Genomic DNA, 1,133,222 nt, shown 5'->3' on the forward strand with positions numbered 1-1,133,222 from the left:
ATGGCCTGGTCAGGAACCTGAGTGTGAAATTATTTACTTTTTTACTGACTTCTTTTGTTTCAGGTAGCTTGGTTAAAAATAACAGAATCTCAGATATTTAAATAAAATACTTGGAGCCTGAAAGAAGCTTCTAGCTTCCAGCTTGCCTGGTTTACTTCAGTGCTGCAAGCGATGTATAATTCCAAGGGTATTTCTACCACAAACTGAGGCAAGACTGAACATCTCAGGCCTTTTGAAGATCTGTACCTGAAACTTCAAAACAGGGTCCAATCTCCGCTTCCAGTAAGGACGGCAGAATTTGTATTTGTTTATGCTCTCTGATTTTCAGTTCTCTGTATATAAATTTAGCTGTGGGTGGAGTATCCTGAGCCAGATTCCTCCCTATATGCTATACATACAGGATTAGAGACAGGCAGACATGATTCTGTGTTAGATTGACAAGGAATTGCATTTCCCAGCAAATGCTGGATCAGAGCCATCTGTTTCAGAAATTAGCATAGCAGCAATTTGTTTGTTTGGCTTCATCTGTCTATTAGTTTGGTCCAAATTCTCTTGTTTTAGAGACATGCTATCACATAGGGAAAAGATCTGTGATACGCTTTGTGCAGGCAACCCCTAAAATACATGAATTATTCTAAACAGAGGAGATACGAAATGTCATTGTCAGAAATCCAGACAAAGCTAAAGTAAGATTATTTGTTTTCCTGTAAACACGTTTGACTTTCTCACAGCACTCTTATATTAAATCATCTGCCCCTTCCCAGTATCCTGGTTTCAGAGTGCTTCTCTCCTACCCAAAGCAGTGTTGCTGTACTTTTAGGTGCGCTGGATATTTTCCTTGTGTTTATTTTGACAGCATGATGTAAAATCCTTCCTGACTTACAGCCTCTACAACTTTTGAAGAGGTATTGATATTCTTAAAAACTGAGAAGTCTAGCTGCAAACAACAGTCAGGAGAAGGGCATCAATCCATTAAATGATAAGGTATCACCACATTAGACAACAGCTTTTCTAAAAAGCATTTCACTTTGAGCTCTGTATACCCAAGAAAATGACATCTCTTACACAGCTTTTTTTATTTGTAGTATACCCAGGCTGCACTATTCAGGATTTCAGTTATTTGCCTAGAATTTTTAGGTTTCAGGAACAAAAAAGTGTTACTCAATACTCCAGAAACATGCATCTACCATTTTATAGTTCCTACTGGATCTGGTTACAGTGCAAATATTTCTCCACAGGTGTAGAGGAAGATCTGTTGTACAACTAATGATCATTACGTGGCATTGGCTTGATGCAAGTTTGGATCCAGAGAATATTCCTACCAACTCTTTAAAAATGTAACCAAAAATAGTCATAGGTAAACCTTCTGTACCTTTGAGAAGTGTAAAGACCAATGTAGTTATTATAAAAAGAGAATTCTAGGTGGATCTCCTCAAGTAGGAAGTAATTGTGAATGTTTCTTATAACTGAATACTGCTAATGCATGATTTAGAGACTACATGAAATAAAAGATTCAGTTCATTTTCCTGTTACTTCATTTCTTAGTTACATGGTAAAACCACCAACAAAAATGCCTTCTAAAATAAGAACTTACTTTTGTCCTTCAGAAAAATGAGTCGTGTGTTGTAGGCAGTGAAAGTGAGGTGAAGTCAGCTCAGAGGACGTGAGTGCTCATTCTACACCTGCGCTAGAGATCACCTGCGTTGCTCTGTGTCTCTGTCTCTACCTGAGCGCCCTGCTCACCATTCTCCTCCCACCGCCCGCCCCGTTCCTTTGTCTCCTCGGAGCCACCAACAGCGAGATCCGCTGGAGTTTGGGAACCTGGGCTGAACGGAGGGCGGGAGCTGCCAGTGAGAAGCGCTTACCCAGGTCACTGCTAAAATCACAACAGCCAGGGCAGAGCTGTGCTCGCGTCACCCGATGATGAAACGGCAGCAGCAGCCGAAGTCAGACAGTGACAACATCTGGTGGCTTCTCTGTGCTGTCAGAGCAGGGCGAGGAAATTGCCGGTTCAGAGGATGCTTTGTGAATCGATACACGAGTAATGCACACCGCGGTATTTGGAACAAATAGCAAGTGTCAGAAGTAAATAGTTCTGTATTTTAAGCAATGGAAAAAGAGTGTAAGTGCTTTTCCAGGGTAAGTGTAGAAAGCCATTACAAAGCTTATCTTTGCAACTGACCTATAAAAGTTATAAACACATCAAAGACTTTGAGGACATCAGATACAAACTTTAATTCTTCCCACAGTCAAAACTCCCATGAAGTCAATGTTCCAGGATCACGACTCTGAGTATGTTCAGTAATGCTAATGGAACTCAGACTTCCATGGGTACCTTCATTCACAACTGTGATTTAATTCAAGGTGCAATTTATTAAATTTCTTATAATTATTTTCTCTCTAAATCCTTGGATGTAAGGCAACAATTTTTTAGAACAGAATTTCTCTGAGGTTTTATTATTCTAGAATAAAAAACTTAAAAGATGTAGCTGAAGTACTTTTTAGTCAAGACAACTGCTTTTTGTTTACATTTAGCAGGTTAAGAGGTTATATTTGTGTCACAAGTAAAGGCAGGCAAAATTTCTTCCAGGTAAAGAGTCTAGATTTTCGTAACAATCTCAGATCTTAGCACCAAACAGCTTTTCTTATATTTTTGTCCATCTCCAATCATAATGCATTTACTCAATCATAGCACCATGAATTTTAGCAACTGTGGCTTTTTGATTTTCTAAAATGGTGTGCAAAGATGTCCTTTACTGTAAATACTTAACGAGTTAACCTGATATCATAAGCTATGAAATACAGAGGGGATGAAAATGCCAGTGGATGCCTCTGAATGTTTTAGCCTTAAGGCTCCTGCAGGTTTTATTCGGATTCACAATAGCAGGAGTGGGAAGGAGGAGATAAATAAAACATTTGTTTCAGAAAGTAGGTGACTTTGACAGAACACTGATGTAAACCATGAAGCCTTGCAGATCAGAGGAATACTGTTAAGAAGGGAGGCTGGTGAAGAACACTCAACACCAGCCCCCGAGTGGTGCTGATCAGAACAGTTCTGCTTTGCTTTTAAGTATTATTGCACCTTCTCTGCTATTCTGTAAAGAATTCAGTCGGTGACTCCCACTGATGTATCACAGTCACTCAAACGTGTTTTTACACCACTCATTGGGTATTTTGGTAAAGGTCTAATCTCATTTGGATTTATTACGATTTATCTCGGATTAAGCGTTTATCTGCTAAGGATTATGACCCATACTATGAGGTACTGATGAACCATCAGAGTTCAGGAATGTCTAAGCACCTTAGAATGAATCAGCAATATTATTTTTTGACAGTCTTCACACATTATCTTTTTTCAATCAACTTTGCAACACTCATACAGATAAGCATCTAATTTTCCTTTAATACAGGCAGTAACCTGGAAAGCTCTTAACATCCAGTAAGAGCAAAGCTGCATTTAATTAGGAACAGCTTAAAAGATCAGGCCTTAGAGCCACATGACTTCGTATTCACTCTGCCTTCAACTGTCACTATAACTATTGATTTTTTTTAATGCCAATTTAAATATTTTTTCTTAGTTTTGAAATGTATTTTGGTGAGTCTTCCACTGCTATCACAACCTTCTACTTTTTTCTAATTTGCATAGCCAGGAGTGGAAAAAGGAACAAGCATAAAGAAGACGACTGTGTTGTTTATATCTTTCTGGACTTGTAAGATTTTTTTCTTTCTGAAAATGTTTAATCTGCTTCCACTATTGATATACATGGTACTGCATCTCAGGAAAAATGTTGGATTTCTTATAGGTTTAAAAGAAGTTGTTTTGGCTTCAGTTTGTGGCAAAGCTACCGATGTATGCTATAGTTGCCCCAAAAAGGCTTCTGGCTATTTTCATGCTTAATCATTTTGTACATACATCATATCTTAGAAATTCCATTTTATGTTGTTTTAATTACACAAATTTGGAGAATTCCAGTTGTCACTTTAAATGTGTATGTTTGGAAGTTTTCCTTACAATTCAGATTTTTTCTTTATGATGATACACACAAAGAAGGTTTAAATACTTTCTGGCAGTATTATACTGCTGGAAATAAGACCTTGGATATGAAACTGCACAACTTAATGTGTTTAACCACTCTTAATAAAGGAATTGGGGAGAAAATATATGGTTCATTTCCAGTATACATTTCTACTGTATGCTAAATAGTGTCACATTTAGAATGTGCATTTCTGTGACAAATGACTACACTGCAGTGTTATTGTTCATTTTGAAGATTGCCTGCAATGCCTGGTTTGCTAAGCAGGGAGTTTGCAGTACGAATGTAGCTGTGAAGAGATGAAAGGTTGTAAGGGACACCAGATTCAGTGTGTTTGACTTCAATACATGGAGTAATGGAATTAAATTTTGGGTTTCACAAGAACAGTGCAAAACTCACATTTCTTTACAGTGTTGGGATATAGCATGTCCTCTTACCAATTTGTATCACAGTTTCTTATCCAATTAATGTTTAGAGCTATGGACACAGTGATGCATGTGAAACCTTAGCTCTCATTTCAATTAAACAAGGAAAAGACTCAGCTGATGAAAAATTAGATGAAACAAAAGAGAAATGGATGAGCACAGAAAAGAATTGATCTGCCATAACTAAAAACATTGATGAATAAGCTGTAAAGAGACAAAATCAAAGACAAAATTATTTTTCAGTACTCTTTCTGAAAAACATTGAATAGAAAATCATCTGGATTCAGAAAAGAAAGGTTCTTTAGCTGCTTTCACATGAATACATGTGCAAGGAGAGAAAAATAGTGAGTGAGAAGGGTATTTTCTGCTAATGGGATACATTAACGTTGCCATGGAATTTGGGATCAGCATGCACAGGGTATTGATCTTAAACCTGCTTCTGAGCTACAAGGATGAGGAGGACATGTTAATTTACTTACTTTTGACATCAGCCTAGAACTACACTTGTATAGGGAAAACCTAAGGGTAGGAAGGATGGCAAAGGCAGACTTTGAAAAGCCTCTTTCTCAGACTCAGAATCATTCAGTTGGGACAAACTTTAGGAGGTTTTCTAGAGCAAACTGCTCAAATTAGGGTCAACGCTGAAATCACATCAGTTTGTTGAGGATGTGATGCAACAAAGTTTTGAAAACCTGCAAGGATCGAGATGCTCTCTGGGCAACCTGTTTTGGTGCTGAAATATCCTAAAAAAAATAAAGAGGGATAAATAATCTTTGCTCTGTGTTCTCCTCCAGGACACTGACAGCTATTCTGTGGCTTAGGTGTAAGGGTGGATGCCCAAGGAATGCCAAGGTTAGCAGCTGCCAGGTGGAGTAGGCCTCGTTAGCCCTTGGGCCTGGCAGGAGACCTTCACCCCTGCTGCAGTGTGCCTGTCCACACTGTAACATTCCAGCCTTGATAGGAGTCTGCTGTGGAGACCATGCTGAAAGCCTTGCTGAAGGCAAGGTAGGCAACATCTATGGCTCTGCCTTTGCACATCTTCTGGGGCATCACAGAGTTCAGGTTGGGCAAACCTTGGAAAAGCCATGCTGGATACTACTAATCGCCTTTCTTTCTTCAGGAATGGCTCCTGCAGACTTGCAGCATTATTGTCCCAATGGACAAGCAGTAGCTCCCTGGATCATTGTTCTTGCCTTTGTTTAGCATTATGGGCTTTTGGATATATTTAAGTGAAACCAGGCTTTAACTTCACAGTTAAAAGATTTGACATAGTCCACACTGATACCCTCCTTATAAACTGGGACTAAAAAGTCTGTAAACAATTATTGATCTCCACATGCTACTGAGGAAATTTTCCAAGATCAGTGACAGCTGGGAAATCACTGGCATTTTAAAATTATATATCAGTGATTCACTTTTTTGGCATTTACAGTATTGCATTATGGCAATGAACATACTAGATGTGAATTTAAAAAACCAAAGTGTCTTTACCATTTCAGTATTTTTTTTTATTGAGCCGTATTACAGATGAAAATTTCTTGATACAATTCAAAATAATGTGTTTGCTTTGTGTGAAAACAATTCTGCTTCCTTAACAACCGCATCTTCTGAGTTTCTTTGATTCATACCTGATTAATGACTAAACTAGATTTTAACTCCTGTAAACACTGTAGAATGCAGAGAGCTATAGAAAAGTAAAACGTATTTTGTCCTCCTAAGTCTTTGTTTACACAGCTCTCAGTTAAATTTTATTCTGAAATTATTTGCAAGAGGGAGGTTTGGTTTCAAGTCATTGTCCCATATGGGATTGCCAAAGCCTCTGGTCAGTCACTGAGCTGTCATAATTTGAGAGGAGGAGCTGGGTGCTTGCCCACAAAAGGGCACAGGTACATGAAAGGAAAATGTTTATTAGGTAACACAATGCTAAAATCACCTCTTTGCTGGAGAATAAAAAAATGTGTGGTGATCTCAAGCTTGTTCAGTGCTGCTGGGCAGGAAGGACTTCATATTAACACAGTGATTCCTCTGGCTGATAAAGGATCTGCTCTGACGCATTCTGAAGGATGCTGCATATGCCTTGGCTGGGAAAATGATGTTTTCTTTGTACTGGTCGAGGATAGAAAAGAAGGGGAAATGGTGGGAGTGGTGACTCGGGTGATCTTTAGAGAAAAAAAATAATGCAAGTAATTGAAGATGAGCTCTGCATACTTCCACGTTTGAAAATAATTAGTCACAGAGTTCATAGTCCACTGTCTCAGGTTTCTGCATTGCAAAAATACATTTTAATATAGATTCAAAAATTGGCTAATGAGATTAGCTGGCTAATGTTTTAATGTAAAAGGTATGTCATAGAAAATGACAAACTGAATTGGGAGAAAAAAAACAAACAAACAATAAGCTGATTTGAGCTAAGAACTTTGAACACAGACTAAATTGTTCAAGATATAATTGATTTTATTTTAATTCCATGACAGCATCTTACAGAGTCTTGTAAATGTTTGTATTTTGCCTTCTTAGTGTCTTTTAGGGAATTATTTGTGATTAGGAGCACAGAGACTATTACAAATGTCTCTTAAAATATGTGGTACTGCAAACAAGGGATATAAAATGAGATTCACACACATAGCTTTGCTGGTGGCCAAGAACTGCGTTGCAATATGCCGGAAATCCAAACATCCTCCTACTCCCAGAGCCTTGCTGACAGATCTACAACAACTTCTTTCTCTTGAAAAAGCTACTTACAGAATCAGAATAAGAAAAAGAGAAGCCTGCTTATTCTGAGAAACTAATGTAATGCATAAAATGGGAGGTTAGAGATTCCTCATCAATATGAAAATCACATTTCTTCTTGAAAATTTTACAGTTTCAAGTAACATCTAGACTATCTAAAATCCTCACAAAAAGCAGAGAGAGGAATATCATGTCATCTCTGAAAAAGCAACAACAGCAAACCTTTAGGACTGGTATAATTGTTGTCTAGCCTTTTAGAGCTACAAATCATTGGGCTTCTACCTTAGTACAGGGCTGTGTATCAATGGAACTTGGTACAGAAACAGAGCCTCAGCTCAGCAGATCCTCCTTTCTTGAAAAGCCATTTAAAAAGGTAAACACAAGGGAATAGAAAAACAAGTAACTTTTCCAGGGATATGTATTTTAAACAGCATATTTTGCAAGAATAGCTGTTGTTAGATGCTACATATTTTAATTAGCTGTTTAGAAAATCAGGTTGACAATGTCCTTTAATTAGTAGACATTGACTTATTCCACATGTATTATGGCACAGTGAATCTTATTAAGATAAATGTTTCTCTCTGAAGAGATGAAAAAAAGATCCACTATCATTTGTTTGCTTACCAGATTGCTCACCATCAATACGGCTGCTATTTAAAATGATGAATTTTAGTCACATATTTAATTAGCTAATAGCTGATCTCACTGTTGGGTCTTGATCCTCCTTACATGTGTTCTTTCATCCTTAAAAAGTCTTTGGTTATATCTTGTTTTTGAAGTTTTCGTTTGAAATTGTCCTTGCTACTTTCAAACCTAAAATGCAATAAATTAAATTATTAAAAGTAAAAATTATTGTGAAACCATTTAAGGTTTTGAGTATAGTTTTATACCTTCTGCTCATTTTAATATATTGCTAGAAGCTATGAACTTAAAAAAAATTACAAATTTTTAACTTTAGATTTTCCACTTGCTGCAAGTGTTTAAGTTGTAAGAAAATTATGTGAACTTTAAAAGGCTATAAACTAACTTAAGATGTCAGTGCATTTGTCTGTCACTGCTCAGCCTGCAGCCTTCTCAGAGAAGTCACACTGTTTGAGGGCCACAGTTTGAAAGTGCAGCAAATGCACTGTAGCCTATACTGTGTCATGATAACTATTAAAAAGAAAGCCTTAATGGTGTTTGCATAGAAGACATAAAGCTCCTGTGGGTGTCACTGGTTTGGACGAGGGCTCTTCACGGCAGATTCTCTACTTCAGTTGTTCATGTATGTGACAAATGGTTCTTCTTAACCCCATGGATTATGTTAGTGCCTAGAATGCCATTCAAGGGCAAACACCCCTCCCTCTTCACAGAAGATTCTGGGTCACATGGATTGGGAGTCATGCAAGGAGCAGGGAGTTGACCTTGATGATCCTTATGGTACCTTCCAGCTTGAGATGTTCTATGGCTCTGGATGATTGCCCTCTAAACCTCTCATTTCCCATTCGCAGCAGCAGGTCATTCCAACAGTACAAGGAAGATAAGCAAGAAGAACATTAATAAATCAGAATTTTCTCTGTTATAGAGACTGTCTTTGAAGGGGTTGCTATGGCAGGTATTGTGCTGTCAAGGAGAAGGGAAGCTGGAGATGCTGTAGAAGGTCCAGGCTTGGCTGTGAACAACCTGGAGGCAGCCTGGCTGGGGTGAGGAAAAGCCAGGCTGCACCCATTGCAGAAGGTCTGAAGAAGTTCTGCAATATGGGTTTCCAGTATGAATTTGTAGCTACATGGACGTGTACCTGCCATGGAAATTCCTTTAGTTCAAACTTTATATATTAAACTATCACCAAAACTTGTGAGTGAACTTTCTTTGAAAGGACTTTTTGAAATAATATGAGGTCAATTATATGAGTTCCTAGAGGAACAGTTATGGGCCACATGGGTAAAAATCAAGAGAATTTGTTTGCTAAAACCAAAGGGAATGAGGGTGCCTAGAGCTTGGTGGTGGTGGGTCACGTAAGACACCACCAGACAGGGTGGATATCTGGATATCCTTCAGGCTTGTTTTGCCACTGCCACTTTCCTCACAAACACTGAACAGCAATTAAGTGTCACTATCTATCAAAAACCGGCTATGTTACTTGAAGTAGTCTCTGACCTCTGGAGCCTGTCACTGCAAAAAGAAGAGCATAATTATTGACTTTTTGGATACACATTTGCTTGCTCTCGCAGTTGTCCCATAACAGCATGGATTATAAACCTTACATCTTAGGCAGGCAAAACTTAGTTACCTTAGCCCTGCTGTTTAATTGGTGTTTGCATCTGGACATTGTTTATATCCCAATAAATGTTGCCTGAATGAAGACTTTCCCTTAACCAATTATACCACATGCTTTTCTGTGAAGATCCTAATTAAATAGCATCTATTCTTACATTTCCTTTAGTCATACCTCTTTGTGTGGATCTCTGTCAGAGTGCCATGCCACACTGGGACATTGTACCCAAATTTCTGTCACTTTCAGGTTCACTGGCTGGCTGCAGATGCTCCGCTTAAAAGCTCTTGCTTTTCTGTATGGGAGGAAGGTACTGATGGGCAAGGCTGGTACTTAGGAATCCAAATCAGTTTCTTATGCTAGAGCAGAATCCTTAAGTGATTGCCAAGTCACACATGACCCCATCAGGAGGGTGTAACTTCAGGTGGCTGATGGGGTCACTGCTGTAGTGTCCAATCCTGCAGACTCGAGCACAGAATTTTAAGCAAAGCTGGAATTTACATGGAAGCCCTTCTCTACAGAAATTGTCAAGGTGCAGATACTGTACCTGTCTTGTGAGCAGCTCTGCCCCTCATTACAATTGTAGCAGTTTCAGGAATGGTCAAGATTAGCTGTCCTGGACAGTGCTGTGTCCTCTCCTTAATCAGACCCTTAGTATTGAGCTTCCCTTCTCCTGTATAATGGAACATTTTTCCTGGCAGGTAAGATTTTAAGAGCTTTTCTATTTTAGGTCCTTTTTCTAAGAGCTGATTCCTAAGTTGCTACCACTTGTATGTGTGCTCAAAATATGAAAAGGAAATCAGCTTCCTTTCTCTGGTACAGCAGCCGCCCTCCTAAGTGAGTCAATGAGCTCCCAAATGTAGTATTTCAATGCCACGTGAAAAAGTATGGAGTGAGAGATGTATTAATGGGAACACTGTCTCAGTGCCAATCCTTATGGGTCAGAGGATTACAAAATAATGTAGCCCATCTGTGCTTCACCAAATATCTTCATTTAGAAGATAAACATGGTAATATAACCACATTTTTTACTGTGCACTTCCTTCATCCAAACTTCAAGTGATTCTAATTTCATACTAATGCCTTAATTTTTAAATTGTCCTTGATTTCAAGATGGATTAGTTAGTAATTACATTAAATTATTTCTGCAGATTCTGATCAGATACATATATACCCATTCATTTCCTTAAGGTCTTAATTTGAATAGTTTTTTATCATCTATAGGGGCAGGTTGCAGTGAGGAGCAGAAAGTTTGCAGACTGGAAGGGTCACTGAAGCTTGAGAATGCAGAAAATATTATGGATACAAACCTTAAAAAGTTCATGTGATTTTTTTCTACAGACTCTAGGTTCAAGGCTGGGGACAGATAATTGGGTGTGATTATGTCTTACTGGATATTCACTTCTCAGCACTGCTGTTATAACAAGGGAAACAATTTTGGTAATCATGATGTTCAGGAATATCTAGAATTTTGTATTGCTGGAATGAAATAGATTAAAGAAAAAATGCTGTGTGTTTCATGTCTCCAAACATAAAGTAGGGATTTTAAAATGTTACTGTGAATGTGGCCTTGGCATACTGATTCTCTAGCACCACTAAAGCCAGGTCTCTGCCTATCTCAACACAGTCAGGCTGGAGTTCGTGTGGGAAGCGCTAGTCCCTGATCATCTCGTGGACCAGCATCAGAAGTTACATTTTCCTTAGGGGCATAATGATCTTTTTCTCTTGAGTTCTCGTTGTTTTGCCATAGCAGGTAGTATTTAGGACTAGATTCACTGAACAACTCTTTGTTTTTGTATTCTTGAGGGAATGTTGTTGCCTCGGTCGGTCCAATACTTTGCTTTCCTCTGTACCCTGGATTCCACAGAGAATGAGTCTAACATGTTCTTATCCCTTCCCTAAGCTGATGGAGTGCTGCTATGGGCTGGAGTTTTCCTTACTGTACTATTGTTAAAGGCAAGTGCTGATAATATTTTGCACTTCAAGGACTTGTTTTGGTGGCACTAAAGGGCTTATGGAGTAACTAGGAGTGCAGCAATGTTCCAGTGAAGGTGAAAGGTGAACCAGGACCTCAAAGGCTGGAAGTCTCAAGCCCTCACAACAACTTAGCAACCAAAGGCAATCAGCCTGCAGTCCCTGAGGTCACTTCTTGGATTCCTAAAAGGAATAAACCCATCATTGTTCATTTGTGTGGCTGGCATTGGCATAGATCTCCTCCACTCCTATCTCAGTACTTGTAGGACTTGTATATGATAGGAGCAAAAGAGAGTTCCTTGCCACTTAGTGTGAGAAAAAATTGCTAGGGAAGACAAGTGCATACTAGGGTGAGCCAACTGTTTACCATGATCTGCTAACAAATGTGAAAACTAAAAATGGCCTTTCTGCACTGGGATTTTATCGTGTATTAGTTGCCATGTGTTAGTGAACATAAGCTTATTGCAGTCTCAAGTAAATTCCTGCCATTTCAGTTTACCTCCTCTCTCCCAGCTGCTACATGTAGTGATTGTCTCTCAGAGATTTGCTGCTCCTTTTTCTATGCCACTGGAACCTTGAGAAACCATTAATTTATTTTATAAGTATGGAATTTAACATGGTCCCTAAATTCATTATGAATTCTTCTTTTCTCAAAGAATTAAATTTCAGTTGAGGGACAAATAATCAGTTTCAAGACAGCAAACAATTGTTAATCCGAAATTAAGTTCTCATTGTACCTCTCTCATTTTTTCCAGATGTTCATTGGCTACATGAAAAGAATTTTATCAGAGTAGATACTGAAAAGGATTAAAAGACAGAGAACTGTAAAGTTTATAGATTATTAAAATGCAATGCATAAAATGTGTCTGTAAATATAGACACAGGACTGAGTCTGGACAATGTCCATAATAATATTGAAATATTAATGAAAAACTAATACTTAGATATTAAATATTTTCAGTAAGTATATTAAAACATCACACAAGCATGTATTTTAATTTCTAAGTATAGGTGTAGTAATCTTTGCCACTGGGACTGGACCAGGATCCATAGGCCCTTTGGGAACACCTGTCAAGTTACAGACCATGTTTAGCAGCTCCACAGTTAGAACCCTTGGAAAGCACTTTCCCCACTGAGGGCTTCCAGGGAGTTCCAGGGTTCCAGTGTAGAAGAGTTCTTTGGGCTCCTCCTCTGAGTGGCACAGAATTCTAGCTTAGTACTATTCTTTGGATTTGAAATTCTAAACTATCTTGATCCACATGCTCAAATCCCAGGAGAACTGACTTAGCCCTCCACCTTTCCCAGATAAAGTGTTCTTTTATCACGTATGTGTGTATACCTTTCTGATGGGAACTTAAAAATGAAGGTTATTTCCTGAAAAGAATTTCAAAGTCTCAATTTTGTAATAGCAAGGGTTTACTCATGGCCTTGGGTAACATCTCTTTTTCCATTCTGCACCCAGGTGGCTGGCACTGACTTTCCTTCCCTTTCCCAGTCCAACGCAGGGCAGAAGTGCATGCTGGCAGCCAAACAAACCCTTGTCAGCCTGCCTGGCTGAGAGGGACAATGAAAGAGCAAGGATGTGCACCTGAGAGAGCTCTAACCTTGGTGATCCCCGGCTTTTACAAGCCCAGGAGTGCTTGTGGAACAGTGGAAAAGCAAGGTAGCATTCCATATCCTGGAGGCACAAGTTGTTCACCTTCCCTACAGCACAGCTGTCGTTTGCAGCCCGGGTTCCTTTGGGCCGACAGTGTCTGTGTGTAATTACACAATATTGATACACCTCTGTGAGAACAAACTGTGAGGAACAAACAGTTCAAAATATCTATAAAACATAGAATTAAAAAAAATATTTTCAGGTGTGAAATTAGATGATGCTTTGCCTGCATAGGCACAAATTGATCCAAGTTTTGTGATGATAGTGTCACTGGTTTCATATCAGTTATCTCAGCATAACTTTCTGATTATTTCTGAAATCATGCACAGAATGAGGGGAGATTCAGTTTGACCTTTCCAGACTTGCTCTATTTTAATTTTTCCTTTGCTTAGAAATAATACAGAAAAAAACCCAGCAGGTAATATTATTTTTGTATAAAGCTCTCTAATTATACTAGCCATGTGCAGAATACATTAAAGATACTGTCCTGACACAAAAAAATGTACAGTGTGCTTTTAGATATTACATAACTAATGAGAGCAATAAATGCTGGGAGAACGAATGGATCAAGGTTACAATAATAAGATTATAGGATTCCTCCACTATGTGTGCATAGTTTAAAATTCACTTCAATTTTGCTATCTCAGTCTGGCCTTTGATTTTCATTTTGGCTTTTTCTTTCTTTGTCAGATTTAATTCTATCTCTGAATCCACCAGACCTGGCTAAAAACTTTGACCAGACTTTTGATTTTCTTTTTTTCCTTCTTTTTAAAATTGTGTTGTGCCTGCTCTGCTTGCACAGCCACCGTTGATGGCTGTGTGTTTGCATCAGAACCATTTTTACGGCCTTTTCTCTGACAGTAGTCACAGTTGAAATATACTTGAATGCTTGCGCTACTTTATTCTACGTGGGGAAGGGGATACAAAAAAAGAGTAATTCTGTGATTTCTACACAATTACACCTAGATTCTTAAATAGCCACCTTGAAGACCCACATCATGCACCATGCATGTGGCATGTGAAACGGATGCAAAACTCGTGCTAATACTCCCATCTTCTCCTCATCCAGCCTTAACAGTCACAAATGATTTGTGAAAAATCAATAATGCTCCTTACTGGCTTTTTTGTAATGCATAAGAAAGGGCATTTTTTTGCCAATTTTTTAAACACTGAAAATATCAGGATTGTAAAATTGGATTTTTACTGATTTTCTTTGGGGTTTCGACAGACATGTATTGACAGCAACCACTTCTAGCTGAATCAGAAGTATTGAATGTATAACACAAATCATTCGATCTTCAACATATTTGAATTATCCTTATGTTAAAAAAGATGTGATCAGGAATCTTTTTTCCTTTCAACTCTTTGCTCTTGCGTTATAATTCTTTCTTATGTTCTTTAATCACCACAGCTTTGCAGGCTGCAAACGAAAGATAAACAAACAATGGAATATCTAATGTTTCAAATTCAAGCACAGATAGAAAAAAGCATACTCCTCAAGTCCTTATAGATTATAAATAAGTAGAGAAATGGCACGAATCTGTATTTAGAAAAATAATTTATTTCTCAATATTTGTAATGAAGGGAGTTGTCAGTCACATTAATTTTTATGTAAATTTACCTAAGCTGATGAATCATAACTGAAATATTGTCTAATCTTCCTGGTTTTGGCCAGCATTTCCATTTCTATTTCGATTGCCTCAATTTATTTTTGTTTGCTTATATAATGAGTTTTAAGGGCCCATCCCTGGACCCATAATGAGCAGAGTGAAAAGAGGGGCTGCTTCCAGGCACTGCCAGTCCCACACAAGCAGTGGCTGCCCAACACATCAGACCAGTCCCCATGACAGACACTCAGCTTGGCACACAGCTGACTATTCATTATCATTCCTTCGGTAGACATCACAGCAGAGGAGATTTTTAGGGAGGGATTTGAAGGAGGAAAATTAAGTGAGTGGGAGTGCAAAGCAGCAGCGAGGGAAAGCATGAAGGTGCTGGTTTGAAAATGTAACAAGTAGAGAGTTATTACTGAATGAAATGTGTGGGGGGAAGCCGTTGGTTTCTCCATAGGCTATTAAAAGATGGTGGGGTGGGAATAAGCTGCAAAGAGCCACAGAAATGAGGCAGCTTTTGCTGCCAAAACACAGAAGGGGGAGGGGAGATGTGCTGGAACAAGGAATAGGGCTGAAGCAGCAAATGTGAGGATAACCAGGGCACCAGTGTCTTGCAAAAGTGTTCTGTTATTCTTTATTATTTTGTAATGTCCAAACTGTTAGGGCCAAAGCCCTCTTTGTACTAATGACAACCCCAACATGTTCTCAGGTGCTCTAAAAATGCACAAATAAAAATATGCAACTGCTTCTCCTGAAAACCATTTCCCTCATTCTTTAGCCCTGATTCGAATGACACCATTCAGTTGTCTATTTCCAAAAGAACTTTCTATATGAACTTTCCAGTTCTCGTTTGTCAAATTATCTTACTGTTTTTGGAAAGACTGCATATCATCTATATTTAACACCACTTCAGCTTGGTGAGGTGACTATAACATAGCATTAAACTCAGACTAAAAAAATGAGTGTGGCATTTCTAGGTTTTTCAAGTGTGTTAACTCAGAAGAGATAATTTGAATGGAAAAAGTGCTTTCCCCAAATGTCTCTGATTTCAATAGAACTTCTTGCAGGTATTTCAGTTGAGTTAATCGGCTGGCAATTAGATGCAAAAGGCCTTTGGATTAGTATTTGTGGTCACCATAGAAGCGAGTCTCAGAGAAATATGAATAAAGAGGTCACCCGAAGAAGAGATATGGAAAGTCTCTCCACAGGCACTTAATTCTTAGAAATTTACAGATGAAAAATGCTATATGGATAATAATAGATAGAAATGAAATATGGATGAGAGGACACTAAAGCTGGAATAGCAAGTAGAACAAAGGGAATAAGGGGATGTGGGGACATGGTAAGAAACCAGACTAGAGCTGCAAACTTGGACAGAGCTGTTTAAGACCTAAAAAAGAAAAAAAAGAGAAATATCAAATAAAGGAATGAAGAGATCAGTACTGTGAGAAATTATTTGAAGGAGAGTTGGGATGGGACATGGCTATCAGGAAACATAAAAGAAAGAAGAGAAAGATCAGAGAGTATATGTGGCATATTCTGAAGAGGGAAGTCCCAGGATCATTTACGCAGCAATAGAGGAGGAAGAGCAGAAGGCCTGGGTGATTTGCTGGCCTGGAGCAAGGCTGTAAGGGAAAGAATGTGTCTGTGAGGGTGTGTGTGCTTAGTGTAGCTCACTGTCAGCAGCGAGACAAATCCACCTTTTTAGTATGCAAGTGACCATCTATAGTTTATAAAGACTGCAGAGGGGGAAGTCTAGAAAATATTTTTGCAGAGCTTGGATCTGTATGGCCTTCAACATTCTTCTGTGAAAGGGTGTATCTTCCAAGCCCATCACAAAGCCTCCTTGGTACACCACTTCAGACAGGTATGTCATCATGGAACAGGAATGTGGCTGAAGTAACATTCAATTAGCTTATATAATACTAAAGTAAGATACTGAGAGGGAAAAGGAATAGATAAAGGAAAGAGGCCTAAGTGCCACTGAAAAAGAAAGGAAACAGTAAAGGAAGTGAAACCACAAAAATAGATGCTGCAAAAATAACCAGAGAACTATGAACTGAAAGAAGAATTAACAAGGCTGAAAAAAGGAGCAGGCTTTCTCTTTCCCAGGGAGAAAGAAAGCAAGTGACCCACAGAAAAATCTAAGTATGTAGAACCTATAGGTATAATCCACCTGAGTGTCATTAAGAGGAGCTGAACTGGAGCAGAAAAGGCACATACTAGATAGGAAGACGAAGAGGTAAAGTGATGTTTAAATAACAGAACTTAGATGGAGAAAGATACAACTTTACATGCCTTATCTTTCAATCTTGGTTTTTTTTTCTCTGTCTAGTCACTGGTCACTAGGAAGTGGTTACATTAATTTAATAAAATCTAAGGAAGCAAGCACCTGAGCGTGTGCATAACCACAAACAGTCCTGCCTCTTTCCATTACTTAGCATTACTGGTGTACTCCCTGTTTCACAGTTTTAGCAACCACCTGGTTCGGGGTGCATTCAGCCCCACGTCTGCCGGTGTAAGCACATAAACATCAGTCTTGGTGCTTGTGCTTGTAACCCTGCGCTCGTCCTGTGGTCCGAGAGGCTGGAGCTGTCTGCACAGAGGATGCACAATGGAGCTTGCGCCTCAGCACTAGTGAGACACGCATGATCACACCCAGCCTGCCGGGTCCCCCGGGACTCACACACATAATTAGCCCCTGTACACCAGAGCCTTCATCGCCGTGTTTGCCACATGGTGAGTGTCACCCAGCGGGCCCGCGAACACGCGCACACAGAAGCCCTCCCGTCCCCAGCACCGCATTTGCCATATGGTCAGGCTCACCTGCTGGGGCTGGGGCAAGGAGACAGACGGGCAACACTCACACACATAATGAAGCTCCCCACTGGGCTGCCTTAAGAAATTAAAAAAAGAAATGAAATAAAAGTTGACATAACTGCCACATGACCAGACTCACCTGCTGAGCCTTGGGGCAGGGTGGGGCTGTCACGCACACATGCACTGGCCACCTCTGCCGTGCTGCAGCTCAGTGCATGAGGCCGGAATCGGGAGGGATGCGCTCACTTCCCCTGGGGCCACAGAGACCCTCAACCCACACCGGCCCCTCTGCCCCACGCTGCCCTGAGCTGTGTGGAAGGGGACACGTAACATCATGACATCGGGCAGTAGGAAGATTTCTTCACAAAAAGGGTGATTAGACGTGGGAATGCACAGCATAGGCAGGCGATGGAGTCGCCGTCTCTGAAGATGTTACAGGACTGGACGTGGCACTTGGTGCCATGGTCTAGTTGGCATAGTGGTGCTTGGTCTTAGATTGGACTCGATGATCTCAGAGGTCTTTTCCAACCTAACCGATAATCTGTGATAACAAGCCTCGCCTCCTCAGCGCCCTGTGCGCACCTCAAGCCCCCACCGACTCCCACGGGCAGGCAGGAGTCCCGGGAGGAGCTCCGGTACCGGCACAGCTCCGTCCTCCGGGGCGCAGTGACGGCAGCTGCCGAGGTGGCGGACAGCCACCAGGGAGCGGAAAACGAACCCCCTTTCCCCGACCGAGCACCGCCGGTAAACAGCGCCCGCGGGGGGCGGGCCGGGGCGGGCCGGGGCGGGGCGGAGGGAGCCGTGCTGCGTGAGGGGCGGGCGGCCGGCGCTGCTCCCTCACGCCCCGCCCGCCATCACCGCGGCGGCCGCCGGGCTGGGCGAGGATGGAAGCGGACGCTGCTTCCTGCTCAGGCTGTTCCCGGGCAGGCGGTCCCGGGAAGGGCTCTCCCCGGGCAGGCTGTCCCCGGGCAGGCTGTCCCCGGGGAGGGCCGTCAGCCCCGCCGCCATGTCGGGGAGCGCGGGGCTCCCCCATGGCGGTGACGCGCGTTGCCATGGCGACGGCCGGGCGGCGTTGGGGGGGTGGCGGGATGACAACAAATATGGCGGAGAGGAGCAGGACGGCAGAGACGGGTCAGTGCCAGCCGCAGTCGCCTGGGCGGGGGGAGAGGGGGAGCCCCCCTTCTCCAGGGGCTTCTGGCGGTAGAGGGGGCCTGGCTCGCAGCGGAGTGCGGAGACGGAGCCCTTCTCCTGGGGGAGACGGGGGGGAGCATCTCTGGCCGGGGGCAGTGAGGTGATGAAGGAGCCGCGGAAGGGGCTCCTGTCCGAGGAGCTGTGACGAAGGGCAAAGCCCCTTCCCTTGGGGAATGAGGAGAGTCTTCCCAGGGACAAGGTGGTCGTGGGGAAAGCTCTTTCAGGCAGGTAGAGAGGGAAGAATCCCCCTCATTCCAGGCCTGCCTGAGCGGGACTGACCCGCTGTGGCGTGGAAGGTGTGAGGGCCAGAGGCCGGCTCACCCGGCCGGCGCTGCGGGGCCGAGCCCCGGTGGGGCAGAGGAGAAGGCTGATGGTGGGGCAGCCCGCAGCCTGCTCCATCCTCCCGCAGCCTGCTCCATCCTCCCGCAGCCTGCTCCATCCTCCCGCAGCCTGCTCCGTCCTCCCGCAGCCTGCTCCGTCCTCCCGCAGCCTGCTCCGTCCTCCCGCGCAGGGGCAAAGGTGGCGGTAGCGAAGAGCAGAGCAAACCGGCGGTGCAGAGGAGCTCCCCTTAACACAAGAAACGACCTCCTGCGTGAATTAGCGTGAAAAAATAATACATGAAGACACAGGTCTGGGATTGAAACTGCAGCAAAAGGCTGGTAGCTTGCGGGTTGACCTGCAGGTGCTGCTTGACCTGTCTGGGAGGTGTAAAGTACCCGGAGGCTGCAGAGAGAGCGAGCGAGCAGCACCCCTGACAGCTCCCATCCCTTACACTGAGGATTACTTTAAGGAAGGTCCCAGATGTTATTCTTCCTATTCAGGACGTATTAACAATGGCTTTAACTGTGTATGTGAGATAAGTTTGTCTGTGGAAGTGAAGTTTTGTGTCTCATAAATGGTAAGGACCCTCTAGGTACAGGGGTCTTTCCTGTTGTGACAAAATCCAATTAAGGTCTTTTCCAATCCACGTGAAAGCTCTCAAAATATTACAAATATTACAAAAATTAGAGATACTAACATTTGGAAGATGGAACAAAGGTGACAGTATCCCGGAATATTTAATCTCCCGCAGTACCATACATAAATTATCTGGGTTCCTAAACCAGGAGTTCATTTTCCCAGCCTGCTGTGTTAGCTGCTGCACCTCTGCTTTTCAGCCTCAGAAGTAGCTCCAAATAAATATGCAATACCCATAGAACCTATCTTGGATTTTTAGTCCATTTAAGGTGAAAAAAAGGGATAAGTATGTAAAATTCTGTTGTGTTCTAGGAGATGATACCACATACATCTAAATGGATTGTCCATATGGTTCTTGAGCTCCCTGTGTTCAGCCATACTGTTGATGAACCCATGGAAAAACACTGTGAAGTTTATTGTGTGTTGAACTTGTCCATGAGGCAGGTGATTATTTTAATCCTTTGCACTCTGCACCACTGCTCACACAGGTGGTCAGCTCTGCCTGAGCTCTGAATTGGGGAACAGATCCCTGGTGGCCATTGGACTTTGTCAGCTTTCCTGCCTATCCCCTGTACCTGTGCCCTTGTCAGTAACTTCAACATGGAATGTAACTTTCATACCATTTCCATATTAACTTACATTGTGTTCTCTGCTGGATTGCTTAAACCTGCAGTGTCACAGTACTTTTTTTTTGATTTTAGTCTTGCCCAGTACTTTTCCCACTTCTGACCTTTGCAGCTGATTAATCAATGATTTTCTCATTAGTGTTATGTTCCAGCTTGTGCCGAATTCATGTTTAAGTTGCATGTCCTGGTCCATGTCTGCTTGAGTTACACAATGCTTGTCTGGCCACTTTGCAAGTTTAATTTGCAGGTCCTTCTGTTTTGGAGGAACCAGATAAGGAATTAAAAATGCAAAGAATCACAAAGATAGGGAAAAGACCCAAAACCCTCAGAGAAAAAGAAGCAAGTTTGCGATCTTGGCTCACTTTTAAGAAAGGTCATGGAAACTAGGCTGTGAGAAAAAAAGGTGGGGTGTTTTGGATTTTTTCTGACTGTCAGCTGACACTAAGTTGACAGGCAGGTTCTTTCCATGGCAAACCCCTCAAAGAATCTCTTTTTTCCTTCCATTTACTGCTGGGTGACACTGACACTGTTGTTTAACACATAACTGGGGAATGTTCCTGCTGCATCCTCGCTGCTTAGTGTGTCTTCATCATGTGTGAGATCTTGAGTAGTCTTTAGGAGATACAGGAAGGTAGCTCTGGAACCTGCATTTTACACAAATGCAAGGAGAATAAAGCCATTACAGAAGGACTGAACATTGTTCAAACAATATAAATCAATTTAGCCAGTATAAGAGTATGAGGATGTTATACTTGCTGGATTTTTTTTTTAACAGCAACATCTTGTTTTTAGTCAAGGATCAGAAAACACAAGTAATAATTCATCTCTCATCTTCTTATCTTGAAATACTGGTAGTTATTTGCAATTTTTGCATAAGGAAACTGTATTACAGAGAAATTGAAGGTAACTTATTCATGGTTGATAGCAGACAGATTTCTGTGATGGACCATTTTTTTACTGATTTAATTCAGAATCCAGGTTTGACAAGAGTCAATGTCAGAAAAAATACAGTGTGCACTTAGAGATAAGGGATTATAAAAGTTAGGTTTCTTCCAAAAGGTTATCTGACAGTGAATTATGCACATCTAGGATGCTTATGACCCCTCAAAACTCTTAGATTTGAAAATACACTGTGTCAAGACATTTTGTAAATTAACTATACTTTATGGAAAATACATCTTTTTCTAAATCAAGAATTTTTTTTCAGTTTTATTAGTATCTCTTTCTATTATAGGGAGGTAAATATCTTAATCTGTTTTATTCTTACTCTTCCCCGATATGCAAACATTTTCATATTCTATTCCTTTTCCCAATAGAAGATTTTTGTTTCTGGTTTTTTGCAAATTTTTAACCTTTTAAATTTTTTTAATTGAGGAGGGGGATTAGGACACACAGAATTGCACAAAGCATTTCAGAAGAGGGCTTTCCATCAGCTTTTTGTCTACAGTTAGGCTCAGCATTGTTCTCTACATCATAGTTTCAGTGCTATTTCAAGTAAAATTGAGACTTAATATGGAAGGTAGATTATCTCACACCTCTCTAGTACAGAGTTCATATTCTGCTGCTATCCTCACTGGACTAGGCAAACATCTGCTCTAATCCATTAAAATAGTTTCTGTGTTCTGATGTTTGGTTAGAGTGCTGCAAATCAGCTCACTTTACTCTGAATTAATCATTTTACCATTGTAGTTGGCTCCTCAGTCCTACCTGCTTTCTTGAAATTGTTTAGATCAGCTTTTTGCAGTAAACTCTGAATTTGTATGCCTCCTGTTTAGTTTTCCAGACTGAAACCTTCATGTCTCAAACTAGGAATCCAACTTAAAAGCAACGTAAATCTTCACAAATTAAGCATGCAGGAGGATGAAAATGATTGAGTCTAATTAGTTACTCTCAGGAGCTTCTTGCTTTGACTTCCAGTTGTTCTGCTCAGCTGACCTTGCTGTCATAAACCTATGGAAGATACAGGATACAGGAAAACCACCAGTTAAGTTTCATCAAAACCAGATGAATGTTATTGTCCCAGTTCTGCAGCAAAGAGGACATTCTAGCTTCTCTAAGGGAGGTTTAGGAGTAGGTCATTGTGAGTACAGAATGCCTGTATTTGTTGAAGTGTTTGACCCATGAACCAGATGAAAGTGTTTTCCAGTTTAGAATTTCACTAGTTATCTCATTCTCCCCAGGTTTCTGTTCAAGGCATCTGTATTACCTTCAGAGGACTTGTATCTGGAACCTGAATGATCAAAGGGTGCAGGTTATCTCTGAGTTCTGTAATAGTTTTCTATCTGAGGCAACTGCATATTAGCCTGGATTGACAGTTCTAATATGTGTTATTCCACAATTGCTAGTCATTTGGTGGATATTAGTATTTCTGGTATTTCATTGTGTCATCATCACTGAAATCATACTGAAAGCAAGAAAAGGCATTTACTCACAGTACTGGACAGGATATAAATAAATGTCTTTAGACCAGAAATCCTGGATGTGGAGTTTTAAATGTTTATTTACATGTCACAGTCGGTACCTTTCAGAGTGGTGTTGAGTCACATTTCATGTTAAGAATGGTTGGAATTTACAAAGTGTTCACAGCGGTGCTGTGACCTGGCTTCAGGGAAGAAATCTGCAAACCTCTGTTGAATGTTCAAGCCCCACCCAAAGTTTGTGTAGTAATTAGTGTTCCTAAAACACTTGGTGTTCAGCTTATTATTTCAGAGATCTGCACATGAAGGGGCCAGTAGAACAGCTGTGTAAATTCTGCAGTGTTTTCTAATTGATTTCAATAGGATTATGCTGAGCTGGAGTATTTTGAAGATATCTTTTCATTATTCTTTCCAAAAAAATATTCTTAAAAAAATATTTAATCACATATGGTATGACAACATTCTAGTATCAGAACATATCTACTTTCTTTTCAGTGGCCTTAATTATTAAATAAAAAGCCAAACTAAATAAGAAAATAATTTATTTGTCTTTAAAGACAGGCTTTTTTGATAACTAATTCACCAGCTTTATCATGAGAGATCAGGAGAGATCAGCTAATTACTTTAATAATATTTCTTAATCTTAGTCATTAAAATAACACTGTACATCAGTGGTACTTCTGATTCTCCAGGTAAACTGAATTTCTTCAATTGAGCTAACTTTTCTTAAATGATTTCTGAATTTTAAAGTATACAAACAACAGAGTTTATTTTGTAATATACATGACTAACCTGTGAGCATAGCAGAATTCCAGTGTTTGGGTAAAGACATTGCAGCCTTGGTGCTGAAAGGGATCTGCCCACCGTATCCTCCTATCAGCACAAGGAGGCTTCAAACGTCATTGGAAAACTGTGTGGGGACTGGGCCCAGCCTTGCAGATGTTCACACAGCAGAAAGAGCTGTTTGCAGTTGTTTATAAAATGATGCAGCATAGATTTGTAAACAAATCTGAAATGGGAATCTTTATTTTGTTCAATAAAGACATTTGCCAGAACTTACTGAATGCGTTGGTACATTTCAGCCAGAGCAGTTGGAAGTCCAGGGGAAATTAGAGTAAGGTTTCTTAGTAAATCTGAGACTCTTTGTAAGACTATTAACTATTTCAGTTTTGACTGCATAAGTTGAATTGTGTGTTGAAGTTCTGTACAGCAACTAGTTGCTGCAGAAAGGTACTATAGTGATCATTAGACTCTGTTGTCAGTAGGCTGCTATTCAAGTAATTTCCAACATTTTTCAGTTATCCAGTGGAAAAAAAGATCCCCATTAGAAAATTCATTGAAGAAGACCTGCTAATATGTATTTGGTACTTAAAGCTTTGATAATATTTTTGTTACGTAATTTGCCATATAAGGAGACTTGAGAAATACTAATGAAGGCTTTATACAACCAGAATATATAATTTCAGAAAAAGAAAGAAACAGGAATGTGTTGGGTGTTCCAGTTGCCATTTTTGAATGGTTTACCATTTCCTAGCCATATTTCATACATTTTTTTTCTTTGACGAATAATCAAAGCTTTGAAAAGTTACTTACCTCAAGCCTCTCAACGTTTTTTCTTTCAGTGAAGTTCAAAGCACCCTATTAATTACTAGCACTTGTGAGAGGAGGCTTTTGAATTTGTAAAAAGTAAAATGAGACATATTGAGAATTTTAATAGGTTTTATACTGAAATTTGTAAAACAGAAGTTTCTGCAAGTTTCTTTAGCGTGGCTGTTACTGCTTTTAGTAGGCAAAAGTCTCATGCAAAAGATCAGATCAACCTCAGAATGCATTTATGTGGCCTACATAACTTTTCTGGTTTTGGAAGTGGAGCTATATAGATTTAATGCTGAATAAAATAGGTTTTTATGGTCATGTCCCTGTGTTACAATGGAACCAGCTTGATCTCCACATGGGGCCACTACCAGGACTGGGACGCTGAGATCTGCAGCACCAGCCCACCCTCCAGGTGGGACACCTGACACGACAGCTGTCAGCTGCCACAGGAGAGATGAACAACTTCTCTACGCTGGGAAATTTTCCTTCCTTCTCTTCCTCTTCCTCCACAACACCTGCTTAGGGACAGAAGGAAGTGACTGAATGGTCGTCGTTACCTTCTTTTAAGCTTTTTAATGAGGATGTCTGACAACCTGGTAACAGAAAGCAGCAGCCCTGGATACAGGAGGTGCTGGAGGACACGGAGGGGAGTTTGTGCAGCTGTTTCCTGCTGATGGCACCGAGATGCAGCCATGCTGCTTTGCTTGCAGCATTGCTGCTGATGCAGAGCAGCTCCAGCACAGCCACCTGGGTGTGTGCATTGGGCTACATAACTTTTGTTTCTGGAGGATTGTCGTGCTGCCCTTTTCCAGAATGATGGGAATCTATAGAAGCCAGCTTAGATTTCTCAAGTGATCCCCCATGGTAGTTGGCATGCAGACCCTTGATGCAGAATTGCCATGTTTAGATTGCGCTGTACCTGAGATAATGAGTTTTTCTGGGCTCAAGCTGTGTCTGCCATTAATCTATAATAGAGGTAAACCAATTTACAATTAATTGAACTTGGTTATGGGTACACATCGATGTATCCCATATCCCAGCTTCCTTGTCACATTGTCCCCACATTTAATTTTCTTGACTTTGCCAGAGAAGCCAAGCCTGCCATTTAAGAAGTGCTGTATTTGTTAACTTTGGATTTTTACATAAGTTTCTTGAAGTAACTTTAAAATTTGTATGTTGAAATGATTTGGAAAACTGCTCTACCAAAATAATAATGATTTCCATTTCATTTTGTCACCGACTCTCAAATTCGGGATGTGGACTTCAGTATTAAATCTGGGACTCTCGTCTTGCAAATGTTTGGCAATGAATTTGATGTATTTCTGTATAGTAAATGCTTTTTGTGATTGGTTCTATTTTAGGATAAGTAATGTATAAAGGTTAGAGACTAAAATTTACATATTCTGATACATATATTTTCTAATATACATATGTATCCCTATTCTCTCAGTATGGTAAACTAGCTGATTTCATAGTTTCATTATGTCAAAAATTGAGCATAGAAAAGGGGATGGAGGAAAAAGTAGTTGTCTTAAATTATTATTATTAGATGAATAAGCTCTCTAATGATTCAATTTACCTAATTCACAGAGCTATTTATTTAGCAGTGAATCTCACAATCATGAGTGAAAACTGGCAAGATTTTCCTTTTACATTTTATTTCATAAGCACCTTGAAAAATGTGTTGAATTTCAATCTCCACTAAAGCAAGTGGAACATCAGTTCCCGTGAATCACCAGAGCAGAGCAGCAGGAATCCATTGCAAGGGGAGCCCGTTTGGATTCATTGCAGCTCTGCTGATGTGTTTTCATTTGCAATAAGCAACAGAGGCACTTTGCCATTACAGACAACTTCAGTGCTGGGAAGCCTGGCAAGTGACTATCAGGTTTTCATGCATATAAAATACAGATGAGGTAGTATGGTGTGTTTGATTAATGAAAAATTCCTCAAATAACCTATACAAATCCAAAAGCAGCAGCATTATTTCATGGGACCTGTCCATGTGAAATAGGATTGTGAGATAAACTTGGCTCTGTACTACTTACCTACACCCAAAGCCTGTGGTGCTCCAGAACAGCAGATGTTTTGTAACTAGGCACAATACCACTATATCTGTTGGTTATTTTATTTCTGAGTGGTACAAATAAACAGTAATTTGATCTCAGAGCTTTCTCTGTGTAAGCCTTCTTGCAGGTGGAATTTTCGGCTTGTGTTCTGAATATCTGAAATATTTTGTATGCATTTCATATTCCTATAAATATTGTATCAACTTAGTATTTGCTTAGTTAAAAAAACTGCTGAATATGCTGTATTAGTTAGTATTTTTCCCTGTAGTTTTATTCCTGTTATGTTGCTGATGCAAGACAGTTAATAGATGGTTTGTTTTTGCTGACATTTTTCTATGTTAGAAAATGGGAATTCTGAAAGAGTATTTAATATTTTTTTGCTATACAGTGCTTTGTGGATAAAATAAAACTGCAATGATCTAATTGTTTGAAATGAAATACTAGATTATGTTATTAAATAAAGGGAATGTGAGTGGGCAATGTTTCAATCAAAAAAATTCTCAATAGTTTAAAGTACTACTTTTTGGAATGGACTTTTGGAAAGTAGGGAGAAATGCTGTTCTAAACGAAGAAGTTAAAGGAGTTTGTTTAAATGAGTAATTATAACTATGGAAGTAATTAATAGTGTAATTGATTTCAGCAACCTGGGGGAACAATTATTTCAGAAGTAGTACTAAAATCCCCAAATTATTTTAAATATGCAATAGTGAAGAAGAGTGTAACTCAAAAGTGAAGAAACTGTGGCTGAAACTACTGCTGGCTTAAGTTAACTGCTAGAAGCATCCTTACATCCCTAAACAACAGGTGAATAGGAAGCAAGAGCCAAGGAAAATAGCAGTTTAACCCAAAGAAGAGTACAAGGATTGTGTCTAATAACCAGGATGGAAATTGTCTGTGAGCTGAGGTTGCCCAGGTTTCAGTTACTGCACTCAGGATGGAAGCCCAAGCAGCTTCAGTGTCCACCTTTCTTCCAGTCACTTGGGAAAGAGAGATGGTGCTGTGCAAAGCTGCTGATGTGTTTCCCCACAGGATTTTGTGCCTGCCCTGGAGCCCTCATGGAAGGCCCAGTTTCCCATGGATAAAGATTCATTACCACCGTAATGATGTTAGTGGTTGAGTCAGAAATTGAATTGAAGTCTCCTGGACACTTGAATTAATGATAATCAAATAATTTTTTTGAAAATTTGGGCAGGTGCATCTGCAAGAAATGTACAGTAGTATTTTTTAGGTATGAAAAAAAATTTAAATAGCTGTTAATAGTGGTTTTGGTGTAGTGCCACATCTGACCTATGCTGAGGATCACCAGGCTGATTGCTTGTGAAGAATAGCTGAGAATGAGATAAAAGCCCTATCCAAATTACAAAGCACAGCTGTATTCCCTCAGTGCTAACCCTGGAATAATGTCCATGATCCAGCTTGCTAGCTCAGCACCACAGCCATGCTATCTCCCTTTGGCCTTCCTGGGATTCAGCAGGTAACCTCATGCTTCCACACTAGGGCATAGACATCTCTTTAAATATAAATTTGGAAAGTTCCTGTTCAATCAGCAGACATAGTAAGGCATGAAAGGTGTTTGGAATATGGCATGAGCAGACTAATTTTAATAAACAGAAAAAGTGCTGTTTATATGTTTCATACTTGACTTTGCTGATATTCTTGAAAGACTTCCATAGTACTTTATACTTGGTATTTTTATGAGATGTCATTTGTGGACAAACATTTTAAATGTGATAGTCAGGGCTGAGGAGTCTGAAAACTAGGACAAGAAATAAAGCCTTGGCCTTTTGCAAAAGCTGAAATCAACTTACTTCTCTGTTATATCAAGAATATTTATTACCTATTGAGTCTTTTTCAGTTTCCCAGCTGCGAATCAGTTAATCCCCAAGAAAGGAGACACACAAAGTTGTTAACTTGGAGAGATTAAATTTTGTTAAGCATTAAAGGCTATATAATATTGGGTCAGGGTCACTGCATTGGTTGCTACATCTAAGATGGTTTATTTACATTTAATTTGGCTCAATGTGAGTTATCTCTAGTTTAGAAATTTATTTTGTCATAACTTCTTCCAGTTATGGTGTCAAGTTTAAGCAAGATAACATGCTTTTGTTAAATCAGTGCCTAACACCCAGGGCAGCTGAAACATGGGTATATACATATTATCCAGGAGTATATATGGATTTTATCCAGGAGTATATATGGATTTATACACAATGTATATCCATGAATCTCTCCTTCCACTTCTTCTATGCTCCCTCACATATAACACAAACCCAGATATATAAAAGCTGATTTGTTTCAGTATTAAATAGCATGGGAAATATTTACAGCATTTTAGGATGGCACCAGCAAATACTAGTGAGTTACTTCAACCACTACCATATTTTTCCAGTTTTGTGAGTAATATCAGGTTTTGCCCTTACCTGAAATTTCCTCCACTACAATTCCAAACCCTGCAATTGCCTGCCTGCTTGACTCAGTATTTTTTTTGCAGGTCACACACCCTCCTTGTCTTTGGGAAATGAGTTGCATACAAATTTCAGAAAGATATTGGATGCTATGGAAGTTTCACTTTTAGAAGTTCTGTGGTACCACACAAGGGATTGGTTTTAGCTCTTCAGTTCTTTTCCTGCCTCAGAACTCCTAGACACAGATTTTCCCCTGGAATGGTAGGAACATCCCCCAGTTTTTTTTTTCTTGACCCAGAACTTGAATTCCTGTGTACTTTTTGACTGGTTTCAGCATCTCCTCTCATGCAGACCTATTTCACATGCAGACCTATTTCTCTGAGACCTAATCCCTTATTTCCCAGAAAAGGTGGCCTTGCTGGTACTTTTTTGCGGATGCAACTCTGAGGACTAGTTTAAGTCAATAGCTGTTATCTTTTTTCTCTGCTAGCTGGGGTTGCATATTATTTACTATAATTTTGTTTACTGTTTATATGTTTTATGCTTTTATTTGATGTGGTTTTTTTTACTTAAGTATTGCTACTATAGCAACTGTTGGATCATGTGATACCTTTGATGTTATCAAGATACCAAATATTTGTTAAAAATACATCTATGTATCATGAAATTCACTGATCCTTACAATGTTTTAAAATAAACATCTTTTTAGTTAACGTATTTAATAAAACTGTATTTTCCATTCTTTTTTATTATTCATTTGTGGTAGAATTTTAGTTTAGAGCTTCTAAGTGCAGTAGAAAGAGTAATGGATTTTTTTTCCTGCTTGCTGAGTTCAAAGCATTAATTACGTTTTAAAATTTTCATTAGAAAAATCTGCTCATACCTTCTTGCACACTTTGGATTTCACTAAAGTGATACAAAAAATTTCATTGCCATTTGTCTTTAACTGCAAGGTATATCCTTGGGGATAGCCCACACTGAGATAATAAATGAGTAGTCTTGAAGTAAAGTTTTTAGGCTGAAGATTGGAAACAAATATCACATATGAAATAAGTGCACTCCACACAAGCTGACTTTTCTTCTTTTTCTGTAAACTCATAAGACAATGCCAGCCCCTGGGAGTGAGGAGTCATTGTGCAGAGCAGTATTTGTCTGCCAAATATCTCCAGCTGAATATTTCTCACTAGATTTTGGACAGGAGCTATAATTGACCTTGGATGGATAGTTGAATCTCTGCATGGATCTGGTCCTTTTGAAAGGACCATGTAGTGGAGATTTCTCATCACCTTTTCACACTTGACCAGCCTGGTGGTCAATGCTTTGTTTTGGGCTAAGCACCTCATCTGCCTTTTTGTCCCTACTTGCCCTGGGCTTTTTGCACAGTATGTTGCAGGCAAAGTCCTCTTTGTGGTACCACTGAGCCTTTCATAGGCACCCCACATGTCACCAGCTTTACTGATCATTTTGCTTTGTATCTTTGCATATAAGAACAAGATTTTCCACCCTGAGCTTTGACTCAGACACCTATTCCACACCTTTTGCTAGAGTAAAGGAGTCTGGCTATGTGCATCTAGAGAGGCATGAGGTATTTAGATCTACTTATGCTTCTAACCCAAAATAAAAATTAATGGTGGATTAGCTAAGGAGTCATGTTAGGAAATATGAAAGGTAATATTGTCTGGTAGTCTTTGAAGAAAGAGTAACTTGTGCAATAAATGAAAGACCCAAATCATAAATTTTGTTTTCTTCCTATTATGCAACCAACCACAAGCTTTTTCAAGTCCCTGGCAGTAAGATGGCAGTTTATTTCTCCTGACTACTTACAGAACCTGTGAATCTGTACAAATCTCAGAATTTGCATGATAATCTCCACTAAACTACAGTTCATCTTTCCTTGTTTTCTTGAATATGAATATCATCTCACAGTTTGGAGACAGGCTTGACAAGCAGTCTGTTGGTCAAACCATAGGAGAAAAGTAATTGAAGAGACAATTGCTGCGAAGCTGCTCTATCTCAAATTTGGTTTTTGAATGACAACACAATGTTACTATTTTTTAGAACTAGTCCAAGCCATATGACAATGCCTTCTTGTGGTAACCAATGTTTTCCCTGCTGGACTTTTGAAATAGGTAATGGTGACAGAATGGGCACAGTACTCCAATGTGAGGCAGCAGGTGTGGTTGCTACCATGCCGAGTATTGTCTCAAACCCTGGGATTTGTAGTCTGAATACATTTTTTCCTCTTTCTTTTCAGATCACAGTGCCTGTGATTTAAGTACATTTCATATTGACAGCACTCTGCAGTATGTTTAGATTCTCCAGGTCATGCCCAAGCCTTGCTTCGGGATACATGGCTGTGAAGATCAAAATGACAGTTGTGTTTTCTTCTTTTTCTTAGCATTTTTAAGTCCATGGAGCTGGAATTCCAAGTTCCTGACTGCTGCTGCCTGTAGGATTTTTAGAATGGCTACAGAGCATTCAGAAGTCATAGCAGAAATAGCTTGTCTTCCTGAATGTCAGTGTTTCTGAAGCCCAGGGACAATGGTATAAAAGCTTTTCTTAAAAAAAAAAAAGTCAAAGAATAAGAGAACATAATCAGCTATTGAGACTATAGACCTGTACTAAATGCTATCATTTAAAAGAATTTTGCTAAAATGACATTGTTTTTAGGTTTGTGGAGCAGACTGTTATTGGCATAACTTCCATAAGTGCTTCTTAGCCAAAGTGTGAGTTGAGCAGTGTTCATCTGGAGACTTGGAATGTTTTGGAATTAATAGGAATTGGTGTTGGTCATCTGAATTAATATTTTTTTGTTGCAAACTGTACTGAGAGTTCAGATTCATTTCTTTGTGTGGGTTTCTATTAACAGTATGGCTCAAGACTGGTGGAGCTTTTCTGGGATACCTGGAAATTTTTCCTGGCCCCTGGATGATAGGGATCTGGCTATTAGATCTTTATACCATAGGTTTACAGCAGCAAAATGTATTCTAATTTTATTATAAAATAAGGATCTCATAAGAGAATGCAGGGTATCTTGATTATATTTGTAATTACAGAAAGACTTCTACAAAGTTTCCTTGCAGTTGTAAGTTTTTGTGTTACCTCACCTTTCTAATTGGTTGTCATTGTTAGGCAGTGTGATAAGAAGAAAGATGCTGGTTTTCCAGGCAAATTCCTGCTATATTTTTCCATGTCTGTTTTAATGTAGCTGTGCTCTCCTGACTAATGTAGCATGAGGGTAGCTGCTGGCTGGTTACTCCATGGGTTTTCTTGTTTGGCACTTCTGGAAGCTGGGCTCATTGTTTACCCAATTCAAGAAGTTACTTTCTAAAGAGGTACCTTCCTCTTGAAACCACAGTGTTTAAAGAAAACATAGTTAAATTTGCATGATGTTTATTGTAGCAAATGCTGATTGAATATTTTCCTAAAAACAAAACAAAACAAAAAAAACCCAAAACAACCAACCAAACAAAAAAAACCAAAAAAAAAAAAAAAAAAAAAGGAAAAGTTGTCTTTACCCTTTGAATTTAAGAAGGGCAAAGAAACTCTGGAAATTTCCAAACTCTCCCTCCCACAAATCCCCATCTCCTGGAACTGATTCTATTCATTTTCACTAGTTTGATGTGAAATATATCCACAATGACAATAGTGATGAATGCAGATACCAGAAGACTCTGCCCAGGTTTTATTTTAAAGCCTTATATACTTACAGAGATTTCAGGCACCCACAGATTTTATACCTGATAGAAAATTACTATTAAAGTTTAATACTGCAGTAAAAGTAAATCCTAGGGATTTGCTGAAGCCTCCTGGAGTTTAAGCTGTGAAGAATTAGAATAAAATAGCTATGTGTCTTACAACCCATAAGAAAAATAATTGACAAAATAAGAACTACATTCTGAGACAATTTCTTTTCTAGGTTTTGCCTTTGCTTGTCTTATCTAACCTTTTTTTCAAAGGAGAATCTGGTCTTCTTAAGTGGACTGTACAGGATATACTTCAGTTAATTCTCTTCTTTCCCTTTCAGTTTGTTTCTGACTGAAGAGCTATTTCCCTTCCCCACAAGTTTCTGTCATACATCTTTGCCTCCAGCCAGGAAAAGCTGCTTAGGGCTCCCCAGTTGTGGGGCCAGGATCTCTGTATTGGCCAGAGAACTGGAGCCCAGGGTAGCTGTTCTCTCCATCTGAGGGTGGTGATGTGTGAACACACAGGCGTGAGGCCATGGTTTATAATGGACTCATACAGGCTCTTTTTTGGGCAGTGCTCTGGCCTTTTCTTTATCACCCAAGGAGAACATGCCAGAAGGGACATGGTGCTGTTGTGCTGTTTAATAATGTAAAGTTCAAAGACAGCAGTTTTGCATGTTTAGAGATTAAAGATAATATAACTCAAAATATAGCAACAGTGTATTCTGAATATTCTAATTACTGTGGAATAAAGAACATCCTAGGAGAGTAATATTGTTAAATGACTATGAATTGCAGGCTATTTGATGATTTTATTCTCATTCCTGGAGGGCTACATTAGGTCAGGAGGAGCAGATGGAAACTTTTTGCTGGGACACAGTTACTTGACAGCTTCCTTCTGCATTGTGTAAAGACTCCATTGGCAGATTTTCTAAATTGCCAGGGAGATGTAAATCTCTTTTCTGCCTGCTTTTCTTCCACTGTCTTATGGTGCCAGTGCTATGAATGTAATCCTTTCTAGTTTCTTCATCTTTAAGTGGTGTTTCCCAGTTATCTTTCACAATTTCTAAGAGGTCTATTACTTTAAGCTGAGACTTAAAAGGGAACATTTACCAAGAGGAGTTCAAACAGCTCTACTCAGGTGGCTCCTTCACTTTGGTCCCTGGCAGCTCAAGCACTCATGGTGATTTGCAGGTTTTCCACTAATTTTTCTTTGCTTCCTTAATTCCACAATGTTTGATTGCAAATGACCAACTTGACTAATCTTAACTGCAACAGATTATATTAATATATTAATATTAATATTATATTAATATATTTAACTAATATATTGTATTAGTCCAACTCAGGTGAAACTGAGGAAGTGGTTTTCCTCTGGCTGCTGCTCTGCACTGCAGCTTGCACAATGCAGAGGGGTGAATTTTATCAAGGGACAGGATCACAGCCATGTAGATGCCCTATCCAGGCCTCAGTTTGCCTCTGGTGTTCCCAGGCTTTAAGCAAATTGTACTAGCACGCTGGTAAAAATCATCCAGTTAAAATATCCTAAGTATCAATTATACACATAAAGAAAATAATTTAAATGCCACAGATTGCTGTCTGTGGGTAATTATTCAGTCTAAAACAAATAACCTGGAGGTTATAAATAAAATAATTTTGCTAAAAAATACTATCATGCATTATTAAATATCTACATTTTTAGATATGATAAAGTAAAAAAAGGTCTAAATTCTGTTTGTTCTGTTGTAGTACTTCCCAAAGAGAGTAAGTTTCTTTCAAATTTCTTCCTAGGGAAGACTGGGGATTCGTTTGCCAAATATAGACCTGGATTTGCATATTTTTTTAATGTGGGATTTATGTACTTGTAAAAATACGGGCATATGATAGAAAGCCTGACAGACCCTTTAACTATGGTGTCACTAATACATTGATATAATTTGTTACCTTAGCTAAGGTGTTTTGCCTCAAGAGGTAGAATACTTTTATGTATGGAAAGGTCACTTTTAATTAATAAGCTGTTTTCCTCATTCAGGGACAATATGAATTGCTTGTAACATTTGTGTGAAATAGTTTTCAATATAAAAATAAAACAAATTGAGCTTTATGTCACATTTATCATCCCCCATAACCCATTTAAATGTCAAAAAAATCAGTACAGACCAAAAGTCTATTTCTAGAAGCCTTTGTAGCCCTATTTATCAGAGTGAAATAAGATATTATCATCCCATTATCCCATCACATGCCTTCTGCACTTGAAGCCATACCATTTCTTCATTTTCTATAATACAGAAGATAGTTTTTCTATTGTTAAATATTACTTGTCCAAGCTGTAAGTAGCAAAGAAAGTGCTGAATGTTTCTCACACTATAATATAAATGTATGATACAATATACAATTATTTGATTGCTTTCTTGTACATATCTCAAATGGAGAAAAAAATAGTGCTCTTCTATCCCTATTTGACAAAACAAATATTTTGCAGACTGCAATTTGTTATTGTAATTTTACAGTAAGGATAAAGCTTTCAGTGTATTCACTAGTGATGTATTTTGACAAAAATCATGCCATTGTGTGGAAACTTTATATCCTTATATATTTTACCATTAAATAATGTCCCATTAAAAAAATAATTATTCAAGTTCTTTTTCTGAGTTTTGTTTTTTAACAAGGAGGGCTTGGGTAGCCACATGACTCTATGAGTGTATGTCTCTTCCTTCTAATAATTCTGAAATTTCAAATATGAGTGGCACTGAAGTCTCAAAGGTTCTGAGTTCATTTAAGATGCATGAAAATAGGCAGCAGGATAGAGGAAGAAGGTCCCATTAATGCTGATAGAGAAGAAGATGCTTCTGAGAGTTGTGATAAAGAACCTGATGAGGAGTTCAATTCCAGGGAATCCAGCAGGATCTAGAGCTAGAGAGTTCCTGTTGAAAGAAGTTGATCCAGCTGAATATCAGGCTAATGCATATTGAAGGGCAGAGCCACAGGTCATAAACATGCAAGAAACCAGGTGGGGTGGTTTGTTCCTTAGAGAGGCTTTAACAGATGATGCCATTATTGTATCAAAATTCTTATATACACTTCGAAAAGAGAGAATTAATTTACTGGTGCAGATGTTAAATGCTGCACATTTTATTTTATGTAGAAATGTGTGGGGAAGTAGCCTTCTACTGTTTTTTATATATTAAATTTATTTTGTTTTTGCCTTTTTTTTTTTTTTTCACTTTTGCTGCAACAGGCAGTTCCACTGGAAGCGATGATATCATAGCAGGGAACGTGAGCAAGTACATTGTTCTCCCAGCTGGTTACTGTGGGCAGCCTAAAAGAGGACATCTTATATTTGATGCCTGTTTTGAAAGTGGTGAGTATTTTCAGCATTATTTTACCTTGTTGTCAATATATTAACACTTTTAACTCTATCAGTCATCTTTTTATGAAGTATCTTAATTCTAAAGAAGACTTATGTTAAATACTACTTAACAAATTCAGCTGATTCCCTTCAGTCACAGTATGACTTCAAATCAAACTTCAAATGTCAAAAAGGTTGTGAAGTTTGCTCTTGCCTACAATAAAAATTTCATCAGGTCCATCTTTAACCACATGTGGGTACATAACTGGATTTTATGCTGTTGTTATTTATGTGATAGTATTTATGTATTTATGATGTAGTATTTAAAATATGCCATTTAAACATTTAATTTAGAAGTTTACTGGCAGTTAATCCAGTAAAGAGTCAAGGCCATCCTTGCATAATTAAAGAATTTTAAAAATGTGTGTGTGCTGTCTTTAAATATATTACTTGGGGTTTCCTATGGCCTGATCCTATATTGCTGAGGTTAATGGAAATTTTGCCTCTGATGTCAATAGGACAACTTTAGGAAGCTACTGGAAACTGAAAGAGAAAGCATTTTTACAGGAGTTATAGTTAGCACATTAATTTAAAGAGTCGTTTTAATTGCTTATATGCATGTGGGCCATGTAGGTAAATATATCCATGAAAATGTAGCATTGTTTAATTTTTTGTGTTGCATACTTGTGTGCTACCAGATTTTTAGCTTAATTCTCTTATTACTGGCTTTCAGACCTACAGAACACTGTTAAACACCATATGTAGAAAAGTCATTTGGCAGGATAAACTATAGTTTTCAGCATGGTTTATGTGAGAGGTGCTGGTAATGCCAAAAATGCTCCAGTGTCTTGTAAAATGAGCTTTTTATAAAGACTCATGTCCCTTAGGATAGAATACTGTCTGCCACTTCCTGGATAAATATTAAATTGAGTTATTTAATTCCAGTGATTACATTTTGTAAAAAGTGCAAATAATGCAGTGAATAATAAAGGGTATCTTTTTTTAAAGGTGTATCTCTGAATGCTCAGACAATAGTCCTGTATTTTAAAAATAGTTTGGGTGATATTTCACAATAGTTATGTGGGTTTTTGCATTTTTCTATGAAAAAATGGCTTAAGAAATGAATCATGGCCAAGCTGGGAAATTTATTGTGCTAAACTTCTCTGCAATGAAAAAGATCAGTAACAGTCATCAAATTATTTGTGAAGTATTGTGAGTCATTGCATGATGGTTTAATTCCAGTTTTTGAACAATGGAATTAATTATATTTTTAAATTAAAACATTCAGTTGAAAGGTAATGTTCATATTTTACATACTTTGGTAATAACAGAATGTGATAAAAGCAGGTGCTATTTGAAATACTGTATTTATTTACATTGTAGCACGATGAGGCTGTGATGTTGCTTTGCATATTCAGACACTTCCAAAACACAAATATGAATGAAATTAATACCTTCATTTACTTTCTCATGATGACAATATATTAGCAAGAGTGAGAGTAATATTGTGTACACTTCATATGTAAATTCAGTTCATCTTTTGTTCTATGTCAGCCAAGTAATTGCTTAGAGTACCTTGACTGGTCAAAGAAAATTAACTGATATTGGATAACTTATGAAATTGCTGTTAATAATGAAATCTATCCCACCCTATTGTCCAAACAGTAGGATTCAACATTTATAAGATTGTTTTGATGCTCTTTGAGTACCACCTTAAATATCATATCCTATTGAAATTGACTTTTCATAGAACAGATGGTAAAACTGAGCCCACCTGCAGTGCTGCCCCAGCTCTGGGGCTCCCACAACAAGAAATTCAGAAGCATGCTGGAGCAGCCCAGAGGAGACCACGAAGGTGCTCCAAGGACTGGGGCACCTTTCTTATGGAAACAGGCTGGGGATGCTGGGCTTGTCTGGCCTGGAGAAGAGAATGCTCTGAGGAGACTTTTGTGGCCTCTCAGTATGTAAAGAGTGCTATAAAAAGGTAGAGAAAGCCTTTTTCCCAAGGCCTATGGGGTCAGGGCAGGGAGAAAGGGGTTTAAACTTAGATATCATAGATTTAGGTTGGCTATGAGGAAGAAATTGTTTGCAATGAGGCTGGTGAGGCACAGGTTGCCCAGAAAAGCTGTGGCTGCTCCATCCCTGGAAGCGTTCAAGGCCAGGTTGGATGGGGCTCTGAGCACCCTGGTCTAGTGGAAGGTGGCTCTGCCCCAGGCAGGAAGGGGTTGGAACAAAATGGTATTTTTGATCCCTTCCAACCCAAAGCATTCTATGATTCTAAAATAGAAGTTGTGTTAAATGTAATTTTGTAAGTGGCTTTTCTTTCTTTGGCTGCATTCTCTGTTTTCTTGAAAGGTCCGGTAGATAGAAAGAAAATACCTATTTTTCAATGACTGTTTTATATTGTAGAAATGTAAGTAAACAGATTTCAGAATAGAGAAGGGGTATTAAACTTGTAGGAGTCAGGAAAAATATAAATACATGCAGAAGAAATGCTATTTAATGTGGTTTCATTTTTGTAATTGCTATCATTATTGTATTAAATAGCACTGAAAAGTATGAATTTCTTTAAGACAAAGGTGTGTTTTTATGTAGTCTGAAAACCAATGTCCAGCTTGCTGTTTTGAAGTGCTGTGCTTTCAAAAAATCAAAAAATAGAATTGGGCATTGGGATCTCTTTTTAGTCCATTCTGTTGTTGAGAGGCAAAATAAACTATTTTTGCCATTCCTGACAGATGTTTATCTTTTTCAGACACTTTCAGTGAGTTTCAATGAGAAAGCAGAAATCTATTCTAACACTGCAATTTGCTCAATATAAGAAACACTTTCTTTCTATGTAGAAATGTTCTTGCCAAAAAAGTATTAATTCTTGTCCAGTCCTATAGGCACAAAAAGCAGATTATTCCTTTCTTTTTTAACTTAATGGAAAGCTGCTATCATATCTTCCTTGGCCTTTCCCTCCTCAGGTTAAATAACTGCTATTTTTTCAATGGTACCTTAGTGCTCACATTTTCCAAATTTTCTCTCATTCTTTATTTCCTCTGGCCTATCTCCAGCTGTTTTTATTTCCTCTGGCCTATCTCCAGCTGTTTTCTGCCTTTCTTCATTGGCAGTGGTCCAAGGTGAGCATGATACTCAGATAAGCTGTGGTGCCAATCCTATGTAGAGTTTATTCCATGACATGCCTTGCAATCTATTTACTTTTGCAATGTGACAGTCCAATCTTTTTCACAATAGCATGGTACTGTTGACTTCTATAAAACTTGTGAAGTCTTATACTGTCCAGATCCTTTTCTGAAGGAGCTAAACCAGCTGGTGCCTTGCACTTTACTTACTCTTAATGAATCTATTACTAGGGAAAAAAAATCATTGCTGTAAAATAAATGCAATTACTGGAAATGAAGAAAGGTGTCTCAGCCCTTTATCTTATTAATAACTGACAGAGGAGTAAAGAAGATGGAGAATTATCAACTTGCAAGTATGTGAGGAATTTGTGTTTCCCATAGTTCAAGCTAGTGTTGTGCCTGGAATGTTCGTTCTTATCTTTATTAATATTTAAGAATATATACAGCCAAAAGAAACTTTTTACATTGATTTATCATTGGCATGAAAGAAATTGATAAAAATTCAGATTCCTTGCATACCACACCATACTTTTTGGATAATTTTAGTTTTCACAAGAAACATGAGTTAGCTTCAGGGGTAAATGGATGCACAGCTACCTATGCACAGTACAAATTTAAAGGCAATGCCACATCTGAAATGTATACATTTGGTCAGTTGTAATTCTGTTTCCTAATATTCATTAATGCATTAAATTATTAACACAGTTTCAGTTTAGCAGCAATGCGCATCTGTACACTTGTTTACCTCTCATCACACCTACTGTTCTGTCAAAATGGGAATTTTGCACAATATAGTGGGTAAAAGGATGTATTCATTTCTGCTATCCAAAGAAGTCCTTCCTAATTGAAGAAGTCTCAGATTTTGATATGAACATGTTCTTCAGGGAATTTGGCATTTCATATTCAAGGTGAGTTGGTATTTCAGACATTTTATCTAAAGGACTTCAAAGTTTAGTTTAGCCAGCTGCCCCTACTGTCTTGTGTTGCCTTAGTGCTTGTGATTTGTGATGGCATCCATTAAGTCAGCGGCCTATTCTGTATTGTAGCTAAGAGCTGTTTTATCTGCTTAGTAATTTTAACTATAAGAGATGTTTTTGGAGATGATACCTCCAGTGCTGGAAGCCAGTTGTTTTCCTGGGAGCTTACATATCTGCATAGCTTTGCTTCTGCATGAGGTCACAGATTTTTAGTGAATATTACATGATGCATGACAAGCTTTTTAGATGTAATTTTCAAAGTGAACAAATAAAACATAAACCAAATGACTCAGCCCTTAAAAAACCCACTCTTTTTCTCTCCTTGTGCAAAGGCTATCTGCTGGGTGTAGCCATCAGTTGCTTTCCTGGCTCCATCACAGAATGATTCTGAGGTGGGCTCTGGTTGTTCCCCAGCTTTTGCTTCCCTGGGCTCTCCATGGAGAGAACTGGCAAATGGAAAACTTGGGCTGACACTGCCAGGTGTGGCTTTGCTGCAGAAAAATGCTGAGGAGGTTCAAATGTTCCTTTTGCCTGGTGTCACTGGGTCTCCAGTCCCCAGGGTGGGTTGGTTGGTGGCTCTGGGCTGTGCATGCTCTGGGATGCACCCCAGTCCTGCCTGGCCTGTCACAGGGAATATGGGAGGGAGCTGCACTCAGGTTGCGACTGTGCTGTTTTTAACCATGTTGTGAGCATGGTTAAAAACCCCAAGCTCGACAGTTTCTGCTGCTTGTGGCTCAAATTGCTTGTTTTATAATTACTTTTGAGAATTGAAGGAGTAGTGTTGGCTCACAGAGGTTCGTAAATCTCAGCATTCACACTGTTAAATACAGGGGCTTTTAATAAGGCTTTGAAAATATATATTTGGCTTGTTAATCAAATATAATGCTGTTTAACTGTTAAAAAATACTGTTTCTTGAAATTAAAAATGAAGCTGCTGTCTGCTTTTATTCTCATTTCAACCAAAAAGTGGAACTCCGCCAAGAGTCATTAAATCTTCTATCCTTTGGATGAATTCTTATTTTTTTATGAAAAAATGTTATGATTGGGTAATTTCTGTATTGTGGTTTATGCTCAAAAGATTGTAATTAAAATTTTGTAAAATTTTAGATTCAATCTCAATTACTGTAAGCCTCAAATTATGTTAACTGCTGTACCACCACCTTGCAATGCAAATGATTCACAAACATTAGTTTGTCTTTTCCTACAGCAGGTTTGTAAAATATTTTGCATTAGAAACCTGATAAAAAATTCAGTGCTGACGGATTGCAAGTGATATTAATCAGCTGGAAAAAGTTAAAACTTACAATGTATTAAGAGATCTCATATGACTGAGAAGTACCCTCATATCATTTTTGTTCAGGTTTTAAATATCCTTCTATATTTCAAAAATAGGATAATGTACTTATAAAACACTTTGCACAACACTCAAAATTGCAATAAGTGATTGTAATTCCGCTGATCTCATTGTAACCACTTAGAGGCGTGAAATAGGCCATTGAGCTTTACCATGAAAGATATCTTCTGAACAAAAGCACAGATAATATAGGATGGATTGCCCTTTGGGGCTGCTTCTGTCCCAGTTGTTAAGACTTGACATGTAACCTTAGACAGCTAAAATTAACGGTGATTAATCTTCGTTGTGATTAGTAAAATATTGTAAAGTTTGATTTGCAAAGCATTTTCTGGAATGGACATTTTTGTTCATAAAAATTTGAAAATGAAAAGACAACACAGATGATGATACTGTTAAGTATCATGCTCAAAGGGAAACCGAAATCCAACCTAGGAAGTAGTTGTATTTTTGCCATCTAGCAGAATTGTAATGTGCTTCCAAAAGTATTAAACAATCTGACTCTCTGTGTGTTTATGTTTAAATGAACAGAAAAACCCTTCTTCCTCCTGATTTCAGTAGTCCTGCAATGATATCCTAGAACAGGAAAAAAGCAATATAGGCAAGTGTCATAATGGCAATCAGCAGAAATAGAAAGTGCAAAAGCTGTGTAAGGATACTTTCTTCTAGTGCAAACACTTTTAGTAGAAGGCTAAACTGTGTTTTGGAGCAAAAACTAGTTGATATTCCAAATTTCTTGTATTGCAACCTCTCATGTATGTCTAGAATCACTAAGTCAGGTGAAACTGTTTTGGCTTTCATTTCTCTAAGGATACTCATCTGTAGAAACAAAGGAATGAAAGTCTCTGTGTTATTTCAGTAATGATGTCTGTTTTCAGCTCATTTTGGGGCTTCAAGGTGTATCTGATTAATGAAACATTTTAGTTATTTCCTTATTTTTTGGCAGTAATTTATGCCACATTTCACAGGGAGGCGTGAAGTGGTTATTACTGCCAGTAGGGATAATTTAGCAAATGTTTCCCATTTCTTAACATGTCTATTCCCAGTTCAGAGCAGTGTTACTCTATCAGAGTATCACTACCTTTGGACTACTTCAAGTTAAAAGTCAGAAAAAAAGTAAGAGCAAAAGATTGATTTTAATTTTTTGTATGTTTTAATGATGACACTAGGCATAGATTAATGGATGTAGCATGCACAGAGTGCTATCAGTTAACATATATGACATTACTCAGATGTCTCAAACTCCGGAAAAAGCACGTGAATGATTTATGGAATTGATATTAATCTCTTTCCAGTAAATGCATTACTAAAGTTACATGGGAAATTGATGTTACTGCTGTAATGCCAAATTAATTTCTTTCTTGCTAGGTCAGCATTGCAAATGGAACTAAATATTAACCTTTTAAATATCTAAACAGATATAGTATGGAAGGCAGTTTTACAAATGGGGAATGCTTGATGTCAATGTGATACCAGCCAACACATACGGTATTAGTCAGATAGTGTAAGTTGTGGGAAATAGATATTAATGACCTATGGAACTAATGAAAATGCAGGAAGCATTACTGTAACAACAAGAGTAAAGAATTAGGATGTTAATTGCAGTTGTTGTGACAATTATGATTTTCACAGTCAGTTTACCATCTGATTCTCACACTACCTTCTTCAGGACCAATCCTTTCCTCCCTCTGCCCACGTGTTTGCATCTCCTCAGCTGATATTAAAGCACCAGTGTGGATTGGCTCTTTGACTGGCCAAAAAGGGACCAGAATAAGCAGCTAGAAACAAAAGCAGAAATGTCTGTGATCACATATTGTAAGCTCACAGCAGATTTTCAACAGTCTCAGTATAAGAAACAACTAAATACAGTATGGATCCCTAGTCTGCAAAAAAAGGTAACTGAGCAATAAAAGTCTGTAAAATCATGATTTCTAGTTAAAATATCAGTGTTTCCCTGTCTGTTCTCTTTGTAAAAAAACTAAGGGCCATCAAATGAAACTAGCAGTTAATATGTTGAAAGCAAACAAAGGAGAATGATTCCTTACATGTTGTTTAATTAAGCTGTGGAACTTCTTCCTACAGAACATTGTGGATGCTAAAACTTGACATGTGTCATGCTTTCAATAAAAAAATCCAACTGACAAGCCCAGAAAAGAAAAATCAGTTGAGAGCTACTAAACACTGACACCATTTCTGGCTCAGAAGGTTCATAAACTGTGCCTTGTAAATTAGGGAATTATACTGGGAGGTGCCTTCCAATGATTGTTTATTTTCTTATGTTCTTCTATAGGGATCCATTTCTGGCAGTTACTAAGCTGGACCTTGATCTCACCTGATAGATACATCTGATTAAATGCTTAATCACTGTTAGTATATTTAATAATGTTGTGTTATTTTCTAAAAACATTACAGGTTATAGTTGCAAGCCAAAATTAACATAATGCAAAGCTATACTTTGATCAAATAATAGGAAGGAAAAATCTTACAGATCTTGTTTCCATTCAAACTATTTTCTTAGGAGGACAGTGGCTGAAGGTGGTGTTGTCCAGGAACAGACCTGATGCAGATCCATTCTTCAGATTTTACACATTCCTGATACTTACATTTCCATCAGATTTAAAAGTTTTCATGGGATTTTTGTAAGCTTCTTCTCTGGCAGAGAAGGAATTAAAAAAGACCCTCAACAACAAAGATGCTTTATATAAAGATGGCTAAGTAATTTTTCAGAATAAGCAAAAGGATTTTCTTACGTATTCTGAGGTAAAGGTTCTGAGATAAATTTTACAGTTTCCATTTTTCCGGCTCTGTTCAAAATTTTCCATCTGGAAAAATGATAGAGGGAAATAGAAGAAAGAATAGCAATGTCCCTGCCAGTGTGAAGGAACATTACATTACACTGAACAAATATCCTTATCTGAATGTACAATCACTGAAATAAATGCAGCTGTGTTTATTTCAGCATAATCAGATATATTTGAATATAAAATCATTGACATAAATGCAGCTGTGTTTATTTCAAACTCCACATGTTAATATGAACATGAATATGATATCAGGAATCAGGAATGTATAGAGGTATGTATATATATAGTGACACAATCGAAGGCTGGAACAGTGAAAAGTATGAAGGAAAAATGTCTAGATGAGTTTGTGCTGTACCTAAAGATTTTTTAACACCATTGGAAGTCACTAATGAGGAGATGCAAAATTCTTCTCATATACAATCCCTGGATTTGAATAAATCTGTGGTTACTCTATAGAATAACAGGTGACCTCTGCCTCAGTTACTGACTAAGGAAATAATTACTTTGAATAATTGCTTCTTAAAATAGAGAATCGTGTTAGTTTTGAATGATTGGTAGGTCTAGGTCAATCTCTTCTGATGGGTGCAGTGGAGACCTTAAATGTACCTCAGGTTTTTATATGATTTTGAGCCTTTAAAAGAGCTGCCAACCACCTTTCCGAAATTTCATCTTGCTGGGTTCTCAAACCCAGGGAAAATACAGTGTAGAGCAGTGCCAATGAAAAAAATTTGGAGTTGTTTATTTTGCCAGGAATGCTGCTCCTTGCTATTTCCTGAAAGTACTACTCTGCCTTCACTGTCCTGTTTATATGCTTAACCTCTGTTTTTTTAATCAGAGCCCTTCAGAACTAGAAGAAATTGAAGTATTCTTTACTATGCTTATGCAGATGATGCTATATAGACTATCACAAGGAGTGGCTTTACTCAGAATAAAAGAGTAAGTGGCATCAGAACAGTAAATATTTAGGAGCCAATAGATATTGTAAAGGCTTTATTTTCATCTTGGGAGAACATTGAAATATTCTGCTTGACTAAATAGTGGTGTTTTGTTCAGTTAGTTCAGTAACCTGTAATATTATCCCTGTTTTGCAGAAGACAGGAACACAAAAGCCCTGGTTCTTGACTGCCTAGTGCCTTTTGTAGTGAATTTCAACTGTGTGAAATGAGTGCAAAATGGCTGAGAAATGTTGAGAGTGCTTTACATCAGATCTATGTGAGTGAAATTCAGAATGAAATGTAGGAAATTTCATATCTTGTGCTATGTCTACTAGATTTGATCAAACAGGGATGCTATAAAGAACAGGGAAACAGAAAGAAAGGGACTAAAGCAAAGAACCATTTGAAATGTTCATGTGAGCCCCTGCATTGGAAGGGCCATTGGCCGTGGGCACAGCAATGCTGAGCTGCTGCTTCTCTGTCACTCTGTGACCACAACATGTGATGCTGCTCTCGGCTCAGGACAGGCCTCAGGCAGCACCAGCTGGGGGAACAATGTTCCTCGTACTTCCTTCCCAGCCCCAGATACAGGAATACCTTTCAGAATCACAGGATGGTGAAAAGGGACCACAGTGGGTCACCTTGTCCCACCTTCCTGTTCAAGCACGTGGCACAGGGTTGAGTGCACACAGTTCTGGAATATTTCCAGTGAAGGAGATTCCACACCTCAGTCACTGCGCAGGAAAATTCTTCCTCATGTCCAGGTGGAATTTCCTGTGCATTGGTTTCTGCCTGTTCCTCTTGTGCCATTGCTGGGCACCACTGAGCAGAGCCTGGTCCTTGCTCTGATCCCTCCCTGCAGACACTGACAGACAGGGATGAGGGCCCCTCTCACTCATGTCTTCTCTGGGGTGAACAGGCCCAGCTCCCTCACCCTTTCCTTGTAAATCCTATCCTGTGTGTGGTTATGTTTGATATTCTTTCCCAGTGGGCTGAAGACACTGGCACAGGCTGCCCAGAGAGGCTGTGGAGTCTCCATCTACAGAGGCGTTCAAAACCTGGCCAGATGCAGTTCAGAGGTCTCTTCATGCTGACCCTCTTCTAGGACTAGGCAATCTCCAGAAATCCCCAAGAGATCACTTACAAGATTAACACTTTCTCTTTTTTTTGCCCTGAAATTAGAATACACTTCAGATAGATTCTGTTCTTGTTGTTCTTTAAATCACTTAAAAATTCTCAACTGCCTGCTGTTCCAAAGTTAACAAGCCAAATTAAGATCTTTGCTTGTTTGAGCTGCCACTCTAATGCATGAAGAGACAAAATGCTGTGAAATAAACAGTGGTCTGTACTTTTGAAAGAATACTGGCTGGAAAACATGCTTCAGAAGAGGTGTTTCATAAACAAAAAGCTTTTTTATTCTTGGATGGATACTATCTGATTTCAGGAGAAAATATTTTGGAATTTTTTGCTCAGCCTAACAGGAATTTGGATACAAGTTATTAGGTGTGAAACACATTATTTTGGATACATGCAGAGCTTCATTTTGCATTTATCGATGTTATTTAGTAACCTAATTGCCTTCTAGGTTCAGCCTTTAGCATGCTAATTTTGATTTAGTGTTTGTATTTCTGAAAACAAACTGGGAACAAACCATAAATTATCACTGTGTGTTCTTTAGACAGCTACTGGAATTCCAGTATGTACTACAATAACATAATACGAAGGTAAATTACCATAATATATTAAAGGTTATTATTATGTTCTAACAGTTTCTGGTGGAATCACATCTCTTTTTTCTCATCTGAAACTGTGGCTTTTTCATAAGAAAGATAATTTATTCTGTTTTAAAAAAAATGGTTTGAATGTTTATTGTTGGTACTGTGCTACGTTATGAATAATGCATTTTTAGTAGCCTTTTTTAAGATTGTAAGTGAATGTCATATTTCTGATGTGAAAAACTTTTAAGCCTTTATCATGAATGCAATATAAAATATGGAGAGCTAAGGAATAATACATCCAGGGTTTTTTCCTTTTCCTTTTAGCATTTTGGTGGTCAGCTTAAGAAATTATGTTCACAGTGAGTTTTTTGAATGATTGACTAAGAATTCTTTTTGACACTTGAGTTCCTTTTTGGTCTTTTTTCTTACTTGCAGTTTTTATTATATTAGGATCCAATTATATAAGGCTTTACATATATATTTCGTATTACTGTTAAGTTGTATAATGAAACCCCTTCAATGAAACATAAAACTGCCCATGTACCTGCACTGGGCTGATGGCCTCTTGTGTAGGCACAGTTAAATTAGATTGTTTAGCAGTGTTAGCACAGCCCAAAATGTGTTGAGATTGGATGAATACTGAGAAGGTGAGTTCACTCTGGAGTTTTGTGCTGTTACAGATCCACTGCTGTCAGAATAGCAGAGCTTTGTGCCTGAGCTTGCTGAGGTGATGGATGGTAGCTGTGCTCCTTACTAAAGTAAAGTTAAGACAAGGAATGGGGCAGCAATGTTATAATTAATTTATGCTTTTGTCTGAGAAATAAAAGCTGATAGCAAGTTGGAACTTGACTTCTGGTTATAACTGTGTGTATTTTCAGTGGCCCTTCTGTTTCAGTAGCTTCAGGGCGATTCTCACTCATCCCAGACACTTCTCATCCTCTTACTTGATTATGTTGTCCTGCCTGTTATTTCTCTTTAACTCTCTGCATTTGTGTAAATGTTATTGCTAAAGTATCTTATTTTGTATGTTGAGAGAATGTTGAGCCTTACTCCTTGAACCTGTACATTAACTGCAGTATCAAATTAAATCTTGCTGTTATCACCTCTAGGACTCTGTTATTGGTCTGCCATTAGCATTTGTTTTGTTTTTCATTATTCCCATCTGTGTGCTCTTCTTTATCCTTTTGGATTTAGTGATCAATTTATTTACTTCCCTCATATTTGCATTTCATTTTCATCAGTAAACATTTTGTCCATTTTATTTTAGTCAAGGTTTCCCATTTTCACAATCTCCTCTACCAGTATCCCTCCTTGAAAGATTTTTGTAAATCTGACTTTCCAAAATGCTTCCTGTATTTTTTATTCTTAAATGTCCTTATTTATATTTATATACATTTAGCATTCAAAGGAACTGGGATACAGAGCTATTGTCCTGATGTTTGTCCTTATTCAGTCTGCATGCTCTTTTGGACATGAAATGTTTCTTGCCCAAAACTTCAACTTCAGCTGTGCACTCTAAATGTTTTCTCTAGCATGGGGGATCTATGTTTACAGATGCCAAATCTTCCGTACCTGGTCTAGAGCAGGAATCAGAGGAAAAATTTCTGCATAACTACAGTTTCTGTTGGTTTTGGGTCAGACCATAAGCTTGTGAAAGTTTCTGTGAATGAGTAGTCGTGGGGCAAGTGGGCAAATGCTTTGGCACTCAGTTGGCTGGAGGTCAGTGACAGTGGATACCAGAGGAGTCAGAACTGATTAGATGGCAGGAAAAAGAGAACATTCTCAGTGATTACGAGGAGTTCAATTAAAAGTGCTTGTCCCATGTATCTGCGGTGTCACAATGACATCTTAGGATGAATATGTGACTTCCAAGATCTCTGATTTTATTTTCTATTTAGAATGTTAGCCTAGATAATAATAACTTATGGCTTATAGTCCATTACAGAAGGAGATCACTGTGTGCTTTATAAGGTACTTTTGTTTTCATTTTATAGTTCCAGAAATCTGAGGCTCCCAGAAGTTCAGAGCGTCAGTGTTACATGGTAGAATCACCATTTGAAGCATTTTGACATTATCTTCTTTGAAGCACACTAATTGGATTTAAGCTCACACCTTTGATTACTCTTTAAAACTGAACAAAGTATGTGTCATCTTGAATCACGGTGGATAAGACGGACTTTCCTTTGTAGGGATGCTATTTTATAGTCTGCCATGCTTCAACAGATATTAGGAATAATAGATACTATTTCAGATAGAATATAACAATAACTGAGATTATTTCAGCAGCATGGGGAAGCTTAAATACTGTTGGAAAAATTGTGTTAGGTTATCTTCTCTGAGTCAGACTAATGAAGAATGAACCAGCTGAGTAAAGAAAGAGGAGGGAGAACAAGCATTATCTTCTGCAACCTATTCATTTTTGGCTGATTTAACCTAGATGAGGAGAAAAGCAATATTGTGTTCTTTGACAGTACTGTAACAAGCTTTGCTAACTGATAATAATAACTGGAAGACATATGTTAAATTGTTGGTTCTTCTGAGAAAGGAAGAATGCTGAAATCTGAAAGTTGTATTATTGTATTTTGATAATTGTAATTTGGTCTTTTTTATCTACACGATTTCATAGTGAGAGCAAATATAGGGTACTGTATTTTAACAACATAAAATTCCACAGGGTATGAACTAGAAAATGTGGAGAAAATTCAGTTTTGGCTAATTAATATGCAATCCAATGTCATTTTACTCTGGATGTTACATTGGAAAGATAATGTTTGTGAATTATTTCCAATCTTGCAGAAAGATTTCAACACCAAGAAAATCTAACCAAATAAAATAAATTTTCTATTAGTAGTATTTTTAATTAACCCGTCTAGTCCTATAAAATTATCTTGCCCCCTAAAAATTGTTAGCCAATCATTCCTCCATGATTGTTGTTTGCTGGATGAATACTGGAAGAACGTGCTGGTGTGGTTTGGTGTCAGATGCCTTGCAGAGGAAGGTGGAGGCTCAGTTCAGTGTGGAGCAGTGGGCAGTGTCACTGCCCCCGGTGTGACGCTCACTCACGGGTGGGGCCGCCTTGGACCATGGCCTTGCCATGCAGCGTGCTCAGGGTGAGGTCTGGGGGTGAGGGCTCCGTTCCAGGCTGTTCTAGGCCTTGATGAGCAGCAAAATGCAGCAGCAAATGCAAAAACAATGAGAGAAAGGGGAAAAAAGATACAAATATCCATGTGGCTCTGGAAGACCTTGTTCTGTACACTGAGGCCAAATCCCTCAACATTTCTAGAACTGATTTTTGCAGGTGACGTTTTATATGAGCTTAAAAAAATCACTTTGCTGACAACAAAATCTTAGGGGTTTTTTTTTTGTTTTTTTTTTTTTTTAAATGAAAATATAGCTGTTAGCCCTTTAGGTTTCCTGATAACCCCTATTTTTATACTCATTTGTAAAAGAATTTTAAATTGATATTTACAACACCTCTGCCATCCTAGTAATTGTAAGAAGCTGCATCCCTGTTCAGAATTGGAAGTCTTTTAAATTCTAATTATAATTCCCAAAGTAGAAATTATTTTCATCTTTAGAGGGGACAGTGGGACTGATGTGTTTCCTGTGAGTCTGGGATGTTCTAAGGCCAAAGGTCCCTCTGTTGCTGACTGCCTTCACATCAGTAGTGTGACAGAAAGTCATCTTTCAGTCACAGAGATAATGTTTTCCTGTCACTGTGGTAGAAATATGAATAGACAGACTTTTAAAAGGTTCCTGGTTTTGAAGACTATAGCAGGTCTATTTGGTTAAAGCTCGTGTCATTTGTTAACTTCTTTATTTGGAAGTTTTTCACTATGGATAGAAATGTGTAAAAATTTTTTACTAATGTATTAAATACCTGATTTTTTTACTTCCAAGTAAATAAACTAAAGAAATACAGGTTATTGAGGTTAAACTACTAGAATATTATTAAAATTAGGAACAAAAAATAATTACTTGCTTCTTATGGTGGTAATTGTTTTGTTATATAAGTCCTTGTCCAGTGTTTCATAATGTATTAAAACTTTCCAATGCATTTAATAAGACATGTCATAATGAATGAATGTGTTGTAAAGCACATGCATATAGATTCAAATGGAAAATTGGAATTAACCATGGATGCATTTAAATAAGTAATTTTATTTAACCCTTTTATCTCATAGTTAATGTGCATTATGTTCTAAAGAGCTCATATTATATCAACTTCCTATATTCTCAAGGTATACTATTAGAAGTGTAACATAATATGCAACAAAAGTAGCATGTTTTATTATTTTTAACAGAAAAGTTTTGATATTTCTTTTAATTCATATGTGGAGGTAAATTGGCACCTTTCTTAAGAATTCAGCATAATTTTGAATAGAAATAGTGCTGCAAAACATGTGTAAGTCCCTCTCTTTGAAGAGTCAAAAGCAACATTGGATCTGTAAAATTGATCAAGGTCACTTCATGCCCATGAGACACAATAACACAGCTCAACAGTCACTGTAAGGTTATTGAAGTACTAATTGCTTTAGAAATACTTATTTACTTTCTGAGTTCATAAAATAGTTTATGAGAAAAATTTGTATATTTTGAAAATCTACTTTTTTTTTTTTTTAGATTTTTTTTTCTTTTTGGAAAAATATGTTCCTACCAAAATCAAACCCAGCAAGAAAAAACTTGGAGATACAGTCAAATTAAAAAAAAAAAAAAAATTCTCCACTTAATTGGAATCCTAAATCAGGCTTAAGTGGGCGTCTTGGTAGGCTAGAAACTTCTGGATATCAAAGAATTATCAGAAGAGCAGAAAAAGTGAGTATGTGATGTGATTTGCTTTAAAACAGGTTCCTCCACATTTTGTGAGATTCAGATAAAGGTGAAAAGTAACAGCATAGTGGGCAAGGGAGTTCTGTGTTGATTTTTGTTCCTTCATATTTTGTCATTTTGAGTTTTCTGTATTATAAAGGCCAATTAATCTAGTTTATTATATGGCAAAAAAAGGCCTGTTTTTTGTTTAAAAGCTTTATTGGCTTTTTGGAATACTCACATATAAGAAAAAGATCTAGGCAGTTCAATTTCAATAACGTGTCTGACTCAGATTCTCATCCCATCCATCTTAAATCCATTTTCTTTCTCTAATCACCTGCATGCCCTTGTCACAGTTCCCAGGCTTGCTTACTTTGTATGGAAGTTTGTAAATTGCACTTTTTAGAGGCAAGGGAAATGACATTTCTTTTGTGCCTCAAGCATGGGGAGACTGTGTCCAGGAGGAAACTTGGGTGCTCCCTACTGAGCCAATGTGAGAGGCTCCATGTTAGTGAACTGAAGTGTGATTGTAGGAGGATGGAGAAAGGCAGTGCTCTCTTTTTGTCACACTCATCTCTTCAGTCTGTTGCTTAGCAGGCCAATGCCATGACTCCAAATATGTGAATTGAATTACTTGTGATCATTATATAATTATTGTAACATGGAATTTTGGGAACATCCAAACATGCCATTCCTTTGAAAGTAGTTTGGTGTTTGCATGGTTAGAGACAAGACATTAATAGCTTGGTTCTGCAGAGAAAATATTGTTAAAACCCAAAATCTCATAAAGGAAAGTTGCACAATTTTAATGGACTTCGCAATGAATTTGAAGGTAGAGCTATACAAGTACAAATGCCTTCACATATATGTATACTTTATAGATGTGAATGTGAATTCTCATGAAAGTTTCTGTTTGTGTGGATGTAACTACTTTAAAAGTAGTCTCATCTGATTAAAATTTAATATTAGCATTTAATGTTAGCATATTGCATGGAATTTCAAAAGGTGTATCTATTGTAGAGTACAAGTTTTCATTGCTGGCTGCCACTTTATAGCAGTCTTCCCTTCAACTTCCTACCTTGCCCTCTCCTTGGCCTTCTCTCTCCCCATGTTTTAGGCATCATTTTCTGATGAAATCCTCATTTTGTGTTAACATGAGGAATAAAATAATATGTTGATGGCTTGGATATCTGTTGGTGTTCTTATGATCCCTGAGTAGAGAGAGGGATGTGCTGTCATTCTCTCCATAACTCTCCAAGGTTGAGAATTCCATTACATCTTTCAAAATGTCGTTTTACTTTCATCTGAAAATGAAAAAAAGTTGAATAAAATCCAGTTTACATTTGAGTTGGGCTGCATAGTCACTGCTGTGCATAAAATCATACTTGATTCCCTAAGGAGTTTTTTCTGTTAATATAACTTTTTTCCTACTTTATGACAATTATCAAATATGGCTTTTTTTTTTTTTTGGGTTTTTTTTTTGTGTTTTGTTTTACTGCCACAGCTCTCACAGAAGTGAGAGCATTAAGTTAAATTAATTTGACTTTGCTTGGCAAATGGCAATAGTAGCACTTTAACAGCTGTTTGCTTTCCTGGATTGTCCTTGGTGCTGAAATTGCTTTTGTATCTAAACAGCAAAATGTGTTTATAGGGCTACAGAATATGGAGATAAATTTAGCCTGTCAAACAGATATTATTGGGGCTTTTTTTGTGCTGTGTTTCTGGGAGTGGATCCTGACTGCAGCGCTTTAATTCCAAGCTGTGTGTGCCTTTGGACATCTTACAGGACTGTTGTGGAGCTTTTCTCTTTGATTTATGACCTTGCCTGTATGGACTTCTGATCAGATTTTATTCTCATTTAGTGCAAGAGGGGCTAATTATGAAAGTGACAAAGATTCTTTCATTGTGCTAAAGCTTTTTGAATGACAAAAGGGGGCTTTAAATTAAAATGAACTTTAACAAGGCATTTTCACATTGAAGTGATACACACTCTACCACTGATAGAGTAATTCATTTTCAACCCTTTCTGATTCTATAAACACATTGTCTCACAAGATCAGTAATTTTTTACCTCTCAGGCTAATGAAGAGTGGATGGTAGACCAATGAATTCTCTTTTTGCAGAACTATTTTGACATTCTTAATTTTTTCTTAAATATCAAAGAAAGGACAAAGAGCTGTGATTTTATTGCATTAATATTAATAATCATTTATCTGCCAGAAAAACATTTAAATATCACTTGACATTTGCAGAGAAAGATTAATGTTTAATTTACTACAAACATAGAAATACTTTGAAATAAAAGGAAACGCTTCTGGATTCAGCAAAATATAAAAAAAACTTAACAAAACACCAAAACCCCAACGAAATTAAGACAGATATTCTGCTATAAAAAAACATTGTAACCATAGCAGAAATCAAAAACATGTTGGTGCCATCTAAAATGTCAATATTTAAATTATCACTTTTGATTGAAAAAATAACATCAAATAGATAGTTCTTTAAGGTCTAATTTAAGCTTTAGGTAAACAAAGATAAATGAGAGGAAGCAGTTTTCTGTTATATCCATGTGAGTACAGTTACAAAAGCTTGTATAAATTCTAGCAGCATTATAAAAACAAACCAACATAATGTAGTTATGTTCTGAACAGTACTGGCATTTCATAAATATTGGTAAATCTGAAAGTCAAGGGGGGCTTCCAGAATAGACTGGTGTCTGGAGGAAAGGAAAATAGCAAGACACATGGGTCAGAAAATTGTATAAGTGAAAATATAGGAGCAAGTTCCATTACCTATAGAAGGATCAAAGTGCTGTATAATAAAGACAAAAGTAGAGAAATCACCTTGTTCTACAAAAGAATGTCAGAGTAGGAGCTACAGAGGAGGAGGAGGAGATGAGCAGAAAAGTTGTGTATCAGTCTAATCTGATGAAATGGCTAAAAATGTACCCAGACTGCAGGAAAGTCTATCTGTAAATTTTATCATGGAGATTATATGGTAAAATACCACTTTTAGGCAATGAAATTATGGGATTAATGTATTGAATACGAATAACATGTCTAGCCCCCAAACTGCTTTTGTGACTAGATTGATAATAGCATAGAGAATCAAATTCAGTTTTATAATAAACTAAAATAAGACTGTTTCTTCTGCAAAAGCTGTATGTAGGACAGATGCTATTCACATTCAGTATATGTGTGGAAACTCTATCCTTGCAGTACCTTTTTCCAAGGATTTTTTAAAATAAGGTAAAGAAAGTTTCACCTATAAACCCAGTAATTTATTAGTTAAAGAAGGTTCTTATCCAGGATCCATCTCAAAAAGCAGGATTCTTTTATAACGCAATACCTGGAACCTTTCCATTAATACTCTTTAATAAAAAACTTCTGATTTTATTTACAGCTGTGGTGACTTTGAGAAGTCCTTGAGAATTTAATATAACTGTAGGTCTCTGATTAATGTCTCCATCTATTAATTTTTATTCAAGTGTCAGTGTGTAGTTATACTTTGGAAGGATTCCCCTGGAAAAATGGTGGTTTTGTGTATAAGGTACCAAACTAGGCCAAATGCAGAATTACAGCATTACTGTGCAGTAATAAATCAACAGGAATATCCTCTCTTGTAGGATGAAAGAACTTCCTTGTCTTTTGCATTACAAGAATTCTCAGGGTCTTTGCAAAATGATGAATATATTGAGTAGGAAGCATTACATAAGTAGCACTGCTGTGATGTACTAAAGGACAATGAATATGAAGCTTTAAACTTTTTAAAACCATTTTTAGTACTTTTTTTTTGCACACTTGTGCTGTTAGGCAGCAGGTACATATGAGAATGTTTTACATCAGAGGCTGCAGAGAGCGACAGATTTCAGTGGTGTGCACTGAGCATCAGGCCCTAACGAGGCAGTATTTGGAACATGTTTCTGTCTGTGGCACACCAGTGATGGTACATCCCACTGAGGTACTGCAGCTCCTGCTCCCTCATCTGCCTTGCCTGGTGGTTGCTTCCGTGGTTAAGGCTGCAGACGTTGTTATAATTTATTTATTAACTCATTAATTATTTATTTAGGATAGCACCCATTATATGCTAAGTGACTTCCAAACAGAAATTTCCCCAAATGCTTTTCCTTTAAGAGCTGTGCTCTGAAAGATGTGGTACAAGCACAGCCGTGAGAGACTCATTTTGGGAGCGCACGCTTTGTTAAAGAAAGCTGAGTTTCGTGACACTAATGCAAAACCTCTTTGTATTCTGATTTTCCTTTAACAAAGGTTCACTGCTGTGGATAAATAACTGCCCATCTGTCATTGGAGGCCTTTGGGGAATTGATAAAGAGGGAGCCGAGAAATCTGTTTTTCTGGGGATTTGGTGGATTTGGTGTAGTGGGTGTGTGATGGCCATCTTAGGGCACAGGCCTCTGATTTTTAAGCACTCTTGACATTCCTACTAAGTTGCTGCTTTATCACTGCCAGTTGGTGTGTTTACATGATTTTGTGACTTTTTGGAGCATTTTTCCTGCAGTCTTGGGCTCTGCTGATATTTCTGTAATTTGTAAGACTCGCACAGATGTAGGAGAAGGAGTCAAGAGCCTGACTCCATTTTATTCATCCTTTACAATTTCCCTACTTGGTGAACATTGACATTTTATTCTCTGCAGCACCAGGATTTTTAGGTCCTTTAACTGAAAGCATTAGTTTTTATTGAAAAGGGCAATTTTGAAATAAGACTCCTTGGCTGCAAATGATTAAATATCAATCTCATTTGATCAAAATGATTGAGTTCTTTCAGCAAGATTGTATTGTATAATTTCTTAATACATATGTGAGCCTGCTGTTTACACAATGGTCTTTGCAGTATTTTGGGATATCTATTACTTGTATATTATGCTATTTTGCTCATAGTGGTTGTTGAGCAATTGTGATCACTAATATTCAGGAATACTTGTTGCTGTTTTTTACTGTGCTCTAAACTGGCATCACCAATAAGACTGCTCTACTTAATGAAAATAAAAATACAGAAAATATTCCAGTTCTAGCTGCTTGTGTTGTCTTTCTAAATTTCATTGTTTATTCTTCTGGACTATAAAATAAAGTTGCAAGTGATGTCAGTAGGTGGCCTTTGGGATTAACACATGCTAGAACTTTACACTTATTTATAATGTGAAATCTCTGTAACTGTATCCTTATTGCAGGATCCTCAAGCCTACTTAATACATTTTAATCCCTCTATTCCCCTTCCCCTTTGCCCAGACATCATTCAAACACCTGTGACCAAGAAAAGTATTTTTTTCTGAAAGGAAGAACTCATCCTAAATCTATCCGTTGCAGCACTGCCTGGACTCCTAGACTATAAGAATCTTTTTGTAACTGTTTTTAGTAAAATAAATCATGGCACTGGCCACCTCACCCTTCCTTCTTTTATATTCAATGAATACATTTAAGATTGATTATGATTCTCTCCTTTTTAAACGAGTCCTTCCTTCTTAAACGTTTTAAATTCCCTTAATTTTCTGTGTGGAAGACAATTCTGCCTCCTACTCTAATTCAGATAAAAATTTTAATTTATAAAACTCCTGTGGGTGTTTTAGTCTAGGCCACACATCATTAATATTTCTGCAATTTAATTCAATACAAAGGAATTAAAGATTTATTCATTACTCTTGTTTGGGACCACTGAGAAGCAGTAACTGCATTCCCAGGGCCTATGGACCAAATGCCCCCAGGAAATGGATCCAGTGTTGGGAGGAAAAGTATTGGAGAGAGTGGAACTCTGACTGTGATCCTGAAAAGGTGTGGAAAATCAGATCAGGCTCTCGCTGTTATGAATTAAGATCAACACCAAAAGAAACAAATAAACCAGTAGAGATCCATAACTTATATACTTCCCCCAAACCAAATCAATACATTTTATTTTAATGTGGTCTGCATAGATAAACAAGAAAAGTGTAGAGCTAGAATTTTCATGTGCTCTCAGTCAGAATTAGATTTTATGACATGGTCTGCTTACAATAAAAGCTCAATCAAAGTTTCTCAGCCTCTGTGAGCTCTACATCCTGATCTACTCTTTGCAGAGATGGAACTTGACCTGTTACTTTAGTTGCTACTAACACCTAAGTCATTGTTTCCATTCAATCTTTTTCACAAAAACTACTTATCTACTGCTATTTGGATGTCACTATTGATAAAAACTTAAAACATTATGGAAACAACAGTTTCAACTTACTTAATTGATAAGGGAAGATAGAAGAGGCTTCAAGTCTGAAGCATCCAGCTTTTCAAGCTACATACTTTTGAAATGCTTTGCCTATCTGATATTCTTGACCATTTTTCAAAGGAAATCTGACCAAAAGTGGAGTCACGAGCATTGCTTTGATTTCAACTGAAACCTCAGGGTTTTAAGAGAATGATGTACTGATGAAGAGTACTGATAGATTTTCTGCAGAACATTGATTTAACTGTGGTAGTGAAGATACTATTTTGTTTTGCAAAGCTTGATATGTGCAATTTTAATAATTTAAACTATAATTTACAGGTGTTGTATATGTGTTTTTTATGATATTGTCTTATTTTTTCAAATTGTGCTTTGTGGTTTCAGGTATCTTGAGCTGACATATGCTCTGGGCACGAATCTAGGAGATGATGCAAAAACTGTCATGGGGTTTTCAGAGATCATCCCTATTTCATTAGATTTGTTTTCCTATTTAGAAATCAAATACTATTTAGAAGTTCTTTAGGACTTATTGCCAAACTATTTTTTATGAACTCTTTACACAGGCAAAGACCATAAAGCAAGTGGGAATTTACATCTGATATTCCTAGATGCACTCCTTTCAGAAGATATCTAATCTTTCACCAGAGAGTTTTTACAGATCTCAGTCCCTGCAGTTCCTGTTCCATTTAGAACCTATCAATAAAATCTCTTTGCATTATCATCTCAATGTGTTTTATGATCTGTAAGGATGAATTTCATAGAGCTTATTCCGTATTCAACATTTTACCTTATTTTGGGAAATACGGAGTTGCATGAAATATAGATTAATACTGTTTGGCTATCTTGGACTTGATCCCAGGTTCAACTGGTGAAAATGATGTATATTCCAATCTGTTCCTTGGTTGTTTTTGTTTAAAGAATTTGTACAGATTGAAATGCAGCTGCAAGTGTATTAGTGATTTTCTATTGCTTACTTGTCAAGATTTTTATTGTGTGGATGAAAAATAGCATTTCAAAACCTGGCAGCATATTGACAAAAACAGAAGAGCACTTTGTGTAATTCTCTTTTGAAAAACTACCTCTTTTAGAGACAGAAATTGCCTCAGCTACTTCCATTCATATGTATCTTGATCAATAGATTTATTGATAGCTTTTAGCCAAGATTTAATTCTTTTTTTCTCCTCAGTTCACCATGGTGCTCACTCTTCTGAATTAAGAAACTAGAATTAGGCTCCTATAAGCAAGACATACAATATGCAAGTGCTCTAGGTGTAAAAGGAGGCATTTGACCTTTTGTTGCTAATCTGTGACAGGTGCAGGCTATTTTCTTCCAAATGGTGTTAATTTTCATGTGCAAATCCACCCCCTGAAACCTGCATTCTATATATCCACCACAGGGGAATTGGTGGTCATCATGAGTACTGTAATGGACAGCTGAGAGGGATAATCACTGATATTTCAGCACATTTATGCTCGCGACTCGGTCGGGTTTAGTGCACTTCTGTTTTCACTGCTTATTAGGGAGGCTGAAGTTAGTTATTCATGGCCGGACAAAAAAAAAAAAAAAAAAAAAAGTGTCTGAGAAAGTTCATGTGCCGGGAACAGCACATTGTTACAAATTAGTTTCCTTTACCATTTCTGGCAAACTCATTACAAAGTAATCGCGCCCCGCGCTGAAGTGCACTTCCTCTGGGACCAATAACTGTAAATAAGCAGGGCTGCAAGCTGGCTGATAAGTTGTTGTTCTGAAGATAACGGTCCTTTTTAGCAGAGTGTTTGACCTTTTTCTTTATATTGCCTCAGGCTTGTCTAAGACCCTCAAGGTCTATTTTTCATCTTAAAAATTCTCTGTAGGCAAGCACAATGTGCGGTTTAAGGAGATTTTAGGATTGCTTAACATATCTATATTTTCTTTTCTAGCATTTTTATGATAATTGTTAGAATGTTTAGTAACTTTAGCTAGCATTTTCTTCAGCAGGTTTTCTTTCTTTGTGTAAAGTACACTTTTTATTGATGTAGGAAGCAATAACATTAATATTTTATGAGGACTAAGTGTGTGTTGCATGATTAATAAAATAGCATCATTCGGCTTTTTTCTGACTTTTAAAGAAACTTGAAACATGCTATTGACCCCTTTCACTATTCACATTTTAAGACTACTGCACTAAACATTACTCTATGAAGTAATTTAAGTAAATTTAAGTAAATATAATTAAGAATTTCAGCTTGAATGATTAAAGGAAAGTATGTCTCCTCTTTTCTCATTATGCTAAGAGTATTGAACAGAACTGTGACTGAAAATTGAGCGTGTCCTAAAGACAAACCCCAAGGCTAAGTGAAAGTCAGTTTATAGACACTTGGGAATTTGATTTGTTCACATCTTCCCATCAGTTTAAAAAGATCTATGCTAATATTTCTGTAAAGTAAAATAATAATAGAAAAAAATCCCCACAACTAATTTCAGAATTCATATGAGAGAAAATTCAAAATGCTTTCCAAAATTCTGGCTACCCTTATAAATTACTTGTTTTTCTTTTAAGATATAGTAAGAAAGTAATTTGACATACAGATGTGCACCCAAATTATTAAAAAAAAGTTAAACAAGAATTGTCTTAGAATGCCAACCAGTTCAGATTTTATTGCTCATAATGTTATTGGGTTTTTTTTCCCCTTTCAGGTCACATTACTCAATCAGTTCATTAATCATACATGTACCTTAAATAGTATTAGTATCTTGTGTTTTATAATGTTGACCCTCAAAAATAGTGGTAATCACAAGATATGGAGTGATGAGGCTTTGGAGAATGCTGTCATACAGTTGTAGCATGACTGAAAACTGTTGGTAGGTACATTACACAAAATTGGTACTATGTGGCTTTATCTTACATTTGTCACAATTTCAGCACAGCAACTGTTGGCTGCAGGTACTGCAAAGTACATTGTATGCATTGTGGAATTACACAGAAATTCCTGGGGCACAGGAGGAACTTGCTGTCTATTCACTTATTAAATTGTTTTCTCTCTTGCTATATATTTAGCGAAAAGGCAAGAAAAAAATTATGGAATTAAAATTTATTTTTAAAAAATCGGTTTAGAGGTGGTTTGCACTTAAGAAAAAAAATTGTTTATTTTCAGTGTTAAAATGGCTTAATGTCTAAATGGAATGCTGTAAACAATGTTTTAATTCCTGTTCCATAGTTTCTAATGCATGCCACTGTGGGACCTGTGGTATTGGAATATAATTCTCATCCATTAGAATAAATGCATTTCCCATGATTACAGCACTCTGAAGGCAGGGCAAAAAGCTGTGCAGTTATTTTATGAGATTAACATTGGGAAGTTTAAATCCTTGCTTGGACACCAAGAAATGTTTTTCAGTGGCATTATCAGTTTTCTACAAAACGTCTCTTAAAGTGAGGAGATGTTTTGTTCCTACAGTTCTTGGCTTCTTTGTACCAAAACTGCTGTCTTGTTTAATGACATTGCTATGTGGGCTGAAATTAGGCTGACAGATTGTGAGCAAAGGCTGTGATATTACAAACAATAGTCTATTGAGCACGAGGAACTTGTTGAATTAGTTACCGGAGGCATTAGTGCTCAGTCCAGCCTCTTTAGCATCTGGAAGACAGAGAAGAAATAGAGGGCTAATGAAATGTCCAAATGACACCAAACTGCAGAGGGCTGCAGGTGACAATGGCAGCTGATGGGTGCCTGGTAAGAGGCAAAAACTAATAATAAACCAATAAACTCACAAAAGGAAAAAATAGTGCATTAGGAGGGAAGGGAGTAGTCAAATCAAGAGAGAAAACCATGTTGGGGTTCCTGAGACTCAAGCACACAGATGATTACCTTTTAAGGGCTCTGCTGGATTTGAGATGGGTTTTCCAGAGCAGACTGGATGGCAGTAGCTTCAGCACACCAGCTCTTCACCATCCATGATTTCCCTGACATCAGTACAATACTCCAGTGCTAGTTTAGGGATCCTGAGCACCCTGTAAAACAGTTCTGAGTGGGTCATCTGTTCCGCATCCAGTTGAGGTTAGCTTGAAGTTGAAAAAGAAACTGAAATGTGCAAAAGGTCAAAATCAAGGTCTCATTTTGCTCTGTTTTAATTATTCACTTAATAATCTTTTAGTTTCTTATGCCTTGCAGTACAAGTTTTTAATGGTGTTTGAGCTTTAAGCATGAATTTAATTGCTTCTGTGTCCTTCTTTGGGAGTAATTCCATCAAAATTTGCACCTCTGCTCTGTGCTGCAGATAACTTAATCCATATCTGGAGTTGCTGGGATTGCTGGGAGGCATGTGTTTTAGTTTATTAGTTGACAAGATGGACCTAGCCCACCATCTGTGTTCATGCAGTCTGCTGCCTTAAACCTAGAGAATCTGCCAGGATCACATGCACAGCTCAGGCTGAAGTGAATTCCCACACCAAACTTTGTACAGAGAGATCTAAATCTGTGACCTGTAATGCAACTGGAATCTAAACTTCTGGGATCAATACCTTGGACTACCTAAATCCTGAAATATCCAAGAACTAATATTATCCCAGCTATGTAATTTATGCATGACATTTAATGAAAAATAAAGCAAAATAAAGTCACTTAATTAAAAATATTACAAGAGAATAGCTTGGCTTTGCCATTCTTATTTACTTTGGATAATAATCTGTAGGAAATGGTAGTTGAGATTTGAGTTCAGTTGTCAATAAGGGATGGGTCTGACCCCTGTGGCAGAATATGCACTTAGATGTGTCAGGGACTTCAGCTGAAGCCAGGAGCTGTGGTGTGTTGGCTTTGCTCACCCAGTGCTCTCTCACCCCCACTCCTCACCAAGACAGAGGTGAAAATGGGGTGAAAAAGCTCCTGGGTGGAGGTGTGGACAGGGAGGGCACTCACCAATGGCCTGCACAGGCAAAACGCTCTGCTCTGGGGAGACTCATTTATTGCCAGTTTAAATAGGTTTTCATAGTTAAAATCAAAGAGAAATTAAACCAGTGCCTTCTCCCTGTTTCCCAGCATCATCTTCCCCACACAAGGAGCTGTGCAAGGGCTGAGGGCTAATCCTTCCTTGTTCCCTGCTTCACCCTGGGCCTTTTCCCTTCCCAGGGCTGCAGTCCTGTCAGGAGCACCTGCTCCAGCCTGGGTAATTTGTGGGTCAGTGCTCCTCCAGGAGACACCAACCTGCTCCAGCCTGGGTCCTTTGTGGCCACTGCTCCTCCAGGAGACACCAACCTGCTCCAGCATGGGTCCCCTGTGGGTCAGTGCTTCTCCAGGGACATCAACCTGCTCCATCCTGGGTCCTTTGTGGCCACTGCTCCTCCAGGAGACACCAACCTGCTCCAGCATGGGTCCCCTGTGGGTCAGTGCTTCTCCAGGGACATCAACCTGCTCCAGCCTGGGTCCCCTGTGGGTCAGTGCTCCTCCAGGAGACACCAGCCTGCTCCAGCCTGGGTCCCCTGTGGGTCAGTGCTTCTCCAGGGACATCAACCTGCTCCAGCCTGGGTCCTTTGTGGCCACTGCTCCTCCAGGAGACACCAGCCTGCTCCAGCCTGGGTCCTTTGTGGCCACTGCTCCTCCAGGAGACACCAGCCTGCTCCAGCCTCTCCCCACAGGACACAGGGCTCTCTGTCCTGGCTTACGGAGCACCCGTGTCCCTGCTCCTCCTCGCTCCCTGGTTCTCCTCAGGCTCCCTGGTCCCTCTGCCTGTGCAGGATTTTGCCCATCGCTGGGCACATTTTCACACCTGGGCTGAGGAGCTGGGCTGTGCCATGGTGGGGCCGTTCTGGAGCCACCTGGGAGCGTCAGGAGCAGGCTGGAAGGGGCAGGGGCAGTGCAGCCAGGCCTGCAGCCCCACTGCCAGCACCACCATGACACCCACCATGGCAAGTGACATTATTTGGGTTCGGCAGAGGTATTCTGGCTTTGCAATAGAGCTGTTTTTTCAAATATTTCCAGAGCCGAGTGTCTCCTTGAGGCGGGCCCTCAGGAACAGATTGGGAGTGTGGAGCAGGTCTCTGCAGAGGGAAACAGTGGAGAGAATTTTCTTCTGAAAAGAAGGATGTGGGTAGGAAAGTAGAGGATAACATTAAAAATAGAGAAGATTATACATGTTCCATTAGTAAAGCCAGAAACAATTTAGGATAAGGTAGAAATCCTGGAACTGTATTGATAAACAGAATTAAAAATGTCTTTTTCCTTCTTCTTTTCCAGCCCAGAGCAGCAGATCATCTGAATTTTGCTGCTCATGCTGGTATTGAGCAATGTGTTGCCAGAGAACCGTCCTATTGACTGCAGTGGGACTTGCTGAAGAGGGAATAATTTAGCTCAAATAACCTTATAAATGCACATTAGAACCCAACAGTATATTTCCAACCCAGAAAGATATATCTAACTGCCAAAATGTATTTGAAACCATAAACCTGGGTTTCCAGTGCTACTTTTTAAAAAGGAATATAATTTAGCATGTGAGCTAAAACATGGGCCTGTCTTACAAGATGAGATAGGTTTTGGATTGGATCAGGAAAATGTAAAGTCTTATTTTTGTAGTATATAAATGAAATGGACAGTCTAAACCCTGTCTCTAAAAATCTTGGCACACTTCAAAGGAAAAATGCCATTTTAGCAATTTAAAAGCACTTAGTGGGTTTTTCCAGTGCTGAACTTCATTTCTATCACTGGTTTGGTTGCATGGTGAATAATGCCATAGGGGACAATGTAGCTCTGACTATATTTAAAAATACTATTCCATGAAATTCACTGGGAACAAGCTGAAGCAAAATCTCATTTGTGTCTTTGGAAGGAGGTGATAGTGGCTGTAAATGGTGAAGGAAAAGGATTGAGATTATTTTTGAATCACAGAAGAGATGAAGGCTGGATCATCTGTGGGGATAGAGGGATGCTTAGAGCAACAGCCAGAGGGGCCAGGCAGAAATGTGGGTACTCTTTAATGTCACAGGGACTTGAACATGAGCAACAATTGGAAAGAAAGAAATCCTAACAGGTGGGAACAAAAAAAGATGTGCAGAGACACCATTAGAAAAGTGAAAAAATACAAAAGAAGAAACAATTAAAAGGATGTTAGGACACATAATTGGAATATTCAGATAAGAGGAGACAAAAGGTCAACATGATTGAATAATAAAAATCTCTCTTCTTTTTGGTGTATTCATATGCATGTAGCCCACTGCTGTGTTTTTTTGTTTTATGACCACAATGAAGCCTTTAAAAATAATTCTGAACTGTTGTAAGGCCTATTTTACTTGTCTATTTTAACCAATGGAGGTAGAAGTTTTAAAAACTTTTCTCAGTGTTGCTCCTGGAGAGTTGATCAGGCATTCATTAAAACACATCCTGTTTCACCTGTTCTTGTAGGGAACCTTGGCCGGGTGGACCATGTCACAGAGTTTGAGTATGACCTCTTCATTAGGCCAGACACCTGCAACCCACGCTTCCGAGTCTGGTTCAACTTCACTGTGGAAAACGTGAAGGAATCCCAGGTAAGTGATAATAAATTACATGGTTTGATAGCTTCAAAAATTGCTTACTCCAGTATATGTTTTCTTTAACAAAAAAAGATGACACTCCGGCTTTGCAATTAAAAATTTCTTTAAAATGTCTCTTTGTTCTTTGACTTTTTTATAAACAAAAGCAGGTATCAGCAGGAGAGGGTATGACCATGTCTTTCAGCTATTCAAGACAGGAGGTAATTGCAAAGACAATATAATTTTTGCCAACTAACAGAACTGGTATTAATAGTGGCTGCCATGTATTTGTGCTTTTGCATTCTAACCAAATATGTGTGTTAATATAGGAAAAAGAAGTCCATCATAGCTGTTCAAATATTATCACTTAAGCTTTCATTTAATACCTGTAGAACAATGGGGTAGCTTTGCAAACAGGCATTTCCCTAGTGACTTGTAGCAGAGGAGTTGCTTGCCAACGTGTCCCTTGTGAAAGAGGAGGTTTAAATGTGAAGCAAATTGATAGGCAACTGTTTCACTTACTTTTAAATAATGTTTTTTGCAGTAAAGATGCCCCTTGAGAAAGAAAGTTCCTTGCTATATTTTTTCACTTACTAAAGTTATATACTAATTTTCATATTGAAAAATAATAATAAAAAAATTTCATTTCACTTTTAACATGCACTTTGAATTTTGTTCTGGTGGTCTGACTTAGTTTATAGGAATCAGTCTGTCATTTTTACTTAATGGAAATAAAGACTATTTAGTAAGAGAAAAAAACTGCAGAAACTTGATTGTTGTATTCCTATGAGACTAATATCTTAATATCCAGCACTGTATCATTCCTGTTACAACTGGAAATCATGAAATTGTTTATCTATCGTCCTGGAGCCTGATACTTTATCAGACAGACCCTTTCCCCTGCTGTGCCTTACTCAACTATGATCAAATTATATAGTCATGAGATGAATGGGAATCTGTCTCAAGGAGGCAAAGAGATCGGGTAGAAAGATACAATATATATCTAGTGCTTACAGGATATTTGTTTTCATGGTTGTCTACCTGAAAGAGAATGGTTCCACTATTAAGTTTGACTTGTGAGGTCTGTTTTTATAATGTGTGCTCCTATAATCTTTTTCTCATCTCTCCAATTTCCGTTAAAATGGGACCTGCTTGGACGTAATCTAGTCTGGAACCTTTTTTAGGTCTTTGTACTACAGGCCATGGGCAGCATTAGTCATTGCAGCTCAGCTATATTAAATGAAAGTTAGAAGTTGCTGCATCAAACATACTGTGTAATGTAATTTATTTTCTGCATTTTGATTATTTTATGTTTTACTAAAAAAAAGTAACAAGGAAGCCCAGACTATTCAGAATTGCTTCAAAATGTTGCAGTAATACAGATACAGAGGAACTTTGATCACATTGTGTGTAAAAGTAGATATTTGAATAGCTCTCTATAAATCGTTACCTGGATAATATTGTATTTATTTTTGATATATCATATAAGTAATGCGTGAAGAAGGCACATCTATACATTTATATATATAAGGTCTGGTTTCAGCCTTTTGGATAAAGACTCACAAAGAGTAGCTGCTTTTGTTTTTTATATTACCTATTGGTGCAGTATTTTGTGTTATTAATCTACTGATAAATGAAAAGAAAGACCAATTAGACATTCCAGCTAATCTTACCATCCATTACAGGTTCTTTCCATTCTTCTGGTTTTAATTTTCTTAAGTCATGGAACTTCCATTTCATATGTCTCAAAACTGTTTTATAGACTCTTCTCACTTACAGTGTTGCTTGATTTTTAGCCTAAAGCTTTCCTTTATTTAATCCCACAATTCCCAGTAGCAATTCTGCTTAGTAATAACTCCTCTTGGTACAAATCAATCCTCATCATCCCTGACTAACATTTATATTTCTGTGAATTATAACATTCCTCATCATTTGTGTGTCAACCTAGCTATCATGTTTGGTTCTTTCAGCCCTATATCCAATAGACCACTTTACCTTTTAAGTAATTTTCTGCCTTGTGGCCTTTGGACTTCCATCATAAGTGAATCAGTCCTTTGATAATTAGCCCAGTTTCCCAAGGAAGTAAAGCTTATATGATCACACTGTCTACTTGCTAGCCTAGGTATTTGTATGGCTGCTGATCCCTGTCGTCTCTTTTCTCCTTCAATAGCTTCTTAACTCTTGTCCAGTTTCAGCACCACTGGACAGGAATTCCTGTAAGTTTTGGGAAAACAGGCTGCCAGATGGGCAAGAGACCCATTAGTGTTCCCACTGGCAGACAGGCTATAGTATGAGATCATTTCTTATTAAACATCAGAGAATCCACAGAGGAGATGAATAGGAGAAAGTACTCATTGGAATTTGCATTTTTAAGATACCAGAGAATCCAACCATGAAATCCAAACCCATAGCATTTAGTAATTTTGCTTCTTGCAGATCTTCTTGTTTTTATTATTATTATTCTTCCTCTTCCAGTTCCTTCAGTGTTTTCTTTATAGTGTGGAACTAAAATTTAATGGATAATTCTGAGTATGCTAATCCCAATTTACAGAGAAGGGGCTCGAGTCCCTTTGCTCTGTTACTGCCTCACTGTAGACAGCTGGAAATTGCAGCAGCCTTTTGTTACTGTATCACTATGGAAACTCAGGCCTAATTTGTTTTTCCCTATCATACAGAAGTCTTTTTTAGAGTGATTGCTTCCTTGCTCCTGTTACGTATGTCTGAGGTTACTGTTGTGCTTCGTAGGTAATAGAGCTAAGCTCTGTGCCATTCCTGTGACAGCCCTAATATTTCCAGAATTATTTTTAGAATTTTATTATAAACTTGGTTTATTTGATGTTCACTTCCTGATGTTGAAGTAGAACCAACAGACTTTTTTTTAAATTTGGAAGTTGGTAAATTAATTTCTTCCTCCTTTTGATTTGGACTTCTGCATCAGACATTTTTTTGTTATCAGTTTTATTTATGCTTTTTTTAACAATGAAAAAATATTTTTTAAAAAAAGCTAATGCCTTATATTTATGGGGGGAAATGAGCCATCATGGAAGATATTTGCAAGATGTAAAATTTGGTCTTTTGGTCTCCTTACATGGTTTTTGACTTGAGCTAAGTTGGTCTGAAAATATGTGAGTTATGATTATTTTTTGTTACTTGTTTGGTGAATTCAATTAACACCAATATTGGAAAAGAAAAAAAGAAACTGATATGCTATAGTAAGGATAACACATAGACTTCTATGATTTACACATATCCATGAAAGGGAGAGTGAAGGAAATAGGATTTGCTGTGGAACACATGGTCTCATGGGCAAAGCCTTCAATTTCTCTAATTATATACGTGTCACAGGCTGCTCTCTGTTCCTGATAATGCTCTTTACAGGGCAGGGTTTGCTTCCTATTCACTTCAGCCATGGCCCTTCAAACATCATCTACGATTTTGCTAAATTTCTTCTCTGCGCAGTCGGAAATTGGATGAACAAATTTCATCTCCCAATTGCATTTCAAGTATTTTAAATACACAGTGCTTCAGGTGCAAGATTACCTCTGAGCTAGAATGGCTTTAATGCTATTACTAGCAACAGTGATTCATTTGAGCTTTTTGGGAAAAAAAGAAATGTGTGTACGTGTGATAAATTATAAAAAATATGAGGGTATACTGATATTGGAGGATTTTACAGGTGAAAAGAATGATTATTGTTTTTGAGGGCCATAGCCAGAAATTCTTCTTTAGTGCTTAACACTCACTGTTCCAGATACTGTAACCACACTGGAATAAGATGATCTTTGTCCTAGAAAATTTACTTTTGAGCAATTTGAGAAGAGATAAGAGTTAAATACAAGAAAGGGATGAAAGGATTAAAATTATTTGAGGATTTTTGATTTAACACACAGCAGCCATATTATACCACTGAGTAATGCACATCTAGGCCTCATGACAAATTCTGTGTGTGTGTGTACCCTGAGGAGCTCTGCTGTCTGATGAATCATGTTGAGAAATGGTATTTTCACTGAGATTAAAAAAAGAATTTCCAACAGAAGGGGTTTCCTAATAGTGCCAAATTTTGTTCTGTAAGTGTTGATAAACACATTTGGAGTTCTTTATCAGAAAGGTACTGACAAAATATACTAAGAAGGATAGAGGAGAAGAATGGATATTTGGCAGCTAGGACATGATCATTACTTACAGTTAATAAATCAATCCAGATTGAGGTTAAAATCAAAGAACCAAATGTTATTTACTTCAAAGGCATTTCTTCTGTTACTTCAGTTGCTGTTGGACTGAAACTAGAATTTTGACTCATGAAGTTTTTTTGGGTTTTGTATATGTGAGTATGGACAAGAACAAGGATAGCCTGTTCTTCAGAAATTTAAACCGGATGCCCAGGTAAGACATAGATTATCATAACTGGACATTATTATGAATGCATTGAACTGTCATTGTAGAATTATGTTTTTTTCGTCCTACAGTGTTTTGTAAAATATAAAAGGTTATAAGATCTCTGTTGTCTTTAATTGATTAGATATTCAGGAAATATTTATTATTGACAGTGTATTTTCTAATATGTTCAGGCCTCTTTTTACTGTCCTAAAACAACTCAATGATCCTTAGCAGACAACTGCTTCTTTATGATGTTACAGCTGTGATTGTTTAAAGATATGAGTGATACGTGTATAGGGGGAGATTATGTCTCTCTTTATACCAACTGACACATTTTGGAGAAGCAGGGAGGAAAAGAAGAAAAGCAGGCATAATTTAAGGTACTCAACCTTTTTTCCTGACCTAAGAACTCATTATGTGCAGTTAATTCCTGCAGAAGCTGCATCCAAAGTAAGATGGAGTGAATATGACATCAAAAGCAGGCTAAAGTTGGAAACAGTCTACCTTTTTACTTTCTTCTTCTTAAGCAGACATGCTCTACTGTCATTTGGGGATTTAAGTTACTGGTATCAAGATGCTTTATAACATCTTATATTCTTTCCAGCTTCTCATTTGAGAAGACAGATATTTTCTTTACTGTGCATTAAAGGCTATAATGCATTTACCTAGCTTTGGAAAATGCATATGTAAAAGGACATGTTTTTATGAAAGAGTACAGATCTGAAATTTTGAAGTGAATACATTTGAAGTGAATGAATAAAGCATTTTTTTTGCAACAATTCCTAACCAACCTTAAACGCATAATTTCTTTAGTGTGTTTCATTGCCTATACCTTCTAAATAAATTAGGTACACATCACTCATTTATTAATAATTTACATTAATAATTTAATAATCCTCTTCCAGTCAACTCCTGTAATCTCTCTAAATAGCTGTTTATAATAATTTGCAAGGAGAATCACTAGATTATTTGAATATTTCCTGTTTAGGAAGCCCCTAGCTGTTACCCATCTTTATGTACTCTTATGTGAATTTTTAGCACTGTAGAAAGAGATGTCCAGCTCTTCCTGTAATTTTAGTATTTTAGTCACCATTTACAGGTAGGCAAAACCTGATCTTTTCCACATCCCAGTTTTGTTTTGTCATATGAATTTATTTTGTTTCTTTGGTTCTGATACTTTTCTTGAAAACCATTTATATTTAAGTGGTTAAATGGGTATCAGTAACCCAGCTGACACTACCAGCTCACATTCCCATTTTGACTTCAAGATGTAACTCTGAGTAACTGCTATAACTTTTCATTTCCTGCTTATCGTAGTGTTAGTATTGATTTAGTTAGAGCAGTATCAAATTTTTATTTGTTTCATATGTGAGTGAAGTTTTTCTCTTAGCTATCAAATACTGGATTTCAGTTCTTGTGGCTGAACTTGGTCAAGATTTAAACTTTGACGTGCATCTAAGGCTGCTGGGTTTGTCAGTCATTATCATTCATCATTATCATGTCATATCATATCATGATTTATTTTCCCTTGGAGAAGAGCAAATACTGCATAAAGGTTGAAGTTATAATAATTTTTCTAAGATTAAAAAGGAGGCAAGGATGTCTTCAAACATTTTCATCAGGAAAAATTAAGTAAAAAGATTGATCTGAATTAGAGAATGGTTTCAGTGAAAATTCTTTGGTGTTCACTAGCAAATATGACAACAGGTGAGCAAAATCAGTTATGTGTTTGTATCCTTTGGGATTCCTTTTGGAATTAAGAAGCAGCAAAAGTCTGTATTTTAAATTGGTTTTTGCTTAATCTGGTGGCATCCATGTGTATGACAATGTCGCACTGCATATCCTGCACTAGCCAAGCTCTTTACAGCTATATTTGTGTGCATATGTATATTTTAAATGTAAATATGTCCATAAATCTGTGTATATCTGCCAAGAAAACATGAGAGACTGAGGTGACTGCATTTGGATAATATCCTTTTAGTAACAGCTTTACTACAGGGTAAGCAGGTTATTTCTTTGAGTAGCAAATGCCCTTCAACTTGAAAAAAAAGGGAAAAAAAGATGGAGGCAGAATCATAATGCAAATTTTGTAAGACTTTGTGGTGTGTTAGCACCTGGTAATATGAGTCTGTTACTTTTTGTTAGGAGAGGGCTTGAATTATCTGAAATTTGTATTAAAAATTTAAATGGATTATTTAAAAGGAGCCTTTGTATTTTTAAAAGTACTTTTACTGATCCCTGTGTTAGAAAGTGGTACAATTTTATCATAAGTCAAAAGTGCATGAGGTTAGATGATACCTATAGCAGCTGAGGTAATAATTTACTTACTGAGGAAGCCATATGAAATGATAGTTAAATAAGAAACAAAGTGATGACATTTAAAATAGATTGCATGTGTGTCTCAACATTTAAAAAAATAAAAATCTATTTAACATACTGCAGTTTTGAAGAAAAATAATGTTACCATTTTGGAAACTTGTGCCTATATTGGTCATGTATAAAATTAGATTTATAAATGATGATTCTTCCAAGTTGGAATCCTTTCAAGTACGTATAATTTTATTTTGGATCAATAATTCAGTTGTGCTTGGACTAGATTGAGGGTGCATGTGAAACTTTGGTAAGTGCAATATAGTGTGCATGTCCATGAAATTATCCAAAGCTGTCATGACAGGTATCATTCTTTAAAAGTAATGAATGCAGGTAGGTTGGTAAGCAGGGGAAATAATCAGCATTACCAGAACAACATCTGTCCTGGTGAAATATTCACTCTTGGCAAGGCAGTGTTAAATTCATAAACTTTTTCTGTTCCAGGTGTCTGTAAGAACATTTCAGATTCCAGTGTTCAATAATTATTGCACAGGTACTGTACTCTTCAGATTTAACACTGCATTTTGCCTACAGGAAACTAATGGCCAGGTGTGTTTAATTTCCTATGATTGTGGCATCTGTCACTCAAAATGTCAAAAATACATTATAGATGTCATCAACAAAATCAGCACTGTTGTGATCTTGATGTTAGTGATGTGGCATGATTACTTTTATTCCAATTTAAAACCTGTTTGATTTCTGATTAAATACTCCCTTTTTTAGTTCCAGACTGAATTGTTTTCCATGCAAATTTGGTTTCATTTTCCTTTTATTACTGAAAAGTCTTTATATTAGAATGGAGAAGCATTCATTGAAGATGTGAAGATGAAATGTTTTCAACTTTCGTGCTTTTAGATTTTTTTTATCTCTTAAATTCAGAATAATTTTTAATTTTTTAAAATTCAGAATAATCTATCTCCCATTGACTTCCTAGGGAGCAAAGTTCCTACAATGTTAAATGCTGCAGAAAAATTCCATCCTAATCTCAATTAAATATTTTGTTCCTTTGCTATACTGCATATATATATATATAAGTATATGCTTAGTTTATGAAACTCTGGAGCTATCACACATTAAGATATGCACTTCCAATCTTTTTAGGGAGCAAGTGAAATTAAAATGTCATGAATTGTAGCTATTCTTCTTTTGGTTTGTTTGTTTTTCATGTTAATTGAGACTGGAAAATTGTATAGGTTACCTGAGATATTACATTATATATAGTTAAATTATTATGTTTCTTCTAGCACAATGTATTTCAATTTATCTATTGAAGAAGCTGTAAAAAACTCTGTAAAATGACTGTGCAATTTTTTTTTGCTTTTGAGAAATTAAGGAAAACATTGTATTTTTATAGTGACTCAACATAGAGCTGCTGTATTTTATATAAAGAATGCAGAATAATCAGCTGACTGGTTCTGATGATTGACTACAGTTCCCCCAGTTTAGGATCTGACCTGTACACCCTGGATAGGAACATCTGCTGATAAACCACAGCTCAGGGTGGCTGTGGTAATTTTTGTGTGATTTGAGAAGCTCCATGGAAGCTTCTAATTTTCATAGTAGCACTACCATGATGAACTGTGGCTCATTACTGTAAACTGATGGCAGCTGTTAATGCTATTACAGGCAGAGACTTTTTATTTAAGGGAAACATTAGCCAGTAACTGGTAGGTTTCTGACACAGTATGGCTTCCTGTTAGGAAGGAGAGCAATGAGAAATGGATTTGAACCCATTAGTATCAGAATTACGTGTCAAAAAGCTAGAGCAGAGTTCAATTTATTTCTGCAATAAAGTGTAAGCTAGAGATTGACTTGACAATTATTTTACCTTACATTGCTCTGGTTGTTCTGAGATGCCTATTCCAACATCAAATCATCTTGTTTGGACATCTTTTACAGAATAACATGATAGTCTAAATATGCATTATGTTATGTAGAACTAAGACTCGGCAGGTTTTTTTCAAGTAGAAATGAGTTTTTTATGACTCCTTTTACTAGAGCATGTATATACAGTGGCACACATTCAGCATAGATTTAAAACAACTGCATGTATTTTCTGCTAAATTTCGTGCGTGTTGTTGAATGGCGTTTACATTGTAATAGAAAGGATAATCTTTCTGAAGCTTTTAGTGGCTTGGTATAAGGAATACAAATAATCTGCCCTAAAATATTTTTTTTCTCTAAGCCAGTCACTGAGTAGAGTTGTGGCTCCTGTTTACCAGTCTTTTTTTCCCCTAATAATTTTCCAAGATAAGAGACAAAAAATTGGACAACCACTTCCTTATTATAATTTTCAACTTTGAGAAGAGCAGTGTTACCAAAATTTTTGCCCACTTAATATATGTATTGTCCTACTGAACACCAAAGTCCATGAATTCAGAGCCTTAACCTTGAACATTGTAACTGGAATGGCAGTTTTTCCTGTCTTGAACTGGTGGTCCTCTACAGAACACCTATTTAATTTTCTAGTTGTGTAGCATTATTTTTGGAGGGTGTTGTGTTCATTGGCCCTCTGAAAATTCTCATGAAGCTTCACAGAAGATGTTTGTTAAAACTGTAATAGAAGTAACATATTCCATCAATGTGCACATTCTCCTAGCAGGTTTTCCTTTCCCTTTGCATGGTTTTATGCAGGGCCATGCCATACTCAGGGAAGCAGAATTGCAGCTTTGCAGCTTGTTGTGTGTTCTGATCTTCTCTGAACTCTGTGGGCAAAACTAATCCCACAAGCAGAACACTACAGAGTCTTGTGGGGTCCAAGGCAGGCCATTTCCTGGCCCTGCAAATTTGACAGTGATGCTGAGTACCTTCAGTGTTAGGTTTAGAATCACCTCAATAGCCAGATTAAACTGAATATCCTTCCTGGAAGGCATGTGGAATGGCAATTCCATGGCTTTGGAATATCCAGGATGAAACTACAATAGCTGTACCTTGTGGGTTGTCTCTTCCCTATGGCTGCAAAAGGATTTCTTTGAACCAGAGGTTAATATAGCTACCTACCTAGGTCAGTTATTATTTTACATGGAGTTACATATATTTATTTTACTGATTTAAAGCCTGTTTGTTATAAAAATCAGCCTATGAAAAGAGATGGCATGTAGGCAGGGAAATATTTTTTTTCCCAGGAATTTCTCATGCATAGATACAAATGAATTTTCTAAATGTAAATGTTTGGCTAGATTATTCTTCAGAGACACATATTGATTTCTGTTGTCACCCTTCAGTGAGATTTAGTGTAGGTTACTGGGAAATCCTTTCCAAGCACATACTGAAAAAAAAGTAAAATATGATTTCCTTGACAGTTAGTGAAAAGAGACAAAGTAGATGTTAACAAATTAACTGTGTTTATTCCATCCTCACCAGCTTAAGAGTCTTTCAGCTTCTAAAAAATCAGCTCGTTTGGTGCTTGGAGAATATGGCTCCATATTGCACTGGGCGAGCTCGGAAGCACATTTTGAAATTCATAGCTTAGCAAAAGGGAAGCTTTGCATTTCCTGATTTTCCTTTGCAGATCTAAATGTGGAGTTGTGGCTCTCTCGCCAGAGTGGGAAGTACTGTATAATTTTGCAGTTTAGGCTAGTCTATAATGCAAGTAGTATGAGTCTCATGGAAAACTATGTGTGATGGCCAAGCTTAATCCTAAAATGTTTCATTCAGTTTTCTAATAAACCTGAAATTCATAAATTTCTGTGTCTTACAGTGGGTTTGATAATTATGGATTATAATAATTTTATACTTTGTGCTTACAAACCTGAATATTGTTCTACAAATACCTTTTCTTTTTTCTTTTCATTTCTTCTTTGTTAGAGAGTCAAAAATGCCTTCACAAATACCAGAGTGCAACCTATGAAGAATCTGTTTTTCTAACAATACAATTTTATGCCTATCTAAACAAGTTATTTTAAAACTTAGATAATATTTTAATGTCTTACAAGGACTGTTAGATATAAGTGTTGAACAGCTTGTTATATTTCAGTCATAATAAACATCAAGTTTGCCTAAAAATTAACCAAAAATTTATTATTTCAACAGCTACAAAATCTGATCAATTTTTGCTTTCTTGGCATTGTGGTATTGTTAACCTCCATTAATTTGCTTTGTAAATGGTTTAAAAACTATTAGTGTCATGTCAGGTATAAAGTATGGTCAATAAATATTTGGTTTAAAAAATACATTTTAATATATAGGAGATGAGACTACAATGTTGCAGTAAATTGCTGTATTTTAATAAGATATAAATCATAATTTCTATGCTTGTTTTGTAGATAATAATAAATGTACAGAGTTGGATGGAAAACAGCTTCTGTTGTTTCAAGGGAACAGTGATGCTTGGGTTTTTATGTGATTAGTAGTGAAGCTACAAATATTAAAATTATACAATGATGTAGTTGTATTTTCTCAAAACATTTGGGAGAATTTTGAATTCAGAGGGCTTTTTTATGATCTCTCTCTGATGTACTTCAAAAAATAAAAGCAGAAAGAATTTTGGAAAAAAATTAATCTTTGTGGTAAAACTGGCTTTATAAAAAGCCAAACAAGCAGAGACATTTTAACATAATTTTCTCCTGACTTAAACAATCCTAATTTTATCACTTTGCCAAACTGTGTTCCTTTGCATGAAGTATGTGCAGGAGATACTTCTGAATTTGCATTTTCATTAGATTTAGCATTCAGCACCTAATGCCATAAATTTGTTTTTGAAACTCTTTAATTCCCCTGAGTGTTCCAACATATTGAATGCTATTTGCTTTGTATTATGTTGGCAGCAAATCTGCAGTGAAAATGCTGTCAATATATATTCATAGCTAACATTGTTAACTAAAAGCAATATTGTTTTTCTATTGTAAGCTGTCACAAATGTTTGGCACCCTGTTGTGTAAGCCAAAAAAATGTCAAAGAAAGAAAAGAATATTTATGAAGAAAAGTGCAGTGATAGTGTCAAGTTTTCTGTATTAAAATACATTCCTTGTTTGTACAGACCTTTACAATTTATGAAATTGTGTTTTGTAGTAATGTAAAGTTAGAATATTGTGAGAAGATACAGGCTGTAACAGATATTAAATGAGAGGAGCACAGTAAATGATACAGCCATTTTACTTTGTGTGTAATGCAATGCTTATCAAGCTGCAAAATGTATTCTACTATACCCAAAGATTATTTTATTAATAGATGTGCTATATATGTGTGGAAACTGAATGAAAAATATTTTGCATTTTTCCTGGTTTTGAAGATGAAGTGTATAATTAACAAAAACAAATGCAAAGATTTCAGAGTTCTCCTAGGGAGTATCCTTATCTTTGTGCAAGAAACACGGATTTTGTTTATTTAAATAGTGTATTCCTTTTCCCAATTATTCATTCTTTTCTAATGAAACTTATATTTTTTTGTATCTGCATGCTATTATAAGAATGTCTTAGAGTATTTTAGAGGACTTCTGGGGAAGAAATGAAAAAAGAAAAATTCTGCCTGGCATGCAAATACTCATGTTAATGCTAATACATAATAAAGCTAAAATAAGACAAGTGGCATGTTATGTGTTACTCTTGCAAGTGTTTTAACCCAGAGAACCTGAAACCTAAGCCATGTAAATGGTAACTTCTGCATAAGGCACTTGAGGCACAACCAAGTTCCCTGGCCACAGGCTGGGTTGCTCTGGAATCAGCAGAGTTCAGCTGGTGGCAGTGGAGAGTGTGAGAAAAATCAGTGTTTCAGCCCCACATGTGGCTCTCACTGAAGCACCAATGCTTCTGAAAGATAACACATTTCCAGTACCCTCCTCTTGCCAAGGTAACATTTTGCTATATTCACCTAGGTGAAAATATTAACCCATATATAGGGAAGTACTGGCAGCCCCAGGAATGTTGGCATTCATGACACTTTTTGTTATTCTTTAGAAAATTAGTTTTCTTACTGAATCATAATGTCTTGAATTTGAGAAACTTTTTTGATAAAACTTTCATAGATTTGGACATTGGTCAATTTAGTTTTAAAACCCCCAAACCTTAAATATTCTGATCTACTATTCAAGAGCAATAATTGGTGAATTTCTCTGAGCACTCTTTTTCATACATCAGTGTATTGGTGACACATAATTACATGTATCATCTTCTGTGGTGCTGGCCCATGGTGTGAATACATACTGCCTGATCATGCTACATGATGCCAATAATAAGTCCTTTTTTTCCTTGCAGCTGATTTCACCCCTCTACTTCAAAATAACCTCTGCTTTCTGTGCTGATATTTGCTCTGCTAGGGGAATACAGGTGCCACAAGTGATTTCAAATGGTCCCTGTTATGGACTCGCTATTTTCAAACATTTTCTAAGAAGTGCAAAATAACCTGATTTTCCATTGACGTTAGTGACATTTCAGTACTATTAGCACCTTGGAAAATTGGCCTTTATATTCCTTGGCACCAATCTCTATAAATTCTCTCATGTGCTTCCAAGTAAACCCAAGCTAAGTCTCCCACAACTGTCCAAATTAATTTTTTTCCTGCTTTTTAGCTTCCGACATTCTTTCCTAATTTTCATAAAGATAAAGAAACCAAACAAAAAATGTGAAATGCATTTGATGTATGGAATTACTTTCTGGGTGTGTGACTGGCATTATATAAAAAGGTCAGAGATGTTTATTAATGTTCTAGGTGAATGTTCAGCACATTCAAGTCTAAGAGAGAATGTGTCTTGCCCTCTATTCATTCTTTTCTAGATTATTCCAAGAACTTGCACATGATTGAGTCTAATGTGCATCTGAAGAGGCAATATACTTGGACAATTACATTCACAGATGAATAATATTTTTTAAACACAATAAAAAACTTGAACAGATTCTTAAATGGCTCACTAGATAGGGATTGCTGTTACAGAACAGGAGACAGTACTGCATCCTGCAGACAATTGACAAAATGGACTAGCAGTTTTCATCCTTAATTTGATTCTTTTTCCTCAGTGGCAGAGAGATGCACAGTCCTTCTTACATTGTTTATCTTATTTTGGCATAACAGATTTAATCATGACTATATCCATTTTCCACAAACTGTCTTGTGTCTTGAATCATAGAATGTTTAAATCTTTTACAGGTGTGGGATAACTGTGCAGCTCATCCTACTGGAAAGCTTTGAATTTCTGTGCATTGTGGAAGAATGTACCTTTCTCCAGTTTTCAGAAATGTTTATGAAGCTTTAGAAAGTGCTGTGTCTTCTATCTGGTAGTCAGATTTCTATCACTTCTTGTTATTGTTAGGGTTTCTTTTTATTACTTACTTTATTATGTATTGTACAGGGGGACCTGCTTCGCCATTTTACATTTTTTACTGTTGTTTTGTTAGGCATAAATTTGATGCTGCAGGAGGAATGAAGATGTGAAAACCCAGTTATTAATCATGTTCAAATCTTTTCTATATGTGTGTCTTGAAACACTTCTCTTCCTTCTATTACCCTTATATGAAATAAAATTGTATTTTTCTTTTTTATGCTTGAGAGTACTGACTTGATAAAAATGAAGGCTGTTGCTTGCTCCCCTTTGCAGAAGTGATGTCATAAAAAGGAGCAAGACATTCCTAACATTCCTAACTTTTTCTCTTAGCCCAAATTAAGCTCATCCCTGCTGAGGAATTTAGGTGGAGGACTCCTCCAAGATGTGTTACCTGCTTTTTCTACTAGCAGGAGTGACTCAGAATTCTCTTGAGGGTAGCTATTGCAACAACAGTGGAGCACAAAGACAAAGAAATTAATAAAGTAAATAGGAAAGACAGTAAATATAGACCAGACCATCCTCATTTACTGTTAGAAATAAGAAAGGAACAGTATTAAGGTACATAGATGAGACAAACCAGCACTTATCCATGGTGAAATCTATAAAATGTCTTCGATTGCTCAAGGGATCTTTAGATATAGCATTATTTTCTCTATCTTATGGATGACTTGACCACCTTCACTATGAATTTTTCATGATTTCCTGACCCAGCAGCTCTTGCCTGTGGAGAGAGTAATACAGTATTGATTTGGGTGTTAGGTTTCTGCCTTTTTTGCCATAACAGGATTTTTGTAGCCTAGAAACCTCAATCCCTGATTACTCATTAGAGACTTGAACAACTTTTCTTAGATCTGGAATGTAAAAGAATAATCACTTGGTTACTTTTGTCATAGGTAGCCTTTGTAGTGGAATTTCAGCTCATCTTGGTAATGAGTGCTGTTATTAAGCTTATCCTGATTGAATGGGCTCTACTAGGCCTTCAGATTGCAAAAATAGTGTTGCCTGATAACAATTAGTGTGTTTGCAGCAGAATTACACTGGTGAATGTGTTTATTTAGCAGCATACTGCAAGCCAGTGGAATAAGTAGGGGTCTGTCCTCCTGCATTCATCCTGGCATTGATGTCTTGGTGACTTATTTTCTCTGCCTCTTGGGCATATTAGAAAATTGAAAAGAGGCCATGATGTTTCTATTTCTCATTTAAACTGTTGTGTTTTTTTTAAATAAAAAATCCATATCTTACATCCTCAGCATTGCCATGGAAACAAGATTTTTAAAAGGGACTTAACTGAAATTTAGCAGCAGTTTTTATTTCTTTGTGATTCATACTTCATAAAAATGCAAATGTCACACTAATACATGTTTTACCTTAATATTTTATACTACCATTTTGTCTTAATTGGTCTAATGTTTTTCCTAATTAAATTTTGAGCTTCTTTGAATGATTTTAAAACTGTACTCTGGACCTATCAAGCTTTAAATTTTGACTATGTGACATACAATTTAAGACACTGTCATAGAGAAAAATCAATCATTTCAACCTGTAGTCACAACAAAAGATTTAAAAGATTTAAAAAGCCTTTTGTCCTGACTGGAAATTTCTTGGCCTCTATAATCTTAATTTCTAGTGAAGTATCACAGCAAATAGCTTTTAATCATTTATATTCCTTTGTTTTTAACTTTATTCCCTCTAACTGTGTGAAGTTGTTTAGAGGATAAATTACTGCTGTGCTAAATAAAGCTTTTATTCATAGCTCCCTTAAGAGGAGTATTTTGTTTATGCAAAGCTACAGTGTGCCCATTGGTTTACACACATACTTGCATCAACATGTGTAAATAAACTACATTAATTTAACATTTTATTTGTATGTAAATATGCAGCAATTGATAATGTTAGTTCAAAAATGAAAGAATATCTGGCATTCTCTTCTGAGTGCCTGTTTGGTTAGGCCTTACAGAACATACAACATTTTGCCTTTTAAAATTGAAAGTTAATATGATTAGAGTAGGGATCCTGGTGATCAAGACTGAAATTATAGAGCTATGGAATTGTTTGATTTGGAAAAGACCTTTAAGATCATCAATTCCAGCCATTAACTCATCACTGCCAAGCCCACCACTAAACCATGTCCCTGAGTACCACATCTACACCACTTTCAATTAACTCCAGGGATGGCAGCTAGTTCCAGGGCTTGACAACTCTTTCAGCAGGGAATTTTTTAATATCTAATCTGAATCTCCCCTGGTGCAATCGGAGTGTTCTGTCACTTGTAGGGAGAAGAGCCCGACCCCCACCCGGCTACAGCCTCTGTCCATGGAGTTGTGGGCAGTGGTAAGTGATCAGTGACAATGAGAAGTGACAGTGATTCCCCTGATCCCCATGTTCTCCAGGCTGAGCCCCCCCAGCTCCCCCAGATTTGTGCTCCAGACCCTGCCCCAGCTCTGCTGCCCTTCCCTGGACTTGCTCCAGCCCCTCAATGTCACTCTTGTCATGAGGGGCCCAGAACTGGACACAGCACTCGGGGTGTGGCCTCACAGTGCCCAGAACAGATGGACAGTCACTGCCCTGCTCCTGCTGCCTGGCCATGTTCAGCCCCTGTTGACCAGCACCCAAGGGCACTTTCCCAGCTGTTCTGCCCTCAGCCTGTGGTGCTGCCAGGTGTTGTTGTGATCCAAGTGCAGGATCCGGCACTTTGTGGCATTGATGCTCGTACACTTCCCTCATCCCAATGATCCAACCAGTCCAGGTCCCTCTGCAGAGCCTCCCTGCCCTCCAGCAGATGAACACTCCTGCCTGACCTGGTGTCACCTGTGAGCTGACTGCAGGTGCACCCAGTCCCCTCGTCCATATCATCAATGAAGAGATGAAACAGAACGGACCCAACACAGACTTTTGGGGGAAACCACTTGTAAACTGGATGTAACCCCATTCACCAACACCCTCTGGGCTTTAAACTGGGACATCCAGTTAAAGCCAGAGTGTTTTTCACGGTTCTCTCTTCTGTGAAGCCGCTGTACCTTGTGACGTTAGAAAGAAAAGAAAAGGGTGTGCACCATATGCACTACTGGCCTCATTTAGAAATTGTTATTACTCACAGCTCAAGGAGTATGGATCCCTCAGTGCTGAGCTGTAAATGAACTGTATTGCTTCCTTTTATTGCATTTTTATGAATGTTTTCAACAGGTAAACCAAGCAGGAGATTCACATGAAGTTACACTTTACTGTAGGAAAAAAAAGTGTAGTCATAGAGAAAATACAGAAACATAGGGAGGCTTCTGCCTTGATGAACTTGTTTTTTTTTTTTTTTGTTAAAAAACTATTGTCAAATAATTTTATACCCTTTACCCTAAGATTTGCTTTGAACATGCTGATGATTTATTTGTGTATATATTGTCCACACTTTACAAATATCTTATTCTGATTAAGGCATCACGAGTGCACACTGAATGTTGAAGAGTGTGAAAATGTATTTGAAGCTCAATTGTATGCAAATTTTCATTGAGATTAAACAGTCTTAAGTATTTCTAATTAAGTTTGGGGTAAGAAGTAAGTTGCCTCATTAGGCAGTGGTTGCATGTATTTGACCACACAGTGCAATCAGTAGAAAATTATTTTAGATATATTTGTAGTGCTTAGAGTGAAAAATAAGTATTTTTTTCATTGAACTTGCCAATTATTTAAATACATTAACCTATTAAATGGGTGTATCATCATTGCCTATGCTACAAATGCATCTAAAAGCCTAGAAACATGTTGGTCAGGTTCCCAAGGCTGCCCACTCAGATTTATCTGAGTGTGTATAAAAGCTTTCTTTTGTAAACATACCAAGTCCTGCAGTTTGAGCAGTATGTTTGCCCATTTTTGCATGCTCAACTTCCATGCATCCTTCTGAAGAATAATGCTTGACATTCTGGGTAGGTGGTACTTAACAGGAGAGAAGACAAAATTCTTCAGAATATCATATATTGAGGGGCATGCAGAAACACAAACGTATTTACAGAAACAGTAGTGGAGTGTCAAATGAATGCATTTGAAAAGTAATTACATCTGACTTTTATACTGAAACAAACAAACACAATTGTTCAACAATGTCTTTTTCCACAGACACGGTTGCCAGTGTATTAATAATCCCACCTAATTGACACCATCTCTATTTATATTATGTGTACTGTACTATTTCCAATCTTCAGTTTTTCCTTTTTTAAGTAACTGTTGTATCTGCCTCTCTCTGAAGATGAGCAATATCTTTTTCAAATTAATGAGATTCCTATTTTACTTAAACAAGATGCATATTCACTATCTTTCTGTTGTTTTAAATATAATTGCTATGAATGTGTTCAACAGTTTGACTTGGTTTTTTCAAATTGAGTGAATTAATTAAAAATTGGTGTTTGCCCATAAAAGAGTGAATGAGCACTTGATGTCAGAAATCAGACTGTAAATGAACATAATTATGTTTCACCTTCCTATTTAGTCATTTGTGTGGGCATAAGCATTTAGTTGTTTGCAATGTTATTTCTTAAACAGTTTCATTTACACTTTGGTTTTTTAAGAAGAGAGGGAGGGTAAAAGAAAAGTTAATGACTAGATAATGATTTCTTTCTGAAAGGCTGAGCATCACTTCTAATCCTCAATTTGCAGAACATCAGGGTAGAAAATATTTCTCTGATGGTTTTATGCTAACTGTATGTTATTTAGAAAGAAATTCTCACCACAGAACGTGAGAGATCATTTTGGCTCCAGGTGCCAGGGTGTTACTCCTACACACATTTATGGTATGGTGTAAGCAACATGATATGCAAAGGTGTTCTCTATCTGCATTGTACAATACAATGCTTGAAAGCAACAAACACTGATGATGGCTGCCATTTTGTTCAAAATAATGCATATTATAGAGTCAAAACAGCATGGCTTTTTTCCTTAAATTTACATACCCAACACAATAGTCTTTTTTCTATTTTGACTGTTTACTGAATGAGAAATGAAATGCAGTTCAACCAGCACATTGCTTGTTATAATTTTGCTTTTTGTGGGATTGTTTTTCTTGTCCCTGGAGAAACCCAGCATTATATTGATAATTTGGATAGGCTTATTTAACAGTAAACAGTTGCTTTGTCTCCATGAAGGATTCCATGACCCAACAGCACAATCAGATAGGAGAATGATTTGGCAGTTCTATACGGGAATAATGTCTTGCTACTGAATCAAAAAACCCTGTGATTATTGTCTGTTTTTTGATATAGATTAAATAAAAAAGTCATAAGTATGGAATAGGATATCAGTTCCTTCTAAACTGGAAAAAAAAATAGGATGATGAACAAAAAAATCTGCAACTGAAGATTTCAATTTTAAAAGGTTAAAATTGGAGAAAGGAGGGAATGTAGGACGTAATGAGAACTTAGTGGTTAGTGGTTGAATATCCCAATGCCATCCTGTTTGCTGTGTGAAATATACAGAAATAATACAATGCTGGACAGGAAGAGAGTTTCTATTGTAGACAGTTGAATTCCCTCCTATTAGAAATTCCTAAATTTGGCCAGCTATCCTTTAAAATGAAGTATTCCTTTAAAAAACCTGTTTGAGATGTTAGTCCCCTGAAAGTATGAGGCCCTCTAATTTCTTAACTAAATGCACTAATAACCATGTAAGACTCTTTTTTTTTTTTTTTTTTGATGGTATTATTCTTAAGACTAACAATCATTTCTGCCTCCCAATTGTTCATTCCTGTTAGAACTTATGGAGAACTGTCTTTTCCATTTCCATCTGAAAGTGAGGGATGTTTTTATGAGAATACCCAAATAGTCACAAGAGTTTTCCAGTTCAAGTTCATGTGCCTGCATTTACTGGCTCATGTAAAACACCAGGTGCAAATTTTCAGTTTCTTTTAGAGCACTGGAATTCTACCTCGAGGTTGAAATAACAGTGTCAGGACTGCACAAAGAATTCTCTGTGCCAAACATGCTCGTTGATCAATACATTAATTCTCATTAATTCCATTAATATCAGCTGTAATCTCAAAATGATAAGATATAAATTAGAAAGTAATGAGCATAAACTATTACCTCTTATTTTTTGGATAGCCCCTGAGCAATAAAGCACTAGAAGAAATATATCTGTAAGGCTGGTTACCACAGAAGTGTTTCTTCAGGTTTCAGGTTATTCCTCAGCAGGAATTTTATCAAATATGGGAAATCAGTGGATTTTCTTTCTCATAATACTGTTTCAACTGACAACACAGATGCATTTTAAGCATTAAGAATTATTCTTGATTGTCTGCTAAAATTCCTGAAAGTCTCTCTTTTACACTGTAGTGCAATGCAACTAGAACCATTTTGTTCCTGCAGAAGGGTGACTTCATGAACTCATAAAAGGTTGAGTGTGATAATTTTATAACAACCCAGAATTTTCCATTTACTGGATAACAGCTTGTCAGGGATTAATATGTAGAATATTGATAGTTAAAGGTAAATATAAGAAAAGATGCATGAATAGTAAATATAAATAGTTCAGTGCTCATGTAGCTGCCATGTTAGACAATGAAAAGTTATTTTTTTAATGACGTGAGACACAAATCACAAAATGTAAGATACCACAGCCTGAAAACTGGTATTTCTGTCCACCTTGTAATCATGAAAGCTGTATGGCTTCAAGATCTTTAGTTCAAAAGATAAAATGTTTTGAAAGATAGCTACCTTGTGAATATCTATTCTGCTGCCCAAGGATATAATTTAATGTTCAATTGGTATATATGGTGTGCTTGGGAAAGAATGAATCAAAAGGAAAACACTTGACTGCCCAAAATTGTTGGCTAAATTTTACCTGTGTTCTAGTAATAAAGAAAATTTAAAATTTTTGTAGAAATGTAGCTGTCTTTTACATGACTTTCAAGGTTTTATAGAAATATAATAACCAAAGATGCAAAAGTCAGAGCCAAACACACATATAACAAAATAGATTCAAAATTGGAGAAAAAACTGCAGTTTGTGCAGCAGCAGATCTATAAGAATAGAGCTCGATAATAGCATTTGATAATGTTAATCACAACTTGATAATAATGAGCAGTATCTTACACCACACTGAAATGTTACATATTTGTGGTATCATTCATCCTTTTCCCTCCAAGACTGAAATTCAATTTCTTAATGATAGTGTTCAATGATAAAGTGATGATTATTTTGCCATATTTTGCCAGTTTTTTTTTTTTTTAGTGGTAGAGGTGAAAATCCCACAATTTGCAGTGCAAAGGAAAATACTATTTTAGCTAGAGCTTCAGTGGTGAAAAATAGGTGTTCTGCAATAAAGAATTATACTGAGATGACTTGAAATCTACATTGTTGCTTATTTTAAATAATTCCGTTGATGTAATAATTATTGAATTATTTAAATTTGAAATAAATTTCTTTTGCAACATTGATGGTGGGAACTCCCTCAAATTCAGAGGATCTTTAGAATTTTAGCCCTTAGAGATCAATCAGGTCTCATTTTGTCATCTGAAAAGTATAAGAGGTACCCTTTAATGGTTACAGACTTTCCATGTAAAAAAAAGGAATATTTCAGGATCATGACTTAAATCCAAAAATTTATGCTCGTTGGATACGGCACTATTAATAGCAATTAATGAATATATATTTTTTTAATTTTAACTCTCACGAAAGTACTGGAAAATATGAAAAAGAAAACTCTCAAGTAATTAAGTAAGGCTAAGGGAATTACCTTGGAAAGCCTTATGGAATAATGGGGCAAAGTCTAAGGAGACAGTGAGGAAACAGGGACCAGCAGGTTTATGCACTACCTCATGAACATGTGTTAACTACCTTTGAGTTCCTGTTAGAATTATTAGCAGCAAAAGCAGCAACACCAACAATAACTAAAGAGAAAGAAAATGCAATAAGATACTCTACTAAGCGGTTTCCTAATATTAATTATTTCTTCAGATTTTTATATAGGTGTAAAGTAATGTATGTAGCATGGTACATAGAAATTCCAAAGTAAAAAGGGCAAAAAAATTATGATTTCCATTTGGTAAAATGTAAAAGTTGATATATTTTGTAGGAAGTAGAATGAAAAATCACTGAATATACACAAAAAAAAATAATTACAACTAAGATGAAACTGCTCATTAAAAGACTGCCAGGTTTGGTGATAAGTCTAATTTTATTTGACAATTTTGTAAATGACGTGGGGGAGGAATAGACCTTGAATTACATTCTTAGATTGTACTAAATGGAAAGTGCTGTATGTTAATGAGGACAATAATACTTCAAAGGTACTGGAAGGTTTTAGAAATGTGAATATAAGGTAATAGCATTATTTCAGTCTGGGTAGAAAATGAGAGCATAAAAAGGAGAAGCCCTGAAAAGAAAATTAAACCATAAAGAAAATGTTGACCATATTTTTAAAAATGGAAAAAACAGAGGCTTTAGAAACAAACAGAAAGTGATGCTTTTACTGAACTAAAGCTATTGGTGATTTAAAGAGAGGATTCTATTACTTTTTAAGATTGCATTCCTTTTGAAAGTCTTCTTGCAATGTAAAAATACTGACTTAGATAACTCTCAATGTCTTTCATGGTGCAAATTACAAATATATATATGTGTGACATTACGGAGTGATTTTTTCTCCAGATTTGAGGGGTTGTTTATATCTGCAGAAATATATTCCCAGACATGATACTATCCTGACTTACATTCTGTAGAGATTTGTACCTTGATTAATTTTACAATGAATAAGTCTACTCCAGGTAAACAATACATAATTATGTAGTATGTATGCCTTTGTAGGATTGGCTGTAAACTGCTGTCTGCAAAAATAGACTGATAATTTTTCTGCAAATATATTAATGCAGAATTTTAAGTATTAATGCCTTCATGCATGAACTTTTCCAATCTTTCTTTTAGAAAGTTAAAAAAGTGTGGGCAGACTGTGGGATGACATTGTAGAATCCTATAACACCCCTGTAATAAGAAATAAAGCAATTTTTATTATGGTATGAGCTGATTTATGAAGCTTGCATTTCAGTCCTATGTTACATAAGTAATAACTTAAGAAATCATTATAAATTAAAAAAAAATTAAAGAAACTTAGCTAAAGGATTAAATAATACTAAATTGCATACTACATTTCAATTTACTCAATTAAAATAGAATATCACATTCTGCTTTTATTAAAGGAATACATATATTATTGGTTTATTTCTTTTATTGTCCTGAACATTTACTTCTGTAAAGACATTATCTTACTAAAAATTATTGTCTTACATCTGTTTCTCATTTTCCTGTTATATTTTGCTGCTGCTGAGTTCCTATTTGCCACCTCCCAACAGTGTTACATATTTTAATCCAGCTCGCATATTGCAATGATGTTCTGAAGTCACATGAATTTTGCTGAGTGATCCTGGTCCTGCAAAAAATTAGGGATGTGTTTGGCTCAAGGATGAGAGATTCCTAGTCAGTGTAATAACTAGTGCATTAGGTAACCTCAGTCAAGCTCTAAAGACACCAACTTTAACTCCCAGTCTTTACTGGCTATATCCTGGTAGATTCCCTGCTTTATTTTCCCACCTCATGCCCGTGGAGACTTTTCAGTCTGTTCTCCATCTGTCCATCCCTCTGCCTTATGTAAACACAGATGTGGGTCCCTTGTTTTATGAAGGGACACAGTGGAAAAGGGTCTTGTCAGTCTACAATAATTATATTCAGCAAACCATTTCATTGAGTCATAGAATCATATAGAGTTTTAAGGATTACAATGGACCTTAAAGATCATCCAGCCCCAACCCCCTTGCCATGGGCAGGGACACCTCCCACTAAAGCAGGGTGCTCCATCCAACCTGGCCTTGAGCACTGCCAGTGATGGGGCATCCACAGCTTGTCTGGGCAGCCTGTGCCAGGACCTCACCACCCTCACAATAAAGAATTTCTTCCTAGTATGTAATGTAAATTCCCCTCTTTCAATCTGTACTCATTACTCCTTGTTCTATCACTACATTTCCTGACCAAGAGCCCCTCTCTGGCTTCTCTTTAGTTCCCCTTCAATCACAGCAACCTCTGGAGCAACATGTGTCATTCAGGTCCCAGCTCTGCCTATCTGTGGGTATAAATATGATGTCAGTCCTGTTTTGTCATGTTCATTCGGGAGTATTCTATGTTTCCTTTTATTTGCATTAGAAAGAATTTTAGACCAACGATTCAGCAGTTTCCTCAGTGGAACATGGCTTTCATCTACTTCTTGGTATCATCAGAAGGAATTTTCTCATAATTGGATCACACCCATGGAACACTATGACAATGGGAAATGTGGCCATTAAAGGCAAGGATCAGGCTAGATTATATTTATCCCATAGGGAACTTCAGCAGCACAATTGAAGTAAGGTAGGACAGTGTGAACTGTAAGATTTAGTGGTTAATCACATGAAACTGTCACAAAGAGGAATCCATTAATTGCAACACACAAAGGATGAGAAATGGTTCAGTGTGTGTGCTGATCAGCTGTGGCTGTGAGACATCAATAGAATGTATCTGTGAAAATAATCATGAATATACATTAAGTGAATGCAATATTAGTATCACCAAAGTATCAGTCTCCAGTTCATGGAGTGTTTAAAGGAATTTAGAAAGGAACCAGTACAGATAAAGCTTGTTACAATTACTGATAAGTGCAAAGCCTATTGTACAAGAAATGACTGATGCTTTCTGTACCTAACATCCATAAATTATGAAAAAATCGTCCCAGTTGTTGTTTTAGTTGCTAATTGTCTTCATTAGCAGGATATTCCTTATTTCTTGTGTGTATTTGTTGAGTTTCAGCTTCAAAACAGTGGGTATCATTGTGCCTTTTTCTCTTAGAGAAAATGGCTGCTTGTAACTGTCTGGCATTTTCTACTAAACTTCAGCCACATCATCCATTTGGTTTAATAAAAATGAAATTGCTTAAGTATCTTTTTAATTCACTTTTTCCTTGTTTGATTAGTGAAGGAAGATGGATAACTTGCTGCTCATATTGTGCTGTCAAAATGGCAAAAAAATTCTAATCTCTATGCAAGAATTTTGGCTGTATAGCTACACTTCTGACTTTTGAAAATAGAAATGCATGTTTGCTTTCATGCATTTGGGCATGTTTACTGAGTCCTTAAATTCTGGGCAGAGAGCATACAATGCCTTTAGAACTTTATAACAAAATATTATGGTCTTGAAGTTTTGGATCATATTTATATTACATGACCTAAACTTTAAAGGAAGATGTTAAAATATAATTATATTCTCATTTGCATATTAAGCATGTTTACAGATATCTATATTGTTTCTCCCACCAAATGGCACTAAAGTTAGCATGGCTTAGTGTATTGGGATTTTAGAATTGCAGGACTATTCATTCCAAAGCAGTTTTGTGTGAATTGTCTTATATTCCAACTCGTGTCAGTAAATCAGTAGATTGTTCTTTAATTAGTGATGCTGGAAGGGCTGCTGATGGAGATGTTATTCTCTGAAGGTGCAGATAAACTCGAGATCCTGATCTCTGGTGAACATTAAAGCTTCTGGGACCCTTTTCAAAGATAAAACTATTGACTAGATTTCGTTTTGGTTTTTGTTTCTCATCTCATGTTTTCCTAATGTTAGATAATATAGGTTGTGTTTCATGTGCTATGCACATATAGTGGTAATGGTGCACTATTACAGTTGGAAAGTTAGGCTCAAAATACATGTCAGTCAAACAGACTTTTAAATAGAATAGCTTAATTTTGTGAGGCTTAATTAGATTTCTGTGTTTCACATTACAGAGTTATATCCTGCAGCATTTTATCCAGGACAGTGGAAGATGAAATCCCCTTCCAACCATTTATTGAATACCTCCATAGTTGTCTGTCTTGCTGTATGAGTATTTTTCTACAATTCTACCATCCACATTAATTTCACAGGGAAAATACTTTCCCTTTAAATACTTTCCCTCTGGTTCTGCTCCAACATGTTATGGAAAGCTTACACATATGAAATGCAAAATGACAGAAGCTTTAGTTCTAAAAAAGATGGGGAAAAAAGAAAAGAAATTCTAATAATGCAGTTCTCCAGAAAAACAAGGTTTACTTTTTGTATTAAGTAGTTTAATTCCAGGTATATATGTGCCTGTAAATATGTATGAGCAGAGAGCTGTAACTTCACCTATAATCAGAGTATGGAATAAATAAGGAAAGTGTAGAAAATCTACTCTTCACAAAAAGTTTTATGTCTTTAACTTTTACAGCAACAATTTCTTTTAAAATGCTGGTACACTGTGGTGATTTCACAGAATATTCTCAGGTGGTAGAAAAACTGGTGGCAAATTTCCCATGGAAAAGAAGCCCACCCAAGTGGCGGGTCTTTGCCACCACCAGAGACTGATTTCCAAGGTTGCTATACTTAGATTAGTGAGGAAGTGCACATAAAAAAAATTGTGAATAAAAATACTCAATATAAAAATTACTGGCAGAGCAAGAGTTGTTTCTATTTGTTTGAAATATGAACTGTACAAAGGTAGCTGGGGTTATGGGAGCAGTCTATGTTTAGGCAGCTGCTGTGGTTTCTCTTCAGTATAAACAGGCACACATAGGGAAGTCAAGGAAGTCCTTTATCACTCCACTAAGTGTGTCCAACACTGAAGCTGAAAACTTTTCCTTTATGTAGCAGAAATAGCAACTCACATGGTCTTTTTAGGCCAGCATCTGTTAGAAGAAACCAAATGATGCTGTCATGGTCACAAAGCCAGTCCTAGGGTATCTAGCATTCACAGGACAGGAAATTCCATAATTCAGGACTTCAGGAGGGTTTCACCCACCCCAACCCTAATTTTATCCTATTTCCACGGTCATCTGGTTCCAAAGATAACTTTAAACAAACACCAAAGAAGAAGGTGAGCAATATTTATATTTCATATCTATGTCTTTCCTGTGCTGGCCAGAAGTCTTACAGATACGTGGATTAACCTCCTCTCTAAATGTGTAGGTGACTGGGTTTATGCAGCTTTGGATGATAGAAAACTTTAAATTGTTGAAACTTCCTTCTGCATAGGTCAAAATCGAGAGTGGTAGAAACATTTAAAAACCTCAGTATGTCCAGAAAGAAAATGGATCCTTTAGCTGAATATTAGAATTTATTTGGCTGCCTCTTTGAGGAGGATGGTTCCAAGGGGCCATTCCAGCACGACAAGGGACAGCTGAGGGTCACAGCTCAGGGAAGTTACCTCCCACACTGGACACAGAAAACTGAAGAAACATTAAGTGGTTACACCTTACTTGCTCTTGTATGACATATAAAATTCATTTTTTTATAATCATTGCAAGAAAAACTTTTTCAACTTTATGTCATGATTGGGAAGTGTGTACAGTTCAATAAGATGGGACAACATAATAGGTTACTTCTAAGGATTGTGGCTTGCTTGTAACTTGAATAACTTCTTTTTTTTCCCCCCCAGTGTCGCTGTTCTAATTTGATCAGACAGAATAATGCAGAAGTTACTGAGCAGGAATTCTGAACTGAGGACAAGCAGACCCACCCTCAAGTCTCACAGAAAAACATAAGATCAAAATAAGTGACCCTAACAGATAATTTTCTCACTTAGCTTGAAACATCAAAAAAGACTTCTTAAATTTCTTTAAGTAGAATTTGGCTGACGGTATGATCAGAAGAATGAAGATTGTATATACTTGCTATGGTTACTTTGTTAAAGGAACAGGGTAGGAAAAACATATTTCTCCCAATTAACTATTTATAAGATTCCCTGGAAATGACAAACTTTTAGCTTTGAATATGGAGGATGTCCATAAGACTTGCCAGGCAGAACTAACATGCCAGTGGGGTTTCTTTTGAGGTCAGACTCTGGAAAGCTGTGCTCCTGGAGAGATTTGTGCATGTAACATCACATACTTTGAGTATTCCCACTGAAGTCAATATAGAGATATCCTGGTGCTAGAGGACAACTGGATAATAATAAGAGTTTGCATAGTCTGTAGAGATAATTAAATATCTAAACCTCTGATTGACTTCTTATTTAAGAACTTAATAAATGTAAGAAAAGAAATGAGGGGCTGGACCATAGCATAGTTGTATAGTTCATAGTTGCTTACTCATACTTCTTTTACCTTTCTAAAAACATTTTGTTCTTCTTTAGCATTTCCTGTTTAAATAATCCTTTTTGTTTGCTCTTTTCTGTTTGCAGTGTAATCCATTTCATTTTCACTTTTCTTCCCTCAAGCATTTGTGAGCTCTCTTCTACCTTTTCCCTCTTTGACCTGGTCTAACAACTGTGTCCTAGCCTATTTCTCAGCTAAGTGAGGCTCAAGGGTATTTGAATTCAATTTGGGGCCATCTCTACTCTGACAACAATGTTGTTCAAGTAATACAGTTAGGTCGCTAAGATACTGTACGAGGCAACAGAACATTGCTAATAAATTTTATTTTTTTTTCTAGACAAAGTAACTGTGCATTGGTGTAACTGATGTTCAAGGAAAGTACTTTGTTATTTATACATTCCAAGCACTGTGTGATGTTCTGCAAAATGCTCATTTGACTGTTCTTTTTCAAAAATTGATCCCCCATATGAGAAGAAGCATTTTTTTTCTCCCTGATTCATTTAAACTTGACACATCTCATGAATGCTGAAGCACTAGGGAGGGTATTTTTTTCCCCATCTCTGTTCTTACCAGACATCTTATGTTTGTCTCTGAAGACGAAAGATTCCCCACAGTAAACTGTAAAAGCAGTGTGATTCTTTTTGCTTAACAGAGGAGAGTTAGTGTTAGAATGCTTTTACAGTTTTGCTTATGGTTAGGAGGTAAATAGGTGGGTTAACTTTGTCCTTTTTAAAAAACAATTCTGAAGTGAAACACTTCTGTGAAATCAAATAGATACTGAACTATACATTCAACAACGAAGTCTGTACAGTTTTAAACCAGGAAGATTTTGTAAGTTTTGGGGTTAGAGAAGAAATGGCAGGTGCAGAATAATCTTTTGTCCTTGTTACTAATAATATTATCATTAACAAATGATATCATTAGCAAAATGTGTGTATAGATGAGATTATGTTATAGCTGATACAATATTTCTTTGAAAGTTTATCCAGAGAATGGTTTAGTGGCTCCAGTCAAAGCTGTGAAAAAACCCATTGGGTGGGACTCTGTGGAATTCTATTCCTCATTAAACTTAGATGATGGAATTAAATTTCTATGTGTTGACAACATTCTAGGACAGATAATTTTAAGGCAAAAAATCAGAATTCAAAAAGATCTTTTACTTGGAGAGAGGAAAAAGCATTTTGGACTGTATAAGCAGAAACATAGCCTAGAACATGTGTGGAGTAATTTTTTAGCTTTTCCCAGCATGAGCAAGGACAAACTGCATCCTATTTTGCATAATTCACTTCCAGGAAACTGTGGGCTGGATGAAGGCAACTGAAAGAAGAGAAGAAATGATGATCTGAAGTGTTTTAGGTGATCTGTAATGAAAAATGGAAGAACTTCAGCTTATTAGGAAGGAATGTTGAGATATAGCATAACAATTGTGAATATGTGTGGTCTGTCATGATTTGGGCAGTAAGTAACAAACTTGAACTGTTGTAGCACATTGGAAGTGCTGAATGGGAATTCAGAGTAGATATTAGGGAGAGGCATTTTGCTATAAATGCAGAGAATCCCTGAAATGATATTTGTTGGGAAGTTATGTGTCTGTCCTTTAATATCTACAACATGGATTAGACAGGAATCTCCCAGAGTGCCAAATTATTTTTTGTCATAGTGAGATGAAGGAAATGACATCTGAGGCCATTTGCCTAAGAACTATGCCTGTTTTGTTGGTAAATCAAACTTTAATTCATGTTACATTTGTACTAGCTGGAAAAGAGCAGAATCTAGATTAATATCTTGATAACCTCCTTTACCTTCTCATTACCTGGGGGAAATTAAATAGTTTGCATTAGAACTGGCTTGCATATAGAACAATGTAAAATATTGACAATTAAATATGTACAAACAAGAAAGTGCAACCATACTTGCATTCAAATTAGCGTCCTCTCACACACACCTTTTGAGAAATGATAATAATAGGGATTAGTTTATAAACCTTAATTCACAGGTGGAAACCTGATTTACTGAAGCAGTTGAATTAAACAACTTGCTTTTGGGATAAGTAATAAGTTCCAGGATTGGGATAGCTTGGAAGGAGTGCTGCTCAACTCTGTAAATGATACTTAGCAATGAGTATGAGCTGATATTTAACTAGGTGTGCCCATCATCAGTGTAAGTCTTGTTGGAAGGGATGAGTGTACTTTACTGGATAGAGGCCAGGATAGGCTTCATCCTGCTTGGACTCCATCCTATCTGGTCAAAAGCTTCATTTGTTACTTTCTAGGTCTGAAAATTATGATGTATGATCAGCTTTGAGACTATCAAAGCATAATTATATTTTGAAATTAATGGTGCTAGCCATCTGAGCCCAAAAGTTGGGAATAAGGAAATTGTATGCTCAGATTCCTTCTTTACCCTCTTTCCAGTGCTACCTAAAACTTTACTCCAGTTTCACTAATTAGTAAAAGACAGTAGTACATACTGTATTCTGTAAGTACTGTAGACATGCATGTAAAATACTACATAAATCATAGATACTGCTATTAATATTTATTAAATTACTTTTTCTTAGTTATTATTTACTTTGCACAAGCACCTCCAGTTTGGAACTGTTTGTGCTGCTTGTCTCTGATTAGATTTAAGATAATAACTGTAAAATGCCTAAATACTGGTAGGGTTTTTAGTAAAATTAACAACTTCATGGAAGTTGGCCGCATATAACATAAAATAAACAGAATAGCCTATAAAATCCTTATGACTGTGAGCATCTAAATTAAGGCTGTTGGCAGAAAGATGAAGTTTGAGTACATACATGTATATCTATTGATTTAAATGGGTCTTACTGCCAAGGCATTACAAATGAGACTGTCAGTGTTGCAGCAGAGTAAATCAGCAGTATCAGGCAGAGCAAGGAGACTGGGACAAAATTATTAATGGATAAATCTCTAAGAGCTAATTTAACTCAGTTTTCTTTCAGTATTAAATAAAGTGTAACCTATAATTGTGAGTAAACATGATACATTACTTTTAAACTGTCACTAAAAATGATTCAAATTTGGGGAACACTTTTCTTGGGCAAATATGTTGCTATTACACAGATTTTTTTTTTTTAATGTGTCTTCTGGGAGGTCTCTGCTAAAAGTGTAAATCATATGTAAAGTATTCTATAAGAAATGTGTCTGTCAAATTCAGAGTAAGATCTGTGTCTTTACCTTCAGTTTCTCATACCTATTTCCTTTTCTTCCTTGCTGTTTTCAGGACTTGTCTTCTATCAGTCCTTCTAGACTCAAACCCCTCTTTTCCTTTCTCTCTTTCTCTTTGACTTTAGATCACTTTAATTCTCTGCCTCCTTTTCTTTTTCCCCACTGCTCCAGGTTTTATATATATATTTTAAGTAGCAGTGGCATAAAATCTAATTGCTTTCTATTTAAGGGAAAAGGGAAAAAAAAGAGAAAAAAGATAAATTCTGAAACAAATATACTAGCCTTGAAATAGTTTTCAGAAAAATGCAGCTGTTATGTTTTTAACCACACAATGATACACACACTTTCATTATGGTAAATTCTCAGGGCTGTACTTGAACTATTTTTGTGAACTGGGTTTTTATCTTTAGACTTTTTTTTTTCCCTTTAAAAATGGGATTTTGCTCTCAGTTGATGAGATTGGAAATATTAAACTGCAGTTGTCCTTGATTCCTTTTGCTGCTTCTTCATAGTCCAAATTGCCCTTCATGCAGAGCTGAGCTTGTAATATGTACTCTAGATGCTGAGTAAATGCTTTCCCTGACTGTCCCTGGCTTACTCACTCAGCCACTCTGAGTCACCTTCAAAACATCAAGATTATGTGTGTATACACTGTAATAAATAACCACCTGCACTGAGGTAATGCAAATTGAATTTGTTGAAATATGGTCTATTATATTAAAATTTATGTTTCTATTATAATTTTTATTGTATGAAAAAAAAATTGTCCTGTGTAAAATTACTGAGAAATAAAAACTGTATTCATATATAGGAATGCTTATCTATTCTTGGGAACTATTTAATAATAGATTCCTACCCTACACATATCTACTACATCCTCTTAAAAACACAGAGCTGGATTTTGTCATTCCTAAAGCAGGTCAAGTAACTTAATCATGATGCACTCTTTGTATATATCTAAAAGTGATAATAAAAGAACTGGTTTCTTTTTTATACTTTAACCATATAATATTTCTTATATTTAACCATATAATATTCTTAATATTGAACCATAATAATATCTCTTCAATATTGTCAACGGGTAGAAAATACACCTAAAACATACTAATTCAAGGGATTTAAAGATAAAATACAGCTGTAAGTTCATTTTAGAACAGAAGGACTTTTTATTAAACAGTTCTGAAGCTGACACAACTCTGGTGCTTTTATTGGGCTGAAACAAGTTAATGACCTGTATAACAAATAGTTATTTTCCCAAATGAAAAAATACCTAAAAACATTAAAGAAGAAAATTTGAAATCAATTGATAAGTATGCAGGCACTAAATTAGCCTTATTTCATGCTAATTCAGCTTTATTGAATTCATATCACCATCCATAAAAGCTGCCTCTGCTGTTCAAAGTAATACCCAGTATATCTCAATTAGCAATGTGTTAACCTTTCATCCAAGCTGGCTAGCAGAGTGCAACTAAATAGATTAACTATAAAAAAAAAAAAAAAAAAAAAAAAAAAAAAAGAGGAAATAAAATCTAAGATCAGAAAGAGAAGTTAAAAATATTTTTATTTTTGATTGTAACTTAAAAAATGCCAGTAGAGTGGACAAAATGACATTAAATCATTAGTATTCATAAGTCTGATAGAATATAAATTTCTCTTTTAAAGTTTGGAACTAATAATGAATATTTGAAGAATTTTAAATATCTTTGGAACAACAATAGGCCGTACCTGTTGCTAACCAATGAAAGGAATTAGAACATATGATCTCAGCCTTCATTCCTATAGCTGTGGAAACAATTCTTAGCATAGTTAAAATTTAAATTCCAATCACATTTGATTAGTTTATAAAAGTCATCATTCAAATAACATAGTTTATAAAAGAGAAGGCTAAAGGTGATGGTCACTTGTATTTTTGCCTTTTAATTGCAAATTGCAATCTTTTGGAATGGGACACTAACTCTGCATTTTAACTCTCTTCCGTATTTTTGTGATTTAATCAGTTCAATGCAGAGACATTCTTCTTAATTAATTAATCTTGGCTCAATTTAAATATCAGCAACTCTGTGGCATTATTTTTTAAATCACATATAAAAGCACAATAAAAAAGACAGTCCTTGAGGTTTGAACAACATATGCACCAGATGCTTATTGTAGTGTATTTAAACCTGAATTTCTTTTTAAAACATAGCCTAATATCTACATTGAGTATTGTAGAAGTTTATGGACTAAAAATGCACTATAAATCCTCCAGGGTGGGTGATGTTTCAGAGTTATTGTCTTCATTGATAACCTTCATTCTTGAATCCCAAATTTTGTTTCAGGCTTTTTCTGCTGCAGTCTAATTATGACATTAACATTTTTTTTTCTCCTTTACTCACTAATAGAAATTGTGACTATCATGAATGGAGGGACCATATGCTGCTTTGAAAAGGCAGCAGGGACCATGGAGGCAGCTTATAAATGATCTGAGTAAGAAATGAACAGAGACCAATTAAGCTGGTTAGGAGGCTGGAGGTTTTGGAAAGAGAGGATACTAAATTTGGTTCCCTTCAAAAATGATAGAAGATAGAATTAAAAATTAGTGCAATTATTTTCTGTCTTTTTTGTTTAATAATTCCTTTGTCGCTTGCCACAACATGGCATGGTTTCTTTTCTCTTTTTAATGTGGGACACAGATTTTAACACTGGAAGTTGTGTGTGAGTGAAATTACCAGGATGGGAGTGGCAGCCACTCACAATGTGGCTTTTTTTGTCACTGAGGAAAGTCTGTGCACTAAATAATGCATGCACAATTACCACATTAATCAGGCTGGTCAAAACAGGTGATCCAGTGAATATCTTTGTGCCCACTGCCATTTAATGCTATTCACCCATGTATCTATTATAACTTTTCATTTAACACCACAGGTGTGCTCAGTGCTTTGCAGATAACGTGGAGGGGTAGGATCCTTTCTTACAGAATTTAAATTCAAGGTATCCAGTATTGGATGGTAATAAAATGCAGGAAAATCTGAGTGGTTTTTTTTTTTTTTTAACCACACTTTAGTTAAGTTTTTGATCTTTATTTAGCTTTGGAGGGATATATTTGGAATATATTTTAAGCTTTTTTTGAGTCTCCGGAAAGATCCAATTAGTGAGAAGAGAGGATGTAGCCAAGGAAGGGTTTCCAGATGTAAAGGGTGGAATGAAAAAGTGCCACAGAAGAGAGCAAAGGGACAATTTGAATACCAAAAGCCTGCAGGTAAAGTCACAAATGGCTTATTCTAATTACATTCCTTTTGTAAATGACAAAAAAGAAATAGTAAATTCAGTGTTAATTATATATAGGGAAAAGAATGGGAAACATATATGCTGACTTAAATGCAAAGGGGAAAATCATATTTACATTTGGAAAGATATGTATTTTGAAATAAGAAAAATTCCAGAAAAGTAAAAAAAAAAAAAAGAAAAAAAAAAGAAAAACAACAAAAAAAAGGAAGATTCTCCCAGGGAATATCTAAATTCTGATATTTTTAAAAAGAAAGAAAAATTTTGATACCACCAACTGCCCCAAACTTCACACTGCTATGCATGAAGGGATGTAAATTGGGGTCATTATTTAGTTTACTGCTTTGTGGTTACAGTCATGAAAATAATCCTTTATTCTCTTTTCCTCTCTTGTAAAACTGATTTTTCCCCCTTGGCACAGATGATGAGACAATGTGACCAGACTTCTGTGCGTGGCCACAGTGGCTGGGGCTGACCAACACTTCTTTTGTTTCCTTGTGCTTTTCCACGTGTTTGCCTTGATCTTAATGTTTAAAACTCCTTCAACCAACACCATTTCTTCCTTCTGATTTTGGGCACAATCCAGAAAAAAAATCAAAACTGGACAAGGCCTGAGACTCTCAAACATGGGGATAATACCAGCAATACCAACAGTATCAAAATTATGTGAAGAATGGAGATTTCTGCTCTGCCTGGGTAAATGAGACAACATAACATGGTGTATCTGAAGTGTACTGCATATCTGAGTATCTCAAAACACTCCACGGATTATAGTGATTCATTGTAATTGCATCATGATATTGCCATTATGTTGCAGTCATGTTATCATTTCCGTAATAAACATTTATCTTAGGAATGCTTGTGTGCACCACATAATTAGTTCTGGAATAAAGAGTGCTAAACATGAGGTGTGATTCATTAGGAGAATGATAGAATTTGATTTTTAAATTCTAACAATTTATTTTAACTGTTACTTGTTGAAAGTGAAAACAAACTGAAGTTCTGTTAATTGCAAAACTGATACAAAACAAGCTTAATTAATGATTGAAAGCTAATACGTATTCAAATATTAGCACAATTAGTTATTGTTGAGTTTTTCATTTCATGTCACTGTAAAATTTAATTGTCAGCTCTATTTATGATTTCAAGTAGAACAATTTGATCTAGAATTTTAAATAAGAAAACAGTTTATTTATCAAAATATAGCCAGGGATAACAATTTCACCCAATACATTATTGCCTCAATCTGAGCCTATCACTCCAAAGGAAGTCTTGCTATAAAGTATTAATAAAAATAATTTTAGAAAATCTATTCTGCTATTGAGATGCCAGCCATACATGAGGAAGCAGAAAACCTTCATTTAAAAAAAAAAAATCACTTTAGCTTAAAAGCAAAATATACTCTGTTGCAAGCTAATCACTTAATTATTCTATTCTGCACAACTTTTGCCTTCTGAGGTTTGTCTGCATAAGGCAGTGATCTAACTATAACTTAATTAGCTTGGTTAGTAGAAGAACTATGGTCATATTAACTCCAAATATGTTTATAGAGCACTGAGTTATGTGTGAGAACAATACCCAGAGCTTCTGAGACTTGGGGTGTTGTTCACTTGTAAGGATGATATATAAACCCAAACCAAACAAGCCAACAAAATCCACAAATCCCTATGAGAAGTAAATACAAACTATTTGGATTTCTTTGCTCCCAGCCTCTGAGAACTTCAGAAAATATCCTCTAATGTGATCCTTGTGATGGAGTACAAGCATGTAGCATAAAAACTTTTGTTTCCAGACTAGAGAATTAATAATTCTCAAACATTAATTCTATAGAAATGAGATCAGTAGGATGAAGATCCACTTTCAGAGCTAAATTTCCAGGTTTATCATGTCAGCCTTCAAGGACCCTGTGGCTTCAGTGGTATCCTAATGGTGGATTTGGAGATTTGCATCTCTAAGAACAGGAATTCAGTGGGAAATAGGCTATAGGTGACCTGTGTCTGCAGAACCATGGCCAGACTTCAAACATGACAAAGAACAAGCCTGCATCCCTGAGAAAAAAGTAATAATTCTGGGAGGAGCTATTGGAATTCACAGCCTGAGTAACCCACCACCAGGATAGTGGTTCCTACTTTGTGTATTGTGGCTGTTTCAACTGTGACATTTAGGTCTCATTTCTTTTTGGGAAAAGCAGTCCTGGGATTTTATACCTTGGGAATATTCAGGTGCCTACACAACTTCTCAGCAAAGAGAGTTTACCAAGTTTCAGCAGCTGGTATTTCCTCTGACTTGGATTTTGGATTTAAATGTGGGCTTAGTCACCAAAGTCTGCCTAAGTACTTTGTTATTTCTGGGAATATGAACCAAAGTCACTTTTGTTTTAAACTAGCTTAAAAGACCAGTTATTTTTACAGAAGTGTGTTGGTGATTCCACAAAAGGTCAAAAACTTTTCAAAATAATACACTGTATCTAGTTTCTTTTTGAAGCTCAGGTCTATTTATTTAGACCCAAGTTCTTTTCAGACATATACCTGGGACAAGGAGTGCCCCCAAGATTACCTCAATACTATTGATAGACTACTCTGCCTAAAACAAAAAAGGGAGCAAAATCTGTAGAATTTCTAGTCTTTCAAACCAGCTACATAATTTCATATTAATCTAGAAGAACAACTTGGTCTTAACTCACACACCAATTTCTTCTTTGGGATCTGAAACTGCTAGATGTGTCATATTTGTGATCTCAGGTGTTTGAGATCAGTGCAGCTAAGCGTAGTTTGAACAAACTAATTGAAATGCCTTTTCCCCCTGCAGTCTTTGGCAGTCTATTTTTAAATAGTGTGAAAATTGAAGTATATTTACTCTTTGGTTACCAGTATAATATCCTATTTGGTATGTTTTTACTGAGCTGCCTGAATTTAATATCAGCTTCTAATTGCTCACTAAATGTAATTGCATATTTTTTTCCATCCATAAGAATATTTCAGAGCAAGGGGTGCAGCAAATATTAATATATATATCTTGTATCATATTCTGCTAGTTTTTGTGGAATTATCTAAGTTTTTAATTTAGTGATTTTTTTTCCCTAGACAATTATTTTTTCAAGTTCTAATGGTATGCAGAACAAAAATTTTTTTAAAGGTAATTTGATAAGGAAAGAAATTTTAAGGTTAAACCCTAAGTTCAAGGTAAGGTTATTTTGAAGAAGATATACACTTGTTATTACTGGGTTTGTGTACAAATGATGAAATCCCAGGAGAGTTAATTAGACAGGAGATAGGCATAGTATAAGCACAGTATCTAGCCTCATGTAGTCTAAGAAATGTTTCAATAATGGTGTAACATTTCTACATTACTGAATTACTGTGTATGCACTAGTATACATACACTAATATATAGTGTATCTGTCCATATAAATGCTAATTGCTGATATATATAGTAAAGAAATATGTAACATTTAGATTAGTTTGCACTCCCTAGAAGATTTCTGTAGATGGTGAATCACAACTGAGCTTCATTCCCTTCTGCCTGATCAAAATATAACTCCTGTAACGAGCACATTTCTCAGTATGCACAGGAAAAATGATAGCTTGTGTTTATGAAGACTTTTAAGGACAGAAAGGATCTATGGGGAATGCAAGGAAATGACCTAATTACTTTCAATACCTACAAAAGGCATCAAATAATGGCCAGGTTTTTGCAAAAAATGTTCTTTTCAAAATTAACACCTATCAGCAATAATATTTTTCTACAGTGCTTGTACTTATTGTAGTTTTCATCTGTAGGTTTTAAAAGTAGTCAAAATTGAATACTCTGTGCCTTTATAGGAAAAATAACTATCAGCTGCTTACCAGTGATTATAGGTTAGTCACATTAGAACTGAATAAACATTAGAAATCTGATCAGGAAGTGACCTATCCAAGTATTTTTTGTCTGAGTGTAAGTCTACCCTGTATTCAAGTTAAAACTGTGCCCACTTTTCTGAAAAGATTGGATCATACATTCTTCTAAGTGATAAATGGCTGTTTACTACAGGTAAAAACAGGATTTATTTCTTTGAGTATTTTTTAACATAGAATGACACATAGTCATAATGCCAACTGTCTACTTTTTTCAAAGCTTTTCAATGTTATTTTCTCTAAATAAATCACTAAAGCATTTAAATGAAATTATTAAACTCTACCAGTTTATTTTCATGGTTTTCAAAGCAGTCCTACACTTAAGGCTAAACTTTAATTACTATATAGGTGCTTAAGTACCATAGGAAACTTGGGTTTAGTTAAAAATTATTTTATACTTGTTCTAGGCATAGCCATTTGCAATTAATCTTCTGATTTGAAGTCTTGGGCCTTAATATGATAATTCAGATTGTTTCAGCATATTTTACTATAGAATGTAACTACTACCATTCCTAACTCTATGCAATTAATTAAAAAAAATTCTTTTGTTGTTAATGCAAATGAAACCTTGGTTCCAATCCAATCTTTGACAGAGAAGAACATTCCCAAAAGCATCTGCACTTACTTCAGCTGTGCCTCATGCACTTTGAAAACATCAGGACAGACTGTGTGTCTTGTCCAAATGAGTATTTACATTTCCTACAGTCCATGTAAATGACATTTTCTCTATCCTTATATTAAATACTTATTTCATATCTGCTTTTATGGAGACAGGAGAAAATAAGGGGCAAAGAGATGAGAACTCTCTGTTGTGTCAGTGAAAATAACTAGATTTGATACAAAGGAATGAAAATGCCAGAATTCCTATGGGACAATTTCCGATTTGGATTTGTTTACATTTGTGGAAACTGTGATAAAAGGTGTCTGAATCATCTAGTTGGCAGGGAATAAAATATAATCATCAATGGCCAATATATGTTTATCAAAACAGGGTCAGAATTATATCTTAGACCCATGAAATTGCATTATAAAAGAGAATAAAACAATGAAATTAATAGAAAGTGGTTTTGGATATTATGTCAGACTAGCAAATCCTTTGGCATCTTTGAAAGCCAATATTAATATAATTTTTGTAAAGCAGCAGTTATTATTACTTATTGTACTGCAGTAGCCACACAGGTGATGATCAAATAAAGCTTGGTAGGTTTGAAATTTGAAATCAAGTCTTACTTCTCCTGTGCATTTTCCTCCTTTTAAATTTTTTTTAATGGTAAGAAGAAAATACCCTCATCTTTGGAATTGGTGTCTGAATCGGAATGTTTTTTTTGCCAAGGAAATTTTTACTGAGGTGTGAGTGACTCACTGGAAGTAGTACTCAAATCTTTGAATATAAGACTTACATAATATTTTTTTCTATTTGTGTATGTCTGCATGACTTCAGCAAAGAACAGCTTTCTTCAGTGTCTGGTAGTTTTTGAGCTTTCAGATTTACAGTGCTTGACATCATTACCATGATTTGAATGAAAACATAAAACACAGGAACATCACACTGATGAAGAGCTGAGCAAGTAATAAATAATAGAAGGGATAGGTGTTCATGTCCATCTAGATGAAAGAACTTTGGCATAGGAAAAAGGACCTTGAAAAAAACAGAAATTGAATCAAGTTGCTTTATGAATTGAATGTGCAAGGTAAAGAAAATATAAGGTCTGGCTAAATTAGAAATGCTCTAGAGAAGAGCCACAAGATTGAGAAAAGTATTAGGAAACAAAACTTTGATAATAGGATTTTCAATGCAGTAAGTAAAAGTATAAAAGGAATGCCTGGAAACTGAAGCTGAGATTATTTATAACTGTTAGGTTAATTAATGTTGGAATGATTTACCACAGGCTGGTTCATTCTCCATCAATGGCAACTGATGGATCTTTTCACCCTAAAATATATACTTTAATTCAAAAGAGAATTAGTACATGCCTTTATTACAAAAAGTTAGTTTAGATCATCACCATGATCCCCTCAGGCCTTTAATCTATAAATTTGTGAAATTCTCAAGCTACTTTGGTTGCTCTGTTGCACTGAGACCCTAAAGAAATGTATTTCAGTATGGCCACACTAATGTGAGTCTATTGAGACATATATCTAGAGCTTATCTCTATTATAAACTCTGGAGTGAATTGTTTTTCTTCCAGTGAAATACACAAAAATGCTTATTTCAGGATCACACCTCCCACCACTCTCTCCCCACAGATACAAATACTCTCACCCACTGAAGATGAAGTGAACATCCTGGGCAGTCTGAGAATTCATTCACCCAACCCAGCCTGTGTGCCTGCCTGGGATGAAGTACCTCTATGGATAAAAAGTCTGTCCTAGGCAAATGCCAAAAATAAAAATGTGTCATTGTATGAATAGAATTGAAATGAAACTTCAGGACTATAAGCTCTCAAATTTAGATAGTTTGAAACTTACATAGTTTTTACTATAGAGAATAAAGTAATATTTAATCAGGTGTAACAAGGCTGTTAGGTTCCTTCTCTTCAGTGTTCCTCTCTAGCTACTTCCACAGGAATGTTTAATATATTTTGCCTAAAATTTTCCAGACATGTTAATTTTGTTGGAGTTATAGGCAACCCTGAAGCTGGTTGAAGGCCATTAGAACACAGTGATTAACATCATTACTACCTATCCCACCCATGTATCAATGTATTAGAAAAACTTCATTCTTGTTCTTGACAAAATGCTGAAGCCATTAAAAAAAAATCATTACTATTTATTAGTAGTATTTAATAGCATAATATTTATTCATTACTATTATTAGTTCATTACTATTAATAGTAATAATTTCTTTAGCTAAGAGCTGCTCCAGTGAGGTGCTGGGTATCTGATAATGGTGGTTTGTTGTTGTTGACACTTGCATTCAGCAATGCCATATTATACTCTCTTAGATTTGCAGTTCTTCCAAGAGTAATGCTGCTGCAGGAGATTCCTCAGTCTTTATGTGTTGCCAGTCAGCCAGGGAATAAATCAGCCTCATTTCCCAGAATGGGAACTCTCCTTCCTGAAGTCTGTTCAGCTCTTTTACCTGAGTTGTGCTTTGTTTTATTCAGCAGAGACTGAAGTGTTGGAGAGAAGTTTTCCATGAAAGCAAACAAAAGATCTTACATGAATCTTTATTTAGATGTTCACTTATATACCTTCTTACACACAAGCGATTTTATGATGCAAAGCACTTAGAGGAATTCCTATTACAATAAAGGTTAGGGGTTATGCATATCACTATGCAGATGAAGACATTTAAACAGCTGATTTTAGATTCTTTTGTGCCCTGATTTGTGACTTAATTTGAGCCTGGGTGGGAAAGTTGACATGAGAATGCAGCAACCCAGACATAAATTCACTCATCAGCATTTGACCGTAATGATTGACAATAATAGACAAGACTAATGATAATTTACTTGGCCGTCAAAAGAATTTCTCACCCCAGCCAGTGGGCAATTAAGACTTTGCAAGGCTGATTTAAGGTTAGTTATTGTGAATTCTTTCACATCTTAATGTTCTGTTATATACTTTGTCTTATTTTGAAACAACTAATGATTGCAACAATTGCTGCATTTGAAAATTCCTTTTCTCTGTAGTTGTTTTTATCTTTTGAATGAACGCTACTGACTTCTGCATTAATGTCCTACTAAACATATTAAGAATATTTTTCAAGACTGTTCAAGTTCCTAGGAAAATATCCATGGAAAATGGATAATTTCTTGTTTTTTAACACTCCCCTGAACATAAAATTTTTTAAAACCTCTATTTTTATTTTGATAGTAATTTGATACAACAGGGTCTGGTGAAGAGAAAACTTGTTGGCTGATATAGCTGATGGTTTGGTAATGTCTACAATATCAAAGTATTACTAGTGTATTAGCACATATTCTGAAAATTTGGACCTGAGTTTATTGCCATGTGATGAAATTGTGATTCATCACAGGCTCACTGACATGAAAATGATCAAAATGTTTTCATGCCTTCTTTCTGCAAAGATTTAATTTTCAAACGGTTTTATTTCATAACTAGTGTGAAATATCCATAGTAGTGGTTGGTGGTGGCTGGACTAAAAATACCAGTTCTGACTGGGGAAATGCACCAGATAAATTTGCTTGGATTTTTTGATGAAGCGTCCTTGTTAATCCTAAAACTCATTTCACTTAAATGTCACAGTGCAAAGTTTAGATCTCCAGTCTAGATTAGGTGTCTGAACTCCCTGTGTGCTTCTCACCCCCCTCAAGTCATTCTGCAAGGCTTTTCATCCCATTTTAAAACAGTTTGTGAGAGGGAGTGGGGTGATGGATGGCTCTGTAGGAGTACCTGCCTCTTTCCATTCCTCCAATCCCTGGCTTTTGTTTAGCCCATGTCCAAGCTGTGCCAGTTCCTCCCATGCATCTGTCACAGACATTCCCTCCTCTCTAGACATGCTCCTAGAACTCTCATTCCACACTCCTTCCAACATTTGGGTATATGGGAGATGAAGGCTGAATTTAAGAACCCACACTGTTCTCTGCACAAACCCTACACGAGTCCATTTGGCCAAGAGCCTCATTAAACCCTAGTGATGCACTGCTCTGTGGAGATTCCCATATCCTCTGCCCTAGGAGAGACCATGCCAGTGCTCTGCTTTTCTGTCACTGGTTTGGGTTTAATCCCAGTGAGGAGTTAGTTAAACTCCTCTTCCCTGAGCCCCTTTTGTGATAGGCTGCCCACATCTTAGCCAATAAGAAAAAGCTTTTATTTATAAGCCTGGTGCCAGCATCTGAACAACTTGGAAGGACTAAAATATCTCCTCAAACCCTCAGATACAAGTCGTGCAACAATAAAAAATTCCCCAAAGTATAAAGTTGGTAATTTTGCTATTAAGTGCTACATATGTAAAGGACAGTAGACTGACTTTCTGGAAGGACTAACATCTTCTTGACATATACAATTGGCTGAGTTTGTCTGTTCCCTACCTTAATGGATGACACCTGTAAAAAAAAGTAAATCTATTTTTAATGGGATAGTCCCTAAATGACCCAATTTCAGGAAGAGTGCACTTTCATGAATATTTATTTAATACGAAAACACTAAAGTAAACAAGAAACTACATGCTATAAATAAAAAGAGCCCAGAGGGTCAAACAGTGATAGACTGTATGATATGAAAGCTAATTTTGTATTGCTTTGTGCACTGTGTTAGCAAAACAGATCCCAGTGTGTGGCTGCTGCTCATGATGTCAGTCAGGAGGTCTTTGTTACCTTTGCACAGGCAGCTTCTGTGCACTGAGAAGGGCTTGAAGCAGATACCATGTTTTAAACATATATTCTTGTTGTTTTCTGTAAAAAAACCCTTCCAATTCTGTTCTGTCCTTTAAAATCCCTAACATTCATTGTCAGTATGGGTTGCCATTCCAATTTAGATTGTGTTTATATGGAGGGTGCTTTGGAGAGGGCATGCAGAGACAGGTCCCTGGTTATCCTCCAGATTCTTGTTAGATAATTTAATTCCATATAGGTCTTCCTACTTAGTGCAGATTTTTTTTCCTGTGGCACAACAGTAGCTGTTGTTCTATAGGGTGTCCTTAGGAGGTGAAACTAATAGCACTGGACAGCATTTGGGGATATGCAATTATTATGTTCCAAACACTTATAAATGTATTGACAAAATAATTGGCAAAGTGTATCTAATCTTATTCAACTCTTGCCTCCATCAGATGAGTTATGTAGGCCCATAGTGTCATGTTTATATTTTTTTAGGCTGGACATTTTTGTGTGCAGTTTATTTCTAAATATATTGTATCACTAGGGTCTGAAGGTGAAAAGGACCTCAAAGTAGGTCACTAAGTGCTGTCTTCATATGCATTGGAACTGGATATTTACTCTGTGTGTACTGTGCTTACCTGGACAGGAAGTGATGTAGGCAATGAGAAGAGGAGCACTGGAGCAGAATGAAAAGTCCCACTTGGATATTCCTGCCTTTTTCAAAGGCAAGTTCAGAATAACTTAAAATAACAATTACTTCATTGAGCTTTATCATAAAACTGTATTGTAGCCAGAAAGCCAACATATATATAACCTCTTTATCTTTTCTTGAATTATAAGCAATTATATTTGAGAGATTACTATAAAATTCCACTGTATGTTTTAATGTAAATTTAGTTCCTTTTTATGTAGCTATGTGCCAATATACCTCATACATGACCAATGTTTAATATAAAGCTTTATTCATTCAATCAATCACATGTTAATATTTCTGGGTTTTCTTAATAAGAACAATATACCTTCATTTGTGGAACACTCAGCATCTGAGACTGGGAAACATGTGATCTCACTTTTTTTTTTTTTTTTAAACAACATGAAATCATCACTTGTGGATTTAAAAAATACCAGTTTGAATGACAACATTTATAGGAAGTGTGTGAGAACTGCTTTCCTACACAGAGACAAGCTATAGCCAAACCATCTGGTTCCAGTGAGACAGTAACTTGTGAACCCACTAAATTCTTGTAAGTTCTCTCTTGTAGCTGCCTGTCCTGTGAGACTTCCCTTGCAGTAAACAAGATATTTCCAATTAGGGTGTCATTGGTAATCTACTGCATGCCAGCTAAAGATCTCCACAGTGTTTGTGGGAAGCCACTCTCCACAGAGTCTGGCTGGAGCCACTCATGGGAGATGCTTTTCTCTTTGTTGAGGACCAATTCCTAGTCCAGGTTATTTCAGTAACCACAGAAAGCAGCAAATCTTGTAATTTTTTTCCTTACCTTGAGGATAGAGAGTGTTTTACACACTGTTCTCCACATTTTTAAAATTGCAGGAGATGCAGGAAGAAGACATTTTAAGAGCTGGAGAAAATGCTTTATAGTGGGAGATTTAAATAGCTCAATCTGTTTATCTTATCAAAAGAAGATTGATAGGTAAAATGATTACAGTGTGCAAGTAAATTCACAGGAAGAAAATATGGGGTATTAAAAAGCTTTTTTTTATTCAAGCACAGAACCTTGGTAGAAACTAATGCTGGAATCTCAAACCAGATAAAACAAGTTGGAGTGAGGTGAAAATTCTTACTTTTTAGAATCATCATCTGCTGGAGCAAACTCTGAAATTGAGGCTCCATGTCCTGTGGTACCTTTGAAAAGGGACTCTATGCCCTGGCTAAAACCATGGCATTGTACTAAATAAGAGAGTGAGTGGCACATTTAATGACCTATGAGCTGCAGAAAGCTATCCTAAACATTTTATCAATACTTCTGTCCTTCCCCTTTATTAAAACTATAAAATGCCAAAATTATCTTCTGTTGGAGACATATTGAGCCCAAATGCTGAGTTTGTAAAAAACACTTATGCACATGCCCAGCCTTAATGGATTCCAAGATGCTCAAAAAAAAAAAAAAAAAAAGGAATTAGGGAATTTATTATTTGCCAGGACTTTTAATCTAATTTCCACATGACATTTTACAGCTAGGATTCTCATGCTGAGGTTCACTGCTAGTCTGCTCATTTCTTGCAGCTGGGCATTTGCAGAGAGCCTTGTTTCTTTGTTTTCCCCTAGCAACATGCTTTAAAAGAAAAGACAAAATAACTCTTTGACTTCACTGAAGTCAAAGGCAAAACTCCAACAAGCTGTGACAAGGCTAAGATTTCACCTTAATATTTAGCTAATGCTTCTGTCTTGATATGCACAGTGCTTGTACTTCTCACAAAGATTTAAGATTTTCTAGCTTTGCAGATGGAAGTCCTTGGACTGCACAGTTTTGAATGAAAGGAAGGGTAGATTATGAGATTATCTCCATGAATACAAGATGGATTGCTATGAAAAATATTATGGGATTTTGTTTTGCAGTATCAGAGATTATACTTATTGTCATTTTATTATTGTAAGGTCAAGGTAGCACATTAAAAGGTAGGACCACAGAGGAATAAACTTTATGTTGGAGCATTTGCTATGTCTCCATGCACATTATGAATATTTTCAATTTTTAAAAAATCAACAAAATAAGAAAATTACTTTCTTATTTTACCAGTGTACAACTTTTTCCTAGATGCTGCTAGTTTTTCATTTTCAAGTCCCTTTTCCCCATCCTTTCTGTCATACATGCTAATCCCCCTTTTTATAACACCGTCTCCGAGTGATTCATTTGTGACAGTCACAGAAGCATGCACTCCAACACCCACACGCAGGTAAATCTGCTGCGGTGATATATTTTAATTACAGATTTAGTCAGAAGTAATTAAGGTTTTATGTCACAGTGATAGCGGAGAGTTTTAAAAATTCATGTGGTTTCAGTCTTTGTGAGCGCGCAGTTTGTGACACAATGGCTTGCAAAACAGGAACGATCCCTTAGTGCTGTTAGATTAATTAATAGAAAGAGAATAAACTTAATGGGGCTAGAAAAGTGCAAAAAATTGTGGTTTTTCCACTGTATATCACACAGATGGAATGGTCGTCCTGGGATTGCGGCGGGGGACAGTAATTGCATTTTAATTACAGTGCTGATGGCTTCTGCTTCCTACCAGATGGAAGGCCCTTTTAAAATAGAGGCACAATAGCAAGCCTCTGCTTATTTTCTCTTCTGATGCTGGCTAACATATAGTGACACAAGACAAAAGCTATTATGGTATGGTTTGATCAGAAAGACTTTATTCAGTGCTATAATACTTCATAGTAGGAAGAAAATCCATTCTCTGCCAATATTAAAAAGGCTTTTCTTCTGTCTAGAAACTAAAATGGAAATATGCAGGGAACTACCAACTACTTTTATTAGTAACAATCATAGTTAATCACGTTGTTGCTAGGTTGATAATATTTATAGAAGGAAAGAGAGATAACTGAGTCTTCCTTTGTTTAGAATGCTTAGCTAAGATGGTTCTCAGGATGGCACTATGCAGAACAACGCACAGGTTAGATTGAAGTTAAAAGATACAAAGATTACTTTGTGATGTCCTTTTTTTTACAGATATTATTGGGAGTTAGCAAATATAAAAGTGCTGATTATTGAGAAACTGATGTTGCAGAGAAGGGTCAGATCTGTAAATAGTGTGAAAATTACATTCAAAGCGATTAAATTACATTAAGAAGCATACCTTTGTAGATGCACATACAGTATTCATAAGTGAATAAATGAATTATATTTAATAATATTTCACCTTTTTGTCATAGTTTAACTGCTTCATGTATTAGTTTACTTCAGCAAGATGCCCTTCCACTGTCATTGCATCTTTGAGAGAATAGCCTGTTTTTTTTTTTTTATTGTAAAGATATATATCAGAATCGTTTATCTGTGCTTTGAATCTTAAATAAGTGCAGGTACCAATAAATAAATTTGCTTCACAGTTAAATGTATAACTGATTTATTAAGCAACTTCTTTGTGCCAAGGGCCACTCTCTATAATTTTTATGAAGGAAATGAAGTGGTTTCCATGCTTTAATGGTACTATCCTTTAATACTTGTAACAATGAATAAAAACTAGTGCATTGTAGCTCAGAAAGATGTGTCTTCTGGTGCTATGCTGCCAGAACTCAGCTGCCTCTCGGGCAGTTTCCAATTAACCCACTGGAGCTGTCTCTGTTGTCAAGGATGTGCTCAAAAAAACCTCTGAGCTGGCAGCCCAAGGTTCATCCTTGGAGAATGGGAAGATGGAGAGGACAGTGGAAGGACCTTGGAAGGGCCCAGACAAAAGATTTGTATTGTCCATTCTCTGACTCTGGAATCTAAATATTGTTAATAGCATTAACTGTGTCTCCAGTTGGATTATTCTTCATTAAAATATATTTGCATAAGCATTTTTGCAAACAGTATTTTTGCAGGCACATACATTTCTTTCATAACAAATTTAAGTCTAATTTTTTACTGCTACAGTCCAAAAGGTCACTTTGATTATTATATTAAAGGTTAAAAAAATTAATTAAAAAACCAAAGAAGTGAAAACCCAAGTGAAATATTTAGTGCTTTCTTTGCTTGGGTTTTCATGAAATTGTAATCAGTTAATATTTTGTAATCAGTTAAAGTGGGAGTACCTGCAAACTCATTGAAAGAAGGTCTAAGTATTCCGAGTGATCTTCACAGAACTGCAGGAATGATCCAGTAACAAGGAGACCAAAGTGTTACTTTTAAAAAGGAGAAATAAATATTAAGTACAAAATATAAAGTCAGTGATTAGGGAGTTGCATTATCTGACAGTAAGAGGGTGATAGAGAAATAAAAACTGAATTTGAATTATTGCAATTGAATGACAAAACAGGACATATTTTTCTGTGATATGTAATTAGGAGTGTTGTATTTAAGACGTGAGATAACTATTACAATTTCCCTCAGGGTGGTGATGTTGAAATGGATAACATCTCTTGCTTTAGGATTTACTCCAAGAAAGGTACAGGTAACTTGATGAAATTTTGGAGGGGGAAAATCTAAAGATACAGTAAACAGTGATTCTTCATATCTTCATGTCATAGAATTTTACCCACAGCAAAAGATTGAAATTAGATTGTAAAGAGCTTTTCTAACAACAGAGTTACTGAATAGAACAGAGTGCCTGGGTTGTGAAGCATTTTTATTAGAGATTTAGATGAAAATATTCTCATAGTAAGGGATGTGTGATCAAGATGGGATCACAAGGACATTAATTGTAAACATCTGAGTAGTTTTGGTCTTTGTCATTGTTTATGATAATTTTCTCTTATGGTCCTGCAATTACTCTTCATGGTTCCTTTCAGCTCTTCTTTCCTATGGCTCTTGGATGTTTGGTCTTGTGGACTTCCTCTGATTACCTCAGTATTTATGAATTTCTGTAAAAATGTATATCAACAAGAGCAAAAGCAAGTTTTATATGGCACAAAACCCATTCTTAAAATCAGATAAGAAGTTTTCAAGTACTGAAAATTAGGTTTTCATTGAGAGTTTGTGAAAGTGTTATAAAGAGTGAATTTCATATTGGAGCAGCTTAAAATGTGTATGCAAATTTTTTGTGCTTCACATTCAATTCAGAAAAGCACTTATTTAATGAAGTCAAGAGAAAAACTGCAAAAGTAATAAAGGGATGGCAAATAATTACATAGGGTCATGGTGCAGCAAAAGAAAATGCCTGCTAAAGGTATAAATAGGTGTACTGACATCAAATTTAGGGAATTGTTTGGTTAAATGCTCCCCTGGGTAAGAATTGGTTAAAAAATACCTAAGATTAGGAAAGGTACATGGTGATGCCCTGTAAATATTTAAAAGTAAGGGAGAGTATTTTGAGATACTATGTGAAACTATTCAAAACTAATGGAGGGAAATAAAATCCCAAAATGTGCAATTTCAGGAAGTTAAAATATCCAAAAACACTTGAGGATGAAGATTTGATCACGAGATCAATACACTTTACAATAGTTTTCCAAGAGTAGTTGTGCATAAAAACATAAAGGTCATAGTATGAGGTCAAAAAAAATGTCTATTAAGATCTCCTGTGGGCACTAGCAGATGCTTAAATTAGAAAATAAAAGTAGGTGAGACTAAATAGCAGCTACACTAATTAACATTTTAAAAACAGAAATAAACATTAGTAGAATGTACCATTGTAAAAACAATGCAGCACTAATTATTGGAATAGGGAACATGAGCTGTTTTTTCCTTCTCCAATTTCAAAACATCTGTCTTAGGAAATGTGATTTCATCATGATGAAAAATCATCAAAATTATCTGGTGTGGCTAAGAGCTTACCAGCATCAAGTATTCCCTCCTTATTTAAAGAGGTTTTTACGGGTATATTAGTTCAGGCATTAGAATTATAAAATTTCTTTCACTCTTATTCACAGTCCAGAGAGATGAAGACAGCTTTAGATCTGCAAGAATTAATACACAATTCTTTGTGTGAAATTTGCTATTGGCCATCACAGCACTTGTAAATACTTCATACAATAAATGTCTGATGTTTTAAGTACTTCTGGGCTGAAAAAGATCACCATAATCTGGCCTCTAATTTTCAAAATATAGAATGATATTTCCTGTTACTCTAAGGTAGGGTGCTCTAGCACAATAAATATTTCGATCCCAAAGGACCATGGCAACATTAGCAGAAGTACTGGACATTTGTATAAAAATATCTCTCTTAATTGTTCTATTGTGTTTCAAATAATAAATAACAGAAGATTCATCTATCTAGCATAGTAATAGGTGCTATAGAAATTAGTAAAAAACCAAATATTTGACATGTGTATATCCATATTTAGGCAAATTGATGATTTCTGGCACTGTTATAAAATTCTACACTGTAGGGAAAGTTTGCCAGCAAGGAACAGAAGGAGTATTGACTTTTTACTATAATGACATTTCTGTCAAATTAATTATAAACTTGGGAAATATTAATCTAATTGAAATAATACTGCTAAAGGAAAAATCAGTTAGGTTTTTTTTTTCCTGACAGTTTAGTGGTTCACAAAACTTGAAGGACATGAATACAAGAGTATTAGAGAAAATAATTGCTCGTATTATAATCATTTGCATTAACACTATTGAAAAATATTAAAATGTCTATTCATGTATTTTAAATATCTATTCATGTCTATTAAAACTCCAACTGACAGCAATAGAAGAAATTTATCTCTTAATAAAGAATAATAAATAAAAATTAATTAAAATAATAAAGAAAATGAGCAAAGCAGCAATAAAGAAATATTTATATGATCCTTATTAATTTATTATCGAATATATATTGATCAGCAGTCTAGCATATTGTAAAGTTTTCATGACACAAAAAATGGCCATAACCAAATTAAAATGAGATTCACATGCCTATCATGTGTGTTTTTGCCAAAACAAAGAAGGTGTTCTAAAGTAGATGACATCATTTAAATTGAAGAAAATATGAAATACTGAAGGATCCTATAAGGTATTACCCTAGAGGAAGGATGGACACTCCTTGGCAGGTTGCTGAAGGCTGGAGGGGGATGCATAAACCCATCTCATGCTCTGCTGGACTGGGCTAAATCCAGGCTGGAAGCCAAAACCTGAGGGAAAGCTGGGAGTGTGCTCAGCATTTATTGAGCACAGGATTTAAGTGTAGAATGGCATAAATGAGCACCTCTATTAAAGCACAATAGACACACAGAATTTGGAGGGCTTTGACAAAAAGTCAGTGCCAGCACCTTGTTTGTACCTTTGTGCCTTTAATGAAGGCAATGAGCTAAAAACTCTGAACTGGGTTCTTGATGCTGTTCTCCTTGCAGGTGCAGAAATTAAATTTGGTGCATCTGAGAAGTGTAACAATGACAGATGTTGAACCAAAAAGGTTCCCTTGAGTATTCATGGCTTCTTCTGGTTTACATGTGAGCACTGATGTAGCAGGCTCCTGGAAGTGGCTAAAGCAGTCTTTGTCACCTTATTTTGTGTTGGTGGTCTAAAAACTGGCCTCATAGGCACTGGGAAGGGATGTTTAGACTGACTTTAGTAAATGGTTGATTCTTAAATCAGATGTTTTACTTATTCACTACACTTGGATCTTTCAAAGAGCTGTTAACTGGATTATATGGCATGACACAAACATATATAACTGAATTGTTATCTGAGGGACACGATCTCCTTCTTTTGCCCAATGCCATGCACAATTTACTGGTTTCTTGGGGGATAGACTGAAATCTTTCTGAGCACCATGAGAAAACCACAGAGCTCCTCAGTGACTGTCACTGCATATTCATTTCCATCCAAGCCATGCATATGTCAGGTTACAGTGCTGCAAGAGGACTGCCTTGTGTGCTGCAGTGCTCACAGTCAGCCCCAGCACTGCTCCTCTTGTTTATTTTCCTCACTGGACACTCCCAAGGAAAACACAGGGTCAGAACAACAGAGCTTCAACCTGGATCCTTCTGCATCAGAGCACCTTTGGATCCGTGGAAAGGGACATGGATTTCACTTTAAACAGATGCTGGATGTGGTAAGCATTAACAATTCATACCTTTCTCGACAGTGGTCTGAAAATGGTTTCAAGTGTCTAAATGTGTAAACAATCCTGACAGGTCCTGTTGTTGGCTCAAGGCTGCTTTGGGCCTAATAAACTGGTTGGCTGACTCTGAAATATTAGAATAGGCTTTCTATGCTACAACTCTATTAGATTCAGAGAGGGTTGAGGTATCTAGAACCTGACTCATTTCTCTTCAGGTTCTGTATCTCACCATGTGAAAACAATTATACCACTACTGAAACAAGCACGAAGCTTGTTTTTTGTTAGATTTACAAGATGGAAAATAATAGATGCTGCCTTAGTATTAACAACATTCTCATGAGAGACAGTATTCACAGGAAAAAGTTGCTTTTTCTGCCTTTGAGTAGGTGGGTAATACTAAAGCAATTTAGGTCTGGTTGTTAACTAGAGAATAAAATTAACTCTACTTTAAATTCATTGCCATATTCCAGAGTTGGATATTGGAAGCAGAGCTCTTTTGCAGCACTCACCCTTTACCTGTGACACCCCAAGTCTTGTTAATCTAGGCTGTCTAAAAATAGAAATGTGCTTGATTATCTGTCACTGTTCAGATTTATCTTTCTGCAGTGTTTCCTAAATTGCAGCTCTTACTCTGGAAGGGCTTAGTCTGTGTAAAGACACAAAGTGGTTTGGAATGGAATGGTTTTAAACGTTAGTGATATCTCTGGATGACGCATTATAGAGAGCTGTATTCCAATTGTGTGGCAGTCTTAGCTCCACACTTAGATCAAACACTTGTTTGGCATAAAATTTGGTTACCAACTTGGTTTTGTCATTATCTACATAAAATGTGAAGCTGTACATGTTGTTGCTTTTATTGTCTTCATCACATAGTTAAGATAGTGTTAAGAGTTACTCAGAAATGTCTGTCTTTTCTAGAAATCTATTTATTTAGATGCTTATTTGCAAGTTCTCTGTATGTTGATCCATCACTGAAGCAGGCAACCCTTGTGTAAATGCAGCTTACATAAATAATCCTGTAAATATATAAACCACATTTATCAGAGAGTAGCTAAATGAGCCCTGCATAATAAGAAAATGATAAACTACTTTGTATTAATTGCTAAAAGTGGTGATTCTATTTGACAGAGCACTGAACTGAAACTTAGGAGATCATATTCACTGGCCAGAGCAAATTTGCCTATCAACTTGCTTCATTTTCCACATGTTTAGAATGGGAAAAATGTTACTGACTTCTTTTTAAGCAGTTTCTTGATTTAATACTAAATAATGCCATATATGACATATGTATTGTTTATAATATACCGAACAGAGAAATACAAAACCAAAGTGACACTTTGTCTCTAGAAAATATTTGGAGTAAGAATTTGCAAGCCTTCAGGAGAGAGAATTCCAGATTTATGGCCTCTAAAAAGCACTGATAAAATGTGATATGTCTAACTGGGGAAACCAACAACAACAAGGAATACACAGGAATGATGCCCATGATAGACAAAGAGAGAGGACTGGAGCTCTATACCTGAGTTTCTTTTATTTTTCAGTCCACACAAGAAGTATTCCATTACATAAATCAGATTTAAACAGATTCTGGAAATTTTAATTGTTGACTATATTCTGATTTACTTGTGGTAGATAATTCCAGTGTGCATGTTTGTATTGCAAACACAGGGCTTATATTGCTCTTTTTGGAAACAGAGTAGTCTGTTCTGCAGAGATTAAGTTCCAAACCCAGGTATTTCCTGGACTGTACATTAGCTCCCTACCACTCAAGGATGCCTGTTTAGCCATCTTCCACAGCACATCTCAATGGGCTTGATGAACACAGACAAAATACAAATTGTGGTTATGGAAGGCCATGTAAGTTTTCTTTCCTGCCCAAAACAACTTCTTTATACTTTGACACTTCCTGTTTGAATTCTGCTCTTCTTTAGTTTCCCAAGGCCCTTTATCCACCAATCCATCATATCAACAGTTTTCTGGTGTGATTGAATGAAAATATATTTATATTGGTCAGCTTCTTGAAATACAAAATATGAGAAATAGAAATAAAATGAAGCCTGATTACAGTTCCTCTTAAACCCAAGTAACGTTCTCTCTAGAGTTTCTCTAGACTACATGCTTCTTTCCATTTTTGTTATGGCTGATTAATCAGTATTTTCTTAGCAAATTCTTAAAGCAATTTGTTTTATTAAAAACAATTCTTAAGGAAAATAGTTTAATGATTCTTTATAGAGAAGCCTCTTTGCAGTCACACTTTTTTTTTTGGGCATAGAAATGTTTTTATCTCAAAGACTGCAGATGCATTTACACTTCATGGCCAAAGTGTTTCTTTATAGACTGTTTCTGTTCTTGAATATCTCATCTTCCCATTAAATATTTGTTACGATGAATGCTTATAGAGGAGCTTTTTAACTGTGAGGAGTATCTAAGGAAAGAGAAGCAAGAAAAAAAAAAGCTATTATTATTACAATACAAATGACAATTATTCAATGCACATCCATTATAAAATGTGTAAAGAAAGGTGACTTTTTTGTGTTTGAGGAGCAGTCTACAAACTTAGCCTTCATTACACCACCAGGTCTACAACAATGTTGCAGTAAGATGTTCATTTAGTGTTTATGCAGAAAAAGAAATAAATTACCAATTAAGTTGTAGCCAGGGTCAGTGAGATGAAAGAAAAATGTGAGAGAAATACTTAGGATTAAATAGAAGTTTTCAGCACAAGTCTACAGTTTTGTCATGGTTCAGCTTGTATTTAATTTCTTCCACTCTGAGTTTTGGAATATTAAATTATTTGATTCCAGATACCTTGGTTCATGTCCTATATCCAAATATAGCAAGACTTCTTTCCTGGCATTTGACATAGTTCTGGAATCAAAGAGTGAACCTCAGTATTTCAGCATTTATTAGGGATTACTGCGTATGTGTGATGAATTTTGTCTTGCTGGATAGAGTGATGAATATTTGAGTCGATATGCATATGAGACAAGTTATTCATATGCACTGGTTCATATGCAGAACTATAATTTCAAGCTCATTTCTTGACTTCACTGCATTAAAATTCTCAACCACAGTTTTTCATTAATGGGTTTATTGCCCTAATAAGTTTCAGTGAACCCTAGGAAAAGAATAGAAACTGTCATAAGTAGATTTTAAAAGTTTTGGTATAAAAATATGTAGTTAAAATATCTAATTACTGTAGTATTGTGTGCCTTGAAGACACTTTAAGGAGTGTAGAGAAGTGAATTCAAGGTAGTGCTGAAGAAAAGACTGATATTCCCTTCATAGAGGTTCCAAGTGATACATCCATTATTATTAGAAATAGGCTGGGTTCAAATTTCCAGAGCAATCTAGCTCATCAAGGGCTGAGAAAAAAAAAATCTATATATTATTTCTGAGTACAATTAACACATCCTTACTCATTATTGGCAAAGTGAAGTTTGGAAGAGAGAGGACAATATGATGTAGCCTCCTGAGAGGAAGCAGAAATCTAAAATGACCTCTTAGAATTCATAAGGGCAGACTTTTGTCTGTTTAGGGACCTGCCTAGGAAAATCCCATGGGTTACAGCCCTGTAGGAAAGAGGGGACCTGGAGAGATTCTGGTTTTAAAGGAATCATTTCTCCTGATAAAAAAGAAATCAGATAAAGACAACAGGAGCCCTGCATGGGTGGACAAGTTGGTCCTGAAAAAGCTCAAATGTGAAAAGAAAATGTACAAGAGATGGAAGAAGGGTAGGTGACCTGGAAAAAGCAGAGAAACTCTGTTTGAACATTCAGGGATAAGGTCAAGAAGGCCAAAGCCCATCTGGATTTGGATTTGTCCAGGGACTTGGAGGGAAACAAGAAACTTATCTATAAGTACTTCATCTGTAAAAGGAGGACAAGACAAATAGTGGACTCACTGCCAAAATAAGAGGGGCAGTGTGGGGATACAAGACACAGGGAAGGAATTTTGACCAATTTCTCACTGTTTGTTGGTCAGACTGCTTTTCAAGACCCTCAGTTCCCTGAGGCCAATGTAAAGTCTAGAGCATGGAAGGCTTAACCTTGATGGAGGAGGATAAAGAGAAGGAAAACGTAAACAAAGTAGATTGTCAGGGAAGTGGATCTAATCAGTGTGCATAAATATCTTTTGGGAGCTGCACAGAAGACAGAGCTGGTGTTGAGGAGCACACCTGGTGCAGCTCAGTTTGCAGACTGAGGTTCAGACTGAGCTCTGGGTGGGAGCCCCAGACCAGAGGCCATGAGCTGCCAACCTTGGATAGCAAAGGGCACAAGGTGACACCACCCAGGTGAGCGGACCCTGAGAGCCATGGCAGGAGCAGGAGACTCAGGGGGAGTGTGGGACTGTGAGGTTATAATTTTTAAAATAATTCTTTTATGATGGAACACTGAAATGACTTGCCCTCAGAGGGTATGGAGTGTCTGTCTCTGAAGATATTAAAAACTTGTCAGGACATGGTCCTTAACAGCCTGCTTTAGTTCACACTGCTCAAGCAAGAACGCTGGACAAAGCAACCTGCAGAGATCTCTTCCAAATTTGACTTTTCTGTGATTTTGTGAATATAAAAGAAAGAATTTTTTTTTTTTTTGCATCAGAAAGAGCAGTAGTTAATCATTTTCCAACTAATAAATCCCTTAATCAAAGAAAATGGACTATTATTCTTTTGTAAATGCTCACCCAGAATAAGAAAAAGGGCTGTTCTTAAGAACATTAACTGATGACCTCTTCTTTCTTTATTGTAATTTGTGATAATATAGGATGGTGTTAATGCCTTGAAAATGACAGTGCATTGTAAGAATGCTTTGCAAGAATGCTTTGCATAATTCTATACTTTAAGCAGTAGTGGAGGTTTTGTTTCAGTTCACTCACATACAGAATTTGCATGAATGTTATGAAATAAATACTAGTAAATACTAAATATATTCTTCCCCTGCTCTTTAAAGCATGGCTTCCCTTAAGCACATGCTCTGCCTAGCATGTTATCTCTTCCTAGAAATACTATTAACATGAACAAAAATTTGATATGATCAATAATCGCAATCAATTATTTGATTAGTCTTTAATATAGACTACATTAAGAGTCATGTATGGTTGCATTTCCAATAATAAACATTTATAGCAATTATTTATATGAAACATCCATACTGTGTTCCCATACTGCATTTTTCATTAGGTTACCTGCAGAGATGAGACAGTAAACATAAAATTCAAAAATTCATAACATTTTTTATTAGAAAGCATTCAAGGACCTTCAGCATTCTGACTATGTTAAAACACTCTGTCAGTTCTCTGTGAGGTTACTAAGATTAATTGCCTTTTCTGTGATTCAAAGAGCTTCAAATGTACTCAGTCTGAATGTGAATTTTCTGTATGCTCATGCTCGTTGCACAGCAGTAAAATACAAGCTATTTGGTCCACTGTGCATAAATTTCAAAGTTTATAGTAAATCTTAATGTTTTCATATCTCTTTAAATAAAAGCTGGGGACAGGGAGTAAAAGGAAGCCAGTGGATGGTGGAGGAGTGGACTTCATCTTCCTCTTCCCTTTTTCCTGAGGTGGATATGGTAGTTTTTTTCTGTAACTGTGGATCAGAGAAATTGGATGTGAATAATTCTGCTAAGAGGAGCGATCTCAGATTCTTATTTTTTTTTAGGGTCTCTATGTTGGTCCTTATGCCAATTTCACCAATTTCAGAAACTGAAAACAGGATATTTGCTTTGCTTGTATTGGTTGCAGACATCTATCTTGCTTGTTTTACAAGTTGAAGAAATATATGCATGAATAATAGAATTCTAGAATATATTAATAGTTTTTAATTAGTTTCTATTAAAGTTCAATATTTTACATTTTTACAAATATTTACACATTTCAAATATTTTGGCACACTGTTTCAGGGACATTTTTGGTTCTTGACTCATTGGAATAAGTGGGAATTAGGAAGTCAGCAAGTCTTTGCAAAGCTCACTTTAAATCCTCAATAACTCTTGTATGGTAGGATAAAAAAAAAAAACAACTACAGAAAGTAAAACAGCCAGGTCCAAATACTGCTTTTATTTATCTCCTGTGCAGTAAAACTGAAGAAATTGGATAGTGGTCAAGCCTTTAATTATTTTAAGTCATAAAAAGTACATGAGCTGATGAAGACCTTGCAGAAAAATTCCACTGTGTAGTTGTATTAGAACTGACTGGATTGTGCTTGAACCATTGGTCATATTGCCTCCTTCAAATTATGGAAGTACTGTGATTAATTAAATCAATTACTTGGCATCTCAGTCTGGAGGCTGGGAACAAAGAAGCCTCAGCTGAGTCTCTAGGTGCCATTGCTGAACTGCCAAAAATGTTTTTGCCATTTCCTTTTTTTTGAGGCCTGACAAGTTAATGCTTCTACTCTCTTGAAAACTTGTACTCAGTGATAGCCCAATGTTTTAGAGTACAAACAGCATGAATTGGGCTGTGTGTGTTCGTGCCCATATATTGTTGTACACAGCACCAGGCCATGCAGAGTCCTGCAGCATTTGCTGCTAAGAGTCACCAATTACTCCTGGTTGTTCCACAGTGTAATATTTTCCCTCTGTACTTAGTTTAGGCACTGAGAGCAAGATTACATTTCTGCCAGAAGCTGGTGGGTGATTCACTAGAGGCAAGGCAGAAACTTTCTTTTTCAGAGGCCATACCTGTGATTATGTTAGCATCTGAGCCTGGTTTAATCTCAGACCTAGTTATGCCAAGCAGTGCAGTCTCCACAAATATGCAGAAGTGAGTCTGGCTGTATTTCTGGCAGTGCATCTTGGAGGAAAGTGTTAGAAAGTTCATCTAAAAACTGTTTTTTGCCCTTCCAGATGCAGGCAGGAAGAGCCCAGCTTGTCATTCAAACACAAGGCCATGTTTACCTGGCTAGCAGTAAGACTAATTATCACTTTAATAATAATTTAAACAACTAGATATGGACATGGAAGAAGGAAAATAAACATGGAAATTTAGAGTGATATAATGATATTTGCCACCGTTTTCTACTGTGTGAGCATACTCTTAAAACCAGAAGAGGATGGCTTATGGTAGTCAAGGGTTACTCTTCACATTGTAAAACACTGGAGAAAAATTTTAAAGCAAAGTTATTTCTTTGAAACATAGTGGGAGTGCAAAGGAGGAAACTTCCTGTTGTGCTGAGATGTTGTGAAATGCATCACATTTCAAAACACTACCATCTTTTCTATACTTTAAACCCACTATACTTACTAAAAAAAGAATGCAAAAGTTTCAGTATCTCACATGTATAAGTTAGACTTCCTGCAGTTTTAATTTAACTGTATGATGGGATTCTGCTTTTTCTCACCAGGGAAGAAAAGGTTAAACAGTTGGTTTTGAGAGATGATTATTTGAAAGTCATAACAGGACTGGGAGAGTAGGGGTTTACAACCAGATGATTCAAATAAAGGGTGGGGAAGGCATATGATTGGAAATGTGGGGTGTTGTGCTTTTACAGTTTTTAGAGTTAAGGTTTAGTGACTTTTTTGGAACTGTGAGAGCTTGGGGATGGTGGGAACTCTTGCAGAGATAAGACAATATTCTGTCTTGTTAATGGTGACTCACTTGAGGATGCTGATTAAAAGCCCATAATTGATAAAAGGAAAAGGTATGCGAAGCAGAGGTAGGATGAGCACTGGATACAGACTGCACCTCTGCAAAATGTGAGCATTGGTTCTGGGCTGCTGTGGAGCTGGAGGGCTGCCCAAGCAGCCTGCCTTGTGAGCATGCACTGCTCTACAATCTTTAAATATGTAATCTCACATTGCTTTCACATAAGAGATAAGAATTTAATGAGCAGTGATCCAGTATTTTGTTTTATCGTGTTCAGTGTGTGGTCCCAGGCTGCAGTATAGGCTGTTTACTATACACTATTTAAATGCTGTGCTGAAGGCAGAATAATTAACTTCCTCATGGGCTTTTCTATAGCACTCATTGTGGTGAGATTGGAGTGTCTTACAATGTGAAATAAATTGCCACCTTAATGCATGTTTGTTGAGGAGAGACTGTTTCTGCTCTCAAGCACAGACAAATGTCAGGCATATTGTGTGTGCCCAGTTTGAAACATGTGAGACTTGATTTCTGTGCCTACTCACCAGTATACAATACTTTATTTGATGTACAGTTCCTATTTTCTCCAGTTGCAGCTGAGACTATTCAACCATTCCACAACTCTCCAACCGAAAAGCTGGAATAAATAGGGAATACCTGTGAGAATCTCCCCTTTGAGTTGCTTTCAGTGTGTTTGAAATTTCTGGTAGAGAAAAGCATTATGTGTAGCTGTGCTTTTATATAAGTGGGATCTTGTGTGGTCCTGCTGTCAAGTTTAGACTTAGATGCAGTGGTTTAAAATGCTCCGAGGAACCAAATGTTTGGAATTATTTATCATCTTCACTAAGCTGGGACAGGTGAGTAAAATGATAGAAAAACTTTCAAAATTGCTCAAAAGTGTAGATTCCCATTTTCAAAAGCACATAACTTGTTTATGAGCTTAGGTGCTTTCAGAAAATTGCTTTCTCTTTTATTCTATAATAAAGATGATGAAATAATAACTATATTACTGTTGTAGGAAAAAAATTCTAATTTGAAAGTGCTCTGCATGTAACTTTTAACAATACTTCAAAATTTAGTTGAAAGCTGTTAAAGAAGTGAATCTGAATTAAATAAATGCAATATATCTGCCTTATGAACAATGTATGATGATAATTTATCTATTATGTAAATAATCTGAATCTTTAGAGAAAAGGAATGCTTCTTGAGAAAACATCATTAACTTTATTGCTGCTAGCAGCACCAGAAATTTTCAGTCTTATATTCTCACCTAGAACATTCAAGAAAATCAGCTTTTCTAAGAGAGGAGAATACTTGACTGAGAAAAATAAGTTTATGACTTGGAAGTGAATGTTTCACACCATTTTAAGCTCTGAATTGAATATATACTACAGAGTGAAGACCTAATAATACAGGCCACCAGGAGTATAGCAACACTGTAGTGTTTAAAACTGATTATTTCTTAAATTGCTGTGTGTAATCGAGTGTATTAACATTGATTACTGCTGACAGCCTAATAGAAAGAAGATATAAAAAAGTGCTTCAAAAAGATGCATAGCAAAGGATAAAATAGTACAGGCAATACCACTTGTGAAACTGAAGAACATTTTCATAATTAGTGACTAATTTGTATGATGCATAATGTAAAAATGTGCTTGATTTTAATTCTCTTTATATAGTTTCTTTTTTTTTTATTCCTAATTTCATGTGCTTGTCATTGCCCTTAAATACTTCTATTTGCTGTAATACTTCTCTGAGGTATTTGAGGAATATGCTAATATAAATGGTAATGTTTTATCATGAAATAAATAAATTACATTAGCATAATGCTCAGTTTGAACCAGCTTTTGACTGTGAACTGACCTGAGATCTCCAAATTCACTTTTACAGCATCCTTCAGAGGCTGTGATATGGATCTGACTATCCTTTGTACTTTTAGTCTCCTATACATTTGAAATGCAATCAGTAACTTGGCTGTACAGAGTAGTTACAATTAAAGCTGTACAGAAAAATATAATTAATCTGCTTTATTGCATTATCAGTCTTGCATTTTATCTGTTAATGATAAACTGTGTTCAATCAAAATACATCTCCTGAAATATCTGATCATCATTCAAAGATCTCAATCAATGGAGAAAAGAATTGCTAAATTCAGTAATATCTTCCAACTTTTGCTTTTTAAATCAAAAAAAATTAACAGTACGAGTTCTTAAGAACTGTTTGGCTGGTTATATGTTTAAAAAGCACTTGGAGCAAAGTATTTCTCGACCTTTGGAAAGGTTTAACCTACTGTATTTCAGTCACTCCTCTGCCCTTGCCTGCACTGGCAAAGCTGTGTGCGAAATTTCATCATGAAGCAGCACCAGCTCCTTGAGACTGTGTGAGACAGGTCCTTGTCCTTGTGCTGGTTCTGGGCTGGAAGAAGCTCCCTTGGCTAAAGGCCAGAGTATAATTTCAAACTGTTTGTACACAGAGCTAATGCCCTGTAATTCATACTCTGTGAAATGACTTTAGCAGTGTGGTAACTTCTTGGACTATGCTTGTGTTTAGCTGTTTTTGCTTTTAATTAAAAGCACTGAGCTCCAGCAGTTTTGCTGTAAGGTACTTTTAAATCACTTTGGGAATTCACTTTTCAACAACTTTAAAACAGAAGGACTGAAACTATGTACAGCCCAAATGCCAGTGGGCTGTATAGCTTTCCAGTGTCTTTAGTAAAACTGATGTTGTAGGTCTTATTTTATTCTTTATTTTCTTGTTGAGGTTTTCAAGATTCAAATTTATCTGTTTGCAGCTCGGGGACAGCTCTAGCTCTTTGGGACTCTCGGGGGTCCCAATGTTTAATTACTCATCCAGTATGATCTTGGCATTTCCTACATCTCCCATTTCTGATATTATACTTAGCAAAAAGTTTGTTCCTTTTCAATTTTTTTTACAGCTTAAAAAAAGAAATTGTAATTTAATATATTGCACACAAGACAAAATAGGTGTTTCAATTTACATCTCTAGCTGCCTGTCCTCTGCATCATTTGCTTGCAGGTTTTATGAGCAGCCTGAATTCTTCCATTCAGATGAATATGTTCCCTGTCCAGCTGCACATCAATCCCTCCAATGCCTTTCTAAACCAGCTGATGAGTTTCACAGAGTAGTTTCCAGTGGGGAATCACTACCAAATTAGCTGCCTCCTGGTACATCTAATATATGCTTTCCTGATACTCTGTAAAGCTAATCTGTAAATTACTTGCTTGCAGTATGGATTGAAATAGCTTTAAAAACTATATTACATGTGAGATTAACACGATCAGCCTCAATGTAAAATAATAAAATAACATTTTTCAAGTACCATTTTCCATAAAATCATTTTGATTGACTTTTTAAAATGTTTTCTCCTTTAATTCTTTATCAGTTGAATCCCCTATCAGCTTTTTCCTCTAACCTCCTCGGGACTGATGGGATGAACTGGGGTAGTCTGCCTTGCCCTTTATTAATGACTTCTCCTTGCCCATTATTTCATGACTTCTAAGACTGTAAAAACTTCTATTTCCCCCCCGCCCCTCCCACCCAGTACTTTGTTAAAAGCAGCAACCAATGGCAGATCACTCCAGCATCTCTTTAGTTTACTGGCCATAAGTTTTTTAAGAAAAACTGTTAAAAAAAAATATATCCAAAGTTGCTCTAGTTGAACACTAAAGCACAAAAGGTCTGAATCATTCAGATAGATTTTAGCAAAATGATAAAAAAATCCCAAACTGATCTCAGATTGCCTGGCCATCATGGGTTGTAGTGTGTTTTTTCAGCAGTGTCCTCTGTGACATTCAGGACTGATTCCAGCCCTGAATTTCCTTACAGTTTTCTCTGCTCCCAGAAAATCGAGTGTTTTCCAGAAACGCCATCCAAGATAACAAATGCCTGTCGTGTGTTCTGCTATCTCTAAATCTGCATTTACAAGATTTATAAGAGGCAATTGTTAATTTTGTTTGCTGCAACCAGCTTGCTGAAGAGAAATGGACAAGAAAGGAAATAAATTCAGTATTTGTTGCAGAGTAGAGAAAGTGAGGAAAGTATGTTTTCACCAGTCTTTTATCATTGGGTTTGCTGTGCTCTGGCCTCAGCATCATTTATTCCTGTCCTGGCAGTGATCAGTCTTCTTTTTGGACACCATTAAATTCATTGTGTCTTTTGCTCCTTGCAGACCATTAGGAAATTGCTATAGAATTGCAGTTGATAATATTACTTACCCATGCAATCCCTGCTAAAAAGTTATCTTCATACACAGAGTGAACATCTTGACTCTGCGTTAATGGCAAAATCATAATTCCATTTAGGTAGTGAAAGGATTTTTCTATAAATCTTAATTCATTGTCAGGCTCTTGAGTTTTAAGGAAGAGGAGAAGATGGTCCCCTAATGAAATTGCATTGCCTTTTTCTTCCTTTTTTTTTTTTTTCTGGTTCAGATGGAAATTGTAATTGCCACTGGCCACTCTTGAACGTATTTGTTTTTCTGAAATATTCACAATTACAGTGGGAAAAGGATTGCTGCAGCAGCACCGTGTTTCCCAAAGGCTGGTTTAGGGAGTCAGCCTGCAGAGGCAGCTGAACAGGAATTTTAGCCCTAACTCTTGACTTTTCCCCCTTGTGACTCCTCCTTTCTTTTGTGTTTGTACCTGTGTAGAGAGAGTATTGATCCAGTCTGTTAGCCCAGGGCAGGGGGCAAGATGTGGAATTCATTGAGAGAGAGAGGGAGGGATGTGTGGGGAAAAATCACAGCAGCAGAGTTGCATTCCTAGTTTTTGCCATAGAAAATTTAAATATCAGTAGGTGGCAATTTATGGTCTCACTGGGAAAAAATCGAATTTATTAAATTATCTCAGGTATAATCACTGATTTCTCATTAGTGCTGGCATATTACACTCTCAGGGCTTGAAACACTAGTCATTTATCGCTGTTGCCTGAATTTTTTTTTTTTTAAGGAAAAAAAGATGTGCATCTCATATTAAGTTCTGGACATGTGTTATAGTACACTTATAATAAAACAGAATTTTATTTTAAATGTGCCTTTCTTAAAAGCGATTCTGGAGCTCCTGGATGAGTCAAGTGCTGTCGTTCAGTGCTGCCCAAAATCTCTGAGTCACTTTGGTACTGCTGAGAAGAGCCCAGGCAGAATGCTGCTTGCCAGGGCTGCACTGGGAGGGGATGATTTCAGTGCCCATTTCCTCCCCTGCTCCCAGATCGAAGGTGCTGAGCTCTCTTTGGGCCCCCCTGGGGCATCACCTGCTGAAGTGAGCTCAGCCTGGTTTTTATGCACAAGGTGTGGGTGCTTTTCCTGGCAGCTCTTTCCCCTTCACTTTCCCCTCTGCACGTTTGTGTTTTGCCCTGGCTCCCTGCTCAGACACGCTCCTAGGAGCCCACACAGTGTCAGGTAGGTGCAGCAAATTGTGCAATCAAGTCCATTAAATAGAATTGCACTTCCATAACAAAATATGACAGCTGTCATTTAAAGCTGAGAATTCCCTTCCCCAGCAAGCATATTTTATTCTGAGGCAACAGCAAAGAAGATAGTCTCCCATCAAAGAAGACAGAAAGATAGAAACTATAATAGGGGTTATTCAAATCTAGCTTAATCATCTGAGCAAATAAATGGCTCAGATGAACTGGTTTGTGTGGTGGGTGCCACAGAGGAAGGGCAGAAAATTCCTAACAACTGATCCACACTTCTGTGGCATTGAATTTGTAAAGTAAAAGGGGCTTTAGAATTTTATTTTAATTATTCCATCTGGTTCATCCAGAAACTCTTCTAGGAAACTCTTCTAGAAACTCTTCTAGGAAACTCTTCTAGAAACTCTTCTAGAAAACTCTGTGCAGCATAGGCTTAAATTTCTATGTGACCATTTGTGCTGTGTTTTGGATTATTGGGACATGTTCCAGCACTGACCCGTGCCTGATTATCTGCCAGAAAATCTAAGATAATCATAGGTAGAACATAGAAAGTGAACTTTCCTCTGGGTTTTGGACTTACCATAAACTCTGTAAATAAAGAAATTCTGGTGCTCCAAAACTCATAAGGAGACTTCTAAGAATTATTTCATTCCCTCATGTGTCTGAATAATCATTATGAAATGCAGATTATACAGATAATTCTGCACCTATGTATATGATTTTGATGGAAGGCAGCAAGCCAAAATTTGGCTAGCAAGAAAAAGTCTTAGTAGTTAGAGAATGCAAAAGAAATTAAAATGTGGCAAGTTTGATAAGCTTGGTAATACAGTAGGCCAAAAGGATATAAGGCTGAAAATTGCTTAAAGTATAAAAACCTCAAGTACAACTTGTTCAAATGGAAGCAGAGAACTTGTCAGGTGCTCTGTAGACTGAAAAGTATTTGCCTCAGATTTCTTAGGTCTTCAGAGCTCTTACTGGATTAAGTCTTGGGTTGTGTTCTATTAAAAATGAGGGTTTTTTCCCTATTCAAAATTTACCTCAAAATCATCAAGTAAAAGTGTTCTAATTTAATGTATGACTTCATGGGACCTTTGCCTGAGTGAGAGCTGTGCTGCACAAAGACAGCTTCTGCTGATAGAAGGAAATTACTTATTCCTATGGAAACTTACAGCATTATAATGGGCTTCAATGTGTATTTGAATCTCTCTGAACAAAAGAAAAGGTGCCTGTGTTACTGGTGCACCATAATTCATCTATTTAAGAGCTGTGTTTTACTCTGGTCCTCTGTGCTGGGGTAATTTTTGCTTGAGTGGAGAAAAAGAAGTTTTTGATAGGTGATACAAAGAACTTACTCAAAATAGGAGCTTTCATATGCTTGGAGGCCAGACTCTGAAATGGAAATTGGAATATGAATTGATGAGTGTTAGGAGAGAAATACCCAAGTTACAGAACTTAAGGAACCCGAGCTTTGTTAAAAAAGAATTTATTTAATAATATAACATTGACTGACTGAGATTAGGAAGAACCATTTTGATGTAGTTTATTTTTTAAGATATTCACTTAATACAGCTGCATATTTGTTCCTGTCACTCTCTCCAATATTAAATTTCATGGCTCTAAATGGTATGAGTTCGTTTTATTTTCCTCAGTCAGAGACTTTAATGCTTATTTTATTGATTCACGCTAAAAAAAGGAAACAATGAGGTGCTTCTTCAGGATACTTGAAATCTGATCAATTTTTTTTCTTTTAAATTGTAAATATAATATACCTCTTACTCCAGGATATGTGTCTCTAAGTGCAAGTGGTTGCAGCATACATATTAATTTCCTGTTGTATTTGAATCTACAGGCTCAGCATCCATATTTTATAGATGCTGACACCCTAAAGTTAAGTAGGCTAACATGGCAGTTTTGAAGTAGTAATTTATGTTGCAAGTAAGGCATTATTGAAGTCAAATAAGTGTTTCACAATTTGTGTTATCATGCACATATTTCAGCTACTTGGTGCAATATTTGTAAGTACAGCTCCAGGACATGACAGGAGTTTTTAGAGAAGGGGCTGAATTCCTGTCACTTTCTGTCCAATACTGATTTTAACCTTGTACATAAGATTAATATGCCCATAATTAATAGATGAGTGACAAAGCAAGGTTGAGAGGCAAACAGAAAGGGATTTCCTTAGACACTGTCTTAGGACTGTTGAAACATATTTCTACCTTTGTTCTGATCTAATTTTAGTCACTAGGAGAAAGAACATTTAAGAAAGAAGAGATATTATGTGTCATGAGAAATAAACTAGGGAGGAATATTTAATCAATACAGAAGAAGTCAATTCTAAATTTTTGCTTCTTGCACTCATTTCTGCAAGGTGAAATGAGATATGCTTGTTTTCTGTTGCAAAGTAGTTTATATTTTATACTGAAACCATTAAAATAAATCCATAAAGGTTTTGTGAGGGTAGAAGAAGACATTTAGATTTCAGTTGATTTTTGAATAACAGACTGAATGCACATGCAGAAGTAGGAGCTACAAATGAGTAAGGGGAGAATTGAGAAGTACATAAGTGCTAAAATTCACAGTTGTTTCTGCCTGCCTGGATGTAGAAAGTAGATGGGTTTTTCCTAAAATTACCTGCTATAAGCAACTAAGGACTGAGAGCTGTTGGTGACTTTTGAAGGCTCCTGGTTCCCCTCATTTGGTTGCAATTTCTGCTCAAGGATGGGTGGGGTGTGTGCTGTTGGGAGCCACACCAGGGAGGGTGGTCAGGCTGAGCAGGGGAAAACACGGGGGTCTTGCTAAATTTAGGTGTTCCAGAAGTAGTGGAGAGGGTGTCGAGGCTGTGTCATACAAAGGAGACATTCCAGAGAAAGATTGCCTGGAAATTTAATGTAACTTCATAAATTTCATATGGACTCCTAAGTATCTACCACTGGGACTTTTCTACTAGGGAAATGGGATTACATAATAGGATATAGATCTATAATCTTGATTTTTAAGAACTGTTATGCAAAAGCTGTTGTTTGATGCATTGTTTTTTTCTTCTTGTAGGCTGCATCTTAGTTCTGAGTCCCACGTTTTACAGATTTCTACTAAGGCTGCATTCTAAAAGGGTCATAGTTTGAGGATGTTCAAAGTATCATGTAAATGAGAAAAATAATGTGTATCTTTCATTGTATCACGAGGCCAGGGTGCTTTTTATTGCATATTCCTACTCATTCTATAAATTCCTGCAGAACTTTTTTTAACAGCTTCCTTTATGTGTTTCCACACAGCTGCCCACCTTCTCTCATGCTGTTCCTTGTGCTTGTTTCATACTCCTCCTCTTCTCCACTAACTCCCTTCAGACAGGTGCTCTGGGTCCTCTAAAGATGACACAGTCCCTGCTGGTGAAATCTGTACTTGTTCTGAGAGCTGGACAGCCACAGTGCTTCCTTTGTTAATAGGGTTTTATAACCACTTTAGTAATAAAGAGTACTTTTAATTTTCTTTTAAAATACAACAGCCATAAATAATTAAAGGCTAAGTAAAGAAATTATTTTTAGGCAGGTTCTTCATCATGCAGGACCTTGAGTTCTTTATTCAGATCAATTAATGACAGTATTAGTACGTAAAAAGGAGTGTAAAGACTACAGTGTCCTATTCTGTTTTTGGTTCTAAAATACCATCCAACTATTGCAAAATGAGCACAGAGATGAATGACTAAGAGTCACACTCTTTCTCTTATTAAACTTCTAATAAGAACATCAGTAATTTGCACTAATGACTTCCATTTGTATTAAAGAAGACCAAACTATAAATTAGGAAGTAAATGAATATATGGAATAAATATCTCATAGATACTGCATAATGTTGTGTACTTTATTCTTTAATTGAAAATGGTATTTTAATTTAATTAATAATGGTGATCATGCAACAGAATGTGTTTTGGAGTATGCCTTAGAAAAGAAAAGAAATTCAAACAATAGGATAGTAACTGTCCTTCAGCACAAAGGGACAGGGCAAGGACCATTTTCTGACCTTTGTGCCTTTCAGCACTTGATGTCATAAATTTGTTTCTGCAAGTGAGGAGAATTATTTCTTAGAAACACAGTAGATTTTTTTTTCCCCTCAGAATAAGTGTAATTCTGTCAAACTGTTGTAAAAAATCTGTTTGCAATATGCAGAACTACCCAAGGAAGACTTTTTTAAAGCAAATAATTTGTTCTCTTGTATTTTCTATTTTCACACTCTTTTGCATGATGTTTTTTATTCTACAAATTTTTGTTAAAAGACAAAATATAGTAATAGAATTGCATTTGTCAGGAATACATTTATTGGTGGCAATAATAAGCAGTTAAATTTTTTTCCAACTTTTCCTTCTGAGAAATAACATTTCTATGTCCCACAACATTTTTTCAGCTTCTTGCCATGTGGCTGATACAATGAGCCTTCCTAAGATTAAGAAAAGCTCCAAAAAACACTGGAGAGTTTTCTTTGTTTTGTGTTTGTATTTTGAATAATAGGTGGCAAGACATGTTTGACATAAGACTGCAGAATGATTAAACTGAGGATTTGGAGTGCAGCTGCGCTGATGATATTTGGCAGCTTTATTGACACATTGTATTGCCTCAGGCTCGTGATTTTTGCAGTTTTTCAGTCATTTCTTGCAGTCTGTTTAGGGAGAAAGCACTTAGCCCTGCTTATGGGCTGGGTTTGTCTCCAGCCTGTGTCTCTCCCAGCCTGCAGTGATGAACCAAAGCAAATGGTTCTGCTGGAGAGGAGGAACACGAGTCCAAACTGGGCCTCTTTTCAATGCTTTACATTTATATAAGTTCTTATTAGCTCTAATGTTTCTCTATGAAATGGCCAGATTTTAATTTCAGTTAATCTAATTATTTCTTTCACAATTCTTCTCCAAGTTTCATTGAAACTCAATTTAAATGCGCATTTGAGCAGTAAAAAAGGTGTTGTTCTGCCAAGATATGCTTATTGGGATCATTGCCCTAAAATTCTTGTAACATTTGCAGTCATCAGAGGTGTGACCATGGCTTTCCTCAGGTGTGACCTCACACAGCCTGTGCTGCTGCTCCCTACTGTGCCCATGGTCAGGCCCCTCTTCCTGGTCACAGCAGAAATAATATTGATGTAATAAGGGTGTTTGCTATGAAAAAAAGTGGTTTGATGTGCTGTTAATTGTTTTTCTGGCTGCCTTGTCCACATGAAAAGGTTTTTCATTGAAAGAGTGATAAAGTTCTGGAATGGCCTGCCCAGGTGGTGGAGCCACCATCCCTGGATGTGTTTTAAAAAAGCCTGGATGTGGCACTGGGTGCCAGGGTTTAGTTGAGGTCTTGTTGGACTCGATGATCTTGAATGTCTCTTCCAACCCTGTGATTCTGTGATCCAGGCTGTCCTTGCTACTTGATATCCTTATGGGGTGGGAAAAAGCCTTATATTTGCATTTCTGACACCTGTGGCTCTGCTGATCACGATTACTGAACCATGGAGGCCACTTCTGAAAATGGTTGTTTTATGCCACGAGGCACAGGCATGTGATGTGTCCAATAAAAATCACAACAACTTGGAAAACTGCTGTTGCTGCAAGATACAAAACTGATTCTGAGGTGAGGTTGTGTCATTAGATATATAATCCATATTAAACATCTCATCAGTGCTGCTCTAGAAAATGGTTTTTACTCAGTGCTTACAAATAAAAATGTCAGCCAGGCAGGAGTTTGAAGCTTTTTTCATTCCCTTAACTTTGCACCGCTTAAACTAAATGTTCATTCTGGTGTCCTGGCTTTATGAGTAATTTTGAGGCCATTTGCTCTAATCTGAATTTTAGAAAGGCAGCTGTTCACTGCTGAGTGACAGTTCTCACTGAGCTTCCCTGTCTCCCTGAAATGTTCAGATCTTTAATGTCTATAGCTGTGCAGTCACCTGCCACTGAGCTTTACCTTTTTCTCCTTGTTGGCATGTGGGTTATCCTTCTGATGGGGAATAATTACACTGGAGGTAACTCTGCTCCTGCATCTAAGTCGTGCTGTTTGCAGACTCTAGGGAGTTTTTACAGGCTCAGGCCATGGTGATAATTTCTTCAGGTGAATCTGAGCATACTTTGCTTAATCTCAAGACTTCTTTTTGTGGTACTATCAAAATATCAAACTAACTTTCAGAAACATTTCCAATCTGAATTTCAAAATTTGGATTTTTTTATTTTAGTGAAAGTTTTCACTGTTATGAGTATCTTCCAGAGAGGAATGAAAAGAATAAAAATGAGATTTTTGCATCTACTTTTAGCATATTAAAAAATTCACAAAACATATTGAAGCTAATCACAAATGAAAGTGTGTTGTCAATACCAATCAAGGTTTAAAATGTTTTAAGTTCCCCAAAACACAGATGGCATTAGGTAGTTTAAACTTGCCTGACAACTTTTTGAAGAGACATCCTAAAATGTTTATACTTCAATCAGAAGGTTTCCAATTTTCTAGATTTATTTAAGATTTTTCTTTGTTTTATATCATTGCCCACAGTTAAATATTAAAGATTTGGAAGTATTTGCTGCAGAGCATTTTGTCACTTTTGTACTTATGTAGCTGATTTTAACATGCAAAGAAAAGTTAGGTGACTTTTTGATGTCATTTATCCCTCAAACTGCAAAGAAAGAGTTAATGTTCTTAACTGCCTTATAAAAACAAACAAATAATAAAAAAATACCCCAGCTCAACAAAACCAAATAACCCCCCTCTCTCCTAGCTCAGAAAAAAATGCTAAAATGGAGTATAATGGAAGTAAGCTTAAAATGCATTTCCAAATCAGAAATCAACTTTTTTGGTCAAATGACATTTCTTATGTTCCATTATATTAAAGCATGAAAGTTCTGTCTCACTTTCTTCCTCATGAACTTTCTCTGCAGTCAGTCAGCTTGGAAGATCTAAATGTAAGATTAATTAGATTTAAGGTTAAGAAACCACCTAGTGCAGAAGTGCAGAAGCCTGCAATGTTGTAGAACAGATTAACTTAAACAATTTTACTTTATTTGATAGAACTGCTCCCCCCACAAAAAAAACCAAAACAAAAAACACCTCACAACCATTATTTGGAATAAATTTATTTCAACATTTAAAGAAATGGGAATTATCATTTGAAGAAATAATTATTAGTACATCTCAAATCTTGAGAAGATATAACTCAAATTTCTTATGTAACAGGATTACCTAGGTACTGCAATGTAATCCCTGCTATTATTTTCCTTTTAATTTATAATATCCCTTGTATTATTTAGCATGTGAAGTGGCATGTATATTTGGGCTTTTTTTTTCAGAACTAAAACAAAACCCTCAAAACCTTGATTCACTCTAGCTATAGAATGTCTTTTAATGAGTTTGGGATATTTGAACATTTAGAAATAATTAAAATGATAATTTCAAATAAGTAGCTAAATATTAAATCCCACTGAACAGAATAAAATTAAATCTTTTTAATGCAACACAAAATATTGGTTAACTTGAAAATAGTGATCTGGTCCAATCACAAGCTGTTGACCAAACTGAAAAGAGAGATTTTTTTCTCTACCATTGCAAAGATGGATGTGTTACAGCCACTGTAATTGTAGACTGTAACTAAAACTGCTCTGAGATTTGAATTTGTTTTTTGTTAAGATGAAGTGTGAAGAACTGTGGAAATAGTTTATACAGACTCTAACATTGACAGCAGTGGAAGCTTTAGGAACCGTGTACTTTGCTGACAGGAGTGAAAACCTCACACGTGTATACAACATCCTAAATTGCTGATATTTTGACCAGTTAATTGTATTTTTAAAATTATTTCATGTGTTTAGTTAAGATAAATACCCTTAATTTAAAATCTTCAGTCAGTTCTGTGCTGTGATCCTTCGGAGCACTGTGAGTGGTGTACCTCACAAATACTTTCCTGTGCTTCCACAGTGAAATTATTGGTAATTTCTGGTTTCATATTTCTTTCATGGGACAAAATGAGCATTACAAACATGCTTTTTCAGAGATTAATGCTTTTGCTCAATAATGTCCGTATCATCATGAGTCCTCAGCAACTGAGACAGAAGAAAGGGAAAGGCTGAGATTTGTTTGCTGTGTGGTTGCATAATTATTGTGTGACTAATGGGAAGAATTGTGCTCAGTAGGACTCATTTCACAAAAATTGGACTTTTATACAATTTGTTTACTCAGACTGAGTTAACTTGCCCTGACTTTAATGTTTGCCTGAAAAGCTATTATTTCTTCTCTTAGTACTGCCAATTACTATATTACAGTTATTACAATATGTGCCTTATGTATTTTTGTGGTGTCAGTCAACGTTTTTGGGAGGTTATCTGGAAAGATTTTTTACCTAGAGCATTCTGCCTTGAGGGACTGCAGGAAGACTGATGGCCATGTCTTTGGAAGGTCATTAAGAGGATTTCGAGGATTAAACCCCTTCTTTTTGTCTGGCTGGAGATTACTGGAGGAACCTGCACCAGTGGGCATTTGGTGTAATCAAACCTGACTGTGGAGCTCCCTTTGTGCTGTGGAGGCAGCTGGACAAAAGGGAGCTTAGTGCTGAGCCTGACCCAGCCAGAACAGGCTGTGTGCAGGCAGCACTGACAAATTCTGAAAAAATCAGAGGGCAGGTCTCAGGGAGGAACGTCTGTGGTCAAGCAAGAGACAAAAGAAGACATTTGTATGTGCAGATATAGAATCGGTGAGGATGGGCAGAGAACATACAGAGAGAGTAAAAACAGCAGTGGTTTAGTTCAATTTCAAATGAGATGCTCATCTGTAGCCTTCCCACTTTACAAATCTAGATATAATGTAAACAGGACAATGTGTGCTGCAATTACATGAACAGCACAGGAGAAATCACAGGAGCATATGAGGCACTCTGGTTCTTCTGGTTATTGCCTCAGTAAAGACTGAAGTGCAAAGGGCATCTGTGCTGGATGGGGAGAGGGAGAAGGTTTGCCAGATTAGGAGTTTCACACAGGAAACTATGGAAAGAAATGCTAGAAGGTCATGGGAAGGTCTTTAAAATCAGAAGAATCTGGAAATAAAGAGGTCAGCTGTGGTGCTGAACACAAATGGCTGAACAAGGCTGTAGAATCACCAAGTGGTTGAGCTTGGAAAGGACCTTTAAAGATGATCTAATTCCTTTAAAGATGGTCTAATTCCAAGCCCCTGCCATGAGCAGGGACACCTTCCAGCAGATGATATTGCTCCTCTGCAGTGGTGATCTCCAGTGATGGGGATCAAGCAGAGAGAGGTCAGCCTGTTTAGGATGCTCTGCAGCCCTGAGCTCCCAGAGGTGTTTGTTGGAGTGCTCTTTCCTGATCTCTGCCCGTTGGTGAGCATATGTACAAGAGAAAAAAGGAGAAGCACCTTTCCTTTCTGAGGTAGCTTCCCCAAACTGCAGCTGTGTACAGTTCCTGCAAAAAAAGTCCATTTCAGAAAAAAGGTTGAGTATCTCAAGTTTTCCTCTGGTACAAGCTAGCTTGAAATATCTTCCTCTTTAGTCACTCAACCCTCTACAAATTGACTTGAAACAGTTTGAAAAGTTTTTATTTAACATCCTAGTAATGTGTTTCTATTTGGAGTGACTGGGTGAAACCTCTGTTACCTTGTTTTGAGATTTTTAAAGTTTATGCTGTTCATTGTGCATTTAATGCTGAAGTTCCCTCAGGCTTCTGTATCTGGGGAATTCTGGAATATCTGGATTGCTAGGACAGTGATGTAACCCCCAACATAGGCTGACTCCTTTGTCAGCATATTTTGCATGTCAGCTGCTGCTGCACCTTTACCTAAAGCTTAGACACAGCCTGCAAATGACAATATTTTAACTGGAGTGTGGCTTCATTTCTTGCTGAAGCTGGACCAGGGGATTTGTGGTGCTGGGCATTTGGCTGAAGGTCACAGTGGAGTCTGAGGAATGTAGTTTGTAGGTTTTTCTTTCTGGGCTGTCCAGAGCAGATTAGCCTGGGCTTTGTGTTCTGACATGGAATGAAAGCTTTAGAAAATTTGGTGTGGAATTCTACAAAATTAATGTATGTGAAGGAATTCTTAATTATCTCCTACCTAGAAATGGTTTAAAAAAATATATATTGTATAAAAACTCCAAAACCCCTCACTTTGTGAGAGCTATTTTATGATAATACTGGTAACCTGATACTGGTAATAGTGCTGCTAATACTTAAGACCATTAAAAATAAATTCATCTGTCTTTAGAATAAATGTGTTTTTTTTCACTTGAGTATTGTCTCTAATAATATGTGCAGTTTCAGCTCATAATGCAACAATCAAAGTTCCAGTGAAAGGTTATCAAGGGTGACAGATCTATTCACATGATTTTCTAATTGAAATCAATAAAATCTGTTTGTATGCTCTCAGTAATGTTCAATGAAAAATATCCCCAGCCTTAGGTGGGACAAGTAGATAACTAAGATTCTCAAACATTTCTCATTTTAGAGGATGCATTTTTCCTTATTTGCTTAAGACCAAAATCTATCAGCTAAAGAATCATTCCAAACAGATGTTGTTTATTTATTATTTATTTTTCTATTGTTTTCTTATATTTATATATAAGGAGCTTTGCAACTGTCTAAAAACTCATAATCTATGAAGCCGATGAGAATGGAAAAATTCTCAAGGAATAGAAAAAGCTTCTGTAACAGAAATAACATTTGTCTCATTTTGGAATTCAGCATCAAAATTCACTGCCATCATATTTCAATAAAAGTGAATTTATATAGGATGTGAAATAATTTATATTTTCACAATCAGAAAATAGTGAACTATTAGCCATAGCTCTAAATTAAAGTGGATGAAGATATGAGAGTGAATATTTCTTCCTCACAGATCAGAATTTTTTATATTATATATAAAAAAATATGTAGTGATTGTTTACTGAAAAGGCTTTTAATAGAACATAGGAGCATTGAAGAGGGAACAATTGTTTCATCTATGCCAGCCCTGCATTGCTGATGAAGCAGTAAGTTTTTAAACTTCATCTTAAAACTGGTTATTTGGCTTTGCCATCAATGCTTCTGCTGGAACCCTCTCCCAGAGCTTGACTTGTTTGAAAACTGGAACTTTTGAAAAGTTTATTATGAATGATTTAAATTAATATAATAAATATTATTGATAACAAGCCCTGTGGATTACAGATGAACAGAATTATGGAAAAGGTGGGGTTCCTCTGAGAATCAGCTTCCCAAAACAGGGTCAATTTAAAAGTTGATTCAAATTGCTCATGGCCTTGTCACAGATGTTAGATGAGGCTTTAGTTTGATAGATCCTCTGTCACTGTAAGTTACACTTATTTCACCTGGACTAGTTCTTGTAGGATGTGATATAAAACTCCCTGATTGTGACACACAGACTGACTGGGTTTTTGAGAAATGTTTTTTCCTCATTATACCTCTCTTAATCTGACTTTCTTGAATAGCAATTGGTTTGTATGGCTGTTGTGCTATTAAAAAGCTTGAAATATGGTGGTTTTTTTTCTAATTATTAAAGATGTGGGTTTTCCTTATGCATTTGAAAGAGCAGTTTGACTTTGTACTAGGTCACTAAACAAAATTATATGTATATTGCACAACCTACACTGAAGTTTTTGACACTAAATAATTGTCTGAAACATCCATAAACTTGGTGAGAGTTTCAGGCAGAATTGGTGCAGGACTATTTTTTTAAAATAGCAATGATGCTTTGACAAACAGCACAGAAAACATAATGGATTTTTTAACAAACATTTTCTGTTCTATTGTCTGATATATTGATTTTATTTATTATTATTTTCTGAGTTTTTTTAATATAGATATCGAGTGGAAATAAGGTAGTGTCAATGAAATTAGTATCACTTTAGCCAGAGTATTTTACTTTAAATACCAGAGAAACAAAGGTCCTTCATACATTTGGATTACACCAAAGTACTTGGTGGAAGAATGATAGAATTTGAGATGTAATTGAAAAATAAAATGAAAGATAGTTTCCATAGAATAGATCGGAAATAATGTTCATGACTTTGGAGTATACAAAGCAATAAAAGACTTTCACGGGTGATTAAATGCTGAAACGAAGCTAAGATGTTTGATCACTGTGCAAGTAATTTATTTCAGCACTATGAAACATGATTCCTATTATAAGACAAGATAAAAGAAGATACAACAATATTTTTCTTCTCTTGTGAAGGTCGGGTAGAACAATTAATAATGGAGGGACCAGATGGCTCAAGGGACAGGCAGTGGGCTTAAGATTGTTCTTTTAAACACGGAACATATCAATAGTAAATAACCTTTGGTATCTTCTGTTTTCCTACCATATGCAAAGTGAAGCAGTTTTTATCAGTCCCTTTCTCTTGGAAAGTGTTTGCAGCCTCGAAAGTCACTCTCATGGTTGGCACACTTGATCCTCTTTCAGCAAAAAGACTAAAAAATACATTGACAGTGTCAACTGGGAGTGAAGGAAATGAATTTGTGAACTCAGATTTGTGGAATTAGGTGTGCACAGTTGCCCACATATATTTGCAGACTAACAGACCATGTGTAAACACAGATGTATTCCAGGCTTCGGTTCATCTCACTTAAAATTTTTTGGCTCATATCCTGTTTTCTTTTGGGGATTTAACTGTTTGAAAGTAGTATTTTATACAATTGGGTATCCAAATACCTGAGTTGGGAAATACAATAACAACATGAAACCACCACCACAAACCATGTGGGTTGGTTGACAGAAAGATAAATAGCTTTACAAGTAAACATATTTTGGGGGGATTTGTAACCAAAACCATAGAAAACTTACAATTTCATAGCCTCTTGTCATTAGAGATGCTGGCAATAGTTTAAGAAATATTTTAATACTGTCTATTTTATACAATTTCTACTACTAAAGAACTCTCTTGTTGAACTTTCCAAGTTATAAGAATCTCTCCCATGTCAGTAATCAGGACTGTGTGTGGAATCTTAATGGGCAGTTTTGTACACACTCATATTACTACTGTACTGTTAATTATTCTGCTATATTTGCATACATAAATATCTCAGTAAAAAGGTTCATTTACAAGAAAATTAATCAGAAGATCTAACAGATTTCCTTCACCTAATACTTTAATGGGGCAAAGTAACACTATTGCTTGGTTTTGTGCATTTATCATATTTTAGTTTGTTTTCACTTTCATTGCAGACATCCTCAGGTTATAGTGTGTTTCTGTGACTTTTCTTATCAGTTGAAGAGCAAATTTTACATGTCAAAACCAACCTCTTTTATTATAAAAAGGATGATTTTCTCCAAAGCAACACGCCTTGACACTGACAGTAAGAAGCATTTAACCAAAAAAATGATTGCTTAGTCCAGAAGACTTTTAATGTGCAGATTATAATGTCTTGTTATTATGGGGAAGACAAGTTTTGCTTAACCCAGGGTTCTGTGTCTGGAGCAGCTTCTACTTTGTTCATCTGCCTTATCCTGGTAATTATCAGAGCCCAAACTGTGATAAATAATTCCATGTTTCTTGTTTATTCCAAACCTTGGAGTTGCTTAAAACTGATGCTGCTTCAGCATTGGCTGTTCTAGGTGAGTCATGAAGTAAAAAACTTTGAGGTGGAATAAACCCAGCTTCTGTGCATGAGATCTCAAGAGCTATTCCATCTACAAAATTCCAAATGCAAGAAAGTTCATGGTTCAGTCTTAGCCTTGCAGGACAAAGTGATTTATTTTGTGCCTTTTCAGGTCTACCTGGTGCTTTTAGTTGTGTTTGTCTATTTCTCAATTTTCTGTCACCTCTGACTTTGGCAAATGATCTGTACATTGTGCAGCAGTGACAGGTTCTCTTCTTAGATGACTGATGTATTTTGCCTTATTGTAGCTCAGTGATTTGAATTTTTTTTTCCATGTTAGATTGCTTTGAGTGAAGGATGGCCGAGTGAAATGTTGGAGTAGTGAATGTAGGCTTCCCTCTGGTATGCAGCAATATTGCTAAATTGTACTGCCATTTTCTAAGTGTGCAGCTCTGGCATTCAGTACAAAGCACTACCTCCGTAATTCCTATGAAATATTGAACAAACTTAGCCATATGAAAATATTCAAAATGCCTGCAATGACTTTACTGAAAGGTTAAACCCCATCTTTAATGCAGTTCTCACTTTTCCTGAAGGCTGAGATAAAAGTAGAAAGGGCAGTTTTCTTGATTCAGTTCACATGGCAACATGTTTATAAACACTTGCTTCTGAACAGAAACAATTATATTTGAAAAAAACAAAACAAAACATTTTATTGTTGTCTACCCTTTGGCAAAAAAAAAAAAAAAAAAGAAAAAAAAAAATCTGCTGCTTAATAACCAGTACCATAATTTTCTTAGGAAAATGTAGGAAGAATGCAGAATGTCTAACAATAGATGGAGGTGAATAATCATACATCAGATATAATAATACCTCAAAGGGAATCTGGATGATGGGATCCATGCGTCCTTACTGCAAGTTTTGCATGAAGGTGTTATTTGGTTATACCTGAAGTATCTTTCAGTGCAGCAAATTGTGGTAGGGCGATTGCCATGTAGGCAGCTGGTCCTTGAGTGGGAGGGTGGATTTGCATCCCCTGCACAGAGGCTTTTGCACAAAACCCTTGGAAAGAGCAGCCACTCACTCTTAGCCTGCATGAAATCCCTCAGGTCCAAACTTTCCTGTGGTCCTGAAGTGTCAGAGCAGAGACTGTGGGAGAAGGAAATCCTCACTGGTAAAATGTTAGTGGGAAGGGGGAAATCTGAAGGCATTTGATGGTCTGATTGTGTTGGATTTGCAGTTGCCAGGTTCTGATTTCACCTGGGAATCTCAGCTCTGCAAAGGGTCACCACACACAGCCCGTGGCTTTCAGGGAAACAGCAAGTCCTGGAATGTTCTTTTGCAACAATTCCCATTCAGCCAGTTTGAGGTCTAATGCCACATTCAGGTTCCTGTGGTAGATGAGGATTTCAGCTAATTTTAGTGCTCAAGGACATCTCTGCTTTCAGTTCTTCCTTCCAGCCTCTAAACAAAGATGACATTCATACTTGGGGAGTTCTGACATTCAGATTTATTATGAAATTCTAATTGGAAATGACTGTTTCTCAAGGAAAAGTAAAATCCACAAAAGAAATAAGTAAAGAGGATAATAGAGCAGCACTGTGATGGTTTAATTAATGTTAGGCTAACCTTAGGATGTCGCAAATGTCATTTTCTGTTGGCTGCATTGGGACTGAGCTGGGTTTTAGCCCAGAGCAATATGTGGGCTGTGGGTGGGCAGAGCACTCAGAGTGTTCTGCCTGAGGATCACGCTACAGTTCTCCAGTGCCTCCTTCTTCTTTTCCCAACACCCTGTGGCTCAACAGACATTTTATTTTCTTCCTTTTCTATTCTTGCTGTTTCCCAGTAGTTGCCCATGGCTAATCCAGAGTCTGACACTGGCATGGAAACAAGTTTGAGCACCTGATAGAAGTAGGTGTGTTAATTAGAATATCTTGATTAGCTGGTGGTTTCTGATTTTTGTTTGTTTTTTTTTTATTATTTTATTTTACAGAGTCCTTTGCACATATCTTATACCTAATGATAATTCTTAGCACTTTTACAACACTTGCAATTTCCACAACACTGTACAATGCACATATTGAAGTGGCAGCTCACATGAAAGCCTGGATCCTCTGGGCCTTCCTTTATGTTTTGCCTCTTGCCCTCAGAGATCTATATTTACCATACTCCCCCAAAAATCTATTAATTCCTCTCTTTAAAAAAATTGCCAAGAAAGAAAAAGGAAATCATGCACAAATATTTTCATTTTCCCACCTTTATCCTGTTGTTTTACATGTTTACAATGTGCTTTTCCTCCCATCTCTATTTCTGATGTATTTTCTTCCCACATGAAGCCCAAACCTAATCTCTGATACTGCAAGTTGGTATTGCACGTCTTCAAACTTCAACTCTAAATTCTGACTTAATGCAGAAACCTGCTCAATATTTCTTCTGGTGCAGTGCTGCCTCTAAGACATGGGGAGGATGACAAGGCATTCTTTTTTTTTTTCTGGGGGAAGGCAAGCTGCCACAAGAATCTCTGTGGATCAATAAAGCACAATTTATGTAAATCGCAGCAGCTGTCTCCCTTAAATTAAACAAATGGAGCTGGTCCAGCACACAGTACTTTAGTGGCCCTTTCCATTTTGGGCTTGCTGAAAGTTTCCCTGAGCAACTGAGAACTCTACTCTTGCTTCACCTTGGGGCTCTGGCGAGTTAAGAAGTGCAATTGCCTGTTTTTTTCTCATTATCTGCAGCTTAGGTCGAAGAGTACCTTCTGCACTATCATTTAGATTAATTAATTCACATTTTCCTGTGCTGTTTTGCCATTCTATCCATAAAACCAGGTCTCCAAACTACTGTAAAGATAATACAATATACATGTAATTTCACTTCCATTACTCTTAGGGTCCCTACTATTTGCAGCTCTTATTCATATGTTCAGTTGGAAATCTCATATTTGATTTTAAGATAATAATATTTTCATGAAAGTGCACACAACTTCAGTTCCATCTTAGCTCAGTAAAACTATTTATCATACTGTTATTGGAGTAGAAATTATTGGAACAGCACTGGAAACTTGCCAGCTAACACATACTGAAGCTTTGAGGTATTCACCCATTTTGCATAATATGCTGAGGTAAATTTATGTAGACTTTTCTTGCAAATTGTAGTAGTTTTCCAATTATTTTCTCCCCAACTGAAGATGTTTGAGGAAAAGATTTAAATATTTTTATGAAATGCTGAAAAAGAATTTAATGTGGAAAGAGAATAAATTTAAAGGCTCACTTTGCTGTTCCTTAGATAAATGAGTGGAATACAAAGGAGAATATCCATGATATGGCTGGAGAAAATAATTTTTCTGAGCATTTCCAGTCTCCAAGTGACTGTTTTGGCTTTTCTGGATCCCAATCTTCGCCTCTTTTTTTTTTTTTTTTTTTTTTTTTTTTTTTTTTTTCCCCTGCTGATGCCTTTCTGTGTCAGATTGCTCCTAAGGATGCTCTTTATGGATAAACTGAACACTGTTTTCAATATCTTATACATGATAATATATATACATGGGGTTTTTCTTGGAGTCTCTTTGAAGAATTAATTCTTGTGTTTGAGACACTAAAGAAAGTTGGAATTTGTTAGCCTGACCTTACAATCTTGAGCTGGTGATCCTCAACTCAACTTGCAAATCTCTGCAGTCTCCTGGAAACAGCTTGTTCAGAGCCCAGACCTGCAGCATGCAGGATCCGAGAGAAACCTTTGCACAAGCCCATCCCTTCCTGCCCTGAGTGGGCAAGATCCCAGGTTACAAATGCCTTGGGGAGCAGGAACAGGTTTGCTGCTCCTGCCTGAGGCAGATCATTCCTAGTAAGCAGCAGGGATGGTTTTTTTTCTCTAGACATCAATAAAGGCATAGACAAGGAGGGATGGATGGCTCATGTCTAAGGGTGACCTTCAAAGTCAGCCTTGACTGACACTGTAGGCATTGATTGAAATAACTAAGGGAAATGTTACAAAACATGTGAGACTTAATATGTCTTGAAAACAACATTCATAAATGCAAGAATGTAGGAAAAACCAGGAAGATAGGATACACAAGTCTTAGAATCTAGTGCCCTACTATGGCAGAAAACATCATAAAGGTGATTTTGATTTAAATTCCATCTTAAAATAAACTTGTATTTTTCCAATAATTGCTTAGAGTAATTATATATATATTTTTTTCTTTCAGAACAGAATCATGAATAATGAAATACAAATGTGTGGAAATATTATTAAAACTAACAGTAAAATTGCATTTCTGTTTAATATAAATGTATGTAGCCAACAAAAGGAAAAACATTGATTATTCTTATACAATCTTAAATAGTTATTTAGGTGCTGAACCTTTTAATAAAGAACTAGATTATTTTTAGAGTGAACGCAAAGTAACAAAACCCCTTTAACAAATTATCCTTAGGAGATTGTTAGAGTTTTAATCGGTTTCTTGTACTTAAACTCATTTTCCCAGCATGATGTACACTATCTGTGGGAGCTTTTCATAAGAAATTCACACTATGATTAAGGCACCAGCTATTTCAAGTGAAAACATTGTGAAATGTTACTATTGTTTGGGCAGTTGGAACTGAAATGATTGAGTGAAGGATGATAGTTATGCTGCAGGCTAATTACACGGCTAATGTCTTTGCTTTACATATGAATAGATGCTTCTAGAGATGAGCAATAACTGAGACTCCATTATCAGTCCAATACAATGCACTTAAATTAGCCACCATTTATGAATACTATTAAAATAAGAGCTGGCTAGTGCTTAGTGATGTTGCACTTGACATGTTTTTTGTTATCAGTCTCTAGATGCTGGATATGGTATACAGGGGAGTTTTGACATCGTCAGAGATGATGTTTTTACAACATTTTGCTGTTAACTAGATATTGATTAAAATCACAGGATTTTTCAATGAGATAAGAGATCATAAAAGGCCATCAGAACAAAGGAAAAATGGCATTAGAGGTAATTGTTGCCTTTGCAAATGCAGTATAAATTAAGCATCATTGGTGAGAGGTTTCATAGCCAAACAGTGAAGTTCAGCAGAGCAGTGCTAATGGATGCTCTGTCTCAACTTTTGATACAGAATATTTTGAGCTGACCGAATTTTCAGCTTTAAAGTCAAAATGAAAGACATCATCCCATGTCTTGAAAGTGCTTGCTGTGGGTTTTCATGGATGCTTAAGGAGTTATTGTACTTTGTGAAAGACTTAACACAGATTTTGTGTTAAGCAAGATATTGTCTCCTTGGCATTGCCTCCGAGTTCAGTGTGTGTGGGAAAAACCACAGGAATGTTGTGCAGGCAGCACATGGATTAAAAAGAATTAGGTTTTGCTGACAATATGCCTCTTCTAAGTGGCAGCTTAACTGTTTAAAAGTAAAGATTAAAAAGGTGGGATTAATTATTAATTCCTACTAATCACAGAGTTCTTATTAGGCTGTTGTCCCTTCTCTGCATTTGGGCAGCACGGTGCTCCTCATATGGGATGCTTCCCATCTTTTGACAGCAATGCTGGAGCCTGGTGATATCCAGAACTGATTGATGCCTGGTGACAGTAGGCTTTTGTCACCTACTTACACAGCATCTATTCTCCAATAATGTACAATTTATAGGCCAAACTATCCATCTTCAATACAAATAGAATTCATGTGGTGCTGTATAGCTGTGTAAGCTGGAAAGGACATGAAGTGTACAGTCACATTTCAAAATTCTTTTTAGAGCAAATGCTCAGAAAAATGTTATCTAATTAAATGGAATCAATTTATAGCAAATGCTGAAATTCAGTAGACTTCAACTCCTTGCCTTAAAAGTTAAAAAACTGAAAAAATGGAAGCATCTCAGATTGAGGCATGAGGCCTGAGTGTTTTCCTTGCTGTCCCTGAGACTGGGCAGGAAAAAGTGCACATAAGAAAAAACAATCAAAATAATTGCTCTGTGAAATGGCACAAATAAAGGAAAAGTACATTGGTGGCATATGCAAATGATAGACAAGTACTGTGAACCTTTCCTTGAGCAAAGAGCTGCTGCACATGTAGTTTATACATTATTATTAAACTGAAATCCTCATTTAAGACTGCTGGAACAGAATGATGGTTAAATTATCTTTTTAATGTTTATTTGATTAATTGTAGCATTGTGTTTTTGCTTTTTACGGCAAGGCTTAGGAATGTTAAGTGCTCGCTGTTACAATCATCTTGTTTCACTTATGGGAGTTGATATTAATATCAACTGATTTAATTCTGTTTTTTCCCATGAGTTGTTTTGTTTTTAATCAGTTTTGTGTCATGCTTATAGATAAATATGGCTTGTGAATGTAAGCTTGCTTGGTGTCTAGGATGCCTAGACCACAGCAACTCCTCTTGAATACAGAATTGCAAGCACAGGATGCATCCCTTACATCATGCCTGAGTCTCAGGTAGCAGGTAAATGTGAATAACCTGTGATATAGATGCTCATGTAGGAGTAAACACAGAAATATTCTTTAACCACCTGCATTTTGTAAGCACACAACTACATGCATGAGCTACTTTTCTGTTTTGCCTAGAAATCTGTGCAAAGGGAAAGCTTACTATTTTTATTTGATTTGTCAAGAAGGACAGAGCAAATTTGAACCCCTATGACTGCATTCCTAGGAAAGATTATACATACATTTTTCCAGTAGTTCATGTAGAAGACAAACATTCCAGTTTGTCTTTGAAGTCCTGCCTTAAGTGCAGATAAGTATTTTCTCCATTTCCATGTAGCATAGTTTAAACCAAATACTAAGATCTTATTCTAGTTTGCAGATAAGTCTCACCTCACATGAGACAATACTGAAAATATTCCTTCTTTAATGCATGCCAAACTTGCTTTTATTTTATTTTTTTTTTCTCAAATGGCAATACAGCCTTTACTGATCATCTCCAAAACCTGTACAGATTTTCTTTGCTCACAAAATTAGAATATATAAGAGTAAATGACCTCTACTATCTTCTGGATGAGGAGATGCCTCCTGCTAGTTAAATGTGATTATTGCTTCTCTTTGTTTATCCAGTAAAGTCACCAACATCTGTTAAATCAGCCTCAAAAATGTTTGTGGCCACTGTTTTTTTCTGTGCTTTACAACCTTTATTATCTACATTCACTTTCTTCTCTCAGTTTTCCTAGTAAAATTAATAACTGGATGGCCTCCAGGATCCTCTCTTGAAAGGTTTAATGGTTCACTTTGTCATGTATGCAGCAGTGAATGTGACAGTGAAACACATAATAAAGTTTCAAATAATTTTAAAGCTGGTAGCATTGTGCACATAGTCAGGATAATTGAGCAGAAATATATCTATTTGGCTATCTAATGCAACTCCACATATATAGGTTTTCTTTTCCTGTGCCCATTACATTTACAATTGCATTCCTTTGTATCTTTTCCTGCACTTAAGGAAATTGTCCTCACCAACATGTTATGCAGCTGTGAGTAAATTCCTGGCATGGATAAGCATTTTGGATTATCTGAAATATTTTTGAAAAATAATGAATTCAATATGAGGCTTAAATTTGTCTGAATTGATTTTCTGACAGCATTACCAATGATGTGCATTATATAAGTTTTTGGTTATCATTTTGTTATTGTCATTTCCACGTGACCCATGTGTGGAGAGCATTATTGTTGGTTCTCTGGTAAGCAATTGTTGGTGCTCATTTTCCTTCAGTTCTCATCTCTTTTATAGGGGATACTTTAAATTCAAGAACACATTAAATTTTGCACAGATAAAAAATTCATGTGCTGCATTATAGTCTTCAAATATTCCCATCCAATCTATGAAGAACAAACATGGATTATGATGTCTATCCTCATTTTGTGTGTGTAGGTAAAAATTCTTCATATTTGTGGAAGAAGCAGTCATGGTGTTCCAGCTCAGATGTGGCTGTACTTAGGTCAGTTTACCTCTGCCCTTTTGTTAATCAGATAATTTGCTGATTTTGTTAATAACTGCCCAGATATCAGAATTCTACTTAGTCTACCTTAGCTCTGAGGATCACTTGTATTTTTTACAATTTTTTTTTGTATTGCCACTGGACAGCAGAAGATTCCCTTAGCCAGCAGCACAATATCCATCCCAACATACCAAGCCAAGGATGTTCCCTGGATGGTTTCCTGTGAGAAGAGGTTCAGCCTTTGCTGTGTGACAGAGCAATGGAGAAAGGTCCTGCTGGTGAGAGCATCCATTTAATGACAGACACCAGCCCAGCAGTGCTTTGCATGAGCAAGCAAGGAAGTGTCACATCAGCTCCTTAATGCAAAGGGGTGATTTGTCTGGGGAACTGGGGTGTTTTCCCACAGAATCACAATATCTGTGATTCATCTCCTCTGCTTTAGAAATACATTCACAAGTCCTATTGGCAAACATTTCTCACAAAGTCTGGAGTGGACAGGCAAGGGTTTGATCTTTGTGCCTGCACTGGATCAATGGAATTGGCTATTCAAATGCCACAAGGTCTTCCTTGCATTTCTTACATTTTAATGCTCCTCAGCAAGACAAACTATGTAGGCTTTTATGGGAATAATTTTCAGCAGAATTAAGATCTGTCAAGGCATGGCTCTTGCCAGGGTTACCTGCAATTTTTGACTGCCAGTGTTTGTACTTGCTGCTCTCAGCCCTCTAAGCTGAACAAATCCAAGACCATCATTTCTTTATATTTTAACTTCTCCAGCACCTTAATCATTGTGGTGGCCTCCTATTGTATCACTGGCATGACCTGGGGAGAACCAAAACTAGACATCTTATTGCTGGTGTGTCTGAACAAATTAATTACACATTTTTAAGAATCTTGTTTATTGCCTAAAGCTGTGTACTGTTGTTGTTGCCTAAGTATTAACTGACATATTCTAATGTGAACACTTGTTGTGAGTAGATCTTGAAGGTGCTTATGCGTGTCATAAGAAATATTATTGCCACTTTACAGATAGGGAGCTGAGCCATTCCATGGCAAAGAGATGTTTGAAAGGTCATCTCACACCCTGAGTCTGGGAAACATGCAGGTATTGGCTCTCCCTTTACTGTCACAGAGAAAAAGGGCTAAATCACAAGAGAAATCAATCAGTCTTCTGATTCTTTATAAAAAAAAAATAAATGTTTAAAACTATCTGACAGATATACATGGTAGAATAGCCTGAGATCACAAGTTGATCCTTTTGCTTCTGGTGCAGGTTACTGCATGGGTTCTATCACACCAGATTGACTTTATCTTGTTCCTGTTCTTATAAACCAAATATTTAAATAATCATACTATCCAAGTGTCATCCTTCTCAAAATTCCTTGTTCTAATATCTAAGAAATCAGCTGTGACAATTGAACAGTTGCTGCTAGCCTTGCCAGGGTCTTAAGGGTGTATACAGTGTATTCCAAAAACTGCATTGGTTCAAGATTAACTCCTACTTTTATAATATACAGAGATACACAAAAAATACCAAAGATGAAGAAAGAAAGAAAAGAAAGAAAGAAAGAAAGAAAGAAAGAAAGAAAGAAAGAAAGAAAGAAAGAAAGAAAGAAAGAAATCTCCCCACACAGTACTTCCTGTGACTGTCTGTAGAACTTTAGTTGGAATTATCAGTGTCAGTTTGGTGAATTACTCCACTTAAAATAGAAACAGGTCACATGGATTATAATAAGATTCTAAATGCTTTGGAGACAAGTGCTGAATGGAGCTTCATCCTACAGAAATACACTTGTCTACCAAGAAATAATTAGTTTCAGATTGACCAGAGCTCCTGGACTGCAGCACTGTGCAAGTGAGGGTGGAACATCCAAACACTTTGGTGCAACTCTACAGCACATTTAACCTTTGTAGCCTGGTTCTGTGGGTTGTAGCCACATTCTGTTGCTCCCTGAACTGATAAAATACAAGCACCAAGCCCAGAGTTAGATCTGCTTTGCCCTTTTCTCCCCACTGTACAATTCCTAGTGCAGCATAAATGATTTGCATTGGTAATTTGGGGGAGTGGCTGTAGTTCACAATACTTTTTCAGAAGTCTTTCCCTAGGTTTTCTCTCTGTATTTTTGTCTCCCCTCCAAGCTCTGATGGGCAAAAGGCATAAAATGTCCACCCAGTTCCATTTTTAGTCTGAGCCACATTTTCTGGTGCACACATAATTTAGTCATCATCAAGAGGAGCTCTTCTTCTCACAAAATAAATTGTCATTATAGTGAAAAAAGTCCTGTAAGTGTAATGAGAGACCACAACTATCATGCACAGAAGGACAAATTACTACTTACTTAAGCAAGTTGAACAGAATTTAGATTAAGAAGAGGAGAATAACAGCATGAAATTACTATTGAGAGTGATTATATGAGGAAAAATACTTGGTGAAAATTATTTTTATTAAGTTTAAATGTGTTAGGCTCAGCTAGATGTATATAACACTTCCTAAATAAAGTCAGCTTGCAATGATTGAACCAAATAAATATATATTAGTATGCCTTTGTGATTAGTCTAATTTAAATGCAAACTAAATAGCCATAAAAGTGAATACTTCTTAAAAGTTTTCCACTCTAAAAAAAAGTTTTATCTGACCAGACTACAGACTTAGGAAGTATGGTTTGAAAATATTTTTTACATTTCAAGTTTATTGAAACTGCTTGCTGGAGGAAAAAATATTTTTTGGCCATTTTTTGTAACTTCACTCCAAACCAAGCAGTGTTTTCAGTGCATGAAGTCAGAGGAAACACTGAGGGAAGAATTTGAGATGTCCCTTATTCAGCTGTGTTAGGGTCCTGTTAAAGTCTTATTTCTCATGGAGAATCCATCTTCTAAGCAGGTTAGGGATTGTGAGCAGTAGTTTTTATTTTATTTTTTTTAACAGATGTACTAATAAAATTAGTGTAGGAGGGAACAAACAAGATATTAAGCATGGAAGTGTTTGGGGGTCAAAAACTTGCCAGTGTCCCACCCAGTACCTCACTTGGCCTAATAAGAGGTGCCAACTCTTTCTTCAGAATCATTCTTACACCACCACCACCACCACCAGAGCAGCCCTAGGGATGTGCTTTTTGTGCCTTCTCCCCTAGCTGGAAACATAGCACTGTTTCAAATAATTAAGTGGGTTAATTTAGTCATGTGAAATACACAATTCCTGTGGTAAGCCCTGACTCCCCCACTGCTGGCCCAGGGCAAAGGCTGAAGCAGCCATCTCTCATTCAAATGTAACAATATCACTTCTGTTTTGACAACATTACCTCAAATCTCCACATTCTCTATAGATAATATCTAAAAATATTCTCAGCACAAGTACCACGTGCATGTCCAGTGGCAGCTATTATTAGGAATCTGTTATAATAACAATCAGATCAATAAATATTGGCTTTCTTTAGTCACAGTCATAAGATCTGAGCATGACAGTTCTGCTTACTAGATCCTGGGAAGTGAGCTGCCCTCTCAGTATTTAAGGGGAACCCAAACCTCTGATTTATTATATTTTGGTTGCCAGAGGCAGCCCTGAGGGCAACATCACCTCCCCAGACAGATCATATTTACCTCTAATCTCAGGCTTTAGCCCAAGATTAGGGGTGCTGGTACAGCTACAAGTACAGTTGCTTCTTCTGAAGAAGTGATGCTAAATAGATGAAAGAAGGACTATGGAGACAGGTTTTCTGTGGGCAGGTTGCAAAATGACAGAATCATTGACAGAATGTGCCAAAGGTATTATTTTCTTCATTTAGAAAAAAAAAAAAGAAGGCAAAAAATCAGCCCAATGCTATCTTCAAAAAGAAGTACAGAGATTAAAGGAGAAAGAACCAGTGTTTCCATTTTGCCATTACAGAGATATATGCAACAAATTGTCTTGTCAGGAAGCAGGTATTATATTTTGTGTGTTGTTACAGGTGTCAGTGTAGCTCTTTCATACTCAAAGCAGGAAGATAATCATGGTCTAACGGTCATATTTCTACACTCTGAAAACTTACTAAAAACCTCTACTTTATGAATATTTTTAGACTGGGTGAAATTGTAATATAATTATTGGATTGTCTCTTTGCAGCTATTTGTAATATTCTGTCTTTCAGCCTGAAAAATCCATGTGTTTGAAGGGATTTAGGTCTTCAGGGATGTCAGCTGTGACTGGAGCTTAGAGAGATACCCATCTGTGTTTAATTGCTCTGCTCCTAGACTTGCATGCATGAGTACTGTGGGACAGGATTCTGAGTTATTTCTTTCCATAAGTAAGAAGTGCAAGGCATTTAGATATTTTTGGTTTTGTTTTCCCCAAGAATAGGAAAAAAGATAAACATTTCCACAAAACATCACAGAAGAGAGGCAGGAGGAAGGATGTAGCTCTAAACATAGTGCTGGGTAGCAGTATTTGTCATTAGCTCTTAATGAGTGTGCTTTAGCATCACTTTAATATCAAATATATTGTTTTTGTTGTAGGGCTGATGAATTTTGTATTAAGAAATTGCTTTTTTATCCAGTATTTCATAGTAGTTTACAAAGCTGGGAAATATACTTTCTTTCCACAGATGCTGTATTTAAAGCTGGGGGTTCTGTTCACTCAAAGTTGCACAGATAATGGATAGTAAATTAGGAAGAGTGACACTTGATTGCTGCTTATCTACTCTTTTTAAAAGAGATACTTTTAAAAAAAAATATTTTTGTGTACAGTAACATGCAATAACCTACTTTTAAGGCATACTGTAACTTCAAAGTCTGCACAAGCTGATGAGAGTGCTTAAAAAGCATTTATATCTTACTTTTATTTGGGGTGGCTTTTCTAAATCTTTCCAGGAAAGTCTTGTCCTTTTGTGCTCAGAGAGGGCTTTAGGGCATAATGTTCTTCCTGAAATGAAAGTTTTTCCTCATTAAAGTAGTCCTGCCTACTGTTATAGTAAACTATGAAATAAAATGTGTTCCAATTGAATATCTTCAACTATGGAGTGCATTCCTTAGTTGCATTTTTCAGTTTTCATCTATATGTTCAGTGGTGTTTAAAAAAAAAAGTGGTTACATTTATGGCACTCTGTAAGGCATGAAAAGCTTTCCTAAGAGGGAAGACAGTTCTGTAATGAACAGCATAACTCCCAAACACTTAAACTATTCCTGTGTTTAATGTCTGATCTGACGCAAGTGTATAAAATTAATAATTGCTTGAATTTTGAACAATGAAAATACAAGGGAAATTACAACATAACAAAGGCAAACTATGCAAGTGAAAGTATCAGCTGGAAGAATAATAGTTTTATTTGACAGTGTTTTGACATCATTGATGTACTGTTGTCACTGGAGACTTTCCTTTCTATGGTTGTGATATACTATTTCAATCCATATTATCCCAATAGAATCGCAAACATTGAAAAGATCTGATGTGTGATAGTCTCTTACTGGTATGTGAGTTGACATGTTGATTGTTCTTTCATATCTGGGACTTGAGAATTCTGTTTAAAAACAATTCACCAATACTAATAAAAGATGCACAGTTGACAAAGGGGATACAGGTGTTTTGAAAGTGATTAGCATGTTAAAAAAAGCAAAGTGGCTTCTCTACTCCATTTTGTGGAAAATAAAAGTAAAAAGTAAAAGTAAACCAAGCGCATGATTAATGGTATCAACAGCATTTCCTGCGTTAAGTTAATGACAAGTTTATTATCCTCATTGAATAGACCAATAATGCAAATCTGGATGCAAGAGACCTCTTGAATTCTAAAACTTTAACTATTTTTGGGAAAGGCACATAATGGTTATAATTATTCCTAATTTTTATACAGCTCTATGAGTGGGTGTTTTTTCCCTGATGGGCAGACACTCATCTGAACAAGCAGGTCTGAGGGAAAAGGGAAACACAAAAGCAGTGGGAAAAATATTCCTTAGAAAAATGTAAAAAATTCACACTTTCTGCAGCTCTCAGCCAAATGGACTGACCTGTCAGGAAATGCCTGTGCAAGCCCACAGGTTCAGCCTGGCAGTGTTGGGTGTCTGCAGCTCAGGTGTGCTCACAAGTGAGGAAGGAATCCTCCTCTGCTGCTCTGCTGGGCCACTTCCCTTTTGCTCTCCCTTGTTGCTTGTGTGAAGCAGAATTTCCCCAGCACAGCAGGCAGACTGGGGCACGGTGTAAAGCTCTGTCAGGCTTGTTAAGGTTTCTCTAATCACAGTCAGTAAATTTGTGTGTTCAGACCTAGGTACAGTGATGTGGAGGAGGTCCCGTGGAGAAATATGGGATGAACAGAACTTTCAAGACCAGGTCTGCTTCCACTCAGGTGCCACTTATGAAAGCAGTGAGAAGAAGGAGATATTGGTGGAAGAATTTGGTGTAGAAGAGCCAGCTGAAGGCAGCCTCTTTTTCTTTTGCTAATCTGTCCTGTTGTCACCTGTAATCTCATCTCAGGGGCAAAAGAGTGCTGTGATGTGATAAAGCAGGAAGGAAAGATGAAGTGTTCTTTCTTTCCCACAAAGCCTGGTGAGTAAGGAATCTTCAGGCTTTTTATACAACATTGGTTGAATGTGAGAAAACATGGGTTTGAGTTTGAGAAGAACACACTGATAGGAATTTCCATATGCAGTGATAAAATTTTCAGGATTTTCTTTCTTGCAATGAACGTGTATCTCTAAGTCATAAAGAAATAGTCTTCTTAAAGCTGATGTGTCTTGGGCTCCACTTTTTGATACTTTTCTTCATCCCTGCCAAAAGCTGCTTCTTTGTCTTCCCAGTATGGATTAGAGGTCTCAGTGCATCTATCTGAAGATGAACAAGATGATCTGGTTTGTTCTCTACATATTGTCTCTGGAAAATGGGCTCCATTTCTTCATTTAGTTCACTAGTTACTATGTTTCTGGTAAATATTTCAATCCTAGGCATAAAGCAGCAGATGGGAATGAAAATTGTGGGTGCCAGGATGTGTGGGAGAGAAAAGGACTGTTAAATTGTGAAAGGAAATGCAGTATTCAAAGAGAATAGTCTTTGTGGGAAAAGAGGTGGACAGGACAAAGCCAAGGGCAGGGCTCAGAACGCACAGTGAGAGTGAAGAAAGAGATAAGTGTGAAGAATGAGGGAACAGATTCCAAAAGTCATTTATATAAAGTTCTCTGTGATGCTGTGGAGGAAAGAGGAAGCACAGCGCAGACGAGAAAGCAAACAGTGGGTGGAGAACTGTGCTGATGCTCCTGATCTGCTTCTCTTGTCCTTGGCTGTTCTCAGAGAGTTTGGATCTCTGACACTCTTCCATGGAGCTGTGCAGACCACGTTTTTTTCATAGGCTGAGCCCCACAGATTGGGATGGGCTAGATTATTAACCCAGCACTCATAGTAAGACAGGTTTCTACAACTCCACTTCTCAGACGGTCAGAAATAGTGAGCAAATTCTCAGTCTAAATTTAATCATGACAGTTTTCTTATTCTTGCTTGGGGTTTTCTTTAGTAGAAATGCTTTTTTCCCTTCTTTAAATGACAGTTTCCCTGATAGATTTTACATGTACAGGTTTTAGGTGTGCATTTTTCTCATCTAAGCAACCCCAGTGCACCCTGAGTGGAGGAGGTTGTGCTGGGGGCTGTGGTGCCCCACAGGAGCTCCCTGGTGTCCAGCAGTGTGTGATCACTGCAGCATCCACCCAGACAATCCACTGCCTTTCCATGGCTTGTCCCTTGGTAAAACTCTTCCTCTTGACAGTTCCTGACATCCTCTATATAATGGGAGTAAAACAGGAGCTGACAGTTTGCAGCATTATAAATAAATACCTCATACTGTGAGTGATACACAAATGTTGTATTCCTTTCAATTGCAGAAGATGATGCTTTTAGAGTATGTTACCACTGGCATTTTTGCCTGTAACAAGGGGCTTAAACTGCAGGCTAGGGAATGTTAAATAAATTTCTCAGGCTCTAATGCCATCTATTTTTTTAAACAATGTTGAATTGGAACTGGTGACCTTGTCATTGCAGAAATAGAAAATTTTATTTTACAGTTTCCTATAGCTGTATTAGCAAAAAGTATGTTGTGAAAATGGGCAAAAAAATGCACCTATGTTAAATACATGGTTTTATGCCCAGTCTAATGAAGATACCTCCAGCAGTCAGGAGCCACTTAAGTGACAATAAACAATAAACAAAACAATATCTGATGCCTTTCTGTTCATTCACATCAGCAAAGTTATATCATATTAAAGAAGTAACAAGTAGAACTATCTATGCAGAATAATTCTAGTTTGCAATCCCAAAATTTTCCTCTGCCTTTTTTTTAATGACAACCTCTTATTCTTCTGAGTATTATTGCAAGCTGCTTTAAGCACCCTATCATTAATCCTGATATATGTATATATCTTCCTGCATTGTTAGTCAGATGAATGTGCTGTAGCTCTTATGATCACCTGAAGAAAATTACAACCCTGTGAGAAATATTTATATTGTAAATTTTCAAAATATTACATGATCTCAAGTCCAAATGTATAATTGCCTTCTATTACAGATAGAAAGGATGTGATTTAAAAAGAAATGTACTTCCAGGAACTGGCAAGCAAATGGTGTCTAAATTTCACCTGATTTGTGGGATCTTTTAAATCCTTCAAGCCATCAGATGTCAGAAGTCTGGTAGGTACCTGAGATTTTGCCACTGGAGTTCTTTCCATGTGTTCAGCCTGCCAGAGCTGCCAAAGTCATTCCTGGCCACCCTAAGCACAACCCATGCTCTGGAGATCAGTGCTCAGGCCATGATTCTTGAATTTCATTGACCATGGAGCGTGTCTCTCCTCTGGCCAGAGGAAGGAGTGTCCTTCCCACACTGCTGCAGCCTGAGGTCTGCCCTTCTTCCTGAGCTCCCCTGGTTTCAGTGCCCCCAAGGGTTATCTCCCTGCTGGGAGCTGCTAAAGGCCTTTCCAAGGCTATTTTAGGGATTTTTTTCTTGCACCTGAGGTTCATGTCCCTGCTTCTTATCTGAGACAGGGCCAAAACCTCTTGGTGGCCCCACACATGGATTGCCTTTTAAATTCCAGGGGAGAATGTGTTCCCAGCTTTTCTAGGTGTTTTCCAGCATTCAGACATCACAACAGGCACTCCTGGACAGTGGTTGCATCTAGCAGTGCTTTGTTTGTAGCTGCTAAACTGAACTAGAAAAGATCATTGCAGTTGTACTCTGTACTCTCCAAAAACCCATTTTATACATGGACAGATGGTAAAATTGTTCTGTTGCTCTCTTGTAAATGGCCCTTAATCTTTTCTGTAAATGATAAATAAAATTTCTATCTGAAAATTTTCCTTGGTACATGAAAAAGTTCCCACCACAAATTAAATAAGTAAATGCTCTGATATTTGTCTACAGTGTATTAGAAGATGTAGTGATGATTTTTTGCTAATTTGATAAAAAGAACTTACTGGGAAAAAAAGAAACTTTACAACTTTAGCTTTTCTCTGATGTAATAGATTTGTTCAACTCTAGCAGGTTTTTTATACCTTTTATTGAGACAAATCCTGAAATCCATGTTCTTTCCTTCCTTAGGACAATCTCCTTTTAACTTCAGTGAGATAATAAGGCTTATGGTGCTTTGTAAAGTACTTTGAGATCTGTGATGAACAAGATTTAAATATTATTGAAAGGGAAATTTGATTGAGTTAAAATTAAATAAGGAACTTCAGGATTCAGTTTATGGAGATTGCTCTTTTTTTTGTTTTACCCCATGGTTTTTTATGAATTCATAACTTCAGACTTTGGTTGCAGTAGTGAAGTGCTCTGCCTTGTAGGAGGGTGTAGGAGGGACCCTTGTGGATGGCCTTGGAGCAGGGCTATCTTCCTGCTCTTGTATATGATCTGGTACTTCATGGTTACATTTGCCAGAAGAATTACTTGTTTAAATAACTTACTTTGACATGTGGCTGCAGCAATTACAAGGAAAATACAGATCCTTTATTTCAGCTTAAGTAAAACCTGCCTCAAACCAGAGTTTGTTCTATTAGCTGGGGCCAGCAGGGTCAGAACTGTAATGTAGGAGACCAATAAGGTAGATTACAAGTAATTTTAGTTTCTGAACTTGGTAAAATTCATGAAACATGAATAATGTTCCTTATATAAATGAAATTCCATGAAGATATAGGCATGTGTTTTGAGAGAAAATGATAAATGAAGCGGAAGTAAAAATGGAAAAAGTGTAATCATATCAGTTTCCTATTGACTTTTATTGAATTAGTCATATCCGCTACTTAAGTGTTTTGTAATCCACTAAAAATGCTTTTATAGTGTAGAAATTTCATTTTATGAGTTTCACATAATGCAATCAAAACATTTAGACTAACATCTTCTTGGTAAGAAATTCCATCCACATATCATTTTGCAATATTTTTTTAGTGAAAGGTAATACCGCTAATGTTATACGGAAGTATTTTGACACAAAATGCAAGAGTTATGGAGTAGCATAGAATTATTGTTTGCCAGTGTTCTGGGATGAGAAAATAAACTTGTGAAAGAAATGCTAAGTTTAATCTAGCATTGGAATGTACCTTGACACCAAGAGGATCTATTGCCATGTCCTTTGAAGCTCATGGAAATCCTGTCATTGGCTTAAAGTAAAATCTGCTTGGCACTGAAACAGAGTTTTTCATGCTTCTCAATGCAAAAACGAAGAGGGAGTTGGAGGAGTGAGGCCACCCGGATCTGGATCATACACTATAGAAATGTTGATTCTTCCAGTTATTTGGGAGAGGATGAGGAAGAGGAGGAGGAGGAGTGTGGGTGTGAGGGTGTGTTGCAGTTCAAGTGCAGCAGCCAAAGAGCTCTGTTGTAACTTGGGAGGCAAAGGGTGCACAGGTAACTCAGTGATGTGGGACTTCTGCCCAAACCCCATTTTCTCTCTCACTGCTGAGGGATTTCCTCCTGTAGGCTAAGTCAATACAATTTCTTTTATGTCTCCTGCATACTGGTACTGCACTGTCAGCTGATTATTGTATTGCCATGTCAGACTGAATGAGTGGGATTCACTCAAAAAGAAAAAAATTGAATTCACTTGAAAATGGTTGTCTTCAGTTTTGCCCTAATGTAAAAATAGTTAAATTTAATAAGCAATGAGACTAGATTTCATTGGTTACACAGACCCAAGCTGGAGGGCACTTGAAAATCAATTTGCATCTGCCCACCCGTTGGTAGAAGCCTTCCATTTCTGCTCTCTAGCACAGCCCTTTTGGCGAGTGGTGGTCTCAAGACTTGAGCTTTGAGGTACAATAATTCTTGCAAATGAATATTTGAAAATTCCCAGGCACTTAATATGTCTGAACACTTCAAGCTGTTCCTTTGCAATGTTTGTGGAGGCTGCAGTTTAAACTATGCTGGATTCCTGTATGCTCCTGTGCCAGAATTTGGTCAAGGATTGCTGCAAAGCATGAATTGCAGGCAGGCAAATTATATAAGGCACTTTATTTCTGACTGTCACTGTATCCATCACAAACACGGTTGACTGGGTCAGAATTCCTCCTCTAGGCACTGACAGAGTTTGGCTGCTACAGCAGATCTCTGTGGACTGACTTCCTAAGCCACCACATCCCAGTTGTGGATTCCATGTAGGGAAAAACATCTGGTTTCTTAAAATGCTCTGGGCCCAGTAGCTGTGTAATGACTCTTTGGAGGTCAGGTACAAGTATCAGAGAGATCTTTCCTCTTGTTTTTGTGGTGTTGTGGTTTGTTTTGTTTTGCTTTTTTTTTTTTTTAATATATCTTCTTTGAATGAAGCAAAAGGTGCAAGGTGTCAATATTTAATGAAAAAATAAAGGAACTTGTTAGTATTGTCAAAACCCCCCACCGTTTTGTAAAAGGGAAAAATATGGTTTCATGGGATAAATGTCACCTCTTTTAGGTTTGCAGGATGTGGTGACAGTGGGAGTTTTTCATGGTGGTACTTAATATTTGCATGAGGGAAAGCTTGGTTTGTGAAGTCTCTGTGCATGGCTTGAGCCACTTGAGAGCAAAATAAGAAACAGATCATCTGAAACAGACAGAAGTAGAATGATCCTCCATCTTTTTGTGAGGAGGATCAGATGCAAAGATATTGTTCCAGAACTAAGGCTAATATAACTTCTTAAGGCTGTTCTACATTTTATTCCAAAGTAATGCTTCCACCTATCTTTAATTAATATCTATTTAAACACTATATTTAAATATTTAAATACTGTATTTAAATGTAATAATTAATATATTTGAATAAATTGAAATCCAAGTATTTAATGTACTTAAATGCTACCTGTATTTGCTGAAAGCAGGTTTTATCTCAAATTTTAGGGAATCTATTTAGCCCACAAGAAGCTAATTTTTTACTTCTCAAAGTCTTCCTTCTGGAATGAATGCAAATAGGAAGACATCTTGAAATAAGAAAAGGTTTACTTTTGTGTACCCAAAGCAATGGGTATTTTATACTCAAATGGAATTTTTTAATCAACAAAGCAGGGAGCTGAGTGTACCCATGAGCTCTTAAACTTTTGAAGAGAGTTTAGGAAATGAGCTGCTGTGTTGAATTCCTGGAGTGCAGAGTTTTAACGCGTCAACACACACCAACTAAGCACATCTTTAAAAGTTTGGTTTAATTTTTCAACTGATGTGTTTTGGTACAGTTGTAGTGCTAATATACAGAAAGATTCCATATGTAAAACTACATAAACTTTATTCCAGGACTTGTTCAAACTAGTAAGAGTCTTTACATTGACTTGGGTGGACATTGGATTGAACACAGAATGGATATTTTTGTTTAAATAAACAAGAAACATATGGCAGACAGCTGATTCTCTTTCTGTTGTTTGTTCAGTTAACAGCTTCTTAAGAATCACTACATTTGTTATTATTATATAGATTAGGGATGAGATTAAGTAGTCTTCAAATTGCCCAACCAAGTTTGTTGAATTCTTGGAGGCAAACTGAGTAAATGAAACCCTGAGATTGGTGACCAATTCAGAATATTTGTCCTTCTGCATCTAAGCTGCTTTCCAGAGACCAGGTCTTCCCCTCCCCCCTGCCACCCCATTAGTTAATTCAGCTACTGAATCATTAGAGGCTTTTGAAAAGACTGGCTGAAAATGCAAAAATAAAAATGCATATTATGTATTATTTATTTAACAAATATTTATTTAGCTCCTGCTAATACAATTCCTTTTATTCATGTTTGCTGCAGGTGCAATACATCTCTTTTTCTTGTATCTGCAGAACATTAAAGACTTCTCCCTGTGAAGAATACTTTTTTTAAAATTCTTTTCTTGCCTTTGGCTGCTATTACAATATGGCATTGGTGGCTGATTGTCTTCTGCAGGAATACATTGTGGTTTGCTGCCATATTTTGGTGTCTCCTGGAATCTGAGCAGTGGTGGTGGCTGTAGGCACTGCGCGGTGACCGAGTGCTGCTCTAGGTGGGTGTTTCAGCAGAGCAGCAGCAGCTGTTATCTCCCTCCAACCTGGTGCAGCATATTAACTATGCCAGCAGTAAACTGAGACCTGCCTTTAACTATTTTTATTCACAGTTTGTCCCCATTTTGCATTTGTGCTGTCGGGAGATTTTTGTTTTTATTTCTAGAACCACATCATATCTCAGTCAGCTTTGCTTTCCTTTCTCTTGCGCTCTCCTCCGTTGATGTTTTTCATGTTGTTTATTTTCCCCCCCTCAATCATTTCATTTTACTCTCCATTTCATTCCTTCAGCTCAGTGCTCTTGAGGAAGAGGCAGTACCTTTTTTGTCTGGCTGAATGTGTCATGCCAGCTTAACCTACTGCCATTTAACTTCTGCATCTTCAGTTCCTGTCACGCTCCGCTCTCCCTCGGAACTTCTGTCCTCCTCCTCGTCCCGAGCAGCCTCTGGGAGCTGCTGTATTTCCAGCTGAGTATTCCATGTGCAGAGAGCAGGCTCTGCCTGCCACAGCTCCCAGCACCACCTGCCTCATCTTTTGTGGTGCTTCAGAGAACCAACCCTCTTTGATGTACCAGAGGGGAGGGGGGAGGTTTTACGCAAGTTTTACACACAGGCCTCCTCTCTGCCTTCCATCATTACTATTTATCGTGTTGCTGACAAATGGATGGAAGCATTTCCTTTTTATGTTAAGCCTGGTCTATGCAGAGGCACTGGAAAGCAATTTATACACTTCTGCAGCTTGTGGAATCAGCAAGGTATTTTACAAGGTTGAGATATTACCACAGTTAAATAAACTGGGGTAGTGATGAGGAGGAATAAAGTGAACGTGGCTGTAGCTGCTGCACATTTCTGGTAGGGAAAGAGATAACATGGGAATTTTGTTTTACAGCTTACTGGGATAAAATGTGTATAGCTGCAATACCTGAGGCTACAGCTGGGCTTGGACATCGTGGTGCATTTCTTTGAAATATTTGCATTTACTGACCTGAGGAGGGTCTGTGCTTTGTCCTTGCCTTGTCCAAGTCACCTCTGACGCCTGACTGCATAAAGAAGTTTTAGATAGGAATAATGCACAGGAAATTGGGGAAAACTGTTCCACACAGTCAAGTTAAACCTGCTTCAAGTTTGGTTCTACCCTTCAGTATGGCTTCAGTGATGATATTTGTGTCAGCAAGATGATTTGTGCTGATATCACTTCAGTCTGAGGCAAGATGAGGAGCCTGGTCTGATAGGAGAAATGTGAATGTATGTAATTTGGTTTGTGGTTTTTAGTTGGTTTGTAAATATATTAATCATTCAGCAAATCCATTGTGACTAAAAATGAAGATTTGTACACATAGATTCCTCCTGGCAGCCACAGTTTATGCTTGCATCTGTGAAGTGCATACCCCTGGCTCGGACTTGTGATAATTGTTTTTTTTTGTTTTTAATGCTTCTCACAGTGGAATGTAAGTGCTAATTGAAATACTTATTCTACTTTGTTTTCATCCTAAAATTGCATCCACTTAGAGAGGAGTTAGGCTTTAATTGTTTAAAATCTGCTATATCAGGCAGTGTAAATTTTTAAAGGATGTATTGTTTTGCTTTTCACTATGCAAGGCAAGTTATTAAATTTACCAGAATGTAGATAATCTGAAGAGATGGGGGGGAGTGTATTTCTCTCCCTCCTATCCGTATCAATTTGTTGGAGCTATAATCACTCTTAATTTCTTTTGTAAAAATTATAAAATGCAATTTGTCTGTGTGTAGTCCCTGTTACTGCTATGCTCAGAGTCTCCAGCAGGAGTTCTGCGCAGACTGAGGTGAAATTTAGCCTGATGTGTGGGCGTATATTACAGTATTTTAAACCTTACTGCTTGTATCATCGTCATCATCAATTTTATTTGGTCATTTCACCAATTTTTTCCTCTGACAGATTGGTTTAGGTTTGAATTTCAAGTGTGTCTTTGTTAATAACAGTAAAATAGGTACAAATCTTGCATTCAAGTAAGTACATACTCTTGTATACATTATAAAATACGCTAATGCATTTATAAAGCTCCAAGAGTGTGTTTAAATGACAATATGTGAATTTATCAGCAAGTGGAGGTTCTCCAAGTGAAAGTAATAGTTGTACTGGTTTTGATTTTTACTACACGTTTTTATTCAGAGAGAACCTGAGAGCCTAGAGAGAGGAAAAGGATAGTTCAAATTAGAAAGTAAAAATAAATGGCAAATTGCTGATCTAGTCCAGTGGCTTTTGTATCTCCCTAAACCCCTTCTTTTCCGTGATGCCTGTTTAAAACTGGACAACAGTGTTCTTCTGCTCTGACTCCTGCCTACAGCAGTGATCACAAGCATCTTGTCACCTTCCATCTCTCCCCATCTGTCCATGTTCCCCTGGTCTTGCAGGTGGTGAGCTGAGCTGCCTGGGCAGGGGCTGGGCTTTTGTTCTCTGCTAACGCAGCACTTGGCACAACGGAGTCCTGGTCAATGACAAAAACTCTGAAGTTTTATGATGATGAAGCAATAAAATTGTCAACTTCATATCTGTTAGAAACTTTACTTATGTAAATAGTTTCCCCCAGAGTTTTTTTTCAAATATTTTACGTTGTTAAATTATTTACGATAAACACAGTGTCTCACTACTCAGCATAAATTTAAAAGATAATTTTAGCACGGAAAGAAAATATTCATAAAGAGATACCAGAGGAAGAAAAAAAAGTAATAAATTAATGAAAATACACTGATGATGGCAATGGTCCAGATGAGAAATATCTCTCATCTGAGAGGTCATTTGGTATTGTAAGGATGATTTTGCACCTGTATATATTGTGTGCTGCATTTGCCCACCTTTGTGGTCCATGTACAGCTTGGGAATAATGGAGGACAAGAGTGTTCTGAAAAGATTTTGGGGAAAGAACTGCCTTGAAGTGCAGTAGGCAGTGAGGAGAAGGAATAGAGTAGTGCTCCTGGGAGGTGTTAATACCATTGAAGTTTCACTTGGAGCTGTAAGAGCAAGGGGGAGGAAATCAGGAGCATTTGGGGTGTAATAACAATGAATAACCTTTGAAGAATTGCTACCAGATAGGGGTAGCAGGAGCAGACAGGATAACCCACAGCCCTGAAGCAATGAGCTGTTCATTGCAAGGTGTGCCATTTTTGACTGCAGAAAACTCTAGGCTTGCCTCAGGGAGAGGTCCCTCATGGAACAGGCAAAGGTTGTAAAAAGATCTTTCCATACTGTAAATATCACATGTCACCTCCACACTGGGTCGTTTCTCTGCTAGTTTGTGTAGACTGAAATGTCAACAACATGCTTCCACTCAGTTCCATGTCACTTGTACAAAATCAACTATTGCTAAGAAAAACTGGATTATGAGTGTTTGCCTGAAGATAATCCAGGAGATGGTGGCTCTGGCCATGGCCATGGAATCTATTATTTAATGCAGACATACTTTTATTTCAACATTTTAGAAAGACAAGAACCTTTAGCATTTTGCAAAAAAAAAAATTATGACAGAGATTGTATAGTCATTATAAATTCATTATATACTCATATACATGTATAGTACATAATGAGTGTATATATTCATATATAGTCATTATATATACTTATTTATAATGTAATAGTTTGGGAAATAATATTTATTCCTACAGGAATGGAGACAAAGACATATTGGCCAAGTAGAAGACATGGGTAATGTGTTTGTACAAATCATGAGGAGTTTTCAATAAGCAGAGTTACCTGAAATATGCTGTCAGTGTGGATACAAAACAGCTTTGCTGTTTTGTTCTATACAACACAAACCCCAATATCCTCCTGGAATCTGACAAGTGTTCTTGCATTTATATCATTATCCTGGATCCATGCATGAGTATTCTGTTTACTCTGACAGTAAATATAACAAAGATGTGGCAGCACTGATTGTGGTCATGAAGGCTTTCTGTTCCAAAGGAGGCAGGATTATCCTTGGTCTCTGTAGGGATACAGCAGCTGTTTCAGTCTTGCTCCTGGGGCATGGAATCCTTCAGGGAATTCCCACCCTCATGGCACCATTCTCCCATGCTCTGCAAATCTGGCTGGAGCTGAGCATGTTTATATTTGTTTGTGTTTGTGATTCTGTCCTCTACCTCATTTCTAAAAGTTCAAATACCCAGAGAAAACATCTGCCTCTGGAAACAAATGAAAAAGATCATCTGTGCTGTGTTAGTCATAGAAATTTCTTTTTCTTTAGTTGCCGGACAATATTCTTTACTGAGCCATGCCAAGCATTGAAGTTATTGAATTTATTGAATTTCCAGTGAAATTTGCTTTTGATCTTGGTGAGGTACAGCCCAGAATACCTTTATGCAATCAAATATTCCTTAAAATGAGTGCAATGGATGCATTTTAGTTTCACAATATTAGTTTCAGGAGGTTTCTGCAATTGCCCTATCAAAGCAGATACATGAATGCAAGTTGTTTGTTTGTTTGTTTGTTTTTCTCCATATTTTCTAGTGGGGTGGTAGCAGAATTTGGGCCAAGATGGAATGTCAGGAATTTTGACTGTGCAAATGTCAAACCCCACATCTTTTTATCACTCTCATGTAACATCCTCTGTGCTGTAAGTGCTGCAAGATGCCTTTAGAGACTGCAGAGAGCAATTTCACCTCTGCACACTTGAAGGCCAGGAATTTTGCTGTCCTGCAGCCCTTTCATCACTGGTGACTGCAAGTCCTGGGTGTGCATGGATTGTCAGTGGCACCCACGCTTGGGAAAATGGAATATGTTACTGGTTGAGTTGTGGTGCCAAATTTCTTGGTCTGCCACCAGCACAGTGGGGCAGTAGTTCTGTTCCAGCCTTGCTCTCCAGAAAAGCATGTGGAGTTAAAACAGGGAGCTGACAATGCAACTCTGAAACCTCCCAGCAAATTCTGCTGCTCTGGCAGTGTGTTTTACATTGTACCTTCCCAGTCTTCTTGCACATCCAGGATATTTTTGGTATGATTTGGTGAAACCAGAAAAAAGCCTTCGCATGTACAGAGAAAGGGCAGTGAACCTTGATGAAAGTGTGTAGAAGGGAAAGTTTTGATTTGTGAACATTCCCCTGATTTCTCAGGGAGCCTTTTATGCTGTCCCTTCATGTGCAGAAACAAAGGAATCTCCATGAGGAGACTTAAACTACAAGGAATGACTGGATCTCAACAATTTACGCTAATAGGAGAGCAGAGGGGATTTTTAATATTAGTCTATGGAGGTATTTAGATTTTAGGCATCACTGCAGACTTCTGTGTATTTTGTTGTTGGTTCATGGGAATTCAGTTGTTACAAAGGGCTGCTTAAGAATTCATAGACTATTCTTTTTTCTTGTAGGGCTTATATATTTGCCTTTAAAATTAAAAAATGAGAGAAGGCATTACACTCATGCTTTTCTTTTTCCTTCAGTGACCTGTGGAAGTTCCAAAATGGAAGCATAACTATATTGTGTGTGGGAAGATTTGTATAAAAACTGTATTATAATTAATAGAAACGATCTATACCATTTCTCTCTTGGATACAAACTGTTCACAAAGTTTCAGAATTAAAAAAAAACTGGAAATAATGGATCAGTAAGAGTATTACCTTTGTTTTTGGGCTATACTTACCTATCAGTATTTTCAGAACCTTTCCCAAAATATCTCTATGGCTGGAGACAGAGATTTGGAGAAGACAAAGTTCTTTGGAACTAAAAGAGTAGGTTCTGTCCAAGATGGCCCTTGATCTGGAGTTCTTTGGGTCCTCCTTCTTTTATCTATTGTCAAAATAAGGAGGTTAAATTTTGTTAGATTTATGGGAAGATCTCAGCTACATATGGAGCTATCTCTTTTCCTCTAATATTCTGCCAAGCAATGCCAAAGGGATGCATCCATCATTAGGCACTAAGAAATGTTTTTGGATCATCATCAGGTAATAGACTTGGAGAAACCTGGGAATACACCGAAGGTCAGAGCTCAAATATTTGTGTAACTTTGCAGTTGACTTGAAGATAGATTAATCCAATGGTAACAAGCAGCACGATATGCCAAATTTATAAAGGAAAGAAAGAATATGCAGAGTCACTCTCCCCGTTGTGAAGAAGCAGCTCAGCTATGAAAGCAGCAGATTTAGCAATATATATCTCATATTTCAACTCTCTGGAAGATGCATTGCTATTTTGGGATTATATGAGGAAAGAGTATTTTCATCAGTTCCCAAACTGATGGTGAAAGGAATTAAGTTCAAGTGAATATTCAAGTAGTTATATGAAGCACCCAAATGGACATTAGAGGAATGGGGTCATCCATTATTAAACCATTTGCATTAGAGAAATAGAAAAATTGTCATTGTTTGGGGCCTCTTTTGCACACTCATATATCCAGAATTCTGGGTCTTTTTCTACATAGGCTGATTAATTCACCAGCTCAATTCACAGCCAGTTGCTGGCTGTGAGCCACTAATAATGGATTGCCTATGCAGTAGCCTTCAAAGAGAAAAAGAAAATAAATTTTTATTACCACAGCAATTTTGGCTCTGCTATGAAAATGCATTTTACTATCTTTTGTTCTGTGCTCGAGCAGAAAGCTTTGTCATCAGGAGGTTGTAGTTATAAAGATGTGGTGGGCAAGTGGGACTGCTGGGGGGTTTTAACTGCTCTGGGGCTTTACCCCCCTGGATATGGCATCATCTATCTGGATGCTGAGGGCCAAAAAACTCTGAAGTAAAAATCTGAAGTGCTCATTTTGCTTTATGGGAGGAAGGTAATTAACCTCTGACAAAAAATGAGTGAAATTGTCCCCAAAGAGGATGACACATGGATACCTTGAATAAATCTGTTCACACCCTTCCTCCTTCTTCTCTGCCACTGATGAATATTCAATATAAAATCTACCACGAACAGCTTGTTCACATGACATCAAACCAACAAATCAGGAGATCAGAAAATATCCATGTTATTTCTAAGTTACTAATCCTCAGTGGTTTCTTTTTTGTTCAAACTTTGCATACAAATCAAAATAATTTGAAGTTTTTAATGTGTAATTACCTATGAGTTATCCTGAATGTGATGGTGTGATTAAATTTCCAAAATATTTTCTTTTTCTGTTCCTGACAACTGTTAATAAGAAACAACTATTAATGGGAAATCTGAGTCCAGACTGGGACCACAGGTGACTATTCTCCCTCACTTGTAACACTCTGCTCACTAAGGCAAAGCTATTTAATTGGTTCCTAAGCACCTAATTTTTATGAGTGGGGCTTAAGTGCTGAAATATAGCAAAGCACATTTCCTTGTGCTTGCTATCAGCACACAGGAATATAAATGTAGTTCAAAGAAAATCCTAGAGAGCTTCCTAAATTATTCTTTCTTTGGAAAATGGAAAGCATTATCCTGTAATCTTTATTTTTATCAGAGAACAAAGGGGTTTTTTTGGGGGAAAGCACAGTACTCATTTCTGGTTACTTTTAGCGAGAGTTTCACAGAGGTGTAAAGGAAGGTTATGTGACTTCTTCTTTTTATTATTTTTTGTTGTGGGGGGAGTTTTGACGTTGATGCTAAAAATCTCAGAGATATGAGTGCTATGGTGTAAAACACAGTGCTGCTTCTACTGGTGTGACAAACTGAACTTCATATTGTGTCCCTGTCATCTTCATCTCGCTGATTGGAATCCTTGTAATCAGAGATTCTGATTGAGTTTATGCAAAGCTGTGAAATATTTCTGTAAAGTAAAGCAAAGCAGTGTTTTCTAAACACCTGGCAACAAACAAGGATATTAAGCAATAACACTGTACTTTTGTCCCCCAGGCAAGATTTATCATCTTTACAGGTTTATTTTGATGAGTCTTTCTTTCCTCTCTTTGAATTAGCATTAAAATAAAAGGAATGTTTTTCTAGTTAGCTCATTGTCTTTAGGAAGCAACATAATATAAACTAAAGTTATGTCTCTGATTATTTTCTCTTGAAATGCCAGAATTCTATGAAGTCTTTATTCTGGTCTCTCTTGTTTGTATCATATTTTCATAAAAACAATTATTTGCAGTATTCTGATGGTAGGTGTTTATAAAATCAAATTTAATCAGACTGATATGAATAAAGTCTAAAAAATACCATAAAAGATGGAAGATATCAGTTTAATGAACAGTCATTACAGTTTTTATTTCTGAAAAGGAGAAAAAGGTAAATTGGAATGCCTAGATAAAAAGGTATTTTAGCTCTTGTATTTATTTATTATCATTATTATACTAAAAAAATCTATCTATTAAGATTTTATTTATTGATTATAATGGTTTAGCATAATATCCTGGCCCATGCTTCAGGGTTGGTGGCATGACTGCAGCACAGATACTTGTAGTAAAAAATAAAGCAAGTTGTAAAAGGCATAATTAAAAAAAAAATCACACTTCATAAATGAGGTGGAAAAAGTGATACAAATGAAGTATTTCACTTACATTTCTCTTTTGTTTCTGTGCATTGATATTTTAGGGTTCTTTTTTTTAATTTTTTGAATATATTTGACATGCCAGTTTGTCAATGGTAGTCTTTAAAAGATGAGGATGATTGCATTAAAGGTTCAAATATGTGCTTTGTATATTGAAATCAAATGGGAGATGTTTCCATCAACCAGTGATGGGAGATGGTGCCTCGATTTCCTCACCCCTGGCAGCTGAGATAAAAAGGAGTTTATGGCTTATAATAAAAGCTTATGCTAATGAATGAACTTCAGTACTTGAAGGTGCTAAATCCACTTGCCAAAAAAGGTGTCATAAAACTCTTCTTTTTCTAGCCAAGGAGAAATGATAGAACAACTGAGAAATTAACTGTAGTTTTTAAAAAGCACTTTATCCACACACACTACACATAAAAATTCCAGCACAAATCATTTAAATGTTTTATCTATTAAATTGTTATGTATCTATGGGACAGTTTCTTTCTAAAATGCTTGAAAAGCCCAAAACCTTTGGCAAGGTGTTTTAGCTCTTGGTTCTCTCTCTTATGTGTAGTTTAATCTGCCTCAAAGGTTTTGTTCACTTCAGTGTGTGCTAGGAATTATTCTCTTCCTGTGTGCTGTGTACATGCCATGTCTGACCCTCCCAGTGGAAGGGAAAAAGCATCCAGCAGCACTATTGTCTTAAAAATGGTAATTTTCATGTTTTATGCACCAAAAAAATGCTATAATACCTTATGAATTATGTGGGTTTTTTCCCCCTGGTAATTTTAAAAGAGAGAGCAAAGTAAACTCTGGGTGCCATCTGGTAGGATATAGGAGCTGCAGGTAAGCACACTAATAATACTTAATGCTGCTGCAACATGCTGTGTTTTCAGCACTGTAGGCATCAAGTGATGAATTCTCAGAACATTTCCTATGCTCAAGGTAAATGTTACTAATCTCTTTAAGGAATCTTCTTGGTCTTGCTGAGAATAAAACCTGTGTGCTTGCCAGCTCTGGAACCCCTAAAATCAGCTTAATATTGTGTTTGCTGAAGTTTGTTCTTTCTCTGCCCAGCCCTTCTTTTCCCTGCCCTTTTCACCAGTTTAGATTCTGCTTCTTTAGATAACCCTCAGTGAAAAAAAAAAAAACCCAGACAAAATTAATTTGGTTTCTTTTTTTCTGAGAGATCTGAGAACACAGGGAAATATAAAGAATGTCCAGACATTGCCCCACAGAAACAATAAATAATGTTTTGTGCAGATTTTTATTACAGTAAATATGCAGACATATTTGCCAAGCTGGAATCCCTGCATGTTGCTAAGTTCATATTAGCTAAAAGAGACAGGCAGCAGTAAGTGTAATATATTGTCACAATTAATGTTTTAGCCTGTGACCATGTTTAATTAATTATTTTTATCACACTAGCAGTATGTTTAGTGTATAATTAATTAGCCCAGAAGCAGAAGAGTAAGGAAGAATGACTTGAAAACTGATGGTGAAAAGGTTCCTGGCATATCATAGTTAGGCTTGTTTTGTTCTGTCTTTCTTCACTGTGGAAGTCCTTGCAGTATTTTTGCTTTAACTAAACAAAATGGATTCCTATGCATTTGCTAAAGAAATTAATGTATCATTTGCTCTGTGTAGGGCATGGCATTAGTCTCAAGTTAGTGTAAGATGTGTAAGACAAGCGCATGAGTTTTTTTGGTCTCTGTGTTACCTCTCAGGCAGGAAAAGCATCAGCTCCTATTCAGTATCTGTCAATGCTCCAAGTGGATGTGTTACAGTTTTCTCACTTCCCAACATGACAGACATTGGGACTGTGGCTGTGTCTTGGTCTTTCTAGTTCTGGCAGCTGAATTCTAATACTTGCTCGGGGCTCTCAGTGACAAGTGCACTCTTTGGGGAGGATGTGAGGAGCTTCCTCTGCCTTGGCACCTCAAAGCGCTGCAGAGGCAGCTCTGCTGCTGCTCCCTGGGGCAGCTGGGCACTGGGGCAGGCCATGGCCTCGCCTCTGTCTCTACCCCCTGACCTTTGGGTCAGCTTGCTGGAGCTGCAGGAACCAGGGGAGCAGGCTGCACCTTCCCAGAGCATCAGCCAGGGCACATTTTAATGGCCTAAAGGGGGATCAGCCCAGCACGGCGCTGATGCTGAACACAGTGCTGAACACAGACCTGGCACCTGACACAGGTGAGCTTTAGGGCTGTAATGTGGGGAAACAGACCCTTGTGGAGAGATGTGGAATGCAAAAATACAAGCTGAAAACATAAATACAAAGACTTGAGCGTCCGTGCACAGTCTAGCACAACAGGAATACTGGAATTGAGGAAAATCACCGCTATACAATGTGTTGTGAAAGTTTTTGCTCTGTTAACAATTGGACCCAATAACATGAAATGCTGATTTCACTCTTTCCATTGTGTTTCACTGGGTTTAAATGGCTTTCAAGTCAGAGTCACCACTGGATGAGCGAGTCTGTGGTGGTGCCAAATAGCTGCACAGGCATGAAATGTGACATCAGAACAATGCAATGCCTAAGATTCCCACTGTAAATGCCACCTGGATTTCTAACTTCCTCCATGCTCCTGAAAATCACAACAATAGCATTAACAATTCAAGTCAGGGAGAAGTTTTTCTGTCTCTGAATAGAGATCACTACAGTGCTTACACTCTCTAAATACAGATAATTAGAAGCTGTGGCATAATTCTCTTCATCCTCGACCTAAAAGCAGTCACAAGGAAAGTCACTGCAGCAATTGGTTACTGTCTCAGAGAGCTAACAGAATGCATTGTGCCTACAGTGAGATCCTTGACTTGCATTAATTTGGGTGGCATGATCTTTACATTACTTTTTTTTTTTTTTACTTAAATTGCACAGTCTCATGGCAACTGTTATTTGGAGGTGAACATCAGTAGATGTAGGGAACAGTTGTGATAATGTCTAAACAGTAGGCAGGAGTGGAACAGGAATGCCAAATTTAAAAAATTTTCTTTTTTTTTAGTGTTTGGGGAATAAAGAAATCTTTGCTATCTACTTTGCTTATAATTCACTAAAATGGGTCAATGCTTGAGCTAGCAGTTGCTCTGAAATTACAATGACTGACTGTAATTAAGAACTAATTTGTAGTCATAAAAAAGCCAGATAAGGGGCTATCCACTTCATGAGAAATGAATATAATCAGGATAACTGGCACAGCTGGTGGCCATAGTCTGTCCTCAGTGAGCACACACAATTCCCATAATTCATAATAGGACTTATGTATTTGCCTCAGAAAGTGGATACTTAAGAAAATTTCTTTTAGATCTGAAACATAAAAACTTATGGAGTGTGGGGACAGGGCTTGGGGAACACGGTGCAGCCATTTGTTAACTATACAACATTAGCATTTTGATAGGTGTCGTGTGAATGAATTGGGTAGATTTCTTTTGGTTTGCTAGAAAATGTCAGGTTTGTTTCAGGTTTGTATTGAAGCTGAATCTGCCATTTTATAAATGTGAGCAGGAATTTACTTCAACTGAAGCCATTCCTTAGTTGTATTTGAATTTGTGGATTTCTTTTCCTTGATATCACAGGCAGAGCTAGCAGCACTACCCTGTAACCTTTTCATTTGTGATATTCAACTAACTTCTGTATGAAAACAATCAGCTTTAGCTTTACTGCAGAAAATATATCTATAAAACCCTGTTAACTGTTTTCTATATGCAAAACAGCAATTATGACCTCTTTGACTTAGCACTTATTCTACAGAACTAAGCAATTGCCATTTGGCTCTATTCATTTTGTACTTTGTTTCACACTTTCTTAAGATGTATCAGCAGACTTTTAATTATCCTGCAAATGATTCTATTAAGCATTCTCCTTGCATATTAAATGCAGAAGACATTGTTTTGAGCTTCCTTTTCCTCCTGTGAATAGAATGTGGGCAGACATAGAAAAATCAAATTATTTTACTAAATGAAAACAACCTGAGCAGAAGAAATCATTTTGAATAATGACAGCTTGGGTGAGAGTGTCACCATTTTCTATCAGTTTGCTCTGCATCAAATAGAAGCTCACTTGATGGAATGTTAAAAAAATGTGTCTAGTAAAAATAAGCTGTGACAGTCTCTAAGTAAATGTAATAAATCAGGAGGATTTTCAAAGGGAATAAAAAGTGTCATTTATGATGGTTACAGCTTATACGCCCACTATGATTCCTGTACTGGTACAGTTTATACTCTCCCATGGTAGATAAAATTATTACTTGATCTGTCAAAATGGAGTGACAAAATTTTTGTGGGTAGACAGCTTATTTAAGAATAGTAAAGTTCTATTGTGTGTTTGCTATCCTAACTCAAAGTACTGTAGAAAACAAGAAGTGAGGAAAAGCAATCATTGTTCAGAAAGTTGAAATAAAATTGGGGGAAAAGAAAGGTTAATGGCAAAAGTCTTAATGTTTTACCCATAGGAATCTGAAGAAATAGTAAACATACTGTCATCTGAGAAGTGATTATTTCAGTACCCTGTGAGACCTAAACTCGAGCAGATTTCCTGTGCTAGAGTGAATTGATAATTCTCAGAAAAAGTCTTTGCTCTGCTGGAAGTGGACTGGATTAATCACTCAGTTCCAGGTGTTCCCTGGAACAGGATTAATTCTGAGAACTGACTGTGGTTCCATAGTCCTGGCTCAGATTTGCCAGACACCCATATGTGACCAGGAAATTCAGAGACATGGAATATTTATGCAGCCTCAAGCACTGAATCATTGTCATTTACAGAAGTTCTGTTTCTCTACTTCTTGAGCACATAATCAAGAAGCTGCCAAGCCATGGTGTGTAACTGCTCATGTAGGTAAAGGCATTTAATACTGGAAAGCTTTTAAAACTAGCTGAAAATGTCTTATGGCCAGAATTAAAGTCAGCAAAGTATCAGAAATAAATAAAGTGCATATGTTTTGACAGTAGGAAGGAATATATAGCCTTTGGGATGGATTGTGAAGGAATGTATTGAATCTGTCATTACTTAAAGCCTTTAAATTTTGATTCAGAATACTTCCAACTCCCTAAACTCACCATGAGCTGCTGCTGAAACCTGAATAAAGGCCAGGCATACTCTTCTGTACCCTTTTTTCTCTGCTTGCACATTTTGAAAGAAATGTTGTGGAGTTACACTTGCAGTGCTAAATGTGGAGTTGGAGTTCTGTGCTCTGTTAGAAATGGCATTTAGAAAATGAATTCATTTGCATATTTTCTGAAGAAGTGATCACAGTTGAAGGCAAAGGATGATTCCAACATGAAGAGTAAATCCCATGTTTCAAAATTGCTTCTAATTCCCAGTAACCAGATCATACCAGTTCCCACTAGGCAGCTGAAACCCCAAGTGCTCTGGAAGGAGCAGGGCTCTAAAAATTTTAGACTGATCCATAGTGACTTGAACTCCCTTCACTGACAGAATAACTCCTTTCTCTCTGCTATGGCTATTCTTGAAGGTATTTTCTATTCACACAGCTTCCTAGAGCATCCATTATCTTTGGTAAAGGAAAAGGGGAGTTGTGGAAGAGGAAGCAATTAAAATTGGGAAACTATTCCCTCCTCTTCAGATGAAGAACAAGCTGTAAAGTGACTGGATTTTCCAAAATGCTCAGTGTGATGCTGCTTTGGGTCTAGCCTTAGTGAAGATAAGCTGGTTTTCATGGACATCAGCTTGCTCCTACTGCTCATATAGCTGAAAGAATGTTTGTGGCAAGTAGAGTCAAACTGGGCTTCTCCCCCCTAAAAATGGGCATTTTAGGAAAAATAAAACATTCCCTTGCACCAATGGAAAAGTCAGCATAGTGTAGTCTCACTGTGTGGACAGCAAAATTCATGACAAAAATAAGCAGGGGACATCAAACACACCACAGATTTTTTTTTATCCAGGAGCAGAGTCTTCTAAATATAGATTATAGTAATTTACTTTCAAACAACTCATTTTCAGCATCTGACATGTTCATTAACCCCAGGTAGAAAAATTATTGTGGTGCATTAATTTTTCACCAATGAAGACATTAGTCATATTTGCAAGTATCATTAGTGTCTGCCACCGAGGTGGAAAAGTCTTACTGTCTCTCTCCAAATGGAGGATGCATTAGAATGTTAACTAGGGTCTGCTGAGTTCTGTGGGTTATCAGCCCTTGCACACTTTTATGCATTGAATTTTAATTAGACTTTTCTAAAAGTACATCATTAAAAGACATGTTTTATATGTGAATGGGAGAGGTATGTAATCCTTTGGTAAAATAAGGCAAAATGTACAAGGATTTAGTGTAAGTATTCTGATAGTTCTTCTGACAATATGAAAGGTACAAGTTCGTATATTAAACTGTGTGTGTGCTCAGCAATTATAAGAAGGAAATGAGATCAGAGGTATTAAAGTCCACTGAGGGGGAAGGGAAGGTTTCAAAGGTGCCAAAAACAGCAGGTAGGTGAGGTCAGAGAGACTTGGGTGTTTTTCTTCCCAGTGTGTCACGATAAATCCCGTACAAAGTACATTCCTAAAATAAAGGCTATGGGAAGTAAATAAAATGTGGGAAAATATCTCTGAATGATTGGCTCCTATCTTAGATGCTTTTCTGTACATTATTTCTGCCAGATGCTCAAAAAGTCTTTTATTTTATCAAATCTTTATTTAAATGGTTTTGCTTTGCATTTATCTCTGACCTATTTTTTTAATCCTTCGGGGAATAGTCCTTCTAGCTTTTGTTAAAGACATGATGAAAAGGAGACCAAGTTGAAACAATGTTGCTCTAGTTAAATTTTTTCACATTTAAACAATGTTCAAATTTTATTCCCTGAAGTATAAGTCTGTATATTTGTACAGTGGATAAAATTTTAGAACATTGTTTTTGTAGGTAGAAGGATGAACGTGCGTCTTACTGATGAATGTGACTAAATTTTGGTCAGGAGCCAAGGGGAACTGACATTCCCTTTAGTTGTTCTGGTAAAACTTGTAATCAACTATTCCTTATTTCCCCAGTTCCATTCCCTTTTACTTTCAATGTCCAATTTCCACTTAAACAAAAGAAGGTATGAACGAGCTCTATGCAGAACCTGCTGAGAACAGTCAGCAAGTTCACTAATGGGATTAATATAATGTGGTGGAAAACATACCTGATTCTTTTCTTCCCCCAGACCACTCCAGTTTGTGCATTTTTCTTGATACCTTTTGGTATAATAAAAGCAACAGTCTAGCAAAAAACAAGAGAAAGAATTTATAATTCAAATTTATTTTCTGACTAATCTGTCAATTATTAGTACAGTTGGGATAGGTGTTGTCTTGCATTGCTTTAAAATTAGGTGTACTGTCTGAGTGTGTCTTTCCTCCATCAGTGGAGTCAGTGGAAAGGATCAGTCACTTCCAAAGACAATGCTCATTTTTCAGAGTCACAGAAGCAACCAGATTCCTGGGTGTAGGATTCCATCAGAAGCAGGGCCAGGGTAGGGTGTGGTGCATCTCTGGAGCTGCCCATCTTCATGGTGACAGGGACAGGAGGGAGAGCCTGCTCAGCCTGGAGCAGTGATGAGTTTTAAATGTTTGGTTTACAGTTCTTTTTAGACCAGCCTATCCAATGGTGTCTGGAGAGCCCTTTCACTGGATCCTTTTACACATCAAAACCACGGGCATCACCAAGTGATGTATCAACACAGCTCTTTAAGGAGGAAATAATTCATTTTTCCATAATTGGAGGATTGCCCAGTTAGAGTGTGAGAGTGAGATAGTCCATAGTTGCCTCCACTGCAGGAAAAGAGTGGAATATTACTGTCCTGGTTTAGGGCACTCCTAATTGAATTCTTAGCTGGTGAATGTTTGGATTAGCGTGAGGAATGCCTAAATGTTAAATGGTTTAGCATTTAAGAATCTGACGGTGAATGAATCTGATGGCAAAGTGTGACACCAGCTATAAACCTGTCTTCAAGAAGAGAATAAATTGTGGATTCATCCTCTCTTAGTGAAGACCTCCATTATTAGATTGTAACTTATTAATTTTTTACCACTCCTGTAAAGTATGTTAGATATTTCTGATTACAAAGAAGATTCTTTTTTTTTTCTTTTCTTGGTAGTGTAGGTGGTAGCATACAATGTGAAATTCCATGAGATTCTCCAGGGAGATAAACTATTAGAATTGGTAATGCAGTTTGAAAATGAAGGCAGGAATGCCCTTTGAGCTTCATGTATCAAAATAAAATTAAACTTAGAATTTTGTTGCATTACTTATGGACTTGCCTTGAGTGAAAAAACTTGGTTTAACCGGTATTTAATTTAGTCTTTCTGCCTATTTTTTTTAAATAAAGGTAGTAAATCTCATTACTGATTATATTAGTAATGGAAACTTTGGTTCATTCATCTATAAATTATTGAACATTTGAGTGATTATTTGATCACATCACAATATGAGTTCTTGAATAGTAAAGATGTTGCTTGCTTAATTTCAGTGTTATAATTCATATTTTTTGAATATAATATTAAGTCCATAAGCTTTCATGTAACCATTCTTTTCACTAGTTTTCCTATGGAAAAAGTTTCTAGGAACTAGACAGCTCACCAAATATTTAACCATTGTACAATTTAATGTTACGTTTCTGGCATTTACACAATACAGAAGCTATTTGTTGCATTTTCATTTGTTTGCCTTTGAGTTCAGCCATAGAATGTTATTTTCATCTCAGTTGTATTATTTAAGTACTTTTTGTTTTGATGGAAATTACTTTTGTAGGCAGAAATTTACCGCTTTGACTGCGATCAGGGCCACAGCTCAGTCCGTAACATTCACTGCTGACATGCCTATTTCCTACCTGTCAGAATGAAATACTAATGGTATGTCCTATGAATTCTGACATTGCTTTCTTATTTTTTATAACCAAGGTCACTTTGCTTCAGGTTTACATTTGGCATGCAAATAGCAATGAAACTGTAAAAAGGTTTATTTTCTTTTTTTCTTGCAGCAAATTTGTGCTGATTGTGTCCTACTTTAATATTTTCTTCATTTCAAAGAGTAAAACATTGGAAAAATTTAGGTTGATAGATAAAGCATTTACTTGTTGGAAAGCAGAAAAAGGTAGTTTTTCATCTTTATTAAATAGACATGCTAAATCAGACTGGCTAATCAGCTGGTTCTTTTCTCAATGTCTATATTACTGCATTCATGTTTAAATGAAGCATTTGAAAGGTGTTTAAGGACTATTGTCTAACCCTTACAACATTTCTGTTCACAAAGAGTCTAAAGGAATCTTTAGTCTCTGTAGGAAAGGGAAGCGATGGTCTTTTAGGGTAAAAGACATTGCATTTCCCTTGAAGACACCAAGGCAGCCTTGCATTCCAACTCCCAGGGCCTATTTTCCACCGAATCTTTGTTCTTTAATCATAATTTTCACTATTGTCTGACTAGAATATTTTATTTTTTTTTTAATACTCACGAGCAAGACTTGTTTATGGCTTTGAAGTGTGGAAGAATTGCACCCCGGGAAAGCAGAGCCCTTGTTTTATCTGCCTGCTGGGGTGCAGGGCAGGCAAAGCTTCTCCCATGGTTGCCCTGCACCATGACCTGTTGGACCATCTCTGGATAGCCCAAGAGAAGTGACTCAGCTCAAAGCTGGCATTTTTGGGGAGGACTTTCTGGCTGTGACATGTTTTCAATAGCAATTCTCATGATCTTACAATGAGATCAATCTGTTACACTGAGATAATTTTGTGTCTGTTTGGTTTTGTTTTGCTCTGGGTTTTTTTTTTTTTTTTTTTTTTTTTTTTTTTTTTTTTTTGTTTATTTCTTTAGCCAACTGGAATAAGGTTTTTTTAGCACTGTGCTGACAAAAACATACTCGTAGGTTGGGACAATAGGCAGGTTTTGTGTAAGAATCTTTTTTATTTATTCCAAAAATATGAAACACTGTATTTCCATTGTTCAGAAATGCCAATAAAAGGTATAAAATGAGCTTCTCTTGTGATGGAAACTCAGCAGCACAGTCTTGGAATTAGAGTCTCTGGAGCATCAAAATATACCTTAATAAACATTCTCCTAGGTAGTTTTTGAATAAGAAGGATGTGATCTCTAGACTTCCTTGCAGTGCACTCAATTTTAGATCTATTCCATTTTGCAGCACTAAATTGATGGAATGATGCAGAACACCACTCTCTTTGGGATACCCAGAAAGAAACAGGAGGCTCTGTATGCTGATGTGTGACATAATTGTTGTAGTTTTTCCTTATTGGAGAAATTCCCTTATTATATTTTGAATTATTAGATTTTATTTTGGTTAGTATCAAAGGATATTTCATGTACTGGGGGAGGCAGAGTAAGAAGATCCTGTCACTGTCATCCTTTTCCTTTTGGCAGTCACTGGGACTTCGTGCTGCTTTACAGAATCAGTTTTGCAATACTGTGCAAGTTTGGTTATTGAGCCAGGCAGGGTTTTTCAGCAGACATTTTTGTTGAGGAAATAACTTGATTGCTTCAAAATCAAAATTTGCTTTGTTAGATTGAGATTTCCCTACTGTCAGCAATGAGGGTAAGTGTTTGTGGTGAAAGAGCACAAAGTTGAAGGACAAAGACTCTGAGATTTGCCCTCAAGTTTGCAGCTGGTGTTTGAACAGGCTCCAGCAAGGTCCTGAGTGTTCCCCTTCACAAAGTGTATTTTTTAGTTATTTTTTATAATTTTGGAAGACTCTGAAGTCCTGCATAGGATGGTATTTTGTTTCAGATGAAAAATTGAGAATTGGATATGTGATAAACACTCGTCAATAAGCTACTGTGGCTTTTCATTTACCATTATTCAAATAATAATTATTATATTTAGATGCTAAGTACATATCTGACGGAGAAAATCAAATGGAAAGGGCTGGGGCTTTTAAATGTATATATATAAATAGAATATAATGCAGATCTTCACTTGTGTGGATTGACACACAGTGTAGAGTTATGTGTATTTTGCCTTTGTTTTGTAGATCTGTACTTTACAGGAAGTACTGCAGGCTTTTTATAGTAAATGAAACTGCTAAATATGGATTATGTAGGAGCAAAATTGCTAAAAGACCTGCAGAATGGCTCTGTACTTAAATGCAAAAAGAGAAAGGCACAGTATAAATTCTCTTAGTGTGGACAGTCTAAGTAATTTCTTCAACCTGGTTTTGATCATGGACAATAGTCAGAACTTTTTGAAAGGAACAACATGAAAATGGGGGAGACTATAACACTAAAAAAATGGTAAATAGGGAGTAGAATGAAACATATACTAGGAATACCTGGAGAAATCATTATTAAGGGTATGCCAGAATCCATGTGAAAGCACTCCCAGCTTGCTTGTTTCAGGACTGGGAAGGCTGGCTGGAAGCTATACAGTTATCTCTGGTTGTAAAATGTCTAACATTGCAAGGATGACTCCAATTCCTTTGCCATTTCTTCACAAGTATTGGAAGCAGCAGAGATGGTTCTTCTACACTGGTAGCAAGACCAACAATTTGCTATGTTTTAAATGCCTATCTTACAAAACATTTTGCTTTTGTAGCTGAAGCCTTGCTCTCCCGTGACTATTGACTCTCCATGAAGCTCATTCTGCAGTAAATATTTTTTCCTTTACCAATGTAAACGTTCCTGATTTCTTATGCATCTCACCCCCCTCTCTCTATGCCTGGTGATCTTCCCTATAGATCCCTTCTGTTTGGATAACTGTGTGCATCAGATGGCAAATAGTTGACTGCTGGTTTACATGCTGCAGGGATCAATCCTTCACTGATAGGGCAATGGACTGGATGGCCTAAGATATGTCTTTCATCTCTATTTTATCACTGCAAAATGCAAGTGGGCGTGCAAATCCCAGCTCTTTGCCAAAGCCATCTGCTCAAAAATATTATACAAACAGACAAGGAGGGTTTAAACTAATTACAACTTTTGTCTGGTTATGAAAATTATTCTTTGCTACTGCAATCATATAGATGGGCATCCTCTAGTTGTTCATCTTTTAAAATCAGAAAATCTCCTCTGAGCACAAGCTGAAGTAGTATTTGGGTATTTTTCAGAGCTTTTTGGATGTTCCCAGTCCACTTTCTCTGGAAATTAGCAGTTTGTCTGATTGCCAGTCAGTTCAATGCACTAATTGTACAAAGACTGCACATATTTTCTTCCTACAATATCAGAGAGAGCAATAGGAAAGGCCTAATCTAGGATTTTTATTAAATTGTTGCCTTTTTCTGGCTTTTTCTCCTTGAAAGGTCTGTCTCTTAGGAAGAACTAGGATTCACACCAATATAAATTTTGCCTTTGGCACAGGAAACTCTTTACTTGCACGAGACGGTGAATTTTGCCTGTATTGAGAAGAACTTCATTTCACGTGGGGTGGAGAAATTGGACTGAACAAAACCTACTTCTAGGTCCTCCCACCAAACCAGAATGGTCCTTCTGAACTTCCATGGCCTCCTCTTCCTCTCAGAGTTCACTGCGCCCATTTCCCGTTTCCTGATTTTATCCAGAAATGCTTCCAGGGTGATGTGGGCAGTTCCCCCAACTGGGATAAGTTTTGTGTTTTGCGTGCCCAGCTGTCCTGGGCAGCCCTGCTCCATGCTGAGCCCTGCAGCAGCCAGATGAGGAGTGAATCCTCCCTGTGCCGCGGGTCACCGAGCTCGGCTCCGAGGCTGTGCCGCGCTGCCGCCGGCGTTTTGGGTGACAGATGGAAAGCCATAAGCTTTGTCACTAAGTGTTGCCCGAGCCAGTAACAGTTGTATGTGCAGTTCAGGGTGCTGGTGTATTCAAAGTTTTATTTGTGTGTTTTGGTTGTGTTTGTGTGATATTGTAAAAAAGCAAAAAAAAAAAAAAAAAAAAAAGGGGATTAATCTCTTGGCTGGTTAAAGAGAGCTCCCCTTAAAAATATTATGGAGGAAAAGGAAAGCTGTTTATGTTTATTTCTAAATAGGATTTTTCAGCTTGTTTGGTTCCCCCCAACCTTCTTTTTCTTTTGGCCAACCTTTTATGGCTTTTACTTTTCCAACTTGTATCTGTAAGAATTTTTTCGCCCTGTATTGTTTCAGAAGCATCAGTTCCAGAGAAACTCTGTATCTAAACAAAAGGCTCACTTTTGGCTCAATCTATGTAAGCTGAATTTGATCACACTTGTAACACTCTCTGAAGTAATTACATTATTTCTCTGTCCCATAAGTCTGTATTTCAGCATGAAGAGATCTTTTGCTATCAAAAGTTCTTTTGGAGTAGTTGAATTACCTGTGGTGGTTATGTATATCCATGCTGCCATTGACTCAGTTCTTAGGGAGGCTGAACAGTGCTAAAATCTGACCTTGGGGCAGGATATGTGGATATTTGCTTAGAATGCGTGAGGCTGGTTCATCACAGAAAACAACCAATGTATTTAGCTAATTATTTGACAATTTTTAGCATTGTATTAGTACATAATTAACAGTTTTGCAACTAGCTTAATAAACAAACAATTAAACTTCCACATATGGCTTACTTTGCAAAGTTACACCGTCATGAACTAATGGGTTTGCCACCACATGTTAGGAACAATTCTATTATAGTTTAATGAAACCGGTGGTTTGTCTGTTGCAGGAATAGCTTTATATTCTTATCAATATCAAATAAAGTATTGGCTGCGGGTTGCATTTTATTGCCTTTTACCAGACACCTTGAATTGAGATTTGCAGAGAATTTTAGGATCAGTGAGAACTTTTGTCTTATGTTTTAATTTACTGAAAATTAACTGCATTTGAAGAGGAGTCACTGCACTGCTTGGCATTGTAGTGATAATAATGAGATATGATCCTTACCTTCTGCAGACTCCATGTCAGTCAAATATTATTCATCTTGGACATCCAAAAGGTTAAGGAAGCAATCTAGGTTTCCATGGCTGGAAACTTTGAAGAGCAGCAGGGCAGTGTGGCTGGAATGGCACGAGGGGCAGGGCTGTTGGTACCCAAATGATTATGAGGAATGAGGCCAGCCTTGCTCCCAGGCACGGGGAGTATTTTCTGCTTGCCCTGCTCCTAATAAAAGTTAGAATGGCCAGGTAGATGGGCTGAGGGAGGGGCAGTAAAAACTAAATATTGCACAGGTTTCTTATGAGCTGCTGCTACCCCAGGAGTCCTGTCCCCATGTGGGACACATTGTAAGGCTGGACACACCGCTCTGGGATCCAGCACAGGCAGTTTTTTGCATTTAATGCATTTCCAAAATTGCAGCTTTGGTTGGAGTTTGCAGCTGCTGAGATTGCAGGCAGGGTCATGCCTTGCAATGCTGCAGTGGCAGCCTTCAGAAACTGTATTTGTGTGCAATTCATACCAGTGGCATTAAGGGCCGCTGCATCAAAAACCCTGAAATTCAGGAAAGTCTGTGCCTTTATTCTCTTTTTTGTCATAAATAAATAAAATCAGGAATTTGTGTAGATACACAGACTTCAATGCATTTGAAATGCATTTTGATGGATTTTTCCTTAATAAACCAATGACAATCACTTTCTTCTCCCTTTTGTTCTTGAAAAAGTTGAATTATTTGGAAAAGGGAAACCTGTCATGAAGGGAGATTTGGTTTGTATTGTTTCATGTGCAAACTTCAGCTTTACCTTTACAACTTCCCTTACTGTTTTATGCCTTATGACATTTGTGTCAGAGCTATTTTTGTTTCACAGTGCTGCTATATTCTTGTACACTTCTGACTGTATGTCATCCCTCTGCATGAAAGAGAGCTGGACAGAGGTTAGGATGTTATCTTTTTTAAGGCTAATTAAGTTCCAGCATAATCATTACACATAGCCTATATTTTCTTGTTGAATATAAAACTTGCTTTGAGCAGAAGCTTGGCTGAGATAACCTCCTAAGGTTGCTTCTGACCTGAATTATTCTGATTCTATAAAAACAACAGTAGAAGGTGTGTGTTTATTGTAGAAAGAGACGTTTCATTGCCTAAAATTCTGTTTTTGAGAAGTCAGAGTTCATTGTAGAACATTTTGACTTGTGGTAATAGAAAATAAGATTTCCCAGAAGAAAACTGTAACTCTAACATGGACACAACTAAATACATGCTTAAAATTCCCATCCTCCAGCTTCTGGGACCTGCATCCTGCAGAAAATACCTGTTCTTCTCAAGGCCATGCAGCTCACAGAAGGCAAACATGTTTTTCTAAAACAGAGGCCTTGCCTTTTAAGAAAAAGGATTGAAATGAAGTGGAAGACTATAATTTAAAAACAAAAGTCTCCACAGTTGCAGGTTGTGGAGAACTCATGCTGTATAAATTTTTTAGAACACCAATATTTCAGTTGCTGAGTTGATGGATGAACTTGGCAGCCTGTCCTCAAACGATCTGGGATTTTTAGAAAAACAAAAAACAACACCCTTAATGCCAGGCTTTAAACTGTATTTAATAAAAAATAGAGCTATGTGCAATGTGCTTATTTTGCTGTTTTAGCTACAAGGCCTGTTCCTGCATTCAGCCATTAACTTGTACCTCATTCTGTCAATATCCAGGATTGGAGATACAATAAGCCACCCTGGCTGCCTTCAGGAGGCTGCAGAGTGAGGAGAGAAAAACAGGCACAACTTAGCCATGGCTCTCTTAACTGTTTCTTCTCTGAGTTTGGCTGATCATGTTTATTCTCTCATTTGATCCTGAGAAACTAAAAACTAATTTAGACATGATCCAGGCTCCCTTATGGGACAAGAGCACAGAGAATAGTGAGCACAGCTTTCGAATTCACTAAGGAAGACATACGAGCTTACATCTGGGGTGGGTAAAAGGTCCCTGGGTTTTGTATGCTTAAACTTCTCTGTGTGAAGTCAAAATAGATAATCCCAGAGAAGCAGGCAAGAAGGGCAAGGGAATATGAGTAGGATATGAAGAGATCATGGCCTCTGTTCTCCACAGAATAATTTCCATTTCATTTTCTAAAGCCTCCAAAGAAGCAGGTCATCTGGCCTCTGCATCTGACAGAATACACAGAGAAGGGTTCTGCCTCCAAATCCAAGCCCAATATTTGTTGCTTTCTGTTCATGAGATTCCACAGACTTGCTTATAGGCAAATAATTAAAGGTCTGTCTAAAAATGTATAATGCTAATTAGGATAAGATCATAATTATTGAAATTCATGGTATCTTTTGCAGTTTCTGTTGCCTTTACAACTGGGACATGCAAGAGGAAAGTGCAACAAGCAATGCTTTAGTGAATATGCAGGAAATTTAAAATCAGTAAACTGGTCTTTGATTGTGAATCCAGCTGTGCAATAGTTTCTTTCTTTCTTAAGTTGTTCTATGTCACAGGCGGTTTCAGTTTAAAAATATACACATCAGGCTAAAAATCCACATGCTTTCTTCTCTGCACCAAGTTCTAATATGTCAAATTTTGTGCAGTCAGTCAAGCTACATAACTTTATTTACTGGAGAATACCGAAAGCTAGCTCTCCATGTCAGTACTCAGAAATAATTAAACAAAAAATAGTTTCACAGAGGGTTGGGGTAAGAAGAAAGCAATTTCATTTCTTTCCAGCTTGGGTTTCATGCTCAGTTAATTACAGAATCGTGGAATCACAGAATAATTGAGGTTGGAAAGAACCTCAGGAGATCTCTAGTCCAGCCTCCTTAAAGCAGAGCCAGCTGTGAAATCAGACCAAGCTGCTCAGGGCTTTATTCAGTCAGATCTTGAAAACCTCCAAGGACAGCAATGGCACAACCTCTCTGTGCTGTCCTCATTGGAAACAAGTTTTTCCTTCTGTGCCATCAGATCTGTTCTAATTTCAATTTGTCTCAGCTGTTGCTCGTCCTGCTGGGATGCAGCACTGTGGAGAGCCTGGTCTTTCTTCTCTGGAACCCTTTGTAGGCTCTGGGCTCTGGTTTCTTCTCCAGGCTGAGCAAGCCCTGCCCCTCCAGCCCCCCAGCAAGTGCTTCACCCCACAGCCATCCCAGTGCTGAACTTGCTCCAATGATCAATTCCTCTCTTGTGTCTGAAGGGGCAAGACCAGGCAAGGCTGAGCAGAGAGGAATGATTGCTTCTCTGCACCCCCTGGCCATGCTCCTCTTCAGATAGCCAGGGGTGCTGCTGTCCTTTGCTGCTAGGGCATGTGGCTGGCTCGTGTGAAACGTGTTCTCTCCCCAGCCAGGCAGTTCCCAGCCCTCTGCCCTGGAAAGGGGTTGCAGAACTTTGCATTTCTCCTTGCTGAGTTTTCTAAGGTTCCTGCCTGCCCTTTCCTCCAGCCTGGGTGGCAGCCCTGCCCTTGGACGTGCTGACTGATCTCCGGGTCTGGTCCTCTCCATTTACAAAATAGTGCTGTGCATTTCTAGTAGAGCCATATCTGCTGTACTTATTATAGTAGAAATAAAACAACGCAATTTAGACTCAGTGTTTTGACAGTATGAATTTTTGTTTATATCATAGTTGTAAAGATGTGGAACAGAAAGCTTTATAAAACTTAACTAAATCATACTGACTGTTAAAATACATAAAAAATACCTTTGTGTGCCAAATACCTATTTAACTTGGGTTTGATTTTGATTCATATATCATGCTGTGCACATTCAATTACATTTGGACCCTCTTGGTAGGACTTGTTCTTGGAAAAAGGTAGATGCACTCCTGTCTGTTTCCTGAGTGTGTTAATACGTCAGTACATTGGCTGTAAAATACATGGTGATATCCATTTGTAACATAGATACGGAAACTCTAAAAAACAGTGGCTTGGTGCAGTGTCCTGTGGGGCTGGAAAAAGAAGCCAAATCACAAGTCCCATTCCACTGCCCAGGCGTTAGATTAATACTCTTTCTGGCAGCTATTTAATTCAGAATAGATTTAGATCAGAACTTTTGTTTGAACACAGTGGCCATTTAATCATGCCAAAATGTTTCCACTGTTCCCATTTTTTCTTTCATTACATTGTGTGCTAAAGAAATTATAATCAGCAAAGCACTAGAATTATCACCTGGCTATCCTGAATCATAATGAAGTACTGTGTGGCATTTTACTGTTCCAATTCCTGACTTGTGGTTAAATTTGATATGCAGCATACTGAATTCACATTATTGTGTAAATATTCTCATTATAAGCTATAATTTGCTTTTGATCTGAAAAGGTCATAAACATGCCATCAGTTATTTCATAGTAGTATATAACGATTCGTTGGGATTTTTCTCCACGCAGAATGGGAGGTGTCTGCAGGAACTGTATGGTAATGCCTGACAAATGTTGACTTTTATCAATGGCTTGTGTTTGCTTCACGCCTTCAACTCCTACATATTAGAGCAGTGATTGCTGTTTCTGTTTTATTCTATGGTGGTTTAGTATTATGCTGGATATACTATTTTGCATAATATTATCAAATTCCTACTATTAGGCCTTGGAAAATATTCAGTTCATATTTTAAACTGTTCTGAAATAATGGTAAGTTTAAATCTAATTTGTAGTCAATCATTCAAGGTCCATAAATTATTGCCAACCATCAATTTAATATATCTTTAATTCTGTTTTGAAAAACAAACATTTGAATTTTATCTTTTTCTGGTCCTATCTGAAGTCTTTTTTTTTTTACTTTTTCTTGCCTTACTATTCCTTCTGGTCCTGTCACAATCTCTCCATGAAATCATAGTAATGACTGTGGTGCAGAAGCTTTTCTGAGAAAGCACCTTAGCATCTTATGGGACTTAGGGAAGGAATTTGTACCCATACTGAGCCAGAAAGGAAAAGATGTAACAGGTGACTTCTTTCTCACATAAAGTCTTGGTGTTAGGGGAGGTGGCAAGTCTGCAAGAACAGGAAACAGAATTTTTATTATTTCAGTTCAGGCTATTGCAAATTAGAGGTGGCTGCTGCTTGGAATTTTCCCAAATCTGAATGGGTGCTTTATAACAAAGTAGAAATGCAGTACAGGAAGAGTTATTAAATGTAGAAGATTTCTGGGGCATGGCAGAGGTGTGGATTCTTTGTTTGGATTGCACAGTTCAGTTTAATTAGCCACCAACACTGCATTTCTATGCATGGAGATTGACCTGTAAGATTAAACAAAAATTAGCCACTGCCAAGGGCTGCCAAAAGCTACCAACATTTCAAGATTTGGCAAAACTGACAAGCAATCTGTATTCTACCCTCTGGGCTCATGGAAGGGAAGGACAGGGACTGTGGGTTCTTCCCTGTCCTGTTATGGGAACAGAAATGCCAGAATTTTTGGTGGCTTAGGAAAGCTACTTTTATGCAAGCCTCAGAATTTTGATGGAATCCTGGGGGATTTTCTGTGTATTTAATCACCACTGAATTTACTCCATCCAATGGTGTTTTAAAATCAAAAGCAAATACATACCTAAGAAAAGTGCCTCACTAACAGTTTCTTCTTCAATTAAAAAGAACATATTCAAGATTTCCTTTACTGGAATTCTCAGTTTTTGATGGTAGGGGAGTGGATGTACTTGCTACAGAAGTCATAGCTGAAATTCCAAGACTATTTGCTGTGTGTTGTCCAGGATTTTAGTAATAATGGAGATCAATCAGAGAAAGCCCAATTTTTTCTGGCAGACTTCCTTGGCATAATTTTGTCTGGAAAATCTTCATATGGCTCATAAAAATTCATTTATTTCCAGTACTGCCTCACGTGATAGAAAAAAATCACATAAAATCCTTATCCTCAGATGTTTGCTATATAGATGGGTAAGAAAGTCTTACAGTTCCCCTGGCTGTTGTTCATTATTTTAACCTCAACACAGAAATCAGTTAACAAAGAACAATAACTTTATTTTCATACTTTTATTCAGAAAATGAAGCAAATTATCTCCTTCATTTACATTTACATTTAATCCATGAGACATCTTGTCTTTTTTTTTTCTGAAGAGCAAGGAACAGATTTGTGTCCAGATAGATAGTTTACCAGGATCTGCCTTTGAAGGCCTATTAATTAAAATGTGGATATCTGCCTTCCTGAGTCTGTTTAAATATGCCTTAAGTATGTCTTAGCCTGAAGATTTACACTTTTGCTTTTACAAAAATAACATTAAAAATAATAAAATTAATCATTTGTAAGACCATTTTTGTGATAAAGGAAATTATTTTTGTATGACTAACAATGTAGGAACCATCAATTTTTGTAACTTTTTCCTGTGAGTGCTTTTTAGCAATTTCATAACACCGAAGAGAAGCATGTTAGTAAAATGCATTGTAGTTGGTTTTTCTCTGTTTATTTTCAGTTATGGATCTGGATGTAGAAGTCCTAAGTATGTCAAACTCTTTCTAAACCAGGTGCATGCTTTTGCTGAAAAGACTCATGATGTCAACAATTGAGGAGCAGGATTGTGTCAAAACCTCCCAAAGTCAGCAGGAAATTCTTTTTAGAGGGTCTACACAAAGTTCAACATTTCAATAGTGCCTCATTTAATTCAGGATGCAAATGAGGATTAAATACTGCCTTGGACTACACATGGAGCTTTGCCTTGCAAAGTCCAAGACGGGGGAGAAACTAAAAAAAGAGGTTTTATATAGGCACAAAATTGAAGCTGGAAGTAAGTTCCCTAAAATTTAGGATAAAAAAAGGCGATAAAATTTGATACAAGCAGCCCCCTTTCTTTCTGTTTAAACATGCTTGTTAATATTCCAGCCTGACTGAAGTCAGGAACAAGATCCCACTGACATCAGTGGAGCCAGGATTTCCTTCTCTGGCTGAGGGAAGCTGTAGATCTTCTTTATTTCTCCCTTTCTTCAGAACTCAGGCTCCAAGGAGCTATTTGCTTTGCATTTGCCTTTGCCCATGGGACATCTGCTTTTGCCTTCAGCAGGTGGAGATCAGTCCCTTCCTGGCAAGAAGCTTGGAGCTTCCCCTTAGTGTGTGTGTGTGTGTGTGTGGAGGTGCACACAAGAAATTATGATTTTTCCTTCTCTCCTTTGTGATAATGTCAAGGGAAGATGTTTATAAATGTGCTATTTTTATGTGGGGTTTTGTTAAGGATGTGGTGTTCTGAATCAGTATATCCCTTTTAACATCAGGCTTCAAACTGCAGGTGGCAGAGCCCAGCAGAAACCACCCATGCAGGAGCCTGTGGTGGTCACTGTGCACAAGTCACAGAGGAAAGTGGTATGGGAACAAAACTTGTTAGGTTTTTGTTAATTCATTATATTAACAATTATTTAAAAAAAATAATTCATGAGGGTGAACTCCCTCAAAGTGTAAAAGAACTCTCAGTTCCTTTAAAGGCAATACTTACCCTATTATCAAAAGAAAAAACCTATGCGCTTTTCAGACTTACCTTTTGCTAATTTTTTGGTCTTCTTCCTCTTTCCATTTCCACCCATTCTTGATCTTCTTTACTATGGCAATTTTTATCTTTTATTTTTATTTTTATTTATTTTTTTTTAATTCCTCATTTAGCATTTGGGTTGTGCATGATGTTGCCTTTCTGTTTGGGAAATATGAAGCAGTCAGTATTCCACAGCTGCAAAGTTACTGCTGTCTTGAGGCTGACACAGAAACAGACACAGAGATTTAGTCTGTTTAAATGGAGATTAAAATTTTATGTAGCAATTAATGGTTAACTGGGGGTAAATGATCCAAAATTACCCAGCAGGGTCTTAGTTGAACAGAAACACTGCTTAATGTGCATTGTTTACTAACAATCTGATGATGAGTGAGAAGACATTTCTACTTGTATTCTGTCAGGTCTGTATAGAAGCCAGGATGTACTCCTGTGGAACAGCTCAATAGAGACCTGACAAAGCTGTGCCAGTTGCAATAAGATGCAGCATTCAAAAAGGTCAGCTCCCTGACTTCTGGACATCACAGGGGATGTGGGGAGAACCAGATATTTCCTTGCCAGTTTGATCACTCATGACTTTTTTGTTCACAAAAGCAGTTTTCATTCACGTTCTGGGCACCAAAACAATGTGGGTGCTGGTTTAAAGCTGGAAGGTTGGGAATGAAACTCCCAGTTTGGGGAAAAATTTCTTTTGACACTCCCTCCTTGGCTTTGGGTTTCAGGCTGAGTAGGGTAAGTCCAGAGGCTTCATCCTGGTGCTGCAGCTGTGGGAATGAAAGAAAAGATGGGAAAAGGATGGGAAGGTGTGTCAGCAGGCTGCAACCTCCTGAAGGCAGAGAGAAGGGGGATTTTGAGAAATGTTCTTCCAAGCAAACTGTTTTATTTGGGAAAGTTTGTATTAGTGGACATTCATGATGAGTTTATTGTAGTTATCTGACTGTATTTCAGTTCAGGCACCTTTCTAAGGACATAATTTCCTATAAATTCTATGGATATAAATAATGATACTGTAAATATTGGAAGAGGTGAGTTTTGCCAGAAAATGGTCCAGATCCTCTAAGTCAAATGCTTACATTTAGAGATGGTGATGAGCTGGTTTTAAATTACTAATTCCTCTAAATAGGAGGTATTTTCTTCCCCTCTTAAGCTGAAATACAGTTCTGTGACTTTAGTACAGCATATGAAATTGTAGAATTTCCCCCCACAACACACACTTTCCAAAGCAATCCTCTGAAGTTATCAACAAAGAAAGACTCTAAGCAAATAAGAGTAGGAGTTAAGTCATCTGCTATGCATTAAATGTACAAATACTGAAAATTAAAATCCTATTTGCAGCATGCATCCCAAAAGGTTTAAAGATTGTTCTGTAAGGAAGAGTGGGAAGACAAATGTCTCTCAATGCATTTTATATATGCTACCTGTGACAAATGTTTCACAGACTTGAGGTATGGAAGGGAAAAGAATCCTGAGGAGGGAAGCAAATTGCTGCTTAGTTTCCAGTACTTGTAGATCTACTTAAAAATTAAAACGGGGAACATATGATAAGCACTTTAGCTTATGTGATAATAACTACCAGAATTTTTCTGTAAAAATTAAGTGCATAATGTGCACAAGTATTCTGAAAACCCTGGTATGAAGTTGCAAATAGCCACTGGTACAGAATCCGAGCGTGGGCAGATTAAACTGCAAGGCGACGAGCCATTTTGCATTTGCTGGCAGGAGCTGGCATCTGTTTTTAGATGTAACATCCTCAGTGTAGCTGAAGAGCCTCTCAGAAAGAATGTTGCTGGGAAGAGCTCCAAGGAAGACAAAGCCAGGTTTGCAAGATGTGGAAGTGAGCTGGTGTTAGACTTCCACCAGTCAGCAAGACCTGCTCTGTGAGTTGTGAGCTCAGCGAGGTACAGAACTGGTTCAGACTTGGCAGAAACAAGAGTCACTTGAGTTTCAGGTTGTCATGAGCTTTTCCAAATAGATCATTACGTTTGCAGCTTCCAGGTGGGCTGGATGATAATCTTTGGTCTTTATTATTGCTTCTTGCATGACTGGGATTTTCCCCTGATGTTCCTCAGCTTGACTGTGCGCGACAGTTCTGGCATTGTCTTGGGGAAATGGAGAACTGGCAGAGAAGTGCCTGAGCTAAGGAATCAGAACTTATTCTACATGGTGCCTTCACTGACACCACACTGTTAAATGGCTCAGAAAGACAAGATAACACTTCCTTTTTTTGGCCTCGTTGCCTTGATCCAGTACTCACATGCTGAGGTGGGACTGTCAGAGCCCTGACAGCTGGCATGATGACACACATACACGCATCTCTAGAGCTTATTTTTCAAACTAACTCCTCAAAGGGCTTGAGGATGTGAATGACAGTGTCTGCCAGGCTCCACTGTACCTGAGTCAGCACCAGCTGTCTCCAGCTAGATAGCTATCCATGATAGTTTATTCTTCTACAGGCTTTTCTATGTGCACCGTGTGGTTCACCTTGTGCCTGTGCCCTGGCAGAGCCAGCTCATGAAAAGGCAATTTGGAATAAAATGGGTACTATATTTATAGTTGCTGGTAATAAACCTGTCTTAATCCTTGAGAGATATTTCAGTAAGATGGTTCTTTGGAACTAAATTGTTTAAACAATGCATCACTCATACAGATGCAAAAGATGTGTAGAAGCCACCTTTCTAATCCCACTGGAGTCAGCAGCCACTTAAAGCAAGAGCAGAACACTGATAAGGTCTTCCCTGACAGCCACAAACAATTCTCTCATTTGGCAAATGGCCATTATTATTTTAACATGACCAGGAAGTCATGGCCAGCTGTGTGCCAGCTGCTGAAGGCCTGGCCATGCACAAGCCAGGCCTTGAAAAGTAGGTGAGTGAAAAGAGACCACTTGTGGTGTTAAAAGACTACACACACGCTAGGAGCTATTTTCTGCTTTTAGCATAACTACTGTTCATGGGAAACTCTTTCTGGCACCATGGCATTTAAAATCAGAAGAAGATGTGGGAACATTTTCTGTGGGAAGGGTGATACTGAAATGCTAGTAAGCACATCACTGACCTGGGGTTCAGACATTCCACTGGAGATATTTGTGACTTCTCAGCTGGTGCAGTTTTTCTTTGGGAGAGAAGGTTTCTGATGGTGCTTGTTGTATCTAACATCCAGGGTCTCCCAGATTTTGCAGAGCTCTCAATATGGTTGATTTGAAAGCCTGGCTATGCTGTGACCTTAATCTTTGATACTCCTATAAGCTTCCACAGATGCAGTTTCAGCTTATTTATTTTTCTGGCTGACACATACTAACAAAATACAACATTGCTTTCAGAAATGTTAACTTTCTGGGGGGTTTTGCAGCCATTTCTTGTAATGTAAGTAAAGTAAGGGGTTTATCTTCTCTTCTTTTTTTTTTTTCCCTCTTGGATTTTATCTGGCAAGGTCCAAAGGGAAGCATATCTCATGCAAATAAGAGTTCTGCCATTATAGTAATTAAGAAATTAAGAAGAGACTGTAACTAAAAAACATTGATCAGTTGGTTGATCTCAGTGATAGGGGACTGAGACTCCTACACACTCAGACTTCAGTGTCCAAATAGTAAAAAACCCATTTGGAATGAAAGGCTTTACAGAAAGAAACCTGGTTTGTTTTGTTGTTTGTTTGTTTTGTTTGTTTGGGGTCAATTGTTTTTCATATCCTTGCAAAGCATTGGTATCTTTTCTTGTAAAAATGCCATCGTGAATGTAATATCTCCTTTTATCCTATAGCATGTGATGTAGGCAGTTTGTAATTGCTGTGTGGTGGGACTTCATTGAAGTAAATCCACTATATCTTGTATCCCACTTACTTTTATTCTCAATGCATTTCCAAAGAGTACTTTTTTAAAAAGTCACTTAAAAGCATATGATCAATATTTCTTTGATTCTAACTGTCAGATACTGATTTAGGTAGTTATTTTTATCTAAGACTCTTCAATCTGCCCATACAACCTAGAAAAATGGTGTTTGTGATCAGGGAGTTTCACCTTGGAAAATAAAAAGAAGTCTACAACAATACTGGAAATGCATTTGCTGAGCTGCAAGAATTCTTTCCTGGCTATAGACTGTCCATAAAGAAAGTATCTAATTGTACTAGACACACTTTGGAAACTTTCCCAGAGGAGTAATAGATAAGTTAACGGAGCACTTTTTAATTTTGCAAAGTGCACTCTTCCTTATAATTTACTTAATATAGAAATTTAATGTACTGCAGTTTACTGAACAAATTACATTTAAAGTATTTCAGAGTTAAGTTGAAAGCTCTGCTTTGGTAGCCAGTTGGACTTTATTATTTGATTATCCAGATAAGGACAAGCAGTAACAAAGTTCTCTGTCTTAAGTGGTTCCAGGGATTATCTCTCAACCATTACCACTGTTAAATGCAGATTTTAAATTCCCAGGGAAAAAACCCACAAAACAACAAAAAAGATACAGCAGTCCTTTCCTGCCTCTGCACTAGCTAATGCTTAGTTTTTGTTTGACCAAAGTCTGAGAGGATTTTGTATCTGTTCCATAACAGCTTTCATAAATGGACTATAACTTCATTAAATAAAACCCTAAAGTTATAGGAAAATACAAGGATTCTAGGAATTAGTATGGGCAGAACCAAATACCCTCTTTGTGTGTTACTGCAGCCCAACTAACTGAGGCTCTTTTCCATTTATTTGCCTGAAACATGACAAAAAGCACAATCCTGGATTAGAAGTAGCAGCATATATTTTCATTAAGCGATTGCCACAGACCCATGATTCATCTTGAGTGATACTTCTGTCCTGCCCTCCTGTAGGGCAATCATGTAATGTAACCCCCTCCTCCTCCATTTGTTCTTCAAATTATGTTAGGGTTTTGTTATCAGACAACAGGTCAAATGAGTGTTTGTACTTGGAATGACATAGACTGTGGCATAAATTATCCCAGGCTCCAAAGCAGCTCATTAAAAAATTTCATCTGGTACATGGTGGATCTGTACCCATCTTCTGTGTCAGAAGTAGAATTGTGATCATAAAATCCTTTTCATGGAGGCTTTTTCCCAGGGATGGGCTCACAGATCGCTTGGAGGAGAGAATTATTTAACCTTTAGGAGAAGCTGATGCAGAGAGTAGAATTCAGAACTGTTCTTGAAAATCTTAGTGACTGGGGAGATTCACTGTACTTCACTGTTTAAATTTTCCTATGAATAGTTTCCTATGAATGTCAGGAGGAGTTGTAAGAAAACAGGGCACCAAAGAAAAGGAAGTATCCCTGAACCTTATGGTGTGTGCTGCTGGTGTGTTCTGCAGATGGGAGTTTGAAGAACTTGGTAGCCCGTGGGAGAGGGTGGGATGAGGGAAATACATGGCAGCAGACTACAGCAGCAGACACCAATGAAACCAGGCCATCACATCAAGCATGGAACAATTTCTAGTCAAATTGCCAGGCAGTTCACAGATTCTGCAATGAGGTGGAGTCTGAGAATCATCAGACTGAAGAATGCCTCAGACATTCCCAGCTGGGAGCTTCCAAAAAAGCCTGCACTGCAATGGCAATGTCTCAAAATATCACCTGCTCTCAGAGGGGCTCAGCAGTACTGATCCTCAGTGTAGTTTCAGCAGTTCACTGATGGTTTAACCTGATGATCTTGGCTCAACACAGAGCCAATCTGGATGACAAGAATGTTTCTGCAACTGAAGTGTAGAAAGGTTATGTAGTGCTTCATATCTGCCCTGTGCACGTGTCCCTCCATGCAAGATTTGGGATCTCTGAAGGAATTTTAGTAGACATCCTTTCTTGTGGTGTACCAGAAAATTCTAGAGATGAAATATATTGTACACTGCTGTGGTCTGGGAGAAAAAGGGTAAATAAGTGCCCTCCATCAACAAAAAACTGAATGATGTTTTTAGGGCAACATCTATTCCTAATCCTTACTGCAATCCACATTGTGAATAAGGGAAGATGCTCAACTCAGTTGAGTTTTTAGGCAGCCTTTGATATATTTCTTTGTGACAACAAAGCTTGGAGTTGGATGGTAATTGACTTTGTTTTATCAAGGTAGGTAGGGAAGGTGAAAGAGAATTCACTATTAGACAATCTATTGCATTCTTGAGGAAGAAAGAAAATGTCAAATTGGGCCAAGGGAGGATTTGTCAGTCCTACATCTAGTTTACCAGCTGGGGAAAGAGAGATGAAATGCCTAAGAATTGGACAATCATTAATATTTTTTTGATGAAAACCTGTCGAATTCTTGAAGTGAAATCACCTAGTTTCCAGCCTGGTAGAGGGACATGGCTTGTGTGTTAATGAGGACTCCAAATGATCATAGAAGCAGGATTTTCTTGGCACTTGGATCTGGACACTGCTGCTGTCTGTGGATAGACTGATGATGCATCTCAGAGTTTGAATAGCTCTTTGGTGTGAGACTTGATGGCTGGAGGTGAGGAATGTAGTTTGCTTCATCTAGCATATAGCCTCAGGGTAATATCAGAAAAATACTTTATGCTTCTGCTTCTTTGAAAAACATGTATGTGCCACTGGCTTTTAGTGAAAACACATAAATGGATAAATGGCTTCATGAGATTAACGTTCAATTAATGGATGATTTCTGCTATACAAAGGTTTTTATTAGCATTGTGATTACTGAGAGTAATTAGTCATAGAAGTCTATACTATCATCAAGTTGAAGAATATGACTGGATCTAATTAAAGCTAATGTGAAGAATTGGGTATTGCATTTTGACTAGGATGGCAATGCAAAATCCCATGCTCCTGTGAAGTATGAGCTTCAGTGACATCCTGTGGTCAGGACTCACTTTGTTGCGTTGAAGGAAGGCATTTTCAAAACCTAGGTATGAAGACATCCTGCTTTCTGAAAATCACATGTGAGGTGTGAGCATGTGTGGTGGTGGCACCTTGTCCACAGTGACCTCCTGGGAACCTCAGGGTGACAAACTCAGTCTCCTCCTGGGCCACGAGGTGGTTCTTCAAGGAGAAACTAAAGCTCCTCTGCAAGAGCAGAGAGTAGCCAGCCGGAGAAAAACAGCAGCCAGTGTTCTTCTGATAGTTCCCCTGAAATGTGATTTTATTATTGGAACACAGGAAGTAATTTCTGGAAGTAATTTCTGCCTACAGTTGTGGATTGAGATAGAAACTTAGATACAGCAAGTTGTTATTATTCACAGACGTGAAGAAGATATTTAAGGTAAAGATCATCATTAATTTCCCTGTAATGACTAATGCTTTATATTCCCAGAGGCCTACACCTTCTTTGATGAAATACCTGCCAAGCTTTGGCTCACACAGGGTTTTCTGCCTTCTCAATGAAACTCTGTTTGTACATCTTTCAGGGAAAAAAGATCTGGTTATGTTGATACAATACACATGAAGTTGTTATAACAGAAGTGAGATGACCAGGTACACAATCATTCAGACAAAATCACTATCCACAACTGAAATGAAATTATTTTTTTAGGTTAGGAACACTTAAGTCAGAGTTTTATTGTAATTTTTCCTCTATTTTTTACCTCTAGCAAGATGTTGTAAAAAGACAGTATCCTGCCTGTTGGGAAGAAATAAGTAAGATTCATAGGGAATTATCTCACAAATAAACCAATATGTAGATTAAGTGGGCAGATTGATGTTTTGTTTAACAACTCATATTCCAAGCCATTATCCCCAATGAATTTGACTGCAAGGGAAAGGAAATTCCTATATTTTAGTTACAGTGATAGAAAAATAATAATTTTTTAGAAAGTAGCTTAGTGTTTGTTGCTTCTTTCAATTTTTTTTCCTTTGATGTGCACATAGTTGATACAAAGAAACTATCAATTGTTTTGTAGGTGAATAGTGGAAGTAATTAAACCAGCTTTAATAATCTTCCAAAGATAATCAGATGTGCATGCAAAGACGGTTGCCTTCTACCTTTAACATTTACATGAACATTTTTCTTTACATTTTGAGAATACAATGTTGGGACTGGCAATTTGAAAGAATTTTCTATCATTTTGTGTAGGTTGCTACTGCTGCTGGGTGTTAGCAAGTGCATCTCTAATATGCATTTAGAAGTTTTGAGAAACAGAATTTTTAAACATTTTGTCTCTTTTCTAAACAACAATTGTTGCCATCAGCTATTTTTTCTCCCATGCTTTTCTCACAGATCTTCAAGAAAAAAAAATTAATATTTTCAACTTCTGTGTATGAAGACAGGAAGGTCTGAAAGACAGACTTGGATATCTAGAAATACCACTCATCTCATGACTATTTGGTATTAAAATCTACGTGAAAGTGGTGGAATGCTGGGTGAACAGATTTGAAGGCTCACAACCCAGCAAATTCTAAAAATCTGCTTGCTCTTTGTTTAGATGGAAATTTCAGAGACTTGGTAACACATCAACTATGAGATAAACTGGAAGTGTGAAACAGCTCAGTCTCTCTACCTCCTTTTCTTTTTCTGTTATAACTCTTCCTTGTTTTATTCAGGTGCATTTGCAGTCAGAAGACTCTTGTCATATGTGTGCTTATAGTTGAAAATGACACACCTGCCCAGTATCTATGGTAACAAAGGCTCTCTTCAATCTCAGACTTCTTGGTTCTCTTTTCTGCCTTTTTATTCCCTGCAAGAATAGATAATAAAAAATATTTGTGACAGTTTGTTTTAATTTCTATTACTGTTTATAAATTTTCTGTAATAATCCCAGCATCTTGTCACTATGAGCTTTTGTCCACGATTACAGAGGATTGGTCTTTTGTGGTAATGCATAGAGTTTGTTTTTCTCCTTGGGAATATGATTAAAAATGCAAGAAATGGTAAAATGAACATTGTCTTTTTAGAAATGACAATGACAGAGTTATGTATAACAAGTAGAATACCTATAACTGCATCAAAGAATTCTGTTTCTAACACAAGAAACTGCAGATCTACAGGGAAATTACTTTAATCAAAATGATAAATAAACTCTAGTCCATTTTTTATTATGAACTGATCCAATGTACCAAGCTCTTTTCTGCTGTTGATGAAAAGGCAACTCACAGTATCAGTTAACTTGGATCACTCTGTTGTGAATCAATACTGCACAGAAAATAATTGGATTAATAACTTTGTCTTTATTTAAAAGCCCTGACAATTAAAAAAGAAAACATAAGGTCTGTTTTCCTTCTTAAACCTCTCGCTCTTCCCAGACTTATAAGTACAGCCAGTATTAGCTAAAGGAAAGGGCTTCAGTACCATCTGTTTTGCCTTGTTCTGAGATTCTTTCAGTGAAATCAGAAGACAGCCTGAGCATATTTTAAGTGGTATTGTTTGTACGTTCTTTTAAATCAAGGTGAAGAGACAAGTCCCCCTGTGGAGTTCAAGAATCACTTAGCAAACCAGATCCTTGTCAGAAAACATAACAATATTCTTTCTTTATAGTGCACTCTATTCAAGGCTGCCTTTCATAGACTACCCATGACATAAGGCTGCTATTCTTCAGTTCCTCCTGCTCTCCTATTTCTCATTTGACAAGCACCCTCCAACAAGTGCAAAACCCTTCATTTCTAAGAACAGGCTTTCTATTAAAATGTGATGTAATCCTCGCTGTGCCCTGCTTACAAAACCTCACAGGCCTAATATACTTTCCAAAGGTCTGTGGGTCAGATTTTGTCCCCAGGAACATCCATGTACATTCAGTGAGTTCACTGGAGTTACTATAGATTTACCCTCGTGTAGCAGAGCAGTGCTCTGCTCTATTCAGTATGTAATTCCTTAACCACTGCATCATTTTAATATGATGGTTAGGAGCATGATAATTTACTATTTTGTTCTCATTACAGCTCATCAAATTTGGATATACAGTATGCTGGGATTTGTGTGAGGGCTTAAGGAGAGAAACAAAATTAGTGAAATGCATGTTTTGATCTGAGCCTGTAAAGAGTTTTGGAAATGAAGGTGAATAACTTGGACACAGATGTGAAACAAATGTGTACATGGATTTAAAGACTAATATGGTCAAAGCAACTGACTTGGGAGAATAAACTTTTTGCAGCAGTTTCTTGGACAGGTCTGATAAAAGCAAGGGCACAAACATCCAGAAATGACCTGATAAGGGATGTTGGGACATTAGAAATGCAAAATCAGGTTGAGGAGAATCAAATCTGCAGAAACCCTTTAACCTAGAAGCTGAAACACTCAGCTCAGTAGTGGAAGAAAAATTTGGAGTCCCTTCCCTGTTTGACAACGAGGCAGTGGCCATATCCAGTGGACATTTTCCTGAGATTTCCCAGGTTCAAGGACCAAGTTCTAATGGATTTCAGTTAGTTAGTTAGTTTCTTAAGGCTAAAGAAAACTACTTTGAAAACATGAGACCTGCTAACTTGAGTTTAAGCTGATAACATTTTTGTTCAGCTGTCTGGCTGGGAAATCAGTTATTTTCACGTCTCTGTTCCACAGATTATGTATTTTATTTTTCTCCCACCAGCTAAATCATCTTTCCCCACTGAAGTTTGTTTTCCAGGTGTGCAGTGACTCTGGGGGAAAGGGAAAGGGCTGCACTGTGCCTGTGTGGGGCTGGGTGTGCTTGGACATCTCTCAGCTGGACCTGCTGGAGGAACCCATTATCCATTGCTGACAGAGAAGTGAGAGTTGACAATGCCAGGGCTGGAGCACTGTCTCAGGTGATGCTGCTCCTCTCTCCCTGGTGAGAAATCTACCTCACTCAGAGGCTGCTGAAGGCAGAATGGGTGAAGCAGGGAAGCATGAAATTTTGTTTGCCATCTAGGAGGAAAACTCCCTTTTCTTGTGTTCAGCCTGTTCCTTGGATGTGACCAACATTCATCACCACCTGATGCTCAGTGCCTGGAATCTGCTGACCTTTAAATGGTCAGCCTTCATGTGGAGGTTGACCTTCAGGGCTGAAGAGCAGAGGTTTGTGCATTTAGTTGTGGGTGAACATGATATCCACATATATAAAAATATAGAGAAAATAGAGAGTGCATATTATCACTTTCCTTTAATTTTTACTTTTGTACTACAGAGTCCATAGAGGGTAGTGATAGCAGGGAGCAGAGGTTGAAAATATTAATAGGATCATTTAATGTTCTAAAAGAATTCTGTTTTTCAAGGTTATTCTAATATCCTAGTCAATAGTAATATCATCACAGTGTCTTCACATAATCAAGTTATGCTTAATAAAATATAGTGCTGAATTCTCAAATTTAAAATGAAGATGGAATAGGAGGGGAAGATGGTGATAAAGAAAGTTGTCATCATCATTTTATCAAATAACTTCTACTGAACAATAGTAAGGCTCCACACAGGTTCAGTGGCCTTGTTTCACAGAGGTCACCCAGAGATAACATGTCCTTCCCTGTCCCTATTTCAATTATTCCAATTGTTTCCATTTTCTTACAGAGCTGGCAAGCATTTTAAAATGCATGGGACTTGCTGCTTGGAGGGAGAAAAATTCTCTTTATTCAAAATAAAATATATAAAATTATAGAATAGCTCAGTTTGGAAGGGAGCTTGGTGGAAACCATTTTGTGGCAATGAGCTTAGATGAGATTATTTAGCACCCTGAACAACTGTATCTCAAAAACTTCCAGAGAGGGGAACTCTGCCGTGTCCTGGGGAGGAAATGAAACATAAAGAGCTATCCAGTTTTCCCCAGCTCTGAAATGTGGAGTAAATTCTCTTAGAAAAGATGTTTGAGAAAAACTCTTCCTTTCTTACAAGGAAATTTCTATAGAAGAGGAAAAGGAGTGGGGAAGAAGCCAAAGGCTGGGAGAACAAAGGAAATGATTATTTCTAAGGGGAAGAGAATGTGATTGCTCAGGAAATAATTACACTTGTTACTTAATAAATAGTGTTTCTTCTCTTTATTATGAAGCTAAAACTTGTTTGGTGTCTATGAGGAAATAATTGATTTGACTTTTAACACACACTTAATGAGTTATAGAATAGCTCAGAAATCTTCACACTGTGAATGGAATTGTTTTCACAGCTGATTCATGAAGTGAACTCCTCCCACATTGAAGGTTTATTTGGATCATTCCTCATGTTCAGCACACTTGTAGCAATCAAATTAAACCTTCAAAGTGAAATTTTTCTTCCTAAGCATGGGGATGTTTGAGACTGAGGTGTTGTTGTGAGGTTCCCTTTGAAATTTTGTTTTACAGGTGATTTCATGGTGATTGGCAATGTCACCTCCTATCACAAAGAAGGAAATGAGGGCACTCCAGCTGCAGTTTGGGTCACACTAAATTTCTGATGGTTGCACTCAGAACCATGAATTTAGGCATCACTTGATGATTTTATCTTGGTTTATTAACATGCAAAAGCACATAGAGTGGTTTTTGGTTTGCCGTTTTTGTGTTTTTTTCTTCTTTTATCCTTTTTTTTTTTTTTTTTTTGATTGTTTGGAAAATACAACATGCACTGACTGCTTTTGCTACATTTCTACTCCACTTTCAGCCTTGACACTTTAAAAAGAAGGGGTAAAAGAAGTCTCTTTTGCAGTCTCAAGGGCTTTAAACTTACTGGAGAGAAATGTGACTGTGGTCAGTTACCAGATTGTGAGTAAATGCTGATTCATTTAAAAGCAAAAGAAAATAATCTTTGCTCGTTAACTTCAAATAGGAGGGAAAAATTGGATAGGGAGACTTTAAAGTAACAGGTACTTTTTTTATTCTTCCCCCACCCCCTAGCTGATCAAGGCTGATTTGTAACTGATAGTCTGTAAATTTTGGGAATTATCTATAAAGACTGAGGTTGCTTTCACAGCATTTGATAAGAGCCTCTGTGAGAAACAGATAAACAAGAAAATTATTTTTTCTATCTTGATTGAGTATTAATATGTTGCACAATTTCAGAGATGTAACACATCTCTATAAGCAAATTCTTTCAACCACAAAATCAGATTGTGCCAATAAAAGGAAACCTCATTTTAATGGAATTAATAGATTGAAATGCTGGGGGTTTTTGTTCCCTTCATTTTAAATGAAGCCAAATATAATCCAAGTGGGGGATACAGAGAGTTTAGAGGACTGACTGAAGGAACCAGTGTTTTCAGCACATGGCTACTATAAATACCATAAATGCCATTTTTACCTGCTTCCTGTGATTTTCCTTTATTGTTGTAGCACTGGAGGACCTGCAGACCATTGTGCCCACACTGCTCAGACACAGGGTAGGGACAGCTCATATTTCCTGCCTCCAAAGGTGTGGGATTATTCAGTTAGTGGCAACAAATCCAGGCCAAAGAAAAACACCACACATTTGCAGCAGTGGGGGACATTCAACATTTTCAACCAGCTTAGGAAATAATGGACTTGTCCATCATTTGAAATCTTTAATCAGCCTGATATCTTCTGTAAAAACACATTATTTTATTAAAAAAATTAGGTTTTATGAGAGTTATGAGGGTGGTGATATATGCACTGTGGAGGCTAGGCAATAATTTAAAATGCAAAAGCAAAGTTACTACTTGTGTTCACAATCACATTATATTACCCTTCTGTAACTGTTTTTTCTTCAGAACAACCAAAATATTCTTTTGGGTAGGATGAGGGCCAGAAAGGAATGCAGTAGTCCAGCTGGTGGGTAACAGATAACAAGATCATAAAAATTAAAGTTATACTTTGGGTAATTAGGAAGTTTGCTTATTCTATCATTAATTGTGCAGCTGTTTAATTTAAATATAATCTGATTCAAAGTGTTAAAGTTTACTCCAAGCTGAATGTTACTGTTTTCCCTGCAGTCTTCAGCATTTTGCCAGGGAAATATAAAATCTGGGAATAAAAGGAAAACAGTATTTTTTGTTTGCAAAATTACATGTTATGCCTATCTATAATTTTTTTTTTTAATAAAAGGAACTTGAAGTAATGCAGTTATTTCTACTGGGAAAACCTCTCAGGAGCAAGTTGTACACAGTAATTATGATTTTAGACTGAGCTGACATCTTTACTAAGTTCTGTGTTATCTTACCCTATATTAAGTATGTTCGTTTTTTGAAGTGGGTGTTTCAAATGTCTACTCTTAATTATCACTGTAACTGAAGAGAAGTACAAACTCACAGCCCCATAAATGTGAAGACTGTTTTGATTTGGTTTGTTTTGATATTGTTTTTCACATATAAATCATATGGGCACATCTGCGACTGAAATGGAGATAAGCCTCCTGGTGTTATCTTATTTCTTAATTGTAGGCTCTCATTTTCCAGGGAGTGTGTTGACTTAGTCCTTCCCTTATCATGCCCTTCTCTACTGTTTACTTGCTTATTTGCTGGCAAAGCTGCTTATATTTTAAACTAATCTAGGAAGAGCAAGGTTTAAAAATACATGTCAGATTCGTTTTAATTCAGAGACCATTTTGTTTAGCAGCACATGTAGGCTTGCTCCAGTTTTCTATTTCCTTTTTTCCTATTTCACACTAGAGTCATAGAAATGCCTCCTCCAGATAACAGAAGGAGGCAGGTGTTATTGAGAATAGGTTTTTTTTGTGGAAAATTGGAACCATTATTAAAAATACTTTCAGATAAATGTCAGTCTTTATACTTCCTGATATTTAACACACATTTCAACTTTTCCTACTTGCATATCTCTGGTGTGAGATAGTCTTTGAAATGAGACAATCAGATACAAACCAGAGCTGGTTCTCCTGGGATGCTGCTAGTGAAGTCCCAGGCTGAGGAGGCCTCACAGAATTTTGGATCTAAGCTCATATTTTTTATCTGGCTGCAATATTATTATTAGGGATAAAATCCTGTTGCACTGCCTGTGGTCGGATGGTCTTTCACCTTGGCACTTGGTCATTATTCGAAGCTTCCCACTTGATCATTGCACAGTGGCCTGAGCCACTTCATTTGCAAATATACTTCCAGCCTTATGAAGTAGGTACAGCTTTTTTTCCACTGGTGGAAAAGCTGAAAATTGGAGTTTTTGAAGCAGGAAGGACTGATGAGATAGGATAGCAATAGGAGAAAACTGATTAGCAAGGTTCTCTTTCCTCTTTTTCTATCTTTGTCCATTATCAGGGCTATGCAAGTAACTGTCTTTATAAATTTGTAGCTTTCAAATATTAATTAGTTAAGGCTAATTAACTAAGTGAAGACAGGTTAGTGCTGCCATTTTAGTCCTGCTGATGGAAAAGTGGGGTCCACAGATGTCTTTTGATTACAAAATGTGCCAGTGTCAGACCCAGGGCTCCAAGATGGAATCGAGCAGCACTCCTGTGAAAGTGCCCAGTGCCCAACCAGCCACAAATTGTCTCAAAGTTGAGTAAACTTTGTCTCAAATTTGAGAGAATATTTTCCCTGCCATAGTATCCTAATTCATTGAGTCCTGCTTGGCATTACACGTGGGATCAGCATCCCAGAGTCTGCACCCCCATTTCTGAATATTTTGAAGGTTGCCTTCTCCATTTTCCACAGCTGTTATATTCTGTCACAATTATTTTGTGTGAGTAGAAAGTATATTTTATATTTTGCATCTCGTTTAAATGTGCCAGATAAAATCGGGAAATGAGAAATATAGGTGGATTAAAAAGTAAGGGTTTAACCTTGCAGACAGTGCTGAAGAGAATCTTCCAGATGTGATAAATCCATGTCTTTAGATGATTTATGTTGCAGTTAGCTGTTCATCCAGGCAGAGAAAAATTAATAGAACAGAACCTGAAAGTTTTGAAAAACAAACAGGAGATAAAAGTATTTGGAAACTTAGAAACTGTTTTTTACCACAACAGTAATTTTAAACAATTCAGTCCTGGTAATCAAAAGCATTCTGAGAAGATAAAGCAAATTCAGAAGACTCCAGACCTACAGAAGCAGCAGGAATTTTCAGAGGTTTAAAAGGAACACTTTCCTCAAATATTGTTGAATACATTTCTAGATAAATTTATAGTAAATGATGCATTTTGCTGAAATTTCTCTCAACTTATATATAGGACAAGTGGAAGAGTCAAATAAGAATAATTTCATCTGTGAGTTTCTGAAAAACCTAAAAATATGCGCTTAGAGGATAAATAGAAATTTCAGAAATAGAAGTCAGAGTACAGTGCTTTCCATTTTTAAGGCAGATGTCTGTGACACAGACACTAAATTCAGAGATGCATTCTGTCTGATTTCAGAAACACTTAGGAGCATCTTGTGGCTGTGTATCTGCTAGACCAACTGCAGCAAAAAAGTAACAAAAAATTCTGTGTTGGATACTGTGATTTTTTTCCATTTCTCCTTGCAACTGCAAAGTTATTTAGTATTTATTTTTCTCTAATTTTCTGTTCCATTTAGACATCCCAAATTATTTAGATTTACTCTGATCTGATTCTTTACAAGTTTTGATTTGTCAAAGGTTTAGGGAATTAAAAAAAAAAGACTGGACAATGTGCAAAGAATTTTCTAGTTTACTGAGATCTTTTTCTCCTTAGTAACATCCTCTTCCTTAATTTATTTATATTTTATACTTGTCTTTCTAATTAAAGTAGATAAAAAAATTAAAGCAAACATTTCACTAATGGATGGAAATAATAGACTGGCATAATTAATTTTAAGCATTTAGATATATACTTTGCATATAGCAAAGAATATATGTAGTCAGTAGCTGTGGTCACTCTCATATGGTTTGCATTGTGAAGACTACAGTTTAAAACTGTTCTAATAAAACCCCGTTTCAATTGCAATTTATTTTCATAATCTGATATTTTTATTGTGCTCTCCAGTAGGGCAGTTTGCCTGAAATTTTAGTCCTGTTTTAAAGTTTGTATGAAACAAAGACACTGTCCCAGGGAAAACAGGATGTCTAAAGTAAGATTTAATAAAAATTAATAAAGAATTACCTGTCAGTTTTCTTGTGCAAGGCAGAAACCTGCAGGCAGAACACTCCATGCAGAGTGGAGTTACTCTTCCCCTCCTCTTGAACCCCAAATTCTGTGACTCAAACTGCCTCATTTCTCTTGTCTAGACAGAGTTTTACCTGGGTTTATTCAAGGAACTTTTCCTCAAGCCTCCTGGTGCTTACAGCAATGATGCTCTGGAGCCTGCAGCCATACAGAATCTGAAAAAAAGGAATGAGACAGTAGGTATGGCCCTGGGAATTTCCCACACTCTAAAGCACACAGGCAGGTCGGTGTAAACCCTGGAGAAAACACTTGTGGAGGCTTCTGCAAATGAATCCTGCAGGCTTTGTGCCACTGCACTTAAAATGCCTTTCCAGTGGGAATAACACTGCAACTGGTATTTTCACCCAGACTGGAAGCCACTGTTTTAAGTGTTATTGTGCATCCTTTTTCTTAGTAGCACCTCAAGCTATTTATATTTCATTGAATTTAATTGTTTTCATGCTGCAGCATATTTGCCAAATAGTTCATTAAAAAAATATTAAAAAAAGTTGCTGGGGTTGAGGAAGCATTGTGGAAGATGGATTCTTCAAAGTTTGAAGAAATGTAATGTTGTTTTTTGACTATAAGCTAGAATTGCTGTATGTTTGTGCTAAAATTATCCACAGTGAAACAGTTAATAATAGTAACATCAGAGAGATAAAATGTGCAGTTCACACAGTTTAGAGTTATCACCTCTACCTGTTTGTAGGAGGATATAACACTGTGTTGGATTATATTCTCTTGTTGTTAAATTGTTATAAGTCACAAAGGAGGAATACTTTAATGCGATCATTCTGTTTTTTTAGTGAAGTGAAAGAATCACAAAGTGCTTAAATGCCAAGATTAGGGAAAAAACAACAGACTGATTAAACCCCAGACTGTAGCACAGGGACAGCTCTAATTGCAACCTCTTCCTTTAACATTCCCCTTCTCCCTCCTTCTTTCTGGATGGCTTTAGAAGAGTAATTTTAAAGTAACTTAAAAATGTGCCCAAGTCCTGCCTTTCTGAACTAAAAGTTTTGCAGTACCTCATGCAGTACTGGACCACCCACCATGGGACACCCATTTATATCTCTGCATTGTTCTGCAGATAGGACTAAACCTGTTTTTTCATTAATTAGCTTGTAAGCTTTTGTGGCAGGGACCAACTCATTGTTGTGTCTCTGTGCAGTGCTGAGTCCAATGGGATCATTGCTTATTATTCATATCAGAGGCAGCTTAAGGCTTGTCAGCAGTGTAGGCAAAATTGAATTTTGCTGCCCCTGGGAGGGCTGGCATGGGCAGTAAGGTTTTTCCAGGGGATATGGCAGAGGGGACATGGAGGATTTTCAGTATTGGGAGTATCAATATATTTGAAATGACTATGAGAAGTCTGGGGGTACTGCAGAATAAATTAAGTTAGCTCCTTTCTCCAGCTGGGGGAAGAATAATTAAAAGCTTAGTTGAAAAGATATATTCTTCTCCATGGCTCCTGAGATTTCAAAACTACAATATAAAACTTTAAAAATAGTTTTTCAGCCCCATATGTCTATTTGATTACTTTGAAGAAGGAAGTGAAAATGTTTCAGAAGTATCAGGCCATATGAAAGGTTGGGTGTGACCAAACATTTTGAACTTTGAGAGTGTGTTATTTTTGCAGCTGATACTGTTCACTTATAGAGGCTTTTATAGACTGGCTGCAGACTAAATATGAATAACTATGAAAAAAGATGAATTAATATTTGATTTTAGTTATTTCCCCTATTAGCCATAATATAAAAATATAATTTTTACTTGCAGGCATATAACAGGTGTCCTGTTAATTCTGTCTTGAAATAGTACTGATATCTCAGTTGATCAGCCTTTAAAACATGAAAAGGGTGAGATGTGGCCATGAGATAAGTATCTTTATATCCTGTAGGAGTAAAGATCTTAAAAATGTTGTATCTAAAAAATTTTTGAATTGAATATCCAGTGAAGGTTGCTCAATTTTAATCTTATAATTCTGTGAGAATGAAAAAGATGGTCATGACTCAGAGTTGGTTGAATGTTGCTTATGTTTCTCTCATGGTGCTTCAAAGCTTTTTCTGTTTCTGATATTGTCTGAAATATGATCATTCCTCAGCTTTGAAATAATTCCTTGATTAATGGATAGGTTACACCATTTTCAACAGGTTCTGTCAAAAATGCAACTCACCTAAAAAAAGTCATGACAGAACTGAAAGGAAGGAAAAGAATTCATTCAGTAAAATGTATTTAATTTCTGGGTACCTATAGATCTCCATGCATACTTCAGGAGTCTTCAGCTAGGAAATGGCCAATGATGAAATCCTTTTCTTCTCCATTACCCAAATTTTGCAGAATTTTTATCTGTTTTCATTTTCAAATGCATCAAGGGAAAAGACAGCTCACTAAGGAATGTACAAAAAGGGCTTTATGTGTTTATTAAAGAGAAGATGGATGGGATAGTTTAAAAAATCCTCATAAATCTAATCTAAGTAACATATTCAAGCTTTGAGAAGCTAAATTTGACACCTGATAACAGTAGAGTTGCACGTCTTAGAGAAAAATATGATGTGCCAAGTAAAATGCTGTGTATCTGAATTATGTATTACAAAGTTTTCTCCTTGTGTCTGCCCCAAGGTGCCACCCAAGAGGGTGGGGTGACCTCTCCTTACAGAGAAACCTCAGCAGTTCTGTGCAGCCAAACTGGGTCCTCCTTTGAGGTGTTGCTCTCCACAAACTGGGATTCCAGCTGGTCTCATTATTTTAGTTGTCACTCCGTGTTTGTTTTTATGAGCATGAGTCAACATGTCCCAAGCCATTGTGCAAAATGGTGCCAGAGAGCGTCACTGGAGTCTTGTAGGAAAGCAACTCAGCTTCCATGGTGCTATAGTTCATTTTGGGGTGCTAAGAGTTATTTAACACAGAAAATGTTCTCTTTCTGATGAAAAGAAAAAAAAAAAATTTGGAGAGGGGTGGAGAATTATGGAGAAAATATGACCTGTTACAAAGGCACCCACTCTCATCTTGCAAATTTGAGAATACAATAAGTGTATTCAAATGATTTCTGGTTCATAGACTTGGGAGGGAGAAGCATTTTAATTTCTATTTAATACATGGGGTATGTATGTTATACAGAATATAATCAAGGAAAATTGGTAAATGTGAGCCTTTTGTCTGGCTGGAGCATAATAATGGGTTAGAGGGAAAATATGCTGTACTTGAAATTTTGGGGAAATTATATTAATTTGGCTTTAGTTTCATATGGTTTCCTTGAAAGACTGTTCATACAGTACTTAGTGCATAAATTTCTTGTGGAGTGGTAAGGGGTTTGTTTTTCTTTTTGGAAATTCCTTTTAAACTCATTCTTGCTGCAGATATTAATTTTCAATATTTAATAGATTACAAACATGAAGAAGAATATAATTTTTTAAGTCTCCTATTCTCTCTTAGTTTTTTATATAATATGGGCAGATATCCATACATAAATTTTTTTTCATACAGCTACCAATAAAAGTTCTGCATTCTTACAAGCTGACGATAGCACTATTAGAATCATGTTATAAAATCATATAAAAGGGTCCATGCCACATTTATTTATACACATATCTGGATACTCTTGGTGTAAGAAAAATAAATTAATGCACTGAAGGTAAAGTAATATTTAATTTAATATGGTTCCAACTTTTCTGTTGAGAAGGTGATTCTCTTGATAGTGAGATTTAAACTCTTATCTCTGCTCTATGGCTTTGGACATTGCCTTCAATTTAGCAGCAAATGAGAAATTTCAGAATAAACAGCTACAAGCAAGCAAATATTGTAGACAAACTCAGATGCTACTGCAGTTCTTCTGTGTAAAAGCTTCTGAGATATGATTAAAGTTGAAATCTAAATGGAGATAAAACAAATAGGCCTAAGCTAAGTCCAAAAGGTAAAGCAGAAGAGGTTTATTTATTTTTAGGTAATGAGATTACAGTTTAAATTGCATTTCATCTCATTAAGGGACTGTTAACGTCTGTTACCTCTTTTTCTGACATTAAGTTACCATATACCACTGATTCCAGGTAATGACTTTTTGAGGGAGACATTTAGGACATTTCCTAGGAGAGGTTATATCAATTTTTCTACTCCAGGAAAAGATTGAAATTTTTTTTAAACCTACCAGCGAGTTAATTTATCTGATTAAGGATTAATTGTGATAATACAGTCCCACTGATTAGGTACCTTCAATGTAAAATTTGACTTCATATATTACAGATTTCTAGATTAAAGATCCTGATAGTCTTTGACCTGGTAGCGACCCCATGTTTGAAAGTAATTTTTTTGAGTCAGGTGGGGACAATTCTATTAATGATCAAGTTCTGAAACTTCAGTTTGGGCTAATTTGATTTTTGTTTCAGTCAATTTTTTTTTCTGTAAAATGAATATAACTTCTGGTTCACCATAATAGTGATCCCTGTATTCAAGTATTGTGCTGAAAAGCACGTTCTGCTCACAGGTCAAAGCTGCTTGTTTTTTTAAAACCTAGGAGAAGTCAACTTTTATATATTGAAGTTCAGAAAAATTAAACTGACCTTCTGATATTTTTTGTGGGAGTGAAGCATGAAGTTTAAACACTTATTAATGCCTTTGAAAGGGCTATGACAGAATTCTGTCACAACAGGCCAAAGCATGAAGGTAATTTACTGTTAATACCAGCTGCAACCATACCTGGTTTCCTGGTGAGTATTTTTATACACTGAACACAAAATAAAAATACATAACAAATGATAGGACCTTCAAGATAGCCTGGTGAATCCAGGGGTGGTAGCAAGATGTCATGCAAAGGCTCTGAGCTGAATTTTGCCATTGTTCCTCAGATTTTGTCTTTCTAGGTAGCAGAGTTTCTACTTTTCTGTAGTCTGTATATTTTCATTTGGATTTGCTCGTTGAGAATTATCCCATAATAAATTGGTTATCCATTAGTGAAGCTGAGGGAAAGAAGAGAATGCTGAGACAATAATAGGAAATTAGTTCATAACCCCACCAAACCTGTATTAAATATCTGTAAGTGCAACACTTGCTACTTAAAAGAAACAGAACACAACTACTCAACATAAAAAGTGAATTTGAAATAAAAAAAGGTAAAGGAGGAAATATCTATGTGAATATTACCCCATTTGTATGCATCCACTTTCGTATTTTGTAAATTCCAAACCACAAAAGAGTTTCCTGCCTCATAATAGGAACTTATGAGGGACAAACTTTTATTTCTACTTCCCATGTATTTCATGTAATGAAAAAGATCAACAGCAGCCTTTGGCCTGGCTGGGGCATATTTAGGGAAAATCTTTCTGCATTATTCAGGATTTTTGGGAAGTGTTCTGGTTTTGTTTGACTCTGCTGTTAAAGGCAATGATGATGATATATGATAATGGTTTCCTTGGGGGTGCTGAATCTGTTTTTGGGGATTGCCCATGCTGAGATGGAACAGGCTCTGTTTCACTGTGTGTGTGCAGCCCTGTGTGGTGAGCTGAGCAGATCTGATGTGTAATTGAAAGGAACAACTTTGTGACTGAGAGTAATGGAGATTAATTAATGTATTGTTATTGCCAGAGAGCTGCTTGTGAGAAATTCTGCAGTTATTTTGAATACAATAGAAATATTGGAGGCTGGATTATAATTGGCATGGATATTAAGGATGTTTCATTTTATTTTCTTCCACTTGCATTTTTCCTCCCAAAACTGTTCATTTTCTAAGCTGGATGTTTCTTTCTGTATTTAGTTTTAGTACACGGTTTAAATTCTTGACATCAAATTCTGTCAGTAATTTTTCAGTAATTTTCCCCCTGTATATGCCAGGACTGCAATGGCTGGCCAAACAGGATTTGTTCAAGCGAGGATTTCAACCTGGACAAATAATGCAGCTTTAGCATATTGCCCAACAAAATCCCATTATCCTTAAATTATTCTCTTTAGTCAGCTTTGATTGTGTTACAAACACTACACAGTTTGAAATACTAGTATAGTAATAATAATGCCCTAGATTAATATTAGTATTCGATTTTTTCAGTGATTAGTTAAATTTTAAATTTAAAATATTAAGAGAAAAAAACAGAGGGGGTTTTTATTTTGAACAAATTGCATGTAAAGGATGACTGCAGCAATAGTAGTAAAAGGCAGGAAGCTATATCATTGCTAATCAATCTAGAGAGCTCTGTCTCTTACAGATGTCAATACAAAGTTAAGTGCTAAAATAATTGTAGTGTAGGCTTTCTCATAATTACTGTTGTTCATTTGGTGTGTTGTGCAAAAAAAAGAGAAAAGAGGAATTTGCTTTGCAGTCAGCAGCCTCAAATCTCTAAGGAGAAAGAAAAAGATAGCAGAAGGCTGATAGTCATCCATCATTCCTGACAATTTCACAGCCTAGAATAACTTGACAGAGACCCAGAACAAAATGTTGTTGAGAATTGAATGCTGCTAAGCTGAGTGAATTGACTTTCTGATGTCAAAGCAGGACCTGCTTGAAGTGGCTGATGATTTTCCTTTTCTGACTTCAGAAACACTGACACTAAAAATGCCTGCTGGTACAAATGGGCAGATTTGGAACCTCAGGAATTGTTTGAAAACTTTCTAGGTCCTCTTAAAGAATTTATGAGGTGATTCTGGTCAGTAAGTGTGTGGGTGAGCAGCACACCTACTGTTAAAGAGTGCTTGATCATGACATTCCTCAGAAAGCAGGAATAAGGAGTCAGAATATATCCCAATTGTCTTGAAACACAAAATTTTTAAGACCTGGCTCATTTAATCTAAATTGTCTTTGGTGCAGTGCCAACATCTCTTTTACAGGCTTTGGGAAGGTAGACTTAGTTTGTCTAGGTGCAGAACATGGGGTTAAATTTACAATATTTGAATCCACATATTTATTTCTTATTTTTAAGTTTAAAAAATCTTGCATTTTGTTTAGAATAGGTGTAAAAATTCTTCATGATAACATTAAAATTATGTAAGTTTTTATACAGTCTTTTTTAAAATATTATTGTTATATGAAGAAGATAATTTTTGCAGCTATTTATTTAGAAAAAAACGTGATATTGGAAATGTTCCTAAATTATTATAATTAGGCATTTATTTACCAACAAATATTGCCAGTTTTATCTACTATTCAAAGGCTAACCTTCTAAATTGCTTACAGGCATTAAATTGTATGAAGAACACAAACTGCAGGGTTTAAATGGAAAGAGCTCTTGTGTTGTAAAAGACACATTATATCTTAGAAGTGTAAAAGAAATAGAATGTAAATAGGACATGTGGGCTAAGCATGCCATCCCTGATCAATAATGCAAAAGATTTAGCAGGTTTATTTGTAAACCTTACAGCACAGATTTAGTCAGAATGGGGCCTTGTACAGTACACACAGGTATTTAAAGGTTAGGAACAAGGAATTTCATTAGTCTGGCAAATCCTCTGCTGTCATTCTCCAATCTCTTTGAATTATTTTCAAATGTATTCTCACTTTTTTAAACATTTATTTTATTTTATTTTATTTACTAATGGGTGTGTTACAACTACAGAGCTTTATTGCTAATTTAACTCCCCATTGGCAAAAGGAGCAAAGATTTTCAGAGTGCCTTGATTCCCAGTAATGATATTATAGCAACTATCTTTATGTTAATGTAGTTAGAGCTGGTATAAAAAGGTTACAGTATCAAGCCTGCTAGTCTACAACATTTTATCTGTGCTTCCAGTTTGCTTAAAAAAAGGTAAAGCATAATGTCTGATAGACTGAGGCATAGATCTGGTATTTTACAGCACCCACTGTAACCTGAAAGCAACACTGAGGGACATAAACCTGAAAATTGGTTGAAAAAACCACTTTTACTGCATCTTTGTGCTGAAATAAAAAACCAAACAAATATCCCCCACAGCTTTTGCAGCAGAGCATGGTGCCTTCCACCTCCTTCCTCTCTGCCTTCCCTTTCCATCATCACAATGAAAAAAGAAAACCTTAAGCTTTGCTAAGATTTAAAGAATAACATATTAATAGAGCAAAAAGTGAGTTATTCTCCCATTTGAAATGTACAGTTGTCTTCTGCATTTATCTAGAGGTCTTACCTAAAATATAGACTATCCAAGAAGAGGTTTTTAGGGATAAAATAGCTCTCATTGTCACAAAGTCCTCAAAAGTTCTTTCTTCAAATGATATAAAATATTTTTCCTCTCATTAATTCTGCTCCTTTTCAAAAATTCGGGTATGAAAGCTTTGTTGTAGACATTATTCAGTGGAGCTCTTGTATCCTTTTTCTGACAGCTATGTTGTGACTGGGTAGTTATGTACATTTCTGTGGTGTAGAAACATGCAGGGATCTTTTTTTTTTACAGGGACTAAATGTTTAAAAGAATAGAGATATTTGAATTTTTATATGAATGTCAAAAGAAGAATATTTGCGGTTTTAAAAATTCATTGTTTTCATGTACTTTTTAGTTTTAGGTTGTAAAACAGAAGTTTGTCTGCAGATTGCAGAGTTTCTACAAATGCTTTTCAAGTGATCTGAGGTTGTCATCTGTCTGACAAAGACATTTTGTTTGAGATATTCATCATTTTGTGACGTTTGTGTTTTGTTTACATTGCTTCAGTAATTCACTTCTGGGACTAAAACTTGCTTTTGAGGTTTAGGCACACTGCAGGATGCCAAAAAAGCATCAGATTCTTCTGTATTTGAAAGCTTTTGGGCCATCAAGAGATCAAAAGCTGCCAGAATCAAACCTGAGATCTGCCATTATAAATAAGGCACTGACAATTCTTATTGTGAGAGGTCCTCCCAGGGGTGAAAGAAGCAAAGAGAAATGAATTGCCCTGACTTTTTCCTAAGAAAAATCTGGTTATGCAATGGTATCTTTCTTTGGGAAACTTAGGTGTATATTAGAAAATGGGGTCTGCCATAACATGTTCTGGTGCTGAAATAACTATTTTAGCTCGATTAAAAATCTATTAAGATTAAAATAAACCTTAAAGTCGTTTTGTGGCCAGCAATACCAAATTCTGGGGACCAGAGCTGTCCTGGTTTCAAACTGTAATTTACTCTGCTATCCTTTTATTAATATACAGAAATTTATGAGATGCAAAAAAACCATTTTTATAAACATCAAAACAGATCTTTTCAATTTACCAGACAATATCTCTGGTTTACATTTCATGCATATATAAAGGATCATAATTCTTTACTAATTCTATTATATAACACAGGTCTTAGCAGAAATAACTGACTAGAGTAATTCAACATATTTACCAGGGGTTGTGTTTGTAATGAAACTTCCTTTTCCCAGCTGTGTTTTAGCATTTTTAAAAAAATAATAAACATGCTGTTAATGTGATTAAACCCTTTAAGCTATTTACAAGAGATTTCATATGTGTTTATATCTGAATGTCTTTCCATTCTTCTGCTTGTTTGCTGTTGGTAAGGACATAATGCAGAAGTGCTATAGTTATCACATTGAAACTCAGCAATAAGATCATCCAAGCAAACCTCTAGAACAATGCTATTTCAAAGCGATCTATAAGAATTGTTCAATAAAGAAAATGTTCCTTATATGTATAATTCAGCTTTATCTTTATTGATTTGTTCATATTTTTAATAGGTTTTAGAATTGTCAGTGTTCTAGTAAAATATCCTATAATCTGGTTTATTGTTAGGGTAATAGAGTTACAAACTTGGACAAAATTTTAATCTATCCTGCAAAGCAGTTTTTGGTTTTTTTCCCTATTGGCACGCTTTTAAACGTCAATTCCTTGAGGAAGAAAAGGCTCAAAGCATGTGCTGGGAGGAACAATATTAGAAGAGGAATTGTTCTTCACAAAAGAGGGAACCTGACTCAATTTTTGACCAAACTCATTTTTGGAAGACGGGCATTTTTTAACATGGACAAACCTTCATGGTCATATTTTTATGTCAGCATTCCATAGGAGCTGGCATGGTACAGAAAAATAATCAGCACTGTTAGAACTGCCTTCAGACACAGGGAAAGCACATGGGCTTGAAGGGAGTGAAGTAAAAAGCACAAGGGACAGAAGTAAAAATTTCCCCTTTTTTATGCCTTATGTTCTTCTTTCTTAGCAGGGTTCTGGTTCATGATGAGCTGTAACCTTTCCTTTAGCAAGCAGTACAAAACACTTGTATATTTACACAAATGAGCTCCGGGAGGGGATTTAGCAGCTTTTTCCTTCCCAAACCACAGACTCTTAGAACAACAACTTCTGTTTGCTTTTCTCTGCTTTTCTTATTTTTTTTTACCCCTCTTAGACTTGATAAGTGAGTCTTTCCACAGTCTGAGTTGCAGTGATTAATTCTGAAGCATTTTTTCTCTTGTATAATTTGTTACTTGTATGACTTTCTCATGTACACTTTATTAGTTTTTTGTATTTTTTTTTTTTTTTTTTAGTGGCGAGTTTTTTATGTGGTGATGTGGGACTGCATTCTGCAAGTTTATTTGTACAGGAGTCACAGATATAAGGAGAGGATATTTGAAATGTTGGTGTGAGAAGGCTGTTTATTTCCAGATTCTGATGTGAGGAATGGAAGGGAAAGGAAAGGAAAGGAAAGGAAAGGAAAGGAAAGGAAAGGAAAGGAAAGGAAAGGAAAGGAAAGGAAAGGAAAGGAAAGGAAAGGAAAGGAAAGGAAAGGAAAGGAAAGGAAAGGAAAGGAAAGGAAAGGAAAGGAAAGGAAAGGAAAGGAAAGGAAAGGAAAGGAAAGGAAAGGAAAGGAAAGGAAAGGAAAGGAAAGGAAAGGAAAGGAAAGGAAAGGAAAGGAAAGGAAAGGAAAGGAAAGGAAAGGAAAGAAGGAAAGGAAAGGAAAGGAAAGGAAAGGAAAGGAAAGGAAAGGAAAGGAAAGGAAAGGAAAGGAAAGGAAAGGAAAGGAAAGGAAAGGAAAGGAAAGGAAAGGAAAGGAAAGGAAAGGAAAGGAAAAAGGAAAGGAAGGTCCCACCTGGGGGAGCCTCGGGTGGCAAAGTTTGCAGTCAGTTCTGGTTAGATTTCTTTGATTTATGCCAAGGAAATCCCTAATGATCTAGAACTAGGGCAGTGCTAAGCCATGGATTTCAACCTCTTGAGACACCCAGTGTGATGCTCTTGCAGCTGACATCCCAAATCTGAATCACCATTTTATTTCTCACAATCACATTTGCAGCATCAATCTTTATTCCTGGCATAACTAAAATTCCTGTTGAATCCAGTGTCAAGCACAAAAGGACCACAGAAAAGCATTCTCCCATGCAATGGGAATTTGTGCTTTGGTGACAAGAGCACTGCTTCAATTTTGTGGGAAACGCCTCATTATTTTTAAGGTCATATTAGCATTTTTTGTTTATTGCATCTTGCATCTTCTATATGCACTTTTTTTGTTTGTATTTTCCTGCCTCCCTAGTGATAAGTGGGTTCCTTCCCCTCCCCAGGCATGGTCACCAAAATAGTGTGTGCAGTTTTGCCTCTGTGTACACAGTTATAGGCTGGCTGTCAGAGCAGTGTTCATGAGGTGATGTAACTACAGACATAAGTAAAATCAAGGGAAAACTTATCAAATGCACTGCAGTAAAAATAAATGTAAACTGCATTAGTGTTCTGGAAAGCTCAGGGCTTAAATGATACTCTGGGAAATGAGAGATGATCATCTGTGATTACTTTGTAAGGGAACTGAGGAATGTCGTGGATGTTTGATTACATTTTTTTTTGCTAATAATTTGTATCTTCTGCTGTTACAATTTTAAAATTCTAGGAAATCTGAAAGGAATTATATTTACATATGGTTTCCAAAAAAACTTGAGTCTTTTCCAAAATGAAAAAATTGAACAACATAAAGTGTGAAAGATCTTTTTGCAGCATTACAGTTAATATTGAGATGTTGTATTAAAATACTGAGTTATGAGAAGCAATGTTATCAATTTTCACTTTTCCCCAGAAGGGTTTTCAGCAACTTTGAATATTCCATCAACCTGGCATATTAAAGAGTGCAGAATTTACCTGTTAAAATGCACAGAGCATTCATAGTAGCCTCATAGCAGCCTGCTGTTACTGTTGCTTTGCAGAAGAATAAGCAACCATTTAAAGATGATGTTTTCTCTACCAGGAGGGCACTTCACAGCAGGTTTCTACTCTACCTTTTGGAAGGCATCTGAAGGAAAATCAAATCTGTATCATATTGAAAGGGGCTTTGGCTGTACATGATACAATTTTTTTAGAAAGATACCATATTTATATCTTTTTGGAGCCTTGTTTTTGATGGAAAATTACCAGAATTTGTGCTGAGACTTGGTTAGTATCTGAGCAATATTTCTTATGACTTAATATAATATGATAGTTTCAGCAAAGTACCAAATACTCAGTACTTCAAAGCCAATAAAGATGAGCGATCCATTTCTAAATTCCTTTTATTCATACAGCAGATTGATTTACATAAACTAAGAAAACAATATTACACTTAAAGTTGATCTGTAACAGTAATAAAAATGTTGCTGCATCCCAAAGCTGCAGAAACATCACTTCCAATCTACAGTGATCACTTACTAAGGATAAATGGTGCCTATGGGATTTTTGCCAAACCCAGCATCTTTCCCATAATTCTAAGCTGTCTTAGAAATCCACCCCTGTTCAGCAAGAAAGTTTGAATGTTTGCTTAACTTTAAGCCTCTAGGAACACTTAAAGTGGAGCTAAATATTTATGTGTTTTCTGAACACAGATTTTTTTAATCCACATTTTAAGCTCTGGCAGTGAAAAATGAAGTTTTACCTCTGGCATTTGAAAGCAAAAGGACCTGACTGACTGGACTGCAGTTATACTGCTCACCCCAGTGAGGAGGATTTGCCATTGCTGGGCTTTTGTTTCTCCTTTCCAGTGCCAGGGAGGAATGCCAGAGTGGAATGACACCTGTGTTGCACAAATACAGCACAGGGCACTTTGCTTTAAGACACTTAACTTTCCTATTGAAATCCTCCTTTTGTTTAGCTGTTCTGTTCATGACGCTGCCAAAACATGTTTATTCCACATGCTGTGAATCACCTTTGCAAACAAAAGAGATCAACATTTGGATCTAACATTCAGCATTTCAGCTTCAGAATGGGATTTTTACAGCTTTGAGTACAAGTCATACATCCCTTTACCATTAGGGTTGGTTAAGGCAGTTCTGAGGTCTTATTCGAAATGTCAAATAGGTACACAAAAAATAGAAGTAATTACGTCAGATTTCCTTCTACTTACCCTTGGGTTTTCCTTTGAAGCACAAAACTTTGAATAGTCTGTTAGTACATGAGTTAGACTCTTGGAGTAGAATTCTAAGCAGTGAAAATGGAAAATACAAGAAATAGTGCTGAAGAACTATAGAAATCATGAGCATTTTTTTCAAATCAATACTGCAAGCTGCTGGTTGTCAATGCTAAGATTCCAATGTACACTAACACATTGATTACTTTTTCTTACAGAAATTGGTGAATTATGTGAATGTTGCAGTATTGCAAAAAGATTCACCTAGAAAGAGCAAAAAAAACCCCCAGTATTTTAACCTTGTTATATAGAAATAGAACAGATTATTAATTTTGCAAAGGAAAACTAGAGGGTACATGCTATAACAATATCCGTTATTTTCATGAAATTGATAGCATATACTTTATATTTTCCCTCAAAAATATATATATATATTATCAACACTGCAGCTACTCCAGTAAGGATCCATTCAAATTCTGTCTATATATAAAGGAGCTGTACAATATGGGAAACCTTTATTCTATTGCTATTCAGAGCCATGCATGGAAGAACATAGAAGGTTCAAAGGTTTCATTGTAATAGCTACTAAAATGCTTGAATTAAAGAAAATAAAGGGAAAACCAAGGACCTCCATGAATAACCTGGACACAAAGCCCATCTGTGCTTAGTTACTGGAGAAGTAAATAGAGAGGGTTTATGCTTGCAAGGCTATGATCATAGAAACATGACCAAGACCATTGGTAGTAATAACCTGGGGTTGTGCACCTCAAAATGGCATTGTTTTCTAACCCATCAGAGAACACTGAGGCAAATACATTGGTGCTGGTTTTTGAGCTCTCCCTTATATCCTGTCTTGCCTTCTATGTGTTATCATCTCCTTTTCCCCCACAGAATTTTCCCACAAGCTCCAGACAAACATTAGCTTTTAACAGTGAAAAATGCCAGCTGCAAAAATACAAAGTAAACAATTGCTGGAAAAGCTTCATCCAAATCTCTCCCTTAACAGGGCTTTCTTTATCTTCCTCACAAGGACCTACACTTGAAAAGGTTTTTTCATTCTCATCTTCCAGCCTGGGTATCAGATGGATTTCTGCCTTTCTGTTTGCATGCTATTTAAATTGTGGTTGTTACCTTCTGTAACAACCTCTTACAGAATCTGTACTCAACCTGTACTCAACCTCTACTCAGTCTGTTTAGGGATTTAGCAAAACCATGATCCATATAAATATCAGTACCATTGTCATTGCTAGTGCTACTGTCACCTGCTGCCTTGCAGTATTTTGGGTGGGAGTGTTGAGCACTCCACCTGCATGCTTTAAGCTCTACATCACTTTGGTGTCCATCACCAGGATCTAATTTGTTGGGAAGTGCATCCCTTGTTGGTAAGGGAGGCTTTGATTCTGGATCACGGGCTGATCTGGGGCCCAGAGAAGCAGTCTGTGTAGAGTGTGCAGAATGCTCCCATATGAACTTAGTGCCATTTCATGCCCTGCTTTTCAGGACACACTTTATAGCAGTGCTCACAAACATGGGCTTTTGGTTCTTACCATAGCTCCTATATGTGGTGGCTTTTTCTGGCCCTTTCCCTTTTCCAGACTGATCTCATTGTTTTGAAGCCTCCTGTTGACCCTGCATCATGAAGGGGATTTGGACTAGAAAACATTCCATTGGTAGCCTTATCTTTTTATACCACCAAGATGTTACTATTATAACTATTTCAAATCCTACAAAACCTTGTAGCATTTCTTCTCACTAGCTAAATAATTTCTATTAGGAAAAGGAAAATGTAAGTCTTTTCAGCTGCTTCCTCTTGAGGGATGTAAGATATCCGCAAATTTTGCTAACACGTTCCAGAACAGCCAGCTGTTACTATCCACCTGCAGCCATAATATTGATTGAAAAGAATATAGAACCTAAACATGGATAGCTTCTGTAATTATGCAGAATGAGTTTAATACATGATGCTACTTCAAATGTCATCTGGCATGGAATGTGGCATGGAATCTATTAGGAAATAATTTAGCTGGTTGAGAAAGTCTCAGAGAAAGATTATGTACTGTTTTCTTGTATTACTGATTCCTGAAAATATTCATGGATGTGGAAAGAGGCAATGACAAGACCAACGGGGCTCAGGCACCTGTCAGTTAGCAAATAAAAAGTTGTTCTCACATCCCTGTATCACTGCAATTTCCCAGCAATGGAACTGGAAGTGTCTCTTTTGCCAAAATCTGGATATATATTAAGAGATGGGAAATAATAAAAGTATGTGCTTCCCGCCACCAAGCTGATTAAATAAAGATGCCTTTGTTGTTTTTGCAAAAAAATTTTGACCTTTTGCTACAAAGAATGGAAAAAAAAAAATGGCAAGAAGGTTTTAGCTTCAAACCTGTTTTAAATAACTCTGTAGCCTGGTTATATGCCTTGTCAGGACTTGTGCTATTTTCTTTCTGATGAATCAACACAATTCAATATATGTCTTGTGACACATTTGCAATTCTATTGGAGATTTTGGCCCAAGGGAGCAAGGAACAGGAGTCAGTCTAATTACACAACTGCTGGCTTTCCAAATGGACATTTCTGAGTTTTCAATTGAAAGTGTCAGATTATTGATGTTCAGATGAAAAGTTAGAACAGAAAGCTTACTTATGATTGCAAGAGAACAATACTGCTATTCTGTTCAGTGAAAAAGTTTCTGTTTTTCCAAAAAAAAAATGAGTTGGGAAAACTTAGAGTGACTCTTGCTCTCATAATTTTCAAGTCCAACAGGTCACACAGAGAAGCCAGGTTAGTAGTCAGCCCACAGCATGGGATTACACAGGGAATAGCAATTCCTCTGTAAATCCTTCCGAAAGCTTTCTGCTGGAAGAGGGTCTTCTCCACAGTTTTCTCCTGCCATAGAACCTAGTGAGGTAAAAGTGAAATTCCAATGGGGAAAGACCTACTGTCTTGCACAGGTCTTACACCTCCTGTGGGTCTATGCCTCAGCATATTAATTTGAGGGCAAAGAAAGGACTGCCAGAAAGGACAGATAACTGGGCAAATGCCTAAACTAGTAATTTGTAAAAGTATTTTTTGCCATTGACACACCTGAAATACATTCATACAGCTTAAGTGTACTGGGCTGGCATCAAACCCAAGAACGTCTCCCACACACAGACAAATACCACAATAAAGCCTAAACTAATTTAATAGTTAGCAAAGCATTATATCAGAGGTGTTGGTGTATTAAGATCATTTGGGTCTCTTTTTAATGTTGCTCTTTGCAACATCCCAGGCTTCAACATTCCTCTCTTTCAAGTAACTAAATGAAGATCTCTACCAAGGGAAAAACACTAATAATTCACAAAATACATTTGCTGTGTCACTTTCCTAAAATTTTCTTGTGTTGTAAAGACTCGACAGTTTCCAGTTAACAAGACACAGGTGCAGCTCTCAGTGGTCCCCAGCATCCTCCTCCCTCTGAAAGTGAGAATTTATGTTCCCCTCCTGAGCATCAGCAGGTTTTGAAAGCTCCTTAGCTGAAGAGAAAAAGGCTAAATGCTGTCATTATTAAAAACTTTTCCATTTGAAAGGACAAGTGTTCCTACAAAGGGAAAAGAAAAGCATGGCTTATTTTAAAATGTTAGCAGTAATGAATGATTTAAATTTGAAAAGGTCAGAAAAACACTATTTGTAAGTTCTCATTGGGGATTTTGCACCAACCTGACTGTTATATTATTTGTTTTCTTCAACATTGATAACAGTTGCAGGTGACACTTTTTTCTTGCCATTTGGAAGTCCCTCCAGTGTAATTTATTTTTGTACAGCTTTGTATAAGGTGCTTTGTCAGAAAAGATCCTAAAGACCATCTGACTCAAATACCGAAATGCTACAGTATTTTTGGTGAGCAGGCAGCAATCCCGTGTTGCCACTTTCTCATAGTCATAAATGGTGTCTCAAAACCTCACAAGTCATGAGTTTGGTTCATTTTTCTTTCTTTTTGGTATTTTTTTCTCTTTCTCTTCTTCTGAAGTAGATCTGCCCTTTAAATGGATGAAAACTTACATCTTTACTGTTAAAAAAAAAAAAAAGGAAAGAATAATCAAGAATCTTGCCAAGGCAAGAACCCAACTCAAAAAAAGGTGCAGGTTTCAGGAATTCACAAAACACTGTAGTATCTACAGGAGAGGAAAGCAAGATCAATCAGCATAAGCGAGGCAGAACCCCATGGTATCCACCACCTTTGGATCTTTAATGTTCATTCAAAGCACAAAAGCTCCAACTTAATTTCAGCTGAAAGGTCTTAATAGTAATACTTAGTGCCCAGCTGTCTTATTTTGGCTGGTTAAATGAAGAAATTGTTTATGACTGACTTCAAACAATTGGTCCCCAGGTGTTTTGATAGCTCATACTGGCAGCATTCAGCATTGTCCACTGAATTGAAATTGTTATGCTATTAATATTAAGTATATTATATAATTTAAAATGTTGAATGTATGTGTGTTACATCAATATTAAGAAGGCCTGACACTTCCTACTGCAAACCCTATTTTCAGTTAGTTAAAACTTCTTATACTTGTAATGATTTGACACAAAATTTTCCATGCCAGGTGTCTGCCTCAGGCAGAATTTTGTGGTGTTCTATAGTGTGTTTGTTTCTTTTTCCCTTTTAATGTCAGCCAGAGCTGCACATTTATTTCTGTGAGCAGCCAGCCAGGGAAAACCATGCAAAATAAACCTGGGAGCCTTTTTGAAGGGACCTAATGTATCCTTATCCTGGAGGAAGGCACTGAACCTTTGCCAAAGATGTGACTTTCTTTTGGAAACCTGCTTCAGCTGGAAAACCTACTGGGAGCTGGGTGAGCCCTGTGCTCCCACCAGCCAGTTGGAATATGATGCTCAATATAACCAACCACTCTCAGTGCTTTCAGCTCAAACCAAAACCACCCTGCTGTGTGCTTGCCCCCCAAATAACCAGCAGCTCCTTCCAGCTCCAGGAAGGAAAACTGCTGGCAATAAGAAAAAACATGACATATTTCAGCCACCTTTCCTCTTTTTGTTCATGGTTCATCTTTGTCTTTTTTGTGTTAAATACAATAAGCATCCCTTAATACCTGTTTGTGCTTTTAATTCTTGAAATACGTCTGCAAAGGACTATAAGGAAAACTAGACATAAATTCAATTTCTGTGTAAATTTTAAGGCTAAAGGAGGTACCAAGCTTTTCCTTTGTTTTCTGCCCCAATGGTTTTGTTAGCAAGATACCTTCAAATTCAAACTTACTGCCCATGTTATGGAAAGAGGTCGTCTTCCTTCTTCTCTCAGTGGGCAGAACTTGCCTGCCTTGTCTCATGTTCTCCAAAATCTGTCTCAGATTTGGCTGCCCAAGCACAGAGCCTGAGACTGCAGCAGTTTTCTTCCCTCATGCTGTGAAGCCACAACACATCCTGGTGCATCCCCAGGAGCATGGTTTGACTCGGTGCTGTCCTGAGAGGCTTTTCTGCACCATGCCTCTTCCACCTACCCAGAAATTGGAGATCAGTTTGTCAAAATAATGCAATAGATTTAAGATTTTTTCCAGAATTTGAAGTGAGAGCACAGAATTATAATTTCTGGTACAGCATCAGTTTGAATATTGTTTCTTTTAGTGGTATTCATACACTCCCAAATACCCAAGTATTTTTATTGTAAAAATTTTTCTTAGTATTGATTCTGTGGAGACCAGAACAATTTCTAGGGAATTTTAAGTACATTTAATCTAGTTTTATTTCCTTAACTTGACATTTCTTAAATTCTTGAATATGCATTTTGGAGTATCTCAGTTATATTGCTTATAAGATGACAATCTTGTACATCTCTATAACTCGTATAATAATTCAGAATAGTGATAATTTTCTTTCAAAAAGGTGTTTTAACATGTTCAGTTTGTTTCTAGTCCTTTTGCTCTTTACACTGCATAACTGGCGTGTTAAAGGATATAAGTATAGACAGAAATTAGACTAAAAATTAGATTTGTTCAGCAAAACTTTGATTGCTGTATCACAGCCTTTTATGACAACATTCAGTTCAAAGCTGTTTGCATATCTTATTGAGCAAGCTGCATATTTTTCCAGCGTGTGTATCCAGTGTGTATCCTGTAGTCATTACATTTTTGCACACTCCACTGGCTGAGCTGCATGGACTATTTTAACCATCACCAGGAATACTTGACGGAGTTCAGCTGCTCATTTGAGTGCTTTGGTTTGTGTGCTTTATTACTTCAGTGGTGTGTTGATAAAGTTCTGCTCTGTGCTGTTAAATTTTTGGTTCTGCCAATCTCTCTCGGTGCCATGCTGGGGGAATTGCACGCATTGCTGAGCGCTCGAAACGCTATAATCGGCAGTGTTTTGTTAAATGAGCTGCATATTTTTGTTTTTATATACATTGCTTACCCAGTTGTGTACATTTGCCCAACTCATTATACAAAATAAGCTTGATTGGAATAAGAACATTCTCTACCAGCTGTCTGCTCTGAGTCAGTATGTAACAAAATTAGCAACTTTCCCTTTCCAACAGTGACATGATTGCATCCAAAGTTTAAGGCAATTGGTTTGGAGATCTTGTTTGTTTCATTCACTCCATGCAAACATCAAGATTAACAAACCAATTTGTTGCAACTTAATTTGTTTTCAAAAATGTGAACAGAGTTAAGTAACAGAGGAAAATCTGAGCATTCTAATAGAGGGAAATGTTTCCATGTAAAGCATAAAGCATGTATAGACCTGAATACCATTTTCTAACTTAAAGCCATCCATTATAAATGTAAGATGGAAAATAACTAGAGACCTCCCAAAGTGGATATTTCATCTGATAAGCAATATCCTAAATACTTAAAATTACAAACATAAAATTTTGTAAATTTAAGTGCATTCTTTTATACAGAGTTATAAAAATAAGTTCATCTTATGACCATTAGAAAATCTCAAAATATAGGAAAACTCTTGTGCAGGGATATGTAGTTTCCCTACTGGCTTTGGTGCAAAATTGAATTACCACCTTCAAAAAAGTGATTTTCTCAACTTGCTAGCTTTTCATGTCAGTTCTAGTCAAACCTACAGGTTATTTTTAGATTTTGCTTTTACTGATTGGCAGAATTTGCAGCATAGAAGTATGTACTCCCATTCACAAAATCTTCAGCAATACCTTATCTCAAAAAAACTAGTTTAATTTTTCTTGAGTACAGAGCCACTTAGGGCTATGCAGTTACCTGGCTTCCTACCTGCCCCATATGAAAGCATAAATGTGCCTGATTCCTTTTTGTGTCCCACTGCTCATTCCTTTCACTTTAATCTTCTCACTCCCTATTGCCTGAGCAGACTGCCTGGAAGGTCCAGATTTGTTTTTGCAAAGTTTTACATATGAAAGCTTATTGTTTTAGTCAAAAATTGTTAGATTTTTAAACAGTGATCAATCAGTATTTAGGCTTCTCATGGATCACTATGAAGGATGCCAACATTACAATAGTTCTTAAAGAAAAGAATGAATATAATTTTTAGTGCTTTGTCTTCACTTCCACCTTTAAAAAACAAATGTAAAGAGATTCATATAAAATGAATTTATCACTATATTGTGGACTGTTTATAGAAACTAATTTAGACTTCATATTTTGTTTTCTTGGAGTACATCAACACTGGGTATCAAAAGAGTACAACAAATGAGGGATACTGCATTTGCCATCTGAAAACTCAGGGTACTCCATGAGATGAGCTAGATCCAATTTAGACTTTCTTAACAGAGACAGAATAAGTAATTTTTTATGAAATGACTTGAAGCAGACAGATGGTAAGGAAAAAGGTTTTGTCTCTTTTCTCTTGTCTTTCCCCTGCATTAATTTGCTTTCAGTATCAGTCCATTACCCTTAAAAATCTACATTCTACTCTTCCCTTGACCTATTAAATATCATCTTCAGTTTCCCCAAACTTTTAGTTTAAACTAAGATCAGATTTAGAATATTTTCTTCTTATCTATCATATTCAAACAACTCATGGCCATGTGCAATTTCTGTGTAGGTATCCTGTACACTTTTTGCAAAGGAAAATTCTTCCTTTTTCCAGGGAAAAGGAAGAGAATCCAGAGGGATGTGGATGTGGTGCTCAGGGACAGCACTTGACAGTGCTGAATTAATGGTTGGACTTGATCTTGGAAGTCTTTTCCAGCTTCAGCAATTCTATATTTCTATCCTATGGTTCTGTGAAGCAATTAGAAGGTTTTCACAAGGAATATTACCCCATCTCCCAGCTTTCCATCCACCTCTGTGATGTTAACTGCAGCACACTGGACTAGTTTTTTTTTCCTCTGGCTAGGATTCCTACTGAAAAATCAGTGTGCTAAATTAAAGCATATATTTCATATGTATCAATGCAGTGTGAAACAACTTGGACATTTTAAATACCTGGAACAGACAGGATATACATTATCTGAGTCTATGGAGAATAACAATAATTCATGAGGTACACATCTATTGCATATGTTATCTGTGTATATTTTTATGCATCTGGTATAGACAACACATGTCGAAAGTCTTTCAGAATTTATACCTGATGTCTTTTCTTTTCCTTTTTTTCCCCTCCAGAGAGTAATTTTCAATGTTGTCAACTTCAGTAAAACAAAAAGCCTCTACAGAGATGGGATGGCTCCAATGGTGAAATCCACAAGCCGACCAAAATGGTGAGTTATCCTCTCAAAGAATTAATGAGGTTTTGTACCAAAGACTCCATGGCTGAGGAGCACTCTTACCTGAGGGTATGAGAGCCTTGTACAGCAGTGTTGTGAGGACAGGTTCTCTTTGGAGCAGATGTGAATGTGGATTCTGGAGGCCCCTCGTAGTGCCTTGTTTCAGGTGCCGTGACTGAAGGGATGTCCATTTGAGCAAACTGAGCAGTCAGGGCTTGGGGAAAATTGTTTTTCAGTGACTGTCCAGTTCTTAGGACAGCAATTGTACCATTTTTGGCCTGCATTAATCTCCAAAAGAACCCCTGCAAATATTATGGGACATGGACTGGGGTTGGTCTGGTTTTTAAAAGCTTCTTGGAATCGTTCTGCCTATTTTGGGGTGTCTGGAGTTTGGTGGAGGAATGTGAGCTCTCCCAAGTGAGTTGACCTCATCTGAATGAGCAGTGCCTGGTCTAAGGCAGAGGGAGGCCAACCAACCTCATCATCTACATGAAACGTACAAGATGGGAGCTCGTGTGCATATTAAACATGTGGATACCCATATAGATTGTTCATTTTCTCAAAGCAAATGTAATGAAACATCTACTGTGAATAATAATATGTAAATCTAGTGAGTCTGAATGCATGCAAGACTCCCAAGAATTATTTGATTTGCCTTTGCCAGGAGACTTGTTTGAATATGGATAGTGAGGTTAGGCCAGAGGTGTACAGTAAGTTATTCTTGTCAGCCTTCCCAGCTGCTACTTTTTATTGGTTAATTAGTAATACATTTGATCAAGCTGGACATTATCTGGGCTTTATGAATATATCTTTCTTAAATGCTTCAACTGTCACAAATTTTCCACTCACAAGATGGAAATGGTGGTCATAAGAGTGTTCTCATTGTGTGGCTTCCTCTTCATAAGACCAACAGAATGGATATTTGGCTTTTTGTCTAGATAAGGTCATATGAACAAGAAGACTATCTCATAGTACAGTTAGTGGATTGAGTCAATTCCAGCTCAATAGGAACATGTAATGACATTGAAAATTAATTTAAAAAATCCATTGCATTTAGTGTTTTTGTAGCAAAAGCCATGTTAATTGTGTTTACTATTTAACTTCAGAAAAATCTTTTGGGGCATTTCAGGGCCACATTTATCAAACATATTTTAATCATCTTTCAAAATCTTTTGCTTCTCTCACTGGGGTCTGGTAGTTGCAGCTAAGTGAATTGTGTTTTAAGTTTATCTATAAATCAGATATTGCTTTCATACAAATTTTATGCCTTACTTTGGTTTCAAATTAAAGTGTAAATCTTACAAAACAATGCAAAATGGACTTATTTTTTTTAGACTACAGGCTCCTTCACTATTTTTAAAACAGATTTCTCTTCAATTTCCCCAGAGATCTATTTATTTTTGTGTTTTATATTTTTAGAGGATGCATTTTGCTCCCATGAAAGTGAGGAATGAATAACATTGCCTGAAGCCAGGCACAGTGTAGGCAGCAGGTGCTGAGCAGCTTCCTTTTACAGGGCTACTACCACATTTTAATCCTGTTTCAAAAATTCAAGATGTAATTTTTTTTCCTTTAAAAAGATGATTATTCTATTAAGATATTTTTATTTTTTCCTAATAGTCTGCATATAAAAACATCTTGCTCTGCTTTGAAGGTGCACATTAATTCATACTGTTATCAGGGACCTTAGTGATATTGGGGTCTACTCAGTATAATTTTCTGTCTTGATTTTAATAGTATTTATGCATGTGTTTGCCAAGTGGGAAAACATATATATTATTTTTGGATATATGAGCTCTATCAGGGCTGTCTTCCATTTGGATTACGCCTTTCACAGTTACCTCTGTATCTGTTTCCATGGCATTCTAGTGCAACCTGTAAACAAAATTTTCTCTTTCTCTGTTTGCTGAAATAGGATTTGCCAGTACTTGCAGCTGCTATTGCAGCACACAGGTGGCTGTGGTCCTTGAACACGAGCAGGGCAATATCCAGCTGCATTGATTGGCTCCTGTTTGATGTTTTGTATGTATTAGTCTTGTAAGCAATAATGGATCATTCAATGCTGCAAAAGTGCTGAGCTCTACACGAGGGGAAGGAATGTGTGGAAGGAAACTATTGGAACTCTCCACCTCATATTAGGGTTTATGTCAGCCTAGCAGTTTAGTGGACACAATGCAATTAAATTAGAAAATTATATATTAACTACGAAAAGCTGAAGAAACTCTAAAGGTTTTAAAATCCAGTTAAAAGGAAGATTACCAGTAGCCATGGGCTACAAATACTCTGTAGCTCAGACTTCATCTCTGAATTCCTCTGTATGAAAGATTTGGGGAATTAATTATTATTGTGCCTGCCTGTGGAGGCATTTGTTCTGTACCAAAATTCAACCAGCTTCCTCTGGCCACACTGATAGGCACAGCTCTGTGTCACACATAGCTATTCCACTCCCTTTTTAGATAGTCAGTTTTGATTTTAGATGATAAAGTGCCTGTTTTCCTTTTTGCATTTGAGAGGCATAGGTACATTATCCCTCTTAATAACAGATGTTCAAGCCCAAGTTATGGCTTTTTGATTTAAATGAAAACTCCTCCTATATTCAGGCTAGAATTTTACTGTATTGCTCACCAACCCCTGCATATCAAAAGTAGATTGGCCTCCAGAGACTGTGAATTTTAATATTTGTTTTGAATGTGGTTATGCAAACATGGCTCCGAGCTTTGCAACACTTTGTGAGTTTGATTCTTGACTCTGGAACAAATTGCTGCCAAGTGCTCTTGAAGTAGAGAGTGTGTCAAACAGAGATCAACGTTTTTGACCTGTATTCTCTTGCCCTGTGGGGTAAGATCTTTAAATGCAGACAGCATCAAGGTTCAGCTCAGTGTTACTGATGTAAATGGAGTCTATCACTGTCATCAAAGCACTCCATGTGGACACAGATGTTCTGGTGTTGACATATTCTTCTCTTTTGAAGCAAGGCCAAACATTTCCAGTAATGAGCTACTGGAAAAGAGGAAGCAGTAGGGATATCCTTGAGGGATAAGGAAAATATAGGTTTCACTGTAAAGAAAAAAGATTTCTTAAAAAAAAAAATTAAAGCCTGGAAAAAAATCCTGATTGAAATGATCTATATGTTTTTCCCACACATAGCCATGGACACTAAATAGTAAGGGATTGTATCAGTTGAATCAAATTGCACTGCATTGAAGCACAGGTCACATATAGAAATACAGCATTGTGTCACACCTTGTGACATCAGTTGCATTCCATAGCAGAATGAACAAGATAAAACTCAAGATTTCTTTACAAACCAAGGAAATGAGCCATGTCACTTTAACATTTTGCTTAAAATTAACTTTTTCAGCTATACCGCACCAAGATTTTAGAGAATTGGAGGGTATTTTAAAATGAAAAATTACTATATATAAATTTTTAATATAAAATCTCAGTATCATAGAGACCTGTCCTGATTTGCCTGTGTCTATTTTTCCTGTTTAGTGAATGTGAAGAATTTGAAGTGAGATGGATTTGAGGAAATTGAATTTTTGCTGTGTTTATGGACTTTATTCTGTAATCTTATTTTTTTTGCCACTTGATTTAAGTACATTATTTGGTTGCAGTTTCTTAATCATGATTTCACACTAAGAGCTCTTTCTTTAAAAGTAAAGGTAGTTTCTAGAAAAGCCTGCCATGTGGGCAGAGCAGTGGAAGACCATCTAAGTACATATACTGTACCAATTTATTGATTGCACAAAGTTTTACAAGTTTCTCAAAGTTAAATAGAAGAGTGAATTGTTCGAGAGGCAGCAGATTTTCCAAATGATGAAGTGAGCAAATATTCCCTTTGGGCAGAGAACAGCTATAACTCTTGATTATTCAGTGTGAGCATTGCCTCATTGGGGACATTAGTTTTTCAAATTGTGCTAATCTTTTAAAAGTAACAACTGGCCACTCATCACCTTAGGTATTTCAGCAAGATCATGTGCAAAACTCTAATTAGTATTTATAGAACAGCAACTCCTCCCAGTAGAATAGTAGCAGTAGCTGGCAAATATCTGGTTGACACCTGTTAAGTCTTTAGACATCCATTGTATTTTATTCTGCATTTCAAATGAGCAGAGAGCAGTAGGTGAAGTCCCTATAATTAAGGGATAAAGGATAATAAATAACATGGCTCTTGAGTGGATGAACACAAGGTTAAAGGCTGTTCTGCAGTTTTGATGCTGTATTTCAGGAACTGTTTGTAAGTAACCATGCTAGCTAAAATATTATTGAGCCTTCAGCATAAGGAGGATTTATGTCTAGATCTAAATGTGTTTTGTTTACAATGTCAGATTCCAAACTGCTTCTTGGCAAAGCAGTTGCTTTCTTCTCTGTCTTTTATCTCACTCAGCAGTGATGGCTTTTAACTGGGTAGCTCCCTTCCCCAGCAAGCACTCTGCTACCTCTGCTGCTAAAACATCTACTGCTAAATGCTCACAACACATTGCTTCTGAAGCGTTTTTCTTTCCCAGCAAACCTGGAAGCACAGAAAAACTTCTGGGTAATTAATTCAAATTTGAATCTGTATGTATCTTGGTAAATATTTTCATGATGAGGAATTTTGGTAGACATCAAGAAAAGCAATGTAAGTTTTATGAACAATACTCCCATATGTTCCATTCATCAGAAGGGGACAAGTCTGAGAAAATCTGAATTTTGAGTAGCTAAAATGTGTTGCTTCTTGCCAAGTTTCTTTAACATTTGTGTCTACAATGCAGTGTTACGATCACTACCATGTCTACCAGGCTGCATTATACATTCTGAGACTTTCAGCAGCATTTTTAGTATGTATTTATATATCTTTAGCCATAAGATAAGCTGTTTGTGAAATGAGCTGTCATTTGTGGTGAAACAGTTTGAGAATAAAGCACTAAATATATATATAGCTTGCTAATCTGAAAGACTAAATTTGCTTACTATAAAATATGTAGCAGGCTGGAGCTAGTGATAACATCACCTGAATTTAGGTGAAGAAGATGAACAAGCTGTTAGCATTACCTGATTCCTTCCTTGGCCTATTTTACAACTTTGGCTACCCTTGGAGGTTTGTTCTTTTGCCAGCTCTGTAATGCTATGTGTGCTTGCTCCTGCTTTCCTGAGGGATGTGGTGAGAGTGCTTTTGCAGGCTCAGGAACGTGTCCCGTGGCACAGGGGGGTGTTGATGCAGCCCCTGCCAGGTGCAGCTCCAGCTCCTCAGAGCTGCTCCCTCCCTCATCCTGGTGCAGTTCTGCACAGGAGCACCAGGATGGGAGTGGGCCCAGGGTAAAACCAAACTTTAAATGAAGAGAAAGAAGACTTAATCTTGGTCAGGGTCATCGCAGAGATCCAAAATCAGCTGTACAGCTCCAACCACAGGAGCAGCAAGGGAGTTGGGAATAAGTGCCTGAATCAGGGACAAGGGAATGGGGGTAGCAGCTCCCACAAAAATGCCTTGAGAATTGTCTGTGGAACCAAAGTCTTCATTTCAATAACTTGTAGCATTTTATTTGGAGAAAATAGGGAGAAAGGCATTTCAGTATCGACCGTTTGAAATCCCGTGTTGAGTGAAAAGCAGTTTTGTGTGGTCTTAGTGCAGCTCTTTGGAAGAAAATAGGATCGTTTTAGACAGGTTTCAGGTTGGCATGTAAAGTGAAATAACTGCCAATCCCTGGGTAAATTAATGTTCATGTGCATCTTGCAAAATAACAAAAGAAACAGCTCTAAGTACTCTACAAACCTATAAAAGAAACACACTCCCTCTTTCCCAGCCCAGCAAAGGTGGTTATTCCTGGAAGTAGAAAGGAGATTCCATATCACAGTTATTAACAACAGCTTTGGTGGAAATAGAGGAGAGATTATATTCTGCTGAAACACTGTATGAGTCAGATCCCAAAATTAATGTGTTTATTGTGTAGATTAAATGGGATTTGTGTCAAGAAAGTAAGTTACATTTTATTGGAGGGATACTTCACTGCAAATTTAAGATGGAATTATATTGGAAAAATCTAATAACAAAGAAATTAATATAAAGAAAGGCAAATGAGTTTTAGGATTCAAAGAGAAAATGATGAAGAAGTTCCACAGCTGCTATGCCATCATGAAAAACCCTAGCTGTTTTATATGTATGTGAGTGTTTCCTCATCATTTATCTAACTGATCTCCTATAAATCAATTTATTTAGATTACAGCAGAGTCAAAAGGCCCCAGCCAGGATCAAGACTTATTGTGCTTAGTGCTGTGGAAACATATAAACAGACAAAGTCCTTTTCTAAAGTTGTGAAAATTTTATGATTGATTTCAGTAAGAGCAAAGTTAGGCCAATACTGAGCACTTCTGAAAATTCCATCCTTAAAGATTTATTCCAAGCAGTAACTGTTTAAAAAATGACATACTGCTTACATAAGAGTCTAAATATTTGATGGTTATAGTATTTACATCTAAAACACCAGAGGCTATGTGCTTTAATACCTCAATCTGTTTCCCATATACTCTGTCAACATGAGTTCCCTGCATTGATTGAGGGCACTCTGTGATCCCTAAGGTTGTATTCATGAAAGGTTACCCTTGGTACTATTTTATTCATGAAAGGTTTGAAGCACATAGGAAACAAATGGGCTTGTTCCTGTTAGGTGCATTTTTGTCATCTATAAATACTTAATTACTGGGGTTCTGATGAGAAATTCAAAAAATCTTAAAAGTATACTGTTGTGTGAAAAGAGCTCCCCATCACTAGTGCAAACCACAATGAAATTTGCAGTTGGGAGATTTTGTGGCAATTTAAAACAACTGAATTGTAGGTTTTTCCCACTACAGTCCATGGTATTGAGTTTAATAGCTGCAAAATATGACCAGAGTTGTACATTATATCCCATCCTGGAACAGGTCATTCTCTCTCCTCAGGTGATGGGCATTTGGTGGAACTGATTGCATGAAAAGTGTTCACAGAACTGGGTCCCTAACCTTGGCAGGTTTAACAAAAAGTACATAAAATTGAAGCTTTTTTTTTCCCCTGAAATGAGTCTGTAAGTTAGATAAATATGGGCAGCACTGAGCTCAAAGTAGAGTCAAACTACCAAGAGGACATTGCAGCTTTTCATTGCAATTTTATACTTTGGACTAATGGAGTGAAGCAGAATGAAAATCACCTCTGTTAAGAATGGCATTTATCAGCTGTAAGTACTTAGTAGTAAGAGCTCTACACAGACAAAGCTGAGTGTCACCAAGAAATGTACTTGAAAATCAGACTGTTAACACAAGACTACACAAATAAGAGCCAAAAACTGTAATCAGAAAATGTAACATCTCTTTAAGAATCTTTTAATGGTCTGAAGAGTGCTAGACAAGTTGAATTTAACAAGATGTAATAACCTACGACATAATATAATTGAGAATGCACCAGGACGCAGCACAGTCAGGTTAAATTTTGGCTTTCCTTCACTTAGCCTTGCAACTTTAAAGATCTTTCAACACAGGCTTTTAAAAATACATAGTCCTGTTTAAATTTACATATGACATAAAAGCGTAGAATGTGCAATACATCAGAAATACAATTCTAAGCAAAGTTAGGAATGAAACATCCAGCCTAATATTTTTAAATATTTGTTCAAATCATTAACAAGAAAGTTTTTTATTAATTTCCTGTGAAGAAACAATGTTGAGTGCAGAGGAAAAGGTGTGAACTTCTGATAAAAGTGAGACTGTTACCAGGCGCTTGCCTTATATTCGAGGTGCCATGGTAAAAGTCAAAGCAATGAGTTCAATTTCTCTTTTAATAGAAAATAAAATAGAAGAAAAAACCATTTTGCTGTACTGTGGAAATTGAGAACTGTAGAGAAAATAAGCAGTAAATAAGTATGGCAAGTGATAATGCAGGATCAGAACATTAAAATAATAGGTGCTGTATATTGAACTTGGACTCATGGGATTCAAGAGTTGTATACAAACCCAAAAGATAAAAACCTGGGTTTTATGCTGTGATTACTAGGGATAGGTTATGAATTAACTTCTGTATGATACGGCACAGGTTTGAGAGAATTAAAAATTAATGATAATACAATAGGGATAAGATCTTTCCTGTATCTCTAGATGCTGAGGCAGTGGTTAAAGTTTGTTTTTAAAACTGCTTCAAGTAGGATTATTGAATTCCAGCTTGAAAGTGAAACTTCGTCTTCCTGCTTCACTATATTAGGCATCTGTGAGATTGAAAACCTAGCAAGAGCTCTCCTGGTGTGATTAGAAAGTATCCAATATTTTTTGGCAGCAAATACTAATTCCAATCATTCTGTCTAGTACTGCTCAGGCAGCACGAGGATAACTGGCTGTCAGATGTTTTGGGTAATGGAAAGGTGAGGCTCCAGGCTCTCAGTGGAAAGCTGGCAGCTTTGCTGACAGTTCCCTGTCTCTGGAAAATCAGAGTGCTGCTGGGGAGGGCAAGGGCTGTGCTGAGAGAGTGATCTGGGCAGTGCTTGGCTGGAACAGCATCCCTTTGGAAACCACGGAATTTTGGTAGAGGTCTGAACAGCACAGTGCCTTCATTACCACCCTCGGGTTTCCTTGCAGGTTCCCTGCCTTTTGCAGGGATGCAGGGCTGCTTTACCTTTATGGGCTCCCAGGGTATTGGGCTGCTGGTCTGGGGCATTTCCCGGTACCTGTGGTGGCATTCCCAGGCTGGACATGCCCACAGCAAGGCCATGGAGGTGGGTGAGGGGTGAGAAGTGCAGGTGGGACATCCAGGTGGGTCAGGGATGGGCAGTGCAGGTGGGACATGAAGGTGGATGAGGGATGGGCAGTGCAGGTGCGAGGGGAGAGCAGAGCAGGTGGGTGGCAGGAGAGCAGTGCAGGTGCCCACCCTCAGGGTGAGCCCATCCCCACCCTCAGGTGGTTCCAAGCAGCCCCTCAGGGCAGCCGGGGGCACTGAGGCAGGAGGGAGCCTCACACATCCCAGCCAGGGAGGGATTCTTCATCTCCTACACTGCAGCAGCATGTGAGTCCCTGCCTGATTTTGTCTTTCAGCCATGATGGGTGTGTGGGAACAGTTACAAATGTTGACAAAGAAGCCATAAAGTGTTTATTTTTTTCTGGACTACTCTGTTGGAAAGAAAGTGCCCTGCGTGTGTCCGGCTGTGCCCTGGGGGCACCTCCCTTAGGGGCTGCATTGTGCCCTTTTCTAGGCTTATTCTCTGCTTTTTCCCCATTCTGTGCTCTTGCACAGATGCTGCCAAGCCCCGTGAGAGGTTGGCATCCCTGGTGAGAGGATGTGGGACCTGCTGGCACGCCCTGTCCCACCAGAGGTACTGTTGGTGTTGGGCAAGGTGTGCGTGCTCACCCCGCTGCCGCCTGGCCCAAAACAACGGTGCCACGAGAGGCACAGTAACGAGCAGAAAGCTCAAGGATTAGACTTCTGTTAAGGTTTGGTTGTTAATTTATTAGGGTCTTGTACCAGCTAACTGGACTAGTAGTTAAATGTCATGATATGGTAAAATTAGTAACTTCCCTAACAGGGAATGTTAAGGCTAATGAGATTGAGAAAGAAAATGGTGTTTCTCTTTGCTTTTTGTTTGAAAGCATCACTGTTTTTAAGCCTTTCTGAGGTGCTGCTGTAAAAAAATGCTGACTTCATTCTGTGGAGAATTCTTTTGGAATTGTTTATTGGAAATATGTGATACCATTTACAAAATTTATAGGCAGGGACATTTCAGCTCAAGATAAAGAGATTCAACTTAAAAAGATAGATTTACCATAGAAAGAAATTGAGGAATATCCAAGTTAAAATAACCTACTGTGCCTTTTAAGATGTGATAAAATCCTCTCCTATTATTTTCCTAGTGGAATTAAGAAACACCAGTACCTCATGGCTTCACAATCAGAAGTGATATAATAATTTAGCTTTGATAAGAAAAATAATTTTTTTCCCCATCTGCTATGGTACTGGTACTTTAATGTTCTTATGGTTGTTTTTTTCAAATGTCATTCAGTCAATGAAAGGGAGTCATGTAGCATGTGTATTTTTTCTGTGTAGGTTTTATTAAATGTAATTCCCTGGGCTCTCCTGAGGGACTGTCTCTATCCTGGGGGTACTGGTGGAAAGGAATGTGATGCCAATCCTGCCCAGGAAGTGTTTGGCTTGTTTCAGCTCTGTGAACTTGAGGAATGACTCAGCCAGGGGAAAAGTGCTGCTGCATGTGCAGTCAGAAGGGCTTTGCCTTCAAGAGCAGCTTCTGTAGCTAAAAGCAAAGTAAGTCAAGATAAGTAGGGAAGGAAACACATTCAGATTCACTGAGTGTTAACCCCCGCAGGGAAAAAGCTGATTCTTACTTTGAAAGGAGGAAAAAAAAGGGAGAAATACTGTGTGTGTACCTGGTGAAATGAAGGGGAATTGATTTAGGTGGGGAATTATGGATATAAATAGAGGTTTCTGTATAAGTTAAAAAACAAACAAACAAACAACAAACCCTGTGCTGTGTGTCACACTCTTAAAGATGACATGTTCATGTTAACTGTTACATTCCTGCCTGAAATTTGGGGTTTTTTAAAACCAGAAAATTATTTGCAATCAGGGAATGTTCACCTGGAGGAAATTTCCACAAAAGTGGAAATTTCCCGGCTGATGTGAGGTTCCTTTAAATCAGAAGTTAACATCTCTGTGGCTGCAGTCTTTGACAAGATTCTCAGAGCACAGAAAAGTGAACAGAGCATTCTGGAATTGTCATTTCTAATACTCATCAACTTGTTTCTGTCTGCTGTGAAAGTACATAAGCCAATAACCTAGATGAATCATAAATGTCTGGGGTGGGTGTTTTGGTATTTTCGTATGGGGATGCTCCTTCAGTTTGTTTCCCTTTCCTTTTCTTTTGGCAAAGAATTCTAAGTTTGCATTAAGGAATTGGGCTTTGCAAACATACCTGGGTAGAAGAAGTGAAGGAGTGGATACAAATGGCAGGAAAATAGTACCCTGGAGTAAAATGTGTGACTGTGCCTGGGGCCTCTGGATAGTGAGATGAAAAAAGGAAATAAATTACATGTTGACTGCAGGTTCTTCTATATAGAAAAGAAACAGCCAACTTAAACATAAGCAAGGATGGTAAACTGTATTTTAGTTCTTAGCAGCTGCTGCACAACAGAACAGAGTGTTTGCATTCACAGTACTGCCACTGTGTGGTTTCCCCTGAAATTCTGCAGGTAAGGAAAACTCTTCTCCAGCAAATTATCAAGACACTCAAAGCAGCACGTAGGTGTGGGAAGGAGAGTGATGGCAGTGGAAATGGCATGGTGCATTTCCAAAGGTTTGCTTTTTTAGTTTTGGTTTTGATTTCAGTTTGCCTTCCTTGAAGGAGGGATTTCATGCTTGAAAAGTTTCTGCCCTCCAAATATAGGTTTTAAGCACAAGCTGACATTTCAATGCCCTAATATTTACAGATGAAACTGAAGGTTTCCTTTTGTTCTTTCTTTCAAAGGTTGGTATACAATTTTAGGTCCAAACCAAACTTGTTATTAGCATTTATTTTGAAGCTTTTAGTTACTGGAAAGTACACTGCAGTGAAGTAAAGATATCCACTGACAGAATCTTGTGCTAACATAAATAAAGGCTGTTTGTAGCTTTAATTTAACATGTAATTAATAAAAGCTATCTCTCTTGAAGACACCAAAAAATGTGAATTAATGTTTAGAAAACCTTCTGGTAATTGAGGCTGAGATACTTTTTAGCAGATGCACAGCATTTACAAGTATCACTAATATGATCTGCCTGACAGCATGAGCCACATGCATGAGAGCTTAATGATCACTAATGCCTCAATAAAATCTATTTATTGGATTATATTTTTTAAGACATACCTTTAAGTACAGATACTTGATATTTTGAGTTCCAGTTTCAAAATATGCTTCTGTACTCATTTCTCATGTTGGTATCCTAACACTTTGCATTGGGAGGGGATTATAATATCAAAATATAAAAACCACTCTGAACCTAAGTGACATAATACAGGTTTTGTAGTCAAGCAAAAATATAATTTAGGTCAATTTTATTAAAATATAGATACATAAAAATATATCTTGTTACTATTCTAGTGATAAATGAGACTTTAATCTGGACAGTTTTTGAGCAGTACTAATTGTTTACCTTCACTTTGTGCAAGATTCTGCGGAATATCTTTCATCTTTCTTTCAAATGGAACAGTTGTAGTTTTAAAATACTGGTCAACTACTCTTTTATCCTATCTATAGAACTGCAACATTGTAAAATGTCTCTTAATTTTTCCTGTTATATCTAAATATGACTACACATGCCAGAAACAGAAAATCTGGAAGCTAATCATGAACTGCAGTGTCTCTGAGGTTGTTTGACTTCTCTTCCCCTCCTCCTATTTAATACAGGATTTCCTTGAATGTGAGATGTGAACTTCAGAAAGCTGTGCCCTGGAAACAAGTGTGTTAGAGCTGTGAAAATCCAGTAGTATTCAGAAGCTGGTCATGGATTCAGTTACACCATAGTAACCATAAAATAATTATGAAGGTTGTTTTTTTGGTTTCGCAAAGGAGCAAAGTTTTTATTCAGTAAGGATGACATCTGTAAGAAATAGGGAATGGAAAAAAACCCATGGTTTTTTCCATTCCCTATTTCCATTCCCTATTTTCATTCCCTATTTCCATATAATGGCACCAGACATGGACTGCCCAAGAGAGCTGAACTTGCTCCCCAGGCCAGTAGCTGAGCTGCCTTGGATGTGGGTAGAGATGAAAGCAATTGACTTGGATGGATAACATGAAAGTCAACTGAGGTGGAAGGAGAACTTTAAATGCAACTTGTAGTGACTTGATAGGTTTGGAAGAGTTAGGGCAATTCTAGTAAAGTTTTCAGGGTTATATAGTGTGAGGTTGACTTTGGGAACTCGGCCAGCAATAGCAAAGTGGTTGTAATGTTTTGCTGTTTTCTGCTCAGAGTCCCATCCCAAGATAGAAGATCTAACTAGTATTTATTATCACATTTTACAGGAGGAGAGATAAAGGCAAAAGATAATAGATTTTTTTTTTTCAAGGTCATTGTAAGAAACAGCTTAGGCACAACCTCAGAATTTTTTCATTTTATTTGTTTCTCAGTTCAGTGATCTGCAAGCAGTAAAAATCTAGTGCCAAATTTACTACATTATACTGTTACATTATTACCTTAAAATTTCATGGCATACATAGATGGCTGTAAGCAGGTCCAACTTGGGTTCTGAGGCTTACTTATTTTGGTTTTTTTCAGTGATTTTTTTTTTGTTTAAAATCCCAGGGAAAGCTTGAAAGTTTCCAGGATTTCAGATTTCAGAAAGTGGTTTGTTCTTTTTTCATAAGCATATTACTGATCCTAGCAGATTTATCACACCTTATTAGTTATAAAGGAATATTTATACTCTTTTCTTATCATCTGAGAGCTAGAATTTCCCTCACAATATTTACTTATCTCTTGCTAGATTACTGGAAAAGAAATCACCCTTCATCACCTCAGAATACTTGCAATTTTTTTTAATTTTTCAAAGCTGTCTAAAAATACATCCAGACACTCCAAGCTAAGCAACAGAAAGGCTTCCCATAAGTTCCAGAACAATTAAACTCAGTGCTCCCTTCTAAATAAACCATGTGCTGGGTCAGGAGGGGCAGCCTCTTTAGCCCCACTGTTTGCAAAATGTTCTGCTGGAGCCCTGCACAGGTTTGAAGTTTTTCTCAGGTCTAACTGCCAGAAAAAAACCCACTGCACATGGTATTAAATTTAGCTTTTAGAAGTTTTTCCAACTAAGTTTGAACTGCTGAAATGAAGGTTCATAACACAAAGGTTGTCATACCCTTTGTGCAAATGGTGCCCTTATAATGTGGCGTATTAAATATTTAACATAGTTTGCAGCAGATAAAAAGCAATTTTGTTTAATTTTTCCTAAATATTAATGCTATCAGGCATCTTAATCCTTTCATTATAACAAAAATTTGTTCAAGCTCATTCTTATTAAACATTTTCTAATTTATAATGATATGGATGTTTTTCTTCTGATCCTAATAATTAAGGCCAAAATGCCATTGTAAAGAAAAAAATGTGAGGGGGAATCTTCACTGGTATATTGGGAAGAATTGTAGGCTAGAAAAATAGCTTTATTTTACACAAGGATACAAAAGACAATGCCTATCTCTCAAGTAATCCAGCTCCAAGTTTTGGGTCAGTTGCCAAGGAATGAAATGGAATACCTGCAAAACACTCAGTGAAATGACCTAGAAAATAATGTATAAAGAGGTTGCCAGTCACTTCTGAGTGAGGACCATTCTTCCATCTCTATCTCTGAACTGCAGGAAAATAAATAAAATTTTGTGAATTGGAATTAGTTTCAAATCAACTTTTCTCTGCATCCCAGAACAAAAATGTAGTCAGCAATTATTTATAATGCTAATTAAAGACCTGTTCTAACAGGGTTACTGGAGGCTGAAAGCCCTTGATACGACAGCACATGATTTCCATAACCACCCATTGGCATTCAAAGACAGTATAAATGTAGGGAAAGAGTAGGAACAATGAGAAAGAAACAACTGTAAGGAAATATTTTTTAGAAATTGAATATATTTAGGTGATGTTATACTCTAAGCAGTCTGATATTGCTTCACTAATTGCAGTAAAACTACAGCTGAAAAAAGGGGGACTGTGGCCCATTTTTCTAGTGGGTCCAAAATCTCTAGGTTGTTTTAAAAAGATGTTATGTTTATACTTATTTTCCTTCTTCCATCTAATTCTCAATTATGTACTCTCACAAAAGGACATTCACACATTTGTTTTATAACTATTTGTTTTTGTTATGCAGCTTTTCTCTTCTCGTGGAATGACTGTTTTTAGTTTTCAATGTCCCAAGCTTTTCAGCTGAACTGAAGAAATATTACTAATTTGCTTGTATGCAAGGAACTTTATTGCTTTTTTTGGTAGATGCACTTTTTTAAAAAAACATTCTTTTAAATAGTAAGCTGCTTAAAACAGTCTTTGCATAATTCTTGGGTCTGCTGAATCCCATGTTAGTTGATTTTCTGAGCCAATATTACTCATGCATAGAGTAATTATATAGATATTTCTGTTGAGAAAGTAAGGAATGAACTTACAAGATAAAGAACTGAGGTGGTGGCTGTGGTGTTTGTGAATACAATAGGTCAGTACTTATTTTCATATCAGGGAAAATCTGGACAAACCTCTGGATTTAGCTAGAGTAATTTTTAGATTTAAATCAGTGTAAGGTAGGCTCCTTTCCTCCATCATGTTGTAGGATTTTGTGGTCTCAGGTGAAGCATTCACTTTATTTTGAGAGTTTGATTGAAGTCAATCAGTCAAAAAGTAGAGCACATTTTTAAATTCCTTGATGGATGTCGACTTCTTCCAAATTCCAGAAATGCACAGGTGACCATCCACCATAAATCCCACTTGCTTCTGTTCCTAAGGACTCTGTCCCAAACATCCTTTGCCTGGGTGGGATCTACACCCAGGGGTGAGTGGCAGCTGGCTGAGATCAACCTAAAGGCAGATAGAGATGGGGTTGTAGCTAAAGTCAAACTCTCCAAGGATGGCAAAGCTCTTTCATTTTAGAAAATAGTTCTGGATCATCAATTTCCCTGTGGAAAATTGTGGCACCATATAAAAATCCCCCTCAATTCACTTCCCTCAGTAGACAGCTGGAGCACTCTATTCTCTTCTACGCTTGCATTCCTGCCAAGATATGTTGTAAATACACCTGCAGCTTCTCTTCAGCTGTACCAGCTACTGGATATTCTGTTGTGCTGCCTTCCTGGTGTCCTCAGAAAACATTGGGAAGTTCCAGGTTTATTCTCCCAGGCTGATATTTGTCTTAGAAGCTGCCATGTGTCTTGGTCTAGGATAACAAACAGAGACAGGCTTGGTCATGAGTACTGAAGGTCAAGGTGAAAGAAAACAGCTCCTCAGCAGGGTTGGCATTTCATCTCTCTTACCAGAACACATTGGAGGAGTTTTACTGTCCTCCATAAAGCAATGGAAAACTTCTCTCAACAACTGTAATAAACAAGAGGAGAGAGAACAGAAAGTAAAAGGAAGAGATTTGTAATAGTAAAAGTTCTAGGAGAAAGAAGGAAATATGCTAACAAATCACCAGTCCTAACAGGAACATGATGCAAACCAGAATAATTTCCTCTGCAAAACTGCATCTGTATTGTACAGGATCCAGATCATATTCTGTGTAGTCACAGTACAGACACACGAGTGAACAGACATTCATATTTTCTTCAAGTGAGGATTTAAGTCTATAGGTGAAATAAGGATTTTTTAAAATGGCCTAACTAAATAATTATGGTACATTCTTTTTTTTTTTGGCACTAATAGATGGACCTCTATACAAGAGGTTGAATCTGGTAAATCTCAGTGGCTTCCAACTGTCAGAATGTACCTGGCAAGTTTAGAGGAGAAAAATGATAGTAAAGGGGAAGGAATAAGTCGACATTAATGTTACATGCCCACATACTAACTTGGCTTAAAGTAGATATGGAAATTGAGGTCTAAAATATCTCTCAATATTGTTAGAGGAGACAGATTTTTAATGTTTTTCCAATAAAAAAAGGTTCTTTCAGTTCATGAAGAGCTATAAAAGTGTAACTGTACTCTTCATGTAATTGAAACGTTAATTTCACCAACCTTTCCATGAAGTGCTTGAATGTCTCTTATATGCGTGTCTCTCTTCACAAATATCAAGTTTAAAGAAATTTTTCTTCAACCTGTGAAGATTTCTTGAGTTGCAGAAAAACAGGTTGTTATGAAACCCACAGCTCTGTACATGAAAAATATTGAAGTTCTATTTTAAGTATTGCTTGGCATATCAAAAACTTTACACTAGTAATTGCATTGTCAATCATGTAGTGTCCCATTACTGAAGAAATAGGTACAAATCCGGCCATTCTTTATTTTCCAGTGGGCTAAAAAAATGAGCTTTATAGTGAGAAAATAATACAAATTATTCCCTTCAAGAACTACGCAGTGTATATTGCACAACAAAATTATCATAAGCAACAGTTAGATCATGAATTATGCTTGAAATATCTGCATTTTCCAGCTTCCTACAGCCTTTTTTAAAAACCCTTTGAGCTACGCTAATGCCCACTGCGTATCGCTCGAAACCTGCAGAAGGTTTGTAGTCAGTACGAGCTGATGTGCTGTTGATCGCTGTTTGCAAGCTGTTTAATGTTAAAAGTTCTGCTGAAACTGTCAGTAAAAAGACTATGAATAATTTCAAAGACCCTCCCAGGCTTATCTGTTCACTTGCTTCCAGCACACTGCTTTTAGTAATGAAACTATAGGTGCTGCCTGGCTGCTGGAAAAGTGACTTTGAAGGAGTTTCACCACAGCTGTGCAAGACTGAGATGGTGCCTGCACTTCTGGATCAATTACCACTCATTTCTTGTAGCAGTAATATTTGTTTTTCACCAGACAGTGGTGGAAAAAATATTTGTATGAATGAAAAAATATGAATATTGTTGTATGTATGATCATTGATGTCATCCAACTTTTCTTCCTGGAGCCTACAGGACTTGTAGGGTTGGTAGCTCCTGCAGGGTGTGTTTGTGTTATGTAAGATGCCTATAGGTTCTGTTTCAAAAATCTGATTCTCTTTGGAGAATGGAAATTTTGAAATACCAGTTGATCTCATAAGATAATTGCCAGTATCTTGCAAAAATCCTTCTGCTTTTAATAATCTGGTCTCTTCTAAGTTAAAATAGAAGATAGATTTGTTCTGTTGTTGATGAGAGTCTAGCAAGAAGCAGGAGTGTGGCGATTAGGATTATCAAATATGTGAGTTTTCTTGTCATTTTGGTTGGTGGTTTCTCTTTGTGGTTAACTTTTTTTGTTTGTTTCTTTTGTGGGTGGGTTTTTTGTATTTTTTGGAGGTTTTTGTGGGGTTTTTTTTTCTTTCTGAAATAACTTTGTTGGGAATTGTCTTACTCAATGGAAGACTTCAAATAAGAAAAAAAGTTTGAACTGTGAAGAGCAAATATTCTAGAAAGCTCTTGGGAATTTTAGGTAATAGTTCAGTCAAAAAAAAAGCAGTACTGAGGTGGATTGCTTCCTTGTCAGTGAAAGGGTAGTGTAGTATGAGGTGATCTACTGTTGGAGAGTCTCTGCTTCTCGTAATTATTATGGTACCATGGTAACATCAGAATAAGCCATGGAAAATGGGATAAGCAGCCTGGTAGAACATAATCAAGAGCACACAAACAATGTGTTACAGGGAATCTATATGAGAAATTATTAACAAATATTGTAGGGTTCTGGGAAGGAACATTGTGGAGCTCTTCGGGGAACAGTTTGAGTAGGGGGTCTGTCTGTAGGAAATGTGGACTCTGTTGAAAGAACAAATTGTCTGGGCTGGTGAGAGGAGTGGGGAACATGACACTGCTACTACAGAGGGGTGGTGGCATTCTAGGTTGGGAAGAAGAAGAGACCAGTTAGTTTTTGGAATCTGTGAAAGGAGTGATTTCTTCTAGACATAAAGAAACAATAATTCACTACTGCTATGTCTGTGTCCTCAACCAGCAGGGTCATAATTAAGTTTTTTTAATGATTTTTGTGTCTGTCTGAAAGCAGAGTGTAGGACTGTGTGTTGTAAGGATTTTTTAGGGTAATCTGTCCAGACTGAGTCTACAGTCCCTGCAGAAGACAGAGGCAGCCACAAACATTGTTGGCACTGCAGGAAGGCACAGGTAGTGTGGCTTTGAGTCTTTAATTGTGAAGGATGGAACTACAGTACAGGGAATATATAATCCCAAATCAAAATCATCTGACAGGTCAATATTCCTGACTGAGAATTCAGCAGTCCCAGATTATAAACCTGTGATCATGAGAAACGAAATTAATGCAAAATCATGGGCATGACTTCATGTGAGACATTAAATAGTGTGGATCACAGCAGACTGTTGTATTTTCATTTTTGACTGCTTTTGTTTCTCACAGGAGGTGTTTATGCACATTGTTTCAAAGGGTTTTGTGTACACATTGTGAATTTACTACAACAATGTTGTTGATTTTTGTTCCCCAGCTGCTATGGATAGCATGGGTATCTTTGTACCACCTGTGCAGCAGGAGGCCCTTCCTTCCTTCAGCTGATTGCAGATTACAGGTTTGGATGTTATCAAATTAACCTTATGAACTGCTTTGGTTATTCTCAAATCAACCTTTTGACCCACATGTCAAAATTGTTGCAGCTGAACGTGTATGAGCATGTGAGGATTAAGGTGTTGTCAATGCTATCCTACCATTTAGTATCAAAGCCAGCCTGGAAGACATTGCTTATGAAATTGATTGATCTTTCTGTTGTGAGGAAATGATAAGGTTGTGAGACACAGGGAGCATAAAAAATGTTTTGTGCAGGGCGAATACGTTAAGTGCAGTGCCCACTCTTACACTGGTTATTGCATTGCTGGTGTGACAGATTGAGGGACAAGACTGCAGGAGACTGGATCCCTCCAGGGCCATGGAGGAAGATGAGCAGCATCCAAGGTGCTCAGGGGCTGGCTGACATCCTCTGCCACTGCTCACTGCCTTGGAATGGAAATGGAAACAGGGAGAGTTTCTTGTTCACTGGAGAAAGACAAATGTCTTTCTCACCTTCAAAATGGCCAAGAGGTCACTGGGGAGGCAGAGGGCAGGTGAACTCACTTTGGGCCCTGTATGGAGCAGGTTCTCTTGGAAGATATCTCTGGGCCTGTGAAGAGGAAGGCATTCGGATGCTTAATCAACCTGATCACCTTCTATTGCCTTTGTGGATGACACACGGGAAAGTGGTTATTTACCTCAACTTTAACAAGGATTTTGATATGGCCCTTAAGGATATTTTTGTAAGTTGTGTTGGGTCTGAGTGCACAGACAATTAAACAGTCCTCAGGTATCAACTCAGGTATCTAAATGTAAAAAGAGACTCCCAAAATATCTAAGGGAATTTGTTTCATAGTCTTCAGAGAATGATTCAAAATTATTCAGAATGTTTTCAAGTGATAAAGTCAACTACTGTTTGCAAGACTGGAAAGCATAAACAGTACTTGAATCTAATTTATTAGGAAGGCCATACAATTTTTTTTTTACACATAGAACTCAGGCCAACAGAAGATAATGAAGAGTATACATTAAAACTACAGCAATTGTGTTTGTTTAATAGTAATATTGTAACATTAAAACTCTTACTTGTTATCCCTCTTTATTAATAAATAACTACTGCTTTTGTTGTTCACTGTTGGTAGTACCAGGCTGTGAGCTGGGAGGTCTGGAGAGGAAGGAGCCTGTGGCCTCTGGGAAGGTGACAGGCACAGATGATCTGGACAGGTTTCCTCCCTCCCTGTACAGTAGCTTGTCAAACACGCCAAGAATTCACTTTCTGCACAAGATTTCTTCCACATCAGTCTGCTGCAAGCAGATGCTTCAGATAAACTGTGTAGCATGCGGATGAGGATCAAGTCTAACACCAAAATGGCTTCTTTGTCACCTTTTCCTGGAGCTGTGGGTGCAGCTCATCATTAAATGGAGTTAACAGCACTCTAAAGCTGACATTCCAGCAGGTTTACAGCAAGCATCTACAGCACACATAGGTTTGGCAAAGGCTTAGAAGCAGTTATGGGTTTGGAATGTGGGAATTTGTAATATTGTGTTTATTTTCCCTTTCATTTTTCCTCATACTTATGAGACCACTGGTGGTGAGAGAAACTTGGGATGGGTTTACTGTGTGAAACAGTGATGTACTTGTGCTTTTCAAGTCGTTGCACATAGAGGATGTAATAGTAAGCAGAATGTGGCCTTTCTTAAGACAATACTTCCTGGAGAGCTGCACTGAAATCAGTTTCATTTAAATGAAGACACAGGTGGAGCCAGTTAAGAAGTAACTGGTTACTGATTTAGTCTTATTAGATGAATAAAATAACACCTGGTTCTCTGGACTTGCGGGGAAAAAAAAGATTGGTGAATATTGGAATATCTTTCCTTAAAAAGCAAAAGCAGGGGGACGCAATGGTTAAAAGTGCAGGCAGTGATTGAAAGGATTTAAAGTCTACAGATTACAGGGAACCGTTCTGGAATGTGTGTGTATGTGCTGAGTCACTGGCAGAGGAGCTGATGAAGGTCCTGCCCACCCTAGGGGCTGCTCCAGCCACTGCCAGAGCTGTCCCCAGCCCTGGGGCTGTCAGCCACCCCAGCCACCAAACCCTGCCCTGCTCACTCTGCTGGCGGCTCACAGCTGACAAGTGCAAACATCCATGCTCGGATGGCAGGGCCTAGGGATGTGGTGGGAGATTGTAGCCTCATTATGTAAACTGTGTTTTCTCTTAGCTTCCTGTCAGTTTTTTTTTTTTTTTTAATTTTTTTTTTTTCTTAGAAATTTGGATGTATTTTGAGATGTTTTGGCATGAAAGGCCCAGCATAAACACAGAACTTAAAATGAAGATCTGCATGAATATAAGCTATTACAATATTATAAATGATTTATCTTCAATTAGACCCAGAAAAAAAATGTGATAGAGCCAAAGCATACAATATCAATGAAAAGGCAATCCTTACCTCTGCATCTCTCTGAGCTGTTACAATTTGATTTTTCTCTTTTTCCTTTAAATTGCATTAGCAACTCCAGATAGACACTCAGTCTCCAAAAGGCCCTTGACATTAAGTGTACTGAAAGGTCGTTGAACAGTCATAGCTTTCTTTTAATTTTAAATGCATTTATCCAAGAAAATACAGCACTCATACAACATCTGCTTTTCAAAGGGACTCTGTCTTTTAGCTGAGCTGACTGAGGCTTACAGAGGTCAATTGAAATGCTTAAGGTCACTCAGAGTGTCAGAGTAAGGGATGAGTATCTGGAAAATACACTGAAATCTACTTTTTTTTCCCCCTCAGAAATTAAAGGATTCTCCTTTAAACTTCTGGGTAAACAGCAGTATGGTTCTGGAAAAAAAAAAAAAAAAAGGAATGTTAAAGATGGTGACTCCTGCTGTGTTGATAACTATTGATACTGTGAGTTATTTGTAGAGGATTCTAAAAATTCCTGTCTAGAAAAATGATCAAGTTACATATTGCAAAAGCAACAAATACTCTGAAGGCAGAAGGCTGTGAGAGGGTTTACTGCATTGTTGCCACATACACGCTGCTTTTTCAAACTTGTTTTTTAATAATTTTTCTGTGATTGACTTCAATTAGATGGCACTGTCTAAACTGGCTGATGAGCACACTTATAAGATCAGAGCTATTTTGGGAGTGAAAGATCCTTTCCCCCCCGTCATTGAGCAGTGAAGTAGGATGCAGTGATGACTGTGATTAGCAGAATACATGCACTTGCACGAGGGAAAAACGCTACACTGAGGATGAAGTACAATTTTAGCTTTGGAAATCTGCACAAAACTGTCTGCAATGTTGTGGTGATATCTTTCACTTTCGTGGCTTTTAACCCTCTGACCGTAGAAATTTTGTAAAGTTTTACCCAATCTAGTAAATGCTGCCATAACTAAAGGGAAGAAAATACAAAGATTTGTATTAGATGGGTGTTTTGCAGAAGTAAATTCTGTTGAGGAAATGCACAGCCTGTCAACACATTTATGTAAAAATGCTGAAGAATTGCTATGAATTAAAAGTAATTTATGGACAGTGATTGTGATTGTAATTCTGCCTTCTATGCATGCCTCAATCTTCCATTGACTTACATCAGCAAGGATGTTCGAGATGTACAAGGAATGCAAGTTGTAAAACTCGGTGTCAAAAAGAAAGGCACCAGTGGGATAAGTTATAGGAAGCAATCTTAATGATTAACAAATTTATTTAAAGATTGCTAGGGGCAAAAGCAAGGAACTCTCTTCCAAGTAATACAGTTCAAAGATAGCATGACTATCTTTCACCTTCATTGCTGACAAAAAGAGCATTACTATACTGTGATGGCAAAATAGGGATTCATGGAGGCTGTCTTTGTAAGGTCAGCTGGGAAGGGAGAACATGAAGAGGAATACATGGGAAATACAGCTATGCTTCTATTATTACAGCATACTGAAGGATGATCAAAAGAAATGTGACCTTTTCTGAAGGTGACTGATGGATTCATTGCTGGCTTTAACTTTTTCTGCCAATATTCTGATGTTTCATTTGCCATTTGATCCCTAGAAGGCTTATTTTTCACAGGAAATAGAGCAGATGTTAAAAATCTTGTTTGGGGTTTATCATCCACCCCACCCTCCCAACCACTCAGGAAACAACCTGGGTACTGCAGAAGAAAAACTCAAATCATTATTTCTCAGAGGGATTCTAATGTTATTTGGTGGGACACTTTGTAATCTTGTTGAACATTGCATTTCTCTGTGTTGATTTGATGTTGTCCAGCAAAAGCTCTGGCTGGAATATTTTTCTTCTGCTTCCAAACTTCATGTACCGTGTGTGAAAAATGATTTTGCTGAAGTAAAATACAAACTGATCAATCACACAAACAAGACAAAACTCCCACAGAGCACATGGGAAAAAGAACAAAGATTATTTTTGTCTGTCTAGTTAGAATTTTGCATATGCTTGAATATATCTGACAGGTTGTTTATGCCTTTTAGAAGATTAAAAAAATATAAATAAATATATGGAGAGAGTTCTGATAAGTACAATAGCAGTGTTGCTTTTCAGACGTTTGGGGTGCTGATGCAAACCACAAGGGGTAAAGCAGAAAAAGTTGTCTTATGTTGTTCCCTGCAAATTAAGATAAATGCCTTGTTCTTTAGCACTCTGGGTTAGATTCCTGAGAGAAGGATTTTTAAAATGGATTTTTAGCTCTATATTCCTTTTTTCCTTAGTTATATATGTATTTAAATTATAAAAGAAGTATTTGAGGGTTACTGTTAAAGCTGGGCTCCAAGTATGCTAGGCCTGAAATATTGTGGCTACCCTGACAAAGACAAAAAACTAGAAAAAATTATGCTAATCCTCCTAGAATATGTAGACCTATTGGGACTGTAAAATTTCAGAATGTGATTGTAACATGTTTATTGGAGCAAAAACCATAAGAAGATTTATCCCTTTTTTGCTGTAGTTAAGATTTGTAAGAAAATAGAAAAAAAGGTTTCAATACCTTATTCACCTTATGGATCTGCACTGCTGTTTTTCTCTTTTCTCCACTGAAACAATGCCTCCTTAACACAGCTTAAGTAGTGAACTTCCTTTTGTTTGATTCCTGCGTTTTCTTATAAACATTTCAAGACATCTATGCCTTTGCTTGAAGGGGCATCCATTAAAAGCAGTGGCAAGTCCAAATTTTAAGCAAGTCCAAAAAAATATTGAGTAGGGCTCTAGGGGCAGCTAAAATACATGAATCTGCCTGAGGAGCTATGAAAATCCATCCTGAATGATTATGCAAAGTTCAAACCATCTCTATAAAAAAAACCCCAACCAAACAACCAACCTCAACCACTGTCTAGACATGGTTCTGCTTCTCTGCCCTTCCACCTCTGCCTGGACCTGTGAAACACTTCACTTCACACTGGATTTGAACCCTTGAAGTAAATACAGTTTAAACAACAGAAGAACCCTAAAGATGGAAAGTAGGGATGAAGTGAGAGGTGTGTGTCCTCTCCATTGAGATGTGTCCATGGTGTGGACTCTGAGTGAGGCTTCATGATGGGAATTGATTCAGACAGCTCCCAGCCAGATGCCTGGCTGGGTGGTCTTTGGGGAAGGGAGAGCAGATCCACTCAGCTTACAGAGAGTGGGATGGAAGAGATTTCAGGCCTGGTCTCAGATATGGAAGTGTGGAAGCACAAAAGTGTTTTGTAGTGGAGGGCATTTAAGAGACAACTTGCATGTGTGTTTGAACTCTTGTGGATGTTAACTCCAAACCTCAAATGTGTTCAGGAATGCCTAACGAAATGAGTTTCAAATTCAAAAAATTGCTCAGACTTGTTAATATTTGATGGTAGAAATTCATCTGTGTCTCCATTCATGTGTGACCCACTTTGTATTCTTTTGGGAAATACATATGGGAAGGCCAAGAAATTGCACATGGTTCTCATTAGTGTATGTACTGAAAATCTGCAGCTTGGGAAAATATTTTTTTTCTTCCCTGTAGACCCCAGGGACATAGCCTTTAAAACTTTCTGCTTCTCTGAGATTTGTGTAGGTCCAAACACCCAACAAATAAGTGTCACTAAATGTCCCCGTGCCCTCGCTGTAGCTGCACAAGTTCTGCCTCTCCCCACCCCAGGGGAGACTTGCAGCACCAGGTGCTTCCAGCCAGTTTGTGTTTCCAGGGTGCTCTTCAGAGAATTTGCCAGTGAATATAAAAAAATCAAATACTACTTGTGGAGGTGTTCATCCTCCTCTGGCTGGAGGAGGGAATGTTTGGCAGCCTACCTGTCCTGTGCCTGTGGCCAAACCCCTCCCAGCTGCAAATCTCCAGCCCTGCTGAGAACTTCTGCAGAACCCAGCTGGCTGAGCCACAGGGCAGCTCCCTTCTGTTCCCAAGCAGGGATGGAGAGGGCTGGTGCAGAGGCTTCTGCAGATCAGTGTGATTTACAACCAGCACAGCAAAGAATGACTCTCTATACAATAACCTTTGGTTTTGTAGAGCTGGCTAAAACACAGTCAATTGAATGTGAAAGAAGCTAATTAAGAAACAGTAGACCAACGTAGTCATCATTGTAATTTCTCTGGCTTCGGTGAGCTTATTGCATGGATGAGTTTTATTGGAGACGTTATTGCTAATACAGAAAGTATTAGCAAAGTTAGGAGTTATGAAGTCAAAGCTGTAGTTCACTTGGGAATGCTGTTCTTGATTTTCAAAAGAGGCTGAAAAGAGTTAAATGTAAAACTTCTACTTTTTTTCTCTTGCATTTTGGCACTTAATCTTCTTGAACTTTTAAAAATATCCTACCTAGTGAGCCAGTTGCTTAGCTTCTGTGAAGAGGAGTTCCCAGAGTGCTAGGTGACATGCCAAGGCAGCTCTTGCATTAGTATTTCTCTGAATGTAAGTAGTCTGAATTTTTAGCATACTTGCTCAGTCAGAAATGGATGGCAGAAGCTGTTTTGTGCAACTGTTTCTATTCCTGCACTTTCCATTTAAGTGGCACAGGAGATTTTGTACCCTTTTCACACTGAGAAGGCAGAGTTCTTCATTCCAGGCTAACTGGTTTGCTTTTCTTTTGGTTTTCTGTCTAACTAGATTCACTTATGTTATTCCCATAAAATGTATTTTATGGGTACCTCAAACAGAACATTGAACTCTGCCCATGAGCTGCTGTTCTGTGCTGTGAGCCTGAAGGGCATGTTGGCTTCTCAGTGTTTTTTGCTTAATTGAGAGAAGCCTCAAGTGCACTGAGGTGATGCATCCCTGCCACAATCTTCACCAAAAGTAGTCTCTTATAATGATATATACCAGGATAGAAAGAATAGTCTTGGTTTTCACAGCTTTGGCTGTGATCAGACCTGGAAATTTTAATTAGGGTTTAGATCTGTTTAGGTTTGGAAACTGAAACAACTTTTAAATCTTTGGAAATTTGGTGTCTAATTACCTCTTGGGGTTCTGGGACTGAGTGATTTGCTTAAGGTCACAAATGGAATAGAAACAGAAACTGAGCAGAGAATTCCCATATCCCAGTGCTTTGCCATTTATCCTTGACTAATCTGGTATCTTGTGATCTAGGTTTCACTTCAGCCAGCTGCCTTCATCAAGTAGTTGGTGTCATCCTACCCTGGGACAGCTGGCTGGAGTTTAATGCAGGAGGAAATGTCATCTGCAGCTTCTTGTTGATAGCCATGGCATTATGGGATGCCCACTGGCAACTCAGCACAGACATGGACTGTAAAATGGGGAAGAACAATGTCTGTGGATCTCAAAGGAAAACAGAAAGTTTCTGATGAGAGATGTCAGAGTCTGAAATATAGAATCAAAACTGCCAGAATTAAGTGCTGTTTATTTAGATAATAAATGTAGGAGCCAGGAAATTTAATCTCACAAAACACATCTGCATTTCAATGGTATATATGCAATGGAGATATCTAGGAGAATGAATTAGGAGTATGTCCACAGATTTCTGTGCCATTCCTCACCTTTTTTTTTTTTTTCTGCATGGCTAGGGAAGACTTTGAATGATTTACAAGGAAATACTTTTCAAGAAATATTATAAGTAATGAAATGTAAAAAAAATATCCAAAGTATTGAAAGAATGACTTTTAAGTATTTAAAATCCAAGCCTGATATTTGAAAAGAAAATGCTAAGCAATAAAGGGGATGAATTTCCCCACAGCATACTGCACAGGAAATTTGCACATGCAACCTTTTATTTGTTTAATGGATTTTCTATGAACGTCTCCCATTTAATGTTTGTATAACTTCAGCCCAAGAAATTTAGTTATGGAAGTGAAAGCATTTATATTCATTAAATGAGCGCAGACTTTTTACTCATGATTTGGGTGGAATTTAAAATGATTAATGCAGCTTAAAGTAGTTAGGTGATGGGAATTTTCTAAAACATTTTATCTGTATCTAATAAGCCCTCTTGGGGATACAAGAGCTTATGGTGCATATAAGGAAATTTAGAATCAGTTTATTAAAAACACATTTCCAGTTACTTTATTGGTGTTCTTCCATTGCACCTAAAGACTTCCAGGTGTTTTACTATCTAGCAAAGCCAGTCCATAGAGAATAGAATCATATAAACACCTATATCTGAGAGGCCCAGCCTTTTATTGTAGACATGGGAGTTGCAGCTGACAAAGGGTGAAAAGAATCCAGGAATATGTTATAGCTGAAGTTCAGAAGATCCTTCAGAGAAACTGAACATATCTTTAAGTGAATTTGTCTAGTGAGGAGCTCTAAAGCAGTATTGTGTAAAATCTTAAATGTAAACAAAAGCATTCCAGTCAGATTGTATTCTAAAATTAATCCTTTTAAGTGGCTTTGTGATAAGGTAATACTAAAAATACCAAATGTAGCTGTTTATTCAAATATTCTAGAGGAGGGTAATTCAGATTTGCCTAAAATTCAATTAAGGACTTTTCCAAGTTTTTGACTGACTTTGTAGCAATAGAGGAATCAGTGTGGATGACAGTAATAAATTATTTACTGTTTTAAAATTAAAAGTGGTACACTTGGTACTTTAGATGCTTGGTATAAATCGGCCTCTGCACAGTCTCCACTGGCAGCATTCAAAGCCAAGCCCCTCTTGGGTGGAAAATGAGTGCAGTGATGTCTCAGTTATCCCAGGGCAGACTCTGCAGGTGATGGATGGGAACCAGGCTGCAGGTGCTGAGACGCTCAGTCCTGCCTGGGATGAGTCAGTCTGGCGCTGCTGTGAGCAGTGATGAGACCAGCTCTGCTGATGGCTGGGGAGCTCTGACTCAGCATTGTCACTGACCTCTCCGTGCACCATTTTTTCCTGCTGTGTCCTCCTGCAGCCTGATTTACAGGAAAGAAGTACTATAGGCAGTAAAGTGGCAAGTTAAGCATTTGCTAATCCAGTTTGTTGAACATCTCTCATGTTCGTTGTGCATTCCTGACCTGCCAGGTATCATTTCTCTGAATTTGTTTGAAGAATTGTTTTTACTGAGTTAGAGAAAACAAAATTTTAGAGTTGGAGGGTAAAAAACATGAATTAAATGAATAGCTATTCCACAGAATTTGAAACATGTATTAGTATCTGGTTTCATGTATGAGGTCTATGCCTATAGTAGAAACTCTTTCCTGGGATAACATTATTGATGGAGCTGCTGCACTTTATGCTGGTCACACTTTGAGTATTCGAATGAACTCTTCCAATAGCAGGGATTTTACTGGTACTTATCTACAACCATTGCAGTGATGCTGGCAGAAATCTGTAGCCTTGACACAGCCTGAAACTCTGTTTACCTCGGTTCTTCCTGCCAGTCTCCTTCTCCTCACAAGGACTCACTTTAATGCGGTTATAAATTTTTTAAAGGAACATTCTGAACTGAATGCCACAGCAAATAAACCATTTTGATAGCACACAGTGACGCTTCATTTCTCAAAGAATGATGAAAAAATAGAATAATTTATTATTTGTTAATATGTACCCTATGCTCAAAACAACTGATATGTTTAGCTCTCCAGTTTTACTGCTGGGTACATTAGGAAAGAACGGGACAGAACTGGCAAGGTGGCAGGATTCTTGTTGTTGATCCTCCTTGTCTCAGGCCTCACTGACTCAGGGAAGCAGCAAAGTGCTGCCCACCTGGCTGTTTGAGGTGGTGTTCAGCCTCTGCTCTGTTGGCTGCCCAGGTGGCAGAACAGGGTGTTTGCAGAGTCAGTTGTGCAGGCTGATTTTGAGATGTGCAGTGAAGTCTCAAATTCTTCTGGACCTGTCATGACATGGATGGATGTTTAGAGATAGGATAAACAGAAAAATTTAAACTGCTGAAGACAGGGCAGGAGAGACAGGCTCTGAATACTTACTTGAGGAAGTACTCTTTTGATTATTCAGTCAAAACACAGAAATAACAAATTTCAGATCATTCCTTCTTAGCTGTTATTTGTTTGGTGTTCAGTGGCCTACTTTAGGCATAGCATATGTTTAACAGATAATCCTAGGCAGAACAGAATTTTTCTACACTTAAATTCAAGGTCATGGAGGTGTTTGTTTCTGAAGATTTATTGAAAGGCCATCCACTCTTTGGGCAGAGAAATGTCTACCCCATTTTCTGCTGTCAAACTGTGTGATTCTAAATGTCTCCTTGAAATACACACTGCCTATTTCTTTGTAGGTACAGATACTTTTAAAAGATGTCTTAAAATAGGTGCAGGGTGAAGAAATTGTCTGCCATCAGATGAGTAAGACTTGGCGGGGCTTCTCTCTTCCTTTCATCTACATATGCACACCTCTACAGTGGTAAAAATATCCTCTTTAAAACCTGCAAGGATCTACTGCTACTCTCAAAAATGCCTGGCTGTTATGGGGCAGTTGTGACTCTTCACAGCAGTGTGGGGTATAATGTGTGTAGTTCTGCTTCTGGTGGGAATGTCTCTGCAGACAGACTAAAGAGGGAAGGCTGAACCAAAATTAACCCATGTTAATCTCCCAACATATTGAACACAAGGACATTGTTGAGGTTTGATTGATGAATTCTGATCCTTGCTTATGAAGTTACAGGAAGTAGAATATGCTGGCTTGAAGAAGAGTGATGAATCCATAGGAGTAGAAACAATATGCCCCATACTAGACTCATATTCCCAACTCCAAATGCTCCTTTTCCTTGCATTCCAACATCCCAGATGGCAGATCTCCTTAGCACAGTTGAAAATTTACAGCTTACTGAAACGGGTTTATTTTTTTTTGTCTTCTTTTCACCATCTTGTCACTTAAGACCCCTTCATTTAATGAGGATCTCCAGGGTCACATTGGGGAATGAGCTGACAGGATGAATGACAGTGTACAAGGACAGGGTGAGAAATTCTACTTCAGTTTGCAACCTTGTTGGCACACAGTCCCTAGCCTCTCTAATAAAAAGGAGTCATAGCTCTCCAGATTTTTTCAATTATTGTTTTAATTTCTTTGCTCTCTTTGGTACTTCATCACAGCATGGGATGTAACTCTGATTATCTTTGCTGTAACATTTTAATGATAAAAAACAATGCCCTAAATTCTATTCTGTGGAACAGTTAAAACAGCCAAAGGGAGAAAGTTTACCCATCATGACTTTGACTTTTTCCTGGTCATCTGGATTCAAATAGAACAAGCAGACAGTCATTTCAGGTGTTCTAATACTCACCAATCTATGACTATTTTCCTCAGATAAATGGATTGTAATTTTTTAGTCTAGAGATGTTATTAGTGATTTCATCAAATCTAATGAAAAGCAGGCATTTATTTTAACTGAGTAGTGATTTAGCTGAACCCTACAAACACAGGCATAGCTACTGCAATTTACTTTCAGGAACACTTGAGGCTGAGGTCAATGGTATCCTGCATTATTTCTTGGAAAGTCAGCAATGTGTGCAACCTCTTTTACAAAAAAGCCTCCAAGGTTCTTTTCGCACAAGTAAGAATTATATAGTGTTAGTATTCCACTTACATCCTTCCAAAAATTTCCTTCAAAGTTCCAATTATCATCTTCCCTTCCTCGTCTGAAGAGCTGTCACGTCCTGTTGTTTCTGTGAAATGCCTGATAGCCACTTCAGATGTAGGACTCTGTGTTTTGCTTAGGAAGGAAGCCTTGCTGTGGGTAAAGGGTCAGATCCACCACCAGCATGTGTCAGCGTGATGTGCTGATTATAGGGAAGGTACTTTAAATATAGCAATGATGAAACTGAGTCTAAATATTCATGCTTAGGGTACGAAATGAGGTGTGAGTTTTCCTTCCTTTCACCATGTTATCTGTGGTATTCTGCACTCTGAAAGCTCTGCTCTTATACCTTAATCATTGTGCCCAGTGTCTTTCCTCACTAGCAGAAGGGAAAATTAGGGAAAAAAACTTCTATGGTAAGGTAATGATACCAGCACATATATACTGCTCACAGAATTAAAAAAGGGGGTTGGATACACCACTAAAATGCATGTCTGCAATTGAGCTATACTGATGTTGCCAAGATTCCTGTTGTTGGCTGCTGCTGAAATGGAAACTTTAAAAAAAGTCAATAAAAAGAGTGCTTTCACTTTTCTTTAGAGAAATGGGTAAAACACTTCTGTTTAAAAAAAATAAATCAGAACTTTGGTATTCTAGCTATTTAAAAATCCTTCAAAATGGGGCTTTGTAAGAGATATTAGATAGATCTTAAGAAATATTGCAAATATTTTCTTTGCCATTTGGTTTCTAACCATATCTTCTTCCAAAGGATTACAGAATATGAGTGATGGAGATGATCAAAATACCTGGATGCTGGAAATTCTGTGTAGCTTTAGGAAATTACTTCACAGAATCAATATTGTATTGTGTTGATAATGTGCTGGAAAGTGAGTCACTATCTTGAATTTCAAAAGTAGGAAGAGTAACTTGTAAAATCAGGGTATATTACAGATGTATCATTTTTTCTACAAACCACAACTTGTGGTGCAGATCCTTTCAAGATATTGATATATTAAATAGGTATCATTTCTTTTCATATTAGTGCTTTCCTGAGCAATACTTTGTGACATGAGAATACATTTAGTTGAAGGAAAGAGTGGAGAAGTGAGGTTTTAGTGGGAGGTACTCTCTTCTCTGTCTTTCACCTGCATATTGATAAGCTGGCTTTGAGGTATGTTTCCTGTTTGTTTGCAATTGCAAATTCTTACTAAATTGCAGCAGAACATCTTGTCTGCATTTTATAAATTCACAGCCACTCTACTTAAATACAGTTCTCACCCACACAGAGTTTCATTTGCACAAAAGTCATAGCAGCAGAATATCAGCAATTCCCACAGAAATGACAGCCTAAGCCTTTAGCTCATAATATTGAAAAATTTCCCTAACTTGCAACGTTTCCTGAGGGAATGTCAGAGTTGGCATACATTTCTACTGCTTTTCTCTAATTTTTAGCCTCTTATTACAAATGAAAGCTTGTAGGGCTTTTTAACAGGTGGTTTTTGCCTGGGAGTACGTGACAGAAGTAGAAAACCATAGACCTGTGATAAAAATTAAACTCAGCAAATCTAACTAGTTCTAGTGAGAATGCAGCAGGGAGTTACAAATCCTCAGTGAAAAGAGCTAAAGATTTCTTAATTAAACAGGGTTGCAGAATTAGATTTAACTTTAAACTTGAAATTTAAATGAATTTCTTTGGTGAGGAAACAGTGACTTCTTGAATGTCTTCCTAGAACTTAAATAAGAGCAGTTGCTTATTTCACACAGAAGATTTTAAAATCCCATAGAACAGGCTTTTATCACTATATTTATAAATTGTCTATAAAGAAATATTAAGTGATGATTTGAGACTATAACCCAGGATAAAAACCCAAAAGAAAAGGAATTAACCTCATTTTGGGCTGTGAGTACTCAGCCACTGCACTGACTTGAATGGGACATATTTAACAGGAAATATTGAACATCAGGTTTTCAAAACCTCATGTAAGAGGAGATTTCACAGAAGATCTTGAAGGCCCTTGGAATTTGTGCACAAGGATTTGTAAGCACCAGTTAAAAGCAGTGGAAATACTATTTGGAAAGCAGGTAGAGATAAACTACTCTTGATGAAAGGTTTTGGGTAAGCATCTGCAAATATATTTGGTGTTGCCTGTCCAATAGGTTGCATTTATGATTTGTTGTTTCGTTTGTAATTCAGAAGCTGTAGATTCCCTTACAAATGATATTTCTACCTGTCCTGCTTTTTAGCTTATCTGGTAGACTTCTGAAATGGATCAAATGGCATTAATTGAATTTTGAGGAATAACCACTGACTTTACGGTTAACCCTCAGAAGTTGTGTTGTGGGTACATGGCAAGCAGGACTGATTCAGCTTTGAGTATCTTGCTACTGTCACCTGAGCATCTTTGACAATTTTCACCTGTCCAGATTTTTATTAATGTAAATCTCTGCCTCGTTTTCATCAAAGACTGTGACAAAAGGTTTTAAGGCATTGGGCTTCATGATTTTAGAGGTCCTTGGCATAGATCTTCCAGCAAAGGGCCCTGAGGCACTGTATCTGAAAACGCAAAAGTGATGCTGACTGGGGATGTGGCAAGGCCAAGGTGCCTTAGGGAAATGATGGTTCAGTGCTTCAGCAGGACAGCTTCCTTTGGATGATGCCAATTAAGCTGTTGCTGTCATTTAAAGCTGCTGTCTTCTGGATCGCACCTCCTGTGCACAAGCAGGAGTCAATCAGTCTCTGGTGCTGTGTTATAAATAAAAATGAAGGTTCATGGTTTTGTAAATGTAAAAAAAGTCCTCAAAAACGACATGTACCCAAATGTTGCTCATTTCCAATAGTGGCAATTATTTCTTGGGCTCTTTCAGGAGTCTGTCATCTCAGAAGTTTCATGTACCAGATGAATTAGCCACCACTTAAACACCTTTATAAGGCTGTGAATTATTTTTAAATTCATGCAGTGTTATATCAATAAACAAGCATATAAAAAGCTATAGTGTAATCAGGTTTATTGTTTCATAATAGGTTTATACAAATTATGAATACCAGAGTTTTATTAATTGGACTTTTAATTATCTGCTATAGTGAAGAGTGATGTAAAATTACTAATAGCTCTGCTAATTAATATGGGGATTCAATGGCTATTAATTAAGGGCAAATGGGACAGGGCTAACACAATCCCCTTTTGACTATGATGAATAAAAAGTCAAACCAATAGCTTATTTCCAAATTAACATGATTGATAAAAAGTCAACTCTGAGCACAAGTCATTCATCCTAAGGGAGCTGCAATTTTGATGTTTAGATGGTACAAAAAAGAGAACATGTCTATAAGCCTTGAAATAAAGGGAAGAACTGCAAAAAGCTTCAAAGGGCTAAACCACAGATTTTTTCACTTGCTTTTAAATATGTAACTTTGTGCACAGTGAGGCTTTTCAGATCACTTTCATTCCTCATAGATTTAAATAAAGCTGACACATGAATGATTAGCCATCTGTAATATATTCCAGGAAAATTATCATTATTTGACTTCCTTTTCTGTTTATCAGATATTCTGAACAGCATTTTATACACTCAAAAAAAGAAGCTGGTGGTAGAAGAGAAGCACCTTGCCAGCAGCTGGTTTGTCATCCTGTCTCTGTGATCATTGCAGTCTGTCCCCTTCTGATTGCTGCCTGCTCATTACTTGCTTTCCTGCGTGTGGTTAAACATTTGAAACTTGTGTGTAAAATATTCATGAAGTCAAATCTGGGTGTGTATGTCTAGAAAAACCTCCAAGACAGAATCCAGAGCGTTTTTGGTGATGTGCTTATGTGGCACAGATACTGTGGGATGTATTGAGAGTTCTCATCTAGTATGTGATTTCTTGAGTTTGGTTTCCCCTTTGCTGAAGGAGGTTAAAACTTGCGTTTCCCATGATGAATGAGTACCAAGGTAAAGGCTGCTTTGTTTTGGGATTGTTTCTGCTTGTTCTGCTGCAGAAATGTTGTGTAACAGGAGCAGTGAGTACCTAGGACATGAAGTCATATGTGTAAATATGGTTTCATGAGCAAATATTTAAGGCAAGTTTGAACCTATTAGGAAAAACAAAAAATCAAAACATTGAAAGCTATAATTGAGACATGCTGAAACTAGAGAAAAAACAGGAAAACATTTTGATCTTTATGAGAGAGAGATGTATGTATGCTGTTTGACACAGAGTGAGCATAATTTGCATAGTTGAATATGAATTTAAGAACTTGGGATTGGAAGGAATCTCCTGAAACCATATTGCTTGGTCTTCTTCTATCACAGGCAATTATTTCACATAAAATTTTCACAATCTATCACATTCCAAGTTAAAAGAAGCATCTTTTTCTACCTTTGGATGCTGAGTCTGTGCTTTGGTTCTCTGATGGGTAGAAGCCTCCTAAACCCTTGGCTAAATTTATTAATGACTGGTTTATTCTAATTTTGTTCATGACCATTTGTTTCTATTCCAGCTCTGGTTTTTAGCTTGATTTTCCCCCTTGAACAAATATCTCTATCTACAGGCTTTTTTGACTTCCCAAATGAGACAATTGATATTGGACTCCTCTTATTTGATAGTTTGACCCTTCCTAATTCCTGTATTACACTTCCCTGCATCTTTTGCAACCACTCCTGTATACAGGAACCCAGGCAGGGTGTTGTCAGTGCTTTAAGCAGTTCTGGGAGGATTTTTTTAAGCTCTTTGGGAAATGAACTGATTGATGTATTCCATCTGAGATCATATTTGCCATTTTTTAAAAGTCTATACATATCATCCTATATACCTTTTTCTTCCTCCCCTTTTCTGTGTCCTGCAGCTCAGGTTCATAATTTTTAGTCTCCCCTTACATACCCTTCACTGCACTGAATTTCATTCTACCTCTATTACTATACTCCTCAAGGTTTTTCTTTATATGTGATATCCCAATCTTTTATGTTGACATTGTCTCCTTTTTTTTTAATTAGGAAATTTCATTTTATTCTTACTTTTTTTTTGATTAATATTATTATGAAAATATTGATCTACTAACTTTCATTTTGAAAAGGAGAGAGCTTCTTTTTTAATTTAAGAATTTGGTAAAAAATATCTGTGGGGAGTGGCCTTCCCCCTGCTTTCTATTTTAGCAATATCATAATAAGTTACATTTCTAGAGTCAATATATGCCATGTTATTGTGAAGAGTTATTTTTCATGAAACAGGGCAGGAAATATGTCATGTGCAGTTTGGATTTTGAATGTTTAGTTTTTATTACTGCCAATACATAACAGTATATATATGAAAAGCTATATTAGCAATAACATTTTCTTTAATTAATTTTTCCATGAATGAATTACTATTAGAAATTCATTCTTACTACACTGTATTATGTTGTGATGCACTTTGGTGAAATTAACTCAAAGAGCTGCTCTTTGCAATTTTAATATTCCGCTGGGTTTTCCATTCTAGAAAACTCATTATTATACATGTACAAAGCTGAAAAGAAACAAGAGAGAGGCATATTGTGTGAATAACAGTCAGGGAAAAGAGACAGCTGGCATGATAATTTTCTAATAAAGCTTAGAAAAGGCTGCTGTGTCTTGAAAAAAATGAGAGTTTTAATTTGAGTATTCCTTTTGTTTGGATTTGCTTTGTACTAAAAAGTTCTGAATCCTATTCACACCTTTTATGAATATTAACTGAAAAACAAATATATCTTGTCAAGCCCTTCTACTTGGTAGGTGCAAAAGAATCAGTGGTGTGTATCCAGCGGGGGATGGTATTTCTTGTTCTTCTTATCCACTTATTCTCCCCCAACCAGACTGTGCAGTTTGGATCTTGGTAAATAGAGATTTTTCTGAATCATGGACAACTTATTAACACATGGAGCCTTTAACTATCTGTGTGCCAAACTGCAGCCTCTAAGAAATGTTTGTGCCTTTCTTAATTCCTATCACATTTATGATCCTGACCTTTGTAGGCTGTGCCTAAAAGCCCACTAGTGGGAGGCTAGGAAGATTCTAGACAACAGTCATAGAAATTAAACATTTCACTTCTGACCTTTGAAGTCTTGTTATTTGTAAGTAAAGCTTTAGGTTTTTTTCAGATATGACATTTTTAAAGACTACGTGCTACTTTCTTGCAGAATTTAAACCACATTATATTTTAAAAATGTACTAAGTATTTACATTTAATTAGAAAACTCAAACACACAGCTTAGAGAGGCAAATTAAGGTGAAATTTAAATTAGTATGAGGGAGAAAAGTTAATCCCTTAAAAGTGAAAATTGAAACATTCTGTGCTTGCTGCTACCTTTCAGCAGAAGATGGCCAAGACATCAGGTAGACTTCCCTAATCTGCATTTCTGACTGCTTCCTTGCATTTTGTAAGGCTTTTAGAAATGTAACAAATGCAGTTTTGAATACATTAACATAGCAGTGTTTCAAAAAGGTATTAGTCTTTTAAAATATTTTCTGTTATTACTTGGCTTGATGTATTGTTCTAATGTGTTGCCCTGATATTGGATTATCCTAACTCGTCTCTATTTTCATCCATTCATCCTTTTTATACAATATAATGTTATTTGCATTAATGAAGTTACTGCTAATTTATGTCACAGTGAGAAAGGAATCAGGCTTGTTATATCTGGTATCGCAGTTCATGAGAGAATCAGTTAATTGCATTCCATTAGTAATTAACATAGAGGAATATGAAATACTAATGTTTTGTAAACTGCACATGTAATAGCCCTTATTTTCAGTAACCACAGGGCTGCAGGTGGCAGAGCAACAAAGGCCTCCACCTATAGGTGGGACCTCTGCTGCTCTTAAATGATAACCACTGACAATGGTTTTCTGAAACCACAGTATATAGTCATGGACCATGTGCCACTGCTACCAAACTGAAGGCATTTATGTGACATTTGGTTTAATTATTAAACAAATTATTAATTGGTCCCTTTTTTCTATGTAGGTTGGTGTTAGTTAATTTAATATTTTTAAATTTTTGTCAGCTTTTTCAGTACTTGAAACATTTTAACTAATTTACTTGTTCAACCTTGTCTTGTGAACTGTGTGTATCACAGTGGGCTGCTGTCACTGGGTTCAGGTTCTCAGAACCCTGCCAATACCCAGGGTTGTTACATCAGGTGCAGTGCTGCAGGTGGGAGGTTATAGCAAAAGGGTCAATTTTAACCATGCTCCTGCTCCACTGATGGCAGTGATTGAGTGACCCAGCAGGAAGAAATCCTCATGATAAAGTCAAGGGAGTTCAGGTTAAGAAATCTTTCAATTTAAATTAAACACTGTGGGCTCTGTTCTGTTAGGAGTGTTTGAAAGTTCCCTGCTAAGAGCCAAAACCACAGGTACATGAGGTAAACAAACACTGGGGCCTCCTTCCCACTTCTTGGTCTGTAGAATTGATGCATATGGTTTCCACATGTAGACAAATATCTTTTCTTTAAATTTCTAAATGCCATCCACACGTATTTTGAATTTTTTTAGCCACATCTATTCCTTCATTTCAGTCTACTAGAACAAAGATTTTGATTTGGCTGTGATGATGCCAGGTTTTATGGCATTGTGAAAGACTTGAGTTTCATGTGGAAGAACTCTGGGAGTCTGAACATGAGTCTGCTAATGGAGTGGCTTTGCTGTTTAGAAAGCCATGCCTAGATTTCTTTAAGAGACTTTTTTTGCATCCTCATTGTTTCAGTAGTGTTTATCTGTGAACCTACTTTGTGGCTGGTCTTAGATAGGTATTTCTTCTGTTCACTGGGTGTTGAGATGTCTCTCTCAGCCTTAGGTCCATCCCCATTATCCATCCTTTTTTCTTGGTCTTTCATTCTCAGTCATTTCCTCATTGCTGCACAAAACAAATCCCCAGACATTTTGTGTGCATTGCAAACTGATTCACTTAATAGATGATACTGTTTTAAAATACAGTGTATACAGTTTAACTGGGAAATGGGAAGTGTTTTGCAAAAACAGCGAGCAATTAAATTTCAGTTCGTTCCTGGTGGGGACTATGTAGAAGTCCTTTGAATGTCAGAACACATTAAAAAAATATCAGCAGCCTCTAGAAGGACCACGTCCACTCAATTAAGATGTAACAAATGAAATCAGTCTCAGTTTCATTTCCTCCTGTTGTAAGTGGCATTGTGTCATCTCCCATTGATAGGTCTGATGACCTCCATACACAGGAAGACTGAGACCACAGCAGGTATCAAAGTTTGCTGCCAGAGCTGGTTCTGGAATGAGTTGAGTTTTTACTGCCATTTTCATGACCAGAACAGTGGTCATGTATGTTGGCTATTGTATGCTTGAAATATGGGGGACTCAGAGCCTTCCTCTTCAGGATTTCTCATCTGAGAAGCATCTTTATGTAAAATAAGTATAAGCTCTTCTCCCATGTCCTCCTTTAGTGACAGTGGGTGAAACTGGGCCAAAAATGAAAAGTCCTGGCTGAATATTGAATTGTGCTTAGCACTTCAGAGAAAGCACTTGTAGCTGCAGTAATGGTGCACCCAGTGTATTTCCTCACCATTTCATGGCTTCACTGTTTGCTGCTACTGTAAAATCTGGGTGTGAAGTGTGTATTTAAACAGTGTTTCTTTATTTTCCCCAACTAATTTTAGTCTTTGACTTTGAATGACAGTTTATTTGTAAATTAGGAATAAGTGTGAGCAGGAAGGAATGGATAGCCCAGGTGATAGGTAACAGATAGAAAGCCTTTCATTTGTAGCTTGCCAGTTCAAATTTGGCTCGGGTCTGTATTGACAGAAATTCATTATCATCTGATGGTTGTTTGAGAGTCTGTGTGAAAGGAACTGATGGTATTCACATTCAAAAAAACAACAACAAAAAACAAAACCTGTCACAATTACATTCTTTTTGGCAGCTTCTGTGAGCATGAGGATGAACTTCCCTCTGACATCTTAAAGCAGTCTTTCTTTCCAGATAAGGCTTCAGGCGAATTGGCAGGACGATGTGGAATTTGCAGGCACTGTCCAAGTTTTATCTATCCTTTGTCTAATCAAGGGATCCTGAGCCTGTAAATGATGAGAAACAAAAGTGGCTTCTATGTGGCCTCTATCTTTTGCTCTTTCAGGTGCCCAATAAGAAATTGCTGCCCTCTGATTAGTGGAGAATATCAAGCATCCCCAGCAGCTGAAAAGAGATAATTTGGATGAGCCACTCTAGCTTTAAAAATATTCATCTGAGAGATTTGCCCTTGGTCAAATGTAAATCTGCCAGACAGTCAGTAATATAATGGAGGCATTTTTGTCCTTTAGTCTCGTCTAACAGTTTGGCAAAATTAACTGCTAAATGCCAAAAAACTGCCAAAATCTTGTAGCAAAGGTAGAGACCAAATCTCTCAGCAGAGCATTTTCTGAGTGTGGTGATATTTAACTTAATTGGGAAAGTGCAGTATGTCAATATGAACTTTTCCCACCCCCCTATCTGTCTCGCTCTCAGGCAGTCATACAATTTCATTTTAGCAATACAGAAACCTTCAACCACCAAAGGATGTGCCAGCCAAAAAACATCACTGCCAACAATTATATGCTAGATGTGTGTGGGCAATAACATATGCACTTAAAAGGACTGAAAAAGAAGGTATGCATGGTTCTTAGCATTTTATCTTATCTTGAGTTTCAGTGTCTCCCTAAAATTAGAATTAATTTCAAACAGCAAAAAGTCTCTGGAAACAGAACATGTAGGAGCCCTATGATGAGACAGGAGATTTTCAGACCACAGTTTTTTACTTTCACAAGGGAAAGCATAAGCAGAACTGTCTTCATTACTCTTTTAAAGAATTAATGCTTTCAGTATATTTCAGCATTGATTATCTGACCAGTTAGAGTACCTTATGGTATGTTTAAATTTTTTTAAAATTTCTACTTGAAATCTCTAATAACCCAAGCATATGTTGTTACCCACGTAGGTACAAGAAGTAGGATTTTAGTGGTGACTGGAGTGTGACATGACTCATCTCCAACATATAAAAAAATAGGCAAGATGTATTATAAAAGCAGACTTAATGCAAAAAACAAAAAATAGCAAATGTGCAGGATACTTCTATGCACGTATAGGAAAGAAAACAAGCAGATTCAAAAGGTCTTTGATCGACTGTGGCATTTTCTATTGCATTTCTAAATATATTTCACTGTTGATCCAACATTAACTGGATTCCCTTCTGTCTGTTGAAAGTCAAACTTGGGCTGATTTATATTTTTTGTCATTCAAGATCTAGTTAAAATGTATTTTTAATACCTCACACTTCAGCCTTCAATAATTAGATAGTCACCCTATACATTTATACTGGGGCCAGGATAAGAGGAATGAAATGACATAGGCCTAGTTTTTACTTTATGCAAATACATAGACTTACTATCTACACCTGTGCACTTCTTAGTGTGCCTTTTGTGGATCAGATGGCTGTCTCATTTTATGGAACTATTAATACTGTACTCAATGAAGAAGGTGGACTGATGGCTTGGATTACTCACACAGAGAATGTAAATTTGTCCATGTATGCCTTGTCTTTCTCTTCTGAGTACTCACAAAGTCATTGTATGGGCTGAGCTGGGGTGTAATACATATTTGTTAAAGCCAAAGTATGCTCTGTAGAGTACTGTGTATGTTTTTTACCATCTATTTTCATAAAAGGCGACTACCCTTGGCACAGGTAAGAGAAGATCAGGGAAGGAAAGAGCAATCAAACAGAAGAACTTTTTTTGTTTGTTCCAGTAAAGTGAAGTCAGAGAAAGGGTAAAATTTGCCCTAGTAATATAATTTAGGATTGATATCCAAGAGGAAAATTTGCCATTAAACTAAAACCACATGGGTAAGACTGTCAATGAATAAATTTAGACTGGAAATTATAAGATTTCTAAATACTGATGAAGAGACATTTTGAAATAGCTGTCCAATAACAGGAGAAATAATTCTACCTCATATTTTGAGACAGTCACCAAATGACATAAATAATGTCACTTTTAGTCATTAGCAAATTAATGAGTCAAAAGGTATTTCTAGTCTAGGCCCAAGACAGGAGAAACAGAAGTTCTTATTCCTGAATCCTTACTCGTATCTTCTGGATGAACAGCTTAATCAACAGGTGGAATTCTTTCTTTTTTTTTTTTTTTTTTTTTTTTTTTTTTTTTTTTTTTGGTATGGGTCTTTCACAGTAGAATAAGAATTATCCAGGAAAAATGTTTGAGATCTTGTCACAAGAAAGGTTCCTGACAGCCTCAGTTGTTCTGTGGGCAAAGACAGCATTTGCTGTCTTGTTCTGGCTGTGCCTGTGCTTGAGTCCCCCAGCTGCAGAGCTTGGGAGCAGGTTTCCTTCAGGAGCATCAGGGATTCTGCACCTGAGCATCAGGAGCACTGGAGGAACTATTGGCCACTTGTTTGTTGTTGTGTGAGAGGTGTAGGCATGGCCATTCTGCCTGTATTTCCTTCTCCCTCTGATATTGTAATCAAACATAGATATTCTGTAAAAATAACACACTATTTGCCTGGGTTTATCTCTGGTTTTAATGCCAGAGTAATTTTTAGCTATAAGCATAATATAGAATCCAAATTAATAATCAGTGCTCAAATGCTATGCAATTATCTATCATGTTTAAAGGTTTAGCTTGTACTGTCAATGGTTTTACATTTTTAAATGTGATGGTTTTTGTGCTCAGTTATTTCTGCTTCCCCAGTTATTTTTTTGGATGCTGCTACTATATACAAAATGGAGATTTTGCATTTTAAATTTGCTTTTATTCCACAGCTGATTCATGATTTCAAAAGTACAGTTTATCTTTCTAACTTATAGAACTATGGCAGAGATTAATAAACTTCATATAGTGCTTACTATCACAGTTATAATTAAAGCTAAATTATATTCAGGTTGTGTCTGTGTATTGTGGTTCGAGAGAATCGCTATGCCAAAGACTTTACAAATTATGCAATTTGTTCTGTTACTAGTAAAAACTGCAGCTACAAATATATTCCTTCAGCATTTGACTTTTAATCCTAGTCTATTAAGAGGTTTGTTAGCCTCATGCCTGAGTAACACTGAGCACCAGTCACATAACTGAGAGTTATTGATAAATGTCTAAAGCTGTAAATAAAATGTGCCTGCTGTTCTACTCTGCTGGCTTTGATTGCAGATGCAGCATTTCCCCAGATGTTTCACACACTCACAAGCTCACCAGTATTCTTTTGTGGTGAACAAACCATAAATGTTTGAAAATAGCTGTAGAAAAATGTCAGTGCTATCACAGTCATGGTATTCATCAGAAAACTAATGTTTACCTGTATGCTACTGTATGCAAAACTCATTTTAAATGATGGATCTAAGTGACGGATTTAAATGATGGATGATCAGGGATCTTTTTATTACCTCTATCTTCATCATCAGGGTTGCATATGGTGCTTGACTGGAAAACAGTGAGTTCTGGTTTGCTTCACTGGTTCCTGATCAACACAAGCCCTACTGCAGGTGCTGATGGCATGGACACCTCTCAGCCCTCTTGTCCCTGGAAAACCAGCTGAGTTTGCCCAGTGCCCAGCCCTGTGAGAGGAGAGGGGCAGTGATGTCAGGTTTTTGTCCCTCCTGGGGCCTTGCCCAGGTGACACATCCCAGCTGCAAGGGGAGAGCCCTGGGCTTCCCTCTGGCTTTCCCTCTGTGGCTTCCCTGCTGCAAAGGTGAGCAGTTGTCTCCGTGCCAGTGCAGATGGCTGAAGAATCAGCTTATCTGTCTGGGTTTGTGCATTTGATTGTACTTTCTGGCTTGATGAAGTTCAGTAATTCTTGTATTGGAATGTAGTTAGCCAAAAGTGTTGAACTCAATTTGTTTAGTTTTGTACTGACCACAAGGTCACAAACAGCAAGGCAGCCAAGTTAGCTGATTCCTCCCAGTCATGGCCAAATGTGTTAGAAATTTGTAGCTAAACAAATCTGAGCAGAGTGAAAGGGAAGATCATTCCTACACTTCCACTCCATGGGGACCCTTTAGTCCTTTGTCCTCCTGGTTTCTATTTTGAAAATAAATTGGAAAAATCTTTTAGAGGAAAGGCTTTAGAATGCAAAGCCTTTGGGACTTGCCAGTTTGAGAAAGAAGCGTAGCTTTATTTGCCATTAAATAATAAAGTTTATTTTTTTGTGTTTAAGTATTTATAACAAGTGAGACTGGGGTTTACAGTATGCAGTGAGGAATTCCATTTTCCATATTGCCCTATTACTTTTTGATTGCTTTATGTTTTTAAAAAGTGATAATATAAAGTGCTTAATCATTCAGATTAATGGAACTGCCTATGTAGAACAGGCCACCACTTTCTATGAAGTTTGGTTTATATACTATATATCTGAGTAGCAGCTGTACATCCCATGGCCAATCTTTTATTCTGAAAATTGAAGAGGAAAATAAAATCTATTTAATCTAAAAAAATGCACTATACTTGCCCTAAATTTTTACAATGGTGCTTTCCTCCTTGTCTGGTAATGTTTCTGAATTCTTCAGTATTGAAAACACTCTTTCACTGACTGTTTTTGTTTTTTTTTTTTTGTTTTTTTTTTTTTTTTTTTTTTTTTGTTTTTTTTTATTAATCTGGCAGTCCGAAAGCAATTCATTAACTTTAATTAAATTTTTATATTACCTAAAAAGTGACTTTTGGAAAATAGTATTGGGGGAATACAGGAACCAAGAGGTCATTTCACAAGATTATTACTGCCCTGAAGTGCTGCTGGGATTTAGTTTTTGGTTCCTCTACCTTTGGTTTGAATTTAACAGATGAAAAAAACAGTTTGAAATGTCAGAAATCAAAATATGTCACTAGAGCTAGCAGAGTTCAGAAATACAATAATATATTTGTAACCTCAAAGAGCATTGTAGTGATTTGACATTTAAAGAAGTATTATACCAAAATGCCCAAAACAATTAAGATTTTCCAGAATCAGTACCTGAAGTTGCTTTGCTTATAAGTGGATATGTAAATCTGTTTGACCAGTGGGCAATTGTTGATAAAAATAAACCCCAAAATATTGGAAATAACATGGGTGAATAGTGGGTTAAAGTGATTTCCTCACATAATAGTGGTGTATAATCACTGGATAGGAAAAAAAAATGGAGAGAGGTTGCATAGAATGAACAGTATTCTGGATACAGAGTACTTAATCTTTTTTTGTTAGTCTGGCTCAGAATCCTTTCCTCTGTTGTTTCTCTAGTAGTGAAGCTGGAATTACAGCTCCAGTTTCTCTCCAAAGTCAGTGTCTGTGCAGTCTGGATAATCACAGAGTATTGCTCGTGACTCATCAGTGTTTTAATGCAAAGGTGATTATTGATGAGATCTTGGTTCTCTTGGCTAGTAATTTCCTTAAAGCTTATGTGTTATGCACATTCCCATCTTCGTGACTAGACCCCAAAAATATTTTTGCTGGCAGCTTAAACCAGGCTGTGATTTAATATTGCACTGGTGCTATGTGTGTGGGGTTAAATTTAAAACCATCTGATGGATGATACACAGGAAAACCAAATCAATGTCAGTATGAATGTTGATTTAACTCAGCAAGTCACCTGATCTCTGCCCTGGACTCTAGAGCAGATTGATGGGCATTGCCTTTCTGAGCTGATAAATAATTTTGTGACCATTTTAATGCAGATTTCCCATTTTTAAAGGGGGATGATTCCCACCTGTATTGCTTTCTTTTTTTCTGCCATTAGGAAGTGAAGTGTGTCAGGAGGCACTAGGTGTGGCGTTGTCCCACTCCAATGATCGGCATCTGTTTAGCCCCTTGCCCTTGCTGAACTCGGGTTTTGGTGGCAGTCATGAGGTGGGCACTGTTAACCCCCAGATCTGCTCCATGTCCCTGCTGCTGTCCAGTGTCTGACACGGCTGTGTGGGCCTGGGGCTGCTCACCCCTCATCTAAACCCACTGCACTCCTCATCGGCGCTTTCCACGCAGAGCATCCTGAGCCTTTCCAAACCTCAACCTGCAGGTCGCGAATGAAAGGGGCTCGCTCCAACTCCTCGTTTTGTTAGTGTTTGTCCTTTATAAAAAAAAATAAAAATAAAACCCACCTCCTTGATTAGCATTCAGTTCCAGAGGGGCCCAGGCCCCGAGCAGAACGGGAACAGAGTGATTCAGGCGGCGCAGAGCGAGCGCGGCGTGGGGAGGCTTTCGCAGCGCCTGCCTGCAGCCGGGAGAGGAGCCTCGCTGCAGAGAGAACAGATGCATTTCACAGTCGCCCGCCAAAGGGAGTATATTATGCTCCCTTTTTAAACTTTCCCAAACACACACCATCTGTTTCACACTAGATACTTACAGGGTTTGATCAAATTAGAAGTCATACTGAAAGGAAAAACTAAGGTTAGCATGGACAGCTTTCTTAAAGCTACAGAAGTGGCAGTTCTGTTCTATTAAAGCCTGAGTATTAACCTCTGTAAGCTGGATCAAACATTGCTGCTTAGAGGCACTGCCGATTGCATTTGTTCACTTGTCTAGTCTCAGAGTAATATTTGCAAAAGCAAAATCGAGAACATATCCTATAAAATGACAGCAGGAGAAAACAAGAATGGTGGACACAGAGTGGCTGATAAAATTGAGTTAAAAGTACTGAAACAGATGTTGACTGTTTCAGAATAGCTACCATTAGCTATGCCTGACTGCATAAGCAACCTCTGCAAACACTGGAGTTCAAAAATCTTCTGGCACAGGGAAGGATCTTGTCCCCAAATCTGGGCTGGGAAAGTCACTCAGTACATACAGTAATTGTATGACAGTGATACAAATGAAACTGAGACAAGCAGAGGAACCAACACATTGTGATAGGATGAGAATAGTTTTAGTGTCAGAAAGGAAGGTTTAAAAAAAAAAGGATGGAGGCTTTTCTCCTTTTCTCACAGGTTTTGTCCCTGTTTCTGTTCTGAGGTTGTGATTTGCAAAGGTATTTATTTCTTGTTTCAGCATGGCAAAATGTGGCTTGTATAGCTAAGGCACTGAGGCTCCAGGAAAATCCATCACATCTGAACACAAAGTTTAGGCTATTTGGGGTGTGTCTCTTTTTAATAGCTGTGCTGAGGTTTGGTTTAAGGTCTCGGAGCTAAGTGGCTTTAGCCAAATCCAAAGGAATTTTCCTGCCTGTCCTTAACCCCTGCTCAGCACTCCCTGGAAGGGCTGGGTGCCAGTTTTACCTCTACTGCAATTTTTATGCAAAAACTGCTATGATGCCATAGACAGAGGATAAACCAGGTGGGCACTGCTAAGCTGGGGGAGCCCTGCCCAGATCCTGGGCCTCAACTGCTGGTAGTGAAATGTTGTACAGGTCATCTCCTTGTCCTGAGACAAAACAGCAGGAAATCTGAGACATGAATATGAAGAAATCCTTATCAAAAAACTTTGGTTTAGCTGTGTCAAAATTGTTGCAGTCAAATCTGAGACATAGTCACAAAGAACATATGTCACAAATTATCTTGTTTTGTTAAGTGTTGTTTGGCTTATTTGAGACAATTCTAAAATAGAACTATAAAACACTTCTAAAATAATGCCAGAATGCCATGGAAAAGGCTGTGTTGAAGACATTTCTAAGACATTTTGCAGTCTGAAGTAGAGGAGGATTTTTTTTTATACATCCAAGATCCAGTTATTTCAAAGATGTTAATCTTCAAAGTAAAATCTTTTTATGATGGTGCTGTATTAAGTGCCAGATGTGGATAATTATTTAAGCCAAACATCCAAACTGTAAAGTTCATTCATAACTTTTCATTGCAACCTTTCATTTGGTGTCTATTTTAGTAAAAGGAGCCCTAGTTTAAGGCATGCTTTTAAGTCATAAATGTTTGTAAAGGCCCCTTGAGCATGAGTGGGACAGATTCGGTGGGAAAATTTGAAAAAATCTGGATTTGTTTTTCTGTAAGAATATTACCTATTTCTTTCTCTTTCCTCCAAAAATAGACAGGCACAAGACATCTTACTAGTTTGGGGTTTTCTTTTAATTATAAATGCAGAACTTGACATAAAACTGACAGATACAAAGGAGATTGTTCTTCTCTTCACTACCCTTCTGAAACCAGGAGGCATTGCAATTTCCCATGTGACATCTTGATTACATTCCTTTGGAAGATAGCATTTTTCTAAAAATTAATTTGCTTTTTAAAGATCATTTCACAAGCCTACACTGACATTCCACATGAGCGGAATGTGATCCTGCCAAACCAGATAATCTATACCACAAAGTCTTGACAATATCTGCTCAGAGGACTTTGAAAGCACAGAGCTGCGGGGGTTACTTGTGGCCTGTGGGCTAAGGGAATTTAGACCATCAATGTTGCCAGGATACTCTTTGCTGATTAGGAATTAATTTCAGATCCTCGCTCCCATGATAAATTTTGTACACTTCCACATAGGTATGATCTAGAATATATAAATACTACAGTGACACCGTGGAAAAAGGGATTGGCAAAAGAACTGCGCACATCTGTCAAATTTTTATCTTTACCTTGAATTATTTTTGAATTAACCTTTCTTTTAATCTACAAGCTTCTTGCTTGAGGCAAAACAGTCTTTACTTCACAAAACCATCTGCCTGGCTTCAAGACTTTCATGTCAATGGACAGACCTAGAATAAGGCACCATGTAGTGGTAGGCAATTTGACAGGAGCTTTGACAAATTGGAAATAAATCACATGAACATAAAGAACATACCATTGAGTGCTGAGTGATATACTAATTATATTTTTGTGCTTTATGAGTGAGAGACAGCTAAAACTGAAAGCAAAGTCACCAGTCCCACTAGTTGGGAGGTGCATTGAGAGCATTGCATACTTCATCATCAGACAATCTGGAAGTTTGAAGTTTGAGTTTAAGGCTTTCCGGAAAAGGAACTGACATTTATCAAGGTAAAACTTTGTCTTCAATTTTTGCATATCACAAACCAAGGAAATGAATTGAGAGCAAAGTAGGTTCTCTATCAGGCAGTGGTATCTGCATAACAAATAATCTACTCCCATTGTTGATAGTGTTACCATTTTTAAATACCATTAAAACTAAAATCAGTTACCTTGTGCAGCAGTGAAACCGTATCTTAAATCTAGTGCAAAAGAAGTCAATTATTCTAACATTTTCCATAGAATCATGGAATATCCTGAGTTGGAAAGAACCCACAAGGATCACTGAAATACATCTCCTGGCCCTGGACATGTCAGCCCCAAGAACACCATGTGTTTGAATGTCTTGGGAGGGTGTGCTCTAGAATTTCTGGAGGTTAGGGAAGAAAACACAATGTTTGCAATGTTTATGGATTTTTATCAGAGCTAAGTAGGAGACAACCCCTCCTACTCTTTTTCCAGAACAAGAGTGGCATTAGTGAGATCAAACCCAGTGTGAGATGTTATGGTCGTGCTTGGGAATTCAGTGGGACATCAGAAACAACTGGTAATGGACAGGAGGTGTCTGAACTGAAAAATAAAAGTTGCAGTACAACTGTAAACAGAACATATTTATAATATTCACATCATGCATCCTTTCCAGCTGGGCAAGTTTCTGTTATATTTGTACTGCGTCTTGCACAGTGAGGCCTTAGTCTGTAATAGGAGCTTCTAAGCACACATAAATAACAGTGTTTCTGTTGCTCACTGAGCAAATTTAACTAAGAATGCTTTCTTCAGAAATGCAATATGGGGTGAACAGACCATGAAAACTGTCACTGGGCTTTTTTTCTATAATCTATCAGGTTTTATGTGCTGTTCCTGTAGTACTGGGTTTAGCTGTAACGTCTCACAGGGGCACTTTTCAAAGATACACCCTGTTTTTATTTGCAATTAGAGCTGTTATCACTCTCCTTAAATAATGTATTTCATAATTTAAAGCAGACAGGGAAAGCTACACAAACATGAACTTAAGTGTATCTCTACAACACTCCTGCAAGGAAGTTCAAAATTATGATATTGTTGTTACTTTCATTGCTAAATCAATGTACCAAATACAGTAATCAAATTTTAGACAGGGGTTGCTAAAGGAGTTTTCACTGAAAATTGCTTGCAGTGTTTGACATTATGAGTTTGTTTATTATCTAGTAAGCAGTTGGCAAACATTAAAGATACACCTATTTTTACTATGTCTTCCAAGTAGAATATTTCTACCAGATCTTTAAATTTCATAAGCCACTGCTATTAATTTATGATAAAAGATAAAGATGGAATAAAATGAAAAGCAAATGAAGACTCACTCCTAAGTATACCTGCAGTCAACATGGTACACAGGTCCTTTTCCAAAGGTTGCTAGGGACAAGGAGGATTCTTTCACTGTTTTCACAGAGATTTGGATTTTACCTACTGAGAAAAGTTAGAAACTCTGTGGTTAGAAATGTTGCAAGGTCCTGCAAAGGATCAAAGGAGAAGAGAATTACTTGGGATCCTATCTTGTCTTCTGGACACAATGAGGACCTTTAAAAAAATCATTACATTCAAGTGCTGAAAACTTCTGAGAAAGTGCAAATCTGGATGAAAATACTTTGAAGTGCTTCTTACCTATCTTGATGATAATTCCAGGTATCACCTTCACTTAGAGAGGAGAGAATACAAACAGCAGAATTATTAAAACATGAATAAAATATCAAAGACTAGACTCTTCATCTGTTCACAAGTGTCTCATCTTTGTTTTAAAGAATTTACATTTCTTTAAATATATATTTTATACTATATTGATTCAGGGTCAAATTTTGTGATTCTTACCTGAATCTCATTTCAACACTCAATGTTTAGCAATGTTAAGCAGGTTTTTTTTTAAATTATTTAATTATTTACTTAAAAATATTTGGTGTTTGGCTTGGAACTTTCTTCTTAGGGTTATATGAAATACATTGCACTGGTCAGTGTTCCCTTAAGGCAATATTTCATATACTATTTTAGAAAGTATCCATAGCAGCAGACAGACCACACACATTTCTGTTCACATAATTTATTGGTTTCCTTCCTTAGTAATTGCCCCTTGGATCTTACAGCTTCAGTGTAAAATCCTAAGGCCCTCTAATAGAGGTCACTGTGATTTCCATAGACTTCAGCTGAGATAGCTTAAGCTATGTGTACCTATTTTGCAAACAAATTATATACTGCTCTGTGCATATTTATCTGCACTCACAGAAATGGATCAATTAATAGAATAAGACTTCCCAGAATTCCTGTTCCTCAGGAAAATGCATCCTGACTTGTTGAGATATTCCTGGATTCTCAGCAACCAAAGCAAGTTTAATCAGGCAAATGAGCAAAACTCCCTCCAAGAGCAGGACAAAAGGAGTTGAAACAGAATTTGGGCAAAATTCATACTGAAGTCAGTGAACTTTATTTTAGTAACTTCTAAGTAACAAGGGTGTGGGAAAAGGAGCCTAGGAGTCAATTCCATATGTGACTGAAAAATTTGTGTTTAATTATCCTATTCAAATAGTGCATTGCTATCAAATCTAGATTGTAGTGTATGGGAGTGGTAAACACCCGTCTTTTTAAAATTAATTCCCTTTCACTCTTTTAGTGATGATAGTGTTCTTATTTGCTGTGGCAGCAGCACTGCCATGCAGATCTGCCTTTTGCTGCTGTGGCTGTAGTGGGGAGTGAGTCTCTTTCCACTGCCCTTCATCCTGTCACAGAGCTGGGAGCTGCTGTGGCCCCTCATTAGGCAAATCTGGCATCTGCTGGCCCCAGATGCCGATCACTGGGGGGAATTTTTTTTCTCAAGGTAACATATGGACTTTAGCATCCCTGTGAGCTTTACTTGCTCCTTTCTGTGTCTCTCTTCTTCTCCACAAGCAGCTGAGACAGTACTAATGTTATTTTCTCAGTGACTTCCTGTCCTGTTTTTGTCTTGTTTTATGTGTACCCATCCACGCTTTGTTTACATTTCTATTTATGAATATATGGAGAGTTCTTTAGTAGTTGGAAATGTTCTAGCAAAAATGTACAGGATCTTCATAGCAAACCATGCCTGGTAAAGCATGTTACTCCTCTTTTACAGCATCCTGGAATATTGAATATGGCAAAATAGAGCACCCTCTTCTCTTTGGCATAGCGCTGCATCAGTTTATGCTGGGTATGAATGTGCCCTGGAGAAAGCAGATACAACAGCTGAGAATAGCTAGGTGGGCATACAGGCAAGGCAAGTCACAGAGAACTGATGTAAAGGCTGCCCTACTGATCTAAGAATAGTCCGCCTAATATGCTGCTACATTTGTGGAGTCATAATAGAAGAGTATGTGACATATGTGAAAAGGTATCATTGATTTACACTGAAATACATTAGAGGGAAACTTTTCCGGAATTATTTGTTTGTTGGAAAGTTTTGCTGAGTGCAGACTAGTTCCTTTGGAACTGCCATCACTGCCACTAAAGTGCTGTGTTTTAACAATTCTCACTTTTGTTACAACTGTGAACCTTTCATAGTTTCTTTGTCCTTAGGATGTCAGACATGAAAGGGAGGCAGTGTCATGCTGTTCCTGAATTCTAGGTGCCTTGATCCTTGATCACTTTGTTAAATCATTAGAGGGAGGTCCCTCGGGGAATTATCAAAAGTCTCTGAAGAGTCACTTATGAAAATGAATGTACCTCTCACATAACATATATCACTTCCAATCCTGTCTTGAGTCTGGCTTCTCTCTGAAATGTTTCTGAATGTTAATCAGTAATCAGGGCACAGATTGGTACATGCTGCTGGGCTTTGAAGTTATTCCTATCGTATGATTTGTCACATCCTTAGTAGTACTTTGCATGATTTACATACATATCCTATTAGACTTTCTTGCTTTTAAGGACTGTAGATTTCAGCAGAAATACTTGACAGCACCCAACTGTTGGACATCCTTGAGAGTTTCACATTAGCCAAGTACAAGGTGCCACTTGACAGCTCCAATTGACTAGAGGATTGAGAAGTGGGTTATATTGCTCATCTCTGTTGTAGCATCACTGCTGGATAGCTTTTCCAAATGTCAGGGCATGTCTGTGCTTCCCAGACTGGATGCTGTGAGATTGCACCCCAGCTATCCTTCCCATTTGCTTGACAGGAGACATCCCAATATTATTTGCTGTGGAGAGTTCAGCACAGCTGCTCCCCCAGGGTGGGCAACTAGTTTTATTATAATGTAAATTTTCTTCTCTCAGAGAAAGGGTGTAAATCACAGGAATGGTTTATTGTTAATTGATGTTTCTGTGTAAGCCCTGCTTGGCAATAGCTAAAACATACCTGTGCTATCAAAACTGTTTTCAGCAAAACCCAAAATATAGCTAAAAACTACACTGTCACAGTCAAAACCAGCACAGTATATTTAAAACTTCTTAAGGAAATGTTTAAATACCTTTAAAATTAGAAAACCCCTTTTTTAGGCTAGTTATCACCATTTATCCAGGGCTGAATCTCTGCAAGTGATTTTCTTTTTTTTGGTTTTCTGGGGGGGGGATGGGGGACTGGGGAGGGGGGGGAGTGTTGCTTTTTTTGTTGTTGTTGGGATTTGTTGGTTGTTTGGGGTTTTTGTGTGTATGTGTGGTTTTTTGGTTGGTTGGTTTTGGGTTTTTTTTGGGGATTGGGTTTTTTTGTGATTTTTTTTGCTGTTGTCTTGGTTTTTGAGTGTTTTTGTTTGAGTTTGTTGGTGGTTTTCTGGGATTTTTTTTTTTTTTTGTGGCTTTAAACTGACAGCTGGTAGATTCAGACTGGATAGTAGGAAGAAATTCTTCAGAGGGCAGGCTCTGAGCAACCTGGTTTAATGTAAGGAGTCACTGCCCATGGCAGGGTGTTTGGTGATGATCTTTAAGGTCTTTTCCAACATTAACTGTTCTGTGATGCAAGAAATAAGCTTAAATTGAGACATATTTAAGGAAGGAAAAAAAATACTGTCCTATTTACAGCAGTATATTTTTGAAATTTCAATTTTAATTTTCACATTTGTTTTAGACTTTTATACCCATCTTTAATCACTACAAGTGAAAGAACAGTTGAGACTACCAGCTGTAGATTAGTGTTTGTGATGATTCTAACATAACTGAGAAATCAAATTAGTTTTTAGCAAAGTCTGAATTTTAGCAGTTTTTCATTATGTTTATAGCAACTATTTACTCTCACTTCCTGTGTGTATGTATGCATAGGGTTTCAAAATATTTCTAGAACAGAAACTGAACTTTTTGTTATTAATATGACTGCCTGAAGGGAATAAAAATATCTTTATGAAGCAATGGGCAAAATATTAAGTGTTGATTAGATAGTGTTTGATTCTTTATAAGATTGGGATGGTGGGGGGAAGAGTCAAAGTGTGAAAATTATTTTGAATTAATTACTATATCTGTTCTAATATCAATCATGTCACTTGTTTATGCCTACTGTTAAAACATCTGGAGGATTTCTTAACATTTTAGATCAGTTTTTATTGTGGACTACATTTACTGTCCACTAAACAGACCAGACTTACCATATCCTACATAATTCTGCTCCTTTTGCTGGGAAAATCCTTTGGTAGGTGCCCCTCAGTCATCCCCTGCAGGAATGTGAACAAATAATACAGAAAGAGGAAATACAGAAATTCTTGCAGTGGGGTTAGCTGAGCTCCTGCTGAGGAGCACAGTTACTTTATTTTGTGCTGGGCTAGCCAGAAACTGAAAAGGGAATGTGTGGTACCATTTCCTATCACAGCTGGATAGGGATAATGCCTTCCATAGTTGGGTAAGAGACATTTACTGAAGAAGTTATTCTGTAAGGAAATAACTAATGGGAAACAGACCTGCAGTGGACATAAGAAATATCTAAAGAGGCTCTTGGGAAGAACTTTCAGCTATGCAATGTTAGCAGATACAATTATAGAGGATTGTGAAACCACATCTGCCAACTGAAATAACTGGCAGTGAACAAAAGATGATGAGTGAAAGAAAATAACCATTGGCATGGTTGTGAAATGCATTATCTAGTCATTTCCAGCATCTGTAACAGAAAGCACATTCCTGTTTTATTTGTGGAAGCACAAGGAAGGTTCAAATCTGATGGTACAGCAGTGAATGAATTTGTAAAATTTGATATTATAACTTTACAATATTCTAAGAGATTTGAAAATCAAGTATATTTGTGTAGTGTCAAGAGTTGCAAAGAAAGAAGATCTGTACTCTGGAACAGGTCATTCTCTGAAGTATATATTGAAGAATGATGACTGGTGCATAATTTTATGTCACTAGCTAAGTCTGACATGACCCTGTCAAACCATCAGGGTCACTTTCTCCACTTGAAGAACAAGTTCCCTCACAAATAAATAAAACAACACACAAACCTTCCAATAAGGTCTTACCTTTGAGCACAGTAGTTTTCTTTCTATCATAAATGACATACAGTAGTCTCAGTTGAATAGGAGCTCTGGTAATACAGGTCTTTGAGGAGTATTTATGGAGAGAGAGAGACCATCCAGAGGTGTGAATGATGGCAATGCCAACTTAATTTGCTTGCAAATGCCGTGACCTCCATGGGCAGCTGTACTGGAGCAGCACATGTAGAACAATAATAACTGAGGAAGGTCAAATTAGTTCATGAACCAGGCAGTATCTCCAAGAATGGGACAACTTCCCTGATTATGCTACCTGCAAATGAGCCACCTTCTGTGAACTACTTGCCACCAACAGGCTGGATAAGTCAGGATTTTAACATAATTTATGACATCAGAAGCAAATATGTGCTAGGAAAAACAGGTTCTCTGCCAGGCTAGAGCTTAATCTCAGGAGCGTGTCTCTTTCACAGGGAAGTGAAACACATGAGCAAGCTTTCCTAAATTACACACTAATCTACTTTTCAGTGACTTTAAAATTTATTACTGAAAGTACAAATAGCTGTCAGCTTGGAACTAATTAAAATGTTAGGATTAACCTAAGGTGTACTGTTGCCCAGGATTTCAGCAAATGAGAAAGGCACAGAAAAAAAATAAATGGATGTTTAACTGTAACTGTCATAGAATAGAGTTCTCAATGTAAGTGAAATATCTGATGACTCCAGTGAAGGAATGGATTTCTTAGCAACATCTAAAAGTTTGCAGAAGTTAGGTGAGTCATGTAACGTGCCACATTACAAAAGTAATGATGTTTGCAAGAAGACTGGGCTGGGGATATGATTATTCTGATTTATAAAAACAAATGTAATTTATAATGTACCATTTCTTACCAGCTGTAGTAGCTGAAGATCCCTTCACCCCTACCTGATAGACATGGAATAATTATTTAATGTAATGGACTATATGTAAAAATATAACTACAATCTCTAAAACCAATCTATAAAACCACAGGAATGATTAGGCCAGCCCAGTTAACTCCATGTAGACACTCAGAGGTGTGGACGTTGCACAAAGGAAAAACTCCAGAGTTTGTACTTGTGCATGGCTCGTGGGTAGATCAGAGGCACTTTGAGCTGGCTGCAGCACAGTGCTCCTGGGGCAGGGTTTGTGGGGTCTGGGAATTCCCTCCTTGAGACAAGGGTGTGCAGGGGCTGAAATTGCAGAGCCATTCTGGTATCTGGCTGCAAACCCAGCTCTGGTATTTCCAGTGCAGTGGATAAGCTGCTAGGAACAAATCCCATCTTCAAAAAGTTTCTTGGCTTCTTGGTCTGTTTTTCTTTTTTTCTCTTTAATTCCTGTCATCTAGATCTTCTGCTTTCAAAAGATTTCCTCCACAGAGCTTCATCATGGGGAAGTCAGAAATCAGGAGTATGGGAGGAAATCCTTCTGGCTTATTTTCTAGATCAGCAACTGAACCTAAGAGGAAAACATGGTGACTGCTACAAATCAGAAGACAAATCTTGGGAGAATGTAGTCAAGATTTTACAAACTTGTACAGAGAGGAGCAAATTGTGGTGATATGAGAGTTTTTAATCTGGACAGAGTTCATACAACAGTCAAAGGAAAATCTATGTCCAAACATTCAGTGTGGGAAACTTTAGCTTAAATCATGGGCTTCATCTTAATTTCAACAACTGAAAACCATTCTTAGTGAGTTATTATTCAGAAAGCTTGAAAAGAAGAAGCTGTCAATCATATTTTTAATTCAGCTGGTTTTTCATTTGAAAATTAGCTCAGTACCTTTTAATCAATTATTGCTTTAATTTTATGATTTGGCCCCATTTGCAGGTCATTGGTTTTACCTCTGCAACATGTAGCTATCACATTTTGCTTATGTTAAACAAATATTTTTAGATTTTAATTTTGAAAACATTAAATGTTTATTTTCTGTTTCTGCCTTGAAGTTATCATGCTTCATTGGTGACATAATTTCTATGGAGAAAAATGAGTAAAACATAATGGTTTCAGATGAAGACAAAAACAGAGGAACAAATGAAATTCCTAAAATCAAAGGACTTGCAGAAAATCTACCCGAGAAAATAGAAAAATCTGGGGTTTATATAGAGAAGCATTTTAACCAAAATTCTTCTCAAAGTTTTCCATTAAGTGTGAGTCTTAAATTTCATGTACTAACTGCCTGAATGCATGTGGCAAAAAAGTAATTGGGTAATAACTTATGAGCATCTGCAATGCATTTGGGAAAACGAGTCAGTCCTTGTTGGTCTGAGGGCACTGTGAACAAAGTGAAAGTTCTACATTTTGTCTAGAAAGATGGGCAGTTGAACTTCACTTTCTCCTATTGTATTATTACCACAATGGAACTATCAATCAGCCAGCCAGACACATTAACCAAGCAAGCCATAAATTCCACAAGGTCTTGCAATTGTACTTTTCAGCTTTTTTACTTCTTTTAGCATTCCTAAAAGTTATTGCTCTTTCCCTGGCATCTTCCCACATATATAAAGGTTCTGGCAGATTTGACCTTCACCATGGACTTCTACCTTTCTATTTAAAGTGCTTTCTATCACTTTCTGAAGTTGCTTTGCATATGCACTGTGCAGCCACCATCAATCAAATTGTGTCACCCTGCACCGTTCCCATCTACTGCCTGGTGTCATCCTGGCACGGAAGATTTCAAAAAAATACATATTTAACTTCTACTGACCTGAGTTTTAAACCGACACTTAGAAAAGTGACCTCTTGGTATAAATTAGCCATTGTGATATTTGGCATCTCTGTGACAGGATGGACTTTGTCACCCCTAGCCACTCCCCTTCTCTGTTTTTGGGAAGTGATGAGCCTCTTGACCAAATGGACCCTACAGCCATGCTTAGTGCTTCATCACGTTCCCACATCTGCTGCCTTGTCACTTCTGTGATCCCTGTCACATGGCTGGGGAAGGAGGGTTTTGGGGCCTTCAGTAAATGTGAAACTATTGATTCCCTTTACTGTGTTACATGACTATGTCTTCTAAGCAGCTTCCTAAAAGGGCACAAGAGATATTAATATTAAAGCAGGCAAATGTGCTCTGCCCTTATTGCCAGTCCTGGTGTGCATGGGTCAGGAGTCAGTCCATCCAAAAAAAATCACAATATCAACTGAAAAGTCATGATATTGAAACACTAATAATTCTATGAAGAAAAAGGCTTGCTCTTAGGAGAAAGTGGGAATATGGAGAGCCTCAAAGGGAGACACAACTTCCAGAAAGACAGGGTGCCATCACCACTGTGCCTTCCCACTGGATCCCAAACACTCAAGTTCTTCTGTGGGTCTCTTCTGAAAATCCCATTAGCTCCCTGTTTTCTTCCTTACTCTTTGCAAAGTGAGGGGAATGAGTAATTTAAATTCAGCTTAAAGGGCTTAGTACCTGCCTCAGTGCCCTGGGAATGTGTCCTTTCATTGTAACCTTGCAATGAGAAGCTGTGCTGAATTGGGTTCTGAATACCTGTTTCCACCCCTAAAACTACTGTTGTCCTTCCTTCTGCACAATTCTTACACAGTCATGTGTTAGAGCCTTTCTCAAGTGTGGGAGACACGGCTTCAGTTCCTGTTTTTATGTGATCAAAATCAGGATCTCATTCCTTAACTGGGTGACCAATCTAGAGGTTTCGTGGGAAGGGAAGAGAGAATAATCTCAGCTATCAGAGCTTCTCACACAGTGAGACTGAATGCCTGATGGTAACCTTGTTGCTCTGTGCTGTCACAGAGCAGCAGAATAGCCTGGTTTCTGATGATTTTGCGCTAATTTAATCATACTGCAGTGTGAAAAGTAAATAAACAACTTTTTGGGAGCATATAGGGAGATGAAGACTCCTGCCACAGGTGGATGTTTTCTGAGGATTTGGGCTGACAAGTTTTGGTTCTCTTTCCTCGCTCTTGTAGCCAAATCATTAGAGAGAGCTGAAAGTCTCTTCTCTCTTCTCCCAGTTCTGTTACCCTTTAGCATAAGTGGCTGAAGTGCTTTGAGGCCTTTGCAGCTGAAGTGAACAACTCGTGCAGCTGTGTTCTGCTACCCAGACACTCACCGGAGCCCTTCTGGAGCAGAGGGTGAGTTTGGAACACATGCATAAGCAATAATGCATTAACTGTTGCTTAATAACTTATTAGAGCCTGGCTTCTGTTGAGGCACCAGGGAAAAGCTACAGCCAATTAGTTGTAAGAGGGCGGTGGAACAAAGTTAAACTTTAAATTACTACTGGAAAGGTGAGCTGATAAACTTGAGACTAAACTAGTGTATCAGCACTACAATGGAACTATCAGCTTGGTATAAAACATTAGTATGACAAATTAGTGCTTTGATTGTGCTAGATATAACCATATTAATTTGTTTAATTAAACAATCTAGGCTTCTCTAGGTGTGGGTCATTTAAAAAATGTTAAAAATAAAATTAAACACATAATTAAGCTGACAACAGATAAAGACCCTTGTGCAGCAAGCTGAAGGCAGTTAATTTATAAGGAGCCTGGTCCCTAAAGTCTGTGTAGTTTATTAAAGTTACTGAGGCAGAGATGTGATAAAATATTTTATGTAGTGCTTTAAAGGCTAAATTGCTCTGACAATTTTAAAGTCCATGGGATATAGTCAATTAGGATGTCTTGTTATCATGTTTTTACTCATAAAGTAATCTAAACAAAATCCATGGTTATACTAATAATTTATTAAAGTTCCTGGGTTGACCTTTCCTCAAATACTTCACAGTGGGGTGTGTAACAGCCCTCACTGGTCACTGTGGTCATAATGAAACTCATCTGAAACATCGTGTCCCTCTCAAAATGCCAAGAGATTGCCAGGGATTTATGTTGGAAACTTGGTCAAAATGTAAAACGAACCACCTTGTCCTGCAGGTTTCCAGGTAGAAGGTCTGTAAAGTTCCTGTATGAGGGGAAAATACTGGTATTGCCTTCAGTGTCTGGAGCTGGAGGAATTCTGGTTAGGTATTTTCCAACACCTTCATCTGGATTTGAAAATAAAGCACACCAAAATGCCTGTGACAAAGCTGCATTAGAAAATTAACTAAGCACTTGCATTTACAACCTGCTCACTTGAAAGGTTAGAAATATGTTTGAAAAGGTAGTTGCAGCGCTCAAGTTGTTTTCTATGTTTGGGAGTATGCAAATATGTCAGCTTTATCTCTGATATTTCTGGGGACTTGCAGGGCTTATTTCTCCTGCAATTTCTAATGGGATATTTCCAATTTTTTTTTGGTACTGCCTTTTAGCAGTGTTAAGTCAAGTCTATCCTTGATCTTTATCAAGGTCACAAGGGCAGTTGCTAAATTTCTGTTGGACTTCAAAGAGTTTTTTATGTAACCCTCAGGCTTCTAAAACAAACAGGAAGAGGGGTAAAAAAACAAAGGCTAACAAGCCCTGTTCGGGAGAAAGCTAAGGAAAGGCACAATAGGATGAAGAAAAAGGGACTTAACCCAAAACTTATAAAATCTCCTTGTTTTAAATGGACAAAGATTTTAAAAAGAATATGTTGCTTTGTAAAATACACTGGGTGAGGTCAGTCCTTGGCTTTCATACTCCGGGTCATCTCTTTTCCTCAAAATATTTCTTTTTCATTTGGCAAAGTTTCTCTGAGCCTTGTATTTGTCATGCAGTGCTGTGTGATGGAGTTGGAATGTGGTCCCCACTTAAAATGTACTGAAGCATGGGACATGCTTACTTTTACCCATCTTCACAAATAGCCAAAAAATACCCCCACAAGTATACTTTTAATCACCTTCATAGAAAATATCTGATCAAACAAATGTTTTTATCTGGATTTTGCACTGTCGTGTGTTTCAGAAGGGCAATTTAAATTGAAGTTGTATATTTCTGGGGGTTTAAAGAGTTTTCTGTAGCACTGAGGTTTGCAGCTGCCAAAGCCATGTTGAAGAGCTGCAGCCAAATGCTCCCTTACAAAATATCCTTATCCAGAGAGCAGGAATGACAGGGGTTGGCTGCTCAGAGATGGGTGACTGTTCTGCAAGCAATCTATAGCTTTACATATTTTTTTTTTTTCCTGAAACTTTTCATCCTTCATATTTTAAAATTAATGCCAAATCAACTGTGCCTAAAACTTCACTACTACACAATATTTGCTTCTTACACATGTTTTAGGGCAGGCCTATCCAACACTGAAAAGGGAATGGGAGACACAAATTCTGTGCTAATCTTTTAAGGGAAACAAGATGACATATGAATGCATTGACAATATTAATGTAGATCTCCTGCCAGGCCTTATAGTCTGTCTCCTTCCAGATTTTGGAGATCTGCATTGCAGATCTGAGGGCCAGCCTCAGATCATAGAAAAATAGCTAGCAATAAGTGATTCCCAAATGAATTTTTGCTGTGTCTGCACATTATTCAACTTCCTAAACTTCTATTACTTTTGACTGTAGGTCAGTTTTGATTTATCATTTCAACTATAGTTACTATGTGAATATAAAAAGAATAAGAAATTTTCCTCTTTGTTATTTCAGTGTGATCAAGAAAAGCTCCTTTTAACTGAAACTTTTTCACAAGTTAATTATATTCAAATATTCTGTGAGGTTGTACCTACTAACCCATAAACACAATATTTGAGAAAAAAGTATAATATACCATGATTTAAAATTTTGTATGCAGGATGAACAAATTATTATAAGTAAATTTCCTTTTGTTTAGCACAGAGATTTAGGAAGCATTGGAAGTTCATGCTTGAGCGCTTTCGTATTTTTTCATAAAAATTACTTTTGCTGATGAAAGTAAATATTCAGTGTCTGAAAGTAAAGGGAGAAATTTGGTTTACTGTGGGATAATGAAAACTGAAAAACAATTATGTTGCTGCAATCAAGATCTCAGCTACAAATAACTAATTTCAGTTCTCTTCCACTGCTCCAAAATATACTGCTTATTGTTCTTAAAATATTTATGTGTCTTTGAATTATTTACTGAGCAAAGGACGCTTGCACTCTTTTAACATAGAAGGAGATGGAAGATTATTTCGTGTCAACATAACAGAAGACAATAATAAATCCATAATGTGAATAATATGCCTGGGAAAAGAGCTGTGTGTTAGTGTGTGTGTGACTAGATTGCACCTGGGCTTTACTTGTGGAAATACTTTTTCTAGCAGTGTGGAAACACTTGGTTTGAGTGAACAAAGTAATCAGGAAAAACTCTTCTGCGGTTGGCTTCTTTTAGAAAGGTACTTGAGTAGTCACCTTGTACTAGTTTGAGATTTGATTGCTCAGAAGACTCGAGGATATGGAAACCAGCAAACAATGAATTAATTTCAATTTGTTTCCCATTTCTGTAGAGGTGGATTTGCAATATTAATGTGAGCAGTGTGAATGCTGACCTTTTCTGTCGTTGTGTTTAGGAATGAGATATTAGGGAGAAATTCTTTACTGTGAGGGTGGAGAGAAATGACACACATTTCCCAGGGAATTGTGGTTGCCCCATCCCTGGAAGTGTTCCAGGCCAGGTTGGATGGGGCTCTGAGCAATTTGGGATAGTGGGTGGTGTCCCTGCCCATGGCAGGGGGTTGGGAAGAGATGGTGTTTAAGGTATCTTCCAACCCAGCCCATTCCAGGAATAATGTCTTACTTTTTTCCATTCCTGTCTGGCTTTGGGCCCTTGTCTGCTTTATTTCAAGTATACTGAAAAAAAAACTCCACCCAACCAACAATGAAAAACATCCCTATAGGAAAAAATTAGATGCAAGCAAGATATTTTTATGTTCTTCACTTGTACCTAAAACATTTTTGCCTTTTCCATGTTTTTCCTACCCTTGTTTCCTTAATGAAAATATGACCCAGTTAATCTAACATTTTGCATCTTCAGGCTCATGAATAAAAAAATTAGCTATATTTTTAATGCAAAGCACAAGTATAATTCTGTACATCTTTCCAAAATATGGACAATATCCAACATAGAATTTGACACTGTGGAACAGAGCAGGAATCTTGCCAGCTAGCAGTCACTGAGAGGTGACAGTTTAAAATAATTCAAAGGTGCCCAAGAAATACATTTCCCACATGACAGTTTCTTTCTAGCCCCAGCAATTATGTCTGACTATTAAAATTTTGAAGTGTGTGGCAAAGGAAAAGAAAGGATAAATGATAAAAGAGGGAGGGGATAATGGCCAGAAATGTTCTTGTGTTTTCTTCAGAAAGGCACATGAATGGAGCCTCAGAACGTTTCCTGCTGCCATTGAAACCAATTAGATTTTTTTGCATTAACTTCAGTGAGAGCAAATGCAGGCCCCTGGAGATAAATATTTCTGTCAATATTGCAAAAAACCTGTTTCATTTCAGGTCATAATGTAGACAGAGATATGATGTTGTCTTCTAATCTGGTGTAGGATTTATATAATTGAAGGAGAAAGGCACTTTAATCCTTGGGTTAAAATGATTATATTTTGTCTTCTTAAAAAAAAAAAAAAATCACACGGGAATAGTTCTGTTATAATACTACTGAGATTCTTTCCTGTACTAAAAGAACAATCATCTGATCTTTGCAATTACTGATTTGTGTAGTCAAAGAGTCGCTGAAGCGTATTCTGTTGTTTCTATTTTAGGAGGAACAGATACTTTCATGATGCTGCCAAAAATTTTTCGCTTTTTTTGGGGATCTAAAATTTGAAATGCAATAGACCTCTACTGCAATGCTTCATCATTCAAGCTGCCCTTTTAGATTAGTTAAAGATCATCTCCAAGAACTAGAGTACAAGGTATAGACCTGTGAGAAAAGGTCTCTATAAGAATTGGGATGTTTAGCATTTTGGTGTTTTCTGCTTTGAAAACAGATGTTCTGAATTTCCTATATAGCTGAAGCTTTTACATCAATAAATGCTACTTGGTTTTAAATGAAAATATGTTCTAGAAATCTTTACATTTGTGATATTTTTTCGTTTGTTTCATTTTTCTGACATCCCCCTGCATGGGAATTTAAACCATGCTGGAATTGTTGATTTATTTATTTTTAATTGTAAGCCATGAAAAAGCTGATTATTCAAGTGTAAAAGTTTTCACATGGCAATGAAAGAATTCATTAGGGAATTGGAAGGTGTAGATGGATAGTAATTCTATTCCTCTGGAGAAACAGTTACCAGTATGAACATATAAATAAATTATTTCCCTGCTGAAATAAATCTGAAGTCTTAATTCTCTCTATTGACAATTTAATAGATTTCATTTTAGATATCCTTCTAATGATTTGATTTATTAAATAAAGATATACATCTTTAACATATGTAAAATTAAGCAAAAAGTCATCTGAAGATGGCAGAAATCTAAACAAATGTATTCTTTTTTCACTTTCAATGAACAAACTCTTCTTGGTTGATATTTTGAAAAAATTATCTGTGAAAAAGTTCTTCTCAAATGGGTGCAAAATCAGAAAATATGAAAACAAGACCCAACCCACAGTATAATTATGCAAATATTTGTTTTGTAAAAATCCTACATTGTTTTCCTTATCAAAGACAATCCAGATTTTTTCCAAGGGGAAATAGGTAATATGCAGCAAAGTCTTGGAAATTCCTTGTAACTGTGGGCAGAAGGTAGCACAATTCCCATTGGTTGTGTTTACCCACTAATAAATAACACCAGGGCAACTGATCAGCCTGTTAAAACAATTTCTTAAATTATAAAAATAGCTGGAAACATTTGGCAGCTTTTTTGTTCAGCTGCCAGAGTTTCCAAGACCCAAAGAAGCTGCCACAAGACCTTTTTCTAGAAACTGGCTCCAGAGAGCCGGGGAGCTGGGAAGTCTGGGGAATACCACAGTCTTGCTGCCCTGGGAGTCACCAGGAGCTTAAAACCAGGCTGGTATTTGATCTGGGAGGCACAGACAAGAGTCCTCCAGGATTATACCTGAGTTTTGCTGAATGTTTAGAAATATAGCTATTTCTGCAAAGTGTCTTTATTTCAATATTCAGCTAAAAACATGTCTGAGATTGTATTCAGAGGTCTAAGAAGTGGGGATGTAGCACAGTGAACCCTCCATGAAGATATTATTTTTTGTGAAGTGAACTGGAATAAATCCATGCTGTGACCCCTTTGGACAGATGGGGCAAATACCTTAACAAATGCAGAAGCAATTTCTATCATTCAAAGTTGATGGGACAAATAGCACACTCTAAAAATGTGTCTAGAGGATGGTGATGTACACACAGATAATCTGCCTTGTTTTGCTTGACAAATGAAAAACAGTGTGAATGTCTGCAGAATAAAATAGCAGATAAATTCAGTGTAGGTAAATGTCGGGTGATGCACATGAGAAAAAATATTCCTTGCTGTCTAGATCTATGATGATGTCTTGTGATGTTATCCTCTGTATTCTGGGGTAAAATACTCCACTGACAGTAGGTAAACCTCTGAAGATGTCAGTTCAATGCTCAGTAACGGTTAGATAACAAATCAAATATTATAAATCATTAGAAAATTAAAAAAAATAAAGAAATTGAGAATATCATTATAGTGTTGTATGAAAATCCATGATCTGCCTCCAACTAGACACTGAGAAGTTTTTGCCACCCCTCCAGACCTCCCTCCTCCCCAATCTCCAGAAGGTTGCAGTAGAACTGAGGAGGAGTCCATGAAAGGTCTAAAAGATAAGCAAAGAATGAGAGAGCTTCTGTATTAGGAATGATTAAATAAATGAGGATCCTTCAGTCTGGAAAATAAAGGGCTGATGGAGACTGTGATAGCAGTCTATAAAATCATAAAGTGCTGATAAGGCTCAGTTGTTCACATTCTCTTCACAGTACCTTGTCCAAGAGCCAGGGGAAATCAAATGAAGGTAGCAGGAGCCAGATTTAAAAGAAATAAAAAGACAGAGATCTCATGTGCTGGGTAGGTGATCTTACCAAAAGATTGATGGGTGCTAAAATTCTCTATTGGTCTAAGGGAAGAATAGTCAAGTTCACAGAGGAGAAATTCACTGAGGTTTAGCTGAACACATGGTTATCGTGTCTGGTTCAGGGAGTCCCTAAGCTGAGAATAAGTGGAACCTGGGTGAGTATTAGGGGAAATAATGATTTATACTTTTTCTGTTTTTATACTTTTCCCTCCTTATCCACTTATGGTTGTTGTTGGAGACAGAATATAGTGCAAGAGGGGTTTCTGGGCTCAGTATGGCTGTTTTTATGTTCTCAACTGCTTCTCAAATTTACCTGAATTTGAGGAATTGTGTACTCTGCGTGTGTTGAAAAACACAGGTCAGACTTGGAATCTGAAGTTTGAGTCTAAAATGAAATTTCTGACCTGCATTTGAACTTTAAAATCTGGATGGGAACAGAAATTCCCCAGTGGTACATATATCATTATAATTAAATAAACACTGTGCCTGAAGGTGCAAAATACAAGGATATAACCCCAAACAACTCAACCCTGATTTCCCTTTGCAGTTGTTTGCAATGATTTTTAAAGAACTCTATATAGAATGAAGTAAAGGGGCAAGCATTTAGTTCAAAATTATAATGAAAAGAAGTAAGAAAAATTCACTGTAGATTAATGAGCATATATCCAGCAATTTATGTCAATAATCTGTTAAGGTATATAATCAATAGGTACATGTAAGCAAACAAATTTCACCATATCAGATGGGCCAGGTGCCTATAGGAGAATTTGATTGAAACTTTTCCATGGGGCACTGCTCCCTTTAACTTAACTGCTTCCTGCTCTCGTATGTTTATTTTCATTTGTCTATTAAAAAGCTTTAGGAGAAATGCATTCAGAAATGCTTACAAAAGTAAATCCAGAACTTGACCTTATTCTTATGATTTGACACAGACAAAAAGTCTGAGGGAGCAAAAATGTTGGTAATAATATTTTTGGCATGTTTTATAAACTCATTATGTTTGTTTTGTAATTGCATTGTATGAAGTTCAGAAGTGGTTCTTATAACTATTTGAGAACTTGAAAATTACAGTGAGGACTGTGTGAATGTTAAGCAATATCTGTGAACAGGAAAGTGAAAATTCCAAAGAAATATTTCCTGAAAGCTGCTTTATTACTGAAATAAAGGATGTGGAGGCCACAGCATTCCTCTTTCATTGTCACCATGTGCAGATCATGAGTGGTAATGCGAATGTAAACCAGTGTGTGAGAGCAGAGCTGGTCATGCAGCCCTAAACTCCTGCTGAGCTCTTCCAGGAGTGTGCCCAGCTGGAGATTCTGGTGTGATTCTCAGCAGTAGCTGCAAGAGGTGTTTAGAGAGCTGCTCATGGCCCTTCTCTATCTGCCCATCTCTTCTGGCCACTAAATGCTCTTAAGCACAATTTTAAAAATGCGTGCAGGGAGAGTACTGTTTTTCTGTGAAAGTGACTGCAACATATTCTGCAAGAATGATATGGGCTACAAAGAGGAGAAAGGGAAAATGTGTTCATGAATGGAACTGGCTGTGAAACAACCTCTCCTAGCAACATAATTTCCCTTTCTTAAGGCACCAGGTTCCAATTCATGGAATAACCACTGGCACTTGGCAGGACATCGGGGGACATACCACATAGGCTGTCTGCTCCTGCTTGGCCACTCAGGTGAGACAAGGTTCTCTGATAAGACAGACCTATGTGGGAGCCTTCATATTAAATCTGGAAGTGTTTTGTGGAGGAAAAGGTGGCACAGTCTACAGTTCATGTTGCAGATTTCTGTAGAAACTGCTATGCCAGGAAATACAACTATAAATATTTCCAGCACCTTTAATCCATGGCCTGCTACTTATTTCTCTATTATCCTATGATGCTGGATGATCATAAGGTAAAGAATCACTATATAATCCCATTATATATATCCACACTCTCTTTCAACATTCACTGCTTTAGACAATTGTGTAATTACTTTTCATTCATTTCCACCACTTATTATGGAAACCTTTTCTTTCTACATCCTTGAAGCATTGCATCCCATAGGTATGATGGGATATCTTGTGCTAAGAATAATTTTCCCCTGTAAAGCTTTTGAAGCATTATAGAATCTCATTTTTTCTAATCAGCACTCTAGTTTCTTGTGGGCTAAAATTAGGCTTCCTGTCTCTGGCATGCGAGGCGTCAGCGTGTGTGACCTTCAAGCTGCCATCCGGCCTTGAAGTGCAATTTTTGCATCGGGAAATCTAGAGGCAGCAGCTTTACCCTTTTTTGCAGCAGCAGCAAGATCATCAGAAGCAGTCAACTGAGCAGCAAGTGCAGGGATATCACTCCCAGGAAGCCATGTTATGGTGATGCACAGAGCTCTCTCCAGAGCTGAGGCACCGCCGGAAAACGGGGCTGATCCTTCACTTCCCTGTGCCTTCCCACAAGGTGACCAGCCCGGAGGGTTTGCATGAATATTAATGGCTAAGCCGTGGAATGATGAAGAATCAATACTTTAATCTGCATAAGGATAATGTGCGTTCCTTATGCATTGTAAAGCTGCCGCACTACAGTGTCTGAATTTCACTCGAACGCTGAACTCATCTGCAAGCTCTCTCTCCTCCTGAATTATGCATACATTCCATAGTCTGTTGCCTACAACAGATTTATGACAATCTCGTTGCACCTATGCAAATCTTTTTTGGTTTTAAGCATCAAGCACTTAATGTCTTTACTGAGGGAGAAAAAATCATTGCGCAGGAGTGGATGCAAAAAGGTTTTATTGCTCATACTGTGTGCTGCTCTTCCTAACTTTTGTATTAGTTCCACATTGTGTCTGGTCAGTTGAATGACCATTTTTGCCGTGCTCTAAGCACTTTGTTCACTGCAGCTACAGCACAATATTCTTTGTCCTCTTTTTCTCTTGCATACTGAGCACAGCAGCTGATAATAACAGAACCAAAGTTACAGCTTGGAAATCACCATTTTAGGTGATTTTAATTATGATGGATGAAGGAGAAAAATGGCAAAAACATGCTTTCAGTAGTACTGAGCAAATATGACACGGAACTGATACACAGAGCTTATATTACAGATCTGTCAAATTACCCAAGGATAATTTGGGTGGCTGGCGGATTCCCAGCTCATCAGTTCAGTAGCGCAGGAAACACATGCTGCTTAGTTTTGCTTGGGCTTGACATATAAATTTCTGACCATCACCAGAGCAGCTTTAATTGATAATGGACATCTAATTCAAAAATAGGTGTGTTCCCCTTTAAATGGTAGCTGTCACATCACATCACGTCACATCACATATGTCACGTCATGTCCCATTAAATCACATTATCTGCTGGCATGATGCAAGATAGCATGATGAGGGGCTAATGGAACGTGACAGCTAATACCTGCTAACAATTTGAGTGGTGGGCATCAGGTCTGAATGGGTGCCAGACTTCAGCTGGGTGTTTGTGAGACAGCACAGTCTTTGCCCAAAGATCGAGCTTTTCCTCCAAGGTAACTTTAGCAGCTGCCCAGCTCCAAATTTAAAACCAGTAGTGGTGTATTTTATTTTTTTTATAGTGACTTATAACACCTTAAGGGACATGCTAAGGGAGAGCTTAAGGTCTGTCAGAAAGCATGCAGAAATTTGACATACATGGCTTTAATTTCTCTGCTCCTGGCTGATTTTAGGTGCCAAAGTACTGTGGGGATTTGCTAATATGAAAAATTAATTTATGAGTTGGACGAAGCCATGCTTAACTCAAGAAAGTTCAGCTGAGTGATCTACTGGAAAACGCTCAATAATCTGCAAAATCTGTGATACTGTTTTAATGATGGGGTTAAGTTTCCACACGGTGTTTGTACAGCCCCCTCTGGGATCTCCACAGGTTAAATTACAGTATATGCAAGAGTGAGTTATGACTTGAGTAAAGGCAACAGGGAAAGCACAGTATGTGCAGCTTCCATTTTTCATTGCTTGCACTACATTTGCAGCAATGTCAGTAACACAGACCTTGGGGAATCGGAGTCATTGCCAAATCACAGGGGAAATTTCTCATGTAGCTCTTCCCAAATATTGATTGTTAGGCAATCTTTGAAACCTGCTATGTAAAGAATTTCTTTGCTTGTAGACTGCAGGGATGCAAAGGTTTCTAAGCTAAACATAAAGCAAGATAAAAAGTCTCCTAATTGGTGAGGTTTTGCCTCAGGATTTTTGTTGTTGCTTTCTGCACTAAGTCTCATTAAAACCCTGAATAATTCCTGTGTTATCTATTTAAAGAACTGATTGAGCTGTGAGATGGGTTTCTCCCCAGTATGTTCTCTTTGAATCTTATTTTAATGGGAAGAGAAGACCAGTCCTTTTCGGGAATTTCTATGGCATAATTATTTACACTGTAAATTTAAAATCTGGAAAAGTCTGCATCAATCACGCATGTGTAGTAGCAGCTGGGATAACTGTTTCAGGGTGCTTAATTATTATGAAGCATTAGGACTATGTGTCTGTTTGTAATCCTTCTGATAGCCTTTCATCCCCTGCACCATATCTGTCATATCCTCCACTTCATGAAGTGCATCAGTCTCTCAACAGGTAAGTCCTTCTGAATGCTCTTAAATCCCGGTGTCCTCGGGACTTCAGGAACAGTTAAAGTGGTCATTATACTGAGAATAACCATTTTTCAACTAATTAAATTGATTATGATAACTCTAAAATGTCAAGACTTCAGCTTTCTGGAATCGCTCATGGGAGATGCTAAATTGACAGTGATCATTAATTATAGATTTTCACCTCTCGCTAGGGTTTATGTAATGGGTTCTGTTTAAGATTACCTTTGGAGAGCTACTTGGATCTGCAGCATCTGCAGGGAGCAGCAGGACCAGCTTCCTGCTGTAGGGTAGATGTGTTTCAATCTTGAGTAAACTCTCTGTGAAATTTCAGAGACACTATTGGTGTTTTCTTTTCCTTGTAGGCTGTGTAGGATTGGGCTCACAATTTGCTGATTTTAGATTTACTGAACTCTAGTCTTCCTTAAAGTCAATGGGACTTGAAGGGACAGTAGGAGGAGGAGTAATTCAGGTGCTGCCTGGGCACAGGACAGGAATGGCATTGATGTTTTAGGACATTGGTGTGCCAGAAACCAGGGCTTCCTTCCTATAACTTTGAAAAGATGGGCATCAGTGCAGGGGCTGCCTTGCTGCCCTATTCAGATGGGTAAATTCCACTTCAGCCTCTGAATCTTGTGTTTCCATTTGACTTACCCTCCCTGGCAGCTGTAGCCAGCCAAATAAAAAATTTCCAGGTGCAGTGGCTGGGATGGAGTTTGGGCTGCCTGCAGAGAGCACCAGATGTAGGTGCCCAAGAAAGCTGAGTACTTTTGGTAAAACCTGTACACCTCTCACCTTTTGGTGACCTGCCAAGGTCTGTGCACTGTACAAGGTTCCTGGTTTGGATTGGATACTTCATCAGTGGTTCATCACTTCAGAGGTTTTCCTTCTATTGAGAGTGGCTTCTCTAATTTGTTAATTTAATCCAGTTATTTATTTATTTTCATTTTTAATTTGTTGTGTTCCTAGAGACTGTGGTTTGTGGATGCATCAGATAACTGAAAATATGTTATCACAGCTGTTGTGTTACAGCATAAACAAAGAATGAGAGAATAGTGACTTGTTATTTTTAATATATAATAATTTTTAATATATTTGATTTAAAATATTTGATTAACATAAATACTGATAAATTCTTTCCAGACTGTAATGCAGATGTGGAGGTTGTATAATATTTGAGTTTACCAGTAGAAATACTGACATACTGTTCTGGTTTATATCACCAGCTATATTTTATCTGTCCAGTCCCTCGTACATATTTTTTCTTAGTCACCACAACTCTACGAAAGCTTGCCATCCCTCATCTCCACTCTTATCTGCTACTGTACAACTAAATCCTGCTCCTTGCTGTGAATCAGATTTGTCTGCCCCATCACCCTTTGCTGCAGACACTGAAACAACTGGTTTAGGATTGTCACTTCAGTTCTGGCTTGTATGCTTTTCTATTTGAATGGACTTCTTCTCCCTGATCTGCACATTCTAATTCTGCTATTAAAATAGGGGGAGCCATCTGAATTTGTTGTTTTCTTTCAATCCTTTCCTGGCCTTCCACAATTCATTGCTAGTTTTTCTTATTCTACAAATGAGTTTACATTGAATATAGATAAAGGGACAAGATATACTTTAATATATGGAACTTAACAACTGAATGAGTAATTTTTAGGGAGCTATTTCTATTGTATGGTGATTTAAAGACTTGTAAGTGATTTACCAAGCAAATCCTCCTGCCCCTGGCACTCATGCAAAATAATAAGGCAAAATAATTATCTTAATTTCAGTGGCATTACAGCACTCTGTTGGTAAGGAGAGCTGAAGTTGGCCTGCTGAATCATTTTAATTGAATTGTTTTATAGATGGTTTTGTCTGCTGAAAGTCAGCAGTCTGTGAGAGGCCCCATTTCCCCTCTTACCTGGCTTCGCTGTGGCATCTGGTTTGTTATTTTGTCTTGCTTGTTCTGTGTCCCTACAGCAGCTTGGGATCCAGTTCAAAAAGGAGGGTTGGTTTTTTTTTTTTTTTTTTTTTTTTTTTTGTCAGTTTCTATGCTGAGATAAGTACTTGGAAAGTGAGGATTTGGGGCCAAATGGCTTTTTTCTGTTCTGATGCAAATTCATGTTCTTCATCTAAATGACGGCGGGTCCTATGGCGATAACTGCGTGCAAGGATCGCTGTAGCAGTGGGATGGTGATGAATGCCAAGGCTGCCAGTAGTAAAAGCCCCGGGTGATGGGGATTTGTGCAGCATGCAAGGGTTTTGTTTCTACATTCATGCCAGTGATCTCCAGGAGCTCATGTGCTTTTGCTATGACTGGCTATAATGGCAAAATTATTAGCAAAAAAAGTGGGATATGTAAGCTGTGTTATCATTTTAACTACTTTTGTACTTCAGTTTTAAACCACAAAATATTAGTGTTTTCTTTAATAGCTTGCTACGCTGTAGTTTGTGATGGCTTTTTCCCCCTACTTCAGATATATAAGGTCATAAATGAGTTACAAAACTGTTGTTCCAAAATTGAAAGGATTGATGTCTCTGTTCAGCAACTAAGGGGGTTCTGTTCCAGCAGCATCAGTGTGATTTCAGGTTTTATCATGAGGTGTATCATTTCATCACAAAGGACCTAATTCGTAAGTGTGAAACAGCTTCCAGTATTGGTTTCAATTTACTCTACAAAAGCATTTTCAGAGTTGGCTGAAGGCTCAGTAAGAGGGTGAAAATAGCCCCAGAATGATGCATCAAATTACAATATAATTAACTGAAAAAGGAGTTATGCAATGTGCTTTATATTTTATATATCTTCTAGCAGTGCCACTGGTTTTAACTATGGAAAACCTCAACATAAGTGCTATTATTTTCCCTTAAAACAAGGCTTTTATTTGAACAGCATTAAAGAATGTAAGTCATCTATGAGTGTCCTAGAACTTCATGCTTTTTTGTGTAAATTTCCCACAGAATGCATAAGGATTTTGTGTTTTGGCATCTTGACCGAAAGGATCAATTTACTTATTTATTTTACTTTGAAAAGCTGGTGGTTCTGCATTTTCTACATGTCCCAGACAGTGCCACTGTCTTGTTTGTATCCTACCCCTGGAGGAATATTTGCCATCACTGCACTGAGATCAAGGATCGTCCTCCACCACTCTTGGTGGATGTGACAAAGGACCAACTGGGAATAGTGGTTCTTTTAAAGGACTAACTGGGAGCTGTGGTTCCACCTGCTCTGGAGCTATGGATTCAGGGAACACCCAGCTTTGCCCTCCTAGCCCAAGGTAGGGAAGTTGCACTTCTCCAAGCAGGGGGAACAACTCTGTTCTACCCCTGCTTCTCCTCACAGAATGCAGGGAGGCTGCTCTGAATGTAATGCTGGAAAAGTGTGGGAACCCGGGAATACAACCCAAATGATGCCTTTAATGAGCCCATGCACTGATTTGCTGGTTGCCCCTTCTGCAGAGTGTTCAGTAAGTCAGGAGGCCACGTATTGAGCACTAAAGAAAGAACAAAGTACAGAGCAACTGCACATCAATATGCTTTTTGTTTCCTCAATATTGCTTGAATTCCATGGGAAATACAAGCAATGAAGATTTCACTATGCAATGAAAAATTCATTATTTTGCATATGCAGAAACGGTATAGGTCAAGATTTAAAAATTAATCTATTTAATTTTGCAGACTTGTTGCTATTTTGACATGGCCTTTATCTTTCTACCCATTTTGCTTGTCCATGCTTTCCCATGTGCTATGTAAGGTACAAGTGCTGACCAGAATGTTACTGGGCATCTGTGCAAAACTGCAGACACTTAAACACAGCCACTGGAGTTTTTCCAACTTCTATTATTGGTCACTTGCAGAGAATGACAGTACATAGAGGCAAAGCACCTCATGCAATCTTGTGTTGATTCATAGATTTGTGCATTAAAAATTTGTCTTTAAATGCTGAGGTTTTGTTGACTGGAACAGAATTGTCCTCCTAGAATTATGTATCTGTAGTCACAAACAAGAACATCCTGAAAATTAGTGATTTATTCCTGTGCTCCTTTTTATGTTTCAGCTGTAACACTCCAGCTATGATGCTAATGCTTGTACACGTGTCACGGTGCAACATGAAATTGCTGTAAGATGTTCTGTCAGTTTAAGTTGTTTAAATTAGCTGGTAGTAGTGACTGCACAGTCAGCTGATCCCAGGAAAACTGAAAGTATAAACACAGTCAAGTTTAAGAACATTTCTTACGTTGCCTACTTGGCAATATAGTGCAGTATATATATGAACATGTGTTCTTACATGCACAAAACTTGTAAGAAGAAGTAATTAAAAATCCAAGTTTATAATGAGAGTTGAGAACTGTTCCTCTATGGGGGATGTCAAGGAAATGGTCTGCTTCTAGAATGAAGTACACAAAAATTATATCTAGAGAGGAATACTTGACAATTCTGCTGCCACCTCTTGATCATATCCTGTAGTTACAAGTAGTGGTTGAAAATTTCATCCAAAATATCAAAGCTGAAAAAGGTGTAGATATATATACATCTTCAGAGGAATAATTATTTAATGTATTGATGCTATAATTTTAGTTAAGCAGGTGGCCATCTTAGGCTCTGCAGTTGATGTACAGTTTTATTAAGCAGTTTTGTTCAAACTGTATAATAACTTATTCATTTAAAATGAGACGAATGATAAAAATGATAAATAACTAATGAATTGCAGCTATGTTCTATTCATTTGCTCAGCTTATCAGGTCTTTGCTGCAATGCATTTTTATTAAATGTAGCTTAAATCAGGGCTGCTGACCTTCTCTGTCATTAAACTGACCTGGCTGTCTTGCTCTCTGCTACTCCTTTCCAAGGGGTTGCTTGGAGATTCCTCAAGTGTCTGCAGGTCATCTCTTGGGACTGAAATGTCAGCATCTCCTCTGGATGTGAATGCCTTGTGAATGTCTCCTGTATCAAGGTATATGTCAGGTTGTGTGGTAGGGCTCCTTTTTGGCTGAACACACCTCCTGGTAGGGGAGTAAAGTCTCATTTTTAAGCAGATGTTGTGCACTTCCAAGCATATGATAGTGTGTGGTACTCATTTGCTGTGCTAAAGCTTTAGATAGCTCACCCACACCAGAAATTTGAGCAGTGGCCTGCTTGGTTTGTGAGAGCATCCTGTGAGGGTGGACATAGTGCCCACTGGAGTGTGGGTTGGTTTTTGGTTTTTTTTGGCATCTAAATAGCAGATTCTGGACTTGAACTGGGTGGAAAGTATGACTGCCAGGTCTTGTGCTCATTCCTTGGTTAATCTTTAGTATCTTCCTAAATTTCCAATCCATAAAGCATAGCCTGCTGTGCCAAAAAACATATTTTAGAATTAGTTCTTCAGGGACCAAATAGTCTAATACTATGCTGTGGCAGCCACATAAATAGCTATAATAAAAAAACATTACTTAAAAAATGTTGGTTCTAAGAATAACCTGAATATTTGGATCTGTTGCCAGTAGGGAGATATTAAATTATTATATTATGAAGATAATTTTGTAACAAATGAACAATCTTCTTCACAGTGAAATTTCTTATTATGAGAATATGAATCTATGCTTTACTGAATCACAGGACAAACTTGCTGCTGTCATGGGAGAGTGTTATCCTGGCAATAGATGTTTAAAGTTGCTAGAGTGCTACTGTGTATTTTTCAAGTTTACATTGATGTAGGATTGAATCAGTGAAGGGGTTAACTTTAAGATTAATCTTTTCCTTGGGTTTAATTAGTGTTTGGAGGGGAGGGTGGCTGGTTCAAAGAGGTGCGGTTATAGGAAAAGGGGACAATGTTTGAGTCAATGACCCACACTTGGGATGTTTGTTGGCATGTCAACAGGCAGAAATGTATATTTTCCAATTTCTGCTAAGAATGGGAAGTAAAAAGCTTGGAGTGCTGGAAGTTATTGGTCAGGAGTGATCAGCAAGAGCCACTACTTTATAGGAAAATAATTTGAGAGGGAAAGCACGGTCCCTATGGAGGCAGGCCAATTTTGGAACACCGCAGCAGCAGGGACACTGGAGTGGTTGTGCAGAGCCCAGAACTCCTCACTGTGCTCAGCATTATGGACAAAGAGCATTATTATTAACATTAAACTCTTGTCAAAGCCAAGGGCTGAAAGCAGGGGTGAAATGCAGGGAGGGAGTTCTAGAACAAGCTGGAGCAATCTGAGAACAAGAGCTGGAATCTGGTTAAAATGGCCTTTTGTTTTCAGGGCAAATTTCACAGTACATGAGAAATCAGGTTTGTAATTCGCAATAATGGCTGATGCACCTGGCTGGTAATAGTCCAAGCAAAAACATAATGCACAGAAGTGCTCAATTATTTCATAAGACTGCCTTGTGAACAGATTTTGCTCATTTGCAGCTGAGTTGTTTGTGCTTCTGTTTATCTCAGATACCCATTACACTTCCATTTATAGTGTGACAGTGTTTGGCTGTATCTGATTCTCACCAACTCAAGGCAATTAAAACTGCTGGCCCAGTGTCACTTGTCTCAAAACATGCCCAAGCATAGTATGATAACTAGAGCTTTCCTCTAAGACTGAAATGTGCATTTAATAGCTTCAGCATCAGTATTGAATAGACTGATTAATAAAAGTGTTGGGTAAGTTGGATTGTTGGAAAGAAGATGAAAAATTAACCATGGTGTTATCACCTTTGTGTGATGATACCTGCATGGGGTGAAACAATAGAGCTCATTATGGCAGAGAGCTGACCCAAGTGATGTATGTGCACCAATTTCACCACAAATATTCTCCCCTGGCAGCTGTCCCCTATAACAGACCAAGCACTTTAAAAGAAAGGTAAACTGCTGAAATTCACAGCTACCAGCTACTACTCTGTAAATGCACAGAGATTTGTTTTTTATCATAGAGGGAAGGCAAGTTGGAATGTGAGTAATGAAGCTGAGACACAAATGTATAATGCTTGGATTTTTTTTTTTTATTGAAGAATAGTGTGTTTCTGCATAAGAAATGAATTACATAGCCCAGAAATGTTGGCTGCTTCAAGGTGAAGTAGGTCACCAGGGAGAAACCCTGATCATGAGCAAATCTGTCAACTCTGGGGAGGCACCTATTACCACATCCTTCTGTACTTTTTTTTTATGTCTTATATCCTTATGACCATTTCCTGATATTGAACCTTTTCTCACACACTAATTTAGTAGTGGCAGTTCTGAAGAGCTCAAACCAGTTGTGAGGGGGAGATGGAGCAAGCTCTCCAAGGAAGTGATGCAGTCACTGAAGTGTTCAAAAGATGAGCAGATGTGGCACATTGCGATATGGTTTAGTGGGGACAGTGGTATTTTATTGAAGGATGGACTTGATGATCTTGGAAGTCTTTTGCATCCTTAGTGCCTCCATGATCCTGTCACTGTGTGCCTGGGCCCTGTGATAGAGCATAACTGTGAGACCTACCAGCAGGGTAATGGTATCCCCAAAAGTTTGGCTGCAGCAGCTGAGTTGAGTAGTGATCTGTAATCTCCAGAAGAACATGAAAAGCAAGGTTTGACTTATCTGCTTCAAAATGACAGCTGCCTGCATGCAAGAAACAAATAGTGTTATTCATTAAGTGTGGTAGTGGTGAACCTTGTTGGCATCTGGTGCCAAATATATTTTGCTTTTTAACTGATTATAGTTGGTGCTGGCCCAACTTGGCACCTACTCCAAATGCTTTCCTATTTCTTGGAAAGGTAAAAGTAAATAACTTAATATAGCAAGAGTTAGAAGTGTGACATAAGTGTTAACATCCCCTAATTTTATAGCCAAAACTACGAATAAATTGTACTTTTCAGAATATTTCCTTGAAGTACCTGTTGAGCAAAATCTGTAGGAATATGGTTAACTTTATAAATTTCAATGTGATTTAGGGGCTTGTGTGTTCTGTTGTTCAGAGCTGGATTGAATGGGGGTGTGTCTTTGGTTATGGAGGCTCAATGTAGCCAAACACTCACATGTGGTAAAGAGCAAGTCCCTGGCCTGTGCTTACACTTCTTTAACAGCTGCCCAAAATTAATGATTTGGGACATTCCAGCCTCTAGCATTTGATAGAAAATTCAGATATCAGTGAAAGCAGACTGGACTGATGACAACGACAAAACAGCCTGGCCTAAAATTGCCTACATTTAATGGAACAATCAGAACTCTTATTTATGACAAAGGTTCTGGTTTTGTCTAATGGGTAAATGCATCCAGTAAAATATCTCATTTTGGTAGTTCTCAGTTGCAACCTTTCATTCTTTCAATATATGAAGATGAACTAGACAGGGGGGTAAATGCACTGCCTGAACAAACATTTTACTCTCTGGAACTTTTTTCCCTCCAGATCTGTATTTAATATAAAAATCTTCCTTCTTGTTATTTAATATTATTACATATAATTTGAGTTTTTTCTGCAGCCAATTTTTTGCCTCACCTTTCTTTATGGATTAACATTAGGCATGTTTTTCCCACATGTTCATTAATGAAAGGTCTCAGAGCCTTCATATTCAAATAATTTAGTTCAGTAGATGATGACTCAGATGTATAAACAACTTGTTTCTTTTCTCGCAGTTACCCAGCTGCCAGGCCATAATAGGATTATTCTCTTGGATGTTTCATCTGAGTTTACACGCCAATCTGGCAAAGCAGTCATATCATTTACACTATACTTAATTTCTGAGAATGCAGTTGCTACATGAGTCATTATAAACTGAAACTCCTGCTTTAGGACATCTATTACTGTTGCCATATCTTTTTTGGGGATGTGAGTGTGTGTGTGTGATCCAGTGAGGCAATATGTCAGCTGCTTCAGATGATGAAATCACCTCAAGGTTAAGGCTGAGCTTTTGATTCCTTTTTCCAGCATGGAATTTCTTTTTATTATGAAGTATTAGCAAAGGCTCAGAGTAAAATTCTCCTCTGACTGCATTGTTGTTGAGAGGAGAGCAGCACAGCCTGGGTCACATCTGATGTTCCCAATCACATCTGTCACACTTGTCATTAGTCACCTCCCCCAGCTCCTTCTTAGAAGCAATAACAGAGACATCTTTCTCAGGTCAGAGAAGAGTGGAAAGGAGCCTCTCTCTCCACTGTGTCACCCTCTAAGAAACTTCTCCCAAATTCAGCCCTGCTCTCTGCCTGCTCCATTACCAAGCAAGCAGGAGGTCTCAGCTGTCTTCTGCAAATTGCATGCTTATTCCCAAGGGCCCAGTGTTCTCTTACAAAGCTTCATTTCCAAGTGCCAAAGACAAAAGTGGGTATTCTGAGGCAACTGTGCCCCAAAGCCCGCTGGCTAATTAGGCAGTGGCAGACACTTCTAACGGAAGCTGCCTCTCCAATATCCCTGAGCAGAGTAATATGATTCTGCTGAAGCTTTGAGCTTTTTCGAGAGGAGATCAGATTTTCTTGCTGGATGAGACGTGATCAAAATATTTTGTTTCTCTTACTCGAGTAATCTAATTCTTGAAATGTAATGTGATCCCTTTTTGTGGAGTATCACATCCAAATTGGCATAATCTGTCTGAATAGAAACTACCAGTTATTTCACAAAAAGCACAAAGAACTTATGACTGCACTTTTATTGATTAGAGAGATAAATACCTACTTTAACATGTTCTTGAAAATTTTGTTTGAATGATATGCTTGGCAAGCTAGCATTGTGTTTTTATGATGTTAAACTACTCCTTAACCCATAGAGAAATGCAGAGGTATTTGGATATTATTCTCAAATGTCCCTGCAAATTTTCACATATAATAAAGGCCGGAGATCTGTGATTTCTATATGGTTTATCTGATAAATTAAGATAAACTAAGATAAATTACGAAGTCTTGGATTCTTAATTTTCTGTTGTCAATTACATGAAGAATGTATTTAAATAAAGAACTAAAAGGGGAAAATATGAAATATTTTAATATTCTGTTATCCCCCTCCCGGACTCAGAGAGCAGCAGTGAAGTGTCCCCTGGTTTAGGCAAAGCAGAATGCCAGTGCAGGGAACAACCCCCCAGTAGGCTGGGCCTTAGAAAGCCTGACTCAATGCAGTGAGTTGGGTTTTACTGGGAATGGCTTGAGGTGATCTATCGTGGTTCCAGAGTGCTGAACTGGAAAAGGAGCATACCTTCTGCTTAACACAAAGAATTAGGGAGAACATATCAGTCTCTAAAAGGAGGTAACTGGAACCTGATGTATCCCAGATTTTTTGCCCGTGATTTTGGTATTGTGGTATTAACAAGTGAATTGTAATTGCTGTGCTGATAGAAGTGTGTGAGCAGTCAACATCACTGATGAGCTGCATTTTCAGGACACAAATTCATGCCTGAAATAAAAATTGGCACCCATAGAGTTGGATACTTGAAATTATATTGGGCTCCAGCATCATCCTTGCATTTGTAGTTTGCTCACAGCAAGCAGTGGAGAAAACCAGGACTACCTATATCTTGGCAAAAGATGAAATCCTGACCAGCTGTATCTCCATTTGCAGGGGTGACTTCTGAATAAGGCATGATTGGGAAAATCAGCAGCAACTAGGGCTGGACACGTGGCTGAGATGGCTGTGGGAATGCACTGGAGAAGTCAGCGTGGATGGGTTGCACAGGTGTGAGAACACATTCTCGAGTTGTTACCACACACTCAAGGTGCACCATATGCTTTCTGTAGGTGCTCAGCCAAGAGTGCTGGCAGAGCTCTGAGAAGAACACGGGTGCATGGGGAGGGGTTCACATGTAGGTTGTAGAGGGAAGCACAGCCAGCAGCTCCTGTGGCATCCTGCAGCTTGTGTGTATGTCAGGCATGTGAGGAGTCACTGAAGTGGAGATGAACCCCAGGAAGATGATGTGGTTGCCTCTGTAAAACAAATTAGTTTGACCTCAACCTTGCTGTTTGCTGACCAGCTCCAATGTAGGGGGTTGAGCACTGGTTAAGCATCCTGTGTGGACTTCCTTTCCTATTTTCGGGTCATTTTATGTTTTGTTAAAACAAAACCTTAAAGCACCAGCTCCCTGCCCCTTCTGGAGCAGTAAAATTATGCCCTGCAAAAATCTTTGTTGTAAAAGAAACTCAGTATTTCTTCCTCTTTAGTGTCATGATTTAGCCCCAGAAACTAAGAACCTTCCAGCTGCTTGTTCATATTCCCCAGTGGGATGGGGAAAGATGAAATAAGAAAACTTGTGGGTTGAGGCAAGAACAGTTTAATAATTTAAATAATAATGATATCACTGATGTACCAAAAATAAAATACAGAAAACAGACAAGCTTAAAAGTCCTTGACAAATGTAAATACTGTTCAGCAACAACTGAAACATCAGTTTTAGCAATATTGTTCTCATCCTAAATCCAAACCACAGCACTATAGCAACTACTAGGAATAAAATTAACTCCATCCCACCCAAACCCAGCACAAACACTAATGATTGTTGCTGTAATTAAGAAAGTGGTATAGACTGTTGTTGTACAATAGCAATCTCCTGCTGCTGCATAAGTGTTGAAGAATTTATTTTCCAAGCAGGAGACATTGATCCTGTGGCAGTGTTATTTTGCCTTAACATTGTTTACATAAAAAAGGAAAAATGATTGATGTAATCATTTAATTTATGGTGCTAAGAAGTGTCAGTTGCTCACTCCACCAGTATTGATTTAAGGCGTTCTGACTGGCTTATGCATCAGTTTTGGATAATTGGAGACCAAAGTAAAAGTACAGTTTGATAAGCACGATGTTTCCCAATTACTGTTGTTCCATTGATTGCACTTTCCCATAAAATGGCATGACCAGTGAGTGACTACTTGTTATGAAATTACAGTTTTTAAGAGGCATCACAAGGTGTAAGAAAGCGGTTTTTAAAAAGAAAATAAAGAAAATATATAAAATATAATACCAGGGTGTTTGAGTATGGTTCTTCCTGACAAGTCTTTTAAATTGGTTGTGCTTGCTTTCAATTTATTTGGAAATATCCACCTGGGAAGATTAATATTCAGAAATGGGATCATAGGGCAGCAGAGCTGGGGACGGGTCTGGGGCACAAGTCCTGTGAGGAGCAGCTGAGGGAGCTGGGGATGTTTATCCTGGAGCAAAGGAGGCTCAGGGGGGACCTGATCACCCTCCACAACTCCCCCAAAGGAGGCTGTGCTGAGGCGAGGGTTGGTCCCTTCTCCCAGCTAAGAAGTGACAGGAGGAGAGGAAATGGCCTCAAGTTGCACCAGGGGAGGTGTGGATTAGATATTAGGAAAAAATAAAATATCAGAAAGGGCTGCCAAGCATTAGAACAGTTACCCAGAAAAATGGTAGAATTGCAATCCCTGTAAGTGTTAAAAAAATGTGTGGATATGGAACTTCAGGACATGGTTTATTGGACTTGATGATCTTAAAGGCCTTTTCCAAACTTAACAATTCTATTACTCTATGAATGAGTTAATTTCCCCTTTTTTTAATCTTTTAGTTCATATATATGTTTTTGTAAATATAATCAAGGTCTTTTCTTGAGTCTATATGGATATCCATAAAATATCAAGAAGAAAAAATAATTAATATGAAAAGAATATGCAGTATTATAATAAGGGAGAGCTTTAAAACATGAAAAAGAACGTGCAAACCTTTTTAAGGGTTTCAAAGTAGTCTTTAGTATTTGTAAATTTAAATTAATGGGATCTAAAATTATTGAAAACACCATTCAGATAAAGTTTGTGCTTGAATGCAGATGTGTGGGAGCATTAACCTTCACAAAGTTTTAAATATATTTGAAAAGAAAACCCACCAAAACTAATTATACACCATTTTACTTCCCACCAGTTTCCCTGAAGAATGAAGAAATTGCCCTCTTTAGGTCCTTTTCTACAGTTTATGCCATTAAAAATAGATCTTTCTTCTGTACAACAGGAAACACTGGAAGCCTAGTTTAAGTTTTCAGGAAACTCCTTTTATTTTTGATCCTTTGAAATTGTAATGTTAATACATTTTCAATTAAATAGGAGCAACTCTCTGTGCATCTCAGCATGAAACACAAAGGGATTTTGGGACCCTTCCAATTACTAGGGCTTGAAGATTTCCCTTAATTATTTAACTTTTAGAGTATTTCTTTTTATTTAAAATTGAAGTTGTGCTGTGGGGCTCCTTCTAACATGGAAAGGAATATGACAGCATTCTGTTTGCCCTTTCAAGTAATTTGTTATATAAAGTCTGAATTTTAAGACAGCTCTTTTTCTGTAATGTTCTTTTGCTTTTACCATCTGCATTGCTGTCCAAGATGAAAGCTTTTGTTTGTTCCTGCAGGAAAGATGAGGACTGAATCAAAACTACAATAAATCTATGTTCAGTTATTTCATCTGTGAATAAATATGTTCATTTGATTGCCACAAAATGGCTTTGACATCTCACCAACCAATTTGGGTAGTCAGGGTCCTTTGTGCAATATCCTCTCTCTGACACTGGAATACAAAGTGTTGATGAGTGAGAAAAAGGTGGTTTGTGTGTTGCCATGTCTAAATATGCCTTCAGGTGACAAAAGTTCAGAGATAAGCTCGGGCTGACAGCCACGGGCTGAGTGTTCCCTGGCTGTGAATAGCAGAGCACGGGGAGAGCAGTGAGCGCTCAAATGCAGGTGACAGCATCAGTAACAAATCGTTATATTTGACTGATACCATTTAGCAGCTCCTGCTTTCCATCACTCTCATGGAGGACACAATGCACTAATAACACCCAGTGTGGAGTTTTCACTTGCTGCTCTTAAAATGCTGTTTCATTAAATAGCTGCCACCTACTCAGCTGAGTAAAGCTGGAGGTTCAGGGCGCTGGACTCACTTGGCTCCTCAGGTTGTGGCAGGTGTTGCAAAGTGGTGGATTGTGCATATTCCTTCCTCCCATTTTTTGAATTATTTTCCTACAAATAGGAAAACAAAATATTTTAACTCTCCTTGTTTTGTTCCCTCATCTTGAGCATATTCTGTTGTGTTACCGAGATAACGAGAATTCAGTTGTAGTCATCGTGGTGACAAGTGTGTCCCTGTCTCTGAAAATGGTATCTGTTGCTGCAACCTCAAAGCAAGACAGCATGCAAATTAGTTTTATGTCTCATAAAAAAATGTCTGAGAGGTTTTATTTATCATCTCATATGTTAATTTTACAAAAATCCCCCAAATTGAAGAAAACCAGAGGCATAAAGCAGTGATATCTACTGTTGCTCACAATAACATTTGTCCCCACTTTGTTTTACATAGCAATGCGTCCAAGGGGCTCCTGGGTCTGTGTCATCTTCTTAACCACACTTTAATTAAGAATACAGATAACTTGTCTCCAAACTTGGGTTTCTAAACTGTTACTTTTAATCCACATGTACAGCCAGTAGCAAGGAGTTTGATTTTCAATCACAGAGCTGCACTACCTGCAGCAAAATCAGTATTCAAAAATATGTAGGTGCTCTATAATGGATTTATCCTCCTGGCCTTAGACAACTTAGAGTGAAAATCACGATAGTAGTTTGGAGCTTTGACATTTTTCAGGCTGTGTAATTGGTATTGGTGGTTTTAGGGATTCTCAATATGGAAGTTAATGTTTATCACGTTTAGTAGTGAAGTTTATCATGGTGTATATCCCATTCTCCACTTAGAGCAAGGAAAATACCATAGATACACTTCATAAAGACAAATGTTCCTGATATTTTAAAACAGCCCTACCTTCTTTCATGGAATGAAAAATGCTGGCAAAATCTGGAATTCAGGGCTTTCTTTTTTCTATGTTTAGCAGCATGTTTCACATATTCTTTTAAATAAATGAAAGTGGCAGTATCTGAATTATGGGGTGGCAGATTGTGGAGCGTGTGGATTTTGTGGTCAGATATTCTGTCTTGACCAGATCTGTGTCCTGCTCCCATCATTGAGCATTTCAGGTTCCAGCCAAGTATAAAAGCTTGTTAAGTCTGATAGGCATCTCAAGTAAAACTTCTTTCACACCTGTTTTCTTCCTCTGTTTCAATTTGTGGGAATAAAAATCAGTTTCTTCCCTTACTTCATGATGGTTTTATGTTAAGGATTGGATTTTTTTATTCCTTACTCAAATGTAGCATTTTATCGTCATTTGTGCAGTGTGTTTTTCTTACCCTCATAGAAATATATGAAAACATATAAGTGTCTGGGCATTACACTATATGTAAATACAATCTATGTTATTTTATATTTGTTTTTATATTCAACTCAACAATAATGATTTGTTTTTCTAGAAGTTTATATTATTTTGTCATTTGGGTTTGTTTTTTTTTCGGCCAATGAAGTTGTAATTTTTGGAGCTAAACTTCAAATAAGAAACATTGAGGCTATTTGGAAGATGAGAATAGACAAAAATAAATGTTAAATACAAGTGTCCTGTGAAGACTTTGGTCTTTAATAAAAATTTTTACCCTAAACAGTTTTAAAGATGGGTTACTGTACCCTTATACATCATATATACTGAATATCCTTGAACTACTCAAGAGAGCTTTCACTGATGACAGTTTGGTTTAATTTAGCTACTACTACAAAGAGATTAGGTTGTCAAGAAGATTCCATTGGAGGTTTAGGGATTGCTGAAATCCTTCTGAAATGAAAAGTAATATACACTGTAAGTTTTTTTGATAGTTCTTTCATGAAGAAACTGGATGAAAATCAACCACAAGGGAACTTTTTTATTTTCTGGACAAAAGAGTGAAAAAAATTTTCTTATGTTTAGCAGTTAACAAAAATTTAAAAATAAAAGGAGTCCCAGACCTCCCAACTTAAAAAAAAGGGGACTCTTATTTATTTCTTTCACTATAATAGGCCATCTAAACTTCTGACACTGACAGTTGAAGATATTCTCCTATCTAAATATAATTTTGCTTTTTGTTCTGTCTACACATATGGGGTCCCTCAGGCCTTTGCTCAGTTTATTTCAATGCAGTCATAAATTCAAGCCTGAACCACAGAAGCATATTTTTTTAAGAGAAAGGTGTTTGTCAAATGTTAATGGAAAATCCTGTTGGATTTAAAACTTTCTCTAATTTTATCAGTGTTATAGAGTTCTGTTTAATGCTTTCACAGAATCACTGGTTTGGAAGAGACCTTAAAGTTCATCAAGTCCAACCCAACCCCAAGACCTCAACTAAACCATGGCACCAAGAGTCAGATCCAGGCTTTTTTTAAACACATCCAGGGATGGTGACTCCACCACCTCTCTGGGCAGACCATTCCAGTACTTTATCACTCTTTCAGTGAAAAACTTTTTCCTAATATCCAGCCTATATTTCCCTTGATGCAGCTTGAGATTGTGTCCTCTGTTCTGTTAGTGCTGCCTGGAGAAAGAGTCCAACCCCCACCTGGCTACAACCACCTTTCAGGAGCTGTGGAGAGTGACAAGGTCACCCCTGAGTCTCCTTTTCTCCAGGCTGAGCACCCCCAGCTCCCTCAGTGCTTCCTCACAGGGTTTGTGTTCCAAGCCCCTCACCAGCCTCATTGCCCTCCTCTGGATGCACTCAAGCACTACTATAAAATCATTTTAAAAACATTAATGTCCTATTTCTGAGGCAAAATGATTTAATTTTTGCTATTTCTAGGCACAATAATAGTAAATAATGAGTATGGATGAATTTTACCTTTCGGTTTTATTTTGGCTGCTTAAATTTGTGTGAAGAAATCTGAGTCATTGTCCCAGTGCTAAAATAAGCATAATCCTTGATCTCCCATAAGGAGACTTTGATTCAGAGTAATCTATTATACTTTGTTTGCAATTAACTAATCCTCCACGAAATAGTTTATTCTGTTCTTTTACTTCAAATGACATTTTATTGTGCTGGATATGAATTCAGATTAGCTGCAATTTTCCAATATGCAAACCTTTACAAGAGACAGTTGTAATTAATTTGACCTCCCAGGCTGGCCTTGCACTCGAACTGTCTTTGGAAGTTGCAAATATGGAAACCAAGCTCATTGCCCATGTAAATAGAATTTATTTTCTTTTAACGCAATTGTAGAAAGACACTGCCAAGTTGGAGGGTTATTGAAAGCATGAACTTGCAATTTCTGGCAATTTTTTATAGCCTCTAGTGTTTTATCTAGTTTGGGCAGTGTTTTGAAAGCTATTTCATATAAAATTGTTTACAGCACTTTGTCTCTTTTCCCCTGAATAGCTGTGAATCTTTAGCTGTATGTGCTGTTAGCCATCTTGTGCACCGAGTCGCATTACCTTGTAAACATTTTGCTTTATCCTGTGAATTTTGGCAGATTGGTCTCAAATAGCTATAATTCAGTTGGCATATTTTCAAGAAAACTGAATTGTAAATGGCTACAGAGAGTTTTCATTTTATGTAAGAATGTGTGGAATGTGTCCACATAATCCCCAATAACCTAATCTCCTCATGCCATGGTTCTCCTGCTCCCTTGTCTCAAAAGGAGCTCATATGCTGATGTAAGGCAACAAAAAGGCCAGCAACTCTAGGCAATCATGGTAGAGGGGAAGTTCTCTGTGTCTTTTGGTGCATAGTCCTACCTCCTGTTTTTTAAAATTATTTTCCTACAAATGGGAAAACAAAATATTTTAACTCTCCTTGTTTTGTTCCCTCATCTTGAGCATATTCTGTTCTGTTACCGAGATAACGAGAATTCAGTTGTAGTCATCGTGGTGACAAGTGTGTCCCTGTCTCTGAAAATGGTATCTGTTGCTGCAACCTCAAAGCAAGACAGCATGCAAATTAGTTTTATGTCTCATGTGCCATGGTTCTCCTGCTCCCTTGTCTCAAATGGAGCCCATGTGCTGATATAAGGCAACAAAAAAGGACAACAGCTCTAGGCAATCATGGTAAAGGGGAACTTCTCTGTGTCTTTCTGTTTGGCAATTATTTTCCTGTGATTAGTTCTGAGATTATTGCATTTTGGTCATATTCAGAAGCTAGTTTAGATTGGGGATTTATTTATGCTTTCCAGAGTAAAAACAGCCAAATGCTGGACTTCCAGTCTGTACCTAACATTCCTCCAGGTAAGAAACTGCACTTCATGTGAGTTTTCAGAGAAAGCAGCAAAGACAAGCATCAGAATTTTGGTTAATTTTAAAGCAGCAGCAGCATCATCAAGCCTGAAAGAGTAAACCCATCGAGCTACATTTCTGCTTTTCTCACTGGCTATTTACTGTAAAGTGGAACAGTCTGTAACTTTCCTAACCTGTAAAATGGCATGGGGTACTTAAGCCTATGTTTTCTAGCACAATATTTGACCTTGATCTGTTCAGTCAGAGCAGCAGCATTTGAAGCCTTTGTAGGTTGCAGCTTGGAGGACTGGAGGAAGCATTGTAGTATTCAGTAGCTGATGTGAGAGCTGCCCCTGATTTAAACCCCTAAATGACACAAGAGATGCTTGAGAAATTCTTTATTGTAACCGGAACATAAAATGGGCTTTCTTTCTACACAGGGCAAATCCCAAATCTCTCTGGAACTGTAATTGACTCAGAATGTGATTAATGTAACTTAATTGTCTTGACTGTACATACATCAAGCACATCACCACCATCTGAGTCCAGGGTGCATTGAATCGCTGTCTAATTTCCAAAGGCACTTTAAAGGATGTCATCCTCTTTGTCTAGACACTGACACCTTTTAAGATGAGGAATACCATGTTCTGAAGTCCGTGTTGCACCTTGTTTATACCAAGATCTGATTGCTGCCTACAATACATTAGGCACATCAGAATGGCATTTTCATTCATCAGCTCCTATCTGAACTGTCACTTGCAGAAAAATTGAGGAGACTGACAAAACCTTCTTCCTTTTCAACCTGAAATGAAAAAATATATTAAAAATATTGTCTGTTAATGGACAGCAGCACATGACAATAAATTGCAAAACTGCTCTCTGATACAATCTCAAAGAATAAGGCAGAAGTACAGTCGATTCACTTAGTATTTCTGTGTGTAAGCTCAGCCAGAAAGTTTGAAACTAAAAAGCCATTTTTATATAACTGGTGATTTAGCTGCCTGTCCCTCCCTCTTCCAGGTCATTAAGTAGGTGGTGCTGTGTTTTTGTTTGGTTTTAATATGTCTATGCAATAAAAATATAATAGATTTCAATTTTTTTATCCATTTGTTTCCGAAATGGAGTATAAATGGATTTCACCATGAGGTGCAGAACAGTATAGGGATTCAAAGAGGTGACAATACCAGCATATGAATTCAAATGTATACACATGTATACATTTAACAGGACATCTCAATTTTGACAGAAAGCATTAAAGACATGAAATTCATGGCTACAACTGAAATGTACCATATGTCCTCCAGCACTTAGACACAAAGAGCACATTAGCAGAGTAATTAAAGGGCACCCTGTTGTGGCTAGGTGGTGGAAGACATATGGTGTAGCATGAGTAACCATGAATTTTTAAGTTCTTATTGTTTTCAATCATAACCTTGTTCTTTGTATGTAATATACTGTATTTTATATGCATTACTATATGCTCCACTTGTGTTGGAGGTCTCAATTTCAGCACAGAGGTCTAAATCTGCCAGCCTAACATTTTTTTTTTTGTGATTTTTTTGGTGAATTTCATATTTTAACATAAAATGACTTAAAATGTTGAAGTCATAGAACACTGACTTCAAGATAAAGGGGGGAGCACATGTGTTCATAGCTTTTATCTCTTTCACACTTTTATTTCCTTCTCATGAGTGCAAAGAACCCCACGAGACATGGAAAACACTTGAAAAATGTAGATTGTTGCAGCCAGATTCTGCAGATTCCACCTCCTCTTGAAAACAGAGCAATTCTTTTTCCTCTTCCTCTTTGTCACTCATAGCAAATATGATGCTGCCAAAATTCAAGCTGAGAGGTTTTTTTGCTGGTGATGTACAAACTAAGATAAGATCCACTTTGCATGGCTTCAGGTGAAATATTTCCAGCTAGAACAGAGCAAACTCATTGATTTATCTGCAAATGCACTATTCAGGGACACAGAGCTGTGTAAGTCACTTTATTTACATAGATGAATTTCTAAACATAGCCATCCTCTGGAAATGCAAGTATCTGGTAGGGATATAAAATCAGAGTATAAATAAGCCTTTTGTCTTTAGGCAAACAGAACATCTCTGAAAGTTTTGTTCTAAGACAGCGAAATTAAATAGCTGCCTCAGCACGAGCTGTTAGTTGAAACCAGGCTTTGGCTGTCTTTTTTCACTGGGATGTAGCTGATCAATGTGAAACTTGAGGCTGACCTTGGGGAAGCAGCAATGAGGTGATGAGTACCTGTCTGCATTTGGGTCTACCAAGATGCAAATCTAAGGATGGTCTTTGCAGCTGAGATCCTTGAAACTCCAAGGTCTGGTGGGGCACTAATCCAGTTCAACAGCGACATTCCCTGGCAGCCCAAGCTGCTGAAGTATGTGCCTGAGCACTGAGCCAGATCTGTGCCACTTGCACATCAAATTTGGCAGATATCCTCAAACCACTTCTATTTTCCACCACTATTTTTCTCCCTCTTATTCTCAGGAATTAAAGCTTTCACTTGGTATGCAGGGTCCTTCACAGATCTTTGAAGTCCAAGAAAGTAATATATAAAAACTTTTCAACTTTTAATCAAATATTTAAAGATTCATAGTATCATTTACATCAGGTGACCCACAGTATTTCTTCTTATCCAGTGAAGATCTCTTGCAAAAATATATGTACACTGTAGGGAGTAGAGTGTGGAAACTCACTTAGAGTCATCAAGCTGGAGGCAGGGATTTAGTCATTCTCCCAGGAGATGGAAAATACAAATTTGGTTCCATCAGACTGTTCAGAGATTTAAATCCACTGCCTCCTACTCCCGGTGTGAGTAATCCAACCATCACGCTGCTACAAAAAAGTGAGGCATCAGCACCAGAGTCCCGACCAAATTTGACTGTTCAAGTGCCTCTGGGAGGCTTTAGGGAGGTTGTTGTATGCTAAAATCAGATTGTGGGGGCTCAGCTCAGGAAATTATGGCCTAACTCCAGAGCTTTTGAGTTCTTACACAGTTTTTTGTATCTTCAAGGTTAGGTTGCCCAAGAAAATCAGTGGGTTGGTGGGCTTCAGATGCATCAAGGGACCAGGTTCAAGTTTCATGGGCCAATTTCTTCCTGCTCCATTTGGGCAGAGCTCTTGGCATTCATTCCAGCAGGGAATGAGAGCAGCTCACCCAAAAAAAGGATAATCTGCATCTTGAGAGGTGGGCAATTTTAACTGAGATGCACTTGGGTAAAGGAGCTAATTGAACAAGTGTTTGGCACTTCACAGTAGTGCTCAGTCCTTTGCTCCAGCGAAGGTGGAACTTGGTTCTTTAATTTAATTTCAGTCTTGACTATTATTGTGTTAGGTGCCCAATTCCAGACTGTGCCTAACCAGCGCTGCATTAATTGTTCAGAAACAAAAGAAGAGAGAGAGAGATTTCCTGTATTTCTCAGACAATAAACTAATTTTCTCTATGCAACATCTGTCTGCATGTGGTAGTGCTGTGAGCTTCATGCTGAGTATTATAATGGAAGTGGAACTAGCAAAAGTTTTCTGTTATGTTGCTATTCATTGTTACCTTTTCTGACTTGTTTTTTTTCTTTTGAGTGGGTGTTTAGCTCACTATCTCAAATAGATAAATGTTTAATTTAACTGTGAGGTATTTTTTTGTAGAAATTAAACACTCACATGGTCCTAGAACAATTACAGTCTGTAATGTCTGGGTAATGCAATGTAGCCAACTGTAACCTTTAATTAGGTTTGCCTTCAGAACATTGCCAAGTGAGAATGTGAATTCAAACAAATGTCCAGATCTCCTTCTTGGCATCTACTTTTAATATCTGTGAGAGATTATTTTTAGCTTGTTATGCTGTTAGTCCTACACGCTCCATTACTGTTAGAAGAAGTTGTACAGGAAGGGTTTCATTTCTAAAGGGCTGTTTTACAAACTGACTTTTCTGGAATCAGAATTCCATCTTTTGTCAATTTCTGTTCATTTAATCTTCAATGCTAATAAAAAGAAATGTGCACATTAACAAAAGAAATGTTATAATCATTTAGCCTTCTAAATGAGAAGAGACTTCTTGGGATTTTTGTCTCATTTTTCTTGGATGCTCAGATACAAAGATGGCAATGTAAGCTCTCCTGGGCTTGGAGTCTTCTTATTTTCACTGTGTTTGTCTCTGGTCAGAATGTGGCTTGAAGAGAAAATAACTATCATGAAGGGTTTTAACTAAAGTGTTTGAAAAATGGAAAAGAATTGACTTTTTTTTCTTTTTCTTTTTTTTTTTTTTTTTAATTTCTTTTTTTTTATTTTACAAATATTTATTCAGGTTTCACTGGATGACAATTTTCTAGGATCAGGGTGGAGTTTTGGTAAGATCCATGAAATTATTGAAGATGTGTAAGAGCCTGGCTCAAGTAGTTTTTTGGCTTTGCCACAGCTAAAACCTTGATCCAGAGCCTGTTTTACCACATGCAGGAGCACCCATTGCCAGGTTCTTGGTTCCTATGAGAATGCCCTGTGCTCATTTCCTGGACTGGATTTAATTACATAAGTATTAATTTGGTGGAAGTGTCATTAGTTTTCTAGCCATTGATCAATGATCTTTTGTGGGTTTGTTGATTACACCTTTATTTTCTGTAAAAAGTAGTTTTGAAATATTTTGACCCTTGCATAGATGTAATGGAAAGTGCAGCATTTCAAGTCAAAGAAACAGTTTTTGTAATTCATCATAGGAAACAACCTCTTAAGATGTTTGTCTTTATGTCAAACTACCTGCCTTTTACTCCTTAGTGATTCATAGCTCTCCTCTGCAGTGAATTTTTTTCCCTACTATTTTTATATTATATTGAGCTTGATTTGTGGACAGGAATATATTCTTAATAATCAATATTCTTCTGATCCAGGAATTGCCTGGGATATATCTTTGTTTTGTACCTTCCATCATAAGCTGCTCTTGAACAGAACCCCTCTGCCTTCAGCTGTTGTCCTGTTCTCTTGCTCCTTCTGGTTGTTTGTTCCCCATCTCCTGCTTACTCAAGACTCTATTGAGTTTTTGAAAATATTTTTTCTGATTTTTTAAAATGAAAATTAGTCACTGCAAACCAGCAGTTTGTAAATAATTTGTGTCTAAACATATAAAAATAGAAAAACTAAAATAGATAACTCCAGGGATAATGCTATGTAAAACCCAGGTCCCTGTTGAATGTAAGGCAATGGTCAAGGTTATATTAGTTGCATATTTTGCTGATCCCATGGTATAGCCAGGCAGAAATAAAGCACAAGGATATCTTCAGGATGTCCCTTTGGTTTAATGAAGAAATATGCTGATGCTCTGCAATGTTTCATCTTTAATATTTAATCAAGGACATGAAATCTGAAAAACAAGAAATGTTTTGTTCAGGGGAGTTTATTTTAGAAGCTATGTTTTTGCTTTAAAAGCCCATTTTTTCTCCTACTTTTTTTTTTTTGTTGTTGTTGGAAATTATTATGGGAATGAGTCAGAATCGTATGGGAAAAATAATCATGCTGAAATGACAACAAAGCCTACTTTGTCTTGTAATGGTGGCAAATTTCAGCACTGCTGAATTCCGATGCTGACTTTACTGTTTTCCTGATCTCCAGTTAAAGGAGTATAAAAGCTTACTTTCATTTAGTAATGAAATGTGATTGAAAAATGTATTCTTGTTAGACTATCATCACTGGGAGATACAAAAAAAAAAAAAAATTAGTGCAAGTATTCATATCTTTCATTTCTTTTGATGCAGTTATTCAATTGCAGTATAAAACCTACTTGCAAATGTGAGGAAATGTATGTCAGAAGATTCAAACCTTTCACACACAAGTTCATTTTCTTCCACTGCTGTTTGATTTAAATCAATGCCTGAAAGGTACTTTTAAGTCCTTTGTATCCTTTGGAGTAATGATGTAAGCAGTCAGGGACCAACCAACATTAAAGAAGCAAAGTAACTCTTGCTTTAAACAGAATCCTAGAAATCCAACAGAAACTTTACAATTGGCATTAAGGATTCAAATGCAATTTTTTAATGAAGATGTTAGCAGGTGATGTTTTTTTAAAGCAACATGTCACTTTAACATTCTTCTTAGGGCAGCTGTTTACCAAAAAAGCAGGGGGGAGGGAAGAGCGTTGTAAATGAAAGTCTATTTGGTAATTTGTGGGTCACTGGGAATTGAAGATGCACAGGTCAAAAGTTTGCAGCTCAGGTGCCTAAACTCTTTCTTAGGGCTGTATTCTTTAAAAAGGATGGATCTATTCCCAAAGATACAGAAGTTGCCTCAGGAGTGCTCTGGAAGGTGTCCAGTCTCATCTGCTGTCCAGTGCCCACCATATTTGCCTTTGTTTTTTTTTGCAGTTCAGGCAGTTCCCAGAGAGGAAGAATAGCTGAACACAGCTATAATTTTACTTTAGGCTTCTGATTTTTTTCTGCCTTTTTGAAAGTGCAAGGGGGGGAAGTGGCGATGAACAAATAGTTTTAATTATCCTATAGAACAGAGCTGTTGTATTTAATTTTTTAGACATCAAAATATGAAAATTTGTTGAGGAGATACATGTGGGAATATATTTAACACTGGAGGGGATATAGAATCCTCTGCTAGGCTTACACTAATGCAGTGTGATTTACCCAAGTCTGTATTTGTGTTTGCTCTTTGAAGGTGCAAATGGTGTATCCAGCTCCTCCCATCTCAGGGTTTTCCATGTAGGCACCAAACCAAACCTTTGTGAAGGTGGGGCTGTGTGGCCAGACCCCTGCACATCACACGGGCATTGCCAGAGTGGGGCACGAGGAGTGACAGAGATGTCCTCTCATTTCTTTCTCTCCCATCCTGACACCCCGGGCTCAGCTTAAACCTTCATTTGTGTGCCCCCATCATCTATCTCAGATATTTATCTCAGCAAATGAAGCTCAAATCAGGTTATGTTAGCAATAGGATTCTCATAAGATTTGCAGAGAAAGGACTTGGAAATGGTTTTCATTGAGTATTGAAGACCTGGGCAGCATTTAAGAAAGCTCTGACTGAGTCCAGGCAGTGTTTGACTTTAATTTTAATCTAAGATTGAAATTTTGCCATCCAAGTCATCTCTAAATATTAATTTCCTTACATGTATTTAGGAAGCAAGTCAGATACTGTAAGTGAGCAGTAACGGTAAAATATTGGAACAACAGCAATATACTATTTTTTTTTAACATCTATTTATAGAATGCTTTCTGCTCTAAGGATTAGGGGAATAGAAGCTGGGAGTTTTCTGCTCCTTGATGAGTGTTAGTGAAGCATATTTGCTAACATGGTTTGACATACAATATATTTCAGTGCTTATGGTACCTTATGGTATGGTACTCCTGGTACAGTACCTTATGGCATTTTATTTAATGTTTGTGAGGTTTTCTGATTGCTTCCCAGATAATTTATTTTTATTGGCAGCTAGCTTTGTTCCCTTGTATGGAAATAAAGCTGAAACAGGGTGGTTTTTAACATCTACAGGATTTCTGAAGCGTTTAAAAATAATAATACCTTGTTTAGCAGTTTTGGTTAACAGATTTGCCTCTAATCACTTGAAAAGTAGAGAAATTCTTATCTTGAATACTTATGTGCTATGAAATTAAGATACAACCAGTCAGACACCACAGAAATTTTCTTAGCTCGGAATTTAAAGAATCTAATGCTCCCACTGTCATTTTCAGTCTGTCTGCATGGATCCAAGAAACCATTTTTTTCTGTTTAAGCCATGAAGGATGGACTCATCTCTCAGCTCAAGACATAAACGTTCTTTCTTGCTGAGCATTGATAAAATGTTTCATAGTTATCTTCCTGCCTTTTGTTTATATGCTGTAGCATACACTTCTCCCCTGTAGTTCCCATTTATTTGCTGCCAAGTATAATTGCAAATCCCAGAGACTTCAGCAGCTCTGGCTTTATAGAACCCTATTTTAATCATGGTTAAAATCTAATATGAAAGAACATCTATACTGTATTTTATTTATGTAGCATTATGTCTTGATGATAAAAGAGAGATGACTTCTCAGATAAAAACAATATGGAAGGTCATTTCTCACATAAAAATACACCACACTTATCCCTATTTTAGTTTAGAAAATACTTGCAGCATCACAAATAGGACTATTAAGATTTTCCTTTAACTGAAAACATACTATAAATTTGTAAAGCCAAATAAAGATCTTTTCTTCAGCAGATGTTTTGCTATTTAATCACTGATTTTAATTAAAAAGCACGTGCCTACTATTGTGTTTTGTATGGTCCAGTCACGTACCCAGGTCACTTTTTAAACTCCTTCACGCCTGAGGAGCAGATGGTTTGAAAAGCAAGCAACAAAATCTAACATCTCCCTCTTTCATTGTTCAGAGTCCTGCTCTTGTTTCTTGTGCTGTGCTCCCTAGTGCTCCTCCCAGCCAACTTTTAATTTGCTCAAATGGACTCTTTTATTTTCCTTTTCTTGGAGAAACTGTATTGGAAACCGTGTCAGAAACCATATCAAACAATTTTAGCTCTGCTCTATAATATTGCTTAATTTTTATTATTATTTTTTCCTGATTTTCTTTTGCTACGCACAAAGCAAAAAATTCTCTAGTAATTCTCAGTTTTACTCACTGCATCCCAGATTATTGGCCAGATTCATAATGAGTCTGAAGAGAGATGAAAGTGTGTAAATACAGGTGAACAGGCAGGAAAAACAAAAATGTGAAACTTAAATTATTAATCTCCAAATTAATAATGGGTTAAATGTTGGAACAAAAAGAGGTATGTTTCCCTCATTCTAAATATACTTTAAATGCCAAAATAATCTTCTCTTGTGTCCTAACAAATTGATTCCAATTTGTTAGTCAAAGACTGTAATGAAATGACTCAAACCATAGTCTTGTTCCACTAAGCAGTTTGCTACAGCTTTTTTTTATTAATTATATTCAGACTTCAAAAACCGTCAGAATGTTAAAATTCCTAAGGATAGTTTGCCAACATCTATCACTAGATTAGAAACAGCTCTGCAAAACCTTCAACAAAGCAAATAATATTCCATCATAAAATCAATACAACTAAGCATTGTCAGCATAGTGCTGACAGTTCCAGCTAAAACAATTTATAATTTTTGAAGAAGATATGTTGTAAATAGAAGCTAAGAGGTCTGTGAAAGATGCGGCCAGTAAACAGAACCCAGATGTAAATATTTTACTGCTGGTATGAGTGTGTCAGCTCTACTTGGCCTCTCTCTTTACCCAGATTATCCCTGCCACAAACTCTGAGTTGCATGGCTCGAGTTTGTGTTTCGTGAAAGTACAGCACCCTGCACTCATCACCTCGCTGATTCCATTGGCTGTGCACTAGGAAGAGTCCAAGGACCTCTTTCCTCTCCCTTGCTGGAATACCTGCTTCTAGAACACTGAAACAGCCCAGGGGAATAAACCAATATCTGCACTCATAAGAATGCAGAGAGCACTACTCTCCTGAATGCTAAGAATATCAGGTACCACCATGGTGATCTGGTGCTGCTTCTCACAGAGAACAGATTTGAGAATAATACTCATAAATTCTGCAGTGAGCTCAAAATGTTGGTCTGAGTTACAGTGTATCTCCCAGAAAATCTTCTACTTTTGATTTATGGATGTCAGGTAATAGCGATTAACAGAATCTTTTAAGATTTATTTTTAATTTTCTTTTCTTTTTGGTGATCGATAATCCTCACGTTTGAAAATGTGCACGCTGTTCTTAGTTTGAATTACTTTAGTTTCAGTTTTCAGTCTCAGGCCTTCACTGGCCCTTACTCAGCTGAGGTTACAAATTTTCTGCCTCCTAAATGTCACCCACTAACCTGGGCAGCTTTTTGGGCTGTTCCAGCTGCCCGAGCATGACTGTGCCATCTCCCATCCCCACTGCCCGTCTGAGTGTGGCTGCACTCTGCAGCATCAGCACAGACTGCTGCAGACATGCCCTTTCAGTGAGCCACAGATGAAATATGGTTCTCTTCCAAACCTTTCCATTATTAAAACTTTTTTTTTTCTTGAAGTGTTGCTGTCAAAACTTTATTCTTCCTGATGGTGCAGACCAGAAATGCTTGAATGTGTGTGGTCTGTATTTGTTTTTGCTGTTCGTCCATTGAATGTCTAATTACCATGGTGTTTCATTCTACCCAGTGTCTCCTTATTCTAAAATAAAATCATTGCTGAGTGATTTGCTGTCTCTTTTTAGGTTGTGTCCTGCAGAAGTTGTATTTGCCAAATGAAGAGACAGTTTTGAGTTAGATGGACACTGACCTAACCCAAAATGACATTCCTTATATTAAAATACAACACCCCAGTGATTTCTCCATGTTATTATTCTCAAAGTGTATTCTGCATATATCACCCACCATATCACCATGGTTTTTTTTTTTGTTTTTTTTTTTTTTTTGTATTCATAAAGCTTCCAGAAAAGGGTGAATTTACAAGGGGCCCACACTAGAGATATTTCATGGAGTGATTCCTCATGTTCAGAAGCCTTTCTGGCTCCATAAATGTAGTCAATTTAATTAAAGAAAATGGTGGTTCATGACATTTGGATAGTGCTGTTTTCATTCCAAATATTATGAGAGAGGAAGCCAAATACTTTGTGAAGCCTGAAGCAGGGAATGTTGATAGAGTGCCTGTCATTGCCCTGCAAAGGAGAGATCCTCACCCCAGGGTGTACCCAGCTTGCCACAGAAGTGAGAACACTACAGTTGCTTCCCTGTGATCCTCTCCCTCACCTTGAGCCTTCCTGAGAAGTGGGAAATATTCTGTTGGAGGTGTCAGTACTGTGATAAGGCACATTTCCGGGACCCAAGTTAGGATCTCTGTAGCCTTATTGTTTCCTCAGTAATCTCTTAGATGGGATAACTTTGTATTGTGTAGATGCCCTGTTATCTTTATGAAACTGTAATCTTATTTCTTTGAAATTACCTATGCTCTGCAAATCCTATTGTTTGCTAGTAATTATCATCTGTTTTTCTTCTTTCCTGATCTCTGCATATTTTTACATTTGTCTGTGTATTGTGCATGAGATGAAAAGGTCATATTTTGAATCTTTTTTCACTTTCATTATTTTCATAATACCTGCACTGGTGTTGTTATATTTATCCTCAGAATCATTGGACATCAGTTTGGATGAATCTTTGATCTGTCCTAATGCAGCAGTTTTTACACAAACACACCTACTCTGTGTGGTTTTTTTTCCCCCTGATAATTCATGCCATTGGGCATGAATCCTCTTCTGGAAGACTAAATATCTGCAAAGATGTTACACCTTGAAGGTTCATCCAGATTCTAGAAAGAAGTGTGATGAGTTCCTCAGTGAGAAATCCATGCTCCTGTTTGGATTTTGAGTGTAACTGTGTGCAGTTGTAATAATTTTCTTCTTAAACTTAAAGGCTTGTTTTTCAAAGTGTCTTTGAACAAACAGTTGGGAGCAATGATTTGCCAAACTGTAATTAAAAGGAAATAGACTAATTCTGAGAAGTGTAAACAATGTGCTGAAGATAACAGAAATAGGATACTTAAACTGATCCATCGTGAGCCCGGAACAGGACTTGAGTTTGTGAAGGATTTAATTGCTGGGGTGAGACCCAGCATCCTGCAGGACTATGCATTTCATGTCCTGCAGTAACATGTGCAGTTTCTATGGGTTTGCCAACAAATTCATGGAATTTTTTTGTCCTCAGCTGCATCAGCTCCCTGTTGCTCGTTAACATACTTTGCCAGGAAATTCATGGCATTTTTAGGTCTTCAGCTGTGCATTAATCAACTCCCTGTTGCTAGCTATCATACCTTCTTTTTCCTCTCTGTGATAACAGTTTTTTGCTTTACAAATAAAATCTGAAAGTAAAAGCTTGACCTACCTAAAACTAATGTCAAAACATCCTTTTTCTTAGAAGCAAAGCATGTGGATTTCTTACAACACTGTTCTCAGAACTACTCTGCTTTATATAGAAGTTGTTATATAGAATCTGAAAACTGTGGGGCCATATTTCTGTACTGAGGCCTCAACTCATTTTTTAAGATGTTGCCTTTGGTCTTAATTTCTTTTTTGTTAACAGCTTCCAGTAGTTTAGTGTGTTTTCATTAATCTGAGAAGGCCGATGAGATGCCAGAAGTGGAAGCAGGGAAGCTTTAGAGGAAGGATGAGGGCCAGGATCCTCCTTTTCCCTTCAGTGCTGGCGGGACACATCTGGAATGCTGTGCCCAATCTGGGGCTCTCCAGCAGCACACAGACACGGAGAGCTCATTCTCACAGAGGTGGTTCAAGGGCTGCAGCATCTCTCACCTGGGAAGATGCTGACACAGCTGGCTCTTTAGCATGGAGGAGAGAAGGCTCAGGGGGAATGTTATCAATGTCTGTAAATACCTGATGTCCCAGAGCAGGCAAGGCAGGGCCAGTTCTATTCCCACTGGTGCCCAGTGATGGGATGAGGCAAAGGACACAAATGGAAATGCAGGAAATTCCATTTAAGTGTGGAAAAATATTTTTTAATTATAAAAGTGGTCAAACACTGAAACAGGTTGCTCAGGGAGGTTGTAGAGTATCCATTAATGGAGTTATTTAAGCCCCACTGAGAACTCTCCTGAAGAACCTGCAGGAGCTGACCCTGCTCCAAGGCAGGGCTTGGACTAAACAGTCTCCAGAGGTCCCTTCCAACCTCAAGCATTCTATGTTTCTTTGAAATCTGTGAAGAAAAATGAATGAGAAGCATAAGATTTTCTTGGTTAGACTAACAGCTTGCTATTTAACTTAAAATATGTAGAGTCACTTTTGTCTGAATCACTTTTATAATTATTTTGATATATTTTGTCATGTATTATCATTTTGAAATATTGGCTCATTCAGAGACAATTTTATTTTGTTTCAAAAATGTGTCTTTTTGTTATATTTCTAGAATGTGTAATGAAAACATGAAAGAGAAAATTTGCCTGTGTAGTTTCTAAATATCTGTTATATTTCTTTACACTATGAAAGAAATCTAATTATCTTATAAAGAAACACCTATCAATAAATTATTTTTTTTTCTGAGTAAAACAGTCAATTACCTATAAAATGTTTCTCTCATAATTTATCTCAGTATTTAATTTTCTTTTTATACATTTATTAAACGTGAATGCTGGGCTTTACAGGACTTTTAAAAATTCAAATGTATTAATGTAGTAATATAAAAAATTGAGGCTTTGTTTAGGCACACTTTTGGCATAAAGGTGGTAGGGATCTATAATATGAATTTCTTCAGGTTATTCCAAAACCTGGATACTTTTGCCTGGAAATGTAATTTTTGTGGTCAGTTGCTGGATAGGCACACGTATAATTTGACACTGGATTTCTGTTTGTAAGCAGGTTCTTTTAGCCATTTCCCATCTTCCTGTTTCCTTCTTGCATCTGCCTCTATTTCTGCATCTGTTTTACTGACAAGTGAGGTGGTTTAAGGGCTGTGGGGTATTTTTAAGTCTTTTTTTTTTAAGCCTTTAGATCACTTGACTGGTCAGTTTAGGGTCCAATCCTACAAACCCATGGAGTAAAGGTGTCCTTGGAACACCTCATTTGATCATGTAGGCTGATAATTTAAGTCATGGATCACAATTTTGTGTAAAATTTTTCTATTTTCCTCTAAACTGCGTGTCTCTGTGTACATGTGAGCCCGTATAGATCTCTCAGTAATCTGATCTGAAGAAGAAAAAATGTATTCTAATTACTCATTTTCTATTAATGTGCAGAAATCCATCACTCATGTTCAAGTCTGCAATTTGTTAGCCATGTTGAGTCCAAGTGACCATGGAAAGTGCTAGGATATGGTCAAGCCTCATTTAAGAGAAGTTTAGCACCCTGTGTAATGGCACCCTTTATTCAGTGAATGGCTTTTCCCATTTATTTCTATATTCTTGTTTCTGTCTGTCAGTAGTGGTAAAACTACTTGAAATTCCTTCTGCAGCACAGTTCTTTTTTGCTTCAGTAAAAATTGGATATTTTTTCTGTGGTCAAAATGAAAAATTTTCACACTTGCTGACTGGGAAACATGTAAGGCAAGGTGTGGCTCATACTTTGGTATCCACTCAAGATTTAATTTTCTTTTCCTACATCATCATATTTTGAGAGAACATACTACTTGTTTTACTTTTGACATTTCTGATTTAGAATTTGTGTGGGCCTTTTTTTTTTTTGTATATATCTTAATCTGAAATTTTGTTTCAACTTCTTTCTAAAAAAGAAGAAGAATCCAAGTCAAGATATTAACCTTTTTAGTTAATAATGATGTTCTCACAGAGTTATTACTGACTGTATAATCGAAACAGTGTCAAAACCTGACAAGAAAAATTATCTGACCAACAAAGGGTTCCCCTTGTGCTCCCCTTGTAAAGCCTTTTGTCTTGTGAAAAAGAAAGGCCAGGGCATTATTTTTCCTCTTTTTGTATCCATCCATTCAGAAATTCTAAATGGCACTGCTTGCAGGCCAGCTTTAGGATTTGGTGGATTTGGTTTATAAGCCTTGCAGTATCAAGGTTTGCAATTTTGGTGGGGGGGGGCAGGGGGGAAATGCATGTTTGGCAAGAGTGGTGGTACCAATTTACCAATCACAGTGTTATAGAAATCACAGATTTTACGTTTCTTTTGCCTATAATGCAGTAATTGCTTATCTTGCTCTGAAGCACTGTGTGCCATATGTGTCTGCAGCACACAAAACTGTACTGGGGAAGAAATCCTTGGAGAGGGAGAGATCCAGCTAGAGGGAGGACTTGCTTTCTGCCTTAGACTGCATAGCATTTTGTTCTGTAACAGAATAGTGTTGGTGTGAAGGTGGCATTTCTGAAAGTATTGGCTAGACTAAGTTTTATAATCTTATTTCAGGCCTTTGGAAATGAATAGAGTAACAAATATTACATCTTTGATATAAGTGCATCCTAACTCCTTGGAGTGACATTCTCCTCCAGCACAACCATGAGGTCCATAATTCCCATTTCCAGGGAAATACTGACAAAAGAAAGAGAAATTATAATGTCTACCATTATTTCTGATTATTGTTATTCACACCTGCAAGTCTTCTGGGGTTGTGAAGGTGACCTAAGGGGGAGTGCAGTAATTTTTGGAGCACTATAATGGGGAGTATTGCTACCTCTATTCTTTTTCCAGGTCACTGTCTAAGCTATTCCAAATACCTTTAGAATGTCTGGATTTGCGTACTAATTAGTCTGAATCAAATATTCATCACATCCATGTTGATGGGATTGGTTGGAGATCTGATTAACCTTCAAGTGGCTCAGTGACTAAACACAGGTTCTTGTCTAGCTGCTGGGATAATTTCCCTGCTACATATATTTCCTGTTCCCCCGACATGAAATTATTGCAAAGAGATGCCCAACCTGAGCCTTCTTTGACCTTAGTTAGGCACAATACAAAAATCTAAAAGAGAGCAAAGCTATCATTTTATTAATAGAAGAAAGAATAAGCCCTATTATTAAATGAAAGGAAGACTTCTTTTGAGGGAAAAGATGAGGCTGTGAAAATGCTGGAGGTGTTTTCACATCTTATTCTTATAAACCCATTACTATGGTTCACCAAGATTCATCTTTGAAGGTTATGATGAGGTTATAATAGAAAGAAAGCTGTGTGGAAATAAAAGTGAGTTTGCATGTGGTGTGTGGGGGGAGCAGGTTGTTCCCATTAACCCTTCTGAGACCATCCTGAGACAGCCACTGCAATGCAGTTGGGCCTTTCCCTAAAATCCGTGACCAAGGTTGCTGCAGAGCTCTCTCCAAATACCCAAAATTGGACAAACACTCAGTGTAAAGTTGTGCATAAAATCTCTTGTATGTTCCTGAGCAAATCCGAATTCTATCAAGCTTAGCAAAACCCAAGCAGCAATGCACAGTCTGTTCAATAAAATCATTGCAAATATTGTAGCAGTGTAGCAGCAACATGCACTTATCAAGAAGATGTTCCTAAAACAATAAGTTGCTTTCAATAAACGACTCTTTAATATCTCTAAGCATTAGAATATATAATTTCAATTTTGGTGTTGTTATGGGGAAGGTAAATTAACTTGTAAAATTAATCATTTTATTTTTAATGAAAAAATATAAATACAGAAGCAATTTTCTATCTATAATATGACTTGAGGGGATGAGGATTTATATTTAAAATACTATTCTCCTGGAATTTCTGCTACTATTTGAGATAATTTAATTTGTGTCATTTGCATATAAAAATATGCATTGAACTAGAAGCAAAATAACCTTTACACAATTCTATAATAGCATAAAATACAGTACATTACACTTTCAGTTATTAAGAATAAAAATACTCCATCCAATTTTGCAAAGAAAATACTTCACATAGTTAAAAACCCACACAGAACTTGTATCAGATCTTTGCAATTTGTCTTGCTTTGTTATCAGCCAAAGATCTGAATTAGCTAAAGGTATTTCCACGTATTTTATCTTGCTTTTTCTTTTTAATTAGCTTCCTGAGGCAGAGATGCATCCTGTATTTTGCATGCTTCCCAGTAAGGTCATCTTCACAATAGCTCACAGAGCCTGCCAGGGATGGGCAGGACAGAAGGGTTGAACCTGTGTGAAATGCTCCTATTATCTGTTATTCTCCCACTGAATGTGCATTTTCTCCAACAACAGTCCTTCCCTGTTGTAGGAATATCTTGCTAATAAATCAACAATAAGCATTCCTCATTAATGCTTGGTCTATTACCGACATTGAAGACTCATCAATAGCTGATTAGTGCCATTAGCTGCAGGAGGGCTGGGCTCTGTTTCTTTCCCATCTTTATTTTGTCTCTACTAGAGGTACATCCATTGTGGTAAATGCACTCAGAGCAGTAAGATTTCCCCTGGAATGGGCCAAGATGGGGAGATTAGCCAAAATACATTGCTGAAAATACTGAGGAATATCCTTTCCTGCCTGACCCTTGTATGATTAGGGAATGTTGTGTAGATTTCTAAATACCATTAAGAATTGTTCCATAACTTCTTCCAAATCGATCCTTACTTTAATGTATTACATAAAGTGTGAGGGCTTTTAAATGTATTCCAGTCTGCCCTTTCATCTCTGGTGGGTTAAGCCAGCCATCCCAGGTCACCTGAAGTGCACTTAGGCATTCTGTCCAAAGTGCCATTTTTTCTCTTACTCTTTCCATCTATTACTATTTTAAATTATTTCTGCATTCTGATAGCCAGTTTCTCTAATCATTCCTTATCATACTCCTCCTTTTCTATAGTTGCTACCCTGATAACAAAAGCCAGGCCTACCCGGTTGACTACCATGGCTGGATCTTCCTCCTCCATCCCCAGAAAGCAGCTGCAGGTTTCTGACTCCCCTCAGCAGTCTGCCATGCAGCCTTCTCCATCATTTTTATTAAAAACACCCACTTTCCAAAGAGCTGGCACACTCCACCTGTGTTTACAGAAATTTTCCCTGAGCATTTGGCCTACATCTTAATTGGCTTCTGGAAGGTTATTTTTTTAATACATCTTTCTGAGGTACTCTAGCAGCATCTCTTCCTTAGTGACAGCAGGGATATTTTGGTGAAGGCCAAGAAGCAGCAGTGTGAGATGAGGAATTACTTCCTGCTCCCCTGGCTCTGAGTGAGCCAGGCTCCAGACACGCAGCCCAGAGCAGCAGAGGAGAATTCCTCCTTATTGAGCCCCTCTGCCTGTGGGGCTGGCACAGGGTGAGCTTTGGCTGCTCTTGATTTCCTGAGATGGCTCCGAGTTCCCCTTGATCACTGCCTGTGCTCCTTACAGGAACTTCTTTATTCTATTTAAATACACCAAAAAGAATGTTTTTCCTTTAAAGTTTGCTCTTTCCAGACTACACACTTTATAATCCTGATCTGGCTCCATTCTTCCTTTTGAACCTTCCTCTGGAGGTGCTGAGGGTTCACATGCAATATTTGTGATCTCTGACAGTGCCAAGCTGGGTCTTCTCAGAAGGCCACTGGTGTTTAGTGTCCTCTAAGGCTGCCCAGTGCTATGTTTGGAAATAGAGCTTTGTGCTTAATTTCATTCATCTTGTTTATTTCTAAAATTCTTATGTTTTCTTTTTAAGTACCTGTATCTCTTGCAAATTAAATCTCGATACATTCCAAAACGAGTTTGGGATTTTTTTTAGGATATTTTATGCTCAGTAAGTCACAACAAGGTGTTTCTTCTCTGGTAATTGGTCTTTTTTTTTTTTTTCCTTCTGGATCAAATACGCTTTGAATAGTTTCAGTCATTCTGAAGTTGCACTTTTACATATGCACTCTTGCAGTCCAACTGTAAATAAAAATTGTAAGATTCTAGTTGAGTGCCTCCTAACTGTTAATAAACACACCTGTTCTCTCTGTTCTGTAAGTTCTCCTACACAGTAGAATGAAAAATAACATTCAAGAAGGAAGCAGCATAGACTCAAGAGTTTATTTAAAAGAGTAATCTTGAAAGACGGAGCAGACATATGCAGATCAGTATAATTACAATAAAAAGTACTACTTATTTTCCCCACTATCAATATAAAATGCAAAAGGATATGCTAACTCTATTCCGATGTTGATTTTATCTTACCGAAGTGTTTAATTTTATGGCAAGGACAGTTGAGCTCTGCAATGAGAAATGAATCAAGCAACCATCTTCTTTCCCAGTTTTGGACAAAAAGCCCACAAAAACAAAAAGGATCTATTAAAAGACTAATTAGCTTGATTTTCCTCTCTTTTATGCAAATAAAAATACACATCTCAAGAAATGCATTATCTCTTTTAAAATTAGTTTTCAAAGGGATGTTAGTCTTTCAAAAATAAGAATTCAAGTACCATCTTCTATACTTTATAGAAAGAGCTAGAATTTCCCTACACAAGTAGTGCAGGACTGTGTGGGATCTATGCTGTCGCTGTAGATAGTAAAGGACATCTTATATTATAGAATAAAGATTTTCTACAGCAAAAAATGTTTTTAATGGATCGGGAATCCCATAGTAACTGAGATTCCACCTCTGAGTGACTTGTATCAATTTTACAGGTTAATTGGGGGTGAGGTCAGAAAATTCCCATTGAAAGGCCTAGCTAAGACAAAAACCACTTTCCGTTTTTATGTGGTGTGCCTTTAGTGAAACCTGAACTATCTTGAATAGTTTAGAAATCAGAAAATCCTGCCAAGAAAGAGTAGTTTTGCAACCAGCCACAAATGTGCTACCACTTGAGAAAACTCTCAGAGCCACCTGCCCCCTGTATCCCAGTCATATCCTGGTTTTAGATAGGCTTGGGGTCGAAGACTTTTTTTCCATCTTGGGCAGGTGCCTTTGCAGGGCCCATGATGTCCACAAGCCTTGTCTCTAAAGAGATTAGAAATCAAAATGATTTGTTTTTCTCTGAGTTGTCCCACTTTGATGTTCATTGCCTCATAGGCCAGGACTGCAGTTTCATAGATTTATTCGTCAGAGTGTAGGAAAATATACGTGATTGCCAAATCCAGCATCTGAGAATTCTCTGTTTTTATCAAAAAGACTTACCTGTGCTTTCTTCTTCATGCCTCAGGTATAAAATTTCCTTCTCATCTAAGTCTTATGGATTGCTGTAAGATATGTGTTTTGTTTTAATACCTATTGTGAATCTCTTTTGTGCATTGATCTTTATATCTTTATGTGTATGGTTTGGAATTATTGTGACTAGCAGATTTCCTGAGGACAAAAACTGAAATCCAGGTTTATGTAGCAGCATCATAGTCTTGGCCTCCAGAGTGTAAGCACACTTTTATGTGAACTGCATCAGGGCCCAGGGATCTCACTGTAATGCAACTTTTTGAAAGATCCTACACACTCAGATGAAGGAGAGTGGGCACTTTTAGATAAAATACAAAAAAAACGTGTAGCTTCTTAAGTGAGAATGTCAGCAAAGCAAGGCATTTTATTTTCACCCTTGCTTCCTTCAGGAATGGCATCAGGCAAAATGATTCAACAAGGTTGCCAATAGTTCTGGAATAATTTCCATCTGTGGCCCTTCTTTAGTGGCCAGATGTTGATGGCCAGGGTAGCGTGGTGGGGAATATGGAATGTTCTCTGTTTTTAGTGACAGTGGAGCTGTTTGAGAAGAGATGACAAAACATAACTGGTGCATACTGAAAGACCTGCATCAGACAGATACTTTCAGTGCCACATATCTGGCATTTCCTGGAATACCTATTCTAATGGATGTCACTCACCAGCCAGTGCATGTGTCACCGAGCAACTCCTGATGCCAGTTCTGTTCCAAAAGCTGCTGCCTGCTGCTCTATTCTGGATAATGGTAGGAGAGAGAACATTTTAATGCTACTGAAAAGTACAATTATATTTTCCATGGGATGGTATTTATTGCTATAGAAATTCCAGGTAGATCAAATCCTTCAAAATCCCAATGGCAGGCCAAATCTGTTGCTTGTTTACTGTTCAAATACAGGTTATGTAGGAACTTTATGTTCCCTGAGGAATGGGCCACCAGGTTATCCTTTGTTTTCTCATGAAGTCTGGTGGGATGAACAAGCCAGGTGGTCTCATGGTGAGTCAGTTTACCAAACAGCTGGGACTCAAAGAGCAAAACTGAGAGTGTGAGTATCCTTCCTCTCAGACATAATATGCTATTGCTTGAATTTTCTGCATAAAAATGTTACACGTGCTACTCATCAGTGCAGTCAAGCACAGATCAGAAGATAAAAAGGAGTTTTTCCAGTGGAAAAACTGCATTTATTGTCTGAGGCTCTTGAGGAGAGTCACCAAAGCAGAAGTTCCAGCCCTGCCCATGTCCCCGCTGGCAATGCCACCTTTGTGCAGCCTCAGTCCTTCCAGCCAAATAAATGAATCTGGCCATCTGTATTTACACTCATTGTCTCACCAGCTCCCAGAAAGCCCCTTTATTGCTTATGTATACAGTACTTTAATGATATGGAAATTCACTAGTCACAACTTTAATGAATAACTTTTCTTGTATTCAAATGAATAAGATGCTGATGGCTGTTTCTTTGTACACAGCAAATGGTACTTCTATAAAAGCCACAGTAAATCAACAGCATAAGCTGATTTAATTACTAATTTGTTGCAATGGCTATTCCCATACCTAGCATAACACTGTATATTCAATTATCTTTCACCCTAATGCAGGTATGCTTTTGGGTTGGGTTACATCTCTAAATAGCAAAACAGGTTTTGAATTTTTCAGATTGTTTTTTTTTTTTTTTTTTTTTTTTTTGGTGTTTCTGTTGTATGTGGGGGGCTGTAGTTCTTTTACTTTCCTTTTTTTCTTTGCAGCTGGTAAAACTAGCAGCAACTAGCATGTGTCTAGTGATTAAGACTTTTTCTCTTTGTAATTGTCAGATTGATTGGGACAATTGAATGATAATGAAAAACAGCTTGTTCCCTCATTTCCAGAGGTGACACTTTCTGCATAATACTGCAAAATATAACAAAAGGGTTTTCTTGGACGCTGCTTAAAGTTAATTGACAGCATCTGTTGTTTGGAACAACGGAGAGAAATAGCATTCCCTCGGCTCTTGGTCACGTTACTCAGGATTAGGCACTGTCACGCCAGCTGATATCTGAATACATGTATCTATCCACGGGGTCTTAGCTGGGCTTTCTGGTGCATCAAGGTTCCCCTTTGTACATAGCTGAGTTAAAAAAAATAAATAGTTATAGCTCATTAAATTAATGAGAAATTTCCTGAACATTTAGTGGTCGTTATTTAAAAATAAAAAAAGAGTCAAATTACAGTAAACAGTAGGATATGGAAATAATGGAATAGTTATGAACTTATAATATTTTTTAAAGGATTTTTTACTTGAAAAATTTTACAACAGCTTTCACTGCTATTTTATATCTTCTAGGGGTCTATATATCTATAACAGCAGTAAACATTGAAGGCAGAGGGATTGTTTATTTTGCCAGATAAAATTCTGAATAGTTTTGAGAGCATGTCAAAGAAATTTTTATTCTACAACTCTCACAAAAAAAAAAAAAAAAACAAAAAAGAGTATATAGCTTAATTTTATTCTTAGAATGGCTGTGTTCTGAGAACCTGACTCCCATTAAATATTCACATCCTTTTATCTTTTGGCAAACTTTTGCTTTTGTTGCTGCTCTTTAGTCAGATGTGCATTTTTCTTTATGGGATTTAATATTTCTCTTTTAGAACATTGATCAGTGTCCAAAGTCACTTAAGACCAACAGAAAAATCAATAGTGAGTGTGGATTGGCTGAGCTGGAGCTGCTGCTGCAGCTGATCACCAAGAAAGCAGGGATTTGATTTGATTTTGCATTTTCTAGTCATTCCCTTGCTCTGTACTGTCTGTCAGTAAACTTCGAAATTGCTGATTTGAAAATAATAAATGAACACATGTTACTGTTTGAATCCATTCCTTTTACTTTTCTTCTTTTGGTCCTTAACACAAAATGGTAAACACAAATATTAGCATTATTGTTGCTTACACGGCTGCAGGTGTGTGGCGAGCTCCAAGCTGAACTCAAGGTCAGATACTTTATGATGTAAATTCTTGAAGTTAAGATTTGTATTTACATGGAGGGTTCATCAAGCAGCATATGTTAATAAGCCAGTTTTGTCATGTTATTCTGGCAAGTAATTTGACATTTTGCTCTAATACTCTTATATTGAGCTCAGTATCATTGAAAGTCAGATATTGAACTGATAGTAATCAGGACCAAGAAAATATTTCATATTCTGTGCTGTAATGTACAATATGTTATAATGTAAGATTTTCTCTATAGTGTAAAATGTAAAAAATTGCCTTATTTCTTATACTGAACTCTTTAGATATTGGTACAATTACTGAATTGAAACAGAACTAGATTTTTGTTGGAGTTTATTCTTTTATTTAAGTCTGATAATGCACTGTATTATATTGTTTATGTTTATAAATAATTCTTTGGAGAGGAAAGGCACTAAAAATTCTCCATGTTATAATAAAATACAGAATAGTCATGGTGTGTTAAATTAGCTGGTTTTAAATTATGCTTATGCCTTTAAAATATTTCTGGGTTTATATATCAATATATGTATATATGTGGCTATTGCTGCGTGGTATTTATAATTATTCTTAATGCTTCTTTCATATTTATTACTAAGAGTAGATATACCTAACCTCTGTTTCAGAGCTGAGCAAAGGAACACATGTAAGGATCATGTTCTTTTTAATATCAGCTGAGTTTTAACACTTGTCATAATATAGCTGATGCAATATCCACTTTTCTATGCTCACACCTCAGCAACAGATTTAAATTATGTTTTAAAGAGAAACTGTAAAGATTTTAAGTAGTCATACTACATTGGTGATGCTACTTATTAAGAAATATTATATTAAAATATTAAGAAACCTAGATTCAGAATGTTATAATTTGAAAGTCCTTAATGTAATTGAAAAATATCAATGCCATAAATACCGGTATGAAAGTTCAGGAAGTGTGTTTCTCTCCTACTTTCTCTTCTCTTTTGGACTGGTTAGGGCTGATCTCAGCAGTGTCAGTAATTATTATTCTGATGACTTGCCCCTGAAAGGCACTCGCTTGTACCTGTGGGGACAGAGAATCCATTTGCCTGGCGCCGGGGAGTCGGAGGCACAGGCTGGCGCCAGCCAAGAGAAGGGAAAGATGATTAATATGTCTTATAGATTCACTGTCTCTTCACTTGTCCTAGACCTGCCAGTAATTCCACTCCCCTGTGGTTCCACCTTGATCACAGATAATGGAGGCAGATTGAAAGTTTGAAGACACAAGCCTTTCTCTCCTCCTGATCTGACATTACTCACCCAGGCTAAATGAGCTGTACAGCCACCGGCACCTGCCTATGGGAAGGCATCTCAGTGCACTTAGCAGTAATGCTGCAATAAAGCAGCAACTGTACTCTAATTAACCAGGTTCCCTTTCTTCCCTTTTTTCCTTTCTTCCTTTTTTTACCCTTTTCTTTTTACCTGCGCAGCAGGCTGCCATTAGCAAAGCTATGATATTGCAATGGAAACAGTAACATAAGTATTTCTTCACCTCTGAAATATATAACTTACCTTTCCCTTTTTATTTCTTTGCAGAAATAGTATAATGCAAGGTTATTTTGTACCAGCAAGGTAGCTGTTGCATTCTAAGAAGTGGAATTATGAATGGAAAAATAACCCTGTGAAGAACATCAGTTAAAAATTTTCTTACATAGGTGTATCTTTTTAAAGTTAAACCTCTGTTATTTACCCCTTTTTTTTTTTTTCCAAGCTAAACTGGACTTTGTAGTACAAATGTCAAAGGATAATCTCACAAGACCATTTTTGCAAAACTCCTAGCAGAAGTATGTACATGTGTGTTGGTATGAAGATTTATTTCACAGACAGTACAGCAAAAGCAGAAAACAGAGTAGTCACTTTCAAGGGGTGTTATAGATGATGTCACAGCAAACAGTAAATTAAGACATGCATCTGCATATGCCCAGATTTGATCTTCCTTTTAGATAAATGCCTTATTCTGAATAGAGACAAAATGTCCTTTTTTCTTTCCAAAATCAGACCGAGCAGAACCTATAAAAAGGTTTTACAGTGGGAAAAGACAATGTCTTATACATCTCCAGAGAGATAAGTCATAACAAGACCCTCTGAACATGAGCTTTTTTTTTGTGTGCCCATGAAGTATTTTGCCCTGTAGTTCTCTGTGAGGAATTGAGCATTTAAAAAGAAGATATCTGGTATTTTTAAGTGTCTTTGATTTCTTGGGAGAAAGCCTGACAATCCTTGGTGAACACAGTAAGTTTTATATACCTTTGGCTTGTTTTGATTTTGAAGGTTTCTAAAAGCAGATCTATATTTTTTGGGCAGTGCATAACTAACTTTTTAAATAAAGTTAAGCCCTGTGTTGTATATAACTGCACTTCTAATGGAGATACTCCAAGAATCTGTACATAGTAAAATGTATTCTGGTTAAATAACAGATCTGTATCTTCTGAATATTAAAGAAGACTAGGTCTAGCTAGAGAGCTAAATTCCAGAAATTGGCAGACAGCCCATTTTCATATAAGAAAAGTGATACCATTTTTAGGTATCTAGGGTATTATTATGAGTAAGGAAGAGAAGAGGAATAAATAAACAGAGTAGCCCAAAATATTTTCAAATGCAATATGACCAGGAGTATAAATCTTAAGAGTCATGTTCCTTTAGCAGAAAAACTCTAGGTACCGTATAAAATAGGAAATGTTTACATGCTATGAGGTCATAGGGAGTAATTTTTTCAGCAGCAAAGGGTGCTAGATCTATTAAAAAAAAAAGAATTCTCTGTGTTGTTGCTCACCTCATGCTGCCACTGGGGAGATATTGGGGGTGACCTTTGAACTTCCAATTCCTGGTCCTGCTAGCTGGCTTCTTGAAGGGATTAGCTAATGCAACACCAGGGGCAACCATATTAATAAGGACAGAGAATTGGGGTTATTGTGAGAAAAAAACATGACTCATTCAAATGGAAATTCTGGGCTCAGAAGTTGTAAAGGTCTCCAAGCTGGTTGTGGGTAAAGGCTGATTTATCATAACAAATAATGGGGGAAAGTTTTAATGATCTTTCAAGGGAAAAATCCTAATTTTAGGGTAAAGGAAAAAAAGCCATAGCATATTAGAACTTTATAATTCAGTCCATGATCCATTAAAACCTTCATAGTCATGATATGTAAGGAACTGTCAGACAGGTTTAAGACAACTTTTACTGGTCTCCTAGGATCAAGTATTTTTTGTTCTAAGGATTCACACTAGAATTTACAATAAATTACAGAACCTGTGAAAAAGGCTGATATCTTAAAAAAAAGAGAAAAAGAAATTAAAAGCTACCTGAATGTTTCAAATTTTTTTTGGTGGGGTATTTGGTTTTGCTTTTTGAGTTTTTGTTTGTTTGTTTGTTTGTTTGCTTGTTTTTGTTTTTTTAAAAATGAAGTTACTTCTAAAATGTCATAAAGCAGTAGATGAGCAGACCTCAAGGCAGAAAGCAGGTATTCTACAGCCCATTCCATGACTTCAGCTGTGGAAGTGCCCTGTGTTTTCAGCAGCATCAGCTTGTGGCAGGTGTGTTCACGAGGGCAGACACTGATCTGCAAGAGCCCCCGTGCAAACCCTTGTGGGCTATTACGAAACAACTTGTACTTTGCTTGTCCTGTTGGGTGTAGAGCCATGTGTGAAGATGTCTTCTTTTTGACAAAGCATTCTAAGCCCTAAAAAGTATGTAGAAGCGTAGGCTACATGTCTGCATACTGCTTAAAAATAATTTACTAGTGGTCAAAAAAATCTGCGGGCTGGAACAATAAACTGTAGTGCAGATAATTTATTTCTTACAGCATTGGAGTAACAGACTTCCATTTCCTCATTGAATCTGTATAGAACATGTGTAAAAAAAAAGAAAAGCCAAATATGTTTTCAGCATCTACGTAATTTTTCACAGTATAGTTTGGCATGTTATTACTGCTACAGCTAGAAAAATCATAGCATGACATTTGTTGGGCTGGCAACTATAAACTCTTACTTGTGGGCATAATACTTGCTGCCATGAGTAGTCTCTCTGATTTGCTATTTACCGCTCTGATTTAGGGCAGTGCTGCTAATGATAGCAAGCATTACACCTGCTGGTAAATGATTTGAGATTTGGCATTTTTAATACTGGGTGTTGGAAGACTAGATGTTGAGTTTAGATGTATAATTTTGTACACAGTGCCACCTGGAGAATTTGGGAATAAGGTTTTGAATATTGATTTTTTTTTCTCTCTTTGGTTTTCCGTCATATTTATTTTAGCTCTGTGGGACTATTAATGAGCTTTCATGAGGTCTGCTGTGTTTTGGTACTGTTACTATTTGGTATTGTAACATTCTGCCAGTTGTCTAATCTAGAAGATGGATCTTCACAAGAACTTGGCTAGAATGGAGCCTGATTCCAGTTATTGAAACCCAAGTAAAGATGTGAAGTTGTTAAAGCCCCTTTAGAGCTGCTGTCTAGCTTTGTAAGTTCACAAATATTTTTGGTCTCTAAGTTCCTATGTTTTACTTCTGAATTTCTTGGATGCTTAAAGGCCTATTTCTGGATCCATCCATATATATTTGTCTGTTGCAATAATATCAGGAGCCAAGTCCTAATCTTTGGCTTCTGCCAAGACTTGTAAACTGGGACTTCTTCAGCCTGTTTTGGGCTTGATCTGATGAGTGGGATCAAGACAGAGAACTTTTAGGTTTTGCAGAAAACACACATATATAAGGTAGGTGGAGAAAGTATCTTTGCTGGGGTGCTGAAAGTTTTCTTTCCAACAAATCTTCAAATTCCCTGCATCTAAAATGGACCACGTGTGTAAGAACAGAGGCATTTCCTGTCCAAACCAAGCCAGCACAAACTGGTTAGTCCCTTCTCCGAGGGGACAACTCTTAGGCAGAGGTGAGAGTCATGGCAGGTCTCCTTCAAGCTGGGCAGGGGTCCCGAGCACTGTTAATTGCTGATAGAGTGTCTAACAAATGACATTGCCCCTGTCACCAGGGTCTGCATGACCTGACTGGATAAACCTCTTGAAAAACCTGGTCTGATCTCAGAGCTGACCCTGGCTTGAGAAGGAAGTTGGATTTGGTGACCTCTTGAGGTCCCTTCCAACCTGAATCATCCTGTGATCACACAGCAGATGAAATTGTCCTGGTCCTGGGCATTTCCTGCTGCCTCACACTCAGAGATGTCTGACTCTGCTTGTGTTGGACAGGCAGCAGATACACTTTATTTAGACTTGAGAACCTGTTGAAATTTAGCTCTAAACTACCAGCCAACGTTCTAAGGCAGAGTCTCCCCTCCAAAAATCCTTTGGTCTTTCAGCTGTACAAAGTACAGTGGAAGATGAAGCAATGGTAAGATTTCCTGCCTTGTTTCAGCTCTTATGGAAGCCTCCAAGTAAATCTGTCCCTGCACTGAGCCAGCATAGGCCTGCATTTTAGAGAAGTCTTGTTCAGTTTATGATTTACATCAAGGTCAGAAGAAATTTTTAGGCTATGCATATTTTCATAGTGAATCATCATGGTTTTGAGCAAGTGTTGTTTTAAGAGCTTGACTTTATAGTTTTACAAATGCTTTGTAGTGGTGAGAGTCTCAGGATAAAATCTCTAATTTCGGAAGAATATTATGGTAAACATAAAGCCGCAATAAACAAATACAAAGCAGTATGAAAAATTAATGGGTTTTGTATTTTCGATCATTTTCCCCCCTAATTTAAAATACAATTTTCAAAGGTTCTGCAGGAGATTGACTCTCACTCTGTAAACAAGGTACTCAAATAGAGAATTTTCATATTCTTAGCATGTATCATCTTGATATTCAACTTTGTCCAAAGATCTTATCATTCCTCAAGAGCACTCTACAATTGAGCTAAGTTGGTGAAGCTTTTATAACACAGTACTATCATCAGATGATCCTATTTTTAAACACAATTGAAATCAAAGAGCTGGTAGATGACCTGGTGTTTAAAAAACATGAATCTTAGTCAGTATAATGCGTACTTTCAAAGATGATCAAATGCACCAAAAGCTATTTTCATTCATCACTGCAGCAAGTTTGGGCATTTTTTTTTTGGTCTCTAGAATCCCAGCACAATAGGATTCCATAACCATGGATCAGTAGGTTTCAAAATAATTATATGGGAATGAAATTACCTTTTGTGAATTTTCATGTCTAGCAGAAATGTCGAGCTGGTATGAGGGTTTTAAAATTGCCTTTTTTTTAAATGTTTCGTCTCCAAAGAAATAAAAGATTTAATTCACTTACAAGTTTTTCAAGGCATAGTAAGAGACAGAGATTTTTGTCCAGAGTTTCTCCAGCCCTACTATCCCTTCCTATCTGTCTCCTCACAGAGGAACTGGACAGATAAACACTGCTCAGGTACCTCAGAAATGATCTTTCATCTTCCAGTGTTGCCAACTTCTATTATGCTGACATAATTTCCCTTGGAAGATCATTCTGCTTGTATGATCCTCTCACAAAGAGGTTTGTTCTCATAATTTCTGTGATGTGTGGCAAGAAGAGGAAGAGTGGTCAGAAATAAGCATTCCCTCTTTCACACCCTGCAGTTGGATTATGGCACAAGATAGAATTTACCTGAATTTATAGTCACTGTGTGGTTCTAGGACTCATTCATTTCTGTCCATGATTTTTTTATGCATAAGGGGAACATATGGTCTTAACTCCCTCACTTGTTCTGAGGAGAATAGCAAAGCTGAAAATCTAAACTGCTTCAAGTCAAAGCCTTTCATAAATTAAGGCTTTTATATTCTACCTCTTCTATGAATGGCCCAGAATTTGTCTTCCTGTGTTATGTTTTGGTGTGTTCAGTGGCTACATGTGAGCACGATGGCATTTATGTGAAGTGAATCTATTACATTCTTTATAATGAATAGCATGTAACTGTAAAACATGTACAGTTTTCTCATTTTGCCCTCCTCTGGGAGACTACGACAACATTTTGGCAAGTAGGAGTAAACAGCTTTGTGTTGGCATGCAGTAAATTAAACTGAGTAATTAAAATCAATAGCAAAACACTAGCTAGGCAGAAAGGTCATATAACACAACAGAAAACTGTTGGGTAGCATATTGCAGGAAATCAAAATAAATTTCTGAACTTTTCATTATTCTTTACATGTCTAAAATTGGTCTTAAAAGGCTGGTGAGATACAGTGAGATATTGACAGAGATGGGATCATTCTCTGAGATGAAATAAAATGTTTTTATACTAATTTATGAGATTTTGCAGGGTAAAAGGCTGCAAGACAGTGGAAAATAGAAGACAAGACTTAAATTTAACTACTGTAATATAAACTTTTGTTTATTTAGATTAATGTATTACATAGTAATGCCTGCAAGTGCTGAAGCCAGATATCCCAGTCACTCATCTCTGTCAGTGCAGGTGTAATTTGTAAGTTTAATGTTAATGTTTCCCTGGTCAGCTTGAATGTGGCCAAGCTATTTAGGGGATAGTCCAGGTTTTAAGCTACACATAAATCTTTACTCTGATTATCAGGTTCGACTGACAGATAACAATTCTGATTTTTGAATGCTGTTTTAAATCATTGTACTTCTCTTATGACCATGGCTTCCCAAAGGAAGTCTGTAGTGGGTTTTTGCATTTTTTGCTGATGAAATGTGTTACAGTGGTGGAAGGAGGTGGGAGGAAATCATGAGACACGATTCCATAAAAAGTGGAGATGTAGGATGAGTCACTTAGCGTGTTTGCTTGGGAGAGACCAAAAAGGAATCAAAGGCACAACTAACCTGTACCAAGTGTGCACAGTCATGAAGTGGGTATGAGCTAAAGGTAGAATATTTTATGAAATGGACTGGCTGAGTTGAGAAAAGCAGAAAGCTTTAAGGCCCGTGAGCTCTTCTGGCTGGATGTGTTTGCTTTTCCCAGTTCAATCTGTTGTTCTAATAGGCAATGCTACTGTGCCTTTCTTATCTCTCTTGAATTTGCCAGCTCCATTATCTTTCTCTCAGACAACTGTCAGAGAGATCTTGTGTCATCATTCAGGAGGTACAAAATGTTGCATTTACAATCCTTTCTTTAGATCTTCATTTTTGGATTTGCAGCATTTCTCCTGCACAGTTTTGAAGAGCATTTCCTGACTATGCAAATCCTGGGAGACTTGTGTGGCTGTAACAGCTATCAGCTGATCGGGGGGTTTTGGGGGTAAATGATGAGTTGCAGCATGTTTATCTGGCAGATTAGAGGTTTCAGCCAGTCAGGAATTGGAGAGATAGTTGTGAAACAAAAGCACTGGGTTGTGGTTTTTATCTGCTGTTTCTATTTATTCCTGAGGCCATTTAATTTCCCTTCTGATATTCGTTATTTCAACTTAAGACAATACTATTTTTTTAAATGTTTCCATTTATATTGTCTGTTTTGAATTTAATAGTAGCAATTTTAAAATAATAGCAGTGATAGGCAGTTTTTGTGCTGGCTGTCTGCAATAGCTGTGTCTTGTCACTTAAAGCCACCCTGCATTCTAACCATCGAGTGCTGGGAGCTGGCTGAGAGCAGCAACAGTGCAAACTGATCTATCGTGGAAAGTTGGACTCAGATTTGGTTTGCTTGAGTTATGAAAATGCCTGGGCCTTTTAGCCTGTTCCCCTGGGAGTTTGATGTGTCCACACGCTGCAGCAGGGTGGGACAAACACGAGCCAGGTGTCTCCTGATGGACGCCCCAGTGATCTGTGCAGCAGGAGCACTGCAGGCTCGCATTATCTGCACCAGCACTGCTGTGTGGGACATGGATTATGTCTGGGGTAAGTGGTTTAACCAGCCAGGCCCTCGTGGCTAATGGACATCAAGTTTAATGATTCTGAGACAGAGATTCATAAACGAATATGAGCATGATCACATCCAGTCAAAAATGCCATAAGCCACGGTATCTTTTTACTCCCAGTTCCAATTCAGGTAAATAAAGCTAAAGAACTTTTAGAGGTTTTATATTTTCATTTTTAGTGCTGTGGGACTTAATACATACCTATGTTTTTATATATACAAATAGTATACTAAGCTACACTGAAATAGTTTTTATTCTTCTGCTTTCACGTTTTAATGTAGTATATGGGCTTCCTTTTTAAAAGTCAGCTGTTAACTTTTAAGACTTTTCAGCATATATTTTTACTGTGCTTGAATTTTTATAGTCATTAATGGAATAGGAAATGGCATCTACCTTCCTGCCTCTTAATGCTAAACCCTAATTTATGAATACTACTTAAAACTGTGCTTCATATTCAGCAGGACTGGGCATCTGCTCAAAGCTAAGCTAATGTACAACTGTGAGAAAACGAGACTGATGCAAAATCTCCTACAAAGATTTCAAACTAGTAGGCTACATAATAGCTTGATGTATTTAAAAAAAAATAATTGTATGTGTATGTGTATTGAATTTTCCCCACTATTTCAGTGAAAATACCATCCATTTTATCTTCAGTATTACATGGCTAAATTTCCTAAGATGCTGGCCATAATAGTTAATACACACCTGTATTTGGATAAACAACACCTCTGTGTCTTCTGGTCCCATTTAAAGACCAGAGGGACAATGTTTAATACATGGTATTGCCTGGAAAAGCAACAGATAAGAAAATTGTGACTCCTGCTTGAAAGCCTTTAAGTATTTAAGGTTATTACAAGCTAAATTTTCACCATTTGTGTGTTTAAACTGAGAGCTGTGTATTATTTTTCAAGTACTCTTACAAAAATTTCCTACAAGTATTGTGACAAATGTCCTGTCATTCTCATGGAAATACATAATACACGGAGCATTTTGAACATGATTTACTTATAAAAGTTTTTGTATCCCATATGTTGCTTTTTCTTATTTTCACATAAATATTACAGCTTCTTGACACTGTTTGGAAGATTTTTAGATGCTTTGTTTCAACACCTCATCCTTATTTGCAGTACAGACTGCTGTTTTTAACAAAAGTGCCAGTCCTATAAAGCCTTACTTGTCCAAATGGAAGTTAATAGTTGGACCAAACCTTTAGAAATATGAAACAGATGCATTCCTGGGAGAAATGTAAAATAATCCCCAGAAAACCTTACACCAAATATAGATAAAATGCAATGATAGTCCTACTGGCTTTTCTGTAGGTGCTAATGTTTTTATGCAGGGTGGTCTAATGTAGTGAAGGCAAGGGTAACTCATAATGGTGATGCAATGTAAAAACCTTAAAGAAACTGAGGAGCATTACTGCCACTTGCTAATATTGCATTAGGAAAACAGAAAGACAAAAAGGATGGAATTGGTCATATTTCACTTTACATAAAGTTTTCACATCCTTCCATGCATGACTTCATGTTTAAATTGTACTTTACAGTTGTTGCTGCTGATCAGTTCAGGAAATACTGAGAAACATAGAAGGCAACCCCATCATCTTGGGTTCTTTTCTGTTTTCCTTTTTATAATTTTACCATTGGAGTCTGTGACCTAAGATCTTCTTTTAGGGTTTTCTCTGCCCACTTTTTCCTCATCTGGAATCTATGGGCACCACATATATTTCAGTAGGAATATGTGGTGATTGGTCTGGACTAGCAACTAGTGCAGCATCTGCTTAGATTATCTCACTGATTAGGCCCTGGAAGTGCAAACATTTGAACAATGACTTTAAGAGTAACCTCTCTGGGGCCTCACAGTGTGTGTCTAGAAATTATCAGAGGCATAATTTTTACAGGTACATATCTGTCACTTGGAACTCAAACAGTCTCTTATAAACCTCCATTCCTCTTCCCAGAGCTTTCTAAAGATTTAGCTCAGAGAATCTTTGAGGGGTGAAGACCGAGTAGGGTCTCCTGTATTTTGATTGCATTTCCTGAGAGCACAGGTACCTGTTGACCAGGTACCAAGTTCTGCACTGCCTTGGTGATCACTGGCTTGTAGACCTGATATACAGCTCATCCCATTTTCTCACAGGGGATCAGCCTCCCTGCTGACCTGGGAGCTGAGTGTGTGTTCCCTCACTGTGTTTTATAACAGTCTAAAGAGGAAGGAAAAGTGCCTAGAACTTTGTCATCTGCAGGAGAATGTGAAGAGTCTTTCAAGGCTAAATAAAACTTGGTGTAATTTAACAAAATGTATCTTACATTTCCCTTCCCTTCGCCATCATGTCTAGTTATATTGCAGAAGAGGGTAAAGGAGGTAATGCTCCTGTAGTCTAAACAAACTTAGCATGGTGAAATGGGGCAGTACTTTTAAATATGCATAAGGATTGCAGTTGCTCCATTTTGTGACACTGACTGTTCAGGTAGAGGCAAAAAAAAGCAAAGCAACGAACTACAGAGTTTTCCCAAAATGAATATTTTTTTAAAGGGCTATCAAGAAAAATGATGCTGTAACTATTATTGTGAAAAATTGGAGTGGCCTGGGTGATATCACGCATACAGTTTAGAAAAACAAGATTAGGGTAACACACCATTTTTCAATTTCTCCTGTCTTCAACAGCTCCAACCATTGCAGCATCTCATTTTTTAACTTTGTGTCTGGGATGAGAAACCCCATGTGTGTACAATGGTTTCTGACGCCCGGGCCCCCCACTTCCAGCCTTTTCCCTCTGCTCCCATGTATCCATGTGTACTGTAAATAAGGAGAGACCAAGAGAACAGGATACTTACATCAATACTGCTCTGGGGGTCAGCAGCTAGGAATGTTGGAAAAGAGGGAAGGAGGGAATCGTCTTTTATTTCCCTTGCAGACTGAGGCTAGCACCCTTGCATCAGGTTAATCTCTGTTACCTGGGGAAGAAAGCATGCTTATGTTATTTCTAAACCAGCATCAGCGAGCAAAAAGACCAATGTGAGTAAGATGGCAAAGGATTTGAGAAGCCAGAAACTATTAGAACTTTTTTTCCCTCACTAAAATAAGGATTTTTTTCTCTAGGTGGCCATCTATGTGGTGGTTTTTCTTAGAGCTGGGCTCAGTGGGGAGGGGGATCGAGGTCAGCATGTGTTGGAGTTGGGAGGCTCAGGGTGTTTGCAAAGCAGTCGCCCCTGGTCTGTGAGCCAGAGTATTGAAGTCCTGTTTCATTCACTTTCATCTTTTGAGAAAAGGGCTTGCCATGTTTGTTGCTCCCTTCTAACTGGGAAAACCGAGGATTTTCTTCCAGGCTTCTTTTTTTTTTCTCTGCTGTGTGTTTAATGTGATAGCTCTGAGTGCTGTCTCCAGATGGAATAACTAAAGGACACAAAAGGCAGGGCTTCCCAGCACAGTGCACATTTAGCCCTGAAAATGCAGTATTGCCATTGCTAACAGGCCACATGCTGGCACAGGGGATAAATGGGAGACCTACAGCCTCTCCTTGTAGTAGGGAAATGCAAGCACCCTTGGAGATGGGTACTCTGCAACACTCAAGAGTAGGAGGATGGTATAAAGTGGTTTTTCAATGGAGGCAGGTGAAAGGAGGGAATTTGAAGGAGCTTACAGAGGAGCACGGAGAATCAAATTTGTGTATGTGCAAGATATGTAGCCTAGGGAAGAAATAATTTTTTTTTTGATACTGAATTTAAATTATTTTGCTCTCACATTGTCATGTCTTGTACATGTTTTAGAATTATGTGTTTTCAGCAAAGAAATCAGGAGGTTCTACAGCATAAGTCAGTCTTTATAGCAAACTAGGAGGTACCTATCTTAGACCTGCTCTTTTCTGGGAATAAAGATGAGGCACTATCAGAGATTGAGAAGATGGAGCAAATTGATTAATTAAAAAGTAGTAAATCATCAGTCCCACATGATTTATGTATAAAAGAATTCTGAGGAAGATTAGGAATGAATTAGCTGAACTGCTAACAAAGATATGCACTCTCATTAAAACCAAGCTCTTTTCCAGAGGGTTGGCAAGTATCTGGGGTTTATCCTATATTTAGACCAGTAAGCATTGCATCTACACATTGCAAATGGTCGAAACAGGAATTTAAAAGGGAATAATAAAACACCTGGAAGATCATGATATGAGAGACTTTAATGAGAACATCTTCAGCAAAGGAAAACCATGTCTCACTATATTGCTTAGAACTTTGTGAATGTGCCCATAAAACAGAATTAGAATGATCATCCTGGATCAGACTAAAATTCCCTGTAGCCCAGCATCCTGCCTCTGTCTGTGCCCTGTCACAGCCCCACAGAAAAGAGAGAGGAATAAAAAGAGTTAGATAACCCTTTTTCCCCTGGACTTGATTGACAGCAGCAAAGGCCATGTCTGAATTTAAGGGGGTCATCTGCTGGCATGTTGACATCATCCCTTCCCCAGAAACCAGTCCTGAACTCACGGGTGCTCAGAGACAGAATTTCCCCCACTCACAAAAAGGAATTGAGTGGCAAATAAACAGTGTTAGACCACTTTCAGTTTTCCTGAAAAGGGTCAAAGAGGACTCTGACAGGTTGGATGCTCAGAGTAGCAATTTTTGGCTCCTGAGGTAACTGTACCAGTAGTGTTTTCATCTAGTGAGGCTACTGTGTGGTTTTGTTGGCTCTGCACTCCCCCAGTCAAATATTTCCTGGCAGGCCACACCTAGAGCTTCTGCTGGCCACAACTCTGGATGCTCTGCTCTCCATGGTGCTCTCACCCACTCTTCCCATCAGCTCCCACTCCTCTGCTGATTTGTTCTGTTGTTTCAACCCTTGGAAAAGTAAGCACAGTGCTGAGAACCAGGGACAGGCTCCCAGTTCTTAAGAGAGGCTTAAACAGCTTCTCAGACTAGCATGGCTTGCAGAAGGCTCCTTTTTACCACCCTCACCTTTTTTAACTTTTTTTTTGAAGTGTAACCTTTGTATTTTGCTGCTTTATACTCTTCCTGGATTGACTCACTTGGACAATTGGTTGACGTGGTCTTTTTCACATTTTCCCCTTGTGATGAAGTAACTCCTTTTGTAACAGAAAAAAATATAATTATACTTAGATGTATAGTTGCAATATGTGCCAAAGAAAGGTGCTTTTGGTTTCCTCACCAACCTTTCCAGTTTATTGCCCTTTGATTGCATTGGATGCCAAGGTATGCTTTCCCCCTGGGAATTCCTGGGAATGTTTCCTCACCTTTGGGTTTCAGCTCCCAGGCGTAGTGAGACGAGCTGCCTGACATAATGTATTTTGACTTTTTAAAAGCATGTGACAAAGTCTGTCACAAGACACTGCAGCAAAGGCTAAGTAGTCACATATGGTGACAGGGCAAGTATCCCCATAGATCAAAACCCGACAAGGAAACAAAAAGGCAGAGGGCTAAGTGGACAGTTTTCATCCCACTAAAAGGCCAGCAGCTGTGTTTCTTAAAGTTAACTATCAGGTCACATGCTAAATATCTTTATTAATGATCCTGGGAGAGAGAGGTGAAGGATTAGGTGGTAACATTTACAAATGACGTGTAATTACTTAAGTAATTTAAGCCTGTAGCACACTGTTGCAAACTTCTGGGTGATCTAGCAAGAAGGTTCATTCCTGATAAATGAGAAGTTAGTCTGCGGAAGAAACCACACAAAAATGTTATCCTCTGACTAAAGGGAAAAGCCCTGAACATTGCTGTTGGCAGTTCCACAGCAGAAGTCATTTGAGATGCTGTTATGGTAGAAAAAGTGAACAAGGTGCTAGAAGGCGTAAGAAATGGGGCATTAAAAATGAATTACTGAACTTGGTCTTCATTGTGTGTAGACAGATAAGAGGATAAAGCAAAATATTGTGGGGAAGTTTCCCCAGCTAACAAAGTCCGATCCATGATGACAATTTCCTGTTTTCTTTTGTCTTTATCCTGCTCATACATCATCTGCTATCAGAGATGCACTGATCTTTATCAGGAATAATATACTTTGGGAAGGCAAAGGCTTCCAGAGGGTTTTAGATCTTGCTAAGAACAGTTCAGGATCAACCAAGCTACTACTGGCAAAAACCTCTTTCCTATCTGTTCTTCCTTCCTTTGTTAGTTTCTTAAAATTCACATCTAAATGACATAAATTAAAAATCTCAACTTTGTATTTTGACTGTTGAGATCATCAACAATTTAAACATGGATTTCAGAATTCATATGTTACTGAAAAGCTTCTTCAAGTTGGGGCTCTTATGAGACTTATAAATTATTCTTGCATAGAGAAGTCACCTGAGACTAACCTAAATGAAGTTAACATAGATTTTAAAAATTATTCTTGCAGAAGAACAGGGAGTGGTGGGAATATATGAACAGATGGGAAAGGGAGAAGAGGAGACTGAAGAAAAGGCTAATTAGGTAATTGAGGCTAAGAGGCTATTAGAGCTGACCCAGTGGTCTACTGGTAATGCAGTTCAGGGACTTGAATTTGGGATTGAGGTTGGTCCCTCATTCCCAGGCCAACACATGCTCCAAACATCATAAGGACTCAGTTTCACAGCCTGTATCATCCTGTAAGTATATGTTTTCCAGTCAACATAATCTGGAGGGATTGTATGTCAGATTATAGTGGAGACAGGAAAGAATTACAGACTAAAATGGTCATGAAGATGTAAAGTTATTATGCTAATGGATAAATTGTTTGGTGAAATTCTTTGGAGCTCATCTGAATTTTCTGTTGAAAAAAAAATTGAAATAAATGTGCTTTGAAGAGATTCTTAGTAATAATTAACTATTTGTCACCAAGCAGTCATTCCTAAAATTTGTCCAGATCATGATTCTCTCAAGCATGACTTTTCTTTCCAGAGATTGTAGACAAAGCAAAGACCTAAAAGGGCATTTAATTTAAGTCATTCCATTACCTTGTTCCTGGCTGGTTTGTAGCTGGTGTGGTTATGGTGTGCCAATCTTGTCCCTTTCTTTGTCCCCTACCTTCTTTTCCAATGCAGTCAGTGATACACATTCTTCTGGATTTTGTTTATTTGCTCCCTGATGTCAGTAAGTGCAAACTGCCTTCTGAAGTTGTCAGGAGATTTGCTCTTTTATGGCCAGAGAGTTGGGTACAGGTCAAAGTCAGGACAGGAATTGTGCTGAGGTGGAACATTTTTTGTCGTCACCTTTTTCTGGTACAACATTATTTATGCTGACTTTATTATTTTAAATTTTTCCGCTTATTTACAGCATTTGTGGCTGCTCTTTCTCAGTTTCTTCAAAACCCTTTTGTTTTTCTTTTCTACAGTGCAAACTTTGGAACTACAGCTGCGTGTCACTCCTTTACTTCTCTTGTTCCTTACCTTACTCAGTGATTCTTATCACAAATTCTCATGTGCCAATTAAAGCATTTAAATTTTATTTTTTATCTGTTTTGTTGGGGTTTTTATTCCTTCTGCATTTCAGGACATAAATGCTGGCCCCTGCATCCTCCTCTTGCACTCATGATATCTTCAGAAAATCACAACACATGCATGGCATTAGTGGAAAGTTGGCTTTTCTCCTCTTCCATTTTTGTCATTTAAAAACACTGCATAGAGATATTTCTATTGAAACAATCCATGGCTGTAATACCTGTGGTCAGTAGGCAAATAATATTTTGACTGAAGAAAAAATCAGCACCATTCATTATCCCTGCAGTTTAAAAGAGAGTTTCTGTAGAATAATTGCAGTGTTGGAACTGCTGCTTCAGAGAAAAGTCACTGCAGTTTGAGATTTAGCAACTGGACAGAATAAACAAAAGATGGAGGGGGGAGCATGTCTTGGGCTCTGGAGGTAGGCAGGAGGGAGGAAAAAGGGGAATTGGCTGCTTGTCCACTGGAAATCCCACTTGTACCTGCTGCTGGCAGGAGATTTTGGATTTTGCTATCAGCTGACAGCTGCTCTCAGACATACTGAAGTGTTTTGTAGAAAGAGTGATAAATTTTGACCTTTGTGGACAAATTTCACATTTAGGGGAGATAGACAAGTGAGAAATAATAGAAGGCATTGAATGAAACCTCCTTCCACAAAACCAAATTGAGATTTGGAGAAGCTGAAACACCACTTTTATCCATTTGAGGGATTGAGTGTTGCCCTATCTCATATGAAGAGATAGAGCAACACTCAGTCTTTCAAAGATCCCTCAAAGATCCCTCAGAGATTTTAATTACTTAAAATTAATTCAATAATTAAAAAAAAAATGTTTCTTGCCAGTTTACACTTTATCAGCCCTCCCTTTCATTCTCCTAGTTCTGGCAAACTGAAGGATGGTGGCTTCATTTCTGCTGAACCTGGGGACAGGTTTTCAGCATTGCTTCATATCTCATAATCATGACCCTTCCCTGCTTCTTCCCATGCTTCCCACATGGTACACTCTTTCCTCCCCATTTCTGGTCACTCTTAAGAGTAATGACTTCCACTGATTCCCTCTTGTTTTAGGCAGAAAAGGTTTCTTTATGTTTAATGGTTAAAAATGCAGTGTTTTCTCCTTGAAGAGACTTTACAAGCAATCTTTTTGCAGTTCATTATTATTTGAATTCCCTAGCAGTTTTGATAGAAGTTGCTTCATTATTTCATTTAAAATGAAAGCTGCATGCTTAATGTGCAGAGTTACTGATTTTTATTAAATTGAATAACACAATATTTTGATTTTTATACTTAAGAAGAAGAAACCAGGTACTGTTAATGGTGGAAGACCTTGAGGTCTTAAATTATGAAAATATTTGGGGAACACTGTAATACACAGCAGGAAGAAAAAAAAGCAGGACTTGTTTTGCAGTGTCTGAAACTGAGTTAGCTGTGCCAAACCCCTTTCAGTTGTCTGCAAAAAATATTTAACACCATCTGACATATTCACTGTCACTCCATGCTCTGTGAATCAAATATAAAATTATGTGCAAGAAAAAGCCCTACAAACTTATTTTGTCACAAGTAAGCTAAGAATTTTGAAGATGGTCAGCTCCACTTGTCAACAAGAATAAGCAAGAAGAAAAATCATGGCTTATACTAACAGAGAAAGAAGTCAGGAAGAAACGGGCTGCCTTCCAAAAGAGGGGTTTGCAGCACAAGATTTACATCCTTAGATTTTGTACACAGTTTGTTGGATTTCTTGCAGTTAATAACTGGGGACATCCAGCTCTAGGACTAAAATTTAAGCACTCAGAAAGGGTAGCCAAATCTAGTATTTAGGACAATGTCAGTAAATACCTGGAGATCATTTTTCAAAGTTGAATCAGGATCAAGTTTTGGGTCAGTAGGCTTAATTTTGTCTAAGGTTGTGACTCAGGCCCACCACTTGGAGTTCTATAGGCAGGCTTGGAAATTTGTGAATTTGTTCAGTAGTGTCCCTCCCCATGCAAAGCAATTGAAAATGCTCACCACAGTGTGTCACCACAGCTAATGCTGCACCACAACTTGAGCATTTCTCTACAAGTCAGATCCAGTAATTTTTCTTTTGGCCATTGATTTTTTACAGCACCTGCAGTGTTTTGGTTTTGCTCCAAAGATCATCATCTTACTTTGAAGTCTCCTGACTGGGTTATGTCTAACCCGATCCTGTGGAGGCAAGGGACTGAATAATTACTTTATCAGTGCCATATTAAAAGCAGTCCAAAGACTATTTATGCTGCTCATTAAAGTCATTGGGAATTTGGCTGGGCCAGAGCTCCCTGCTTTGGTCATGCAATAGGGAGAGGAAAGCATTCCAAAAATTGTTATTTTGCAATTACTTGTGCTGTGGTGTCACAAGAGGATTTGATTATCACCCTTCTATGTTTAAAACTTAGATACCACAAAGCAGGACAATCAGTACCCCCAATGTTTGTCCTCCAAAGCATTGATTAACTGCCAATTTTCAAAAGAAAATAACCAGAAAGTAGCAGGGAAAATAAAAGGAAAAAAAATTTAAAAAGCAGGACAGATAATAAAAATTTTGATTTAAAAGTCAAAATTCTTAGAGTTGAAGTTAAAACTGTGTTCAAATTAGAGGTATTGCTAGGATAAAGTATTCAAAGTTCTGAATTATACTCCTTACTGCCTCTTGTAGTACCAAGGAATAAAATTTTGGGGCCTCTAAAGTCATCAGGTTTTTGATACTGGATAAGGACAACAATTTTATTTTTTATTTTTTGTACACTGACAAATTTGATCCTACTGCACACTACCAAAACAGAGCAAATGTCCTGACTGGAGACTGCACTGCTGCAAACACAGGAACAGGAAAGCTCATGCACACTCACATTTGGAGTAAGAAATCCACTGGGCTGGGTGTGCTGCCTTGTCAGACAGGAGGAGAAGACACTCAAAGGCTCAGCCTTTTGGCATGGGATTGTTAACATCAAAATAGAGATAAATTCTCCATCTCTGTGTCTCTTCCTTGGAAAGAAAGAGTTTTATGTTTATCTTTAAGACAAGGCATTCTGAATTTGTGCCAAACTGATGTATGATATCAAGCTTCATTTTAAACGCATCTAGAAAACAGACTGGAAATGAGTTGTTTGCACGTTGCTCTCTGTGACTGTGCTTGGAATGGAGGTGGCTCTCCTTTAAATAACCTCTCAGGATCTCAGAGATCCGGGCAGTTGTGCATCAATTAGCAGGATGCATTGCTGAGTGTGAGCTGCCAGGAAATGCAAGGGGACAAATCAGAGCGTTGAGGTTTCCACCATCATTTTGCCTTCCTGCCTCTAACTACAAATCAGCTTCCTTGTGACTCACGGCATGAGAAGTTGGTGCATTTCTGCAGATCCATGATAAGATATTTTTCTTTAGTAAGAAATGCAGTTAGACTCTGCATTCTGAATCTGTTCCTGCCAGGCCCTAGATGCATTAGTATTCCACTGGCAGCTGCCTGTAGGTAGGAATATTGTTTTTGTCCATAACCAGAGGGAACAATCAGACTAAGCCGTTCCCCAGCTATAAACCAGCCAAAGTAATTGGGTTTAATTTTAATTTTTGTAATAGCTTTAAATTAATAGGAGCAGCTGCTGCCACAGTGTGTGGGTGTCCTTTTCCAGAAGGCATAGAACAAAAAAGGGAAAGAGTAAACAATAGTGTGTCTAGGACACAAAGGTTAATTCAAGAACTGAGCAATGTCTTTTCCTTATCAAAAACTCAGTTGGTGATATCTAGCACTTTGTCTCTTCTCTTTCCTTTTCTTTCCCTTTTTTCTTTTCTTCTTTAATTCCCTGATAAGATCTCAATCTGATTAAGCTCCTGTGTGTAAAGATGTGTTGTTGGTATCTAAATGCTAACTCTCTTTCTCTGTATGACTCACAAATAGATTAGCAGTGACAAAGTGCTAGGAGAGATAAAAATAGATTAGCAGTGACAGGAGTACTATTATAATTATTTTTGGAAGATATGGCTTGAATTAAGAGTTTGGGCACTTTTTGCCCTGAGAGGGTGAATTTAAACCTAGGAACTGAGGGTGGTTTCTGCTGTTGTGTCAGACACCAGATAGTGAAATGTCAATACCAGATGTCCTAGACATCAAGATTAGCCATAATAGCCAAATGCAGCCATAAAGTGATGTGTCAAAGTGGATAATAAAACAGATGCTTAGCTTTTATAATGAAGGGGAAAGGGAATGAAATATCAAAAGTGCCTTTAATACATTAACAAAGTTGTCTTCAACTTGCTTAAAAGTAGAAAGTTATTGAACCAAGGAGAACTATGTGTCATTTAAACATTAACTATCAGCAGATGAATTTCAATTAGCATTAGCCTTTCTAAAATCCTGAATTTCCTCCTATTGGTCTCATTTTACATGAAATTTTTATAGCACAAAGTGAGGCTTGTCCTTTATTATTTTCCCCATGCTAATTTGGAAACAAATAAAGTTCAACAACTCAGCGACACACTGTTTAAACTTGCATTATGGTTTGAGGACTGGGAGCTGGAATACATTTACCCACTGCCATATCATCTGCTTGATTTGAGATCAAATGAGGGATATCCTATAGCACTCCAGAGTAAGGGAAAATGATAGAAATATGTTAAGATACTGAAGAAAACCATTAGGTAAGAGGGTTGCATGCAGATGGCTGGTGGCATTTTTTCCCTACTGATACTTTTTTAAAAGAATAAAAGGTTTGTTTTCCTGTCTTTTATATTTGTGCGTTAAATAGAATTTCCAGATCTTAATGGTAAGCAAATGTCTTATTTAACAAAAAAAATCTTTAAACCACAGATTTCACTAGGTTGGAAAATTCCTTTAATATCATTGAGTCCACCTTTTATCCTGGCAATGCCAAAACACATCCCCAGGTGCCACATCTACACATCCTTTAAATACCTCCAGGAATGGTGACTCTACCACATGCCCCAAAAGCCTCTTCCAATGCTTGACAACCCTTCCATTGAAGAAATATTTCCTAATATCCAATCTAAATTCGAGGTGTGGCCTCACAGTGCCCAGTACAGATGGACAGTCACTGCCCTGCTCCTGCTGCCACACCATTGCTGGTACAGGCCAGGTGCACTGGGCACAGCTGGCTCATGTTCAGTCATGATGGTGAAGTGAGTTATTGGGGTCCTGAATGTTCAAGAAGGAGGGCATTCAAAAGGGCAGATAAATTCTTTTTCTGAGTGTAATTAACTGCATCACTGGTTATTTTGCCTTCTCAAGAAGATCTCAATTCCTTTCTGTTTCTCTTTGTATATCCTTGCTGGTCAGACTCATTAACTGCTGCTAATTGACAAACACGTACCTGTGTATAATGAGAGGGTTTTGTCCTCTAATTTATATTAGCAATGAGAGGCCAAAACTGAGGCTCTGCAGTAGACCAGCTTCTCGGAATGATTACAAAGACACACATTACTGCTGCTATGTCTGTAAATCTTGTTATGCTTTTCCCTCACCATGATCCCAGTTTAGCTGAGATCTGCTTCAATCATTAGATGAGACCTGTTTATAAGGTTATGTAATTGAATCAGGTAAAGTCTGCAGGACCACAGCATTTTGTTGCCAAACATGACTGGTAAGTTACTTACATCAAATTACAAGTGCATGGCATGATTGGAGACTATTCCTGTCTGAATAAAGCTGGAAATTCCACCTCAGAAATTAAAAAAGCATATGAACAGAAATAGTGAACATCTCTCATCCATAGCATGAGTTTTTGCCTCACCTCTGAAACATTACTTATTTCTCTTGAAAGGTAGAAAAAAATAATTGGAATTGTGTGAGAGATTGCAGGCAGATATTTGTTACTCCTCAAAGAGATACCACCTTGATAACAATGACATAAATGTCTTTATTATAATTATTTACCATAATGTATATTCATTTCTATCCTGTCAGATAAACCAGAAATGTTGAGGAGAGCAGCAATCCAATTTAGAATGGGAACAAACACTCTTTTCTCCTTTATTTTCTATTTTAAGGCCTGGTTATTTTCTGTACCTGAAGTTTTATCTGTCTGATTTTTAGATTGTTTGTTTGTTTTTTAACCTCGAGAACTTATCTTTTGTTCCATTCTTTGTCTAGATGTTGATATGTATCCTGACTATTAGGGAGATAAATACATATATATATATATATATATATATATATATATATATGTAAAAATGTTCTGAATTCCAGTAATAGTTTTGTCAGTGTTGCCTTTTGCTGACATTCCTTCATTAGCTGTGCCTCCTCTCTGTGCTGGTGAATTGTCCCTGTAAGAAAGGGTATTGGTTTGGCTGGAGTCTCTGTGAGTTGAGTGGTGTGAGGCAGCAGCAGCCTGACAGTGAAGAGGAGGATGCTTGGACAGCCTGTGCATCCTTCTCACTTGGTGGGAGTGGGTTTCCTGGTTTTATGATGCTCTCCCTGCTGTGGTGACTCTGCCACCCTGGGCACCCGGGCAGAGCTGCAGTCCCTGTGGTGACAGTGGCACTGGAGCTGTCACAGCCCTGCTCTGCACAGGAGCTCCCAAACTCAGGCTCTGGGATCTCCTCACCAGCTCCTGAGCTCTTCAATCTGCTCCACTTCCTTTACTTTGGAGAGAATCTGAATCTCACATAGATCAGATATCTTATATCCGTGTTGATATCCATCAATTAATGCATATTGAGATTCCTATGGTGGCATAAAACTTGGAGGAAAAAATTAACTTACGGACGTGGTTTTGTTTGTTTTTGTTTTTCAGGCAAAGAATCCCCTCCAAAAATGTGTATTACTACCGCTGCCCAGACCACAGGAAGAACTATGTCATGTCCTTTGCTTTTTGCTTCGACCGAGAGGACGACACTTACCAGTTTGCCTACTGCTACCCCTACACCTACACTCGCCTTCAGCACTACCTGGACAACCTCCAGAGGAGGAACATGGACTACTTCTGCAGGGAACTGCTGGGGCTCAGCGTGGTAAGTACCAGCAGGTTCATTATGGATGTCTATCCACCCTTCAGTGCTTCCAGACTATCATTCATCATCCTTGCTAAAGCACCCACATACATATATTTGTTTTCTTGCTATCAATGACACGGGAGGAAATGTACCTGCATGGTGAAATATAGGCAAATGCTAATTTAATTTCACATAAAATATTTCTTTTGCGATAGTCAAGGCAATGCTAGATTCCTGTGTAGGATCAGTTCACCTCTAAAGACATTAAAAGATGAAACTGAAACAGCTTTATTGAGGAAATGTGATTTTTAGAGTACTCTGACCATTTGTCTTTCTGGAAGTGCTTTTTTGTTCAGAAAGAAATATGGCTTTTTTGACCCAGAAGAAAACTTTTCTTGGTAAAATAATGCAAAACATGCACAAAACAGCTCTTTTCTCTTAAAAAATTGTGCTTTGGTCATTTGCAATTAGAAGGGATTTAGTGGTCTCTGTGTAGATCCTAATGGCCATATAAAATGAAGTGTCATAGTTCATCTGGAGCAGGAAAGAGAGTTAATGGTAAGGCTGAAGTTCTGTTCACTTTGTTATAATGTTCCTCTGAAATGTTCCTTGTCCAGGGAATTTGGAAAGCATGACTCAGCCACTCCCATGTCAACTCAGAAATCATCAGATTAAAAAATAATAGCTCAAGTCTCTTTTCTTTTTTTTTTTTTTTTTTTTTTTTTTTTTTTTTACTTTTTCTTTCTCAGACTTTATAATGCACTTGTACCACTCTTAATCTTTTCTCTGAGATTTGATTTGGTCTAAACTTGTAGTGTGTGTTTCAGAATCAGAAAGCTGTGAAGGCTGCTGATCCCAGCAGCAGGGGCTTTGAAAAGAAACCCAGAATATACTGTGAACATCAAAATGAAATGCCCTGCACTGAAACAAATGAAAGGCTTCCACCATTAAAGCAGGCCATTGAGATTCCTATGGTGGCATAAAGCTTGGAGGAAAAAATTAACTTACAGACAAAAGTAAAAACAAAATTAACAAAAGAAGTAGTTTTGTAACGCTTTTTGTAGGTTAAGTACAGTTCTTGTTCTAAAGATGACTATTGCATATCCATGAACTGGCATTAATTATTAATCATTCCAATTAGGGGGACAAACAATTATAAGAGAAAGGGGTATTAAAAAATAGAAAAGTAAAATCTGCAGAGGCTGGGCAGAAAGAGCACTATCATCTTAATGTGTGTAGGGCTTTAATTATTAATCTTAGAGGACAGAGCTGTCATTAATTCTATAATGAAACTGAATTTGTTTCCTTTCACTCTGAAACTAGTGTATAAACAGTCTCATTTGCATATTCATCAAACCTCTGATCTGACTGATTAAAACACAGAGATTGAAGGATTTGTCTTTTATCTGCATTTTGACAGACAGAGCTATACTCTTAAATCTTGTTAACATTGTGTTACCAGTAGTTGCTAAATATTATTTTTCATATTTCAGCACACTAAACAAACAGATGCCACTCAAAATGTGGCAGGAAATGTGCTGTGTATAAGTCCTGCTTTTATATCTATATGTACACACACAGTATGTTTTGCAGAAATTGATATGGTAACATTTTGCAGCTCACCAAGCTGTATAAAAAAGCTTCTGAATCAGGCTCATGCTGTAATCTTTGTGAGCAACATTACAATCTCAGAGCATTTCTGGCTTTTCTCCACACACAACTGTCCTAGAACAGCTTGGTAATTTAATGTCTTTGCTGAGCTTGAATAGACAATTTCCATAAGTTCTCTGCGAGTTAAATATTTTAACATAGAGCTTTGTTGCTATCATACATCTTTAAATGGTGAAAAACAGGATCCTTCATTCTTCACTGCACAGTGCTCCATAAAAGCAGAAGCTGGCTGTACTTTGGAGAATTGCGTGCCATATAGGATAGATTTAGAGCTGAGAAAGAGAGCTCTGTCCCTGCCCTGGCCCCTTATGTAAGATAAGAGGAATCAGATTGGCATAAAGAGGCCCTCAGAAGCTCTATTCCTGGCCGAGGGACCATACCCCTGGCAGCACATGGTGAAAGGTATTTTAAAGATGCCGTCTGAGGACAAACTCTGGAGTCCTCATGCTGGGCTGAGGAGGGAGAACATGGAAGGGAAAGGCTGCAGCACATCTGTCCAGCTGCCATGCAGCTGCTGGTCCCCTCGGGGTCATTCCAGGGGAATTTCACAGCCCCCTCCTGCAGTCTGTGACTGGGAGGATGGGGAAGTGTTTGAAACTATTTCACTTCTGCTGGATTATGTCGTTTTGAGCTGCGTCTCTTGGAGATGGCAGAATCTCACCACAGATCTTTGGAGCTGTTTTGTTTTTTTTTTTTATTTTGTTGTGGAAAAATAAAACTCCAGTCACAAGAAGCCATGCCTAGAGGATTACTCCTGGAGGCTTTCTGAGTGCACATTTTGCTGCATATAATGTTTTCAAGGCAATCTAATTTCTAATCTAATTTCATATCTTCTCTAAAGAAAGTGCTCTGCCTCCGTTAACTCCTGAAATACTATCAGTAATTCTATGAAAATTGAAAGTGAAATATCGGTATGGGACATGTAATTGTCATTAGGATGGAGAATGACAAAATGGTTCAGAGCCAAATGGCAAAGTTTCCCATTCTCATTTAAATGGATAACTTAGCTGTACTATTTCTGACCTTTTAATGCTTATATTCTTTACTTCAGAGAGCTATCCCACATTCTAGATGTGCCAAATGTTCTTAAAAAAAGTCTCTCCTGCGAGTGAGCTGAGATGGCCACTCAGGTGCCATTTTAACTACTGTATTCATTCTGCTGTTATTGGCCTTGGATAACTTCAGATTTTCTTTGGTTTGCCCCAACAGATTAGAAGTTCAAAATCTGTGAGCACTTTTTCAAATTGTGGAATTAATTTTTTGCATATTAATGATGTGAATCTCCTCTCAGCAAATACTATGCATTATTTCACAGCACAAATATTATAATAATAATAATTTAATTATAATTAGTTAATAAATTATAAATTAGTTAATTTATAACTCTTATAATAATAATAATTTAAAACTATTTTTATATTTCTGTGAAAATATAAGCACAGGCACATTTTACATTACAGGACTTATTTTATGATATTTATTCAGTCTCACGTACAAAGCTATGTGTGTAGCATTATAGCCAGTTCTTAAGAGTTGGCAAAATTTTGGAGTGTATTGTCATTCGAAGCTGCTAGTTCAAATTGTGTGTGATTGAAGTGTGTGGACAATTGATGAGACCTGCACCTCCACCAGTATTCCATGGACAGGCATAATAAATTAAATGAGCTTTGGAAAGCCTGGCTCAACTCCTACAGCCCACTTTACAAATTGACACTGGCTGGGCATTATTTTCATTACTCACTCCAAAGAGAACCAGGATTAATCAGAGCCAGATACTTCCTTTCACTCCATTAGGCAATGGTGCTTCCAAATTACACTTGAGGAGAATTGTGACTGCACATACAAACCACGAGCCTCAAAGGGACTTGCAGAGTACACAGAGACTGGAATATGGAATTCTGTTAAATTAAATATTAAACACACATATTTTAAAACAAGAAGGCAATATGTCTAATGTAGGGCTCTGTAAATGAGCCGATCTCTTAAGTCAGGTATGGAACACTGAAAGACACAGGCTGCAGCACAGAGTGCTTCCTCCTGCCTCCACACCACTTTGGGCTGTGCTTTTAATTTACATGAGTTACTCCTGATTCATGCTGGTACAGAGAGAAGCAGAATGATGCCCTAAGCCTGTGAAACTGCACACCAGATGTCACATCACCGCTTCGCTGACCAAATTTCCTTTATTTACAGACTAAATGACTTCGTACCCCAGTAAAAATACTTGATCGGTTCTACCACTTTCTACTGGTCCATTTTTAACTGCTCAGTTATGAACGTTTTAAAGCATGAAGCAAAGAAAATAGGCAGTTTTTCTAAGGTTAAAATTCCCATTTCTGCATTCAACTCTGGGTTATGTAATAACAGCTCTGTAAAAGAAAAGTATACTCTTGGTCTTTGGAAAAAAATTGAAGTTACAGGCTTCTGTGTAATGTAATGTACCTCTGAAATCCTGTTGGTGTCAGATACTGTATTTTCCAATGGATTTGACTATAACTAGGTTGAAATGTCATGTAAATGTAATTTGTGGCAATTTACTTGGCCTGAAAAAGGCCACAGAAATAGTGCTTAGGAAAAGTAAATCCCCTTTCTCATTTCTCAGTAGTTTAAAAGTGCAGCTATGTATATGTTCAGGACACATTATCTTTATGCAGTGGTGTATTTTTTACTCCTATAGTGATGCTGTTCCCAAAACATTCGTAATATGGATGTCATCCCAACACTGTATGTGAGATTTTAAATGTTCTTACAGCTATTTTCTTAGCTGGATTGGATACCAGCAGAAGTAGAGTTAGACCTAAAAATAACACCACCAGCAGTTCTTTCCAAAATAAAATATGATTTATAGCATATAATAGCACAGTGTGCTACTGGGGAAATTATATAAATAACATGAAAAATTACAGGGGACTATTTTATATCATCAGTTTTAAGGAAAATTTCTTTGTTACAATTTAAAGGGAGTTCTGGGAGATAACCTGGCCTGTGGAACCAGAGTAGGAAGGATAGGTGAAATGATACTACTGAATTTTGCCATCTGTCTGTAGGATATATACAGGAGTTCATGGTAAAACCAAGAAATACTTTGGTGTAAGTTCACAACAATATATAGTTTTTGAAAAAAACAAACAATAAAATCATCATTTGCAGTTAATATCATGCAAGGTTACTAAATGCATAAGCTGGACATTTCTTAAATTACAGAAAGAACACTGTTAGATGAAGTAAAATAATTTCTAGAAAGATTTGCATTAACCACTCTTTATCTAATTATGAGTAAAAGTATTAAATTGTGAAGAAGGATTCAAATCTTAAATCGTCTTTACAGCTCATATTTTATAACTACCATTCTCCATTAAAAAAAAAAAAAAAAACACACACAAAAAAACCTGCCAGAAACCTCTTGGAAAAAGCACTTCACCAAAAAAAGAAGCTTTGAGCACAAAAATCCCACTGATGTAAGAAATCATCTGAAGAAAAAAAAAAAGTTATGATCTATTTTATTAAGAAAAAACTTCCTGAAAGAAATGACAGTAAATGAATTATGTGTGACAAAGTTAGTCTAAGCAAACTGTTTTCATGCACAGGTCCTACCCTTTCATCTTGTAGACACTCAGGGAAACCTTTGGAAAGTCAGTGACTTTTCAGAAGTTTTCACTGGACTTTTTGTAGCTGTTCAGGTTGGCCTTTTACTTCATGGCTCTTCCCATTTCCAAGTCAGACTCTTCATCTCACCTTTACTCCACACTTGTCCTTCATCTGGCTTGCCCTTTCTCTGCCTCAAATCTAACCTTCCCTTTTCTTTCCATTTAGTTTATACTCTCCTAAGCTAGCTAGAAGAAAGAAGCTGTGGTATTTGTTTTCTGCTCTTATGTTACTTCTCCTGCTTTGTTCTTTCCTATTCATTCCCCTTATCTCTTTGAGTTGTGAAGGGCAAATCCAAAATAGCTGTGAGGTCTTTTAAATACCAGAATTGCACAAGGTAGTTGTGTTCTCCGCTATGCGCTCGATATCCCCACCTCAGTGACATTTCACATGACTTAATATCCTGTTCTAGGACTCGTCTTCCTTGTCCTTCTGTCTTTTGTGTTCCCTATTTGCTCCATCCTTGAATATGTACTCCTGCATTTCCAGAAATGCTGGAATAATATGTTGCTTGTCCAGGCTTCAACACGGAAAGGGAACACTAATGATCCAGTCAGATGTCCTGAAATGGCTGAACTCACAGCTAGGAGCAGGAAGGCATTTCAGGGTCTGGCTCTTTTTCTCATGGCAATGGCAAATTTCAAGTAAAGGCAGGTTTTACTCATTCCTGTCCTCAGCACTTTCTCCTACTTGGTTGAGTGCCACAAAGCTCTATTGAGTAACTTTAATTCCACTGTGAAACCTACTGGTTTGTCTACGTAGAGAGTTCAACCTCAGATCTAGGCAGTTGCCTTTAGTAAGTGAACCCTAAGCTTCTGGGGACATGAAGAACCTATTTTTACTTTCCGTGTTCAGTGCTGACTAGAATCCCTGTTTTTTATTTGGTGCTTGGGAAATAACATGGTACAAGCAATTAATATAATCCCATAAAAACCCCTCAGTCTGAGGTCCTGTGTGTACACCAACATAAAGCTTTTTCATGGTTTTAAAGTCTATTTAGCTGCCCTGCAGGCCACAAGTGTTTTTTGAGGGTATGTAGAGCCCTGAAAAAATCCTAGAATGCCTTCAGTCTTCTTGCACTTCCATTTCCAGAAATTTGTTTTCCCTGCTTTGTAGCAGAGCACTAAGCAATAATTACCATGTTGATAGTGATGCTGGATGTACTCGCACGGAGGGGAAATCGTGCTTTGTGGAGCCATTAACTACATTTGCCCCGTAGCACTTCACTGCATTGACTCTGCTGGGATTTTGGCTGTGTTTGAGCTGGTTTCTGTTTAGATCTCCTGAGTGGTGACTGTGTAATGCATCTGTGGGGCTGGAGTAGTATTTTAATCTTTATTCTTTGACTGTAGACCCAGAAGATGGTTAGCCTGGCTTGCATTACCTGTAGGGCTGAAACCTTGGGATTGCAGGCTTATTTAACAATTTCATAGTCTTCTCAGTCCAAATGATTTGGATTTATGTCTTTTAATTTAACCAAATAAAGAACTATTTATTGATTAAACTTTATACCAGCTCTAGAATGTAAGTATAATATATTAAAATCTCTGAATACTTCAGGCAAAATCTTGTTCATGTAATTTATGTAAACTGTAATTTATATGGCTCCAATCCAGCAAAACACTTAAGTGTAGATTTAAATTTAAGCATGTTAAATAGACATGTTGAAGTCACTGGCACAGTTCATGACATCAAGTTTAATGTGTGTAAAATGTCCTTAAGCTCCAAGATCAGAAAAATCAGAATTTAGACCATGTGCCCTAATTCTTTGTTGTGAACTCATACTACCACCATAGCAACATACCTACAGGCAGAAAATAATAATAAAAGTCCCCTTTTTGGACTTCTCTATAAATATGCAAAATGTCTGTGTTTAAAGTGAATCCCACCATTGCTCAGCAATCTGTATTTTTTCTAGGAGGAAGGTGTGCATTTGAGGCCTTCTGCATAAGTGATTTATGCTGATCTTGGAGTTCTTTGTCTTTGCCATGCACATGTTCAGTAAAGACTTTATCCCTTTTGTCCTTAAGCCTTGAAAGCTAAAAGCTGCCTCTAAGAAGACTTCTGCCTGTATGTCAGAAGGGATTTGGGGAGATAACATATAGAAATGAGAAAATAAAGACATAAGAGCGTATTTTGATGCAGATTATAAAATAGTAGAGACCAAGGCAGTGTAGCTTGTGTGGCCCCAGCTGGCTGAGTGCATCCTTACTGTTGACCCAAGTATTTGAAGGTACATACTTGAAGAGAGGAAGTAAGGCTCATGAAAATATAATAAATACAAGGAAGCACAGCTGAGAGATATTATGTGTATCCTGTGATCTGTGGTTGATTTCAGTGTGATTTTAATGATCCTCACTTTTCTGCACTGTTAGCAAAGTATTTTTGAATCAAAAAATAGTACAATGATGAAGCGCATAAAACTTACATGTCAGGGAGGCTAGTACCATCCTTATTTTAAGACATAATGTTGCATATTTAATTTTTGAAGACTATGATATTCCTGGAAAAGACACAAAGAGTATTTTCGTAGAAAATGCTGCTGCTGTTGAAGTGCTGCTATTATCCACAAATATTGAAAGCAATATTTATCTTTGTTTTGAAGACAAAATGACATACAAATAGCATGAGGAGACAGAAACTTTTTAATGTAAAGCAGTAGGTACTTAATTGAAAACTGTTTTTCTCACTTCTTAGGAAATATAAGATACGGCTTAAAGCCTTTTTAATACTCTTTAAAGGCGATCTTACATGGCAACTAGTCATATGGGTACATGAAAAGAACTGCAGTCTCTGATAAAGATATTCTTTTTCATGTTTTCAAACAGCAGCTGAGCACCATACTGTGGCAGCAGAGAACAATTTGAGAAAATGAACACAGATTGAAAAGACCCCAGTAACATGACATTTCCAGTGGGGAAAAAAAAAAACAAACTAGCCAGTTTAGGCCCACAGTCAAATATTTTCACTCAGAATTCCCTAGAATTGTGGACATACCTTTCCACAGAAAGCGTGTTTTTCTTAACCACCTTTTCTGATGTTCTAATAAATATGTGACATGGAGGAAGACAAAGGAGAGGTACTGTCCATTTCAGGAGTTTTCATGAGTATACATGAAAGAAAAATCTGTTTTAGAAGTAATTTTACTCCCACTTAATTTTAATTTCTCATTAATTGCATCCAATTTTGCACTTAGTCCTAATTAGTTAAAATTTAAGATGACTATTACTTTCTCAAAATCTGACAACTTCAGAAGTTTATGAAACATACTTTTTTCCTCCTGAATTATGGTGGCTTATAATAATGCATTAATATACATAATTCTATTTTTAATCAGCTTCTTAATTCATTAGTAACAGCTGCATATTGTTAAATGTTGTTTGTTTTTCCTTCCCCCCTTTTTAAAAAAAACATCTTTGTTGCTTAGAATTAAAATATTAACTAGTCTTTCCATATTTATGAATTTGCACTATTGTCAGCATGGAATAAGGGAAAATCTCATGCCTGTCTTTAAAGAAAACCCCTTTTTTTTTTTAACTTTGCTCTGACAACCTCCAAAATTTTGCATAAATATCACTGAGTTAAGGTCCATGACATTCTTCTGACTGCAGTGTCATTTTATGGGAAAGAAGGCTATTGCAGAGACCTGGACTGCTTGGAAGCAGCCTGTGGGAAAGCCTTTGGTGTTCATTTTGAGAGGTCAGCCACAGCAGCCTGATAATTTAGATGGAATTCAGGATCGAGTCCTCCCATCCCTGCCAGGACCCTGGACAGCGCAGCCCATCCCAGGCGCTCCCAGCAGCTTTCCACGTTCGCTTCCATAGAGGCTGAACACACAAACTTCTCTTTTCAGAGCTCCCGATGCACAAAACTGATCCCCAACTACTGACATGTACACCCCAAAAATAAGTTTAGTGGTTTGGAAACCAGGCCCTGTTTTTGTAGCTCCTCAGATGATGGTTGTAGTTTTCAGGAAAAGAGTTAGAAGTGCAGTCTGCTATTTTGCACAGTTTATGTGATTCAAAAGCTCAAGTCTGTTTTTCTTATTTGCTTCTGAAAATGAAAAATAGCCTGTAATGTGTTATGTCTGATGGGAAATTCATAGGAATGTCAGAGATGACTGATTAAGGGGCACTTTGTAGATTAACAGATGATGACTAAAACAGAGGTTGATGGTACTGTGGTGAAAAAAATAGGAGATATTTTGGCAATACAGTGACATCCATCAAGACTTGTCGAGACCTAGACATAGATATTAATCCAAACAATGAATATTTCAAACTCTGAAAGGTACTATGTAGAACAAGAATAGTGTTGCTGCACACAACAGGGTGCTCAGCAGCATTGCATTTTCTTTGTCTCCTGAGTGGATATAATATAGTCTCCTTCTTACCTTAGTCTGTCTTCCTCTCTAAAGCTTAAGGAAATAGTCCAAATCTTTGGCAAGGTGTAGGTAATCAAGTTATCACCATAAATTACTTTGCTGTCTTCTGTGTGGGTACCATCTATCTCTTATGGGAATTAATGATATAGAGGTTCCTGGAGAATTTATAAACGGTTTTGGGGTGGCTTGTTTCTTGTTTTGGTTTTTTCTTTAAATTTTAGTGGCCTCTTAGTGGAGAGTCCAGACAATTTATGTCCTTGCTCTCAAGGGAACAAACTGCTCAGAATGTGAACTCAGGAAAACAGAATATGTGTTCCAAAGGTGTACGTTGCTGCTGTTGTAATCATCCTTACAAGATACTGTGGCAGCACCAGATTTGCCTTCAGCTTCAGCTGATTTTGAAATCCATCAGAGCTTTAGGAATAAAACTACACATATCCTCTAGATTTCTTTTATAGAAATAGATAAGGTTTTGTAACAGCAAATAACACTGTAGAGCTGACCAAAATTGTCCTCCTATAAGTGAGACTTGGATGCACTCGGACCAAATAAGATTGTAGACTCATACTACACAAACTCATAGGAAAACAGAGGAAAAGGTGTTGTATTCCCCGTGGTCAAACACAGTTCTTGTCCATTGTGGCTGAAACTCCCATTAGCCATGGCAATCAAGGAGGGAAATACACAGCAACAGATAACATCTAATTTAATGCTGACAAAGAGGTGGGATGCATTGATCTGTTTGGAAGAAAACTTAATTCTTTTTCATTCCTATAATTCAGATTTTCTCATTACTGGACACAGATGGCAAAATATAATTTTATTAACTATGACCATTTGTCTTGTGGTTCATCAATTAAATTGCAGAGATTACAGAGCCTGGTTCATGCCAGCCATTAACAGAAACAAGTTAGTAGCTAGAGCTATACTGCAAATGGCTATAGATGTTGCATACAGTGCTTCAAGATCATTTGTTGCTATGACAATAATGGAGCAAAATGACTGTGGTCTCTGAAATCTCAGATTTTTTTTTTATCTTCCCAGAGAAATATAGGCAAATACAAACTCTTATTTTAGAAATCTGGATTTCCTCTAGAACTGCAATGAATTTATGTATGTTACAATACAATGAATTTATGTGTACTGCTCTCTCTCTGCTCATTAGAAAGTCAAATCAGAAAAAAAAAAAAAGAAAATCAATTTATTGCAAAGCTCCTGGACAACAACCATTTCCCCTTCTATGTACTGCAAAGTCAGTATGAACCACCAGGTAGTACCAAGGAAAGTAAACTGATGGTTCCTGTAGCAGCCATCTACAGAATCTCCAGTACCACCCAAGCAAATTTTTGGTAGAAGTGAATGAGAACTGCATGCCAAAATCTGTCCTGTTCTCATCTGTCTTTCCTTGTTTGATAAGAACTGCACCTTTGTTAATATTTTTACAAACTGGATTCAAGAAATTAGTTCCACAACAGTTTCAAGTGTTTACATGTAATACCACAAATTTCCTGACATGCTCAATCTGAAAACTTGGAAAGAAAGAAGTTCTCTCCTGCAAATGGGGATCACAGAGTAATTGCTCCTTAATCCCTTTTTAAAGATAACCTAGGGGAGTGACCCTTTTTTATATTTATGTATTTTTTGAAATGCAGATAAGCTCTCTTTTCTTTCATACAGTCACAAATTATTATCTTTACATGCAATAGTGCTGAATCACAAGTTTTAGAAAGACCTTGGACTGATCATGATTAACATCCCTAAAATGCTAATTCACAAAAGACACCTTCTTTGATTAGCTTCAGAAGTTGCTCCATGTGGTAGAAAGTAGGATAGCCTGTACTCTGGCAGCAGCACACACGATGTGATTTATTTAAAAAGTCAACTGGAGATGTGTCTTTAACTCAATAGGGAGCCCATGTGCACAGACAGTTCAGAATATTGGGCTTTTCTGGGAATTGTGTTGCACAGAAATTTACTAGAAATCACAAAGGTGTTTCAACATATTCTTTATTTGATTCAAATACCCCATAATGATGATAAGGCAAGGATCGCAGCTGACTGCATTGCAGTAATGTGTCATGATAGTAAACCTCTGGAGCTGATCACACATGATCAGATCTCCCTGGCTGCACTTAGCCTGGCTGCACTGGTAGCAGTTGTATTTCAGCAATGATCATGGACAGAATTCCTTACAGCAGCTTCATACCACATTCTGTGTGCTGGGAATACCCATCTGCACTCCTGGCTGCAGCCAACATGAGCACAAAATTTTACAGTTTTTGTTCCAGGGACAGTCCACGTTTAATCTCTCTGGGAGACACCTTCACCCTACTGGAGTTGTGTAAACTAGTTGTTGCTCAAATGATCCCAAATTCTAAAAGCCTGTTCAACAATTCTGTTGACAGCTAACATACAACCAAGACTGTTTTTTTTTCAGAAGCCCATTGCATCTCAAAGCATTATGTGTGGATATATCCTGATTTCAAAAGGTCATATTCATTACAAGTAGAAACATCATAACTAACAATAAACTGGAATCTATCTGAATGTCATTAATTTCTATAAGGAAATGTGATAATCCTCACATTTCCTGTCTCCTAATCAATACCATTTGAAATATTTGATGTTTTAATATTGCTAATTTTTAACAGCCTCTCCTTTCCATTTTTCTTTTTTTTTTCTTCCTTTTACATTTTTAATCAACTGAGTATCTGAAAGTGCCGCAGTCAAGCTGAGTTTTTCATAATACTCCATTCAGTTTCTATAGAATTGGGTAAAGGCCTTTTTTTTTTTTGTTATTATCAAAACTACTTCCATTATTCCTCTCATTTTTCATGACACCTGCACTGGAGCATTGGTCACAACCTCCTTACCCTCCCCCTGTCCAAGCTGCTGTCCTTTGGAGAACAATGTCAGTGACAGAGGCAGCAGGACATGATCTGAAATCTGACTTCTCCTGAGCTGTGCCTCATTACAATAAAGGTTCTCCTAGATTACATCTAGATGGTCTGTTTGTTGTTTCAGAATTAACCAAATTATCTCTACGTTTTCCTAAGTTTCCTGCTTTGAAGATATAATTAACTTCTAAAATTCCAGGAGCTCTTTAGACATCTACTTTTGCATAGCTAAATTATTCAGGAATCATCTTGATTTAATGGCTGTTTAGGTGGTTTTAACACAGATATCCACTCTCACACCATCAAAGCCACAAAAGAAACAGAGACATGAAGTTATTCACTAGTACCTTGTAGATACATTCTGACTATTGAGTAAATCAGTGAGGGACCTATTGGAGTATTTAACATCCTTTATGTGATGAGGATTGTCTTGTGGTTTGGATTTCTTTGCATAAAACAGTTCTGGCATAGTTTCTTCTTCAGCAGAGCAAGGATTAATTTGTTTAATTTACTGTTTGGGAGTTTCTCACAGTGGCATGCACACAAAGGCAACCATGCATAATAAATATTCAAGTTGTGTACAAAGAAATGTCTTTTTCCTGTAAAATCACCTTGCACCTTCTGCACAATGTGTTTTTATAATTTAAGATGGCAGAGAAGACAGGAGCTTCAGAGCCATGGCCAGCAGTGAAAGCAGGGAAAAACGAGACAATTCTTAGAGAAATAAAGATGAGATCATGCAGTTACCATGAGATCCATGTGGATGCTTTCAGTGGCTGTTTGTCTTTGTGTCACGGCTGAGCCCATGGTGACACACAGCCTTTGTGCTTGTTTAACATTCAGAAGACACTTGTGACAAATAGGGTCATGTAATGATGATGTCTTACCAGATTTGGGAATATGTATTGCTGTCATTACTTCAGAGGTCAGTTTTAGCTTTTTTGAAATTAGGATGCAGTCATCTTCAATCACACTGTAAATTTTGGGAAAATGGTTGTGATGAAATTTGGGAAATGTCTGTGAAAAACGTGCAGAACCGTTTGCTGGGTTTTTTTCCATATATTGGTAGCATTTGAGGTAAGGTTGTTTCTTTTCTTTGTCTATTACAAATTAATGTGAAATACAAGAGCCTTGGAGTAACTGTGCAAATCAAAGAACTTGGATGTGTCTATGTTTGTATTAAACAAGAGAGAAATGCACAATACTTTCCTTGATTCTGAGAATAGATTCTAATGTGGGTCATGGCAATAGTTTCAAAGGCAATTTTTAATATTTTAGTGTCTATAATCCTCTGCAAGTGAGCCAAGAAATGCACTCAGGAGTGTGATCATTCTGCTTGAAGTCATCCTCAAGTTCTTACTACACTCAGTGAGCTTTCACAAGAAAGGTGGTGCTTCAGAAATTGTAAAATATATGTATAGTGTTGAATTTTCAGATTGGATATCCACCCCCTATTTATCTGCCGTATATTAATTTAAGACATCTATTTTAATAAGTCCCCAAATAGGATTATTTCCCTCATCTGTTTTGGAGACCTCTGAGCATTTCTTGGAAGAAATGAAATGGTAAAGAGCAGCTGTTGGAATTTGGTGATGCTAGAAAGGGGATAAATCTTATAGTCAAATAATCCAAATTACTAAAAAGAACTTGCTTAAATCTATCTACCATTGTTAAAATTCTGTGTTCCTTCTAAGTGCCTACTTGTTCAGGAAAGAGAAATGTGTGCATTTGGTTTTGTCCATCAGAGAGCTCAGAGACAGAATAATGTTCAATCATGATGTTAATCCCAGCACAACAGTTTCTACTGAAATGACTCTATAGAGGATTTATTCTCCCACCTATGCAGGTGAACAAAGAATTCTTTTAATGGGTGGTGCATATACTGCTGTAGAAGAATAGACCCCTTTGTATTAAAATTACATGCCTGGGATTTTAACATGAAAACTGAAAAATCCCACTGTGTAAAACTGACTTAAACTCAATTTCCCTCTCCTCCTTTTACAATGTCAAGATGCCTGAGTGCTCAAGTGACTGAATAAGTACTAAATATTTAATGCATGGAGGTTACATTAACTGAGTCTTTGATCTGAAACTTCTTAAAAACATCTTAAAAGCCCTTCAAAAACCGGTTAGTATTTCATTACAGTCACTTAAAATAGATTTATTTTATCAAAACATCCTGTCAGAAACCCCAGAGCTGTGATTAATAACCTGCAGCATTTTGACTAAAGCATCTCCTAATACTGGTTTCATAGTGTATCAACAGATTGCCATTGTGGGTAAGAAATCACCAGCTCGATTGCCTCTGTCAGGCTCTTGCAGGTGTTCAGTGTGTCTGCTGAGAGTTTGAGCAGGTATGCACAATGGAATCCATGCTGGGATTCTGCATGCTTGCTGCTACTCAAACAGAATGTCTCTCATGTAATTCTGAGATTAAATTAACTTTTTTTTCTTCGTGGAATAAATGTATTAGGGTAATTTTGTACATATGTTTTTGTAGAGTAACATTTACAAGCATTTGGGCAACATGAGGAATGGGATAGATCAATAATTTATATCATCCTGGGAAACTCCTGCATGTTTTTAATCTGTGCAGCATAATTTGAGAGCATCTCTGGCTGTGTGAAGACTCTGCCCTTTACATTGTTTTTATTGTTCAAGGGTACCAGACTGCAGAGTGAGACTGTGTGAGTATCTGCTGGGTCTGTAGAAAATGGAAGCATGCACAGCAGCAGGTTTTTATATAATTCATTTCTACTGCATCCAGCAGACCTTCTGAGCGAGAGCTTGTCCCACCCAAATCTATCCTTACCCTTTGTTGTAGATTTCCTTCTCATTGGCTTTGTGCACCTCCAGATCCCACTCTGAAATTCCCACTGTTGTTTTTGTAACACATGATGTTGTGTCCTAACACAACATGAGCACGAAACTTGGGATCTTAAATGATTAATCACAGACCACCTGGTCACTCTGGTGCTGAATCTCGAAATGTGCTTCTGGTTCAGGAGGTTTTGCCTCCTGCCCATCATTTCTGCTTTTTAACTTATACCTGCTTAACCATTGGAAAGAAACTGAAACAGTTTGGTAATTGTTCTGCTTCCTTCTCCTCAGTAATCAGTAGATTAAAGCAAACCACTGAATGTATCCTAGGATAATAAAGAAAATTAACCACTAGGTTCTGAGCTCACTGTATTTGCACATGGAGTCACTTGCCATTATTTTCTCAAAACAAAAGTTAAGGATTTCTTCTCCAGCCTCCCATAATATTAGCAAAAGGCACGTGGCTGAAGGCTCATGAACCACTTTGAAAACACATTCCTTGTTTCTTCAGGGAAATGTGCTTTTGTCAGTGTATACCTTGTGTAGAAAATGTTTTGCATATAAAAACCACGTGGAGATTGAATCCTGTTATATAAAGCAAAGCTGGCTTTCTGTGGAGTTCTTTGTAGTACCAACATTAAAAGGGTTGTTATAAATAAGAGTGGAATATAATTATAAATGCCCTTCTGAGGAAAAAAAAAAACCTTGATTACCTTTGAATTCTTTTGCCCTTTAAAAAGGTTATATTTAACTGGTTCAGTTTCTTACTTGATGTTTCAGTTTCCCAAGGGAAATCAACCTCCAGAACGAACAGTTTCAATTGGGTTACATGACTTTACTTTGTGTCTTGCATTTGTTAACAGACAGGTTATATAACACTGCAGGCTAAATATACATTGCTCTGTTTTCAGCTACCTCTGGTACTCCTGTGTTCAGAGGGATGACCAGACAAGTGGGAAGTGGCTTTCGAAAGTTCTGCTGGAATTAACCCCTCCTGCTAATAGCATGAACTGCTTGGGAGTAGAGGCTTCATGAGCAATGTGAGGCTGTAAATCTTAAACTATAGAACCATATTAAATCTAACATCCTTGATGGATTTTTATGGCCAAACAGAAGTGGGTCAAATTCTGCCCTTTTTCCCAATGGCATATAATCTCTGGAAGCACTATTGACTGGAACAGAATTTCCTTGAGTTAACTGAGAATGTTGTAACTGAGAAAGTAATTGGAGTGCATGTGTGCTGCTTCACTGGAAAGCAGGAGGCTCAATTCTAGGGGGATGTTTTCCATTTCTAGGTAGTTTGGTGTTGAACAGCTTTAGATTCATTATTCTTGTATTTCCATCAAGTAATGCTTTCCTGGTAGAGGAGGAGATGAAAGGACCTTTTAAAAAAATATCAATAACAAAAAAAGAAAGGAAAGAAAAAGGAGTTTCATCTTGCCTTTTCTTCTTCAGTCACTGATCAATAGCAGCACGAGAGAGCCGTATTTAGAGAAGAAAGGCAAGCAAGCAAGAATCTTAACTAACTAGCAGGAAGTTGATTGTAGCATGCTGGTGTTCAGGCAACTGATAAGAGGGGAGGAAACATTTATGCTGAGAATCAGCAAAAAACAGGAACATGTTTTACCACATGCCTATTTCATTTCACAAGTCCAACATGCTGCACATAAGCTTTGGAGATAAATTTGGAGTAGTTTGTTAATTGCATGGCATTACATTTGGAATGAGATGAACAATGAGCTATCGCAAATGATATTTTGACTCACAGTACAAAGGTGTTTGTATTTGAGATTTATGACAGAAGTAAGGATCAATTACTGTATAGATTGGCCCCAATCCCTCTGTTTCTTGTGGTGTAGGATGGCACACTGGGGGTGTCCCCTAGTCTTTGTCCTGGCAGCCAATTCCTTGCAGTAGGAATGATGTATACACTGTCATCATTTTTACCTACAGAAATTTAGAGAGCTCAGTTCAAACTTGCTGGATTCCATTGTTGTGCTGTCCATATATGACTGAAAAAGGAGCTGGGCTAAGACAATGCTTGCATTTTAGAGCTGGAAAAAAACTTTATGGCTTTTTATTCTGTGCTGAATTGATTTTCTTTTCCCCCTTTTTGTTAGTATTTATTAAAAATGCATATTCTACCCAGAATGATTCCTGGAGTTTTTTTGAGCACTGCTGAGTAAGCCAAACTAAATATATATTTCTTTAGAGGCATCAGTGCTCCTGGCAGACAACGTTATTTTTGTAATCACTCACTGATTGGATTTTTAAATAAAGCTTTTGTGTTCCTTTTAGTGTTAGGGTAAAAAACAATTACTTTGAATTTCAATATGTAATAGAAGAACATAATTTAAAAAGAATTTTTATGGAAGACTTTTTTTCTGTCCTCCCCTCTCCAACTTTATTCCTTTTATTCACTCTGAGCATGTCTTGCCTTGCCTTAAGTTTATTTAAAGTTGTTTAAGAGGCAGAAATAAATCCACCTCTACCTTCTCCATTCTGGTTTCCTCTGTGCCTGAATTTATTCTATGTTCAGTGAAGTCAGACTTCTAAGAGAGTTGGGAATTTTGAATTATATTTGCAGCTCTGGAGTGGTTGTATGTATTTTTAGCAAAATGCTGGCATGCTTTATAGGATTTTTCTTTTCCTGTGGTTCTGTTAATATTTGCACAGGAAGTTTGAATTAGAATGATGAAATATTCACTCTGATGCATAATGATTTGATCCCCTTCACTGCCACATTCTTCACAGCTGGGTTTTTTTGCTCATGCTATTTTGCATATGAACATTTATCATGCAATAAATTGATTTTCCTGTCTACTATTCTCATCTCCTTAAACCTGCACATTCCTGCAGTGTTGATTCTGCTGTTCCTTACTTGTCCTATGCATAATTTCTTAGTCACAACTAACTTCAGTTATGACACATTTATTAATTTTTACAAAATTATTGTGACATTTTAAAATGTGCTTGCTCAATACCCCTTCTTCATATAAGCTGTTGATTACTTTTTATCATTGTGGAGTTATTTTAGCTCTTTAGGTTCTGAGAAATTTTTTTATTTTATTCAAAGAACTGTTGCAACAACTGTGGTTTTGCCCAAGAAATCTTTCAGTACTTAAGAGACTGACCTGTAATCTTTTATACAGGGAAAAGACTTACTGAAGTGTGGTAAGACTGTGACCACAAAACCTTACCTGGCAATGAATTCCTTGCATGTGCCATCTCTGTGTGGCTGATGCTCTGGATTGCACTGGAAATTTGATCCTTTTTCCTTCTCAGCTGGGGAGGAGTGAGTGGGAACCTGCCTTGACAAAAATGTTCCCCTGCCTTGCTTTTTGCAGAGCTGTTGTTTGAATTGATATCAGAGTAGTGATTCAGTGTGATTAAGGGTTTCTCTCTTTGCATCAGCCTCTAAAGACAATTGCCTGTCCAAGTTGAGCAGGTGCCCTGCAGCAGCACTGTGTCTTCATTGCCTGCAGCTTCTCCCCCAGCCCTTCCTGCTGTGTCAGCCCAAGCATTGACAACTTTCCCTCTCTACTGTTCAGCATCACCCAAAATCAATCTTGGCCTCCCATTCCCCACTTTGATTTGCTGTTTTAGCACACCCTGTACCCTGGTATACAAAATGCTCCTTCAGTTTTCACCAGGCTTTTTGGTGTTTGGAAGCAGAATTCTGTAATTTATTTCAGAAGTAACTAGTATGATTTGCTTTTGTGTTTGACTTTGTCTAAAATTATTGGATGTCACAAATAATTCAGGGCAATAACTTGGGAGCAGGAGCTCTTAACCATTTTTATTCTTCATCATCATTAATATTGCTCTAACATTCAGCCTGCAGCCAGAGCAGTAGCATGTATACTCTGTGGTTTTAGTGCACTTCGCACCAATGTTATCTCTGTGTGTGTGCAGAAAAGATCCCCTAAACCTCCTAATGCAAAATAATTCTATTTGTGGGCATATGGGAGTTAAACTTTCTTTCCCTTACAATTTTCATTAGACAGAGGCTTACTGGTACCATGGCAGAATGCTCAAATAAGCATTTTAATGTTGAATAAAGGTCAACACACTGGAATTTGAAACCATTAATCCTTTTGCTCTTAAAGCAGGCAGAACTTTTACAGACTAAATAAGGCATTAAATAGTAGATTCTTAAAGTTCTGAAAAGGAGAAACATATCTCAAATTACCCATTTAGATTTCTAGAACTTTTCATTTTCTCATGTTTGAGCAAGATAATGGTTTGAGGGTTTGGGGGAGAGTGGGGGATGTGTTTTTTAAATATAATTTTTTCATTTCCCAACTTTGTGTTGGGGAAGAATATTTCTGAGTTCATAGGGCTATGGAAAAGAAGCCCAATGTATGAAATACCACATGGCAGTGGACACAATGCCATTTCAAGTTGCAATACCAGTCTCTGGGTGTAGGGACTCACTTGATCAGATGAAAATAAGTTCAGGCTCACTTTAAATTAATTCCTGGACTTTCAACAGTTGTGGCATCCCTCTAGGACATCACAGACTGTTAAATTAAACCTATATTGCCTTGGGTTGAACTTTTAACCTTCCTATGACTGAAGTCTGTCTTTTGGGAAAGCATCCAGTCTTTGATTTCAAGGCATCAGGAAGCAGAGTATCTACTGCTTCCTTTGGTAATTTGTTCCAGTGTCTGATTACTTTCACTGTTAAAAACATAAATCTAATTTCTAAGTCGAATTAATCTTGGATTATATATTTTTTTTCCTCTGGTAGCTAATTTTTTGCTACAATATTAAGAAATCATTTGCTTTGATGGGGGGATAAGGATGGGAAGTTAATGGTAATGTAAATGTAACACATTGTAGTGCTTGAGTCTCATGTCAAGATATATTCAGACCTTAAGTATTTTCTGTGGCTTCTTGCTGTGTCTGTTTCAGTTTTGCAACATCTCTTTTTTTTTTTAATATAGATTCTAAATTTCCATCATTTCGTTCAGCTTTATAAAATATTTTATTTGGAAAAATATATACATTTAATTCTGCTCACTGCTCCCAAACACCATGTGCAAGGATCTGATTTCTGGGACATTTCAGTAGGGCTCGTGAAATCACACGAGTGGGAAAGACCTTTGGGTAATCTGAATCACCTTTTACTGTGGCAAGATCCACATTTATTTTGGAAGGATTTCTGTGTTTTATTTCTGACAGCTTTTTCCAGGAGTATTCCAGAATTTCCACAGGCAATCTGTCTTCTCTACTGTTTATTGCTTCTTACTGCCTGACAGTTTTTTTTCTTTCCTAAAATCTAGCTTCAGTCTCCCTGGCTGCTCTTTAAGTCATTTATGCCTTGCCCTATCTAACATCAGCACAAAAACCATTCACCAGTTTTGTGGTTTGGGGCTTTTTTCCTTTCTTTTTTTTCCCCTTTATTGTTTTTGTTTGTTTGTTTTTCTTTTTTTTTTTTTTTGAGTTTTAGCAGCATTTTACTTATATTTGTACTTGTTTTTATTTTTTTTAACAACCTCAGTTCTTGTGTTTTCTAAATCATAAATTTCTTCTGGGTTATCACAAGTTGGCCCTCACTTTTTGGAGGTGCAGAATCAAATAAAATGCAGCTGCAGCTTTCCTGGTGCTGAGTAAAAAGATTCTTCTGTGTCAAGCAAAGTAGAACTAATTTATCCATTGCAGTAGGACATTCATCTTTACTGGAGCAGCATGATATTGTTGATGGATTATCCAGCTTGTGATCCACAGTAAGTTTTAATTTTCTACAGAATGGCTACCAATGTCAGTGTTTCTCCATCCCAAGTAGTTAATTTTTCTTGGCTCAGTGAAGTACTTTGCATTTGTCCCTACTAAACAAGCACCGTGGCTTCCAAATCAGACCTTTAAATTCATCAGGTTTTCTCTGAATTCTGGTCATTACAAATTCAGTATATTTATAATGCCTCTGAGAAGGATATTGCCACAGCAAGTGTGCATGTGATGCTATTTTCCAGGTCATTAATCAAAATCCAAAATGTTATCAGACTTAGGAGGGCCTCATCCAGATTGTCACTTAAGGTAACTTTTCATGTCAATAGCTAATCACATTGCTAATCACACCCCAAGAATGTTTTTTCTGAATGAGTGTTGCAGCCACTTTGTACTATTTTCATCTGAATCATGCTCCCATGGTTTGCTTAGAAGATTGATACGTGTGTGGAAGGGGATCAAAAAGAGTCCAAAGTACAAATGACATCTGATGCTTTTCCTCTGTCCACAAGGCCTGTTACCTTATCAGGGAAGAAAATTAGATTGCTCTGACATGATTGTTCCTGACAAATCCATGTTGGATGTTATACATGTTCTCATTACCTTCCAGGCACTTACAAAGAGTTGGGCTGTTTGTTTCAGTATTTTTCCATGAATTGAAGATAAGCTGATTGGCTTACAATTGTCAGGCTTGCCTTTTTCTTTAAAATACTTTTTAAAGGTAGACATTACACTGGCTCTTTTCTAGGACTTCCAGTTTATCCACTGTCCTTTTTAAGTTCTCAAAAATGAGACCTGATGACTTTGAGATTCCCATTTAGCTCTGTAAGTACTGGTGGCTGAAGTTCATTAGACTCAGCCTGTTTAAAAGCATCCACCTTATCTAAGTACTCTGAATATTGTACCTTCCCTGTTTGAGGCTCAAGTCTGGCCCTTTGTCAGTGAAATTAATTGTGATAGATACATGATTGTGATTGACCTTATAGTAAAGACTGAGGTGAAAAAAATAGATATTCATTAGTCTTTTGGCATCATCCATCATGTTCCACTTCTTCCTTAAGGAGTAGAGTAGCCTTTTCCTCGATATCCCTCTTACTGGACTATCTATAAGGTAGTTTTTGTTACCCTTGATGTCTCTTCATGTATGCGTCTCATCTACACACTTACTTGGGTTTTTTGCTTTTATCCCTACCAGAAGAGTAGTTCCTTTGTTCTGTAGGTATTTTTATTCATAAATGTATACTTCCATATTTTCTTGCATCTAGACCACAGAGTTTGAAGTGGTCCAAATAACACAGGGACCATTTTTCTACGATTAACCTGCTCCCCATCATCTGTCACCTCTCCAGCTGTCTGTTGGCCACAGATGACAGCTGCAGTACATCCCCCTTTTCTTTTAGATACTTAATTCAGAGATTGGACAATGTTAGGTAATACCTATTTTTTTGGGATTTCCATCAGAAACATCTGTATCATACGTTAATTCTTTAATTACTGCTTCTAGGGAATTTTCTTCAATTAGCACTTCATGCACAGACAATATACTTTATTGAATTAATGGAATTCTCCATTTTTCAATTCTAGTGACAACTGGAAGTAAGTCAAAAACTTAATGAAATTATTGCTGCAGCCATCAGTTACATTTCCTGTCTTTACTGAGATTTTTAATTTTATAGAAATGGAAGTCACCTTTCCAGAAGCAGACGTAGGGAAAAGGAAAAGTAGGTTGGAAAGGGTGGATTAGGATGAATAAATGGGTAATATTGAGATGCACAAAACCATTGAGATACACAAAACCAGGTTACAGAACTTTACCTGTGACATGGGGGAAACCCAAAGCAGGACAAGAAAATACCCATCTCTGTGCAGCTTCCTTCCAGCAGTAGAAGTCCTTAATGTCTGCTCTGCTGGTTTTGCTGTTCCTCTAAGCTGCTCTGATGCAGGGGTGCAAAGCTCCACCAAATCAATATTGCTGCACTTATACCACAGTTTGCCACAGGGAGACCCCTAGGCTTGTTCCTAGCCTTGGATGTGCTCAGTGCTTTGGAAGGAAGCTCCATTGTTTTGGTGATCACACTTTATAATACAGTGCTATTGCTTCTGACGTTTATATTGACTGAGGGGCAGCTTCACCCAGGTCTGGGATTGCTCATAGATCAAAGACAGATTTGCCAGATGTCACCAGCCCTGCCCAGTGTAATGAGATGCATTGACAATTATGATACTAAATGTGCTGTGATTGTTTATAGATCATTTTTTGATTTAACCAATTGAAGAAGCTATAGTATCACTGTGATACAGCAAATATAAAGAGGGAATAAAAGACTTCATTAGTATTGTGAACTAATGAGATAGGCTATTTGCTCACAAGGAAACCTGAAGGTTAGTCATTCATACTCCAACAAAAATCAGACTTTGTGAGATCATATTATAGTTAATTGAAGAAGGCAAATTCTAAGGATGATGCCATGTGTAGCCCTGTTTATTATATGAGTAGGGCTAATTTGACAGTTTGGATTTCCTTGTGCAGAAATGTATTTCTCCCCGTATTTGGAGGATGGCAGTGAATGTGGCTCTGTCACATTTCATTACTTTAGACTTTACTCTGTTTCATTTCAGTCTGCAGCAGAACTGCTTCTGAAATGGGATTATTGACCCCTGCCATTGATCACGCTGCCCCGGTGTGTGCGTGTGTGTGTGCACAGTTAGCACTACTATCAAAATATGTACATCTGAAGGTAAAAATAATACATGATCTGCAGGGTAAACAGTATCTGTGGATCTTCCCATTCTCCTTCTTTTTTACCCCCCTCTTTTTTTTCTGAGGCTAGCTTAGTCCATCAGTAGGATGAAAGGAAAAATTGCTACACTTGTGTTAAATTTCCCCTGGGAAAGTAAATTATGGACAAGCCTCCAAGGACAACCCAGAAAGAAAGGGATAAGATATTGATGTGCACTGTACCTCTCACTCTTTCTTCCTTGTCCCACAATTGAGCACTCCTTCAATGAAAAGTTACGAGTTCCTTGTTAAATTGAATTTCTCTTCTCCTTGTCTCACAATTTATTGTGACGCTGAAAATTTTATAACTTGGTGAAAACTGGCAGCAGCCCCATTTGTCCCCACAAAAGGCTATCCAGGTTTGAATGGGTTTTGAAACAGAGCTATGAATGCTCACACTTAAAAACAGATAGTCATGCCAGTTCCCAGCTTATTATAGGAACCATTTTTAGTTACTTCATTTTTTCATCCAGTTTAAGTGTTATATTTTTGGGGGTGTTCAGGGAAAGGAGGGAGGGGGATGGGTGGAATATCAGCATGGAAGAGGAAAATTTTGAATGGTGAGTGAGTAGCCTTGTGCCAGCATCACTGCAAGCATCACCTGCTGGTTTCTTTAAAGCAGTACTGATAAACCCTGTCTCCTAAATTTCATGCTGCAACATTTTGATGGTCACTAAAACCTCAGGGGTCAGTTTTAAGTGAGACTTCAAAGACTCATTTCTAAGCCTGTTCATGGAGGCTTTGGGTTTGATTCCCAGGCTGATAAGAATTCTGCTTGGTTTTACTCCACCAAGTAAAATATGTGTCTTTTTCTCAATATGTGTTTTAATAGAGGACAGGATAGAGAATACTTTAGATTTAAACTTTGTTGAATTTGATCGTGATGTCTCTTTTCCTGGATACACAATGTATGGCACCTCTTGTATCAAACCTAAATGTTGAAAAGAAATTGCCTTTTCTCCCAGCAGCTTTTTCTGCAGTCATGCAGGGTGCTTAATTCTGGTGAAAGGGAAAGCAGGAAGACTGACATGCTACATGACATTCCAGTTATGGAAGAAAAAAAAAAGTTAGGAGATTGACAGGCCAATAAAAATACACAGAAGGTTTTTCTCCTTTCCAAGAATGAATGTGTGGGAATATGAGAGAGGAAAAGGCTGGGGAGGGTGAATTGTAATTACATATAGGCACACACGTAGAAGCCTATATGTACAGGCAAACATTAATTCAACAGGTAATGATGTCTGTTCAAAATACCTTTTGTCTTAATGTTGGCCAAAATGGTGCAATTTTCAGTGCTTACCATCATACCTTAAACTGAGCCTGCCATTAGTGTGACAAATTGGGAAGAGCTTCTTTTGTGTGAGCTGATGCAAAGCAGTTAAATGATAGAATATTTACATTGTATTTCAGGTTTGATGTGTTCTTTTGAGCTTATCACATCACAAGGGCTGGGGTGGTTTGGATGAGCTGGCCTTCCTGAGGATGACTGCAGGTGCAGAGATTTAAGAAAATTATTCCAGTGTCAAGTTAAGCTGTGGTTTCCTTTCATATGGAGAAGATAAAGGATTGGGTCATTTTTTTCCCATAAAGGTATTTCCTCCATTTGCATAATTCCAAAGGCCCATTTGATATTTTCTAAGAACACCATGCAGCCTGGCCTATAACAAACTATGTCTTCAGATACAAATCAGGCAGTTTAGGTATTTCTGAGAGCACTTTTTTAGTGACTTTTCTTAAGCAGCTGGTTTTCTAAGCAGAACAAAATAACAAGGAGGAATCCCATAAACTCTGACACTCTTTGGCATAAATAGCACAAGAAGGCAGCTCTGCCTATGGTATGTAGCATGATTTACAGCTTTACCAGAAATCAGACATTTGCGCGGGGTCCCTTGTGAGATGTGAGATATGGAATGGAGGCACCAAGGGAAATGTCACCCCATTGCTGTGTTCCTCTCCCTACCTGGCATTCCTTTACATCCTCTTCTCCTGAGGAAGATATTTCATTGCCTGTTTTCATGGTTTAACCCCAACCAGTAGGTAAGCACCACATGTTTACTCTCTCTCTCTCCCACAGTGGGATGAGGAAAGAGAACAGAGTGAGAAAATAAAGAGATAAAGACAGTTTAACAGGTAAAGCAAAAACCACACGCACAAGCAAAACAAAACAAGGAGTTACTCCCCACTTCCCTCGGGCAGATGGAAGTTCAACCATGCACAGGGAAGCAGGGCTCCATCACATCTCGTGGTTACTGGGCAAAAGAAACCCTATCACTCTGAAAATTTCCCTTTCCTCCTTCTTTGCCCAATTTTATATGCTGAGCATGATGCCTTATAATCTGGAATATCCTGGTGTCCCATCCTAACTCCTTGTACAGCCCCAGCCCACTCACTGGTGGTGGGGTTGAGCAGCAGAAAAGGCCTTGGCTCTGTGTAAGCTCTGTCCAGCAACATCCCTGGTATTATCCCTGGTAAAACATCCCTGTATTATCAACAGTGTTTCCAGCACAAATCCTAATCATAGCCCCAAAACAGCTACTATCGAGAAAAATTAACTCTGCCTCAGCCCGAGCCAGCACACCAGCAATCCTGGGAGTAATGTGATATTTACCTGTAGACAACGTTCAGAAGAGGAGGAGGGGTGAATAGCAGAGGGCTGCTGTTGGCATTTGGGGTGCCAGAGGCATTTTTGAAACTAGTAAACGTGGAGTGGGTGGTGGGATAAGGATTGGAATAACCAGGTTTAAGAGAGGTAAAATTTGGTACATGTGTTCTTTGTGAGCGAGACAAGGCACAACTATTAGATAGGAGAATTTTGATAACAGTGCCCTAAATTATTATAAATAGCACTTCTGCTTGGAGTCTGTAAATAATACCAGGACAATCTTTGAAATTGCTGAATACACTGTCCAAATATTCCTTCCAAACATGCTTGGAAATGTTGGACTGCCAATAACAAATAGTAAATAGCCCTAGTGATGCATTCCTTATGATTGCTTCTTCCAGTTAAAGAGTACATTCATCTCTACATGAAGAAGATGAAAGTTTTAGCTATTACAGTATAACACTATATATTGTATATTAGATACATTAGACAGTGACATTTCTAGCTTGTATGTCTATATAAGTATTTTGCTGTGAATAAAGAGAAAAGAAGTATTTGAATTCTACTGCCATATGTTTAGAGGTTGTCTCTGGGTTTTTTGTTTTTTTGTTTTGTGGGTTTTTGTTTGTGGTTTTGTTCTGTTTTGTTTTATTGTTCGGTTTGCAATACTGTAGTTCATTCTTTTACTACAACTTTTTCATTGAAACATTTATCAAGAACTCTTGATGATGGTGTATTTTATATTCATGTGTACTTGTATGTAAGCAACGAAAAACTTGGGAATGAACAATTCCCAGCTTAGAACAAGAAAAGTCCCCATGACCAGGTAGAGCAAGGATCACCTGAGTCTGCTGCCACCTCAGTTTCTTACCTGGGTTTGGAAGAACTTATTCCCTCCTCTTAGCAACTTTTGGAAGAGCAACTCCTCCTGGCTTTATTCAACTTGTGTGGTTAGTCAAGGAATGACCTTTAGTCTATAGCAGTGTTTAAAATTCCCTGCTCTGTGAGGGATCTACGTGCAAAATCTTAAAGGAGAAAAAAATCTAACAGCTCCTGCACAAATTGTGTTGTTCCTTCCTGCCTTGTCATCCCCTTTTCCTCGTGCTTCTCCCTCTGAATGCTTGGTGGATTTCCAGGGAGGTGGAGGTTGAGAGGAGGTGATGTTGTACCATGTGCAATTTTCCTTTCTGGTGATAGGACTTTCTTATTTCGAGGTATTTCTGTGCCTTGTCAAAGATCTTCGTGGCTGCTTTTCAGGTTTTGACTGTGTGCACAGAATCGTGTCTATCTGAATGCTAAAACTCAGAGAGAAACAGTTAAAGAACCTTTTTGCATGTGCTCTCCTGCACTGTTAAAGTGAATAAATTTTGTCATTGATTTCAAAAGCATATCCAGGTATCAGCTTCCAGACTTCCCATGAGATTTATTTTTCTTTGCAGATACTGCTCTGTGACAAAGTTCTAAGGAAATGCCAAATGTTATTTTTTTAATGTATTATTCTGTTGGCACAAAATATAAAATTGCTGTGAGTGTGTGTCAAATTATCAGGCATTCTCAGTTCTACTGAACTTTCCCAGGAACTGCAGGTATTTAGCACCACCAAACCTGAAGACAATTGTCACCAGTAAGATCCTGAAATATAAGGAAATAGTGACAAAGTTTGAGTACTTTGTGATTACAGTTTTGGTCTTAGTTTCTAAGTTCCTATATCTGAAAAAATCTATGTAGGCACAAAGTTAGATTTTGTGCACTGCACCAGTGTGTTCCAGGAAGTGACTGGAGATCCATCATGGTACAGATGGAATGTCATCCAGGGCTACTTTAGCAGAAGAGTCAATGTGCTGTACCATTGTGTGCATAGAAAAACCAAGGTCTTAAATGCAATGGTCAGGCCATTCTGTACTTCTGCTAATGATTAGATTTACTCTATTTCAGCAAATTGAAAAAATGTATTTAATTCTCCAAAAAACTATTTTCTTTGTCATCAGCAATGCCAAGTCTCCTTTTGCCTGACTGGGTTAAGAGCCAAACTGCTCAGCTCTGTCAAAACTCAGGCAATTCTGAGTGGGTGCCAAAGCAGAACTTGCTAGTCTCTAGTCAGCTTTACAGCCACAAAATGCTGAATGAATGGGATACAAGTGGCAGCTGAGGTTCACAACTCAGGATCGCAGCTCTGGGTTTCTCTACCAAAATTCCTCCTGATTTCAATTTTATGCCTTCAAGTCCTTTTTTTAGACAGAGTCCCAAGTGATATAGCTGACATTCCTGTCAGAATATAAGCTCTACAGAGGCAAGATTGTTTCTTTCCTCACTTAGAATGGCATACACATATCTGACTGAAAAGTCTGAACAGATTATTTCTGTGAGGGCATTCTTGAGGGCCAATATGATCATCCATCTTTTAAACAATAACAGTGTGAATATTTATTCTCAAAGGATTTCTTCACTGTACAGCAATCACACAGTTCTGTTTTCTGATCAGATCTGAAGTAGATGTGCAATGGACTTCCATAAAGTAATTTACATTCAATATCCAACTGTGATCTTAGAGCCAATTTCTGAGCATCTCTGTGCTTCACTGTCCCATGGCACATACTCTCTGTGACAAATACTTTGCTGGCTTGCAGTCTCTTAGGCTGCACAATTTGGCAGCCTGGGTATACACGGTAGGAGAGGAATGTCTGGGTGAATTACCTGGCTTGTGTCTGCATTCCCTGCTGCAGAGTGTCGCTATACACTAAATATTCTCAGTGCAGTGGCTTGAGAGTCTGCCAGGAGCTGAGCCAGACCCATGGTGAGTCCCAGGATTGTTGTTCTAAGAGTAACAGAGAACCCAGAAGGTGCTGTCCTCTTCTCTCATTGCCAGGTGAATTGTACATTGCCACCATCAGCATCTCGAAAATATCCATTTACATCTTAGTTGCCAAATCAAGTGGATGTGGCTGTAATCAGCTCTGTGTTTACCCTAAACAATGTGTGTCTTTATTAGTGCCTTTCCAGTCCCCTCAGACATGCTGATATTGATTGAATAAACACGGACAATAATCTGCATTAGCAATAAGCCATGATATGCACACATCCTGTATCCTTGCTGCTACTGTCAAAAATGCTGCAAGATTCCATTTCCATTCATTGCTTGGGTAGAAACCTCATGGGGTGGTTCCCTCAGTCTGTCTCTAAATCTCCCTGAGTGCCATGCATATTCTGATCTGGTTCCTCCAGGCTGGGGTCAGGGACCTGTCCTTTCTGTTTCTGTTGTGCTTTTCACAGAAGTATCTCAAAGTGGCATTATCATAAACATTAACCAAGACAGCAGCCATTTAGTCACACACAGCCTCAGCTCCCTGGTCAGGGCAGAACAGACAGTTCTGTATCCAAATGAAATTGCAGGAGCAAGTTGAGACAGGGAGAAAGTACCAGACTGGGAATTTGGTGGGGATACATTTCATTACAAGAGCCCTGGATTCATTCATTACAGGAATGGTCAGGACAGTGATTCTTGCACTGCAGATGAAGGATCAAGTCTTGTACTTTCTAACACCATTTCACAGGCTTAGTTCTGACTCACCTACTGATTGGAAAATCATGACCTGCTGAGTCATAAATGTCTTAAAAGAAAGGTTTGTTTACTTGTATTTTCAGATCCATGATGTTCATATTACTCTATCAATAGGCAGTGTGTGAACAAATAAGATTTCAGGTTTGATCAGAGATGTTGGAAATAACTCAAATAAAGTGCCTCCATACAATTTTTCTTCCCTATTTTTTTTTTTCCTGGAATAGAACAAAAAATACCTACCTATCAAATTCTGAACTGAGCATGTGAGCTCTGTTAACTCCTTCCTCATGCAGGAAGCACTCCCATCCATAAATGACCACTTAGATAGTTAAGGAAGAATGACAGGGCAAACATGATCTGTTTTCTTTCACTTCACTGTTTTCTATCTTCCTGCCTTTCATGTTCTTCATGCAAGTAAAATATTTTGTGAAGCATAAAGCCCTGTGGCAAATCCTAATCTAAACAACAATCAAGAGAATAATTGTATTGCAGGGAATATTCTCATTCTGTATTAGAGAACAAAAGCCTTGCAATTAAGACAACAGAGTATTAATAACACACATTTATCATTCTATATGAGCTTATTATTTCCATTCCTTTGCAAATAGTTCTAATTTATATACATTCCTTACAAAGCTGTATGTTAATGTGATCTGCATTGCTGTGTTAGTATCTGGAAATATTTTTACTATGTTGCACTATAAACTTCTCTGGATTCTTTGAAGGAGGGTGAACAACCTTGAAATTATCTTAGCCTTCCTGGCCTGATACTTTCTACTACCCTCTTCCTTCAAGTCCAAGAGCTGGATTAGAGTTTCCTTCTAAACCAAACCAGATCCCTTAATTTTCAACTGGATGTCTCTCCTTGCTCCTACCCAGCTCATTTTGCCCTTCATTCTCATTTTGCCCTTCATTCTTCATTCCTTGCTCTCAGCTGTCTGTTTATGCTTAGCTGTTCTGGCAGTCCCATGCTGCTACAGGAGAATCTGTGCCTTTTCCTACACCACCCCATATGTCTGGACTATTTTTCCTTTCTTGGTCAATCCAGATAAGGTTCTATGGTTGGTTCTCATGCATAATTCCAGTGTTATGTTCTCCTTTGCTCCCTGAGACAGATGAATTTACTGGGAATGAAGCCATGGCTTCATACTGGTGTCTGTCAGTTGAAGAACCACTGGCTGAATTCAGAGGGGAGAATAAGTTGCATATATTAAAGGGCCATCACTGTTAGTCTGCAGATGTGAGCATTTTACACAGAATTCTTACCAGAAAGGTGGCTTTGGTCCATTTTAGCTACAGTCCATATGTTTTCCATATGGACCATTCCCCAATATGTATTTTGTATGTAGAAAGCTGAGTGGGGGGTTGAATGGTTCAAATATTAGTGGAATTTACTCTTAATAATCTCTTTAGAAATGTACATTTTTTTTTTTTGTTTTGTAAATACTGAGGACTTGAGAGTCAAAAGTGTATTTAAAAATATTGTAAAATCATATATATGAATGGGGCTTGTTTATAACTAATTTTTTGTCTTTCTGTGGTTATTGCAGTCTAATGCAATTCTCTGGCTAAGATTAAGGGAGTGAGCATGTGAATAAATTAGTGATATTTAAACAGAGGTGTTAATTTGCAATGCATAAGCTGCTCCATAGTAACTGCTTATATGTGTGCTCTGACCTGGTGACAAATGGAAGATGCTGTCAGCTTGCACCAGTTAAAGTTAGCCCAAAGAGAACAACTCTTCTTCAGAATTACTTGTCTTTTCTCCTCAGAGGGTATTTTCAGAGAGCTGATCATGAGGGAGTGCTGCTACTGACAATGTGGAAGATAATCAAAGATAGAAAATGGAGTCAGAAGCATGAGAAAAATATTTCCTTATTAGATGTAGAATAACATTCACCATGAATTAAATGAATTTTCCCAGCATGATTATCAGTTTTGGAGAGTAGAAAGTGTGTAACATCTTTGAGATCAAGCCCTTTTATTTGATCTTCCTTCCACTTGTTTAACTCCAGTTTGCTGGCATTCTTTGAGATAAGATTCAGATGTTCAGAAATCTTTCTAGGACCGCTTTAGATACCCTTGAGTAGCTGGGGCATAGCAAATAGGACAGAGATCCCCAGGACACAACACCATTCCAAAATGGCACAGGGAGGCTCTTGAAGTTCACTAAGTAATAGATGAAATATATGGACTTGTGTCAGAAAGTTCTATTGGAAAACTTTCATTGCTAAGTTGCTTGTTTTGTTCAGTTACTGGTGTATCAGAAGAATTCATTACTTTTCTTCAGCAACATTTATCAGCCACTGTAGACTGAGGATACAGGCAACCTTCTATTAGAAACAGTTACTAAAGCAAAAAGGGCATTTTGGCGATCACTAATAACTATGTTTTAAATATTTATTGTTCTAACTTGGATTCCCAGAGCAGCTTTATCCAACTTCAGCCCCTGTGTAAACCCCTTTGTCTTTACCAGGGTGCACGGTGAATTACAGGTGGGTCATTAGACTTATCTTCACAATTAGAATTATTTATGCAGCTGTCCTGTCCTGGTTTTCATCACTTATCACTAACTATGCAAATATTCATTATTTCCTACATTCCTACAGTAAAAGAATGTGGAGGTTAGATATGGGGCCACAACAGAAATGGCAAAGAATGAAGATATGCAAGGCAAAGTCAAAGACTTCAGAACATGATATTAAATTTTTATCAATAAAACCACTTGGAGGAAAAAAATTAACTCAAAGAATAAAGGGTTATGCCTCTGGAGACATAAGTTCTGTATCAATATAGACAATGAAGAAGGACAGAAGTAAGGGGTATATATGTTTTTGTTTCATTTCTTGGGAGTTTTTTGTACCTTGGAAGACTGAGTTCAAATTTGGGTTTGACTGAGATAAATATATCAAATATATTTTTGACTTTTCCTTTCCCAAACCAAAACAAATGTTTTGCTCCAGGATATCTTTGGAATGTACAATAAATCATCAGAAAAAGGAAAAAAATTTAAACAGTATCAAAGTGTTCTTAAACATCAATTTCCAAAGAATAATGATATTCTAATGCTGCCACATAATGTAAAAGGAAAATAGGATACTTAGGGAAAGTAGCTTTTGATATAAATTTGACATATTTATTTTGGAGGGAAGAGAGAAGATCATATGAGATTGTTTTATTTTATTAATTTGAATTTATGAGAGCTAATAATTTCTGCATCATTATAGGAATGTGACAGGGACAGTTATTTTTTTTTCTGCCCCTCTGAATTAGATGGTGAAACTTGGGTGGAGTCAGATCCTTCCTGCATTGAACCAAGGGCAGGGGTTGCAAATGAAGCAATGAGATATTGGCCCCTTTTTTCAGTTGGTTGGTTTTTGTTTAGAGCAGCTCCAAGAGCTTATTAGACAACTGAGTGTCCTTTCACTCAGCTCCATGCTAGTCTAAACCAAAATGTGTGATAAATGTGTATTTTTCCATTAATCTTTCATCTGAGGAGGTGATACGCTTTTTTACGTTGCAGGAACATTGCTGATTCGGTCTGTTGCTATAACCATCACATTTCTGGTTATAGGAAACAGAACAGGCTTCAATAGGAGCTCTCACACTGTTGGGATCTGGAATCATTGCAAATTAAATGGCATGATGTAAGTTTGCCCTTCAGAAATTTGCTTTGGGAATTTCTAAATCCAAATAAAAAAGTCCTTTGTTGCCAGTTAATGGAAAAGTTGCCACCAAATGATATAAAGTACATGCTGTTAGGTATTAGTGCACAGGCTCCACAATGTTACTAGGGGGCTAGAAAAGCTGGATTAGCTATCTTTTGGGAATTAATTTGTTTATATCACTAAGTACGTGGTCAGCCATACAGCAGTGTGATTAGCTGCCATGGATTTCTGTTGGCATAGGATCACTTTTACTCCATCATGTAATTATTGTATTTTAGACAGGTTAGCAAAGGAGAATTCTTAGCCTGTAGTTACTTACATTCCACTATCTTTTAGGGGGAAAAAAATACCTCTTTCCACTTTTATAATCTCCCATTACAGCAAGTGTTCTCTATCACAGAAAATATATAAAGACCAGATTTTGCCCTCTGGACACCTGCAACTTAGTGGTCAATCTGTAAAGCTCTACTTAAGTAACAGAGTTCTCAGTATTTTTTGTCCTTCATCTCTGTTCCATTTTAAGGATAAGGATCTAAGTATCTGAGTGGAAGCAAAATGAACTACAAAATGAGCCATAGCTGATGCCTTTGTTCTCTGAAGTCTGGATTAGTATAACTTTGTTTGGTTTCCTCATGTATTATGGGCAATTTGTCAAGTAGATAACATTAGTAGAATTGTAGTTTTAAAACACTTGTGATCACAATCTATTTGTCTGCAATAGGAATGTGAAAAAAAAGTTGTAAATTGGTTATTACCCTAGGTGCAATTTCAATATAAAAAAAATCCTTTTAAAGGGAGACAGAAAAATGAGAACTTAAATCAATGAGAAGGTGTGTGCTGACTGTTACAAACATAAGGTCTTGTTGGTTTCTATGTTATTTTCTGTGGAGGATAAGAAGGATCACAGCCCATTCTCTTGCTAAATAATAGGTCCTGAATTACTGAGCCTGCTCTGTCCCAGTGTATGAACTGCCTGCAGTAGCCTGGGGCTTGTTTCCTGCAGCAGGAGAGGAGAAAGCAAGGACAAAATTGTTATTGATGATTGGCCAAACTCTCATCCCTAACAACATAGTGTCAGGGACACCATGTTGGAGACTAAAGCTTTATATATGTCTAATTTGACCTTGCCATGTGTTGTGCACAGAACCAGGTCCTCTTGGGTGTGAATTGTAATCCTCTTTAAAAGGACAAGGTGATGTCTGAAGAACAATGATATGGATGGTAATGTAGGACCTACACATGGAATCATTTGTTTATTACTGAACACAGTGGAGTATCCTGAATATATGGTGTCCAGGCCTGCCTGATTTCTATAGCATATTGTGTGTACAGTATTCTGCACAGCCTGGCAAATGTTAGTGAATTCAGTAGCACTTCTGTGGCAGTAATGACATGTAACCATCTGTGATTTCGCACCTGCAGAAGCCAGTGTCAGCTGTTGAAGTTCAGCAGCCCTGGCTTTGCATGAATTTATTGCCAAAAAACTCACTCATTTACTAGCCATGGAATTCAGATAACCCTTTCAGTGATCTTAAAGCTCTTGCACATTATGTGGCAAAACAGTTCAGAGAGAAAGTCCCTACCAGGGAGCCTTTCTCAGTGCACACTCTTTGTACACTGCTTTTATAGAATAAATAAGAAGTTTACATAAAACTGGTAGCACTGCTGGTCCTGGGACGCTGCTTTGCTCTCACTGGTACTGTGGCCTTTTCATGCAGGCCCTGGATGAACTCACCCAGGGAGAAAAGCTCCCCTTGGAAATGTAGAAAGGGAAAAGGTAAACAGAGGCACAGAATGGTGAGCTGGCTTTACAGGCTGTACTGCAGTGCCACGGGGAATTCAAGATTAAAATCTCTTTCTCCATTTTCCCACCAGTGCCTTAAACACTACTTTATACCATCTGTCATGCAAATGAACAGGATTGGCTGCTTTCTTCAGATTCTGCTAGCAGGCACTCATATGAAATGATTTTATATAACTAACTACAGAATAAATAAAAACTTTGTTTATTCTACTAGCAAGAGTAGTTCTATTGAATGGGAACAGATATCAGCTGCTTCTTACCAGAATGTGTGCTGAGCTTGGTATTTCTCACATGACTACCCAGATTCATCACAGATGTCATTGTATTGCTTTCTATATCCTTTTACAAAAGATTTTTGTGGAGATATGCAGACTTTATGGCTGGCAAAAACACCATCATCCTTTTTACTTGAGTCCTAATGCATAAGCAAAATATGCAATGAGGGGATGAAAAGGACTGTGGGATGATGGAACATGACACATGGCAGATCATTCAGTCTCTATGCCATGCTTATGGGGCAAGTGCTTTAGATTTTAAGGTGAATAAAAAATAAAAATATTTTAATGTCTTGATAACATTTCCCATCTTCAAAACCTGTTTGTTTTGTCTAGAAAAGTTTTTTGCTATAAGGAACATGAAGAGGTTATTTTAAACCGAAATTTTATTTTTAAGTGACATCTGATACAGTCCAAAGTATTCTTCTTTCCAGTGGGACAATTAAAAAGCTTCAAAGACAATTATAATTTTTGAGTAGTGAATGAATCAAAAAATATTAGTTGCAAAAATTGGCCTAATATAATGGCAGTTTCCTACATGATGACAAATGAAATAGCTTTGCCCAACTTACTGACATCAGATAAATGATCATTTTTCCTAATTCCTGCTATTATGTGATTTAAAGAAGAAACATAGATTTCCAAGAACACACAAAATGAATGAATGATTTTCTTTATCGTGGAGACTGGGGGGGGAAATCAATTTGTTTAATAATAGTTGGGTAAAAAATGATAATGGTTTAAATGATGTTAGTCACAGCCTTTGAAGCTGTGCTATTTCAGCTGCAGAACAGGAAATGATCTATGGCCTTTGGAGGAGCAGACAATGGAGAAGGGAAGAGCCAAGAGAATGCCACATCATGCTGGGAAAACGCCAGGAGAACTCATGGAAAGTTAATTATAAAGAATCCACACTAACTTATTTAAATCTATATCTGTTCCTTTAGCCCTAATTAGGTTGTTTGCAGTGCAAGATCTTACATGTAGAACTATTAAAAATATGAAGAGTTTTGTAAACCTGTCAAAAAGGGGAACAGCCCCTTAGCTTTTAGAATTAGGAAAATAAATTTGTGCTAGAGTATCTTTTGTGCTAGAGTATCAATGCATTTAGAGAGAGTATGCTAATAGAGCACGAGCTTGGAGGCTTAATTAGTAGCTAACTCTGTTGATGAAGACTCATTACTAAAACCTAAGAATTGGATCCTATTGACAATTTGTTTCTAGTACTGTAAGTTATAACTAAAACTTTGTTCTGTAGTTATTACAGAGCTTCGAGGTAAAGATCCTAACGGATGTAATGAGTATTTACAGCTTAAACAATAACAGTGCATAACCTCTAGAATCAATGTAATTAAGGGAAATCAATAAAATAGCAAAATCTCAATGTGTCAGCATTTAACCAGGAGGTGGTAGGGCCAGTACCAATGCAACATGTCTTCAAATTGAATTTTTTCTGTGCTTGTGCTGTGGTGACCATTGTTTTGCAAGTGGCTATAGGGTAAAATGAAAACCATGCTATGGTACTGTGAATGTATTTATTTGGTAGAAATAACATTATGACTTTCCATACTGCATTTATTATATTAAAACTCTGCAAGAGCCAAAGATCTCTGCTGAGGGAAGTCAAAGGTCTATGTGGCTTACATTCTGAACACAACTTTCTTATAATAATTGATCTTTTTAAGGAAGGCTGGAACAATATGGTTTTAAATACTTAGGCAATCTTAATGCTTGCTGCTAGTTTTTTTTTTGTATGTAATAGTGAGCAATTTGTTCTTGATATAGTTCTACTGTTATTGAATTTAGAAAATGTTCCTATAGGGAATTTTCTGGACCTGCTTGCTGCATCTCACTTTGTGTCCTGGCCTTTTTGTTTCTTTCCATTTTCCAGTCTACTTCTTAACTTTTGTAATCTGTATTTTTCATGTTCTGTGCCATTTCTCACTGTGTTTTAGGTCACTGAAGAGCTTGGGATTTCCCCAGATTTATCTTTCACTAACATGGGCACACTTCTTGCCCCCTTCTATAAATTGTACTTGTGTCATTACCAGTTTTACACTTGTTACCTGTGCTATCTAACCCTGCAGCTCACTGAGGTTATTGGTCATGAAAGCAAGCCTTTATTTGTTTTTAATTTACTCTTCTCTGCCTATTCCTTCTCAAAAGATGTCATCTGATCAATGACTCCTTTCACTGCCCTCTTCCTTTCTGTATGGTTTAATCATACTCCAGACAACTTTCTACACATAATTTCTCCAAGTCTTGCTGTTTAAAAAAATCTGTGCTGAGGTTTTTATTAGTTGTTTAACACTTCTTATTCCTCCTGCTTATTTCCTACAAGCCTTGCATTAGCATATACATTCATCTCACACCTACTGTTGGTTTTTGGCTTGGACATAATGAGAGTCCTGCAAAGAAAATCACCATCTGAGTGCTCAGCTCCTTTCTGGTAGTTCCTAGAATTTCATGTCAATCTACATGATTGCACAATTGGACAAGGCCAGGCAAAAAGGATAGACTTGGAAGTTATTGTTTTTCATTACTAATATACACAATAATTGAAGTAATCTAATTGAGATGGATAAAAAAGAAATTACATGGTGCTATTTTTTATGGAGGCAGAAAAAAAAATCTTAGTTGCCGGTGCTTGTGTAGGCATTGACTTTTAGAAGTAACTAAGTAGTAATGTCATCCCTTCTTCCTCTTGTGTCTTGAACAATGGCTTTTGTGTAACAAGATCAAGGGTTAAGTTGAATCAATTATCACCCACTTTTTGTCCTTTCCTTGAATACTTCTTAGTCACTTGCTCTGAAAAGGAAGTCAAGAGGCAAACAGCTGAATTTATTCCTAGGTGCCATGAAACAATTGGAGGGTAAATCCTTTCCTCATATTTTAAGCTTTACCAGAAGAGAGCATTGTGGTTGTTCTCTAAGTCATAGTTATTTGAGATGAATAGTGCTCAAACAGGATATAAAAATAACACTGTGAGATAATGAGGTAATCAGAAAAAGTTAATGCAATGCAGTTGAAACAAGTGATCCAAGAAAATTGGACAAAATTGTTTATTGATATGACTTGTGTAACTCATCAGACTGCTAAATATCCAGGTTTTCTTTTAAGCAACTTCAGTATTTACAGAAATAAAATTAATATACTTTTAACTAACACATAAGCATCATTAGTATCAAACAGATCTAGCACAATAAATTCAGTGGGCCAACTGCAGGGCAGAATCACAATCACCTTGTATTTATTACCTACACAAGTATTTAGCATATCTTCTAAAGTAAGATTATCTCAAGTTTTTAACAAGAAGGTACAATGAGAGATACAACCCGAAAAAAGACCTTCTTCATAACACTGTCAACATGCACTCCAAATGAACACCAAAATAAATAGTTTCACGAAACCTTTCAATATTTTAATAAGTCAAAATGCATTTTTCTGACAGTATAATTGCTTTTCATACTGGGCCTTAAATCTCCACTACTATAAAAGAATAATGCTACAGTAGATCATTTGTGAAAACTTAATGAAAACTGAGTTACTGAACCTCGAAGCCAGTAGACCTTGAAATTCACTTTCAAAAACTAATTTGCAGTAAATGTATGAGAAACATATTTAGACATGATAAACTTTCAGTCCTCTGTTAGCTAGGTGTAGAAGTTTATCTTGATTAACTATTTTTTCTTTTAATTAATCATTCGTGGAGGTAGCCAAAATGTTGTGGGTTACATGTCCACTAATGACACTCATCCAAAACGAGCAAATTTACTTATTTTTTCTTAGCTTGCATAAATAATGTAATATACCAAATTGTGGTGTTTCAGTAGCCTCTGATTTATGTATCTCATTGATTACTGAAGATCCATAGGTTATCTTGATGATAACTTCTACTATCATCAAAAAATATAAACTGTGTTGGAAAACAATAAGATGTTAGAAGTGCTAAGCACTAATTTTATGTGGACATTAATGCTTCACACTGCCATTAGTCTGCATATGAAATTGTAACAAACACAGTAACAAGATCTTTAATATTATTGCTTCAACGTTCTGTTTCCTCTGGAGCCATTGTGTTGGAGGGAAATGAGAAGGGAGTTTCTGTGGGATCCATGGATAAAGTATAAAGGATCCATATCCATGGATCCATGGATAAAGGATAACACGATTGTATTACACCAATCCATTTTCCATTAAACAAGAACAGGTGAGCTCAGAAATGTGTGTGCTCATGAGTTCTGCAGTAATGCACCCTCTTAAATGAGCTATCTACCTCTGAAAGTGAACTGCACTTTATTAAAAAAAAAATTATGAAATGTGCTATTTCAACTCTTATCTCAATTTTCTAGTGCTCAGGGTGAAATAACTCTAGCCTGGAGATGTCTGATTCTCATACTGGCAACTGGGTACCAGTTTTCTGTGTTTCTTTCTAACTTCTAATTCCTCAGGTCCTTCCAGGACTTGCCTCAGCTGCCCCTGCAAATTGCAAAGCACGGTGTGAAGGCTTTGCTGGTGTCAGAGGGATTAATCTCTGATTCACGGGGAATGGGTTGCAGATGGGTTATATGGAGTTTAACACAGTAAAGTTCCTGTTCTTGGAATAAAAAATGATGCTTAGAAGATGCCACTGTGATTAACTACTTACGTCAGCTTTCAAAATCTCTTTTGTAGTATATGAGAAAAAATGAAAGTCAAAAGACCCTGGAAGTCCAGGTTTACAGTCCAATAGGTTTCCATGGCAAACTTTCTGCACATTTGCTTTCTCAATAGCTTTTCTAAATGTAGGAGGATGCAATCATTGGATTACCAGAGGAAGAGAAGGAAAGCACAGATAATGTTAGTTTTGTTACAAGAAAATCAAGTTCTGTTTAGCTTGGCTCACTGATAAACAGAAATTATTAGATTTTATTGTCTGATCCACTGCAAAGCTTTCAGTTCTGATAATAATAAATAATGGTGAACAGTTACACAGCCATTGCCATCAATAACTCAGCCCTGCCTAAAGATGAATAATATATATTTAGCCCGATTTTAAAGATGGGGTAAACAAGATGAATGCTTTTCCCATGGTCACAAAGGAAGATAATATAAAGAGTAAGTTGTTTCTCAGAGCCATTCCTCATCCACAAAGTCTTCATTAGTTTCTTGGTTAAAGCTGAAATATGCTCTAAGGTACTTTGGCATATCCAGGTGCAATAGCTGATTTCTTGTTCTGCTGTAACTCATTGCATCTGTATCAGTTCACTTGAAATCCACTGATAACACATAAACTCTTATAGCCATCTACTTAGGATTGTGGCTTAAATTTTTGCTGAGAAATTTCTTTTTGAATGACACTGGCAGCTCTTCCACTAGTCAGTGCAGGAACACACTGATCCATGAGAGTCTTGAGTCCCTGTTTCATTACAGTGCTGGGGTGGGGTGGTTTGTAGCCCAGTGGTCCATTCCTGTTCCCACTGAAGTTAGTGAAAAAATTTCATTGTACTGAGAAGCAGCAAGACCTGACCCCTGGGCCCAGGCCAAAAGTATATGAATTTGTTTACCTTTATCATAAAGTTCCTCCTCCCTGTCCCTGCATGCCTTTAAGGAGGTGAATAGAAGCTGGTTTAGTGAAATGAAGCAGAACCATCTCTGAGTAAAGTGCTTAATATTTACAACAATAAAGCATTGTGGGTCCAAGTCATTGCTTTGTAATAATAAAGAGGAAAAAAGTGCACACAAATGCATTACTTGCCAAATCATCCAAGGCTGGAGTGTTCCTTTCTCTTTCTTAATTGGATAGATAATGCCCTAATCTGTTTGGTATTGTTTCATTCTATCTATCAGTTGCTTAAAAATACTGAAACAAGGTTATCACAAAACTCCAGATTTGCCCAGCTTTGTAGTCCAAATGGAAATAATTTACTGAGAATACTTTTCCAATCACTGTTTTTTTAATTGGCTCAAGTGGAAATAAATGACACAGATCAGTTGCAGTTTTTGTAAAACTTTCCAATGTGAGTTATGCCACAGTGATAAAGTGGGTATGATTGAGTAGGATGTGTTTTAAATAAGGCATCAGCAGGATGCTCTGGTGGCCTCTCTTCTCAGGCTGCCATGGAACTCTCCTGTCAGCCTTTGCCCACTGCTGCTTACAATTACCAGTGTGAACCAAAATTATTTGTCCTATGAACTTCTTTGGGTGAAGATTAGAGTTTTCTTATTTTTCTACTGGTTTATAAAAATATATGTAAAATAGCTTAGATAGAAAGCTTTCTTTATTTTGAAAAGTCTAATAACAGAAGAACTTCTTATCACAAACCAGAGTTAAGTACATGGAAAAATAAAAAATGTAGCTAAGTTCCTTATAGAAGACTGATTTATCTAAAAATACTTCTTAAGAAAATGCTTCCATATCATAGGCATTTTTCAAGTAAAAAAAATTGTCATTAATATACTTTTATCTACTGATATTGAGATAACACATAATAAATTTATGTATCAATCAGTCAAGCATCTAGAACCATGTAAGTTTTACAAAGTTGAAGACATCTAGTGGTTTTTTATTTCCCATCACTTGCACTGGGGTTATTGCAGCTGCACTCAGCAGGAATCCTGGGTCTCAATCCAAGCAAAGAACCAGGCTTTGACCTCATTGTTCTTGGTTTCTGGAAGCATGTGAAAGAAAGACCTTCGCAGCATGCACAAAGTAAAGCAAATTAAAACCACAATGGGATTAAAGTAATGCCTCTTATTGATTTCACTTATTTGAGTACAGATACAAAATAAAAAATAGAAATAGTTTAATTATTTGGTCAGCAATCCATCACAACAAAGAAATGAGATTAGATGCTTAATCATGGAGATATTTGCTGTCAAGAGTAGGTGTAAACTGCAAAAGGTGAGGTGAAGAATGAGGGCTTTTCTATGACGAATATTGGCTGGCACATTCCTTGGTGGCACAGGAGAGGGATAATGCAATATATATTGCTTTTTAATCTTTTCATTTCTAAAAGAGCAACAGTCCTGGCATTTGTACAGAGCCATTAAATTGCATTTTCAGAGCTTATCAAACAGTTGAATATGCAAAGCATCATTTTATGGTTATCTGCTTCTCCTGCTCTCAGGTTTAGAGTTATTGACAAGCCTCCTGACATGCAGGGCATTTCTCCTCCGTTCTTTGACACGGATAATACTGACACATCCTGGAAATCCTTCCGGGCAGCATCAGCCATGACATGCAAAGCTGGCCTTTAGCTGGTTTCTCTTGCTATTTGACCTGGGATTTAAAGCCTTGAGATGTGGCACATCTCAGATTTAGAATAAGAGACCAGGGTAGGACTTAGTGTGACTGGCAACAGGGAGGAAAGCAGTGCCTGCACTTGGATCCAAACTGTGTCAGTGTGGTTCTGGATACAAAAAAACCTTTCAGTCCTTACTTAAGCTGTCTGAATCATCCTGCCAGAGCCAGGAGCATAGCTTGCAGGTGTGGAAATTAGGCAGCTTGGTTCTTAAAATAAGATGTGTGAATGTGGCCTAAGTGCCTTTAAGGCAACTCATTTTTGTTCATCACTGCTAATTGCTAAGTGAATTTCAAGGTTCTTCATTGTGCTAATTACAGGATTGCAAGAAATCCCGGAATGAATCTCTGTGAATTCAGAGAGCAGTGCTGTCACTGTACGCCTCAGTCTTTAATTATGATAAAATTACAATGGGATTGCCTAATTTTGAAAGTTCAGATTTTAAGGGGGAAGAAATTAGACCCAGTTCCTGTCCCTTCTGCAGCAGTAAGGAAAACTACTGTTGTGTGCCAGTCTTGTACCAGGCTGATTCATCCTTCAGATGATCAGCTTCATTACAGACGAGGACAGATGAATCCAGTCTGGAGGTGGTGTTTGGCTCACATAAGAGTTCCACACCTCTGCAAAATCCTCTCTCTGTGGCCTACATCCACCGATGTACATAAATAGATGGGTAACTCTTATTCCAGGATTAATTCTACTGAAGTTGGAAAACACAAAGCATTTAGTTTTCTCTGCTGTAAGAAGCACACGCTGAGGAACAGTTTTGGAAAACATCCTGCTTTGCATTAGAATGGAGGAATAATAAATTTTGATTGCTGGAGAGGAGACATTTCCAAGAATTCCAAGAAATGGTCTGTGGCCATCGGTTCCTTTGGGCACATGTACAAACACAATTGAGTAAGGTATATAAAATACTGTCCACAGATATTACTGACATTACAAATTATTTTTTTCCAATTTGTTCCGGGACCTTTTATTTATAGGAAGTCTCAGCTATGTTTCTCACAAAGTCAGTAGCCTGTGGGTCAATTAAAATTATGCCATTAGGTTAATGTGGCAAAGAGAAAGAATCACTGCAAAAATAAAGTAGATTCTAACATATTCTGTGATAATAATGAGGCCTGATCTATATTCCCTGTTTTGAGCAGCTGAGTAATAAACCTTGTTGAGACTTTGCTTGATTGATAGATGGCTTCTATCCAGTGACACCAGATAAGACAGTAGGGAAAAAGCAGCACAAAAACAAAAGGGAAAAAAATAAAACTGATCTCAGACTGTTATGGTCTGATGGCTCAACGTGCTACTGGTGTCTGCCAGCATATTGATTCTTCACATTTGATAGCACTATAAGCTGGCACTTTTACCAGCTGAAAGGATGGGATCAGGAACGACAGAGAAGAGGGAGTCAGTGCCTAGTTTCTGTAGCTTCAGGGCAAACAAATTGCATGGCAACTATTTACTTTTGATAGGGATAAAGGAACCCAGTGAAGTTGAGCGCTGGTTACTAACCTCGTGTTTTACAGGAAAACCTTTGAATGATTTTCTGCTTGCTGTTGTTACTCAGATTTACAGAGATATTATAATTCAGAATGAACTCACACGGTTCTCTGTGTGAGTGTTATCAGCAAGTTTACCAGATGTGTGTGTTCATGTGCTGTTGCTTGGGCAGAAGAAAGTGTTGTAAATCAGAATTTTTGTATATACACAGAACACAATCAGCAGTATGTTCTACACAACATACTGGCTGTGTTTGAAAGAACTGTATGACAAAAATGGTTAATGGTTTACCAAGCAGACCTCACAAATAATTTCCAGGATGAATTTTGTTCAAATTTCTATTAGATTAATTTGTATTCTATCTCCCTATACATATAAACTTCTCTTCATAGCATTGGGTGTTCTATGAATGGAGAGACAACAGAATATTGCTAAGAGTATTTGCTGTGTAAATGGCACATTGGTTTATGTTTGGGAGCTGTAGTAGATATGAATGAAACTCTTAAATCACATTAATTTCTGTTGGTTTGGTTTTTTGTGTGTGTGTGTGTGATATTAATTGGGTTGCTTGGAAAATGTACTTAAATATCTTTTACTAGAAACTCTACTGTGCTATTGACAAGGGGTCATCCTGTTCCTGGATTTTAAAAAGAAACACCTTTGTCCTCCAATTATACATCATAATTAGCATTCACACTGAAGATCTTTGAATTCTTCCCAGCTTTACCAAAGAATAGTTTAGTTTGCTGCTTAGGAATGTATTATACTCTTGGGTGTGTAGTTGAGGAAGACGTAATCAGGTCAGAGATATACACACATATGTGAAAAAAAGCCATTTGGATAACATTCCTCAGATGTTGCAAATAGTCAGATTTTACTATAAATGAGCAGTATCTAGCAGTGTGCAGGGAGTAATATGGGAATGTTACAGAAGGCTGTATTTCCTGTGTGTGGGTTAAAGATTTAATCCTTTATGTAAGATGAAAGGCACGGTAGGTTTCTGAAAGAGTATATGCATTCACTGAGCCAGAGAATAATTATAGCACAGTGAGTTATAAAATTGATGTTTCTATGTTCAGTTTCATTGTCTTGTTGTAGCCTGTGTCTTAATGGAATAATTATCCCTCCATTAGTGTGTTTACTCTGGGAGGTGGAGTAGTACCTGCTTTCATTTATCTGACTTGTTTTTTAACTCTTTTCTGAAACTTACTTCTTATGAAATCATTTGATTGTGAAATTTGCATTTCCTAGATGAATAAAAGGTGAGGGGAAAAAGGAACTGGTACTTCAGATTATATTTGTATCCAGTTTTTATTTGATCTGTTCAGGATTCAGATTTTTGTAGCATTGCCAGTGTGGGTACTTAAGGGTAAAATTTTAATTTATGATAGGGAAACTATATATTTAAATTAGTCTACATTTTTTAATCAACACTAGTTTGTTTGTCTTGCCACAAACATTCTCTCACTGATTCAGCCACCCAGTGTTCCTTGGGCAGGTGCTGGGTTGCATGGTGTCAATCTCAGCAATTGATATCTGATGTTTCAGTCTCTTTGTGCCTTGGAAACCTTTGAGGGCTGGGACCTTGTTGGGATGATTGCCCTCTCCCCTTTGTCCATCCTTCCAGGAGAAAAACCATAAGAGTGAGATTGTCAAAACAGCTGCCTGAGCATTGATTCAAGGAATAGAGGCAAGGCTTTAAATGAGCTGTAAGAACAGCAGATCTAAAAGGCTTATCCAGCAGCACCAGATCCACTCCTTTTTCCCTGTAAGTATGCTTGATGAAAAGATACAAAGAATTCTAACCTCATTCCAGCTTCTTACAGATTTCTTCCATTTCTTTGTACCTGCTCTTTCTGTTCCTTATTTCTGCCTGCTGGTTATATTTAGTGTTGGTGTCACAGCCAGTCTGTGAGTCCTACAGGAATGAAAATTTCCTTTCCTACATGGAATTAAATAAAGACTCACAATAAGCTCGTGCTGTACCAGTTGCTCTAAACCAATTCTAGGTTTTTTGTACACAGTTCTAACACACTGCACTGACAACTTTATTAATATTGACATTAATTTTGCAGATTTCAGTTGCGTGCTAAGATGAGGGGTTTGATGTGAGACTAGATCATGTAAGGGAAGGTTACACAAGGGGAAACATTGATTGCTTTTACAAGCATTCATTTCTGCCAGAGAGTGACTCTTTGGTACCTGCTATACATCAGAAGTAGCATTCCTTGCCCTGTTGATAGAAAATGTCCACAGCATGGTTTATGGTGGGACTTGCAAGAGCATGGATGAGTGATGCCTCTCACTCTTTTCAAGGCACACTTTGGAGGGAGCTGGGCTCCCTCCTGGGGCTTTTCCCTTCTTTTCACATCCACCATTTTGCAGATACAACAGCACACAGTCTGAAGGAGGCTTAAATACAGTATTTTATTTAATTATATATCATTATACCTCTTTTAAAATAGGCAGGGTGTTGATAAAGAAAGAAGCATACATTCCATTATTTCTTTAAATAACAAGAATGAACTCTTTAGCACAAGTGAAAGCAGACCATATGCCTTCCCTTTGGGTATCCCTTGGCACTGAGGTTCTGGCATCACAGTACTTCGTGTAGAAGCCAGCAAAAGATGTTTAATGGCTTTCAGACTCCGAAATGAGTTCTGCGGCCATGTGTGTCCCTCTCCAGTTGTCTGAGGAGATGAGCTTGAATTACAGCTCAGCCACTGCTGCCAAGTACTTTCCATTATTCCAGCAGACCAGGTTGCCAAGCAGGATTTATGGTCCTTTTAACTCAATATCAGGCGATGGAGCAGCATTGTGTGATACAGGCTGTATACCAGATATTCTTATCAATGGAACAGGACTCTCTAGAATCAGGGAGATAATCAAGTCTGTAACTCTCACATTGGTAATTGGCACCACTCAGAACACAGTTAAATATCAAAATACAAACTAGGAGCACAGAAAAAATGACTTTGTTTTTGCTGTTGATTAAGTTACTATGCAGATCATACAAATTGCTTTCACATTAAGATTTTCTAACCTCCTTCTTTGCCCTCTGTCCATGAAGTTCTGAATATGCCTGCAATACAGCAGCTCATTTGATTGGGTATAATTTTGATAATTACAATTGAATATTATTTTTAATCAGTTGTGATCTGAGACAAAGCTAGATTTTGTGTTGCTGATAGAGATGAAAATCTGAATATATTAAGCTTTATTTTTCATTCCTATGAACAAAGAGATAGTTATGATATAGAAGTAAACATTTACATTCAGATGTAAAAGAACATTTTTTTTCTGTGATATTCATTGTTTAAGACATGGTTTTAGCACAAACTAGAAACCTATCTTTCCAGTTATTTATAGCCAGGGAAAAAAAGAGGCAAATCATTTTAGAGTGGTATACATATATTTGAAGAAAAGATAAGCTATATAACTGCCTGTGCTCTTGTATCTCTACTAATTTGAATATAATGAGCAAACTCTCACCTCACAAAAATTGGGTCCTGGGGGTTAACATATTAGCTTTTTATCTCCAGTGCTATAAAAAATGTCATTGCCTTGCAGCTAATTATATTAAATAGTTACAGATATAAAATACATTGGAATAGTAGTTTAATAAGTAGACAAAAATAAATGGCATTGCAGCTGTAATTTCCTTGATTCTGTTTTTCCCAAATATTACTGATTTATAAGATGTTTTGAACGTCCTTGACAGGGATACAAGCAGCCCTGCTTTAGAGTGAGCTCAAAAACAACAGCTGTAAACCACAGGTAAATTAGAACATGGCTTATGTCAGTGTGATTTCAGTACCTTTGATTAGCCAAATAAAAATAAGAAACAATAAAACAAAGAGCAACATTTGCTCTTTACTGTTCACCATGAAGTATGCAAGTATCGCAGCAAATTATTCTTGTGTGATAAATAACTGCTGGTGGATTTTACTGGGTGTTGGACTTGGCTTCCAAAAACAGTTTACACAGCGAATCCCTTAAATATCTATTTCTTTTCCTGTCTGTGCTAGACAAAAGCTTCAATATCCTTTATGCTATATATAAACCTTCTCAGATTCCAAAAAATCCCTTTAATGGCATATCTGGTGCTCACTATCATGAATTCATGTATGTGTTTCCTCTTCTATTTCATCTTATTGCTTGAGAAGAAAGGCATTACATTTATGTTACAAGGCAATCTAACTAATGGCTAAATTAGTGGTATTCACAGGATACCAACTAAAGCTAAATTTGTATTGATGTTTACAGTTTCCATTAGATTTCTGCATGACTATAGAAACCAATTATTAAGCTGATATAATGAGACCTGATATCCTTATGTTATTCTACCATCTCAGATTGTGCTGAGAAAAGCCATCTCAAGTTCTGAAAGAAAAATTCACAGAAAATACACTCCCAACTGTACCAAAGTCTTAGATAAATAAAACATAACTTGATCAAACCTATACTGGAAGCTCAACTGCTTTCTCACAGCGGTGTCAGTCTTCATAGTGTGTTCATGGTTTTCTAGTGACTCCATTTTCAAATCTGTTCCTTTGGTTAGCTTTAGCTGTGTTTGAACTTAAAGAAATTCTAAAATAACCCACAAAGAAAGAATATTTCTTCTTCACTTTATTAGGAAGGGCCCCAGATCTGCTCCTTTCTCTCTGCCCCTTTCTTTGCACCAGTGGTGAGCTGCAACTGTAAGGTTCCATTAGATCTTTGCCACCATGGCTGTGGGGAGTGAATGCCTCAGACATTTTCTGTGGACTGCCTTCTGCATCCATTTGACTTATTTGCTGGTATTTTTATTTGACGTAGTAGAAAAAACAAGGTTCTGGTAATGGACACTGAAAAGGGCAGAGAAGGACACTTTTCAGTGAGGGATTTTCCCATTTGGAGGAACTAGGATTTGTGCCTCTGTGGCAGCTCTCCTCAGAAAGGTAGGACTTCATTTCTCAGTTCCATGGAGCCATTTCAGTCTTTTATGTCAGCTTCAATTTCCCTTCTAGAGTAGTTTTAGTGGTTAAAAAAAGTCCTATTAAAGGTGATCAGGTGGAGGTTATATGACCTGCTTGTAGATTTTGGAAAGTGTTATGAATTTCTCCCTGGTGGTTTTCTTCTTTTGACTCCTCAGCTTTCCAGCAAATGGGTTGCAACTTCCTGGAGCACCTGTGAGTGCCTGGAGGACAGGCATTCCATGTTGGGCACTGCAAGGGTGGGATCATTTCCATCCTGATACCCACTCACAGGCAGAGATTATGTGAATGGATTCCCATCCCCACCATGGGCAGGTCTGTGGGAAGACTGAGCCTGTGGAGATCTCTGGCTTTTTGCACCCTATTCATTGTGCTCCTTTGACACAAGGGCTGCTTTGGTTTGTGTAATTTTACAAGCTACTGAAGCAGGACCTATTGATATTTAAAAAATAATTAAAGCAGTCAGAGTATTGAGTATTAAAATGCTGCCTTTATGCAGTATCTACTTTTTATATTACAGCATAAGATTTTTACTCTACTTTTGCTATTATGAATCCATTACATGTAAATGAATGAATACTATTGTTAATAACCATTTACAGCACACAGTGTTAAAGCTCCAAAGGAGCTATTAGAGTTTACTGTATGCTGTGAATATATATGAAGAACAATACACAGACCTCAGCTAAACCATAATGAGAGCATTGACATATCAGCTCTGAAAAGAATCTCAGACTCCATAGCATGCGAATGGCAAAACAAAGAAATTTAAGGTCCAGAGTCTTCTTCTTTAATCACCCAGCTCCAGTGTGGTGTGATGGGCAGCATTACTGGCAGCAGCTGTGCAGTGCTGATGGTGATGGAGTTTGCCATGATTGCCTTCTGAAGGGTTCAGGTCACTGTGTCACCTCCTGCGGTGCTGGGATGGCCCCCACATTTGGGATATCCTGCATTTCAGCATGCAGTGTACAGGGACATTCATAGCTTGTCTGGTTTGGAATATTTTAGGTAGAACACAGCCTAGGTTCTGTGTACATGGGTGCATTTTTGCTGCAAGAGTGTGATGTGGCTCTGCAGCAAAGTTAGAGGTTTGGTAACACTTTCAGTACAAATACGGATCTAAGTGAGTCCAAACACACAAAAGGCTTACTTCAAAGCACTGCAACATGAATTCCTTCTGCTTCTAAGACAAATCTGGAGACAATTTCTTGAGAGGTGAGATACATTTTGACTCTTCGTTGGTTTATTATAACAAACTTTGTGGTACTGTCTCATTACCAGAGTGGTAGGGAACAGCTCAGAGGGAGGAACAAGATCTCACAAATTGCTTCACTTCTTACATCCATTAGCAGGACCAAGGACTTCCAGTTCCATTTTTTCAATTATATTTTGTGTTTTAGTTTATTGCTTTTGATTGCAGCATTAATCTGTTCTGGAGGAAATGGACTGAAATTCTTCATGTTCTGTGACCACAATTAGGAATTACTGGAAATGGAAACTTAAATGGCTGTCCAAATTTGGTGCTAATTTCAATACCCTTGGCTTTTTACATTCATTTTTAAAACTCTTCTCCTTGGTGATGTTTTACTGACTTCCCAAAATATGAACCAGATTATTGCTAGTTAGCGCAGACTTTCATGATGAAGGTCACTAAGGTCATTCTTTAATTTTAGATTCCTCTGAGCCAGTTGAAGCTTCTGAAAGTTTCCCAAAAGCCAGGAGCACCATCTAACAAGCAATTCTTGTGAAGTTAGAATTCTTGTTTTTCAGAAATGCAGGTGGAAGGCAAGCAGAAAGCAAAGTTTTGATCTTTGGAATCCAGACACAATTCTGAAAACATAAACAGCTCCAGAGGGTAATGTTGCCTAGAATTTTCTGACTGTCCATGGCTGTGTCCTGCAGAACTCAGTCCTGAGCTCCAGTAAAGGCAATGGTGACACTGCATTTGATGTTTTAAGAACTGATATTCTGTCACATGGAAAAAGTGAAATTCTTCCTCCCGTGATGTCAGAACATTAATTAAACTGCTTAAGCCAAAGAAAGGATAATAAAATACCCATATGAATTATAAAATAAAAAGGAATATCCCTCTAATGTCAGATATAAACTTCTTCAGGCCAGAACATAAATTAAATGGAGGGACCCTACAGCAAAGCTACTTTTCTGTTTGAGCATTAGTTGAAATCAAAAGGTAACAAATGTGCAGACAGAGACTTGCCATATTGGCCATTTATTTTTAATCAATAAAACATCTAAATAGTAAATTCATGGTAAGTCTGTTCTGTGCAGTTTTCCTCAGCTGTGTTGAAGGATATCAGTTTAAACCTCTCCTCTCTGTAGTGTGTATTTCTGGTGGAGCAGGGTGTGCTCAGTCCTCCATGAAGAGTTTGTAAAGAGAATCTCTCTGAAACCCACAGAGCCATTGAGGGCACTGTCAGAGACCAGCAGCCTCACCAGCCCTGTACCCACAGAGCTCCAACAAGTAGCCTGCCTGATGACCTCAAAAAATAAACCCCCTGAAATTCATACTCTGTCTTCAAGGTTTATCTCTAGTCCAAAAGTAGTTGTCTGTCATTTTGGTATCTGTTTTCTAAGCACGTCTCCTTTAATTAGGTCCTGTGCTCTTCTCAGATTTGTTTCTTTGCCAATATTAAACAGTTTTCTGTATAGTGAGCAGATTCCAAGGCAGATGTCCAATCTTTTTGGATTTTGCTCACTGATTGTAATAAATTTATTGCTTCTTCCATGCAAACATAGAGCAAAATTATTTTGTTGAACAACAGACCTACACTGAGTATCTGTAAAACCACATCAATGCAGCAGGAGCTGGGAAGCACTAGTTGTAATAACTTCTGCTGTCCCATTTCCATGTATTTTACTCCAGCTTTCTGGGTTTTTTCTCTCTTCCAATTCTTTGGCCAAGAATTTGGGTCAAGCTTGAACTGTGTGTTATATGCACTCCATTCAAAAATGTTCAAGGAAACTTGTTCAGGAGACTCCTCCAAAAACTCCATACCCAAGCTGCTCACAGTTTAGAGTGCAAATAAAGTATATATCAATAAACAGTTAGAACTAGCAAAGGGCAGACTTACTTGGATTAAGTCTGGTTTATTGAAGAGTAGTTTTTCAACAGATTTATTATTAGATAACAGACATAAGACACAAAACCAGATTTTGTTTCTTTCAGATACCAAAAACCTCAAACATGCTCAGGGAAAGACTATAATGAGGTTAGGCAGGAAGGATCAGGCTCTTGACTGTTATTCTGCTCTCTTTAAGAACTTCAAAAAGGAATAAGCAGAGAATAAGTGCCTGATTCTATTTGAAGTTGGTGTCATCTGAAGGCGTGTGTTCCCAGAGGTGCAGGCTGCACATCTGTACCTTGAAGGAGTTTATTCAGACCCATCAGCCAATGCTGTACCTGTCAAATCTCTGTATTATACCTGATTTTTACATATTCTAAGGTCACATTGTATGTTCTTTATAAAAGATATGTGAGAAAAACATCCTGAACTGTTATTGGAGGTATCTGGTTTTCTAAATAGATAGAACCATTTGTGAAAATCAGCTTCAATTCATGCCTCATTTATGTATCATAAGTCCTTTCTCATGCATCATGAATCTATACTGAGTCTGTCAGACCTGCTGGCCATACATGGGGTCATTCCCAATGTATGTGCCGTGGTTTGACTGGCTTTGTTTCCAGGCTGAAGAGCCTTTGGAGCACCACCATTCCCAGGGCCACCACTCTCCTTAACACTGACCAGGCTCAAAGGGTCCATTGTGCAAACCCACAGATTCAATCAGCCTGCCTGAATGGACAAAGTTACACACGGAGCGAGCATTTGGGACCCCACTGAGCCCAACCAGGCTGTGTTGCTGTCAGGCAATTAACTGCCCAAAGGAAAGTAAATGGAAATGTGTCATTTAGGCCATTCTGTGCATTGTTTGTCCATACTGGAAAGGAGAACAAAGTACATGCTCTTTACACCTAACAGGAAGAGAATTTGTTTGTATTCTCTTTGTCCCTGTTAAGGCACTCTCAACATGCCAGAGCTGAGAACCTTTAATTTATCACCTTCCTGTGCTCAGGCTTTATTGCACTCATTTCTTAAGCTAATGCAGGTGGCCGTGCCCTGCTTTGCAGCTGCTTTTGCTCTTCCTGATAGTTGCAGTTCAGGTTTTTTTGCTCTGCTGCTGTTTCTTAGACATAGAAATTGATGCTTCAGTTTATTCCATTTACATTAATCAGTCTTTTATCATTTTATTGCCACTTCTCTGCTGTGACTCTAAAGGAAGAACAATGTTTATCCCCTCTGCCCAGCAAGGTTTAACACTGATTCTCTGTGCTACAATTGTTTGTTTCTTTATAATGAGGCTTCATCTATTGTTTACAGTGTATTTATGAGCAGCAGAGACTCGATGCCTTTTAGAACAAAATGCCTTCATTCTTTCTAAAAGTCTCCTTGTGTTTTTGTAAAGCACTAAGTATCCTGGTGGTGTTCAAAAAGGGTCATGATTATGAGCACAACAGAGAGGAAGAAAATGGTTAGTCTAAAAATGGTTCCTCTTACTCAGCAAATCCCCTCTCTCTGGATTCTGAGCTGTTGGATGGTAGCAACACAGAAAGCTTCTGGTAATCTGTATTGTCCCTGTTCACACTGCAAAGTCAATATAACTCTGAGGGCTTAGGCTGGATTGCACTTTGATCACACATGAGTATCTATAGCTCTGATCTGGAAAGGAAGTGCTGCACGTACAGTACCATATTAATTATCATTTAAGTAATCTAGGGGCTCAGTTCTATTTTCAGACATTATTTAGGCACCTCAGGAATCAAAATCTCTTGGCAATTCCACAGCAGTGGGATTTCACAGAGATTTTTTTGATTGCAGTCATGTGGTGAAAGCATTTTGTTTACAAATAACTCACAGGGTTGGGGCTGTATACCCTCATAACTGAAATTGTGTAGTGGTCATTAACAGGAAGGACTATGATTGTATTTTTGTTAAATTACACTGAGGAAAGTAATACCAAATTCCAGCCATTCCCATACAAACAGATGAAGGGTGAAATTAAAATTTTGCTGAAAATAATATGCTAATATGGAAATTAAGGTCATTAAATGAAAGGGAGTATGAAGAAACAAAACAATCAACTTGATAATAATTTTTTTAATACTAAAAGTTACAGCTTGAACACTCAAAGCACTTTTCAGACATGGAATATGAACTGCTTGCATTTTCATGAGGCCAGCTTTAAAATAACGTCCTTCCTGATTAGCACAGTGAGCATCATTGCATTTAATTGGGTAATGACCTCTGTTTAGTGAATGTTATAAACTAGAGTGAAATTTGAAAAGAGGTACAATAGCAAGCTGCAGTAATCATGTTTCTATTGGTATTGCCAATTGAAGATCATGAATGATAAACATTAAACCACAACATGTAAACAGTTTTTTCCCTGCAGAATTTAGGCTCAGACTGATCACTTGTCTCTCTTAATATGATTTGTCCTGGCTATTGAAAACAAGGACTCCTCCCTCCCCCGATATCTCTTCTAATGTAATTAGCATCTAGTCAATAATGTTCAGCATTTCATTTTACCGCTTTAATTAACAAATTCAATTTGTTCAAACCGCTGTGAAAACAAATTAAAAGCCCAGTGAATAAAAACCTTAGTGCCAGAGATGTGTCTAAGGTGTTCACCAACCTTTCCTCTGCTAAAAGATCATCTTCTGTGGTTTCTTTCACCCTGTGAAGATGGTGGGGATTTTCAAAACTTGGTCTGATTTTTCCACTGGAGCAAGTTCAGATTCGTTGTGTCAGAGTTTATCTGGATTTTTAATTCTGACAGAAATGGTTTCACACCAAAATGCCAAGTCCAAGGAACACAGCAAGGCTGTCTGGTCATGGTGTAAATGTCAAACATTTAAGCATTTCCAAAGGTTCATCACCCTGGCTCTTGCTGTGCCTCTCCCAGTCTGCACCAACATGTACAAGACAGATTTTTGGTGCAAATGCAGCAGTCTGTACAGCCTCAGCTGCCTCTGTAACAGCTGTGTGTGGCCAGGACAGAGCTGCTGCTTTCTGCTTCAGCTTTGAGGAAGTGGAGTCTCCTGAGGCTGCAGCAGTGGCTGCCCATGTTGGTCTCAGCCTCTCCTGTCACCGCCTGGGAAGCCACCAAAGCTGTGACAGCCTCTCTGTCCCGTATTATCACACTTTTCCTTTTAGTTTTTTCCCCCAGTTTCTTTTGTAGATGACAGCATTTATTGTATAAACATTGTCAGAGCTCTGAAAAGGTTGAAACAATACAGATTGAGTTTAATAACTACTGTAAATGTCCCACAAACTTGGTCAACAGACCAGCGTGTATTTATATGCACAATAAACACAAACACAGGCAACCCCCATACGGCTGTTTGGAGGTCGGTCTTCCCTTCCCAAAGAAGGTCACTGGCAACTGTGGGCTTTCTGCCAACATGCAGCATTTAGCTTTGCAATATTCATGCAATGGCTTTTTAATATTTACAGCTTTAGATTTGACACAGCGCTCCGTACGTATTTTGATTGCTTTGGCTTTTTCCAAGACCTTCCTGAGGTGGCTGTTTGAGAAAAACATTTAAGAGAGTAAATGTTAGCTACTGAGCAGTGCTGGGGCTGGGAACTGAGGCTGCTGAGGTATCACACCTCCACCAGCCAGAGGGGCTCAGGAAAATTCATTGGTTTGGATTTATTTTGCAGATCAACATGGAAGCAGTGGACAGTGCACACAGGGTCTGCTTTGTATGGCAGCTGTGCTCTGTAACACACCATGAAGTTTAGGCTGTGAGTTTTTCCTCAGTTGTGGATCTAGTTTGAGTGTCTCTCCTTTATTTACCCCTGTATAACTTGCCTAAATGTAATACCATAGAATCAAAGTCACAGAGTGTTTTGGGTTGGAAGCGATCTTAGAGATCACCTCGTCCCATACCCTTTCATGGGCAGGGGCACCTTCTACTAGAGCAGTTTCCTCAAAGCCCCATCCAACCTGGTCTTGGACATTTCCAGGGATGCAGCATCCCCAGTTTCACTGGACAACCCATTCCTGTGCCTAAACCACCCAATATCCATATATCAATCTGATGTCTTTGACAGATTTAGTGAAAATTGCCTAGTGAGTGCAGTGATGGTAGAGATGACTGAAAAATTAATAGGGATTTTTACATAAACTTAATTCTTCAGGAAGCCAGGCTGAAAAAGACCTTCAATTTGCTGAGCTTCCCTTTGCAGTGTCCTGTAGCTGATTTGTTATTTCTCAGTTTGGGAATATGTAACATTTACTACTCCATTGAGCTCATCTCCTCTTTTATGTGCTCTGAAGTTCATTACACTGCAATTGACCATCATATTTGAATTTTTTTAATATGATGACTTCTAAAATTGATCTAGTTTTAGCTAGAACTTTAACTGTTTGTTGCTGTACAAGAAAAATGGTGGTATTTGCTGCAAGATGAAGTCTGGAAGAAGTGAACCACTGAACCCAGACACCTTGTGATGAGTAAGAATATGAAGTGAAAACATGATCATGTATTAATGTAAACAAACAAATGCAAGAACTTTCTGAAATCTTCAGATGGGGATGTTTAGAAAATGAATGTTCATATTTTCCACTCTAATTTCTCCTTGGTGGAGTCACCAACCCCTATCTTTCATTTTAAATTGCCATTATAATATTTAGAGACACATACTGGTGGTGTTGCCTGAGCAAATCTATGTCTAGTGATTGCCTCTCTGCTCAGTTATGTATAGCTCATGCCTCTCTGTCTCTCTCGGTTTCCTTTATTTTCTCTTCCCTTTTTTTTCAAATGTAACCTCATGCCAAATGGTATAAATTATCCAACCATCTGTCCTCCTTCTTCAAAACCCTGAGGGAAAATAGATCTGAAGTGTAGCTCATTTTCGCCAAAAATGCCAGTTGTAATAGATCCTGACTTTTGTGTCCACTCATCTTATAACTGGTGGGAAATCCCATAGCCTTGAATTTTTTGGTAGCCATGTCAGATCCTTTAATTAGCAGGTGGCCAGTATTGTCCCAGCTCAGCGATGGCAGCAGCTCCTGGACCTTCTGGTTTTAATCTCACCTGTGGCCAGTAGAGGAGCTCCCCCTGCCTGTTACTTCTACTGAATTTTTAAGTGGATGAGCCATTCACATTTTCCAGATATTTTCTTCGAGGTTTAAATAATTTCAGGTAGTTATATATCTCCTCCCGCCCTTAATTTTCTGTCTTGTAAAATAATAATAAGGAAACTGATTTTGCTGCATGAGTCAATTTGCAAATCAAGCAGCCTTTACGTTATTTCCCTGTCTGCTGAGTTTCTGTGCCGTGTTTCGCTGTCTTGCGTTCAGCTTTCCCCTACTCTGTCTTTCTGACTTGTCAGCTGAAGCTGAAATGCTAATTGAAATCGGATGGGCATGTCAACTGCACTGCTCTCTCCCGGTGTGCTGAGCTGGTCTGCTCACTCACTGGGAGGACCCAGAGCTCAGGGAAAATGCTCTTCCTCCCCATGGCATCACATCCTGCAATGAGCCAAACCTGTGGTCCTGTGTAAACTTTCTGTACTTCGGCATCCTCCAAAGCCATGCCTATAAAACAATCTTCCCCTTCCAAAATGAGCATGAGTGAAGGCAGCTGACCTTGGGACAGTTCTGAAGTCCTGGAAATTTCTTCTTTTAGCCTAGTCATTGTTAAATGGGGAACTCATCAGCTATGCTTCCATCTTGCTCTCTAATATATTGCCTCGTCTTCTGATTGAAGAGATAAAGAGAATCAGATCTGAGATTAGGAGAGCTTCAAAAGTAGAGATCCTTCAAAGGTACCTAGCCCTGGTGGCCCGATGATTTATATATTATCACTAGAGCTCTGCAGCTGAGGTGAACTGAACTACGTGGTCTTCCATACCTCATACATAAAATCCTTTTATCTTGCAAAGAGATCCATATGAGTCTTACAACAGTCTTCAAAATCTATACAAGGTGTAAAAGAGCCTATGTTACATTGGGGAACTTGAAGGAAGAGCTGAAGAACATAATTTATTTCTCCTCATTAATAATGGCCCACATATTAGGTGAGAGCTTTATTGCCGGGATTGTAGCCAATATTTTTCTCACCATTGTGTGAATTTTATGTAGCGTTACATGAGTACTACACCATCAACAGTACACTCCCAAAATTTGCTGTGGTCAGTAAGATCTGTCCTGGATGAACCCCAGGGTCTTAAAAATAAACCACGTAATTCTGGCCCATCCCCAGGATATGCATCCCAAAACCAGTTTTTATCAGTTGGAACCTCACCAATTCGCATTGCTGTGCCAATGCATTTATGCCTTCAGTCATCCAGTGAAGTATTATTGCAGTTGTGCATACTTAGATGTTTTTTGACTTTCACTTCTGTTAAGCTGACACTGTGATATGTGCCCAGTCATGATAAACACAAGTATATAAGCAAGCACAGAGAAATTCCTATGCGTTTTGGCATGTGAACCTCTGGTATTCTTTGAAAATATTTCCTTTGACTCTATATAAAGTAGGTTAGGATGGAACTGTTTACCTTGGTACAGAAAGAATTTCCAGATAGCAATTTTTAGTAAAACAAATTTTTAGTACTTGAGCTTATCTCAGCGTGACAGCTCTTCCATTTCAGACAGATTAAGATCTTTTCCAAAGTATTCTGGATTGGTGGCTATCCAGCCATATGTCATTAGGCAAAAATGAAGGATAGCTATTGAAAGATGTGTTTTAGCACTCAGGTGTTTGATTTTTTTTTTCCCCTAAAGGGACTGGTTTGTGAAATAAATTTTATTTTTAACTAAGCACACATAGATATTCTTTTAGCAGAACAGTTTAACCCCGGTGTCCCACAGATCTTTTTACCCTAGTCCCAACATAACCCCACCTCTTCCCCTTTTCACAAGATGTGCTCCAGGAGATCTCTGGGTGGAAGGAAACAAACCATGGCTTGTCTTGAGTTTTATGTTCATGCTGTCTATCAGGTATTGTTGCCAAATAAAAGGTCTGGAAAATGTAGACCTTGTTGCCAGAGGGACACTATGTTGGATCATTGCCTTTGCTCGCCTCCAGACTTCAGGAGGAAATTACCAATTATTGAGAATTCAGTTCTTTCAAATGTCACTGACCATCAGGTTCAAAAGCAATTTCATGTGATCTGGATTATACCAAGAGATGAACTGATAATTCTGCCTTGCTTCCACAGAAGGCCAGCATTTCCTGCAAAGACTGTATTTAATGCTTGCTCCAAGTGTTAATCTAGCAAGATGCATAGAATCTGTCTGCCTTTAGTTTAATATTTGTAAAACAAAGATAATGGTTCACCTCAAAGCTGAAGTGTCAAGATTAATCCATTAATTTTATAAAGTTACTTTCAACTTCTGAGATAGACAGCTCTAAAACAATGCAAAGTATTATTCATACTATTATTATTTTATGAGTCATAACAAGACGTTTTTTCCTCTTCATAAGAATTCCAAGATCTCCTTTATTAAACTGAGACGATGCTTTAAGTTCTCCAACTTCCTCAGAAACAAACTACAGTTGCTGGAGTTGTCAGTACATTTTTAAGAAAATGGCTCAGTGTCCAATTCCTTCTTTGTTCTTAACTGTGTTGATTTATAACCCTAATCTGACAGACACCCAAAGATTGATACTTTCCAATTACCTGTGGTTTGTAATGTCAACTTAATCATCTTGCAATTTCTACAAGCTCAGGTTGATAACCACCATGCTGAAGCTGGATAATTTGTTGATTGTTTTTTTAGTCTTCCAGCTTTGGAGTGATCCATAATAATGCAAAAAAAAAAAAAAAAAAAAAAAAAAAAGGGAGAGAGAATTTATTACATCTAATTGATGTTTTATGAAGGTATCTGTTCTAATAACTTTGCTTTGACCTGTGTAGGAAACAACACGAGTGTGTTAAATGCATTTAAAGTACAGGTGCGGAGCTCCACACGCACGATGATCATTCCAAATCAGATGCATTAGCATAAATGCAGAAATCTTAGCTTGCTGCTTGCCTAACCAGTGCCAGATTGGAGTGACTTATAGCTATCACTCAGAGGCAGAGGAAGGTGTTAAGAACATGTTTAAATGAGAAGATGATGGCAGCTCTACAAATTTTGACAGTCAGTTTATCTGAGGCACAAGTTCTTTGCTCTTTGTTCTTCATCAGTTCCCGAGGGGCTTGATTTTGAGTAGTGCTGAGCACTTGCAGCTTCTATTGACTTCAAGTGGAGTTTTAAGTGTTCTGCACTTGTGAAAATCATGCCCAACTGGATTAACACAAAGAGGTTTTTCTTTCAACATCGGCCAGAAATCTCTTTTCTTCCTAACTGACGTTCAGCAAAACAGAGTTACCATTTCCTAGCAGGCAAAATTGTGTTATTTTGTTATGTATTTCAGTTCCTCGGTGTCTTAGTGAATATGTGTTAGACTTTATTATGCATTTGTACCATTTCTCACAGAGTCAAAGACGTAAGAGATAGAAAAGACCTGCTAGGTCAGCTGCTCCATGTCTGCAGTAGTACAGCATTGTTCCTTTCAATAAGTTTTCTTGTGTTTTGTCCTTTCTAAATACAGGACACATCTTTGGGGGTTTTTTAAAGTAACAAAAGCTGCACAAGAGTTTATTTTTCCTTCAAAAATAATACCTGTATTTGTAAAGAAAAGAAAGAAGAGTATTTTTAATCTTCCCTACAAACTGAGAAAGGTATTTCTTTTGATTTGACAGGCAGAGGCAGTTGCTGTCATTATAAATAGTGGTGTAAATGCAGGATGCCTTGCAGATTATATTTTGATTAAAAAAAAAAAAAACCCTAACTCATGACAGCATAACAAGCGAGATCTTCGTTTTTCTTAATTTCTGCTCTTTTGCTGTTTCATGGCCTCTGTCTGTCATGATTTCTGGATGTTTTTCCACTTTGGCTTGTGACCAGGGAGGCAAAATACCCCAAAGAATACATTCAACAGTGTGTTTTAGTTCCACATTCAAATATATATCTTTGGTCACCCTCTTCCGGAGAAGTCATTACAATAGACCTAATGGGCCATAATTCTGCCATTAAATGCAGCTTGATGATAGGAAGAAGTGTAGTCATTCCAGTAATAAAACTGACTGCCCAGTACAATATGGGCTTTCTCCTGCCACATCAGCATTAAATATAATTATTGGAAGAACAATCTCTGGATGCATTTCAATAAAATACTTTCTCATAGTACTGTTTTCTAGGGCAAAATAATTTGTTGTCTGTGCTAAATGCCCTTATGAGAAAAACTGTCCTTTGAATTTTTTATTTAGATGATGAATGTCTCTAGAATTTTCTGATATGAAGATGATATTCGTGTTCTTAAAATTTTCATTGTTAAATCTATTAAGATATAGTACCCAAAGATTTCTGCTTTTATTATTATTATGATTATTAAAATGACTGACTGAAAACTGAAGGAGGAAGATAACCTTTAATTTATACTCCTTCTCAAGAAGAGATCTTTTTAGAGTTACATTCGGGTCATTTTTTTTTCCTGTGGATCATCTATACTATTAAATGGGGTTTTATTCCAATTCAGGCGACACTTCAGCTTTAAACCTGTACTTACATTAACTTTTGTACATGGTTGCCCAGGCAACAATGTAATTGCATGAAACAATGGCATTCTCCTATGTACCATTTATGGCAAGTTTTCATTTGAAAAAACTTCTTACCATCCAAGCAGAATTTGTAGCCTTCTGACAGTTGAAGGAATGTTCAGGGGCCTTGATTCATATTCATTTTCCCTTGTAATTTTAATGGGCACCATCACCTTTCATTTTCAGGGTGTTTCTTTTCTAGAGCAAGCAAAAGAGACTGGTTAAAAAATAGCTCCCAGAAAAGGCTGCAGGTACCATTCTTCCAGCTTGTAGCTTACAGAATTGCCACTGTTCAATTGATCTTCTATAAGATTATCTTTCCAGTGAGATGTACCATTATTGTGCATTAATCAGTGCCTCCAGACATTATCACTGAGGTAACCAAGAGCTAATCAAGCAAGAATGGAGCTGGCAGACACCAGGATGTCACGGGTGCCTTGCTGTGTACGAAGTCTGTCAGAGTTGCAGCTTCCAGAGGAACCTGTTTTCACAGAGCTGCAGACTTTGTGTAACCTTGTCATAGGAATGGAAAAGGGGCAAAGCATCCTGAATATCAAATAGTTGGGCCATGCACAGAGCCAGAGCTCCTGGAATCCTCTGGATGGCAAAGAACAAAGTTACTCTCCACTAATAACAACAAACAACAACAAGGATGCTATTTAAGAATTAACAAAATGTTGACAAGTTGATTCACTTTTAAATAGTTTCCTAGGGAAGAGAATCAAGCTGAGCAGATTTATGGTGGAAAAATATTCAAAAGATATTAATCAGTCATTGCAAAGTGCCACTAGAAATTGCATTCCTGCTTTTTAATTGATTTTATTTTATACTTGCTCATCTAGAAAAAAAGACCCAAAACAAACACAAGCTACTGAATTTTCCTGATCATAATTCCTGGCAGCTAAATACCATATTATGAAAATAACAGAACAGAAAAACAGTGTAAAAGTATACCAGATTCATTTAATCAATTAACTAAAACTATGCTCATTCTTGCTGAAATATCTGTGAGATGCTTTTTTGTCAGTTGACAAAATGTGCAATTTGGGATAGGATGGAGCCTAAATTGTGTAGGGAAGCAGCTGAATCTTTGTGGCATAGGTTCTGTCATGTGAGACAAGTTCCAACTGATGGCATGTCAGTGCTGCTTCTTTCTTGCTGGCACATCAATGCCTCCATGGCATCCTTTAAATATTTCCTCCTTCCTTCTTGCTGGGGGTAGTAGAGAAGCTACTCCAGAGCTGCACTGGCACCGGGGCAGGGCTGACATTCATTTCTGGGATTAACCCCAAAGATATCCAAGGGCTTGGGACCAACAAGTGCACCCTGATTGTATCCCTTCCCAGATTCACTAGAAACCAGAAAACAGAGTGAGAACATTGCTTTTCCCTTGAACAGAGGGTAAAAACCAAAGCCTGTCGTTGGTTTCCTGGAACTTCCAAGGTTGGTGTTTCTGATGTCCTTTTCTGCAGCCTGCAGCAGCAGCCAGGTTTTCTCCCCACTTTTCTAACTCACTGATTTTCGTGCAACTTCCAGTTGCATTGGAGGAAGAAAACTATTTTTGGCAGACATAGCAAACAAAGTCGCTGCCATACAGTTTGACTTCTGCAGATTTTTCCTTCAGATTTTGATAAGTCACTGTATTTTGCATGCTCTATTTTCTTCCCAGTTCCCAAGAAATTGTAAATTAAAGAAATACAGTGTGAAAGCATTAATAAGCAGATTTTGCATCGTTTTCACTTTGTAATTCCACTGACTTTTGTTGATGTGTTCCAAATATAAACAGGTAACAGATCAAAACTTGCCCACTGAATACATATACAGTAAATGTAAAACACTGAACCAAACTGCCTGCTGGCATACATCCATTGACAAAAAGGAGTTTTGCCAGAAGGTAGTTTGGCTCATTATAGCTAGTAATTTGAGTATTAATAAGTGGAAAAATATTACTAATCGTTGCTAAGCTGTATTGATGACATTCTCAAAACATTATTACCTCCCTAAGGTGAACCTGTCAGTGCTGCCTTCCACCTCTCTTGGATTTCAGTGAGGATTGTACACTGCTGATGGTTTGCAAGGCCAAGGTCATTAATGAAGATGTTTTCTGTTGTGTAGGAGGGAAGGATTGGTTTTGTTTAATTAAAAAACCCCATGAAATAGAAATACTGCAGAGGGATAAATGTTTCCCTTCCTGGATATAAACATCTTGGCATCACCTCACTGTTTATTTTCAAAAACTGCCTAAGTTTTGCTTCCATATTTATCTAACAGCAGGGGATCATTATCCTGTGACAAAGTTCTATTCCACTGACATTATCTCTTAATTAGAATTCATCCTTTTCTACTTCTACGTAGTCAGCCTGTAGTTCCCACAAGTCCCATAAAGCAACGTACATTTTTGGAGGCAGAGGGAAGAGGGAAGGTCTCACAGACCATTAAGAGCTGTTTAATAAGCAGCCTGGTGTGGAGAAGGCTGCTTTTATTCTACATGGGTGTAACTATGCAGAATTGCTGATGAGGGCCAGTCTCTGCCAGCCCTTACATCACACCAAGTGACTTGGAGTGATGTGCCAGGCCAGGAAGGAGGGCACTGCTACAGAGGAGAAAAATTGCTTGTCTTCCTTAGGAGACAAGGAGAGGAATGGGCTCAGGGCTGTAATCTCACTGCTCTTGGAAGGTTGTGGTGCTGATGGAGGTAGAGAGCAGTGCTGTAAGGTGCTCTGCAGAGCATTGGGAATGTGCTCCAGGATTGTAGGCATGAATGGCATCATTCCTATTGCCAGGGAAGGACACTCTGCTGTCCCACGACTCCTTTTAGAGAGATGAAGGCACTTGCAGCTCCTAAGGCATCTGTCCCTCTCTCAGGAAGTGTGAGCAGCATTATTCTGGGAGTCCCTTCACAACAGCAGATAAGCAACCTGACACCAGAACTATGTGTTTGAGTGTGTAAAAGGAAAACAAAAAACACAAAAAAAAACCCCATGAAAAATATTAAGGTAGAGATGTTAAGGCCCTTGTTCCTTCATCGTGACTTGTGGTAATCTATTGTAGTTACTCACAGCATCACTGAAAACGTTTTCATATTTGAGCAGAAAGCAGAGTGAGAATACTAAAGCAGAAATTGCAAATAGAAATTCACAGCTCTGTTTCCATGTCCTCTGTTTTGGTGGCTAGAGATGTGAGTAGTCCTTCCTACTGCATCTCCTGAACTAATTAGCATTTCATATCCTGGGTGTGCCAGTATGAGTGAGAGCTGCAAAGCTTGGCAAAGGTGATGGAACACTCACCAGCTGCTATATTGTGTCTTTACATAGTGTATTGCAACAAAAATCACAGCAAACAGACAAAAATCTACGGAAAACAATGGTTATCCACAGGGTGGCAAGAATAGTGCCTGCTACTGGAGTAGCACCATGAAAAAATTCACTGTGAAACTGTTAGACACCAGGTGGAAAAGAGACCAAAAATACAGAAACATTCCCCTAAGATCAGCTCCTTGAATGCTTATAAAGGAAATCTGGGGCTCTAATTGCGTAACAAATTTCCCATAATATTAAAGCATATGCTTCAGCATTAAATTATTTCATTTTAGCAATTGTGAGGAGACCAAAGGGAGTAACCTTACAGCTGCGTGCAGCAAGGCTGTGGGGCTTTTTCACATTTTCTTCCAAAATTCAAGCTATTAGACATTGTTAAGGAAAGAACAATGGGGAAGATTGGTCCATGAGATTCATTAATTGTGGCAATTCCTAAGCTGGCATGATTTTTTGAAATGGTTTCCTGATAATGTTTTGCTATGAAGTAGCTCAGGAGGATAAAAAAAATTTCCCTTAAGAGTCCCTAGTCTGTAAATTAGCCCATGTACAATTTCACTTAATGTTTTAAAGTGATTTTCCCAGTTCTGCTTTTCACATTATTGTCATCTTAACTTAGACCCTGTAAACTTGCTCAGATGTTCAAATTCCCTCTCTGTCCAGAGATGCAAAAAAGAAAAACCACAAAAGATACAAAAGCAAACTCTCCACAAGTTTATTACATACAGGACGTGGCATCTAATTGAAAAGTTTGCTAAATTTATTTAATGATGGGGTGCTACTCAGAGCTGTTATAACTTCATTGCATTGAATTTTGCAGTATGATACTCCATTGTCAAATATTTCCTTTATCCTCATTAAGGCTATGATTCATGGTAACATTACATCATTTAGACAAGTTTCTGAAGCAGTGTTTTATTATTATTTGTTAATTTATGAAGCACAGTTTCACTGCATCATCATACTTTATAACAATGAGGAAGGATAGAATATTAAACAACAAAATGCATCAGATACTTAGGGATAAGTCAGTTTATAGGAGACAGCATGTGTAAGGAGACAAAGGAGATGGATTACATGCTGTTCAGGAACATCTGACAGTTCCTAAATGGAGCCTCTCCTTTTACATGGGCTCACATTCCTTTCAGCTCTTTGTCAGTGTGTTGCTAGGTATTCTATGTGAGGGTTTGCATTTCTTGCAGAATCCTTTGATTCTGAAAACTTCAATAAATCTTCAGCCATCCTGGGTCTTTTCTGTGGCTTATAGAATCATAGAATAATGGAATGGTTTGGGTAGAAAAGCCCTTAAAGCTCAGCTGCCCCCAAGCCCCCTGCCACAGGCAGGGTGGCACTTACTGGATCAGGTTTTTAGGGTCTGGTCCAGCCTGGCCCTGAAGCCTGAACTCAACATCTGCTCCCTAGAGAATCTCTGCTGGGCCATCCAAATTAACCCAGTGTGGATGTGGCATTTCTCTGTTTGCAGAATGGGGACACAGCAGTGCAGAGGGGCCTGGACCCAGTTTGGCAGGGTGAAAATGCTGGGTGGGGAGAGACAGAACAGGGAGATTTGTGGCAGAGGAATGTGCTGCTCCTCCTCTGGTGGGACTGACCTGACTGGGAAAGGCAAGGCCCTCCAAGCTCCTCCTGGAGAAACTCTTGGGCAGCCTAAAGCTCCCCTGCCCGTTCTTTATTTTGTGGATGAGGAAGCAATTTGGAGTGCAAAACTATTTAGTTAAAGTTTGGTGCCTTTCCTGTGATTCCTGAAGAAAGGTATGAATTTTCTACCTGCAAATAGAGAGGAAGTCACTTGCCCTCCTCTGCATGTGTCTTTCTCTATTTTCTCACTTAATTTAAATCAAGATATATGTTTGAATAAACACAATTACAGAACAATGTGCAACTTGGTCTTTTTTTTTTTAATAAAAATAAAAGTCTTACATATGGAAGGAATCTGCTGATTTGAACCTGAACACCTCAGTGTCATAGAAATCTTCATACAAAATCCACAAATTGAAAATATTTATTAAAATAATATATAAAGTAGAACAGAAATAATTTTCACATATGGAAACTTAATGGATCTTCCAAAAAAAGAGCTGTACTAGCTTTGATCTTGTATAATGCATTTTGCTTTTAGTTAAGGGAGGGAAATCTAAGTTTCTCAGCAAGTATTGAGGTCTGTGACTGTATATTCATCACACAATGCCAAACAGCAAAGTGCTTACAAAAAGTAAGCTGCACTGAACATAGCAATATTTGTCTCCTAAATTTTTCCAATTCCATTTATTATGAAAGAGGAGTATTAAAAGTCCAGCTTTTGGTGTTTTTTTATTTTTTTTTTTTATGTTTTCAAGTTCCCCATTAATGGTCATTATTTTCCTGCTTTTGTCCTTTTTTTCCCCCTTGCAATTTTGCTGTGAGTGATTCTCTCTGTCATCTTGCCGTAAATTGATTAATACTGCCCACTGATGCAGTGCACCACATGGCTAATATATCAGTTAAATGGAAACAGCAAACACCACCTGCTCCTTCAGGCAAATGGCACTTTGGAAAATGGAATGTGTAATCAATAGAATTAAACCTTAAGCAAAGCACTGCAAACAAATCCAGGGGCAAGGTCTTTGTAACTCTGTGGTATGAAAGGTTTCTCCTTTTTTTTTTCTTTTTTTTTTTCTTTTTTTTTTTTTAATTATCTCTTTGGCTTCCTTTCAGTTCATCAATTATTCTCCATGTGATATACAGTATTATCACTATAACTGTTGTCATACAGTTTGATACTGCTTAGATCAAAGGTGATTTTTCTTATATGAGAAGTTTTAGATGGATCTGCTTCCCATTGTATGTTGGAGATACACAGGACCTATTCTTGTCAATGGCAGTAATAGGTAATAGGATAAATCCTTCCCATTGATGGTGAGATAAATGCTGCTTGAATTTAACTTTCAAATCTGCTAGAGACTGCTTAGCATTAAGGCATTTTCGTCGTTGTGAGCACTTTAAAGATTAAGGATTTGAAGAGCAGATACAAAAGGCACACAGAAGCTTTCAGCTGATGTTAGAATGATCTTTCCCCTAATAAATATATTTTAGAAACAGAAACACAGCTCAGCTTTACTTCCCCAATGGAAGAGTGAAATTTTAAGATTTTTTACAGGGAAGGGCAATAAATACAGAAGACAAAATAAGAACTTGTGCAATTTGATAATAAAAGGATAATCTGTGCCTGAGATAATTTGAAAGTAACATTCAGCTCCTTTGGGAGGACAATCATCACTTGGGAGACTTTAGGCTGCCTAACAGTGTCTAATAACTGTTTTACTTCAGCGAAGAAATAAGGAAAATGAACTCTGCCCTTGTGGGTAGCCTCCCACAGATCAGAGAAGGCTTCCAGCACACCTTCCACACCCAAGCAGCGCCCATGGCTGCAGACACCTCATAAATCCGTAGATGAAAGCTCAGGCAGAGCTCCTCTCACACCACATTCCACACCTGGATATTGCTGCCCTTGACGTTTAGGGACGCGTTTTGTCTCGGATAAAGCCCATCAAAAACGCGACTCAGGCCGACCATTAGCGCACGCACCGCCGGGCAAACAAGGAGGCAGCTCCAACCGCATGGAAATAGCCCAGGTCCATCTCCCTCCTGCCTCTGACAGCTCCCAGAGCCTCCACGCTCTGTTTGGGGTGCAGCAGCAATTACGTTGGGCTGCCAGGGCCCAAGCGCGGCCTAGCAAGTGTTTTGGTAATGAATAAAGACGGCAATCAGCAGCGACCTGAGAGCTCGCTGAATGAGACAATCTGGCGGGCACCGAGGGGGTTCTGCTGGCTTGCTCAGATGGGCAGCAGGCAGGGATGAGATAATTGATAGGAAAGGGTAATGAAAGGAAAGGAAGTGGGAGGCGGGGGGAGAGGAGAGAACAGATTTAGAAAATAGACAAAGACTTTGACCTTAAAGCTAATAGGCTACTTAGGATATTATTTTATAAAGACCAGGATAAAATGAGCCGGCAGCTGAATGGCAGTATAAAATAATCCTTTGTGTGCGTGTGCACATGTGGGGAGGGGAGGCAGGAATCCCCGTGTGCAGATCTCAGATGATTTCTAGGAAATAAGAGAAGCGACAGGAATGGGGATCCATAGGATCCATAGGATTGCAATGTCCTCTTACCTACACAGCCCTGCCAGGACATTTTGAAGCCAGGGAAAAATTCAAGGCAAAGGAGAGATATGATCTGGACAAATGCATGAATATGGAAGGGTTTAATATTTCAGAAAATCGAGTCCTCATTTGAGACATATCGCATTCAATAAAAGAGTTTCACAGATTTTTAAAGACTTTGATCTATCCTTACTTTGAAAAACCATGTGAATATTTGTCTTGCCATCATCAAAATTATGAAAACCATATTAAATAAAAAAAACCCCGGTGCATTTTCAATTGTATGACCTGGAAAAGGAGATATTTTAAGATTAACAAATGAAGCTGTATATACCTTCCTTTCTAAATAAATACTTTTCTTAGGCTGAATTCTTGCAATATAATTATTCATTTAGCCTTTAGAGGCAAGGGGAAAAAATAATAATATCCGGGAAAAAAATAATAATATCCAGAAAAAAATCCATAGACACAGAAATCAAACTCCTCCCAAGACACAAGAGACAGATTTGTTTTTTGAGCACTCTTTCCTTATAATTTTGTGTCCTTATGACATCAGGCATGTTTCCTCCTAGCCTTGTGGGCCTAGGAAAAAAAAATCACATTTTTGCATTGTTTTAGATAGATAGATAGATAGATAGATAGATAGATAGATATTTTAAGAATGGGCATATAGTTGAAGGAAGACAAGGTAAGAAGATGGCAGTCTGAACCAAAAGGAAACATATTTGGTAATAGGCCTTTATTTTCTTCCTCTCCTTGCTTTAGGCTCATATTTTTGCTTAATATTGACAAACTTGTCAATATTAAGCAAAGATTTCCTCTTCAGCAATCTATCTGTTTATTTTTTACTGTTATTATTATTGTTTAAACACATTATGGGTTTTAACACAGTCTATCTTTCCTAGATACTCAGGTAAGATTCAATGAAGGTTTTGGATATTTTACTGGCTATTAAATAGCATAGGAGTGTGGGATTTGCTGTGTCACATGGACTGCAATCTCTTCAGTTCTGATAATGCAGATTATCTTGATCTGAGGTAGTGCTTTGATAGGAAACCTTGGTATTGGGCATGGATTTCAAAGGGCATATTCCTGGTGATTCAGTAACTAATGCTCCTCTTCTGAACTTACTCTAAAAATGTTGTTACAAAGTGCACAGCTGTGATGGATGTTGTTGGCTTTGGACAGAAGGAAGCAGCACTTCAGGATGTTTCCTATTGAAAATGTACTGTGCTAGTGAGAACTTACCCCTAAATGCAGATTTCCCTGCCCAAATTTCAAACAGAAATGGTATTCTTCACTTTCTGGGATTATGAAAAATTTCATGCTGTGCTGCTGTGTAGAGTTCATCAGTGCACCGCTTTCTCAGAAATATGGGAATGTGTTAGTGATAAAAGAAATTAGTTCATGTAGAATTTTACAAAGTGCTCTGGGATCCTTTTGATAAAAGATATTATATCAGGCACTATGATAGGTAGTACTTATTAATACCTGTCATATTGTGACTTTCTCAATCACTTTTATTCTGCTTGCAGCAGTCTCAGGAAACTGTCTTTTACCCAATTTACCATAATTGTGATGTGACCCATATTGTACCCTTCTCCTTCCCAAGACCTTTGGAAATATGTAATAGATGCTCTTCATGACCTTTCCTAAAAGCTTTTTAATTGAAATGTTGTCATGCAGCTTCCATAGTTAAGGTAATTTCATATTTTGATGGCCTTCAAGCACAAGCTGAAGAAATATTGCAGAGAGGGAGGAGGAGTAATGGAATTTGTTTTTATATGGGCCCCATTTAGGGCTTTGCTGATCCTGCCAGAATGCTGCACAGTCTAAGACACAAGCCAGATTCATCTCCATCTTTCAGCTTTACCAAATAAATGCCAAGGTACAAAGACTTCCTGCAAACCTAAATTGTACACAGAGAGAAGATGACTTGTTGCAGTACAGTATCATAAAGTGTATTTGCTTTTACTGCTCCATCTTTTGCTCCCTGGAGTGTAGGAGAGGTTGTGACAGGATTTCTGTATTATTATTTTTGTAAGTCTTACCTTGGCTGGCATTTGTGCAGTGCTAAGCTTAAAATAGTCCTGTTTTCTTGTTAGGACATTTATGGTACTATAAATTATTATTGATAAAAAGGGTACTATTTTGGCTTGGTGAAATGAGTTCTATGACTTGATTAAAATTATTGTCCAAATATTTATATCTGGTTGACTGAATGCTTGTGTGGAGGCTTTTGATCTCTACAAACACTTATTTTACAGACTTGTAACCTGTAAGGTAGTTCAAATATATTTTCTTAGGAATGTGGATCCAAAAATATTGGCCAGGGATCTAGACTGGGTAAGTCATATTCAAACAAGATGAGAGAAAGCTACATATTTAGCAGTCGCTTCATTTTACAATAAACATTCAAGCCTATTTCCTTTTTTACATAACCCAGAGGACTATAAAAATCAGCACAATAAGTAGGCAAAAGAGAACTTCCCCCCTTTCCTGTAGGCAGGGATTTGTTAGACAGTAAATTATGCTATTGTTCTGTCTCAAGAAAAGTCAGACCATCAAAAAATTCAGAAAAGAATGTTATTTATTATAGTGGGGCAAAATGCTGTTTTACAGTCCAGAACTGAATTTATTCATGGTACAGCCTTTGTTGTATTGGGCTTTCCAGCAGTTTCATCTAATGACCTTCCACTGGTGAAGGACCACAGAATATGCAGAAAAGATCAGTCACTGCAGATAAAAAAATCTGCAGTGTTGCTTGGACTAAAGAATTATTCATCGGGCCAGATTCTCTGTTGTGTAATCTTCCTTAGCTGTATTGAGTTCATTGACTGATTTTTATTGACCTTATTTCTTTGACTTCATCGTGGATATTCTGATTTACATCAGCTCAGGATCTGGTTCTTGGTACTTAATGTGAACAGAAAATTTCAGAAAGTCTTTTGAAATGTAATCTGCAGTGTAGTTAATGAGAGCTGATGCTTAAGGCTGGATTCTTTCCCAATAGCCTTTTACGTGGCACTAAACATTATGGGCCAAGTACTGATTTCACATTTTTATGCCAAATTCCTATTGACCCCAACAGGAGTTTCATGTGAGAAATGATAGCAGGATATATCCTATTATTTCCTGAGAAGGTCAGTGTTCTGATAAAAGTGGATGAAGCTATCTTTTTCATAGCTGTCAAGCAACTTGGCTTAATGCAGTGATGGAATCTCACCATGCTAATAGAAAGCTGGCATGCCTGCCTTGGTGCACCACGTTGTAGCTGACCATGAGTCCTTGTCCTTGCTTTATGGGATGGCTGAAATTCAGCTCTTCTGAATGAGATATTAGTTACTGGAAGTGTGAGCAGTTCCAGTCAGAGGAAAATGTATGCCTCCACACCAATGTTTATTAACCATTTATATTTATAGTAGTATTAATTCTTTGCTGAGTTTTTATTCCCATGTTTCTTGTTCCGTGCATGATGAAGGAAACCCTTGAGTAGATTTTTGGATCTCAGGTAATAATAGTATAATAATTAAAATTCAGACTCTGAACAGCATTAGCTGACAGAAAAAAATCAATCCATTGCTGGCCACTCAACATTTGTTCTACCTCTGGCAAAGTATAAACAAAATATCCTCTGAATTTGTTACAGCTGTTATTTATCATATTACAGTTCTCTGGCACCTCCAGTTTCAGTCTGTGAGTTTTGTCTGCCTCTTGATCTCCCAATTTGTTTGAAGTGTGCTTGGACAATACTGCTTTGACTGTTCTGTGTTACCATGCAAGGAGACTGCTTGTCCACATAAACCACCAGAGGAGGATAGAAGAGTATAAAATCAGAGCCATTGAAGTTTTTCCTGCCACTTTCTGCCCTGCAGGGTGGCTCAGTGTGCTGCTCCACCTGGGGGAGCATTATCCCTGTGAACTCTTTGGATGTCTCTCTCCTTTCTTTCCCCCTGGACTTCCCATTTTCCCTTCCAGCTGCCAGGCTCTCGTTGCTGTTTCCCTGCTGCTGTGCATCTGCAGCTGGGCCCCTTGCCTCACTGGGTAAAGGCTCAGGCACATTTGTCCCCATTTGGTGTCTTTTTGGCCCAGTCTTTATCATGTATAATAGCCTGGTTGTTTTTCCAAACCACTTTTTCAAGTCACTTTTTCAAGGACTTTGATGCACTTCTTATTTTCCTTCTAAAGGCGTTGAAGATTCAGATGGTTTTGTCCTGATGGTTCTTCCACTCCTTTAGTTTGTATTTCAGCTTCTAAAATTCTGTGTCAAGAGAAGCCTTCACATGGGCTCTTAGAAAAATGACACACGTGGGGGAAAAGGGTGTGGAGTGCCTTCTGTGGCATTTAAAATTCTTTCCTTAGCAAATCTCAAAAGGAGCTGTTACCCAGAAAGACGGGAAAGTTCAGTAACTATTATTTTTTTTTTTAAATTATGTTTTTTGGGATGCCACATATCCCTTCTGGGTGAAAATATCATTAATCTTGGTATCTCAGTTTGAGAACTGGAGAAGTGATGGTCACTTTTGTATTATTTTCTCCTGAACAGAATTGACACTATTTGCTCTTATATGTGTGAACAACTAGCAAGTGCTAGGAGCACAATTTCCCTAATATAAGTGGTGGATGAGGAGCACCATCCTCATCATCATGGTCTTGGATCAGGCTCATCTCGTCCACTTCATCAACACTACAGTGAGGCCAGAACACTGTATAATAAATTTCCCTATTTACATATACGAATAGAAATATATATGTGAAATATGTATACATGTATATATATATATGAATAGAATATATATGAATAGAAATGGCTAAAGGGGACCCTTCCCCTTGTGCCACTGGGGAAATTGAAGAATGCAGGTGAATTTAGTTCAGTTTTGTCCCTCATTTTCACTGATGATCCAAAGTTCTTTGCATGCTTTGGTTTCTTTACAGAACAAGGAGTTTTCTTTAGAGAACGCTGGTGTAAAATGGAGTAGATATTGTTAGTGAGCTGGGATAGCTACTGGCTGTCTGGTTTGGATTAAGGTATTTTCCTGCCTCTGCAGATGTCTACATCCCTAACTGATCCTTTTTTTAGCATTTTGCTGAGATTTGCTCTAAGCTAGGAGCTTGATCTAGGGCTTTCTTGGTAATCAGTGAAGAAAAAGGCACTTCCATAGTGAATTTGATCTTAGGTTGGCTCAAGTGCTTTCTGGAGGTGTCTGTCTCTCTCCCTTAGATGTTTAGGTTGCTTAGGGTGACTTCTAAATAAGGTGTATCAATTTGGTTACAAGGAGTGTGACCTCCTTAACCTAATCCAAGGATGAATGGATCTAAAGCAGTGTAAAAGAAAGGGTGCCAGGTTTTCTTTCCTGGAAAGGAACCCTGATTTTGGGAAGTACTTCTGAAGTGCTCTGGATTTTCTTTTCCCCATTTGAGATGTGTGCTCTAAGGCTGTAGTGTGTCCCCAGGCTTTCTTAGGAAGAGGGGAATGGCAGGGGTGTTTGAGGAGTGGTCCTGTCTGGGTAAGACCTGATTTCTGACAAGCCTTGTCTTGCTTTATTATTTTAAAAGAAGGTTGGTGAAGTGAATAGCACAGAGGCTTCTGTATAAGCTTCCTTTTTGGGAAACAATGATCCCATCAGATTGCCAGTATGACTCATGCTGGGTGTTTGAATCATTTTTATTGCACTGCTGATGATGGCTTGGAAAAGTCAAGTTTTGGTCATCAATTCATTCTACATCTTTTATATTGACTGACTCTTGTGTATCAGAAACATGGTCAGTTAGACACTTTTATGAGTCCAAGGAAAGATGTTCTGTGTACATAACATATAGTCAAGAATAAAAAGCCAAATGTGCACATAGGACCTGATAATGGGAAAGTATGAAGGCTTTAAAGCTGTATTTTGTTTGTAGTATAGTAAATCAGAGAACTGGATAAAGAGGTTGCTCAGCTGACAGAAATAAACATTATGTTAAAGGATTGAAAAGTTTGGATATCACACAGAACCACCTAGGTTCTGAAACAGCTGAGAGCAGATAATTTCAGGGGAAAAAAAGCATTAAAAATCTCACCAAAAAACTCCCAAACACAAGTACTAAGCCTCTCTTTTTCCCTTTGTTTCTTTTCTGTCCTGAATTGTTTTCCAAGTATTTCTATCCTAGTTGTACAGAAGGTTGGGTTGGAAAGGTAGGGAATCAATTATATTATTTTAAAGTAGGTTTTTAATAGCCTAGCAATGGTAATACTGCTTAGGCAGCAGCATAGGTTTACTGTAGTTTTTCCCAGGATTTATTTTTCACTTTATAGCTCTTTCTTTGCCCATAATGCAACTATTTAACACCTCTCTCTACAGCTCTCCCACCTGATTTCTTTTATAAGTCTCAGCTACCCTTTACAACTTACATTTTCTTTACCTTGAAGCCTCTTCTGAGAAGGTTTGAGAATATCAGGCACAAATGGCTTTGGGAGCTGAGAGAAAACAGAAGTGTGAGTGATTTCCCCCCACAGTTCTGCAGATGCTGTGTGACCTGTCAGGGATGCAGGGCAAAGGGATCTCCATGTGGGATGAGCACCAGAAGAACTAATGGGGGAGCTGAGGAAGTGTGAAGTGTCCTTTTCCCCATCACCACTCTGCAGTTAAATTTGTGGGTTTAGACCTGAAAGATCACATGGCTTCTTTTGCAAAAGGATGCTAAAATATATTCTATTTAAACACCTCAAATACCTATATATAAATACTATAGTTGAGGCTTTTTACCTCAACATAAGTTAAATATCAGAATGCTTCCACTTTCCAGTGAAGAAGTTTTTCCACTTTGGTGATACTTTAACCACTACATTAGACTGTGTTTTAAAATCTCAGTAACAAGCCTTGAGAAATGCTCCAAGAAAACCCTGCAGTGGAGTCTGAGTGTGTTTATCTCATTTCACATTTGTTAAGGGTAAGGCTTGATGTAGTCCCATTATAATCAGTGGGACTACTCCCATTAGTATGGCAAGCAGGATTTGGCCCTTTGTTTGTGATTACACATTCTCTGCCTGGTCTGTTAGACTGAAGGGTATAATAAAATTAAACTATTGGATTAGAATGGTAATTTCAAAACACAAATCAGCAAGGGAACATGATTACATTTGCTTTTGGAGGATAAAGGGAAATATTCCTATTTCTCTCTTGGTGTATCTAGGCTGCCTAATGGAAGTAATTGTGTGTATCCAGAACAAGAATGTGAAAAACTGCAGAAATATGGAGAAAGAAATGTGCTCTTAAAAAGAAGCAGAAAAAAACCCCACAAATTCTTCTGGTTCTTCTTGATCAGCAAATGTTTCTAAAAGCTACCAAAATCATTAAGGGCTGCTCCTGAACATATTTTATTTGTACAGGACTAAGAATAGTTTTTCAGTTTAAATAGCTCTCTTTATCCTAAAAAAAGAAGTCACCTCTTTGTTTCCTTGATGGTCTAAGATGGTAACTACAACATGGTGTACTCTGGAAGGGGAAATTACTTCCATTTTTGGTGTCATTTGGTGTTAGAACTTAAATGTTCATCCATCCCTGTTTTCCTCCAGAAGATGATGAGAGCATGGTTTGCAAAACAAATGCCCTCATTGAGCAGTTTGCTGCTAAACCTGGTGTGCAGTGCTAAGAGCTGGCTTCCACAGGGCATCTTGGAAATTATTGAAAATTGCCTTATTGAATTATGCACATTTTGGATCCATCTCCAAGCAATTTGCATTTCAGCTTCTACAAAATTCTTTGAAACATAACAAATTAAGCTTCTGTGTTTTCTGTCAGGATAAATAGCATAAACCTCATTTAACAGACAAGCAGAACTAAGGTCACAAATGATTCATGCTCTCCCATCTGCACTTGGATATCCACCACCCTTTCAGCCCTAAGAAAGCAATTTTCCCATTGTATTTCTGGTTTCCATTCCTCTCGTCACTGGGCCCTAACACTTCAGAATCTTTTGCACTAAAATAGACTCCAGTATCCTTCCTATGTAACCCCCTAAAAACATGTAATTTTACATTTTTTGCTCAACTTATCTCTTTTTATTTTTAAACCTACCATGTAAAGGTGCAATCTGCACATCTTTCAGAGAACATTCACTTTTGCAGAGCAATATAGGAACATCAGAAAGGCCCTGCTGGGGCAGGCAGGGTCTGTCTAACTCAGGGCACTGTTTCTTTCCCACAGTGGCAGCAAGAGATGCTCAATAAAGAGGGTGGATCAGGCTGGCCACTGCTTGCAGTGCCTTCTCTTCTCAACCTCTCAGCAGCCACCAGCATTGGATTAGGGATATTAAAAAATACATCCTCACCTATTCACTTTAGGATCTGTTTGTGGACCTGATGTCCCCACAGTTCTTTTTAAACTTGCCAGTGCTATCTGTCTCCATGGCCTCCTACAGCTACAAATTCCAGAAGTTCAGTCCCTGCTATTTAAATGCTATAATTCTGTCTGGTTTAACCCTGTGTTTCACTAGTTTCAGTAAGAATTAAGGCACCTTGTTGTAATTGGGAGATTTGATGAGTAAGAACTCTGTTTTTTGATTTCATATTATCCACAAGCTACAGGATTTTGTATCCCTCTATCCATCCTACAGACTTCTCTACAAGCTGAAAAAACCCAGCATTTTCAAAATCTCCTCATTAGGCAGCTTCTTCATCATCTCACTCATTTGTAACCCTTCTCTGTACCCTCTCTCCTTGTGCTACACCATAGATTCAATAGAAATGTAGAAACACAGAATGATTTGGGTTGGAAAGGAACATTTAAAGGCCATCTAGTCCAAACCCCTGCAATGAACAGGGAGATCTTCAACTAGATCAGGCTGTTTAGAGCCCTGTCCAGCCTCACCCTGACTGTTTCCAGGGATGGGGCATCCATGACCTCTGTGGGTAACTTGTGCTGGTGTTTTACCACTCCCTCTGTAAAAAAAAGCCATCCTTATATCTAGTTTGAATTGATTCTTTTTTAGTTATAATCTTTTCCCTTTTGCTTTCGCCCTGGTCCTGCTGTTACAGGCCCTTCCAAAAAGTCTCTCCCCATCTTCCTTACAGGCCCCCAGCAAATAATGAAAGCACAAGAGCTTTCAGTTCCCCAGGCTGACCAACATCAACTCTCTCAGCCTTTCCTCTCAGGAGAGGTGATCCACTTTCCTGATCATCCTTGTCATCTTCTCAGACCAGTTCCAGACTGCTCTCAGCCTCCTCATGTCCCAGAGCTGGATGCAGTACTCCACTTGTCCTTCCTAGAATGCAGGAACCAGACACAAGGCTCAAAACATTCATGTTCACAAGGGTGTGCATAGCAGTAAAATCACTCTGGCTTGTATGCAACAGCTTTCCTGGTGGTTCTCAACATCCTGTCAGGGATTTTTTTTGGCTGCCATTGTAGCAAATACAAGTGGGCAGAGAATATTTGACATGTTTTTTCTTAACACAGAGGGAGAGGAATGCAAAGAAGTAGTTTACTTAAGCTTTAAATTTTTCAGGATGGAGTATTTAAATAATCATTTGAACACAAGCTACAAACTGAGCCATTTGACAATTTTCTAGTTTTTTTACAGGTCAGGGATTTTCTCTGTTTGCAATTTAGGAAGGCAACAGAAATGTAGTTCCAATGGTGATTGGGATGGTTTATGGTTAATGCCCGAGGTTTACGGGTAGGAATGTCCAATACAGTAGGTTATCTTTAGTTCTGCCTAAAGCAGCTTCTGTGTGGTTTATTCTTGTTGTTTTTCAAATTAACTGATACTGAAACGGGACCAAGATATAAGAAAGCTAACAGACAACAGGTAGAAAATGTCTACTCCATTAAAATGATACTCAAATATTTTAAAGGCTCTGTCATTCTAGTGGCCTATGGAAGGCATATCAAACTCTTTGCAGGCCAAATAAAAAGATAAATATCTTCCCTTTGCTGATCTGCTTGCAGCTGTTGCAGCCTTTTGGTGTGATTTACTTACAACACAAGGCATTTTGTTAAGGCAGACAGACAGAGTAAGGATTTCAGGATTAACCAGAGATGTGGGTGGAGCAAAGGGGACCCTGCACCAGCCCCTCCCCAGACCCAGTGTCCAGGATGAGCCCCTGAGACTTATCTGGAGAGGCAAGAAGAGATCTGAGCTCCTTGGCAGGGAGCTGCCCTTCCCACAGCAAATGAAAATCATGTTTTGCTTCACCCTGCTGGGAGCCCTGAATAATTTGCTCATGGTTCTTGCCTGACCTAAGCAAGCAGGACTAAGTGCAAAGCAAACACAGACCAAAAAGACTAAATGTTGTCTGTCAGTAGTTTACTGGGCATGTTAAATGGGATGAACATATTTTTCTGCCTCTCAGATGACTAAAATCAGAATTGCCCAGAGAGCCGCATTCTACCCTGATGGAGCTGTACATATACTAAGGAGGACAGGGAGTTGGGTTGAAAAGAATATTCCAATCTCTGTTCAAAAATGAGTAAAATACATTTTATGACATTTTTTTCATATAAAGAATGCTGAAAATATGTTTTAATAATTTAATATGTTGCTGAGAAAATAAAAGGGGAGTATTCAAAAATATATTTATTCTCATGGCAACCCCTTTGAGATTGTCAGGTGTCCTCAGGTGAAGCTGTATAACAAAGACATACAATTGTTTCCCCTGCTTGCTAATGACTCCCAGTGATATCCATCCTTCAATTTCTTTGTCACCAAGCAAATTAGGTAGTTGGTAATTAAACACATTGAAAAAAGAAAATGAACAGAAAATATTAATTAAGGATTAGGTACAACTTGCTCAACTGAACAGTGCAAGTGCTGTAGGAAGGAAACATGGAGCTGCTATACAGAAAACTTCCTACAGAGTTTGCTCTGCTAAAGAGTCACAAGGAATCATCATGAAGGGAATGAGCACAGCCTTTAGAAGCTGGTGGGGCTTGTTCCCATTAGGTCTCTGGAATTTGTAGTAATATCTTTTTCAACACAGAATGGTGAAATTTACGTTTTCGTGCCCTGTGTCAGGTTGGAAAGATGTGTCATTATTTTCAGAAAATGGAAGAGAGAGCTTGAAAGTCTTTTAAAACCATATTGGGACAACATTTTGGTGTTGTATAAAACAGCAATTCAAGCAAAGGCAACTGATTCAAGCAAGATAAACCGATCTAACCTTGCTATAACCCACAGCATTCCTTAAGTCAATCTGGAAAGAGAGCCAATAGTAAAGGAAATAATTTTCTTTTTATGATACATGATATAGACAAATTTAGAAAGCTCACAGTAAAAAGCCTATCTGCAAAATCCTCAAATTTCATGAAATTTCAAGGAAGGCAATGCCCTCTGAGCCAGGAGTGGGTGGTTAGTGGCAGGATGAAGCACTACCTTATGCTCAGCTACAAAAAACAAGAATTGCTCAGCTCTATCTGACAAACAGACCTGAATATGAAAACTGCCACGGCACTTCAGTCCAGTGAGGCATCAGTGGAGTTAATGCATTTCAGCTGCATAAACTGCAAATATATATAACATGGCATGTATAGAAAGGCCACTGAATCTTTAAAGGGAAACAGGCAGAGCTAATAGGTTTCTTTGAATATAAACATCAGTATATATTTTCGTGACTCAACTCAGCATATTCTATATGGGTTGTAATTTTAAAATTAGTGGTTGAAGGGAGAGATAAGCACCATCAATAAATTAAACTGTAACCCAGCGGTTTAGTCATGAAAGGTTAAAATAAACTTGCTTGATTGATTATGAATTTTAAACAGTTTTTCTTCAATGTAATCAGTGCTCTACCAATGTCATTGCTCATTAAAGAAAAGATTTTCATTCCAACATTTGATTGAGGATGTTTTTTCTCATTTGCATTTTGCTTTCTACCGAGTAAGCATCTTGCCTTCAGAATTATTAGATTTTTTCCCCCCCTTGTCTGTCCATAAAAGCCGTAAAGTGGGATGGAGCAGTGATTTAGAGGGATACTACATAAAGATTGAATGAAGATATTGACTACAGGCCCTAATGCAAACAGGACTGTCTGATGGACTGCCTTTGACAGGATGATGGAAGGGAGCCTTGTGGCCTACTTAGCTGCCCTTCTAATTGGCCTTTATGAATATTTAATGAAATCAAGATGAAATTCAATCAGAGCTTTTACCTGCTGAATCTTAGGGAAAAAAGCAGGATATTATTAGATTTTCCTAGCCCTTATATACAATAAAACTGTACTGAAATGTCTGTGTGTTAGTCAGGTGGCTGAGATATGCTTTTTATCCAGAGACTTGGTTTCTTCCAAAGGAATTAACCTTTTTACCACAAAAAGCAGCACGATTTTCCATTTGCATGCATCACTGGTATTTTATTACTGGCATAGTATAATGTTTAAGCCATGAACAAGCAACAGCTATTCCCTTTGAAAACATACCCTTAGCAAATTCTTAGTCTATGCCAATTTGAAGCTTTTTAGGGAACTTTGAGGTCATATAATAGTTTCAGAACTATATAATGCTGTAGCCTAATATTTTGTGCCACATTGGTTGATTTATGAGAGAGAATTTGCACAATCTCATTTCTCAAACATAATCTAGGTTGCATCAATAACATTAAATTATAGCAATGAGGTATAAAACAGTCTGACAGGCTCCTGCTGTAGTACACTCTTACACTCATTTAAATGTAGATTTTGTTTTTCTGAGTAGAATGCCAGAAAAGCTTTTCATAGAAACACAATGAACAGATTAATCTATAAATGGTAAATTCGACAGTGAAGGAGGTTCCCCCCATTTTTAGTTTTGTGAATTTTATCTTTCTCCCCCAAGATAAGCTGTTTATTCACAGTATGTTGCTTTTATGCATTTTCAGTATCATTTTTTTGGACAGAAAGGAGTTTGGTACTTAGAGATAAACACACCATATTAATACCAAGCAATGCGTGAGTAAAACCTTACAGATGCAACTAAACAAGAACATTTCAGTATGGTTATTTAAGGCTTGCTTTCTCTAAATAAAAGTAGTTTTGTGGGCATCAGGGATGCTCCCTTGGGTCACTAATGCTGATGTCACCACATATGGAACATAGACTTGAAAACCAGACAGGTGCAGGTGCATGAATGAGTGGACACCTCAGTTTGTAAGTGTTTTTAACTCTCCCTGAACACATATACAAATGGTGAAGTTTTTAGGGTTATTTTTACAGGGCTGTGCATGAGGACAGTGAGGTCAGCTCACAGGTTCCGTGAGAAGCTTCTAGCATGTTTTTTTACATCCATGTGACTGGGAAAATATCAGGAATAATAGTAAATAATGAAATAACATTAATTCTGGGGGACACACCACAGGCCTGCCTGTGCATTCCAGTTTCTTGCTCCAGCAGTGCCCAGTGGGCAATGCTGAGGGGGAAGGTACCAGAGTGGATCCCTGATCCTCCTGATCTTCCACCACTGAGCACTGTTCCAGTGTGCTCCCTGAGGCTCCTCACAGGGACTCTGTGGGCTGCTGGAGGAGCTATAAAGAGTCAGAATGTTAAAAAAAAAAATTAAAAACCTAGGAAAAAAGAGAGTGATAAATGTTCCAAGGAAACTGAAGAGAGGGGCAGCACTGGTGCTTGTGTTGGTATCTCCCTGAGCTGCCCTGATGTGCTCACACCTGAGTCTGGCTTTGCTCTGTGACCTGGGCTGGCACCAGACACGCCTGGCCACGAGAAGCAGCTACAGAAGCATGAGGTTAACAGAGATGTGCCAGCACTTTCCTGCTCAGCTCTCACACTGATACATACTTTATCTTCTAATTGCATTTTTTTCTTCTCTCCTTCAGTGGTGTATGAGCTGTGAATCTTGGGAGTTGGGAATTCATAAGCAGGATGTGAATTCACAGAGAAAAAGCAGAGTTCTCCCCAAAGCCCCATTCCTTCAGGTAGCTGTGTTCCCGGGGGAGAATCATCTAGTGTAAACAGCAGCCTACACCCTGATGACTAAAACCATCTTAGAAGCAAACTAAATGAAGTTATATCAGCATATTTTGCTTTCTGAATCTTCTCAGTGTATATAAAATTGGAAAGATGGATAAGAGGGTGAATGCTTATGCATGTATCTGTGTGCATGAATGCTGAGCTAAGGAAAATAAACTTGACAGTCTTTCAGAGGCTAAAGGCTTTGTATAAAGGCAAGTATGGAACCGGCAATCAGAGCATAAGGCTCTCCACATCAGACTTAATTTGGATTTATGTCAACTGTACACATGGATGAGATATTTCAGCCCACTGATAAGAGTGGTGTGTTCTTTGCATTTTATTGTCCAAAGCCTTTTAAAATCTCTCCATATAGAAGGTGTGGGCAGCAATTATCTTTTCAAACATCTGAGAAGAGAGAATTCATCAGCCACAGTACCTTCTGCAGTGTTTCTCAGTAACCACTCAAATTATTTTGTGAAGCTTTGTTTAAATGGACTGTGAATATTCATGTCACAGATTTACTTTCAGTAGATTGAACACATCAGCTTGTCTTCAGATCAAACAGATATGCAGTGGATTTCCACACAGAGATTGGATTGCTTATTTAAACACAAGTTTTAGTGGAGATAATTAAAGAGAAAATAAGGTTTTGCATAAAGATAGTCAAAACAAAGTAAATTTTGATGCATACACAGAGCAGTGCTTAGAAGGAGAGCTCTACTTGCTTTCTCAGAAACCTTTGGACCATGAAAGCCATGACAATGAAAGATAATTTTCTGAATGTTTTAGGACTGCCTCTGTTAAATTTCAAATGCACATCCCTTTGTAACATCTCTCTAGTCTGCACTTGATGTATTGGACTTCCATCCAGCTTTCACTCTTTTTTGATCCCCTGGCAGTGACCTCAGCAGGAATAAGGCAGGATATCATTTACCAAGTGAATTATATGGTCTGAGGCTGATAATTAATTTTATGTTCAAGTCAAACTCAGCACTTCACAGGGGATGCATTCCTTCCTGATGTTGATCAGAAATAAAACCAGATGCTTAAATATGGGAAGGATTGCTGGCAGTAGTGGAAGCGACATGAAGGTACCAAAGTACATCAGTACATCCAAAAAATCTGAGATGAGTGAAGTGTGTCCTGCTTTAGGCTTAACAGAGTTCACATAGAAAAATAATTTGTGACGTATCTCTATGTATTTCTTTTCTCATTACTTCCTGGCAGAAACTTCAGTTACTTGAGAAACCACTGGTATCTCAAAATGATGGATTTGTTCTGAATCTTTTCACCCAGGACAGAATTTGAGGTTGCTGATTATTCTGTGGCCAGTGTATGAACAGGCAATACAAATCATTATTTCTATAAGGGCATTTACTGATGTTATAGAAAAATTATTTTTTGCTAACACTTCTGAATTCCTACAGATTTATAAAGAAATTGGTATTACTTGCATCTTCAGCTATAGATTTAGAGACTGAGTGGTATTGGGAAGTTACTTTAGAGGCCTTGGCAAGCTGCTTGCAACTACAGCATCGTTTATGGTCCCTTCCAACCCAAACCAGCCTGTGATTCTGTGGTTCCTCTTCCTCTCTGCCCATCATGGACTTGGGCAAGATGTTTTAGGGGTCAGGTGAGGTGCAGGTGGAGTCACCAGACAGCCAAGGGTGATGCATTTCCCAGGACAGGAGCAGCAGCAGCAGTGCAGAGGTTGCAGAAGGCAAATTTCAGTGTGCCTCAACCCATTTCAGTACCCACTGCAGGAACCAGATGTGCTTTAGCACCTTTTTTCACTGAATGAGCCTAAACCAATTCCAGCACTGCTTCATTGGCAAAATGAATAGAATATTACTTTGTGTCAGGGTTTAAAATATGATAAACTTAGGTACTATATGTGCATGCTGATAATAAATGCCTCATCCTTCCAAAGTTAATGTGCCTTTTTTCTCTGTTGAAGAGATCTTTGTTCCTTTATTTGCAAAACTGAGAAGTGACTAGTGTCAACTTCATAGCTGTTGGAGCTGAGGTACAGCCTCCTGGGATCTGCTCCCAGTTGTGTCTCTGACTCTCTCTGTCACCTCAGGTAAATCACTCTTACCTCACCCCAAGCATTTGTAAAAGAGTAACCACACCAAATCAGATCAAAGAGCAACTTCATCCTGAAACCAGTAATGAGCTGTACCAAACACATCATTGAGAGTTCCTGAAGTGGGCAGCCATGGAATTACATATTATGGCCTGATTTCTTCTTAAAATACCAGAAAATTGTTAAAGTCTTACTATAAACAAAGAACTAATTCCTTTACTTCTTTCTACCCAAAAGAACCCCTGAATATTCTCATTAGATGTACAGAAATCAAATAATTCTTATATCATAGTGAATCTTTCTTTACTGGTTTGTGCTGGAGTGTTTCAGAGATTAGCTATGCATATTTTAAGAATTATTCATATAATGTTTCAGATGTTCAGCCTTCTGTTTCATTAAACTGTCCTTGTCTTCTGCCACTTAATAGTGGTAAATGTCAGTCAGATTAATTCCTTTGCACCATTACTTTTTTTCTCCTAAATGAGAAGGCCCCAGCCTTTGCTGTGTGCTCTGAGCTGTATGCCCACAGCATTTATTTCATCTGTTTCCAAGAGTTAACACTCTTTCAGATACAGTGACCAGGATTTAATGCAGCAGGTAAAGAAATATTTTTAAGGTCTGTAGTACTAATGCTGTCTGATAATCAACTCCAATCTTTAGGCTTTACTGAACTGCTGTGCAGTTCACTCCATGTAATACATTTTCAGATCATTTGAGGATAAATACTACCCAGAAGCAAAGGACTGTGAGAGTATTATCTGGTGCTTTGTATGTCCAAGAAGCAAATTCCATTTCCTGGGTCAGACAGAAATGAAACCAATATCCAAGCCACTGTATTATCTATATACAAATTCAGAATGCTCTGATCTCTCACCCTAAGAACATGACACAAGATCTTTCCTTAACTGTTGTGGTATTAAATTGATTAAAGATATTTTATCTAAGACTATCTCTGGACTCCAAAGCTCAGCAGTTAGAGCTTTTTCCCAATTTCATTTACTTTAATCCTGCTGTTCAAACAGAACTTCAGCAGAGGGTCTTCTCTTTCTCCCATTTTGTAGAAAATAGAGCTAAGCTGTAAAACAGCATTTTGTCCCAGGAATTAAGCCTAGTCCAATTAGTTTTATTCCAGTCAGAATTGCATTGAAGAATGATCAGCAAACATTTCTAAAAACTGAGCAGTAAGCAGCAAACACAGCATGGAGCCAATAAAGAAGATGTTTTCCTTATGCATTGGGCCAGAGATTTTTACAGAATTTAACTTTATGGGTAGGTTCTTCACCTATGCCTTTATTTACATACCCCTTTCTTCAGCAAACAAGGAGTGAAAGAAAGGGGATGACAACTGCACAAACAGAGCTGATCAAGTTGAAGAATTATCACAAGATTCTGAGAACTGAAGTGAAACACAGTTTGAAATGAGATATGAGACCTTCAGCTGGTATAAATCAGCTGGTGCTGTAACACCTGAAGAGTTGGCCAAACATCCTTGGACTAGGATAGGAGAAAAAATTTTGTGCAGAATTTCCAGCAAACTGGATTTCCTCACAGAAGCTATTGTTATGGAAAGAAAAGGGCAATTAAAGGGGAGGAGTGGCATGTTAATATTAATAATGTAATATAATACGATAAATATAAATTAATCCCAGAATATAGGCTATAAATGTTTCATTGCCATGAATCTAAGAAGTAGGATGCATTTCAACTAGAATGCATAGGAAAAACAATTACACAGATGCATGTACATTATTGCATTGCAAGGCAGTAAATGAAAACCTTAAATTGTTACTAAATAGCTACAATTCTTTCCCCCCCTTTTTTTTTGTTTCGTCAGGAATAATGACTATGTTTATGTCCCAAAGGAAGGCAAATATGTATTAGCCAGACTGCTGGTTCAGGACTGAAGCCTATGACAGTATTTTTAATAAAATACAGAGTATTTAATATCCGCTTTTTTGTGCCTGCACAACTTATAATTATTGCCAGTAGGCAAAAAAAAAAAAAAAACAGTAGGGGAAAAGAAAACTGAAAAAAATCTTTCCTCATCATTTAAAAATGGTATGAAAAAATAGGCAGGACATATTAGAGACAGTGCTTGCATGCAAGTGACCTGAGTGAATTGCACATGTACTGTGAGACAATTAAATCTTAAAAAAGTCTTACAAAACCAGCATTACCTCACAGGAGAAGGAGCATTTGTAAGATCTAAAACCAAAACCAATTTCAGCCTGCAGGCCCCTTTGGAGCCTGGACTGTGCAATTACAGGTGCTGCAGATGGTGGAAAGCTGAAGGCACTATTTATTTTTTGGTGGCAGACCAAAAGTACTCACATGGATTTTTTTAGGAAAAAAGCCTCTTCTTTGCTTTGGTCTCTGTGTGCCCTCCACAGTACATTCTGTGGTTGCTTGGAAATGGACAGGTTTTCAGAAAACTGACTCCAAGCTCAAGGGCCAAATTCTCTGTTGGCACAACTCCACCAACACTAATGGTGTTAAGCCAGCAGAAAATCTGGCTGCAAATGCTGTCTGATCAACTGCTCTGTCCATAGACTCCAAGAAGCCCAGAAATTTTCAGGATGCTTTAACTCGGGGTAGCTAGAATAGAGTGTGGGCTGTGGTTTTCATTGTATAATCAAGATTAGAGATGCTGCAGGGTATGGAGTAGAAACACATTTGTCTGTGTTAGTAACCATTCCCTGTTGGAGAACTTGGCTCAAATTTGTAGGAGCTATGGAGTCAGGAGTCTAGTAGCCAAATGCTATTTCTATTCCCTTAAAATAGAACCCAGAAAATTCCAGTCCCAGGAGATCCTTAGTGCACTGTGGAAATCTCCTCTCAGGACATTCCCAGTTATCCAAAACCAAGGCACACTGAGACCTGTGGCAGGGTGAGCAATATGTAGGAGAGCCTTTTCCATTTCAGGCTATATTGCCAGACTTGTTTATTTTAGAAATACTGCTTCACTTTTTTTCAGGGTATTTAAGGAAAATGCTTGTTGGCTCTCAATCCTGATAGATGATTCAACAATTGGTATTTGTCACTTTAGTGTGCATTTTGTTTCCTTTCAGATAGGTTTAATGAGATGGGTTAGCTTCTGTTTTAATTTGATGATCATAAAATGTACTTCTTACATAATTAAAATAAGAATTGACAAATATATTAAAAATGGCTATTTACAGATTTATAGACAGTAACTGAAACCAGTTTAATTGGCTGGCAGTGCCTGCTTTATTTTGCTGGATACAAATGGATGTGAACCTCCTTAATGTAGAATAAACAAGTCCTCCAATATTACTGACATTAGGTATTTACTTGGAGAGACATTCTGATTTCAAAATTATTCTCAACAAATACAATTGTTTCCAGATAATTGAGACTGCAACTTGCCACCCATACTGTTTATTTTATTTTATCTACAAGTTCCTCATTAAAGAATGTTGCTTATCTAGATTGATAACCTTTTTCCAGACCTTTCAGAGAAATCCTGTTTCCTTTTCTGGCTTCAGTGGTGTCCAGTTTTTTGGTTGCATCTACCATTTCTATGAAGTCTCTGAGCTCAGTTGTTGTAGAAGCAAAATATTTTTTTGGTGATTTTTTTTTTGTTTTGTTTTGGTTTTTTTTAATTTATTTGTTTTTTAGTTTTTGGAGTAGCCACAGGCTTAGAATGTAATTTATGGAAGCATTGGTAACCCTCTCTCCAACTAAAAGCAGGCACTGCTTCCCTCACGGTGCTCATACCGATGTGGGCATAAACTCCAAAGGCCTCTTTACTAGGACTGATGTGAGAAAAGAAAACTCAGTGGTTTTCACGAGCAAGCCAGAGCTGGCACACTCCCAACAAATGCTTTCACTGGCACTGGTGCCCCATAAACACGGAATTCGTTTTCTCATACCAGGCTATTTATGATTCTCATGTGAGGCATGACAGCCATTCATCTTTCTCACAGGACAAGCAAACAGGGCAAGACCAGTCCTAACACCGAGCATGTTGTTACCATCACTCAGAAGTAGATTTATTGGCATTGTATCTTTCAAAGTAACAGGAGGTAGCTCAAAGCCTTCCTCTACAGCAGCTGTTTAATAAAACTACTCTGCTCTAGTTGCTTTCATATTTTAATCCCAAATCAACTATAGTAAGGTGAAAGAGGAGATGCAGCACTACAGGGAACCCAGAGCTGCATGGACAGCACTGAGATGGAGAGCTGATTTCATCCCTTTCAGCTACAGCCAATTTTGTTGACACTCTTGTCTAGCGCTGTGGGGATCCAATTCTGCATTCCCTCCCTCAGCCAAGGCTGCTCTTTATTTCTGAAACATATCTGTGACTCCAGGAGAACATGCTAATGTCTTGTCTTACTGGGGAGAATTATTCTTGTCTGACCTTATCAATTAGAGATGGATTTCTTCAGGAATAGATGAAGACAAAAAAATCCCCACATCTACAGGGCACTGCACTCCATCCTGAGCTTGTTGTTTGCAATAGATGAGACTAGCAGGTTTTTGGAGGGGCCCGTTTCTCTTATTTTAAGGAAATCCCAGTTGACCCGTTCAGCTTTGATGCATATCCTGTAAAGGTAAGTGAGATGGATCCCACACCGTGTGACTTGGCAGACTGTCATTTTCAAAACATGTCTATGCAGACAAAGTTCTTCTGCAAACTTATTGTTTGACAGAATATAGATGGTCGAGAAATGCAGAAATCCTACTGGCTTTAGGAGACCAAAATCCTCAATTTTTATGTTTTCCCTTCTCCAGCTACACAAAATACAATTACTTTTGTGCTAGCATTTGTGTTTTACTGATATCTAGTATCTCCAAGCTTATTTTCTTAAAATTTCTTCTTCTTTAGCAGAAGTTAGTATCAGTTTCTGCACTAGAATTTCATTATGGATGTACAGAACTTTTGGGTGAAAATGAGAGAATGCTTTTGCTCAAAATTAGCTGAAACTCCAACTCCTGTTCAGTACAACAAGGTCACCTGGATTTCTTGCAGGGGCTTCATTTGCAAAGAAGCTTCCCCACCCCAGCCATTATATGGGAAAAAGATAACATTAATTTTTATTTTATTTATTAATTAATTATTTTATTTTTTTAATTTAATATTAAGTAACATTGCTCACGAGCTGCTTCCAAACAGGTAGTTTCCTTCCTATGCAAGTGCAAGCATGACTGACATCAGGCACACCTAGTTCTGCTAGCTGAGTCATGGTCTGGGTTTATCAGTTGCTGGAAGCTGAATATATACCTGTGTATATGCATTTGTTTGGTTTTATGGTGTACCTCTCTCCTGGGTTAATCCTGATTGTTCAGGGTGCTGGAGTTCTCTTTTACCTTCTTTGTTCTTATGAAAGCAGAGCGACACGTGAGGCTCGTGCTGAGCATGCATGGACCTGATGACTGGAAGGTTACAGCTCATCCTGTCAGAGTTTTCTCCTCTCTCTTGTTCACTGTGTGAGTGTTCTTCCTTCAAAGCTGCAGAAGCACCATGACAGATCCACCTTCATACATCTTTGTCAAAAGTTTTGCTAGTTACTGAGCACACAAACTTATGCTGTGTTTGTAGCACGCCTATATTCCAGAACAGTAGCTTGGGTTTTTCCTTTCTTTTGTGGGGAGAGTTTTCCCTTTTTTTTTTTTTTTTTTTTTTTTAAATCACTAACAAATTGTTTGTGCAAGATCTGCTTATGCATCTCAACTCTTCTCCTTGCCTGAGAATCCAAGGAGCACAATGAGCCCCTAACCCCAGTGCTGAGCAGGTGCCACACAGCAAATGTTAGATGCTGGTGCTAATGAATACAGGTATCTGGCACAGGCAGCAGTGCTGGATTTCAAGCTGCTGGAGGTGATGACATTAGAGGTACAGACAGAAGATCAGAAATTACAAAAATACCTCCATTCCAGACTGTTGGGAAGAGCTCTTGTTTCTTTCATGCCTAATTCAAAGAATTTACCCTGTTGGATGTGTGGCAATGTTTGTATCAAGAGTTCCTGTTCCTTCAGGAGTCTCAATCCCTTATTTTCTTCAGATGTGCTCTTCAAGCTTTGTCTTCTCAAATACCTGAAGTTAATTGGATTTCAGAGAATAAACAGAACGAAATGTTCAACCCTTAACCTCCTTTCGTTTTGTTATCTTGCACAGAAGTTATATCCATTAATGCTAACTGGCTTTCTGATTCAGAAATCAGCCTTCTAGAATGGTATTATTTACAAGGTTATATTTAGTACCATTTGAAATTCATCTGACTTGTTTGGCTTGTTAGTTCTGCTTATGTAATGTGGTTTAAGTATTTCAAAACTCCTTTCCCTATTTTTAGATTTTTCTTGTTCTATAGCATCTCTTGCTAAAGGGAGTTAAACTAGAAATGGAAGTTTCTGCCTCCTTTCTTTACAACTATGTTGAGAATCTTCCTACAAAGATTAAGTTTAAAAAACCTAATCCAGAAGGAAGCATCAGCAGCTGGATGGTTCAGGGAAGTATCTGTCCTCATGTGCCTTCCAGGCTTTACAAACTTTAGGCTGAAATTTATTTCATCTGATGACAAACCTTATTTAAGACCTTGTTTGAGCTGCCTGTATGGGGTCTTTCTAAATTGCTGGTGTGTGCAAGGAAACTCTAAAAGATGATTCACTCTCCCCTAAGACATTTATCCAAGAGAAGTAAAAAGATTCATCCTATAGAAGGGATTTTATCTATCCATTGATATTAAAGAGAGACAAGGTAACTAACTTACATTAGATGATTAGCTTCTAAATATGTGAACTTCAGTCAGTTTATGACACATGGAACATCTACATACAATATTACAAAAGTTGCTCACAATGCAAATGTGTGCACCATTATGCAAATCAGTGCACCAAATTGTTTCTGGGCAAGAAATACAGCTCAGCTTCACTTGGGCTGCCTCAATCACAGCGAGTTTCAGTGGCTTTGGCATGGCAGCAACTTTTGAGGGAGAAGTTTGAGATGTACCCTTGTCCCAGTCTCAGGAGCTTTGTCTCCAGTGGACATTTATCACTTGCTGAGTGTTTTTCCACTTGTGTCGAAATCACTGTAAAGATGAACAGAAAAAAAAAAAGATTCCTGAACAATGCTGAAAAATCTTGGCACTTAACCTTGCTTGTAGCTTACAATGTAGGGGTACAAATTTTGAGACTTTGTGGGTCGTGCTCCAAGACACTTTCTGAAGATGCAGGTCTAGAACCATTTACATCAAGTGAGTATTTCTCCTGCAGTCTTTAAAGTATAAGGAAAATTTATAAAATGTTTATTAAAAGTAGGTCTTTTTTTTTCCTTTTCATTCTTATTGTTCAATCTCTTTGAGTAAGTTTTTTAAAAATAGCCTGGTTGTAATATATTCTAGGTGTACTTGGGATCAAATGCAATTTCTTCTTGGAGATTTATATGTAATTATTTTATCCAGTCTCCTTCCCCCTTTAGCAATCTTAACGGTGCCCAAGGTTACTTTAGACCAACATTGATAAAATTCATTCTCTGATTAAAAAATAGTCTGATATCAAAACTCTATGTGCACTGTAGACTTCCATTGTTATAGAGTCCTTATTGTCTTGGGTTCATAGGCTGCAGTCTTTGGAATATTGTATTACTATACAGCTTTCTGTATTCTCTTTCCCTCTCTGCATTTTAAAGAGCGTTCATAAACCATCATTTTATTCATGCCATTTGAATACCAAAAAATTTGCAAATTCTTCTAACAGCAGCAAATACCAGGAATACAGCTATTGCTCAAAGACTTTCTTTAAGGTTCCCTGGTTGTTAGCAAAGAAAAAAGCATACAAACAAATGAAAAAGCATGAAGCAAACAAACAAAAAAACCCACAGTATTTTAGATTTTTTTCTCCTTTAAAACACTTAAAAATATCCTTCTATATTTCTTGCTATTATGTTTATTAAGGAAACCATATAATGTCTAGAACAGGTAGAGCACAGTATGAAGTCAATTCCTTTAGATTATAAACTAGTAACTTGCTGAAGATTACACAAGAAGTTTATGGCAAATCCAATAACAGATAACTGATTTTTTAGAAATGTTATCATCTATTGCTGATGTAATGAGCCCAAAGTGTCCTGTGAGAGAAGAAGGGTATTATTCTACAGTGAGAAGAAAGAAAAAGCAAGAACTGTTTCTGTTATTTTCTGTCACTAAATCAGGATTCTATTCAAGCTGCATTGTTATTAAATTTGAATGGAACTAATTATTAAAAATGGCAAGATTTTTTTCCTTGGAATTTAATGAATCGTCACTTAACCAACCCAGCCCACAAAAGAACAACCACAATCTTCATTGGGAAGGAAGCAGTCAAATGATATTACAGATTTAAAGTTGAAGGATTGAAATTGCAGGTCTGGAATTGTAGCAGACTTTGGCATCACTAATACATTTATTGGGATTTAATGTGTGGGTATGCTAGAGAGAGAATGTGCAAAAGAATAATTCTGTCCCAGGGAAAAGGACCAATCAAAAATTATCAAAAAGTTGTTGAATTTCTTAAAGGGCCAGTGTGTGCTGAGCTCCCGGTTGAATGGATGAAGAAGGTCATAAAAAATTCCCTTGCCACAACAGTGCTCATACCCAGGGATCTGAAAACTTGTGTCAAAGTGTTTTGCTGCCACTGGACAGATCCATGGAGGGGGAATCAAATGTTGAACGCTTTGAGAAAGGGATTGGATGCTCCCACAGCAGTGCAATGCTGCCAGCTGGGCCAGTCACAGCATCTCTGCTTGTGCAGTAGAGTCTTCCCAAGCCCTCGGGACCAAAGCTCTTTCTAGGAATTGAGGAGGGTGGCAGGGAGAAGGGGGTGCTGGAAAATCACTGACAGCAATTTCTAGCAGGCAGAAGGGCCGAGGAAAGCAAGCAGCTATTGTTAGAGAAAGGAGCAGCGACAGCCAGCAGGAGACTGAGCAGCACTAATCACTGCTAAATCACTGGAAGATGTCCCCACTAAGCAGAATTGCCACCCCTGCTAACCAGCAGCCATTGACATTAAATATTGTGGAGCTGAGCTCGGCTCTCTCAGAGGCATGCTGATTAAAAATGCCCTGATGAAATGGTGTGTACAGTAAGAAGTGCTACTTAGTGTTTTGTCTTCATAATGCTTTCAATTGCTCTGTATCCCCACAAGGTATTTTGCCATTCTCCATTAAAAATGGGCAACTGAGTATCAGAAGCACAGAGCTACTGCAGGACTGCACCAACTTCATTTTAGATTTGAGGATGCTCAGATGATTTTTGAAAGGGCCTGAGTTTACACTGTTTGATAGGCAATAGTGAATTTTTTTCTTTATCATACCTGTTTTCAGACTCTGACAGTGTCTCTAAGTCAGTCTTAATACTTCTTGCTTAACATAGATTAGAAGTTATATAAAACACCAGAAACTCCCACATTCATGCAAAATATTATGGCTCATTGTTTTGCCCATGCTGATTTATGATTTCACAGAAGTAGCTCCATAAAGCTCTAGAGTGGATTTTCACATCATAAAAGCACACTGTTTTGAAATTCTTTGTATTTTAGGACAATTTAATGAAGTAGTTAAAAATTATTCCAGACTGAAAATGTTTTCTGCAATCAAGAAAAAAAACAAATCTGGTACAATATAGGAAAGCAATTAAAAAAAAAAAAAAAAAAAGAAAGAAAGAAATCAAAACAGCTCATTCCTGATCATAGAATGATGCTTCTGAAAAAGAAGAGCTCAGCGGGAGAGTTTTTCTTTTTCTTTCCTACTCTCCCAAATGCTTGTGATATGCCCTGCAGTAATTGCACGTTCTTTTTACATTGAGGAACTTTTAGGGGAAATTGAAAAATAAATAAATAATGCTCTTTTTATTACTGAAGAAGGTCACATTTTGATTTTGCCTGGCAAATATTTTGAAATCATGTGGGCCAGGGACAGTCCTTTATCCCAGATATTTGAGGGCTTTTATCTAACATTTCAGTATCCAGAAATCTTTCATGTGAAGTGAATATCTGCAGCAATAGCCATAACTTCTTTGATAGAAATGGAAATTTTCCCTTTAAAGCAACAAGAAGTCTGCCTGGGCTAAGATTCTGGGGAATGGTCATGTTTGTTTGTTCCTTTTATTTTTATTAATATCTCAGATTTGGAGAGGCTTGTGGAGTCCACATGGTGAAGGGGACATCCAGAGCCTGGTCCAAATCTCTGAATGGGCCAAGAAAAACCCCTCAGTCCCAAAGCAGTATTGACACTCCTAAGAAGGAGCTGTCTTTCTTCAAAGCCACGTGTTTTGTTTCTGTTGAACCTGTAGAGAACTCCCTGAGGCTTCAAAAGAGAGGCAGGGCAAGGTAAAACATCCCTCATCCTCCCCATCACTTGACTCCTCACAATGTTACAGAGAAGCTGCCTCGGGAAGAGCAGTGCTGGAAATCAATATTTGATCAGATCTGCTCGTGTTTATTGACGTAAAAGAATATTTCATAGAATCATTGAGGTTGGAAAGGACCTTGGGAGATCTTCTAATGGATGCTTAATGTCAATAAGTGTTTTCTAATGTGATGGGTCCTTCTCCATATACAGGGAGGGTGACTGTGGCTGCAGGCGGTGGCAGGGCTGCTGAGCAGCCTGGGACAGCTGCTCCCAGCACTGCCGGGGGACAGGCACTGCTTGGCAAGCCCAGCACCCACACTGCCACTGGAACAACTGGTTCTGCAGCTCAGTTTCCTGGATTTTACATGATATTCATGTGAGGTGCATGACAAAATTCTTCTGCTCCAATACCGGGGTTTGTCCTAATGGTTGGCGATGCAGAGAACAATTCCATAATCGGGGTGAAACATGACATTGCAGCCACAATGAGTGAAATCCTGGTAAAATGGGCACTCATCTTCAAGGTGGTTATTATCACATTACCCTAGTCAAGCCTCTCTCTGTGGGAATCCAGGGCTTCCCTCTGTCTGCCCTGGTAGGTCTGGGACCCTGGCAGGGGTCAGGAACCCCCCTGGACAGAGCCCCCAGAGACACTGTCTGGGATCTCTGTCCATGGAAAAGAGTTTTCAATCTTACAGGATTAATTACAAGCTCTGAATGTTTGATATCAGTAACAATTAAGTGTGGCATGGGTGCAAAAGTAAAATTTTAGGATTCTAGATAAGGGGTCCAAAGAGAACAAGATGGAGGAAATTGGGTGTGCCTTGTCCTTTTTCTCCTTCTTCATGCCCTCCATGTTTCACTGTGGTGTTGGCATTTTTCTGTTGGTTTAGGCTGGGGACACACTGTCCAACGTAGGTGACAGATATTGGCACGTTATTGTAAATCCAGCCCAGGGAGTTTCTGGTATTTAATGTTTGTCACATCCCACTGAGGGCAGAGCCCCACACGCTGCCCTGCAGGAAGAGCTGGGGCAGGGCAGCAGAACATGTTAGAGATAAACAGAATAAACAACCTTGAAACCAGCACAGACCAATTATGGCTTCTGCTTTGGCAGTGGGGCAGAAAGACAGAGACTTTCTACAATCTCAGAATCATCTCAGTACCACAGATTCCAACATCTCTCCAGCTCTGGAATACTTGTACAGTTGTTGTCAAATTTCACAGCTTACAAGCACCCAGTTCAGTGCCTAGGCATTTGAAAAAAACATATTTTACTCTTGCATAAAACCCTCTTTTCATTAATTATTTATTGTTACTAACTGGAGATCCTGCTCCAAGAAAGAGATGCATATGCCCACCCCCCACCACGGTTTTGCTATTTTGAGAGCTTGCTGATAGGCAGTTTGCAGGTGGCTCAGAAGGTGACTCATGTAGAGTGTTTCTTCTATCTCTAGAAAAGGCCAGTGGCTTCTAACCAGGTATTGGCTGCATCCCTCACACAGCTGCTCAACCCCATTGCTGCTGCAGTATGACCCAAATTCCAGAGTAACCATTTTATTTAGTTATTTTTGACTTGCAAACCCAGTCATTTTTACTGTGCTTCTACTTGGAGTAATGTTCTGTGTTTTGAGACAATGCTTAAGACTATTTGTAAACAATGAAGATACATAGTTAGATTTCTTTTGTTGCTTTTAGGGATTCATAGTGTTTCTTTTTACTCTGCTAATATTTGCTTACAAGTAATTATTATAGTAGATTGCAATAGTGCTCCTGTAGTACTTAGTCTTATTCTAGGTATATTTCTATAAGTACAATTACACATTATTGTCTGAATATATCTTCTGTGCAGCCAAAGCTGCATTGCCAACTTGGGTAGAAATATCCAGTCTGGCTTCAAACTTTCTTAAGCACATCGAGGGAGTAGCTGGAGCAGAATGGATCTCAGAATGGGCTGGAAAACTTGCTAATATCAGGATAGCATTTCCTCCAACAGGTTACAAATTGTACTGTTCTGATGCTGTTGAGAATGGGGAATAATTCATCTCTCAGAGCTATCACTGCATATTTGTTATCATGTATTGCTATAGATAGGTGATTTCCATAACCCTATTCATACCCCATGGAGTGGAAACGAGCTTATCAAGGCATCTGTAATGAATATGTGAATGCTGTGGGGAGGAGCAAGACAGGACAGTGCTGAAAACAAAGGAAAAAAGACAAATACTCTAAGCTTTGGATGGTAAAATGCCAAATGATAACAGAATATTACATGTTTTGTTACCAGAGGTTTTCTATGAGTTGCTTAATATTGGGGAAGGGAATAGATAAGCACATGTGAGGGAGCTAGGATGACAAGCAATAAAGCATAAAATAAAAAAGAAAAGGTTTGAAAAAGCAGAAAGTTGGTTGAAAACTGATTTTATAAAACATGTATAGACACCTTAAGAGATCAAAATGGCTGTTGGAAGTGAAGCTGCAAGCAGGAACCTTTCAGGGAGGTTTTGCTACATGCCCAGATCCTCGTGGCTGTTTTCTCACTGCTGTGCCAGTGCTCAGGAAAAGGCTGCTGGGTGTCGGGACACTCAGGCAGGGCTGCAGTGCCTGCACAGTAAATCCAAAATGTCTGACGTGCACTGCTCGGGCTGCAGGGAAATAACTGTACATTACAGCCTGCTTTGGAGGATGGCATTGCTTCTTTTCCAATTCATTGAACAAATGTGTTAAAAGAACTAAAATGTGATGCTTTTGTGCTTTACCAAAACTGCAGGGAAATCACTTTTTTTTTTTTCCCCTTTCTTGCCATCAACATATTTTCTTTATTCATGTAACAGTAGGTGTCATTTTTTCTTTAATTATGCCCAGCTATCATATGTTGCTTTTATTTGTTGAGGATGTTAGTTTCAGGGAAAATAATTTAGACAGTTCCATTTTTCAGGCAACAATACACTAAATCCTGTGCTTACAAATTGCAATTAGATAAGAATTCTTCTTTCCACAATCAAATGTGGCAGTTTCTTACTGGAAAGTAATGATGAATCAAACTTATAGTGTAAAATGGGAAGATCAAAGCATTCAACGAAAATGTAATGAAGAAAATACACTTTTATGGCTTGGCATTTTAAATGTCCTCTGTTATATATCACCGTGGCAGCACACAATGGTATAAGTCTTTCTTTAGGAATGAATACAGATTAACACAGCCCCATTTTCTCTGCCAGAATTTCCTTCCTCTGATGATGATATTTCTCTTCCCCCCACATACATACCCCTTTCTTCCCATGCTCAGACCTAAAAGTATTTTAAACATGTATTTTAGCCTGTCAACAAGCCTTTGCTAAAGGTTTTTGTAGCCTTTGGTAATGACTTCTAATTTATGTGACTAATTATCCCGGAATAAATAGAGATGAGGTGCTTTAGGATAAGGCTAATCTGCATGTCTGCTGGAAGCTTGAATGGTGCATCTTATAAAGATACAAAACTCAGCAACTCAGTGAAATTAAGGTTGTGAAAAATGGCAGGCAAATTCAAAATGAAGGCAAACACTTCTCTTCCTGAGCTGCTGCATTGGGTGCAAGAAAGGCACTGATGGCTTGAAATGAGAAGCAGCATCACTGCAGATTCTGGAGGTTATTCAGGTAGCCTGGGCAGGTTGCCTACACTGTTTGCACAGATATATTTTCATACAGAATTGCATCATCATTTGCCTGTCTTCACCATCCACCTTTTTGCATTTGTGTTGCCTTTATTCTTTAAATCCTCGTGGTTACCCATCTATGGCCACCTCGCTCTGGTTCACACCACATGATAACCAGGCAGTGATGTATGTAATTGTGTGTATACATACAGCAAAGGACCATCTGCACAGAAAGCTGAGTCTGACACCTCAACAATGCATGATGTTCTCCCAGATAGAGCAAACTGATGCTGGTAAAAGAGGACAAGAACAAAAAAAGGAAATGCAGCATCCTTTTTGCTTAGCTGAGCAGTTCGGTTTCCCAAAGAGTTCTTGAATTTAGAGCTTGACCTCCACAACACCATGTAGAATAATGCACAAATACTTTAGGTGGTTTAGTCTCATTTTCAGAAGTGATTTGAGGTGTCAAACTTCTTAGGATGCTTTTCAAAGCCAGCTGCAGGCAGGTCCAGTGCTGGGTTCTGCAGATCTCAGAGCTCTCAGCAGCTCCTGCCCAACCTCACATTTTACAGCCACGGTCTGTTCTCAGCTCCAGGCTAGAGATGGACAATGCTTGATTGTCTTGGACCATGTGGCCATGCCTGCCATCCTTGCTGGCCACCTTGTTGAGCTCCTTGAGCCTCTTAGTCCAGCATGTTAGAAAAGGCCACAATTCCAGGAGGTGCAATATGTAAAATACGACTTTTATTTAGGAATGTACCCAAAATGCTGCCTCGCTTGCTGAAATTGCTTTTGGAAACATGATGTCTAACTCTTTTAAGAGCCTACAATGCAGTGCTTAAGACATCCAGAGCTAAGTTGCCCAGAGCAGGGAGAATGACAGATTACTCAATTCCCTTTTCAATTACTTAACCACAGGATCATCATTCTACTTCACTCAAATTGTGGTATATTGATTTCTGTTGTGACTCAAAAGATTTTAATTTTTAATAAAAAGTTAGCATGATATTCTCTTTATGTGTATAAATCCAGAATAATCTTCCTTTTACAGACAGGGTATTTAAATTGAAATACCCCATAATATCTGCCGTGTTTATAAGGAGCTCTCCCTGAGTTCACATAATCAACACTCTGTTGCTCAATTCCCCACAGGACAGCAGTAACACAAAAGCCTTTGAGGCCTAGATGAGACAGTTATAACATAATGAACTTTTAAATTTCAATAACACTTACTAAAAGTTGCTAAAAAGCTCCCATTGTAAAAAATCGGAATTTCAGAATATCAGGTGATGTAAATTACAGTGAAGTAAAAGGAAAAAGTTATCCAAAGCCTCTCCTATATTTTTATATATATACACATATATCTGTGCCTATAAGGCCAAATAAATATGAATGGGTCTGGGGGTTTAGTGCAGTACTAAAGAACTTGCCTTAAATTGCCTGTAGGTTGTGAATACTGACCCATTTTATGGAATGTGGTAACAACTCAGGTGAACGGATTTTTGTTCCTGGGACATCCCAGCCCCCAGGTAACTACAAATTCAGGTGTGGCACCTTGCCAATGCAGCCCACACTCAGGGCTGGCCCCTTCCCAAGCCATCAGCAGCTCTCAGAAACCCTGTGTCCAGGTAAAACTCTTCCACACCAGCAATCCCAATAGTGATAAAAAATTTCTAGATGTTTTTTCCATTTGACAGCTTCTGTGGAAAAGCTGCACAATGAAACTTAGCCTGAGGAAATTTCTTGGGGACCTTCTGTACTTTCTGGCACACTTCCCAGGAAAGGACTAATCAGAAAAAGCCATTTTTCACACTTGTTCTTTGGCCTGTCCTCTGTGACCTATTTTCTTGACTAATCCTGTGGTTTTTATCCCAGCCAATGCCAAATTGCTTTTGTTTCTGCCTGGTCTTGGCCAGTCCTATAACTCTTAGCTCCCAGCAAGATTTTGCTCCCAGCAATGTGTGGAATTTTTGCTCCCAGCAATGTGGAATTTTGAGCGGTTCCTCTTGCTCCAAGTAATCTTGAGAATCAAGGGACAGTGTAAAGAACTCCAAAATTCAAGAGCAGCGGCATTTTTAGTATGGCTAAATGAAGACTTTTGGGCAGCTGAGGTCTTCCCTGGAAGATAAAATCCAGTCAGGCCAGGCCATGTGTGGTGTGAGGTTTGTTCTCCTGGCAGCAAAGACCCCCTTGTGAAAAGCTTTTCATGAGAATCTGCAAAGCTTTTTTTTTGTTGCCAAAAGAGGGAGCCCTGACAGAATTCTCTCTGCTCCAGCAATAGTCTTGCTTTTGGGATCTGCTCTTTTAAAAAGCTCTGAATTTTGTTTTTATTACAAAATTTGAGGCCGTTTTAAGTTTAGAAAGAGTTTATGACACAGATAATGCGAGCTGTGAGTTTTGCCCTCTTAGGTTTCAATGACTTCAGGGTACAAAGAGAGAAAATAAGCTTTTAATTTTCAGAATTATTCAGCTGGCTATCATTAAGCACACGATGTAGCTTCATGAAACACCATATTTTAGCATTGCAGTGTTAAAAACAGTAATTCTGCTAAACTGGACAATGCTTGTTAGGCACAGAACTTGTTTTAAATGGTACATGATTTTGTGTGTTGCAGTTTGGGTTCCACGTTGCCTTCTGTTTATGTGAGCTAGAATTGCCAAAACTGGTACCTGATTCACCTCTTGCTCCCCCCAGAATGATATTTTTATTCTGAGATACTGAATTAATTCTGAAATTCTGAAAATTTGAGGCGGGTGAATAGGATATCCCCATTGTCTGAAGATATAAAGGGTAAATTAGTGCTGGTTTTTTTTGTAATCACTTGTAGAACACAGTCCAATGAATTTTGGAGGGGTTTTAAGAATTATGCAACTTGCTACCAATTTTTCCCATGGATTAGGTTTGAAGCAGAAAGAGAAAATACAGGCACTTTTATTAGTGTTTATCTGCAGAGGGAAAGCCTTTGTCTTGAGTTCTGCAAGAGACTGCAACAACAAATAATAAGTTTACCAGAGAGACTTGGTGAGTGTTGATTCATGGTTCACCCTTACCTCTTTCTGAACTTGAACTGGTTGAAGGAAACTCTGCCATGAGAAATTGCAAGTATTTTAGATGATCTCTGCCATCTTTTCTGAACCTGCACTGTTCCCTAGACTAGTTCCCATTTGAAGAATTTATTTTCAATGCAATGGTTCCTCTGGCTCTGTGGCTCCAGTGCCCCATTTGGTATTTTCTCTGTTTTTAACAGCAGCTCTCTCTTCCTTTGGGATGTGGTCTGAGTGGCTGTGACAGTCCAGCCTTTCTTATCTCCCCCAAATCAAAGCCTAACTTGCAAAGCAAAGCAAATAATGAGCCAGTAGAATTTAAAAAAAATACTTTTATTTGATGATTTGAGATGTTTTGCCTTGCTATTTTTTTTTTTTTTGATGCAAAATCAGAGGCTCCAATCTGACCCGTTTTAGTGAGATTTTGATGCTTAGAATCATTCTCAAAAATACATTATTGACTAAAAATTATTTGGGTGTCTAATTCACTCTGAGGTTAGTTGTAGAATAATGTCACATCTTTTCTCTTGGCAAGACCTGAGTGTGATATAGCAGAATTGCTAAATCAGAGCAAAATCCCCATTTTAAATGCATCTTTCTGATTTGTTGTTAATCAATACCGTGTTAGGGTTGCTGTGAGATTATTGTACCCTAATGGTGGTGAGATTCAGAATAAGTGCAAGGAGTAGATTGGTCGAGATCAGAAGGATAACATTTAGATGATCACTTCTTTTTCTCTTTTCCATTATGTTCTTGCTGTTGTTTTGAACACTATTAACATTCCCAGTGTACTGAAACACAGGGGAGACTTAGGGCAGGAGATAGTTGATTGCAATCAAATTACATGATAAAACAGAAAAATAAACCCAGAAATAATTTTAGGTGGTTTATTTTAAAAAAAGAACATTCAGAGTTAAGATTGAAATAGCCAAAATGGGCGTTTCTGACATTTTATGGATGTTCTGCATAGGTAGTGTGCCTCCAAATATTGGATGCTCTGAAATACCATATGTGCTGCAATTCCTAAGCAATACAGCAGATGTTTTAGGTGATCAATTCAGAACTCACTGGCTTTGTTTAGCTCTCCTCATTCCCAATTTTATATGATGTGAATGTGCCTGTCATCATAAGTAGAGGAACAGATCCATATTTAAAAATCTGTGCATAATTCAAAGTTGACACAGTAGCAATACTAAAACACTCTCCATCCTAGAAAATCTCATGTTCCTCAGAGTCCAAAACACCTAGTTAGGGAAAGCCATGGCCGGCAAAAATTAGCTTTGTGTGGCTTGAATCAAAACTTAACTATTCTTTTGAGTTTAGGTTTATTGTACGAAGCAGATGAAAGCTGACAGTTCTGATTTCTTTGCTGATCAGATGGCTGGGGGAGCTAGTTTGTTTGCTTATTTGGTTTTAAGAAAAATTTCATCTTATTTCTATGTAATTTGCTCCAAAGCCATCTTCCTAATGGCACCTTTTCATCTTCAGTTCTCTTAACACTTTCTTCTCTGCTGCCCCTTGCTTTGCCAGTTCCTTGTATGCTAAGTGCCTTTTCTGCCCTAAGATCAATTTATCTTTCTTTTTCTTTTTTCCTTTTTGCTTTTTTTTTCAAGGAGCTTTTTAACAGTAATCCCCAATGATTTTACTTAGTTTTCTGCTCATGTGGGCTGGAAATCTATTCAGGCTTCATTAAAAAGCTCATTTGAAAATACTGATTCTATTGAATTGTCTGAACAGTTTAGTTTATTTATTTGGGGATATAAAAGACGTGAACTCTCATATTTTTTTCCAGCTGTAAATTAGCACAGATATATTTCTGTTGGCTGGAATAGCAGAGAGACTTTCTTCTGGAGTGGTCTGTGGGGAATAAACTTTTCTCTGGGGAGGCTGGGAGTGGAGGGCAAAGCTGAGCTGGGCTCCTGCATCTCTTCCATAACCCAAACCACAGGACCATGGAGAGGGGAGCCACATTTCAGAAGGAAAAATGTTTTCTGTCTTCAGTGCCCAAAAGAAAAATTTAAGCTCACTGAAAACAAGAATGAATCTGACACCTAATTTTGCCACTATAAATTAGAACATTTACATTTGTGTTGGTCTTTCAAAAATTTTTTTTTTTAAAAACCCTGAAATATTGCTATCTGACACAATGGAGTTCAGGCTAAGAACAAGGATAAATTTTCCTGGCATTTTCACCTGTGTAAACTCTGTTCACCCTTCCTGCAACTGTGAAATTGATTTGAAATGATGGACTGATGCTTCCTCCTGAGTTATTCTTGACATACCACAGCTTTTTTGCTAACTGAAATATAGGTACTCTTTGGGGAAGCAAATTGCTTTTCCTAACACAGTGTGTAAATGTTGTCGCAAACATCTAGATAATTAATTTTTAAGGTTAATGCTCAATGGATGTTTGTAAACCTCTTGGATTTCTTCTAAAATATAAAGAATGTAAATAAGGGCAATGGTAGCAATTAAAATACAGAACTGTGTTTTTCTAAAAAAAAATGGAAACTTCAGAGTGACTCACAAATCATAGCTAAACATCCACATTTCAAATTACCCAGAGAAACATATTTTCTGTGCAGCCCAAAGGACAACTTCTTTGTCTCATGACAGAATTACCATGTCCTTGGTAATGTTTGTTACATGGGAGCAAATCTCAGCTCCTGTCTTGTGGGGGTCCGGTTCTGAGGGGCACAATCTCTCCCCAGTGCCTGTCTCACCAGGGGGAGCTGGGGAAATTCAGCCTTTGCCTGGGCTGGACCCTGAAGCATCTCTGTTGAGGCGCGGCATGCGCTCCTCGCCGCGGCACTCCGAGCCGTGCTGGGCGGTGAGGGAAGAGAACGGGCGGCCGCTTTCCCCCGCAAGCTCTGCAGTTTCAGTTCGTGGCGCGCAGGGACAGACGAAGGCGATACGGGACTTGGGGGGGGAACGAGATGGTTTTATTCCATGAGCCCCAAGACCCCGGCGGGCGGGGGGGCAAAGGTTTTATACAGAACTCAGGAGGACGGGTGTAGGAACAGTAACCAATGAGGGAATAGCAGGGGAGGAGTTTAGGGCAGAACTAACATCTGGAAGCTGAGGAGGGGGCTAGAATGAATGACAGGGAAGGTTCTAGGGAAAGGGGCAGGGAAAGGGAGGTTGGGGGGGGGAAACAGATATTAAACAAATATCAAATGAAAGAAAAACACACCACCGCATCTCCCTCTTTTACTTTATAAAAAGAAGGAGAATTTTGTGGTTTAAGCAAATTAATAAAACATGCAAATAATATAAAATCATATGATAACATTGTAAATTACTTAAAGGACATGAAAGACACATTATTGCATTTATAGGGCAGGAAGAGTAGTAACAGCTTAAATTAGACACAAGACTGCACAAAACTTGCTGTTTTGCTGTTCTGAGTAACAATTTAAAATAATGTAAATAATGTAAATAATTGAAATAGAATGAAATAATTGACAGAAATTAAACTAAAAAATTTAATTAGAATGATTAAAATTATAACTATCTAATTTGAATAAAATAATTAAATGGAATTATTGGAATTAAATATAATAAAAGATCAACTAAATATAACTAATAAATTTTTAAATTTCGCAGCAATGCAGCAAGCCTGAAGCGATATAGTAGCTGAGTGATTCCTGTAGCAATAATGGTTAAACACAGCCTTTAAGTTAAAAAATATCAGAAAAGACTGAATTAATTATAATTATAACAAAACAACTTAATATAAAATCAAATTGTAACATTACATATTATTAAAAAAACATAAATTGAAAGACATTAAAAAATGATAAACTAATTGTGATTATAACATATGAAACATATAAAAACTTCATCTGGAGTATATAAAATTGTCTTAAATGAGAGTCCAAATTAAGGGTACAAAGCACAGCAGGATTTGTGACTTCATCTGATTTAGAATTTGCTGCGTCGCGGCGTTTGTGATGTTCAGCTTCTTAAATTCTTAAAGCAGAGTCAGCGGATAACGGCGCTTGTTTTAAAGCAGAGTCAGCGGATAGCGATGTGGTTTGTTCAATTTGAATGTCCGTTTGAGAGGTGGGCATAATATCTTGAGTAATAATTAACTGGGATGATTTTTTTTTTTTCTATAAAATATAACTCAACAAACAGATTATTCAAAAATAATCAAAAGCAAAAAGAGGAATTCGTAGTTAAATAAAAAGGAGTATTGGGTAGGGTACATTAAGGAATAGGATAGGGGAATCAGACAATCACTTAATTAGTGATTGCCATGATTAACAGGGGGTATCGGTAAGGGGTGGACCGGGGCGCCGCCATTTCAGGGGGAAGATAAAATGACGGATCCTCAGTCCCGGGTTTCGGCTCCATTTCCTCGGGAGAAGATCCCTCCCGACCCTCCCCCCGGAGGACGAGCCCGAAGAAGGATTGGGGAATATCCAACCCCGCCTCCCCACAATAGGGACTAGCCTCGTGCAGGGACGGTGCAGGGCTATTGGGAGAGAGATGGGACTGGCGGGAAACCAGGGGCGGAAAAGAAGGGTCAAGGCGGGAAATGGGTCCCGAGCGGCGTGGCCAGCGCCATCTTGAGAGGGGTGCCGGGCACACTGCACTTGGCCTGAGCAGTGTCCGGCAGGGCACTTGGGGCGGCTCGGCCACAGCAATCCCCAAGGGAGGATAGGAAAGGGTTTTAGGAAAGTCCGAGGGGATGGGGGCATAGGGAGCTTCACAGAAGCAAAAAGGGGAAATTTATAGGAGGGGGGGGGGGCCGCCCGACGCAGCTGGATGTCGGCGCAATGCGTGGGTGTAAAGGGCCCCTTTTAACAACTCTCCTATAGCTAACGTGTCGTCTTCTTAGCTGATCCCTACTGGTGTCTTTTCTACCCCCTCCGTCCAGCCCAGAATGGGGAGGGGAGGATAGAGAAGACAACTTTTTCGAGGAGAAGAAAAAGCGATCTAATCTAGGTCCCCACAGAAGACTAGGCGAAGGATAGCACTCAGTGCTAGCTTCTCCCAGAAAAAGAAAACCCACCCGCTTGCCAGGGACATGCACGGCTACAGCCCCAGTCTGGGCGCAGACGGGGGTTAAAACGCGAGAAAAAAAAAGTGACAGACCCAGCCGCCCGTCGGGGCGACCCCCACCCCGTGTAGCCTACCTTACCTTGCAGGCTCGGACGGAGATGGCTTGAATCTTCTCCTCGACTCGATGGAAAAGTCGCGCTAAAAACTGGGGATGTTCCTTCTCTTTCGGTTTGGCCCTTCCGGAAGCCTGGGTGTTCCCGTTAAACCAAGACTCGTCCCCGAAGCCTTGGTTTCGGCCACTATCAGCCTCCGGTGGTCTCGCTGCAGATGCTGACCGAGGAATGAACCTCTTCTCGGTCAGCCCCTCTTCAGGCTCCCCCGAGCCGCTGCCAAAACCGCCCTCTGTGTTCTCGGGTAAGTCTGCCCGCCAAAAAGCTCTGCAGCCCGGCTGCCCGTGCAGCGCGGCTGCTCCCGGGCGGGAAGATGGCGAGAACAAAGAGGTCCCGGAGCCTCAATCTTTTTCGCTCGGCGCTCAGCTCCTCATAGCATCAGGCAGAGCTTTTACGGCCGTAGATGTTCCTCTTCCTTCCTTCTTCTTCTGTGAGGCGGGCGCCCCCACAAATTTGCCCGTTTTTTTTACAAGACGAAGGAGGGAACCATCCTCTCGCTACCATATGTTGAGGCGCGGCATGCGCTCCTCGCCGCGGCACTCCGAGCCGTGCTGGGCGGTGAGGGAAGAGAACGGGCGGCCGCTTTCCCCCGCAAGCTCTGCAGTTTCAGTTCGTGGCGCGCAGGGACAGACGAAGGCGACACGGGACTTGGGGGGGGAACGAGATGGTTTTATTCCATGAGCCCCAAGACCCCGGCGGGCGGGGGGGCAAAGGTTTTATACAGAACTCAGGAGGACGGGTGTAGGAACAGTAACCAATGAGGGAATAGCAGGGGAGGAGTTTAGGGCAGAACTAACATCTGGAAGCTGAGGAGGGGGCTAGAATGAATGACAGGGAAGGTTCTAGGGAAAGGGGCAGGGAAAGGGAGGTTGGGGGGGGGAAACAGATATTAAACAAATATCAAATGAAAGAAAAACACACCACCGCACATCTCCACATTTGTGATGCAAAAAATGAGCTGTTTCATGTTAAGATTGGTTAATAGGACATTTGGTCCCCTTCTCTCTCCCAGTAGGTCCTCATGCTCAAAGTAGTGCCCAATTTGCCAGTCACCAGATTTTTCACAAGTGTGCTCTGGGTTTTTAAGCACCATTAGATTACATCAGGTACAGGTCCCCAGTGAATTGCTTATAGAACAACTGTAAAAAAGAGATAATTTGAACCAGTTAGCAATGAGGCTAATGAAATGAGGGTTTCAGACCTCTTATCTCTCTTCAGCTGACAGGACAAATGTTGTCCCCTATTTTATTAGTCAGAATAACCTGACATGGACTGAGGAGGGGAGCAAACTTGTAATATCTGGATGGCCTCATTTTCCATTCGAGGCTGCTCTCAGGCAAACTAACTCAGCTCAGTGATTTTGATGAACCAAACTTTTATTTTCTCCTTTAATATAACATAACATATTATTTACTACGCATATAACTCTCTTCAACTGCTGTGAATAAAAATTCCCCTGGAATGGTTTTCACAGTTTAAAGCACCTGGTTGAAGGATTTGGGTTTAAAATGCCAAATTTAAAAACTAAGATAAAACTCTCCCAATTGGGATGTATAGAGTGAAATGCTGCTTTGGCTCCAGTAGCCTCCATTTGGCTTTTTTATTAACAGTTCTGGAGACACCACCCATTGATTAAGCATGAATTACAGTAGATAGTGAATAAAGGCAGAGTGACCCTGGGAGTGGCTGTAGGTAGTCCCAGAGCTGCCCTGGTAGTCCTTACGAATTTTTATAGCAGTTGCAGCCTGACTGTACCTTGGTCCACAAGTTTGGTGTCTCAAGATACTCAGCTGCAGGAATTAATGATGATTTTAGCACATTTCATAGGAAAGCACAACGATGTTACTTCAGAAACAAATGAGAAAGTGATGTGTCTGTTTGGAAAGTCAGATTATTCCTTTTACCTTCAGAAAAGCCCACGCTCATTTGTGCCATTTGACTTCTCTAGACAGTGCTGTCATGGGCTGTAATTAAATAGGCAGGTTTTGGGAGAATAAAGATTGGGATGCTCTGAATCATTTGTTGAAGTGAATATGACAAGCAGTGGTCTGGTTTGGAGAAAAAAAAATAATTTGGAGCAATAGGAAAAACAAACTCACTGCCATGGATTGTGAAAAGAAACAGACTCAATCTGAAATTAGATGAAAAGCTTGAAATTAGATGAGACCAAAATAGTCAGGCATGTAAATTTATATATTTGTCCATATATAATAGATTTTAATTTAACTTTTTGATGCAATTTTTATCATGTTTCCTTGACTTATATACAGAAATTAAGAGACATTACACAATATGTGGGGGTCAGCATGGGATTTTCAACAATCCTCCTAGTTTAAATGTGAAAACACAGAGTTATTCCCCATTCCTTTCTGCCTGTTCCTATTGCAGAAAAGTCTGTGGCTGTAGTGGTGCAGTGACAGCCTGAGCAGAGCTTGGAGGGCTGGAGTCAATCACTCTTTCAGTGAAAAATTCTCATGTTTCAGAAATTTTCCCAACATCTTCAGAATACTAGGTATTTGGGGTTTTTTTAATTCTTCCTCTAGAATTCCCTTTTTTTTTTTTCAAACCAGTAATGCCTTTGAACCCAAGCCAGCTTTCACCCCACCAGTATCCTGGCTATTGTGGCATGATGAGAGTTTATTAAACTTAGTATTAATTGACATGGAGAGAGTAGAAAACTGCTACTAGCTGGTATCTAAGGTGCTTAGGTCAGACATGAATTTTGGAAGTTAAAGTCCCAATTTGAATAAATATTTATTTAGGTATAGCAAAAGAATGTTTGGGAAAAACGATCTGTGGGTTCAGAGCTCAGTTTCCAGGTCCAGATGGGGACAAGAGCAGGGACAAGAACCCCTGAATTTGTGTCTCCCTTATGATGTAATCACAGGCTCCTACAATTGCATGTTTAGTTTAAAGATTGCCTATGTTGGGGATTAATCTGTCCTGTTATCTAAACCACCCCATAAACAATGGCTGGTCAGTCAATATCCCATTACTGGTATAGGTAGATATGCTTTGTTTCTAATTAAACATTCATTGAACACTGTTGCTTCTCTCCCCCTGCCCCCCAACAAATGGTGAACTTTCAAAGTTCATAATTGCTTTCAGAGATGCTGCTCCTTTTCGTGGTAAAACTTTAAGACAGGAATCACAGCTAAAGAATGGCAAGGCAGTGCCTAGAGGGATGTGTGCCATGGATAGATTTTGGTTGTTAATGGCACTGTGTGGGGTCTGTGCAGTTTTTCCTGCCCCTGTTTACTCTATTTTTAAAAATAAATACATCTTAAATAGAAGAGTTTATTAGCTCCTGCTGCTTACCATGTACTTTAAAACATAATCCGTTGTTTGTGGCATTACAATAATCTCTATAGGCATTAAGTAATTGATGTCACAAGCACAGGATTATAACCACAGCTCTGCAATTTACATAGTAATACAAGAGACTATGAAAAACCTGCGTGGCAGTGTTTCACCAAAACAAACCCCTTAGAGTGCTGAGTTAAATTGTGGAATGAGTAGATCCTGAACCCTTGCTATGTAAGTACATTTAAAACATGCACAAGCCATCTTTTTTTTAGTGCAGCTAAAAAAATCTTGATCCCAATCTGGATGTGGGGCCAGACCATGGACAATGGGCCTCTTCTCTTCCTTTATTTCTTGCAGGCCCAGAGCTTTTGGAAAAGAGCAGAACAAAGGTATTGGCAATATCATTCTTTCTTTTCACTCAGTCAAGAGGCTTTCTGCTCACATAGCTTTTATTGGCAAAGTTAAGGACCAGTTCATTCCAAAGCCATTCCTTCCTCTTGCCTTACGTTCCAGAGATGAGATGGCCTGAACTACTTTTTGTTGTGATTGTTAATATTACAGTGAAAAAAGCTGCCTTTTTTTGGATTCCTAGTAGCTCACTATGAATCTGGTTACTATTTTATGAGAGCTGCATATTTAAATAAGGCAACCTATAGATGAAGCACGAGTATATGTCACTCAAGAGTAAGTGGAAAGAGACCATGAATTTGTGGGGCCCATAAATCTGAGAGTGGCTCCCATGGCTTGGGCAATGATCTACAGCTTTTGGTAGGAACCTGCTCACCAAGGGGCTGCAACCTTCTCCTACTGCCATAGGTTTTACTGACTGTGTGCTAAAAAATGGGCTTTTCCACTTTTATTAACCTTTGTTGTACTAATGCTCATTCTGTCCAGCTTTGGAGCACAACAGGGCTGTAAGAACATTACGTGTGGATCTTCTGTTCCTGAGCTAAATAATTCAAGGGGGAAGGAGAAGTCTCAGCTACTTGTTTGACAGTGCTTTGGGAAAGTAGGAAGGTACCAGCATCGCTGGGTTTGGGAAAGGAATAGGCAAATGTCAAATATTAAGTAGGAGAGTATGTGCACTGGAAGGATGACTAAAGTAACTTAAAGGTTTGGCACTGTCTTTCATTATTTGGGCTTGGTTTTGATTCTAAACCAGAATCGAGTTACCACATATTGCAGCGATCAAATACCTGCAGAGGTCACTGTCAAAATGGTTTAAAATGCTCATTATAGCTCTTAGCATGAGCAATAACATATCCCAAACCACTTTATAAATGTTCTTCCACACCTATATTATCAATAATTGATTCCACAGGGTAGGCTACAGCAGATGTAATTTGCTAAAATCCCAGTCAAGTGTCAACAAGCTGACTGGTTCATTTTATCATTACACCAGGAAACTTTAGCAACTAGTCATGAAGGAAGTACAAAATGTGAGATCTTGTTTCATTATGTGAAAAAAATTCAGTGATTTTTGGATGGAAAGAAAAGATTATAGCTCAGAATCACGTGGGGAAAAAAAGACAGCTTTAAATCATTGAATTATCCATTTTTATAGGATTTGAATTGATACTTTTTTAGTATCATTACTAAGAGTCTCTCTTTGGAGGTAACTCTTGCACTTTGAAGGGAAGGAGGTACAAGTAGTGAAACTTGCATTTGAGGAAGTAGGAACCAGGCAGATATGAATGCTCACTTTTTTCCCAACACTTTTCTTCATCTAAGCCTTCCCTAAAATATCTATCCAGATGTTGCTCAACCCTGCATATTTCTTAACCTGTCCAACAGCAGGTGGCAACAAGGAAGGATGGGATACATCCTCCTTAATCTCCCGCTCCTGCACATTTTCCCTCCAGTGCAAACCATGGTGGGGCCTGTGGGCAATATTTTTGTGCCACCCAACTGTGCCAAGCTGCACATTTGGGATCTCTTTGATCCTTTTCTGAACTCCTGGGTTCCTTCATGCCATAATGTGAAAGGACAGATTTCCAAAGCGTTGATGTTACAGAGTGTGGCAATCATAAAGACCACAGAAATGTGAAATGTACCCTTCAGTACATCCTCAGCTTTATTTGTGATAATGTACACTGGTTTCAATTACTCTTGTGTCAACACAGTTTACAGAAAAGAAACACTAGTTTTGAAGTCAAAAAGAAAAGGTGCTATTAGTGACAACTTCTGGCAAAGTTTCCAGGAAAAAAAATAGCATTGTTCAATTCATTTCAATCTTAAACCCTCTGCACAGTAAATTGAAGGTGGTGAGGGACAGACACATGTTCAAAACACACTCAAATTATGGGGAAGAAATCAATAGCATAGACCAGGCTGGGTAAAATACATTTTGGAAGACAAAGTCCTTTGTCCTTCAGAAGACAAAGTGAGGTCCCAGAGAGCCAATTCCAGCTTCCTGTCAGGAGCTGATAGTGAGTGGGCAGCCTGGTTTTGGGTTCACAGCTGCAGCAAAACCTGCCCACAGACTGAAGGCAGAGAAAGGCACAAAGCCAACAGCAGCTTTCTAGAGATGAAGTTTCTGGACTGAAGCTCCAGCTCTGGGCTTAGGAATTTTATCAGGAGACTCAGAGCAAGGCAGGAATAGATGGCCTTTCTGTTTAGAAAAACCTCTGCTGGTTTCTGGGATGTGGGTGGCTGGGAAGCTGAAGGAACTTCCAGCATCATGTGTGGAGTAGATCCCTGAGTAGCTGCTGCCAGCTCCATCCCCACTTACCTGCACTGCTGGGTGTAGGGGCCCTGGAGATGATGTGCTGGGACAGAAGGCAGGGATAAGGATATTTTTTGGATCATGGCTGGAGGAGAAGTAGGAAGATGACTTTATAATTGCTTTTTTATCACTCTTTCTGACTATATTGACTTAATACTTGACACAGCTTTGGCTGGCAAGTAAGGCCCAGATACATTCAGAATTAGATATGACGAGGCTCACTCTTACATGAGAAGAAAATCATCGGTTGCTACAGAAACAGCTCCATATCAGTCTCGTGGGGCATCTTTGCATCTGGCTTTTTTTCCCTTCTCTTTTGCTAATCTGTAGATAAGAGTCAAAGCAAGTGCAGCACATCCCACATCTATATAAAAGGTTGGAGGAACTCTGCAGAGAGCAAAGTGTGAAAGAACATCTCATAGATAAGCTAAACTTAAATGAATGAGTTAATTTACACTCCCCCTGCAATCTTTTCCTAATTTTGCAACTCTTGCTAAGTTAATTGAGGTGAAAATTAAATGACACCAGTCAGCAAATATTTTAAAGACCTCCAAAACCAAGGAAGAAAAAAGGAGGTTCTTAGAAAAGGAGTTACTATGAAACAGGAAAAAATCTGAGGGGTGAGTTAGAATCTGTGTCGAGAAAATTGCATCTTGCAATGGAATAATAATCCAGACTCGCTTTCAGGCAAGTTGTTTGCCTTGATCAATTCAGGAATTAGTTAAAAGTAAGTGCATATTATGAGTGAACAGGGACCATTCTGCACACTGCAGACCAGCTCACCAACAACGTTCTTCAACTGGTTTCCTAAAACGTAATGAATTCTTGATGCTTAGTAGATTAATATTTATTGAGTGAATCAATGCTTAATTTATTAAATAATTGCCTTCCTTGTATTTTAATATGATTTATTACTCATCAGTGCTTATTGCATTAATTAAGGATTGTGTTAATTTTGTGGAAGTGAACACGATCTGCTGCAGGTTTGCTCTGGGCCCTGGTGCACTGTGCCTCTGGGTAGTGCCAGGGATGGAAACTGCTCCAGGTGGGAAGAGAATGAATCACCAGTGGCCTCCTCCTGCCCTTGGGATCTCAAACAGCCAGCAGGGTGGAAAAGAGGATGCTGCCCCTTAAGGGCAGGACAGGATTACAGCAGCAGTGATACAGTGATGATGCAGGGAATATTTATGTTTGCCTCATCAATTATGACTGATGCTGTGGGGATCATTTTTGTGTCTCTCGTGGAATGCCCTTTTGTCAACCGGGGTGAAATCCAGCCTTAGAGACATGGGGAGCTGTCACCACTTTCTGACCAGGGACGACACTCATCACATTTCAGTGTTCACATTGTAAGAAATTCTTGGGACAGTGGGTTGCCTGAAGATTGGGATGGTCCCAAACATCTCAGCAGGGGCAGGTGTTTGAGAAGTGAAATTCCTAAAGGCAGAACAAAAAAAGCCAGACATCTTGTGAGCAGAGTCTTTCAAGAAATCTGTCAAAACAGGGAGAGGGTGATCATGCTGGAGGGGGGCCACAGCTGCAATTTGCATCTTTCAACACTAAAGAAAGAAAAAAATACATAAAGCCCCACAGCCACAATTCTTCTGATGAAATTATTTTATTAATGGGTGTGACATTTGTAATGTCTCTCTTTAAATTCAAATACTGCTGTTTTTATAGCAGCTCATAAGTGAGTCTGTCTGGTTTTTTTTTTTTAAATCCATCTAGTTACTAGGCTGCTTGCATCCAGCTGAGCCCTGGAAACGGCAGAGATCCTGAGATCTGAGAGCAGGCAGGAATTTCCGGAAAGTGATTGTGTCCATAATTAGGGCATTTTTGCATGTTTAAATGCACGATTCTGGAATGCACTTTGTTGTTTGCTTCTCTCCAGGGCTGGGGTGAGTGTACACAAACTTCCCTTGATGAGCTAAATAAGAGAAACCTCTTCAAGGTCCAGTGAAGGTCAGAGCTGGGAATTTTTCCCTCCCTCTGTCACCAGGCAGGCAGGAACCACAGAGCTCCAGCCTGGAGCACTTGGGTGGAGCCAGTGCCAAGAACCTGGTGGCATTTCAAATCCCTTCCAGCAGTTAGGTGTTAGATGCAAAAGATCAGTGCTGCTCCACTTGAAGTCAGAGAAATAACTTCAGCTTAAAGTTCAACATATACACAAAGATTTCCTGGATCTGGAGTTAATTTGTTTTTTCCAAGGTCAGCTTGAAGGCAGTATTCAAACTGGAAAAAAAAATACAAACTGAACATTTGACTTGTAATAATTTCATTTTATTTCCCATTTGTTTGACCTGTCCTATATGCTTTTGTTTTCCTGACGCATCAAGCTAAGCTATTTTGGTTTTTCATTTAATGTTTATTTTTACCCCATCTAGCAGACTCAAGTCAGGACTGGGGGCCAGTTGGGCTGCATGCCTTTCTGTTCCATATTCTTACGTTTTCCAACTTTCTTTGATGCAGGATTTTTATATTCCACCTTTTTTTCCTGGTAGAGAGGCCTTCATGGAGTATAGGCTTCAGATATATATTTTCTGCTCTAGCTGTTCATTATATATACAGCATTTAGAGTTCCAGTTGTGCTGAGAAATGTAAGCAAAGCTTTTGGCCCAGTGGGGGCTAAGCTCTGGCATTTCACAGCTTTGTACATATGAGTCAGGATTAAGGTGCAGGATCTATATAAAATTTAGCTCATTAGGAGATATTTTGTCTCACATTTCCCATTGGGAAATGGGTCCTGTGCCCACACACAGGATTTCTTACTCTGCTTTGCTGCTCCCAGAAAAGGAAGGGGTGAGCAGGTGACACAAGATGGCAGCAGCAGGGTTTTCTGCTCCCTTTTACCCTGGCACACCTGGAAAAAGATTTGGCATATGCTGGCCCCGGTATTTTAAATGAAAACAAATATGCTGGAGCACACTGCTAAGGTCATGCTTGGAACGACTTAGCAGAGTTAAGAGAACAAGGAGTGCCTCTGGAAAAAGACAGATAGGAATTTTCTCTCAAATACATTTTGTGTTGTGCCAGAGGTAAGGAACTGAAGGCCAAGAAGGTTTCAGAAAATGTGTTATTTTCCAGCCTGACACCGCACTTGGTTTTCCAGCAGGCCAAAGTTGCTGTTGTGCCCAACACAGCTCAAGTGTATTCAGGAGATGACCAACTGTGTCCATGCACGTCAGCCAGTGAAGCTTTACCACAGAGAAATGATGGGCTTGGAAAGGAGTTTCATCAGTCTTGATTTCCAAGGAAGAGCATTCAGGGCAGGGAATACCAAGTCAATGTTTCCTCCTCAAGGACTTTTCAGCTGTCACATAGGGAATATAGTGAGTGCAGTGATGAGAATTAGATTGGAAGATCAATAGGGCTGACAATAAATGAAAGTAACACAGACATTATTGAGCAAATTAGGAGAGAGAAATTAAAGTGGACAGTATAATCTTCAATACCTGCTAGACACACTGATGTTGGGCAAAGTTAGGAAGAAGACAGTAAGTTGGAAAGTGCTATGATGAAGGGGCAGTAACAGTCTGTCTGTGAGGTGGGGAAAGCCCTACTTGTGACAAAAAGCTCTCAGCCCACAGAAAAGTGGAAAACTATTATAAGGGTCTAGGAGCACCTGGATTTAAGTGGCAAGCTACAGAGACACAGTAGTGGAAAGATCACCTAAGACTGGGAGCATGGAATAAGCAACAGCACTGACTACATGTTATGGGAAAAGGGAACTTCAGATGCACCCCACCATCACAAAGGCTTTGGTGGGTTTTTTGGCTTGTTCCAGGCCAATGTTTTCCTGACTTTCTCATAGTACAGGTTTGTTCACCCTGTGGAGGTTTGCAGACATTCCAGAAACCAGTCTCCTGTGTAAACTTGATTATTTGCCATAATAACTGCCTGCATTTTGCTGTCTGAACACACATCCAGTGATGATCAAATCTGGCAAGCTTTTGGGATGAGGGATATCCGATGGCAACAAGATCCATGGGCTGACTGTGCTCAGCATGTAAAGAAGATCTCCTTTTATCAGTCCTGAGTTTGTTTAGAATCCTCTTGCATGTCTTTGAAAGGTTCACCCCAAGGCGATATAATTGTGTTGGATCACATACAGGCATTGAGTCAATGATTGATATGAATAAAGAATTTAGAGTTGCTTGTCCTGGTTCCATGTCTTCTTCCCTGTGGAAACAGAAATCACTTTTATAAATATATCAGTCCATCTGTGCTTCCAGCTATCCATTTCAAGTATATGTTCCAAAAAAGAAATAATGAAACTTTATAAGCACAAATAAAAACACATTAAAAGGACTGAGGAAGGGGTTTTTCTCCCTCATAAAGTACATGTGGATCCCTTCCAAAAGAGTTACTGTGAGCTATGTAACTTGTAATTAATCCTGCTGTAAATGTCAGAACACTTACTTTGTAGGTCTAAGCTGACCCACTAAAATTAGTCCCCTTTTAACAATTCCTTTATAATTTGTTTTTCAGCAGAAACGGCGGCTTGACCTCCTGACAATAACCAGCCCCGGTAAGTGAGCTCTGCTGCGCCGCTCTCTTCTCTTTTCTTAAAGAGATGGTTGTCTAAATGTGTTTTTTCCCCCGTCTCTGACATGCAAAATGAAAAACACTGTTCCCCAGAAAATCTTTCACCTAATAACAAGTGACAGCTATATTGTGCTCAGCAAAGCCCCGGGCAGTTAACCGTTCACAGAGCTGCCTCCTCAGACCTTTACTCTATGAATTGGAGTGCTGATATTTCTTTTAGCCTCCTGGGGTTACAGTTAGTGGTATATCTGCAGGGCAGATGCCCTCAAATTCACAAAGTGTGTTCAAGTATCACAGAAATGCAAGCTTGACTTTCCTTGGTGGCAAATGGGAGCAGCTTGGGGAGTCAGGAGATGGTGGCACTCTACGTGTGTGGAAGGAGACACAAGGTCCAGGCTCAGGGCTGAGAACCCCAAAGTGGGTCAGGAAATATTTAGGTGGGATTAAAATGCCTTAACCTATCTGCTTTTGTCATTTACCTGTCAAGGAGAGAAACCAAAATTTGTTCTTATTGGGAAAGTGTGGGGCTCTGGCAAGAGTGAGCTTTGAAGGTCTCAGTACCGTGGTGGAAATGCAGGTTGGCTCAGTTGTGCTCCTCTGTGATCTCAGCCCTTAAGGCTGGGTGGCTTTTAATTTATTCCTATTTGCCAGGTTCACTTTCTTTCCATTAGCTGCTACAGAAGTTTGCTGCCCACCAGCTTCAGATGATAGTACCACATTTTGGTTAACTTTGTTCATTTTTCAGATGTGTGTATGAATTATGCTTTCAGGTGGGCTTTAACTGGGACTAATGAATTCTGGCCTTAACTGGTAATAATGTGCTAGCAGAGTGAACAGGTGTTATGGGAAGTGAACAAAATGTGACACACATTTGCTTGGATAACAATTTTGCATCAATAATTGTTCTGACACTCTAAATGTAGATATAATCTGTGACATGGTTTCTCCTTCACTAACCTTGTTAAAATAATAAGAATTAAAATAAGGAGGAGGAACACTTTGTTGGGACAGATGTTTGAGGCTATTGGCAATTGCATCACATTTCTGCATGTTCACTTTTCACGCAGTTTGCAATTATGTTAATGTATGCTCAGGGCACTTGCTGATAAAAGCAACAATACAGCGTGATACAGCTTTGTCACTATTCTAACTGTAACTTCAAGGACAAACATGGCACATTTTTCATTTTCCATATCTTCAGTATTCCCTGTTTCTAGAGGAAAAAGAAAAAAATAAAAAAGATATCTGAAGGTCTTAATCATAGCACACACTCAGATCTTGGATAAAGACACTGAAGTCCATGGGTGCTTTTTCAGTAAGAGAAAAGAGGGTTGGGAACCAGAATGACTTAATATGAGACTTTTCTGTAAAACTAACTTATGATACCTTTCCCATAATTTCTGATGCAGTATTTACTGTAAAAGGGTTGATGGGGTTGAGTTTGTGAATAGATGTGATCAGTAAGTAGCTGATCAGATCTCTGTTTAATAAAATAATCTACTGAATGAACACAGCAATTATTTAGAAAGATCTTCAATAATTGTGTAGCTAGGCATACTGCACTAAAAGTGAGGAGGAAGCTTCCTATAACACATACCTTTTCTGAAATGCAGGTTTTACCCTTTGATATTTAACCAGAAATCTGCCATAACTGGATACATAGGGGAAAAAAATACTTGTTCATGATTACATAATAAAGTGCCTGTAGTTTTACCTTCAGTAGAGGCATTTTCAAAAGAAGCTTGGTGCTGGATCAGGCCAAATTTACCAAAGAACCTAAAGCTGAGATTTTTCAAAGGGGTTGAAAAAGTTAGGCACTCAATTCCTAGTAGGATTGGAAAATGTCAGCCTGTGGATTAAAGGGTCTAGTTTCAGCCCTACAAATACAAAAATAAAATAAAATAAATCATAGCCTTGGGGCTTTTATCTGTCTTTGGAGACTGCTACTTTAAAATATTTAATTCTTTGAGTCCTAGTTCTAAGATCTGACATTGACAGTCTGCTTTTACAAAGTCGTTATATCAGTTATGATGGCTGAGATCAGCCATAATCACTGTCAACCCTTAATTTACTGATTCAAATGAGAAGCTGAGCTGTTTAGTTGCACCTGCCAATCCTCTGGGACTTGTTTCTGTTCTCCACCTTGCCGCAGGCAGGCAGCCTTTGCTTTTGGCAGAGGTCACACAGCTTTAGTTTGAGTTGTGAAAGTCCTCTGTGTCCCACAAGGGGTGTTGGCCACCACAACCCTATTGCTTAATTGTAAGAATAGACAAAGGGCTTCAAAAGAAAAGGTGACTTCTGAGATTTGCACTTCTGTCACAATGAATATCATCTCTCTTTCCCGTGTGTGTGTGTGTGTGTGTGTGTGTGTGTGTGTGTGTGTGTGTGTGTGTGTTTGTGTGTGTGTGTGTGTGAAGCTCTTGAACCAGCTTTTCTACCTTTAGTCAAGAATCAATGGTGATCACTTGCAGATAGTACAAAAGCTCTTCTCCATGTGCTGCTAAAACAATTTCAAAAAACTGATCATCCAATTAATGAGATTAATTGCAAGGTAAAATAATGCCATTAATGGAAATTAAGTGTTGTTGAGACTCAGGCACCAAAACATTTAATGAGAGTTTGTGGGATCACAGCAACCTTAATGTTATCTCATGGCAGTCACACTGCTCCCTATGGCCATGGCTGTTGCATGATGCTCCAGAAGCACCCCCAAAAGGGTCAGAATCTGTGCCTGCTCCTTGTTCCCTGAGCCTCACCCCTGCCTGTGCTGGGCTGAACCCACACCGAGAGTGACCCAGCGCTGCCTCTTGCCCTGCTCTACATGGCTTCCACCCCCAAGCAATGTGTGCTTGGCTTCCTGAAACCTGCCTGAACAGGTTCTGTCGGTGCTTAAAAGCACATCTGTATGTTAAAGTGAACAGGTATAGACCATTAATCTATACCCTGGACTGAGAGAAGTCTGGGCAAAAGTGAAAAAAAAAGAAACAGGAAGAAATACAGATGGCTGGAGCTGCAGCTCCAACTACACGGTTTGAATGCAACATGCAGGGCTCACCTCTTCCAGCACCCTAATAAAGCAGGTATGGAAAGCTTCACACTGTGCCCCAAACTGGAGGAAGTCTTTGCTTTGCTGTGGATCTCCAGAAACAGCCAGACACAAATGATGCATAAGCTGGAAGCAAGCCAGACTCCCTCGTGCTCAAATATATTCCTTTGAAGTAACTGACACCCCTGCAAAATGTGGAGGGGAGTTTGCTGCTCTGCCTTGCTGCTGAGTAGCTGGAGGAATGTTAAGTTAAATTTATCAATGCTCTCACCACACTCCTTTCTTCTTGCCCCTTGACATGTGAGGTACAATTAGAGTGCTGCTGTACAGTTCAGGGTGCCCGAGCCAGAGCTGGTGTGCGCAGTGGGGTGGGGGAAGGATGTTAAAAATTCATTAGGAGCTGGCAGGGACATGCTGGCAGGGAGTGGGACATAATGAGATTTGAGTTTTGATAATTTAAATTTTCTTTAAACCCAGCTTTACCTCTGAATTGGATCCAAGATATTTCCTTAACACTGTTCTAGTTGTCTTTGAGGTTTAGGACCAAAGCTTGAGGTAGTTTAATTTGGCCTTGTTATACAAAGTAGATGAAGATCTGCCCTTCATTTCTCTGTGATCATGTTCTAGTAGCACTTTGAACACGCACATGCAATCACATCACATTTTGTGGTAACCACTCAATAGCTGCAAATAAGATACCCCTGTTTCCATAGCTTTTCCATGGAGACACAGCTTTTTGCATCTCCTGTGTTTATGATAATAGCACAGCTTTCCAATTTCTCTTCTCAGTAAGGTAAGTTCCTCTCACACTGAAGTATTTTTTAATTATTGATACCATAAATGGAAGTGTGTTGGAAACTATTGGCTTTGAAAATAGCTAACATGTGATATTATCCAAGAACCATCAGGAAAATTCTTTTGAAATTCTCTTTGATTCAGCCATCCTCAGGGCTTTATCCTTCTCTACCAGTCTCTCTACTGCCAATTTAAAATAACATTCTCTTGAAATCAGTGCAATGTCAGGAGAAATTCATCAGCACCGTAGGTGCATGTTTCCCAGATGTATATAAACCTACTACATTTGGCAGCAGTAAATTGATTGCATTTAAAAAACCTGCGGTAGTTGAATATTCCGTAGTGTCCAGCTTGGCTACAGCACGGAATATAAAGTAATTTTTTTAAGTTTCTTTCAGCTCTGTTTTAGATGAAAAAATGTAAGTGCTGACTCTGTAATTCCTGGCTTTTGATTTACTCAGATTTTCCTAATGTGTAAACATCAGAGCTTTACAGGCAGGGACAGAGTAAAATAATCCTAATCTCTATTAAGATTTGTTCAGAAATGTTAATGGTTTGTACATACTTCCTCTTAACATTCAAGATCTTACACTTTTAAACAGGGGAAAAGCTTGATTTTAAAAGTATTTATCAGTCTGATCTATGTGGTGAAATATTCTCTCCCCTTTAATATCATCAGTGCTGCATGCTCTAAAAATGTCTCTATTTCATTAATTTGTGATATACTGCTACTCTGAATTCTTTTAAGGTGGCTTTAGCTTCTGCCATACATATTTTACTGCTTTAAATTATAGATATAGGACTGTTGCCTAGTTAATTTCCTCTGGTTAGGAAAATATATTTCTGCTCTCCTGGCATTGCATAAAGTGATATGTGGGATTTGCTATATTTTTTAGCTGATTAAGTTTTGCATTTCTACATATTACTGTTTATGAGACCTCAAGTAAAAGTGCGTAAAGGAAGGAGAAGTTTTATAGTATATTTCAAAGTTTCATTTAACTATAAATTCCACCACTAAGCCCTGCTACAAGACTTTTCCATTACCTTCCTGGATAGTCTGGCTATCAACTTCTTTCTAATTGAAGCATGAAAATAATATGAACTCAAAGTCATGAAGCTATAAGACAGGTATTAGTAAAAATGATACCGACTAATAAAATGTGACAGAAAGTTGTTTGCTGCTAAAACTTGGGGACATTTTTTTTTTTTTTTGCAAGTCCTTATTAATTAATAGCACATTGATTTTGGTCTAAGTATGTGTCAAAGGATGCCACTGAAGATTCTAAACAGCCTAACATAACCACTGCTCATGTTTGTTAGTGAAGCTTCACACGCTCTTTTACTTGCAAAGCTAGTGGAGAAAATAAATTGCATAGAATTCCAGTAATAATTAAGTCTTTTAATGCTTAGTGAATTATTTCCCATATCACTAGGTATTAATCCACCCATTTTCCCACAGTAATATGAGATAACTGGGGGAGTCAGAATCTCACTGCTCAGCAAGGCAATAGACCCCAAATGGTTTCTCTGAACCCACAGTACAAGAATTTCCCTACCATAAAAATAAAATACAACTGCTAAAATCTCTGCACAAAGTGAAATTCTCATGTTGTCTGTCTTAACTGAACCATAAAGCTACAGGAAGAAGTTTGTTCCAGACTTGATGAAACTTTAGCAAGATAATGGTACTAACAGAGAGCAGAAGGAAAACGTGGACTCTTTTTCCTTTTTTTTTTTTTGTGCCATTAGGTTGGCTTCAGCTGTCCTGAGGCTAATTAGGAAATTTTACTATATCCAATTTCTCATCTTTACAGTATCTGAAGAGCTGTAAGAATTTCTATTTGCTGTGATAAGGAGAAATAATATTGTTGCTTGTAATTACTCATCCATGGAGATCAGTACCTTCCCGATTCTCAGTTACACCTCTGCATTTGCCAGAATAATAATTGCAGAGATGCCTCCTACTCCCCTGTCTCTTCCCTTCCCTCACACCATGTCCCAAGAGAACAAGTCCTCCCTGATCTTTCTGCCTGTCCCCTGACCTACTTCCATCTGTGTCCCCAAACATCGTGCACATCCATCTCAAATACCCAATTCTGACTTCTACCAAAATGACACTTTTTTGATTCAATAATGAAACCAGAATTTTATCCCCATTTGGTTGTAGAATGTTTACTTTTAGTAAGGCTGTTTCATCCCCACCTTTGCATTTAAAAAAGTGACCTTTTTTTTGGATACATGTAGAAGAAGTGATATTTGCAAAGTCAAAATAAGACTGCAGAGAAGATATTCTAAAGGCTAATCCATTACTTTTGAAGAAAAATATCAAGCTTTACCACAATTCCTTATTATTATTCCGGGTCACCATGGTGTTTCCATGCTCCTTGGCATGTCCCTTTAATTGGTTCCTTACATGGGAAGGTCCAGCACAGTTGCATTGAAAGCTGACATTTCTAACTAACTGACCTTTTCAGGCCCAGTGACACTCCTATAATGATTATCCTCTAGCATTGTTTGGACACAATACCACATACTTCACAGCACATAAAGAATATGTTCTTTGAGAACTATTCAAAATGCCCAATCTCAAGTTAGCAAAATGAGAAAATTGGGTGCAAACATTCATCAGAGTGTTATTGTGCAGGTATCGATTTGAATGCCCTTTCATTTCTCTGGGAAAAAGTGTTGTATTATAGAGCTCCAAATTAACTTCTGTTCTGTTTTTTTCCCCCAGTAAGTATAAAAAGGTCAAATTCATTCATAAGGCTGAATAGATTTGCAGGATATAAGCAATAAGATAGCAATCAACCTTCAAATAACCTTTAAAGAGACAGTACCTTTTCTTATGAACAGTAATTGATCTGCTCATTAAGTCACTGGGTACTCTTTGGGGCTCACCTGGGCAAAAATGTGTAAGACCTGTGACGAAAGGATGTCAGCTACAGCAAAACAGGAACAAATCCTCACGTGAAAATCTAAGTATTTTACAGGTTTTGAGGGGTGTAAAGCTGATGAGAGGATTGATGTTGCAACATGAGTTCCTTGATTTTACTGTTGTAAGGGTGATGTAGAAAAGACCTCAACGTGTGAATTTGGTATTTGTGAAGACAACAATCAGAGCATGTTCATACCTGCCTGCAATCTGGATACATGTTCAACTTGCCTTTTGGATTTAGTGGCCAGTGTGGGAGGGTGACCACAGTCCATGTATAGGGGGTGCACATATGGGGCCCTGTGCTACACGTGGGATGTGGCCAGACATTGTTCCTCTGTTAAATTCAGCCAAATTGTCAAATGAAGGCTTTCCATGCACCATGAGGGCTTTGGGGATGTGTGTGGGGGTCCATCATCTCTGTCTGCACAGACATAAAACCCACGTCCAGGTTGTTGCAGCCCTGACACCCTGGGTGCTGCCTCCGTCTCCTCCAGTCCTGGGCTGTGGCTCTGCAGCTCCTCTCGTGTAAGCAGGAGCTGCTGAAGGACTGCTGGAAATCTCTTCAAGGGAACAGTACCTAGCCAAAGACTAGCTCAAAGTGCCAGGATTGCCAATTTGAGATAGCAATCAGAAGATTAGTGTTCTGACCATGTCCATATTTCATTTCTGCATGTAAATCCACATTATGTTTTTAGCATTATTTTTATGAATTGCACACAGGCTGTGGACTATCTTTGCATAATTGATTACAGTAAGTTGTCTTGGTTCTTATCTTTGATCAGAATTTTCAGAAGCAGCAAATATCCCAGGTGATGAGGCTTTTTATGCTGTAAATGTGTGCACATAATGCTTTCTGTTTTACTTCACAATGTGCAGAATGAGCATCTCACTCATTTAAAGGGACTGAAAATCAGCAATTCTGTGCACAGGTGTATTGTGATCCTCTTCTTGTGCAAGCTTGGGAAAACTTAAAATAGAAACTTTTTCTCTCATAAACCGTTATTTCTTCAGTATCAGATGAAAAACATTCTGCTTTTTTAATGAAATTTTAATTCTCAAGGTCACCTGTCACTCTTCACTTAGGCACATTTCTCCTTGTTGAGCAACCTGAACAAGACTAAGTAGAAATAATTGTATTAAATATCTAGAAGGCAACAGAGGATTATATTGACACTACAAAATAGAACACAGTGCAGAAATGCATGAGCCAGCAGAGCCCTGAGGAGCAGAGCTGTGCTGCAGCCTCACCACTGTGGGGACAGTTGCCTCCAAGCCCTGTTACTTGGATGCTGTGCCAGAGACAGGCAAGCCCCAAGTCCTTTTTTCAGTGGCTTTAGGGTGCTCTTATTACAGTGCTGCTGAATTGCACCAGGGCTTGTGTCTTTTTTTATTTATTTATTGTTTTAACCTAGCCAGGCACATACAGCAACTGTGTTTAATTTCTATTTTAGCAGCATCCATGTACCCCGGTGCACAGGGGTGTCATCCTGCTGGATGCAGTGACACCAAGCTGCTCCTGAATAATTGACAACTTAAGTAGACAAAGCTCAGGGCAGTGGATGGGAAACATGGAAAGAGAAGGTCAAAAATAAAACGTTCTTTTCACAGAATTGTGTCCCTTTGCTCCCCCTTTCTTCCAATCTCTGATGTAACAGCAAATGGCAAAAACAGTGGTGATTATACAGCAACAACGAGTGGGATTGAGGAAGAGGGGAGCAGGAACTGCATAAAGCACTTTTCCTAAGCTCATTTGTTTCTAAGGATTGCCAGTGGGCTCATTTCTTTTGTATGCAGAACAGTTCTGTTAAAGCAGTGAGCCAAGGTCACAGGGAAACCCACAAGAAAGGATAACCCAGAGCCCTTATTATTATTTTGAGCTTGTAACAAAGGAAGTTTTAGTAGAGATTTGAATGGGGAAGGTGTGCTGGTTCTGTGAATTCAGGCTGTAGGTGCAGCATAAGCCATGGTGGAAAAGAGACTTGTTCATCACACAGCTCAGTGCAGTTTTGGAGGGAGTCATTTGAGCTGCTGCTAAGTGAGACAACGTGAGGACTGCTCGGCAGTAGCAGCACTGCAGTGTCCTTAGGAAGCAGCTAAAGAAGGTGAAATACTGTCTGAGCACCACACTCTGCTCCTGACCCTGCACAAGACCCTACTGTGAGTGCCAGGACACAGAGTGCTGCCAGAGGAGCAGAAGGGGCACAAGGCAGAGGGAATAAGTGGGGAGGCAACATAAACCAGAGGCATATTTCTGGGCCATATGAATCAAAATGAAAATCACTGTTCTCAAAATACCTAGGAGATAGCAGGAGATTGTGTTATTCATGATGCTTTATTTTATTACCTGCCCTGTTGCACAGCTGCATCCCTTGTCCTTATCCTCTGGGGACTACTGGAGGGAGGGAGGAAAGGAAGGAGGGAAGGAAGGAAGGAAGAAAGGAGGGAAGGAAGGGAGGAAGGAAGGAAAGGAAGGAAAGGAAGGAAAGGAAGGAAAGGAAGGAAAGGAAGGAAGAAGGCAGGAAGGAAGGAAGGAAGGAAAGGAAGGAAAGGAAAGGAAAGAGCAGCTGCCTATCCCCTGTGCAGAACCCACCTTCCTTGTAGGGCTTGTGAGGGTGTAGGGCTGGATGCAAAAGGAACCCTCACTTAGACATGCTGCAGGTTTGCTTTGGGATCTGATCCAGAGCACTTAAATTGCAGCTGACTTGGAGCAAACCCTTAATTCTTGTCAAAGGCTGGACAAACATCAGCAAGAGCGACTTCACGCTGATCCTGAGCTGAGCCCCCTCTCTCCAGGAGATGGGCTCGAGTTTTGTTATCCAAGCACTCAAATCTCTTTCCATGTACTGGGAAACTTTCCTAAATGGTCTGGTTTGGGCTCTGGGCTGGATCACCAGCAGCAGCTCAGCCAAACAAGGTGCTCCCACCCCTGGAGGACGCCTCTGCCAGGGCGCTGCTTTCCACACTGGCTGCCTGGCCAGGTGTGGCACCCCAAAAACGCCTCTGGAAGCACCCAGCATGAGCAGAGCTGGCCAGCAGCAGTGCTGCTGCTCATAAATAGAAACCCTGGGGTGTCAGGCTGGCCTGGGAGTGAGCTCTCCACGAGCCCGGGCTGTGGAGCTCAGGAATGAACTGCAGAGTATTGCTCTCTTAAGGCTCTGTGTTATAGTTCTGTTTTCTTCACCTTCAACCCCGCAATGGATTATGGCCATACTTTCTCCTATAACTAAATGCTCCTCTGTCCTTTGACAAAACAGATTTGTGTCTTTTCATAGCTTTCGGTAGAGGGCTAATAATACATGGGAAAGCTTTACTGCTCACAGGAGACTTTGCCTGGCCGTAATAATAAGAAATGCTGTTGAAAAGTCATGATCAATGTTAATTCAGTTATTTTTCATTTTCTCTTTTTTTCTAATGAAATCTTCTACTTTATGCATTTTATCCAGCGCTACCCTATGAATTGCTTGTTGGAGAGAGGGGTCATTGGTTATAAAAATGAGTTCTTGCTGTTCGTCCTCATATGAAAATAACAGCAATATTTTGAAATGATGAATTTAAGGGAGGGAAAAAACACGGTGGAATCTTGGACGTACAAAAGATGTAAATATTGTTTTCCAGGCTTTATGGTTCCCCGATGCCTTCTCTAATTGCACAGCTAACCCTGAGTTTATTAAGTTATTTTCCAGAGTCAAACTCATTTGTAAACATGTCAGAATAAAAACTAAATTTAAAAAACAAAACCTTTGGATTGGAATTCTGGAGTGATAAACAAACTAATTTAGAATGTATTTGCATGTAATTTACATGTGCCAAAATAAGATTGCATGTGGTTTGTAAATACAGTACTTGAATTTATTTAACATTACAGAATAGCACAGAAGAAATTAATAGTAGCTCCAAAAAATAAGGTTAAAATAATAAAAAGATGGCTTAAAATGGCCCATGTTTGAATGTGATTCAATGTGCAGAAACTGGTGAGGAGAGATAAGCACGCAGGGAAAACTGTAAATTTTAGCAGCAACATCTGTAGTAGTTAGAATACCATGTTTTATAGCAATTCCTTGCCTCCCCCCACGGACATTACTATGGCACACATCATATTTATTATTCACTTTCTGCAAGAGATGTTTGCCTAGCACAGCCTTAAAGATAAAACCTTTTTCCTTTCTTTTAATGTTCACAGACTCAAAAATGATGCGAGTTTCCATTTGAAGCCTCTGGGCCAGTCTGACCTGTAGGCTTTGGCTCAAGATAACAATTTGTAATTATCTGGGTTATTGCAGTGGTGCCAAAGGATCCATCAGCAGGTGAATCCTTTGCTGGGCGCAGTCCCCATCTGGAAAAGACCTGAATCCTTCATGTTTTTCCCACCTGAAATACATCATAGAATCACAGAATGGCTTGCACTGGAAGGGACAATAAATCATCATGTTCCACTCCCTGCCATGTGCAGGGAGGATTCTCCTCCCCTAAACCAGGTTCCTCAGGGTCCCATATATGTCAAAAATCAGGGTGGAGCACATGGTACCACCCCACCTCTGCCTGCTGTTTCCAAAATCTGCAGGCTGGAGGGAAATATCACCTGTGGAGAGCTGGGGCAGAGGGAGTGACAGCAGCCTTGAGACTAAGCAGGTCTGGCTTTGGCTCCTTGGCCTCTGCTCCTGCTGCCAGTGCTGAAATGTGTCTGCACTCTGGGCCCTGGGATTAAAGCAGCTGTTTGGAGGGAAGAGGAAATGCTCTCTGGATAGAAAGGGATTGAGTGAATGCAAATGTAAGCACTGAGTTTAATAGCACTGGATTGCATTGCTGGAGTTATGGGGGAAAGAATGCTTTATTTACCACAACAAATATATGTAATGCATGTTTTCAGGCTTGTCTTCAAATGCCATGGGATATCCCTTCCTATATTCACAGCACAGCACTCTGGAGCTTAAAAGTGGCAGCAAAGTGGTCCTGCAATATTTGCTGTAAGAGGGTCTGTAAAGCTGGTCAGTGTTCAATCTCACTTTTTCCAGACTTTGCTGAGAATATGTAGAAATATAAGGATTTCTCTTCTGAAAGCTGGGATATTTTTTCTTCACTGGATTAATTTCATATATTTTATTTAATTTTTAGACAAAGGGGAGAAAAAAGAAAGAGTAAGGAAAAGCAGACTTTATGGGATAGGAGGCAGAGCTTTGTGGTGTATTTGTTATTCAGCATTTTGTTTGAGCACCATGGAAAAATATTATCAAAGAAGACCAGATGTCAGGAACCTTTACACACATTTTTCAGGTCATAATACTTCTATTTCAATGTGCAGATAAATGTTACTAAATATTTTCTTATAATTTCATCTCTGGAAGAAATTAATTGTAGCTTGAAAAAAAGGGTATATTTCCGACTTGGCTGTGAGCCATTTTGTATATCTGCTTTAAATGTTAATTATTAATTAGGCTGTAATCTATTTAAATCTATTTAGCTGTCCATTTCTTCCAAAGAAGGCAGCTGGATGAAACAAGAAACATGCATCATTATGGAGATGATAAATTAGGCTCTTATCCCAGGAGAAGACAGTTCCTCAACACCGAGGCTGAGATGTACCAGGGAGGGGAGGAGCCTCCCAGCCTTGTCCACATAGTGCTGGATACAGAAAGTGAGGATACCAAGATGGATTTTATAATTCAATTACTGGTAGTGAGGGACCATCATTCCTATAAGATTCATTCTAACAGAGTTATTGTTGCTGGGGAATGAACTTAGGGGGAGGTTGAGGGCTTTTAAGTTGTATTGGAAAGTGAGGAGCTGAAAGAACAATAGCAGGTGATAAAAAAAAAAAGAAAAAAAATACAACAAGTAATAAATCTCCTTTGCACATATCCCAAGTGAGGCAGATTCCTTCCGTGAGCATCAGGGAAGCTGCAGCATTTGTATGTCTTACAAAATGTGAATGAATTTGCTATTCTGGGAGAGTGAAGTTGGAACATATATCTTTATAGACATGAATGGCTTCTTGACAGAAAATATGTCATGGCTACCTTAATCAACTGAGTCCTGAAGATGAAATGTGAGGCTGGCAATTGGCACCAATGACCAGCTGTGAAAACAGGAGTTTCTCTCATTTCTTTTAATTATATTCTTGTTCAAATATTTACATATTTTATCTCTTATTTATTGCAAACTTTATATCAACAGAAAAGGAGACGCTTTGGATTAAATTTTGTATATTTGTGTGTTTATTTGCCAAGTTAAATGCAAAACAGAGCCCTTGTTTATATGAACAGTATCTATATGGACTTATCTGTAGGAACAGTTGAAAAGCTGAGCACGGGATTGCACAGCTCATCAGTGTAGCTTCAAAGCTCTCCCAGCAAACAGCTGAGGGACTTTGGAAATGTGCAATGTGTTCCTGAAACTTTAAACGACACCTGAGGCAGCTCTGTGGGTCACAGATCAGTGCCTGGGAAAGCCAGAACATTTTCTCCTGTGTTTTATCTGTATCCATTGTTCATAGATGATCAGTTCCAGAAAGAAACACCCTGTCCATGCTGGTATTGCTTTCAAAAAATTGCCCCACTGGAGCACAGACACACAGCCCAGCTCAGATGCACGTGCAGTTACAAATATGTTTGTGGTACTGGCAATAATATGGTTTTACCTTGTTTTTATTTGGTTGTAACTGAAGCTGTGGTGTGCTTTTGTGACACAGAGAGACATTGTGAACTTTTGTTCTGCCCAGGACTTGGGCAGGCAGCTCAGGCAGATGGTCCATTTAGGATCCAGAGCCAGAATACTGGCATATTCCTGATTTCCTTCAAATGTGGCTGGCAAGAGTAACATTCAGCTGTGATGGATTTACCTTGGACAAGGAAATCCAGAAAGGCACTCCCTGCTGACGGGATTGCATTTCATGACACACAAGCTGAAAGCTCCTTAAGATAAAATGGATGCTGTGCCCCAAATTTCTGTGCAGTTGTCTTCACCTGCGGAGTCCTTACCCCAGAACCTCTGCAAACATCTGCTCAGAGCACAAAAACAGTCAAAAATGCAGTGTTTGATATCAGCAAAACTAAAGAAAAAAATAGGTGTAACAATGCACAGCTCACAAAATAGGTGGCAGAGGCAGCAGAGGTACTCTGAAAGACAACGAGGATGATCAGCAAAATGACTTCATCTGAAAAGAAACCAAGTAGAACTGTGATTCTTTTTTTCCCCTATAGGATCTGCCACTATGGAATGAAGCTTGAACTGAGCTTCTAAAGTTTATGGGTTTTTTTTTTAATAGTTAAAGATGCTGCATCCTGTATTTTGAGCCACATGATTGTGGATAAATACAACAATAAATACAAGTTACTACTGTCCCAAAGATCATAGCAAGTTTATATTCATTAATGGAGAAGGCTGTACCATGGTGTGTTTGAGATGGACTAAATTCCCACAGCTGTAGAAATTTCTTAGCAAATATTTTAACAAAAAATAGTTTTCTGTTCTTTTTTTGTGGGTTTTTTTTTGGCTTTTTTTTTGGTAGGAAAATGCATTAATTGTATATCTCCAAAGCCACATTCCTTGACATGAAAGAAAACAAATTTAGCTAAAAAATCTGTTATGGTTCAGTGATACAATGAAGAACGCATTTAAAATTAACAGCAAATGTTTAGCCTTAATGGGAATAGGGGACATAAATATCTTTCAAGTATAAATAGGAGAAGGGGAAGAAAAGAAGGGGGGAAAAAAACCAAAAGACATGAAGGAAAACTCCATGTAGACAAAACAAAACATTCTAATTTAGTTTATTTTCTGGGATCTCTTTAATTCTAAATAAACTAAAACTCAGGTTTTAGTTCAAAATTATGACTTTCAAAAGGCCAATGTGCCTGGTAAGAGTTTCTTTTCGTTTCTGTCACCTTGGGGTAAAATGCTTTCAAGTCCAGCAATAACAGAGAGGGATTTTGTTGGGGGTAAACATTTTTAAATCAGGAGTACAGGAGTCCTAGAGGAGCTGGGATCACCTCAGACCCATTGCTCTGCTAAATGAGCAAGTCTTGGAGATGGGGGATTGCCATTTTATTGTGCAAATACTCAGAAAGGCAGCTTGTGTGACTCAGGTTAGCACAGACTGATATTTTGACAACAACCCCCAGGAAACTGATTAAAAGACTGATGAAGGTTTAGTTAGCAAAAGTTAAATACTAATGAAAGGCAGTCAGTGTTTTGAGAGAAAAAGGATTTGTCAAACAATTCTTTTTGGCCTTTGAGTATATCGAATATATGGTTGATGAAGCTGCATAAACTTTTTAAGGTGTTTGATTTAGAGCCTTACAACCTTTTTAAAATATAGAATGCATCAAACAGGTTAAAGTTCAGTCAACTGACACATCTCACACATCACTCATCATGGGGGAGCCTCACTTGAATGGGGCTGTCTTTAATGGGTTCCTTTCACGGTAGTGGGCCCAATGAGACCTATAATGATGATTTGTCAATGATTAAAACATCACTGTTGAGTGGTAAAAAAGATGTAGAAAGGTTTGTCACACAGTGCAACCTTGATCTCCTAACTGGCTGGATCCTTCACACAATATAATGCATTTCAGCATGGAAAAAAATCCCCCAGATTTCTGCTTCTTAAAGCCAGGAATGCAGCCAAAGCCTCTTTGATGGAGCAGTATTGACCAAAAGAATTTGGGATTGTGTTTGTCTAGTAATTAAGTTGGATGAAGCCTGCAAAGGTATATATTCAAACCAATTTTTTCTTTTTTTTCGTTATATACACAGAGACACAGAATGGATCAGAATATCAAAACTGTATCTTTAAATATTTTATACTTCAACACATGTTGATCTGGTTTCCACTTAAAAAGAAAAGGCATTGAGGTATCAGGATTTGAGAAAACAGTTTAAATTACAAGACTTTAAACTCAGTTTAGGTCATAAAAGTGAGATGGGGAGATGCTGTAATGCACATTTGAAGGTAGGCTCTGAGCCTACTTGCTTTTTAAAAAAGACAATTTCCAAATCACATGTGTAATTTGCCTTTTGTAGAGCAGTCTTGTGCACGTGCCTGTTTGTGCTACACAAATGGGAGAGCTATAATCCAAAGTTTTAATGGGAATTGCATCCCTGGGCACATACAAAATAAGAGGTCAATTTACAACAAGAACATATTTACAGAAAAGAGCTGTCAAAAGGTATTTTGTCTATCTCTTACAATCAGGACCAGAATCCCATGGCAACAGGCAAAGGTCTTTTGTACAGCCTGGTATGAAATTTAAAGCAGAATATTTACAGTAATATTAACTGAACTGGCTGGGGCATGAGCTGGACTGGTGTTCTCCAAGGCTGCCTGAAATTACATGGACTTGCTGTGGAGGGATGAAATCATTGCTTGCCTGTGTTTAGAATCAAGTAGGTAAATAATTTACAGCTTTGTTTTGCTCAGAATCTCTCTGTGGTGCTCAGACAGTGTCGAAATGGGCAGAGCATCAGAGATGGATTTCTGGGAAGATCTGCCCTTTAGTCAGAGGAAATAAACATCTCCAAGTGCTACCAGGGTGTGATCACAGCCAAGAGTTATGCCAGTGGAGAGCACTAGAGTTAGAAAAGCTACCAAGGAGAAGTGGTAACAGTCAGAGCTTAATAGAATATGTGAAGTTTTAGAATAGAGTCTGTGTAGTTCCAACACAAGAGCAGAGCTCACAGATCAGCTCTCAAACACTCAGTGCATTTTTTCCTGACTTCAAGGTGACCAATTACAACATGTAAGCCAGTTAAAGTACTTCATGCTGTGCTAAGCAAAAAAAACAGACAACAGAAAAAGGCAGTACAGTACAATAATTCATCTGCTGAAGTACTCTGAAGTTAATAGATCTACATGGACAAATGAGATGATGCTTAAAAACCCCCCAAAATGGCTGGATCAGGCATAGCATTGAACAGTCTACCAAAAAATGACATTTCTGCCGTAATTCCCTCCTCTTCCACTTTGAGTGTCCAGTGTGATGAACTACCCCTGGAAATCTTTGGGCTAATTTGCCATGTCCCAGAAAAGCAAAAGCTGTTGGAAGCATGGAGAATAAGGAGTGAACAAAGGAGTTCTGCTTCTGAAAAAAAACCCATATTACTCTTATTTCATATGTGAAGCTCTAACAGTCTCACAAAAGTTAAAGATGAAACTGGCAGTGGGGAGCTCACATTGCTAAAATAATAACATGGAAGAGAATCACTTGCATGGGGTTGCACATTACTTTTCCACTTACCTTTCTATTTGGGTGGTTGAAAGTTTGTGTTTCCCCTTAACAAGGCAAAAGAATTTAATGGCTTTATATTGTTTGGAGTGGAGTGAGTGCCTGCAGGCTTGCTTGATGAGCAAAGTGACATCCTGAGGAAACGTACAGCAAATTGCAAACAAAATCCTTATTAGTAGTGGCAGTTACCTCCCGGAGTAGGATTGATTTGAAATCCCTGTAAGGATAGTGCTCTCCTCGCTCAGCCAACTTGATAAATAAGAGCATTTCTTCAGAGTTCATATTCAAGTTGTGGTAGAGATAATAGAATTTAACTTTCATATTCCCAACAATTAAAGCAATGTACTGAACATCACTGTGCCTGAGAGATTTATTTTAAAAGTTACACACACAGTCCTTTTCAATTCCAAATGCAATAAAAAAGCTGGTTTTTTTTCCTGCATGTCTTTAACGTTGTTATGAAGAGCAACTTGAATTCAAAAATTGGGGATGCTCCCAAAGAACAAGATCATTCATTGTGGGAATCCATATTTTTTCTCAGCTCAGAAACCCAGAAAATCATTTTGATCATTCTTCTGCCATATTCTGGAACATGACAGGAAGAATGTTGAGATAGTCTGGACTATTTGACAACAGCAATGTGAAGCAACAGACATGTTATTTTGCAAAGTGTTTTTTTTTTAAAAAAAGTCATATGTGAATGGTGTAATAACAGCCTTGACAGGAATCAAAACAATCTGCAGTATTTGTTTTATTTTCTATCAGCCACTGCTTATGTCACCACAAAAAAAAAGTGAAAAGTACCAAAATGTTCATTCCTCTTTGCCCCATGCAACTGAAATATCTGGAGACATTTACATTGAACATGCAAAGAAACTCTGGACTGGAGACAACTGAGATAAATACTCAGAGTTAATCTCAACTCCTGTTGCTCAAGATGTGTTTAGATTAACAAATTGCATGGACTGACAGATTTGGATTTTTGGAGAAGAACATTTGGCACTGAACACATGACCATACCTAGTGTGCATTCCTGAGGTTTTCCCATTGGATCAGCTCTAGTCTGTTCCTGTGGCTGGAATGCCTGTTGGTGATTGGAGCACATCTTCTAATTAAATTTCATCCAAGGGGAATCCATGCTGTGTGCTCCAGGATTGTGATGTGAACCAAAGCATGAGGCACACAGATATGCAGGCTTCAAAACTTAAAATGCTTAGGATGTCATATGGAGGAAATAAATGTTTCATTAACTTACTAGTTGTCAAACATGTTTATGCCAAAGTATTTTTAACTCAGGGTACCACCAAAACACACTCGAATTGGTTTGGGTATTGTTTAATTTAGTGAGAGAAAAATCACTGTTAACAAAGTAAAATAGCAGCTGTTATTGTAATACATCATGTGGAAAGGCAAGGCAAGCATCTAAGTATTTGCTGGTTTATGTTTTGAACAATATTTAGTAGTTGTTATCTTTACTGCTGGAAGGTTGGACTTCTGCATTCCATAAGCAAAATTATGTTCTCATTGAATGTGAAACCATTCAGAAATGCTAATTAATACTTCTCTTAATGAAATATTTTCTCATTTCCTGAGTTCTTTTGCCTGGAAGTATATTTTACTGTTTTACCATTTTAAAAAGACCAATAATAATCAGAATGGACAAATGAGAATAACAGGCTCACTAGCCTTCTAAGAATTTACATGTTGCTACCCTGCAATTTGGCTGTAAGCCTTTAAAGTTGCATGCAATATTTAAGGCTTCAGACTGCTGTAAGAAAGAAAAAGCTGTGGTGGGTGGATCCTTGAGCAGGTAAATCCTGTTGTGGGTGCATCCTTGAACATCCAGAGGCAGTCTCTCTTAAAACTGGCAAAACAAGATTCTAAGTTGTTTGGGTGTTTTTCAGTTTTCTGTTTTGAATTAGTATCACATTTTATATGCTGTATTTGATATAGCCTAGCATGAAAACCTTGAAGAATTGTCATATTTCATGCACGAGGGCTTGATACACAGTGTCTCAGGATACTACAACTCTCCTAAATGCATTTTTCCTCTTGGGAAAGGATTGACATGGGTTGGTGCTGGGAAGGAGGTGGGAGGTGGAGTCTGTTCCCAAATGTTAATGCTTTGTTTTTGTGGAATTCACAGTAATCAATTGATCTCACTTCAAGAATGATTTGATAAGTATCCTTGATACTCTCTTGGTTTCTTCTCTGTGAATTGCTTTTCCAGATTTCCCTTTTATAAAGCACTTTCTTCTCTTCTCCCCTTAAACTTGTAGGAATTTTTACTGAACAGTGGGAAGGTAATTTTTATTTTGCCTGCAATGTGGGAAATAGTCAAAAATTTGACCAGGCAGTGGATTGCATACAATGAAAAGTGGGGGGGTTTACTCTGTGTTATTCATTCGTCTGTTTAGTTTTGATTCCCTAAATGGTCTGTAAGGAGAGCATCTAGTTGACAGAAGCCTGAAGTGAAGCCAAATTTGAGATGGATTTACCCCATAAATACTGCTCTGTTTAGCAGATTTGTTTGTATGACTTTTCACTTGGTAGCAGTCTTTTGCTAGTTGGTATAAACAAGGTCCAACTTCCAGGGTTACTCTGTGTTTGTATAAGGGCTCTAGACTTTTACACATTGGATATCAGCTTTTAGAGTGTGAAGAATTCATTCAATGACACACCAAAGTCACTGTCTTCTGGAAAAGCTGGTACATGAAAAATCTCTGAGAACATTTCTTCAGTTTCATCACAGCATTGGTCTCTTCTTCTCAGTGGCAGACTTGAAAAATTTGACAGGGTAACCTAACACTTCCAGCACGGTGCTAGAAGAAAGATGCTCCTGTGCATAAGAAACAGAAATAACGTTACATAAACCATACTTCTTATCCTAATTCTTGTGGGGTCTGGGTTATTCTTTGAATTTTAATGGAGAGTATACTGAATGCTGACAAACAATTAAATTATGGCTACGTTTGTAATGTCTCTTCTAGGCTCTGTTTGTAAAATACGCCCTTATTATTGAATGGATCCTTGGCAGTCAGGCAGTCCAGAAATTTCCAGCAGTGGAATTTGGTGTGTCCGTGCCCAGAGCAGACACTGCGAGGTCCTGGCAGGCTGAGCATGTCCCAGTGTGCCTCCATCCTCCCCTCAAGGAGACAAGCTGGAGGAAGAAGAGGCCAATCCAGCCTTTGTGCCCATTCAGCCCCTGGCCCTTTCCCCCAAGGCTGTCAGCAAGGGTGTTAATTAGTGTCAATTGTGACAGCCAGGAATAGGACCTGTGCCACAAAAACATTTGCTAAACTACTCTGCCAGCAAACAGCCCACAGATGGATATGACTTTCATTCACCACCAGCCTGGGTTCTGAAGTCATGGCAGACATGAAAAACTTGTCTAATTTATGGTTGTTCCCCATGGACTCTGCACCCTTCCTATATTCCTTTGTTTTGGAAGAAATACGGGAAGGCTGAAGTTCAAATGTTTAATTTTCCGGTCTCAGTCCTTTCTCTTCCTGTGGCAGGTTGCTCTGTAAGTGCTTCAGTATTGATGAGGATATTTTCTCAAAGGCATCTGAGGATTCTCTTTTCAGGGATCAAAGGAAGCAATAATCTGGATTTTTGCAAACGGATAAATGACAACAATGATGTCATATCATCAGTGAATTGCAGAGTTAATGTGCTTCATCTGCTTCAGAGGCTATTCTAATACTAATGTGCTTTTACGCCTTAAACAAGTCCATGACCTAAATACAAATAGAAAATATAGTATGATTTTGCCATTTTGTTGTTGAGGGATGCAAGGTTTTCTGGCCTACCCTGGATTTTAATGTCCTACTTTAGCTTCACGCTTGTCCAGTTTTTTCTCTTTACAGTTCTCTGCAATCTTGGGCACTATCATTTCAATTCATTGATTCTTTGGGATCACCAGATACTAAGGTCTCATTTGTACTCCTCTCCACCTGTTTGAATGGCAATCAGAGATCCCAGCTGCCAAGCTCTGTAATATTCTGCTCAGTTGAGGATTGTGGTTGGCATCAGTGCAGATTTCATTTAGTTGTGCTGGCAGCTTTCACACTACCACTGGGCTTGCTATAGGTGCAGACACAAGTGTTTTGGTCATTTATTCCTTTTACATAGTCTAAAAACATGTAAAAAATGTGCCCAGGCAAGTTGTTCCTCCATCCAAATTTCCTTTATTAAAAAGGCATGCCATTTCAAGGTGGAGGCATGCAATCCTGCTCCTCGCTTGGCATCACGTCCCCGTGCTGGCGGAGAGGTTTGTGCTGCCCTTGGCATTCCTCAGCTCTGTTTTTCTCTATCACTCTTGGGGTGGCTTTGGCAGCTGCACAGGCCAGATGCAAAGCTCTCGCCTCTTTTCCAGCAGAGGCATGTGAGGTCTGTGTAAAAAGCTTTCTGGCAGAGGCCCTGCATTTTGCCTGGCTCTGCTTTGCTTCCCCAAGATTTGCTCCTCACCCTCTCTCTGTCTACCATCTTCTGATCCACAAACAAGTGTGAGGAATTCAGCTGCAGCTTGGAGAGAAAGCAGCTCACCTAAGGCACACAAAGAGCCCTGTTAGTGTTCCATTTCTGATGTATAAACAGTTACTTTGACATTTAATGAACTTGTCATCTTATACCTTGGAAGCACAGCAGCACCATGCACTTCTTTAGAATAAGCAGTTCTCTTAGCAGAAAGATTAATAATGCCTGCTTGCAAGTATGGGTTTCTTGGTCTTTAATAAGTAGTGAGTTCATACTACAAATTTTCCCCTGATGAAGACACTTTAATAGTCTCTTTCTCCTTGAATGGTCTGCCTGTTTTCATTAAATGTGAAGGAGCCTCTGATTTTGCAGGTTACCACCCTTTGTCTAAGAGCTTGAAATTGTTCAACAGGTTCAAGAGTTACTGTAAGCATGCATACTCTGGGCAAAAAAAAAAACCCAAAACAACAACCTATTAAGAAATACAGATTTCTTTAATCTGTCAAAATAGTCAGGAAAAATTCAAACAGGAATGCTATTTCTGACCTCTGCCAAGCTGACACTGTCCTGGAGCATTTGTGCTAGCAAAGAGCAATACCCTTCATGATTTCTCTCCAATGCTAGTTATTGCTAAATGTTTCTCTTGTTAACAAATAATAACGATCCACCTTCAGGAGATTTTGACAAAGTTATTGAATTTGGCAGCCTAACATTTTATTTTAGGATATTTTACTTAAATAACCATGAAAAGTGCTGTCTTCACTTACTGTACCTGTGAAACTTTATGTTCCCACTAGAATTCAGGACTTAAAAGTTCACTTATAAAGCCATACTGTAGTGGCAAAGGAGATGTAGCTGGCCAGCAGGTCCCCTATCCTTGCATGGGGAGAGCATTAGGAAAAGTGGGGAACTTTCTGCAGCCTGATGGTTGTTTCTCAAGCATAAGAAATGCTTGATGGTTGTTCTTTCTGTCTGTAAAATGACTTCTTGTTTTGACACTTGGGATTTGGGTTGTTGGAAATCTTTTCGTGTTTAAGGTGGTTATTCACAAATGCTAATGGTGGTGATATTAACAGTATAGTTTGTAGCTTGTCACTTAATTATCTCAGTCTTTATGTAAGAATTGGGGATTTTTCATCTCTTATGATTACCTGGCAGAGATGCACACATCCCATGATGTCACTCAGTATCACATTCAGGAACAGGCAGTGGGAGTCCCAGACCTCTACCCAGCAAACTCTGTCACAGGAGTACATTTCTGCTCTTTCCACTTCCATTTTTGTAAAGATTTTTGCTTCACCTTACCTGCTTTGTTTTTGGAGTTGGAGACATAAGCTCATCACAGAAGCATTCAAGTGTCACAGCATTAAATGAAAGGCAAAACCTTAACTCTAAATAAATAGTGCATTCTCATCATCATCTGCTTTACAGTTAGAATTGCTGCTCATGCTGAAGTTTTGATGAAAAACTGTTGGGTTTTTAACAAGAATATTCCTGATGGGATCCAAACTGCTGTCACACAAAGGTCATATCCAGGATTCCTCACCTGAGGATGCTGGCCATGAAGGTGATCTGGGGGACCATTAGGTACAACAGTGCATCCAGAGTGTCCAGACACCTTGTCCAGTTGCATCAGAAGGTTGCCACAGGGGATGCTGGGCAGCTGGATTCGAGGATCAAGAGCCATTTCATTTAGGACAGTACTTTTACTACTCACAAAGATCACAGGAAAATTGATCTGTGGTGTTTGATGTTCTGAGGTCACTGAGGACTTCATAGTTAATAACCAGCACTTCAGCTTGCACCTGGAATGAGACTGGCAGCCAGCAGGAGCCCAAGAGCAGGTGCAACATGCTCTTGTCCATTTACTCATCCTCTGTGGCAGGCAGCCACCTCCTGCACCAGCTGAAGCTGCCAGATGTCCTTGGGGTCAGTCCCACATCACACACATTGCAGCAGTCAAGAGTTTTACTTGCTGCTTGCTTTTGTTGACTGTTCCTGCCAGGGTCACTACCTGAGCCTGTCAGTAAAAATCTCCCTGTATAATTCCTTGTGCCTCCTAGGGAATGGCCTCAGGATAAATGGGACTTGTTTTGAGGTTGAAGTCTCCTATTGCATGTTAAATTTTTCTTTTTCTCCATCTGATGAGATACTATATTAACTATCATCAATGTCTTTTTAGATTATTATCTTTAGTGAATCATTTGCTCATTCTGCATAGGAACAGTAAACTTCCCTTTATCAAGAAGGGAATTTCCCTTGAGTCCCTTCAAAATGATATGTTACATTCTATAATTATTAACTTCTCTTTGTCTTAACCACCAAGCCCAGCAGTGCTCCCTTCCCAGCTGAACTGGCAGAGCTCACATTGTGACACTCTATTGTCATTCAGCTCAGGTGTTTTCCCTAATGGCAGCAGTAAACTCAGGTAACATTCCAGCCCCAGCTGCCTGTACTCACAGGTTATAATTTCCTGAAATGACCTCAGATTGTGGTGTTTGCCTCCTTCAGGAGATGGTGAAGAACATCAAACATGTCTTCATAAACATCATAAATGTTTATTTACCATTCTAAATGAGGTACATGTTTAAATGTTTTGTGGGCAGGAAGCAGTATTGATCACTGGTTGACCTTTTAAGAAAAACTATTACTGCAAGTTGAAATTGGCCACTCTTCTTACACCAAGCAGATTGGAATAATGTCTGTTTATAAGAAACAAAAGAAAACATGGAGACTATTGAGTGACCAATTTTGTATTAATATTTTATGGTGTTTGCAGTATTTTTCACAGTAATCCCAAATATCCTGATTTCTAACAATTTTCCTCTTTTATTTTGACTCCATTTCAAATTGCTGCTGAAAGGGTAGAGTTAAGGTTGCCTTGTATGCTGTGTAATTCTCTTCTAGCTACCAGCCTTAATTTGTGTTTTTCTGACATTTTAATGCTTGATTTTTGCAGTGAAGTTTGGTTTTGTTTGGTTTTTGTTTGTTTCCTTTAATTGTTTGGAGGTTTGTTTTGTTTTTTTCTTTTAATAGCTTTGCAAATTGTCGCAGGGTTTGTTTGCCCTCAAACTCTCAAACTTTTTTTTCTCTGTGATAATATGAAGTGTTTTCTCTGATGGCAACAATGCCCCTTTCCATGTAGTCTCAGGTTTAAAGTGTATCAGGCTTGAGTGTATTTGTTTGTACTTTAATAATATGCACATCCCCTCTGTGCCAATGCTGCTGTTTCCCTGATGGCAACCAAGAGTGCCGTGAATCCTCAGTCACCAATCCTTCTCTCCTCTTAAATGTCACAGCTGTCAGCAAAGGAGTGATGTAAAAAAATATTAGAACAACATTTTCTAGATTCTTCTGTGATCTGCTGCTACTTTCTCTCAAGCAGCAAGTGATGGGAATCATTCAGCAGGGACAGCTTAGAAAATGAAAGCAGCTGAGTAAATCTGACTCGTGGAACTAAATATCATGGATCAAATGGGCTTGTGCCAAACTTTCCCACTGGATTTACTGTAAGACTCTGACCCTTGTAGTATTACAAAAGTGGGTCAAATTTTCTGTGCTTGTACAGTAGGTCTTTTGATATTTTACCAATGCCAGTATGCACTATCAAAGGTTTTATCATCAGTTGCCAGAGTTAACTAAAAGTTTTGAATTTCAAAAAAGAGTGTAATTGGATGTCCTGCACCTCAAGAAAATAACAGGGGAATGGATCACAGTGCATGTTACACGTCTGTGCTGCCATAAGGAAGTTTGGCACTGAAACTCAGCTGGAATCCAGATGGAAAAGGTGAAAACATCCAAGACAAGGGAATTTTATTCTTGTGGATTAGGCGACATTTCAGTGCCCTCTCAGACCTCTGTGCCACCAGTCTGAGACTGTGCTGTGTCCAGGAGGTGCAGGTGGGCTGCACTGGAAACACGGGATGTGACTCAAAGTGGAGCTTTTCTTCTCTCTTTTCTCCCTTCAAGTATTAGTAGCCTAGTCCTGATCTTGGCCATTCACCTCTCACCCTTACTCCCCTAATTTTAATTACAGAGATTTTGTGATCCTTCTGTTTCTTTCCTTTTTGTTGGTTGGTTGCAATCCCCAGCCCTAAAGATCCAGTGCCCATTTTTCTCAAAGGAGTAATGGTTCTCTTCTCCTCAGCCCCTCTAGTGAGGCACAGCTGATGAAATTTGTATTGCTGCAGTCTGGCTTTCACCTGACTATGAGCCTGCATCTTTCCATCTTTTCCATCTTGTCCATTCTGCTTTGTCTCAGAGGTTCCACAAGTTTGAGAACCTGGAGTTCTCAGCACAGCCACTTTTCCTCCTTCCCACATTAGTGGCATGACAGCTTGTCATCAGAGAAGTATTTATAGTGTTGTGAACTGCTTCACAGCCTCAGGTAGGGGACAGGAAAACCGAGAGCTGAGGACAGAGCAGTGCTGGGCGTCCATCACCCACTGAGGTCTCAGTTCATCCAAGGCAATGGTCAAGCCATGCCAGGGCTACCGGGCAGCTCAACGCTGTGACAGCCAATGTTGCAATTGTGGAAGGTTGACTTTTTTCCAAAATGAAACAAAATCGAGTCTTCTAAAATGGCGATAATCCTCCTTACATTACCAGGCTGATACTGGAGGTATCATTTGCCTGCAGGTCTGTGGTGTAACCTCAGACTGGTTGCACTCCAGACCCAGCTTCTCTTCCAGTTCTTATAACTCTAAATTCTGGCAGCACAGAAGTTAATAGTTTAGGAAAATTTTGCTTTTCTAATAATTAAGTCTGTAGAAGGTAGAAATCAACAGTACAGTGCATTTTCCCAGCAGAGACCGTAAATTAATTAGGAGCAATTTGCTGTCAGAAACAATTTCCATAATTTTAAGTAAAAAAGCAGAAAACCCGTTTTTATCCTGAAGTGATTTAACTCCTGTGATGATGAATTATGTGAAATTGCAATTTACCTGCTCCTGGCTCCTGGTACCCAGAATGAAGTGGGTGAGAATCAGGTGGTGGTTTCTACTGCTGGGGCAGAATTTCTGAGAGTGATGCTCTCTCTACCCACCATTCAGATCTTGACCTTTTCATAACAGAATTGTCTTTGACACTTGCAAATTCCTGTCAGGAGATAATGAACAAATTGCAGTGCTAATCGAACACAGGCCTTTTGTAGGCTTTTGCCTGATAGTCACGCACCAAAGGTCACAGTCTAACTAATGAGGGCTTTGGGTGATACCTACACAATATGTGGGCCTTTCTGAAAGGCCAAAATTTATGGGTGCCACTTGGGGACAATTCAGCTATCACAAGCATCTTAGAAGTACAGGAAAGGATGATCCATCCATCACTAAAACCCCATTATTGGACTTAAACACTCAGCCTAATATGCATAATTGCCAGACCTTGGGCTCCTCAAAAAGGCCCCAGTGTCATTATGATAGATCCTCCTCTGTGTTTACCAGGAAGAATGAACATGAGATGGTCCATTGTGGCATTTAGAATTTCAGGCCATCAGGATTTTAGGGTGATTTGCAGATATAAAGTCACTGGGATGCTGATTTAAATGAAGGGAACATTTGCAGAATCATAAATTTGTCCTGTGAAGTCTATTATGTGAATACATTTCTGCAGCTGATAAGCATTAAAAAATTTACTGCTTCACACTTGCATTTTCTCATCCCCCCTCCCTTTTTTTTTTTTTTGGTGGCCTTTTCAGGTGTGAATACATTTACTAGTCCTTCCATTTTTTGCTGTTGTACAATTAAAGCAGTCTGACCTCTAGCTGCCAAAGATTTCACCAAAATACATCATGGAAACTCTGCCTTCCAGAGTAATGGAATCTGCTTTATCATTAGTCCTTGCTTTAAAGTGACACGTGCACTTGATTACAACTGCTCCAAAATATACAGGAATTGAAAAGGCCCTGGAAGATAAATTAGGCTACTATGCTCAAAATCTTCAAGTTACCTGCAGAATTTTAAGCCAGCCTAGAGCACGTTAACGCAGCAATGCTGTGTTAAAATCAGCCTTTTCCCCGGGGTGCTGGCAGCAGATCTCAGCCTCGGCAATGGCATTTGGGCTGGTGTCCCTGCGTTCCCATGGCACACACTTGCCTGGTGCCATTCCCTGTCACACTGGGGTCTGGGGCATTGCCCTGGCAGCTCCGCGGCTGCTGCGCTTCGGCGCCGCCTGAAGCCCTCCCCGCACGCAGCTGATCTCTGCTTGGCTCGCACGCCGGGATGCTGTGGGATGGAAGGTGCTACAGAAATGGATGCTATATAAATATTTTTGAGTTCTAGAAATACAGGCTACAGAAAAAGCTCAGCTCAGAGCTGACAGCGTAATCAGAATCTGCATTTCACACCCCGGCGACGGCGCCTTGTGTGACACAGTCTGCTTAGCACTCCCCGGCACCACTGTACCCTTCCAGATCTTCCAAGGAACCATGAGATGTGAGGTTTGTTAGTCTGCATATTCCTGTTCTTTCATATGTACTAAAAAATAGCTTTTCTTTTTTTTTTTACCCATTGAATGATGACCTTGAAATTTTTTACCTACTGATTCAGACTCCCACCAGATGAGAATTTCTGTTTCCACAACTGCAATTCTTGCTAAATGTCTGAGTAGCTCATAGAACTGCAGAAAGGCATTGAAGACACCCTCTCCTGGTCATCCACTGAATGCACTAATTTATTTTTAAATGAGCTTGCAAGTCCTATTTGTGTTATGTGTGTGCTTACTTAAGGATACGTTGGGAAATTAGTGCTCATTTGAAGTTAAGAGTCCAAGCCAGTAACGTGAGACATCTCTTTCAAATTATCTCAGCATGTGCATCAGATGCCAGGTCCAGGTAAGTTGTGCTGGATATGATAAGTTTGGACACATTGGTCCATGCAGTGAGAAACATCATGTGTAACAGGCTTTGCACATTGCCACCAAGACCAAAAGCTGAATGACTCCAGGGTCTGTCTGTACTTGAAGCTTTGTTTTGGGTTGGGATTTTTGTCATCCAGTCTGTCAGTGAGTTTTTGTTCTGAATTGCTTTGCAATCTCCCCTCCAAGTAAATCCTGCAGCCACTGCTCATCCTACTCACAGTGACAGCACCTGAAAGACCAGATGTGAATGTGTTGAATGCGGGCATGACTCAGTTCCAGCAGGAGGCATGAGAAAAAAATCAGAGACATTTTTGCACTTTGCCTCACATCTTCTACTTTGTGGAACATTGCACTTTTGAGGGAAATTATCTGCTATGAACTATACAGCCCATTTCAAAACATACAGACAACTCCTTTACATATAATATCCAGCATAAACCCTCAGAATTCCCCTTGTGTGTATAACTTAAGTCAAAGAGAATCAAATGCTATTTTGGCAAGGTATGCACTGGCCAGGGTGTGGTCTTGTTTAAAAATAAATATATAAAATTAGCATGAAATCAGGACGAATCTGTGCATCTGTCACACAGCATAGGTTCATTAGGTATTACAAAACCTCTCAGAGAATATATACACTATTTAAAAATAAATGTGCAAAGTGCTGGGCACTGATGATTATAGTTTGGACAACTTGGGCATTGTTTAGATATAATCTCTTTATATCCTGAAAGCATTCAGCTGGTCTGACTCTTTATGGCATTCTTTGCTATTGAAAGTCATGAAAAAAAAGTTTAACAGGAAAATCTGTGTCTTATGCATCCACCCTCCCCTTCCAGGTCTTCCTTTCAGTCTTCCAGTGTAAGTGCTACAACAGAGACATGGTTAGATTAACAGTTTCTGGGTTTAATCTGAATTTCCAGTTAGAGGTTTCTTTAGGGAGAATGGATGGAGCTTCTAGATCAGCAGGTGACTTGGGATAAAAGGTTTGATTGCTTTTTGCCAGAATTAGGCCAGGATTTGGAGAGTTCCGTGTGGCTCAGACCTGCCCTCTGCAATCTGCTGTTTCCTCCTCCTTGTCATGCTCCTGGTCCTGGACACAAGGATGGCTGCACCAGCTTCTCTGGGTTGCTCTTCCTGGCTGCAACACATCAGAGCTACAGCTCATCTGCTGTCCCCAAATGATTCTCTTACCTGTAAGCATGGATTCCTATATTTACTCCCTGTGAGCAATGACTTCTGTCGCTCTGATTCTTAAGATTTTCTAAAGCCTTCTGAGTTTACATTCTGTTAGAAAACTTTCCCACACATTTTCTATAAACAACATATTGTTTTGCATTCCTTTATGGGGGTGGAGGAAGTTGATGTACTGGTGGTTTGTCCAATGTCTTTGGAGAGGTGGCCCATTCACTCTCCAATCCACTGTCACCTTTGGAAAAGTATAAAAGTTGGAGTCAGGAAATAAACCTTCTTCTTTTTTACCTTGCCATCGCAGTGGCTCGTGTTGTGCTTTTCGTGTCCTATAGTGACAGACTTCTTTGTGGGGGATGTTTTGATTTGATGCATCCTAATCTGGATATGATCTTGACTTAATTCCTGTAGCCTTTTAGTAAAACCTGTAGAAGAATTTCAGAAGAAACCTTTAGGAAGTTTGTCAGCACATAGTCCTGAGACTGCTGATGAACAGCTTGGGTAAATCACTCCTAAAATCCTCATTGACAAGTCAAGATAATAATAAACACATTGTCTTCACAGTTGTTAATTCTCTTTCTGGAAGGTGGGGGTTTTGTTGGGATTTTTGTTTTGTTTGTTGCCTTATTCTACATAAGTCTTACTAGCTATTAAGCATCTGAAAATATTGTTGCCATGGGATAGGAGACAGCTTCACACCTGAGGCCACCAGGAACACACTGACCTCTGATGCAGAGGTACAGGAGGAAATGTGTGAACTCCTGTTACATGAAGTGTTAAACTTCATCAAATGGACGCTCCTGTAACCTCTTGGGGACAGAAATAATCATTACGGAAAATATTTTCCATCTGAATTTTCAAGTGGTTGCTCCAGTGGGATTTAAGCAGTAGGGCCCAGTGATAGTTCCAACTGAATTTGCCAGGAAACATCAGGTGGGTATTGGTTTCTTATGTGGACTGTACATTTATGCATAATAATGTTAAATATAATGTGTTCTTAGCCTTGTCATATAACCAAGAATGGAATTTAGTTAAAATAATTCCCAGACTGGGATGATCATTTGAGCTAGCACTTGGCCAGGAGAGAGACTCATAGAAGGCAAATCATGGACTTAGCAGTGTCCTATATATTAAATGTTTTGTAAAAGATTGGAGCTAGGGGAACAAATAATCCAAGTAAATGAGTAAAATTCCTTGTGTTGCTTGTGGGGGGAGGAAGGGGAAGAGGAGAGGAGATATTGCTTGGCTTGGATCCAAGGAAGTGTTTAAAAGCATGTTAAACTTTAATGAGGTAAATAGTCTCATCTCTGTGGTGTAGAACATTTAGGCTTAATTCTAGGCACATGCTTAAATTCTTTGCCAAATTGGGGTCTAAAAAAGAGTTATGCTTTTGCATCTGAGAAGCAGGGATGATATCACATGACTTCTATATTTAATCACAACTACTGAAGGCAGCTGGGATTTTGAATACAGAATACTTAAAGCAAACTGTTCTTGATCAATCCATAGAGAAATACTCAGAGGGAGAAAAAATATATACAGTAAATTTGAATAATGAACAGTTTTGAGGAAATTGCAATCTGCTTGCAGACATTTGGAGAGCAGAAAAGAAGCTAAATTTGTTGAGTAAGTTACTTGCTGTGATCTATTCTCTTGGCTCTAATTAGAGAGAAGTGAGCAGTAAGGGAACTCAGAAAATGAGACTGCTGTGGACTGAAGTGCCCAAAGAGAAGAGTTTAAGTTGGAAGGATTTTTTTTAAAGTGGATTATTTTCCCCCAAGTATTCTTTAAATAGGAGGGAAAAATGTATAAACAATCAGCTCTGATGCTTGACAAATATGACAGAAAACATTTTTGTTTTCTTTGGAATTCAAATATTTAAGTTTACTAAAGGAGTTAATGATGTCAGTGAACAGCTGACAACTTTGTAATTTTTTAACCTTACTGTCCATTATAATATCACCAAAGTCTCTTCACTGACTACTTCAGATCAGACTTGCTCATTAACAGCATTTAAGTCACAATGCAGCAAATCATTCTATCTTTGAAGACCTTCCATGACTGATGGCTGCCCTGTGAAAGACCAAAATATAACAACTGTCACTATTGTTTCTCCAAACAAAGCTTCCAGACATCAGATGGAAGATCATATCCGGAAACTTTAAATTTAAACACTTCCCTGATCAGGCTGCCCCTTACTTTGTAGCAGGTCCACAGTGACAGTCACTCCACACAACGAAACTCACTCTTTGTAGTAATAGGAAAACTCATTTGTGGAGGGCAGAACTTTCTCAGGCTGGTGGCGAAACAAATCCACAGGAATGCAAGACAATCACTTCTTAGGTCACATTTCTTTTGCCCTAATTTCTGTAGTACATAATATAGAGTGGCAGAGATTTTTATTAAAAACAAAAACAAAACAAATAACAAAAATCTAAAACCCCCAAACCAATCACTCTGCAAAGTAATAAAGGGAGTAAATGGAACCTCTTCTTTCTTATCACCAGTATTGTGGGAGTTGGAACTAGATGTTAATTTAGGTCCCTTCCACTCTAAGATTCTCTGATTAGCAACCTACTGAACCCATGGAAAATAAGCTTTTGGATCATTTTGTCATGTCTCTTGTACTAGGTAGGAGAGATAGGAGCTCCTACTTTGAAAATGGGATGTGCTTGTTCCATTTCACTTCTTAAAAAGCAAAAAAAATATTTAATTTATAAAATATTTATTTTAATCTTTCCTGCGCACTTGAAGCATGCGTGGTGGGCTGAGGGCTGTTTAACTGTTTCCATATCTGCTTTTAAACATAGCTTCCATGTCAAATTTCCACAGTTTGTAGTCTTTCTTTTCATGATTACTGCACCACCATTTGGAATTCTCACACAGAAATTCTTATACACAATTATTTTGGACATGATTGCAGTACATGTGTCTTAGTACTGCAGCTGGGTAAAAATACAGCTAAACAGTTTCTCCCCCATGCATTTATAACACAAAAATCTTTGCCTGGAATTCCTAGAGTTCCTTCAGATTTGTCACAAGCAGAACTGATGGATTTTAGTTCAACAGTTTGCTGTTAGCTTCTAGCAGAGGAAGTGGGACCACTCTAGACTGAACAGTCTTAGGCAATGAATGGCAGCACCTCATTCCTTCCTATTTTCTCTCTCTACCAATGACATCCTTGTTCGTGCCACTCAGATCCATGTTTTTTCTCCTTGATTTCATTCATTCTATTGTAGCCTTGCAGGATTGTTCTCAGGGTACAGCAGCTTGTTGAAATGTGTTTATAATAACAATTACACCTACTCCAATCACTAAAGTGTAATCTTTATCTTAATCAAAAAAAAAAAAAAAGGAAAAAGAAAAGGACAAGCGAGGGCAGAAGAAAAAAATATACATCACAAACTACTCCAAAGTTCTGCTTGACTTATTTTTCAATTACAGCAGGTGAAGCAGAATGAAATTGTTACAGCCATTTATTGATTGTGTTACTATCCATTAAAGTACAACAGAAGAAGTCCATCATATTGTGTAACAACTTAACTATTTAAAATAACAAAGGCTTCCTATTGTTTCCCATTTTGGCCATTTTCCTGACAAATACATTCCACTTCCATGCTGGAAATCAAATTCAGGAATCATAATGAAGAAATTCTGTATTCAAGGTGACATTATTTCTTCTCCTAGCTATTGAAATTCTTCAGCTTTTCCACTGAAAAATAACTGAAGCAGAACAAAGGTAATGAAATATATTAATTATATTAATGATGTTTTACTGAAACTGGCTGCTTCCTAAAGAGAGGGCATATATAACTGTAAGGAGAGATTCTATCAGTGGGTAGACGATTAACAGGTAATGCTGTTACAGGAGCAATTTTAGATTCTATGAACTATTCAGACACCTGAATGACAAACCATTTTGAAGTTTTGTGGTGAAGAGCAAAGGTTATCATCTCTTCTAAGGTGGAGTGGTGCAATGAAGGGCTGATTCAGTGAGTGATGTTGTAGATGTTGGTGAGAGCAGGCTGGACGTGGGCTCTCTGTTGGTGTCACTGCAGCTAAAATGCAGCAGCTGATGTCCAGTGTCTGATGAAGAACCATACGGTCTTGAGCTGCTAAAATTTCCCTTGAAAGAGTCTCTGTGTGTGTTTAATAATCTCTGCCTCTTATTGGCAGCCCAGTGGGAAAGGTTTTCTGGACTTCTTTGGGATTTGGTAAAAATGGAGCTGCACAGAGAAGGGAAGTTATTCCTGTGCCAAGGAGACATCCTGCCCCTAGCAATGCTGAGTGGCACTGCTCAGGGAGGGATGGGAGAGCAGGGCTGGGCAGTGTCACTTCTCCTTGCAGGCTCCAGCAGCGTGTGCTGCACAGGATCAAACCACAGACATGTGGGGCGTTCAGTTTGTTTCATGTTTATTTTCATGAGTTTTGCTTTCACCCACGTACCAGCTTAAATTCCATCCTCATGAGAGAAACAAAATCTTAGGGAAATGAAGATGACAGAAAATATCCCTATTCTACTTCCACCAACGCTAGCAAAGAAATTACTGGGACAGGAGCCAGAGCCCTTTCGCCCATAGTATTGTTCATGCTTTAACCTTGCTGCCACTTCTCTTCCTATTTCCAGTTGTCAGATCACTCTTCCCCACCACTGATAATAGTGTGGTGTTGCAGCAATTGCTAACATGAAATATCCACAGCCTGTTGCTGTAACCACAACTTCTCTCTTTGAACCCATTCACTGCACATAAGTTTCAAGTTTCTTGTAGCTTCCTTCAAGTAAATTAGACTTTGTATTTTGAATGCCCATTTAAAGGCAACGCAAGGCTGGCATTCATGGCTTCCTTGCATAGTTATTTCTATCCTAAAATCCCTAATGACCATTTTTGGGTTTTCAAATAATTCAATAATTCAAAAAATTTTCTTGCCAATTCCTGTGTCCTGCCCCACTGTCACTGTGGGTTTGGGCTCTTGCATCTCTCAGATGTCTTTTATTTGACTTGTACAGTAAATACCTGTCAGACTCCTGAAGTTGTTTCATGAAACAAACTCCTTTATCTCCATAATTGATGCTGAAATGCTCAATATGAATACCAGTTGTGTGTGTCAGTGTGTTTTAGGATCAGCTGGAGCCGTGTTTTTGTAGGGTAGTGCTCCTGCCCTTGTGCAGTCTGGTCAAGGGTGCACTGGCCAAAAAAGGAGCTGCACATCAGGACTTGGTTAACATTCACTGCCCTTTGTGCTTTCAGATGTCTGGGGTATTTCCTTTACGAGCATATAAAGAGGTTGAAAATAAATATGCAACACCTTAAAACATTACTGTGCACATAAGTTATTTCTTAATATACCTCTAGAGCTGAGGCAGAAAGGGCACCTGTCCAGCCATCTTTGGGTCTCCCAAAAGTGCAGTGCAGGTGTTCCTGAGTCACCTGGTAGTGAAGCAGTGTGCTTGGATTTCCTTGTTTCACTGGACAAGCAGCTACCACAGACTGTGCTGTGTGGCTGCACGTCAGGGGTTAATTTTGTTCTCCAAGCACATTTGGGAGTGTGTTCAGGCAGCACACAAAGTGAAGGCTGGGAATCAAAGCAAGCAGGCTATCTCCTCCCACAGATCTCGCAGCAGAATTTAGGAGCTGAACGATGCAACATGTGCATAAAAGCTTGATAATGTTTTTAAAACATATCACTTGAAATATGTTAACGCATATGTTCCGTCATGTAGAACTCTTTCATAATACATCATTTGGCCCTTTAGTTTTACACCCAGCTCATTATGGCTCATGTGCAAAGAGAAACATTCTCAAAAATTTCTCCTGGTCTTTCCCCAACACTAGCATGACCTTTCTTTCCCACCTTGTGCAGTCCCTTTTTTCTCTTGGCATCTCACTTTCCAGCTCTTTCTGAGCCATTTCCAGTCTGGTAGCATTTATCCCATCAGTGTTTCAAGGGAGGCTGAAAGCTGCAGGCTGCCTAAAGGAGGATTCAGCCTGCTCTTGTTTCAAAAGTTTAAAGGTTTCCCACAGTTCAAATTTGCCTGATTGTCTGTCTGTGAATAATTGGTTCTTTTGAAGCATCAGGGTTTTTTTGTTTGGTTTGGATTTTTTTTTAATTTATTTGTATCAAGATTAGATAAACAGGATAACAGAACTCCATTGTTACAGGAATTGTTGTGAAACAGGCAAATTTCATGTTAATTTTACAAAAAGGTTTAAATTCAGATAAGAGTTTACAGCACATGCACAAGAACTATGTGTCATTTTAATTTCTCAGTCCTGGTAAGATAATAAGCCAATAGGCAGAATGGCATTTTCATTTAAAAACTGCAGAAGAATCAGACAAATCATTGCACAGAAATTCCTTGGATAAGGCAAGGTAATGCTTTTCCTGCCATATTTTCAGTTAAATAAAATATGTCCCTTATACAGGGCTGTACAGAGGCCTCAAGCACAGCTCCAGGTGGAATTTCCCCCTCTTCCCAAGGATCACACAGTGCAGGCTGCCACCCAGCCCTTCGTGTGGGCACACATATTACAATGCTGATTTTGTAAATTTGCCAGTTACTCAGATGAATGGATTCCTCAAATAGGCTCTTTCCTGACTTCTGAATTTCATACAATTTTGCTCTCAGTAGTTCCCTTTCAAGGTCAAAAGCAATTTCTGCACTTCTAGGAATGTTCTACTTGCAGGGATTTTTGATGTTCCTACAGTTCATGATTTTTACTAGAAATTCATTTGTCTCAGCAGATAGGGGGTGATCAGATGATGCTGAGCAATGCCCACAGGGAGCTGCCTCCCTGATCTGTCTCGTTTTGTGTAAAGCAGGGTAGAAACTTCTGCTTTAATTATGACCAACTTCCCTCTGCACAAGGGTCCTGAAGTCTGAGTCAGGGGATTTTAAAATACCAGCTGCTGATCACAGGCAGAAGAGCTGAGGTGCTCAGTTAATCTCTTGAACATCTGAGAGTTGCCTGTTGTTGTTACCTGGTACAGAAATATGAGAATCCAGATAAGAGAGAACAATGGTACCCCCCATGGAATGAACTGGTAGCATTGGAAAGTTGAAAACTGGATTGAAATAGGAAAGAAGCTTCCACATGAAACCTTTCTTTTCTTGTGGTTAGCAGACTGTTTTCAGAGTTTGGGCTTTTCTGGGTTTTCCTTTCATTTTGTTTCCAGATCAACAATATCGATGTGTTCAATTTTTAAATATTTATTTACATTTCCCTTTCCCCACTTTCCTTTCTTGCTCCCCACCTTTAGTTGCTGCATATTCTAAGGTATGTGAACAGCCAGAAAATGCAAATGGAACTCAGAATGGTAAACCTATAATTTTTTAGAAGTTAAAATCTGTCTCACAGTACATTTTCTGTCCTGTTTAAAGTAAAATAAAGAAAACATCTCAATTCTTGGAGTAAATTAAGTCTGTTTTTTGGTAAGGCAGTAAGCACATCAGCTTATTCTTTTTTTTTTCCCCACAACATATGGGGCTTTCTGTTTATTGTCTTTCCCTAATTTTCAATATTTTTCTTTGAGCTTTTGTCAGCAAAGGCACACGCTCCCCTCTGAGGTTTGTTCTCCTTCAGAAAACAGTCGGTGAATCTGAGTAATTTCCCCTTGCGAGAACGCGTTTGGTTTGAGAGTTTTGGTGAATTATATTCTGCTGATTAGCGAGGCAAGCGCTGTGCTCCATCTGCTAGAGAATGGAATGGGATATTTATAACGTGATGGATGCTCCTGTTGGGTGGGTGTGCAGGGCTCCGGTGTGACTGAGCCATTGGCCCGGGCTCTGGGCTGCTCCCTCTGGTTTCTGTCACACAGGGACAGGGAGTGCTGCTGCAAGGACCACAGTTCATGTAAAACAGCAGCAAAGTCAAGGGACACTACCCTTTTCCATCAGAAATTCAGGAAAAGAAATGATTTCTCAGTTATAACTATTCAGCGTTAGGTTAATATTCTTCTCCTCTCTCAGAGCAATTAGAGAATGTGCATATGAAATTTCTTCTGCATTCATTGTGCACTGCCTAACAGGATGTTTCTATTGTCCTAGTTTGCTCTGAACTGTACATCTATATTTGTATAAATCCTCTAGATTTCACACTTTTCCTCATCCCAGGAATGAGTGGGTGTTTCAGTGCTGCAGAAATGCTGTGTGCTGCTGTTATGCATGCCTTTATTTCAGTATGTGGAATGAACACTTGCAAACACTGCTGTTCACTACTTAACACACCTTCCCTCCAAATATGACCAGAGCAACTACTTCTTAGCTCCCAGAGATGACATAGTTAAAACAAACTAAGAAGCCTCAAAAAGCCCTCCAAACTGAAAATTAATTACAGTGGAATTGTACAAGGATGTCTTAGTACTGAACCATGTTGAAATCTGCTGCTCTTTACAAGTCAAAGGGATGTATCCTGCTCTGAAGTAAAGGCACTTGTTTTTCTTAAGGTCATACAAAACAAAGCATATTATTTGAACAAATGTCAGAATAATGTGTGTAATGAAATATACTATTTACTCGCTTTCAGCATTTGAACTGTGACAAATCTGGAAAGGAAATCAACACTTACTGCTCTTGTTAAATAGTCCTTTTAATATTACAAGTGAGTTTACATTGCTGGGCTCATGTGTACTTTAATGATTCCTGGAAGTACAATGACTTGGCCCAGAGGAAAGCACAAACCTAATACTTTATTTTGTGTGAATTAAATGCAGCTAATTAAAGAGAAGGAAAATTAAAAAGAATTAGGCAAAAGAAAAGCACTACTGTAAAGCTTTTATTAAACACTTATACAGTGCATGAAGAATGTGCAGAGAAAAATGAGCCACTGATTCATTTCTGAGAGCTGCTGACTGCAGCCTCCTGGCTGGGGAGTGAGGCACCATCTTTCATGTCTTACCTATCCCTGAGTCAGAACTCACACAGGTTTGGCCCCTGGGCATTCAGAAAAGTGTTGTGTATGAAATGATCCGATCTGAAAGTGGGATTCCACTTGCCATAAAACAGAATGACCCCCTGCACAGGTGGAACAAGTTACCTACTGACAGTCTTATGGATGGCACACGTGCTCTGCCACTTTGGCTGATGTAAATGAACATTTGCTTTCTTCTCAGTGGAAGTTAAGATCTCATAACCCACCCAGATGCCACTGAAGTGAGTGGAAACAGGAATAGATCATAAATGGGAATAATAAATAAAGATACACAATGCCAGGGAATTTCATGGTGATTGAATTTCCAAGCAGAGAAGGTTACATTTCACTCACTTTGAATTTTCAAAACATGTTTGCCTCTGTCATTTATTTCTTTGGACTTACACTGATGTGCTTTCTTGGAAAAGTATTTCTAAGAAGTTATTTGCATGACGGATGTGTGGGTAGAGTTATGCTCAGATTAAAGGCTGGCAAAGATCTGAGGGACAGATGTGCCTGGGAAGACCAAGAAGACAGTGACCTCCTGGATTAGAGCAGCACACTGGGTGGTGCTGCTGCTGGGAGTCAAACATCCCTGTTTGATTTGGATGTCAAGAACTTCATTCAGAAGCCAGGTATCACCTAAAATCCAGGAAAATTTTTTTTATTTTCATGGAGGTGTGAGACTACAAACTTGGAGAAGGCAATAGCTGGGTAAACTCGAGGCAAAGAACATTGATGTTGAAGGCTTTCAGGCATTTCAGATGGACAGTTGACTTCAGAGTATTTACTGGGGAAAATAGAGAGAAAAAGGTATGGAAACTTTCTACTATCTGTTCCTCTGAGAAACAGGAAAAGTGAGAGAGGACACAGCAGGTTCTCGGGAAACTGTATAAAAAACAAAGCAAATAAATAGGGGAAGAGGAGTTAAAGTACATGAAGCCAAAGTTTACTTGATGAAGTTAAGAGAAAATGTGGAATGATGCTAAGTTTGAAATTTTTTTTATGATATGAGACTTAAATATTTCCATTTTTAAAACAAAATCTGGTATTGTCTTCAGGATACCTCACTTTTAACTTCTTTAATTTTTTTTTCCTCATTTGTTTTTTGCAACTCAGAAAAAAAATTCCTGCAATGCCAATGTTTCAAATGCTATGGGAATCCTGGATGGCATCCAGCTTTTGCTGCTTTTGTTATACCATGGGTCCCACAGAAGGGCTATATTGCTCTTCCAACACAGTATGGGTTTTATGAACAAAAATTCCATCTCCTGGCTTTGTTAGTGAGTCAGGAGTTTCCCTAAGTGTTTGGCTGTTGTGTACACACCCAGCAGAGCTCTGGGTTCCTTGTGATGAGGATGACCACTCCAAAGAGGGCTAATACCAGGGATAACAATGTCCAAGAGTGGGCTTGGTATTCGCAGTGAAATACACACCAAGAAATATCACACAATGCACTAGTTTCATATATTTAGGTTCATTTTCTGTTCTTGCTTATGCCTTCATATCTCTTATTTTCAGGTCATTTAAATAAGAGACATGTGGTGGGACTCTATCATTTAAGAAAAATTGGTATTCTGCCATCCATGAAATTGCATGGACACCTTCAACTTATCCCAAAGTGCAAATTATGTGTATTTCTCTCCCTTAAAAAGTCAATGTGAATAAATGCTTAAAAATATGGGTCACAAAAAACACATTAAAAAGGTTATTTTTTTTTCTCCCCTTGAGAGTTCATTTTGATTTTGCCAGCTTTTCTCTCCCTCCTTCACAGCAAATATACTGAGTTGGATAGTTGTTGACTAAATAAAAGGAATAGTTGACACATACGACAGCAATTTATTGTTTCAGTCCACATGGTTAAATTCCTCCTGCTTGTTCCTGCTGAAGTAGCCTCTGTTTCATGAGGTACACCTGCACTTCCCACGGGAGCAAGCCTGGGATGCATTTCCAGGCTGTGACTGGTGTGACCACATTGCTGAGCAGTCTTTAGCTGCAGTGGAGCCTGTTTAACCCCTCTGCCCAATGCTTCTGGGACAATTCCCTGCCCTGCTGCAGGACGTGCAGGGCCATGTGGCACTGCCATGTATTTGGATTTGCTGCAGGCAAAAGTCAGGAGCAAACATCTCTCTGTCGTGCTTTTCATTCCCCTGAAATGCCAGGGGTCTGGGCTCAGGAACACACAGTGTAATTCTGGAATTTTGCAACAGTGGAGCTGGAGGTTGTTTCCTTTGGGTTAGCACCTAACCAGAGATCATGCCACAAAGTCTTGGATAGTTGTCCCAGGAGATTCCTGTGGTGTCATCTGGCCCAACCCAAGCCAAGGAAACACAGACCATGCCTGGGGGATGTTTCTGTCATCTCGAGGGACAGAGACTCCCCATCCCCATCCCACAGTCTCAGGTCAGCACTCTGCTGATGTCTGAACTAAACTGACCCCGCTGAACTAAAAAGTCCATTGTTTCTACCCCTTCCACAATACAGACTGAATCATTCCTTTCCTTTTCCACAACAGATTTTCAAATACCCCAAATTTGTTTTTTTTAAGACAAAACAACCTCACTCCTTCCAGCCAGTTCCCGTGTGTCATCTCTGTACAAGTCCTTGCTCTGCCCAGGCAGGCTCTGCACAAAAATTGCTCCACTGCTCCAGCTTATGCTGTACAAATGCTGAACAGAGCAGGCAGATCAAGTCCTATATTTCATATTTGCCTCATTTGTAAAGTCTGATGCTGTTGACTTGGGTTGAGTTTCTGATTTAAGATATGTCACAGTTTCTTGTAAAATCTCTCAGGTCGTCTTCTAGCTCGTATTTGTTCAGTTAGGTATTCCTTATGTATAACCTTGTCCTTATTGATCTGTCACCATTTTTTCATCAGGTTCTTTCTTCAATTTGTCATGCTCATTCTGAATTTTAATCCTGTCCTGTAATATCTTTTTGTGGTATTTTCAAGTCAATACCAGTGAAAGAATACCTGAAAATGATGAAGGGGGAGGAACAGGGCACTCAGTCTGGATAACTTATTTCCTAATTCTGTAATTTATTATGAATTGTTTGATCTCTATGAAAGGCTGTTAGCAAGCTGATGCCTATACTATCAGTAAGATGTATGTATACCTATTATTTCCTAAGGAACATTGTTTATGAAGTATTGAACTTTTATGAAAAATTACAAAACATTGAGGCTGAAGATGGCAAAAGTTGGCAAAATACCAGTATGGATAGACATTTAGACTTTAGCAGTGTGAGCAATCAGAATAACACTGTTTGCAAGCCTGGAGAGCAGAGAGAGCAGTTAAACTTACAGAAAGGCCAGTCCCCAACTTCAAATTCACATTACTATTTGAAAGATGGTGAACATTTGCATTTTAATCTGGAGTAACAGCAGCTTGGCTCCCCAAGATAAGAAGATAGTGATTCAATTAGTTAATGTGTGTGCCTCTACTTAGAAATACTAGCCTGGTTTTTAATGATGTAACACCTTCCTTCATTTCTTCATGTAAGGTGACTTGCAGACTTGTTTCTGCCTGCAGGGTTAAGATGTAAAATGGGATCTTTTAATAATCCCAAAAGGCAGGACCTGCCTGCTCTATGTCATCGAGGAAAGCTTGATTTGCTCTTCTGGGCCTGCTCCAGGTCTTGAAGATGGTGCAAGTTGGATTAGATTTTAACAAGGAAGAATAAGATGAATACATAACAAGATCTGATCCCGTCCTTATGTCGATTGAATGTGCTGTAGTTGTTCCAAGCCTCCTTGCTTCACCAGCTTTTCAAACTGCTGTTCACATACTGTTGGCTAAAAATGAATGAGGAAAAATACATTTCCTTACTGCTTGTACCTGAATTTATGACTATTGAGCCTCCAACTTCCAGTTATGATCTGTCTCATATATGTAATAACACATTTTCTGCAGGTGATGAGGTTGCTGTAACTTGTGATGAAGTGCAGGCAGCAGTTTGGTTTATTTTGTAATGCTTCTTTGTGTGTACCTGAAAATGGGTCATTTTTCTCCTGCAAGAATCACAACAGGTATCTCTGCAGGGGGACAGGCAGCAGCTGAACCACACAGGGAAGGAGGGATGCTGCTGTTAGCTTCACTCCGATTAAACTATTGCTGCAGCTGGAACAAAACTACCCAGATGCAGGCTCCAGGCTCACCAGGTAGAAATTGTTCCCAGGAATAAATAAAAATGGTGATGATGAAGATTTCCTCTTTAACACACACATAGGGTGAATGGAAATTTGTCACTTATGGGTTCTGCTTTGGGGAGGCAGAGATTGTTTCCTTGCGTGACCTTTATAACAAGAAGTGTCAGACTTCATCCTGTATGTATCAGACTAGTGTGACATTGGATATTAATCCTGATGGAAAAGGATTATGTGATTTTTCACAGGCACTCAGAGAGATTATCGTTTCTGTCCTGGCTGGAAGGTAGCAAGAGTCCCTCTCTGCAGATGCTGGCTGGGAGCAGAGTGATCCCCAGAGAGCAGTACGAGAATAACCAAGCATGGGCAGCAGCTCTAGCTATTGAACTTTCTTTTCACTTTCCATTTATTTCTGTTTTCAAGTGTGTTGCTTTGAGGACTTGCCCCTTTGAGCAGGGGCAGTGGCATGGATGGAAATGGTGCAGACTTTGAGGAGTCTTTCTGTTAACAAGCTCTTTGAAACACTGACTAAAAATACCTGAAGGAACTTTTGGAGTAACATCACATTTTTAAAAATGTCCTTTTGTTTCTGAATGCCCATTCTTACATTGAAGTTTTGCCCAATATTTTGGCAAATAATATTTTGTCCTTAGGTCTGGGCACAACTGATAATTTTGATGTTTCACAATATCATGCTAAGCCCTGAAATCTCTGCTGGGTTTCACACTGGATAATAAGAGAACCAGTCATGTTTTGTCTGGTTTGATACTCACTGCCCATTGCATCTCTCCCAGGGACCATGTACCTGCCTTTCACCCCTCCAATCACCTCGCTGAACTTCCCTGTGTTGTCCCACAGAAAATGTTCCTTCCAGGCAGGTGGTGGAATGTCTGCTCTTGCTTGCAAGAAAAAGAATCAGGTTGCTGCTGCTATGAGGTTTTATGGCATTATTGCTTCTGGGGCTTTGGTGTGAAAGGTGTGTGCTGAAGCAGAGCTGTTCCCCAGCTTCTCCAGGGAAAAAGCAGAGGTTTGGGTAAGGGATTCAAGGGTTGGGCTCTACTCACCAGCTGCACCAGGCTGTACTGGAAGAGTGATATGGGACAGAACTGCATGGGTGTCCTCCAGGTCCTTCCTAGGTTATCAATTTACAGCAGCTGAATAATCTGAAATACAAATATATTGGGGCTTGGTTTTTTGTTTTTTTCTTTTTTTTTTTTAAATTACAATGAAAATTGCAGTTGTACAAAAGGCCTTTTGGGGAAGTGGCTAAAGCCATAGGCGTACACTGGAACACTGCAGCCTACAACCACTTGCTGAAGCCTTTATAATTTACATCACTTTATTTTTCTTCTTTGGTGTTTATAGTCTCAAGCATTAAAAAAATACATGAGCAAATCTATATTTTAAGCTCTTCTATATTTGCCTCCTTACTGCTGAGAAATTTCATAGAGAGAGTATTTTCCCAGACCTTCCAGAATCATACTCTTAGTCTTTCCTGAAGTAGGTAAGGTCAGCTTCTGCTCAGAAATATACATTTTTCCCTGGTGCCTTGGCAGGAACCTCACAGACTGGACACCTGGCTTTCAGACAAGCCAAGGAAAGAAAAATGAGAAAAAAATCCCTCTCCTGTGATGTGAAAGCAGAACCATTTGCACACTGTGTCAGTAGCTTCTGCTTGTTAGACCTGCAAACTTTCCAGTGAAAAATGATCTGAAAATAAATGTGCAGTGAGTCATTTTTTTCCTTCCCTGAGTTATACCTTTAATTAATCTCAATCAGTTTACAAAATCCATTTTTACTCAGATTTAAAAAGCATGCACTCTGACAAATAAATCTTGTACCAAGCGCACAGTGTTTGTGATTGTTCCTGCTCAAGACCTGTCAGCAAATGTATCATTACTAATTGCCCAAGTTCCAACATATCAAAACACTCTAGTTTTATGTTAAAAAAGGAGTTGAGCCCTTAAATTTCTGTATCAGCTTTAAACTGCTTTAGTGCATCACATGGAGGCATGTCAACTTCAATTCAGAAGTAATAATCCAAAGAGTTGTCAATAATTGAGGACAGTATATATAGGCTTATTTATTTTAATCCATTTAGGCTTTTTCTTTTGATTTAGTTTGGTTTTTATTTTCCTTTATCCTCAAATCCCTTTTGGACCTAAGAGACCAGTATATAAGCAGCAGGTGAAGGTCATTAAAAAAATTAGTCTATTTACGTCAATGAAATCCAGGCTCAACTCAGGATATTTAATGCAAGTTACAAAGGAAACCAAAAAACAACCTGACGATAGAAATGCGAATCAGATGATGTGTTTTATTACAAATGTGTAGCTATTCCATCTGCCTTGTCTCTGCAGGAGAGCTTTATATTTCATGATCCAAACTTGCTGTGAGCACTCCCCATTGTAGCCTTGTTGTGTTCTGACCTAGTGCCAGTCCTGGGTTTGTACCTGTCATCCCAAGTTTATGGAAGTCCATGTTGCTGCAAAGTGAAGAGTAATAACCCTTTAGCTGCAGTGTTACAATTATTCTGAACTACCTTGAGATCTCAATCCCCTACTCATATGGTTTATTCTTTAAAAAGCAAAATATAAGACAAGTGTTCATTCCTTCTCTTAAAAAGGACATGTTTGTGGCTTCAAGTTGTATTTTTTAAGTAGTTTTAAAATCTTATCTTTTTTTTCCATCTTTTCCAGACATACTTCTCTTTGGCATGTCATTCCAAAGTTGCTGTACACAGATAGTGTAATCCTAAAGACGCTCAACTTTCAAGTAATAATAGCCTTTAAAAAATCACTTTGGGAAGTATAAGATTTTCAGAATAATGTCACCACTATTTGCACAGTCTGTGATTGAAGGTGTACCTTTAAAATTCAACAGGCAGGAATTTATTATGGAAAACTAAGGAAAAGCCAGCCCTGTGGGGTGTCACACTGTTGGGAAAGCTCTCATCTCCGCTGGGCATACCAAGAGCCTTAACACAAACCTGAAAATAGTCAGCAGCCCCTTTCTCAGTTACACTGTGTTGTAAAAATAGTCACCCAGACCAGCAATCAGAAATTTGATCTTATAATGCTCTAAAGCTAATAATTGTTACACTAATCTTGCTTTTTGCTATATTCTGTCCCTGGATTGTTGCATGCTAATGGTGATTTTTAGGGGCATTTGTGGAAGAATATGAGTTGCCCAAGACCAGGCACTGTAGCAAGAATTCTCCCTAAACTCCCTATGGCCCTAATACAGGGGAATAGGAGGAGAGAGAATTGCTTTGTTTTGGGTGGGGATGAAAAGAGATTGATTTTAACATTGTGGATGTTTATCAGCAGAAACGATTTTTAACATGTCTTAGAATTCTTACGTATCCATGATACACATAAAGTAAATAAAAGGCAATAAATATTCAGGCCATGCTATTGCTGAGTGACAGTTGATGCCTTCAGTGGATTTTATGTATCCATCAGTGATAACCTGCAAATAATTCATTACAGTGTGTCTTCTGAAATGATGAGGCTTTGTTAAGCAACATTCAGCTAATGAAATAGCACACCTTAGGCAAAACACCTCCAACATGTGCCACTCATTGCTGCCAAAGACTAAAATCACTCTCTACAAATGAGACAAGTGAAAGGCAGTTACATGTTGTGCCAAGGAACCAACATATTCCTTTCAATTCAAGGGCATTCCATCTCAGGGTGCTCTCTACATGAGCTGCTTTCACATGGTATTTGTAAGGTTGCTGCATTGCATGACTCACCCCACAGACTCACCTGCCCAACCTGCAGAGGATCAGGAACCCAACTCTGTGCTGTAATCAGGGGTTTTGTGAGAGTTTTTGGTGGACGTCACCTTCTGTATGCTGCCTTTGAGCAACAGCTATTACCAAAGTGCAATGCACTGGCTAAGGATCCCTTCTCCTGCTGCTCACAACTAAGCCTCTTGCTCTTTGAATCCTTTTATTGCTTCCCATCTTCTTGATATTAGTGCTGAGCCTTCTGTCTCTGCTGGCTAAATCCCACCTAATCCAAATCTTGTCTTTAGTACATCTCTGCTATTTTCTCCTATATCCCTTCCATGCTGTGTGCCTCTCCCATCTCAACTTCATCATCATTACAACATAAATACCTGATGCCTTCCTGACACAGCTTCCCAAATTTTGTCTTCTTTTTCTAAGTTTATTTCTGAGGGCACCCACTACGTCTTCTTGCACCTCTTACCTGCGTCATCACACAGCCAGCCTGCTGTCCCAGACTGATTCTCAAGTCTGAAAGCACCAGCCCCCTAAATCTCAGTTTGCAAAAGCATAGTCAGATAGGAAATGTTGTGGTCTGAATGCCTCTGTTAGTCATATATGTGAATCAGAGCTTTTTGTCTGGCCATGTGAGTTTCTGGTAGTTTCAGTGGGCTTACTCATGATAGAAAATACTACATTCAATAGTAGGCATTTGCAGGATCATCCTCTGTGATTGTAATCCCTTTTAGATGGGGAATGTGTCAGCATTTTATAAAGGGATGTAAAGACGCATGTGGCCTGTACAAAGTCTCCATAATTAATGTTGCTCCATCAGTTGATTACAGGAATTTACAGGCTGCACTATTATAACACAATAGCCTGTTGGAGTTTGATGTTTATGAAGAAAAGTTAGAAGGAAAAAAGGGGGAAATTTGTCCAAATGTTCCTTGATGTGGTAGCTGGTTCTGTGGATATAATATCTATCTGTTCAGGGATGCTGTTAGCAATAGACAGATATCTCTGTGGAGTTTTTTTTCCTTAAATTCTAGCTTGTGAAGCCTGAGACAGGCATGCATTTTCCTCATTCTGTGTGTATGATATTTGGGATTTATAAGCTGTTTCTCTATGAACTTTGTGTGAACATCACATTGTTGAACTGTTTGACAGATTGAAAGAAACTGAGAATGAAGCTCAAAGGACAACAATTCTCCCTTACGCAATCTAGAAAACAATTCTCTAAAATATTACATCAGCTGCTGGCATCTGTAGGTTTGCCTGCCTGCTAATTTACTATCACAAGTGTTCCAGAATCCTTTGTAATCCAGCCATTGCTATTTATATTCGTAATGATTTATTTAAGGTCTCCGTATATGTCAGCATAAAGTCATCAAAAAAAGCAAAATGAAGATTAGTTGGCTGGAAGCACACAGAATGGAGAAGAATAACCCAACAATGGAATTGAGATAAAGCTTAGACACAGTAAATAACTAAAAAAAAAAAAATAATAAAGGGCAATCGCTTTATTTTCAACTCATCATACAGGAGCCAGAGCCTGTGATTTTGGCACCAGGCAGTTCCCATCAGAGGCTATTAAGAGCAGGGAAACAGGTGTCTGGTGGCCAGGGAAGGAAATGAGAAGCCATGACACCTGAATTGAGATCATAGACCTGCTCCTGCCTTTGTGTCTAGGGAAAAGGCATTAACTGCTTGATGGCTCAGCTCCTCAGCAGGCTGCAGTGGCACCCAATTCTCAGCCGTTAAAACTTTTTTCTTATTTATGAGATGTTTTTTTTCTGTAGAGAACTGTAATGATGCAAGGCAACTTTATTATGTTCAGTGGAAAATGTGAAGTTAAGAAAAAATGCTGAAGGATTGTGTAGTGGAGCGCAACACTTTTTAGAGCTGAGTCTCTAGGTCATTCTGAGGCAGGGATTTGAGTGGTGTCCCTTAGGATTTGCTGTTATATATGCTGAAATGATCAATCAAGGATAAAAAATGGACTGTTCTCATCTCATAGATCATTTCACAGTGAAACAGTTAAACTCCTGGCTGCTTTCTGAAAAACAGAGATCTGCATTAATAAGGTGACCTTATCAGAGCCACCCCTGGGGGGAAGGGGGGGAGAAAAAAGGTTGTCGAAAGAAAGAGAATCCTATTGTTAATCTTTTTTTCAGGGAGACTTGGATACCTGAATGCAAATTACTTTATATTTAAATTGTGTGAAAGCACAAAAGGTTTGTGTCTACAATTGACAGTTATTTCATTAGCTGACTTGTGCAGCCTTGCAAATGGTTTCTAATGTTAACTTTCCTTGGATTTGTTTTCTTTGTTCTTTGCAGATCTTGCAACAGAGATCATTTTGATTAATGTGTTCAGCCCTCTGTTTTACTCCTGATTCATGTTTTTTGCACCAGTCAGTGTTCTGGCCTGGGTAAGGTGAGACTGTGAGGTGGCTTTAGTTTTCCTCCAGCAGTGCTGATCTGATGGGCTGTTCTCCAGCTGGAGAGGAGCATGGAGGCTGCTGTAATGCATTTTGCCTGGTAGTGACCCCAAACACAAGTTAAAGCAGGTTTTAATCATCAGATATAGGATTGTTGCAGCCACATCCTGCTGTGACAGCAGATGGGTGCTGAGCATGGGCTCTGTAGGGCTGGAATATCATCTTTGTATCTCTGTGAGCCTCTCAGGATCAGATATACTGAGGCTTTGGGCCTCTGTTCACACATCAACAGAGGTTTGTGGTTCAGAGTGTGGTTCATCCCAAAATCAGGTGTTTCTGTTCTTGTCTGTTTAAAAAAGTTACCACACAAAGTGAGGTATTAATCTGTGGGGAAAGGAGAAGGTGTAGTTTAAAACTTACCCTATATTGCTTCAGCCACACCAACACCATGTGTCCAGTCTGTGCTCCATATCTGAGGAACCAATAATCACTTCAGGAGAGAATGGTCCTTCCTACCCTAAACTGATGGGCGATCTCTCATCTGGGGGTGCTGGCCTTCCACTGATCCAAAAAACGAGCTTCATCAAGCCACTCAAATTTTAGTAAAGTTGATTTTTAGGGTAGATCCTGTCAATCCAACCTGCTGATCTGGACTGAACAGCATCATCAAGGTTTACACACCAGTGTAAAAAACCAGTCATAGGAATTGCTCGATTCATTCTCCCCAATGCACATCGATGTGCAGGCAAGTTGCCGGAGGCATGCAAGCTCTTACTATCCTTTCCTTCCTTTCTTCTTTATTTCTTTTCATCAGACTACATTTTTCTTCTTTCTAGAACTTTTTGGCATTAGTTGTTGCAATCAATCTGCCATTCCCTGCTGACGCCTCTTATTGCATTGGTGTTTCAAACTCTTTCAGGGTGCCTGAAGCATTACATCACTCTTCAATCTGCACCAGGCTCCGAGTCCAAAAATACAAACACCTCGGGGACCTGGGCCTGAGCTTCCTCACAAACCACTTGTCTCCATTACCCTCCCTGAGAGTCACAGCTTCAGGAACCACGGTGAGATCCCAGGACAAAACACTTGAGATACAAAGGCAAGGCTTGAACAGTAAAATCAGAAAACATTCAGGCCCAGCCACCTCTATAAAACATCACTGTGAAACTGCTCTTCATATGCAGGGGAAGTGAATTAATCAGAACAATTTTTACTTCCTCATGAATATTTTCAAGCTATTTCCCGTTTTTACGAGAAATCCAACATACAAAGGGTTTCTGAGAACTCTGTGAAAATAGGAAACTTGGGGTTTATTGGGTTCAGAGTCTTGAAATTTTTTATCTTGATTTTACATGGTCTCCTGCAGAAAAAAGAAAGAAAAGGATTTTATGGGTCTATAAGGGAAGCTCTGAGAGAAACCAGGGGAAAGGTAGATTATTTTTTGCTTCACAAGTCTAAGTATTTTCCCTGCCTCTTTTCTGCTTCACAGCAATAAATATAATAGGATTTTTTCAGGCTTTATTCTTGGACTTACTTCTTAGTAGATGTTTAATTTTAAAAAGTGAAAGACAAAAGCAGGGATAGATGGGAATGAGTATCAGGGAAGAACAGGGACACTTGAAACTCGAGGGAAAGTGAAAAACAGAATAACTCAAGTTAGGTCAAGACTTGTTCATTTTCTTTTAAACTGTACTTGGAAGAAAAATCTTTAGACAAATATTTGTAGATAAAATTCCATCTAACTGCTTTTTCACACAAGATTCTCACAAATAATTTGTCTGGTCCATAACTTGACAGCTCTTCCAGCTGATCACGCAAAAAATATTCTGATCTCTTTGTCCATGATAACACTGAAATCAAAAAGGTGCTCAACATGCAAAATATTAGAGAAACAAATATCTTCTTCTGCCTAATTTGCTTTACATAGTTTTTATGCTAAATAGTAGACTTTCTGAACACTGTGACAGAGGGCTGTTACTTGTGAACACCAATTTTAATGTTTTGGGTTGAAACTTAGCTTAATGTATGAAACCCATGTCCTTGCTGTCACGAAATCTCCATTTTCCCACTTTTACAATATTGTTGGCATATGTCTCCAGCTGTCTGTTGCTGACACGGAATTGCTTGTGATTATCTGATGCTGAGCTGTTCTGCTCTGTTTTTGTGGTTTTAATCTCTCCAACAATACCTGAACATGCTGTGCAGATCATGATTATTGGGGCAGAATACAGTCGTCTTTGAAATTTATTGTCCCACACAGAAAATTGGAAATCCTTAGGATCTTTATATCTGGATTGAATGCAAACTGCACTTCTTTCTGATTTCATAATTTAACATTGCAGACTGTTGACTTATTGACTACAGCGTTAGCATTTTCCAGATTGGCAGACAAATTGCCTTGTAGGAGTGTCTATGCATATTTATATATCATCCAAAGGTTAAATGATAGAATATATTTTAATTGCCTAGAGATAACTTTGCAAATTATATCACTGGTACCAAAACTTCTAAACTTAAAAGATAAAAGTTAAGCACTACAACCCATATTTTTTTTCCAAGTAAATAAACCACTCAGCAGAACTGATTACTGACAGTTTTCCTCTGATGTTAATTAAATAGGATCTCAAAGATATAGCTGCCAATTCAGGCAAAATTTTAAGACAGAGGGAATTCTAGTTTTCTTCTTAGTCTTCCTAAGCATGGCATTTATATTGGTCTTGCTATTTAAGAAAGGACCACGATCAAATGTAAAACAATTAAAGCAAGGCATTCATATGTAAACTTTTTTTTCCACTTCCATTTGCCTTAAAATCTGAAGGTATAAAAAACTAAATCCTAAATCCCCAAAGAAGCTGAAACATGCCATGTGCTGCAAGAGCACCAAATCCACTCACTGAGAATATTTTTCAGAGAAAACAAAACCTTGGAGCTATTTGAGTATTTAAGAGAAAATCTAATTGCTACTTACATTTTTTACTTCCCACTTCAGTAATACTTTTCTCTCTAGAATACAGACCCCTAAAGAAATTACTGAGGAATAACAAGTGTTCTGTAAATTTGCTGATTTACAGTGACTGCTCTTATATATGAGCTCTTAAAATAAGGTTCTGCACATGGATTGGGGCAGTCCAAATACAGGTTGGGCCGGGAATGAATTAAGAGTAGCCTTGAGGAGAAGGACGTGAGGATGCTGGTTAATAAGAAGCTCAGCATGACCTGGCCATGTGTGCCTGCAGCCCAGAAAGCCAAACCTATCAAGAGCAGTGCAGTTAGCAGGTCAAGGGAGGTGATTTTAGATAATTTTTAAGGTCCCTTCAAACCCAAACCATTTTATGATTCTATGAATGTGAGTAAATTCAAAGTAGTTTGCTCTCTGTGGAAGAAACACATGACCCTGCAGTAGTTTAGTCACTTGCTGTGCTTTTACCTTTACAAGTGATCAGTAAGAACTCATCTGGGGTGTAATGCATTGAGCAGGAGACAGGGAGACAGATGCATCCCTCTCCTGGGGGTTTTGAATAGAGGAAATTATTTTTGCCTAGGTGAAGAAAAGGATTTTACAATTGGAGGTGCAGAGTGGGAGGGCTGAACCCCTTCAGGCAAATGGGGGCACCAAAGCCAGGCACCCCACTTGCCAGGCAACGGTCCCAGCAAGGAGTTTATAAATTAAAAATGGGAGACATCTCCTGGTCTTGCTGGTGGATTTCAAAAGAAATCTCCCTTAGCCTAGTTTTGAAAAGAACTTTGTATCTGTACCTGCCAGGGGTGAGTATTTCAGGCTGAGTAAGTAAGAGGATAGAGGTGTCTTTTTTCAATCTTTGCTCCAGACCAAGATGAGAGTTACAACACTGTGTGCTCCATGGTTTCTGTGGATGGGGTTTTGGCAGCTTCCACACTAAGCACAGATGGTATTTGAGATCTTGTACTGAGACAGCCCTGCAGGGTAAGCAATAACTCTGTCGGTTTTTTTGGATTGTAAAGCTGCACATAGATAGCTGAGGTCCACTGGAGTCCTTGCTACATCCAACCTCTGAGTTTATTTTGCTACATGGTGTGAGGGCAAGAACAGCTACTATCCTTGTTCTTATGGTTAACAGAGTCAAAAAAAACCCAAAACAAATGAAAACTGTGAGAGCTGTCAGAAATTACTTTAGTGAGTTTTGGAGACACTGTGAAAATGCCCTTGAGGTGCTGGTCAACAGGGGCTGAACATGAGCCAGCTGTGCCCAGTGCACCTGGCCTGTACCAGCAATGGTGTGGCAGCAGGAGCAGGGCAGTGACTGTCCATCTGTACTGGGCACTGTGAGGCCACACCTCGAGTGCTGTGTCCAGTTCTGGGCCCCTCATGACAAGAGTGACATTGAGGGGCTGGAGCGAGTCCAGGGAAGGGCAGCAGAGCTGGGGCAGGGTCTGGAGCACAAATCTGGGGGAGCTGGGGGGGCTCAGCCTCGAGAAAAAGAGGCTCAGTGGTCACTTTAACAATCTCTAAAACTACCATAAAGGAGCTTGTAGCCAGGTTGGTCACTCCTCCCGAGTAACAAGTAATAGGACAAGACAAAACAGCCTCAAGCTGCACCAGGGAAGGCTTAGATGAGATATTAGGAAAATTTCTGCCCTAAAAGGGTTGTCAAGCCCTGGAACTGGCTGCCAAGAGAAGTGGTAGAGTCGCCATCCCTAGACATATTTAAAAGGGTGTAGATGTGGAGCTCAGGGACGTGGTTTAGTGGTGGACTTGGCAGTGATGAGTTAATGGCTGGAATTGATGATCTTAAAGGCCTTTTCCAACCTAAATGATTCCAGATTCTGTGATTCTGGATAGTGCCTCCATGTCAGAGGCAGGACAGATAAGGGTGTCTACTGAACTGTCGTTACTTCTTAAGGAATGTGTCAGTTCATCACTTCTCATCAGTGAAAATTTATCTAAAGCATTATTAGCTTACTTCCCAATCAGTTAACTATTGAAGCAGAAGCACTGGGCTGATTCCTTTTAGCCCTTAAACAAGATTCAGACTTCATTTGCTTTGTGCTCTTTTCTCTTGCATTTTTGGAAAAAAACTGAAGGTATGCCTTATATTTATGCTCTCTAAATACTTTGATATATTCTCAGTAGTGCCTCCTTTTGCTTCTAATTAAATCCCCACATATCTTATCTTTTCTATTTACCTCTTACATGCACTGGTAAATAATAAGAGAGGGAATTTTGAAAATATAGGCCATTTAGAAGAAATTCTGTGTGTATTGTATCAGAGAATTCGAAAGATTATATTTGAAAGAGAAATATTTACAGCTCCCAAAGTCAATCTTTAGTCCAAGATTTAATAAAGGGATGGACTTGAGCCCTGTTTGCTCTCACTGTTCTGGAAGGACGGGGTTTGCAATATTTTCTGTCTTCAGAACAGTAAAACTACTTCCAATGAATTTAGCAAGTTTGTATGCAGGAGTGCCCCAGACACTTTCTTATTTTCCTTGACATTATTTTTTCATCAGTTTGGATGGTGTAGTATCTGCAGACAGTGCATGTTCCAAATATTGGATTGCTGTGCTTTTGCACATAAACCTTGTAAAGGAAAAGAAATACCACACTATGTGTACAAGCATCAAAATCTGATTATATGCAGGATTCTAATTTTAATATCACACCATCCTCACTGAAAAGCATTGCAAGAATATTCCAATTCATATTCTGAATGGTGTGTTTCTCTGCAGTCATCTTGCAGAATTCTTATTCCTACCAGGAGAAAATCAGTATACTGAACTGAATAAAAATGTATACATTAAATTGCTTATTCAAATGTCCATCTTTGATGTTTGCAGAGAATTCAAGCAGAAGCAGTATAACCTGAGCTTTGTTCTATTGATACAAGAGGCTAATGTTAGTTACAAAACAGGAAAGAATACGAAGTTGCCTAATACACTGGAAATGTGGAAAAAATGCAGATTTCAGTTATTAGCTTTCACAGCTGTATTTGCATAGAAATATACTAACGGTTGGGTGACATTTCATGCATGAACTTGATAGAGAATCCTTAAAAATATTCATGTTAGAAGAGTACTTAAAGGGAACCTCGAATCCGAACATTTCCGTCTTTGTTTAAAAAAGCCCCAAACCCTGGTTTCCCTAGGGTATTCCAGTGCAAGGTATTTCTTTATGAAACAAAGCTTTCTTTGTTATGAGGAATTCTGGGACAGCCTAGGAAGGGCCCTTTTTTCTGATCACACTTTAAAAAATATCCAGATTCCCCTGAATGTTAAATATTATTGAACAATAGAAGTTGCTCAGGCTTTTGTGGAAAATACCAGCAAAGCAAGAAGACCCTTGAGGTTTCAAACACCTCTTGGATTATCAGTTTCCTATGCCATTTTCTATTTTGAGGGAACACCTTCCTTGTAAGTGGGACAAAGATGAATGCCAATCATCTACACAATGTGAGATAAAAGGAGTTATTCTGCTTTGAAAAACAACAACAGTTCTTGGAGGGGTCTATCACAGTTACCCCTTTGTATGAATTTTTGGGAGCTGGGTCACAGCAATTCCTTCCAATTCACATTGGCTTGTTGTGTGTTGTTGTTTTTTATTTTTTAATTCACCTACTAGAACAGACCAGGTGCTGCTTCACTTGTAACTCGTAAATGATAAAGATGTCTGGTTTTATTTAGAGTGAAGAGGTTCAGAGAGCATAGTGAAGGATTTTAGATCAGGGAGTACTTTCATTTTCCATAAGTTTCAGCTTTCATTTTCTGCTCTTTTAATTTAAGCATGATTATTAACAATGCACAGCTGAGGAAGGTGTTTTTTTTAAATATTCCAAGGATTATTCTTGCTCTGTTATCTCCCTTTCACCTTCCACAACAGGATTTTACGTGCTCGCATTAGTTGATGTTCTTCAGAAGAGCAGCTGGCCCATCTCTGATTGTGACTTTCATTAGAAAACTCTATCTTCTGCAGCAGTGAGATGTGAGCACTAAGTCCTGGGAACATTTTCTAAAAACTCACTTTATAATGAAATATAAACCAGTCTTGAAAGGGATTAGAAGGAATATGACAGGAGTATAAATTAAAAAGCACTGCTTTGTGAAAACATCTATTTAAGCAGTTTTGACTCTGCCTTCACACAATCCAATTCCTGCAGCTGCTGATTGTCCAGAACCTTCCAAAACAGCAAGAACCATCTCTGGAGCCTGTCCACACTTTTGCTTTTGCAAAAATCAGATTTCTAAAGGGAAGTGGGAGTATGTAGAGGTACCTTTTTGGGAAAAATGAGATCCTGCACTTTTAGTAGCTGACCTCCTTTCCTTCTGTGTCTATCCTACACTACTTGCATGAACCTCTGAAGCAGAATAGGTCTCTGCAGAAAAGGGCTGCAGGATCATTTTCCCTGTCAGAATGAGACATAAATGCTCATTCAAGACAGAACAGTGCTGTAGAGATGTGAAATTAGAAAACCAAATTAAAAATATTATGTAAAAGGTTCATTAATATCATCTTACTTAGAGGATCTGTCTAAACCATAACATAATCACAGGCAGTGTCTAGTAATGATATTTTACACTGAAGCCCAAAGGTTAAAAAAGACTTTATTCTTTGCCAAAAGAAAGTAACTTTTTCATTAGAAGTACAGAAGGAATCAAATTCTTGCAGTGGTGCAAAATCTATGTATGTAAAGCTACTTTTAGAGTCATATTTGTAAAACGCCTGTCAAAAGTCAGGGAAAAGTCTGGTTGATAATAGGAAAGGGCAAATCTCAAATAAAATTCCCAGTTAGAGTGAAAATATATAGGCTGAAGCCATCAGTGGATGGCAGTAGCAATAAAGATCATTTGGGCTGCAAGAGCAATATCATCCCCAGAACAGTTTTTGCAGATGGTGGCAATGGCACCTGAAGGATGCATTCTACAGGTGAGTCCATGCACGAGTCAGCTCACACAGAGCCCTCCCTGCCTTCCTCAGAGGAAAGGAGTTTATCACATGGAAAACAGCACTTTACCTGAGTGCAAAAGGTGGCATTTAGCAAGATTTGGAATGGTGTACATGAGGGTAGGAGCTGAAAGCCATGATGTTGGAGAGTCATTTGCAGCTCTGAGGCAGGGCTGGGTGAGGGTGGGGAATTGCTGCTCTCACCGAGGAGAGATGGTGCCACTGGCAGCGTCTCCTGGTTCCTGTTGACTTTCTGTGGGCACATTTAACCTGTAATTTGGAAGAGGAAAATACAGTCTGGCACACATTCCTGAAGGGTTGCCAGTCCCAGATCTATCCATTACATAGCCTGCCAGAATGGGAAAGATAAGTACCGTACAGACCAGTATCCACAGCAACAGACACCGGAATTTTATTTTTTTAATACACATAAAAGCCCAAAGAAAATAATTACTTTTTCATTTTCCAATTTTATAATAGTAATAATGACCTTTAGGTCAGGAATTTTCAGCAGTTAAAGACTGTCTGGCTTTTTCTTTAGTCCTTGGTTTCTCCAGCCAGTCATTAACAGTGAGAAAAGTGCCTTCTCCTGTGGACACTTTGGCTTAATTGTTACCTTTTCATGCTACAGAATACACCAGCTGGGAAATAAGTGTCTCCTATGTGAATGGATCCATGAAATGTGCCTTGGGTTTAATTTCTTTGAAAGAATATTCTGTGATGGTGTGAGAATTTACTGTAAAAGATGATTGACTACTATCCATAGCCCTGAGAAAAGTTAGATCACTCTGAGGAATTGGGACTGAGGATGGTTTAAGGCCATAGATCTCAAAAGATTAAATCTTCAGAATTTATCTGTGTAATCTAGGTTCCCTTACTTTTGGTAATGGAGTGCTTCAGAATTATATATGGACACAAATGTTTTCTTGCCCATCTTCTAGGATCACAGAGGAACAGGAACTTTTTTTTTATTTGTTTATATTTTTATATATAATCACTGTGATGCTGAAAGCACAATATGGCAACAGTGTTTCACGAGTTAAAATTTATTTTAAAATATAAAGGGGAACAACCCTCTGGAATGCTTACCCTGCTCCATCTGGATTGTAGCTTCCTTCCTTCCAACCACTCTCTCTCAAAACACCTAGAAACTGTATGTGAGACTTTGTTCAGAAGAAAATTCATTTATATATGGAAATTACTTTGTCTTGCACTCCATTGTATGATAAAAAATGCAAGCCATGGAATGGAGGTATCTTCTGACCACTCTACCGTTCATATTCTTAATAAAAATTAGCTAGATTGTGAGTATATTGTGTGCCTGAACATATATAAATCCTTGAACAGTCTTCAGTTCTTGTGCCTGTTAGCTGAGTTCTTCGTTAACATGTATGACTTTTAATGCCATTGTTCCAATACAGTTGCCCAAAAAAATGTGAATATATCTTTCCTTCAAGGTGTATTTGAACTTGAAAACAATTGTGTAAGAAATGCACTACTTGTAGGACAAATAAATCCACAAGAAAACAGTAGTTTTCTAAACCACATATTCAATGTGTAGGGATTCCTAGTAATAGTCCAATGTATGGTTACTGCTGAAGAGTCAGGTAGTACTGAAGCACCTCCACTGGAATATTTAAAGGGAATTTCTTCTTTAGCAGATTTAAAGCCAATATGGTGTCCTTTGAAAATTTGGTACTAAATATGGAATAATGTGAATGATGAGCCTAATTTAAATGTTTTGCTGTGAAAAGAGATTTGGCACCTGCATAACTTTTACTGGAACTATTAGCTTTTGTATCTTTAAGTGAAAACACAGAGTGCACATGAAAGCTGCAGACATCTGCTTTTGCTTGAATGCTTTTTTTTTTTTACTTTTCAAGAAAAATAACACCAGCAAAGTATAAGTAGTGTTCCAAGAAAGAGCCACTCAGGAGTCCCACAAGGGCTGGGACTGTGCTTTGTGGTTCCTCCACTCTTGGAGTGACAGTATTACTTTCTAAGCTGAGTCTTCATTTGCATTTTGAAAGTACAACAATTCACTTCTCAGCAGGGCTGTGCTGTTTCTAAAAGGCTGGACTGGCTCAAGGATTTAAATCCAGAAAGGTTCCAGTAATTCCCTTTACAATGAGTTTTAAAATCTACACCTTTAAAATAGCTCTGCACCTTTAAACTTCAAGCTCAAGTCTGTGTTAAAGCAGCTGGCTAACCATTAGTAAAAATAGGAAAGGTCCAAAAGACAGGAGTGACAAGCAACTTGTGTTTCATTCACTGCTTTAATGGATTTTTCCTCAGCTTCACAGCTTCACAGTGCAGATTATTTATAGATTTTAAAGCCAGAAATTAACACTGTTCCTTGTAGGCAGAAGAAAAAATGTATGTGATCATTATTAATTCTTTAGCATTATAATGCCTTCTGGCTCAACGTGTGTGCAAGGGACCAAGAGTAAACATGCATTTATCATCCGACCCTTATCTGTTCCCAAAAATGTCCTTCAGTGAAGAACTGTGAAGCAGCCTGCCTAAAGGATTTAAGACCTTTTATTCTTTTGTTGCTGATGTAAAGATCTTTACAGTCTTTACTGTAAAGATTTGAATTGAACATTCAAATGTAAAATATTGCAAACACCAGTTTAGAGTGTTCCTTTTCCCCAAAAGCCCCAACCAACCAACCAACAAACCCACTATGGTGCTAGCTGCCTTCACATGAAGCCTTTTGGGTTCCTTTCATTGGGACAATTGGTACCCAAAGAGATCTCTCCCCTTCAACTCAAACTAATTTTTGAGTCCTGACCTTCTCTTTGTTTCCTTTTATTTCCAGTTTTCCCATTGCTCTGAGTTCCTTTGCCTCCACAGCAGCCTCACACACCTCTAATAGAATTCAGCTGTGGAGGGAATACAATCCTGGCAGGAGGCACTCTACCCGATCCCTCACCAGCTACTGAACTTAGTAGAACAAAATTTTCCTTCATTTAGTTTTAACAGTGTCCATGGAATAATTCCAGCAATCAGCCTGTCCTGTCCTGTCTCTGCAGCTCCCTGTACCCCACTGTAACACGAGGCAGAGGAGACAGCAGTGATACAGCAGCTGGTATTGTTTGATCAGCAACACAACCCTTGCTAGGATTTCATTTCCCTTGCAGACTTGCTACAAGAATACATTTGCCATCCATACTTTGTAGCAGAGTTATATTTCCCTGTAATTACACACGAGTCTGGCAAAACTTTATTGTTAACATAAAGTACTGCCATTTAAATCCCCAATCTTAAACTGGAGTATTTGCAAAACTCTGTAATTGCTAAAATAATAAAGCTGCCATTACTGTATGGGAAGTTTACAGCTTGCTGGTGAAATACTTACGCTGGCTTAACTACACCTGTATAGATTCCTTATGTTTTCATGTGCTGTTTAAGACAGGCAGATTTCTGCTGGGCACAACCAAAAGTTTCTGGCACTGTCACAGAATGGCTGAGGTTGGAAGAAGCCTCAGCAGCTCACCTAATCCAGCCCCTGCTCTAAGGGCTGCCCAGATGCTTTTGAGTTACCTCCAATGCTGGAAACTCCAGCAGCTCTCTGGGAACCTGTGCCAGTGCTCAGTCAAAGCTGAACTCTGCATTTCCAGCTTGTGGTCTGACCCCATGTAGGAGGAAGTCTACAAAAGATAACCAGGAAAAACAAGTTCAGTGTGGTTTTACTCAGTGCAATGGGCACAGATAGTATTGCAAATGCCCAGGGATATGAAAACCCACAAAGACAATATATTTTGGTTTAATTTGGTCTTGTTTTGCAAACAAAAAACTAGTGATGGCCCTCTCTCGTACTCGTAATCACATTCTGTGATTTCTTTCTTTTTTTTATATATTTTTCATTACATAGTTCTCCCCATGTGACTGTTCTGTTCCTAAGTCTGGTTGGTTAAAACAGACCTCAGGACTAGAAACAGCAGTATGAGTTTGCTCTGAACCATAAGCAATTTTGCCACGTTACACTTTTCATACATGAACCTCAAAACATCCTTAGATATTTTGTATCTAAGAATCTCCAAAAGTTTGGGAATTCATGATGAAACTTGTGCCGTCTCTAACCCTTGTTCTGACACACCTGCACAGCATTTCTCAGCTCTCTGTGCTCTTCTGGGAGAGGACAGGGGAGCTTTGTGCTCCTCCAGCAACCCCCAGGGCACGGAATGCTGGAGTGCAGGTGGCTCTGTGTCACCATGAGGAACTTCCTGTAAAAGCTGATGCTCCAGTGCTGTTGCCAAGTTGCAGATGAGTGTGGGGTTCTTTGTTGTGCTGTCTGGCCCAGAAGGATCCACTCTCCTCGCACAGGTCCCTCCTGCCCCTTTTCCCTTCACTGGCTGGTGCCCTGGCCCTCAAAACAAATCCCACTGTGTCACTCCTCTGTTTCCCCTCCAAAGGTGATCAGAGCCATGGAGCACGCCTCCAAGGAGGAAAGACTGGGAGAATTGGGATTGTTCAGCCTGGAGAATGCTTCACAGTGACCTTAGTATGGCCTTGCAGCATCTGAAAGGGAATTAAGAGGAAAGATGAAGAGAGACTTATTACAACAGCATGTAGCGACAGGACACGGGGGAACAGCTTCAAATTGAGAGTGCTGGTTTACATTGGCTATCAGGAAAAAATTCTTTAGTATGGTCAGGGTGGCAAGGCCCTGGTACAGGCTGTCCAGGCAAGTCAGGGATGCCCAATCCCTGGAAGTGTTAAGGCCAGGCTGGATGGGGCTTGGCACAACAGTGGAAGCTGTCCCTGCCGGGGGCAGCAGGGCTGGAAGGAGCTGATCTTTAAGGTCTGTTCCAGCACAAACCACCCCATGATTCTCCGAACAAAGCCAATTTGTAAGGCACGCGTGTGCGGAGCTCTCAGCGTGGGGGCACACAGCGCTTCCCCAGGCCCGAGGGTCGGGACGTGAGGGGCGCGATCCGTGCGCAGGGCCCGGGCAGTGCGGCCGTGCGCCCTGCAGGGCAGGGGGCAGGCAGGGGCCGCGCGGGGCACTGTTGAAGGCGCTGTTTGAGGCTTTAAGGCGCTGTTTGAGGCTCTGAGCCGCTCTTCGCGGCGCTGTTCGCGGCGGGCACCGAGCGGGGCCGGCGCCGCTCCCGCTGCCCCCGCCCGGGCCCGCCCCGCTCGCGTCGCTCCGCGCTGGATTGCTCGCGCCTGGCCGGCGCCGTCTGCGGGCCCGGCGGGCGGCGCGGCCAGGCCCGCTCAGCCGAGCGCAGAGGCGGGCGCAGAACAATACGGCGGCGGGCGCGGAGCCGCGCGGCCGCCCCGCACCATGTACGCCTTCGTGCGCTTCCTGGAGGACAACGTGTGCTACGCGCTGCCCGTGTCCCGCGTGCGGGACTTCAGCCCCACCTCCCAGCAGGACTTCGACAACCAGAAGGTCTACACCGTGTACCGCAACCCCGAGGAGGCGGCGGACGAGGAGGACGAGAGCCCCGGCGAGTGGGGCGACCGGCTGCTGCTGCACAAGGCCCAGATCCTGGCGCTGGCAGGTGAGGGCGGGCCGGGCCGCGGGCGGGGGGCGAGGCCGCCCCCTCCCCGCTGAGGGAGGTGGGCAGGGTGGGGAGGGGCAGCTCCGAGCGGCCCCGGGCCCGGGGAGGGGTCCCGAGGCTCGGTGCCCACGAGAGCCGCGACCCCCGCGCTGCTCCCCCGCGGTAGGCGGGGAGGGGGGAGGTGGAAACTTAACCAAAAAAAAAAAAAAAAGTTTAGGTTTTTGGCTTATTTATAGTGCATGGAGTCATTTGTGTACCTTTGCGGTTGTTGGCAGTTTTGAGGGGTGCTGGTTTATGTCCGCTTTGTTAGTTTAAGTGACTTCACCCATCGGAAGGCGATAGTGGAGCCAGACCTCCAGGTACTGCTCTGGTTAAGCGTGGGCTCGCTGCCTTTGGTTTTGTTTCGTGTTTAAAGATAACAATGTCTCCAAGCTAAGAGGACCAATTAAAGCGTATACCAGGAACTAGCCCCGTGTTTTGGCCATTTGAAGGTGTTCAGCCCTGGTGAGATAGTGCTGTTAGTACATTGATAGTGACCCCAGATAGTCACTCTAGCAGTATTTCCTTGAAGACTTTGTGCAAGTTTCCTCGCTGCCATAGTCATAGTTGACATGAAAAGGAACTTTGGTGCTTGTAGCAAATTGCTGGTTAGTGTGGACTTGCCCAATAGGCTTTTGAAAGACTTAAATGACCATTTGAAATGCCAGTCTGGGCAGCAGAGGACACTGGGTTCTAATCCTGACTTTTTCAGTTTAGGCAAAGTACTGGTTATGTCTATTTTCCCAAATATGGAATGGGCTTAAAAAACTCTTTTGTTTAGTCTTGAGCTCTTAGAAGGCAGTGCTGAGTTCTGATGTCTAAACAGAGTGACTTGGTGTTAAAGCCACCTAAAATTGGTAATTTTCTAATTTTATTTTTGAAAGTTAACAGTTCCTGAGCCAGTTTAGACTGGTGGTGGCCCAGTTTGTCCCTGGTTCAACCAGTGACTTTTGCCATTAATCTGGCAAAATTTGTTTATGGCCAATGCTATTCTAGTATTGGCCATAAACAAATACCTCAAAAGAACCAGGAACAGCCAAACATAAGTTCCTTGCAAAGCTTTTCTAGTTTATGAGTATTTGCAACTCCAGAAGTTCAGGAGAACTAGTTAGGCCATCTAGCAGAGGAGTGGATTCTCCTGCTGAGTTTTTGTTGTCCTGTGCCAGCCCATGTTTTGGCTGCCCTGTCTGTGGCATAGGAGTGTATGTGAAGTATTCCCTGCAGGCTTCCATCTTGCAGACCCATGGAAGACAGAAACCTCAGTGTCCAGGGTTTGCATGGCCTCTTCCCACAGGCAGTATTCCATTGCACTTCATCTTCCTCTGTCCCACTGGGGACCTGCAGCAGCAGTGCCCTTTCAGTTCCTCCTCTCTGTCTCAGCACAACTGAAGTGATCCAGAGAAATACTTGGACATGATATTTAGACATGTTAGACCTTTGCTCACATGTTGAGCCCACCAGGTTGCCTCAGTTTTCCAGCAGCAAGTGATTATTTTTTGCCAGTACCCTTGTTCCAGGCAGAGCCTGGTGTCTGCCCAAGATGTGCTCTCCTGAATTTTTCTGTACAGTTTCTCTTTGTTTCATGTATCTTGAACCAGGACAAACCAATATATGCTGTTTCCTCCAGAGAATAGGACTTCTTACCTGTATTAGTGATTTGCTCTCATTGCTTTCCACAGATCCTTATTTCTATAGGAAATTCTCCTGTTGAGCCAGGTACACAAGGAAACACACAGGTATCTTTATGGCAGCTCTCACATATCAATATATTCTGAGTAGATCTGTGTTTTGCATTCTTGGAAAACTTTCACCTGAACACCAAATCAGCCTTTACTTTACTTTACTCTACTTATTTCCACCCTGTACCATGTAAAAATACCTTAGGTGAATTCAAGAGAAGTCCTATACCAAGGGTCACTTCTAAAGTTGCCATTTTCCCAAAATGTTAATATTGGTGTTTGTTTTTATTGTGGTTAAAAACCTTGGAGAGAAAACATGGTCTTCCATGAAGACATCATAGCACAGTTCTTGCTTTATAGTGACCAGCGCAGATTAGGACAAATTTTTATGGAAAACATTGCAAGTGTAATGTTATACAAACTGCTTATTTAGTTAAAAATAATTTTGCAAGTCTGCAGTAATATTCCACATAGCAGTACAGAACTTCTAATTCCAAAGGTTTCCAGTCTATCTTAGTAATAAGCTAAATAATGTGTATAAAATTGCTTTTATATTTTGAATTTTTTGGAAGGAACCCATAACTGCTCAAACAATACATCAATGACTTTAAGGTTTTACTTCTTTGGCCCAAGAATTCCCCATTAGGAAGAAGCTTCAGGATCAAAGTTATGCTACAGATATTAAATTAAACAGACAACAGAAAAGAATAAGAGGGGAAAATGTTTGGTTTTTTTTTTTTTGTCTGCAATGTGTTCTTTTACAGTTTGAATGGTGACCAATTTTCTTTCATGTAAAGCTGCTCAAATAAGCAAAGTTCTATCTTTGTATATATGTTTTCCTGATCAAACACTGTCCATGCAGTGGAAATTAGTCATAGTTCGATAAACAGATCCATTTGTTTTTCCTTTCTAGCAACTAGAAGAAAAGAAGGAAAGAAAGAACACAGATACAAATACATATTAATGTTTGTTTTCTTTTGAAAAGAATTTTCCTTTCCTATTATGTCTAAAGAAATTTAGATACCTTTCAAACTCTACCCTTGTAATGTAGGAATTCACACAGGCCTAAGTACAGGTTTATGCCTTTAATGCAAAACTTTTTTGAAACACTGGTTGCATGAAGAATTTATAAAAGAATTGTCCTCTTTTGAGAGAGTCTAGAAGCAATTCTTTGATCCTTTGTGCTGAGATTGGATGGTAGGGAGCCAATGCAGTTGTGAGGGATATTGTTTCTGCAGAGCAGAGAGCGCTGCTGCAAAGGCATCATAAGTTTAAAAATGAAAAATAAAAGAGGGAACTGTGTAGGGACATGCTCAGATCATCAGGTAATGGTGAGAGACTTGATATGTTGTGGAGATAAATGCTGTTGTCTTTTATTCTGTGGTGAGTAGTGTGATGGAGAAGAGCCGTAGATGAACTCTGAGCATCTGTGCTTCCCTTGTGTTCCTGTCTGCATGGTTGGGAACTGCTGGGATGTGTTGGCCTGGGAACTTTCCACTTTATCAAAAAGCAGCCAAAGACTCAAACCACAAAGGTTGACCTGACTCAGATAGTTCTAGGCCTTCCAGCCACAGAAGGGGTATTGAAGTCAATGTCCCTTGCCTTAACAAGTTCACCATTTGGCTCCCAGCAGCTGAGGCTATGTACTAATAAAGGAATAAATTTCCTTGCCTCTTGAATGGAAAATGGAGCTCAGCAGAATGGAGTTTGACTACAGAGCTGTCTTGAGGTGACGTTAGCTGGTCTGTCTTGTTGAGAATACAAAAATAACAGACAGCTTTTCAGAAAGAGCTTGAGTCCGTCTTCCTGATCATCCACACCCTTCCTTTTTCTTCTTTTCTGTCCTCTCCTCAAAATGCTCCAAAGCTGTTTTTTCTGGTCCCTCTCCTTGACAGACATACACCACTTGCAGCTTTTCCACACTTGTCTAATAGTCACTAGCAGAATGTTATTTATGACCATGTGCATCTTATAGCAGCATGTTCTTTAGATGACTCCATTGGAGCTTTTTCTTTTCTATGAAATGAATATTAGGTGAAATGAATTTCAGGGACTTCTAGAAGTTCTCTACTTCAGGCTGTGTTTGTTAACAAGTTAATAATGACTGTCTTCTTCTAGGAGGTGTTCTTTCCTGACTACAGTAAATAATTGTGCTCTCTAGCTGCTGCCCTCAACATTTCCCACCCACACTTTCATAGCAAATGTATCTCCATTAGATTCTCACAGCAATTCCTTAGCTGCCCCAGCAAATGTGTTAATACCTGGTGCATGCCTATACTTTCTTGCCCTTTTATAAAATGTTATGCTCCACGTTTTATTCAAGCAGGTTGTGATTTTTTTTTTTTTTTTGAGCCTGTGCAGCTCATGGTGAGATGTTACTATGTATTTCAAAAGGATATAAAATCTCTGTTCATAGAAAGATTTTAAGTTAAATGATTCTAGGACTGAGTTTTGAGTAAGCTTGAGAGTGTTTCAATTTCTTAGTGTGTATCCAAGCTTCTTTGCTAAGGAAAGTTAATGGAGGAAAGACCGTTTGTCAAATTCTGGAATATGTGAAAAATTTGCAGTAAGAGATTTTAGATTATATTAAGAATATACAAAATTTAGGTCAGGAAGTTGTCTTGATGTGTAATATTTACATCCAAGCTTTTATTGGTATCTCTGTAGTCTTGGGCTTCTCCGTGGTTTTCCCCCTTTGCATCATTCCAACAGCTTGAGGAGTATCTAAAGCATGTCCTGGCTTTGGCCCAGTCCCTGTGCTCCATGCCATGTTCCTGGGTGAATGAACCACTGTGGTAGGGACAGCTGACTATTCCCAGGAGTCTCTGGGCCTGTCCCCTGCTGGGATGCATTGCTTGGATGGTGTGTGACAGAGACCTGGGGAGAAACAGCACCAGGAAAAACATCAAAGCACCTGCAGGTGCTTCTTGGGTGATCCCAAGGGTTGTCCTGAGTAAAGAAGTGCTAGGAAGAGGTTGTGAGAAACCTCCCAGTACTGGTAGTGGTTCCTCACAGGCTCTTTTTTAATTTGTTTGATTTTTCCTGGGCTGGTTTGTGAGTACTTGGGATGAACTTTTGTGTCACTGCCCTTGAGCAGCAAGTCCAGCTGTCCATAATGGTGGTGTCACCTCCTGTGCCTGTGCAGGTCTTGCTATGCCAAGGGCCCACTCCAGTCATTGAGAGAAACTAAGCCCAGCAGTTCAGGCAGTGCTGAAGCAACCTTGCTCAGAACAGCATTTTTATTTTTCATTTTTTTTAATTTTTACTGTGATATTTGACGTGCATAGCCTACATTGTCAGCCTTGGCTGACATGCTACTGCTGTTTTTACCTTTTCAGCAGGTAAAAGCTGGCTGTACACACAGGTTCTGCAAATCATTTTCTGTAACAGAGTAACCAACTACTTCACACTCCTAAATATAGTCCTGAACACAAGTGTGGCAGTATTCATGAAAAATATTTAAAGCTAAATTTCACACTCATTTTGTATTTGATCCATTTCTGGCTTATTTTTAACTCATGTAAGATGAAGAGTGGAGGATTTTTTTTCCCTTCTTCTAAATTCTAGTGTAGGACCATATCTGAGATATGAAGGACTTCCACAAAGGCACAATTTTGTGGGGTGCTTTTGGGGTCATTATGTTTGTTCAGTGTTGAAGCCTTATTATGGCACACTGACAAAAAGCTACATGGCAGCAGCAAAAACATTTTGGAACTTTTAAAACTGTAACTGCTAAGTAGTGGTTTGGAGTAACACTAATGAGAGTGGTGATGTCATCAGTAGGCTTAAATGCCAGTAAAAATTAATTTAAAAACTGGGATTTATTTATGCAAGAAGATTTTGCACTTATATTTGATTTCCTCGCTTCTTGTATCACCCTGCTTATTCTGAATATACATTTTTTGTTTGTTTGTCTATAACCCTTCACAACTGACCTGCTTGTTCCTCAGTCACATTTCCTTTTTGCTTTACCTTAACAGTCAGAAATAATCTAATTTATTTTTGAAACATAAAGACATACAGGTGACCTACACTATTGTTGTTTTTCATGGTCTTAGTACTTATGTTGCACCACTTAACATCAGTTATGCTTGTAAATGTTGTATAAGCTCAGCTAGCATACAGTAAAAACATGAAATTCGGGATTTTAATAAAATTGACTTCAAAGATAGTATGGCTATGGTAGCTATGGTAACGAAAACTAATTAAAATATGCTAAAATTTGCAGGGGAGTGAAAAGGGAGAAAATGTAACCTAATGTTTTTGTTTTCATAATTTAACAGTAAAACATTTTTTCCAGTGTATTGCCTAAGTGCCAGTCAGTCATTTATTTGTGTTTTTTAAAGAATTTCTTTAAAAATAGTAGAGGCTTAACCACATAGTCATTTTTGTATGGAAACTGAACAAATGCATGAATCTACCCTCTATTTCCATAGTGAGCTTATTCCTTGGGCAGGGATGTTGTGGAGGCTTCCTGGAGTGTTCTCTGTAGGCTGCTGCTTTACCTGCTGGACAGCTCGTGGGCAGCATCTCCATGGCTTTGTGTGATCATCAAATCATCCCAGGGTTTGGTCCCAGTGTAGTTGTACAGTCTAATACAGATGGACTGGTGAGGGAAGCCAGATTTCCAAATTACAGCTGTCATTGGGATTGATGATCTCTTTAAATGAGCTTTTGAACTTCTAAAGAAATACATAGCTTTTGTTATAAATATTTTTGTAAAATATTTATCATGTTCTAATTTTTGAAAAGTAATACCCATAGTTGAGTTTCATGTGTGGATGCAGAGGAAAGGTTTAAAGGATGGAATTTTCACATCCTGCTTGTTTTCAGGGTTTCTTTTAAATGTAGTGGTAATGCTGTATTAGTGTAGTTTCAGAAAGGATTAAGAGAGTTGTTCCATAATAGCTGTAATCCTTTGTGTTTGACATGTGCAGAGTATTGTACAAATATTAACAAATCTGTACAACACTTCAGTGGGCTAGATGGGAACAGTAAGATGAAAAGTTTGAATTATTCAAGTCAGTATTTAAGTAAATATTGGATCCAGGATTAAAACCTTCCTTAGTGTTGTAGAGAGCATGATTTCCTGTTTCTGAACGTAGTCTTTTCATAACTTGATTGTGTAGCTCCGTGTGTGTGCTGCAGCCAAGTTCTAGTATCACTGAAAGTTAAATGAAAGGGAGAGTTCTGATGACAAAGAATAATGACTATTTTTAGTTGTATTAGTTTGAGCCACGTTGCCTTTGGTTAATTATTTTTGATGAAACTTTGTATTCACTTCTGAATTGAAAAATAGATTTTATATTTATAATGCAAATTAAGAAAGAAAATACATGTAGGTTTTTCTTGCAGTGAGATATCTGGGCTGATACTCAAGGCTGTAGATCTGAACAATCTGCTAAGTGAGCACATGCAAAAGGAGAACGTTGCAAAGTACTTGAGTGTCCTCATGTGCATTAGAAATTTGACTACAGATAGGTGGCCATATCAATAACTGTCACTCCTACCAGAATTAGACTGGGTATCTCAGTTGTTCCACTGGAAGAAAAATTACATTAAGACCTCAACATTATTTGCTTCAGTAGCTGGCATGGTAGGTTGTTGTTTTAGTTTTAGTTTGTTTTGGGTTTTGTGAGAGCAGTAGCAGGTCCATGCTCTGTGCATTTTCTTGTTACTGTATTAAATATTAATGAGCAAGAGCCAGTCTTGATGTAGGACTTCAGAGAGGACTTAAGAGGTTTATATAATCTGTGCTCTGCTTCTGTAGGATTTTGGCTCCTTAATCTTTTCCTCCCTTCTTTAGTGCCTTTGTACAAAGCAGGTGTGGCTTTCTCTCCATCATCTGTAAGCAGTCCTGGTTCAGGCTCCTGGCACATCATCCTTCTTACCCATCATCTCTAAACCTGTCAAGCGGTAGTTTAAGACCTTTCTATCTTGCCTTCCCCCAGTTTGATTAAGAATTATTTTCACCCTGTTTCCTATTCTTCAGACTTTATTGAAATTCACTTCACAAGATTTAGCAGCCTTTTGGGCCAGTTCCTCAAGTGCATGTCTTCACCTTCCTGTGCTTATCAGCCCTGCCTGTCACAGTGCTACTTGATGTGTTGTTCTTCCCTGACTTCTTTGCTCACTCTTCTTTGTGCTCTGAAGACAACCTTCCAGTCACTCATTTGTGTGTTGCTGTCATTTTCTTTCTCTGGTGATGTGCTGCAGAATTACTCAGTTCTTAAAATTTTGGGAGTGATACAAGCCCAGATGATGGAATCTCTCAGCTCTGCCTTTTTATTGCTAACTTTTCTCACATTTTCTGTCAGCTTCCCTTTCTGACACCCTTAGCAGAAATCTTTTTCAGCTTATACCTAGGATGTCCCAATATATTTTCCTACAAGTTTTGTCCATTTGTCTTGAATTTGGCATCAAGAGGTGGAATAATCTTGTTTGTCATTCCCTACCCAAAATCTTGTTGTCTCTTACATACTCCTCATCTGCTTTATTGCTTACACTCAGCTCTACCTTTATGTCCGACTAAATATACTCCTGAAGTGCTTTCACTATGCCCAGTATTTATGTCTGAAATCTTTCTCTGTCCATCCAACAATGCTCTCCTCTAGTCTGCAAAAAAAAAGGAGCAAAACGATATAGTAAATTTTACTATCCAAATCCTGAATTGACTGTGCCAGCACCTGGTTGACCCCGCTTTTGCACACTCCTCCCTTTTTTAGCTGCATTCATTTTGATGGCACCTGTCCTCTTCAAATAACTTCTGCATTTCTGCTGCTGTCTGTTGGCCTGTGTTTGTTACTGTCATTCTCAGTTTCTTCTTTGGTAGTGGTTGTAATCTCTGCGCACTCCTAGCTCAGAGATGTTTTATATGAGGCACATTTCTTTTTGCTTTGTATCCTGAATATCTTTCTGAGCCTGCAGGATCATTAGATTTCCTGAAATCTCATCTCGTCTTCCTCTTCAAGTCCTCCTTTAATGTTTGCATTAAATTAGCTAAGAAAGTAATTTATAGTTCTTTTTTTTTTCAAGCTTTAAATAAGCTAGGTGTCTTTTAAAAAATATTATTATTATCATGCTGTTTTCCTTCCCAGTCACAGCAGTACTGAATATTGTTTATTTGTGTGTAAGTGGCACTTAGGAATCCATGCCCTGTTTGTGCTTAGTGTGTTTGCTTTGGTTCTTCTGCATCTTTTGCTTTTCCTTATCTGTAACCAGTGCACAGGCTGCCCAGGCAGGTGATCTTACCTTCTCTGTAGAAGGAACCTGGCTGAGTCAGTACTAAACCAGTTCAGTGCAGCAGTGTGTAGGGAATCTTATGCAGGTGTTGTCCATATGTGCTGGAAATGGGAAGGCTGATGGTAAGTTTTTTCATCTGTCAGCATATCATTTTTCAAAAGGAGTGGAATTTTTTTGAAGGCTTAGGGGAAGGACGAATTCTGTTCAAGGTTCTTTCATTTTATTACTGTAAGATTTATGGCATTGCCAAGCCCCTTCTTTGGACTGATACCAGACCTGCTGTCCCTCATCCATTTGGAGTGCAGAGCTTTCTTCCTTTATTTTTCCAGCTTTCATTCCAAAGATGGAAAAAAATCAGCATTTGAACTCTTTTTTGAAGGGATTTGTTTTTTCAGTCCTTATTTCTAAATTAGAAAGTAAGGAACCCTTTAAGGGGGCTTTGAGATTTTCAGAGTTTCATTTTACATCCCACAATAGGATTTTCTGTTTTAGAGCACTAACATATTTCTCCTTGGATCTAACCAACTCCCTGCCCTGTTAAAGTTGCTTTCTCTGCCTCAGTTCCCTTCCCCTCTAGACTTTAAGCTGTTACCTTTAGACCTGGATCCACCAATCTGACACTGAAATGAGGGCCTCATTGAAGAAAGCATTCCAGGAACAATTTATCCTTTGCTAGTTGATAGAGATTTTTCTAGTGCAGTGTTGCTTTTTTGGCTTTGCTTTCTTTAAGCACTGCTGAGGCCAAACGTGTTCCCAGGCACTCTGGAATTCCTCAGCAGTTGACTTTTTCCTGACTGCTGGTTCAGCTTCGGGAGAAGCCTGGATGGGGAGGGACACTGTCATGTGCCCTGGCTCTTGAGCCCTGTGCCTCAGTACCAAGAGGAGTTGACTGCCAAGATCTCTCCAAGTCTGACCTTTTCTTGGAGTATGGTTATTTCAGCATGCTTTACTCTTTATCTTGAATCACAGAATACCAGGTTCTCTGTGAACAAAAGCAATTTTTCCTAATTTACATGTGCCTTTCAGATTGTCCCTTCCTAAAGAACAGAGGGAATCCATTCTCGTATTGTGCATTCCACCCTGCATATTTTGTTACGAGTGCCTAATTAAGTATGTTAAGTGCTAGTTCTTAGTAATTGATATCACTGAACCACTCAATGCATATCTAGGGAAAACAATAGACACAACTTTATAACAAGCTGATCATAGCCACCTAGGGGCAGGTGTAATTTTTAACTTCTAGCAAGGTTTAAATGACTGGGAACAAAGTCCAGACAAATGATTTAGGTTATTACAAAATGAGGCTCTGAGCTACAATGCTTTTAGGCTGCCCCTCTCTCTCTTCTGTAGCCTCAGGCACCGAATTGCAGCTTGTACATATATTTGGTTCCTATCCTGGTTTTCTTCTGGCTCAAAATCACAGGTGTCTTGGTTTTTGCTGGATTTTGCTTTTGTACCTGTCTTTTGTTTGCTGCCACAACAACAGACAGAGAATCCTAAGGAGAACTGCTATAAATGCATGCTCATGTCTCTCTCTTACCCTTCCCCCAGTCTCCACTCTCTCCCTCCCACCCCTTCCCAAATTCCATTAATATTTACAGAACAAGAGCCAGAACTCCAACATTAATCTCAAATTCAGAATGAGATTTTTCTGGCTGTATCTGCAGCTAATGCAGAAGACAACAGAGGTTAGAAATGCACTTTAAAAAAAAAGAAAAAGAACAAAAGGCCTTTTCATATTCAACACACTGGATGGATTGTGTTAGGTATAAATAAGCTTTCAAAGACCAGAGCATATGTAAAAAAATATTATATGTATTGTTGTTGGAAGGCAGAAGAACATTTATTTGCTTACTGAGTGCATTGAAAGTTCCTGAGCTTTAACTTATTTAAACTCATTGTTTCTTCAAATTTTGTGTGTGAAGAAAACAGTTCCTCTTTTCATCTTACTGGTTCATGTACTTATAAGCAGTAAAACTAAAAAGTCAAATGAACAGAAAGAGAACTGTGTTGATAGTTACATGCCAGCAATGTACAAATGAAACATTTGTAAGGAGATGTATGAACAACCAGTAAAGTTTTGCAAACATAAATTTCATAGGCAAACTGATATTGAGTGGAGAGTGAAGAGAATGAAGAATTCTGATAATTTACATTTGTTCTCTTTGACCCCAAACTAAGTATTTTCTTTCATTTTCACTGTTAAATGCATAGAATGTGTTATTAACCATTATGAATTGACTTAAAAAGCAAAAATCAAAGATAAATATTACTGTTCTTCCGAATTGTTTCTGGTTTAGTGTTGGTTTATTCACTGGAAAGTATTTGCTGACTTCTCCAGCCTGCACAGGCACTTACTCCTCTGTGACCCCTGTCCTTGATTGTTTCAAGAGTCACTTTTCTCTGCCATGGGGAGGATGGCTTGTGTCCCTGTCCAGTTGGTGTGTGGTTCTGGCTTCTGGTGACCTCAATGAGTTGTCAGCAGACAAATTTGTTAACTGTGTCAAGTAAGGGATTGTGTCCATTTGGTTGTGAGGCCAAGGGTTCTTTCAGAGGACAGAAACTGGCCTGAATTCTTTCAGTGAAGAAGGAGGTCGTCTGCATGTCCTATGGAAGATGGTTTGGCAGAGCAGTCTGGAGAAGCTGGCTCTGCAGTATCCGTGTGCTGTTCTTCCTCCAAGGAACTGAGAGAACATATTTTAGTAAAGGATTCCTCAATCTATTCAATACCCCAAAATACATAAACACAGAAAATGTTGGTGGTTTTCTTTTTTTGCCCTTTTCAATATGGATTCATTTATTCTTAAATTCCAAGAAAATACCAATACCCATCAGTCCACCCTTTAGTCTGGAAGTTTGTATTATTTGTTTTTTTGGGAAAGGCTCCCATATTTTCTTCTCATCTCTCTGGCATTAGAATTGGCTTATCTCACTTTACTGATGAACCTACATTTTCCAGATAAATGAAAACATAGGGGTTTATTTTTCAAAACTGAAACAGTTGGATTGCCTTTTTGTTTTACTGGGATAAGCATCCACGATGCTCTGGGGAATGGAGAATGATCTAAAATAAGCCTAGCTGGTTTTTGTTGTTTATCTGTTTCTTTTTGCATCTGTCTTAGTATTTATTGCTACCATCTGCGTTTCATTTCAGGTTATCTAATGTCTCATTCTGCATGTTCTTTGCCTAGTCTTTTTACATAGCCTTGGGCTGTAATATCACCATTTGCCTACAAGAGATCCATTTCTATCTGTAACAAAATGAATTGCATTCATCTGTGTAATTCATTTCTAATGAATGCCTTGCTCCTCATTAAACAGTGATTTACCTTTGTTTCCCTTTCCTACACTGTCAACATGAACCATTTTGAGGTCCTGTGGAGAGATGCTAATTTGAGAAAGCAAAAGTCAATGCAACTAAGCACTCATGGGGGCCATCCTCCTTGGCACTTTCAAAAATATTCATGGGACATGTTGCAGAATAAAATTTGCAGGTGGATAAGAAGACTCAAAATATTTTCTTGTTTATAAACTTTCCGTGTATGAAGGCAATGCTTGACAGTTTGAATGCAATTCTCCTTGACACTGCCAGGAGGAAATGAATCTTTTCAGACCTTGTCTGTTCTGCAAGAATTTGACCTATCACAGGCACATTTTGGGAGTCTGTACTCTTGGTTCACTGTCCCCTCCCTACCTTTTCAGGAATATTAAAATATTTTGAATGTATTTTCAGATTAATATTTTTAAATACCTAATTTTGAGATATGTAAAAAAATTATGTCAAATTTTTAATGAGATTCAAAGATTCATATAAATATTTCCTGCCATTGCCAATAGTATCTAAAGGAAAAGGATGAATGCCATTAATTAGTGAAATAGGGTTGTGGAGTAATTTTGTTACAGATTTGGTTCTTATGCAACGTTTGTGTAATGCACTTCAAAGCTCTCCAGCAACATTCCCTTTTCCAGTCCTGCACTTTGCAGAATAGCAGAATCTGCCATGTGTGCAAATAGATCTGTGCTGCTGACAGATGATGGTTAGAGTATGGGATGAATTACCAAGTTTATTTTCACTTTAACCCTAAGCATAGTTTGAACTGCAGCAATGGATTATGAATATGAAAATACCATTGGTAAACATAATTTAGAGAAATACAGGAAGTTTTATTTACAGCCTCTTTAACTCTTACTTTGGAGATAGCACAAGCCACTCATCAGCACTTTTGATTGCTTGAATTTAGCTTGGCATTTTTTTGTATTTATTTGTGTGTTGGGCCAGACTGATCCCCATTTGAAACTCTAGAATTGCCAGTGGGCATCAGTGGATTTACACCATGGACTAATTTGATCATGGTATTATGAGGTGATTGGAGGATGGGAGGTTGGGTTTTTGTAACTGGTCTTGCTTAAGTCATGTAGTATTTTGAAGTAAGAACATTGATTAATGTAACAAAACCTTATTTTTAATATACATTTTAGAGGACAAAACTGACCTTGAGAACAGTGTGATGCAGAAGAAAATTAAAATCCCCAAACTCTCTCTCAATCACGTAGAAGAAGCTGGGGAAGTTGCAGATTATGGGGAAGAAGATGTGGAGCTTAGACACAGTAAGGTACTGAAGCCTTTCTGGTTTATTTTCCCTCCTCACCTTTTTTTATCTTTTTTGTCAGTGCTTGGGGCATGTATGAATGTTCTACCTTAAGAATTCCATTCTTGCTTTTGATCCCCTTAAAACAGTGTGTTTGGTGAAATTGGGTCACATTGTGTGTGGAGGGGTGGGGTATGTGTTTTCAAAACCTGATTTAAGTGCAATCAGTTTTCCTGTGCATAGTGTCTGCACAGTGTAACTGCCACCTGAGACTTTGGCTCAGAATGCCTTAAAAGTCACCGTACCCCACTGTACCAGTTCTTGGTGGCACTTGTGACATACTGCTCACTGCTTGTTTGGAATTGGGAGGGGTGCTCTGAGACTGCCCAACTGCAGCTGTGACTAAGAAGAATTGACAGGACTGTACCCTCCATTATTACTCCCAGTTGCCTTTTTAGGTTCAAATGCCAGAAACCCACTATGGAAATATATTTATTTTTTTATATTAAACTATTTCTTTAAAAGTCTGCCAACCTTCAGAATAATATACTGCTCTATGGCTTCATGTGTTTTGCAGCTGCAGGAGTGATAATAGTTCATTTCCTTGTAGTGGGCCAGCTTTTTTTTTTTTAATTGTTAATTATTTTTTTTTAGAGTACAAATGCAGCAGGTGCAACATCAAATAATTTTGTTTTCTGTCACATTACTCATGGATATTGTGGTATGGGAATTAGATAGTGTCAGCTTCTCACCACTACTCTTATGAGCTGCATTTGCTTTCCTTGCAGTTGCTTGGAAATTCAAGTGCCTTTTCTTGTTTGGCCAGTAAAACTTAGTGACTTTACCTGTACATATTAATCCCACTATCCAGACCCCAGGAAAGTAGTGTGATTTAATTTGTAGGGTTTGTGCAGATGACTGAAGGTAAAATTCCACTGAGAGTTCCCAGGTCCTGAAGCCTCTGCAATGCAGTACTAATATAGAAGGAATCAGTTGATAAGGAAGATGAGGCTGGATGATATATTCTATCTCCAGCTTCGGTGTTCTCAAATCCCTTTCAGTGTTTGCTGATAGTGTTAACTCAGTCACTTGCATCAGGCAGCTGGGTGAACGTGCTGTAGGGATAGTCAGTGAAGGTTTTGTCTCTCAAAGTGTGGGAAGGACAAGCCCTCAGTTCACAGAACAGCTTTGTGCCTGTGCTGCTTTCACCTCTGATGTCGTCACAGGTGACAAATGGAGCACACAGTTCGTTCTTTCTCTTGCTTATCAGAAAATCAATTGCTGTCAGAAATCTGAATGTTAAGGGTAAACTTTAAAGAAAAAGACATCTAGATCAACTTTTTCAAAAAGAAATTAATGATACAGAATCAAGTGACCTATATACACTGCCTTTGTCAGTGTTGCACAAATGCAGGAAGGCCTTTAACTGCCTCAGAAGTTTGTGCATGCATTTAGCTGAGTTACAACTTCATGTTAGTTATGCTTCATATTATATCCATAAGAACTTGTTAAGCAAAATATTTTTGCAGTCTGGCTTTGTCTTAGTCTTTTGGAAGACAAGCATATTAACAGTTCTGAGACTCTCCTAATTTATTTGTTTTTTATTGTAATGTGCAGAGACAAGATGGGAGGAAACAAAGTGAAGGTACACACAAAAGCATTGAAGCAGTTGTTGCTCGCCTTGAAAAACAGAACGGGATGAGTCTCAGTAATACTTCCAGCCCTGAGGAGGCTTTTATGGAGGCTACAGAAGGCATGAACAGTATGGACGATGCTGTAGTTCCTCGGATTCTCTATGAGGAATTGCTGAGGAGTTACCAGCAGCAGCAGGAAGAAATGAGACACATTCAACAGGAGCTTGAGAGAACGCGGAGACAGCTTGTGCAACAGGCAAAGAAGCTAAAGGAGTATGGGGCACTCGTGTCAGAAATGAAAGAGCTCAGAGACTTGAACAGGAGGCTCCAGGATGTACTGCTCCTAAGACTAGGTAGTGGTAAGTGCCGGACTTAAGTGGGACTAGTTTGAATGAATTTTGCAGGTGTTATCAATAGTAATGGAAATGTATTTGAAGAATAGCAGTGGTTGTTAAACCGGACATTGAATGTTAAAAGGGTTTTCTGCTGTGGCTGTACAATATGTGTCGAATTTGTATGCTATGTACGTCTGGGGTTTTCTTTAAAAACTAGAGGTCTTTGTGCTGGTATGGCTGAATCAGAGTTCCATTTTAAGCAGCTGTATTATAAAAACTCTCTGACCTTCCAATATATGCTGAAAAAGTTAATAAAGCATCATCTGCAAAATATACCAATATGTTCCAGTTTAAAAAAAACAAGATAAGAAAAGGTGCTGGAATGAATAGTTGGGCTTAAACTAATTTATCCTTTGCAGTTAGGGGTTTTGTTTGTTGTTATGTGACTATGTTACCTTCCATTTTCTGACCCCTTTTCCCATTAGTAGCTTATTAGAATGTGATATATTCCTGAAGTTTTAGCAGTGGCTTTAAAAAGCCATGCTATTTGAAAAACAATGGATTGTTAATAGCATAATTAAAAAGACTTTATATTAGTGTCCCGTTTATCAACACTTGTTGCAAAATGCAGTTTTTTTGTAACTTGAATTTCAGTTTTAAATATCTTGGGTCAATTGCTCCTTTGTTTGGGTTTATAACAATTATTTAAGCATTATGTTGGAATAAATGGGAAAAAAGACAAAATAAAAAGTTCATCCTTTTCACTGAAGATGGTACCCTTGGAATACCTTCAAAAATTTGATGAATTGATTTATTTGCGATTTGAATGTGGTACTGTGCTGAAGATTTGCTCGGTGACTGAAACTTGGTTGAAATTTATGCATCCAAACTTAGCATGCCATTCTTACGTCTGCCTTTGTGTATCTGGAAACTTAATTTTTGCATGTCAGTTGGATATTGGCTCTTCTCCTGGACTGGAACGAGTGCATGCAATTTGCATGTGGGTCTGAGTTACCCTCACGTACAGAACTGGACCTGGGAGAGCATGTGCCTGTGCTGTAGCATGTGTTCAGGTGTGCCCACACCCTTGGAGCCAGGTTCTTGGAGTGTCCCACAACCTAAACTGGGTGTCTGATTGTGAATGCTCATCACTGTTACACTGTGCACAATTAAAACATCGTTACTTACCATAAACATTCTAGTTAACTTTCTAAATAAAACTAAATAGGCGATGTTGCCGCAGCCTGAAAAAGACGATGTGGCTGGCAGGAGATTCCACTGAGCTTTCTAAAATTTTCCTTGGATGGAAAGATGTTTCTTCATCTGCAAGTAGTTAGGTGGAATTTATGGGACTGGAGCACGAGCCAGATGTTGGTAGGCAATGGGGCTGAACAACGTAAAGTACCAATTTAGTTGGTAGACTTGACAGCAGTTGGAGTGGTGAGACCAGCAGTGCAATGAAGACAGCTACTGAATTCTGTCTCTTTTCTTTCACTTTAAGAAAAAGAAGATGTGCTTTTTTTGCTTCAGCCACATAAAGAAACCTTAAGAGAAAAAGGGAAAAAAGGGAAATAGGAAAAGAAATCCTGGGAGAAAAATACTGAATCTTCTCTAAATATTGGGCATGAATTTCTATTTGTGTGTATCAGTGTGACAACTGAAAACAAATCCCAATTACATTCAAGACAAGTTCTTTAAATTTAATCACATATATGGAAAAATATCAGCTATCCAACACTTCCAAAAAAATTCCTTGTTGGTATTCCTTGTAAGGAACATTGGATGGTAAAGGTGGAATTTGGCCGTGCTGGCTTTGTCCTTCACAGGGTTTGTATTTCCTAAGACTCGGTGTATTAACTGTTGCTCACCCTGTTGTTTTTCCTTTTAGCCTCATTCACAGCAGAGAAACAACCATGTTCTAGAAAGAGCAATACAAAACTTATGAATAATTAGCAAGGGAGACATCTTCAGCATGTTCTAAATTAGCGAGTCTGATGACAGTATGAAAAAGTACTACTTTTAATCAAGAATAGATACGTAAAGACTCTTTTAGTCTTCCTTACTTTTCCAGCTTATAAATGAGGTATGTTTGGGTATATGAATAATCTCTGAAAATTGTTCTGAAAATAAATTACATCCTAAATTCATCTGCAGTTGCAGTGATCTCTTAAACCTGGAGTTTCAAATTACATGTAATTTATGTTACACTGCACTTCTAGCAGGCTGGACTTAATGCAAACTAATTGCATTTCTGTTTCACCTTAGAGACTTGTGATTTCTTTGCATGAGATGACAGCTGGTTTGTGCTGATGAATTGCAGCTGTGGGAAATGCTTGCCTGTTGCCATTTTAAACTTGCAGATCAAATATAGAACAGTCTCTTGAGCTAACGTGCAGTCAAGTAGTCAGTCTCCTAATTTCCCATCAACTTGTTGAATTCAGTGAGGAGCTCGAAGTCAATGTATTGTACTTGAGACTTAGGCCTTCAGCTCTGCTACTAAACTGGATCCACTTTTGTGGCAGGAGTGAGGAGGTTTCATCTTCCTCATGGTGACACGAATTGCTCTTTGTCACAAAAGAGCCTTGGAGGCAGCCATGGAGAAATGCTTAATATTATCTTTATGATTTTAAGTCTATTATTTCTTGACACATCCCTTCACGGAGAGGCAGGCATTTCACCAGGGCTCTAGGGAGCCAGAGCAGTGGAAAAATGGGGTGACTGTTGTGGAAAAGGTTATGGTGTCCCTCTTGAGCTCCTGGAATAATGTGTGCAGCCTCTTGCCTTGCCCACGTGGGCAACTGGAAGCCCTGCAGCTGTAGGCCTTTGCAGTTTGTTTTGTTGCACCTGAAAACACACCTAATTTGCCATCTTTTTCTCAATAGAGGGTAAGATAATTTAAAGAATTAAATAACCGACTCTCCCCTGTAGGGACTTTAAATAGCCCTTGGATTGCAAAAGAAGACTTTCAATTACTTCTTTAAAAAAATAACTGTCTCCTGGGCAAGATCTGTGTCATTCCCTGTGGCTGGAAATATGGTCACTACTGAAGTTCTATAGGGATAATGCTTGGGCGTTTTTAGCTCCCTGATAATTTCTTCATTTTCATATTATATTGCTGAGAATTAGTGTTGCTCCAAAGTCAGGGAGTGTATTCACATTCGTTCAGAAACTGATTCATCAGCATGTGCACGCAGACCCCCAAGGTTTTATTTTTAATCCCAGTTGAATTTCAGTGATCCAGTTTACAGTGTTTTGGGACTGACACCAGTGTAGGGAGAATGAAATGGGATTTGTGTCTTACTACATGTCAGGAATTACTGTTTTTCAGCTTTTCTACATTTGTTTGGCTTTTTGATGTTAAAAAAAAAAAAAGGGCCCAAGGTTTCTATCAAGTACAGGAAGTACCAGTATTACCACTTCTCTGTCTTGTGTTGTTTTGTTTCAAATTCTGGTAGACCATGGACAAAAACTATCTTACAAATGTATGCTGACACTTTATCAGTCAATTTGTTTTTACTTTCTTACTAATTTTAGGAGTAGCATGTAGCCCAAGATGAATTTTTGAGGAAAAGGGATGGTAAAGGGAAGCCTTCTAGCTCTTCATCCTGATCTGAATTTGCTGGCCTCTTGGATATTATAAAAAAACTGCAGCCAGGAGAAAGATTTTGCAATAAAACATTTGTTTCCTTCTTACATTCTGAAAATCGTCTTTTTTTTTTTTTCCCCTGATCCTTGTTACATAAGTGCTGTCATTGTTAAGCCTTTAGATGGAGGTATATATTTTTATATGTCCCATTAAAATAAGATGCAGAGAGGGGGAATTTGGACTGTGGTGAATGGGGCACACTGCTCTGTTGGCAGACAGGCAGGCAGGAGCGCAGGTTGCATGTGCAATTCACAGCATGCAGGGTTGAAAATGGAGAGTTTAGTGGTTGTGGAAGTGGCTGTGGTGACTGCCTGGTTAGAGGCAGGCTTCTGTTTGGGAATCAAAAATCAGGATATAGAGAAGAGATTTTAAAGGCTTTCTTTTGGTGATGTCTAAGCAAGTAGTTAAAGCATGAATTGGAGCAGAGGTATTCTGACCTGTGAGAGCTGTGGTTGTTGTGGACTTTAATCAGCTTTTTCCTTGGGGAAGCTCTGGAAACCAAATTCCAGCTGTGTCAATATATGACTAAAAACAGTAAAAGACTTCTAAATAGGGAGTAGTAAAAGTTTTTAAAGGGAAATAAACGTTTCCTGCTAGGAAGAAGGTGGTTAAACTTAGGTGTCTCCCTTGAAGTGAATTTCAAAGTATAAGAAAATAGCCCTTTGTTGAAGAATGTAAACTAACAGCTCCAGAGATGACTTCTTAAGGTCACACTGGCAATTACATCCCTGCATCTGCTTGTTCAGCTGTGCCCATGCTGTGGGCAAGCTTTGAGTGCTTTAACCAGTCCAGGTCTTCCTCCAGTCTGAATGAGCTTTACAGTCTCAAGTTTAGGAAGTTCAGTTTGTCTTGGCTGTACTGTTGTATATTCTTGGTACTAGAGGTGCTTACTAAGATCACTGTGAAATTATAATGCAAATGGGATGTTTTGTGATTTCTCTGTTTGTGCCATGCTTGTGCTGGGGTGGCTCTTAAGACCCTCTTGTTGGTGGCACTGCAGTGGAGGATTGTCTGAGTTGCCAAGACAACTTTTAGTCATTGGTGAGCGTGGAGTGGCAGCCAGCTGAGAACATTTAACTGGCTATGTAGGTGTAGGATAAGCTATAGGATAAATGTCAAATGCTGACAACGGATGAAGCACTGCTGTTGCTGTATAATAATCTCTAAATGAAACTGCACAAAGTAGGAGGGATGAATGCTGTGCTTGTTCCAGGCACAGAACTATTTAAGATGCATGACTAAGACCTGAGTTGTGGTGCCAGCGTGACTTGCAGAGTTGGATCAGTTCAGGTCTGTGTCTGTGTGCACAAACACTGAGCAGGGAGCTGAGGGGTGACCTGACTGATGAATGGGTTGTCACTGGCTGAAGATGTCAGGGTTGGACAGCAGGGTAGTGCAGTGCTCTCAGCACCAGCCTGGGACAATCTGGCACTGACAAGTTGTTTAGACAAGAGTTTATCCTTAGAGTTCTGGACATGGGGTATTTCCATGGTGTCCAGAGTTGTCCAAGCTGGCAGCCTTGCTGTGCTGTGGAGCCACCGGCCCTACATGGAACTTCAATGCCTGCTGGAGCTTCTTGGGATCCTAGAGCCACACATCAAGGGACACTGATAGGCTTTGGGCCATAGCCCTGACTTCTGGTGGAAGCCCTGCAATGAATGGAGTCATGAAATCCAGTTCACAAATTATTTTTAGTTTGTTCTTCTGTCCTTTTAGGAACATTTTATAACTTCGATCTGGAAAAGAAAACTTGATAACTAACAAAATAACTATCCCCCTTTAAAGTCTCAAACATATGCTTAGTTGTATTCCATTGTTTAATTTGTGCATAATTTTTGTTGATTAAAAACAAAAATCAGTGTTGAATTAATTGGACAATCAAAATCCTAATTTATGTGGGGGTTTTTTAACATTTGATATTCTTTCTCTGCAAGGTACTTCAGCATAAAGAACCTAAGTCTGTTTCCTTCATAGCATTTCTGCAGATCCTCCCTATTTTTATACACTTCTGTTACATCTAAAGAGATTTTGGATTTCTATAATATTTGTAATTCTTTGTGGATAATTTATGTAATTATCACAGTAAATTATGCAGGTTCCTATGCAACTATATAGCAATTCTTATTTGAAGAATTACTATTGTTGCTTTTGGTTTATAATTTCAGTGTCGTTTTAACATAATTTTCTTAGTGTGAATTGAAGAAATCTTACCCATATCTGTAATTGTCCTTATGCTTTAGGAATAAAATTAAACACTTAAATTAAAATTAAACATTTTAATGTTTATAAAGCAGGGATACTTATCCTGTGTTTAGTTTCTGATGTTCAGAAGTAGGGTTTTGGTTTCAATTACTTCTAACACTAAAATGAACATGACTAATATGTTATTTTATGCTAATCATGGGTGATGAAGGGATTGATTTCATGTTCTCTGGGATAGCAGACAGCTCTCTTTTCTTAACTGTCTAGGACCTGCCATTGAGGTTGAAAAAGTAAAACCTGAGTCAATTGAGCCCGAACCTGAGGTACAGAAGACCTTCAGTGAGGAAGCAAATACATCAACGTACTTCCCTGCCCCTGTTCCAGTAATGGACAAGTATATTCTCGAGAATGGAAAGGTATTTTATATTATATATAGCATGAATCATTTTTAAATGTCCATCTGGTGATGTTCTTGTGGAGTTTTCATTGATTGTGGGGGTTTTGCATGGTAGCAGCTTGTAGAAGCTTCCTCAGTTTTCATGCAGGTGTGCTGTTGTGCTGAGAATTGTGAAGTTACACAGATATGAAGAGCATAGAAAAGTATCTTCAGTGGTGAGAGCATTGAGTGCTGTGCAACATGAGGAATATAGTTACTAAATAAATATTCATGCACAGGCAAATTGACATAGTCTTCAGTTGGTGGCACCCTAAATAGACCAAATATTGACCAAAGTCAGTAACCCACGTTATAGAGTTACATGAGTCTACTTAACCAAAATACTTCTTCCTAAAAGGTTTTTAATGTTTATAATGCGCTGTGGCCATATTGCAGAGAAGCCCTCATGTTTGGGTTGGAGTGCAGGAGGTATTTATGAACCCTGGAAGGAAAATGAGCTCCCTTGGGGAAGGGCATTGCCACTGAATTGAACTGATGTAGTGCTACTTTCCAGAGACTTTGTGAAGTTGCTGAAATACCATCTAGCTCTAGTTTGCCAGAACCTGACTGAGAGCTTTTTCAGATTTCAGTGTGTTTAACACATTAACTGCTCATCTACCTAGGCCTGCTTTTACAACTGTTTTCATTATCATTAAATAAATGTGATGTTTCTTATACAAAACTGTAATTCCTTCAGAATTGCCTGTGCAGATCCTGTTTCTTGGTGTATATAGATGCATTTGGTACCCTAATCTGAGAATCTTTAGGGAGGAAACATCCATTCCAGCTTTGCTGTGCAGTGGAATTACTGATGGAATATAGCATGAAACTGCATTTTCTGATTTGTGTTAGAAGATTGACTGCACCATGTCTGTCCCTCTTGAAGAAAAATTCAACATAATCATTGAGGACAGAATATACTTGAAAAATAGTAGAATCTTGACAGTTTGACAGGTATTTGGTTCAGATAGCTTTTCTTGCCTAATATATTTAAATACGTCATTTGCTTGATTATTTTGTGTAAATTTGTGCAACGAGTACTTAGGGTGTATTACTGTGTGAGTTTCCTTTACCTCCTTCTCTTCCACTTAAGATCTATGGGATAGGATGCATCCTTTAGTATTTCTATGCAGCTTTTCCTGCACCTTTTTTCATCTGTCAGCTTCTTGGCACTTCTTTTGCTGAAATTTTCTGTCTTAACAGATACTGATATCTCTTTAATTTTCTTTCTGTAATTTTGGTTCTTGGTTTGCCTATTTACTGGGTCTACAGACAGCTCAGATGACAAAAATGTAAACTAATAATGTATTTGCAGTATTGGAGGGTAGTTTTCTTCAGTTTTCCTTATTTACGGCTTTATTTCAGTATTCCTTTATTGATATGCACCACTAGAGTAGTCGAAATACTTTTTTTACAAATCTTACCCTTTGTGGCACCAGATTTGATCTTAGTAGGGTTCTTTCAGAGCAGATAAATCTCTTCCCTCCAGAGGGAAAACCAAGTCACTGAAAAAGAGCCTATGGCATTCATTTAAAGAAAAGAAAGAAGAAGAAAGAGGGGAAAAAAAGAGTTCATCTTCTGAGACACGTTTTAGATCTGTTGCAGATGTTAGCTCAGCCACGCTGGTGAGCGTTGCTTTGAATTCGCTGCCGCTTGAAGGTTGATCCCACAGTTGCTGAAATTGGGAGTAAATTTCCCATTGATTTCATCAAGACAAGAGTCTGGCTCATGGGGCAGCTCTTCCGGCAAGAAGGGAATGTCTTCGGAGTGTGAAGTACAGTAAACTTCCCGGAGCTTTGGGACTGACAGGAAACAGTACCAGGCATGTTGCAAAGAGGTAAACTGAGACAGGCAGATTGAATTCCTCACCATAACAGTGCTAGAAATAGAAAAAGGGAGATGTAAGGTTGCTGTGGCTGTGGCTGTCTGTCACATAGTTGCTGTTGCCATAGGTGTTTCATACCAGCAATTGCTTTTTTAATAAATGAAGCATGTTAAAAGAAGAGATGATCTGTCTGAAGCATAAATATTAAAAATACTTCCTGTGACTTTTTCTTTTATTTTGAGTCACTTCAAGCTAATGAATAATGTAGTAGCTTTAGAGACTAAATAATCTGTGGCAAAGGCAAACCCTTTTTTTGGCAGAGAGGAGTTGGATTTTTGATGAAATACAACAATCTGTACAACTAATGTAATACTGACACCCAAAATTTGCTGTGTCACAACATTTCTAATCATACTTATTTTCTAGGTAATTTTCAGACATTTTCCCAGAGAATTTTTCAAGACCTAACCATAAATAACTGAATTTAAAAATGTATTGAGATTATTTTCTCAGTACAGACTACTTACTCCTCATTGAAGTTGCCTTACAAAACATGTAAAGAGCACCAAAAAGAGTGTACCTTTTAAAAAAATCATTTATGAAGAGGCTCAACAACAGAGAAAAAGGAAAAAAAAAAAGAGTATTTGTGTTGTGGTTATTACTAGTTTAATTTTTGTCCATGCAGACTTGTGAAAAGCTTCTTAGAATCCCTTTAGTGTAAAAGATTCTGCAGGAGAGTCAGCTTGCTGCATGGTTTTATGCTTTAAGGAAGGTAGAGTTTTCTTTTTTTAATATAACATAGCTTGCAGTCAAACCAGTCATATTACTCTATTTAAGTTTTTAAACATCTAGTTGCTTTTGAAGGATGCTGTTGTAATAAAAAATTTCTTGAGGTTATAGTCCTCATTAATAATTAAAGCAGGTTTCCATTTAAAGGAAAAATGGTATTCAGTTGAATACAAGCAGTAAAATGTTGGGTATATAAAATTTTACAGTAGCTTTGTCCAATTTTCATTGCATTTAATGAGACTTCCATGATACTGCTCAGATTTGTATGGGTAGCAGGCACAGTTTATTTAAAGCCATATGAATTGAGTAAAACCACAGAAAACTAACAGCAGAGCAGTTAAGGCAAACACTCTTCTGATGCAGTTTTGCTGTGGGATTTTGTTGATGGTATTTATTTAATCATAAGGTCGAAAGTTAGTTTTAAGTGTTAATGTTATAGAAAGAACCCCCATTGGACCACATCTAATCAAAGCTAGATTTTGGATATGTAGCTATCCAATTGTTTGGTATGTTGCACTTGTCCAGATTGTCTGAAGGTAAGAGCAGTGAGCTGTGATCAGCAGCTGGGAGGTGTAGGTCACACTTTAGCTTGTTAGGGTGAGAGCAAGTGTGTGTCCCAGTGAGTGAAGTCCATCACCATGTGAGCAAAGCTTGCTGTGTGCAGAGGTAGTTCAGGAGTCTGCACCGTACTCCAGGAACTGGAGCATGGACATACAGGGTGCAAAGTATTTGTGGTTCCATGCAGGGCCAGCGTGTGTGTCCTCATTGCACTTGTGTCAGACTTGTGCTGGTTACTCGTGGAGTTACCTCTGCTGGTGCTAGAAGGTGTCCTGAGTGTCAGGGCTGGCAGCTCAAACACGTAGTGGCAGCCAAGGATGGTGCTCAGATTCTTGTCTGGCATTTGTCTTAAAACTGGAGCACTGGGAATCTTGGAGTACAGACATAGGGTTGCCCTGTGGGAGACAATCAAGCACAGTCAGTGCTGAGCAAGAGTAATAAGCAGCACCAAACTTGAGCATCTTCCTTTTGGACTCTCTCCAGTGGCTTCACACTGCGTTTCCCAGTACCCATGTTATCCTGCTTTAGTACTTCAGTGAAATACCTTGACTTCCCATTGTTTGGATAATGGAAAGTTTATGATGTTGCTGCAATGGGTCATTGCCTAACCACAAAACAGTATTCATGTGGTGCATTCACATTGATCTAACACTTTGTGTTAGAGCTGGAAGTTTTACAAAGCTTCCAAACTCTTGTGGCTTATATTGAAATTGGAGCTCTCAAAATCCTTTCTCCTCTTCCAGTTACTTCATACAATCAGGTTGGGTCTTGCCAACAGGTATGGAATACAATTTAGGAAGTAATTCCATCTCTACTGCCTCTGAAATGTGCTTTGGGTAAAGTCTGTTTTAGCCAAAAGGAAGTGTTTAATCTTGCTCCTGAATTAGGCTGGTGCAACTGCTTGGTTTATATGCTGTGCATAATTATATAATACTGGATGTATTCACTGTTTCCTTCTTCGATCTCTGTTCCTGACCACAGTCTTTCAGGAGAGAGGTTATGTGGGGGGGAAAAGTAGGGATTACTAAAAGGAACTATATTATATATTGAGGTTGACTTGAACTCCCTGACCCACAAAGTCGTAAAAGTTTCAGAGTTAGGCAAAATGGATTTGTTCAGCCCTAATTACTGTTATTTTAGTTCCTAATATTAATGTTCCTAGCACTTGGATACTGTTGTGTGCTACATACCATAGATAAGTTGTTATTATTACTACCTTCTAGGTCCATCTTGGCAGTGGAATTTGGGTAGATGAGGAGAAATGGCACCAGCTGCAAGTAACACAAGGAGATTCAAAGTATACAAAAAATCTAGCGGTTATGATTTGGGGAACAGATGTTCTCAAGAACAGAAGTGTCACAGGAGTTGCAACCAAAAAAAAGAAAGATGCCGTTCCCAAGCCACCTCTCTCACCTCACAAATTAAGCATTGTCAGAGGTAGGTTATTTGAAAACTTTTGCTTCCTGCTTTGGAGTTTAACCATTAATCACCGAGTTGAAAGATGCTTCTTTTCAGCTCATTTAAAATTAACTGATTAAAAACTGTAATTCAGATTGCTATTGCATTGTGAAGTGCATACATACCCAGGAGCAGTAAAACACATTGCAATAGCTGTGCACAGTGCAGGCTTCCACAGCTGAAGAGTTGTACATTGACTTCAGTAAGGTTTGAAAAGATCTTCACTTTAGACCACTTGCAGGGCAGGACTCTAAGCCTGGAGAACAACATGTTGTTCTAGAATTCATTTGTAACATGCTGATTTTTTAAAGTGCATATATTCTTTAAACAAGGCTGAGAGTAGCTTGATGACATTCTTTTATCCAGAACATAACCAGCTCTGGCATGAGGCACAGAAACCATTATAGCTGTGACTATAAAAATACCTTCAAAGGCAAGAAAGAATAGTTCTACCCTTTTAAGTGAAGAAAATGGAAATAGTAAAAATTAATTGTTGCACTTGAATTGGAATTTGGACAGGAAGTGTAAATTGCTGACCTCATCTGGTAGGGAAAATTGCAATGGCACTTTCAGTAACTGCAAGCCTGAGTCCATGTGTGTAGTACTTTGAGAGGGAGGAGGCCTTCTTCTTTATTTAAACTGAATGGTGAATTTCAGTCCCTTTGTATCATCATGCCTGTGTTGCATCATTTCTGTCTCTCTTGGTATTTCAGGCTTCTTTTTAAGTCAGAACTGAGTTTGTTTCTTCATGGAATACATACTGAAATTGGATTTTTAGGTTTTGTGTCCATACTAAATTGCAGTAGGGCTGAAAGAAACCTCCCCATTTGGTAGAGCTTCATTATTCTGCATTTCCTGTTATTAGTTGCTATGTGCTCTTAACTGTGAACTCATTAAGAGGTGGTGTAATTGACCATGAAAGTACCATGTTTTGGAGTAAGAAATACGGTTCCTCTCTGAGTGTGTGCGTGTGTCTGCGTCTGTGTTGTGTGGGGAGAAGTTGGAAACTTATCTCTGTGCTGTCATCTTCCTTAGTTTATAAGAAAAAAGGACGTGGGTTTTTTTATTCACTAGTCTGCTTCAAGATTATATGTGGAAGTAGAAGCTGTTCCATGCTGATTTTCTAGCTCTGTCTGGGGTCTTTAGGTACAATCCTTACACATGTAGCTGAGCACTGACGTACTGGCCACATAAGGAATCCACTCTGTGGCAGTGGCTCCCCTTGGCAGCTCCAGATGCAGAAGCAGAATTGATTGCCCTGGTGTGCGTTTACAAGCACGTGGCACAAGGGGGTTATTTTCCACTGGCCCGTTGCAATGTGGTCTCCAGTTTCCCTGCTGGAGGCTTTTGCTCCTCAGTGCTGCTGGCAAGGTTGTTTCTGTGAGAATTTCTTCTTCTGCTTTTGTCAGGGCTACTCTATATTACTTGAGCCATTTAAATGACAGCTTTCTTCTAACTCCCCTTGTTTTGACTACAGTGAATTTGGGAGTCTGCTCCGACAGGTACATGATGAGAGGCAGATGGGGCCCTTCCCTTTCTTCTCTTCCATACCTTCACACTCACCAGCAATTCAGCTCTTCCCTATTTCCTCGTTTTTCTGTGTTTTCTTTCATACTTCTGCTTCAAGCCTCAACCCTCATTTGAATTCTACTGTTACATGCCCTGGTTTTCCATGTTCCTCTTTTTAGTGTTTCTTTCACCTTGTCTCTGATTTCCCTTTTGTTGGACTCCAGCCTGTACAGTCTCCTCTTGAACCAGTTAAACTGCATGGCCAGTGTTGCAGGTGTCAGACTGCCTGTATCAGTGGGACTGGGTAGCTCATAACCATGATTTTCCATGTTGTGTCCTTTGCGTCAGTGTCAGCAGGTCTTGCCCCCATGGAGAAGAAAGCTAAACAAAACAAAGAAATGACCAGCAAGGGGACAAATAGTTGAGATTTGAGGGAGCTTTCCATAGCCAGTGATTTGGATCAGGCATCATGAAAAGTAGTGAAGGTCCTGGCTAGCCTTTGAGGTCTGCTTGAATTTTTGGTATTCAGCAGTACAAAGGGGTATCTCTGTGCTCCTGTAAAGCCAAAACACAAGGGAGCAAAACCTCCAAATTACTCTTTGAAGCCCTAAGCCAGTATCCATATGTAAGTACTAAACTACTATTTCTGCACCCCCTCACAAAAGTGGAAGAGATGGAGAGGAAAAACTGTGATCGAGGATCTGTCTGGTTCGCACCAACTTTTAAAATTACACCTTTTGAATGAGTTCTGTCAAGTGATTCTGTGCTTGGCTTTGTGGCTAAATGAACAACACAGCCTGTCTTTCATGGGAGTTCACCTTACTGGGTGTATCTGCCTGGGAGTGTTCCTGACACTCTTGCAGGGCCAGCTTATGCCCTGCAAACAGACTGCCTTTCTTCAGGCTCCCAGTGATGTGCCTCTTCTTAGGTGTCATATTTCCAATCATAGTTTACAGATGATCAGCATTTCAGCTATCAGGCTGCATGCTGGTTAATTTCATTTATTTTATATTCAGTACGTCTTACAACGTAAAATTCACATTGCTTTAGATGCTCTCATCATTCTGTGGACACAGACTAACTTATTTAAAATAGATTTTTGAATGACAACATTAGCTCTTAATGTGTCTGATATCTCTATAGCTTCTTAAATATCCCCACTGTGTAGTATGTAATAAAGAAATGATAAAAAGTATGATGGATGTGCACTGTTATAAACCTTGTTAATGCAAAATAACCTTTTATAAAACTTCTCAGAGGTTTCCAAATGAACTACAAAGCATGCATAGTACTTAATTTTCATAACTTTTTAATATGGTGCATTAGAAATGTTGTAAAGCACATTAATTAAGCAATAATCTCTATGGCTTTCTGTATATGAAGCAATAAACAGCTAATGGAATAGATCACTAGGCAAAGCAGAACAGTTTGTTTAACCAGTCTGGGAAGCCTACACAACAAAATACATTGGTCTGTTTATGAAAACAAAAAAACCCCAAACCTGCCTGTTCACTAAGGAGTTGTGTGTGTTGCACTACTGCAGATTTCAGTAAATTCTGCAGGATTCTGGCACCAAACTTCCAAATCTGGGAAGAAAAATAGTTTCACTGCCCACATTGCTTTTGCAGTTATTGCTATCACTGGCTTTTTGTATTCCAGATAATGTGTATTTCAGAAAGTGTATTGATCAAACATGCAAGGAGATGGCACTTGTCCTGAATAATCCACCAGTAAAAGTGAAATAAGCCCAGGGACAGGGCAGATGATAAAGACATGGACATTAATGTATGTGGAAGAGATATGAAAAAAGAAATAAATGAGTTAGTGTTCTGCTGGTTATTGCTTCTCTTCCTCAGCATTGTCATTTCCATACTCTCTGAAGGGGTGAAGGTGGGAGTGACTCTGGATACAGCTCTGGTGGGACACTTCACCTGGGAAGAGACTAAATCTGCTGTGGAGCTTGAGACAAATGCAGGAGTGAGGCAGGCAAGGCTGGCACTGTAAAAGGCTGGGTTTAGCCTTGTTTCTGTATGGAAAGCCTATTAATGTAGTCACAGCATAACTGGAAGTTGTCATGCCATTGATTTAAGCCTGGTGACAAATCTTGACTTTAACAAGATAGACAGTGAATCAAGGAAAGCTTCTCTTGTCTTGCAACAAATATACACAATGTTTGCTCACTGCTGTCTCTTGGGTAGTCAGCCCAACTCGAGGCTATTGTGTTTTCTAAAAATATTCTAATGACTCTTCCTTTTTTTTTCTCCCCAGAATGTTTGTATGATAGAATAGCACAAGAAACTGTGGATGAAACTGAAATTGCACAGAGACTCTCCAAAGTCAACAAGTACATCTGTGAAAAAATCATGGATATCAATAAATCATGTAAAAATGAAGAAAGGAGGGAAATTGCAAAGTACAATTTGCAATAAATTTTGGATTTTTAATAAAGTCTTAGTGTTTTACTTAAGTGTTGGTTTTTGATTTGTGTGGAATTTTTGCTGATGGGAGAAGCTGAATTGAAGCGTTGCTCTCTTCCTATAACTGATCATTTTTTGAGCGGTTCTGTCATGGTGTAAACTGCTTTTAACTATTGTAAGATATATTGTAAGTTCACTCACAATGAAAACTGAAGTTTCCAAGGTTTCTCCTGCGAGTTGCAGTTTGTTACCTGCGGTTGTACATTGGTTGTGGTTCTGCGGACACCGACCCATTTGCCCAGCATTGAGTTTTACTGAAGTTAGTGGATCTCAGCTGCAGTAAAACATCTGCTTAGAAGGAAGAACTGTACAAAATTCACTTTGCTATTGAAAAGGATTTTACTGTATTTTACAAAGTGTTTTTTTCTGAAATGAAGTTTCAATCGTTTGTTTTTATAAATCTTTGTTTTGATCTCTAACAATATATTTGATCAAAAATACACAAAGAACGTTTCTTCTTCAATTATCTTGTAGGTAGATCACTATTACCATCACAGTTAAAAAAACTGAAAACTAAACAATAAGCAACAAAGAACCCAAAGCTGTAAGTTGTAAAATCATAATAATTCATTTTAATAAATAAATCTGAAATCAGTTCTTTTTCAGGGACCAAGACACTTCAGATTTCTGGTTGTGGTATAAAGTTCCTCAGTGTGTCCATACTATTGTTCTTGAAATATTACCTTTTTAGTGTATTTGTACTTTCAAACAATTTAAAAATTGCCACACTATGGCAAGAGTATGTACAGTAGAAAATTTAGTACAACTTTGTTTGGGTCCATAATTTAACAATGGACACTTTTAGCACAAATTTTAATTACAAATAAAAATAATTTTCTACATTGAAGTTAGACTTGCGATGCAAAGTTTTTAGAAATAATTTGTCATCTGAACTATATGTTATTGTCTGTAAGTGAACCAAAATATTCTCCTTTCATGAAGGATTTAGAAAGAACTTGAGGTCTGGATTGATGAATTTTGAGGGTTTGTGATCTTGATTAACCTTCCATTTATTCTGTGCTCACAGATGTGATTATCTGTCTTTCAGCCTGCCTGTTCCCAAGTGTCAGGATTTGTTTCTTTTCTACTACCACTGCAGTTCTCTTTCCTGTAGTTTTAAAAAACTTCCCATTTCTTAGCACCTTCCTGTAGCACTGGTTCACCCTGAGGTGAAGGCTTTTTCAGTATCCTGTAAATGTAGATAATGTGGAAAGGAGCAGGCTGCTGGGGTGGACTCTCCTTGTAGGGAAGTATTTAAATGATAAAAGGTATAGATGTGGCACTTGGAGACATGGTTCAGTGGTGGGATTGGCAGTGCTGGGTGAATGCCAGGGCTTGATGATCGTAAAGGTATTTTCCAACCTAAATGATTCTGTAATTCTTTAAAGGGCTCGGTGGATGGAAAAAAAGGAGGGGAGAGGAAGAGGAGGAGGTGTACTAGAATTGCCCTGCCTCTCTTGGAAGGGATGAGACAAACAGCAGGCTGTTTCTCCCTGTACTTCACCTGTATGTAATCAATGTCTTAACTTGTGACTGTTTGCTCTATACTTTCTAAAGTCCACTTTCAGGGCTGCCTTGCACCAACCTCAAGCTGTGCTGCCAAACAGGAGCACCAAATTTTCAGAGTGGTGCACCTGCATTCCTGCCCCTTCCCTTAGCCCCACAGGTGTGGTTGAACAGGTATGTCAGATCCCACTGATTTCCAGGGTTCATTTCTCAGCAGCTGCTTCCTGTAGGATGGAGCCAGAGCTTTTGTGGTGAGGGGTGGAAAGAGCAGGAGAGTGTTTTTCCAGTGTGCCCTGAAGTTTCTTTGAACAGCCTCCCTTGTTTCCTGCTAATATCAAGCATGTTCTTAGGTAGTGTTTAATGAAGTGCATAAATGTTTATGCGTCCTAATTTGGGATGCTAAATAGTAAATTAGTGCTTAAAATGTCAGTACATGTATCCTTTTATTAATTAAAAAGAACAAATAGAGGTAACACTGAAAAAACATTTAAACAGCAAGTTTCCCCTTTTCAGGCAGCCTTGTGAACGTACAGGGTTGGGGTTTTTTTAAATGATACTAAGGCAACCCACTATTTTGGGGAAAATGTCCATAATTTCTTCAGTCTTTTATGGCTTTAGTACTAATGTGTTTCTATTGTAACACATTCTTTAATGAGAAGATCAAGCTGTACTTCTTAGAAGATAAGCCTATTTGAGACAGCATTTTATGAAAGCTGGAAAAAGCAGCTTAGAATTTAATTAGAGTTAGGACTTCAGCCTGGCCCCAAAAATCAGAGGTGCTAATTCCTTTTGCAAAAGCAGTATCACCTTTCTAAGGTTCTCCTTGACATGCTCATCCCATCAGATGTTAATACTACATTTTTCTGAAGAATTTAAATGTTCTCCTTCAGCACAATATCTTGGAAGGCTTCATTAAGATTTTCCTGGAGATTTCATCAGCCCAGGTTAGTTTTCATTTGAGTTCAACAGGGGTATTTGGGTGGCACAAAAAAGTTCAGTTCCCTTTGAAACTTAGTGTCAATGGGGGCTATGAAATCCATTGGACTGGGCAAATGGTGGCCAATGTGTCACTCAAAACTTTCCTGAGCCTTGTTAAAGGAGTAGGACATATTGAAGGTAGAACACCTGTTCATCATATTAAAACTTGAGCTAAGTCTTTGGGTACTGGAAATAAGTTTTTTTGCTAATAATAAGCAATTTTTGCACACTGTGGTTGTATGGCAGTATGCTGGGGGCTCTGCAGGAGGTAATGAGTGTGTGAATAACATTTTATATTTGCATTTGGTCATTACTCTTGTCTTTCTCTCCCCACGAGCCAGCATCAAGGTTGTACAATTGTTTCCCAGTGTGTCTGTTTGAAGTAGGGAAATAAGCTGCAGTTCCATGTTCCAGAAATACCCAAGAAAAATAGGAACTTTAATGGGGTGTGCTTTTCTGCATTGCAAAACTGATATATAAATTAACTGTGAGTTTCATTTCATTTTCCTACACTGCGTTTATGGCCAGGGCTGTTCTTGTTGGTACATTAATTTTTCCATAATTGTGCTTGTCTGTACATAGTTTGCTTTGTTCATATTTTGTCTGCTGTGAATCTACCATAGAAAACTTTATAGAAAATAGTCCCTACTAACTTCTTCTGCTCTAGGCTAACTTCATACCTGTACATCACAAGAAACAGGAGAGAGTTTTGACAGAAAATGAAGTAGGTTTTATTACACCCTGTAATACCCCTCATTCATCATTCTAAGGTTTGTGCTGTACCATTACCTCATACTGTAAACCTGGATTTGTAAGGATCGGAAAGACATGGATTCAAGAGGAAGTGACAGTTTATTCTCTTTTTAATCAAAGCAGGAAGGAGGTATTGTTGTTATATGAATAATCTGATCTTCTGTTGCCACACATTGCTGCAGTAATTTGTGATATTCATGATCTGATCCATATTAAAGTGCCTCTGGCACACTTGCAAGGAAGCAAGATTAGAGTTAACAAAAAGGGCTTTATTTTCTATTAGTGATTTTATAAGGGATATGAGCTATTGTGTTAAAGGAGAGAATCCTACCAGGGACTTTAATACTTGAGTCAGGAAATCTAGCCACTCAATTAAAAAAAGAAAGCTAGTATTTATTAGAGAGGGGGAAAAAATTGTTAATTTCTGCTGTTCCAGAACAGGCTTGGATTTACTGGTGCTTTACAGAGATGAGAGGGTTTTTTTAAAAACAGTAAAATACTTACATCAAAGTTGAACTCTAAGTAGGAATTCAAGGTTGCATTGGGTAGCTGTTGTTGGCTGTCAAAAGCAGGTGCATTCTCCCTGTGTGAGGTCACTTCTTTGCACCTTACCTTTGATGTTGTATCTGAGAGATTACTGTGATGGCTGCTTTGTTGTCTTAAGCAGAGATTATTATCCTCTTGGAAGGTTTAAGTAGCAATAAATTGAACTTTTTGGGATTTAGTGAAATTGTAAAGATAATTCTACTTCATACTTCCAGAATCTATAGACTTTTAAAAATTAAAGCTAAGTGAAGTTCATTGTTAAAATGATACAATCTTGAAGCAGAACCTGAGAGAATTGTGTGAATTGGGAACACTGTGTATTAGCTGTAGCTTCACTGTGTATTAGCTGTGTTCATAGCTCTTGAAAACACCAAATCTGGCTGGTTTCAGAACGGGAAAGCAAGGTTGTGTCACAGGGAGCTGTACTGAGGATTATTTCAATATTCCATCTTTCTGACATGAGAATTCTCTTCTGAAGGAGACAAAGACACAACTTGTGCCTGCTCAGAATGAGGTGGTAGCTTTCTCCATACTCTTGAAAATATTTGTCATTCTGTGCGTGCATTTAGTCTCGGATTGATGAAGTCATAACATCAATTGCTCAGACTTTATTGGTGTCATTTTTTTCATCATAACAGTGTGGAACTCTGAAGTGATTCATACAACACCGAGGCAATAAAAGCGTTATGAAGTGCAGTCATTGCATGTTTCATGCTCAATAGCTAATTTTTAATTTCACCATCTTGGATATTTTTTCATCCCCTCAGGGTTCCTAAATAGGAAAAGAGAATCATTTGGACTTGGACAACAGGAGCAGTGATTCAAGAAGGAATTAATTTATGTGGTTGTTCATCTGTTTTACTTTTGTAATTATTTCTTCTGTTTATGTTTGAAGGATAACTTTCATTCTGTGCATCAGATACCCTCTTGTTGTGCAGTGAAATCATGGTCCTGTGGTTGTGAGATCATTTGTTTATCATAAAGAGGAAAATACCTCACTTCCAACATCAGATGAAGTTGCATTATGGCTGGATCAGAACAAAGGTGAAAGTGAGTCTGGGAGGGGAGGAAGAAGCTGAGCCTAAAGGATTTTTTTTCTGAGCTGCCTTCTGGCTACAGAACTTTCTACAAAGGAAATTGTTTCCTCCACATTTACCAGAATATAAACTTTATATTCCTTGTTTATTGATAGTAAAGCCTTAATGGAACTGAAGTCTTTATGAATATATATGTTTATTGCATCAGGCTACCTACTGTCATGCTGAATTTTGGTCTTTGGTGATTTGAAATTAAAGAGTCATTAAAGAAAATTTCCTTAACAACCCAAGAGAGGCATAGGCTGGGGGTGATTTAGCTTTTATTGTAATATAACAATTGCTAAAAATTCTGCGAAATAGAAGAGATTATGTGTGTTGATGCTTTTGCATCCTTTATAGCTGGCCTGAGCTTTCATGCTTTTGGAGTGGAGAGGGGTGTAGGTTTCATGGGATAGGCTGATCATCAGAGGAACTGGCTGTGAACACCCTTTGGTGTTCACCCTGCTGAATGTGAATGATGTCCTGGGACACCAGCAGAGGGAATGTGCCTTGATAGTGCCATATCACACTGGTACCAGCCCCTTCCAAAGGAGACTCAGATGGAAATGGGAGCTTCATATCCTTTATACTGAAATATATCTGTAATATCAGCCCATATCTTTATTTAAATCTTTCTGAATTGTAGTTTAGTTTTTTTAAAAATGTACTTTTATGTGTTTCTCATTTTTCTTGTAATTAACTGAGTATTGGTGTGCTGGGAGATGTCTTTCTCCATGTTTAATTTGGGGTGTTAAGTCACTGATACTTGAAAATAGTCCATTTGGGCATTCTGGTTTTGTGAGCCAGATTAACTATGATTTTACTTTTCCTTATGGAGTCCTCTGCAGGATTTCTGGAAATACCTTTAGAGAATAATTCTCAAAATGTGTAGGATGGAAGGTGGATGGGTCAAAGCATTGCCTCCAAGTTAATGTTCTGTGCTTTCATTTCTTTAACAGTCTTAGCTTATGAAAAACTAAAACTCTGTAAAGTAGGATTTTGCTTTATTTTCTTGCACTATGTATTAAAATTCTTTGACACTCATTGGTTTCTTTGCGTTTGCAAGGACACTTTCATCTTTCAGCACCAAGTCCTTTTTGGTGTAGATCCTTACAGGAATAAGCAATCAAGGGTGTGGCTTTTGGGGTTAAACAAGGCTGATGGTGCTGTTGTAGGATCTTCTGTCCTTTGGAGGACCATGCACAGAGCCACCCTCCTTGCTAGGATTGGGAAGAACACCCTTGAGGGTTGGCTTCTCTTTAGGTATTGTCCCCTAATGCTGCTCATCCAGGAAAGGTTGTTGTATTGACACATTGTTGGATCTGAGCAACTTCCACTCTGTGGCTTTCCTGAACTTAGAGCAACTGAGATTCACTCATCCAGCCTGATGTGGAGGAGTATCTTTAGTCTGGTGGTGCAGGAAGGCAAAGAAGAGCTGGCAGAAGGGTCCCATAGGCCTTTCCCCCTTTCCCACAGTTAGTATGTGCAATTGAGGTGAAGTCAGTAGCCAAACAGCAAAATCCCAAGCAGCTTAACTGGCATTTAAGGTTTCAATCAGTGAAAAGTTTTGTTAATTAAAAAAAATCTAATCACTCTTAAAGCTCTCAGAATTTAACCTTTAAGAAGTGGCAAAATCAGCATTTTCTTCTGCAACCAGGGGCCTCTATCTATTGCACATACACAGCTGTATGTGTGCAGGTGTGATGTGCCATTATTCTGCATAAATCTGTCTGTGCCATGTAAATTCACAACTTCATAAGGTTCCTGATGGTGCCCAGCCCTGCCTGTTTTCCTGGTGTTCCTTTTTCCGTGCTGTTCCTTCTGCAGATGGGAGTCTGTCCTCTGTGCTTGCCTCAGAGGGACAAGACAGGAGCGTTTCATGATTCCTGCCTTGTGAATTGTCAGCAGGGCTCTGAAGTGAAATACCTGCTTGTTATTCCTGGGGGTGACTGACACACAACTAGAGCATTTCCCTGGGAGATCTGGTAGTGCTGCTGTCACCGTAAGGCACACTTTGCCGTTCAGGGACTTCACACAGCAGCATTTTCTTGTTTGGCTTTTTTTTGTTCCCTGCCCTGCCAATGCCTAGATTGTAGCAAAGAAAATTTCATTCTCACATTAAGGTCTTTAAGTGATAACATGGAATAAGTAAATCTTTCAGCAGCATCTCTTAAAAACATTCATTTCTCAGAGGTTCTCCTGCTTTTGCAGAGGGTCAGTGGCCTGGAAGTTTCACACCAAATGGCAGTGCCCAGGTGAGTGCTGGAAGACATTGGGCACCTTGGCAGATTTATTCTGATCTATGGCTTTAATCTGCCCCCTGTTACTTCCTTTTTCTAGCTGCTGTGTGAAAGCAGCCACCTGGTGAACTGGGGAAGAAAGAGCCATTTCCAATTCTATGATCTAAGTGTGTTTCTTGATAAAGATGTTTCTAGCTGTGCCTGAAGGTGTGCAGGCTGTGGTGGCTGCTGGGCCACTCCATGAGCTGGTGTGGCTCCCTGCAGAACACATCACAAAACTTCACTCAGCTGCTCCCTTGAAAAGAAATTGGCTGGACCACAGCAATGCTGTTCAGAAAATTAAGGATTCTTGAGAATCCATCAAAGTCTGAAATTCATATTTTCCTTGAGTGGTTTATTCCAGTGCTTAGTGCTACCCTCACTGCTCAACCTGTGCCTTATTTCTCTGTGAGTCTTTCTGTCTTAACATCTTATTCCTAGTTCTTGATTTGCCTGTCTTAATATCTTCCCCCAGTATTTCTGCAGGTCATGAACACCTCAGTGGACTGAGTGCCTTCACTCTCCTTCCACCACAGATTTTCTAGGTCATGACTGACTCATTTTTGAAATGCTTTTCCTTTATGCCTACCCAAACTCGAGTTTTATGGACATACTTTCTATAGGAGTGTTTGGTTTAGTTAGTGTGATATAATCTGGTGGTTTAGGACATGTCACTTTGTATTAGAATGTGATATACAATACTAATTTCATTTTGTGGGCCAACCTTAATTTAATTTTGTAGGGAAAAACCCTGATATAATTTGATACTTAACCAATTGATGTCCCAGTGTATTTTCCTTTTTACTCTATTACTAAGTATAGCTCTGTCCTGGCAATGTTGTTCTTCAAATGAGTTTTTATCTCTGCTCCACTTTCCTCTTTGATTCTATACCACTCACATGCTGGTGAGGAGACAGAGCACGTTCTTCCTGCTTTCCAGCTGCTTGTTCCTGTACTCACAGCTGGGCCAGGCAGGTGGGTGACAGGGCCCAACAGGGCAGCAGGTGAACAGAGTTTCACAGAAAATAGGACACTGAAGAAGTAAAATTTAGAAGAAAGGGAAGCCAGAGCCATTTTACTCCTGTGGAGTGTGTCTTCAGGATAGGTGCAGGGTTTCCTTGGTTGAAGGTGCCTTTGAATTGCCAAAGGGTGGGGAAGAGTTATCACCATTATGTTGTGATACGTTCTCAGAACTGGGTAGAGTATCCTTAGGAAGAAACTTCAACTTTTGTGCAATAACTTCACTCTGGAGCCTCCAGCCAAGTCCCAGGAAGGAATCAGACCTGACAGAAGAGTTTGCTGTGCATCAGCCCTTGCTGTGTCTGCTGTGATAAATTAATGACTGCTTTGGGTAGGACTTACACACATTTTGTTTAACCATTCCTGCTAAATGCTCAGAATCCCCTCTTAACCTCAGATATGAGATGAGGAACTGCCAAGTTCCTCCACTGGGATGGTTTAATGAAAATTGTTCTTTGCCAGAATTTTGAAGGTCAAAGCCATCTTAAATATGTAAACAGATATTTTATCAAGGTAAAGTAAAAAAAAACTACAATTAATCTCTTCTAAGAAGTCACTTCCTTCCTTTGAGAATTTTGAACAGTGGTAGACAAGGTTCTTCTAAATTTCCTTCATCATCTCTCTGAAGATTCCCTATTAATTAACGTAGTCATTTATAAAAGTTATGAAATCATGTTATTGACTTATTTCTATTTGTAAAGACACCAGGAAATTTGTGTACTGCACCCTTTGAAAAGTAATTAATGGTTCACTCCTAAATGTCTATTGATATTTTTGTGCTTCCTATTGATTTAAAATTAATATCTCTGCTAATTTAAAGCTCACATGCTAGTTTGTCCAGCTTCCAAAGAATGGACAGGACATCATTGCTGAGCTGATCTAGTTAAAATGATGACCCTCATCTGATGACCTCAAGAAGAAAAGTACTGGCAAAGTTCTGCCTAGTCTGGGCTTCCTCCTTGTCTGGGGCTGGTGGAAGGTGGCCCTTTCCCATGTGATTTGGGAGGGGTTGGGTAGGTTTCACCTAACTAATGGTTTAATGATGGGAGGAGTTAGATCAGAGCAGTTTATGTGCATGTTGTAATACCAAGGGCAGAAACCAGTTGATGCCTTTACCCCAGTGCTGCAGGATTATTAAACACTCTGGGCAAGGCCTTGGTGATGTTTTGCAGGGTGATGGGTGGTGCAGAAGTTGCTCTCGAGGTCTCCTTGCTTACCTGACTGACCCAATTTCCTGTTCGGGAGGTCAGAACCTGTACCTGAGAGCTTTCACCTTTGTGGTGCAAGATGTTGCTGGGTTTTCATCCTCTGTGTGTGAGAGATTTGCTTCTCATCAATACCTGACCCGTGGTGAGATCCAGAGAGTCCCACGGGCTGCACTCCCGAGGGCAGCTCAGCTGCAGCAGCTGCTCAGGCTGCAGAGTTTGCTGAGTGCATTTAGGGTGGGTGGCACGTTGTGTGCAGCCCCTCTGGCCCACTGCTCAGGGAACCTGCATGGCATTCTCTTCCTTGAGCAAGGCCTATACAGGCAGTTCTGCAGTAGTTTGTATCCTTTTATTTTATTGCTGATCTTTTCTGGTCTGGGAAACCAACTTTAGTGGAGGTTTTTTAGCAGAGGGATGGTTTGTTGGCCAGCATTGCCTCTATGTATGAGAATGTCCCATTTGTACTGTCAGGTACCCTAAATGTAATTACTGGAAGAATCAGACATGGTATGATTAAAGGGATTGATATTTGTTATTCAAGGGTTTTCTCTTTATTAAATATTTCAGCAAAATTTCAGTAACCAGTGACCTCTTTTGAGAAGCGACTCATGGCAAAATTTCAGTGACCTCTTTTGAGAAGTGACTCATTGCATTTTAAAGGCTTTGTAACCAAGTCATCCCTTCTTGTCAGGGACATGGAAGATGAATAGGTCGTTCCTGCCTGCGATTTCCAGTCTCAGGGGAAGTCTCTTTTCACTGCCTCTGGTGATGCTCAGCTGCATCATGGCTTTTAATTGCCCACAGGCTCCTGCAGGACTGCCTGTGTCCCCTCTGGCATGACCTACATCCTTGCAGAGCCACGAATCCCTTGGCACTGGTTAGTGGAGCCTGAGCACAGGACAGAAAGTCCTGTTGTTGCTAATCCCTCACTGACTCCCAGGGCTGGAAGCTGTGTGACAGTCTCTTGTTTGCCTAAATTCATTGGGCATTATCTTGCCTGTAGAAGGATGCAAATTAATTTTCTTTATTAAAGATGATGGTAGAAAATGTGGGCGGTGTCTTGAGCATTATGGATATTGGGTGTATCCACAATGAAACCCAGGGAAGGATGTATTAAAAAGAGCACAACACCTTATCAAGCCATGAATTCATACATTGTGCTATATATGTGCTTTTTCTTGAAAGAGGGAATTAATAGTAAAATAATCATTCCAGCTGAATGATTAGCCTGAATTGCCTTGCTGCAGGTCACTCTCTATGCCTGTGCCAGATAGTTCAGTTTAATTGGAAGGCTTGGGCTAGTGGAGGAATAAGATGATATTTTGGGTGAGTTAAAGGAAACATTACAGTCTATGAAAAGGAATAATTTAGATCTTCTTTCTCATTTTGGAAAGTTCTCCAAGCATGTCTGTTCCACTATTCTGTAGCCCTGGAAGTGTCTGGACCTGCTGGTGGACTTGTAACATGGGACTGAAATTATTGGTCCTGTGCTGTTGAAGTCCCAGTGTCCCACAGGTTCATCTGTTCCAGTTTTGCTTTTTCTTTGCTAATGGCAGATAAACTGAGAACATTTTCTCCAGGACTTGATTATTTTGTTTCCGCCCACCCAGCTTCCAGTTTGGATTTACTCATGAGCAGCAGTCTATTTATTTGTTCTTGAGTTGCTACCAAGTTTGAGCAGCTTTTTTTCCCTGTCTCTGAAGAGTTTATGAGAGATCATATCCACTTTACCTTTGCTAGGCTGACCTGTCTCTCAGATTTTTCTTGGGAGATACACTCACCAATTCATCTGCTGTAATCCTGCTCAGTGTCTCCTGCACTTGCCTGATCTTTCTCCATCAGTGATGCTTTTGTGCTGGGTTTTATCTTGGGTGGTAACAGTACATTTTACAGAGACATTATCTTTCCAGAAATGCCTTTCTCTAGAAATATCTTCATGGCTTTGTCATGCTGAGGGCTCATAATTCAGCTGCAATCAATGCCTCTGCTGAGGTTGTTATCCTTCCTTTGAGTTAATGTATAGCAGACTTCCTATCACTGTAGGAACTTGCTGTCAAACTTAATCTCACCTCCATTATTCCACTTCTGAAAGTCATCTGGAGGGATCTCTACTTCCCATCTGATATTTCTCTGTTGCTGCATCATATTGATATTACCTCTCAGTATGGTGCCGTTAGTTTGTCTCTCTAGAGTTAAACCAGTGCAAAAATGAAAACTGGCTTTGCTTTTCTGTAGATTTTTACCCATTGTAAAACTGTTTGTAAACATTTAATGAAGCCTGAAATTGTCCCAGTAGAGCAGTAGTTTCTCTTCCACTAAATGACTGCTAGTTCTCAGAAATAGGGAAGTAGTGACTTGTTCAGCATCACACCTTGAGTCAGAAATGAGCGCTGATGACACAATCCCAGATCCTCAGTTCTAAAAGTCATAAAATAATACTTTATGGTCTTTATCAGAAAACCATCCAAAGGCTTTTATAAAATGGGGAATGTCAGTGCAAACTTGAGGCTGGAATCTGGAAAGCCATCAGGAAGATAAATTTAATGGGAACTGTATTTTCAAGGTTCTTGGGTAGCTTCAAATAGTGACACTTGGATATTTTAGCCATTTTTTGATATTTTGATGGATCTGATTTCTGGGGCACTGTACATGCACTTCCCCATGGTGCTGTTGCAATATCAGGCTGAGCTTCACCATTGTTATTCTTTATGTATTTATTAAACATGAATAGCTCAAGCGAGCTGATTGTATGGAATGCCACACTCACCTGTGTTTGCTCCCCTTGAGGGCTTGTGGCAAGATTCATTTTGAACTTTCTAACTCTTGAGCTGCATGCGTAATATCCCTGAAAAAAAAAAAAAACACCCCAAATGTTCATGTTGCTCCCTGATGCCCCCAATTCTAGTTGCTGTTGTGGTGTTTATTGTGCAGATTAATCTCGAAGCACGGATTGAAGGAATCGTGTGGAGTGAAATCCCTGCAGTAACTGAGTTAGGAGGGAGCGCGTTCCTGAGAAAGCGAACGCTAAGCTCCGCATCCGGCTGTGCAACCTGGCACCTCCCTTGGAGCTGGGATTAGTCTCATTCCCTCTGCTGCCTCAGCACTGCCTGGCCTTGCTTCACTTCCCCAGCATCCCAAACACCCTACGAGTTCCCACAGAAGTTGCCACTTTGGGATTTGCACGGTTTTACCTGCCCATCCTCTGCAACCGCCCTCCTGCCTCCAAGCCAGGGAGGAAACTCCAGCTGAAAGCTTCTTAACTTAATAAAACCCCAAACAAACAACAACAACAAGCAAAAAAAAAACCCACCAAACAAAAAAAAATCCCTCAAAACCAATTAAAAAAACCCAAAAAATCCCAGCAAAAAAATCCCCCACCAAATAACCTGGGCAAATTACGTTTTGTTGTTTGCTTTGGGTACAGGGTAAGACTGTAGCAGCTGTGTACAAAGGTTGAGAAGAGCATTTAGCCCCAGACAGGATAATCTTTTGATGACAAAGGTTCAAATTCGCAATTAAATTGCTGCAGTTTAGCAAACCATAGGTTTGTGTTTGTGTGTGAGAGCAATTACTTTACAGTGGCTGCAAATCTAAACCCTCTCTCTGTGAGCCAAAAGAAGTCAAACTGCTTCACAGTTTTGCTGTGGAAGTGCACAAAAGGGGAGTCACTTTGGTTCTCACAGGGCCAGAACAGGAGTCTGACTGTTGCTGTGGCTGAGCTGGATGCCAAGGTTTAGAGTGAATCGTTTTGCAGGTTTTCCACTGTCAAAAAGTGGAGCTTTTCCCCTCATTCCCCATTGTTCCACTTGCAACCAGAAAACCCCCAAATTCGCTTTGTTTGTGGGAATACACAGAATGACATACCTGTGCTGCTTCACAGGTTGGAGGGCAACAAAAATCTACACAAGAGAGTGCATCTTTTGTTTTTTAACTCTGTGGATCTCATTCCAAAGGCATAATTGAATGCTGAAGCCCCAGTCTGAGGATCTTGTTGCATGCACTGATCTGTGCGTGCTCTCTGTGGCTCTGACCAGCCCTGGCCAGCCCTGACCAACCCTCGGCGTGGGACGTGCTGCAGAGCAGCTCTGAATTCCTATTAGAGGCAACGGGAACCTTTCCAATGGGTCACAAACCAAGCCTACAGGGAAGGAATCTGCCCTCTGCACAGTAGCAGCCCTATTGCTCAAGCTCAGGGCGGATACAGCCAGTGCCAGGTGGCCTTGAGAGGAAGTTTCTTTGGGGAGATGTCCTAGTATGGGCTGTTTGCATAGCTGGGCATTGTAAAGAGGATTTCTTAGGAGCAGCCCAAGTGGAGTTGTGCAAACACCATTCTGACATCAGTCATGCTGATGGCACGTGTACACAGAGTAGCAGTCACTCCTTAAATATGGGAGTCACAAATACGCGTTGACAGGAAAATATATTTAAGCAGTTTCCAGTGCGTGCTGTAAATAAGGAAACCAGCCATTGTGTTCCACAGAGCTGCATGCTTTAGATGCCTAACAGTAGAGAACAACCCAAAGTGAATCACAGTAATAGAAAAGAAAGTGTTTGCATCTCTCAAAACGTTCTGTACAATAATCATTCCTTTTTTATAAACTCGATTTCGGCAAATTCGAATCCGAATTAGATGAAGTTTGAAACACAGGCTTTCATGGCAAGGTACATCTCGGTGTGTAATCTTTTGGAGGTGGCTGTTATTCCTTTATTGTTTGTATTTCCATATTGCTTAGCAACCCCTGTCCTGGACCAGGACCTCGCTGCTGAAAGTGCTCTGCTAACACTGATGGAATGGATGGCTGCTGCTGGGGAGAATGCACTGTTTTGTAGGGAAGCCAAAAGCAAACTAATGGTTTTTCATTCTGTCTTCTGCGAATGAGAAGTGATGAGGGCCAGCTGATAGTTAACCATGGGATTACAACTCTTGAATTACTGAGTCAACACAAATACTGGGGGCCCCGTCAAGCATGTGGGCTCAAGTGGGTGTAGTTTTCCCAGGTTTTGTGTCCTGATGGCCAAAGCAGGCTCCGAGTGTGGGGCAGGCTGGATCCCTGGATCACCATTTGCTGACCGAGCAAATAACCACTCACGCTTTGTGCGTCCCTGCAATTAAAGAGGAGCAGCCTACCCCGCATTGCTGAGCACTTACTAATCCCTCCCCTGCCAGTGGCACAGCACCTGGATCCCTCAGACAGCCACTGACACCACCTCCGTGCTCTCGCTCGGGAAGTTATGTAAGTCAACATTCGCAGAGCTGTGCCCGAGTCCTCGTCTCACCTCTGAAGCAGAGATGTCCTGATGTTTCAAGGGTTTGTAGAAAGCAGTAATATCTCTGTTTGAGAGCTGGAAAGTTGGAAAAAGTAGACTAACTTTTAGTGTCAAAGTCCTTTCATCAGCAAATTCCACACGGCTCCGGCACAGCTGTGCCTGAGCACTTTGGAGTAGGGATTTGCTGCTGCAGAGCAGAACAGCCACTGATCACTGGCAGCTTGTGTTTGATAATCATGGCCAAGCTCTTAAACAGTGAAGTTCATGCCTGTGCTCCAAACCCTCCCCTGCTCTGCAGCAGCCCTGCCTGCCTTGGACAGGATGCAGTGCAGTCCCCCTTTAGACAGGAAACCTGATTGTCTGGCAGTGGAAGGGAATTTGGGTGCTAAACACTAACACTTGAATGGTATTTAAATACTCCCAGATCCTTTTGGAGCTGTTTCTGGTGCTGCACTAGGGTGCGTTTGGCTCAGAAGTGGTGAGAATAATGATTCTGCTCTGTGACAGTGCCCAGATGCCCCCAGGACCAGGCCATGGCCAAGGCTCTGCACAGCTGTCTCAGGGCATTGGTGGTTTGCACGTCGTGGTGTGTTTTAATAGCAGATCCTTGTGCCCAGGGGTCACACAGGGGAGCCATGTGAAAGGCCTTTGCATCGAGAGGTTAAAAACAACTTATGCTAATTCTGGACTCCAGCCAAAGCTACCCAGCTGTTTAGCTGAGACTGGGAGCTGACAGACCAAAAAAAGGGAACACGCAGTTAAAATATCACTCTCTGGAGAGACAGAGAGAAAGAAGGGGGTAACTGTCAGTGAAACCAAAGTGATGCAGGCCTGACTGCAGGAAATGGTTTGTGAGGAGTGGCTCAAGTGTGAACACTGTGGGCATGTGCTCAGTTTCCCCCCAGGTGCCCTGGGAGATGAGACAAACCTTCCTGTGATGTACATGGGATGGGATGCTCGTGCTAGCAAAGGACACCCTAAGCTTTAGTTGTTGGAGTTGTGTGGCTGCAGTGCCACAAACTGAACTTTACATTGGTGACTAAGGATGACAAATACCTCATGTAGAATTCACCTTTGTTGCAGGGAAGCAGTGGCAAGCAAAACATTTATTTTTTTAAATGTTCCCTTTATGTTGGTTCCCAAAGCCATGAGCTTCTGTATTTAGTTTCTCATGCTATGGTACTGGCTGACTCCTCTGTGACTATATTTTGTACACTGCACTTCTGAATTTCTAAATAGAGTCCTGTTCACAGGTCAGTTATTGCTCTATACATGCCAAATATTTGGACTATGAATGCAATGGCCCATGCTTCTAGTTTGACTCTTTTCCAACATTATCCTCCATTCCTCCTTTCTGCCCACAAAACTCCCACTGCTGCATGTTTTGGGAGCACGTTTGGTTGTGCATTCCCCTCTCAGTGCTTTAACAAGTTGAGCAAACTTACTGAGCAAACTCTCTAGCCAAATACAGAGAAATTCATCTTTAAACTTTCCCAGCAGAAAGATGGAAACTGGTGAAATATCCTTTTGGATCAGCCTCCTGTGTCAGTAGATGGTTCTGCTGAGAGGATCCCAAATGCCCAGCTCCTTCAGCAGTTTTTTTCACAGCAGCTGTGACACAAGTGCTGTCCTAAAAAAATTATATCTTCTTAACCTTGACGTCATTGCCAGTGGTTGAAAATCCTAACTATCTATTTTTTAGAGTTTGTCTGACTTTGTTCTACCTGACATGACACTGATAGTGTTGTTTGGCTGGAATGCAAATGAAATGGTGTCATGTGCAAGCCACTCCAAAAGGTCAAAGGAAGGAAAGTTTAACATCAGTTTAGGGGGAAAAAACCCAACAAACATAACTTCATTTTCTATGTTTACAGACTTCCAAATCATCTGTGATAGTGATGTAAACCAGCAGACATCAGTTTTTCCCTACTAAAAAGAAGCATAGGTTGTCAAAAGTAATTTACCTTTTAAGGGATTCTGAAGTGTGAAAACATAAGTACTTACACAGGAATAGAGATGAACAAAAGGTAGGAAATACTTTTCATAGATGCCTGGTGAGGTCTGATTATTTGTGGCCTCATCAGATTTTTTTAATGAGAAAAGAAGGGTAATTTCAAGCTCTAAATCCAGCTCAGCTGTGAAATGAAGAAAAAAATAAAAAAAGTTGTATCTATCTTTATGAGTGAAGGGGGAAAATTATCTTCCTGTAAAATAATCTAAAAGTCATGCTTATTGTGTGCTTGTGTGCTTAAAGCTCACAAAATCCTTTCCCAAAAGAACTTGCCTTCCTTTCACCAGCAACCTGGAAACAGAGAAGCTGTGTGGCAAAGGTTTCTTAAACTTGTTGCCTTGGTTGCCTCCAGAGCTATGAATCCTATTCCTCCTTCCTCTCAATGTAGTTTCTTGTCTATTGGAAAAATCTGTTTTGTTATATACATCACTCTTCTATCCTACATGAAATGCTAAGTTAAAGCAAATATCTGTAAATATCTGTTGCCAGTTTGATTTTTGGGGGTTTTTTGGTTTGTTTTTTTTTTTTTTTTTGGTTTTTTTTTTTTTTTTTGAGGAGTATTATTTTTATTATTAGAAATTAAAGCATTAGCCCCAGGTTTAAAGTTTTTTTCTCCAGAAAACTTCCATTCTGCCCAAAGCTTTCCCTTGTTGTAAGACTAAAAAAAATTCCAATGAACCTTCAGTTACTGCAATTTGTGGAGATCTCTGTTTTTCTGCACATTTGGAATTGTCAGGGACAGACATTTGTGCCTTTGTATGTACAAGAGCAAATGGCAGGAGTCAGAAGCTGATCTGTCTAATGCCGTCTGACAATGGGTGTGTGGATTTTACAGCACCCAAATCAGTGAACTATTCAAAGTTGCTGCACCAGATTAGAGCTTACAAAGCCAAAAGAGATTGTTGTGTCCCAAAGAGGGGAGGTCTGCCCTGCTCTGCCTCCCTGGTTTGGCCCCTCTGAGCTGCAGCCAGGTCTGGAGTGGGGCAGGAAAGGAGCTGTGGCTCTGGCTGCTCTGTGATGCTGCTCTCAGCTTTGCCCCACTGCTGCTCACACCTTCCAGGCTTTCCACTCTGTGCTGTGAGCTGGGGTAGATTTGCCTGATGTGGGGAGCTGTTTCTCAGCTGGGATTGAACAAGACCTTCCTCAGCACTGTGCTGGCTCTGGTGTCACTGTTCCCAGAGGTAGCACCTCTGTCCTGCACAGCTCTGTAGGAATGGCTGTTTGGAAATGTGCTGCTTGGAAAACACAGAAACCTGATTTGCTCATGTACACAAAAACTTTTTTGCCTTTCATTCTCTGTGTGGCCTTTTGATATTAATAGCTGTCAGATTTCCACTTCTTCACATTTTTTATCTGCTTTGTATATGCCATTCGTTATCTCTTTTGTATATGACAACAGCGTAAGGCTTTTGTTGTACAAATTTTTAATAAAAAAATCCAAAATATTTGAAAGCTAAAGCGGATATTACTTTTCCCATGGAGTATGCCACCTTTGATAGCCCAGACCTTTGATAAAGTGCATTGTAAGCCAGGCACTGTATTCAGAAAGTATTTAAATTTTTGGTGGTGGGTCTGGTTTTTTATAACAGATGAGCATTTTACTCTCAGAGGAGTAAACAGTTAGTAGGCATAGTGAGGAACAGTTATAATTACAGACAGTGCTGGCACATGACTTTCAGCCTTTTATTCAGCCCTGAGCTCTTTCAGGACTGCTTGGGTCTGGTGTCTGGCTTCCTGCTGTCAGAAGGGTGGAGGGGCAGATGAGGCATGGGAGGTGTGAAGGTGTGGCTGTGGGGTGAGTACTGTGACAGAGGGGAACTTTATCCTTTATCCCAGATCCTGATGGGCTAGGGGCTGAGAAAACTCCTCCTGCCAGAGGTTCTGCACCTGCTCGTGAGCTAGGGCTGAGGCAGAAGAAGGAGGATCCTACACCAGGAAGGGACAGGGTTATCTGGGATCAGTGGCGGTTCCAGCAGTGCCAGCCAAAGCCCTGGCACTGTTCTCAGAGGTCTCCTGACAGGTTGGAGAGGTTTTGGAGGTGAAGGCATGACCCCCATGGATGCTGTGGGGAAGGACAAGCCTCGCCTGAGCCCTGAACTCTGGTGAACTCCTTCTCACTTTAATGTTTGTCTTAGAGGCCCTGGGCTAGAACATTGCTGTGGCATTTCACCTCCTGGCCTGCAGCCCATCGTGATGCTGCTGCCTGCCCTTGCATCACTGAGCCTTGTTATGAATGGCTGGAGAAAGTGCCATTACAGAGCTGCTGCTGCTGGGGACACTCCCCAAAACAGCTCACAACAACACCCCATGTCTAAAAAAAACCCAGGCATTGCATGAATTTGCAGAGCCCTCGGTGTGCTGATGTTACAGCAAGATTTGGTGCTGCACATGACCCACTTACAGCCTGGGAATGTTTCCAGCTTTGCTTTTTTTCACCTAGAGATCCTCGCTTTCCCCTGTGCTGTCCATTTTTAAAAAGGAAAGAAAATAAAAAGACACAAAAAGAAGGCTTCTCTATAGCTGTGGCTCACATCCTTGCATAAATCCCTCTGTCATTATGATTTTCACATTGGCCTGCTTTTGCGTGTCTTTGTTACTTTGCCTTTCTGTGGGGTATTCCCAGTTCTCACACTCCCTGCCCTCAGCAGCTGAGGTGAATCTAATGCATCTTTGTGCACCTCTTTCCCTCTGTCCTTACTGACGATCTCCAGGAAAGTGCCTTTATTTTATAGACAGAAAATAATGAACAGGAGGGCAGAAATCATGAGCTTGAAAGGAGAAGCGTTGAAACTTTGAAAGTTTTTCCGGCGGTGTGGCTCAGGTTGAGCCACGGGGACAGGAAGGACGCGCCAGTGGGAGGCTAGAAAGTGATCTTGCTTTGTAAACAAACTGCTGAAACTCCTCACTGCAATGTGCTTGTGCCCTCTGTGACAGATAGGCAGCTGCCCACGCAGCCCTTGGCACTGATCAGGAGATCTGGGTCTGCTGATCAGCCGTGCTCTGGGAAGGCTGGGAGGGAGCAGAGCTGGGGCACTGAGAGGCACTCACTGAGGGCATCCTGAGCTTCACCTGGGTGAGCTGAGCATGTCCAGAGCTTCACCTGGGTGTGCTGAGCTTCACCTGGGTGAGCTGAGGACATCCTGAGCTTCACTGGCTGTGCTGAGGGCATCCAGAGCTTCACCTGGGTGAGCTGAGCATGTCCAGAGCTTCACCTGGGTGTGCTGAGCTCCACCTGGGTGAGCTGAGGGCATCCAGAACTTCACCTGGGTGAGCTGAGCACATCCAGAGCTCCACCTGGGTGTGCTGAGGGTATCCAGAACTCCACCTGGGTGAGCTGAGCTTCACCTGGGTGTGCTGCCCGAGCCCATGCTCAGGGCAGTGCAGGGTGCCCCGTGGCAGCCGGGTGTGGACAGCTCCAAGGAGCTGAGTGCAGCCCAGTGGGAGATGCTGGATCCGGTGTAAGAGCTGCATTTAACCCCTACTTAGTGGCAGTCTCTCTTATCTCGTGGCACTGCTCCTGAACAAAATGATGCACTGCTGAAACATTCTCCCTAATGCACTTTTTTCCTACAGGATGCCCATTTTTTGCATTTTTTAAGCCTCAAGTAGTGCAGCCATACCAAGATTTAGCACACACACCACCTGTGCTGAATGACTTAGAGCACAGGCTGTAATCTGATGCTGCACCTCGAGTTATGAATTTGCTAATCAGCACCTCTCCTTGGCATGGGCTTCTGGTTAGTGAGGAAATCCCATAACCTTTCTGTCTGGAGTTGCTCTTTAAAGAGAGATGCTAATCTTAATGGACCCTGATGGTTGTGCTGTGCTGATTCGCTAGTTAATATTTTCAAAGCACTTTGAAGATGAAAAATGCTGAGTATTATTGGCCTTTTATCTTAAAAAGACATTTTAAAACATGGAGCTAGGGAAAGATCTGCATAAATTAGCACGTGTTGATTATGCTCTATCTTTCCTTTTCATCTGAATGTATTAACTAGCAAGAGAACTGTGAGAATTTGTATCTTTCCTTTTCATCTGAATTTATTAAACAGTAAAAGGACTCTGTGAATTAGTAATCTAATTTGAGCATCAAACCAAAAGCAAAATTCTTCCTGATCCATCTTGCAGATCTCTCACCAGCAGTAGAGTTTTCTTCCATATCTCAGGTTAAGAATGAAGTTTCAGGCTCAGGTCTTGATACTTTCTGGGCTGACAAGACTGCAATACAGAATTATTTTTCCAGTTCAGCCTGGAGGGTCAGTAACAATTCCACTTTGCAGCAAAAAAAAAAAAAAAACCATGATGAGCATCAGTCTAGCCCAAGTTGCTCACCCAAATCAGTAATGTTGAACCTGGCAGTTTTCACTGATTTTGGAAGCAGGCTTTGCTTTAGAAACTGCAGTGATTTCCTTGGCATTTAACTGAGTAACATTAGTTCAGTCATTTGAATGTTTTTCTTTTGTAAATGTACACGATAATTATAACTTCTTGTACTTCATGAAATTTTATTCACTCTTGCAAGATCTTTTCAACTGTGAAGTGTAAGATAGTATTACATTGTGATCTGTTGTTTTTTTTGCTTCCAAAATCAGGTGTTGCTAATTATAATAGAGGGTATATAGCACAAAAGCTAGTGAAGAATCCTGTCTTGGCTTCATTATTTGAGACAAGTTGCAGGTGAAAATTTTTTTCCTCTCCAATTTCCAATCCCAGGGTGAAGGGAGTTACAGATATTTGGTGAAAATCTTTGAGGAATTTTAAACCTTCTCAGCGACAGACTACAGCAAGATGTGGGGAAAGGAGACAGGCCCCTGATGAGCTGAGAGAGGAAAGGCAAAATCTCAGTTACTTAGAATGAAGTTCCAGAAGTCAGGATCTCTCCAGTTTGATGCTGGTTTCAGCTGCAGATAGATATTTAATTTTATGCAGCCACAAGATGAAATGAGAAAAAAATCAAAATGTTGTAGTTTGCTGCTTTTGTTTTAAAGTGTTGCAGCTCTTTAAAAAAGAAACAAAAACAGGGGGAAAACCCAACCCACCAACAGAGAATAAAAATTTAACCTTTGAAATGGTAGAACCTTCATTTAACAAAAACATTTTACCCGGACATCATTGCCACTGGTATCCCCAGAGCCAGGAGCAGTGGCTGCAGATATGGTGCTCATGATGCACCCTTAGGATGCGTGGCTGGAACAAGCAGCCAGAACATCATTCCAGAGTGCCCATCCCAGTTTCCTCCATCTGAGACCTTGAGGTGGCAACACAACCCCTAATCCCCTGTTAGCAATGAGACATTTCCCTGGCAGTGACACTCAGAAGGGAATATTGTGTATATGTGTACATTTGCTCTGCTGTGAAGTCCTCTTTTTCTTTTTTTAGTTTTAGAGTAATTTCCTCTATGTGCTGTGGTGAATTGTTCTGGATGGAGGTACCCCCGTACTGTGAAATAGAAATTAAGCCTCATCTTTTTAACAGAAATGAAAGTCCTTGGTAGTCACTGGAGTAGCTCTGAAGCTCATCTGCCAGTCAGCTTGGTGTTGAAGTAATTAAAGAGGTCAGGCACAAAAATATCGTGTACCTGGAGCTTTGCCAGCCTCTTTCTCCCATCTCTTATCATGCCCGTCCATTTGGGATTCTTCCACAAGCTTTGTTATATTCATCGTGTAGATTAGTGGTCTGCAACTATTAACAACAAACTTTGATGCTACAGAGTGGGAATTGCTTGAATAAACAATTTCACAAGTAAATGGAGTCACAGCTCTGAACCAAGAGAGCTCCAAACTTGTTTTAATTTACAGAGGTCAAAAAGTAAATGGGATTGTTGCTTGGGGAGGTAACTTGAGGAGAACACGTAGTGTTCCCTCACAACAAAGGGATGAAGGGCAAAAAATTTGATTGACTTCTGGAGTTTGGTTTTAATTGGCTTTATTTCTAGCATCGCCAGCACAGCAAGCAACCTGTGTGAGCAAAGGGATGCTGGTTGGTAAAGATGCATATTTTTCTTTTTTTTTTTCTTTTTTTTTTTGCATTTTTTTACCTTTTCAGAGCGGTTCACTACAAATTTTCCACAAGGGATAAGCAGGAGAGTTTGCTCCAGAAAACAGGAGACAGTGGGGCAGGAACTGCCAAAGGAGCAAGTCTGGGTCACTGTTTCTCCTTGGGTTTCCTGAACATCTTTTTTCCAGATGCCCTGCAGCTGCTTCTGAGAAAGCAATTTTATTTTGTTTATTTGCTTGTAGTCTGGATTATTTGTGCAGAGGAGTGGAGAGCCATTCCCAGGCACTTTTAATTGCAGAAGACTGTCACTTCCAGTGTGCAGGCAGTAGGGTTTACTGAACATTTCCTGAGAGATTTAGCAGGATATTGGGAGATCAGTTAAGTGTCTGTAAAACATCTGACTCTTCACTCTGGATTTACCCACAGCCATCCTTGGTTGCCAGTGGTGACTGCCAGGATATTTCTGCCTGTTTGCCAGCCCCTTCCCTGCTGCCCCAGGGTGGTGGGATGGGGTGGTCAGACACTGCTGCTCCTCTGCCAGGCAGAGGGACTGGGCAATAATGTGGAAGTTTGGTGGAAGTGTCACAGAGCTGTTGGGATTGCTGGAGGTACACAGGGAGGTACAGCAAACACAGACCAAGCTTCCTTAAAGCTCAGCTGCTGGTGGAATCATTGAATCCCAGGATTAGCTTTGCTCAGAGCTGTTGGGAATGATGGGCGAGTCAATCACTGACTTTCCGCCTAACCCCACCAGCTTCCCACCAATTCATCCAACCTCAATGCGAGTCAGCGCTCAGAAACTTTCCTCCAGCAGAATTCCTGACAGTATTGCAGAAAGCTGCTCCTGATCTGCATCCTCCCTCTTTATCCTCTCACATCTCTGCCTCCAGCAGCTGAGCAGGAGCCAACACCTGAGCCAGGGTGTTGATGGAGCCGCCCCCAGCAGCTCCTGGGGCAGGAGCAGAGGTCAGCACGGAGGCCGTGCCTGTCCCTGCTGCCATCCCAACCCCTCCTGCTGCTCCTGGGGACCACGCGTGGCCTGACCCCGGGCACATGGCCTGGCCTGGCGGCACCTCCTGGAGGAGCTGTGGGATGTGGCGTGGGCACCTTCCATGGACAGTGAAAGGCGGCACAGATGGCGGCACCCGCGATGCTCCCGCGAGTCACAGCACGGGACAGAAAATGAAGTGATTGTTTGAGGTGGTGGCACGCATAGCTTCAGGTGTTGGTTTAATATTCAGCGTTCATGCTCGGTGAGAGCTGGGATGTGAGCTTTCAAATGTTACTCCATGGCTGTGCATCACTGCACTTTTTTTTTTTCTTTGTTTTTCCTTTTCAGGGCCTGACAGATGGTGATGTTTAGATTAAAAGTAATTTCTTTATTAAGCCAACACCCGTGTTGTCAGTGATTTTTAACAGGAGCTTCGTTTGTTGAAACAAGGCTGTTGTGCAGCTAAAGTGTCTAAAAAGGATAAAGGGCTTTAGAAAGACACCGAAGAGAAATCCGGTGTCTGAAGACCAAGCAGTGATAGCCACATGTGGGGCTGGCAGATCCAGATTCTGTGTCTTTGCTGTGGTGAGGGAGACCTCAAGGGCACCATGAAGCCTTCCCTTCCAAAGTACTCTGATTTTTGCACTCCTAAATGAGGCAAATGATCCAGAAATTAGCAATGGGAATTGTGGACAGGCTAAAAGTGGGTTGCTTTGCCCATACTGCTTTCCAGACAGGTGTTCCACTGGATTGACCATGGATGTGAGCTGGGTGCTAGGGGCAGCCTGTGTGAGGGGAAAAGGCCAGACCACTCAAGTACCCAAATTCCACCGAGGGGTTGGACCAGCTTCTGACCTGTGGGTCTCCCGAGGAAGGACTTTACCTTAAATCATGTCCCCCAGCAAACAGGGGATCCTGGGGGGGTTGTGGTGGGCAGGAGGTTGAGAATCAGAGGCAGGAATGGGGGTCTGCTCTTGGTTAGAGTGCAATCCAAAGCCTGTGGAGGAAGTGCCAGCCTGTATGGAGCTGTGGATACCGTCCCGTGGGTCACTTCTGCCACTGGTTGGTTCCCTGCATTCCCATTTTCCTATCTAGTAGTTTTCAGGTAGTTTCTGGAGGAAATCAAAATTCCCTGCAGGTCCTATGGGCAGTGGCTAGTGTGGTTCCCTGTCTGATGGCACAGGCTGTGGCTCAGGGCTGCCTTTGGGTTTCTGTACAAGGGAGATGGATACTGGGGCCATTTGTAACATCAGACCCATTTTGTGGGCTAAAAACATAGCAACTAGTTAGTTAGCTTGGAGCTTTCCACCCAGCACTGTGCTGTGACATGGTCTTCTTGGGAATAAAAATGTCAGTCAAAGGAAACCAAATTTTAATTCTGCCATTGAAAGCCATTTTTTTTTTTTTTTAATTCTAAGTTCCTATGGGAAGGCAGATAAACCTTCAAAAAATGAAAATGCACTCTCACTAAAATTATTCTGCTTTTGGGGTCACATTTTAATCAAAACCATACCTGCCTTCAGGAAAAAAAAAAAAAAGTAAAACTGATTGAATTTAATAACTAAAGGAACATAAACTGTCTGCTTTGAAATGTATAATCTCACATGACATTTATTTCATAATGTGATCAAATCATATATGTTGTTATGGGGACAGTCTTTATTAAAAATGCCATTTATTTTAACAAGTGCAATAAAAAGAAACCCATATTTTTTATTGTGGTAGAGAAAAAAATTGCTATTAGTCTGCTTTCAGCTAAATGAAAACATCTTTCAAGATTTGTTCAAAAATATTTAAATAAAGTGCTGTGGAATTCATTCATTTGCTGCCTTCCAGCATGAATTAAATTATCTTAAATACAATAAATGATATAGAAGAATTTGTTTTGGTTAGGGATATCCTTTGCTGATGAAGAATGAGATCATTTAAATATAACATTTTAATATAGGGCTGTAATTATGTCATTGAAAGCCCAGTTTGCTCTTAGTGAAGCACAGAGTGAGCTCTGCAGCTGCAGCCAGATCTTCCAAAAGGCACCAGAACCAGGGGAATGTACACTACTGTTTATTACAGCTGTCAGATTTGCAGATAAAAGGTGAAGATGGTATTCTATTAATTAAAATTCCATAAACCAGACTAAAAGATAATAAATGCAGCTTGGTTCAGTGTGGGAGCAATGCTCATCTGAAAACACTGAAGATTCTCCTGTTCCCAGCCTTGCTGGACTTTATTAGGAAGTAGGGCAGGACCATAAAGGAGTTAGACTTCATTCACCACCTCACAAGTAAAACTCGGGGCCCTAACGAGTCGATAATTAGCCTAATGCCATGAGAAGCACTGAGAAACTAAAATGTGTGTAGCCACTTAATGGGAGGAAGGGCCTTTGTTACCAGCTGGACAATGCAATCTAATGGTTCTTTCTGCTTTTCAGATTCTGTGGGGAAAAAAGCCCACCTCTATTAGTCATTATTTCTGCAGCTTTTTTGTGCTTTTTCCCCTCAAAAAGCCATGGAAAAGACCTGGAAAAAGACAGTTTAGCTTCAAACATAATTCCATTTATGGAATATGGAAAGTGGAAGATAATCTGTGGATGTGCTTAGTCTGTGATATTTCCTTGCAGTAGTATTTGACATTTCTAGCCATGTAACTTGTAGCTATACAGCTTGTAGCCATATAGCTGTTAAAGAAAGGATCTCTCTATCCTTCCTGCTGATCCCTTCTAGGTCATGTTATTTGACCAATATTAACCTAAAGCACCCACAACAGCAGGCTGTTTCCCTCCTCCCAAGGCTTTCCTGGAAGTATTGTTCATGTTTTGTTTGCTTTTGGTTTTTTTGCTTGTTTGGTTGATGTTTTTTTAAAGTTGTTTTGTGTCTGTTTTATCCACTGTGGTAGTTGTACTGTCCCAAAAGCAATAGAGCTCAGCTTGGCTTTCCACTGACTTCCTGGGGTTTCTCTAGCAGTGTCCTGTGAGCTTTGCTCTGACAGTCCCTGCAATCTCCTGGAGCACAGAGGGACATGGACTGACTTGATTCTTGGCAAAGAAATTAATGGTGGGTAGCATTAGAGACTTCAGGATTAAATGCTACAACCAAGCTTCTTTCTGAAGTGCCTAAGAAATGCTGAACTGTAGTTTGGGTCTGAAAGTCAATGAACACTTAATGAAGTTCCACGACAGCAAATGATGTTTAGGTCAACAGCGTCCAACCAAACAAAAATGTGACTGTCATCTGAAAATGCAGAGGTTTAAGGATCAGCCCTAGGTCCCACTGTTGTTTACTCCATACCTACCTAGCATAGGTCTGTTATAGGTGGAGAACTAGATCTAGATATGGTAAACAAATTGGTGATTTCATCCATACGTTTCCTGTTTCCCATAAGGAAATAAGTTTATTAGTCATCAAAGGGGCTGCATTTTCCACATTTTATCTATATAAGTCTGTTTCAAGAAATAAGAAGCATGGTAGCAATACTCTTTGAAAGTATAGAAGTACCAGCAACGCAGAGTGGTGCCCTGGAGTGGAAGTGTTTAAAGTGAATCATGCTTGTGGAGCTGGTTTACCTAAACTCATTTGAAATCAGCAGAGTGACAGGCCCAGCACATTAAGTGATGAAGGATTGCTCCGTTCGAGGCACCGGGTTGGACTCTGCAATCATTTCCTTCTAAATTGGTTGTAGTCCCCTTTCAAATTGTCAGAGTTGTTTTCTTCTGCTTGGTTGCACTTGAGAAGCAGGTGGACAGCAAGGTGCTCGGGCTTGTTTGATCCACACGCTGCTGTTCAATGGGGAGAGGAAATCAAGCTGGAAGAGATTTCTGGTGTGGCTGCTCCGTGGCTGGATTAACAACGAGGAGCTGCTGCAACCCGGGCAGGAGGACATCTCTAATTCTGTCTTTCCTAGGGCATATTAAAGAAGACAGTGATGCATTTAGCTCCTCAGTGCCAAGAATGGCAAGTGCCAGTGTGACACTTAAATGTGTAAAGTCAGCCACCTCTGCATGAAACATCAGTTTGTTGGTTTTGGAGCACAGAATGGTCTAGTTCTTGAAGTACAGGAGATTTCATTTATCTAGCTCCCAAATCACTTTGGGAGTTTCCACAGGTCTGCTTTCCCATCAGCCATCCCTCAGGTTCCCCCATCTGAGAAAGGGGAGGAAAGAACAACTTGGCAAGGCTGTGTGGCACAATTCGCAGCAATCTGCAAAGAAGTTTTGGTTTCTTGCATGCAGAATGAGGGGCACACATCACTTTTGTCAAGCTGTTCCTGTGTTCTTTTGCTGCACTGGGCAAAAACACAAAAGATGCCAATATGCTCTCTGTGTTTGTTTCCTTCAGAGCTTCTTTTGCAAGGACAAACTCTGTCTTATTTGAAAATTCACCTGAGGTTTAGGCCATAGGTTGTGAAACAAAATGAGAGTGGAAAGAGAACATTTCTCGTCAAATGGATTTGTGTTCTCTCATAATGAGAAATCAGCATCCTGCAAAATGAATTTGCAGAGAAATTCCTTGGAGCTGTTCATTACAGCTGTTTTCCTAGTGAAAGCTTAGCCTGATTTAAGGAAAGGGCACCCAGGCAGTAATTTGAGTAGCACCTCTGCAAAGCTTCTTTCATCACTGAGTCTTACAGGGCACTTCAAAGTTATGGCACGAGCTGTACAAAGCATCCAGGTGCACCAAGAGTGAGTGCTGATATCCTTGAGGCTTTTCACTTGTCTCAGTGACAGCCTTGGTGGAGAGTAAACTCTCTTGCCTTTGAAGGAACCTTACAGAAGCCATGGCTCCTGATGCAGGCAGATTCTAGAAAAGATGTGCACATCACTGATGGACCACTTCATCTCCCAATTTGTGTAGCAACTTGTCACAAAATGTTTCTTCAGCATCTTTGTCCTTCCTGAGACCAGCAGACTGGGTTAACTTAAATGCATACACAGAATATTTGGATTTCTTTTGGGCAGATTGCATGGCAGTGCCAGGTTAGGAAGCCTTCCACTGCTCTGCAGCACCAGGAATTTTTTATGGTGTTCCCTGCTAGTGGCTTCCTTTCTCTCACACTTTATACGAATATAAAATGTGGGAAAAAAACAACATGACTCATAATTCTTGACAAAGAATAATATAGGGCTGGATTTTCCTTTAAAATCCCTCTACCCACAGATCTTATGAATTGCAATGGCAAAAAATTGTTAAATTGCTTTACATTTGGGAAAACTCAGTTCATAAAAAATTGCTAACAATTTATTTTTGTACTACATGGTTGACATCCTTTCTCTCTTTCTGTCTCTTTTCTCTTCTCCTCTCACTCTCTCTGCTGGTAATATGTTTTTTTTCTCTGCATGTCTGCTGAGATTCCAAGAAAAACCCAAGTGTGTCATACAACATTGCTTTCTGATTTGCAAGTTAAATAGTTTACATAGGCAAAAATGTGGAGCAATTGGAATATTCCCTACCCAAACACTTAGGGACTCAAACTGCACATTTTAGCCTGGCAGGCCTCCACTGATATTTTTAGCTAGGAAAAAAAAAACCCAAAACATTCTGAAGTAACAAGGAAAGACAGATCAGATCTAGGGAAAAAAAAATAGTAAAAGCACTATTGGACATGTTTTGTGAATGTTGCAGTTTTGGTGTTAGTTTACACCATGCCCTGTGTGTTCAGGAGTGCAGCACATGTAGCTTCTGAAAGTTGAGGCCCTTCTGAAATGCCTGTTCCCAAGATGGGGTTAGCCTTCTTGCTGATTGATTTAGTCTTTTGGAAACAGGCAAACCATCAGGAGCTTTCTGCTCAGAGAGATTAGCATTCATAGCCTGCTGTTTTTTAATTAAAAAAGCCATTTAAATACAAGGGTTGGGGCTTCTGCCAGCAACCATTAAAAACACTTGTTTTGTAATTATCCCCCAACCCCTTTTTCTATTTAATTCTTTTTTTTTTCCTTTTTTTTCCTCTGAAGTCCTTGACAGATTCCTCCTGTTCCATCTACCTGCTCCTGTGGCTCTGCACCTCCCACCGAGGTCAGCAGCTGGCTGCAGGTCTGGGGCTGGCCTGCTGCAAGCAGCTGGCAGGAGCTGTGGGAGGGATGTGCTCCACATCCCTTTCCCAGTGACAGAGTTCATCCCCTGCCTCCTGCTTGGAGAATTAGGGGCACAAAGCCCAGCTTTGTCACCAGGGCAGGACCTTGGGGGCATTGTCCCACCTGGACTTCCCCTGGTGTGAACCTGGCTCTGCCTGCACACACAGGGACCTGCTGGGGCTGGCTGGGAACTTAAATAGGTCTCAGCTGGTTCTGCCAAGTGGCAAACATGGTGTGGCTGTGCTGTGGGTACCTCTGCCTGTCTCTGCTGTGGAGATTGGCATGTGGGAGCTGCCCAGACATCCCTACCAAGGGGCTCTCTTCATGGGGGTTTTCAGTCAAAGGTTGGAGTTGATGATCCTGGAGGTCTTTTCCAAATTTAATGATTTTCTGTAGGGCTTGCTGAATGCTCTGTATCACTGGGTTCTACAGCCACTCTGATTTCTCCAGGTGTTATGCCTGTGCTAGATTTGTAGCTGTAGATGTATAATATATATGTATTCAGGCACGTGGATGCTCATTAAAAACATGGTGACCAACCTGAGCCATGGCTGCCTTTTTATTGCTCCTGAGGAGTTTACAGCTAATTGTTTTTGTTTTCCTAAGTCTTCTTGGACTATGGCCTTGGGCTAGTGCAGAAAACCTGACCCACAATATGAGCATCATAATTCAACTGTTTGCATACAAAACCTCTAATATTTTTACTGCTCTGGGGCCATATAATTTTATGGGGGGAAGAGATAATTCCTGTTTTGGCATCTGACAGGTGATGCCAAGTCTTCAGTTCATTTTCATTTAATGTAAGAGTCTCACTTGTGAAGTTTCAGCCTGTCTTGATCCTGTTTTGTCCCTTCTGCTCCCTCAGCCCATCTTCAGCTCCATCTCCTCCCCCTGCACCTTCAACCTCCTTATAGGATGTTTCATTACTGACACCCCCATGCACATCCTTCCAACTGCTCAAACCATGGAGGCAAGACTGTGTGTGCCTGGCTTGCCTTGGTGCTGGCAAAATGGAGAGGGAAAGTTGAGGTCTGGGGTTTGGTCACCCCTGATGTAAACAAAAGGTGCTCTCTTGGCTGCTGCCTCCCTTTTCCTTCTGTTTTTTGCTGCCTTTTCACTGCCTTTTCCTTCTCCCTAGCTGCAGTCCTCTGGTTTAGTGTTACTGATTTGAAAATACCATGTGATGATAGTGCTTTTGACAAAATATTCTGCAGTTAGGAACAATTCCTTGGGGCAGCCTGCTGGTATGAGGTTGAAGGCCTAACCTCCTCCAGCAAATATTTTACACCAGAATGATCTCGATTTCATCTGGCTGAAAACATCCCACTGTGGTCCTTGAATCTCAAGAAATTTTTCCCCCAACAAATCCAAACAGTTGTATTTTACACAAATTGATAGCAAAATAAAGGACCAGCCCCTCATCTGCTTCTAAATGCACACTTCTAGATTTTCCCTTAAATTCTGATAGCAGTTTTCAGTTATATTCTCCAGATAAAAATGATCCATGTGCTATTTTACAAATATGCAAATACCACTCTCATCTGACTTACAGGCTGCACAAAAGCTTAGTGAAAAGTGTTGGAGAAATATTGAGGCTCGTAAATGTCTCTATTCAAATTAGTGCTTAAAATAATCTTCAATTTGGGGTGGAAATGCAATAAGACTAGAGCAGAATACTTTTGAAATCCCACTTGAGGTGATTATGTAAGTTATGACATATCTACTATCCAGTTTAAAGCCCATGGAGATTTTTTCATCCCAGGGGGACTTTTTTTGAACCAGTATTTCCCCTGCTGTGGTAGGCCAGTGCTAATAAACACCACCTTACACTTGCAGCATAAATGTCAGCAAAATAACTTGTTAAAAAAAAACTCAAACATTGATTTTCTTGTTTGCATTTTCATTTTCTTTGACAGACACCAAGTGAATGAGTGCAAACTCTTAGCCTGAGGGCTACAGAGGCAATGGAGCAGTGGCAGGGAGGACCAAGCAAGGCAGGTGGCATTTACTTGGTCCCTGTGTGGTGCCAGGCTGGCAGGGAGCACAGGAGGGGAGCAGTGTGAGCACCAGCTCTGCCTCCAGTGACTTCTTACAGGAGAAGTTGCAGGGGAAGGGGTTCAGCTCATCCTGGGAGTGACTGGACACATACTGGGAGTATCTGAGAGCGACTGGGAAGACATTCTGTACATCATCCCCCATACTGGGGGTGACTGGGAGCAGCTGGGAGCACGCTGGGAGCAAGTGGCATCCTGCTGGGACTGACTGGGTTGATCTAGGAAACAACTGGAACCATGCTGGAGGCAGCTGGGATCATAGTGGGAGAGATTGAGATTATACTGGGACCATACTGGGAGTGCTGGCATGTGACTGGGATCAAACTGGGATCATATTCGGGTTGAAAGGGAGTGACTGGGTTCATACTTTGGGGTACTTGGAGCACCTGAGAGAAACTGGGATCATGCTGCAAGCCAATTGCAGGATCTGGGAATGACTGGATGCATGCTGGAGGTAACTGGGATATTCTGGCCATGACTGGGGGATCATACTGGGATGACTAACACCTTACTGGGGCCACTGGCAGGGCCTGGAAATGATTACAGACATGCTGTGGGTAACTGGGATATACTGGGATTGTCTGTAACCATACTGGGCTGACTGGAACCACATTGGGAATGACAGAAGTGACAGTCTGGGCTTGGCTGGTGGGATCCAAGCCACCAAACTATGACACATGGGGGACTCCAGCAGTGTCCTGGGCCCTGCTCCCCTCCACAGGGAGCAGCCAGCCCCACATTCACCCAAGAGGCCACGTGCTGGTTGTGCACCTGCAAAATGCCATATCAACATGTGCAGCACTTGCTTCTTCAACACCCAGTGAGCAGATTTTCCAAGTGACTCGTTCCCTGTGCCAGGCCAAGATTTCTGATGCCAAAGAGAGAACAAAACTTTGCTGCTGTCCTAGTAGAGGTTAATGCTGCTCTTGGTGTTCTTAAAACAAGGAAAGCAAGAACAGCAAAGGCCAGAAGTAACCAGACCATGAAGGGGAGATTTTTGACTCATGATTCAGAGTTTACAGAAGTAGCTGTGCCTGCCAGATCACACCTGTTTAAAGCAGCTGGATGGGCCTTAAGGTTCTTTATTCTTAGTACTATTTTGCTGTCAGGAAACAGCCGTGAAAGCCAATAGCAAAGCGTGTGTCTGATCTCATCTCCTTTCAGAGCTGATTCTCAGATAGGATGAAGGCTTTTTGCTGCTTTTGGTTACTAGATAAGCTCACATGCTGAGAGCTCTAGGTGGATCTGAAGGATCAAACCCTGTTTATAATTCATCTGTGCTCAAGGTGAGGCTATGTGATAGAATTTCCATTTTTATAAGTTTGCTTTCTTAAAAAGAAGAAAAAAAAAAAAAGAAAAGAAGAAATGGAAATACACCAAAGAGATTTGTTCAAAGAGCCCCACCTTAGGAAATGGCAGAATGAAGTTGGTTTTGGTCTCTTTTCTGAACTCTGGCAGGATGGTGTTAATAACCTTCTTTTAATGTAGATTTTCAGCATGCAATACATGCAGAGAGGGGAGTGTGCTGTGTTTAACATGTCTGTAAATGCCAGATCTTACAAAGCACAAAAGTCAGACTTATGTGGGCTGACAATGGCTAAAATCCTCTTCTTTCTTTGTGTCAGTTATATTGTGAGTTCAGGGGGTTTGTACAGAATTTCAGATATTGGTTGAAGATGTTCATTGGAGAGGGCTGGACCAGGTGACCTTCAAAGGTCCCTTCCAACCCAAACTAGTCTGTGATCTTGTGAATCCATGTTTACAGAAGTGCGTTATTAATTTTGTCTTGCAAAAGGCAAAGTTGATCATTATATGAAAAGAGCCATTTGAAGGGGACTTCTAGTTGGACCAAGAGAAGGAGCAGTTTGTGAGGGGTTGCCACAGGGGTTACCATCTTATTCTGGGATACCCCAGACCCCAAAACATTGTGGGATTTCCATTCAGGCCTGGAGAAACGCCCCATGGCCTGTAAGGAGTGAGAGGTGGTGCAGCCTCATATTTTACTATGAAGAACAGAAGATGCTCATGAAAAATAATGTACTGGTGCCAGATCTTAGCACCTTGTGGAAGATGCTGTCACCACCCAAGTGATTTTCCTGTACAACAAAAGTCTGGGGAAAGTTGCCAGTGCCTGTTACATTGAGCAATGTAAAATATGCGCTTTTCCTTCTCGCTGCAAACATTTTTGTGTAACGTGAGATGCCGATCTGTCTGAAAGCCATTGATGGGTTCTGTGCCATCTCATGGGAAGAGTGAAGCAGTATTTTAAGTGATATAGTCATATAATATCTTTGTTTAAAAACATAAAACTCTAACTGCCTTAACACTCCGCCACAAAATTCCGCAGGACATGTGAAACACGGCACGCTGCAGCACTTAGTCTGTGAAGGATTCCCTTGTCACTGTCAAAATTGTTTTAGAAGTCTAAATTAATGCATAGCACTGCATTTATTAAAATGTGAAATAATCATAAATTTTTCATTCTTTGTACACTTAAGCTAATTTTCACATAAATGAAGCACTTGGCAGTTGAAATTCCACATATGGTTGACAGTGATGTTTGATGTCAGAACAATGCCCTGAGCTCCATGCAAATTAAACATATTTTAATTATTCGGGATATCCATTCTTCTTTTACAGTGTGTCTAAGCAGAATATTAAAAGGAATTTTAAGTGTAATGTATTGTCAGCAGCTGACTCCATCTGCCAGGGTGAATCCTCCTGCCTCTTCTCCTGCTGAAAGGGAAGTGACCCAAAGTGAAAATCAGAAAAAGCACAAGAGAAAGTAAAACTTTTCTTAAGCTTCAGATACTGTCTGGCTTAAGGGGAACAGACTGGGACTCCCCCTCCAGCAGTGACCTCTGTGGCCACAGGGCAGAGCAGAGGAGGCTCTCCAGGGCAGGGAGCTGAGCCAGAGGCACATGTTGCTTTTTGAATGGGGACTCTGGAATGGGAACTCGAGCTCTCACTATTGCTTCCCAGGCACCAGGTTTCAGTTCTCTGAGACAAAACCACTGGGTTTCCATCACAGTGATGATGTCATTGCTAAGGCAGTGCCATGGTTGGCAGTAATTGCAATCCCAACCACGCTCCTGGCATGCTGGGGTGATCTGGAGCTGTGCATTTGTCTCACTGTTTTACAAAGATATTTAAGAGATAAAGATCTGGGCATCCCTGAGTTTCAGTTTCTCCTTCTCTGTGATCAGCATCTTTATGCCAAATGTTTTTACAGCTATCTAAAGGCAGCTAACTGGACCCCAAATTTCATGGGTGTGGTTAGGCGTTTTCAGTTTCCCTCAAGAAAATGAAAGTAATTAAATCATCCTAAAAATGCCTATTTCCACATCAGTTTAAAAATGTTTAAGCAAGAAAGAGAAAAAAGAAAAGAAAAGAAAAGAAAAAAAGAAAAGAAAAGAAAAGAAAAGAAAAGAAAAGAAAAGAAAAGAAAAGAAAAGAAAAGAAAAGAAAAGAAAAGAAAAGAAAAGAAAAGAAAAGAAAAGAAAAGAAAAGAAAAGAAAAGAAAAGAAAAGAAAAGAAAAGAAAAGAAAAGGAAAAGAAAAGAAAAGAAAAGAAATCCAGCCTGGTATCTCTAGGGCACATTTTGAAGGGTATCCCAGCCCTTCTGTTCCCTTGGAACTCAAGGGTGTTGGCTTGAGCTCCCAGTTAAATATCAGATTTCTAAGTAACAGAGGCAGTTTTAGCAGACAAAAATAAACAAAGGCTACTAGGCTTCAGTTTAGACAAATTAAAAGTTTTTCTTAACTTTGGCTAAGTGCTGCCACACAACCTGGAGTGGAGAGACTTTCTGAAAAGTGGGATCATGCATACCCCAGGGTCTTGTGCAGAGCATTTGGGTCAACTCTCTGTAGTGATCTGAAGGCCTAAGTCAGTACAAGCAATAGTTAATTCTTTATCACATCTGTTGTTGTGGGACTGTATATAAACACTGATTATTGTTTAGGAGCACTGGTTTGCTAGGCCGCTTAGAATTTATTTGCAATTTTAGTAGTACTTGTGATTATTTTTAGACATAAGTACATTGGTCTTAAGAAGCTGAAAGCAAGTAAACATGTAGTTAAGTGAGGAATTATGGTCTTTGATTATCAATTCTTCAAAAGAAGAAAAAAATTAGTTTGAAAGAGAAAAAAAACACCCCCAATGGAAATGAAAAGGGAAGTTCCAAAATGCCAAGGATGTTTTGCTGTATTTCAGCAGCAGCCATTGATTCTGTCCTGTATTTCTTTAATAAAGTGGATGGCTTGAAAAATTAATCAAGCTTCTACTTTCCTTAGGATTACTTTCCCTTTTGCTTAAAAGAAAGACACTTTTGCTAACTATAACCTGTGTAAAACGTTACCATTGTGTTCAGATGCTTTGTTTTTCTGGAGGTGGGAGGATCCCCTGGTCACGATCACAGGCATTTGACTCAGTTCTTCTTGAAATAAAGACAAATCCTTGAATCTCACTTGTAGATTCTGTGGTGGTTGTTTTGGTTTTTTGATTTTTTTGGTTTTTTTTTTTTTTTAATCATGTCCTCTGGGTAAGTTTAAATCTCTGACCCCCTCTAGCTGCTGTATCAAAGAGCTTCTTGACTCCTTGCCTTCTTCCCCTCCACTGCAGAGATGAAGAGTGAAGTTCTGAGAAGGTTGGGGCAGAAAAACTGAGGAAGATTTTTTGGCCCAGAGGAAGAGGAGATGAGAGCAAAGGCATAGAGCCAGTAAGCTTTAATGGCTCAAGAGTAAAAAAGTAGCTAATAAGCTTCTAGATTTTATGAGACAGACACCTCATGCCATTTTTCAATCATCTTCTTTACCGTGGAAAGGCTTTGGGTTTTGAAATGGGGATGTAAGCACTCCTGTAAGTTCTGGCTCCCTCACCTTGCTCCCAAGGGTTTCATGTGGAGGATCAGCTATTAAAAATGTACGGAAGCACCATTAAAGATGAAAAGTAAAAAATTCTGACACTTTAAAAGTATTTTTTCCCCCTTCTTAACTTTTCCTGTTTCAGCTTGAGGAATGAAAGCTTCAGTGCACTTATTAGCTTCCCTGTTAATGATGTCTTGAAACAGGAGTGTTTTGTTTTGCCTTCCCCTGGCTCATCACACCCCCTTCTCTTTGGAGAGTGGCCACAGAGTGAAGATGAGGAAAGAAGAGTGCAAGACTCATTTCTGTGCTTGTTGGTTGTTGTGAGCAGATAGACATTGAACTGGCTTTTTTCAACTCAGTCCTTCCCCTGTGTGCTGTTCCAAGTTTTGCTTTTTTGGCATCTTCAGACGTGGTGGGTAGTGTGCTGTTCACAGGCAAAATGTGCTTGCAAACTTTTGTCAGGCACCTCAAAATGCAGATATAAACCTCTCAGAGATTGTCACTGTTCCCTTTCTTGTTCTAAAAACCTCTACCACCTTCTCTATTTGTGTTCCTTCAATAAAGCAGATGTAGGAAATAATGTGGACCATCAGGTCAGGTTCCAGCAAGAAGTTTGCAGTTAAATAATGTTGACAAGTACCAAATATAGGACATGAAAACTACAGCTAAATGAGAATACTTATTTCTTGTTTCTCCCTGTGGTGTTTGTAATAGGTGATGAGACTGGACTAGAAGGCTTGGGAAAAACAGGCCTCTGTTTTGGGACAAGGTGAGAGTTAAAGGTATTCAGAGAAACTGGTCTTGCTTAAACTGTCAAAAGGTAGAAATACTTCAGAATACCTGAACATTGCACAAAGCTGCAGAAATACTGAGTAGCCCTCTCTTCTCAGTAAGGTATTTCATATATTCTCATTTATAAAGAGCCATTCCTCAAGTAGCCATCAGCTCCTCAGAATTAGATGTGGATTAGGTTGGTTTGTGTGTGTGTGCATGTGTATTCTTCTTCTTAAGCTGCTGAGTATGAATCTGGTTTCGGAGACAGGTTGATCCAAGGTAGTGTGGGGAAACAGGGACAGCTTCATAAAAGAGGTGGCAGATAGGCAACCAAAGAATTGTGAATTTGTCTAAGTTTTAGAAGTTAAAGACAGGGGTTTGACTACAGTGTTAACCCTGGGTGCACATAAATGCAGAACTCTGAAGGAGAGGGAGGTGAGTTGATTTATTTGTAGATAAAAGGGCAAAGTGAAGTCAAACAGAGCAGCAGGACCCATGTAAACAGAACTCCTCCAACCATCTCCTCTGAATAAAAGCCCAGCCAGACCTGGCACTTGCTCAGGTGATGAGACAGAGCCCCTGGGGCTGCTCTCCCAGGGCTGGTGGAGCTGCCAGCAGCCTGGCACAGCCAGACCAGCAGTGCTGAGGGGCTCCCTCCCTTTTCCACACGTTCCCACCACCGCTCCAACCCAAAGCAGATGCTCCAGCAAATGAGCAGCCCTTTGCTGTGCCTGGAGGTTAATAAGGTTAGTGCTGGGAAACAATGAGCAAAGCAAATTGGTTCTGCACTGACTTGTGGGGGTTTAACAAGCACTGGGGACAGGTCGGGGCTGTTACTGAAGAGATTGCTCCAGTCTAATGAATTGGTGCTCACAGCAGATATTGCTGGGGATGTGGCATCTAAAGATGGATGGGATTGCATCCCTAGGCTTCCCTGGCTTGAGTTGTGTTCCTCCTCTTGCTGCTGCTGCTGCTGCACGTCAACAATCATTCCATTAAAGTTGAAGAACAGTGTCCTGAAATTAAGGAAAGACCTGTAAATGTGGCAGGACAACTCATAGTCCCCCTTAGCTCCTCACGTACAGTAACAGCTTTGGAGAAGGCTAGGGGATAGGTTTCAAGTGTTGAGGGGGAAATTCCTCTTTTTCAGCTGCTTTTCTGACATCTAGGAGGGGTGAGAAGGAATAAGAGGGAGGTCAGGATATGTAGAAATAGCACACACAAATTTTCATAGCATACTCTCAGCTGAAATATGACCTCCTGTACTGACTGGTTGAAAAGCTGTGCAAAAAAACCCCTTTAACTGTTCCCTTGTGAACATTTGCACAGGAAAGGAGGGATTCTTTTCTTACCTAGGAGAAAAAAGAAAAGGGAATAGAAAAAAAGAGGAAGCATCAGGAGCCAAAAGAACCATTTATCATCTTTAAAAATAAATTTTCATTTTTACACAAAACTTAGCAAAGCACATTTGTTACCTTAATAGGAAAGCAAGCAAGATCCTGGATGTTGCATTCCTGGGAGAAGGCCATGGCATCAACAGGGACTGCTGCAGTGAGAGTTACCCTCCAAAAACAGGCAAAAGGCCTTCAAAAAAGGCAAAAGGCATGTCTTTTGGTTTTGTCAAACCCACCACTGTTTGGCCACTTTGCTAAAATGAGTGGAATTCCTCCTTTGGTGGGCTTCTGACTGCTGCTCAATAGGATTAAATTAGAACTGGGATTCTTCTAAGAAAAGGTCTGGAATCAATTGCAGTATTGATGCTATTCCAGAAAAGAGAGAGAGCCAGCATGAATTCAATAGGCCTCAAATAATGCCCAGTGCCTTTCACTGCTAAATGGTTTCTGAAAAAAAGAGTTTTTTCCTTGTCTAGGTCTTTAATTAATCTTTCTTCTTGTAGTCTTCTGTCATCTCCAGAACAGTTAAATGTATTGCATAACTGACTCATCCTACCCTGTATATCTGGATTAAGAGTCTGGCATATGCAGAAAATGTTTGAAAATATGGGGGCTGGAGGACTGAGCCAGGTAAAGAAATTCACCTGTCTAAAAATGCTTGTGAGTGCTTTGTCAGACTTTCAAAAGCTCTAACATGGCTGAGTTAATTAGTAGGAATCAGATGACTTGAAAAATATCCCTTGGTCCCTTGTCTGTACCATTAGGTCTGTGAGAAGTAATGAATGTTTCAAGATCTGGACCAAAAGGTCTGTGGAAATCTAAAGAAAATACCCATTGACTTCTGTGTCCTGGACCAGACTTGGGTAACTGGAGGAGGATCTGGGGAGCACATGTGTGCTGGAAAGAATGTGCTGCAGGCCCTGTGCATCCATCATCTGGGTTAATGAAAATTGAACCAGAACACAGGTCAAAACCAGAACTTGAACCCAGCATATGGAAGTGAAAAATTTAATGTTTGGCGTACAAGGTTAGGATGAGTTGGCTGAGAGAGGGGATTCCAAGACCTTGTTGTTTCCCCCCGTATTACTGAAATTCCTTGCACCACTCTGGTTTTCTTACCATCACTAATGTTGATGCAGGATAATTTACAGTGCCTTTCAGGTTGGCAATTAAAGAAGCCAACAACCACACAGTCAATTAGTGGGGAAACAACAATCAATAGAACATACAATGAGCCCTAACTAGCAGGAAGACAATTAAGACACTGGTGATAAAACAGTGACCAGTGACAAGTGCTAAATCTCTTGCCAGGCGTGTAGGTGAGAGGAATAAACTTGGGCCCCTGGGATAGCTGGGTTCTTCCCATCGCCTTTGCCATATCTATTAAGTCCTCAATTATTTGTGCCATAGTACAAGTCTTCATTTCCATCAGGAACTGAAGTAGCAGTGGGAATTTGAGCCTTTACATTTCTGCGAGCTCCGTTTTGATCTTTGCAGGTGCTGCCTGGTCAGCCAAAGCCTCCTGGTGCCAGTGGTTGTTCTCACCTGCCCTCAGGGCCATTCAGAACAGTGGGGGTGAACTTCAAAAATAGTGGAACTGATTTTTCAGGGCGTGAAGCTCTTTGGACTCTTTGCTTTGGCCCAGTTTATCAGCATCAGTTTACTGTGGGTTGTAGTGTGGAACTTTTAAGGAAGGCCATTGCTCCGAATTCCATTGGGTTTGCAAAGAGCAAGAGAAATGCCTTTGGGCTGGCACATGGCCATGGAGAGAGGTGCTGCCTGTTGAATCTGACAAGGCTCATAAGGGTTTGCTGAGACAGGAATCATACGGCAAATTACGCAAGTGTTGCCAAGACAAAAAGATTTAATGTGCTGTGGATCTGCCAAAGGCATCCCAGACCCAGCGGGGGTGGGGATGCTCTGAGGGCTGATCTTTTAACAGCAGTATCCATGTCTGCTTGACTGATCTGCTGTGGTCTTGAAGAGCAATAGAAGGGTTTAATGTGCAACAGCAGCAGAACTGTGTTTCCTTTCTCTTTGGTGCATTAGTGGTGTCATTCATAAGTGTTCCTGAGTTACCCTGCCATACTGTACGAGTGAAAAGTGCACAAGTTCATGAATAAGTTATAACCTGAACCCTATTAATAGTCCCACTGATTATATGTTATGGCAACCCTCTGGCTTCTCCCCCACCCTCCAGCTTAACTCTTACGCTGACTGTCAGGAGCAGGGCTGTGAAAATCCTTCCCAGCAGTGCTGTGAGAGCTGATCGCCCTTCTGTGGGTGCTGCTGAGCTGCAGACCCCACGTGAGACTTTGTTCTCCTTCAAAGGAGAGTACCCCTAGATGTTGTCAGAGCCACTGGTCTTCGTTCAGAGTCACTGAAGGTGTGTTTTTCCAGGGCAGAACCTCCATGTTTCATTCCTGTTGCTGCTGAAAGGCAGCTGGTGCCAGGTTTGGTTCCCCTCAGCCAGGGTGGCAGTGGTGTTTGCTAAGGTTGGTGTTTGAAGCCATTAGGAGGTGTCAGGGGGTGTTGGTGGAGCATGGCTGAGACAACTTCATTCAAGAGACAGCAGAATATGTCACTTCCACAAAACCATTAATCTTCTAGCTTCAAAATACTTGTTATTAAGGACAAGATAAGTTGGAAAAATGCTACCTGGGCTCATAGAAGTGCTTTCCTTAAGATTACAGGGGGGCTTTCAATCTATGATGCCAGTGACATGTACAAGGTATTTTTTGCTGCTGACTTGAGCTCCTGAGCTGAGCAAGTCTCTACCTTTCTCCAGACCATAACAAATACCTCCCCACTCCAGCAAAGTCCTTTTTCATTCCCTCTGCAGGCACAGGCTTTACTCCTCCATACCTTTTCCATCTGCACCATTTATTTCTTCCATTCCATCTCCAAGAGCAAACTCTTGACACACACCAAGAATAAGGCTTTTTAAATTGTTACAAACTCAATTTTCATATTTAACCACATCAGGGTAATTCCATGGAGCTGGAATGTAAATTTGTCAGGTGCTATTTCATCTTTGCCAGCCTCAGCCTAAATGCATGGCCAGGCCAGCAGGACAATGCTTGAGATGGTTACAACCATGATGTAATTCAGCAAAATAAACATATTGGTATTACTGATTTTGAGCTTGAACAGCTTCGCAAACTTTTAGAAAAGATATTTTTGACGACCACTCTCAGAGGTGGGGACTGAAAATTTCCATGTGCCACGTGCACCTGTGCAATCAGAAATCTTCAGCAGCTGAAAAATGATCCTTAATCCCATTACTGAAGAGAACACCTGCACTGAGCCATGCTGGAACTTGCTGAGAAGAACAGATAGATTTGCAAATAGGCAACAAGTGAATTGATATATAATAAGAAATTGTTCATGGAAGAGTTTATGAAAGTGTGGTGATCCCAAACTAGAAAAACCCTCTTAAAAAACAGGTTAGAATAACTTTCTACATACTTTCTATATGTAAGCTCAGACTTCCGAACTGTATGTGTTGTGTGAACAAGATTGAACTTTGTTCCTTCCTTATTAACCTAAAAAAGGATTAATTCTAATTTTGTGGGAGAACAAGAGATTGTTCATTACTGATAAAAGGTGCATTAAAGCTGTATCTAGACTTACAGAAGGGAAAGTGGGGAATTTATCCAATATTTTAAAACACATGCCCCACAGATTTTCCAGCACCATGGAGAAAAGCTTTATAAACCAGCTCAGATAGATGGAAGGCTATGATAGGTCTTCAGCTGAAGGCATTGCTGAGATATTACAGTGATAGTCATGTTAGAAAAGATGATAGATTAGATGCAGCCCCACTGGAGGGGGCATGTGTGCACTGACTGCTGAATGCTCTGTGCACATAGAGATACAGCTCTGGAGCCATCACTTAGCAGCTCTGAAATGTCTGTACAATTTTTTATGCTGTAATTTTGTATTGTTCATAAATATTCATAGGAACTGCTGCTTTTCTTGATCTCATTGTAGTGAAGCAGCACAGTCTGTTGGTTAGGGAAGGAAGCTTGGAGGCAGTCAGAGCTCCAGACTTCTGCCCAAATGCCACTGGATTCCTGGGTGGCTGTAAAGCAGGCACTTAACCTCATCATGCTCCAGTCTTCCTATCTGTAGATTAGCTATCACACAAATAAGTGTCCTCCTTGCAGGGGAGTGGGAGGTATTAATTAATGCCTGCAGAATGACTGGAGCCCCTCCATCGAAAGGTGCTCCAGAAGTGCAAATGGATTATTGTTATTACAATGTTTATCCATACTGAGCCATACTGAAGGGAAATGCTCCACTTTTATTCCCTATCCAGGGGCTGGATCAGCATCAGTGGGGACACATCTCTGCATTTGGGAAGTGTTGCTCCCATTCACTGCATTTTGGGCAGGTCCCACCTTGTTGAGCCCAGCAAAGGTGGGGATCAGAGCATCAACTGGTTAAAGTGATGGGGGGAAGGGCAGGAAGAGTGAAAGTCCCATGCTTTTGAGGAAAATCGGCATTGAAGTCCTGGGGACATTATGTTAATGGCATTACTCAATTTCTGGAAGCAATGCTGATTAAATATTCATTGACTTTGATTATACTGAAATTAGGACTAAAGCGTGAACTCAAATTGAGTGGAATAATGGCAGTGTAAATAATGCATACTTTCTAAATTGAAAACACCAGCTTGTGCTCTGCTCCCCCTCTCCCCGCCCCCTCGGTTTGTCATTGTGCCATTTGTTTAGGAGATGATTATACTGATGTGTGCATATCCAGCTATCATTTTTACCAGCTGGGAAAAAATGTGAAATTAAAGGTTTTCTACATTGTTTGCTTTTCCCTACTCTTGGAAAACAGAAGTAAATACAGTGCAACAAAGACTAAGCTTGTTTCAGGAGAAGGGGTTAGAGGCTGCTGCTCAGCCTTAGTCCTCTGCATCTCTCCTAAAGGATGAGAAATGCTGATGGCAATTGGGCCTTGGAGAAAGAGGCCAGGAAGAAATCACTGTGGGAGATGTAGGGCACAAGGGGAAAAGGGTTGGTCTGGCTGCAGAGGTGACGGATGGTGACTTGGATCAGTGCTCTGGTCCACTGGAGACTCCATGTGTGACCTGGGGGACAACATCTGTCCTTTCCTAGGTGTGTGCTGGAGCCCAAATCATGACTGCTCATGGAGAGCAGGCTCTGAGGGGGCTTTGGGCAGTCAGAAGTCTCCTCCCTGCACATCCCACCCTTTTCTCTGGCTGAAGCTGGGTCTTGCAGAGCCCCCCAGTTCCTGGTGCAGTGTGTGCATTGCACTGGAGAACATTCAGCACTGCCCTGCAAGCAGCTGTGCAAGGTCACCCTCAGGAACTCCCATTCCCCCTGTCCTCTCTCTAGAGAGGGGTAAGAACAGAGCCAGGCCTGATCCTCCACTCTCACTGGTTCTGAAGGATCCTTTGCTCCCACCCTGAACCCCTCTGGTTCCTGAGGATCCCATCTGACTCTGGGTCTGCACTGCTCATCTGGGCCAAACTGCTCCGTTCCAGACTTTGTTCTTTTCCCACATTTCCGCTACTAAAAATGCATCTTTTTTCAGCTTTTAGCAAGGTGATGTTCCAACGGCATATTTTTTAAAACTCTTTTTAAAATCAGAAGCATATTATTTTTAATACAATACACGATGCAGGAATTGCAGGGAGGCTCTTTTGGCAGGGCTGCCAATCAGGCGGCTGGAGCGCAGGGGAGCCGCGAGCTGCGTGGGTTCCGTGGGCTCAGGACTGCACACTCTGGAAACCAAACCGGTAGTTTTTCAAAGTTCACATGCTGATTGCGAAGAAAAAGCCCATTAAAGAGCAAATCGTTTAAGGCACAGCCTTCCTTCAAGCCCCAGGGAACTTGCTTTCTGTGACAGCGTGATGGAAGGGTTTCTCAGTCACACTCGGCTTTTCCCTGAGTAGCGGGGCTCATTGCTACCTGAGATTTACTCTATTGTGAAGTCCTCACCAGAAAATAGCGGGGGCAGGAGTTCTGTCGAGATCTGCCTTTGCTCCTTGCAGGCAGAGAGGTGCCTGCTCCCAGCCCGTCCTGCTCCAGGAGAGCAGGCTGAGGGAGCAGGGCTGCCTGGCACAAGGACGATGCTGCTGCGGTGCTCAGGGGCTGCAGCGTGGCTGCAAACAACACTTGGGCACTTGGGCCCGTTCAGGAAAGGTTCCGCTTCCCACCCATGAGTATTTCTGCTTTCTCTCTGGTGTGCCACCTTCCCCAGCACCCAAGGCTGTGGAGGTACCGAGACTGTTGCAGTTCCCAGATACACAAATCTGCCCCATTCTTGCTCCTTTCTCAGAGTGTCTGGTTTCCTTTCAGGTCTTGGAGAAGATGAGGTTTATCCTTGGTCCACGTTTCTGCCACCTTTGATTTGGATCTAGGCTCTTTCTGTGGCTGTAGGGTAACTCCACTGCTAAGCCATGATCATTATGAGCTGTGTGACACATGCACGTTTCTGTTCCCAAATCTCCCCCTCTTCTGGAGCTGTCACCCCTGGTTCCTGTCTGGGAGCTGCAAGGATGGCACATCTGTATTCCAGCAGCAGGGATTAGGAGGGGTCTCTTGTATCTCTCTGTCCTCCAGCCACTTGGGCACAGGGCAGGGACCCTTCCCTGCACTGCCACTGCCCAGCCCATGGCCCAGCAGGCTGGATTGGCTTCAGGTGCCTGGTCCTGCTGGGGGAAGGAGGAATGCCCTCCATCTTTTATGGTAAATTTATGCCTGAAGTGATTTACTTAATCCACCTGTGATGCCATGAAACCCGATGTGAGAGGGAACTGCATGTCCTGCTAAGGCTCATGGACTCCAGCTTTTGTTCCCTCCTATAAAGGGTGATGGGATTTTAGTCACTCTAATTAGATTTTATCTTTTCCAGCCCTTTTTTCCAAGGACTCACTTTTTTTCTGTTCTCCTCTGACTTCTCACTCACATTTTCATAGCTGCAGATGAGGTAAGTAGTGATAGTTCTGCTTTGGCTTTGGCTTTTTTTAATGACCAGAAATTCCCAGTCAGAGGAGGAGACTGTGGGGCATTTTGCACTAGAGATTCTTCTGTTCTGTGAAATGAAATATCTTTTATTAAAACTGTTATTCACAAATCAAAGGAAAGTCACCACCTGATTAAAACTTGATAGGATTAATTTCTTTCCAGGCTGAATTAATTTAATGACATAAGCATAAAGATTTGTCTTTTTCCTCCTTAGGAGATTCCTCTCATTAATTTTACCACTGCACCACAACACCATTTCATAGAAATATCTGGATTTGCAGAAAGTTAGCAAAGTGCTTTTTGGTAGGCAGAATGATAAACAAATGGGGAGGAATTTGCACAGGTGTTGAACAGAGATTTGTGTTTCAAGCTGAATGGTTGTGCAGTGGCTGTGGTTTTCAGTTTTCTGTAAAGGGCAGAATTTTATCTGTAGCCTTAAGAGTGTCTTAAGCTATTTTGAATTTTTTTCTCCATGAAATATTGAAAATGAGATCATCTGACCTGAATAGCTGGCCAGGCTCAATGTTGCCATTTAGCAATAATTATCTGACATGTCTGTTAAAGTATATTGGGGCAAATCTCCAATAATTACTTGATCTTAGGAAAATATGACATTTTAGACAGGAGGATTTTTAACTAAAAAGAGGGGAAATGGTGTGCTTCCACCAGAGTACAGTCTACTTGGGGAACTCATGGCCATGCTTTGAAATGGGTTGGGTAGATGGTAGATGTCTGTCTCTGAAGCCTTGGCAGTTCCTAAATTTTCTCCTGATTCCAGTTAGCACCTTTGGGAAATGTTACATGGGGAACACGTGAATAGTCACTGCAAAACAACCTAAATTTCATGGTGTTTCCCAGTGCCATGCACTCCTCTGAGGTATTTGGTAAGGCTTATGGATGAACACAGCTTTCCTGGATGGATGTGTTGACATCAGTGTTTTCTCTCCCCACTGCAGCTTGCTACAAAACTGGGGAGTCACAACATTACCTGTAGTGTCCTGGATCAAAGCTGTGCTCTGAATCAATGTCCCAGGAGCCTAAATGCAACTTGCTGGATCACAGGATATCAAAGCACTTGGATGATTGTTCCCAAAAAAAGTTTAGTGTCTCTTTCTTCCCGTTCCTTTTTAAAAAATCTTTTTACAGCCTGGCACAGCACACACGTACTTAATAATCTATGCTTGTCTCTATGTAAATAATTAATCAGAAAAGGAAAATAATATAAATCCTAGCTATCATATTGCTATTAAAATTGCAGAAGCATTAGTGCATCCAATAAGTATTGTTTCTGTAATTAGATAACCTTTCTGGGCTGTACAAGCTCTCAGAATAGGGAACATGAACATCTGCTTGGAGACACCATGGAAGGAAGGAGGAAGCTTTGTTTTATTTGGAAATGTGGATTTCCTTGCAGAGGGAAGGAATCAGCCAAGCACAGGAGATAATTTGTGCCTCTTCCATTTCCCTGAGAGCTGCCTGAGCACAGTGGTTGAAGTCTGCTTTAGCTAATCCAAGGTGGGGATCAGCAGGATCCATGTGAGCCCTGGTCACACACTCTGGGTGTGACATGCCTCAGGCTTGTGCTTGCTCTGGGACAGCCATTTCCACAGCCTGATGGGCTGGGACAGAGGGGATGAGCAGCTGAGCTGAAAACTGGGGACTGCCAAATCACTTCCCTGTATTTCTGGAGGTTTTTGCCTTGCTGGCTGAGATTTCAGTCTGCGAGGAGATGGGCAGGAGGACTGGACTCCTGCCTGTGACTTAAACCCACGTTCTGTTGGGCAAAGATGGGCAAATATTCACTTTGTCCCCACTGTGCCACCTGCATCACTCCTGTCAGACCAAAGCTGCCTATTAGCAGCATCTTATCATTGGAAGGACACAAATTCAAAACTGTGAAGTGTTTTTTCACCTAAATAATACATTCCTTTTTTCATAAAACCCCATCAAGACACTGCTGAATTTCTGTAAGAGTGGCATTCTCAGTAATACCAAATAATCAGGGTTTTGCTTGCAGTTTGAAGTCTTAGTGCTCATGGCAGGCAACCAAGCTTTTGCATTTGGGTACAACTATATAATAATTATGCAGATAATTCATCCTTTTGAAGACTCTGTGAGAGTTTTTCGGTGTGTTTGCTAGGCAACTTGGGCTCTCCCTGCAGGACATACATGGGCTGTACCTGTTTTTTCTCCTCTGGAGAGACTGTCATACTCTAGATTACATATGGGAAAAAGTCTGGCTCTGTCACCACTCTCATCACTGCGTATTCTTTCCCATATGGCAAAGCTGACATATGGTTAGTGGAAATTAGGAGATTTCTATTGCCCAAGTCCAGAACTGGATTAGAATGGATGTTGTTGTCCGGGGCAGAGACATATGGACAGATGCTTTAAGAGCATCTTATTTAGCACTCATCAGATTTATGCAGTGCAAGAGTAAATTCTACTAGCTCAAAACTATAAAGCTTCTCCACCGATTAATTTAAACTGGATTTTTCCAAGGAGCCTGAACAGATTAGGTATCAATCCCATTACATTTTAATGGGAACTGGACACTTTTCGTTAATATGTCCTTTTGAAAATCTATCACTTAGAGATCAATCAGTGGAATAATTGAAATTGGACCATACCTTAGTTAACAATTAGTTGAGGTTTGGGGTTTTTTTCCCAGTATCTGAATCACTATTAAATGATTTGGGAAACCCCTCTGTGTGTGCTGGCACAGTGGGCAAGTTACACAGCCTCTGTTCTCATTACTCTGTTCTCTTTACTGCTGGACACAATTAAAATCCCAAATAAACTAAACCCCAGCAGGACAATGATTGCAAAATTCTGCAATGCTCTGAAGGATATTTCTAAACCAGCCAAACCCTCAGTGCTGGTGGAGAGGATGGTCCATATCTCCCCTCTTCCTTCACTGCTGTGTCAGTCTGGGACCTGTAGTTCTGTAGGGCTGCTGGGCAGATGTCTTGTGTCCATGCCCAACCCTTTGCAAGGTTTCATCCATGTGCATTCGTTGTGGCAAATGAAGAGTGAAAAATATTTTTCCTTTCCTGTAGGCAAAAAAAAAAAAAAAAAAAAAAAAAAAAAAAAAAAAAAGGGAAAGGGAAAGAAAATCTGCCTATAGTAATGTTTCCAGAGTGGCTTAATTTTCCTTTGAAACATCTGATGGATGAAGCTGGTCAATCATCAAGAAGCTAGTTAATGTTATTATACAGGATGAGGACTCCAAATCAAAAATAAATTATCCTGCAGCTGCTCCAGCATGTCCTATCACAAGGATGCTCTTTGTACAAATGTTTCTATGGGTACATGTGCTGTTCTCATAGCACTCATTAGCTCTCTGCACTGCAAGCTCAGAGCTTCTGCTGTCAGGTTAATGCTGAGTTATGAAGAATTTCCTTTCTTGCAGTGCTATCCAGGCACTGCTCTAGGTAGCTTGGCCCATGGAGATGCAGATTTCCCACTTGTACATCCCTCCATCTCTGCCACATTAGGAGCAGTTACATGTGCATTTTGTAGGAATATGTGCTGGATACGAACCACTGGAATTATTTACTCATCCGTTCATATTAGCTGATGAGCTGATTTTCAGCACAAAAATCCATGTATGTGTGGGATTTTATTTGCTGTTGGTAAATGTTTCCTCTATATTGATGTTTGAAATAAAATTAATACTAATATTGGATGGAGGTGATAATGATTTAATTCCTCCTTGATTGAATTGTTACAAGAGGAAATGAACTGTGGTGTGTAATGTGTTGAAGTTAAAACAGAGTAGTACAAGTTAATTTTATAGTGCTATCAATTTTGTAACTGTAATGCACCTTTCCAAATTCCTCTTTTCAATAACTCTTAATCCCTAACCTGAAAAATTTCATTTGTTCATTTCTTGATCTTGTGTCTATTGTCTTATTGCCTTCTGAGTGCCACACTTTTTTTCCTTTTTTTCCCCAGTCCTAATCCAGAAGTGGATGTTTTTCAGCTGATTAGAAGGCACTAATTATAAAATACACATTTAAAAATATTTATAATTCATATATCTCAGGAGCAAAGGGAGCTGCAAGCAAAAACTATTCTGCAAAGAAGGTGCTGCTTTGCCACACCTGTGACTCAGCAGCACGCGCTGCCAGTTTCCATTCTGCTGCTTTGCCAATGCACACAATGACTTAAACCTGTAGCTGGAGGCTAAAGAGGGGTAGGAAGAGGCTGAAGGACTCTCTTAGGATGCGTGGGGTGTGTTTGCAGTAGGGATGCAATGTTATCTACGTGGTCCTTCCCAGTGTGGAGCTGTAGTTTGTGAAGAGGAGCACTTGAGGCTTGGCTGCTGAGGAGCTGGGAGCGTGCCCTGTAACCAGAGACATTCTTAGAGCCCGGCTGCCAGCGAGGAGCTCTGGCTCTGATCCTGGCCCTGGAATGTTTTCTGGTGGCAGAAAAGCTCCCCTGTTCAGGGCTGGTGTATTTGTGCCATCCTGGTTTCAGCAGAGAGCAGCACATCCTCCAGGTGGGTGCAGGCTCCAGCACTGCCCAGAGCTGTCTCACCGTGAGCCGGGGTCTTGCTGATGAACAAATCTGCATTTTCCTAACTCCAGTTCCCTGATAAGTCTATTAGCCTTGACCCTCTCTCTCCCTCATCTCTCCCTTTTCCTGCTGTACGATGCAGGCAGTCCTTCCTCGTGGCACTGAGAATTATTTTCTTGTTTTAAATCTCAGTTTGAAAATGTCAAAGTTCAGGTTTTGGAGAGAGGAGTCTGGGTGCTAAAAGCAAGAATGTTCTTTTTAATTAGAGTTATGCCCTCGAGCAGTGAGAAACCATTATGTTTTTATTCTTCCTCTGTACTGGTTCCAAAACCTCTTACATGATCAGACTAAAAGGTAAGTGCAAATGAGTAAGCAGCTAAAGGAGTAAAGCAGATTCACAAAAAAAAAAACCCAAAAAACAAAAAACCCAGCCAGAACTGCAGGTCTTGATGGTTTGTATTTATGAAATAACTCACATTTTAGATTATGCTGTTTCTGGAGATGAAATATTGGAAAATACCATTTCCCTACCAGAACACTGTACTTTGGAGGTGTGTGTGGAGCTCAGCTCTGTTTGTAGGACATTTTAAACACCGTCAGGTACTTGGTAAGAGAGGTGACGTGATGCTTCAGCCAGGGAGGCTGAGGAAGATGCAGCTGTGCTTTTCCAGGGCTGGTACAGCTGTGTGTGCATCTGGGGGTGTCCAGGGCTACTCCCTCCCCCTTATAGCATGACCAGAGAGAGGAATCATTTACTCCTTGTCTCGGTTTACTGCTGAGTGGGCTTAAAACCTTAATGATCATAATGCATTTTGAGAATGAGGACATTATATTATTGGTTAAGTTACTGGAATTCAAGAGAAAAATGAGGTATTTGGGAGGGGGAAGTAATGGCTATTGAAAACAAGAAACAAACCAACCCCAAACTTTGAGGCTCTTTTTTTTTTTATTTTTTCTTTTTTCCTTCTTTTTTTTCCTTTTTCCTTCTAGTGAGTGGATAAAAAATGTATTTGTGTTTATGTCTTTTGCCACAGGTCTGTGTCCCCTCTGGCACATGCCTGACCTGGAGGTGCCAGGATTATCTCACGCTTGGAGCTCCTGAGCTGCAGCTGAGGGTGGCAGTCGCCACTTGTGAGCTGCTGTCCCAAAGCCCAGCTCATGTCACAGAGTCCTGTGGTTCCTTCCCAAACTGTGCCCTGCCTGAGCACCAAGAGCCTGGCTCTGGAGAAGTGTCAGTCTGGAAAACTAACTGAGCTTTTCCCCATAATCACCTAACCCAGCTATTCACACGGGCTCTGTGTGAGCAGTTCACTCACAGAGGTGCCCCTGTGCACACACAAGACAGATCCCACTAACACGTGCACTTGCAGCTACATTCCTGCATAAATTACATCCATGTATTACATGAAAGACACATCAGCCAACGTGTGAAACCCTGACAGGCAGGAAACTTTGAGATAAGAGAGGGAAAAAAAAAATCTCACCTTTTCTGTCTTATGTTTTTCCTGATAAATTTTATTGCTGTGAGTGTTATAAAGGAGGATGTTATTTAATACAAGATACAAAAATAGGAATGTGTTATCATGGAGAGGAAGGCACTTTGTTTACCCTGTTCTGCCTTTGCCACAAGGTTGCTCTCTGTCTCAAAGAGTGTGAGGGAAAAGGCCTGATTTTCAGAGGTGTCTGGGGCTTTATTTTCTTTGTAAGGTATGTGTTTTAACATGGAACAGTGCAAGGCTCTGGAGCTGCCTTGTGGGGCTGTAACCCTGAGGCTGGGAGTGGTGCCCACTGTTCAATTATTCTGCAAATCCCAAAATAGAGGAGGAGGTGGAAGCTGCAGCTGTGTGTTTATCTCTCAGTGCACTGGGTGGTGAGAGTCCAAGTCCAGGGCTGATATCCTTGAGCGTGGTTTAAATGCATGGCAGAGCCTGCTGACCCAAGAGCCAAGCAGGCAGCACAAATGCTGGGACACCCGAGGGCACCAGGAGTGTGTGCCTGGCCCTGGCACCTGGAGGCAGCTGGGACAGGAGCCTCTGGACAGCACTGTGGCTGCAGTGTGATGGGAACAGGGGGAATTCTTGCTGGAACACCTTTGCAGAGCCAAACCCACTGGAGGCTGCCAGCATAGTCCAGCCATAAAGCAAAACACTGCTTTAGGGGATTCCCCCTGGCATTAAGGGGACCTGCAGGCTGGAGAGAGGATGCATTTCCAGGCTCCTCTGTGCCCCTGGGAGCGTGGTGGTGGTGCTGGAGGGGATGGACCCAGCCCTGGCAGTACCTCTGGCTCCCTGGCTTGGCAGCCAGCAGCTGAGATGAGGCTTCTGGGTCAGAGTAGCTGCTTTTCCAGCATCCACTCAACTAAATCATCTCATTAGAGGGATGCCTGGAAAAGAAGCATCGTGGCTGTAGTTCTGATTTGGGCCTGAGCTCTGAACAACAGATGTGCCTTGTATCCAGGAGCCTGCATGTGTCCGAGAGCAGATTTTCTCTTGTGGGTGAGAACTCAGGAGGATGAAAGGGACCTGGAGAAGAGTGATTTAATGGAGCACTGACAAAGTCTGACTAAAGAAAACAGACTTCTGTTTAGTTTTGTTTTTCCTCTTGCTTTTGCTGGTTCATTAAAAAGTGTTTTATTTACTTTAAAGGTTTTATATTTATTCCCACCACAGAGGATGGAGCGAGGGAGGGCAGAGAAATCAAAAAAAAACATTTTGATAGCAGTTGCTGTCTGTCTAGATGCCAGCTTTCTTCAGGGGAAAATCTTAACTGGCATGCTAGCTTGTTGAGTATTGAATAATAAATAATGAGGTGCAAGGTGGACAGATGGGTGATGGATGAGTTGTGCAAGGCTTAAAGAGAGGAGAGTTTCCTTTTACTTTTTTTTTTTTTTTTAAGCCTGACTAAAACAAAACAGAAATAGATTATCAGCTGAAAAAAAAAAAAAATCTACACTCTCCTGTTTTAATGCAGTTTCATTTCAAACATGTTGAGGAAAACAAAGTTTGTCTTATTTAATGGGATTATGGCTCTTCATGCACAGGATGCCAGGGATCCTTGAGTTACTCTAGTGGGCCAGGTTTGTGTTATTCTCCCAGGTGTTAAAACATGAAGCAGAGGTTGTTCACTCAAGGTGCTCTCCCTTAGTGACTCTGTCTTTATTTCCTTTTTTATTCTCCTCAATAATGAACCATTTGAGTCTGGAAATAAGTCTTGGGCTGGGTATGGCAGTGCAATAGTAAGTGGGAATGTGCATCTGTTTATTTTAACAGGGACCATTTCTGGTGAAGGTGTTTATTGTAGGTTCCTGTTTGCCAGGGTGCTGCCAGATGCCTCTGATATCTGTGATGCATGTAGACACCAGGATTTTATGGCCTGGATTTTTGCATATCCCATCTTGGAAGTGATTGAAAATTGACTCCAAATCAGTCTGTGAAGGGTTGTGGGTGGTTTGTGACACAGAAAACTGGGAAGATGTGTTGTACCTGTGTTGGGCTGGGTGGGTGCCACCTGCATCCCAGTCCCAGGTGTTTCCCTGCTGTTCCCTGCCAGGATGTGGGGCAGCTGTGATGTGCCAGGAGCAGCTGGACTGACATGGGGGAATGCAGCAGCTCCTCTGCCTCTCTTGTTCTGCTGGGAGGTGTCTCCTGGCTCTTTTCCACTGGGCAGCAGTGCTGGAGTGTTTGCTGTTTCCCTGGGGGGGTTGCAGGAGTCAGAGATAAGTTAAATGAATGAAATGTGATGGCCTAAGTAGGAGCTCAAGGTGCATGATCAGAATGCCCCTGAATGATGCTGCCGAGCTGTCCTCTCCACTGTCTCCCTGGGCAGGAGCTGCAGCTCTTGGCAGGGGATGCAGCTGCTGCCTCCCTGGAAAGCCTCCCTGGAGGCACCAGGTCTGGGCTCAGTCCCAGGCTGGGCTGCTTTATTCTGTGCTCTCTGCACACATTTGTGAGCTGGTCCCACTGCGCTGACCCTGGAGAGCCCGAGGCACTGGGGGAGGAAAGGGAAGAACTCTGTTTTGGGGGGTTTTGTGCAGCCCAACCACCCCTGAGCCTTAGGGGCACGGAGTTGAGATGGAAATACTTGATCAAACTCCTTACTGGGGGAGCCAGCCTGCTGGGGACAGCCCTGAGCTTGTCCTCTGTCCTTGCTGCTGGCACCTGCCAATTCCACCCCTGGAGTTATCAGAACACGGACCTCGGGTGACCTCTCTGAAATGCTGTGTTTCGTGCAAACTGCATAAGAGAACTTCTAATCTTTCAATTAAAAAGCCAACTATAGAAGAGGCTGTCTCAGCTGCTCTGCCTTGATAAGAAGGGAAAGCTTTACAACTTGCTGTCAAGTCATAACTCCTTCGTGCACACACAGGTCTGCTCTGCCAAAAGCAGGCAGAAATGCAGAAAGAAAGCCTCCCATCAGTTTCATCTCTTTATTGAAAACTATCATGTCTGACAGTGACTCTTTTGAAGATAGATGTTTTCCACCTGTAGAACTCACCTAGGACTGTCAGCATCCCATCCCTGTTGCCTGAGGACTTTCCTGCATTCCCTCATTGAGTCTTGCAGTCTGAGATCCCCTCTCTGCTTCTGCCTATTGAAATATGAAAAATAAAATAAAAACCAGCCCTTAAGAGCACAGGTCTGGCTGTTAATCATAAACTTATTGGTGCTTAGGAATCAACAGCTTAATCAGCAACTATTTGTCCATTGCTGGGAGAATACAGTGTTTAAGTTGGTGGCAACAGAAGAATTCCTACAAGTGTTTCTCCACCTGTGAACATTTAGTGTGAGGAGAAGTAACTGCATTAGGCTACAATAAACAACTTGCCTTGGACTTGTGGGTTACTGATCAGGAATTTCTATTATTTGAACAATGCTTCTAATCAGCTGAAATAGCAAGTGCTGTGTCAGAGGATTATTCGAGGAAATGAGTATTACGTTTGATTATAACATTGATTTCACACTTATTAAATCCTAGCCAAAGAAGGCGTTAAAGAATATTATTTCTGCCCAAAAGTGTTTTGTTACAGGCAGCATTTGTGCTCACTAAGCTTTCTCTTAAACTGGTGGTCATCCATTAAGAACAGCGCTCACTGTCTGAAGGGAGGACACTGGTATGTTTTGCTGAAAAAAGGGAAGCCCAGACATTTAAAACAGCTTTTCTGTGCTTCCTCGAGGTGCCTGTGCAGAGCTACACAGGTACATAGCAGTTAGGTTGGGAAGGATCTTTAAGTCCAGCTGCTAACTCAGCACTGCCATGTCTACCACTAAACCATTGACTAAACCATAAACCACAAACCTAGCACCACATTTCCATGTCTCTGAAATTTCTCCAGTGATGGTGGCTGCACCACTTTCCTGAGCCTATTCCAATGCTTGACAACCCTTTCACTGACGGTATTTTCCTGCTATCCAACCTAAACCTTCCCTGAGGCCATCTCCTGTTACTTGTCCCTTGAGAGAGGACACTGAGCCCCACCTTTCAGGGAGGTGTAAGGAGTGAAAAGGTCCTCCCTGAGCCTCTCCTTTTCCAGGCTAAACACCCCCAGCTCCCTCAGCTGCTCCTCACGGGCTGTGTGCTCCACACCTCACTGGCTTTGTTGCTCTTCGTGTGCACATCTGCCTGTGATGGGGATGGTGCTCCTGCCTGCCCAGTGGTGAGGGACACTTTAATTTTTTTTTTTTCCAGTGGTTTGGAGCTTTGGAAAACTTCTGTAATTATTCACTGGGGGATTTTGGCCTTTTGATGTGTTTGGGCCTGGGGGCCTGAGCCAGGCTCAGGGGATGGAGGGGAAGCATGCTCCCAAAGGAACAGGGAAAAGAAATTAGTAATCCTAGGTCAGATAAGCAGCTAGATAGTTTCTTTGATATTATTCGTAATGTAGTATAGTTAATATTGAGGTTATTTAAGTTTGTGAGTCTCCTTTTATCACTCCTGTGAATGTCACTTGGTACCTTCTAATACCCTGTACCACCAAAGCTGTGAAATCCCAGACACTAAGAGGTTAACTAGCTCCTTCCTATCCACCAGCTAAAGGCTATGTACTGCAAAAAAGGGACACCAGGAACCTGGAATGTGGTGGTCTCTTTCTGAGTCAGCTAATCAATAAGCATTAATCTATTATGCCAATTAAATGCTTAGAGAAGGTGAAGCACTATGTAAGTGCCAGGTGTTGTGGGAAGCCTGGGGTCACTGCAGTGCCAAAGGTGCTGTCTGATGGATGGGAGATTAAACAGAAGTCTCCACTACAACTGCTCATTAATGATTCTGTAGCATTTTTCATGACAGGAATCTTCCCAGGGAATTAAAGGTGAACTGATCAAAATCTGAACTTTTTTTTTTTTCTTTTTTTTTAACTTCTGGTCAGTTAAAATTGGATGCAATGCTGAAAATCAGTATGAGCTATGAGAAACACTAACCTGAAGGTAACAGATGGTAAAAGAATAATGATGGATCCAGTCAACAATAATTTCCTGTCCTATAATTTTTTCTGGCTGGGGCACCACAGTGCATGCTGAAAGGCTGAGCTAATTTCCGGGCTGCACCAAGGGCTTTCTGTAGGATGAGATCAGATCATGAAGGCCCACACTCCTCATTTGGGATGCCTGGATTGACTCCCCTGGGAGGATTTTGAGCTGCTTGTTCTTCCAGCATGTGCACTGGCTGGAGCTGGTCCCCAGGCCTCGCAGAGAGCTTGCAGCCCCGTGTGCCAGCAGCCCCCAGGTGCTTGGGAGGTTGGAGCCTGTGTGGTTTGGCCATCACAGAGAGGGGAGCCTAAGCCAAATCCTCCTCTAGGACTAACCTAGTCCTTAGCCAGAGAGGGATGCTTCCAACCAAAGCAGTGCTGAGCCCCTGAAAGCAAAGTCATCCAGAGTTAATGCTCTTTGTAGGGTGGAGAAGAAATGAAAACCCCACCTCCTCTGCAGCTGCAGAATATGGCCAAGTTCATTAGCATTTATTAGGTAATGATGAGCTGTGCTGTTGAAAGGCTTGTAAATAAGCAAACCATCTACAGATGGCCACTTAATAGGCTCTGCTTCCAGGTTGTAGGACCTGACCCCATGCACAGATGTTGCTCTCCTTGAGCAGCTGTGCCCTGCAGTTCTGCTTCCAGCGAAAGAAACCTTCCCTGCCTGCTCCAGCTCCATCTCAGGTTCTCCAAACCTGCGTGCTCCCTCCTCCCCAGCTCAGCCCTGCTCCCTAGGTATTCTCACTTGCCCGGTTTGTTGTTTGGAGGAGCAGGCTGTGGTGCCTGTCATCCTTTGTGTGTGCTTTGTCTTCGTGCCAGCTCGCATCCCGAGGAGCTGCAAAGTGGCACCCGTGCTCCCTGTCTCACAGCAGGCATGTTTTGCATTTCCTGACACATGGGGAGTGACTGACTAATACTAACATGAAAACAATTCTGACAGAACAAGGGCTTGATGCAGGGGTAGTGGGGGGAGAAAAAAGTATACCCAGAAAAACAGAGCATGTTCAGCATATGCTATTGCCTTCACCAGTTCAATAAATATTTATTGTATTTTTTATAATTGAGTTTCTCCAGTGAAAACCTAAATGGGAGAGAGTGTAAGAAGTTTAGGCAGATGGCCTTTGTAAAAAAAAAAAAAAAAAAAAAAAAAGAACCCAAGATTCCCTACCCAAGCACAGCAGCAGAGGTTTCTTACAATATAAATGAGAAAATATTCCAAAAGAAATTTCTCCCAGGAGTGAAGAGAAGGTGAGGGAGAAAAACAACAATAGAAAAAGCAGAGGAAATGCAACCCTCCAGCCTTCTCTCTGCCTTGGCTTGGGACTTGGGGTGTGTGTGTACATGGGAGCCTTCATCCAGCAAATCCTGATATCTGATGAAGCCTTTCATCACCAGAGCTTTTAAACACTTATAAAAAAATAAATCTGTGTTAGGTAAAGGCAGCAACCAGGGTCATAGTAATAGACGGTCTGAATCCATTAAAGATGAGATGGTAGAAAAACTACTTGATCTGGTGGGAATAAATCTGAAAATCCATAGGTCTCATGTTGGCTCGTTGTTCTGCTGGATAGCTTTTCCCTGGTCACCTCTTCTTCATTTCCACAGCTGACTGTTGGATGTGATTTTTTTTTTTCTTTTTGTCTACCCACTCTGCTTGCCTTGGTTGAGCTGTTAAAGCCTTGGATTTAACGAGAATGTTCAGGCTGTTTGGAATTTGTCATTTTTAATGCTACTTTTTGGCAGAAGCATCCATGTTCTGTGACATTTCCCTTTAATTTAGAGCCACTTTGGAGCATCTGTAAATGGTCATGAGATAGGAATTTTAATTGTTTTAATTATATTTCTATCTTCCCCAGCCCCCTCTCTCCAGTGGACCTTTTTTACATTGCATCAGGGAGAATTTTCTTCCCCCCAATACATTTTTTAGATACTGACATCTGGAGACATTCATCAAAGAATAACTTCTACTGGAAACCAAAAATCCATTAATGAAGCTGGAACTATTTGCATAGTAGAAATTATACTTAATAACCTTTAAGGGGAGAACTCCTGTGATTGATGTAGAATACAATTATAGTTAATGGTCAGGGTGCAGGGGTGTTCAAGGCTGTTGTTTTTCATTTCTGCTCTCCATCTGTGGCACTCTGGGGCCAGTGCCCCTTTGCAGGGCAGGGGGACTGGAGGAGGGGGCTGTTCCCAGTGACCCCACTGAAGGGCATCCTCTGGGGTGCACATTCCACCTCGAAGCTCTCCTGACGAGGAGGAGAGGCACTGAATGTGCAGCAGAGGGGGAAAAGCCATCAGTAAGGACTGCTGTGCTAGGAAAGGACAAAAGTGTAAGGTTTGCCTCAGGTGTGAGGGTCTAAAACAGCTGGTTTTGCTTCCTTCTGTGTGTAGGATGCAGGGAAACTCCAGGAGGAAAATGTTGCCTTAGTGGCCATGGATATGAGAGGCTTCTTGGAAAGGTCAGGTACTTTGTGTGTTCTGCAAAGATGGGTTAATAGAGCTGGCAGACAAAGAGCCCAGGAGGTCCCTGGAGGGAACAGGGTTGCACAGAGGTGACACAGATGCTGAGGAGGCCCAGAGTGAGTCACAGCAGCTCTCTGGAAAGATTCCACACCAGTGTGGAGGAGGGAGGTGGGAATGGGACCTGTGTGCCCTCCTCCTACCCTGTGCCTCAGCAAGGAGCTTGGCTGCTGCTGCTGCTGCCCCAGCCCACCGGAGAGGTGAGCTCGGCTCGCTGGGGAAGGGCAGCTCCAGCACGGAGCCGAGTGACAGCGGAGGGCTTGGAAAGCCTCCAGTGGCACTGGCATGCCTGAGGGATCAAGTGAGCCCATTGCACTCTGGATTTGTGGCAGATTTTGATCCTTTGTGATGAAGTCGGTGACATTTTTGCAATTTGGAGTTCCGTGCATCCAGTGCAAAGCGTTAGTGCTGGGGCTTTTGCTCCCATATCTAAGCAGGGTTAGTGCTGAGGTCTTTCAGCCCTTTAAAGAACTATCTCAGGACATCTCATTATGCTGCTACTGAGCTGCCCCTTTGAATCTCTACTCTTTCTGCTCTTCAGTACTGCTCATTGTGTTTTCATTCTTCAGCACTTGGGTCTTGGCCTTTGGCCAGAGAAACAAAAAAAATATTAATTCTAATTCAACATAAAGGTAAAGGTGTAGTGTTATCTCCTGTGTTCGAGGTGAAGGCAAAGGGCTGAGCTCTGGGGAAGCAGGTGGATATTTCAGAGTCTGGGTCTATTAGGAGCAAAAACAGAGCAGAAAAACAAGTCTGTATAGAGGAATCGGAGCTATTGAGGGGACCTCCTGTTTGGTACAGCTGGCCACTCAACCATCTCCATGTCTGCCTGAGAAATGTCAGTCCTAAATTCTGCTTTTGTTAAAATGCGCAAAATGGCGAGCAAGGCACAAGGGTGGGTGTGCTCTGTGAGCAGCACTGGAGAACAAATTCTGAAGTGTCCCAGGCCCAGAAGGGAGCAGAGACACCTGGGCCAAGGCACAGTCCTGCCCAGGCAGGTGTGGAGGCCAGAGCCCTTCTCCCCACACTTGCAGCAAATGTGCTGCGTAGGGGGATGCCACAGTTCCATATTCCTCTAAGGATTTCCGGATTACAGAGTTTGTTTTTCTGTTTTTGAAGGGATCAAAGTTTCTAAGCTGATTTTTCATTCAGATGTCTAACTGATAGCAGTGACAGTAGAGGAAATCAAAGGAGGGAATTATTGTCTGTGCACCTCAGTTAGTCATTCTCGTGGCTGCCTTTATCTGCCAGAACATTTCTGTTCCTTAAAGCCACACTTAACATAAACATAAAACCTTTTTGGCAGGTGGGCTCTGTGCTGGTTCTTGGATTTTTGGATTTCTCTGTGACAGATGGAGTCTTTGTCCCTTTCAGATCTGGGGCTTTGCACTTACATTCTGTTTTCAACTGCTTCTTTATTTATTACTCATCAAAGGGAAACAGCATAATGGAAGTGGGAAAAAGAAAGGATATTTAGTATTTTTTGAGGGGAAAAAATACTTTAAGACCTTCCATCAATACTTAATGAGCATGGGGCAGTATTAGTATGTTTTTTTAAGCTGATTTCCTTGAACCAAAGCATGATTCACTACCACAGGTAGGCTTGCAGTTTAGAGCTGCAGGATTCTGAAGAATTTGCCCTGAGAAACTACTGGTAATGATAGAGGAAAATGGCTTTGCATCCTCGTAGGTGTTGACCACCACATTTAAAATTGTAGCTCTGCCAATCCTTATCTTTCCATGGTATAACCTTGTAAGATGTCCTGGTACAGACTTGCCAAGCTGCAGAGTGTTTCAAAGAGAAAGGGCTTCTTGCTGTACGTTGTGTTTGCCAGTGCCTGCTCTTTAGTCATGCCCATAATTGAACTGTGAGCACTTTCTGTGCTGGTCTTGCCAACCTTAGATGAATGTGAGGCCTGGAGGGGCCACTTGACATCCAGACTTCATAACTATGGAAATTCAGGCTTGACATTTAGGGCATGGCCGGGGCTTCTGTGGGAGGCAGCTGCGAAGAGCCAGGCGATGCCTGCAGCTCTGACTGAATAAAAAGGTGTGAAAAAGGCAGGGCACAGACCTTCCTTCTGCTCTCTCTCCCTTCCTCCCTCTCTGCTTCAGAGCTGATTCCATATTCCAGACCCCCTTGCACCTGGTGCCTCCACAGTGTGGGTGGGAGTTCAGTGGGGAAGTTTTGCAGGAGGCAGAGTGAGCCCTTCCTTCCCAGGGCTCCTGCTGTGCTGTTTGCATCAGCCACCCCACAGAAAACAAACACAGCTTAGGGTGCTGGCCCATGCAGCCAGATCTCCCCATCAGCTCACCTGCTGAAAGCTGATGGGAGATAGGAAACAAGATGCCAAAATCAAGATTCTATTCAAAGCAGATTCTGTGCATGATTATTCTTTGTCTTACTGCTCCTGGAGGATGTTTAGAGGACGTTAATGACTTGTCTTTCACTCGGAGAGATCCCAGAGCAAATTGTACATTGCACACAGTGTGATAAACCTATTCTGCAGTCAAAGGCATGCCTGGGCCAGTCTGAGGCGTGTTTCATTTGTACTACAGTGACATTAGGTGGCATGAAAAATAATAATTTGTCAAGCTCCCACTTTAGCACTGTGCTTGAGCTAACCCATGAGCCTGGGACAGCTGCTGGCCTCCCCCTGTTCAGCTGAGGCTGGGGGTTTGTGTAGAGCTCAGGAACCCCCACATCCAGGGGTGGGTCTGTGCCAGTGAGAATTAAGTCTGTATTTGTGATGCTGGGGTGCAGTTGCTCCACCCAATGCTGAAAGGCAATTATCTCCAGGGAAAATGTGTTTGCTTTTAACCAAACCGCTCAGGATTAATATTTACTTAGGCAAATAAGTTGAGATTTGGTAGACATTAGCAAAGATAAATTAGAATTGCTAAGCAGTTATTCTCTGGGGTTAGATTCTTCCTGGAAATAACTGCTTAAGGCTGTGGTCTTGAGTTTTCTCTAAAATCCTATTATTTCTTCTCTCCCTTTTCACTTCCAATCTGATCAGAGGAGTGGGCTGTGAAGTGGTGCTGGCAAAGAGAACCAGCAGCACTGTTTTTCTGAGTCCAATTTCATTGACTGACCCAGTCAGAGGGCCCAGCCTGGGAGCTCTGGTGGGATCACAGGCAGAGACCGTGAGAGGAGCAAGTGGGTTGAGTATTAAGGATTTCCTCAGAGCCAATCTCACTACCACAGATAATTGAATAGGTCTTCTCTGTCCATATTCCAGTTTTGTGAACTCAAGAGATACACTTTAATGTGCTTTATTTTGCCACCAATTAGCTTTAATGCATCTTTTCTGGAGCTCCTGAGAATGGAACCCATACCAGATTGGTTGTCTTAGATTCTTAAAAAAAAAAAAAAAAAGAGAGGGAGAAAATGTGAGGTTCACACTGATTGCACCATATTTTTTAAAATAAGAACATTCAAGTGAACTGTTAAATGTTCACCTCTATGGAAATAAGGCTCTATGTGTGAAGTGGACAGCCTGACAAGTGATTATTATTTTCTGTGCAATGTAATTGCCTTGAAGTAACTTAGGAAAAAGAATACGAAACCCTCCTAGTTTAAGTCATTCATTTGGAAGGGTGTAATGAGTAATATTAAATGATCCTACCAGAAAAACACATTTTGAGGGTAAACCACTGCTATTCTATTTTGCACTGAGACTAGGATGCATTAGATATGATGCAGTTGTTTTTTGTCCACAGAAGGATATACTGTCTTTGGAGTGAGAAGAATGGAAGGAAATAGTGATTTCTGTGGGTCTGAAGTTGGCCTGAGTGATGCCATTTTGCACAGACACTCCATTTCACAGAAGGGAGTAGTTTGCATACAGCATTTTTTTTTCCTTGCTCCCCCCACTTTTCAAGAGGCTTTTCAAGGGATGCTCATTTGCTCTGAGCTTTGACTGCTGCACTGAGCTTCTGTGGGCAGGGGAGGCTGAGACATAAGATAATGGAATAATGCTGAATAAAAACAAGAAACAAGGTGCTGCAGGTAGAGAGCTTCTCAGGGATGCAGTTAAAATAAACAGAAAAACCTGCTGGGCTTGGATTCTTCCAACATGAGAACACTGAGGTCTAATCAGCTGAGCAGTTTCGCAGTCTGGGAGTACAAGTGTGGCAAAACTGAGCAAAAGCAAGGTGGAAACTGAGAACCAGTAGAAGAAGTGTCCCTTGTCTTTGGCTGAAGTTGTTTTGCCAGCAAAAAGTTATTCTTATTGCTTTGTAGCTCTTTAAACTGGCAATAAAATCTCCTATCTAACAAGAACACTTATTATTACTGCCTGATCACCTAAAATTGCTGTGCAACAGGAGAACACCTAATAGCCAGTGTTATCCCCATGGAAGGAAATGATCCATTAGCAAAATGCTATAAACTGGCAGGCAGGAGGGCAGCTAAGCATTTTGACCCTATTAGCCTGGAGATAGCAAACCTAGTAATCCTAAATGTGATTGCCTCTGAGATAAGTTTAATTACTGAAAATGCTAGAACTGCAGAAAGCCTGCAAAAATCTGTCTTTCTTTGGGAGCAAAAGGAAGCAATGATTTAGTCTAGCAGGTAGAAAAGGGGACAAAGAGCCCAATAGTTGGTCCATTTCATCCTCATGTAATGCTAACACATAAAATATGCCAGCTCTCTCCAAGGGGTTATGGGGTGCCCTCTTGAATAAGTTATTTCTGCTGCATTATTTTCCCCCTCTAGCATCTGGGTGAGGCCCTCAGCTCTGAATCTGTGAGATATGTTGTGTCCCATCCTACCAGTTAGAGGGTGCAGAGAAAGTGTGGTCACAGAGCCATGGGCTGGGAAGGTGAATTCCATGAGCAAAACTCCACAGTGCTATTAATTGTGGCTGTGCCAGGAGATCATGGAAGGTTCCTTGTGTGAGGTAGGAAACTTCTCAGAAACCAAAGTGGCGTTGTTGCACTATGACACAAAATAACTCATGCATTCACTCAATATGTAAAAGAAGGAAAAGAGAAAGTTTTATTTCTGACCTTTCAATATATAGAATTCCAAAAGTGACAGTGTATTGGAGGATGAAATTGCCACCTCTCCAACCACACTGGTCAAACTAAGAATCCATCAATTCTCTCTTCCCACAAAGAAGAATGTAAAGCAATCATTATTTACACTAAAAGTGCTTGAGAAACTCCAGTAGAAATATGTAAGCATCAGAACGTATAGAAAACTTAAAAGAATTTTAAAAGTTTTAAATGAACAGGGTGACATATTGTCCTTCAGAAAGTCTTAGTACCAAGCATAATAATTAATAATTTATTCAAGCATCCAAGTGGGGATGTAAAATATGATATGGGTGATTTGTGACATTCCTCTGACAGCTGATCCTTCTGGCAATGAAGGCCAAAGAAGGAAATTCATGCTGCAGCTGAGGTCTGGAGGCAACAGTTTTGAGGGACAGGCAGTTTGCCGTCCAAGTCTTGTGTCCTCAGATCTGGTTCAATGCTTCAGGGGCAGTGAAGACTAGTTCACACATTTGACTACACAAATAATAAATAACAATACCTATAGCCAGTTGTAGACTTACAGAATATTTTCTTCACAGCACTGTTTCCTTTCTGTGAAAGCAGAAGTAGCAGTATTCCAGGTTATCATCCATTTAGGTCCTTGCTGACTGCTAGCTGATAGCTACTTTAAATGAAAAGGCTATTTACATTGCATGAACTTGTTATAGAAAATTCCATTATCAACAGCTCAGAGAAATTCCAGGAAAGCCAAAAGCTTTGCTTGGTGGCAGTCCAAGCAGTGACACATCTTGTGTTTATGGTGACAATACGCCTTTGCCTGCTTTTAGGGTGTGGCTGATGAAGTGACTCTGCTGTAGAACAGTCAAAGTTACCTCAGTGAAGTCTTAATGATCTCCACCAAGTCTCCAAAGAGAAGTCTCATTCTAGGAACATAGCCATGGACAGAGGTAAAAAGAAACTGCTGGCATCAAGCAGAGCTGAAGTTTAAGGCAGTGATTCCTGCCTTTTTTTCTCATCTTTCTCAGGGATAAAATTAAGACATAAAATTCAGAAGTCAGATGCATCAAATATTGTCCTGTTCAGTGCCAGTTGCATTGTGTTGTGCTCTGGGAAATAATAATCTCTTTCCTGGAAGAGTTTGGCACATTCTGTGTGGGCCCCATGTGTTCACCTGCTGGCATGAAGAGAGATGGATATCAGCTTTCTGAGAGTACCTGTTGTGTGAGATGGTGAGAGCCCTGAGTGCAGATGTTTGTATCTATTATGGGATGTCAGAGTGTCAATCCAAGGAAGCAGCACAGCAGAAATTCCACAGATGTGTCCTTGGAGCCTTGTTAGCTTAATGCTTAAAACCTTTCCAGCTAATCCAGGGGAAACAAAGCACAACTGAATCTACAGGTGAGGACTCAGGCAGCCCAAGCCAGGAAAAGACAATGTTCCCTTCCTGGGGAAGGTGTAGGGAGATCTTGGAAGCCACCTCTCCATTCTCAGGGGCTGGAAACAAACCCAGCTGTCCTGCTTGGCTGAGAGCCACTGAGGACCTTGCAGCTGTTGCTCCAAACGTGATCAGACAGGCAGGGAAAGTTAAACTTCAGGCCACTGTTGAGCATGATATCTGACCTGAATGGTTTGCAAAACAGCCTCTATGACTGAGGAGAAATAATTGTGCTCTTTAGCAGCTCAATAGCAGAGTACATCAATCATGTGGAAAAGCCCCCTACCCTACCCACTAATTGAAGCAGGAGTTGATGAGCAGCGGGCTCAGCACCCGCTGGCGTGGCAGGGAAACCAAAGGGCTGTTAAGGAATCACTTGGGAAGGACTGGCATTGCTGATGAGCTGAAGGAAGAGCCATGCCCTGATGTCACTGCAGGAGATGGGCTGATGAACTGAGTCCAAAAGGGGTGAGCCCCACTGCTGGTGGAGAGGCAGCAGCCTCCACCAGTGGTTTGCTTTCCCCTTCCCAGGCTTTGGAGTGCTCTTGCATGGGGCTGCTTGGGAAAAGCCTCCAGCAAGTCTGAGATTTCAAAAGACTGGATGTGAGAATTTTGTTTTAATGCACTGACACTAAGCTCAGGGTCATTGGTAATATCTTGAAGAAATAACAAGTGATTGTGTAAATATGTGTCCCCCAGCCGTCTGCTTCTGTTAGACAGTGCTGGGTATTTTATCACAGATTAATCATGCATTCTGACAGTAGCTGGAGTGGCATTTTCTGCTAAACCTATCCCTTTAATTAAATGTAGATGCTCCATCTTCAGGCTGACAGTCTCAGGACACCTGTTTAATTTTTTAATTGGGGCCAGTGCTTTGCCTTTTCGTTGTGCTTTTTCCTTTTTGCATCTCCTCATCCCAACCCATGCTCACAAAAGGTACCAGGCAGAGCTACAGATATTGAACAGGACAGGCTGGGCTGACAGCTAAGGTCACTCCAGCAAAGAACCAGAGTGCTTGTGTGCTTGAACTGAGAGGGCTGCTGTGTCTCTTAAATGCAGATCGACAGAAGTGTCCAAGGGACAACCTTTCTCTTCCATAGGAAGCATTTAATTACTGCTTTGCATTCTGTGGAAATGCTCACAGGTTTCTGCACTCAGATCTCCCTGAATCATGATGTGTCTGATCACAGTTTTCTTTCTTTTCCATCCAGCCTGTCTGAAATGTGTTTGAGAGAGATTTTTGTGAGGGATTTGGAGAATTAAAATGGCATTTTTGATCCTCTTAGAATCCCAAAACAACGAGTGGGTGAGCTGCTCTTTTCTTGTGAGAATCTAGATATGTGTGCCTTTGCTCTGTGCAGTTTCAAAAGGCTGGTTTGGAAATATTGTCTTGTTTAGTGATTATGGCCTGAAATGTTTTATGCCTCATGCCTCCAAATGGAGGATTTGGCATTTTCTATACTTTTCTTTGGACTCGTAGAGCTTTTCTGAAGTCTAGAAAGATATAGATATTATTATTGTTTTAAAGAATACACTTTGCATTTTTAGCACCTTTGCAGCTATGGATCTTTGGAGATCTCAGAAAAGAGCAATTTGATAGTGGGTGACCATGGTGGGGGGAGAGTTTGGAACAAGATGATCTTTCCAACCCAAACTATTCTATTAACTCATTATTGTAATTAAACTATATATTACTTCAGGTCTGGTTTGCTACAGGACTGCCTTGCTTTGTAGAAGAAACTGAAGGGTCTTCCATTCTTTCCTGCCCTCTGAAAACATCATTCTTAGCAAACATCTTTTCTGGGTGCTCCAGTTCAGTAAGGAAGGGAAGTGCAGCTCTTTCTGCTCATTTTGCACCTGTTTTTACAGAGCAATTTGCGAGGTAGCAGCTGTCAGATGGCTTGTGGAAATGAGGCCTGCAATAATACACCACTTATTCAATTGACTTGGGTCAGGGTACACCAGGGCTGCTTGTACAGCTAATTCCCATTGCTGTACCTTGCACCCCTCTTGCGTCCCTGATGTTTGAGGCTTTGGCAGGAAATCCTTTCTGGAACAAAGGAGCTTCACAGTGCTGGTGTTCTGTATGATAGAAGAGGTGCTCAGAGTCCTTCCCCATTACTTCATCTGTGGCAGTCTGCCAGCCTGCACTCCCATCCTGTCTGGTTCCCCTGCCCTGGTGCTCCTGGGCTGCTCCACAGGCACCTTCTTGGTCACACTTCTCTGTCCGGGGGCTGGCACTGAGACAGAGGTGTCACTGTACTTCTTGTTTGTGATAAGCAGCTGTGAACTGCAGGAACACCTGTATTTTATAAGTCTCTGATGTAGCCTTACTCTCTTGAAGCACTTTGACTTACCTGGCCTGGACCCACTGGCGCAGCAGGATTTCTCCAAAGTCAGAAATTTGTTCCTAAAATTGTGCACAAAAGGTGCATTCCAGGCACATGCAGCCCTAACTCAGGCTGGAGGGATGGGAAATCTCTCAGTGCTGTTGCAGAGGAGATCTATCAAGCTGCAGGGAGGGAGAGAATTCCAGGCACTTTATTGTTAGATGGAGACCGGGGGGTGGGGGGTGCTAAGGGTCTGCTTGGGGTTATTTTCAATTTTGGGAAACATTCTGCTTCCTAAATGCAGCAATAGGTGAAGGGTTGGCAGTGGGTGAAGGGCTTTCCCTCACTGCTCCTCTCATGTCCCCATAGTCTTTTAAATGGCACTCCCAGGAGCAAAGGGTTGCTATTGGCACAGCAGCACCGTGCCTGGAGACACTTTTCCCAGATTTACTTAAGCTCTGTTTGCTTCCTGGTGGAGCAGACTTTGTGATCAGTGTTCAGGAACCCATTTATTTACAGCAAGATTATTATTATTATTACTATTACTATTATTATTCTGCTGGTTTAGATAGTTTTGAAACAGCTATACTCAAGGACATTTGAGCTTTTTCTCTTTGTATTTATGTCCTCCCTTACAGAAGAAGGCTTGACAAGAAGGAGAAATTTGGCTTCTTTCACAGAAACATATCTTAACAAATAGCAGTGGGACACTAATCCTGTCTTTGGTTCCTTTCTAGAGTGTTTTTGTAGCTTTATTTTTCCTGGAACATGCAGCACACAGAGCAGACTCGGCGGGGACAACAGAGGCAGTGGGTGCTGCACACTGAGCAAGGCTCAGAGCATGTGCTGAGGATCTGAATGTGAGGAGTTAGGAACCAGAATGAAGTCCTGAAGGTGAAATACAAAACCTGACAAATGGTGATTCTTGTTTAAAGCACTGACAGCCTCCTCTGGGTGCTGTGCTGACAGGGCTCCAAAGCAAAGCAAACTCTTTAGGTATGGTTGTCTGGGTCTTGCTCGTGCACCTTCCTGTCCAGGGCTGGACTCTTTGCTGGTGTAGACATATCACATCAATTAAAAGGAGTCTGGCTCTTTCTACCCTGATTCTGAGCACTGAACCAGTGCAGAGCACTGTGTGAACATGGCATGGGGCTGCTCCCCACTCTGGCGCTTGTGGCAGGATTTGCTGTGGAAGTTCATACTAAAACCCTGCTGTTTAAGAAATACTTTACCTTTTACCCCTCTCCTCTGGGATTTGTCCAGGAATGGCTGGTGTCTGATAGCCTGATAGCATGTGTGAATGAGTTGGTCACAGTCCAATCCTTAATAGCCATCTGTATTTCCCTGCATCAGACCACGATCCAGCTCGGTTGGTCTGATTAGCAAAGCCCCAGAGAAGCCCCTGGCTAAATATCACAGAGAGCAAACCTCAGCCTGCAGCTCTGGGCTGGGTCCATCACACCGAGAGGCAAAGGCATGATTTTTTTTTTTTTTTTTTTTTTTAATGCCCTGATTATGCTGTTTTGTCAGAGTCTCTGTTTCTCATCCAAACTGTTTTGGGCCAGTTTCCGATTCTCTTCAGTCTGGCTCCAGTGTAGCTTAGTTTGCCCGTAGCCATACTAGTGAAAATAATTAAAGAGTAAAGGGTTACTTGGTGTGAGGAAAGGTGGAAGAATTGGGCCCTTGATCAAAGCACTAAAAATAGCAAAATAGAGTTTCAAAGAAGATGTAATTACTTCTTTTATCTGCCCAGCTCTTATCATTTGTGACAGCTACTGGATGTTTCTTGGTGTGTTTTCAGACCTGTGACTTGATTGCATATTGCAGAGTCTTTTATGCGGCTCCTGAACATTGCAGCAATCTCTGCTTAAACAAATGTAACAATGGCAGTCAGGTACCCATTGCATTTGCTATTTTTGCCCTGTCAACTCATCCTTTCAAAAGACACAATCTGAAATCAGTTTCTTCCATATTTATTCTCCATCACTGAACTCCCAGATCAGATTTGCACAGGTTTAAAGCCAAAACAAGGTTTCTGTGCTGAATGCTCAGCCTGGCATCTAAAACTCAAGCTGTGTTCTTCCTGCCGTGCACGTCACCGTGTCAGCAGTCACGGAGCTGGAACCAGCCCTTCACTGGCAAATTTGCTGGAGGTGCAGGACATGGGGGGAAAAAATTGCTTTCTGGTCCATGCAAATTTTGTTCTCAGAAAGTTGAATATGTATGAAGCCAAATTTCTTTTTCCTTTGCAATGGGCAAACTCTGATGTTTTCAGAGACGGTTCAGGATTGTGCAGGTGCTGTAGAGGGGAGCGTGGGACCGTGGACATGGGAAAGGCTTTGAAGGCAGCAGTGGGTGGTACCACAGCATCCTTTAACTGATGTTGCCCTTCTGTTTAAGAGCAAACAAAGAAACACCTCCTTCAGTGTTTAGCCTGCATTGTTTCCTGGTGCAGCCCATTACAGAGACAAATGGGTGTACAGTAGCCCCCAGTACTGTCCCATGTGCTGTGGCTGAGAGACAAATGGCAGCTTGACAATTTCCTGTGTGTTTTCTCAGCAAGGCTCTTTTTAATTGTTAGAAGGTTTTCTCTTCTTCCATTAGTGTGATGTCATTAGACTGCAGCTCATGGGATTTTACACTAAATTTTTCATGCTGGGAAGCAGAAGTGGTTCTGGGTTTTTTTTTGGGTTTTTTTTGGTGTTGTTTTTTTTTTTTTTCCCCGCTTGTCATGGTTTTGATTAGGAATTCAACTGATCTCTGTCCAGAAGAGCCTTTATCAAAATGCAGCTAGGGAATTAATAAGTAAAAAGTACATGAAAACTTTTTGTCAGAGTTAGAACAATAAGCATTCCTAAAGCTTCTCAGTCTTCTGTCTGTCTCTCAGCCCTCTTAGCTTGAACAGGGAGATAAATTAATATTCTATTAAGAAAGTTTTGCTTTATTCTTGTTGAGTTGATTTTGGCTTGAATGACCTGCTGTGTGCATGGGAAGTTGTCAGGCATCTTGTGAGGAATAAACTGTGCTTTGGTACTCGGGAATGTTCTCTGTTCATTACAGTACCTTTGCTTCTCTCCAAGTTTCAGTATTTTGGATCTAGTTAGAAGACCTTTGGCAGAGGCAGGATGACAGTTAGTTAGAAAGTCAGTTCGATTTTCTGAAAATACAAAAAGTTCAAATGTCAGTGTAGTTTCTGTGTGTTCTTACAATTGAGACAGTTGAGTAATCTAATTTCCCCCCCTCTAAGGTTAAATCAGACTATGCTTATTTATTTTGAAGGACAAACATTCCCCCCAGTTCCTTTCTCTGGGGCTAGAAGTGAAGTGTGCAATCTATGGGAGGCCATCTGCCAGTGCAAGGAACGTGAGCAGAAATCTCTTTCTGTTAATGAAGGAGTTTCCTTTCCATTAATATTGTTGATTGGTTTCCTGACAAAACATTGCCCTGTTCAACAGAGAACTGCCTTGTCTTCCATCCAGGAGCTGCTTATCAGCACTGACAAAACAAGCTACTTCTTTGTAAGTTTGCAGAGGATTGTGAAATTTCTTAACGCAAGTGGCAAAAGGTGATTTCCTTTTTTTTTTTTCTTTGTTTCTCCAAGTCTGTGCATGCCAAAATCTTGACAAGGTGAAGCCCTGTGCAGTGTATTTGTTGGCATATTTCCTTGCCCTTCTGAAAGTCTGTTTTGATTGTGTTGGTTTTCTGCTTTGTACCTTCGAGCAACAACTCAACTTTAACAATGCATGTGAGAAACTCCACAAAGAGTTACTTTTATGTGATGGCTGGCTTGGAAACAAGTCTTTTCTGTGACTTACATCCCTATTCCAGCTGCCAGCTGAGATATATAGTGCTTACTCCACTGGATAGCAGTTATACAGGTTGTACCTGTGTGGGCAGCACCTGTCAAATCCTAAACCCAAGTGCTCGACTTGGAGACTTTAAGACTTTATTCCCATGATTTGTTTTTATTCCTCCTTTCTGTAGTGTGTCATCATAACTTCTGGAGCCACTGAGTGCAATCAGCTAACCAAATCTGACAGGAAAATGGTAGCTTCAAAGGTGAACCTCTAAAATCTTTGTGGAAGATGGCTGATGGGGCACTTCTATGACAGTGTCCTCTGCCCAGATTGAAAATATCAGGGTGGAACTAGCTGCTCTTAGATAAAGAACAGCTTTCTCTTAGAGAAAAGACCTGCATGGGAGAGCTTTTGGGCAGGCTTGGCTGCAGGAGGGATTTTGGAGAAAGTTTATGCCATCTTGGCTGGCTGTTTCAGTCAGAGTTGAGGTGGGAGTCTGCTGGGAAGGAGGCTTCATCCTGTGCCTGCAGAGGTCCTGATGTGACCTGCAGGCTGCAGACTGCCCTGTGCAGGTTCAAGCCCAGCTGCTGAGGTGCTCCTGTGAGGGTGGTGGGCTTGTTCAGACCTTTCACGGGGCTTTGACTTGGCTCTTCTCTCTTCAAGTGCCTCAGGCTAAGTTTCCCATGCAGGAATTTTTGGGAGCAGCAGGCAAAGGCTGACAGCCTTGGAAGGTCCATTCAGCTGTCACTCAGTCCTAATTCAAGCCACACTCAGCTCTTCCATGAGCAGAATTGTGCCGGGACTGTGGGGTTGACAGGCTCTTTGGTATGTGTTTCCCAGCCCCTAAAGCTGTACCCTAAACCAGGGAGCAGGGACTGCTGAGACAAGGACTTGGAAGGGCAAGAGGAGAGTGGAGATTTTCCCAAATCCCTAAAGTTTCCTTTCAGGGTTGGTTCTCAACTGTTTGCCTGTCTTTCTTCTTGCATTTAAGATTTAAAATGTTGGGAAGTGGTGTTGTTTTGCTTTTGGAATGGCAGTTTCACTCTCCTGTAATCCTCAGCTGTTATGTCTCAGTGACAGTAACAGGAATCTGGAAGAAGCTGTGGTTTGATGCCAGGGTGAGAGGTGTTTGTCTTGCCTTCCCAAGGAATTTAGGAATTGCTGTACTACATCATCCCTCCTGATTACAAAAGCTATTAGTGTCCTTCAAAATAAGCCTTGTTCTCTTCTCCCTGTCACCCCAATCTGTGTCTTCTCTGTGCTGGACTATGCCCAGATCAATATTCTCCAAACCCTTTGATTCTCACATGTGCTACAAAATCTGTGGCTTCTGTACTGTTTGGGTGTAATTAGAGAGACCTCATGTGATGGCTCACCTGCTTGTGGCTATTACAGAGCACATTTCCTTGCTATCTGTTTTGGCATGTCCCCATACTTTGTTGGATACTCAGGGATGAAATCTGGTTTTCACTTCATTAAATGACTCTGAAACATGGACACAAACCAAAGCCTGGGCAGATGACAGGCTTGATTGTGCTATGTATATTTTTTCACTTCTTTGAGTGGATGAGTTTGTAGCTTTCATAATGATGTTTGGCTGGTGTCTGAATGGGCTGAGATGGCAGATTGCCCAAAGCGTGACTGATCTAGAATGAGCTGGGAGCCTCCACATCCTAGGGAAAGAGGGACTTGGCAGGCACCATGTCCCATCTCCTAATGTCCTTGGCGTCAGGAATTTCTCATTTCTTTAGCAGAGAAGCCCAGTCAGGCCCAGCATGTCGTGAAACAAATCTGCTGCAGATGAAAATGGCATTCTTGTTTCTTAACAGATCCCATTTAAATGGCAGCATGAGCCTGGAGCTCATCTGCTGTGTGCACTCTTTATTCTGAGCTCATAGAGACAGGTCATTTGCATGGCCATCATTTCCAAAAGTGTCATCTGCCTCAGACCAGATGTTCACCCTTCCTCCACTGAGACTCTGCACTTTTCTTCTTGCTCCTTACTCTTGAAATAAATCTCTTGTAGACATTATCCTCCAGACCGAAACTGGATGTTCTTCCTTTGAGTGAAACACATTCAGCTAACACCAGGGTAGGTAATCTTGCTGAACCCTCCCCAGCACAACTTCTGCTATTCTGGCATCTAGTCCCTCCCAAAATCATTTTTTCAGGCCTTTGCACACCCAGGTATAAGGACCACCACAACATTTTGACCCCCAGCTTCTGCAGCATTTCAAATCTCAATGTGAAGGTTGGTGTCCTGCAGGAATTATTCTTTTCCACTGTCAAATCAGCATGGATGCTTGCAAAAGTCAGCTGCAGGTTGACTAGGGGAGCTGGGGACAGCAGCAGACCCCACAAAGGATATGGGTGTGGTGTTATGGGATCATGTAAACACTTGTATGACCATCCTCCATGAGGCTGAGACTAGGATATGGTCTATTTTATATCATAACATACAAAAAGAGGTTCCTGGCTATATAATAGCTTTTTACCAGCTACCCTGGTACCATGAAAGCATCTCCAGTTTGTTTTGTTGCTTAGGTTTCTTTTCCTGCATTTAAGCCTGACTCTGAAGTTACTAATTCTTCCTGCAAAAATTGAAACCAGCAATCACACACTGGGATAAGACTCTGAGATCTTGAGTTGCTAAAAATGTACAATGTGTTGCACAGTAAATGGAAAACTTCCCATCCTTTCTGTTCCACTCTCTTTCCTCCCCCTATGCCCAGCAAACATTTCTATAATGTAAAGATAACGTGGACAGAAATTTCTATTCTAAATTCCCTTTTTCTGAGTGAATAGGGCACGTAATCCCTACAGTAGGATTACTTTCACTTATGATGCTGTTTTTAAAGATTTATTGTTCTTTAATATTTCTTGGATGCTACATGTGAACTTGATCCACTTTTTTTTTTTTTTTTCCCAAATAGCATGAATCCTGTGCATTGCTTCTGTGCCTTTCTTTCTGTAACATGAGTCAAATGATGCAACTAATTATAAGGAAATGAAAGGTTGCCTGGTGTTTATTAGGCCCTGGCAGTGTGGTCTGTGCCTTGTGGAACAGGAAATCACAGTCCCTGCTTCAGTGCTCTCATGAGCTGAGCAGGGCAGTGAGTCTTACATCCAAGACAAGCAAGGTCTGGTGAATCAGACCACCAAAGCTTCCTCTTCAAGCTGTTTGTTACAATTTGTTGGTGAGTTTGTTTGAAAGGTCTCACCAAAGCGATGTTTCTGCAGGCACGTAAATGGAAAGAGTGTGGGCAGGCACATAAGAAATAGCAGATTTTATGCATGGATGAAAGGTGAGACTTCCACAAGAGTGAGCAAAAGAGAGAAGCTGGTTAGGAGCCTGGAAAGGGATCACAGGGAGTAAAGGGGGAGGATGAGTTGGGGAGATGTGCGTGGGAGGCAGGAAGTTTGGATTTAGAGTGGTAGGTGAAATGAAGCCAGTGGTGTGATCGAAAAGTGGGATTGGGCACAAGTGCATGCAGGAAAAAGCAGAATTGCAGGGGAAGTGCATTGGGCAGACAGAAAGCAAGTGAAAAGCAAAAAGCACCAAGGCTGGACTGGATGGACATGGGTTGGATCACTTCTGGATTCCTGAAAACAAAGCTTGAGGTTTCATTGAGCAAATAAGAAGTGACCAAAAGCAGATGGCAGAGTGGTTTGAGTCCCTGAAGAGAAACAGGAGAGTTCAGTGCTTAGCAACTTCAGTATTCCTGACAAAACATTAAATAAGTCTTTCAAAGTGGTTTGTCATTGGTTTTTTTTTTTGGTTTTTTTTTTTTTTTTTTTTTTTTTTTGGTTTTTTTTCTTGCTTGTTTTTTCCCCTCTTTATTTTCTTTACTTTGGAGTGCAAAGCATGGCTGAGTTTGGCAGATGTGGTGGACTTGGACCCGACCTGGGAGGTGGAGCTGGGCCAGGATGGTTGGCCCAATTTAAAGTGTGGGCAGAGTGTGCTGTTCCAAAGCATGGATTTGGATTCTCCCTTTGATCCCCTTCCCTCAGCCCTCAGGGACCTGCCCTTACTGCAGGTAATGCAGAGTAAATAAAACAGCAGTAGAGGCACAGGGAGAGCCAGTGCAAAGCCTGCAGCCTGCTTTGCAGGCACTTGGACGTGACTCCTGCATGGAGCTGGCAGCTGGGGCTGCACTTGACAGAGCAGGGCCTGCCAAGATTACAGTTTCTTCCTTCCTAGTTGTATTTTTCTCAGAGGTTGATTTACATAATGTAATGCAGTAATGGGGTGCTGACATGTGGCATGGTTGAGTTCAACTCTGGGATGGCTTATTTGCATTAGTGCCCATCACAGCTGGTGCTGGCAACTGCCTTTTTTATTAAAAAAAAAAAAATAAATGTCTCCCACGTCTCCTTGCTATACCTGCCAGCTAATCAGCAGGAGATGGGACATCAGATCCCTGACTCTCCTCATAGTGTCTCTGGATTAAGACTTGGAGATGGTAATGCTCAGGAGAGACAGACACTGCAACCCAGCTGGATAATTTCCCTGGTTGATGTGGTTTTCAAATGGCTGCAGTGTCAATGAAGTGAGCTGATGCATGTGCCAAATTCCCATTGAACTTGTCCTGCTCTTGCTTCCTAGCACAAATTCCCACCCCTCCCCCTGTGCGTAATGAGTCCCTTTGCTAACACAGCTCCCTGCAGTGCTTACACACTGCTGCTTGCTGGGATGGTTTCATGGGTTTCCCAAACCCCTCACAGCTGGAGAAGTTGTGGCCTGGCCCTCCTGGCCCCTGCAGGGAGGGTGCCCAGAGGCTGAGTGCACGGTGGCATTCCCTGGATGAACAATGGCACGTTCAGCTGCAGCTCTGAAATCGAGGAGCAGTGCTGACTGCCAAGCCTGGAGAGGATTTTTTTGAACAACTGGAGTGTAGAGCTTAAGCTTGCAGAGCTGGGAGTGCCAGGTGAACTATGAATTAATGTGTAAAAAGCCCTGGGAAAGTTCACAATGGTGTATGTTGTTATGAAGTCGATACCCAAGTTATGTTGGGTCTGTTGAGCTGGATACATTTCGTGATCTTTGGTTGCCCTTCAAGCTTTCCTTCCCTTCTAGCGTGACTTTCTGGTTTTTCTCTACTCCCTCATCCTCCAGCACGGTAACAACATTTTGGTGCATTTCTTTCCTCACTGCAAGCTAAATAGGGACAAGTTACAGATGCTGAGATTAAATGGGGTCTTCTGGAGTGTTTCAAGAGGGACCAGGCCCCTTGAGCAGTTTGGAAAGGTTCCAGGATTGCATATGGGAAGCAGACTCAATGCAAGGGGTGAGCAGTTCCTCCACGTGTCAGCTGCCTGCAAGTGGCTGTAAAACAATCCACCACAGAATGGGAAAAGGTTGCAAACATATGGAACAATTTATTTGGCTTCCTTTGAGCTAGCAAAGAAAACAAGGCTCTGTAATTTACCCAAAGTGTGTGCAGGATACAGTGTCATTTTTTGGAGAGGTCTTTTAGTGTTTGGTGCTAAGGAAGGATGTGTTTGCTAAGGGCCTTTTCAGAGCAGGGAGGAGGCACTGCCAGGTGAAGCTCCAGCTAGTTTCTGTACCCCCAAGGTGACTGGGATGAGGTAAATAATCTGCTGCCTGGGGCTCAAATATTGTGGGTTGTTTGGGTTTACTCCGAGAAGGAAGGACAGCAAAATATTAGAAGATGCAGTAGGTTATTATAGGCAAACAGTCACACTTTGTTCATATGCTGGCCAAATACTGCCTTAAATCCTGGCTGCATCAGGTTGGGATTGTCCATGGTGAATCTGCTGGGCTTTATTGCCTAAAAGGTGTGACTGTGGCAGTCTGTGTCTCTGAGGGTGGTCTCCTTCCTGTTGGGCTGCATTGCCCAGAGTCAAGACCATGGGTGAGAGCTTTCTCTTTCTGTTCTGGAGCTGGAAGGTGAAACATCCTCTGGGAAAGTCAAAAGAAGGGCTAGAGAGGAAAGTGGGAAAGCAGACATCATTAAGTGCCTCTTTGATCCTGACTTTTCTTACATGATTGTCTGGAGTGGGGAGGGAACTGATCCAAGCAATCCTTTCCAGCCCTTGACCAGGGCTTGCTAAGTTGCAATTGCTTTTTACAATCGCCACTTTAAAATGAATATTTGCATAAACAGGCATGAGCTGGACCAAAACAATCACAAAAGAAAAGCTGGTTGGAAGCTGTTTCTAGTAGCACTGTCTGCAAACAAAGCAAGATGTGCAGCACAAAACCTATTAACTCGGTTTGCTATATTTATGCTTTGTGTGTTCAGGAACAGCATGTTGCTCTGGGCCATCGTGTAATCCAAATTGCCTTGCAGGGGCTCAGAGGTTTAAACCATTCCAGAAGTTTCACAGCACTTTCTTCCCTCCAGAGGCCACCTGGCAGCACTGCAGATTTTCACATGTGATTTTCATCTAAGGTCTTCCCTAGCTATATATAAATCATGGCAGTGAAATCATCTGAGGATGCTAGGAACTCTGAAAAAAGCCCTTTGGGGCTGGGATGTAAACAGACCTTTCCTGATGGGATTTCATTTATGTTTCATTGATGCTAAATTCTTCCCTTGGCTACACTAGACTCTTCTTAAAATAAATGGCTTAAAACTGGGTTTGGGTCTGGTTTATTTTTGTATAAATGCTCTTTCATGTCAGAGCTACACTGGGCCAGCTCTGCCTGAGAGCTTGAGGCTCTATTTCAGGTATTACGCAGAAAGTATCTATTAGTGTTTTGTCCATTACATGACTGCCTGGGAAGCCTTCATGGGGTTGCTCTGAGAAGGGGGAAATGGTGGCTCATCTGGCTAAAGACACAAAAAGGGGAGCTTTTTTCTCATAACAACTTTGCTGGTAAGTGTCCAGCAGTAGGGTGGTTGGTGCAACTGCTTTTGAGTACATTTGGATTAGCAGGAAATATAATGAAGTGTGGAGTTGCTTTTATTTATTTTTTTTTTTTAGCTGGAAGTTGTAGCAATTTCTGCTGCCGTGGCAAACCATGTGTTACTACCCCAGCTGACAGAGTAGGTGTATGTGCAATTATTCCTGAGGTAAAACATGAGAGAAGTGTTTTGTTAGCATTGGCTCAGATGTTGTAGACCAGGAACTCACACACATTCAGCAGAATTTGGTATAACTGCATGGGTTTTGGCCCAAACCTTGCCATCCATTACCTCAGGGCTCTGGAGAAATCTTTCAGTAGTCACCTATTCCTAATACCCAGTACCAAAGACTGGTTGCTGATTAAAGGTGTGGGGCGTTTTGTTTTTCCTTCAAGTACTAAAAACTAGCTTTATTTTTGGTGCCTGATATCAGTGGTGGGGAGAAGGAATTAATTCCTTCTGAACTAAGTGGGCTTTAAAAAAAAAATGCAGCAGGTGGATGATGTAGTGCTGCTACGGCTCTCCTTTAATGTAGGAGAGTGGAATGTAATTGGATCTAGTCGTGGTTTTGAAATATCAGATGTCCATTAGTGCATAATTAGGGAGTTAATGATGTGTTGCCAAACATGTGGTGACCTCTTTTTCTCCACCAGACTTGGAGACACTGTTGCTTATTACATTCGTTTCTTGGAAAATGTGCCCCACTGGCTGTATCTGCTGGGCCCATCTCTGAGAGCGCCTGGAAGTGGACTGAAGGTCTTTGTAATGCTGAATGTGCCTGAAAATGTTATCCTGAGTACATCTGGGCCCAGTAAGTCTGGGTTATCTTGAAACACAAAGAGTAGAAAAGCAAAAGATCAAAATGGAAGAGCAAAAGGGAAATTTGGAGCACTCCATGGATAGAAGTGAGTCAAATTTGTACAAAACTGTCTCCAGTGGGACGTAAGGACTTAGCACCCAGTCCCTCTAATGCTTTTCTGGGGTACACACAGAGGACATGATTGCCTCAGGGAATAGTTACAGACTTTCATTGATCTTTTATTCACCCAACACTGACCTGCTTAGGAAAGCCTGATTATTCACCAAAGTAAGTCTCTTGCAATAATCTTGAATCCAAATGTGGACATTTTAATTGAAAATGGTTGTTGATAAGAAAGGAATGGTCCTTTGTTCATTTCTGACATAGTAGATTATGTTAGGTCAAGTTCCTTTTTGGTTCGTATTAATGAGATGTCTGCACTGATGATTAAAAATAATAATTAAAAGATTGTTCCCTTTAGGTACTAAATCTCTATCTGTTTGGACAGCAAGTGTTGTCCAGGGTGAGCAATTGCACGTTCTGTCAGAACAAATTTGGGTGTTTGGTTATGGGCTGACAAATAGCTTTGTGCACATTGTAATGTTATTCTGGAATGATACTGGCCTTGGAAATGCTTCATGCTAAGTGGTAGATGCAGTACAGATCTCAGTGGGTAAAATAAGACTTACCTACAAATTTTTGTATGATTTGGCAGCTACAGTTTAGGGTGTTCTTAGGATAGCCAGGTGAACTTTTGGATGAAAGGATTTTTGTCTCAAATCAATCTTGGATAACCTTGACCTGTAAGTGTATGGCATATCTTTGTACTGCTGAGTTCCTTTTCTTTGTCATGTTCAAATATTCTGCTTGTAACTTCTCCCTTTGTTTTCATCACAAATTCTCATTGTCCTGTTTCTTCCATGGCAGCTTTCACACAGATCTGCCTCTGTCTCCTGGAAGATTAAGTGGTCTGTGTCTCCCTTTTCCTGTTCTTTTTGGATATAGTATGTCTTCACCATGAAAAATGATGCTTGCTTCCTAATAAAGATGAGTTGTGTTATGCCCTGATCTGGATGGTCTTACAGTGTTACTTTTAAAAAAGTTGCCTTTGCTAGAGCCGAGTTAAGGTTTACAGCTATACAAGAAATATGTCTTGGTTTGCTCAGTCTGAGAGGTCCTGAGTTGTAGCATGCTGCAAAGGCTGCTGCTCATGTTAAATATCTATTGGGCCCAATTCTTGGCTTGCATAAAGCTGCAAACTCTGTATGTTGATGCTTGCTTGGACCATGTTCTTATTTGCTTCAGCTTATACTCACAGCATTAAACTGTAAATCAAGTTTTTGAGTGACTCAAAATTCTTCAGTTTGCAGAGGAAGTCAGGATTATAGCTGATTTCACCACCTCTGAAATTCATTCTTGGTGCTGAGCACAATAATAATCATAGAAAAACAGAAGATAAGATAAGCTTTGCCAGTCCTCCTTCACTTGTGGTTTTAGGGACAGGGGAAGATCTATAAAAAATTAGAGGTTATAAAACAAAATGGTGCCCCATTCCAGAGGAGCACAGAAGTACTTGGGAAATAGAAAGGTCTATCTTCTTTGCAATGGCAACAATAAATGTCTGATAAACATAAGGGGAAAGAGAAAAAAAACTTCTTGTCCCTAGTTTAAGAAAATCTTGCTGGATATCCATCTGCTGAAGAATTTATTTTAGAATTTTTTTTAGAAAATTGTCATTGTCATTGTGAAAAAATTGGCTGCTGTGAGGTTGTCAAGGTTCTCATGACCTGTGGAACCTTGCAGGGGGAAGTGCAAGTCCCACAGTTTAACTCTGCCTGGGGATCAGCTGTGCTGTGCATAGGAATGAAACACCTTGACTTAATTGCGTTCAGTTTTGAGTTTAGTCCTTCTAAAGTAGAGTGTTGGAGTAGAAAATCCAGAAGATGTTTTTCTATCTGAATTTTTTTTTGATTCCTCTACCAGTTTGAGAGGGAAATGTAAGTTTTTTCCAACGATGCTGGCCTGTATGAGTTCTGTTCTGTTCTGAAGAAATGTCTTTGCTGTGAGAGCAGTTTTTTTATATGTTCTCCTTTTGTTTATTTGAGGTGGTAGAGAGGGCAGACAGAATGTCAGGAATTGATGAATTTAAAGAAAGCTAAAAGAATAATCATTTAAAGTAGGCAGAAAGTGGTGTCACCATTTGACAATTTAAGACCTTAAAAATCTTTCCCACTTTACAATCGTAAACAATCAGGCTTGTTTTGGTTGGGCTGGGTGAGGGAGGATTTTCTGTATCTTTGTTTGAGAACAAGTCAACTAAAACATACCTTTTTTTATTTCTAACCCTATCTTCCTTTCCCCACTTTAACTGTAAACCAGTGAAATAGAAAATGCAGATAAGGTAGGCATGAAAAACAGGTAGGAGACTTGGGAAGACTGCCTTAACTTTGGAATTCAAATTGTGTTAAAATGAATCCTTTCCAGCAAAACACTAATTTGAATTAATTGGTGTGTTACTTTATTTTATTTTCCCACATAATACAATTTATTTTAAGCTTCCTATTTGTTTAAAGATCTTATCTTTGATTGATGGCTGGGATATTCCATAAGTAAGCAGGGCTTTTTTCTGAAATGAAAAGGTAGTAAAGAAAGTCAAGGAATAGTACCACCATACCATTGCTGCACTTTAAAAGACTATTTTTAATCTTGACATCTTAAATAACTGTTTAAATCATCTGCAAGAAGAAATATATCAATACCGTGATCTTATATTAAAAAAACCCAACAGATGTGACTGGCAGAGTATGTGTATTTATAGCTTATTTATTGCTGCTGTAATCTACATTCATTTCTCTGTGACTCCAGAGTTGTACAAGCAAGACTGCACCTCTTAAAAGCATTTGAATGATTACTTGTTCATGTCAGTGTGTGTAGTGATGCAAAGGAAAATTCTTTTCCTTTCCTCCATTAATATACCCTGTAAATAAATGCTTGTTTATTCTTCATCATGCATATTAATTCTGTAGAAAATCTATGATCTCTTATGGCCTTGGATGAACTGTCTTTTTTAATTTTTGTTTTTCCTAGATGCCTCTTTAGAAAATGGAAAAAAGCACTTTAAGTTTTTCTGTAGCAAAAGATGCTGCTAAGTGTTACAAGCAGTTCAATTAGAATATGCTTATTTTAGAAGACTGCTTAAAAGAGGCTTAACAGTAGGAAAAATTGGTGCAAACTCTGCTTTTTAGAAGTGGTGCACCTGGGTTCTGATACATTATGCTCATGTGAAGAGGACAGGACTGGGTCTTTTTGGAGCACCCATTTAGCTGTCGGCAAGTGATTAAGTGGCACTTGAATAGGTTCTGCAATATGTGGAAAAGTCTGATCTTTGGCTTCTTAAACTAGAAACTGCAAAGTAATAATGAAGGAAAGAAATACGTGGAATGCAGTTAATAATATTTTGGGTTTGCAATTTTCCCACTCGTTTTATTTTAGACTGAAAACAAACTGCGTCCGTAGTGAATTGGAATCATCAGCTACCTAGAGATATTTCCATTAAAGGTTTCTACTGCAGTATCTTTTTAGAAACTCTTTTTTAGTTTTCTTTAGAATGAAAATGTGCTGACAGTCATGGAGTTAAAAAAAATAAAAATCCTTTCCCCACTATATTTTTCCCAGAGGATTATTTTTATTACCGATGTGCATGAATTACAGTAGGATGCAGTAGCTAGATCAGGCATTAATACAACCCTTCAGTGTAACATTTCAGCCCTAAGATTAATCTAAATCTACCCAGGCATCTAAAAGCAAATGAGAGGAAGTAGGAAATGAAGGCAGGGAAAAAAAGAAAAGGAAGAGGAGATCTATCTTGGGACTATGATTTATATAGTTTTCCAGGATTATTCTGCAATCTATGAGCACTGAAATAGTCTCTGGATTCTGTAGAAATACAACTCAAAACTTTAAGTGCCAAAAAAGCCTTTTCAGTCAGACCATTGGGGCCTGTGTTCCACAAAAGCAGGACTTGTTTGTTCTTCATCCCCTTTTCCACAACACGTAGATGATGTGCTAGGCAAGGCTGGGCATTGCAATTTGGAAGATTTGGGGCCCTCTGTTGAAATCTGCAGAGACAATGGGGAAAGACAAGATGTCAAGGTCACTAAAACTTAACTTTTCCTCTTGTCTTATTAACTGTCTGAGCCCAAATCCTTGTCTCTCAGTTTTCTCCTTCTCCTTCATCCCTGAGCCTTTTAAAACATGTGGAAAACCAGAACCAATTTTGGGAGGTTTTGGTGGTTGAGAGAACTATTGTCCTGGGAACCCTGAGGCAGACTCCTCCTGCTCTGAGCTTTTTCTTTCCCCTGGAGTGCTGAGATGGCAGGGAATGCTGTCACTGCCTGCTCCCACACAAACGTGCAGGGCTTCGTGTGACGGTGTCCCACCCGCACTGGGGGCCTCCAGACAAAAATTAATAAAGAATGAAGGCGATAACATTTTTTTTTTTTTTTAACAGTCACAGCTGATCAAACAAACTCCTACCATGCTTAAAAAATTAACAACAGCAACAAAAAATCCATTTGAAAGGCAAAATTTGGCACACAGCACCTGGCCTGATTTTTTTTTCATTTTCTAAAGTAGCACATCTCTTTGCTGACGCTTGACTGCAGTGACTCATCATAGGAGGCTAAATCAGCCATGTAGAGTAATGCAGCGTGACTGATTTAGCCAGCTCTGATGCAGCATGACGAGAGTAACTTTAACCAGGAATTTCAGCTCTTTTCCCCTCCTCTCCCAGCCTAAGAACAAAGGGAAAGTAAAACATCTTTCCAGCAGTCAAGTATCTTGCTTCAGGGCAAAGCTTTTTGTTTGTTTTCTGTCAACTAAGAGTCTTGTGTGTAAGAAATAAACATTAAAATCTTGAACCAGAGCTGTGGAGGGATGTGCAGGCAGAGCTTGTTAAAAAACATCCGAGTAGAACAAGTCTTTAGTGCCTCCTTCATCTAGGACACTTACCCAAATGTGTGGTGAGGATTTTTGAGGACAATTCCTTAAAATATTGCCTTGTGTAGTGTAATACACGTAGAATATAGCCAGGTTTTATAAGCTGACACACTAGGAGTGCTGGCAAAATGTGCCTGACCTTATGAGATCTGACCAAATTCCATCTGCCCATCCAATTATCCAGCATCAGCTGAGTCCTGCTGGCTGCCTCTGGCCACTTCTTGTGCCTTTCTGACCAGAAGCAGTAACATCATCCTGCTCAAACACCTTTTGCTGAGATTTAAGCACAGGGAATTTGTTTTCCAAATTGAGCACCTTGAACCACAGGAACTGTCCCAGGTGAGAGGCTTCTCAGGACTGAGAAATTTGATCATAGGTCTGAGCTTGTATTCTTGGATGCTCTGCAAATTTTTGCTGAGGCAAAGGAAGTTGGGTTTGTACCCCAGCCACTGAAATTCAGACCAGACCACAGTGTAAGAATTTCAACAAAATGGTGCATTTTGAGATGAAATGGAGGAGGAGTAGGCTTAAAGGGGGAATGAGGGCATGTGTTCTCATTTTTAGAAAAATCAAGTGGATTCAAGTTCTGCTGAACAGGAGTGGCCATGTTTTGCAGAGGGGAAATAATCCTGTTCAAGAATATAATTGGCCTGTTCGAAATAACCAGCATCACTTGAAAGTGGATCTTAAAATGGAAGAACAGAAAATAGAAAGGTAGGAAGAAGGAGTTTTTCTAAACACTTGTTTCTCCAGATGTTTGGCTGAATCACATCAGTGAAGCAAGTGTGAGTGGTTTTTACTGTTCTTTCCAAATTTAGATATTAGGGTAATGATGAGGAACTCTGCCTAGACAGTCTTTTCTCCCTTGAATATGGTCCCTTGCATCTCTTCTTACTGATTATCAGTGATTCAGGAGTCCTGCAACACAGACTTTTTGTGCAGGTAATCTTTCAATCAGCTTGAAGTGCTGGGCTGTGTATACATACAAATAAATAAATATATATATACTGGTAAAAAAATATCTATTATTTTCCTTTTAAGACAAAAGGTGCACTGAAGAAAATGGGTTTAACTTCACAATTGCCTTAAATCCTACCTGGGATCAGCTTTTGAGCCCAGAAAAATCAGTTGTCAACCCTTAGTCCAATGGAACATCTTGAGAAATGACATCTGATTTTACGGGTTTTTTTTCAATATTTTGAAGAGCTTTGATATGAAAGAAAATATTTTAGCCTTTGAATTCCATAAATAATCTCCTCCATCTGCATGTGCAACAGAAAAATTCTTTGTAGTATATAGAGATACCTTTTTCTCCCTTATTGCTCTTCTGTGGGATGTGGATGAGTGGTGACACCTTTTTCTGCACAACAAATGCTGGTTCAAATCCCTCTCCTGTGCTGGTTCCCATGTGTTGGCTTTGAAATACCTACTGATTGCATCTTTTCTCAGTGTTTGTTTCACAATACCACCTCAAGATTTTTAGCTATTAATGAAAAAATTATTGTGAGCTTCACATTGTTCTGCAGCATGAAGAATGGCAATGCAGAACCAGAAATTCTTCAACTGCACTGCATCTTGTTAGGCACAGGGTTGTCAGCACAGCTCATTGCAGAGTCTTTTGTAGGGGCCAAAATGTGTCGTTTTGGTGATCATTTTGTATAAGATGAAGGATTTTAGTTCCTTAAGTGACTTAGAAGAAAAACGAAACAACATCAGAAATTCAGATTTTTTTGCTCTTATATGATCAAAGTAAGTGGGAAGCAGAATTGTGTAGTGAACAGTGAGGAACACAGGCATATTATCCCTTCACTTGGAGTCAGTCTTTGTTAGGCTTACTGACTAACCACCACAGAAATCTACATTGAATCCAGAAGAAATACCTGAAACTACCTCTTTGTGCTGAAGGGTAAAGTGCAATTACTGTGTTTAATAGCAAGGCATGAACTCCAGGCAGGAAAACAGGATGCCATAACCAATGCAGGGGCAGAGAGGGCAGGAGAGGTGAGGGATTCGTGTGTGGGTTGGGGGTCTGCCGATGGGAGAGGGAGGTTTGTGGACACAAGATGACAAAAATGTTACATATAGCAGGGCAGATGTTCAGGAACTGCATAAGGAGAAATTTTAAGACTTCAGCAATTTGCTTATTAACCATAATATTCAAATAAGCTGCACTGATATTTTTTTTAATTCAATTAATATTTTCTATATTTTCTTCAGTAGATTTGTGCATACTTAAAATGTGACTCCCCTGTATAGCTAGTTTAAAATCTAGTTTATCTCAGATTTTAAGTGCTTTACTCCTGTTTTGTTTTAAACACCACTTTATTAAGAAATTCACTTTTCTTCATCATCACCTACAAACATTTGAAATATTTTGACATATTTATATTGCATTTCTCCCCATACCTGCTGGCTACTTTACAAGCATACTTAGTTAATGAGAATTAAGTGAAATATTGAACACAGATTTAAGAAATGGTTGCTCTGTGCAAGATTAGTGATGGTCCTGTGCTGTTTTTTTTAGTATTAAGCTCAGTTGTTTTGCCTCAGTCAAAGACTGCAGCCCACAGACAGTGAGTTCATGTTTCCACTGCAGTCCTTCCACTACTGAGAGGTGAGTGGTGAGTGGTGCCCTTCATTGTGTTCCTCCTCAGTGGAAATCCCATTATTTATTCTTGTTCCCTGGGGCCTGGGCTTAGATCTGGGGTTTGACTCTATTGGGAGGTGATAGATGATCTGTTGTTGTCTTCAGCCAGAACCAATTTAAGCCTGAAACTCTTGTCAGGCCCACTTTTTCCAGCCTCCTCCAACACAATGTCTTTCCAGCCCGAGGCCATCTTCCTGCCCACTGCTGCTCCTATGGGACGTATGAATTTTATTTTGAAGCCCATGATGATTTTCTTTAATAACTGAAGGTGTTTATAAAGCTATTTTGAGTGAGGGGTGATGTGTTTGTGCAGCATTACATGGAGTACTGTGGGTTGGAGGTGTGCTCTGGAGATCACACGCCCTGCCAAGGCTGGGTTTGGTTTCCAGCTCCACAGCTCAGGAACTCTGTGTCCTTGGATAAGCTGCTGAGCACTCTGTGTCCTCCTGTGTCTGTGAGAATGCTTATCTCACAGGTAGGGATTAATCAGTGTTTGAAAAGTAATTTGAGATCCTTGATGAAAAGCACTGTGCAAGAAGAAAATATGTGACCACACAGGAGCATCTTGGAGATTGTGATCACCCTCATTTCCTTCCCTGAGCTTAAGGGAAAAAGTGGTGAGAGGGTTTCTAAAGCAGAGGGAAACATGCTTCTATTTGTGTGTTTCTTTGCAGCACAAAGCACCAGCTACCCCTAAACCCTGGGTGTGTTTATCTTGCTTGTGTTGCTCTGTGGTTTCACTTATCTTTGCAGGAAAATGACTGCTCTGGCTCCCGAGACCTCTTTAAGCGATTATGACCTAAGTTAGTTCACAACCACCATCCTTTACAGGCCTTAATCAATAAGCCCTGAAAACAAACTAATCTTCATTTACTTTTGGAGGCCACTGCAGGAAAAGAAGAATTGTCAGATAAAGCTGGGGATCAGCATTCCTACTTCAGGGCCAAGGGTCAGATATTAGGACACAGGGAGATTGTAAATACAGTTTGGTCCAGCAGATGCTAAAACGAGTATGCTGGAAAATTATACCTCCAGGGGACATCACTTTAATGCATGCAATCACTGATAAGAAGCTTCTTTATTACCAAAAGAATGAATTTAAAAACCATATATAATTTTTCTTCATGCTTAAGGGAGTGAGGGAAGAGAGTGGACTATAAGGCTCACTGGAATCCTGTATTCATATTGGGCTATTTACTGGAGGAGGGGAGGCAGGCTGTCCCAGGTAAAATACAAATCTGATGGAATTTTAGCATGGTTTCCTTCCATGAAAATTTTCTCTGCACAAACTTGGTTCCCAGTGTGGAGTTGTTAGCTGTTAAATGTGGGAGGGGGAGTGGATACTACAGAGATTGTGCATCATGGATTACTACACTGTGTGATGTAAATGAGCAAAACTCTGTAGGTGCCTTCCCAGCTTCATTGCAGAATATGTCTCCTAGCTTTAGAAACGTGATTTTTTAAGTATACACATCATCTCCACATGAAAAAACAGGCTTGGCATGCTGGAGGGTCTGCCTTTGAAAAATAAACTTTGTACATGTTCACTATGAACAGAGGGCTAATGGTATTGGCAGGATTTTATGTGGTAATCAGTCTTAACCCCACTGTGTTTGATGACTCCTCTTAGACCTCAACTTTTCTTAATTTTGTTGTTCTCACTTCTTTTAAATTGTGAAGCACTTGAATGAGGACAGGACATTGTGACTGTGTCTGTTCTCATATGCCTGGCCTCCAGGATAATAAATATAGGGTTTCCTATTAAAAGAAAGAAGTCCATTTAGTAGTTTCTTCCCTATTTTTATTACTTTTGAAGGGTGATGGTGGATATGCATTACCTTTATTGTTGGCAGAGAGAGAGGATGCTGCTCATTTGGCCTGAAATCAGATGAATGCTGAAATGGACATTTGCTACATAAGTTTCTAAAGGAGATTCAGAATTTCTTTGCTGTACTCAGCATGTGTGTTCTGTGTGTTTATGTCAAAGAAAATGGCAGAACTTTCAATTATTGTGCTTGAATATCACAATTTTTTGGCAATCTTAAGAGGCTGAACCTTCTGATTTTATCTGAGACAGCTGTGTATGGCCTTGCAGTGTACATATTACTTTTGGAAATTGAGAATAGCCTCCTTATTAATTATGAGAAAACTTGACATAGTGAAATTGATGATTCAATAGTAATTAAATTTTGTCCATGAATAATTTTGAATATGCTGCCTGCAAATGTCCTATTTTGTCCACCATCTTGTTTGACTGGAGCATCACTTCATTAGGAATACCTGCCAGGAAAAATCATTATATGGAGGGCCTTCATGTAGCTTTTCATTGGGTGAATAATTGAGGTCCTAGAGGACCTATCTGATTTGTAGGCTAAAACTTTCTTGTAATGCAGACTATGTAAAAGTAGTATAAATCACAGTGAGAGATGAAATGAAGCATTTAAATGTACTTCTAAGAAAGAAAGAAGCTGCAGTGTAGTCAAATCTTTTGATTATTCACTAGACAATTACCCATGTTATTTAGGAATCATCTTGATATTAATCTTTTGAAAACCCTTTTGCACACTGATAATCTCACCCTACTTCTTAAATTCACCTTTCAAAAATATACATCTTAAAACAGTGACTGATTTATTGACTTTAAATGTGCTTCACCTTATCAATTTCTTTTGCTCAGCCAACTTTATTTCCTCTTCTCATCCCAAAGCTGTGGATAATTGACAGTTGATGATAAGCTTTACAGAGGAGATTAGGATAACATTATGTTTCATTAGTTTGGAGTAATGCAGAAGTGCCTAACCATGAATAAAAGACAACGGTACAGCTCTTGGCCTGCAGAATGTGCCATGTGTGAGGTGAACAAAAGGTTACATATTAAAGCAGAATCATAGCTCTATTTACGTGAGATTAAATAAATATAAATTACTTGCAACTTTTTCTCAATCAGTTTTCCCAACCTGATAAAACTTGTCTTTGTTGATGGACAGAAACTGATCCTTGTACCTGCCTTATTTTCCTTTCTTATTCCTTCCTTTCCTGTCTCTTCTGCCATGAACATGTTATTCTAATAGCAGACTAGAGAATCTTGCTGTTTTATGTGCACTTATTTCAGGAAAAATTGTCTTGAAAGCAAGAAAAGACTTTTTAAGAAATAGTGAGATGAAGAGTTGAACAGCAAAAAATCTTCCTCAGACAGAGATTTCTTAGTTATTCTTACAAGTCTTTGTTTCTGGAGGTTTACTGTCTCTATAGTCTACCCGAACTGATCAGATTTTAGGTTTAGATTATTAAGGGCCAGTTTTAGTATTTTCATCCTGTCATATTTAAAGGCCATTAATACAGGCCATTCTGTTTGATTACAAACAGTTCAAAGGAGAAAACAGTTAAGGTGTTCACATTTAACTCTTGATTCTGGAGGCTGATGATCAGTACCTGAGGCCTTGACTGCTGTTGCAAGTTCTGTAAATATGTTTTGTGACTTTTTTTATGTTGCTCTTAACAGTTCACAATTGGTAATTATGTATTCTGTCATTCTGAGCCATTCAAGCAATTCATCCTTAAAAACAAACAAAACACATCAAAAAGCCCCACCCCTAAAAGCAAACCCCAACAACCTGAAAAAAGAAATATGAAGCATAAGAGATTAAATAGGGAAAGGCTTTTTGAGTATAGCAGCTGGGGCAGTGAGAGACTGAAAACATGTCATGAGGAGGCAGATGTATCTAAATGCCCTCTAGTCATTGTCATGGGAACTTCAGCAGGTTTTGGCCTTAAAAGCTAAAGATGGTTTGCATTTTTCTCATTTCTCGGGATGCAAATTGAGTTTCTGACAGTTTGAAATCTCTGCAAAAAGCCTCGAAGGGCTAAAATGGTTTTATCACAGTAAAAATTAATGTGAGAACCCCTTGGATATCTGCTGGTGCAGATCCTGAAATGGGGGTGAGTTCTTGAGTCAAGAGCCCGTTGCCTACAGGTTTTGGGTTGTGGCTATTCATTTGGATTTTTGTAATTACTGTTTTATTTTTGAGCTGGTACCAAAGCTACAATGGGTGGTTGATTTTTTGGAGCCAATTGCTTTGGAACTCCTGCCTAACTGGAAGAATTTCTCCCTCCTGAAACTGTCCAGAAAATAAGGCTTTTTCCCTGTGACCAGCTTCAGAAGGTTGATTATCTGGGTTCTGCCACTGTGGAATCAACCTTGGGAAGAGCTTATGAAGTTATAATTAGGTTTCTGTCTGCTAAGCTTCAAAATGTACAACTTCCATGAATATATTTGCAGTACTTTTTTGCCTGGCTTCAGACTCCTGCCAAGTTCTTGCCTTGAATTTAAGACATCTGTAGGTTGAAAGAGACAGCAGAGCACTTTAGCTTAGATGGACAGAAACATATTATGGGAGACATATTTCTGCTGTCAAAAGCTCAGCCACCAGTCTCCTGTAAGCAGATTCCCCTTGGTCACCCTGAGCAAGGGCAGCACACCTTACTAATGGAGATAGCCAAGGAGGGGTAGTTTTTGTTGTTGTTAGTCTTATTCTTAGTGTTTTTCCCTCATAATTTAAGTTTCTTAGAGAGATAAAATGACCCAAGGAAATGTTCATGGGAGCTCAGTGCATTGATGAACTGGATTTTCACCTGTTGAGACCTATCTTCAAATACTGGTGTGACTTTGGGATGGAAATGAGCTCTTGCCTGTCTGCTCTGGTACTGGATTTTGCACTTTTATTTAAAAAGCTGCACATTTTGCCTTGGCTGGCTGCTGGCAGGTTTACAAAAGGAGACTTACTGCTCCTCAGGTGTTTGCAGTGATGGATGCTGTGCCAGTTCTGCAGGAGCCAGTGGTCAGGAGAAAGGTGAAATGTCAGAATCAATCTGCTTTAAAAAAAGACTCTTTCTGAGGGAGGCTGGCTTGCACTGAATTTTTAACAACATATTCTTCTTTGCTTTCCTTATATGTATCTAAACACAACTTTATTCAGCTAGGAGAGATCCTCTTGTCTCCCTCGCCATTAATGCAGAGTTGGATTTCAACAGCAGGCAAACTGGTGTTTACCATGGCAGTCCTTGCCATGTTGACAGTGCTGAGTGATTCTTAAGTGTTCAGTAAATCAGTGAAATTTTCTGAACAGTGGGAAGTTTTGATGTCATTAACAAAAGATGCATGTTAACTAGCAGCTGCAAATTAAAATAAATTAGAAGTTGCTTCTTTTTTTTTTTTTTTTCTCTCCTTTCTGCTACATACTGTGTGAACCAGCCAGTCTAAAGTAAGGACATCCAATGAACCCAAATGTCCAAAGCTTTTAGGATCTGAACATTCCCGTTTTCCAAACATTCAGTTTTATGTCCTGCACTATCTGCTTCTAGAATATTATGGGTCAGGGCATTGCCTGTCTTACAGTGGTTTCCATTGTCAGTTTTCCTAATGTGCTCATCTGGGGAATGTCTGAATTCCTGTCAGTTCTGAGCCAGCCAGGACCAGCTCGTGTCCATCTGAGCAGGGTCCAGCCTTGCCAAATGGGCTTCACTGTGCTGAGGATCCCATCCAAAACCAGGCAAATGGCATCAGGGAGGGCAAGGCAAGAGCAGTAAATGTGTGATGATACCAATTAATGAGTGCTTGCCTCATGTTTTGGAATACAGGCATTCATTTCATAAACCTGTTAGGGTTGTGTTTAGAGCAATAACATCCTACTTTCTTTTAAAGGGAAACAATCTTACTTTTTTTTTCCATTTGCTGCTTCTAGCAGTGTCAGCTTCTTTAATTATTGCTATTTAATTATGTCTTAGCACTTGAACTCTCCTCATTAACCTTCATCAGACTGGCACACCTAGGATAATGCAACGGCAAAGCCAACATCTTGTGTAATTTTTTTTTTCTTCCCTCCACCCCCTTCCCAAATCTCTGGAATTCATTAATTGAATGTTAGAGCATCTGGGCCACTTGAGTATTCGAATCATGCAGGAACATGGATAGTGTTAGCCTGCTATGGCTCAATAAACCTCTCATTCTCTTGTTCACGGTTCATTTGAATTTTGCAGAAAACTCTGGGAAAAAAAAGATGAGGCATTCAAATAAAAATGGTGCAGATAATGGTAGGAGGAGATGAGGAACTCAGACAAATGTTTACCCCAAGTACTGTGTGTATGTGGCACTGTCATCCCTTTAATTGAAAAAGAGAATGGGCTTTAGAGCAGAAGCCCACAAGCCAGGCTCTATTCCTGTGTGACCTTCAGCTGTCAGTGGAGCTGTCCTCTCTATCTGAAAGCAGCGTTTTTATTTTATGCTGCTAAAGTAGCAGAGCCTAATTTCTCATTTGACAAGTGCTTCAAGATCCTGTGAGGAAAGGTATAATAAAAGTGCAAAATAAAACATAAATGTGGCAGTATTACTCCTGATTCTAATGGATTTTAGTAGGATCTTTAATCCCTTTATCTACCATGAATAGATGCATTGTCTATAAAAAAAGCTTTAAGCTCTTTCACTTCACTTTGGTAACACCTTGGCAATGCAAATATGCCTTTGGAGTGTGCCTCGTGATACTGGAAATTGAAAAGTGCAGGAATAAAGTGCAATGACTGTGATGGGGGTTCTTTAATGTGGCTGCTGGACCTAAGCAAGACTTCTGTATTTCCCCCCTCCATTTCTTTGCTCTTCACACCAAAAAGACAAGGCTCTTGCTGCCTTTTCTCCCAACACAGAGTTTTCCCAGGTCCTGGCTTGGATTAGGCAGTCACAGAATAGAATACAGGCTGTGTCCCACCTGACAGAACTATTCCTTATACCTGAGGTTTTCCTCAGATCCCTCAGCTGCAGAACTCCTGTGTGAAGCAGGAGCAGGATGAAACTTTCACACTGAGAATTGCCTGTGGTAGGTATGGATGTGCTTGTGACAGGAGAGGGCTGACCTTTATTTCACAGAGGGAGAAGCAGGGACAGACTAAACTCTAGATTTGTCATAACTAAGTATGAGCATTTATCTGAGCTGCCCAGGCTGGAGGATCCACACTCCCCTGGCAGTCAGTGCAAGAGGACTGGAAGCTCTGAAGGGTGCCTGGTCCCACTAAGGCTTGCTTTGCTCTCTGGAGGTTCTTGGCTCATTACTTAAATACTGAAAGCCAGGGGGGGTGAATCCTGGTTGAAAGCCAAGGTACAGGGAGGGAGCTAGATGCTTGATTCCTCCTTATCATCTAAATCCCGTGGATTCAAAAAGGACAGAGCTTTTTTGAATATCCTCCTGGATGTGTTCCTGCCTAATCTCTTCCCTGCAGCCTCAGTACTTCCTTTGTCAGGCTTTGCTCTCCTGTGCTTTTCCAGGGAGCCAGAGGAACTCTCCATCCCTCTGCCTGAGGATACAAGCGACCTTTTTTCACCTTTTTTTTCCATGTAACATTTATTGCTACTGCTGGCAAAGAGCTCTCCCACCAGCTCAGCTCTGTGCAGCCTGACTGCTGGGAGTGAGGTACAAACCTTGCCACTGTCAGCACAGCAAAGGGATTCAAGGTTTCTGCCTCGAATGGGAGAGGAGAGCTCTCCTTTGAGTTCAGGACCTGAGTCGCTGTGCCTGACCCAGGTATGGCTGGGTTTGCTCAGCCAGGCAGTGAAACTTCAGGGAAAGAGTTGTGTCGTGCCTTGCAGTGCTCACACTGGGCTGTCACCACTCAAGCTGAGTGTCACTGTGCTGGCACGCCAGCAGTTCATATTGCTGCAGAAGTAGCATCCCCACTGAGGCTGTCACTGCTTCATTTAGGTGGCTAGTTATTTCTTGCTGAATTAAGTAACACTTTGGATTTTCTAAAGGCTGCTTCGTCCTCTCCCAGTCCTTCATAGCTGGTAGTCTGGAATAGATACTTATTTCCCTCTCTCCTCTCTATTTTGCATTTGTTGAGCTTCACTTACAGTCTGTCTCCATCCACAGAAAATCGAGTGAAACCCCCTCCCTAGACACCTTTGACCTTGTCTCTTTGTAGAGATCTTGATTACCCTAAACAAGGCGTCCAAAACTATTGGTGTCCAAACTAAGGCTGTTTTACTGCTTTCCTTTTTTTAAGAGCTTGGTAATTTTTTTGCCCTTCATGCAGAACTAGTTTTCTTTACTCATCTTGTCCTTTTTTACCTTTTTCCTTGTCTGAAACTGAAGTGGAAAAGGGGAGTGGAAGAGCCATAAACAGTGCAGAGAAAATGACAGACTGCTCTGTGTCACTGACTCTGCAGAACAGGTCACCAGGCAGAGACATCAGCCTCCTATTGCCTGTGCTCAGTGTTTCATATTTTTTATTTGTCTTTACTGCTATGTTTCTGATGTAGAGACATGCATTTTTCTGACAATGACCAGCCAATAAGTCCACATTTGTCAAAGAGAAAATGAGATAATCATCATGTGGCCTGGTATTACTGGGAGGGCAGATTAGATTTACTCAAAAAAGGTGGCATTTTATGGTTACTTTTATGCTCTGTAAATACAGGAAGAGACAGATTGAAGAGATTACTTTACAAAAAATTCCATTTCAAGTCACTGGGGAAGCAGGTAACCTTCAGATCTGAGCTTTGCATAAGAATGCAGTGGAAGAGGGGTGATTTCTATTAACAGTGCCAGCTTCTTAAAAAAAAAACAAACCAAAACAAAAAAACACTGTCTGCTGCTCTACATCAACCTTTTCTCCCTGCTTGTTTTCTCCTTTCCACCCACCCTGTCCCCTGGCAGTGCCATTAGAGATGAGCCAGTGACTCAGGGCCATTCCTTAGCTGAGGCAAGGAGTCCCAGCTGCACTGGCTCCAGCGGAGCAGGAACAATTTATGCTGGCTGAAGGATGTCCCTGGTGGCTTGAGCTTTACCCAGAAGAGTTTTTTATCAGCAGTACTGGGAGTTTTGTTTAGTTTCTTGAGGTGACAGAGGCCATTTGTGAAGTTTGCACCTGTATCCAAAGTTTGAGGCTGTTCATGACGGGGGTATTAACAACACCTTTCAGAATTGCTCTGAATCAAAAGCTGGGTAACCTGGTTTAGGGAAACAGGTTGGCTTCTGATTGAAAAAAAATCTGCTGATTTTTAAAATAAACAAACAAACTAGATGGACCTTCCTATTATACAGATCATGTGCCATCAAATCAGGTTTTTTATTCTCCTGTTTATGCTTAGATTGTGGAAGAATGGAGCTAATCTGCCACTTTTGTGATAGCCTTTGAGGCAGGACTATAGTTTTATGCAGGGCACAACCTAGTGCATCTCCAGTTTCTTTAGTAATGAAACAACACAGCCACTGTAAAAATGTTTTAATAATATTGGTTGCTTTCACACAAAACCAAAAAGGAGTCTATTGCATAAAAACTATTTGCAAATTTTTGGGTGACACTTGAGTAGAAATGGAAATTTCTGGATGCTTGTTAATCCAAGCATCAACACTGTGTCTATCTTTGCACTTGAGCTGTGCACCCACATGGGACTATTTCAGGAGCAATAAATGAAATCAGAATGTGATCCATCATGCTACCCATGATAAAAAATAAATTGAGCCAATTAGAGTAAAATAGTAAAATAGTGTGTCTAGCTCAGATGTGTAGCTATCCAAATATACACCAAACAATATGTTTATTTAATAAAGATTCAATGATGATCTTTGACCACTGTTTTAATTAGGTTTAAATGAAAATTAAATTTATGTTCCATCTGTGACTCTGGTGCATTTACTTTTCCAGCTACTTCAGGTGATTGCCCATAACCCAAGATTTGTCATATTTGACTTTTTAACCTTGTGAAATGAAGCATGAGGTGCTTTGGCACAAATCACACACCTGATGCAGGAAGCTATGTGAAATCCCAACTTTGGCTTTCCCTTGGCAGACACAGAAACCCCAAGCAGTGAAATACTCGTGGCTGCACTGGCTGAGCACACAGGGGAATCATGGACCTATTGAGGTCAGTGTCACAATTAGCTTTTTGTCCACAATTTCATGCTTGGGGGAAGCATTACTTACCTGAAAGGGCTGAGGATGTTGAACAGCCAGCATGGGCAGGAAATCCTGGGAAAGGGAACTGTGAAGTTTAGCAGGCTCCAGGTCTGGGAAACCTACAGCGACTCTGGCCGTGGGTTATGAGGAATCAGTTTCATCACAGACCTCCATTCCCTCTTTCCATGGAGGTTGTCTCACTTCAGAAGCAGGAGATGACCCTTTTTCTTGTTTGTGGTGGTGTCTGGGTACTCTGTTATCTGCACCTCCTTGCAGAAATAACCTCTCTACAGAGCTGGCTGTCCAAATATGAGATAAGTAGGAGATCTCATGAGAAGTCAGGTATTTATATCTGCTCTACCCTCTGCTGCTGTCACAGCTCTTTTTCATTCAACTCCTGGGCTCAGCTGTTGTTGTAGTAGATGACTTGTAAGGTTTGCATTGCTGTAACTTTTTTTTTTTTTTTTTTAATGGAGGAAATTCAACTTGGTTCAGGCTCTGCACACAAACAGAACAACTGCTGTTGAGCTTGTCAGCCCTGGCAGTGTCCTGTTGAGAGGCTTCCTGATGTCAAGTGCACTTGCCTTCTCAAAATGAAAAGGAATTTGTATTTGTAATGAATATTCATACAAAAAGGCATTGGTGATCTGCAGATAAAATAAAGGTTCTTAGCCTCACAAAAGCGGTACTGTGAGAATTAAATGACACAATTCAGCCCATCCCATCACATGAGCCAATGGGTGCAATTCTGCCCAAATTGATGGAGTGGCTTTCATTTACCCCAACAGTGAATTTGTTACCTACCCAGCCAGACCTAATACTTTTTGACATGAACAGATGAGAGGCTCAGTCTATTAATGCAGAAGATTTAGTACTATTTGGTGAGGTTTTTCCCATCTTTGACATTTCAAAATGGAGCTTAACGATGCAGCAGTTTAGCACAAACAACCTGACTGCATGGGGACATTTCTTTTCCTCCCTTTCTGCTGCCTTTTCCAGGCTTGGCATTCTCAGTGTGGATGACTTGGGACAGTAGGGTCCCTTTTCAAGTACACCTACAGGCTTTGCCACAGCTGTTAAGCTTCCTTTGTGAAGAAAGGGTTCTACAAGGGCACAGGTTAGTCAGTTTTTCAGAGCTTAAAATAATCCTGTTTCCCTGGTTTCTCAGAAGATGTTGTGTTTAAAAAAAAATAAAATAAAAAAAAATTACACACTTTAATAGAAATACTTTTCCTTCATTAAATTAAATCTCTAAAGCCCAATAGCATTTTCAGTGCTTATATGAAAATGCCAGTGGGGATTTGAGATTAAAAGCGGTATTTTTGTACAAGTCAATGAAGATCTCAATAGGAAAGAACACTCTTCAAATATAAATTCCTCCAGTATCGAGAAAGACAGATTTTCTGCTTAGGTCCTTGATAATACTTTTCCTAACCTTGTTATGAAACTCTGTTTTCACATATCTGATATAAGGCTGTTGCATATTAGCTCCACATTTAATGAAGTTTTATTAATAGTTCCTTTTTTATTATAGAGATATGCCAAGCAACTCAGATTTAATTCATGTTTAACAGTAAACATGAGGTACTGTGACCGATTTATATGCAGCTCAGGTTCTCTTTTTCTATCAGGAAAAAAAAAAAGATTGAATGGCATATTAAAAATTGAACTAAAATATATCTACTATTGATTTATATTGGTATAATCTTGGATGTATGTTGCCATGAAAGGCTACTTACATGTGTGACCCACAGCTAGAGGAGTAGGAAAGGAATAAAAGAAAAAAAAAATTTCCAGGAAAGGTTTCTTGGTTAGTTGTTTTGGAATTTTTTGCTTCCTCTTCTGATGTCTTCTATCCACTCAAGGAAAAAACAAAACAAAACAAAACAAAACAAAAAAAAAAAAAAACCAACCAAACAAACCTAAAAACCTGAGATCTGCATTTTTGTAGATAAAATACTGCATGATCAAGGTGCAGATTTTTGGGAAAGCGCTTTCCAGCTTGTTTTACAGGGAAGAGAAGAAACAGGCATAATTTGGCTTTAGTAATAAATGCAAGGAGATTTGAAGGTTTTATTTGATTCAAGGATCTCAAAGCAATGTGTAAAACCAAATAATCATTACTAGTGCTTTCAAAATAGAGGAAAATAAAGCAAAAGTTGTGAAAACAGACATAAAAAGAAAAATGTAGGGCAGATGTATACAGTCCCTGTACCAATTTTCTTCATAGAATGGTCTGGGTTGGAAATACCTTAGAGATCATCCCATTCCAGCCCCCCGGCATGGGCAGAGACATTTTCCACTGGACCAGGGTGCTCAGAACCCTGTCCAGCCTGGCCTTGAACAATTCCAGGGATGGGCCATCCACAGCTTCTCTGGGCAACCTGTGCCTCACCACTCTCAGTTTGGAAGTTCCCTGTTCTACTGCTTAAAATAACCATCAGGTTTTCAGTAGTCATCGGTGCTCCCAGAAAATGCTCAAAACAAGGTTTAAAAAAACCCCAGTTAAGTCAGATAAGTAGAGTGTACTCAAGAACAGTCCTTGGATTCTGTTCCTGTTTTCAATTCACATCTTCTGTCAGCACTGGGAAGCTCCTCTCACTCTGGCGTCCCTCCTAAAGTTACACAGACAAGTTAGGGGAGAATTGGGATAGGGAAACAATATTTTAACACACTCCTGAAATTTTAGGTTTTCCAAACTGTGTTATAAATTTGAGCTTTCAGAGAATCCCTGTCTTCAGGCTTTGGGGATGGGAAGAGGTGCTTATGTCTTCATGCTGAAGCTACTTTTCTGTGTCACCTAAGTCAAAATTCACTGGATTAGCTGTTGAGCAAGAGCAATCAGGATCTTGCAGTCTTCTATTCAGGGTGTCAGTGTGGAAAGAGGGAAAACAGGTTTCTGGTTCATGTGCTATTTAATGCTGTGTACTTTAAAAAAGGGAAAAAATCTCCAGTCTAATGTGTTTAGGATACTCCTGGAAGCTCAAAAGTGGTTTCAGGTGTCTTCAGCCTAAAGAAAGGGGTTTTGTCTGGAGAACTTTCCTAATCCGGGCAAGTCTTCTTAGCCTATGAGTGTTGAAAATTTGGAGATTGTTGCCACTATTTTTTTACCTCTGTGATTTTTGTGGTGCTCTTCTCTTAGGTACAATTTGGAAATATATTAAATCTAGCAGGAGAGGCAGAGGTATATGGATTTCTGGGAGACTTGGCCAAAGCAAGAGCTCTAGTTGCCTATGGATACTGACATCTCCTGAACTAGGTGACAGCTGAATGCTGTTTTTGAAGATCTAAACTATGGATTTAAATGGGATTTAGGCTACTTTAGTGGCTAAATCTGTTTGCGGATTTATTCCTGAATGTCTTTTGAAAGGTTACTCATCAGTTTGGTGGAAGAGCAACAGAAAGAACACAGGATTTTTGACTTCTCATATTCAGACAGTGCTATGTTATGTGTTTGATAGAGGACAATGACCTTCAGAAAGTTTTCCATCATTTTAGAAGCTTTCTCAAAACTAGGACAGTGGCCGGGGCTCAGCCCTGACAACTTCTGAAAAGCCTCTCCAGGGTTCAGTCCTAAATATCATCATTGTGGACATGTCTGGTTTGAAAGCTTAAATTCTGCAATGATGAGAAAAATCTGCTTGAATTTAATGGCATAGAAGCTCTCTTTTTTCTTTCTGTGCCTTGGAAATGTGCAGGGCTACATTAAACCAACAGTGGAAACAAAACCATTTAAATCCACTCTGGCTGTTACATGTGCTCTGTATGGTAATAACTGTGGCTAATGGGAAGATAGCTTCCACAATTATTATAATCAATAGATTGGGAATGCAAAGATAAAGCAAATTAGGACTAATCTGTTCTCTGTTTCTTCTAAATCAGCTCATAAACTGAGAAGACAGTGCAAGCACTGACTTAGCTTTTCATTCAAATCAAGCTTTTGTGTCACATACTCCTAAGGACAGCAGGGTGACATCTTGTTTTTCCACTTGTCTGGAGTTTTATTAGTTTTTATTTCATCTGAAAAAGCTCCAAATCTCTCAAATATTTTTGACTGGAGAACGGTGTAGTTGAGTAACACACTACTTCCATCAGAAGTCTGGGTAAGAGCAGGGAGTCTCCTCCCAGCCTGGTGGGGCCAGGGTGGTGTGGGGAGTTGGGGTACAGATGTTTTGCTGGTGCCAACCACCCAGCACTCTGTGCTGGATGAGATGGTTAAGCCATATTGCTTCAAGGATCCATCACTTGAATGGGCTTGAAATTGCTTTTCTCTTACTGACAAAGTGCTGCCTGAAAAATACCTTTTCTATAGCCTGAGGGATGTTTGGGAAGAATTACCTACTCATGTACAGGTGGGAGACACTTGGCACAAACTGGGATGTGCGTGGTCATGTTGTATTCACTGATTCTCAGCTCCATGAGGAGCCCCAAGGTTGACAGCTGGCTCTGAAGCCTACCTTTGCTAAATGGAAGTACAGCTGGATTCCAGCTCAGCTGAAGGTCATTAGCATTCTCCTGCTGTATTACATGCAGATTTTCTTGGCTCAAGAATAGCATTACATGGAGTATGCATCCTATATCAGCAAAAGAAATGCATGCATGCAGAGATATAGCCAGGGTTTATGGGCTTATTAGAAGACTTATAAACAGTCCTCTCCTCCACCTCCTCTGTCCTTATTTCCCACTGACATTCCCCCTGGCTGTGTTTTCCCTTCTTCACCCTTAGATACTGTCAACAGATTGGGGTGAGAAGGTTTGTTTTTACTTTAAATAACTTAAAATCAGCAGTAGAGTCTTTGATCTATCACCACCCTGTATTGACTGACCCTTGGGTGCACAGAGAGTGTTTGGGAGTAAATAAAAATTCAGTTATGTATCCTTGGCTCAGGAATTCAAATGCCAGGTGGCAGAATTCCTTATAGTGAGGGGATGTGAATGCAGTCCTCCCTCAAACAGGAAGGGCTGAGCAGCCAAATTTGTATTAAATGGAATAGGCATGCATGTTGAAATTCTCCATATACTTCAGGAATTTTTGTGCCATAAAGAATAAGTAAATGGAGCCCTGTTAGCACCAGGGTGATATGGGACAACACACAGGATGGGGGACTTGGGGAACTTGAAAAAATGGATTAATCTTTTCCACTCCCCCTTTAATTAGCCTGTTTTTTCTATTTAAAACAGGATGGATGTGGGGGTGGAGAAACAGCACTGCTTCTGCAGATGTGGCAAGATACCTGCAGAGGAAAGACCTTGGAAAATATGAGAGAAGTTCATTCCAGCTGTAGGCCTTGGAAAGGAGCGATGGAAAAGCAGGCTCAAGCCTGCACTAAAGTGGACCCTGGGTGTTGTGTCCTGCTGGGTGTATGGCAAGGGAGCCTCTGTGATTCTGGAGACTTTTTCACTGCAGTCATTGCTCCTTTACATGGAAAAGCTGCTATAGGCTCAAACCACCTTGGGTGCTGCCCTTCTGTTGTTCCAAAACGCATCAAGTAAACAGAAATCAAGAGTAAGAAGCTTAGAGATGCCTTGTTGAACACCAGGGTGTTCTGAGGACAATGATAAGGCAACTGAAAGCAGTACTGTATGGTCCAGGGCCATCTTCTTCTTCCATGGTTCGTTTTCTTTGGAGTAGTGTTCAGAATCCATTAGAAGGTAGTGAGATGCCCAGGTGCTGTGGTGGTTGACATGGTGTGAAGTGCCAGTGAACTCAATGAGGCAGGAAGATGGTGGCCAGGGAAGTTACTTATATTGCATGAAGTGATTTGCTTGCCTGCTTTGCCATTTCTGTAGGGCCTGTGTAGCATTTGCAGCTGGCACCTTTGATGGTCTGGATGGAGAAACAAACCTCAATTGAATTGCAAGTGGCAAATCCTGGGCTTTCCTCTGGCACTGAGCAGCTCCTCAAGCTCAAGTTAATTAAACTCAACTTACTTATTTAAAGTTAATTACTTAATTAAAGTCAACAATGTGTCAATGCTGATGGAAGCAATGACACCATCTCAAGCATCCGTCTGTTATGTCAACTGCTGTCTGAAAATTTTATTTGCTTCTTAATCTTTTTTTTTTTTTTTTTTTGGGTAAATATGCCCATTGTGCACACTGACTCACACTTTTTATTAATGAGAAATGTAAGGCTTTAAAAAAACAATTGCAGTGTAGCCTCATTACTATGAAAAATCCATTACGTGGAAGCCATTTGTCAAAGACAACTCTTTAGTTGCTGTAATTTACATATTTATCAAGTTTGATTGGAATGTAATGACTTTGACTTTTATTCATTTTTTTTAACCTTTCTAACCCTCTTTCCATGAAAAGGGTGTTTTGGTTTGTTTTATGAGAAAGGGCAAAACATAATTCAATTTACATTGACTATCAAATATACTTATTAATGTTTTGAATAATTGAAATTTTTTTCTACACTGGACATGAATTGTATATCCAGTCTTTTACATGGAAACTAATGTGGGGTCTTATTAATCCATGAAGTTTTTGTTTCTGCCAAGGGATCTAGCTGGAAAATTGACAGCACAAGACTCTAAATAAGCTAATGAGTGTCAAGATAGGCAGTCCATATTGGATCTCCATAACTCTTGTAGCTGGAGGCTGAGAGTGGATGGGTTTCCAGTACAATCACATGATTTATTATGGGTGATTAATTTGCATCTGATGCTGGGGATATTTTGATACAGCCCCAACTACAAGTATTATATTCCCTTGGCCACAGGCTGGTAGCCAGGAGGCTGCTGAGGACACTGATCCTCACAAGCATCTTACACTCCACTGAGCTGTTATAAGAGGTGATGAGAAGTTGCTCCAGCAGCTGCTACTGGGAGTTGTTAAAGTTAAGAAATGTGGCACTGCTTGTTTGCAACTGGCCCTGAGTGATGAAATCTCTTGCCTGTGCTATGGAAAAGGCTTCAAGACATGATTTGGTGGCTGCAAAAATGACAGGTGAAGAGCAGGATGCCAGCTCTCCTCTGAGCTCTGGAACATGAGAATTGACCAGATCATCTAGAGGGGTCAGCCAGTTCCTCTGGAGTAGTCTATGGCCCAAGAAAAAGCTAGAATGATGCATAAAAACTTAAGTAATTTTAAAGATATAAACACTAAGGGAAGAAGCAAGTGACAAATATAATGAAATTCAGAAAAAGAACCTTGGCTAAATATCAAGAAAAATACCCTCAGGTTGAGATAAAGGAATAATTTTCTACAGAAATTGGATGCTGACCATATAAGGATGCTCTAGATGAGCTAAAAGGTCCTTCCCAGATCAACTGTGAAAGGGAATACAGATATTTCAGTCCCTAACTGTGAGAGCTGGTGAATATCAAGCAGCAGGTGGCCAGCCACAAGTATAACCTACGTGACAAAAAATGATCTGCTACAGAAGTTGTGGCATGCAGTTCGTCAGCCCCTCTTCTGTCCTCTGCTGCTTCACAGCATCTCCCACTTGACATTCCTATCTTTGACGTGTCCCATCCTTTAAATAAATGATGACTGAGAGTGATCCCCTTGAGCTTCAACTTGGAGCGTGTTTTTATTAATTTATTTCTCGCTGTGCTAGATTTCTCCCCCTCCACTTTTAAAGGCTCCTTTGACTTTAATTAAAATTCTCCATAGGCTTATTGCCTTGAGAGAGAGAATGTGAGTGTGTATAAATTGGTTTTAACAGTTTGCTGACTAGATAGGATTTACAAAACTTTCACAGCCTTTCAGTGTGTGTCTAGTGCAGGCAACAAAATGTGTTTTCCCTTATGCCCCGTGCTGTATTGATTGACTGTGCCTCTGGAATTTATTGCTAACTAACGATGGGACGAAAAGGACAATTAGGATCAGTGGACACTTGCGTGCAAGTGAAGTTAATGTGGTGCTTACAGGGAGCTCTGAGGGATCACATCTGTGAGAGGAGCTCTTCTCAGTTTGTTGCAAGGCAGGGAAATGAGGCAGCAGGTTAGCTGGGGAAGGAGAAGGTTTTATGTGTCCAGGTGGAATTGAAACATCTTTGCGATAATTGTTTTTGCAACAGAGGGGAAAATGTCATAAGCAACATCTGAATAAGAATGGCAGCTTGTTTAATTGTTGGCCCCTAACGAGAATGGAAAGTGCCCTGCCTCCAGGCATCTCACTGCTTTCTTTAGAAGGAAAGGACAAGGGTGTGACAGGAGTTTGTCCTGCCAGACTCTAAGATTTATGGTGTAGGTCCAATATGCCTACTGCACTTCTGTCTGAGGTCATGGCTGTGACACTTGCTGCTGCTGGAGTCAATTGCCAGCGAATGGAGTGCACACACCTAAGCAGAGCTGATTTAGGGCTGTTGACACCTCCAAGCCACAGATTCCCTGACATCATGTCCCTGTAATCAAAATCTGCAAAGAATCAATGAACAAAAGCAGGGCCCTGTGAAAAGGGGGCATTTTCCACCCCATCCTTGCCATCCTGCTTACTTGAAGAACAGGTATCTCACCCTGATACCCTGATACCTTGAAGCCAGTCTAATATTACAGCAAAGAAAGATTTGCTCCTGGCTGCCTTAGGGGTGTGTGTACTTCAGCCCTGAGGGTAGTCTGCATCCCTCACCTTGCTGAAGTATTTAAAAATTTGAATTTGGTGTGTAAGACCCTCCACTGAGCATCTTAATTTTTACAGGCTGAATTCTGATTTCGGACAAGTGGGGAATATGAAAAGAGAAACAATTCACTGGTGTCTCTTTCTTGCCTGTAGGCTCAAGCCTCTCTCCAAACAGAGTGCTGGTGCTTCCCAGAGAGGTCAGTGTCACATTCTGAGGAGCATGGGTTTTCATGAATCTCATTTCAGCAGGTTGCTTTTTACTGACTGCTAGCTCAGCTACTGTGAAAGCTCACAGCCATAGTTCAGTAAAGGCCAAAACCCCTTGCAGAACACCCTGCACATCTTGCTCAGGATCACTGCTTTCAAGGTTTTGTACACTGCAGGTTTTATTCTTTCTAACCCTGTCAGTCCTTGTCCTTCTGCCCAGGAAGGGTCTGATACAACACATAAATCAAAAAAATAATCATCTCCTGTGTCCTGTAATTGATCATGTCCCCACTTCTTTTCAATGGGTGTTTAGGAAGAGAAAGAAGGGTTCATGTTGTTCAGGTCAGAGTCAAAAAGGTGGAACACAGGAGATTAATCGGTGACAGCGTTGGTTGTGTTGCCTCACTGCTCCCCCAGGTTTGAGACTTTAGCCCAGCAGGCTGAAACTTTGGTTGCTTTTCAATTTTTTTCCTCACAGAGAGAGACCTGACTAGGTATCCAGCTTTGTCCATTATTTCATGCTGCTCCAACTTTTTCTTTTTTCCTAATTCTCCTCCTGTCATACTTTTTGCCTGTTTCTTAAGTGAATAATACAAGACCTAGCCCCAGCGAATGGAGGTTTTCTAATTACAGCTTCCCAGAAACGTCTTTACTAATTTTTGCATGTTGTGTTGCAGCTTGTTCATTCCCTATTTTTTTATCCATTGGCCTTGGGAGGTGCTGGACTCACAGATTCTGGTGTTGTATCTCATGGCAGCTATATATGTCATTTTCAGTGCTGCCTTCCTTGGAAAAATCCATGATGAGCACAAGGATGTGGCTGTGCATCTCCAAGAACTAGAAGAGTTTTGAGAATAGCTGTACTGGGACTCTCAATTCTATTCTGAAGTGCACATAGTTTTGCTCAGTTTTTTTTTTTTATATGGGAAAGTCTGAGCACTAAAGTTAATCACAGGCAAAGCCACAGCAAAAACAGGAAAAAAACCCAAACAGATCAAAGGTGTCCTGGCTGCTCCTGTAACTGCTGGACTACTTTGTGGGGGGGATGGTAATTCCCTCTTTTCTACCTTGGCTGAAATTCTGACATAAATGATTCTCTTATCTTTAAGTCCATGCATACTTATAGCAAACAAACATAGCTGTAGCCCTCTCCACTGGAGAGAGCTGATAGAGAATTGCTTTTTAACAGGTCCTAGCATCATCTTTTGAATCCCTGGATTTTAAAGACAAACTGAAAAAGTACCCATGTAATGTAGTATTTCAGGTGGAAATGTCTTGCATCTGAATATTTTAGTTCTATACCTTTGTAAAAAGTGAAAGCTACTGGGATGGTGAGAATTCTGGAGGGATGATAGCTCTGAACAGAGAGAGCAAGAAAGATGCTGATCCCTTCCCAAAGGATGAGGTCTGCTTGCTCTGGGGCAGCAGGCAGCTCCTGAGTGTTTCCATCTCCTCCTCACTGATGAGGGGCTGTGGAACTCAGTCAAGAGAATCCTATGGAATGGCTGAAGATCATTATTGTTGTCACTGGTGGTGACTGGAGAAGTGCTGCTGCACATGTAAGATACTGCATTTATATCTGATGTAAGATTTTTGGAGAGAGATAAATAGGATGTTTGGTTTATTCAGTTTGTGATTTGTCAGCTATGGCAAGGAAAAATAAAGTCAGTACTGTAGATCAGAGCTCATGTATTCAAGTACAGATGGGTGAGCTCTGAGTCAATAGCATTTAAGGAAATGGCACTGAAAGACACTCAAGTAAAATGAAGATTTTAGCAAATCGTGTCTAGAATGTTTTTGTCTTGGTGTTTTTTTTTTTCTTTTCTTTTCCCTGCAGGTAAACTTTACTTTCTTGTTCTATATCATCTGAAGGACACATGCATTTTCTGGGATTTTGGGAATGATTTCTGGGGTTCTGGGATTAGACATCAAATTTAACAAGATGATGTATAGCTTTGAGGAGACACATTTGATGTACCACTTAGCTTTCCCATAATTTACTGTGTGCCTCCGGTCTCTGGAGGGCAAGGGGTTGATCTACACTCCAACCTGACTTTATAAATAGCAAAGCAGAAAAGGGAAAAAGAAAGCAGGCTGGGGACCTGCCTGCTAAACTGTTATGATATAACAGTGATGCAGGTAGGTGACATTAAATGCTACTGTCTGCATCCTTAATTGTGAGTTGTCATCACCTTGGCCATTTGAGGATGAATAATGTGCTGTTCATATTCCAGATTTCTATTCTTATTCATAGGACTGCATGTTCCAACATTCAAACGCATACGTAGCATTTAAAAACAAAACCTCAGGTTTTTGAGGGTTTTTTTTAGTGGAGATGAGGAGGAAGGAAAGATGTGAGTATATCTTGACTGGTTTTGCGTGCATTTAATTTTCCTGCCTCAAAAGCGTAGTGAGCTGCCAGTATCAGAAAGCCCAAATGGAAAAATGGTTGCTTACAAGATGTAATGAAGATTAAAAACAAGCAAATGTGGCTGGGAGGGAAGTGGGCTCTTGCTCTGTAGGCATTTGCCATTTCTGATTTTGCAAATAGCTCTGCAGTGTCGTTCGATCTGTGCTTCAGCATAATTTTACCAGGAGATATTTCTGGCCTTTTGCTTCACAGTCAGATCCCTTTGCTGGGCTATTAAGTTGAAAATGCAGTCAAGTATTAACATCAAAACTGTATATGTAACCTCCCACCACATGGAACCCCTCCAAAACACCCTGCAACTGAGGAAGGGAAGGAGAAGGAAGGGATGAAAACCAAGAGCTGGGTAGAAATAGTGCCTGCTCTCAGATGTAAATAGGCCAATTCCTTTCAATAAAATGAAGTTAGGCTGTTGATATACGCCTGTCTACTTAAACTGCCATGGAAGTTCACTCAGCTGCATTCCAGCAGGGCTCCAGGACATGAGGGATGCACAAGGCATTGTTACAGAGGACTGGGAGGGAAGAGGAGGGAGGAACAAAGCCATACCCAGGAAGAACATCACACCAGCTACTGTGCTTTCAGATTCCTGGTGGCATTGACAAGTGTTGATAACTCTGTCAGCATCTGCCTTCAGAACGCTGAGTCCCACTGTCCTACCTTCTCCTGTTTGTCCCAATGGGATGCTCACACATGGCAAAAGTCTAAAGGTTCCTTTTCCCCATTTTCTGATGAAATATATTTAATTTGCTTTGAACAAGAGAAAACCCAAATCCCAGGGCCTCTGAATAAGGGGGAGTTATGGAGGGGGAATACAATTAATGTCTTAATCCTGTGTCACCCTTTCTTTGAGACACTGTGCTACATTAAATTGATTTTGCAAATGAAAGCTAAAAGCTAAGCAAAAGCCACCAATCTATTTTGCCTAAAGATGATTTTAGTGCTCTTTATGTTCCCCTAAATGACAAACCAATTTGTTACCTGCCTACATAAACATTTGCCTATATTAGCCCCAGAAATGTTTTATTTTTATTAGCCCAAACTTTATCTTTTTATGAAGACACAGGGGCCCAATAAAATTAGTGTGCAAATATAATACTCAATTTGCATTTTTCCATGGTCAGCAGAAAAGCTGAGTAAAATCAATTTGATATTAGGTCAGCATATACATCAATAAAGCATACGCTCACACAGGACCATTGTAATGGTTCCTGTAATTTCTATGCTGCCAGAGTAAAGAGATTAAATAATATTAAATGCTCCAAAATAGCTTCCCTTTTAAGAGGAATGTAAAAAGAAAGGGAGACTTTGGCATAAAACGAGCAATAAAGGATAATAGTTGCACAATCTCCAACTTTAAAACATTGTGACAATGATCTCAGAGGCAGGCTTCCTGCGAAATGGCCCCAATTCAGCACAGCTCTCATGCCAAAATTATGGTTAAGCACATTTTTGAGCACGATGCAAATCCGTCAAACAAATCATGTACTTAAGCACCTGACAGAGTCAAGGACAGAGCCTGAATGAAAACCCAGAACTTGGAAGGTTTTGGATGCAGTTTTGAGCATTACAAGCAGGACGATTGCTGAGTCCTTGCACAAAGGAGGCTTTGCTGAAAAAGCTCCAGCAGGAAAGACTGAAGGTGATGGGAGGTGAGGGCAGTCCATGAGCAGTGAGGGTCCCCTGTAGCAGTGCTACCCCATCACATACCTGACCTTCCATGGGTTTTGCATGGGAGACAAAGTACTGCTGCCTCCCATTTCAGGTAAAACTACATAGGCATGGGTGTCTGACTTCTAGAACCTGTAGTCCAGTCTTTGCTCATCACTCTGTGGTACAAATGACATAATTTTGACCTTCTGTCCCACTTAGTTTCTTTGTACTGCTCAAGCCAACTATAAGAAGGTGAAAAAGAAAATCTGACCTCACCAAGTCCAGTGGGATTCAGTAGTGACCAAAAATGCTGTTCCTTTGCAATCTTGCATTAAGATGCTCGCTCTTACCTGAAATGACATTTGTTGCCAGAAGGAGCAAAACTAAATGGGATTAGGTGCTGATCTGGTCTCTTAGGAAAAAACAGGGTACAGTAAATGCTGCCTTGATTTGATTTGCTTGAAGCAGGTTAATGTGGTGGAGATGAAGCACTCGGAGCAGCGCCGACACCACGCTCGCTCTCGACACAGATGTTCCAGCTCTGTTGGACACAGACGAGCCGGGGTGGCACACAGGAGTGTAATGCAATAGAGCTGTTTTAATTTCCTCTGTGGAGTCTTTAACTCACAGGGTTTTGAATAAAAAGATGCTGGCAGCAGCCCACTTCGTACTGCAAAGTACCTGAGATGGGATGGCAACATGGAATTCATTTGCAGGGGATAACATTCCATTAAAATATATGTGGGTATTTAAATCAAATCGTTATTTGGCCATGTGTTTGTAGGATGATGGATTCCCATGAATTGGAGCCTTCTGGTCTTCCAGAGATTACAAGATTTTTCTAGTACCTTTCTCAACTTTGAAGTCCTCTGCAAAGGAGTGAAATTCACTCCCAAGTTTTCCTGATGGGCACCAGTCTCAAGGCTTTCTGAACCAGACTCCCAGGGTCAGACCTCTCATCCTTAGTGCTAATTTGTGAACTTGAATCATTGGCTACATCATGACTGCAAGACCTAAAGAAACCACAAATCTGCAGTCTGATTCTGGTCTGACAAGGTAGCAGAAAACATCCTGGAGGTTGAGGAGTGATGTTCTACCTCAGTTCTCTTATAGTATTTCATCCTGGTGATGTAAATGAAATTCCACAAATGTAATATTTCTGCTTGAATGTTCCAGATACCTACCATTAAGCTGCTATATACAAATACTATCATTTTCATGTTTTTATAGTAGCATAGAAATGAAAATTGAATGAAAATGGCTAAGTGAATTTCTTGCCTTCCCGTGAAGGTTTAGAATTAGATCTGACTCTTTCTTTGTAAGTAGAAAATGTTTTCTGTGTGACCCTGCTTTAGTTGCAGTAGCATAATAAGCAACCAGGAGAGGAAATTGCTGTATCCTGGGTGAGAGCTGAGGGAGTGCTGCCAGTGGGGTTAAGTGTCTGGCTTGACATGCCAAAGCTTTAGAGGGGAAGGAACATGGGTTGAGGGCCAAACAGCACGAGTGGTATTCAGAATGAGAGATCTGAGCTTCTTGCTTGCAGCTCATTGAGCTTCTTTTCACTATGAACTTTTCTTGGTCTTTGTCACTACTGTGGTTGCTGAGGAGCCAGAATATATATTGAGGTTAGTGTTGATTGTTCTGAATAGCATTTCAGATCCTCACAGCTTTGCTCTGGGGTATTCTCCTCTGAGCAGGGGCAGGATGGCAGTGGGTGAGTAGCAGGACACCAGGGTGTAACACACAGAGACAGACTGTTTAGGTCTCAGTCATAAGTCAAGGCAAATATTATCTATGATGATGATAGTGGTAGCCATCAAAGGGAACAGAAAAATGTTCATTTAAATCTTCAAGATTTAAATCTTCCAGAACAGAAAATTAAAAAGGAACTATTCCAGACATGTCTACTTTTCTTTCCTTTCTTTCCAAAAAACCCTGTTTTGTCAAAGAGTTTTGTTTCTAAGATTCACTGCTATGGTGTTCAGAAGGGTAAAAGTGGTACCACAACAGATTTCTCTTAATTTCCACAAGTCTCAAAGCTGTGGCTAAATCGAGTGTGCCTTTCTGTCATTTTGCTTAAGTGCTTTTGGCATCTACTAAGCAAAGCTATACACTTTTAATCTTCTTAATTTTGATTGATCTTTTCAATCCTGAAGTAGAAAATAAGATGTATTCCTAATATAACATTTAAATTAAAAAAATGAAAAGGTGTTTTGTAGTTGTTTAGTGGGTTAACCTTGGTTAGCAGCCAGATGCCCACACAGCTGCTCCCTCTTACCCAGGACAGGGGGAGAAAATAAAAAGGAAAGGCTCATGAGTCAAGAGAAAGACAAGGATATCATTTACTAATTGCCACTGGGGGCAAAGCAGACTTGACTTGTGGGGATTTTAATTTGTTGCCAATTAAAATAGTCTTCCACAGTGAAAATTATTGATCATAATTATGATTCTAATAAGCGTTAAGAAGAATAAATAACAACAACTTTGTAATTTAAAACAAACAAAGCCAAAGCCACAAAACACCCCAAATCAATCCTCTGTCCGAAAGACTCCTGACCAGTGCTGCTCCAGATCCAAAGAGTGGCAGCCATGGTGCTGAGCATCACATCTGTGCTGAGCCACAGTCCCTTTAATGCAATGCTGGCTTTCCAAGAGGGGGGAGAACTCATCTCCTCTTGCTAAAGTGATCCCAGCCTTCTTCTTTTGTCCCTTAAAGCTGATTTGCTGATTTATCTCCTTCCTCCCACTCTACTTAATGTTAATGCAAATTATGTGGGATGGTCATCTACTCCTGTCTGATGGGTTTGTGCTCCTTTTTGCTGCCTCACACTTTTCTTCTGCCAAGAGAATTGACCCCACCAGTTTCTGGGTTTGGCAGAGACTTTCTTTCTTATATTTCTTTGCCTCTGGGGTTCAAAAACATCAGAGAATGGTGAAGCTGGTGTAAGAAAGAACAAATGAATGTCTGAGTTATGGGGAGAGCAGCTGCAGGACTTTGAGATGCTAAAGAAATAAAAGAAGAAACCTGCTGCAATTGTCTCCTGAGAACAGCAAAAAATGTATTGATTATTCCTATAGTTCTGTAAAGTGTGTTTTGCCATGGGGAAAATGGAGCATTTCTAAGAATTTTGGAAATTTAAAAAAATTAACTAAGGTATGGTCTTGAGGACTTTCACACATTTTTGAAAATAGAAGTCTGACTTTGGATATGTATGCAATACATCTACCTAATTAAAACAGAATAAACTAAGTTAAAAAAAAAAAAAAAAAAAAAACCTTGGATTTAGTTACCAGTCTATAAACTTTTTACTTCAAAACAAAGATTTAAACTGTCTCTAGCAATTGGAGCCTGCTGTGTTTAGCATTACCCCTGCTGTGTGTGTTCAGGTTGAGATAAGACATCTAACTGAGGTCCTGACCTCTTATAGTCTTTAAAATTCCCAGAACCCATTTTGCAAGAGCATAATTTTCATGTGCTGTTTATTAAATGCAGTCACAGCACAAACAAAGGAAGGATCGTGGTTGACCCATGTAGTTTAAGGCTGAAGCAGGTGGCCAAAGTGGTGTGGTTCCAAAACTGAGGGATTAACCCATGTTAAATTCAACATAGTTAAGATCTAAATCTGCTTTCCCCCTATCTGTAATTTGAAGGGGAAATGTCACATTTTCATGCCCTCACTGGAGAAGGATCCTGGATTTAATCTTGGTCTCTTTTTAAATTTTCTTTCAGTTAGAGCAGGTGCAGTCCCAAACACTTAACAGATTTTTTTAAAAAATCACCTCTAAATCCTCCAGAGCAAAGCCTAATAAATATAATTTGTAGCACTTTGCCATTGCCTGGCACTGTTAAGGTTTGGACCAAGTGTGATGCAGGGTGCAATTGGCTTTACCTTGACTGGAGCCCCAGTGCTATTCCTGTGGCCCAGAGGGACATTTATCACGAGTGAGAGCACAATTACAGTGTAGTTAAACTCACTGCAGTAAATCTTGGGGTTTAAAAAGAGAGCTAAATTTGTTGTTGCAGGTTTGGCTGCATGTCATTAGTCTTGCAGCCCTTGTGCAGTCTGGGAAAGAGACCTGGTGACGCTGCCCCTTTGCTTAGGGATTGTTCTTGTTTATAATGTGTGACCAATTCTAGTGAAAGGATGTGTTTTAAAAATTAGCAGTTGCTTGCTTCTACATCTGGGGCACAGTTTAATGATCTTCATTTCTCTTTTTTTTTCCCCCCCTTTGTCCCTTTCTGCTGCAGCAAACCTGCGTCCAGGGGCTGAACAGAAAGTGGTGTTCATCACGGCACGGGTCCATCCTGGGGAAACACCCTCTTCCTTCGTCTGCCAAGGTGAGTGTCTGCTCCAGGGTGGCAGATCTGGTGGGATGTGATCTCCTTCAGATGCATGTGTTTGGTGTGGATATCTTTGGCTCTGAAAGGGGGCATGACAGATTTTTCCACAATGGAAATCAGCATATCAGGATATCAGCAGAATCTCTCATCTAATACCCAGCTGTTCATCTTCCTTGAGGCTCTAGGAATAGATTGGCTCCAGGTCTTGGGGTGGTTTGCTGAACTTAGTCAGAGTTGGGCTCTGAAGCTATTTGGGAGGAATGAGACAGTCACACTCATATGCAGTATATTTTGTGTAAAGGTCCTTTTCTTAGAGCTTTTCCAGCCCATTTTTCTGGGGTTTATTCTGTTAACTGCTTATTTTTTTCTTGCTGTGTACCATCTCCAGCTTCTTTTCCATCACAAAGCAGTGACCCTAGCTCTCCAGTTGAATTCTAAGAGGCCTCTCTTTGTCTGAAGCTGCTGCTCTGAGGAACACAGCTCCCAGTGGTTGACAGCTGTTTCCTGCACAAAGCATTCCTGTTAAAAATAGAAAGCAAATTGCCCAGCTTGTATTTATAAAGAGTTGTAAATCTCAGGCTTGTGGGTACAAATAAATAAATAACCCTGGCACGCCTCCATATAACTTCATTGTATAGGTCTGAAATATTGTACTTATGCATGTGGCTGTCTGCAGCAGTGAAGTGTTGATGGTGTAAATCAAAGTAGCTCCCCTGGCGCCAGGGCAATTTGGTAATTCACTGCAGCAGCTTGGACCTGGTCCTGCTGAGCCGATGCGTTGCATCAATCCAGCATATGCAGAATTTATTGCGATGCCTGCTCACGGTGCCACAGACTCCACTGCCATTTGCCCTGCTGGTACCCAAAAACCTCGGTGGGGAGGGTCTGGCACACATTCATGGTCTCTCTGTGTGCTCCTCATCCTGGCAAGGTGCTGTGTCTGGCATCATTGAGGCAAAGGTCAGCAGCTGCCCCCTCTGCTGCCCCAGCCACGAGGGCTTGAAGGACACTCTCCTTGCTGGCCTGGAGTAGCAAAGGTAAAACCCTTCCTCTAATAAAACAATGCTTCAGACTGAGAGCAGGAAAACTCAGCGAGTTTCCCATCTCCTGCCGTGCCACAGTCAATACAGGGCATTACAGCACACATGATGTTTGTTAATGAATATGGATTTTTAATTGGCTGCTTTGATTCTGTTTGTGGCTGCTGGCATAGCCCTGTGAAATGAAAGCTGAGGCATGCTGCTGAGGTGGTGCTTTGTAAATGATGTTATTTTATTTTGATAATGGAGAGTTTATTCAAAAGGGAAATAATAAAAAAAAATAGGATGCGTAAAAGCATGTGGCATGCTTAGCCTGATGAAACAGCTAGATAGAAGTCGTGCTCTGATTGTCTCATGGGAACTTTGTGCTTTGTAAGAAAAAAAGCAAAAACAAACAAAGAAAACCCAAAAAAAAAAAAAAAAAAAAAAAGAGCAGGAAATACAAGAAAAATAACAAGGAGCTATCAAGGTATCAGTTTTGGAGAAACACATGAGAAACTTGCTGTGGCTGCAGTCGTAGCTCCTGCTTGACTCTTTTGGGAGTGCCTGGACCCACAGGCTGTGGGCTCTGCACTGAGCCCCTGCCCCATGCAGGCAGAGCTCCTCCTGTGCAGAATTAGCATCCAGACAAGTGGAAATGTCAAACATTTCAAGGCCATTGCAGCATTGTTCCTAGCACTGCCAAATGTGAAATTGGGTGCTTGCCCCATCTTTGGAAACTTTTGCGTGGGAGGATCAAAAGAAGGGATAAAAAAGATTCCTCTGGCAGTCAAGTTGAGGGCACACTTAGGAATTTTATTTCTGGAAGCTTTTTGGCATAGTTAGGTGTTGCAGATTTTATATCCAGATGCCAGCTCAGTGCATATGGAACATGTCAGGATTATTTTTTTTTCTTGGTGGAGAGATTTCTTCTTGAATGTTTGATGATGCTCACCACCTGGAGTATTAAGATCTGGAAACTGATCCCAAAGATTCCCCAGGAGCAGGCAGCATCTCATGGATGGAAGACCAGAACTGTGACTGCCCAAGCTTGGAGAATCAGTCCATAGGGGAATAGAGAATGAGCAAAAAGCTTTATATTTTTTGGTTTTCATTTTTTCCCATTGATCTTTGGTTTTATTCAGTTCAGCCTGAAGAGCTGGCCAGTTCCCTTCCTGCCCTCTTTGGCCTTTTCTCTGCTGAGGGATTTTTAGCTGTATACTCTAAACAGGAGCTTCCTGGGGCCTGACAGAAGGTACCTATTAAAGGCCCTGGGTTGTTTTTGTGTGTGTGTGTGTGTGTGAGGTTTTTTGTTTTGTTTTGTTAGGGTTTTGTTTTTTGGTTGTTTTTTTTTTTTTGGAGGGGGGGGGGTTGGTTTTTTTTTTGACTAGTCAAGGCCCCTGAGAACCAACTTTTCTAGCTTTAATACATCAGGAGATGCTTGTGCCTGTCTTTTGATCTTTTGTCCTCTACTTTACCCACATATTATGAATCTAAGAAAGGATTTTGTATTCCTGTGGGAAGAAAAAAGCTTATCTCTCTGTTCAAAATTGTTTCTCTGTCATTCTTCATATTCTACTATGAAGAATCCACAGAAAACTTGACTTGGATACAAATGCCCTTCATTCCTGTGTTTTAAAGTGTTTTAAACTTGCACATTTCTGTCACCTTCCAGCTGTGGAGTGCTTGCAGCAGTAGCCAGACCTCCTTAGAATCATCAGGCACCTTATCCAGCAGCTACAAACAAGTGCTGTAATATTTCACACATGGTGCAGCTGCCACAAAACCCTGGAGGGCCTCTTCATAAAAAGATGGATTGAGAATCTTTTGTTTCTGTTTGGGTCTTTTAACAGTTAGGACAATGGCTAGCCTTTTTAGGAAGCTTTCCTGGTGGTTCTGAACTGCCTGTGGTGGAGCTGAGGGCTGGAAGTGGAGACCCAGTTATCAGAGAGTATATTCAGAATATTCACATGAGTGCCTTTCAAATCCAAAGGTAGGGTGGTATTCTCCTTCTCAGATGGTGATGGTCACCATGAGCATTGATGTTTGTACCACTTCTAGGGATGAATAAATAGGAGTAGGGTCCAGGATTAAGAGGATTTGTTTTCACTTTGCTTATATAGATCATTTTTTAACCAACTGGAATCACTGCTGCTCCTGGAGGGTTTTTGGAGTGAGCACAAAGAAGTGCAAATTCATCTTGCAGCCTGAACTCATCTCTCTTGGGCTGTTCAGATTTCTGAGAGATTTTTCTGAAGTTGTAGGTTTAGATTATTTTCCTTTCTTAGATATTTTTCCTCATTTTTCTCGCCCACAATATTTTCCTTTAAGAAAATGTGGGCTGTTTTCTCTTCCATGCTTTACTGTAAAGACAAATAAACTAACTATTACAGATGTCAGGTAACAGTGTGCAAAATCTATGCAAGCCCCTACCCTCTAAACACTGGCCATAAGGCAGTTTTTAAATGGCTTGGATTTTATCCAAGACCTGGCAATAGGGGTATTTTTAGCCCCCAGTATTCTCAGAGTCTTATTTTCTTTCCTATGTTTGCTAGATTTTATTTGCTTTGGAGAAAAGCAACTGTCCCTAACTATTCACATACATGAAAAGTTGTAGGAGACACTCCTACGTTTAAGTTTATCCTGTATGCTCTGACTTTTGCAAGCAGTCAGTAATTCCAAGATTAAGCATGTCTAGATGTACCAAGACATGTATTTTACTCACTGATTTAGCATGTTCTATTAGTAGGATGGCATTTGTTGATTTCCCAGTGTGGCATCCACTGTGCCATCTAAATGCAGAAATGAAAATTTGTACCCTAAGCCTCTAACAGGGTTTTCCAGGCTGGGATGCCAGAATGGAAGCCCAGTGAAATACAGGAGGGAGAGGAATCCCACAGCTAGATTTGAAGTTGTTAAGCATCTCAGGCTCAGTGTAATTTGACCTGGAGCTGACCTTGAATCTTATGGGCTGAAAAGGGAACAGCCATTAAAAAGAAAATATACGAAAAACAGACACCTGTGACTCTTTTCCATAAGAAACTGAGAAAAAAATTACTTTTCAATCAGTCTTTTTTTTCTTTATAGCTGCTTAAATGAATGCTCCCTCTTGCTTCACCTTAAATCAGATGATATGAAATGGAGAAACAGATTGCACTGGGCAAGGTCTCTTGATTTTCTGTTTGCATTCTTCGTCTGTGTTTTTAACCCTCACCCTCTCACCAGCAGAGGGCAGGGGAAAAAGATGTGAAAACCTGTACAAATTTTGATTTTAAGTTTAAAGCAGGCAACAGACTGCCTGAAAACAAGTCTCCCAGCAGCTGTCTCTCCAGTTCTGATGTTGTACTATAACTCACTGGGCTAGTGGGTAATTGAACTTGCTCTCTATGTCACCAGGATGCTCCAGGTGCTATGAAGGATTTAACTCCTGGACAGATTCCAAAGTGGCCCCTTAAAACTGTTTTCTAGTTTGTTTTGTGGAGGCAGTGCCTTCATAGTCTTTGAATTTGATCCTGCAGGAAACCTGAGAGAGTTAGTAAGAGAGTGAAGTTGCTAAAATGGAATAAATGTGACTTGGCTGCATTTTCTTCATTGTGATATGGGATTTGTAATGTGTTTGGGATTTGTGGTTTTTTTATTTTTGTGGGAAACACAGTCATAAGTGTGAGAAGGATCCTCATGAAGCCTGTTTCTTCTACTTAGAATTTTACTCGAACTCTGTCTTTTATTATGAAGAAAGAGGAGGAATATACTGTCAGGGTTAAAAGCTGCTTTTCTGTTTCTTTTTTTTTTAGCATTAGGACATAACTGATAGTAACTGAAGGCCAGGACATGTTTTACATGCAAGTGTAAATTCAATCTTTACCTGTGAAAAGAACCTTTCTGAAGGAGCAGAGGTGGTGACCTTGCTTGGCTGTCTCCAGGGTATAAATTTCTCCTAAGGGAAAGAAACGGAGTTCTGTAGCCATTGGTATAAGGTGCTTTTGGGAACAGCAGCTGTACTGGAGAAGAAAGCAGTGCACCTAGAAATTCCTGTGGTGGTAATGACTGGGTCCTCAGAAGCTTGGGGACAACATCTGCCAGATTTCCTGAATGTGCATCTGAATAAATGCATGGCTTGCATCTCACTTGCTCCATTTTATTCTTCTGTCTAGCAAGCCAATTCATCTTTGTTTCCAAGCTACGTTTCCTACCAGAGGAGGAAAGAAAATACGATTCCATAGGGAATAGGAATCCTGTAATTGCATGTTTGTTTTATTACTGTCAAGTCTCACTTCTGTCTCCTCTGCCAAATGAAGGAGAATGGAGGCAAACACTTATGCTGTCCTGGCTACTTCCAGACTCCAAGTGAATGCCTGCATGTGTATAAAGGTTTAGTCTGCAATTCCTCTTTGGATGTCTTTATAAGACATCTCTGGGTGCAGAAGGGGGCTCTGCCATGGCCAGGCAACCAAAGAATGAGTGTTCTCTGGTGCAGAAATGCCTTTTTTGGGAGCCTTTTCCAGTGTTTTCTCTTTGTGGGCTGCATTGCTAAGACTGAAGAGAACTGAACAGCACGGAAGCTCCACTTTAATGGTATTTGTTTTACACTCTCTTGCCACCCTACCCTTAAAGACAAAAAGCTTCCATTCCCTTTCAATACTTCTGGTATCCTATGAAAATCCTTTATGTCCATAGGAAAGTGCATCCCCTAGTGCAGAGTTCCACCCTAGAGGTGACTGTTCTTGGTCAAAAGAGCAGAATCTTTCCATGAAGTGAGTGGTGTTCTGCATCCAGACAATGATATGCACAACTTGTATCAGGAGAGGATGGGAATGGGAACACTCCTGGTCTTTCAGGAGGATGGGAACACTCCTGGGCTTTCAGGAGCAGCTCAGCAATTAGGAGCAGTGAGGGAATGTGGTGAGCAGGAGCTGCAGTTCATGGTCTCTTTTACAGGAGTTCACAAAACCAACTGATGAGAAGCAAACAAAGGCAACAGAACTCAACAGCCTAACCATAAAATGAGCTGCAGGGCTCTCTTAAAGTTGTTAAAATTGCATTCATCCTTCCCACCAAGATTTTTTTCCTTTAGGTGCATAAGAACTTAAAGCTTTAATACAAAGGGAAACACACTCTCCCTGGCTTCTAAAGTAACACGAAAACCACTATTGTCTGTCCCTTGTAAATCTCCTGGATGAGATTTTAGTGTGAAGTATTCCAGGAGAGAGAGGTTGTTCTGAGAATAATAAAGCATCCATACTGGAATAATGGAAATAAAAGCTCGTTTTAAAGTCATGTTGATGCAAATAGACTCTTAGAGGAATTCCTGCTGCCCAGTGTGACATTGGCTGTCACAAGGTACCACAGGCTTTGAATTAATTCATTGTAGTGTCAGGCATGTACAGGAGGTTGTACACCTGGGTTCCTGAGCTGGAGGAAATTTATGATGAGTTTAGATTTCTCTGGCTAGAGAGTCATGTGATTAGATGTGTTTTCTGGAACTCCTGCACAGAAGAGGAGGTGTGATGGTGGCAGGGTGCGGAGGTGGACTGTGCATGAGCTGGGTGTTGCTGTTTGCAACTGCAGAGGAATCCCCAGAATTTTGGAAACCTGAGGTGTCCCCAAGGGAGGGGCTGTGTCATCTGTGGCTGTTCTGTGGCTGAGACATCTCTCCTCACCAACAGCAGAGGTTGCTATCCCACCTCTTCTGTTGAAGCTGAAGTAGCAGGAACAGCAAGTTGGTCTGGTCAGACGGGCTCACCCCTCTTCAGCCCACCCCTGGGTGCTCATCTTTCTGTTTCCAGTAACTCCTCATCCCTGGGACAGCAAGGTCAGCTTTGCCTGTGCAGCTTAGAAATGTCAAGTGGCTTTGTTTGATTTGGTTTGCCCTTTGCCCAAAGCAGGCCTTTGACTAGCTCTGCTTAACTAATCCTCTTTAGAGTAATCACAGAGCTAAAGGAGCCCTTGGTCTTCAAGGGGAGAATTGAGAAAGGCTTTCACTGTAGAACAGCAGGCAAATTTATTTTGTCTCCATGTGAGATTGCCCAATTAATCTCTTGAACATCCTGGTTTTGCAATGTTTCTTGACTGCTCATACTTTTGGATAACATGGACTTAAAGATAATTTCCTCCCAGCCCAAGCTCCCTCTAGGGCAAAGCATATCATATTTGTACACACTGAGGCATTTTGCTGATGTCTGAGGATAAGAAAAAGAGAAAATATTGATTACCTGGGTTTCATGATCACTTGACTTTCCTTAATATGGCCTGGTTTTCCCACTACAAATTGCATCCTGAGTGGACTCTGAAGGTGTTTATCCATGTCTGCCCAGTTTTCAGGGTCCTTTTCTGTGCTTATTGCTCTATATGGCCATGGGCAGCAAGTCCTACACTTTTGGGGAGCAGTATTACCCCAGGTACCAGATCTTCTCTGGGCCAAAGCAGGAAATAAACATGCAAAACTCAGGACAAAGATGTAAATAACACAGGAAGTTTGGGCTTGTCTTTAGACCTCATTTGCATAGCTCTGTTTTTAATGGCAAAAAAAAGCTCTGATAAGTGACCATCATTGCCATCAAGGAATCAGGGCTGAGATAAACCCTTTTAGTCAGTGCAGCAATGTGTGAGAGCTGATCAAGCTGCAGGTCAGGATTCACAATTAGGATTCTCTTCTACTTTTTATAATTTAAGCCCTTTCCATTCTCCTTCAGCAGTGCCCCAGCTCTTCCTCACAACTGATACTAATCTTGCTGCTCTATTGTTTCCAGCTTTGTCTCCTGACCCTTTGTTCTTTGCCTGCCCTGGCTGGGTTCAGTTGAATTGATTTTTGTTTTGTTTTGTTTTGTTTTGTTTTCATTTTGTTTTCAGTCCTTTTGTCTCCGAGGTGCTCTGCACTTACCTTCCTGCTCCTTCTGCTTTGCTCTGAGGAGCCAGCATTCATGAGTGACTGGGACTTGGCCGCTGCAAACTTTTCTTTGACCCAAGGGCACTGGGATTAAATTTTCCCTCTGCCCCTGCACAGATTGCTCACAAACTCCTCGGGTGCCTGTTGCATTGTGTACATGTTTATGAGAGCCATGTCAGCCTGACTTCTCCAGCTTACAGAGAAAAGGGTGCAAAGCTTGTTTGGAGGGCAAGAAGAAGGGACTTGAGATGAAAGCAGGCTTCTGCCCCAGCTAGCAGCCCTTCCGAGCTTGGCTTTGCTCTTTCACTGCAGTCTGGCTTCTCTGCACTCTGAGGATGGAAGGAAAGGGTAATGGGGCACATTCATTACCAGTTCTGCTTAATTTACCTAAGAAGAAGCATAGGCACAAATTACTTTGCTGGGACCCTAATGCAGGGGCAAACTTCTATGAAACACTTTGTAAGCAGGAAGGGTAAATTTAGGGGAGTTTTGAGCAATGGCAAAGAGCTCTCTAAAAAATCACTCTGGCCAGGAAGTTTGGTTCCTTAGTGACTGATGTCACCCCTAAGTGGCAATTTCTAGATGTGCCCTATAGTGTTAGTTCAAGGGTCAAATTACTTATTACATGTTCCACAAATGGTAACATGCTCCTGGTATCTGTGCTCTGACTTGGAGGTTATGGTTTTAGTCTTTGCTGCTGCTAAATGTAAAAGATAATTGGAGGTGGATGAAAATAATTAATTTGTATTTTTTTTTCTAATGCCACTGGTTTTCAAAGAGGGCTTTATTATAAATTTCATCCAAGCTCACTTATTTTTTTCCTATTTTCCCTTTCTCTCTTTTTTTTTATTTCTCTATTTTTTGTCACTTTATCACTGATGGGAAAAAACAGTGGTGGGGAAGAGAAAACAAAGAAAGGCAAAGATCTGTGGTCATGTAAAAGAAGAGGAAAGGAGAAGTTTGCAGCTCTCATTATGTGAAATTTTTTCAAAATTATCCAAGTTTACTTCAAAATTTTCAGCCAGTGGTACAGTGTGTAGGCAAAATATTCAAAAGGTGGATGTGCATTATATTATTGGCAAGCATCAGCCAAATCTTTGGGTGACTACAAAACAGGTGTGACACAGACAGTGACAACAGGGCAACTTCTGGTTCACCACCTACCCAAAAGGAGCATCACTGAGAGTTTTCAGTTTTTGTAGTGATTAAAGTTGGACTGCTGTGATGATTTTAGTACAACACTGATCAGCTTCATGCCTTGTTCCCTTAGAAACACTTGCGCTTGGTGTCATAACAGCAAAGAGAGAACAGGAGGGTGGCTGAGGTACAGGAGGGTACAGGAGAAGCCATCCAACCTCAGTGAGCTTTACCTGCCTACCATCAAATGGGACATGATCTGTCAGAAGTCTAGGGTAGAACTGAAAAATGCTGTGACCCAGCCTTGGCCCAGGTGCCATCTTTGAAAAGCTGGATGTGTCTCCCATTCCTTGGGAGAAGCAGGGAACAGAGCTGGAAACCTATTGGAATGCACCCCTAATTTCCTGCTGGAGGGTTGCCTGCCCTGGGGACAGCAGATCACCGAGATCTGTTTGCCCAGCATGTTCTGTGGCACCTCTCCCTTCTGAAGTCTGGCTCCTTCATGCAGCAAAAGGTGTTGTTTATTAAAGTTAAGTTTACCTTTAAGATCTTAAAATTCAATCTGACTGATTGAGGTAGAAAGTCAGAGAGTCCTGGTTACACATGAGCTCTGATTTTTCCTCCTGGCAATGTTCCTAATGGCCAAGGATATGAGGGAAACAGCACCTTGACATCAGCTGGTGTGGTCACAGTGCTGCCAGAGTTTAAACCCATCATTGCAAAGTGCTTGGGGAGAGCTTCTGTCTGGAGCTTGCTGGCACTTGAGATTTCATTTGCATCTGAGGCAGACTGTGAATGTAGAGTGCATTAGAACATTTCCACAGGAATTCTTATTCTGGAATGAGAGCATCTTATGCCTTCTTCGTTTAATATGCTTCAAAGTTGATTTTGCAGTAAGAGTGTCTCCAAACAGAATTCTTTAGGAAATAGTGAGGTTTTTTAGCTGCTTCTTCCTAAAACTGCAATGACAAACCCCCATAATCCATGGAGGCCTCCTGAAATTTATATCCTTCTGACTTGCCTCACCCATGCTCCTCAGATGGAAACATGTACTTTTGTAACCTCCTGGAGAATTTCACTTCTTCACAAGGAGAGATGCTTGTGGTGGTCCTACTCATGTGAGAAAATGTTGCTGATTATTCCCTTTCCAGTAGTAATTGCCATCACCTTTAAGATCTCCAATGCATCTTCATTTTCACAGCAAAATTTTCTCTGGAGTGGAGGTAGGGGCTTATGCCATATTCTGTTGCTTAACAGCCAGGAGCACATCTGCACTGACAGACAGTGACCCTAATTTATTTCTGTGGAGCTTCTTCTTGCCTGGATGTCATGCAGCGTAAATAAAAGAACAGATCCATCTCCAGTGACGAGGGGCAGAGCAGAGCTTTTGCAATTTCTTTCTTCATGTAGAGACATGGTCATTTTTTTTATTTTATTCTTCTATAAGACAAAAAAATAAACCACAGGGAAAAAAGCTTTTTCCTGCTGGAGCGTAGCGCAAGCAGCTATCCAACAAGTCCCCTCCAGTACCACTGAAAGCAACTTGCAGATACACAACTTTCATCTCTGAGTCAAGGGGAGGAATTTCAGATGCAGCCAGCATTTTCTTAGCCATCAGATCTTCCCTGAGGATTAGGTTTTTGTTTAATAAATCACTCCATTTTTATCTTTTTTTTTTTGTTTTCCCCAGAAATACAATTCCTGCTTTATTTGCCTGACAAAACTGAAGCTACAGACTTCGCTGTGCAAGTGGACTTGCATGTTTTATTTCAGTTTTAACTGTCCTTTGACACTGATTAGAACAGCTCAGCCTCTACCACCTTGATACCATCTGTTAGGGAGGAGATGGACACAGATCTACTTTATTCTGGGTTTTGCTTATGTGGTACTTGTGGATGTCTTTGAGGGGCAAACCCAGAGCAGGCACGAAGCTCCCACCGGCTTCAGGGCACAGGTGACCACCTCTGAGGAAGCTGATGCCACTCTTGCCTTTCTCATGCCCAGAAGGAAACCACAGGAGAGTCTAAAACAGCTCTTCATTAGCAGGATTCTCTCTCTCTGATTCTGGAATTTGATGGTTAGATTTCTATATGCTGTTTTAGAGCTGCTGCTTTGCTGGTGCCTGGAGACTTTGTGCCCTGCTTTGCCACTGGAGCCTCGCAGGTGCCTTTGCCCCACCGGGGAGAGAACAAAGTGCCTCGTGCCTTTGCAGTCGGTCTGAACAGAAGGACAGGAAAATCCTATAAAAGTGGAGCAGTATAACCTGCAAACCCAGTAAAGTGGAAATCAATGAAGCAGCCAAAAGGTGCCATTACAGCTGGCTCAGTGCAAGTTCTCGTGTACGAGGAGCTGCAAAGCGATCTCATCGTTCGCCCCACAGGGAAATGAGGGAAATGGCTGCGCAGGCTCCTGCCAGGCCAAGTGCCAGCTGCCTTTGTTTGCACCTGGGGAGTGTGTGGGTGTGCCACTTATGAAGGGCAAAGCCACATCTCCAGCAGAAGTGAATGTTGCAGCATTTCTGAGAAAGAGAGGGCATGATTTATGTTTGGAATGAGATTTGAGCTACTCCAGTCTAGGCCTCAGATCTGGATCTTGTGAGGCCTTCCAAGCCTTTGGCGCAGTAAGAATTTAGTCGTGGCACAGTTAGAAATTATGTTAAGGTGACTACAAAGCAATGAGCTATCTGAGTGTGAATTAGGGTAGAGCTGCAGTGTGAAAAGCCTGACCACCTTAAGACAAAGACAAACAATGTTAGCTTGCCAATGAGGGTGACTTTGTAAACTATATGGAGGTGTATATAAACTGCCATCTTCTCTCTAAGAAACAGAGAACGTTGCATTAACCATATTGGTTTGACGTGCGTTCTGTGCTGTCCAGCTTTCCTGTTTTATGAGGACCCTGGTTTCAAGTGAACAGCTGGGGCTCAGTCCTGAGAAGGGAACAGCTCAGCTCTTCTCTTTAGTTGAGCAGATTCTGAGCTGAAGCACAAGAAACAGTTCCTTTCCCACATTCCAATTTTCTTCTGAATCCTTTACCTGTGTCCTCTTGGGATCCAGAGCATTAGGGCACCACATCACCCATGAGGGTACCCAGTGTGCTCTTGCTCCTTCCCAGCAATATGGGTTCCACTTTGATCCCAGCAGTGACAGCACCAGGAGACTGTCTAGCTGAGGAGCTCACTTGTGATGTGGCCAGTAGCAAATGTCTATAGGTTGTTGAAGAAAAAGGCAAATTAAAAAGAGATGCCCTTAATACACTTTCCTAAAACCCAGCAGGTGGTGGGAACTGGAAAGGATAGGTGTGAATGAGTGATGTTCTGCAGGGCCCCTCTGGTCTGTGTGTGTGCCTGCCTGACTCAAGCCTGCTGCCTTTGGGTCTTTGCTTGGCCGAGCAGCATGCTTGCAGATGCTGGAAAGCATTTTTAGAATGTGTTTAAAAATACATATTTTTCATTTCTTCCCTCTCATTATTTATGTAATGCCCTTTCCCTTTTTCACTGTATATTAGATTTTCATATGTAAATGTATTCTCTGTCTGCCTCCAGAGAAATCCACCTTTTGCCTTCTCAGCTTACAGCACATTCTTTGCTTGGGATAATCTATCCATCTTCAGGTTTCTGCAGTTCTTGTTGTGGCCACAATTAATTCTCTAAGAGCTCAGTGTGGTGCTGCTTTGTTCACTGGGCCTGCAGAGCAGCACTCTGTGACAGACCCAGGGGAAAAACTGGGTAAAACTAATTGAGCTTCTGCTCCCAGTGCCCACCTTTGTTCAACCAAGCACACTGAAATCCCAAAGGTTCCTGATTCCCAAAGAAAGGCAGCTGCTGCCAGGTTCTGAAAAGGTAACTCTGGTTGTATGGGAAGCGCTCTGAGTCTGGGGAGACAATTCAACAAAAGGCTTGAAAGGACAAGGTTCATCCTCTTTGGCTATTCCTTGCAACTTTTAGTGGTTTCCCAAGTAGAAGAACTAAGTCTGCTTAGTCCTCCTTGTGTCCATCAAAGTTTATTTTTATCACTTTTATAGCTCTACTGGGAATCTTTTCCCCAGTGCAGGTAACCTTAGAAAATTTACACTTGTGGTGCAGTCTTCTTGCTGGGTCTGGAAAGATTTCTGACCTCCACGTCTGCAGTTGTCATGATGGGGAAGAAAGCAGCCATCTCCCAGGCTCTAGGGAGCTCAGCCTGCTCCTGGGTAAAGCAGCAACACTCTAATAATGATGCAGTTTCTCTATTTCCCCTGCACGACCCTTACAGCTCTAAATAGCAAACCGGAGAATGAAGTGATTTTCTGTTTCTGCTTTTTTTACCTCCTTGCTGGTGCTGTGTGAGCTGTTGGTGGACAGCTGTAACCCCCCTTCAGGGCCATGGTGAAAAGTCTGGTGTTTTCTGAGTTGATAAGGATAGCAGGAAACACTGCAGTGCTGCCTGAGTTAATTCTGCCAGGGTACATGCCTGCTTGACTCTGGTTCATGCATTCTGGATTTTACTCTCCTTATGTTTATTTTTTCCTCCTCTTTGCAATCAAGCCTCTCTTCTGGTTTGTCTCTTGTCTTGCACATCAAGGAAGGTGGAATCTTCTGCATATTTCTGTTCAACTCTAGCTGTATTTAACATTGGTGAATTCTGTAAAAATTGAGGGTCATATGAATATTTTTTGAGCTGACTGGGGAACTTACACTCATGGGAAGGACATACTTTGAATAATAATGACCAAGCACATCATATTCTGAGGTAACGTCTTGAGAACTATTCTGATAAATCCCAAGTAATTCATTAATGAAACAAGATCATCTGATCCTTGCAGTGTTTCTCCAGGAACCCTTTTGTTTTTCCCCAGGAGGAAAAGAGGCATTATCCAGGGGGTATTAGTAGGCTCATTTTGATGCGAAGAGAACTCCTAGCTCCTTACAGCATATTAAGAAAATTAAAGAAAGGAAAGCCAGCCAACGAAGCCACCCACTCAGTCTGTGCTGTGCACCGAATTTAGGAACCCTTCAGGCAATCCTGAAGCAGGAGCTGTGTGCTCCTGCCAATACCTCCTCTCTTTGTCAGCCTGACAGGTTCTTTCAAGTCAATTCCACAGGTTTTTGCTGTTGCATCAGTTCTACTGGAGAACTGCAAAACTGGCCCTGGGCCTGGGGAGATTAGTTTGTGGTTAAGCAAGAAACATCAGCCATCAGGGTAATTAAGGGACTGAGATAAGGGTTCATCACTGTGCAGGGCAGACAGTCTGCTTCCCTCTGTGCAGGTTTGCACTTTTTACCAGACAAATTCTGACCTGGCCTCATTCTGCTCTTCTAAATTAGTCTTTCCTTTGAAGTTTGTGGGTACCCATTGCTGCAAGGAAGAGAAAAGGGAGATACCATGAAATAGTGGGAGGGTTTAACCCGGTGTTCCACCTGGGCTCGTGGTGCTGCTGCAGAGAGCAGGAGTGCCCTGCACTCAGAGCTGCACTGGAACAAGGGAGATGGTGCCACCAACACCCTGATCAAGTGTTCAAGCAGCCTGCTGCTGCCACAAACACCAAGCTTCAATCTCGTGGGTCTATTCCTTGTTTTATGTCTTTTCTTAAAGTCTGAAAAGAGACAAAATCCAATTCAATGGCATCAAAATGAGTCCAGAGGCCACATATTGTTGCATCCAACAAATAAGAGAAAGGGTCAAAGTGTTTGGTTCCTTGGCGGTTTCCAGCTGCCAAAGCATCAGACCTAGTCTTAAGACATATTAGAAGACAGTTTTATCAAAACCAGATTATATGAATGTATGACCTAATAATTACAGAATTATGTGACCTAGGGCATCTTTTGTAGCAAGGTCATTTATGTGGTCTCATCATCTACTCAAATCTGTTTAGTAATATTTTGGTTTTTTTTTTTTTTTGGCTTTTCAGACAGGATCAAACTTTGGGTAGTATAAAGTATCTAGCGAATTTTAAAGTAGGAATTAGATTTGTCCTCACAAATGCTTGTCTTTACTTTTTTTTTTTGACTGACAATTTTAACAGCCAAACATAATGCCACATTTTACCCTCTCCAGGTAATCCTGTGAGGTTCTGAGAACCAGTTATAGTTTGTGGAACACTTTGTGTGCTCCTTTTTGTGCTTACTTGTTGGGAAGAAAAGAAAAGAAAAGAGCACAAGTGAGAGTACTCAGGGCTGCAATTTTGAACTGACCAGCAGCTCTGGTTGTCTCTTTCCATCCTGACCTCTACAGGGCTGATTTTCAAAAAGTGCTTATCTTTAGTGAAGAGTGGGCTGGGAATGGACTGTCAGTGGCTCAGTTCTCACTAGTGACAGCTGAGTAAGAGCAGAAAAATTTCAGAATTTTACTCAAACCTAGCCTTTTGTGGCCACTTGCCATGTTTCCAACTACAGTCAGCTCCAATGAGCTTTCATGAGTTTGTTTAGAAAATCCATCTGCTGCTTTTGGCCCCAGAGATGCCAGTTTTGCTGCCCTGCAAATCTGGCCATTGCTACCTCAAGTTGAACACACTAAGATAGCAGACTCTTGTAGCAACTTGCCAAAAATCAGCAGTGCTAGAGACTGAGATCTGGCATTCTGGCTCCTGATCCCACATCCCAGTCACTAGGAATGCCAACTTTAATTATGTTTTACTGGCAATGTATATCTATATCTTTTCAGCACTGAATTGGGATGTTGTGCTCCAGCCAAGCACCAGCAGCCACATATCCTTCAAAGCAGATGTGAATCTTTTTATGAGGAAGGAGCAACAGCTCATAAAAATACATAGGAAATCCCAAACACTCATCACTTAGCAACTTTCTACACTGAACCGATTGTACTTCTAGACTGCTGATTTGTGACTGACTATTCCAGTCACATTCATTTCACTGTGTATTCTCCCTGTTTGAAATGCATCTGGAGTGTCAGGACTGGAACTCTTTAGTGTTCTGAGGCCTTGTTTGCATGGTCTAAATGTAGAAGTCTCTCAAAAATAGTAGGATAGTGCACATGAAAGGCAGAGGTGTAAATGTGCCTCCTCTATGTGGATAAATATTGGACATAATAATATGTCCAATCAGCAGACACATTAAAATGGGAAACAAGGTCTACCTCATGGAATTGTATGGTCCATTTCCTTACCCAGGAGTCCCTGAATGCTTTCCCAAATCTTCATTGAAGTTGCAATCCCAGTAGATGCCAAATGTCATTTGAGGCTGTGATGGCAGAAATGTCTCCTGTATCCTTACAGTGATGTGAATAGGATTTTTATACCTGCATAATTCTGGAAAGCAGTTGAAATGTTTGGGCACCAGAATGGTCAGAGTCATTTTGTCATAGAGCTGGGATGCAGCAGCACAACAGGCACTCACTGTCCCCACACCCTGTGATCTGCTGATGTGTTTGGAGAGGGCTGTCACACACCTGTGGTCCTCCACCAGAGACTTCAGTCCCCTCAGTTAGATCATTACATGCAAAAGAAGATATCTGGGAAACCTGGAAGGGTGGAGGTGCTGGAGTGCCCTGACTTGGGTCAGCAACTGACAGAGCATTTTCTCTCTCATACTGACAGAACCCAGCTGGGAGGTTCCAGACTGCTGTTCCCATTGCTTCCCATGGATCTGTGTTCCAGCCACTTCAGATTCCAGATTAATTATTTGTGAAACCCTGGGCTAACTGGAGGAGGGAGGGAGGGAAGGAATGGTCGGGAATGATGGATTTTTAAAATCTTCTTTAAATCAATTACTGTATGTGCTTACCATGCACATTAAAATTAGAAAAAATCCACAGTGCTTTGCTCTGCCATTTGAAGTATTTGTTGCCAGTCATTCTCAATTCCTTTGCAGGCAGCCCCTTCAGCAGAAGCGTGGTTTTCTCTGGAGCTGACATTAGCTCTGTTCCACTAGGTTGGCAAAATGCAGTGAGGATTGAGTTCCCTGGGAGACTGGCTGTTTTCCATTTATTTCACTGCTCTGGAAACAGGCCTAGCTGTAATGGCCTAACATATCTTAGAACAGGAAAATTACTAATTCAAGTCAGTGAGCATATTTTCATTTTAAAAGAGTAACAAATTAAATAAACTCCCTGCATTTTGCATTTCAGACCTCAGTGTTTCATCTGCTGTAATCTAATTCACCCATTCATTTCCTGCACATTCATTTTATCCCATTATTTGAGATTTCCTTTGCTTTTAATCCTGTGTTTTGAAGAGACCAAGAGTTACAGCAGAGAATAGATGAGAGACTAAACGGTAAATAAAAGAACAAACATGCCGGAATATAGCTTGTTGTGTTTCTAATCAATCTGCTTATTGCAGCTGGATCCTTGGTTAGGTGTGCAACTTTTCTGTCTCAGGTTGATTAAAACTTACTTAAAAATAAGTGAAGTGGGGCTCTGTGCACACTTCACCAGGTACTAACTGTTGGTTTGGTTTTTAGGGGCTTTTTTACAATAGCAATTATGGTTGCAACAAGATCTTACTTAGCACTGAAATATTTACCTGTCTATCTGGGGAAGAATTGCTGTGTGATCAAAAGGTTTGATACTCCAAGAGAATCAATGAGTCTTTTTCTTTCTGTACCCTTTAGAAATAATCTAACCCGGGATGTCCTTCCTAGAGCTGTCTCATCTGCCTTGGTTGGCTCTGATGTGTTTTGCCATGGGCAATTGTTGTTTAGTTGTTGTCTCCCTTGAGACCTTCCTGTCCACAGGAGCCACTGGGGAAAATTGTTCACTTCTCTGCATTTTCAAAAACCCTGATTGTTTCTCATTGTGTGCCACCCGCAGGCCTGTGCAGGTCCCCTCTGAGCCTTTCCTGGGGGAAGTCTAAATGAAGTCTGAACATCAGCAGAGAAAGCAGAAGAGTCTGACCTGAAAAGTGGGGTCTGAGGGACACTCACTCAGGTTTTGCACAAAGTGCTGCATCCCTCTTTCCCTCACTTGCCTTGCTGGGTGTGCTGAGGATGTCCAGAGAGGGGGCTCAGGGAAAACAGACACTGTTCTGGATCTTCCCAGTATCAATTGCAGAAACTACTAAGAGAGGCATATGCATGCAGATGTACACCAGTTTGGGCATGTGGAAACTGGTGATATAATTCAGACATCATATTTCCCTTCATCTAACACCATAAAAACAGGTGGCTGTTTTAGTTTTGCAGTGCTTCTTCACCAGCAGTATTAACTTTTATAATTTTGATGAAATAAACCTTGGTTTTGCCATGGATTCCAAAGGGATCTTTGGAAAGATAAAACAACCTATTAATAAAGCATTCAAAATCTATAGATTCTTTCTGGATTGATGTTAGCATCACCCTTCTTCTTTCCTTCCCCTGCCCAAGAAACATGTTTCTAAAAAGGGTGCAATACTACAAACAAAACACGTTGGAGTTTCTCAATCTGTTTTTCCACATTAGGAGGAGGAGCAGAACTGTAAGGAGGGGCAGATTCAGCATCTGTGATGATCTTGTGCATATGGACCCCTCTGTGATGATCTTTTGTAGGCATAATTTTGGTGACAGCATGATGTTAGATCATGTCAGTAACCTCTCTATGAGTCAGCTCTGCTCGTTTATCACCCTTCACATGCTTTTATTTTTGTTCTTGTGTTGTGCTGAATATTGAGGCCTTTCAGAACAAGGCATTTTTGGACCATTTCTGCCTGTTGAGCTCTGCTGGGGGCTGCTCTGAAGGAGCAGCTGTGTGTTCTCTGGAGCCCGCTCTGGCACAGCATTGCTGTGGCCTGTGCTGGGCAGGGTCAGTGGGACTGTGACACCTTTCCCACCATGCTGGGGTGGAGAAGAGCGTCCATCTGTCTTTTTCATGTTTTGTTTTTTTGTTTTGGTTGATGGGTTTTTTCCTGCAGTGCCATGAGACAGGGCACAGGCTGAACAGACGAGGGCTCTGTTGCTGAAGGAGAAACAATTCTCAGGCAAATGGTGGCACAGTGGTGGCTTGCTGTCATTTATTCTGTGTATTGTACTTGGAGACAGGATATTATAACTGCTTGACCATTATCACCTGGGTTTTTTTTTCACTATCACATTAAAAAAACCACTCCAAAAAACCTAACCCCATTTTTTTGCTTTCTTACTCTCCAATGAAACATAACTATAATGTCATTCACATTGGATGCAGTCTCCTTTAACAGTACATTTAAATAGTTTCATGTGAGCATATGCATTTGGGACTCCTTTACATTTCTTTTCCAGTGAATAGATCCTATGGCTGTTAGAGCCCAATTGTCACATTCTCTTTAGCCTGCAGGCTGTGGTGAGCTGACTGAAGGATACCAGCAGCTACTCAGCATTAGGAAATGGGTTTGAAAACATAAATTACTTCTTTCTTGGCATATACTAGATACAGTGCAGGGTATGTTTGCATTAGCAGTTGCCATATTGCATTAGGATCTGTGCAGATTAGATTTTCACTAATAGGAGCAGGGCAAATGTATTATATAGTTGCACAATTAAATATATTGTCAGAATGAGGGTGAAAGGATGGAGTAATGGAAAAAGCAGGGGATAAGGCTGGCTTTTCTTTGGAAGGAGCAAATGTGGAGAGGTCATGGTAGAGCCAGCAGGAAGTTTAAACAGAGTTTAAGGAGGTTGGTTGAGGAAATGTCTTGACAGAACAGTGGAAATGACACGTTATGAAGGAGTGAATGATTATCTCGCTTAAAAAGAACTAGCAGATAATTTGGGCTGGGCAGAGAGATACCACAGGACCTAACACTGAAGCAGATGAGAGTTGCTGAGTTACAGAAGGCAGGAGAAATTTGAAAAAGAGCATTCAGCCTTGAGAAAAAATAATGACAAGGAAGTGACTCAGAGTAGAAGGGCTTTGGTTCAGATTTAGTGCAGTTTCAGTGAAGCTGGGTTTACCAAGAAATTAGTTTTTTAACAGTCTGACATTTTTAAGTGTCAATGTGGCTGGCTGTGTCTCTAATACTTGCAGTTGTGAGTATTGTTTTCCCTTTTCTTGGTTTTCAATTCTTTCTTCCCTTTTGCTTGCAACTACGAAAAGCTCATTGAAGTTAATGTAAAGACTTTGGTGGATTTTTAGTGGACTATGAATAAGCCTCTTCTTGTGTCATGGCTGAATGCTGACTTCTGAGCTGTTCTGGTTCCAGGCAGCATCTATAATTGCATGTTATTATTTGAAATATAAAGATTTTAATTGCTTTCCAGTAAGCTTGAGAGGAAAATAATCCATATTGTTTTGCTTCTTCTAATTGGAGAACTTTTCCACACTGTAATGTGTCTCGGTAGGCCCATTCCATCACATTCTCTATTTCATTTTGAAGTCTCTTGAAGAGATAATACTTCGTTATTTGGCTATTTTCCTTGATCTCCAGACACAGAGGTTTGTGTTTTTAAATAATGCTTGTCTTATTTTTCATAGCTGATGTGACTGGTTCAGATTGGATTATTTCCTTTGACCCAAACTGGGGCTACAGTTCGAAGATCCAACCAATCTGTGGGCAGCCTTTTTTTTTTCTTTAATAGCAGTCTAATTGGCAGACCAATTAATCTGCTCATCTGTGAAAAGAAAATTTATGGCAATAAGTAGTTCTATTTCCAGAAGTCATTCTCTAAAGTAACATTACAGTGGCCTTGTTTACTTCATGCCCTGCAACACGATCCAGTGCCTCAACAGTACCACAGGTCAATTAGTGGACAATTTAAGCAATTATTAGCCACTAACAAGGGTGACTGGCATCATTACCCTTCCTGTTTACCAGCAAACTGTTATTTTAATACAAAGATCAACAAATAAATTAGGGCATCTGTTGTATTGCCATGTCTGCCTTGAAGTAAATGATATTAAATGGGCTTTGGTTGCTGCCAAATTCTTAACCCCAGCCTAATGAGATACACTGATATGTCTCTTGCTGATTACAGGAGCTGTAAAATTTAGTTTGTATTGATTTATTAAAAGGAGGATCAAGTTCTCAGCAACGGTATTTTTTGTTTAATACTCTAATATCTATCTTTTTATTTTAAACATTATTGATCTGGACTACTTCAGACAGTCCAGAACTATTCGGTTCCTCTGAAAGACAAAGCTATTTCCTAGTTATATTGATTATTTGGATACTTACAATAATTTCAGGGTGAGGTTTGTATATGTAAATGTATGCTTTTCTCTCTTGGTTTTCTCATGCTCCTTAGAACTGCCTCTACTTCCAGGTTAGAATTCTGAGAGTTATTCTTAACACTTCTTTGGTATTTGTACAATAGGGTAAGGCTTTTTCAGTCTAAACTGACTGTCTAAGTATGAAAATCAAGTAAATCTCCTTTTCATGGGTAACTTGATGGTAACTTCAGCAGCCCAAGCAGATTGGGGTGCCTGGGGAGGTGCTGGGTCATGTTTGACACCAAGCTCTTGGTGCCCAAGATCGGGTCCTTTAGTTGGGTGCAGCAGTGAATCAGGCATGTCAAACCCTCACCTATTGCATGTTTATGTGCAGCCTTCCACATCATTGCATGTTCTTTCTCAGGGAATAGCAATTGCCTGCTGAGAACTGCAGCTTCCAGTTGCCAAGATGCTCCTGCCAACCTCTGTGAGTGAGGCTGTCAGTACCAGGGGGAAATGAGCAGAACCTGGACAAGCCTCTCCACTGGCACCGTGACAGCTTCAGCAAAGCCCTGAGAGTTTGGGCTCTTGTGTCACCTCCTGCAAGAAAAGCAGTCCTGTTAGCCCTGAGGTATTCCCAGTCCTCCCTGCTGCCTGGGGAGCTGTGGCATGTGCCTGCCTGGTGTGCTGCCAAGGCCTTTGCTGAAGCAATGATCCACAATGCACACGATGCAATATTTGTGTTGGTTTTATTTCCATTTGAAGGGTCTTATCTAACCTGGGAAAAAACTTGTTCTGGACACACAGATTTCTGAATAGTTAACTCATCCAAGTGTTTTAGAAAACAGGAACTGATGTGATGTTTGAGTTTGGTTGAGTCAAGTTGCAAGCTCTTTAAGACTAAAACCAGCACAGGGTCTTGAGAAACCAAGGACTGAGGGGTTGTTTCCTTTAAGTGATTTTGAGCCCTCCAGGTGTGAGTACTGTGGATTATGTTTCAGACACTGCCAGGAAACAGTCAGAGCAGCAGTTTAACATAGCTAAGGTTTTTGTGTTTGCATACAGTTAGGAAATCTGGTTATTCAGGATCCAACTGTGTCCCCATCGTTCCTCTGTGTTCTTGCTGTTGGATAATGAACAAAAGTCACAACACCAGCCAAAAAGCAGATCGATGTTCGGTTTCCTTCATCGAGAGGAGGTAATTGCAGGAACATTTCCTGAGCAATATAATTATGTATATGCTAATTTGCCTCAGAAGTTCAGGTTTAGTTTCTTCTCGAGTGGAAGATCTGGTTACAGAAAGTTCCTCTCTCCTCTTCAGGATTAGTCACTGAGACATGAAAAAGTTGCTGATATTTAGAATCAACTATACCTTGATCATCTCAGACATTTCAGAAGCCTCGTTTTTCTCCATGTGCCCCCGAAAATTTGAATTAATTCCAACAGCAGTCTAGGTTCAGACTTTCTGGTATTTGAAATACAAAGTGGGCTGTAAGAAATTAGCTAAATGAAGGAGTCATGCAGAATGTGAGATTTTGGTATCATCTTTAATGCATGTTTCAGCCAAGTTGTAAACAACTGCGTTTAACCTGTCATGAATGGGGTTTAGGGGCTCTTTTTAATACTTTGATTGAATCACAAAAAATCAGGTCTGATTTTTTGATAGCTAGATAGCCCAGGCCATCCCTTGTATGCTGAATGATTGCTTGTTATAGCTATTCCCTGAGGCTTTACCCTGTCCAGTGTTAAATGTTTCTGATGATGGGATTCCACTCTTACCCTGGAAAGACAATTCCACACTCTAATAGAGCTCACCATTACTGAAATTTTACTGATGAGCAGCCTTAATTTTTCTCTGCTTAATTTTATCCTGTTACTAGACCGTAGTGATTGATTTATTCTGGGGAAATTCAGTAAATGGTTCCTGCTGCACAGGATGGACCTTACAATAAATAGCAAATTGTCATGACCTATCTGTGGGTGTCCCGAGATTACACAGGAACTCAATTTATCTCAACATTAATTCCCTGGAAGCTATTTCTGTCAGTACCAACTCAGTGGAGGGATGAGCAGTGAATTTAACTGCCAGATTCCTGCCTCCTGCCCCAGCACCAGCCCTGGCTCAGGCAATGTTCAGGCTCTGGTGCTGTGATGTGCCCAAAGGAAGAGCATTTAGGATCTGCTTCCCTGTCACTTTCCTGGGTTCCACACTATAAGACCTGATGAGGTGGAGTTACTCCTGGCTTTTATGAGTGTAAAAGAAGTGAAGAATATGACCTCATAAATTCCAGTCCACCAGTAGCACAATATTCCTGTGCCCAGTGCACATATTATGCAACTCTCCCAATTTTTGGGAGGCATTTTGCAACTCTTCATACATGCAGATGATTTGAAATCTGTGTTCATATGTCATGGCTAGGTCCGGGTGTATGCTGAAATGAATTTGAGATTAATTTGAGACAAATTTCCACTCACAAGGTGAGCTGCAGTGTGAGCCCTGTGCAGGCTGGGTGTGAGGGGTATCTTCATTTCTCCTTTGGGAGCAGAAGGGTTTTGTTATGGTGGCTTAGCTGGTGAGTAACTTCTCCCTCTGTGGAAACTCAAAGCGTCTGGTAATGCAGCCGTGGTGTACTTGAATTATGAGGACAGATTCAGGTTTTTCTCCTTAAAGTTCCTGGAGTTTTAAGCAGGTGGCAGGTGCTATGTGATTGCAAGTGGTTTGTTCTATTGGAAGCAGGAGCAGTGCCAGGAACCAGGAGGAAACATCATTCTAATCTTTTATATGTGAAATTTCAAGTAGATATCTGGAAATCACTGATGTCATCGATATTCCTCTTCAAACTCCTTTTTAATTGTTTTTTCCTCAGGTATAATTGATTTCCTTGTGAGCCACCATCCAATTGCAAAAGTACTGAGAGACCACCTGGTTTTCAAGATTGCTCCCATGCTCAATCCTGATGGAGTTTACCTAGGAAATTACAGGTATGGTATGGGGAATGAACCCATGTATTGTTATATTTGCCTTTTACACCTGGCACTATTTTGTCATTGAATTTTATATGGCTTGTTTCAATTAATTCATCTTAAAGTGGAGATTCTCACGTGGCCATGTGCTTCCTGAAATTCCCACCTAGGAAAGGGGCAAATAGGGATCTGTTTTGCTTCAGGAGGTAGAGAGCAACTCTCCAAAACAGCAGGGTATCTGTTCTACCTCCAGCAGGCCTTTTCTAGGTATGGGAATTAATGTCAGCTTAGAGTTAGACCTTTGCAGTGTTTTATAAATGCACTCATTATGCTGCTCGTCAGCCTCTATGTAAATGTGTCAGTCAATCACAGCTCCCTTAAACTACCCAGATCATCCATTACAGTCACAGATTTCACTCTGTTATTGTACTGTAATAGATAGGCATACATGGAATGGAATAATCATTCCAGCCTATGCTAATTTTGCTCCATTTTAGTATTTGAATTACTACTTTGCCACCTCCTCTGTTGAGATCGTATTCAGATAATCTTTTGTTTTCCCTAAAATTGTTTGCTCTTAATGCATTTATTTACAAAATAAATGTGCTGCTGGAGGTGATAATGAAAAGCAGTTGATTAGCTGATGATTTGTTTGTGGGGGCAATTACATGTACCACACAGTTCTCTGGAGAAGCCCCTGAGAAATGAAATATACTGCATGTGGTTTTGCTTACAGTGCAAGACTAAATAACACAATTCACTTTGTAGCCAGGCTACCTTGAGCTTTGATCTAATTAGGTATTGCATTGCTAAGCAAAATAAGGCTGGATTATTGTATGGGTTGAGGAGACCACTGAGGAGGAAGATGGAAGGTACAGAAAATGGGGCTGCTGACAGTTCTTTGTTGAAGAAACAGCCTCAAGTTGTGCCAGGGGAGTTTTAGATTAAGTATTAGGAAAAAAAATCTTTACTGAAAGGGTGATCAGGCATTGGAATAGGCTGCCCAAAGCAGTGGTGGGATCACTGTCCCTGGAAGTGATAAAAAAATGTGTAGATGTGGTACATAGGGACATGCTGGGCTAATGGCTGGACTCAGTGGTTTTAGATGTCTTTTCCAGCATTTATGATCCTGTGATCTGTGCTCCTTACCCCTCCTTTTCCTTGCTCACTGTTAAGCTGAAGCAGCAGGGAGTAGTGGAGGTGATTTCAACAGTGGGGTGTTCTGAGTGTTTCTGGGTGTTGTGAATGAAACTTCTGAGAACAGGTTGTGTCCTTCCAGCTGCAGTGATGCTCACTCAGCTCTTGGCAAATCCCATATCAGCCAGTGATGCTGCAGGGATGGCGTCAGCACCAGGAATTTATCAGAATGTGTCACCATACAGGAATAAAGCCCCAAAATGGCTCTAGAGTCTGATACTATATCACTTTCCTTTCTTTTAGGTGCTGTGCATATAAGCAAACTCCAGCTGCAATTAAGCAGCTTTTGTTTTCCCCCTAAGTTCACTTGCCCTGTAGGATTTTTCCCCTGCTCTGTTATTTATAGTTTTTGAGAGACATGCAGCTTTTTATAGGCATTCATATGGCTTAGAATTTGAAAAGCCTTTTGGGAACCCAGGTAGTGGTAAAGGGCATGTGAATTAATTTGGAATTGCTGAGCCTGATGGTGTACTCTTGGTTTAACTTTCCATGATATGCAGGATTTTCAACCCTCCTGAACTAAAAAGAATTTTAATGAGCTAGTTGAAAAAAAAAAAAAAAACCAAAAAAAAAAACCATTTGATTTTCTTGCAATTCTTCACTGTATTTACAAATGGCCTAATGTAACTAATAACTTAAAAATTAGGATAATAAGCAAAATGCTACCTGTTATCTTGAGAAGAATATTAAAAAGCTTAGTAATGTGCCAGCATTGAAGTTAACTAGTGCTGAGTGAATAATTTGCAGCAAACACTTTATTTCCTGCTCATACAAAATCCACAAGCACATCACAATTTATTTACTTGAATTTACTGGATGAATGTCTAAAAAAATCTCTAAGGATCACTTGCCTGTGTTTGAAAATTTAACTCTGAGGCTTCTTAGTGATTGGCTAGATAACTCTGCTTCATCTCCTTTGGTCTTTGTTCTGATTAGCACATAAATAGGACTTTCAGAAGTCTTCCACATAGTGGGGTCTAACACAGACCTATTGGTTGGGGATAACCCCCTGCTTTTGCAAACAGGTTGCCACATGCAGCAAGAGCAGTCTTAGGCATTTGAACTTCTTCCTCTTATCTCCCTCTTTCTCAAAGCAGCAGCTGGTGACTATTTCTTTGGTTCATTGAAGGTTCACATTCAGAGTATGCAAGCTAAGATAATGAAATGGGTAATTAAACCTCATGCTTGAGTTTGTAAATTGATCTCCTGCCAGTGTGAGGAGGGGATTTTCTTTTACCCCACCAGAGCACAGCCTTGCACAACTGGCAAAGTGCACTGTTGGATGCACTTGGCTGTCCTCTGGAATCCCAGGCACAGTGGGCACCATGAGGAGCTGAGAGTGTCAGCAGCTCTGGGAGAAGGGGTGGGATGGACTCGTTCTCCTGGCACCACCCCAGGAACCACTCACTAAGCCAGGGTGATATGGTAACAGCTGGCTGGGGAGATTTTCTTCATTGCCATTTTTGGGGATGCAGGACTGACTGAGGGCCTGAGTCCTGTGCTCTCATCCAAAATTCTCTTTCCTTTGTTGTGAACTGAGGTTTAGGAGTTTGAGCCAAATCTGCAAGGATGCCACCAAGAACTGCCTGTTTTCCACAAACTGTTGCACATTCTCAAGAGAACAGACAAATGGGCTGTGAGTTTGACTTGGATGTGGTGATATTTTCACCACCAGCAACAAGTGAGTTTGGGACTGCATCTATAAAGTCCAGACTCACCTGTAAGGAAAGTTGTTTGCATGTTTCATGTATATTCAGATGATTCTAAAAGAAATGGTCATGGAAATGAATGTCAGTGCTAGACTTTACTGATTTATTCAAGTTTTTGCAAGATTTAAGACCTTTTATTCCTATACAATTAGGAATGAAAAGACAAGGTGCCTTGTGGGATGTACAGGAGAGATTAAGCAGCTCCTATAATTCAGAATGTTTAGAAAGTCTGTACACAATTTGAACAAAAGTTTTTGTGTGTTTTGTTTTGTTTTTTAAACTCTTTTTTTCAGTGGAAAAAACACCTTCCAAGTCCTTTCCTTGCTGCATGATTATACCCAGCTCCTCCTGAAATACAGAATAATGACAGGTACCTGCTGTTCACTGTGGCCAAGGATGTAGAGTCTTTCCCAAAACAGGGAGACAGGTTTCTTCCTTTTCTTGAAGTCTTTAAAGCCTGGTATCATCACACTTCCAAGTGTAACTCCCTTTGCAGTTACAGTGCACAGATGATGTTATGCTGCATGGGCTCGTTAATTAAATTGCCCAGGAAGATGCCATTGTTTGACCCAGCTAAAACAGAGTCTTAAGCATAATTTTCCCTCATTTCTAGCTGGCAACTTGTCCTCAGCTCTCACCTGATTAGAAAGTCCCTTTTTGCTGGGGGTAGTGCATGACCTGATCTTTAGCTTTAAAGGAACGTGGCACAAAAATAAAAATTTTTGTGAGTTTCTCCATAACACTAATCTCACCCTCTCTGATGGATTAAACTGTGAAACAGCTTTAGGAAATAAAGGAAAACTAGTGCAGTGAAGAGAGGTTTCTCAACTTTTTCCCCTCTGTTTGCAGTACATCATTATCATATTGCCATCCCCAGGGAGGAAGGGGTAGACTAAGGGGAGGAAAAAAAAATGTTCTTGATTTAAAAGTCGTGCATCCCCAGGCTTGGCCTGAACTTTCCTTTATCGAGAGCTTGTTCTTAAGCTGGCATTCTGCAGCTGAATGCTGAAATGTGTCCCTGCAGGCGAGATGACTGTACCACACCGTCTTAGATTAGTTCCAATTTGTCAGCCTCACCTTTCAGAGGCAAAATCCTACACTGGCACCAAAAGGGATGTGTTGCTTAGTCTGGGAAGCTCTTCACTAAGGCAGCCCAGAAAAGCCATGACAAGGCAGATGAAATATCCTGACCGTTCTCTAAAGGCTCTGTCACATGCCCCAGTGAGTGCTCCCATTCCTTGGCTTTTCTGTGTTCCTTCTCTGGGGGAGCTGTGACAGTGTCAGCCTTCAGTAAATTAAAGCCATGAATTAGCTGAAATGTTCTGAAATCCCACCACTGCTGTATCCTTCTAGCCTGATTGTAGGGACTGCAAGAATTTGTGTGAATGGGGAGGAGAGGGCACACACTGATTCCAATCCTTTCTCATTTCACTCTCAGGGACAATATTTTTGAACTCAGTGCAGTCCTTACCTCTTGTTTGTGATAGGGGTTAACAGATTAATTTGTTGGACAGAAAGGAGGCCAGCCCTACCCAGACTGGAAAACCAAATTTCACTGTAAGCAGTGTTGGTGTTCATATGAAAGCTGTGTTGGGATTTCATGTTTTGAGCAAATGGTATATTTTTGTTTCAGAAATCTAGTTTTGTAAAGACTTAAATAGTTTGTAGAAGGGACTTGAATGTAGCAAACAATTTCAAGAAGAAAAAAGGGAAGGCTTAAGAAACATTTTAAATCATTAATACAAGCATTTTATAAAGGACAATCTTATTTCTTTTTTGTTTGTTAATGGCAAGATTTGTTTAAAAACTGACCTTTTCTAAACATTCCTTTTGAAAGATCTGAAAAAAAATCAGAAAACTAGGCTTTGGTTCATGTGAAATATTTCAGATTTATCCCGAACATGTTTTTCTGGACTTTATTTCTGTGACTCAAGATATGGTCAAAAATTCATGTTTGCATGTAATTCATAAGGGTTTTTTAACAGTTTGTGGGCCCATGTAGACTTTAACCAAATTATTTTATTACTTATGTACTTTTGGGGGTACTGGATATGTCATGTGGTTCTTACTATCACTTATTCAGTTGTAAGACACAGCTCCACACATGCAGACTATTATTTGTTTGCCTCTTCATTATTTTTCACCTATTTTCCTGGCAGAGAAGGTTTTTCACCCCCCCCCCCCCCACTTAACTTCATTTAATACATGTGAAATTCATGCATTTCCTTAAATTGAAAAACAGAGTATCCATCTCAGATGACAAGATGAAGCTCTCAATGGAGTTTATTTTTCCTAATTAGGTGTTTGTCATTGTGTATTCTATATAGCAACGTATAAGTAAACAATCGTGGACCTTTTGAATAAATTTATTGGTTTTATTTATGTTGCTGGGCATAAAAAAATCTATAATTACCAGGTACAGCAGCAATATAACTGGTATTTAATGACAATTACTTTTTGTTACCATAGAAATGAGTCCAAAGTAGTTACCTATAATTTCTCATTTCCAAACCTCACACATGTTGTATTGCAGTATTACCATAGTAATTGCCTATTAGTCATCATAAAATAAGCAGTTACCCAGAAGATATCAGGATAGTGTGAAATTTCTCATCTTACTCAAAACTTGCAGCACATGCCACTTCTCGTCTTTCTTTAGTGGGATTTTTGCCTGAATGACAAGAATGTCCCTTGCACTTTGACCCAAGGGAAGGAGGGATGTGGCTGAGAGAGGATTGTGCTCTGTAAACACACTGAGCTGGGAAAGGTGTGCTCCCTCCTTGGAAAACACAGAACTGTTTCTCATTATTGAAAACCAGGGATTTCTCAAGCCCATGAAATGGAGGTTCATTCCTTGCTATTAACATTTTCTATTTATATATTTTTTTCCAATTCAGTTGTGACCAAAGCAGACGCTGCATGCCTTGGGGAGGTCTGGGAGCCCAGCTATGTGTGCCAGACCCCACAAACCCAGGATGCACTAATGCAGCCACAGTGCAGGATGCTTCCTGCACTTCTCCTCAGCAGCTCCTCTTACACCTTGCTTGACTTTTTAATTTGGATTGCATGTTACTGAGGCCAGTGAGTCTCTCTCTGAGCCTGCCTAGAGCTAATATCAGCTGGGAATGGCCATTTCCATGATTCACCTTCTCCCAGGAGCCTGGAGGAGAGGCAGGGCAGAAGCTTTCTCCTCCCCCAGCTCTGGCTTGGCATTGAGAATGGGTAAGGAATCTTCTTTTCTGTCCTTCCCACATCCAGCACATCCCAGCTCTTGTGCTGTGCCAGGCTGGGGTTCTGGGAAGCAAATTCAGTGGTGGATGCACAGCTATGACCCAGGTGTGCTCTGGAAGAGCCCAGGGAGCAGCAGAGTTATCTCTGGCCCTTACACCCACCTGGCTTGTGGCATTGCCATTCCTTTCCTACCTGGAAGTGCTCTGGCCCACGTGGCTTTTATTGCCCAGAGAGTGCTGTCCCCACAGGACAGCTACAGGCCTTGCTGCTTTGCTCACCATTACTTAAAAAAAATCTCCCTTGTAAAAAAAAAAAAAAAGTTGTCAACCTTTATCTTAAAACAAATGCTAGGTTTGCAAAAGGGTTCCTATCTATTGCTGTTGAAATGCTCTTTATATTGATGTGGTAACTGCTCATTTAAACCATATTACAGCTCCTGAGTATTTTTCAGTTGCTATTGATGTGACAAATTCTCTTGCACAGAGGACTGCACCAATCAATAGAGTCAGTATATGTGCTTTAACAACAAAGCCACATGCCTTGGGGTTCCAGTTGAATCTGAACGTTTTAGTAGCATTAAATAAAGCTATATTTATTTTGCTTTTGGTGCAAGGGAAAAAAAACCCAACCCAACCTAATTTAATACAACTTGTTGGAAAGGTTTGAAGGCAGCATTATGGGCCATTTCCAAATGTGATGAATACCTAACTAGTGTCAGAGCTGCTATTTTGTTTTTGTAAGCGAATTCTTCTCTTTTAGTTAGATTGATCTGGAGCTACAGAGTAGCCTTTTATTTTTAGACGAGCGGGGAGAGAAGTCATAACAAGAAATACTGAAATCATAGCTCTTTTTATAGCTGCCACTATTCCGCTGAGAATGAGACACGATGTCCTTAAAGAGACAGGGCTATTTATTTTCCATTTAAATAGCACCATTTGTGATTATTACCTTTGAGCCATTATGCAGAGAATAAGCATCCAGCTCATGAATCCCAGCCAAGTGAATCAAAGTTTTGTACCTAAGTGCCATTTATGTCTGTAAGCTGCTGTGGGATCCTATTCTTGACCTTCACTGACTATATTTGTTTTGCATACCTTTATCTTCCAGAATGTATTTGTAATTAACAGGGGTGTTAAAGTCAGTTTGGTTGGAATATTTGTTTCTCTTTTTTTTCTCTCCTGAATAGCTGATCTTAGGCCTGAATAATCCCATCTGGGTTTCTTAGACTTACTTTCAGTTAAGTAACCAAACATATTTGGCTTTCTTCTCTTTTTTTTTTTTTTAATTTCCTCTATAAATCTGGCTTGTATCTCTGGTGGTTGGAGTTCTCAGTTCTGTTCATAGCAACAAACAAAGGACTGAATTCTCCAGTGGGTTATATTATTATTTTTTTAATTTTGAGAACAACTTAGTAAACTTCTGCCAGCGTGCTGTGGATCTTTGTTTTGGTTGAGAGAGGAGAGTGTCAGTGCAGGGGCAAAGGGCAGCAGAGAGGTCCTCTGGGTGATTCTCCCAAGAGGAGATTGTCTATGATAGGGTGTAGGTGTCACCAGTGGGGACAATCCCCATCCCAACCCCTGCTTGTGTCCTCCCTTCCCCCAGACAAGGTTTGTGCTGCTCTTGCTTTGCTGAAGGTTCCCTGGTGCAGGGGGGTGCCCAAGGTGGCATTTGCCATGAGCACTGTGACTCAGGAGCAGCTGTTTGTTCTCTCTGGGCTTTCTCCCCCTTCTGCCCTTGCCCTTGTTTGGTCTCCCCTCCCTAACACAGTTTTTGGCCCAAAACAAAGCCGTGGCTCCTTGCAGATATGGAGAGCAGATGTGGAGCTCAGTGGGAGCCCTGCTGGCTTTGGGCTGTGTTTGCCTTGCCAGCAGCATCAGGAGTTCTCAACACACCTGGGAGCAAATCCCAGACCCTGAAGTGTTGATGAGGCTGAGCTCCATTCCAGCCCTGTGTTCTTCTGTCCTGGTAAGAAGGAGCTGCATCCATCCCTGAGGACAGCTGAGGCTGTAAAGAGGGATTTAAGATGTCCTTGTGCTCCAGTTATTGAGTTGGGCTGTTCCCTAGGTAGACTCCTCCATTGTACCCCATCTTCAGGAGTTATTTTGGAAGAGATCTCTCTGTCCTGACTCCTGGTGAGGAGCACAGGGTCACTGAAGTACTTGGCGGTACTTCCTGAATTCCTGGAGAAGGCTCTGGGGTGACCTTATTGCTGCCTTTCAGTACTTCAAGGGGCTTATAAAAAGATGGGACAGGCTTTTTAGCCAGCCTGTAGCAAAAAAACCAAAACAACTGCTAATGGTTTTAAAATAAAGTAATGTAGATTCAGACTAGGTATAATGAAAAATTTTTTTAGGATGACAGTAGTGAAGCACAGGCACAGGTTGTCCAAAGAGGTGGTGAAAGCCTTGTCCCTGAAAACTTTCAAGGCCAGGTTGTTCAGGGGTCTGAGAAACATGACCTAATTAAAGATCTTCCTGCTCTTTGCAGGGCAGTTGGACTAGGTAGCCTTTAAAGATCCCTTCCAACCTGAACTGTTCTATGATTCTGTGACTCTCAGAGAACTGAGACCCCTCTCTCAGCTGGTGCACAGAGCAGAACCCGGCTACTTCTGTATTTTAGCTTTACAGGCTACACTCCAGTGCTTGTTTGTGCCTGCAGGGATTGTCTTTGCAACAATTAAGTGAAAAATTGAAACTGCAAGTCAAGAGGGGATTTTTTTTTCCTTAACTCTAGAAATTACCAATTAGAGGTCAAATTCTGCCTTCACGAGAGCACCTACAGTTCCTTTTGGGTGAGCAGCCTAAGGAGGAAGAATGAGGAAGGTGTCTTGCCGTTGTCGGTGAACATAGGAAGGCACAGCTTGTGATTGTGTGTATCTCAGTTTCAGACTCTTCCACCCCAAGCAGCATCTCAGAATCTTTTTCAATCTTTTCTCACTTCCACTCTCCCATTTCAGCCACATCTGTTCACCTACACACATTCACCAGCTGCCAGGGCAGGCAACAGAGGGATTAATTTATCCTGAAGACCTTCCTGGACAGATATCCTGGAGTTTTTTGAAGTTGTACCCATTAACAAGATCATCAGCAACTACTGATCACTCCCATGATCTCTGCTAGAGCCTCTTTCCTTGAAGTCATAATTATATATAATACAAATATAATGCTATATAAGGGAGGGGTTCAATACTCTAAATTGGGAAAGAATTTATCAACTGGCAATAGAAAAGTCCAGTCCTCCTGTTTCAACTGCTGCTGTGTGGGTGGGGAGGGGGAAATACCATCCAAGCTATTAGGAAAACAATAGCAGCCTAAGGGAATGTTTGTTTAGGTTCCACTTTTGTTGTTTTCTTTTCCTGGGTGACAGCTGTTCTTTTATTTTTTTATTTTTAAAATTGCAGCACTTAAAATGATGGCAGCTTGCTGTTTAATTTATAATATTGGTCCTAAGGGCATGTCATGTAATGTCAAAACAATCCTGAGACAAAGCTAAATAATAAGCATTTGTTATCTAAACCAATATTGTATTAATAAAACAAGATTAAAGGATTTGAGGATGTGCATCACTTCTGAAGAGTGTAAAGGCAGACACCTGTCCAAAGCTCCCACTCACATGTCTTGGTCAGCACATTAACTCCCAGACACTGTAATTTCTTTGTGATTTGGAAGTGCCATGTGAAGCACCTCTAAGTGCTTCAGAGTTGTGATGCTTCATTTTATGTTTGAAGGAAAAAACATTTTGCTTGGCTTAATTCTCATAGGCGAAGTGTCCCAAAAGAAACATATTTAAATATTAAGGAGCTTCCAAGGTGTCGAGCTCTTGAAAACTAGTCCTGGTGCTCATTTGAAAATTTAGGTTGTGGTTGTACAGGGAACTTTATCTAGCTACTAGTACACATCCCTTTTCTGCTGAAGCAGAGAGATGGGAGACTGCTGTTCCACAGCTGCTTTAAGCTCAGGAAAATGTGTTCTGGGTACCCAGAGGGGCAGTTCAGCTCTGTTTTCTCTCCTGGCCATGGATCCCTGCCATCTCCTCCTTGCTAGGACTGGTGCTTGTGTGGCAGTGCTGTGAGCTAGAAAAATACTGATACCACAGAAAACCAACCTGACAAAATAGTTCTCACTTGTCTCCCAGTGCAGCCAGAAAAGTGGGACCCAGACAGAAGAGAGGAATGAGCAGAGAGGGATTCCTTTTTTGTGGCAGCTTGGGTGGCATGGACATAAAGCAACTCTGAATCCAGAGCATAAATTGTCGGTGGCTGTTCTGCAGTGATTCTGGAGGTCTTGGAAATGAAATACAGTGGCAGCCAGTGATTTCTTGGATGGGTTTTGGTGTGTTCAACAGCAGCCATGCCTATGATCTTATTTTTAGGATTATTATTTCCTAACATCAGCAAACTATTATTTATACTATTTGGTAATAAATTGGGTGACTTGGCATGTCCATTTAAGAAAACAGGGACTTTTTAGTGTCAGAAGCTGGAAACGAGCTGGTTCCATGCAAGTGTTACACCCCATTATGTACACACGGCAAAAAATCTGCCCACAAACCCCTTTTCTCTCTGCTCCCTATAAATACAGAAGCCATCATAGCTGTGCTGACATGGCAGAGGGAGCAATGAATCTCGCAGCAGATTACTTCTCTGCCACCCCTGGTGCCAGGCAGAGGGGGGATGTCAGGCAGGGAGGAGGGAGATGTGACATCTGATGGCTTTGCCTGGTTGGTGCCTAGGAGCTGGGGGAAGAGCTCTCTGCCAGCATGGAGGAGTTGGGATCAGAAAGGGGATGTGGGATTTCTGGACATGCAGTTTCTGGCCACAAAAGCATTGTGTGTCTCTGCCTGTGTGAGTGGGACAGGGATTGTGGCCCCTTGCCCCCTCCCAGGCTGGAAGGATGGGCATTCCTGGAGGTGTAGGTGACTTCACGTGCAGCTCCTCGGTGTTACTCAGCTGCTCAGGGGAGAGCAGTGCTGATCACAAACCTGCTGCCTGGTGTGCTGCCTGTGCCTGGAATGCTAATGCTGCCTCTGCCCCTCCTCACTGCCACAGCCACGGAGCTGGCGTGCTGGAGAGATTAGACAATGGTAATGGATGGGAAGGGGACTTGTGTCTGCCTCTTTAACCAAAATAGTAGCAGTAAATCCTGTCAGTTTGCAGAGAACAGCTGAATGTCTAACAACACGGAATGCTGCTGTGGTGGGTGGGGGTGAGGGTGGGTTTGGCTGCCCCCTCCCTTCATCACTGCCATTCAGACATCCAAATGCTGGGAAAACTACTGGAGCTTCCCAACACCCAGTGCAGCACTTAACCTGGGACTCTGCCAGCTCTGTTGGAGCTTGGAAAAGCCTGACCCCATCATGGCCAGGGAAAGAAAAGGATGCAGGAGTCTTGTCTTTGGTTCTCTAAGTAACAGCGGAGTGAAAGAACATGTTTCTCTTATTTACTAGAACAATCTCTGCTCATAGAGAAGGCTGAGCTGTGATTTAATTCTTGCAAAGCAGTGAGTGAGATGCATCATGGAAGGGCTTACAGTAAGGCTGTATCTTTGGGACTCCAAAGAACTGAAAGAAGGACATCACAGAAATGGCCAAAGCCTCTCAGACTGGTTGTATTTTGTATTATTAATAACAAATTTTGTACATTAGTTTGACTAGAAGCAGGTCAGCAAGGGAGCCTTACTGTTGAGATGGTCAGTAATGCCTTGACACTGCCGTGCTGACCAGAAGCCACGATCTCGTCCTGCTAGGTGCTAAACAAGTACATCATAAATGATCCTCACTTTCCCAAAGTGCTTTCAGAGCTGAAAGAGCATGGCACAGCAGGGGGACAAAGCAATCAAGCAAGCTGTTATAGCAGGGGAAGACAGGGCACTAAATATAATAGGATGAAGAGTGGTAGGTTTTTTCCCTCTTTCGTGTTCCCTTTTCACCCCTCCAGTTGGTGGAAGGGAACACAATAGCAAACTGTACAATCAGGCTGAATAAACTTCATATATCAACTGAGAGCAGGACTACTCTAAATTTGGTGAACACAGGGAAGGAGCTTTCAGTGACAAAATATATTTGAAAAGGATGGTTGACCCAAAAGGTGTGTGTCTTCAGAACAGATTACTTTTAGATGTTCTCCTCTTCTTTACTCCGTGGGCAAAACCGTGGAGCTCCACTCAGCTCCCGGTCCAATCATCAAGTACATTCTGGCACCAGGATTGCTGTTATTCTGCTGCAGCTGAGCAGTGTAATGGTTCCACCCATTGTTTTACATCTGGGTTAAATTGTCGTTTTGTGCATCTGGAGATAGGTTTGTTCAGTAGGTTTTGAAAATCCACAGATGTTCAAGGCCCAGTCAGTCTTTTGGCAGTGCTTGCTAGTGAGGAAGCTGTACAGTGAGAATATATATCCCATGCAAGCACTCCCAGCAAGTTTTATACCCCAGCAGTTGTCCTTGAGTCTTCTGCCTGCTCTTCCAACTCTGAAAAGAATCAATTAACAAACTGCCTGTCACCCTCCTTTACTTTCCGCTGTGCCTTTGCTAATCTTCTGTACATTTTCAGCCGGGAAAAACCTTTGGTTATAATTCTTCCAGCAGGATTTACTTTTGCTCCTGCTCTTGATGTGCAGGGAGAGCTGGTGCTGGCATGGGTTTGTTCCTGACATCTCCATCGTGCTGCTGCTGTGCTAACTTGTGGAGGAGAGCGACAGGCCACAAGCAGGAGATAAGGCTGTTATCAGTGTGGGGGCGAGGAGAGTGCAATCCTGGCAGACAGTTCTTTCTCCTTACACTGGTCACCTTTTCAATTACAGATCTGATCTGCTAAAGTTTTGTCATTCTCGTTCTAGTTTCTGTTAATGAAATGCATTTAACTGTCAGCTCTTGTTAACAGGAACAACACAGCCAAGGATTCATAAATTCCCATGGAAGTCAAATGACTGCTCCCTTAGAACTGAGTCAAGAACTGGGATTTTTTTTTTTTTTTTAATCTTGAAGGTGGAGAAGGAGACAACCACAGCTTGCTTGATCAGACAAGCAAAATATTTTGAACAATGAATCTACCTCAGACTTTTATTTCTGATTCATGTATGAAAAAATACTGTTTCTTAGAATCCTGGGGGTTCGAGTCCATTTCATCATTCAGTTTTGCTCTGTGTTTCTTGGATCTATCTCAAATAGTTACTTACCACCCAGAATGCTCAGAAATTCAGCTTTCCAAAAGCCAGTTAGACAAGTGCATTGATGTGTAAACAGTTGTGTTTGGCAGAGGTTTGACCTGTTCTAAAGACCAGCAAGAATAGTTTTGGAAAAACTGTTCTATGACAAGGCAGTCCTGGAGCTTTGTTTGTTTAGTTTAGCAGAGAGCAGGCAAGGGAATGAACGATCTGGGGCCAATATGTGGGGACCCATGATCTGTGATCTGAGTGTGTACACAAGGAACATAAACATGGAGTAACAGGAAGGGTGCTTTTCACTATAATAGGGGAGGGCATGACAGAGCTGAATGTCTTGACACAGCTTCTTAAGAAAGGAAGATTCAAGTCTTTAAGGAGATATGCTATTCCTTGATGGACTATTTTTGTTTGAAATAAAAATATTGACTTAAATTATCTGTTTGGCATTTTGTTTGTTTTCTTGTTTTTTATTGGTTTTGAGGTTTTTGGTGGGGTGGTTCATTTTTTTGTGAATCAAAATGGCTTCAGAAAAGGTCTTTGTGTGTGAATGATAGATCAGCACAGATAATCACAGTAACCTCCTTCTGGATTGAAAATGTATGAAACTATTGTGGAGTGCTTATTGTTTTATTTTGCAATAGACCCATATACCAAATTATTTCTTGGTCTTTCTTAAGAGTTAAAGGACTGTTTGACTGGAAAAAAAGACATAGTGCCTACAAACTAAGTCATTCCATCTAATTGAAGTATTCTATGAGTTCTGGAGAGAATTTCTTCCTTTCAAATGACAAATTTCATTAGAATCAATGGAAGCTAGAGGCTTTTCCTTTCAACTTTGCAATGCAGAGGAGGTTTGTGGTTTGGTATCATGTAAGCTTAATAGGGTAAGGAAGAAACATCACAAAATAAAATGTTGTACTTCCTCAGAAAATCCATTTGACTTTGCTGATAACTCCCTGAACACTTGCCTTAAGCAGAAGCTGTCGGGCTGAACCTGTATAAGCCCTATAGATGTTCCAGGTCTGCAGAAGCAGGAGGAAAGTCAGTTTTGACCATTTGACCATTGCTGGCATGAGCAGAAATAGTTTGTACCTGCCTGTTCCTTGGTGACAAGTTCATTATAGACATGGTCCTTTATTTAAGGTCAAACATGAAAAATAGCTGGGTCTTTTTTTCATTACTATTATAAAGATACAATCTCCAACTTGTAAAATAAAAGGCTGATACATGGAATTTGTAACAATTATTTAAGTTGGACACAGGCCATGACTGAGTGCTGTCGTGAACAAAGAACAGAATGTGGCCACATCCTTAATAATGGCTCTCTCAGTCCATATCTTTTTTCTCTAGTCTTGGAAACAATAAAGTATTTTCCTATATATGAGGGCATAAAATGTACTAAACTCTCAGATCTTAAATGGTCTCAATATGACTTTGACCAGTAGTGAAAGTGAAGGTTAGTACTAAGTTCTGTCAAGAAAAGAATATTTTGCTTTTGGTCATCTTAACTAAAGCGACCACCTAAATTTCTCTCCATATATGTGATTATCATACTGTATAGCCGAAGAAGTTATCTTGCAAATTAGAATTAGTGCCAATGACAAAACACAGTAAAAATTTTGATATTTGACCATCATGTGGTCATTTACATGCTTAGAACTACTTTAATATAACTGGTTGGTAGTAAGAGCTTTATTTTTTCCCAGTCCATGTCTCTTAAATGGATAGTTTCAGAGCACCTCAGTGAGATGGAATCTGGACATAATTCTGTGCTCTTCCCAAGCTCCTGTGCCTTTCTCACTCCATCCTGCCGGAGCTGGATGTGGCTCAGGCTGTACCTCCTGCTCTGCTCTTGAGGAGGACCTTAGGTCTGCCTTGGATTCGGGGGTTTGTGGCTTTCATTAGCAATTTGTAGAACTCAGGTGCTGAAGTTTAGGTTGCTGAACCTGAGACTTGTCAAAGGCTTCTGGAGTCCAGATGAAGAATGTTTAGTAGCTTTTAATATTCCAGGTCCTTTATAGTACCTCTTAAATCAGAGAGTGAAATAGTCTTGAAATGTTTGGCTTTGGAATTTAGAGGGTGGCACCTCACTGGTGCTATGGAAAGGCTCTACAGTTATTTATCTTGTAAATTAAATAGAGGGGCAAGTGGATTTTTAGATGGATGACGTTTTCTCTTCTGATTGCAGTCTTAGAGCTTGTTTCCATTCAGATGCACTTGTATTGGTAGCCTGTTTGGCATTTCTCATCTCCCACAGCCCCTCCCACAGCCCCTGTCACTGCATTTTGTTCCTTTGCCTGAGTGAGACTAAGAGGACAAGTGGGCATAAACCAGCTGCAAGTAGCATTTCCCAAGGGCTTGTCTGAAGGCATAAATGCACCAGTGTTGGGACCACAGCAGCTGCCTCTGTCCTGTTAGCTGAGGATCTGGTTTGGAACAGGATGGGGCATCTCAGGACACACAGAATATAGGGAATGGAATTTCAAGAAATGTGTTCAGCTGCAGGATACAATTATGCCTTGCTGGACTCTCTTTTTCTTTTTTTCCTATTTTCTCTTGAGACTGCTACAGTTCTCCCAAGAATATTGTGGAAACGTGGGTTTCTAGAGCTGATTGTTAAAAAAAAAAAGAAATATAAAAAAACCCCTGTATTTTGCATATATAGTTTAAGATGGTTCCCTTTGTTTAAAATATTGTTTGCTAAATAGTACTTTTATGCAGATTATCAATGAAAAGAATCCAAAAATTCAGCTTTCTGGTAAGGTCAGGTTTCTATAACTAGCTCTGTAATTCTTCTTCAGCACATGGATGTAGTTCTACATGAGGTTGTATTTCTAGACACAGCTGATGCTACAGCAAATAAGATCCAGGAGGTCTCTGCAAGAAATTCTTAGATCTGTCAGTAACAAGAACATAACAGCTGCATGTTTTAAGACTGCACTGGAGACTCTTTCTAGTTGTCCTAAAAGATCAGCAATCTGAGTTGTTTTTAGAACTTGCTTTACCCTGAATTAAAATAAGAAAGAAAAAAAAAAAAACTTCAGGGGTGGTTTAATGAAATGGGCATTTGTCTGTATAACACGTCTCTGTAACTACAGAGTGTGGGAGTCACAGTCTTCTAATCTCCTAAAAAATCTGAGGAACAGGCCTCTAGGATATAGACCTGAACAGGAGGAAGAAAGTGCTGTCATTTGCTTTTTTTTATCTCTAAAATACTGAATCGTCTGCCCAGAGATTAGGAATGAAGGTCTGACTTTAGTGCTGTAATACCTAATTGAATCACGAGCTTTGGTGTAGTCCTGAGAGAGGACTTAGCACAAATTCTCATACTGATTTTGGCATTTCAATTACCTTTCAAGCAATGACACTTGCTTTAATTTGAGTACCTGGACTGCAGCTACTCTGGGACATATTTTTTAATTCCCCTTTATTCCAGTAACTTTTCATGGGACAGAATCTGCTAGCAAGAAATTAAGAGTTTGATACCTTGAGTGGGAGACAGGACGTGGTGTCTGTCAAGATTGCCATTAGTGAGAACTTCTGTGGCAATCCTTGAATTGACAGGGGACAGAGTTCAAGAGAGTTTTGGGAATGACTGTGAGGAGCAGAACCATAATGACATTTGATACTCTGGGCACGAGCAGAGCCAGTGTAGGAGCTGAAATCTGCTCTGAGTGTGGCTAAAGAGGAGAGGGGCCTTCTCTCTTTCTCTCCTTGCTCATTAGTCTGTGTTGGGGTGATTTGTGTACTGGTTTCTGGCTGGTGTGCCACTGCCACTGCTGTGTTTGCCACCATTTGATGTGGAAATGCAGAGCCGAGTGAACATTGGATACCTTTTATTTATGTGACAACCTCCTGAGCATTGAGGACCACACTCAGATACTGAAACAGCTTGTTTGTGCCACTGGGCTCCCACCTAGACAATAAACCCTGCTGCACTGTCTCTGCTTTGGGACGTTTAAAATTGGGGTGTGAGAAAGATATGCAAAGATCTGCCTGAGATATGGAAAACACACCTTGTAGAACAAGATAAAGGAGATAATTTTGTTTCATGCAGGAAGCTGACACCACCATCACATCCACATTCAGTCAGGAGGGCAAGGCAGGTGAGGGCAACTTTAGCAGAGGAGGATATGGCAAAAATATTTGGCTTTCAAATAGGAAAGTAAATGTTTAAAATGGGGAAACAAGTTGTCAGTGCAAATAGCAGAGTGTCACCTCATGAGGACTGCAGGTGGAGACCAACTTTTTCCTCCCTTATCAGGGTGACTGTAGAAGTTTCTTGGTTTCAAATGGTCCATTGTTTTAAAAAGTCAGCTTAAATAAAGAGAGGGTCTCTCCTGACTTTTCATAGTATGTGGATATTCTGAAGTTCATCACAATTTTCTGGGCCCCTTTAAGTCTAGTTTTCTGGTCGAGTTCTGCATAACTGTCTAAAAATCTCCTCCAGGAGTGTGCTTTACTCTCCAGAAAGTAATTTTATTGTGCAGTACTTGGCACTCTGCTAACCAGGGCTTCCTTCAGTACAAACCCACATATGTAGAAATAGGAAACTTATGGGAAGAATGATACAAAGCTTCAGGTGCAATAATTATACTCACTTTTGTCAGAGAACTGTTATAACAAGAAATAAAAATGGAACAACATTTGCTTTATCCTTTTTCAGGGGCCGATAATGTGGCCACATTAAAAAGTAATCTTTGGTTTAATGTTCCATATTACCTTCATTAGCTTTATTTACATTTCTTATTTTATAAACCTTTAGATTGAAAGTGGGAAAGGGGAAAAGGAAAAGAATGAAACATTTTGGAGGAAAAGGAGGAAAGGAAAGTTTTTTCCCAAGTATAATGCATTCCTCTACGACATTAAGAATGCCGCTCCATATTGTGGCTCCTTGGATTGCATGTAAATCTTTGGTTGAAGAGCTTTTCATACAAAGTTTTTCTCTGGAAGCCTCATTTCATCCAATTAACTTTTCTATATCTTTGAAGTTCAGCCAAGATCAGTAAGACAGTGGCTGCTTCTTAGGAAATGACATAAGTAGCACAGAAGTCATATAGGGTAACAAAGCTCTTTTATTTTTTATTTAACTCTAAAAGAGGAAGGGAAGATTTGAGAACCCTCAGGTTCTGACATCTTTTGCTATTTCAATGATTTGGGTGCTGTAGGAAGGCACAAACTACTTGGTTTCATTTTCAGTGGTCTTTTGCTGTGTGCATGAGTTGCACCTATTAATGTGCTCTTTTAGATTTATTCACTCTGCAGCGGTGCTTTGCACGCTTGCATTTTTAAAAGAGATTAAAGGATACAAATTTCTCACATATAGAGCAGTAGGCAATGGAGAACAGAACTGATACAAGAAAAGGTGGGTCAGTGAGCCAAAGCTTCTATTGTCTTCCCCAAAGGGTAGACTCCCAAAAGTTAACCTAATTATGGAGGGCACTGAGGCCATGGGGTTAACAGCTGCTCAGGAAACAGCAGAGAGCTCCTCTAGGAGCTTAGGTTAGATGTTGGAAACAGTTCCTCGTGGGAGTATACAGGGAAATTGCTGTGCACATGTGCGTGCGTGTGTGCAGAATTCAGAACGAAGGGTTTAGACACAGCAGCTCCAAGGATGGAAATAGGTCAGTGGTTTAGTGCTCTCTACGTGTTCCTCCTCTGTGACAGCTCCGAGTAGCAGTTGGAAGGCAGCCTGGGATTTCATTTAGAAGCATGAACCAGAAGAAAAGGAAAAAGAGAAAGGAGGGGGTCATTTTGCTTGTTTTGATGCCCATGTGTCCCATTTTCAATTATCCCTCTCATCCACTCTCACTGGGATACAGTGAGATGCCTACAAATGAGCCGTGAGAGAATTTCAAAGGTTTGCATGCTCCATTCGTAAAAACTCAGTGGAAAAAACTATGCACCTCATTGGGTTGTAAAACTTGACTTGAAATTGGTTGAGGACAAAATTTCCCTTGGGGTTTTAGTATTTTGAAAAGCCTGAAAGATTTTGTGTACCTGATTAGAGGATTATTGTCTTTTTGTTGTCAGATCTTGCCCTATAGATTCTGGATTTTGCTTAGTAGGTATAATACCACCTATACTTTAAAGTGCATTTTTGAATGATGCAAGTTTGGTTAGTTTTGTTTAGTCTTGGCCATCTAAAAGTCAGTCATTTGTTCTGGACTGGTAGCTAAGAGCTGGCTGTGGTCAGTGATTTCCCAGAAAGTGATTTTTGTCATCCACAGTCAGTGGGATAAGCTGCCATTTGAACAGATTTCTGCAACCCTGTTAACTTGGGGCTGGAGTTAGAGTAAGATTTATCCTGGCTCTCTTAAACTGTTTAACAAGAGTCAGGAAACCTGCTCTCCAGCTGCCATAAACTTACTTATTTCCACACATACAATTGTCAATACTTGTACTAATTTATACTGATTGTGGATCAGCCCTATGGATTTTTTTTATTTTATAACTTATTCTTCTAAGAAAGTATAATCATACTGGATGTAAGTATATAGGATCCAATTCTGGCTCAGTATCCCTACATGAATGGTCAGTCTGATTAGCAGTGAAGTGTTCAAGAATATGGGAAGTGCTACAGAGGACTAAACCAACATTCTTACATTGATTACTCATCTACTGCTCTTTTATATCTTCCCCCTTGCCCCCTGTCCCCTTGTGATGTGAATCCAACTCTTCTGCAGTTATTTGTGCCTACAAGTGTCATTGCAAGTGTAGCCACTTGCATTTTGGCCACGGCTGTCTACTTCTCTATGTAGAAATCCTTCTAACCTCTTATGTTTAAAAGTGTCTCAACTTTTTTCATCCTCTCAAACATGACATCAGGCAGCACAGCACAGTGGAGAAAGAAGCAAACAGGGCTAAAGAGGTTTTTGAGATGTCGGATTTTGTCCCAAAGGTTAAAAATCCTCCTTTGCTGAGCACTGTGGCCACAGCAATGATTGCAGGGACTGTTTAGTGCCAATGCACAAAGGGCCTGCATTGGCAAAATAAAGTCCTGACTTATAATTTGGAGACTGGGGGAAGTCAGAAGAGCTATGAACACAAATTTGGAGAGAGTGGATTTTTTTGTTTGAGAATTGTCCCAGTTATTTTGCTGATCACCTCAGGTAAGCCACGTTTCAGTTTTCAGTGAGATGCTTGTCTATTGTTCATTACTGGAAAGCAGTTTCAAATTTTTCTGAAGGAGAAAAAAGTTGTTAATTGGCCTTTTTTTCTTCTTTACATCTTCTCTGAACCTCTCTCTGATAGTCATCTTGTCAAAACTGTCAGGAGAAGTAAAAAGAAGACAGATTTTTAGCTCAAATAATGTATTTGTAAGTTTTTCAGTGAAGCCTGGATGTTGCATTCTGTGGAGTGGGGAGGTGTCTGTTGTGCTTTGGACAAGCAGAGCTCTCTGGGTTTACTTATCTACCTCCCCACACGGACCAGTTAAGCTCTTCTGCTACATTGGAGAGAGTATCAACACTCATTTTTTTCCTTAGCTTGGCTAAACTTGCTTGTCCCAGCCTAGGGTAAGTTTTGGTTTTCATATCTGAAGGCAATTTTGCTAACCTGGCAATCTGTGTCTGCTTGGCCAGTGTCATTTACTGTTTAGTTCTTCCTCCATAATTACCTTTGAGGAAACAGGGAATTGGGTTCTTTTCTGATAAATAAGGCTTATTAAAATATCTGAAATCCTTATTCCAGTATCCTGGATCTTAAATATTCATATTTATTTCCTGTGAGGAGACATGGGATTTGCACACACAGTTTATGGCTAGAGGTCTGCCTGGACTTGCTGTGGGAGTGACCTTGCTCAGAACAATGATGTTTTCTTTCCTGACTGTAACCCAGCAAGGATGCATGCAGTCAAAATTAACCAAATATTTTGCTGTATATTCCAGGGAGGGAGGTTTTATTTACTTTCTGTGGAATCCTGATTTCTATTTCTGCCTCTGTCAGACAAATGCAGAATGATCTTGGCTGATTCACTCAATCCCCCTCTGCTTTTTGGTCTTAGTTGCAAAGTGAAACTAATTCTGTGTACCTCTCTCACTGAACCATTGGAGAACATTCCATTAATGCTTGTGAGATGCTCCAGGAAACTCCCTGAAAAGCAAACCAGAGATGTCTGAATTTTAGGGGATTTGATTCAGCTGTTGAGGTACAAAGTCTCTGGTTCTGGAAACAAAGAGAACTGTGTAGAACTGCAATGTCTGAATGCAAAATCTCCATCCCCAGTCACAGGTTATGTGGATTTGTTCACAGTTTGACCTCTATTAACGTTGGATATCTAGAAAAACCCTAAATATCCCTGTCACAGTGTGAAACAGTCTGTCTGTTTGATCAGATATTACATCCTTGGGGCCTTAGGGGAGCATAACACATCAGTACATCTATTAACTACAGTGTGCATCTCTACAAGGGTGGGAAAATGGGCAGCCCAAGCTGCTGATCATAATTACAGTGGCCAGGGTAGTGGGGATGGCAACATTTGTGCTTCCTACCTGGGATTTAGTACACAGTTAATTCCTCTAAAGGTAATTTTGACTTTTTTTAGATACATTTAATGTCTTTTTTCTTTCCCACCCCTTTCCTACAGACAAATGTTTCTTCAGGGTTTGGGGGTTTTTGTGCTGTTTGCTAGAACATGTTCTTTTTGCCTCTGGCACTAGCATATGGATTTTCTATTTGTGTGACAAACAAGATAACAGTTTACTTAGGAATTCTTGTTCCACCTGTTGCTCGAGATCCCCAGCTTTAAATCTCACTCTTTAGTTGGAAATGTTTTCAGGCATCCACTGTGACACTTGATGATGTTACAAGAAATGTAAGAATTCAACCTGTGAGCTGCATAATTTCAAGTGGCTGTCCAGATAGCAGATCTTTCTTTTCTGTGGATTTTCCTATCACCTTGCATTGTGCTAAACAATAATGCTAATCCATTCAATCACCTTGAATATTTTGCTAATCTGTACTTATCCTGAGAAACTATCTTCAGTAGTTAGATAGGAAATGCAAGCTGAGACCAGGAAAATACAAAGTGATTGTGATGTTCTTTTTCTTTTGAAGGAAGCATTTGATGCCATCTCTCTTAATGCACATGCTTTCTGATTTGATCTCATGTTACTGATAATCACGGGCTATTTTTGTGCCTTGCTTTTGTTTAGGAGCCATCACAAATCAATCTCATGAATCTTGCTTCCTGTCCTGTGGCATTGGCATTAGCACATTTCTCTGCTCTGTGGCAATGACATTTGCATGTTATTCTTGTATTTAATCTGCTTTGTTGGATACTTTGCTCAGAATGTTTTGTGGTGTTTTAACCTGTGGGGTTTATAGGATTTTATGGTGTTATTTATCTCAGTTCATGTATCTTTCATTCCATCATTAGCATATGTTTAGGAAGAAGGTACAATAAATGGAAGAAGGCAACTGTGTCCTTCATTTGAATAAAACATAGGTTTGCATAAGAAGTTAATAAGAAATCATGTAGGGACATGGCCTAATTTTTGAAAGGATGTTTTGGAAAAAAAATTGTGCTATCTTCCTCCGTCTGGATTTTCATCTGCCTTCTCATAATTTCTAATCCTGTTGACAAAGCTGCTTTCTCAACTTTAAAATCTTTCTGGAATTAAGTACTTCTGGATCTTGACAATGCAACATTTTGATGCATGTGTTTGTCACATCCTGATTAGATTGGTATAACTCCTGCTCTCCCAGGTCCCTCTCAAAACTCAATTCATAAACCAGAGTTTCATACAAGATGCTTCCACTAGGGTGATGAAACAGAGAAATTCAATCATACCACGCATAGGTTATCCATTTTCCAGAGGCTGATGGGAGAGATTGGATTTTCAGAGCTCTTCTGGGCTGTTTTGTTTTGTTTTCTTTTGTTTTCTTTGCTTCTGTTCTTGTCTTCAAGGCTTCAATAAATTCTCTTTTAAAGTGGAGAAAGTAATTTCCATCTCTTCCTGGCCATGAAACTACTCTTTCCATGGGCTTTGACTGCAGGTGAACCATTTAAATTTTGTCACCCTGAGATTTGTTTACCTTCACATTCTTTTTCAAGCCATGCATGGACAATGGACAGTGACCCATTTTTGGTTGATTAGTTCTGCCTTGTAAGTTTTGGATAGAGATACCACAACTTTCTTGGCAGGCATTTAGGTCAAGCCAGTGTAGAGGAATCATTCGATTCTGAAGGAAGAGAATTGCTCTTTTCCCTACATGCTCCCACATTTTGAAAGCCTTACAAACACAGGGCCCTGCATTTTTATGTCAGAAGGCAGCAAGAACCAACTGCTGAACAACTCCAAGGTGGGAGCACTGCCCACCAAAATCAAAGAACAAAATGTGTGTGCAGTGGGAGCCGCAGCACTCAGGTCTCAGTCCCACCCTGAACATACCAGGTACCAGTTCCCTTTCTTGCCTGCCAACCACTGGAGTATTTTTCAGGGTGGAATATGACTGGAGGGATCGATTTCTGAGCCCTGTCAGGAGGATGACATTGTGCAAGTGCTAAAACAGCCAGAACCCGCACAGTTAATCCTTGTTTTATGATGTTTATATGGTGTGGGATGCAACAAGCTGATGGATAGATCTGCTGGGAAGATGAACTTTCTTCCTTTATCCATTTACAGCTCAAATGAATGTTTACAAGAAGCTGTATCAGAAGCAAACCATCTCCCTAATCACTTCAGATTCACTACCAGATCACTGCACTCCCTGTTGCTAAAAGGTGTAGAAATGGGGCACCATCCCAGATGAGGGTTTTGAGTTTAAGTCCTGTATCAGCTTGGATGAAGGCAGAGGATGAATTTATGAAAAAAATAAGAGGGGAAAATATAAAATTTAAATAGACTTTGCAGGCTCATAAAGATAATTAGCTCAGTGTGAGTTCTTTAGAAGCTATTTCTGCATCTTTCTCTACAAAGTTATTAGACTGTTCTTATTTTTTTTCAAAATCTGTTCACCCATTCAAAATTTTGATGGAGATTTTAAAATCTCATTTTTGTTAAGAAGAAAACAACATTTGACAGAGCTAGCTTATTTTTGACAATCTGGGGGCTGTCAGTGGATGAAGAGAATTGTTTTTGCAGAGCCACTGAATGAATCAGGAAAGTTTCATCTTTGCTGCAAACTTTCCCAAGGCTTTAAACAGTTTTTGAAATGTTCTCTTTGCTCCAGGCTCCCTCATTCTCAGTCTCCCTGTGTGTCTTGAGGACACTGTCAGTATCCCCCTTCCACCTCTATATTTTGAGGATGAATTGTTTCATGTTTGTTTATGCTAAGCCATGAAAGCTTGAAATTGAAATTTGTTTGCTCCTCCGCTTCCCATTCATATATGTTCCCATTCATTGTACATTTTTTGCTATAGGATTTTATCTTAAGGGTGCTCAACTGTGTGAGGCTGCAAATAAGCAGGAAAAAAAATAATTCTGGGAGCCTGTGAAGTTGCCTGTCCCACAGCAGTGTTCTCTGATGTCCACTGAGGTATGAGCAGAAAGTGAAACTTTCCCTGTGCCTAATTTTATAGAATTATAAAGAAAAAGTGTTTAGTGTAGCCCTCTGGAGGTCTTCAGCCCATTCTCAAAGCAGGGCTAACTTCAGTGTTGTGTTGGTTACTGAGGGCTTTTTACAGGCAAGACTGGAAAACCTCCATGGATAAAAAGTAATAATGTGAGAGGGTTTTCCCCTCATTGGAGTTCTCCCTTGATTTATTAAAATTGACTTTATTATATAATCTTTTCAAGGGAGATAGAAAGCTGTGGATGTCTCATCTTAAGAGTGCTCAACGCTGGTCTGGATGGGGCTTTGAGGAACTGGTCTAGTGAAAGGTGTCCCTGTCCCTGGCAGGGGGTTGGAACTAAATGGTCTTTAAGGCCTCTTCTGACCCAAATCCCTCCATGATCAGCTTCTACCTGAACTCTTTCCTGGTATAACAATTGCCAGAAGATTTCGTCTTCCCTGGTGTTTCATCCTCACTTCTTTTCTTGAACAGCTACATGCCTTTAGTAATTGTTGCATTCTTTTACACATCTCAGAAAAGGGTATAATAATACATTTTTCTGACAATTTTATACCCATTTGCACCTATTTTTGAGGCATAACAAAAAAAAAAAAAAAAAAAACCCAAAAAACCCAAAAAACTAAAAAACTCCAAAGCCCTTAAGATTTAAAATTTTCAGCTTTAACATTCTCATCAGGATTCTAAAACTAATCCATCATTGTGCCATTATTCATTGCAATAAGATGTTTCAGTGCTCTGGAACCAAAATGTATAGTTTCAGCTTGGCTTGGTATCAAATCACATTCTGCTGGTGTGTTGCAGTGATTGATAGAAGCCACACTTTGCATGCTTTACATTCCCATTCTTCTGCATGCAACAAACATTCAAATCAGACAGGTGACCCATGTCCCATGGGATGGCACCAAATCCCCTCACACGTGGCTTTAAGTTAGGAAGAGGAGGTGGCATGGAGTTTGGTGAGAAATGTCTCCTTGCCAGGTAGCTTCTCTTCTGGGGTGTACAGTGTGCCCAACTGCTGGGACTGTGGAAAGTTTAAAGCCTAAGTGATTTGAGGTAGGAATTGGAAATGGACCAGAGACCATCATGCTGTCAAAGAGTTCCTTGTTCTCTGTGCTGTTTGGGCTGAGGCAGCACCACACAGAGAAGGTCAGCTGGTAAAACTCTGCCCTTTAAATTAACAAGTGATTGGGAAAAATCTGAGCCTGATTTAACTCCCTTCTAAAACATCTGGGCTTTTTATTGATTGCAATCAGAGACAGAGCAGGACTTTACAGCTTCTTTGCCATCTTCTGAAATGTTATGTGACAAACAAGACACCGGTATTATTTCTGCTACGAAATGTTTGTTAGTTTATCATAGTAGGGATTCTGGGAAGAACATTTGCAATGTTCTCAGTTTCTTGTGGACTTCCCAAAAGTGAAATAATCTGGAGGTTTTGATGTGTTTTTTTTCTTTGGGTTTAGATTTTTTGGTTATCAGTTTGGAGTTTTCTTAACTGATTTGGCCACATTGTGCCTTTGCTAAAGCAAAGTAGTCACCTGGCAGGTGTTAAAATAATCTAATAGAATAAGGTTAATATTCTCTCTTTAATTAGACAGCCATATGTAACACACCCAGTGGGCCAGATAACCTTGAAATTTAAAGTGAGAGTAAAAACGGATTTGAGAGGAAAATATCTTTAGTTACAGGTGGTAAGGGGCAGAAGAAACAAGAGGGAATGTTCACTGATACAACAGCACAACCCTACACAATCCTAATCTCCATCCAAACCCTTAGAGAATGTTTCTCAAAAGCTGGACTGGGATATCTTATGCTTACCTTATCTTATATGCTCTTATAGGCATTGCAGGATCATTGGTTGAGTACAAACTTGTGCAATCCTGTTGGAAATGAACCTCAACAAAATTCAGGGTCTGACAGGAAACCTTTCTTAGATTCCATAGTTCACTTAATCTCCATCTGTAGAACCTAATATATCTCTGTTCCATATAGGTAAAGCCTTACAAAGGAAGGCCTTGTAAAACTGTGGCTCTGGTGCTTCAACTAAGCAAAGAACTCAGCTGAATTAGGGGTAGAAAAACAAGTTATGTAACCATTGTGTGTTCACATCGTGGTATGTAGTGGTTGGTTGAATTATTTTTGTTATGATTTACAACTATGTAGCTGATAAAAAGGCTTTAAAAGGCCTGGTTTTTGGAATAAAGGGCTCTCCTTTGAACTGCCTGGGAGCCCTGCATCACCACAGACCCTCACCTCACATATTCTTCTCACTGTAGCACCAAAACACTTTATATTCCTTCATGTATTTCCTCTCAAAACACCATGGAGAATTTATAATTATTTTTACAAGTGCAGTTTTGACCTAGGCTAGATAAGAGACAATGACAGGACAGTCTCATGGTGTCACCTGTCCCACTCCTGCATTGTGACAACTCAGGGCTTTGCATTCAACTGTAAAACTTTCCATTAGTTGTGGTAAAGGGAGTGTTTGGCTAATGGACAAGTCCCTGCCTCTGACTTCTGATGACATTTGTACCTGCTAGCCAATGCAGCAGGAGAAAGCTGCTTGCAGACCATGTGTATGGGCGTGCAGGGAAAGTAAAAAGGGCCTCTCCTCCCACCAACCCAAAATAAATGCATCCTTATGAATGCAAAAAGTCATTTTCAAGCTGAACAATGTGTAGATGGAGCAAGACTGTGCAGGAATACAATTAATATTCTGGTTATGTATGGGAGTGAGAAATATCTAAGTGTGTCAGAGCTTGTTAGCAAACATTATAAAAGGGAGCCAGCAGCCGTGCTCTGGTGCTGGGAAGTTAAATTTGCTTGTTAGGGTTCAGGCAGCAGTTTGCCAGTCCTGTGCTGCTTCTCTGTGAGCCAGCACATGCCTTCTTGGCAGTCTGGGGTCAGGTCAAACCCTTCCTCCAGGATATCCAAGAGGAAAAGGCCTTTGTGATGATGGAGTTGGATGATTTCTGGCTGAGTTCTGGCATGGCTATAAGGATGTCTTGGGTGGAAGTAGTTTGGTACCCTGTGACGTAGCAAAGGAATAATTTAATACTATTCAGGAGAGTAAAAGAAATACCAGGTACAGTGATAACCCAAACCACCACAGCAGGTTCTCAGGCACAGCTGAATGCAGCAGTATCAGGATATAAAGCCAATAAAAATGGCTGAATTAAAGTATAACTGAAACCCACCCAAAACCCATTCATGATCCAGTAATACCTTACAATTTTCTAGTAATCTTTGACAAAGTTAGATGTTTCTAATATTCTGTCCACTCACAGTGCCAGTTTTTGTCAGATTTGGAGAAGCCTCAAGTACAGTCAGCTTCAGCTCAAATCAGAGTTAGGTGCTGGACATGTAAAATGCTATGTAAACCCAAGTTGTCCTAAAAAAATCCTGTCCTTGGCCTCTCAGATAGAATGGTTCAAATTAGTGTCTGTCTATTATGTAAGCCAATTTTTGTCCCAATTGCTCTTTTATGAATTGGGGACAATGTGGTCCCCTCTTGTACCAGTGCTGTTGGGAAAATTAGTCCATCAGTGCTTATAAAGCAGTTGTCTCCTGCAGTGCTGAGAACTTTAGAAAAGCCATGAAGAACTGAATAGCTCTGTCCTTGGAGCAGGCTTTGAGTAGTATGCAGTAAGCAGCAGCCTAGGGTTGTATATTGAACAATAAGGAAAAGCCAAAATATTGAATAGTCCACTCATTAATGAACAGTGAGGATCCTGTGCACAGAATAAAGTGAGAGCTGTGAAAAAGCACCCTGTGCTCCTGCAGCTAAAGGCTGTGTCACAACAATGACAAGCACAGGGCTGAAGGAAGGCTGTGTGGACCTGTGCAATGTCCTCGTTTTTAAGAGCTCAGTGTTGTGGCATTAAGGTTGGCTCCTTTGACTGCAACTCTCTGTGTGTAATGGGTCTGGTAGTAAGAGCTGAACCATCTTCTGGGGTTGTTCCTATCATGCTGGTCTACAGGGAACAGGATGTGTCTTTCCTCTTTCCTAGAAGTGAGTAGAATTCCAGATTTGTGTGCCAGGCAGGATAGGAGATGTGTAATATGGAGGAATACCATCCTGCAACAGCTGGCGTTTTCTCTAATAATTGTGAGATGTGTTGTGTGTCTGACTATTTGCACAGTCTGAGGAAGGCCAGAAGTGGCAACAAAAGCACAATTCAAGAGCAGTCATGTCTCCAGGAATGCTTATGTGTGTATCAGCTGGTTTTGTGAACCACTGTGATGGTGAAACACTTATTTCCACCCAACCTGCCCCTCTAGGAATGTAGACAGACCAAAAAAATACAATGGCTTAAAGAATGGTTGCTTGTCTGAAGGGAAAGATTCGTTGGGAAGCAGAACTAGGACATTTTGGGGAAGTGTCAAGTAGCTAGGGCAAGAGGGCCTAGAGGGGTTTGGCTTGTTGACAGTGTGGGAGTCCAGTAAACTAAGCACGTTAAAATTCTCTTCCTCAGTGGTTTGGAGCTTGTGATCCATGAGCAGGTGCCTTTTGAACAACATCAGAAAAGAAAGTTTATATAATGCTGCATTATAGGCTACATGTGTGAGAGTTCTGAAGGCTGTGTGCCTACAGTGGAAATATTTTGGGATCCAAAAGCTGGAAAAAAATAAAAAAACAAACCCTGTCTCCTGTGTCATTAAGTCAGTGATGTGTTTGGTTTTGAAAAGGCCAAACAATGAATCAGGCTTTAAAATGGAAGCACTGTAGGTGTTGCCAGCATCTTGTTGAAAACACCTGAGTGCCCAGGATTGGCGTGGCAGTGAGTCAGATCCAGCCGGGAGCAGGAGTCCGAGAAAGCCTTCCCGGGGCAGGACAGACGGGCCTGGCTCCTGCAGGGTCACTTGGAGAGATCCACACATGGGGACAGGCTCATCCTAGGGAAGAGCTTTACTGAACTGGCCTTGCATCCCAGGGCAGTGCTGGAAACCCTGTCCCACGGGAAATTGGGTTGGGCACAATGCAGGTGTGAAAATACAAAATGTAGAGTCCTGTGACAGCTGCAGGGGTGGGCTGCACTAGGGAGGGGATCTTGCCCTCTGCCACACCAGGCACACTCACAGGGTGGAGTTTTCCTTTCTGTAGGGTGGGATTTTATTTCCAGCGCGCTGCTTTGTGCCCAGGAATCCTTCTGGCATTACTGAGGAGCTGGGGTGTGTAAGGAGAGTTAATACAAGAATTGAGACATATCCTGAAGATCGCAGCGTGCCCACGTCAAGAGAGGATGTGTGTGTGCGCCTGTGACACCTATTACCAGCCCTGAGAAATGCATGTATTCATCAGAAGGAGAAAATATCCCTTTTTGTTTATTCTTATTTAACATTGTTTACACAGAAAATGGAGAAACGCATCTTTAACCGTCATGTACGATTTAAAATTATGTCAGTCGAGCCGGCAGGGCTCATTCTGCAAACATCTACTCCACCGTGTGGTCTCCGGGAGCTAACGCTGCTCCCGGCGCGGCCAGCCCGCTCTGCCCGGAGCGCACCGCAGGGGCTCTGCTGAACAGCCCTTGGGAAGGCTTCCAGAGCTCCGAATTCAAAATGCAGAAAGCTGGGGAGCACGAGAGAGTTTTCAGAGCAGGGGTTCTCTGTAGCTGGAGCGTTAGGATGTCTTGCTACCTAATTGCTTTAGAATATGTGGGCTTGAATGAGTCATTTTTAATGAATACTAGGCAAATACATAAATCACAAACCCCAAGCACCCAGACGGTGAAACACGCACTAATGAAGACCTGACTTGGCTGGCAGGTGTGGAGTTGATTGGTAAAACGCCATGAATATATCGGTTTTGAAGTGATATTTGTGAAAAGAAGCAAGTTTTCTGCGTGCTGCCCTTGTCTTTGCTCCCTGCTGCTGCACACCTGCTCGGTGCCGTCCCTGCTGCAGCCCCATGGCAGTGCCCGCTGCCACTGCCTTTGAGGAGAGCAGCCAGAGGGACCAGCACCCTCTGTCTGTGCTCTCACTGCGGTGGGATGGGGGAAAACGGTGCTCCCCCTTCCCCACTGCCTTCCCAATCTCAAATCCTAACCCTGTTTGTTGGTGGTGCCATTTGTGGCTCGGAGCTCCCCGGCTTTGTGCGCTGAGATTATCTGGAGATTCACCTGGTGCTGATCCAATGAACCGATGCAGCCTTACAGAGCTGAAGGGAAGGGTGCAGGGTTCTCTTTGTAATAAATCACACGGCGTGAAAAAGGATTTCCTTACCTCCTTTCCTCCATTATTCTCCATATCTCACCTTGTGGAAATGGGTCTGGTAGGAAGAGATTTAGACTCGCATGGTAGGAAAAACAAGCAGGGCAGGGAGAACTGAAGGTAAAGGAAGGCAAATTCCTGGAGGTTTCTATAACTTGGAGATTCCAGGAAGAAGAGACACAACCTGAAAGAATAGGAAGAAGCCCTGAAAAATAAACCCAGCATGGGCCTTGGTAAGTAAATCCTTCCTCAGGATGTTGTCACTAAGGCAGCTGCATAAGGAATCCTTAAAAGCAGTGCTGAGTTCAGTCCAGAGACAAAGGGTTTCTGTCCAGAGAACTGCCCAGCAAGCTGGGTGCTGGTCTGAACATCTTTGGTTTTACTGAGTTGAGCTGGTAACCTCTTCAGATCTGGCTGCCTCCCAAGTAGGGAGGGATGAATACTGCAAAATGTTTCAGTTTCCAGTGCAATTTTGAAACTCATTTGCTTTGACTGAATTTGCACTGTGTTTATGTAAATTTATAAACACTGTAATAAATTTATCTACTTACAGAAAACAGAAATTTTAGAAAAAGGCTGGAAAACATTGGTGAAACACAAATTCTAATTCAAGAAGAATATTCACAGAACCTGATTTAAATGAACATTCAGTCACGAAGCAGAAGCACAGCATGTGGTCTGTATAGCTAGCAAACTATAGCAAGCATAATCCAAAATTCAAACAATGGTAATCAGCTTAAATGCTTTAAATTACATACATGTCATTTTTTGTGGCTGCAATGACTATGTGACCAAAACCTAGGTTTTTACAGTAGGAATGAAGACCAAAATCAGGTAATAGCTGCAGGTTGCTACTTTGCTTGTAGCTATCTATTCTAACTGTTTTTTTTTGCTAACCTGGGAGAGTCTGTGCCAGCACATCATTCTCATCAGGCTCTGTGGCATTGTGACCTGCCACATTCATAAGAGCATTCATGGGCATGATCACTAATGCTCTTGGGATGGGATATCCTCCAGTGCCCTTGTTCCAACCCTCAGTAATTCTGAAGCTGTTTTTGTCTTCCCTTGTACCTCTTGGAGCCTGTAATATTTCCTGATTTTTTATCTTCTGTGTCCCCCTTCTAAGATAATCCTTAAAGAGTCTTTTGATATAATTCAGGGGTTTTTTTCCCCCACCTTGTTAATTTTATATTGAGCACATTAGTTTATTTACAGCACAAAATAAATCTAATCTGTATAGGGCAGATTTGGAGGCACTTTCTAAATTAGGGGAACGCTTACAGCCATGTGAGAAACTGCAGTGAAGCAAATGACAACACTTGCACTCTGAGTAAAAGAGCTGGTCTCAAATATTGAGAGATTATGTATTCTTTTAGGACACGCTCATTTCCCACCATGGAGCTGCTGTTCCCAGAGCATATCTGTATTTCTACTTTGCCTACCCTGTGTTTGAAGCAGCAGGCAAACAGTGGAACCAGCAGCAAAGTGTTCCAGAAATTAACTGGTTTAAGACTGGGAGGATGAATTAAAAGGCAGTGCAGGATGCGATTTTTAAGTTATCCTGTTCATGCTCTTGCATTGGAGGCATTAGCCATGAGGGAGATCACATCAGCTGGGAGAAAGATAATAAAATGAATGCAGGATCTGTAATGGGCACGTGGGAGACTCTTGCCGTGTGTTTTGGTCATGTCCTGATATACATCAGCTTTGAGAGACAGTTCTACATCTAATAGAGTCAATAATCAAATCTGAAGTACCAAGGAACACAACTTGATGTTTCCTTAGAGAGGCCACAAGTTTGCAGCAGATGAATAAAGAGAGAATGTGGTAGATACAAATTTGTCTTTAGGCAAAAAGGAAAGAAAAAAGACTTGAAAACAGGAAGGGGGGAGAAAATATTACACTGTTTTCAGACTGGAAAGAAATAGTAATGCCTACATCAGAAAGTTAATTAATTGTTGTTACATTGATAAATATATGATATACCACATCAAAGACTAGCTAAATGATATTTGAAAATTAATTTGGATTCCTATTAAACAGAGCTCAAAGGAACTTCCCAAATGAATAACTTGTTTGCTAAGCATTGCTTCCTTCTGTTTATAAAGTCTTTTCAAGTAAAGACAACTATTTTCAACTGTCCTTGTTGTTTTAAATGAACTATGAGATTCATCACCAGACATTCCTGACACATCCAAATACTGCAAATTGCAATGCCATATTTAGGATTTTATAAAAATTTGGTATTGCTTACCTTTTTTCTCTATGGGGATGACTTAGATAAAGTTATCTAAAAAGTCCCAAACCTCAAATTTAATATTGACAGCATGCTCATTTTCTCTAGTGTTAAATATTATTCAAAGAAAATGCAAATGTGACACATTAACTATATATATATAAAGTTCCGATTCTGAGCAGCTCTTAAGAAAGTTTTTTTACAGTAAGAATGTTGTTTTTTTGGGAACTGTGCCGAAATACAGTAAAACTCATGGCAGTTTCTGCTTTTATTAAATGAAAAACTCATTTCTCTCATTCTGCTCTTCTGCCAGTTTTATCCTGTGTAATTCCACCTATGTCTCTGGAAGTACTTCTGGTTTTTATTAATGTCTATGAGTTCAAAAGAAGATAGGATTTAGTAGAGCTGAGTGCAGAGAGTTTACATGCAGACAAACAGAAAAGAGAGAATTCTGACACAATATGCTGTGGAGTAAGATGGCAGCAACTTTCTGAGTTGTCTGTTGAATTGTAGCTGTTTAAAATGTCCAGGAAAAAAATTCATCTGGTTTCTATAGAAGCAGAGAAATGGTCACCACGACAAGGAGATGGCTTCTGCACCCCAGCAAGCTGTCCATGGCAGCAGTGATGGAGCTGCAGAGCTGCAGTTGGGTGTTTGAGCTCCCATCAGAGAGCTGATGCTTGGGTTGTGTCAGCCCAAGGAGCAAAGCAGCTCCTGCTTGCTCAGATACCCATAAGAATTTTTACAAAAGAATGTAACATTAACTTTTTATCCTCTGATTCATAGGAAAATATTTATTCATCAGGTTTGGAAATGAATTTCATCCTCTGGTTTCATCCCCTCACTTTTTTAAGCATTTCCCCTCTCTTAGTTTTATTTTCCTTTCTCTTTGCCAATTAAACCTATGGTTTGGGTCTTCAGATTCTCAGATTTTTTTTTTTCAAAGGATAGCACTGCTGGAGTGAATCTCTTGTTTGCATAGGTGTGTTTAAAAGATTAAGGCTGAACAGACATTCTTGTAATAGACATGGGATCAATGAAAGCTCTTCTTTTCTCGAGAAGCTTTAAGGCTTAGCAGCAAGGTTGATTTTTTTGTTTGTTTGTTTTAACTATAGAAGAAGTTGCATCTCTACTTGGGTTTCTATTATTTGTATGGTCTTCTGTAGAAGTCCTGAGCAAGAATTTACCCAACTCATCCCAAGCTTAGCTTTAGTTGAGAAAGTTCTCTTCCTGCATGTATCAGTAGCCAAAGATTTTCTAGGTGATCTCTGCAGCAGGCAAGGGACCTGATTTCCCCCTTCTCCTATTTGTGCCATGTCCAGCTTTCAGATTTCTTTTTCAAATTTCAAATTTAAAATTTTGGTGCTCACTCTATCAACAGCCTACTGAGTTTCAGTGTGGCCTCACAAAGAATTTGGATGCTACTCTGTGGGGCTGTGAGCAGCAGAATCCAAGTCAGGACAGTGTCCTGGCAGGGATCTGAGTCAGGGCAGGAATGAAAAGCCAAGGCGGCATCCATGCTCCAATGCCTACAGGATTTGATGGCTAATAAGCATTTTAACTTTTTGATTTGGTTGGTGTGGGCAGTTGCAGGAGGGGAAGAGACAGAGGCCTCGGGTTAGTGGAACAATGACATTCATGCTTTAAATCCCTTAAGCACAAACCTAATGGCCATTGATTACAAGGCTCTGAACAGCCCTGCTGAGTCAGAACCTGACTGAGGACAAGCTGAAGGTCCAGTTTGGTGGTGCAGTGTGTGAATCAGCCTGGGAGCTGCAGAACCTCAGCCAGAGCTCCAAAGAGAAGGGAACCTCCAAGGTCAGGCAAGGCTGTTCCAGGGCCAGCCTGCCAAAGTGGGGAAAGGCAAAGGATAAAGCGAGCACAGGCTGTGGAAGGGAAGAAGGCTGAATGGCCAGAGCTGCTCCAGTTGATATTCTGCTGGTTATTTCTGAAAGGTGCCATTGCTGCAGGCTTTCCTCAGGGGAACGTTTGCTTTGTTTCCCCCATGAGAACAACGTTTAACTGCTTCAGCCACAGAATAGAACCCTAATTCTGCAGCTGATCCGAGGAGGGGCCGCAGCCCTGCTAAGCTTTTGTGTCTGTTTTCTGTGTGTGTGTGTGCAGGTGCTCGCTGATGGGGTTTGATCTGAACCGGCACTGGGCAAATCCCTCTCCGTGGGCTCATCCCACCCTGCACGGAGTGAAGGAGCTCATCATCGACATGTACAACAACCCGGTGAGTGGGGCCAGCAGCTGCTGAGCCCCCTTGTGCTGAGGGACCGAGCCCCACTGCGGGACATCAGGGCACAGGCAGCGCCAGAAGCGGAGAAAGCGCCTGAAATGACGTTCAGCTCAGCTTAACTATGAAATAATTCTGAAAGCAGGGCCTAAATTCTGTTGAGCTGCTCTCATGCTCTGAGCTGGATTCAAAACAGCAGGCCCCCCCAAAATGAATTAGGGAATGGCACTGATGCTTAATCCGGGGCTCTGGCAGTGGTGACTGAGTGGTGTGCAGTGCAAGAGGGGAGAATATTTGCAAATATTATATAAATGCACGCACGCACTCATGCTCACTCAGAGAAGCAGAGGTGTTCTTGAAGGTGAAATCTTAGCTAATCAGAGGAGATGGATTGAGGAGAATATGGAGAAGAGGAGTGGGAGGGAGGCAGACAGCTATTGAATGTTTGACATCAAAGCACAGAAGGATTATTGAACGTGGCACCTAAGAAAAACTGCTGGGGAAAAAATGGAGATGGGTAGGAAAAAATCACTACCAAAAATAAGAGGAGATATTATAGATTATTATTTTTTTCATTATAGGATTCCTGGTATTTGTCTTTTTCTGCTTCTCACAATGGTGAGGTAATTTGAATCTTTAAGTCCCTGAAGTTTTGCTAATTTTTCCTTTTGTTTTTTCTTTCTTTCCTTTTTCTTTCTGTGAAAAAGGACCTAGCTTGCCTTGCTAATAAATAAAGAGGATTCTTACCCCTGGCTACATCATGTACAGGATAAGACCTCCTTTAATTTAACTCCTGGTTTTCCCAATACATCTTAATTGGACTTTTTATCTTCCAGTAATACCTGTACAGAGGAGTTTTTACGTAAAGGAAGATAGGTTAATAGATAAGATTGTTACATATGGACTGGAATCCAATTGCATGAAAAATATTTCCTTAGACCACTAATTGTTTGGCACAGAATTTGCCTTTCTATTCTGTTTCTGCAGCACCTTGCTCCTTGCATTGTGCCTCTGACCAAGGCTCCTAAACTCTATTAAAGTGATGATGATAATGGTGGAAAGGCACAGAAAGGAGCTTTGGGCCCAGCCTTGTCTTTCCTCTGTTTTCTATCCCAAAAAGCAAGAAAATTTTCCCTCTATACAATGGAGTGAGCATGCAGATTGCTGTAAGAAGAGGTTTCTTTCCAATAATGAAGAGGTCTTGAAACATTACAAGAAAGTTGGGTGTAGGCAAGTGCTTGTAGCCAGTAAGGCAGCAAATCCTGGCACTATTAAAATTCACTGTCAGTAAAGTAAAGCTATTCTTGGAGGTAGGGGGAAGTACTTTTCAACTCCATCCCATTCTAAGGAATATTTGAAAATTCTGGTAGCTTCCAGCTGTCCTATGTGTGAAGAATGAATTCATTTGTTTTGGTGGCTAAAATGAAAAATCAAAAGAACTGTTTGGTGAGAGCTGATCTGAAATGGAAATATTTTTTTTCCCTCCATCTTTCTGTCTCCCACTCTCCCCAGTGATCAGCGTGAGATGAACCAGTTCCAGTTCATTTCTTTCTGAGGGAAAGAAAAGGGAGCCTTTTAAACACAAGTATAATATTTCATTTTCAAGGTTATTTTTTTTTTAAATACTCTATAGAATTTTTTTTTATTAAGGTACCAGCAAAGTTCAGGTCCCTCTTCAGAATTCCATTTCTTAGTGAATTAGCTACCAACCAAAAAAACCTTTTTGTCTGGCCTTGTCAACACCAGCCTTTCTGGCAGTTTCAGGGATGCTCAGCAATGCAATGTTTTATATGGGATTAGTGTTATTTTCAGGAAATGCCAGATTCTTAGACCCTCTGATCCCAGTAATATTGGTATGAAAAAGACATATCCAAACTGCTGGGGCAAAAGGGGGAGACAATCCAGCTGCCATGTCCATGCACCATCCTGCTTTAGCAGTGATTGCTCTTATTAAGTTATGACAGAGTGCCAGAATAAAACCTGCTTAAAATCCCTTCAGGCAGCTAAAAATTTTAGGTGCTTTTCAGGGGTAGAGTGTTACTTTCAGATGACTAATACATGATAGATGGGTGGCTGCATGCACAGGTGACCTGCTGCAGGAGAGCTGGTGTCAGACTGTGCCACATCAGGCATTTTGCATTTGAACACATCTGTCCTGCCACCCTCTCCTCATCTAAAGTCTCCCCACACTGGGGAAAATGAAATTAGATGCAAAACCCAATTCCCTGAGAAATTATGTAATAAAAAAATAACCTTCATCCCTCCCATTGCAGACAAGATCTGCTGTGAAGGGCTGTCCACAGGAGACTGTGTTGTTTAAAGAAAGAGAAAGTTTGGCTTCATGTTGCCATTGCAGAACAGCTCAGTGCAGGACTTTTAGATGTATTCATTCCCTTAAATCACTTAAGGAAAATTAGCTGCCATAAGACCATAAAACCATGTTTTAAATATTGCTGCATAGGAGGATTTTTCTTCTGCTCTGCAGTATGGGAGATAAGCTCTTTCCTTTGAAAAAAAGTTCATTCTGGAGCAGGGAGGATGAGTGACACAGAAATAAGTGAAGTGGGTATGAGGCACACACACACAATGCCACAGCTACAGTGATTCCAGCACTGAGTGTTCCAAGGCTGAGTGTTTGCTGTAGTTACTGTATAAAAATAATCCAAAGTACTTGTGGTTCACTGTTCTTCTGAGTTTTACAAAGTGTGCTTATTTTATTTTATTTTTAAAATGTTTCAGAGTCTGTAAGGACCATATTGCCCTCAGGAGGAAATGGATGGGTCAAGAAATGAGAGAACAATAGGAAGCTTTTGATCTCCTTGCCACTGATTTTGACACAGTTACTCTGATGATCAATGTCTTTATGTTGACCTACATGGAGTGAGGGGATATTTTCAGCTGTTTCTAATGCTATCAGTGTTGCAGATAGTGAAGTGATAGTCTCCTCTAGATCATGTGCTGCTGGCTGGGGATATTTCTGTTCCCAAGCACCTTTGCCTACCCATACATGAGCAAGCAATGTCTACCCACCACTCCACCTGATGATAGCTGTTGATGGTTTCCCTGTCTGTGCTGGAGCAGGTAGCAGAATTATCTCAGAACATGAATGCATTGTTTAAACCAGCTCAGCTGGCTCCTGTTTGCAGTTTGTTAAAGAATGTTCATGTGAGCCATTCCAGCACCCTTTAAAAACAGATTTAGTGGGTGCACTCAGGCTGTATGATCAGTGTCAGCTGAGCCCCCTCGACATGAGCACTGTGATATGGTCTTTACTTACAGGTGCTGGTGTTATTCTCCCATCTAGACCTCTCCCTCACCGAGTTCTCCAAAGGAAAACTCCCACATAATAAGCAGCTACTCAGTGTTTTAACTTCAGTGTTCATTGTGCAGCCTTGTCCTGTGTTTGCTGTGTCCTATGCAGATCCTGCTCTGAAGACAGAACTGTTCATCTCCCTGCAGGCTCTGTTCTGCTCATTGCTGTACCCTGGGAGCATTGCAGATGTGTGGAGTTTGGGGGGGGACCCTGTGAGAGACAAATGTTTCATCCCTGTGTGGATAGGAAACACTTATGATCACACCTACTCATTTGTGATAGATGGTTTAGGATGCCTGGAATCAGATTTGTTTCATGTCATTCAGCAGAGTGATACCTGCACTTGCATCTAACCAATGCTTGCAAAGAAGATTGGGATAGACTATTTCTGTAATTTGGCTCTCCTAGGACCTAGGAGACAAGGAATAGACTGTGACTGACCATTTGGGATTAATCTGTTTCAAGTAATTTGCTCCTCCCAAGTAAAAATGCAGACGTGGGATTCAGGGCTCCCAGGCACTCTCACTGCAACACTGGACTTTGTGTTCTTTCTTCTGTGTTTCTTCTGTTCTTCCTGTTTTCCACCTCATGTTGAATTGAAGCTGGAGTCCTAGAAGCAGATGATTCCTTTGCTAGATGCTGTTCACCTTGTGCCCTGAGTGAGCCAGAGACCCGTCCAAAAAACCCCACTTACCTGGGATGTGCTCCTTAACTAGAATCTCCTTTGTCATGCACACATATATTAAAATTTAAATTATTTCTGCAAAACCGACTTTTCTGTATCCGTTCCTGACTTTGGAGTGCTTGATGTTGCAGCCCTTACATACTTTTAATACTATTCTGGGTGAAAGTTTTCAATGTAAAATGAAAGCCCCAGCATGCTAAAATCTGAGTCATCTGCTGGGCTGGAACCTTTAGATCCACCACACAGACATCTGCCACAGGGGCTGATGAATTAGCTGATAGAGGATGGCAATCTGCTATTGCTGTGGACAGGAAAGAGGGAGGGAAGGAGCCTGTGGGCTTTTGGGGGTATCTGCTGACAAGAGCATTAGTAATAAGATAGGATGAGTAAACATAATACTGAAGGCATGGGGAGGGTTGCTATTTAAGGGTGAATGACACCTTTTATGTTTTTGAGGAGGTTTTCTTAAGATCCCATGTGCAGGCTCAGATTTGAACAAAATCATTATTTTCCAATCTTCCTGTCTCTGAGGAGGCCTACCTTTTGATCCAGGTAGGTTTGAGTGGGCAAGCAGCAAGAGTATAGGGGAATTAGCCTGGTAAGTCAGTGTAACTGGATTCTTCAGCAGATGACTGTGCTCCTCTTCAGGAGAATGTATTTGCTTTCTTCCAAAGTTATTGAACATATAGTCCCCTGTGTTATCATCTCTCCCCAGGCCTTCTTTAGAGGCTGATAGGTGTCCTCATGGGGCTGGCTCCCCTCAGAGCATCCTGCACCTCCCTGCTGCAGGAAGACAGCAGAGAGAGCTGCTTTGGGGAAAAAGGCCTGATCTCTGAGTTCCAGCTTGTGACTGATAAGCCCTGATAACAGAAAGCAGGTGAGGGTGAAGGTTGAGTGCTGTGTGAAGCAGGTGAGCTCCCAGATGACACTCCCACGTTGTCTCCCTCCTCTGTAACTCATCAGAGCTGCCTGTCCTCTCCAGCCAGGTGGTTTCTCTAGGTTTCCCCACTGCCAAGGAGTACAACCCCTTTCCCCTGGCTGTGCTCACAGACTTCCTTTCCATTTCCTGTTTCTGCCATTCTGGTTCTGTGTTTTCATTGCTGTCAGAAGGTTCAGCAGGTGTTCTTACCATCCACACCACTCCCCAGCTCTTTCCAAGATGCAATTGGGTTTTGATGCTCGATGAAGTCCCTCCATCAGTGCCCATCTTTGTGCTGCTCTGTTTCAGACACATTTAAGCCACCCACTGAACAATTCTTGTTGTTGAACCTACATCCTTTCTAGGTCTCCAGTAACACCATTTAGAGTGTACTGTCAAGGAGGGGAGCTGTGACAGTGCAGGAGCAGTGCTGCTGTGGGACTGCTCCACATGCAGCACATCCAACCCCCCACTTTCCCCATTATCCTCAACTTTTGCAATGAAACAAATCAGGATTTTTGGTTTTCCTCTTATCCCTGTCATACTTTGAGAGAAGCATTCTATTTTTATGGAAAACTAAGTCACAAAACATAGATTTGGAATCCTGGAACTGATACTCTGCAGGTTGCAACTACCCCCAGTGGCAGCATTGTTTTAGTGACCTCATATCCCCTCTCCTTTGGGCAGTGCCACATTCTTCACCAGACAATTCCACATTTAGAAAATGCAGCTGGTCTCCAAAATGTGTGTGCTTTGCTGGAGAGTGACATAAATTTTATTTTTGTCAGTCCTGTAAAGTGTGTCAATCTTAGAGACTCTGCTTCCACTCCTCTACTGAAATGATGTTGTTAGTATTACCACCAGTGTGATACTGGATATTTGACGAGTAAAGTATAACAACAGATTTTGCAAGGTTTTCACATCAAAACTGTACATTTAGGCTTCTTATGCTATAAGCCCTCAAGTAGCATTTTCTAATCTAACATTTGAATGACTGCAAGCAATTGTTTTCTCTTCAAAAATTCTTCTTTTCCCTCATCATGTCCCCTGCTTCTGTTATAAACTGGAGCAGCAAACTGGAAAATATTTTACTAGAAAACGATAAGCTCATTCTCATTCTAGCTGAAGCCAGTTTGGATGTTAATAAATGTCTGGAAAGGCTTTAGGTTGGGATTTGGTGTTGCTCAGAACTCACTTGGAGCCAAACAGATCAGCTGAGGTCTGCATCATCTGGTGTGGGGAGCCATAGCAGATTAGCACAGGGTAATGAGCTCTGTAACATCACACACTACCTGGCTCCATTTTGCTGTTAGCAGAGCTCCTACACTTCTTTCCCCAGCTAAACATCTCAGTAGTAGTGAATAATCATTTTTAACTCAATATTGAATTTTAACAGCACACTAGGAAACGATACTCAGAGAATCCCTCAGACATCCTGGGCTGTCATTTGTACCTGATGGTTTTTACTCCAGTATCAAAACAGCCATTGCCAAGCACCATCTTTTGCCAACAATTCTCAGGATAATACAGTATAAATTATTCTGGGTTCTTAGGCAGAAAGGCCAACATGCTGCCTCCTGTTTCTCTCCTCCTGAAGCTCAGTATGTGTTCAGCTGGGATAGCCCTGTGGCCCCTTGCTATGGCAATGCTCATGTTTGTGCCATTTTTTTAATGTTGCAGAAGTGCCCTGTACCACTTCTCTCATGCAGCTCCCTGTTGAATGAAGTGTAACTTTTCAGTATTTTGAAAATATCATTCTTATTTCAGTCCTTTGTTGAACAGTAGCAAGAACACCCTTTCTCTCAGTGCTGTAATTTAGCAATCTGATGAAGATCTTCCTCTTGGACCAGCATAATCAGAGTTACTAATGCTCTAGCTAACATTCTACTTCATATAGGCTGTCTAAAAGTATTCCCATTAAACTTTGCTCATTGTTAAATAAGGATAAATATGGTATCTGCTGACAGAAGCAAAGGTGGTATGCATGATCAGTTTGGTAGCTATGGCATTTTCTGATAAGCAATCTTATCTGTGAGAGTTCAGAACTCCTCGGTTCCTTTCATGCAATTTTAACAATTCTACTTCCTGGATAAACATTCTCTCTTGATCTAATAATTTGTGCTATGTTTATACCTGGTGAAGAGGCTTCTGATCTTAGCAACTTTCTTCCCACAGTCCTTTAAACACACACAGTATTCAAAGAAACTTGCAAACAGCAGAGCTGGTTTTACACTAGAACAGATTATTTGCAGGAGATGCTGAATCTTTGCCACTGCAGGGTTTTATTACAGGTATTTATTGGAAAAAGGTTTAGATAGAGTTAATTCCCTTTTGAGGCAGTTGAATACACTCAATAAACTCTACAGATTTCCTTCTCATCTCCAATCAATCTATGATTTTTGTCCCTTCCCTTTGATTTGTTTTCAACATGTAAATCTTCATAAATATAAATGTATATGTAGAAGTGAATATATAATTTCTCTGGTAACTTTTAGGAATCATTAACATTGCCTCATTGTTAAAGTGATAGTCAAGGAAGGGAGTGCTATTCAAGCCAACCAGTGCTAATAGTCTTATTTTTTGCTAAGCAAAATTTATATTTTGAAATTATAAATCACATTTCATCTAAACTAGACAGGCTTTTGGCTGGTTTTGTTTTGTTTTGATCATACTTGCATGTTTGCAGTCTAGCTCTGGGTGATGCTCCACTATATTTTTGTCAAATACTCCAGACTCTCCAGGAAACAAGTCTGAAATGTGTCTACAGCTACCAAATTTCTCTCTGTTTGTACTCAGTCATTGTGCTAATCATTTCATCGTGGTAATCTCTGACTCAGGTTGTGGTTTCTTTGGTTGTCTGAGTATTTTTTTGCTATCTCTTTTGGTAATGTTTTTATCTAGAATAGGAACAGTTTCAGGTAAAACAAATAACACATAGAAGGATAAATTTTTGTAATCCCAGTGACTAAAATTTTCTTTTTTTCAACACAATAAGGGCCAGCTTTCATTTGTACCTGACACTTCTAATCTGTTGTTCTCCATGATAATTAGATGTCTGCATGAAGTACTGCAGACACATCAGTGTGTGGTTCTCTATCATATCTCTAGATAAGGGTCCCTTTACTCAACTCTGATATTCTCCCAGGTTCTGTTAATTCTTGTGACGTGGGTGTCTGTGTGTAGTACCATCTGGTACTGCTCCAAACATCTGAACCGGTTTGGGGTTTTTTCCAGGAGTTTGCCATTCTGAGGAATCTCTGTGCTGCTGCTTTTTGTTTGGGGCAGGCATGTTAGTTATGACCTCCACTTTGCAGTGATCTACTGTACACCTTATCTTCTCTTCCAGGTGTTTTATTGCTATTACACGGAACTTATGGTGCTGCTTTCTTAGTTTTAGCTCAGCATCTCAGTCTCTTTCCATGGCTCTTTAGGGCCTTTAGTCAAACTCCTCTCTTTTACCTTGGATCAAAATATTATCCATCAAAGCTTTAGTATCCTCTCTACCATCAAAACACGGTTGTATTTTCCTGGGATGTGCCTAGGGGGCTGAACACAACTCAAATATCCCTCTGAGGAAATAGTGTCTCCTAAAATAGTTTTTTGAAGATGTACAGCCATGTTCTCTATTTTTCTGGGGGCATCTGTCGGCACCCTGCTGATGAATCAGAGCCATCTCTTCAAAGAATTTACCCCTTGCCAATGGAGGAAAACATTCCCTTTATATAATACACTTTTTTTTGGACTGGGTGTACAAGAGGGGTTCAGCATGGATTCTTTTCTCCCTCTTTTGCACTTTCTTCCTGCTTATACATTCTGTAATTCTTACGGATGTGATATTATTGAATTCCTCTTATCATCTGCACTGGGGAAAGAGGGTTTTGGATTTTTAAATTTTAAGTAACATTAATCAGGGAGTGGCTGACATGTTCAGTGCTGCATTGAGAGTTTCCTCGAGTCTGAGAGAGATCATTAAGCTCCTCCTCAGTAATTCTGGTTTCATGTTTCTCCTCCCCTTCTCAGTTTTTCAGTGAGACATGGGAGTTTGAGATTTTTTTTTTTTAGCCACTTATGGAAAAACTCCCCCTTCGCGTCTGCTTCTTCCCCAAGTGCTTCTATAAAGTGAGTCAGAGTCAAGGTCACTGACAAGTCTGCTTCAGTGCTTGCATTTGAACTGCTGAGCACTCAGGAGAATGAGCTCCTGCACAATGCAGCACTCAATTCCAGCTGCCTCTTGCCAGAGCTTCTTAGAGTCAGGGCTGCTCGCAGGATGCAAGTGGAAATGCCTGCAATGAGCTGATCCATTTTATTTTTCCCACTTCAGAAGGTGTTGGGACCATGCCCTTTGTTCAATTTTCCTGGGATTGCATTTGCCTTTTAAGACACAGGGGCAAAGCCACTGCCAGGGTTTTTTTATTTGATACAAAAGAGCTCTTAGTATTCAAAAATGACTAAGAGACAGCTGGCCAAATGTTTGACCTAACTAAGTCTGCTCATGCTATTCCACTGGTGTGAGATAGCAGTAATAGAGCCAGTGGACAATTAGCCCAGTGTATGCAATGAAGATGGGTAAAGTGAAATGCTGATTTTAAATGAGAATATTGACATAATAGCATCTCAATCAGGCAGCACTGGAATAGCAGTGTAAAATTATACACTAATAACAGAGGAAACCAAGCCAGCAGAGGAGTGACATTACAGTTCAAAGAAAGATCAGAAGGAAAAAAGAGAAAAGAAGGAAGAAAAAAAAAAAAAAAGGCAGGGAGTGGAATTGTATCAACAAGTACTGAAAAATCCCACAATCTCTGTGCATTAAAATTTCATGCCAAAATGGGATGGTGGCACTAAGCATCTTTACTGTTATGTTCAGAAGCAATGAGGACTCAAAGAATGTAATGGCAGAGCCTGATTAAGGGTCATGATTAAAGCTGATGTAGAAACCACATTCATAGACTTTAAAAATGGCATCTTCTGGAAGCAAAAAATCAAAGAGCCTGAAAGAGAAGAGCAGCTTATTTTTTTTTTAATTTAACCCTTAGTAAGGATTATGTGTTGATTGAAAACATACCTGTCATAGCAACATTCTGCAATAATAAATATTAACGTGCTCAAATTCATCATTCCTGGTAGAATATGAAAACCAAAAAGACCTTAGAATGGCACATACTTCTGAAAGGGGGCCAACATAAAATGGAAAAAGAAGTCTAAAGCAGCAGCTAAAATGGCAAACCAGAACAAAATAACATTTTGGGATGACATGGCAGCTATATAAAAATCACCATTTTAGGATGCATTTTTGCAGCTTTACCTTTAGAGAGTGTGTTACCCCTATTGGAAAACCCCATAACTTTATAAAAAGTTACAAGAGAAGTTAGCAAAGGGGATTCTTAGACTGAAGAAGGTCATTAGCATTAAAGGATACCCTTTGAAGTCTTGCCCAAATGAACTAAGGGAAAAAAAACCCACAGTACACTCTGGCAAGTTAAATGCAAACCCATAATAATAGCGAACAAAAACAATTTTGAAGAATAACTTGCTAAAGGCATAAAAACTAATAATAAAAACTTTTTCAAACACATCAGAGGCAAGAAGCCTGCCTGAAGGTCTATAAGGTTGATAGATGATCAAGATGTAAAAGAAGTGCTCAAGGAAAAGAAGGCCTTTCCAGAAAAGCTAAATGAGTTATTTGCTTTGGTGTTCACAGTGAGGAGCCTAAAGGGAATTCCCAAATTAGAGTTGCTCTTTATGGGAGACAAGTCAGCTAACATGGATAACAGTGGTTTAATGGGAGTTTTCATTTTTGAAAGTAGAATTTATACATCTGCTGGCCTTTTTTTGGGGATTTGATGAGCATGAAGACAAACGCAGTCAACCTGTTGCCTGTTTTAAATTTCTGAAAAGCAATGGTAAATTTCTAATGAAATTATTTTAAAGAAGTGAAGAACCAAGTTGTCTTGGATGATCTGAGCTTTTTGTGCTCATTTATGCTTTTAGTTGCATTGTTTCCTTAAATATCCTGTGCTGCCCACATCCAGGGATCTGCATGGATATTCTTTCATGAGCACGTGCTTGGCAAAGAAAACACAGCTCCTGCTACTGCTCTCTGACACAGCCTCTTGTAGTGTTCCCTGATTAAATTAGAAGGGGTGGCTGTTTGATGGCTGGATTGGCACTAGCAGGTTTGTGAACAATCAGTAGTGGTTGTTCTGCCTAAAATAGGGCTCTGTTCTGTCCTGTGTACCCCTGCATTCCTGTAATTCTGATGCTTGGGGACATCTGAATTTTAGTGGAGTGTTGTAGTGCCATAAAAAAAAAAAAAAAAAAAAAAAAAAAAAAACCAAAAAAAAAACCAAACTGTGTTTTGATGGGAAACATTTACATACTATGTGATTTCCCTGGATAAAAGATCATTATCCTCAGGGTTAATGATTAGATTGTCTGTGACAATATGCAGAGGTATAGGATAGGCCCACTGATTTGTTGGCATATGCCATTCCAAAATTGTAATCCCAGATAATCCTGTAGACAGGACCCTCCACTGCTTATTTTCAGTTTGTGCCTGGTTTATTGTGTCAACCAGAGCCCATGCCTGACAACAGGAATCCTGTGAGAAAAACAGAGCAACTGCCTAACAGCTGAAAGGAAGGTAACTAATGCATCCAGTGGGGATATTTAGGCAGATAGGTTTTAGTTACAGAGTGAGTGACTAGAGCTGAACGAATAATACTGATTCCCTTCTGCAAAGTATAATAGATATCCTTTATGATTTCAAGTTGCCAGAATTTTTTTTCCTTTTGCAAATTCATCCTATGAGGATTGTAACGAAACAGAGCTGCTTCCACAGTTGTTATTTTCCTTAAACCTGAAAAACTGCTCTTTTAGTTTCATAGGCATCAAAAAATAGCTTAATGCTGGTAGCATTACTAGCTGGCTTTTGCAGGCAGCAACCCTGCAGTTCTGCATATGTTTTCTTGATCTAGAGCCCAGTTTAAGCTGTTGAATGGGGTATGTGTCTCTAATGTTCCCTAAGTGCAATTATGAAAAGAAATTGTTTATTTGAATCATTAATCAGTCTCTGGATGGCTGCAAGTTCTTATATTTCATGGCTGGTTTCCATGATGTATATGACCTACTCCTAGCATTGCTCAAGCTGCACTGGAACAAGACTTAATTCCTACTCTTGTTAAAGCTTTTTTAGTGACTTTCTTCACTAGTTTATGCTTAGAAACTCTCCCAAACCCAGATGACCACTATATGCAAAGGCTCCTCAGACAAGAAAACTGAATTAGTATCTTAAATCTTTCAAGTTAGTGTTACACAAGAGATCAATGTTTCCTACGTGGATGCATTCAGTCATCTCTTCAGAATCTGATTACTATATGCCTTGTGAAAAATCTAATTAAAATTAATGAATTAATTAACAGAAGTTTAATTTTCTTCTTGTCAGGAGATACATCATGATGTTGGAATTTTACCACATCAAAGTTAGCAGTAGTCCCCATCTTAAAAGTATTTTGAAAGCTTCTGCTTGCTGTCTTCTGCAGTGCTGACACCAGTGGATCAATAGGTTTTTAAAAGCAGACAGGAATCACCGTGATAATCTAGTCTGACTTACAAAGTACTAAATATCATCCATCATGGTTTTCCTAAATGGGCATCAAAGTCTGAGCTTCCCCAACTTCTGGTGGCTTAGCTGTTAGAGAAAATGACTGATCTAAAAGAGCTTAGAGGATTTATCTCACAAGAGCATCTAGAATATCAAATCTTTCTCAAATATCTTCAAAACTCCATTCCTGTACTGGTAAGGTAGTTTTCTTTAAATGAATTCTTTTCTTTAAAAAAAATAAATTCTTTTTTCTCTTCAGTACATCTACTTCTGGAAGTGACATATAGGAAACTGCAGTATAGAGCTGGTTTACTGAGCTGGGTTGTTTTGCTGGCCTGAGCTGCAGAATCTGACCATACTTTTATGTGATAAATCTGCCTGAGCATGCTGAAAGCCAGAGATACTCCAACGTGTGAGCTGCCTCCTTCATTTCTGTGGGGCTTGTTTGTGTTCCAGGGTGACTCCTTTAGAGACAATGCTGATAATTATTTCATTATTTCTCAAGACATAGGAAGGATCACATTACGAAGACTGATAATCCTGGATTCACATAAATGTATATCTGGGAGATACAGAGAGTTGCTGGAACATAAACAGCAAAATTTAAGTTAACACACACCACAGAGCATATGGGCAGGGAAGGAAAATCAACAGTGTGTTTGATACTGCTGAAAAGGGAGCTCAGCAAAATGATTTGTGTGCCAGGTTTGTAAAAGCAGTGCAGTTTTGCTCCCTCCTTCATCCTGGTGTTTGTGTCTGGTTTATAGAATCACAGGACACTTAGGTTTGGGAAGGACCTCCAGAGATCATCCAGCCCCCCTCCAGGCAGGGTCACCTGGAGCAGGTTACACAGGAACACGTCCAGATGGGTTTGGAATGTCTCCAGTGAGGGAAATCCATAATCTCCCTGCTCAGCCTGTCCCAGTGTCCTGCTCAGTGTGCAGAATTTCTTCTTTGTGTTGAGGCTCACCCCACTGGCCCCCTTGGCCACAAGGACACCGCCAGCTCATAGCCAAGGTTGACAACACCTTGTGTTGATGTATAGAATTTAATGGGTGTTTTGGTAGTTTTGATGCTTTTTCCCTGTTAACACTGCATAATATGTAATGCTACTAGTACTATCACGTAATTTTGTTAAATAGCTTGTTGCTTTAAATCTTTTCATTTTGGCCTGTCCCCTGAAAGTTTCATTTTTAACTGTGAGAATATCTTGCATTTAGGTTTTGCTTTTCAATAGAACTCTCTGAAGCAGGATCCTGTCCTGTCTCATTGTATCTTGAAGACAAACTTCCCAAGTTTAAATGCAAGTTAGGAATCAGTTTATGCCCTACTGAAATGTAGTCACCTCTGGAAAAGACCCCATCAGCAGAGCACTATTTGAAGGCTATTTACTTAGATGTGCATCAAGAAAAATCTATTTCTGTTCTGAGTCCAGCTATTCTATTGTTTTGTATTTTTTGAAAATAAACTGCCTTCATCTCACTATTGGTCTTCTGCTAGGGAATTTGTGGTGGTTTATGACCTCCCCCAAAAAGGATATTCACTGTAGAATTAAATCTCAGCAGGAGTAGATTTAATCCTCCCTGATGACTTGTAGTCTATGGAAACATTATTGCCTGTGCTTGGTTGGTGAGTCTGCCCTTCAGGAACTGGATGTTCTCCTCTTGCTGCAGTTAACTCATGCAATAGAGACAGGTTTTTATTCTGTTTATGTCCCTTGATAATGGCTGTATTGATCTGGCCTGATGTAAGCAAAGGTTCACAGTTCACCCAGTGTTGCTAAGGGTACCAGACTATTACTGCCACCAGCAGACACATTCCATCATCCCTCAGCCACAGTGTGTGAAAGCTGGAGCAGCAGGATGCCACATGTTGGTGACTCAGGAAAATGGCATGTGTCAAAATCTGGCATATGTCACACTTGGATGCTGCTAAAATTAGAGGATATTTTTTGTCATCTTTGTTTTGACTGCCAGGCATTGCAGGAGCAATTAAAGGTTAGCCTAATTTTTACTTGTTTGGAAACATAAGTCACAATGACAATGGTGTGCAAAACCACCTACGAATTCTGTTTTCAAATAACTGAGCGTTCCTTTCTTTTAAAAAATTATCAAAGTGGCTAAAGCTGCTCTGAGCCAGGAGTAAGAAGGGTGAGGAAGGTAGGGTGTTGTCCAGCCTGACAGCTCTGGGCAAATTGCTTCAACATCTTCTTGCTTGTTCAGTTCAACAAGGAATTTTCACTAGAAAGCAAAAGCCAGGAGAAAAGGTTTTGATTCTGAGTTTTTACTTGCAGCAACTCCAAGCAGAGCTGCAGGAATGGGAGCTGCTGAATCTTTGCTTTGTTTAGAAAAAAAATAGGTCTGTGTACTTGATTTTCCTAGCACAAACCCCTAGTTGTCCCTGAAAATAAGAAATAATATTCCAGCTCTGCAATGATGACTATGTCTCACCGTAACAGAATACTTTGACCTGTTTTAGTCTATTTTAAAAGCAAGAGGCCTCACACCATAGCTGGGAAGGGGTGGTGGTGAGAGAACAGGATTAACTACAAGATCAGTAGGTTGGGTTTTTTTTCCCCCAGAGTCCAAGGTGGAAGATAGATTAGCTGATTTAAAGTGAAAACTCTTTTCATCTTTTTTCCTTCTCCTTGAGAGCTGGAAAATGCTGGTTTCTTGATCCCATCTCATCCTGGTCATAGTCTGTTAATTCCATTCTCCAAGTGACATGGTTACCTTCTAACAAGATTAGAGAATGGGAGGGAGTAAATGCTCAGTTGTCCTCTAGAAACCCTTGGAAAGGGTGATTGGAGTGGGCTGCCTGGAGAAGTGGTGCAATGAGCCCCATCCAACCCTATTTACAGTTGTCATGGCAGTGGGTTGTTCTCTGCAAAACCAAATATTTGGCAGTTATTGTGTGTTAGTCAAACCAAGATATACCACTGTTGTATAAGGTGGGATTCTGGACAGTGTGTTTGCAAATGAATGTTGATTTCAGCAGTGTTGTAATAGGAAAGGGCAATGGAAATGGATATCATAACAGCCATTGTGATTTTATGTTATTAGTGAAAATAACTTCAAATGCAGTTTGCTAGATCTGAAATGCAAAAGTTCATCCAAGTACAGCATTATTTTAGTTTTCAGTCTTTTTTTTGAGAGTGTCATTATCTTTGACTGAAGTCAGTGGAAGCTGTAGTTGATCACTGTGACTGATTTTAGCCATGCAGATTGATTTATCACCTGAACCATTAATATCTGTGCACTGAGAGCAGTGGGGAAAGTGTATGTGTATGTGTCTATACATATATTGCACCTATAGTATGTTTTATGCATTGTTTTCCTGTTGATTATGCATTTTGCAAAGGAAGTTATCTGCATCCCTTTCCCATGGAGTTCAGATGTATGATTGGATATAGTTGTGCTGCAGTTCAGGGAGAGGCTGGAGCATTTGAAATAAAGCTTGGGAGCCATTTACCAGGCTATTACAAAAGCTGTGGTCTGCACTGGGTACCCAGGCCCAAAATGCCAGGGAGAAGAAGCTGCCATCTGGCTTTGCAGGCTGGCCAGCATCAGAAGGGTCTGTGCTAACTGGAGCACAGCCCCTCAGCTGTGGGGAGCCATCCTGCAGGAACCTGGAGGCTGACTGGAAGAGCTGACAGGAATTTTCCTTCTCGGACTTGTGTGATGCAACCTTGGATGGAAGGCACTGCCAGCTGCCACCCTCCTTCAGGAGCCTGTAGAGAGAATAAAGCTGCTTGGGCTCACTGGCTCTGTACCCCAGCTAATTTTGTTAATAACCAAGTCAATGTCCTCTTGAATCTCACTGGGACTTGATGGGGTATTTTAGGATTTTTATCCTTTGGACTGGAAATGACAGAACAGACTGCAGACAGAGCATATTGGATTATCTCCTCCTAAGTACAGATTGCATCTCACCATAGATTTCTTCAGCATAGTAGAGTTGTTGTAGTAGTGCACAGGTGAAGCCGTTTGACTGTATGAAAGGCTGTTACTTTAATAAACAAAATAACTAGTTCTGGTAAGCAAGCAAGTGAATGTTGTTTAGATGTCTCTGAGCTTTATTGTTTTAGTACCAGTAGATTCCATTTATTTTAACTTTCCTCTGCTCAACTGAACTGATTGTGTAGTCTCATCTTTTCTCACAGTGCTACTCAGTCCCTTTGCATTAAAATTAAAGGAGAGGAGAAGGGTGAGATACAAAAATTCAGAAGGCAAAGTGACTTATATTTAAAAACTAAGAATGTGGAAAGAGCCAATTTGGCTGTTAACAGTTTGACATCAGAAACTGTATTTGCAGAAGGAAGATATTTTTTATGATCTACTTTTTTTCTCCCCATTTTCAATACCTTTAAAAATGCATCTGGTAATGGCTTTCAGAAACAGCTCTCGGACAGGATATGTATGAAAAACATTGCTGAAATTTTGCTGAAGGTACAAAAGGACAAATATTCAGCCAGACAAATGGAGACAGAAGGGCACAGGGAGGATGTTAGCTTTCCCCTGAACTTCTTGTAGCAGTAAGCATTTTAAAGTCATTTTGAATAACCTCATGGAATATGAGTGAAAACAGCTTTACTGTACATTGGGCAATAACTGAGCAGGCTTGACATATTTTGTGAGTTGACACCCTTGAATGTAATAAAGTGCATGGATTGAATTTAGGAGCAAAATAAATAACACACAGGTTATTAAACTCCCTGTGTTATTCATGACCATCTTGCATTTAGCAAAACTTTCCTTTCTGAAGTCTGCTGCAAGCTGCCATGGGAAATCTGGTCTGCCCCAGGGGAGCAATGCAGGAGCCCAGGGAATGCCACAGCAGGCACATGGCTGGTTTTAGAGCATACAGAACCTTGCTGAGGCATTAAGGTGGTGTGCTAAGAGCACAAAACCTTCTAAGAAATAGCTCATTACACTCAGGGGAGCTGCTGATTATTCTTATGGTATTCTAGGAGGGGGTGACCAGTCTTCCTCTACAATGTCCAGCCAAATGAGGAGGAATCCTGGGACAAAAAACTCCACTTGTCTGTAAAGGTGTGTCAGAAAGAAAAATTAGTGACAAATTGTGCTTGAGGGGCTGCTTGGTGCCAAGTGGCCTCCAGGTATTCAGTCACCTGGCAGCAGCACTTCACTGCTTGAAGGGATCTTAGAGGTATGTGTGAGGGATAGATAAGGGTGCTTGGGAAGAAATGGCATTTATTCTGAATTAAGATGGATCTGCAGCGTCCCTACTGGCATGTAATCCTTGTAGTTCTGGGGTTATTTCAATCAGCCTTAGGAGATCTCCTCTTAAATCTGGCTGTCATTCAAATGGGTTTGGCCACTGCAGTAGTGGCAGGGCCACAGCCAACAGTGAAGCACACTGCTGTCCCCAGCACAGCACAGGAGGCATCAGGTTCTGTGTCAGGCTGTACCTACAGAGCCAAAGGGAGCAGGAAGGTGAGCCTAACTTGATGGGAGTGGAGGGGAGCAGTCCTGAATCAAATGAAGCATGTGCCTTTGTCAGAAGTATTGGGCATGGTGTGGGTGGCCGAGTCCATGCAAGGAAAAATAATTACTGTTGTTGCCAAACCCACCTATTTTGAAATTTGGTCAGATTCTGTCCCCTTGTTAACTGTATGCAAACTTCAAACTTTATAGTGGACACATTTGGGCAGATAGAACATTCTAGCTCCCCACTTTATCCTTTCTAATCAATCAGTGCTTTAAAAGTGAGTCGAAAGTTTCCTGTCCATCTCACTCTGAACTCGTGGGTGTTGGTTCACCCACCCAAGGGCAGTTTGTAAGCCCTGACAGCAGGAAGAGGATCTCATCTTCCTCCTTGTGAAGAGCATCCTTTGGCAAAGGGAGGAGCTGATCTCTTCTGCTGTAGGTGGTCCACAGGCTTGAAAATGTCTTTTCTCTGGTGCAACAAATGTTTTGCTTTGTGCCAGGAGCTGGCCTGTCCCTTTGGACATGGGATGAGCAGATGCCTAATTAGCCTATTATTTACCATGGTTGAGATTGCTGAATTTTGATGAAAGAGACTTTACTTTAATCACTGATTCATGACACAGATGCTCATATCATGCATTAGGCTGTTTAACCTTCCACAAATACAGTTGTCCCATGCACCTTTTTATAAATATCCTGGCAACTGCCCTCTCTTCCTGCATTCTCTGTGAGGGGGAAGCTTGGGAGCTCCCAAATTGGTCCTTAGTGCTGATAATGTGAATATTGAATGCAAGCAGCAGACACTGAATGGCACCAGGGCACTGGGTGGCTCAGGCATATACTGATAGCTTTTAGGGAAGGAAGAGGTCCCTGTGCTGAGGTGAAAGGGGCATGCTCTGAATCCTGCCATGCTCTGTCAGCCTGGAAAGTTTGGCTGGGGCATCCCAGGGAACAGGTTTCTCAGGAGATCCCTGTAATTTTTGGGCAGGAGTGCAGCTGTAAACACAGGAGATCCCTTAGCTGGAGATGAGGTTGTTCCAGACTTCCTTTCTATGGCTCCCAATGTGGTTGTGTCAGACCCCAGCACCTTGACTTATTTTCTTCTATGGAATGAGTCCTGGAGAAGGGGCAGGGCAACTCTGATCACTGGATTTGAGAAAGGTGGATCCCCACATGGAAATAGCTGCTCCCCATATTCTCTTTCTTCTTTTTGTCTCCACTTCTGGGATGACTATACTTTGCTATCAGAAAGTATGAGAATAAAATGAGAGATTTCCATGTCAGAGACAAATACATCTGTGGTGATGAGCAGGGCTGTGAACTTTTGGGCTGGGCTGCTCCCTTCATTGCATCTATCCAAGATGGTTTCACAGCTGGGGAATCCTTCACAGCTATTTAAATCTGATGTATGCAGGTGCCAAACTTCTGTAGAAAGTGTAGCAGAACAGTTCCTTGATGCTATCTAAAGGCCTGAAACTTTCAAAAAATCCTCTTGCTCAGTAATGCCAGGCTTCTCCAGATATGATCCCGGATTCGGGAGTGGATTGTCACAAATACCCTTCAATAGTGTCAGTAGGAAAGCAAACCTTTTTAAAAAGGCCTTTCCAAATGCATTTTTAATCCGCCCCCTTTGCACCCATCTCCCCAAGACACATCTGTTCTCATACTCCCTGCTTCATCAGTTTCCTGCTGGGCATCCAGAGATTGGAGAAGTGAGGAGTCCAAAGAGGCAGAGCTGTAAGAAGGAGCTGGATAAACATCGATTTTGCTTTAAAATCTGAATAATTGTTGGATCTGTACTGCTGGGAAGAGAAAAGGAGTTAAAGATTTGCTCTCTGTTTGGTGTGATAAATGGCAAATTCTGTGTAATACCAATGATGGATGTAGCCTGAAAGGTCAGGGGAATTCCCAGCACAGGGTCTGACCTTTATTTTACTCAGTTCTCTGCACTGAGTTTAGAATAAATTCACCGGTTAGAAAGAATCTACCACTGGAGGTTTTATCTTTGTGTTTTATTTTTGAATGAGTTCTTTAAATTCTTCTCAGGGATTTTTTTTGTGTGTGTGTGTGTGTGTGTGTTTTGGGTTTTTTATTGTTGTTGTTTGGGGTTTGTGGTTTCTGGTTTCTGTGGGTTTTTTTTTTTTAGTTGCAGAAGGAGGTGAAGAGAAGGGAACATATTTTTAAAATTATTTGGAAGATTTGAGAGGCCAAACAAAGAAGAGACACTCTTTTTTGGAGCTTTGAGATTAGTCATGCTGCTGCCTGTTTTGGAAAAGTGTTGATATAATAGAGAGCCCAATCTTGTGTTAATATGTATGGACTGATATAGCTTTCTCTGTGCTGCATAAATCCTTCCAACTGTAATAAATTGGAAACACTTTATTCTGAGAAGAGCAATTATCAGAATTCAGCATATTTCTCCCCCTCCCTGTCACCTAACTCTGTGCTCTCTTCCAGATCTATTTTGACTTGCATAAGCCCCAAAGAGAAAAGGATTTATTTAGTATTGACCAAAGGTTTAGCAGTATAAGTTTACAGAAATAAGTTAAGGGGAAAACTTCCCTTAGTATGGGGGTTTTTTTTAGACTTCTGGAGTAGTCTTCAAATTAAATGGGAAAAAGGGACTCATTTTTCTAAATGCCTGAAAACTGGCATAGAGAACATCTCTGGATATTTGCTGTCAGGACCATGGCCACTATTCAGTTCTGTGGGTGCCGGAGCAATCCCTAGTTCGGGGTGGCTCCGTGTGGTGGAAAAGTCTCTCCTCCCACCCGAGCTTCCAAAGAAAGGCTCAGAAGTCTCTGTTGTCTGGTCTCAAGGCAGTTTATTGCAAGTTATCTAAAGGATTGTCTTCTCTGGCTGCTGTGGTTTGCTCACAGCTCAGGCAGAGGCACACACACACCCTGACATCCTCTCTGACTCCTGACTGCTTCTTCTCTCCCCGCCCAGGGCTGCTGCTCTCTTTTATATGGTACATTAGGTGTTACATGTTTATAGTTTTTCCCCAATGCCTATTACCTATATTAAATGGTGCTTTTCTACTCTAAACCAATCTGTGAGTGCCAACATCACCAACAACATGGAGGTAAGGAAGAAGAAAGAGGGAGGACAGGGCAGGCCCAGATCCCTCCATCTTAAAACTTCTGGCCCCCATGTACAAAACCAAAACCCCCCTGTGCAGCACTCAAAAATTCTTCCCTTTACTTTGTGACTACCTCTACTATAATATCTAAACTTCTGTGACTCCTTGTTCTTCCTGTAAGGTTGGTAAATCGTTCCATAGTTCAAATTCAAAATCACAGCTGTTTCCAGCTGCCTGCCAGGGTCTCAAATGCTTCTGACCTGGGCCCGGAACATCCAAAAATGTCTGAGGGACATTTTGAGTTCCGATATGTGGGGATCATTAAGAGGGTATTTCTAGCAGAAGACCCTAAATGAAGGGCTGTGCAGTGCTGGAGGATATCTCACTGGAGCAACTCAGGTACTTGTATGGGCACTGGTGGATCCAGCTGCCAGCGGTACCCACTGTGGGGTACGTGGCAGTGTTTGTCATTCAGCTTGGCTGGAATTGATGCACAGCAGCAGCTGAAGTCACCAAGAGAGAGCAGAAAGGCAGCATGAAGCTGGGAATGATGCTTAGCCAGGAAAATGATTGTGACAGTGTGGGTGAAATTAAGAGCAGCCATTTCCCAGGCCATCAAGGGTGCCCTGCACACTATTGCACAGCATTGCCTGTGTGAAGCACCTGCAGGTTCTGCAGGTGAAATCACCCCACAGAAATACAGAAAAGATTTTCTGGACTGCGCAGCGAGGCCTTTGGGAGATGTTAAGGTCTTCTTGTGGGATGAGGTATGATGTTACTGTGGCTGCCACAGTTTCAGAATAGAAAACCCCCAAGGTTTTTAGGAGAAGAGGCAATAATTTTCCTTAGCCTTAGCCCAGCTGGTGTTGTTGGAGAAGACAAGTTTGTCATTGTTTTGTGACACAGAAACTCTGCCAGGAAGTCACATCTTATGAATCACATCTGGTCCCTGGAGAGCTGGGCTGGATTTTCACCTGGGAAACACAGATTCCTAAAATTCTATTTAAATTATGTGTACTCTGGTTTTATGACCAGGTGTTCATAACAATTTGTTCACAGTTTTGGGGACTACTGAGTGCAACTTATACATCTTTCCCATATAGTTTGGTCTTTGTGAAATAGGATGAAAGGACCATTTTTCTTTTCAAAAAGAAGTCCCATAGGTGGCAAAGGAGAAGAGCCCATAACATCTGCTGGACTTTATTGGCTTTTGCCCTTGGACAGATTGTTGAATCCCCTTAGAGCACTGTGGTTTCTCTGCCCCAGTCTTACCCTAAGGAGTTTCTAATAATTCAAAGCTTCTGAACATACCCAAAAGAGCAACCCAGCCCTAGAGAGCCCAACAGTCTTACCAGTTTGGAAGCAGTCATGATGAAGAACTTCCTTTTTTCTAGATTTAAATTTCAGTTTTCTGTAACTGGGTGTTAACTCTTTGCATACTCAGGAGAATTTGACTCTCAGGAGAAACCTCGAACATAATCCCACTGCAAAGCATCTGAAAAACAGAAAGCATTGCAAAACAGCCCCTTCCCTTTTCTGTTGATTAATATCTCACTTATCTTTCAAATTTCTTCAAAAACACCCATCTGAGCACTGCAGAAGATACCACTTTCAGTTGTACCTTCCAACAGGCATCATTCCCAGAAAACACCAGGTTGGCCTGTTTCCAGGAAAACTATGATAGAAGAAATGTTAAAAATAAAGAAATATTAAAAAAAAAAAAAACAATAACAAAGCAAATGAATGAATTCCTGCCTTTTGCATATGGCAATTCCTGGAAAGAATTAACTTTGACCAGTTAATCAGTACTAACATTTATTACTCAAAATGTTATCCCTTTTGATTTGACAGGATTGTTTTGGATAATTTGTCAAAGATGACAAAAAGGCTCATATGTCTCTCATTTTGACCTTTCTTACTATTAGGAAATTAATTTCAGAACTGAAACAAATGTATTAGTGTTGTCATTAAAAAAAAAAAAAAAAGATGAATACTTTGTCTTCAAGCTGTTTCTTCATATTAATCCATCACACTGTAACATGATCGCTTTTTGACACATAACATCTTACCAAGATACTTTCGACATTCACACCAGCTCTTATTAAATACTGCACATAAATTCCAAGTGCTGGATGTTATTGATGAGAAAGGGTGAATAATAGAGAGCATACATATGGGAAACACAGGGAGGAGAGAAAGGTTTTCTTTAGTTAAAAGGTTTGTCTGAACATGTGGTTTTATGATTGTCAAGGGTAAAAACAAGCAAATAGACAGTTTCTCCCTTGATAGTGTTTTATTTTGAAACTCACACAGAAGGAATAAATAAAAACTTCCAATCAGTAGTTTTTTTTACTTAGAAATGTTAGGTTTTCTTTTTGTTTTGCTTAGTGGAAACAAGTTTAATCCAGTCAGGTTTAAAAAAAAAAAAAAACCCTGATTTTTTCCTTGTTGTTGCTGTGGTTGCAACATTTGTTTTCCTCTATTTTATTGTAATATTTGCTGCTGTTTACCCATAATTCCCACCACATCTTCCTCCTAAATTGCCTGTAGCTCTTGGAAACGTGTTGGTAGGTGCCTTACTGAAAAACAGTCATGAGTGATTCCTTTGATCCTTTCAGTTATATATCAAAGCAAGAATTTGAGCTATATGGACAAATTAAATGATGCACTACTCTGAAACATAAAGAACTACAGACTTACTAAGCACTGGTGGCTGTCAAGCACAGTGACTGGATAATGTTAGATTGGAGTCACAGTTGTTAATGAGGGCTTAAGCCTGGCCAGGGTTGAAGTCTAGGTGAAATCTGAATAAACACTCAAACATGTTGGATCCATGTGCAGAAGAAATTTTATTTAGTTATGTTCTTTGTATTGGTAAGTCTGCAAACCTGGATTTCACAGCTTTGGAAGACTTTGGTGAGGGTCATGATACAGGAAAGAATGAGGATCACACTAAGATATTGTTGAGATGCCTTTTTATCCAACACACTTAGCATGCAATGGGCTCTGGCTTTACATTCATCATGTAACCATATTATTGAACCTTAACAGCCTCTTTGATTTGTGAATTCCAGCTTTCCAACAAATCCACTTAATGTGTGGAGTTTAAATCTATGGTTCATGGGTAGACTGGAGCAAAAGGGTCATCACATCAGCCACATTTTAAATACCATGTGGGTAAATCAATCAAGTATTATCACATCAGACCAGCCACATCTATTATTTTGCAGAGATGAGTTCAGCAAAGTGCCAGTTACGCTCTGTGGACAGTTATGTTTATACAGCCATCAGCAGCTGCTGCTTCCCATTTCCATAGCTTAAATGGAAGGCAGACTTCCACTAAAAGACTAAACTAAAGGACACATTTTATTACCTTTGGTGCTGCTGTTGTCTCGTACAGCGAGGTCAGAGTAAGGAAAATGTTGAGAATGATTTTTAGTGAAGGGTATAAAACCTTGATAAAGGGAAGGGGGTTGCACAGGAGTAGAACTTGTGTTTGCACAAGGATATTGTGGCATTAAAAAGGCAAGGTGGGTGTGCCAGGCTGTTTCAGCTCCCATGGCCACTTCCAGTCATGTGTGTGTGTGTTTCATCAACCTCTACCTAATAATTTGGCATTTGTCTTGAATCCTGATATTGTTTTGGTCATGCAGAGGAAGGAAAGACCATGTGCCATAAAGAACTGATCATTTTTCTGTCTGTGGGAATCAGTCAAAGGCATGTCTTAGATATATGTAGAGCTCTGGAGCCAAGAATTCTCCTGGCTGAGAACCTCTCCTAAGAATATACTGTTGCAAAATTTGTTGGTGGTTTCCTGTAAGAACAAATGCATTGAGCTCTGTGTATTTTCTGGAAGACAAAGTCAGTCTGAGTTGTGGGTACATGTTGCTTTCTGAAACTCAACCCCATCTTCAGTCCACACCACCGCAATCATGATGGGAAGATGCAGATAATTGTGAGTCACCTGGGCTGGATTTTGGGTAGATTTGTCATTTCTGTAGCAACTTGGAAGACAGAGACAGGAACACTTTGTTAAATTAGCCAGTCCACCCCCACAGCCATCCAAGTTGTTTCTTACCCTACTGTGTTTTGTTGTTTTGCTTTTTTTTTTTAATCCACTTGGCTGTGTTCTAACAGCTATTTTCTGTACTCTCATGAAGAAATCCACTATCACATTGAAGTTGCATTTACTCAAATATTCAATGGTCACAAAGGTACAATTCTGTGCAGCGTGCACAATGCTTTGTACCACAAATACATACATAAAAATGGCCATGTGACATGTTAAAACAATATAAGGAGAGTTCTGGTCCTAAAGGTTTTCTTCTTTGTAAAGCCTTTGCCATACTTCAGTTTTTATTAAAATAAATTCTCTGTGTGATATTTAGCTTCAGCACAGGGTAAGGATTTATTTTGGTAGCATATAAGAACAGAAAAATGTATTTTTGCATAAAATATTCACTTTTAGACAAAAAATTTTTATTTTTTTTTCCTGAGAATCCATGTGCTTTGCCATATCCTTTTTTCATCTGGAAAGGCTCAGGCAGTAGCATTTCTCCCAGCTCTCTTGTTTTGGAGGACATGGGCTGCCTGCACCTACTCTCTGTGTCAGAGGCAGGGTTCCAGTTGATACCAGTCAAAATGTGATGAACAGGATTTTCTGCCAGGCTTCCCGTAATGTTTGGCTGAGGCACTCACATTCACCAGTGGGTTTGCAATGTGATCAGTGTGACCCAAAATTCCGTGTGAAGCAGGTGATTATTACAGCCAGTGGCTTGGTTTTATGGATCGCTCTGTGCTGTTTCTTGGGGTCTCAGTTTTCTCCCATCATGGCTGAGATACTGAGGGATAGTTCATAGTTTCTTTTCTGCAATATGAGACCACTGAAGCCCAGTAAGCTGTCCCTTTCTCATGCCACAGATCCATAGTGATAGCAAATAAGTAGGGGTTCCACTTGCAATTAATCTCTTTTTCATCAAATCTTCTCAGAATGTTCACAATTCTTGGAGGATCTTTGATGAAAGGAATAGAAAAGGATGATGGCCCTCAGGTTTCAGCAAAGAGTTTGGTAAGGAAAGGTTAAGCTGGGAGAAGAGATCTGCAAATCAAAGAAACCCCTAGAGTCCAGTTCAGCTGATGGCCTGCAGATGGAATTGGTCAGCACTTCCATTCCACCTTCTCTGCTTTGCTGGGAACAAACAGCAGGCAAATCCCACCCCTTGGACCTGTGCTTGCAAGTCGGGTTTGCTGCATCCACAGAGACAGAAGGAGTGGGAATAGCATGAAAGCCTCTGGTATCCAAGGTATGGAAGGAGAGGTGGCTGAACCCTAGAGATGCCTCTGGCTGGGCTGGGGAACCTTGTACTCCTTATCTTGGATGTCAGTGGTCCTTGTGCTGCTGGTAGCACTGTGGGCACGCAGAGGGACAAGGAGCAGCTGCCAGGTTGATGAGGGCCTGAGATTTGCTCTCTGCAGCTCTTACATGGGAACATCTGGCGTTTTTCATCTATTTTTCTTATTGTAGGCTTTTCATTCAGCAGAACTCAAGGAGCATGTGTGGGTGTGTGTTACTCTCGGAGAGTTCTTGGACAGGGTCTGTGACTCCCTCTCCAGCACTTCCTCAAGTCACTTCTGACTATCCTGAAGAGGTAAAACCCCAAAAGAATATCCTTCCTGCCTTCCCCAGCTGCACAAAGCTGAAAATTGAGGTTGGAGTCTAGACCCAAACTCCTTGCTCAGACCCTATTTCTTCTGAACAGAAATAGAAGATATTACTCAATTATTTCCCCAGCTGTGCACACATCCTTCATGCAGGTGGTTTCTCCACTTGCACCAAGCAAGCAGCTGCAATGTTCAGCCCTCCAAGCCACAGAAAATGCTAACTGTTCCTTTAAAACATCTGTACAGTGACTTTCCTTTTCCCTTGATCCTGATTCTCGCTGCCATCTTCCTAACAAGGGAGTTGTTACCCAAAGACTTGTTATCCCTCTCTCTGCTGATGACTCGCTTGACAGCTCTGTCTGTATGTAAATTAACTTTTTTTTTTCTTTATTTTTTATCCAGAGGCATCTTGGTTTTGGCAGTCTCATCAAAAAAGCATATTCTGTTTTAAATTACCCCCAGTTCTCTAAAATGCCTCCCACACCACACTTAAAAATCATTCTTTCTTCTTCTGATTGGGAATTTCAGCAACACTTAAGTCTTAAAATAAATGGCTTGTTTGTGGTTGAATGCTTCCCTCATGCAACACCTTTTGTTATTAATATCTGCACATCTGTTTGTTTAATTATTTGATCTCCTGCATGAAACCAAAAGTCATAATTTTTTTAGAAGTTGATGCAAGCTGATCAAAGACAATCTTCTCATTTGGGGTCACAGCAGCTTTCATTCCTTTGCCTTTTGGGCACTGTTCCAATGTCAGTAACTTATCATAAATAATCAGTTTCATCAGGTTGTTGCAGAGATTCAGCCCATTGCAGACAACGCAGAGGGTAAATCTGGCCTTAACTCCAGGCTGAAAGTGGCCTTTCAAAATTAATTTGGGGATTTACAAAATGACAGACAGGCTCTCCTCACCAGCCGAGTTGCTGCTCCTTGTTGTTGCTGGTTGGGTGTTTTTTTTTAATTGCCTAGTTAATATAATCTGACACACTTCTAATGGCCCTCTGGTGAGTTCAATAGGGTACTGGTTTTCATCAGGTGCTGGTAATAGTGTGAAGAAGCTTGGTTTAAACGCTGTTGAAGATGCAGCAATCCTTTTTAAAAGCTCACTGTGAGCAGCTCTTCTGGAGCCTGTGCTCAAGGATATTAATGTCAGGAGCTGCTTTGCTACCAGAGGCTCCAGCTGAGTCCTGCCTGCTCTTGTGTCCCTTTGCTAAGTAGGGAACAGCCAGCCCTTGTCACAAGCTCTAAGCTGGGGCTTTGGGATGTAGAATTTCCAGCTGAGTCTGAGGCAGAATAAGCTGGGTTCCAGAGGAAAAGCCCCACAGAATATCACAGAAACATTGATGGGCTTAGTGTGGAAGACCAGCAGCCATCCTGAGAGCAGGGATGGATGTCTCTGGGGAAAGGTTTTCCAGGGAAGAAAATCTCCAGCTGTAGAGAGCATGCCTGAGGTGAGAGAAGCAGTAGGTTGTATGTTTGGAAGGTCAGGAAGGAACTAATCAAAGTGTACTTCATGCTCTTGAGCCTGGCTCCATTATGATGACCATCTCCATTTAGGGTATTGAAAGGTTTGCTGCTTCTCCTGTTAGAGAGCTATTTAAACACTAGTGCAAAGAAATTACAATTTTTAAAGTCCCCAAATACCCCCAACAGCCACTCTTGGCTTTATTTCTGATCAAGGAAGAGCCTGTAATGATGGGTGAAAAGTATAGAGTCCCAGTGAAAAGGAAGGGTTTTCTTAAGCTATGGTTTCTTGTAGAAATATATCTCCAGAAGCACACCTGGGGTGGTTTCCCAGTTGTGCACAATTTTAATTTCCTGTTCTGCATTTTGCCTCAGATCTTACGGTGGTTTTGCTTAAGAAATTTAAGCATTCATTGAAATGTCTTCTGCTTGACAGTCCTGTTTTGGAGTGAAATCCTGCAATAATTCTGCCTTTCCCTATGCCATGAACTTGCCTTCTCACATACCTGAAGGGAGGAAAACATCACAAGCTGTCAGCCCTTCTTTGCCTTTGCAAGTAGAGATGGATCAAAGCTGTGGTTTATTTAGTTTCAAATATATACAGTTTGGCTGCAGACTGGTTTGTGGACTTTGAAGCACAAACTCATTTCTAATTGCTCTCTATATTTATTGAAGTGGTCAGCGTTTTTTCAACAGTCTTTTGATTTTCATGGTTTCTTGGCACAAGTACTAATAACTGAACCATCACAAGTGCCCTGACCCGTGCCATGCCTTTTTTTTATAGTCTCAACTTTTTCTGCCTGAGGGACACTGGGAGGTAAGGGCCCCATAGCATGAGCTATGATGTGGAGTTTAGCCCTCTGTGTTTTTATTGCAGATGGCCCACAGATACTGCACATGAAGTTTTACCCACATAACAACCTTGAGGGCAAAAGAAAAAAGGAAATAGCGAGAACTCTGGTTTCCAAACAGTAAAAGGAGTGAGGACATTAGAATTGGCTGTTTCACAAATATTTCTGCATGGGTGTGGTGCTGTGTCCATCAGTCCCTCCTCTGTCACAGCAACAGCTATGCTGTGAAGGGTACCAGAGCAGTGTTTTTTGCCAGGAGAGTGAGCAGTGGGGAACACCCAAAGATGCTTGTGCACACAGTGAGCCGTGGGGCTGTCCTGTCTGTTCCAGGACAGTTGAGATCCAAGAACAAAGACACCAATTCTCCTCCATATTGAGGATGCATCTCATTCCTCTTCTGTTTTGTACTGAGGCGGGGAAGCCTTGCTTGTGCCCTCGTATCGGATCGCTATCCCTTTTATTTTCTTTGTGATCACCGCTGGAAATTTTGTCCGATTAGAAGAAACTTTTACCTCTATTAAGCCCCCGAATCTCCATCAGGCATCTGATAGACTGGGCCCTAACGGCAGCCGCTTTACTTCTTTTCAGGCCCCATCCATCAGGCTGACAGTGACTGCCGATGGGCCAGTCATATTGTCTATATTTCATACACAAACATCAGGCCTGCTGACAGCACTTTGCACACTCGGAAATTGCTTTTGCTGTGAGCTGAATTTCAACTAGAGCTTTTTTGCTGGCTCCATCTCTCAGTGTTTATGACCCTCAGGAGCAGAGGAACTGCTGTGAATAGATAATGCTGAAAGCACTCTTGTAGCACAGAAGGTTTCATGTCTGAAGTATTTAATGTTTACAGCAAATTTGGTGTTTGTTAATTTGCATTTTTATTCTTTCCTTAAAGAACTGTCACCTTATTCTTCAGCCTGTCCTTTGTACAGATGTGTGGCAATTTGTGCTGGGGGAGCAGCGCCGATGGGGTGGGGGGGAGAGGAGAGGAGAGGAGGTGTTAAGGGGTGGGAAGAAGGCTGGGTAGAGTTACAAAATGTTCCATGGCTTAGGCAGCAGAACTGATTAATGCTGCTTCAGAGGATGGGGAAGGAAGGGCTTGCAAGCTGTGTGGAGCTACCCCTTTTCTCTACATGGAAATAACTTTGACAGACTACCCATCATCAGCTTAAAAATCAAACTCATTAGCATACAGGAAAAAGATTTTAACCTGGAATGAATGGTATCTGGTGGTCCTTTCAGAGAACAGAAAAAATATTTTCGTTACTGGAAAGGAATGATCCCTGCTAATAAAAAACCCCTCCCAGCATCTGGATTGTATTTCTTGTGGGAATAGAAATACTTCTACTGAAGTGCAATCACTGTGTTTGCACATTTATGTGGCTTTGCACTGGGGCTGGTACACAAGGGAATGTGAGTGTTAGTGGGCAGACTTGAGTCTTTATCTATACCACTGCAAATGTTTTCACAGGAAGAAATGTGTTTATGCTCACCTCTGTGTTTGATCCATCTATCCTTGAGAAAGTGTGTGCTGGGAGTCACTCAGAAATGGAGGATCAGATGAGGAGGAAATAAAGATGGCTCTTTAGAAAGTTGTGCAGCAGTTTCAGGTGAACTATGGAGGTCACATAGATTAACCTACCCCTACCAAAAGTTCCCCAGGCAATGAGTGCTCTGCCTGGCCAGGCAGTTTTATCAGGCTGTAAAGAATGTACAGATACATCCCTGTAAAACCAGCTCTTACCTGAAAGCTCAATGAGCCATCAAATTCAGGAGAAGAGCAACCATTTCTTGGGAAAATGTAATGTTAAGTGCCTCAAAATTAAACTCCAAGCCAGTATATTTTGGTGCGCAGGTAGAGTAACCTATGTTCAAGTTACATTAAAGGATAAATTGTCAGAGTAAAAATCTCACATTAAAAGAAAAAAAAAACAAAAACCATCCCGCCCTCAGACTTTCCCCAGTATCAGGAACAGCTTATTATATGTAGTTGAAACAGAGAGGTTTTTGAAGTGGTAGTTCTTCTTTCAGTTGTTCTGAATTTTTGTTGTTTCTTTTTCCTTTGGTTATTTTTTCCAGCCTGGAGAGAGCTGGAGATTTGACTGGCTACTTTACATATGTGCAATAGATTTTATTGTCATGCTCTAGCACAGTGATCTTCTGTTTGGGTTGCAAACTATAAAGGGTACCATTTAATCTGTGTTCCTTTTTACCAAGCCTGAATGACATTTGTGTTAGTGATTTTTGGGGCTGTTTTTTTTCCCTACCCTTTTACACTCTGGTTTTTAAATGGAAACTGAATGTTGTGCCTGTAACTTCCTGTCAGGGTTAAAGAATGACACTTCTATTTCAAAAATAATTTGACTATCTGAAAACTGATTTTCAAGAGACAGTATTTTATTGATGATATGTTGTATGACCTTTTGCATCATTATTGTTGAGATACAAGAATAGAAGGAGAATTTCCTGCATTGATTGAACCTTAGGTATGAAATATTAAATACAAAATAGGCGTAATTTCTTAAGTGAACAGCACCTTTTCAAATAACATTTTTCTGGATGTTCCTTTTACCAATAATTCTTGCACTTCCACCCTGGAGCACAAGAAAAGGGCGTTGTGTTTAGTATGTGCAATGGCAGGCTATGTAGGGTACAGCAATTCCTGTTCTGATCAGCATCCCATTGAATTTGCACTACTGGGCACTATGGAAAAGTGTCTTTCACAAGGAGGTGGTGATTTATGGAGATCAGACAAACTGGTTTCTGCAATGCCTATTATAAGAGTGAGGGCTGAGGAGAACTGGATGATTTGTTGAAGGTCAAATGCCAAGCCTGTGTCAGAACTGGGAAATCAATGCACATGTCACTTCATGAGATGGAAGCTTCTGCCCCTTTTGTTTCTGCTGGCTTGGGAATGATGGAGGCAGGGCCTCCTGAAGTATTCCCTGTAGCAGAAGTATTAGGAAACAACAATCTTCAATGTGTGATAAATGAGCACAGTGACTTGGGACCCAACCAGAGAAATCCAAAAAAATATCAGAGCACTGGGAGCTATGTTCCCAGGCAGCTGACACTGCATCCTTATATCCAGTCGAGTGGAACAGAGCCAAAATTATGTCTTCGTGTTGGAATACTTCTTTTTATCTCTGTCCCAAAATGAAGGAAGCAAGGTTCCCAGTGTAAAGTGCAGCAAACAGCCAGGTTGTTGAATAATTTCCCTGAAAATCAGCTTCTTTCTGTTTCCTCTGCCTGCACTGATCAGTGGTAGAAGCTGCATTTGACTATGAAGGCTTCCTGTCTCCCCTAAATGAAATACTTACCCAGAAGAAGAAATGAGCAACCTCCCATCTCCATGTCATTTTTGTAGTTACAACCTCCACCTTCACTCTGCTTGAGAGCAGGGTCTAACAAGGAAAAGGTTTCAGTTCAGCACCTGGAGCTTCTCCCTAACCCTTCCAAACAAGAGCAGCAGCATAATGGACAGAAATCGAAAGCACTGCTTGGCTTTTCCTCACATCCTGCGTGACCTTGGGCAGGCTGTTTTCCCCCTGGGCTTTGGTTGCTAGGCTGCAGTGTGTCCCTGCCCACCGAGTCCATTCATGGAGTGTTTCAAGACCAGCTAGAAAGGGCCACAGGGAGCACAGGCATGTAGAACAGCAGCCACAGGTGTCTGTGCTGCCAATTGAGCCTTGCCCCGCTGGGGCTGGCTTGTAGCACGTGGAACAGTATATTAACTAATTGAAAAACCACCATGGGAGTGACTCTGTGATTTCCCTACAGGAAATCTGACAGTGCTCCTGAGCTTCCTCTAGCTGCAGTGTGATGGGAGAGGAAGGATGGAGAGTGATTACACCATGTAAGTTATGATGGGCCTGACGGAGGAAGGCAGAGATGCAACCACCTATCTCTGACAAATCTGCACACAGCTGTTAGAATACAAGTGTTAGTGAAGCAGCAAAACAAGGGCTCAATTAAGGGTTTTATCAGCTTCCACGCTCCTCAGAGAGCAATATGTGACTTTGGGGGGTCATGGGGACTTTCAGATGTGGCTTTCTACTGCACTAGGCAGCATGGTACTCAAAGGCAAGAGAATATCCTCCAGATCCCCTTTGATGTAGAGGATGTGTGGCAGGTTCCACCTTGGCAGGGAATCTCATTAGCTGTTGCTGGGAGGAAGCAACACAGTCAAGAAGCTACTCAGGCTCCCTCTTTTCCCTCTCATCATGTTAGCCATTGGGAGGCAATTTTCTTTTGTTGTTTTATGATCCTTAGAGATGAGTTGATGATTACAGCTTTGTTTTCTGAGTAAGAAGAAAAAAAGGGTTTGAGAGGTGTGTTTCCACCCCCCTCCCCCCACCTTTCCTGGTATTTGAAAACTATTTTAACAGTCCCTGTTTTGATAATACCAGTATCTATAATATTTATCTGAAATACTGTGATGCCCTAAACAAGCTGTGTTCTGTTTATGATCACTGGAACTCCATGGCTCTCCTTCCCCTTCAAACATTTGTGTGTATACAGTTTATCTTTAGCATTAAAAATAACATTTCAAATCTCCTGAGAAAATTTCAGTGATGCTTTTTATGTCATTCACTGCAATGCTTCCATTTTAATTGAATCATTCCTAATCAGTTGAGATTGCTTAGCAAATAACATGTAAGATATTTCTTTTCCCCATAGATAAAATAAGACTTTATTTCCACGTCAAGGGGGTTAAGTAAATTTTGCCACATCATTATTAGTCTTTATATTTTCTTGATGAGTCTACAACATATGATAATAAGTTGGTTATGGAAGGGAGATCTTAAAGGTGTGCAGTTCCCCAGTTTTTTCCCCCTGGAGCATTCCTCATTATTGATACATTCATACAGTTAAGATTTACATCATTGATTAGTGTGATTTAGAGTGTCACAGCTTTGCATTCTTTCAGCCTTTCTGGCAAAGCAAGCAATTTAAAGTCATTGCATGTGATACTAGATTTCAAAGCAGTAATTCAGCTGCAGCTTTATGTTTGATCCAGTGTTTACTGCTGTAACAACTGGCCATTTATAAACTTAGAGATTAAAATGATGAGAGATCTCAAAACTCATATAAACCCTAAAGAAGAAGCAGTGTGTGAATACCTGTGACTGTTTTGTGCAGATTTTTCAGCATGCTCAGGTATTTGGGATTGTTCATTGGTGTGTGCCCAGCCCATAAAGTGTAGACCAGTTATGCAGGGAGAGTTCAGAGTTGGAGGCTTTGTTCATGTCTGTCTCCTAGATAATTTTATGCAATCTGAGTATCTGCCTATCTGCAGTACATCTCTGCTCAAAGTGTGAAAGTGAACTGCAGTTTTTATTTCCTCCAAGCCTGATAGTTATTTAGATTATCACTGGGTGTTGTATCATGTAGGGCTTAACAGTGCCACAAGACATCACTGTCAGAAACAAGAGACTGCAGTGGATGGACTTAGGTCAGATTGTGTGGAGCAATCTTTAAATCCCTAATCATGTCCATGCTCTTCAGGAACTGGATCAGACCTTTTTGATTCTGCCACTGGACTCAGATCTTTCATAGCCCCAAATTGCCACAGTAGAAGTTTTTAAAGTTTGTCTCAGCTGGCTTATCAGATATTACATTACTGCTGTTCCCAGAGAACTAAAATTTCCCCAGGTCCTTCAGTGCAGCCTATCTGTAACCTACCTGCTGACATGCAAACAGAAGTTTAAAAAATGTAATTCATAAGAAAAGTCTAATTATTTGTGACATTTCATCCATCATGTCCTAAGCTTCTCCAGAGGAAAGTAGTAACATTTTGTCTCCTTGACAGCAAACAACACACTGACGAACTGAAAAATGTTCTGCTATATTTCAAACTGTAGTAAACTGAGTAAAGAGCAAGTACAAAATAAATAGCATGAGTAAAGAGCAGGAACCCACATAAGCAGGGGGCAAAAGCTTGGCAAGCTTTCTAAAATATTTCTCTTGGGTTAAAAAACAAAACAATCCTTCAAAAATAACCAGAACTTTTCAGGGTAAGCTATAGCAGTGCCACTGGGCCCAGTCTGCAGTGACTTTTCCTGACCATTCCTGGGAGGAGGTGCCTTGGGCTGCTGTGGCAGCACAGTGCAGTTCATGGAGCTGCAGCACCTGAGTGAAGACAGCTTGGCACAGGTTTTTAGGATATCCCCCAACCACCCACCTCAGCATTTCAGGAAGAAGAGCTTCTGTTATCTAAAGGGAAGAGCAAGTCTAGGAAGCCTGGCCTCCTTATTTTTATTTTGAAGGTGATGCCTAAGCTCCTGAAGCATTTCTGTCAGGCCATACCCAACCTGACTTTGTCTCTGAAGGCCCTCTCTGGGACATGCCATTTTCCCCATACTGCCTTTCTTTCTCTCTCCCCCACTGGGCTTTGATCAAATTTTGGTGACCATCTGTTCATGGATGACCCATCTCTCTTTTCATGGCTCCTGTAGTCTTGCTTACACATCTAGATGTCTGTGCTCCACAACCTGCAGGTCTCTCCTGCCTCAGCAAAAAGAGACTCTCTGACAGTAACCCAGATTCCTACACATTTGGATATTTAACTCACACTGTTTTCCTGGGAACTCAGAGATCTTGTGTCTGTGAAACACACAGGTTCCACCCACTGATGGAGTGGGAAGGTCGCCTGTGCTGGCACATCCAGCTCCTCAGCTGCTTTCCAACCCCTCTTGGTGTCCTCTTGGCAAATCTCATGATCTTTGTCATTTAAACAAAGAAACGTGCAACATCCCAAAGTAGGATATCAATCAAATCTTCCATTTGAGAAGTCCAATGAAGAATAATAATGAGTTAGAGAATCTGGAAATAGTTTGGATGTTATGTTTTTTGATCTTTTATTTTGGAAGAAATCCTTACATGCAGAAGATCCAGCACAGTATTTCTTTTAACTCTGAAAGGCTGAGATTGTTCTTTAAGGAAAAGACAAGTTTATGCAGCCATTCCTAGTCATTCACAGGGTGGAGGCCCTTTCATTTCTATTCTTTTTCTTCTTTTTCCTTTTCTGTTATGCACACATACACACACACACACACAAAATCAGGAGTACATCATGAGCCGAGCTGTATTTTCTGTTTATTGCGACCAGGTTAATAACAGTAATGGTGTGAGGAGAAAATGAAGGGTTATGTAAAATCCTGCATTGCAGATTTTGGTGCTGATGCAAAGAGCTCAATAAAGTGTAACACTTTAATCATGGAGATAAAAATCACACAGCAGCTTCACAGTCTTCCAAGATGCAGAGCCTTAAGACAAAATAGAAGCAGGAGAGAAAGAGCAACTGACAATATTATTGAGTCTCAGAAAACTTAGGCAAGAAAAAAGAAGCCCACTTTCTTTCTTTTTGATGCTTTGATTCATCTTTATATTCACAAGATAAAAAAACTGTAAAATGCGTGCATATTAATTTCCTGGTATTAGAGAATAAAATGCCACAGCTTTATGCACAACCCAGTGTCATTTACTGGAACCTGGAGAACTTTTGAAAGCAACTCAAAAAATGCCCTCACCTCAAAGAACAAAACCTATTAACCAGAAGAAGAAAAGACAAAAAGAAAAGAAAACAAACAAACAAACAAAAACCAGAACAAACTTAAATAAAAAAAAGAAAAGAACAACACTCAGAACATGGTATGATGATATTTAATGATTTTTCCAGGTGAGCAGCCCAGCACAATTTTAGTTGTGGTGGTTTGAGTACAAATTCAGCATGTTGGCACAGAAGAGGAATCGGGCTTGAATGGTAATGGTGCTTTGCTTCTCTTCACTGGTACTGTCCTTTATGTCTCTGCTTCCCAGATGCAGATTAAGACTGTGGTGTTGTCAAACTGCTGCACATAAAGCTGAAGGTTGTTGGCTTGTGCGGTTATTTTGGGGTGGGTGGAGGAACAGGAACCATTATGTGAGGAAGATCTATCCTGTGCAGGGAAATTTGTGGATGTAAAAACATGGAGTACTCTGATACTATTTCTGAAAGTCCTTTCCCCACAAATTGGTTATTAAAAAGAATACAAGAATCTTTTTTGCTGGGGAAAAAAACCCACAAAAAAGTTGGGAATACCTAGTTTAAATAAAAGTGTTTCAGGTAAATCAGAGAAGCGTCACATAGACCCAGTGGTCACCCAGCCAGCCCAGAGCAGAGAAGCCATTCCAGAGATGTTAGGTATTCAGCATGAGATGTAATTCTGCTTTACTTGGTGCCTGGCCCTTTGGGCTTAGTAGCCACACCTTGAAGGACCAGAGCAGCTGGCTGAGCCCTGTCCAGCCCTCAGCAGGAGGAGCAGGAGGAAGGAATCTGTATTTTATCTTCACTGGCCCTGTTCTGTCCCAAAGTTCCCACTCTGCAGCCAGTCAGCACTGCCTGTTTCAATACATGACACAGTTTTTCCCTTGGGTAAAATTCAAGGTTAATTCAAGGGCATGCTAACTATTGCTAGGGCTTGAAGGTAACCCAGAAAGATTCATGTTTTCACCAGCTGAGATAACTATGTGCCAAGTTTGGGACCACTGATTGAAAAACTCCTAGAGAGGCAGTCAGGAGTGTGTTTCAGTGGCCTTTGGTATCTGATAAACTTTTTCATCACTGCTTACCTGTGATATGCCCATCATAAAGAGTGCCTGATTACATGGCTGGCTTTAGCCAGAGAATATGAAAGCTGACATTTTATATTACTGTATATCCTCTTGACCAGCTGAGTTCACTTGTATGGAATTAACAGATGTCAGATTTGAAAGCTGTGGGCATGGGTGCCACAAGAAATGTGTAAATAAACCAACATTTGTGTAGTATTGTTAGAACAGGTCATGGTAGGAAACGGCAACAAAAGGGGATGTTTCATTGCATCCTGTGATATTTTCATGAGAACTCAGGGCTGAATCAAGCTGGTATCTCTTGGAGGCTGAAATCTTATCCTAAGGGTTGCCTGAAGTAAAATTCTCCTGCTTTTTGGCTGTGTTAAGTCTGTGTCCAGACACATCATTGCAGCAGCTGTAGCAATGGCATAGTGATCTCAGCAATAACTTCATGCTCTGCTTCATATTTGGGGTACAGGGATGGACACAGCTGTAGAGAGGTGTGTTTGGGAAAGGAGCCATTGCTCATCCATTCCTCATGCAGACTTCTCAGACTATTTGGATTAGTACCACATGGATACCAGTCAAGTCATTGCTCCAGATAGAACCAAATACTCCCAGATGCTCCTGGTTGTTTGAGGAGAAAACCTAGACACAGGTTCTTCATATATTGTGATATCTGTTCTGCTGTCTCTGTTAAAATCCTTTTAATCTCAGGATAAGGCTTAAATTCAGAATCAATTGCTTTAATATATTCCATTCTCTTGTATTTTTTTTTTCATAATGCTTTTAAGTTGGGAACTGCTAGAAAATCTGGCAGCATTTGTTTCTTAAATGGATTCTTGTGCAGTTTGTGAGAGTACCAGAAACTCTCCAAAGACAGAGGGACCAATGAGATGATGGGTGAACGTCAGACTACATGTCCCAGCAGGAATGTCATTGGGATAGCTTCTGGTCCTGGGAGTCTAGAAACACTGTTTGCAACTTTTTAAAAATAATGAGTCAGTAATTTCCTACTGCTGGGTACAGAGTGATAGCACATTTGCCTCCCAGGTATTTTGATTTTGTGTCTGTGCCTTTTCCAAACAGTTATTACTATTCCTGAGGGTTTTTATGGGGTTTTTTAGTTGGTTTTTTTTGGTTTTTTTGGGTTTTTTTGGAGGGTGGGTGGGGGGGAATTGGTTTTGGGGTTTTTTTTTGGGGGGGAGGAGTAGGTGGTTGGGGATTTTTTTGGTTTGTGAGTGGGGGTTTTTTAGATGCATTTCACTTAGTGTAAGACATGAGAAACTGTTAAAAGCATTTAAAATCAGACCCTACAAAGGGTGGTTGGATCTGTGGTTAACCCTTGTTTTAAAGAACGTGAGGTTAGCATTTTGCCTTTGTGTCCTTTTAACACTGTGGATCAGCTCTATGTTAGCAAAAGCCAGAGAGGAGAAGCCCAGCCCAGAATTGAATGAGCTGCTACTGCACTTTTGCATGGACTAGGATGGCATTATCTGAGCACGTTCCTTGCACTTGTCCTTGTTTGATAGACTCCTTTCTTAAAATTAGTAATTATTTTCCTGGCCAGGAAGTAAACAAGAAAAAGAAAAGAAAAAAAAAAATTAAAGGAAGGTAATTGGTAGCAAGCTTTAAGGGTCATCACAGTATTTGTATCCACTTTGATATTTTACAATGGCTTTAATGCCATGCAATTATGGACTTGTTTTAAGTCTTCTCATTTTCTCTTACAAGCAGACCACCTCACATTTTAAACATCTGCAGTAGCTCTGGCAATGAGACCAGGCTATTGTAGCACTGCAATCTCTAAAATTGCAGCGATTTTTGGTTGGATAGTGATCCACTGTACATCAGGAAATGTAGGTGCTGCCCTCAGGGAGCTGTATATGGCATAATTTCCTCCTTGGGATCAGGACACAATGGGTTCACAGCTTCTCCTGGTCTCAGCTGTTGAGCAAATCTGTGTCAGGCCTAGTAGCCAGTGCTCTTTTCCCCTTGATCAGCTGGGCTTTGGTCTTTGCTGAGTTGAACATTGTTCACTAAATGAATAGCTCTCAGAATGCAAAGTTCACCTGTTATCCATCCATTTAGGAAAATTGAGAGTTTTTAATCTTTTGTACTCTGCATTCAAGAGATGAGAGAGAGAAAAAAACGCAGCTAAATGTCTCCATTTAAATGTAAATTTTGACTTTTCAAGTCTGACAAAATAGGGTGTTTGTTTTTATAAACAATATATATATATTTATAAATAAAAGCCATGGAACTGAGAGAACAAAACCCTGCTGTTGATATTTTCCCACATAGTAATCTTTGCTCTCATCATGCTACATACTTTTTTTTTTGGTTGTTTCTCTTTGCTTTAAAACTAATTTTGCTGTGAGAACAAGAACAGAAGATCATTAGGAGGAAATACTCTGGCACTGGCTTGTGCAGAAAAAACATGCCATCTGCCTAATGTGCTTCATCTTGTGTCAGTCTAAGATGTGTTGTTTGGGTTTAACATGCCAGTCACTAGCCTAGAAAGAGAGCAGGCAGCAGCTCTGCCACATATGCCAGCCAGGGCTCCAAATCCTTCCTGCTTTTCAGGGATATGGGGATATATCCCTCTGATATAGGCCACAAAATTCTGGACAGAAGATGCATCACCTACCATGTCCTCGCATGAGGGTCCAAGGGGTATTTGTGCAAGGTGCAGAAGTAGTTTGAGTTGTATTTTTCAGCCTTCATCATATCACAGTCTAAAAGGCAAAAGCAAAGACCCAACCTCACCGTAGGGTTTTTTGGGGGGTCTGGCTGGTGCAGCTTAAGTGGCCAAGTTCAGGTATAGGATAGGAACACCTTCTTTAGCAGATGACAACAGTCTTTTCTGATAGATGGATGGTGCATGTCTCAGCTGGGTGAATGTAGCTGGTTGCATTTTGTTACACAGTGTGTAATAAAGACTTTAGCTTATTTTTTTATTAAGAAAAGACATTGGCAGACAGCTTTAAATGTCTGCCTAAGGACAAAATGAACTGAGTTTTGTAGATAGCTGTTTTTTTCTCCTTAATAAATAAATAAATGGAAAGATTTTTATGTTGATAATAAAAATAACTAATGCAGAGCTTCTTCCACTAGTGCCTGGAGACATGGACAGATGTGGGATTTTGAAGGGATAAAGAATTGAAATCTGTTGGCAGGTAGTTGCTATAAAAATGCCTATCCTTCCTGCTTCTTATTACAGACCAATATTCAGCAAATGAAGAGTCTCTGAGAAAGTTAATGATGACAGGATCAGGTTCCAACCATCAGAGATAGCAGCAACCTCCTTCCTTCAGAGAAATCCAAAGTTAAAGTACAGCTCTGGACTTTCTGCAACTCACAGTGTGGTGTGTAGGAGTGTGGAGAGGAGGAAACTGTCAGGGAAACTATGGAAAAGCACAGCAAGTTCACCAAAAGTTTGCTTTGCCCATGAGTTGTCTGCCAAAGTTTTGTGTGAGACTTTGTTGCTTGGAGTTGGGTTCTGCCTTGCTATGTGGTCTGTGGTTGGAATAAGAGAGCAAACCTTGCTTCCTCACTTTCATCCTCTTGATTCTCTTCTCCAGCCCACTTCAGAGGGAGTGAGTGGCTCTGTGGGGCTTATCTGCCTGGGAGGGTTAAATCACAATATTGTTCATAATGCTCAACCTGAAAACCATCAGTGACCATGCAACATTTAAGAGAGCAAGGATTAAATGTTGGTCTGATTTATTTACAGTTCAGAGCAAATTGCTTTGTTGTCCATTACAGACAGTTGTAATAGATACAGAAGAGAAGGATGAAAACAAGTTCAAAATATTTGTACTTAAAGATGCATTTTTACACATAGACATCCTTATAAACGTGAATATAGGAGGAAAAAGCATGCAGAAACTGCCTGAATCTCTAAGTCAACCACTGATCATGAGGGTCAGCTGCTGCTGTCTAAGGTGGGAAATATTCTGAGTCCTACCATACCTTTGTTAGGTATGCCCTGGTGGGTGGTCTTGAGATTGTCACTTATTTTCTACAGCACTGTGCTGAATCTTGAGTCCCCTGATCTTCTGCAAGAACTGAATATTCTTTCTGTTTGAAATACTAAAAAATAGTAGTCCCCAGGATGTGCTTTCAGGGGAAACATTGTCTTTGAGATGTTGTGACTCTACTTACAGGCACAGTTAGCTGTCCTGCTGTTTGGTCTGACAGGAGGAGCACAAGGTGACATTATTGCCTGCAGTAATACCACAGAATCACAGAATGCTTTCGGTTGAAAGGAACCTTAAAAATCACCTTGTTCCTGTACCCTGCCATGGGCAGGGACACCTTCCATGGACCAGGTTGCTCAGAGCCCCATCCAGCCTGGTCTTGGACACTCCCAGGGATGAAGCATCCACAGCATCTCTGGGCAACTCGTGCCAGGGCCTCACCACCCTGACAGTAAAGAATTTTTTCCTAGTATCTAATCAAAACCTGGCCTCTAACTCTGAGCCATTATCCCTTGTCATTGCACTACACATCCTTGTCAAAAGTCCCTCTCCAGCTTGTCACCCTAAGGAGGTACTGAAAGGTGCTATAAGTCCTCCCTGGAGGCTTTCCTTCTCCAGGCTGAGCAATCCCACCTCTCTCAGTCTGGCTTCACAGGAGAGGTACTCCATCCCTCTGAGCATCTTTGTGGTTTCCCCTGGATTTACTCCTGCAGTTCTGTGTCATTTTCATGTTGGGGGCCCCAGAACTGTACAGAGCACTCCAGGTGAGCAGGGTACAGGGGAAGAATCACCTCCCTTGCCTGCTGGCCACACTGCTTTTGGTGCAGCCCAGGACACCTTTTGGCCAAGTAGGAGTAGGGGAATTTTGGAGAAAAAAGTTCCATATACAACTGATGCTGATAAAATGCCCAGGAAAAGGCATGATATGTTGTGCTTTCAGTTGTAATGGCAGACCCTTCCAAAATGTGCATTACATTTTAGCTTTTATAGCACTGTGCAGACCATAAATACTGCTAGATGTAAAGCTCAGAGAAAACATCCCACATTTTGGTACAAAATGTTATGCTGGGCTGTCTCTGAGTAGGACAAAGCCAAGAAAACCTGTTCTTCCCATTGTGGATGAATCCTGGGTCAGCAAGACAGCACCAGGGTGAATTCTGTTTGGTATTTGCATGCCATCCCTCCCGTCAGCATTTATGTCTGCTGTACAGTTCCTAATCTCTTTCAGTGTCGTTGTGTTCCTGTTTATCAGCTTTCACTTTTATCTCTTCCTCGATGTGCTCACCCTGAGCACAAGGAAGGAAAAAAGAAAAGCTCAACCTGCAAGGGAACAGAGCAAAACTAATGACCATGGACAGCTCCTGCCTGTGGCCAGGCTGTGCTGGGAGGGTGAACAGAAAGAGTTGGTTTGGCTTTCAGCTGTCAGTGCCCTGGAAAAGCATGTGCACAATGTCCATCCACAGCCTTCCTGTCTTCTCAAGCAAACAGAGGCCCACCTAACCTCTGAATGACTCAGGTGGTGCTGTTCTCCCACCTGACTGAGCAGCTTTGCAGTTTCCATCCAGGTATGGTTTTTTTGCTTCTTACTCCACGCTGATGTGTGCAAAATAAAAGCAACCCTTACAGGTCCTCTAAAAAGTCTAATTTATCTGGTTTTCTGGATAGGTGGGAAAATTCGGGGACCTCTTTAAAATATTTTACATCTGTAAAATGGAACTTTACCTTTGATGTCCAGCTTACAGTTCTCATTGTTTTAGGGCTTGTTGAGCTGAAAGCTTTATACAGATCAGCATCTACCTTAGAGTAATTTGTCTAATCTCATTTTAGAGATTTAGCTTAAACTGTAGAAATACACATATTTTTCACCACCAATCAACACTTTACCTTTTTAAGAACTACAGAAGTCTCATTCTGTAGTATAAATTAAGGAGTAATTGGAAAATAAGAACAGTGATGCTGCATCACACCCAGGGTCTATTTGGCTCAGAATCTTATTGCAGATGCTAAGGGATAGACTAAGAAGAGAGCAAGGCTCCTGATAATGTGTAATTTTGGATTTAATGTTCAAGGAGTTTTATTCACTGCTTGGAGTGTAGTAACATAATTTTTCTTTGAATTTATCTAATTGATCTTTCTGTTCACCTGTGTTTTGGCCAAAATCTGGTGTCACTGAGTGCTTCAGAATAAGCTAATTTAAAAAACACTTCATTTTGTTTGCCTTTGGTCTTCTGCCTGATGACTTTATATTCTGCCAGCTGCTACTTATTTAGTAAGAAATAGTGAATAATGATATATATTATTTGAGAGACTAGAGAAACTGGTAGTTAAAGAGTTTGATTTGCCTACACACAATTTGTCCAACTGCAAGAGTTCCTAGGAAATTAGGGGACAGGGAGCCATAACTCCTAGCCATTGTTTTTAGTCTACCACTCTTTGCCTTTGTAATTAGAGGAGAAGCAGGCAATGTCTTTGGGCCTTATTTATGTACTTGTAAAGTCTGTGCTCCTTGGTTTGAGGGTTCTGCAGAGGTATAATTAAAAGTTAGTGGTAAAACACAAAGCTATTAATACTGCTATGAAGTGAATAGTTGAACAGGAATTCTTGACCTTAATATAGTTGCAGGCGTATAAGAAGCAATTAATGATGCCTGAAGATATTAAAGGACTTGTGTATTGTCACACAGCAAGCAAGTGGCTGTCTAAGGAACAGCACAAGGCATGCTAAAACCTTCAATACAGCGACTGGGAGCATTTCAGCTGAGAGAACCTTCACAACCAGACCAGAGCTAAATTTAATTACCCAGTGAAAACATGGTCATTTAGGTATTTCTGTTTCATAACCTAATTTTCTTGCTTTAATTATAAGAGAATAAGTAACAGTTCCTGCCTCAGCTTCTCTCTGCCTTTCCTTTACTCGCTCTTTCCCTCTTGATTTCTTTATTTTATTCTTTCTTTTATTCTCTTTTATAGTAGGATTTCTTCCCTCTTCTAAAAAGCCCTTGATTCTTTTGCCACTTGTCTTTTCTGAAGAGCCCTCTTTCTGTAGAGCCAATGCTGTTCAGCAGCAGTGGAGTGAGCAAGGGAGGATTTCTAAAGCTTGTTCTGTGGGTCATCTGCTGGTGGCACCCAAGTGGGCAGAGATGGGCAGAGACCACTAAAACCAGCAAAGCTTGGGATGAGTAATGCCCCAAGATGCTGTTCAGCCCCACTGCAGTTTTTTCTAATAATTCAGGCAAGGAAAAGATATCAGAAATTGTGAAGGTCAAAAAACAATGGTGCTGAGTGTATGTGCACATTTGCTTCTTATGAGGGACAGAGGGAGGAGACAGAACAAGGACTGTCCTTCTTCAGACTCACACTTCTAGTTTTGGCTTGAGGTCAGACCCTAAATCCATATGAGTATATTTTCTGGTCATAATCATTTAGAGTAAAAATTATACAAGAATTGTCCATGCAGCTGAGCCAAAAGTCTTGCCTAAACTTGATCTGGGTCTTAACATTGTCTCTTTGGAACCTCTCTAATTTAATATGAATTTGGACAGAAGTGGCTTCTTGATAGAGCCTTTCACCTCCAGGTCACCCTTTCAAATCCAATTCAGGCCTGTCATGACCAAATGTTGCTGCCATCTGACAGCTCTTCTGTGTCCTGTGTGAATTGCTGGCTTCAGTCCAGGGGCTGGTGAACAGGTGCCTGGATGCAAAACCTGCCAGAGCTGACATTAACTGGACGTCTCTGCAGAGGGGTCGCGCGAATCAGCCCGGCAGATGAATTAACACTTCACTTGCACTGTGGTGCTTTATATCTTCAAAGTGCTTTCCAAACGTCAGCTAATCCTCAGGAGGTGTTGTTATCTGCCCTGGCAGGTGAGAGAAGCGAGCAGATAACAAGCCAGGATCAGAATATGCATGTTGCTGACCTCCCACTCTGAGGCCAGGACTCCGAGTTCAGCTCCTTTTGGGGTGACTGATGGGCACACCAGAGTAGGGTCCAAGTTCCTGTTCTTCTGTGGGAAAAAGCATCCCTTGCTTTTTAAGGCAGGCAGGAAAGCAGTACTGCTGGGCTTCCATCCTCTTGCTGACCCACAGACAGAGGTCTCTTCTCCATCCACTCTGAGGCTCTAGGGAGTCATGCCACGTTACTCCTGCTATTAAGAGGTATCATTATTTATTATTATTTGCCATGAAACAGAGTTGGTAAATAGTTACATTTGAATAGCAATTGGGTTGGAATGGTTCATTCTGAGAGACAACAGCTCCTGGAATACCATTGAAATGTTCTGAAAAAAAATGCTTGAAGTGTTATGAAGAGTTGCTGAAAGGTCAACGTCAGTGATGGCAAGGGACACTTAAAAGACATTGTCAGACTGTAAAGGTGCCTACAGAAAAAGCAAAATTGTCTTTTGTGCTTCATATCTGCAAGAACAAGAGTGGTTCTAAACTGGCATGTTCTTTTCTCTGGAAGCAAGATGAGGAAACCTTTTTTTGCTTAAGGTTTTTTTAAAAATAGTAACTCCCTTTCCTACTATTAATTTCTTGTGTAAATAAATGCTTTGTTGCCATGGTGTTTACAGAGGTGAATGAGCAGGTGGTCTGTGAGATGATGAATGGAAGGAGAAAGATGTTGTCCCTATGGTTACAAAAGGGGAGTGGCATAAATCTGAAATAGTGCCTCTAATAAGGTGTGGTTTGCATTGTCTGAAAAAAACTGGGGTTGATTCTGTAGGACTGACTTGTCAAAGGTTATATAAAGGATAGCAGAGGAAAATGCGGAATGAATTAATGTTTTTTTAGGGTGGCAGGGGAAATATGGGGAGAAGGTAGAGCTAAGAAGATTCATTTGGTTAAAATTCATCTTACCAGGCATTCAAATGCAGGCATTTCAAGCTTGAAAAATGTGTGTACCATATCCAGACAGTTTGAATCCCACCTCATGTTCCCTTGGGAAGCCAGAAGGAGACAAGTGTCACACATCTCCAAAGAGCAATTCAAAGCACCAGGCACAATTCAATCGTGCTGAAGGGGGAAGGAGTGGTGCTTTGTAGCTGAATGTGGACTGCTGGCCATGTGATGCTGAATGCTCAGTTTTCCTTCATTTTCCTTAGGAGAACTTTGTGCTCCTGTGTTTTCTGGTGTCACCACTGCAAGTGTTGCCAAAATAACTAATCCTGAGGTAGCAATGTGTTTATGTCAAAAGGGATGTCTTAGAAACACATGCAAAATTTTCTTTTGAGATTCTTTGAGGAATTTTTCTTCAGAGAGATACCTGAGGAAGCATCAAAGGAGCCATTCTTCTGGGAATTTCTGAATGTCTTCTGAACGAAAAGGGGCAAACTCCATCTGCTGAGCCAGCTGTTGAATGTCCATTTACTCCAAGCAGTGGTTTAGCAGCAAGAGCACAAACTCTGCCTGGAGGCTGTTCCCTTCCTTGCAAAAAATGACAGCCCATGTTTAGTAGCTTGTGTAAAACATTGCAAGGAGTTTACCCCATCCCCTATATGAAATATTGGAGTGTAGAAGGCTTTTGGATGCCTCTCTCTCTAAACCAATTGCTATGCCCAAGAATTAATAAAATCCATATTGAAGTGACAGCTGGTGGACAGAGCTGGCTTCTTCCTGCATCACTTGTCTCTCTAGTGGCTCATGTTCTGGGCTCAATGCACACTTATCCTTTTATTACAGCATTTACTGACTTCTATTTATTTATTTATTAAATCTCTGTTTTCTTAAGAGTCATAATTGCACTGTTCAAAGTCTAAGTGTGGTCACATCAGCACTAGCTATTAACATACTTCTTTCCTTTCACTCTTTAATTACTGACCTTCCAAAAGGCATTCAGTGAAGGAAATAAAAGTGCAGGCAAATGAGAATATATTTTCTCAAAACTTTCTGTGCCATCATGAACCAACTTCTGTAATACTTTAACTATTTCCTCTCTTGACAATGTGAGGTTTTTTTTCTTAATTCATTATTTCTTTCATTTTCACCACCCCCTAATTTATATGTATGAATTTTATATGTATATATATCCATTTCTCAAGCTGACAGAAACTTCAGACTAACTCAGTAGGAAAATGCATGTCACAACAATAGGGATTCAAATGAACTTTAGAGCAGAAATTCATTTGCTTGTTTATTTATGCTATGTTTATATGGTAAGTGGTAAGAAGAGAAAAAAGCCATTCTTTTCAAGGGAAAGAATCTTTTCTTTCCAAAGAAGTGGGGTTCAATCATTGTCTGTGTCAGTCTAGTAAGTGATTTCTGTTTTGAGACTCAGAAAAGAAAGACCAAGTCTGCCTTTGTTTTCTGGAGCTCTGTAACCTGGGTCATCCAGGTAATTACAGCTTTACTTAAGAAACTCTGCCACTGCTTGTAAGCACAAAGAAAAGACACTTGAGAGAATTAAATTGCATGATGACTTTTATAAGGCATCTGAATCATTTTGCATTCTACCTCTAAAGCAGAAAATGATGAGTTTAATATCATATTGTAGGATGTAGCTGGTAAGTCTCTCAGAAGGCAGCTGTGGTATCCAGAGCCATTGGAGTCTAGTTATTCATTATTTTCTGCATAAAGGCTATAGAAAATGTGACTATGAGACTTTGAACCACATCTAAATTTATTCCCTCTCTCACTTGCAGGTGCTGCAGCAAGAGAAGCCCTGGTGGGGGTGGGTTGTGGTGTGTAGATACTGGCAGATACCCCTGGGGCATGACAGCAGATAGCAGTGGGTTAAGTGTGTTTGCATGTGCTCATGTAAATGCAAACGTATGTTTATTTACTTAATTCTCCCACTAAAGTTCTCCTATCTCCAAGAGCAACAATTTCAGGAGGTCACCTCTCTGCTGACTTTGCTGAAATTGCCATCAGTAGGTGACATAATATATTTCATAAAATGTTAATTCTGTGATCTGACCTGAATTGCTGGAGATTAGTTAATTATGTCAAAATCTTCCAGAGTGCTTCAACTGAAATATAAAACTTTATTCCCCTGCTTCAATTTGTTGTATGGCAGTGGGGGAAGCAGTTCCTACATGTAAAGCACCTATGAATCTGAAGAGGAAGCAGAAATATGATAATTGTTTGGGACCATAGCATAATTCTTGTGAAGCTTGAGTGCCAACACATTCTCTGCTGCTTGGTCTACCACTTGAGGCACGTGGTGGCAAACTTTTAATGTCCCAGTGACTGAGCTATAATTGTCCATTTTAAGGCCACAATAACTTTGTGTCTGGGAATAAGAGGACTTTTTCCATTAGGAACTCATGTGTTATATCAACAATACACTGAATTATTTTGTTCTGTAATGGAGAATGCTGAACATGTTTCCCTTTGATAAAGTAATGAATGTGAGGAGGAGAAATGTGAAACACTGAAATGCTTTTCTGCTTACACACAGCAGTGTCTGGAAGTGGTACATCTAACTAGCAATTACTCTAGCAATGTTTAAAAACATGCTGAATAGGATGGACAGTTACAAGTTTGGACTAAATTTAGTGCACAGGAATGTGTGAAATAGAGATTTTTATGCGTTCATTTGGAGGCTAAGGAACAAAGACCAGAAAAAAACTCCAGATTAATAGTCATTGTGGGCTAACTTAAGAAATTATGTTTTAATTATCTTGAAATGGATGACTTGAAAAATGTTTTTTAACACTTGTTTGGGTGATGAGCTACCTGATTAATGCCACAGCTTCCAAATAAGGGATCTGGAAGCTTAATCTTTAGGTGAAGGGGACATCTGTGAAGGACACTGTTCCCTCACAAATAACCATTGCTACTAGATTATTTTAAAATAGTTTTAGTGAACAAGAAAAGATCTTCAAGGAAATTTCAGCACACCAGGAGACTTTCTAATATTCTCTGTGACACTTCTACCAACAATTTTTTTGAGTGAAGGTCCTAGGAGAGTTTAGAAAATACTCCAGTGACACTGTGTTAGACTGGATAAATTGATAATTGAATACTAAGCTGAGGCTCAGGTCACTCATGTTCTGCAGGTGAATTTCTTGCTGGATAGCCTGTGGAAAATTATCTTAGTAATCTGTGCCTCTGCATCTGTTTGTGGCCACCTTCTTTTGGAAATAACTTGAAAACCATGAATAAATAAGTACACCATGACATACCACAAATCCTGCAGGTTGCACCAGCAATTTTATTTGTCTTAAGTCACAAATTATTCTAGTCCATTGTTATATATCTCACTGTGCTTCTCGATTATTTTATGTTAGTAATAACTATTTCCTATAAAGAATTCTGTCTGGTTGTTCTAAAATAAGTATGACTTAGGTCACTGACTTCTGTGTGAAGGACATTCATGCTTTACAAATACCCAGTTTAACTAGATTATCTGCTCACTTCATCAAATCACTGTTTTGAGACTCTACAACATGTTCTGTTTTATGGTGATATGCCAGTGTGCATCTGATCTCATCAAATTCTGTTTGTGATGGGGAAATTATCTCATGAAAATAGTATTACTTAATCTTGGTTTTTAATTTCTGTATGCTTGGAGAGGAAGAAAATCCTGTGTGGTGTTTCAGCCTGTCAATGCTAATCTTTCTCCTCAGTGCTGTATCTCCAAATAGCAGATGTGTGCTTTATTGCAGGGCTGGTCCTCTCTAGCACAGCAGAATGTTTTGGCAGGAGCAAACAATTCATTGTATTAGAGTCAAACACAATCAAATGTTCCCTTTCCTATGAAGCATGGTCAGATATTGATATTGCATTAGCTAACATTTTAACATAGCAGAGGCTTAATAAGATACATTATTACTTTCTCTAGGCTGTTTAATTAAAGTCAGCAGTCGCTGTGTATTGTACACTGGTTTTCTGCCAGGGGAAAGTAAATCTCTATTACATTAGTGTCACATACCAAATGATGTTCTCCCCCCATCAGAGGCTCTAGAAGAGCTGAGGCTGCTGTCACATGAGCTGCACGACCCAGCCTGTCTTCCTGTCACCCTGCATTGTCCCATAGCTCAGTGTTCCCCAGCAGCCCAGCAAGCTTTGTGTGCAGGAGAGGCTTGGGGCTGCAGAGCTCCTGTTCTGCTTCAGTACAGGGAGAAGCACCACGAGCATCGTGCTGCCAACAGAGCTCTTCTCCAGCCTTCTCTTGGGATAGGAACATCTGAGCTCTGGGCACCAGGACAGCCCCAATGGCCCCGTGCTGGCCAGGGGACAGGGATGGGCTTGTCACATCGTTTGTTCAGGGCCAGAAGTTGTAAGAGTTTGGGGAAATTGGGTAATTCAGTGGCATCTGCTGTGGTATCCCTCTTTAGTGCTGGACAGTGCTGTTGGTGGCACTGTGTGTAGGGATCCAGGTGAACATCCCCTCTTTCCCACTGATGCCATGGGAAGGGTATGGGCAGAGCAGGAATTTCTATGCTAGGGGTTCTTGCTGTCTTCTTTTAAAGCAAGAGTTGGTGCAGAATCCTTGTAGGGAGCTACAAGCAGAGAGGTATTCCAGGCACTTGCTTTGGAGGGTTGTTCTGTTGAGTTACTGCTGGAAAGAGGAGGAAGACAAAATATTTGCAGTATTTCTCCTTATACACAGAAATAAACTGCACAGGAAATACTGGAGTCTTTTTTACACAGTTTTGAGCCTGTTTCACCTGGCAGAAAGGAACATCTGCATAATTCAATGCAGAACTGTACAGAGATGGCAAAGCTATGCCCAAATAATCATGCTCTAGAACTGGAAGGTGCATATTTTTATCACTGGCAGTAAGCCCTGTATCACAATGAAGGATGGTTTGGCTCTATTTTGCACAGTGTCCTGTGCAAAATGTTCCAATATTCTCAATAAAAGGTAAAGAAATGTCTGTCATGGTCCTTTGTTGTATTTCACATGCTCCCACAGGGAGGCAGGAATGGTTGTGTGCATCACAGTGAGATCTTCAGCGTGGCTCCCTGATGCTGGCACCATGGATGGGTTCAAGAATGGCAGGACTGGATTTATGGGAGGCTTCACCTGCATAACTCAGTTATGATTTATCTCGTGCTGAATGTTTTGTTGTTGTTGTTTTCCCTCAACAGAAGATTAACCTGGAGTTCTATATCGACATCCATGCCCACTCCACCATGATGAATGGCTTCATGTATGGGAACATCTTTGAAGATGAGGAAAGATTTCAGCGACAGGCTGTTTTTCCCAAGCTACTCTGTCAGAATGCTGAAGACTTCTCTTATGTAAGTCAGTTTTTCTTAATTATATTTTCCTAGTTTTTATCTTTTCTTTATGAGAAATTTCTGGCTTTATTTGATTGAGTGAATTTTATTTCAGTATGAATGAAAACCTACTTAAAAAATTTATTATTAGCTACCATCTTCCTTCTTATCCTTGCCTTATCCAGCAGTGGTAAGTTGTGATCTTATATATGTCATCAGACACATGAACAAAAGCAGGTTTTTCATCTCCTGTTTAATAACCTTTGGTTCTGAATTACTAGCACATCCTGTTTTTCTCAGATCTTTTGATCAACTGGATCAACTTTATTGTTCCAATAAATTTGAACAATATTATATTAATTTGTCAAAGATTTTAATTGCATATTCTAAATAATAATATGCTAGCAAATAGAAGTAAAATTAATCAGATTGAAAGAAAATATGGTAACATCTGTTGAAAGTTGTGGCAAAGGGAATGTATAATTTTGAAATTCTTTGATATTACCATAGAAAACTCTTCTGCAAGAGGATTTTCAATTGTCCAATACTTACAGCTTGGAGAGTGGGAAAGGGGAAGTTGGGTTCAAGGAACAGCTTGTTCTTACCCAACGAGACCTCAGTGACTGAGTTTCTGGTCTGTACCTGGTTGTTTCTAAAACACATTAGGGGTAAGGGGCATTCACAGATAACAGCAATGAAAACCTGCAATTGACAGGAGTTTAGAGATTCTGTGCTCAAGTGTGGGATTTCTCTCTGCTGCTGCGGGAGATTAAGTGTTCCTCTTAGCACAAGCCTTGGTTGACAAAGGGAAAATCTTTGAGAAAATCACGTAGGAAATAGAAGACAATAACTAAATAAACAGCACAGTCTCCCTTTTGATTCTTGAGCAGAGTTCTACCTAGGTGCTGCTGGCACTGGGTGCATTCAACTTCCCCATGACATCCCACTGGTCTCTTGAGGCTGGAAGCTTTGCCCCTGCCATCCATCCAGGCCATTCTTCCCAGGGCAGATGAGCAGACAGAAGTGTTGGAAAAAGGGACAGCCACAAAGTGTTGTCTGACATGTGTGAAATGACAATGTGTCCCCAAGTAGGAAGGTCTGTTTTCTTGTTTCCAGCCTCCAGACATGTGGGTTATGTGACTCGTTGGAAATATCAGGTGAAGAGAGGAAGGGAATCCAAAATGGGGGGGTGGGGGGGAAATGTGCTGAGGACTTAAAACAGTGTATGTAAATATGCCCTGCTGCTTGCTCAAAGGGAAGGGGGGAAGTGCATCGTTAACATTACCAGGCTGGTGTTTGAAAGTGTGGGAATGGACCACTGTTGTTACTAATGAATTTTCCAAAGCTTCAGGAGGTCTCATTTACATTGTATGCTGCTGCGGCCATTTGTTGGGATTATAATACTTCAGCAGCAGCACTTCAAGTGAAAACTGGCGGCTGCATGAAGTGTTGTCCATAATTGACTAGCTCCATGTCTTCACACAGCACAGAGACAATGTTCCATTATGTTATCCATTGACAGTATCATTGAAAAGATTACTCTCCTTAAAGCATCTGTCAACCTTGATTGATTTACAAGGGACAAAGCGCTGAAAAGGTTTGAAGTGCGGGTACAATTTTTGCCACCGTTTAGCATACATAATGGTTCTCCTTTGATGTCAAAAGCTCATCTTCTATTAATAATGCAGAGGGCTTTTGAATGCAGGCTACTTGTATGGAGTTCCACACTAATAACCTACTTGCTGTGAAATGGGATTCACTTTGGAGAAGCAGTCATTTGGGTTTTACATGTTCGGAATGAATCCCAACTCAAAGGGATTTCTTTCAGTGCTCTGCATGATTGCAGCTGAGCCCGGCACGGGTTAGGGAAGGCAGGCAAATCCTCCTCTGCTCCTCCAGCCAAGAATCTGGCAGGAATCACGCAGCCAGATGCAAAGGGGCATGAACAACAAGCCTGAGATGATGCGATCAAATGCCTTGTGCCGTTTTGTCTGGCAACCTTCTATTAATATACTTTAGAGTGCATTTCATGCCTGGGCTGCTTTCTTCACCTGTCATTTCCAATAGGCCTTTTTATTGAAATGGCAGTATCCAAGGGAGATTGGTGATTAGAGTAGGGGATGGTTAGGGGATTTGTACCCACATGCCTGTTACAGGACCAAAGGAGAGTCACCCAGTGTATCCGTGCCCTGTCTGTTGGGCAAAACTCGTGACCCCACAGCTCTCTGGAAGGCTGACTGTGGTTCAGAGGCATAAGTTATGAAAGGGATCAGAAATTCCTCATTTGTACCTGACTTCAGAAAGCACAGGCCTGACTTTGGTTTAGCTGTCAGCATGTGAAAAGGAAAGTGAAAGAAGGGCTAGGATGTTTTGCTACCAGATAAATACATGAGACATTCTTTGGCAGCTGCCTGGGTGAAAGGGACAAAATGTGTAAGGAAAACATTTTATATTTTCTATGCTTAAAAATTATGTTTTTAAACACTGGGGAGTAAATGCAATCCATATGAAAGCTCTAACAGTGAAAGCTGACATACTCTTTTGAAAGGCTGACTTATTGCATTTTAGGAGCAGCTGTTGACACCATGTCTGAGTGCATTACACATCAGCCATGGCTTGGAATAGTTGCAGTTTTTGTAGGGATGTTCTTCATTTGACCTTTCTTGTTTGGGAGAGTGGATTAGTCATAAGGACCAGACACAAGCATTTGAGCATTTCAAGAACCTGCTAGTCTTAGAGGTGGCTAATTTTGACCTTTGTGGCAGTATGAGAGGAGACCATCTGTTCTCTCTGGTTCGTTTAAAAGAAACAACTGCAGCCATTCTTGGGTGGCTTTATCACTTTGCAAAGATTGCTTTTCTTTTCAGTTAAAGGATAAAGACCAGCCAGAGGTACTTGGCCAGATCCAGTCAGTTTGGCTTCTTTTTTTTTTTCTTTAGACTGTGAACTGGTGGCACTTGGGATACCTTTGAGTTCTCATTCAATTTTCTTGTATTCAGCCTCTCAGCAGAGAACTTTCCTTAGAAACACTGTTTGGCCTTTGTGTGCCATGGTTAGCCAAAGACCCTAATAATATACTTGGGGTCCCATTATGCTGGGTAACTGCTGAGGAACTCCACAACCCTAAAAGCTTCCAATCATGCTGAGAAAGAGATAGCAAGTGGGTGAGAAATTATTTGCTTGAAGAAATTTGAGAATCAAACTTGGATGTCCCAAGTGCTAGTCTTGTTTATTTGTCAGCAGTTCCCTATCTTATGTCATGCTCACACTCAAGAGTGAAGTCTCTAGACAGCAACCCACCCAGTTTCCTTTAGGGAAGCATGTTGTTGACTCCAATGCCATAACACTGTGACCTAAAACATATTTTAGGGACTATCATTGTGCCAGCAATATGAGAAGAGGCAGATATAGAACAATTTGCACTGGTACTTTTTGTGGTGGTGTTTTGTTCAGTTGTTTGTTTGTAGTTTGGATATCAAACACAGAGCAATGAAGAAAAATATTTTAATCTCTTTATGTCTTCTTTGCTGCCTTTCTTTGATCCACAAACTCTAGATCTGCTGTTCTCATTTTCACAACATCCCCCCATCCAAGCTTTCTTAGGAAGATGTGTTTGTTCCAGCAAACCTGTTCCATTCTACCTTTGGCAGCCTCTCTGGGCTGGTATGATTTACCCTGGATACCTGCCTCTGAAGGCACTGGTGGTGCAAGTGCTTGAGGCAGTAATATGAACACTGAATGATCAAATCCCTATAATCTGTTCTGAAATAACAAAAAACCCAGCTTGTACATGGCTGGACAAGGAAGGGGAAGCAGTAGAAAAGTTGCCTGGAATTTATCCTGAAGTAAAATCCATACTCGCTTGCATCACCACTTCCTAAGTGCCTCTCTGCTGTTTTTGTAAAAAAAGACTCTTATCCCAGAAAGGCAAAAGCTTCCTGTGTTCAGGTAGGTTTTGTTAACATCATGCAAGCTTAACAGATCTACTCAGAAATCTCTTAAAACCTGAGCACAACAAATTATCCTGCCTCCTTTTTTGTAGTCTTGTACCAAGGTATATACAGGAAGACAAATACAGCTATTATATACTTTAGCACCCCTCTGGGATGCATTTCTGCTTGCTGCTTCTTGGACGTGTTGCTCCATAAATTTATTTATTTATTTATTTATTTATTTATTTATTTATTTATTTATTCTGGAGGCTGGGTGAGTCAAGACAGGAAATGTTTTTCTGGTGGCACAGGGAACAGACTGTGAAGTCTGTCCTTCTCTTGTTACAGGCTTTGGTCTCCCAAGGACTCTGTCTTTTGGAGCCTCTCAGTGAAATGAAACTCTTCCATTATGTTGTGCTGTACCAATTCCCCCTCCTTGTATACAGAGGATTGAATTTGTATTGAAAAGAAAAGGAGAGGGGGGAAGTGTTGGAATAAATGGATTTTCTTTCAGTACATTCTTGCCTTGTTGTTTGTGCAGATAGGAGTAGACAGCTCCTTCTCCATCCCCACACAGGTAGAAATTTAGAATGTACACAGAAGAAACAAGTTTTTATAGCAATTTTATGGTTTATTTTCAAAGAGCAATATTACTCTTACCTAATATCAACCCTCTGGGAGCAGGTGACATCCTCCCAGAGCAGCAGCAATGAAAGGAGATGCTGCAGGTTCTCTCTCATGCAAGTTCCCTCAGATGGGACAAACTGTGCTGGGAAGGAAGGACAGGAAGGGAGTTAAGAACTGGACACCTGTTCCCCTGGCAGGATATCTTTTTGGGTATTACCTTTCTAACCACATTATATTTTAATGTGTGTAGAATACACCTCTGGCTCAGAGAACTGTTCTGGAGTAGTAAGAGAGCCAAGAAGGAGTGTGAGCACTGAATTGCTCTGGGAGCAGCTTTCTGTCCCACATTAGGAAGGTTGTGATCTCCTGATTTAGGCCTGCAAGTGAGGAGAACTCTTTGCCACAGAGAAAACCATTTTTTCTGCAAACTATTCAAAGCAACTGGGTGCATGATGGCTGTATTTTCCTTTTTGCTTCTCATTGTCCTAGTTTTCTGTCATTTGTATAAATGATTATGAAAGCACTCCCAGGAGACCACGCTCATGCTCATAAAAGTATTGTAAAGAGAAACATTGCAGGCTATTGCTAGAGGCTATTTTATTGTATATTTTGAGGAAATGTCTCGTTTTCTACTGACAAATGGAGAAAGTGAGAACTCCAGAGACCTGAGTTATTTTCTAAACAGTGTGGTTATTCTGTAAAGCTTAGACTAAAAAATGCCACCATTGGCATCTTTGGGGGAGGAGGTGCTCTGAGAAGCAGAGGCTGCTGCTAGTAAAAAAAAAAAAAAAAAAAAAAAAAAAAAAAAAAAAAAAAACAGGGAGAGAAAGCAGGCCTTTCCTTCATTATTAACCTGACACATTTTCAGATCCCTTATTTGTGTGCACCACTGGCCACAGCTTAAAAAGGAAGATAAGGGCTCTTAAAAGGGAGAGGAGTTCCAGCCTAACTCTGGTTAATGGGTGACAGGATAATGTTTGAGTAGATGACCTTGTCACTTGTGCTTAAGGGAACTTGTGGTGATGGGGAGATGCAGACTCACTAAAGAAGGAGCTGAGAGGACCTGAGGAAGGATGTTTTGGGATATATGTGTGTGTTCAGGATGGCAGATCCAGTTACAAGGGACTCTGAGGTTTGCTTTGAGGATGGGGTGGAATCTGCCTTCTCCTCTTATTCTTTCCAGGTGGGCTGTGCTGGGCTGCCCAGCTCTGTAGGGAAACCCTTACCTGGCTCTGTGAAGGTCTCAGGCCATCTCTACCCTGCTTTGTTTGGCTGCAGGTGTTGTTTAAGGAGCTGTCCCTCAGGAGAGCTGCTGGTTTGATTTGGATTCCAGTCATGTTAGCTGCTGTGCTAAAGCCAGCAATCTCAAGAAACAGCTGCAGAGCTGTGGGATGTGGGAGCTGGGAGTACAACCAGTTATGGTGCACGTGGGGAAGGGTTCTGGGGAATGGGAAATGCAGGCCAAATCCCCACACTGGTGCTGGTTCAAGGTGCAGAGACCTCCATCAGTCCTGGAGCTGTACAGCACAGATATTAATGAGCAGTAAAAAGTGCAGCTATTGCACTTCTTGCAGGTGAAATCCTGAAGCGTGAAAACCAGTTACTTGTCTAGCTGCAGAATTTATTAAAAAAAAAAAAAAAAGAGAACTAATTTGGTACTTTTGGTCTTTAGGCATAAAGTGAGAGTTTATAAAGCTCCCTCCTTCCAACCTCTCTCCTAATGACCATGCAAATATGTGTTTTTATCACGAAACTTAAGCAGACATGACTGAAGGACACTTGGAGGGGGAAAGAGCTGGTGTTGCTTCACTGCACTTTAGAGGGATAATGAAGCCCCTCAGGGAGCAGGTGTGTGTGTGGTGACAATGTACCTTTAAGCTGTTATTTCTCTGAGGAGAATTGCACTTTAAAGCCTGAGAATGTGGTGCTAGGCAGGTTGTGTTCATGGTACTCCTACAACAGTGATGTTGTCTAAGGAAGGGTGATTGCTTTCCACTAAGCAGAAGGAAGAAGGCAAAAAGAAACAGGGAGAAGAATGAGTAAAAATCTTTTAGGACTCAAGGTTGTTTGGTCTTCAAGTTTCAGTTTTAGGTATTCTTACATTCTTGGTGCAGGTCAAACTGTTCCAGGTCTCCTCTGCCTGTCTTTCCTCAGATTTCTGCAAATCAGACTCTAGATCAGATAATATTCCCCAGCTAAACCCAAACTTGTCTGCCCACCTCAGTGTTTCCTACCAGGCACAGAAGTTATGAAAATGCTGTCAACTGCAGAGCCTCCCGTGAGAGTGAGTGAGCCCTATTCACAGGAATATCAGTCCAGCCTGTTCCTAAGGGACCTGGAAAAACTTCAAACAATGGAATTCCTCTTTGAAATGATCCTGAACTTTTCTAAACCTCCTCTTCCCAGATTTCAGTAGTCACAATTGATTTTGAGATGAAATAAGTTTTCTTCCTGTGCATCAGAAACACGGCTAAGCTGCAAGGTGAGATGAATTGTGGAGTAATTTGGAACTCTATTCCCATTCCATCACACCTCTGCTCCCAGAATCCTTCCTCTTTGGCTGCTCCCTCCTTCAGATCAGCTGTCTGCTTTGGGGATTGATGCTGACTGTAGCTTGTTAAATAAATTGGAAGAAGCCTGCCTGGTAGCAGCCTCCCAAATGCCATGATTTCCAAGTCTCCAGACCCAGCTGGCAGGGAGCTGATGATAATTGATCACAAAAAATACCAAAGCAAGTACCCAAAAAACACCAAACCAAACCAACACATCTATTTTCCAGTCTATTATAGAGTTAAGAGACTTATGTTGGCTTTTGAAGTGAGAAGTTTGCTCAGTGCTTCCAGAGAAGTAAGGAGGTTAAGTGTTGCTTGTAAGACAGTTTGGCAGGGTCAAAGCAGTGACAGGTGGACAGATCATGGCAGGAATCAGCTCTATCTGTAGCAAAGATTCCAAAGCCAGTGCATTTCTGTGCCCTTTCTCAAACTTTTGCAGACTTTAATAAAGCATTCTAGAAAATGAGAGTGAGTGAGTTATAGCTGATACTGTAAAACTGCTCTCTGAGATGGATTTGACACTGCCTGGGCTCCAGTCCATCTCCCAATGGCACGTCTATTCTTCCTTGATGACAAGTGTGCCATTCCGTTTTTTCTAGAGCACTAACTTTTTTATTATCACTTTTTTTTTTTGCCACACCAGGGCACTGAGTTGAGGGCTCATAGAGGTCAGACCTGCTTTGGGAAAAAAACCTTTCTCTTCAACTATAAGACAGCCCTGGTGATGCTGTAAATGGGTCCTGGTTCCACTTAGCCATTGCTGGTGTTGATCACTGAAGAACATGAAACAACTTGTATGTATAATCCCAGTTTACCCCAGTAGGTTAAGTGTTTATTTCTGAACTGTATAATGAGCAAAATGTGGGCAGTTTTACTGGGTTTGGGGTGGGGCTTTTAGGAGTAGTTATGTTCAGTTGTGAAACACAGCTATGGAAATGGCATAGGCTGACCCAGCATATTTTTAATTGTATGTTGCAATATAAAACCATTTTCTTATTATGAATCCTCTTAGTGTTTTTTTCTCTGCTTTTCTTCAGGAAAGATTCCTAACATAATTTTATGATTTTTGAGCATGCAGTTGTACATGCTACATCCATTTGTATAACATTTACTGGACCTACATTGTCTATATATATCAGAAACTTTAGGGAAGATTCCTTTATTCTGAGTTTCATGCAGATACTTTGTTTCTGAGGAGAAGTGATCATCTGGGAATCATTCATGTGCACACTAGAGCTCAGATTTTTGAAGATTTATGCAGTTTGCTATTCCTTCCACAGGCACATCCATAATCAGTTGTGTTGCAGGAGATGTGAACAGCTGGTAAAAATCTCTCTCTTGAATTTCGGGAACCTCCCTGGACCTTGCTATGCCAGAATTTCATCTTCTGCATTCTGTCAAAGCCTGTGACCAGACTCCTGCCTGGTTGGCATTTTTCTGATTGTTTTGTGCTTTTTTTTTTTCTTTTCTTGCTGGTTTGGGGAAACACCTTAGGATTGGTCAGAAATGATGTTCAGTCCTTACCCTGGATCCCATGTTAGGAGCCTGGCAAGGCCTGACTTACACTGTGGTCATACCTTGCTCCTTTCTTCTTAATGTGTCAAGCAATTTCAGAAGATGACAAAGATTCATTCCCCAAAAAGTTCTGGATGAGAAGGTCCCTTTGTCCTGCCATCGGTGATAGGTAGAATGAGGCTCCCATCCATCACTGGCTGGACACAGCCTGCTTGACATTTCATTTCCTTTTGTTATCCCTTCTTCCACTCAAGAGTGGATCCAGTTTTACTGGCATTTGCCTCCAATTTCTCCTTTTGTGCAACCTGAGGTTTTCAGGTGCTGAAGGAAGCCAAGTCCCGTCTGAGGTCACACTGTGGAGGAGGCCCTGCCAGCCAATGCTCCCACCATGCAGGGCCACTCAGAATCCAAACCCATCAAGGCTGCAAAGGGTAGACAGGGCAAATTCAATCTCAGATGTGTGAGAAATGTCCTCTTTGCCTTTTGGAGCCTCTCTTGTGACTGCCAGAGGCATGCAGAGGCAGTCAGCACCCTGCCACCGCTGTGAACGGGACTGCCCAGTGCGCTCATTCCAGTCACTGTTGGTGGGAAGGGGGAGCAGGGCTGAGGAGCCAAGAGTACCCCCCAGCCCTGGGGGAGCTGCCCAGGCCATGGAGCTCACAAACTGCCTACCAGGGGGCTGAGTTCACTGAGGAGACACACTGGGGGGCACCAGCCTTACTGGACCACTGAGTGTCCTTACCAGCCAAGGGACAGGGATTCTGGCACTTCGACAGGTCTGACCAAGGGCCAAGATCCTTTTCTGCTTTGAAATCACTCCAAAAAGAATTTACATGCTTTTTTTTCTTTCTTTCTCATTTCCTTCCATGCATCTTTGTCTGCTGCAATGTATGAATAAGGTTCAGAAATGTCTCTGTAGTGCCTTGCTGTTCACTGCCATTCCCAGTAGGGAAACTGGTCACACAGTTTGACACTCAGCACAACACGGGGAGGAGAAATGAAGCCTGGTAGGAAGGTCTGGGGAAGCTCCCACTAATGCCTGATGTGTAGAGAGAGGGTCAGCACACCCTGAAGCTCCCAATGTGTTTGAAATCTGTTTTTTTCTGGTGAGTTTCTTTCCACCAGAAAGTAAGGGAATCCTTCATCCTTCCTTCTCTGCTCTTTTAACACTGGATTTCTTGACAGCTTCTAGTTCTGTGGATAGCTATTTGTTCACTGAATTTCCTCACACCAGCTGGAAAGCAAAGTCCTTCTGTGAGCTTTAATGTATCTGTGTGTTTTAATAATGCATTACTGTTGATTTTATACAAATATCACTCTTTAAGAACTTCAAAGTCCTTGGTGTTCCCCCCACCCTCCAGACTGTACTTCTCACTGCTGCTGTTGTTAACACTCCCATGTGTTTCAGCCTTGGAGTAATAAATATTTGTTTAGCTGTTCTCCTGCTGTGCCTGCTCAGTGCATTTGTTTAATGATGGCTTCAGTTTAGCTTTGCAAAGGGGTTTAGGGAAATAGATTCTCCCAGAAAAGCAAGAGACTCATTTTCAGACAACTTTCCCTGTGTCCGTGCCCTCCTCTTGCCACCCCCACCCCTTTTTTCCCCAGATTAGGGTTTGATTAAAGAAATGTGCATGGGAAAAACTTCAAGATTGGCTGTGGTGAGGAGTCAAAGTTTTGCCAGTTGTTTTTTTTCCCCCCACTCCCTTTATCTTGACCTAAAACAGTGAGAAGAAGGTTAGACTCAGCAAGTACCTGCTGTTCTTTCTTGTCATTACCTAAATTTTCTTTAATCTGTAGTTTTCTTCTTCTCCTATAAAATACCAAATCATATTTTGGTTTATAACACTTGCTCTAGAGCCAGGCCCAAGCTGCTGTTTTAAAACATGTATTTGTCATATTCTACCCCAACCTTCTTGAGTCAAATGAGAGATTTTGTCTTTTACTCAAGACACCAAGTTGGCCTATACCATCAGATTTTTTTTTCAAAATGAGGACAATGATAACCTTTAAAATCTACATTTTTGTACCTAAATAAAGGGTCAGCTTTTTATTCATTGGAAATTCAGCACCACTTGGCAAAGAAATGAACAGAGGATTTGATTAATGCTTTTACCATTTCAAGTAATTGTGTACAGCTGAAACTCTTCTATTAAACAAATACCCACAAACATACACACAAAAAAAGGAACACAGCTCCCCACCCCCCAAAACAAAACCAAAAGCCCCAAGCCACATAATTAGTATTATAAAAATTCAAACTCTGAAAAGTTCTTACTTTTGGTGAGTTTGTTTGCGTTTTTTTACCATTCATATAGTTCTTACTTTTGGTGGGTTTGTTTGGGTTTTTTTACCATTTATATAACTGTCTTGATAATATTTAAACTACTTATGCTTCACTTTTGAAATACGCCAAATATAATTTTGCCAATAAGTAGATTCAACTTCTACTAGAAAGCAAAAATCACTTCAGTGAAGTAACACGTCAGACTCTTTTTTCATATATTTCCAGCTGACAAGGTTTTAGCCTATTGCAGATTTTTTTTTAAATTATGCTTCAGTGCATGACCTGACACTTGTGTCGCTGAGTTTCATCTGACTACAATCACTCTGGCCCTCAAAGTCATCCCACTGCTTTTTTATTTGTATGATATTCAGAACCTCCTCCATAATGATGATTCATTCCACAGTGTGTCATCAGCAAATTTTGTTGGCGTGGTCCTCCTTTACCGTGCCAAGAACTGTGATGAAAATATTATGTAAGATTTAGCTCAAGAATCATCTATTAGGAATTCTACTCATAACTTTCTTTTAGCCTGATTAAGATAATGGGAAATAGGAGAAGGATTTCATGTGTAAATGCCGTCCCAAAACCACAAACTGTACTCAGTAGATACTTGTACAATTTGTTTTTTAACGTAGTTGATGAGATTCCATAATCTTCTCAAATGTTCCATATCAGTAACTGAGTCTCCTACTCACTGAAGTACTTCTATCCCTAATGTCTTCCCTGAGTCACCTCCTCCCACATTTTTTCTTTGTTTTTCCTGTGCCAAATACAGCCTCAGAATTAGCTTAGTCCCTTTGTGAGTGATGTTTCTGCACACAAAGCCCAATATCCTGTCCTGAGCCATTTGTTGTCCTGTTCCTTTGTTTCCATCAGCAGTTGGTGCTCTCATGCATTAAAAAGTTCCACTGCAGGCATTTGTTTGAACATGAAGCACCTTACACTGAAGTTGGTGTTCACTTGGCTCAGGAAGCAATCCCCTGAGCATGATCATCTTCCTCTGATTCTGAAATTTAACTGAGGCCAAAGCTTCCCTCCATCTCAGGATCTCAGTAGCCTTTTGAAGGTTCCTTTTTCAGGAAGCCAGAGAACATTCCCTCTTGTAGACCTGTTTAAGTATTTTATCCCATATATCAAATTAACAGTTAATTTTCCCTACATTCCTTATGAGTGCTTTACTTCTTCTCCCACAGGTATTCAGAATATCCTGCAGGCTTCTGCTATGTAATTTGGCAGAAATTATGATATCTACGTAGGAGAATGCATTCTGTGTACAAATTACCACAAAGTTAAATATTATGTTACTAAAAAGACAAGTTGAATTTGGAAACATCTATGTATAATGTTAATAAGAAACCCAATTCCATTTTATTCTAATTAAGCTGGAAAACCTTCCTTTTTACAACATGAGAGAGAGTTCAAGATATTCAGAATGTTAATAAACCCACAGGTATTTCTACTTTTTATATCTCCTGGTATAGAGTATTTATCAAGAATTATTGCTCATTTCAGTATTAACTTGATTTTCTCTGTCTAGAGAAGTTCAGTATTTTGAACCATTGCACCCCATTTCTTAAAAACAAAGGGAATTTTATTTTCCCCAGGTTTGGTAAGAGATGGATTTCATAAATATTCACATTGTGTTAGCTGGAAAAGGTAGCAGCCATAAGGCTCCATAGGAGGACAGTGGACAGCTCAAAGAATTCACCATGGGTACAATGACTGAACAATGAGCTGTGTTAAGGGTTCCTTTGTGTTTCAGTGAGAACATAAAATTCTTACAGCAGGATATATAATGATCTTTTATCCAACAGATCCAAGTTGGATCTTTTTTTTTTTGTGGTTGTCACTAGCTTGTTCTGAGTCCAGATTGGCTCAGTCTAATGGTTATGAGGTTTCTGAATAGGGTCTGAAAATCAAAATGAAATCAGAATCCATTTTTCTGTCTAGCTGGTAGGAACAAGCTCTGAGACTTCAATCAACCTGAAGATGAGCTGCCCTTTAGTCTTCAGATGTCATCCCTTCAAAGGAGAGCTAAAACTCATTTATGGAAATGCTTGGAGTCCTCCCCTCCACCCCTCAAATGAATAGTCATAAAGCTGTAGGGTTCTTAAAGCCAGATCTTCAGTAACAGCACAAAATACTGCCTTTTATACTGTGCTGCTACTGCTGTAGAATAGTGAGGTAGATTTTTCCACCCAGAGAGCAACACCCCCTTAACATTTAAGTTAGTGAAGTGGAAATTTCTGTGACCTAATTTACGAACCAGTCAAATGTCTTAGGTGAGAAAGTTTCACCAAAACATAAATGCCACTGTATTTTTGCTTTGATTAAGAGTCCAGGTTGAAGTGATGGGGGAATGGTGATGGTAAGGGGAATAGTATGATACAAGGGAATAACACCAGAGAATGCAGTGGAGACAAAGGAATGCAATATCCAGGTAATGGTACAGCTTAACTCCTGAGCAAGGGGGATCTGGAAGGCTCACTTTCAACTCCTGCATATGACAGCCTTGCTTTGTGCTACCTGAGAGGGAAGAGGAAAAGCTGATATTCATGGTGACCCCAGATGAATTTTGTGAGAGTCTGTGAGGCATCATTTATAGCCTATGTGCCAAAATTGTACTTCCCCTCCAGGCCACGGTCAAAAACCAGAGCAGTGTACACAGTGTAAATGAGATCTGGCAATGTGAGTGAAGCTGCTCTCTCTTCTTAGAGACTCCTTCCCTTGCTTCACCCCTGAGCTCTCCTCGTGTCCCTGTGTTCTTGCCTCTGCAGTCCAGCACGTCGTTCAACAGGGATGCTGTGAAAGCTGGGACAGGCCGGCGCTTCCTTGGCGGGCTCCTGAATGACACATCCTACTGCTACACGCTGGAGGTCTCGTTCTACAGCTACATTTTGGCTGGAACTGCTTCTGCTGTGCCCTACACCGAGGAAGCCTGTATCCTTTTGAAATCCATCCTCTTGCAGCACACGTGAAGCAGGTACTTAAGGTAAATACTTCTGTCTCCATAAGAGTTTGCTGAGATAGAAACACACACAAGTGGAAATGTGAGTCTGCTCCTGATGCTTTAATTTCCCTCATATTGATTCTCCATACTGTGGAAATTCAAGAAGAGAAAGACATTAGATCAAATAAGCCATTTCCCTCTTGTAGGAGATTGTCTCACACACTTGTTATAGGAGCTAGTCCTGGAGAGTCTGTGATCCATTCCTTTCCACAGTCTTCCATGTCTTTCTTCATTTCTGTCCTTATTCCCTCATTAGCCCTGTGTTTGTGTTATTGTTTTAATAGCAAGTTGAGAGTGCATCTTTAGTACTGAGTAAAATATCTTCTCTGCCTTTGAACTGCAGCCAAAAGGATCCATTAGGTTCTGCAGCTGCCTCGAGGACAAATCTTCAATGCCAGTTGACAAAGAAATAGAAGTCAAATTGTGAAAACAAAACCATCAAAGTTGTTGGCATTTTTGAGTGCTCAAATAGAAGTGGTGTCTCATTCCTCAGAAAACACATATCCATCTGGCTATCTCAATGTATCAGCAATTTGTAGAATTGTTCTGACTGGTCTTATTATCTGCTTTTATGTTTTTCTTTTTCTTTTTGTCACCATGCTCAATCAAACAGCCAGTGCCCATACTTCAATGCTGGGTATGTTATTTCATTTTGTCATTCTATCATGGCAGCTTTTGAAATTTCCACAGGTTTAGAAGCACTGCAGAGGGAGAGAGATTAGCTGTGATTGCCTATTTACCTCTCCACTGAATTTTGGAAGTTGGGGATAGCAAGGGAGAAATTTTCATATGAGATATAATTCTTCACCATCCATGTATATGGGCTCTCTGTGTGGGAATAAGAGCAAGAAACAGGGAGCAGGAAAAGAAATTGTCATTTGGGCTTTTCTGGTTTGACTTCTGCACTGAAAGTGAAATTTGGGAGAAGGAGGGGGATGAATATATTAAAGTGATTTACCAGGCTTGAGCATTTGGAATAGAAGCTCTTTTTTCCCCAGTAAAGTTAACTGAAGGAAAAGCTCTTTGCAACATGCACAAACGTAGTATATCTTGCCACTGTGGAAAAAAAAATGTTGCTACTGTTAGGTTTACGTTTTTATTTTCTTAAATTGGTATTTTGGTGTTTCAAGAACCTGTGCCTGAGTTTTACCTTTAATTTTCTTTCTCACTGTGTGCTCATTGTGCTGAAAACTGCTTATTTCTCTTCCTTATTTATCAAGAATAGTTTTTATGGTGAGGAATGGCAAGAGCCCCTGCACACATGAGATCATGATTCCCTGGGATATGTTTTCCTTCATGACTGGTAGATCAGACTGGCTTAGTTTCCCTTTCCATAAAGATTTCTGGTCTGTGCTTCACATGGCAGAAGTTTCACCTGTGGGGTCCAACATCTCCATTTGCTTGGCTTGCCTTGCCTGCTGCAGGCAGAGATGCTCCATTCCCTGTTCATTCCATCAGCAGCTGGGGCACAGAAACCAGGCTCCAGAGCACAGAACCTTCTTGGAGCTGGAGTAGGGAAAGCTCAAGCAGCAGCTTGGTTTCTGCAGTTAGGGTTTCACCCAGCTGAATGGAAAAGGAGGAGAAGCAGATTTTGGTTGGCCTGGCAGACAGCAAGCAGGGGGAGACTCTTTGCCCATGGAGTATGCTCCACTGGCATTTTGCCTTGGAAGGTTTCATTATTTCCTTTTCAAGGTAGGAATTCTATCCAGAGAACTGCCTCTGAGATCTTTTCCTCATGTGTGCAGTTTTCTAGTTAGTGGAAGAAATGGAGCTGCTTGAAATATTCTCTAGACTTGTCTGATCCAACACAGGAGTAGCCACTGGATTTATGCACATCCTGTCCTGGCAGGGGAGGAAGTTTCACATCACTGAAGTGCCTATGACTGAAAGTAAAACAATTGCAGAACATTCCAATTTAGCCTGAACAGCCCTTCCAAGCTATTTGCAAGTCAGTGATTAATTAATGCTCAGATTTTTTAATGGACCTGAACCAAAGACACAGTCAGTCAGTTCATATTGGCCTCCAAGGACAGGGCTGTTTCTATTAGCTATCTACTTACATGCAGGCAGCAGCTCAAACAAATAAAGAAAGAAAACACAGCAAGCCCAAGAACTGTGACTTGATAGTGCAAGTATTCTGGAAATCTGCCTTTAAAGATGTATTTCTTAGAACTTTGTTCATCCCACTGTGATGTTATTTGGTTGTATGAGTCTTTTTCCCTTTCCCTTTTTCCCTTTCCCTTTTTTCCCTTTCCCTTTTTCGTTTTCCCTTTTTCCTTTTCCCTTTTTCCTTTTCCCTTTTTCCCTTTCCCTTTTTCCATTTCCCTTTCCTTTCATTGGTTATAGGATGAGGGAGGCTAGGATTGTTCAAAGCTTCTACCGTTGAATTAAGAAGTGCAGACTGAGATTCAGCCTCAAATTCAGCTCACCCATGACCATGAAAAGAGATTACAAAGTGGATCACACATCCAGAACTAGCCACTAGCTCCTTTTAGAGAGCAAAACCAATTAGGATCCCCGGATTCTGCAAAATATTAATTTAGCCTAATGTTGTTCCTGTTGACAGGTAGGAGAACAGAACAAACTCTGAATTGACTCGTGTTTGCATTGGTGACAAGTAATGATACCTGTCAGCTTCTTTTCTTTACAGCATTTGTGGCAAATAAGATCACAGTACTACTCACTTTCATGCCATTATATAAGAAAATTAGGTTTTGTTGGTGGGTTTTTTAACTCTTTGTCTTATTCAGGTTTTACATGCTAGCTCTGTGATCCATAGAAACCTCCATGTGACAGTAATAGATATATTTTAACATTGGGTGAGATTATCCTTTTTTCAGATTTGTATGATTGTCTGAAATATACTTTGTAATTTTTGAGATAAGTGGATATCTTACATGCATGAAAATGGAAGACAGACTTTCAGTCTAAGTGTTTGAATTCTTACCGTTAGTGTGGACAGCAACTTTTTTCAGTAAGAAAAGTAAGAAAAAAAGGATAGGGAGATATCATTAGAAGCAGGAATCAGTTTCAAATTACTCCAGTTAGTATAACTGAATGTTCTAAATTAATTGGCTCAGAATTTAGAGGATGACACCTGGAATGTTCTAAAAATAAGGTGGCTACTGAGGCTGCACTGTTTAAATGAAATCCAGGAGGGAAGGGTCTTCCTTCAGCCTGTGCAGGGTGTTTATGTTTATGGTGGGATAACATTATGCAGAGTGTTGAGTTTCTGGCCTTTTCTAACACAGAGAATTAACATGATTGCATCAATGTCTCAGGCCTTGATTGGCATGGTATCACTAATGGCTACTGCTGGAGTTCCTCTTGTATTTTCATCCAGCAAACAAAGCACTTAGACATTCCTGCAGAGCTGTGTGTGTGCCTGCTGGCTCTGTGTCTAACAGATACATACCTGGAGTGTGAGAAACATTAGGGGCATGTTCTGTAAGCTCTGCAGTAAACCCTAGATAACATGTGCTGCAGATAGCAGTGAATGGACTCTGTTTCAAAGGCACAATAAGAGGATTGTGGGCTTGTCTGTTACTCGCCTGGAAGTGGACAGAGAAACGTTTAAAACCCTTCTCACACATGCACACATTTGGTGGTAACTGATTAAAAAAGGCAGCACAACAACAAGTTAGCTCAGCGCCAGGTGAAGGAGCTTTAAAATGAGCTGATATGCCTTCCATTAAATTCCATGTTTTACTAGGCATTTACAGGGCTTATGACATGAGGCTTGTAAACTGCTCTGTAGCACTCACCAGCAGCAGCTGAGCTGTCTCGATTCACACCAGCCTCAGAGCTGGGCAGGGAACAAGGGATAAAAGGCAGGGGAGGCAGGATGAATGCCCAGCCCTGCTCTGACTGCACACCCAGAATTGCTGTTTCCCAGTATCCCACTACAGCTGTGAAGAGCAGCCATGGCAGCCTGACCTGAGAGCAGCCAGCAAAGGACTCTCACGTCAACAGCTCTAAAATCTATTTGGTTCATTTTTTAGAGTGTTTGAACTGCATCCTTGCTGCAAAGGAGGCAGCCCATAACAGAGACTAAAAGGATTTTACTCTTCCACAGCCTAGCCATAAGGCAGGAAGGCAGAAATGATGGAGACCTGGCACAAACTGGTATGACCGTAGCTTTAGGGGAGAATAATCATCAAGATGGGTGGGAATCACAATTGTCAGCATGTCCGTAGCTTTTTTTTTTTTTTTAATCTCAATTTTTATCTCTATTGCAAGCTTCCTCCAGGTGGAGAGGGACCCCATCCAATGGTGCACTGCTGAACTCTCTCTTGTTTGTGGACATAAAAGTGTTTTTATGTGGCTACAACCACAGAATGAAGGCTTGGATTGACTAGAATCTCTTCAGACACCTAACAGGAGCTCACATCCTGGGCTTTTGACACAGAGACCACTGGGTTCATTCTTATTCTTAACTTCAAGCAAAATATCTGTCTGCTGCTTGACTGGGGACTTGAGAAGTTAAATCCCTGGAGGAAACAGTCATTTGTTACATCCAGATTCCTTTTAAAGAGTACTTGTATCTCAGTAAATGCCTGTCCTGGGGAAAAGAAATCTGTATGCAAACTACAATTCCAGTAAAAGCATCTATGACTTTTAGAGCTTCATGTACCTGCCAGTCCCCTAGGGCAAATGTACTTGGTTATTTTGGGCTTTTTTGCATTTCTTTTTTTGGCAACTGCCTGTCCTGATCCTCCTATCTCTGTTAGTGATATCCTTAAGAGAAGATCCTTATGAGACAGATTAGGGCCCTTGCAGGTTCATTCCCAGCCAGTAAAGGCAACATTATTAGCAAAAGCCAATGAGGTATGAAAAGCTGTGCTGATAAAACTGAGGGAGCTCTGCAGAGGTTATCCAGTGTGGCTTAGGTTTGAACTTCTGTTAGAGGCTCTTGCCAAGATGATTTCAAAGTAAATCAGGCACATATTCAGGGAAAGGCATCTAGAGGTCTACTTCTTCTGCTGAGGTCCTAGAAACAGGCTCCTTTCTGTGTATTGCAAAAGGTGGCATTAATCCTAATCCTGCAGATTCTTCTGAGTGACCTCCTTGGATGTCTTGGTTGTTTCTTAGCGCCGTGTTTAGGGCTGGTTTGGAGGAGAGGAAACAAAATCCTTGTTTCAGCTCCCCAGTCTGTGTGAAAGTGTCAAGGTTTACAGCCACAATTTCAAATGCTCTTAATATTACTGGAAGCATAGAGTTAAATTATAGAGTTGTAAAGTTACTTTATAGTGATAACGCTGTCAAGCATCAATATCTCTGCCCCAGGGCACCATGGAAACTCAGTTAATGATATAAGAAGCTGATATTTTTCAGGGTTGCAGCTGTTGGCTCATACCCAGAAGGAATCTGTGTGTTTGTTCATATCGGGTATATACAGTGGGACCTGCTCAAAGAAAATTAAGAAGCAGTGAAAGTCTGTTTAATGAAGTGCAGTGGAATGAAAGTACAAGGCAGTACATGGTGTTGCAGCATGAACACCTCATTCTCTCAAAGGGCTCAATGGAGTGGACAATGCTGCACAAAAATACTTCTGTAAGAGGCTGTTTGTGGGGGAGAGTTTATATTTGTGTGTAGATTTGTTTATCTGGTTGCCTGTAGCACTGACTGCGTCAATCTGTCTGGGAGTGTCAGTAGGGAAATGGAAATTTAGGGAAGTGACTACAGTCAACTTAGGAATACGCATAATTTTTGTAATGGATGTCTTAGGATCTGTATCTCAGAGTGCTTTGATAGCCTCAGATGAAAGATGCTATAAAAGTGGAAAGTGTATATAAAGGTGCTTTTTTATTTTAAAGAAAGATTTTTTTTTTTTTTTTTGGCTTAAATGTAGAATATCAGTCTTGGAAGACTTCTTCAAAATTATTCAATTTAACCATATGATTCCAGTTACCTTTTCTTTCCTCTTGTGTATGCATATTTCTTTCCCAAGGATACCAAGGTACAGGGGATAGAACAGATGGTGGTTGTGGGATGAAATGTAAGCAGGATGCATATTCAGACTTACACAAATGCCCTCAAGTCAGTTTCAGACATGAATACATGAGTTTGCCTTCTTTGAAGAGCAGGAAGTCTTGAGTCGTTGTGAGCCTGGACTAGGGAATTTGGACAGGTTGATTTGAGAACCACCAATATTTACAACTGTATTCAGCAACTGGGACCTTGTGCACAGCTGGAGCATGAGCATCTTAGAGACACAGTGCAAATACCATCCCTGCATCCCAGCAGCTGTCCTCAACTCAGAGCTGGCTCAGCATGTGCTCCTCAGCCTAGGTAGGGCTGTATCCAGTAGCATGGGAACACTGATCCTCATAAGCCCAGTTCTAAAAATGGTCTCATCCAATGCCAGCCTTTGAGGTCTGTGTTGAGACACTGAATGCTACTGGTGCCAAGCTGTCATTGAGGTTTTGCTGACTGAAAGCCTCATCAGTGCTTTCCACTCAAGCTCTCAATGATTCTTGGTCTGCAAGCACAAAACTCTATAATTCAAAAGGTTTTGATGGTAGTATGTTAAAAAAAAAAAATACCAGCTAATAATAAGCATCTTAATAATAATATTATAATAATAAGCATAACTTTTTTCTATTAGTATTTCTTTTGCACACAGGGAAAAAAATTAACTCAGACCACACACAAGTTAAGCTTTTGCTGAAAGGTTGGAAGGTGAAGTTGATCACATGAGTGATTGCAGGTTTGTGGATAATGTAAAGAAGGGAAAGCTCTCTCCAGGCACTGCTGCTATCCTTGTAACTGGCTCTCCCAGATTTGAATGGCTCTGTTATGAACTTTCTTTTCCTTAAACATGTATTTTTCCTTTTTCTTAGAAGCAACTTAGACAAAACTAAGCATAGAGAACTGATATGAGGCTCTTGGGTGCTCAGAACACCATACAAATGCTATTAGATCTGTAGTTAAAATAATTCTTTGGTAAATGTTACATTCCTATTAGTAACACTTGCTAAACTTAAGTGCAAAGGAAAGGGCAAGGCTAATCTGAAAGGCAATGGAGAGCAGGGCTTAAAAGATATTAACAATTTGTTGGAAATGTCTGAGGGGAGTGGTTATTATTAGTGTCTGTGGGTTGGAGACTTAGGTTAGGAAAGGGCTTTAGACAGTGCTGTGCTTTGAAGCTTTCCCAAATGTCATTGGGATTGAAGAGGAAAAAAAGCCATTCAGAACAAGGTGTTTTTCAAAAAGGAATAAACAGCCAAATTTTGGTGTCTCTGGGAGAGGTCTCTCCTTTTCCGCCAGCCTCTGGTGGTGTTTGTGTGTCTCCATGTTTGTCTTCTTTTTCCTCTTCTCTGTGTCTCTTCAAATCTGGCTGAGTCTTCTCCCCTGTGCCTGTCTTTGTGTTCTCACCATCTCATTTAGGTCATTAGCCCTGCCCCAGGCCTTTCTGACATCTGATGGGGCTTTTCCAGGAGCTGTTTCACTAATCAGACACACCCAGTCTCATGGTTTTGTTCATTTTGTACTGTCTTTCACCCTAACTACTCCTTCTTTCTTTCATATTTTGCTACCCTCAGCTTGGTTGCTGTTGATTAAAGGGAATTCTAGGGTGGGAGCAGAAGCTCATTTTTAACAACTACTTCTTTAATCTCAAATACCAACATTCTGAAAGAGTATCAGAGGTTATTTTTAGGAAACTCTGCGAAGAAACAAGTGTCTTTCTGTCTGTGTGTCTTTCTCAGCTGCTTGACCAATTGCAACTGAATTTGACAGTGATAAAGGTCTCAGAGATATTACATTCCTATGAGTTTCATGAAAAATAGCTGGCTGAATGAGCAGAGAGACCACAATTAATCTCTCCAGTAGGGACAGCTGCATGTCTATTGTTAGAAACCAGAGAGGACAGTAGGCTTGAAAGTCACAGGAAACAGATCCAACATCTCCTTTTCTTTCTGAGCATGACCCTGGTGAGTTGAGACTTCACTTTCCTTTTCTCTCTACACTTTAACCCCTAACCCCTGTGAAAACCCTAAGAAAGGATATCTTGTGGTATTTTGGAAAGCAAATTGCACCTTCCCCATCAAACCTCTGCTGAAAGAGGCCAGAAACCTGTCAGGTTTCAGTTCACAGGTGATGAGAATACCCATCCACACCAAGGCCAGCACAGGCCCACCTTAAACCAGCTGTGTTTCTTGTCACCTAGGGGTAAAACTTTGTCCACAGTTCAGAAAAACAAAGCCTTAACATGTCTGAGGCAGAAACTAAAGATAACCTGCATCTTTGATCTAGTGCTCAGAAACATTTGTGTTTTGATAAGAGCAAGGGTGGGTCTGATTCTCTCATGTCTCATCTCTTAAGAAGAGAACAGCCAAATAAACTCAGATCAAAATGTGATTTTTTGGGAAAAAATGGGGGGAAATGGGTCTTGGCTCTGATAGAGGTCAAAATAAGGTACTGAGAAGAATTTAAAAACAGAATAAGCAAGTAACTATTTTCCCAGAATATTCTTTGGTTTCCAGCAATTAGTGGATTGGGGATCCCAGAGCCATAGTAATTAGAATCATGAAATCATTTAGGTTGGACAGACCTCGAAGATCATCAAGTCCAACCAGTAACCCAGCATTGCCAAGCCCACCACTAAACCATGTCTCCAGGTTCCACATCCACGTGTCCTTTAAATCCTTCTAGGAAAAGTGACTTCATCACTTCCCTGGGCACTCTGTTCCAGTGCCTCACAACCCTTTCTGTGAAGAAATGTTTCCTAATGTCCAACCTAAACCTCCCTGGGCACAACTTGAGGACATTTTCTCTAGTCCCATCACTTTGTTACTTGGGAGAAGAGACCAAAACTCACACGTTGATTATATCTGAGATAATAGTCAGTGGATATGTCTCCCATGAACCTGTATACATTTTTATCATCCACAACTTTCCTTGTTATGGATTTCCATCACTTACTAATGATTTTTTTGGTTTAAACCTACCACCAGCAAGCTTTACTTTGTGATTCCTGCCTGTTACCCTGGGAGCAGCATTGACCATCAGCCACCTGTATTTCACATTTGAAATTTCACAGCAGTTATTTGCTGTGTATTTACCCTCTACACTGTAAGCAGAAAAATATATACCAGATCAGGTAACCATGTCTAGAGTTGGTTTGTCATCTTACATTTTTTATCTGGTTATACACAACTGTTTGAGTTGCCAAGTAATGGAGAATCAACTCCAGTGACTCCAGTGGTATTTGTTGTGTGATTTTTATTTGCATTCAGAATAAATGGCACTCTGGTCACAAAAACAGATAAAAAGTGAACCAAATTAAAAATTAAGCTTTCAGTTTTAGAGTACAGACTGTAAACATCATGTGTTCAGTTCCTGATGTGCTTAACACTGTGCTTGCTCTCCTGTCCTCTTGTTTTTTTCCTGGTGTACTTAGAAGGGATTCAAAACTTAAACTAACTGAATTCCTGTTCCGCATAGACTGGAGTTTTTGGTCATCTGGTTAAAAGAAACCAGTGCCTATTGGAGAGATTACAGTTTTGAAAACAGCAATATCCCAAATGCCTTGCTTTGTGTCATTATGACTGGTGTGCAGCAAAGCAACTTCTGGATAACATATTCCCACAGTCAGGTTGCATTCATGATTCTGTCAGGCTGGTTATTTCTTTTTCCGAAACTAAGCAATCCTTATTAAACCAGCTGTTGTCATCTGATGCCATAAAATACCATGTGATAGGTGACAATCCATTCATCTTTTCTCCATCATCCAGTCCCTCAAGAAATCCAGTGTGAATGTTAGCTGCTCAAGACCTCTCATGTAGCAAAGAGGATCTGCAGGGCAGTGGAATGTCATGTGTAGCCAAAGCTTACACTGGTCTGGTTTCTCTAGACATTTGGCTGGAGCAATATTGGGGGGACATGTGAAAAATGAGATCTCTTCCCACCACATCAATACATGACAGATCTCAGTATTACTTTCAAGAAATCCTTAAATATGTTTAAGTGGAATGCAGCTGGTTTGGTCAAGATAGGGAATGGAAATGGCTCAGAAGCTCCAGTTGTCTTTTTTCTAGAAGAGAGGCAGCTGGATGGAAATACTCTACATGGAGTCAGAACTGCATGATGCTGCCAGCCCAGGGGAGAGAGTTTCCAGTACTTCAGTCCCATTATTCCTGTTTTCAAGCCTTTTGACCACTGCCTTTCTGTGAATTTCTTCAGGGTGTGCTGAGTGCTGGTTCTGTTGGCAGAACACAGCTTCAGGCTCTTTGTCTCTTCCTGTGCAGCAATGATGCCTCCACTTGAGAAGATGCCCATGACTGTGCCTGTTAGTACTCGCACAATCTCATATTCTTGCTGCAATACTGCAAGATTTGAGACTGGGCTATTTCTGAGTCAACAGGGTTATCATCCTGGTGTTCCTTCTTCCTTACTTAATGATTCTTCTTTGCACCACATCCCTCACGTTTCTGCCGAGCAGATTTCGTTGCATTGACTTTCTTTCCAAAGCCTGCCCAGAAGGACAGCTTTCCTTCAGCCAGGACACAGAAAGGGCCTGTGTCTCTAGAACCATCAATATTTTTCTTGAGATGATAAATGAGCTGCCAATAAACCGAGGCAGCTGCCAGATCCATCTGAGAAACAGACCTTCAGACCAATTTATCCGTGCTTGGTTTATTCATGTGTCTGGAAACTTTTGGGATGCAAACAGAGGGCTAATAACTCTGGGCAGCCACTTAGAATTAGATGGTATGGATTGATGCAGTGGGAGTTTATGGGCTGGTTCAGATACATTTGCTCTTACTTTGTGCTTGCCTATCTCAAACAAGAAAATGGTTTCATATTTGTCATAGGGAACACCACAGAAAGAGAACAAAGCTTTCAAAACAAGACCTAAATTGTCATACTTGCTGTATCATTCAGTTTATTTTTCTTCATCTCCTCTGGCCTTTCTTGCCTTTAATTCAGGGTTTTGCATAATCTGTGAAATTTTGTTGTCAGGAGTTTTCTAAGGAGATGAGGCATGGCTGATTACACTATGCCTGAAGGGATGGGAGCAGGTTTTGTGCTTCAATGAGTTAGGTTTGTAGTGAGAGCAGTCTGGTTTTGAACCAGATGACACAGCTGGGAAAAGCAGGCAGCCTCTGTGTTTAGGATGCTTTACTGGGCAGCAGGCATTTGCGTGTTTCATGTACATTCAACCCAAAATTCTGACCTTTTTGGTTTCTACCAACAACAGTTTTAAGTTTGGACAAGTTTGATGAGAACGGGCAGTTGAACAAAAGAAAGGGACTCAAGAAATGCTTTTGCTGGGGGCAAGGCTGGAGGGAGTGTAAATGTTCCTGCACTCCTGAAGGTCTGTCTGGGGAAGTGACCACAAAAAGCTCCAGCAAGGAGAGAATTTCAGCGGGCACACGATCGGTATTGCTGGAGGAACCTAGGTTAGGGACCTGTGTGATGCAGGAGCTCCAGCTTTGCCCGCGAGGGGACTGCAGGAAGCCCCGAGCAGGAAAAGAGCGAGGAGAGCGCTCGGGCCGGTTCTCGGGAGCGGCAGCCCGCTGCCCTCCGCGCATCCCGGCGGCGCCGGTCCTGCCCGAGCATCTCCCGCTTGCTGGAGCTCAAGTGCCCTCTTCTGGCACCAGCCGTGCCGTCCCCTCCGGCAGCCGGCTAAGCGCAGGACATGCGTTCCTGATGGTTGCTAAAATCAGGAACAAAGCGGGTTTTTTCTCCCTTTGCTTCCCCTGTGTGTCCGGACTGCTCCGGCGGCGGTAGCGGTTGCAGGATATGGAGCATCCCTGCTGCAGCAGCCTGGCCAGGTCCAAGCTTTCCTGTGACACAGGGCTGTGGGGAGATTGTGTTTGCATCCAAACTGATTAAATAAGGATAGTTTTATTCTCTTTTGTCTTGCCCCCCCCCCCACCCCATCTTATCTGTTGTAAACCTGTAACTATCTTGACCTGACCTGTTGATGTCAATAGTTTTCACTGTGAATCCCAATGGGATCTAGATTTGACCTCTATTGATTACCAAGAGAGAGTTGCTCATGAAATGAGGAGCCAGGGGAGTGTGCAGCAGCTGACGGGGGAGTCCCCATCCTGGCTGGAAAAGGAAAGTTTGGATATACTTGTTAATGTCAGTTCAAGGTTAGCAGTACACAGCACAGCAACTGCATCTGTCTGCAGAGGCACTTAAAATCAGCCTTAAGAAAAAGGAGTTTCCTGCGCTGCTTTATCACATCAGTTACCATCAGAGGCCTTTGCATGTGCTTTGCGTTTTTCTCAGTGTTTAAGGAACCATTTCAAGCCATAATTGATTATAGCTGAATTTGTGTTACAAAGTAGGGAACAGCAGGTCAGGACATTTATGCTATGAGACAAGGCTGAGCCTGATTCCCATTTAGATGCTTTACAGCAGAAGGGTAGTGGTTTTTTCCCCTGGTTACAAGCAGTGTCTCAGCTATTGAGTGCAACGCTGTATTAATAATTCTGTACTTATTGTAAGCCCTCTGAATGCAAATCCCTCACACACGAGCTGGATTGGCATAAACCACTTTGGGAAGCACACACACAATTTATACTGCCCTCCACTGCCTTTATGTGGAGTAAAAAGAGCTGGAGTCAAGATTGCCAGGTTTTGCAAAGTACCAAGCTGAAAGTGAAAATCCAGCTTCTCCCTTCAAGGTGAAAAGGACAAAGGAGATCCTGGTGGTTTTGGTATGCCTGAGGATCTTCCTGCAGTGATCCCTGCTCTGTTATATGCACTTTTAAACTGTCATATGCTGACATTGTTTTTTCCTGATCATTTCACCATTAGTTTAGTAAGGTCTCAGAACTGGGGCTCGGGAAATGTGACTGCTTATAATGTGATTTTATTGAAACTTTATGCCTGTGTTTCATCTCGCTTTATTTCTCAGTGCTGGGTGCTTAGATGGAATTAAGCAGAGATGGTCTGTGGCTGCAGATAAGTGCAGCACCCTTGCAGTGCTGTCAACCAAACCCAGAAGTGCAGGGACAGGTAAGACCATGTGCCAAGAAATGAGATGAGACAAGCTAAGAGTTTCCAGCCAATACAAGCTGAGATATTAAAGCAGTTAATGTGAAGGGACCTAATTGAAGAACATAGACAATACTCAAAATTTATCTGATGACTTTCAAAGTGATTACCTGAAATATGACATAAGGATAAAGTGAATATAGTCATCTAACATTTCACTTTAAGGCTGCTGCTCTGCATAGAAAAATGTACATGTGTGAGTGGATGCATACATTAGATATGCACATATAACAGAACTTTTTTCTTAAGTACATTCTCAAGATTCATTAAGGAAATTAATGATGACAGCAAGAGAAGCTTGCAGGCCTCTCTTTGTGTGAGGAAGCTCCAAGCCAGTGAACAAAGGTGCCCCTCTATCAGGCCTCTGCAGACAGAGCTGGAACTGGAGCAGCTCACAGTAATGGTGCTGAGAAGTTGGTACAATAACCAGGCAAAGCAAAGCAGAGCCTAACAGGATGACAGCACAAGGCACCAAAAATAGGTGGCTTTTGTATGACTATAATAGCACCACCTGCTTTCAGAACGTTAGTAATCCTGTAAATGTGTCCATTCCAGTGAATATCCTTCAGGGAGTTGACACAGAAATCCATAGAAACAAGGCACTGAATCTGAGCAGAGAAAAGGGAGAAGAGCAGGGATGCGTGAGGAAGAGCTGCTGGCAGGGGAAAGGAGCAGCCTGGGATTGTGTGTGTGGGTGTGCATGGGGTAGCAGACAAGTTTGCATGCTCTTGAAGGGAAGAATTAGTTTCCTCCTCATCAAACCCCAGCCCCTGCTGCTTTCTTTGATTTTTCTCTAGCAGGGCCAATCTAGGCATGCAGTGATGATAAATAACCCAGTATCACAAGGTGACATGCACAGAGACACGATAATATGGAGAGAAAGAGAAGAACCCAGAGGGACATTGTTTCTATCATTTGTTTCCCCAGTGTGCTGTGCAGCTCAGGCAGTTTGGGAACCCCATCCCACGGCTCCATCCGCAGCCTGGCGAGGGGCCTGGGGGAGCCAGGCAAACCTCACTGGCAAAGGCACTCCCTGAAAATGCTGTGTTTTTCTGTGAGCTTTGTCTGCACTGACCTTGCTAGGATGCTTCAGCCCTGTTTTGATTGAGGGCCTTTTGGGACCTCGTGCATGACCTGAGGTGAAGGGGTCGCCCTGCATGTCACCATGTCCCGATACCTGCGCTCCGCTGGGACTCCACCGTGTCCCCCGCCTGGCCTGGGGGTGGTCACACCACCTCCCTCCCTCCTTCCCTCCCTGCCTTTCCCGGTTAGCAGCTCTCAGCTCTGCCATCCTGATGGGTTTGTTTGTTGTTTTTTGCATTGCGTTTCTGTGCCGTTTTTCCTGGATTTTCTCAAAGCAAACTGAGAGCAGAAGTGGTGGTGTGCTGACACCAGCAGAGCATCAGTGGAGCTGAGCCCTGGGCTCCCCGAGCAGGGTGCTGGGTTTGGGCTCACAGAACAGCAAGTTGTCATTCTCTGTTGGACCAAAATAAGGAAAGAAGAAATAGGAGCATTTTGCCAGAGGGTTTTCTGCCCATTTACTGGTGACTAGGGATGTTGAGATGTGGGGATGTGAATCTGTTTGTGGCTCTGTAAAGTGCATTGCAGCCTCAGTGCCTGTCCTTTCCTCTCCCAGTTTTTTCTTGGATGAAAATGCAGGACAGGAGAAATGGCATTGTCTAGACAATGACACAGTGCTAGGACACAGTCTAGTGAGATAAAAGGAAAATGGAACAGGCATACAGAGCAAAGTGATTTGCCTAAATCTGCACAACCAGATCTCCTGACTCCTTCACTCTCCCTCCTGTGGCTTCTCCTTAGGAGATGAAGTTGATTGATTGAAATTGCCCTTTTTACTGATTACCATTTTAATAATCTAACCAGTTATGTCAAAAATCCAGCATGAGGGGTGTTTTTTTTTGATGCAATCTGTTTGTTACTTGCATTTCTCACAGGTGGGCACCAAAATCAGACTAGTTGGGTACTCTTTTTATTTACATTTAGGTTTGTGTCCTTGTCATTCAGGTATAATGTAGTGTTATTGCTGCAGTTGCATTCTCACATGACAGGGGAATATTCTTGTTACAAGGAAATGGAAATTAAAAATAAAAATGTCCCACTCCCCACGTATCCCAGAGGAAAAAATCCCTGAACACAACATCAACAAAAAGTCCAACAAACTAATCTTCAAAACTAAATCTTGATCTCACAGGTTTTGGGTAATATCTCTTTGCATATGTGTGCATGCTTCATCTCCTTAGCAATTGTCATGCTGTGTACAATTCCTGTTTTTCGAGTGTAGGATGGGAACTATTGCTGTCTTCTGCTTTGACATTTCTGTCTCCTCACCGCCCTCTTTGCCTTTTGTTAGTTGCTTCCCCTGCCACATCTGACTGGTTTTCAGTGTTGATAGAGAGTCTTTGCCTTGCAGTTTTACATGACTTAGGCTTAACTGACCACCCCATTCCTTCGAGGTTTTAAATAGGTGAATAACAACCCTGCTTCATGCCCCAGGATACTGTTTCTTGATGGGTTTTCCCACATGCTGTCAACCTGAAAATAAATAATACCTGCAAGGAAAAGGGACTAAAATCACGCTAAATCTGCTCTTTTTGCTGAAAGCCAAACGGACTAGTGGCTGGAATGCAAGAAGAAAGGATATTCCTATTCCCTGCTCATTTGGCTGACAGCGTAATCACTCAGAGTAATAAATCTTCATTGGAAACTTAGATGAAAATGGAAAAGGAATGAGAGTGCTTTCAGAGAAGATGGGAGGGGGCTTTTGTCTCTGCTGAAGCACAGCTTCGGAGGGAGAGGAAAAGGGCTACAGCAGTGCCTGCTGCTGGGTGCAGAATGGCCCTCGGTGCCCAGGGCTGTGCCCCTTGGCTTGTCCCCCTCAGCCCCAGGCATCCCCCCACCCCTGACCTGTGTCCTCTGCTCCCTGCAGCCGCAGGTTTGAGGAGCAGGGATGTCTGTCTGCCACATGCACCTGAGACGCATGAAGGGGCACAAATATGGGCCAGGAATAAATGGTAGAGAGCTAGAGCAGCTGGCTACCTGCTGTGCTTGCTCTGTAACCCTTCAGGAACCAGCACTTTCCCTCAGCCTCATGAGCAAACAAGGACAGAAAAAAAGCAACCACAGAGCTGAAACATTTTATTTCCCCTGCTGGGCCTGCCAATTAACCCTGTCAGGAGCTGGAAACCCACAGTGGGAGCATCAACAGACAAGGAGCTGCAGAGGGGGAGTGCTGCAGGAAGGCAGTGCAGGGATCCAATCTCCTCCCCACAGCCCTGGAAGAGCTGAGCTGTGGTGCAGGACAGTGGGAGCCAGTTTGCAGGCACCTCCTGGCTTCAGAAACCGCTGCAGGGCAAACAGAGATGCCGAGCACCAGCTCCTGGTGGGATTCTGTCTCCTCGCTCTCTGGCTGCTGCTTGTCTGTCTCTGCAGTTGCCACTGTTCTTGCTCATCCTCATCCTCCAGCTGTGTAATCTGTGCTGGCTCTGCAATATGTTTGGGGATGTTGAAGGGGCTGGAAGGAGGAACGAGGCAGCAAACACTTTCCCTTCTCCCAAAGCTCCCTGACTGTGACTCGTGCTGCTCCTGATCTGCTTTGGTGCTGGGGTCTTTGTGTTTGGGCAAGCTGATTACCCCTTCCTTTGCTCCAGGGAGCAGAAAGTTTGAGCTGGACTTAGAGCAGTGCTAACTGTGTGAGCTGGATGAAGTACAGGCCACACAGGATGTATTTTGTTTGTTCCCTTTGTCAGCTGCACTGGGGAAGTGTGAAGAGCTGGGTCAAGATGAGAGACAGTGAGCAGAGCAGGGCATCCTTCATGGTCAGGATGATGAAGAAGTGACTGTACATGGGGGCTGTTTGGCACCTTGGTGCAAGTTTGTTGAACTTGGCTGATTTCCTCCTGCATCATCTGTTATGTTTCTACTGAAATCATCAAAGTGACACCAAACATGAGATCTGTCCCACAGACACCTCTGTAGCTTTTGGATCAACCCTGGCAAAAAAGCAGAGGGGCAGGCTTGGTGCTTAATTAGCATTGCTTTTATTCCTTTCTGCAGAAAGCAATCTTTCTTGCCACTTGTTACTTTCTTTGGGAATAAAAATCAGGTGTTACCCCATCTGCTGTGGGATTGGCACAATAGTCCTGCATGTGGTTACAGGTGACACCAGCCCTGTGAGCCCTCTGGTCTTCCTGGCCTCACACCTCATCCCACACACTTCCCAGCTCCCTAATCCTCTCCCTGCTAATTGCCTTTCTGGTGCCTTTGGACAGTGGTGGCTGTGCGGGTGTGACACGCAGCCTCGGCAGAGAAAGGTGGTGTGGCTGTGAGGAACAGCACACATGGAAAAAGAGGGGCTGCTCTGGAGCTGAGTGATGCACAGTTAATATTCTGACTCTCAGGCCATGAAATCAATCTTCCAGGTGAATTAGTGGTCTCTTGAATTCATTTTGGGCACAACACACACCTCAAATGGAACAGGCTACAGCTCTTGACGTCAGTAAATGCTTTCTGCCCTGCAAAAGAACACAGCTTGGATTTCATCTTGTTTTTACACCTTCACTTCTCCTTGTAAGGCTCATTGTCACCAACGGGTCTGGTGTCATCCAACTGTGGCAGTGAGACCAACACTCTGTGCTGCAGAAATTCCCAGAGCACAACACTCAGCAGCTGCCAAAGCTTTCTGCTGGCACCTGCTCAAGGCAAGAGAGAGAGAAATATCACTTTGTGTGCCTCCTTTCATTGCTGCCCACCAGGAGCCAGCAGGGACAGCACTTTGCTCCTCTGCTTGAGAGACACACAGGTGAGATGAGTGAGGCAGACACCTTGAGCCTTTGCAGCCTTTTCAACAACCCACGTCCCCTTTTTTCCCATCCCACTTTTTCCCATCCAGATTGTGGCGGCCCCGTATCACTGTTCCCTGGAAGGCTGGCATAGAATGGCATTTTGCTGTGCTTTTCTTCTGCTGTTTCTCACCTGCCAAAGTCCTTCATTTAAATGTCACAAGTCTAATTGTTTTGGGTAGGAGAGTTGGCGATGGCTGCATTTGGGCAAAAAACAACAGGATTCTTTCAGCAAGGCAGGAAGGAAGATTAGATGTTTCTGGTGGTTATGGGGACAAATCTTCTCTCACCAACTTTCTTTATGCAGCTTCATTCCCTTCGAATTCATGGGTGTTTGCTGACTCCTTGTCTTCCCATCTAAACCAAGATAACAAATATACTAAATCCCTTCTTTATGGAAGAAATTCTGCAAGTTGAGAATATCAGCTCTTGTGCCTCTCCTTTTCCAGCCAGCTCAGCTCTGAGCAGTGGAGCAGACAGTTTGAATGACAAGAGGAGGCATCCTTAATCCAGATACTACACAAAGTGCATGTGGGGGAAAGAGTGAATGTAGTGCTTGTCACAGCCCTGCAATGAACAGAACCAGCTGCCTGGAAGGCACAGAAACAGTGCAGGGAGCACATTGTGCTGGTCCTTGCCTTCCATGAGCTAAGCAGAGCCTTTCTCTGAAATTGCCAGCAAGGGGTAGGCGTGTTTGTGCCTGCCTGGTGCTGGTGTGGTGGGTGCTGTGCTGGCCTGGGACCTGACATGGGCACACAGTGTGTGCAAAGTTCCCTGCCCAACAAAGTCATCCTTTCCCTGGTTCAACAAGCAGCAGAAGCAGGATTGTACCCAGCTTGCAAAGCTGGCTGTGGGGGCTTCCCCTTCCTCCTGCAGCAGCAAATTATCAGGGTGACCTGAGAAAGGCAGGGAGGCCCACGTGCTGTGAGTGAGGTGTGCAGCTTCTCGTCCATCTTCCCTTAAACCTGCTGGGTCTCTCTCCTTCTCATTCCCTGTTGCTCATCCCACATTCTCCCCTGGTCAACAGGCTAAACAATATTTCTGTGCTCTGGCTCTGCCACGTCCTCTCTTTTGAATGCAGTCAAGTTCTTAATTTCCTTGATTTTTGGCAGCAAGGAGCTCCCCAGATCACCAGTGTATTGGGGAAGCAATCCCTGGGCAAGACCTCCATGAAAGGTCTGGTCCTGCCTGGTCTGGGCCCTCTATAGCACTATATACTCTGCCAAAGCTTCAGCTAAACTGAACAGCTATGAAACTGAATTAAACTGGGAGGTGTATAACTTCATCACCATAAAATGGCTTTACAATGTCTAGCCATAGGATGAAGAAATATTTTGCTATATGTATTTTAATTGTGTTAGGGAAAAGATCTTTCCCTCCTAGGAAAGTGGTGGAGACAATACAGAAATGGGAAATAAATGTTCTTTTCCAGGGCAGAGAATGTAGCCACACCAGACAGCTGGTATGCAGCAGAAAATTCAGGCAATGAAACTACCCAAACTTGTTTCCATGTCCCACTAGGATGAAATGCACAAAAACATAATAAAAGGAATCATGATTTAGTAGTTAAGAGTGAATCAGATAAAAAACCCTCTTTCTTCCTAGTGCTATTTGGTGCACAAGGCAGAATACATAGAGGTTAATTATATTTCCAAGTCGGTGCTCTTTAGGGATGGGCCAGTTTATTAGGAGAGGCTGGAATTGTTAAAGACAGATTTTCTATGCATCAAAACAGTTCATATGAGGCTCAAGGCTTGGCTGGTATGACCTCAGGCAACACTATGCACTTTGATAAAGCTTTTAGTGGCAATAAAGTTTTACTGAATAGTACTAAAGATGAATCAAACTGGGAGACATAAGACAGAGGAAATTCTGAAGTATTTACCCAGGTTTTGCAGTCAGGACATCAAGAACTTTCTGATCCAGAGGATGCATCAGGCTATCTTTAACAGCTACTGATTTGTTTGTGATTCCCAATTTAGTATCTAAATATTAGTTACAGTGTTGATTCAAAGGTTAGGAATCTCTACAAACATGAAAATGAAAGATGATACAATAGCTTAAAAGGAAATAAAAGACAACAATATTTTTTCACTAGGCAATTTCAAAAAAGAGGGCAAGAAATAAATGTATAAGCAATAAAAGGAACAATATTTTTTGACCAGTATTTTCTTGACCTCATAAGGAAGGTTTATTTGGTAAGATGAACACCCAGGATTTGGAGGGCAGATCTATTGTCTTCCTTCCAGTCCTGCACTGGTACCAGCATTGCTCCTAATCCTCTGGTTCAGAATGCCACTGGATGGCCAGTGCCTCCCAGCCTCAGACTACATCTTTGAGGGGGCATTTTCCAAGTTCTGCATGTCCTGCAGTAGAGGAATGTGCATCCCCTTGTGACAAATGTGTGACACTGCTTCAAGAAATGTTGAGTAATTTGCAAACTGACAAGCATGTTTTTTGAATTTACATTTGGAAATGATTGGGGGCTACTTTAATCAGGATAGTGTGGAGAGGTGGGGGCTCTCTGATAGATTTGTTTATGTTGCCCTAGGAATGGTAATGTTAGGATACATTGGTTAACTAATGGCAAAATACAATGCCTGACATCCATTACTTTCCTTTTTTTTTTTCTGATGTGATATTGCTTGCTGCTTTATGATTGAATTGTTTTAGGGAGAAAAGGTTTCCATCCTCTCTGGATGACTCCCAGGCTGTGAAACACATTTCTGTGCAAATCATCTTACCTGCTTTCCAAACTTTGGGGAGTGGAAGGGGGACACTGGTACCATTCTGCAGGTCCTGTGAGCCCCAGGTATTTAGTTTGGGGTAAGAAATATAATGGCTTGTTGGCTGTTGGGCTCAAGGAGAGGATATCCATAAAAAACCTCAAAATGGAGTTCAGCTGCACAATTGTAGCACCTTGACAATGCTGCTAGCATTTAACTTAGAGTAGCTAATAAAATGCTGTAACACATAGTTAGTGATTGATAGACTACCCCAAAAAGGGGCTGATAAGGAGTTCTTACCATGTACATAGCATACTGTTGTTCCTGGGCTGATGCAATGTGCATTGAAGTGAGGAGCAAAATTACTATGAGCTGAACATTGAAAGATCAAACCTTTGTGAAGATTAGATCCTAAGTCTGCACTGACTAAACCTTGCTTTTTATTGTCTCTGAAAGTTGTATAATCTCAGGGAAGAAGATAGGAATGTCTCTGAATTCCTATTTTTGTCCATTTTATGATTGCTTGCTCTGAACTGAGGGAAAAAATGAAACGTGTTTCCTTGACTACCGCACTTGTGATGTCATCTGTGTTGTATTTTTTATTCCCTCTCTTTTAGCTTCCTTTCTGAACTCGCCCCCTTTATAGCCTACAGTAGTCCTATAGGTTTTCCTGCTGCTCATTTCACTATTACAGCATGGATCACTTCTCTGTATCTAGGTCAGCCATGGCTGTGTCGTATATTTGCCAAAGCATTGTGCAGTCTGCTCTTAATGTCTGAACTATAGTACTCCAAAAGGTTACTTTCTACTGCTTTTATGATGATGGAGGACAGTCTGGGAAGTTTTGTTTTTAAAATAAGTTGATTCTGCCTCTTTTTCAGTTTAAGGCTTGGTCTCTGTAGCCTGCCCTGTGCTGCAGTGTGATCACTTGGCTATGCTGGCGTGGGCAGGGTTAGAACTTGTGTGGTAGCTGTCCCTCAAAACTGGCCTCTCACTGCCTTATCTCCTGACACCTCTCAAGCCCTGATCATTTGGAAAATCCTTCCTTGCAACACATTTGGGTACGACTGGAATCAATCTTGAGACAATGATTAAAACAACTTCTCTTTAAGGCTTCTGTTTTGGACATTGTCATTTCTGTACTCTAGGGCTGCTCATGTAACACAGGAGTGAAATTTCTAAGCAGACCTTGCCAGAAGTAACTCAGAAGTCACCCAGAATTAGCTGTAGCTCCTCTCCATCTGGCTCACACAAAGGTTACTGAGTTCACTTTTAGCAAGGTCTTACCTGTGCTTAGGCTTTGCAGAGTATCAGCTATGCAGGTGTTTTTTGCCAGCTAAAGATTTTGCTGTAGAGATGTAATAATAGATGCAAGTCCATTCTGCTGATTTTGGGCGGTTATCTTTAGGCAACCTGAATGTGGCTTTTTTTTTTTTTTCTTTCTCTTCACCTTGATTTCTTTCTTAGCTTAAAAATGTATTATATGGCTGTGCCACCTGGCTTCTGTGTGAAAAAAGCTGCTGACTTCCTGCTGTAGCCATTTTAGCCTCCCCTTACTAAAGTTCAAGGCAATTCCCATTTTGTCCTGAGGTCTTGCAAATAAATTGTATTGCTTTTGCATTTGTCAACATTAGGAGCTATTTGCTGCACCTTGTCCAAATTATCCAGCAAAGCTAAGGACCCTGTAGAATTCCTTTGCTGGCTTGCTCCTTCCCTCTCCATGTCCACTTCCCCAGTTCTGTGTTGTCAGCAGGCTTAACCAGTTTGTAGTCAGCTTCTCAGAGCCATTTATATAAATTAGGCTTAGCAGGGGTTCTGAGGATCGTGTGGCGATGAACATTACTTTGCATTTGTTGACTTTAATTTTCTTTTGCCGTATGTTGACCCAGTTCTAGAGAAGATCTAAATTGTTGGGTATTTCTTGGCGGTGTTTCTCACGTCCATTACACGGCCCCACCCACTGGCAACCACAGGAACTCTGAAAACGACCTGGCTTGGAGTCATTTGCACAGCCTAAAACTGGAGCAGGAAGGGGCATATTCACTGACCTAATTCAGTGGGCCTCATCGTTTAGGTCTCTTAATTAACAGTGACTCTGCTTTGCTGTTCTGTAGCCTGATCACTATCTGTTATCATTTGCCACGCTAACTCCTTGCAAAATTTCTGCTGAATCTTCAGCTTTCTGTGGAGTATTTAGCCAGGCTGCCTAAATAAGCCACAATAAATTGTAGGATGTACACCTTGCTCTTTGATTTACTCCCCTCTCCTTCCCAGCCAAGGAATCTTCATAAGTTTTTTGTCATCACTTCTCAACCTGAAAAAAAGTAAAGCACTTGGATGGAGATCAAAAGCCTGTACTTGTCTTCAAGATACTTGGTAGTGACTCTATAGTAGCCAGAAATACTTTACCCCGTGCTCTCTAGGATCTGTTGTGCAGATCCATCTCTCCAGGACCAGCTCTCCATGGTGACAGCAGCCCATGTCACCCATGGGCGCCACTGGACCCTCTGAAACCCTCTCTGCACTGGGAGGAATCCACAACCCCTCATTTCACCTCACCTGGTTTCTGAATGCCAGGCCTGTGTATTCTGAAATCCAGGTCTGAATATTTCTGAATGGGTTCAAGAAAGCTACAGGGAGCCTGGCACAAATTGACCTCTGTCTCTCGTTTCCCTGCCCAAAAGGAGAAAGATGATCATTAAAACGATTTCTTTTAGGGCTCATTTAGCCCATTGTTTGTAACACGTGCTGCAGTGCTTCTGGCTGCTCCAAGCTGTATCTAGCAGAGCTCCCAAGAGAGAGAGAAAATCATGGTTGTGCCTCCAGGTCTGCTAAATTTGCCTGAGTCGATCGTGTCTCTGTTTTTTACAGCTTGTCCAGGACTTTTAATGTTTTAACTTAATAGGAATGGACTGGTCCTATTCTCTCAGCTTCAGGGCCTTTACTCACTATCAGTTTGGAGCAGCTGCATTTTTTTGCTTCTGGGTTTAAGGGAGAGAAAACCCCTCTTGGATTGAATATTTCCATGTAAATTGTGTCTGAGGGCATTTTTTGGCCCAGTAATTTTAAGGACAGTATGCTGGAATTACGCTGGCGTGATGTTTTTAGAAAGGCTTTTAGAAACTACAGCATCCTTCCATCCTGCCTCCCTGTTCCAGCTGTTGAGCAGGCAGGAGACTGAAGCAAGTGAGAACTCTGCTTTTTGACAGAGACAGCATTTTCCACCCTATGGATGCCACAGCATCCAGCTACTGTTTGCCAGCCTGCCATGTCACCAGTACAGATTTGTAATCTGTGCACAACTCAAGCAAATCAAGAGAGCTGCAGAATTTGTTTTGCTGCAGTGTTGAAATAAACATTGTAAAATTGTGCTTTTGTCCATCCAGCATCTGAAAACAAGAATTCTACCCTTATTTTTCCAAGCAAAATGGTTCATGTACGTTCATTGCCTTCTCCAAGGCGCCCCTGGATTGGCAAGGCAAGGCCTCCTCCTATCCCCCAAGACTGGTTTTTCAGTGAGACAATCAGCATGTTTCATTCCTCCAGGGAAAAGACAGCCAGGGTTGTATTTCTGTACACTGGGAGCCTCTTGAAAAGGTGAGGCCCCTTCTCTTAGTGCCGTAATGGAAGTGAAGCCTAAAGAGAAGAAATGTGACCATTTCAGGGGCACAAAGTCATTGCATTTCTGCTGTTACATTCTGGGAACAAAAATAGCAGGGACAGGTCCCAGCTGCCGGCCACAGCATGTTTGAAAAGGTTATCAAGACATTATAGCATGTAAACAGCAGAGCTATTAGCTCTGGGCTGTGAAAAGTTTCTAACCTTCACCGCGAAAACCTTAAATTATTTTTGAAGTGTTAATGAAAGTCAGCTCGCCAAAGATGGATGTGGAGCATGGAATTGCATTAGACAAATGGCAGGAACATTTTAATAGTTATTGCTTTGAGAGCCCCCCTCTGAGAGAATCCAAGGGGGTTGCAGACCAGACACTTTCATGAGCCTTTTTTTCACGGGGGTAAACAATGCGTGGTTTATATTGAGTGATTTACAGAAGCACACAGACATTGTGGGTTTGTTTAGCACATGTTTGGGAATTTTTTCTTACCTCCTTCAAAATCTTGGAAGTACCAGATTCTTGCTATTACCAGTACTAGCAGCTCAAGGGGTTTAGCATGGCTTTAAATCTCCTGCCACCCTGTTCAGCAAGAGAGTCTCAGTCTGACCCTGCAGGTATGTAGGTGCAGGCTGCCCTGTCATGGAACTGCCTCTGGATATCTATATCTATATATATATATATAGATATATATATATAGATATATAGATATAGATATATAGATATATATATATTTACATATGCACCCTAGTGCATAGTCCTTATCTGTGTATATGCATATGTGTTTTGTGCAATTGTATATAATTCAATTACTTAATTGCTAATTAAGTCTAATAGGCACTTGGAGAGAAAAGCTGCACAGAGTGTGCCCTTCATCCAGAAGTGCCTCTGTGAGCTGCCCCCTTTCTACTGCACGTGCAGCCAGAGTTTAACACAGCAGCATCGCCCCCAGTCTGCCTCAAACAGCACAAAATGCAGCCTAAACCACAGGTATTCCATGGGAAAACTTAAGCTGAGATAGATGAGCCTCTAAAGATCAAGGTGTCTTCACCTGCTACAAAGGTTCTTTTCTATCTTCAGTCGTATTGTGACTGTGTGCATATATTTTCCCAATTTAGTTTCCATTAGGAAAGCTGAATCTTGCTGAAGCCTTTTGATTCCATGAGGAATTTTTACAAATGCTCACTTGGCCCACAAGAGTATTGTAAGTGCATAATTCTCTGCAGGATTGGAGCCAGGGGAGCCCTGTGTTGTGTTGGCACAACTGTGTTGTGCCCTGGAGTATCTGCTAATGTTTCATGTTAGAAGATCAAGAAAAGAGGTGAATGTGCAGACTGCATCTGTATTTAAACACTGGATTAACTGTGAGCAGAGGCAGATTTCAGCTGAGTGTCCTGCACTGAGCAGCACCAGGCCTGGCTGAGGTTCTTATCATTTGGGCTCCTTCTCTGAGATCCATTTGATGCTTTTTGCTTCTCTTACACAATTTTGCAGGCAGAGCCAATTTTATATGAAATACTTATCTTTCTTCCAGCCACTTTTTATTGTCAGGTCAGATATTTCCCCTCTCCTCCCCTTTTGCAACAAGGGGGAGAAACAACCCTTTCACCAGCTCCATAACCATTTCATGCATAATAACGTTTTAGGCTTTTATTACTCTGTTGAGACAAAGCAGGCTCTGATGAATTTCAATTCAGTACAGAATCGACCATGCCACAGTATCCAGTCATACAGAGAAGAAAACCTCTCTCCATTTCTGAAACAGGTTGAAAGACCAGCAACTGTGATTGTAATACCAGAGTCAATAAAGCTTAAAGCTCAGTCTGGCTTCCCCACTAAGGAAGGTGGAACAAAATCTTCCTACCCCCTACAAATCAATTTTGAAGCCATTGCATGGTGATGACGTTCGTCAGCATTTTCATTGCATAAATCTGGACTCATTTCTGTGCTGTGTTCAGTTAAAGGGACCCCAGCAGCCCAGGCAGGCTTTGTAAATGAGTTAATTTCTGGCATTGCATCTTCTCCTAATTCTTTCTTCAGTGTTTTTGAACCTTTACAGTTATGTGTTCCTCTTCGTTATTTTGGGTCTTTTTAATTCTCTCCCTGGTTTCACTGTGCTTGCAAGAAAAGCTTGAAGTGAAGGGAATGCACCAATGATGGTGGAAACTAGCATTGCCAGGTGTATTTGGGAGTCTTTTAATTTTTTTTGAGTCTATTTTTAGGTCTGCATACAGCAGCATTATTAAGCTTTTCCCTCCAACTGTGAAGCCTACAATTGCATTTTTAAATGAATGCTGGGGAAATCTCAAGTAATCATGCAGCTCCCAGAGCCTTGACTTCACAGGATATACCACAGACCTGAAAAAAGCTGCAATTCTTTGTAAGTCTGGCTCCATAGAGATGTGAAGAAACCTGCAATTCCTTGTAAGCCTGGTTTCATAGCCTGGGAGGAAGAGGAGCTGGATGAGGTGGCAGATCTCTTTCAGATTGTGTGCTCTGCAGGAGTGGCCAAGTTTCTACCCAAGCTGGTGAGGTCCCATCTGCACAAATCCTCTCATGGACACTGGCACCAGCAGCTCCCACATTTCTGGCTGTCAGGACACATGGAAGGGGGTGTCTGGGGACAGGACCTCTAGCCAGGTCTGGGTATTTCAGGACTCAGGAGATGAGGCAGAGGGATGGGAAAGGACAGTGATGACTTTAGGTACCTCACTCATATTTTTAATTTGCCATTTAAGCAAAAGAAAAAGAGTGACTTTGGTTCTCGAGGCAACTCCTCTAAATGTGTGCCTGTTGGTGACTGCAGAAGAGACATTTTTACTGATTCTCTGAATGGTGCAGTTCTTTATGGAGTGTGAGGATATGGCAACCAGCTGGGAGAAGCTACCTTGGCCTTCAGGCTCTCTTTCTGCAGAGGTCTTTTTCCAGCCTATACCTGGACTTTGTCCCACCCTTCAGTCATGGATGGTTTTGCATCCTTGCTGATCCCTCATGTGCTCTCACTGTTCCAGTGTATTTCCCTTCTCTCTGGAGAGCCCTGCACCAGTTTGCCAGTGCAGCTCTGTGAAGTCAGATATGTGCAGAGCCTGCTTTGATCATCCACGTATTAAATTTATATCTAGGCTAAACAAAACCTTCCCTGTAATTATACTTGGAATTTGAAGTTGAGGTAACATCCTTCTAAATAAAGTGGCATGGAAAAACCTTTGCACAAGTGGCTCAGGTAGCCAGCAGCAACAGCTTGGAGTTTGATTGGCCTGGAAAGATTGCTAAAGCTACTTGGAGTGTCACACAAGCTTCCAAGGAGAAAAATTTGGGGGAAATTCAGTGGAGGCTCCATATTTTTCTTTAGACAGCAGCTGAATAGAAACTGTTTTCTTAAAACATTTCCTTTCTTTGAGCCTTTTTGCTGTGAATGGTTAGCATGGGATGAGTTCTCCTCACCAATAGTTATGTAAAGAGTTTTCTGCCCCTTGGACCTCTCTTGAGAGTTGACTAATGTATTTCAGGAAATGTCATAGCACACTTCTGAGGCAAGAGATGATGCTTATTACTGTACTTAAAATAGATTAACTGAGGCAAAAGACGGGTGAAGGTTTTTAGAGGCATTTAAAATACAGATAAGTCTCTCCCAAGACTTTATAAAACATCTAGGGTTTTAATTCCAGCAGTGTCCTAGGAATTCTGATTGCTTTTTAACTGCTTCTGGAGGTTTCAGCTCTGTTTTTGCATCTAGCCCAAAGGAATCCATGGGAAACATTTTAGGTTAAAAAAACCCATATGGGTGACCCAGACATCAGGGTCACATATATATTGCCATCAGGTACTGTTGGATGCTAGGAAGCTTTCCCTTATTTTGTGCCATGCAAAGGGGGAGCAGTAGGACAATGGTCTTGAGACCAGGAATGCCCTCTGCTGCAAGAAAAAGTTACTTTTCACAAGGCAAGTGCTTGATTCAGCACCTTGTGCAGGCATCTTGTCAGTTCAAATTGAGCTTAGAGCATCTCAGCTGAGGAGAATTTGGCACCATCATGTCTCCTTCCAGTGCATCATTTCATGGTTACTGTTTGAAGTGGGGAGAGAAAGAGATTTTAAGAAATTAAATTAAAGGAACAATAAAATTACATAAAAGTTTCCTGAAGGGTTTAAATGTGCCCCCTTGGCAATATAGCTTCATTTTCTGTATAATCCTTGCTTTACAGCTTTTGCAAGGGGTAAAATCTGCTCCGCAGGGTAAATTTTCCACCCCACTTGTATCCAAACCTCTTGACTCTATTGACATTCATGTCTTCAATTCAAGCCCAAATTACAGTGGCATAAGCCTCCATTTAGTGATGGTGAAGCTAAAAAGGTTTTAGGATTTGGCTTAGCTTAGCTGAAACATATCAAACCTTCTCCTAGATGATTAGTTCTGGAGCTACTCAGGAGAACATGGTTTCTTAAGGAGTGCTTATGTCACTATGTTTTTATTAATATCAGAAATGCTTTAAGTCCCACCCCATCTCTTTTTGTGGTTTCCTTTTATCTTTGTTTTCTCTCATCAGCACGGATGTGCAAAGTCACTTTGCTAAATATGAAACACAACTGAATGTTTTCAGGCTTGGTAATTCTTGTGAGGAAAAAAAAAAAAAGGAAAAAATGCGAATGAAGGAGCTGTTCTGATTATGAAGCCAAAGCAACCCTAGCAAAGGATGCTCCTGAACTTGTTCTTTGGCCAAACACTACAACATTCAGTGTAGTGTAAAACATTCAGAGAGGAGGGAAAATGGTTTGTGGATTTGCATGGTTTAGTGAGCTAAGTTTAGTGAGCTCCCAGAATGGCTGGTTCTCCCCTCCCAGTGGTTTGGCTGGAGTCAGACAGGTCTGTGCTGACTTGGGCCAGCCTGAGGACTCGATGCTGCTCAAAGACAGAGCTGGTCTTTCAGCATGAAGTGTTGCTGTAATTTTTTCTGAAGCACTGGAGAACCCAATGAAACTGTGCTGCTGAAACACCCTCGGGGCTGGGGAGGGGACCAAGGATAAATGTGGCTTAGCAGAGCCACGCTATGATTGTGTCACAATGACATCACTGCCAATATCATTTGCTCTCAGCCTTGGCCCAGCAGCTTGTGATTTTGTGCAGTGCTAGTCCTGTTACCTACATAATTTCCTTGCTATTTCTGCTACCACACTGCAGAATCCAAGACTTTGGAAGAACAGCCTGTGCTTGGCAGCATTCCACCATATTCCCTGACCCCCACATCCTTCCTTGGGATCACTAGGTAATACCAGCATGCATTAGAATCATTAAGGTATTAATATTTAACAGTATTAGAGCTGGAATAAAAACCACCACTGGGTGGTGGGCAATAAATCATCAGCAGCCTCTTTGTTTGTGTTTCCATAGAGAGATGGGAGCATCACGAAAACAAATTCCAAAACTTTCATTAGTTTTATTTTGTATGCCAGGGACTTGCCTGCATTGTGCAGTGGGAGATCCCCAATGCAATCAGAAAGCCTCACTGAATCCAGGAGGGGGTGTGCTTACAAGCCACCATAATCCAGAGGAAGCCTGGAGTGTTCCAGATATTACAGCAGCACTTGATGTGTCTGTGTCTGCTGCTCTCCATGGATAGAAGGTATGGCAGAGCAGAAATTGCTCTGGAAAGTAATTATTAGACAGTTTCTGCTGATCCATCTGAACAGCACCGTTTGCTCTAAGGCAGTCACAGTGGTGGGACTAACTCAGGAACCTCCTCTTCCCTGTCAAGCAGAGATTCCCTGGAAGCATGGTGTCCTGGGAATGGTGGGCACTTCTCCCTGCTCAGAGCTGCCTGTTTGCACACTGCCCATGCAGCATGGCTCTGTGTCTCAGTACAGAATGTCTCACCCATCTTCCCAGGAGATGTGCTTCTTACACACAGGGCATGAGGGAATTTGAAATCTGGGAGGTATTCTGGAGCTGAAAAACACTTTGTGCCTTTCCCTGCTCTGTGACAATGGCAGCTGTGACTTTGTTCTAATCAAAGCAGGTTTTTTTCTGGCTGGTGGTGTGAAAGCACCAAGCTGTCTGTCTAGCCATCACTCCAAGCATGGTTAAATTAATATTAGCTCTGAGAAATAGGTAATTATTTTCCTTGTTTATTTGGTTGCACCTATAATTATTGCTTTACCTGGTGGGAGCCATAAGCTGTTGTAATTATGCTTCGTTAAAATGCTGATTAATAACGGCTTGCTTCTGAAAGGTGTGCTGTGGGACCTACTTTTCCCTGGCCACACTTATTAATTGTAATGTAGATCTATGTACCTATCTATTAACTCTGAGCCAATATACATAGGAATGATGCTAAGATCATATTTCAGCACCTGACTTAGACTCAGTAGCGCTAGGAAGTCCAGACCTCAAGATATTTTTCCTGGCCAAACAAAGACTCTTTCTGGCTGTGAATCTACTTCACATTTCCAAACACTTCTAGAAACAGCAAGGTGAAAGAAATTGTGTAAATGTGCCCTACGTAAAGAGTAGTAATTCAGAGCTCCTAAAGAATAACCTTTATGCTCATGAATTTCAGACTGCTCTAGAGAGGAAGGCAAATATTTCCATTTTATACATTAGAAACATGAGTTTTGGAAAATGAGCTACTGGAGTATATGATCCATAGATTATATGTGTTTATTTATGAGTACGGGTTTTATTGTGGTTTAATTAGCCAAACCTTACTGCTCAAGCTTCAGGCTGAGAAGCACGATTTCAGCTAAAACCTGACTTCACCAACCACCTGGTAACTTTTGCTGTGTTATTTTAAGATACCTGCTCCTAGTTTTGCATTCTCTTTTGTCCATGAGCTCTGTTATCAAGCTGGAGCAGGATGTGAAAAATCTGGAACCATCTTGATCAAAATACCATTTTCTCCTTTGAGGCAGACCAGAATGTGTCTTTCATCATTTGATAGCAACTGTTCCTTATACAACAGCAGAACAACAGTTAAAGTTCCATGTAATTTGAATAATTGAATTTTGTCACCTGTATGCATATGTGCTGCAGAGAATGTCCTGCCTTAGTGTCAGTTAAGCTAAATGGTACAGAGATTTAGGACATGTTTGGGTGGGGCGAGAGTTAAGGATAGGTATCCCTTGTGTCACTGAGTGATTTGGTGACTCTATTCACCAAATTCTATTTGGTGAGATTCACTATTTTAAAAGAAATAATTAAATGTTTCTATGATATCATCCTCTTTCCTAAGGAAACCTGCCCTTGAGGGTTGAATGCTGCAAGGCCGGTAAGCATCCTGATTGTTGCCAACCAGAAATGAATAGAGATTCTTTCTTTCTCTTTTTAACACCTGTTCCATTGTGAAAATAATGCAGGCAGACTTTGATCTGAGAATTCCTCAGTCCCAAAACAGTGAAGGAATTCATAGATAAGGTTCCCATTTGGGCCATTTCTAATAACATGCATTAATCAGCTATAGTGTTCAGGGAAATTTTTTGCATTGTCTGGGTTTCCTAAAGGTCTTCTTTCTCCTAATTTTTCTTGAGTGAATGGTAATAGCTCAACCCAACCAGTGCAGGGTCCAGTCACAACCAAGCACCCTTTAATAATTATCCATTCTTTGGACTTCATATCAAAACCTGCAGCATATGAGGAGCCCTGTCTGTGCAGAAAAAAAGGAGCTGTTGATGCCAATGAGTGTGTTAAGGATGATTGAGTGGGTGAGACCAGCCAGAGCTTAATATAAGTGAGGCAAAGATACAGTCTGTAAGTCCATGAGATTGAGTCTATACATCTTCATTAGTGCTTTATGCCTTAAAACATGGTCATGGTTTCAAGAGTGAGCACTGTATTTGTGCATTAACTTTTTTTTCACCTCTGAGCACCTCTTTTATACCTACTTTACCTTGACCAGAGCTGATACTGGGATCATTTGCTGGGCTCATGTAGACAGTGGTCCCAGCTTTTGTATATTCCCTATTCTGAACTTCAGTTAGATTTGGCCATGCCCTTACCTCATTACAGAGCCTGTTCTGCTCATGGATTGTCTCATTCAATGCAATCTTATTAACTGCAGTTTTATGGCAGGTTTGATACAGGAGCTACAAATTAGGACTGGGGAGGGCAGAGGTTCCCTCCTGTCATAAATAATCCATTTTCCATCAGCTTGATTGTGTTTTGATTCAATTCCATTTGCTTTCAGGATTTCTCAGACCTGAAGAAAGGATACCATGGGTAGAACTAATTGCTTTGTAATGAGTATTTTACCCTCAGCCTCTTCTAAGCATAGACTTAATTTTGTGACATGCAGAAGAGTGAAGCCCTCAGGTACCTCTGCGTTAGAAATGCTGATGGTTTCAAAGTCAGCTCTGTACCCAAGGGGAAATGGAGCTGAAAGGCCCTGGGTGAAGAAGTGTGGGGCAGTGTGTGCACATACTGGGAAGAAAAAGCTTTGATTTTAGATTTGCAACACTGTTCTTCCAGGTGTGAGCTGTACTGAACAGCTCAGCTCTACATAGAGGTTGCTTAAAGTAAATCAGTGATTTAGCACTATTGTTATGAAACGTCATCTTTGTCATAATCCTCTTGTCTTATCATGCTCACAGAGGATGATGGCTTGATTCCTGAGCTCAGGCACTACTATTTGTTGTTTTGATCAGAAACTAAGTTCTTGCTGCTCTAGAACTTAGAGCACGGCAAATGAAAAGGAAGTTCGTGTTGAACTTGGACCTTGCTTGTTTCCCAGTGGATTTAACGTCTAAAATAGAGCTGGTGCAAGATCTCAGTGAGTAGAGGGTGTGGCAGATATACCTTCAAAGCTTAATCTGGTGAATTCTGTAGTCAAGACAAGAATCCTGATGGCAGCAGTCAAGCATTCCCACCCACTGGAAGAAGGGGGTTTTCAGAAGTGGGAAGGATGATATGATACATGGTAAACTTTGGGATTGCCAGGAGGTTTTGGGGTCAAATCTCGGGATAATGTGCAAGAAACTGATGTAAGAGTGTCTGTCTCTTAAGAGTCTTGCTATTTTTGTGTTTCCTGCATAAAGGGAAGGGTGGTAAGAAAGGAATCTTTTCATTTCCCTTTCCAAGAAAATGTTCATATCAGCCAGCACATCTAATTGCAGGCCAGCTGATGTCATTTGTGGGGCTGGCTTTACTTTTCCTATTAATCTCTCAAAAACCTAGAAAAGCCCTTCCACCTGCTCTCTCAGTTTGGGAAGGATGTGGTGCTACTCACAATCACTTCCAGCTATGGTATAAATTATTCAGAAAAATTGATACTGCACATTCTAAGGGGTTAGCTTTTTCTGTTCCTTCTTGTCCTCCTCCCCCCCACCCTGCCAAGTGTTTTTTACGTTCTGATTATACAAATGAATCATGTAAGTGAGTGTTCCCTGCAATGCCACTAATTGATGGGATGCTATACAATTGCATTGCAATAACAAAACACTTTCAGCCTCTGAGAGATTAGTTGCATTGGCCTGGGATTAAGAAACCTTTGAAATCCTGAATCTAAATTACCATTCTTTTGACTGCTGCTTGTGACGCTAATTAGCTGTGTTAATTGGATGTTTTGATACTTGAAGAGCAGAACAATCCAAATTTTTTCTTTTTGGGTTTTTTTTTTTTTTTTGAAAGCCAAAATTATTAATGACTTTGGCAAGGCAGCCAGAGTTTATTTTAATGCTGTATACTTTCATATTCCCCTTTTTGTTTTAGGTTGGTATTTTTGTTGGTTTTTAATGTTGCTATTATTTTTTTTAAGCACTCTGAGTGAGTAATCAGCGTAGGAGAGAATAGTAAATGTTTGAATGTGCTTTCCAACTGAGAGCTCTGATGCATCGCTGTCTCCAAATTATTGAACTGCTGGAGAGAAAATACGTCCAAGCCAAAATAATTTGTATTGTTGGAGAAGTGGGGCAATAAAGGGGGAAGAGTGTGAAACAGATGAAGAAAATTAATGTGAATCCATTTAGATAGAGGAGCTTCCTTCATAATGTCATAGTAGGTGATCTAAAAGCAGCTCAAATTTACTTTCTCCTGGATTGTTGTGTACTCCCTTGCTGTTCTTGTGCCAGGAACCTTTCTGGCTCCCCAAGCTCTGGACCCAGAAAGGAATTTGTATAAATAATCTCATGGGTGTTCAGGAAGGGTTAGAAATCCTGCACCTCATAGGACCAAAACCCAGTATTTGCTTTCAACGACCCTTCCTATCTGCATGGTTTTATGGTCTTGATTCAGTTCCCACAGAGAGAACGGCCTTCTCTTGTTTCTAAGTTTAAAAGAAATAAAAAAAGTCAGACCCAACCAATAACAATGTATATGAACTAGAGGAACTGTGTCATGCTTTTCTTTGAGCCCAGGCCATGCTGGCTTTGTATTTTGGAAGCACAGACATTTTTGGGCTGGGCCTTACAGTTCAGGTGTGGAGTGGTGGGGCGTATCCTGACCCTCAGTGCCACCAGGGCTCCAGCCACCCAGGGTCAGGTCTGAATGTCTCTTATGGAGGCATTTAAGGCTTTTGGCTCTTCTCTCCTGCCCTCTCACAGCCATATTTCTTTCACAGGCACAGAATTCACTCGGTAACAATTTGTTGTTGTTGTTGCTGGGTTTTTAGTTCTAGTTTCAAAAGTGTTGTCTGAAGATTTGCATCCAGTTGGAGCACCATCTGGATGGGACAAGATGGAGAGACTCAGCTGCCTCTAAAAAAATACCCTGGAAAACATTCCAAACCTTAATGTGTAATTACAGTGTGAAACAACAAAACCCGGGCTACACCAGCTTCTTGGCAGCTCTGGGCTTTGGCCCTAAGGAAATTCATCCTCCAGGGGAATTCAGGGAGTCAGCTCCTGGGTGAGTGAGAGGAGCGAGACATGGTAGGAAGCTGATGGATTTGATCTCTAGGGCAGGATTGTTTTTTTCATGGCTTTCAGTCTCCATCTGTCAGTGGATTCATGTGCTGACACTGACAACTGCTTTAGAGGAACCAGCACCTCCTGGCTTGATGGCAGCCTGCTGGTGGGAGGGCAGAGGACAGGGCTGCAAGCGTGTGAGATGTCTCCAGGGGAGGCTGGAAGCCATGCAGAAGTGAAATGGAGCCAGGTTCAGACGTCTGCAGCCGAAACACTTCCAAAGCAGGATAAACAATACATTTCAGCTTTTTACCATGAAGAATAATCTGCCTTTTGTTTCCAAACAGTTTCCTAAAAACAACACGAATGCAGGAATGGCATCAAAACTGTTCTACAAATGTTGCGCTCACATTATTTATCTGCTTGAGGAACTCTTGATCTGTCTGGCCTTCCTAACCCCTTCTGATCCCAAAGGAAGTCCCCCTAATAACTTCAGTGTGATTTAAGGGGGTGCAATCGTCACCTCCTTACAAAGACAGTCCAACTTGCTCTTTCCCCAGCATCACTGCAGACCAGGTTTGGCCACACGTGCTAAGGCTGCTTAGGAACCCAACTCTGAATGAGTTTACAGTTCAGCTTGGGTTCCCCAAATGGCAGCTTGAGGGTCTGCAGAGCTCCAGAGGGCTCAGCCCCTGCAGACATTGTGGCCCTTGCTTCTGACTTTTGGTATTTTGGGAGAATGCATCACCTACAATTCACAAAGGAAGTGACAGCATCTGAAACCCTGTCCTCCTTTGCTTGTCTGGAGAAATGTCCTGTGAAGGACTTTGAAAGTGATGCTCTACAGTGCACACATTTTCAGTCAGACCTTGCTTTGCAAATGGGGCTATGTCTGAAATCCATGGAATGTGCTCGATGCAAACATTTGCAAGCCTAGCTTTCTCCTGAAAAGAATATGCCTTCCTCCTAATTAAGGCTAGTCTACCCAGCTATTCCCACTGCTGGCTGCCAGCAATAATGCCCATTGTAGTGTGGGTGGAAAATATGCAGTTTTCAAATCTCATTTATTCCATATAGTATTAGATTCTCTCATGAACAGGCTGCTCATTCTCTGTGAAAAAAACAAGCCAAAATGCTCTGGGAACAGTGTGGTCTCTGCCCACACTTATGGATGAGATGAGGGGACATTTACCTCAGCATCCCTTCTCCTCATCGAGCTCTACTGCTTCTGACTCCCACAATCTGCACTTTTTTCCCTAATAGTTTCCCTACCCCTGGTCATCCTGCCACATCTGATTTGGTGGATTATTTGACTGTGTGGGTTATCTGAGGATTTATTTTCCCTGGCTGGTACTTTTAAATGGGTGTGAATTATCTGATATGGGGATTATACACATGAACATAAAGTAGAGGCTGACATGGGGCAACCCAGCCCACCCCGAGACACTGTCTGTGCACATGATGATTATTAGCAACTCATTTCACAGTAGCCCCTTCAAGCCATCACCATTGATTCAAACTAATGATCTAAGCAGTGTCACTGGCATTTCCTGGGGCCAGCCAGGCCCAGCAGTGGCCGAGGTTTTCATGTAAAACCTCTGAACATCAGTTAGCACATCCATGTCTTTCACTGTTCCTTGGTAAGACTGGGATCATTTGGTGAGAAAGAAGGATCAGAACACCCAGCTTTAAAATTACAAGTGATTGATTGTTACCCTAAGTGCCTGGTAAGTCTTACACCTCACTGGTGTTTTGAAATGCTGCTTAATTTTTCCTCTAAGCTTTAATGCACTAGAAGGAGTTGGCAGAGATTCCTGCTCAAACAGATCCAGAGACTGTACTGCAACTGCAGTTGATTTGACTGATAAAAGGGGCATCAAAACTCTAAAATATGGGATTATAATAGGAGAAGATCCTTCATAAGAAGCCATTCTTTTTGGTGTTTTATACCACTGCACTGGTTGTGGATGTCATAGGGATATTGTTGTTTTCTAGGAAAGCAGATGACAAAAGCTGTGTCTTAACCTTAGCTCTGATTAGAGAAGAACACACACTTCAGGAACAGCCACACAAGCTGTAGGCTAGGGATAATCAATAATTGCTCTTTTGGCAAATAGATGACCCTGTGGACTCACAACAAAGATTTATGGAAGCCAATGTGTTTTTCTTATGAAAAACAACAATAAGGGATTAAATGGCTGCTCCAGAACTGTCCTCAGTATATAAGAGTGGCTGATTTACACTGAAATTCTGTCCTTTCCTTGTGGTCTATTCACATTGAGTATGATGAAAGGCAGGCTGAAAGTGCTGTGGGAAGAGTTTGTGTGCACCCTCTCACACAGCAGGTCTGGTGGTGCTGTGACAGCTGCCAGTGGATCCCATTTTGCAGTATTTGCAGGCACATCAACTGGTTAAGGAGGGAAAATTAAGTCAGGGGCTGTAAAGAGAGGAATGGATATTAGGAATAAAGTAGCAGAGAGCCCTCGTGACAGGAGGCTGGACCTTTCTTCAGACCAAGAAGAGCACAGAAGGCTAAAAATAAGCAACTCTGCTCTGGAAACACTAAGCAGGTCCCTCTGCTAAAACTGGTGTGGTCTGAGAAGAAAGGAAGTTTCCAGTTTTCATTTGTTATTGAATTCCAAAGTTGTCTGTTCTAACAGATACAGCTGAGTAGGGGGAATCATCTGGTGCTATTCCCCAACCAAAAATGTTAGACTACCTATTTGCAGAAAACACTGAAATGCTGTGACCTTTGAACCATGAAATGTGGATGACTTGAACACACACTAAAGTACTGAAGGTGGCTGAAAATGGCCAAAGCAAAAGCTTGTAAAATGTGAACAAATATTCATGGGCATTTGTTTGCATTACCCTCCGATCTCTGTGAAGAAGCCCTTTAAATTTCATTTTGAAATCCTCTGGCAGTGTGAATATCTGTGCTTTAATTTAGTTTGCTCTAGCTCCCAGGAAGCTCTATTTCCAATAGTGATTTGAACAAATCCTAGCCTGACTGATCTTGTCTCACCTGACAAGTCACAGTTGCTATTTTTTTAGTACCTGGCTTGGTGCCTCAAAATGTAAGTGTTTGTACAGGGGTTTGACTTGCCCTTCTACTAAATGAAGAACTACAAATAATAACAGTAATAGTTTTCACTCTGAAAGAGCTTTATAGCCATCTCTGATTCCAGCCTCATGCTGGCTCTTTGCAGTGTGAGGCCAGGATCTATTGGCCAGGATTTATTTCTTTGGTTCATGTTGAAAGGTCCAGATTTTCCTGTGTGAATTGGAGCCCCACTTATGCTAAGGACGGTGCTGGTGCTCGGGGATGGAGCCTGAGATGCAGCACAAACAAAGTGGGGACAAAAAAGGGTTTAATGCTTTGATTTACAAGGATAGGGAATAGAAAACAGACAAAAAAAATATTTGTCTGTGGGATCATGTGCCCTTTCACAAGAGGAGGCCCATACGTCAAGCTGCAGTGGGAGCTCCTTTCAGACATGGCAAAGCCTGATGTGGCAGAGGACAGGACAAGCTCTCCTGTTCTATGACCCCCCATTCTTCCTGGTGAGTGAGACTTGGCAAATAAACCACCTGTGAGCTGAACTGACCCTCATTTAGGCTCCTTTTACAGAAAAGTGGTGGATTATACCTTAACTCTGTTTCTTTCTGCATTGCCACACACACAGATACAGCAAAATTTAATATATTGTGGGGATAACTCTGGTGTGCTGTGAGCTGAGGTGGGCTGACACCAAGCACCTGGGGCTTTCTGCATCTCCACCCTGTGCACAGCTCCCTTTGGAAGTCAGGCCCTCTGTGACATGCCCAAGGTCACCTGGGAAGTGGATGGCAATGGCAGGAACCAAACCTGATTTACCAAACCCAGGTTACTGACCTGCCCCAGCACTGCTTTCTGTTCTAAGGGTGATCTCACCAGAGATGGAAAAGAAATGTGTTCTCATCTATTTATTTATACCTACATAATCCAAAACATATTTAGCATGTGTATCATTTGAAATAATAATGCTATTCCACACAGGAGTATATTGATTTGCAGGGAAGGAATGGTACTGTCAGAATATGGAGCTTTTATCCCATGGACTTATTTTCTGCAAGATGTCAGGCTGTGTAATCCTGCAAAGCTATGAGCCTGGCTGCCATTGGAGAAGGCTGACAGTTTTTCAGTGTTTTTTTTTAAGATCTACCATCCCCCATGAGCATTTGTTCTCTCTGTGTGTAGGTGGATTGATTGCTAGGTAGCTCAGTAAATAGGTTGGGAAAATAATACTTAATTGACTTGATATTACAGGTGACTTGAAGGAGTTGGGAAAACAATGTCAATTAAACACTGCAAACATATATATATATATGCATGTCTGTGGATAATGTTTTTAAGTGCTTTTGAAGGCAGAAACTCTAATTTGAAATGCTATTCAGCTCAGTAATGTATTTAATTGTTTGTGTATGTGTGTGTAAGTGGCAAACAAAACTAAGCTGTGGTTTAATCAATAGCTGTTCCATAAATCTCATCTGAAACAGAACCCATCTCAGCTGATGTTGATGGCTGAATTTCTAAGACAGAAAGAGACTTCTGTCAGATGTTAGCTGTGATTCTGGACCTCTTGTGTGCTCAGATTTCTGTATGGAACAACTCACAAATGAGCACAGCAAAGTGTGCTCTCTAATACCAGCAGTGCTTCGGATCACTTCAGCTGACTGAATATTGCATGAGGCAGCTCCTGGGCATCTTTATAGTATTGTCTTAGAACTGCCTGGGCTGTAGTAAACTGTGCAATCCAATGAATATGGCAGCCTGGCTGTCCACAAAACATCTATCATTTGCTCCTTACTAAATATGTATTTGTGTTAATTTAGCATTCATGACATCTCATAACAGACCAGGATCCCACTGTGCTGAGTGTGGTACGAACGCCGAGCAAAATCCGTGCCCTGCAGAGCCCGCAGCCCAAGCCCCCATTAGCAGCACTGAAGATGCCTCTGCTGGTGGCAGCAAACTAAGTATGCTCATTCCTTTTGAGCAGAGTTTGTGCAACAGCGTTGGCTCCCAGGTTTTGTTAGCAAATCACTCGTAAATGCACGCTCACTTGTTATTTATCAGCATTTGCTGAGTGCTCTGGACAAAAAATTACCAACATCCAGCTTGTTAGAGAGCTGCTCACAGTTGACTCTTTGTTGTGTAATGGAGCAAAATAGTCATATGAGGTATCTGTTCTCCCATCTGCACAGTGTTAGTTCCATTACAGACTTATTTTAGGCAGAATAATCAGGCTTTTTGCTCATCTTAATTGCCTGAGTTACAATACTGCTCAGGACTCAAGAGGAAACAGGAGCCCTATTGAGCGATGCCAGATACAAACAGTAAGAGAAAGACCATCCTTGCTGGGAAGGCTGTTCAATTTAGATGGACAAATGTATTATGGGAGAAGAAAAAGGCAGGTGCAAAGTGAGATAGGAAATAAATTGCACAGCTAAAACAGAACTATGTTTCATGCCTGCCAAGCCAGTGCCGTTTCCTTCCAGCCACTGTCTGGAATTTGAAATCTCAGCTGCATCACTGAAGAATGCATTGTCCCTATAATAACAAATAAAAATAAATAAAGATGAACTCCTAGTAAGCTAGCAAAAATAACCTGAAACTTTCACTTGAAAACATAATGACCATGCAGATTTGTTAGTATGCATTTTGGTTAACTCTACCTGCTAACTCAATTAGTGATGGAAGAACTAAAAAATAAGAACTCCTTTGGTAGTTCTACGACCAACTACTGCCCATAACTCTTGGAGAACCTGAACCTTTCTGTGATTTTTAAAAGATTTCTTGACCTCTGGTCGGCTGCTGCCTTTCCTGAGGTTTTCAGAAGGAGGTAAAAGGCCTGACATGAGAACAAATGCATCTCTAGGTCCCTCAGACAGTATCCATGTATAATTATGCATATTTAGATTAAACACGTATTTCTGGGGGATGCCTACCTGATTAATCAATGTCTTTCATATCACCTGAATTTCTGTCACCTTCAGGAACACAACACATTCTTTACAAAAGCATCAGCTCTTTTGTGGAAATCAAAATAGCATTTTCCCAGCAGACCACAGAGTGATGAGTTGCATTTGCCCGTTGCTTATTAAATGGTAAAGCTTCAAGCTGGCCCAAGTTATCCCACCTGCTCCTTGGTATAAATCAACACTGCAATAAGCTACTCTCACACTGATAAAAAAATGTCCCCACTTCTGAGGCCTCTCTGAATGAAAGAATTGGCTCTGAAAATGGCTGGTTACAATCAGATTGAGTGAAAATTGGAGTATAATAAAATACTGAAATTACATCTTCCTTGCTTCCTTTTATGCATGTCAGGAGCGAGTCAGCACACTGTATTTGCTGGGTGCTTTTCCTGTCTCTGTCAGTACAGTGATATGTTAGAGAGATGAGGACACAGAGATTTTTAGCTTCTATGCAGTATAAAGCTACTGAAATAGCACAAGAAATGTTTTCCTGAGTGCCTACACCAAGCAGGAGAAATAAATACCAGTTAAAATTGCTCCAAGGGCCATTGACTTTGTATATCCCCAGGGTAAACCAAATGTTTTCTTGGGTTCAAAATACCTGCAAAACATCTTCTTTTTGCTCTCTTTATTTCATATTCTGGTAGAAACCACAAGTAAGAACGACCATAAAAATCTAAGAAAACCCCACCTATGCCCCTAGAGAAGTGGGACATGGCAGCAGTTGCTCTTTTGGGAGTTTCCATTAATCCAAAACATTGAGAGAAGATCATCCTTTCTTTTCCCCAGACCCCTCCACTAAGCTCTTCTGACCACACAGTATTAAGTTTATGCTTGCTGGAGTAACCATCTCTCTTTCATGAACTCAGAGGATATTGAAATAATTCACTGGTGGTTTTTTTTTGTTTGGTTTGGTTTGGTTTGGTGTTTGTTTTTTGTTTGTTTGTTTGTTTGTTTTTTATTGATACACCCTTGGATTACATCATGTGTAATATCAAAAGCTGACAATAGTGTTTGGTGTTCTGGCAGATACCTCTCTTAGCCAAATTGTGGTGCAGATGTGATGATCTTTTTCCTCTCTGAACTTCTCATGCAGACGTATTGCTTGTAATTCTTGTCTTAAAGGAGCTTTACTTTGTGTTAATGTATGCTGCTAAGTAATTACTCACATTTTTATGTAGAGGTAGCCCCTATAAATCATAAGTAAAAACATTTTGGATCACTTGAGAAAAGAATTAGTGCCTTTTGTAAGATTATGTCAGTTCATACGTTTTTCTTGCAGGAGAAAGGGTGTAAAATGTAAGGTGTGGAATTTCAAAAAATGCTGTGAAATTTAGAGGCATCACCTGACTCAAAGGAAAACATGTCTAAATCCCTGTACCAAATCCTGTAACACTCTGTTGTCAGGCTATTGTGAGACTTGTTTAAGCCAAAAGATAGGGGCTTCTAAATGAAGAAACTAAAATATTAGAGAAACCTATCAGACAAAGTATTGGCGATTTTTTTTCCTTCCTTATTTTTGGTTTTATACAGCTGTTTTTCTAAAATCACTATTTAAGTAATGTTCTACTGTTGGCATTTCTTAAAAAGAATTTACTGTCTTTTTCCCTGCATACTTTTAATGTTTAGTGGCACATCTGTCTCTCTTCTACAAAAGAAATGCTTTGACCTTCTACCTAAGGGGTTAAACACCAAGAGCTGGACACCAAGGGGAGCAGCTCAGGTCTGTCCACTGGTGGCCTCCCACATAGAATAGTTTTTATTTAGCCAGTAAAATTCTGGATGCAGTATCACAGAGGTCTGGGCAGTGTCAGGAAGCAGGAATTGTCTTTAAGGGTTCTCCCAGTCTGTTCCAGTCTGACAGAGATGTGTGCTGTGGGTTCTGCTGACCATCCTAATTCTCAGAGCATTCACTCTGAGACACTTATTCATGCATTGCACAGAAATTTAAACAGAGCTTTACTTTGTCTCTCATTCACTCCTGATCTACTACAAGCACGAAATACTGAACAAGAGTTGCATTTCCTCTCCCTTCTGGATTCACAGCCCTTTGTGCATTATAGCTGCAGACAGGCAGGAGCATGAGTGGGGAGTTTCTGACTATTTTTCCAGTGGACATTCTCAGTAGTTGTGCTTTTCTTCTCTGTGATTAGAATTAATTATTGCTGCTTCCCCTCTGCAGCGTGAAAGAGAGGCAAGCTGAAGGTATCTGTCAGTGGTGATTGAAAACAAAATGAGAAAACATGGAAAAGAGGACAGAATTGGTTTCAGAGGCCAATGGATGTTGAGTGAATAGTTGTGCTACTTGCTAAAGAAGTTTCTGTCAGTTCTGTATGTCCCCCTCCCCCTGAAATCAATAACACATCAAGCAGTCAGTCCCCTGAGCTGCACAGTGTGCACACAGCATGGAGATAAAAGCAGATAAGAAACTACTTTTGCATGGAAAGTAAATGTCTCCACATAGGACATTTTTGATATATTTGTAAATTCAGTCCCATTTGCTTACTTTATTTATTTATTTATGTACTAACGTGTTTTTACTTTTGGTATGTATTAGTTTTCCTTTTTCCCAGATTGCTTCAGCATGCCATACAGCACAGTGCCACTTGTGTCCCAGTGAGCTGCTATTTCCATATAAAAAGTAGAGTGTTTTACAGTCAAGCAGATATTTTTAACACTGGGGAATTTAAACTGCACCATGTATTTGTAGAGGCTGCTCAGTACAAGCGCTTCCACTTGAGAAGATCAAACAAATTGGAGAAATGTTCTGAAAAAAAAATGAAAGAGAGGAAGGATGCAATTCAGTGAAAGCAAAGCAGGAATTTATACACAAGCAGGAGGAATTGGCTCTATGGATTGAGGCAGGAGGCAAACTAGTGATGAAAAGGATTTGGGAACTATCACCAGCATAAAATAAATTCTGTCGTGGAGGTAAACTAGCATTTTCTCATGGAAATAGGTGCTGGAATGAACCCTCTGCTTTCCTTAGCACCCATGAGGTCACAGCCAGTGCACAGAGGTTAGTTCTGAGTGTGGATTTTTTTTTTTTAATCTCCACCCCCAAAAATGTGAGTCAGGAAGAGAACAACTGCAGAAACAATTGGAGATCTGGAAAACTGTATTTGAGAAGAAAGGTCAGCAGAACTCAAGGTCATTTAGCATGGGAACAAATCAGACAGAGGGAGAGCATGATGGAGTGCCAAGTGTCCTGTGTCGTGGGGTCAGCTCAGGACCAGCAGGGAGGGGAAAAGCTGCTTGCTGAAACCCCAGCACCACCTTGCACAGGAGCTCACTGGGCCTGAGGTTTCACTAGCAGCTCCAAAGTAGGCAAGGCTCTGCCTCGTGCCTGAGAGCTGATGGATCCACAGCCAACTGCTGGCTGTGTTTATCTCTCTGAGTGTGGTGCAAATCCTAGTTATTAAAAATCAAGAACAGAAAATCCAATTCTAGATGTAATATCAGTCCAGGCCCAATTTTGAGTAGGTGAAATAAACTAACTTCAGACACCAACAGATAGCTGACTGCTGCACAGTAAAACAACACAATTTAGTACAATTTTCCACAGTTGACATATGTTGATCGATACAGGACTCAGAATTTAACAGGCATAGAATTTCAATTAAACTGAATTACCGAAGAGTATAGTCATCACCGTGCTGGGGAAGAGGTGCTTTAGCAAATGAGACAGACAACCACACTTTTTGCATAGAATCAGAATTATTTGGGTTGGAAGGGACCCTAGAGACCATCTTGTGCCAACCCCCTGCCAGGGGCTGGGACACCTTTAGCCTAGACCAGGTTGCTCAGAGCCCCATCCAGCCTGACCTTGCCATGCTGTTCTGGATTAAAAAGTGGGTGTTAGCTTTCAAAATTAACTGTTAACAAAACCATATAATTCATTTCTTTTTAATTTCATTTTTGTCATCTTTTCCATCCCTCTTGGGGCTTTGTAAAGGTCAAGCACTGATTGCTTCTAAACTGACGGGTGCTTTGTTCCACAAGTGGGCATGAAGCAAGATAAGCAAGGAGAAGCCCAGGTGGGAAAATTCCATTTTGTTCACCTTGGTGAGCAGCTCAGTGGAGCCAGTGGAGGGCACAGCCAGGTGGAGCACATGGGTGAAGGGGTTTGTGGAGATGCAGAAAGCCCTGCTGCTCACTGAAATGCACTTATGTGAACGTGCACCCCTCAGATTCCCTCCTGGTGTTGCTCTTCATGCCAGCACTGATGTCCTGAGTTCAGACCTAACTTTTTGTTTGCCCTGTGTCCACTGACTGGGTGACGAAATTGTTGCAAACACTGACAGAGAGAATCCCCCTGTTGTCACTTAGAGGTGCTTATATTCTTTACAGAGAACAACAACTTGTTTCAGTGAGGCCCATTAGTGACTGAGGTTAAGAGGCAGGAGACAGCTACAAGTGACTAAATTCTGAGTTTAGGAAACTTGCATCATCAACAGCATCCTCTAGCCATGGCAGAAGTGTTTGCCCAAGCTGAAGGAGAATGCAGCACAGCAAGAGAGAGAGAGACACTGCAGTTTGCCCTGCTCAGCTGGGTGTTTCAGGACTCCTCCTGGGTACCAGGAGGCAGGTTTAAGTTTCCCTGAAGGAGCAGGTGCTTTCAGCTGCCTCCAGCTTGTTTTGCTCTGCAGAGCTGCTGCATGCAGGCTGTGTCTGTGAGAGCACAGCACTCTCTAATGTAATCGGTGTGAGACTGTTTCTGGGTTTCTGGGCTCTCCACTGAAACATCCATTACCAGCCAGGTCACCAGGGTGTAGGGAAAGGCTGTAACTGTGCATTCAGAGGTGACCCAGTGTCTCTAAGTCTCAGCAGGTCTGACTGTGCTGTATTTGAAAGCTTCAGAGAGTGGCTGTGAGATACTGTGAATGGTGTGACATAAACACGGAATTGCTTTTATATCTTCTGATGAGAATGCTTCCCATGTGTGTGAGTTTAGTGCTGAATTAACAGCCCCAAAAAACTGTATCCACGGGAGAGCTTGCCCATGCCACCGTGCCTCAGCCTTCATCTGGTGGAACCAGATTTAGAGGTGAAAAGTAAAGACCTCTCAATAGCCCACTGAGTGCCTTTTTATTCTGTGAAAATATGCAACAAGGCTGCCAACCCCTTCAGCAGGTTTTGTCTTGTGGACACATTTCCACTGGCAAATGGACCTAAGACCACCACATTCCCTTCAGCTGCATGCTGCACATGGTGGATTTGTTTTTCCCAGTAATATCTGCTCCAAGCTGACTTTTTCCAGAATTTTGTAGTGCCCACCTGACCTTCTTGTCCCCTCTAAAGCCCAGGCCCAATACAGACATATTCATCAGTTTCTTATTCATCTCAATTTGGAGACAGACCATCTGCAGCCCTGGGTGTTATATAGAAAGTAAAGTTTGAGTTTGTCTCTCTGTATGCAGGTGAGCCTTCTGCTGCTCTAGGACCTCCTCTCCATTTCTTGATGTTGGTCATCTGACAGAGAATATTGTACAGATCTCTAAGAAGGCCTTTAGCATCCCTCTGACTCCTTTGCATAAAAAGCCTCCCATACCCAGGTGATGCTGACAGTATCTTTATTTTAAATAATTGCGCTGTCTTTTCTCTCTCACCTGATTTCTCAGTGGGCTCCTCTTCTTTGAAAATTTAGGGTCTGATTCTTCTCATTTAGAGGTTCCTTGACATTTCCATCATGCTGTAGCTCTTGTATCCACTTGTAGCTCTTCCCACTAAATATCATTAAATTGACTTCTCTGTGGCTGAAGACACCTCTTATTTACCCAAGAGTCCTCAAATCTCTGCATTTGCAAACACAGTAATTACATATTTTTCTGTTGCCTCTCTCAGGTTCAAAGCCTGACTACTGGCACAGGGGCTGTGCTCCATGCAGAGCAGCTCACTCCTATCTCACCTGCTCCACAAGGCAAAGCTTACAGAAGCAGCACAAAATTTAATTTACCTACACCAGGTACTCTCTTGTTCACTCTGAGTTTCTGTCTTCTATGGCTTTGTCAGGTATCAGGACCTGCTTGCATCCTTTTCTGGGTTGAAAAACAACATTTTTTAAAAGTAAACATGACTGCTGTGAGAGGTAAATATTTTTGAAGAGGGACCCAGTGAAATTGTTCTAGATTCCATAGTGGTCTCGTGGCATCAAACCATATTCAGGTCACACAGCTCAGGCAAAGCTGTGGCTTCTGTCAGCTCAGGAGCAGCACAGGGTGGGCTGCAGGTTTAAATCAGGTTCTCAGGTGTGTGTTAGGTGTGTGTGGCAGTGGGGTTATGGCAGTGACTCCATCACTGCTCTAACCCAGGTCAGACCACTTGAGGGAACTGAACCTTTGGACTATATGTAAGGGTTAAACTCATTGCTTGTTTGAACTCTAGTTAGAGAAATATTAAAAAAAAAAAAAATCAGTGTACATAAGGTATAAACCGATTCTTCAAAATTTTGGTTTTCCTGCTGGTGTGTGAAGACATTTATTAATGAGACTGGGCAAGATCAGTGAAGCTCCCATGCTTCAGTGGAATATCCATTGCATTTATAGTACATCCCAAAGAGGACAGTTCTAGTACAGATCAAATTCTGTCTGGACCAAGTTGCTCATTTTATAGACTGCCTATAAACAGTACTGTTAAGTTCTTGTTGGCTTTGGAGTTTTTTTGTTTGTTTTGTTGTTTTTTTTTTTTAATTATTCTTTCAGGAATTAGTATTAGCTCTTTTGCTGTCACCAACACTTCCGCCTGTGTGAAATAAATCGAGAGGAAACACAGTCACTGTGTACAGTATTGCTCTTTTCCTGCTTTCTGCAGTACCTGCTGATTAAATGGTTGGTTTGTTATATTTCCCCTGCTGTTTGAAATATATTTATGAAAAAAAAAAAAAAAAAAAAAAAAGAGAAAGCCCAGCCTGGCCAAAAAGATGCAAACCCTTGCTTAGAGAGTCAGAGCCATGTGGCCCATTGGAGATTTCATCTTCTGGGTTTAAAGTTTAAGGCTTTTCATTCCCACAGGAGTGCATACCCAGTCATATCCAGTACCTGAGTTGCAGATGCTGACCACAAAAATGATGCTGTAAGGCAAGGAAGGAGCTGAGGTGCTGGCAGAGCAAGCAGGGTGAACACTTGGGGATGATCCTCTGCCCTGTGCTAGCTCCAAGGATTACAACAGCTCTTTCTTTTCAAGTAATTACTGCCTGGGCAGAAGCCTGATCCAAGGCCTGCTGGACACAGAGGAAAGCTTCCCACTGGGCTGGGACTTGGATTCCCTCATCCTTCTGCTTGTGGGTTTCTATTAATGGAGCACTCAGGAAAAAAGGAGGCTGATTTCCAGTTGGCAAATAGAGAAACTGCCAATTGTTGGCCTTCAGGCACCTGTGAGGATAGAGCTGTGTAGGGGCAGAAAAAGTTAACTCTTGTTGACATCCAGCAGCCCTGGAAATGGTTTTTGGTGATGCTGAGGATAGCCAAGAAGGCTGGGCAGGTTGTGACAGGTCAGCACACCAGGAATGGGTATTGTTGCTTTGGTCTGAAGACCAAATAAATAACAAGAAGGTTTGACATCTAAAGGGAATGTTCAAACAGAACTGGATGGCAGCCATAAAAATCTTGTGTTTGCAGACATTTGGCAAAGTCAAAGGTTGAGCTCTGAGGTCACTGCACACTGATGAGAGGAGGGCCTGCCTTGGGGAGCACTTCTCTGTTCTTGCATTTACAGAAATCCATGGATGAGGTGAAAGGAAAGGATAAACCATGTTTATACTTAAATCTGTGGTCCTTGAGTGAAGGTTATGTAAACATCTCCAAATATAGAAGTAGAGAGTGCTCACTGTAATAGACAAAAGAGGAAACAGTTTTGCTTGGAGAGGATGAATATTTCAGACAAACCTATACTCTGTCTAACAATATCATCCACTCTCTTCTAAATGCTCTTGTTGGATAAGCTTTGCCTCGAAATCCTTCAGAAATGTACTCCTAGGAATCTCTCCCTAGAAACCTGCCCTGCATTCCTGTAAGAACCAGGCTGTTCTTTCTGTCTTTTGCAATGGACTAAGAGAAAAGAAGGGTCCAGTATCTGCCTGACACCTTCATCCAACCTGAGGATACCCTTGGACATAACTGGGTTTTGAAACATTTTGATCATAAAAATTAAATGAAGGTGGGGGCTAAATCTTATTTCCCACTGCTGCTGCTCTGGCTCATCTCTGACACTGGTATTTGATGTATCTAATCAGCTGATCTTGCTGGAAAGGTTAGAAGTGAAGGATGTTCCTGTCTCTTACAGATTAGCAAAATGTTAGAGTAGCTTTGGCTTTATGAGACTTGAGGTAAATTGGCTTAGCCCAGCTAAGTGCAAACTCGCAGTTTGTTGGAGAGGTTACAGCCATGGATGGAGAAGTTTCTTTTGGATCAAGTTTTCCTGTATAGACTTGAATTAAAGCACAGGGTATATTTTAAACTGCATAGTGCCAAAATATCTTTAGGTTTTGGCAAGTAATCTGGCAAAATCTAGATATTTTACAGGATTTCTGTCATCTTGCACTGCAGAAATTCTATACGACTGCGAATTCTTTCCCTCTTTTTCTCAATCCTGAGCACCCAGGTATAGAATTAAGCTGAAGGCTGATTTTAGTGCTAGGATCTTGTTGGTCGTGGATACAATGGAAATCAGAGGCTTGAGCCTGCTGCAGATCGAATCCAGACCTCTTCCTTCCTTCTCCTCAGGTGCCCCATCTCTTTTCCTTACACAGCTAAACCAGACTGTCAAAAAGAAATGCCCATAATCTTCCTCAAACTGTGGATTGTGGCTTTTTTTTTTTCCCATTTATTACTTGTTCTGTAAGATATAAACGTGATTTTGCCCAGGGGTGTGTTCAGTTTCTCCAAGTAACCTGGATGCACAGAATCTGTCTGTCAGGATTTGAGGGTCAAATGCTTTGTGTCATTTCAGAGGTGGTTTCTCCTGTGTTGCCATCTGTCCCCAGACTGCTCTTACTGGGCCTCCAGCTACACATGGATTGACCCAACACGCCTCAGAAACTTGTGCTTTTCCCTCAGCACATTCCTGTGGTGAGAGCCACCACTCAGCACAAAGAACAGTTTTAACGTACCAAGAAACAAGACGTTGTCACAAGCAGGAAGAATTCACCTAACCAGCCTTCTAGGTTCAGCTGATTGACTCGCTTTTACCAATTCCATTTCATTCCACCTATGAATCCATCCTTTACCCCTCCATCCTAATTTTAGTCTCCATAATCCCCACTACACTCCTGGAGTAAGATTTCCAGATGAGTTAGAGGATGGGAAGAGAAGCAGATTCTTCTCCTGGGAGCAAATGTTCTAGTAATATCCTTTCAGCCTGCGAGACATAACAGACCTGCCACCAGTTCCTGATGATGAGAGGCAGATTCACAATCAAACTGGCCTATCAACTATTACCATGGGGAAACTGAGTCAGAAACATCACAGCCAATATTTTAGCTGAAAAACATGTCTGACTTTTTAAGAGCCTTCCTTTGGCTATAGGAGCCAAGGTCAGCGCCCATATGTAAATAATTTAGTTCCTCTGTCCTCACTTGACACCAAGCTGGACATTTGAGGTGTAAAAGCAGGGTGTTCTCTCTCCCAGTTCTGTGCTTTGGCAGTTGTAATGCCTCCCATCTCATGAGATTTCGTGGAAATCACCCTTCTCCACCATGCCTCGGTTTCCCCGTTTGTAAAAGAGGGAGCCTGCTCTGTTTGGAAAGAAGGTGCAGGAGCAGTGAGTAACTTAAACCTTAAAAGTGAAACAGAAAAATGTGGGGATACCCCTGTTACTGGTTGGGAAACCTGTGTGACCTTTGGTTTTAGCAGTGCTACAGGACACGTCCCTTTGCAAAGCCCCAGAGGGTCTCCTGCAAAGATTTCTATCACCTGGACCCCGTGAGAGCTGATCTGTCTCCACGCAAGATCCTCATCACTCATCGAGCTTTTAATTCCTTGGAGAGGCAGGAGAGACAATATTCAGCAGCTGGTTATTTCTTCCTTTCCCTCAGTCCCTCACACTGAGTGTCAGTTTAAAAAAAAATTGCAGAGAACTGGCCATTAGCAAGGAAAACAGTTTAGGGAAGAGACGAAATAAAAATGCAATCAATTATCTCTCACCGTGCCCAGGTGTGTGGGTGCAGTCAATTTTCAAAGTCATCGAGAATTTTAGATGAGAAAAGGGAAGCTGTTCATGGCAAATTGCAAGTGTTGGGGGGAGGAGGGAGGGAGAAGGAGAGAGAAAGCAGAGAGGGGAGAGAAGGAGAGATTAATTTCCCTCTTGAGTGAGAAGTGTGTTTGAGACAGACAGATGGGCTGTAAATACTCCGAACCAAGGACAGGAGCTGAGACAAGGGAAAGGCTGGTGATTGAAGTGTGACTGTGATGGAAGTAGTGTATTTCCTAGCCAAGGTGACTGGTTTTGTTCTGAAAGGGGGAGATTTCTGAGACGTGGCTGCTGCACTTCACATCAGCCTGGACCAGGACAGCGTATTTAGACTTGATAAGTGATATCCAGGTCCCGGTGGGGCTTTCCTTAAGGGTCAGCCTCAAGTGCCTGCCTTGTAAGGGAAGTCTAAAAGGGGAGAAAGGAGGGGAAGGAAGAAAGAAAAGAGGGAAGGGGGAGAAGAAGGGAGGAAGGAAGAAAGGAAGGAAGAAAAGGAAAGACAGTCTTCTTTCCTCGTTAAAATTATTGAGCTGTCTACAAGTGGTGAGTGAGGGGAGCATGTGACCGGCAGTTAATCACATTGCTGTGAAATGTGACTGCTGCTGATAATAGGATCTTTCCTTCACTAGAATTTCTGTTTCAGAAGTAGTGATTTTCACAAAGAAAAGAGGTTGAGCGAGATATCATTTCAGATCTAGCAGAGCCTGTGTACATTTCCTTTAGGGAGAAAAACCTCCTTTTTCCTTTTCCGCTCAGCATTCCCTGTTTGTATTACTGCTATCATCATCAAATTTTCATTTTCACAGCCCAAACTTATGGAGGACAAATGTAGCTCAGGTCCAGTTTGCCTGCTAGCAGATTAGTTCCCATTTAGTTAACCAACCTTGTTCCAATCAATTAATCCCTAGAACCCTTAATTTATTGATGCCCCAGTCTATGCTAGCTGTCGAAAAGATGAACATCTTGTTTCAAAACGAACTGGTCGCCCATTCTTCCTAGGTGCAGGAATAATAAGAGGATGGTAGTAAATAAGCATTTAGAAATCCCTTCTGTACAATCAAAGGCAACAGCGGCTCAGAGGAGAATAAAGGGGATTTTAGCATCCATGAAAAACGCTGCAATAAAGGAATCAGGCTCTTGGGACAGGAATGGCAGGCTCTGGAGCCACTGTAGGTTCAGCTGAGTTGGCTTCTTCCATCATAAATTCATCTTATCTTCATCAGGTTACTGCAAGAGATAGAAGAAGTGAAAGGGTGGTGGATCTAGACACTTTTGCACTTTCAGAATTTGCTTACCAGAATCTCACCATTCCTTTTTGGGGAGCCTGAATTAATTTCACCCTTGTTCTCTGGGTTTTTGACTGAATTTACCAGTTAATCCAACATGAAGCTTCTACAAAGCACACTGAAATAAGAAGTCTCTCTGTTGGACTCCCTGGCTTGTTGATCAGGTGTTGCTAAAGCAGATGCTTTATTCAGAACTAATTAGAGTTTATCTGGTTGCATAAAAGAGACAATACTGTAGCATTGAAATTATTTAAATGCTGAGGTTGTTTCCACTGGAAAGGTCCTAGTTTTTATTTTCTCTCCATATTTTAAATAGCAGTTGATACTAACATATGCTGTTTTTTGGAAACACATGGTTTGGAAAACAAAAACACTCATAGTCATTTTGATATTAAAAATAAACAAAAAAAACCTCCTGGAATTGCAGTCAGCTCAAGTGTTTCTTCTGAGCAGTCTGGCACACTCTGACAAATGATCTGCAAAGAGATCCACATTTTCTCAGCTACATCAGCTCAAAATTTCTTTGCCAAAAGTAGTTCTTGGGTGGCTGCTCAATTGCTGGCTATTCTTCATGGGATCCATGCTTTGACAGGGGATCTGCTTCCAGTGGGCTCTTCTCTCCAGACAAGGTGTCTACACTGTCTCCTCTCATGCAAGCATCAGTTTGATCAAGGACAGGCATGTTTTCATGGACCAAGTGAGGACATGGCTCCTTTTCCTGTTTGTGCTGCTGCATTTTCCTTGATGGCTGCAAGCATCACATCCCCTTCTGCACTTGGGTTTTAATCTATGTCAGATGAAGGAGCCCAGCAGCCTTTGAAAGGTTTCTGCTATTGGCAGGTATTATTTGTTGTGGTGACCAGCTTTCTACACCTCTTAAGTTCTAGATTAATTTTTGCTTTGGGAATACCACTTTAAAGGATGTGCTACCTGATTGGTTCCTGGTTCAGGACTTGAAACTGTGCCTGTGTGATGTTCCATGAGGTCTTGGTAGGCTTTCCAGGCAACAGGGTAGGGAAATTGGTTTTGAAAAGGGCTGAGCCATGTTTATCCTTTCTGGTGCCCAAGGTTTTGGGAGCAGTTTAGCTTATCTGTTCAGCTCAGGGACAGCTCCTTGCTGCAGGAGTAGCACTGCTCCTCATACAGGAAGAAGGGGCTCATCCCTTGGTGTAGACCTTATCATTCTTCCTCTGGACACTGGCTGGTGACAAAGGCTGTTGAAGGAAGGCTGTTGCTCTGAACAGGATTGGTATTTCTTCTGAAAGTATCTTTAATTCCTGCTCTCTGTGGATTTTTTTCTAGACAGCCCAGAAACTCTCTGTCCTTTTTGTGCTTACTCTGCTCTTTGTCTGTCAGAACAGCTGAGGTATATTTCTCTTTTAGCTGCTTAAGTCCCTGCAAAGCCATGTACAGAGCAACGACTGATTTCCTGAAGCATCTTACTAAATGAATGGTTGGTTATTCAACCAGAATCCAGTCCCAAAAATATCAATTCCCCCAGCCACTGCCAGGCCCTTGCAGCATGATCCAGCTGCCTTTCCTTCACATTTCCAGCATGCTCAAGGTAGATCTGGGGGTTTGAATGCAGTTCAAGACACGTAGTTCTGCTTCATTTCAGCCTCACCAGCTCCTTCCCAGCCTGTCATCCCTTGTCCCCTATTCCTGCTCCCCACAGCCCTGCACCCCACTTGCAGATGCTCCTTGCTCCTGTTGTTTGCTGTAAGAAGTTCCTCCCTGTGCCCTACCAGCTTGTTTTCACAGGCAGTGTATTTATTGCTGGCTGGCACACGCCAGTGCTTGGACATACATTCAATTATCTTTGAACAATTTTCATTTACTCTGGTTTTGCTCTTTTCCCTTTCAGTTTCACTGAACACTGCCTGTATTTTCTCAGAGCTTTTCAACTGCAACACAGCCTGTTTGTGTTCTCCCTGCTTTCTTTCTTTCTTTCTTTCTTTTTTTTTCTTTCCACATTTTCCATGTTTTCATTAAGCTCCCTCACTAAACTCTGGTGACCATTCCTCCACTGCTCTCCTCTGTACATTTGCTGAAAAGGGACCAAGTTTAAGTCTTCAGTGTGTTAAATGCTCCTTTCACCTGGAATGAAATCAATGGTACAGGCAGATTGGGGTTTTACCTACTCTCTCACACCAACATATATTTCTTTTTGATGTACAGCAATCTCCCCCTTTCTTTTTACTCTTTTTTTTACTCTTATCTGTTTTTTCATTAAAACTTTTAAGCCAGTTGAGTTCACTGTGGGGATGATTTCTGCTTACTGTCAGGTGAAGGTGTTTCCAGGCATGGAATCTTCCCTGAGAGCATGCCTGCATCTCGGACTTGCTGCTTTCTATTCTTGTTCTCCCTTCCCTCTTGCTGGTAAAACATGGCTGTATTTGGACCAACTCTTTCATAAAATCCCTTATATTTTTGTAACAGAGACATTTGGATTTGCTATCCACAAAGAGAAGGAATATTGCTAGAAAGAAGGGTTTTGATTGTCCATCTCTGGAACCATCCAGACTGGATGACTGTTGAAAAAATAACTCTTGGTAAAAATCTTCAGGAGCAGGGACATATCTGCAGCACAGAGGGACTTAAGCTATTTTTAAAGAAGCACAGGAGAAACAGCATGAGGTGAGCTGTGCAGGGACACATGAGGCTGGAGTTTGAGTGCTTCTCATGATAGTTCAAGTGGCCCTGTAACACACCACGGGTACTCCTGTGACTGCAGCACAGGCACCAGCCTGTCACACAGCAAAGGGCTCCTCACCTCCAGCGGGGGCTCTCTGCACTGGCATCTTTTGATTTAACCAAATTCTGGTCATCTGGATGAGCACCTGTGGAGATGAAATTTAGGAAAGAAGATGGCAGAGGAAAGAAGACGGTGGTGATCTACCACCATGAGAGTGGGAGCCGCTTGTCTGAGCTGTCTCCTTCACAACTCCACTAGCAGCAGGTAGGGATGTGGGCTATCACAAAGGTACCTTCTTCAGATGCTTTTCTTCCTCCTACCCACCAACAGTGTGTGAGCACAGCCACAAGACAGGCACCTTTAGCCTTTCTCCTGCAAGTACCTGGGTATCGCTTACTTAGCGGGCACGGAGCTAATTGAAGGGTGGTTAATGCCATCAAGCATTGGGATGTATTTATATTTTTAACTACACGTAAGTGATTATCAACATTATAAATAATTACAGTCTGCCTCCCAGCCCCTCTGCTCCATTCCACCCTGCTAATTGCAACGCTTAGATCTCAATGAGCTCATTACGTTTTGTCGATATTCAGCTCTTTGGCACGCTCACTTCGGAGGGACCGGGGGGACACAAATGGGAGCTAAAGATTGGAAATGCCAAGCTCCCAGGGATTTGAGTTAGTGATCATCTCTGCTTCATCTCTATGCACAATTTATTCAGCACTCCACCTTCCCTAATAAATTATAGATCCCTCAAAGGGAAGCTTTGCCAAGAGATGGGCAATTGCCTTGCTCGCGGGGGAGCCCGTTCTGTGAGGTATTGAGCATCTCTGACATCTGGTCTTGGCAGGATTGGATCCCTCCTGCCCTTCCCCTCCACCCGTCTCTCCCACCCCTTTGGGGAAGCATTAACCTTTTCACTGTGATGTATGCGAAAGGGCGACAGTCAGCAGTGGCAGCTCCTAATGGATTCTGTTTGTCTGGTTGTTTGTTTGTCTGAACTGCCTGCAATGCTGTCCAGACCTCTTGGAAAAGCAAGCCCAGAGTGCAACCAATGTTTTAATTAGCAGCAAAAGGCAGAGAGGCTTTTAAAGAAGAGCAGCGTTTGAATTTGGAAGTTGAGAGCAGATGAATGTGGGACAGGGGACTTGGGATTCCATCCAGCTGAAGACAGTGGTGCCCTTGAAGAGGAGCTGAATTTTCAGTCTCAGGGCAGAGTGGTGAATGGTGAGCTGGTTAGAGTGGTTTTTGGGGGCTACCAAGTGGTGATTTTTGTGCCCCTTACTCTTCTTCCTGGAAATGCAGAAGTAGCAGAGGCTTGTCATAATTGCCTTACTAAGGACTGATAAAAAGCCTGGTGGAGAGTGCTCCTATATAGCAAGATCTGAGCCTAAGGAACTGAGCAACTTTGCTGACCCCTCCATCCTCAAAAAGGCTCAACTCCCCTGACCTCATAGCTATTTTCCCTGATCCTGTTTTAAGATGGAGAAGCCACTGCATCTCCAGGAGATATTTTTCTAGTGCTCCATTAGTCTTATCACTGGAAAGCTTCCCCCTAAGTCTAATCTTAATCTGTTTTATTGTAAATTACAGTCATTGCTTCTTGTCCCTCACCAGCAGATGCTGAAAAGTTTATCCTGTTCTACAGCAGCCTTTACTTATTTGCCAATTTTCTATCACTATTCTGTGGCCCAAAGTCCAGAAATCTTTCCAGCTTTTCCTCTTTGGACTGTCTGTATTCCTGATCAGCCTTTTTTTAAAGCCCTTGAAGAATCCAGGCAATGAGGCTGAAATTAAACCAACTTCAGGAGCTCTGTGGCCCTACAGCAGGCAAACACTGCTTCCCACAAGAGCCTGGGATGCAGCTGGGAGCTCTCCATGCAGCTTTGCAGGGACCAGAGGTGCTGCTCACTGAAGAGACAGTCCCAGCCCTCTGCATTAGGGCCACAGCTGCAGCAGGAACCCTTTGGCATCTTTGGGTGAATACTCCCCAGTGATTCCATGTGAACACCAGAGCCAGGTGTGGCTCTGAGAGGGAGGAGCTGCTGTGTCACCTGAGCTGGGGATCAGTGACACTCCTCCAGCATGATGCTGGAACTTGTGAATAGAGGCAAACAGTACTCCTTGAATTATTTCTTGTTAATAATATGTAAATAGAGATAGGCAACACAAGCAGAGAGTGAGACTGTGCCAACAGCAAAATAGGATAGGTTTAATAGGAGAAGAGTCACATAAAATAATTTAAGCAGAGGCTGCTGATTAAGTTATGGTCACAAGCATGTTGCTATGAAGCCCCATTTCACCAAGGATGGCAGTGCCTATAAATCTGGCCCACCAGTCAATGCTCAATTCCCTCACAAGAACTTCCTCTGAGATGCTTCTTTTAAAATTCAAGGTCCACTCCTATGCTGACTGTACAGCAAGACCCTGCCAGCTGTACCAGGAAAGCTGGTTGTTGCGACAATGACAGGAGATGGTGGATCTGAAGTTTGGCAATGGCTTATTCCCATCAGAGAAACATGAGGAAGAGTCAGACAGATGAGAAGGGGTGAGCTGCAGACCTTTCCAGCATCCTTCTGTGGACACAGCCCTGCTGCTGCCAGCAGCCCTTCCCCAGGGGATCTGTGTTGGAAAACAACCCAGCTTGAGTGTTTTAGCAAGGGTTTCATGACAGCAGTCAGAGGAGTCTTATTTGTGGCAGGGACTATATATAACTGTATTTGTGTGTGTGTAGATTAAATATATACATATATATATATATATGCATAGTGCCTTATCACTCCATTCCAGCTTGAATGTAAAACACAAAGGAAAAATCAAAGGGTTTAGAAAAAGCTAAATTTATCTGGGAATGGGAATTATATTAGCAAAGAGGCAATTAATTTAGCAGTGGTGGAGATTATAGTAATATTTTACTACTTCCCTACAACGACAAAAATGTCATTAGTTTCTCTACCTACCAGTAGTAGAGAACTACCAGCTCTAATGCTCTTCTTACCTTCCAGCACCACCTCTCTGGAGTGACCACCTATGGAGAGGGCTGTCCAACTGATGCAGGAGAGCTCTGAAGATAACCTAAGTGTGGGATGGGACCTTCAGTCTGAGGGAGCAGTGAAGGCAGAAATGAGGTCTTGGCATTCATGGCCTGATGCCCCTTCCTTCCACCACAACCCCAAAAGCCCTTCAGCATTGCCCACCCCTTGCTCTGGAGCCTCTCTATCCCCCCAGCCCAGCCAGGTCCTTGCACAGGGGGCAGGAGCCCTGGCTCTGCTTTGGCCAGGATAGTTCCCAGTGCACAGCCAGTCCCTGGATCTGCTTTGTGCCACTCCCAGCAGAGCTCTGGGCTGCCTGCAGCCTGCCCAGCAGTGCCTTATTCTGAATCAATACTTGCAGGTACTGGAGATAACTGAGGGAGAGTAATACATTAACGTAGACAAAGAAACAAAGATAATGATATTTTTTCTCCCCCCACCCCCTTTTTTTTTCTTCCTTCCCTTCTTCCACAGAATAAAATTTTAATTTCTTCTCCCCCTCATCCTCACCTCTATGATCTGCACTTAGCAGAGCTCCAGACTCTTGAATTATTTCACAGTTTTCAATAAAACATTAAATCTTTTTTAAAAACTGCTTGTTTTAATTGAAAAAATTTCAATCAATCAACTCGCCCCTTCTCTACCCTCTTGCCTTTCTCCCCTCCCCTAAACAGACCCATTTGCAGTAAATAATCTGTAGCCAGACTTTCTGCTCTAAAGAAATAAATAATTCTGAATTTGCTGAATCCCGCCTGATCTCACAGCTTTAAATCACTGCACTTTGTACTGAGCTCAGCTGAAATGCTGAACACACTGAAGCATGACTATTACTTGGAGACTGAAAGTGTTTTTAAAGGTACAGCCTCTGAGACCATGGTCCTTTCTCCTTGCAGGACGGATTGAGAGAGGAGCTAAGCCAATTCCTGAGGACAAGTGGTCCCTTCCCTGCATTTAGCCCACTATCAATGCAGGTGGTGCCTTGTTTTCACTTAACAAACACTGACTAAAAGCAGGATAAATCCAATGGGTCTCTGAGCAAGCACCTTGACTTAGACCATCCAACAGCCACTGGACTGAGTCCTTTTCAGCTGGGTGACCTCAGGTAGGTTTCAGGAGGTCATCTACATCTGCCCAGACACTTTAGAGCAGATGCCAGTGCTCCCAAGTGCAAACAGTTCCACTTGGACACTGCAGAACCTGTGGCATCCCAGGCAGGGAAGGTAGATTTCCTAAAATCCCAGTGAATCCTGCAATCACTACCAGCATTCTTCAGTTCTCTTTATCTTTACTCAAAAACTTTAAACCCAGCTACATGCAGGCTTTCATCACAATGGAACGCTCATGTTTCTTAGTTCCTCGTATTTCCTACTCAATCTCATTTATTAATTTCTTCTTTGTAGGATTGCTCTTGTCAAAGCTATTGACTATGCCCTGTCTGACAGTGGAAGCTGCAGCTGAAGAGGGAAAATGCAGCACACAAAAGATTACTGATGCCTGGTTGTGATTTATACAACTCATGAGCTTCCAGCAATTTAGAGATGAGAAATGGTTTATCCACACTTTGGTGTGTCGAAACACTCTTCGTACCATTTATCTTGAAACTGATTTTGTTTGGGTGGCAGTAAATGTTATGCCCAAAGCGGTGGGTGGAATGTCTAATGGGAACTTCCAGACCTGGAACAACAGGGATTGTCATGTTTCTGAGTTGAGATGTGAGGGACTGAGAGGATCCCCAAAGAGTTCAGCTTATGACTTTCCAGTGTATTTTGCGGGGGGGTTAATTACAATTGGAGAGTATTGTATTGTTCTTGCATTTCCATCCAAGCTGAAAACAACTGTTAAGGCTTTGCTTTTCATGCTGTTTTCCCCTGTGCATTTGAGAACATTCATCAGCAATAGAAGAAGGTTGGATTTTCACTTGGAAATTTCTTCCCTTGTCCTCATCCATTCTCAGTACAGCAGAGAGAATCAGCTCTGTAATTTTCATTGACTGTGTAAAGAGCTGAGGTCAGCTAATCCACAAGGGTTCCTTCCCAGAGCTGGCAAGTAACCAGAATTAAACAATAGCAAAGATCAGAAATGTTAAAATCACAAAATCCTATGTTTTCCTGCTACTCTTATTAAAGATCCAGCAGACATTAATGTGAGATCAGTAAATTCAGGCCCAAATTAATTTTGGGACAGTTTGATAGAAGCTGTTACAATCAGGTTTTAAATGCATAATTTTAACAGTATACCAATTTATGAAGCGATGCTGATGCAATATTTTAATGAATTAAAATTTACTGATGCTGAAATTAATTCTTTCAGGGTTTTTTCTTTTTCAGCTGTGAGCTTGGCTCTGACCTCTCTCCCTCAGAAAACCTCATCAGGAGTCAGCAATACCAAGATATTGAATAAACTATTTTCTTTGGTCATTTTATAGTTTAGGCCAGATTAACACTTACAGGAGGGCCCACTTCCATCTCCCGCTGGTGTAGAGGGACAAAATGTCACCTGCATGGAGAAATGTGAAGATGGTGTGAGGACAAGGGAGCAGCAGCCAGAGGAGTCCCTGTGGAATCATACTCACAGGTCTGGGAAATGCACGTGGATTCACAGGTGAAATGGGCTGTGGCCCTGTGGTGTTCCCAGTGTAACTTTGGTGGTGTCTGAGACATCTCAGCCCTCACTGTTTCTGTGCTTTTTTGGACATCCTGGATTTCCTATACCTGTCTGTGTGTCTCAAATCTTTGCTGAGTCAGGTGCTCCCTTCTCATGGCCACTCGTGTGCAGCCACTCTGCAGCTCCGTGTCACAGGCAGGTTTCCATCAGCAGCAGAATGGGTTCAGTTGGGCATCTCCTTCACAGGTGCCCATCTCACAAGCTGCAGAGCTGGGGCACACTGGTGCTCCCCCACACTCTGCTCCCCTCCAGCCTCTGCTGCCCCTTGATGCAGCACCCAGCAGGCCCAGGAGCCCTTGGTTCTGTCCAGCCACTGGCTCCTGTGCAGCACCTCCACCATGTCTGTTCCTCATGCCCAGGTGTTAGGTGGGATCTGCCTGTCTCAGTTCAGTTCAGGAGGATAAAAGCCATGGCTGATATTGAAATGAGTTCATGGGAAACACAGTGTGGTCCTTGAGCACAGTCCCTCCGGCAGATATCTCTCCAAGATACCTGTTCTCCAATCTCCTCTTTCAGAGCAGGAGAGAAAATTACAGGCCTCTGATTACTCAGGGAGAAGAGCACACAACTCCCATCTTTGTAATTTCTTCCACCACAATCAAGCATTTCAGGAAAAGGGCCTGAAAGCCTGAAATAGTCGGGCAGGGATCTTTCCGCCTGGTTCCTTCCTTGATAACGCACAAGAAGAATAAAAATGAAGGCTCGTCATTGCTGTTACCTTTTGCTTCCAGAAGCTCCATCTAGGATCAGGAGCTGGGGCTGTTGGGAATGAAAATGCTGTCCTTGGGGAAAGTCCCTTCACTATTTCCAGGTTGGCAGTTCAGGGTTTTTATAGATTTTAAGGCTGGATGGTCTGGCTGCATTTCGAGTTTGACCTGCCGAGCACCATGAGAGGGTGCCCCCAGTAATTCCCACATGAGCCTGGTTCTTACACTGGAGCTGTGGAAAGCTCATTCTCCTCCCCACACTCCCATTTTAGAAGCTTCCTCCTTTGATGAAGATTTTGAAATATGTAACCAGCCGTGCTAGGCACTGGGGACATTTTTTCCCTGGAGTGAGTCCCAGGGAAGGATGCATCATCAGCACCCAGATTGCACCATGTTAAATGCTCATGAAAAGCCTTGGAACAGCCCCTCTCCCCACCCTCCTTCACCACCAAGTCTCTATTTTGCCCCAGTCACACTTTGCTTGGAGTGGGCCCCCATGAGATGAGACTGGGGCAGCATCTGTTTATCAGAGAGCAGTGTCAGCACTGTGAAACAAAATAGGATAGTATCTGGTGAAAACAGCTCTGCTAAAATAGAAGACTAGCTCTGATCAGCCTTGGCATGATATAACATGGTGGTTTAAAGCCCTGTAATGCCATTTTCCATTAGAGATCTTGTTCGAGTCAGGAAGGGGTTTGATCCATTGATGGAAGCTGTTATAAACAGATGAGAAAACCTCATCCATATTTCTCTTGAGATTGTATGAAGCTGACAGTATGCTCACTGACCACAGTCATCTGGGACTCTCCCAAACAAAATAACCCTCTTTTCATAAATAACAGGATCGTTGTTGTGGTGGACTGAGATTTGCTGTAAAATTCAGTTGTATCAAAGAGCTTCTTCTGGTTTTTAATTTGAGCTTTTAAAAAGATTCATTTTTCTCTTTGTTCTCATTTTCTTTACCCTCTTTCTCCCTTTCCATTTTTTTTCTTCCTCTCTGTCTTTAGCATAACTTAAAGCTGTTTGTCTGAAACAAAAGACTTGCGTGGGTCTGGTCAGTGGTGCCTCTGGACTGAATGGTCACATTTCAAATCCTACTTAGGATTAAACTTGGATGAATTCCATAAGCTAATAACCCAGTGCAGTGTTTCAAATTGATGGAGGTGCCGTCCTCTAGATGAGACATAAAACCAGAGATCCAATCTGCTTGGCAGAGACCCCACAGGACTTATCAAAGATGAGTGGGGGCTGCTAACTGTTTTGCCCTTGTCAAATCCTTACCACCATCACAGTTTCTCTTCCTGTTCCAAAGCAATGACACTGGACCTTATGAAAATGAGATGGTGAATTTGAAGGAGCCATCCTTTTTTCTAATTATTTAAAGCAGTTTGCAGTGTCTGGCAGAAGGAGGAAAGAGAGATAATCCACTCACTTGAAAGTGGAATGACCCTGAATTTCAAAAAGCAAAACAAAAGCGAGCGAATGGTGCCACCATGCTCTGCAGCAGTGACATTATTAAAGGATCAGTGAGCTATTAAAGCAGCAACATTTAGTACCTCCCCTAATGACTTGTACTGCTAACTGGTTTCCAAATTGAGATTTTTATTGCCTCCATGCACAGACAGAGCAATGCTCTCTCTGCGCTTCCAGAGGCTGGAGCTTAAGCAGACTGTTCACAATAGGCTCAATGAATCGTGTCAGCTGAAAACTAGTAATGGCTGGTGAGTCCCCACTCCTCTGTCCTCCTTTCTTACCAGGGCTGGAAGCTTTGGGCTGTGGGGCATGGTAGGGATCATAAATGTGCAGGATTTTGCAGAGAGCACAGCACGATTCTTGAACCTCCGAACATCTGTGAAATTTGGCAGAGCTGTGCATAAACAGACTGTCCTGAAATCTCCCCAAATCTGCTGATGCCATGCACAGAGTGAATGCTGTGAGAAGGGCGTTTGCAGGAGGGACACTGGTTTCCACTTCCAAGTAGAAATATGGAGCATGGAGGAATGAGTCTGTGGAGGAGGAGGAGAGATGAGAGGGAGGTGCAGATGCTAGTGAAGGTGAGGACAGTGAGGACACACCCAGCTGTTTCCAACATGACTCTCCCAAATACATTTTGACTGCCTTGTCAAAGAGCTGAGCTCCCATGATGGGAATAGCTGGGAAATGGCCTTCTGTCAAGTGCAATTCAGGCTAGGAAAGGAGTGCCTGTGGGCACACAGCACGTGTGATTGCAGCAAGGAAGCTGGTTAAAAAACAACCAACTGACCAAACCACCCAGTAGAAGTGGGTTTGGGTTGCAGTAGCTGTTGTTTACGTGCTCAGGATACACTATAAGCCAAAGTGGAGTCTGACCCTTCCGTGCACCAGAGATAAATGCAAATGTTATTGCTTTAATTTGTTTTCCTCTACCGGCTCTGCACACACGTGCTGCTGGTGCTTGCTGCGGGAGTCACGCCAGCTCTTGCCCAGGCTGGACAGTCACAGGGAGAGAGCGACGCCCTGCCCCTGGTTTTATGTATCAGGTGCCTGATTTCCATGACAGAAACCACTCATCCCTTGCAGAAGTGACAGGCAGAGCAGAGGGGCAGGATGGCTTGAGAGACTAGAACATGCACATTTTTTATCCCATGCTGGTTTGAGTCTCTTCATCGTTGCTGACTGCAAGTTATTCCCATTTTGTGACTTTTCAGTTGATGCATGTGGCACTGCATTTCCAGTTTCTTCATGCTCTCCATCTGTGTCCATGCTCTGCAAAATGCCCTTACCTTTCTTAGCAATCTTAGCAAACAGGTCTCTATGTGGGTTGTGAAATATGTTCAGAACTGTAAGAAAATGGGGTGAAGTGGCCTGAGAGGCCCTTTTATGTTTCCTTACCCAAATTTCATGCAGCACCAGTTATGCCTAAGCCATTCATGTCTGCCATAGGCTTAGCCTGCTCTTGAAGACCTCTAGTCTGGAGATTTCCCAATGTGCTAAGGCAGGTTATTCCAGTGGCTAGCTGTCCTTAGCTTCAGAAAGCTGTTCCTAAGACCTGAGCTCAGCAGTGGAACTGGATTCCTGCAGGTCGGGGTTAAGGCAGGGTGGTAAGACAGGAGCTTGTGGAGCCAATTCCTGGGCTGTCCCCACTGCCAGCCATGGGTTTCCTCTCCCAGGACAGCAGGTCAGGTTCTTCCCACCGTGCAAACAAAAGCAATGCAGAGAGACAAAGAAAAGGGCAGCAGGGCCACTTCTGGCAGAGGAGCTTTCTGAGATTGCCACTGACAAAATGTCCTAGAGACTTTACTGAGTCCAATTACCACTTTATGTCTTTAAAGTGACGAGTAAATGAAAGAAACTACAAGATCAAGCCATGTTAGTCTTCTCAATCTCTTAAGTGTCTGACAGCCCTCTCCCCTTCTTCCTCGCTTCCTCAGACTACTCTGAACTCGTAACCTTCGCCACCGCTTTGAGTCCACATCCGCAGCAACCAAACTACCCCCAGCCATCCCCAAATTCCAGAAACAATCACAAAACACTTTCAGAGCAGCACTGCCCTCCCTCAAATTGCTAAAGTTTAGGCTGTCTCTAACTTTCTGAGCCTCCCTGCATGCAAGGCTGTGCAACAGTGCTGGAAGGCTGCAAGGGGAGCTCGCTGGGCACTGCCACAGCTGGGGAACAGCTGGTGCTGATCCACACAGCCTGGGCTGATCCACAGAGCTGCCTCTCTCTGTCCATGCAGACAACAGCTGCGAGCACCAGCTGCTCTGGCTCTGCCCTGCTGCTGGCCAGGAGAACAGAGGTGCCTGCAGCACACGTGCTTTTAGGATCACGAGTGTGTCAGGATAGACCCTCAGGAGGGACAGATCCATGGAACCATCCCCAGACACAGCAGTGGGAGCTGGAAAAGCAGGACAAGATTGTTGGAGAGCAAAGCAGTGTCAGGAGTCATCCTCAGATCTGACTGCAGCACTAGCAGAGCTGGTGGCTGGATTTTTGCAGAAGTAAAGGCTGTCACATCAGTTTGACCTTCCTTATAAATAAATAAATAAACGATAAAGAGATCTCACAGTGCTGCGTGAACCTGATGTCTCATGCTCACTTGTTTTGATGTGCCTAATGTAAGTGGGCGGGTAATAAAAGCTTCATTTAGAAGCCAGAGTCTTCAGTGGCACTGCTGGAAGCCCCTGGGATGCTGCACTTCTGGAATTTTCCTCTAATGGAAACATCAGCAGATAACTACTGATACAGCAGAGCATGCATACATGCACACAAAACAACCCAGCAATGGTTTATCTTCCTTGACTGCTGGGTGTTGGATGCAGAGATCCCTTCAGACTCCGTTCTGTACCCACCTCAACTGCTGCAGCAGCCCTGACTCTGGGGCAGTGCCCTGGAGCACCCTGTGGTTATTGCAGCCTGGGTAGGCATCAGTTCAAAATAGGCAAATAAAGGAGCCTTCAGCCCCCACAACACAGCTGTGGATAATGGACTCCAGTGGATATCTCCCAGCTGGACATCACTCTGTGGATGGTGAGGAGCTGTGCTCTGTAACAGGCAGATTTAATGCTGACTTTTCACATGAGCAGCAGGTTGACTCCATGGATGTGTTGTCTGGGATGTTTTTCAATAAAATCCACAGGTTATTCAGCTTCTTTGTAAGCAGCTGAGTCTTCAGGAAGGTCTGGCTCCTGTGCCCCTGGGGTCTCCAGGGCAGCTGTGATGTGCCTAATGCTGGGTTTAGGGGTCAGCTGAAGGAGAAATCATAACTAGTGAGAAGACACATCAGAATTACTGCTGAACTTGTTAAAGTAACCTACTGTCCTTCCAGGTCAGTGCTAAAATCACCATTTCAGGTCCTGAATACAACACAGGGAAAGAACAGTGAATTCTCCCACGACACTCTGGGGGTCAGAGCTAAAGGTGTGGAGGGCTTCAGCATTAATGCCAGCCTTCAGTACACTGGTCCATGGCAGGTTCACACCATGGTACAGCTGACCTTGTATCCTGGATACAGAAATACTGCCTGCATCCAAGCATTTAAAGGTAATTATTCTCCCTGAATGTGGAAATTGGAGGGCCCCTTTTGTCTAGTGTATTATTTCATGAGAACCACAGGGATCTGCAGCCAGGCATGGGGAGAAAGGGGGATTGTTTCCTCCTGTGTCTTTCTGCAGCATCTGCCTGTGGAAACAAGAAGCAAACAAGATGACCCCCACCTTAGCTGCCTGCGTAAGTAATTTTTGCCTGAAGCCTGAGCTCTGTGGGATGGTTGATGTAAAACTTGCTCTTGCATTAAATAGCAATGACTTACCTTTAGACTCTGCTCTTTATTATTATTATTATTATTATTATTACTTTTAATGATTAATAAAATGTTCCTTAATTAAAAACTCACAGATATGAAGCTTGGAAGAAATGTGGCCAGGACATTCTTGGATTACTACAGGCTGAACTCCTTGGTGGAGGGACCACTAGCACCTACTCCTAAAATTCGGTAGGTCAGAAAGCAATTTCTCTTGCTTTAGCTGGGCTGCTTTTTTATACCTTTCATGACTAAACTTTAGTGCTGCTGCATTATGGCTTTATAACAAGTGCTAGTCTAACTGTGCTTATTTTATTGAAATCCCATTTGGAAATAAAGCATTTATGATCAGGAAAGATACCTGGTTTATGTCTGAAAAAATATTCAGAGGATTTTGGAGATATCGGTATCTTTGCTGAATTCTGTCTGCTGTACACCAATCTCACACCAGTATCTTTAATGGACTTACCCTTCATTTATCTCCTGAGTGTGAATCAGACCCGCTGTTATTTGGCAAAGTTTTAATTCTGGAAGTGAAAACTTTGTCAGTGCTTCAGGAAGTTACTGGCAAGCCAGTGCTGAGGCAGCGTTCTCCACCCCCTTGGAGGTGCTGCAGTGCTGGCAGCCAGTGGCAGGTTCCTTCTGCCAGCCCAGCTGGACACTTTGCCCAGGGATTCCCTCTTACTCTGAGCCCTTACTCCAGTTTCACAAGCTGCTCAGTGGGTGTTAGTCCTAGAAGTGGAAAGTTAGTCCCAGGGAGTGGGATGTGAAGTCAGGCACTGGTGAGCAAGGCACAAAGGCATGAAATGCCCAAGCTTGGCTCCCTGCAGCACTGCTGCTCCTTCTCTGGTGTGTCCAAGTGCATCCTCTCAGTGTCCCTTAGCTTGTGTAAGGAGCAGGGGAGATACCACTGGGCTGTTTATGGAGAACCAGCATTCCTTGAGCTGGAAGAGCTGTGTAATAACATGAAGAGGGGAGCACAGCAGGAACCTGAGCACCTGTTTCATGGAAAATGTCATATTCAGTATTTGCCTGTGTTTTGAGAAAACAGCAATAATGCCTCCAAGCTGAAAAACTTCAATTAAATGAATTCAGACCAATTGGAATGTTTCATTTGGGTTTTAACTCTTAACAGTATAACCAATATATATAGTTTATACTTTGCAATGGAAAAGGCAATTCCAAATTGGCAAGGGAGGCAGCTGAGCCTTGAGATTTTCCTGCTTTTTTCCTCCCTTAAAAGAGTAGCTGTGGGAATGTTCCTTGTTTGCGAAGGAACACTTTCCTAGTGAAGATTTTCTAGTGATGTGTAAGATGGATGTTACAAATATCAGCCCAGCCCAGACTGCAATTGCTGGAGTTCCTTCTGCAGCCTTTAAAAATCCTCTCATTGCAGCCATTCTGGCAGTTCCTTACATATGTGGTCAGAGCCAGGCTGCCTGTGTTGGGCTTGCTTTGAGCCCATCTCCCTTTTCTGCTTGTGATCTTGACACCACAGTTTAGGCTGGCTCAAGGAGGATTGTCAGCACTGCAGTTCTGAATGCTCTTATCTGCAGAGACCTGCAGGGTTAGCAGAGAACAGCATCCAGCAGCTTCCTCTCCTCCGGAAATTGAATGTATCATTTCTCTCAGACTCCCAGGGGCCACAGCCTCCAAGGCTAAAAACCCACAACTATTACTGAACCTAATTACCACCTGACAGCAAAGTGCTTTTCCATAGCATCATCCAGTTACCTCATCAAAAGGAATGGTTGTTTGCTTTCTTCATTTTAAATTAAAGAACCACTGACAGTGGTAACTGAAGCATTTTAATCTCATCAAATATCCATGTCCATCTCTATAGAGACAGCCACGCCAGCAGGGAAAGATACACATCTCTAATCAGGTTGCACAGAGCAAATTCTTCTTGTCCCCCCACCAGAGCCTAATGCAGTGAGGGATCCTTTGTTTGGGGGGTGCTACCTCACAGTAAAATCCTAAATACGGTCAATGTTCAGCCTTAAGCCAACAGATGTTTAAGGAATAGATTTTTAAAGATTCATGTTGTTAATTTCTTGATGGATTTCAAATACAAGATTTTCCCTGTAAGTAGATAAATGATAAATGCCTAATGCCTTCTATTTGTATCCTGGGCCTTGTCACCTGGCATTTGATCAGAGCCTTTATATATATATATATATATATATATACCTAAAATGTACACCCGTAAAATGAAATTGTTCTTTGAAGCTTCTGTGTTATCTGCAATCCTCTCTAAAAGGAACTGTTGCAAACTGCTGGGAAACAGAAGGGAGATGGCTGTAGCTTTAAATATGCCTTGGCTAGGCAGTGCCACTAGGAAAGGACTGGAATATGTAAAATGATACTAAATATCTGTGTAATCAGGACTAATTATATGGCACGGTTATTAGTGGAAACAGGACATGTTGTGCCCACAGTTTATGAAAATATATTTAAACATTACTGGATTTCACAAAGCCATTGAAAGAAAGCTGCAGAGTTAATAAACGTGTAAGGGACAGCTAATTGCCTGCTTTGTCCCAGACTAGGACAGGCAGAACAATTTCTGTTTGAGGAAATTAGTGCAGCCAAAATGTGTTAGAATGACAGGCCTGGAAATAGCAACAACCTGCAACACTTCCAGAGCGCTCTGACCATGAGGAAGGAAATGTTTGTGTTGGAATCACCGTGGTTTGGAGAAGGAAATAGAGACACATAAAGGGAGAGGTGGACCTGAGGGTCAGACACAGGACTGGTACCCAAATTCAGGCACCTTTACAAGAGCTTTGTCCATGCAGTCAGGCTGTCAGAGAACAGCCATCCTACAGCAGAGGCAATGCGGGCAGCTCAGTGGGAATGGAATCAGGATCACCTGAGTAAGAGTCAACAACTGATGCCACAGCTCTGGTTACAGAACAAGATTGAGGCTGGAGGTGGGGCCACAAAAAAATGCAGCTTATTTCAAGGGCCACAAGAAATAACTGTATCTGTGTTATTATTTTATAATTTTGTGTCATTATGTGCCTGTAAGTGAATGCAACTGGTTGGCTGGACCTGGGGTTAAATTCCACTTGTTCTTGCCTACAGGAGCCCAAATGCAATCTGTAGATCCACATACCACAGAATCACAGATTGATCTGGGTTGGAAGGGACTTTAATCATCCAGTTCCATCCCTTAGATGGTGGACCTCCCACTAGACCAGGTTACTCCAAGCCCAATCCAACTTGGCCTTGAACATTTCTAGGGATGGGGAATCCACAGCTTTTCTGGGTGCCCTCTTCCAGTGATGGAGCCCAGCACAACTCATCCAGCTCCTCCCAGAACCCTTCAGCCCCTTCCCTCTGGCTGAGCTTACTCCAGCATCCCCCCAGTTCCCCTGGGAGTGAGCCCAGAGACCACGGAGTTTCCCACAGCCTGTAAAGGAAGGTCAGGTTGGAAGCAGTAACCCCAGTGTGTCCTGCAGTCCTTGTGGCAGGGAGACCCTGTGATCCCAAACAAACACCAGTTCACAAAGTCTGCTGTTATCTGCATGCTAAGTAATTATTTTCCTGAAGGTGATGTGTCTGCAGCAGGGGAGGAAAGCATCAATGACTCAGCTGAGGAGGGCAAGAAGGTTAGAATATTTTCCTCTGTGAGCTAATGAATTAAAAGCCTTGCTGAAAATGCTGGATGCTCTTTGGAGTGACAAGCCAGCAGGCCCATGAATTTCTAGCAGGGCAAGAGAGAGCTGTGTGCTGCCTGCAGAAGCTGCCTGAAGAGAGCACTGCCACTTCAGCTGTGCTTCAGAGAGGCTCAGAGAGCCTGTCCTGGACACCAAGGCAGCTCTCTAAGGGTGGGTTAAGTGGGCACAGAGCAGGAGAGAGCAGTGCAGAAAGGGGCTGTTGGACAGCAGTGAAGGTCCATGCCCTTCCACTCCTCTTGTTCCTTTTCTAAGCTGTTCAGTGACCAGAGTTCCACTCCCATGCATGCCCTGGAAACCATTTGAGTGGGGCTCCCTTTGATGCTGCCACTGGCACAGGGAGCTCTTCCTCTTACAGGGTCTCTGTCCTCCTCTCACCTCTCACTTGTGCCAGAGGAAAGGTTAAGATTTCTTGGGTTAAAAGTGTGGAATGTCCTCCCCTGAAAGGAGATTGGTAAAAGGTGAAAAATTTGTAAGAGACTAAGAGACAGCAGAGTACAACTGTTACAGAAAATGACTAAGGTGAAAAGCAGAACTTTTGATGAAAAAATCACAAATGCCAGTCAGCTTGCACTGCCTGAAGCTCATCCCTTTGCCCATATCAGCATTTCTCTGTTCTTTCACTCTGGCTCCCTGGCTGTGACAGAGCCCTGCTCCAGCACAGCATCAGCAGAGGAGATCTTCCCTCTTTAGACCGTGACATTTTCACTCTGAGAGCCACCATATCTAGTGTTACTCATATTCTGGAGAGACTGAATTTCAAATTCTAGATGTCCTGAGTGTTTAAACAGCTCTGGCAGAGGTTAGGGAAGATAGGCTTTGAACAGGGACAGTATGGGTATCCTGAGAAATCTCACCTGTGTTATTATTGAACACAAAATGAGTACACAGAAGCTTTGTAAGTTCAAAAGAGAAAAATACTTAGTTTTATTTAAACATCTGGTATTTATAGAATTCTAAAGGTGACTGTGGATTGGAGGATGGAATTACTACTTCTCTAACTACACCGGTCTACAGATCAATCAATTATTTCTTTCTATATACAGAGAAATATGTAAACTATTCTATTTATACATTAAATTGTGTGGGAACTCTGAATTTTAAATATGTAAACATTGTTAGAAGGCTAAAGAAGTTTTATGAGAACTTTAAAACTTTCAAAAGAGCTATAAAAGAAAACTTAACACTTGTAATAATCAGGGCAACACACCTGGGCCTTGCTGGTGGAGCATTCTGCAGCTCATGTCTGCCCCATATTTTCCTGTAAGTAAAACCCAGGTGCTCTGCTCACAGAAGTGCTGGAAAAGAAATTCCTTCCTATGTGGGTATCTCACAATTGCTGTGCTGATGAGAGAAAAGCCCAGGAGAAGATGAATAATTCTAGGAACAGGGATTTGATGGCATGTGGCAAATAATGCCTGGGGCCACACACTGAATGAAAAAAGGACAGAACAAAATATTGACTGGCCCTTCATTAATTGCCATCTGTCCGTCGTGCCCTGAATAAAGCAGCAGCCTTGTTGAAGAAAAAGTAGACTGTGATGAGGTAATTAAAGACCCCATCAGAAGGCATATCTGCCAGGAGGTTGAATTAAAATTGCTCTGACAGCCTTTATTCTGGAAATTCCTCCTTTTGCTGCTTGACTTTGCAGCTCTAATGATGATGTATGAGAGCACAGCTGCATCTCCAACAGGTTGGATATGCCCTCAGGACTGTCCCACCATCCTCAGAGGCCATGGGCACTGCTGGCTGGGGATGGGGAAAGGCTTTGTGTGTGAGCACAGTCTGGCCAAAGGACAGCTCATTTTGAGCCCCAACTCAACACTAAACAGCTGTGCCCAGAGGTGGTGTGGGCTGACAGGCTCTGATGCCATCCCAGGGCTGTGCTGCTCTCTGGCATGTGCTGAGTGCAGGTCCTTCTGCCCCACTGGGTCTGGAATGTTCTCCTGAGTTCACATCTATCTGTGTTTCAGAAAAACTCCTCTCTGCATTTTCAAGCTCAAGATTTTTGAGGTTTCACCTACATCTGGTTGTGCTTTCTTTGACCTGGCCATGACTGACATGAGAGCTGGGAGTGAAGCCACCTCCCTGCTTTATTCCCAAGAGTCTCTGCTTCCATCTCCAGTCACTTGTCCCAAACTTAAATTATTGTCTTGTTGTCTTTTCTCCCACAATTTTCAGTGGCTAAGAGGGAGCAGAGTGTAATAAACAGAAAAAATGTTCTAGACCAAATGAATGAAAGGTCAGCAAAACCTCTTACAATTTGCAGAGGAGGGAGGAAATGGAATGAGGGCAGCAAAATAGAACAGCTTCAATTTGATTTCCAGGTCTGCAAATTGTATTAGCAATGGGAGCACTACTAAGGTTTAAAGGTGAATTATATGTTTTGCCTAAAAAAATAATTTTGGGGGGGTTTCCCCCCTTCTTTATTGGTAATTATAATCTGTCAGCTTGCTCCCACACACATCTGCACGTTCTATGCAGCTCTTGATACTTGTAGCTGTCACTAAAGAACACCTTCCAGGTTTTGAACAGTGACATTTGCATGGGTTCAGTGAAAAAGATTCATTTACAGAGTTTAGAGATGTGCAGTGCTTGGCCAGCTCCCAGCAGAGGCTTCACCAAAATTCCTCATTACAACAATTAGCTTCTCAAACACTTGGGAACAAGGCTGCCAGCTGCAGGGATTTTACCCTGGATTTAAGCACGTGCACACTAAAGCAGATGCAAACACCCCAATACATGTCCAGCTTGGTCCTGCTCTTGGAAGCTCCCTGAAGAGAGGGAGTGTAAAAATACTTCAGAATGGGGAGCTGGTGTGCCTGACAGGGGGCCTTGCAGGGAAAAATAATCTGCATTACTGTAAGAAGTAGTCTGGGTCGACATCAACAATCCCTTTCAAAATGAAGGTGCTGTCAGCTGTTTTAATTTAATTTACTACACTTTAATTTTCTTTTTGGAAATGAGCTAAATGAATAAATTGAATTATGGCTACTTTAACTCTGAAGGAGCATATCACATAAGAACTTGCTGTGGTTTCACTAATCAGCTTTGCATTTAAACCCTAAATGTATTTAGATTAGCTCTCACAGGCATCCTCACAAAGGTATGCCTGCAAGTACCCACCTGCTTTTCTTCTCCTTCCCTGGTCTCATTGCTCTGAGAAAGCCAGGGCTCAATAAGCAGATTTACAGCGTTTGTGTTACCTCATGCATCACCCTGGCCTGGGATTTCCCTGCTCTGAAAGCAGAGACAGGGACCTATGTGAAGGGTGGGTTGATGTGGATAATGTCTGATGTACACAGCATGTTAATCCCAATATCACACTGGTAACTTGAACAAGCTCAAGAGACTGCCATTTCCTGCTACATCTCATCAGGTGAGTGCAGTCCATTGTTGTCCTACTGCTCCTTAGGAAATGGGAGGCCAGGAGCCGAGACCAAACCCATTCCTGTGCTCTCTGCAGCTTCCAGCTCCAGGGGCAGCAGAGGTACACAGGGGTGGCTGCGTGTGAGCCACGTTGAGTTGCCTGTAATTGTGGCTTCTTTGCTTATGTGATAGCGTGGCTCCAGCTATATTCTAATTACTCCTGCCTCTGGGCACTGCCTCCTGGATAAAGCAGGTGTGTCTTGCTGGGCTGAGCTGAGGCCAGGAAGTGAGGGAGGGATGGCAAGTAGCAGGATCCCTTCTGTGGTGGAGTGAGAGACAAGCACACCCTCCAACATCTGCCTTCTCTATCAGCAGTATGGGGCAGCCCCTGCACTCAGAAGGACAGAGCCATAGGATATGGACCTGATGAGATTTCCAGGTAGTGCTGGGATTCTCCACACACCACTTCAGTGGGGTTTGTATGGCCCAGAGGTCGCAGTGTGCTGTAATGGATGGGTGGGCACCTGGCAAACATGACTACATGCTCACTTCATGGAAATAGGTGCTGATGACCGCTTGAGAAAAAGAAAAATCAAGTCTGTGGTAATGGCTGAGGATTTCTGACCTTTGCTCTAACATTTCAAATTTGTTTTTATTGCTTCTGATTGGCCTTGCTTTGGAGCATGCACATAATCTAACTGTCAGGACACTGGCTGTCGTTATCTGCTGGGTCATTTGGTTTGTGTTCTTTACGATTGAAACTTGTCAGGCATTCCCAGAAAATGCTGTGCTCCCCTTGCAGTGTCCAACATGGAGCTAGTTAATTGTGCATCCCTGAGAGTGAAGCATTGGGACTGATCAGGCATTGATTGTTTAGCTGCGATGGACGCAATGGAAACGTGTCTCCTCTGTATGGAGAGGAAAGTGTAAAAATTAGATCAGCAGCAACACAACAGCAGCAAGATTTCTTAGTTTCAGGGATCAGAGGTTACCCATTTTCCAGCCTTGATGACTCATTTTTGATCCCACTCATGTCTTAGATAACTTTATTTTTACCTCCCTTTGCAATTTAAACACCAATTCTGTTCTATTTTGACTTTCTTTAATACACCAGCTGCAAAGTCACTAGTTCAAATCTCCCCACCTCACCTTGCTTCACAAGGTGGAAACAAAAGTCAAGAAATGTGTGTGTGAAAGAGCTCAAAATACCACAGCAGCACAAATGTGCCTCCAATAGTGGCCCTGTAAACCTCAACACATCCAAAACATCGGCCCAGTTTGTAAGTCTGCTAATTCATTTTAAGGCCTTTGAGATTTGGTAACAATTAGAAATCCAGGTACTGTAATTTTGGATGTGAACTCTACGTTCAGAGCAGGTGTATCTAGGGCTTGTCCTGTAGATGGGCTGGGAGAGCTGCAGGCAGCAATACCAACGTCCCCAGTTTTGCAGAGTAGAAGGAGTTTTGCTGGGAACACCAAGCTCTTAGACCTCAGTGTGAATTATGCATCTGCTGTATTTAGATAGAAGCAATTTTCCTGTTGAAATCAGAGGTTGGCAGTTTTTTTCCCATGGGGTTCTGTAACTCAAAATTGTGTTGAGATCAAGCATGTAGCCAAGGCTTTTTTAGCTGTAAAGGTGAATGTATTCAGATTATTCAAGTGGTGATTTTTTGGATGTACAATTAGTTGAGTGAGAGATGTGGTATAAATTTGGTATTGTAATTGCTATGCCTCTGAGATTTCAATTTGCAAAGCAGTTTGCATGGCTGCACGATTAACTGTTGTCTGTGCAATGAACATGTAGCAGAGCTCTGGTTTGATTGTGACTGTCAATTGGCTGTATGTCCAAAAAAACCACTTTGTACAAGTACCTGATGTGAACCGAGTGGTCGATTCTCATGATGCTTCAATTCAGTGGATGGCTGAAAAAAGCCAGTGTCTAAAAATCTCACCTGTAAGTGCTGTTGGCATGACAGGATTTCCTTTTTCTGTGTTAACTACATCAGGAAAAAGGAAGTTTAAACCCCATTTTTTTCCTCTTTCCATATTTTGCATTATATTGTTTCCTTCCCTCGCATAGGGGAGCACGGGAATGACACTCAGCAGTGCTGCTGAGTGACTGGAGTGGGTGCAGAGAAATGGGGTCTGCATGGACCAGGAGCTGAGCCCTGCCTGCCCACCCTGGGAGCGGGCAGGAAGGCTGTCAGCAGTGACATGGGCAGTGCTGATGCAGCCCCAGGGCAAGGGATGGGCTGCCTGGTTGGCTTTCTGATGTTTTTCATGAGTCTCCATTTGGTTCACAGCTGCTGCTGTGTTTGGGTCTCCAGTGTTGTCTAGGAACATGTCAATGTAATTAGACACAGAACCAGAGAAACTGATTGTTCTCACTTCATTGTGCCTTTCAGGTCTCCCTCTCAGGGTCCTCATTTATTTATTTTTGTCTCAATGTTTATCCCTTCAAAATACCACTATGCCTTAGGTTGGTGATTGAACTGTAGAGATGCAGTAAATGCTGAACTGGTGGCAGCTGTGACAGTGGGGAGGGGAGGGCTGGTGGAGGTAAAGCCCTCAAAGCCCTAGGTCCCATCAGCAACTATATTATTACAATTTTTTTAAACATATATTAAAACATCCCTCTGCAAATAAAAGCAGAGGTACTGACAAACACATTTGTGTGGTGAGGAAGGCAGGTTTCTCTGTGTCACTACAGAGGGGCCCAATTCTTTGGGGTGAGTTAGGGTGCAGGGATCAAGAAAACTGTGGTCCATCAGCTCTTTTCAGTTCTTTCCAGGCCTGCTGTATGGTGTTTGGCAGGTCACTTCATCCTGACCCGTGACATGGATGTGTGACATGGATGTGTGACAGAGCTCCTCTCCCTCCCAGTGTTTGACTCTCAGTAGGGTTTGGTACAGCAGCAGCACCAGCCTGCCCAGGGCCAGCAGCTGCTGTGGGGAATACAAATAACTGACCTCAGAGGGAGCAGACTAAAGAGAGCTCAAAAAGCACATCAGGCACAAAGAGAGGACCTCCTCATTTGTGTCCTGCCACAACAAATGGGGGAAAATGAACAAAGATGGCACAGCATGGCTGAGGGTGCCAAGAGCTGCCTGAGGGAGCACCCTAAAGAGTCACTGGAGCCCCTTGGCTGGTGTGAGCAACACTGACAGCACAGTTTGACTGCCTTCCTTGGGATGGGAATGGATAGTTGGGTTCTGCTGCTTGTACAAAGGAGAAGCTGTCTGGACATGTATCTGCAGGGGATGGTGATGGCTGCTCAGAGATGGTGCTGCTGTGGGGTGGGTGTGGAGGGACCCCACTCTCCACTGGAATTCCACAGGCAGGCTTATAGGGCAGTTAAAATGGTTCCTCTAGCTCCTGGTCCTGGTGTTTGTCTCGGACACAGCTTTTCAGTGCCACTGAAAGCCACCAGTGCTGGCAGGGGCTGTGAAGGGAAGATCCCTGCTCTGGGACAGGGCTGAGCCTCCCTGAAAGAGGGATGGTGCTGCAGGACCCACACCCTCTGCAATTCAGCCTCTCATCAAGCAAGGCCTCTGGACACAATGGGGTGAGTTGTGACCCTTTTTCCCCAGGCCTGGCTCTGCCCAGACACACAGACCAGGGCTGAGGCTGACTGGTCACTTGTGCTCATCTTGCTGTGATCAATGTGTCAGGACCTGGAGGGAGGAGGGCAGTGAGAGTGGTGGGCTGTAAGATGGAAGATTTTAATTGCAACTTGCAAGCAAAAAGGCTCTGTAAGTAAATAGAACAGAAATGTTACAGAATTAACTGATAATAGAGATTTACTTTTCCTTAAAGTAGCAAAAATTCATCATGCACACTGTAAACACATACACAGAGTGTTTTTTTCTGGGAAACAAGTAATGAGACTTACTCAGTTCCTTATCAGGAACTGAAGTGTTAGAAAGCAAACCTTTCCACCAGATAAGCTGTGGGAAGCTGGGGAGTTGGTTCTGTGCTGCTGGGTTGTGAAAAGCTCAGTTCTTACCCTGTGAACTCCTGGGGCATCACTGCAAAAAGCACTTTGTATTTATCACAACCCTGCTCCTTTGGAGGCCAGTTATAAAACCCCCACCGTTCTGCTGGGGCTGCAGCCTGAAAGGGGCACTGGAAACTCCAAACTATACTGACAACTGAAATTTGGCATGAGATTTGGCTAGATAATTGGAGTTAGATAATTGGAGTTAAAAAATTGGAGTTATGGGCACAGTGAAATAGCAGTGTCAAATCTTTGGGGGTCCTCTGAAGGCACTGGTCTGGATACTGGAAGTGCTGGCATCATGCGCTGCCCCCAAAGACTCTGACCCAGCTGTGAACAGTGGGGGCAATCCAGCTGTGAGCAGATGTGAACCAGCCATCCTGTGAATGGTGTGTGCCCCAGAAGGAAATATTAATGATGAGAGGAGGGCTGTTCATAAGCAGTAATGAAGGGACCTCAGGAGGAGAAAACAGTGGGAAGTGCTTCACCCAAAGAGAAGCAACGGGACCCTTCTCTTGGAGAGCTCAGAGCTAGCTCAAAGCCCTTGAAACCTCCTGGAAGGACTAACCTTGCTCTGGCCAGAGAGGGATGGGACCAGCTGGTCTTTAACCACCTCTAATTTGTCTCAAGCTGCCAAAGCCTTCCTTACAGATGCACTTCGCTGCGAGACGTCGCACAGGCGTCTCCTCAGAGCACACCCACAGACAATTACCTGCTGCTGGAGCAGTGAGTGGTGACAGCCCCGTCCTCTCTCTCTTCCTTTGGCAGGAAGGACAACGTGCCACTCTCTAAAGGCGCTGCCCAGCGGGGCCCAGGGAGCAGCCACGCTGGGGGCAAAGCCGAGAAGAGGAGCCAGGCGCATCTGAAGGACTCGTCCCTTTCCACACGCTGAGGAGAGGAGAGGAGAGGAGAGGAGAGGAGAGGAGAGGAGAGGAGAGGAGAGGAGAGGAGAGGAGAGGAGAGGAGAGGAGAGGAGAGGAGAGGAGAGGAGAGGAGAGGAGAGGAGAGGAGAGGAGAGGAGAGGAGAGGAGAGGAGAGGAGAGGAGAGGAGAGGAGAGGAGAGGAGAGGAGAGGAGAGCTGTAGGACAAAGCGGAGGAACACGTCGCACTCAGGAATCGATGATGTTTCTCTTTTTTTTTTTTCCCCAGACAAATATTTCTAAGATAACAAATAGTCCAAGGAGCAAAGAGGGAGAGGGAAATTAGCTAGAAATTTTACTATTGATTCTTTTTTATTTATAGATGGTGAATCAATTTCAAGGCTTTCTTTTTTTTTTTTTTTTTTTTTTTCCTATTTGGGAGAGAAAAAAGAGTGAACTGATAAATTTGCAGAAATCATTTGTGGTGTCTGAAAAGCTATTTGTTAAAATGAGAAAGCCTCTCCTTCCTCCACCAGTCCCCTTCTCTCTCTTTAAAGGGGTAATCCATACAATGAGCTAATGAGGGAGTCCTGGCTCCTCTACTGCACCGTGTGATGTCTCCCCTTTTAGTGTCAGGCTCAGAAGCCCTTATGCCTACTGCATGTGCTAGTCCTGTTAGCTTGCATTAGGAGAGCCTGATAAATAGCTCCTGGGAGCCAGGCAGGTGCTCCTCAGTGTGCAGTTTATCATCCACTGCATGGCTGGGTTTTTTGCTCTTCTATAAGATCATTTGAGGAGAGGGGTCATATGAGAAATGGGACTGTTGGGCTGCAGGCTTGAAACTTGCTGCAACACCTGTCCAACAGGCAGGGACAATGGTCCTCCATCAAAAACTGCTTGGGGTCTAGAAAGACCAGACTTGCCAACAGATGTATGACCGAGGCAGTGTGAGTGAGGAGTAGTGCTGAAGGGCGTGAAAAAACAGTGTAGTGTAAGAAACCCAAAGTAAAACCTCAGCACCTCCCCATTGCATGGAAAGCATACAAAATCTCTGCCCAAAGCCACTGTCACTAGGCAGCCTTGCCTCCTGCAATGTGTGACACTCTGAAACATCCAACCTTCATTCTCAATCTGGAGACAAAAAGAGGATGTCCCAGAGTGAAGCCTGAACATCTCCTAGGGGGTGGAAAGGGAGAATGCACTTAGAAGTGCTTCTTCTCAACCCATCAGAAGCAGCTTCTCTTCAGCCTTCTGCCAGGAGCTGGGCTGGAATGGTGGCTTGAGGGAGAGAAGGTGCCAAGACCCAGCAGGAAAGAGAGGGAAAGGATGAATGAGACTGAGGGCAAAAAGAGATGAGTGAAACATGACTGAATGAGCTGCTCTTGGTGTGGGGTGGCCCTGAAGAAGTACTAACCCCAGACACTGTTCTCTAGTAGAAGAAATGTGTTGGTTGTCCCTCTCCTCTTTCCCAGGACAGGAATGCCATCATCTAGGAACAGAGTCAGGCTGAGCTGGGTCCCACATCCCAGTGGACCTCCTGGGAGCCACTGGCACATAGTTTCCATCCAGTTTGTATTACTGAAGCTAGAAGGAGTCAGCAGATATGAATAAGGACAAAAGCTTGGTTCTGCATGCCTCTGAAGAAGGACAAGCTACTCAGGACCTGCCAAAACTTGAGCTGAATGCACTTGTGCATTAGCCAGCCATTAGCTGGGCTTTCCTTAGTTGCTCTCTGACAAGAGGAACTCACTTGAAAGCAAGAAGGAGGTATCCCACTGTAAGGAAAATGATTTAAAACACCAAGCAAACCTGCTACCATCAGTATTTCAAGGTGAGCGGGTTAAACTGTGTACATTTTTGGGGAGAATAAAATGCCTTCACATGATGAATTCCAAGGTATCCAAAAGGCACAGTGCTGGCTCTCTGTCTCCAAAAGCAAAGTAATGAATAGCAGTGACAGTGTGATAATTAAAATGACCTCTTGGAGATATGGATTAGAAGGTAAGTGGGAGGGATAAGTTCTCCTTTGAATTAATCTAGTGCTAATTTATGACTATCATTGGGTTTTATAGGGTTTTAGTGGAAGACTTTCAAAGTTGGTTTACTAGAGTTAAAATGTTCTTTCCCATGTTCATTGCAAAAACACTTGGAGAATTCCTCTTTATTTATTTTTGGATGTTTCTATATATACATACATATATATATATATATAATGAGAGTTTCAATATTTGCTTAGTTGCTAAAAAGACTGCTCTAGAAATATGAATAAAGTGATAAAAGCAGCTGTGGAATGAGTGTGTTGTTTCATTTCCATTTCTTCCTCCTCATAGGCTCCCAGATCGCTTCAAAACCAAGATGGCTGGACTCTGGGAAGCCCTTGTGCTCCCTCTGTCAGACTTGTAAAAGTCAGTCTTTTAAGTTTAGATTTAATAACTGGATTTTCTTGAAAATCACTTCTTACTTGTCTTGTGCACAAGTATCTGCCCCACAGCCTGAAATCTGTAGGTCTTAGGACCTAAACTACATTGCTCATCTCTGCCAGAGATGCTGCCTTTCTGCTGAGATATTCCAACCTTTCAGTGGCACAGGAAGCATAGATTGGAGACAGTTACCCATATGGGGAATGATGACATCCCATTTGTCAAGTCCCATGGTGCTAACCTTCCCATCCTCCCCACCTGCCTAGCAATGCTGTAGCATCCAAACATAAGGTTATCTGCCAAGAGCATCTGCCTTGCTCTTCAGCTGGGCAGCACGCCCGTCCTGGAACCCGTCCTCCCCATCCTCATTACAGGATGTCTTGTTCAAGCTCTTTGCTCTTGCCTCCCATTTCATTCCTCTTTCAGTTTGTCTCTGGCACCTTCTGGCCAAGCCACAGTTGCCAGTACCCATTTCTTCCATGCTGAGATCCCAATCACATCTCTCTTGAACCCCATAGGCAGAGCTGACTTCATGGTGCTTTCCTCAGAGACCCACAGCTGCTTTCAGGGGTCTCCAATAAACTGTGTCTTCAAATCTCTCCCTGACCATCTGGGCACGGGAGCCTGAGCCTTTCTTTCACTGAGGGGTCTCTGCTAGTTTGCCTGAGGGTTTACACATCCAGTATTTTGGGGAGACTAGCATGGGAGCTCAAAACAATGTTCCCAGCCTCTATTTCCCTTTCCTCCCATGTGAGTGCTGAAGTTCTCCTCCACCTCAGCAGGCAGATCCTGCATCAGAACCTACTTCTGGCCTGCCTAATGCCTCTTCTTCCTGGAGATATCTGTGTCTCAGATGTAAGTAATGCCTGTTGAACTCCCAGCAGTAATTCCTTATTAGTCACATGTGTCAGGATCAAGGTAAAGTGACTCCAGGGATGCTGACAGGCTCAGAAGCCAATATGGGTCCAAAACTAGGCTTTTATTTGGACAGAATGGTATTTGCTCTTAAAAATAAAGGCACATGTTTATCTGAACATGAGTGGAGGGTTTTTCTTGTGAGGACACCAGTGGCCTATTGCAAAGCCCTGCCTGCTTCTTCAATTCTCTGCTCTGGGGAGCTGCAGGGCTCTCCCTTGGAACTGTAGCAATGTATTTGCCTCCCTTCATACAGGATGGGATGATAAATATTAAAATGCTGAAATTAACTTGTTTTCCATGCATTCAGCTCTCCTGACAAGAAAATCCCACTACAAACCCCTGCACGGGCAGTCTAACTGCACCGAATGAGACCCTCGCTGTGAGGGGATTATATATTCTGATTAGAGCTGAGTTTGCAATTATTCTCTCTGCCACACCAAAGACCTTTACTGCAGAGCTGCAAACCAGTTATGGGAACATGAAATGCTTTGACTTCTTCACTAGGGAAACATTAATCCAATCACAGGTTATGTCCATTACAGACTATGACAATATTGTATACAGGAATTCCCAGGAGAAGGTTCTACAAAAATTGGAATCTCTCTATAACCATGTTATGAGATTTACTGGTGTGGATAAAATGGGCAGAGTTAAAATTACCAGGCTGGCTATCTCTAAAAGACAGGTGAAGTCTGCTGGCTATCATTGCTTCGCAATATTACAAATGGAAAAGCCCTGAAGTAATTGAATAACACATCTGTTGAAAAAACCTTGTGAACTGCTACAACCTAAAGATAGACTGTGAGGAAACAATGTAGGTACAGCACCCGGTTAAAAGGAAAAAGATGCTTTCCTTACCTGGTGCAGGAAGATATCGAAAATGCAGGTACAGATTCTCTCTTTGCCTTCTAGATTACGTGTGTCTATGTGTGTGTGCTCTATATATTTGTGTGTGTGTTTGTGTCTACCTATCTCTTTCTTTGCACATAAAAATAAGTTAAACCAGGTTCCTCAGCAGCCAGAAGAATGATGCTGGATGGCAATGATATATAAGCAGGGCTCACTCTGTTTCTTTTTCCACTGGAGGTTGCTGAAAACAATTGGCATGGCTGGCAAGGGAGCTGGTTTCCATCCCCTAAAGTCTCTCTGTCCTTGTGCAGAAAAAAGATTTCAAAGCACTTTGCCATAGTTAATGGAGGTTTTTCCTGTGCTTTAGTGTCAGTGTTCAGTGATCTATAACCAGTTTAGCAGCAAAGAGCAAGCTCCTGGGCTCCCTGCAAACCCAGGGCTCCAAGGATGGAGCTGCTGTGGCCGGGGCAGTGCACAGAACCCTCAGGGGGAGGATGGGCACAGCCTGGCCACTGCCTCCACATCGCCCTGCCACTGCAGCCACCTCACCTGCAGGCATGGACAGCACAGCCAGACCAGCAGAGTGACCCTCACCAGCAGAGTGGCTCTCACCAGCAGTGACCCTCACCGCAGAGTGACCCTCACCAGCAGAGTGACTCCCACCAGGAGAGTGACCCTCACCAGCAGAGTGACCCTCATCAGGAGAGTGACCCTCATCAGGAGAGTGACCCTCACCAGCAGTGACCCTCACCAGCAGAGTGACCCTCACCAGCAGTGACCCTCACTAGCAGTGACCCTCACCAGCAGTGAGCAGCCATGGCCTCGTCCATCTCTGGAGGTGAGTGCTCTGTGGACGGGGCGTTCGTGGAGTGAGAGGGGATTTCAGGACAGGCCAACGCCTCTCCTGTGGTTCTGCCTGGCTTGGAGGAGCTCCTCTCATTACTCATGTTCCTCCCCATCTGGTGGCTCTGAGCAGAGATCCAAGGGCAGCTGACAGGGGTGCACTGCAGCAGCATGGCTGTCAGGGGCTGTCACAGCTGCTCAGTATGGGGACGTGATTTATTTCGTGTCTCATGCACCTCTCCGTGGCAGAGCAGCACACATGGAAGGATGAAATGCTTTTGAGTGCATCTGGAGGGCTTTGAATCCTCCTGTGGGAGGAACACAGGAGAGACTGGCAGCATCAGTACTGATGGGCATGGATATAACAGATATTTTTCATTAAGTCTTTAATCAAAAAAGTTGTTTATTTTCAAAAACATTTTAAAGAATGCAAATCTGTGAAGTATAAAAATGCTGCTTTTCCAGTAAGGCTTGAAATTTACTGCCTGGAAGCAATGGGAACAGAAACCAGCCAATTCAAACTGCACTACCAACAGCCTGTGTATCTGAAGAAAGGTTTTATTACCAGCTAGTGTTTGGAAGAAAAGAGTACTAGAGGAAGTTATGCCATTGGGGATGAAGACTTTCTCACAGCCATAAGGGAGTCAATATCCTACTGTTATTCCCTGTTACATACACAAAATTATCATGGGTATAAGGAGCCCTGTGTTCATTTTGCACTTTTAGGGTTGTTACCCCTGATACTTTCAGCCAGAGCAGCCTGAACAAATGCTGAGGATTTGTACTCTTTTCCCTTTGGTGCCAGGTGAAGGCGAAGAATTTTTGGGGTTGCTGCATGCATGTACTGCTAAAATTGATGAGGAATGTTTCTACCGAATTTAGGGCCCATTTTAAGGCTGGATTAATAAATTTCTAGAGGTGTGATTATTTCAGGCCCTGAGCATTATCCTTGCTGTGTGATGCCCCTTCCAGAGCTGCCAGGAGCACTAAATCTGCTCGCTGGTGTTCGCAAGTCTGAAGGCTGAGCACAGCCCTGCAGGGAGACAGCAGGCTCTTGGTGGGGATGTTGTTTTCTGGCAAATTCATGTTGTACTTAGCACTTGATCATTTCTGTGTCCCCTAAGGCAGATTTCTTTTCCCTCTCAGTCGGTCACAGCCCTGTCACACTCCCAAAGAGTTTGAGCAGCTGATGCTGAGTCACCAAGTGGAAAACACGATGTCTGAGGAGGCTTGGCTCAGGAGTAGGAAGAAGAGGGTAGAAAAAAGGGGGAGAAGCACAGTTGAACTTTAGCTGAGGAAACTGGTTAGAGCATAGAGGTGCTCTTCAGCATCAGTCTTGAGTCCCCACTTTTCTTGTTTTTTTGGCATAGGAACATGGGTCTCACAGAGCTTGTGATTCAGCCTCCAGGGACTGAACTTTTGATCCTTTTAGGTGAAGCATTTTGCTATTTTTAATAAAGCCAAGACTTCACGCTGGAAATCTTCATTGCAACTTTTATCTCTTCTGTGGATCATATATTGCAAGATTTAGGATAAGGTGAGGAATATTTATCTCTATGATTCATGTCTGCCATCTAAACCCCCATGATTTTTGCCTCATACTTACATTGCTTTATATATTTTTTTTTTCCATGCGAGGAAACACCCATTTCTCACATGGTGGCCCAAGACTCAGGCAGATGAAGTGAGCTGAAGCAGGACAGAAGTGGGTCACGTAGCCAGTGAGGGACGTGAATGAGGCTCCATGGCTGAGTCACAGCAGCCAGCTGAGTGATGGCCATGGGTGCTTGGCTAAATCACCACTGATGCTCCCCAGGCAGTGTTGGCAGAGAGTAAACAGTAATTAATAATAACTGTTAAAGGCAGACATTTCATACCTCTCAACCTTGAAACAGGAGAAGGATTTTTGCCAAATACTTCCTTTTTACTCACTCTCACACTTTATGTTCAGTGCACCCTGCTCCTGAACCAGGCTGTCATTCAGCCATCCTGAGACTTCCCAAGCCATTTATCTGAGGATTTCTGCCTGAAATGGTTGTAAGAATCAAAGTCCCCAGGTTATCATTTAGTTCTAAGTCCAAGGCATAATCGGGAAATCTCTGAGATGAGAGCTTGTGTGGAAAGCCACACAGAGAAATACCCTAGAAACATCCATGCCAATTCCTACATTCAGGGCAGGTGCCACCTTTTGGGGTTAATTTTTCTTGAGTAGGATGTATTTGATAAAAAATCAAGACTTCCTAAGCATCCTCACTCAACTTCATCATAGTTTCACTCTTATTACATGCATGCAGCCCAGAATAAGACTCAAAAACAAACAAACAAAAAAAATCAACAACAATAAATAAATAAATAAATAAAAGCTACTTCATTTAGGTATTACAGATACGTCCCAAAATGGAGGAGGGCATGTTCCGGGAAGGGAAACGTATTTGGAAATCACCAAGAGCCATCAGAACAACTAGTGCTGTCCAGGGTAAATCTGCCTGAATTTTGTTCTAACCACCTCACCATCTCAGAAACATCTTCTCCTGCCCCTGGGAAGATGGGAGGCTGGGCATTAACCTGGGCAGGGCATTAACCAGAGCAGCTAAACACCACCAACCCCTTGTTACTGCCTGCCACAAACTTAACCAAACCCACAGGAAGAAGAGGAATGGTGGTGTGGTGAAACCCACATATGGACAGCCAGGGCTGCTCACCAAGAATTGGGAATTTCTCCACCCCATCTGGCCTGGTTGTGGCATCAGAAAAGCAGTTCAGTCACAAACCAAGCCACGAGGCCATCACTCACAGAAAACAGCACTGATGCTACTGCAGAATAGCAGGAAAGGCTCTATCCCCATCTACTTTTAAATCATCAAGCTAATAAGTACCCTGGATGATAAGATGTAATCTTTTAAATGCAGTATGGATTTCTTCCCTGAATTATGCATGATAACATCTTTAGGCAAGAGAGTCTTTTTTTTTCTCCTAGAAGAGAAATCTTGTGGTGGTGGTAAGTGGTGGTAATCACTGTTTTACAACAGGCTTACCTGGGAATGGCTCCCTATTGCTGGGCAATGTCTGCTGACTTCCTGGGGTGTGGGGCCCTCGGATGGTGCTAGAGCATCTCCAGGCGATGTGAGGCTGTTAAACCACTGGTTCAACAAGCTGGTACTGGTCTCCAGGCAAAAGTAGCCTGTTGAGGAAAATCAAGAGGGAAAAAGAATGAACATTGGGATTTAAAAGGTGACTGGGCAAAATGAAATCACATCAGGTAACACGCAGCCCCTCTCTGGGCCTCACTGGTTCCTCAGGGGGGCAGTGGGGACCACATGCTGCACAAGGGCACAAATTAAAATAAATATATGAAATTCCATCTGAACAAAAAAAACTCATTTTAACTATGAGGGTGGTCAAATGCTGGAGCAGGCTAAGGAGTCTCTACCCCTGCAGATATTCAAAACCCAGCTAGATATATCCCTGGGCAACTCCAAGCAGGTAACTCAGCCTGAGCAGAGGGGATGGACAAGGTGATCTCAAGACTCTTTCCAACATCATCCATTTTGTGATTCTGTTTCTTGTTTCTTATACATGATTTTGACAATTTTACTGACCATTTCTCAGAAATTACAGCATTTTGCAGAGTAATAATATCAATATTTAGCTCTCTCATGCAGCATTTTTCCCTCCTTGATCTCCAGTGACAGCAGAGGATGAAGGCTCTGGAGGCAGCACTCTGTTCACAGATGCAGCCCTTGGACTGCAAATCCCAGTGAAGGAAAGATGTTTCTGGGTTTTGCCAGGGAGCAGTGGTGCAGGCAGCCCTGCTCTGCTGAGCTCAGCTGAAGCACAAGCAGGCAAGCTGGTGCTCCAATGGAATTGTGTCCACAACTGGCAAAAACAGGCTTTACCCACCAATGCTTCAAGCTACAGGTCAGGTTTCTGTTCATGACATGACTTTTTTTTTTTTTTTTTTTCCCAGTGTCCTGGTATCAGATTTGGTCAAGCTGCAATGCATAAAAACCAAAACATTTTTTCTTAATAGTACCATTATTGCCAATCCTTAGAGATTGATGTTTGCAATATCATAAAAATCGCTTTACTAAAACTGACATTGCTGTAATTTTGCATCTCAGTGTATTTTGATCTATAGGCAAGTACACCTTTAAAAAAAAATCTGATTTATCTCATGGATACTGAAAACTAGACAGAAGAGCAGATGTGTGTGCATGTCTATAGACACACAAAACCTGAGCTTCCCTTTAAGTACTTGCTTAAATCTCAGATGATCCTGTTACTCCTTTGGTGAGCTGAATAAATACGTGGACTGTGTTTGTATGGAGTAGAGGAAGCAGGCAGTGGCCATTTATGGACGATTAATCACAGCCATGTATTCTTTATTTCCTATTTAGGGGTGATACAGTGGGCTGAATTCTAATCAGCTCTCTCTATTGCAGGGTTTCATGTTTCTGCTTTCAGCAGTTAACACTTTAGAGATAGCTGAAAGTTAAATGAGCAGAATGGCTATGGATTGGGATCACACTCTGGTCCTAGCAATGACTTTGCCTTTTGCTTTTGGAGAAGGAATGAAATATTATCTCCTGTGTGGGCCCCTGGGAAGTTACACTGGAAATGGATGCAGGTAATTAGACTTCCAAACAGTGAGCTGAGCCCAACTAAAACCAGTTCTGAACCCAGATATTCACTCTCACTACCTAAGAAAGGCATTTTACATCAGTGCAAAACAGAACAAAATGCTATGACTGGCATGCAGGGAACACCCCTATTTGGAGGTGCTTTACAGCTGTTCAAGTGGGATAGTGGTAAGCAAGTGGAAAAGGGAAGTTCAGCCTTGTGCCCCACTCATCAGCAATTCCTCCAACAGCAGGAATGCCTACAAATGAACGCAGGGTTTTAATGTTTTCTGAATATGTTATTTGGTAGGTAAAGCTGGCTTTTGTTAATGGTCAGGACTGGGAACTACCCCTGCCTGGAGAGGCAATGCTGCCCTTGTTGGCCTCTGACTCTGGTGTAGTTGTAGTTCAAAGGACTGGCAGACCAAGTGCTCCAAGGTTTCAGGCAAAGCTCAGGAAGACTCAGTTAGGGATTGCTGCATGAATGATTCCTCCATTCTTCCTTGTTTTTTATTTTAAATATGCAGTATGTCAGAACACTCTTCAGCAGAGACACAATCTTCACCCCTTTGTTCAAGGAGCGGAGAGAAGAATAATTTTAACAGAACCAGCACCTCTTCTCCTTGCACGACGCTCTGTTTGACCTTTCCAGTACTACAGTGGTATTAAGATAAGAATCATGTACTGTACCCTGACCTCAGTTACACCACAGCACATCTGAATTTGGAGTCAGTCCACTCAAATAATTAGAATTGACTGGGACTGAGACTGGTGCATGCAGTATTTGATATTCCTGGCATTTGCAGTGCAGGCAGGGTGGGATCCATTACCTCACCCACACCTGCCCTCGGCATGCGCTCACAATGTGTTTATTACGCGTGGCACTAATCGCACAGCGGGAGATTAAATTGGAGAGCTTTTAAAAGGCAAATTGGCCTTTTACATCACCTAATTTGGAATGGGGGCCAGATTGCTCTGGATGATTTAGATACCTAACTCAATCAATGAGTACCAGACATTGAAATGCCTTTGGAAAAAAAAAATTAAAAAAAACCAAAAAAAAACCAAAAAAAAAACCCTGCAGTCCCTAATCTTTAAATTTCATCTTTAATTTTGGAGTGAAATTGGTGCTTAGAAAATATATCTCAGGGAGGGCATAGAAAGAAGAGTCCATTGAGCAAAAGTGAAATCTCACTGAGCCAGGGACTGTCATCAACCAAAGAGGAGATGGGAAATTAGCACACAGCTCAGGCTGGCTCACTCACAGGAATATACTGACAAAATCCATGCAAGCAGATGACGCCATCCAACCCCTAAAAATCTAAAGTCTTTTAAAATTAGGGCCCTAGGTGAGAGATACTTTTCCAGGCATTAAGACTCTGGCAGCCCAACCAAAGTACAAGATCGAGAAAATAAATTTGAAGGAGTTACTTTATTACAGATAACAGTCCTTTTTCCAGATAGCCATGCTTCAGTTAAACTCACTGAACCAAAGGCCACATTGCAATTCACTTGGGAAAAACAGCTTGGCTTAAGATATGATACAGGACAAGAAAAATTAATAAATTTGAGAAGTATCATCATAGGAAGAATGTGAGGAAAGTTTTTGATCTTCTTTTTATTGCGACTCTTGAGATCTCCTCCTGGGCTACTATTTAAGGCCCAACTTTCCCTGTGCTGTTTGGATCCAGTCTCCATAGCCTAGCACAGAAACAAGCCTCTGAAATGAAAGCAGCAGTATGTTCTGCCATAGGCAGTGGACCAAGTGGAGAAGAGCCACCTCAACAGTGGGTGTTACTCAGCAGTGGGAAGAATTTAAGTGATTTTCAAGAAATGATGATTTAGTCCACAAAGGGGCTTGGGGACATGGAGGCTTGAAAGATTTGGAGACAAAATAATAGAGCTTTGCTTTAAAGTCAACTTGAGACTGCAGAAAACCACTCTGAAATTACCTGCTGGCTTCAGGTTATCCTTGTGTTGAGAAGGAGATACTTCAGCTGTCTGTTCTGGGGCTACTGAAAGATCTCAACCTCCAGAGCTGCCTGCGTTCAGCACTGCAGGTAAGTTGTGACAAATAAGATGAGATTTACAGAGGGAGAAGTGCCATTGAAGTGCAGTAATGGAGCTAATAAAGACTTTCCTCCTGGACACACAAACAGGATTTTCTACTCATTTGACCAGCCTGAGAAATGTTGCTCATTTGGATGCATTTGTCTGAGTCTTAAGTAAGAACACACCTATGTGTGCATGGGCAGTCTGGGGTTAACAAAAGGTTTTTGTCGATTTCCAAGCACTGCCCGTTTGTCCTCTGATACACCTAGGAAACAGCATGGAAATTAAGATCTACTCATGAGCAGTAACTTACCTCTTCTATGTAACATGCTGAAATGAAGATTACTAAAGCTACCTTCACAATTACCAAGTCCAATTATTTTTCATTTTGCCAGGAATTAAACATTCAGATCCTAAATGCAGCTTTAAAATCTGAGTTTGTGGGTCAAAAACATCAGAGAGGTTTGTAACAATTTCCTCCTTGGCACAGACACAGCTCAATGAAATGTGACTCCAATGATGGATGCAGAGCAGTGACCAACAACACTTTGACCCTTCCAAGCCCTGGCATCACAATCCAATGGATGTGAGAACCCATAGCGGGGGGAACCAGCTGGAGGAACATGCACAGGTGCACAGGCCAGTCTTAATGCAGGAAAGCTTCATCCAGTTGCTCTTGTTAACTCCATTTTGCCATATTAGAGCGGTTATTTGATCTCCAAAAAAAAAAAATAATAGAAACATATACAGATCCAAAAGTTTATTAGAAAAGAAACAGTTTAATTATGCCACTATGTTGTGTATGACACAAAGCCCACTGAAATCTGAATATTTGATGATCTCTGGAATTTGACTAAGAGCTCTTCAGCCTTAGGGAGAAACTTGACAATTACTAATCTACATATGCTGACAATATCAGGGGCCCCATGAGGGTCTTTAATTGCTCTGTAAACTTCAAACTGGAGTGTTCTTCAGTAGGACAAAACAAGATGCTGCATTCAAGCTAAAGAAGAGTGTTAGTTGACATGTTTATTAAATACCCCCAGGCCCCAAAGGATTGCAGGGTTGAAGGTTCTCTGGATAGAAGAAGTTATAAACGCAGCATCCGATTTATTCCAGACAGAATAATTAAGCATTAATGCTCAGGTGCAGCTACAGCACGATGGATCCAGGAAAACTTTCTGGATTTCCACAACTCCAAACTGTTTTCCATTCTTTTGCTTCCACAGCCCTTTTTGTTACATTCGCTTAAGCTTTGTGACTGAGCACACAGAATGTCTGCATGATGTGAACAGCAGTGGGCGGTGAGTTCTATAAGGTGCTGACCTGAGATTTTTTTGAAAGCAAAATGTGTGACATTTGCTTTACTGTTGCTTCATTTGAGGTAGTGAGTTTTGTCCATGTATCTGGCAGGGGAGGGACTTTTGTCCTCCAAGATACCTTCAATACAGAGCCTGAATTTTTGCCAGAAATTTTAGTAGGTCTGGCTCAAATGGCAGCTGCAGGAAAATGGATTGATTCATCAGAGAACTGATAGTTTCCTATTCTTTCCCTTTAATTTACAGCTTGACACAAGCCCATGCTTTAATGCTGAAGGTTACATGTTGTTATGGCCAGCAAGGAAGGTTATTCTAACTCATTCTCCTGTTGCTGTATTGACTTTGATGTTTACCTTGTATGTTGTCAACATAATCACCAAGCAAATTCTGATTGCTTCATTTCTCATTTTATTTCTATTCCAGGAATGTGTACAGTTATCCTCCCAGTGCTGTGAGGGTTCATTACCTCTGCTGAACTGGCCATAGCTCGTGGAGGAAGAAATAACATTAACCCCTCCAGAAGCCACCTAAAACAGCAGCATCGAACTTGGAGAGGGCTTTTACAAGTGTTTTTGTCATTTCTGGGAAGCAGAAGGAACTGACAGAGCTTGGATCAAAACCCAATGGGATGTGCACCACTTCCCATTAGGGGAACACCTTGCCTTGCAATGAAGTTGATCAGTAAACAATAGGATGGAGTAAATCCTGAAGGTCCCAGTGCCACCTTCATTCTGGGCTCTAGCAAACAATCCAAACCTTTCAATTTGGGATGGGAGAATGTTATCGACACAACACGTTAAACAACCTTAACTCCAGTGAGCAATGGCACCAGTAAAACACTTGTTTATTAGCAGAATGCATCTGATCTCAAAGGCCTGCATGACAAGTTCATTACATATCAATTTAATTAGCTGATTTACATTTAATTTACATTTCAATTAATGTCTTTAGCAACAAAACGTTGCCTTAATAGGGTAATTGCCTATTAGGCAATATGTAAAAGAATAAATAGTTGCATTCTGAGGAAGAATTCCTATTTTCAATTTTTTATTACCATAAATAACCAAAATAATTATTACTCTTAAGGGGCCACGTCCTAGCTCCCTTCTGGGCCTAATTATAAAGACTTAGTACCTCATTAGGCAAAATGGTTTCAGAGTCACAGAAAAGCATTACTCTAATCGTGACTCATTAGTTTCGACAAAAGAGGGGAAAACTGCAAAAGTCGGCACATTTTGCCATATTAGTCTTGTGGTTCATAAGCAGAGGAACATTTGAGAAGTGTCTCTTAAAGCTGTGTAGGCGTTTCGGTTGTGAAGTTGTGTTTTCAGAGGGGTTTGAGAGAGTCACATCCAACTGGAAAACCTGGCACATGCACCCCTGGCATGGAGAGAGGACTTCAGCAAACTTTTGGGTTTCTGTTCCCTGGAAGCTCATCTTTTCCCCTCATGGCCATGAGCACAGGTGGCTTGGTGTGAAGCCGTAATGTAGGGTTCATCTTCATGCCAGAAGAGTTGCTTTCATCACTGTACTATATTCCAATGCATTGAAAATGGACAAATGACTTACAGGTTTTATTTGAATTCAATGCTGTTTTACCACAGTGTAAAATTTACTGCAGGCCTGGGTGTGACCAAACTGCAACTTTATGGCTCTCAGTGTTGGATCTACTGATGTAAAGCACTGATCTCATATATGCTCACTCTGATGGTTTAAATTTGTTTAAAAAAAAAAAAAATGGAAGGTTTGGTGTAATGCTGATGGGCTTTATGCTACGTTAGGCATCACCTCTCTGTGCTAAGCTAACATGACACTGGATCCAGAATTGTCTGTTCCTCTGGCAGCCAGTGTAAAGCCAACACTAGAGCACCAAGCTGGCAGCAGGTGTGTATCAGAAGCTCTGGCTGATTTGATGGACATGTCTGTGCTTTGCTTGGATGAAGTTTGTTCTGCTGGAGACTCAGCAGTGCAGAGATTCAGAACTGATGAGTGGAACTAAAGGCACTGATTGCAGTTGCTTAAAATTATGCCATGTGAGGAAATAAAAACTGACTAGTTAAGATATTTTTTAGCAAATAATAAATTAATAATATTCTAGGAATACATAGAGCTTTTAAAATGAAAATGTTTAAATAATGAGAAAACAACCTTTTCATATAGTGTTAGTTTTCTCATTAACCTTTAATGATGATCCATATGTAAAAGAAACACAAACAGCTAGAAATAGGATTGTTAATTATAGCATTGTACAGCCTCTAAGAACAGATAATCAGTGAGGGTTCTCCTTTTTTCTCTTTCTTTTTTTATTTTTACCTTCTTCTTTTCTTTTTTTTTTTTCCTTTTTTAGTGACTAGGTGTTAGCATCCTCATTTTACAGGGAGTTAAATTGATGGCACAGAAATTTTAAGGGATGTTTCATATCTCAGAGCTGTAAGGAGACCCCTACCCTTATACTCCAGCCATCCTGCTCTAATGTTTACTGAAGTCAACAATGTCTCTAGTGGATTTTGGAACTCATCTTGAACCCTAAGATCTTCAGACCATTCATGACTGTCCCATATTGTGCCAGCTTCTTACCTGGTGTAATTCGCCCAACATCTGCACTCTGTGTTTGGGCAAATTTTTTGCCAGAGATTGGGAAGTTCTAGCTTCTGAGTACTTAACTTTTCTTTAACAAGGTGCTGTGTGTATATACCATTAAGACACTGAAAAAGAAAACAGGTGGGAGTCACTTTCTTATAACACTAAGTGTACTCTTTTACTAGGATAACAGTGCTAGAGAGAAAGAGAGAGAGACTTCTACTTCCAAAAAATGTCTTATTACCTTCAAAAGTTAATTACTCAGGATTCAGATGTATCTTCTTCTATTCTGAATTTTATTTTTGCCCCTACACCTGATGGATCTGGAATTCTCTTTTGAGCTGCTAACCCAAAAGCTCATTTAAAACCTTCCCTACTTTCCCATGTTTCTGATTAACACTAATCCACTCTACACTTTCTTTTGCTACAGCTTCTTATGCTCACTCCTTGCTGCAGCCTGCAAGAATTCTAATTGGCATCTGCTCTTCTTTGTGGGTTTCCATTTTTTTCTTTCTTCCTGCTCCATTTTCTCTCTGTCGTTATCTGGGCTGCTCTTACCATCCTGTTATACTCTTTAGCCCAGATCTGCCTAGTGCTGTAAAGGATTTGATGGTTTTCTTTAGGAAGAACTCTAATAATAGCCGCAATCCTGCCCCTTTACAAATCTTCTTACAATGAAAAAGAAAATGTTCTGCCCTCCAAAGTGAATTCTATTGAAAACCAAAAGTTTTTGTCATAAAAATTAAAAAAAAAATTAGAAGTATATATATATATATATATAATATCTCTCTCTGTTCCTGATGGATTGGAGACATTTTAAAGGAGTAATGTTATAATTTATGGGGAATTTGAGCATAGATCTCAGAGCTTCCTGTTAAAAACTAACTTCAGTTATTATTTCAAAACAGAATTTTTTTTCTCTAATATAAAATGCTACAATTTATAACAGGAAAACAAGCCAGCAAGAAAGTCCTTGAAGTTCTCTAGTGACTTTGCTGTTGTCAATCAAAATAACAGGGAGATGCTCAAATGCTGCTACTTTAATGGGCAGAAGGACGAAACTCCTGACACACTGCAGAGGCTTTTGGAGAACAAGTGGCTGATGCCATCTGAGCTGAGTGAGGCTGGCACAAGCCAGAGCCTTTATCTGGATGTGATGGATTCTGAGCTTTAACTGCCATTCCAGGTGGCCTGTGCCAAATCTGTGACTTCCCAGCCCCTACTCAGCTGCTGCCTTGGCCTGGCTGCCCAGAGGTGAAGCTTTTCCTCCTGCAGCTTCCGAAGCCTCAGAAGCTGGAATTCCCTGCTGCCTCCCAGCAGCTCCCTGGGCACTGCCAGGTGCTGCAGGGCACAGGCTCCAAGGCAAATCCTTCAGAGCCCTCTGCCCTGATCTCTGCTCAGTAAGCAGTGCTTTACCATTATTTGTTAAAATGCTGTACAGAGTCACAACGTTCACACACAGAACAGACTGTAAGGGCAGCCTTCTGTACATCACAGGCCATTAAATACTGTTGTTAATAATCTTCTTTTGTTTCAACAAAAGCATTTATTTTGCCAGCTTCTCATTTTCCTTTAGTATTGTCAGGAAGTGGAGAATTCACTTTCTCTTTGATAGCCTGTTCCAGTGGTTAGTCCCTTTCTCTGTTACAATATAATGCCAAATTTCTAATTCAATTTTTTTCTAGCTTCAGCCTCCAGTAACTGATTCTTGCTATGCCTTTCCCAGTTAAATTAAATATCCATATAGTATTCTGTGTTTTCACAAAGGTACTATCTGCTGTAATCAAGCCACAGCTTTTGGCTTTCTGCTCAGGCCACTGGGCTCTTGCTGTTGCAGCCAGAGTCATTGTGGCTGACTTTCCATCAGCAGAGAATCTTCCCTGCAGAGCATTTTTGGACACTACCAAGCTGCTCAGAACTACTGCAGGACAAGAGTCATTGTCTCTGGAGTGGAAGAAGAACAGACAAGAATAGTGAGTAATTTTTGCTTCCTCCATGACCGTTGTCTTGAGTCGCTTTGCCAAGCCAACAACATTCTTTTCTTTGCTTTTTAAATACAAAGCTGTACATACATAAGGAATAAAAAGCTCTAATTTATTCTGTGAAAGTGTTCATCAAGTGAGAGACAGGACTCTGGGAAAAGATTAAGAGCTTACATTTTTCATTTGACTTATTTCACATAAAATTTCATAGAGGATAAAATGATGGGAGGCAAAGAAGCAATGATATTTCTGTTTTATCTCTTTCTAAGGACCATAAATCTTTCTGAAGTATCATTAATTATAGCAGCGCCATTCACAATGCTATTGTTAAGGGCCTATCAGCACTCCCATTATAAAGCCCTATTTTCAAGGGTTTATAACTTGGTTAGAAGAATTTTGTTTCTGGCAAAAACTTTGTTGGGGCAATGTCTCCATCTAAGATAATTTATTTTAAATGTAAAGCACAAAGAAAAATGTTACCTCTTCTGAACAGAGTAAGGGAGAGACTAGGAACTTTCTGGGGTACAAAGCTAATGCTGTCTTGGCTGATTGAATTTGTGCCATCTGTGAATTCCTAAGACTGTATTCAAAGAAGTTATCTCTTAGATGAATTTAGATGATTCCTTTACAACACAAGTTTCCAATTACTACAACTGAATTCAAGACCTGGAATATTCCTCTAGTGGCTGTAATCAAATCAGGTTTGATTTCTTTAGCTGCAGTCAGTCAAGAAAGAATTTAGCACACAGCATGGAAAACAGCTTACATGTTAAGAAAACTTCGGTGTCTTCAGATAGCTTTCCTGGGTTTTTTTTTTTGTTGCAGGGAGGATACACATCAAGAATGAGTGAAGCTAATGCTCATGCACCAAAGTGAGTATTGACAGCAGCAACATGGAGGAATTGCTCTGTCATGGCCAAGCCATGGTGAAATATTAAAGAGGCACTGAGTTTGTCCAGATGTGCTGTAAAAATGCCCAGCAAAAGGCACTGGTGAGACTGGGAGCGCATAGGGAAGAAAGGTCACTGCTTCACCTACATAAAAACACGAGCAGGTGACCTTTTGCCTGTAGCAACTTGTAGATACATCAAGAAAGCCATGAGCTCTGCCCAGTCATGTCTGCATGTCGGGAAAGAGCAAGACGCTCAATAAGACAGATCAACAAAATCATTGCGGCCTTTTTCGAAAGCAATAGATATTAATGAATGGAAACTTCTGGGCAACTTTTTTTTTTTTTCCTGTTTTAAAGTAGAAAGATTAGATGAAAATGTATTTTGTGAGGAGTGTGCTGACACCCTCAGGTAATCTCCATCCTCTGTCCTCATCAATAATCTAGCACTCTACCTTTCCCTGTTACATTACTGTCTGCAGTAATCCAATTCACTTCGGTCCCCTTAGATCCTATTAGAATCTCTCACAAAATTCTTCTAGCTCTGCTCTATAGTGTTCTGGGATTATTTAGTCTTAACTTCTGCTGCCTGTTTTCCTTAACTACAATTCTTTGCACAGGGACTAACTTTTGTGGATTGCACATTTAACCTCACAGTGAGTCAGAAGATCAAAATTAATGCAAGGGAGTATTGTCCAGTGGGGTCCCCAGAGCACCCTAATTCTGTTTGGAACACTGTTGAATATACCATGTGATAACAAATTCCACTATCTAAAGTACTTTCTTCTATCAGTTTTGATTTTGTCATCTTTTAATTTCACTGCACGTGTTCTTTGAAAGGATAAATAGGCAAGTGCAAACAGAACTTATTTCTACATATTATTCAGTCCCTTAGGTACATCCTTTGTATTACATCTTATTTTTCTCCTCTCTAAAGTAACACAGTCTTAATGTTTTGTTTGTTTGCCTTTTTAATGTGGAAATCTTACCATATCCTGTAATTTATTGCTGTTATTTGAGCAAATGCCTTCCTGGAATTCTCCTCAGTTATTAATGGTAAGTCAGTCATGCTCAATGATGATATCTAAATAACAGGCTCGACGTGCAGGAACAGAGATGTCTCCTCTGGCTGCCTGGGCAACATCAGGGGCTCAAATTAGGCAGAAATGGACCTCTGACAATATTCCTAAGAACTGTGGCAGAGAGTGGCAAACTGTGGAAAACTCCTTTATTCTCTTCACTCTGATTGCCAGGATGACTGTGAAATACCACTTTGCACCCAGAGTTCTGCTTCCTGAAAAATGGCTTCATGGCTGAAAGCGAGCCTCTGACAAACTCAGTGATGTCTGGCTTGCTCTCTGATCTCCAGCCTGATCTGATCTAATTCTGTCTAATCCCTAGTATTTTTTAGATTCTGAACTGTACAATACCCACTGTTTGCAAACCTGACTCTTCCTATTTTCCCACTTTACCTATTTTGTAGCATATTTCAATGCACTGAATCTCCTGATGCCTGACCATCACAAGAACTACAATATGATATAAATCTTTTGGTAATTATCTTAAACCAGTGTAACTTCAATCTTTTGACAGTTACTTCTAATTTGCAGTGGTAGAAATAAGAGCAACATTGAGCATTTTGATGACATCACAGCTCTTCTGTAGCAGCCATGTTAGAGGGCCCACAGGACAGGAATAGCTGAAGCCCATAACTGGAGTAGATTGTAGAAAAAAATAACACAATGCAGACAAGTTATTCAGAGTCTTTTAATACATGGAACTAAGTATAAGTAGTATTAGAAGAAGATTTACTGCTGTAAAAGCAATGGAATTAATGTGCTTTCACAGCAGGGAAATTTTACAGCAGTTAAAATCTCAGATCTATTATGGAAGCAGGCTTTATTTTTTTTTTTTTTTTTTGTCATTTTGGTTAACAGTTTTTTTCTTATTAGAAATGTATTTTTACCAGAAGTCAGGGTTTTCCTTCATTGTTGCCCAGATTCCTGCATTACTGTTCCTGCAGAAAAGGCTGGAGAGGAAAGGACTGCAGCAGCAGCAGCCTTTCTTCCCGAGGCCCAGCAGGGAGAGGGGGCAGAAATTCTGCAGACCAGAAGGTTTGCCAGGGAAAAGCACTGGAATTCATCACTGCCTTATCACTTTGGAGAAGCTTTCTGTCCTGCCTTGTGCTCCTTTTTCAAGGGCTATAAAGTACTTCTGTTCCAGGGCACTGCACATGGATATTAAATTCTCATCACAAACATGATACCATTTTTGATTTCAGCATTTATCTATCTTCTGTTCTTATATGGCCACACTTACCATAATATCTCATACTTCACAATCTTTAACACATTATTTATCCCTCCAAAAGGCATATATATGAAAGGTAGCTGAAAATAAGCAATAAACCATTTTAATACTGTTACCATCTGAAGCTATGGATCTGTGAGAATTTTCTTCTCATTAACTCTGGAATGCTATTCATAACCTTGAGACTGATAATGCTTAGAAAATTATTTTACCTAAGAGTAAGCCCCTCCTCAATATATGTACTAGAAGTCTACAGAGAATTTTCCAGGCCCTAAACACAGATCCTCCTCTAAAACAAAAACAAAAAACCAAACCAAACAAAAAAAACCCAAAATCAAAAAACAACCCAAACCACACTCTAAATAAGATCCAAAGCCACCTAAACAGAAACAAACAAAAAACCCTCCCCCACACCTTAAAGGTGTTACAGAAGTCACATTAACGAAAACAAGGCCTGCCTTTCCAATCCTTTATTTATTTTAAAAGATTGGTGTCAAGTATTAGTAGTGATATTTAATCCATCTATAGATTTCACTTTTGTCTGCACTGGTCTATCATGTTCTTTGCCATTTCCTTTTAAATAAATAAACAAAACCAAAATACAAAGAGATATATCAAAGCATTTTGACAATGCTGTTTCTTTCCAGATCACTTAGCATGATTTCTCTTTGAAATTGTAAAATTAAAATTAAAAAAGCCAAGGGATACATTTGAGCCACTGCTTTCTTTTGGAAGCAATTAAAATTTTCTGTCCTCTCTACAGCTGTACTTGGGAACCTGGAAAGAATATTTAAAGCCCGAAATCCCCTCAAGGTCTGAGGCTGAAATAACTTGCACTTGCCAAGACAGAAATCAGACTATTTTGGTGTTGGATGGCATTACAAATACTCTGAGAACAACTAAGCAGCAGAGACATTGGGGAATATCCTTGGTATGACCAAGATAGTGAAGATCAAGGATACAAATCTGAGTTTGTGGGAGGGTTGCAATAAACAGACAGTTTCAGATATGAGTGTGCAGACAAGTCTTCAAAGATGGCACCAGCAGAACATACCCTGTGCATTGTGTCTCACCCACAGAGGACATTAAATTGAGATACTTGAGTCAAAAGGGCCCAGATCCCTACAATAGGATGCAGCTGAATTGCATCAAGAGTAAAAGAAAAAAATTTAAAAAAAAATAGGCTGGAAATCCAGTGCTTTTTAGCTACTTAAGCCTGGAGATGTATAGAACTTGGTTGAGATCCCTCTGCTGAAGAGAAGGCTCTCTCTGCACCTTTGTGCAGGAGGACCATGAAGCTATAGGGATCTGACATATGAAGAAGCTGGAGGAATCTGACACATCCTGAGCTTCACATTCCTCCTGGATGTCCCAAAGCAGCCCCGCGACCTGCCTGGTTCCTGCCCCACTCCGGACACTTGCGCTTTCACACCAGCGCTCCATCACCCATCACTGTCACTGTCCGACCTGCGGGAGGCAGAGGCTGGACATTGTATTTTATCGACTATTTATGGTATTTTATTTACTATTCATGGTACTATTTTATCTACTATGTATGGTACTTTCGGTACACTCCAGCAGCCCCCCTGCAGCTCCACAAATCCCTGCGGAGAATGCCAGGACGAGCCAGCCAGAAGTCAAGAAGTGGGAAGGTGGGAGAGCCAGAGAAGGTTCTGGGACGAGCAGGGATGAAGAACAGGATTAGTGAGAGGACAAGAGAGTGTACTCTTAAAGTGCACCAGGGGACTTTTAGGTTGGAAATTGGCAGGAATTTCTTCATGGGAAGGATCATTAAACACCGGAACGGGCAGCCCAGGGCGGCAGCGGAGCCACAGTCCCTGGAGGCGTTTAAGGAAAGACGGGACGTGCCGTGCTTTAGCTGAGGCAGCGATGCTCGGCCGTAGGTTGGACACGGCCACCTCAGCGATCTTCCCCAGCCTAGGTGATGCTGTGAGGGCAGGAGGCCCTGTGGAGAACAGGGAGTGCGAAGGGGAAGGTGACATGAGCGCTGTGGGGCGGCCCCTCAGCACCGCAGCGCCATGGCGGCGAGCGCGGGCGGGCACGGACAGAGGGAGAGGCGGGGAGGGACGGGAAGGAGGGACGGGAAGGAGGGAGGGGAAGGAGGGAGGGGAAGGAGGGAGGAGAAGGAGGGACGGGAAGGAGGGAGGGAAGGTGGGAGGTGGGGGAAGCCGCCCCGAGGAGGGCGGAGCGGCCGCCGCGGGCCGGACGCGCCCCGGTTACCGGGACAACGGCGTCGGCCGAGCCCGAGCGGCCCGGCACCCGCGGGCCCCGCCGGCCGCCCACCCATGCCGCGGAAAGCGCTGCGCTGCGGTCTGCAGCTGGAGCTCCGCTCGGTGAGTGCCCGGGCCGCGCTCCCCGCCCGCCTCGGCCGGCGGCAGAAGCCGCGCTTCGCTCTTCCGGCATCGCTGCCCGCCCCGCTTTCCTCGGCCGGGCCGCCGGAGCTCCCGGGGCCGCCGCGGGGCCGCTCCGCCCGGCGCTCAGCCGCTGGGTGCGGCCATCCTCCGGCCGTGCCCTCCGCAGCCCCTCCCGCTCTGCCGTGGCACGTTGTGGGGGTGTTCGTCCCTGTGCCCCCGCCCTTCCGCTGGTGCCGCTTTGGAGTTGTCGTTTTCCAGTGGAAAAGGTGTTTTTTGAGACGCACCGATTCTTGGGAAGCTGTAGGGTGTAGGGGAAAGCACTCTCGAGAGGGGAAAGAAAAAAGCTAAAAGCAAAACAAGTCCCAGGAAAGAGCGGCTTGTTCACGGCTCTGGGCAGCTCTGAGTATCTGGGTGTTACGTGGCGGGGAGTGAGTTAGAGAGTGTGAAAGTGGAAAGTTTTGACATTAATTATGTTAGAATTGTACTCTTTGCACTTTGCAAAGTTTTCTGCTTATATCCAAGCTGGGAACACAGCGAGGAGCTGTACCATGCTCCTGAAAACTTTGCAGAAGTAGCTGTGTTAGGCAGTGCCCCGTTAGCCTGGAGGTGGTGTCTTCATGTGCCCTGGTCCTGTACTCCAGAACAAGCGCTGCCACATATAAAATAACAGCTGCTGCTGAGAGGAAATCACCGATGCCATCCACAAAACTCGAGTGCAGATCCAGGAAGTCCATACTGGGAAATTGCCCAGGTATCCCTGGTTGCTTAGCTACCCTTGTTCCCAGCCTTGAGCGGCTGCTCCGAAGCAGAGCTGTGGATTCGCGCACATGGATGGCCAGGGTGTCACCCTGGCGGTGTTGCTGTGCTGTCTCAACAGCTGGTGTTTGTCCCCGCAGTGCCAAGGCTTGCTTGGACCCTGGAGCAGGGCAGTGTGCTTTCCTTTTCTGTGCCCACTGGCTGTGAGCTGTTCCTGTGCCAGGAGCGAGTGCAAGGAAGACATTTCCCCAGGGTCAGCTTTTCAGGTGTGGGGTATTTGTTATTTATCCTGCTCTCAAGGCTATAAATAAGAATGGAAAGAGGCTACTCTTACACAAATGTCAACACTGTTCTTTTCATTTAAGGAGTTTTTTTTTTTCTTTAGTGTTTGCTCCTTTGATGTGTTTTTTTGGCAGCAGGTCTTTCATTTCCCAGCTGATCTTTATCAGCTAAAGCACCTTGGTATTTTTGGTAATATTTTGTATGATGGACTCACCAGCCTTCTAACCATCTTAGGGATGGGAGCTACTTTTCCAGTTTGAATTTGCATTGGTCAGAGTGAGAATTGGACCCCACATTCCAAATGGGCTCTTGCTTTTGTCTTAGGTGATGTAGGGGAAAAAAAAAAAAAAGCTAGCTTTCATCTTATGTATCTTAATATGAGTCAGGATCATTAAAAATGTTAGAAGATGTGAATCCTAGTGTACAGAGAGGAATGTTTTTAATGGTAACCTCAGCTTGATACATCCTGGGTTTTGCACATTATTGATGCTGTCCTTTGGCCAGTTCTGTACCATCTTTGATATTAACTGCTCTACTAACTATTATTAAATTTTTTCATCATAAATAATAATTTCTCATTATATCCCTTATCCAGAAAATGGCTTTTCAATAAAATGTAAAATTTTGCTTGATTGATCTGTTTTTATGGAATGTGTCCTACCTTTTCTAGTGATCTTTTAATCCATATCTTTATTTTTGTATATTTAAATATTTTGATCAATGGGGGTATCAGTTTTCAGATCTCTCTCTCTCTCTCTGTCTCACATGGTCCTTGTGTATATTATTTTTCAGCAGATTCTACCTTCCCTGATTTAATTACATTTCATTTAAGAAAAATTACATTCTTTTACAACATAATGCTGAACATGATTCAGCCTCCCTGTGGCTTCTTGGTCCAGGCCTAGTGTGCATATTGAATGACTTTTGTTTCCATCGTTTAATTCTTCAAGTTGTCTTTTCTCCTGTGTTAAATTTTATTAAAGCCAAGTCAAAATACTCAGTTGTGTTTGGGACATAGATTTGTTAGCTTTCACATCTTGGCTGATCTTTGTTATGTCCATTAATTCTCTCTTCAATTGCTTTATTTGTGATCAAAGTCTTGTTCAAATTTCTGATTTATTTTCCTGCCCTTTTTACAGTGTTCTGCGTATTTCTCCACCCTCTTTGAAGTCTGTCCAGTTGTGTCAGAAGTTCTGGCCTCTTTGTTTTTCCCTTGCTTTAGGATACAGATGGGTTTTGCTTCCTTTGACTTAATGAAATTCCAAGATCTTCTCCGATCTGAGTCCCCCAGCTCTTTGGTTTGTCTTGCTGGTAGTTTTCTTCATTTCGCTTCTCAAATGGAAGGCCTTACTCAAAGACTAAGTAGCTTTTAAGTTTGGCTTATCTTGCCATGGACTGTGTGTAATAAGTGCTCTAGAGGGTTACGATCAGTAGAATTCTGTCCTTTTCTGTGAGCTTAATTAAGTGATTTCTTTATGATTATTTGTCATGTCCCAGCAGTGGAGGGACTGGGGGCTGGTACACATTTTCCATCCTCCTGGGAACATTCAGCAGAGATGTCCACCATAACCCTGTCCTAGAAATTTCTCATGGTCTTGAGGTTGCTTGTAAGGTCGGTTAATTGCAGCACTGATCTCCCTCTTCCTTAGCTGATCCATAGATAACACTCTTACCATCTTTAAAATAATCCCTCATCCTGCTGGAGCAGTCTGCAGTCAGATAAAGAGCTTCAGTTTGTCTCCCAAGTGTCATGGAGCTCTGCATGTTATCGAATAGATGTCATGAGCTGCAGATAGGCATGTGTCATTCATTTTGGAACTGCTTTAAAGTTACATGGCCACATATATTTGGTGTTCCAGCCCAGGTAATGAATTGTGCAGTTTATCTCCAGGGTAGTAACATCACAAGTTTCCACATGTGCTGCCATGGCCCACATGCCCATTTGTAAGTATTTGTTTTCTTTTTACAGAATAGCCAAAAAAAAAAATGGGACCTGTTGTTGTCACGTTTGCCCATTCCAGCATCTTCAGATCTCTTACCTTTCATCTCAGTGAATGGGCAAACATTGGCTCCCTTCTCTAAAGTGAAAGGCACAAAGCTCCAGCTAAAAATGGCTGTAAATTTTACATAAACATCGGAGACAAAAGTGAGAAGTAAAGCTGATATGACATGTAGTATGTAGTTTGAGGATTTTTCCTTGTAGGAATGAAATCTGTCTCTCTCACTCCTATTCACACTTGCAACTGCATGAGTATCATACAAGCTGTTTAATGTTTGACAGACTGTTTCAATTGGGTTATCCATTACTCTGGCACTTTTCTTATGGATTTGAAGCCCTCATTTATATGGAGAGGAAACCCTTTTTTTACCTTATACTTTATCTGTAGTGATGTATCACACATTGTTTTCTTCTAGTTCTTCCACCTGTTTTCCTGATGTTTATGTAGTTTTCTTTTAAATCCAGTTAGGATTTCTCAAGTAAAATATTCACGTGGGAGTGGGAGACTGTAACCAAACCACTTATTTTAATTTTCATCACTCTCCTCCTTTGTCTTTCTACCTGGCAATTGGAAGTCTGAACACTTTCTCTAGAAACCTTATGTGGGAAGAGACAACCTCGTATTTCTAATACTGACATAAAAAATGAGCATGAGACCTTAAGTGAAAGGTGTCAATTCTCTGTCAGGGAAATAAAATAAATCCACATGGCTTGAAGAAAATAGCAAATAGTTTTGCAATGAGTTGTGTACATTCTTGCAATCAGAGCTTTAAAAACAGACTGACTTCTTACTTAAAGAATTTAAGAATTGTGCAGAGAAAGTTGAGAGATTTGCGGCAGCCTAGCAAGAAGCCTTCCCTGTTTTGAGTTTAAAGATGGCCAAACTTCCCAGAGAAAGGAAAAAATGTGTCTGGTAGTAATGGAACAACAGTTATTTTTTGTCATTTACTGAAAGTTTGCAAATAAACTTGCACTTTCTGGTGGCTGGACAGAGTGTGGATATCTAAGCACGTACATTTACCAGCTTCATTCTGTAGTTAGGCTGAAGTTTAGGTGGGTTTAGTTTTGTGTGTTGGCATCTTCATATACGAGATGATTGTGCCTTACACAGTCAGTGCATACCTTTAACTGTATTAACCTGGCCTTGGGTTTCAGTTTTGGTTGAAGACAATGGAGTGTGTTTACTTAGAAGAATTTGGTCCTGATTGTTTTAAAATGGTGACTATTTTTTCCTGACCAGTCAGTACAAATAGAATTGCTTAGAGAATATATATTTTTTTTTTTTGCTTTAGTCTGTTATATCCTGACTTTCACAAATCAACCATTTCAGTCCTGATTCTTTCATTTTTATCTTGAAAACAGCCATTGCTTGTCTAGCTAAAGTTCAGTTTGTTTAATGAGTGTGTTACTCCTGCAGATAACTTGTCCTGGAGTGCAGCTGAAAGACAAACAGGAACTTTATCTCAGTGTCTTTGTACTTGGGCAGTACCACAAAACTGAATGTGTCCCTGCAGTGTTCCCACTCTTCTTTCAAGAAAAATTGGTATTTGAAAAGGTAAGATATGTCAAGGGCTGATACAACCCAAATAAACCCCATCACAAATTCCACAAAAACTGTCTGCAAAACCCATGAGCACAAATAATCACACTGAGAATGGAGCACTATTTTATCTCCTGCTTCTCTTTAGCACAGAGGAGGGGTGTGCCTGTATTATCCACATGGGGACTCAAGAATTGTGTGTACTGAAGATTCTAATGTATGATGAGACTTTTTAGGTATTTGTTGATTCTTTTGTGAACTGTCCTTCCTCAGTGTCTGTTTTCCTGGCTTGAAAGGGACTGAATGTTTTTGTTCTAAAAATTATGGCAAGGTGAAGAACAGGGACTGTACAATATAGAAGAGGCAACTTAATTTAGTAGAAAGATAAAATAGCAGCTCAAGCCTTTTTGGTGACATCTTACTCCCTTTGAGAGACTTTTTTTCATGGTTTGTCAGCAGAATTCCCAGATTGGTACTCTGGCCCTGTAATTTATAGTTGTTTATCACATATTCTGAGTCCCTACTAGCTTCATTATTAGTACCACAGGGATAATGAAACACAGTATCTTACAGATATGATCTGGCTTCTTCACTACCTATGAATAATAATACTTTACCCTTTCTAGTTCTTTTCCTTTAAGCATTCCCCAGCACTTTGAAAACCAGGCTGAGTAAACTTGCTCAGAGTGATGCTGTGGTGAAGGGGATGAGAAACAAACAGTGATAATTTCACTACCTCTGAAAAGTAAAAAAGACCATCATTCTTTAAAGGCAAACATAACACAAACCTCTTAAGGGGAATGTACTGAATGCTGTTTTCAGTGTAATGTAGGGGACCACCATCCAGTGCAACATCCTCCCCTGTTCCTTGCTGCCTATTCACACAGGATTCAGATTTAAAAAAAAAACCTGAACAGGAGACTGAAAAGTCACCTCTGTGAAAATGAAGCTTAAAGCATTACTAATAAATTAGAGAACATTGACCAATCAGAACTGTAGTGCATGCAGCAAAGTATGTTTCCCTCTTGAAATTTGCTTAGACACTGCTTGCCTTTACATCTTCTGTTCTTCACAATAAATTATATTTTATTATTTACATACAGAGAGGGAACTCTGTATGGATGGAAATTACATAACAAGAACTGCTGGCTTTCAATGAAATTGATCATGTTACAAATAATAATTTTAGTATCCTTTATTTTGCCAGTGGGGATATGACTCTTGACAACCATCTTGGCAAGGAAGAGCATTGATTTTTGGGGCTTTTTTTCCCTTTGCTTTACCCAAGAGGTCCATCTGATTACTTTGACTGTGCCATTATTATTATTATTTATTTTTCAGGAATTTGCTAATATAGTTGATCCTGGAGACCTTGTGAAGTTACTGGAGTGTAAGTTATGGGTTTTTGTATACTATGTTATATCTATTAATGCCATGCATATATGGGCTCTAAAGATGTTTTGGAGATTTAAAGTATGTGATAGTTTTTATATCAGGAGCCTGTTCTCTGAAAATCTAGTGGGTAACCACTATTATCTAACAAAGTCCTTCTAGAAATGTATGTTGCATGCTTTGGAACAGGAAAAGGGTAAAAAGTCATAAGTGACTGAAAGGCCAGCTGGTTATCTGGTAGTGGATTCCTTTATATGGTCATTTATTTGATTCGTTTTAAAATTATAGAAGGATAAACCTCCAATTTTTGTAAAGTTATTATTTTCCCTTTTAAAAAAATAGTATCTTGCTGCATGTGTATAATAATTGTGGTGAGAAAACACTGACCTGAACTCAAAATGCAGGAATATTCAGCCCCACATGGGAGTTATCTGTAAAGGGGGCAAAGCTTGCATAATCTTCTTTAAAATAGGAAACGCTTGGCAGTAGATAGAACTCACAAGTTCTAAGTTAGATTTAATGTTGTCATTTTTACCCTACTAATGCCATTGTGTTCATCTATAATATTTATGCAAGCTATACTTAATTTTATCTTATTATTGGCGTGGTGGAAATAGTGCGGAGATGTACAGTGCTGTGAAGCTTACAGCAGTGATTAATTTTTCTTGGGCTTTGACTATGTGAATTTTCATTCTAGGTTTTTTTTTAACTCACGAAAAAACTTTTTTCCCTTCTAGTTGACACAGCAGTACTTGAACTAATACAGCTCGTTCCTCCAGGTATTGTATCAGTCTTTTCATAAATTATGCAGATTAATAGGTGAATTTCCATGAGGACATTGCCCATTACAGCACAATCACTTTTTTCAACACACAAACAACATAGAAAGCCCTTCAACAAATAGTCCTCTCAATATAAAATGTTAATAGATCAAGAGGATCTCATTCTTAAACAAGAATAATAACTGAATATTTAAATGTATTGTACTCAGGCTTAGGAAAGTGATAATATTTTAAAAATGGAAAACAAACTGAAATCACCCATTGCATAATTATTAGCTGCATCACAATTCACTTCTAGAGAGGCTGTCTATGAAATTTCAGAGTGCATAATCTCGTTCTCAGAATGACACTTTTTTCCTTCCATTTTAATGGTGACCATTGGGAAAACTGTTATCCTTGCTATAAGTATTACAGGTCTCTTGGGATGTGTGAAGATAATAAATAGCGATTTGTCATACTTCTGTTATTGGTTTGTGTGATTATAAAAATCTATTTTAATGAAATTCAAGTGTTCCCATGAATAATGTAAATCTGCATTTTATTGGAAATAAAGTCAAGTTTTAAAGAGGACTCGTTTGGAAACTGTGGTATTAAAAGCACTCTCTGTCACTTGTCCTTAGTACTTTCAAGGAAACTACTGCTTCTCTCAGGTGACTTAACAGATTGTTTACTTGAAGAAATGAAGTGAATGGGGATTTTTTTTTCTTTTTTTTTTTTGTGGGAAGGTAAAGGATCTTGCATAAGAATTTATTTTCAGGGCTTAGACGTAGGTGTGATACAGCGCAACATAAGCTAGCAAGATGGCTGCAATAGCACAAGTTACATTTTTTTCACAATATACATTCAAGGGTTTACCTCTAAAGGAAAACATTTTTTTTTAGAAGTAGGAAGCCAGGGTATTGAGAAAACCTTAAAATAATTATTTTGCTGTTGCTTATGTTTCTTTTTACTTCTACTATTACTGTTCTGTAGTATGGAATGGTTTTTCATAAGGGATTGGGTGCCATTAAAAAATACTGGTTTTTTTCTGGGGCATGGAAGGGAAAGAAGGAAGAAAAGTACTGAAAAGTTACCTGAAGAAAACCTTTCATGTGCCTATTATAGAAGAGTTAACACAATCTTCTTTAATTTTTTTTCCGGTAACATTGAAACATAGTTTCACAGTAGATGCTGCACATTTTTGCTGCTGATTTAACTTGATGAGGTTATTTCCTAGTCCTATAGGAGTTTTAGAGCCATGCTGTTAATTTGTAAAGAGCAAAATTTATCCTGTTTCAACATGGCTCTGTGTGTAGTGTCTGTGCTGTGTGGCTTTGTCTATTTTCCAATTAAAGTATGTATTTTCTTTTTAGTGGGAAAAGTTCTAGCTACATATGAAGAAAATACAAGAGATTTCCTGTTCCCTGACCCTAAGCTTACCCATGGGCACCGTGGTTTGCAGCGTGAGGTTTTAATGAAGAGGTCCCCGTCTTTCACAGTGAGTGAATGTCTGTGGATTGTATTTATGACACAGTCTGCTTCACTGAAGAAACCCCTTGAACTGCTTCAAATGAAAAGCAATTACTTCTGACAGATTTTGCCATTTTAAGGTGTTGAATGTACAAATCCACAGTTGAACTTTGGGGAAAGTGTAATCTTTTTTCGAAATGCTTCAAGAAAATTATTTAATGTGGAAAAGTTAGTTTCCACTTGGTTTGCAGTGTGGCGCCATGACATGTCTCCATTCAGTTTAATCTGTGATGCAGCTGGTGGCTGAAGGGATGCAGGAGGTGTCATATTGACTTCATGGTTCTCAGCAGAAGCCATGTAACTCTCCTCCTTGGTCCCTCTCCATAGCATTTTGGAACAACAGCTAATTGGCAGAAAGAGTGCAATGAATTAATGCTAATTTTCTGGAGATAAGGACTCAAGTACATGTTAAATGAAAATGAATTCATTTCACAATGCCCTTTCATGAAGTTTGACTGTTGAATCTTAATTGCCAGCAGAATAACCCAGGAAGGCACCTTAAGGAGAATGGTGATGATGTGCTTTGAGGTTTTAGTAGAGTTTTACTGGTGGATTGGCAGGACATTTGGATAAGAACTTAATTACCCCGTCCGTTGTGGTTGGACTAAAAGCACATGGGAGGCGGGAAATGCTGATTAAAGTTCATTGTTATCTTTTAGCTGCTGTAGTCTTTCCCTGGAAAGGGCAACCTGGAAACTGCCCAGGCACTTGCAATTAGAAGTGCTAATTTGGTGTCTAATGCTGTGTTACATTTGAATGAATTAAAGTTGTGATTTTGTGCTACCAAATGTCTGATTCTGCAGTAGCTTAAACTGTCCATGGAAAAACAACCATTATTTTTTGGCTGTAGTATCTCTTTGATATGGCTCATCCCATGCATCATGATGTGGCTCAAGAGATGGGGTGGGACTGTTTTGCTTTCATGCTGCTTACGGAATAGGTGCCTTCCTGGTGTTGAGAAAGAATAGTGAGGTAGGAACAAATGAAGTGGTATTAGCTAAATGTTTTTAGATTTTTTTGTTAACAGAATATAGTGAGTCTTAAAGAAGCAGAGCTGCTAGACAAGTTTGATGGATTTTGTCAAACACTTACTTGAAACAAAACTTACGTATTTTCTAATAAAGAGAAAGTGCCATAATTTGTGAGCTGTGAGAAAATGTGGTCAGGGTAATATGGATGTGTAGGTGATGAATAATGACACTGTAGTTAGGTTTAAAAAGTTGTCTGTGGTAAGACACGGACATACTTCCATGACCTTGCGAGCAGCATAAATGAAATCCATCTCTGCCCTGTAACAGGGACTGCAGAAGCTTTTGTTGCTCCATTCCATCTCCATAGCTTGGAAGTACAGTATAAGAAAGAATTTTGTCATAGTGGCCCCCTTTTCAGGAATAATGCAGAAGCTGAGTTTTATGATATTGGAAGGAGGTTCCCAAAAGGAACTTCTTGTTCCTCTCCTCGCTTGCTAAATGGAATTACTATGAAAGGATTTTTACCTCCAGTAGAAATGCAGTCTCAAGTGCTTCCATCTCCCAGTGTTCCCTGAGCTTTACTGGCAAGTGCCTCATGCTAAGTCTGTCAGCACGAAGTGCTGGATGTGGATGCTAAGCAAAAGGAAGTGTTAAACAAGGTCTTGAGAACCCTCACATTATTCCTATGCTACTGAAACCATGCTCTTCCCACATGAAAAGTTATTTATAGCCAGCTGTGATTCTGAATATTTTTGAATGGCAGCTGTGCTTCAGTGACACTTTGATACCCAGTAAATTTGTCTTTTATTAAAAAAATAAAGGTAGCAACAGTAAGGTTACAGTTGTGGAGTTCAGATAGGCAGTGACAAGCAGTGTCTGATTAACACTGTTAATCTGCCTGTTGGAAGGAATCCCAAGTTGAGAGGATCAAAACTCTCCAGAAATCTGGCACTTGGCTGATAATGTCCCTGGCTAAATGTCTTACAAGGTTTGCAAACTCAGTGTGCATACCAGACATGCCTTGAGTTATCTCTCCTGGTCCAGTCTTGCCCAGCTGAAGCTCTTGCTGGCTCTGCTGTATTTCTCTGCAACCATTGCCTTTCAGAATATGTTTATGCCTGGACTGTGGTAGTGATTTCTTACAGATGTTCTTATCTCCATCCCCCACCTTTATGCAGTATTTGCCACATTACTTAAAACAGTTTCTTTTTAGCTGTGCTATCTTCTATTAACAGGCCAGTGTAAGGCCCTCTGTTATATTCCTATGTATGTTTTTAAGCTAGGGCTGTACTTGTGTTCCTCACAGTCTAAAGCACATATTAGACTTGTGTTCTTCTAAATATGAACCTTTATATTTTTCCTGTGATCAAATTGATATTATGTCCCTTCCGTTTCATGATTGGTGCAGAAATGCTCAGGGCTGCAGACAGCACTAAGCCAGAAGCAGAAGACATCCCAAAAACTTTCCAGCTGGATTTTCATTTACAGATGTGTTTGGGGCTATATGATGCTTATTACATAATGCATAATAATTCATGATTCAATGTTGAATATCCTACAGCAATCCCTGATTTGGGAACTGCAGGAAACAGAGCAAATCCTCTGATGGCTTTGGCATGTGAGTTGCTTTTGACATAGCCATGTCTGTGCATTCAAATGCCATCCCATATTCCCTCTCCACAGACTATTTCTCTGATGAAACCATAGTTTGTGTCATTTTTTAAGGATGAACACTTAACAATTTTGTAATCATTTCCAGTCTCTGTAAGAGCAGTAGGTGCTCTATTGTTGCATTTTATAGTAGACTTACTAATTCTGATGTGTCCTTTTTTAAATTGTTGATAGCACTTGACAATTCATTAGTAATAAAAATGAGTTGATTAAAGATGATCAGGCTTAAAACCTCTTTTATGTGCCATAACTTGACTTGATTGAATCCTGGACTCTGTTAATTGCTGAGACTGAGCTTTCTTGGCATTTTTGTCATTTGATTTCCATAATCTATCCTGGGGCCAGATCATGTTCCCTAATGGGAAATCAGTGTTTAGGCAGGTGGTAGAGAATAGTTTGGTTAATCAATAGATTTCACTTATGAAGTTCCTGCTAATTCTTATGGATGTGGGACAGAGTCACAAACAGACCCAGCTCTTTTTCATGTCTCAGTGATTTTGTGTGTTCATGTGCACAAATGCCTGTGAACTGAGATGCCTCAGGCAGCAAATTCTGTCCATGTTGAAAGAAGAGAGGGTAGAAATTTCTGGAGGCACTTGATTCTCTCTTGGATTCTGCAGAGCTATATAAAGGATGCACATAGACAATTGCCACTTCTTTATAGCATCTGTGGCATTTAGTTCTTTTATGCCTTTTTTAAAGCTGCTGTTTGGGAAAATAATGTTTGTGCGTTGTAATTTCTGTCCTTTACACCCAGTACATTCTATAATGCATTGGCCAATGCTCAGTGAATGGAAAGGCAGTAGTTTTCTGAGGTGTTATGTTCCTAGCCATGGCTGCAGTAAAAGGTGAGTGGAACAGAAGCTCTAATCATGTAAAAATGGAGGGACCTGCTGGCCATTACTGGGTGTGTGCTGTGCTTCACCAGGAGGCCCAGTGGGACCCCACTGATTCCACATGGGACAAACTAGAGTTACACCGTGGGCAGGAGGGGATCATGGGGGGGTGCAACATGGTTATGGAACAAGGGAGGCATCCAAAGACATCCAACTACTCCAAAGATTACTGAATGAAGGGTATTCTTAGTCATACTGTTAAAAAGGAATAGTTATTTGCAGTGTGATTGACTGATTAAACAAATGTTTTTACAAATCAGATGGCACAACTGAGACTGTTCTCAAACAAGTTTACAAAGTTAGTATTAGTGAAACTCCTAGAGCATGACTGAAATTTTTATTTATGCCATATTGCATGGCATGAAAAATCTTTAAAAGTGTTTTTGACCAAAAAAATATTAAAATAAAAAGTCAGACCTTAATTGTTGTACAAAAGCAGTGTAATCATGTGTAATTGAATTGTCAGAAATGCAAATGTTAGCATCTTGACATTTACCATTGCTGTTCTGTCTTTTCTAATTATCTTTATTAAAGGCTGAAATTAACAAAGGAAATGGCTGAAAATTAGGAATGGTTTGTTACATTAGGTGACATTTACCTCTTTGATACCCTTTATCTTGAGTTGAAGCTTGATGTGCAATTATTGTCTCTCTTCTAGGGAATTGCACCAAAATTGAGATTTTCTACAACCTGCCTTATTTCAGACAGTCTGTTAGTCTTAGGAAGGAGTCACATACAGGTTAGAACAATTTAATTGTTTGCAATTTCTAGATTTAATATTGATAGCCTTGCTTCCAATTTTTGCATGTGCTGCTCACTTCAAACTTTCCTCATTCTTTTGTTGTGGTTAGAGCAGGTATCATGGGTGCTTGACAACTTGATTAAATTTTTAATCAAGTATGAGTAAAGAGTGGGTTTGGTGCATGACAGTAGATGCTGAGAGTTCCTTGAATCTGAAACAATTATCAGCTGGTGTGTTCTATGATCAGCTGAAGTGTCAGTCCCTGTAGGATTTGTGTATGGGAAAATGCCTTCTCACCATTTGTTACTGACACTTAAAATTAAGGACAGTGGAAACGAGGTGAAGTTAGAGAAGGTACATTATTAAACCAAACTAATTAATTTAATTGTTTTCCATCACTGTATCACTGACAGTAATGGAAATGCAGATTTTTGTTGAAAAGGCTGTCACCTATATTAATCTGGAAATGCTGCTTTTGCAGCAAGTAAAGTAAAAGGTGAAGTAGCACTCTTCTCACTCTTCTCTGGTCTCACAGACTGGAATTTTGGTTTGGATTTCTGGCACAAGCTGTCATATAAAGTTATTCTTATGTCCTCCTTTTTTTGCTGTAATATTGAAAAATGGTGCAGCATCATTGAAAGGATTGGTTGCCTGGAAGGCTTGTGTGCAAAGACACTTAGGAGACTTTGACTTGTTGATGGCATTTCTAATGACTTCAATGAGAAATTTTTTCCAAATTTAGCAAATTAAATGTATCAAGACAGAAAAATAATTAAAAATCAGTGAAAATTGTCATTGTCAAAAACGTGGCTTCAGTGAAGGTAACTTGAATAAGGGCAATTTGATTTAAAATCTAAACCATTCCTAAAAGTATCTATGAATGGCAGCTCAGATTTGCTTGTCCAGTTTCACAACTGATGTAAGCTAGGAGCAGCACCACCTGCTTCTGATGAAGCTGGATTAGTCTTAGAGAATTAGGTCTGGCTTTGTGTGGCCAGGTCTGTGCTGTGTCTCGCTTATCAGCTGCACCAGTGAGTTCAGATTCTGTCAATACAAAACAAACACGCAGCCTCAGCCTCACTGCCTGAGTGTAAAGGGAAAGGCTTGAAGGCAAGGTGGACATTTTATTTCTGGGTTACTCTGAACCAAAGCGGTCCATGTAACACTCACATTTACGGCTATTTCAAGCTCCAGCTTGAAAAAGAATTTCTAACAGAAAGAGTATTATTTTTCTCCACTAAACTTTACACTTTAATAAATTCACCATAATCCAAGGAAATACAAATTCTAGAGAATGAAGTTGCACTTCTTTTGGAGCTTTAGGCAACTCTAAATGCATATAATTTAAACTATTAAAAAGGCTCCTATTTTAATTTATGTCTTGTACTTTAAAGTGCAAGAATTTTAAAATAAAAGCTTAAGCAGATGAAAATATGCTTCAAATCTGTGTATGGCTAATTCAGGTAAACTTTGTATTAAAGGAACTTGTGACAAAATGCAATTTAATTTTTAGAATCTCACTAACTGTGTGAGAACTCTTATTGAGTAACTATCAGACACTTAACGTCTAACATGCAGTACTAGGTGTTTAACTTTCTCGTGATTTCAGAGAAAATAGTAAACATGTAAAATGGTAAAAAAATGGTTTTTTAAATTGCTGTTTGATTATAGTTTTGTGAGGGGACCTTCAGGTGCCATGGTAAAATTCCTAGTTCCTCGTTTGCATTATGTTCAGCGATCTTTATCCTACACGCCGTCAAATCAGATCATTTCTCTTCTTCACTTCAGACCGGTAAGAACTGGGTGCGTCATTCAAGCCTAAATGGAAAAATGCCCTCCAAGCTGGCGAAGCAAAGCCTTCCTTCAGCCGAGAGGGGCGGGCAGGGCTGGGCAGCCAGGAGCTACGAGCAGCCCACCATCGCCTCCAAGTCGCGCTCGCCGTCCCCGTACACCAAGCGCCGCATGTGCGAGCTCTCGGAGGAGGCCAGGCAGAGACTGGCCCACCTCAACCTGGGCCCTCACGAGTTCAGGAGAGACACTGACAGACCTCCCTTTGTCATCAGACGGGTTTGTATTCGCTCCAAGCTTAAGCTCGGTTCAAATGTTGTTCTTTCGTTAAAGAGCGCTCCAAAAATTCATTCAGCTCTTAGTTTAGGTGAATAATTTTTTCCCTCTCCTTAATAGTCTGTCATAGAGTGATTTAAATGTAAAATTAACTAAAATAAAATTTCTTTTATCTGCTTTAGTAACAGACAAAGATCAAATTCTTCCACGAATATCTTGGTTAAATTCTCTGAGGCCCCATTTCTTTTCTTCCAGCACACTAGACAGGATAATAGGTGTATAAATTCAGCTTGGAAGTAATTGATATTAGTATTAAAAAATCCTGAATAAGACTTTAAAGAAAGAGTGTCTAATCACACTATGAACACTTACACTTCCTCTCTTTCAACTTTTTTTATGTTGGTATCCTGTGATCTTTGGAACACTTCCTTTGCTCAGAGCTACATCTCAAACACTTTGACTTAGAGTTCATAACATAAGGACATTTTGCCATACATGAAAAATTGTCCTGAAATTAGGTACTTATTTAAAGAAATTGTGTGTACCTCTTTTAAAATGAAGGGGCTACATTTCCCAGTCACCTGCAGGATCATATGCTCTTTCCCCCCCGCCCCTCCCCCCCCCAACCCCTTAATCTTCTTATTGCAACAATTCTCTGTTTTTAAACAATCACTTTGAATTTGTAGGGGAAGAAATGGAATTGTTCATATAATGTGCTGTGACATTATGATTTCTGGGCACTTACCACAACCAGTTAGATAATCAAGTGGTTAAATAGTTTGCTTCTATCTTACCCTTTTACCTAGTATCACTACTAATTAATTTATAATGTATTGTCAAAGTTTAGAACACTTACCAAGTTTTATTCTACAAATAGCTACCTTTTAGAAATTCAAATGGCCTGAATAAGTCATTAATCATTCATCAATCTACTATTTCTTTCATATATTTTTCTTTTAACTCTTTTTACTTAATTCTTCTGGGTTTGGATCTAAAGGTGAAGTTCACAGTTCAATTATAGTGTCATTAACACTGATTATTGATTTTCAATGCTTGGTTATTTTTGTACAAAAAAAGGAAAAGCTTGTCTCTTGATTCAGCATGTCCTCACTGTCATGGCCTTTCTGGATTGAGAATTCCCCTTTCAGGAGAATATCTTTACTGCTGAGAACTCTTTTGGCCTGGAGATTTTGTGTTACATGAAGATCAAAATTGGATTATATTAAATGTAACTTTTTAATTAGGAAGAGATTCAGATCTCTCTTGGTGAGATCTGAGCTGTTTAGAATAAATATGAGATACCAGGAATTGTTTAAAAAGATTGCAGACATTACAGATGAAGGAGAAAAGAAGTGTTTTTTTCTTTTTTTGAACAATAAGATATTCAGAGTTTTTTATGCACAGTAATGCTAATAATGCACATGAACCAACTGCTATGAAAATAGTCTCAAATAGTATTTAAATAAAGTAAAATGTTTCAGAAAATGCCAGTTGTGGTCTTACAGACAAAACCAGAAAAAACTGGAATTGATACTGAGTATTTTAACAGTATTTTTGCTTCAGGTTGGACAACCAAATCCTGGTGCTAAAATTAATTCCTGGTGTTCCCTGCGAGAAAGCACAGCAGAGGCCTGGCCCAAGGCACCCCATGGTCAGTATTTTCTACTATATATCACATATATGCTTTTGATTTCTGCAGGAAGCAGTTTTATTTGGATCCTTTTATTATTATTTTGGTTTTTTTATTTATTATAAAAATGTGAGTCTGTGATGGAGAAAAAGCTGTCAGTTCTTCCCAGGAAAAGGAAGAATGCTGAATAAATTACTGCTTCAAAGGGTGCCCTTGAATAGTTCTTTACTTCATGAAGCTTGGAACATAGTTCTACATGATGTGAAAATAGGAGAGATTTCCAAAACTCTCTTTCACTCCCTTTCTTGTTGGGTTGGATGGTGGAGAAAATCTGCAACATGGCTTGTGGGTGTGTTGATCAGCCTTGGGGTATTGATTATTTTGAACTTCAGGGCTGTGTTCCTTCAAAAATGAGTAATGTTTATTTTAGCAGTATTTGTGAATAGTGGATCAGTGACTTACCATTATTAATGAACATCCAGGATGTGCTGTAGTATCTGCTTCAGCATCCTTTGGTATCAGTAAGTGAGAGTTTAATAAAAAATGTGGGACCAGAAATTTAAGAAAGCACCCTAAAACTTGATTTTATTGCACATGTCTTAAAATATGAGGATTTTAATGAGTCTCATCAGTATTTGTTTATGTGTACTCTGCCTCATTTTTATTTCATTTCCTCACTAATTATAATTTGTTATACAGCAAATCATTATGAACGTGTTATTTTACATTTGTTCTTTGTCATTGCACTGGGTGCTAGATTTTAAATGTTTCACATCCCCTTTGGGAACAGATTTGGCTGGATAAAGGAACAGACCAGATCATCTGATACTATTGCACACTTACAAAATGAGGTGGTGGTTTCTGGCTAGTATCTAGAAGACCAAAATCTACCTCAATATTAACATCCAGAGGATTCTTTGGTCACCTGCCCATGTCTTGAGGCTTAACTGTAACTTCTGAAAAGAACAGGTCCCTAGGATTAGAAATCTTAATGCAGACAGTACAGTTTAGTCCCTTTTTGCTTTTCCTGGGTCACAGTGTGAGGGTTGTTCAGTACAAACTGGTAGAACAGATCAAGAAATTAGATTTAATGTCAGTCCCTCAGGGATGAGGTGCATATTGACGCTGGTGAAAAATCCTGACCCAGGAGGGGTCTGAGAGTTTTTCCATGTGATTCACTAGGATCTGTATTTGTGTCTGTGAGTCAGTGGTGAAGGAGGGAATGCAGAGGTGATAGGAGAAGGTAGAGATGCTCACAGGGAAACTTGTTCAGAGAGGATTAGTAAAGTAGAGCAATGTACATGGGAAATGGTGAATTTGTTTTGATACTGATTTAAGCAACAAATAGTGTAGCAAAATGTGCCACTTCTGTCTGTGCAGAAGATGGTGCCTACCCTGATTCATTACTGCAAGCTTTGTATTCCATTTAATGGGAGGTTGTGGTTTTCAGCTAAAGAAGGTGATTTCCTGAAATATACTGAGGAGACAAAAAAAATATCTTTAGTTTTGTTTGTGAGGACAGATAGGATGCTTTGTAAAAGATTTCATAGAATTTAGGAAATGCAAATGTATTTTTGATTTCTTCTGTCACGGACCTTTATTCCTTCTCCAGATCCTTCTCCTCACGACAGCTACAGACCCAAGAAAACTGAAGTGAGTACTTTCAAGTGGTTTTGCTTTCACACTGTTTTTTGGGAAGCTCTGAGCTTCCCAATCTTTCTTGGATTGTCTTGCATAGGTATTTTTGAAACATTATCTACTGTAGTATCAGAAGTAAGAAAAAGGACATTTTAAATCTGATCTATCCCAGTTAAGGCCTGCTGAAAGATTATTTACAAACAGTAGAAGGAAAATTAGCACTCTTTAAAGATGCTTATGCCTGCGCATACAGAATTATCCTTTCCTTGGCCATAAGGCTTGCAGCAAGGCCATAGAGGAGCCTTTAAAGGCTGTTTGCTTTTGCCTTACCAGTTGTTCTGAGAACATTGTTCATTCTGGCAATGTGTGTGCAGGTGCCACAACTGGGAAACCACCGTTGTGTTATTTCACATCCTTTCTTTTTCAGATTTTGGCTTCTTTCTGTATTAAAATAATCAAAATATTAACATCAGGGTTGTTTTGGGTTTGGGAGGTTTTATTCTTTACATCTTCATTTAGTTGTTCTTCGCCTGTGTTCCTGAAGTACTCTAAAAATTATGGGTTTAGGCATCTAGTTATGTGTGCCCTCCTAGATTTCCTAATGTCTGGGAAAACTGATGATAATAGGGAAGAGGAAAGAAAAGGAATTATGAGGATAAACCTTGGTATATATATTAAGTAGACTTCTGTCAGATTCTAAACTTTTATTACCAAGGGCTGTAGTTCTGTGTACCATGTGACTCTAATATATTGTGCTGCCTCTGGATCGTTCCATGGGTTGTTTAGAGTCTCAGGCATTATTCTGAATCTGTGAGATTCCTGGGAAGCCTTCAAGTTGTGCACTCAGAAAAATTGATAAAAGGGCCATTGCAGTAAAGTTTTACATAAGGTGGTGTGTTAGTTACCAACAGATTCCTCTGAGACTTGTTGATTTACTTCAGACCATAGATTTTTGTATGAAATGAGAGTCCTTTCTCTTTCCCCAGCAGACAGATATTCCTGAATGGATATACAACCTTTAACCTTTTGGGTTAAGAAATAAAAACATGAATATTTTACATCTTGATATTCATAATAAATTGTAGTTTGTTGGGGTATTTTTCAGGCAAAATCTAGTGGAAAAGGTTTGGACAGTAGTGCTGTTTGCAAGGAGCATGTAAGCCCAGATCCACCCAAGAGAGAGTGCCATTCTGCTGCTTTGGAGCGTTCAGCACCTCCAGCAGTTCAGGAGTCTCCAAGTTCTGTGCTGAGTCGATCTTCTCTGAGGGAAAGGTAATGCCCTGCTTTTGTTCATGACATTCTGGAATTGGGAACATGAGCTGATGATAGCAATGCCTGCATGACTGTAGTTTGCATATTTGTAGTTTGCAAGGTGTGAAGGTTGAAAAGACTGAAAAATCTTCCTGCAGCAGCTGTATTGTTGTTTGACTTTTCCTTTTGCTGTGTTTACCATCACCTCTGCTTGATGACTACAGTCCTAGTAACATGGCAGCGAAAATCTCTGAAACAGTGGCACCCGAATTTTAGGCTGCCAATGTCCATCTGGAACAAAGAATTAATAAAGCATCACTTAAATGAATCATCACTCTTTCAGAGGTGATTGAAATCTCAGGAATGTAAATACAGATATGTAAAAATGCCAAGAAAACTTTACAGTAAGTACTTGGAAACCTTTTTTCCATCTGACTTTTCACAGGGGTTTTTGAGCACGTACTTGTGGCTGTGCTGTACTCAGATGTGTGACTGGTGTGCATAACATGCTTAGGCTAGCTTTAATCTACTCAGTGTGTTATTTTCCCATCTTTTCCCTTTGTTGACATCCTAAGATTTTGGCTATGATTTTTTGAGTGGAAGTGTGGACCTCTGCAGCTATTGTGTGTATATTAATTGTTGTATTTCAATTACTTTTCTTAGCTATCTCCACTGACCCCAGTAGAATTGGGTTTGGGACAGTTTAAAATATCCTTTAATTTAGTGGATTTCAGTCCCTTGGTTAATATATTGGGCCAGCTTTAGTGTCTTATGAGGGTGGAATGGAAGAAATGTCAAAAAAGCATCAGATGGTTTCATGCTTAAGCCCTCCAGTCCTTTAAAGAGAGTATTCCCTGCTTCCTGCTGAGTGTTCATGGTGCTTCTCTTGTACATTCAAATAGCAAGTTACTGGTTGCCTTTCTGGGAACAGAAAAACTGTATGCAAAGCTAGGCCTGAGTAAGCAAATAGATAAAATAATTGGGAGAAACTAAGGATTAAACTGAGGACCCATCCTAAGTACTGAAAATGTGCTTTGGTGACCAGTTCACGCTCTGGTACCATTGGTACCAGGTTAGTCAATGCTTGCAGGTTGCATTTTACAGCCTACACACAACCTAATGCTTGTTTCCAAAATAGAAAAACTGTCTCAGTTTTTTCTTTAAAAAGAAAAATGACAGATGGCAGGTGGGGACTGAATTTTTAATACTCACAAAGATCAAGTTGGTGTTTTAACAGCTTCCTCTGCTTGAAAACTTGTTTGTTATATGTTCTGTGTAATAATGCATCTTGGAAAGTGTTATACAGAGATTAGGATGTATCTGGGGTTTGAAGGAGGTTTCTTTGTCATCTTGTCTGCCTCCCCATTCTCCTCTGACAATGTTTGTGCATTAGTTACCCATATCTGGGGAAGAGATATTGTCATGGTAACTTTTTTATCCTTTCTTCAGCTGAACGCTTTTTGGGGGGTTGAGGCTAAATTATATACACATTTTATTTAGAGCTGGTGGGGTGCCTTCTATTGATAGCAGGAAAGTCTTGTATATTGTGAGCTGCTGTTACACGCATAGTAATTTAGTCGTCTGCCAGTTAGTTTTGAACTTGTCTGAATGTTCTTGCTTTTTCTCTTTATGAGCCTCTCTCCAGAAGAGATTTCTGATCTTGTGAAATTATGTTTTTTCTTCTTATTAAAGCAAATGTTCTCAGCTCTTCAGAGCTGTAACGTCTCTCTATGTAAAATATGTAACCATTTACTTCTGTCATCAGAAAAAAAAATCAAAATGAGAAATAAAGGGCATAGTCTAAAAAAAACTGATCTCTTTTTCATGCTGCTGAGATAACAATGGTTTTAGCTGATTGTGTACTGAGAGTTATACTTGGAATGACAAACATGGTTTAGAGGTCAATGTTTGGAAATGCATGCAAACGCTGCTGTTCAGATCATAGAAATACAGAGGAAATCAGTGCACTGAAAGTAAAGCAGTGTTAGAGTAATTGCAAGAATATGGAGTCTTACCTCACAGTATTTGGTGTTTATTTCCTCAATTTTATTTTGAATTACAAAGACAAATTGCTTAGCATATACAGGCTACTGTTTTTAATGCCAGTCAACCCACAGTCAATATGAAACTTGACTCCCCACCTCAACCTTTAGTTCCCTCTTTTCCCTTTTTTAAAAAGTAGTGGGAACTGACTGTCTGCCTTCTTGGGAGTACGTCCCAGAGCCCTGCTGTGTGGTTGTTAAACCACTGCAATACTTTTCAGTGAGGCAGAAATTGGGGTCTTGTGCAAGGTCCTCTGAGCCCTTTTGTATCCTCCCTGGCAGTTTTCAGTCCCTTTCTTTGAGCCTGCTAGAGACACCACAGATCAATCCTCTTCCCCTTTCCTCTGAGATTTCAGTCAGAAGCAGAACTGTAAATAGATTTACTATTGAACAAGACAGCCAAGTTTTGAATATTGATTTCTCATACTTTCTTTTTGCATTTTTCATTATGTATATCATCTAAGGAAAGCATTTGCTGATGTTGGAAGCTGACACTCAGCAGTGATGTGGCCACAGAACACCCCCAGAGGTCCCTTCCAGCCCTCACTGTTCCATGATTCTGTGAGGTTTGATTGCAGCTCCTGTGCAGACCAGTGGCACTCACAGACCCTCGAGTTCCTGCCCATAGTGTGTCCCACAGTGTGCCAAGGCAGTTGTTTGGTTGGTTGTGCAGAGAGGAGCATCCTGGACATGCCGGGTGCTTTGGGAAAGAGCATTCATACTCTGTCTTTTCAGTGCTGCTTCAGGAAAGCAAAATTGCAGTCCAGTCCTTGCTTTCATGGTGCACAGACATCCTCACACACTCCTAGAAGATGGGGGTTTCTTGAGGACTTACAAGCTAAGCCTTCCTTGCAGCACTGAAACCTGCAGCAAAGTACCTGTCAGAAAGAAAAGGAGAAATAGTGAGATGGATTCCATAAGGTCAAAAAGTCCTTTGAACAAAGCTGTGTGTTGGCACAAGAAAAATCCTTTCCTCATGAGACTACAACAATCATGGGAGTATTTGACTATTTCTGTGAGAGGCAAAGCTACTTCTCATGCATTTGGGATCAAAGGAGTCTTTTTCCTGTTCTGGAAATAGCATGCTTCTACTTTTGTTTCCAGATTGAAGTGCAGTTCGATAGCTTTTTTCATGTTCTCCTGGTTATGCTGCTGAAATGTGATCTTCCCTGCTATAAAATTTAACAAAAACCTAAGTTCTCTTTGAAGTGAGACAGAGGTTAAGTGTCTGGATCAAATGCCCTTCTGTAATATTCCTGTATTGTTTTACTACCATCTTTTTATATTCTCATTTTCCTAGTGCTAGGGAAATAACCACATGAAGTTAGATACTGGTAATGATAGATATAATGACAGATACTAATAGATATTAATGAAATATTAGATCCATTGTGAAGTCCTTGAAAACACCAGTTACCAGAATGTTTGGCTTCAGTGATCTTGAAAACGATCGTCCCAGTTTCTTGGGGGTTATTTTATTGCACAGCAAAAACCAGAAACAGGTGGTTCACTTGATATTTTAGAGACTGGCATGTATCCTGAGACAGGGTTTGCTTCTGTGAGAGAATATGTTTTAAGTTTTGAGAACTCCTGCTAAAAAGTAGAACACTAAAAAATATTGCAGACTTCTTAGGAAAAAGCTTGCTCTCAGGAGAGGCTGTACCTTGGTTTCCTCTCTTTTTCTAGCCATTTAAAAGTCATCATTTCTGATTTTTGGAATTTTCTTTGATAGGAAGGTTTTGTGTTTACCAGGCTCGCCTCTTGGGAAAGTTTACTTCTTTTGCATCCTTTAAATTCTGGAATCAGCACTTGAAAATCAGTTATTTCATACTACATTCTATGAAAGTGAGCAATATCCAAGCCTTTTTTCGTATTTTTGCCCAACATCTGTACTATTTGTCATCTTCATTGGTTGATTTTGCTGCAGCAGTAAGTAAATCTGAAATTGATTGCTGTCAGAGTCATTTTGTGTATAAATTAATAAATTCAGAGAAGATAGAATGTAATGGAAAATCTTGCAAAGAGCATAAGGAGGTGCAGCCAATTTGTGACAAACTAATGATTTAGTACCACAATGACTTCAACCTTTTGGGAGCAACTGCTCAGCTGGAGTATTGACTTTCATTGAAATTTCGGAAGCTGTCTGCCATTAACTTTCCCTTTTTACATGATGTATATTGCCACAGTTTTAAGAGCTAGATATGAGAAGAAGGGGGAAAAAACATTTGTTAAGAACTCAAACACTGAACTCAGCACATGTCACAAGTGCTTCAAGGTCCATCTATAGACAGGGCTTTTGAAAGTAAGAAAAGCTACATGAGAAATTTTACCTTTTTTTTCATGTCCTGCTGAAGAGGGAGAGTAAATTGGTGCACAGCTAAGCTGTCAGCTTCTGCTTCAAATATTTAGGCATCTGTACTCTGATTTAATGCCCTGTCTATGTGTGGTTGTTCCTGCTTTGTAGTAATAATCCTGCCACTGTGAAAGCAGCCACCCTCCTCCACTTCCAACATTGTGAGAATGGAGGGGGTTTGTGTTGGTGTAACTTCATTGCAATTTAGGCTTCTGTGTACAAACAGAGCCTCCAAAACACTTCAGAGCTGCATCATGAGCATCGTTCACTTTTAAAAAAAACAAACCAAAATTGTGTCCTTGACTAAATAGACCAGGAAAACCCTGAAGTGTAGCCCAGCTTTTCTATTGTGCCTCCTTACAGAGCAGTATGCACTGCAAACTAGGTCCATCCTGCTGAATTACCACATCATGTCTGTAAAATGAGAGTAAAGCAATGTCCTTCCCTCCTGTGAATGCTGAATAAATACCTGCATAGATATAAAATATGTGAGGTGGGTTTTTTATTTCAGAGTTAAGTATTTTTTGTTTTGTTGAGGCTCTCTCCTGTTCCATGTGTAAGTTCTTGCAGATTGTGTTTTTTTCAGGTTATACCCAGCTTTAAGTGTTTACTCCCTCTTCCCCCCAGTGACAGTAGGGTTCTCTGCAGTTGTGAATCTGGTACTGCAGGACTTCATTGATTTCTGTCCTGTGATGGTTTGTCCTTGGATGTGGCTTTGCTCAGCATGAGGACTGTGTCTTTGAAGCTGATGAATTCTCGTGGAGGCCACATGCACAGAATTGTTCCCAAGGCAGGGGGTGCCATGAGGGGGAAGGGGTCATGAGAGCCGCTGCAAATACTCTGCACAAGGTTCTGGCATTAATTCTGCTGATGGGAAATGTATTAATATCTCCTGCTGAAATGTGATATTAATGTTTTTGCTGTGTGCAAGTGGATGATTGGATTGTCTGACATTTAAAAATTCCTATTTATTACAGCTCTCAAGTTTGCAAGCTGCTGTTTGAGTAGAGTACATGGGTGGATGTATCCTGTTTGCATTTCTAATGGAGTATTTCATCCTAACGGATAAAATTATACATGAAAATAATCTTTAGCACAAAATCTACACTATCTGTTTGGCTTCTTTTTTTTTTTTCCATCAAGGTAGATGTTGTCTGTATGACCTTAAAAAAATCCTTATCTCATAAAAGAAAATAAATGCCTTTTAGTCACATTACAAGGGAAAATGGTTCTGTTTCCTTGATCGGACTCAACACAACATCTTTGAAATTAATCTTGAAAAGTTCTCTGATTGATCTGGCTTTTTCTAGGTCACTGAGCTATATTTCCAAAGTGTTTATACAATCTATTGGAATCAATAAACAATTTAAACTGATGTAACTGCAGAATGTTTGCAAGTCCCAGAGAAAATTGAAAGTATGACAAAGAATACAGCTGTAGGAGTTTATTTCGTTTATCAGGACAAACAGTCATTGAAATGAAATTACTTTCCTTTGAACACTGCAATATGATAGTGACACCTTAATCACATAAATAAGTAGCTGGTCATTTTAAAGAGTTGTTACTGGTGATTTTGGGCAAATGGAATCCCTTTATTTATACTCCCAGAAGCTGTGCAATAAAGCCTGTTTTATAAAGTATTTCCAGTAGGAGAGTTAGAATATCATAAAAAGGTTTCACTTCAGATTATAATCGTTGTGTTTCAGGCATTATTTTATTTTAGTTTGCATTTCAGACATGATTTTATTTTCGTTGCATTTCAGTTGGCAAATATTAACATTATTCTTTAAACGTGGATTAGACCCGATAGTTGTTGCTAAAATTAGACCATAAAAATACTAGAAAAGCTAATTAAAAAGAAGCTGATACAATTTTTAATCACACTTAAGGTTTTGATTTTTTTCTTTTTTTTTTTTTTTTTTTTTTTTGGTAAATGAAGTTTGGTGTCTGTGTGAGAGGCCAACATTTGTTATACCACAGCGCACACTAGTGGATTGAGCCATAAAATCACCCGGAGAAAGAATTTAATAGTTCTCGAATTAAGTACTTAAATCTTCTTCTTGCAGACATAGCCATGTATTTTCTAACTGAATACAATAGCAAGCTGGGTTTTCTCTTTTTTTTCCCCAAAAGTAAATACATTTATCTCCAAAGATGTTTGTAAATTTACGATTAATAACAATGACCTGAAGTCTTACATACGAATTTCATAAAATTTATTTCCCAAAGGCAATCTATTCCAACTTCCCAGAGCAAGCAACCTTAGTGCTGGCAGAACAGCAGCTGCTGTATAAATAAGGGAAAATGCCATGACTTCATGGCTCTATCTTTTATTTGTCAAGTGGGAAATGACTCACTCTTACTGCATCTAGGATGCAGATTTTTAAACATGCATTTCAGAGGTCCTTTAATATCAGTAAATGTTGTAAATTCTAATGGGAAGCCATAAGATGATAGTTTCACTGCAGACCCTTTCTCTTTCCTTTCTTTTAAAAAAAGAAAGTGGTTTTTTTTTCAAAACACAAGTGGTAGAGCACGTGCATTGTAATACAATACATCAAATGGGGTTTGACTGCATTAGGGAAATTAACATTCCTTTCTGCTTAAGGGACACACTTCTGTTTCTTTAAAGGCAATGCTTTTCTCCCCTAACAAAATTCTCAAACCATTTTGCTTTCTTTTAGAAGAAGTTATGTGAAATCTTTTAGTGCAACAGATTGCTGGATTCTAGAATGCAAAAGAACTGCACAGTATGAATTTGCCATACATGTTCTTGGGTTTGGAATTAATTGTAAAATTCTCAGGATAGTAATAGTAATGCTGTAGACAATTTGGTGAAAATTCCTGCTTGTAGTGATCCAAGGATAAACAACGATAAATTTTTTAGAAACGTGGAAATACATCCCCTATAGATTATATGTTACATACTTCCAATATTGTGTCATTTCTTGGCACCCTTTCCTGAAGAAAAATAGAAGCAATTTCTAGTATATGAATTGATTTAAAGAAACTCATAAATAAGCTGAAAATACTCATGTTGTTTAGAGCCAAGAGAGGGGTATTTTGGACATACAAACAAGAATAAGTGAATCCAAATAAGATGCTTATATAAAAAAAAAAAAAAAAATAAAAAACAGAAGAAGATTACTCAAAACCAGAAAAATGGTTACTTTCTAGTTCTTTTTCAGTCTCTGTCTCTGGTAATAAAAGGAGTGATCCAAAAGATTGCAAAGAACTCTATGTAGGTTGCCTGCCTGCAACCTTCAAGACAATCTGGCACTTCCCACTTTTGGGATCCTGCTTCCATTAATTTTTACATTGCCAGGCTGCTTGTTTTGCACTGAAGCTTTCTCTGTGTACTTGGTTTGTTCTTTTTGAAAGGAGCTGGGCAGTTCTTTAGCTGTATTGAAATTTCTGGAGGTTTGGTGAAGGTGAACTGAGCCAGGCACAATCAGGCTGGGGATTTGAGAGTGATAGACTGGATAATGCAGGGAATGTGATAACTGGGAGAGAGGAAGGCAGAAAAGCTGGCAGTCCCAGAGCAGACTGTGGAATCTCAGGGTTCAGATGCTGTTTCTCCACTGCATCAAATTTGGGAAGGCACCAAAGCGTGTCAGTGTTGCTGGTGCTGCTGATGCAGGCAGGGAATGGCAGCTCCGTGCTGCTGCTGGCTGCTGTTCAGATTTTCAGATTGCAGTGCCTGCTCTGCCAGTTCGCCCAGTGACCCGTGCTCACATCACCATGATACCACATCAGGAGCTGGGATTTTCTGGGTGCCAAGTCAAGCTCTCAGAGCTTAGGCAACATTGAAATGAAGATGCACAATCTTCATTTGGTGCTGTCTTTCCAGTGTCATGAGCTTGTGTAAGTAAGCATTTCATAACTTTCCTCCAATTATTCTTTCCTTCTATCGATGTCTCTTTTTTAAAAAAAAATACATTTTTAATGTATTTTTTGATGTACATGGTTGGCATGTAAACAATCCTATAAATCTTAGTTGCCTCCCTTAAGAGACTGAGAATATTTATTGATATGAAATTTCTGTTAGCTTCTGAACTTGCTCAGAAGGATGAGCTTCTGAGAAGGATGAGAATGGTTTTTTTAGTAAAGTAGAAAAAAATAATCCAAAACATAACAAGGTAAAATCCAAAAGTAGCTGTTTGTTTTAAATGACTCATACCAAGCAAGCTACCTGGTTTTTAATAATAAAAGAAAAAAACCAACAAAACTTAAAATGCAGTTCCTCTTATGAAATAAAGACTGCAATTGCAAGTTTTTGACTCCATGTGTTTTCCAATTTGCATGCATTGGGGTTACCTTCCTTTAGATTTATTCCAGTGAAAAGAACTTTGTGTGCAATACTTCCTTTAAAGAGAGGCAAATGAAACCTGATCACTGGGAATAGTATAGGTTTTTTTATTCTGTAGGGACCACACAAGCATTACAGAAATATTACTCAAGTTACAAAATCATCAACATTTTCAATGTTTTTCATCTTCTGTTGGTGTTGTGGCTGCATACTGTTTATGCACTGCTTTGAAATGTTTCTTTACTTGTACCCCAGAGGAGAAATTGAAACATTGTGTGTGTTCCAAGTAGAAGGAGGTAATGCATGCTTCATAATTAAAATGAAAAAGAAATCTGAATCAATGAGTTTTTCAAAAGAAATTATTTCTTCATTTTGTTTTTCTTCTTCCTCTTGCAGATTTAGCACTGGTTGGCCTTCACCAACAAATGGAGATGAGATCCATAAAAGAGTGAAAAACATTTTAAGGACACACAGTGCTAGACAGCGCCTCATATTTGTAAGTTTAACTGCAAGCTCAATCCTTTCTCTTCTCTGAAATGGCTGAAAAAGAGAACTGTGCCTACAGTCTTGGATTTATTATAATGTTGTCCTTTGGGACAGCCTTGATTGCAGAAATATGGATTTGGTGTGTGAGCTCAACTGTTTCACACTGATTTCAGAAGCCTCCTTAGCTTTCGCCTTTATGAAGTAGTACAGGCAACCCTCTCATGGCTTATTGAGAGCAATTATATTGGGGTGTGGGTTTTTTATACTCTGATTCTCCACTCCCAATTTAAACAAAAAATGTTACAGATGTGTAGAACATCAAGGCTTAACATGTTGTGCAGCTGCACATCAGCAGCTGCATGTATCCAGCTGTTTCTAGAGCTAATATTATTCTTCAGATGTGTGCTTTTTTTTCACTTAATTACCTGGATATCAATGAACACAGCTCTTTGTCTAACGAGATTACACTCGGGAACAGAATATTTTACCTTGGATGAAATTTTGAGGTGTGGTTTTAGACGGACAAAATTTTTTCCTATTGTGATTTTGAGAAACACAGTTTCTCAAGAAAATGCCAGAGCATTGTACCAGCTGAATAAGAAGATTGTTCATCTGCAGAGAATTTAGAATCTTGAGTGTAAGGTGAGGCAAAAGAAAGGTAGGATAGAAAGGTTGTAAGGATGAGAGATGATTATGATACAATGATCATAATGATGATTATGATCTAAGATGATGAGGAGCTCTGGCAGTCTAACTCAGAAATGTTATTGATGGGGTAGAAGAGACATAAGTCTCCCAAAATGGAGAAAGGCATCTTTTTTTTTTTGCTTCAGTTTCTCTCTTAGAAAATAGAATGTTGACAGAAATCTGCTTTTGAATGTTGGTGCAATTTTCAGTTGCTACTGTCCCCAGCTGTCCACCTTTCCCCTCGGCTGCAGTTCCCTGTATCAGTGGGAAGTGGGATAAAAAGTGTGGGAGCCCTGATGTCCCCCCAGCACATTCCCCACAGTAAGGGCAGTGCAAGCACTGCTGGGTTGGCTGGGATGGGGGGACTCCACTGACTGCAGGAAACCCACAGCAGAAGTGATCCATTCCTGCAGGATGGCTTGAAGAACATCTGTCTTCACTCTGAAATCCTTATTTATTTACTTGTTTGTTTGTTTGTTTGTTTATTCATGTCCCCATGTTGGGCAGCTCATTGTCTCACCTCATTCTCACTTAATCTGATTATTTTCTCATTTCTGTTCAATGTTCATGTTTACCTTAGTTGTTGTGGGTTTTGTTTTTAACTCAGAAAAATCTTGCATACTAAGACTGTTTGATTTAGTTCATGCTGTACCTCCCCAGTTATTACATGAATGTTATGATTTTGTGAGCTGCTGCCTCTTAAATAGAAGATGCCCATGACATTTTTCTGTGTTTCCACTCAGAATAGGTACAAATGGTGTCAAATGCTCCCCTGTTGTTACAATGAACTTAGGATAACAAATTGGATTTCCTGATAGTGTTCATAGCAATGAACACTTGTACAGCCTGAACTATCTCCAGTGGTTCTTGACTGCTTTCCTCAAACCATGACTTTATGATAAGCAGAGTTGAATGATTGGTTACATGGTCCCTTCATACAGTCAAAAAGACTCTGCAAACATTGTGCTTCTGCCCTAAAAAATCCAGGTATTTGGTCACTGGGTCTTTAATTACCAGCCTGATCAAATCAGTGCTGGCAAAGGACCATTTTTCTCACTCTGGTTTCTTCCACTGAGCAAAAGGAAGGGAAGGATGCTACAGAGAAGTCTTGTGGTGTTGGATAGTTGTGTAGAGCTGCCTTGTGAAAGCCATGCTAACAGCAGCTGACCTGATGAAAAAAGAAAAAAAATCAGTTCTTGCAGTGAGTGCCTGTAAAATACACCAGGATTGGTTGTGCTTCCCCACATGGGCCAAAATCGGGGCTGTGGTATTGCACAGTGGATGGCTGAGGTAAATGGGTCATCTTGAAAGTGAGGGAGTAGTAAAGCAAATATACTGGCAATGTGGTGAGCAGATCTGGCTCCAGTCTAGATCCTCTTCAAACTTTGAAAGGTTAAGAAGTACCTCTTACTCTGTTTCACTCCGAAGAGCCTAGTACTAAATAACTATTCCCAGAATCATATAGCTGTGTCTTTTAAAATTTCTTTTTCATATTGCTCTATAAAAATAGTTGTATTTTTGTAGACTAGGGCTCTGCTGCAGATTCCTTGGGGTGTCCACTGTACCCTTCTGCTGTGACATTGTGACAGTATTGTTTCCATCTCCTTTTGCTTTCCAGAACATAATTTGCCTCTGGCAAATGCTGCAGAATTTTATTTACCACTGTACCCCATTTCCTCTTCGGTGCTTTGTAGTTTATGAAGGAAGAGAGCTCTTCTGTTTACAAATACACTTATTACCTTGTATTTCACCACAATAAATTCTTTAAGGTTTTTCCTCATCCATATGCTGCTGTTCAGCTTGCTGTGCATCTTATTGCCATCTACCACTATATTTATTGTCTTTTCTCCCAGTTCTGTGTTACCAGAAAGTGTGATTATTTTTACTGCAGTCTTTTTTCCAATCATTTCTCCTATAGCATGAAAGATGACTTTGTTTAGTAATCCTTACAGCAATTGACTTGTGCTGAAAGCATCACTTAATATCACCCCTTAAGTAAGGTGTTTGCTCTTCAGAGTAGAGTGAGCATGATTGTGTCTGTTGGAATTTCTACCATCCCATCTCAGGTGAGCAGCTGGCTCCCTCCACATGGGTGTTTTGTTTCTTTCTTATTTAAGAGGGCAAATTTGGGTTAATTAATGTCTAGATAGCATTTGGAAGGTAAAACTGCATTCTAGCAACTGATAATACCTGACTGAAGGGTCATTAAGTGTATCAGATTATTTTTAAAGTTCAGTAAGGATGTACTCAACCTTGGATATGAAATTCAAGAATTGAGATGTGTGGAATGCTTCTGCCTTGTAAAACACTTATTAAGTAGATAACATAATAAGTTTTAGGGTTTATTTCCTCTCTTCTGCAAAGAACACAAAAGCAGTAAGTAGTAGGTTTCATAGCATTTTGCCAACGTGTTTATTAGGGTTTGTTGGGGTTATTGAAGCTTCTGCTGTCTGCGCAGTTCTCTAGATCTACACTGTCAAGAAATTCTTTCCAGTTTATTACCTGAAAATTATTAGCTGAATTGTACTGAACTTAATTAAAAGTGTTCATAAATGGCATTTGGCTCATTACACTTTGTCCCTTTCTCCCCCAAGAAATGTAAGCACTTTAATAGTCTTTTAAATGGAAAGAAAGTATTTTTGAAATGAGATCATTGTAATCAGAAACCAAGGTAATGAGAATTTGATTTCTGGGTTTTTTTAGGATGATTTGCCTCAGACAAGAGAACCTTCAGATAATATACCCTTGACTGTGAGTGAGCTGCAGACCAGGTATGGAGTTTTTCTCTGACCAAGACAAAACTGTCGCACTCAATATTGCCCTTTACATTTAACTACAAATTTCTCTTCCCATTTTGAGCTTTGTCCTACATTGCACAGGGTGAAGTTTTCAGGAGGCTTTACTCATACTAAGCTTTCTCACCTAAAAGCAAAATAGAGTTAAATATAATTATGCCTTTGATGTTGTTTGGCACTCTGTCAGTATAGTCTTCATAAAACACTGAGTTTGGAACTGAACTTGGCTATAAAAATTATTCTTGGGCAGACATTTTTGGAATTTGTCGACCAGAGGGCAAATGTCACTTTTAAAGTAATCACTTGGGGTTTTTTTTCTTACAACTATGGGAGTGCAAAAATAAATTAAGTTTATTTAGTAATATGGTTTGAGGCTGAGTTTTTTGGATTGTCTCTCTTTTGGTTTTTTTGGGTTTTTTTTTTGCAAAACAGATATTTGGAAAAGAAAAGCATTTTCCAAAAATATACAGCAAACTTACATAGTATAGTTTAGTGATACAGCATGCTGTATTTTAGAAGCTGTCTTGGAAACCTGAGATCTTAAAAACCTGGTTTATGTACATTAATTACTCTGTGTACTCCTCACATACATGAGGAGTTCAACAGACTGGCAGTTACACAAAAAGCTTCTGCATCACTTCCCTAAATTTTCCTCCTATTCCAAACCATGACACCAGGGTTTGATTTTAATAATTTACTTATGAGATACCAATTAAATTGATTTTGATTACTTCTGTAGTAGAAGTTACCGATACTGATGTTCTATGTGTATGCACACAGTATTTTGTACAATGTTTTGGGTAAAGATACTAAGTACTGGAAGTGTTTTTTGGGCTCCTATGGCTTTTCTGGTTTTCTTTATATTAAGGGAGAAGTCCTAGAACTGTGGTGCTATACTTGAGAGGTGTTGCCATTAGAAAAGGCTTTATTTTGATAGTTGAGTACACACAGTTTTCTAACAATGGCACTCCAGATCACCACTGTATATCCCCAAAAGGAGGGTGTTTCAATATGGGTACCATAACAAACTTATACTTTAAATTTATAAGGTACAAAAAGTTCATTTCTGATTTGCTGGCTTCTTTAAAAATCCCTGTGATTTGTAATTCCCTCTGTGCAAGGGGCTACTCTGATTTCCATATGGTTGTGAAGTTGCTGCTGCAGTTGTGTCTCCTGTACCTGTGCTCACTCCTGCATTCTGTGTAGCCTTTCTGCTCCCTTATCCTTTGTCCTGACAGCTGGGGCAATTAAATTGTTTAGGATGTGTTTGTAAGAGAGAAAGTGCAAGTTTTTGTTTTGAGGCAGCTTTGGGACTTGGAGATTTGTGCTGAAACTGCAGACCATGAAAAAAAAATGGAAAATAAACCTTACTACTCCAGACTGCTGAAGTGATGGGATATGAAGTGTGGCACTCGGGTTGGGAAGGGAGTGCTCCTTGGGTTTAGAGGCCAGCAGCACTGGGGGTGAGACATAAAGGCCTCGAGGACAGTCAGACTGCTGAGTGTTTGCCACAGTGCTCATAAACAGGATACAAGGACAGAGACAGAGTTCATGGAAGGACAGGCTACTGTCGACCAAATGCTGGCAGTAAAGTAGATGGATGATTGAAAACCGCTGGGAGTAAGGAAAAGGTCTGTGTTTTGTGAAATATTTAGTATATGATTCACTCAGAAAAGAACTTCTGGGAGTCTTAAAGGAGATGTATGAGGGAACAAAAGCATATGACAGGTATTTCAGAGCAGGGAGTTGCGTGCAGAAATCCTGCTGTTAATATGATTTGTGAGTGTAATTCCCAGATTGCTTAGCTCAGGTTGTCAGCTGGTTTCCAGTTGAGACAGGAGAGGGAATCTTCCCTAACTTGGCTGTAGCTTTGTCCAGGTATCTCATGCACAAGGGCTGGCTAATGGAAATGCATGAAAACACACACACCCCTCCAAAAAGATAAGGGAAAATTAAGCCTTTTTATAAGTCTTTTTCAGTACCAGAATAAGGAACCTGTAGAAGTTACTGTTGGTGTTTGAGTCTTTACTGCAGTTAAAGTGTTGGATTTTGAGTGTCTCTAGCTTTTTTTGAGTGTCTGAGCTTTCAGGAGAAGAAAAGGCAAGCACAAAGCTGCTGCTGGAAATGGGCTCCAAGAAAAAGAGTGTCAGAGCTGTTTGTTGTATAGTTACAAGTGCTGTGCCTTGCTTTTTGGCCTGAGAATTCTCCATCAGGAATGAGGTACCACAAACTGCAGGAAGGAGGAGGTGAAACTGCAGTTGTAGATGAGTCCCCAGGGTATTGACTTCTCTGCATTTGACACAGGCCTGTATAACTGCTCTGTTGATTTTGTTGGTAGGTTGGTTTCTTTGTGTCCAAAGTGTGAGTCACAATTAACTCGGGATGATAAACAGATTTAAATTTGTTCCATACCATTGACTGACTTTAAATGATGGAGCCTTTTTGAATAAGTGTGAAAGTGGCCTTCCTCTCTTTTTAATATTGGAGCCACACAAGAGGTCTTGTTTTATTTGGTGTAGGTTGGCAGCACCCTAATATTTGAGTGCAAGAAGTTTAAAAGCATAAGCTGTTCCTTCTGGTTTTTTTTTTCCATGGGACAGTAGAAGCATAGAGATGTGAATTTAGAAAACTGATCCTACATCTTCCTCTTCTTCCCCTTTTCTGTTCTTCAGATGAAAACCTTGTGTTTTGATGCAGCTGAATACATGTATTCATGGATGTGGCCTAAGGTTTCTTTCAATTTTGTCATATGTTGGCTGATACTAATTTGAAGATGAAGTATTAAGTACTGGTTTGATTGCAGGAGACACTATCATTAATAAACTACATGTATATAAGAAGCTGTAAAGCTTCCGTGTGAAATGTAATCCATTTCCTAAGTGAAGATGGTCACTTTAAACTTTACATTTCCAGTTTCAATTCCCAGAGAACATTTGCAAAAGCTGAAGATAACTAAGTCCTAATTTTTAAGTGTCTTAAGTGCCTAAATCTCTGAGCAGATGTGAAAAATGTCATCTCAGTTGCAATTTTTTTCTGATGATTTTTGAGCTTCTTGTTTCATGCTTTATTACAGGGAAATTGCTCATTTAATTATATGACACAAACCTTTGTTTTGAAAGTATCAAGAGGAAGCAGATAGTCATGATGTTGAGATATAAACTATTCAGACTTGGCAGTGTTTTGTAATGATTTGCAGAGTATAAATTTCACTTAACAGATCTAAGGAATAATTTCTCAAAGCAACTGAAAGATGAGCCTGTATTTGTGTTTGGTATTCAAACAGTTATACAGAAGATGGGGTGGGGAAGGAACCCTGCATAGCCACTATATCAAAATATATTTGGTAGAAAACTTAATCCATGATGCTTCCAATAGAGCACTTTACAGCTGCAACCACAGTAATTTAATATCCCCCTGATAGATTGTCTTCATATTGAAATAGCTGCTTGTGGTTACAATTTCACCTTCAAAGGACACAAAAAACCTACTGTGTTGCTCTTGCCTAGTTACACAGCCTGCAAAAATACAGCAAAATTACTGTAAGTTCTCTGAAAATTAATTCTATTTGAGGGGTATTACAAAGTGTACTCAGATAAGTGGGGGAGGATTTGTGTGAATGAATAACATGGTGGGGGGTGGTTCCCATTTCTTAAAAGTAGCTGCAATGCAGTTTTTATTTTGGTTTGTGGAAGGTAATCCGTGCTAAGCAGCTCTACATTGGTATTTCTGCTGGTTTTGTGCCACTGATTCCTCTTCCATATCTTGGTTTGATCATTGTTTCTTATCTTCTTTCCTCTGACAGCTCTCCAGGGCAGCACAACACTCCTGTTCACTTGGATAGTGGTGAATGTTGGTCTGGTCCTGCAGCTGTGTACAAAGAGAAGCCTGCCAGAGCAATCTTGGAGAAGAGTTTCGCAAAAATATACAGAGAGATGTACGAAAAAACTGCTGGTGCTGTTTCAGGCCACAAAACACATTCCTGAAAGCAACTCACCTGAAAACACACAGTATACAGTATTCCCAACTAAACCTATTTTTATACAACAACATTTGTACTCTATTTTTTAAGGTGTCTTATGGTCAAGCAGGGTTTTGGAGAAATGGGGATTTGGCCTGGGCTGGAAAAGGAAAATATAATTATCATTCACCCCCTAAAAAGAAACAAATAATCTCTAACAAAAAAATCCCCTCCACAGTTAAGCAAGATGGTGTTGCTCCTTTGAGACTCTGAAAATAGAGTCATTTGAAGACTAATAGGTCTGCTGGACATTCCTGTGTGACATCAACTCAGGTTTCAGCTGCAGCCAGTTCTTATTAAATATCTAAATCTATTTAGCAACTTTAACAGAATTGGTTGAAGAAGCAATATGTCCTGTTTGTCAGAGAGGGGACCCAAAGGAGAAGGTGAATGTGAGTGCTGGTTTAAAAGTGACCCACCTAGGACAAAGAGAATTGTTTTCTAGACAATTGCCTTTGAATTGTTTATTTTGGAGAATGGCACAAACATGACCCATAGGCATGTATTTGAAGTGGTTTTGAGCACCTTTAGTCACAAGTGTTCTAATACTGTTAGATTTTGAAAGAAAACCACCAAGCCCAGCATCCTTTGTGTGAGATGAAATGTCATCTTCACACAGCCTTTGCATTTGAACACTTCTATGTTCTCCTAAATGCAGCCATGACATTTGCCAATACACTTGTCATTTAAAAATATGAATAAGAAAGGACTGAGATGGGGGAAAGACCAGAGCTAGCCAGCAAGCTCCTTGTGTTCTGTACAGCCCTTCTGACATTCCTGCATCACAATCCCACCTAATTTGGAGCCTGTCCTTCTCGGTCTGCTGGGATCCTGTTGGCAGCAATCACTTCGTTTTTGCTAAAGGCCACCAAATGTTCATCAGCAGTTCGATGCTCTCCCCAGGGATGGAACCTTTTCAGCCTTGCACTGAGCAGATCCCACATTAGCAGACCAGGGCAAATTGCCCATCCATTGAAAAGCTGAATGTTTTAAAAGGGCAAGAGTGTCCATCTCCTGCTTCCCCCCAGAATGCGGAAAAAACAAATGCCTGTTCTGGCTGCCTCCTTCTCTGAGCAAACAGAGGCAGCTCCACCAATGCCATTTTACCTGTTGTGATTAGATAGAGGATAAAGCTAGCAGTACAGATGGCACAACATATGACTGGAACCTGCCAGCATGCCTACATAAACAAAAAGTCAGTCTATTCTGCCTTCCCTCCTTTAATGCTGAGACAACATAATTGATTTGAGAAAGCAGTTGGTGAGCAATTCCGCTGGTGGGAGAGCACGTGAGGGGCTGTGTGCTGCTGTTCAGGCAAGGGCACTCTCAGAGGAAGAGTCTCACACACTGACATTTCTATTTCTTCTAACTGTTGGGCCCGTTGAAGAGGATTAACACTGATAACTTCCTGTCCCTGCTGCCACTTAGCACATTAGTGCTTTCAGAGGGCATTAGTGGCACCTTCCATGGGCCTGCTATGGAGAAGTGCTGACTCACTCTGTGAGGTGCAGGACACTTTTTATTGCAGAAGGGAAAAGTAGAACTTTCCCAAGTTGTGTCCCTGAAGGCATGGAGGGTTGTGCTACCAGGACCTGTGTTCACTGCTCTCTCCAGTGACCCCATGTTAGTCCACAAAGCAATAGTTTTCTTCCTGCTCAGAGGAGTACCTGCATTGAAGTAGATCCTAAATAGGCAGGGCAGATTCTGAGAAATACTTTCCAAGCTTTTGGTGTAAAATTAATCTGTTGAAACCTGAAGGTTTTTGCAGTTTCCAGTATGTGTCTGAGCCATAATATTCAGTGTTCTCCTAGTATCCTGCAGTTTTCATTCAATATTCTCTGTGCATTCCCTCCCCAGTGTCACAGCTGAGTAAAAGTTAGTCTTCTGAAGATTGGCTGCTCCCCTTTGGCCTGATCTAGCTCCATGTCATAGAAAACCTCTTTGATTTTTCCCTCCCCAGCAATCCAGCAGATTTCAGTCCCTGTTTGTTCACTGTGTGAGAAAGCCTGAATGCTGAGGGATTGTTGTGGGGTTTTCCTGTATGTTTAATGAAGGTCACAAGTTGCCATGAACTGAATACAAACAGGGATGAGAAAGGTTGGGGGCCACTATAAAAAAGCAAGGTGGTGCTTTCAAAGAGTCCAAGGAGTGGCTGAAGGATATCTGTTAGATTCCCCCTAGCTAAAAAAGGAAGCATATGGTAATATGGCAACCTTCAATTCTCATCAAAGATTAAAATTTTTCAGCAAAAGTGAAAACTGGATGGGAGAAAAAAATGTCATTATTGAATTTTGACCAGTATAAAAATTCTCAGTGTAGCCGTCTTTTGCAGCATAGCATGAAATGGAGCAGACAGTCTCTGAGTATCTTTGGCCCTGCTCCAGCTGGGAGGGAGATGTGTGTTCAGTGTCTCTCTGAATCAGCTGCTGCAGGATATGTTCCTCTCCTGGGTCAGAGTCATTCCACAGCTCACGCCATGATACAGCAAAGAGTGCTCTCTTCCAAGCACTGTGCTGGAAATCCAGTTTGGAAAATGGAAAACTTTCCCCTGGAATGTGACTTCAGACCCAATTACTTTGCCCTTTGTTTTGAGAAGCATTTTCCCTTCCTCTGTTTGCTCAGGTGGCCCTGCCAGCACACCCAGCTCTCAGCATAGCTGCTGCTCTGCCCCTGCAGCCCGGGAGAAGTGGAGGTTCAGGCACTGAACCAGCACAGCAATAAACTCTAATTGTTTAGTGCACCTTGCCTTCTAATACAATCTAAATCCCTTCTCTCAAATGCAAATTTATAGGTGCCTGAGCGGAGCTTTAAATAACATTTTCTTTGCTCATTCCTTATCTTTTGCCATCTACAAAGTTCCAGTGACAGTGGGATGGCATAATTCCACCCCTTTTTTATCTCCTAAAGGAAAGCTGCCTACTCAAATCTGGCAATAATGGGCCAGATGAGAAGTGAATTGGTGCTTTTCTGTGAAGTCTGTGTCTCTCTTGCCCTCCCCAAGTTATTATAACCCACGAGTGTTCTCAGCAAAAGCTGTTCAGCATCCAGTGGTGCTTGCAGGATGCAATCAGTGCAATATTTTAATCACTTTCATTTAGTGAGTCAGACTCTGCTTCCTACTTGCTCCCTTCCCTCTCTCCTATGAATAACTTGGTACAGTTTAGGATCTTGGGCTGGCTATAGACAAACTGCCTGCCTGTGTTCAGAAGAAATGCAAATCCTTGGCTGACAGTAGCTGCTTTGGAAATCACTAAGTCATTGACCTGATGTGAATTAGAGGCAAAAATGTCAAACTCTTTAATGATTTGCCTTATCTAACTTTTTGACTTAGAGGAAGAGAAGCTTAAATTGTTCCACTGAGGATAAGAAGTGTAGGGATGGCTGGAGTAATGGGAACAGGTAGGAACAGCTTTGTAAGATAGATGGGGAACAGTGTCTGTGCTCCAAAGCTGAGCAGCTTGGGAAGTGATGAGGGCTGTTCTTTAGATTGTGCATCGTGTGTTTGAATTTTACTATTACTTCAGAGGCTGCCAAAATTATCAGGGGAGAAGAAATCTACCTGGAGATGTTCAGAATCTATTTTTAGGGTAAAATAACAGAACATTTAGCTTGGCTCAGTATTAAATAGTCCTTTCCAAACTCCTTCTCATTGTTACCTCAGCTGTAAAATGGGGAGTTTGTGCTCTGTTGAAGCTTAATTAAATGACTCTGAAGTGCTTTGGGATCCTGAGGTGAATGTTAAAGAAATTATTTTATGGAAGCCTGGCTGAAAAGTCCCAGCTCATCTCCAGGTTACTAAAAAGGCTTTATTTTAATTTTTCCAGGTTTATTATGTTTTAATCAGACAATTATTAAACAAATCTTAATCAGATTTAATAGATTTCTATCTTGATCAGAGAGGGCTAGAAAATATAATGAGCTGCTTTACTACATGTGCTCTTAGGAGCTAATCTTTGCAGTTGGTATCTTGCTCAGCTTCTGTCTCCTGCATGATCTGGGTTCATATCCTCAAACTGATTGTTCTTAGGATAGCTTTTTTCTCTTTTATTTTTTTAATATATATTTTTTTCCATCCTGATGCCTTAGTGCTGTTTGCTCTGTGTGCTAACCAGCACTGTTAACATCTCTCATATCATTTATCCTCATCCTCTCCCCAGGAAAAAAGGGTGCAGTGTGACAGTGGAAAATTTAGTGTGGTGTGCCATGGGTTTGTCAGAGAAAGCTGGAAGGAATCTCTGCCTTCCCACTCCATGTGCAAGGAATAACTGCTCTTCCCAATTTTTAAGCTTGAAATGTTTTCTGAAACACTGAACTGTGCAACAAAATTCTCAGCCTTTTAGCAGCAGTCTCTTGCTGTGCAAATCTGGTAACATGGGTCATAGGAAAGGCCATGGTGTTAATTACTTCAGTAGTCGTGGAGTGGTCATCATCAGGATGCTGAGAATTTCTCATGAGATTTGTTTAGTAATCAAGGAATTTGAGGAAACTTTCAAATCAATGAAATTGAGCCTCTTGGTGCCAGTGAGAACACTTGAAGCTGAGAGAGGACAGCACTTCTAGGGCGGTCTTGATGAGCTGCCTCCCTGACAGAAGGGGTGTCTGCCCTAGGTGATGTCTCTGGGAGCTGCAGAGAATTGCTCTTTGCCCAGGTTCTTTCAGTTCCAACAAATGCAGCGGCATTGTGGGAAGTGATTGAAACCCCCAATATTCCTGTTTCCATTGCACAGGAGCTATTAAGCACAGGCTCCCTTGATTACTGTTGGCCTCTGCTGCTTTCCCTATGGAATTCAAAACATCATCAACCAAAGCCCTTCAAAGATGTGGCTGTAGCTCCTTTTATCAGTGTTGGCTTACCAAAGGCATGGGGTTTGTTCCCATTTTATCTTTGTGAGAAATTCTCTGAAGTGCGGAGATAATTTGTCTGGATGGCAACATAAAGGAACTGTAATCTTTCTCTTTGCTTGATCTATGTAGAGATTGTGCTTTTTCTTAGTGTGCATTTCCCTTCAATTCTGGGTGATTGCCTCTGGCCCAGCAGAGAACTCCCTGCAGCCTGAGCAGTGGGATCTGAGCCCCCTTCTTACCTCCTCAGGGAAAGGAGTTTGCTGCTGCAAAGCAACATCCCTCCTGGTTCATAAGGATTTACTGCTCCTGAGGAGCCAGCACAAAAATTCTGTTCTGTGGCCAGGCCCTTGCATAACCCTGTGGAGCTGATGGCATGGGATGAAGGGAACTTCACACAGAGCAGGGTGGGAGCCTGGCAGCAGGGCAGACAAGGAGAGTGTTCAATGCCTGGCATGCCATGAATTACACACTTCTATACCATGAATTATCAGTGTAGGAAATAGCCTGGACAGCTCCTGAGTAACAAAAGCACCATTTGCATCCCTAAGTGGTGGTGAATTCTAATGCTTGTATTTGTATTGTTACTCTGACTGTAGCTGTAGGAACTGTTTCAGGATTCCAGTAGTAAACACTTGCTAAGAGGTTGCTTTCCCTGCCTGCCTTGTTTTCACCACAGTCATCTAGTGTTTACATACATTTTAGCCTCTGTGCCATTTTTGAAGGCTTTATTTGTCTCATTTATGTTTCTGGTTTGGATAATACTTAAATATGAAATCCATCTGGGAAACATATTGTATATTCACATCGAGGGGTAAAACCAGTTTTTAATTAAAATTTTATACAGCACTTGTATTTCACTTTGTCCTGTTTTATTATGAAACACTTCAATCTTCTTCCTAAAACACATATGTCTTGTGCGTTTCAAGATGTTCCTTGTTGCTCATGCAGAACCAGTTTGGGAGCTCTGTCAGCACAGTGCCATATGTTCTGGGCTTCATTTAGCTTCTCTGCTGTTTGTGGAGGCAGCAGATTGGATGGAATGCAGCTCAGCTCGGCTCCATTCTTCTCTTTGTAAACTTGTCAAGAGATAAAAAAAGCAGGGAGAAGGAAAACACTGAATAATACTCGAGCGAGTTGAATTATCAAGAAGTTGTGGGAACATGGCCAATCAAAACTGAGGTTTTTCGTGTATTTGAGGATTTTCCTTAATTGCGGTTTTTGCAGAGCCTATAAATGGATGCATCCCTCCGTGCTACCCAATCTTACACCCAAAACCTCACTGAAGATTGAGATATAACCCGAGTCATTTGGAAATGACAAGCATGAAGTGCTTGATTTTGCACTGATCTGCTGGTTTCAATTAAAAAAAAAAAAAAAAAAAAGTGAGTAGATTTCACAGAATATTCTGAGCTGGAAGGGACCCACAAGAACATTGAGGCTGGCTCTGAAGTGTGTGGCTCATACAAGGGTCAAAGCCTGCCCTCAGTGTTGTTTGCAGTAAGCTCTGACCCCTGGAGCAGGAGCAGGTGGAGGGGTCCTGCTCCTCTTTGGTGTCTTCTGGCTCTGTGAGGATCACACTCCCCTCTTGGAGTGCCTGGTACTGAAAAGAGGAAGGCCAAGAGTGATGGTGCCCTCCTGCTCAACCAAACACACACACAAACCCAAAAAAGGTCATTTTTTCTTACTAATCCATCCCTGTTTCTTCCTTGCCCCCATCATCTTGACCATGAACCAGTGGGTGCCATCAGCCTTTGATCCATGGCTGCTGTGTAGGCACAGCCCAACTGGTCACTGGCAGTATCCAGGGATTCCAGGCACTGTTCTGCTCTGCCCAGAGATTTCAGGACCACCACAGTGGATTTGACAGAGGACCAGAGCATTTCTGTGATTCTGTAACAGCTTAAAACCAAATCCAAACCCAAAAGAATGAGAAGCTGACAAAAAAAGGAGTCTGTATTAGTCTGTCTCCCCTTTGCTGAGGTGTGAGGCTGGAGGGGAAGGGCACGAGCAGCTGCTTGATGTGACTGTGCAGGAGTGGGGAGGGAAACTTCTGCAGTCCTGACCTGAGGTCGGTCAGAAATCACCAGCTGGAGTGACATGAGTGTGAACCTAGTTAAAGTGACAGGCAGCTCAGCCCCTGGGACTCTATTTACATATGTTTAAAACAAACAAAAGAAAGCTGCCTTTGTTCCCCAGGAAAATCTATTTACTTGGCATTCAACTCGTGTATAAGCTGGAACTTCTTTCACAAAAGTAGAAACAAAGCGACTGACATTTCTGCTTTGATGTGAGGCTGCAGCTAAGATTTGATTTTGAAATATGAGAGTAAACTGAAACTACCTCCAATTTAAAGGTGGATTTTTAATGACCTTAAAAGTTTTGAGAAGTTTTTTTCCCCTTCCCTTAGGGACCAGAAAAAAATTATAACTGTAATCTTACTCATAGCTGTAAGTCTACAGAGACAGTGGCTGTAGGTTAATGAAAAATTGACACTGCTACTTGCTGTGCTTCCAGCAGAATATTTTTTTCTTCAAACTGAAGTGAACTATTGCACTGTGTGAGCTGGTTATGAGTCTCACATATTAAACTGGATGCTGCTTTTGTGGAAGCCACAGGAGCAAGTCACAGAACAGCATTTCTGGTTGGAAAACGGGCTGCAGTATTTATCAGCTTCTTAAAATGGTTGCCCTGGTCCTTCCCATAGAAATAAAGAATTAAAGAAATGAAGAATTAGAAGTTGCTGGGTTAGTCTAAACCAGAGAGTGGCAGAGGAGCCATTCCCAATGATCTCCATCCCAGTGCCTGGTCCCCAGTGCTGTCGAGCAGCCCCATCACAGCCCAGCAGAGAAAGCCCAGAGCAGAGCTGGGTGCTGTGTGTGCAGATGTTCCTGTTCTGCACACACGCATGCACTGTTCCACCCTGCTCCTGTGGCACAGGGACTCCTCGAGGGACACCCTGTGGCTCACAGTTGTTCAAGGCTCCTCTCCAGGAGCCTCTCTGCAGTTTTTTTGGAGACAGCTTGTTCCTGAGAATCAGAAATGGCAATAACTCGGCAGCCCAGGCTGACTTTGCTTCGGGCTCTGAGGACAGAGTGTCTGTTTGTTATCCTTGGCGTGGTGGTGCCATCTGGCCCTGCTTGGACAGCAGGGCTGTGATCCTGCACTGCCTGGAATTGCAGCTCCTGCTGATGAGCTCCCAGGCTGTGCTGGAATGGCAGCCCTGGCAGCTGGGTGCCAGCCTGTGGCAGATGGAACAGGCTTCTGTCACCCCCGTGAGCTGGACACACAGAGGTGCAGGGATTGCCTGTGAGACAAAGGCAGGGAAGGCATGAAGGTGGCCTCAGGTGTGATACAGGATCCTAAGGCAGGAATTGCAGAGCCACTGGATGTCTGTAGGCCTCCCTGCTCCCCTGAAATGATTTTAGACCTGTACAAGTAGGATAGACTCGTTGATAGGTTCTTTGTGTATGTTTATTATTATTGTTGTTGTTATTGTTTTTATCTTGTTATTTTACTCAAAAGAGGGGAAGGGAAAGCTAGAAGGGAGTGCAGAAGAAAGGAAACAACCATGTAAATTCAGGCAGTTTGTTTCTTTTCCTCCTGGGGAGCAAAAGTATGGATGGGTGCTGGCACTCAGCCCACCTGTGCCCTGCTGTCCCTGAGAGCCCCAGGAGCTTTACCCTGGTGGAGTTCCCTTCTGTGGGAGCACAGGGAGGGAGTGCTCGCTGCAGGAATGAGAGCTGGGATCCCGGTTAGGTCCCACCTGAACTGAAGAACAGATACCTCCAGCAATTCCCTGGGCAGGTGCCCATCCATGCATGCCAAGGATGCTGTGGGTGCCTCTCCCTCCTTGTCCCAGAGCTCCAGTGCGAGGAGCCAGAGAATGCACAGTGCCCTGTTTGCTCACTCTCCACCCTGCTGAAATGCCTGTGGTTTGATTCCTTTCCTTTGTAATAAACTGTGCCCACCACAGCGTATATTCTTGTAAATAACATTTTAAAATATTTTCTGGTAAATTAAAGTGATGACATGTTTGTAGGGCTCATTGTTAATTTCATTTCCTTTGGCTCAGCCAGCCAGATAAAATGCAATGTTATTAATCTTTGTTTAAAAGAAGATCCTTTGCCGAACAGTAATAAATGGTCTTGATAGATTTGTCAGGAAAATGAATGATAATCATTTGCAGATAGACACAAGCCTAGTATGGAAGATTAATAAGAAAATATGTATTGGCATCATTAATAACATCTGCTGCCAATGCACTTGGATATTGGTTACAGCCTGAGAGTGATGTGTTCTTGTTAGGACACCACAACTCATCCCCTGCTGCCACAACCAGCCTGCACAGTGCTCCTGTTCAGCTGGAGTTGCATTTTTTGATTGATTTGGTTTTAATTTTTTTTTTTCTGCTAATTACATCGTGTTCCTAGAAAACACAAGCAAAGGTCAAGATGTTTTGAGACAACTTTGCTTTATTTCAATCAAACCTCTCAGACTTCCCCTCCTCAGTTATTCTTTTCTCTTTTGTTTCACTTCAGTGCTTCAAAGCAGAGTAGTGAAGTCAAATAACTTGCCCATGAAATGTGTTCCTCCTGGGGGTGCACAGCTGGCTGCATCTGAAAATGTGGGTGTCTCCATTCCTTCAACATCAGCATTATTATTTTAAATGAAAAGCTACCATCAAGGATCCGTGGGGTGAGATGGGAAGAGCTCATCACATAACCAAAGATCAAAAATACTTTGTCTTTAAAAAAAAAAAAATAGGCTTAGTAAAATTCAGTCCTACTCTCTGCAAAACTGAATGTTTCTTAGAGGAAAAAATAATCTCAAGTGTTGAAAAAGTTGCCCCAGTTTTCCTCATCCTGCCTTCTCACAGGAAAAGGAAAAAAGGAAAAGGGGAAAAGGAAAAAAGGAAAATGAAAATTTAAAAAAAGGAAAAAAGAAAAAAGGAAAAGGAAAAGGAAAACTTCTCCCTAGGCCATGTACAGCACAGCCTGATTGCAGTGGGTTGATTGCACCACTCACTCATTAGTTAATTAACAAACGTCCCCCTCCTCCCCAGCCCAGATTCCATCCACTTTTAAAAATTCCTGACAGCATGATGGTCCATTTAGAGATATCCCCTCTTGTTTATTACACATGGCATGCCAGGGGAAGTGTGTGTTTTAATTGTCAGTCCTGCACTGTGTGTATTTCACTCACTGTTCTTTCCAAATATAACCTTTTTTGAAATACAGGATGTTATAGGGCCTTGAAAAAAGGTGTTACTCAGAAAAAAACCCTCATTAAACTGTCAACTGCTGTGTTTCACATTTCCTTCCTCATCTCTGCTAATTACCAAAATACCAAGATATTTGTTTATAAAAATCTGAGGTAGTGAACTAGGAATCGATAAGAAATAAGAAATAATGCTGAATAACTGCATTCAACTTAACCCCAAATATACTCTATTGGGGCAGAAAAAAACCAAGGGGTTTGTTTAGACGTTCACTTCTGTTTAGCTTGGCTGTGATTGGTTCCAGTGTCCTTTGGACTGACCAGCAAATTGAAGAAATGAAGAAATCTTGTGTGTGTCTTTATTCTGAGGTTCCTGCTCTGTAACCGTTACAGATGAAGCTCAAAACCAGAAAGCTGCATTTTTAATAGATTTGCAGAATAAAGCTCTGTCCACTCTGAAAAAAACTAGCCTATGTAGCATCTCCTGCTACTGTTCTGTCTCCTGACAACTCTTTAAGTTCACTTTGCTCTTCTTTCCTTCCTATTAAATACCTCTGGTAGGACACAGAGCTATTTAAGGTCGGACTTTTAACTATGGCTTACATCCTCAGGGAAGATGAAAAGATCCTATTGGCATAATGGAAATAAAAAAAGTGAGGCCTGTGTGTTCATTCTAGGGCATCCACAAAGTGCACATGTCTGCTCCCAGGGTCTCTTGGTCCCCTCAGACTGTGCTGCTGTTTTGGTGCTCTTTTTTTCAGGGATGGCAGCTCTGCTGAGCCATTCAGAGAGATGCTGGGAGCACCAAGAACCACAACACTTTCATTTGTCACATCCTTACAACTGCAAATACAAGCCCCAGCTCCAGTGAATGGACCAGGTGGCTCCTCATGAACTTTGGGGATTTTTGTGGGATCCTGGCTGTGCATTCCCTGGCATGTGTTTGCCCACAGACAGAGTCCTACCTGTCTCCTTGGTATCAGCTGAAGCTGCACTTTCCACCAGGTCCTCCTCACTCTGTTCTGGGTCAGTTTGTTCTTCACCATTTCCAAGGTTTATGGCAGGTGCTTTTTTGTGCCTGGTCCACCACATGAGGCCATCCAGCTGCAGAGTGGAACAGAGAGAAAGTGGTCACTGCCTGTCTGTCCCAGTGTGACCACCCAGACATGTCCCTCCATGGAGGCACAGGTCCAAGGTGATGCTGAGGGCTGTTTGGGGTGATCTCCCACTTTCCCTTCCTTCCTGCACAGGTGCTCACACCCTGGGTAAGAAGGTTGGCACCATCCAAAGCTGAGAAAAAAAAAGTGAAATAATCTGGTTTCTCACCTTCCATTTTTTAAAATAACTTGTTCTGTCTCTGAGAAGTAACCCTTTAGTAGACATTGGAGAAGCAGCCTCCTATTTGCAAGGCTCATGTGATTGATCTGAAACAATGATGGTCTGCATCCAGAATGGCAGCCCTCCAACAGGGAAGGGTAACAAAGTCAAATAAATAAAAATAAATCCAAAAAGAAGCCAAGACACCCTCTCTGGACACAGTCAGTCACAGACAGCTGTTGTGCCCTCAGAAGATTTTTTTTTTTAAATTCCAGATTTCTCTGATGGGCCAGTACAAGGCATTGCCTGACAAAGGACTATCAGCCTGCTTTACAAATGCCCAAGTTCTGAAACTCTTATCCCAGAGCAAGCCCGAAATTCTCCCTGGAACACAGGGGATGCACAGGAGACATGGATTTTGCAAACCTCAGTGGCCCTTTGGCAGCTGTGGGGGGGTCACACACGCCAGGGCTCAGAGATTTGGGGTAGCACCAGGCCTGCTGCTGCTGTGGCTGACCTTGGCATGCCCAGGATCCTGGTGGCTTTTCCTGCCCCCTGCCCTGGCAGCAGGGACACAGGGACAGGCTCATCCATCCCTCCCAAAGGCAGCTGCAGCCCCAGCAGAGGGGCACGGGGGGGACAGTGCAGAGCAGGGCAGGCAAAGTCACACACCTGCCCCAGGAGCAGCTGCCTCCCTGCTCTGCCCGTATGGAAATGCACTTCCACATGGGTCACTTACAAAGGAACGTAGGTTTAATTTTTGAATTTTGCACACACAGATCCAGGCAGAAGCTTCCAGCTGACACAGAATGTTGCATAATTTCCAGAAGATTTATAGCTTTATTTAAATCATTTTCAACCAAGATGAGCATTGGGCAGGGCTAATCTTTCTTGTCATGAAGTGCTAAATTGCTTTGATTTGATGATCCTCATCTTTCTTGGGGATTCTTTTTTTTTTAAAAATCACTTAGGAAATGTCACTGGAACATAGTAAAGTTTCAGGGTACTAAAGGATTTCCAAAACTTTTTTCCTTTTCTCATGTGTCACTGAACCACTGTCTCTGCACATTGCAGCAAAGTCTTCAAGGGTTGGGGTGTTCCTAGGGCTTGGACTCCACCAGAGGGATTCAATTCCCAATGGAAAGCAGCATGGACACAGGGAACCTCATGGCATCACCCCCCTGACCCACGCAGGAGCTGGTGCCTCTCCCATGGCCAATAAAGCAAACCACCACCCTGGAGAGCTCCTGCTGAAGCAGCACACCAGAGCTGCAGCTCGGAGCTCGGGGGCTTTGGGCTGGCTGCCTCCCTTCAGATGCCCTTTCTGCTCCTTGCCACTGGCGTGGGGCAGAGCAGCAGCTCTGTGTGCCCACGGAGGCCTCCACTGGCTGGGCTTGCCTGGCACAGCCTCCCAAAGGGATGGGGAGGGGAGGCAGATGGGACCTTGGAAGTGCTGCTTGAGGCCACCGTGTCCAAGGGCAGGGGAGCAGGAGGGAGCTTGTGCTGGGTCCTGGGGAGCCCTGTGGCTCTGCCCCCACCTGCAGAGTCACCCCAGGCACTGTGTGCCCGTGTCCCCCCTTGGTTTGCTCCTGCCAGCACCCACAGAGCTGGGCGTGCCTGGCTCTCAGTGCCACCAAGTGATGCTGTGGGGCTGCAGCTGCAGCACCTCAGAGCTCTCAGGGTGGGCTCAGAGCAGCCCAGGTGGGCTTGGTGCACCAAGAGGAGCCACTGAAGCCATGCCTCAGACACAGGGAGAACATGCCAGCCCCAGCACACAGCGGGTGGAATTGCCAATCCATCAGCCTGGCTGGGTGAGCCCTGGCCCCTGGGGAGCTGCGCAGCACTCGGTGCTCTGTGGGCTGTTCCCCTCCCTTTTCTCCATCACAGTCTCCTTGGAAAAGGGAGTTTGCAAGAACTCAGCAAAGTTTTCCTTTTGTTGTTTGTAAACTAGAATAAATCCTTCTGTTCCAAAATGCCATCTGGCACCTGACAGTTGTGTTTCAGCTTCACAGTCTCAAATTTAATTGTAAGCTCTTTTGCAGGGTTTTCAAGGACGGCGTGACACAATATGGACTACCTACAATGAAGACATATGAACTCTGGAGCACACCAAACAAATTCCTTGCATACTTGTTTTCCAGCACAGCATCAATCACCACAGGGATGGGAGAGTGTCCAAAACAGCAGGAGAAAATGCTACAGCTTGCAGTTCTCAGATTGTAATTCATTTAAAGCCAGGAACATTAGTCGTACCACTCTAACATCAGATACAAATCTCTTTTCTCCTTTTGCCCATTTACTATCTCCAAAGCATTGAGATTCAATATTTAAAGTTGTCCAGTGTAGATCCTCAGCTGGTGCAAAGTAACATAACTGTGCTCAACATCTGTTCCTGGTCTTTGAAGGCAATGGAGCTGTGGTGATTTACATCTGCTGAGGTATGATCTATCACTGTATTTCCTCGGCTTTTTCTTTGCTGCCTTGTTTTTCTGCTCTTTTTGCTTGACAAAACAAATGACACAATTCCTAGCTCTTGTACCATGTCTTTCATCATTCCTCCCCCAAGCACTGCAGTTAAGGATGAGCAGAACCAGCCCCATGTGAGTCTCAGGGGAGAAACATCCGAGGCTCAGGAAGGGACCAGGAAGCACTAAAGCTCCAGGGATCCTCGTGCAGGACACTCAGCACAGTGTCCCCCTCCCAGCCACTGTCACAGGGACACTCAGGCTCTTCACCACAGGTTTGCCCACTTGCATGCCAAGTAAATAATGGTCAAGCACAAAGGCCAGGTGCCACTTTCTACCCAAAAAGTCAAAGCCTGGCCCATCCACCCTGATCTCCACCTCCTGCCCTTCCTTCCCCAAAGACTTCTGTCTCTGAGCCAGCACAGCACAGCCACAGACTCATTGGAGATGAGGGGCAAACCATGAGAAACCATGTCACCAGAAGTGATGGTCCAAACCCACACCTCTGCTCTTGTCTAGGGCAAAACCTGGGGTGAAGCTGACACAGGAAAATGAACAATTTTGGTCTCAGTGCTGCCCACTGAGATTTATGCCAGATAGACAGAAACCCAGCAGTGTTGTCTCCTACTTCAGTTAAACCCCTTTGGCTCTTCTCTGAGGAACAAGGGCAGACTTTTCCTGTTCAAATCAGGATAAATCGTAGAAACTGAATGGAATCAGAAAAAAAGAAATGAGGACAGACTCTCCCATTCCTACTGAGCTATGGAAAGAGGGAATGAGCTACTGCTTAGTGACATGAATTTCCTTGCAGTCCATCCCATTTTCCTTGTGGTGGGAAGATATTGAGGGGCAGGAGGCACATGGAATGGTCACCACAAATATCAGATGATTGATCTGGGTCTCTGTGTCCAGCCTTTCACTGCCACAGGCAGTATCAGTAATTCTTGTTCATATTCTACAACAAAATCTCTTATACAGGGGTCAAGCACTGAGCTCAGCACTATGTGGGGTCCATGGCATACCAAAAGGCTATCCTGAACAACTCTATTGAGAACACTTAACCAAAAAGCCCAGCTGATGTTAGTTCCTGGCCAGTGCTGCCCTTCAGCAAACTCTCCCCATCCCTGGCTCTCCAGAAGTACCTGAGGCAGGGCAGCCACCACCTCTCATCCTTTGTTCCTCTGAGAAAACTGCACACAGCTGCTTCAGACAAAATCCTGCCCTGCCTGACCATATCCTGGCTCTTTGAAGAATGTGTTAAATAAGGTCACTTACATCCAGCACCTATAAACTCACACATTTTAGCAGAAATACTCTGAAAATCTCCCCTGGGGAATCTAAGATCGTAACCTCTCTTTCTCTAATTCTTTTATACTGGGGTCCATGCTGAAATGCCCCTCCTGGAAGATGTTTGAAATGTTTTCATGCCTCTGAGGTCAGACTAAAAAGCCTGGAGGTGCTGGGGCCAGTTTCTCCATCTCCTGAACTGCTGGTTTGATGCTCACTGTTCACCAGTGCTGTGTTAATGCATCTTATCTTGCTGCTGCTGTGGGCAGGGAGCACTGCACATGTTTAGCTATCGCAGGTCAGATGATAAGTGGGAACTCATTAAACCACAGTAATTAATTGCTGGCAACCATCTGGCCACCCCTGAGCAGTCATGAACAACGTAAGCAGCAGAACTAATGGTGCCTCCTTGCCAGTATTTCTCTCTCCCATGTGGATCCTCTGATAGCTAATAAAAGCTGAGAGTTTATCTCCAAGCAGACACAAAGCCAGCCTCTCTCCCTCCTCCTCTCCCCTATCTGAGCACCTGCTTTCATGTAATCTTCAGGAGCTGGGTCTCTTTGACACCTATAACATTCCATCAAACATTGATGGAGCTGGTTAATGCTTTACAAGTTATGAGGAAGCAACAGATTGATGCCATCACAGCATTTTCTCTCTCATGCAGTTAGATAGGAAAAAAATAGGACTTTTTAATCTATCCAGTAACCTTTGCTGAGAGGTAGGTGGCAGTTTTGTTATATTGGCAGCTGCTTTAAAACTTGGGACTGGGAAGAGTTGGTTTAACTCCCAACTCTGCACCATTTTAATGTTCTAAGTAAAAGAAAGTTGCTCTTCCCTCTAAGTTATTAAATTTAATTGAGATCACATTGGGACAAAATGTTATTTTCCTAAATGCCCATGTTGCAAAAGATATTAATCTAGTTTGCCTGCAAGATTGATGCTGGCTCTGCTGAAGCAGGCTAGATGCTACAATTAGATAGATTTAATTCCTCCTCAGCAGTGCTCTGTAATGTGATTTCATCTCCTTCCCCTTCTTCTTTTCTTTCTATTCCAGTTATGATGGGCTGTGGTGTCTGCCCAGCTCTGGGCACAGCATGGGAACTCACACTCAATTTGAAGCACTCGGGGCTCAGCAGCATTAACACTCTGTGATCTGGGGAATAGGGAGAGCTGAGGAGCAAGGGCTTCTTGGCAGTATGTGCATCACACACCATTTCCTAGCCACTGCAGGAGCAGGAAAGGGCAGATCTTGGGGAATTTTGGTACCCAGATGGGGGCACAGCTGGTATCCTGTCCTGCTCCCCACAGGACAGGGTGCTATAAATGAACTCCATGATCATCCGAACCAGAACCAGACTAACAGCAAGCCCAGCCACGAGGCCCCAGAAAGCACCCTGAGAAAGGGCAAGCACAGAGAAAAGGTCACTGCAAATTGCCTCTGGCTGTGGTTTTCCCTCTCCTCTCCCTCTTTCCCAAAACTTTTTATGCTTGATGGAAACCCACACTGAGGTGCATCAAAGGAGAATTTTTTCAAGGAAAAAAACCTCATTTTCTCTCGTTGCCCTTGAGCATGGAGCACGCAGACCAAAAATAATGCAAGAATCTGCCCCTAACACTCCTCCAATGAGACTGTGACAAATCATCCCTAAATGGCAGAACAACTTCCCTTTCATGCTTTCAAATGGGACTGCCAAAAAGTGCTACTTGCAGTGACTTCTTAGAAGCAAACCCACACCCACTAGAGACTGGGCTAAGATCCACCAATGCCAGGAAATCCTGTCTGATTGTCACTCTTGAGGTGGACTGGCTCTGAGTTTAAAGAGTCTCAAAGGCTAAGTACTGAGGGAAGAGATATTTATTTATTTTATCAAAATAAATACATGTATCAACTGGTTGTTGACATTTCACTTACAGGCTCATTAATCCTCTTGCAGAAGATTGCCAAGATGAAGAGGGCTGTGACTGGTGGGCACAGATAGCTGGTTATGGGCTGAATGTAGGCAAAGAGCTTTCCACTGTTGGCTGACTGAACAACTGGGATCCAGAGAATGCTGATGACCACAAGGATAAGGGTGAGCACTCTGAAAGAGAAGGATAAAATTGTATTAATTCTGTAGGTAGTTTTGCAGGAAAAGACACTCCCAGTTGGTCTTGGAATTTTGTAAGAAAAAATCCACAGGTCACTCTCAAGAACCTTTCCTTGTGCACACAGGTGTGTCACAAAGTGTGACGTGGTCTTCAATGACCTTGCTCGTGGATATGACAGAAAGAGGGAGCTGGTAGCTTGTGAAGGCAATCTTTCTGCCATATTTCTAGGCAGGTAGTGTACTCAGTCTCTTGCCTTTGCCAAATTCCAACTCATTTGCTGCTTATTAAAATTGTGTTTGGGGTCTCAGGTGAATATTGTAATCTTCCTCTGCCTTTGCACTCTGTGCCACAGAGGTTTGTCCTTACTGCTGAACAAGAGGCGCTTGTCCTCTGCCCACTCTGCCATGCTGAAGTGTGAGCTTGCCTGCAGCCTTCATCCACACCCCAGCAAAGTTTAGACCTTAATGCTCATGACTGGAGAGCAAAACCTCCACACTGAATGCTGCCCAAATTCCCCTGTCTGGAGGAGAACTGTATAGACCCCTTACATAACACAGCAGCAAAGCTTATCTGCAAAGGACACTACAACTTGTCACAGAGACAGAAAGCAGGGAGGCTCAGCTCTGCACTTTTCCCTGAAGAAAAGACAGGGGGAAAAAGTAATTGCAACATATCACTCCTGTCTGATGCAAAAATAACACTTTTATAGACCTCTGGTGACAAAGACTCAAGAACACTTATGGCTTTTCTAAAAGTTACGTTTAAAGCAGTATTTTTAATAAGTTTAGAGAGAAGAGAGGCAATTATCTGCTTAGCTCATTGGAACACTCAGAGTTTCTCCTTGACCAGGCCTATCCAGGATGAAGCTGGAAAACACAACGCTCTTTCCCAAGCCGTGCTCCTGCTCTATATTGCATGCACCAGATTTTTCTCAGTGAGTGCAGCCTGGAGGATGTAAAAGCTGCTCTCAGAACAGATGATGAGAGGAACGAGACATAAATAAATGCAAGGACCTGCCCACAACCATCAGCTCCTGCTCGGAGGCCTGCCTGCGGAGCCACTGCCAGATGTCCACGACGAAGAGGGTGCTGCTGCTGTTGGAAACGGAGGTGAGGGAACCCATCAGGGCTGCCATCATCACTGCAATCATCAAACCCCAGAGCCCTGCGGGAGCCAGACACAGGAGGGGAATCAGGACTGGCCCCAGGGCCTCTGAGTGATGTTTTTTCCACCCTGATATGGTATCTGCAGTAAGATTTCCACATCCTTGGGACGGGTGAGAGCAGCCTGGTCCCCCCGTGCAGATCCTGGATCAAGCCCAGCTCCACACGGGCGTTCCTCACCATCAGGCATGAGCTCAGTGACCAGTGTGGGGTAGGCAATGTTGGAACAACCCACAGCAGCTCCACAGATCCTTTTGCAAATGTCTGGGTCCACGCAGCCCACTTCATCTGTGGAACACAGGGAAACAACAAGGAGTCAGTGCAAACCCCAGTTCAGATCAAGGGAACAAATCCTGATGCCTTGTGCAGTTTCCTATAAATTCAGAGGTGAAATACAGCTACAATGAGTGGAGCTGGAAAATGCTTTATATCATATAATAGAGGTGAAACTTTGAGATGACATTTTCAAATTCTGTTCAGGATACAGCTGAAACTCTCCTGGGTGTTGCATAACTGTAATCCTTGATGATTTGTCACTTGTGGGAACTGGACTGTTTCCATGAACCTGTCAGCTGGGCTCCCAGGGATGCTGGAGACTCACTTACTCTTATTTAGGAAATCTGGGAAACAGGCTCTTTCCTCTGGGAGTGGTCCTTCTAACCAAGTTATTCCTCCTGGAAAGAGGAATGCTCTGGAGAAACCAGCAATGACAGCTCCTTGGGGTATAAGGGAGGCTCATTTAGCCTAATCCACCAGGACCTAAATGAACCTGTGTGGTAGGTTGCTAAAACACTCCAAAATACCTAATGGATGTAATCCATAGGATCTGAAGGACAGCCTCAGTGCTCCATTAATTTAATTTCACTGACTCCCTCCAGATAGACAGAAGAATGCAATGTCCACAGCATGGAGCTCTATGCCCCCAGTGGCAAAGTATGCCTCTTATGGCTGCTCCTGGTGATTTCTGCCACTCTGGGAGAGTTGGAGGTGGAGAGAGGGCTTGGGAACACCATGGTGCAACAGGAATCTCTATGAACATACCTGTAGGACAGCAGTTTCTAAGGTGTAAAAGTGCTGGTGGACCTGTGTGGGATTAGTGGTCACAGCAGGTATGGAGCCCCATGTCAGGGAAGATGGAAAGGCTTACCTGGGAAAAGAGCTCTGCTGATCATCCCTGGCATGACAAGGAAAAACACAGGGAAGAGTTTCAGATATCCTACCAGCACAGATCCACCTTTGGCATGGGAGAGGTTCTTGGCAGAAAGAGACCTCTGGACCATCACCTGCAACCAGTGCAGAAAGGGAGCAGAGAATGAAACAGAAGCACAGCAGAGAGAGCAGGATCCATTCTCTCTGTCTCTCCTTCTCAGGGATGACTTTCATCCCACAGCATCCCACAGTGTTTTGCATGCCAAGGACAGCTTTCCCACCTCACTGACTGCAGCCTGCTGCCACCACTCAGAGCTCAGTCCACAGGCTACAGGAGAGGGCAGCGTGGAAATTTCCTTTACAGGAATAATTTCACCCTTGACTGAAATGAAGCCACCTTGAGGGCTGGAGACAGCAGCTGTATGGCAGCAAGAGACACGGAAAGAAGCAGACTCTGGGTGTTTTGGTAAAAGCTCAGTAGTGGGGTTTCATAATTATCCCATCTGAAAGTACAGAAGCACCATGTCTCAAGGAACACACGCAGCTTTGTAGCTTGCAGAGGAATAAGGGACACGAGACATCTGGGAATATGAATGGAGGAATATTGTCTGGAGGTCTGCTCAAGGTCACAGCACAGCCAGCACCAGATCCACATTTTTATATCCTTGTCATGCTAACTGCATGAAGATTCCCAGTACTCACCAGCCCACAGTGGGATAAAGATGGATAAAACAACCTGTTCTCACTGTACTAAGAAGTGCATAAAATTAGCAGCTTGCTGAGAAGGTGGAAGGAGTGAGACATTCTGGTCTAGACCAGTACAAAAAGTAGGAACTCCTGCATACTGAGGCACACTGATTTTTCAGTTTACAGATCCACAGACTGAGGAGTGGACCAAAAATAACACTGTGGGGGTTTGTCTGCTGAGGGAAAGATTTTATTTACCTGGTCAGTGCACCAGCATCAAGGAGCCACCACCGTGAGACCAAATATAAGGCCAGGCCAGGGAATGTCTCCTGTGATGGGATCCCTGAAAAAAATGAAAGGCATCTGCATGTGGGAGGTGACAGTTTGTGTTTGGGACTGTGATCTTTGGTATTGCTGTGCTGTATTTCTCCTTAAGTCCTTCATACCAGCCATCTTTTTCAAATCCTGTAAAGAAAATGCCAGTGATTTAAGAGCTGTTGCATCATGCAAAGTTATTATCTAATCTGAGTCTTGTGATTACTTTTCTTTTATCTTCCTCTTATCTCCTTTACTTTTCATTCCATCCTTGCTTTTTGCAGTCAAAGTTTCTACAGAAGTCAGCTGGATTTTGCCCAGAGTCCTTGTGGTTTCAACAATACATTCTGGAAGAGGATCAGTGCAGGAAAACCTTGATGATCCTAATCCCTGCAATGTCATCAGCACCTAGTTTTACTTATACACCTTCCAAGAGCTAGAGCAGGAAAATATAACATGAAAAAAGATATACCTAGTTTAGATGGTTTTGTTTGCCAATAAAGCTTAAAACAAAGAATGATAATGGTCATTTCCTTGTCACTCCTTATTTTTTATAACACTCAGCTGCACCCACATGAACTCCAAAAGTCAACAGAGGAAGTCAGCAAGGTTACTTTGAATTGGGCTTAATGAGAGCTGAATTTGGCTCTGAGAATGTGATGTTCCAAAGTTCTTTGGCAACCCAGTGAGGTGAAGATATCCAGAGCCTCATCTCCATACAGTTAGTGCAAAGGATGAAGAAAGTATGCTGTCTTGGAGAATGAGATTTGTGCTGGCACCACTTCTGTGAGTGGCTAGAACTCATTTCTGCACCACATGTGAAAGGGTGAGGCACCCTGCTAAGGTCTAGAGGCTTCTGCAGGTTCCCCCTACCTACGAACATGAGGACCAAAGCTCCCAGCACCATGATCAGGGTCTGCAGCACATCTGTGTAAATCACAGCAGCCAAACCCCCTGCCAGGAGAACCAGAGACAGCAGTCAGTGTGTCACCATGCACAGGGAAACAGGTATCTCACCTGGAAAAAAGCTTTCTTTGGCCCCAGCCCTGTGATTTCAGGACAGACCCACTGGGAGAAGCTGGCACTGAGCTGGTCCTCTGGAGCCCACAGCTGTCTCAAGCCCTCCCACGAGGAACAGTGTGGAAAGTTTTCCATGTTCATGTGAGAATTTGGAGGCAGCTCAGTATCTTAACAGCCTAAGCTGCTAATTTTGCAGAAAGGGAACAAAACAGCAAATATGGGCAGTGGTAACTTCCTGCACGGAGGCAGCCAAGAACCTTGTGCAGTGTTAGGAAATCCTCCAAAAACAGTGATGTTCCCCCTGTACCACTTTCCTGTGGGCCAAGAGGGGAGAGAGGGAAGAGTCAAAGGTCTCTAACAGCTGGCAGTGACAAGGCAGGTACTACCAGCAACTGGGGCAATCTCTCCCTCAGACCAGGACCTGAATACTCTTTCCCCTCTGTAGGAAATGGGAAACCTATAACCTAGGCTTTGGTTTATAAAGTGCCTTTTAAAACCAGCTATTTACCAGCTATGGTATAGACAGCAGTCACTGCTAGCAGGATCACAGTGGACAAGTAGAGGTTCCAGCCCAAAGCAGTTTGGATGAACAATCCTCCAGCAAAAATGTCTGTCTGGAATAAAAAAAACCAAGGGCAGTCTGGCATTAGTAGTGCTTTGTGCAAGTAAAATCTAATAAAGCAGCCTGCAGCTGAAAGCATTGACAGGGGAGGACACCAGCAAGGTGAACTGGAAGGGGAGGAGAAGAGCTGTTGGGACTCTTGGCTCTGAACCTTGTTTTGCTGTAAGGAAAACTTTCCTCCAGGTCAGAGCTTTCAGGATCCGGGAGAGCAGGAGGGTGAAAATTAAGGTGCTACACCAAGGGACTAAAAAGTCATCAAAATAAAGACCATGAGCCATCGAATCCTGGCTGGCACAGAGAAGGACTGGTGTAAACTTTCACCTCTTTTGGTGACTGTGAACACATCCCTGGATAGCAGAGACCATGTACCCACAGGCAAACACAGGAGGAAAAGAGGAGATAGCAGAGACCTTGTTCTTCCCAGGGCTATCTCTTGGTGGCCTCATGGTCCAGAGACACTCCCTCTTGAAAGACTCCTAAGGAGTCACTGATATCTTGTACCATGATTTGTTCATCTGAGATGGTCAACAGGTGGTTTTTCTGTTCATGCAGTTCAATATATTAGAGTGACTCCAGAAAAACAGATTATACCTGCTGAGGACATCACTAGAAATACAGAAAACCCCATCAGCTTCTGTATGATCTTCTGGCAGAGTGACACCAGAAACTGGGTGAAACCTGGAATTACACAGATAACATCATTCAAAACTGCAGAAGGTGATATGGGAGATGTTTATGTTGGGAAAGCAGGGTGGAAGAACACCTGCGAGTCTGGTATGGGGTGAGACACAGGTAAAGACCTTTGCCAAGGGAGACAGAAGGGATGGGGCAAGAATTCCATTTGCTGCGTCTGAAATGGGCACTTTAAAAGCAAGGAGCCAGTGCAGCCCCTGACACAACAGGCACAGCCAACACTCCACAGGAATCCCTGTCCCTTCTGGGGTTTGGCTTTCCAGCAGGAAACACAACCACCTCTAGAGCCATGCAGGACCAATCCTCCGACAACACTGCTTATTGAGATCTCTGTTTGCTTTGCAAGCCAAGAAGACTCTGCAGTGCCCTGGTTGTTGACCTATGTTTGGGCAGAAAGCACAGGGAGAAAAATCCTTCTTGTAACCAAGAGCCTGCTGTCCAGCCAGCCGCTAAATGAGCTCTCCACAAACAATAGCTCTGCTTAATAGAAAGCACCTGTCATGGCCATAAACTCCCCCAGCCACATCCGTCAGCCACGCGTGAATTGGCTGCGCAGAGGAGAAACCGCTGAGACGAAACAGCCGTGATGGGGGCCAGGGTCCTGCTCTGAAAAGCACTGGCAAATGCTGCTCTGCTGAAGGTCACTCTGAAAGACAGCTCTGTTTCATACCTTGTCTGTGTGGCTGTGCTCACTGTGGGCTGCTGCACGAGAGAGTTGCCATTTATCCCTCACAGGTAAAGAGGCTTTAAGTGTCTTTTTGCAAGACCTCACTCATTCTGTCACCCAGGGCTATGCTCCGGTCCCACAGAGCAAAGCTGGAGGCAGTGGTGACAGCAGTGGGTGACGTGACCAAGAGCTGCCCATTAGAGGGGGAAACCTATCCCACACTCCCAGCCTGGAACTCAGTGCTCCTCCCAGGAGCTGAGGTATTATGAGCCCGGGAGAAGGACCTTGAAGTTACATGAGTGTTTTATCTCCAGTCAGTGTCTCCCAAGGCAATTTGACATCTGAATATTTCAGAAGGGTCTAGTGAAAACTGGCCCTTGTACTGACCTTGAGATAATCAGCTGGAGACAAAGGACTGACATCTTCAGTCCCTGTAATGGACTCTCAAATACACTTCTCTCTTTCCAAGGGCACAGGTGGTTCTTAGTAAATATCTGAGCATAATTTCTGCTTCTTTGTGAATGGCATTTGAAAGGGGGAAATAGCCAGTATACCCAGTACACTGGGTTTTGGCTACCAGCAGGGAACAATGTTACAAGCAATTCAGAAAAGATGCTGCATTTTGTCTTAAGTCAGAATCTACCTCTCTTTCACTGTTCCCTTTTTGTGCAACAAAGTAAGAAAGAAAGAGGAACAACCATAAAATACCTAATGCTGAAAACTCAACTACAAGAACAACAGCAGGTTTATGATAATTTAAGAAAATTTCATCTCTACAAGATGCAGCCAGCCATATTTTCACATGGGGTAATGCAGCCCTTCTTCTATCTCTGATGCCTAAGGTTTGATGTGATAGAAGAGGAAAAGCAGGCAGACAGCCCACGGTACTTACACTGTTTAGTAATTAGTTGCACATCCCTGTAAAGTTCTTACTGTGCATTGCTGTTTAATGAGGGCTCTGTCTCTCTCTTAGGAAAGGTCTCCATGATCAATACAGAGGCAAGAGCAGCACACTAACACACTGCAGCTGTTCCTGGGAGGAGGGCTGATCCTTTCAAGGAGCTCTCTCTGAGCAGCCCCTGCCTTGTACCACGATGCCCTATCCCTGCCCTAGACAGGAGAGTGGATACATACAGATATTCTGGTGGATATATAGAGAATCAGGGACAGCACAGACATGTAGAATTGTAGCCTCTGCCCTCCAAACCTCTTCTTCAGGTACTCAGGCATGGTGACAACTCCTGCTGTGATGTAAACTGGCATGAAGATCCAGCCGAGAGCCAGCAGTGGCCAGATGGCCTGTTAAAGAGACAGAGAATAAAGGCACAGGATTCAACACATGGGAACAGCTTTTCCCCCTGTTCTGTCAGTGGCCAGCCTAAAAAAGCAGAAAGGTTCAGTGCCATTTGATGTATTTCAGCAGCAGACTGACTTTTTCCTCCCTGCTCAGAAGATGAGCCAGCAGCTGGAGGAATTACTACAATTTGGTCAAAAGCTTTTAAAGATCTCCTCCTAAGGCCTCTATTTCTCTCTGTCATGGGTCACTCCCTCTTCCATCCCCTGGTATTTTGAGCAAAATCTGCTGCTCTGGTTCTCTGAAAGATGGTGGTGTATTTGGTGGTCTTTGAAACCACTGATGCTGTGGCAGTGAAGAGTTAAGTGATTCAGAGCAGGATGGGAGCATCTGTTTGTTGCTCGATTAGCAAGTGATGAGGCTGAGGCAGCAGACTGTCCCTGCGGAGCATAAAAATAAGCAACAGCAAGACTCTGCTGGGATGTTCTCCTTGCAGGCTGGTGCAGATGTTCTTCTGTCACTGATAGATAAAGAGGCATTTTAGTTGCTTTGCTACAGGTGAAGAGTGTTTTGGAAAATGTAAAGGCATTCCTCATGTATTTCTTCTCCAATTCCCAGCAAAAGCCCAAACAGGAGAACTTAAAGGTAAATGAAAGCCATTGGATCATCAAACCTCCCCTCCTGGTTGTCTCCAGCTACTATCTGTCATCTTATATTTATTTTGATCAGTTATTTAAGTTTTCAGAAAAAAACCTGATCCCTGTGAGCAGTGTTTTGAACTGATTGAGAGCAGCCGTGGCTCCTGCAGTGGCAGAGACTGGCTGTGGTGAAAGATGCTCCTATGATCCCTCCAGCTGAATGATGTCCCATGGCACAGGGAGAGAGTAATGGCATATGTAAATTCTCTTTCCAATCTGAAATAAATTAATCTGAACTCATGAAGTTAGATTTGCCCTGAAACACAATCTTGTTTTCATGAGCTTTTAAAGTGACTTTAATAGATTTCCTTTGAGTGCATCAATATTATGTCCTCCATGCACGAGGCTGAACACAGTCTCTATTTTCATCACAAAGGATTTAAAGATTACCTTAACGGTCTAGAAAAAAACATTGCAGTGAATACATACCCCAGGAGAGAGCTTTTGGTGAGCCCTGCCTGTGCTTGGCACTACTAACACTCTGTGCTGAGGTAGGCAAGAGATTCAGAGTAAGGTGAGTGATGCTGGCACTAATCTCAGTCCTCATCAGCTGAGAAATTTCATTAGCACCACACACCAAGGGCCTGGTTTTCATGCTCTTGTGCAGTGTCAGTGGCAATTTTCCAGGCCACTTCAACAGGGCAGATTGAGACCTGCCTTCACACCCAGGTGTTCACCCCAGAGATGCCATGTTTTGGCAGCTGCCAGGTGAAGAGAGTGTTGCTGATTTTCATGGTTTTACAGAGAATATGGGAGCACATGCTGCTTCTTTTTGCTTTTTTTCAGCTCCCTGCACCCAGAATCCTGTTATTACCCAGTACCTTTCCAGTATTCATTATCCTTTATTTTAATCTTCACAAATGCAGACTAAAGCTAAAAAATAAGGCCATGCAGCACTGGGAAGGCCAAAGAGTGAATAATTCTAGTGAGTTCCACTTAAACTAAAATAAAGATCTCATGTTTCCAAGGCTGTCGAAATGTCTGCAGGCTTCTCTCCTGAGAGTTCAGTACTTGTTGCTGCTGATACTGTTAAACACCTGATTTTGGAGAGAACCCCCAATCTGTCTGTAGACAGTGACATCTTAGTTGACAACAGAAGTGACACTTACATTCCACTCGAAGCCCCCAACCATGAGGGCTCCAGCTGCTGCCGTGCCCACCAGGCCGATGAACGAACCACTGCCCACATCCATCAACATCAGGGATGCTCCAATCTGGAACACAGGGATCAAGCTGACAAAGTCACTCTGAGGAACTCCTCTGTCAACCCAAGCATTTCCCCCAGAAAGGCTCTTTCCCCACATCTCCTTGTGGTTATGCAGCTGGGTGCTGATGGAGAGTTGGGTTTTCCTTCATCCATCCTTCCCAACACTTCACCTTTTGAAAAATGCTACATTTTTATATCTAAAAGCACGTTCCTGCTCCCTTCCACTGCCCCCACCCCAGTGCAAGGCTTAATCTCAGAATCAGGGCTCACTTTGCCAGTGGTTCTCCTGAGAAGCTGAGAACCTGTTACAGTGGCACAGCAGAGGGAGGGGAGTCTGGTGTCTCCTCAGTGGCCATGAAACGTGGTGATTTCTCCACTCCCCTGTTAGGCAGCCAGCAAGGTGCCAGCTCCGACCCTGCTGACCCTTGTTCTGCCTCCCCATGTCTTGCAATTTAATATCAGGTCTTAGCTGAGGCTATTTAATGCACAGCTGAAACCTGTCACTCTCATAAAAACAATAATAAAATGCAGATAAGCCAGTCATGTACTCAAGGTGAAGGCCACAAGGAGCTCAGCCTGCAGGAGAGCTGCAAAGGTGAAATCAGCTCTGACAAACAAATCTGAGAAGAGAACAGCATTAGAGGCTGCTCTGAACATAAAAGACTTCCGAAGAGGCAAGAGCTGATCTATAACAAACAGCCTCTGTAGCCACCTGTGGTTGGAGCCAAAAGCAGTGAGGATGTTTTGGGATTTGTTTGGGGGAATTTTTTTTAATATTTAAAAAAATCAAAACCCACCAGAAATCTTGTTTAAAAGAACAAGACTGAGGAAAAAAATATTCAATTTTACTATCTTTTAATTTCCCCCCTTTTAATTAGAGAAAACCATCAAGCTAATCTTTTGCATTAAATGTTACTTGGCTGAGATAGAAGTTGAAAGAACATTTAAGAAATGACAGATTTTAGAGAGGTGTATGTGTCTCTGGTGGAAGAGGCTGAAAATCTAGCCTAGTGAATTTATGGGCAATGCACAGCCAAAGGAAAAAAAAGAAAAAACCTGTTTTGGTTGAGAAGTGCATTCCGTTACGCACGACTCACTGGAGATATATGGTTCTAGAGTCTGGCATTGGCTGAGAAGAATCTCTATTCCTGTGGCATTTTCATTCCTTTCCAACTCTAAATTATCTTTATATGTACATTTCACTCCCAAGAAAAGGTACCATCAATAGATTATTTTTTCCTTCATAGTGAAGATTTATGCTTCAGGGGTTTGAAGTTTATATCCTTTACATCGTTAGTCAATAAACTCAACTCTGCTCTAAATAGCAAGGGCTCAAAGTCCTGGGATTAGGGATTATTTTTAATTCAGTGTCTAAATGCTCTTTACTGGATAACACATTCCTAGATTACCTAATGCTCTCTTGACTTGGGAACTTCAGTGGTGAGTTCAAGCCAAAGTTTCCAACCCAGCTAAGCAGCCAGCATTCCCCAACTTTCATCAATGAGAACATTTTTATTGCGGACTTTAGCAGAGAAACTGAGAGTTGGAAAACCCTGAAGGTGCTGAGCTACCCTTTTGGCCTGGCAGCTCCGTGCTGCAGCCCACTGGCAAAGATGAGTGGGATGATTCCTTATCTGTCCCCTTCATCTCAAGACTACAGCCAGAACATGTAAAGGCTGGGTCTCCTCACCAGACCTGCTCTCACACCTGGCATTGCTTTCAAACCATGAGAAACAGAGAGAAGCATTTCACTCACAGGCCACCAAGACATGGATCGTCCAGCCAGAAAATATCCTCCAACAGTCCCCCGGCTCGCTCGTATTGATGACTGGAAGCACAGGAAAAAGAACAGGAAAAAGAACAGGAAAAAGAACAGGAAAAAGAACAGGAAAAAGAACAGGAAAAAGAACAGGAAAAAGTGTTTTCCTCCTTTAACCCTCCTTGAGTCAGACCAAGCCTGGAGAATCCTTAGTGCCTGGCCTCAGCACCAGCTCCAAAATAGTTTTATGGATCTGTTAAGTATGCCAGGCTTCACACACTGCTTCTGCCCCTTTTTGTGCAGGCTTCTGACAGTCGTGCTTTGGAAAGAAGCTGCCTGTACCTGTTTAATGACTTCTCCCTGAATGTACCAACTGGGGAAGAAAAAACAGTTCAGCCAAGCAGAGCGCAGTAGGTGTCCGTGACAGAGGCCTTCACCAAACAACACAGACAAATCATCAGCAACAATCTTTCCAAAGTTTTTAAGGTCTCATTTTAGTCTTCTCCAGCACAACCTTGGCTTTTCTATTGCCTCCTGCCTGTCCACACCCAGATGTGAGACTGCTCTGCAGCACAGGAGTTGAGCATCATTCCCAGAACAACCTCCAGGGAGTGATCCCACAGTTGTCCCCGCGTGGGGTGGAAGTGAAGGCTCACAGAAGGATTCCTGTCACCCCCAAATTTGCTCCACAGGCCCTGAGATAAGTTGTGCAGAGGATGCCATTTGCAGGCAAACCCCTTTGTAGCCAGGAGGAGTCCAGGGGGTATCAAAGCCTCTTGGCTCAGGCAGAACCAAACCTGGCCCCCAAAGGGACTTGCCCATATCCCAACAGCGAGGAGAAAGGAGAGGTACAGAGCCACCATGGCGATGTCTGCCACTGCAAAGGCTGCTGCCGTGTCCCCTGGCAGCCCAGGCAGCTCCATGGTGGCTGTGATCAGCTGGCTCATGGCCGTGAGCAAAATGGTGATTTTCCCCCTCACACTGGACTTGAGTGCACATTGGGCTTCATCGTCTCCCTTGTAATAATTAACAGGGCCAAGAAGATGTGAGTGGGGAGCAGAGGCCGGGCAGGACTGTGACTAATGTTTCTCAGTAGAGAAAAGGCCTCCATGGCTCATCAGAGAGGGCCACCACACAGACTGTGGTGTAAGGATTCCTCCCATTCCCCCTCGTGTCCATTGACCAGTGGTGCTTTCTCCTGCCCATTTATCCATTGGTGACACCCACGGGGATGTAGGAGGTTCTGCTTTGATGTCTGGGCATTGCTTAGAGAAGGCTTGTGCCCCACAGCCAGCACTGGAAGGGCTCTGCCAGCCCCAGTAGGAGCCTTGTGTCCCAGGACATGGGCAGGAAGGAGGAGAGTGCTGGACACCATGACATATCAAACTGTGAACCAGGCCCTCAGCAGGAACATTTCTCATCCTGGTGTGCAGACAAGATGGGCACCCTCCAGAACGAGCCCCCTGAACCAGGTCGCACCAAACCTCTCATCCTTTGTTGAGACAGCTTTGGGAGGATCACAGAAGGTTCCTACTGGGGCTGGCAGAGCCCTTCCAGAGTCTTCTCCAGGCAGACCCCAGACCTCAAAGCAGAACCACCTCCTACACCCCCAGCCACCACCCTTTGTGGTCCCTCACCCCATGACATATCACATGGGACATTTTAAACTTAAGTGAGCTGTGCTTGATCTTAGTTTCAAGGGACAAAACAAAACCTCTCCTCTCTCTCTCTTTGCTTTATTCGCCTCTCTCCCAGATTTTTCTTGCAAATGCTGGCTACCTACTTGCTCATTAATTGAGCTGCTAACATGAGGCCCACATCCACCCCTGCTCCCCAGTCTGAGGCTCCCTGGAAGCAGTGCCTCCCTATAGGCTCATTATCCACAAGAGGCTTTTCAAAACTGAAAGGCTTCAACAAGCTGAAGTACAGTTACCAGAAATTAAATATCTGGAAGCCTAAATCCCATGGTATAAACAGGCAGCTCTCCCCGCACAGAGCTGATTTACACCCTCCCACACACTTCTTCTTCTTAACACCTCAGCACCTGAAAGCAAAAGACAGTTGCCCAATCCTAAAACGCATTAAATACCTGCCCAAGAAGCAAACACAGCATCTCCAGTCTTCCCAAACCAGGAATTCTTCTCCACCTAGGGCTATCAAGCAGAGGGCAGAAGGCAGCCCCTGAAACTCACATGGTGCTGCTGGGGCCACCTTGTCTCCTTGGCCAGAGACAGCCCCACTGTCACAAGCCCTGCATCCATGGCTTCTCCCAGCCTGCTGTGGTGCCCAGCAGAGGTGTGGGGCAGGCTGCAGAGCTGCAGCAGGTGAACCCTGCAAACCCCACAGTTTCAGCAGCACCTGGGAGCTGCAGCCAGGCAGCCAGAGCCTGCAGCACAGTCAATACACTCTCCTCTCCTTGCAGCAGAAGTGACAGGATGTTTAGTGTCCCCTTGCGGGGTGTTCACCCTCACTCCTGTCACAGGGGTGAACGAGCCCTTCAGGGGTTGGAAATTGTAAGTGGTGTTTCAAAAAGTGCAGCTCAGAAAAAAATACAAGGGTGCTGAAGACCAAGTGTTTCTGGGGCAAAGGATGTTCGGTGGAGTGACAGGCAATTATTTTCACAAAAGTTAACGAATAAATGGGCTTCCTCTTCATTACCAAGCTACTTCACAGTCATCAGCAAATAGTTCCAGTGACAATTAGTGAATTTCTAAATGGATTGAGAAATTGGTCTATACACAGGTACCGATGCAATGAGGTGAGGTGATAGCCCAGCCTCCCTCCCTACCTTTCCTCCTGGGGGATTTTCCTGTGTGCTGAATGGGTGAGGCATTCAGCTAACCATTATTTTCTTCTCAGCTCTTTCTCAGGGGAACGACTCTTGAATGAAATCCAGCAGTTTAATTTTGGTGTGATATGAATGGGCTTTGAATGTATTTAATGTTTAAAGGCAGCTTTTCAGCTCGGAGCCTGCTCCAGAGGAGCTGCGGGAAGCGGAGCAGACCCCGGGGAAGCGCAGTGGTGCTACCACAGCTCTTTTCTTCCCTCTGCAGGCCACACTCTGCTTTTCACTCCTGGACAGTCCCATAAACCTGGAGGCATTCCATCACTCCTTGCACTACTTTTGTTTGTTTGTTTATTTGTTTGTTTGTTTAACGGGGTGAGCCAGGGACGCTGTGCCGAGGCAGGGATAGAATGCCAGGCAGAGGAGGCAGGGAAGGTGCTGGGTTCAGTGGGAACCTCAGCACCTTGCCAGGCTGCTCTGAGCCCTGCCACAGCTCTGGGTGCTGGGAGCTGCTCCTCTCCATTGCTGGGGATGGCGGAGCTGCCTGTGCAGCTGTGTGGACTCGGTTCCAGCCATGCAGTGCAGGTGGGCTCACATGGGATGTACTTCCCTGCTTGGGCTCCCTTGGCAGGGAGCTGGGAGCGTGGATCTCTCCCAGCAAGCGGCACTGACCATCTCCTACCCCCTCCTCACTCTCTCCCAGAGATCACCTGTAGCACTGTGGGCCCATAACCCTGGCATCTGGGACAGCCTTGACACACATTTTCCAGTTACCACACAGCTTTTGCTGCACCTAAATTGAGTTTAGTGAGAGGAGACACCTCTCACCAGTGGTGTTACCAACCACCAGTCCAAGATGAGGTGGACTTCTAAGAGTGGAGTACCATCCTGGCTGTCTTTATCCAGACAACTCATTTGCTGCCCCAAACAAGAGTTTTCACCTCCCTGTGCAGCTGAACAACCTCCTCTGATTGCCCCTTCCATCCCCATGCATCCCACTGGGAAACTTCTGTGACTGCTGGGAAATTAAGGTGAGAAGACACAGAAGGAGTTTCAAGTCACACTTCCAGCCATAGCTGCCTAGAAGAATCATTCTAGGACCAAGCAGACTTAGGCTGGAAAAAATATGTCACTTTTACTGAGTGACTTTTTTGACTAACAGCCAAACTTTGAAAAATATTAGCAAGGGTAAAACATTAAGTGACAGAACAAGGACACTTTAGATGAAGGATGTTGTTCTCCCTTTAATTTACTCCCCTCTACAGCCCTGCAAAGATCTCAGCAGAGTAAGTGTCCTTATTGATGGATACACTATCCTTGTTAAGATGGGACAATATACTTATTTACAGCTTTCATCATTGTCATGAAGGCACAAAGCAAACAGATATAACTAATGAAGATTTAGCTGTTACATAATGTCTTTGCCAACTCCATGCAGAAGTCTGGGTAAAAATCCTGGAAATAAATCTTTTTATGAGGGTATTTCTAATGAATTTATACATGAAGGGATGTATTTGTAGTTTGTATTAGGACTCTGGGTATTGCTTTTCTGGAAAGATGTCTCAGGTTTGGAGTACAAATGAAATGATGGTCTGAGAAACACCAAGGAAGTGAAAGTCACATCAGCCCTATGATCCAAGCTGTGAATTAGCACATTCATGGTGATGCTCCATGATAAAGGTGGTGTGAGCTGGACCATTGGTACCACTAGCAAGATGCAGACATAGCAATAGTGGATCAACAGGCAGAAGAGATGGAGGGGTTGCAGTAAAAGCTTCTTCACTTCATTTGGTCCTCTTTAGCTGCCTCTGAAGATGAGAACAGCCATGGGGGAGCAACTCACAGTGGCTGGAACAGTAATGCTCCACGCAAAGCAGGAGAAGTAGTGCCTCACAGCTCCTGCAGGAGCATGCTTGGTACTACAGGAACAAGCAGGTTCCTTTGATGTTCTCCCAAAATCCATGGTCTGAGAATCACAAGGAGCTTAGTCCAAGTTTTGCCACTTACCAAGTGGTGAAACTGGAGGTGGTTCATGAGTATCTGGTAAGCTCCTGTGGAGCAGGGAGTAGGATGTTACTCTCTGTTTCCCACTATAACCTCACACAGTCCTTTTACAGATCACACAGTGGGGAAGAAAACTGTCCTTGCTGAATGAGTCTGTGCTCTCCCAAAAAGCACTCCCTAAACACAACTAGAAAGCAATCTGAGATATTTAAATTTTCACTTTGAGACCCTTTCAAAAGAAAATACCCCATGGCAAAACCACAGATGCGAATATCTGTTTTGGAACCGTGAACTCGGACAGGTATTAGCAGCTTGATCCATCTCTGCTTGGTGACTATTTGAAAAAATCCTTCTCCTCTATGTCAGGAGAAGAATGGCAAAGTAGAATCAGATCCTTCTTTTTCAAGTTAGGAGGCAGGATAAAGACATTCTCCCTTATGGCAGGCTAGTCAGTGTTTGGGGGTTGGTGGTTGGTCTCACTGGGAGGTGAAGTCTGGTACAAACCCCCTTGTCTAGAAATACTGAAGTCCAACAGAAGCAATAAAGGAATGGTTTCTTCACGGCTGGGGCCTCATCCCAGAGCTCTGCAGAGCTTTTATTAAAGTTACAAGGTTTCCTCCATGATGTTCTGTGCTCCTTCTTTCCTTCCTTCTCGCAGAGCTCCCTCAGTCGGTGTCTGTGCCCCACATCTGCACCAGAGCCCCAGGGAGAGCCCCTCTGCCAGCACCCTCCAGCTGCTGATGCTCCCTTGGAGGCAGCCTTGAGCACCAGGGGCAGCAGCTCCTCTTGCTCCAGTGAGGAGCCCATCAACACTTCTCGCTTCTTTTCACATCCAGGCTCAGTGAAAGACAACTATATTTCACTGTCATTTCCCTGCAGTCACTGTGTCACAGAACTGGAAAGGAAATCCATGTCTTTGAGCCAAACCCTATAGATGCAAGATCCCCTTTTAAGCTTCAGCAAGAGCTGAACTTTTCTACAAAGTCTGTCGATCCATTTCTGGCTGAATCACATTTCAAAGAAAACTGGCCAGATAAGGTACTTTTTTTTTTTTTTTTTTTTTTTTTAAAGGAGCATTTTTGAATTGATGCTGAATTTCCTTTGACCAGTTGATAAAATAGAAGTCAAAAAGCTCTGAGGGTCAAGGATATATAGGAAGTGAGTACAGTCTTCAGAGTTACTATCCCTAAGGAAAAGAACCAGAAAGGAAGGCTGAGACAAAATGGTTGCGGAGACAACAAAGGAAGAGAAAGGGGGGGAGAGAGGGAGGAAGGAAAAAGTAGTAAAATCAAACTTAATGGCTTGCTGCAGTTTGTGGGGACCGAGGAAACAAATTCTGGAACTGAAGGAGTTGTCAGGCAGCGAGATGGGGTTACACACCCTCCACACAGAGCCTGCAGTGCTGGCTTGATTAGGCAAAAGGACTTGGGATCACTACAGACAGAGCAGCCTTGCTCCTTGTCAGCTTGCACAAGTAATCAGCATCCCAAAATGACAGCTCCCTCCAGGGCTGAGAGTTCTTAAAACAAAACTAAAATAAAAATAAAAGGTCTCTTTGGTCCTGCTTCAAACTTAGCTGCACTACCAAAAGGAAAAATAATTGTTAAGAGACAGAAAGACTCTGACATTCTCCAGCAACATCCCCAATGCTAATCTTCACCACGATAATAATAATAATAATAACTAATATTATTCCTATACCACAATTGAGCTCATATCCTGAGGAATACATCAGACTTGATAAACTACTGCCATCAACTTGCACAGTGTGATGAGACTTAGCGTGGGAGGATGCTGATGTTTCGTGATGCCCTAGAGAAGCTGAGGACAAAATGTGATAAAGATTCCCCCCTGCAGACCTCAATTTCCAAGGAGGATTTTGAGTACATGGAAGGGGAATCATACAGTTTGGGACATTGGCCAGGACACAGGAAATATTGCCCTTGTTCTTGGCCAAAGCATCAGTGAAGCTTCGTTACTGCCAACTCCAAGCCTTAAAAATTCTTGAGATGGGGGCCAAAATTGAATGATATTGGCTTAGATATGATGAGGAATTTTTTTTCTTTTTCAGCAGTAAAGGTTTTTTGTTCTTTCTGGTTTCTGTTCCCAGAGGGTGCATTTTTATACTTTTCTCCATCATAATGAGCTCTAGCAGCAAGTCTCATATATGAGTGAAATTTGGGAAGTTTACTGCACTCCCATGACTGCAGAAACTAAGACTTCAGGGAAAACAATGAATCTCACCAGTTTCACAGGAAAATTGCCAATGCTGGTGCTCAGCTGAGTCTCCTCTCCACTCTTACACTCCCCCACTCTCCTGGCAAAGCCTCTGCTCTGAAATGTGCAGCATTCCAAGCTGCAGCTCCAGGGGTGGCTTCCCAAGAGGGCCCCAAGAAACGAGGTCTTCAGTGAGCAATTAAACTGATGAAAACAGCTTTATTTTTTATGTTTATCATAGTGTAGGAGGCTCTAGTGTCAGAGGAAGGTGTGGGGTCTCACAGATCCACTTTGGTAGCCAGAGTGCACTGCTGCTAAGGAGACTTAAGCTCACACTTTAATTTTTCCTTGGAGGTGGGATGGATATAATCTTTTTCTTTTGATCTATAATTTATTTTCATAAACCTTGTAAAGACTTCATATATTTGAAACTATCAGTTCCCTACCAGAGGTAGTTGGTGTTAACCAAGGTACCCACTGGGTTGTGATGTTCACAAAGACCAATAGACCCCTGCAACCTCCTCCCTGTGATCAGCCCAGGAAATTCCTCTTCCAAATACAGGGAAACTAATTCCTCAGATCATTCCTGGCAGTATCTGTGGCTTTTCTCCTCTCACCTACAAGATTCCTACACACAAAGGAAAGCAGGAATGGGGTTACAGGGCCTGGTGCTGCCTTGGCCATGTGCTCAACCAGTATTCTTATGAAAGACCTGACTCATATTTTTACTGGGAAATATGCAACAGAACAGTTTTGAAGTTGCACAATTCAATTAGAGCCAAACAAACCAAAACACCTCCCAGACCCCACTAGTCAAAACAAGCTCTCAGTAACCTCTTTCACTTTTTGCTGCCTTGCTTTTCTGTGCTGAAGTGAGCAGAAAGCAGCAGAAACATATTTTAACAGATTGTTTCCCACTTCTTCCTCACCTTCCCAAGGCAGGTTTAATATCTCTCCAGGGAGAAAACTTTGTCTCCAATAAATCATCAATGACTGCAGCACTCAAACTCTGCTTGTCCTTCAGCGTTCTGCTAGAAGGGGATTGATTCCCTCCACATGTGGGAGCCCAGGGATTCCCTCTGGTTGCCCTGGAAGGTCTGGGACCCTGGCAGGGGTCAGGAACCCCCCTGGACAGAGCCCCCAGAGACACTGGCTGTGATCTCTGTCCATGGAAAAGAGTTTTCAATCTTACAGGATGAATTACCAGCACTCAGTGTTTGATATAAGTAATAATTAAGTGTGGCATGGATGCAAAAGTAAAATTTTAGGATTCTAAATTAGGGGTTCAAAGGGGACAAGATGGAGGAAATTGGGTGTCTTGTCCTTTTTCTCCTTCTTCATGCCCTCCATGTGTCACTGTAGTGTTGGCATTTTTGTATTAGTTTAGGTTGGAGACACACTGTCCAACGTAGGTGACAGATATTGGCACGTTATTGTAAATGCAGCCCAGGGAGTTTCTGGTATTTAATGTTTGTAACATCCCACTGAGGGCAGAGCCCCACACGCTGCCCTGCAGGACAGAGCTGGGCAGGGCAGCAGAACATGTTAGAGATAAACAGAATAAACAACCTGGAAACCAGCACAGACCAATTATGGCTTCTGCTTTGGCAGTGGGGCAGAAAGAGACTTTCTACAATCTCGGAATCGTCAATACCAAAGATTCCAACACCCGCACCCCCTGGAGCTAAAGGGACCTGGAGAGGGCTCTGGAAGGGTCCCTTTAGCTCAGCTCTTTGCCACCTCCTGGTCCCGCTTTCTCCGCGGTCCCCGGGGATGCGCTGCCCGCAGGGATGCGGCGCTGCCCGCAGGGATGCGGCGCTGCCCGCAGGGATGCGGCGCTCCGGGATCCGCGGGAGCAGCGACCAGCAGATGGCAGCTGGAGATCGCGGAGGGAAATTTGGGAGTTCTCTGCTCCAGCAAGCGCAGCCCACAAATCCTGGGTGACCTTGGCACCGACACGGTCTCACCGCTAAGCAGGGATGGGTCCTCCCTGCTTTTCACCCCGAGCTGGGGGGGATGCACAAGGACTTCCAGCAAGGACAGTGAGGAGAGGGTGGGAAAATACACGGTGCTTATCTTTCCAGACATTGGAAACAGAATTTTTTTAAAAAATCTACAAATTCACAGGCCACATCTCTCCTCCCTTCACCCCAGGCTCAACCTCTCAAGCCACAGAATCATTTAGATGTCATTTTCTAACTCAATCCCACCACAAATTCACTCAGCCAGCCCTCAAATGGATTTTAGGCAGAGTGACTCAGAGGACAGGAGCAATCCCTGTTCTCCCTCCACACCAAAGCCTCACCCAAACCCATCACTGCAGCAGCTCTCCAGAAACAAGTATTACCCTGTTACCAATTCTTGCTCCTTTCCTTTTCAGGTCCCACTACCCATAAATGTCCCTCCACTACAGTCAGTCCTGCAACAGGACTCACTCACTGCACCATGGCACAACCCCAGCTCCACACCTGAAATGTTCTCCTCTGCTCCATTCTCCTTCCCCCCTCCCAGCTGATAGCCCAGGTGAGCTGTGTCACAGAAGGCACCTGCTAGAAAGAATCACCCCCACCTTCTCATCCAGAGGAGCTGGTTTTGAGGAGCTGCAAACGTGAGAGAATCCACCCGGTCCCTCATACACTGATTGAATAATTGCTTCTTCCTGAAGAGGCCAAGTGGGCTCTGCTAACGCAGCTGGGTTACCCCTCCAGTCCTATTATCTATAAGAATGCTTTGTATTAAAATATATAAAAAAGCTACATAAAACCCCCTAGCTTAAAAAAGTTCCTTGTTGTCTAAGGGCCAGATCCATATCTGATCCTGAGGTACAAGAAGCACTCTTCATCCTCTGCATCCCTAGTCAAATGTGTAGCACAAAGGTGTGTCCCACCAACGTGACTTCTGGGCCGCCTGTGCTGACTGACCCCCTGAGCAGCTTTTACCCCCAGAAGGATCCTTGCTGTCCCAGCTCTTTGCACAGGCTCCTTCTACAGGCAACACAGAGATAATTCACACACACAAGCTTTTCTTGGCAAGGACAGAAAATTAAAATAGCTTTTTTTTTCCCATTCCCCCCACCCCCCAGGCCCCAAAGCTTCAGTTCTGCAGAAGCCAATGGAGCCAAAAAAGGGGCTAGACAACACATCAAGCATTACCCATTTAATCCAGCTCCAGTTCCTCATTTACCAATGTCAGCCTCCTGTCCAAGCTTTCTTTGGCTTTCATCTCTTCTTTTATCTGCATGCTGTCTCTGGTTTGCCCCTTCTGGTTGCTACTGCTTTGATCTCTTGAACTTCTGCAATCCAGACCCAAATCCATGAGAGCTTATGCTGAAGAGTTTCCAGTTTTTTTCCTGTTGTTGCACTCTTTAAATTCTTCCTTTGTTTCTCCTCTGAAATTTTTGGCAAATTCTTTCTGTGCAGCAAATGAGGAGTTTAGATGTCCAGCCTGGGCAAGTGACCCTTTGACAATTCCCCAGACCCTTGGAAATTTTCATCCCTGTGTTTTTTTTTTGTTTCTTCCATCCCAAACCAGTAGTAGACCCCCCCCACCCGTGCAGGGTGAGGCTGTACCTGGCTGGGAGAGGTCTATAAGAGCCCCAGAATTAATTGTAGAGTTTTGCCTATATTGTGTTATCTGGTTGTATGTGGCACAGAGAGTATCTACTGTTCCATAATTAAATTTATAAGGAAAAACATTGGAGACACAGTGGGAACTCTCTGTGCTAACTCATTTGATTCCAGCTATTTCTTATCCAAAGGTGGATAGTGATTCTTCTTTTCATCATTAATACAGTGAGAAGAGGAAAAAAGGCAGCAGCAGAAGAACAGACAGATTTTTCAGCAAGTTTTGCTATTTCCAGGTAGGGAGATAGGCACCATGCCACATGGGAGGGCTCATCTTTCCCATCCTGGAGAATGCAGCAGAGCAGAGCATGGCAGGGCCTGTGTGGATTCCCTGTGAGTGGCACTCAGCTGCTTGCTCAGAAAGCAGCCCCTCATGCTGTTCTCCAGTTGTGTTAGAATAGCTGTGTGAAGGGAAGTGGCCTCATCTTTACTCAGAAGTGTGGGAGAAGAAAAACATGAGAACACATTGTTGTGCTTTGAACTTCCCAATTCTTCACCCTAAGGGACAGTGTCAGGGCAGACTGTCCAGTCTGTCCCTCGTGGCCTGATATGGACCAAGTTGAAAAGGAGCTGGGGTGGCTGCACTGAAGTGTGTGCCCAGACCTACCTGGGACAGCCACCCTCACCCCAGAACTGCTGCAGGGTGGGGGCTCCTCTGCCCCAGAGCCCCGAGCACTGGGGAGCAGCTGGGCCAGCAGGAGCTGCCTCCCCCACACAGCCATCCCCAGCTCAGGGCCCTGCTGCCTCTGCTCAGGCTGATTCCTTTTGAAAGCAAAGCACATAACATAAGGCCTGTGTTTATTTTCCCCTTAAATTAGGGTGGCTTGATTTTAATTGAGAGATCTGCCAGAATAAGGCACGTTTGTGCAGCTGTCATCAGAAATGCATGCTTGCTTTTTTTTCCTTCTCTTTCTTTCTCTTTCTGTTTCTTTCTTTCTTCCTTCCTTCCCTCCCTCCCTCCCTCTCTCTCCTTTTTTTCCCTTCCTTTCTTTTTTCCATATCAATTTTCTGGATGCAACCCTTTCCAAGCTAAGCTGTCCCACTTCCAGACAACAAGGCAAAAGGTGAAGAATTCCCAGGGGAATCTCAGGGAGCCCCAGCTGAAGGTGGCACATTTGTTCTTGTGTACCTGGTGACACTGATGGCACTGGGCAAGCCGTGCATGGCAGGGCTGCAGGGGACAGACTGACACAACCTCTGTCTCACAAGGAGTTTTCCATTGCTGTGACCCACACTTCCCTATAATATGTGGGGTTTGTGAAGTTTGAAAGGAAGGCTCCAGGTTTGTATAATCCCCAGACCCAGAGCTGAACAGCTGATGGACAGTGGTCCTGGGTGTGGGATGCTGGGAATGGCTCAAAAAAGAGCAGTTGCCCAACAAGGAGAGGGGTCTGGCTGGCATCCTATGTGGCATCACCACCTCAGCAACCTCTAACCTCCCTAGCTCCTTGCTTTATTTCAAAGCAGTCTACTTTACCTTCTGGAAAGCAACCAGGGAGATCCAGCCCCGCCTGATTCTTTTTCTCATATGGAACAGCTGGAAAAGACAGTAGCCTGAGAAACTGGCTGACCTTTTTTGATGCATTCAGCTGTCTAGCCTTGTATTTGTCCTTTAAATTATTTGTCAGAAACCAAACAACCCCAAAACAACCAATCAGCAGTAAAATAAGAGCCCAAACAAAACAAGAGAGACTTCCTTTTCCAGCCTTGCCCTTCTGCAGTTGCTGGTCTGAAGCAGTTTAATCTAAAGCAGGCTTTGGCAATTGCTGGAGAAAGCAATGTCCGTGATGGGTATTTAGAGACCAGGGCTCTCCTGCCATACACTGCCCAGGGGTTTATTACCTGCTGAAAAAGCTTAATGTGCTTCAGGTGCTATGTGATGTCCAGATGTTGTGGCAGAAGCCACTTGGAGAGTGCTGATGATAGAAATGCTGCTGGGTGAATGCAGGAACATTAGTGTCAAATGTGATATTTAGTCCCAGTTCATCTATTTGTAGAGAAACACAGGCTGAGCTGCTCAGGCTCATCCATCCCAGCACCTTATGCATGGCAGCCAGCAGTAGTAGGTTCTTAATGCACAATATCAGGGCAGTAGCAGGTTCTTAATGCACAATATCAGGGCAGTAGTAGGTTCTTAATGCACAACATCAGGGCAGTAGCAGGTTCTTAATGCACAATATCAGGGCAGTAGTAGGTTCTTAATGCACAATATCAGGGCATGCAGATGGTGGCTCAGGGCCAGTGATTTGTGGTGCTGGGATTTCCGGAGCCAGACATAGTGCCTTTGTATTTAATAGCCCCTGGTGGATTTTGCTTCCAGGAATTTACCTAGCTAATTCTAAATCCCTTTGTACCCACAGTTTCCTGTGGCAAGCAGTTTCACAGCTTAACAGCATGTATTGTTTAGTGTTGCCCATTTTTTCATACCCTGAAGCTGGGTGAGTGTTCTCTGCTGGATGCCACTCGAGACCTGCCCGGATCCAGCTGACACAGGAGAAATGGATGGATGGGTGGATGGAATCTGAAATAGCATTGCTTTGTGATCAGATGTGCAATTATCAGTAGGCCACAAGCAGGATGTATTTTAGGAGCCAAGACACAGCTCCTCACCTGCCTGGTTGCTAACAGTCGCATGGTGCTGTCTGAATTATATATAAAGGCAGATTTTGAGAATGAACAGGAGAAGATGGGCACAATCTGGGTAGGGAAAGAAGGGCAGCATGGAACCAGATGTGTTTGTCAGAACAGTAGAAGATGGTCAGATTGAAGGCAGCATCTCCTGTCAGGAATGTGGAAATTGTGTTATAACAGTATACCCAGTTCAGGGAAGGAAAAGAGAGTTGCAGATTGTGATCTGTATGCAAAGACTTGGAAGCAAGACCTTAAAGTGGGAAATCCTACAAGCAGAAAGGACACAGCACCTGTTATTGCAACATGAGGGGACTGATTTCTCTAGAGTGGTCAGTGAGACCAACCTGGCCGACACAGTTGTCCCTTTCATCAGAGCAGTGACAGCTTTCGGGCTAAAGCTCACCAAGTGGCTGGGCCATGGCGAGGTAGAATAGTTGCCTTTAAATTAGGTCACTCAAGAAGTTCAATTTATCAAAGCCACCTGCATCATTTCTACCCTTATCAGGAGTGGTAGTTGTTGGGAATTGTTCAGCAAGCTATAGCTCAGGCATGGGGGATTTAGAAATTGTTCTCAAATCCACAGATGGTAAAAGCATCACGGTGCTTTATTTCCTTATGAACACAAGTGATGAAGCAGAAGTGGGAATGTTTTCTACTTAGAGTCCAATTTCCAGAATTGCTCAGCTCCCATTTAAGCAACAAAGTCATTGGCCAGATGTGGGAAAGAGACAGTCAAAGGGATGGTGCTGAGCAATCCTATGTGGCTCCTTCCTCAAATGAGAAATTCAAAGCTCCTCAGCTGACTGGGAGCCTTATCCAAGGGCTATTTATGGATCCAAAGACTGTTTAAAAGCTTCATGGTTGACCTCAGGCACACGCTGGATGGTCAGCACATTTTTTCTGGGAAAGCAGAGTGCAATTCAAGATTTCTTGTAACTTTTTTTGTTCACCTGACACATGTGCTCTAAAGACAGTGAAAGATGAGAAAATAATATGGGCTTGATAAATGACCGAAAGAAAGTTTCCGATCTGCAGCGGTTCCCATTATTCTTCTTATTCTTGGCATCAGCAGAGTTATGGCAATCTCCCCCTTCCCCCCTTCCCAAGCTCTACTCTGTTAACATTTTTTTTCCTGTCAAATTCACAGGAGTGACACCTGGGAGCATTTTGACCAAGGGGAAATTGACTGAGCAAAGTTGCCTCTTTTCAAATACATTTTCTTGAGGGACTGGAATGAATGAGAATCATAGTCATAACATGGCTAAACAGTCTTTGTTTAACTTAATGCAATATAATAACCTAAGTGTTGCAACACAGCTCCTTGCTGTGACATCCTTTTTCCATTTGCTTAATTTTCACCCCAAACACACGCTGTTAATAAGCTGCTGAGAAAATACAGCTCTTGTGACAAAATCCAGAAACTGAGTCCCTGTATGGTGTGTTAGATACACAACTCTTATTTGGACTGGCAAGTGGCACTGAAATTGGTATTGCAAAATAGATCCATTTTTCTTGCTGCCAAATGTGATGGACAGATGAAAAGGGAGGGTTGGAGAAGTGGATGGCAATAAGCAGAGAACAAGTAAAATAAAATCCCTGACAGAAGGATAACATGTGAGTTAGAATAGACATGTGACTGCCAGAAGGGAAATGCAGGATGCGGGGTGCTTTGTCAACAGCCAAAGTTAAAATAAATGTCACACTGGCACTGAAAACTACAAGATTAAACTCCTCCTGGTGATTTATAATTTACAAGAGAAAAAGGCAGACAGACACCCAGTGACTGAGCTCAAAAGAAAAACTCCTATTGACTTTAGTGGGTTTTGGAGAGGATCCAGTGCAGTAAAGGTTCCGATCTGATCTCTGGAGTCAGGGGATGTTTGACCAATGATTTTAATCAGCAGAATCAGGCTCTTAATCACAGTTTGGTTTACATTTACTGCCTTTTTACTTGCTTTGTAGCAAATCTGGAAGTCATACTTGTTCTTTAGGAGCTAAGTGAAAGTAAATAAAGACTGCTATAAAATTTGGACATCTTTATATTAAAAGACAATTACATTAAGGAATATGAATAACCCTTTCCCCTTCATTTTACCAAACCAGCCTGATGCTTTAGGAAAACCTGAAATAAACTCTGGTTTTCTACAAACAACAATATCTTGAAAGTTTCATAAGTTGTCCTGCAGATTGCTGGGGAAAGGAGATTTTCTCCAAGAGAAAATGCAAAAGACTGTCTTCCTTAGTAACAGCTGAAAAATGCATTTTATATCATTTATAAAAAATAATTAATATAAAAATGACATTGTGCCATGTGGAAAAGAGGAAATAAGATACAAAGACACTGGTTCCCAGGTCTTTATCCCTCCCATAGCTACAGCATTCCGTGACTTTTTCATCAGGGATTTCCAGACTTCAGTTGGAGAGTGCATTTGCCAGGCACTGAATACTGAGATCCAAGATGCAATATCAAGGACAGAATGCAAAACAAGAAAAAAAATTCCAACTTTGGTCACTTTTCTGAGATTTTCAATGTATTTTAGGCAACAAGACCAGTGTTTGTGGAAGGAGTGTTCAGAATTACATTTTCTTTGTAGAAAAGGAAATGTCTTAAGAGAGGTTATCCACTTTGTGGGAGTGGATGGTTTATAAGCATTTAGAAAACAGATAAATGCTGCTGGGGCTCTCCCCACATTCATAGTGGCTGTGCAGGGGCTCTATTAGCCCTGGACAATTTGGGACTGGCATTCAAACAAAAAAAGGCTGCATGTTTGACACACTTCCTTCAGGAACACTGAGCAACTGAGAGGACTGGGGGAGCCAAATGGACTGCAAGTGAGCTACCAGGGATGGTGAATTCAAACATTGTACTTGATTATTAATGATTTTATTCAGTTATTTATTGGATGACAAGTTTGCTTTTCAGTTAGACCCTCTGCAAACTGGAGACATGCAAGTTATTTTTAAGTAACAGGAAGATTTCAAACCTCAGAAGCCTATGACTTCCCAAAAGAGGAAACACTTCAGATGATAACTAACAAAATTATTTTTCTGTAGTCTGACTGTAGTTTTTTTCAGAATCTCTTACTTCTATCTGCTAAAACCAAATGAAATGGGTGATTAAGAGTTTCCAGTTCCAGAAGTTACGTCAGGCTCTGTCAAAGAGCTCCTGGGCTGTTCAAAGAGCTGTCTGAAGGGATTACAGATCCCTCTTGTTGATGAGATCCTCTGCACAGAGACCTGGCTCAACAAGGCTGAGTCAGTCATGGATTTGTGAGCAGAGTCCTTTTGAAGAGTCAGGAGAAAATCCTTCCCCATGCCACCCCCTTTTGTGGTTCTGCTTCTTGCACAGAACTGGAGTCAATTCTGAGCAGAAATTTCTGGCAGCCAAGAGCCAACATATGGCACAGGCATTGCCCTGGGGCAGAGCCTGTGGCTGTGATCATCCAGGAGAGGAATGACTAACTCTGGGATAGCTGGAAATCACATAACTGAGATAAGAAGATGTCTTAACACAAACACTAGGAAAAGAAAGAACACCTAAAGACAAGAAAGAAAGCAAAATGTACTGCCTGCATTTGGAAAGGGGGAAAAAAAGTATTATAGCAGTTTCTCTAATGCATAAACATTGGGAAAAATCTGAAAAGATCTCTACTTTGAAGAATGGAGACATCTTCATTGTTTGAAGGAGGTTTTTGCTGCTGGGGATGAGAAGTCAACACAGCTGCACAGCCTTAGATTTGAAGGACAAAAATTACTCAGAGAGTATGGGCAAGATTGCCCACATTAGCTACAAGTGGAGACAAACATGAATCAGATGGACAAATAAAAACTCCAAGGAGCAATACCCAGAAACTTAGTGCTTTCTGTCTCTGTGAGACTGGGATTAGATCACACATTAATTGTGATTTTTGTTTGACATTAAAAATTCCTTTGGAGCAGGCTTTGTGTAACAGCAGCATTGTGGAAAGAAAAGGTCCTGAAAAATGTCTTCATAGTTTTCCGTGTATGTGTATAAATATTAAACTGCCTTCCTTTCAGACATGCCACTGAACTCTGCTCTTGTTTGCATGTTGAACCTGGAAACTTCTCAAAAGTTTTGCCTACGGATAATTCATGAGTTAAAGCCCAAATTGAAATGCCATGTTACAACTTGTAGAAATGTTAGACAAATATAATGACCATATTTTCCAGTTACCTAATACCCACTCAAAATATAAACCCCAAAAGAACAGAATTGTTTTCATTGCTGTTAACCAGACAATATCACTCCATCTAAATATAGTATGTGATGAAACCAATTTAAATATTGTCCAAGTATTTAACACTGTAAATATTAGACTTAACACTCCATAAAAACAGGCTTTGATGATGTAGGCTGACAAAGGGAGACTAGTTAATTGCAGATTACATCATGGCTAGGACAGCATCACTGCTAGGACAGCCATGATAAATGTGAGGTGCAAAGTAAATCTAATAAAATAAAAATAGTCTCTGTTCAGTGTTCACCTTTATCAGTTTTGCTAACCTTTCTTAGCAAAGACTGGGGGGATATGTAGTCCTAGTTAAAGGAGTATCTGGAGTCCAGTATGTTGCATTTAAGGCCTGATCCAGAAAAACATCCAAATCTGTGTTTGACTTCTAGGATAGGGTTTTGTCCTTTTCACTACAAGAGGGCTTATATGTCCTTCTGACATTTTCCTGCAGTAGGAAGATCTCCTGAGGCAGGGTCTGAATCTACCTCATGTTGTTGTAAAATATGGCACAGCTCCATTAAAGTTGGGGAAACAAAATTTTAAAGCTTTTGGTTACTGATAACTTCAAAGGATTTCTTAAACTTCTGAGTTCAGATAACTATCTTGAAAATGGGGACAATTTCCTGGCAGTACAGGCCTGATTTTCTTCTTGTAGCAACCTGCACCCTCCTGTGTCTATCAATCTGTGTTAGCCTTCCTTGACATCTGCCCAGACATTAACATAAAGATGGATTCTGCCCTGTGTTTTACAAAGGACAATTTTGTGGTACCAGGATGCCCTCAAAGGCCAGAGGTGGGATGTGTCTACATAGGTTTATCTTCAGGCTCATATTAGTAGGAATTTCAGCCTCCAGGTGAAGCCTGGCCCCTCACTGGAACTCCTGAATGGGATGGAAGCATCCATTCCATCATCCTCTTCCCTCCACCAAGGGCTCCCAAAAGTGCCTTACAGAGACCTTCACCCTCCCTTGCCCAAGACATCAAAAGTGCAGTTCAGTGGACTACAAAAAGGGCATGTATTTTCCTTCAAGGACAGAAAATAATCCTGTGTAAGTTCCCATCTTTTATTGTGCTGAGCTGATGAAGTATCTTAGGGGGGACCTCATTTGTTGTTGAAATCGCTGAAGGTGCTTCTGGTGGCTGATGTGACCAGCAAGTGGCTGCCACTGTACTCTGGGCATAAAGGCTATGTAATTCCAAAAATGCTGTTTGCCCCTCTTATTTCATGGATCTCTTTTTCTCTCCTTCTGCTCTGTATAAGCAGAGTTCCAGCATTTTCTACATCTTTCAGTGCCCAAAAAACACCTAAAATCACTGATACTGGAAAGAGCCTCCTGCTAACAAAGGATCTGGTTCCAGAGTGGCTTGTGAGGCCTGTTAACACATCAGAGTAAAATCAAAATAATGATGTTATATAGAATAAGTGAGTCCAGCTGTCGATGTTGACACTCTTGAGCCATGAAAGGAGAAATGTGATATAACCTTGGGTAACTGTGGTTTGTGCAGGCCCAGCTCCATTGCCTGACTTTGTGTTTGCCTGCACACAGGGATGATTACCTGCAGAGATGCAGTGGTTTAGGTCTGGAGGTGGTGGTCAGCATCACCTCAACAGCAAAGCCAGGAACTGAAATCTGCATTGGTTATAAAAGCTGTCTTGTGTATGGGACACTGAAATCTGCATTGGTTATAAAAACTGCCTTGTGTGTGTGTGTGTGTGTGTGTGTGTGTGTGTCTTTGCTTCTCCTCCCTGTTAGGTGGTTGCTTTTCTCTGTCACAAGGGACACAGGATCACCCTCAGCCATGGTCCACTACAGTGTCTGTGCTGAGGAGGGATGTCTACACAGATTGCAGCAGCAGGGCACAACTTCCACAGGCCAGGAGCACACTGATCACAAGAGCCTGCAGGAATGGGATGCAGGCCCCCCCCTCCAGCTTCCCTTGTTTCTACTGTATTTGTCTTTCTTAATTAACCCTGCATCACTACTGACCCAAAGACATGGCAACAGCAGCGTTGAGAACTGCAGGGATTAAGACATTTGCGTTATAATACCTCAGCCATGAGATCATAAATGCCCTTATGCTGTATTTTGTTATCCTGGGTTGATAATGGAGGCTGATAAAACTCCCACTTTCTCTCTGTATTCAAGTGAGTTAATGTGTCTGGGCTCGTGAGATCCCGGCAGGCGGGGAAAGCAGCAGCACAGAGTCCCCAGTCTCGGATGTAATCAAGTAATGAGGCTGTTTGAGGACATTACTTGTTAACATATTAGCAGGTACCAGGGGTAAGTGAGTGTTTATTTAGTCCTGGTGTAAAAGCATGTCTAAAATGATTTATGCTGGAAGCTGTTTCACAGCAAACAGGCTGCTTTCATGAAAGCGGGTCAATCAGCATCGCCCGTCTGCCCCCATAAATCATATTCAGGTGCTAATGTAACCCAAAGGTTTATATAATCTGCACAATCAGCGTGGAGGTCTGGGTGGATACAGTAATAGCCTGCCTGCATTAATGCCTTCTGCCTCTAAAGGTTGATATTTGAGGGGAGTCAAATGATTGATTTAAAGAAGAAAGAAAAGAAATAAACTTCCATGACAAGTAACAAAGTGTATGTACAGTTTTCCAGCCACATTTTGCACACACAGGAGTAACTTGCCACTGTTGAGATCTGCTGCTGGGACTGGTTTTGCGTCAGGATAACTTCCATACATATTCTCTAACAGAAAGTGGGCTGTGATTTTAAGGTAACAATGACAGATACCAGAAGCACAACACTGTAAAATGGGATTTGCTTTCTATGTTCCCCAAATTTCTTTAGTTAAAGCTTAGTTTCACATTATTGAGCTCTTTTTCATACTGGTGGAGGACTCCTTTGAGAGATAACATAGATCTGGAAGTACCTTCTGGGCCTATATCCAAAACATAATTTCATTAAGTTCCATCTTGAAAGTTGACACAGATAATTCTTCTGCTGTTTACTTCGTCATCCTCCCTCCTCTTCCTGAGGAATGTTACGAGACCACATTTCCCTTCTTCCCAGTTTTCAGCTCAAACTTATTTATTGCCAGTTAATATTGGTAGCCAGATTTTACCCTACTTTTCCTGTTGTCTTTTCTATGCCAACAGTGTCCTTTAGTTTAAATAGCTTTTCTCTCCCACATGTATTTACCACTGGATAGGTGGACCTTGGGTCTTCATGAGGTCTTAGACCACAGAACACATAACTTTCATAAGATATTCCACTTTCTGCAGACAAAAATCTTATTTTAGTTCACATTAGTCAATAGTATCTTCTCTCAGCCTTCAGTGGTTCACACCAAATAAGAAAAACTGTCTCATAAACCAGTTTTGATCAATTATGGCACATATCCTTGAACAGCACACAGTTCTTACTTACAAAGCTGCAGCTCCCTCGTTTGCTAACAGCACTGTTAGTGCTGAAAAGAAGGTTTCGAAATACTGTACCATAATACTTTCATTTGGGAACAATGCTTTATGAATACAACAGGTGAACATATTTCTTCTGAGGAGTAGCATCGTATTACTTGTTTGCTGAAAGTGTCTGGAGACTTACTGATGGACCATGAAGTCCAGACTGTAGGTAATGACTGTGCTTGGACTTTAGTTGTTAATTGCTCTTCATTATTTGCTTCTTATAAGTTATATTATGCCATTATAAACTCATAAAGCATTATGAATTGAATAAGGACACAGGAGGGATACTGAGCAAAAGAAATAACCAGCCATGGGAAAGATCAGTAAATATTTGGTATGAGCAGATTGAAGTTAACAAATAGTGTTAAAACTTAGTGTTTGGTGACTAAATGTAAGTAAGAGAAGAATTTGTGAAAGCATTCAATAACAAATGAGGTTTTTTGTGAGTGACAAAGCTAATGAAGTTGCCCTCTGTGGTATTGTTTGGGTTTTTTTACAATTTCTTTCCCCATCGCAATAACCCATTTTTTGTTTTTGGTAATACTCTGTGCTAGGTTAAGGACAGCCAAGTTTTTTGTACGAGCTGCATCTCTTACAAAAGCAAATAAAAAGAATTGAATCAATCCAGACTGTAGAACAGCTCACAGAGACTCAAGAAGGTTGAGTTTGTTTGATGTGCATCACAGACAAACAAAGCTGCATCTGCAAGGTGTGTGGTAGTTCCAGCTACAGAACACCGCATGCTTGTGACAATTCCTCTATTATGTCACTTTTAGTTAATTTGTGGCAGACCAAAGGAACTCTTTACAGCAAGCAAAGGTGCTGCTCAGCTGCTAAAAAAGCTGGTTTGTGAAGAGCAGGGGCAGGGTGAGTTTAGAAAAAATCCAGGTCTATATGTTAAGTACATAAATGAGATGTTCTTTCTTTCTTGGGAAAACTGATCGCAGGATGTTCTGAGGACAAGGGACTTCCAAATATTCTAGTAATTGACTAGAAAATGTTTAGACAGTGACTTCTTGCTTCTATAAGAAAGTAGTGGCATCAATCCTCCTTGGTTTTGTTTATTTGTTTTGGGCACTCTAGAGAAGATGCTGGGAATCACAGTCTGTACTTGTATCACCTTGTATTTTTCATGCTTTATTTCATTCCTGTTAAAGTCATTGTCATAATGTGACAAGGGTCATTGAAAATACTCTTAAATATTCTTCTCAAGTCTCTTTGAGCTGTGTATTAATGAGGGTGTGAACTTGGCTGGGTGTTGGTTTTGGCCACCACTGATGCCAAGTGTTCTCCAGAGATTTGCTTTGTGATGTTGGGCAAGTCTTCCTGTCCCACCAGGCTGCTCTGTTCTACTTGAAGTTCCTTGGCACTGATGTTTCTGTCTGGCTGTAGGCATGGCTTCCATCCAGCATGAGAATGGGGGGGGCCTCAAATAAACAATTCTAGTACAAAAAACCCAAATTTACAGTAAGACTGTTTATTGCACATAATGGATCAGCTTAACTGTGTCATTCTCATTCTGAGAATCTCATTCAGGCATCGAAGCCATCACCCCAGGATGTAAATAGTCTTTCAAATATTAAGTAAAGATGACACATGTGAGCTGATTTTTAATTCTTTTACTCCACGTCATGCACATATTGTGGCTTTTTTCTGTGACAATTTATTTCAATTTTATTCCTTTATCCAATAATCATTTATTGACTTAAGCCATTTGTCACTTAGACAATCACTATGATCTTTAATTCTGATTTAAAAATTAATATAATATGAGACATAATTAATAGATCAATTGCCAGTAATTAGACAGATCTACCCTGATTGTCCAGCCAGCAACACACATAGAAAGAAGAATACTAAAAATTGCTTTTTGCCATTACCAATAAAATACACAATTAGCCATCAGGCCACTGGGAATCATTTGTCTTTTATCTGTCCTAGAAAGGAAAATAATACAGAATGGGACAGAAAATGGAACTCCCTGGTTTGGTATCCTCAGTTGATTCATCTGTCCAAGATTGCTGAGGTGAATGGAAGAGATGTTGTGCAATAACCTTAAACAAGATAACTGTTGTTTAAAAGACTGAAGTTAAGGAAACAAATTTCACCCTTTCACTAAAGGTCAAACTACCTGACTCCTAAAACAGACCCAGTGAATAACCCTGCTACCCAAGCCCGTGACAGCCTTTCTTCAAGGTTGTAAGATGAATGTAGGGTAATGTTTAACATAGCTGGGAAGAGAAAACAGGCGGAAGTGGGATGTGGTGCTGACAAAGGCATCCACATCATCTCTCTGGTGCTGCTAAACTGGATTGCAGGGACTGAGGGGACACATCCTCCATACCCTGGGAGAAGTCCCACAGCAAGGTCAGGAACAACAGGAGCCAATGCTCCTTCATTTCCTTACCACAGTTTTGTTCCTGCCCACGTGTGAAATAAATATCCCTGAGTAACCAGCCCAGCAGCAGTCACAAGTTTTTTCAATGTATAATAGCACTCATCCATTAACCATAAATAATCTATATTTATCCAAGGGGTCCTTAACAAAGCCATGTGTACATTGCACAGAGCATTAGGCTATCAAGGTATAAACTATTTAAAGCAGCCAGTGTTTGAATTGTCATTTCTCAAGTTTAACATTATGTTGTTTCAATATCTAAAGCCTCCTTCCCAATGCAGGAAAAATGCAAAACACATTGAGAGAAAATGTAAAACATACTAACTTGATTATTATGAGTGCTCTGGATTGTGTCACAATTCACTATTAATTTAGACCACATTCCAGTGGCTTCTCCCTTCCCTCTGCATTTTGGACCAATCTGTCAGGGAACTACACCACCAATTAAATAAAAAATGTATATTTGCATCTATATATTTTAAAGTCTGCTGTTTGGAGGAAATGTTTGGGATATGCAGTTTAGGGAGCATTATTTTCCTTTTGCAGCTAGAAGTGATAGACTGATTATGAGGGTCACTTGCTTAATAAATTTCTTCTGGGCATCAGGGTCATCCACATGGTCAATCCTGTGATACCATCATGGGCTTAATGGTGAGGTTTGTCTCACCTCCTCCCACCCATTAACCAAATTATGGTTAAATCCCCTCACAGAGAAACTGTTGCAGCCAGAACCAATTTCTGCTTTGAGAGAGGTAGAATGGCCTTGTGGTTACAGCTCCAGAATATGGTTCAGCAAAACTGGGCTGTGTTTTTGCATCTTTTATAGACTGCTAGTGTGGCCTTGGGAAAATAATTCATTCTTGTCCACCTGTAAAGTGAACAAAATTAATTTTCCTATTTTCTCAGTTTAAGAACATAAATAATTGGGGGTAAATTAATCTTAGCTAGTGCTATGACAGTACTAGCCACAATGGGATCCTCCTCTTAATAGAATTATTGTGAATGTAATATTTATTTAGGGTATTTTGACATTACTGTGTCCAAAGCAGCTGTTGGAAGGAAATGCAAATAATGCATATAATCAGACTTTTCAAAGGAGTGTTTTTTAGGGGAGTTTTGCTGATTTTATAGCCAAAGATTATGCAATCAGTATGGCAGGTATGTATTTAAGAGGCAACAACTATTCCTGGCCATCTCTGTTGCTCATTCACAAGTTGAAAAGTCAATGTTCAGAGCACCTTTTAAAAGTCTTGCAGAAGATGTCAACTCCTGGCAGAAAATTGCTCAGAATTCACCCTACATAGCAACAAAAGGACAATGTCATGGTTTCTCTCCACCAGAACACTGGACAGATCCTTCTCAATCAATGAGGTTTTGATGTATTTGTTTTTTGTGCTTGGTGGTGGTAGTAAATTTTGGACGAAGAATTTGGGATCCAAATTGTTCATAGCTGGACAGCCCAGCTGCAATGTCTCTCTCCAGTTTGTACCCAGAGGGGGCCATAAACACCCAGCCAAGCACTCCCATCTGAGTTTCTTGCTTATGGGAGAAGAGCACGTCTCTCAGGGAAGACATCAGCTGCTCGAGCCACTGTCAGTGAGCGTGGGACAATAGTTTGAAGGATTAAGTGACAGACCAAAAAAAACAACTTTGTGGTCTGTGCTTGGCAAATCCCACAGGTACATCTCCTGAACAGCAGAGGTTTTCAAAGGCCGCCTAGGGTGGTCTAACAGTGGAGTCCTGACCCCAAATAGAGCAAAGTTTAGCAAATATGTGGCAGAGGTTGGGGAAGATCCTTCCCTTGCTGAGTGGTTCTGCTTTAAAAATGACCTCTTATTTCTCCAGAGACACAGGCCTTTTGTGTGCTGATGTTCAGCTGCTCCTCTGAGGGATAAAACCAGACTGTGCAGGGTTTGCTCTGGAAAGACTGGAGCTGGGTTCCAGCCCGACACCTCAAAGTCATTAGCTAGGGCTCCAGTGTATCCTTGATGCTTTCTGCCCTTTGTTGTAGTGCCCAAGCGAGGACACTGATCCCTCCATGCTCCTGCAGTATCCTACAGCCCAAAGAGTACCTCCAGCAGAACTCTGTCAGCCCTGCGGATCTTTTCCGCTGACTGGAGAGGGAGCCTGATGCAGGTGTTTCAGTGAAACTTATACAATCCAGATGTAAATCCAGTGGCAAGTCCCTCAGGATTAGACATGTCTGGAAATGAACATTATTGGGCTGATAAGATTTCTGAGCATTTTTTCCACAGGAAACCCACTGATTTTCATCTCCGGGTTTGGCATGCAAGCTCCCTAAGGCTCCTGGAGAGGCATACCTTGGATTGCTGTGACAAGATATGAACAGGAGAGCTCCAGCTGACATGAAGGGCAGGCTTGGATGGCAGTTAGGAAGGAAAAAAACACTCTATTATTTATTGTCAGCTTTGAAAATGTGTTCAGGAAAGGATTAGAATGTCAAGATTGTAATACTGGTTGCATAAGAATCCCTTTTTGGAGGAGTCATTTTTTGGAGAAAAAGCTGAGAGAAGAGACCATTCACTTCATTCCTGCAGATACACCAAATAAAAAGGGATCAGCTAAACCACAGACAAACCCCATTTTGCTTGTGCAACTGTTCATTTTTTCCATCAGAACTCAGACCGTGAAGCTAAAATCCTAAGTAATGAAAACCTTCCTTGCAGCCCATGGCTGTGCAGTGCCCTAGACCAGGCTGAGACTGAAGTCAAATGGAGTTGATCCCCACTTCTCCAAGCTGCAGCGGGGCAGAGCATGGTCTGGGCTTCAATCCTCACACAGATGAAACTGCTGCAGTGGGACTGGTTTCCGGGCTGATGTTTTTCATCTCTCACTTACCGAGAGCCTGAGAGGAAGCAGAGAAACGTTATCAATTCCCTCTGCTCCAGACCATCTGTCTTTCTCTGCTGCCATACCTGACAGCTCGAAAATGATCAGGTAGCAGCTGCTTTTTGATTTCTTCTCTTATCTCTAATCCGGTGTCTCATGAAATGGCACATTAATGCTTTAAGGACGGTCTAGCCAGGAGAGTGTGCTTTCCCCTCTAGCCAGCAGGTAGAGCCAGCAAGCCTTGCAGCGTGTCACAGGTCAATGGCAATTTCACAGAAACCTGGATAAACAGATCGCTTCCTCTCTCCCTTCCTCCCTCACAGAAAGTCCTGACTCTAACAGTAATCCTAAAAACCTCTACAGGGAATGAAGCATCTCACAGTTGGAAAATACTTGCACAGGTGACCTTCTGTAATGAAGATTTCAGCATTTTCTCAAGTGACTGCACAAGTAAGACCAGGAGATGGGAATCTCATTGGATGTAAATCATCATCCAGACTGAGCCAGCTCTGTGGATTTTTTTTTTTTTTTTTTTTTTTTTTTTTTTTTTTTTTTTAAGTAGGAAAGCAGAAAAAAAAAATAATACCTTGCTGGTTTTCCCTTACACTGCAAGGTGTGGAGGGCTCAGGAAAGACTGCTCTGGGCATGCTTGAAGCTGAGGTCCACTTGTTTCTTCTTCTCCACTGTAATCAAGACTTTGAGTCATTATCTTCTTAAGCATTTAAAAGTGTCCCACCAGAATCTCTTTTGGTTCAGGAACTTCACATTGGCCACTACCTGTGTGCTTCAGACTCCATCAGAACTCACTTGCCTATCTCATAGTCAGGGAAATGGCCTTAAACCGTGTGTTTTACAAAAAAAAAAATTACACTTCAGCTTGTATAAAACAAAGTGTTATATCTAAGACAATACTTAAATAATTCTATAGACATCAGTTATATATAACAAATATTAAAGAATTTTTCATTATAGCATATGCACACAAACATTTTTGATCATATTTGTGAATCTGTAGATTGTTGCATTTCAGCCTAATTAGTTGGAATAATTTCATTTTAATATCATTAATGACCACAGGTTTAATTTCACATTTCAAAAACATTACTGATATTATCTCCAACATTTCACATTTTATATAAAACATGCAGTTTTTCTTTTTCCCCCACTGTTTTAAAAATCCTTTTGAAACTGCTCTGCGGTCCAATTTCTAAGCTTTCCCAGCACAGCCATTTACCTCTGATGGGCACAGTTTTTCAGAAAGAGGTCAAGGATGGTGAAAGTTGCTATCACATCACAAGAGTTGATAGTGCTACTTTCCCCTCAATGCTTTCTTTTGCTTGCCTTGCAAGGCCTCTTTCAGTTCCCTTGACCCCGCTGCCCCGCTCCTTTCTGCCGATACAAGAGCGTTAATAACAGAGCGCGGTTTTCACCGGAGCTGCACAGCCACGGGATGTGGCAGTAAAACACACAGGCAAACGCTCCAAACAGCAAAGCCCCCCCACCTCCTGAGATCCATTTTCCTTGGTGCCTTTGATCTGGGGCAGGTGGGAAAGAAAGCAAAAGGCCTTTGGGAGAATTATGACCGCAGTGCCTTCCTAGGTGGCACGGCCGCTGCCTTGAGAGTCGCTGTGCCATTAATGGCTCCTTTGTGCCAGCGTGTATCAGACCACCAAGGCGTTTACCCAAAGGCTAGAATGTGTGTAGAATAAAAAGTAACATTTTGCTGCTTCTTTCTGAAGGTCAGATTCGTTTCAGTCACACAGCAGCTCATGCTCAGGCAGATGGGGAACGGGACAGCAGATTGGGGGAAGAAGAGGTTTTCTCATCTCTGTTCTGTGGGAACAGCCATGACTTCTCACATAAATGTACTCTCCCTCCCCCACCCCAGTTTCCTTAAATCACTGGACAATTCCCTCTTTGACCCACCTCCCAAAATCCACTATCAAAGAGAAACAGCTTGTCTCTTTCCACAATGTCATTGTGGCCTAAAAGGCCAGCACCAAATAAACACCCAGCTCTGCTCATGCTTTCTGCTGTTGCAGTTGTGTCTTGCCAGGACTGCCAAAGTTATGGGTAAGACTTCCCATAATTTTCAGAGATTACAGAGATTATATACTGGACAGGTGTCAGTTCTGTACAGAAAAGGTCAAAGATCTTTATAAGATCTTTTCTGATAAATTTTCAGTAAAGGCCAGAGAAGACCATTCAGACTGAATAGAAAAAAATATGCTTGAACCCATGGTCGTCAGGCTGGCTTGACTTCTCCAGTCTCCTGCATCTGTGAGTGAAGTATTGAAACTGGAAATTGAGAGTGATTCCTTTCCCCAGCTACCATCCTCAGACAGCACTGCTCAGTTGTGTAACTCCCTGAAGACATTAAAATGTCTTTCCCTTCCTGTAAGAAAAGATTTTATTTTCCTTTTCTTAAGACATTAATTACAGGGTCACTGACTTTGGCAGATTACTTGCTAAATTGAGTTGCATCCTGATATCCTATATTTTATTGGGATGACCACCCACCTTGACACCCAGCTTGGGCTTGACCTAAGATAGTCTAGCAATGAAATAATGACTCTTTAAAAGGACAGGATGAATGGCTGCTCTACAGTGATCTAAGATCATTGAACAAAGCCACAAGCACTCACCTTTCTCCAGCTCCTGGCCATATGGAGCAGATTCTACTTTTGTCTCAACAGCAACAATCACAGAGTTGCATGGGGAGTTTAGTCTACTAGGTGATCTATCTAAAAAAAAAAATAAAACATTGCAAATGTCTTCTTCTTAGGGTAGTTTTAAGCTGGATAAAAGAGAAGGACCATATCTTCCACAACTGTGATTGTCACCACAAAAAGGTCACAGGAGTAAATGCCTGCTGTGGCATAGCAAGGTCCTGGTGAGTTTTGGGAGAACTAGTATTTCCTCCTGGAAATGGAAATTCCCCCAGGAATGGACCACAGGAAAGCACAGGGGAGCTGTGAGCCTCAGATCATGTCAGAATCTCCACTGTACAGAACTCTCAAACCAAAGAATGGCACTCATCACCTGGCCCATCACCTGGCTCAGAAGGAGCCACAGAAGGAGCTCAGGTTTGTCTCACACCAGCAGTAGATTCATTTGGCAGAGGGCACACAAGCTGGTTCCTGGGTTCAAAACTCTTTCACATCCCTTGCTTTCACATCTTGGTCTCTGGTTTTATGTGACACTGGATCCATTCACTGGATTGCCATAAAGCCTCACTATTCTACTGCCCATTATCAAATTGAAGCAAGTTCTCTGGCATTTTAAACGGTGAGATTTTTGTAAAAGAAACCCAAATATCAACTTTTCAGTTTGTGTTTTGAAGTTGATGATAGACAATCTCATAATTTAGTAGCTATGACCACAATGTGATTTAATACAGAAATTCAGCCTTCCTGATGCTTAGTGGAAAAAGCAGTGGCAGAGATTTCTATTTGCCCACCTGCAGGGAGGGGCTGAAACCCCAGGGCTGGTGGAGACAACCCCTGGCTGCAGTTTGGGATCAGCACAGTGTCCTTGCAGAGGCTGGGGCATTCCTTCATCAATAGGCACCATTTATCACCAAGATGCGGCTGGGTTCCAGCAGCGACAGAAGGAAAACACTGGCAATGTTTTCATTAAAAGGTACAAAAGATTTGCAGTGCAGCTGACAGAGGCCATATGTGACCTGCTCAGTGTTCATCAGGGCTGATAAAGAGCAAAAGGAGTGTCCTGTGAAGGTAAAGCTATACCTCACCTTAATGAACAGCCACTCAGGGGTAGGAGGTGGGAGAGGACGATCAGATTTCCTCTGACCTGGAGTTCAACTTCTTTGGATGCAACCAAGAGTGGCTGAGATAGCAAGGTAGCTCAGAATAGAGAGTGAGAAAAGAGAGGAACCCTTTTTTTTCCTTCCTTAATGGAAAAACTTGGCCTGCGGCTGTTCACAAGCTGCAGCAGCAGCAATCTGCATGCAGACCACTGTGTTCTGCATGTCACAGCAAAACCTTTGCAGGAAAAGAACCAGGATGAGTGCAAAAATGTCTCCTGTTGTCACAGGTGGAAGCATTTTAGAGGTGTGGAGGAGCAAGAGGCACCCATTTTCCCCCTGGCAACTTTGCATGCCAATTTTACACACCCGTGATCAGACATGGCAGTGGCCATGAGGAGCCTCACCAAGGCCTTGGCAGGCAAATTAAGTTCCCCATCCCCTTGGGCTCTGTCTAGAGTTCAGAGAGCTGCATCTCCTCTTCTCATCTTTTATCAAGGACATACAGAAGTGCTATAGGACTGTGGGCAGAAATTAAGACAGATTCTTACAACAGGGAGTCTGTTGTTCTCTAACCTCAGTCAGCATAAGGTGCCCATCAGTCCTGTTCATCTTCCTGCTACTCTTCTCATCTGCCTGACCTGCTGTGTTTTGCCTGACATGCCTTAGTTATGTATTTACAGAGTGTTTCATATTTGGTACCTTTTATTTCATTCTAGTGCTTTCAGTTGCTACTGTGAAAAAAATCTCACTGATGCAGCACAGGAGAGATGGTCTGTGCAATCATACCAGGCATAAAAGAAGGAAACAAACCTCCACCTTACTTCAAGCTGTTGAAAAACACTTGAATAAATCCAAACATTTCCTCAAAATTAAACCAGAGGTCAGGGATAGAGGAAGAGACTTGAAGTTGCTTCATTCCCTGTAGGCTTGAGATCAGAGTGAACTACAGCTTGCTTGTAACACCAGGCACTGACACGGAGCCAGCTCTGGGGTGGCACTTGGCAGTGCTCAATCCAGCCAGACCAGAGGCTGCAATTCCTCTGGCTGAAGGCATTTGAGAGCCAATTCACCTGCCAGTGGCTGGGGCCCTGCTTACAACAGTGCTACACAAACAACACTGCAAATATTTTATCAATTAGGCATGTGAACCCCAGAGAGCTGAATGTCCCCACAGCTAAAAGGTTAATATAAATAACTATATTTAAATACATTATTTACTGTTTCTTCAAGTAGCAGGCCTTCACAGGCTCTGTGGTTTCGCAGAATTTACGTGGGCACTTGTTGAGGTGTGTGGGGGGAGGTTTGTGTTCCAGCATCCTGACACCCTCTGCCTGTATATCACTTGTTACTCACCTCGCTCCTGCCCTCTGCTCGCCTCCTTCACTGCCCCATCTGTGCAAAGGAGGCTTTGTAGAGCTGGCAGGGTCGGTGATTAATTACACAAAGACAAACAGAGTTAATATTCTTCCTGGATAGAACTAATTACTCAAGTGTTTGCTTTTATAAACCTCAGATTGATTGTTTCAGAGACAAATCAGTCTAATTGAAAAGACCGTTTGTTTCCAAGAGAGGAAAAATAACACGTTTGTGTATCATGGACTGGGGGGGGCTTCATTTCCTCTCCTTTTCAAAAGGGAGGCAGTGAAAGAGTTGGTGCATATTGTTGCACCCTCACTGGACATCAGAGTAGCTGTGCCTCAGCCATTCCCAGACCATTTCCCCTTTCACACAAGCTGTTATTTCTCTCAGCAGCACTTTGTGGAGGATCGTGGGGTGTGAGGTGGAGGGTATGCACATACTGAAAAGCAGGCCCAGCCCAACATGCTCAGGATTTAGCTGAACAAAGGCAGGAAGAGAGAAGGGGCACAAGATACACTCATGTCTTTTTCTTGTATGTCCTCTGAATCAATTCATGAAGCCTCTCACATCTGGGGAACTGAAAACAACTGGCATATCATTTCTGCTCCAGTGCACTCAAAACACTTTACTGCCTCTCTGCTGCCTTAGTCTGGTGTGTCACCTCCTACTCTCCTCTCCTTGGCACCTCAACATCTCAGAGCACTTTGAACTCCTTTGTCTTTCCTTGCAGCCAACCTCTCTGATGTTTCCTTTCACTGATGTCTCCTCTGACCCTTTTCATTTGTATTTGTTCCTTTCCAGTAGATTTAAGCAGACAGACTTGGATTTGTGGAGCAGCCATGGGACAAGAAAGCTGCCTGGGTGCTATAACAGAAAGCACTGACACATGAGACAAGGTACAGCAGGGATCTGGCATGAAATGCATGCCTGGCCCTTCACCCCTGAGAAACCTGGCCCAGTGGACTGAAACAAGGAACTGGAAAAGGGGCTGCAATTCAGAGGAACCTTGAGTATTGCTACATCAAGGTGTCCAGGAATGCAGACTGGTGTCAGGCATCAATCTCCAGCTCCTGATCCCACTTACAGTACTGACCTGCTCTGCTAATGTCTGCATCACTGTCCACATGGTCTCTTGGGAGTGAAGAGAAGAAGTTCTTACTGTGGAATTAGGCTTGTGAGTGAGCAGGATACTTGCAGGCAATTTAGTTCAGTTTACTCTTAGCCAGGGATTTACACTGGTCATGATAATGCAGGAGGCAGATGAAATTCTGTGCCCTTTGTCACGTGGGCCAGCAGATCACTTCCCATTTTTGGCTCCAAAAATCTCTCAACAGAAATCCCCATCATTTTTCTCCCTTCTGTCTGTCACCTGAATGATGCTGCAGGACATGAAGGCCACCTTCCATTCTGGCTAGAAGTAATCAATCTTAGATTATCATTGTTTAGTGATGACAGAGACAAGGGAAAACCACCTGCAAACAATCCAGCTGCACAGAGTGGGGCACCGAGGGACAGGAGGCATTTCCAAAGGAAGGTGATGTAGTACAGGAGCAGGAGGCTGATCTGAGAGTGAAATGGCAAAACAGCCCTAGGAGCTCTCAGAGAAGGCATGAGAGAAACACCTGAGACCAGGCAAGAGTTACTGGCATCACCCTGGGGGAGAAAACGTGGAGGCTTTGCAGGCAGAAGGAGAACCATATGCAAAGAAACCATCTCCCACTGCTAGTTTTCAGCTGCTTGTTTTCAGCTGTGCTTGGGAAAACACAGCAATAGGGTCATTCTTCATAAATAAATACTCATAGCATCCGCTGCTTTGCCAGGGAAAATAACACTGCAGGCATTTGCTAACTAGCCATGTCTGAGAGGAACAGAAATCTCACTGCTGGATTAAGCTGGGGAAGAAGTGGAAGGAAATCCCAATAAAACAAGTCTGGGCCAGTTGCTGTCTAACTTTCTTTTTTCTAAAAGAAAAAAAAATTAATTCAAATTTCTCCATTCTCGACCACCACCAAAGTCAGGTGAGCATTTTGCACCTTGAAAGAATACAAACCATAAAGCAGACAAACACTTTTTCAGGAATGTTCTCGTCAGGCAATTAGCCAGCCCTCTTCTTAGGCCATGACAGCAATCATGGCATGCTGCTGCCTCCTGCACTTCGACTTAGGATGAGAAAGCCCAGCAGTACCCTGTAAATCCCAGCTCTACTGACAGCCAAAATCAGGAGCAGCTCATTCCCCTGGGAAAAAGATTTGTGAGAAAGATGCTGAGCTTTCCTTACCCATATGCTTTCTGTTCTCACTACATCTATGCCTTCACCTGCTTTTTGTTTATTTCTGTCACAAAATGCATGTGTGGGAGCCTAGAACTGAGAAGGATTTTCCTTTTCCCTTCCCCACTTCCACTTCCTCAAGAGAAGACACTTCTAAGTATTTGAGCATTTTCTTACAAAGGGCTTTTCTCCAACTCCTGGCCTTCCTTTGCTGTCCCTCCCTCTTGTTCTGGATGAATTATTTGGTGTCAAGTGTCCACAGCAGCCACCCCTGCTCCAGTCCAGCACTGCAGCGTGCAGGAGATGCACGGTGGAGAGGGAAGAGTGCAGAGAGAAAGGGAACTAGCGGATATTAAAAATTGCTGACCCTTACAATCATTAATGCTGAGAGAGGATATATTTTTCATGTGGGAGGGCTGGGCAATTTTCACAAAATTGGCAGGCTGTTTGGTGATCAGGCAGAAATTCAACTGCAATAACATGGTCTCCAGTTTCCTAGCTGAATACCAGGAGGTTTGGAGGTGAAGCCACAAAGGTTGACACATTTGATCAAACCTTTCCTGCTCTTGGCAGGGGTTATTGCTCTGAGTGTGATATGGAGGTAACAACAACAACAACTTTCCTGCTTCAATTTCAGGGCTGGTTCCACAGAAAGCACCTGCTGGTACTGCTGTAATGGAGAAATGCTGCAGAGCAGCAGCCTTTCCCCAGGCTTAGTGGGAGCAGTTCAATGGAAATTATTTGAGACATCTGCTCTTTCCCTGTTTCACTTGCAGCTATCATTTCTTATTTCTAGCTGCTAATAACAACCACCAGTCTGATCAGCAGTAATTCTTCTCTACATACTGCAAAGAAAATCATAGTATTTTTTTACAGAAAAAAAGCAAAGGACAGGGAAAAGCAAAGGACAGGGAAAAGCAAGGCTTGCCCAGCACCACCCAGTAATCCAGTGGCACACAAACAGATCTCACAAGGCCTGATTCACCAACAGAGCCCATAAGAAATGCTACCTGGCAGGAAATGTTTCTTAAGCATGCATGCATCTATACACCGATGGCAAGGTAAAAATTGCACTTAATATTTGTGCTGAAAATTGGTACATGCCAAAATGTTTTCCAGAAGAAGCCCCAACTTTCAATGTCAAACAATAATTGAGCCAATCATCCTTGTAACCACCTCCCTCTTGCTCTCCTTCTTCCTGACACCCCAGTGACCTCATCTCATCACTGAATGCCAAAAGTCAAACCCCAAATATGAAGAGTTTTCCCACGTGTTTCATGACAAGAGGTTTGTGGAGATTAACATGACTGAAACCAAACTGACTTTATAAAAATCAGGCTGCAGTGCTCTGGAATTTACTACACAAATACACAGCCTTTCTGCAGGTACTTCTGCTTTTTTATTCTAAATTTATGTAGTCTGGCTGAGGAGAGGAGAGGAGAGGAGAGGAGAGGAGAGGAGAGGAGAGGAGAGGAGAGGAGAGGAGAGGAGAGGAGAGGAGAGGAGAGGAGAGGAGAGGAGAGGAGAGGAGAGGAGAGGAGAGGAGAGGAGAGGAGAGGAGAGGAGAGGAGAGGAGAGGAGAGGAGAGGAGAGGAGAGGAGAGGAGAGGAGAGGAGAGGAGAGGAGAGGAGAGGAGAGGAGAGGAGAGGAGAGGAGAGGAGAGGAGAGGAGAGGAGAGGAGAGGAGAGGAGAGGAGAGGAGAGGAGAGGAGAGGAGAGGAGAGGAGAGGAGAGGAGAGGAGAGGAGAGGAGAGGAGAGGAGAGGAGAGGAGAGGAGAGGAGAGGAGAGGAGAGGAGAGGAGAGGAGAGGAGAGGAGAGGAGAGGAGAGGAGAGGAGAGGAGAGGAGAGGAGACACACCATGATTTTTCTCTCTTTCTGTTGCATTTGTTTTCTGGCATCCTATAATACCATTCTATAACATTGTGTGATGTGCTGAATGCTTTTCTGTGAAAATAAAAACATGGAAATATGGTTTTTTGCTTCAGGAGAGAAAAGTAGTTGATAGGAACATTTTGTGGTCAGATATGGCTACTGTAAATTTTATTGAATTTGAAACAGACACTGAGAGGCAAATCACTTTGCAGATGTCAGGGCAATTTGATCTGCAAGGAACCTGATCCTGCAAGTTTCTGCACTGCACTGACTTTCAAACATTAGGAAATTTTACACATCTGAAACAATCACTAGAAGTTAAATGTTATTGCTTCTTGGTAAACTCAACCTTGTAGCCCACAGAAAGGATTTGAGGATTTGACCAAACAGGCAGAGATCAGTCCCTCAGCCTAGGTTTAGCTGCACTGTCCAGTTTAGAGACATAAACAATATTCAGATCAGAGTGCCACTGGTCAGGACAGATCCATTCTGGTCACTCTGGTCTGTGGCTGAATCCTCAATATGCTGTGTGACTTGAGGCATGTTTGGCAATGCTGCTAATGCAACAGGTCTCACCCCAGCAAGATATTTTGCCACCTCTGAGATGTTGAGAGTTTTAGCAATTACTCTTTTGAGGTCCTTCTGAGACAAAACAAAATTATTATTTAGGGTAACCATATTTTCATAATTAAGACTTGGGAATTTTTAGAGTCAATATTTCTCATGACTGCAAAACAGTCTGAATGCCCTTTCTATGGTCTTCTGAAAATGTCAGCTTTCGATTATGCCTCAACATATATATATTTCTCAGAGAAAGGACATGGGGGTTTATTTTGCCAAGTAACACCACATTCTGATGAGGTTCATTAATATAGCTGATGGGAAAAGGTCATCTTTGTCCCTGCACTAAATACCATTCTTTTGACATTTGGATTTCAGCCTCTACTAGGGTCAAAGAGAGAGGAAAAAAGAAAACCACCAAAGTCTTAGAGGATGTAAATACTTCTAAAAAAAAAAAAAAGTTTCTTTTTTTGTTCATAAATCAGAACAAATCCTATAGTGCACACCTACACAGCTGCACATTCAGGAAAAGGGAGATTGACTGGGCCAAGGGCATGAGGTTTAGATTTCCTGGAAAGTACTAAAGGAGCTCTTTAAAAAGCAGCCATTTATCTTCACCTGAAAAAAAAAACAAAAACAAAACAAAAAAAAACCTCACAAATTTCAGGACACCAAACTAGAGGTTCACATTGACCCAGTGAATCAGAATCTTTGACTCAGAATCTCCTTCACACACATTGAACAAATCCCACTTGAAGCAGATGGGATCAGACTGGAGCTGCAGTGAAACAGCTGAGCAAACAGGAATTTTGGGGATGCTTTCTCACATCTGTTTTTTGCCTGTGCCTAATGAGGATGCTGCGTGCACCTTTCTCAAACACCTAAGGTCCTGCCCTGCTCAGGACTGCACCTCAAACAAACATTGTTTTGTTACAAGAATTGAACACAGATTATGTTGAAATCATTTAACAGGAAAACACTTGCATGAAACAGATTTTCTAAAGGAAGCTACTGAACAATAAGAAAAACAAAGTTTTGTCTCACAAGAACTGGGCCAGAGCTAGACAACTGCAGCATATTAACTGCAGCTTGATACTATTTTCTCTCAGTCTAAAATTTCTTGAAAACCAAATTGAAATACTGAAATGAAAAGACTAGGAGTTTATTAGCTTGATGTAGCACAAGTATTCCTTCTCAGGAGGTCAAAATCTGGAGGTAATAGTTTTAAGTCAGAAAATCTCTTTGGGAGGCAAGATTGTTATAATTCTAGAGGGTTTTTTTCATAGCTTCTTAGCATGAAAATATCCTGCCATTACGTAGAAAGCAAAGCTCTACATCAGCAGTTTATTCCAAGTTATTCTCTTTTGACCTGCCTCTGAGTGAAGCCCCAGATTTAATGTTCAATGCTTGAATCATGCATTACAAGATAAAACAAAGTCCCCAGAGTCCTCCAGTCCACCACAGCTATATAAAAATAAAATTATTTCAGGCAGAGAATTCACAAACAAGCCAAACACAACAGGGCCATAACATGCAGCCTGACATTGTTGGCTCTAAACAAACAAACAATTGCACATTCATTTTGACAAACATCTGAAGAGCTGCACTACACAGAGAGAAGAGTCCAGGGGCCAGTATTAATTCCCAGGCAAGTCCATTGGCTTTGGTGGAGTTACTCAATAGGCTTGCAGAGCCATTGTGTGTCTCACTTCCAGCAGTCTCCAAGCCCATCTGAATCACATTCTTCTGCTAACCATTTCCTCTCCCCCTGCACAAAAGCAACCCTAACATAGGGAGCAGCAAAAAGATCAGGCTTTGTTATCTTTTCTGCCTGCTCCAATATTTCAAGAGCTTTGGGGGCTTGCTAGTTCCCTTGAACAGCAGCCATTCCTTGGTTTATTTGGCATAAATTATACAATTATGTTTCATATCATCACAAGGCATCCGCAAATGAATAGCAGACACCCCCGCTGCACTCAGCCTGTTTAAACAGGATGCCGGCAGAGGAAAGAATGTGTAATACAATGACTGCACACTGCTTCCAATGGCAAAGCCCTTTTACACCTGCAAAAATAGAGCTGGGCCAGGCTGGTGGTGCAGGCATTGTCTCCTCCAGCTCCATGCCCTGCTGCTGTACCAGCCATTGTTTTCATTATGGCTCGGTGTGCTGGCCTGCCTTCTGCAGGGGACTCATCCTCTACTGAGTGGTCAGCCTTGTGAAAAGGCAAGTAACAATAGAAAGTAACAATTTGTTGTAAAGACCTTGATGGAGCTACACGGTTTCACTGAATAGCACAGCAAAGTTTCACTGAATGAACATGCTGCTGAACCGGACCCTCTGGTTACCACAGAAGCAAAAAGCAACTGTTTCAGTTCCTCCACTGTGAAATTTGCTATAAATTAGGGTTCTAGTGTCAATAGACTTCAGATTTCACTGGCCAACTCTGTGTCTGAGCTCTGGTTGAACATTTCTGTTTATAGTTCAGGTGCAAGCTGTAATCCTCAGCTTTCATCCAGGATCACTTTTGAGGCATTCTCCTTCATCACATCAGCTCTCCAGAGAGCTTCAGCAACCCTTATTTTCCTCTCTGAGGAGGTCTGGAGCAGCTGTTGCAAGTGTGGTGAAGTCTGGAAAGAGATGGAACATCTTGGACATTCAAATGGACACTGAGCATCCTTTCAAACCTTGCCTGGTTGCTAGCAGACTTTCTGATCTGGTCCTTAAACAGGCCATGGGTGCATGCTCTTGTTCAAAGGAATGACTCACCAAATCCTGGAGGAAAGCTCTCAAGAAAATAATGAGGAACCTTATCCTATTTTGTGTAGGAAAAGTGCTTCCCCAACAGTAGCCATGTCAAGAAAAGTTTTTGTGTGTAACTTGCCATGAATACACTTAAGGAGAAAAACAGCCTGAAGAAACAGGAATTATCCAGGCACTTCCAGATGGGAGGATGAGATGCCCCATCATCAGCTGTCAGCTGTCATTGGATGATGAGACTTTGATATTTAACACAGACCTTTAAACCAGATGCAGCGTTAGATTAAAAACTATAAACCTGTTTAATTGTTTGGCATTATGCAAGGAACGGTTTGTTTAATTAGAAGGTATTTGGCAGCTTGTTAGATTGTAAGATGTTTGACAATATGCCAGTCAGCCCCTCCGAGCGATAACAGCAACATCAGACACGTCCATGTTGTACATTTTGTGCCTCATGTGTGGTACATTCTTCAGTGGAGCCATTCCAGAGTGGAATTCAACGGCTGGGGAAGGTGTCAGATGAGCAATGCAATTCTTTTGCAAAATAGCTACTGCACAAACAAAGTCAGGGAAGGATTTTTTGAGGCTAAATCCAAGGAGGACGCCTGTAGTTTTGGTCCTTAGGGTCTCCCACTCTTACCACCTCCACTGGAGTGCTTGCCCCACACACACTGGGAAACTCTTTTTTACAAACCCTTGGTACATGACTCAAAGCACCTCACTTAAATCAGGCTTTTAATGGCTGACTGTCACATCCAGTTGAAAGAGTTGGACAGACAAAAGACATAAAGATAAAATGCTCCTCCTACAGTGAATTGGCTTTGCTGTGATTGCCAGTGATGGACGAGACACGGCAGGATGGGCAGCAGGAACCCACCCAGACATGAGAGAGCCATCCTCACCCAGGCATTTCTGCTCAGGTTATTGTGCTCCCTGCATGTGCTTTAAAAAGGGAATGTTAAGTGGATACCAGCACAGCCCTCTGCCTTTTCAGCGGAGGCAGCCAATTTCATTGCATTGAACATGGTGATACAAAAATAAACAGATTGACAACCCAGTAATTTCACTGATTGGAAATGTGAAAGGAGCAGGCCTTTTAGGGTTATATCAGGTAACAAAACTTCCAGCTAGAGAAGCTTTGTGTATTTTTTTCCTGATCATTCTGAGTTCATTCTAGCAGAGAGAGAAATTGTAATAATGAAAAATACATTGACAGAGATGCTCAGAAAACATGTTTACAATAGGCAAATTTTGGTCCAGCTTGGTTCAGCAAAACTTTATGATTGCAGCAACTAAATTTTTGGCATGAGAGAACTAACAAGTAATCATTTTTATTTCTTTCCTTTTGTTATTTAAATGCTAAAATGTATGTGTCAGTGATAGTGTTCTGATTTGCTATTTGAACATGAATATACATCAGTCACTGCAGTGCATTAATGTGTGCATCGTCCTATATTTAACATTATGTTTCAGCATTGAGTGGAACACATTATCTTGAAGCTAATTCTGAATAAAGACATTTCAAAATATTGGAATTCTTTGCAGATTGGAAATGTTGGTGTTTTTGTCAGTTTTTATTAAAAGCACATATGAGCAAACTATCTAAATCTTTAAAAATGTAACAATCTGGCCCAAATGAAGTTTCTCTTTTATTTGCTATCACACAGTTGGATAATTATTTTTTTAATATTATTTCCTAACACTTTTTTTTTTTTTTTTTTTTTGCTCAGTAAGCTAATAAACCTGATTCCTACTCCTGGTCTAGGTTATCCACTGTGCTATCAGAAAGTCACTTCAGTGTTCTGTGCTTACTTTCTCCACCAGGAAAATCCTACAGCTGGGAGACTTAGAGACCTTGAGAGATGATACCAGCCAAATATTCCTCCATTCTGCTTTTAAAGACTTACAAGGCAGAGTCTCCAAATCCAGGCAATCTATCCCTGTGGTGTTTTTTCCATCCCCTTAAAAAGGTTTTCCTCCTGTCTAACCCAAAACCACCACTGCAGCAATTTAAGCCCATCACTTCTTGCCTTATCCCCAGTGGATATGGGGAAGAGTTCATTACCTCCCTCTTTGCAGCAGTCTAACATATTTGAAGACTGTTATCATGACTGTCTCACAGTTGTCTTTTTCCTAGACTAAACAATCCAACTTCTGTCAATCTTTTTCACAGAAGTTCTAATCTCAGTCCTTCTCATCATCTTTATCATTTTCCACTATTTCCTCTTATTTTGTGGCCACCATCACACTGTCCTCCCTCTGGCACCTTCTTGGTTTTTATCTTTGCAATGGGAATAATTTTTCTTGAAGTGCACAAGCAGCAGCTGGCACAATTCAGACTTTGGTGATGGGGCACTGCTGTTACACCAGTAAATAAGAGCAGAATGCCATGAACCACATTATCAGAATGTGAAAATAACATCACCTCAGCCATAGATCTCAGGGCTCTATGTTAAAATATGGAGAGATTAAATGCCAGTCAGCTCAAGCTGATCATTGGCATGAAAGGTCTCTTTGCTTTGCTTTTTGTTTTGTTTTGTTTTTTTTTTTTTAATTTTATTTTCAAAGAAGAATTCTAATGAAAAAATGTTCAAATGAGGTCTATAAGCAAAACTTCTCAATAAGTTGGTTGCCTCTGAAAGTATTGGGAGGCATAGTTTTCAGGTCATAATAGTGATATTTATTTTATTAAAATCAACTGTTTGAAAATCTGAAATTGCTGGGAAAAAAGAATGCCTGGCAAGTATGCCTAAGTATATGGAAACCACCAAGCAGGTCTTTAACTTGTGGTATGCATGCTATTTCCATCTGTGTCACTAGCAACCATTCCAGCAAACCACTCTGATCTAGTCTCATAAGCAACAAACTTTACCACATCTATTCTCTTCCTAAAAATACTTCCCAGAAACACCATGAAGTGACAGATCTAACACACCAGGGGTGACTAATATTTATGGTGTTCTCTGCACACAAGAACACAAGGTGTCTTATTATATAAATCTGGGCTGTTTTCTTCATGCCCCATAGATCTCTGAATAAATACAACTTTAAAAGGAAGATAATTATTTCAGCACAAGTCTTACTATGGAGAATTGGAGCAAGGAGGTAAATACTTATTTCTACATTTACTTCTTGGAAAGCTGTCTCCATAAACTGTTCCAGGCTGCAAATTCCTCTCTGAAAGCTAATTTCAGGCATATCTCAGATAGTTTCAGAGTGTGCTTTTGTTTCAGATAAGGAATAAATGCTTCAGAGACTTACCTGTATCTCTTCTAAAGGTCTTCAGTTTGCAAAATTAAGCTGTAAGTATCTTGACAAAGAACTTCCTACACCTGATTTTTTTTTCTACTTTTCCTTCCACTGAAATTAGAAGAACTGTATTTAAGATTATTCCTACAGCACTGTCTTTTGCTAGATAAAACATAGCACATGCAAGAGAAAGCAAACTAACCACTGGATATTGAAAGAGAACACATGGAGTTATGGGCAAATTACCTCAACAGACATGGTTTAGTGACATCCAAGCAACTGGGGTCCAGGAGAAACTTGGTTTAAGCCAAGTTGTGAAGGAGGTCCTGCACAGGAGGGTCACTGTGACAGTCTCTGCATTTCTTTGCCCCTCTGTGGGGCCACACTGACAGCAGAGATTCTGCCCTTTGTTTATTTTTGAATAATGCTAAAATATTGACTTGTTCATCTTTTCCAGCAATTCCTGTCCAGAGCACTGGTGTGCCCAGAGCAGTGTCCAGTGAGGTTCTGGGCAGCTGTGACCCATTGTTGTGCCTTCACCCAGACATTTGGGCACTCCAGTACAAACCAGGCAGGCACAGGGTAACCAGTCCTTTGGCCAAGCATCTTGCTTTGCTGGGTATGACTCTCTTAAATAGAAGTCTTCCATGTTTATGCTAAAAATGAATTCTGTTGAAAAAAAAGAGCACCACAGGCCTTGGGAAAAGAGTAAACAAACAAGCCAACCATGACCTTTAAATCTGTTTTCTGAAGAATCTTTTCTTGCCTTATGGATGTTGTGTTCCCTCTGATTGCAACATTAGCAGTGCTGCCTGGAAATTTCCCTTTTCTGCTGGCAGCCTTGTGCTGCATCAAAACCTCCTGTCCTGATGTGACCTGAGCTGCAGGTTGACTGGAAACAAGCAGCTCCATTCATTTCTGGGTGTAACTGGCAACAGCAATGGTAAAAAGCAGGGTGGATCCTCAAGCTGGCATCTAAATTGTTCCTGCTTTCAGGGATCCACTCGCAGAGATCATCTCTGAGGAGCCTTCTCAATACAGCCAGCTGGTTTGAGAAGGAACTGTGGGAATTTCACTGGCATTCATTTAGTCATCATCATTGTTTAACATTCACAAGGGTTTGGGACCTTTTGAAGATCTCACTCTCTTTGTGAGCACAGAACACATTAAAAATCATAGTTCCAAAGAGCTTGTTATCCAGCTGGCAAAAAAAAAAAAAAAAAAAAAAAAAGAAAAAAGAAAAAAAGCACCCAATCTTGAAACTACAGAAGAGGAGGGTTGTAATTGTAAAACAGAGACAGTTCTTTGCAAAAAAGCTAGTACTGGGAAATACTGAATCTGTGAATATAGCATTGACTAGGTTACATACATGCTTTTACCCTTTAGTTTGGACATCTTCAGCTCCTACAGATCCCTGTGTTTTACTGGTGGCCAGTACCCAGTGCTTCTTCAAAGATGATCAATTTGACCAAATGCCAGATGGAGAGAAAACTTTCCCTGGCATTACTCATGAGTTCTGCCCTTCTCCTTTGGAGCATCCTTCCCCTCCAGCCAGTGAGGCATCTTACACAGGGAGTGGGGCAATTCAATGGGAAGTCAATGGGAGAGGGCTGATTCACCATCCCAGTGTCAGAGAAGACCTCCTCTTCCTCACAGCTCCTGAAGGGTTTCTGGTTATCAGCAGGACCTTGTGCTTTTCCTTCTGGCATCAGCAACTTTCCCCTTTTATCACATTTGTTGCTGACTCCTTCCAGTCTGCTGCTCTTTGCAGCTGCCTGCCAAAACCAATATTCTCACAGCTGCCAGAGGCAGCTTAGACTGGCACATCATAAAAGGCAGCAAGGGCCATATTTCCAGATTAAAATAAACCCAGCCACTTCAGCGCCTCCTGACAATGTGTTTGACATGCCTGTGCTGTGGCCTCACTCCTTGGCTCTGACAGGACACAGACATGGCCATGGCAGCTCACGTGGGCACCTTGCTCCCCTTGCTCCCCATCTGCCCAGCAGGAGGGCCCAGAGGATGACACAGTGCCACAGACCTAATCCTTCTCCTCCCTCACACCTGCCTCCTTTCCTTGGGATTACAGAGGGCTGTAGTGGAATACCAGACTGCTGCCTCTGGTAGAGCTTCTCTCCTAACATTTCCAGGATTAAATGCATGTATTGTTAATGTATTTATTGCTGCCTTTTGATACTGGTAGGAATAGGCAGGGACCTAGGTCAGTACAATATATTTTATTTTGGAAGAAGGCTATTCTCTGTGTCGACCCACAGCTGTAGCAAAAGGGAAGGGCATGTCTACACATTCCCAGCCAGCACTACATCCTTGTTTTCTGACAAAAAAATTATGAAACTGGCACAGAAGTTTGCAATTCCAGAAGACAGGAATTCCCAACCCAGGTGGTCCTTTCCCACTCACCGTTCCAAAGAAAACTTTAGTTTGTAGACAATGTCTAGCAGGAAAGAACTTCAGTGCAAAATAAAGAAGAGTAAGCATTGGGCAGAACAGGATAAACAGTGCCTGAACTTTCTGCTTTGGGTGAAAAATATACTCAGAGGCTTTGAAGGTATAAGGGCTCTTTGCTTTTTTACTTAAATCAGTCAGTAAAGTCATTTGAAATACTCTGGGGGAAGATCCCAGGTCATGTGTTTATGGGTCACTGAGGGTGAAAACACAGCCTTAAGTCACAGGGTAGCAATCAGTGTTTGCTGAAAACTCACCTTGCAAGGACCCCAGCTCCCACACGTCCCTCAGCCTGCTAAAAAATGAGGCCACAGGGTGTGGCACGCACTAGCCCCTTCCAAGGACCAGCAGAAATGCAGGGGTGTGTCTTCTACATGTTTCTACTTCTGACACCATGAAGAAGGCACAGTGTTTTGGGGCAAATGCCAGGCTGCCCAAGTGCTTGTTTTCCCAGATTCCTTCCTCACTGCTGGTCTCTCCATTGTCACACTCAAATGAATTGCCAGGTTTGCAGCATCCCTCCCTTCACCCCATGCTAGGATGCTTTAGACACAGAAGACGATTTTTAGGGTCACTGAAACTTTACAGCCACCAAGAAGCATTGTTCCAACCTCTAGGTTGCTACCATCAGGAGGCTGATATCAGTGCTGCTATGAAAATCAAAATCAATCAAAATCCACCAAAATTTGATCCAAGGAAATTAAAGATTGCACCATGTCTGGAGATAGAAGCTCCTTTTTAACATAGCAATGCTGGTAAATTATATTTAAGGACATTTCTTTCAGGTCAGTTAATGGATCTAATCAAGAACTCTTTTATGTCTCCCACATTCTGCCTCTCTCTATACCTCTTAATTTTGGGGAAAATTTTTGGGGATTTGTGTTCCCTGTCTCTTCTGAGGGTGGGAGACATATCTTGTGCTAGGTACTTTATCCATTCATAGCATCTTTATAAACTGGTGGTGGGAATGACTCAAGTATTTTGGTGGAGTTTAAATGGTGCAAACTTCCTTATCAGATGCGTGTTCCTTACTCAGAGCCATGTAAATTCCTCAGATTTTAACACCATTATAAACCAATGAGATGAGTCTCTCTCCAGACGTGCCTGTGTCTCTATATTGAGCATGGAAGGAGATCAAACATTGCCTAGATTGGATGTCTAAATTTCGCCTGGGTAATGTCAGTGCCAGTGTGAAAGAAAAGGTTCTCATAAATTTCATCTGCGGAAGCCAAGTATATTATGGCTTTTAATCTATCAGCTGCCACTTGTATGCTTCATTAGCAAACAATTTTCTACTCTGGTTTTTTTTAACTTCTTGGAGCTGTTTCTTAATTTTTGAGTGAAAAAATTTTCCCATGAGAAGTCAGGGTGTCATCTCATTCAAACGTCTTCCCTATGAAATGGTTGCTTTTCAGATTATTTTTTCTTTGCCAGAAAAAATGAAGATAAAATATTTCCCATCAGTGTTGCACTCTGTATCAGCCAACATGTTTCTCATTGAAGATACAGCTCTGAGTTTGTTGTGACCTTGTCTCCTCCTCAGCTGAATACTATCTCCCCCAAAAAGTTGGAGGACAAATAGGTAGTCAAATGAGATGTCTGGATTCCTTATCTAACCAGGACAGCAAGCAAAGTTATCTCCAAACATGCAGGGATCTGTTGTATCTGAGCTGTGGTGTTCAGGATGGAAGGACTTCGACTCTAGGCTTGCTCATCCCTCTCTTTCTCTCATTTTAGAAGACATTTTAGGCAACAACAGCTATAAGAAATTAATCTGAGTCTCCTATGACTGCATTGTTCCAGTGTCAGGATTCTCTTTACCTTTGGATGAGAAATAATTTAAGTCTGATAACACCTTTTATTCCACTGGGGGAAACATTGGTACTCTCCTCTTCCGCTCTGACATGGGATGAAACAAGTATGTGAATTTCCCATGAGGCAGATATTTTTTCCCATCCATTGCTATTTTTTATGCAGTGATTCTATATGTAGAGTTGTACAAGAAGGAAAGATTGCCAAAAATATCAGCTCTTCCCAAACAGCATGACAGATACAATATATGCAATACAGATGGAAAACGGCACAGCGTGGACACTTTTATAGTATGAAGATTCTCAGCACTGTCAAAAGCAGAGTGAAAAAACAATAGGCCTGACTTTCCTCCCATCTGTCCTGGTGTAAATCAGATATAAATCCAGGACAGCTGCACCTCTATAAAACCAAGAAGTGAGATGAACTAAGAACTGGACCCATCTCACCTTCTAATCCCTGCAATCATTCAAGTTAGCACCATGTTACAGACCAGCTTTTATGAAAAGCAAGAGGAGAAATGGGCTTAAGTTTTATGTGGAAATTGGAGGTTTGTATAAATTCCTGTCCTCCCCTTTTTATATGCTTACAGCTTCTGAAACTTAGCAAATATAAGTTACAAAATTAGATATTCTTTCAGGAAAGGGCTGCAGCACCTTCACAAAAAAACACCTAATCACTGCTGTCCAGGTTCCTCCCCATCTTGTTTCTCCCTGCCCTGTATACTACTGAAAACTCTTCCTGATTCTCAGCTTGTTACATTTCTTAACCTACCAGAAATAAGATGTGAAATTTATACAGAAGCAACATAAAAATATATGACTTAGAAGGAGAGAAATAGCTGTCTGCAAAATCATGACTAGTCTGCGGAGGATGAAAACAGTATAATTATTCACAGTCTTTCAACTCAAGGACAGGAAAGAATAAAACAATTTGGGAAGTTGAAGACAGCTTAAAAAAAAAAAAAAAAAAAAGGTGGTTTTTCATTCAGCTGTGGGAATGCTTGTCACAGGAGCTTGTGAAGAGTAAAGTTTGACAACAGCTCAAAAAGTGGTTTTGGGGGAAAAAAGCCCAAAAAATGTTAAATGCTCAATACAGGAAGTCATCTGAATTGTATCATACCAGAGCCTGAGGGGTGTTCTGGATAAATATGCTGCCTTTACCATTATCCTGGACATTGAATGTGGGCTGGAGGGATGGATCAATGATTGCTCTTGTGTCAATCCATGGGATGCAGCCTGCTGGGGCAATCTCTGCATCTCCTGCTCTGGGAACAGGAGATGACTCCAGAATCCACATATTCTTCCAAAAACAACTCGTGCCTTGTGTTCATCCCCAGACTTCTGGCATTGCTTGTTGCCTACCCAGCAAGGCAGTGGTAGGAGACCTGGCTGAGTCTCGGGTTCACATGGGAGCTTCCTTCCTTCCTTCCTTCTTGATTTTGTCAGTCCCACATCCTGCTCTCAGCTGCAGAGCGCCTCAAAATCCTTTTGACAGCCCTTGAAGGCTGTGGTCCAGAACCCTAGCATTTAATTGTAGTGCCATCAGAGCCATTTAAATCATGGATAAAGAAAGAACAAAGTGAAATCTGCTCTCTGAGCCCAGCTGCACATATCATAGAGGGGTTTTACAGCCTAAGCCCCACGGGGCACTGCAAACCCTCGTTGAGTCAAGAAGCCAGAAGATGCTCTCCACAGGAGAGAGTGCAATTGTAGTATACAACCATCTGGATACATGCAGAAAGAAACAAGGCAGATGAGAAGAAATATGTGGGACATAGCTAGGGGATGAAGGCATTAAAAACTGGCCCAAGCAGGATCGCAACAAATTACCCAGTAATACAGCATCATCAAAATGAAATCCTTCTTGAAAGAGAATAGAGAATAGGATTGGAGAGCTAAGGGTCTGTACATGCTGGGGGAAGGGCCAGATGACTGACTTTGCAATGCCTGAAATCAAACATCTGTTAAGGATTGTACGTGACAAACTCTTTGTTGAGAGTTAATGAGGTCACTTGAAATGGTTCAACATAATAAATTTAATGAGGCAATAAAAATAATTAGAAATTGCCTGGCTCATAAGAGTTTGGATCTGAACTGCCTCACAGTTCAGGGCTATTTGGACTGAAGGCTTTTGGCTTGGCCCATTACAGAAGAAGTGAGGAAGTAAACTGGAATTCATATCTCTCTCTGTCTTTTAGGTGGTTGGGTGTGCATTCAGGGTAGAGTTTAGGCTGCTCTCATTTATTTCCATGAAGCACTGAAATCATACTACATGTACAAAAACTTCACTGGTTGAATATGTCTAAAGTAGCAGATACTTAGATCCTGTGATACTGAAGACAACAAAATGCTAACAGGTACCTGGGAGGAAAGACTTGAGTCCAAGAACCATTTGGCATCAAATCCTCTGAAATTGGGATTTGGCTGTGAAAAATGTACATAGTAAAATTCACCATGTAATTCACTCTTCAGAACTTGCAAATCTATTGGTGTCTAGCCCTTAATTACTATGTTCAACGGCTTAAAAGTTTTTCAGGCTCCGGATTAGATGACAATACAACTTAGAATTATCTTGTGTATGGAGATATACCCATCTCACATCTAGAACTGTGCTATGATCTGGCAGCAGGTACCTAAACACAGCTACCTAAAGCCTTGAAGACTCATGACCAATTAATACTGGTCTTAAACAGAGCAAAATCATTTTAATATGATGATATGTACTGGTTAAAGAACTTTCGTAGAGTGGCAGTTCAGATTTCCTGAAGGTAACCCTAGACCCTGGGATTAATGCTATGGCCACAAATTTGTTACCACTGCTTTGATTTTTTACAAAAGACAGGCCCATTTGATAATCTTTGTGGAAATAAGAATGGAGATATGTCTTTACAGCAGGTTGGTTTTCTTCTTCAAGAAAATGTGCAAGGAGGGAATTGGATCTGCAGGCATGCAGAGGGATCTGCCACCCTACAATGGCAGAAGACACATGAGTGGTTACTCTCAAGGTTTGAATTACTCTGTAAACAAAAGATGAGATTCTCAAAAATGCTAAGTTCTAGGTGTCTAAATTAGATACATTATCATCCTGAATTAATACATATATAATATTTTACAGAGAATTATATGTGCATTAAGTCAGTACAGTAGCTACTTGCTGGAGAACAAAGTGTTCTCTCATACATGGAACAGCTCAAACTGAAGATAAATGTGTAAAACACGTGCCATTCCCTCACCTGTGCTCTGCAAAAGTCATGGCAACCCTTTCTGGTGTTGCTGTCTAGGTCTTGTTACCATACACACGTAGACTGAGAAGCAGATAAGAAAGAGCAAATATAATCAACAGTTTGACAATGAAGAGGGTGAATCACACACTGCACACACCAGCCTATTGAAAGTGCCCATGCTATTTATGTGGCACAGCCTTAACCTAATAATCAATATCAAACTATTGATCAATTCAAGCCATGTGTATACTGTTCCAGCTATTAACACAACCTATCTCATGTTGCATCCATTATGTGGGCTTCCTTCTGTGCCTGATCAAGGCTGGGAGGCCTGGGTTCCCAAGGAAAGAAAGCTGCTTCCAGGTTTTAGTGTGTTTGCTGAAAAAATTGGATTAAGAAAAGTCATTAACACCTCAGCACAATGACTTTTGGATCCAGCTGTTAAGAAAAAGCACAACTAAGGCCAGTGCTGCAAGTCCAAAATCAACAGAAGCCAATGAGAGCCCTTTCATACTCTGATTCAAAGCTGCTGTGTGTCAAATTCTGCAATAGAGACATCCCCACTCTTGTACAGAAATGAGACTTTGCTGACATCACACAGCTGCCTTGTTACCTTCTACTTATTTAACCTCCACTGTTGTCTCGTGTTGGCTGTTTAATCCCACAGTCTCAACCCTACCAGTATCTGCTCTCCCATTTGGGAATGCTGACACCAGCAGAGCAGTGGGATCCATAGGATGATGCTGAGTTTAAACATGGAGCAGATAAATGATGCCACAAGACCTGTGAGCACCAGGGGCAGCAAAGGAAGAACTCAATTGCCTCTGTGCCAGTTCCTCATCCAGGGACCAGAAGGGCAGCAAATCAAGCCAATGCTCCACAAGTTTAAAACTAAGAACCACCTATCTATTGAGCCCAGGAGCCATTATATCATTGAATGGAGCACTTTTTCTTATGAGTGGGGCATATGTTATTCTGTCACATCATTTGTAAATCTCGAGTAATGCTGCAAGGTTTTTATCTCCAACCTTTTTTTTTTCATGTTGGGTTTTCGACAAGGTAAGTGAAAATCCATCTTGCTTGGCTGAGTTACAGAGCATAACTTCAAGGGCATTCTTTCATTTCCAACCTTCTGTTGCTTTTGACATAAATCTTGGGAGCTGGACTACTTAGAAAGCAGCAGGACATCCCAGTCAACATTTCCTATTCTTTCCTTTCAAAATATTCTTGTTTTCATTATAAGGTACTCTCAGAAAGGGGAAGGTTTTATTAATTTTTTGGTGAAATGCTACAAATACAAGGAGATCAAGAGCAAAACCCATGTCAGACAAAATTGTAGCTGCTAAAAGTGATCCATTGAGTTGAGCTACATTTTGCATATGTGTGTATTTAACCTCCTTGTTGCTACAGGATTTTTTGTTACTCTTTCTTCCCCCTCTTCCAAGAGCTGATGGAGTTTTAAGATTCCAAGGCTAAGATATTTTAAACTTCAGTATTAACTGTATGTTTCCTTTGGGATATCCTAGGTAAACTGAATGCTGATTTTCTTGGCATGCTTTGCTAAAATTTTATTGGTATCAACATTTTCTCTGTCTCAAGTTGTATGGCAGCAAAGTTCTTCCTGAAAGTTCAACAAAACCCACACTAAGAAAAAGGTACTGTCCCCTCATTTTAAACCATTATAAATTAGACTGTAGACACTGGGAAATTATGGGAATTATTCCAATGTGTTCATCTAGATACAAGAATCAAACATGGAACGTATGTATCGGAATCTTGGCTATCATAGTGTTAGAAAAAAAACAAAATATAGAAGAAACACATCCCTTCTAAAGAAATATTTGCATGCACACAGAGATATGCTTCAGCGTGTGAATATGTACAGACATCAGACAAAATATAACTGAAGAGTATCAAAGTGAAAACCCTTCAGAGAGGGTATGACAGAGAGATCTGACATGTCGCTCATTTATGATGTTCCCAGGCTGCTTTTTAATGCAGCTGTAATACCAGACCACAAAAAGCAATTTTGAACACAATGTCTATTTTGGGCATATGCATTTACACAGAAATTGTAAAGTGTGTCCATGAATTTGTGTCTTGTTCTGAGAAGACCCATCTACCCTTCGGTGAGATGTTGTACAGGTTCTCACAGTTGCTATCACTGAGCTCTCCAGGCCCTCTGTGATTTCTGCAGCCAGTCATTGGGTTACTGTGTTTGGTGGGTTTTGTGGTACCACACGTTCTCAAATCAGGCCTTAAATTAAAGGCATAACTACAAGAACCTACATGCATGTGGCATGTGGGGCTCGGAAACAGAAAGAAGGAAACCCAAGCACTTCTTCTGTTGGGAGCTGCCTGTGGGAGGCAAGACAGGAGGATGAATTTAGACATAAATCTGTTCTCAGTTAGGTGGCAATTCTCATATCTTTTATCTTTCAGTAAGAATATTTTAAAGTGTGATATTATTTAAGAATAATCAGCAAATTTTAAAAATAGCAAGAACAAAAAAGAAAAACAAAAAGCACTGACCCCCTCAAACCTAATCAAAGCATCTTAGAACTAAAATACAGGTAATTAATGGCAATTCATTTGTCTATGTAAGTTATCTCACTTGGAAAAGATTTTGAGTTTTGAGGCTGGACTATAAATTCGTTACACACAACTCTCCGTATAATCAGTTTTCAGCTGGGATCTGAGTGAATAACTGATCTGTTCCAGCTCACCTTGCCATCTGCTCAGCTGTGCCAATGCTGTCTGCCTTAACATCCTGCTCTGCTGTTTCTCTAAAAACATCACCATTCACTACACCCTGTTAGGTCCTTTCAGAAGGCTCAGTCTTTCAAGGATGCCTTTAGATAACCTAGTAAAGACTCTGCTTAGAGATTGTGTAGTCTCACTGGGAAGGAGAATTTTTGGAGACCAGACAAGTATGCCTGTTGTAAGTTAATTTACAGCCACTGGTGGAAGAAGTACAAAGGTGTAAATTTGTGACAGGGAAAGGGAAATTTACTGTGTTTAATTTTATTTAACATAAAGATGATTTTGAGTCGTATGCGCTTCTCACTCCTGTGGTCAATGTCTTGGTGGGGAAAGACTTATTGAGTGCTCTTTGGGAAAGGGACTTACTTTCTTAGGTAGTGGAAAAATATCTTATTTATCTAATAAATTTCTGTTAGGACACTAATGACATCACAATAGAAAAAATTCTTCATGGGAATTTTCTGGAATGATATTTGAAGGACTTTATAGAAAGAGGTCATAAAGGAATCTTCATAGTCAATGTGCACAATCTATCACATTGAGAATGAAATCTCATGGATTGGATGAGAAAAAAAGAACCACCTCAGCAACACTAGTCATCAAGAACTCTCACTGCCCAGCATAGATTCTTCCATAATGCAAATTGTTCTAGGTTTATTTCCAAGTGTCAGAGCCCTCTGCAGGATTGGATGCTTATGTCTAGATGGCCTCTCACATCAGGACATCTCTCATCCCTCTGAAAGTTTAGGTGTCCCTATGTGCTCATGAATGCTCCCTGGTGCATCAACCCTTTGGAAGTTTCTGTTGGAATGGTAATTGAGGAAATCACAAGCCTGCACTATTTATGGAGATCATCTGGTCTCACAGTTCACTATGCAATATGGAAACAACATGTAGCTGGATATCAAAGGCCATGACAGCTGCAGAGGGCCACATCTTTTTCCAATATCACTGCTTTGAGGGGGGAAAAATGTCTCCTTTCTGAGCTCTTCTCGATCATTGATTTGACTCAGAGCCTGCAAGGAAGGTCTGCAAATCAAAAGGTATCAGTGAATGGTTTGTGAGTTATTTTGTGAACAGAGTACAGACCATTAAAGCCAAGTTCCCTTCTGTTTCCAATCACTTCACCTATAATTTAGTCCCTTTACAGCAAGAGAGAGTACAGAATGAGTGAATGGCAGAGTCTACAGAGTGATGTTCATGAAGAAGAAACAAAGCATTTGGTTGCAGTCAGGCCTGGACTAGGCTCAAGGCCTCAACTGTGTGGTTGACAAAATACAGGTAGGTCTGAGAGCAGTTATCACATTCCTTAGAGCGTAGGGAACATGGTTTAAAATGGCAGGAGCAACACGGATCTGAAGAAATCCAATGATGTGATTCGATTCACATCAGTCTCTAATTTGCTGTTTCTACATAAGATTACTGGAAAATCTAGTAAAGTTGGCAATGAGCTTTTGTTGCCCACGGCAAAGATGCCACACCCTTGACATTCATCATTCAGAGCTCTGCTGTCTGTATACTCTGAGTCCATGTGCTACAAAGGCAAGGCTAGGCAAGTTGAGGAGAAATAAAGGTAGGCCTGTGGCATCCCCAGAAGGGCCACAACCCTGCCCATGTTTCTGAGCATAGCCATTTGATGGAAAGAATAGCAGAGGGTTACTTATATATCCAGGAGTCCTCACAGCTACAAAGCATTCCCAAATTCCATGGCACTGACAAAGCAGGCCAAAATTTGTTTCAGGTTTTTACTTTTCTTCAATCTTGGCAGACTTGTTCTCTTTAAAGAGAAAAATCTATGTAAGTTGCTGCAGAGTAGACAGAAGACATGCTGCTCCTTTTGTTTGCTTATTCCTTCATGATTATGCCAAAAAGAGATGTGGAACAAGTTACTTTGCAAATTCTTCCCTGAGAAATCACTTGACTGATGCTGAAACATGACTACTTTGCTTCCTAGGCTGTCAATTCTGATTTACCAGTCCTATGCTATCAGACCAGTCCTATAAGCAACAGGAGGAGCTATAAAGATAGTAGCACAAATACAGTGAAGCTGAGTGTGGCTTTAGGATGTGATCACATCCCACATATATTAGTCAGTTGACTTCTTTGTAGAGGAATCCCTAGAAAAGGAAAAAAAAATGTTGTTTGTCTCCCTTTCTTTCCATAAGAAGGCTGTTGGGGAAAAGAGCTTTCTTCCCATGCACTTCTGTTTTCATCACAGATGTTTGTGCCCTGCTGAATTTTCTTCAGTGCTTTGAGGACCTCGTTATCAAATGCTATAGAGAGAAGTCTTCCACTTCTCTGAGACTCCCACTAACACATCTCCCTGTTATGTTATTCTATGTCCCCACAGTTTCCTTTCCCTGCACTGATCCTATCTCCTCAGGTTTTGTGAAATCATTCCTTTTAAATATGATTCTTTTTTTTTACATCACATGTAGTGAGGAGAAGAAGTTGCATCCATACCCTGTCCCATCTTCATTCTGTGGAGAGGTTTCTCTGATATGCACAAAGACCACTAATGTTGATGATAACACTGTATTTCTATGTGGCATTTCTTAGCCACATCTATGTGCTGCTCTTGGCCACACACCACGCCACTGCGGCGCTGATGCATTATAGGACACAGACAGAGATGGAAGCAGAAGGATTAAGAAAACAACTGTTAAATGGAACTGTAGATAGATTTGACATCCCAGCTATTCCTTATCCCTCAGCGCACACATTTATTATTTGTACATTTCCAGCAGTGTAGAAAATGCCTTTTCCAAATTTCATGCACTGAAAGGAGGATAGCCTCCCCCACCAATGAGGGGGATCCCAACATAATTTGTTCTGCTCAAACTTTCAGCTCTGAAACCTCTAAGACATGACTATTTTATGTATTTATATGCTTAAGAAATAAAATGTGGTACTCTCTACCCAGTTCAGTTTGGATCTAAAGGCCATATTACTGCCATCTAACCTAAAAATTATAACATTTCCAACCACTGAAGGGCCACAGTGCTAAAGGAGTCGGCAGTCAGCCTCAAGAGGCTGAATGAGCAACACAGATATTTCTGTTTAGAAGGGAACTCTTTTGTGTTCAGATTTCCTTGTTTTCTTCAGCTTCTAGAAGTCTTGAATTTGAGACTTCTGCAGTTTGCCTCTGCAGGTCTCCTGCTAACCACAAAGTGCTTTGGATAGGCAATGCTAGCTTTGAACCTGGCGAAAGTCTGGAAACTTCATATAAAACAGGGCAGCTTCAAGAAGGATTTAAATGCAGTCAACTGCGGCCCTTTTCCTGACAGCAGAATAGAACTAATTACCATTAGTCACACTTGTAGAACAATTAATACATTTTTCCTTTGCTAAACAAATGCAATTTGCAAGACCAAACCATACAAAAGGGTGGAGGGGTTTTAACACATGCCAGTTGGATTTGGTTTCTGTGTCTCCAGATGGCAGTGAGTACAGAACAAGGCCACATTTCTCGGCGTGAACAAGAATCTCCATCTGCAGCCTCTGTGTGCCACAAAGCCTGTGACTCATCTGACTGCTTTGTACTGGCTGGGCTACTGCTGGGTTTGTGTAACCATGTCCTCCCAGGACTGGGCTCCCAAGTGCCTCTGTAGGCCCAGATCTGCACATGGTTAAGTCACAAGAAGGCAGATCTAAGCACATCAAGGATGTTTACCAGCCACAGAATTCGGGATTCAATTTCTGTCCCTGAAAGCCCATCTGTCCCAAAAGCTCTGGGAATGATGCCCAGGACAACTGACTGACCTGCCTGCCCATGTGTTTTATACTTAGATTTCAGAGCACTTTCCAAAGTTTTGAAACTGTTCACATTCCCAGAAATGTGAATGAAGACAGGTCATGCCCATCTTTATAGAATGAGCACAGATGCCTTTCTCATCTCTTTTCTTCAGCAAACTCTACCAGCCCCTCCATTTAAGTGAAGTTCTCCACAGAAAGATGTCCCCACACTTTGTGTGACCTGTCCCCTCTGAAGGAGAGACTTGCCTGCAAGAGAGAGCAATAGTTTCATATCAGTAGAACCACCAGACATATAGGCAGTAAGGTAAAAGTCCTTCTAATGCATTTCCTAACATGCCTCTAACAAAAAATACTGAAATACTTCATAACCATGGACTTAGGTGAGCTCAAGTCTCTATCCATCTGTCCCCTTTATATGCTGGTGAACTGTCCTAAAGCCATACAGACAAATGAATTAAACATCATCTGGTCTTCCAGCTCTACCTTTTCCAGTCTTTAGTCATCTATTTTCTTAATACCCAGATTTTCATTCTTGAGTGTAAACTAATAATGTTTTTATTTTTCTGTGCTGCTGTAGCTTGAAGGATCTATAGATGTGTCTGAAATCCACAGAAGTAACTCAGGATGGAATAACATTTTTATTATCTATCATGGGCAAAAGTAGAACAAGAGCATGAGACAGAAGAGTTAGAACCTCTGTCTTTTAACACTAGACTTTAGACATTGTTACCTCCACAGTAAATGGCAATTTCCCCATATCAGAGACACATCAATGAAAAGGTTTTATGTTTCTCTGTTCATGGAAGATGTAAGAGGGAGAAACTGGACAGATGCACATTTATATGTTTGTAATACAGAAGTATTGGCAGCTACCATGGAGAAGAGCAGGCCTAGAAACGATGTGAGGGATGTCTAATGCCCAGCCTTTCCAAGTGCTGACCAAATACCATGACCAAAGGGGTGGATGGCTTGGTCTGTCCCCACTCTCTGCTCACTAGCTGGCACACAATAGACATTCCCACTAATTTTCAAAACAAGAAAGGCCAAAGCCACTACTGGGAGCCTGCCAGCACACATCACATGGCTTCAGGGTTCAGATGGTGGGGGCTTTACTCTTCTCACCACTACAGAGGAGCACAGTGCCTGTGGGAATTCATACCTTGCTCAGTTTTACAAGCTCTGAATGCATAAGACTGAATTTATAGAGTTTTCTTTCTGCTGTTTTTTTCAGTATAGTGGCTCCCTCTGTGAGATGGCAGGCAAGCAAGCAGCTAGAACATTAGGAAGTATTGTATTTATTGGGTCCTGCAATCATCAAGAAGGTGGGAGGCAGATAAAAGCACCCTCTTAGGAGAGATACAGATTAGACTTTGAGTCAGTTCTACAGCCAACTGTTTTAAAAGCCCCAGAAGAGGCTTAACTATTTAAAAATGATTTAGCAGGTGAAACTGCTCCATGTGAATTATTTGGTGGAATTAAGGAGATGAGAATGATTAGGAAGGAGTGAGGAGCTTTATCAACTCAGCACTAAATGTTCAGCTGAAAAAGGGAGAGCAGGCAAGACAGCTTATAGATGCCTGTGATTTTCAAGTGATCCATGAATGTTTATTGGGACATCATGTCTCTGACCCCAGAATGGGAGGGGAGCCAATCTGTATAAAAGATACTCTTATATTTCTGGCATAGTTTTGTGGTGAGCAGAATCTGCTGTATGTATATTTTATGTTTCAGGTTGCAGGGACCTGTGTGGGAGTTTTATATAATGTCTTTCAATATTTATTTGGTTAAACTTTACAATTATGATCCTTAGAGAAAATGATTCTCAGATGCTGGATCGTGCCTGTGTAATTTGACTGAAATTATGCACACAGGCTATCTCTTACTCATACACAGCAGCATCTCTATCATGTGTGCTCCTCTAGCCCTTCACTTCTAAATATCTCTAATAATATATTTATCCTCTCAGCCACCATATGGGTAAACCAGTGACAGCTCCCCGTGGCAGATTGATACACAGACAGACTGGCAGACAGTGCCTACATTTAAGCATTCCCTGGGGTCCCTGTGTTTCCCAAAGACAAACTGGCAAGTTCAGAAGGTGTCTCAGATTACCAAAGACCTAAACTACCTGTGGAAGGCAGGAACTTCCAGAAATATGTGCTGGTTCCCTGCAGAACCAGTAATGCACAATAGTTGCAGCAGTTGATGTCAAAATATCTATGTTCAAGCAAAGCTAAAACTATCAGTATTAGTGATTTTCCCCCCTCGGACTTCCTTCCCTTTTTGTCTTTTCTGGAAGGATCCCCATCGACAGGTCTGACTTGTACCTGCTATTACCCCATTCCAAACAACTTCTCTAGGGCACTTGAAAGGACACCTGAAAGGTGTCTAGAGTTTAAGAAAAAAATGTTCTGACTGGAAAGATTAATGTAGGAGAGGGACTGTGTTGGCTGACAGGATGAGGACTGAGAAAACACAGTCATAGGTGGAAGGATAATTTATCTAAATATCAGCTCTGCTGTACATTACTGTGCAAGGGGAAGAGGGGTGTTCTCCTGCATGAAAATCCTTTGCTTCTTAACTATTCCAGACCACAGAAACCGGAACAATTTGCTAGTAGAATGGCAGTGAAACAGATCCAAGAGTTCTCCACCAGAAATGTGGAGACACCAAAGACATTCCAAACATTATCCCAGCATTTTGGTCTGTTTCTTGTTGTTTTCTGTAGGTTTAGGCTGATATCATCACTACTGTGTTCCTTAGGAAAAGCCTGTAGTATTGTGCCTCACCCCACTGTTCTCCACATGGAGCTCTCCAATTTCTGAGCTCTTCATAGATTATTAAAAAGAGGCTAAATCAAACAAAAGTCTACTCTTTGACATCTTTATCCCATTCAACACATGGAGCTCCCCAGCTTCTGAGCTCTTCACAAACTATTTAAGAGAGGCTAAATTAACAAGTCTACTCTTCTATATCTTTATCCCATATATAAATACCCCCAGAATGAGATTGCTGTATCGTTTTGGGTGCATGAACAATAAAACTGATCAGAGGCTGAGAGGTGAGGCTGCGTGTGGGTTGGGTTTGTTTCGTGGTGGTTGAACCAGCTCAGATACACAATGAGACAAACGTGTGCCACACAAGCCACCAAAATACGAGTGGCTTAGGACAGGCCAGGGCAGGTAAGTGTGTGGGTCTAGCCACACCAGTGAGAACAATCATGTCTTTACTGTTCCCATGTAATGGAAGCAGCCAAAGATCTGTCAGCACAGTAGTTCTCATTAAACCCCAGCATTTGCCAGTGGTGAGTGGAACCTGGCACTTCCCAGGCAGAAGTATGTGCTGCACACACACTCTTTCTCTGAGGTTTCTGGGAAGCATCAAGCTGCACAGCCACTCCGTGCAGGCTCTTAACACCAACATCTTTGATTTGCACAGGGCTTGCTGCTCACTGAAGAACCCTCTGTTCAGTGCAGGCACAGTGAGTCCAGAGCTTCCAGGAAGCATGGAGCTGTGGGCTCCAGAAAGGGTTGGGATTTTCAGGTGCACTGGAGCTATGATCTGTTTATTTCCTCTGAGCAATATTCTTTGCTCTTCTTGTTGGGTAAGGAAATCCTAGAAAAATACCAAAAATCCTCAGATTCTACCAAAACCAATATCCAAGTAAAAAACAAGTGTATTTCTATGTAAAGACAGATGTGAAGTACCTCAAGTCGTTGCACAGATGCTAGAGACAGTCACAAGAAAAGTTAGGCTCTAGTCACTACTATGCTGTGTTATGTTTCCTTTTGCATTCCCATGTGGGTAGGAGGGAGAAGGAGAAATTAAATATCCTGAAGTTGAATTTAGGTCATGAGGAGTCTCTAGGGTTAATAGGAACTGTTATTGCTGAGATGCCAGGGAAAACTATTTCAGAGCTATCAGCCCTGCCAAAAAGAGCAAAATGAATCAAACATTTGAGTTCCTGTGTAGGAAGTAAAAATAATTATTCTGTTATTTATTACTGTAAAAAAGGTCTAATTTCAGCCAAACTGAAAAAAAAGCATTCAAATTTTATGCATTTGTGGCTGTAGGAGGATTTGACTTGGATGGTTTAAATGAGTCCCTGTGTGTGTGTGTAAATGTCACAACATGCCATATAAGCAAGGGTCTGATGAGTCTGAATACGGCTGCGCTTGAACTTTGGGAAAATTCAGATTCATGGCCTGCTCATATTTTGGCACAACAAACTGAGCCAAAGTCTTTACCCAAACACACCCAGGACTGTGAAAAGTTCAGTCCTGTATCCAGTCTCTGATTCCATGCCTGTTGCTGCCCTAAGCAAGCATGAAGTGGGCTGCATAAGCCTTTTGTGTGTCACAGATGAACCAATGTATTTCCTGAATTGGTTTGGAAATGCTTCTTGTTGCAACTTCATAATGAGCTGTCTCTACAGCAGATGTCAAAAGCCAAATTTAAGAAGTTTATTTTCCATCCTTAACTCAGTATTTCCTGAGAAAACAAACTCTGTGAATATTTAAATCTGCATGATGACCTGTGTTTCTCCAGTGCCAATGCTTTGTGTGCTATGAGAGAAAACAAGAGCTGATTCCCAATGTCCTCTTCTCCTTCCCACGCCACTGGGAGCCAGGCATTGTGCTGAGGCAGCACACTTGGCCTCTGAGGCACTGAGGGAGATCCTCCACTGGAGGATTCGAGAAGGAAGCTGAAACTTCATCTGTCTGCTGAGCTGCTGTGCACATCCCAGTGCTTAGCTGTGTCTCTGCTGGATGAAGTCCCCTCAGTTTTTCTTGGAGGAGTCCTCCTGTGGAAGCAGTGTTTTTGCAGGCAGAGCACCTCCAGCTGTAGCCAGCGGTGGGCTCTCACCTTCTACCAGAGTGTGCTATAAAATAATGATTTCCCCACTAGCTGAAGAACAGTCATACAGAGTAAGAGAAAAATCACATTACAGCTATCAAATTCTGCAGAATGGTTCAATAAACATAGGTGACAACCCAATTCTCTGCTACTTCTGTGGAGAGGTCTAAAATAACATATGTAGATCCCCTGGGCATCATCCTCATTCTTCTAGATGAGACTTTGCCCCAAAAGCATTAAAAAAATCACCGTGAGAGTTGCTGTTCTCTCCGTTTTGGAAGATCACTGGGAATTGGTCCAAGATTGGATCTTACTTAAGGGAAGATTTCTCCAAAGGGAAGTTCCACATGAGATGAGTTCCCTAGGGATGGAAGAGCTCTTGGCTGTTGGCTGGTCCCTTTATGAGAGTATCTGGACTGGCCAGAGTGAGCTGTAAATGAGACATGATCAGGGCTGGCTTTATTTTCCCAGTTGGGGCAACCTCCAAGGCTGCACAGTTCAGTGTGAATTCACCGCCTGAAAAACCAAGACTGCCTTGACAATCTGCTCTGGTCCTGCTTGTACTGATCTTTTGGTTATGTTATGGGTGACCCTTTACAGTGTGTTTAATGGCTTTATGGGAATCTGGGAAAACATCCAATCATTCATAGTCGAAATATTGCACTTTGGACTTGGTACCAATACAAGCAACCTTGTACTTTATAAAACTGACTGGGAACTTGTTTCCCACCCCTTTTACTCTTCCAAGAACTACAGCCACCACAATAAAGTAGCAGTAGAATTTATGATCGTTTACAGTAAGTGGAAACAAGGCGCTTCTGGTATTCCATCCCTGGTGCTATTTTCCTTAAAGCATCAGGACTCCTAAAAAATGCTTCATGCACAGTCACATGCAAATATCTACCAGGACTTTCAAGCTGCTTTGACTTGCCCCAAAAGGAACAAAAATCTATTTGCAGCTGCAAAATAATACACAGATTGACTCAGATCAAGTCACCAACAAAGGAGTACTCCTGACTCAAGGCCTCTAAAAGATTCTAAATTCTTTTTTTTGCTTCTTTTCCTCAGTATTTTATAAAAGTCCCTTCTCATGGTAATACTCTCTCATACATAAAACAGACATTCTGACAAATGCAGAAGCAACTTTAAAGCAACCTGGACAGAGGTGAAGGCAAGGGGTCTTTCATTTCAGAAAAAGCTAAGAAAGGGAGATCTTCCCAGATTGAGTGATGGCTCTGCAATTTGAGTTAGGACAAAGATCCCAGCTCATCACTCCAGTGTGTGGACTATTTTTAAAAGAAGGACATGTTATGTCTGTCAACCTGCCCAGAAATCCTTTAGCCAGCAAAAAGAATCTGAAACCAAGATTGTCAAAAGCCAAAAAGGAGTATTTTGCAAAGGTTTTGGGGTGTTAGGGCTGGGCAGAGGAAGAAAATTACTAGAAAACACATCTGGGAAAACAGATTGGCCATTGACTTGTAACAAGACCTAAATTTGCTGCAGTCAAACATAAACAAATGCAATCCTGGGGCTGTGGACTGCTGGATGGAGAGTGGCCAAATGAAGGAAGTGTTGCCCATGGTCTCACTGTGCATAGAAAGGGATTGAGAATGTAATATGGATGAATCTGAACTACGTGGGGAAGGGAAACTCCCCTGCTGTGGCTCCTGGTCTTTCTAGTATTGCAGTTCAGGAGCTTCTATCACAAGGATTCAACACTCCAGAAAATGCTTTTTTTTGGTGTGTGAGTAGAAGACCTGTGAAGGGGCCAGAGGGTATCCCTTGGGAGGCACACCAGCATGAACCTGACTGGTCCCACAGTGCCAGGAAAGACTTTCATTATTAATTATCCATAAATGTGGAAACTCAAGCACTGAGCAGAGCAGATCACCAGGTCACAAGGGATCAAGGACAGTGTTGGAGCTGAAGCACAAGTTCCCAAAATAAAGAATATAATCCAGTGTTTCCCAAAATTCTCTGTAATTCTAGGTGTGGGGAGGTAAGAGAAATGGGTGAAAACAGGAAGGCTTCTTAAGAGTTCCTTTAGAAACTCATGGTCTCAGATCCTCAGAAACAAGTGGCTGCTTGAATACACCTAAAGTGAAGGACCTAAGGCCCTAACGAATAACTTATGAAAATAAACTCATGAAAATATTCTTTGGAAAGGACAGCATAATCTCTGATGCCACAGACATTGCATGTTTTCTTACATTTATCCTGTAGAGTTTAAACAGTGCTTGATATAGCACATACACAGTAGTAAATACCTATAATACATAAGGCAGCAATGGAACCCTGAGTTTCCAGAAACTCTGAGCAACTCTAAATTGCTCCTTGCCCTCAGGGTTTGTTTTTTATTGGTTTCACCACTTAAAGCATAAAAAGAAACCCATCACGAAGTGCTACAAATGCTGCTGTCCAAACTCTTGTTGACCATACATACTCAGGGAAGGGGGGAAGGTAAAAGACTTTCACCTTCTTTTGAAGGAGGCTCAGCTTTCAAAACTTGAGGAAAACTTAAATCATGCTGTTTCTCCAACACATAGTTATGAACTGAACCAACCATGCAGATTGGTTTCCTCCCTCTATATTGATGCAATTTGAAGTCTACTCTGCCATTTCTGATATCGTTCTTTGAAAATTGTTGTTATTATCTTCAGAGTTAAATAACCTGAAAGTGAAATGGAATCGTCCAAATTGACTGATTTAATTTTTTTTTTTTTTCACCAAATGGCCCAAAACATTATGATTTGATCTGAAAAAGCCCAATTCTTTCCTTCCCTGTCCTAATTTCTCCTTGTGACCACAGGGGAGAAAAAAAGTCAGTTTTTGTACAGGTCTGGCTCACCTGTGACCTCAAGTGACCACATCTTTCTATGGCTGATTTGAAAGCAACACATTTAATCCAGAAATGTTGTTTGTTCATGGTCCTTCCATAGTACACAGTGATAGTTTTTGTTAGCAAATCTCTCTGCAAAAGCAAGTAAAATCACAGAAACCTGCTCTGACTGCTATATAGACACAAAGGAACATGTAAAATTTTCTTGGCAAAACTAACTTGTGGCTTCCACAGAGTGAAAACAAGAGTCATGACAACTCATCAGAGGGCAGAAAAACCCAAATAAAAATCTTAGCCTTCTTGACATGAATTTTGCTTTAAGAAGCATTGACTAAGAAAGCATGGTAGTAATTATACATTTGCACTTTATTCTTCATTTAAACACATTTAAAAAACCACATTAAAAAACAGAAATAAAAAAAGAGAAAAGATCATCCAGTACATTAAATTACTACCAGTGGAATTTTGCAATGGCCTGGAGAAAGCAATCATTTGACTTTAGGGGCTGTAGGGCAGATGAAGGGTTGTTACCCTTCCTGTCTCCAGAATGGAGTCCTCAGATGGGTCAAGCCTATTTTGGAAATTGAGGGCCCTTGTAAAATTTCTCTCAAAACACTCCATCAGCCTCTGGCAGAGCTGTTGACAGTGGATCCTGCAGGTAGAATCACTCACGATCTGAAGCAGGAGCTGCTATTGTTTGAGGTAAAGCAACAAAAGTTACTTGCAGCCTCACCCCAGAAGCAGTCTTCTCACTTTTTATCCTTTTATTTTTCCTGACCAAAAAAGCTGCTTATTGAATTATTTATAAATGCTGTTAAAGAAACAGCTATGTGAACTGTTCTATAAATTGCATATCCTACTACATGCTTTCAGAAATCACATTTTTGCTTTATTTGAAGACATGCTGAAGGCATAACACTCTTTCTCTGAAATGAAAATGTCAGGACACAGCAGAAGAGGCTCAGAAGAGCCTGAATATGACAACAGCTTTGATTTCTTCTTTCTTCCCTCTCAATTCTGAACAAACATAGCCAGTGTTTTCAGCAGGGTTAAGTACCCAGAGGCCAAGCCAGGTTGTGAGCAGACCTAACTTCTCATTCATGCATCAAGGAGGAAAATTAAAAAGCATTATATTCTAAAGTCTTCTAAGTGGAACAGCACTTCAGGGTTGGACTTCGCTCAGCCACATGCTTCTAACTCACTTTACGGGAAAAAAAGCAGAGTTCCCATAATGGTCTTCACTGCAAACATCACCCATAAGTACAGCAAGTCCTCACTCTCTGAGCTTTCTGCACACACCTCAGTGAGTTACTGGAGCTGAAAACCTCTCTTAAGGACTCTTTTCTCACTAAACAATTCATTTTGTAAAGGTGTGGAACCATCTGCTTTTATTCCTTGGGGAGCTATTGAATTAATTATTGTGACAAGGATTCCTTGCCTACAAGATTCTTTTGACTACAGAAGAGGAGGAAAGACAAAAGAGGAGAGGCTACAATTAAAGTGGACACCCCACCTGAGTTACCACAACTTTTAATCTCCCCTGGTAGCCCCTGTCTCCTGAAACCCGAAAAAATAAGGTGTCACCCAGCATACTCCTCATGGCGTGATCTGGTGATCTCTGGAATATTGTCTTCCCCCATCAGTTTCAGGAGAAGACAAGCCCAAGGGTGTGTGCAGAGGAGTACAAATGAGTATCCAGTCCTGGAGTTCTTGGCTTGGATCTTCAGTAGAGTTGGCATAAGACCTGATTTGTACCTTGGATCACTACAGCTTCCTAAGAACTGGCTCTAAGACACATTATATGACAGGAATTTCCTGAATCACCACACATTCTTAACTCAAAAATTAAAGTTAGAATGGTATTTTTGTGTCTTTCATCCTCATACATTCAATTCCAGACACCTCTAAAGGGCAAGGACTGAGATGAGCCCTAAATTCCCCTTTCAGAGGAGATGAAGCTCTTGGTCATAGATATCCAGATATCAGAACCTAAAGCCTCTGCACAGTCATGGAGATGATGTCCACAAGAGCACATGAGCCACATCAGAGGGTGCAATATCCTCAACTCTCTTCCACCCTTAGCTCTGTTGATCAAATATAAGTTTGAGTGAATAAGATACACCAGGGAGGCATCCAGGATAGAAAATAATCTGTCTCCACACTGCTGTAGGTCTATATATGCTACTGCCCAGCTTTACCTGTATCCTTTACCCATCACAGCAGTGACTTGGTTGTGATCAAACCCTACTTCAGTGACTTACAGTGAGGCTCTCTGACTCACCACCCTACAAAGCCCACAGTGGGGTTAAATGGATACCTCCTTCCTTTTCCCATACAGTCAACATCTCACGGTGCTCACATGGCATTTTTCTCCATCCAGTCCCACAGTATGATCTGCCTTTCTCTTCACCCTGTGGATCATTTTCAGCAAAGGCTTTGGAAAAAAAGCAAGGGAAAGTATTTGCACAATTGCTGCCCACGTTTAGGATCCCAGCTAATTTCTTGGATTCTGACTTCTGAGCCCTTCAAAATCCAGGGACTTAATCCACTGTCTCAGGCACTGGTTTGGATTAGAGTATTGAGTCTGAAAGCCCTGGCTAAAAACTGCCCTGAAATAAAGGGGATGAAAACATTTCCAGCTCCCTTAGCTGGCTGAAGGATAGTCTAAAGAACTAGCTTACTAAAATGCACTCCTTTATTCAGTTTTTGCTATTCATTTTACTGGGAGTCCAGATTTCTTTCTGCCTTCCAGTTTTGCCTTTGTTGTTGTTGAGTTTCTAAGGAGTCTCTTAGGCAGGAGAAACAGTATCTCTCAGCACACAAGTGTGTAAGGGTGCTAGGCCAGGGAACGTCATTAGCAACCTTATTTAGAGAAAATGGTGAGTTAACCACAAAATGCTCTGCTGATAATTTGTTTAGCTGTTCCTGTGGCCAGAAGTGTGGTCAGGCTCCCAGCATCCAGGAGCTGTTAATCACCTGTCAGCGGGCTCTTGCAGAGTCTTCTGCAATTGCAGCCCTTGTCGGGTGAGGCTCTGTCAGCAAGGGAAATGAAAAGAGCAATATTCAAAAAGCTTTTGAGAGAGAGCAAAGAGCTGTGGCTGAATCTCATCTATGGTGTACCTCATCTGGGAGTGGATTTAATTTGCTAATAGAAACCCCAATTCTTATGGCAGTAAGGGACCATGCAATTAACATTATTTTGCAGCTGGAGTTTTAATGATTCCATACAGCTTGTCTTTCCTCATCTGTTACTCCATCCCACGCCTTACAACATCAGAATATATGAGCCAACATCAACAAAACTGGACACATAAGAGAAGTCCTGTGCATATTATGTTTCTACATCTCACTAAATCAGGACAGAAGAGACAAAACCATCCTGGGAGAATCCTTTCACTGCAATCTCAGCTCCTATGTACCTGAGAAAACAAATATCTCCTGAGAGGAGTGCAAGTGCCCCAACTGCAAAAATACCTTGAGGTCACATCTAATTAGAGACATCAGAGAACACAGTGTCAGGACAGAGTCTCAGACTAGAGGAGTCCCACATTGTCCCTCAGACAGATGCCCTGAAGAGCAGAACACACTTTCCTGAGGCTCAAATAGTCCTTGTAAATGAGCCAGAGTCCTTTTCTCTACCCTTAACACTGAAAAACTCAGGGCCAAACCTGCAAATCAGAGAGAGGAAAAAGCAGTGCTGGCCATGAGAACTAAGAGCAGAAAGGAGACTTCAGCATCAGATCTGTGTGAGAGGTGTGCTTTACCCTTTCCCTAAGGAAAGAAGAAAACACTAAACCTCAAAATGAATGCATATTTCCAAGAAAAATGCTATGTGATTAAGTGGTATGTTTTGATCACTAGCAGTGGATATTTCATCATCCAGGAAATTGCCGTTAAGGGTCACTGCACACTAATTAAGCTTTACTTGCTCCGAATCACCTCATCACACCCCACAGCACGTGCTCTGCCTTTGCTCTGGCTCTGTAGGTCCAGTTCTGGGCACACACACACGGAATGCTGCTGGAATGACACCCCATGTGCTGGACAGGGCTCTGCTCCTGCCCACTCTGCCTGGAATTCGCTGCCCTTCACTGGCACCAGAGCACCACCCCGCCTCTGTCCCAGCGAGAAATGCCTGGCTCCGCTGATTTCCAGGGCAGCCTTTTAGGGCCGTGAGTTGCCAGATGATGTCTGCACATTTTTGAGAGCCCCTGAGAATCCACAGGTTGATTTTGATGGGCTTTAGGCTGGGCTGTTACGCTCCAGCAGCCAGCTAATGCAGAGCAGTGATTCCAGCAGGGAATGCTCCAGCACAGGGGCTGTGCTAGTGGGGAGACTGAATCAAAGTGACAAGGAACAGATAGATGGGGAGTGATTTTGGGGGTAATTAGATTCAGAAGTGATGTGGGATTCAGACTGCTGCTCATTGTGCCCCTCTGCATGAGAAAATCCTGTTTGGTTTCCACCTGGATTCAGGGGTATGTAGGTTCTGGAGCTGGCAGGGCTGAGTGAATATTTATCCAGGACAGCCATCAGCTCAAATCCATTGATTGCTTACTCTGCTCTGGATACTCTGGACTTAATTTTCAGAGCAGCCAATAAGCAGAGTCATGGGAACCAGATCCAGTCCTGCTCTGCTGGATTTCAAGCCCATGAGGGACTAACAAGCCTTTTGGTTGACCTGCAGCAAAACTGAGTCCATAAACCTCACCCGGAGCTTCCTGCAAGTGGGCCAGGAAGATGTGGGGAATGGGGCTGGGCCTTCAGAGGGGCTTGGCTGCCTTTCTGCTGGACTTCCTGCCAGGTACAGCTACAGCACCTCTCAGACTTCAGATGTTTTGCACCACGGTGTACATATAACACCATCTGGCCTTGCCTTCCCATGCTGTATCTCGGTTAAGCCCAGATATTTATGCCTATTCAGCACTCAGTTTATCCTAAATGGAAAGGAGTGCTGCCAGCATGTAAAAGATATATGTAACACGATGGATCAGCCAAACCTGGACACTGGCAAAGCTTTCTGAGACTGCAGAGCAGGGCATATGCCTACAAGCAGGATTTCTGTTTCCTTGCTGCCAAGGAGCTCATGTCTATCTTAGAGAGTTTATTTGTGGGAAGGAAAAAAGTGGCCCATAAACATAAAATGTAACAAAAGAAAATGCCAAACTAAATCTGACAGGCTTTTCTTATACCACTTCGTTTTGTGGAAAAAATAGCATCTGTCCACTTAAATTAGACCAAAATATTGAGAAGTTTCCTAATGAACTGGCAAATATAGATGCCAAAGGGGTGAGAGCTGAAATCTGGAGAGGATATTAGCTTTTCCCCCGATCCGAATATGATCTTTATTATTATTATTTTTGCTTCTTCTTTCCATTTAATTTGGCAATGGACTTACAGAAGAAGTAAGTTTTTTTGTGTTCTCCCTTCTGTGAACTCAGAATGAACACAGCCAAAATTAACTTCTCCCTGGGAGGTGAAGATAGAAGAAAAGGAAACTAATCTTCATTTCCGACCTCCATTTCCGTGACATTATATCCTTTATTTATAAGACCTGCGCATCATCTGCATATAAGAAAGAAAGAAAATAATGTCTCAAATTGGAATCTGGAAATATTTATTCACTTTATAATGGCATTGCCATAAGAAGTTTGATTTTTTTCATCTACTCCAGATTGCACTGTGTAGGAATAGTAACCTCTTTAGCCCACCACTGAATTCTGTGATTCATCAGTGTAACAAAAGACTTTTGGAGGGTTCAAAGTATTTCGTTTCTTTTCTGACAATACACACTGGAAAAATACACAAAATAAACAAGGAAAAAAAGTTGGTTTTGAGGAGAGGCCAAAGAGGGGAGGAAGAGTTTGTTGGTCAAAGTAAAGAGTCTGATAAAAAAAAAAAAAAAAAAACCAAACTGGAATAAATAGACTTTGGTGAGTTTTAGATATACATGTTAGAAAGCGTATGCTTTCACAAAGCAAAACAAATACTTAACTAGCATTTCATTAAAATACTAGCAAGTATTGCTATTGCACTTAGGACCCTGCTAGGGAGAGATAGGAAATTTTGTAGATTCTGCTGGGAACACTTCTGATTTTAAAATCCAACTTCTCCTGCAGGTTATCTTTCAGATGTAGACAATATAAGTCTGTCATATTTTTGTTTATGCTGCAGTGAGATATAAAGGTTGTAAATTTGAGTTGATCACAAAGCTTGTCTGAAGCACGTGTGCACTTCCGTGGCACTGTTTATCTTCAGTGTTTGGCCAGCTGAGATAACAGGTTGGTGTGTCAAACATGTGACATGTGTTATCTGGGCACCAGGAACACTTCTGTGGCAGGGACATGTTGACATAGCACTTTTGAGGAGATGTAGACAACATGATGGCTCCACTTATGCTAAGGAACAAGATGAGTGCTCTTATGTCAATGCGTGTGCCTGTCCCCGTGCCTGACTGTCATCTTGGGCTCACAGCGTGGAACAACTCAGATGAATTCAACAATGGAAGTGTTTAAAAAAACAGCACTTTGTTTTGGGTATCAGAAGGATTTCATTTTGTTATTGTGGGATCAGAGAGCAAAACATAGGCAGCTCTTCTACAGAAAACATGTATCCACATGGGAAACTTGCCTTTGGGTTGTTTTTTTTTTTTTTTTTTTTTTTTAAGTGTTTTTTTCCTTTGTTAAGAATAATAACACAGTATTTGAGATTGATAGGCTTGAGCACATTTGGAGAGAGAAAAATTAAGAAATGCCATTCTTAAGGTCCTTCTCAATCACTAAGACAAATCACAGCCTCACTAAAAACATCACATGTCAAATTCTGTGATGCCTGTATCCCTGAAAACTGCAGATTTTCAGGGTTGCATCTTTGCTTGGGGTATTCTAAATCCACTCTGCTCAATCTACCAACATCCTTCAATGTACAAGGATATCAGAAAGGACAGAATGTAGCTGGGGAGCTGCATTTTTGGGGTTGCAGGGAGAAATGTAATCTCATAGTGAATAGTTCTTTTGAGCATGTCTACCCCAGGAGATGGAAGACAGCAGAGAAGGGCAGGAGCTGGTAGATGCCCCGTGTGAAAGCATCGGATTAGAGCTGGAAGTATGACTGCCACACCTGTGGGATGCCAGACAGTGGCAGATTTCTCAGCTCCAAAGGCAGGACTGCAACAGGCTGATTTCTGCAGGTAACGCTACAGAAACCAGCCTGGGTCCAGCTGCCTCCCTGCTTCCCTCCCGTACAAACAATTTCAGGGGAGGTGAGATTGCATGACAAATTCAATTAGAGATGAGCCTGAGGGGGAAAGAAGCTGTCAAAACAGATGATTAAGATGAATGCAGTTTGCAGCCAAGAGGAGTAACCAGCATTAAGTCATGCCCACAAGCAAGGGAAAATAACGTGCTAGAAATTACGAGGTAAAGTGGACTCTTTTTTTTTTTTTTTCATTGTGTTCCTCCTGTTTCTCTTTTTCCTTCTCTCCCACTCTCTATAATGCTACTGCTTGGCTACACATTAAACACTTTGACAGTCACACAAAATCATCTAACATTTCCATGGCAGTGAAACACAAAAGCATAAACAGTTTATTTCTTGTGAAATTTGTAAGGAAAACAAACATTTTACAAGGCTCTGGTTCCGTCTGCCTTTTCCTCCCCTGAAGCCCCCAAAATTATTGCCAGTGTAAAAGACAAGAGAGAAAACAGACTTTAAGTAAACAGAGTCATGAGTGTTATTTACTATCCCCTGGTTATATGCCAAGGAGATATCAACCAAGCAGACATTAGGAAAATATTTATCCAAGCATTAATATATTCTTTGCACATGACACATTGCACATCATTATTTAGCTGGGCTGATAACACGGAAGCTTTACTAACAGCATATTTCTTCCTGTGCTTAGAAGTCTTTAAAGCATTTTTAAGACTGACAGTAAATCACAGCCCAGTCTGCAGATACATTCTGTATACACATGCAGATTTTGCTTCGGCCCTTCTAATCACATGGTTGAGTGTCCATATCTGTTCATCCCTGGAACCTGAATGTCATTTCAGTGATTGAAAAAGGAAGGGAAAAACTACCAAAGTCTGCCTCATCCTAAGCTCCTACTAAACTTCCCAGCAGCATCCACCTCCACTGCTTAATGAGGGCATTGATCAGATGAAGCAGATCAGAAAATACAAGAACTGAGACAAATCTGGGAAGACGCCTGAACAAATCAAGAAAGCATTTATAATGTCTAAAGCATTCTATTGTTTCAGGGCTGGGAGGTTGTGGGCTTTTTCTGGTGATCTGTCAATACTTCTCCTCAGTATAAGTCCTAAGAAGTCTTATATTTGGTCATATTCTCATATTTTTTTACTAAGTTTGGCAGATGAAAATGTTTAGATAGTTCCCATCTGTCCTAGGCAAGAAAATTGATCTCTCCCTGTTCTGACTGTTTCTGTGTAATAAATACGAATTCCAAAACGTGTGAATTACAGCAAACCTGATTGTATTGACTGAAATGGAACTAATGGACACAGAATTAGAAGCACAGATCTCTTAACTATTTAGTCAGCATGAAAGGTGTAGGATCCACTGACCAGAGGACACCATGCACTGAGCTCTGAAGGGGAGGAAGAGGAGGGTCAAGGCATGGATGTGGGTGAATTAGGCAGTGGGAACCCCTGAGTTTCCTTGCATCAGACCTCACAACAATCCCACCAAGACTCTGAGCCCCTCATTCTGTCATTTTCAGTAACAAGCCTAGGGAGAGAAAGGTATAGACTCCAGTGTTTTGTTAACTCAGCACTGATCTGAAACACCTCCTGGTGATGCCATTTAGCCAAGCCTTTCTCTAACTATTAACAAAACATTAAAATATTTTAGATCTTTCTATACCTGCTTTACATGGAAAGCTGGTGCGTGAAGAACCTTAGTGACACTTTGAGAGTTGGTGACACTCTCAGGAACAGAAACTGAGTCATGAATCCTCTTGTCCTGTCTGAACTCCCAGGCCCTCATCAAAAAGCCTGGACAGTCTTTGCAGCTACAGATTTGTGCAGAGATCCACAGGGACTCATAAAAGCTAAAGCTGCCTTTAAAAATTACTTCCTAGGCATGCAAAGGCATAAAGTTAAAAGTTTCTGAGATAAGTTGTAACTTACAGCCCCAGCACATGCCTGCCTGCTAATCCATCTTTTCGGGGAAAAATGTCACAAGGAATTGCAATCATTCCCTTTGGAGCAGCAAGATCCACAGGCCACTCAGTCCAGCGGCATCACGTTTGCACTTAGCTGGGGATTTGTCGTGTCTCTAACAAAGGCTTCACTTCATAATGTTCAAATAATGTGCCATGTTAAGGGGAGAAATAAAGAAGGGAATTGTTAACACAGTGAGATTTCCCACACACTCTTAAGGGCTTGGAGCCTGGGTCCTGTGACCTCTCTGTGCTATTGGCTGATGGCACGTGCAGTCACTTGCCTCTGGGACCTGGCTTTCCAGCTCTTGACTCATAAGGGAAACTCCAAAAATCTCCAGAATCTCTGAGTGCTACAGTGAGTGAATTGCTCCAATTAGACTTATGACTGTTGGTTTGCAGTTTAGCAACTGTGGAGCACTCCAGCCACAGGTTTGACAGAAAGGGGGGTGGGGGGAAAATCTGCACATTATTTCCCAGTGAGAAACTCTGGAGGTGATAAGAACATTTCAGGAATAACTGATAAACTATATCCTGCTGGTGTTTTTTTTAATTTATACTAATAGATTAGCTGAGTTGAATCAAGGATTCTGGGTGACGAATGTCTCCAAGATGAATGGAAAGACAACACTCATGGGAGTGATTCTCAGAACAGACTGAACGTTGCCTGCTGGTTTAATGGCAAGAGTGAGGTTTTCTTGAGGAATTGAGTTCCATCTCAAAATTTATTTATTTTTTTTAAGCCCAGATAGGATTATCTTTAACCTGTTCTCTTTTGTGATAAAGTTTCTGCAGTACCTCCCACAAGCCCATAACTTCTGTTTAACACCTTTGTAAACAGTCTGGATTGAGATATTACAAATGACAGGGACTACACCTTCTCCCAGAAAATGCATTCCATTTCAATCCGGTGTCAATAGTCTAACAAGATTTGTAACTTAAACTTGAATTACAGGTGTCAATAAATACATTCCAGTTTCTTTAGAAAGCCCACTCCCATTTGCCTTGCTAGTATCTTTCCCATGCTTAAGCTGGCACTAGTTAATTCGGACTCCTGCATACCTCTGGGATATCCATTTCTAGCCTAACTGGTGGAAAATTGGTTGTTGATGCTCAGGAAATAACTGATTTTCCATCCATTATATTGTAGCCTTTCTGAGAATATTATGCTGCTGATACATAAACCACTGATTACAGTTTTTAGTTAACAAATAGGTTTTGTCAATCGCCCCAGGCACTGCCTAACAAAGTTGTGCTTAACAGCTGAGGAGGCCGATTTCTTTGGGGATATTGCTTAAATGAAGCACAGGGCTGGAGTACACAACAGTTGCTATTCATCAGGCACAGGGAAAAAAAAAGCCTGGCAGCAAGCCAGAAATGTAAAACAGCTCTGTAAGTTGGCAGAGTAGTTTATAATTACTGCTATTAAAATATATACACACACACATATATCTACATATATATAGATATAGATATATGCATACACACACACATGTCAGATTTGCTGAGATACAAAATGCCCTAACTTCAGGGCAATATTTCTGTGATGATTTCATTCCGTGATTAAGTATTTCGGAAGGAAGATATAAGATATTAATTAAAGAGGATAAATACCTTCTTAATTAGCTGATGAAATACAATTTGCATGGAAGTGAATTCTTTTTTATAACTGCTGAATATGCCTGGGGCAATGTTTCAGTACATACCCACTTTTCCCTTTCTGTCATCCTCAAGGAGTTCTAAATAAATATTTAGAGACTAATTCTGTTCTTGCTCACAATGGTGGAATTACTGTGGTCTGAGAAATCAGAAAGGAAAATCAGGCCAGCGGATTTTGCCACTTTTTCTTTCCCTTCCTCCTGCATAGCAGAGTGGAAATAAACATTCAGAGCCATATGAGATATTCTGGGTTTGCACAAAGAAGACAGCAAGAGAGAGGCTACTACAAGGTTTTCCTACACTGACAATATTGTCATGTAAATCCTCACATGGGGTTTTTTGTTCACCCTCTAAGTTTTCTGACACCGTTAGATATTCCCTGCTTAGACATATGCCAGTCCAGAAAATCTGAAGAAGGATATTCTGGCAGCTATGGAATTGCCAGTGTCTGAAAGATATCCTTATTCATTTGGGTTTTGCTTGGTTTTGGTTTTGGTAACATCTTTGCCTCATGTAACAGCCTGTGAGTAATGCTAATTTAATATGGAGATGCTGAATATTTTTCTTTAACATCCACAATCAACATGTGGTCCCAAGGTCATCTCTTTTCAGCACACTACTCAAACTCTCTTCTGAAGCTGGAATTATTAATTTCCTTGTGGCCTCTTCTATGTCATTTATCACAAAGGAATCCAAGCATTTAATAAATGCTGATGAAAATGGGTTTATTTTCCCAACTTGCTGGTGAGGAGTTAGTTTAGCTGGTGCCACTGCTGCCTTACGGATGGGTAAGGGATAGAAAGATGTATTAAATCCCAAATTTCTCCCATGCCTGAGAAATTCAAGGGGCCTGTGACTTGATTTTTTTCAGCTGACAGTGCATCCTGCTTTCTTCAGAACTGCCAGCTGAGCTTCTGGCTGCACTTTCCTCAGCCCCTTCTCACGCTTGCACCTCACCAGACCTCTGCATCAGCACGGTCACAACAGGCAGCTCCAGCACTGCAGAGAAGACAACTGATGCCTGCTTTACAGGAGGCATCTACTGATTCCCCAGGGCCTCCTGGGGAGAACTGGATGTGGACCACTTTCCTGTGCTAAGAATTCCCACACTGAACCTCTGACCTCGTGAAGATTTTGGTTTTTTTGCTCTTTCACCACTTCATCTTTCTAATAGAAGTAATGCCTGGCACCCAGGAGGGAACAAGCTTGTGGTTTTGGAGGACATTTTGACCTTCCTAGTTAGGGCTTTGCTGGCAGCACAGGCAGATGTGTCCTGATGATAACTTATTTCAGTCTGCAGAGTGAGACTTTCCTGTGCATTAAGAAAAGGACAAGAGTTTTGGTTTGAAAAAGCCAGTGTATATAATTAACTGAAAAAGTAAAAACCATCAGAGCAAGTGGCTGAATTAATGTTTTTGGGAGCATTTGGCTTCACTATTAAACAGCTAACAAAAGAAATAGAGAAGCTGGATGGCCTGTATGGGATGGACTTCAGCCACCTGAAAAAAGAATCAACCATTTGTATAGATTGCCACATCAGCTGTGCACATGAAGAAAGGCAGTTTGTCCCTGAGACTGAGGTCTCTGCTGATGGCTAAGGATTGGAAAGAGCCAGGTACTTACATGCCCTGTATTAAGGTTGTAATTGAGTAAGGTATTGTAAATTGTCTCTTCTTTCAAGGGATCTCTCTTGCCTTCATGCTGTTCCCACAATAGAAGTTCAGAACAAAGGAGGAATTGGAAATGTCAAATTAGCTGTTTCTTTCACCATGCTGTAACTAGAGAGGGGAAGGTTTAGAAGGAGGCAGAGAGGAGATGGCAAAGGTAATCACAGGCCATAATGTGTCACCTCCAAACCATAGGCTCAAGTTAATGCTTTTCAGATCTTTTGAGATTAGTAATTGTAGGTTTTACTAGGCAAAAGAATATACTTTTCCCCTATATATACATTCTGTTTGGAGTTTTTTCTTGTTTTCTTTTAGTGCAATAAGACCACTGTTGGCACTCTACTTGTTAGATTTCAACCCAAGGTTCAACTACAGTACAGAATTTTATAGTGACAAGGTCTGGCCCATGCTAATAACACAGCTGGGCTGCCGCCCTCGACCTGTACTGACACAGGGTAGGTGAAAGTCTGCTATCCTCAAGCAATATTGAAGTCTCAAACACAATTTCAGCCTTGCTGTGTAAACTGACAGGGAATTCACAGCTGCATTCTCATTTAAAAAATCTCCCCACTGCAGGCATCAAAGCCTCAAGGTTAAATTTCCCCTGCATGCTCCCACCCTGGCACAGATATGCTCCCAGTGCTGCAGAAAGCAGAATCTCTCTCTCCAGGCAAAAACCTCTTCCACAGCCCAAGTTACACAGGTCAGCCTCTTTACTGGGTTACTAAAGATATTCTGGTTGTCTGTTCTGCTTTATTGCATCAGCAATTTCCTTTCAAAAATCCAGCCTTTTCCCTTGGCTTCTTACTTAATATTCCAAAGAATTTCTACTGTGCTATCAGGAGAAGCTTGATGCTGAACCCATCCATGTTTTCTCTCCAGTGCTGCATTCCTCCTTGTTGAGGATGGACAGGTGCTTTCAGATGCACCACAGAGCCACAGAAAGCAGGAAATCTTCTGTCCAGATGAGGATGAAAATAGGTACCTGTCCTAGCATATGACCCAATTCCAAGTACAATTTTGGGAGGGGGAAGTGGATAATCATACTGGGTTTCTAATGAATGTCATCTAAGGCAGGACCTTAAACTGATGTCACTTGGGGACAACACCACAGGGTTTCTCAGGAAACATCAAATATAGCATAAAAGGGAGGAATATGATATTTTTGTGTGATTTGTTTTTAAATTCTGTTGGGGGGGAAAGGGGGAGAAGGCAAGGAATCCTATTCAGAACTAGAGAGTTCAACAAATGATTTCTGCAGAGAAAAATGCTATTCTTTTTATGCCAGCACCTTTTAGTTGTAGGACTTAAAAGAGTTTGGGGTTCTTTGTTAACCACTTGGACCAATGCCCAACAGTTGTTTTCATTTATCCTCAACATTCTCAACTGCTCCCACTGAAGTGAGAAGAAGTAGAAGAAAGGAAAATAAACGGGGCTCCTTTCTCCCCTCTTTGCCCCGTGCTGGGGTTGCTGCCGTGTGCAGCTCTCGGAGCTGTGCCCGGCTCTCAGAGCTGTGCCCTGCTCTCGGAGCTGTGCTCGGCTCTTGGAGCTGTGCCCGGCTCTCAGTGCTGTGCCCGGCTCTCAGAGCTGTGCCCGGCTCTCGGAGCTGTGCCCGGCTCTCAGAGCTGTGTCCGGCTCTCGGAGCTGTGCCCGGCTCTCAGTGCTGTGCCCGGCTCTCAGAGCTGTGCCCTGCTCTCGGAGCTGTGCCCGGCTCTCGGAGCTGTGCCCGGCTCTCGGAGCTGTGCCCGGCTCTCGGGGCTGTGCCCGGCTCTCGGAGCTGTGCCCGGCTCTCGGGGCTGTGCCCGGCTCTCGGAGCTGTGCCCGGCTCTCGGAGCTGTGCCCGGCTCTCGGGGCTGTGCCCGGCTCTCGGAGCTGTGCCCGGCTCTCGGAGCTGTGCTCGGCTCTTGGAGCTGTGCCCGGCTCTCGGAGCTGTGCCCGGCTCTCAGAGCTGTGCCCGGTTGTCCAGAGCTGTGCCCGGCTCTCGGAGCTGTGCCCGGTTGTCCAGAGCTGTGCCCGGCTCTCAGAGCTGTGCCCTGCTCTCTGAGCTGTGCCCGGCTCTCGGAGCTGTGCCCGGCTCTCGGAGCTGTGCTCGGCTCTTGGAGCTGTGCCCGGCTCTCGGAGCTGTGCCCGGCTCTCGGAGCTGTGCCCGGCTCTCAGTGCTGTGCCCTGCTCTCGGAGCTGTGCCCGGCTCTCGGAGCTGTGCTCGGCTCTTGGAGCTGTGCCCGGCTCTCGGAACTGTGCCCGGCTCTCTGAGCCATGCCTGGCTCTCAAAGCTGTGCCCAGTTCTCAGAGCTGTGCCCGGCTCTCAGTGCTGTGCCCGGCTCTCAGAGCTGTGCCCGGCTCTCAGAGCTGTGCCTGGCTCTCGGAGCTGTGCCCTGCTCTCAGAGCTGTGCCCAGCTCTTGGGGCTGTACCCGGCTCTCAGAGCTGTGCCCGGCTCTCGGGGCTGTGTCCAGCTCTCGGAGCTGTGCCCAGCTCCTGGAGCTCTGCCCGGGTGCCATGCCAGGGACGGGCAGGAAGGACAGGCTGGGGCTGGGCTGTGCTCAGGGGCTCCCAGAGCTCAGCTGCCCCTCCCAGCTCTGCTCCAGCCCTCCTGCACTGCCTTTGCCAAGTCACTTCTCCTCCCTGTGCCTCAGTTCCTCGTCTGAGAAAGACAATATCGCTTCTTTTTTCTCACCCTGTAGCTTTTTCCCATCTCTAGCTTTGTGTCTGTAGACAGGAAGGTTTTTTAGGCCAGGGTAATTTCTTACTACCTGTTTCTTGCCCTGTCTAAAACAATGGGGCTTTGGTCTGTAAGAACATTTAGGTAATAGAAAAATTTAGCTAATAGCAAGAGTACTTGTCCAGATCTGCATGTCCTCTGGGTTTGCCTTACCTTCCTCATGGCCAGAACTGTTGGAACAGTTTTAATCACACTGTGAATATGCTTGACAGCTTTGAATCAAACCCAAACCCAAATTGAAAACTGATTTGAATTGTTATTTCTTTTGAAACCCAGAACTGAACCTACACTCTTACTTTGAAGACTATCTGGGACTCAAAAAAACCCCAACCAACAGAGCAAATCTTCCTTTGTAGCTGGACCAAAACTCTAGTAAAAAAAATGACTGATTTGAGTCCATAACAGATTTACTTCCTTGATGATTTCAGTTCCCTGTTATTTATCATGTCATGTTAGCTGAAGTTATTAGGAAATACACCATTATTTGTGTAAAAAATAATAGTTCCTGAAAGCTTTAAAGTCTTGGCATAAATGGTTACTTGGTAGAAACTTGTTACAAAATGTCATGGTCACTTGTAGCCAATCCTCCACTTAGAAACCTTCGGTCAACTGACTGTAGAGAAAGCACAACTAAAGCAATAAACAAGCTGTAGGTAGAAAGAACTTACCTGAAACCATCAAAAGAGATAAAAATAACAAAGGTCAACCTGACAGAAATGGTGTTTGGATCTGATTTTCCAGCTCAGTTCTGGCTGCTGATATGACTAAGTTGCTGTGCTTGGACTTGAATGCTTTTCAGTTTTGTTTAAAAAAAAAAGCTAAGGAGGAGGTTGGGATGTTGTGTTCCAGATAGTGAGCTGAGCAGAGACAATAAAATGTGGAATTTCTTCCCTCTGTTCAGTAAAACTTTTTGACCAAGTCTCATGACCCAGCCCAAGCTATACATTATATTTTGTCTTCTGGTTTTCTAAGTTTGACTTTTAAATTAAAAGTCCTGCTAAAAAATTGAACAATCCAAACATTTTAGTTTGATTTTCATGAGATGTTGGTGTTACTTACTAGTTAATCTTGTGTATTTAGGTACCATTTCTTTATGGTCTTTGATTTGTGCAACTGCAGACAGCCACTATCAGAAGACAAAATCATTACAGATCATCTTACATGACAGGTGTGCATGCAGTGGTGCTCTTCCTGAAATCATCTGCCTGCTGCTGTTTTCATAGCCTTCAAATTGAGTCTGTGTTCAGTGAACAGGACAGCCTTGGTTTGGACTGGACACAGAGAGTAAAGGAGAAAGAAGAAACAGGCCTGGGAAAAGCCCAGGTATGCCAAATACCTGCAATTACCTGCCTCTACCCTTCCTTTCACCATCTATGAACAAGTAGTGACAGGTGACTGCCATGACTGGAGCTATTAATCTACAGCTCAGATGAATTAATTCCATTTTAGTGGGAAAAAATGTTCCCAAATATTCAGGGCTAGGCCAGCAAAATTAAGTAGAAGCAGGAAAAGCAGGGAATGGGGAAAACAACCAAAATTGTTACTCTCACACCTCCAGGGAACATCTGCAGTCCCAGCTCTATCTGAGTCTTTTCAGCCACCAGAACAAGCATCTGGATGATGTGACAAGGCACCAGTGGGTCACAAGCAGTGGAGCAAATGTGTACCTGTGCAGACTAACTCCTGAGTAATATTTGAGATTTTTTTTCCCCTAGATGGGGCTGTCAAACACACTGCCCACCACACAGCAGGTAAAGAGAGGGTGCTGCCTTCTTTTCAACAGGAAGCACTTCATGGGCTGCCCTTTGCGAGCGCTGTGTTATGGTTTGTCTTGCTGGGCCAGAACAGAAACGCAGAGTGCATGTGTGCATGGCGTGACAACACAAGTTCATTTCCATTTCCACTGCTGAAGACAGAGAAGACTGAAGGTGAATCCCAGCTCTGGTGCTGTTCACGGCTCAGATGGAAAAGCAATCAGACAAGATCATTCGAGACACTGTTGTTGGGAAATGGGATTGTAGAGGCAGTAACAGCTGTCTGTCTCCTAAGGAAACCACAGCCACTGCTGAAAGCATAAAGCTCATCTTCCCCTCAACCTCCTTCCATCCCACACCCACAGCTCCATGGCAGCCAAACCTCTGCTTTGTACAGGGCTGACAGACCAGGCCCAAGGTGCTCTGCACTGTCAAGAGACAGAGATAAGTCTGATGATGCTGAAGCAGATGTCTTCTGTCTCTCTGGCTCCCATCCTTATTTGTTTGTTGCCATGACCCATAAGCTGTTTCCACTCCACTAAGTGACTGGTGAATCCCCACAACCCACTGTGTGGGGAAGATAAAGGCACCCTGTGATCAAATGCACCCAAACACCTGATAAAATCCCCCGTCCCTCTCTCCTCCTCTCCTCCTCTTGCAGGCACCTGCTTATGTGGTCATGTTTGAAACCATCTTCTGTGACACCTACGTGGAGACTGACTGGCTTGGACTGAGTCCTCTACAGTAATTCTCTGATCCTCCCCCTCTTCTGCTTTGGATGCTGACAATGGGGTCAGTGTCTTGGGAAAATAAGCCAGGCTGGATCAGGTGATGATGCAGGATTAGGTGTGGTTCCTCACTGGGTGTCAAATCCCAGCACGCCCACTGCTAGCCCATTATATTTTAATGGCAGGAGGATGATAAGCCAACACTTCAAAGAGAGAAAGAAGGCTGTGGAGAGCTTCCTGGATTCCTCTTTAAGGTGAAGAAAGAATCAGACTTAATTGAAGTCACTTCTTATCTGTTTCCATCTCTTTTGTTTCAAAAAAGTAGGAGGTTGAAATGGACAAGAAGAATAGCACAGGAAACACAGTAAGAGTCTGAGAGAGAAAACAGTTTTTCACTGCATGTTTGTGATTTTCTTCCTTTGCCTTCCATGGATAAAATGACACAAACCTGCCAAAACCTGCACAGAGTAAAATTCTTATCTCCACCCTCCATAAGCAGAGCTCTGTCCTTCACAATTTGCCAGACCCCCTTGTTCTGCCTTTTATAAAATCACAGAATCATTTCAGCTGGAAAAGACCTCTAAGGTCATCAAATCGAACTGTTCACAGCAGAAAGTAGAAGATACTCAATGAAGTAGTAGCAAGGAATCCTTTCAACCATACAATTAAAGATCACAAAATCTGACCTTTTCAGCTACCTAAACTGGCACAATCTGGAATTTATGTCATTGTGCTAAAAATCAGTCATCACTTTAAGTGCTTAGGCTGTACCTCAGATAATTTTTCAAGGATGTCAGCTGAGAAGGAAAAGCATTGGCTTTACCACAAGTAAAAGTAATATCAAAGGGAAGAATTGCAAGGATTTCTGCTGTACAAGTGTTTTGTCACAGCCAGAGAGGCTTTTTTCACTGAGGGAAGAGGCTCATATCTTTTTGAGTTTGATGGTATGGGAAACAAAATTACAAAACCAGAGAAGATGGAGTAGAGGTCATAAAAGCATGTGGTGAGAGGTGAATGTTGGCTTCTCCCCATAACCTTTACTGTGGCCTGCTCACACTTGCTCACACAATGAACTTGTCTCCACAAGGTTTTCACCCCAGGCCAGGTACCTCATGACAGTGAACCCCAAGGAGGAACACAATGTTTTCTTCCAGTGAAGGCATACACTGAACTTCTGTTCCTCCCTGACCTATTACCAGATACAGCAGTCTGGGCAAGAAAAACAGGAGCAAAAACCAAAGTAGACAACAACAACAAGCTTCCATTTAAAATCCAGAGCCAGATACATGAACAACTATTATACCCTAAAGGTGACTGCTTCTGTCCTGTCATACACTCAGATGGCATGATCATGTTGCTGTTTCTGCTGAACTACGGTTTGCAGAGGCATGGGTTAAGAAATTTTTAAAAAGTTTTTTGTTAATTTAATTTTTAAAAGAAATTTTTAAAAAAGGTATTTTTATATCTTTTGTGTCTCCATCATACAGAGAAACCATGTATGCTTTGTTACTTGAAAGAAATGCAAATGTCAGGACCTACAGCTCCTAGGATAAAGCATTCAGGTATGAAGAAGAGGAACAGGATAATAAAAAGGTCTGGGCAAAGTGGGTTAAGTGTGCAGTAGACATAGAAAACTGGAACATCACCTTGGTGGAAACTGAGCCACCCCTGCATTTCCAAATACACATGGAATAACCAAAGCACCACTTTCAGAAGGAAAGCTGGGTAAAGGACAAGCCAGCAAAAATGTAAGAAGGTTTTACTTTTAGATTGGTTATGAAAGGAAATCAAACTTGCGAGCCTGTCACTGTGTCCCTGAACATAACAAGAAATCCATGATAGTATTTCCCAGTAATGTTTAGGTTTAATTTAACACAGATGTGGATGAACAAAAAATAAGTTTTTGCCTATTTCTTGAAAACAGGTTACTGGCAAATCATTCATAGAGGGACTGCATGGATATTTCCACCTTACCCATTGGAAAATCCATATTAGTGTGCCACCCTTGAATCACAAACTCATAGGATGTCCTTGAAAGTGATGTTCATGGCACAATCTGATTTTAACTAACACAGATCATAAAGCAAGTTTTCTGTAGTGTCAGGGTTTTCCCCTCAGTGAAGATACCAAAAACTTGGAATAAAGTTCCAGATAAATGGAAATGGGAAAAATAATGAATGAAAGCAACACAAAGTGAATCCGCCAGATAAAGGAAGAGAAACACCCAAAAAATCCCCTGAACTGAGTAGAACATGCACAGTGGGGAAAGAGTCATAATTTCATTGCTACATACTTGAGATACAAATTGGCACTGCAAGAATGTGTTACACATCTAGGTTACACACACTGCTTAGAAACTCTACAGGTCTTACAAACTTTTTCACTTCTAGAAATAAACTAAGAACGAAGACACTCCTGACCAGGGTGGACTGGACACTCCCCATACCTCCTACTCCAAGATGGGCGTTTGTTCAAATCTCTCTCACAGGACAGCTGGACTGACAAGGGTTACATGGGCAGTTCCTTACAGCTGGAGAGAGCTCTCACCAGTTTTCCAACCACTTATGAGACTGAAGTGGCAATTTGTATGAAGTTTATGTGTAGGACTGAGAAAAAGCAACAGGTATGTGCTGCTCTATGTATTGTAGGTGTTGGGCAGGCAGAATCCACAGTGGCATGGAAGGGACAAAGGAAAATGAAAATGAAAGGGGCAGAGCATTCTGATATTAAATTATTGGACTTCATGCTGCTGATGCAATCCAAGCAAACCAGCAATTTCCTCTTGGCCTCTGTTTTATGAGCAATCTTATTTGAGCTTTGATAATAAAAGGAACACAGGTGGGTAATTAAGGAGGTGTGAAACAGAAACGAGTAGCCAGCTCTCTGCTAGTGCTTTTTGCAATGCGCTCTGGAAGGCTCTCCTCATCCAAGTGCTGAGTGATTGAGTGACTTCACAGACTGACCTGGGGACTTGTTTTCTTCCAAAGCAGAATGAAATTCAAAAGGTTTCTGTAAAAATTTTGCTCTAAAAATTGCTGACAGGTTTGCCATTCCAAGAGCTGTATAGGAACAACACTACCTCACTTGCAATCATGCTTTTCACGGATTGCAGAACACAGAGACAGCCATAGCAGAACAAAGCAAAAGTGCATCCAGCACAAGATGCATCTGGCAGGGGATGCTCAGTGAAGAGTGGAATAGGGAACGTATGGAGAGAACCTTCCCCTTGCACTGCCCCTCAGCTCTTGGTTTGCGGACTCCCAGCAAACAGCCTTTCATGGAGCTCTTCTCCACAACTCAGTGGCACTGTAACATCCACACACTGCTAAGGACAAGACTCAGAAACCTTCCCTCCAAAAATATAGGTCACTCATTGGGAGTATTGTAAGACCTGCAGTGTAACAGCAGGGAAAGCCTTGCAGGTACAGTCTGAAATTCTGTGAGAACTCTCTTTACACAGGAATAAACCATGCAGTTAACATTTTGATTTACCTAACCCCATAAATGCATGTATTTTTAACACATGCAATATGCTTCAATATATGTTAACAGATAAAATTCTATTAATATGTTTAATTATAATGTATGCTACCTAAATATTCCTTATTCACAGAGGAGCTTTTTTAGCTTCATTGAAAAGGCTAACAATGAACAATGTATTTAATCCATCTCAGACATCAATTTTCTTCCATATTAATTTTTCTAATATTCAAGTCAAACAAATTTAATTTGAAAGTATTCAGACAGCAACAGAAAATTTCACTTAGAAAAAAATGGACTGAAATTAACTGAGGTTTTTTTTCCTTATTTCTGTGAAACAAGTGGCAACATGTCCATTTATGCTTTCTTACTGAAAAATACCCAACCTTCTAAGTCAGCCAGAAAATCTCACAGAGGCCAAAAACAGAGGATATGAGCCACCCTGCTGAGTCACAAAAGGAGGTCCTTTGGGCCAGTGCTCAAAAAAGCAGAGTAAGCCAACTATTATAATGCTTTTCTTTTGCCCTTCCAGCCCTCAGAAAGCAGCAGTTCATGGTCTCCTTAAGCAAAAGTTGCCTTTGGACACATCGTGTTTAATGGTCTGTGCTGAACTTCTCCTCTGCAAACTTGCCCAAACACTTTTGGAGATATTTATCCTTGAGAACTGTGTGTACAGCCAGGTGAATGACAAGATCTGGTTGATAGATCACCCTCCAACAACCATTCCTGGGTTTTTTGCTTCATCCCATTAAACAAAAAGTAAAATGCATCGTGCCCATGCACACCACTATTAAACATCAAGGAGGAGCCTCCCTCCTTCTGGAAAGGGCAAGTTTGTTTAGTTCTTTTCCTTGGTCTATTTTGGTCCATGTGAAAACAACTCTAACATCACTGGTGCTTGGCTTACAGCCTCCCTAATCATTTCTCATGTTCATGGACATCATAGAACACAAGCAAAAGAAAAGGAAAGAAAAACTGAGAATTTAGAGAGCTCGATTCTTAAAGCTAAAATAAAATAAAACTCCATATACAGTGTCAAAAGGATTTATCTCTTAATTTTTACCTGTACAACTGAACTTCCATGTTCTTTGTATGTTTTATGGGAAATCATGATTCAAACTCTGATCTTTTTTTCCATTGTTATTTCAGGTTTGGTATTTTGGCTTCTTCTCTAGTCTTTTTTGTTTGTCTTCCTGAAGATTACTTCAGGGTTCAGCAAAGTTTTGAAGCCACAGGAATAAAGCTAGATTGCAAAGCAGGTACATGGGTGCTCGTTCTGGTTGCAGTCTCACTTGCTGACATCCTTTCCCAGGAATAAATCTTGAGGCTAGCTGATCACAGTTAGCCAAAAAATTTGCTTTATGATCTATCCCTCCTGTCCATGCCTTAGGAGTGATGGTTTTAAGATAGGAAGTCACAGTTGTAATTAAACCAACCAGACCACAGTGAAACATCCAGAGGAAACACAACTTCATATCCCTGTTCCCAGGAATCATTATCAGGACTTCTAGAAATGTATGGTTTTGTGTGCTTTGGTTTTTCTTCCTAACCCCAGTCCTTGCAAACTGGCACCTCCTCCATTCTTGTACTCTTTTAACCAAGTGAGTACAGGAATGCTGTTCCTGTGCATGTCCTTCTCATCACCTGAAGTGTGGAAAGCTGGCCAATTACAAAGTGACCCAAATGGCTCCACAGAGAACCATAATCTGAGATTAAGTCCATTTAGGAAGCCTGATACCAAATATCCAACTGCAGCACAGTAAAACCAAAATTCCCTACCGACTATCTCTACTCATAAAAGTGATTTAGATTGGTTCTCCCTCTACATGAGTTCTCTGCTGGCTGTCTGAAACAATTAACAGAGTAAATAATAGATTGCAATGTTTTTCTTTCCATCCAGGTTTGTGTTTTATATGAGTGAACAGTTACAACATACATCTTAAAATGAAAAATCCTGGAACCTCAGAATTCCCTTAGCTTCCGAGTGAAAAGGAACCAGCAAAGCTCATTTGCAGGGAACAGCAGCAAAAGTCTTGTCATTCTTGCTGGAGATATTCAGTTCAGGATAGGGACTGCAAACTGAACTCTTCATATCCTCAGCTCCTGTGTGACCATCCCATCTGACCTTATTACTTCAATGTTTTTAATTTTTCAAGGGGTAAAAAATGGGAAAGAGACCCAGACTTTTCCCATGTTTCAGCCTGTCATGTAAGAAATCCTGCTAAGGGCACAGAGTCTCTGACTTCTTTGCAGATGTGCAGTATCACCCAGATCCACAGCAACGTACAGATTCACCATGTGTTTGTTCATGGCTTCTACAGGAATTTAGCAGGCAAATTCATGGTAGGTGTGTTGATATATCAGTTAAACCTCAAAGGGCAAACAGGCTGTTCTCCCTCCAGAAGCTGTTGCAAGAAGTGCAGCATCATGTTCTTTTGGACATGGGGATCTCCTCACAGCTGAGGATTGTTTTGAGATATGAGATATCCTCATAGTTTTGCTGCAGGGGGAAATGCCAAAGTGACTGAATGATTTTTAGTGCTAAGAGCACAGGAGGTGGATGCAGGAGACTCAGACATAGACATAGTTGTACTCTATTTTCATCCCATTTGTAAACCAGAGGCTTCCATCACCTAGGAAAGGACATGAAAAATTGTGGGCACATCCCAGTCATACAAAGTCTTCACCATCATGCACTCTCCAGGGTCTTTATTCTTTGGTAAATGCCCTGGTAAATGCATTTTATCAAATGGCCTCTGTAAACAAAGCTGACTCTTTCTTTGGAGCAAGATAAATATGAAATGGAAGTTAGGTAGATTTCTGCTGGTTAAACCTGAGTCCTAGGAGAGAGGGAGGAAATGCAGAAATGCAGAAAAGATGAATAAAGATTAATATCTTCCATGTGAATATGTCAGATGCTTGAGAATCTAACCTAGGAACTATCAAGTTTCTAGTCACACCATCAGTATTGACTCTGGAGTAAAAATTAGTGACTTTTTTCCATTAAATCCTATTGATCAACTTCTCCAACAAATCACCAGTTTATTGTGCCTCTGATTGTTTAAGAGGATGCCATGGGAGCCACTGAAGAGTCACTTAAAACACTATTTGTCCACCACATGCAGACAAGTTGTGTTTCCATCTGAAGCTCTGCTCTGTGAATTAAATCTTTAAACAGAGAGTGGCCTTTGTTTGCAAAATTAAAATAATATCTATATGTATTTTACATGTTCACAGACTCTTTCAGAAGGATTGCCAAATCACTCTGCTGTTCAGCTATTCGGGCCTGAAATGCAAAGGGAAAAAAATAGTAACTGGTGAAACCCACATACACTGGTTACAGCTTTCTAAACGGGATGCAGGTATATGATGTTTTTGCATTAGTAGGTGTGAACAGGGTTTGGCTGTTTACTACACCCTGACAGGTGTCTCACTCAGGGCCTAAAATAGAATATGCCTTGTATTCCTAATTCCTTTCTGAGGGACAACAAAGTAGCACTTCTGCTAGCTCAAGCAGCAAGATTTTTGCTTTGACCTGTGAAGTCCTGGTCCATTCTCTGACAGCCAATGATGACCATAGTGCATTATGAACATGAAAAATAAATGATCAGTCAATCCTGGCAGCAGGCAGACATCACTGTTTCTACACTTTTTCATAGGAGGGTATGTGAGGTACTTCACTGTTGGGAAGTGAGTCCCTTCCAGAAAATGTCCCTGAGCATTTGGGATGAGAAACAAGTTCAAATGAAATATGGTCTGAGAGACAGTCCTTCAAAAGCAGCACACAGATCCCTTACAATGCCCTTCTTTCTGGCAGCATTGCCACAAAACTTTGGAAAATAACAATTTTCTGGTTATCCTCCACTTAGCAAGCAACAGAATACAGTCCTGTGTATATTTTTTATTTTGAGAGAGACAGTGATATCACAGCCTTAGGAAACTGTCATTACAGAAAATTGAAATAATCCCCTCTACTCTAAACCTTCTATCCCAAGATGCCTGAACTCCATTTTATTATTTTACTGTCTAAAAATGTTGAAAACTGTTTCAGGCATTCCAGTGAGCAACTAGAAATAGACATTCCTTTCCCAAGTCATCTAACATCTATGTCCCATTTATAGCATAAAAAGCAGCCGACCAATAGAAAAAATAAGGAAAGGAACAAAAACTATCTTCCAGTCTGCTGGTACTTTATTCTGGAGAGGAAAATGTTCAGAAGCCTTCAGATCTGAGAGAGAAAGATTCCACATCTTCCTTTAAAAGTAACACTTCTTTTTTTATATTTAAAAAATCTTACATCCTACAAGGTTTTAAGAGTCAGCACTGATATGAAATTGTGAAGTAAAAAGTTCCATTTGTCCCTAAAAATCTTACTTCTCAAATTCTTTCACAAAGAGTTTGCTATTTCAAACCAGAATTAACAAACGTCTGAAACTTTCTCTTCTCTGCCTGGTATTACAATGTAAAATCTGGTCTCTTGCAAGCAGGCAAGGGGAATTTCTCTATGGGGAACTGCAGCTCTCCCACATCTAAGAGTCAGTCCCACCAAGAGTACCAGAGCCCAGCACAGAAAGAGGGAGAATGTTCAAATGCCTCACTTTTTCCACTATTCAACTTTTCTTAGATTGTTATGTGGATTTTCATTAGGCTTCCAGGTTTGGAAAGCTTTTATTATTGTTATAAACTATGCTCGTTAAGTGGATTTTCTAATCCTTTCATGCCAGACATTTGGGCAAATTCAAGCACAGAATTGATTTGGTATCTGACACACAGTCTCATGGGAACCATATCCTGCCACTGACACGGGAATAGATGCTGTCATCAGATAGATCCATTCCTCCTCTATGCTTCTACCACAGCTACCTGTTTTTAATAATGATGATATTTGGGGAAAACATCTGTGTTACCTCGCCATGTGACCAAAGTTCAAGAGAACAAGCCACATGCTGCAAACATTTCTTGGAATTGCAAACTACTGTTCTCTTCAGCATCCAGCTGGAGGTCGATATTCTCAAATACTCAGGAGTGTAGGTCAGCAAATGCCTGTCTTTCATCTAGAAAATCTGATTCCTAAGTCAACAAGGCTGGGCAGGATTCATGACCATCTCTCTGCCATGTGTGACTTTAGAAGTCAGATGGCTATGAGACATCTTCAGCTCAATGAGGGGGCTAATTAGTATATGCCAGAACCATCACAGCTGAATGCAGAAGTTATTAATGACTCTGATTTTTGCCTATTTAGTAATATTCCCAGAAAGTTGTGTAATGAATCTTCTGTGCAACTGGGGACACAAAGGAGTGTCAGTTCATCCCAGCATTAACCAAGGCTTAATATTTTTTGAACTGACTATCTCCAGAACAATGACAAGATTATTCAGCTCATTTAACAGAAAGCAACAACAATCAACACCATTCTGGAAGAATCCAGAACTGTCCAGGACAGAACCATACAGCAGCTTGCTAATTTCTAATTGACTGCTATTGAAATTCAGAAATGTTCTGTTTCCTAAATTATGACTCAGGGAAGGTCATGATTTAGCATCTGTCCTATTTCTGATCCTCTCTTGGCATTGCCTAGACTTACACTCAGGCAGCATCTCCATGGAATTTTTCTTTTCAGTCACGTGCAAAGGAACAACAGGAACTTGGGATAGTGTTATTGTTATTTCTGCATTCTTCTGCAACTCAATCTTCTTCCTATCTCCAAAGCTCTTTATAAAACAATGGATTTTCCAGTACATTAGGACTTGCCACTAGCCCAAGAATTTTCACTGCTCCTGGCAGCCCGCTGCATTGGCAGAGTTCCCTCTGCATCCCCGACCTGCTGCTGATTGATCCCCGTAATCCAATCCATTTTCAACAAGCCACTTCAGTGCCAATAAAAACAAGGGGCTTTGCTGATTTCTGGTTTCAGCTGCAGCTGTTGGAGCCACAAATCTAAAATGAAATATTTTAAGTCTATTTGTAAAAATATCTACGGGTAAAAAAATAAAAGATCCATTGCTTTTATTCAGTTAAACTCAGGGGGAAAATGATTATTGCTTCTTTTTATGCATTATATCTTCTTTCTTATTTTATCCCTGTATACCTCTCTTGGTGTGATCATAGTGATCCTTTCAGCAAAAAGGTGAGGAAATGTTATGACTGAATTCCCCCAGAGCTTTGGTAAATGTAAGAATCAACAGTTTGCATAGCATGGGTGCTGCAAACATTTCATAGACTTTAAATATTTCATTTAGAAGAGAATGTTCTAATCTGCCTTTTCTACAAAGCACAAGCCAAAAAAAAAATCCCATGTCATTACAGATTTCTTGCACTATAATTTTTATTTGAATTGAGAGAAAAACATTGCAATCCTAGCACCCATACACCAAACTAGAGACAATTCCCGACGCTTTCAGATACATTGTTCCAGTTCTGCAATTACTTGCAAAACTGAAGTTCTGCATTTTATTTTTAGACTGAATTTGACAAGTTACAGCTTCCAGTCATGGACACTAGAAAGGAGTTTTGATGGTGTGGAGTAAAGCACACTGTAGAGTGTGGTGCTGTAGAGTAAAGCAGTTATACCATGTTGTTAATAAAAGAGAAAGTTTAGATAGTTTATAGATCAGATAATCTATTTTGGGAAAAGAGATGTTGGCTCAGAGAAGAGCTAACCCTTTCTCTCCCCTATTAAAGAATGTTCTCTTGATTCAGACCAGTATGGTTCTTCTCATACCTTTTCCATCCTTCTGTACCTGCATTTCTGCTATTAATATTCATGGCTTCACTGGTTTTTCTAAGGTTGCTGACACAAATAAGGACTGTGATGGGATCTCCCAGAGCAGTAATCATCCTTTAAAGACAGAATATTCCACAACCACTTTTAGCACTATAAGTCATAAAAAGATAACTATCATAGGCTGATCTTTCCTAAAAATAGTAGTGCAGAGAAGTCTGCAATTGATAACTGAAAGCTATGGAAGAATTTGTTCAAGCTATAAATGTTTCAAAATTATTTGTGAATTACTTGGGTTCACTACAGTAGTTAGTGGCTTTTGGGTAATGGTTTAGCTGTCCTTTTGTTTACAGCTGTTGTCTCCAATAGCTAATTTTACTAGGAAGGGCAAGCAGGCAATTGAAATAGAAAGTATGGGCCAGAGAATTGTACTGGGAAAACTATGAGAGCCAGCTTTTTTTTTTTTTTTTCACTGAGCCTTATATGCTACATTTGGCACAGCACTATTTTAATGAAATTTTATTGATTCCACGGAAAGCTTCCAATGGAAATCTGCCCAGATTCCTGGGGGTCTCTGCTGAGGCTGGAGACCTTCAATGTGCTGATCCTTGGCTGTAGCCTCTCTGTTAATGGGTCTGTCCTACAGACAGGGGATCACGAGAGCCCCAAAGAAGCTGCTCTGTAAAATGAGACATCTCAGCTCTTGCAGACTGCTGCTGCCATTTCCTCAGAAAATAAAGAGATGATAATTTCCCACAGCACTTAAGGGACTAGAGAAGTTCTAGTGTATTAAGAATTAAAAGGAGAATAATTTCAGTTCCAATTTATCCAAATATTTAGGGAGAAAAGGGCAAAAAATGAAATCCTTACAAGCTGAAAAAGCCCTGTCCCTCAACATCATCATGGTTCACAGAAATAATAACCCAAAGTATGAAAAATATTTGTTTGGGAAAAGGTAAAAACATGGAGAGTTGGTCACTCAATGACACAAAAAGGGGCACCCCTGACAGTTTTCTTGCAAAGGAGAGGATGTTTCCCAATAGGCAGTGAGGAGAAATGGAGCTATCTCTACCAGATATATTAGAGCAGAAGAAAAGGATCTACTATTGCCTACTCAAGTTCATGGCCAAGAAGGTCTTTTAAACCATTGGGAAGCTTTCAAAAGAACACCTGTATCAGTAAAATAGTTCATTTACAGTCTTGAATCAGACTCAGTAGATGCCAGCTGTACCCATTCATATACAGAAATTGATAGTAGAGATGTCACGTTGCCCAGAGAAATTAATCACCAACAGCCATATGCTCTCAAAGCCAGAAAGTGCTAAGAAATTCTGTTGGTTTTGAAAACCAAAATACTCTCAAGGGTCCAGTCTGAGGGGCTGGGGCATTGTTTTCTATTTGCATCTTTGGGATCCACCCAAGACTTAGTTCCCTCTGGCCATAAAATGAATGTTTATTGGGTGGGGGAAGAAACTCATCAGGTCACCCTGACCTCAGCTACACAAAATTTCCTCTCTTATATTATATCAAGAATTAATTTCTCTAACCCCCTTCTGAAGCAAGATTAGTGTAATCAGAATGAGAAGACTAGTGCATAGCCAGAAGGTTATTGAAATAACCTTTAATGTCACTGAATATCTTTTCTTTTAAAGAGTTTAAGGATAGGGGACAAGCCTTTGAACAGACATGGCAGTCTAAGTTTTACAGTTATGCAATATTGTTTTATTGTAGCACTTCCACTAATTTTAATTTCTCTAATGATATCTTCTCCATGTTGGGCTCAGGGGGACTTCTTTCTGCAGAACTCGAGAAATTTAAAACAAAAACATTAGTTCAGTTTTTTGGAGGATTGCTGTTCTCCTAAATTGAATTTTTCTCCTTGCAAAGAGTTTAATCCAATGGACAGTTAAGTGAGAGTGTGCTACTGTGAAGAAAGTCACCGTAGCAAGTAGTCTTCACTTAACATGTAATTCTCAGTTTAGATACAATTTATCATTAGCTGAGATAAATACAAGCTAAGGCTTACCATTGTCCCCCACCTCGTGTGTAAACAGAAAGGTTTTCATGAGATTTTTTCACCAAAGCAGAACATGTTTTCCTGCTAAGGAATATTCAAATATTCCTTGCTCTGTTTCTAAACCTTACAGAAAAAAAAAAAAAAGAAACAAAGACAACACAACGACTGAACACAACCATTCCCATACACTGCAGATCCAGTCCTAAGCTAAAACCCCACCTATTACAGTAAACAGCCACAAAGAAGAAGCCCTCCAAAAGATTTTGCTTCCCACATTTACTAGAGCCCATAGGAGCCCTCTATCAGAAAGCAGAGAACCACAGGGCTGAGTAACATGCAATAAGAAAACATCTAAGTCCTCACAGCTCTGGCACAGCTCTGGCTCCTGAGAGCTGGGCAGGGAGATCAGCTGAAAGGGGTTGTTCTTGGCAGCCCTGTGCCACACAGCTCCCAGGGCAGGGTCAGCAGCCCAGAGCACCAGCCACACCTACTCTGAGCTCACATCTCCTCCATCCTCGGGTGGGCTCAATGCCCCTCACCTCTGTGACCTTGTAATCTTGGTTCTGCCTCATCTGTGCTTCTCTAAACTCAAGATTTAAAAAGCTCTTTGAACAGCTGCCCATTCTGCAGCAGAGGAAGGGAAGTTAAGCAAAGCTGAGGCTGTGAAACAGCCACATGGGCATAACCACTTCGTCCTGCCATATTTTGGGAGGAAGCCCTGGCTTGCAGAGCTTGAGAGAAAGGGCAGTGTTGCCATGGCTGGTTGAGCAGAGCTGCAGGCTGGATGTGCCAGGAAGCAGGGAGAGAGAAATGTCAGACCCAACATTGAGTGCAAGGCTCTTCTGTGCCTGCACACCAGATTCTGCCCAGTGCCACGGCACAGATGGATCTACTGCTCCGAAGAACTCAAGATCTGGAGAAATCCAATTAATTTGAGACCAGGAACAGAAATACATTACTCTTAAACAATTTATTTTATACCATTGCTGTGACACAGCCAGCTCTTTAGGTGGTGTGGATTCAAAGAAAGTCAATTTTGATGGAAACCACCTGAAAGCCCCTAAATGTTTCAGACCATTGGCTAGTGCAAACTGCAGGCCACAGTGAAGCTTGCCTTACAGTGGGGCTTATGCAGAGGTGGAGAAGTGGATGAAATTAACTTGGGAGAGGTCCACCAGTTAGGTTGGAGATGCCCCTTAATCATATCAGTCTGTACCAAAACTAACAGGTTGCCTTTAGAGACTGTTCTCATAGATGTGATAGATGAGAATAATTAATAAAGGCAGGTGGTTTAGGCATAGACTCAAGACCCCTACTGTTAGAGCACCACTGTCTTCAAGAAAGTTACTTTAACCCTTGAGATGGAGAAAGTTTCTTTTTCTTTACAATGAAAGTTATGTTAGAAAACAACTCCATCAGTGTTCCACTGTTACAAAACATGAAAGTTTGTGCTCAATATTTGATCAAGATATGCTATAGGAAGAGCTCACAAACACTGCTGTAGGAGTTTTTATAAAGCTGACAACATTACTGCAGTTCTGGGCCCTACAGGAATGCTTCCAAGGACAGGACTGATCATACAGCATGGCCCATCAGCATCACCTCTTTTATGGCAAAAAGTCCAATAGATTTCTTAAGTCCTGGTTCAGTGCAGCCTATGATTGCCATGTTGTCTGTACTCTGGCAATCCCACTCCTTTTCCTCCTGAAATTCGTATCTTCACCTCTGCCTTTATTACTTTTTATATTTTCTTCCTTCATACTAATTTCTCCCTCATCTCGTGTTGTTCCCTGTACGTAACAAGCAATGCACAGTCCCCAAAACCAGATCCCACTGTGGTGAAAAGTCAGCATCATGCTTAGCTTCTAGATGGATTAATTAGTCTGATCCAATAACTTATTAGAATACCAGTCTATACTCAGTATATCTGTGTATTGCTGCTTTGTATGGTATGGGTACATTTAATGAGACCAAAATATTTGGCCTCCTGAATCTGTGGCCATGGTGGGGGTGAATTTCATTCATCTGCCACCTCACAGAAGCTAGGATCTTTCACAGCCTCAAATTTCAGTTGAAAAGCAAGAACAGAAGTTGCTTAGGAGAAATTGCTTGAAAAGTAGCAATCAGGGAGAAGGGATGGGGCACAAGAAAAGAGAGTAGGGTCACGAGATGGAGTAGGTTTAGGTATTACTGCCCATGTTGAAAATGACAACATAATGCATGTCATGTAATTCAGAGACTGGGCCATTTCTTTAAAATCAGAAGCTAATTTATGCAGCCCTACACTGAAAAAAATCAATCTTTCACCTTTCCTTGGGAAAAAAAAAATCCCCACACACTATGATTTATGGCAGAGGAAGAGAATCTTAGATTTTCTTTGACTTCAGGCAGTACTCCTTCCACATGTCTAATGTACTGCCTGCAGCTATGCTTCTCATGGAAAGTGAGTGTGTGTGTCAGCACTGTCCCTAACAGACTAAGAGAGTCTGATGAGTTTTTCTTGTGTTATCAGCTTTTTCACTTTTAAAATTGCTATTTCTTGTTTTTCTCTTTTAATCCATTTATTGCATCTGCTCTTTCCATTTGTGTGCAGTTTAATTTACCTTGAGTTAAGATGCTTGGACACTTTTTGATGATAAATTTTCTAGTGAAATACCCAGGAAGAGTGACTTAGCTTTGTGGTAGGAGCCGTGAATGTTGTGAGTTTGACCCCAAGGGCAAGAATAAAGTCCTTAATTGTAGTCAATTGCATCCTTGATCTTTCTACTCTGCTGGCCTACAAAAGGGCAAATGATGACAACTCTGATGATTTTTGTACTGCAAATAAGGTCATGTTTGTGGACATTTATAAAGTATTAATTCACTGCCATTTTGTCAAGATACAGTCACAAAGACCAGCAGGATTTGTAATATAGGTGCATGAATGGCCTTCCAGTAGCACTTATAAAAGTAATATTTTGCAAATCCTCTCTGTGAATCTGAAAGCAGACATGTAATCACTGCTGGTCACTCCCAGTCTGGAATGGGTTTGACCTGCTGACCTCGGGGTGAAAGGCTCTGCACTGCATTACCATTCCCAGGGGCTCTCTGACTCTCTCTGAGGCTGCTTTTTTATTATTTTGTAGTTAACCTCAAGACAGCATCAACAACAATGGATAACATCTGCAAAACACTGGTTATCTGAACATTTTCTTGCTTTGCAACCAATCATTGGCACTCAATGAATCTGAAGGTTAAAAAGAAATTGCATGTGAAAGAAATAGTGAAATCAGAATGGGGGGGAAAACCCCTTAATAGCTCCTTTCTGATACTAGTATATTTTTTCATTTGTGCATATGGTCTTGACATTTCATTTAAAGAAATGGAAGATGTAATGATTTGGGGGGAATCATCCAGATTTGTTCCTTGTAGCGAGAGACAACCCATCAACCAACTGCTCTCAAAAAATAATGGTATCAAGAAAGTTTTCATTGCTCCTGTGTTCTGTCTTTTACCACTCATTCAGATGTTCTGGTGCTTCACTCATCCACACTGATCCCCTATAGAATCCTGATGTATGAAATACTGCCCAACCTTACAGAAGGAGAAGTGTCCTAACCACACACTAAAAACAATTGCAGAGTGCAACAGAACTCTCTTTTCTATATCAATCACTTTTTGTCCCAATACAGTATTCAAACATCCCCCTGCATTCTGCCAGGAGATGTGACCTCCCTGGAGAGTTAGCCACAGCAGGAATCCAGAGAGACCCACTTTCAGCAACACCAGGAGGACCATCCAGGACTTACATAGATCTCCACCCACAGCAGACCTGATCCCTGGAAAACATTATTTTCCCCTGCTAACAATAAGTCTGTATGAATTCTGATTATTTGGGAAGCTCTGCTTATGTACCTCTGTATAGAAATGTCAAATCAGCACTTAATGAGCATGAAGTGATTTCACATTGAACTGTCCATCTCATAAGCATCAACACGTCCAAGAAAGGAAACTCATTTGTTTATTCCCAGCAGTACTTTGGGATACAGCCTTCACAAGCAATGGGAATTAGACATGAGGAAGCAGCAAGATATTTTCCCAATTACATATTCACACATCAATCATAGTTCTCTTTGAAACCTGGCTACTGGCCACTGGTCCCTGCTGGGAAAATGCTAGAAATGCAAGAAAAAGGGACTTTTTTCCTTTTGTGCCAAATTTCAGCATAGAGTTAACTTGAAGCTGTAAGTAGCTGTAAGCCCAGCTCCTCTCTGGCAGATCTCTGAGTGGAGATCCATTGTGGAATTTCACAGCTGGATCTCAGTATCTCAGCCTGCTCCATGGTTTGATATTTTGGACATGTTTCACCATTGTTTCCCCAAATTTTCATCTCCGACTTTATTAAAAGAATAAATTTAAAAGAAACTCCATGCTTTGGAGAGTGTCTTCTGGTAAATTTCTTTTTCCCATTACGACAGGATGCCAAGAAACTGAGACTGAGACTGGACACATTACTATAGCTATGGTATAGAAGAACAAAATAGATTTAGAGAAAACTCCAACTGATTAAGCCAGCTGGCATTATCAGGTCCATATTTCTAGGACTTCATAAAACAGTCTGGTTCTTTTGGAGAAGAAGCTGACTCTGGGGTGGTCATTTTTTTTGTGGTGGCAAAGTCAAAAGCAAATATCACTAGTTCTTGGGTGAATTAAACTGCTCCAAGGGACACAAAGCCAAGAGTACTGTGGGGAGACTTGGTGTGTGCCCACGCTCTGATCTCCTTTTTGTCACTGAGGAACCAGGAGAAGACCAGGCCACAAGTCAGATGGGAAAATATGACCCTAGGAAGCAGTAAAACCAAAACAGTCAAGACAAAAGAATGTTTCTGTGGAAATAAGGAATACAAAATGTGAGGATGACAACTTCTAAAATGGCCACAAATCAACATTTTAGGGCAGCCAGATGTTGAGTCTGCAGGCAGAGAATCTCTCTAGGGTAAGTCTAACTCATAGGCAGAGAGATTTTCCCCTAAATTCTGTGCTTTGCTTTTCCATTTTGAAGGTTTATTCTGTCTGACAGTGTCTCTTTTTGCACTTCCTTGTCACTTAGACACAATTACTTTGGAGCAGGTGTATTTCTACACTCCATATTTATCATTCAGACATCCACATGGTGCCACGCTCAGTGGTGAATCTGGCAAGGAGAAGCATTTTGGATGAAGATTGAAAGCCAGCATTGGAAAAATCCTCTCACATATGACAGATATTGATCATTCATGATGCAAACAATTTTCTACTAATGGCAAACACAAAGAATTCTCTGTATTCTTTCCTATATCATCATCACATAGATATTAGGAACTCTGAAAATCAATTTCTAGGCTTTCTGGAAAAAGGAGGGGGGAAAAAAGGAAATTAAGAAGTTGGCATTCAAGTTGATTGTGTTCTCTTCAAAGTCTTGGACCAACTCTGACTATCTCCTGAAAAATCTGCACTCTCTCAGTGGAATGGAATTTCCCAATATGCCATGGTCATTTTGGCACCCTTTTCTCTGAAGCAGCTATAAATCTCCTGCAGGTCACAGAACTCTGTAAAAGGAGAAAAAAGTTACCCAAGTGTTCTTGGACTGGGCCTGGTGATCAGGAGAGGGACAGAAATGTATGTCTCATCCAAAGAAAACTCTGCCTGACTTTAGACTACTAATAGCTCAGTGGGAAATTCTGTATAAGTGTGCACATCCTTCAGAGGTTTCTGGGATGTAACCTGTTAGACCCTCACCTACAACACATTTCCTCAGTTTTTGAAGGCTTGCTTGTCTGTAGCATGTCTGCCAAGCAAAAGAAATGAGCATTAGGGAGCAAAGAAACCCAGTGGCAGCTGTGCATCAGGTCCTAATTAAGACATCAAACTAAACCCTTCAGCCCTACTTCTCAAACATCCTTGTGTATAATATTTCCCATGAGGCTGGAATTCTTCTGCAAGGCTTTTGCTGGCTTTAATGTATAGCATCAGTGCTCAGTAAGCTCTCAGGGCACTCATGTTGCTGTGTAAGACAGCAGGGTGTGTTTTTTCAGCCCCACACCTCCAAATAAAAGATAAGGGCATGCCCTGTGTTACAACATGCCTTGACATCCAAACTGTTTGGCATAACACTGTATTTGAATTTGACATGGAGTCATGCTGGTTCTAAGCATTCTTATGTCCTAAATCTAGCCCTTAATTTTCTAGTAGTCATTTAGTGTGTTGTACATGCAATCAAAAGGAAGTTCAACTGCAAGGATCTCTCTCCCCTAAGAAGTGGTAGAAAGGGCATTTCATTGTATGAGGGGATGAGAAGTCTGTGAAGTAGAAGTCCACTTGCTGTGGTTTTGAGTGACAACAACCTGATTATGTTTAAGACACTTCCTGTACAATTCATTTGTGAACCCCAGTGCACTTTGGGCCAAATAGCCTCTTCAGGTCAAAGATGAAGTTTATAGGTTAAGATATATCCATCATGGCATGTGATTTCAGCTCAAGTCCCAAGGAATATTTTGTCCCTGTGTCAGTGAAAGTCCCATCTGTACAGTCCCTTCATTATTGCAGAAAATCTTGTATTCCCTACCATTTTTCTGCAGCCTCTTGGAAACACAGTCATAGAATCACTGCAGTCTCACCACAAGTGCAAAGTGCCTGTCTTACTAGTAGACTGAAATCATACATTGCTCCCTGCTGGGAGGACCTAAGTCACCCAGCTGTCCTCACCAAAAATTAACTGAATAATCCTGCAGATCACTTAAAATTCCCTTTGCTGTACTTACAAGACAGTCCTGCTGTGAACAGGAGCAGCATGCCCAGAGTCATCTCCCACTGCTCCACAACACAGAACAGATTTGGTTTGAAAATAACAGCAGTAGAAACATCTACACTGCCAAATAGCTGAGCTTCCTGGTTTACTGTCAGATCCTGGTTCTTCAGTTGTCTGTGGTGCTTTCCCTTGGGATCCCTTTGGGACTGGACTAGCTAATTCCTTCAGAAAAATCTCAGTGCATCTCTAGAAGCAGCTTGTTGCAGCAACCCCTGCCATTAAGAAAGTAGGAACGTGCTGTCCAGCTCCCTGAACACTCTCCAGGGAAACCCTTCACTCATTCCAAGCCCTAAGATAAAACATCCTTAACGAAAAAAAAATATGGTGTGTGTTACTTGGTACCACACGATCTGCAAAACTACCCAAAATAAGCAAATAAAGGAATTCTTGTATCTCAGAGTTATAGAGATGTTACTACTTGTCTCAGAAGAAACTAAGAAATTATTGTGAAGCACTGGACAAGGCCCACAGACTTCAGAGAAGAGTAGATTTGTGCTTGGTGGATGCAAACCACTTTTCTCTCTGCAGTGCCAGGAGTCACTCCTTGGAGTGAAAGTCTTTAAAAGCAGGGATGTAACTGAATAAAAGCCTAATAGGACCATGATTCCACCAATCTTGATGTCTACTACTAGGTTTCCTATAGCAAATACTTCTGATGGAGAACAGATACAAGTTCACCATTGCATGGGCACCTAACAGATGTTTAACCTGGCAATAAACCAGCTTTGAGAAAATAGACAAAGCCTGAATCAAAATAATGTTAGATAGGGTCTAACATGATTTGTCTGTTCTATTTTGTCACAGCATCTGCTTGGAAAAAAAACTTTTTCTGGCTTTCTTTGAATTCACAGAGAGAACCTGCATTTTTATTCAGTGCCCTACATGACAAGAAAAGCCCAAGATTCCATTTGGAGATTAGAGACATAGCTGAAAGAAATTGCTTTTAAAACCACCTGGAATTCAGTGAAAGTACTGGAGCCACGTAAGTCTAAGTTTCTAGGACCAATAAGCCAAACAGCCAAACACAACGTGCATAATTCCCCAGCCATTACTGGAAAGGCATTGGAAAGCTTTCCAGGAGGAAGTTAACTATCCAAAACAGGGGATGACAGGGAAAAATGGCTCTTTCAGAGCTAGACTAAGGTTGTGAATGACAAAAGTTGTATGAAAACTTGCACAGTTTTGTAGCCAAAAACGAAGAAGAAACACCCACCAGGATTTGGGGTAGATTGATGTTGAGAGGAGGTCTTAGCACTTCTGGTTTCTGGCTGCAAATTGAAGTGTTGACAGTTGGAATTAACTTTTAAACACAAGCATGATAGCAAAACATGATCTCTGGACATAATTGTTCTCCATAATACAAACATGTATTTCTAGGAGCAGCAGAAGTAGTGAAGCCTGGTTTCCTACAGATGAACATCTAAGGCTAAATTTCTTTGCTGTCTAACAAGAGCAAGTTTGTGCTGTAAATTGTCTGACGTTATGCAGCCTCTCTGATTTCCATGACATTTCTAGCAGCTTGATATTTTTGGAAAGAGCACTCCACTCTTTCACTTGTGGTTAAAATAAATCAGCAGATTTTAACACTGTTGGGCAGGAGGGCATGACAGAAAAAAACAGACATATGGAGCATGTAATGTCATTTCTCACTTCCTTAGGAAACCAATCTGGAAAGATAAAGATGGCAAAGCCCTATCACATTCTGCTAGAGTTTTAATTGGTGGGATGAGTGTCAAGAAAATCCCCTTCTAAAGAATTGCAAGAGAAAGCTTATTGCTCTGAGTCATCCCTACACAGCCCTTAAAATACACAACAGGTGACACCTTTGTTGGAGGCAGACTAAAGAAAAGATGAATTACTCTTAAAATGCAAGTCAGATGATGAGGATAAAGTTTGAGAGTGGATAATTCCCCTTTTCAACATGGGATTCAGGCAAAATTAGTGGTTCTGAGTATGATGTAAGGTTTGCCCATCAAGTTACTTCCTGGGGTTAAATATATTACAGAATTGGAACAGTTAAGGAAAGCCCCCTGAATATACTTTCATAATCTGATTTATATTCTCTTTTATCTCAGACTCCACCTCTTCAAGCCATTTTTTGACAAACCTACTGAGAAGACAGAAGAGGAAAACAGGATTTGGAACATTCCTGAAATTGTCTCCGCAAGACACACATTAGTAATTTACCTGGCAACACTTTCCTAGGGAGCTCTTTGGTTTGGAGAGAGGAAAACAAAAACTCCACCTCAAGCAGTACGGCTTTTATCATTAAGTAAGATATGTATCAGAGTCTTGTAAACTGGTTCAGTGACAATAGGTTGTGATTTACAGTCCAAACTGAATTTACAAGAACTTTTCAGGTATTAAATTGCCCCAACTTAAACAGAAAAAAAAAATCTGAAATCAACAAGCCATCAAATGATCCCTACAACAACAAATGATTCCTAGTATTGCAGAATACTTCTAAGTGTGATGTGAGCAGTATTAATTTTTCAAGCACAACAACAGCTCCATAGCCACATTGATAATATTTATTTCTTTACTTTCATGTTTCATGGTGTGTCTCTGTGAATGCTAGACACTCACATGACATTTAGGAGACCTTGCTGTAGGGTTCTGTCTGATTTTTAAGCTTCTTTTCTTTCAAGACTCTGGCTGGGTGAGCTGCTGAATCTCGGGGCCTCTTGAGCACTCTTACAATGCAGATATGGTTGTCAAGCTCTACCTTCTTGTGCTTCAGCTGCTTATCCCCAAGCTCAGTCCTGACCCTGAAACTTCTTAAGCATTTTCTTTCCCTAATCAAAGGAGGGAGTTCAGCTCTGAAAAGAGCAAACTAACACAAAAAGGTTTCACACAGATTTTCTACACACTGGCACTTTAACCTCAAAACATAAAAAAGATTACACATTACTAGAAAGGCAAATCACCAAATTGTTTCATCCTTTCCTTGGGAGTCCTTGGAAAGGTCAGCCAGTGTGCAAGGGGACAGGGCCAGCAGCAAGACAGCTGCTGGCTGTTTCATTTATCATCCATTTATCACCCAAATGATGCTTTGATCAGCCTCTGCAGGGACCACAAACTCCTGCCAGGAGATTTTATTTCCACAGAAACCATCATGGCAATTCTCTGCTTTTCACAGCTGCAGCCCACTGGGGATGAGGCTCAGCCACTCCCAATTACCACAAACTGTGAACCTGCAGGTAGCTCCTACCTCACCCATGTGGGATCACTGCCACTGTTTGCTGTCAGCACTGGATCACTCATGCCAATGTCATCCTTTTGCCAGCACCTGTGGGATCTGTGCACCGAGAGGAGCAGAGGGAAAGCAAAGATAAGGATTCAACAGAAAACACGTGGACTCTGTGCTGCACACTTCTTCCAGATTTACAGTGTTCCTCCTGAGTGGAACCCTGATCTACTCCCAAATCACTTGCTAGGGAATGATTCAGACATAAATGGGCAGAGCCCTATTTTTGCAGGTGGGAGAAGAAAAGGAACAACCAACAGGAAAACAGGAGGGGGAAATGAGGTCACAAGGAGCTTCTGAGAACCTGTTGGTTCAGTCAGTGATTTCCCATCTGCCTGGGCCTGCTGTACCTGTTGGTCTAATACTGCTAGAAGCACTGTAAAACACCCTTTCAGCTGTCACCCAAACTGCTCAGGGCCCAATCTCAGAGCCAGTTCACTCCTTAACAGAAGAAGAAGGAAATAGGACTAAGGGTGAGGTACTGACTGACCCCTGGCTCAGAGGTAGGTGGGAATCTTCCAGGGAAATTCCTGGCAGTGGTCCAGCTCATTTCTGAGACCAAAGAGGTCCAAAATAGAATCAGATTTTTTCTTTTTTTAAGCCAAATGTGCTCAGTGAAAGGATCATCTCTTTCTCCTCTCAGAGCATCCTTACTCCGACTCTACACCACTGCCATGCTCCAAACACTGTCACATTCCCAAATATTCTCCCACCTTCTCTCCTATTGGGAGAAGTTCCCAATTTTTCAGCTTAACCTTGCTGGCTGGCTATTCCCCTGGAAAAATTTTGGGAAAACACAAACAATGCAAAGCTTTGTGATGAGGTGAGACAAAATTGGTTCCATGGAGATTTCAGCAAAATGTCCCAGCTGTGTTTGACATTGGTGAAGCCCAGGCAGAAAATGTTCTGCATTGACTTCTAACACTCCTTTTGGCTGATCCAGGCCTTATCCCACGCAGATGTCCATGAATTTGCCTATGCTATGAAGCACAGTCCTTCAATTGCCTAAATGCATATTTACACAATGTTTACAAATCTCTTATGCTAAAAAAGATCTATCCTTTAATTATCCAACACAGTCAACAATCTTCATTGGGATCCTGCCCAAGTTTATTTAAGAGAAGGAAAAAGTTATTATGAAAATTACCACAGATACTTTCTTTTTGTTTTTGCAATGAAACATTTTTGTATCAATGCATAAACCACAGGAAGAATAATCAGTTTAATAGTTTCCTGTGGGTGAGCCCTTTCAAGTTGAGCTGTCAGGAGGATGGGTGGGGAGCCCACTTGGAGGAGAAGTGAGAATAAGTCCCTTTCACAACACCCCCTGAGGCAAAGATCAGAATTACTCTGGGACAACTTGCTTCACCCTGCACATGTTGTGGGCAGGTCTCAGCCTTTAGCAATCAGTGGCATCAGCTTGTGCTGAGAAAAAGCCATTTTTTAGCAGGTTGCCACCTCTGAAAAAGGGAACATGATGTTCTGTGATCTGCAGGTGAGCAGGAAGACATTACACCTGGATTTGTGCTGTTACCCTGAGTGCTGAATCTTTTGCATAACTGGCAGAAAATGGTGTTATGTAGGCAATGAGGATATAGGAGAGAGCTGTAAAGCAATTGTTTTCCACGTGTCTTTGGGATTCATAGATGGAAGTTACATAACAGAAAATGTGAAAGCTGATTTTTTTTTTTTTTTTCAGAAAAGCTGATTTTGCTGGATTGGATGCACATAAAACACTTTCTATGTTGCTAATGTTAATTGAGGCATATAATTAGCAAAATGATAAATTCTTGGGGATGAGGGAAGGAATTGTGCTAATGAAATGGGATATTTACCCTTCATCTTCCAATGTGATAAATTACACCCTTCTGATGAAGGCTTTGGATGCTTGGGAATTTGGATTGACCAAGTGTCTTCCAGCAGGATCTTCTGCTGGCCTTGCAAAGACTCTCATCTCCTAGGTGTCGTAATTAGCTTCTAATCTTGTCTACAACTTGCTGCCATTTTTCATTGCAAAACCGTATTTTTTTATATTTGCAAAAGAAGAAAATAAGATTTTATTAAGTGTTCTTATTAAAACCCAGTGGCTGAATTTAGGGCATTATGGTTCTATTAAAAACTTCAAACATACATTTTAGCTTTGAAGATGTTTCAGCACTGGCACTGTTTCTTCTTTACCTCTGAGATTTTCACAGGGGATCTGGACAAAAATGAACATTTTCTCATGTTTTCTCATAAAAAACCAAATGGTAAGTAAAATTCCAAGCCAGTAGAAGCTGCGATTCCTGATTTCCAAGTTGTTCATTTTCAGAGGTATGAGTGGAGCTGATGTTAGTGATATGAAATCAAAGCCCACTTTTTCAGATGTCCACATGAACTAGCCCATATTTTATAATAGCACAGTGACAGTAACATTTGGCCATAACTTACACTAACATTGCACAAATATGTTCAATCCACATTGAAAGAGAGCTGGGGAGTGTGGGGGGGGGAAAGTTCATTTAAAATCAGAAAAAAATAATGATTTAGAAGTTTGGACAAATCAGAATGCCTGATACAAGGAATGAACACATGGCCAAGAATACTTGATGTTATTGCAAGACAACTTCATGATTTGGTATTTCTAATTATTTGTGTGGGATCAGGAATTAGATTGGTGTTGCCTGGGGTATCAGGTTCTTGTGGTGAAGTTCATAGGTGTTCTGCCTCTCTCTCCCCTCACACACATTACCATGGTAGCTGGATGCTTCTCCAAAGTATGCAGCATGTACAGAATAGTCTGTCCATCCCTACTCCTCACATACAGAATGACTTTGAGTGAAAATTCCTTCACCACAGCTCCTCAAGGACTTAACAATGCCTACAGAAAAGGTAACTACAAGGTGTAGTTTTCAGCAGTTTAAAGAAGCTCCAAGATCCTTTGATGGAAGGATGACAACTGAGCCTGCATTTGAAATAAATATTTTGCTCACCCTTTTTTCCTACTTCTGTGTAAACAGGGCTTCCTTTTTGGTCTGTGAATTAAAAAGGAAAAGTAAAAGGCCCTTTGGTAGAATCTCTTATTGGCAGCATAGCATCTTACTTAAATGAACAATGCAAATTTCAAATAGTCACAGATCTTTATTCATTACTTAGATTAGGCATTACCATGATCAAATGTAATTTGAATTATTGCTGTAGAAATAGTTCTCAAGATGAAATAATTTTCTAGTAAGTACAAAGAATGTTCAGAACATTCACAGGTGGGATCCTGCATCACCCATATCTGCTCCACAGCCTGAAGATCACTGACCTACATGGTTTTCTGCATCTCTCCACGCCCAAGCCCCCAGACCATGATAAGGAGGGTGATGCTGAGACACCAATTTCTGCTACTGGAAGTGCTATGCTCTTCTATCTGATGGGTGAAAACAATGCCAGAGAGTGCTTCAGACCTCCAGAGTGGCCCAAAGCCTGGAGGCTGCAAAGACAGCTCAAGGTTTGTCAGTGGGTATTGCTTATTGCTCCTCTGTGAGTAGGGCTTGAGCTGTCAGAGGGCAGCACCATAGGGAAGGCAGCTCTCAGTAGCTGAACATACTGGGGGTTGTTGCATTTCTTCTCCTTTCAGGTCAGCAAAGCTTTCTTTTGGGGAAATCCTGTCATCTGCAGAAAGTGAGACAAAACCAGATCTCCCTTTCTCTCACTCACCACCATGGCAGACATGGTCCAATGCTCTGGCACTGGAGCAGATCCTGAAAACTAATTAATTACAACATGATGGGGATTTGCCAGAAAAATCTGTTCCAATTGAAATCTGTCAACACAAATTTGCAAAGGAGCAATGCAATTGCACATTGGGTGGAGCTAAAAAAACATGTTACCTCTATCCCCTGAACATGACTATACAATTACTGACCTGCTGTGGTCCCAGTAAAGAACTGAAATCCTGTTGTGTCATGTGCTTTCCAAAGAGATGATACAGATTGTTCCTGCTCGGAAAAGATCTAATCTCTGAAGAGATTTGAGGGTCTATTCACATTTTACACTAAAGTTTCCCCCTCTTCTTAGAGAGATCATCATCCTGTTCTTGAATAAGCAAACACACCCTCCTTGCTATGCATCCAACCCTGAGAGAGATTATATGCCAAGTAGATTATGATATGTAAGAATACCAAAATCACACCAGAGAGCTGTGACACTAAATCCTGGCATGTTTAGGAAAGAGGCTGGAGTTTGTAACAGGGAATGGAAGGTCCCCTTCAAGAGGAGTTCACACACAGGTGGCACTTAACACACAAGATCTAATGCATTGCATCAAATTTTCTGCTGCATTGGCTGAATTTCTTCCCACATCATTTTGTCTTGTTGATTCTGTAAGTTGCCCAAGAATCTTGATATTTAAATTTCTAAAATCACGCATATCACACGTACTCCTCTTTCACTTATTTACAGTCAGCATGGCAAGCCAGGCCACTGAGCAATTGAAGAAAAGGTATCTCTAGATGAATAAAGGTGTTGAGAGTTCCAGGCCTCCATTTTAAGAGCTCCTTTCTGAGTAGAGGAATTCAGATTTTATGCAGAGTTGCAAACACATTTATAGAATATCCTTAGTTGGAAGGGGCCCACAAGGATCATTGAAGTCCAACTCCCCATTCCTGTTTCTGGCTCTCAGTGAGACCCCAGTACCTCTCAGACCTAACCTGCATCCTCCAGAGGAGATGTTTGGCTGCCCCAGCACGCCCACTTCCCTTTCCCCACTCATATTTCTGTTGCTCTTCAAGAAACCCTGGGACAGGAGTTGAAAGAATGCAAGTGCTTCACTGTCAGCTGCAGTCCAGAAACTCTCATTGTGGGGTTATGAGCCTGCACTATTCCACAGAGCAGCCTAACTCTGCTGGCATGGAGTCGGGGATAAAACTATCATTGGCTTCCACAGAAGCTAAGTCAGGCCAAAGCAGGGAGCAAAGCACACTTGAACACTTCACCTGCAAAGGTCTTCTGGCCATCAGCAGTTTATGGCAGCACTTCATCCCTGTCTGGTTGCCGTGTGTGAGGCTGGGGTTGGATCTGGCTTTACTCTGACTCACTTTTTCCATATAGCTCCCCTAAAACCACAGATCTGTTCTAGAATTAATACAAGTTTTGCAGATAGAAAAACCCAACCAAACAAACCTATGATGAGAAACAAACTGTTGCACACATGAATCACTACGAGGTTGAAACAACAGAAACTTCCATATCAGCCTAAATAATGGGAAACATTCAGTTTAATTGAGGTATCTTCTTTTAGGTAGTGCAGGCAAACTGGGGTATCTGGTTATTGTTAGTGATGAGAGGAGGGTGGGGAGGGGCTGGGAGTCTCCAAGCACCTCCAGAAAGCATCCAAGAGACAGGATCTCTGCAGCAGCCAGTTGCTCAGTGCGTGCTCTGCAGGCTGGACAGATAAGTATACACAGAGCTTTCTCAAACTTGGGTTCCTTCCAAGATCAAAAATTGAATCCACCTGAGGTAGGCAGACTCACAAATCACCTTATCTTGCACGACATGACAGACAGATGTTTTTCTGATGCACTGAACTGCACAAATGGGACATGTTCTCTTCAGGTCAGGCTCCCAGGTTAACGCCTGGCACATGGAGCTGCCTTCTTGCCTTTCTTGGGGGAAGACCAAAGGTGGAGAGGCCAGACACTGTGGGCTTGCCAACAGGCAGCGAACCAGAAGGTCCCAAAGGTACTGATAGCATTGAACCACACCTAAAATATTCCTTGTGATGTGTCATTTGGACTCTAAGATAGGGAAGCAGGGATATGTCCATTGATAAATGTTTGTGCAGCGAGGACTGACGTGCAAAAACTAAAGTCTATCCTGCCATGAAGCTGTACACAAACTAAAAAATACAGCATCCACTCCTTCCCTGTTTCCTGTGATCTGAATTGCTGCACGTAAGAGCACTTTGGAGGCCAGATGAGCCCAGCTGTGTCCACAGCAGTTGAAACAGAAGCTTGCACTGAGACATAACAATGTTTGTAGCTGCTTTTGTGCCCACTTGTCAGCTCCCACCTGGACACTGCTCCCCAGGCTGTGGAGTACAGGGGACAGCTTTCCTGCTGCAAGGACATGTCCATCCTGGTCCCTACAGCACAGCAGTGACTGTTGGGCATCCATTCCCCAGCCCACAGTTAGCAAATTGCCTTCTGGAAGCTCAAAATACACCCATCACAGTAAACCAGAAAGGCTTTACAATAGTCATTTGGGGGAGCCTTTTGAGCAGTAGGGCTATTCCCATCAGCAAAAGGCAGCCCCTCATGTAATAATAGTTCTACAGTCTTGTCCTCCTGGCAGTGAGATCTGGTGAGTGATGTTAAATATTTAAATCACTGCTCCCTTTAACTTCTCCCTCTTCAGAGACTAAAAACAATGCCTATGTAAACAAGATCTCTGAACGTGGTGATCTATTTAAATTGCTTTTCTTTCTTTTATTTCATCCCACACCAGAATACTGTGGAGCACTAGGTGCTTCTTCGCGCATAGAATTCAAGATGAAGCCTTGGTGGTGCTCATGATTTGAAGGTGTTTGGTTTCTTCCAGAGCAGGGCTTTAATTCTGCTTTCTCTAGAGAATTATGGTCAGGACCATAAGCTGGCATATCAGTGTTATGAAGTCTCAGATGATGAGCTAGGGCACTGAACATGCTTCTAACACTTCTATCAAAGCCTTGAACTTGCATTTTATGTTATCCAGCTTTGTGGGCTCAGCCTAGGCTCTTTCATTGGACAATCAGAATTGCATGAAATATTGCACAGTGCAGTAAAACAGTTTGCACGGGGCCAACTGAAGCAAGGATTTGTAGAGTCAATTTGATATTTCTTTACCTGTTTTCATATGCAGAAGAAATCTTTGAATTTCTGCACAAGCAGGCTTTGCATATTCAAATGCAAGTGCCTGTCACCTACTGGTTTGTAAGGAGGATCCCTGAACATTGTGGTATATAGCCTTCAAAGAGATAAGATGTTCCCAAAATCTCAAGAAATTAGGCATCCTAAGCCAAGATAGAGGAAGAATTTGGAGAATTTATCCTTCCTGTGTATATGTTTATAGAACTGTTGGTAAAAGCATCTCCCACCAATATGGAATGTGGCACTCAGGGAAACTGGCCTCTCTTGCTTGTCTGAGTTCCTTCTGCAAGGGCAGCCCTCAGATCCTGCTGGGCACGGAACACTCTGGGACAGAACAAGGAGCAAAACACATTTCCAGTGGAGAGAGACAGGTGAAGAAACTGATCTTTGTGGAGAGCTTTGCAGAACACCAGGCTGGTTCTCCCAGCTTGAACCTCACCTTCATCACCCAAAACTTAATGAATCCATCTCGTATTTATACACAGAAGAATTCACAAACAAAAGATTAAAAAAAAAAAAAACCAACAAAATAACCAAACCCTCTCAAAAACCTTTTCAATAACGTTTAATTTTTAGACACATAGTAAACATTTTTTTTCAAAATTCTTTTACCTTAAGCATATGTTTTAGAAAAAAAAAAAAAGAGAAGGCAAAGGTGGATTTGCTTAATTCATAGATTTTCTGTTTGAAATGTTGAAAAATCCACCTCAATTCTGAATTCCACATTGAAATTCAGTTATGCTTTATAGATTTACATAACTGCAGTATTTTATATTTGTTCAATATTTTGCTTTCATATTGGCACAGAGGATTTGCTAATGGTATGTGGAGACTGAATCACCAAATACCTTTAGCCTGCAGCCTGTGCATTGCATTAGCTAAGAAGACAAAATCTGAATGGCTAATTTATAAATTTCCAATAAAATTAATATTTTGGCTAGGTATTACTGAAAGTTTCTGAGATGCTTAGGAGAGAACATTTATTAGTTGTACTTTATTCTAGTTATGTGATATTTCACTACTCAGCTAAGTTTAAAATCTTTACATGAAAATCTGTCATCTCTGGAAGCAAACAGTAAATGAATTTTCCAAAGAAGGAGAGACAGAGGGTTTTTTAAATCACAAGTTTCATTAAAATTCAAACTGAAATGTCATTTCTGAAAGATCAAAAAAGATAAAACATGCCATTCAAGAAATTGCACCATTTGAGTATATTTCCTTCTTCCTGAAGAGTTTTTTAAATTTTATATAAACCAGCTTATATTAACTCCAAATATTACTATTGTTTGCTGAAACAACAGTTTTTCTTACAGATTGATGGCAACAATTTTAGAGCAATTATTTGATTTCTTGAGTGGTTGAAACACAGTAATTATTTTCTGATTGTCATTTATGATAGCAAGCATTCAAGCAGATAGTCAACATTTTCAAGGTCAGATCAGAAGTTGTATTAGCACATTCCTGCTTTCAAGTTAAGCACGTGCTTAAGTGCCTTTCTAGGCTGAGATCTGACACCTGTTTAAATCAAAATACAACTCCACTGAGCTCACTGGTGTTGCATCTGTATGTGAGGAGGATATGTGAGAAGAAAATGAGACCCATATGGCTTTGAAAAAAATCTCAGCAAAATGTTGGACTAGTGCTGTGGATTAAAAGGAGGCCTAAAAATCATGGAATTATTGTTATTTTAGTTATCAGTGCTGTATTTATCTGGTATTTCCTGGCTGTCTATTAGGTATTTAAGATAACATAGCCTCATCATTTTATACCAGCTAAGACTTTGACCCTTAAAGTGAATTTCAAATGTATTATGCACTCCAGAAATCAAATAATGAGAGTTACAGTCCTTTAATCAGGGTAAAGAAGTGACATCATATGCTTATCACAGCACAGCTCAAATTTCCAATACTGCACTGCTAGGAGAAATCCAGCTGGGTGAACAAATAAGATCTTCAGGACTGAAAATGACATCTGAACAAACCAAGACAATGTTGCCCATAAAGAAGACTATAGGATTCTTTAAATAAAGTATTTATTTCTAGAAAAATTATAGGCCCTACAGATACACACACATGCACAAGAATACATCTACACTATGACCATGAAAGACAATTACACAGTAAGTGTACCTTGGATTGAGCTGCACAGCCCACATCTAAATTATTATTATTAGGTAGACTAGCACAAGCTGTGCTTCCATGAGTCCCATACAGACATATATTCATTGTCACTTGGCAGAATTTGTAGATAAATATCAGTCCTCCCACTGCTTCTATTGATTGTGTTGTACTGTACTTCTCTGAACTCCTTGTGAAGGCCCCATGAATAGATCAATAAATCCACAGGCCACAAAACAAAAGTTCATAGTTTCTTCTTGAAAAAGGTTTATTTCGAGCTTGACCTATTAATTCAAGGCCACAGGTAACTGATACCTAATGATAAAAGGAGCTGGCCTAGATTCCCAACAGATACAGCTTGGCAGAGATCCACCAGTGTCCACACAGCCAAGGTGAAGACCTGTTACTCTCTCTTTCTTTAAAGATAAGTCAGGAAAGTGATACAGAAAACTGCTGGTTAAAATTTTCTACTGAAAACAACAGCATGGCACTTACAGGTCCCACCTCTTGCCATTAATGTTTCAACCAAGAAACAATATTCAAACCAATATTGTCTAACACAATATGTGTAATTCCCATTCATTTTCTCTTGTTTGTTTGAAAGAAAGCTACAAAGTGTTCTCAAGATTACACCAAAAAAAAAAAAAAAAAAAAAAAGAAAATAGAAAGAAAAAAAAAAAAGAGACAATGCCTTGTGTGGTTCTCTTTCGGGTACTCCAACACAATAGTGGGGAGCTTTTCTGATTTATTTCCTTTCACAATGATGCACACTGAAGCTGAGATACTCAGCAAAGAGTATCTGAGGCATATCTGAAGCTGGGGAGTGACTGTGGTCACGAGGACAGTGCTACACAAGAGTCTTGCAGAGCTATTATAGGCAGCAAATATCACTTAGCAAATATGAAGTCAATAGTCTTTTCTTCTGGGTGGGTGATTTGGAGGGGTAAACACTGACACCCCAGAGTAGATTTCTGTGCAGGTGCACGCCACTGGTGTGTCACTCTGACTTGTAACCCAGTGGAGTACAACACTACAAACACTAAAGGACAGTAAAAGACATTAATAGAGGAAAAGAGAAAAATTTCAAATAAGTTGTCTCTGCATAGAGAAGATGAGAAGAACTACAGAAAAACTACAAGGCAAGACAGACACTGGGAATTTACAGAGACTCAAGGGGCGGGTGAACAACTTTATGGGAGAGAAATGCACAGAGGTTGCCATCAGCCTGTGCCTGCCTTAGCAAGATCAAAATGCTAACAGCTGGAGGCCAGGAATGCATTAGGGAGAGCTGTATTACACACTCAACCTTTTCTCATATCCTTTATAGCTCCCTTCTCTGAGCCACGACTGGAAACGGACTCCTTGGATTGATGGAACTGTGCTCTGGTCCATTGCCACCATTCTCATGGGACAAAAAAATCAAAGAGCTGCTGGCCTGCAGTCTGTCATCTTCTAACAATCACTTGTTAGTTGTACACACACTCAGAGATGTTCTGATCATTACTAGTTGCTTAAGTAGTCCAAATGCCAGCAGCAGGAGAAGAAAGGCCTTGGTGGCAAGAGTATAAAGGCAGCTGACAATGTTGTACTGACATGGGTAAAGAAACTGCTACCCTGGCAATGTGCTGCCTTGGAAAGGCATGAGCACTGAGCAGCAGCCAGGGCAGCCCTGGGGAGAGGAATTCAGAGTGTCTGCAATGAAGGCAACATCCGACTGCACACAAAAGCCAGTGCCTACAATACAGTTGTCACTGCTCTTTTGTCTGCTTGAAAAGACAGGACAATTTATAGCTGTCATGGCAAGTGGCCTGGTCAATCCTTCTTCAATGCCTGAGTCTGGGCTGGCACAGAAGGGCACGATGAGATCTCCACAACTGAGATCCCGGAGTGTTGCCATATCCTCTTCAGAGAATCTGGGCATGTGTCAGTTAACAGCAAATTCAAAGCCATCTGTGATGGCTCACTCTGACACAGTAGAGTTAAAAGACTCTGAGGAAATTCTATAAACCCCTGCTTAAAGCAGACATCAGATGTGGGGCACAATGTTGGCAGCTTTGGCTTGGACAGAGGAACATCCTGAGCTGTCCCAGGCTAAGAGCAATGATACAGTGCAGTATGAGCAGGCAATCGGATGTAACAAAATCAGGAAAGCAGGTGTAGGTCAGAAACAAGTATTTGCTGTCTGGAGGATTATAAAACTTGGTCTTGTTTCCTGCCTATAAGGCCACTCCACACTGACTCTGCAGCCCTTGCACAGCAATCAGGGAGTACAAACCACCAGCCTCCCTAGGGAGCTGCAGCTCAAGCAGTGCCAAGGCACAGCCTGCTGAAATAGAGAACAGATCCACCAGCCTATCCTGGTAACTCAGAATCCCTATCATGCCACTTCAGTGATGCCATTTACTCCTTACCCCTTAATTTCCAGGAACATCCATCCCCTGAATACATCATGCTATTAGGATGGAATAGCCTTTGTTGCCTATATTTCTGTAATGGTAGAGGTTCACTGGCTGTAGCACTGGCCCAGGACAGAGAGGAGCAGCTAAATGTCCCACAAATGCCTTCTGTGCATGGAACTAAAGACTCATGAGGAGAGGAGAGCCCCAGGCTGGGGTCTCAGCCACTCAGGGTGTGAACACAGTAACTCTACTGGACCCAGCATGGGCTATTAATCATGTAAAACAGAAATTTGCTCCTTTAATAGTTTTTTTTCCCCTTGCTTTTCTCTGGACTGTCTCCAATTTGCCAATATTAGGAATTCAGTGTTTGGTCCCAATGCCAGACACAGCCATAACAGATTCACAGAACTGTCAAACTCAGAAAAAAACCTTCAAGATCAGAAGAGCTGATTACTTCCTTACTCCATAAGATATTGCCTTTTGCACAAGCAGCCTCAAAACTTTAGTTATGGGGGTTTTCTTTGCATCCCATTTTATGTGCCAGAATGATCCCTCTGGAAACATCCCTACGTTTCCACCAGTCTTGCTTCTGCATAAGTTTATTTTCCCTATGTTTCCTACTAAATAGATTGGTGTCAGATTTATTTTCTCCACAGCCTGCTTCCTTGCTTGCCTTCTTCTCTCTCTCCTGTGTTATTTTTCTTTTTAGTAACACACGTCTGTCTTTACCAGCCATGATCCCATCTCCCAGCTGAAAACTGAAGCAGAATTCATGACCAAGAACACATAATGATCTTGAAATTTTTTTTTTCCAAATCAGCTCTGCAAGTTGAGAACCTGGATCTATACTGATCTCTTCAGTGACTCACAAAAAATCCTGCCTGCATCTTAAAGCTGTTTATTTTCATTGCTCCCACAAAAAGCATTTTCAGCAGCACTACCTCTCTCCAAGACAACTTTGCATTGATAACCTAAGCAGGTTTCATTGCAAGACACTGTGATTTTACACTTCCCTAAAATCCAAATGCTCTGATTAAAAAAAAAAAAAAGTACAGGTTTGCCAGACAAGATGAACTTTTACTGTTGATTTGCATATTAAAATAAAAGTAGAAATCTGTCAAAAAGATCCACTTCAGGTATGGCAGGCACAGAGCAGATCAGTTGTTGTGATTGCAACCTTTGTTGAGCTTGAAAATGGACAATGCTGCTTTCCTCTGCTCTTTCACTGCCTCCTATCAAAGGCTTATGTTTATTAAGTTATTCCCTAAATAACCTGGGATGTGCAGTAACTTCTTATCTCTGCATGTTCACATTCTCCTAACATTGTTATTGAGACTGGGTCTTTCTGACCTGACTTCACATATTTTTCTTGGCACAGGATTTATTTTTTAAGGAGATCACTATTTCAGCCAATTTTTGCATCATTAACCATCTCCTCCTCTCTATTTATTTATATTTTAATAAACCACTAATTTCCCAATCAAGGAACAAGGCCAGTTTTGGCTAAAAGCCAAATTCAGACAAAAAACCAGCAGTAATAGAAAAAGCTACATGAAGCCATTTTTAGAAGAAAGAATATCAGCATTAAATATCAGTTAGAAGCTGTGAACTGCAGGTAACTGATAAAGGAGACGAAAGATATCAGAAAAGTTACTGCTGGCAGATTGGAAGCCAAAAACAAATGCTTAAGCAAGAATGTGATAACAGAATTTCTAACAATTGTCTGTTACCTGACTGCAGAGTGTAAAATTGCTGATAAGAGACAGCTGAGAAAAGAAAAATATTTAGCAAGTAGTTTAGCTCTGGATTTGGAACACTTCAGAAGGAGCACAACAATGTGGAGAAGGAGGACTCTCCTCCTGTCTGGTCTATGTGCACAGATAAACTCCCAAAGACTTAACCAAATGTCAGTACATGATTAGCATGTCCTAAAAAGCTAAGAAATTCAAGAGGACTGACATGGTAAACACAGGAGGAGCTTCAGAAAGAAGAAGTGGCTTACCCTGCAAATTTTCATCCAGGGAGCCTGAAATCAGCACAGGCAGAAAGAATGGAGAAGTTGACAGATGATTCAGCTGAAAGGCAAAGAAAGAATGGAAGCCTGAAAATAAAAATACTGCCAGTCAAGAATGTTTTATGGAAAAGAGAGTTTGATAGGCAAATCTGCAATCAATTGGAGAGATGGTTGGCAAATGCAATGTGCAAACTCCAGGGATGTATTTGGCTGTGCACAGTGCAACATTCCACATACAAACTGCCATTACAACACATCAATAAAGGCATGTTTTAGGCAAAGCCTAGTTATTTGAGATCTGTAGAAGAGGATGCACTGACAAAACAGAAAGAAACTAAATAAATCACTTTTACCTGACTAGATCAACAGAGGAACAGACAGCCATGAAGGTAGGTGGTTCACTCTTTGTGTGGTGCTGGCCAATTCTTGTGTGAATAACTAAAATGCATATCAGTTTGGAGGCATTTTTTTGGGAGGGTAAAACACAATACCAGAAGTAAAGGGATAGACAAGACCCCTCTTAACAATTAATTTACAATCTGATCGGTTATCAAAATGTATTAAGATGACTCAATTAGAAAAAAATAATATATCTTTTCTGAGTGAAAACAGCTCAGGTGAATAGACCCTTTCAGGCAGCAGAGAAAGGCATAGTTACAGTCTGTGCCTGAAAGGCAAATCCAGAAACTGAGACATAAAAGACACATTTTGAACGGAGAGGATGATTAATTTTAGGACAAACTACCACGGGAAGCGGTGAATTCTCGTATGATTCGGGTCAGCAGAAGGTGGGATCCATCAGTCAGTGACACACGAGGGGTCTGATGAAATCATTTGCAAACCGTTCCAGGCACTGAGCTCTGTGCATGCTGGAGAAGCCCCGTGCTGAGCTGCTCCATCTGACCCCAAACCTGCGACAGGGAAATGTCTCTGGGCAGCTGCACGCTGCCACCTCGCTCTTCCTTGCTACCTCTCACAGAATGGATTGCTCCCTCCTAAAGTGCCCATCCTGGCAACACAGGAGCTTAAGAGATGAACAGAGCTTGCTTTGAATTGGAGGGAAACTCATATACATACCTTACCAGCAGGGAAACACATACTTTACAAGGTAAACCGCACCTAAGACTTTTTTTCCCTTCCCTCTCTTTTCAAATCAATCAGGCCCTGTAAGTTTGACTTTATATGCACCTCTCTTGCTTTCTGTCAAATTAAAAAATTCAATTCTAGGTGAATATACAATCTCTCCCATTCAGGACTGGTGCTGGCAAAGCATGGGACGACTGGAAGTTGCTGCTGGCAACACAAAGATGGGCTGCAGCCACAGAAATTCAACGGGATTCCCACATGCTGACAGAGCTAAGATGTCATCAAGAGTTGGGGGATTTGGGTCAGTTTGTTGTGAAAGGTTTGCTACAACACAGTCAGGAAAGAGCAGCCACCATCAGCCCATCAGGGAAGCCTCTGCCTGCAGGAGATACTGAGCCCACCACTCTCGCTGCCTTGTCCCTTCTCCTGCCCAAGCTCAGGTCCACACCCTGCCCTTGGCTTCCTATTCATTATCTTTCCACAACCCACATTATGGAAGAGCCTGGGTGTCCCACGGACCCTGAATGAGGCCGGGAACCAGTGAGATTCACAGGTCTTAGACCCACAACTCAAAATCTGAACAAAGATTTTTATACTTGCTCATAATTTGGCTTTTGCCAGATCTGAGCATAGAGACCATCAGTTTTCCAGCCTGCCATTTAAATTTTCCATGCCAGTTCCCTGTTCACTGAAGGAAATAAATGAGAAAGAAGGGATGGGAGAGATGAACAAGCCACATCGGTGTAGGGAAGCAGGGCAAGGTAAGTAGAGTTTATTTTATCAACACTGTGTAGGAAGTCTCAGTCCCAAAAATTGCTCTCATCCCAGCCAGCACTCCATGTTATTTCTGGCAACTTTGTAAATTGATTTGCAAAAAACCCCTTAGGAGTCCCTTGGTATCTCTGAGCTCCCTCCACCTCAATATTTTAGTGCACACCAGAGCTATCCCTACACTGTCGGGTTCAGCAGCTCTCGGGCCCCCAGCACAGACACGACTGCAGAATCCAACAGGCTGCCCCTGGGCACAGCCTGCTCGGGAAGCTGAGTTTGTCACTGGTTCTGCCCACACTGAGGAAATTAAGCCAGCTCAGATGCAGATAGAGGGACTTTGCACTTTCTCTACACGTCTAGTTTAAGAGGAATATCCTGAGAAAGACTCTGCTGCCTTGTTTCCCTGTGAGAGACCTGTCTCATTTCATTCATGCCATATTCAACCTCATTAAGAGACAATAATTTTTTTTTTTTTTATCTCTTGTCTTCCAGAAATTAACGATCCTTCATTCTAGGGTGAAAGACACATTTTTAAAACTCAGTTGCAAATTTTGTTTCAAGAAGAACTTTCAAATCATTCGTAGACTTTTCTTCTTCAGGGGGGTAATCTGTTTTAATTCACAATCTCCTAAATCTGATTTTCAGGCATAAAAACTAGAATTCGGGGGTCAGACTCGGGCCCACCAGTTTGATGGACCCGTAGAGGGCACCAGACACTCATTTTTCAGTGCATTGGCCAGGTGCTTACCCTGTCCTCCACAGTAACTGCACAGAGGGCTCCGGACTCCTGGGATGAGGAGTGGGAGCTCCATGGAAATAGAATATTTTCATTTTAATCTGAACTGTTGGAATGGTGTGTATTTCAGTTTCCTGCCTCTTCCAAATTAAATATTGAAATAAAATGTTGGCTTGATCTGAAATTACTTTCTCAAGTATCTGATGAAATGGGGAAAAATCAGCTAAAATATTTTCTTTTCCATTGCAAGATTTCAAACAAGAAATAAAAAAATAATCTTTTACATGAAAATTCTCTTCACATGGTCAAACACAAGCATTCAATTTGGAAACAAAAAGAACTGTTTTGACTTCTCTTTTTTTCCCTTCTACAACACAAAATGAAATTAATTTACAGTTTGGTGGCACTGAATCTACATTTTTCACCAAGAAGTTCAAACAGGACACTTCCTCCCCCTCTAGCCCCAGTTGTCTGCAATCAGGGCTAGAGGAGGAAGTGTTTCAGTGGCCTTTGTAAAGATCACACCCTGAGAATCCCATTTCACTATTTACTCCCAGGCAGCGCTAAATGAGAGGTAAATGAAGGGAAGAAACCAGCCCCCAGAGTGACTCAGTGTCATGTGAGGCGTGTGCTGTCTGCCAGAACCACAGGTCCTGCTCTGTTATCACAGTGGTTTATTTAATCTGTGAGTGAACTCTTGGTATCATCTAACACATCTGCTCCCATCTGCCTGCCCACGATCTGTGTCCTGCAGGCAGAGCCTTTTCTGGGTTTACCTCCACGTCTGGGGGTACAGGGGCTCAGGCAGTGCCAGCCCAGTGACAGCCTGATGCACCCGATGGGACAGGCACCTGAAGCACCTACCAAAATGGAAACACTGCACACAACTGCTCCAGGATTTGCACAAAAGTGGATGTGGCCACTTAACAGAGGGGATCTAGGAAGCTGCTCTCAGTAAACCCAAATAAATTTGGGAAAGGGAGGGCAGGTACACCAAACTTGGAAGTAAGATTATGATCAAGATATTGAGGCAATTACCAGCCAAACTGGTATCCTCAATTCCAGACTCTTCAAGTCTCCTCAAGTTTGAAAACTTTCTTAGTTCAGGCTTCTCTATTTTCACCAACCTTTACTCCCACTCATCTCCCATCTTTCAAACAGCTTTTCACTTCTTGCACCATGGAGGATGCAACATTTACAAGTTTTCAATCAACTTTAGTGGAGTTGGATTAAGCCCAAATTCCTGCAGCAACTGGAATTCGGGTGTCTTTCTAAGACCACTTATTTCTTATTGCATAGGACAGACTTTGCTCTGCACTCCTTCCCTATTTCTCTTCCTTAAGAGATGAGATTATCCTTAAATAGTATGTGTCCCTATTGTTTTGAGTAGCAAACACTCTGTGCTTCCTGCTTTATACATGGTTTGCATTCTGTGCACATGGCCTAAGAGATCAATTGTTCTGCCTCAGGGGGCAATTAATCCTCAATGCTGTAATCTGCACAGAGGCATTTAATCTTCCAGGAAAGATGCACCTGAAAGGAACTTTCTGAGAAGCGCATGGCTGATAGAAACCACTGAGTAAAGCCAACAGTTAAACCAGAGGCTGGGAATCTCCTTCCTGCTCTGATCAAGTTTCCCCAGCAATTAAATGCGGAGCCTTCCAACACAAGTGTTTTTCTAAGGCTGATGAGCAAAAGTCTCAGGGATTCAATTTCAGAACCTTCTCACTGGTCCCTGTTGCTTAACTCAGCTTTTCCCATGAGAGGGTCTGGTTTTGCTCCTGCTGGTTGGGAGAATCTTGCCCAGTTTTGGGCTGACCTTTCCTCAGCCCTCATATAGAAGTCCAATTCCTATGTAGTGGATTTGCAGGGCAGGGATTCTTCCTGCTGCACAAAATCCAAGCAAACAGAGGTTCTAATCCCTCCTCTGGCTTTGGAAGTGCAACCAAGGCCACAGTCATTTGAAAACACTTTGATGAGGTAATTACAGAGTGAGGCATCCTTCATTTTGTCACCTTGCTCTGCACCAAGATATTCTGGATTGCTTTTTCAGACTTTTCAATGTCAAGATATTCAGACCCTTCTAAGGGAGCCAGTATCAAACCTTTTGCCAGGGATTTCTCTGGAACTTGGCTGAAATTCCAAAGCTCTCCATTTCTAATTTGGCTTCCTCGATTTCTTTTCCATTTAGGCTGTTCCTACCTGTTTCCTGAAACAGCCCTACCTTTTTTTGCATATAGGGTTAGTTGAGGACAATGGGAAACAACACAGGAATCCTAATTTTAAAGCAATAGTTGACAGTCACTACAACCTTTTATGCACTGCACTTTGGTGTCCAGATGTGGAGAGAGCAGTCAGATGTGGACACCATCCTCACCTGTAACACATTCTCTGCACACCCAGCAACACTTCACAGCCATTCAGGACTTAGATTTATGATTTGGGAGACTTGTCCAATTTAACTTGCTGCTGGCACTCCATGTTGGGAACCACCACACTGTGACATCCCTCAAAAGAAACAAGTCATCTGCCTTCCATTGCTTTCCCTGTTTTGCATTCATTTGGTTTGGCCTTAATCAGGAGTTTTCATGGTTTTGCTCAGCTACAGACTCTCAAGCATGGGTGGAAAGGGAAGGCAGGTAGCCTTGCTTTCCTGATTTATCCATGCTCAGCACATCCTTTTGTTCCCAGTCCACCAGAGCCACAGGTGCTGCCTGCAGGCCAGGATGGTCCAACTGCATCCCACAGCACCCTCTCACACAGCTCCTCTCCAGGGCTGGCTCCACTCAGTGCAAGGAGCAACACCCACCCTTCTCCCAGCCTTGGGTCTCTCCAGCTGGGCCATGCCCCCAGTGCCTGCAAAGCTGCCCCATTGAAGCAGTGCTGGGATAAACCAGCTCCATGTGCAAGGTCTGGTGCCTTTCCTTTGCCTTCCTCACCTATGGAGCAGGTCTGCCAGGAGTGCAGGCGCAGGGAGCCCTTCATTGCAGGAGGTGAGGCTCACAGGTCAGCAGCACACATCAAATAAAATAAACACCTGCATTCAGGGCTGTGTTTTCAAACCCAGGACACAGGCAGATGGACAGAAAAGACATTAAGCAGATAATAAGTTTTATGAAAACATTTCTCCTGAAAATGGCTCCCTGAAAGCCCATAGACTTTTCCTGCCAATGATGAGGTTCCTGCTCTAGGCTAAGGGACGTCTGTAATGCATATCACATATGAATATGTTCAGAATAAAGGGTCTTTAATTCAGCAACCAGTGCTGGACAAGTATAGGATGAGGTCAGTCTTAACTAAACAGAAGTTAAATCACTTTTGAACTGGTATCAGACAAAAGCTCATCTTCTAGGAAAAGCAGAAAAAAAAAAAAAGAAACCGAGGCAAAAACCAATCTATGAGTCATTAGGTTGAAACAGGTTATTCAGTCACAATGTCCTGCAGCCACATTTCCCCTCCAGTAAAATGGGTTTGAAGTCTGGAATCTCATGAAATATTTGCAACAATGAGCTCAGCAGGATGGACACAGAAGAGTCACCTTGTCAGACCAATGTTTTCCATGAAGTCCCACCCATCTGCAGTCTTAGATTGTTGCTGTAGCTCCGTGGAAAATGTCAGGGAGTGATTCCTGCTGCATAAGAAGTGTCCCCTTTAGCGTCCTTCTCTGCATTCCTGTTCTTATATTTTTTTTTTAATTTGTATTTTGACCCATTCTTTAATTTATTATCTCTGTAATTGGTTATTGTTCCTCAGTTTCTTCTTTAAACTTTCTTTGTAAAGTACCACTCTTAGGTTTTGTAGGGATGGGAGCAAAGGCTGACAGTTCTAAATGGGAGCAACAGATGTCTTGAGGAAAATAAGAACAGAAAACATATACAGCAACACTTCTGAAACTCCCCAGCCTGCAAGGCTTGCTTGCTTTGTATTTAATAGCCCTTGTTAGATTTTTTTTTTTTCCCACAGACTTGTCCAGTCATGCTTTGAACCCTTGGGGGTTTTTAGCAAGCACAATTTCCCCCAGCAAAGTGTTCCAGACCTTTCCTGTGAATTGGCTATTCTTGAATATTCTCCTAATGCCATATTACACTTCTCAAATGTTTAGTAGATGAATTCCTGGTAGACTCTTGAATAGAGTCTATGAGTAGGATAGAGAGCTCCTATGTTCTAGGAGTATAGAACTGTGAGTAGGACACAGAACCTGTATCCTGAACTCCAGCAGTAAGATATTTCAGGTGAAAGTTGACCTAAATGTAATTACTGATGTCTGTATTAGTATATTTTTTTTAATCATCTGAAGGAAAATTACCTGTCTTTATAAGAAGAAATACAACTGAATATCCATGAAGAACTGGTAACATTTTAAGTCTGTAGGCTTGATAGAACATCAGCAATTATTAGCTACACTAAGAAAGTTTTAGAGGTCCAGACTGTACCCTGAGAAAATAATAGAACAACTGTAATTCCAGAAAGCTTTTACAACAAATTAGGCAACAAAATGAAAGCATAAAGAAAATAAAAGGGAATAAGAGGTCTCAAGTGTACATTTAACTGACTGACCTCTCTCCTCATCTCCCAGTATCATGAACAGCAAGAAATAAAAAGCAAACATTTAATTGCCTCTAAAATAAAGCAGGATGGAAGCAATGCTCAATTTGAGCTTTAGGCAGAGGCTTCCATGGCTCTTTTGTTTTAGTTGCTTTGCTCACTGGTAAAAGACACCTTCAGGAGCTTCTCCCCAGCACACTGTGCTTAGGGATCCCAGGCAAGAACAATGCAGTGATTTTTATCAGCCCTCCCTCGGTGGCATTGCAAGCGTAGGAAAGGATTGGCTTCTCTGGCAAACAAGGAGGAGTGTCCTGCATCCAGCCCTGCATCCAGCCCCCAGTGAGTCAGTGCAAAGGCAGGCTGTAAATCACTGCACCCCGTGTTGCACAACTGCCTTCTGGGGAGGCAGGAACAGCCCTGGGGAAAAGGAGCAGCCAAACAGCCTGAAAAGTAAAAGTCACCTGCAGGGACTACAATCCAGAAACCCCAAACTGAACTCCGCAAGATTTTCATCAGCGCTTCCAAAGGAGAGGTTAGCAAACTGTGGATTGAAATGTGAAATCATTGGGCAAACTGACTGAACCACAAAATGAGTAACTTCCTCCATGGGTCCCCCCGGAGGGGTCGGGATTGCTTTAAGGTGCACGGCCTCTGTGATGTAAATTGTCTTGAACCCTAAGAGGTTTTGCAGATTTACATGATAAGGAACTATTTTCTCCCCCAACTATTAAGCACGATGTGGGGGAGAGATTGAGTGAGAAGGAAAGAAGAAAAGCAGAAGCAGAAAGCTGGAAGGAAGCTGTAGGGAAAGAAGATTCTTGCAACACACTCATAAATGAGACTGAAAGCCAGTGGGGTAAAGAGAGCAAGAGCAGGATTTGGGCAGGATTATTGCAAAAGGAACTGCAAGTGGATATCACACCTGGAGCTGCTCAGATGCCAATCTGCCAATACTTGCTTTCACCCACGGCACCCAAGTACAGAGAGCTGCCAGGTAGTCATGGAACAAAGCAAACACAGTCCTGATTTTCTAAATATTTCCAAATATTGGAAATCATAAGTCCACGTGATTCTGGAGCTAGTGATAATGTCTTTGGATTTAAAATGACTTGGTGCATTTTTCTTCCATGAATTTTGCCCAAATTTTTTTGTGCTTATACAAACCTTTCACTTCTGTGGAATCACATGGCAAGGAGTTCCATTATTTAATCAAACATTTAATGAAGCAGAGGTGCTCCTTCACCCAGGAATGGTGCTTTGGCCAGATCCTGCAATACAGGAAGAGTTTTGGGGGTTGTCTGAGAGAACTCAATGATCTTTTTGAGTCTGGATAACAAAGAAAAAAGGGCTACAGTGACTTCCAGGGACTGGAAAGTTCAGGGAAGCAGAACAGGACTTCTTCATGGTGATAGAACAAGAGTAATCTAAGGAACAGAGTACACAAGTAAAGCTTTAGGAGTTGGAGGCCATTTCCAGACACTTCATATATCCATAGAAACAGATGAATCGGCCTGAGACCACATCTACAAATGCAGTAGTGATATGAGGATGGAGAAGAATCTGTGCCTCGGGCTGTCCTGCCACAAAGGAGAAACAAGTCAAGCCTGGGAGCATAGAGTGACTGAAAGGGTAAGATGAAGACAGGAGATAAATGGATGTGGGGAACTACTGACATTCAGTGAGGGGAAAAGGAGCAGAAGGTTGACATGGAAGTGATTCCTCTGTATCTGAAGGAATTTTTTAATTCTTTCAAGGGAACATTTTCACTTCCTATTCCTCCAGTCTTGTCACAACAGAAAGCTTCATTCTCTTCATGTTCTCACTGGTGCAAATCCCTCCACATCAGCAACCTTACATAAATGAAAGAGAGCAGAACAAATCCCAGGGCTGGAAGAAGAAAACTCCATCATGAGTCCCTTGGTACAGTGTGTGAGAAGGCTCATTCCTTTTAGCCTTGGAGAGGATATCAAATTGCTTTTAATGTTGCATCTATCAATGCTGGGCCACAAGGCATTTGTTTGCTTCAGGTGTCATGGGAGCTGAAAAATCTTTTTGCAGGGAATGATATTATCCATCTAAAGCCTTATCTTAAGGAAAACAGGGAAGCCTGTCGTGGTTGCATTTTAACTTAACAGGAGGTTCCTTTCCTGACATATCTGCTAGCACAGGAATATCTGCACACACACATCCACACAGCACTGTAGCAACCAAAGAATGCAAAGCCCTCCTCAGATGGGCTGGGGGAGGGAGGCAGCTGGCAGAAGAAGGCTTCCCATGCCATTCCAGCTTTGAGATATCCCTGAAAGGAAGGGGCAATTACACAAAAGCCAAATATGTTGGTTCTGAGCTGCTGCCAGCTGGAGGCCTCTGTGTCAGCAGGGCTGAGCCCCACCATCCTCCAGCCACCACCGTGGAGTGTCTCACTGCCTGATGCTGCAAAAGGGATAACACTCCTGCTGGTCTGAGGATCCTAAACCTTGCTCAGGAAGAAACCTTCCTGGGCTTTTTACAGGGCAGTAGAGTGTAGTGCTGTGGGCCATGGCCTTGGGAATGGCACAGGGAAAGTAGCTCCTGCCTTGCTGCCTCTGCCAGAGAGGGAAGGGATGGATTCTGAACTCGGATAGGGACAGAAGAGGTTCGAATTACTGGCAGATTTTGGAAAGCTTTTTAAGTGGTATCTTCAAAGGGTATGTTACTTGTCCTAACTCTGATGGTGTCAAAGAATATTTCAAAGGGGGTATTGTTTGAGAACTTTCAGATGTCTCACCTTTAATATCTCTGAGCTTCTGCTCCTCCAGTATTAATGGAATTGCCTGCCTTGCCTGTGATTTACTCTACAGGGGAAACTTTTATCCTCTGGAAGACTCCCACAGCCCCTGAGATTGTAAGAAGCAGGATAAATAATCACACCAAGAGTGTCTCTTGAAGTCTAAATGTTGTGGTTGTTAAAAATTGAATTCTTAGGTTGTTAGCACAGTTCTGCAACAAACTGCTGAATTCCCTTATGCCATTATTCTCTCTGTTACTGTTTATGTTTTCCAGTATTTGTTTTCTATGGAAGAACTTTTTTCAAAACACATTTTCATTTTAAAATGTTCACTGTTTTTACCCATTGCTATCTTATTTCATTCTAAAGAAAACAAGAATTTAAGTAGAAATATGATTGTGGCTTGCAAGAAAATCTCTGAAGTCAAGATACAATGAACTAGTAAAAAGGTCGATGTCACTATCATGTTTCCAGCTCATCTGGGCACAGTTATCTCTGCTTGGGTTTGTACAGCAGCTTGCTCAGTGCTAGAGCTCATCTGAGGTTTGTGGGCTTCCTTTTAGACAAACAGAAGTAGTAATACAAAATCCAGCAGCATGAGTTCAGCCCCATTGCCAAAGACCCCCACTCCTCATCCCTTCCAAACCCTGAGGAAATCCATCGATTAAATGCTGTTTTTTGGAAGTCAGCAGTTTTGGGTGGTTTTGAACGTGGGGGCCTCTTCTAAAGCAAACATAAATCAGCACATATGTATACACCCTCCTGCACACACAAACCCCATAGATCATTTTAATAAAACCTACCAAAACAAGGAGTCCAATGCTCTCAGAGAATTCACCTCTGTAAGAAGATGAAGAGAACAAACAGTGTCAGAGGCAAAGTCATCTCTACTACCAGAAGTCTAAAATTTTGTGGTCATAATGGCATAAAACATGATTATAAAGCCAGCATTTGGAAGCAAGGGTGTTTGCATGGCTAATGTGGCTAAAGAAGGAACAGTCAGTGTTAAATGGCAACAGGGATAAAAAACATAAAGAAAATTCTGGCCTCTAGAAGATTTGAAAGGGACTGTGGCATCTCAGGACAAATGCTTCTGCCTTCCCTGCCTCCTACTTGAATATCTTGCTGGAAAACAGGAGGTGGGGTATCAGGCAGAGGGAAATGTGTCATTTACTGGCACTGCTTCTTTCCCCAGCACTCCCACAGCTGCTGTGGTTTTACTCACAGACCCACTGAAGGTAGGAGGAATCCTGTACCCAGTCTGGAAACACCAGTAAGGAATGAAGCAAAGAAACCCTGCCCTTGAACCCAGCCAGTGGGCTATAAGCAGAGTTACTGTGGCCACTGTACAACAGCACAGACCATTTCTGTTCCTGCCCAGCAGCATCTTACCTCATCCATCAGTCCAGGCTTGGACTGGAAACTTCTAGCCACAGTATTTTTCACTTTTTTGGGTCAGGTTTCTTTCTGGGGTAGCTGGCTGTACCCTCAAGAAAAAAAAAAAAAAAAAGCCCCCAAAATATTTGTTGCATTTTACATCCCACAGTGGTCTGAATCAGAACAGCATTCTCCAAAATTCCAGCCCTTCTCTCAGTGCTGTACTGTGGCACTGATTCCTTTCCTAGAGATACTAGGACAAGACAGCAGTTTGTGACTGGCTCCTCTTTCTAAGGGATTAGAAAATGTCCATTTCTTTGCATTGTGATAGAAAATTTTGCCTTGGGCTTTCTGGGTTTTTGGTGCAATCTATGGCTAAGCACTACTTTGAAAACAGCAACAACAAAAACTTATTTTTCTGGCATTCATTTCTAGAAGAAATAAGAAGAGCCCAATTGAATATGCATGACTTCAATATGTCCAGTAAAATCTATTCCTTGTATACAACCTATGGCTCTTGCCATAAATTCAGATTTGCTCATGACCACAACAAAGCCTTTCAATGGTTGAGGAAGATCATTACAGGATTTTCCTTGTTATGACAGCCCAGCAGAGAAAGCGGTTTCAGCACAGCTGACAGAAATTTCCATCTAGCAAACTCTGCAGATGGGTCACAGGCTTCCAAAAAGTGTATCAGTCAGAGACGAATTGGATTAAAGATAATCTGCAATGTGAAATCCTGTTAGAAAAGGGGTTTCCACTGCTTCCAGAGCTGAAACTCTCCTGGACTGAAAAAAGGCAGCTGATGTTTGTTTTTACAGCTGTGCAGAGTGAGAGGTGTGTGTGTGCGTGCTGGGGAACAACACATATGGTGACCATGTGACACGACCCACAACCAGATGAAAGAAAACTGTCCAATATCTCCAGCAGCGTGGTTCAAATTCCACTCCAACCAAATTGGCGGGCGTGACAAATGCCAGCTAGTCCTTCTTCCCTACATTGATTTAGGAGGCAAAGTACTCCGTTTGATCACCTGCATGCTGTGGTTTTCATCTACTCCTAAAATTTTTGGGACACCAAATAGGGAAAAGCTGCTGGTTGTTAAATCATATCATTGCTTCTCCAGTTCAAGTTCCTTACTCTTCCTCCTCCCTTTTTAAAAATTGTGGCTTTTTTCCTTCAAGGTTTATGCCATTGTGGCAGCTCAGGGAGAGCAAACTCTGTGTTCCTGCAGAAGAGGAGAGTGATGCAGCACCAGAAAATTCATCAGGAGGCAGGACAGAAGCCCAGACTGGAGCAGAAGGAATCTGACATAAATGCAGACAGGTACAGAAAGGGACTGGACAAGTTCAGGGAAGATAAATCCATCTACAGCTATTAAGCAAAAAAAGTGACTTCTGCTCTCAGACCTCTGCTGTAAGGGACTGAGGGGAAAGAATTGCCCAGCCCATGCTGTCTGTATTTCCATTAATTCTGAGTGATAGACACATGGACAGGCTTAGGGCTCCCCCTGATCCACCACTGCCATTGGAGATGGAGCTTCTTTAGCAGCTGCTGCATACAAACTGCACCCATACAAATAATTATGGTCTTCTTTTACTTTCATCAATAGCACTGGTGACTCCTTCATGCCTATACAGGACTCCCAAATATTACTGTGTCCAGAGGAAAAGATGGTTCCTCCTGCCAACCAACCCAAGGATGACACAAGTGCTGAGACATACCAACACCAATAGCACACATCCTTTTAACATGTTTTATCTTAGGCCAGTTTTACTATTGAGGGGTCCTTGCTGTGCTTATTCCTTATCCCTGCCTGCCTCTGATAGGTCACAAATGGTTTATGGTGTTGCACAATGCTTGGGAGTGGCAGCATCAATCCTGTTCTACTGAGGTGGGAATTTAGTGAGTTACAGTTCAAAACTTTCTCCTGTAACTGGCCTTGTTTGTGACTATGGACAGATCTGTTCTCTTCCCATGCTTGGGCTGACCCAGGCATGTCCCACATTATCCAGGGGCCCAACAAACAGTGTCTGCTCAGGGTCTGGGGTCAGCTGTGGTACATGAGGCAATAAAGATTCAATGCTGGACAAATCCTTCTGCTCCTGCAGTAACACACTTTGCATCCGTGATAAGTCTTCACTGAGTTATGAAGCTTGTAAGATTCAATCTGTAACTGCACTTGAATTTCTAAAAATGACCTAGGAAATTCCTTCAAGTACAATATCTTTTCATTAAATTCTAGATGGACTTGCCAGAAACACCAGGAAAGGTGTGAGGACTGTTTTGCTTCCCAGTCTGTTAATGTAAAACATTGAAATACAATTGTCTCAGCTCAGGGAAGGCTCTAAAGATGCTCACTAAGAACAGATGATACAGTCCAAGCTAAGGAGACACTCCCTCTCAGTTTGACTGTCAAAGCTTTCTGTGGACAAACAATCCAGCAAAAGACTGAGAAGCTGGAGAAGCTTGTTGAGTTATTGGGGAGTGGCTTTCCCAAGAGCTGCTCTGTTTGCATGTGTTTCAAAACATTCAGGGCAGAAATCTTAACAGAAGGATCAGTGGAATTAAATGAGATTAGTATTTCACACTGATGATGGTAGAAAGTGTCTTGGTTGTTCCAAATCTCTGCTTTGAGGTGACCTAAGAAGCAAATGGTTTTGTGTATTGTCCAGCAGTCAGTGCTTCCTTCCTGCCTTGAATGAAGCCTGTCCACACAGGAACCCCTTAGGCTTCATTCAAATTCTTAATCTCACTTTTTAAATTAGCAAAAAATCACCTATAATGATTACTCGGTTAAATTAAAAATTACTTTTGTTGATCTGAAACCTTTTCCTACCCACTAAAGATTGGCATTACCAGAAATTTATTTATGTAAACCTGTCCACACAAGCTTTACATTAAATCCATTAGGGGAATATTCATATCTTTAATTCAATCAGCTCAGTGTTGATTGCAAACCAACAACCATTAAGTGGCTGCAAATAGCCTATAGTTCTGTCAAAAATACCTTGTCCAGTTCTGTAGGGAGCTTTGCTAGAAAACAAGAATAACTGGAAACCTTGAGCAGTGGCAATCCAAGGAAAGATGCTAAAATGCTCCCTGCTTTTCTGGTCAAACTAAAAATTCCTTCTGCAACTGGTGGCTGAGCATCACATTAATAAGATATGCTTAAGAAATAAAGACTGTTCCTGACAGTAAAGTGGGGGGGGGGAAGGGGGGGGAATGACACATGACTCAAGTATTTCCTTGCTACGATTTATTAGATTTTAAATGTTCTCATGTTGTACCCATCAGCCTCTCTGCTGCTATGGAGTCTGTGCCAGAATTATGACAAATGAGATTTTTCTGCTCACTACAAGTTTTATCTGAATTATCTACCATGTTAGAGGTCATGGGTATAGCACTTCATTTTTCTCAGTACCATAGATATACTGAATGTGGATGCCAGCTCGTGAACTATTTCACAGGCTTGCTATCATGAACTCATGTGAAAAAAACCATAGTGCACAATTAGGCTTATCTTCAAGAGTTCCCAAGAATGAAGTCCAGTCTATACTGATTTATCTGATCTATCCTATAAACTGGAATGAGGATACTGTGGGGGCACAGAATTCACTGTGCATTATTGTAACAGGACGAGAACAGGACAACAGAAATGGTGAGCAGCACCTGGGGAGTGGAACCCTGACAGGTCTGAAAACAATCTGCCTTTTGAAAGAAATTGTCTTCTTCTAAACAATGACTTGGTAAATACAAAGCACACTCTGAGTAGCCACTGACCCTCACAGAGGAATCTGCCACCCGTGTAGAGACAGAGCTCGAGGGAGAGCTTTCTGCAGCTGTTCTTGACCCTTAGATAGCACTGGAATGACCAAGTTGGGAAAAAGCCCAGTTAATGTCTTCCTCTCAAAGACAGTGGTGGTGGGGCTTTGTCAATGTTTGGGGTTACAAATAACTCCAAAGCACTGAGAAAACAAAGCAAGAACATGTGAAATGTGGGATTATCCCAGATGTTGCACTTTAACTTCAGTTGGCAAAACCACGACCCGAGTAACCTAGTGAGATGGATTGCAGTGCAACTGGATGTATATTATCCATATTATTGGCCTAATATTTCAAGCTGATCTTCTGCTTACAGTTCATGTCAGCACATAGACTGGCTTATTCAACCTCTTGAAAACATCTTGCAGAGATAAAACACATGTGTATATATTATAATCTTTGGTAAGTCAGAGTCTTCTTTTATGAAACAGTGACGTTTACAGGGGGGGACTGATCATTTTCAGATGTTTTGCTTAATTCAACTAAGCAGTTAGACAGATACTAACAACACAAGAACAATCCTAAACATTTTAGAGCCAGAATCTCTTCATCACCCTGGACCAGTCACTGATCTGCAGTCCTGTGAACTACATTTACACTTTGAGTTCTTGTCATAAATTGGAGCTCAGATGTGCCACCAGTTTTAAAACTTTCTGCAACACTGTCCCTTTGAGGTGCTCATTGGACTTGTAATTAAGTGAGACATCAGTTCTTTGAGCTAAGACTTTTTCTTCCCCATAAAGTTTTTATTTTCTAATAGGTGGGAACCAGAAGTAGAGAAAGGGACAAGGGAAGATGCAAACTGAGCAACGAATTAGAGCAGAAACACTGGAGACACAGTCATGTGAACACACACTGGTTGCGTACATCGCCTGGTGAATAAAAGCTTCCAGCCCCCTGTAATACAACACCTGAAAAACCACTTGATATCCCAGAAGCTGGCCCCACTATGTAACAGGAGATTGCTTGTAAATTTAGAAAAGAAATTGCCAAGCTACTGAACTACCGTGGGAAACCTGCCAGAGTATCACCTTAAGGAAGGCAGTGCTGGCTACTGGGACTGTGGTTGCTTCTCATTAAATGCACGAACAGCTTCTGGAATAAGACATTTCTCTGTAGTATTACTCTGGCAGCCTGGAATTAAGGAGTCAGAGGACAAGCCCTGCTCTCAGCTAGCAGGAACGTGACAGCCATTTTCTGGCCCTGCTTTCCCAGCTGCTGTTTGGAAAGGATCACCAGGCTTCCCTGTACAGGGAATGACTTTAAAAAGCAGGTCTTTTGTCCATAGATCTTCCCTGTGCAGTTTATGCATGACAGCAAATCAGCTATGGAGACTACGTTAGTAAATATATTATGATGAGAGAAACTGTGAGACTATTTTGCTAATCAGTCTTTGGGGTAAGACTGCTGACTGGTTTAAATAGCACAGATATGTTGATTTCTAAAGACTGCTATATGTGGGAAAGCTCAGGTGACACTCGGACACCTTCATCCCGTTGATGACCATCCAGAATTACACAGGGAACAGATAGACAAGGATTTAAGACTGCTGCATAAACCACCAAGGACAATCACTCTTCCCAGTTGCCCCTAACTACAGTGGAGAAATTGCTTTGATTTCAAAGATAGGAAGCTAAATCTACTGCAGAATCAGGATGTGGCTGGCCGAGATTAGGGTGTGTAAATCTTCACATATAAACTTCGTTCCTTGTGATGAATGTCATTTGATGAATGTCACAATTTTTATTTTTTTTAAGGACTGAAACAAAGATTGCAATCGCTCAGCTCTCAGGCTGCCATAACATCTCTTTTGCTCTCTTCATTTAAAAATCTGTATTGCATTTAAATATGTAATGTTGACAAACACTGAGATTCAGCTGCAGAGAGCTATGGAGTAAAATACCAAAAATGAAAGATACTTATTAGCACTTTTTCCGCAAGGTGAAATGAGCTTGAATAGCAGTGACTTCCCTGAGCAATTTTGGATGGGATAAACTGCACACTGAAAAGGCCTGTTTCTTTCTGAGTTCAGTAATATTCTTCAGAAGAACTGAGACATTCATCTGCTATTGAAGTTGAATTCTTAAACCATTAGAGAGCTGCCAATGCGGTATGCTTTATCTTTGCTCTTTGCAGGAGGACAAAGCTTCCCTCTCAGGAAGAGCTATTTCTTTATGGTATTTCAAATCTTTTCTAATGAATGATACAGATCCACATGCCCAGGTTTGGAAAGAACTGCAGTGCAAATTCTTTGGAACTCCTGATTGTTCTCAAAAAGCATTGATTTTTTATGCTTTATGGGCTCTATAGATATTGATGAAAATATAATTTCTTCTGTTAGCTGTCAGTGACTCAGCTTAGCTTTGTCCTCATCATCTGAAGCAGCACAGAAATAGCAAAAAGAAAGAGAAAGAATTCATTAAAGAGACATAAATGCAATGACAAAGTGTGACAAAGAGCTGGAAATTTGACAACTGAATGGTAGAGGCAGTTCCCAACAGCTTTCAGACACTTTCTTCCCTTTTCCTATACAACCTTTTTTCCCTATACAATCTTTGGTCTAAAGCCCTGTGCAGAGTTATGAAGAAGAAAGGATATTTGCTGACTGTCCTGCTATCACCTTGAAGAGACAAGAGAGTCTCTACAAAATGCTGCAATTACTCTGACAGAGTCAGAAATGCACTGTGCTCACTCTTCAGGTCTAGACACTGCTCATTAAAAGTATCTGGAGAGACATCCATCAACATAGCTGCAAACATTTGCATCTGCACAGGATAGGAGAGCCTGAATTTATCACACACTACAAGATGTCTGGTTAAGCTTATTTAAGTGTGGGGTGAGAAACATTAATTAGTTTAAAATGTTTAATGCTTTATAATTTATATATTTTATATTTTATGTTTTAAATTTTGTAATTTACATTTATGACATTAATGTGACAGAGCAGCTGAGAGTTTTGAAGCTTGTGCAAAATGCCATGAGAAGCTTTCAAGACAATCTGCTCCAGAAGGTTTTCTGTGTTTGTGACACACTAGCCATTTTCCTTGTCTCTGCTCTCTTCTTTATCACACTGCGATAAAGGCTATTGTACATTTGGAATTTTCTCTGCCAAGAATCATAAAATGTTGCTTTTCCCTTTGTTTCAGGATTTCTTTCCCAGAGGTTCTTTCTACTCCTGTATGAGCCTGAAGATGTTATGACATGTATTTCCCATTTATTTTGAGACCCAGAATAGGATCTGGATACTGATTACCATGGGAACAATTTTACTAAATGGAATGGATGTTGTGGGGAAGATGCTTGGGTGAAGAGTGCAATGTATGCATTGTTTGTGGTACTAAAAAGTTCAGGAAAAACATGACTTGAAACTGAACCTTCAAACTTGTCCTAGAATGAAAGAGAACTACCAGCCCTATGGGCAGCAGGCTGACAGACACAACTATTCCCTTAGCATATACTTTTTAAATGTAGCCCTTCTCTTTGTGTTCACTTAGTGCCCTCCTTTGTTGTGTTAACTTTAGAACGTTTTCTGATTTTAAACATCCCATCTGCACCCTTCCTCGTATTCAGTGGCACAGGATTTTCATTGGCACAGGTTTTCAGTGTGTTGCCATCATCAGGGATGGCATTGCCAAGAAGCCATAGAGGCAACTTGTTGCTTTCCTTCAAAACTGCAATGAATGAAAAAGCTTTAATTGAAAAAGCTTTTTCTTGCATGAAAAAGCTTTGATGAAAAAGACTGACAGACTGAGGCTGGTGCTGCTTATGATGAGGCAACAAAGAAAGTTCATTTCATCAGCTGTATCTGCTGTTGTCTCTCATCTCACTCGTGAGCAGGAACTGCCTCTATCACATCACAGTAGCAGTTAGCTTTTCTCCAGGACAAAGGCTTCCGAGAGTCCCAGCAGGGCAAACAAAAATTACATGTGACCTCTCTCTCCCAGCACCTCTGACTTTCTGCATTGCATCCTGCACCCACCAGCACACACAAGCCCTCAGAAGTGCTGAAAGCAGAGAAAATTTTAAGAGCTATGTGGTAGCTGCCAGCAAGCACCAGTGCTTCAAAGACAGCCAAAGTCACAGCTTTCATTTCTGTCACACTCATAGTCCACCCCAGAAAATGTTTTTGATGTTGTTACAGGTTTTACCGTGATGGCAAACTCCCTTCAGCATCAGCATCAGAATGTCTTGTACCTTCTACTCTTAATGAAGCACTGCCCACCCAAAGCAGGTGAAAATTTTCCACTAGTCCCATCCCAGGACAAGGATGGCATCCTGTGACAGATGGCATCCTGTGACTCAACATCCTTCTATGCTGTAAGTGGTCCAAGTGTGGCTTTCCATGTGAGAGCTGCTGGGTAATCCAAATTCCTAGCTGTGGTAGGAAATGAGCCAGCAGGGATAGCTGAGGCTGAAAAAGATGGGCTGCCTCAAGACACTTCCCAGTGGGACTCTGAAGGGAGCCACTGTCTCTTGCTGAGAAGCAATCCTGTTTCATGAGAGTTGTATTTTGAGTCTTGTGGCTCTTGGCCACATATGAAAATTTCTATATGAAAATTTTGCTGTGAAGCAGAGAGGGTTGGAAAAGTAGGCCTCTCCCTTGTCTTTTGCTAGTCTAGAAATATCATTAGATGTGAAATCACATTCTTAATTTATGCTGGCAGGTGATTAGGGCAGACCCAGCATGAGGCTGCCAATTGCAATATGTGAGAGTTCCTACGAATAACTTGGGTAGGTTTCATTTCTTTAACAGCACATTGCAACCCATGGGTCATGTGTCTGCCAGACTCCAGCACCTCAATCTGCATCCCTGACATCTGAGCAGCCACTGGCTGACATTTGATACTGCTCCACTGAGCTTACTAACTCTCACTACTTGTCCTGCTGAACCTTTCATGGCCACTCCATCCATTACAGCTACCCAAAAGGACAGGAAATCGATGCTGGTATCAAGCAAATGCAAATTCTGAGTCAGACACATTGAGAAAAGGAATCACAACTTCCAAATATGGCAGCAGGCACAACATGGAAGCGGAGAATTGTGGTTAACTCAGCCCTGAGTATTTCTGGGCATTTTACCCAACACAGCAGGAGTGTCTTCAGATGAATGAACTGGGCTCCTGACACTGTGTGTATAAATTTTCAAGTGGGTTTTTCTGTCTCCTTTCTCCAGAGGAAACAAGGGCCACGATAGACACACACACACACACATACACACGTCCCCTCCAAAAAAAATCAGCAACAGAAACACACATAGAAGTCCCCAGGATCAGCCTGTTGATGTAAACCATAATAAAAAACACATTCTGGTTTGTGGAAGGTTCTCTGGAGACTTGCATGAAAAAAAAAGTATTCATATTTTCTGTCTACTATTTTTAAAATTGAATTTTGAATGGATACTCAAGGTCACCTTAGCTGAGCTTTGACAGATGCAATGTTTAACTGATTGGAAAGAGAACAGCAGGGCGGGATGTGGCAGCAATAAAATACCAGCATTCTCTTGTCAGGCCTTCAGAATTATTCAGCAGCTGTGGTTGGATGATGCACTTTGTGGACCAGCCATCTGGTGGGAGAGTCCCTGGATTTAGGAGGATCTCTCAGATTATTGGTTTCTCCATGCTCCTCCTGGGATGAGGAAAGAAGATGCTGACAACCCATGGATGCTTTGTGCAAAAATGTAGCGTTTCATTGGAAATGCTCATGGTGAAGTGCATCCACAGAGAGTGAAGACTGGAAATGATACTTGGCATCTTTGTTATCCCACCAGCCCCTTCCACTTCTCCCTTGAGTCTGGATTTTCCTGCTGCTGGGGTTACTGTCAAGGTACCAGGCAGAAACTCAACGAATCCAATGATATTCCCATACAGTTGGCCTGCTTTTCTGGCCATGTTTGAATTCAGAAGGTTGAAAACATGTTCTCAGAGTAGTAAAATCCTAATTTTATAAACAGTGCTAGCAAATATCTTTTTAGGCTATATTTTTAATCATCTGGATAATGTCTTTTTCCATTCTGAATCTTTAGTTAAAATGCCTGTGGAAAATGTGGGAGAAAATTATATTTCTGCTAGAATTGTCATTGATCTCACAAAATGCTTTACAGCCACCACTGCCACCCCAAGGGAAAACAGTGGTAAAATACAGACCCAAAACTGAACCTTCCAAAGTCCAAGCTAGCATACTGTCATGAGGAATCCTTTCCTCAGGACCAGTCTGATATTTTTTATAACTGCCATAAAAGTTTAAAAAAAAAAAATAGTGGGAAAATTCCAATCTTCTTTAAAACTACAAAAGGTTTTTTTTTTTTTGGTTTTCAAAACTAGATCAGAAAGATTGCTCTGTGATTTAAAGATATTTCATCTTGCAGCCAGCAGTGAAAGCATTAAAATGAGAATATTTCTGTCCTGAATGTCTGCGGATTTACCATCTGCAGAGAGGAAAAGTCTCAGTTGCCTTCACAGTTCACATACCAATGGCCTGCTTCTGCCTCAAACTAAATTCCATTGGATTTCCACCACTGTTCAGTGAGGCTAATACTGTTCCCTAAATATCTATCCAACATGGAAAAAAGTCAGTCAAAAGTTTACTCAGTACAAAAGCAAGTCTTCCATTGCCCTGCAGTGTTAAACATTTACTAGTACTGTGTACTGAAGCCTTGCTAAGTCCAGAAACTGTGGATTTGGGACATTTACCCTCACTATGATCTTTTTCCCACCTCAGGCCTCAGTATGTAGAAGATCTTTGGTTGGTAAGCTGAAAATTTTAATTGTTAACATTTTTAATCTCCTTCCAGCAGGTGGAGGTAGATGTGTGTTAGATTTTCCTTTGGGAAAACAAGTGAGATCTATAGCTCAGAAAGCAATTTTATGTGCATCTAAACAACTGTTTGCAATATCTCCTATATCATATATCACTTCATTTTGTTTTCTTCTCAAAAGAAGAAGTTGAGAAAATGAAAAGGAAAAATATTTCTGCATTTGGAATGTGAAAATGTCTTGTCTCCCTTGAAACTGAAATTCCTGTGTGGATAAAATTAAAAACTCATCACAACCTTGAGAAAGTTCCTGTTACTCTTTATTTGTTGTCTCTAACTCTCAGTTTTTTCCAGAGTCTCAATTTGGAGATGGAAAGTCAGCACTGTCCTGGAAAATGCCTTTTTCCAGAAGCTTTCTGCCTTACAAACAAGGGCCAAATGTTTGAGGTAAGAGCCTGATTACATCTGGAAAGCCCATGTGAAGCTTTCTTTACAGGCTTCTTCTCTTGGCCTCACCCTTTGCTCTAAACACTGACGACAGGGAAGAGTTTCAGGAGACATTCTCCAAGTGGGGTCCCTCACAAAGCCTTTTCTCAGGGCTTCACCAGGATGTTTTCGGTGTCTGGGCACATGCAAGAGAGGAGCCACAAACCTTCTGGGGAGCACACAAGGGGAGCTTTCTCTGAACTGAATTCACTGGATATGGAAGAGCCTCTCCACTAATGACTCAGATGCTCAACTCCAAACATTCCTATCCTATGTTGATCAGATAACAATCTTTAAAAAATTGTAGCTGCCATACAAATGGAGAGCAGAGGAAGTTGACAAGGCAGATTCCTGAAGGATTTGTGTTCCAACCTGAAGGAATCCCTGCCTTGTCAAATGGATTAGGGTGAGCCAAACAAGACTCATCCACATCTTCTCATGGAAGTTATTTGGGTTCATTTGGGGCAATGAGGATTTTTCTCACTGGGTTTCTTTTGCAGCCCCCTTTTGATAAGGGCTTTCCCTGGAAAACCTCAGTTGTCAGGGTTAATGGTTTAAGCAGTGTTGATAAATTCTGTTTATGTTGGGTGAGGAGGTTCAGGTGGCCTGATCTAATGTAAGCTTTCTATCAACTGTAAACAGCAGCGTTTTATGTCAAAGCTGTGTTTCTGCCTTTTGACAAAGCACTAACAGACCTAGGAAAGAAAGAACCCAGGGAGAGGACAGTAGGAAAAGAGGTTTAATAGGTCATTTCCACTACAAGTGGTGATAAGTTGACAAAGGAGCTTGTCTTCTCTGCCCAGGTACCAGAGAGAGTTCACATTCACCATATTCTGGCTCCTGTTCTGTTCTACCCCAGGAGCTGCAGGGAAATTTGTGGTGGTGTCTCTGCCAGCTGGGAGGAAAAGTCTGCTGTCACTGCTTAGACCTCCCCAGTCTTACAATGAGCTAGGGGAGGTTCTGCTTTTGACCACAGCCTTTTCCTGAGGCACTCATTTAGAAATGGCTTGGCTGAAATGGGTCCTGCCTGGGAAAATATTTCCTGTATGGATTCACAGGAAGCTTCCCATGTGTTGTCTGTAAGCAGAGCTATTCCTAGTCTGACAGCTCTGTGAAGACAATCGGACTAAATTAAGACTTTCTCTATGCTTGTGGTCTGGCATTAGGACATGACACCTTGGATGTTATCTTCATTATCTGGCCCCACCCAGAAATGAGACAGATCCAAGACTCTTTGGCTTACAGGATTGGCCACTGGCCCAAGCTAAGAGCAGAGTGAATGTGGAGCTGTGCATCATGTGGTGCAGAAACACCAGCTTTCCTCTCACATTCCCAGCCCTGGGGACTGGCTGTGCAGAGAGGGAGAATGCTACAAGGCACATGCTTTGCACCAGGAGCCGAGATGAAATTGGTTCATAGGTCAAAATATTCTTCAGCACAAGGATCAACATTCAATTAGGAAAGGCACTCTGAGCCTAAGGGTCCTCCTAGGAACAGGAGAGAACAGACACTGTGGGAGATGAGATAAATTCTATCTAGAACAAATTAGAGGAGGTAGGATGAATAAGGGGGCCCATAAGAATTTTAAGGTTAATTTACTGAAATTTGTGTCCTATAAAAAGATTCTCCATACTTCAAAAAGCTTGTGATGAAAAGCCAGATTGTCAGCAACATCATTTACTCTTTTACTAAAGCCACCAGTAGAGATAAGCACAGTCCTGTTTTAGAGGGAACTGTGTGAAAATGCTGGTGTAATCCAAGAACCCCACTACCTTTAACCTGTAAGCATCTCAGAAACTTTAACACATGGGGACCCTACTCAAAGGACGAAAACTTTCTAATTCTGTTTAAATATGATAATATGTAAATAACTTGGATTGGATGTGGCAAAGTAAAAAAAAGCACTTGGGTCTGCTCAAGACTTCCTTTTGTGCCATAGCAAAGACCTCAGGAGGGAAATGGGAGTTGTGCAGTGTGTGACAGTCTTAATTTACTGGATTCAGGTACCAGAATTAGAGAAAAATCATAGACAGAAAGATTTTACTGAGCTTACACATCACAATCTCACTGACTGTGGAGCAACATTGCTTCCCAGGGAGGTCTTGCCTACCTCTGCTCTACCAATTAAGTCCCAAGCCGAGACTACCCTTGCATCTCTTTCTCTTTGCTGGGATCCTTTACCTTCAGGATAAGATGGAACTTATCTTTGTAACCATTTATTAATGTTGCTGACTGATGTACTGGCAGGAGAACAATCTGGCAGAGCAGTGAGTCTGCTGAGACGACCAGTGGGAGGCCTGGGTGAGACAGCAATGGACTGTAATCAGGCTTGCACCATCTGATTGTGCTTCTCTTATGCTGACAGATTCTTGGCTCAGACCTAGTAACTCACAGAGGGTAAAGGATGGCAGCTAATATTTTGGCATGGGAATTAGCAGAGCATTACAGGATGTCAGAGAACCATCATCTCAGAGGGCCACAAGGTGGTAAAAATGTGGCTTACGGGGTTAAACCATGTTAGAATGAACTTGCTCTGCCAGTCCAAAACAGCTGAAAAGTCTGTTATCTCCATTTATTAGTTTAATCCTTTAATCTACCTTGCTGTCCAATTAGATTAATGAAACAAAAATCCCATTTACAGCTTGACCTGTATTATCACACTTATAACATGGGAAAAATGTATTTATGAAAGAGGTGTGGAAGTTCCTGGGTGAGGACTGCTATAGGGTTTATTTAGTGAGGGCTGATTAGCTCATTAGTGGCCTGAAGAAGCATAGGAGGCCTCGTGGGACTAACCCACCATCACAAGACAAGGTGATGTTCTTGCTATGATGTTGCCGAGCAAAAATTTTAATAGTTCAAAGGAGAATTTATTGCTTTGCGCAGTGCTGCAGAACTCATGGATTTTTTTTTTTTTTTAAATATATAATGTTTGGGACTAAACTGCTTTATATATTAAGAAATGGATCTGATTGCAAGCAGGATCTGTGATAACTATTTAATGGAAACCAGCAAAATGCTTTGCTGGTGTGTCTGTAGGACTTCCCTTAAATTGCTAGAGGTGTTCAGATGAGTTTCCCTGACAAGCACTGACACTCTTTTTCTCTTTTCTTGGGCCAGATTCTGGTTCCACAAATTACTCTCCAGAGCATTTTGAGTTCAATCATTCTCTCTATAGTGAGACTGCTTATGGAGAAGGGCCAATGCTGAGCCACCCTTGACACCGGGGATTTTTGGAAGTCAACAGGATTGAAAAAGTAACTATCACCAGGGAAAGCCTTTTCTGAAAGGACTCCCATGCTCCATTTCATACAGTGCCTGAGGTGCTTTTGCCTATCTCATCATCCAATTAAAATTTACTCTGTGCTAAAACAAACTAGATAGGGAAGCAAAGGTAGTTAAGGCACTCATGAGGATTTGGGGGGGCTTTGTTTAATTCTTTGCTCTAAGACTGGTTCCCTGCATGACCCTGAGGCTGTCCCTCAACCCTGTGGTGTTTCATTTGTAAAATGGGCAGGGTATCACAGAGTTCCTCCACAGGAATGCAGCAAGGAGAAAGTGTTAGACACTAGGTTGTCTCTACTGTCCTGGTAAAGATAAGATACCATGGAAGCCAGAAGAGCCTATAATCAATTGAAACAAAGCTCTGGGAATTCTCTGTGTTTCTTTACTTCCCTCTGAGTGTTAGCTGCATTAATGGCTGAAGGCACATGAAAGGTGCGCTATTTTTTACCACTCCTTCAACTCTTGCCGCTTCTTCTTTGGTCCCAGAGTCTTACTACTATATATGAAATACTACATGTTAAATCTACCCTGAACCACATTTTTTTAGTCACTCTGTACCCTGTGATCTCTGAACTAACATCTGTCAGGACTGCTGCTTTGGTCAAAGCCACAGGAACATGAGGTAACGCACAGCTTTCTCATTCTGAAAATCTGGTATGGGAATGACATGAGCTCACCCACCACTTTTTCACTGAGTAAACAACCTGCAAATGGAATTTTAAAAAATTAAAAAATAAAAGCACTTATGGTTGCAAAGGGTCCTGGAAAAAGTTTTTTAAAAGCCATAGTGGCGAACTGTTTCTAGCCAAGTTTTTGCCAGTTACATTATTTGAAGATAAACCTTGCCCCTACAGACTTTAGTATTCAGAAACAAGTATTTTGTGGCCCAGGAAAGTTCTCACAGAGGCTGATTAGATGACCCTTAGCCTATAAAATCAGAGAATAATTTAGACTCGACAGCACCTTTGGTGGTTTCTGGTTCAATTCACACCACAAGGCTTTGATGGCTTCCACCAGGACTTGTCTGGAGGAAAAGGAAAGATAATATGATGGAGATAGCTCTGGAAACTGTAAATAGCAACATCTTTGATGATTAGGATGGTTTTATTGCTTTTCCTGTTAGGGAAATTACTAAGGGTGTCTTCATAAGACATCAGAATCCAGTGGGTTGGAAACAGGGTTTTAACAGTCTTGGCTCTGTTTTAAATATACATTCTTTTGCTATATAGTACTGAATAGAACAATTGTTCTTTTTGAATTGCCTAATGAAAAAGCTATCATCCTCTTCAACAGGAGTAACACAGATCTATGTTCACTGGATAAGAAACTTTCCAGGAGTCAGGAGTCCTGATTCCAGCTCTGATCCTGGCTTGCTCTTTCACCTCAGACAATTTACTTCTGTGTCCTCTTTTTCCTCTCATCTGCAGGATGTCCTTTGAAATGTTCTGATGAAGATCTCCACAGCTGAACTTTGAAAATAAAAGTTACTATAACAATTGAAGATAAATTTAGTCTCACTTGAGTGACTGAATTCTTGCTTTAAAAAGTCAGGAAAACAATATTTCTTTAAAAAAAGTCTGGTGAAAGCTGCCAGAGAAGCAGCATTTTTAGTTTTTAAGAGGTATTTACCTGAATTCTACTTGATGGTAAGTACTTGAGGGCAGGCTCTGCTCTTTGGAGGAAGCTGGACAGAATATTAACTGGCTTGAGTTCTGTCTTGAAGCTAACTCCACACATGGGAACAGCATGATCTGTTGTCAGGCCTGAGTGGGCACAGAAATCCTGAGCAAAGAAATGGGAGAGCTCCTCTGCCCCATGTAAATGAAATCTTAGCACTTTCTCTCAGTCCAGGTAGAGGACATTGCTGCAGAGGGACTGCACACCCAGGTCTAGAACATGCTCTCTTTCTAGAACAGAAACCAGCCATTTCCAGACAGTGGAAGAACAAAGAAGAAAGACCATAATTGGATCTCACTGTTTGTGGTTTTATTTTCTCCCCTCCCTTTGCTTTCTAATGAGAGTCAGCAATTTGGAGAGTTTGTGGACACAGTGTTCACTGGAGGAGCTTTCATTTCATGGTTACCCACTTGTGCTCATTGCCAACTTTACAGCTAATTGAAACAAAACTGAGCTTGTAGATTAAATGGCAACCCCTGGGATTTGTTTCTGCAATTACCAGCACTCCTAGACAGATTCTAATTCAATACCAAGTTCTTAGACCTACATGCAGAAAACATTGGGACAAATCCCACTGCCTGGATGACATCAGAGTTAACTCTGTCCAGTCCAATTCAGTTCCTGCAGTCCATGACAACTGTAAGGTGAAATCATGGCCTATTCAAATCTGGGAAATCTGCCACCAGCTTTGTATAGTTAGATGAAGGCTAGGATTTCACCTTGGAAGACTGTAGGAACTCTTTTTTTCTTGACAGCACTACATTTTCAGCTTCACAGCTTGCCTTGCAATGGCTGAAGTTTTACAGACTTGTCTTTTCCCTCAGTGTGGTCAAAGCTATTCATGCATTTCATAAAAACACAAGCTCAGCTTTGGAGCATAACCTTTTGCAAGCCCCTTGCAGATACCCTGTACCCAGACTGAATTCCCTGGATGGGAAAAAGGGGGCCACAAAATGCAGCACTTGCAAAAAAAGCTTTTTGAAAGCAGTTTCCAGGGGTTAAAAAGTAACCAGTCACCTCTGAACTATTTTCACCAACAGATATTCAATCTGAAAAGCATTTGCTTTTCAGACTGGGGGGTGAACACGTGGTTAAGCAGATTCACAATGCGATACCAGGCAAGAAAAAGTTGGCTTTTTCTGAATCTTCTCATTGGCAGAGAGAGCTGGAGAGAATGCACACTGACTAGCAAGGATTTCTACTACCATATCTGTTTCCACAGTGTAAAGCAAAATTTATCTGCCAACTCACTGACAAACTTTCTCCACTTCTAATTCAATTGAACCTGCTTTCGCTCCAGACAGTGCAGCTGGAGAGTTAACATGATAGAGCAGAAACCAGCCATATCAGGTTCTGGATCACCTTTTCTTGCCCTCTTTCAGCTCACCAGTAAGAATTCAAGCCTGGAACAAATGCTAAACTTCTCTAAGTGATGCTACAAGCCAAACAATCCTTGGCTTAGCACTGGGAAACTGGCAGTTTTCATCCTGAACAGCCAAGGATATAGTAAAACTGGAAGAGAAAATATGGGAGAAAATGGCTGGAGAACTTTTGTGTGAGAATAGTTGAGGGTAGGAAAGAAAACAGATATGCTCAGCCCTATTAAACTCGAGGGAGAATTGTGTGAGCAGTGAGGGATGGACAGTACCTTGCAGATTCCAAGAGGTATTTGATGCCAGATAGAATAAGCTGGAGGTGTGTACAGAGTAGAAGAGGGGAGAGAGGTTTTTATACCCTCACAGAGGTTGTTAAACTCTGGAACTCTATGCCACATGTAGGCCCTTGACATGGGCTCAAAAGTTAGACAAAGGCATAGAAGAAAAATCAATAAATCAATTGCAGAGCTACCCAAACACAACAGATACCACTACTGGGTCAATATCTCTGAATGACAATTTTTCAGAGGCTGAGAGAGAACACCTTGGGGAACTATGGATATCAGCTGTCTTGTCTTTATACTCTTCCCTGGATATCTGCCACAAACTACCAGTGCAGACAGCACCCTTAGAAAACTGGGTATAAGAAGATAAAAACTGTCTGGATCCATCTGTGCTCAGAACCAGAAACTCATGCTACAGGAAGGAAGTATATGAAAGAAATACAGGTCTGCTTCTCTGAGCTAGCGCCCCCTGCACTCAGGGTCTCACAACCTCCTTTGTAAGGACACTCTGAGATGGAGACTTACAGGTGTCTTCCTTGACAGATTTTAAAAGTGATTGAACAGCTCTAATGGGAAGGAAATGCACCTATGATTTCACTTATTACATGAGTTCAGCTGCCTGAGCATTTCTGCCTTCCTGTCTATCTCCTTTCTTAAGATTATCTGACACAATGAAGTTGCAATAATGAGGAGAGCTCAGTGATCCCACATTTCTCTACATCTTGTGGAAATAGTCAGGTAGAAGGGAATGAAATCTTATTAGCTCTCCCAGGGAGAGAAATCGTGTGCAGCCTAAGGCCTATTAAACATCAGAGAACTCACACAGGGCAGTGTGTATTGGAAAGGTGGCAGTATGTGTTTTGCCCTCACAGGGAAATTAGTTTTGTTGTCAAGTTGGATGCTGAGATCTGATATCTTTGCCCAATTTGATCCACCATGGGCTTTCCACATCTTTACTCCAAAGGTCTGTTTATGAAGAAAAACCAATTTTAGCAACTGCCATGCAAATGTCACATTTTATGAGCAAGAAAATTTCTCTAAGAAGGGCTTTTTTTTCCTTTTTTTTTTTTTTTTGCAGGCTTTCAGTTCATGGCCTGGGTCTCCATGCCCCTTATTGCCCCCCCCCCCCCCCAGTACAGAAATGGACACTGTGAATTTCTGTCTGAGGCCAGCCTTGGCAAAGAAGCCAACGAGAAGAGAAACAGTCTGTGCTCTAATAAGTAAAATATTTATGTCTTGCTTTGGCTAACATACCCTCTTTCAATAAAATAGTTTTCCCAGGAGAAGTTCTATGAAAGGGAGGGGGTTCCTTTATTATGTCCTCAAATAATTCTTTTCTGCTCCCCTTCAAAAGCTTCAAAATCAAAGGACACTGTGCTCTGAAGCTTTTTGTTGCCATTCTTGACTTTGTTATCATTAGTTATTACAACCATTATATTGATTTCCATTATGAGCTCTCAGGAGCCCTGCCTAATCAGCACCCCATTCCAGGAAAGGCTCTGACAAGTCTCTCACAGCATATGCATACACAAAGCTTGTAGTCTACAAAGACCAGCTAAACAGACTGTTAACACATTGCCATGCCAGGGAGCTGCAGCATGGAAAACACCGGCAGCTCAGCAGCAGCCCCTGCAGAGCCCAGGACAGAGAGGGAACCAAGCTCTTCCCAGGCACTGGTCACTGTCTCAGGTGACCATTTGACACAAGGAGATCCTCGAGACACTCTCCACTCTCAGGAGGACCATCCATGGTGTTCCACACTTTAGCTCATGCCTCACCTCACAGCCAAACACTGCTCCAGCTTTACAGCTCCCACAGCAATTTGTCTGATGTAGGGCAGGTCCAAGCTCAGGTGG

General features: G+C 40.2%; 3 protein-coding genes and 1 long non-coding RNA gene across 21 annotated transcripts; 3 read left to right on the forward strand and 1 right to left on the reverse strand.

Annotated features, from left to right (window-relative positions):
- The first annotated feature begins 18,433 nt into the window (after positions 1-18,433).
- BEND5 (BEN domain containing 5) lies at positions 18,434-897,877 on the forward strand. 15 transcript variants are annotated; one of them, XM_085585667.1, is made up of 14 exons: positions 18,434-18,635; positions 35,687-35,809; positions 65,095-65,219; positions 65,372-65,425; positions 233,764-233,858; positions 368,077-368,293; positions 486,757-486,793; positions 693,631-693,720; positions 717,668-717,782; positions 753,157-753,268; positions 804,918-805,070; positions 818,737-818,899; positions 885,975-886,071; positions 897,695-897,877. In XM_085585667.1, the coding sequence occupies exons 1-14, from the start codon at positions 18,536-18,538 to the stop codon at positions 897,816-897,818; spliced, it is 1,605 nt and encodes a 534-aa protein (XP_085441793.1). In that variant the 5' UTR covers positions 18,434-18,535; the 3' UTR covers positions 897,819-897,877. The 15 variants fall into 15 exon arrangements, 14 of the variants coding, with proteins under 14 accessions (XP_085441793.1, XP_085441792.1, XP_021384778.3 ...); XM_085585666.1 differs by having other exon boundaries at positions 18,439-18,635; positions 486,754-486,793; XM_021529103.4 differs by lacking the exon at positions 65,372-65,425 and having other exon boundaries at positions 18,452-18,635; positions 486,754-486,793; positions 897,695-897,876.
- Positions 897,878-920,762: 22,885 nt separating this feature from the next.
- Positions 920,763-956,784, forward strand: SPATA6 (spermatogenesis associated 6). Of its 4 annotated transcripts, none has more exons than XM_021529061.3 (13): positions 920,763-920,921; positions 925,397-925,534; positions 926,861-926,909; positions 927,649-927,690; positions 929,046-929,170; positions 933,399-933,479; positions 935,271-935,549; positions 937,110-937,197; positions 938,789-938,829; positions 939,920-940,086; positions 949,166-949,265; positions 952,646-952,713; positions 956,540-956,784. In XM_021529061.3, exons 1-13 carry the CDS (start codon positions 920,874-920,876, stop codon positions 956,718-956,720), a joined length of 1,407 nt encoding a protein of 468 aa, XP_021384736.3. In that variant the 5' UTR covers positions 920,763-920,873; the 3' UTR covers positions 956,721-956,784. The 4 variants fall into 4 exon arrangements, with proteins under 4 accessions (XP_021384736.3, XP_085442408.1, XP_085442406.1 ...); XM_085586280.1 differs by lacking the exon at positions 920,763-920,921 and adding an exon at positions 921,623-921,964; XM_085586282.1 differs by lacking the exon at positions 933,399-933,479.
- A 15,898-nt stretch (positions 956,785-972,682) lies between these two features.
- On the reverse strand, positions 972,683-988,469 carry SLC5A9 (solute carrier family 5 member 9). Its single transcript, XM_085586283.1, is given in 13 exon segments — positions 972,683-973,283; positions 973,802-973,970; positions 974,991-975,141; positions 975,321-975,428; positions 976,288-976,423; positions 977,235-977,327; positions 977,329-977,441; positions 978,165-978,245; positions 978,820-978,925; positions 981,428-981,592; positions 983,395-983,499; positions 985,249-985,320; positions 986,070-988,469. Coding segments are annotated over 13 exon segments (1,605 nt in total). The 5' UTR covers positions 986,199-988,469; the 3' UTR covers positions 972,683-973,106.
- Positions 988,470-1,124,122: 135,653 nt separating this feature from the next.
- On the forward strand, positions 1,124,123-1,129,536 carry LOC110470593 (uncharacterized). Its single transcript, XR_002465447.2, has 3 exons — positions 1,124,123-1,124,252; positions 1,124,613-1,124,705; positions 1,129,457-1,129,536. It is a non-coding gene; the product is annotated as an uncharacterized LOC110470593 (long non-coding RNA).
- The last annotated feature ends 3,686 nt before the right edge of the window (positions 1,129,537-1,133,222 follow it).

The sequence above is a fragment of the Lonchura striata genome, chromosome 8 (genome assembly GCF_050655825.1).
Source record: "Lonchura striata isolate lonStrDom1 chromosome 8, ASM5065582v1, whole genome shotgun sequence".
Classification (NCBI taxonomy): Eukaryota; Metazoa; Chordata; class Aves; order Passeriformes; family Estrildidae; genus Lonchura; species Lonchura striata.

Excerpts from the sequence above, each read along its gene's own strand:
- BEND5 (XM_085585660.1), top strand. The coding sequence starts at position 18,536 with ATGGCGGTGACGCGCGTTGCCATGGCGACGGCCGGGCGGCGTTGGGGG. Across the intron at positions 65,426-233,763 it reads TCAGCTATTCAAGACAGGAG|AGAGTAATTTTCAATGTTGT; the intron begins GTAATTGCAAAG and ends TTTCCCCTCCAG. Across the intron at positions 486,794-562,421 it reads CCTGACAATAACCAGCCCCG|AGGACAAAACTGACCTTGAG; the intron begins GTAAGTGAGCTC and ends TATACATTTTAG.
- SPATA6 (XM_085586280.1), top strand. The coding sequence starts at position 921,770 with ATGGATGGCCAGGGTGTCACCCTGGCGGTGTTGCTGTGCTGTCTCAAC. Across the intron at positions 937,198-938,788 it reads CTGGCCCAAGGCACCCCATG|ATCCTTCTCCTCACGACAGC; the intron begins GTCAGTATTTTC and ends TTCCTTCTCCAG. Across the intron at positions 949,266-952,645 it reads CTAGACAGCGCCTCATATTT|GATGATTTGCCTCAGACAAG; the intron begins GTAAGTTTAACT and ends GGGTTTTTTTAG.